The sequence below is a fragment of the Hemitrygon akajei genome, chromosome 29 (assembly GCF_048418815.1).
Source record: "Hemitrygon akajei chromosome 29, sHemAka1.3, whole genome shotgun sequence".
In the NCBI taxonomy this organism is placed as follows: domain Eukaryota; kingdom Metazoa; phylum Chordata; class Chondrichthyes; order Myliobatiformes; family Dasyatidae; genus Hemitrygon; species Hemitrygon akajei.
Window position 1 is genome coordinate 2,678,515 of NC_133152.1, and position 1,113,116 is coordinate 3,791,630.

General features: G+C 42.2%; 3 protein-coding genes and 1 long non-coding RNA gene across 13 annotated transcripts; 2 read left to right on the top strand and 2 right to left on the bottom strand.

Annotated features, from left to right (window-relative positions):
• Positions 1-255: 255 nt before the first annotated feature.
• LOC140718554 (proproteinase E-like) lies at positions 256-80,529 on the bottom strand. The gene is made up of 7 exons (XM_073032512.1): positions 80,440-80,529; positions 80,260-80,357; positions 79,999-80,127; positions 63,899-64,035; positions 34,995-35,137; positions 3,483-3,635; positions 256-822 (listed from the first exon to the last, which is right to left on the bottom strand). Exons 1-7 carry the CDS (start codon positions 80,485-80,487, stop codon positions 805-807), a joined length of 726 nt encoding a protein of 241 aa, XP_072888613.1. The 5' UTR covers positions 80,488-80,529; the 3' UTR covers positions 256-804.
• A 140,745-nt stretch (positions 80,530-221,274) lies between these two features.
• Positions 221,275-750,148, top strand: hspg2 (heparan sulfate proteoglycan 2). Of its 6 annotated transcripts, XM_073031647.1 has the most exons (101): positions 221,275-221,481; positions 335,170-335,299; positions 336,307-336,375; positions 359,534-359,584; positions 397,707-397,816; positions 403,458-403,516; positions 425,192-425,352; positions 433,978-434,112; positions 438,009-438,281; positions 445,109-445,228; positions 446,786-446,917; positions 450,333-450,477; positions 451,907-452,058; positions 455,856-456,002; positions 456,187-456,350; positions 459,684-459,863; positions 461,340-461,536; positions 462,505-462,652; positions 463,485-463,612; positions 465,505-465,591; positions 465,679-465,737; positions 465,996-466,069; positions 468,346-468,486; positions 469,686-469,868; positions 471,496-471,672; positions 476,070-476,188; positions 476,635-476,746; positions 477,023-477,133; positions 478,040-478,167; positions 481,547-481,633; positions 504,531-504,580; positions 506,245-506,321; positions 517,306-517,446; positions 518,723-518,917; positions 524,781-524,819; positions 526,378-526,479; positions 527,593-527,886; positions 533,875-533,964; positions 536,106-536,189; positions 538,701-538,793; positions 542,779-542,862; positions 543,280-543,510; positions 546,245-546,358; positions 549,955-550,082; positions 550,625-550,711; positions 554,057-554,115; positions 556,468-556,632; positions 559,801-559,911; positions 564,031-564,131; positions 564,218-564,398; positions 569,645-569,695; positions 580,379-580,492; positions 583,779-583,931; positions 588,912-589,057; positions 592,155-592,235; positions 599,323-599,458; positions 608,989-609,140; positions 609,563-609,683; positions 610,948-611,099; positions 612,297-612,423; positions 616,485-616,636; positions 616,732-616,855; positions 622,607-622,758; positions 622,854-622,977; positions 625,176-625,327; positions 625,423-625,546; positions 629,855-630,006; positions 630,102-630,225; positions 631,968-632,116; positions 633,595-633,724; positions 634,667-634,818; positions 636,397-636,526; positions 640,974-641,114; positions 646,839-646,973; positions 652,522-652,703; positions 655,392-655,587; positions 659,051-659,230; positions 660,651-660,911; positions 665,922-666,084; positions 672,295-672,392; positions 680,407-680,673; positions 684,992-685,104; positions 687,145-687,292; positions 688,112-688,222; positions 691,807-691,824; positions 692,354-692,438; positions 699,411-699,555; positions 702,239-702,341; positions 703,353-703,462; positions 704,766-704,874; positions 706,750-706,848; positions 709,759-709,980; positions 711,204-711,448; positions 712,144-712,315; positions 714,107-714,229; positions 731,274-731,349; positions 732,501-732,579; positions 736,779-736,849; positions 740,691-740,774; positions 742,090-742,193; positions 744,055-750,148. In XM_073031647.1, the coding sequence occupies exons 1-101, from the start codon at positions 221,413-221,415 to the stop codon at positions 744,225-744,227; spliced, it is 13,185 nt and encodes a 4,394-aa protein (XP_072887748.1). In that variant the 5' UTR covers positions 221,275-221,412; the 3' UTR covers positions 744,228-750,148. The 6 variants fall into 6 exon arrangements, with proteins under 6 accessions (XP_072887748.1, XP_072887749.1, XP_072887751.1 ...); XM_073031648.1 differs by lacking the exon at positions 691,807-691,824; XM_073031650.1 differs by lacking the exon at positions 592,155-592,235.
• A 31,245-nt stretch (positions 750,149-781,393) lies between these two features.
• Positions 781,394-811,380, bottom strand: LOC140718577 (uncharacterized). Its single transcript, XR_012096737.1, has 3 exons — positions 811,246-811,380; positions 783,285-783,443; positions 781,394-781,857 (listed from the first exon to the last, which is right to left on the bottom strand). It is a non-coding gene; the product is annotated as an uncharacterized lncRNA (long non-coding RNA).
• A 43,738-nt stretch (positions 811,381-855,118) lies between these two features.
• Positions 855,119-1,104,620, top strand: usp48 (ubiquitin specific peptidase 48). Of its 5 annotated transcripts, XM_073031653.1 has the most exons (27): positions 855,150-855,471; positions 880,129-880,249; positions 881,142-881,298; positions 907,976-908,103; positions 932,050-932,174; positions 955,978-956,086; positions 958,956-959,089; positions 971,898-971,980; positions 990,086-990,265; positions 992,837-992,971; positions 1,005,181-1,005,330; positions 1,005,745-1,005,945; positions 1,018,469-1,018,583; positions 1,027,584-1,027,726; positions 1,031,623-1,031,697; positions 1,034,970-1,035,094; positions 1,038,510-1,038,632; positions 1,044,995-1,045,056; positions 1,059,021-1,059,131; positions 1,078,544-1,078,677; positions 1,082,132-1,082,238; positions 1,086,600-1,086,704; positions 1,087,714-1,087,875; positions 1,089,746-1,089,871; positions 1,096,344-1,096,392; positions 1,097,717-1,097,743; positions 1,103,828-1,104,620. In XM_073031653.1, the coding sequence occupies exons 1-27, from the start codon at positions 855,338-855,340 to the stop codon at positions 1,103,848-1,103,850; spliced, it is 3,144 nt and encodes a 1,047-aa protein (XP_072887754.1). In that variant the 5' UTR covers positions 855,150-855,337; the 3' UTR covers positions 1,103,851-1,104,620. The 5 variants fall into 5 exon arrangements, 2 of the variants coding, with proteins under 2 accessions (XP_072887755.1, XP_072887754.1); XR_012096644.1 differs by lacking the exons at positions 1,086,600-1,086,704; positions 1,087,714-1,087,875; positions 1,089,746-1,089,871; ... (1 more) ...; positions 1,097,717-1,097,743; positions 1,103,828-1,104,620 and having other exon boundaries at positions 855,119-855,471; positions 1,078,549-1,078,677; XR_012096645.1 differs by lacking the exons at positions 1,031,623-1,031,697; positions 1,034,970-1,035,094; positions 1,038,510-1,038,632; ... (8 more) ...; positions 1,097,717-1,097,743; positions 1,103,828-1,104,620 and adding an exon at positions 1,018,743-1,018,873 and having other exon boundaries at positions 855,119-855,471; positions 1,027,584-1,027,686.
• Positions 1,104,621-1,113,116: the final 8,496 nt, after the last annotated feature.

Below are 1,113,116 nucleotides of genomic sequence, written 5' to 3' on the forward strand. Positions count from 1 at the left end.
CTTCTGGTTTTTTGCCTCTTAGCTTTGGATTCACATGAACAGATACTACCTACAGTATCTCCTTCTGAGTACTTTCATTTCTTGAAAGTCACATACTGTGTATTCAATCCCAGACACCCCCATTTCATGAGGAAACGTTCAAATATTTTTCAGGCATTATTCCACCCAAACCAGATTGAACAGTAATTCATTCAAAGAATTTACGAGACTACAAAGAAGAATAAACCACATTTATTTAATTTATGATCAGATTTCAGCACGATCCATCTGTGACATTGGGGGCACAGTTTAAACCCACTCTATCAGTTGATAACCATCAGCTCAGGTGGTAACTACCAGCTCAATCATCACTTGGCCATTCTGTTGTTGCCTGGCAGCTACAGTCCGTGGTGATTCAGTAAGGGCACAGGTAGTACTAACATTGCTTTTTAAATAAATAGCTAGCAAATACAGCAGCAACACATTCATTTTCCCATCCAAAATCTGTATACGTACTCATTAGCTATTCCCATTTCTTTCTAAAGAGGTAAAATGTTGATGTGAGGTTAGTATAAAATAAATCCTGGCACTCAAAAACTATACAGGAACTGCTCTAAGAGTAAATTACAATCAAACATAATAAAGGTGCAGTTCATTTGATTCAGAAAATCATGTTTAAGTTGTAGAAACTATTTCTTTACATTCTTCTTAATAACACGGAGCAGGCGAGTCTACTGTGCAAATCACCAAGAAATCTCCAGGCCAATTTAATTGTTGATCAATTAACTGCTTGATTGACTGCTTGAAACATTTTGTTTCCATATTTTAGTTACTGGTCATTGTCTAGGAGAAAAGAAAGGAAGTGGGTGTGAATTTTCTTCCTGTCTGTTAGATCCAAAAGACACATTCTACTGATGATGGTGCAGTTCTCAAGCTATAATCACGCTATTTGGATTGAATTGTACAACTCATCAGTCTAGAACTTTACCCATGGAGACAACCCATAGACTTGGTCAATGTTGCACCCACTTTGCTGAAGTCAGATTGGGCTGTGATTATCCATGGTGTAAACACAGCATCAACATTCACAGCTATAATTCTTTCTCAATTCCGTAAACTTAAAATCCTCAGCCCAGTTAGGACTGTTCATGAAAACATGGAATAATAGAATGTGGAAGAACCTACAATCAGAAGCTTTCTTAAGTGTTATCTTGACTGATATAAAAACCACGTGAAGAAATTCAAACCACGTGAGGACGATTCTAAACGAATAGTTCTTGCCAAGGAGAAGGACAAGAAAAATAAGTTCAGGGAGAGGTACACAGTTAACTCAGAAGAGGTCAATATAAGGAAGGAGGAATTATAAGATAGCTTGAGATGTATAAGGGTTGATAAATCCCAGACCTGAATGGGATCCATCCCAGGTTACTATGGGAATCAGGAAGAGATTGCTGGGTCTCTGATTGTAATCTTTTATATCTTCGGTTGCCAGAGTTGAGTTACCAGAGGGCCAAATTTAGCTTTATATTGTTCCATTATTTAAAAAGAGCAGCAGAAGGAAGACAAGTAACTACAGGCTGGTGAGCCTTATGTCAGAGGTAGGGAAATTATTGGAGAAAATTATAAGGGATAGAATTTATGTATTTTGATTGCTATTTTTTGAGAAGGTAACCGAGAAGGCTGATGAATGCAGAATGGTGGATATTGTCCATATAGACCTTTTAACAAGGCCCTGCATAGTAGGTTGATCAAAAGCACAAAAGCATCCAAGGCAAGCTGGCTCCCTAATCCTGGTGCACATGCGCACGTTATGGATCTCCGCCCACTGTACATTGGGTGTTACAATTTTGCTAAGGGAACTCCAGCAGCTCAAAGCTGAGCAGCCACAAACACCAGGCCAGCTGCAGCAACCGACATACATTTCACTGCAAGATATGATTTGCATATTTGCTCCAAGCCAAGGAGAAATGTAACCAATGGGAACATTGTAGTGCTTTTACACGGCACTCTGGCAAAATTCTGGTATTGAAACACACACATATTAAACAGCAGAATCAGTACACAGTAGACCCCACAGCTAATCAATCAGATGGAAGCTCGACTGAACTGAATGTCCAGCTGTGACTATAATGGCTGATGCAACCCTGATGCATCCTATGGCATCTAACACTTCTTCTTTCCCTATATTGACCTCTTCTGGATTACCCACATACTTCCCCTTGAACTCTTTATCTTCCATCTCCTTCTCTTCTGTGACAACTATTCAGTTAGAATCTTACTCACTTGCCCAAATTCCTGAAAAAGAAACATTGGTGGGATGAATCTCCAGGAACATCCACAATCTTAAAAAAATTGGAGCCAATGGAATGAAGGAGAAGAACAAAGTCCAAAAACAAAATCCAACAGATGCTGAAAATTGGAAATGATGTGGACAACATTCAGGCTTGGTTTGATTAGTGGCAATAGACTTTTATACCATGCAGGTGCAATAAATGCTCTATTTCCAAGAGTGTGTGTCTATCTGTCCTCCCTCTTCCCCACCCCCCCCCCCTAACATTTAATGGTTCTGCCACCACTGAATCCACCTGCAATGGTATTAAAAGAACAGATCAGATATTAAGCTATCTCACATCCCAATACTTCCCAAACTTTCTACCATTCACAAGGCACAAGCACTTTTGTAGATAGGTCAACTCCAGCAACACTATATTAGTTCAACCAACCAGCTTCATCTCCCTAAATATTCACTCCCTTTATCACAGTGCATAACATCCACAGAATATACTGAAGCAAATTGAACTAAAAGTGATGTTTCTCTTTGGTATATTTGAGAGAATACCACCATTGGGTAGAAGATACAGAAGACTGAAAGCATGAACCACCAGTCTCAAGGACAGTTTCTCTCTCATTGTTCTAAGATTATTGAACAGTCATCTTGTATGATAAGATGGATTCTTGATCTTACAATCTAACTCATCATAAACCTTGCATCTTATTGTTTGCTTGCACTATGCTTTTTCTGTAAGTGTAGCATTATATTCTGTATTTTATTATTGGTTTTTCTTTGTACTACCTGGATGAGGTAGAAATTTGGTGAAATGATCTGTATGCGTACATGTGACAACAATAAACCAAATACTAACTAGCAATTACCATCTACACCACCCAAGAGATAAGACATTGCCTTTGGCAACAAATTATCTGCAGTGTAGGATCACTGTGTCATGGAGCTTATCAATAATAATAAGGTCCACTCTATAGCAGACACCATTTCTACATCGGGAGTGAAGGTTTCTCTATTGTGTGGTATCTGTGCACCACAGGTAAGTTTATTCATATAGAAGGCTCTTCTGCACAAACCATGAGGGGGGTCCAGTTGTGAGGGTCAGTCTATCCCAGAGTGAGGCACCATACCAGAATTTCAGTCTGGCATGTTTTGCATTCACATTTGATTTGAAACCCAACAGTCACTATCATACAAAGAATTTCAAGGGTGGACTTACATCATTGATCCAGCCACTGAAGGCAGACACTCGGGTGTAGATACTTGGCTTCTTTGCTGTGTTGCATTGAACGGGTCCCAAGTAGCTTCCGATACCATTGACATACCACCTGCCATCACTACCAAAGCAATTCAAAGGACTGCCTGGGTCACCCTGAAGTAAAAGAAATCTTGTCATTATGTTTTTTTGAGAAATGTTGCCTTAAGCTCAGCTCTCCCTGACATTTGATTGCAGTACACTTGTTACCTAGAATAATAGACATGCCACACTTTGGGGAATGTGTGCACTTTCATCATGCACTGTAGACAGCCATTGGCAAAGTTCATGCCAGGAGGATATTTCAGAGCATTGTAAATAGCTTCCATATGCTTTTAGATCCTAAACAGAAAAACAGAATCAATTGAAAATTATGGAGAATTAGTTGACATTTGTCTGATCTGACCTGCCAGCAGCTGAAGCTGACAGAAGTATCATCTGGAGTTGTAAAATTTTCTGCACCTTTCACAATGAGTCTAACCTAGAGGCTACTACTGTAAACTTAAAAACCTTTAATTTACCTAGTGTCTTCATTCAATACCAGAATCGCAACTGAGAGCCACACAGTATAAACTATCACCAATTCATTAAGCATATAAATAAAAAGTGATGCTTCCTGATTACTTTCAGAGGGTGGGTTCAATGTACATCCACCCATACTGTTAGCATTGGATAGAGAAACTAATTCTCCAGAGGAGAAATTCCACAACAAGCGAAACTAACCTTGAAGTCAATCGGCACAAAATCAAGAAACAGTTACCATATTCATATTATGTTAGTTAAAACCTGAAATTTGAAGTGGATGGATTTTGAGGTTAGAGTTATGGAACAAAGGCCAGGAGAGGAAGAGAAGTTACAGGCTCAGGCATCAGCTGTGGACAATGTACTTGGGGTTGATTAGCCTTTTCCCAATCCTCTTACATCAGACCTGGGGCAACTGATGAAGATATGGTTAAAACCTTAAAATAGAGGAATTATTGGAAGTTTTCGTGGTCTTAAAAAGGTGAATGAGTCCTCAGGGCTTCAGAAATTGATGAGACCATATAAGACCATAAGATATAGGAGCAGAATTAGGGCATATGGCCTAATCCATTTCCCTCTCAGCACCAATCTCTTGCCTTCTCCCCGTATCCTTTCATGCTTTGAATAATGAAGAATCTATCAACCTCTGCCTTAAATATACTCAATGGCTTGGCTTCCACAGCTGTCTGTGGCAATGAATTCTACAGATTCACCACACTCTGGCTAAAGAAATTCCTCCTCAACTCCATTCTAAGTGGACATCCCTCATCTCTGAGGCTGTGTCCTCTGGTATTAGACTCCTCCACCATAGGAAAAATCCAATCCAAATCTACTCTATTGAGGCCTTTCAACATTTGATAGGTTTCAATGTGGCCCTACCTCATTCTTCTGAATTCCAGTAAATACAGTCCCAGAGCTCATATGATTTTTGTGAACCTCCTTTGAACCGCCACCAATGTCAGCACATCTTTTCTTAGATAAGGGGCTTATAACTGCTCATAATACTCCAAATAAGGCCTCATGCCTTATAAAGCCTCAACATTACATCCATGCTTATATATTCTAATCCTCTCAAAATGAATTTAAACATTGCATTTGCTTTCCTCACCACCAACTCAACCATGAGATCTATCCATGACTTCTAGCAAGGGAAGGGTTTTAAATCTTTAAATTTTCATTAGCCACAGATGATGTCCAAAGGACTGATAGACAACAAAGAACCTATGTTCAATAACAGCAGCAATAGGCATTTACACTAAAGTAAGCAAAGGTAGATGGCATGTCTTTGTAAGGGGCAGATCAATTTGACTGAGTGTTTCAAAAATGTAGCAAACTGTGTTGATAAGGCAGTGATATAACCTGCGAAGATTTCAGTAAGACCTTTCACATGTTCTCACAAGGGAGACAGTCTGTATGTTTAGAAAACTTGAGTCCTGGGCAAGTTGACAAATTGATACAGAATTGCCTCGGTAATAGGAGATGGAGTGTGATGGTGGGAAGGTTATTTTCATGATTGGAAGCCTTTAAACCATGCTGAAGCAAATTCAGCATCCTTACAATTTCTGCATACATTAACAATTTCTTTCTTTTCAAATCTTTTTATTATCATTATTATTATTATTATTATTCAAAAATAGCAGAAGTACATTGAAGTGACAACACTTACAATGCCTCAAAAAAGAAGAAATTATCTTAAAGATTGAAAACTTTTGTGAAAAAAAAACCTACTAAGCAAGAAAAGTGAGGGGAAAAAGAGAAACCCATTGGAGGTACAACCCCGGAGCCATGCATCATACAAAAAGCTTCTAAAAATAAACATCAAACCGCCAACAAGGAAAAAAGATATATCAAAAAATTTACATTTAGATCGTGGAGGAAATCTATCAGTTAACTGAAATGATAATAACAAGCAAATGAGCCCCATCTCTTCTCAAAATCAAATAAAGGTTCAAAGGTTCTACTTCTAATTTTCTCCAAGCTAAGACACAGCATCACTTGAGAGAACCATTGTGACAAAGTAGGAGCTGATATATCCTTCCATTTCAACAAGATGGCCCTCCTAGCTATCAATGTAACAAACGCAATAACGTCACACACAAAATGCTGGTGGAACACAGCAGGCCAGGCAGCATTTATAGGGAGAGGCGTTGTCGACGTTTCGGGCCAAGACCCTTCGTCAGAACTAACTGAAAGGAAAGATACTAAGAGATTTGAAAGTAGGAGGGGGAGAGGGAAATGCAAAATGATAGGAGAAGACTGGAGGGGGTGGGATGAAGCTAAGAGCTGGAAAGGTGATTGGCAAAAGTGATACAGAGCTGGAGAAGGGAAAGGATCATGGGATGGGAGGCCTAGGGAGAAAGAACGGGGGGAGGGGAGCACCAGATGGAGGTGGAGAGCAGGCAGAGTGATGGGCAGAGTGAGAGAAAAAAACAAACAACTAAATATGTCAGGGATGGGGTAAGAAGGGGAGGAGGGGCATTAACGGAAGTTAGAGAAGTCAATGTTCATGCCATCAGGTTGGAGGCTACCCAGTCGGTATATAAAGTGTTGTTCCTCCAATCTGAGTGTGGCTTCATAACATAATGCAATAACATGTTGGTCAAACACAGAAATACCATGGATATTTTGAGGAATTATTCCAAAAAGCACAGTCAATTTATTAGGTTGTAAATTGATTCTGAGTGCTTTAGAAATTGTCGAAAAGACTGACTTCCAAAACTGTTTTAATATTGATCATGACCAGAACATATGTGTCAGTGTAGCTATCTCAGTTTTACATCTATGACAATACTTGTCAACATTGGGAAATATTTTAGAAAGTCTGTTCTTCGTCAAATGGTAACGATGTACAATTTTAAATTAAATCAGTGAATGACTAGCACAGATCGAAGAAGAGTTAACCAGCTTCAGAATCCGCGTCCAATCCTCCCATATGAAAGTCAAACTGAGTTTCTTCTCCCAATCCTGTTTAATCTTAAGTAAAGGACACTTATCCCGTTGTAATAATGAATTATAGATTCTTCCAATAGAACCTTTCAACAAGGGGTTTATATTCATAATAGTATCTAACAAGTCAGCCTCCAATATGTAAGGAAAATTACTTAAATATTTTTGTAAAAAATGTCTAACTTGAAGATATTATAGGCAATAGACAATAGACAATAGGTGCAGAAGTAGACCATTCGGCCCTTCAAGCCTGCACTGCCATTTTGAGATCATGGCTGATCAATTACTATCAATACCCGGTTCCTGCCTTGTCCCCATATCCCTTGATTCCCCTATCCATAAGATACCTATCTAGCTCCTTCTTGAAAGCATCCAGAGAATTGGCCTCCACTACCTTCCAAGGCAGTGCATTCCAGACCCCCACAACTCTCTGGGAGAAGTTTTTCCTTAACTCTGTCCTAAATGACCTACCCCTTATTCTCAAACCATGCCCTCTGGTACTGGACTCTCCCAGCATCTGGAACATATTTCCTGCCTCTATCTTGTCCAATCTCTTAATAATCTTATATGTTTCAATCAGATCCTCTCTCAATCTCCTTAATTCCAGCATGTACAAGCCCAGTCACTCTAACCTCTCTGCGTAAGACAGTCCAGACATCCCAGGAATTAACCTCGTGAATCTACGCTGCACTTCCTCTACAGCCAGGATGTCCTTCCTTAACCCTGGAGACCAAAACTGTACACAATACTCCAGGTGTGGTCTCACCAGGGCTCTGTACAAATGCAAGAGGATTTCCTTGCTCTTGTACTCAATTCCCTTTGTAATAAAGGCCAACATTCCATTAGCCTTCTTCACTGCCTGCTGCACTTGCTCATTCACCTTCAGTGACTGATGAACAAGGACTCCGAGATCTCTTTGTATTTCTCCCTTACCCAACTCTACACCGTTCAGATAATAATCTGCCTTCCTATTCTTACTCCCAAAGTGGATAACCTCACACTTATTCACATTAAACGCCATCTGCCAAGTATCTGCCCACTCACCCAGCCTATCCAAGTCACCCTGAATTCTCCTAACATCCTCATCACATGTCACACTGCGACCCAGCTTAGTATCATCAGCAAACTTGCTGATGTTATTTTCTATGCCTTCATCCAAATCGTTGACGTAAATTGTAAACAGCTGTGGTCCCAATACCGAGCCCTGTGGCACCCCACTAGTCACCACCTGCCATTCCGAGAAACACCCATTCACCGCTACCCTTTGCTTTCTATCTGCCAACCGGTTTTCTATCCATGTCAATGCCTTCCCCCCAATGCCCTGAGCTTTGATTTTACCCACCAATCTTTTATGTGGGACCTTATCAAATGCCTTCTGAAAATCCCCCGTCTAACTTCCTGGTTACATCCTCGAAAAACTCCAACAGATTAGTCAAGCATGATTTACCCTTGGTAAATCCATGCTGGCTCGGCCCAATCCTATCACTGCCAGTCTAGATATGCCACTATTTCATCCTTAATAATGGACTCTAGCATCTTTCCCACCACCGATGTCAGGCTGACAGGTCGATAGTTCTCTGTTTTCTCCCTCCCTCCTTTCTTAAAAAGTGGGATAACATTAGCCATTCTCCAATCCTCAGGAACTGATCCTGAATCTAAGGAACATTGGAAAATGATTACCAATGCATCCACAATTTCCAGGGCCACCTCCTTTAGTACCCTAGGGTGCAGACCATCTGGACCTGGGGATTTGTCAGCCTTCAGTCCCATCAGTCTTCTCATCACCGTTTCCTTCCGAATGTCAATCTGTTTCATTTCCTCTGTTACCCTATGTCCTTGGCCCATCCATACATCTGGGAGATTGCTTGTGTCTTCCTTAGTGAAAACAGATCTACAGTACTCATTAAATTCTTCTGCCATTTCTCTGTTTCCCATAACAATTTCACCCAATTCATTCTTCAAGGGCCCAACATTGTTCTTAACTATCTTCTTTCTCTTCACATACCTAAAAAAGCTTTTGCTATCTTCCTTTATATTCCTGGCTAGCTTGCGTTCGTACCTCATTTTTTCTCCCCGTATTGTCTTTTTAGTTAAATTCTGTTGTTCCTTAAAAACTTCTCAATCATCTGTCCTCCCACTCACCTTAGCTCTGTCATATTTCCTTTTTTTTAATGCTATGCAATCTCTGACTTCCTTTGTCAACCACTGTGGCCCCTTTCCCCCCTTTGAATCCTTCCTTCTCTGGGGGATGAACTGATTTTGCACCTTGTGCATTATCCCCAAGAATACCTGCCATTGCTGTTCCACTGTCTTTTCTGCTAGGCTATCCGCCCAGTCAACTTTGGCCAGCTCCTCCCTCATGGCTCCATAGTTTCCCCTGTTCATCTGCAACACTGACACCTCCGATCTGCCCTTATCCTTCTCAAATTGCAGATAAAAGCTTATCATATTATGATCACTACCTCCTAATGGCTTCTTTACTGCAAGATCGCTTATCAAATCCTGTTCATTACATAACACTAAATCCAGAATAGTCTTGTCCCTGGTCGGCTCTCATACAAGCTACGATAGCATGTATACCCTTGTACATTCATTTCCCAGGTCTGATTTCCCTGCAGCCATGTCTCCGTTATCCCAACAACATCATAGTCACCCATTCGCATATTGTAAAATGTGTGAATATGAGAGAGAATACTTATCGACTAATTGTTCAAAAGATGTCAATCTGCCTTCTTTAAATAAATCCAAAAAATAATTAATACCTTTATTTTTCCAAAGTAAAAAAATCAGATCACTCCAAGAAGGTTTAAAAAAGTAATTACGATAAATTATACTAAGAAGTTTAATTTTTTTAAGATTACAAAAATTGCAGAACTGGAGCCAAATTTGTAAAGAGTGCTTAACCACAGGATATAGGTTTAAATTAGCAACTTTAGCTAATTGTATAGGTAGAGCAACTCCTAATAACGAAGTTAAATAAAACTGTTTCATAGCTCTCAGTTCCAGGTCTACCCAACTTGGCCAATTATTCCTATCACCCCAATTTAACCAAAAGGACATATACCGCAAATTAACAGCCCAATAATACATTTATAGATTAGGCAAAGCGAGCCCTCCATCCTTTTTCAACTTTTATAAATGACATTTACTAATTCTTGGTCTTTTATTATCCCAAATAAAAAATAAAATAATAGAATCAATCTGATCAAAAAAACTCCTTAGTCAAAAAAAACAGGAATATTCTGAAATAAATATAAAAATTTATATTATATATATGGTTAGAAAACTTGGGTCCTGGGCAAGTTGACAAATTGATACAGAATTGCCTCAGTAATAGGAGATGGAGTGTGATGGTGGGAAGATTATTTTCATGATTGGAAGCCTTTAACTTGCGCTGAAGCAAATTCAGGGTCCTTACAATTTCTGCATACATTAACAATTTCAATGGGAATGCATGATTAGCAAGTTGATAGTTGAATGAAAAATGGCTGGAATTGTTGATATTGAGAGGTGTAGCCATGGGTCAGTTATAGTCATACAGCACAGAAAAAGGCTCTTCATCTCAACTCGTCCATGCCAAGCAAGGTTTCCTTCTGAGTAACTGCCATTTGCCCATGTTTGACCTATATCCCTCTAAACCTTTCCTGTCCATATACCTTTCTAATAATTGTTAATGTACTTGGCTCAACCACATCCTCTGGCAGCTCATTCCATATACTGACCACTCTCGAGGTGAAAATGCTTCCCCTCAGGTTTCTATTACATCTTCTCCTGCTTCATTTTAAACCTACATCTAGTTTTTGATTCCCCAACCCTGGGAAAATGACTGTGCATTGACTCTGTCTATGCACCTCTATGAAATCACCCCTTCACCTCCTACATTCCAGTGAAAACAATTCCAGCCTGCTCAGCCTCTCCCTAGTCCCGTCAACATCTTTGGAAATCTCTTTCGCATTCTTTCTAATTTAATGACTTCTTTCCTATAGCATGGTAACCAAAACTGAGCACAATATTACATATGCAAACAAAATGCTGGGGGAGCTCAGCATCAGTCAGCATCTATAGAGGGGAATAAACAGCCAGGCCAGCACCTTTCATCAAGATTAGAAAGGATGGGAAAAGGGAGTTTCAGCCTCCGTGCTTTCCCCTCCTTAGATGCTGCTGGACTTGCTGAGATCCCCCAGCATTTTGTGTTTGTTGCTCGAGATTTCCAACACCTGCAGAATCTCCTGTTTACAATATGCGAAATCTGGCACAACCAAGATCTTGTACAACTGCAACATAATGTCCCAACTTCTATCCTTAGTTCTCTGACTTATGACTGAGGTCATAAGATAATATTGATCAGTTGATAAGGTGATGTATTTGGGGAGGATTAATAAAGCCAGAACATACAAAGAATGAATGGAAGGTCTCTGGGATACTGAGGGAGCTTGATGTACAAATCCATAGATCCCTGAAGGTGGCAGCACAAGTATGTAAGATCATAAAGAATCAGAATTAGAATCAGGTTTAATATCACTGACATACATCATGAAATGTGTTGTTTTGCGGCAATGGTAGATTGCAATACACAATAATAAAAACTATACATTATAATAAGCATATAAACAATAAATTAAATAAGTAGTGCAAAAAGAGAGGGAAAATATTCATGGGTTCATTGTTCATTCGGAAATCTGAATCTTCCTTGATGGTAACAATAGGAAGAGGACATACGCTAGGTGATGGGGGTCCTTAATGATGGATGCTGTCTATTTGAGGCATCACCTTTTGAAGGAGTCCTGGATGCTGGGAAGGCTAGTGCCCATGATGGAGCTGATTGAGTTTACAATTTTCTTGTAACCTTTTTCGATCCTGTGCAGTGGCTCTGCCATACCAGACAGTGATGCAAGCAGTTAGAATTCTCTCCACACCACATCTGTAGAAATTAGCGAGAGTCTTTGGAGACATACCAATTCTCCTCAAACTCCTAATGAAATTGTCTTGTCTTCTTTGTAATTGCATAAATCTGTTGGGCCCAGGATAGATCCTCAGAGACGTTGACATCAAGAAACTTGAAACTGCTCTCGCTTTCCTATTCAGATCCCTTGAAGAGGATCGGTATTACCTCGACTTCCCCTTCCTGAAGTCCACAATCAATTCTTTGGTCTTACTGACGTTGTGTGCAAGGTTGTTGCTGCAACAGCACTCAACTAACTGATCTAACTCACTCCTGTAAGCCTTTATCTATAATTCTGCCATCAATAGTTCTGTCATCAGCAAATTTATAGATGGGATTTGAGCTGTGCCTAGCCACCCAACCATGGGTGTAGTGTAGGGCCATGAGCTAAGCATGCATACTTGAGGTCCGCCAGTGCTGATAGTCACCAAGGTGAAGATGTTATTTCTGATTTGCATAGTGTATGGTCTCCGGCAAAGAAGTCAAGGATTCAGTTGCTGAGGCCCAAGGTTTGAAGCCTGTTGATTAGAACTGAGGGTATGACTGTGTTAAACACTGAGCTGTAGTCAGTAAATAGCAGCCTGATGCAGGTATTACTATGTCCAGGTAATGCAAGGCCGTGGAGAGCCAGTGAGATTACATTCACTGTAGACCTATTGTAATACATCTTATACAGGAGCTGGCAGTTTAAGGCGCAGCTTTATAAAACATTACCTGGAGTACTGTTGACAGTCCGGTTTACCACACAGTAGGAAGTCTGTAATTGGAATGGAGAGGGTGCAGAGGAGATTCACCAGAATGCTGCTTGAGATGAAGACTGTAGAGACTGAGTTCACCTTCCTTGGTGTGGGTGGAAGCTCTGAAGTGATCTTGTAGACATATATAAAGTTGTGAAGATCATAGATAGGGCATGCAGTGTGAAAACCTTCCCATAGCAGATATGTCCCAAACCAGAAGGCCATAGGTTTAAGATAATAAGTGAGGTTTAGAGGGGGGAATCTAAGAGGGGAAATTAGAAGGAGAGATCTTTCATTCCAAGGATGACTGAAGTCTGAATCACACTGCTCGAGGAGGTGGTGGAGGCAGAGACCCTCGCCACAGTCAAGAGATATCGAAATGAGCACTTAGACCACCAACACACAGCTAATTACAGGCCACGAGCCAGTAAATGGTGGGAAAAGGAGCTTGGTGCTGCTCTGTACAATTCAATGACTCATTTAATACAGGACAGATAAACATGAATGAGTGTTGGTTTATTCCTTCATGTATTTTAACAAAAATGCTCATTCCTTTATAAGTTTTAAATAGAAATGGGTTTTTATATTCACTGCCTGTGCAGGAACTTGTAGGTGGCAAGGAAGAGATCCACCAAATCAGATACTTAACCAAGGACGTCCAGTGGCGATTCGATGAGGTTCCATCCCTAAGCTATGCACACAGAGCGAGATACATCAGAAGAGCTCTAGGAAGCAATACCAAGCACACAGGTTGACACTAAAGCTTCACATCTGAGTGGAGTGAGACAAGCATGAGCTGAATAAAAAATGACCCAATCAGGGATGGAGTCCACTGGATGAAAGAACCAAGATTTTTCGTTTTATAAAGCTGGTGGTGCCATAATGCTTGTGAAAACTCTGAAATTCTATATTTTGTGAGCTTTTATTCAGCTATGGGGGGAGTTTGATGAGGGATGTTGTTTTCTTGTGGCAGTGCTCCATGTAAATGGTGGGAAGGGATTTGCTGTGATGGACTGGGCTGTATCAAACAAGTAAAAGTATAGCTGTGCCTTCTTCATGCCTTCTTCGTAACTGTTTGTCAGGTCGGAGGCCGGTGAATAGTGGCGTGCCTCAGGGATCTGTGCTGGGTCCAATGTTGTTTGTCATATACATTAATGATCTGGATGATGGGGTGGTCAATTGGATTAGTAAGTATGCAGATGATACTAAGGTAGGTGGCGTTGTTGATAATGAAGTAGGTTTTTAAAGCTTGCAGAGAGATTTAGGCCAGTTAGAAGAGTGGGCTGAACGATGGCAGATGGAGTTCAATGCTGATAAGTGTGAGGTACTACATTTTGGTAGGAATAGTCCAAATAGGATATACATGGTAAATGGTAGGGCATTGAAGAATGCAGTAGAACAGAGCAATCTAGGAATAATGGTGCATAGTTCCCTGAAGGTGGAATCTCATGTGGATAGGGTGGTTGCTTTTGATATGCTGGCCTTTATAACTCAGAGCATTGAGTATAGGAGTTGGGATGTAATGTTAAAATTGTACAAGGCATCGGTAAGGCTGAATTTGGAGTATTGTGTACAGTTCTGGTCATCGAATTATAGGAATGATGTCAACAAAATAGAGAGAGTACAGAGAAGATTTACTAGAAGGTTACCTGTTACCCAATTTCCCTCGGGATCAATAAAGTATGTCTGAAGAATACGTACACAACACTGGAAGAACTCAGTAGGTCAGGCAGCATCCGTGAGAAAAGAGTAGCCAACGTTTCAGGCCGAGACCCTTCATCAGGAATGTGGGGGAAGAGAGGGCCGAAGCCCAATAATAGAGATAGGGGAGGGGGTGGGGCCTAGAGGCGCCAGGTGGAAAACCAATCAGAGGAAAGATAAAGGGGGAGGGGGAGGGGACTATTGCATCCAGTGCTCCCGGTGCAGCCTCCTCTACATCGGCGAGACCCGACGCAGATTAGGGGACCGCTTCGTCGAGCACCTACACTCCGCTCCATCCATCACAATAGACAGGACCTCCCGATTGCCACCCACTTCAACTCTGCCTCTCATTCCCATCTAGATATGTCCATGCATGGCCTCCTCTACCGCCATGATGAGGCCAAACTCAGGTTGGAGGAGCAACACCTCATCTACCGTCTGGGTAGCCTCCAGCCTGGTGGTATGAACACTGAATTCTCCAATTTCCGGTAATTCCCTCCCCCTCCCCCTTCCCCTATCCCAGGTCCCTCTCTGCCTCTCTCTCCTTTCAACTTTCTGTTTCTTTATCTCTACACTTCTTTCATGCTTATCCCCTCTCCTCTTTATCTTTCCTCTGATTGGTTTTCCACCTGGCTCCTCTAGGCCCTATCCCCTCCCCTATCTCTATTACTGGGCTTTGGTCCTCTCTTCCCCCCCATTCCTGATGAAGGGTCTCGGCCCGAAACGTTGGCTACTCTTTTCTCACGGATGCTGCCTGACCTGCTGATTTCTTCCAGCGTTGTGTACGTATTCTTTGATCCACAGCATCTGCAGTTGTATTTTTGTGAATAAAGTATGTCTGTCTGTCTGTCTGTCTGTCTGTCTGTCTTTCAGCACCTAAATTACAGGGAAAAGTTGAACAAGTTAGGTCTTTATTCTTTGGGGCGTAGAAGGTTGAGAGGGGACTTGATAGAGGTATTTAAAATTATGAGGGGGATAGATAGAGTTGACGTGGATAGGCTTTTTCCATTGAGAGTAGGGGAGATTCAAACAAGAGGACATGAGTTGAGAGTTAGGGGGCAAAAGTTTAAGGGTAACACGAGGGGGAATTTCTTTACTCAGAGAGTGGTAGCTGTGTGGAACAAGCTTCCAGTAGAAGTGGTAGAGGCAGGTTCGGTATTGTCATTTAAAGTAAAATTGGATAGGTATATGGACAGGAAAGGAATGGAGGGTTATGGGCTGAGTGCGGGTCAGTGGGACTAGCTGAGAGTAAACGTTCGGCACGGACTAGAAGGGCCAAGATGGCCTGTTTCTGTGCTGTAATTGTTATATGGTTATATGATGATATTCTGTGTAGGTTCCACCTGAGATCCTCTGATATGTTGACAGTAAGGAATTAAAAGCTTCTGACCTTCGCCACCTCCAATCCCCTACTGAAAACATGTTTATGCACCTCCAGCCGATCCGGGCTCCTCCTCCAATAGTCAATAATAAACTCTGGTCTTGCTGACTTCAGTGAGAGGTTGTTCATTCGGTTTGCCAATCTTTCATCAACTAAATAGGTTTGGAAGATGTAGAATCCTTGTGGGTAAAGTTAAGAAACTGCAAGGGTAAGAAGACCCTGATGGGAGTTATTTACAGGCCTCTGAATATAAGGTAGTCAACAAATTACAATGGGAGATAGAAAAAACATGTAAAAAAGGCAAATGTTACATGCGTCATGGGGGATTTCAATATGCAGATCGTTTGGGAAAATCAAGTTGATGCTGGATCCCAAGAAGGAATTTGTGGAATGCCTCCAAAATGGCTTTTTGGAGGAGCTTAGAACATAGAACATAGAAAACCTACAACACGACACACTTTGGCCCACAAAGCTGCGCCGAGCATCTCTTTACCTTAGAATTACCTAAGCTTACCCATAGCCCTCTATTTTTCTAATCTCCGTGTACCTATCCAGGAGCCTCTTAAAAGGCCCTGTCGTTTCCGCCTCCACCACCATCGACTGCAGCCCATTCAATGCAGTCACTGTTCTCTGCATAAAAAACTTACCCCTGACATCTCCTCTGTACCTACTTCCAAGCACCTTAAAACTATGCCCTCTCATGCTAGCCATTTCAACCGTAGGAAAAAGCCTCTGACTATCCATATGATCAATGCCTCTCATTATCTTGTACACCTCTATCAGGTCACCTCTCATCCTCCTTCACTCCAAGGAGAAAAGGCTGAGTTCACTCAACTTACTCTCATAGGGCATGCTCCCCAATCCAAGCAACATCCTTGTAAATCTCCTCTGCATCCTTTCTATGGTTTCCATGTCCTTCCTGTAGTGAGGCGACCAGACCTGAGCAGAGTACTCCAGGTGGGGTCTGACCAAGGTCCTATATAGCTGCAACATTACCTCTCAGCTCCTGAAGTCAATCCCGTGATTGATGAAGGCCAATGCACCTTCTTACCCAGAGTCAACCTGCGTAGCAGCCTTGAGTGTCCTATGGACTCGGACCCCAAGATCCCTCTGACCCTCCACACTGTCAAGAATCTTACCATTAATACAATATTCTGTCAAAAAATCCTTAGAAAATTCAGTCAGGCTCATAAGGCACGACCTGCCTTTGACAAAGCCATGCTGACTATTCCTAATCATATTATGCCTCTCCAAATGTTCATAAATCCTGCATCTCAGGATCTTTTCCGTCAGCTTACCAACAACTGAAGTAAGACTCACTTGTCTATAATTTCCTGGGCTATCTCTACTCCCTTTCTTGAATAAGGGAATAACATCTGCAACCCTCCAATCCTCCAGAACCTCTCCCGTCCTCATTGATGATGCAAAGATCATCGCCATATGTTAAGGAGTCTCCTCCCTTGCCTCCCACAGTAGCCTGAGGTACATCTCATCCCGTCCCAGTGACCTATCCAACTTGATGCTTTCCAAAAGCTCCAGCACATCCTCTTTCTTAATGTCTATATGCTCAAGCTTTCAATCCACTGTAAGTCATCCCTACAATCACCAAGATACTTTTCCAGAGTGAATACTGAAGCAAAGTATGCATTAAGTACTTCTGCTATCTCCTCCGGTTTCATACACATTTTCCACTGTCACACTTGATTCGTTCTATTCTCTCACGTCTTATCCTCATGCTCTTCACGTACTTGTAGAATGCCTTGGGGTTTTCCTTAATCCAATTCCTCCAAGGCCTTCACATGGCCCCTTTTGGCTCTCCTAATTTTCTTCTTAAGCTCCTTCCTGCTAACCTTATAATCTTCCAGATCTCTATCATTACCTAGATTTTTGAACCTTTCATAAGCTTTTCTTTTCTTCTTGACTAGATTCACAATAGCCTTTGTACACCACAGTTCCTGTACCCTACCATCCTATCCCTGTCTCATTGGAACTGGCAGAAGTTTGAGAATGTCAAGGTAAAAGTGAGTGCAGTTGCTATTACTAGAAAGATGGTGTTTGGGAAACTGAAAGAGCTGAAGGTTACCTGGACCTAATGGACTACACCCCAGGGTTCTGAGGGAGGTGGCTGACAAGATTTTGGAGGCATTGCTAATGATCTTTCAACAATCACTAAATTCAGGCATGGTTCCAGAGGACTGAAAAATTGCAAATGTCACTCCACTTCAAGAAAGGAGGAAGGCAGAAGAAAGGAAATTATAGGCCTGTTAGCCTGACCTCAGTGGTTGGGAAGGTGTTGGGTCAATTGTTAAGGATGTTGTTTCTGGGTACTTGAAGGTCAATAACAAAATAGGCCAATGTCAGCATGATTTCCCCAAGGAAAAATCATGCCTGACAAATCTATTTGAACTCTTTGAAGCTATAATAAGGCAAAGGAGAATCTGTGGATGTTGTGTACTTGGATTTTCAGAAAGCCTTTGACAAGGTGCTGTATTGGAGGCTGCTAAGCAAGATAAGAGCTCAGCGTATTACAGGAAAGATTCTAGCATAGATAGGTCATTGGCTGATTGGCAGGAGGCAAAGCATGGGAATAAAGGGATCCTTCTTGGATTGCCTGCCGGTGACTTGTGCTGTTCCACAGGGGTCTGTGTTGGGACCACTTCTTTTTGTATTGTATGTCAATCATTTGGATGATGAAATTGATGGCTTTGTGGTCAAGTTTGCAGACAATATGAGGAAAGGTGGAAGGGCAGGTAGAGTTGAGGAAGCAGGAAGGCTGCAGAAGGTTTTACAGGTTAGGAGAATAGGCAAAGAGTTGGCCGATGGAATATAGAGTTGGAAGAGTATGGTCGTGCATTTTGAAAGAAGGAATGAAAGCATAGACTATTTTGTAAACAGGAAAAATATTCAAACATCCGAGGTGCAAAATAATTTGGGAAGTGCTCATGTAGGATTCACTAAAGGTTAATTTGCAGGTTGAGTCAGTGGTGAAGAAGGTAAATGTTAGCATTCATTTTGAGTTGGACTAGAACATGAAATCAAGGATGTAATGCCGAGGCTGTATAAGGCACTGGTAAGGCCTCACAGAGTATTTTGAGCAGTTTTGGGCCCCTTATTTAAGAAAGGATGCACTGACATTGGAGAGTGTTCAGAGGAGTTTGATGAGAATTATTCCATGAATGAAAGGGTTATCATATGAGCAGCAATTGATAGCTCTGGCCGTTACTCGCTGGAATATAGGAGAATGGGGGGGGGGGGGGGGTCTCACTGAAACCTATTGAATGTTGAAAGCCCTAGATAGTGTGGCTATGAAGAGAGTGTTTCCTTTGGTGAGTAAAGTCCAGGACCAGACAACACAGTCACAAAATAGAGGGATGTCCATTTAGAACAGAGATGAGGAGGAACTTCTTTTGACAGAGAGACAGAATTCTTTGGCACAGCCGGTTGTGGAGGCCAGATCACTGGGTGCATTTAAGGTGGGGGTTGATAGGTTCTTGATAAGTCAACGTGTCAGAGGTTATGGAGAAAAGGAAGGTGAATGGGGTTGAGAAGGAAAATGGATCAGCCATGATGAAATGGCTCAGCAGACTCGATGGGCCAAATGGCCTAATTCTGTTCCTATGTCTTATGGTCTCACTGATTCATCACCACCTTTGATTCAGCCAACACCAGTGAAGTCCTCAACGAAGTTAAATACAGTATTGGAGCTGTACTTCATTACACAATCATAGGTAAAGATATGGTTAAGCACACAGATTTTTGGTGCAACCTTACTGATGGTGAGTGTGGAAGAGATATTGTTGCCAATCCATACTGACTGGGCTCTGCCAGTATGGAAATCGAGGATCAGATTGCACAGAGAAGTATCAAGGACCAGGTCTTGAAGCTTAGTAATGAGTTTCGAGGGGTGATAGTGCAGAATGCTAAGCTGTAGTCAATGAAACACATCTGGGCATATTCATCTTCATCATCCTAGTGTTCCTGAGCTGAGTGAATACCTAATTGAACAGCTTCTGCTGTTAACTTGTTGAAAGAGTAGGCAAATTGGAGTGGACCAAGGTCACTTCTCAGCCATGATGTGCTTCATGACCAACTCTCAAAGAACTTTACAGTTGATGGAGTGCTATTGGACGATCGTTATTGAGGCATGATAGTACGTTCTTCTTGGGCACTGGTATGATTGAAGTCTGCTTGAAGCAGACGGGTACTTCAGACTGCTGAAGTGAGGGGTTGCAGATGTCTGTAAACGCTCCAGCCTAGGATCAGTCTTCAGTACTTGGCCAGGTTATGCTGTCAGGGTCAAATGTTTTCAATAGATTCACTCTCCTAAAGAATATTTTCATGTCAGTCTCAGAAACTGAGATCACAGGGTCATGGGGTGCTGTGGGGGTTCATGAAGTTGCCTCCATGTTCTCTCATTCAGAGGACGTATAAGAGGCATTAAACATATCAGGGACCAAAACCTTGTTCTCATTTATATTGCTTGGTTTTGCTTTGTAAGAGGTGTACTTCCCTAAATCACCAGTCATAGAGTCATAGAGAGGTACAGCACAGAAACAGGCTCATCAGCACATCTAGTCCATGCCAGAACTATTTAAACTGCCTACTCCCATTGGCCTGCACCGGGATCATAGTCCTCTATACCCCTACTATCCATGTAGCTATCCAAATTTCTCTTAAACATTGAAATCGAGCTCATATGCACCACTTGTGCTGGCAGCTCATTCCACACTCTCATGACCCTCTGAGTGAAGATATTTCTCCTCATATTCCTGTTAAATTTTTCACCTTTCACCTTTAATCTATGATTTTTTTTTTCTGTGTTGTTTTCACGTAGTTCAGTGTAGTTTTTGTACTGTTTCATGTAGCACCATGGTCCTGAAAAATGTTGTCTCATTTTTACTGTGTACTGTACCAGCAGTTATGGTCGAAATGACAATAAAAGGTGACTTGACTTGAGTCTGGTTGTAGTCCCACCTAACCTCTGTGGAAAAAGCCTGCTTGCATTTACCCTGTCTATCCAGACCCAGCAACATCCTTGTAAACTTTCTCTGTACTCTTTCAACCTTGTTTACATCTTTCCTGTAAGTAGGTGACCATAACTGCACACAGTACTCCAAATTAGGCCTCACCAATGCCTTGTGCAACTTCTCATCTCCTGTACTCAATACATTGATTTAGACAATAGACAATAGATTTATGAAGGCCAATGTTCTAAAAGCTTTCTTTCCGCCCCTGTCTACCTATGACACCACTTTCAACGAATCATGGACCTGTGTTCTCAGATCCCTTTATTCTATCACACTCCTCAGTGCCCTACCATTCATGGTGTAAGACCTACCATGGCTGGTCCTACCAAAGTGCAAAACTTCACACTTGTCTGCATTGAATTCCATCTGCCATTTTTCCAGCTGATACAGATCCCTCTGCAAGCCATGATAGCCTTCCTCAATGTCCACTACACCTCCAATCTTGGTGTCATCTGCAAATTGCTGATCCACATTATATTCTTGATCATTGATACAGATGACACACAATAACAGACCCTGCATTGATCCTTGCGGTACACCACTAGTCACAGACCTCTAGTCAGTACCACTCCCTGGCTTCTCCCACAAAGCCAATGTCTAATCCAATTTACTACCTCATCCTGAATGCTGAGCAACTGAACCTTCTTGAACAGCTTTTCATGCAGAATCTTGTCAAATGTTGTCCAAGTAGACGACATCCAGCCCTGAAAAACACCAATCTATCCCTTAGCATGTTTCAAAACTCTTGATTCATCCAGGGCTTCTGGTTAGAGAAGACACTGAATGATTTTACGGGAACATACTCATCCATGACTGTCTTTATAAAGTCAATGTCAACTGTGGCTTATTTTTTCAGATCTTCTGATGAGTCCTTGAATGTTGCCCAGTCCACTGACTTAAAGGAATTCCTTCCTGTAACTACCCCTTTTTTGTCCTCGTCTCAGGTTCTTTCCTCTTATCTGCCTATACACAGGTAGGAAGAAGACAGCCAGATGGTCAGATTTCTTCATCTTCCTGCTCCCTTTTCTCCTCCTCAGGAAGCTCTGAGGCCAATCTCTTCTATGTTCAGAGTGCAGCATATACAGAGAAGAATGATTAACTCAATCATGAGCTCTAGCCAGTGTGCAGCTCCCAGAATGTGCCCTTCAGGCATTGATCGATTTGTTCAATTGACCTTGGGCGCATCATGTCTGTGTCCGGGTTTCTGAGAGAAGTCATGAAGTCAAGTGTGTATTCCCCAGCAAATAGTCCACTAGCCAGCAAGGGAGAACTGAAGCAGTAGGGAACCATTGGCCTTCTGAGTGTCGATCCGGTCACCTTATACCCTCTGATGATGAGCAGATTAAGCCCTCAGAGAGTGGCAGCCCAGCACATTGCCAGGCTGTGTCAATCTGGGCGGCATACAAGACTCACATAAACTGTCTACAAAGACTTGAATGTGCAGGAATCCAGAAATATGAGCACATCTCAAAGTTCTTCCTTTCCTCTCCTCATTTTTCAGGAGGAACAGCTGATGCCTCAATAAATGACTTATCACAACTGGTAAGGCCCAGCAAGCTGACTGTTGTGTTTCATGCCCTCAGGTATGGTTTTTGCAGTTTCTCCATGTGATCCAGGTGTTCTGGTCTCTTTGCAAATGCCAAAAAAACGCTAATTGATGGAAGAACTGGCTGCAGTGTAATAGGGCGAAGCTACAGGGGTGGGAAATTGATTGACAGTGCTAATGGACATACAATTGGACAGCATGGAACAGGGCTTTTGATCCAATTCATTCACACCAACCAAGTTGCCTACATGAGCTAGTCCTACCCAACTGATTTTGGCCCATATCCACCTCAACCTTTCCTAACTATGTACCTGCCCAAGTGTTTTCAAATGTCACAATTGTGTCTGCTCTACCACTTCCTCTAGTAGCTCATTCCATGAACCCAGTGGGAGAAAAGGTTATGGTGAAGTAAGTGGTTATATAAGATTATACTAAAATGCAACAAAGATGAAGGGCGGAATGGCCTTGTCCTTTGTTGTAAAAGAATTGGAACTAGGAATAGGGGAACTTTGTTAGAAGTCTGCATTTCTGTAACACATTTCATGACTGAAGGAATTCCCAGAGCAATGAGGTTGCTGGTACATTTCAGGAAAGGCAGGAGGATGGTCAACTCTGGTCACCTCTTGGGGTTTGTGGTGCAGTTTACAATCATGATTGTGGACTAAACAGTCCATACTGTGCTGAATTGTGCTGTATTGGTCTATGTACAACTGGCAGAGGTAAGAGCAGACACTTGGATGGAGAAATGTGGCTCCACAGATGATTGAAGGTCATTCATAAATTCATAGAGTCATAGAAGACTACAACACGGAAACATACCCTTCTCGTCCATGCCAATTAAACTGTCTTGTTCCATTGACCTGCACCAAGCCCATAGCCCTCCATAGCCCTTCCATCCATGACTGTATGTATCCAAAAATCTCTTTAACATTCAGATTGAAATCACATCTGTCACTTGTACTGGCTGTACATTCTACACTCTCACCACCTTCTGAGTGAAGACATGCAGAATAGTTTGTTTAATCGATACATAGAAGTCCCACCAAGAGAGTTTTCAATACTTGATCTCCTATTAGGGAATGAGACAGGGCAGGTGACAGAAGTTTGTGTAGGGGAACACTTTGCATCTAGTGATCGTAATGTCATTAGTTTTGAATTAAAAATAGAAAAAGATAGATCTGTTCCTCAGGTTGAGATCGCATCAAAATGATCTGGCAAGTGTGGACTGGGACAGGCAGTTTCCTGGTAAAGGTGTATTTGGTAAGTGGGAGGCCCTCAAATGTGAAATTTTGAGAGTACAAAGCTTGTATGTACTTGTCAGATGAAAAGGTAAAGCCAACAGGTTTAGATAACCTTGGTTTTCAAGAGATACTGAGGTCCTGGTTAAAAAAAGGAGGTGCATTGCAGGTAGAGGCAGGAAGAAACAAATGAGGTACTTAAGGAGTATAAGAAATGCAAGAGAACACTTAAGAAAGAAATTAGGAGGACTAAAAGAAGGCAAGAGGTTGCCCAAGAAGACAAGGTGAAAGAGCATCCTAAGGGATTCTACAGATACTTTCAGAGCAGAAGGATTACAAGGGAAGAATTGGTCCTCTGGAAGATCAGAATGGTAAGCTATGTGTGGAGCCAAAAGAGATAGGGCAGATCATAAATTGATTTTTTTCATCTGACTTCACTCAGGAGATGGACACAGAGTCAACAGAAGTGAAGCAAAGTAACAGTGAGGTCATGAACCCTATACAGATTACAGAGCAGGAAGTGTTTATTGTCTTGAAGCAAATTAGGGTGGATAATCCCCAGAGACTATACAGAATATAGAGGTGGTGTTTGCTGATTTGAAGCAAATTAGGGTGGATAAATCCTCAAGGCCTGACAAGGTGTTCCTTCAGAAGTTGCAGGGGTCTTAGCAGAGATATTTAAATCATTCTTAGCAACAGATGAGGTACCAGAGGATTGGAAGATAGCTAATGTTGTTCTGCTGTTAAAGGAAGGTTCTAAAAATAAACCAGGAAATTATAGGCCAGTGAGCCTGACATCAGTAGTGGGAAAGTTATTGGTCCTGCATGGGATGTTGGGCAAGAAGTTCAGTCGCTTGGCATTAAAGATGAGGTTGTAAATTGAATTAGACATTGGCATTGTGGGAGAAGCCAGAGAGTGGTAGAAGATGGTTATCTCTCTGACTGGAGGCCTACAAGTAGGTGAGTGTCACAGGGATCGGTGCTGAGTCCATTGATGTTTGTCATTCATATCAATGATCTGGATGATAATATGGTTAATTGGATCAGTAAATCTATGGATGACAACACCAAGATTTGAGGTGTAATGGACTGTCATGAAGACTATCAGAACTTGCAGCGGGATGTGAACCAGCTTGAAAAATGGGCTGAAAATGGCAGATACTTTCATGCAGAGGTGTTGCACTTTGGTAAGACCTATCAGGGTAGATCTTACACGGTGAACAGTAGGGCACCGAGGAGTGTGGTAGAACAGAAGGATCTGGGAGTACAAGTCCATAATTGATTGGAAGTGGCAGCACAGGTAGATTGGGCCGTAAAGAAATCTTTTGGTACATTGGCCTTCGTATATCAAAGTACTGAGTACAGGAGATGGGATGTAATGTTGGAGTTTTATAAGATGTTGGTGAGGCCTAATTTGGAGTATTGTGTGCAGTTTTTGGTCACAGACTTACAGAAAAGATATAAATAAAGTTGAAAGAGTACAGAGATAATTTATATGGATGTGGCCAGGACTGGAGACCTAAGTTGTAAGTAAAGATTGAATATGTAAGGGCTTTATTCCCTGGAATGTAGAAGGTTGATGGGAGATTTGATAGAGATATACAAAATTATGACCAGTAAAGATAGGGTAAATGCAACCAGGCTTTTTCCACTGAGGTTGGGTAAGAGTACAATCAGAGGCATTGGTTAAGGGTGAAAGGTGAACAGTTTAAGTCCAACATAAGGAGAAACATCTTCACTTAAAGGGTCAAAAGAGTATGGAAGGAGCTGCTAGCACAAATGGTACACACGAGCTCAATTTCTACATTTAAGTGAAATTTGGATATGTACATGGATGAGAGAGATATGGCGGGTGCAGGTTGATGGGAGGAGACATTTTAAATAGTTCAGCACAGACCTTGTCAAATACCTTACTAACATCAATGTAGACCACATTTACTGCCTTGCCTTCATCAACTTTCCTGGTAACATCCTTGAAAAACTCTATAAGATTGGTTAGATGCAACCTACCATGCACAAGGCCATACTAACTGTTCCTGGTCAGTCTTTCTATCCAATTAGTCATATATCAGGTGCCTTAGAATATCTTCCAGTAATTTTCCCATTAATGACATCAGGCTCAGCAGCTTGTCATTTTCTTAAAACCTTTCTTAAACAGCAGAACAACATTCACTCTCCCCAAATCCTCTGGACCCCACCTGTCACTAATGATGATTAATATATCTCTACTAGGGCCCCTGCAATTTCTGCACTTGCCTCCCACAGGGTCCAAGGGAACATCCTGATTTGCCTCAAGGCATTAAGCCCTCCTCCCCCGTAATCTGTATAGGTTCCATGACCTTACTGCTCCTTTGTATCACTTCTATAGACTCTTTGTCCATCTCCTGAGTGAACAGAGATGCATAAAATCCATTTATGATCTCCCACATCTTTTTTGGCTCCACCCATGGATTACCATTCTGATCTTCCAGAGGACCAGTTCTGTCCCTTGCAATTCTTTTGCACTTAATGTATCTATAGAAGCCCCTGTAATCTCAAAACTTCACTAGACAACAGCCTGTCCAAATCCACACTTGCCTGATTATTTCTGATACCATCAAAATTGGTCTTTATCCCCCCAATATAGATGTCCAGACCTATCCTTTTGCTTTTACCCTGAAACTAATAGCATTATAATCACTAAATGCAAAGTGCTCCCCTACACAAACCTGTCACCTGCCTGTCTCATTCCTTAAGAGGAGATAAACATTGCACACCCTCTCACTGGGACTTCTATGAATTGATTAAGGAAACAATCCTGAACACATTTGACAAACTTTATCTCATCTAGTCCTTTTACAATATGGGAGTCCCAGTCAATATGTAGAAAGTTATAATCACCTACTGTCACAATGTTGTTTCTTGCAACAGTCTGCGATCTCCCTACAGATTCTTTCCTCTAAATCTTGCTGACTGTTGGGTGGTTTATAATATAGCCAAATTAATGTGGTTCCACAAATAAAGCCTCACCAGACAAATTCTCCAGTTTGTCCTGACTGAGCACGGCTATAACATTTTCCCTGACTAGAAACACCACCCCTTCCTTTTAATCCTTCCCTCTCTATCTTGTGTAAAACAACAGAACCCCGGAATATTGAACTGCTAGTCCTTCCCCTCCTACAACCAAGTCTCACTAATATTTACTATATCACAATTCCATGTGTTGATCCATGCTTTTCCTACAATGCTTCTCGCACTGAAATATACACAACTCAGAATATTAGTCCTACCATGCTCAACCTTTTGATTCCTGACTTTGTATGAGGTCTTAACAACATCTGCCTCCACAACCTTTGCACTACCTGTTCTGGCATTCTGGTTCCCATCCCCTGCAACTCTAGTTTAAACCACCCCACCCCCCGCCCACCCACTACTTGCAGTACTAGCAAATGTTCTCGCTAGGATATTAGTCCTCTTCCATTTTAGGTGCAAACCACCTCTTCTGCGCAGATCCCAACTTCCCTGAAAGGAAACCCAATGATCCAAAAATCTGAAGCCCTCTCCCTCCTGTGCTAACTCCTTAGCCATGTGTTGTCTTTGCGATCTTCTTAATTCTGGCCTCACTCGCACATGGCACAAGTAGCAATCCTGAGATCACAACCCTGGAGGTCCTATCCTTTAACTTAACACTTAACTCCTTGAACTCACTGAGCAGAACTTTGTTTCTCTTCCCACCTATGTCCTAGGTATCTATATGGACCACAACCTTGGATGGTTACTCTCTCACTTCATTTGTAATAAGTTCAAGAATATCTGAATGTTATAATATCTCTGGCCCCTTCTTACTTCCTCTGCTGAACAGAAGCCTCAATAGCCCAGTGTTGTTTATTCTTGGGTCAAGGGTATTGGTAGCAAGGGCAGTACCGACTGCCCACTTCTAATTACGCCTGCCAGACCAGTGCAGAATGTGAGTAAGAGCCACCTACTGGCCAGAACTCATGATAACAGCCAGATGGCCTGAGGAGTCCTGATGAAGAATCTCGGCCTGATATATTGACTATTTATTTCCCCTTATAGACACTGCCTGACCTGCTGAGTTTCCCCAACCTTTTGAGTGCATTGTTCATGATAGCAGGCTTGGCATTTGTCATCAAGTTGGGTAGGTTTTCTCTCCCTTTTTCAGAGACAGCAAATAATGAAGACTATCTCCTGAATGATTCCACTTGTACCTGTTGAAATCCCTCCCTGCCTGCAGACAACATTTTCCCATTGACTCACAGCACTCCTATCAGTCTAGATGGCTTCAAATGTACCATAAGCTCTTCCAGGTCAAAGAGGCATACAGTTATATTACACAGAAAGGGGCCCATCAGCACACTATACCCTTGATCTTTTTTGCCATCTGCACTTATCCCATTGCTTACATTAGAACCATATCCTTCTATGACTTGCCTCTTTAACTGCCTGTCTATCTAACTGTCTCTTATATGCAGTGATTGTATCTGACACCATCACTTCCTCACACAAAACACATTCCAGGTGTCAACAATTTCTGGTCAGCAGAAGAAGCAACAATTCTTTCTGCTGAAATACAGCAGCTTATGGAATTTCTTTGTGTAAAAGTCTTACTGTTCACATCCCCTTTTCAGTCTCCTTCCTCTCCACATAAACCTTGTTTTTGATACCCCTACCACTGGAAAAAGATTCTCACTATCTAGACTATGTATGTTTCTTATAACTTTACATGACTATCCAGTCACCCCTCAGCCTCCTTCACTCCAGGAAAACAAGTCTCCAACTCATCTACTCTTCCCCCATAACTAAAGCCCTTCAATCCAGGCAACATTCTGGCGAACCTGAATATTCAATCTCTCTGACACAATCACATACACTACATTTCCATCTCCTTGTCAGCTGCAGATTCCAGAACTGCTCTGCTGCACTAATACAGAAAATGTAAAACTTTGTGGGCATTTGTGGGCTGGAAAGGGTTAAGAATGAGTCAGTGCCAGAACTTTGGTTGTTAGGTAGTTGGTTGCACAATTGTAACCTAACTGAATTTCATGCTAGACCCAGGAATGACGAGTGATGAAAATAGAACATACAATCGTACAGCACATTACAAACCCTTCGCCCACAATGTTGTGCCGACCCTCAAACCCTGCCTCCCATATAACCCCCCACTTAAATTCCTCCATATACCTGTCTAGTAGTCTCTTAAACTTCACTAGTGTATCTGCCTCCACCACTGACTCAGGCACCAACCACTCTCTGAGTGAAAAACCTTCCTCTAATATCCCCCTTGAACTTCCCTCCCCTTACCTTAAAGCCATGTCCTCTTGTACTGAGCAGTGGTGCCCTGGGGAAGAGGCGCTGGCTGTCCACTTTGTCTATTCCTCTTAATATCTTGTACACCTCTATCATGTCTCCTCTCATCCTCCTTCTCTCCAAAGAGTAAAGCCCTAGCTCCCTTAATCTCTGTTCATAATCCATACTCTCTAAACCAGGCAGCATCCTGGTAAATCTCCTCTGTACCCTTTCCAATGCTTCCTCATCCTTCCTATACTGAGGTGACCAGAACTGGACACAGTACTCCAAGTGTGGCCTAACTAGAGTTTTATAGAGCTGCATCATTACATCGTGTCTCTTAAACTCTATCCCTCGATTTACGAAAGCTAACACCCCATAAGCTTTCTTAACTACCCTTTCTACCTGTGAGGCAACTTTCAGGGATCTGGGGACATGTACCCCCCAGAACCCTCTGCTCCTCCACACTACCAAGTATCCTGCCATTTACTTTGAACTCTTCCTTGGAGTTTGACCTTCCAAAGTGTACCACCTCACACTTCTCCGGGTTGAGCTCCATCTGCCACTTCTCAGCTCACTTCTGCATCCTATCAATGTCTCTCTGCAATCTTCGACAATCCTCTACACTATCTACAACACCACCAACCTTTGTGTCGTCTGCAAACTTGCCAACCCACCCTTCTACCCCCACATCCAGGTCATTAATAAAAATCACAAAAATTAGAGATCCCAGAACAGATCCTTGTGGGACACCACTAGTCAAAACCCTCCAATCTGAATGTACTCCCTCCACCATGACCCTCTGCCTTCTGCAGGCAAGCCAATTCTGAATCCACCCTGCCAAACTTCCCTGGATCCCATGCCTTCTGACTTTCTGAATAAGCCTACCGTGTGGAACCTTGTCAAATGCCTTACTAAAATCCATGTAGATCACATCCACTGCACTACCTTCATCTATATGCCTGGTCACCTCCTCAAAGAACTCTATCAGGCTTGTTAGGCACGATCTGCCCTTCACAAGGCCATGCTGACTGTCCCTGATCAGACCATGATTCTCTAAATGCCCATAGATCCTATCTCTAAGAATCTTTTCCAACAGCTTTCCCACCACAGACGTAAGGTTCACTGGTCTATAATTACCTGGACTATCCCTACTACCTTTTTTGAACAAGGGGACAACATTCGCCTCCCTCCAATCCTCCGGTACCATTCCCATGGACAACGAGGACATAAAGATCCTAGCCAGAGGTTCAGCAATCTCTTCCCTCGCCTCGTGGAGCAGCGTATATTCTGTCAGGCCCCGGGGACTTATCCATCCTAATGTATTTTAACAACTCCAACACCTCCTCTCCCTTAATATCAACATGCTCCAGAACATCAACCTCACTCATATTGTCCTCACCGTCATCAAGTTCCCTCTCAGTGGTGAATACCAAAGAGAAGTATTCATTGAGGACCTCGCTCACTTCCACAGCCTCCAGGCACATCTTCCCACTTTTATCTCTATCGGTCCTACCTTCACTCCTGTCATCCTTTTGTTCTTCACATAATTGAAGAATGCCTTGGGGTTTTCCTTTACCTTACTCGCCAAAGCCTTCTAATGCCCCCTTCTTGCTCTTCTCAGCCCCTTCTTAAACTCCTTTCTTACTACCCTATGTTCCTCAATAGACCCATCTGATCCTTGCTTCCTAAACCTCATGTATGCTGCCTTCTTCCACCTGACTAGATTTTCCACTTCACTTGTCACCCATGGTTCCTTCACCCTTCCTCACCAGTACAAATTTATCCCTAACATCCTGCAAGAGATCCTTAAACATTGACCACATTTCCATAGTACATTTCCCTGCAAAAACATCATCCCAATTCACACCCACAAGTTCTAGCCTTATAGCCTCATAATTTGCCCTTCCCCAATTAAAAATTTTCCTGTTCTCTCTGATTCTATCCTTTTCTATGATAATGCTAAAGGTCAGGGAGCGGTGATCACTGTCCCCCAGATGCTCACCCACTGACAGATCTGTGACCTGACCCGGTTTGTTACCTAATACTAGATCTAGTATGGCATTCCCCCTAGTCGGCCTGTCAACATACTGTGACAGGAATCCATCCTGGACACACTTAACAAACTCTGCCCCATCTAAACCCTTGGAACTAATCAAGTGCCAATCAATATTAGGGAAGTTAAAGTCACCCATGATAACAACCCACTTATTTTTGCACCTTTCCAAAATCTGCCTCCCAATCTACTCCTCTGTATCTCTGCTGCTACCAGGGGGCCTATAGAATACCCCCAGTAGAGTAAATGCTCCCTTCCTGTTCCTGACTTCCACCCAAACTAACTCAAAAGAGGATCCTGCTACATTACCCACCCTTTCTGCAGCTGTAATAATATCCCTGACCAGTAATGCCACCCCTCCTCCCCTTTTCCCCCCATCTCTATCCCTTTTAAAGCACTGAAATCCAGGAATATTGAGAATCCATTCCTGCCCTGGTGCCAGCCAAGTCTCCGTAATGGCCACTACATCATAATTCTATGTATATATCCAAGCTCTCAGTTCATCACCTTTGTTCCTCATGCTTCTTGCATTGAGGTACACACACTTTAGCCCCTCTACCTTACTACCTTTACACCCTTTATTCTGCTTCTCTTTCCTCAAAGCCTCTCTATATGTTAGATCTGGCTTTACTCCATACACTTCTTTCACTGCTCTATCGCTCCGGGTTCCATCCCCCTTGCAAATTAGTTTAAACCCTCCCGAACCATGCTAGCAAACCTACCAGCAAGGATATTGCTCCCCCTCAAGTTCAGGTGCAACCCATCCAATCTGTACAGGTCCCACCTTCCCCAGAAGAGATACCAATGGTCCAAAAATCTAAAACCCTGCCCCCTGCACCAACTCCTCAGCCACGCATTCAACTGCCATCTCCTCCAATTCTTACCATCACTATCACGTAGTACTGGCAGCAATCCTGACAATGCCACCCTTGAGGTCCTGTTCTTCAGCCTTCTGCCTAGTTCCTGAAACTCACACTTCAGGACCTCATCCCTCTTCCTGCCTATGTCGTTGGTACCAACATGTATCACGACTTCTGGTTGCTTTCCCTCTCGTAACAGTATGTCATGCACCCGGTCAGAGACATCCCGGACCCTGGCACCCGGGAGGCAACAAACTATGCGGGTTTCCTTCTCACGTCCACAAAATCTCCTGTCTGCTCCCCTGACTATAGAGTCTCCAATGACAACAGCTCTCCTCTTCTCCGTCCCATCCTTCTGCACCACAGGGTCAGACTCAGTGCCAGAGGCCCTGCCACCGTGGCTCACACCTGGTCGGTCGTCCTCACCAACAGTGTCCAGGACGGTAAACTTATTATTCAGGGGAGTGGCTACAGGGGTGCTCTGCACTACCTGTCTACTCTCCTTCGCTTTCCCCCCTCGGACTGTCACCCAACGACCTGCTTCCGGCAGCCTAGGTGTGACGACCTCCCTGTAGCTCTTATCTATGACTGCCTCATTCTCCCTTATGAGTCGAAAGTCATCCAGCTGCTGCTCCAGATTCCTCACACGGTCTTCCGGATCGCCCAACCGCAAGCACTTCTGGCAGATGTGACTCTGCGGGAGAGGGGAGTTCCCCCAATACTGCCACATCTCACAGGAGAGGCATATCACCGTCTTAGGAGGCATTGTAAAGACTAACTGGGAACAAGCTCGCCCTCCACCTCTTCTCGTCGAAGCCTCCCGAATCAAAGCCTCAAATCTCCACTCCTTCACTGGCCCCCTCACTCACTGGCCACTTTCCACACATTATAATAATGCGAAGGGCTTGTCCTCTATATTGGACCAGTTGCAGGGTGGGTGACAGCCTGGATTCATGATTTTAAGGATCCTCGATTCCCTGCACTGGCCACACTAAGAGTAATCTGTAATAGCCAGTTAACGTACCAGCATGTCTTTGAGGTTAGGAGGGACCTGAAGCACTCCAGAGAAGCCCATGGAGTTACATGGTGAACTTGCAAACTACACGCCCTCAGTGCCAGGACTGAAATGGAGCAGTGAATCAGCAGCTCTACTTGGCACACCAATTCACTGCTCACAAATCATTGCAAAAGCTTTAGTGTTGAATTTTCTACCCCTTGCATTTCACCTCAAGCCTACATGGTCTTCTGCTACTGTAGACCATCCACATCAATTTTCTTTGTGCTGAGTGTTCAGGGATGCTCGTCTGCACACCAATGTTGTATTGTGTAATGTGTTGAATTACAGTCACCTTCCTATCAGCTTGCAACAGTCTGGTGTCTGGCCTCTGACCTCTCTCATTAACAAGGTGTTTTTTCCCACAGAACTGTCACTGGATGTTTTTTTTTTTGTTTATAACTCTAATCTCTGTAAACTCTAGAGACTGTTGTGCATGAAAATCCCAGGAGATTAGCAGTTTCTTCCATACTCAAATGACCCCAACTGGCCCCAACAATCACCAATGTCACTTAGATCACATTAGTTCCCCATTTTGATGTTTGGTCTGAAACTGTTGAGCATGGTTGCATGATTCTATGCACTGAATTGCTGCCGCATTAATGAGCAGGTGTCACAGTATTCCTAATAAAGTGGCCGCTGAGCCCACGTAGATGTTTTGGATGAGGGGGTTGGTAAGTTTGCAGATGACACAAAAGCTGCCACATTGTGGAGAGTGTAGAGTTGAGGTTACAGCAGGACATAGACCTGCTGTAAGTATGGGCGGAGAATGGCAGATGGAGTTTAATGTGATGTATCACACTTTGGGAGATGAAATTTAGAGTGAAAGTACACAGTTAATGCCAGGACCCTTAACAACATTTGATATTTATGGGAGCATGGGGTCTAAGTCCATTGCTCCCTAACAGTGGCCACACAAGTCAATAAGGTAGTAAAGAAGGTGTACAACATGCTTGCCTTTATTTGTTGGGCATTGAGTTCAAGAGTCAGGAAGATATGTGGCACATTTATAAAACTCTGGGTAGGCCACATCTGGAGTATTGCTTTCTATTGGTTCACAAAAGAAAGGATATGGAGACTTTGGAGATGGTGCAGAAATAGATTACCAGGTGTTATAAGGAGAGTTTGGACAAAATTGCTTTATTTTCTGGAGCAGTAGACATAGAGGAGAGGCCTGACAGAAGGTCATAAGATTATGAAAGAGTAGACCGCTGCTATTTTCTACCTGTTGTATTTCTGATACTAGGGAGCATGCATTTAAGTTGAGATGATGAAGGGTCAAAGAAGGTGTGCAAGGCAATATCCTTTGGAGTTGCGGGCACCTGGAATGTGCTGCCAGGTGTGGTGGTGGAGGCAGATACAATAGTGGTGTGAAGAGGATCCTGGGTAGGTGCATGGATGTGTAGAGAATGGAGGGAGATGGATTATGTGCAGGAAAAATGGATTAGGTGGCATTAGCTGAATTAGTTCAACACAACATCATGGTCTAAAATGTCTGTTTCTGTGCTGTATTGTTCTATGTTCTCTACGGGTTAGGGACATTGTGGTAGAAGAGCAGTGAATGGTGTGTCATACATGTATGGCCAAACTAACTACTTCTGCTTCTTCTTCGTAGATTATTATATCTTCGTTCATCTACTATTACAACATTCCATTCTTCTGCACCCTCCCCTGTGTACTTAAAATATACTGATAACAAAACAGATCTGTTGTCTAAGTCATGTCTTTCCCCTTCAGTAGGGTCTTTAAGTTGTCCAACTATTGACAGCAAAATTATTCCCATTTCCCTGAGTGTGATGCGATGTCAGGAAATTTACTTCCCTCTGGAGGATGTTGCTGGGAAAATAAGACCTCTTGCCAGATTAATTCCTCCATATTCCAGGAACAAGAACATGGACAAGATCCCAGTAAAACTTCTGTACATCACTGCTGCTGAAGTTTGCAATACAAAATCTGAATCACTGCAGTGTTCAGTTTCGCAGAAGTATAGCCAAATGATATTCCCTTTCGATCTTTGGGTTTGAACTTATTGAAGTAAGATTCACCAAGGGACCAGATTTTGACTGCTCTGTTTCTATGACCTGTTAGTAAAAGCTTAATCATGGAGTTCAGGAAAAAAAGGTCTGATCAATGCATATACAAATACAGTTTGACTGAAAGGTATAGGCTTAATGACATACTTCACATGCAGTCTTGGAGTAACCTCCAACACAAATCATGGTGTCCATCACTTTAGTGCCCCACCAGTCAATCCGGCTGCAGGTGTCATAGTCGACTGCGGGTAGAACAGCTTGTAGTAACTTGCGTGGTTTAGGCCCTTTTCCTACATAACGACAAACATATGTCGTCAGTTCAAGTTAAAACAGAAAACTAGCTGTGGCCCAAGAAATGAATTCAAATGCACTGTTTTGAAATTTTTAATTGGCTGCAACGTATCCACATAATTGCAAGGTTACCTGTGCTAGAAGTATAAACTGTAAGTGGGTGGCACATTGACACAACAGCTGCTGGCCCACGCCCCAGGTACTATCCTGACTTCCAGTACTATCTGTGTGGAGTTTGCATGTTCTTCCTGGGTCAAGGTGGGTTCCTCAAGGTGCTCCAGTTTCATCCCACATCCCAACATGAATTGTTAGGTTAATTAGTCAACGTAAGTTGTCCCTAGTGTATAGGAAAGTGATGGAATCTGAGAAGAAGTGATAGGAATGTGGGGAGAAAATAATGTAATGAGTATAGGATAAGCATAAATGAGTTTCCATGATCAGTGGGGATTCCATGGTTTGAGGGACACTTCCCATGCTGAATGACTTTTACCCATGAGTAGAGGAGGTTCAGGGATGATATAACTGAATAGTTTATGATGATTAATAGATTTGATATATTGGACAGAGAGCGAGTGGAATTTAAAACCCTTGAAAATTGATCGTGGTAGTTCAGGGAGCAATGTCAACCTTCACGCAAAGGGGATACGGCCAGTGGAACTTTCTCAAGCAAAGTGCTGTTTTTGGACTGAAGAGGATTCAGCACTCAGATTGTTTTAAGATGGGGCATTACAAATGCAAGCCAAGCAAATGGACTTTAAGTACAGATAAACCAGTCAGATCAAGTGAAACAACATCAAAACGTTGAGTAGATCAAGTGTCCATCCAATGTTCCTGGAAAGCAAATTACTGCATGAACATTTTATAATTAGTGTTTGTACTCTTTGATTATCATTTCATACATTGCCTTTCTTGCTGCTGGTGTGTGTCTTTCTATTGCCATTAATTCTGGCATGGCCCTGGAGGGCTGGAAAATTGCAATTACCACTCCACGCTTTAAGAAGGGAGGAAGACAAAAGAGAGAAAATTATAGGCTTCAGGGTACTTGGAGACTAATGATAAAATAAGTCAAAGTTAGCATGGTTTCTGTAAGGGAAATCTTGCCTGAGAAGTCTGTTAGAGTTTTTCAAGGAAGTAGCAAGCAGGGTGGACAAAGGAGAGATAGTGGATGTCATGTACTTAGATTTTCAGAAGGCATTTAGTAAAGTGTCTCTTAACAAGATGAAATCCTAGGGTGTTACAGGAAATATACTGGCACGGATAGAAGAATGGCTGACAGGCAGGAAGCAGCCTGTGGGAATAAAACAGGCCTTTTCTGGTGACCAGTGTTGTTCCTCAGGGGTCAGTGTTGGGACCACTACTTTTCACATTATTTGCCAATGATTTAGGTAGTGGAATTGATGGCTTTGTGGCAAAGTTTGCCGAGGAAGCAATGTGATTGTAATGTTGGCATTTATTTCAACGGGAATAGAATATAAAAACAAGGAGATAATGCTGAAGCTTTATAAGACACTAGTCAGGCTACACTTGGAATATTGTCAACAGTTTTGCCATCAGGTAGGGAGTACAGAAGCCTGAAGGCACACACTCAGCAATTCAGGAACAGTTTCTTCCCCTCTGCCATCCGATTCCTAAATGGACATTGAAGCTTTAGACACTACCTCACTTTTTTTAATATACAGTATTTCTGTTTTTGCACTTTTTTATCTATTCAATATAAGTAATTGATTTACTTGTTTATTTATTATTATGTGTTATTTTATTTATTATTATTGTTTTTTCTCTCTGCTAGATTATGTATTGCATTGAACTGCTGCTGCTAAGTTAACAAATTTCACGTCACCTGCCGGTGATAATAAACCTGATTCTGATTCTGATTCTGTGTTTTGGGCTCTGTCTTAGAAAGGATGTATTGTCATTGAAGAAAGTCCAGTGGAGGTTCACAAGGATGATTCCAGGAATGCCAGGAATGAAGGGAATAACATATGAGGAGCATTTGGCAGCTTTGGGCTTGTACTCACTGGAATTTAGAAGAATGCAGGAGGATCTCATTCAAACCTACCGAATGTTGAAAGGACTAGATAAGGTGGATGTGGAGAAGATGTTTCCTCTGGTGGTGGTATCCAGAACTAGAGGAAATTACCTCAAAATTTAGGGGAGACCTTTTAGAACAGAAGTAAGGAGGAATTTTTTTAGGCAGAGAGTAGTGAATCTGTGGAATGCTCTGCCACAGACTGCAGTGGAGGCCAAGTCCATGTGTATATTCAACGTGGAAGCTGTTAGATTCCTACTTGGTCAGGGCATCAAGGGATATGTTGAGTGGGCAGATGTATGGGGTTGAATGGGATCCAGGATCAGCCATGATGAAATGTCACAGTAGACTCAATGGGCTGAATGGCCTATTTCTGCTCTTACATCTCAATGGTCTTATGGTAAAAGTGTTTTATGCATAGTCAATTAACAAATATTTTAAATGGGGACTTTTCTGAGGTGCCTTGTGCAGGAAGGCACAGAGTCGACTGTACTTCCTTAGAAGGTTGGCGTCATTCAATGTCTGTAGTGAGATGCTGAAGATGTTCTATAGGTCAGTTGTGGAGAGCGCCCTCTTCTTTGTAGTGGTGTGTTGGGGAGGAAGCATTAAGAAGAGGGACGCCTCACGTCTTAATAAGCTGGTAAGGAAGGCGGGCTCTGTCGTGGGCAAAGTACTGGAGAGTTTAACATCGGTAGCTGAGCGAAGGGCGCTGAGTAGGCTACGGTCAATTATGGAAAACTCTGAACATCCTCTACATAGCACCATCCAGAGACAGAGAAGCAGTTTCAGCGACAGGTTACTATCGATGCAATGCTCCTCAGACAGGATGAAGAGGTCAATACTCCCCAATGCCATTAGGCTTTACAATTCAACCGCCAGGACTTAAGAACTTTTTAAAAGCTATTATTAATGCTTTTTGAGATAGTGATTTAGATGCATATTGTAGCGGTGTGCTACGCGCAGCGCTGAAATTACGACACGGAGTCGGTAAACTGCAACCACAGAAAAAGTTTATTTCACAAACACAGTCTTGCTTAAAAGCCTGTCTCCCCCCACTCGAAACTTGGAGAGGCACGTAACTGAAACTCCCTGAGGCTATGTATCTTTGTCTCTGGCTCTGGCTAATTGTCAGCCGGTTCGAGTGTGCTAGTAATTGGGTCGCCACATAACCCCCCCCCAGAACCGGCGGTACACCCCCCAATGTCCACAGTCTGGGCCGGGCCCTGTTTGGGAGGTCGGCCTCTGTGCCGCGGTGCCGGAAACTCGACCGGTTGCGCCAAGTCCACGTGGGCCGGTTTGAGTCGGTCCACTGTGAAAACCTCCTCTCTCCCCCCAACGTCCAGCACGAACGTGGACCCGTCGTTTCTGATCACCGTAAACGGCCCCTCGTAGGGCCGTTGCAGCGGTGGCCGATGCCCGCCCCGGCGTACAAACACAAACTTACAGTTCTGCAGATCTTTGGGTACGCAGGTCGGGTGCTGCCCATGCTGCGAAGTGGGTATGGGGGCCAGGTTACCGAGTCTCTCGCGTAGTCTGCCCAGGACCGCTGCGGGTTCTTCCTCTCGCCCCCTTGGGGCTGGTATGAACTCCCCAGGAACGACCAGGGGCGCGCCGTACACCAACTCGGCCGACGAAGCGTGCAGATCGTCTTTGGGCGCCGTGCAGACGCCGAGCAGGACCCAGGGAAGCTCGTCCGCCCAGTTAGCTCCTCGCAGGCGGGCCATGAGAGCCGACTTCAGGTGGTGGTGGAAACGCTCCACCAGTCCGTTCGACTGTGGGTGGTAGGCAGTGGTGTGGTGCAGCTGAGTCCCCAACAGGTTGGCCATCGCTGACCAGAGGCTGGAGGTGAACTGGGCGCCTCTGTTGGAGGTAATGTGGGCCGGGACACCAAAGCGGGACACCCAGGTGGCGATCAGCGCCCGGGCGCAAGATTCGGAGGTGGTGTTAAAAGCCTGTCTCCCCCCACTCGAAACTTGGAGAGGCACGTAACTGAAACTCCCTGAGGCTATGTATCTTTGTCTCTGGCTCTGGCTAATTGTCAGCCGGTTCGAGTGTGCTAGTAATTGGGTCGCCACAATATCATATTTTTTACTGAGTTAAGTATTGTATGTAATTAGTTTTGCTACAACAAGTGTATGGGACATTGGAAAAAAGTTGAATTTCCCCATGGGGATGAATAAAGTATCTATCTATCTATCTATCTATCTATCTATCTATCTTGTGGTAGCCTGACATTACTACAAAGTGAAATTAATGTGGAATGACGAGAGCCAATTAACTCAGCACTCAGAAACCCTAGGCCCAGGTAAACTTACCTGGTGACAACTAAAGTAGCTTCCTTCCTATTTTTTCATGTGTAAAGGTTTTTGATGATTTGTTTTTTCATATTCAGAATTTGGAAATGAGTTTTGTTTAAAACTTGAGATTTACAGAAGTTAATTTCCATAAATTTGACTGGATGCATATTTCAAAAAAGACCAAATGGCTTAACCTGCAACTTTACCTTTTATGGTGGGGGGGGGGTCTCCTATTTCCAGGAGCCTGTCATGAAATATTTGTACAAAGTGCAACCTCAGAGGGAGGGGGGAGAGAACTAGAATCAGGATTAGTGCTGACCTGAATCAATGAAGCAATCAACTTGATGCAATGAGAGTGAAATTTCATTAAGAATATAATTTCAATGATAATGCAATTATCACCATCATACATAGCATGAAATGCACATTTCACATCATCTAATAGGACCAATTCTATTTGAGATAAGGAGAAGAAACTAAATGCATGAAGACTTTGAACATATTTTTAACCCCTCTCAACACTCCCTGGTGTTCCTTTGGCATGTTTAACTTATTCTGAATTTCAGAATGGGTTGCATAACTAATTGATAAAGGAGCCATCAGATCATTAGACAGATTTTTGTGACAGGGATTACAAGAGATGCAGCATCTGGGGCTGGAAGCAGAGATGGGAGTTGTGTCCTACATACGATATAACAGTGGTTCTTTAGAAGCATTTATGCAGACACACAAGCGTAAAGGGAATGGAGGGGTGTGAATCATGTGCAAGCAGATAGGATTAATTTTATCTGGCATCATGATTCACAAGATATTGTGGGTCAAAAGGCCTGTTCTTGTGCTCTACTGTTTTATGTCTTATGTACTGAATGAGAAGAATTTTGTTGGTGATGGTCTCAGGGTAGCAGATGTGTGTGTAGTGATGTTCATGGTTTTGGTAGCAGACTCTAAAAGACACTGTTTATGAAGTCAGCTGTTGAATGAATATGAGTTAACTATCCAATTGGCACACAGTCACTACTGACATCTGTCAATGTGGTCGGAGGCATGTCACCTCTGGTTTCCTTTGGTGAACAATTCTGGTGTTAGAACAGGCTACTTCCAAATCCCCTGCACACTTTGAAATCTAGAGATTATAGTTTATAAGAGACAGGTGAAACACCAATTATTGGAAAGCTGACCAGTCTGACCTCCTCAGATCCAAGCCTCTGACAGATACCATCTTCAGATTTCCTTTTACTCTAAATGACCTTGGGAGTTTGCCTGGGATTTTCTGCCCTGAGGCTCAGACTCTGAGGAATACCGCTGATATCCAGTCACAAGGTTTGGGCAACACCAGATGTGTGAACAATCTCACCATTGCTTTTCTTTAAGGTTGAATTACTGTTACATTACCTTCAGAGAAGCTTCTCAAAGAGCAGGTAGAAGGAATGAAGCTACACTGAGATCTCATCCTTTGGGTGAGTCCCATGTACTGTACTGCTTTTTTCCCAGGCATATTCCTGTTTTGCTCCCTGTACACTCTGTATTGGTAAATACAGTCAATCTGATAGAAGGTTCCCCCATTGCTCCATCAGTGCTTCAGGGGAGGTCAGTACTGTGCACCTACCTGTGCTCAATTACAAAATGACTCATTTCCTTCCATCAGCACTTTGACCGACTGATCCATGTTTCTGTTCAGGACCATGTGATCTATAGGTGGCAGCAGAGGTAGAAAGGATGACGAAGAAGACATATTGAATGCTTTTCTTCATTAACCAAGTATAGAATGTGAGAGGAGAGGTGTTGGCACAACTTCATAAAACATTGGCTAGGTAATTGTGAGCAGTTCCAGTCAGCACACTGTTGGAAAGGTGTGGTTGTACTGGAGAGGATGCTGAGGAGATTCACCCAGATGTTGCCTGGAATGGAACGTATCAGTCAGGGGAGAGAATGGAAATGCTGCATCTGTTTTCGTTGGAGCAAGGAAGGGGAACTAAGAGAGGTATACAGAATTATTTGAGGTAGATAAACGTTCCCACTACAAACACATGCAAGACTGATGGGCAAAGGTTTAAGGGGAAGAGGGGTCCTGAGTAAGAATTTATTCACCTGCAGAGTGATTGGAATCTGGAACACACTGTTGGTGAAAGTGACAGAAGCAGAGACTCTCATATTATTTAAGGAGCATTTGGATGAACACCTGAATCACCACCTTTGGAAGATTATGGGCCAAGTGCTAGTAAATGGGGTGTGAAGATAGGAGTTTGATAGTTGTCGTGGACATGTTCGGCCCAAGAGCCATTGTGCTAACACTCCACGAACTTTAAGGCTTGGAGCCACTGGATTGAGACATTCCCTGAGGGGTAGCTTCTTCTTTCCTGCCGTGCCTTAACCCTAACCCTCAGCTGCTGACCACCCCTGCCAAATAGAAACATAGAAGTAGAGAAAACCTACAGCACAGTACAGGCCCTTCGGCCCACAATGCTGTGCCGAACATGTTCTTACCTTAGAAATTACCTGGATTTACCCATAGCCCTCTATTTTTCTAAGCTCCATGTACCTATCCAGGAGTCTCTTAAAAGACCCTATTGTATCTGCCTCCACCACCACCGCCGACAGCCCATTCCACGCACTCACCACTCTCTGCGTGTAAATCTTACCCCTGACACCTACCTCTAAGCACCTTAAAGTTCTCATGCTAGCCATTTTAGCCCTGAGTAAAGCCTATGACTATCCACATGATCAATGCCTCTCATCATCTTGTACACCTCCATCAGTTCACCTCTCATCCTCTGTCGCTCTAAGGAGAAAAGGCCAAGTTCACTCAACCTATTTTCATAAGGCATGCTCCCCAACCCAGGCAACATCCTTGTAAATCTCCTCTGCACCCTTTCTATGGCTACCACATCCTTCCTGTAGTGAGATGACCAGAAGTGAGCACAGTACTCCAAGTGGGGTCTGACCAGGGTCCTATACAGCTGCAACATTACCTCTCGGCTCCTAAAGTCAATCCCACGATTGATGAAGGCCAATGCGCCATACGCTTCCTTAACCACATAGTCAACCTGCACAGCTGCTTTGAGCGTCCTATGGACTCAGACCCCAAGATCCCTCTGATCCTCCACACTGCCAAGAGTCTTACCATTAATACTATATTCCGTCATCATATTTGTCCTACCAAAATGAACCACCTCACATTTATCTGGGTTGAACTCCATCTGCCACTTCTCAGCCCAATTTTGCATCTTATCAGTGTCCGGCTGTAATCTCTGACAGCCCTCCACACTATCCACAACACCTCCAACCTTTGTGTCATCAGCAAACTTACTAACCCATACCTCCACTTCCTCATCCAGGTCATTTATAAAAATCAGTAAGAGTAAGGGTCCCAGAACAGATCCCTGGGGCACTCCACTGATGTCTGACCTCCATGCAGAATATGACCTGTCTACAACCACTGTTTGTCTTCTGTGGGCAAGCCAGTTCTGGATCCACAAAGCAATGTCCCCTTAGATCCCATGCCTTCTTACTTTCTCAATAAGCCTTGCTGAAATCCATATACACCTTCATTAATGTGTTTAGTCACATCCTCAAAAATTTCAATCAGGCTCGTAAGGCATGACTTGCCTTTGACAAAGCCGTGCTGACTATTCCTAATCATACTATGCCTCTCCAAATGTTCATAAATCCTGCTTCTCAGGATCTTCATATGTCATCAGAACTACACCACTCCTCTCAGCTGCCAGTTCAGGACCCCAGGTCTGTTGTCTCCAGTTCTCCCCCTTCTGCATCACCATTTCTTTTCCCTCAATACTGGCAGACATCAGCAACTTCTGATATCCCCCTTTACTCTTTCTGTATCTCCAACACTCTACCTTCCTTTAAGCATCTCTAAAATGGGCTTCCTTTGTTGGCACTCTAAGTGACTGGGAGAAATGTCTTCTTTTATGGCTTAAAATGAAAAATTGTCAGATAATGTTACTGTGAGAGCCTCGGGACACCTTAATGTGAAACCTGAGCAAGTTTTAAGCATAAGCTAGTGCCCAGGCTTTCGGTAATCTTGGTCCCAAAGTTACGAATGCAGTGGGATGGTCAGCTGCATCCCATGGGCCATCTTCTTGAATAGTATGATGTTCCATCCATTAAACAGTAGGTTACACAGTATCACATCCACTATAAACTACCCACCCCACTTCCACTACCTTCGTCCATTACACTCACAACCTGTTTCCTCACCCACCACACCTCAACTGTCACCCAAGCTCCTTTTCTGAGCTTAAAGAGACAGAGACATCAAAAAACAGAAGCTTGTGGCACTTCCACATATTCCCCATTCTCATCTCACTTTGAGGTGCTGCAATTTTCCTGTGATCCATTACCCTGACATCACCGTGACCTTCACGATGCTGCGATGTGTTCAAGACTAAAGACAAGTACAGGGCCAACACGGACCCAAAGGATGGTGTCATCAGCTTCCTTTGATGTTACTGGGCATCAGTCCAAAATGGAAAAGGAACGTTTCTATCATGGGAACTGGATGAGCCCAGCTTTGAAAGTGGTGTAATTAAAAAGGAGAGATGTAAACTGAGTAGTGTTTCCACACACTACTGCCACACACTGTCAAAATCAGGTTTGATTCAATGACTATATCAAATTCTGGGAGTTAATAAAGTAAACAAAAGATTCCTTGGTGAAAAAAGGGAAGAACAGGGAGACACAAACACGAGAAAATCTGCAGATGCTGGAAATTCAAGCAACACACACAAAATGCTGGAGGAACACAGCAGGCCAGGCAGCATCTATAGGAAGGAGTAGAGTCGACGTTTCAGGCTGAGACCCTCCGTCAAGACTAACTGAAAGATGAGATAGTAAGAGATTTGAAAGTGGGAGGGGAGGGGGAGGGATGAAGCTAAGAGCTGGAAAGGTGATTGGCAAAAGGGATACACAGCTGGAGAAGGGAAAGGATCATGGGATGGGAGGCCTAGGAGTGATTGTAAGAGGGACAGAGAGAGAGAGAAAAGAGAGGAAGGGGGGGAAAGAGAGATAAATAAATAAATAAGGAATGGGGTAAGAAGGGGAGGAGGGGCATTAACGGAAGTTAGAGAATTCAATGTTCATGCTATCAGGTTGGAGGCTACCCAGACGGAATATAAGGTGCTGTTCCTCCAACCTGAGTGTGGCTTCATCTTGACAGTAGAGGAGGCCATGGATAGATATATCAGAATGGGAATGAGACATGGCCCAACATATAATTCTCCACAACTTCCGCCACCTCCAATGGGATCCCACCACCAAGCACATCTTTCCCTCCCCCCCCCCTTTCTGCTTTCTGCAGGGATCGCTCCCTACTCGACTCCCTTGTCCATTTGTGTCCCCCCCATCCCTTCCCACCGATCTTCCTCTTGGCACTTATCCTTGTAAGCGGAACAAGTGCTACACCTGCCCTAACACTTCCTCTGTCACCACAATTCAGGGCCCCAGACAGTCCTTCCAGGGGAGGCAACACTTCCAGATGAGGCAACTAGTGTGGTATACTGCATCTGGTGCTCCTGCTGCGGCCTTCTATCTATTGGTGAGACCTGGCGCAGACTGGGAGACCGTTTCACTGAACACCTACACTCAGTCCGCCAGAGAAAGCAGGATCTCCCAGTGGCCACACATTGTAATTCTACATCCCAATCCCATTCTGATATGTCAATCCATGGCCTCCTCTACTGTCAAGATGAAGCCACACTCAGGTTGGAGGAACAACACCTTATATACCGGCTGGGTAGCCTCCAATCATGAACATTGAATTCTCTTCCACTTATGCCCCTCCTCCCCTTTCTTACCCCATCCCTCATTTATTTATTTATTCCCCCCACCTTTTTTTCCTTTCTCTCTGTCCCTCTCACAATCACTCCATGCCTGCTCTCCATCTCCCTCTGGTGCTCCCCTTCCCCTTTTCTTTCTCCCTAGGACTCCTGTCCCATGATCCTCCCCCTTCTCCAGCTCTGTATCCCTTTTGCCAATCACCTTTCCAGCTCTTAGCTTCACCCCACCCCCTCCTGTCTTCTCCTATCATTTTGGATTTCCCCTCCCCCTCCCACTCTCAAATCTCTTACTATCTCTTCTTTCAGTTAGTCCTGACGAAGGGTCTCGGCCCGAAACATCGACTGTACTTCTTCCTATAGATGCTGCCTGGCCCGCTGCGTTCCAAGAACATTGAATAACAACCCAGGAAGTTCCACAATCTGCAGTGCATTCATACTTGGTAACCAGATACAGAACTCCACCATGGACGATCCCAAGCCCAGTTGTGAAAGGAGAAGGTTTGAGCATGGAGCTAGCAACCCCATCCTGTAATAATCTACAGCTACAGAAACACCAACAGAAGCTCCAAAGATCTCATCCTGGGAGAGGAGGGATACAAAGAAAATAGGCTGCACCTGGGAACAATTTGAAAGACTAGCCCAGGACTCCGGCAGGTTACTATCAATGGCCTATGCCTTAGTAGGGGTGATGGACTTAAGCAGAAGAAACAAGCGCAAAGATGGGCAAATACGTCTATAAATGCATGCAATGGATTTGGAAACAGGCAGGTGTATACTCATTAATCCAAACCCAGAGGAAATCAAGCAATTCAACACACATACACACACAGACCAAGAGGCAGGTCAACACAGGAGATTACAGATGTAGAAAAAGCCAAACTACTGGAGGAAATTAGCAGACTGAGCAGCGTCTGTGAGGGAAAGGATTTGTCAATATTTCAGGTCAAGATCCTGCAATAGGACTGAGAGCTAGAGGGAAGATAGCCAAGTTATAATAAAAATAGAATGTTATCTGCTATTCACTGGGAAGTGGTAACTACCACCCATGAGTAGATTACTGATCTCCAGGAACAGGAAAATCCCACTTGGGATCTGATTACTCTCCACCAGAAGGAGACACTATTCCAGCATTAACCAGAGAGTTGCCTCTGAATTTGCAGCCCTCGAAGACCAGACTATGTGAACTGGGCCTGTGGATTTGTGATCTAGGTAACACTTTCATTGCCTGCTTCATCTCCATGAGATATCCTTCCTTGAGTTGAGATGATTTCTCCTCCCACCACAAATTCACAAGGAACGTGCCTAGCTACAGGAGATGTCAGCCAGTGCAGATCGGTGACAACAAATCCTCCTCTCTGACAATCAACGCAGCTGCACCTGAAGGATGTGTGCTTAGCCCACTGCTCTACTCTCTCTACACTCCTGACTATGTGGTTAGGCAGAGCTCAAATGCTATCTATAACTTTGCCAGTTACTGCACTGTTGTTGGTAGAATCATAGATGGCGACGAGGTGGCATACAGGAGCGAGATACTCTCAGTGGTCTTCTGCGGCTATAACCCATCCACTTCAGAGATGCTCTTCTGCACATGACTGTTGTAGCACATGATTAATTGAGTTACTGTCACCGTCCTGTCAGCTTGAAGCAGTCTGGCCATTCTCCTCTAACCTCACTGATTAACAAGGCATTTTTGCCCAGAGAAATGCCACTCACTGGATGCCTCTTTGTTTATTGCACCATTCTCTGTAAACTTCAGAGGCTGTTGTACATAAAAATCCCAGGAGATCAGCAGATTCTGAGATACTCAAACCACCCTGTCAGGCACCAGCAAGCATTCCACTCAGATCATATTTCTTCCCCATTCTGACTAACAACAACTGAACCTCTTGACCCTGTCCGCCTTTATGCATTGAGATACTGTCACATGATTGGCTGATTAGATATTTGCATTAATGAACTGATGTACAGGTTGACCTAATAAAGGCGTTGGCGGTGGTGTGGCTCTGTTGGTAAGAGATGGAATTACATCTTTAGAAAGAGGTGAAAAGGGTCAGAGAATGTCAAATCTTTGTGGATGTAGCTAAGAAACTGCAAGGGTAAAAAAGAATTACAGCAATAATATATATTCCTATAATGAGTCATGGCTGAAAGAAGGTCATAGTTGGAAGTTTAACGTCAAAGGATATACTTTGCATCGAAAGGACAGGCAGGAAGACATAGGTAGTGGTGTGGCTCTTGTTGGTAAGAGACGGAATTACATATTTAGAAAGAGGTGACGTATGGTCAAAGAATTTTGAATCTTTATGAGTGAAGTTAAGAAACTGCAAGAGTGAAAAACCATGATGGGAATCATATATAGGCCTCCAAATAGTAGCCATGATGTGGGGTTGAGATTTCGAAGCGAGCTGGAAAAGGCATGTAATTAGGGTAATGTCACAATTGTAATGGGGACTTCAAAATGCAAGGGGATTGGGAAAATCAGATTGATGTCAGATTGTAGGAGTGGGGATCTGTTGAATGCCTACAAGTTGGCCTACAGCTTGTGCTCAGGCCTACTAAGGGTGTTGTGTAATAATCCAGAAAATATTAGTCAGCTTCATGTAAAGGAACTCTTAGGAGGCAGTGATCATAATGATTGAATTCATACTGCATTTGAGAGGGAGAAGCATAAGTCACATGTGTCAGTATCGCAATGGAATAAAGGGAATTACAGAGACATGAGAGAGGAGCTTGCCCAGGTGGATTAGAGGTGGATACTGGCAGAAATGATGGCAGAGCAGAGATAGCTGAAGTTTCTGGAATAGATATGTCTCTCAGAAGAAGTTCTCAAACAGCAGGGCTAGGCAACTGTGATTGCCAAGGAAGTTAAGGGCTACATAAAAGCCAAGGAAAGGGCAGATAAGGTAGCAAAAGAAAGTGGGAAGTTGGATGATTGGGAAGCTTTTCAAATTCAACAAAAGGCAACTAAAAATGATAGAATAAAGGAAAAGATGAAATATGTGGGCAAACTAGCTGATAATATAAAGCAAGACTCTGAAAGTTTTTTCAGTTTTATAAAATAAAAGGGATGCGAGAGATTATATTGAACCAGTAGAAAATGATGCTGGTTAGGTTGTAATGGGGGACAAAGAAATAGCAGATGAACTTAATAAGTACGTTGCTTCAGTCTTTAGGGTGGAAGATACTAGTTGTATGCCAGAGGTTCATGAGTGTCAAGGAACAGGAGTGAGTGCCACTACTATTACAAAGGAAAAAGTGCTAGGCAAACAAAAAGCTCTTAAGGTGGACAAGTCACCTGGACCAGATGGACTACATCGCAGAGTCTTGAGAGAGGTTGCTGAAGAGATAACGGATACATTGGTCATGATCTTCCAAGAATCACTTGATTCCAGCATGGTCCTGAAGGACTGGAAGATTGCAAATGTTTCTCCACTCTTTAAGAAGGGAGGAAGGCAAAAGAAATTAAATTAAAGGCCAGTTAGCCTAACCTCAGTGGTCAGGAAAGTGTTGGAGCCCATTATTAAGGAAGAGGTTTCAGGGTACTTGGAGGCTAATGATAAAATAAGTCAAACTCGACATGGTTTCTGTAAAGGGAAATCTTGCCTGATAAATATGCTGAAATTCTTTGAGGAAGTAACAAGCAGGGTGGACAAAGGAGAAGTAGTAGATGTCATTTACATAGATTTTCAGAAGGCATTTAATAAAGTGCCTCACTTGATGCTGCTTAGCAAGATAAAATCCTATGGTGTTACAGGAAATATACTGTATGGATAGAGGAAAGGCTGACAGGCAGGAGGCAATGAGTGGGAATAAAGGGATATATTCACCTTTTCTGGTTGGCTGCCAGAGACTAATGGTGTTCTTTAGGGGTCAGTATTGGGACCACTACTTCTCACATAGTTTGTTAATGATTTAGATAATGGAATTGATGGCTTTATGGCAAAATTTGCTGATCATACAAAGACAGGTGGAGGAGTAGGCAATAATGAGGAAGCAATGCAATTTGCAGCAGGACTTAGACAAATTGGAAGAATGAGTGAAAAAGTGGCAGATGGAATACAGTGTTGGGAAATATATGATAATGCATTTTGGTAAAAGGAACAATAGCACAGACTATTATCTAAATGGGGAGAAAATTCAAACATCAGAGGTGCAAAGGTGCAAGACTCCCAGAAGGTTAATTTAGAGGTTGAATCTGCGGTAAGGGAGGCAAATTCAATGTTGGCATTTATTTCAAGGGGAATAGAATTAAAAAAAACAAGGACATAATGCTGAAGCTTTATAAGACCATAGTCAGGCCACACTTGGAGTATCATCAACAGTTTTGGGTTCCTAATCTCAGAAAGGATGCAGTCATTGGTAAAAGTTCAGAGGAGGTTCACGAGAATGATTCTGGGAATGAAGTGGTTAACATATGAGGAATGTTTGGCAACTTTGGGCCAGTACTCACTGGAATTTAGAAGAATGCAGGGGGATCTTGTTGAAATCTACAGAATGTTGAAAGGCCTAGATAGGGTGGATGAGGAGAGGATATTTCCTATGGTGGGGTTATCCAGAACTAAAGGGCACAGCCTCAAAATTGAGGGGTGACCTTTAAGAACAGAAGTAAGGAGGAATTTTTTTAGCCAAAGAGTGGTGAATCTGTGGAATGCTCTGCCACAGACTGCGGTGGAGGCCAAGTCCATGTGTATATTCAACGTGGAAGCTGTTAGATTCCTACTTGGTCAGGGCATCAGAGGATATGTTGAGTGGGCAGATGTATGGGGTTGAATGGGATCCGGGATCAGCCATGATGAAATGGCGGAGCGTACTCAATAGGCTGAATGGCATAATTCTGCTCCCTTGTCTTATGGCCACTGAGTGTAGATAAGCTGGATGATTGTTTTCACAACCGCAACCTTGCACTTAACGCCAGCAACATCAAAGGATTATTGATTGTGGACTTCTTGAAGGGGAAGTGAGGAGAACACGCACCTGTTCATGTTGAAAGGCTAGTGGTGGAAAGGATGAGCAGCTTCCTGAGCCAACACATTGATGCATTCACAAAGGAGGCACACTACTGGTTATACTTCATCAAGAGTTTAAGGAGAATTTGTATGTCACCAAACGACTTTGTAAAATTCTACTGATGTACAGTGAAGAGCATTCAGGCTGGTTGCCCCCGCCGGATCTGGAGCCTCCAATGCACAGGGTACAGAGGCTAGAGAGGGTAAAGACTCAGGCAGCTCCGTGACAGGCACTAACCTCCCCAGCATCAAGAACATCTTCAAAAGGCAGTGCCCCGAGAAGGCCACATCCATCATTAAGGACCCTCAGTATTCAGGACGTGCCCTCTTCTCACTACTACCATCAGGGATGTGGTACAGGAGTTTGAAAATGCACACCTTAGCATTTTAGAAACAGCTTCTTCCCTGCCATCAGATTTCTGAACTGTTTATGAACACTAACTCGCTTTGGCGTTATTTATTTGTTTGTTTATCTTTTTTTATTGTAACGTATAGCAATGATTTTATGTCTTGCACTGTAGCCACAAGACAACAAATCCCATTGTATATGACAGAGATAATAAACCCATTTCTGATTTTAACACCCATCCAAGGTGCAATCTGCTCTGCCAGGAACAGAGCTCAGCACAGAGGTCCACCATGGACTATGGCTGGTCCCACCACAAAACGGAAACAACACTTCAGCAACTCAGAGGCAGCCACAGGAGAAACACCACGACACTACTCCAGCAGTAAGGTCTATTCGGAAGATAAGTACGTTGGGGAGGAACGAGAGGTTTGCTAACTGAGGAAGTCAATTCACTTAAAGCAATTATTTTAACATACGAAACAAACCTTTTGTTCAAACACTAAACTATCACTAAACACTAAACTAAACACTAAATTGATGCCACAGTTACACAGCAGGTAGTGCTGTTGCCGGACTGCTCCAGAGTCAAGGGCACTGTCTGCATACAATTTTCATGTTCTCCATGTCAATATATGAGTTTCACCCCAGAACTCCGGTTTCACCTTAGGAAGGACCAGCAGGGCCTCAAATTCAGTGCAGGAACTGAGGGATTACACCGGGAAGACTTCTTTCAACTAGTTCACACACAAAAGGCTTGATTCCATGTCAAAATCTTCTGTAAAAAATCCATCCTTCCATAAAAATAAGTTATTTTCATTGTATCCAATCACCTTGTCCTAAATAATTTGCTTTGACTGGATTATTTCTCCATTCCTTTGAACGACAAATACATTTCCCAGTTTCCCCAAATATGCAGTCAATGTGACTATTCAAACAGTGTGGACAATGTGACCAATATGGCCGATGTAAAGCTAATAAAATCACATTAAATTCCCACTGCTGCCTGTAAGGAGTTTGAGCATTCTCCCCATGACCTCACGGGTTTCCTCTGGGTGCTCCAATTTCCGCCCACAGTCCAAAGATGTACCGGTTGCTAGGTTAATTGATCATTGTACATTGGCCTATGATTAAATCGTGGGATAGCTGGGTGGCGTGGCTCAAAGTGCCAGCAGGCCTTTTCCATTCTGTATCTCAAGTTCTGTATCTCAATAAATTCTGCATTACAAATCAACGATTGTGATGGGCAGTCTGAGGTGAGTCAATCCCTGATTTCACTCAGCTATGTTCACCATTGACAACTGGGAGGTCAGTTATGACTCTGATGCCTGCTGTACTCACTCAATTTAAATCTCACCCGAATTACACTTCACCAAGCATTACATTCCATCAACTCTTATGCTGGCACAGATTATTCACACAGAGTCCCAGCAGTGGGAGGTCCTGGAGTGCCATATCTGCACCAGGTGTTTCAAGATGCAGCTCCTAAGGGATTGAGTTAGGGATGTGGTGGCCATTACAGAGGCACGGATGGCTCAAGGACAGGAATGGTTACTTCAAGTGCTGGGTTTTAGATGTTTAAGAAAGGACAGGGAGAGAGGCAAAAGAGGTGGTCATATGGCACTGTTGATCAGAGATAGTGTCACGGCTGCAGAAAAGGTGGACCCATGGAGGGATTGTCTACGGAGTCTCTGTGAGTAGAGGTTAGGAACAAAAAGGGTTAATAACTTTACTGGGTATTTTTTATAGGCCACCCAATAGTAACAGGGATATCGAGGAGCAGATAGGGAAACAGATCCTGGAAAGGTGTAATAATAATAGAGCTGTCGTGATGGAAGATTTCAATTTCAATCACGATCGCAATTGAAAATAAGGTGGAAGTAATAACGAGATCAGAAAGAGGTGAAACGTCATTGGTCATTGGAAAAGCGTTAAGCTACAGTCAGTCAATGATTGGAACAATTTTAATGGAGCATGTGAAAGGCCCTGCCCCAATGAAAGCTACAATTATTACTAAGCAACACAATGGTTAAATTATTGAAATACGTATGTTTCTTAAGTATTTTATATGCATAGAAAGGTAAAATATGTACTATATGCTAAGAAAAACGTTTGACTAACTGATGCTAAATAATACCCGATGTATCTGTTCCGACTTCAAATCTGACTTAAAGACGGACTCAGGAATGGAACTCATTCATAACCCGGGGACTGCCAGTACTTTTAAGTCATTTCTAGATTACTTATAATACCTAATACAATGCAAATGCTATGTAAATAGTTGTTATACTGTATTGTTTAGGGAATAATGACAAGAAAAAATAGTCTGTACATGCTCAAGCAACGAGTGCTGGAGAGAGAACTTCCGGGTTTTCCCGATCCGCAGTTGGTTGAATCCGCGCATACGGAATCCGAGGATAAGGAGGGCTGACTGTATAGTATATTGGCCTTCATCAATTGTGGAATTGAATTTAGGAGCCAAGAGGTAATGTTGCAGCTATATAGGATACTGGTCAGACCCCACTTGGAGTACTGTGCTCAGTTCTAGTTGCCTCACTACAGGAAGGATGTGGAAGCCATAGAAAGGGTGCAGAGGAGATTTACAAGGATGTTGCCCAGATTGGGGAGCATGCCTTATGAGAATAGGTTGAGTGAACTCGGCCTTTTCTCCTTGGAGCTACAGAGGATGAGAGGTGACCTGATAAAGGTGTATAAGATGATGAGAGGCAATGATCGTGTGGATAGTCAGAGGCTTTTTCCCAGGGCTAAAATGGTTGCCACAAGAGGACACAGGTTTAAGGTGCTGGGGAGTAGGTACAGAGGAGATGTCGGGGTAAGTGTTTTGCTCAGAGGGTTGTGAGTGAGTGGAATGGGCTGCCAGCAACAGTAGTGGAGGTGGATACGATAGGGTCTTTTAAGAGACTTTTGGATAGGTACATGGAGCTTAGTAAAATAGAGGGCTATGGGTAAGCCTACTAATTTCTAAGGTAGGGACATATTCAACAGAATTTTGTGGGCTGAAGGGCCTGTATTGTGCTGCAGGCTTTCTATGTTTCTGTGTTCCAGGTAATTAATAGGATGCCTATACGTTACTAAAGCGTACCTTTTTTCAACAAATGGGAACTGTAAAATTGTACAAAAGCTTTACAGATTTTATTACAGATCACCCAGAAGCTACAGACACAGAGGACGTTGTCACAATTGAATTTGTCCAACTGAAATGAAGAAGTTTCTGCATTTACCGCCAAACTGCAGGCAGATATTTACCTTTGCTCTATACAAGTTCAGGGATCATGACCTAACCAATTATAAATAAGCAGATGAAAGCTTAACAAAATTGAGTGTGATAAACGAACAGGACAATACCTTTGCTCAAATTTCTGATTACTCAAGTTAGTTTTGACAACTATAGAGAATTCCTTAGATTGGAGTAAATACAAGAATTTCTCTGCCTGTAGGGAGGAACGTGACAGGACCATGTGCAATAATCAAAAAATTATGTCTGTTAAATGTGATATAAAGCAGGGAAAAGCAAACTAGCATGGAAAACTAAATGGCTGACAGGCAGGAGGCAGGGAGCGTGCATAAAAGGAGCCTTTTCTGGTTGGTTGCCAGTGATTCGTGGTTTTCCTCAGGGGTCAGTACTGGGACTGTTACTTTTAACATTATTTGTCAGTGATTTAGATAATGGAATTGATGGCTTTGTGGCAAAGTTTGTGGAAGGTACAAAGATAGGTGGAGGGGTAGGTAGTGCTGAGGAAGCAACGCGACTGCAGCAGGACTTGGACAAATTGGAATACTGTGTTGATAATGCATTTTGGTAAAAGGAACAATAGTGAGGACGATTATCTAAATGGAGAGAAGGTTCAAACATCAGAGGTGCAGAGGGACTGAGGAGTCCTTGTGCAAGACTCCCAGAATGTTAAATAACAGTTTGAATATGTGGTAAAGAAAGCAAATGCAATGTTGGCATTTATTTCAAGGGGAATATAATATAAAAGCAGGGAGATAATGCTGAGGCTTTGTAAGACACCAGTCAGGCCACACTTGGAGTATTGTCAACAGTTTTGTGCCCCATATCTCAGAAAGGATGTGTTGTCATCGGAGAAGGTCCAGAGGAGGTTAACGAGGATGATTCTGGGAATGAAGGAGTTAACATATCAGCAGTATTTGGCAGCTTTGAGCCTGTACTCACTGGGATTTAGAAGAATGTAGGGAGATCGCACTGAAACCTACTGAATGTTGAAAGAACTAGATAGGGTGAATGTGGAGAGGATGTTTCCTCTGGTGGAGGTATCAAGAACAAGAAGGCACAACCTCAAAACTGAGGGAAGGATGATTTTTTTTAGCCAAAGTAGTAAATCTGTGGAATATTCTACCACAGACTGAGGTGGAGGCCAAGTCCGTGGGTATATTTAAGGCAGATGTTGATAGTTTCCTGATCGAGCAGGGCATCAAAGGATATGGTGAGAAGGCAGGTGATGAGGTTGAGTAGGATCCTGGATCAGCCATGATGGAATGATGGAGCTGACTCAATGGGCTGAATGGCTTAATTCTGCTCCTATGTCTTATGGTCTCAACCACATACATTTGAAGTGGAATTTGAACTTGTGCAAAGACACTATTGCAGACACCTCTAAGTCTAGAAGTGGTTATCTACTTTAACATTTTAGCAACTTTGTCCAAATGGGTTGAGTGTAAATGGGATAGGTATAACTGAGTACATGAAAGGTCAGCACAGATTCAATTATGATCAAAAAGTCTGGAGCAGCTGCGTACTACTTTCCCATTTCAAAGTTCAAAGATCACAGTAAATTTATTACCAAAGTACATATATGTCATCATATACAACCCTGAGATTCCTTTTCTTATGGGGTTTCACAGTAAATACAAAGAAAAACAAGGAAAATAATAATAATAAATAAATAAGCTATAAACATCAAGAACATAAGATGAAGAGTCCTTGTAAGTGAGTCCATAAGTTGTGGGAACATTTCAGTGCTAGGATAAATGAAGTGGAGTGAAGTTCAAAAGCCAGGCTCAGAAGCCTTAACACTGAACAAATGGAAGAGGTACACTACATCAACATCATTTCTCTCTGTGATCCAGCAGGATGTTGAACCAACTTTCATTCAGGTTGAGCGTTCATCTTTCAGCTGTAGCAGCCTCCAAGAGCTGCAGTGACATAGAGTCAGAGAACGATATGGCACAAATATAGACTCTTTGGCCCACTGACTTATGCTGTCTAAGTAGCATCCGTTACATTAATACTAATTTATTCCTTAATCTTGATCTCGATTCCCCACCAGGTTCCATGATTCATCTGCACATCAGGAGCAATTCATAGTTGTTGATGAAATGTGAATTCTGCCATGGATGATCCCAAACCCATCTGCAAAAGGAGCAGACGTAGGCATGGAGTGAGCAACCCCATTCCGTAAAATCCCAGAGCTACAGAGACACCAACTGAAGCTCCAAAGACCTCACCCTTGGGAGAAGGAGGATATTTGAAGATGGGCTACACCTAACGAGTTACTGTACCTGTCTCAACCACTTCCTCTGACAGCTCATTTCATATACTGATCTGTCTGAGTGAAGAAGTTGCCTCTCAGGTTCATACTCAATCTGTTTCCTCTCTCCTGAAATCTCTGCCATCAAGTTCTTGATTCCTCATTCCTGGGAGAAAAAGCTGTGAGCATTCACCCTATCTATGCCCCTCATAATTTTATACACTTCTATTAGATCAGCCCTCATTCTCCTGCGAGAAGTCCCAACTTGCTCACTTTTCTCTATAACTTTGTCCCTCATCCCAGGAACATCCTCTGCACTCTTCCCAGCTTCCTAGCATCTTTGCTATAGCAGAGTGACCAACATTGAAATGATCAAAATTGGACACAATATTCCAAGTGTGGCTTCACTAGTTACAACTGCCACATAACATCCCAACTTCTTATTCAATGCCCAGAGTGATGAAATCCAGTATGCCTAAAACCTTCTTCACTACCCTTTCTACTTGTGATGTCACTGTCAGGGAACGGTGTACTTGTACTCCCATGTCCCTCTGTTCTGCAACACTCCACAGGGGCCAAAATTCTCCAAAAGTTCTCCATCATCCATCCATGTTGTCCAATTAACAACACTTAGCACTTACAACATAGAACATGGAGCAGTACAGCACAGTATGGACCCTTTGGCCAATGATGTGCCAGTCTATATAATCCTACTCCATGAGCAACCTATCCCTCACTCTATACTGCTCAGATGCCTCTATTTTTCCTACCATAAGATCATAAGATATAGGAGCAGAATTAAGCCATTTGGCCCATCAAGTCATCATGCCTGATTCTTTTTTTCTCTCAGGACTAATCTGCCTCTCCCCATATCTCTTCATTCCTTGACCAATTAAGAATCTATTAATCTCTCCTTAATATACATAAATACTTGGCTTCCACAGCTGCTTGTGGCAATGAATTGCACAGATTCACTACTCTCTGGCTGAAGAAATTCCTCCTCATTTCCGTTCTAAATGGACGTCCCTGTATTCTGAGGCTGTGTCCTCTGGTCTTAAGGTTCTCCCACCATAGGAAACATCCTCTCTACATCCACTCTATCAAGGCCTTTCACCTTTCAACAGGTATCAATTAATTTACCCTTCATTCTTCTGAATTCCAATAAATACAGACCCAGAGCCATCAAATGATCTTCATATAATAAGCTGTTCAGTCCTGGAATCATTTTTGTGAACCTTCTTTGAACCCTCTCCAGATAGATACATCCATGTGTCTATCTAAGATCCCTTAAATGTCTTAAAATTTATCCAGATTAAACTCCACTTGTCATTTCTTGGTCCACTTACACAGCTGACCAAGATCAATCTGTTAATTCTGATAACCATCTTCATTGTATATGACACCAGCTATTTCAGTGTCATCTGCAATCTTCATCACTATCACACTTAGTCAACACAACTTGCTCCTGGTAGAGTGAATCACATGGATAATGAAAGAGATAAGAGATATGGTTTTCAAAGCTGGCAGAGAGATTTAGGCCAGTTAGAAGAGTGGGCTGAAAGATGGCAGATGGAGTTTAATGCTGATAACTGTGAGGTGCTACATTTTGGTAGGAATAATCCAAATAGGACATACATGGTAAATGGTAAGGCATTGAAGAATGCAGTAGAACAGAGTGATCTAGGAATAATGGTGCATAGTTCCCTGAAGGTGGAATCTCATGTGGATAGGGTGGTGAAGAAAGCTTTTGGTATGCTGGCCTTTATAACTCAGAGCATTGAGTATAGGAGTTGGGATGTAATGTTAAAATTGTACAAGGCATTGGTAAGGCCGAATTTGGAGTATTGTGTACAGTTCTGGTCACCGAATTATAGGAAAGATGTCAACAAAATAGAGAGAGTACAGAGAAGATTTACTAGAATGTTACCTGAGTTTCAGCACCTAAGTTACAGAGAAAGGTTGAACAAGTTAGGTCTTTATTCTTTGGAGCGTAGAAGGTTGAGGGGGACTTGATAGAGGTATTTAAAATTATGAGGGGGATAGATAGAGTTGACGTTGATAGGCTTTTTCCATTGAGAGTAGGGGAGATTCAAATAAAAGGACATGAGTTGAGAGTTAGGGGGCAAAAGTTTAGGGGTAACACGAGGGGGAATTTCTTTACTCAGAGAGTGATAGCTGTGTGGAACGAGCTTCCTGAAGAAGTGCTAGAGGCAGGTTCGATATTGTCATTTTAAGTAAAATTGGATAGGTATATGGACAGGAAAGGAATGGAGGGTTATGGGCTGAGAGCAGGTCGGTGGGACTAGATGAGAGTAAGCGTTTGGCACGGACTAGAAGGGCCAAGATGGCCTGTTTCCGTGCTGTAATTGTTATATGGTTATATGGAATATCTGCAAACACTGGGAAAATGATTAATTTTGGGACAGCTTGATGGAAACAGAGCATTGGAATGTGAATTCCTCCACAGACCAGCAGGGAAAAGTTACCATCATGAAGGGTCATTATTGTATCATGTCCAAGAATGACTTGTGTTTAGATTAAAAATTATTTAATTCAACCTCAGATCAGGATCTTATTGCTAAAGAAAGCAAGACATAAAGCCATGTGGCATGAGCTGTCAAGGTAGATTTGGAGACATTGTTGAGACCAGATTTGTAGCATTGTGTACAGCACTGGTCAAAACACCATAGGAAGTATGTGAATAAGCTAAGGAAAATATAGGAAAGATTGACGAGGCTGTAACAAGACTCTGGGACTGTACTGCCTGCAAAAGAGGTTGAGAGGTGATTTTATTGAAATTTTTTATATCATGATGGATGATTTTCTTCATATTTTCTTACAGGAGTCTAAAAACAGATAGAAAGTGGAAAGATTTAAAGGGAATCTGAGTGGCCAGGTTTTCACACAGAAGGTGGGGAAATATGGAAATATGGAAATGGTGGAGATGGGTACAATTGCAACTTTGAAGTTCTGGTCACCCCATTATAGAGAGGATGCAGAGGCTTTGGAGAGGATGCCGAAGAGTTTTACAAGGATGTTACCTGGATTAGAGGGAACATGTTCTAAGGAGAGGTTGGACAAATTTAGAGTGTTTTCCTGGGAGCAGAGAAGGCTCAGGGGGAGACCTGATGGAAGTTTATAAGATTATGTGAAGTATAGATGGAGTAGTCTGATTGCGTCTCTTTCCCGAGGATGTGCATTTAAGGTGTGAGAGGGACAGTTTAAAGATGTGTGGAGCAGGGTTTTTTTAAGCAAAGGGTGGTAAATGCCTGGAACACACTGCCTGGCGTGATGGTGGAGGTAAATACAATAGAGGCATTAAAAAGGTTCTTAGATATACACATGAATGTGCAGGAAATGGAAGGATATGGTCATTATGTAGGCAGAAGGGATTAGTGTCGGTTGGCCATCTCTTACTCATTTCATTAGGTTGGTGCAACATCATGGCCTGGAGGGCCCGTTTCATTCCATAGACAATGCATGGATAGGAAAGGTTCAGAGGGATATGGGCTGTGCATGGTAATGGGACTAGCTCATGTAGGCAACCTGACAGCATGTGTGAGTTGGACCAAAAGGCTTCCACCTCTGCTGTAAAATGTATAACATTATGACATATTGATTTACAGTACTGTGCAAAAGTCTCAGGCACATATATATAGCTAGCACTTATGCACAGTGCTGTACTTGTCAACATGGAGTGGACTGCGAGTTTGTAAATCTGGCAGGAGCAAAGGATGTTGGGAATGGGAGAGTGGAGTGCCACAGGAGGGTTGTAGGACAGGTGGCAGAGATAGCATGCCAGAGATGGTGGCGTGGCGTGGATGAAGACACACCTAGCCCAAAAGGTATTATCTGATCTCAAACAATTGGTTTTTTGATGATTACAGAATGTCTCTCTGATGCTTCCTGCTCCCTACTCTCTTCTTTCTCCTTTTCTCAACTATGATTCCCCTCTCCCTGCCCCCTCCCCACTCTCAGTCCACAAAAGAGACCTATAACAGAATCAGGTTTATCATCACTCTCATATACAGTATATGAGGTGTGAAAAAGCGGTACAGTGCAAAACATAAAATTACTGCAGTACAGTGCAAAAGTTTATGGCACCCTAGCTATACATATATGCCCAAGACATTTGTACAGTACTGTACAAGCAACAGTAATCATTAAAAAATGCATAGTTTAAAATAAATATATATCCATTATAGGCACAGAACCCCATGAAAATCAATCTTAGTCAGGAGGGAACTTACAAACAGAATTAGATCAAAGGAAAAGGCTTAGCGCATTGTCAAAATGAGCAGTAAGTCCCAGGAGTGTGAATATATCAGAAATCACGAAAGTAGGCCCAGGATATCAATAAGGAATGAGAAAGTAAAACATCAGAGTGACTGATACAAGAAACAGACTGGAAAACCTATTGTGGATGAATAACAAAGTAACGATTAGCAAAGGTAACATGGCATTCTGCCAGAGACTTTAAAAATGTATTTGGTGCCTGTATTCACAGGTGTGAGTGAAAGAGGAGTTAACAAGCATTAGGGTCAGTTAAAAATATGCAGAAATCAAAGGGGACAGATATCCTGTCTCAGAGGTGGCTGTGGAGATGCACTAGTTGCCAGAAAATTCCAAGAATTCTAGAATGATTCCCATTGATCGGAAGGTAACAAATGTAATACCAGTTCTTGAAAAATGACAGAGAAAGAAAACAGTGGCAGAAATCCAGTGAGACATCAGGAATCAGTCATAGAGGAAATGCTAGAACTGCGGCGACCCACTTTCTGCTCAGGCGAACCAGCTCACGAATAGCCAGCGCGCGGGGAGAGACTTTGGTAATGCACCTCTGACGTCATTTCCGCCCGGAGAGGGCGGGTGCTAGGGATTAAATGCCAGCACCTCAAAGTTTGAATAAACTAGTCTCGAAACGACTTACCGACTGTGTGTCCTTGTCTCTAGCTCTGTATGTAGTACATCGCTACAGAACCTTTCATTAAGCAAGTGGCAACAGAGTACATGAGAAGTAAAACATTTGGGCTGATGCCATGAGCTACTGAAAAAAAAATCAGGCTTGACAAATCCATTAAATTGTTCATGATTGGAACTAGATAGGGAGAACCCATGGTGGTGCATTTCAGGTGCCGCACAAAAGACTATTAAACAAAATGTGAGCAGGAAGATTGGGAGCAAATACTGCTGTGGATTGAAAATTAGTTTTCAGGTTGTGGTGTCATGCCCTGTGGGTTTGAAGGGCTGATGCTACTAGGGTTTATGCGTGGAGGTCCCAGCTGCTCCCCACTTGTATCAATAACGAGGGTGACATGTTAGGGAGTATTCTGGAGTTATGTGAATATAGCAGATATTAATTCAAACAAGAACCAGGCTTCAGTTCTTATTGTAAATGTAAATAAGTTCAGGAAGCTTGCAATTAGCCTGCAGGGTTTTTTTTGTAAATTGCAGTTAAGAGCACAGGCTACTACTCCACAAACTAAGCAATTGTTTATGCAAGAGCCAAAGGTTAAGACAATGATGCTGTATTAATTGGACCACATCAAACCAGGCAATATGTCTATGTTATGGCACCATTGTGACTTGAGTGCTAACTGACAGACTAGAAGGATGTTGTCACTTAGCATATAAAACATGGTCACAGGTACAGGCAATCAATACTTTTTGTTTACTTACCATATTTGTGTACTCAGAAAAAGCCCTAACAACATTGATTTTGGGTGTCTAGCTCTCTGTCGTCTTTAGTGTTTAGAATATTTGTGTTAATTAGTTTCTCCCAAAGGTGTTTGGGTCTTCAGAGGTGCCTCATCAATTACAATGTGCTTCCACTCCGTCTCTCATTTGCTAACTCAAAGTATTGAAGTAAACAATATCATTGTAACTATTGAAATTGTATCAGCTACTGTTACCTTTGATCTTACGAGTGTCAAATGTGACGTGCCTTCGGGTTTGTGAGCCTCTACTGAGACTGTCTCCAGAATGATGCCGGCTTGTTGAGCTGAATAAATACTTCTATATCATCAGCTTCAGTGTCTCTCTGGTGGCTTTGATCACAGTCTCAACTATGCCCTGTAGCAAGTTTGCTACTGACGCAAAGGGGGTTGTGAGAAAGATGCAGGCTGGTTTCAGGTGTATGTGGACAGATTAAGTGAAGGATATGGCAGATACAGTATAACATGGAAAATATGAATGCATCATTGTTGCACAAAATATTGAAAAGCTGAGAATATATTCAATGGTAAGAGATCGAAAGATGATGGTGTGGAGAAAACTGGTCCATGAATCATTGAACATTGTCTTGCAACTATAGTAGGCAAGACACTTTTTTTGTTGGACTTCATTGCTAGAGGATTTCAGTAAGTGAGCATTGCAATAAGTGAGTAAATGTTATTGAGGCTGCAGCTAGTGCAAAGTGTACTGGTCTGGCCTCCCTGCCCACAGAAGGGTTTATTTGTGATAGGGGATTGCAGAAGACATTTGCCAGGTTGATCGCTGTGCTAGCAGGTTTGTCCTGTATGTGGAGAATTTACGCAGGCTAGATTATACCCTCGAGAGTTGAGAAGAATGAGAGGTGCACACTGAAATGTGTATCAATAATATTTCTCCTGGACACCAGACCAGAATATCACCCACTCATCAATTAGATGAAAGAAACTTCTCCACCCTTCAGGGAGTGAACCTTTGGAATTTTCTACAAGAGTGCTGAGGCATATCAAGTGCTAAATATATTCAAAAAATAGTCAGAGATTTTTGGATGAAATATTTTGTTGAGAAAAATGATAACGACATGGCAAATGGCCCATGTTCCATTTGAATGGCAAAGCAAGAGGTCAGGGCTAAGTAGCCTCTAACCCTTTTGTTTTGATGGTGATTGTAAGAGAGGGAACCCCAGCTGCTTTCTGTAGTTGCCACAACTGGAACTGGTTACATTCTCAGTCGCAACAACAACCTTGCACTCAACATTAGCAAAACAAAGAAATTGATTGTGGCCTTCAGGAAGACACTTAACCACTCCTCATTGAGGGGTCAGCAGTGGAAAGGGTGAGCAGCTTCAAGTTCCTGGGTGTCAGCATTTCGGAAGATCTTTCCTGGGCCCAACATTTTGATGCAATTAAGAGCGTACACTAACATTTATACTTCAATAGGAGTTTGAAGAGATTTACTATACCACCAAACGCTCTATTGAGCACCATCGAGAACATCCACATGAAGCATTGTCATAGCAAAGTGGCATCCATCATCAGGGACTTCAATCACCCAGGACAGCTGCAGAGGGTTGCAAACTCAGCCATCTCCATCTCCAGCACTAGCCTCTCTACCATCGAGGACACCTTCAAAAGGTGATGCCTCAAGAAGGCAGCATCTATCATTGGCGACTCTCGCTATCCAGGACATGTTACTTCTCATTACTACCATTAGTGAAGGAGTACAGGAGCCTTAAGTCACACGTTCAACATTTTAGGAGCAGCTTCTTCCCCTCCGCCATCAGATTGCTGAACAGTCCATGCACCCATGAACACAAACTCAGTATTATGCTCTCATTTTTCACTACTTATACACACACACATTTTATATATATAAGTGTGTGTATGTGTGTGTATATATATATATATTCCTTATTGTAACTTGTAGAATTTTTATGTATTGCAAAGTATTCCTGATGCAAAACAACACATTTTATGACATTTGTCAGTGATAATAAACCTGATTCTGATTCCTTATGTTAACAGTCTTTAATGTTTGTCTTTCAAAGCCAATTAAGAACTACATACTGTACCATTGAGCTTTCCCCATCCACTCACGATGCACGTGTAGTTATTTGGTAGTTCTTCACCCGCTAAAGGAAGGCATGATAGTCTGATCTTGTCAGTGAAGACGACCGGCCAGGAGAGCTTTAATAAAGCTAAATCAAACCTACAAGCAAAAACGTGCAGCTTACATTCTGTTATATAGGCTTTCAGCTCTATTTCTATTTAGACAATGTGGGGATATTACTTACAGATCATTAAAAAGCACACACGGGCATTGTGTGTGGCAATAAACAAAGTTGAAAAGGACCAGCTGCCTACAGCTATTCACCAAAGTGCACAGGAGGCCATTTGGCTTATCAGGTGAATGGCAGATCCCAGGAGATCAACCCCAGTGTTACCATTCCCCTGCCAACCTTGCAGTTTACTGCCTCTCACCCTTGTTTGCCACTTTTGTCACCTATTTAGCTGAGAGGTCATTTTCACCACCAATTAACCTGCCAGCTCATCGTCAGGGTGTGGGAAAACTCACACAGTGACTGAGACAACGTGTACACCCTGCACAGACAGTATGTGAGCTGAGGTGCAGGCCTGAGAGCAATGAGACAGTGGGCTCCACTATCGCAGCACAGCACAGAGACTCAGTTACACCCCAAACAACTTTTCACCTCCAAATTTCCACGTCACATAACCTCGCAATCTACCTAATTATGATCTTGCACCTTATTGTTTAGCTGCACTGCACTTTATATGTAGTTGTTAGACTTCATTGTTATTGTACATCAATGCACTGTGTAAGGATTTGATCTGTATAAACTGTAGCAAGACAAGATTTTCCCTGTCATCTTAGTACATGTGACAATAATAAACCAATTCCAATTCATTTAAAACATCACTGTTCCTTTGTGGTTATAGAGAATCCCTGGACCTCTCCAGCCAATGACACCAAGTATCTTTATGAGAGTAAGAGTCTGTCACACAAGGGTAACGGGAGAATAAACACAAACTTTACCAGCTTTCCCTCTCCATAACTGCACAATGAACAAGAAATAATAACGTCTATGATGAGGCTCCCAAATAGAGATAGGGATCTCTCCTCTCCTATGCCAGATCCAATTTCTAAGGTCGGGAGATTAAATATCCAGGTTATGCATCCAGTGGAATCTAGTCCATCTCACTTTCCACCCCACATAGGGAGGAACGGTGTTGTTCCTCCTCTCCAACAGCACTGTTTCTCCGTGCACTGGCATACAAGGAGGAAGAGAAATTGGATGCATGAGTGGAGGGTAAGTTATTTTAAAGGTGGCATGCAGCTAAAGGGAAAGTAGCTGTAAATGAGAGAGAAAGGAGTGCAAGACCACACAAATGCTTGTAGCTTGGCACAGGCCTGCTGGGATGAATGGTCTGTTTCACTGTATAAGTCTGTACAGTCATCTTCAAAAGGTCACTAGCTGCTGGGGAACAGAGGGAGAGACATCATGTGCTGCGTCAGTTTGCTAAGTCAGCTGCTCTCTCAGACTTCCTGTAATCACCTCTGAACAAACATGGAACGTCTATACCCTCAGTGAATGCAAGTACGACAAGCAATGGCTGTGGTTCCATTGAACACTGACATACAAAGTCAAGGTTGAGCATGGTGGGACTAACATTCTGAGTTGTGTATATTTTGTATGAAAATTGAAAGCGCTCAAGGCATGGATCAGCACAGACATTGCAGCCATTAGTGAGTTTTGGTTGCAGGTAGTGCATGACTGACTGGCAGCTCAGTGTTCCGGGTTTTCATTGTTTTACGCATGATAGAGTGGAAGGGATTAAAGGGGAAGTGGTAGTATTCCTAGTCAGGGAAAATGTCATGATAGTTCTCAGACAGGACAGGCAGAAGGGCTCATCTGCTGAGGCTATATGGGTGGAACTGAGGAATAAGAAAGGGATGACCATGTTAATGGGATTATATTGTACACCATCCAATACTCAGTGTGATTTAGAGGAGCAAATTTGTAGAAAGACTGCAGACTGTTGCAAGAAACATAAAGTTGTGATGGTAGTTGACTTTAGCGTTCTACATATTGATTGAGACTCCCATACCGTAAAAGGGTTAGATGAGATAGTTTGTCAAATGTGTTCAGGAACACATTTGTCCATAGTAGGTCATGTTTAACAAATCTATTAGAGTTTTTCGAGGAGGTTACCAGGAAAGTGGATGAAGGGAAGGCAGTGGATGTTGTCTACATGGACTTCAGTAAGGCCTTTGACAAGGGAGGTTAGTTAGGAAGATTCAGTCGCTAGGTATACATGGTGAGGTAGTAAATTGGATTAGACATTGGCTCAATGGGAGAAGTCAGAGAGTGGTAGTGGAGGATTGCTTCTCTGAGTGGAGGACTGGTGACTAGTGGTGTGCCACAGGGATCAGTGCTGGGTCCATTATCATTTGTCATCTATATCAATGATCTGGATGATAATGTGGTAAATTAGATCAGCAAATTTGCTGATGATACAAAGATTGGAGGTGTAGTGGACAGTGAGGAAGGTTTTCAAAGCTTGCAGAGGGATCTGGACCAACTGGAAAAATGGGCTGAAAAATGGCAGATGGAGTTTAATACAGACAAGTGTGAGGTATTGCACTTTGGAAGGACAAACCAAGGTAGAACATACAAGGTAAATGGTAGGACACTGAGGAGAGCAGTAGAACAGAGGGATCTAGGAATACAGATAGAAAATTCCCTAAAAGTGGCATCACAGGTAGATAGGGTAGTAAAGAGAGCTTTTGGTACATTGGGTTTTATAAATCAAAGTATTGAGTGTAAGAGTTGGAATGTTATGGTGAGGTTGTTTAAGGCATTGGTGAGGCCGGATTTGGAGTATTGTGTACAGTTTTGGTCACCAAATTACAGAAAGGATATTAATAAGGTTGAAAGAGTGCAGAGAAGGTTTACAAAGATGTTGCCGGGACTTGAGAAATTGAGTTACAGAGAAAGGTTGAATAGGTTAGGACTTTATTCCCTGGAGCATAGAAGAATGAGGGGAGGTTTGATAGAGGAATATGAAATTATGATGGGTATAGATAGAGTGAATGCAAGCAGGCTTTTTCCACTGAGGCTAGGGGAGAAAAAAACCAGAGGACATGGGTTAAGGGTGAAGGGGGAAAAGTTTAAAGGGAACATTAGGGGGAGCTTCTTCACACAGAGAGTGGTGGGAGTGTGGAATGAGCTGCCAGATGAAGTGGTAGTTGTGAGCTCACTTTTAACATTTAAGAAAAACTTGGACAGGTATATGGATGAGAGGTGTATGGAGGAATATGGGCCGTGTGCAGGTCAGTGGGACTAGGCAGAAAAATGTTTCGGCACAGCCAAGAAGGGCCAAAAGGCCTGTTTCTGTGCTGTAATGTTCTATGGTTCTATGGAAAGTTTCCTTAACCAATACACAGAGCTCCCAAAAATGGAAAGTGTGATACTTAATAGATCAATAGATCTCCTATTGAGAAATGAGGCAGAACAGGTGACAGAAGTTTGTGTAGGGGAACGCTTTACATCTAATGATCATAATGCCATTAGTTTTAAGATAATTATGCCAAAGGGTTGAGATTCTAAATTGGAGAAAGGCCAATTTTGATGATATCAGAAACGATTTGCAAAGTATGGATTCTGACAGGTGTTTTCTGGCAAAGGTGTGCTTGGTAAGTGGGAGGCCTTCTGAGGTGAAATTCTGAGAGTACAGAGTTTGTATGTTCCTGTCAGAATAAAAGGCAAAGATAACAGGTTTAGAGAACCTTGGTTTTTCCAGAGATATTGAGACCTTGGTTAAGAAGAAGGTGCATATCAGATATAGAGAGGAACGAGCAAATGAGGTATTTGAATGTAAGAAATGCAAGAAAACACTTAAGATGGAAATCAGAAGGACTAAAAGAAGGCATGAAGTAGCTGTAGCAAAGTGAAGGAGAATCCCAAAGATTCTACGGATATATTAAGAACAAAAAGATAATCTGGGACAATCTTGGTCCTCCTGGAGACAGGGGAATGTGTGGTCATCCACACATGGAGCCGAAGGAGACAGGGAAATTTTTGCATTTGTATTTACTTGGGACATGGACATAGAGTCTATATAAGAGAGGCAAAACAGCAGTAAGGTTATGGACAGTATACAGATTACAAAGTAAGAGGTGTTTGGTGCCTTGAGGCAAATTAGGCTGGGTAAATCTTCAGGGCCTGACAAGGTGTTCCCTCAGACCTTGTAGGAAGCTAATGAAGAAATTGCAGGGGCACTAGCAGAGATATTTAAAGACAATGTCTTTAGAACAGACTTGTCAGAGAATTTGAAGGATGGGTACTGTTGCTCTGTTGTTTAAGAAAGACTCTAAGAAAAAGCCAGGAAATTATATGCCAGTGTACCTAACATCAGTAGTGTGTAAGTTTGTGGAAGGTATTCTAAGGGATTCGATATACAAGTATTTGGATGGGCAGGGACTGATTAGGGACAGTCAATATGGCTGTTGCGTGGTAGGTCATGTCTAACCAATCTTATGGAGTTTTTTGAGGAAGTTACCAGGAAAGTGGATGAAGCCAAAGTAGTGGATTTCACCTAGATGGACTTTAGAAAGGGTTTTGACAAGTTACCACATGGTTGGCCAAGAAGGTTCAGTCACTTGGCATTGAGGATGAGGCAGAGTAAATTGAATTAGGCATTGTCTTTGAGGGTGAAGCCAGAGAGTGGTTGCCTCTCTGACAGGAGGCCTGTGACTACTGGTGTGCCACATGGTTCGGTGCTGGGTCCATTGTTGTTTGTGAGCAAACAAATCTGCCGACCACACCTTGCAGGTAATCAAATCTTACAGCAGGATCTAGACCAGATGAAAAAAATTAACTAACAAATTGCAGACAGAATTTAATACAGACAGGTGAGAGATGTTGTACTATGAAAGGGCAAACCAGAGTAGGACGTAAATGGTGAACAGGACACTGAGGAGCACAGTAGAACAGAGGGATCTGGGAATACAGATCCATAATTCATTGAAAGTGGCAACTCAGGTAGATAGGGATGTAAAGGGAGTCTTTGCCACATTAGCCTTCATAAATCAAAGTATTAAATACAGGAGTTGGGATGTTACGTTGAAGTTGTATAAGACATTGGTGAGGCCTAATTTGGAGTATTATGTGCAGTTCTGATCATTTACCTACAAGAAAGACGTAAATAAAATTGAGAGAACAAGATTTAAATGAACTGAGCAACATTATCAAAAGGCATGAAGCAGTGCACCCTGATACCTTCCCCATCATTTTAGGGAATTTTAACCAGAGACTTGAAAAAGTCTCTCAATAATTATCACCAGCATATTGCATGTGGAACCAGAGGAACTAACATACTGGACCACTGTTTTCCTACTATCAAAATTGCTTACTGTTCCATCCCACGCCCACACTTTGAAAAGTCAGATCATTTGGCTGTACATCTACTCTCTGAGTATAGGCAGAGACTGAAGACAGGTGACTGAAGACAACCTTGACCAGTAGTGAGAACAAAGAAGGTATGGAGAAGGGAGGCACAGCAGTGCTTACAGAACTGCTTTGACTTGGTGGACTGGACTGCGTTCAGGGATTCATCTTCCAGTCTGATTGAATACGTCACAGTTGTCACTGACTTCATTAAAACTTGTGTGGATGAGTGTGAGCCTACAAGAATGGACTATACATATACAAGTCAAAAACTGTGGATGAACCAAGAGATTCATAGTCTGCTGAGGACTAGGTCTGTGGTTTTCAAGTCTGATGACCCAGTACTATACAAGAAAACCAGCTACAACTTGTAGAAGGCTATTTCAAGAGCTAAGGAATAATTCCACATGAGGTTGGAGGTGGAATTGGATGCACATCAACTCTGGCAGAGTTTGCAGGCCATTACTTCCTACAAAGCAAAACCTAACATCATGAATGGCAGTGATGCTTCACTCCAGGTGAGCTCAACACCTTTGAAAGGGAGAATAAAACAACAGCTGTTAAGATCTCTGCAACATCCAACTGCCAAGAAGGCCCACCAGCACCTTTACTTCCTGAGAAAGCTGAAGAAATTTGGCCTGTCCCCTAAAACCCTCACTAATTTTTATAGGTGCACTGTAGAAAGCATCCTTCTAGGGTGCGTCACAACCTGGTATGGAAGTTGTCCTGACCAAGACCGGAAGAAGCTACAGAAGATCGTGAACCTAGCCCAGCACATCACACAAACCAATCTTCCATCCTTGGATTCACTTTACGCCGCACACTGTCAGAGCAGTGCTGCCAGGATAATCAAGAACACAACCCACCCAGCCAACACACTCTTTGTCCCTCTTCCCTCTGGGAGAAGATTCAGGAGCTTGAAGATCCGTATGGCCAGATTTGGGAACAGTTTATTTCCAGCTGTGATAAGACTGCAGATCTGGGCCATACCTTCCAAATATCCGGACCTGACTTGCACTATCTTACTTACCCTTTTCTATTTTCTAATTATGATTTATAATTTATATTTTTATTCCATTTACTTCGATTTGTACTTCAGGGAGTTCGATATTTTACTTCAGGGAGTGCGAAGCGCAGAATCAAATATTGCTGTGATGATTGTACGCTCTAGTATCAATTGTTTGGTGACAATAAAGTAAAGTAAACATCCAGTGACCCTGTGATCTCTGTCTAGGAGGCCTACATCAGAATGTCTTTCAAAAGGATGAACTCTCGCAAGACGATAGGCCCCAATGATGTACCTGGTAAAGCTTTGAAAACCTGTGCCAACAAACCAGCAGATGTTCAAAGACATTTTCAATCTCACATTGCTACAGTCAGAAGTTCTCATGTGCTTAAAAAGTGCAACAATCATAGCAGTGCCTGAGAAGAGCAGGGTGAGCTGCCTTAACAACTATCGTCCAGTTGCACTTACATTTACAGTGATGAAGTGCTTTGAGAGGTTGTTTATAGCTAAAATTAACTCCTTTCTCAGCAAGGACCTGGACCTGCTGCAATATACTGTACCTACCACCACAACAGGTCTACAGCAGATGTGATCTCATTGGCTCTTCACACAGCCTTGGATCGCCTGGACAGTAGTGCAATCTGCAACCTGTAATTTCCCTTTGGGGGTTGAGTTTTTGAAACATCTGAATGATCTTGCATTTTTGCTGTATCCTAAAGGATTTGGCAAACTGGACTCTCGAGAATGCCATGCCCATTGCTGGAGCGGACTTCAGGCTGAATTGAAACTTTGGAACAGATTGAAGTGGCAGGCCCAAGGATGAAAAATGAACTGATGATCTGGCACAAATCCAGATTGAATAGATTAAGGTGTTGAGGCCGAATGGAGGACAAACTGGTGTTCGGCCTACTGCTTCGTGTCTTGCTCGCCTCAGCACGGAACTGGCTCTGCAGTCACTGGGATCCTGCACCAGCTCCCCCTGCCTCAGCCCTGAACTGGCTCCGTGGCAGCAGATCATGTTCTGTGTATTACTTGTTTACATGATTTGTTCTTTATCACACATTGAATGTTTGATCTTTGTTGTGTGGGATTCTTCATGGACTCTATTACGTTTCTTTTTTTGTGGAAGCCTGCAAGGTGAACTTCAAGGTTGTATATGGTATACATGCTTTCATAATAAATGTACTTTGAGGAAAGGAAAGGATAGTTTACAGATAGTATGCAGTCAGCCCAGGGCATAGCTTCCTTTACATGGAAGGGGACCATACCCTTTTGGCATACCAAGAAAAAGAAAAGATGCAAATGAAGAATTCTCGGCTGACACTTACTTTACTTACTGAAGTATTATCGGTCTTTAACATGTAGATTCTATTAGCCAATAACATCGATATTATCGTAATGTGATTGGTGTTTGATTATGCAAATAAGGAATTTGAATCTACACAAGGTTACCAATTGGTTAATATATGTATCCACTAGCCAATTTCTGTATAAAAATGGCATTTCTTTGCTCATACTTTAGAACAATGTGATGAAGGGACCATGATATTCTCCTTGTGCACAAGTAAATAAAGTGCGATTGAAGATCGAGTGTGAGTTTTCAAAGTTCAGTTAACTGGCAGCAACATCCTCTTCACATTACTACCAGAAAGGAGGAGATACAGGAGTCTGAAGACCCACAATCAATATTTTAAGAACAGTTTCCCCTCCACAATCAGATATCTAAACAGTCAATGAACCCATGAACATGACCTCATTATTTGTCTTTTGCACTACATATTTATTTTGTAACTTACACCAATTTTTTTATATCTTGCTCTGTACTGTTGCTGCAAAACAACAAATTTCACAACATAGGTCCACAAAATGAACCCAATTCTGATTTTGATTCTTGTTCCTCAGATTTTTCACCAACTTCCTTACTACTGATGGAAGGATCACTGGCCAGCAGTTTTCCAAACTTATTCCTAGTTATTTTTAAACAAGGGGACATAATAAGTTATTCTCCAGTTTTCTTGTACCTCATTCATGGCTAACAAAGATGTGAAAATCTTCGTCAGAGACCCAGCAATCTCCAAAAAAAAACACAAGGCATAAGACATAGGAGCAAAATTAGGACATTCAGACCGTCAACTCTGCTCCGCCATTTCTTCATGGCTGATATATTTACCCTCTCAATCGCATTCTCCTGCCTCCTCCCCATAACCTTTCATGCTTGAACTAATCAAAAACCTATCAAATTATGCCTTAATAAGCCCAATGACATGGCCTCTACAGACACCTGTGGCAATGAATTCAACACATTCACCACCCTCTGGCCAAAGTAATTCTTCATCTCCGTTCTAAATGGCTGTGCCCTCTGGCCCTAGGCTCCCCCACTATAGGAAATGTCTTCTCCAAATCCATTCTATCTGTGCCCTCTGGTCCTAGACACTCCTACTATAAGAAACATCTTCTCCACATCCACTCTATCTTGGCCTTTCAACCAATGTTCCCTCTAATTTGTAATGACCAGTGTGTGCAAAAGCCTTGTTCTGTCAATTTTTTGCCCAGTGACATGCATGCACTGAATGTTTAAGTGGAAGTAAAACTGAAGCTATTCTAAGGATAATAAACTACCAAGTCCAGTTTGTTGTTTATTGTTTAAAAGAAATAAAATAATACTCATGAAAAAAATAATTTCTTCTATAAAAACAGTATAAATAAGCCAGTTCTGCAGAAAGATCTGCAGACAAATCTTCATAAATTCCACATTGTCAACAGCATCCACTTCAGAAACTGAAAAAAGGAAATGTGATTGTGTACAATCATGAAATATATTTAACGTGCCAACAAGATAGATGACAACCATTTGCATGCAGTTTAAATTCTTTTGTGCGTATGTGCACACCTTAGAGGGAACATTGCTTTCAACATTCATAAGGCCATAAGATATAGGAAAGTAGGCCATTCAGCCCATTGAGTATGCTCCACCATTCAGTCATGGGCTGATCCAATTCTTCCAGTCATCCCCACTCCCCTGCTTTCACCCCATAACCTTTGATGTCCTGGCTAATCAAGTACCTATCTATCTCTGCCTTAAATGCACCCAATGACTTGGCCTCCACAGCCGCTCGTGGCAACAAATTCCACAGATTTATCACCCTCTGACTAAAGTAATTTCTCTGCATCTCAGTTCTAAAAGGACATCCTTCAATCTTGAAGTCATGCCCTCTTGTCCTAGAATCCCTTACCATGGGAAATAACTTTGCCATAAAACTTGTTCAGGCCTTTTAACATTTGGAATGTTTCTATGAGATCCCCCCTCATTCTCCTGAACTCCAGGGAATACAGCCCAAGAGCTGCCAGCCATTCCACATACGGTAACCCTTTCATTCATGGAATCATTCTTGTGAATCTTCTCTGAACCCTCTCCAATGTCAGTATATCCTTTCTAAAATAAGGAGCTCAAAACTGCACACAATTCTCCAAGTGTGGTCTCACAGGTGTCTTATAGAGCCTCAACATCACATCCCTGCTCTTATATTCTATGCCACTAAAAATGAATGCCAAAATGTCATTCACCTTCTTCACAACTGACTCAACCTGGAGGTTAACCTTCAGGATATCTTGCACAAGGACTCCCAAGTCCCTTTGCATCTCTGCATTTTGAATTCTCTCCCCATCTAAATAATAGTCTGCTTGTTTATTTCTTCCTCCAAAGTGCATGACCGTACACTTTCCAACATTGTATTTCATTTGCCACTTCTTTGCCTATTCCCCTAAACTATCTAAGTCTCTCTGCAGGCTCTCTGTTTTCTCAACACTACCTGCTCCTCCGCTTATCAGTGTATCATCAGCAAATTTAGCCACAAATCCATTAGTACCATAGTCCAAATCATTGACATACATTGTAAAAAGTAGCAGTCCCAACACCAATCGCTGTGGAACTCCACTGGTAACTGGCAGCCAGCCAGAATAGGTTCCCTTTATTCCCACTTCTGTTTTCTGCCGATCAGCCAATCTGATCGACCCACACTAGTAAGTTCCCTGTAATTCCATGGGCTCTTATCTTGCTAAGCAGCCTCATGTGCAGCACCTTGTCAAAGGCCTTCTGAAAGTCCAAGTACACCACGTCTACTGCATCTCCTTTGTCTACCCTGCTTTTAACATTCGATAGGTTTAAATAAGATTCTCCCTTCATTCTTCCAAATTCCAGTGAGTACAGGCTCAGAGCCATCAAATGCTCCTCAAATGATAAGCCTTTCTTTCTCGGTATCATTTTTGTGAACCTCTTCTGTACCCTCTCCAATATCAGCACATCCTTTGTTAAATAAGGGATCCAAAATTGCTCACAATTCTCCAAGAGAGGCCTCACCAGTACCTTATAAAGCCTCAGCATTACATCCTTACTTTTATATTCTAGTCCTTTTGAACTGAATGCTAACATTGCATTTGCCTTCTTCATCACAGACTTAACCTGCAAGTTAACCTTTAGGAAATCCTGACAAGAACACCCAAGCCGCTTTGCAACTCAGATTTTTGAATTTTCTTTCCGTTTAGAAAATAGTTTACACTTTTAGCTTCTACCAAAGTGCATGTTCATATGCTTGCAGACACTGTATTCCATTATATTTCTCTTAATGTCTTCATAGTCTTGCTTCGTCCCTGTTCCCTCAACACTCCCTGTCCATCCACCTATCTTCTTATCATCCTCAAACTTGGCCACAAGGGCATCAATTATGTCATCCCAATCATTGACATATAACATAAAAACAAGCTGTCCCAACATTAGCTCCTGTGTTACTCCGCTAGTCACCAGCAGCCAACCAGAAAAGGCTCCTTCTGTTCCCTGCCTTATTTCCTTTAGATCCCACCAGACCCCAGGGATTTACCCATCCTAATGTGTTCCCCTATTTCTAACATTTCTTCCCTCCTGCTACAAACATTATCCAGAACATCACTGACCACTTGACACCCTCCCCCTTAACTCTCCATCCTCTATGCCCTTCTCTCTGGTGAATACCCATGACGAGTATTCACTTTGGACCCAGCTCATATCCCTTGACTCCACACATAGATTACCCCCTAGTCATTGGCTACCAAGGAAAGAGTACATTTGAGAATAGTAAAGTACTGCTCTAGTACACTTAGAACATTTGTTTGGATTCTCCTTAATCTTATTCACCAAAGGTAGAATCAGAATCAGGTTTATTTTCACAACATAAACCTGGTTCAGATTCTCACCAAGTGTATTTCATAGCCCCTTTTTTCACTCCTTTTGTCTTCCTCATATCCTCTCCTGTATACCTCAGCTGATACCATTTCCTATAAGACACACGCTTCCTACTTTTTTTCTGATCAAATCTTCAATATCTATTTTGCCGAGTTTCCTTAATTTTACCATTATCTTTGCCTCTGAGCATGACAATCTGACCCTGAACACTTACTATCTCACCTTCAACCTTCAGAGGATGTTGTCCTCTGACCCCCAGCAGATGCTCCCAGTCTACATCTGTCAGGTCCAGTCAAAATCTACCTTCCCTCAGTCTAGGGCCTGAGCTCAAGGATCAATATGATCTTCTTAGAAATGTATGGTCACTGTTCCCAAGGATTCATCCACAGAAATTTCACACTCTTTCCCACCCTTGTTCCCCAGGATTAGGTCAGGTAATCCCCAGGATTAGGCCCCCTCCTCAGCAGTATTTCCACATACTGCGTCAGAGAAGTCTTCTAAATGTATTTTACAACTTTATCTCCATCTAAGCCCCTTGCTCTGTAGCAATCCTGGTTAATATTGGGAAAGTTAAAACTGTCCATTGCTACAATCTGATGTTTTTACACCTTTCCATGATCTGCCTATATATCTGTTCTTCTAATTCCTGTGGACTATTTGGAAGTCTGTAGTTATAACCCTATTAAAGTGATCTTATATCCATACAGCCTCCCTGGCTGAACACTCCAGAACATTCTCTCTAACTACTCCTGTAGTTACTCTCTTTCATTAGCAGTACAACACAGACCCCCACTCTTACACACTGCTCTGACATACCTCTATACCTCAGACCTGTTGTTTCCTCAACCACCTTACTGTGATTGCAATATCAGTTTCATGTGTTGATCCACTCTCAGATCATCCATCTTACCTGTGAGGCTTCTAGCACTGAAGTGAAAATAGTAAATCCAACCACCCTCTCATACTTCCTTTCTTTCAGAGTCATAGAAAACTACAGCACAGAAACAGGCCCTTCAGCCCATCTAGTCAGAGTCAAACCATTTCAGCTGCCTACGCCCATCGACCTGCACCCCCCTCCCATCCACGTACCTATCCAAACTTCTCTTAAACATTGAAATCAAAATCACATCCACCACTTGTACTAACAGCTCAATCCACACCCTCACTACCCTCTGAGTGAAGAATTCTCCCCTCACGTTCCCCTTAAGTATTTCACCTTTCACCTTAACATGACCTCTAGTTGTCGTCCCACCCATCCTCAGTGGGAAAAGCCTGCTTGCAATTACCCTATCGATACCACGCATAATTTTGTACACTTCTATCTAATCTCCTCTCAATATTCAACATTCTAGGGAATAAAGTTCTAACTTATTTAATCTTTCCTTATAACTCAGGTCCTCCAGTCCCAGCTCTGTACTTTTTCAATCTCATTTACATCATTTCAGTAGGTAACTGAACAAAACCACACAATACTCCAAATTAGGTCCCACCAATGTCTTATACAGCTTCAATGCAACACCTCAACTCCTGCACTCAAGACTACGACCTATGAAGGCCAACATGTCAAAAGCTTTCTTTATGACACTATCTAGCTGTGATGCCATTTTCAATCAAGTATAGGCTTGCATTCCCAGATTTCTTTGTTCTACCGCACTCTTCAGTGTCCAACCACTCAATGTGTAAGACCTACTCTGGCTGGTATCCTAAAGAGCAACATATTGCATTTGTCTGCATTAAATTCCATCTGCCATTCCAAATCCCACTGCCAGCTCTGACAATCTTCTTCGCTGTCCACTATAAAACCATAAAACATAGGAGCAGAAATAGGCCATTCAGCCCATCATGTCTGCTCTGCCATTCAATCATGGGCTGATCCAATTCTTCCAGTTATCCCCAATCCCCTGCCTTCTCCCCATACTCTTTGATGTCCTGGCTAATCAAAAACCTATCTATCTCTGCCTTAAATGCACCCAATGACTTGGCCTCCACAGCCGCTCATGGCAACAAATTCCACAGATTTACCACCCTCTGACTATTTCTCCGCATCTCAGTTCTAAATGAACATCCTTCAACCCTGAAGTCATGTCCTCTTGTCCTAGACTCCCCTACCATGGGAAATAACTTTGCCAAATTTAATCTGTTCAGGCCTTCACTGCATCCCTAACTTGGTGTCATCTTCAAATTGGCTGATCCAGTTAACCATGTTATCATCCATATTGTTGAGATAGATGAAAAAGAACAATGGACCCAACACCAGTCCCTGCAGCATTCCTCTAGTTACAGGCCTTCAGTCAGAGAGGCAACCATCTACTACCACTCTCTGACTTCTCCTGCAAAGCCAATGTCTAATCCAATTTACAAACTCGTCTTGAATGCCAAAAAAAAAGGAACCTTCTTGGCCAACATCCCATATGGGATCTTGTTAAATATCTTGCTGAAGTCAATGTAGAAAACATCCACAGCCTAGCCTTCATCAACTTTCCTGGTAACATCCTCAAAAAACTCTATAAGATTGGTTAGACATGACTTACAACACACAAGTCCATGCTCACTATCCCTAATCAGTCCATGTCTAAGCAATCAGTCTATCTTTGTCCTTATTTACTGTAAAACTAATGGCATTACAATCACTAGATGCAAAGTGTTCCCCTACACAAACTTCTGGCAACTGCCCTGTCTCGTTCAGGTCAAGTATTGCACAAGCCTGTTGGGCTTGTGTGTGCTGATTAAGGAAACTTTGCTGAACACAACTGACAATCTCTATCCCATCTAATCATTTTACAGTATGGGAGTCCCAGTCAATCACCTACTTTAACAACCTTATGTTTCTGGCAACAATCTCTTTTGTGTGATCTCTCTACAAATTAATTCTTCTAAATCCTTCGGACAGTTGGGTGGTCTGTAATATAACCCTATTATCGTAGTCATATGTTCCTTGTTACTCAGCTACAAACACACTAACCTCAGGTTCAATCAGCCTAAGATAAATTGGCAGATAATCACAACATCAACATATCCTAGAGAGGGGGAAGTGGTGTGCTGGAGGAGAGACTATTTAATTTTTATTCTTGAAGTAAGCATATTTATGTGGATTTGTGTGTGTGAATGGATGCAAATATACACCTGAAACTATCCGTCTGTTCTTGTATGATTCTGTATACACTGTATCTGTGTGTTAACAAAGTAAAGTACCTGTGCATGTGTGTGACTGTGAAATGAAGGATCCACTATTGGTGGTGTCAGCCTTGCCCCCAATCCAATAGTTTTCTAATGGATAATGATCAGGCTTTTATTAAGAGACCAGAAGTAGTATCTATTCCAAAGGTAGTGGGAGAAACATTCCTTTGGTCAGACAACAAGTGATTCATCTGTTTGTTTTATACCCTCAGGAAACTTTTATTTTCATTAAGTGTATAAGAGAAGTAAGTGAGGTGTCCAGTGATTTCAGGTATTGATCCATCTTCACCCATCCTGTGCTGCATTCTAAGAATGCAGTCCTGATGAAGGTTCTCGGCCCGAAATGTCGACTGTACTTCTCCCTATAGATGCTGCCTGGCCTGCTGCGTTCCACCAGCATTTTGTGTGTGTTGCTGCATTCTAAGACCACTTTTAAATATCTAATTTCGGGAGCGGACAGAAGAATATCATCAAGACAAGAAAAGAAATTTTAATCACACTTAAAGGTGTTAAATTTAATACTTAATTGACAATACATTTCTCCATGAATATTGACTGCCCTTGGTGTCCAACACAGCACAGTAATGTGATTTAGCAATCCCAACCCAGGATGGTTCACAGTCCTGCCTATACTCACAATCTCCAGTGTCTCTCACTGCAAACTTTAAATCCTGTCATTGCTACAACTTTTCATTCTCAAAACTGATCTATATGCATCTGTGATTCCAGAGCCAACTATCGGCAGAGAAAAATAATGAAGCTTTTTTCTTAACAAATGATGACTGCCACTCTCTGAAGTGCTCAGTGCTCTGGCTGTCCCAGTGCAGTATGACTGTCAGAAAGCTCCTGCACAGGTACTGGGCTAACAGACCATCATCTTATTGCCATGGGAGTTGAATAAAAAGTAGGGAAATATATTGGACAATGGTGAGGCATTATCCGGGCTACAGTGTGTGGCAGTCTCCTTAGGATGTTACTGCAATGGAAGATGTAATGGATGAATACTTGGAAAGGGAAACCTATCTTCCTGAGGAACATTGACCTGCTCAGGTATGTATCTATTGGAGTTGAAAGCAGTGAGTGGTGGTGGGGGAGGGGTTAATTAATTGATTTGTTTCTCTCATAGGGCAGCATGTTTGCCTATTCTTAAGGCAGAGGTAAACAAGGTAAGTTGAGTCTGATGAGAGTTAATTAGCAGTACAGGCCTAAAATTGCTCCTAGTTTGCACATTTGTAAGGTCGACCTTTTAAAAAGCTCATGGAAAACTGATGCAAATAATGGATTCTTACTGAGGTCTGGACTTACCCACAAGTGATACATTTAGGATTAAACATCGGGTGAGCAATCATTTTGATCGGTTCGATGTATTGTTCTGAACCTTCAGTCAGTGTCAAATCGTACTTCCCCAGTACAATGCGATACTTAATACCTTCACTTTAAAGACAAGAACATGACATTAGTGTCAAGTACAATTAGAAGAATGTATAAACAAGTTATTTCTGGCCACATGCGGGAAGTGGGACGTACCAAAGGCGGAAAGCCACAGTCTCCTCAGACAATACTCACTTAATACATTTGCCAGCAGTCAGGATCCAGATGGGGTCAATGAGGGCTCCTCCACACATATGAAAGTAGGAAATTCCTTTTTTTGCTTGTAATGAAACCTATGCACAACAAACACACAGGGTTGTTTGCACTATCAGAAAGTTACTTTGTTGCATAGATGAAGTCTATGACTTGATTTACCTGCCAGGGCCAGCTGAATGGAACTACAATGTTACTCTTTTCATCCATGTCTGGTTCATAGACGGGATCTCCACAACTGAACTCAAAAGCATAGGCTGCAAGCAAAAGAAATCAACACTGAGTGCTGTCCTGTCAACGAACACCATCACTGTTGTTTTGGGACTTGGAGAAGTAATAGTGTAATGAAAAGCACAGAAATAGATACTGGCTATGGGAAAGAAAGTTGTTATATAATAAATTTACAATATGACTAAAGCTGATAGAAGTGCAGTACCGTCAATTACAGCTCAGCAAGATCCAATAAACAACAATGAGATAATGGATAGATTTCAGAACTAAAACAGAGAGAAAGCATATACCACCAGTCCTATTGTTATCAGTCTCTTGAAAGTACCTCTTACATGTGTCACGTACCCCGTGATGGGTTAAAGAACCAGCAGAAATGGAAAACACGTTGGAGTCTATAAACTAATAGTGTTTATTAGTAAACTACGCAATACAGTACTATAATTGCAAATATCTTAAACAGGTTAGCAATGATATATATGTACATAAGTGTGGAAATAGGAACAAAACTAGGCTCTTCCAAACCTCGGGGTGATTGGATAGAGTCTTACGATGTTGAAGAGAGTTCAGTTCAGTTTGAGGTAGTTAGTTGAGTAACGCTGGAGAGAGAGAGAGAGGTGAGAGGTGAGCTGATGCCATCAATCTTCCCATTGTCTTCCAAAATCCTGTTGTAGTCACCGACTATGACCATAACACGTACGACTGTTCTTCAGTGATGGAATTATCACCCAGGCGAGGGTGAACACACAAAATAATTCCCCATTGGTCACACCTTTTCACACTGCTAGAGCCACTGATCAATTTCCCCGAATCGATCTTCCAAAAACTCCACCTTCCTGTGGGTGCAACAAAACTCGTCCAAAACTGTGTGTCTGTCTGTGTAACAGTGGACCTGGTTTTTATCTCCACGTGTTGGACACCAGCTGTCCATCAACCTGTTCCGCCCTCCTCTCTCTGTAAGAGTTTTACAAGCAGGCAAGTGTCCTTGTGGAAAGGTAAACAAGCTTGAAGAGAAACCATGACATCAATCTCTCTCTCTCTCACACACACACAAAGTCTCTGCATTGGTCACCTCCCTCTCTCTGTAACAGCTCAAACAGTGTCCAAAAGTCAGTCTCTTTCTCCCGACATTTTAAAGTGATAATCCACAGAAAATATGAACCCTAGGGGTACATAACACATGATAAAATGCCTCACAATCTAATTTATTATAATTTTGCATTTTATTGTTTAGCTTCCCTGTAATTTAACATGGAAACGTAGAAAACCTACAGCACAATGCAGGCCCTTTAGCCCACAAAGATGTGCCGAACCTGTCCCTACCTTAGAAATTATTAGGCTTACCTATAGGCCTCTATTTTACTAAGCTCCATGTACCTATCTAAAAGCCTCTTAAAAGACCCTATTGTATCTGCCTCCACCACCATTGCTGGCAGCCCATTCCACGCACTCACCACTCTCTGTGTAAAAAACTTACTCCTGACATCTCCTCTGTACCTACTCTCCAGCACCTTAAACCTGTGTCCTCTTGTGGCAACCATTTCAGCCCTGGGAAAAAGCCTCTCATCATCTTATACACCTCTATCAGGTCACCTCTCATCCTCCTTCGCTCAAGGAGAAAAGGCCAAGTTCACTCAACCTATTCTCATAAGGCATGCTCCCCAATCCAGGCAGCATCCTTGTAAATCTCCTCTACACCCTTTCTATGGCTTCCACATCCTTCCTGTAGCGAGGTGACCAGAATTGTGCACTGTACTCCAAGTGGGGTCTGACCAGGGTTCTATATAGCTGCAACATTACCTCTCAGCTCTTAAACTCAATTCCATGATTGATGAAGGCCAATACACCATATGCCTTCTTTAACCACAGAATCAACCTGCATGGCTGCTTTGAGTGTCCTATGGACTCGGACCCCAAGATCCCTCTGATCCTCCACACTACCAAGAGTCTTACCATTAATAAAATATTCTGCCATCATATTTGACCTACCAAAATGAACCACTTCACACTTATCTGGGTTGAACTCCATCTGCCATTTCTCAGCCCAGTTTTGCATACTATCAATGTCCCGCTGTAACCTCTGACAGCCCTCCACACTATCCACAACACCTCCAACCTTTGTGTCATCTGCAAACTTATTAACCCATCCCTCCACTTCCTCATCCAGGTCATTTATAAAATCACGAAGAGTAAGGGTCCCAGAACAGATCCCTGAGGCACTCCACTGGTCACCAACCTCCATGCAGAATATGACCCATCTACAACCACTCTTTGCCTTCTGTGGGCAAGCCAGTTCTGGATCCACAAAGCAATGTCCCCTTGGATCCCATGCATCCTTACTTTCTCAATAAGCCTTGTGTGATGGGGTCCAGAAATTACCCTAGTTTGTGACGGGGTCCAGGATTGACCCTATGAACTGTGCTGCTATTAAGAGAGAGAGGGAGGCATCCAACGCAGAGAGAGAGAGACAGAGACTGCTCGAAAGATTGATGTCATGGTTTCTCTTCAAGCTTATTTACCTTTGCACAAGGACACTTGCCTACTTGTAAAACTCTTACAGAGAGAGGAGGGCGGAGCACGTTGATGGACAGCTGGTGTCCAACATGTGGAGATAAATACCAGGTCCACTGATACACAGACAGACACATAGTTTTGGACACTGGATGAGCTTTGTTGTACTCACAGGAAGGTGGGGTTTTTGGAGGATCAATTGGGGGAAATCGATCAGTGGCTCTCGTAGTGTGAAAAGGTGTGACCGGTGAGGAATTATTTGTGTGTCCACCCTTGCCTGGGTGAAGAACGATCGCATTGTGTTATGGTCACAGTCAGTGACCTCAACAGGATTTCGGAAGACAATGGGAAGATCAACGGCATCAGCTCACCTCTCATCTCTCACCTCTCACCTCTCTCTCTCTCCAGCGTTACTCAACTAACTACCTCGAACTGAACTGAACTCTCTTCATCATTGTAAGACTACATCCATCCACCCCTAGGTTTGAAAGAGCCTAGTTTTGTTCCTATTTCCACACTTATGTACATATATATCATTGCTAACCTGTTTGATATATCTGCATTTATATTACTATATTGCCCAGTTACTAATAAACACCATTAGTTAATAGGAATACCAGACTCCAACGTGTTTTCCATTTCTGCTGGTTCTTTAACCTGTTACGGGGTACGTGACACTTGCATGGGGTACCTTATCAAATGTCTTGCTGAAATCCATATACACTACATTTACTGCTCTTCCTTCATCAATGTGTTTAGTCACATCCTCAAAAAATTCAATCAGGCTCGTAAGGCATGACCTGCCCTTTACAAAGCCATCTTCTCCATCAACTTACCAACCACTGAGGTAAGACTCACTGGTCTATAATTTCCTGGGATATCTCTACTCCCTTTCGTGAATAAAGGAACCTTTACTGTAACCTTTACACTTTATTCTGCATTGTTACTGTTTTAACTTCTTTTGCCTCAATCAAAGTTTTGATCTGTTTGAATACTACGCAAATCAAGCTTTTCACTGTACACTTGACAATATCAAAACAATACCAATATCAATGTCAGGTCAGCCGACACTGGGGGGGGGGGGGAGAGAGACGAGAGGTCCTGACTTTCCAGGGGTGCTGCCTGACCTGCTGAAAAGTCTACATTCTCAGCTTTTACTTCAGGATTGCTAATGTGTGTAGATTCAATAGATATTCTCTTTGACTGAGGGATAAATAAAGTCCAAAGAAGACTCCCCTCTTCTCAATGATCACTTGAGTGGCTGGACATATTCTCAATAGCCTCCACTATAGCCTGGTACACTGTTCACGTGTTGAGAAGCCTCCTCAAGGACTGGGAACACTTATTCAGTGACAATGGACCACAGTTTCAGTCATTCCTGATAATGAATGGAATAATAGATATTCCAATGGGAGCTGCAGAAACTGGTCTGTGGAACTGAGTCTGGCAGTGTGGCTCAGAAGGGAAGGTGGTGGGGGGGGGGCAGAGAGAAGAGGACCACAGTAGTGATAGGGGATTCCATAGATAGAAAAGTAGACGTGAGATTCTGTGGACACAATAGAGACATACAAATGGTATGCTACCTTGTAGGTGCCAAGGTCAAGGACGCCTAAGGGGGGAGGCTGAGTGGCAGAAGATGTGCTACATATTGGCACCAATTACATCGGTGGGAAAATGGAAAGGGACACCAGCAGGAAGGACAGCAGAGCAGCAATGGCTGAAGTTTCTGCAGAAAATGAGGGAAGTGCAAGACAGATATATTCCAAATAAGAAGAAATTTTTGAATGGAATAAGGACACTACCACGGCTGACGTGAAGTCAGAGCCAAAGTAAAAGCAAAAGAGAGGGTTTACAAGGAAGCCAAAGCTAGTGCGAAGACAGAGGATTGGGAAGCTCTTAAAAACTTGTGGAAGGAAACTAAGAAGGTGATTAGGAAGGAAAAGATGAATTATGAAAGGAAGCTGGCGACTAATATCAAAGAAAATACTAAAAGCTTCACAGTGGAAGACATCTGCAGTATACCAGACATTCAAGAGTGTCAGGGAAGTGAAGTACGTGCAATGAAAATTATGACTGAGAAGGTGCTCAGGAAGCTTAATTGTCTGAGGGTGGATAAATCTCCTGGGCTTGATGAAATGCACTCTCGGGTTCTGAAGGAAGTTGCTGGAGAGATTGCGGAGGCATTAACAATGATCTTTCAAGAATCGATACATTCTGGCATTGTACTGGATGACTGGAAAATTGTAAATGTTACTCTGCAATTTAAGAAGGGTGGGAGGCAGCAGAAAGAAAACTATAGCCTGACAGTAGTAGTTGGGAAGATGTTGGAATCGATTGTAGGGATGAGATTACAAAATACCTGGAGGAACATGACAAGGTAGGCCAGTATGGTTTCATGAAGGGAAAATCCTGCCTAACTAACCTACTGCAATTTTTTGAGGAAATTACAAGCAGGGTAGACAAAGAAGATGTAGTAGATGTGGTGTACTTGGATTTTCAGAAGGCCTTTGACAAGATGCCACACATGAAGCTGCTTAACAAGATAAGAGTCATGGAATTACAGGGGAGTTACTGGCGTGGGTGGAGCATTGGCTGGTTGGCAGAAAACATAAGTGGTAATAAAGGGATCCTATTCTGGCTGGCTGCCGGTTATGAGTGGAGTTCCACAGGGGTCGGTGTTGGGACCACTGTTTTTTATGATGTCTATCAATGATTTGAACTATGGGATTAATGGATAAAAAGATAGATGATGGAGTGGGTAGTGGTGAGGAAACAGAGAGCCTGCAGAGAGACTTAGATAGTTCAAGGGAATGAGCAAAGAAGCAGCAAATGAAATACAGTGTTGGAAAGTGTATGGTCATGCACTTTGGTGGAAGAAATAAACCAGCAGACTATTATTTAGATAGGGAGAGAATTCAAAATGCAGAGATGCAAAGGGACTTGAGAGTCCTTGTGGAGGATACCCTAAAGGTTACCCTCCAGGTTGAGTTGGTAGTGAAGAAGGCGAATGCAATGTTGGGATTCATTTCTAGAGGTATAGACTATAAGAACAGGGATGTGATGTTGAGGTTCTATAAGGCACTTGTGAGACCACACTTGGAGTATTGTGTGCAGTTTTGGGCTCCTTATTTTAGAAGGGATCTACTGACATTGGAGAGAGTTCAGAGAAGATTCACAAGAATGATTCCAGGAATGAAAGAGTTACTGTATGAGGAACGTCTGGCAGCTCTTGGGCTGTATCCTCTGGAGTTCAGGAGAATGAGGGGGGATCTCATAGAAACATTCTGAATATTAAAAGGCCTGAACAGATTAGATATGGCAAAGTTATTTCCAATGGTAGGAGAGTCTAGGACAAGAGGGCACAACTTCAGGATTGAAGGGTGTCTATTTAGAACAGAGATGTGGAGAAATTACTTTAGTCAGAGGGTGGAAAATCTGTGGAATTTGTTGCCACGAGCGGCTGTGGAGGCCAAGTCATTGGGTGCATTTAAGGCAGAGATAGAAAGGTTCCTGATTAGCCAGGGCATCAAAGGGTATGGGGAGAAGGCAGGGGAGTGCGGATGACTGGAAGAATTGGATCAGCCCATGATTGAATGACAGAGCAGACTCGATGGGCTGAACAGCCTATTTCTGCTCCTGTATCTTATGGTCTTAAAATGGAGGAGGTCCTGAAAAGAGAAATTAGGGCGTGAGGTAGAAAGCTGAAATGCAGTACCTCCAGGGTAGTAATCTTCAGACTGGTGCCTGTGCCATATGCCAGTAAGGGCAGCAATAGGATGAATTGTCAGATGAATGTATGGCTGAGGAACTGGTCCAGGGGGCAGGGTTTCAGATTTCTGGGGAAGGTATGACCTGCAGAAAATGAGCTAGTTATACCTGAGCAACACATACAAAATGCTGGAGGAACTCAGCAGGTCAAGCAGCATCTATGGAAAAGAGTAAACCGTCAACATTTCAAGCCGAGACAATTTATTGACTAAGTTCAGCATTCAATACTATCATCCCCTCAAAATTAACCAATAGGCTTCAAGACCTTGGCCTCAATTCCTCCCTGAGTATTTCGATCCTTGAATTCCTCACTTGCAGACACCAGTCAGTTTGGATTAGCAACAGCTCCTTCACAATCTCTATCACCACACATGCAACACAAGACTATGGGCTTCGTCCCCTGTTCTACTCACTTTATACTTATGACTGTGTGGTTAAGTACAACTCCAATATAATATTCAAGTTTGACTCCGCTACCCTAGGCCAAATCAAAGGTGGTGACGCATCAACATAAAGCAGTGAGATTGAAAATCTGGCTGAGTGCTACTATAACCTCTTACACAATGTCAGGAAGGCCAAGGAGCTGATTATTGACGTGAGAGGTCCATGAGCTGGTCCTCAACAGAGGATCAGAGGTTTGGAGGGCTAGCAACTTCAAATTCCTCAGTGTTACCATTTTGGAGGACCTGCCCTAGGCCCGGCATGTAAAGCAATTACTAAGAAAGCACAGTAATCCCTATCCTTCCTCAGAAGTTTGTGAAAATCTGGCATGACATCTAAAACATTGACAAACTTCTATAGATGTGTAGTGGAGCGTCTGTTGACTGACTGCACCATAGCCTGGTGTGGAAACACCAATGCCCTTGAACAGAAAATCCTACTAAAATGTAGTGGGTATGGCCCAGTCCATCATGGGTAAAGCCCGCCCCACCATTGAGCACATCTGCACAGAGAATTGTCACAGGAAAGCAACATCCATCATCAAGGACCCCCACCCACCAGACCATGCTCTCTTCTTGCTGCTGCCATCAGGAAGAAGGTACAGGTGCCTCAGGACTCACACTACCAGGTTCAAGAACAGTTCTTAGCCATCAGACTCCTGAACCAGAGGGGACAACTTCACTCAACTTCAATTTCCCAATCCCTGAAATGCTCCCACAAATGATGGACTCACTTTCAGGGACTCTTCATCTAATTTTCTCAATATGTATTGGTTATTTATTTATTATTATTATTTTCTTTTTTTGTACTTGCGCAGTTTGTTGTCTTTTCCACATTTGTTGAATGCCCAAGTTAGTGCTGCCTTTAATTGATTTTATTATGGTTATTCTTTTGGTTATTATGGTTATTATTATGGATTTATTGTGAATGCCTGCAAGAAAATGAATCTCAGGGTTTTATATAGTGAGGTATATGTAGTTTGATAATAAATTCATTTCCAACTTTGAACTTTGAGCTAGCAGTATGCCAGAAGTTCTAGAGCGTCATGGGGTAAAAGTGAGCACAGTTGCTATTAACAGGAAGAAGGTGCTTGGGAAGCTCAAAGGACTGATGGTAAATAAATCATCTGGACCAGATGGACCACACACCAGGGTTCTGAAAAGAGGTTTCTGAAGACATTGTGGAGACATTAGTAACGATCATTCAAGAATCAATAGATTCTGGCATGGTTCTAGAGGACTGGAAAATTGCAAATGTCACACCACTCTTCAAGAAGGGAGGGAGACAGAAGAAAATAGGTCTGTTAATCTGACCTCAGTGGTTGGAAAGATGGTGAAGTCGATTGTTGAGGATGAAGTTCCGGAGCACTTGGAGGCACATGATCAAATAGGCGAAAGTCAGCATGGTTTCCTAAAGGGAAATTCTTGCCTGTTGGAATTCTTTGAAAAAATAACAAGCAGGATAGTCAAAAAAAGAATTGGTGAATGTTGTGTACTAGGATTTTCAGAAGGCCTTTGATAGGATAGATACAATAGGGTATTTTAAGAGGCTCTAAGATAGGTACATGGAGCTTAGAAAAAATAGAGGGCTATGCGGCAGGGCAATTCTAGGCAGTCTCTGCAGTAAGTTACATGGTCAACACAACATTGTGGGCCGAAGGGCCTGTAATGTGCTGTAGATTTCTATCATTCTATGATGTTCTGCACTTGAGACTGTTCAGCAAAATAAGAGCCCATGATATTACAGGAAAGACACAAGAATGGATAGAGCATTGGTTGATTGGCAGAAAGCAATAAAGGGAATAAAGGGATTCTTTTCTAATTGGCTGCTGGTGACTGGAAGTTTTCTGGAGGGGTTGGCATTGGTGTTGTGCTCATCATAGCGGGATAGTGCAGAGCACAGCAGGATGCCAACACGCAGGCTACTCAACTAAACTTTATTGATAACCCTTCTTGTACAGTATGTGAATGCCTCCCACGTGGGAGTAGCTGAGTGGCATAAGAATTAACCACCACTACATTTCCCCTTCTTGAAAAAAAGAAAAAATTAAGTATGTTCTTCTTGTCTATGGAACTGCATTGAAACTATAATCACAGAAACTGAATGATTCAGTTCACTTTACCCATAGCGTGTAACTTATGCTCACATAAACATAAAAAAGAATTGCCAACATTTTTCTTTGTTTTTAATGTCTCCCTCTCTCTCACCCTTTGTTTTCCACCAATTCCTTTTTTTTAAAAGAGCAGTCTCATTTTGTGAAGTGTTTTCAACAGTAGAACTCTTTTTTAAAAAAACACTAAATCTAATGAGCTTCAGGGCAAACACTTTGGCAAAGTGAGAGGATTATCCTGCCTCTTTAGTCACTTGCCCTAAACTGTTGGGCTATGGAGTAAAATATCTGTGGTGGAACAGATAAATGACCTGATCTAGTACGGGGTCCTGGAAGTGTTGGAGCAGATGGAAATTCATGAACAGGAGCGTCCACCTCAGGTCAGTGGTCTGCGTCTTAAGGATCGAGTCATTCTATTTCTTTCTCTGCCTTTCGTGGACTTTGAAGTCGCAAGAGCACACATCTGTTCCACCTGGTTTCACCTTGTGATGTTCTGATCACAAGCTATCATGGTGCATGCTGCCAGGCTATTCTTCCTCTGGTGAGTTGGTCTGAAACCCAAAAAGCTTCACCACTCCTGAGCAATGAAAAGATATTGCTCTGTCTCTGAGATGATGCATGCTCTTCATTTTCTCACACGGTGCTGTCTCAAAATTTCTCATTTTGTCTAAGTCCAGTAAGTGAGGTTAGAGAAGGGATGGAAAAACAATCAGGCTTATTCTCAGTCTCCAGTCCATTGACATCTTTGATGGACTGTAGCCATTTGCTAAAGGTAGGAAACCCTTAACATTTGCATTGTTCTTTCCACTTCTCCATGTGCCTATAGATACTGTATACCGCTTGTCTGTACTTACTTGTACTTACAGTTTCAAGCAAAAGCTTTGAATTCTGAACAGCTGAATTTTGGACCATTATCTGACACTGTGTCTCTGGAATTCCATGATGAGCAAATACAGCCTTCAGGTGCTGCGTAACTGCTGCTGAGGATGTAGAGGGCAGCTTGGATGCCTCAACAATCCACAGTGAAAAGATATTTGTCTCTTTTCAGCTTGAAAATGCCTGTGCCTGCAATTTGCCATGAAAAGTCTGGGAATTCTGTGGAACAGAGGTTCCGCATGATTTTTGTGCAGTTTTCTGCATGCTTAACATTGCTTTACAAAACCTGCCAGCTGTGTGCTCAGACCAGGCCACCACATGGATTGCCTGCCTCTTTGACAACAATGTTTTCGATACCTTGATGTCCTTGGTGGATTTGACTGATGATTTTGGCATGTATAGAAACAGGAATAACCACTCTGGAGCTGTTTAGCAGTATACTATCAAGAATGGTGGGTGTGTGCCTTTCAAGCCAGTAAGGTCTGAATTTGTGAGCTCTGTTTGGAACAGCTGGCCATCCAGGATGACTCTGGGAATGAAGGGTTAACATATGAGGAGCATTTAGCAGCTTTGGGCCTGTAATCATAATGTGTGGGGGGGGGGGGTGGAATCTCATTGAAACCTATCGAATGTTGAAATGGCTAGAGAAAGTGGAAGTGAGGAGTTTGTTTCCTATGGTGAGGGTGTCCAGAACTAGAAGAAACAGCCTCAAAATTGAGGGGTGACCCTTTAGAACAGAGTTAAGGAGGAATTTTTTTAGCTAGAGTGCAATGAATCTATGGAATACTCTGCCCAAGTGTGTGGCATCTTCAACAGAATGTCTGGTGTGGTCAAAGATTTGCTGAATCTTTGCAGACGTGAAGGTAAGTCATCTAAGTGTTTCAAGCTGAGGGGGCTGACAATTTGCATGTGGTCGGTTTCAAGCAGGAATTTAGTGCCTATGAAGTAGCAGCTGAAGTGCTCACAAACCCACATGAGAGCCAGTGTCTCCTTTTTGATTTGGACATAATTCTACTCTGTAGGAGTCAGTGCTCTTGATACATATTCCATACACCACTACAGTGTTGCATGAGCGCTACCCCTAGCCCAAACAAAGAGGCAATTGTTGAGACCTTGGTGGCTTCGTTCAAATCAAAGAACGCCAATGTTGGCCAAGAGATAACTTCTGCTTTAAGCAATGAGAATGACTTCTCCTGTGGTGCGTCCCAGGTCCAAATATTTCTCTGAAGGAGGTCTCTGACAAATCTGGAATGAACTTCCCCAGATGGTTTTCTATGCCCAGGAAACTACAGATCTCTGATATATTTATAGGTTGTTCCATGTTCTGAACTCCTGCTAGTTTGTCTGAATCTGGTTGCACTCCCTCTGAGAACAGTTGGTGGCCTAAGAACTTTACTCCAACTTTGCAGATTTGCATTTCTTTTTGTTCAGTGTGATTCTAGCCTGTTTCCATTTCTTCAAGGCAGTTCTCACTCTTTTGTCATGTTCCTCGCTTGAGATTTCAAAGATGAATATATTGTCCATGTGGAGGACTACTCCTTCCAGTTCCTCCAAAATTTGATTCATCCACATCTGAAAGAGTTTGAGGACTGATGAGATGCCAAAAGAGAGTCTCTTGAAAGCATAGCATCCATATGGTGTGATAAAGGTTGTGTACTTCTGTGACTCAGGAGCTAAATGGATCTGTCAGAACTCTAGTTTGGTGAAGAACTTTACTCCATCCAGCATACCTAATGTGTGCTCAACGGAGGGAAGAACCTGTCCCACCTTAGTGCATTATTCACTGTTGCTAGATCAGCACAGGTCCTCACTGTGACATTGGGCTTGGGAACAGGAGCAATGCCCACACACCAGTCAGTAGGTCCATCACTCTAGTTATGATATCACCTCCATTCTCTCAAGTTCAGCTTTGATTCTGTTCATCAATGTGACTGGTTTATGCCTCACTGTGGTCAGAGAATAGAGTGTCAGTCCTGATCTCAGCTGGATATGGTACTTTTCTTACCCGTGAACGACTCTGAATACTTCTCCTGCCACTGAACATGGTTTAGCAAATCCAACCTTGTAATGAGGTTCAGCTTCTCAATGGCATGTCATCCTAGAAGTGTTGAGAAGAGATTCTGAACAACATAGACATCCTCTTTTAACTGTTTCTCATTTTTATGGATAGAAGTAGTAAATATTCCTTTCACACTGGGCCCATGAGCACTTTCTTTGTTGGGTATAGCTTAATACCTGTTTTCTTCACCAGTTTTGTGTACATACATTTGGGGATGACTGCGAAATCTGCCTCAGTGTGCATTTTGAATGTCACTGCCTCATTTTGCAACTGAACCATAGCACACCAGCTTTGTCTATTTGAATCTAGATCCCCAAGGAAAACCCTTTCATGGCCTTCTTTGATCTCCTGAAGAACTGTTTTTGAGTGACACAGATTTTTATAGTGGCCAACTCTATTGCATTGGTGGCATTCACTTCCTTTGCTGGACAGAGCTCTTTGATGTGAAATGGAGACTTGTCACATCTCCTGCAGCTGGACACTTTACCTGCTCTTTGTTTCACTTGTCTGTTTATTTGAACTGACCTCTTTCTGTAGTCTTTCTGACTGCACCTTGTTTGTACCCTTCTTACTGTACAGCTTCTAGCTTTGCTCAGCATTGTTTTCTTACCTGAGTTCTGCCTATTGCTGACGAATATTCTCACTCTGCCTGACAATAGTAGCAGCTTTATCTAGTGTGAGAATTGCCAGCAACAGAAGTCGCTCTGTCAATGTGGTGTCTAGTAGCCCGACAACAATCCTGTTTCTAATGAGCTCACCTCCCAGATTACCATATGCACACTTGTCTGTGACAGGGCATGCAGTGCTGTGATGAAGTCATTTACACTTTCATCTGGCTCCTGTTTTCTGGAGTTGAACTTGGCCCTCTCATGTACCACATTTTGCTTTCCTATGAAATATTCTTTGAATTTGCCCTGCCCTTTTCCTGAGTAAGTCAGTCCTAATCCACCCATGATGCCATCTGCTTTGTCACCCATGGGTGCTTACTTGATACTCTTCCGAAGCTTGAGTGAGATTGCAAGCAACCCTAAATCTCTCAAAGCATCTGAGCCATCTCTCAAAATCCCCTGGTTTAGTGTGGTCAAATGTATTGGGTAAGTAGATGTATGGTAGGTTCTACAGACACAATGTTTGCTCTATTTTCCTGTTTGTTTGTTTATTATTATTTTATTTATTTGTACAATAGAAGTCTTCTTTTCTCTCCCTCAGAGTCTGACTGACTTTCCCTGAGTTCTCTGCTGTGGCTGTGTCTCTGTGTGCACCCCCAGGCTTATGCCCCACAGTTATTACAATGTAGGCACTTTCGGGAGTAGCTTGAAGGCATTGCTTAGCAACCTGGCACTTTCCCAGCTCATGCCTCATGGTACTGTACATGCAATTAATAACTAGAATAGGCGGATGAGGTTGATAAGCTTCTGGATATTTTTCACAGATATATATGAACAATAACAGAATTACAGTAATTCTTTTCTTGTTGGGGAACTCATGTGATCTGTAGAAACTCACCAGGATGCCAGCATGCAAGCTACTCAACTGAACTTTATTGATAACCCAGCTTGTACAGTATGTGAACACCTCCCATGTGGAAGTGACTAACTGAGTGGAATAGGAATAGCACTATTGACTACCACTACAGCTGAGACCACTTCTGTTTATATTTTATATCAATGGATGGCTTTGTAGCCAGGTTTACAGACAATACAATGGTAGGTGGAGGGGCAGGTAGTGTTGAGGAAGCAGGGAGGCAGCAAAATGACTTACATATCACAGGAGAATGGGAAAAGAGGTGGCAGATGGAATACACTTTCTAGAAAGAATAAAAGCATAGGCTACTTTCTAAATGCAGGGGAGATTCAAAAATCCAGGTTGCAAAGTGACTTGGGAGTCCTCGCGCAAGATTTCCTAAAGGTTAACTTGCAGGTTGAGTTGGTGGTGAGGAAGGCAAATACAATGTTATCATTCATTTTGAGAGGACTAGAAGCTAAAACTTGTATATAATGCTGAGGTTTAATTGCAACAGGTTTGTTAGGCAAGATTTTCCTTTAAGGAAATCATGCTGACTTCATCCTATCTTGTTCTGTGTTATCAAGTACTTCATACCCTCACCCTTAACAATTGATTCCATCATCTTCTCAGCCACTGAGGTCAGGCTAACTGGTCTATAATTTCCTTTCTGCTGCCTCCCTCCTTTCTTAAAGAGTGGAGTGACATTTGCAATTTTCCAGTCCTCTAACACCATGCCAGAGTCCAATGATTTTTGAAAGATCTTTGTTAATGCCTCCACAATCTCTAATGCTACCTCTTTCAGAACCCTAGGGTGCAGTTCATCTGGTCTCAGTGACTTATGTACCCTTAGGTCTCTCAGCTTTTTGGGCACCTTTTCTCTTGTAATAGTAACAGATCTCACTTGTCTTCCCTCACACCCTTTAACATCTGGCACACTGCTACCGTCTTCCACAGTGAAGACTGATGAGTATTTTGCATCTCCTTCCAATTTACTTTGCCCAACTTCTCTCTCATACCACTGTAATTTCCTATCCTTCACTGAAATATTGCTACATCAGACTTTACTTTCTCCCTACCAAATTTCAAGTTGAACTAAGTCATATTATATTACTGCCTCCTAAAGGTTCTTTTACTTTAAGCTCTCTAATCACCTCTAGTTCATTACATAACACCCAATCCATTATAGCTGATCCCTTAGCGACAAACGACAAACTGCTGTAAAAAGCCATCTCTTAGGAGTTCAACAAACTCACTTTCTTGAAATCCATTACCAACCTGATTTTCCCAATCGACCTTCATGTTGCAATCTCTCATGACTATCATAACGTCGTCCATTTGACATGCCTTTTCTATTTCCTGTTGTAATCTGTAGTCTACAGTTTGGGTGGCCTGTCTATAACTGCCATCAACATCCTTTTACCCCAGCAGTTTCTTAACTCAACCTACAAGGATTCAACATTTTCCGATCCTATGTTACATCCTTCTACTGATTTGAAACATAGAAAACCTACAGCACAATACAGGCCCTTCGGCCCTCAAAGTCGAGCCGAACATGTCCCTATCTTAGAAATTACTAGGCTTACCTATAGACCTCTATTTTTCTAAGCTCCATGTACCTAACCAAAAGACTCTTAAAAGACCCTATCATATCCACATTCACTACCATTGCCAGCAGCCCATTCCATGCACTCACCACTCTCTGCGTAAAAAACTTACATAGAACATAGAATAGTACAGCACATTACAGGCCCTTCAGCCCACAATGTTGTGCTGACCCTCAAACCCTGCCTTCCATATAACCCCCCACCTTAAATTCCTCCATATACCTGTCTAGTAGTCTCTTAAACTTCACTAGTGTATCTGCCTCCACCACTGACTCAGGCAGTGCATTCCACGCACCAACCACTCTCTGAGTGAAAAACCTTCCTCTAATATCCCTCTTGAACTTCCCTCCCCTTACCTTAAAGCCATGTCCTCTTGTACTGAGCAGTGGTGCTCTGGGGAAGAGGCGCTGGCTGTCCATTTTCTCTATTCCTCTTAATATCTTATACACCTCTATCATGTCTCCTCTCATCCTCCTTCTCTCCAAAGAGTAAAGCCCTAGCTCCCTTAATCTGTGATCATAATGCATACTCTCTAAACCAGGCAGCATCCTGGTAAATCTCCTCTGTACCCTTTCCAATGCTTCCACATCCTTCCTATAGTGAGGCGACCAGAACTGGACACAGTACTCCAAGTGTGGCCTAACTAGGGTTTTATAGAGCTGCATCATTATATCGCGTCTCTTAAACTTTATCCCTTGACTTATGAAAGCTAACACCTCATAAGCTTTCTTAACTACCCTATCTACCTGTGAGGCAACTTTCAAGGATCTGTGGACATGTACCCCCAGATCCCTCTGCTCCTCCACACTACCAAGTATCCTGCCATTTACTTTGTACTCTGCCTTGGAGTTTGTCCTTCCAAAGTGTACTACCTCACACTTCTCCGGGTTGAACTCCATCTGCCACTTCTCAGCCCACTTCTGCATCCTATCAATGTCTCTCTGCAATCTTCGACAATCCTCTACACTATCTACAACACCACCAACCTTTGTGTTGTCTGCAAACTTGCCAACCCACCCTTCTACCCCCATATCCAGGTTGTTAATAAAAATCACAAAAAGTAGAGGTCCCAGAACAGATCCTTGTGGGACACCACTAGTCACAACCCTCCAATCTGAATGTACTCCCTCCACCACGACCCTCTACCTTCTGCAGACAAGCCAATTCTGAATCCACCTGGCCAAACTTCCCTGGATCCCATGCCTTCTGACTTTCTGAATAAGCCTACCGTGTGGAACCTTCTCAAATGCCTTACTAAAATCCATGTAGATCACATCCACTGCACTACCCTCATCTATATGCCCGGTCACCTCCTCAAAGAACTCTATCAGGCTTGTTAGACATGATCAGCCCTTCACAAAGTCATGCTGACTGTCCCTGATCAGACCATGATTCTCTAAATGCCCAAGAATCCTATCTCTAAGAATCTTTTCTAACAGCTTTCCCACCACAGACGTAAGGCTCACTGGTCTATAATTACCTGGACTATCCCTACTACCTTTTTTGAACAAGGGGACAACATTCGCCTCCCTCCAATCCTTCGGTACCATTCCCATGGACAACGAGGACATAAAGATCCTAGCCAGAGGTTCAGCAATCTTTTCCCTCGCCTCGTGGAGCAGCGTATATTCTGTCAGGCCCCGGGGACTTATCCATCCTAATGTATTTTAACAACTCCAACACCTCCTCTCCCTTAATATCAACATGCTCCAGAACTTCAACCTCACTCATATTGTCCTCACCGTCATCAAGTTCCCTCTCAGTGGTGAATACCAAAGAGAAGTATTCATTGAGGACCTCGCTCACTTCCACAGCCTCCAGGCACATCTTCCCACTTTTATCTCTATCGGTCCTACCTTCACTCCTGTCATCCTTTTGTTCTTCACATAATTGAAGAATGCCTTGGGGTTTTCCTTTACCCTACTCGCCAAGGCCTTCTAATGCTCCCTTCTTGCTCTTCTCAGTCCCTTCTTAAGCTCCTTTCTTGCTACCCTATATTCCTCAATAGACCCATCTGATCCTTGCTTCCTAAACCTCATGTATGCTGCCTTCTTCCACCTGACTAGATTTTCCACTTTGCTTGTCACCCATGGTTCCTTCACCCTTCCTCACCAGTACAAATTTATCCCTAACATCCTGCAAGAGATCCTTAAACATTGACCACATTTCCATAGTACATTGCCCTGCAAAAACATCATCCCAATTCACACCCACAAGTTCTAGCCTTATAGCCTCATAATTTGCCCTTCCCCAATTAAAAATTTTCCTGTCCTCTCTGATTCTATCCTTTTCCATGATAATGCTAAAAGTCAGGGAGCGGTGATCACTGTCCCCCAGATGCTCACCCACTGACAGATCTGTGACCTGACCCGGTTCGTTACCTAATACTAGATCTAGTATGGCATTCCCCCTAGTCAGCCTGTCAACATACTGTGACAGGAATCCATCCTGGACACACTTAACAAACTCTGCCCCATCTAAACCCTTGGAAATAATCAAGTGCCAATCAATATTAGGGAAGTTAAAGTCACCCATGATAACAACCCTCTTATTTTTGCACCTTTCCAAAATCTGCCTCCCAATCTGCTCCTCGGTATCTCTGCTGCTACCAGGGAGCCTATAGAATACCCCCAGTAGAGTATCTGCTCCCTTCCTTTTCTTGACTTCCACCCATACTGACTCAAAAGAGGATCCTGCTACATTACCCACCCTTTCTGCAGCTGTAATAGTATCCCTGACCAGTAATGCCACCCCTCCTCCCCTTTATCCCCCCCCTCTATCCCTTTTAAAGCACTGAAATCCGGGAATATTGAGAATCCATTCCTGCCCTGGTGCCTGCCAAGTCTCCGTAATGGCCACTACGTCGTAATTCCATGTATGTATCCAAGCTCTCAGTTCATCACCTTTGTTCCTGATGCTTCTTGCATTGAAGTACACACACTTTAGCCCTTCTACCTTACTACCTTTATACCCTTTATTCTGCTGTTCTTTCCTCAAAGCCTCTCTATATGTTAGATCTGGCTTTACTCCATGTACTTCTTTCACTGCTCTATCGCTCCAGGACCCATCCCCCTTGCAAATTAGTTTAAACCCTCCCGAACCATGCTAGCAAACCTACCAGCAAGGATATTGCTCCCCCTCGAGTTCAGGTGCAACCCATCCAATCTGTACAGGTCCAACCTTCCCCAGAAGAGATCCCAATGATCCAAAAATCTAAAACCCTGCCCCCTGCACCAACTCCTCAGCCACACATTCAACTGCCATCTCCTCCAATTCTTACCATCACTATCACGTAGTACTGGCAGCAATTCTGAGAACGCCACCCTTGAGGTCTTGTTCTTCAGCCTTCTGCCTAGTTCCTGAAACTCACAATTCAGGACCTCATCCCTCTTCCTGCCTACCCCTGACATCTCCTCTGTACCTACTCCCCAGCACCTTAAACCTGTGTCCTCTTGTGGCAACCATTTCAGCCCTGGGAAAAAGCCTCTGACTATCCACATGATCAATGCCTCTCATCATCTTATACACCTCTATCAGGTCACCTCTCATCCTCAGTCACTCCAAGGAGAAAAGGCCGAGTTCACTCAATCTGTTTTCATAAGGCATGCTCCCTAATCCAGGCAACATCCTTGTAAATCTCTTCTGCACCCGTTCTATGGCTTCCATATCCTTCCTGTAGTGATGTGACCAGAACTGAGCAGAGTACTCCAAGTGGGGTCTGAACAGGGTCCTATATAGCTGCAACATTACCTCTCGGCTCCTAAATTCAATTCCATGATTTATGAAGGCCAATACACCATATGCCTTCTTAACCACAGAGTCAACCTGCGCAGATGCTTTGAGTGTCCTATGGACTCAGACCCCAAGATCCCTCTGATCCTCCACACTGCCAAGAGTCTTACCATTAATACTATATTCTGCCATCATTTGATGCCATTATTTTCCAGCAGCGCCATGCTACCCACTCTGCCTAACTTTCTATCCCTCTGATACAACGTGTAACCTTGGACATTCATCTCCAACTACTGTAGAAACATCCTTCAGCCATGATTCAGTAATGGCCACAACATCACACCTGACAATCTGTAAGAATGCAACAAGATCTTCCATCTTCTTTCTTATTCTCTGTGCATTGAGATATAACACTCTGAGTACTCTATTTGCTACCCTTTTTGATTCTGCATCCCTAATGCACTGATATTCATCCTGCTGGCTGCAGTTATGTCCTATCATCTGCCTGCCCTTCCTGACAGTCTGACAGCACACTATATTTGCTTTTTACCATCCATCCTATCCTGAGTCCCTTCACTCCAGTTTACACCCCGCTGCCAAATTAGTTTAAACCCTCCCAAACAGCTCTAACAAACCTGCCCATGAAAATATTGGTCCCCCTTGGGTTCTGGTGCAACCTGTCACTTTTGAATAGGTCATATCTCCCCCAGAAGAGATCCCAATTATCCAAGAACCTGAAGCCCTGCCCTCTGCACCAGCTTCTCAGCCACACATTAATTAGCCAAATCATCCTGCTTCTATCCTCACTGGCATGTGGCACAGGCAACAATCCAGAAATTACCACCCAGGAGGTTCTGCTTCTTAGGTTACTACCTAGCTCTCTAAATTCTCATTTCAGGACCTCTTTGTTTTTCCTTTCTATGTCATTGGTACCAATACGTACCAAGACATCTGGCTGCTCTCCCTCCCTGTCCAAAATGTTGTAGACACAATCCGAGATGCCAAAGCCTTCTTTGAGCCAAAGCCCTTCACTCTTACGCTCACCACTGGCCTAATTACAACAATGACTGTCCTGTTTTGTCCCTTCTGCACTTTTAAGCAAGCAGCGCCAATCTGCGAGAAATTTGTCGCTGGAGCCTACTGCTGCTGATTGGGCCACTGGAATGAGCCTGAATGCCCACAAAGGTCTCCTAATCACATGTTGCCAACCTGCAAGAAACCTTGTTGCTGTGTTTTGGGCCCCTAATCTAAGGAAGGATGTGCCGACATTGGAAAGAGTTCAAAGAAGGTTCATGAAATTGATTCCAAGAATGAAAGGCTTATCATATGAGTGGTGTTTAATGGCTCTGGGCCAATACTCACTAAAATTTAGAAGAATGAGGGGTAATCTTTTTGAAGCCTATTGAATGTTGAAAGGCCTAGATAGAATGGACGTGGAGAGAATGTTTCCTGTAGCAGGGGAATCTAGGTACAGAGGGCACAACATCAGAATAGAGGGTTGTCCATTTAGAATGGAAGTGTGGAGGAATTTCTTTAGCAAGAAGGTGGTGAATCTGTGGAATTCTTTGCCCCAGGCTGTGTGGAAGCCAGGTCAATAGGTGTGTTTAAGGTAGAGGTTGATAACTTGTTCATTAGTCAGGGCATGGAAGATTATGGGGAGAAGGCAAGATGATAGGGTTGAGAGGGAGTAGATCAGCTGATATCAAATGACGAAGACGACTCAATGGGCTGAAACGCCTGATTCTGCTCCTATATGTTATGGTCTTATATTACAACTCCATGGTATCACCAAGCTACAAGTGGCTTGACAAAAAGTTTTGTCCAGAGTTTAAAGAAAACACTGCATGCAATGTCAGCAGAACACACTATAATGACTGAAAAGCTCACCACTTTCCTCCCTTCAGATTACAATGCAGCACACTCCACAACCATCAACTCACCAGCTATGCTGTTCCTGGGTCATCTGTTGTACTCATGCTTGGAACTCAAGCTTAATCTCAAAAGGAGTATGCGGGGCAGACAGCTGAGACAAATTGAAGGCTCCTCAAACAAGGAGGTTTGACGTTCCTCAAAACTACCCTCCTCTCCATGTATCTTTGTATCATCTGCAAACATTGCAACAAAGTCATCAATTTCATCATCCACATCATTGACACATAACGTAAAAAGAATCGGTCCCAACACCAGCAACCAACCAGAAAAGGCTCCCTTTATTCCCATGCTTTGCCTCGCCAATCAGCCAATGCTTTATCCATGCTGGAATCTTTCCTGTGATACCATAGGCTCATAGCTTGTTAAGCAGACTCATGTATGACACCTTGTCAAAAGTCTTCTGAAAATCCAAATACCGATTCTTCTTTGTCTATCATGCTTAGTATTTCTTCAGAGAATTCCAACAGATTTTTTAGGCAGGAAACCATGCTGACTACGGCCTATTTTATCATGAGCCTCCAAGTACTCTAAGACCTCATCCTTAATAATCAACTCCGACATCTTCCCAGCCACTGAGGTCAGACTAACTGCCATATTCTGTGGTTTCCTTTCTTCTGCTTCTCTCCCTTCATGAGGAGTGGAGTGACATTTGCAATTTTCCAGTCTGGCAGAACCATTCCAGAGTCTAGTGATTCTTGAAAGATCATTACTAATGCCTCCACAATCTCTTCACCACCTGTTTCAGAACCCTGGGGTGTACACCATCTGATCCAGGTGACTTATCTAACTTCAGACCTTTCAGTTTCCCAAGAACTTCTCCCGATTAATGGTAACTTCAAACACTTGATGATCCCTGACAGCTGGAACGTCATCCACACTGCACATCTTCCTCAGTGAAGACTGATGCAAATTACTTAATTAGTTCACCACTATTTCCTTGTCCCAATTCCTATGTGAATGGCATATGTCATTACGCTTCCACATCATATGTGAGTACCTCACTAAAAAAGAGAGAAAAACTCAGGAAAAATCATAGCTCCTATGCTTTCTTTCAATTAGGTTCTTGAGTTATGGAACACAACAAGCAGCATCCACTTATCAGACAGTCATAGAGTAGTACAGCACAGAAACAGGCCCTTCAGCACAACACGTCCAGGCCATCTTCCATAATAAATCCATCTCCTTTGGTGCCTTGCCTTCTTAAATGTATGTCTAAATCTCCCATAAACGTAGTGAATGCATCTGATTCCACCACCTCTTCTGGTAGCATAGTCCAGGTATTCAGGCACTTTACATAGAAACATAGAAAATAGGTGCAGGAGTAGGCCATTCGGCCCTTTGAGCCTGCACCGCCATTCTGTATGATCATGGCTGATCATGCAACTCAAAACCCTGTACCTGCTTTCTCTCCATACCCCCTGATCCCTTTAGCCACAAGAGCCATATCTAACTTCCTCTTAAATATAGCCAATGAACCGGCCTCAACTGTTTCCTGTGGCAGAGAATTCCACAGATTCACCACTCTCTGTGTGAAGAAGTTTTTCCTCATCTCAGTCCTAAAAGGCTTCCCCTCTATCCTTAAACTGTGACCCCTCGTTCTGGACTCCCCCAACATCGGAAACAATCTTCCTGCATCTAGCTTGTCCAATCCCTTTAGAATTTTATACGTTTCAATAAGATCCCCCCTCAATTTTCTAAATTCTAGTGAGTATAAGCCTAGTCGATCCAGTCTTTCTTCATATGAAAGTCCTGCCATCCCAGGAATCAATCTGGTGAACCTTCTTTGTGTACTTCCTCTATGGTAAGAATGTCTTTCCTCAGATTAGGGGACCAAAACTGCACACAATACTCTAGGTGCAGTCTCACTAAGGCCTTGTACAAATGCAGGAAAACCTCCCTGCTCCTGTACTCAAAACCCTTTACTATGAATGCCAACATACCATTTGCCTTTTTCACCACCTGCTGTACCTGCATACCCACCTTCAATGACTGGTGTACAATGACACCCAGGTCTCGTTGCACCTCCCCTTTTCCTAATCGACCACCATTCAGATAATGATATGGTGCAACTCAAACTACCTGCGTCTCAATATCACCAAGACCAAGGAGATGGTGGTGGACTTTAGGAGATCTAGGCCTCATATGGAGCCAGTGATCATTAATGGAGAATGTGTGGAGCAGGTTAAGACCTACAAGTATCTGGGAGTACAGTTAGACGAGAAGCTAGACTGGACTGCCAACACAGATGCCTTGTGCAGAAAGGCACAGAGTCGAATGTACTTCCTAAGAAGGTTGGCGTCATTCAATGTCTGTAGTGAGATGCTGAAGATGTTCTATAGGTCAGTTGTGGAGAGCGCCCTCTTCTTTGTGGTGGCGTGTTGGGGAGGAAGCATTAAGAAGAGGGACGCCTCACGTCTTAATAAGCTGGTAAGGAAGGCGGGCTCTGTCGTGGGCAAAGTACTGGAGAGTTTAACATCGGTAGCTGAGCGAAGGGCGCTGAGTAGGCTACGGTCAATTATGGATAACTCTGAACATCTTCTACATAGCACCATCCAGAGACAGAGAAGCAGTTTCAGCGACAGGTTACTATCGATGCAATGCTCCTCAGACAGGATGAAGAGGTCAATACTCCCCAATGCCATTAGGCTTTACAATTCTACCGCCAGGACTTAAGAACTTTTTAAAGCTATTATTAATGCTTTTTGAGATGGTGATTTAGATGCATATCATATTTTTTTTACTGAGTTAAGTATTGTATGTAATTAGTTTTGCTACAACAAGTGTATGGAACATTGGAAAAAAGTTGAATTTCCCCATGGGGATGAATAAAGTATCTATCTATCTATCTATCTATCTATCTATCTATCTATCTATCTATCTATCTATCTATCTAATCTGTTTTCCTGTTCTTGCAACCAAAGTGAATAACCTCACATTTATCCACATTAAATTGCATCTGCCATGAATTTGCCCACTCACCTAACCTATCCAAGTCACCCTGCATCCTCTTAGCATCCTCCTCACAGCTAACACCGCCGCCCAGCTTCGTGTCATCCACAAACTTGGAGATGCTGCATTTAATTCCCTCGTCTAAATCATTAATATATATTGTAAGCAACTGGGGTCCCAGCACTGAGCCTTGCGGTACCCCACTAGTCACTGCCTGCCATTCTGAAAAGGTCCCATTTACTCCCACTCTTTGCTTGCTGTCTGCCAACCAATTCTCTATCCACATCAATACCATACCCCCAATACCGTGTGCTTTAAGTTTGCACACTGATCTCCTGTGTGGGACCTTGTCAAAAGCCTTTTGAAAATCTATATATACTACATCTACTGGCTCTCCCCTATCCACTCTACTACTTACATCTTCAAAAAATTGTATAAGATTCATCAGACGTGATTTTCCTTTCACAAATCCATGCTGACTTTGTCCAATGATTTCACCTCTTTCCAAATATGCTGTTATCACATCTTTGATAACCGACTCTAGCATTTTCCCCACCACAGATGTCAGACTCACCGGTCTATAATTCACCGGTTTTTCTCTCCCTCCTTTTTTAAAAAGTGGGGTTACATTAGCCACCCTCCAATCCTCAGGAACTAATCCAGAATCTAAGGAGTTTTGAAAAATTATCACTAATGCATCCACTATTTCTTGGGCTTCTTCCTTAAGCACTCTGGGATGCAGACCATCTGGCCCTGGGGATTTATCTGCCTTTAATCCCTTCAATTTACCTAACACCACTTCCCTACTAACAGATAACACTAACACTAACATGTACTAACTCAGTTCCTCCATCTCACTAGACCCTCGGTCCCTTACTATTTCCGGAAGATTATTTATGTCCTCCTTAGTGAAGACAGAACCAATGTAGTTATTCAATTGGTCTGCCATGTCTTTGTTCCCTATGATCAATTCACCTGTCTCTGACTGTAAGGGACCTACATTTGTCTTGACCATTCTTCTTCTTTTCACATATCTATAAAAGCTTTTACAGTCAGTTTTTATGTTCCCTGCCAGCTTTCTCTCATAATCTTTTTTCCCTTTCCTAATTAAGCTCTTTGTCCTCCTCTGCTGCACTCTGAATTTCTCCCAGTCCTCAGGTGTGCCGCTTTTTTTTTTGCTAATTTATATGTTTCTTCTTTGGACTTGATACTATCCCTAATTTCCCTTGTCAGCCACGGGTGCACTACCTTCCCTGGTTTATTCTTTTGCCAAACTGGGATGAACAATTGTTGTAGTTCATCCATGTGATCTTTAAATGCTTGCCATTGCATATCCACCATCAGCCCTTGAAGTATCATTTGCCAGTCTATCTTAGCTAATTCACGTCTCATACCTTCAAAGTTACCCTTCTTTAAGTTCAGAACCTTTGTTTCTGAATTAACTATGTCACTCTCCATCTTAATTTGAGAGAAATTCCCCTCAGTCCCCCTGTAAGTCAACTTCTTCTTAGTTTAAACCTATACCTTCTTGTTTTTGATACCTCTATCATGGAAAAGAATTTGGATTATCTGTATATAAAGACAGCTTAAGTTTATATATAGCTGATTTGGAACCAGTGTTGTCACAGTCTAGAGGGTAGAATGCCACCAGTGAACCAAGGCTGATGTCCAACCACAGTTTCACTGCACACTCTGCTCTCAGTGCAGTAAAGCAATTGTATTAAGTACATCACCAAGGAGTAGGCAATTGTTCTTGCTTATAAAAAGTATACAAGTCTTTTTTAATTTTTTTAAGAAATACAGAATAGGTCCTTCCAGCTCTTCAAGCTACCCTGCCTCAGCAACTCCCGACGAACCCGATTAACTCGAACTTAATCATGGGACAATTTACAATGACCAATTACAATCAGAATCGGCTTTATTATCACCGGCATGTGACGTGAAATTTGTTAACTTAGCAGCAGCAGTTCAATGTGATACATAATCTAGAAGATAAAAATTACCGTAGATGTCGGATTATAAGCCGCTACTTTTTTCCCACATTTTGAACAGCTTTGAACACTGCGGCCTTTACTACGGTGCGGCTAATGCATGATTTTTTTTCATGCCGCCAAAAACATTTTGCCTCGTAACAGTAGACCAATAAAATTGATGAGTAGTTCACAGAGGTCCAATGAAATTGTACGATAAATCAAGCGCACTTTCACAATTAAATTATTGTAAATCAGTCATTTGTACTCACCCTCATCAACATGGAAAACACTCGAAGAAAAGCATTGTGCTGCCTTTATGGCAGTTATTTAGTTTATAATATTTTCGCTTAGTAATTCATTTGTTAGTATTTTCTATTTAAAGTTAGAAGTGTTTTAACTATATTTGTTTTCTGTACTACATCCCGGGATGCTATGACGTCACATCCGATTTCGCCGCGTCTTGTGGGAAATACCGGTTTGCGATAAACGGGAAGGTGGGGGGGAGCACATTAGCCGAGCGAAAACGCTGCTTTTAAGTTAAAGGCGATCAATAACTTTTCCTGCTAGGCTGCAGTATATATATTTTTTACCAGTCGTTAGGAGATATTGGAATGTTGTTCAGTAAAAAAGTATACGCAACGTAATTTGTGTGTTACCGATACGTATGTATATTTAAAAGTAGCCGCGTTACAGGCACGGTTCGAAAAAAAGCATTTGCAATATGTATTTGTTTATGTTACCATATGGATTTAATTAAAAGTTAAAAAATCCTCACGTGTAATATCTTTCTGTGTAAATATCTCATATTACAACGTGGGACACCTGCGGCCTAAAATCCGGAGCGGCCTAAAATCCGGTGCGGCTTGTACAAGTACAAAATTGATTTTCTTTCTAAAATTAGAGCCAGCGGCTTTTAATCAGGTGCGCTCTGTAGTGCGAAATCTACGGTAATAAATAAAAAATAATAAATAAAATAAAAATAATAATAAATAAACAAGTAATTCAATTATGTATATAACCATATAACAATTACAGCATGGAAACAGGCCATCTCGGCCCTTCTAGTCCGTGCCGAATGCTTACTCTCACCTAGTCCCACTGGCCTGCACTCAGCCCATAACCCTCCTTTCCTTTCCTGTCCATATACCTATCCAATTTTACTTTAAATGACAATACTGAACCTGCCTCTACCACTTCTACTGGAAGCTCGTTCCACACAGCTACCACTCTCTGAGTAAAGAAATTCCCCCTCGTGTTACCCTTAAACTTTTGCCCCCTAACTCTCAACTCATGTCCTCTTGTTTGAATCTCCCCTACTCTCAATGGAAAAAGCCTATCCACATCAACTCGATCTGTCCCCCTCATAATTTTAAATACCTCTATCAAGTCCCCCCTCAACCTTCTACGCTCGAAGAATAAAGACCTAACTTGTTCAGCCTTTCCCTGTAACTTTGGTGCTGAAACCCAGGTAACATTCTAGTAAATCTTCTCTGTACTCTCTATTTTGTTGTCATCTTTCCTATAATTCGGTGACCAGAACTGTACACAATACTCCAAATTCGGCCTTACCAATGCCTTGTACAATTTTAACATTACATCCCAACTCCTATACTCAATGTTCTGATTTATAAAGGCCAGAATACCAAAAGCTTTCTTCACCACCCTATCCACATGAGATTCCACCTTCAGGGAACTATGCACCATTATTCCTAAATCACTCTGTTCTACTGCATTCTTCAATGCCCTACCATTTAGCATGTATGTTTATTTGAACTATTCCTACCAAAATGTAGCACCTCACACTTATCAGCATTAAACTCCATCTGCCATCATTCAGCCCACTTTTCTAACTGGCCTAAATCTCTCTGCAAGCTTTGAAAACCTACTTCATTATCCACAACGCCATCTCCCTTAGTATCATCAGCATACTTTCTAATCCAATTTACCACCCCATCATCCAGATCATTATGATAAACAACATTGGACACAGTACAGATCCCTGAGGCACACCACTAGTCACCGGCCTCCAACCTAACAAACAGTTATCCACCACTATTCTCTGGCATTTCCCATCCAACCACTGTTGAATCCGTTTTACTACTTATATTGAATAGATATATTATTGTATCTATATATTTATAGATTAGATATAGATTTTTTAAAACATGCAAAAACAGAAATACTGTATATTTAAAAAAGTGAGGTAGTGTCTAAAGATTCAATGTCCGTTTAGGAATAGGATGGCAGAGGGGAAGAAGCTTTTCCTGAATCGCTGATTGTGTGCCTTCAGGCTTCTGTGCCTCCTACCTGATGGTAACAGTGAGAAAAGGGCATGCACTGGGTGCTGGTCGTCCTTAATAATGAGCCAATGCTCCCTGAAGATGTCCTGGGTACTTTGTAGTCTAGTACCCAAGATGGAGCTGACTAGATTTACAACCCTTTGCAGCTTCTTTTGGTCCTGTGCAGTAGCCCCTCCATACCAGACAGTGATGCAGCCTGTCAGAATGCTCTCCACGGTACAACTATAGAAGTTTCTAGGTGCATTAGTTGACATGCCAAATCTCTTCAAACTCCTAATGAAGTACAGCTGCTGTCTTGCCTTCTTTATGACTACATCAATATATTGGGACCAGGTTAGATCCTCTTTTCTTTAATACTTTATTTTCAAAATTTTCAAAAAGCAATAAAATCAACAAGAACATATAAGCTCAGACATAAAAGGACATGGCATTAGAGGGATGCCTATTGTATAGAGTGCTCAAAAGTGCTAAACATTAAATCTCAAATGAGCGCCGTGAATGATTAGCAGGGGGAAATTGTTCATCTGCCCCTGGCCTCTTCTAGGTAGGCAAGAAATGGATCCCAGATTGCTGAAAAATTTTTAATTGAATTGGTTCTTAAGAATTTAAGTCTCTCCATCCGTATGACTGAGATCATGTCAGCCAGAAAGAAGGGAAAGAGGGTGATTTCCATTCCCTTAGGATAAGTCATTTAGCGACAGTCATCCCCAGCATCAGAGACTGTTGTATGGCTGTAGGGAAGCGTAGAGTAGATTGCGAACAGCCTAAGATGGCGAGACCAGCTTCCAAGGGGAAGGATCTTTTATAGGCCTTTGAGTACCAGTCAAATATTTTGGACCAAAATCCAGTCAATGAAGTCAAAACCAAAAGCTGTGTGACAACGTGCTCTCCGTCCCTTGACATCTATCACACAGGATCTTTGACACCCAGGAACTTGAAACTGCTCACTTTCTCCACTTCTGATCCTTCTATGAGGATTGGTTTGTGTTCCTTCATCTTACCCTTCCTGAAGTCCACAATCAGCTCTTTCGTCTTACTGATGCTGAGTGCCAGTTTGTTGCTGTGGCACCACTCCACTAGTTGGCATACCTCACTCCTGTACGCCCTCTCATCACCACCTGAGATTCTACCAACAATGGTTGTATTGTCAGAAAATTTGTAGATGGTTTTTGAGCTATGCCTAGCCACACAGTCAAGTGTGTATAGAGAGTAGAACAGTGGGCTTAGCACACACCCCTGAAGTGTGCCAATGTTGATCGCTAGCGAGGAGGAGATGTTATCACCAATCTGCACAGATCGTGGTCTTTTGGTTAGGAAGTTGTGGATCCAATTGCAAACGGAGATACACAGGCTCAGGCTCAGGTTCTGCAACTTCTCAATCAGGATTGTGGGAATGATGTTATTAAAAGCTGAGCTATAGTTGATGAACAGCATCCTGACATAGGTGTTTGTGTTGTTCGGATGGTCTAAAGCCGTGTGAAGAGCCATTGAGATTGCCTCTGCCATTGACCTATCATGGCAATAGGCAAATTGCAATGGGTCCAGATCCTTGCTGAGGCAGGAGTTCAGTCTAATCACAACCAACCTCTCAAAGAATTTCATCACTCTTGATGTGAGTGCTACTGGGCGATAGTCATTAAGGCAACACACATTATTCTTCTTAGGCACTGGTATAATTGTTGCCTTTTTGAAGCAAGTGGGAACTTCCACCCGTAGGAATGAGAGGCTGAAAATTAACTTTTCTTTGGACTGCAGAGGAAACCATGCATTCCACAGGGAGGCCATATAGAAACTCCTTACAGAACAGTGCCAAAATGGAACTCCAAACTCCGGAATACCCTGAGCTGTAGTAGGGCCACACTCACCACTACACTTCCAAAGTACCCACAAACAGCAGCTGAACTTTGCCAAGTTTTAGAAGCTGGACTGTGTCTACTGTGCTTCATTGCTGTTGGTCTTTCTGAAGGAGAAGTAGCATTGAAACTATAATACCTGCCAACGGTTTGGTTCACCTGGGGATGGGGATGGCTTGGACAGGTCAAAAGCATCAGGGTGAAGGCAAATTAGAAGCCACGTCTTACTGCAGAACCCGTGTATGGCTGAGGAATTGTGATTCTATCTTTAGTTCGGGGGATGTGATAGGTCTCAGAGAAGCAAGAACTATGCTTTCCTGCTCCATCAGGAAGGCAAAACGGGAGCATTATCAGAGAATTTACAGCCATTTCTCCAATACCAGAGACATGAGGCACATACGGCAGGGACTTCAGGGACTGCAAGTCTACCCTGTGCATCAGTGACCAAGATGCTTCACTCCCTAAGTGGTTGAATGTCTTCTCCACCCAGTTTGATGTGCAGAACAAAGCGCTGATGAGGAAGGCACCCCTCCCCCAGGGGAGCAGACACTCCATCTGGCTGAAGCCGAGGTGAGGAAGACCCTGGTCAGAATCAACCCATGTAAAGTTGTGGGGCCTGATAATATACCAGATCAGGTTCTGAAAGACAGCGCAGCACAACTGACGGAGGTGCTTATGTATATATTCAACATCCATTGTTCCCTGGGTTTTCAAGGATGTTGAATATAAATGCAACCTTTGCCCCAGTGCCAAAGAAAGCAACAGTAACCTGCCTAAATGACTATCATCCAGAGGCATTAATATCAACTATTATGAAATGCTTTGAGTGGCTGGCCATGGAGCATATTAAATCCTTTCTCCCGGCTACTTTGGACCCTTTCCAGTATGCTTATTGCTCAAATCGATCAATGATGATACAATAACCTCTGCCCTCCACTCTGTCCAGTCCTACCTGGAATACGGTGTCTTATATGCCAGACTGCAGTTTAGACTTCATTTCAGCGTTCAACACCATTGTACCCCAGAAACTAGTGGGGAATTTGTCTTGCTGGGTCTCAACACCTCCCCTTACAACTGGATACTGGACTTGTTAACAATAAGGCCACAGTCAGTCCGTATGGGCAGCAATGGCTCCAGTCCCATCCTGCAGAGCACTGTTCCCCCTCCCAAGGCTGTATGCTCAGCCTGCTGCTGTTCACACTGCTGATGCATGTCTGTGTCGCAGGATCCAGCTCAAACGATGTCATCAGGTTTGTGGATAACAGAGCAAAGGTTCGCCTTATGAAGAACAATGACAAGATTGAGTACTGAAAGGTCGTGGAGCAACTGGTGGATTGGTGTGAAGAACAACCTAAGCCTGAACATGGAGATGACAAAGGAAATCACTGTGGACTTCAGCAAGGTGCAGACAAACCTTCCCCCTTTGCAAATACATGGCTCCTCTGTGAAGAGAGTTAAGTGCACCAAGTTCCAGGAAGTTCACATCACAGATGGCCTCAGCTGATCCTTTATCATCACCTCCCTGAACAAGAAGGCACAATATAGTCTCCATTTCCTAAGAAGATTGAGGCAAGCAAGGCTCCCCCCCCCCCCTCGCGCTCCCGCCCCCACCATCTTAACTGCGTTTTACAGGAGCACATTGAGAGCATCCTGACTAGTTGCATCCCCATCCGGTTTGGGAGCAGATGAGGATCAGACTGCAAGTCGCTACAAAGGACTGTGAGAACAGCTCTGAGGATCATAGGGGTCTTCCTACCGTCCATCAGAGGCATTTATCAGGAGTATTGTGTACACAGGGCCCTTATATTATTAAAGTTCCACCCATCCATCCAGCATCCTCTTCGACTTTCTACCATCAGGCAGGAGACTACAATGCATAAAAACAAGAACAGTCAGGATGAGAAACAGTTTCTTCCTCCAGGCCATTAGACTTCTGAACTCCCTGCCACATCACATTCGAAGTGTCACTGGTTAATCTGTTTCGTACCTTACAATATTTAATATTAATGCACTTTAGTTTGTTATTTATCTGTGATTCCTCTGTAGATTTTATCCTTAACTTCAAAGCTGTCATATGTTACGTGCACTACTTGTGTCTTAACTCCCTGGTTCAGAGAAACGTTATCTCATTTCTATATACATTATATACATGTATATAATAAATGACATAGTCTTTACTTGACTTGAGCATTTCACCTCCTGTCATCCCAAAGCTTCTCCATTATCCACAGGCACAAAACCACCCACTTGATTTTCAACAGTTACCCTTAAAATAAACATTTACAGCATAAAACATACAGTATATTAAATACCATTTATAATGTCATATGATCTTACTTTTTTTGAGAAATCTTTCTCAGGCTAAAGTCAATATTCTCCTTGTGTGAAATGGCAGAAGAATTACTTTGAAAATGAAAAGGAGGGGTTTAAACCAGTGTAACGCTTACGCGACTGGCTGCTATATATGTCTAGTGGAAAATTCGTCTACCCACCAAATTCCACCTCCCGTATACGTGGATGCTATGAAATACATGCTAATACAAACTCGCACACACAATATCAAGCTCACACCAAAGAATGGTTACAGAATACACTTTATAAATCTTAACAGAACTAAGTGATCAATAACAATACAATATATATGAAGGGAAAGAAGATAAAGAAAAGGCACCAAAACTTATCAGAGTTCAGTCAATTAGTGCACATCGTTGGAGCTCAATCATCAAACCCTCCGACCACTCTTCGCTCTTCTCCAACCTCCACGACCCGCGCACCTGGGACCACCCTCGGTGATCGACCAACAGTGCCGCACCCGTCCACCTTCCTCGCCATCTTCTTCCTGACTCCCAAAAGTCCACCCAATCACTGCTCCCAGACCCACAAGAGAAAATAACATCCAACCCAATTGGTTAACAAATGAATACAATCCTGTTATCAGCAACTTTAACCCAAACAAGCTTCAAGAAGCTTCGAGAATGCTCTGCAAGAAAAGCACTCCCTCACCAGTTAGCATAACAAAGAAGCAGTTTTACTTTTAAGAAACAAAGAAGCCATTTTGATTAACATACGCAGTACACCAGTTTAAATTTTAATGCCCCAGACATAAATTATAGAAAGTTAGTCTGAGACTTACTGGTGACTGCGAGCAGGAGGGTGAGAAGAAGCTCCTTCATCTTCTTACAGGAGAACTGTGAAAACAAAAGGATTGCACAGACTGATCATGGTATTTACACTCAGCATAGTTTCTAAGCAGACAGCAACAATGAAGGGGCATTCCAGGTGCTTATTGGTGCAGGAGAATGAGTTTGAGAGGGATACTAAATCAACCTAATTTATCCATTTCCAAGAATCTGAAGAAGGAGTTGACTGGGATAAGCTGGGACTAAAGCCTGTCCGAGAAGACAGCCAGCAGGCCATAACAACAAGATGAGTCAGGTACAATTGGCGCATAGTCCAATCAGAAGGAGCATGGCAAAAAGAAGTAATGCACCTGGATGTGCAAGAGGCAGGTTAACATCAACTAGAGAAAGGTTTATGGCTAATGTCAGATGGAATATCACACAGCAGGAGACCCAGATACAATACCATGGGAAGGGAGGAAGGGAGAAACCACAGCTGCAGGGATAACCTGGGAAAACAGGTGAGAGGTCAAAGTAAAAGGAAATGCAAAACTTGTAGAAGGAACACAAGAAAGTCTACAGATACTGGAAATCCAGAACAACGCACACAAAATGTTGGAGGAACTCAACAGGTCAGACAGGGTCGATGGAGAGGAATAAACAAGTGATATTTCTGACTAAGACTTTTCCTTAGTCCTGGAAAGGAAGAGGGAAGAAGCCAGACTAAGGAGAGGAAGGGAGGAGAAGCAGTACAAGCTGGCAGATGATGTGTGATGCTCTTTATCAAGCATTTTGTGTGCATTGTTCTGGATTTACAGCATCTGCAGACTTTCTTGTGTTCCTTCTGCAAGTTTTGCATTTCCTTTTACTTTGACCTCTCACCTGTTTTCCCAGGTTATCCCTGCAGCTTGACATTCAATACTATCATCCCTTCTAAACTAACCAATAAGCTTCAAGACCTTCTCTCAATACCTCCCTGTTCAACTGGATCCTCGATTCCCTCTCTTGCAGTCCCTCAGTCAGTTTGATCTTTCGTCCACAATCTCCATCAGCATAAATGCACCACAAGGCTCTCTGTTTAACCCCTGATCTACTCACTTTACACTTGACTGTGTAGCTAAGCACAGCTTCAGTGCCATTTTCAAGTTTGCTGACAACACTGTCATAGGTTAAATCAAAACTGGTGACGAATCAGCATATAGGAGGGACATTGAAAATATAGCTTAGTGGTGTAATAATGACAAATTCTTATTCGATTCAGCAAAACCAAGGAGCTGATTATTGACTTCAGGAGCAGGAGGCAGAGGTCCATGAGCCAGTCCACATTGGGGATCAGAGGTAAAAACGGTGAGCAACTTTAAATTCCTCAATGTTGTCATTTCAGAAGATTTGTCCACATGATAACTAAAACTTTGACAAACTTCTATGGAAGTGTGGTGGAGAGTATATTGACTGGATGCATCACAGCCTGGTATGGAAACACCAATACCATTGAACAGAAAATCCTACAAAAAATAATGCATATGGCCCAGTCCATCACGGGTACAGCCCTCTCCACCACTGAGTATATCTGCACAGAGTCTTGTCACAGGAAAGCAACATCCATTATCAGGGCTTCCCCCCCATCCCCCCCACCATCATGCTCTCTTCTCACTCCTGCCATCAGGAAGATGACACAGGAGCCTCAGGACTCGCACCATCAGGTTCAGGAGCAGTTATTGGACTTCAACCATCAGAACTTGCCCATCACTAAAATGTTCCAACAACCTATGGACTCACTGTCAAGGACTCTTCATCTCATGTTCTCGATATTTATTGTGTATTTATTTATTTATTTATTTGTTTGTTTGTTTGTTTGTTTATTTATTTTATTATTATTGTTATTATTTATTTTTCTTTCTTTCTTTTTGTATTTGCAGTCTGTTGCCTTTCAACACTGGATGTCCACTCTGTTGGTGCAATTTATTATCTCCCTCAACCTCTTTCCCTTGTCTTCTCTTTGTAACCTTTGATGCCCTTTCCAATCAAGAACCTCTCAACCTCCACTTTAAATATTGTTGTGTTCATTCACCTGTAACTACTGATAAGACCTGAAGCCAGGAGATAGAACAAAGCCAGAACATAAAATAACCCTTTATTCAGTAGGACCACACAGTTAAAATACTCAACAATGCATCTAGAGCATGACTTTTTAAACTGATTACCAAAATAAACATTCAAAATGTTGTTAGGAAGAATGATCAATCAGTGACAGACATCCTCAGATTGGTTGTCAGCTGACCAATAGGTGTGGGTTGTTTGAGCTTTGCTGCAACACCTCAATTTTACCTGTAGGATTTGAGCCGAGGGTTGATTTGGATTGGAACAACCAACTTGTACTGGCGATCGGTCCTTACTTGTGGTTGCAGGCTGTCACTCTCTCATCACAATGTTGATCATAGCTGTGCTGGCGCTGGGAGTTGTTTCGGTCAGGGCAAATTGAACACTTCCAGGAGGAGAGGAAGCTTCAGCTCTGTGTTTGATGAAATGCCTGATGTGCCTTCAGGAACACGTGGCTGCAACTTGTTGATATGCCGATGCCAAGGATGTCCATCTACTTTCCCCATCCGACCTGATACTCAGGGGTCTGGCCCACACTGCAGCTGGAGGCTTTCCCTCAAGGCCTGGATGTGATGTAATTCTACATACACACACAAACTTATTGTAATTGATTTACTTTTTTTTCTTTTTGTATTATCATGTATTGCATTGTACTGCTGCTACTAAGTTAACAAATTTCATGACACACACGGTGGTAATAAACCTGATTCAGATTCTGAAATTGTTCAGATATTTAAACATGAAGGAATCCTCAGCCTGCTATTCCATATCAAGAAGATAAAGCAACCAGTCTGGTCCTAGTCAATGGGTTGTCTCAGCTCAGCCCTGTTTCCATGGCAACATTTACAGTACTTCCTGCGGCCCTGCAGGTCCTATTGGCCATGAGGCCTGCAGCGGAGGCGAGTTGTAAACCACCCGGGGGTCTCAGGAAATTAATAACAGTTCAAAAGGATATGAAGCATAAAATAAAATTGTTACTTAAAGTCACTTGTAGGGTGACATAATTGGGAAAAATGTGAAAATCCGCAACCACCAATATTGAGTTGGGGTATCACATTAAGAGGCTGGTCTGAAGTGATAGGAGCATAAGACCGTAAGACATAGGGACAGAATTAGGCCATTCAGCCCATTGTGTCTGCTCCGCCATTCCATTATGGCTAATCCTGAATCCCACTCACCTGCCATCTTGCCATATCCTTTGAAGTCCTGACCAATCTGGAAACTACCAACTTCTGCTTTAAATACACCCACAGACTTAGCCTCCACCGCAGTCTGTGGCAGAGCATTCCACAGATTCACTACTGTATGGCTAAAAAAAATTACTCCTTACCTCTGTTCTAAAAAGTCACCCCTCAATTCTGAGGATGTGCCCTCTAGTTCACCATAGGAAACATCCTCTCCACATCCACCCTATGTAGTCCTTTCAACATTCAGTAGGTTTCAATGAAATTTCACCCCCCCCCCCCACCGAACATTCTTTTAAATTTCAGTGAGTACAGGCCTAAAGCTGCTAAACGCTCCTCATATGTTAAACCTTTCATTCCCGGAATCCATCCTTGTGATGACATGGTTTCATAAGGGTTTTATGTACACTTTTGTGTGTAAGTTTTGCAGGGTCCCCGGCAGTTTCTTGGAAGCAAAATTCCTCCGCTTGGTTTGTACAAGCTGATGCCCAGTTTGCTCTGTGAGAAATCATCACCAGCAACACCAAATTCTACTACCTGATAGTGTTGCCCAGCAGTTGCAAGTGGTGAGTCTGTTTGAACACCTGCCTGTACACAATAAATTCTGATCGCTGAAAACGCTTATTTTACAGATTTTTGGACTATCAGAATCCGGGCATGCCAGAAAGTTGCTCTCTTTACCCGGTATTGGCGATGCTAGCCCTTCAGAGCTTGTGCTGTCTCTCCTGAGAAATCACCATCCTTGTTTTATTTTTAAAGAACTCTTCATGCAGCAAATGCCTGATCCAGTTCATAGAGCCCTTGGCAATGCAACTGTGAATAGGGAGCTTGCTAAAATGGTTGCAGTCTACACTCAGCTGGTGCATCATTCCTCCTCCTTTCTCTACCTCCATCAGCCCGAGCAGCAAGACCCCCATCAGAAGGGCGACCGTGGCTTGCTTTGGTACAAACGCTAGAGAGTGCCGACCGCATTGCCGCTTTGACAGGGCCTGCACACCGTGGGTTCCATCTGCGAGGGTTGTCTACCGTACATTACAGACACCCTTTCAGGGCAACGTTTCTTATGTGACATGGGTGCTCTCAAGTGAGTGTGCTGCCGGCATCACCTGAAGGCAAAAAGCAACAAAATCTCATTGGAGGCCTCCAACTGCAGCAGGATCCAGATTTATGGGACACGACGGGTGATACTCCACTTCTGAAGGCAACATCACACATGGGACTTCATCCTGGCTAAAGTGGCTAGACCTCTGCTCAATGAAGATTTCCTGTGTGACCAAGGGTTGCTGGTCGATCTCAAGAACTGCCAGATGTGGAGGTCAAGGACTTTGGGTTGTTACCCAGCTCCAACAGTAAGTTCCCCACAACGACTCTATCAAGCGTATGCACCATCGTGTGTGAGTTTACTCGACTGCTGGCAAATGCCAAAACCTCACCAAGCCCACATTCTCCAGGGCAGACACAAAACATGGGGTCGAGCATCAAATTCCCATAACTGGTCTGCGTCTCCATGGACCCAAACAGCATGGCAACCACGAAGGCTGAGTTTGCCAACACGGAAAGACTCCCATCATGGCCTACTGCACTCTTGGGTCCCTGTTGACCTACATTCCCCCTCATTTGATTTCATCCACTATGACACATACCGGCATCCCTTTAGGCACTCTTACAATGGCCCATCCCATATTTTGGAAAAGAGAGAAGAGAGTTTTATCATTAATAAGAGATGTAAACCTGAACATATTTTGGTAGATTACCTTAAACTGGCCACCAAGATTCTGCTGCCATGCCTTTGGCGTCACAGCATGACCATGAGAATGACAACACCTCTCTGGACAAGCCAGAGGTCCCTGCAGATCCTCCAGCCATGGAACATTGGATTCAAGCTGGACAGCTCGTCCAAGCTCCAGACAGGCTCACAAAGCTGGTTTTAGTAAATTCTGGGAGGAGGGGTGCTGTGTAGGGTAATGTAGCTGGGAGAAATGTACATAATTCACAACCACTGATATTGAGTTGGTGTTTCGCTTTAAGAGGCTGGTCTGACGTGATGATGTTATCATGTAAAGATTTTTAGTGCGTTTTTGTGTTTAGGTTTTGGAGTTCAATAAAATATGCTATGGGCTACATTAAATATAAAACATCTACCGTAGATTCCGGATTTTAAGCCGCTACTTTTTTCCCACATTTTGAACAGCTTTGAACACTGCGGCCTTTAATACGGAGCGGCTAATGCATTATTTTTTTCATGCCGCCAAAAACATTTTGCCTCGTAACAGTAGACCAATAAAATTGATGAGTAGTTCACAGAGGTCCAATGAAATTGTACGATAAATCAAGCGCACTTTCACAATTAAATTATTGTAAATCAGTCATTTGTACTCACCCTCATCAACATGGAAAACACTCGAAGAAAAGCATTGTGCTGCCTTTATGGCAGTTATTTAGTTTATAATATTTTCGCTTAGTAATTCATTTTCTAGTTAAAGTTAGAAGAGTTTTAACTATATTTGTTTTCTGTACTACATCGCGGGATGCTATGACGTCACACCCGGTTTCGCCGCGTCTTGTGGGAAAAATGCCAGTTTGCGATAAACGGGACGGCGGGGGGCGAGCGGCGGAGCGAAAACGCTGCTTTTAAGTTAAAGGCGATCAATAACTTTTCCTGGTAGGCTGCAGTATATATATTTTTTACCAGTCGTTAGGAGATATTGGAATGTTGTTCAGTAAAAAAGTATACGCAACGTAATTTGTGTTACCGATACGTATGTATATTTAAAAGTAGCCGCGTTACAGGCACGGTTCGAAAAAAAGCATTTGCAATATGTATTTGTTTATGTTACCATATGGATTTAATTAAAAGTTAAAAAATCCTCACGTGTAATATCTTTCTGTGTAAATATCTCATATTACAACGTGGGACACCTGCTGCCGAAAATCCGGTGCGGCCTAAAATCCGGTGCGGCCTAAAATCCGGTGCAGCCTGTACAAGTAAAAAATTGATTTTCTTTCTAAAATTAGAGCCAGCGGCTTTTAATCAGGTGCGCTCTGTAGTCCGGAATCTACGGTAATATACTGGACATTGATGAAAAGCAGTGATTAAAGTCAAAGAAAATAATCTTCCCCACATATACCTTTGAATTTTGGACAGTGATCTTCTTCAAGTAAATAGAGCTGTGCTTTATATACCAGCCATCCACTGCATAAGAGTGAGGACACAAATGCAAAGTGTGGATCCAACAATCAAGGCAGGACAGGGGTGTTGGTCTCCCGTCTCCTCTCCTTCCTGGTTCCAGGCTGAACCCAGCACTGCACCAGGTGGTGGTATCACTGCAAAACTGGTGAAGTCTAAGTTACTGACAATTATATACCCTGACCTGATCTGCTTTGCAACTTTTCCCAGACATCAGGAAACACAAAAGCTGGCAAGTAGGATTAAAGAGAATCCCATGTACTTACAAAACAACAGGATAGCTTGGACCACTCAGGCGTAAAGGAAGGAATGTATGCTTGTATCAGGGGATATCTTCTTCGTTGCTGCTGCAGTTGTGAGGTCCAGGTCTCTGCTGAGAAGAACAGGCCCCCAGTCCTTGGGGTCGCGTTGCCGGTGGCCGTTGGCGGGGTTGTCGTAGTGCGCTGGGCAGAGGATGGTGCTCAGAGAGGCTGTGCTGGAGGGGATGGTTGGAGGCTCGGAGGTTTGATGGAATCAGAGTCCACTGCGGTCGGGGCGCTTTCACTGTGTGCTGCGTCTGCGAGGCTGAGTCCAACATTGCCTTGGAAGTCCATAGCGGGGGTATTCCCTTCTGCCGCCTGCGGGGGATGACGAGTCTATCGGGACCCTGAGGACTTGTGGAAACTGTGTGGTGGTTTCTTTCAAACTTATAGTCTTTTAACATCTTTGGACTATTTTTACTGTGCCCATGGTCTGTTTTTTATCAATTATGGTATTGTCTGCACTGTTGTAACCATATGTTAACTATAGCTATATGTAACTGTGTGGTTTTGTGTAGGTCTTGTAGCTTTAGTTTTTGGTTTGTTGGGTGGTAGAGTTGGTCTCCTGACTTGGTGTGTCTGGGTAGTCTTGTTTTGTCTGGTGGATTTGGAGCTCCTTTCCAGGGAACATGCTAAGATGGTAGCACGATATTAATACGCAGCAGCCTCTCCGGACTCTGGATTTGGGGATTACCAAACGTTATGTGGATTTTCTGGTGTAGTCTGTTTTGTCCTGTGCTTTTGTGATATTATTCTGGAGGAATGTTGTTTCATTTTTTAACTGCATTGCATTTGTGGTTTCTAAATGACAATAAACTGAACTGAATCAGCAAGGAATGAACAAGGACCCTGCAAGGTATTCACCAAGGAGAAGGAAATGCCTTCATATTCTGAGATCAAGAACGAGGTGGTGCTAGATCTAGTGAAGAACATCAAGATGGATAAGTCCCCAGGACCTGATAGGATCAATGGCAGATTATTGAAAGAGGAAAGATTGAAGACTGCTGTGGTGATGATCAATATTTTTGTGTCCTTATTGCCAGCAGCAAGGTCACAGAGGACTAGCAAGAGGCAAATGTTGTTCAAGAATAAAAACAATGGTCCTAACCTCACAGGGCTTCATTTTGTTCATCATCTGCTCTGATCAGGAATTCATTTCATTTAGGAGCCAAGTCATCAAGTGCCTTGGAAGAGGAGTTGGATGGACAGAGGAGAAACAAATACTCAGGCTGTAGTGAAAGATCAGTGGACAGGAAACTAATGGCATTGCTCCAGCAGGAAGTGAAAAAGTTCAGGAGCTGAATTACCCATGATCCTCTCCACTGCCACAATTCCATGGCCTTCAGAGAGCATAAACCATCCCACAAATATGTTTCTGGTAAGTTTCATTCTTTCCTTGTCAATCAGGACTAGCTAGAGTGGGGAAAATGTTTTCCATGGTGAATAGTGTGTTCTTCAAGTCAGATGTGGGAGTTCTAGCAGATATCCAGTCTCCCTCATAATGACATTTATGTGAATGCATCCAACTGCAGTTCCCCACAGACCAGGTTAAGGAAATGAAGCCACAACTGGATGACCTTCAACTTACATGGGAGAATGAAAATATGATAGGTAGGAGCTACAAAGAGGTAGTCACACCGAAGTTGCACGAGGCATTAAGCTGGGAGCCTTTTGGGAAAAGGAAAGGGTCCTCCCAAAAGGGTTTGGGAGAAGGAATATCCCTGTGGTTATTCTCCTCAATAACAGATATTCCACTTTGGATACTGTTGGTGGGGGAAGAATTACCAAGGGAAATCCTCAGTGACCAGGTCTCTGGCACTAAGCCTGGCTCTGTGGCTCAGGAGCGAAGGAGGGAGAAAGGAGTACAGTGTTGATTGGAGTTTCAACAGTTAGGAAAGCAGACGGGAGATTCTGCAGAACAGACAGACAGACAGTCATACTTTATTGATCCCGAGGGAAATTGGGTGAAGTGAAAGAAGTGAAAGAGACTCTTGGATGATATGGTGCCTCCATGGTGCCAGGCTCAGGAACATCTCCGATCTCTGAAGACTTCTCAATGTATAGGAATAACAGAAGGATAACTAGAGTGAGGGTAGGACCAATCAGGGTAGAAGAGTAAATGTGTCAATAGCTGAAGGAGATGAGGAGGTCCTTAATGAGTACTTTGCTTCGGTCTTCAACAGTAAGAAGCACCTTGACGTTTATGAGGGCAGTGTAAAACAGACTGATATGCCAGAAAATGTCAATGTTAAAAGAAAGGATGTGCTGGAACGTTTGTAAAATATTACAATAGATAACTCTCTGGGATTGGATGGGATATACCCCAAGTTACTATGGGAAGTGAAGGAAGCGATAGTTGTGCCTTTGGTGATGATCTTTGGGTCTTCACTGGCCAGAAGATTGAAGGGTAGCAAGTATTATTACTTTGAACAAGAAATGGAGTATGAATAATCCTGGGTATTATAAACCAGTGAGTCTTATTTCAGGGGTTTGCAAATTATTGAAGAAGATCCTTAAAGACAGGACTCACAAGGATTAGGAGAAGCATCATCTGATTTGGGATAGTCAACATGGCTCTGGGAAGGGGCAGGTTATGCCTCAGAGCCTAATTAAGTTCTTCGATGTTGTCATGAAGCAATAGATATGGTTTATATGGACTTTTGTAAGGTTTCTCCATGGTAGGCTCAGTCAAAAGTTAGGAAGCATGGAATGCAGGGAAACTGGTTGTGTGGATACAGAATTGAAATAGAGGGCAGTTATGGGCAGGGTGTATTTGCTTAGAGATCAGTGACCAGTAGTGTTCTGCAGGGATCTGTTCTGGGACCCTAAACTTTGTGATTATTATAAATTACTTGAATGCAAAAGTGAAAGAGCGGGTTAGTAAGTTTGAAGATGACACAAGAGAGATAGCCAATGTTAGCTGTTTAAAAATAAAGCTCTAAACAGAAACCAGGCTGGTGAGTCTGACATCAGTTGTAGGAAACTTATTGGAAGGTGTTATAAATATGAGTATTTGGATTGATTAAGGATAGTCAGCATGGCTCCATAGAGTTTTTCGAGGAAGTTACCAAGAATGTGGATGACGGAAAAGTAGTGGATGTTGTCTACATGGACTTTAGTGAGGCATATGACAAGGTCCCACATGGAGGTTGGTCACTCGGCACTCAAGATGAAGTAGTAAATTGGATTAGACATTGAATTTGTGGAAGAACCCATAGGCTGGGCTGCCCGCCTGAATGGAGAACTGTGACTGGTAGTGTGCTGCAGGAATCGGTGCTGGGTCCTTTGTTGTTTGTCATCTATAGCAATGATCTGGTCAATAATGTAGTTAACTGGATCAGCAATTTTGCCAATGACACCAAGACTAGAGGTGTGAGGGACAGTGATGGACAGGCTAACATGGTTTGCAGAGGGATCTGCCTCAGCTGAAAAAATGGTCTGAAAAATGGCAGATGGAAATTAATGTAGAGAAGTGCAAGGTGTTGCACTTCAGTAGGACAAACCATGGTAAGTCTTACACAGCAAATGGTAGGACACTGAGGAGTGTGGTAGAACAAAGGGATCTGGGAATACAGTACATAATTCATTGAAAGTGGCATCATAGGTAGAAAGGGTCGTAAAGAAAACTTTTGGCATATTGGCCTTCATAAATCAATGCATTGAGTACAGGAGATGGGATGTTATGTTGAAGTTGTATAAGACATCGGTGAGGCCTAATTTGGATATTGTGTGCAGTTTTGGTCACCTACCTACAGGAAAGATGTAAATAAGGTTGAAAGAGTGCAGAGAAAATCTACAACAATGTTGCTGGACCTGATTTTAAGGAAAGATTCAGTAAGTTAGGAATGTATTCTTTAGAAAAATTAAGATTGACAGGAGATTTCATAGAGGTATTCAAAATCATGAGGGGTACAGATAGGGTAAATGCAAGTAGGCTTTTTCCACTGAGGTTGGGTGGGACTTCAACTGGAGGTCATGGGTTAAGGGTGAAAGGTGAGAAGTTTAAGGAGAACATGAGGGGAAACCTCTTCACTCAGAGGGTCGTGAGAGTGTGGAATGAGCCGTCAGCACAAGTGGAGCATGTGAACTCAATTTTAAAATTTAAGAGAATTGGATTGGTACATGGATAGAAGAGATTTGGAGGGCTATTGGCCCAGTACAGGTCAATAGGAGAAGGTAGTTTAAATGGTTTCAGCATGGACTAAAAGGGCCTGTGTCTGTGCTGTACTACTCAATGACTCTATAACAAAGGTTAGTGAAATGTTAGAAGGCTGTTGTAGGTCACAAGGGACATTGACAGAATGCAAAGCTGGGCTGAGAAGTGGCAGATGCAGTTCAACCTGGAAAAGTGTGAAATAATTCACTTTGGAAGGTTGAATTTGAAAGCAGAATACAAAGTTAATGGCAGGATTCTGAGGTTTATGCCCATAGATCACTCCAATTTGCAGCACAAGTTGACCGGGTTTTTAATAAGCATGTTGTGTGTTGGTCTTCATTAGTTGGGCAATTGAGTTCAAGAGTCACAAGGTAATGTTGCAGCTCAATGGAACTCTGGATAAAGCACATTTGTAATATTTTGTCAGTCCTGATTGCCTCACTATAGAAAGGATTTGGAAGCTTTAGAGAGGAGATTTACTAGGATGCTGTCTTAATAAGAGAGCATATCTTATACAGACAGATTAAGTGAGCTAAGGCTTCCCTCTTTGGAGAGAAGGAGGATAAGTGGTGACTTGATGTACAGGTACAAGGTTATCAGAGTGATTAGCCGGAAACTTTTTCCCATGACGGAAATGGCTAATATGAGGGTGCATAAATTTAAGGTGATTGGAGGTAAGTGTAGAGTAGATGCCAGTAGTAAGGTTTTTACACAGAGAATAGTGGATGTATGGAACACCCTGCCAGGATTGGCAGAGGAGACAGATACATTAGGGATGTTTAAAGCACATGGATGACAGAAAAATGGAAGGCTCTGCAGGAGGGTAGGGTTAGATTGATCTTAGAGTAGGTCAAAGAGTCGGCACCTTATCATGGGCTGAAGGACCTGTACTGTGCTGTAATGTTCAAGTTTCTAAGTTCTTTGTAATACGCAAACAAATACAACCTGCGGGTTTGTTGTCTGTGCTCATTCTTTTAGTTACATTCTAAATAAGCCATTATGCTGAGGTAAAGTACATCTTTCAAGGGATTACTTGAAACCTTATACACCTGCTCGTGTGTCTGGAAGAACCATTTACAAAGTCATAGCTATAACTTCTCCGCAACAACAGGGAAATAATAGTCAATGGGAAAGTTTGTTGAAAGAGCAAAAAGATTAGATGCTGTGAAGTAAATGAGCTTCACATCAGGTACTGCATTCTAATTCAGCAAACCCATGAAGAAACTAGAATTGTTACTCTGATGGACATTCAGATTGCAGCTTGTTAGGGACTACCAAGGAGTTATTGTATTATTTGAATACATCAGATTTTAAATCAAATGAGGAACTAGTCTTCAGGAAATAAACCTTTTCATAATTTAGCCTCTAATAATACTTGTGAAGCCAATCATTGGGTCTGAGACATTCAGATTTTATCCCATTGAACCTGTGCAGGGACACAACAGGTGAATGTTTAAGGTAATTGGTGATCATTGAAAGCCTCAGAATGAGATTAGGGACCAGCTTCTGCAATAACATATTGCTCAATGTGCAGTTCAGGACAGATCTAGTTTGCTAATTAACCCTCTGCCTAGTTATACAGTGTATTGTATATTCATGGCACTATCCCTCAATACACTGACACCCTCATAAATTTTCTCTACTCTTTCAAAGCAATTCACATCTTTCCCCTAGGTAGGTGACCAAAACTGCGCATGATATTCCAAATTAGTCCTCACCAGTATCTTATAAAACTTCAACATAACATCCCATCACATTTTTCTTCATGAATTTATTAACCTGAGACGGCACTTTCAAACAATTATAGACCTGTAATTCCAGATAACTTTGTTCTACCACACTCTTCAACTCTGGTTGGTCTGACCAAAGTGCAACACTTCGCACTTGTCTGCATTAAATTCCATCTGGTTTTTTCAGTCCATTCTTCCAGATGATCCACATCCTGCTGCAAGCCGTGATAGGCTTCCTCGTTCACACCACCAAACTTGGTGTCATCCAAAAATTGGCTAATCCAGTTAACCACATTATCATCCAAATCACTGATATAGGTGATGGACAACAATGGACTCAGCACACTACTAGTCACAGCCTCCAGACCATCTACTACCACTCTATGGGCTCTTCCACAAAGTCAATGTCTAATCCAATTTACTACTTCATCTTGAATGCTGAGCGACTGAACCTTCTTGAACAATCTCATACAGGACCCTGTCAAATACCTTGCTAAAGTTAATGTAGACAACATCCACAGAATTGAATTGAATTGACTTTATTATTTACATCCTTCATATACATGAGTAAAAATCTTTACGTTATGTCTCCATCTAAATGTGCAATATGCAAGTTATAGTAATTTATAATAAATAGTATGTACAACAGGACAGTAACAAGGTGGTTAAATATGAACAGTCAATATATCATAGAAATACAGCTGTGTCAGCTTGAATTAATCAGTTTGATGGCCTGGTGGAAGAAGCTGTCCCAGAGCCTGTTGGTCCTGGCTTTTATGCTGCGGTACCATTTCCCAGATAGTAGCAGCCAGTCCCCAATGATCCTTTTTACACACCTGTCTTTGTAAATGTCCTGAATAGTGGAAAGTTCACATCTACAGATGTGCTGGGTTGTCCACACCACTCTTTGCAGAGTCCTGTAATTGAGGGAAGTACTGTTCCCATACCAGGTAGCAATGCAGCCAATCAGGATGCTGCCTTACCTTCATCAACTTTCTTGGTATCTTCCTTGAAAAAATTCTTTAAGATTTGTTAGACATAAGCTACCCTGCATGAAGCTATGCTGACTACTTTTAATCAGTCCATGTCTATCCAGATACTCATATATCTTGTCCCTTAGAATACCTTCCAATAACTTTCTCTCTCTACTGATGTCAGGCTCACCACCCTATTTATTTTTAGAGCCTTGTACAGCAGAACAACATTGGCTATCTTCCAATCATCTGGTATCTCACCTCTTGTGAAGGATGTTTTAAATATCTCTGTAGGGCCCTGGCAATTGCTGCCCTTGCCTCTTGCAGGGTCCAGGGGAATACCTTGTCAGGCCCTGGGGGTTTATTCACCCTATTATTTCCACTTGGCATAATTTACTTATTATTATTTAATTATTTATGGTTTTATATTGCTATATTTCTACACTATTCTTGGTTGGTGCAACTGTAACAAAACCCAATTTCCCTCAGGATCAATAAAGTATGTCTGTCTGTAATTTGCTTCAAGACAGTGAACACCTCCTCCTCTGTAATCTGTATATGATCCATGAAGTTGATGCCATTTTGCCTCACTTCTACCAAGTAAATACAGTTTCAAAATAAATGCATTTAATTTCTCCCCATCTCTTTTAGCTCCATGTATGGATTCCCATTTGGACCAATTATGTTGTTTGCAATCCCGTTCCTCTTCACATATCTGTAAGTTCCCTCAGGATTCTCCTTCACCTTGTCTGCAAAGTCAAACTTCTAGCCTTCTTGCAGCCTTCCTGATTTCTTTCTTAAGTGTTCTCTTTTTTAACTTATACTCCATAAGCACCTCACTTGTTCCTACCTGTCAATGCATTTCCTTTTTATCTTATCCAAGGACTCAATATATCTTGAAATCAAGGATCCCTAATCCTGTTATCATTACCTTTTTGTTCTGATAGGCACATACAAGCTTTGTATCTCAAAATTTCAAGTACACCTTTTCCAGAAAACAGTCCGTTCCAATCCACACTCGCCAGGACCTTTCTAATATCATCAAAATTGGTCTTAGAATCTCAACCCGCTTACCAGACCTATATTTTTGGACATTTACTTTGAAACTAATGGCATTATGATCACTAGATACAAAGCATTCCCCTACACAAACTTCTGTCACCTGCTCTGTCATATTCCCTAATAGGTGGTGAGAGTGGGCTCCCTCGCCTTTCCTCCCTGACCCTCAACAAGGGTGCCCATCAGGGCTGTGTACTAAGTCCCCAAATTTACTCTCTGTGTACCCATAACTGTGTTGCCACCCACAGCTCTAATCTGTTAATTAAATTTGCTCAAAACACTACATTATTATATGGTTATATTGAGCTGCCGTTCCTATGCCTCCTGCAACCAGGTCTCACTAATGGCTACAATGTCATAATTGCAGGTGTTGATGCATGCCCTGAGCTCATCTGTCATTCCTACAATAACCATATGACAACTACAGCACGGAAACAGGCCATCTCGGCTCTTCTAGTCCGTGCCGAACGCTTACTCTCACCCAGTCCCACTGACCCACACTCAGCCCATAACCCTCCATTCCTTTCCTGTACATATACCTATCCAATTTTACTTTAAATGACAATACCGAACCTGCCTCTACCACTCCTACTGGAAGCTCGTTCCACACAGCTACCACTCTCTGAGTAAAGAAATTCCCCCTTGTGTTACCCTTAAACTTTTGCCCCCTAACTTTCAACTTATGTCCTCTTGTTTGAATCTCAATGGAAAAAGCCTATCCACGTCAACTCAATCTATCCCCCTCATTATTTTAAATACCTCTATCAAGTCCCCCCTCAACCTTCTATGCTCCAAAGAATAAAAACCTAACTTGTTCAGCCTTTCCCTGTAATTTAGGTGCTGAAACCCAGGTAACATTCTAGTAAATCTTCTCTGTACTCTCTCTATTTTGTTGACATCTTTCCTGTAATTCGGTGACCAGAACTGTACACAATACTCCAAATTCGGCCTTACCAATGGCTTGTACAATTTTAACATTACATCCCAACTCCTATACTCAATGCTCTGATTTATAAAGGCCAACATATCAAAAGCTTTCTTCACCACCCTATCCATATGAGATTCCACCTTCAGGGAACTATGCACCATTATTCCTAGATTGCTCTGTTCTACTGCATTCTTCAATGCCTTACCATTTACCATGTATGTCCTATTTGGATTATTCCTACCAAAATGTAGCACCTCACACTTATCAGCATTAAACTCCATCTGCCATCGTTCAGCCCACTCTTCTAACTGGCTAAATCTCTCTGCAAACTTTGAAAACCTACTTCATTATCCATAACACCACCTACCTTAGTATCACCTGCATACTTACTAATCCAATTTACCACCCCATCATCCAGATCATTAATGTATATGACAAACAACATTGGACCCAGTACAGATCCCTGAGACACACCACCAGTCACCGGCCTCCAACCTGACAAAACAGTTATCCACCACTACTCTCTGGCATCTCCCATCTAGACACTGTTGAATCCATTTTACTACTTCAATATTAATACCTAACGATTGAACCTTCCTAACTAACCTTCCGTGCGGAACCTTATCAAAGGCCTTACTGAAGTCCATATAGACAACATCCACTGCTTTACCCTCATCAACTTTCCTCATAACCTCTTCAAAAAATTCAATAAGATTTGTCAAACATGACCTTCCACGCACAAATCCATGTTGACTGTTCCTAATCAGACCCTGTCTATCCAGATAATTATATATACCATCTCTAAGAATACTTTCCATTAATTTACCCACCACTGACGTCAAACTGACAGGCCTATAATTGCTAGGTTTACTCTTAGAACCCTTTTTAAACAATGGATCCACATGAGCAATACGCCAATCCTCTGGCACCATCCCTGTTTCTAATGACATTTGAAATATTTCTGTCAGAGCCCCTGCTATTTCTACACTAACTTCCCTCAAGGTCCTAGGGAATATCCTGTCAGGATCTGGAGATTTTTCCACTTTTATATTCCTTAAAAGCCCCAGTACTTCCTCCTCTTTAATCGTCATAGTTTCCATAACTTCCCTACTTGTTTCACAATTCAATATCCTTCTCCTTAGTGAAGACCGAAGAAAAGAAATTGTTCAAAATCTCCCCCATCTCTTTCAGCTCCACACATAACTGTCCACTCTGATTCTCTAAGGGACCAATTTTACCCCTCACTATCCTTTTGCTATTAATATAACTGTAGAAACCCTTTGGATTTATTTTCACCTTACTTGCCAAAGCAACCTCATATCTTCTTTTAGCTTTTCTAATTTCTTTCTTCTTACATTCTTTATATTCCTCGAGCACCTCATTTACTCCATGCTGCCTATATTTATTTTTAGATATCTCTCTTTTTCCTAACCAAGTTTCCAATATCCCTTGAAAACCATGGCTCTCTCAAACTTTTAACCTTTCCTTTCAACCTAACAGGAACATAAAGATTCTGTACCCTCAAAATTTCACCTTTAAATGACAGCCATTTATCGATTACATCTTTCCCATAAAACAAATTGTCCCAATCCACTCCTTCTAAATCCTTTCGCATCTCCTCAAAGTTAGCCTTTCTCCAATCAAAAATCTCAACCCTGGGTCCAGTCCTATCCTTCTCCATAATTATATTGAAACTAATGGCATTGTGATCACTGGACCCGTCACCTACCTATAACCATATAACCATATAACAATCACAGCACGGAAACAGGCCATTCCGGCCCTCCTAGTCCGTGCCGAACTCTTAATCTCACCTAGTCCCACCTACCCGCACTCAGCCCATAACCCTCCACTCCTTTCCTATCCATATACCTATCCAATTTTACCTTAAATGACACAACTGAACTGGCCTCTACTACTTCTACAGGAAGCTCATTCCACACAGCTATCACTCTCTGAGTAAAGAAATACCCCCTCGTGTTTCCCTTAAACTTTTGCCCCCTAACTCTCAAATCATGTCCTCTCGTTTGAATCTCCCCTACTCTCAATGGAAACAGCCTATTCACGTCAACTCTATCTATCCCTCTCAACATTTTAAATACCTCGATCAAATCCCCCCTCAACCTTCTACGCTCCAATGAATAGAGACCTAACTTGTTCAACCTTTCTCTGTAACTTAAGTGCTGAAACCCAGGTAACATCCTAGTAAATCGTCTCTGCACTCTCTCTAATTTATTGATATCTTTCCTATAATTCGGTGACCAGAACTGTACACAATATTCCAAATTTGGCCTTACCAATGCCTTGTACAATTTTAACATTACATCCCAACTTCTGTACTCAATGCTCTGATTTATAAAGGCCAGCGTTCCAAAAGCCTTCTTCACCACCCTATCTACATGAGACTCCACCTTCAGGGAACTATGCACTGTTATTCCTAGATCTCTCTGTTCCACTGCATTCCTCAATGCCCTACCATTTACCCTGTATGTTCTATTTGGATTATTCCTGCCAAAATGTAGAACCTCACACTTCTCAGCATTAAACTCCATCTGCCAACGTTCAGCCCATTCTTCTAACCGGCATAAATCTCCCTGCAAGCTTTGAAAACCCACCTCATTATCCACAACACCTCCTACCTTAGTATCATCAGCATACTTACTAATCCAATTTACCACCCCATCATCCAGATCATTTATGTATATTACAAACAACATTGGGCCCAAAACAGATCCCTGAGGCACCCCGCTAGTCACCGGCCTCCATCCCGATAAACAATTATCCACCACTACTCTCTGGCATCTCCCATCTAGCCACTGTTGAATCCATTTTATTACTCCAGCATTAATACCTAACGACTGAACCTTCTTAACTAACCTTCCATGTGGAACTTTGTCAAAGGCCTTGCTGAAGTCCATATAGACTACATCCACTGCCTTACCCTCGTCAACATTCCTCGTAACTACTTCAAAAAATTCAATAAGGTTTGTCAAACATGACCTTCCACGCACAAATCCATGCTGGCTACTCCTAATCAGATCCTGTCTATCCAGATAATTATAAATACTATCTCTAAGAATACTTTCCATTAATTTACCCACCACTGATGTCAAACTGACAGGTCTATAATTGCCAGGCTTACTTCTAGAACCCTTTTTAAACAATGGAACCACATGAGCAATACGCCAATCCTCCGGCACAATCCCCATTTCTAATGACATCTGAAAGATCTCCGTCAGAGCTCCTGCTATCTCTACACAAACTTCCCTCAAGGTCCTGGGGAATATCCTGTCAGGACCCGGAGATTTATCCACTTTTAAATTTCTTAAAAGCGCCAGTACTTCCACCTCTTTAATTGTCATAGGTTCCATAACTTCCTTACTTGTTTCCCACACCTTACACCATTCAATATCCTTCTCCTTAGTGAATACCGAAGAGAAGAAATCGTTCAAAATCTCTCCCATCTCCCTCGGCTCCACACATAGCTGACCACCCTGATTCTCTAAGGGACCAATTTTATCCCTCACTATCCTCTTGCTTTTAATATAACTGTAGAAGCCTTTCGGATTTACTTCCACCTTATTTGCCAAACCAAACTCGTAACTTCTTTTAGCTTTTCTAATCTCTTTCTTAAGTTTCCTTTTACATTCTTTATATTCCTCGAGCAATTCCTTTACTCCATGCTGCCTATATCTATTGTAGACATCCCTCTTTTTTCGAACCAAGTTTCTAATATCCCTTGAAAACCATGGCGCTTTCAAACCTTTAACCTTTCCTTTCAACCGAACAGGAACATAAAGATTCTGTACCCTCATAATTTCACCCTTAAATGACCTCCATTTCTCTATTACATCCTTCCCATAAAACAACTTGACCCATTCCACTCTCTCTAAATCCCTGCGCATCTCCTCAAAGTTAGCCTTTCTCCAATCAAAAATCTCAACTCTAGGTCCAGTCCTGTCCTTCTCCATAATTATATTGAAGCTAATGCTATTGTGATCACTGGACCCGAAGTGCTCCCCAACACATACATCTGTCAGCTGACCTATCGCATTCCCTAACAGGAGATCCAACACTGCCCCATCTCTAGTCGGTACTTCTATGTATTGTTGCAAAAAGCTATCCTGCACACATTTCACAAACTCTAAACCATCCAGCCCTTTTACAGAATGAGCTTCCCAATCTATGTGTGGAAAATTAAAATCTCCCACAATCACCACCTTGTGTTTACTACAAATATCTGCTATCTCCTTACACATTTGCTCTTCCAACTCACGCTCCCCATTAGGTGGCCTATAATACACTCCTATCAGGAGTTACTACACCTTTCCCATTCCTCAATTCCACCCAAATAGCCTCACTAGAGGAGCTCTGTAATCTATCCTTCCAAAGCACCGCCATAAGATTTTCTCGGACAAGCAATGCAACACCTCCTCCTCTGGCCCCTCCTACTCTATCACACCTGAAGCAACTAAATCCAGGAATATTTAGTTGCCAATCACACCCTTCCTGCAACCATGTTTCACTAATAGCTACAACATCATAATTCCAGGTATCAATCCACACTTTAAGCTCATCCACCTTTCTTACAATGCTCCTAGCATTAAAATAGATACATTTAAGATACTCTCCACCTCCTCCTCTCTTTTCATCCCTAGCAATGCATTCAAATTTATTATCCTTTTCTTTCTTCTCCCCTACAACTTCGGGCTGAGCGCATCCCTCCTCCATCACCTGCCTGTCCTCCCTCACACACGTTCTACTTACTTGCTCTACTGGTGAACTAACCTCCTCTCCCATAGTTTCCTCAAATTGATTTCCGCCCCCCCATCTTACTAGTTTAAAGTCTGCCCCGTAGCCCTAGCAAACCTCCCCGCTAGGATATTGGTCCCCCCAGGATTCAAGTGTAACCCGTCCTTCTTGAACAGGTCACACCTGCCCCAGAAGAGGTCCCAATGATCCAGAAACTTGAATCCCTGCCCCCTGCTCCAATCCCTCAACCACGCATTCATCCTCCACCTAATTCCATTCCTACTCTCACTGTCGCGTGGCACAGGCAGTAATCCCGAGATTACTACCTTTGCGGTCCTTCTTCTTAACTGCCTTCCTAACTCCCTATACTCTCGTTTCAGGACCTCTTCCCCTTTCCTACCTATGTCATTGGTACCTACATGTACCACGACCTCTGGCTCCTCACCCTCCCACTTCAGGATATCTTGGACGCGATCAGAAACGTCCCGGACCCTGGCACCAGGGAGGCAAACTACCATCCGGGACTCCCAATCACCTCCACAGAACCGCCTGTCTGAACCCCTGACTATCGAGTCCCCTATTACTATGGTCCTCTTTCTTCTATCCCTACCCTTCTGAGCTACAGGGCCGTCCTCTGTGCCGGAGGCCCGGCCTCTGTCACTTCCTCCAGGTAGGCTGTCCCCCCCAACAGTACTCAAACATGAGTACACTGGGGTACTCTCTAGTACCTGCCCCTTCCCCTTCCTGACCGTGACCCACCTATCTGCCTCCCGTGGCCCCGGAGTGACCACCTGCCTGTAACTCCTCTCTATCACCTCCTCACTCTCCCTGACCAGGCGAAGGTCATCGAGCTGCAGCTCCAGTTCCCTAATTCGGTCCCTCAGGAGCTGCAGTTCGGCGCACCTGGCGCAGATGTGGACGTCCGGGAGGCTCGGAGACTCCAGAATCTCCCACATCCGACACAGAGAACAACAAGCTGCCCTCACACTCATACTTCCCGAATAACTGAAAATAACAAGAACTAAAAGATAAGCCTACTGTGCCCTCTTCTGCCTAAGCCCTCTGAGCCCAAGCCCTACACTCTGCTCCCGACTCACTCCGCTGCCCGCAAATGAAGCTGCCCGCTGCTTAAGGCTGCGTTCTTTTTATATCTTCCCTCCTTCCCAGGCCTCCTTCACGTGCCTGCGCAGTCCCGCCTCTCAGAACTCCGATCTGAGAAGCAATTTGAAAATGGCCGCCGCCGCACTTCTTCTCAAAGCCTCGCTGTCCTCTTCCAAAAGAGAACTGCCTCACTCCTTCTCTCCTTTTTATATCTTCCCTCCTTCCCAGGCCTCCTTCACGCGCCTGCGCAGTCCCGCCTCTCAGAACCTCCGTCACCTGATCCTATTTCATTTCCTAACAGAAGATCCAACACTGCCCCTTCTCTAGTTGGTACCTCTATGTATTGCTGCAAAAAACTATCCTGCACACATTTTACAAACTCCAAACCATCCATCCATTTTACAGTATGGGCTTCCCAGTCTATGTGTGGAAAATTAAAATCTCCCACAATCACAACCCTGTGCTTACTACAAATATCTGCTACCTCCTTGCAAATTTGCTCCTCCAATTCTTGCTCCCCATTAGGTGGTCTATAATACACCCCTATAAGTGTTACTACACCTTTCCCATTTCTCAATTCCACCCAAATAGTCTCCCTAGATGAGCCCTCTAATCTATCCTGTCAGAGAACCGCTGTAATATTTTCTCTGACAAGCAACGCAACACCTCCCCCTCTTGTCCCTCCAATTCTATCACACCTGAAACAACGAAATCCAGTAATATTTAGTTGCCAATCACACCCCTCCTGCAACCATGTTTCACTAATAGCTACAACATCATATTTCCAGGTATCAATCCATGCTCTAAGCTCATCCACCTTTCTTACAATGCTCCTAGCATTAAAATAAATGCATTTAAGAAATTCTCCATCTCTTCCTCTCTGTTTATCTCTAACAGTACAAAGAACTTTACCGTCTTCTTTTTCTTCCTTCTCCCATACATCTGTTCCTACACTCTGGTTCCCCTCCTGCCTTGTATCTAGTTTCAATCCACTGGAGCCTCTCTAGCAAACTTACCTGCAAGAATATTTGTCCCCTCCAGTTCAGATGTAAACTGTCCCGCTGGAACAGGTCCCACCTTCCCTATCTATAAATCTGAAGCCCTCCTTCCTGCACCACATCTTCAGCCACACATTGATCTGCACTATCTTACTATTTCTAAACCCACCTGCACATGGCACTGGTAGAAATCCTGAGATTGCTATCCTGGAGGTCCTGTCCTTTAACTTGGCACCTAGCTCCTTAAACTCACCTTTCAGGACCTCCTCACTCTTCCTACCCACTCCATTGGTCCCTGCATGGACCACAACATCCGACTGCTCACCCTCCCTCTTGAGAATACTGAGAACTCGATCCGAGATATCGCGGACCCTGGCACCAGGGAGGCAACAGACCATCCAGGATTCTCGATCTCTTCCACAGAACCTCCTATCTGTCCCCCTAACTATTGAATCCCCTATTACTACTGCTTTCCTCTTTTCCTTCCTTCCCTTCTGAGCGGAGGGTCCAGTCTCGGTGCCAGAGACACAACCACTGCAACTTGTCCCTGGTAGGTCATCCCCACCAACAGTATCCAAAACGGTATACTTATTGTTGATGGGAACGGCCACAGGGGTGCTCTGCTCTTCCTGTCTATTCTCCTTCCCTCTCCTGACAGTCACCCAACTACCTGTCTCCTGACTCCTAGGGGTGACTATCTCCCTGAAACTCCTGTCTATTTCTGCCTCCGCCTCCCGAATGATCCGAAGTTCACCCAGCTCCAGTTCCCTAACACGGTTTGTCAGGAGCTGCAGCTGGATGCACCTTTTGCAGGTGTAGTCATCAGGGACAACAGTGCTCGCCCTGACTTCCCACATACTGCAAACGGAGCACTCAACTGCCCTAACTGCTGCCTCCATTACCTACTCCTAATCTAATTAGAATAATTAAAGGAGCTTACCCAGCCTTACCTCACCTGGAGTGAAGCTCGTACTCAGCCTCTGCTCGCTTTTGTAATTCTCCCACTGCCTCACGGGCTGACTTTCAATGCGCCTGTGCAGTCTAGCCTCTTTGCCATGATCAGTTAAAAAAAAACAGCTACTTTCCGAGCTTCTTTTACCTCTTCCCTCTCCGCCTCTTGCTGAGATTTAAATAACCGTTGAAAACTTCCTCTCCTTTTTAAACCTTTGGCGTGCTACGTCACGCGCCTGTGCTGTCTAGCCTCTTTGCCGCGATCAGTTAAAAAAAAAAGCTTCTCTCCGAGCTTCTTTTACCTCTTCCCCCTCTGCCTCTTGCTGCGATTTCAATACAATACTTAGACCCTAATACATAAGAGCAGAAATAGATCATTCAGCACATTGAGTCCACTCCACTATTTCATTATGGCTGATCCTGGATCCCATTCAACCCAATACATCTGTTTCCTCACCATATCCCTTGAGATCCTGACAAATCAGGAATCTATCAACTTCCACTTCAAATACACCCACGGATGTGGCCTCCATTGTGTCTGTTGGCAGAGCATTTCACAGATTCACCAGTCTTTGGTTAAAAATGTTCCTCATTACTTCTGGTCTAAAAGGTCGCCTCTCAGTTTTGAGGCTGTGCCCTCTAGTTCTGAATACCCCCACCAAAGGAAACATCCTCTCCTCATCCACCGTATCTAGTCCTTTCAACATTTAGTAGGTTTCAATGAGATCCCCATGCATTCGAAATTCCAGTGAGTCCAGGCCAAAACTCCCAAATGCTGCTAATATGTTAACCACTTCATTCCCAGAATCATCCTCGTAAAGCTCTTCTGGATTCTCTCCAATGATAACACATCTGTTCTGAGATATGGGGCCCCACGAGTTTGTCCACCTTATTCCAAATGCTACATGCATTTAAATACTGCACCTTCAGTCCTGAACCCTTCACCCTTGTGAATTTTGCCTCTGTGAAACCGTTTAACTCTTTGCTCTGTCTGCAGTTGAACCCAATCATTGGCTTGTCCTTCCTTACATTTATATTACATATTACATCACCTACTTGTAAACCTGCTGGCTCATCCTCTGCTCTGTCATCCTGATTCCCATCCCTCTGCCATATTAGTTTAAACCACTCCCAATGGCTCTAGCAAGCCTGCCTGCAAGGATATTGGTCACCCTTGGATTCAAGTGCAACCCGTCCCTTTTGTACTTCTTGCATTGATGTATACACAGCTCAGGACACCAGTCGCACTATGTTCGACCTTTTGATTCCTGGCTTTGACTGGGCTCTTAAAAGCATCTATCATTATAGCTTCCACACTATCTAGTCTGGGCTCTCCAGTTGACATCCCCCCAGCAAGTCTTCCAGCTAGGATATTAGTCCCCTTCCAGTTTGGGTGTAACCTGTCTCTTCTCTTCAGGTCCCACCTTCCCTGGATGAGATCCTAATGACCCAAAAATTTTATGCCCTCCCTCCTACACCAATTCCTTAGCCATATGTTCAATGTATATCTTCCTATTTTTGGCCACGCTAGCCCATTGCATGGGTAGCAATCCTGAGATCAGAACCCTGGAGGTCCTGCCCTTTAAATTCGCATCTAACTCTCTTAACATGCTTTGCAGAACCTCGTCACTCTTCCTGCCGATGTCACTGCTACCTACATGGACCACCACCTCGCGCTCGTCACCCTCCCAGTTAAGAATGCTGAAGACTGGATCCAAGATTCAGATTCAGATTATTGTCATTTAGAAACCACAAATGCAATGCAGTTAAAAAATGAGACAACGTTCCTCCAGAATGATATCACAAAAGCATATGACAAAACAGACTACACCAGAAAATCCACATAACGTTTGGCAATCCCCAATCCAGAGTCCGGAGAGGCTGCTGCATATTAATATCGCGTTACCATCTTAGCGTGTTCCCCGGAAAGGAGCTCCAAATCCACCAGACAAAACAAGACCAAAAACTAAAGCTACAAGACCTGCACAAAACCACATAGTCACAACATATAGTTACAACAGTGCAAACAATAGCATAATTGATTAAAAAAAACAGACCGTGGCCCCATAAAAATAGTCCAAAGATGTTAAAGGACTATAAGTTCAAAAGAAATCACCACACAGTTTCCACAAGTCCCCAGGGTTCCGACAGACTCGCCATCTCACTCCGGCGGTAGAAGGGAATACCCCCGCTATGGACTTCCACGGCACTGCCCGACTCAGCCTCGCAGACGCAGCACACAATGAAAGCTCCGTCGAACCCAGCCTCGCAGACGCAGCACACACCGAAAGCGACCTGACCACAGCGGACTCCGAGTCCGTCGAACCTCCGAGCCTCCGACCATCCCCTCCGGCACAGCTTCTCCAAGCACGATCCTCTGCCAAGCGTATTAAGCCAACAGCCATCGGCAACGCAACCCCGAGGACTGGGGGCCTGTTCTTCCCAGCAGAATCCTGGACCTCACAGCAGCAGCAATGAAGAAAGTCTTCCTGGAGATTTCCAGATGTTCCTCCGTGCTCCCACGTCCGTTTTCAATCGATTATGATTGCGCATGGCACCCCACTTCACAAATAACAGAACCTGGCACCTGGGAGGCAACATATCATGTGGGAATCCTGTTCTCTTCCACAGAACCTCCTCTCTGTTCTCCTAACGACTTTCCTGTCACCACAGGTTGCCTTTTCTCCATTTCCCTTCTGAGTCACAGAGACAGACTCAGCACCAGATACTTGACCATAGTGACATTCCACTGCTAGATCACCCCCCCCCCCCCAACAGTATCCAAAGCGGTATACCTGTTGTTCAGGGGTATGGCCACAGGACATCGATAATTAGAGACCCTCACTATCTGGTGACATGCCCTCTTCACATACAATCATTCAGAGAGAAGGTACAGAAGCCTGAAGACTCATACTTGTTTTTTTAAGAACAGCCTTTTCCCCTCTGCCATCAGATTTTGGAACAAAGTTAATTACATTTTACAATAAAAATTTATTTTATAACTTGTAGTAATTTTTAAGTCTTCCATTGCATTGTTGCCACAAAATAACAAATTTCATGACAGATGTCACTGATTATGATTCTCAGAACCATGTGATCATTTGTACAAGGCATCCACCTCCCCACACCCCCTCACCCATCCTATTGTATCTGAGCACATATCATGGTATGTAGAAATGTACAGAGATATACAGCTTGAGTAAGTTAGTAATAATCACTCGACTCTGTTTTGTGTTGGAATGCATGAGCACTAAGCATAAAACTTGTGTCTAAAATAAACTGCTGTAGGAACTCAATGGGTGAAGCAGTATCTGTTAAAACCTTAGCATTGCCAGAATGGAATTTACAATTGTATCTCATGACATTGGCTACAACTTTTACAGTAGTTCCATTATTACATGAAATATATATTATCTTCACAGAAACGCTGACTGATGCATCACAACTTAAGAAGTAACAGCTAGAATTGAACATACATTCATACAATACTTAAATCTAATAAGCTATCACAAGGTGTATCACAAGACCTGATAAAAATATTCCAAGCCACACAAGGGGATATTTGAATAAAGAAAAAGAATGCTGGAAATGCTCAGTGGCTTGTTTGGGATAGTGAGGAGGTGATTGTAGTCACCCCGGGCCACAGGAGACAGGAGAGGGAAGGGAGAACATCAAATAGTGGAGAGCACCCCTGTGGCCATCTCCCTTAACAATAAGAGAGTGTTGTTGCTTCCTCTGAGACTGACACTGAGTGTGGCCCTGTGGCTCAGAAGGGTAGGGAACAGAAGAGGATGGCAGCAGTAATAGGAGACTCTTTAATAAAGGGGACAGATAGGCGACTCTGTGGCACGAAAAAGAAACACAGATGGTAATTTGCCTCCTAGGTGCCAGGGTTCATGTTGTTTCTGAACGTGTCCACAATATCTTGAAATGGGAGGCTGTGCAGCCAGAGGTTGTGGTACATATTTGTACCGACGACATAGGTAGAAAAAGGGAGGATAATAGACAATAGACAGTAGGTGCAGGAGTAGGCCATTCGGCCCTTCTAGCCAGCACCGCCATTCACTGTGATCATGGCTGATCATACACAATCAGTACCCCGTTCCTGCTCTTTCCCCATATCCCTTGACCCCGCTATCTATAAGAGCTCTATCTAACTCTCTCTTGAATGCATCCGGAGACTTGGCCTCCACTGCCTTCTGGGGCAGAGCATTCCACATATCCACCACTCTCTGGGTGAAAAATTTTTTCCACATCTCTGTTCTAAATAGCCTACCTCTTATTCTTAAACTGTGGCCTCTAGTTCTGGACTCACCCATCAGCGGGAACATGCTTCCTGCCTCCAGTGTGTCCAATCCCTTAATAATCTTATATGTTTCAATCAGATCCCCTCTCATCCTTCTAAATTCCAGTGTATACAAGCCCAGTTGCTCCAATCTTTCAACATATGACAGTCCCACCATTCCGGGAATTAACCTTGTGAACCTACACTGCACTCCCTCAATAGCAAGAATGTCCTTCCTCAAATTTGGAGACGAAAACTGCACACAATACTCCAGGTGGGGTCTCACCAGGGCCCTGTACAGCTGCAGAAGGACCTCTTTACTCCTATACTCAATTCCTCTTGTTATAAAAGCCAGCATGCCATTAGCTTTCTTCACTGCCTGCTGTACCTGCATGCTTGCTTTCATTGACTAATGTACAAGAACAGCTAGATCTTATTGTACTTCACCTTTTCCTAACTTGACTCCATTTAGATAGTAATCTGCCTTCCTGTTCTTGCCACCAAAGTGGATAACCTCACATTTATCCACATTAAACTGCATCTGCCATACATTTGCCCACTCACCCAACCTGTCCAAGTCACCCTGCATTCTTATAACATCCTCCTGACATTTCACACTGCCACTCAGCTTTGTGTCAAAGAATGTCCTAAACAGCAGAATACAGGGAGTTAGGAAGGAAGCTGAGAAGCAGGGCCAAAAGGGTAGTGATCTCAGGATTGCTGACTGTGCCACGCGACAGTGAGAATAGGAATAGTATGAGGTGGGGGATAAATGCGTGGCTGAAGGATTGGAGCAGTGGGCAAGAATTCAGATTCCTGGATCAGTGGGACCTCTTCTGGGGCAGGTGTGACCTGTACAAAAAGGTTGGGTTGCAAGTGAATTCTAGAGGGACCAATATCCTGGTGGGGAGGTTTGCTATGGCTATTGGGGAGAATTTAAACTGGATTTGCAGGCAGGGTGGGAACCAAAGTGAAGAGGCAGAGGATGGGGCAGTTGGCACACAAGTAGCAACAGTTTGTAGGGAGTTTGTGAGGAAGGATAGGTAGATGACAAAGATGCACTCATCCTGGTGGTTTGAGATGTCTATTTTAATGCAAAGAGTATCATAAACAAGGCAGATGAACTTAGAGCATGGATCAATACGTGGAACTATGATATTGTGGCCATTACAGAGACTTAGATGTCTCAGGGGCAGGATAAGCTACTGAGTGTGCTAAGTTTTTAAATGCTTCAAAAAGGACAGCAAGGGAGGCAAAAGAGGTGGGGGTGTGGCATTGCTAATCGGGATAATGTCATGGCTGCAGAAAAGGAGGAAATCATGGAGGGATTGTCTACAGAGTCAGTGTGGGTGCAAATCAGAAACGGGAAGTGGGTAATAACTCTATTGGTATTTTCATAGACCCCCCCCCCACCCAATAGTACAGGGACATCAAGGAGCTGTATGTAGATAAGTGTGCAGTATAACACACTTATATAACAGTATAAGACTGTACTTCAAGGGTTCCCAACCTGGGGTGCCCGCACCCCCAGGGGGTGTGAGATGAAATTTCGGGGGTGTGACACTCCAGTCTCCCGCTGCCCGAGACAGCGTTGAGGAGTCTCATCAATGTTAGCTAGAAGGTTACATCTCAGAGTTAAAAATCATCTCATAATGCCAAAATCTTTATACATCCCGAATCAACCATCAAGTAATGACTCACGTTAAAATCAAACCCGCAGACAGTAGGTAAATTATTCAATTATAAAATTTTTTAAAGCCGCATTTTGATAAAAAGCAGCTGAAGTCATTCATTCGTATTTGTCTCAATGCATTAAAGAAGTTTTTAAATTTCAAAGGTTTTTTTCTCTTAAAAGGTTTTTTTCTTGAATAGTTGATAATTTTGAATTGTGTTAGTTGAGGAGGTATCATGGTTAGCACTGAGGACTTTGAATCGTGTGATGGGAGTTCATATCTCCAGTCATCATCGGAAATAGGTGTGTAAATTCAGTAGAGAGTAGCCTAATAAGTCGCGTCGCGTCCCCGTAGCATTTCCACCTGACAATTTATCTTGGCGTAACCGCAGATAATATCGTAATATAATATTCAAAAGCGTATTTCTCGTGATACTTTGCTATAGGAGTGTCTGGTTGAGTAAAGCGGTCATCCCTGACTTAGTCAGATAGTTTTTCTCATATTAGCTCATATTTTTCTCTTTTCCCTTAACCTTTCATCATGTCAAAAAGGAAATGGAATGATGACTATGTGTGCTTTGGTTTCACTTGCACAACAGGAAATGATGCTTGCAAAAACTCCAGTGCATTCTTTGTAGCGTTGTGTTTTCCAACTCAAATCTGAAGCCATCCAAGCTTCAAGAGCACTTCAAGAACTAGCATGGCGGAGCTGATGTTGAAGGACATGATGTTGGGTCATTGAAAATCAAAAGAGCTCGTTTTGATTCACAAGGAACTCGTCCAAAATTAGGTTTTGTTTCTGTTGAAAAACCACTACTTCTTGCTTCATACCAAGTGGCATATAAAGTGGCCAAATCCAAGAAGCCCCATACAACTGCGGAAGATCTTATCAAGCTGTGTTCACTGGAAATGGCAACAATTGTCCTGGGGAAAGAAGCAAGAAAATAATTTGAACTGGTGCCCCTATCAAATAATATGATTTAGATATCAAAGTCATTGGTTGTGTGTGCACTGACGGGGCACCTGCAATGTTTGGAAATAAATCTGGCTTTTCTGCATTGATGAAAAAGGAGATTCCAGACTTGCAAGTTACCCATTGTTTTCTTCATCGGCATGCTTTGGCATCAAAAACATTGCCTCCAATTTTGAAGAAAATCCTTGATTGTGAAGATCATCAACTTGATCGGGGGTGTGCTTTGAACCATCACATCTTCAAATCATTTTGAGGATCTGGGAAGTGAGCATTCAGTTTTGCTTTTCCACACGGAAGTCCATTGGTTGTCATGAGGACAAGCTTTAACCCGCTTCTTTGAACTGCAGGAAGAAATCAAAATTTTTCTGAAGGAGCGTGAATGTGATCTGGTTGGAGCAATGGAATCACAGGAATTCGCCCAAATGCTGGCTTATTTTCATTCGTATGAATGACCTGAGTGTTTCTCTTCAAGGAAAAGGGATAAACATATTGAAGGCTTGTGAAAAGTTGAATGCCTTCAAAGAAGTTACGTCTTCTTCATCCTTCAAAGAAGGATGGAAAGAGGCAGTCTCTCAAATTTTCCTTGACCAGAAGAGATGGTTGATAATACTGGATCTATAACTCCTACTGTGCGTGAAGAAATTGTGGCTCATTTGGAAATGCTGTCAGAATCGTTTGATGGATATTTTGCTGAGGAGACCTGAAGATTTCAGAAAAATGGATCATGAATCCATATTCCTACAAGTTGGAGAAAATGTCAGATGATGAAGAGCTGAAGGAAGATCTTATTGATTTGCGGACAAATCGAGCTCTTGAAATGCAATTTGAAAGCAAGACTTTAGAGGAATTTTGGTGTGCAGCACTGGATATGTTCCCAAGACTTGGTGGAAAAGCACTCCGTGTCCTCATTCCATTTGCAACAACATACTTGTGTGAATCTGGATTCAGTTCTCTTTTGTCAATCAAGACAAAACCTAGGAATCGTCTGAATCCCCAGGAAGACCTCCGGATCGCAGTCAGCAAGAAAGTTCCACGTTTTGACAAAATCATGAATGAGAAGCAGGAGCAAAGAAGTCATTGAATTTTATGTTCACAATTGGGATTGATTTTACTGTTCACAATTTTTTCTGAATAAATTAGAACCTAATTGCTCAATTTATATTTGCATTTTATGCACTGAGTTGAAAGCTTATTTTTAAGTTCAATTTGTGGTTCAAAAATTAGAAATTAGACTTCTTCATCTTCAACCGTGATATTACTTTTGTAGGGGGTGCGAACATTAATCAAACATTTCCTAGGGGTGTGGGGCATAGAAAAGGTTGGGAACCACTGCTGCACTTGATCTGGTATTGGGAAATGAACCTGGTCAGGTGTCAGATCTCTCAATGGGAGAGCATTTTGGAGGTATTGATAAAAACACTATCTCTTTTACCATAGCACTGGAGAGGGATAAGAGCAGACAATTTGGGAATGACTTTGCACTTTTCCGGGTTGAACTCCATCTGCCACTTATCAGCCCAACTCTGCATCCTGTAAATGTTGCTTCTCCAAATGCTCGCAAGTCCTGTCCATAAACAGCTGTAAATGAGATTTATGTTGTGTCTGTTGTCCTTGGGAAAGCTTGAAGCATTTACTACAGGTGCAAGTTGGGCAGTCACAACTGTTATGGACAAGACCCGTGCTCAACGTTTTAGGAACAGCTTCTTCCCCTACACCATCAGATTTCTGAATGGTTCATGAACCTATGAACACTACCTCACTGGTCCACTTTTGCATTACTTATTTATTTTATTGTAACTTGCTGCAATCTTTAATCCTTACACTTTGCTACTGTCACAAAACATCACATTGGAAAAAGTTGGAATTTCCCCATGGGGATGAATAAAGTATCTATCTATCTATCTATCTATCTATCTATCATTTCATCACCTTCGTCAGTGATAATAAGCCAGATTCTGATTCTAATAAAGAGTCGTGATAAACGGTCTCCAGCATTTTACGTGTTTTATTCTGTTTCTGAGACAGTCATCTGTGTACAGCATGATCCCACAGGCACAAGTAAGATCTGTGACAGTGACACTGTTAAGAGCCAAGAGCCCTTCACTTAGCTGGGGTTAAAGAGTGCCCCTCCAAAACTGCTCTCCTTAATGTGCTGCCCCACGTGTGTGCTGTCTTTGTTTATTTATTTACCTATCTATTTATCTATATGTCTGTTTGTTTATTTAGGGATCAGCTCAAAACAAGCCCTTCCAGCCCAAAGAGCCACACTGTCCAGCAACCCACCTCATCACAGGACAATTTACATGGCTAATTAGCCTACTGACCAGTACGTCTACATCACAGGACAATTCACCATGACTAATTAATCTGGCTCACTTTTAACATTTAAGAAATACTTGGACAGGTACATGAATGAGAGGTGTATGGAGGGATATGGGCCAGGTGCAGGTCAGTGGGACTAGGCAGAAAAATGGTTCAGCACAGCCAAGAAGGGCCAAAAGGCCTGTTTCTGTGCTGTAATGTTCTATGGTTCTATGGTTCTATGGATCGGTATGTCTTTGGAATGTACATCACAGGACAATTTACCATGACTAATTAACCTACTGATCGGTACGTGGGACGACATCTAAGCACCTGGAGGAAACCCAAGCATTCATGGCGTGGATCATACAAACTCCTTACAAACCACATCAGAACTGAACTCCAAACTCCAATGCACTGAGCTATAAGAGCGTCACACTAATCGCTATGCTATCGTGGCACCCCATTCTCATGTGATACTGTCCATTTTTGGGAGGTAAATAAGTGCATTGGATCATATCTGAACTTGTACTGGACCTTAATGAACATGATTGGTGAAGGCTTTGTCTTGTTAGTCTGTCTACTCTGCACTCAGGTAACTCTCTCAGAGTAAAAAAACTGCAAGAGGAACTCAATGGGTCAGGCAGTATCTTTGGAGACAGAGGGTTTTGGATTGACAGCCAGCTTCAGGGCTGTTCAGGGACCAGATGCTCCAGTTTTCAGCATCTGCAGTCTCTTGTGCCTCCCAGAGTAAAACCTGAGAGCCAGAAGTTCCTAGGCAATTTATCTCGAGTGGAGATCTTATGGAAGACTGGTTATTAAACCTGAATCATCTGAACAGAATTCAGTCCCAATTGCAGGAACAAACACCCAAAATAAGCAAAAGCAGAGTCAAAGCCTCACCTGCAATCACCAAGCCTCCAGCTGAAAGAAAGGACAGTCAACAACAACGTGGCTGAACATTAAAAGGCTGATGCTTCCACAGTCACTTAGAAAGAGTAAGCAGTGAGATTACAGTTGAAATTTAAGTTCATTGGTGATGTCACAATATCCTGTGTTTTCAGTAAGAAGCAAGCTGATTGGTGACATCACAGAACAGCTCCATAGCAATAGCAACTATGCAATTCCCGAATTCCACTGACATAAATTAACTCTGATGAATAGGAATGGGATATATTCCCCCTCAACACACACAAAATGCTGGGAAAGCTCGGCAATTCAGTCAGGTTCTATGGAGGAAAATAAAAGTCTACATTTCAGGCGAACTGGAAAGGAAAGGAGTGGAAGCCAAAATAAGAAGGTGGGAGAAGGAGAGAGGTGTCATAGGCAGGTGACAGGTGAGACCAGGTGAGTGGGTGAGAGAGAGAGGATGAAAGGGAAAAGCTGGGACCTAGACTCATATCAATTTGTGCTCCTCCCAGTCTCCCAACCTTTTTATTCTAGTTTCTTCTCCAGTCCTGAAATGTCGACTGTTTATTTCTCTTCATAAATGCCGCCTGACCAGCTGTGTCCCCTCCACATTTCGTGTGCATTACTTATCATTTCCAGCATCTGCAGATTGCTTCTGTCTCCACATTCCCCTCAGACCAGGTCCCATGCACACTTTCTTGCATTTTCACACTGAGCCACATCACTGGGACATTCTCCTGATACTTATACTTCCACCTTTTCCTCAAGGATCTGGGCCATTGTCACAGAATGGTTCACCGTCCTGCTTGTATGAATCCAGCCTTTGACATCAGATCCCTGGGAAGCCACTGCAACAGCAGCTGGTCCTATCCTTATCCCTCTAAACTCAGAGAGAGGGATTGTAATTTCCAGTCAAGCATTGTTATTGTGACCTCAATGCACTGTGTAATGATCTGATTTTCTCTATATCTTGTTCAGTGTGACAGTAAAAATCAATACCAATAGCAATACCAATCACTGTATTGTAATGAAAGAGTTCTGATCCTTTCTGATGTAAGGTCATCAACCTGAAATATTTACTCTATTTTCTCTTGACCCAAGCAGTCTGACTGCTGGACATTCTGAGCAAATTTTGTTTTTGTTTTAGATTTCTAACAGGTTTTTGCTTTTACCCTCAGAAACCTGTTCTAGCACAACCCTTCATTCTCAGAGCTTGAGCTGATTTAATTCACTGTTGGCATTCATTATTTTCACCTCCACTAACACCAATGTGGCCCGAGCCACCTGTAAGATCGTTGTGGAGAGGAATCTCGGGATCTGAGCATGAATTCACACAGCTCACCTGCAGATGGCGCAAGAGTGAAGCGAATAACAGTGCAAAGCATTGTGGGAAAAGGACTCCGACCCACAGATTCAGACAATAAAGAAATAAGTTCTACAGCCCATCAGGCTTGTGCTGACTGTCTATAGTAATCCCATTTGCCAGCTTTGGGGTGTTGCATTACACCTTCATGCTCCCAAGTACACTTACAGATGCTTTGTAAAAGATGGCAGAGCATCTGCTTTCACCAGCTCTCAGACAGTGCCCATCAGATAGCAACCACCCTCTGGGTGAGGAAAAAAATTATTGAGCGATACAGAGGTACAGCATGGAGAAAGGATGTACAGTCCACCATAAGACATAGGGAGTGGAATTAGGCCATTTGGCCCATCGAGTCTGCACTGCCATGTCATCATAGTTAATTTATTGTCCCCATACTCCTGCCATTTCCCTGTAATTTTTAAAACCCTTACTGAGTAAGAACGTATCAAACCCTGCTTTAAATATACCAAATAACTGGCACAGATTCACCACCCTCCAGTTAAAAAGAAAATTCTCTTCATCTGTTCTAAAGGGATGTCCTTCAGTCTATTTCAGGTTTGAGCCCTCTGGTCCTAGACTCCCCCACTGTAAGAAACATTCATAGAAACATAAAAAACCTACAGCACAATACAGGCCCTTCAGCCTACAATGCTGTGCCAAACATGTACTTACTTCAGAAATTACCTAAGGTTACCCATAGCTCTCTATTTTTCTAAGGATCTACCTATTCAGGAGTCTCTTAAAAGACCCTATCGTATCCTCCTCCACCACTGGCAGCCCATTCCACGCACTCACCACTCTCTACGTAAAAAACTTACCCCTTGATGCACCATCAATAACTCTAGGAGACTGGAAGTGAACGATAGGCTTTCATTAACAGTGAAAAGGGAGCACGACATGTCTAAGACTGAGGGAGGAGTAGTGCCCCAATCACCTTTATACAGGGGTCTGTGGGAGGAGACACAGGAGCAGTCAGCAGGGGGGCGTGTCCAGACAGGTATACATAGTTTGCCACATTCACCCCTCCCTTGTTTTAAAAGAGAGTCCCCACAGGGCGAAGTTTCTTACAAGTATATTTACAGGTCAAGTCTATCAGGCGGTTGAGTCTGTCGCTGCGATCTACGTAGCACGGTGGTGATTGCACCGGTGCCAGTGTTGATTGCACTGGTGATGGTGGTTGTGCTGGCTCCGGACTGACTTGAGATGCCAGCCCGTTAGGCATCAGTAACCCCTCATGCGAGTGCGTGGCGCCTGGTATGGGAGTGTTGTGAGGAGTCTGTGTAGGGCTTGACGTGCGCGGTGTCTCGTGGGTATATATATCGGTGGGTACGGGGTTCATAGTCACCGTGGAGTGTTCAGGGTAGGGGTCTGGTGCTCCTGCGGGCGCCAGGTTGCGGATGGAGACCGTGTCCTCCCGCCAATCAGGTAAGACCACGTAGGCTTACTGGGGGCTAGCATGAAGTAGGTGAACCCTCTCGCCCATCGGGGAGTATTTATTGCTCCTCACATGTTTCCGGAGCAGCACTGGCCCTGGGGACGTCAGCCAAGCTGGTAGGGTGGTCCCAGTGGCCGACTTCCTTGGAAAAGAAAAGAGTCGCTCATGAGGGGTGGCATTGGTGGACGTGCATAACAGGGAGCGGATGGAGTGGAGTGCCTCGGAGAGGACCTCCTGCCAGTGAGAGACTGGCTGTCCCTTTGACCTAAGGGCTAAGAGTGTGGCCTTCCACACTGTGGCATTCTCCCTCTCCACCTGTCCATTCCCCCGGGGATTATAACTCGTGGTCCTACTAGTAGCAATACCCCTAGCCAGCAGGTATTGGCGCAGCACGTCACTCATAAACGAGGACCCTCTATCACTGTGGATATAGCAGGGATATCCAAACAGAGTGAAGAGCTGGCACAGGGCCTTTATGACGGACGTGGCAGTGGTATCGGGGCAGGGGATGGCAAAGGGGAACCGCGAATACTCGTCGATTATGTTAAGAAAGTACACATTGCAGTTGGTGGAGGGAAGGGGGCCCTTAAAGTCAACACTCAGTCGCTCAAAGGGGCGGGTGGCCTTGATAAGTTGTGCCTTTTCAGGACAGTAGGAGTGCGGTTTGCACTCAGCGCAGACTTGACAGTCCCTGGTCATCGTCCTGATTTCCTCAAGGGAGTAAGGCAGGTTCCGGGCTTTCACAAAATGGAAAAGTCGGGTGACCCCCGGGTGGCAAAGATCTGCATGGAGGGCGTATAGCCGGTCGAGCTGGTCGCTGGCACACGCTCCCCATGATAGGGCATCAGGGGCTCATTGAGCCTTCCAGGCTGGTACAGGATATCATAGTTGTAGGTGGACAGTTCGATTCTCCACATCAAAATTTTATCATTTTTGATTTTGCCCCACTGTTGGTTGCTAAACATGAACGCAACTGAGCACTGATCGGTCAGCAAGGTGAACTTTTTGCCGGCGAGATAGTGCCTCCAGTGCCTAATAGCTTCCACTATGGCCTGGGCTTCTTTCTCCACCGCAGAGTGCCGAATTTCAGAGCCTTGAAGGGTACGAGAAAAGAATGCTACTGGCCTTCCTGCCTGATTGAGGGTAGCAGCCAGAGCAAAGTCGGAGGCATCACTCTCTACTTGGAAGGGAATGGTCTCGTCCACCACATGCATTGCTGCTTTGGCAATGTTCCCTTTAATGTGGCTGAAGGCCACGCGGGCCTCGGCAGAGAGGGAAAAAGTGTTGGACTTGACCAGGGGGCGGGCCTTGTCCACGTAGTGAGGGACCCATTGGGCGTAATAGGAAAAGTAGCCCAGGCACCGTTTGAGGGCTCTGAGGGTGTTGGGAAGAGGGAGTTCCAACGGGGGGCACATACGGTCGGGGTCAGTGCCAATGACTCCGTTCTCCATGGCATACCCAAGGATATCAAGTCGGGTGGTTCCGAATGCACACTTGTCCCTGTTATAGGTGAGGTTAAAAGCTTTGGCCGCTTGGAAAAATCGCTGGAGGTTGGTGTCGTGATCCTGCTGGTCGTCACCACAGATGGTGATACTATCCAGATATGGGAACGTGGCCTTCAGTTGGCACTGGTCCACCATCCGGTCCATTTCCCTCTGGAAGACAGAGACACCATTCATGACACCGAAGAGGACGTGCAGGAAGTGATAGAGCCTGCCGCCCACCTCGAAGGCAGTGCAGGGTCGGCCTCCGGGTAGATGGGGAGCTGATGGTAAGCGGATTTCAGGTTTTTGGTCAAGTACACCTTGTACTGAGCTATCTGATTGACCATATCCGCGATGTGGGGTAGGGGTACGTGTCAAGCTGCGTGAACCTATTGATGGTCTGGCTATAGTCCACAACCATCCTATTTTTCTGCCCGGTCCAAACAACAACCACCTAGGCCCTCCAAGGACTTGTGCTTGGCTCAATGATCCCTTCCCTGAGCAGCCACTGCACCTTCAACTTAATGAAGGCCCTGTCCCCCCGCGCTGTACCTCCTGGTTTTAGTTGCCACAGGTTTACACTCGGGGGTCAGGTTGGTGAACAGTGGTGGGGGAGGGATCTTGAGGGTGGAGAGGCTGCAAGTGGTGTCAGTAGCGCAGCTGTCGGCATGGTGCTGGGTGGGATGTGTGGGTCGGTGTGTGTGTGTGGTCAGTGGCAGGGTATGTGATGAATTCCCACAGAACTGAGGATTTCTGACAGTGATTGGTGGGAGGGGCCCGTCATACTCCATTGTCACACTTTTCAGGTGGCACTGGAAGTCGAGCCCCAATAGCACAGGGGCACACAGTTGAGGCATGACCAGTAAGATAAAGTCCCGATATTCTGTGCCCTGCATCACCAGTGTCACTACACGACCCCCCCCCCGGATGTCTGTTGTATGCGACCCAGAAGCCATGGTGACCCTCTGGCTTACCGGCCATGTCACAAATCCGTAGCGTTGCACCGTGTCCGGGTGAATAAAACTCTCAGCGCTGCCCGTGTCAAACAGGCAGCTAGTCCTGCGCCCCTCCACCAGGATGTCCATCATTGACCTTGCGAGCTGGTGTGGAGTGCTTTGGTCGAGGGTCACAGAGGCCAGAGTTGAATTGCCATCTTGGTCCGGCGCGGTGGGGTGCCCAGTAAGCACCCGTGGGTCGTAGGTGGTGCGAGGTGGCACCGACCAAGATGGCCGTATTGTCTTTTGAGGGCGTCCATCGCGCCCTGGTAGCTCGGTTGGTCCCTGATCATGGAGTGGACCGTGGACTGACCCTGGAGAGGAGAACTCTGCGCATCGTGGCAGGCTCGGTCACTTGAATCTCCTCCAGGTACGATTCGAAGCATGCTAGCCAGAGTTCAAAAGCGTTGCCGGCTTCCTGGGATTGAGGGTCGAGATCCAATCTGTCAGGTCATAAAATGCTCTCCATGTTTTAATAACGCTGTTAATAAAATTGATGCACCATCAATAACTCTAGGAGACTGGAAGTGAACAATAGGCTTTTATTAACAGCAAAAAGGGAGCACGACATGTCGAAGACTGAGGGAGGAGCAGGGCCTCAATCGCCTTTATACAGGGGTCTGTGGGAGGAGCCACAGGAGCAGTCAGCAGAGGGGCGTGTCCAGACAGGTATACATAGTTTACCACACCCCTAACATCTCCTCTGTACCTACTTCCAAGCACCTTAAAACTGTGCCCTCTCGTGCTAGCCATTCTTTCCACGTTACTTTATCTAGGCTTTTCAATCAGTTTCAATGAGATCCTCATTCTCTTCAACTCCAGAGTGTACAAGCACAGTCATAAACACTCCTCATATGACTCAGGGTCATTCTCATCAGAATCAGATTTAATATCACCAGCATATGTCATGAAATTTGTTGTCTTTATAACAGCAGTACAATGTGATATGTAATAATAGCGAAGGAAACATGAATCACATTAAGTATGAAGATGTCCTGGATACCATGGAGGCTAGAGCCCATGATGGAGCTGACTATATTTACAATGCTCTGCAGCTTATTTCAATCCTGTGCAGTAGCCCCACATCCCCACCCCCATCCCCCACCATATACCCGCAAGAATGCTCTCCACGGAACTTCTATAACAATTTGCAAGTATCACTGGTGACATACCAAATCTCCTCAAACTCTGAATGTGATACAGTTGCTGTTGTGCCTTCTATGTAGCTGCATCGATATGTTGGGTTCGGGATAGATCCTGGAGATGTTGACACCCAGCAACTAGAAATTGCTCACTCTTTCCACTTCTGATCTCTGTCTGAGGACTAGTGTGTGTTCCCTTTCTGAAGTCCACAATTAATTCTTTAGTCCTACTGACGTTGAGTGCAAGATTGTTGCTGCAACACCACTCAACCAGCTGATCTATCTTGCTCCAGTACACCTTCTCGTCACCATCTGCACATAATGGATGATCTAATTTGGACCCACAACACCTCTTCATTAGTCAGGAAGGCAAAGAATTTCTACACTCTCTGTGGAGATTGAGGCCTGCAAGGTTCCCTGCCCTCATCCTAACAACTCTCTACAGGAGCACCATCGAGAGAGTTCTGTCTGGCTGCATCTTTGTGTATTACATAAGCTGTAATAACCTACAGAGAATAGGAAAAACTGCGGAGAAGGCCATATGGACTTCCCTCACCCCCACCACCATTTGTGATGTTTACCAGGAACACTGTATACAGAGCACAGAGCATTATTGAGGATCCCTACCACCCATTCCACAACTTGTTTGACCCACTACTGTAAGGAAGGAGGTACAGGAGCATCAGGACCAGGAATGCCAGACTGGGTAACAGCTTCTTCTCCCAGGCTCTGAGACTAATGAATACCCTGCCAACACCAAAGTTTCATCATTAGGACAGTGACACTGCTTACTGCTTTCCTGTACTCCACACTTCAGATACATTGTGAATTATACTTTCCTAACTTATTTGTGTTAATATTTTATTTTACATGCTGTGTGTGTGTTAACACTCAAACAACAAGGACAGGGTTTTCTTTCGTATAAGCAACTTTACTTTGTTTATTCAAGTTCAGGGCTGCCGTCCCCTTCACCACTTGCGCACATGCCCATGATAGGGAGAGTGTGTGTGCCAACTAAATGTTTACATAGCCCAAATAAACAGAACTCAATTATCTCCCATCCTTTCTACATACATTAAAATATTTTTTTTAAATTCAAATGTTCATTAGGATATGGGAATTAGTTCTAACCCTTGATGTTGATACAGTTCTTAGGTACTAAATGCCTACACTAAGTGCCTTTAGCAGTACAAGAGCTCTTCCAAAGTGGATGACCTTGCATTTACCAACATTGCACTGCCAGACCCTTGCCCACTCACTTAACCTATCTATAAATCTCTGCAGACTCTCCGTATCTTCTGCACAATTCAGAATCCGATTTATTATCACCAGCATGTGACATGAAATTTGTTAACTTAGCAGCAGCAGTTCAATGCAATACATAATCTAGCAGAGAAATAATAATAATAATAAAATAAAAATAATAATAATAAATAAACAAGTAAATCAATTACGAATATTGAATAGATTTTTAAACTCGTGCAAGAATAGAAACACTATATATTTTTTTAAATTGAGGTAGTGTCTAAAGATTCAATGTCCATTTAGGAATTGGATGGCAGAGTGGAAGAAGCTGTTCCTGCATTGTTGAGTGTGTGCCTTCAGGTTTCTGTACCTCATACCTGATGGTATTGTGAGAAAAAGACATGCCCTGTGTGCTGGAGGTCCTTAATAATGGACCTCTCACCCTTTCTGAGACATCACTCCCTGAAGATGTCCTGGGTACTTTGTAGACTAGTACCCAAGATGGAGCTGACTAGATTTACAACCTTCTCCAGCTTCTTTCGGTCCTGTGCAGTAGCCCCTCCATACCAGACAGTGATGCAGCCTGTCAGAATGCTCTCCATGGTGCAATTATAGAAGTTTTTGAGTGTATTTGTTGACATGCCAAGTCTCTTCAAACTCCTAATAAAGTAAAGCCGCTGTCTTGCCTTCTTTATAGCTACATCGATATGTTGGAACCAGGTTAGATCCTCAGAGATCTTGACACCCAAGAACTTGAAGCTCTGTCTTACCCTTCTTGATTCCACAATCAGCTCTTTTGTCTTACTGACGTTGAGTGCCAGGTTGTTGCTGCAGCACCACTCCACTAGTTGGCATATCTCACTCCTGTACGCCCTCTCATCACCACCTGAGATTCTACCAACAATGGTTGTATCATCAGCAAACTTGTAGATGGAATTTGAGCTATGCCTAGCCACACAGTCAAGTGTATGCAGAGAGTAGAACAGTGGGCTAAGCACACACCCCTTGATGGTCAGCGAGGAGGCTATGTTATCACCAATCTGCACAGATTGTGGTTTACTGGTTAGGAAGTCAAGGATCCAATTGTAGAGGGAGGTTCAGAGGCCCAGGTTCTGCAACTTCTCAATCAGGATTGTGGGAATGATGGTGTTAAATGCTGAGCTATAGTCGATGAACAGCATCCGGACATAGGTGTTTGTGTTGTCCAGGTGGCAGCCCACATTATTCTTCTTAGGCACTGGTATAATTACTGCCTTTTTGAAGCAAGTGGGAATTTCCACCCTTAGCAATGAGAAGTTGAAAATTTACTTTTCCACTCAATTTAGTATCATCAGCAAGATCCATATTCGTGTGAAATCAGTTTTTCAATCACATGTCTGCCCTTCTTGTGTGGTCTTTCATTTATTCTATTCTGGTTATTGGATTTAATGAGTACACCCACAAGAAAATGAATCTTAAGGTTGTATATGGTGAAGTATATGTACTTTGATAATAAATTTACTTCCAGGGAAAAACGCTCTGGTATGTATCCAGCACAGGTACTTGCTTCTTCCTCCAGGGAGTGAGGGAAACCTGTCCATATATGTGGCAGCACCGTGGTACTGTGGTGGAACTAAGCAGTGTGTGAAATACTGTGTTATTGTGTCAGAACTAAGCAGTGTGTGAAATACTGTGTTATTGTGTCAGAACCATGCAGTGTGTGAAATACTGTGTTATTGTGTCAGAACTAAGCAGTGTGTGAAATACTGTGTTATTGTGTCAGAACTATGTAGTGTGTGAAATACTGTGTTATTGTGTCAGAACCATACAGTGTGTGAAATACTGTGTTATTGTGTCAGAACTATGTAGTGTGTGAAATACTGTGTTATTGTGTCAGAACCATACAGTGTGTGAAATACTGTGTTATTGTGTCAGAACTATGTAGTGTGTGAAATACTGTGTTATTGTGTCAGAACCATGCAGTGTGTGAAATACTGTGTTATTGTGTCAGAACCATGCAGTGTGTGAAATACTGTGTTATTGTGTCAGAACTATGTAGTGTGTGAAATACTGTGTTATTGTGTCAGAACTATGCAGTGTGTGAAATACTGTGTTATTGTGTCAGAACTATGCAGTGTGTGAAATACTGTGTTATTGTGTCAGAACCATGCAGTGTGTGAAATACTGTGTTATTGTGTCAGAACCATGCAGTGTGTGAAATACTGTGTTATTGTGTCAGAACTAAGCAGTGTGTGAAATACTGTGTTATTGTGTCAGAACCATGCAGTGTGTGAAATACTGTGTTATTGTGTCAGAACTAAGCAGTGTGTGAAATACTGTGTTATTGTGTCAGAACTATGTAGTGTGTGAAATACTGTGTTATTGTGTCAGAACCATACAGTGTGTGAAATACTGTGTTATTGTGTCAGAACTATGTAGTGTGTGAAATACTGTGTTATTGTGTCAGAACCATACAGTGTGTGAAATACTGTGTTATTGTGTCAGAACTATGTAGTGTGTGAAATACTGTGTTATTGTGTCAGAACCATGCAGTGTGTGAAATACTGTGTTATTGTGTCAGAACCATGCAGTGTGTGAAATACTGTGTTATTGTGTCAGAACTATGTAGTGTGTGAAATACTGTGTTATTGTGTCAGAACTATGCAGTGTGTGAAATACTGTGTTATTGTGTCAGAACTATGCAGTGTGTGAAATACTGTGTTATTGTGTCAGAACCATGCAGTGTGTGAAATACTGTGTTATTGTGTCAGAACCATGCAGTGTGTGAAATACTGTGTTATTGTGTCAGAACTATGCAGTGTGTGAAATACTGTGTTATTGTGTCAGAACCATGCAGTGTGTGAAATACTGTGTTATTGTGTCAGAACTAAGCAGTGTGTGAAATACTGTGTTATTGTGTCAGAACTATGCAGTGTGTGAAATACTGTGTTATTGTGTCAGAACTATGTAGTGTGTGAAATACTGTGTTATTGTGTCAGAACCATGCAGTGTGTGAAATACTGTGTTATTGTGTCAGAACTATGTAGTGTGTGAAATACTGTGTTATTGTGTCAGAACCATACAGTGTGTACAAGACTGTGTTATTGTGTCAGAACCATGCAGTGTGTGAAATACTGTGTTATTGTGTCAGAACCATGCAGTGTGTGAAATACTGTGTTATTGTGTCAGAACCATGCAGTGTGTACAAGACTGTGTTATTGTGTCAGAACCATACAGTGTGTACAAGACTGTGTTATTGTGTCAGAACCATGCAGTGTGTGAAATACTGTGTTATTGTGTCAGAACCATGCAGTGTGTACAAGACTGTGTTATTGTGTCAGAACCATGCAGTGTGTACAAGACTGTGTTATTGTGTCAGAACCATACAGTGTGTACAAGACTGTGTTATTGTGTCAGAACCATGCAGTGTGTGCAAGACTGTGTTATTGTGTCAAAACCATGCAGTGTGTGAAATACTGTGTTATTGTGTCAGAACCATGCAGTGTGTGAAATACTGTGTTATTGTGTCAGAACCATGCAGTGTGTGAAATACTGTGTTATTGTGTCAGAACTATGTAGTGTGTGAAATACTGTGTTATTGTGTCAGAACTATGCAGTGTGTGAAATACTGTGTTATTGTGTCAGAACTATGCAGTGTGTGAAATACTGTGTTATTGTGTCAGAACCATGCAGTGTGTGAAATACTGTGTTATTGTGTCAGAACCATGCAGTGTGTGAAATACTGTGTTATTGTGTCAGAACTATGCAGTGTGTGAAATACTGTGTTATTGTGTCAGAACCATGCAGTGTGTGAAATACTGTGTTATTGTGTCAGAACTAAGCAGTGTGTGAAATACTGTGTTATTGTGTCAGAACTATGCAGTGTGTGAAATACTGTGTTATTGTGTCAGAACTATGTAGTGTGTGAAATACTGTGTTATTGTGTCAGAACCATGCAGTGTGTGAAATACTGTGTTATTGTGTCAGAACTATGTAGTGTGTGAAATACTGTGTTATTGTGTCAGAACCATACAGTGTGTACAAGACTGTGTTATTGTGTCAGAACCATGCAGTGTGTGAAATACTGTTATTGTGTCAGAACCATGCAGTGTGTGAAATACTGTGTTATTGTGTCAGAACCATGCAGTGTGTACAAGACTGTGTTATTGTGTCAGAACCATACAGTGTGTACAAGACTGTGTTATTGTGTCAGAACCATGCAGTGTGTGAAATACTGTGTTATTGTGTCAGAACCATGCAGTGTGTACAAGACTGTGTTATTGTGTCAGAACCATGCAGTGTGTACAAGACTGTGTTATTGTGTCAGAACCATACAGTGTGTACAAGACTGTGTTATTGTGTCAGAACCATGCAGTGTGTGCAAGACTGTGTTATTGTGTCAAAACCATGCAGTGTGTGAAATACTGTGTTATTGTGTCAGAACTATGTAGTGTGTGAAATACTGTGTTATTGTGTCAGAACCATGCAGTGTGTGAAATACTGTGTTATTGTGTCAGAACTATGTAGTGTGTGAAATACTGTGTTATTGTGTCAGAACCATGCAGTGTGTGAAATACTGTGTTATTGTGTCAGAACTATGTAGTGTGTGAAATACTGTGTTATTGTGTCAGAACTAAGCAGTGTGTGAAATACTGTGTTATTGTGTCAGAACCATGCAGTGTGTGAAATACTGTGTTATTGTGTCAGAACTATGTAGTGTGTGAAATACTGTGTTATTGTGTCAGAACTATGCAGTGTGTGAAATACTGTGTTATTGTGTCAGAACTAAGCAGTGTGTGAAATACTGTGTTATTGTGTCAGAACCATGCAGTGTGTGAAATACTGTGTTATTGTGTCAGAACTATGTAGTGTGTGAAATACTGTGTTATTGTGTCAGAACCATGCAGTGTGTGAAATACTGTGTTATTGTGTCAGAACCATGCAGTGTGTACAAGACTGTGTTATTGTGTCAGAACCATGCAGTGTGTGCAAGACTGTGTTATTGTGTCAGAACCATGCAGTGTGTGAAATACTGTGTTATTGTGTCAGAACCATGCAGTGTGTACAAGACTGTGTTATTGTGTCAGAACCATACAGTGTGTGAAATACTGTGTTATTGTGTCGGAACCATGCAGTGTGTACAAGACTGCGTTATTGTGTCAGAACCATGCAGTGTGTGCAAGACTGTGTTATTGTGTCAGAACCATGCAGAGTGCAATACTGTGTTATTGTGTCAGAACCATGCAGTGTGTGCAAGACTGTGTTATTGTGTCAGAACTATGTAGTGTGTGAAATACTGTGTTATTGTGTCAGAACCATGCAGTGTGTGAAATACTGTGTTATTGTGTCAGAACTATGTAGTGTGTGAAATACTGTGTTATTGTGTCAGAACCATGCAGTGTGTGAAATACTGTGTTATTGTGTCAGAACTATGTAGTGTGTGAAATACTGTGTTATTGTGTCAGAACTAAGCAGTGTGTGAAATACTGTGTTATTGTGTCAGAACCATGCAGTGTGTGAAATACTGTGTTATTGTGTCAGAACTATGTAGTGTGTGAAATACTGTGTTATTGTGTCAGAACTATGCAGTGTGTGAAATACTGTGTTATTGTGTCAGAACTAAGCAGTGTGTGAAATACTGTGTTATTGTGTCAGAACCATGCAGTGTGTGAAATACTGTGTTATTGTGTCAGAACTATGTAGTGTGTGAAATACTGTGTTATTGTGTCAGAACCATGCAGTGTGTGAAATACTGTGTTATTGTGTCAGAACCATGCAGTGTGTACAAGACTGTGTTATTGTGTCAGAACCATGCAGTGTGTGCAAGACTGTGTTATTGTGTCAGAACCATGCAGTGTGTGAAATACTGTGTTATTGTGTCAGAACCATGCAGTGTGTACAAGACTGTGTTATTGTGTCAGAACCATACAGTGTGTGAAATACTGTGTTATTGTGTCGGAACCATGCAGTGTGTACAAGACTGCGTTATTGTGTCAGAACCATGCAGTGTGTGCAAGACTGTGTTATTGTGTCAGAACCATGCAGAGTGCAATACTGTGTTATTGTGTCAGAACCATGCAGTGTGTGCAAGACTGTGTTATTGTGTCAGAACTATGTAGTGTGTGAAATACTGTGTTATTGTGTCAGAACCATGCAGTGTGTGAAATACTGTGTTATTGTGTCAGAACTATGTAGTGTGTGAAATACTGTGTTATTGTGTCAGAACCATGCAGTGTGTGAAATACTGTGTTATTGTGTCAGAACTATGTAGTGTGTGAAATACTGTGTTATTGTGTCAGAACTAAGCAGTGTGTGAAATACTGTGTTATTGTGTCAGAACCATGCAGTGTGTGAAATACTGTGTTATTGTGTCAGAACTATGTAGTGTGTGAAATACTGTGTTATTGTGTCAGAACTATGCAGTGTGTGAAATACTGTGTTATTGTGTCAGAACCATGCAGTGTGTGCAAGACTGTGTTATTGTGTCAAAACCATGCAGTGTGTGAAATACTGTGTTATTGTGTCAGAACCATGCAGTGTGTGAAATACTGTGTTATTGTGTCAGAACCATGCAGTGTGTGAAATACTGTGTTATTGTGTCAGAACTATGTAGTGTGTGAAATACTGTGTTATTGTGTCAGAACTATGCAGTGTGTGAAATACTGTGTTATTGTGTCAGAACTATGCAGTGTGTGAAATACTGTGTTATTGTGTCAGAACCATGCAGTGTGTGAAATACTGTGTTATTGTGTCAGAACCATGCAGTGTGTGAAATACTGTGTTATTGTGTCAGAACTATGCAGTGTGTGAAATACTGTGTTATTGTGTCAGAACCATGCAGTGTGTGAAATACTGTGTTATTGTGTCAGAACTAAGCAGTGTGTGAAATACTGTGTTATTGTGTCAGAACTATGCAGTGTGTGAAATACTGTGTTATTGTGTCAGAACTATGTAGTGTGTGAAATACTGTGTTATTGTGTCAGAACCATGCAGTGTGTGAAATACTGTGTTATTGTGTCAGAACTATGTAGTGTGTGAAATACTGTGTTATTGTGTCAGAACCATACAGTGTGTACAAGACTGTGTTATTGTGTCAGAACCATGCAGTGTGTGAAATACTGTTATTGTGTCAGAACCATGCAGTGTGTGAAATACTGTGTTATTGTGTCAGAACCATGCAGTGTGTACAAGACTGTGTTATTGTGTCAGAACCATACAGTGTGTACAAGACTGTGTTATTGTGTCAGAACCATGCAGTGTGTGAAATACTGTGTTATTGTGTCAGAACCATGCAGTGTGTACAAGACTGTGTTATTGTGTCAGAACCATGCAGTGTGTACAAGACTGTGTTATTGTGTCAGAACCATACAGTGTGTACAAGACTGTGTTATTGTGTCAGAACCATGCAGTGTGTGCAAGACTGTGTTATTGTGTCAAAACCATGCAGTGTGTGAAATACTGTGTTATTGTGTCAGAACTATGTAGTGTGTGAAATACTGTGTTATTGTGTCAGAACCATGCAGTGTGTGAAATACTGTGTTATTGTGTCAGAACTATGTAGTGTGTGAAATACTGTGTTATTGTGTCAGAACCATGCAGTGTGTGAAATACTGTGTTATTGTGTCAGAACTATGTAGTGTGTGAAATACTGTGTTATTGTGTCAGAACTAAGCAGTGTGTGAAATACTGTGTTATTGTGTCAGAACCATGCAGTGTGTGAAATACTGTGTTATTGTGTCAGAACTATGTAGTGTGTGAAATACTGTGTTATTGTGTCAGAACTATGCAGTGTGTGAAATACTGTGTTATTGTGTCAGAACTAAGCAGTGTGTGAAATACTGTGTTATTGTGTCAGAACCATGCAGTGTGTGAAATACTGTGTTATTGTGTCAGAACTATGTAGTGTGTGAAATACTGTGTTATTGTGTCAGAACCATGCAGTGTGTGAAATACTGTGTTATTGTGTCAGAACCATGCAGTGTGTACAAGACTGTGTTATTGTGTCAGAACCATGCAGTGTGTGCAAGACTGTGTTATTGTGTCAGAACCATGCAGTGTGTGAAATACTGTGTTATTGTGTCAGAACCATGCAGTGTGTACAAGACTGTGTTATTGTGTCAGAACCATACAGTGTGTGAAATACTGTGTTATTGTGTCGGAACCATGCAGTGTGTACAAGACTGCGTTATTGTGTCAGAACCATGCAGTGTGTGCAAGACTGTGTTATTGTGTCAGAACCATGCAGAGTGCAATACTGTGTTATTGTGTCAGAACCATGCAGTGTGTGCAAGACTGTGTTATTGTGTCAGAACTATGTAGTGTGTGAAATACTGTGTTATTGTGTCAGAACCATGCAGTGTGTGAAATACTGTGTTATTGTGTCAGAACTATGTAGTGTGTGAAATACTGTGTTATTGTGTCAGAACCATGCAGTGTGTGAAATACTGTGTTATTGTGTCAGAACTATGTAGTGTGTGAAATACTGTGTTATTGTGTCAGAACTAAGCAGTGTGTGAAATACTGTGTTATTGTGTCAGAACCATGCAGTGTGTGAAATACTGTGTTATTGTGTCAGAACTATGTAGTGTGTGAAATACTGTGTTATTGTGTCAGAACTATGCAGTGTGTGAAATACTGTGTTATTGTGTCAGAACTAAGCAGTGTGTGAAATACTGTGTTATTGTGTCAGAACCATGCAGTGTGTGAAATACTGTGTTATTGTGTCAGAACTATGTAGTGTGTGAAATACTGTGTTATTGTGTCAGAACCATGCAGTGTGTGAAATACTGTGTTATTGTGTCAGAACCATGCAGTGTGTACAAGACTGTGTTATTGTGTCAGAACCATGCAGTGTGTGCAAGACTGTGTTATTGTGTCAGAACCATGCAGTGTGTGAAATACTGTGTTATTGTGTCAGAACCATGCAGTGTGTACAAGACTGTGTTATTGTGTCAGAACCATACAGTGTGTGAAATACTGTGTTATTGTGTCGGAACCATGCAGTGTGTACAAGACTGCGTTATTGTGTCAGAACCATGCAGTGTGTGCAAGACTGTGTTATTGTGTCAGAACCATGCAGAGTGCAATACTGTGTTATTGTGTCAGAACCATGCAGTGTGTGCAAGACTGTGTTATTGTGTCAGAACTATGTAGTGTGTGAAATACTGTGTTATTGTGTCAGAACCATGCAGTGTGTGAAATACTGTGTTATTGTGTCAGAACTATGTAGTGTGTGAAATACTGTGTTATTGTGTCAGAACCATGCAGTGTGTGAAATACTGTGTTATTGTGTCAGAACTATGTAGTGTGTGAAATACTGTGTTATTGTGTCAGAACTAAGCAGTGTGTGAAATACTGTGTTATTGTGTCAGAACCATGCAGTGTGTGAAATACTGTGTTATTGTGTCAGAACTATGTAGTGTGTGAAATACTGTGTTATTGTGTCAGAACTATGCAGTGTGTGAAATACTGTGTTATTGTGTCAGAACTAAGCAGTGTGTGAAATACTGTGTTATTGTGTCAGAACCATACAGTGTGTGAAATACTGTGTTATTGTGTCGGAACCATGCAGTGTGTACAAGACTGCGTTATTGTGTCAGAACCATGCAGTGTGTGCAAGACTGTGTTATTGTGTCAGAACCATGCAGAGTGCAATACTGTGTTATTGTGTCAGAACCATGCAGTGTGTGCAAGACTGTGTTATTGTGTCAGAACTAAGCAGTGTGTGAAATACTGTGTTATTGTGTCAGAACCATACAGTGTGTGAAATACTGTGTTATTGTGTCGGAACCATGCAGTGTGTACAAGACTGCGTTATTGTGTCAGAACCATGCAGTGTGTGCAAGACTGTGTTATTGTGTCAGAACCATGCAGAGTGCAATACTGTGTTATTGTGTCAGAACCATGCAGTGTGTGCAAGACTGTGTTATTGTGTCAGAACTATGTAGTGTGTGAAATACTGTGTTATTGTGTCAGAACTATGCAGTGTGTGAAATACTGTGTTATTGTGTCAGAACTAAGCAGTGTGTGAAATACTGTGTTATTGTGTCAGAACCATACAGTGTGTGAAATACTGTGTTATTGTGTCGGAACCATGCAGTGTGTACAAGACTGCGTTATTGTGTCAGAACCATGCAGTGTGTGCAAGACTGTGTTATTGTGTCAGAACCATGCAGAGTGCAATACTGTGTTATTGTGTCAGAACCATGCAGTGTGTGCAAGACTGTGTTATTGTGTCAGAACTATGTAGTGTGTGAAATACTGTGTTATTGTGTCAGAACCATGCAGTGTGTGAAATACTGTGTTATTGTGTCAGAACTATGTAGTGTGTGAAATACTGTGTTATTGTGTCAGAACCATGCAGTGTGTGAAATACTGTGTTATTGTGTCAGAACTATGTAGTGTGTGAAATACTGTGTTATTGTGTCAGAACTAAGCAGTGTGTGAAATACTGTGTTATTGTGTCAGAACCATGCAGTGTGTGAAATACTGTGTTATTGTGTCAGAACTATGTAGTGTGTGAAATACTGTGTTATTGTGTCAGAACTATGCAGTGTGTGAAATACTGTGTTATTGTGTCAGAACTAAGCAGTGTGTGAAATACTGTGTTATTGTGTCAGAACCATACAGTGTGTGAAATACTGTGTTATTGTGTCGGAACCATGCAGTGTGTACAAGACTGCGTTATTGTGTCAGAACCATGCAGTGTGTGCAAGACTGTGTTATTGTGTCAGAACCATGCAGAGTGCAATACTGTGTTATTGTGTCAGAACCATGCAGTGTGTGCAAGACTGTGTTATTGTGTCAGAACTATGTAGTGTGTGAAATACTGTGTTATTGTGTCAGAACCATGCAGTGTGTGAAATACTGTGTTATTGTGTCAGAACTATGTAGTGTGTGAAATACTGTGTTATTGTGTCAGAACCATGCAGTGTGTGAAATACTGTGTTATTGTGTCAGAACTATGTAGTGTGTGAAATACTGTGTTATTGTGTCAGAACTAAGCAGTGTGTGAAATACTGTGTTATTGTGTCAGAACCATGCAGTGTGTGAAATACTGTGTTATTGTGTCAGAACTATGTAGTGTGTGAAATACTGTGTTATTGTGTCAGAACTATGCAGTGTGTGAAATACTGTGTTATTGTGTCAGAACTAAGCAGTGTGTGAAATACTGTGTTATTGTGTCAGAACCATGCAGTGTGTGAAATACTGTGTTATTGTGTCAGAACTATGTAGTGTGTGAAATACTGTGTTATTGTGTCAGAACCATGCAGTGTGTGAAATACTGTGTTATTGTGTCAGAACCATGCAGTGTGTACAAGACTGTGTTATTGTGTCAGAACCATGCAGTGTGTGCAAGACTGTGTTATTGTGTCAGAACCATGCAGTGTGTGAAATACTGTGTTATTGTGTCAGAACCATGCAGTGTGTACAAGACTGTGTTATTGTGTCAGAACCATACAGTGTGTGAAATACTGTGTTATTGTGTCGGAACCATGCAGTGTGTACAAGACTGCGTTATTGTGTCAGAACCATGCAGTGTGTGCAAGACTGTGTTATTGTGTCAGAACCATGCAGAGTGCAATACTGTGTTATTGTGTCAGAACCATGCAGTGTGTGCAAGACTGTGTTATTGTGTCAGAACCATGCAGAGTGCAATACTGTGTTATTGTGTCAGAACCATGCAGTGTGTGCAAGACTGTGGTAATGTGACTGAACTGTGTGAGGTACCGTTAGTGTGGTGGGACCATGAAGCAAGCGCAGAAAGCTTGCACAATATCAGTCACCAAGGTTAAAAAATAGATGACATGTTTGTAATAGGTTTTGCTTGCATGGTGTTTTATCATCAATGTCTTAAATAAAAGGCTTTTTAATTTAGAAATGGATTTTTATGCTGCATAAGTTATTTGCATTGTGCATTTAAATGCAGTGAGAGGATGTCTTTGACATAGATGGACCAATGCATTTTGTCATTCTTCCCTTGAGTTTCCAGGCTAGCCTTCATAACGTGGATTATTGATATACTGGTACCACTCATCAATCATAGAATGTGAGGGGGACATTGTAGCTAATGTTCACAGAGCCCATTCGTACTCGGTAGTTGGTTGGGATGAAAGGAGGAATCACAAGTGTGGGCCACTACAGCAGCTTAATTACCTCACAGAAACCGTCAGCTTTTATACACCGGACCGTGAGCTCTGTCTCTGATGGACATTGGTTTTTTCTTTGAAGAATAGTAGGAGTGTGATATCATGAGTCAAGTGTGATGTTCTCCTGTGAAAAAAAGACTGAGTGTATTCACCCTGTATACAGGTATGCCTGTCAGTATCCCGTAGTATCACTTCTCAAACTCTTTCCTGTTTAATAACATCTTTCCAAAAGCAGGGCAGCCAAAACTGAACACAATTCTCCAAAGAGCAGCCTCACTGGTATCCAGTACACCACACAGTTTCAATGCCAGTGTGCTAAAACCCCCCTTCTCTACCTTGTCCACCAGTGAAGCCACTATCATTGAACCAGGTTCTTGCAGTCCAATGTCTCTGTTGCTCAGTGTTATCTAGGGCCCTGTCCTTTACTGTGAAAGCACTAAATAGATTTGGCTTTTGAAAATGCAGTACCTGATGCTACGGTAGCGTAGTGGTAGCGCGACCCTATTACAGCTTGGGGTGTTCCAGAGTTCAGAGTTCAATTTCAATGCAATTCTGTAAGGAGTCTCTGTGTGTGTCCTTCTCATGGAATGCATGGATCTTCACCAGCTGCTCCGGTTTCCTCCCACAGTCCAAAGATTTACTGGGTAAGTTAGTTGGTCATTGTAAATTGGTCTGTGGTTAGGTTTGGGTTCATTGTGGTTCTAGGGCTGCCAGGGTGCCATGGCTCGAAGGGCCAACTCCACACTGAATCGCTCAATAAATAAACTCCAATTGCCATTCCTCAGCCCCCTTGCTCAGCTGATCATGATCCACCTGTCATTTTGTCATTTGTCCACTGTCATCCATTTTACCATCATCTTCAAACAGTAACCATGCCTTATATACCAAATCATTGGTAAAGATCCTCCTCCAAACATTAGAGCACCAAGGCCAACACCTTTCTGAAAGGCATGAAAGAACTCACGCATACTGGAAAGGCAAAGGTCTCACCATCTCCCAAAACATTGTAAACACTGTGTTCCTTCACAGTGAATCCTGCTGTCAGACACAGGGAGAGAATTTGGTCTTTGGTTGCAAACACTCTGCCCTTGAGTGAGTATTGTGTCCAGCTCTACAGTTTCATCAAAACACTGTGCTCAATGCTGATGATTAATGCCTCACACTTGATGGCGGCACCATGACATTGCAGATAGAACTCCTGTCTCGCACTTCCAGAGTTCAGGTTCAATCCTGAACTGAGGTGGTGTCTGTGTTGAATTTGAATGTTCTCCATTACTGGTTTCCTCCCTCCTGCCAGACCTGTGACTCGTTCAACTTGTTGGTGGGTGGTAGGGGAATCGTTAGGGATGTGACGGAGGGAGACATGTTAGGGAGTGGGCTGAAGGGTTTATTCCGAGGGTGGCAATTAACCCAATGGGCTGAATGCCTGCAGGTGAGGTTGAATGTAGAAAGAGAAACAGTGAACATTTCAAGGATTCAAGGGTCCAATTTAATGTCAGAGAAATGTATACAATATACATCCTGAAATGCTTTTTCTTTGCAAATATCCACGAAAACAGAGAAGTGCCCCAAAGAATGTATGACAGATAAATGTAAGAACCCCAAAGTCCCCCCAGCTCCCCTCCCTCGGCAGCGAGCGATGATCCCCTTCCCCCCCACCGGCAAAAAGAGCAAACATCAGCACCGTCACCGAGCACTCGAGCACGAGCAAATCAACAGCAAAGACAGACTTGCAGTTACCCCAAAGACATCATGGTTCACCCAGTATTCGACATCCCATGGGTTCTCTCTCTGATAAGGGAGAAGGAGATGTCTCCATTTTCCCAGTGAGTGGGGAGACATAACAAACAACTTGCTGGTTTACGATGTTAAAAGTCTGTTACGTCGCTTTTTTCGAGCTCTGTGCCCGAAGATCGCAAAGATCCCAGGTCTTTGGGTCCACAGCAGATAAACTGACTTGCCTGACGACACACGGGTCTCCTGCCGTGACACAGACCCTTGATCCGCCTATGTCCAGAGCCCCAAGATCCTAGGCTTTCGAATTCGAGCCGGATTCTCAGGCCGAATAACGGCCAGTCCTGAAAACCCGAGAACAAGTCCCATTCCTGCAAAAAAGTGAGCGTATAACTCCAGGTCAGGGTCTTCAAAAGAACCCTGGAAGGGAAAAATAAAGATAATATAAATGGAAATAGAGCTGTTTCCGAAGATACAAACAAAGGAGTCGCTGTCTATTGCCATCTTAACTTCACTCAGCCTCCTCAGTCAATGACCGACATTGTCCCTTCATTGTTCTGATGAACGATCCTGGATCTAAAATGAAAACTGTTTCTCTGTTCACAGATGCTGCCTGACTTGCTGAGAGTTTCCAGCATTTTCAGACTTTATTTAAGATTTCTGATGTTTGCAGTTTTTTAAGTTGGTTTTCATTTATTGATAGGCTGAATAGTTTCATCTTTGCTGTAAGGGAATGCAGTGTAATAATCCTTCCTCTCATGCTCCCTATCTTCTGGAATTCTCAATGATAAGTGACAAGTGCATTGCCTATCTAAAACTGAGGCTGCAGCTCACTGTCCTTGCACCTGCCACAGCAGAAGGATCAAAGAGAATTGTGAGAGGGTAAGAGCGACCTCTGAGACAGAGTTAATTCCAGGCGCCTGGAGGTCAGAGGTTTAGGAAACCTGAACTTTGGGTAGCATCCAGGAAATTACCAGTTGTAAAGAAAGGTGTCAGAAATAGCAACAAATTTAAAGATGAAGTATAACCATAAGACATAGGAGCAGAATTAGGTAATTTGACCCATCAAGGCAGCTCTGCTACTCAGTAATGGCTGATCTTTTTCTCTCCTTCCTCAACTTCATTCTCCAGCCTTCTTCCTGTAACCTTTGATGCCAATCAAGAACGTATCAATCTCTGGCTTAAATACACTCAATGACCTGGCCTCCACAGCTGCCCATGGTAACAAATTCCACAATTCACCACAATCTGGCTAAGGAAATTTCTCTGCATCTCTGTTTTAAATGGATGCCCCTCTATCCTGAGGCTGTGCCCTCTTGTCCTAGACTCCCCCACCACGGAAAACATCCTTTCCACATCTACTCTGTCTAGACCTTACAACATTTCAATAATATCCCCCCTCATCATTCTGAATTCCAGCGATTATATTCCCAGAGCCATCAAACGTTCCTCTTATGATAACGCTTTCATTCCCAGAATCATCCTTGTGAACCTTCTCTGGACCCTCTGCAATGCCAGCACATCTTTTCTTAGATGAGGAGCCCAAAACTGTTCACAATACTCAAGGTGAGGCCTCCCCAGTGCCTTATAAAGCCTCAGCAACACATCCAATAGCTCTTGAAATGAATGCAAACATTGCATTTGATTTCCTGGCCATCAACTCAACCTGCAAGTTAACCATTAGGGTGTTCTGCACATGGACTCCCAAGTCCCTTTGCATCTCAGATTTTTGGATTTTCTCTCCATTCTGAAAATAGTCTGTACATTTATTTCTACTACCAAAGTGCATGACCATGCATTTTCTAACTTGTATTCCATTTGCCACTCTTTTGCCCATTCTCCTAATCTGTCTAAGTCCTTCTGCATCCTACCTGTTTCCTCAACACTACCTGCCCCTCCACCAATCTTTGTATCACCTACAAATTTGGCAACATAGCCATCTATTTCATCATATAAATCATTGATATACAGCATGAAAAGAAATGGTCCCAACACTGTCCTCTGCTGAACATCTCTAGTCACTGGCAGCCAACTTATTTCCACTTGCTGCCTTCTACCAATCAGCCAATGCTCTAACCATGTTAGTAACTTTCCTGTAATACCATGGGCTCTTCACTTGGTAAGCAGCTTCATGTGTGGCACCTTGTCAAAGGCCTTCTGGAAGTCCAAATATACAACATCCACTGCATCCCCTTTATCTATCCACTTGTAATCTCCTCAAAGAATTCCAACAGGTTCATCAGGCAGGATTTTCCCTTAAGGAAACAATGCTGATACTGTCCTATCTTGTCCCGTGTCACTAAGTATTCCATCACCTTTTCCTTAATAATTGACTCCAACATCTTCCCAACCATCGAGGTCAGCCTAACTGGTCTATAATTTCCTTTCTGCTGCCTTCCTCCTTTCTTAAAGAGTAGAACAACATTTGCAGTTTTCCAGTCCTCTGGCACCATGCCAGAGTCCAATGACTGTTTTGGAAGATCATTATTAATGCCACCACAATCTCTACTGCTACTTCTTTCAGAAACCTAGGGTGCAGTTCATCTGATCCAGGTGACTTATGTACCCTTAGGTCTCTCACCTTTTTGAGCATCTCCTCTCTTGTAACTGCACTCACTTCTCTTCCCTCATACCCTTCAATATCCAGCACAGCGCTAGTGTCTTCCACAGTGAAGACTGATGTAAAATAATCATTTAGTTAATCTGCCATCTCCTTGTCCCACATTATTATTTCTCTGACCTTATTTTCTTGTGGTCCTATATCCACTCTTGTCTCTCTTTTATTTTTTTCATACTTGGAAAAAGCTTTTACTATCCACTTTGATATTGTTTGCTAGCTTGCTTTCATATTTCATCTTTTCCCTTCTAATGATTTTTTTGGTTGCTCTCTGTGAGTTTTTAAGAGCTTCCCAATCCTCCATCTTCCTGCTAATTTTTGCTTTGTTGCATGCCTTCTCTTTTATTTTTACATTAGCTTTAACTTCCCTTGTCATCCACAGTTCTATTATTTTGCCATTTGAGTATTTCTTCATTTTTGGAATACATCTACCCTGCATCTTCCTCATTTTTCCCAGAAACTCATGCCATTGCTGCTCTGCTGACATCCCTGCCAGCAGCTCCTTCCAGTTTACTTTGGCCAACTCCCCTCTCATACCACTGTAACTTCGCATACTCCACTGAAACACTGCTACATCAGACTTCACTTTCTCCCTATCAAATTTCGTGATGAACCCAATCATATTTTGAACACTAGCTCCTACTTTAAACTCTCGAATCACTTCTGGTTCATTACATAACACCCAATCCAGTATAGCTCATCCCCAAGTAGGCTCAACGACAAACTGCTCTAAAAAGCCATCTTGTAGGCATTCAACAAACTCACTCTCTTGAGATTCACTACCAACCAGATTTCCCCAATCGACCTGCATGTTAAAATCTCCCATGGCTGTCACAACATTGCCCTTTTGAGATGCTTTTCCTATTTCCTGTTGTAATCTGTGGTTCACCTCCCAACCACTGTTGTGAGGCCTGTATATAACTGCCATCAGAGTCCTTTAACCCTTGCAGTTTCTAAACTCAGTCCACAAGGACTCAACATCTTCCAATCCTAGATCACATCTTGCTCCTGATTTGACGCTATTCTTTACCAGCAGAGCCACACCACCCCCTCCATCTACCTTCCTATCCCTCCGATACAATGTGTAACCTGGAAACATGAGGGGGTATTTCTTTACTCAGAGAGTGATAGCTGTGTGGAATGAGCTTCCTGTAGAAGTAGTAGAGGCCAGTTCAGTTGTGTCATTTAAGGTAAAATTGGATAGGTATATGGACAGGAAAGGAGTGGAGGGTTATGGGCTGAGTGCGGGTAGGTGGGACTAGGTGAGATTAAGAGTTCGGCACGGACTAGGAGGGCCGGAATGGCCTGTTTCCGTGCTGTGATTGTTATATGGTTATATGGTTATTCAGCTCCTATCTACAACCATCCTTCAGCCATGATTCAGTGATGGCCACAACATCATACCCGACAATCTGTAGTAGATCATCCACCTTATTTCTTATACTCTGTGCACTGGGGTATAACACTTTGAGTGCTGCATCTGCTACCTTTTTTGATTTTGCATTCCTAATGGACTGATGCTCATCCCACTGACTACAACTTTGTCCTATTATCTGTTTACCCTTCTTGACTGTTTGACTGCAGTCTATCTTTGCTTTTTTACTGATCGTCCTATCCTGAGTCTCTTCATTCTGGTTCTCACCCGCTTCCCCCACCAAATTAATTTAAACCCTCCCAAACAGCTCTAACAAACCTGCCCACGAGAATATTGGTTCCCCCTCTGGTTCAGGTACAACCCGCCCCCTTTATACAGGTTATACCTCCCCCAGAAGAGATCCCAATGATCCAAGAACCTAAAGCCCTGCCCTCTGCACCAGCTTCTTAACTACACATTTATCTGTCAAATCATCTGTTTCTACCCTCACTAGCACTTAGCACAAGTAGCAATCCTGAAATTACTATCCTGGAGGTCCTGCTTCTCAGCTTTCTGCCTAGCTCTCTAAATGTTCTCTTCAGGACCCCACTGCTTTTCCTTCCTATGTCCTTGATGCTGTTATGCCCTCGGCCCCCTCCTTTGTGAGAATCGCAAGAGCCCTAGTCGAGGGGGGGTCAACAGACCCAAGAGAGAAAGAGACGTGCTGAATAGACACAGGAAAATGGGAGAGAGAGAGAGAGACGTGCGGAAGACCACATTCTCCCAAGAAGCAGAATAAAGGCGACATTGACTATTGTCTCATGGAGACCACGTGAAAAGCCCTCGGGCAAAGTGGGCTGGTTGAGAGAGAGATCGCGTTACCTGCAACCTGATTGACACCTGCGATCCTGTGAAGAAGTATAAAGGAGGGTCTGAGGGGGGGAAACCCTCAGACGCACCAAGGAGACACCAAGGAAGCATGATACCGATTCCCGTGGGAGCGGGAAGCCATTTTGAAGGAAGCCACGTGCGTTAGATTCCAAATGTTGAATCTGTGGCTAGAACCAACGAAAGACTGCTTTTAACTAACAACGGGGAAGCCTGCTTCCCTGATTCCAAGGATTTGCTCTGCAAAGACAACGGGCAAGTGTTTATCCTTTCTAAATCATCTCTCTCTCTCTCTACAACGTGAAAACCCCAGCGGTTCCCAAAAGGGAAAAGCCTGCAAACTTCTGAGTGACTCTTTATATTTCAATTGGACTCAGTATTACCCCTAGACAACTATAGAGCTTATTTCTGATTGATTATTGTTACACCGGTGTTTTAGATTGAGTTTTGACGATGTATGTGATCTGAATGTTTTGTATTAACCATACGCTTGTGCCCCTTTTTGAATAAAACGTTTGAAAATAGTAGCATCCGACTCAGCTGATCCCGCTATCTTTGCTGGTAAGTTACCTGGTTATGGGGTTACGTAACAAGTGGGGGCTCATCCGGGATTTGAAACCAAATGGGAGGGTCAGTGAATCGGGCTGTAAGTCCAAACTTAAATCTGGTTACGCAGGTAGCCAGACAGGAAACCAGCAAGGATGGATGTGGATGAATTTATGAGAAACCCGACGGTAGAGGCGCTAGGGAAGGCTACAAAATCAGACTTGGTAAATTTGGCGCAGGCGTTAGACCTCACAGCGGTGAAGCCAGCAATGAAAAAGCAGGAAGTGCGAAGGGTCATACAACAGCATTACGTTGGGAAGAAGGTGTTTGCAGCTGAGGATTTGGAAAATATCCCCGAAAAGAGATTAGCGAGTGGGACAGATCAGTTAGAGTTGGAGAAAGCAAGGTTGGACCATGAGCTTAAAGTAAAGCAGCTAGAAGTAGAAGCAGCTGAAAAGGCTGCGGAAAGAGCTGCCAGGGAAAAGGAAAAGGCTGAGGAAAGGGAGCATGTGTTCAGACTAAGGGAATTAGAGATGAAATGGGGCCGTGAGCTCCAGCTAAAGCAGCTAGAAGCAGAAGAGAAAGAGAAACAAAGGAGCCATGAATTGGAGCTGGACAGGTGAAGGCAAGAGCGAAGAGCTCAAGGGGGAGAGAGAGGGGAGGGGGACGATTTAGCCAGAGGTAGGATTTCGGCAGCCAGGATGCCGACCCACCGACCGGCGAGTACGGTCTCCCCGCCCCTAGAGTCCCAAAGCTATCGCGCATGCGCGGTCACTCGCAGCCTGTCGAGAAAAGCAGCTGAGAACCAGAGCAGTTTAAATCGGGCCAGTAGTGAATTGGCCAAGACGTTTTTACCGACCCCATACCACGAGGGTTCAGAGGGTGGTAAAACAGAAAGGAGTAAAGTGAAAGGGGGTAAGGAGATAGCCCCCCCCCCTTAGTGAAGAGAAAGGTCCTAGAGGTAGGAAATAAAGATGAGAAACGGATAAAGCTGTTAAAACGTCCAGAGTTGGACGTGGTTGATCTGTCTGGTTTGGCAGAATTGTTTGGAGAAGTTGAGAGTTCTAAAGGTGTTCTCGATGGTCCCGAGAGTGAAATGAGGGCAGTCTTAGAGAAGAAGGATATCCTTGCTGTGGAGAAGTCAGCTGAAATGGCCGAGGAGGTTGTTTCAGCTCGCAGGGTTGCGCCTTCCCCAACGGGGGGCTGCCTAGAGAGTAGCTGGAAGGATCGGGGGACGTTAGAATTTGAAAAAGGTACGGGTGTTGAAAGCCTGGAAGAGGCCAATGTCCCGTTTGAGTGTGTCCAAGATGGGGATGCACGTGGTGCTGAACCTAGTCACGGAGCTCAGGAAAAAGCTGAGGTATTTGACTCAGCTGGATGAGACGGCCGTCCTTTTGGATCAGATAGACTTGGTTCGGGGAAAAAAGGGTTAACCTTGGGAAGTGAGAGTTCCCAGGTGTTTGTGCTCGAAGGTGGGTTACAAGTTGATGAGGTGAATATTATTATTGAAGGAAAAGGGAAATGTGTAGTTCCCAAATTGACTGAAGAAAATTTAAAGGCTGGACTGATATCAGAAGCAGCAACCAGGCTACAGAGACAATGGCTTGGTACCACAAAGCCTGTGAATCAATTACAGGTTGAGTTGGAAGGTAAAGGGGCCCCACACGCTATTGTTATTCAAGGGTGTGGTGTGAACAGGCAGCACTTGACATGCTGTCTGAACAAAGCGGGATCGCTTGCAGATCTTAAATTGGAAACTAATAGCATGACGGGTCCTGAAGAGAAAAATAACAAATTGCATAAAATTAAAGAATTGGGTGGAAATTCGGAAGATGGTCTAAGTTTGGAAAACGTTGATAAAATAACTCCTATGAAAGGAGCGGGCGAAAGCCTATTTCACCAGGGTGCCCAAGATCACCACGAGGGAATTAACCGGAAAAGAGGCGAGGGTTAATGGGGACGCCATTTTTAAATAGCAGAAGTCGGTTTTAAGGGATTTTGACAAAGTATGTGAATAATAAAGACAACACCCATGGAAGCTTGACTGTTAAGTTTGAAAGTAACATAAAAATTAGTATTTTGCATGAACTTTTGTAGTACACACGTAAGCTAAGATCACAACTCTTTAGTTATGTTGCTGAAGAAAGCAAATAAATAAGGTGGTTATTGAGCTGAAGTTTGATGCTACCAGACTTTAGTATGGCACGTGAGGTTAAGGTATTAAAGAAAAGGGGCACTGTACTTGTTACCTGTTTAGATACTGACTTGAATGTATAACGGTAGTACACTGTGAAGAGAAAAGCTTGTGTAGTATGTAGATTAAAAAAAAAGCCCTGTACCAACCTGTTTTTAACTGCTGGTAAAAAACCTGCTATGGGGGGAGGTGTTATGCCCTCGGCCCCCTCCTTTGTGAGAATCGCAAGAGCCCTAGTCGAGGGGGGGGTCAACTGACCCAAGAGAGAAAGAGACGTGCTGAATAGACACAGGAAAATGGGAGAGAGAGAGAGAGACGTGCAGAAGACCACGTTCTCCCAAGAAGCAGAATAAAGGCGACATTGACTATTGTCTCATGGAGACCACGTGAAAAGCCCTCGGGCAAAGTGGGCTGGTTGAGAGAAGATCGCATTACCTGCAACCTGATTGACACCTGCGATCCCGTGAAGAAGTATAAAAGAGGGTCTGAGGGGGGGGAACCCTCAGACGCACCAAGGAGACACCAAGGAAGCACGATACCGATTCCCGTGGGAGCGGGAAGCCATTTTGAAGGAAGCCACGTGCGTTAGATTCCAAATGTTGAATCTGTGGCTAAAACCAACGAAAGACTCCTTTTAACTAACAACGGGGAAGCCTGCTTCCCTGATTCCAAGGATTTGCTCTGCAAAGACAACGGGCAAGTGTTTATCCTTTCTAAATCATCTCTCTCTCTCTACAACGTGAAAACCCCAGCGGTTCCCAAAAGGGAAAAGCCTGCAAACTTCTGAGTGACTCTTTATATTTCAATTGGACTCAGTATTACCCCTAGACAACTATAGAGCTTATTTCTGATTGATTATTGTTACACCGGTGTTTTAGATTGAGTTTTGACGATGTATGTGATCTGAATGTTTTGTATTAACCATACGCTTGTGCCCCTTTTTGAATAAAACGTTTGAAAATAGTAGCATCCGACTCAGCTGATCCCGCTATCTTTGCTGGTAAGTTACCTGGTTACGGGGTTACGTAACAATGCCAATATGTACCAGGACATCTGGCTGCTCTTCCTCCCTTTCCAAAATGCTGTGGACGTAATCTGAGTTTTCCTGACCCTGGCACCTGGGAGGTAACATAACAGTGAGGTGTCCACAGAATCTCCCGTCTGTTCCTCTGACTATTGAGTCCCCTGTCACTACCACTCCTCTCTTCTCTCTCTTTACCTTCTGCACCATGGACCCATACTCAGTGCTAGTAACCTGGTCTCTGTGACATTCCCCTGGGAAGTTATCCATTACAAAACAGTATACTTATTTTTGCTGGGAATGGCCACAGGGGTGCTCTATGCTAACTGCTTATTCACATTTCCATTTCTTCCTGACAGTCACCCGGCTACTCACCTCCTGCAACTTCGAAGTGACTACTTCCCTGAAACTCTGATCGATTATCTCCTCACTCTCCCATATAAGTGGAAGGTCATCCAGTTGCTGCTCCAGATCCCTAACACCGTCTTCAAGGAGCTGCAGCCAGATGCACTTCATGCAGACGTAGTTCCCTGATTTGGCGGTATGAACAGCTGACTCATATCGCTTCATACCGCCAAATTATATTGTTTCCTCGCGGTCTGGTAGCACGTGCTTTAAGGCCAGGTGGCTGGGGACCACTGTCCTAACAGGCAGCCAGGAAACAAACCCAAAAGAGCCCCTTAAAAAGAATAAAACCGACAAACACCAAACATGCAGAGAGGGAAAAGAAGACAAATCATGGGTAACCTTTTGGGTCGCCTCAGGCTCGCTCAGCTCGTTTTCGTCTAGGGGGAGCAGCCTTTGGCCCCGCCAGAATGGGTAATCAGCTGGTGTGGATGCTGTGTGATGTCCCCGCCTCGCCAAAGAACAAACAGGACACTATATGCGATTAAATGATTACAGTTTATAAAGATTACTATAACTAAATAATTAATAACGATACAGTATACATGAAGGAAAAGAAAATAAAGAACAGGCACCAAACTTACCAAAGTCCAAACCATTTCATGCACAACCATTGGAGCTCAATTACTGAAGTCTTCTGGCCACCATTCGATCCCCTCCGAACTCCTCGACTCACAGCTCAGGACCACCCGAAGTGGTCAACCAAGCACATCTATCTTCGTCTCCTCTCCTCGGGGTACCTCCTGGCCTCAGACCCCCGCTTGGGGTCCGTTCCTCACCCAGTTTACAGTATCGTGTTCTCTCTCTCTCACCCCCTCACGCCGATCTCCCCAAAAGCCCACCAACAACAGCTTACAGACTCAGAAGAAAGAACAACATTAATCCCAATTGGTTTACAAAGGAATACAATTCTCGTTATCAGTAAATTTTAACCCAGACAAGCTTCCAGCACTCTCTCGCAACAAAGAAGCGTTCCTACTTTTAACAAAACAAAGAAGCCATTTTGGTTAACATACACATTAACAAAGAAAAAGAAGAACCCCCCCTTTACACTCTCTCCCCACCAAATAAAAGTCATGTCCTCATGATTGGAAGCTATTAGACACTGGAGGCACTATCTCGCCGGCAAAAGGTTCACCTTGCTGACCGACCAACGCTCGGTTGTGTTCATGTTCAGCAACCAACAACGGGGCAAAATCAAAAATGATAAAATTTTGCGGTGGAGAATGGAACTCTCCACCTACAACTATGATATCCTGTACCGGCCTGGCAGACTCAATGAGCCCCCTGATGCCCTATCCCGGAGAACGTGTGCTAGCGCACAGCTCAACCAGCTATACGCCCTTCATGCATATCTTTGCCATCCGGGGGTCATCTGATTTTACCATTTCGTGAAAGCCCAGAACCTGCTGTACTCCCTGGAGGACATCAGGACGATGACCAGGGACTGCCAAGTCTGCGCTGAGTGCAAACCGCACTTCTACCGTCCTGAAACGGTGCAACTTGTCAAGGCCACCCGCCCTTTTGAGCGACTGAGTGTTGACTTTAAGGGCTCCCTTCCCTCCACCGACCGCAATGTCTATTTTCTCAATATTATCGACGAGTACTCGCGGTTCCCCTTTGCCATTCCCTGCCCCGACACCACTACCACGTCCGTCATAAAAGCCCTGCGCCAGCTCTTCAATCTGTTCGGATATCCCTGCTATATCCACAGTGATAGAGGGTCCTCCTTTATGAGTGACGAGCTGCGCCGGTACCTGCTAGCTAGGGGCATTGCTACTAGTCGGACCACGAGTTATAATCCCCGGGGAAATGGACAGGTGGAGAGGGAGAATGCCACAGTGTGGAAGGCCACACTTCTGGCCCTTAAGTCAAAAGGGTTGCCGGTCTCTCGATGGCAGGAGGTCCTCCCCGAGGCACTCCACTCTATCCGCTCCCTGTTATGTACGTCCACCAATGCCACCCCTCATGAGCGCCTATTCTCTTTTCCCAGGAAGTCTGTCACTGGGACCACCCTACCAGTTTGGCTGACGTCCCCAGGGCCAGTGCTGCTCCGGAAACATGTGAGGAGTAATAAATACTCCCCGCTGGTCGAGAGGGTTCACCTTCTACATGCGAACCCCCAGTATGCCTACGTGGTCTTACCTGATGGGCGGGAGGACACGGTCTCCGTCCGCGACCTGGCGCCCGCAGGAGCAGCAGACCACTACCCCAAACACTCCATGGTAACTATGAACCCTGTACCCGAGGTGACACTGCGCACACCAAGCCCTACACAGACTCCTCAAGACACTCATATACCAGGCGCCTCGCACACGCGTGAGGGATCACTGATGCCTAGTGGGTTGACACCTCCAGTTAGGTCGAAACCAGCACAACCTCCGTCTCCGGTGCAATCACAGCCGGTGCTACGTAGATCGCAGCGACAGATTCGACCACCTGATAGACTTAACCTGTAAATATACCGTAGATTCCGGATTTTAAGCCGCTACTTTTTTCCCACATTTTGAACAGCTTTGAACTTTGCGGCCAATAATCCGAAGCGGCTAATGCATGATTTTTTTCATGCCGCCTCGTAAACATTTTGCCTCATAACAGTAGACCAATAAAATTGATGAGTAGTTCACAGAGGTCCAATGAAATTGTACGATAAATCAAGCGCACTTTCACAATTAAATTATTGTAAATCAGTCATTTGTACTCACCCTCATCAACATGGAAAACACTCGAAGCATTGTGCTGCCTACTTAGTTTAAACTATATTTGTTTTCTGTACTACATCGCGGGATGCTATGACGTCACACCCGGTTTCGCGGTGTCTTGTGGGAAAATGCCGGTTTGCGATGAAACGGGACGGAGGGAGGGAGCGCATTACGCGAGCGGCTTTGGATCTGAGCGAAAACGCTGCTTTTAAGTTAAAGGTGATCAATAACTTTTCCTGGTAGGCTGCAATATATATATTTTTTTACCAGTCGTTAGGAGATATTGGAATGTTGTTCAGTAAAGAAGTATACGCAACGTATATTTAAAAGTAGCCGCGTACGGGCACGGTTCGAAAAAAAGCATTTGCAATATGTATTTGTTTTTGTTACCATATGGATTTAATTAAAAGTTAAAAAAATCCTCACGTGTAATATCTTTCTGTGTAAATATCTCATATTACAACGTGGGACACCTGCGGCCGAAAATCCGGTGCGGCCTAAAATCCGGTGCGGCCTAAAATCCGATGCGGCCTTTACAATTAAAAAATTGATTTTATTTCTAAAATTAGAGCCAGCGGCTTTTAATCAGGTGCGCTCTGTAGTCCGGAATCTACGGTACTTGTCAGGAACTTCGCCACATGGGGACTCTTTTTAAAACAAAGGGGGGGGGGTGAATGTGGTGAACTACATATACCTGTCTGGACACGCCCCCCCCCCCCCCCCCCCGCTGACTGCTCCTGTGGCTCCTCCCACAGACCCCTGTATAAAGGTGATGGAGGTCTGAGCTTGGCCTCTCTGTCTCCAGGATATAGTATGGTGGTCAATCACTGCTTGTTCCTTCTTCCAGTCAATAAAAGCCGATACCTCGCCTTTACGTCTCAGAGTGAGTTATTGATGATGCATCGCCTACACCCCAGGGTTCTGAAAGGAGTGGCTGCAAAGACTGTGGAGGCATTAGTAATGATCTTTCAAGGATCAATAGATTCTGGTCTGGTTCTAGAGGACTTGAACATTACAAGAAGAGAGAAAGGCAGGAAGAAAGGAAACTATAGGCCAGTTAGTCTAACCTCAGTGGTTGGGAAGATGTTGGAGTTGATTGTTAAGAATGTGGTTTCAGGGTAGTTGGACGCACATAATAAAACAGGCCATAGTTAGCATGGTTTCCTAAAGGGGAAATCTTGCCTGTCAAATCTGTTGGAATTCTTTGAAGAAAAAACAAGCAGGATAGACAAAGGAGAATCGGTTGATGTTGTGTACTTGGATTTTCAGAAGGCCTTTGACAAGGTGCTACACATCAAGCTGTCTAACAAGTTAAGAGCCATGGCATTACAGGACAGATACTAGCATGGATAAAGTATTGGCTGATTGACAGGAGACTAAGAGTGGGAATAAAGGGGGCCTTTTCTGTTTGGCTGCTGGTGAATGCTGGTGATCCACAGGGGTCTATGCTGGGACAACTTATTTTTACATTACATGTCAATGATTTGGATGATGGAATTGATGGCTTTGTGGCCAAATTTGCAGATGATTAATGAAGATAGGTGGACGGGACAGGTTTGAGGAAGCAGAGAGGCCACAGAAGGACTTAGACAGATTAGGAGAAAGGGCAAAGAAGTGGCAGATGGAATATGATGTTTGGAAGTGTATGGTCATGCATTTTGGTAGAAGAAATAAAGTGCTGACTATTTTCTAAGTGGAGAGAAAATCCAAAATTCTGTGGTGCAAAGGGACTTGGGAGACCTTGTGTAGGATTCCCTAAAGTTTAGTTTGCATGTTGAGTCGGTGATGAGGAAGGTAAATGCAATGTCAGCATTCATTTTGAAAGGGCTAGAATACAAAAGTAAAGCTGTAATGTTGAAGCTTTATAAGGCACTGATGAGGCCTCACTCGGAATATTGTGAGTAGTTTGGGGCCCTTTAAAGTATGTACTGACATTGGAGAGGGGTCAAAGGAGGCTTACATAAATGATTCCAGGATTGAACGCATATGAGGAGCATTTGATGACGCTGGGCCTGCACTCACTGGAATTCAGAAGAATGAGTGGGGATCTCATGTTGATATATTGAAAGGCCTCGTTTGAGTGGATGTGGAGAGGATGCTTCCCATCATAGGGGAGTCTAAGACCAGAGGTCACAGCCTCAGAATAGAGGGACTTCCATTTAGAATGGGGATGAGGAGGAAGTTCTTCACCAGAGAGTGGTGAATCTGTTGAATTCGTTATCACAGGCAGCAGTGGAGGCCAAGTCATTGGGTATATTTAAGGCAGAGGTTGATAGATTCTTGATTAGTCAGTGCAGAAGGGATACAGGGAGAAGGCAGAAAACTGGGGTTGAGAGGGTAAAGGATCAACTGTGATGACATGGCTGAGCAGACTTGATGGGGCAGATGGCCTAATCCTGCTCCTATATCTTATAGTCTTGTGGAATAAAGTGGGCCTCTACCAGCTGGTGTCTGCTTCTTTTCACGTTATATATCAATTACTTGGATGATGGGATTTCATTTCATTTTTAGAATCTTTTTATTAGTACACAATCTTCTACAGCTATAAAATGATACAAAACTTCAACAAATTAATATATATACAATTAATAAAGCTGAAGAAAATAAAAACTGATCGTAACATATAAAAACAAAAAAAATTATATGTAAGGAAAATAGAACCCCATCTAACTAAAAAGGGGAAAAAACCCATTAGGAATCAACCCCCAGAGCAATACGTCTTACCATCATCTATATAAATATAAAGAAAAAGAATCATCAACTACCAATTCATATTTATATAGAATAAGATTGGAAGGAAACCATATAAAATAATTCAAATTAAATGATAATATTTGGCAAAATCAAATCGGGAATCAAGAGTTCTACTTCTAATTTTTTCCAAACTGAGACATAACATTACTTGAGAAAACCATTCAATTAATGTAGGGGAAGAAATGTCTTTCCATTTTAATAAAATAGCCCTTCTTGCCAATAATGTAACAAATGCAATTACATGTTGATCTGAAGATGAAATACCCTGAATATGATGCAGAACTATTCCAAGTAGAACAGTTAATCTATTAGGTTGTAAATTAATTTTCAGAGCTTTAGAAATAGTAGAAAATAAAGATTTCCAAAACGGTTTTAATGAAGAACATGACCAGAACATATGTGACAAAGTAGCTACTTCAGTTTTATACCTATTGCAATAGTTGTCTATACTAGGAAATATTTTAGATAGTCTCTCCTTTGTTAAATAATAACAGTAAACAATTTTAAATTGAATCAAACAGTGATTGGCACATATAGAAGAAGAATTTACGTTTTTCAAAACTCGCAACCAATCTTCATTAACAAAGGTCATATTAAGTTCTCTCTCCCAATCTCGTTTCATCTTTAGTGGTAGGTTCTCTTTTTGTAACAAAAGTAAATTATAAATTCTGCTAACGGAACCTCTCACTAAAGGATTCAACTTCAAAATGGTATATCCAACAAATCAGATTCTTGCAAATATGGAAACTTAGATAATTGTTGTAAACAATGTCTAACCTGAAGATATTGCAGAAAATATGTATGAGTGAGATAATATATCTTCTTTATATTATAATATATTATTATATTATAATAAGAATATTAACCCTTCAAAAGTCATCAGTCGACCATCACAAAATAAATCTGTAAAAGAACAGATCCCTTTATTTCTCCATAGGAGAAAAATGGGATCGGCTATTGAAGATTTAAATAAAAAGTTTCAATATAAAAAACTAGACAGCTTAAGTTGTTTAAAATTTTAAAAATTGCGAAACTGATACCAAATCCATAAGGACTGTTTAATAACAGGGTAAAGATTTAAATTTGGAATTTTAGAGAGTTGTAAAGGTAATGGAGCTCCTAATATTGAAGTTAAACTAAATTGTTTAACAGCTTTTAATTCCAAATCAACCCATAGTGGTTTTCGGCTCTTGTCATGCCAATATAGCCAAAAACATAATTGCCTGATATTAACAGCCCAATAATACAGTCTTAAATTAGGAAGTGCAAATCCACCATCTTTTTTTAGATTTTTGTAAATTATACTTATTAATTCTTGGTCTTTTATTGTTCCAAATAAAGGAAGAAATGAGAGTCAGTTTGATCAAAAAAAATTTAGTTAAAAAGATAGGTATATTTTGGAAAATATATAAAAATCTAGGTAAAATCATCATCTTCACAGAATGGATACGACCTAATAAAGAGAGAGTAAGTGGATTCCATCTAGAAAATAGTTGTTTCATGGAGTCCATTAAAGGAACTATATTAGCTTTATAAAGATCTTTATATTTTTTAGTAATTATAATACCTAAACATTTAAAAGTATTAACAATTCTGAAAGGAATATCATTATATATAAAAACAGGGGAAACAATTCACTTTTATTCAAGTTAAGTTTATATCCTGAAAATTTACCAAAATCTTTTAGTGTTTCCAAAAGATTAGGAATTGATTCCTCAGGATTCAAAATAAAAACCAAAAGATCATCTGCATAAAGAGAAATCTTATATATGGCTTCATTCGTAGAGCTACCATGAATATTTTTAGCTTCACGTAGTGTTATAGCCAAAGGCTCCAATACAAGATTAAATAATAAAGGGCTTAATGGACATTCCTGTCTAGTACCACGAGAAAGTGAAAAAAAGAGGACCTGAAATTATTAGTGATAACCGTGGCAATAGGATTCTTATAAATCATTTGAATCCACCTAGTAAAATTATTACCAAAACAAATTTTTCTAATACTTTAAACAAATATGGCCACTTAACTCTATCAAATGCCTTTTCTGTGTCGAGAGAGATAACACATTGAGGTTGCTTAGATATTGGTGAATATATAATGTTCATCAATCTCCAAACATTAGAGAAAGAGTAACGGCCTTTAATAAAGCCCATTTGATCCATAGAAATTATTTTAGTTAAAATATTTTCCACGCAGTTAGCCATTATCTTAAAGAGAATTTTTGCATCCACATTTAATAGTGAAATAGATCTATATGATGAACATTCAGTAGGATCTTTATCTTTCTTAAGGCTTAAGGAAATAGATGCTTCATAAAAGGAAGAAGGTAAACTACCCTTCTCAAAGGATTTATGAAATATTTCCAAAAGATATGGAGAAAGTAATCTTTCAAATTTTTTGTAAAATCCTACCGAATAACCATCAAGTCCAGGAGCTTTACCTGATTGCATTGATAAAATAGCTTTCTGAATTTCATGCTCGGTAATTGGAGCATCAAGCATCTGTTGATCTTCAACAGAAATTTGAGGAAATTTAATCTCATGTAAAAAAACCTTCATTTTGGAGGAATCTGCAGGAAATTGAGATCTATAAAGATCAGAATAAAAATCCTAAAAAATATTATTAATGTCTTCATGGTTACTTGCAATATCTCCATTATTTTTATGAATCTTTAAAATTTGTCTTTTAGCTCTAGCTGCTCTTAATTGGGAAGCTAAGAGCTTATTATTTTTATCCCCAAAAATATAAAATTGACTTTTCAATTTAAGCAAATATCCTTCAATAGGATACGTTAATAATAAATTATATTGTGATTGTAATTCTACTCCTCTTTTAAATGAAACAACATTTGGAGAGATTGTATTGATGTTATCTAATTCTTTAATTTGTTTAGAGATTTCATCTAATTCCATTCTTGTTTCTTTCTTCAGTTTAGCTATATACAAAATAATCTGACCATGTAATTGGGCTTTTAATGTACCCCAAATTACTAACTTCGAGATGTTTCCTGTATTATTAAAGAGAAAAAACTCTTTTATCTGAGTTTCAATAAACTGAACAAATTCTGAACTTTGTAGCAAGTGTTCTGGAAAATGCCAAAATGGTCTGGTGGAAGCAACATCTTTCAGCTCAAATATTTGGTTTAAAGGAGCATGATCAGAGATAACAATTGCATCATACTCACATTTCTGAACATTAAATAGAAGTCAAGGGTCAACTATAAAATAGTCGATTCTCGAATATACATTATGAACATGTGAGAAAAAAGAGTATTCTCGATCACTAGGATGCATATGCCTCCAATTAGACCATAATCAATTAAAAAGGAATTAATAAGTGATGCAGAACGATTAGGGAGTTGATGTTTGGGTGATGACTTATCCATTAAAGGATTTAATCAAGTATTAAAATCACCACCCATTAATAACATATATTCATTTAAATCAGGTAGTAGAGCAAAGACAGCTTTAAAAAAAGAGGGATCATCAACATATTGTCCATAAATATTAACCAAAACCATTTTCCTATTATAAATTAATCCTTTAACAATCAAAAATCTACCATTAATATCGGCTATAATATCCTCCTGATTAAAAGGGGTATTGGAATCAATAAAAATAGAAACATCTCTAATTTTACTCTAGGAGTTTGCATGAAACTGACAATCCTTCCAAGATTTAAAAAATTGATTTTTATCACATAACCTGATATGCGTCTCTTGAGCAAAGATTATATCAGGTTGGAATCGGTTAATAATTTAAAATGTTTTCTTACACTTAATAGGATGATTCCAACCACGGACATTCCAACTTAAAACATCTAACTGTTTAGATATGATCATGAGACTTTGTATCTAAAAAGAGTAGTTATACCCATGTCAGGATAGGGTAGTCAAAAATGGCGGAGATGAACAACAATAATAATAATTTGCATATGCTCCGGGATTCCATAATGGGGATAAAAAAAGAAGAAAAAAACCCATCCAAACTGCAAAGCCCAGAAATAAGTCGATATCCATCGACGCAAGCCTCAAGAAAAGCATAGAAAGCAAATATAAACTCCACCTACCTAAATAAAAAAAATGAAAAAAGTAATCTCTGTCTCCCTCTACCGAGCATAAAACTCATTACAGTCGACATGCATCTGAATATAATTAAATTGGAAGGAACAGTGTTTTTTGTAAATCAAAATGACCTTCAATTTTGAAAGTAACTTTCATAATATTGGATAAGGGAAGAAAAACACATCCAAAACAATTCTTGAAATATTTGCACAAAAGAAAATCAATTGCCATCTTTAAATTATCCAATCTATCTTTAAAACATAAAGAAATCCAAATAATTACTTAAAAGATCTTTACAAAAGCATACAGAACAAAAAAAATCAGTTAGTTCATTTAAATGCTGCAGAGAAAAAATTCTAGATGATTCAAAATTATCTACAGTCTTTTAACAGTTCTCCCGCTATGTCTTCTGAGGTTAAAACCATCCAAACCAGTCTTTTTCAGAGATAAAAATACATTTTAAGGTAAAGACTTTCTATAACCATCAAATCTTCCAATTTTATCACTCTTCACGCCGCGAGACAATCAAACCGTTGTAAATCATTCAAACTTCAGGCTTCAGACTTGTCATCAGACTTGTCAGGCAAAGAGTTAATAAAATGCAATGCTTCGGCTGGGTCATCAAAAATACAAGCCCCAGAATTTTTGACAAAAAGCCTTAATTTAGCTGTATATTGTAACGATGGAAAGAGCTTCTTTTGATATGCTAATTGTATAGCCGATGCAAATCCAGCATGCTTCTTAACAATTTCGCATGGAAAATCTTCAAAAAAGCGAATCTCCGAACCTTGAAATTGAAACAACCTTTGTTTTCTTGCAAGCTTAATAATGCGGTCTTTGTCTCTAAAATGGAGAAAATGCACAACAATATGCCTGTTTTTACCTTGATCCAACAGTTTTATAGCAGCGGTTCTGTGAGCCATTTCATATCCGGAGGTAGCGAACAAACCTCCGGAAATAAAGACTGAAACATTTTAGCAAAACAATCCAGTGTGTCGGCAGATTCTGATTTCTCTTTTAATCCAACAATTCGATATTATTCCGACGCGACCGAGCTTCCAGATCCACGATTCGTTGTTGAGCCTTTTCCAGACGAGAAGAAAGGTCAGCCACATTTCGACTAACTTCTTTAAGATCGAGGCTCAGAGAGTCAACTTTTTCTTCAAATTTCTCTTTTAGTTGAGTTATTTCAGTGCCGATACTGCTAATTTGAGACTCTAATCTCTTCATTCAAGGGGGTTCCTCCGAGAACTTGTCAGCTTTTTTAGACTTTCCATTGCCTGGGTCCGTTCTTCTTGGTGCTTCTTAAAGCAGCCATAATTATAACTGTTGCTCTACAGATCCGACTAAATAAAGTTGAAATTTCAAAGTTTAAGTCAGAAAAGGGAGAGATTAAAGGCGGACAGAAAGAAACTATGTCTTACATGTCCGTGAGCGGGTGGGATTGATGGCTTTGTGGTCAAGTTTGCAGATGATATGAGGAAAGGTTGAAGGACTGAGACAAATTAGGAGAAAGGGCAAGTAAGTGGCAGATAGAATATAGTGTTGGTAAGTATATAACCATATATAGCCATCCACTTTGGTAGAAGGAATAAAGGTGTTAACTAGTCTCTACACAGAGAGAAAATTCAGCAATCAGAGGTGCAAAGGGAATTTGGAGTCCTAGTGCAGGAATCCCTAAAGGTCAGCTTCTTGGTTGAGTCAGTGGTAAGGAAGGCAAATGCAATGTTAGCGTTTATTTCAAGGACTAGAAAATAAAAACAAGGATGTAATGTTGAGGCTTTTATAAGGCATTGGTCAGGCAGCACTTAGAGTATCGTGATCAGTTTTAGGTCCTTATCTAAGAAGAGATGTGCTGGCATTGGAGAAGGTTCAGAGGTTTACAAAATGATTCCAGAAATGAAAGGGTTAACGCTTGAGGAGCATGAGATGGTTTTGGGCCTGTACTCACTGGAGTTTAGAAGAATAGTGGGGGGAAGGGGAATCCTTTTGAAACTAATCAAAGATTGAAATGCCTTGATAGAGTGGATGTAGAGAGGATGTTTCCTATCGTGGGTGAGCCTAGACCAAAAGGATATAACCATATAACAATTACAGCACGGAAACAGGCCATCTCGGCCCTTCTAGTCCATGCCAAATGCTTGTTCTCACCTAGTCCCACCGACCTGCACTCAGCCCATAACCCTCAATTCCTTTCCTGTCCATATACCTATCCAATTTTTTTTTTAAATGACAAAATCGAACCTGCCTTTACCACTTCTACTGGAAGCTTATTCCACACAGCTACCACTCTCTGAGTAAAGAAGTTCCCCTCGTGTTACCCCTAAACTTCTGCCCCCTAACTCTCAACTCATGTCCTCTTGTTTGAATCTCCCCTACTCTCAATGGAAAAAGCCTATCCAAGTCAACTCTATCTATCCCCCTCATAATTTTAAATACCTCAATCAAGTCCCCGCTCAACCTTCTATGCTCCAAAGAATAAAGAATATAGCCTCAGAATAGAGGGATATCAGTGTCGCTCCCAGTTCACAGGTCCAGGCAGCCTTCAGCTAATCAGTACTTTGCCCTACAACACACTGCCAGTTTTGAACTGGCTAACCAGAGCCTGTGTTGAAACAAGCATTGCAGACTGGAGTGAGGAGGCTCTCGTATAAAGTGGGATCAGTCCGATAGGACCTAGACAAGCCAATCTGCAGGGACAGGCCCACAGTGTGGCCAAATCCCACCACTGGAGTTACCCAAGCACAATGCTAGCATTGTTTTGGAAACTTTACTAGACAGAGCAATGAAACCCCAACAAATGCGAACATGTAATATAACGACTATTGTGTATAGCTATCAGTTCCATGAGAAATTTTCATCTGATATCTTCCATTTGAAGTTCGCATGTAAACTGGACTGAGGTATCTCTGTTTGCCAATGACTGTTATCACTGAATGCTGGTCTTTTAATCTATAGGAACACAGCCAGTTTGACAAAACTCCTCTGAAAAGTTTTTTTTTGCCACAGACTGCAGAATTTCATAGAAAGGTGAGAGTTTGTCTTCAAACTTCAGTTGAAATATGAGGTGAACATTGAGTGGGAGTAATTCACAATCCTCTGTGACTTGGGTCAAAAATGGGAAATGAGACAGACTGCGAGTTTATATACTTCAACCTCAAGACACTCAAGATGGCAAAAGAATCTGTGGAATGATGTTTGTGGTAAATGACATGGAAAACTCACAGCCTTTTGAGCCCAGCCTTGAAACAATCTGCTCAGTTACTTTTTTGGCAGTGTTGCTTGTGAGAGACAAAAATTGCCCCCCTTCTTCAAATATTGCCTCACCCAAGAGTAACGGGGTTGGAGGGGGAAGATAAAGTTTCATCTGAAGGAAGGAAGGTCCAGCAGTCTTACTCCCTCTGAAATGTCAGCAATGCTCCACTCTCCAGTTTGCAGAGCCTGACTATGAACCTAGACCAGAGGCGAGGAGACTATCTCTGAGCCCTGTCCAAAATATCACGGGCCTGGTTGCAGATCCAAAGCTCTACCACAGTTGCACAAGCTTTGTAAACCCCAGCCCCCCCAAAGATAACTCCAGGATTCCTTGGCCGATACATTAAAACACACAACACTGGTTAAACGAGTCTTGTAAACCTTGACCCTTTCGTCCAAGCGCTGTGATATGATATACAAGTCTTGTTATATTGCCCTTTCATCTCCAGGTCTTCTTACACAAGCACTGTGACTGCAAAACAAAAATAGAAAATGATGGAAACAGTCAGCAGGTCAACCAGCGTCTGTGGAAAAGGAATAACCAATGTTTCAGGACAATGACCCCTCATCAGAACTGAAGAAAGTTTGATGTCAATATGATTTCAGTTGCTGGGAAGTGGGAGGGCAGAGAGCATATGCCTTGTGGACTCTCTATGATAAAATCACTGATTAAAGGATGATTACAACATGGGAGGAAGCTATACCGTCAGTTGGATCTATACTGGTTCTACGCTGTAGCTTGTCCCACTGCCCTCCAATTCCCCACAGCCCTACAAATCCTTTCTTCTCTGGTGTTTCTTTGCATTATCCAGATGAATTCACCTCACTACTCTACATCTGTAATTTCTCTGCATTTCTGTTTTGAATGGATGCCCCTCTATCCTGAGGTTGTGCCCTATTGTCCTAGACTCTCCCACCATGGTAAACATCCTTTCCACATCTACTCTGTGTAGGCCTTTCAACATTTGAAAAGTTTCAATGAGATCCCCCCTCATCATTCTAAACTCCAGTGAGTACAGGCCCAGAGCCATCAAACATTCCTCTTATGATAACCTGTTCATTCCTGGAATCATCCTTGTGAACCTCCTCTGAACCCTCTCCAATGTGAGCACATCTTTTCTAAGATGAGAGGCCCAAAACTGTTCACAATACTCCAGGTGAGGCCTCACCAGTGCCTTATAAAGCCTTAGTATCACATCCTTGCTCTTGTATTCTAGACTTCTTGAAATGAATGCTAACATCACATTTGCCTTCCTCACCACCGACTCAACCTGCAAGTTAACCTTCAGGGTGTTCTGCACAAGGACTCCCAACTCCCTCTGCATCTCAGATTCCTGGATTTTCTCCCTTTTTAGAAAATAGTCCACACAATTATTTCACCAAAGTGCTTTTTCCAACATTGTATTTCATTTGCCACTTTTTTGCCCATTCTCCTATTTTGTCTAAGTCCTTCTGCATCCTACCTGTTTCCTCAACACTACCAGCCCCTCCACCAATCTTTGTATCATCTGCAAACTTGGCAACAAAGCCATCTATTCCATCATCTAAATCATTGATATACAGCATAAAAAGAAGCAGTCCCGACACCAACCCTGTGGAACACCACTAGTCACTGGCAGCCAATCAGACAAGGATCCTTTATTTCCCACCTGCTGCCTCCTACTGATCAGCCAAGGCTCTAACCTTGCCAGTAACTTTCCTGTAAGACCATGGGCTCTTAACTTGGTAAGCAGCCTCGTGTGGCACCTTGTCAAAGGCCTTCTGAAAGTCCAAATATACAACATCCACTGCATCCCCTTTATTTATCCTATTTGAAATTTTAAATAAACCCAACTGTTTCCCTCTATTGTGAAAGGAACCATTCCACCACGGTCATTCCCTGTCTATCCACATATCTAATGTTCCTCATTCCTGAAACCACTTCCATATATTGCATTTGCATCTTCTATAAATCCTTTGCTTCTCTCCTACCTGGTGGCACACAGATCTGCACAGAATACTCCAGTTATCCCCAACCCATTCAGAAAGGGTTACTGTGACATCTTTGCTCATGTAACTCTGCCTCTGGCACAGGAACTCATACATTTTAAAATCATTTTCTCAACATCCGGCCACATAGAATGAACTATGCACATATAGCTTGATCTACAGTATATGTTTTTGTACTCCTTTTGCAATTGTGCCCCCCAGTTTATATTAGTTATATAGGTTGGAGACTGCACAGTCAGAATCTGAGCTCAGGATGAGGAGGCATATAGCAGTGAGATAGACTGGCTGGCTGACTGACGTCAACATCTCAGAGGATTTATCCTAGTCCCTCTACATGGATGCAATCACAAAGAAGGCACAACAATGGCTCTCCGTCATTAGGAGTTTCAGGAGGTTGGTTGTGTCACCAAAGAATGTTTCTGCTGAGTACGGTACAAGGCATTCTGACTGATTGGAGCATGACGTGGTATCGAGGCTCCAATGTCAAGGATTGCAAGAAGTTGTAAATTCAGCCAGCTCCATCATAGGTACAACCCTCCTCACCATTAAGGACATCTTCAAAAGGCAATGCCTCAAGAAGGCAGCATCCATCCTTAAGGAGCCTCATCATTGAGACATACTGTCGACAAAATTCAACATGAGTGTAATTACTTCTTACATACACTTTATTGCCCCCCCCCCCAACAAAGGCGACATCACACATACACACACACACACACACACACACACACCCCCGGCCCCCAAAACATTATAACGTACAACGTAACACATAGCATACACGGCAAACTAACTTAACCCTTAACAGTCTGGGTGAATTCTGCCTAATGAAGGAGTCCTACACATGCCCCCCTCAGAATTCACAGATAAAGTCAGATGAGCAGAGGGGCACGCAAAACTCAGCAGAACCTCCTCCTGCCTTCACGGGCAGGTGCCGGGTAGGAAGAACAGTCAATGTCAGAAGCTCTGGAGGTGGGAGGCCAGTCCCTCCACGGGGGCTGTGCCACTTCCACTGGAGAGTCCAGGTCCAAATGGGCAGGCTTGAGATGACCCACAGAAACACCATCCGGGATACCTCCAAAAGCACAGTGTAAAAAACTATCCCTCACTTCCAACATGCAGAACGAGCCGTCATAAGGCGGTGCCAGGGGACCCCGATGATGGACAAAACCCTGGCAGCAGGTGTGACCACGGCAGGACATGCTGCGTTGGGGGAACTAGGGCGAAAGTTTTGGTGCTGTTGATAAAACCCGACCGCTGCTGTGAAGCGGACCGTGGGACCATGGATGTTGGGAGAAACTCCCCCGGCACCCACAGGGGTGCCTGAAAATGAGGCAGAAAATGACCGAAGATCCACCTGAAGGGCCATCGTCAGGCCCAACATGACCCACGGCAGCCTGTCCAGCCAACAACCATCACAGAGCGGCTTTCACACAGACCATTGGCCTGGGGCTGATAAGCTGTGGTCTGGTGCAGTTTAAGCCCCAGATCACGGGCAACCGCTCACCAAAGCTCGAACGTAAACTGCATTCCTCAGTCTGAAGAGATATTGAACGGGACGCCGAACCAACAAATGCTCAAGCCATCTTCGCAACTGAAATGGATGACAGCGATGATGAGGCGGTGAGTAAACCTGTGGGACGGGGGGCAACCAAATCCACATTCATGTGGTCCAGATGCCACTCAAGGACCACAAAGGGAGTTAAAGGAGCCGTGGTATGGCAATACACCTTCGCTCGCTGACACGCCAAACTAGCACCAGCCTAGTCCCTGACATTCTTCTTAAGCCTGTGCCACACAAACTTTTCTGTCACCAGTTTCCGTGATGCGCTCTGACCCGGGTGAGAGAGCCAGTGGACCACATTGAAAATGCACCGTAGCCAGCTTGCTGGCACAACTGGCCTGGTTCACCCTGTCGACACGTCACACGGTAGTGAAACGCCGCTGTCACCAAAAGCAACGTCCACCGATTTTAACTCTGTAGCTGCTGAACACAGCTCCCGCACGCTGGGGTCTGAAACCTGGCCTGCTGCCATCAGCACAGCCACAGCACCAGTGAGGGACCAGGAATGGCAGTCAGCCACGAGGTCGCGACGTGCTGGGTGTCCGCGGTGAACTCTGAAATAAAAGAAAGATGGTGCTGCTGTCGAGCAGACCAGGGTTCAGAGACCTTAGCCATGGCGAATGTTAGGGGCTAATGTTTCACAAAAGCCGTGTGGATGGCCCTCTCGGGGAAAACAAAAACACCACACAGCCAAGTACAGGCCGAGAAGCTCACAGTCAAACGTGCTGAGAAGCTGACGGCTAAAAAAGGCGAGAGGCTGCCGAACGCCGATGGCCGGCTGTTCACGCAGCACGCGGACTGTGCAATCTGACACATCCATGGTGAGAGTGATCGGCGTGTCTGGGAGGGGGGCACCAGCAGCATTGCATTAGACAATGCCTGCTCAGTGACCAAGAACCCCTTGGATCTGTCCTCTGTCCAGTCCATGACGTGCTTGGCCGCTTTGTGCTTAAGGGCCTTGTAGAGGGAGCACATGAGCTGAGCCGCTTTGGGGATGACAAAATGGTGATAAAAGTTCACCATGCTCAAAAACCCCTGCAGGGCCTGAATGGTGACTGGCAAGGGAAGCACTTATTGGCCTCAACTTTAGCCGGCAGGGGAACAGCGCCCGCTGCATTTATGCAGTGTCCGAGGAAATCGACCACGGACAGTCCAGACTGGCACTTCACCGGGTTGACGATAAGACCGTGCTGATTAAGGCATTTGAAAAAGGTTCTTAGGTGTAAGAGGTGTTTGTTCCCAGAAGAGTTGGCTGCCAAAATGTCATCTAGGTAAACAAACAGGAACGGCAAATTCCTGAGATCACTGTCCATGAGGCACTAAAAGGTCTGGCTGCAATCTTCAGCATGAATGGCATTCATCTTCCTCTCATCTTCTCCCCTCTCCCCTCTCATCTTCCTTTGCAAAGAGAAAGTCCCTCGCTTGCTCAACCTATCCTGATTAGATACTGTATGCTCTCTAATCCAGGCAACATGCCAGTAAATCTCCCCTGTACCCTCTCTAAATCTTCCAAATCCTTCCTATAATGAGGCAACTAGAACTGAACACTATATTCCAAGTGTGATCTATTCATGAGCTGCAACATGAGCGCACGGCTCTCAAACTCAATTCCCTGACTAATGAAAGCCAACACACCATACACTTTCTTAACAACCCTATCAACTTGCAACATAAATTTAAGGGTTTGATGAACGGGGACCCCAAGGTCCCTATGTTCCTCAGCATTGCTAAGAACCCTACTATTAACCCTGTATCGTGCCTTCAAATCCGACCTTCCAAAATGAAACACCTCACACTTTTCTGGGTTAACCTTCATCTGCTGCTTCTCAGTCCAGTTCTGCATCCTGTCAATGCCCCATTGCAACCTATGAGAACCCTTCACACTATCCACAACTGGACCAACCTTAGTGTTACCTACACACCCCTCCAGTTCCTCATCCAAATCATTTATAATGATCATAAAAAGCAGTGGTCCCAGAACAGGTTCCTGCAGAACATCACTGGTTACAGACCTCCAGACCTTCGCCTAAAACCACCCAATGCCTTCTGAGGGAAAACCGAGTCTGTATCAACACAGCATGGTTCCCTGGATTCCTGTCTCCTGACTTTTTGAATGAGCCTAACATGGGGACTTTTATCAAATACTTTACTAAAATCCATATACACCAGGCCCACTGCTTTATCTTCATCAATGTGCTTTGTCACATCCTCAAAGAATTGAATCAGGCTCGTGAAGCATGACTTGCCCCTCACAAAGCCATGCTGAATATCATTACTAGACTATGCTTCTCCAAATGCTCATAAATCTTCTCTCCAAGAATCTTCTCCTATTTGCCCACCACTAAAGTAAGACCCACTGGTCTATAATTCCCAGAGTTATCCTTGTTCCCTTTCTTGTATAAAGGAATAACATTTGTCACCCTCCAATTAGCTGGTACTACTCCTGTAGCCAGTGATCATCGCCAAAGGTGCAGCAATCTCTTCTCTCACTTCCCTTAGTAATCTGTGAATAACCTGTCCGGCCCCAGTGACATGTCTATCCTAGTGTTTTTCAAATGTTCCAGCACATTGGCTTTCCTAATATTGGCATGTTCTAGCATACCAGCCTGTTTCACACTCCTCACAAACGTCAAGGTCCCTCTCACTGCTGAATACTGAAGCACAGTATTCATTAATGACATCCACTACCACCTGCAATTCCAGGCACATTTCTTCGACTATCCCTGATCGGTCTTACCCTCACTCTAGTCACCCTCCTTCACATAAATGTGGAACACCTTTAGGATTTCTTTAATCCTACTACCAAGGCCTTCTCATGCCCCCTTCTAGCTCTCCTAAGTCCATTCTTCAAAGGTTTCAAAGGTACATTTAATGTCAGAGAAATGTATACAATATACATCCTGAAATTCTTTTTCTTCGCAATCATCCACAAAAACAAAGGAATGCCCAAAAGAATGAATGTTAAATGTTAGAAGCCCAAAGCCCCCCCAGCTCCCCACATCCACACGTAAGCAGCAGCAAAGCAACGATCCCCCTCCCCCACCAGCAAAAAAAGATCGGCACCCCCCCACCAAGCCCTCAAGCGTGCAGCAAAGCATCAATAAAGACACAGAATTGCTCCCTAAACATAACATTTCTGTTGTGCATTCCTCCAAGTATATTCAATTTATGTTCCCAAGTTTATGCCTAATAGCAGGAACTCCCCCAATTAAATACTTTACTACACCGTCTGCTCCTATCTTTCTCCACGGCTACAGTAAATGTCAGGGAAAACGTTCCCTCTGTTTGAAATGCTCAGCCTCACCCCAGATCCAGTATAGCCTCTCCTCTAGTCAGCCTGTCTATATACTGTGTCAGTAATCCTGGACATATCTAACATACTCCGCCCCATCTAAACCCCTTTCACAATGGATGTTAATCAATGTTAGGGAAGTTGAAGTCATCCATGACAACAACTTTGTTATTTTTGCACCTTTCCAAAATCTTCCTCCTGATTAGTTCCTTGGTGTTTCTGTTGCTATAGGTGGTGGTGGGGGGAGAGGTCTATAGAATACTCCCAACACAGTGATTGCTCCTGACCTGTTTCTGACCCTGATTCAGTAGACATCCTCCCTTTCTGCAGCTTTGATAGTTTGACAACCCAACCTCTTTTACTTCCTTCCCTGTCCCTTTTGAAACATCTAGCAGCCATTCTTGCGCTTGTGAAAGACAAGCCTCTGTAATGGCCACAACCTTATAGTTCCATGTACTGACCCTGCTCTAAATTCATCACCCTTATTTCTGATACTTTTTGCATTAAAATAGACACACTTCAAACCATCGGACTGTCTGCAATTTTGCCCAGTCAACTGCCTATCTTTCCTCTCAATCTCCACCCATTGCATCTTCCTGTACACCAACTGTGCCATCCTCTTACCTACCACTCTGGTTCCCACCCCCTGTCAAACTAATGTAACGGCTCTACCAAATATGCTCGCATGGGTCTCCATCAAGTTCAAGTTCTATAAAGTAAAAAATTCAGGAAACAGATTCTTCAACCCATGATTTTGTGCTGAACTAATGAAACTGGTAATTAACTGCCAAATTAAACCAATCTTTTCTGCCTACAGAGTATCTTTCCCTCTGCACATTCTGCCTTATGAGCCTTGTCTTGCTCTCTTTTTGCACGCTCTTTAAGAACCTCTTAAATTCCTCTCTCATATTTCGCTTCACTACCACCGCTGGCAGCTGGGTCCAGACACACACCTCACCCTGCAAAGGAAATGTCCCTCACATATCTTTGAATGTTTCCACTCTAACTTCAAATGCATGTCCTCTAGTATTAGACATTTTGACCCTGGAAAAATATTACCAGCTCTCTTCGTTATATCTGCCTTTCATAAACTTATTGACTTCTTTCATGTCTCCCCTCAATCTCTGCTGTTCAAGTGAAAACAACCCACGTTTGTTCAAACTCCCTTTATTATGTATGCAATCAAATCCAGGCAACGTCTTGGCAAACCACTTCTGCACCCTCTCCAATGCATCCACAATCTTCCTACAACGGAACGTCCAGAATTGTATGCAATACTCCAGATGTGGCCTAACAGAGTTGTGAAAAGCTGCAACTTAACTCTCAACTTTTGAAAGCAAAGCCTCAACTAATAAAGACCAGAATGCATATGCCTTCTTTACCACCTTGTCAACCCACACAGCCACTTTCTGGGAGTTGTGGACTTGGACCCTGATATCCCTCTGTACTTCAACATTATGAATGGACCTTCCATGAACAGTGTACTGTCCCTTTACATTTAGTTTCCCAAACAGCAACATATCTCTCTCTTATCGATTCCTTTGGTAATGTTCTACACTATCCACAACACCCCAACAATATTATTAACATCTATGAACTTACTAACCCATCTACATCTTAAGAACATAAGAAATAGGAGCAGGAGTCGGCCATCTGGCCCGTCGAGCCTGCTCCACCATTCAATAAGATCATGGCTGATTTAACCACGGACTCATCTCCACCTACCTCCCCACAACCCTTAATTCCCCTACTATACAAAAATCTATTTAACCTCATCTTAAATATATTTACTGAGGTAGCCTCCACTGTTTCATTGGGCGGAGAATTCCACAGATTCATCATCCTCTGGGAAAAGCAGTTCCTCGTCATCGCCATCCTAAATCTACTCCCCAGAATCTTGAGGCTATGTCCCCTAGTTCTAGTCTGACCTACCAGTGGAAGCAACATTCCTGCCTCTATCCCTTTCATAAATTTACATGTTTCTATAAGATATCCTCTCATTCTTCTGACTTCCAGTGAGTACAGTCCCAGGTGACTCAATTTCTCCCCATAGGCTAACCCCCTCACCTCTGGAATTAACCTGGTGAACCCCCTCTGCACCGCCTCCAAAGCCAGTATATCCTTCCTCAAGTAAGGAGATCAGCATTGCACACAGTACTCCAGATGCGGCCTCACCAGTCCCCTGTACAGTTGCAGCATAACCTACCTGCTCTTAAATCTAGCAATGAAGGCCAACATCCCATTTGCCTTCTTGATAGCCTGCTGCACCTGCAAACCAACCTTTTGTGATTCATGCACAAGCACTCCCAAGTCCCTCTGCAGAGCAACATGCTGCAATCTTTTACAATTTAAATAATCTGATATTCCATTTTTCCTTCAAAAGTGGATGACCTTGCATTTACCAACATTGTATTCCATCTGCCAAACCCTTGCCCATTCACTTAACCTATCTATATCTCTCTGCAAATCTTCTGCACAATTCTCTTTTTCCTCTCAGTTTAGTATCAGCAGCAAACTTCCAGATCATTAATGGATATTGTGAACAGTTGCAGGCCCAGCACCGATCCCTGCGGCACACCACTCACCACTGATGCCAACCACTTAACACACATGTATCCTAATTCTCTGCCTTCTATTAGTTAACTAATCCTCTTTCCATGTTAATGCATCACCCCCAACTCTATGTATCTTTATCTTATGGATAAATCTTTTATGTGGCACCTCATCGAATGCCTTCTTGAAATTACAACCATCTGTTCCTCTCTATCCACTGTGCTCATTATATCTGGAAAGAATTCCAGTAGGTTTGCCAAACAGGACCTGCCTTTGCTGAATCCATGATGCATCTGCCTGATGGATCCATTTTTTTCCAGATGCCTCGCTAATTCTTCTTTAATGATAGCTTCAAGCATATTCCAAACTACAGATGTTAAACTGACTGGCCTATAGTTACCTGCCTTTTGCCTACATCCTTTTCTGAACAGTGATGTGACATTCATCATTTTCCAGTCTGCTGGGACCTGTCCAGAGTCCAGAGAATTTTGGTAAATTATCACCAAAGCCTCTACTATAACTTCTGCCATTTCTGTCAGTACCCTAGGATGCATTCCATCAGGACCAGGGGACGTATCTACCTTTGGGCCCACAAGTTTGCTCAGCACTACCTCTTTAGAGATGGCTATCGTATCAAGGTCTTCACCTCCCATCACATCCATAACATTTCTCTTTGGCATATTAGATGTGTCCTCCACTGTGAAGACCACACAAAATAGTCATTCAAAGCCTCGGCCATTTCCTCATTACCCAATGTTAATTCCCCCTTCTCATACTCCAAGGGATCTACGTTCACTTTAGTCATTCTTTTCCACATTATGTAATTATAAAAACTTTTACTATCCATTTTTATATTTTATGCTAGTTTATTTTCATCATCTATCATCCCTTTATTTATTACTTGTTTAGTGGTACTTTGTTGCTTTTTAAAATTTTCCCGATCTTCCAGTTTCCCACTACTCTTGCCAACTTTGTACACACAAGCTTTTAGTTTGATGCCTTCTTTAATTTCCTTAGTTATCCAAGGCTGGCTCTCCCCACCCTTACTGTCCTTGCTTATAACTGGAATATACTTGTTGAGCACTGTGAAAAATCTCTTTGGAAGTCTTTCACTGTTCCTCAACCCTCCCACCATATAGCCTGTATTCCCAGTCTACACTAGCCAAATCCTCCCTCATCCCATTGTAGTCTCCCTTGTTTAGGCATAACACACTGGCTTTCGATCAAACTATTGCACCTTCCATTTGAATGAGAAACTCAGTCTGACTATGATCACACTTTCCAAGAGGATCCCTGACTACAACATTAGTAATTTTACCTGTCTCATTGCACAGGACCAGATCTAAGATAACACATTCCCTTGTAGGTTCAGCAACATGTTGTTCAAGAAAGCCATCACAAATGAAGTCCACCTCAAGACTGCCTCGACCAACTTGTTTCACCCAATCTATAAGCAAGTTAATGTCCCTCACGATAACTGCTGTTCCATTCTTAAGTGCCTTAGATATTTCTTAGTTTATTGCCTGTGCCACTTAATGGTATTATTTGTTGGCCGATAGACAACTCCGACCAGTGATTTTTTTCTCTTTACTATTCCTAATCTCCACCCAGGTGGACTCAACATTCTGCTCCTTAGACCTTAAATTGTCTCTCACTATTGCCCTGATCTCATCCTTGATTGAGACTGCTATCCCACCTCCCTCACCTTCCTGCCTATCCTTCTGTATTACCTAATATCCTTTGAAATGTAATTCCCAATCCTCTCCACCCTGCAACCACGTTTCTGTAATGACCACTAAATCATTCACCTTTGCACTGATTTGTGCCACGAGGTCGCTGACTTTATTTTGAATACTACAGGCATTCAGATAAAGTGCCTTTACACTCATTAAACTTATAACCATATAACAATTACAGCACGGAAACAGGCCATCTCGGCCCTTCCAGTCCATGCCAAACGCTTACTCTCACCTAGTCCCACCAACCTGCACTCAGCCCATAACCCTCCATTCCTTTCCTGTCCATAGTCCCTAGCTGCTCAAATTCCCTCAGCAGAACCTCCTTCCTCATTCTACCTATGCCGTGTATGTCCACATGGATCACGACAACTGGATCTTTCCTCTCCCTCTGCAAATTCCTCTGCTAGTCAGATAAGATGTCCCGAACCCAGGCACCAGGCAGGCAACACAGCCTTAGGGTAGCTCTATCCTCACAACGGAGAACTCTGTCTATTCCCCAGTGTCTTGCAATCCGAGACGGTGCAATTTCCGAAACAGGCAGTGATGCAGCTGCTCAGGATGCTCTCAATACAACCCCTGTAGAATGTGATGAGGTTGGGGGGTGGGAGATGGATGTTCCTCAGCCTTTGCAGAAAGGTGAGACACTGCCGGGCTTTCTTTGCTATGGAGCTGGTGTTGAGGGACCAGGTGAGATTCTCCGCCAAGTGAACACCAAGAAATCTGGTGCTCTTAACGATCTCTACCGAGGAGCCATCGATGTTCAGTGGGGAGTGGTCACTCCGTGCCCTCCTGAAGTCAACAACCATCTCTTTTGTTTTGTTCACATTCAGAGACAGGTTGTTGGCTCTGCACCAGTCCATTAGCCGCTGCACCTCCTCTCTGTAAGCTGACTCATCACAGTCACAGTGTTTGAAGCTCAGATTCCATGTCATCACCTTTGAGCCTGAGTTCCTCGAGCAGCCGACACTTGCTGCAGATGTGGTCACCAGGAACCACGATGGGGTCCACCAGCTCCCACGTCATGCAGTTACAGCACATCACCTGATCCTGCATCATCCTTACTTTATTTAATTAGCTGTAATTTAGTAACTTATTATTCCACCACTACAACAGCCTTATGTGCTACTTACCTGTGCCTCCCTGCTAAAGCCTCAAGTTTCCACTCCTACACTGGTCCACTCACACAATGGCTGCTCCACTTTGACCCATCTTCTATTTAGATTGGATTGGCCTCATTGGCAATTTATGAATAACACACACATACCAAGGCAGTTGAATAACATGAGAAGACATTTAGACAGACAGACATACTTAATTGATCCCGAGGGAAATTGGGTTTCGTTACAGCCGTGCCAACCAAGAATAGAGTAGAAATATAGCAATATAAAACCATAAATAATTAAATAATAATAGGTTAATCATGCCAAGTGGAAATAAGTCCAGGACCAGCCTATTGGCTCAGGGTGTCTGACACTCCAAGGGAGGAGTTGTAAAGTTTGATGGCCACAGGCAGGATTGACTTCCTATGACGCTCAGTGTTACCTCTCGGTGGAATGAGTCTCTGGCTGAATGTACTCCTGTGCCTAACCAGTACATTAGGGAATGGATGGGAGTCATTGTCCAAGATGGCATGCAACTTGGACAGCATCTTCTTTTCAGACACCACCGTCAGAGAGTCCAGTTCCACCCCCACAACATCACTGGCCTTACAAATAAGTTTGTTGATTCTGTTGGTGTCTGCTACCCTCAGCCTGCTGCCCCAGCACACAACAGCAAACATGATAGCACTGGCCACCACAGCTTCGTAGAACATCCTCAGCATCGTCCGGCAGATGTTAAAGGACCTCAGTCTCCTCAGGAAATAGAGACAGCTCTGACCCTTCTTGTAGACTGCCTCAGTGTTCTTTGACCAGTCCAGTTTATTGTCAATTTGTATCTCCAGGTATTTGCAATCCTCCACCATGTCCACACTGACCCCTTGGATGGAAACAGGGGTCACTGGTGCCTTAGCCCTCCTCAGGTCCACCACCAGCTCCTTAGTCTTTTTCACATTAACCTGCAGATGATTCTGCTCGCACCATGTGACAAAGTTTCCCACCGTAGCCCTGTACTCAGCCTCATCTCCCTTGCTGATGCATCCAACTATGGCAGAGTCATCAGAAAACTTCTGAAGATGGCAAGACTATGTGCAGTAGTTGAAGTCCGAGGTGTAGATGGTGAAGAGAAAGGGAGACAGGACAGTCCCCTGTGGAGCCCCAGTGCTGCTGACCATTCTGTCTGACACACAGTGTTGCAAGCGCACGTACTGTAGTCTGCCAGTCAGGTAATCAATAATCCATGACACCAGGGAAGCATCCACCTGCGTCACTGTCAGCTTCTCACCCAGCAGAGCAGGGCGGATGGTGTTGAACGCACTGGAGAAGTCAAAAAACATGACCCTCACAGTGCTCGCCGGCTTGTCCAGGTGGGCGTAGACACGGTTCAGCAGATAGACGATGGCATCCTAATGCGGGGCTGATAGGCGAACTGGAGGGGATCTAAGTGTGGCCTAACCATAGGCTGGAGCTGCTCTAAAACAAGTCTCTCCAGGGTCTTCATGATGTGGGAAGTCAATGCCACTGGTCTGTAGTCATTGGAGCCATTGGGGCACGGCGTCTTTGGTACAGGGACGTGGCAGGACGTCTTCCACAGCTCAGGAACCCTCTGGGGACTCAGGCTCAGGATGAATACATGGTGAAGTACTCCACATAGCTGGGGGGCACAGGTTTTGAGCACCCTGGGGCTGACACCATCCGGGCCTGCAGCCTTGCTTGGGTGGAGACTTTTCAGCTGTTTTCTCACCTGTTCAGCTGTGAAGCCCACCGTGGTGGTTTCAGGTGTGGGAGGGATGTAGTCATGAGAGCAGGGTGGTGTCTGTGAGGAAGGGTAGGAGGGGAGAGTGGAGTATGTGTTGGTTGGGGGCCAACAACAGATGAATCATGTGGGGGATGTGCAGGGGCCACAGTGTCAATATCTGTTGAAGAACAGGTTAAGTTCTTGGCCCTGTCCACACTGTCTTCAGCTCCTCTGTTGCTAGTTTGCTGGAACCTAGTGATGGTCCTCATCCCACTCCAGACCTCTCTCATGTTGTTCTGCTGGAGTTTCCACTCAAGCTTCCTCCTATACCTGTCTTTAGCCTCCCTGATCTTGGCTTTCAGGTCCCTCTGTATTGTCCTCAGCTCCTCCCTATTTCCAACTCCAAGCGCCCTCTTTATAACATTCACGATGTCCTTAATGTCCTTTGTTACCCATGGCTTGCTATTTGGTTATTTAGGTGACCTATTACATCACGTCATCAGGTTTGTCTAATACCTCCTTATAGAACAGGCCACCTAGTCCAGGAAACATGGATTCTTCTCCGTTTGCGAAGCCTCCACATCCTTCCAAACTGTTGAATTCAGTGCCTGCACTAATAAAGGCAAGCATGTCATGTACCTTCTTTACCACCCTATCAACCTGTCCAGCACATACTTGAAACTCAAAATCCCTCAGTTCATCAATGCTATCAATAACACTGCCATTAATGATGTACTTTACCCTTATATTTAACCTCTCAACGTGCAACACCTCACTCTTGCCCAAATTAAACTCCATCTGTCACTTCTCTGCCCATAACTGCAACTGATGGACCAGCCAACAAGACGAGAGGCCATACTGGATCTAGGTATAGATAATGTACCTGGTCCAGTGGCAGACCTCTTGGTGGGGGAGCATTTTGGTGAGAGTGACCACAACTCCCTTAGCTTCAGCACAGCTATGGAAAAGGATAAAAACAGACAAAATGGGAAAGTGCTTAACTGGGGAAGGACTAACTATGAAGGGATGAGGCAGGAACTAGCGAGAGTAAACTGTAAACAGATTTTCAAGGGTGAAAGCACAAAAGAAATGTAGAGGAAGTTTAGGGACCATTTGTGCTGAGTTCAGTATAGGTTTGTCCCACTGAGATAAGGAAAAAATGTTAGGAAAAGGGAACCATGGCTGACGAAACACGTGAAGCAACTCGTCAAGAGGAAGAAGGAAGCATATGTCAGATATAAGAAGCCGGAAGCAGGAGGGGCTCATGAGAAATATAGGGTAGCCATGAAGGAGCTTAAAAAAGGACTTAGGAGAGCTTGAAGGGGGCATCAGAAGGCCTTGGCATGTAGGATTAAGGAGAACCCCAAGGTGTTTTATGCGTATGTGAAGAACAGAAGGGTGACAAGAATGAAGGTGGGGCCGCTAAAGGATAAAGAAGGCAACATGTGGCTGGAGGCGGAGGAGGTAGGGGAGGTCCTAAATGAATACTTTGCTTCAATATTCACAAGTGATCAGGGTGAGTACGAAATAGAGGGTGTGCTGGACAATGTGGAGATTAAGGAAGAAGAAGTGCTGGATCTTCTTAAAAACATCAAGATTGATAAGTCCCCAGGGCCAGATGTGATATACCCCAGGTTGCTGTGAGAAGTGTCAGAAGAGATCGCTGGAGCAGTAGCTATGATCTTTGAATCCTCTTTGGCTACAGGGGAGGTGCCGGAGGACTGGAGAATGGCAAATGTAGTTCCCTTGTTTAAAAAAGGTAATAGGGAGAATCCTGGGAACTTTAGACCGGTGAGTCTTACGTCAGTGGTCTGAAAACTATTGGAAAGGATTCTTAAAGATAGGATCTACGAGCATTTGGAGAAGTACAGTCTACTCATGGATAGTCAAGGGAAGGTTGTGCCTCACAAGCCTTATTGAGTTTCTTGAAGAGGTAACAAAAGAAATTGATGAGGGTAGGGCAGTGGATGTGGTCTACATGGACTTTAGCAAAACATTTGACAAGGTCCCTCATGAGAGACTCATCCAGAAAGTCATGAGGCATGGGATCAGTGGAACCCTGGCTGTTTGGATAAAAAATTGGCTTACAGGAAGAAAGTAGAGGGTAGAAGTGGAAGGAAAGTATTCTGCCTGGAGGTCGGTGACTAGTAGAGTGCCAGAAGGATCTGTCCTGGGACCCCTGTGCTTTGTGATTTTTAAACATGACCTGAATGAAGAGGCGGAAGGATGGGTGAGTAAGTTTGCAGATGACAGGAAGATTGGAGGAGTTGTGGATGGAACTATAGGTTGTCGAAGGTTACAAGAGGATATAGACAGGATGCAGAGTTGGGCAGAGAAGTGGCAGATGGAGTTCAATCCGGAAAAGTGTGAGGTGATGCATTTTGGAAGGAAAAACTAGAAGGTTGAGTACAGGGTTAATGGTCGGTTACTTAAGAGTGTGGATGAACAGAGGGACCTTGGGGTTCAAATCCATACATCCTTTAAGGTCACTGCACAGGTTGATAGGATAGTTAAGGAGGCATATGGGATGTTAGGCCTCTTTAATAGGGGAATTGAGTTCAAGAGTAGAGAAGTCATGTTGCAACTCTACAAATCTCTGGTAAGACCGCACTTAGAGTATTGTGTTCAATTCTGGTCACCTCATTATAGGAAGGATAGGGAAGCTATGGAGAGGGTGCAGAGGAGATTTACCATGATGTTGCCTAGATTGGAAAATAAGTCTTATGAGGCAAGGTTAACAGAACTAGGACTTTTCTCTTTGGAGCATAGAAGGATGAGAGGGGACTTGATAGAAGTCTACAAGATGATGAGAGGCATAGATAGGGTGGATAGCCAGATCCTGTTTCCAAGGGCATGAATAGCAAACACCAGAGGGCATATGTACAAAGTTAAGGGAGGGAAGTTTAGGGGAGACATCAGGGGTAAGTTTTTTACACAGACGGTTGTGGGTGCCTGGAATGACTTGCCAGGGATGGTGGTGGAGGCTAAAACATTAGGAGTATTTAAGAACCTCTTGGACAGGCACATGGATGAAAGAAAAATAGAGGGTTGCTGGGTAGTGTGGGTTTAGTACTTCTTTTTTATGGAATATATGGGTTGGCACAACATCGAGGGCTTAAGGGCCTGTACCATGCTGTAGTACTCTAGTGTCTAGTGTCTAGTGATCTAAACCCTGCTGCATCTTTTGACAATATTCTATGCAGACTGCAACACCACCGATCTTCTTATCATAAGACATAGCAGCAGAATTAGGCCATTCAGCCCATCGAAACTGCTCTGCCATTCCATCATGGCTGATCCCGGATCCCACTCAACCCCAAACACCTGCCTTCTCGCCATATCCTCTGATGCCCTGTCCACTCAGGAAACTATCAACTTCTGCCTTAAATATGCCCACTGGCTTGGCCTTCACCACAGTCTGTGGCAGAGTATTCCACAGATTCACTACTAATAAATCTGTAGCTAAATAAATTCCTGCTTACCTCTGTTCTTAAAGGTTGCCCCTCAATTTTGAGGCTGTGCCCTCCAGTTCTGGATACCCCCACCATCAGAAACATCCTCTCCAGATCCACACTATCTAGTCCTTTCAACATTCTATGAGAACCCAATGCATTCTTCTAAATTCCAGTGAGTACAGGTCCAAAACTGCCAAACATTCCTCATATGTTAACCCTTTCATTCCCAAAATCATCCTCAGGAACCACCTCTGGACTCTTTCTAATGACAACACATCCTTTCTGAGATATGGGGCCCAAAACTACTGTTGATACTCCAAGTGTGGCCTGACTAGTGTCTTATAAAGCCTCAGCATTATCTCCTTGCTTTTATATTTTACTCCCCTTGAAATTGAAGGGGCCAAGACTGTGCAAGCGCGTAAAAGTCAGCCCGTGAGGCAGCGGGAGAGTTAAAAAGTGAGCAAATTAACAGAGCCGGCGACTGTAGTAGTGGGCAACGGAGTAGAGGGAGGCAGAGTAGGAAGTCTTTGGCTCAAGAGGCTTCGGCGAGCAGAGGCTAAGGACGAGCTTCACTCCAGGTGAGGTAAGGCCGGGCAAGCTCCTTTAATTAATCTAATTAGATTAGGAGTAGGTAATGGAGGCAGCAGTTAGGGCAGTTGAGTGCTCCGGTTGCAGTATGTGGGAAGTCAGGGTGAGCACAGCTGTCCCTGATGACTACACCTGCAAAAGGTGCATCCAGCTGCAGCTCCTGACAAACCGAGTTAGGGAACTGGAGCTGGAGCTAGATGAACTTCAGATCATTTGGGAGGCCGAGGCAGAAATAAACAGGAGTTACAGAGGGGTAGTCACCCCTAAGAGTCAGGAGGCAGGTAACTGGGTGACTGACAGGAGAGAGAATGGGAATGGACAGAATGAGCAGAGCACCCCTGTGGCTGTTCCCACCAATAATAAGTATATCATTTTGGATGCTGTTGATGGGATCGACCTACCAGGGACAAGTTGCAGTGGTTGCATCTCTGGCACCGAGACTGGACCCTCAGCTCAGAAGGGAAGGAGGGAAAAGAGAGAGCAGTAGTGATAGGGGATTTGATAGTTAGGGGGACAGATAGGAGGTTCGGTGGGAGAGATCGAGAATCTCGGATGGTCTGTTGCCTCCCTGGTGCCAGGGTCCGCGATATCTCGAATCGAGTTCTCAGTATTCTCAAGAGGGAGGGTGAGCAGCCGGATGTCATGGTCCATGTAGGGACCAACAACGTGGGTAGGAAGAGTGAGGAGGTCTTGAAAGGTGAGTTTAGGGAGTTAGGAGCCTAGTTATAGGACAGGACCTCCAGGATAGCAATCTCAGGATTGCTACCAGTGCCACGTGCAGGCAGATTTAGAAATAGTAAGATAGGGCTTCAGATTTATAGGTAATTGGGCAGTTTTCCAGGGAAGGTAGGACCTGTTCCGATGGGACGGTTCACATCTAAACTGGAGGGGGACAAATATTCTTGCAGGTAGGTTTGCTAGGGAGGCTCCAGTGGATTTAAACTAGATACAAGTGGGGAGGGGAACCAGAGTGTAGGAACAGATGTATGGGAGAAGGAAGAAAAAGAAGATAGTAAAGTTATTTGCACTGTTAGTGATAAACAGAGAGTAAGAGGTAGAGAATTTCTTAAGTGCATTTATTTTAATGCTAGGAGCATTGTAAGAAAGGTGGATGAGCTTAAAGCATGGATTGATACCTGGAAATATGATGTTGTGGCTATTAGTGTAACATGGTTGCAGGAGGGGTATGATTGGCAACTAAATATTCCTGGATTTATTTGCTTCAGGTGTGATAGAATCAGAGGGGCAAAAGGGGGAGGTGTTGCATTGCTTGTCAGAGAAAATATTACAGCAGTGCCCTGGCAGGGTAGATTGGAGGGCTCATCTAGGGAGACTATTTGGGTGGAATTGAGGAATGGGAAAGGTGTAGTAACACTTATAGGGGTGTATTATAGACCACCTAATGGAGAGCGAAAATTGGAGGAGCAAATTTGTAAGGAGATAGCAGATATTTGTAGTAAGCACAGGGTTGTGATTGTGGGAAATTTTAATTTTCCACACATAGACTGGGAAGCCCTTACTGTAAAAAGGGCTGGATGGCTTGGAGTTTGTAAAATGTGTGCAGGATAGTTTTTTGCAGCAATACATAGAGGTACCAACTAGAGAAGGGGCAGTGTTGGATCTCCTGTTAGGGAATTAGATAGGCCAGGTGGCAGAGGTATGTGTTGGGGAGCACTTCAGGTCCAGTGATCACAATGCCATTAGATTCAATATAATTATGGAGAAGGATAGGACCAGACCCAGAGTTGAGATTTTTGATTGGAGAAAGGCTAACTTTGAGGAGATGTGAAAAGATTTAGAAGGAGTGGATTGGGACAATTTGTTTTATGGGAAGGATGTAATAGAGAAATGGAGGTCATTTAAAGGTGAAATATTGAGGGTACAGAATCTTCATGTTCTTGTTAGGTTGAAAGGAAAGGTTAAAAGGTTGAGAGAGCCATGGTTTTCAAGGGATATTGGAAACTTGGTTCAGAAAAAGAGAGATATCTACAATAAATATAGGCAGCATGGAGTAAATGAGGTGCTCGAGGAATATAAAGAATGTAAGAAGAATCTTAAGAAAGAAATTAGAAAAGCTAAATGAAGATACGAGGTTGCTTTGGCAAGTAAGGTGAAAATAAATGCAAAGGGTTTCAATAGTTATAATAATAGCAAAAGGATACTGAGGGATAAAATTGGTCACTTAGAGAATCAGAGTGGGCAGCTATGTGCGGAGCCGAAAAAGATGGGGGAGATTTTGAACAATTTCTTTACTTCGGTAGTCACTAAGGAGAAGGATATTGAATTGTGTAAGGTAAGGGAAACAAGTAGGGAAATTATGGAAACTATGATGATTAAAGAAGAGGAAGTACTGGTGCTTTTAAGGAATATAGAAGTGGATAAATCTCCAGATCCTGACAGGATATTCCCTAGGACCTTGAGGGAAGTTAGTGTAGAAATAGCAGGGGCTCTGACAGAAATATTTCAAATGTCATTAAAAACGGGGATGGTGCCAGAGGATTGGCATATTGCTGGTGCTGTTCCATTGTTTAAAAGGGGTTCTAAGAATAAACCTAGCTATTATCGACCTGTAAGTTTGACATCAGTGGTGGGTAAATTAATGGAAAGTATTCTTGGAGATGGTCAACACATACAAACAAGCTGGAGGAACTCAGCAGGTCAGGCACATCTATGGAAATGAGGAGTCAATGTTTAGGGCCCAGACCCTTCGTCAGGACTCAGCCCAAAATGTTGACTCCTGATTTCCACGGATGCTGCCCGTCCTGCTGAGTTCTTCCAGCTTGTTTGTACGTGTTGATTTGACCACAGCATCTGCAGTGTACTTCGTGTTTACTATTCATAGAGATGGTATATATAATTATCTGGATAGACGGGGTTTGATTAGGAAAAGTCAACATGGATTTGTGCGTGGAAGGTCATGTTTGACAAATCTTATTGAATATTTTGAAGACGTTTCTAGGAAAGTTGACGAGGGTAAAGCAGTTGTCTATATGGACTTCAGTAAGGCCTTTGACAAGGTTCCACATGGAAGGTTAGTTATGAAGGTTCAATTGTTAGGTATTAATTTTGAAGTAGTAAAATAGATTCAACAGTGGCTGGATGGGAGACGCCAGTGAGTAGTGGTGGATAACTGTTCGTCAGATTGGAGGCCGGTGACTAATGGTGTGCCTCAGGGTGTACTGGGTCCAATGTTGTTTGTCATATACAATAATAATCTGGATGACGGGGTGGTAAATTGGATTAGTAAGTATGCAGATGATACTAAGATAGGTGGTGTTGTGGATAATGAAGTAGGTTTTCAATGCTTGCAGGGAGATTCAGACCAGTTAGAAGACTGGGCTGAAAGATGGCAGATGGAGTTTAATGCTGATAAGTGTGAGGTGCTACATTTTGGTAGGAATAATCCAAATAGGACATACATGGTAAATGGTAGGGCATTGAAGGGTGCAGTAGAACAGAGTGATCTAGGAATAATGGTGCATAGTTCCCTGAAGGTGGAATCTCATGTGGATAGGGTGGTGAAGAAAGCCTTTGGTATGCTGGCCTTTATAACTCAGCATTGAGTATAGGAGTTGGGATGTAATGTTAAAATTGTACAAGGCATTTGTAAGGCCCATTTGGAGTACTGTTTACAGTTCTGGTCACATAATTATAGGAAAGATGTCAACAAAATAGAGAGAGTACAGAGAAGACTTACTAGAATGTTACCTGGGTTTCAGCACCTAAGTTACAGAGAAAGGTTGAACAAGTTAGGTCTTTAATCTTTGGAGCGTAGAAGGTCGACGGTCGACTTGATAGAGGTATTTAAAATTATGAGAGGGCTAGATAGAGTTGACGTGGATAGGCTTTTTCCTTTGAGAGTAGAGGAGATTCAAACAAGAGGACATGAGTTGAGAGTTAGGGGGCAAAAGTTTAGGGGTAACACGAGGGGGAACTTCCTTACTCAGAGAGTGGTAGCTGTGTGGAATGAGCTTCCAGTAGAAGTGGTAGAGGCAGGTTTGGTATTGTCATTTAAAGTAAAATTGGATAGGTATATGGACAGGAAAGGAATGGAGGGATATGGGCTGAGTGCATGTCGGTGGGACTATGAGAGAGTAAGCATTTGGCACAGACTAGAAGGGCTGAGATGGTGTGTTTCCGTGCTGTGATTGTTAGATGGTTACATGGTTATATTGAAATAAATGCCAACATTACATTTGCCTTCTTTATCACAGACTCAATCTATAAATTAACCTTTTGGGAGTCTTACATGAGGATTCCTAAATCCGTCTGCACCTGTTGTTTGAACCTTCTCATCATTTAGATAATAGTCCGCACTATTGTTCCTTTTACCAAAATGCATTATCATACATTCCCCAACACTGTATTCCATCTGCCACTTTTTTGCCCATTCTTCCAATTTGCCTAAGTCCTGTTGCAATCACATTGCTTCCTCAGCACTACCTACCCCTCCACCTATCTTCGTATCATCCGCAAACTTTGCCACAAAGCCATCAATTCCAATATCCAAATCATTAACAAACAATGTGAAAAGTAACGGTTCCAATACTGACCCCCGAGGAACACTACTAGTCACTGACAGCCAACCAGAAAAGGCCCCTTTTATTCCCACTCACTGCCTCCTGTCTAACCGCCATTCCTCTATCGATGCCAGTATCTTTCCTGTAAAGCTATGGGATTTGATCTTTTTAGGCAACTGCATGTGTGGCACCTTATCAAATGTCTTCTGAATATCCAAGTACATGGCATCCACTGCCTCTCCTTTGCCTGCTCTGCTTGTTACTTCCTTGAATAATTCTTAACAGATTTGTCAGGCAAGATTGCCCTTTACAGAAACATGCTGATTTTGGCTTATTTTGTCATTAGTCTCCAAATACCCTGAAATCTCATCCTTAATAATGCCAGCCACCGGGGTTAGGCTAACTGGCCTATAATTTCCTTTTTTTTGCCTTCCTCCCTCCCATCTGCAAACTTACTCACCCATCCTACCAGATATTCATCCAAATAATTGATATATGTAACAAGCAACTGAGGTCTCAGTGCAGATCCCTGTAGAACATCATTAGTAACAGACTTTCATACAGAATAAGATCCACCTGCAACTATTCTCTGTCTTCTTTGGGTGAACCAATTTTGGATCCATTCAGCTAAGTCACTGTGTATCACCTGTATGCTAATTTCATACAGGACCTTTATGAATAACATACTAAAATTCATGTATAAAGCATCCACTGCTTGACCTTCATCAAGCACCTTGCTCACCTCCTGGAAAAACTTAGTCGGATTCATCAGGAATGACCTGCCCCACGCAATATTACATTGCTAATAATTATGTAAATTCTTGGTAGATTTAACTCTCTAACTTAAAAATAATACACTGAATCAAAAAGACATTTACTAATATCATGACTAAGCTGGGAATTTGATTCAAAGGGACTGTAGTCATGAACTCACATCTCACCATTGCTTTAAATAGTGCCAAGCAAGCAAGTCCCAAATACTGTAATTGGTAACTTAAATTGATTTGAGGATTGATTGTTGACTGAGTGAACTTTTGTGCCTGCCCCAACTGTAATTGAGTTGTAATCACATCTGGCTGAACTAATAAGAGAAACTTTCACGATTTAAGGTTACCTCCATTCGATAAATGCCCAGCTTAGTGTCCTACCTGTCAAACCACTTAGTGCAATGATCCATCTTGCACACAGCTACAATCAGAAGTTCCACAATGGTATTGCTTTCGACAGCAGAGTTAGTTCTGTACTTGATGGAGCTTGGAGCAAAACAGAAAGCACAAAACACAGCAAGCATTATTTGGCTGTGAATGCCACTTTCCACTTCTGACTGATTACAATAATTAAGGACATGTAAATAACCTTTAAACCAGTTTCCACAGACTTGCACAAATACCAAACATTAGTTATTTAGTAAAGTAAAAAAAAAACACTTCTCATTTCTTATGATTCCAGTCAAAGTTGCTATTTCAGAGAATAGGAAAAGTTTAATTATTGATAATCCTACCATGACCTCTTCTATTTGATACCATCAGGCAGGAGGTACAGAGCTTGATGTTCCACACCACCAGGTTCAGGAATAGCTTCTCTCCCACAAACATGGCCTCTTCTCCTGTCATGAAGAGGTCACACTCAGGTTAGAGAAACAACACCTTATATCCGTCTGGGTAGCCTCCAATCTGATGGCATGAATACCGATTTCTCAAACTTCTGGTAATGTCTTCCCTCCCTTACCATTCCCCATCCTTTTTTCCCTCTCACCTTATCTTCTTACCTGCCCATCACCTCCCTCTGGTACACGTCCCCCCTTTTCTTTCTTCCAAGGCCTTCTGTCCTCACCTATCAAACTCCCCCTTCTCCAGTATCTCTTTCTCCAATCAACTTCCCAGGTCTTTACTTCACCCATCTCCCTCCCGGTTTCACCGATCACCTTGTGTTTCTCTCTCCCCTTCCCCCCAACCTTTTAATCTTTATTCTCCAGTCCTGCCGAAGGGTCTCGGCCTGAAACATCAACTGTACTCTTTTCTATAGATGCTGCCTGGCCTGCTGAGTTCCTCCAGCAGTCTGTGTGTGTTACTCTCCTACAACCATCAGGATCTTGAAGTAACTTGCACAATCCTAAACCTATCTCAGCATTGGACCACTACAGACCACCTCTTGCACTACCATGGGCTTGTCTCTGAAAAAGATTTTAAAAAATTAAATTCTTGCTTTTACATACATTTTCTCCTCTGCCTTGTATAATTTATATAATGCAAATTATATTTTGTGCTTTCCCTGTACCTACATGCCTGTGGTGCTGCTGCAAACAAGCTGCAACATTGTACCTGTACCTCACTGTACTTGTGCGTGGCAATAAACTCAACTCCGCATTGTAAAACATCCCAGACTGCTGGGTGGGATCATAATTTGATCCTCAACCAAGGTTTAAACTGGAACAAGCAACTAAAAGCTTTGTAAGTGTTTTAGGTACAGAGTAGGAGAGATTCTGTAGACTCCAAAAGCTGCCAATGTGATCATGTCTTTTAGTAATATGATTTAAGGTATTGTTGAAAAGAAACTATTGGGCAAAGTTTTTTTTGAGCTTTTCAGCTGAAAACTAACACTCCTACTGTGAGGCACACTTTCTGTACCTCAATGGGGAAATCGGACCGGGTTTCACCCTGGAGTGTCACTGAGCATTGCCAATTTTAAACCATCAATTACAAGCAAGTTCAGTGGGTTTCTCATGTCTCGGCTAGGAAACAATATGTCAGATAGATATTCCAATGGGACCTGAAGTTCAAAAAGGGAGGAAAAACAAACAGATGTAAAGGAAATCCAGTCAGGGCTTAAAATGGATGGTACCAACTTAGAATATAATTTTTCTGGCTTCCTGGTGCTGATATTGTAGCTATGTTTGTGCAGTGTCAGGGAAGCAGTGCAAAGAATAACTTGGTAATAACAAAGAAGTTGAATGGAGAGGAGAAAGATTCCACCACGAATATTTCCTGAATTACTTAAAAAAATGTAAGTCCCAGAGGAAGGAATGGAGACTCTTATTCCAATGATGGGTGATCTGCAATGTATTCTGCTCTGCTCCTGGGGTTAAGTTGCTGGGGTAGAGATCCATGTGCCAGCCAGTGTTCACACCCAAACTCCCCTTCATATGGAGCAGGAATGGGAATCTTGGTTTCCTTAACCATTTCCAGCTCTAACTAAATGAGATCACTTGCAGTGTCCTGAGCTTTGGGTGGGCTCAGCCTCTATAATTTGGTATCCCTAGGAATGGAGTGATAAATCAACACTCAAATTAATTATGATCAGACATGACTTCATTTCAAGAGTCATGGATTTAGCCTAATCTTCTGAGAAGCCACCATAGGGAATGGGGTATTTCTTGAACTATCCACGATGGATTGCGGTGATGCTGCAGAAACCAGATGTCATTTTGATGCCAATCTGATCAGGAAAGTACTTGTGTTTCCCCCCCCCCCCCACCCCAGCAGTCGAGGCTGGGGTCTGGAGTCGCATTGGTTCTCTTTACAGGAGTACTCAGAATTCTTCCCCCTTTAACCATCTTCAACAGCTCAAGATGGCTCACAAAGGCAAGTCTTCAATCCACTTCCACCTTGCACGCTTTCCACCTCTGCGGAGCCCCACCAACTTGTGGGGTGTAAATCAGCCTGGGTGGGAGCAATGTTCACACCTACTGCACTAAAACTATCAAACAGTAATGCCAGTAACATGTTGTGTGCTGCCTAATGAATACTAGAAGGATTAGGTTCTTCTCCTTCATGTTAACAGATGAATCTGTAGCCATACATAATTTGCAGAGTTCCACTGACAGGTGAAAGTACATCAGAATCAGGTTTATTATCACTGACAAGGGTTGTGATATTTATTGTTTGGTGGCAATACATAAAGAAGTTACTATACAGTAACTTACAATAAAAAGTACAGTATATAAATATAGTGGTCAGTGGAGCAAAATAGTGGACAGTATACTGATGGGTTGCATCACAGCCTCATGTGAAAACAACAGTGCTCTTACACGGGAAAAGCCTACAGAAAGTAATGGATACAGCCTATCCCATCACAGGTAAAGCCCTACCCATCACTGAGCACATCTGCAAGGAGCAGCGTTGTAGGAAAGCAGCACCCATCATCAAGGACCCTCACCATCCAGGCTATGCTCTCTTCTTGCTGCTGCTATCAGGAAGATGATACAAGAGCCTCAGGACTCACACCACAAGGTTCAGGAACAGTTATTACCCCTCAACTGTTAGGCTCTTGGACCAAAGGAGATAACTTCTCTCAACACAACACTGAACTTTTCCCACAACCTGTGGATTCACTTTCAGGGACTCTTCACCATATGTTCTCGATATTTTTGCTTATTTATTTTGTACTTGCACAGTTTGTTGCCTGTTCCACATTGGTTGTTAGTCCATTTTCTTGTGCTTTTTCATTGATTCGATGCTGTTTCTTTGTATTTACTGTGAATGATCCAAGATGGCGGCGCGACGCAGCTTGCAGCAGGCACTCCGGAACTGATTATCTGTTATTTGTGAAGTGGGGTGCCGTGCGCAATCATAATCGATTGAAAACGGACGTGGGAGCACAGAGGAACATCGGGAAATCTCCAGGAAGACCTTCTTTGTTGCTGCTGCTGCTGTGAAGTCCGGGTCTCTGCTAAGAAGAACAGGCCCCCAGTTGTCAGGGTTGCATTGCCGATGGTCGTTGGTGGGGCCGTCTTAATACGCTCGGCAGAGGATGGTGCTCAGAGAAGCTGTGCCGGAGGGGATGGTCAGAGGCTCGGAGGTTCGACCGACTCGGAGTCCGCTGCGGTCAGGTCGCTTTCGGTGTGTGCTGCATCTGCGAGGCTGAGTCGGGCGGCACCGTGGAAGTCCATAGCGGAGGTACTCCTTTCTGCCGCTGGCGTGGGATGGCGAGTCTGTCGGGACCCTGAGGACTTGTGGAAACTGTGTGGTGATTTCTTTTGAACTTATAGTCCTTTAACATCTTTGGAATATTTTTACTGTGCCCATGGTCTGTTTTTGTTTATCAATTATGCTATTGTTTGCACTGTTGTAACTATATGTTGTAACCATGTGGTTTTGTGCAGGTCTTGTAGCTTTAGTTTTTGGTCTAGTTTTGTCTGGTGGATTTGGAGCTCCTTTCTGGGAAATGTGCTAAGATGGTAGCGCGATATTAATACGCAGCAGCCTCTCCAGACTCTGGATTGGGGATTGCCAAACGTTATGTGGGTTTTCTGGTGTAGTCTGTTTTGTCATATGCTTTTGTGATATCATTCTGGAGGAACACTGTCTCGTTTTTTAACTGCATTGCATTTGTGGTTTCTAAATGACAATAAACTGAATCTGAAAAGGAATCTCAGGGTTGTAGGTATACGGTGACATATATGCACTTTGATAATAAATTTAAAACTTTGAATTTCAGGTTCCTTGATGGCAGTAATGAGAAGAGGGCATGTGCTGCATGGTGAGGAACCTTAACGATGACTGTCACCTTCCTGAGATACTGTCTTTTGTAGATGTCCTCATGTCAGAGTTGACCGAATCTACAACATCTGTAACATCCTGTGATCCTGTGCATAGAAATCTCCAGTGACGCCATGAATCAGAACGCTCTTGACTGTACATCTGTAGAAATTTGCTAGTCTTTGGTGACATACCAAATCTCCTCAAACTCCAAATGAAGTATAGCTGTACATATGCATGTTTAGAAGTTCATGCTGACCACAAGGTATTAATTTCATTCTTTTTTACCTCTCCTTCTTAATTCTTGAAGTTTTCAGACAAAAATTCTGCCTGTCTCAGTCTGCTAACAACCATTGTTGGCAGACTTTCTGATGGTGAAGAGAAGGTGTGTAGGAGTGAGATGGATCAGCTGGTTGAGTGGTTTTGCAGCAATAACCTCACACTCAATGCCAATAAGACCAAAGAATTGATTGTGGACAAGAAGGCAGGAAACACACACCAGTCCTCATTGAGGCTTAGAAATGGGAAGAGTAGGCAATTTCAACATCCTGGATGTCAACACCTCTGAGAATCTATCCTGGGCCCAACATATCAATGCACTTACAAAGAAGGCATAACAGCAGATATATTTTGTTAGGAGTTTGAGGAGATTTGATATGTCACCAAATAAATTTGCAAATTGCTATAGAAGTACTGTGGAGAGCATTCTAACTGGCTACATCACCATCTGGTATGGGGTGGGGGGGGTGTCCCTTTAGAACAGAAATGAGGAGGAATCTTTAATGGTGAATCTGTGGAATTCCTTGCTACAGGTAGCTGAGGAGGCCAACTTATTGGGTATATTTAAAGCATTGGGTATCTTTAAAACGGAGATGGATAGATATATAATTACAAAACGTGGCAAAGGTTATGGGGAGAAAGCAGGAGAATGGAGTTGAGAGGGAAAATAAAACAAGAAATAAAAATGAGAGGGATGTATGAAGGAAGGATGAGATTGATCTTAAAGTAGAAGAAAAGGCTGGCACAACATTGTGGGCTGAAGGGCCTATACTGTTCAGTAGTATTCTATGTACTATGTTCTAAGTCAGTCAGATCAAATAGTGGAGCAGAAATGATGGACCAAATGGTCTAATTCTGCACCTATGCCTATGGTAAACAGTTGACACTTTGCATGGAATCTGTTTCTCATTTCCATGCAGTGTAGCAGGCCATTCAGCCTATTGAGTCTATGCTGTTTGGCAGAACATGTCCATTGTCCCAGTAGCCCACTTAATCTTCTACAATCTGTTCTGTTTCACATACTCATCAATGCCACTTGCCTCATCCATAGTGAGGGTAATTTACAACACACAAAATGTTGGAGGAACTCAGCAGGTCAGGCAGCATCTCTGGAGATGAACAGAGGGTAGATATTTTGCCCAAAACTCTTCATCAGGACTGGAAAGGAAGATAAAAGAAGGTTGGGGGAGGGGAAGGAGTACAAGCAAGAAGGTGCTAGGTGAAGGCAGGTGATGGGGAAGGTAGGTGGTTGGGGAAGGGGGTTGAAGTGAGAAGTTGGAAGGTGATAGATGGAAAAGGTAAAAGACTAAAGAGGAAGGAACCTAGTAGCAGGGGAAGTGGAGCATTGGAGAAATGGAAGGAGGAAATGCACCAGAGGGACGTGGTAGGCAGGTGTAGAGATGAGAAGGGGTAAGAGAGGAGCCAGAATGGGAATTTTTAAAGGCGAGAAGAAGAAGGAAGGAGAAATTACCAGAAGATGGAGAAATTGAAGTCCATGCCATCAGCTTAGAAGCTACCCAGATTGATTATGAGGTGTATCTCCCTGAGAGTGGGCTGATCGTGGCAGTAGAGGAGGCCATGGGCTGACATGTTGGAATTAGATTGGGGAGGGGAATTAATAAGGTTGACCCCCAGAAGTCCTTCCTGTTGCAAACAAAGTGAAGGTGCTAGACAAAGCAGTCCCCCGATCTAGGTCAGGTCTCCAGAGTTGGAGACAGAGAGATTGAGAAAGGGGAGAGGGGTGTGAGAAATAGATCGTCCCTCCCCTTTCAGTGCAGGGTGGAAGTTGGAGGCAAAGTTGGTGAAATTGATGAGCCAACTTTGTAAGGGGTCAGGAAGCAACATCAATGCAGTCATCAACTTCTGCCCTTTTTTTCCTTTTCCACTCCTTGTTCTGGCTCCCTTCTTACACCTTATCTTCTCCTCACCTGCCTAACAAATCCCTCTGGTGCCCCTTTCTCTTTCCCTTTCTCCCATGGTTCACTCTCTTCTTCTTCAATCCTTTACCTTTTCAATCTATCACCTCCCAGCTTCTAACTTCATACCCTACTCCCACTTCACCTGTCTTCACCAATCACCTTCCTGCTTGTACTCCTTCCCTTCTTATTCTGGCTTAATATCTCTTCCTTTCCAGTCTTGATGAAGTCCTGGGTTGTAAACTCTATTCTTTATTCCTCTCCAGAGTTGCTGCCTCACCTGCTGAGTTTTTCCAGCGTTACAACAGCCTCAGCAACTAGTGTAGCACGTCTTTGCAAGTGGGTAGAAATGAGTCGGGGTAGAAACCCATGCAGTCATAAGGCGGACATGCAAACTCCACATACATAGTCCTGGATGTCAGGTCTCCCCTGATACTGCTACACTGGTATTGGACAGATATCAACCAGAAGAGTTCTGTGAACACACTGATCTTCAATGTTGCCATAGATGAAGCAACGTCTATTTCTCACAGAGAACTGGATCTGTGCAACTCTCTTTCTCAAAAAGCAGCGGAAACACTTCTTTAGATGCTTCTGAGCACAGCGAAAGCCAACCTTGATCTGAAAGGCGATGGTGGGAAGCTGTGACATTGTCTAAAAGCTGAAGGAGGTGCAGGAGATGATCACTCCCGTATGTTCTGCCTCAGAGAATGCAGAGGACCTTGGTTGAACGTTCCAGGCGGCATTGCCACACTCCCTTAGAGCTACTGCCAGACTTCATCTCAACAAACACCACTGGGAAGTCAGAGAGCTTGGGATTGTGATCCCGTCCTGAAAGTCCAGTCCGGAGAGTAGGAGGGCGGGTCCATTCCGGTGAATCCATGGTGGGCTTTGTACTGAGGCAGGGGTTGTGGCGGACGGACGGGCGGGCGTTGCCGCTGCTGGGAGCAGAAGCTGGAGGGGCGGTCCGGACTTGTGCTTGCACCGTGGTGCGTAGAGCAGCTCAGGGACGGTGCTGCTCCGATCCAGGGACTCTGAACAAGTTGACGGTGGCAGCAAGAGCGGGAGGGCGCCGGGCACTGAAAAATGCGAGGCAGCGAAGCGTGGCCGGTTGGCCGGCGGCTCCTCATTCACGTACTTCTGCTCTCCTTCGCTGTGAGTACAAGGGGGTCGCTTTCCATTCTTCCCCGAGCATGTGAGGGCAGTTAACGTGGCGCCCGAGGGACAGCGGGCTCCACTCAAGTAACAATTCACAAAGTTTGTAAACTTCTCCAGAAGTTGGAGAAACTCTGAGCTCAGCCTGTCCCAGGGAGCCGAGCGATGCGGGATACTTTAGGAGAGCTTGGATCAGCTGTATGCCCGATTTTGCATCAGTTTCCAGAGTGTATTTGTGTAAAACTGCTACCAGATAGCAGCAATGGCTAATTTTATCCAGGTTGGAACCATTGCTATGTCTTAAACCTATTCATAGTTTCGTCTAAATGAGTCGGTCTCCATCATTTCTGCAGAAAGATTTTTTTGTTATTGATGTCTTCGATTGCACCTCAAAAGAATAACTCGCATGAAAGTTTAATAACAAATGAAGAAACTTTAAACTGAGGTGTTGTTTAGATATTCTTTAGCGTCGTACAGCCTCCTACAGTAATAGGACTCGAAACACTCAAATACGGGACTTGCTGCTCCTTACAAGGTTAGAGACGGAATATCTTTTCGCTCAGTTGCTTCCATCACCCAGCTATGATGGCAGCGGGGAGCGTGGACCTTACAAGGTGACTTGTAGCAGGAAGTACTGTCTCCTTTCCAGATTCTGTGAACCTGTTTCAGAGTCTATTTCTTTGGTTTAACTCTTTCAGTTGAATCACAATGCTAGACTGTGGAACAATTTCATTCCCTGTTACCAGTTTTGTTTCAGCACGTTGATGGAATTGGTGCAATGGATGGCCATTATGCCCTCTATCTTTCTCTCTCCGTATTTGGTTTACCACTTTCCCCAGTCTCTGGGTTTGCTCTCTTTCACATCTGCCATTGTGTGAGAAATTGCCCATGCAGGTGGGACTAGATTGGATACACTCAATGAAGATTCTCACACCATGCTCCATGACATTTTTGACTACCCCTGTGGTCAATAATTACCTGACACCCTGTACGGAATGAATGAGGCCATTGTCAGAAACATGGAAAAGTGAATCTTTTCCCTTCCTTAACCTGATTTGTACTTAACAGAGTGCAGTCAGGCTGCTTCATTTACCACTGAGCCACAGGCTTGGATTCATTTCTGACTTTTAGAACAATTTTTTAGAAACATTACACCCTGTCTCTGCCTCTATCTCTATGCTGCCTGGAACCACAATAAGTGTGACTGCACCAATATTCTCACAACTGGCCTCCAATAATGTTGCACACTTGACATTTCTTCTGCTCCACTCTAAGAACTTCATGAGTATCACACCTGCAATCAATTCTACACTTTCCCCTGCCGTGGTGAAATGGGGGAGGTTAATTAGAGGAGCAGAGAAACCTTGGAGGATTGTAAGGTCAGAGTTTGTAAATGGGGAGGTGTGGAGTCACTGAGGGATTTGATAAGAATGGTGAAAAGTTTATAATGTCTGGATTGCTGCATGGGGAATGACTGGGTCAGGAACTGGAGAAATAATAGTATTAATGTTTTCTAGACTAATTAAAACCCTTTTGCTAAAGTGGGGAAAGGAATCGTATAGGTGAAGAGTCACTGAGACTAAACTTGGTAGTCCTTTAATTTTCAATCGTCTGTATTGTTTTAATTTTGATTGTGATGGTGAAATGCAAACCAAAAAGTTGGAAGTTGGACAACTATGACTCACATATTCAACCCACAGATTAGGGCAGAACATTATCCTTGCCCTACACCCTGAGAAATGCAGATGAGAGAACATCTGCAGATGCCGGAAATCCAAGCAGCACACACAAAATGCTGGAGGAACTAGCAGGCCAGGCAGCATCAATGGAAAAGAATTCAGCTGACATTTTGAGCCAAGACCCTTCAGCTGCTGAGAAATGCAGAATTCCTTTTAGACCTGAGCGGCTGATGCTCCCCACTAGAAATGTGAGATCATTTCTGGTCTTGAGCTTCATGGAATAGACATGATTAGATGTAGAATCCTGCTCCAGGACTGGTGTCTGCTGAGGCATTGCTGGGGAGGGAATGGATGAGAGGCAAAATGTGTTCATGGAACTCGTAGTGAGGTTGTGTGAGAAAAACAATTGAAAATTCCCATTATATTGACAAGCACATGCTTTTGTGCACATCAACAGTCATTTTATTGAGGAATCTAAAAGATACTGACTGACGACAGATTTCAGCTGTTCCACGAAAGGAAAGTAAAAGTGGGGTGCTTATTAAACCATCTGCATCTACTCTTCGAACAGAGGCCTAAGAGCAAGAGCTGGAACAAGCTGTTTTGGGAGTTATTGTAATTGAATCTCTTTCCATAGATGCTGTATTTTTAGAAAATCTAATTTTACTGTACAACACTTTGCTTAGAATCATGGGCTGTATTGTGCCTTAGAAAGTCAGAGATTTTGGCAGTGTTAGGAACAGGGGTAGGTCAAGATTCTGTTCCAGAGAATGATGGACTCCTTTGGAAATTTTGAAAGAGTTGGCAACTTAGCTGTTTGAGCACCTTCTGCTATGCAGTTAAATAAATAATGGTTGACATTTGCATTCTCACATGCAGAGAGCTGATTGGCAAGAAATAAGAGCAGTGATAGTGAAGATTTGGATATTCTCCAAACAGATTTACATTGCCCAGCATAAAGAATGTACCTGCAGTAGGTTGGTGCTAGCTCCTCCCGAGTGAACTGGAATGGGATTGTTTTTGCAGGCGCCAGGGCAGGGGCAGTGCATTTGCCAGTGAGCTGTGTGTCATCTGCATATTTGCTGATCCAGTTAACCACATTATCATCCAGATCGTTGATGTAGATGACAAACATCAATAGGCCAGCACAGACCCTGTGTATCTAAGTTCTTATGTACTGTATCTGGTCCCTTAAAAGACTTTCCAATAAGTTGCCCACTACTGACATCAGGCTCACTGGCCTATGATTTCTCTGCTTGTTTTTAGAGACTAAGCATGGTAACATCATTGTCTATTCTCCGATCCTCTGGCTCCTTATTCACTCCTAAGGAAATGTTAAATATCTCTGGTATAGCCCCTGCAATTTCTCCATCAGCCTGAGGGAATGCCTTATCAGGCCCTGGGGGATTTATCCACCCTAATTTGCCTCAACACAGCAAACACCTCCTTGGTAGCTTGTATAGAGTCCATGAAGTCAATGCTGCTTTGTTTCTCTACTGTAGATTATGTGTCCGTCCCCTGGGGAAATACAGATACAAAAACTCCAATTTAGATCTCCCCCATCTGCTTTGGCTTCATGAATAGATTACCATTCTGATGTTCCAGAGGGCCAATTTTGCCACTTGTGATCTTTTTGCTCTGAACCTATCTAGTATCCCTTAGGATTCTCCTTCCCCTTGTCTACTAGGGAAACCTCCTGATTTCTTTCTTGGGTGTTCTCTTGAATTCCTTATACTTCATAAGCACCTAATTTGAATCTTTGAATTTGTTCCTACCTGCCTGTATATATCTTTTTAATTCTTAACCAGTGCCTCAATATCTCTAGAAATCCAAGTTTCCCCAAACCTGTAAAATTTACCTTTTATTCTGACAGGAACATACTAACTCTGTACTCTCAAAATTTCACTTTTAAAGGCCTCCCACTTACCACACACACCTTTGCCTGACAATGTTGTGATGCAATCCGCACTTGCCAGATCATTTCTGATGCCAATAAAAATTGTCCTTTCTCCAATGTAGAATTTCAGCTCAAGTACCAGACATATCCTTCGCCATAGTTGTTGTATTATAAGCATTATTCAGCTGTCCTATACATGTAGCTCAGGATGTGTTTTGATTACTTGTCCACAAGGTTTTCCCCAGCACAGCAGTGAACTGTCAGTTTTCATTAGTGGTTTGAATCACACAAGCATGTCTATACCAGTTATTGGTAATCCAGCTGATCCCACTTCACCACCCTCCATTGGCCTGCAAAGTCATTCCTTTCAGATACTTACCCACATCGATTGAGCAGTACAATTGAATCTGCCTCCACTGTCACCACTGGTGTTAATTTTCAGATCCAAATTATTATTCACCTTCATCCCATGCCCTCTTGTTCTTGACCGCTCTGCTAATGGAGAGACAAGATTCTGCAGATGTTGGAAATCTTGAGCAACACAGACAAAATGTTGGAGGAATTTAACAGGTTAAGTAGCATCCATGGAAAGCATTGAACAAGTTTTGTGATCTCAGTCTGAAATGCTGTTTGTTTCTCTCCATTATGCTGCCTGACCTGCTATTTTACTCTAGCATTTTGTGTGTATCGTTCTCTGCCAATGGAAACAGTTTCTCTCTTGTCTGTAATGCCAGACTCATCATGATCTTAAATAGGTCAATCAAATCCACCCACTGCCACCAACAACTTGTTATATTCCGCATAACTAAAGTTCTTTACCCCTGAAATCATTTTAGCAGATCTCTTCTGCACTTTTAAAGTCTTTATATCTTTCCTATCTGTGGCGCCCATAATTGGACACCATACCCCAGGTTGTTAAGATTTCTCATGTTCTCAGACACTATTTATAAAGCCCTTGGCTTTTTATAACTGCTTTCTCAACCTGGCATGCCACTTTTAAAGAACTGTATGCACATTTGCATTGGCTCAGAAACATTTGACTGGGAGACGGGTGCTTCAAGCTAAATTAAGCAACTACTTGTATTGAGGTGGTTTGTGTGTTTTTAAAAAATGGTGGAGTGTTCAGGTATCTGAACAGGAAGGAGAACAATTGCTAAAACAATGCTGATAGTTAGCAGCTTTCCAAGTTTCTGGAGTTAAACCTTCCAGGATTCAACGAGCACATCTGCTTCATACTTCAATACTTGTGGTATACGAAGCTATTGTAAGAATATAGTTAAATAGAGGAATGTATAGAAGCTATATATAATGCCATGAAGCTGTGGACATACTAGCTTTTAAAGAAAGCCAAAGATGAGGTTAATTTATATACTTTGTAGAAAAGTGTTGTGTTTTGCATGAGAATATATTTGAAATAGTTTTCGACAGTGATATTTAGAGCTGTAGTAAAGTATAGCACAGAAACAGGCCCTTTAGCCCATCTAGTACATGCCAAGCCATTTAACCTGGTCCCATTGACCTGTACCTGGACCATAGCCGTCCCATCATTGTACCTATCCAAACATATCTCAATGTTGAGCTCGTATCCACCACTTGCGCTGGCAGCTCATTCCACACTCTCACCACCCTCTGAGTGAAGAAGTTTCACCTCTCACCCTTAACTCATGACCTCTGGTTGTAGTCTCACCCTACCTTCGTGGAAATAGCCTGCTTGACCTTACCCTATCTATACCCCTCATAATTTTGTATTCATCTATCAAATCTCTACTTAATCTTCTGTGTTTCAAGGAATAATGTCTGAACCTACTCAATCTTTTATAACTAGAGTCCTCCAATTCCAGCAACATCCTTGTAATTTTTTTGTACTCTTTCAACCTTATTTGCATCTTGTAACTGCACATAATACCTCAAATTAGACGTCACCATATCTTATATAACATTCCTTCTCCTGTACTCATTACTTTGATTTGTGAAGGCTATTGTGCCAAAAGCTTTCTTTATGACTCTTTCTATCTATGTTGCTATTTTCAATGAATTATGGACCTGTATCCCAGATTTCTTTGTTCTACCGCACTCCTCGGTGTCCTACTGTTCACTAAGACCTGCCCTGATTGGTCCTACCAAAGGGCAAAACCTCGCACTTGTCTACATTAGGTTACAGACTAAACATTAACTGCATTAACTAAACCTTCTTGATCAACATCCCATGCAGGACCTTGAAGACAACATCCCCCACCTTGCCTTTGTCAATTTTCCTGGTAACTTCCACAAAAAACTTGGGTAAGATTGGTTAGACATGACCTACCATGCATGGAGCACGGTATCCCTGTCTATCCAAGTACAGGTAGTCCCCGAGTTACCAATGTCCGACTTACGGACAACTCGTACTTACGAGCCGAGGAAGGAGAATGCTGTCTGCCATTTTAAGTTGGATCCTGACGCTGTCTGCCATTTTAAGTTGGATCCCGACGCCGTCTGCCATTTTAAGTTGGATCCCGACGCCGTCTGCCATTTTAAGTCGTTACCGTTGACACTGTATTGAGTGTTTAACTTTGTATTTGGCTTAAAATTTTCTTAGTAAAATTCACCCTGACCCCGCCCCTGTTCCAGTCGGCTGGTGGCGCAGTGAGATCAGCGCTGGGCTGGAGAACGGAGGTTTCTGAGTTCGATCCAGTGACAGACCGCTCCCGTGCCGGGTTGATGTCGATCCAGTGACTCCCGTACCATCCGTGCCGGGTTGATGTCGAGCTCGCAACTCGACCTCATAAAAAAACACTGCCACCTCCAGTTTAAATTCCCACGCGGAATATTGTGGATGATCAAATAACCAAACCCAGCACAGCCTCCACTTGTCTCATTCAGCCTGTCTCAGTGCAGTGGTCGTTAGGACCCAGTGGACCTCGGGAGCCGGTGGAGCTTTGGACCCGCCGCCCACAGTGTTTCTGTTCCATTGACGGTGTGCGGTGGTCCTTGAGACCCAGTGGACCTCGGGAGCCCGTGGAGCTTTGGACCCGCCGCCCACAGTGTTTCTGTTCCATTGATGGTGTGCGGTGGTCCTTGAGACCCAGCGGACCTCAGGAGCCGGCGGAGGTCAGGACCCGCAGCCCGCAGTGTTTCTATTTCATTGATGGGAAGCAATCGCAATTGAAAATAAAGTGGAAATAATAAAGCGTTTGGTAAGAGGTGAGACACCATCGGTCATTAGAAAAGCGTTAGGCTACAGTCGGTCAACGATGGGAACAATTTTAAAGGATAATGGATAAAGTGAGAATAATGGAGTATGTGAAAGGCCCTGCCCTGGTGAAAGCTACAATTGTTACTAAGCAATGCAGTGGTTTAATTATTGGAATACATACATTTCTTCAGTGTTTTATATGCATAAAAAGGTAAAATATATACTATAACAAACGTTTGACTAACTGACGCTAAATAATACCAGATGTACTTGTTCCGACTTACGTACAAATCCAACTTAAATACGGACTCAGGAACGGAACTCGTATGTAACTCGGGGACTGCCTGTACTCAAATCTGGTCCCTTAGAATAACTTTATCACTACTGATGTCAGGCTCACCAGGTGATAATTTCCTGCTTTATTTTTAAAGCCTTTCTTAAAGAGCAGAGCAACAGTAGCTACCCTCCAATCCTCAGGTACCTCATCTGTAGTGAAGAATGATTTAAATATCACTGCTATTGCCTCTGCGCTTGCCTCCCGTAGGGTCCAAGGGAACACCTTGTCAGGCCTTGTGGATTTATCCACCCTAAGTTCCTTACGACAACAAACACCTCCTGCTCTGTAGTCTATAGGATTCAGGACCTCACTGTTGCTTTGCCTCGCTTCTGTTGACTCTGTGACTGTCTCCTGAGTAAATATAGATGCAAAAAATCGATTTTAGATCTCCCCCATTTCTTTTGGCTCCACGCAGACATTACCGTTCTGATCTTCCAGGGGACCAGTTTTGTCCTTTTGCTCTGAACATAACTGTAGAATCCCACAAGATTCTCTTTTTTTTCCCTCTTAACCAGGACCTCAATATCTTTTGAAATCCAAGGTTCCCTTGACCTGTATTCTTTACCTTTTATTCTGACGGGCAAATACAAGCCATGTACTCTCAAAATTTCATTTTTGAAGGCCTCCCAAATACGAAGTACACCAATGCCAGAAAAAAGCCTGTCCCAATCCACATTCCTTTCTGGGATGCCATCAGAATTGGCCTTTCTCTAATTTAGAATCTCAGCCCATGGACCCCACCTAATCTTTCCATATTTATTTAAAACTAATAGCATTATGATCACCACATGCAAGGTGTTCCCCAACACAAATTGCTGTCTCCTACCCTGTCTCATTCTGTAATAGATCAAATTTTGCACTCTCTCTTATTGAGACTTGTATGTACTGATTAAGGAAATTTTCCTGAATACATTAGATGAATGTTATCCTATCTAGCCCTTTAACAGTATGGGAGTCCCAGTCAGTATGTGGAAGTTAAGATCACCTAACATACTGGAAGCTGTGGTAGAACAAAGGACCTTCCAGAAAATCTTGGCAATTCTGGGCAATGTTTCTCACCCTCCACATTTCACCTTGGCTGAACAGAGGAGCACTTTTAGTAATAGACTAAGGCAACTGCACTGCTGCAAAGAATGCTATGAGGTCATTCTTACTCTTGGCCTTTAGGCTCTATAATGAGTCAACCTATTGCCAGGAAAGAGATGACCCCTTTCTGTAGACTGTTATTAACCTCTGTTTAGTTCTGTTTACCACACCCTACAATCACGGACACCCTGTGCAATACTACCATCACTTCTTATCTGGATGGTGTGAATGTGCAGCCAATATTATATATTATGGTAACTCTTGCACTACCATCTTATTAGTGTGAACTTAGAAACTTTGCACATCTTATTTTTAAGATAACTTTTTGAGAATTCTTTCTTTAATATTTATATATCTGTACACTTGTAATGCTATTGTGACATTGTAATTTCCTTTGGGATCAATAAAGTATCTATCTATGTATTACAAACTAGTCTTTCTTGCAACAGTCTGGGATCTCTACAAATTTGTTCCTAAATTCTCTCTAAATTCCACAGACTGTATAGACTGTATAGTCTGTAATGTAGCCCCAGTCACATGGTGATACCTTTCTTACTCCTCAGTAGATAAATTCTCCAGTCTGTCCTAACTGAACACTGCTGTGACATTTTCTCTGAATAGTAACGCTTATCCTACCCCTTTAATCCCTCCCACTCTATCATAGAATATTGAGTTCTCAGTCCTGACCCTCCTGCAACCAAGACTCACTAATGGCTACAGTATCATAATTCCATGTGTTCATCCATGCCCTGAGCTCATCTGCCTTTCCTACAAAATTTCTTGAATTGAAATACATACAACTGAGGACACTAGTTGCACCTTTTGATTCCTGAATTTATCCGAGGTTTTAACATGTGTGTCCACAGCCTCTCCACTATCTATTCTTCCCCATCCCCCAGCAACTCTAGTTTACCGCACAAACCCACCCCCCGGCCCATGCAGCACCAGGAAAACCTTCCACCAGGGTTTTGGTCCTCCTTCAGTTTAGGTATAGGTCCCACCTTCCCTGGAAGAGAGCACAATGATCCAAAAATCTGATGTCCTCCCCTCACCCCCCCCACACACATACTAACTCCTTAGACACATGTTAACATGTATAATCTCCCTATTTCTGGCCTCAGCATGTGACACAGGTAGCAATCCTGAGATCACAACCCAGTTGTATTTCTAATCTCCAGCACTTCGGGAAAATTATTATATATGGTGGTATATCGCTGATGAATTAAGATTCTCTTGCCCACAGAACACGTATGGGATTATTGCTGAGGGTGGTTTACTGGACTCGCTTTCAGAACTGGTGCAGTGTGAGTCAGAACTCCAGTTTTGGCTTTGTGAAGTGGGAGTCAGCAGGAAAAGCAAACTCCTTCTGAAGGGATGGGACAAGCCATTCCTGCTTAAATATGCATCAGGGCTTCTAATATGAAATTGGATAGAATACAGAGGAAAAAATACTTATTTCCCAAGTGAAATTTGCTTATGTTTCAAATCTCGAGTTTTACTTTTATATTTTACAGGCCATGATTTAAATGGCCTGTTTAAAACAGGGGTATGGCTTCTATCATGGAGCACCTTTTATATTTTTAACCAGCTGACCCTTAAATGACAAATCAATTTATCTCCACCACAATAAAACAATACTAACTCCAATGGATAGGTCATGTCATCTGTATGTCAGACTGGTGTCTCCCTGAACAGGTCCTTTACTCCCAGTTGAAAGAAGGTCAGCTAGCCCCTGGTGGCCACAGGAAACTTTTCAAGAATAGCATCAAAATCAGCCTGAAGTAATTCAACTTTATATCTAAAAACTGGGAAGACATTGCACTCAGTAGATACACCTGGAGGAAATTTGTTCGAGGGATCTGTACTATGAGAATGACCTCCACGGTGCCTCAGAGAACAAGCAACAGTTGCAGAAGGAGAGACAACAACCAAAAGACCGAGCCACTAACCACAGACGCCACTGCATTCTTGCCCACACTGCATCAGAGTATGTGGATCCAGGATCCGCCTCTACCCAAGGACCCACCAATAGTCAACCCCTTCAGGGGCCATCACACTCGACTTGAGTGATTGCACGATTATTACCACAATGTTTTTAACCACAAGGGAAAGATACAAGTAGTTTCATGATGTCAGGACATTTGAGTTCCTTGTAGTCAATGAAGGATTGATGATGTGGAGGAAACATCAAAGCCAGTTATGTTACATTCATTCCCAGCAGAAGTTCCCAACCTGGTGGTCCTTGAACCCCTTGGTTAATGGTAGCGATCCATGGCATAAAGAGGTAGAGAACCCCTGATTCCCAGGATGTGAATGTCAGTGGCAATTCTGGAACTTGTCCAACTGTACTTGCCATGGACTGGAGAGGCATCAAGGAGTCGACCAGGGGTTGGTCTGAGTCACATCCAGACAAGGCTGAGTGTGGCCAGTAGATTTCCTCTTTCCAATGATGTTCGTGAACCAGATTAGTTTTTCAGACTGTTTATGGTTTCAAAGGCACTCTTACTGAAGGCAGCCTTACACCCAGAGAGCACCTAGTGAGTGTGCAGAGACTGGAGTTAAAGGCTTTCTTCAAACCCTCAGGTTTTTATTCATGTGGCATCTAATCAGCACTACTCTGTACACTTGGAACATGTGCTCAAGTGTGGAGTGTGCTTTGACCCATGTTCTTGTAATTCAGACTGACAGTGAGGTTGTAAGCTTTGGAATGCTTTAGACTAAAAGTAGCACTTCATTTCCTCTGTGGTCCTGGGTGAAATCTGGAAGCAGCACAGTGAGACTCAGGTGCATGAGCCAGTGTCAATGAGAGATTTGAGTTGGAATACATGCGAAAGGGAGGTTAATATAATCTGAGGATTGAAAAGTAAGATGATAAGTTTAACTTTACATCAGAAATTAATGTGGAATGGAAAATTAGGCATGTGCAGTTAAAATGAATTTTTGTCTAATTCTTTAAACTTTATAAAGTTAAATAAAGATTTTTGTTATAGCCATGAATTTCACATTTTGAAATAGAGTAATATTTTGGAAATAGTATATTGTGTTATTGATTTTAAATAGATCGGTGGTATATCTAGAAAGTGTCACTCGTTTGCAGGTACTAATTCAGTTCCATGTGATAACACGTTTGAATTTACATCTGCCTGTTGTGATGAGTGTCATTCCAGTAGGTATTTGCATTCACATAGATCATGTTCTGCATTTCATGCTTGTACAGATAAGATCTTAAAATAATATGAACAAACTTGATTAAAAGCTCCAAATAATTATATTTAATGCAGAATTATCCAGGAACTGTGCGTTTCAGTTTCCTCAAGCTATCAATCCCTTATTGGTTACAACTGCTTTTAGAATGTGCAAGTTTATAACCTGTAGTCTTCTATTTCAAATGGAAGATGAATCTTTCAAGGTCCATAGAGTATTTTTAAACCAAATTTCCTAAGATTTCAACAACTTTTTTCTTAAGTGTGTATGTGTGCTGTCGTCAGAAAAAGACTGGGTGTCACCGGGGGTCTTTCTTTTTTTTGTTTTTTTTTGCTCTTTTGTCTTTATGGTTTTTATTACTGTTTAGAAAAAATGATTAATTTCAGCTGCTTTTCTTGACAATCGTTAATCCATTCTTGTTCCAATCATGTAATGTAAACAGAATACTTCAAACTAATCTTTAGATTATTTTAGGGCTTCCATTAAGTATTTATTTGTTATCATGCACTCAAGGAACTGCATATTGTTTTTAAAATACTCTTAAATGTACCTGCAACTGTGGCAGGTATGTGGCAAAGTCTTGCTGCAAGGACTTATTGAAAAACATTTCACCAGTGGGTTCATCTAGTTTATTCGATATCAAACATAGTTCTACCATTATCCGAACAAATTCTACCGTTATCTAAACAAATGCAGTGTTGGCATCCTCATGGTTTCTTTTAGTAGCCTGTCTTGCTTCAGAAGTTAAAACAGAATCTTTTAATTCAAAGATCGAAGTAAATTTATTATCGAAGTACACATGTGTTGCCATACACAACTCTGAGATTCAATTTTTGTGGGCGTACTCTGTTAATCATAAAATAATAACCATCAACAGAATGAATGAAAGATCACCCAGCTGGGGTGTTCAACCAAAGTGCAGAAGACAAACTCGGTAAATCCAAAATAAATAAATAAATAAATAAAATAATAATAATAATAATAAGTAAACAATAAATATTGAGGGCATGAGATGAAGAGTCCTTGAAAGTGAGCCCATTGGTTGTGGGAATATAATGAACGTGAAGTTGAGTGAAGTTTGGTTCAAGAACCTGATGGATGAGGGGTAGTAAGTTCTTGAACCTGGTGGTGAGAGTCCTGAGGCTCTCGTACCTTCTTGATGGCAACAGTAAAAAGAGAGCATGATGGGGTCCCCGATGACAGACTCTGCTTTCCTGCAACAATGTTTCATACACATGTGCTGAGTGGTTGGGAGGGGATGCCTGTGATGGACTCAGCCATATACACTACTTTTTTTTTAGGATTTTCTCTTCAAGGGCATTGGGAAATGCACTCTTCACTACACATCTGTCGAAGTTTATCAAAGTTTTAGATGTCATGCTGAATCTCCGCATCCTCGCAAGGAAGAAGAGGCCCTGCTGTGCTTCCTTTGTAATTACATTTACATGCTGAGCTAAGAACAGGTCCTCTGAAATGATGACACCAAGGATTTTAAGTTGCTAACCCTTTCCAAATCTGAATTTCTGATGAGGTTTGGCTCGTGGACCTTTTGTTTCCTTCTCCTGAAGTCTATTATCAGCGCCTTAGTCTTGCTGACATTGAGTAAGAGGTGTGAGCCCACTCAGCCAGATATCCAGTCTCCTTCCTACATGCTAATTCATCACCACCTAAGACAGTGATGTCATCAGCAACCTTGAATATGGCATTTTGTGTGTTATGCTATTTGGATGCTCTAAAATTTGACGGGAGGTTTTGAAGTTTAGAGGTTTGGCCAAGTTTGTGGATGACACAGAAATAGGTGGTGGGGCAGGTGGTATTGAGGAAGCAGAGAGGCTGCAGAAGGACTTGGGCAGGTTAGGAGTATGGTCTAAGAAGTGGCACATGGAATACAGTATCAGTAAGTGTATGGTCATGCACTTTATTAGAAGGAATAAAAGTGTATGCTATTTTCTAAATGGGGTGCAAAGGGACTTAGGAATCTTCATGCAGTGTTCCCTAAAGGTTAACTTGCAGTTTGAGTCGGTGGTGAGGAAGGCAAAGGCAATGTTAGCATTCATTTCGAGAGGAGTAGAATATAAAAGCGAGGATATACTGACATTGGAAGGAGCTCAGAGGAGGTTCACAAGAATGATTCTGGGAATGAAAGAGGAGCGTTTGATGTCTCTGGGCCTGTACTCACTAGAATTTAGGAGAATGGAGGGGATCTCATCAAAACCTATTGAATATTGAAAAGCCTAGATAGAATGAATGTGAACAGGATGTTTCCTGTAGTTGGGGTGTCTAGGACAGAAGGCACAGCCTCAGAGTAAAGGGATGACCACTTAGAATGGGGATGAGGAGGAATTTCTTTAGCCAGACAGTGGTGAATCTGTGGACTTCAAGACTAGGTCATTGGGTGTATTTAAATCAGGTTGATAGGCTCTTGATTAGTTGAGAGGGAAAACGTATCAGCCATGGTGAAGTGATGGAGCAGGTTCGATGAGCCAAACAGCCTATTTCTGCACCTATGTCTTCTGTAGGACAAGGAATCTTTTCAAAGGTTTGGGAAAGGGCAAAATATTGGGATAATCAGTGAAAGAGGGAAGCCTTGGATTAAGAAACAGGACAAGACTTTAAATAAATAGTGTAACTATATAGAGATAATATGTTGGGTTAAAGAGACCAATTTTCTGATATTACATATCTCATATTTTCTTACATCATCTGTGCTGGCTTTTACTGTTTCATCTCTCATACCCATCAATTTCCCTGATTGGCCTGCCTCCTATAGTGTAGTGATGTGCATTTGACAATTGAGCTTTGAGTGCAAGTCCCCTTTTGAAGGGTTGAGCTGAGTATTCAGCTGAGTGCTGTGGGAGTGTTAGCTTTGTGGGTTAGATACTGGCCCTTGGCCACTGGTATGGCTTTATTCGAAGAGCAGAATGGGAACAGTGGTCACCATTAGAAACTGATATGTTAGGGGCATTTAAAAGACTTACATGGGCACATGGATTTATGGGTTACGTAGGAGAGAAGTGCTGGGTTGATTGTAGAGTAGGTTAAAAGTTTGGCAAAGCACTGTAATGTGATGTAGTGTGCAAGACAGATCATTTGGAGCTGTGCATCCGTGAGCTGCCTGTGTTTGTTGTACTACCACGGTGACTGCTGAGAAAAAATTTAGGTTGTAAAATCACTGGTGTTGCTTTCTTTGTTGTGTGGCATTGGGCCCTGCTAAAGTAAGTGGTGTTTATTAGAGCCTTGGCTTTCCTGGTATCTTTTTACATTTTCTCCCAGTTTATCCAACCTAAAAGACACATTTTCTCATAGGCCTCTGCTAGGGCATGGCCTGGTGAAGCAGTTCTCTCATTCTTTGAAGGTTTGTTTAGGTGGACTTTAATAAATGATCAGTTAGCATCATGGAGTTGTACAGTATTATAACAGATCCTTTAGCCCAACTGGTCCTTGTCAAGTCAAGTCAAATTGCTTTTTATTGTCATTTCGACCATAACTGCTGGTACAGTACACAGTAAAAACAAGACAACGTTTTTCAGGACCATGGTGCTCTCTAAGCTCATCCCATTTGCCAGTATCTCTAGACCTTTCCTATCCATGTACCTGTCCAATTGCCTCTTAAACGTAATTTGTATACCTGTCTCAACTGGCAGCTTATTCCATATACTAACCGCCTGGGTGAAAAAATTGCTCCTGAGGTTCCTTTAAATCTCTCCTCTCACCTTAAGCCTACACTTACTGTTATTGATTCCCCTACCCTGGAAAAAAGACTGTATTCACCCTATCTATGCTGCCCATGATTTTATGCATCTCACTCTCCTACACTTCAATCAAGAAAGTCCCAGTGGTGGCGTTGGGAGTTAACTTCTGTAAGTATAGACCTCTTGGTTACCTTTGTGAGGAAGCAGAAGGGAATATTCAGTTTCAGTTACAAAGTCCTGAATTCTCAAACGTGGATACAGGGAGACAATACAAAGCAGTGTTGCATTGGTGCCATGCTTTATATAGTAAAGTCACTAATTCATTTTAACCATGTGGTGCTCAATTAAATACTTGTGGTCAGGAAGCTGATAAGTTTTTGACTTACCAAGCTCACAACGTAGTGATATATGCTAACAGGACAGCAGAACTCTGCATTGTTCATTAGGAGGTATATACTGCAGCAGTTGTAAAAATACTTCAGGACTGGTGTGGAAGCCAGCGCTTGGCCTTGGTGAAGCCTTGGTATGTTTTGGATTTGTCCTACGCAGACCTAGCCTGATCTGTATCCCAGCCTGAACCAGCGACCCATTCCTTGCAGGGCTCACCCAGCCAGTGGCATCCTGCCCTTCATCAGTCTAGGTTTGTCAAATTATGGAGCCTGTTGATATGAGTGTCAGGAAGGTTCCCCCTCCCACCTCAACATGTGCAGCTATCTGTGTCCTCAATGATCTAGTTTATTGAGGTTACAACAAATTGCAGTGGGCTTTTTCTATTCTGTTGTATTAAACTTACTCCCTGCAGTCACTCCAGAAGTCAAATAGAACATCTACTGAAAATCCAAACTTGTAATGGAAACAGTGATTTTTTTATTACTAACTGTAACTGTAGCCCAAATCTTTGCCGTCATCCTGCTCACTGGAAACTTGTAGACCTAGTGAGAATATAAAACCTTTGGAGTATTTCAGTTCCTAGGTTTATTTCCAGCACAGACACGATGACAGTTCACTGCCTGGCCCCCAGACTCTGACTCAGGCAACCTTTCTTGCCTCTGAGTCATAGATTGGTTGTGGGTGGGGTGGGGAAGTAATTCCAGAGATTTGATCTGATAACGCTTTTGTCCAGGGCTGTGGGCATGCTGTAATGTCTGGGCTCACCATTCCATTGTCTAATTAACATTTTCCCTCACAAGCAAATATAAAAGATTCCATTTCCAGAGTTCTGGCCCATGGTTTTGTGTCAACAGTGGATGTCAGGCCATTCACTACATTGCGGAATTTCTTGAGGTGGTGACGGGAAGTGTTGCATTTTCTGTAGAGAATCGCAAACAGGAACAATCTGCAGCCGCTGGAAATCTGAGCAACACACACAAAATGATGGAGGAGCTCAGCAGGCCAAGCTGCATCTATGGAAAAGCGTATACTCGATGTTTTGGCCCGAGACCCTTCAGCAGGTCCTGATGTAGGGTCTGAGCCTGAAATATCGACTATACTTTTGAATTATGGCCAAACGAAAGACTGTGTCATCCCTGGGGTTTGGTTGGTACTTAATTTGATTATTTTTATTTTATGAAATGTAACAACATGAAGTCTGCAAAATCACCCCTCGTAGATTTGCTCTTTTGCAGTTGCTTAGTTTTGTTAAATATTAAACATGACACAGTAGACTGGTTGGCTTTGACAAGTTCTCCTGCCCCAACTACATCTGGGTAATGGAGTGGGGCTGAGAGAGTAGGTTCTAGGGATATGAATGTGGAAATGGCTCTGATGGGATTGTTCTGAGAAGTGGATTTGATTTCATGGACTGAATGACTTCCCTCTGTATTGTTGAAAAGTATGAGGCTAGTTAGTCCCATGAGCCATTAGATTAGACCTTGACTTGTTTAGTAATCTTTGTTGCACACCTGTTCCTACCTTCACAATCATAATGAAATAAGCGTGTGTGGACAAGGTCTGCAGAACGACAAAACTAAATTAGGCTGATGGAGTTGAGGTGAGGATAGCTCGTGATCTTACTGTGTGCAAACCCAAGGCTGAAAGGCCTGAACCATTTCTCTGTTTCTCTCTGTAACCAGCACAATATTGGTTGCCAGTGGATACAGAGCCACGGCCAGCAATATCCAAAAGTTTAGGGGTTAGGGCTGTTTTGCAGGGTGTGGTTGCTGATGTGGGCTGAGTTTTTGTCGGAGGCTGGGAAGAGGCTATCTTCAAAAAAAAAGTAGTCTGGTCATTGGAGGGATGGTGATGGTTTTATAAATAGTTATTGTGTTCTGTCATTCTCATGTGAGTAAACTGGAATAGACATTAGAAAATGAGAGGATCATTTATCTTTTGTTCAAAAGGTGGTGTAGATGAGGGACTGAAAAATTATTTCCCAAAATATGAAATTGTTAGGAAGCAAAATCCAATTCCTTCCTGACAAATTCATGGTCTTTCACTTTATTTTTCAGGATGTAGGTATTGCTCACAAGTCCAACATTTATTGGCCGTTTTGTTTGTGGGGAGCTGCCACTTTGAGGAAGTGCAGTCTTCCTGGTGAAGTTGCTCCCACAGTGCTGCTGGTTCGGGAGTTGCAGGATTTGGAACCAGCGACAATGAAGGGCAGGTGATGTATTTCCAAGTCAGGATAACATATGGTTTGGTTTGGAGTGGGTCGTAGTCTCACATGCATCACACCTTCTTCCTTTATATGGGTTTGGCAAATGCCGCTGGAATAATTCAGGCATTTTGTAGAAGTTTCATTTGACAGCTATTCTGTGTCAGTGGTAGAGGAAAACAAAACTCAAAAGAGTTTTGGATGGGCTAATTTTTCCTGAAAGGTGTCAAGTTTATTGAGTTGTTGGTGCAAGTTGTTGTTGGTGGGATTGAGTTTAAGAGCTGAGAGGTAATGTTGCAGCTATATAGGACCCTGGTCAGACCCCACTTGGAGTACTGTGCTTAATTCTGGTCGTCTCACTACACGAAGGATGTGGAAACTATAGAAAGGGTGCAGAGGAGATTTACAAGGATGTTGCCTGGATTGGGGAGCATGCCTTATGAGAATAGGTTGAGTGAACTCAGCCTTTTCTCCTTGGAGTGACAGAGGATGAGAGGTGACCTGATAGAGGTGTACAAGATAATGAGAGTAATTGATCGTGTGGTTAGTCAGGGGCTTTTTCCCAGGGCTGAATGGCAAACACGAGAGGGTATAGTTTTAAGGTGCTTGGAAGTAGGTACAGAGGAGATGTCAGGGGTAAGTTTTTTACACAGAGAGTGGTATATTACGCAGAGTGTGTGGAATAGGCTGCTGGCGGCGGTGGTGGAGGTGGAAAAGATAGACTCTTTTAAGAGACTCCTGGATAGGTACATGGAGCTTAGTAAAATAGAGGACTATAGGTAACCCTAGGTAGTTCTGAGGTAAGGACATGTTGGGCACAGCTTTGATGTTGAAGGGCCTGTATTGTGCTGTAGGTTTTCTATGTTTCTATGAATAAGTGACAGGCAAGGAAAATGCATTCCGTCACACTCGTACCCTGGTACTGCTTGAATTGAATTGTCTTACATTCTTCACATATGCGAGAAGTAAAAATCTACGTTATGTCTCTGTCTGAATGTGCAATGTGCAATTTATAGACATTTGTAATAAATAGTCAATATAGCATAGCAATACAATTGTATCAGCATGAATTAAGCAGTTTGTTGGTCCTGGCTTTAATGCTGCGGTACTCTTTCCTGGATGGTGGCAGCTGGGACAGTTTGTGGTTGGGGTGACTTGGGTCCCCACTGATCCTTCGACCCCTTTTTACGCACTTGTCTCTGTAAATGTCCTGAATAGTGGAAAGTTCACAGATTGAAAGGATTTGTGGAATCAGGAGATGAGCCACTCATCCCAGGATATCTGTCCAGTATCTAACCATTTTATTTCAGATCATTCCATTCGAACATTAAAGAAAAATAATGGAATACAGAATATAATTTTACAGCTGGAGCAAGTGAAGTCCAGGTAGACATAAGTGCAAAGCCCACGATGAATTAGATGTATTCCAATTCATGTAGAAGGGCCTGATGACAGCTGTCCTTGAGCCTGGTACATGCTATCAGGCTTTTGTATCTTTTTTTCCAGCGAGAGAGGGGAGAATTACCAGGGTGAAAGAGGACCTTGATTATGTTGGCTGCTTTCCCAAGTTGATGCAGATATGGGCTGAGGAGTTGTGAATGAATTGAAGACTTGTGCAATCATCAAGACAAATTTCCATTTCTGCTGGGAAGAAAGGCCATTGAGGAAGCAGCTGGAGTTGGCTGAACCTCAGGCACTACCTTGCTGTCCAACAACCATGCCACCTTCATTTTTGAAAGCTAAGGCTCCAGCCAGTGGTTTGTCTTTCTGTTCCTGGTGTTGAGTCCCCACTAGGACTCTTTGTAACCACACTCCCTACCACTCCATTTAGGCAGCTACATTGACCTTGTCTCAGGACTTTGGATCCTTTGGATATATAGCTGCAATGAAGTTTGAACGCAGGCAAAATGCAAGCACAACAACGGTGATCAGATTATGATTCAGTGCCTTTGGCACTATAATGACCCTGGTTGGGACTGTGCTCATGTTTGAGATGAGATTGGATTACTCCTGAGTGATTCTCATTAAATTGTTCCCTCAAAGTTGGTAATGTGACATTAGTCCCAAGTGAGAATTAATTCTTGGTGAACTACTGCCCTGTTTCAAAGCTGCTCTTGTGCGTGACTCCACAACAATATGTTCTGGCTTTCTTGATGTTCATCTTGCTTCCTGTTGGAGATGACATTCAATTAGGGATCCAAGAAGGATTTTTGACAATGAAGGCAGTAGATGCCTGGATTAGAGAGTTAAGTGTGTGATTTAAAGATTGATGTGGGAGAAGTGGGTTTTAATTCATGAGAAATTGGCACCAGTATTGGGGAAGGATCACTTCCTCAATACTTCCCACGATAACTGCTGCTCCATTCTTACGTCTCAGATATTTCTCAGCTCATTGCCTGTGCCATTGTCATGTGGCCGAGAGACAACTCCCACCAGTGCTTTTTTTTCTCTCAATCCAGGCATGTACTTTCCTATTTGTAACCTCACCTGCAGATAGAAGGAAGTTGGTACATTCACTTCTTTACGTACTCTCCTGAGGCACCTTACCCCCATGTAAATTATCGTGGGGTTTTGTTCTGCGTTTACCAATGTTCCATCCTTTTATGCTTTGGGATGTGTTTATATGGCGTTCTTACTAGATTAACCTTGTGTTGAATTTTTAATCTGCTTTATCTGTGGTTTATAAACCATTTGAAAGATATCTTGTTTCAATTCTAAATTGTCCATTTTATCTGGTCTCTTTTTTATAATGGGGGAGCTGGAATGGCTACATATGAATTACTAACAGTGTTCATAACACATGGAGAATGAACATCAGGAAGTTTCAGTAAGGTCATGGATTTGAATGCCGATTTAATGGACAGTCTATCAACTCTCGGATGATTAGAGTTTATCCCAGCTATTGTCTGCAGTACATAAAGCTCAGCAAGATCCATTCAAAGGCTTTTGTTTTGTTGAAAAGCAGACTATGTTCCAAGGAATTTGGTCCAAGAACATTCAGAAAAAATCAATTTATCAGAGTTCATTGTGAATATTATATAAGCTGGTGAAAGCAAGAGGTGACCCTGATCATTGTTGGGGTTCAGTAAATAACTAAAAGCTTGTTTTCAGGGTCATTGAGAAGAGAGCATGCCAAAGTGTCAGGGTGTAAAGAACATCCTCTTTACATAATAGCTGTGCACTTCTAGAATGAAGCTCAATTGATTAGTGGTTTCTTTTACTGAAACATGACAGGATACTGTGGTTAAGTTGGCTGTGTCTTATCTCCCTTGTGTTGATGGATGTGTGGTGCCTCTGTGAATAGGCAGCAGTGCACAAATACCCCTCGTGCAAATAGTGTAAGGCAGAGTGTCATTTTCCAACGTGAGCCATTTGAACTGGTGTTCGTGGCTCCTTGACCAAGTGGGAACAGAACTGGAAAGAATACCTGAATCCTTTTACTGCAGCCAAAGTTCCAACGCTTGCGTGTAATGCCTGTCCATTACGTCCTTCCTGACTATTGGATACTTCTATGAAGTCTGTTTGCCATTGGAGGAGATGTCAGTCAACCTGCAGACAGCTATTGAGTGCATGTTAAGCACTGCTAAATGGTTAGTGATGATTACTGAGTGATAACTGGGAGCTAGTGTACCTTCTGTTTTTAACCCATGCTATGAAGTATTAGTCCCACTGAAAAGGCAACTTGGATTTTGTGGGTAACATTGCAGAGGAGGTAAAATCTGTGTTACACGACTTCAGGAATTAGCCCTTCCCACCACCTCCTGGAGTCATCAAAATCATGGCTTGTCCTCTGCCTCAGTGTTGTATTCCTGCACTATCTCACATTCTTTCATTTCCTTAATATACAGAAAATTGTGGGTCTGCGTCAAATGACTGAGTTTCCACAGCCTTCTGTGATAGAGAATTACAATATTTTTTTGAGTGTGTGTGTGTGTGCGTGTGCGTGCATGCATGCACGTGCGCACCCCTCGGTCAGAGAAGATCTCCCTGCAGCACATCAGTCTAGATCTTTACAAATTTTGTATGGATGGATGAGAGCTTTACTTTGACTTCTGAACTCTGAAGACTCTGTATGCTGTGAGGCTGCTTTCCTTAGATCTAGTCCCGTGAATCTTGCTGCCCTTTCTATGGCAAGTATATCCCTCCTTTGGTAATGAGGCCCAAACTGTACCGTATTGAGGATGTAATTGCTTCAAGATTTTCTGCAATTAGATTTTTTTCACCAAATGCCAAGATACTATTCCCTTCCCCTGCGTCACCTGCAGTGCTCATACATTTGACTTCTGTAATCTGTACAAGCACAGCCAGATCCATTGTAACATCAACGTTATCCAATCTCTCAGCATTTACCAAATACTGTGTTCCTCTGTTATAAACACCAAAATGGATATCCTCCCTTTTTTGCAGAATGAGGTTTATTATCACTGGTATGTTGTGAAATTTGTTAACTTTGCGGCAGCAGTCTAATGCAATACATGATAATAGAGATAAAACTTTATTATAGTAAATATACATAATAGTTAAATAAGTAGTGTAAAAAAAATAAAAGTAGTGAGGTGGCGTTCAATGTCCATTCAGAAATAGGTGGGGAAGAAGTTATTTCCAAACCATTGAGTGTGTGTCTTCAGGCTTCTGTACCTTCTTCCTGATGGTAACACTGAGAAGACTTACAGATGCTTTGTAAGTAAACAAAAAGTGGAAGTGCCAGAAAAAAAAAGAGTTGGCGAATTGCAACTTCTGTTCACTGCTGGGCCAGGTCATCATCTGCACTGCCAACAACGATTTGACACAGCTGGTTTCCCCACTGTCAAGTTGAGTATATTGTCATATGCAAGCCTTTACATAGGTGCAAGGAAAACTTAAATGTAGCAGCATCATAGGCACTTAGCATTACAGATTTCAACATTCTCAAGAAAAACAAATTATACATAAATTATACAAAATTACACAAGAAAAACAATTGTCAACTGTAGTGCAAAGTAATGGTTGGCAGACTGAGGTAACAATTAGGGCTCTGCCAGTTGGTTCAAGAACTGAATGGTTGAATCGGCTGTTCTTGAACCTAGTTGTGAGAGATTTCAGGCTTCTGTACCTCCTGCCCAATGGTATTTACAAGAAGATGGCAGGACCCAGATTGTTGTGATCTTTTTGATTGTAGATGAGGCAACCTTCAAGAGGCAGCACCTCACATATATGCTACCATTGGTTGGGAGAGTTGTGACCCTTATAGCTTCCTACATTCATTCCTGCTAATTCCAGTTGCAATATCAGACTATAATGCAAGCAATAAGATACTTTCAACATCAGGAGATGTTTGCTAAAGTGTTTGTTGACATCTCAGACCAACTTCTCAAGAAATTAGAGACATTGTTGTAAATGATTCATGTTTAGATGCACATTATGGTCTGCAATGTTTAAGTTTCAGTCACAACAATGAGTAAAAAATCTCAGCAAGTCATTTGGTGACCAGTCGCCATTGGAGAGGAACTTGGAGTCCATTCTTCCAAGGAGTTGCCTGGTTCAAGCATTTGCCCAAGTGCTGGGGTAGCACTCACCAATCAATCTGTGTGCAGCTTATATGGAACCCAGGGGAAGGAATTAGTAGAAATAAGCCGACCTCCACCAAACCCTCACACTCTTTAAATCACAAACATGAGAAAATCTGCAGATGCTGGAAATCCAAGCAACTCGCACAAAATGCTGGAGGAACTCAGCAGGCCAGGCAGCATCTATGGAAAAGAGTACAGTTGCGTTTTGGGCTGAGGCCCTTCATGAGGACTTGTCAAATACTGGGTTTGGGCATTCCCAGTACAAGGCTTCAGTCAGCTTGGTATGTAAACTATTAACTGTTGAAAACACTGAATGGAGCCCCAGGCAACAGGTTACTTTTTAAGAGACCATGAGATTTAATGTGAAACTTTACAAGGGAATCAGAGCATTAAACAGTCTGTTTCAATACTTAACCAATTCTACTCCCCTCCCCCACCAACTGTGTTACCCAAACCCTTACACAGTCCACCGATGAAAGTTAACAGGGTCATGCAGCCCCACACTAAGAGTCTGCTTATAAATCACACTCCTTTGCTTATCCACCCTCTTAGCAACCAGGAAAGATCAAAGTGATTCCTGAGTCACAAGCAGGATGTCTTTGTAGAGGCAAGGCCGTGCTTTATCTCTGATTGCAATGCTCTATATATGCATCATTATCAGGATTCCACGCTGTCCCATCCTCCGAACTCTATTCACCTTCAAGAAAGGATCAATGCTCAGAGAATGCGTGGAATTTACAGGCCATGAACTATTTCTTATGGATTCGATAAGAGAGGTCAGGTTTTGATCCAAGCAATGTCACAAGGTGCTATAGCTCAGAGACCTGGACAGTCTATTTGAGATGAGCCTTTGATTTTGAAAGAATAAATCCTTGCTTTCCTTCAGCTTCTTGTTACACATAGATAGCGGTTAGTGACCAGAGGGGGCGCTATATACACCGAAGCCATCTATAGAAACAACATTGAAGGCCGGAGGCCAGGTGACTAACGCTCACCTTCAGAATGGCTCGGGTAACATGAGAGTGCTTTTAAATTCTACATACAGCGACAATTGTACATTTATATGGTGCCTTCATTGTAGTCAATCACTGCAAGTATACGGTGCCTATAAACCCGAAGTTTTCATGTTTTATTGTTTTATAACATTAAATCACAGTGGAAGTAATTTGGCTTTTTTGACACCAATCAACAGAAAATTACTGTTTTGTGTCAAAGTGAAGACAGGTCTCTACAAAGTGATCTACATTAATTAGCACTGCCTCAGTGCTAGGGACACACAGAGTTGGACACTGTGTGGAGTTTGCATGTTCTTCTATTGTCACAAGGTTTTCTCACGGGTGGTCCAGCTTCATCCCAGGGCCATATAGGTCAGAAGGTTAATTGGCCGATAAACTGCCCTGGTAGGTAGGCACAAATTCAATGAGAACTTATGGAGAATAAAATAGAGTTAGTGTAAAAAATGGGAGCTCAATGCTGGTGCATTCCCAACAGGCTGAATGCACCAGCATTGATCCTTCCTGTATCTCTGCAACTCTGACTAAGTAGGCTTTCCACACTGCAACAAAGAGTGACTGGCAAGTCTTCTGCTTTAATAAACACAGCACAATTAAAAGGCAGATGACCTGATGTACCAAGATTCTTCAATACTATAAGCTATTGGCAAATATTCCCACTGCACGAATCCTAATGTGACTGCAAATCTTTAAAAATCAATCAAGCATTGCAAATGAAACAATCTACAATTTTCGCCAGAGCAAATCAAGGCAACTTGTTAACCATTGCATTTGAAGCTTTATTACATAACTCAGCTTTGCTCTACACAACATTTCACTGAATATAGTAGGATCATTTTTTTCAAATTAACCTTCCAGATGTACATATCACGAAAAGCTCAAGGAATGCTACTTTGGTTTTATAAATGACCATTAAATCGTCCCTTCATGTAATAAGATGGACTCTTGACCTCACTATCTACCTCTTTATGATCTTTATTATTTACCTGCACTTTCTCTGTAGCTATTATATCATTTCACCTTGTTCTACCTCAATGCACTGTGTAATGATTTGATATGTACGAACATATGTAAGAGAAATTTTTCACTGTATCTTGGTACATGTGACAACAATAAATTGTTACCATTGTAATGAAAGCTTTATAATATTACTCAAGCTTTGCTGGAGACAAGATATCATTGTTTAGTAGGTCCAATGTTGCAAATTAACCCTCCAGATGTTTAAATTCACACGTGCAATAAGTGGCAGGAATAGGCAAGAGAATCCATTCTGATAGCCCAAAGGACACAGAGCATGGTTGTAACTACATACACAGACAACCAAAAGACTCAACCACTAACCACAGTCACCACTTACACTTGCCTGCACTGCACCAGAATACGTGGATCCCAGATTGGCCTCGACAACCACCCGAGGACCCACCAATAGACAACCCTTGGGAGAACGTCTTACTCGACTTGAGCGATTGCACTACTGTACACATAGAAGTGCTCTGTATTGTCAAACACCAGACAATGCTCCATATCAATGACTGGCTTGTTCCTGGGCAGCACTACAAGCTTCAAGCATATTCCCAACTACAGATGTTAAACTAACTGGCCTATAGTTACCTGCCTTTTGCCTACATCCTTTTTTGAACAGTGGCGTGACATTCACCTTCTTCCGATCCACTGGGACCTGCCGAGAGTCCAGAGAATTTTGGCAAATTATCAACAAAGCCTCGGCTGTAACCACTGCCATTTCTGTCGGTACCCTGGGATGTATTCCATCAGGATCAGGGAGCTTGTCTATCTTCAGGCCCACAAGTTTGCTCAGCACTACATCTTTAGTAATAGCTAATGTATTGAGGTCCTCACCTCCCATCGCATCCGTATCCTCCTCTCTCTTCAACACGTTAGATGTTTCCTCCACTGTGAAGACTGACACAAAATAGTCATTCAAAACCTTGGCCATTTCCTCATTACCCAATATTAATTCCCCCTTCTCGTCCTATGTTCACATTGGCCATCCTTTTCTGCTTTATATAATTATGAAAAATTTTACTGTCCATTTTTGTATTTTATGCTAGTTTATTTTCATAATCAATCTTCCCTTTCTTTACTGCTTGCTTAGTGGTTCTTTGTTGCTTTTAGTTTTCCCATTCTTCCAGTTTCCCACTACTCCTGGCGACTTTGTACATAAGAGCTTTTAGTTTAATGCCTGCCTTTAATTCCTTATTTATCTATGACTGGCTCTCCCTACCCTTACTATTCTATGCTTTTGTTGAGCAAGGTGAAAAATCTCTTTGAAATTCTTCCACTGTTCCTCAACCATCCCACCTTGTGTTCCCAGTCTATCCTGTCCAACTTCTCCCTCATCCTGTTGTAGTCTTCCTTGATTAGGTTTTCGGTTGAACTATTGCACCCTCCATTTGTATGAGAAACTCAATCATTGCATAGGACCAGATCTAAGATAGCAAGTTCCCTTGTAGGTTCAGTAACATGCTGTTCATGAAAGCCATCATGTATGCATTCTATGAAGTCCTCCTCAACACTGACCAACTTGTTTCACCCAATCTACTTGCAAGTTAAAGTCCCCCATGATAACTGCTGTTCCATTCTTCCGTGCCTCAGATTTTTCTCAGTTTATTGCCCGTGCCATTGTACTGTTATGATTCAATGGCGGCTGGACAACTCCCACCAGTGATTTGTTTCCCTTTACTATTCCTATCTCAACCCAGATGGATTCAACAATCTGCTCCTTAGACCATGTATCATCTGTCACTGTCGCCCTGGCCTCATCTTTAATTAAGAGCACACCCCACCTCCCTTACTTTCCTGCCTAACCCTCTGTATTACCTGATATCCTTAAATATATATAATAATATATCTATAATTAATATAATATAATGTTAAATATATAATTCCCAATCCTCTACCCTGCAGCCACATTTCTATAATGGCTATTAAATCATACCCCTTTATACTGATTTGTGAAAGTTCACTGGCCTCTTTTCAAATACAATGGGCATTCAGATAAAGTGCCCTTATAGTCATGCCTTTAAAATCTAGTTATCTGTGTCTCTTTTGCACTTCTCTGCACTGCACCCTTACTGTTTCCTCTTTAATTTCTACTTTTATTTTATTTTTGCCAGCACCTTTCTCTTTTACTTTATTCATACTTCTCCAGTCTGTTGAACCTTCTCCCTTCTATTTAGTGTAAAGCCCTATCTACATCCCTAGTTATGTGATTCGCCAGGATACAAGTCCCCTCCCAATGGAACAGCTCCCTCCTTCCCTTCCTTCATGGGAAACTGGTGCCAGTTTCCCATGAACCTAAACCCACTTCTCCCACACCAATCCTTGAGCCATGCATTTAACTCTCTAATCTTCTTAACCCTGTGCCAGTTTCTGGAATTTCGGGAGTTGGACATGAAGTGGATAGTGCATGAGATTAGTTGAGCCACAATCCTGATGAGTGGGTGTAAGTGCCACGTCTCTGATTCCTGCACCTGACTGCTGACGTGTAGAAGGTTCACAGTGCAGTGGTGCACATGTATGTTTCTGCAGTCTTGTCAGTGGTTATACCTCAATAGATCCTTTTGGGATGGGAAAAGGATGCTTTTTATTTGAGAAGTACAATTTTTTTAAGGTCCAGTGATAGTATTTTGCTAAGGATAGAGACAAAAGCGAATGCAGATTATGGAGGAAAAATTGCTGGAGATATTCAGAGGATCAAGCAGCATCTGTGGAGGTGGGGAAAGATTGGAAAGAATTTGTTTACATTGGGGTCAAAATCATATAGTAGCTCATTAATGTAAGATCTTGACCCAAAACTTTGAACTTTGACAGCTACACTCTCTCTCTTTCTCTCCCCCCTCCCTCTCTCTCCCCCTCTCTCCCTCCCTAACCTGCTGAGTTCCTCAAGCAGTTTTTTTTCTGGAGTTGACCAAGTGCCATTGCCTTCTAGCAAGCTTCAGGGATGTACAGCAGTGTTACACACCTGGTCCGTCGGGCAGGGATAGGAATTGAGTGGGAATGCAGAATGAATGCAAGAGACATCTGATATAAAATTATTTGTTGAAAATACTAGATTTTTTTGTACTGTCTGCCATCAATCGTAAGGAACATTATCATGTTATCACCTCAGAAACCTGTTCAATCTTTTCACTTTAATGAGGCAAGATTCATCAGATAAAGTTTGCTTTGTTGTGTGAATTTCACTCCTTGCCAAGCAATTTGCACCATAGCTTCCTTTTCTGAACCCTGAGTGTAGATTAGGCATGTGTGGTGGGTGTACGGGTTTGAACATGCAGTGTAGAGTTTTCAAGCAGACATAATGTACCCCGCAGCATGAGGGAGCATGCTGCAGACAGGAAAGCCTACAAAACATGTAGGCTTTTCTTTGCAAAATTTCTTTGTCCGCCTTTGCTACTTCTCCAGCTGGAAAATGACGCTGACAAGGTAGTAACAGGACAAAGAAATGGCAGACTAACTTAAGTATTTTGTGACAAACTTAAATATTTTCACTGTGAAAGACCCTGGCAGAAGGCTAGAAGTGTAAGAGTGTCAGGTGACAGAAGTGAGCGTCATTGCTTTTGCTTTGGAAAAGGTGCTTGAGAAGCTAAAATGTCTGAAGGTAAAGTCACCTGGGCCAAATGGACTACACCCCAGGGTTCTGAAAGAGGGAGCTGAAGTAATTATGGAGGCATTTTCAATGAATTTTAAAGAATCAGATGTTTCTGGCATGGTTCTGGTGGAATGGAAAATTGCAAATGCCATTCCAAGGGCGGGAGGCTAAAGAAAGGAAATTGTAGGCCAATTAGTCTGACTTCAGTGGTTGAAAAGTTGTTGGAGACTATTGTTAAGGATGAGATTTCAGGGTACTTGGAAGCTCATGACAAAATAGGCCAAAGTCAGCATGGTTTTCTTCATCTTGACAAATCTTGAAATTCTTTGAAGAAATAGCAAGCAGGATAGACAAAGGAGAATTGGATGTTGTGTACTTGGATTTTCAGAAGGCCTTTGACAAGGTGCCGCACAGGAGAGGTATTGCAGGAAAGATACTAGTGTGGATTGAAGGTTGATTGGCAGGAGGCAAAGTTTTCTAGTTGGCTTCCAGTGACTAGTGGTGTTCAGCAGGGGTCGGTGTTGGGACCATATGTTTTTGCATTATATGTCAGTGAAGGAATTGATAGCTTTGTGGTCCAAGTTTTCAGATGATGCCTAGATAGGTGGAAGGGTAGGTGTGTTGAGGAAGCAGGGTGTCTGGAGAAGGACTTGGACAGATGAACAGAATGGGCAAAGAAATGGCAGATGGATACAAAGTGGGGTCGTGCATGGTCATGCACTTTGGCAGAAGGGATAAAGGCATTGACTATTTTCTAAATGGAGAGAAAATTCAAAATTTGGAGGAGCAAAGGGACTTGGGAGACCTCCTGCTGGATTCCCTGAAGGTTAACTTGTAGGTTGAGTCAGTGGTAAGGAAAGTAAGTGCAATATTAGCATTTGTTTTAAGAGGACTAGAATACAAAAGCAAGGATGTAATACTGAGAATTTGTAAGTCATTGCTCAGACCGCACTTAGAGTACTGTGAGCTGGTTTGGGCTCCTTATCTAAAGAAGGATGTGTTGGCTTTGGAGACGGTCCAGATGAGGTTCACGAGAATGATCCCAGGAATGAACGGAGCATTTGGTGGCTCTGCTGTTGTGCTCACTAGAGTTTAGAAGAATGGGGATGGGGAGAATCTCATTGAAACCTATCGATTATTGAAAGACTTGGATGGAGTGGATGTGGAGAGGATGATTCCTATAGTGGGGGAGTTAAGACCAAGGGCATAGTCTCAGAATAGAGGGACCCCTATTTAGAAGAGAGATGGGGAAAAGTTTCTTTAAGCAGAGAGTGGTGAATCTGAAATTTATTGCTACAGGTGACTGTGTGGGCTAAGTCATCGGGTATATTTAAAGCTGAGGTTCATATGTTCTTGATTAGTCAATGGTTATGGAGAGAAGGCAGGAGAATGGGGTTGAAAAAGATATTAAATCAGCCGTGATGGAATGGAGGAGCAGAGTAGTTGAGCTGACTGGCCTAATTCTTCTCCTATATCTTATGGTTCTGGTCTGACGTTTAGGAATGTGGCCAAAATAATGGAATGAAGAAAGGTTCCCTCAAGTGTTTGATTCTGGTCAGAGGGACAAGTGGGACAATTCCAGGGATGGAGATGGTTGGTGATTGTTCATTTCAAGGGAAATGTTATCAAGCATGCCTTGTGTTTTTTTCAGCAAATAAGGTGAAGCTCTGTTTAGTGAACAGAGGCCCCTGATTATTGAAGACAACCAGCAGATAATTTGCAGAAAAAATAAGGAAAATCCATGTCCACTGTACAATATAAGGGGAGTGGAGAAGGAGGAAGCTGCATGCAGATGGGGAAAGGTGAGGGAATGGCAGTGCTCTTTTGAAGAACCACCGTGGACATGATCGGTGAAATGGTCTTCTTCCGTGCCATATCCTTCAGTGATTCGACCTGAAGATGAGAAATGAGGGCAGATTGTTTGTAGCTCTGTAAAATGGTTAGTGGAATGAAGAGGATAAATATGGAATGACTACAACAAGGGAGAAGAGTCTGTATCTAAATTCGTAACATGTAATTTCAGATAGCAAAAAAACTTGCCACAAAGAATGATAAAGCAGCAGAGCTAATTGAGGAGACTTGGGAGTTTACAGAAAAGGTGGTCTGTAAACATCTATTTCCTCCCTTTACCTTACGCAGTAAACAAACGTGCATGGCAGAGTTTGAATGTTTCAAAGTGTAAGTGTGGGCCGGGAAGCTGGTGAGCATCGCATCTGCAAGTAACTGTTCAAAGTACAAACTCAGATACCCAAGAATGACCAGGTTTTGAGACTGAGACTGGTCTGTGCTGCGAGAAGGTGAGAGGCTCTGCAGTAAGGGCCAATCTCGAGGCTCCACTTTATATTGTTCAGCAATATGAACAGGGAGTGTGATCACCAGACAATGGCTTTGAGATTCTCTTACTATATCTTATGGTCTGCATGAGGCAGCTTAATGATGTCAGTTACACATTCTATTTCTTATTTCTTCCTTTCTTTAAAGTATTTAAAGGAGTCTTGGGGCAAGTAGCTTTGGTATTGATTTATTATATCACATGGACCAAGAGACAGTGGAAAACTTGTCTTGTATACTATAAAACATCAGAGCAGAATTAGGCCATTCAGCCCCTCTACCATTTGATTTATTATCCTTCTCGACCCCAAACTCCTGTCCCTTTTGACTCTTGGGAAGGAATATTCCAACTCATCTTAAATAGAAGTGCAGCCAGTACATAAATGTCCATTGGCCTGACTGTCCGAGAATAGGAGGAAACAGTCCTGATGGAGTGTCTTGACCAAAAAAGTTGACTGTATATTTCCCTCCATAGATGTTGCATGATCTACTGAGTTCCTCCAGCAGTTAGTCTGTGTTGCTTAAGATTTACAGCATCTGCAGAATCTCTTGTGTCTCTGTGGAAACATCAAATACTTGAGTCATCCTCTCCTGACTGAAATGTAATGATGTGGCAGGACCTCAATGCAGTTAAGAATGCGATCATGGATTTTAATCTAGCAAAATGTTGCTGTACGAGGTCTTACTGAGTTCATGTTTACTGAGGTTGGCTGTCTCCATTGAGAGAGTGGTGTTCCTGAGGTTGCTACCCTTGTTGATTCATTGCTTTTCAGTGCCTGATTTACTGTTCTTGTGTTGTAGGGAACTGTGCAGCAGTGCACGTAAAGCTTCACACTTTGCCAGAAGTTATCAAAGCCCACTTCTTCATGCTCACTTGTTATTTATAAGAAATGTAATGCTTTCATGTTGTGTTTTATTTTACCAAAAATCCAATTGCTGTATTTTTTTTAATAGTTTTCTGCAAGAGGGAAAAAGAATGATTGAGTAAGGAGAGCTGGAATTGATTCCTATAAGCTCTTTGGAAATTGTATGGTGTTGCCTAGTCCCTCTGTTTCTAAGTGAGGAACAGACATGAACAAAGTTAGACTGGGCAACTTCCCTAAAGCCCAGCCAACTTTTAGACTTAGAGTTATAGAGCATAGAACTGGGTGCTTCATCTCACTATGTCCATTCTGACGCTTTAGCCAACTACAATAATCCTGTTTGTCTGCATTATGTGTAGCTGCCTATGACTTGCTATTTAAGTGTCTGTCTGAATGTCTGTAATATGTAGTAATTGTACAAGACTCCACATCTCCTCTGGCATTGTGTTCCAGATATCACCCACAGGATGCAAGGATGCATAGTAGAGAGCATCCTAACAAGCCGCATCACTGCATGGTACGGAAACTGTACTATAGAGGACAGGAAGGCTCTACAACGGGTAGTCAAAACTGCCCAACACATCACTGGCACCAGCATATCCGCCATCAAGGACACACATACAGAAAAGTGCTGGCAAAATGCCAGTATCACCATGAAGGATTCCCCCCACCCCCACCCTGCTCACCCTGTTTCTCCCCCTCCCATCAGGGAAGAAGCTAGGACATCATAGACAGGGCAATCGGACTCAGAAATAGTTACAGGCAGTAAGGCTGATCAACCCCTTCACCACTACTTTATCTGCGCCTTTCAATCCAAACTCAACATACATCACATTCTAAATGCATGCTCGCCAATATCCTGTTCAACTGCAATAGAACATTCCGACTTGTATATTCAATACCCGTGTCTTTTCCTAAAGGATTCATCGTGTGTATCTCCCAATATTAAAATCTCAGCTGCTGCATAGATGGAGTGTGGTATGGTTGGCAATGCTGCCTCTTGTCCAGGCTTTAAACTACTTGTCCCCGCACTGGGATGTAGAATCCATTCCCTTTCATTAACAGACAGGAGTAAATTAGCATTCACACCTTGGTGTAATCCTCCAGACTATTGATATCAATTGTGAATGTCTGGGATTTCTGCTGCATTGCCAATGTGCCAGCTGGGAAGAAAGAGTACTGTTCTTACTTGCATTCTGCCAATCAGTTTGAAGGTGAAGCAGGCCACCTTGTCTCTACTTGATTCTCCCTTCCCTGTCATTTCTCAATTTTCACTTAACATTTGTTTTTCCTTTTAACTGTCTGTCTGTTTCTTCAGATGTTGGTAGAATCCCAGCCTCAATGGAATCATTGAGGAGAGGTGAGAGTTGTTTCCTGGTAGTGCTTGATTTAAAGCCAGTGTTTCTATTTGAGTCTGGTTAGCTCTGTATGCTGGGCTTAGCAGGCTAGACCAGACCAGACAATATCAGATCAAAAGTTTCAGCATCTCAGTGGCTTAAGCACACAACCTGCAGGCTGCTTTTGGACTCTGTCACAATGGATCAGTCAAAGAGTACTGCAGTGTTTAAATATGTTGCTGGGTAGATTATTCAAGTGGTAGACTTTAAGGTGTTAAACAGTGGTTGAGTTCATACACTGAGTTATTTTGCTGTCTCACCAGCACAAAATCAAGAAGATTTTCAGATTTCATCTTCCCAGAGGTGGTTAATTCATTCAGGCAATGATCATTGGCTTGCGGCTATTGGAAGAGGAAGTGGGAACGTCTCTGGGGTCTGGCATCTTCTGTGCTCCAGCTAGGCTTGCTGTCTCCATTGATGTGGAAGTGAGCTGTAGAGAATTTTTTGGGAGAAGTTGGAAATCAAATGTTTCTGTTTATTATCAGAGAATGTATACAGTATGCAACCTGAAATACTTGATCTTTGTAAACGTCCATGAAGAACAGAAGAACCCCAAAAGAATGAATGACAGGAAACCACCAGAAAATAGTAAAACACCCAAAGAGAGACCATGACCTGCAGTCAACAAAAACTATTGTTTTCACAGTTCAACATAGTACAGACTACCAAGGGAGAGGGATATCACTTATTTCCACAGCAAAGAGGGAGACTGACAGTCACTGTCATGATATTACAGACTGATGCGTCGCTTTTTATTTTGAGATTCTCTGACTGGAGAATCAACAGCAAACTCTCCGTACCATCGAGAGAGAGAGAGAGAGAGAGAGAGCGACTGCTCGACTACAGAGGCTTATCACCACAATGAAACCCTGAGGTTTCATTTCCCGTGACACTCAGTCAGCAATACCAGCCTGGAATTGGGCACTCACAGGGCTGCACCCTGGCAGCGCCATCTTCCAAGCCACACCGGAAGAATGCCAGAAAATGGTCGGCTGGCAAGAACAGGAACTCATCTGCCATTTATAAAAAACAACCCCAAAAAACGCAGTTTTGAGTGACATTTGCAAGTCAGGACCTCGAAAGAACCCCAACCATCTTGAAAAGGAAATAAACAACACTAAAGAGAGGAATTTAAGCTGTTTCCACAGATGAGCTGAAAGAGGCAGCCTCTTGGTGCTATTTTAACTCCACCCATTAAATCAACTGCATTGAGTCAAAGAATTTGACCCTATTTGAGTAGAAAAGCTTAAAACTTGAGGCAGTCTATTGTTGTAAGCTGTGTCCTTAACTTGGCTTTCAGTCTTGCTGTTCTTTGAGACTATGGGGAACAGCTCCCATCATATCCCGTTTCTGGTCCATCTTCCAGTCTCCTGACCCCAAGTGAGTTTGTGTTTTTGAGATTGAATGCAGCGATGGAAATCTTTGGGGATCAAGAAGTGCTTATTCTCAGCTGCTCTGAAAAGCAGATGTTTACTGTGCAAGTTTGTGTTTGTATGCTGGACTTTGACAACTCTGCTACTTCCTATCAGACTTTGGACATATTGACCCAGAAGCAGCTGATGAATAACCAAAAGATAAGCAAGTTGGAAATGTGTTATTCCCATCTTGGAATACTGCTGTTGTATCCTGCAGCTTGCTTGCCTCAAATGTAGCTTTTACTTGGAATATGGGAACAGACTGAAGTAGATACAAAGTGCATTTTAGAGTGTAATTTAAACTGCCAGCAAACAGATAATTTGTAAGGAGTATCCAGTCAGAAATGCTCGGATTATTTGCTTGTTTACTTGTATCTCAGTGGTATAGCTTTACTCTCAGCTAATTGTTTGGAGCAATTACGATAGACAAAATAGACAAAGTTGTCTATAGGCAGAAAGTGAAACAGTTGCACTGAAATGGGACTAATTCAATAATATTCATACAGTGGCTGCTCTTCTAAATCGAAGTTGAGTGTTGAGATCTGACTACTCAGAGCATGACCTGGGTTTGAGGGCTGGTTTTCCTGTGAGCTGAACAAACCCCTATTTCCAAGGGTGAATTCAAACGAACATTTCTACTGATTTTTTTCCCCTCATGGTAAAATATTGTGCCATTGCTTTCTCCTAAGATCTCCAGCACAATTTGTGGCTTAGTTGTTGTAATTTTGTGCCCAGTTTGTCGATGAACTGGGGGGGGGGGGGGGTGGGTGCCAGTGCCTTTGTGGCATCTTGGAACGACAAGTGAAGTGACAATGTGCAGAGGTGCAGTGAGTACAAGTGTCTGCTTTCCATCTGTGCACAGTGCCTTTGCTTTGCTTAACTGTTGGTCTCCATGCTCTCAAAAGAGGGCAAAGTCAAGGCCAAATGAAACTTGGAATCCATTCCTTTTTTTAGTTCTGGATTTTTTTCTCTGTTTTAATGCATTTTAATTGTGGCCTAAGTGTACACGGATTGCTGAAAAGTGACTGTGTGAGTAGTTTTCTTTCACTGTTAGTCCCAGTCAGTCTGCCTGCTGATTGTGTGAGTCTGTGCAGCCGCTGACTCCAGCTTGGGTAAGTGAATATGAATGTACAAACCATTGCAACTCGGAAAGAGTTGGCAGTCTCTGTGTCATCAGGAAGTTGCTTTGCCTCTGTCAGCACCACAGTTCCCAACATGGTGCCTTACCTCTATCAACGTTATGCACTTTGTATCCAAAGTTTGTGAAAAATATGTCAGTATCCAGCGTAAGGCCCCCATTACTTCTATGCTCTTTTACACATCCCAGGTTTTTCTAAGAGTGCTCTGCTCTTTTAGGGGTCTGGTGAATGTGTGAATTGCTGAACTGTGGATAAGGAGTAGTTATCCAGAGGCCGGAACTTAAAAACACATAAATAGGAGTTCAAATACCACTAAATTAACTGTGAAATTTAAGCTGCATTAATGAAATAACCTGGAATGTCTAAAAGGATCGACACTCAGTTGTGATAACCATGATGCTACCATGTTGTCGTGAACCCCCCGGGAGAAGGGACTAAAATTGGCCTGTAGCTCAATCCAAATCCCACCCAGTTTTAGACTAACAACATTTATTTTGCATATTGATGCAGCTACAAAGAAAGCACAACAGCGGCTATATTTCACTAGGAGTTTGAGGAGATTTGGTATGTCACCAAAAACATGCAAATTTCTACACATGTACCATGGAGAGCATTCTTACTGGTTGTAAACACAAAGTACACTGAAGATGCTGTGATCAAATCAACACATACAAACAAGCTGGAGGAACTCAGCAGGTCGGGCAGCATTTGTGGAAACGACCCAGTCCTGACGAAGGGTCTTGGCCCGGCACGTTGACTGCTCATTTCCACAGATGCTGCCCGACCTGCTGAGTTCCTCCAGGTTGTTTGTACGTGTTGATTCTTACTGGCTGCATCAGCGTCTGGTATGGTGGGAGTGGGGGGGGGGGGGCGGTGGGTACTGCACAGGATCAAAGTAAGCTGCGGAGAGTTGTAAACTCGGTCAGCTCCATCGTGGGCATGAGCTTCCGTAGTATCCAGGACATCCTCAAGAAACGGTACCTCAAAAAGGTGGCGTCCATCACCCAGGTCATGCCCTGTTCTCATTGCTGCCATCAGGAAGGAAGTACAGAAGCCTGAAGGCACACATTCAATGATTTAGGAACAGCTTCATCCCCAACCCATTAACACTACCTCACTGATTTTGTTTGCATTACTTATTTAATTTAAATATTTAATGTAATATGTGTGTGTGTGTATATATATATACCCGGTATATGTGTATGTACGTGGGTGTATATTTATTCAGTTTTTTTTCTATTTGTTATGTACTGCATTGTACAGCTGCAGTAAAGACCATAGATTTCACAGCATATGCTGGTGATGTTAACCCTGATTCTGAATTTTTCACTCCCGGTATCCAAACTGTTGAGTGCTGTAAGAAGTTTGTAAGTTTCAATGACATCATCTCTTAAAGTAAACAAGAGAGTACAGAACTAGTTCAATTAATTTCTCCTCTAAAGCAGCATTCATTGCACTGTGAGACACACTTATGTTAACACATAAGTGTGTTAACATTTAGTTAACAAGGAACAGAGCCCCTGACTTATTTTGGTAGAGGTGGAGGCATGTGTACATCAGGAGGTTAGTTGGTCAAACCTGGTGCTCGCTGCAGTACACCACATTCCAAAGTCCCATGGGTTTGTAAGAGTTATGGGTGTGTAATGTTGGTGCTGGATACTTGGTGACACCTGCAGCCTGTCACCAACACATCCTCAGACTGTTGTACAATGACGCAGTGCACTATGTTGTGACGTTTCGATGTACCGGTACTTGTTGACAAATAAAGCTAAAATGTTAAAACAGCAGGAAACCAAAGCAAGGCATGCAAGATGCTGGAGGAACTCAACAGGCCAGGCAGTGTCTATAGAAATGCATAAACAGTTGTCATTTTGGGCCAAGACCCTTCAGCAGGACTGGAAAGGAAGGGGAGAGATGCCAGAATAAAATGGTTGGGGGAGGGGAAGAGGGACAAGCTCGAAATCGATAGATGAGGCCAGGTTGGTTGGAAAGATAAAGGGCTGGAGAGGAAAGAATCTGATGAGTGAGGAGAGTGGTCCATGGGAGAAAGGGAAGAAAGAGGGTCACCAGAGGGAGGTAGTAGGCAGGTGAGAAGAGGTAGGAGGCCAGAGTGGGGAATAGGGAGGGAAATAAGTTTTACCGGAAGGAGAAATTGATGTTCATGCCATCAGGTTGGAGGCTACCCAGATAGCCTACGAGGTGTCGCTCCTACACCTTGAGAGTGGCCTTGTAGCTAAAGAGGAGGCCATGGTCCAACAGATCAGAGCAGGAATGGGAATAGGAATTAAAATGGTTGGCCTCTGGGAAATTTTGCTTTTGGTGGATGGAGCAAAGGTACTTGACAAGCAGCCCCCAATTTATAGCAGGTCGTAGCAATGTGGAGGAGGTCACATTGGGAGCACTGGACACAATGGACAACCCCAGCAGGTTCACAGATGAGCTGTTGCCTCACCTAGAAGGACTATTTGGGGTCCTGAATGGAGGTGAGGGAGGAGATGAATGGGCAGGTGTAGCACTTTGGCCATTTGCAGGGAGGGAGGGAGGGCAGGGAGTGCTGGGAGGGAGATCCGTGGGGGGACGGACGAATGGACAAGGAAATAATGGAAAGGGAGATCTCTGCAGAGAGTGAGAGGTAGGTAAAGATGTGTCTGGTGTTGGAATCCCTTTGTAGATGGCAGAAGTTGTGGAGAATAATGTATTGGATGAGGACAAGAGGAACTCTATCCCTGTTGAGCAGTGGGAAGATGGACTGAGTGGGATGTCTGGGAAAGGCAGCAGTGAACAATATTATAAGCACAAATATTAAAAGTAAAATCCAGCAAAGCCAACATTTCCTCCTGGTGGTTAAATCTGCCTTACTTGGGAAGCAGCGCATTCTGGATGTATTAGCCCCGGGCACTGTATCTATGAGACCTTCCTCAAATGAACAGGAATGTTTTTGTTGTTTTTCAGATCTAAACATTTGTTTTACCTTTTCAGCACATCTCAATTCCCACTCCCTTCCTGTTGGAGTTCCATGGTGGACCCGTGAACCAGTCATTCTAAGGGCTGCACCCATTTTGGGGGTTAAATGCTGCTTGGGCAGGATTGGTGTTATCTGTGAAGACAGTTTTTTTTTACTTACAGTCTTGTTTTCCCTCTTGCGTCTCAATTACCACAGACTATTGTTGCTAACCTAGGTCACAAGAAAAGGAAGTTTCCATTTGAGGCAGAGTTATTCTTATGGAATTTCTTTCCTTGGACCCAGTCAGCTTTTGTGGTCTCCAAACTGTCTTGTCAGGTTCTTTTGCTTTCTCTCGAATTCCTGTGAACTCTCTCAGACCTGTCAGGAAAGTTGTATTGAGTGAACGATGGTTAATGATCAGATGTAATTACGGTAGGTGGACATTGTACATGAAGGAATAATGTAAAACATTCTTGTGTGCTCCAGTTTTTTCCCAATTGGCTCTTTGTTTATGGACAATTGTAATTCAGGCACAAATGTAGCCTCCTGGGCCTCAAAGGTCGAACAGTTTTACCAGGTCTCCTTAATCTCTCGATTCCTCTCTCCACCGGGCCTGAGGATGGAATGGAGTGCTGTAGTCCACTTGTGTGCCTGTTTGTTCCCACATGGCTTGAAAACCTTTACCACTGAAGGAAGAGCCTCAGTCAGCAAGTATGCAGGAGGGGGTGCCAGCAGTGTGGAATATGGAGTTTTTGAGTCATATGGTTGTGGCCCCACTACAAGAAGTCATGGAGACTAACCCATACAACGGTCAATGATCACAAATGTATGCTTATTAGGTCAACGATAAGGTGGGTTGTCTTGGGATGCCACAAATGGGCTTGTATCATCAATTTAGACCATAAGACCATAACACATAGGAGCAGAATTAGGCTATTTGGCCCATAGAGTCTTCTCATTCAATCATGGCTCATCCTTTTTTCTCTGCTCCTCAACCTCATTTCCCGGTCTTATCCCCAACACCTTTGATGCCGTGTACAATCAAGAACCTATCAATCTCTGTCTTAAATACACCCAACGACCTGGCCTCCGCTGCTGCATGGAGCAACAACTTCACCACCCTCTGGCTAAAGAAATTTCTCTGCATCTCTGTTTTGAATGGATGCCCCTCTATCCTGAGGCTGTGCCCTATTGCCCTAGACTCTCCCACCATGGTAAACATCTTTTCCACATCTACACTGTCTAGGCCTTTCAACATTCGAAAAGTTTCAATGAGATCCCCCTCCCCAACTGTCTGAATTCCAGTGAGTACAGACCCAGAGCCATCAAACGTTCCTTGTATGATAACCTGTTCATTCCTGGAATCATCCTTGTGAACCTCCTCTGAACCCTCTTCAATGCCAGCTAATCTTTCCTAAAATGAGGGGCCCAAAACTGTTCACAATACTCAAGGAGGCCCCTCCAGTGCCTTATAAAGTCTCAGCATCACATCCTTACTCTTGTATTCTAGACTTCATGAAATGAATGCTAACATTTGCCTTCTTCACCACCGACTTAACCTGTACAAGGACACCCAAGTCCCTTTGCATCTTGGATTTTTGGGTTTTCTCCCCGTTTAGAAAATAATTTGAACATTTATTTTTACTACCAAAGTGTATGGCTGTGTATTTTCCAACATTATATTTCATTTACCTTTTTTTTGCCCATTCTCCTAATCTGTCTGAGTCCTTCTGCATCCTACCTGTTTCCTCACCACTACCTCCCCTCCACCAATCTTTGTATCATCTGCAAACTTGGCAACAAAGCCATCTATTCCATCATCTAAACCATAGTCCAGTCAATAATAATTGATAAATATTCTTCCTCGTGGACAAGTGTGGAAGCAGTTTACCTTTGTGTGTTCTCCATCCAGTAGTTGATCTGATGGGAAGAACGCTTTCTATTGTATTATTAACATAGTTAGAGTCAGTACATATTGAGACTGGTTCTGTGTATTTGCTTGTTTTATGCATAATTCTACAGCCAATTGAATTGTATGATTCCCTAAAGGATGTGCTTGCAACTCATGTGGTTCAGTTTCAGTTTCTGATTTTTAAAAAAATCTTTTATAATCAGGAGCGGGGGCTATAATTGAATTGATCCATCTTTCTGGATTTTCATTGCAGATCTATCACAGTGCATATTTGAGAATAGTGCTCTCAAGGATGTCTGTAGTAGCCACTTCAGAATTCCTTCAGCTTTAGCCGGTAGCATGGCGCATACTGCCCGCAAACTCTGAATAGTCAAAGGTGCAAAAACTGGATGGGAAGTTTGTACTGGGGAAGCTGCAGTGGCTTCTTGTACAGGAACCTGTCTTTGTATCCTTTCATTTAGTCAATCTTTTTAGTAATTCTGGTGCATTTTCCTTAGTATCTGTTGTCAGGCTTTATATTCGTACCACTATGGTACAACCTCGTGTGCCTGGAGGGAATCCCCATGCATCGGGATTAAGAAGTGGGTCATCAGCTTCTGTCACACAAGCATATGGTCCCCACAGGGGTGCTTGGTTTCTGTCTGAAACGGGGCAAGTTTGTTGTCTCCAGTTATGAATTATTGCTACATTGTTGGGATGTTGTACAAGTTGTGCTGGTCCAAGTCCAGCAGGTCGTACAGCCGGGGTGTGGGGGGTGCTTGGTCTGTCTAATCTGCATCCTTCTCTGTTCTACCACTTCATCATTTGAAGAATAAAATATTCATCATGTGAGGAGCATTCAGCATATATCCCATTATTCTGATATATTATTAAAATTTTCATAATATTGACTAGCATTTGCCTGCACAACTACCAGAACCAGGATGTCGGCTATTTTATATTACTTGGTGGGATGCCGTAGCTCTCGTCTTTTTTAAATGTAAAAGAACACTCTTAAAAATAGTTCAAAATACAGAGAACACACACAAAATGCTGGAGGAACTCAGCAGGTCAGCCAGCATCTATGGAAATGAATAAACATTTGATGTTTCTGTCTGAGACCCTTCATCAGGATTGAGTTCCTGCAGCATTTTTTGTGTTGCTCTAGATTTCCAGAATCTGCGGAATATCCTGTTTATTTAAAACACAGTTCATTTATTTTCAGTGATACTCGTTTAAATCTAAACAACATTATAAAAAAACATTAAAAACAGGATTTCTGTTTTATTAGACATTTAAAAATTACAATGCATTTCTAACACAAAGGATTTCCAAAACAAAGGTACAGTTCCTATAAGGTAAAAAGACATACCAACAATACAGACCAGTGATTCCCAACAGGGGCAGTAACATGTCCTAAGGGAGTGTTAGGGGAAGTAGAATTCAGTTTGGGGCATGTTCAAGATTCTTGGAGGGGTGGGGGGTCAGTGGCCGTAAGTGGCACCCTAACGTGAAACGTGAGACCTGACTGACTGTGTCAACTCACTGCCCTCATCAGCATCCAATAGGCATTCCCAGTTTGTGTTTTGTAAATTTTAATTTAGCCTTCTTAATGATGGATAACTATGTACGGCGTGATCTATGAGTCTGAAGGCCATGACGCCTTGAATTCTAGTCCTGCTGAGAAACAAAAACTACAGAAAATGTTTCAGTACAATGTTACACACCTGGAGTATGGTTTTATTTCCTTCCCACCAGATCAGTGATGCCCCATGTGTCTTATTTGTAATATTGTAATGTCTAATGAAGCCATGAAACCATCAAAGTTGCAGGAACACTTTTGTAAGTGACACCTTGAAAAGGCTACTTATGGTATTACTCAGTTCCAGAAGGAGAAAGAAACATAGGAAAAGTGTTGTACAATCAAGTCATTTTCCCAGAAAGCTAAAAATGACCTTGATAGTGGTCTCACTGCTTCCAAAATGATTGCAAAGTGTGGAAAGTCTCTGACAATTGGTGAAAGCTTAATAATGCCTGCTGTATCAGAGGTGGTCACCACTGTTCTCAAATTAGATACCAGTATTTTAAAATCAATTCCTCTGAGTAATAATTCTATAGCTTATTGTACTGATGAAATGAGTGAAGACATTGAGTATCAACTATGCACAGAGCTACAAAAAGCAGAATTTGGAATGCAACTAGATGAAGCAACTGTGTAAGACAATGAGGCATTGCTAATAGTATATGTACGGTTTATCAAAAGTGGAAAAGTTTATGAAGAGATTCTCTTTTGTAAGAAGTTAAAAACAACTATCAACTGAGAATCAATATACGACAAGCTCAAAATGTATATTGGGGATAAAAGTATTCCAATTAGGAACATGATTTCTTGAGCAACAGATTGGGCATTGCTGGTTTATGAAAAAATAAATTCCAAGTCTCTTTGCAATCTATTGTATATTCATCGTCAACAAATCACAGATAAAAACCTCAGCCAGTGACTTTTCCAAGCATGACTGTTGTAGTATCTGCTATCAACAAAATTAAAGTTCATCCATTAAATAACAGAATATCTGCCAATTATGCTAAGATAATGATGAAGAGTTTGAATGCTTACTTCTTCTCACTGAACTGTGGCTGTCAAAAGGCTGCCACTTAAAATGTCTCTTTGATCTTTTTGACACTGGTTGAATTGTTGCTCAAAGTCGACAAGAGCTTGGGAAACAAGATTGAACGTCTACATGGAGATGTGGCATAGCTAGCCGATCTGTATGACAAAATGAACATTATAGATATGAAACTGCAAGGTGAGAATTTCAATTTAGTCCAGGCAAAAAGTGCAGTCTCCACTTTTATCAGAAAATTGGCAATGTATATAAGCAAATCATTGGGAGAAGAATGTTCTCAATTTCCCTGCATGGAAAGTAAGGCACTGTCTTACACAGACAGTGATTTGCTTACACTTGCAGTCACTGAAGAAGGATTTTCAGAATCAATTCAAGGATTTGAATGTTTTGGAAATTCTGGACTGGGTAATTAATGCATTTCTTTGAAAGGTGGAAGAACAGGAAGAGAGCTTGCAAGAAGAAAATATCAAAATTCAGAATCACAAAGCAGCAAAAATGCTTTTCAAAAATGTTGGCTTTTGTGGTATGTGGCTACACTGTCATTTCCAGCTTCCTGGTCTTTGTAGAAGAGCCAAACTGGTCTTCATTGCATTTCCATCCTCCTACCTTGTTGAAAGAGGTTTCAGTGCAGTGAGCCACAGACTCACAAAAAACAAAAACCACTCGGATATTGTTACGCGTGGGGACGCAAGACTTTCGCTGTCATAACTTGAACCAGATCTTTCAACTCTTGCTAAAAACCATCAAGGGTCACATTGAAGCTGCTGTTCAGTGCACAGGTACTGTGTAGGCTAGGTTTAAAGACAAATAAAAATTTAAAGCAGAATCTTTTTTCTCATGTTAGCATATGGTAGACATGTGTTTACACTATGGGGGCACCAGAAAGTATATTGTGCCTAAGGGTTGGCAAGTATGAAGGTACTTTAGGGAGGTGTTGGGCTAAAAGTGTCGGGAAACAATGTAAACAAATGAATTGTCTATTGTAGAAATTGAAGACAGAGGACTCTAGTTCGCCCTGTGTTTCTTTCAGGCTTCTTGATGTTCCTTACCCCATTCCTACTAAGTCTTAACTGCTCTTTACATTTTTACAGTGGGTATCACCACTTGGGTATCTTCACACTCATGATATTCTTTCAGATATGCTTTTTACACAAATGGTCTAAACACTTTTTGACAACACAGTTCCCAGCTACCCACAATTAATGCTGTAAACTAACTTCCTGAGTACATAAAACTCCCAATTTATTAATAGATCAGTTATTGATATACTAAGTGATTGTCTCCATCTGGTCTGTAAGCTTCCTCGAGCTAAACAATCTAGCCAGCGTTGTCTGTTTTGAAGCAAGCCAAATTAAATAACCTATTGTTCTATACTGCACCTCTTTAGCAGTTATCAGCCAGATGCAGTGACTCAATATCCTGCTTTCTACAGACAATATGTCTGCTATATATAGAGCTTATTTGCAAAGCTGTGTTTTCAAACTTTAAACTGATTACTGCTTGCCACTTACATTTTAATAGCTGAAGACTGATTCCCATTTACGACCAGAAGCTAAATAAAAGGATGTTAGTTGGAAGTTTAAAAACACCGTTAGATCTTTACAAGAGGCAGCTGTTATGTTTAGAAAAGAAGAGGCCTGCTGGTCCAAGAAGTGAATGCCATCACATATCTCATTTGCTAAGTAAAGATTTCTAACCCAACTTCTTCCCACGGATATCAGCTTTGAGTAGAAGACACCGACCAAGAATCCTCTTGGGAACAGACAATCACTCCTCCAACCATTCTAGTACCAGTGCTACAAAAGCTCTCTTTGATCCAATGCCCAAAGAACTGATTCAGCACTTCCCAATGTAGGCAGCTAGGCACATTTCCCAAACCTTGAAGTATTGTCACCATTAAAACTTTTCATACACATACGATAATGATGCATCATAACCATATTATACGATATCCTTATTAGTCCATCTTTAAGATCTTGTTCACAAACACTTATTGCCATTTCCTTGATGCAAGTTTGAATCACTGTCTCTGTTGCCGTTTGTTCATCAGGTTAGCTGATGAACTGTGATTTCAAACTTCAAACTGATTATTTCTTTCCATTAACATTTTAAGAACTGAAGACTGGCTTCCATTTATGACCAGAAGCTAAACAAAGGATATAAGTTGGAAATTTAACAACACTGTTTGATCTTTACAAGTGGCAGCAGCTGTGTTTAGAAAGCCAAGCTTGGCAAAAAGATGAGGTTCAGGAAGTGAATACAATATCTCTTCATTGATGTTGCCTGACTCTGCAGACACTCTTGAGTGTATTGTTTTTACTTATTGTGTTCTTTCTTGTCTAACTTATTTTTTTTGTAAACGTGCCTCTAATGCTATGTGCCTGTGGTGCTGCTGCTGCAAATAAGATTTTCCATTGAAGCTGTGCATGAATGTACTTGTGCATTAAAACTCAATAAAACTCAACTTTGCTGCCTGCATCTGCATTCTCTTGTCTCAAGAAAAAAAGTTTTCCTTTTTACATCAGATTTTACTGTAAGTTTGGAGGTTTATGGGTACACATAAGCCTGTGGGCACAAGATTACTTGGCTCATTTGTTCTCCTGTACTATATAAGCTCCTTATATAGAGCTTGAAACAAATTCATAAATGAGGGTTAACAGTGTTTCATAATTCACTGTGATAATTCTAAATGTTTCATTTCCACTTATCTGTTAATTCTATCCCTTGCGTGATTTGTATTTGCAAAGTTCCTTGTACTGATCCAGGGCACTGTAGCTGAAGTTACAATGTGGCAAGTGTGTTAGCAAATCTTGCTTGCAACAAGTTCCTATGGATAGGAGCATGCTCACCGAGTTCTACGGGGCAGAGTGCTCAACCCACAGTCCGTACTCTCCTCATCTGCATCAATCCTACATAATCACATTTGTGCCTCCACATTGCTATCAGTTTACCCCCTAGATTCAACCACTCACCCCAGCTTAGTGGGCAATTACCCTACTAATTTTTGGGGTGCGGGAGGGAAATGGAGCACATAGAGGAAGCCAAGGTGCTCATAAAGAGAATGTGCAGACCCGACACAGACAGCAGTAGAGATCAGGCTGAACCTCGGTCTCCAGAGCAAGGACATTCCGGCTTTGTACTTGTAATGGCTTGATTGTTTTAGTGGTGGTTGAGAGATGAATATTAGTCTAGACTTCAGGTAGAACTTATTGAAATGGTGACATGATCATTCTATTTTCAAAGATTCAAGATTCAGAGTACATTTATTATCAAAGAAGGTGTACATTATATAACCTTGAGATTTGTCTGCTTATAGGCAGTGACAAAGCACGAAACCTGAAAGAACCCAATTAAAAAAAAGTAAAGACCAGCACCAATGCACAAAGAAAGAGGAAAACACCAGAAATGATGCGTTCTGAACCAAACTTCGATCCGAATCCCTGGAGCAACCCAGAGTAGACCCAAAGCCTCGGTGTCACTTCATCATATTAGCAGGACAGTACACTGCGAAGCTCGCAGACAGGAAACATGGCAGCCGGGGTAGCTTCACAGCATCAAGCATTGTTTTGTCCAAAAGGCAGCAACTCAGGCTCTGCATTGGTGAATCATCCTGAACTTTGTTCTCAAGGCATGAGAGCAAGATTTGAACCCTGAACCCTGACTGGCCTGGGGAATTTCCGAGTGATGAGCATGTTAGAGAGATGAGCTGTGGCGTAGGGATTATTTAAACAATCACCATCACAGTCAGTGATGGCATCTGTTTTTGATGAAATAATGGGCTAGCGATGAATTGTGGAGACTACAGGATGTTTGTGGTGGAGGCTTCAGACAACAGTGGATACGAAGGACGGGTTGAAGATGAGAACTAGCAGATTGCAATAAATGTTGGTCACTTCTTTAACTTGTAAAGTTGTTAAAGTTTTGAATGTCTCATTTTCTGATTATAGCTCCCTCATTGTTTTCGATGATGATTCATGCTCTCTTGAGTTTACTGCCATTACAGTTCAGGATTTTTAAACAGTTATTGCCCTTCTCCCCATTCTGGTGCTGGTTGAGATTTTGCAGTTTTTTTTTTAGAGACTCTTCCATTCTTTAGGCAAAGTTTCCCTTTTCCTGATGAAGAGTCCTGATACAAGGTCGCAGCCCGAAACATTGGCATCAATCACTAAGGACCGTCACCATCTGCGACATGTTCTCTTCTCATTACTACCAGCAGGGAGAAGGTATAGGACCCTGAAGACCTACACTCAATGATTAAGAAACAGCCGTCCTCTCTGCCATCAGATTTCTGAATGGATCCTAGTTATTCCTCTTTTGCACTTTCCTGTTCCTGATCCAGTTTCATTCCTTGCACAGACACTGCTCGACCTGCAGCGTTTCCCCAGCAGATTTGTATCAGAGGTGAACCTCTCCATTGGCTGGAGTTGGACCTCACATTTGGATAGATAGTTGTGGTTGTTGAATGGGCATTATTCTAATCGCAGGGCCTCACTGCAGGGCTTTCCCAGGGCAGGGTCTGACCCTCAACCTATCTTTTTAAGGTTGGAGTTGAGAGAGGGGAATTTTTTATTCTCCATGGCATCCTCACCCACCACCTGGTGACTTACTGAAACCATTTGCTCGATTGTCCTTTCCAAATAGGAATTTGTTCAAAAAGAGTAAAGGCCCGTGTTTTTGTTCAGCCTGATATTCCACTCTCCCACAGTTTTCCAACTCTTATTGACCTAAACGTTTTCCAGATTTCCCTTTTGATATAGTTAGCTCAAAAGCTGCACCTTTAGTAATTGAACACAAAGCTTACAACATGTCATTTGCTTGTGGCATGTTGAATTACATATAAAAATGAATTAAACAGTGCTTCGCCGCCATTTACTGAGTGGATAATCTGACCTCTTGTTCCTCATTACCCACAATAACCTTTCACCCACTTTCTTAACAGACATCTCTCTATTTGTGCCTTAAAAATGCTCTGTTTCCATCAGCGCAAGAGGAAAGAAAATTTCAAAGATCATATCTAGTAGAGTAGGAATCAGGATAGGACATGCTGTGTTAACAAATGGTCCGAATCCAGAGCTCATGTATTCTGCTTTGATAGGTCAGGCAAATCAACATTCTTGCCTTTTGTTGATGATGGTGGTATTGACCCAGGAATCTGTTAGACCTGGCCACTCAGCTGCAGACGCGATGATTACTGAGAGAGGCTGCTTCATTTGATTTCCCTGGTGTTGTGTGCATTGAGACTGTCCTCAAAGGTCATTGAGACAGAAGTTAGTTTGTAAGTAGCTGATGAATAGGTTGGCTCTAGCTCAAGGTGCCCCAAAGTGTTACTGTAAAGTGATTAATCCATGAGACTGTGACACCAGGATGCTGAGTAGTACACAGAGCTCAGAACTCTCCTGCTTACACACTGTCCATATCGTTCCATTTTCCTCATAATCATGCAGCTATCTAAATGCCTCTCCCACTCACCCAGGCGCATTCCAGGTACCCACACATCTCCTTTTCACTTTAAATGCATGCCTCTGGTATTAGACATATCAACCCTTGGATAAAGATATTGCCTGTCTACTCTAATAACTCCTCTCATAATCTAATAAACCTCTGTCAGATCCCACCTCCTCAGCCTCCGCCACTCCAGAGAAAACAACCCAAGTTTGTCCAACCTCTTGTTTGCACGTGTCCTCTAATCCAGGAGACATCTGGTAAGCCTCTTTTGCAGCCTCTCCAAAGCCTCAATATTCTTCCTATAATGGTATGACCAGAACTGTATGCATTATTCCAGCTTCAGCCTAACTAGAGTTTTATAAAATTGCAACATAACTTCCTGAGTTTTGAACTCAAATCTTCCACTAATAAAGGCAAGCATGATCACCTATCAACCTGTGAAGCTACTTTTAAAGCCTGCACGAAAGGTGTTCAGCTCTTTGGGGAATTAAGTATCATTGCCAAATATATTTGGTACATTTACAAAATCCCGTGAACAAAGATTAGGCATTTAAACGATAGACCATAAGACGCAGGAGCAGAATAAGGCCATTTGTCCCATCAAGCCTGCTCTGCCATTCAATCATGGCTGATCCTTTTTTTTTCTCCTCCTCAATCCCATTTCCCAACCTCCTCCCTGTAACCTCTGATGCTGTGTCCAATCAAGAACCTATCAATCTCTGCCTTAAATACGACCAATGACCTGGCCTCCACAGCTGCATGTGGCATCAAATTCCACAAATTCACCACCCTCTGGCTAAAGAAATTTCTCTGCATCTCTGTTTTGAATGGATGCCCTTCTATCTTAAGGCTGTGCCCTATTGTCCTAGACTTTCTACCATGGGAAACATCCTTTCCACATCTTCTCTCTCTAGTCCTTTGGATATTCAAAAGGTTTCAATGAGATCCCCTCTTATCCTTCAAAATTACAGTGAGTACAGACCCAGAGCCATCCTTGTATGATAACCTGTTCAATCCTGGAATCATCCTTGTGAACCTCCTCTGCACCCTCTCCAATGCCAGCACATCTCTTCTAAGATGAGGGGCCCAAAACTGTACACTAGTGGTCGCCAACCCGTCGATTGTGATCGACTGATTGATCTTTGAGACTTTCCCAGTAGATCCCGAAAAAAAAAAGAAAAATAAATACACAAATACTGTTGAGAGATTGTTTCCGGGTTGTGGGGTTTTAGTTCCGTTCTTTCTGCCCAGTGCGCGTGTGCATAGTTCCCCTGCACTACACAGTGTAATTCAGTGGTCCCCAACCACCGGGCCACGAGGAAACAATGAGTCAGCTGCATCTTTCCTCATTCCATGTCACGCTCACTGTTGAACTTGAACACACGCGAGGTCATCAGCCGCCTAAACGCAGTGATACCCTCGCGCCAGTGTTCGCCTTGCGTGACTGGCGAGAACCGCTGATGCTACTGTCCCGGAGCACGGCCGGCGGGAAGAGCCCATGCTACTGTCCCAGAGCGTGGCCGGTGGGAAGAGCCGATGCTACTGTCCCAGAGCGCGGCCGGCAGGAAGTGCCGATGCTACTGTCCCAGAGCGCGGCCGGCAGGAAGTGCCGATGCTACCGGCCCGGAGTGCGGACAGATGGGCGTTACCTCTGAACCCGCTTAGCACACCGAATGTTCTTTGGGAACCCGGTGCTAAAATATTTGCAGTCGACCTAATTCGGGCTCAAGGCTTCGTAAGTATCAGAGCAGTTACCTCGCTGCGATCTAATGAAACAAACTTTTCTCGGCTGATAGATCCTACAAAGGGGGCGGACGAGAGCCTGTCACTCTCCTCGCTCGCTCTCCGGACTGTGAACGCCGCGGCCCAGGTACGGGGACCTCCGGCCCTGACCTTGTCCTCTCACCCCGCCCATGACCAGCCGCACCTGGCCAAGACGTCTAGCGGCGGGCGTGCAGAGGCTGGAGTTTGGGCCGAGAGGCTGTCTAATGAGGCAATGAAGCCCTCAAAACTGCTTCGGTACCCTGAGTCCAAGCACCCTGCGCTTAAAGACAAACCTACTGAGTTTTTTCAGTGGAAAAAACATGAGCAGCGTGGGGCAACAGCTAAGTGCTGAGAGCCACGAAAACTAAATTGCTTCGAGTATTGCTGTATTCCGGTCGTGTTTAACACCCCCCCCCCCCAAGTCGGCTGGTCCGCAAAAATATTGTCAATATTAAAACGGTCTGCGGTGCAAAAAAGGTGGGTACCCCTGGTGTTTATACATTATTTCTACTTCTGGGTTACTGGGTTTTACTTCCGGTCTTTTTTCCCCAGTGCGCATGTGTGTAACTAATCAATCTGGAGTCGATCTTGCCTTGCACTAAGGCCGAGGTAGGGGATCTTGGGCTTAAAAAGGTTGGTGACCACTACTGTACACAATACTCAAGGTGAGGCCTCCCAGTGCCTTATAAAGCCTCAGCATTACATCCCTGCTCTTGTATTTTAGACCTCTTGAAATGAATGCTAACATTGCATTTGCCTTTAATTTATTCTATGCTTAGTTTGGTATAATGAACATAGAGTTTATCACATGGAAACAAGTTCATAATGACAATTAAAATGTTCTCTGTTGTACAGCAGTTCTTTTGTCTGTTTGCCATAGGATCATCATTAACCTCTGATGTAAACTTCAATAGCGGCAGATTTTGGGGAATCTACCTGTGGGATGGGCCAATGGGCTCAGTGGACAGCTTCTCTGACATAAACATTTGTGATGCTGTACATTGCTCAAACTCTGTTCACACCTATTCATCTGTACACCTCTGTGACCTGATGTGAGTTAATTCTTCATGTATTAGTCTGGACCTTGTGCTAACTTTTCTTCTTCCTCCCTTTAATGGCTAGGAGGCATTGCCTCAGCACTGCATCCATTTGATGTGAAAATACAAGACCAAATTTATTTTGTGATAGATGGATGGGAGCCACCAGCCCAGCATGGAGCTGACTTCCTAAAGAGACTTTTTGTTTGGAGATTTTTTTTATCTTTGGGACTCGAACTGTGGAGAGCAAATAAAGAATTTCCCTTCGCAGAGACCTGATGCAATTTCCTTTTACTTTGAAGCACAGATTGTTTTGTGTAGAAAAATGGCAGAGCTGCCACGTTTTGCATAGTTTCCCAGACTAAATAAGTTGGCTTTGAGTACAACCTGTCAGCAGTTCCTTCCGCTCCCGAGTGCTCACTCCATTCAACAGGGTATCTTTTGGCAAGTCCTAATGCTGTTACACTTTTCATATCTGAGCTTGCAACTTGCTGCCTTGTCTCATCTGCTTTGAAATTAGAATGACACGAAAGTTAGGGGCGTTGTCGGATGCAGAACTGGGCCGAGAACTGGAAGATGGAGTTCAATCCAAATAAATGTGAGGTGGTTCACTTTGGTAGGTCAAATTTGAAGACAGAATATAGTAATGGTAAGACTCTTGGCAGTGTGGAGGATCAGAGAGATCTTGGTGTCCATGTCTATAGGACCTGTTGCACAGGTTCAGATTCAGATTCAGTTTATTGTCATTTAGAAACCACAAATTCAATGCAGTTAAAAAATGAGACAACGTTCCCTCAGAATGATATCACAAAAGCATATGACAAAACAGACTACACCAGAAAATCCACACAATGTTTGGCAATCCCCAATCCAGAGTCCGGAGAGGCTGCTGCGTATTAATATTGCGTTACCGTCTTAGCGCGTTCCCCAGAAAGGAGCTCCAAATCCACCAGACAAAAAAAGACCAAAAACTAAAGTATAAGACCTGCACAAAACCACATAATTACAACATATAGTTACAACAGTGCAAACAATAGCATAATTGATAAAAAAAACAGACCAAAATAGTCCAAAGATGTTAAAGGACTATAAGTTCAAAAGAAATCTCCACACAGTTTCCACAAGTACCCAGGGTCCCGACAGACTCGCCATCCCACGCCAGCGGCAGAAGGGAATACCCCCGCTTTGGACTTCCACGGTGCCGTCTGACTCAGCCTCGCAGACGCAGCAGACAATGAAAGCTCCGTCAAACCCAGCCTCGCAGACGTAGCACACACCGAAAGCGACCTGACCGCAGCGGACTCCGAGTCCGTCGAACCTCCGAGCCTCCGACCATCCCCTCCGGCACAGCTTTTCCGAGCACCATCCTCTGCCGAGCGTATTATGACAGCCCCACCAACGGCCATTGGCAACGCGACCCCGAGGACTGGGGGCCTGTTCTTCCCAGCAGAGTCCCGGACCTCGCAGCAGCAGCAATGAAGAAGGTCTTCCTGGAATTTCCCGATGCTCCTCCGTGCTCCCACGTCCGTTTTCAATCGATTATTATTGCGCACGGCACCCCACTTCACAAATAACAGATAATCCGGAGTGGCCGCTGCAAGCTGCGTCGTGCCGCCATCTTGGATCTATGTATCTAGGTTGACAGTGTTGTTAAGAAAACGTATTGTGTGTTGGCCTTCATCAACCATGGGATTGAGTTCAAGAGCTGTGAGGTAATATTACAGCTATGCAATACCTTAGTTAGACCCCACTTGGGGTACTGTGTTCAGGTCCGGTCACCTCACTACAGGAAGAATGTGGATACTATGGAGAGAGTGCAGAGGAGATTTAAAAGGATGTTGTCTAGATTGGAGAGCGTACCTTAAAACAATAGGTTGAGTGAAATTGGCCTTTTCTCCTTGGAGTGCCGGAAGATGAGAGGTGACCTGATGGAGGTGTATGAGATGATGAGTGGCATTGATCGTGTGGATAGTCGGAGGCTCTTTCCCAGTGCTAAAATGGCTAGCACATGGGGCATAGTTTTAACGTGCTTGAAAGTAGATACAGAGGTGATGTCAGGGGTGGTGGGTGTGTGGAATGCACTACCAGTGATGATGGTAGGGGTGGATACAATAGGGTCCTTTAAGAGCCTCTTTGATAGGTACATGGAGTTTAAAAAATGGAGGGCTGTGTGGTAGGGATGTTCTAGGCAGCTTCTAGAGTAGGTTACATAGTCGGCATGACATTGTGGGCTGAAGGGCCTGTAATGTGCTGTAGATTTCTTTGTTCTATAATGTGAGGACTGATTTTGGTTTGAAGACATAAATGTCTATAATCTGAATGGTCAGCTCTTGAACTACCATGATGAATTTGAACACAAGTGTGAAGAATGTACAGTACATGCCGAATGCCACAAAGGGGAGTTATATACCAAGTAGCCTGGAGTGGTAATCACAAACGGAGCATGTGCTTCTCATTCAATCGTTGCTGCCATTTGCTGTTGAACTCTGGAGTCCTTGTGGACCTGAATGCAAGTGAAACAGTGCAACAGAGAGGGAGAATATGTCTAGTCGTATAGGACATAGGAGCGGAATTGGGTTACTTTGCCTATCGAGTCTGCTCCACCATTTCATCATGACTGATCCCATTCTCTTGCCTTTTCCTCATAACCTTTCATGCCGTAATTAATCAAGAACCTATCAACCTCTGCCTTAACTGCATCTAGTGACCTGGCCTCCACAGCTGCCTGTGGCAACGAAGTCCATAGATTCACCACTGTCTGGCTAAAGAAATTCCGCCTCGTCTCTGTTCTGAGTGGATGGCCCTCTATTCTGAGGCTGTACCCTCTGGTCCTGGACTCCCCCAACAAAGGAAACATGCTCTTCACATCCAGTCTATCAAGGCCTTTCAAAATTCAATAGGTTTCAATGAAATTCCCCCTCATTCTTCTAAACTCTAGCAAGTACAGACCCAGAGCCTTCAATCACTGCTGATGCGATAACCTTTTTATTCCTGGAATCTTTCTCGTGAATTTTCTCTGAACCCTCTTCAATGTCAGTGGATCCTTTCTTAAATAAGGGGCCCAAAACTGCTCATAATACTCCAGGTGAGGCCTCACAAGTGCCTTTTACATCCTTTTTTATGCTGGTCCTCTTAAAATGAATGCTAACATCGTACATGTCTTCCTCACCACTGATTCAACCTGCAAGTTAACCTTTAGGGAATCCTTAACGAGGACTCCCAAATCCCATTGCACTTTGAAGTTTTTGAATTTTCTTCACATTTAGAAAATAGTCCGTGTTTTTATTTCTTCTATCAAAGTACATGACCATGCACTTTTTCCATCATAGTCCATCAGTCACTTCTTTGCCCATTCTTCTAACCTGCCCTTCTGCAGCCTCTTTGCTTCTTCAACACTACCTACCCTTCCGCCTCTCTTCGTATCATCTGCAAACTTGGCCACAAAGCCATCAATTTCATCATCCAAATCATTGACGTACAACATCCTAATACAAACCTTTGTGGGATACCAGTACTCACTGGCAACTAATCCAAAAAGGATCCCTTTATTCCTACTCTTTGCTTCCTGTCAATCAGCCAATACTCTGTCCATGTAATACCAAGTGCTCTTAACTTTTTTTTGCAACATCATGTGTGGCACTTTGTCAAAGGCCTTCTGAAAATTCAAGTACACAACATCCACTGATTCTCCTTTATCTATCCTGCTTGTTATTTCTTCAAAGCATTCCAACAGATTTGTCAAGCAGGAGTTTCCCTTACAGAACCCATGCTGACTTCAGCCTATTTGTCATGTGCCTCCAAGTACCCTGAAACCACATCCTTAACAATTGACTCCTTGCTGTTCCTGAAATGGAATTGTCTAATGTTCAGTGAAAAGCAAAACATGCTGGATTCCCAGTCTCCAGACCACGTTATGGAACTGCAACATTTAACATGAGATTAATTGTATCGCACAGCTGACCTATTGTACAGTGTTTTATAGTCTGTCTTTAATTACGGCCTGTTGGTTTGGCATTTCAACTGTTTTAACATCCCCCTGATAGCCCACATCTGTAACGACTGGGCTTTTGAGTCTCGAGTTGTACCATGTGTTCAAACTTCATTCAGTCAAGCTCATTATTGGATGAAAATTCATTAAAGATCAATTTATTTTCTGTTTCTAGTTATAGTTTGAAATATTTTTAAAATACTTTAGTGAAAAGTTATTGCAAAGTTCATTCTCCCAAGATGTGAATTAGGGCCACCTTTGTTTTTTGGGCCAAGATGGACAGCGTTACAGAAATCTGAGCTAGGACTAGACACGATACATTGTTTACCTCGAGCTCCTGCTGGACTGGTAGAAAAAAATGCTCCTTCCCCTCGGCCATTGCAGATTGTAATGAGTTTATTTCTATTGGGCCTTTCAAAACCTCAGGAGATGTAGATCACTCATAGATGTGAGTTTTGCTTTTGTTGTATGCCCTCCATTCTGTTGAAGGAAATGTGAACTTCAGGCTTCCTGGGACTCGAGAGCATAGGAACTGCAAAAAAAAGCAGAAGTAGGCTACTGTCCTTTAGGCTATTCTGCTATTCAATATAATCATAGCTAGTCTTTGCTTGGCGCAATCCTACTTCTGTGACAGTTCCCCTTAAACAATCAATTCCATGGTTTGCAAGATTTATCTTCCTCTACATTACATATTCAGTGATCCAGCCTCCATAGCCTCAGGGACAGGGAATTCTGGAGGTTCACCAACTGCTAAGAGAAATTTCCACACAGAATAATTTGTGCAGCAGTTTGATTATCAGATAGCTTTTATTTGTTGGTGTTGATAGAAATTTATTTAATTTATTGAGATACACACGGAATCAGCCCTTCTGGCTTTTGAGCCATGCCACCCAGTAACCCCTGATTTAACCCTAGCCTAATCACGGGACAGTCACGGCTGCAGAGGGTTGTAGACTGGGGCAGCTCGTCAGGGCAACTCTCCTTCCTGTTGAGGACATCTTCACAAGGCAGTGTCTGAAAAAGAAGCATCCATCCTTAGAAACTTTACCACTACCTGCACATGCCCTCTTCTCATTTTAGTCAACAGAGTCAACATTTTAGCACCAGCTTCTTCCCCTCTGCCATCAGATTTCTGAATGGTCCACGAACCCTAGCACAATAATCCTCTTTTGCACTTTTTTTTTAGCGTAACTTACAGTAATATTTTGTCTTGCACTGCACTGCTGCCACAGCACAGCAAATTTCACAAAATATGTCGGTGATAATAAGCTGATTCTGATTTCCTGAAGGAGAGTTGAAGTTTCAAGCTGCTGAACCTGAACGAACTAAGTAGTGCTGCGAGGCCTCTTGCCTCCATCAGACAGAGTGCCCAGAGCTTCACTGTTTACAGCCAAAACATGTTTGTGGGAGCCGCTTGCAAGAACTAAGGAAGTATGACCTAATGTTTTGGTATAACTTGTGTTGTGTCTGTGCTTTGCCAGGTGCCATGTTGACTGGATGACATTCCCATTTATTCCATGCAGTGCTGTTCAGATCTGGCTTACGCCAATAGCCACAGCCAGCTATCATCAGATGCAGACAAGATGCAGCTTTTCTTCCCAGCAGTGGTGGGCAGCTGCCTCTTCGCTCGTGGAACAGGATTTTTGTTCTGTTAGGAATGCCAGTTCAGACTAAAGCCTTTGAAAGACTGTAAAGAACATTAACCTCACTTTTAAGGCATGCATCTGTTTGGCTTTGGAAAAGCAAACATAATGATAATCATGCAGATTCATTGACTTTTCAACCAGAAGTATTGAGTGTGGGAAATCCATGATACACAGTGAGCCTACAGTGGGTTTCCTTTTGGCAAAATGGAAATGTCTAGCTCAGAGGTACCTTGTCCTCTGGGGACCACACATCCAAGCCTTAGCCCAGTGAAGGCATGAACGTTGATCCTGGTGGGGGCAAAAAATACTCGGTGTCAGAGCACGATCATGAATATCAGCATGCAGATAATTACTGAATAAAAGTGAGCTGTGGCTGGTCCTGGCAGTATCGAAGGACGGGACTCTTTTTGTGAATGCACTCTGGTTCCCTTCCTTCCTTCCTCCCTCATCAGTCACAGCTGTTCCCCACTCCCAGCTGTCTGGATTAATTCCTTACACTTCAGTTGTCCGTTGTAGTTAAGGGACTGTGTGATGTGCTCACACAGGGAATCCCTTTGATGCAGATTGTAACGTGCACACACACAGGTATCACTCAGGACACAGATTGAATGTGTGCATACAGAGAACTGTGCTGGACCCAGATCAGAAAGCAGACTTACCTCTGGCATCATGGCAGGTATAGACACAGTCAGCTGCTTTGCAGTTGAATGAGTTCCCACTTACTGCATGTTAGCCTCGTCAAGCACACAACTTTTGTTTGGACAAGGATTTTGTATAGTCTCCCCGTGACTGTGCTGAACATTTCAGATACATACAGGTTAATGGGTCACGTGGGCAGCATGGGCTCATTGGGCTAAGGAGGGCCTGTAACTGAGAAGCATCTATAAATAAAAAGTATCGCAGTTTAGCCCAACCGAGGTTCTGCAAACTACCGTAACAACAATGCGATAATGATCAGATAACCTGACTTTTGTTTCACTATTTCTTCACTATTTTTCTTTCTTCACTATTCTTGGTTGGTGCGACTGTAACGAAACCCAATTTCCCTTGGGATCAATAAAGTATGTCTGTTGTATTTGTGAAGATGCTTTCAGGATGAATATTGAATTAGAATCAGATTTATTATCGGGTGACATGTTGTGAAATTTGTTTTGCTGTAGCAGTACAGTACAAGACATAAATAAAAGTTACAAAAATAAACAGGAGTTATTTGACATATTTGATTGAATTTGCTTCATCTGGTGGTAGTTTGCATCTTTTTGCTGCAGCACTGGTGTGGATTTGTGCTTCAGTCGGAAGAAAACACGCCCAGTTCCCTTCAGCTGCCACCTTTCTTAACCAAGTATTAGAAATGAAATTTATCTTTAAGGATGCCCTGGTGGAGTTTCGGAGCTTCAGTGGGTAGCTTCATGCTCTTTCACCCAACGAAATGCTGCTGTCAGGCTGGGAGGGTATCTTCAGCAGACCTGTAGTTTGAAGAAACAAACTGCTGGGGGATCTCAGCAGCCACAGAGGGAAACAGACTGTCAGTGTTTTGTGTGGAGACCCTTCGATCAGATTGAAAGATAGAGGGGTGAGAGGCAGTACTAAGGTGAGGGTGAAGGTTGCTGGCAATGATAGATGAGGGAATTCCATATGGACTAGCCTGAAGCTGGTGATGGGAATGTATTGTGAGCTGTGCTGTTCCCAATTTACAACTGTCCTTACAAATGTAAGGACTCCTGGGATCTGAGTTTGAGTCAAAGCCAGACAAATGTGAGCAGGCCAATTCCTCCCAATAATTTGGTGACCCTCACATCTGTGCAGACTGGACATGTTCCACAAGGTTTTAAATCATGGACATCTGACTCCGACAATGAGACTGCAGTACAATGACAATTTGATGATATCCTTGTGAAATATAAGTTTTAAAAAAAAATTGTGTATGGAAATTTTTCACAGAAAAATCCCCTGAAATTTGCTTGGTTGGTGTCCTTGGTTTCCACCTTGGATTGAATAACTCTCCCTCCAGTAGGAGCATGGTCAAGGTTGGCAAAACGTGCAGTGAATGTAAGGAGGGCTCCTGGAGACTGGGCCCGCCTCCTATTCAGTCATAACCCAGGCTCTCTGGTTGACTGGCGTGCCACCTCATGGCGAGAGAGCTGGCTTGCAACCTCGTTCATTGGAGTTCAGCATTAAACAGGGCCCCTTTACGTGATCTAGTTTAAATGAGTAGATGTCTCCCACACAGCATGTCAAAATGGTCAGTGGGAGAACTAAAAGTTCAGAATGGAATACCAGATGTTCCAGTTGAATTCCCAAATGTTGGGCTCCCCAGACGCACACAACTGCCTCCACAATTCTCATTGTACATAAGTCCAACACTTTGTTTCAGCATAATTCACAGTTGCCTCCAGCTGTTCTACACAGATGTTATCCTATGGAAAACAACATTCTCTATACAACAGCAGCTTTTTTCAGTCCAGTGGAGTTCTGGAAAAGTTTTCTGCCATTCCCTCTGCATCATCAGTCACAGAGAAAGTTATTCCTTAGAAAATGCAGGAAAGCTGTTGTGCTTTGACTCTCTGACTTTCAGAACTGGCTGGGGATACCCACATTGATGGACTGCTGTGGTTTCTGTCTGTTCTTTCAAGTAGCAGTTGAGAGGGTGGACTTCCACAATGTGTGTGCCAGTCTAGCACTCATCTGAAAATGAATCTACTACACTATATTTTAACACTCTTTCTAAAATTGGTTGGTTATTATAACACAGAAGGCCATTTTACTCTGGGCTCCCAGGGAACAATTACAGCAGTCCCACTCCCTTCATTCCCTGCACTCCTGCAACATGTCTCTCTGATTCTTTTGCCACTTAACTCCACCGAGACGTAAATGCCATAATCTGCAACCATTTGAAATTTATGCAGTGATTTTGATGCAAGAACCCCTCGCAACAGTGTGTTCACTGAAAATGAATGGTCCAAGACACGAAGAGTTTTGAAGAAGATGCTAAAGGAAGTGAATGAAATGGAGAGGTTTATGGCGTGAGGATAAGTTGTCAGCTGTGTACAAGAGTCCGAAGGAAAAGAGTCTGCTGAAGAATACAGGAATTTGGATATATATCATAAAACCTTGTGAAAATGCTGACTGATTCCTTTTCTCAGCCCTCTCTCTGCTTCGTTTAACCATTCCCCTTTAGCAATGAAGTAGCTGCCTGTATTACACGCCACACGGTTTTCTTTTCCCATTCCAAGTTAAATTTGTACTTGTGATGGAATTTTCCTGTTGGAGCATGATTTTAAACAGTCTTTCAGGCTGCCTATGAATCATCAGTCTCAGTCCCAAAGAATGTGGAAGTTAACGCTTGGCAGGACATCCTCAGTAGAGCTTCCTTCCTTTGTGTAGGGTACCAGAAGGGCTTTTTTGCTGAAGCTATTAACATTGGTGCTAATAGCTTTCTGATTTACAATAGGACTTGGGACAGTGCAGGCACTTCAGCCCACGATTTTGTCTTGACCATTTAACATAACCTAAGATGAATCTAACAACTTCCACAGAGTTCTCCATTTTTCTTTCATCCATATACATATCTAAGTGCCTTAAATGTCCCTAATGTATATGCCTCCTTCTCTGCCCCTGACAAAGCATTCCACATGCTGCCACTCTCTGTGTTGGGGGAAACAACTTACCTGTGATATCCCCCCCCCCCCCCCCCCCCGTACATTCCTCCAATCACCTGACAAACTATGCCCTTGTATTAGTCAATTCCACCCTGGGAAAAAGGAGCTAACCATTCACTCTGTCATCTTATTAATTACCAAGTCATCTTTCATCCCCCTCCTTTCCAAAGAGAAAAACTTTTCCTCCATAAGACACACACTCCCATCCAGGCAACATTCTAGTAAATCTCCTCTGCACCCTTTTCAGACTCAAACCTAGCTGTTTTATTGGGTTTCGGTTCATAGGGATTGTTTTGGGCACGGATGGTTAGGGATCAGGTTAGAGTTTAGAGACAGGGATGTGGGGAGAATTAAAGGACAAACTAGAGCCTTGGCAACTGCTCAGCGTTTGAAGGTTAGTGACTTGGACGTGGTCAGAGACTGACCAGCAAGGGTGAGGGCTGGAATTATTGACGTGTTAGAGAATCAGATTTCCATATGGGCTGGAGGAACAAGGGCCAGTGATCCCTCGAGGTGTATGAATGGTGAGACTAAAGTTCAAGATCTATAGTCCGCGGTTCCTTTATCGGTCAGTCTGGGGCCTGAGGCCTGGATTCCAGGTCCATATCCGGGGCCTCATTCCTCATCGCTGGCAAATCCTGGCTCGATACCAAAGGTCTTCTAGAAGTCAAGGTCTGAAGACCAGTCGGAAGTCCCAGAGTAAAGGTCTGATGGCCAGAGCCCGGAGTTTGCTGGATAAACTGAAGGCTGAATGCCTGTGAATCCATGACTCTGGAGCTTGAATACGTCAGCACGGTGACGTATGCAACGTTTTGTAGGCAGCTTACAAATGTACTAGGTACTCTACTAGATCTTTTTCTTACGAATTACCATCGTTGTAATCTGCAGTCTGTAATTTCCCTTTAAGAAATGTACTGTTGAACCATCTAAAAGAAACAGTGCTTGTGTAATCTCCTGAGGGAGTCAGTAAACTTGTGAGAATGTAGGTACGGCTAGTGCGGCTGTTGCTGGCGGCAGATGCGGCTTTGAGGCCTGAAAACAGAAAATTACCCATGCTCAGTTTCATAGAAACATGGAAACCCTACAGCACAATTACAGGCCCTTACTTAATTTAGAAATTACCTAGGGTTACCCATAGCCTTCTGTTTTTCTAAGCTCCATGTGCTCTCCGGGAGTCTCTTAAAAGGCCCTATCCTATCTGCCTCCACCACCATTGCCAGCAGCCCATTCCACGCACTCACCACTCTCTGCGTAAAAAAAACTTACCCCTGACATCTCCTCTGTACCTGCTTCCAGGCATCTTAAAACTGTACCCTGTCGTGCTAGCTATTTCAACCCGGGGAAAAAGCCTCTGACTATCCACATGATCAATGCCTCTCATCATCTTGTACACCTCTATCAGGTCACTTCTTACCCTCCTCTGCTCCCGGGAGAAAAGGCCGAGTTCACTCAACCTATTCTCATGAGGCATGCTCCCCAATCCAGGCAACATCCTTGTAAATCTCCTCTGCACCCTTTCAATAGTTTCCACATCCTTCGCGTAGTGAGGCGACCAAGACTGAGCACAGTACTCCAAGTGGGGTCTGACCAGGGTCCTATAAAGTTGTAACATTACCTATCTGCTCTTGAACTGTATCCCACGATCGATGAAGGAAAAATGCACTGTCTGCCTTCTTAACCACAGAGTCAACTTGCGCAGCAGCTTTGAGTGTCCTATGGACTCGGACCCCAAGATCCCTCTGATCCTCCACACTGCCAAGAGTCTTACCATTAATACTATATTCTGCCATCATATTTGACCTACCAAAATGAACCACCTCACACTTATCTGGTTTGAACTTCATCTGCCCCTTCTCAGCCCAGCTCTGCATTACTCTGCTAATTAAAACATCCAGGCAGATAAAAGCACCAAGGACCAAGAGCGGAAAATAGATTGGTTTTCAGTGCTGTCTGCCTGCATTTGACCAGCTCCCCCCACCCCTACCCATTGGGCAGGAATTGCACTGGTCCCACACTGCCAGTTTCGGGAGCAGGACAGCTGCACTTGTCTCAGTGCTGAACTGACCCCACAGTCTGTTGGCTCACTTCCACTTTCGGGGCCTCTGCAGTTCATGTTCAATCTATTGTTTCCTTTTTTTTAAACCATTTGTCCTCTTTTCCACATTGGATGTTTGTTGTGCGTGGCTTCTTGTAAGTTCTATTGTGTTTCTTTGTTTTATGGCTGCCTGCAAAAAGATGAATTTCAAGGTTGCATATGGTACACGTACTTTGATAATAAATTTGCACTTGGAACTTGTGGGTGTGTGAGAACCTTTGCTTTGTGTGTTGTGTTTTATGGTATTCTGTGTTCTGCTGAGAACTGCGGGCATTTTCTGTAGGGACACTTGCCAGCTGCCCCCCAGCACATCGTTGGGTGTTTGGTTGTTAACGTAAATGACAAATTTCACTATGTTTTGATGTATATGTGATAAATAAATCAATCTGAATTGTTAAAGCTTCAACATCCTTTCTGTGAGGCGATCAGAAAAGAACACAATAATCCTAGTTTGGTTCTTGAACTCAATCCCCCTATTAAGGTGAACACACCATACGTTTTAATTACTCATTCAACTTTGGGAATATCTGTGGACATGGAGTCGTGGAGTACTACAACACACACAAGCCCTTTAGCCTGTTATGAATTATTATTCTGCCTAATCCAATCAACCCACACCTGGACCATAGTTCTTCATAACGCTCCCATCTATGTACATACCCAAATTTCTGTTAAATATTGAAATCAAACCCACAGCCACCACTTCCGCGCTCGTGCCACCCTCAGAGTGAAGAAATTCCCCCTCAGATTACCCTTAAATATTTCAACTTTCACCCATAACCTATGACCTTTAGTTCTCATCTCACAGAACCTCAGTGGAATATGCCAGCTAGCATTTACCTTATTTATACCCCTTATAATTTTGTATATCCCTTTCACATCTCCCCTCATATCCAATGGGCAGTGGAGTGAGAGGCAGCAGAGTGATAGGACTTTGACTCAACAGGCTTAGGCAGTAACAGGACAAGGACGAGGTTTACCTGTGTTAATTGCGGAAAGCAAGTATTATATGTGTGAGGCCAGTTTTCTGTGCTTGGTGTCAGATGTGGGAGGTCCTGGAGTCTCCCAGCCTCCCGGATGGCCATATCTGCACCCGGTGTGTCGAGCTGTAGCTCCTAAGGGACTGAGTTAGGGAACTGGAGATGCAGCTCAGTGACCTTGTCCTGGTCAGGGAGAGTGAGGAGGTGATAGAAAGGAGTTATAGGCAGGTAGTCACACCAGGGCCACGGGAGATAGATAAGTGGGTCAGTTCTGGAGAGGGAATGGGAAGAGTCAGGTACTAGAGAGTACCCCAGTGGCTGTACCCCTTGACAATAAGTACTCCTGTTTGAGTACCATTGGGGGGAAGACAGCCTACCTGGGGGAAGCAACAGTGGCCGTGCCTCTGGCACAGACTCTGGCCCTATGGCTCAGAAGGGACAGGGAAAGGAAGAGGAAAGCAGTAGTGTTAGGGGGTCAGACAGGCGATTCTGTGGACGCAGGAAAGAAACTCGGATGGTAGTTTGCCTCCCAGGTGCCAGGGTCCGGGATGTTTCAGATTGTGTCCAAGATATCCTGCATTGGGAGAGAGAACAGCCAGAGGTCGTGGTACCTATTGGTACCAATGACATAGGTAGGAAAAGGGAAGAGGTCCTGAAAAAAGACTACAGGGAGTTAGGAAGGAAGTTGAGAAGCAGGACCATAAAGGTAGAAATCTTGGGATTACTGCCTGTGCCACGCGACAGTGAGTATAGGAATAGAATGAAGTGGAGGATAAATGCGTGGCTGAGGGATTGGAGCAGGGGCAGGGATTCAGATTTCTGGATCATTGGGACCTCTTTTGGGGCAGGTGTAACCTGTACAAAAAGGACGGTTTGCACTTGAATCCCAGGGGGACCAATATCCAGGCGGGGAAGTTTGCTAAGGCTACTGGGGAGAGTTTAAACTAGAATTGTTGGGGTGGTGGGAACCAAACTGAAGAGACTGGGGAAGAGGAGGTTGGCTCACAAATAGAGAAAGCTTGTAGACAGTGCAAGAGGGATGATAGGCAGGTGATAGAGAAGGGACGGGCTCAGACCGAAGGTTTGAGATGTGTCTATTTTAACACAAGGAGTATTGTGAACAAAGCAGATGAGCTTAGAGTGTGGATCAGTACTTGGAGCTATGATATGGTGGCCATTACAGAGACTTGGATGGCTCAGGGACAAGAATGGTTACTTCAAGTGCTGGGTTTTAGATGTTTCAGAAAAGACAGGGAGGGAGGCAAAAGAGATGGGGGAGTGGCACTGTTGATCAGAGATAGTGTCACGGCTGCAGAAAAGTGGATGCCATGGAGGGATTGTCTACAGAGTCTCTGTGTGTAGAGGTTAGGAACAGGAAGGGGTCAATAACTTTACTGGGTGTTTTTTATAGGCCGCCCAATAGTAACAGGGATATCGAGGAGCAGATAGGGAAACAGATCCTGGAAAGGTGTAATAATAACAGAGTTGTCGTGATGGGAGATTTTCATTTCCCAAATATTGATTGGCATCTCTCTAGAACAAGGGGTTTAGATGGGGTAGAGTTTGTTAGGTGTGTTCAGGAAGGTTTCTCAACACAATATGTAGATAAGCGTACAAGGGTATAAGGCTGTACTTGATCTGGTATTGGGAAATGAACCTGGTCAGGTGTCAGATCTCTCAGTGGGAGAACATTTTGGAGATAGTGATCATAATTCTATCTCCTTTACAATAGCCTTGGAGAGAGATAGGAATAGACAAGTTAGAAAAGCATTTAATTGGAGTAAGGAAAATTAAGAGGTTATCAGGCAGGAAATTGGAAGCTTAAACTAGAAAGAGATGTTCTCAGGGAAAAGTATGGAAGAAATGTGGCAAATGTTTTTTTATATAAATTTTTTAAATTGAATTTTCAAAAGGTTACAGAAGGGAAAAAAATTATCAACCCTTCCCCCCTCCCCTTAACCCCTCCCCCCTAACATATCCCTGTAGAAAGAGAAAAAAAGAAAAAAAAAGAAAGAAAGAAAGAATGCCTGGATATCGGAAGATCCCCACATGCTCCATGGAGTTCATAATAGCTTTAGTATATATATTTATTTTTTTCCCCAAATAACCAATAATTTTATCTTCGGAGCACCCATATATTTAATCCTATCTTTTGTAAATAAGGGTGCCAAATTTTCAGAAATATTTCATATTTATCTCTTAAATTATAAGTAATTTTTTCAAGTGGAATGCAGCTAAAAGCTATATCTATTTTCATTTTCTTAATGTATGTTAAAATTCTTTTTCTTTTCACTGGTCCATTAAACCCATTAACATTAAAACTTTAAAAATTCAGTAAATTAGTCATTTTTAACAGGGTTACTCCAGTCTATAGTAATACCTAACTTTTCAACTTTCGTAGTACCTTGGGGAATCTTTTTAAAATTCTCCATGTTGCTATGTGTCCCCCCCCCCCCCCCCCGATTGTCCAGGCAAAGAAAGAAAGATTAAAGAAAAATAGATTATAAAGAAAAAAATAACAAAATACCCCCCTACTAATGTTGTGAATAAAAGAAAACCCAACATTACCCCCCCCCCCCGTTGTACGGGTCATGGCAATTGCCATGATTATACACGTGAATCCTGTAGCAATCGATCCGAAGTTCCTCCAGCTCCGCTGTAACATAAAAAAGTATATATAAGAGAAGCAAAAATAATATTACTACTTTCGATTAATATTTCTCAAATTTTTATCTTTCTCCCCCTGTATCATATAATTAAGAATATATTTAAATATTCTTCTGTCCTTAAACATCCATCAACTCCATTCACTGTCCCTGTCTTCATCTTTAATCCGTTTCACTTTTAAATCTTTGGCTGTTGTTAGCAAATATTTGGGAATTCTTGTGCAAATTCTTCCGCATCCTGATAGTCAGTAAAAGATCTTCTTTTTCCGTCATCCAAAAAAATGATCAGGGTTGCCGGGAGGCGCAATATAAATTTATAACCCTTTTCCCATAAATCTTTTTTCGCTGGGTTAAATTCCTTCTTTTTCTTCAAAAAGTCATAACTTATATCAGGATAGAAAAGAACTGTTTTCCCTTCTATCATCAATGGCCCGTTTCTCTTTCTGGCACGTTGGGCAGCCGCCTTCAGGATCTTTTCTTTATCTTGATATCTTAAGCATTTTATCAAGATTGATCGTGGGTTTTGATCAACTTGAGGTCTTGATCTTAAGGCTCTGTGAGCCCTTTCAATTTCAATTAACTGGGTTCCTTCTTCCATTTCCAAAATTTCCGGAATCCATTTTTGAAAAAAATTTATTGGATCCTCTCCCTCTATACCTTCTTTAAGTCCAACAATCTTAATATTATTTTGTCTGCTAAAATTTTCAAGTACATCCACTTTTTACAACAACTGTTTTCTTTCTGATGTCCAGGCAGAAATATTATCTTCCATTTTATTCACTCTAGCAATGGTGTCTCCCGTTGTTTCTTCCAAGTTTTTAATTTTCTTGTACATTTTGTCCTGTCTTTTCATCATTTTATCAAACATAATCTTCATATTTTTAATATCTTTTTTATTACTTTTAATGCTTTTAATTCATGCATTATTTGCACCAAAGATTTTTTTATGTTTCCAATATCACCTCCAACCTCTTCCTGTTGCTCTTCTTTGTTTGTCTCTTCATCTTCGTCTGATTTATCCAGAGAATCTGATTCCACCTCATCTTCACTTTCACTTTCAGTTCCGATCATAGCTGGGATTTGTAGTTTGGGTTGCTCGTGTTTGCGCATGCCCCTTCCTTCACGCATGCGCAATTCCTGTTGCTCTTTTTTTTTTGGAAACGGTTGATGTTGCCGCAGTTTCCTGTTCTGTATCACCGGAGGTAAAATGCACTTGAGCCCGAGGCTGTTTCATGATGGCCGGCCTTGATTCTTTTCCAGCTTGTGTTGTCTTCAAAGTAGTAGTTTTCTTCTGCTTCTGTTTAGGAGACATATCTTAAGACAATCCTGAGTAGTTTATAAGTAATTTTTAAAAAGTATTTACTAACTTTTCTTCACTTTAACATTATTTTACTGGTTTTTTATGGGAGAGCTGGATTTCAACGTCTCGATCCTACGTCATCATGGCAAATGTTCAGGGGATATTTGTGTGCAGTTCTGCATAGGTACGTTCCAATGAGACAGGGAAGTTAGGGTACAGGAACCGTGGTGTGCAAAGGTGGTAATAAATCTAGTCAAGAAGAAAAGAAAAGCTTACAAAAGGTTCAGAGAGCAAGGTAATGTTAGAGATCTGGAAGATTATAAGGCTAACAGGAAGGAGCTTGAGAAGGAAATTAGGAGAGCCAGAAGGGGTCATGAGAAGACCTTGGCGGGCAGGATTAAGGAAAACCCCAAGGCATTCTACAAGTATGTGAAGAGCAAGAGGATAAAATGTGAAAGAATAGCACCTATCAAGTATGACAGTGGGGAAGTGTGTATGAAACCGGAGGAAATAGCAGAGGTACTTCATGAATACTTTATTTCAGTACAATATTCACTATGTAAAAGGATCTTGGTGATTGTAGTGATGACTTGCAGCAGACTGAAAAGCTTGAGCATGTAGATATTAAGGAAGAAGATGTGCTGGAGCTTTTGGAAAGTATCAAGTTGGATAAATTGCCCGGACCAGATGAGATGTACCCCAGGCTACTGTGGGAGGCGAGGGAGGAGATTGCTGAGCCTCTGGCGATGATCTTTGCATCATCAGTGATTCTGGTGTATTGGAGGGTTGCGGATGTTATTCCTTTATTCAATAAAGGGAGTAGAGATGGCCCAGGAAATTATAGACCAGTGAGTCTTATCTCAGTGGTTGGTAAGTTGATGAAGAAGATCTTGAGAGGCAGGATTTATGAACATTTGGAGAGGTATAATATGATTAGGAATAGTCAGCATGGCTTTGTCAAGGGCAGGTTGTGCCGTACAAGCCTGATTGAGTTTTTTTGAGGATGTGACTAAACACATTGATGAAGGAAGAGCAGTAGATGTAGTCTGTATGGATTTCAGCAAGGCATTTGATAAGGCACCCCATGCAAGGCTTATTGAGAAAGTAAGGAGGCATGGGATCCAAGGGGACATTGCTTTGTGGATCCAGAACTGGCTTGCCGACAGAAGGCAAAGAGTGGTTGTAGGTGGGTTATATATTGCATGGAGGTCGGTCACCAGTGGAGTGCCTCAGGGATCTGTTCTAGGACCCTTACTCTTCGTGATTTTATAAATGACCTGGATGAGGAAGTGAAGGGAATGGTTATTAAATTTGCTGATGATCTGAAGGTTGGGTGTGTTGTGGATAGTGTGGTGGTCTGTCAGAGGTTACAGCAGGACATTGATAGTATGCAAAACGGGGCTGAGAAGTGGCAGATGGAGTTCAACCCAGATAAGTGTGAAGTGATTCATTTTGGTAGGTCAATTATGATGGCAGAATATAGTATTAATGGTAAGACTCTTGGCAGTGTGGAGAATCAGAGGGATCTTGGGGTCTGAGTCCATAGGATGCTCAAAGCAGCTGTGCAGGTTGACTCTGTGGTTAAGAAGACATATAGTGTATTGGCCTTCATCAGTTGTGGGACTGAATTTAGGAGCCGAGAGGTAATGTTGCAGCTCAAGTCAAGTCAAGTCACTTTTTATTGTCATTTTGACCATAACTGCTTGTACAGTACACAGTAAAAACGAGACGACATTTTTCAGGACCATGGTGCTACATGAACAAGACAAAAACTATACTGAACTACGTAAACCAACACAAAAACTGCACTAGACTACAGACCTACCCAGGACTACATGAAGTACACTGAACAGTGCAGGCATTACAATAAATAATAAACAAGACAATAAGCACAGCAGGTTGGTAGTCCAATGGCTTAGGGGAGAATCTGTTACATAACTAATAATCAGTCTGTTTCTGTACTCCCGCCGAGTATTTCATTGCCACAGATGTAGTCCAATTTAATGTTCATTGGAGAGCACAATGGACAGGAGAGCCGGCCAGCTCGGGCTTACTTTTTTTCCTGGCTGGCACGGACTCCTGCCCGCTCGTCTCGCTTCCTCTTCCTCACACACCGCTTACGACGTCCCCAATTCCGGAAACCGGCGTCAGGCACTCCGAGGACTGCAGGCCCGATTCCCTCAGCAAGCTGAGGTCACGCAATCTAACCAGCAGATTTTCAGGAAGGTTTGTTTTTGGGCGATCTCTGTATTGTAGCAGTATCTGGCGATGGGAGATAGTTGCTCTGTTATCCATTGCCCTAAACCCTAATTGTGCCTTAAAACTAAATTAAAGCAGCACCAGATCTGAAAGGCTGCTCCTGCTGTTTGCCACGCCACCTACAGTTTTATATAGGACCCTGGTCAGACCCCACTTGGAGTACTGTGCTCAGTTCTGGTCGCCTCACTACAGGAAGGATGTGCAAGCCATAGAAAGGTTGCAGAGGAGATTTACAAGGATGTTGCCTGGATTGGGGAACATGCCTTATGAGAATAGGTTGAGTAAACTCGGCCTTTTCTCCTTGGAGCGATGGAGGGTGAGAGGTGTCCTGATAGAGCTGTATGAGATGATGAGAGGTATTGATCGTGTGGGTAGTCAGAGGCATTTTCCCAGGGCTGAAATGATTGCCACAAGAGGACACAGGTTTAAGGTGCTGGGGAGTAGGTACAGAGGAGATGTCAGTGGTAAGTTTTTTACTCAGAGAGTAGTGAGTGCTTGGAATGGGCTGCCAGCAATGGTGGTGGAGGCGGATACGATAGGGTCTTTTAAGAGACTTTTGGATAGGTACATGGAGCTTAGGAAAATAGAGGACTATGGGTAAACCTAGTAATTTCTAAGGTAAGGACATGTTCGGCACAACTTTGTGGGCCAAAGGGCCTGTATTGTGCTGTATGTTTCATTCGGGGAGATTACAGGCAATATGTCCTAACCTATTCAACCTTTCCCTTTAACTCCGGTCCATCACCATTGTCCAGTTTATTATTATTATTATTAATAATATTATGAATATTTTTCCTGTAGATAAGTGACCATCATCTTGTATAACTTCAACTTAACATTCCAACTCCTGTATCGATACTTTGATTTATGAAGGTCAATGTGCCAAAGGCTCTCTTTAGCTAAGTGACGCCACTTTCAAGGAACTGTGGATCTGAACTACTATGAAGATGAAGCAGAGCTCCTGGGCTTCACCAGCTGTGAGGGAACCCAGGGTTGACACGGATTTTGGATGATGCAGTGATGATGAAGTTAGAAGCTGTTTGATGAACAGTACATGCCGCCTAATTTACAAGATTTGCACCCTACCTTCATCTAAAGAGCCTAGCAAATAAACCTGTTGCATAGTGCATGTGCACACACACGATGTATGTCCATGTATGAATATTCCATATTTCAAACTCACGATGCACAGAGGAGCACAGGGAGGTGCAGAGAGCTGCTGGAACACAGTTGCACAGCTGGTAGAGTTGCTATCCTACAGCTCCAGTGACCTGGGTTCATTCCTGATCTCTCGGGCTGTCTGTGTGGAGTTCCCCATTCTCTCTGTCACCCTATGGGTTTCCCACATTGTTAGGAGGTATTAGAAATAACTATGAGGAACATGCAGTTGGCTCATTCACCAGCTGAAGACCATAATGTGTATGTATGCACCTGCTTTCCTGTTTTAGAGACGTCTGCCTGATAGGAATGGATCGTTTTGTTCCCCAAGGACAGATCCTAATGCCTTTTTCTTAACGTGAATTTACTTCACTGTGATAACATCCAGGATGTCAACACATTTGGATTTCATCATCACCACTGATTAGAATTTACAATCTGTAACTCATAGTATTAGACACAAATTTCAGCTGACACAGTGCATCCCAGTGAACCAACCTCTCAAATTACAAGTTGGTTGCTCGCTGCCTCTACTCTTATTTTAATCTTCAATCCTGATGTAATGAGATAACACTGCTGCAAGACATGTATGAATACATTGTAATACCGTATCATGTCTGAGGTCAAACTAGGTTCTGGAATGTTTTCCTGACACTGATTTTCCTCCTATCTTTTCTCTGACTGATTACAATTCATCAGCATCTACTTCCAGCTCAAGTTAAGTGATTTCATCCTGTACCAATATGCATTTTCTTTGTTACAGGGACACCGCTAACATTCTGAGATCTATTTTTTTAGTCCTTATGGCTACTAATCTATCTTTCTGATCACGTAGACCATCATTGTATACCATGTAATATTTTTACTAATGTAGCATGAACAATCTTTGTGGCAATTTTATGTCATGTTGCAGTTTTGTGTAGGAAAACGGGCACTTCTCTGTACTGATTGTTGAATACTATTGCCTTTCTCTATCTTTCAAGCAAAGATGTTTGGTGTCATCTGCCTTTGTATTTTTCTTCCTCCCCCTGAAGTTTAGCGAATATGGATGATGGTGTGGGGTTTCTGCCAGGGTTGCGTTAACAAAGCTAATATCGGCATTCTTTGGACAGTTTCTGACACGCATTTTGGAATGTGGTGTCCAGCTGCTGGATGCCAGATGTGGAATTAATTTGGAAAGCTCTAACTAACTAAACCAGCTGTGAATTCCTGTTAAAACGATGGAAATTCTAGCCTGAGCTGTGAGAAAAAATTAGCGTTTGAGTAGAATATTGCATTTCTAAGGAGGTTTTTGGGTACCTTCCAGACTTCTACACTGAGATTATCTTCCACACTTGGGTAATGAATTGTGTAATGTGATTACCTCTGGTTGATTATCATACACCAGGCCTTTCACTTCGGATTAAAGATGCTCTTGCATCATCTCACAGAAAATTACGGTGTGCATTTCCAGCTCTCTGTGCTGGATTTGCAGGTTGAGCAATGATATTGTCAGGTGTGTCAGATTATACAGAAGGCTCTGCCTCATGTAGCAGGGACTACTGAAGTGCGCCTATATGAGATATGGGGCAATCAGGTTTCGAATGGCACTGAGGAGATCTGGAGCAGGTTACCCAATCGAGAATGGGAAAAAAAGTTGTGTGGTGTCTTTAACATATCTGCAAACACTTCCCAGTCAATTCCCTTGTGACGCAGGGCCATCTTTTTTTCCATTCACAAAGATCGCACAGATTGTACTGTGCTCCAGATCCTGCAGAGACATTAATTGAAGATGAATATCATTCAGGGCATGGGGGGAGAGGGGGTGGGGGGAGCAGGAGAAGATTCTTGTTCTTCCAGCTGATCCCAAGGGGTATTCTGTATTCACTTCAGGTGGTAAACAGTGAATGGTGGCACCTCTAGTGATAGACCAGTCCCTCAGTTTGGAAGAGAACAGACATCCCTGGGTTAGGACCTGGGGAATGAGGGATAAGTACAAATGAGCCTCTTGCTATGGTGGCGGTGTCTGAGACAAAAGGGCATGAGTTTACATTGAGGGGTAAGAGGTTTACTGGGGATCGGAGGTGAAACTGTTTTCACTCCGAGAGTGGTCGAAATCTGTTGTGAGAAGGTGGTGGAGGCAGATCCTCTCCCAACATCTAGACAAGCTCTTGAATTGCCAAGGCATAACAGATCAGAGGTAGGTAGGTGGGATCAGTGTACCATGGGCACGATGGACTTACAAGGACCTGGTTCTGTGACCTGGGCCCAGAACTTCGAATTCAGGGGAATGAGGGTAACCAACTGAGAAAGTGTCCTGCCCTTGTGATGGGGATTGAATGGCATGTCTAAGGTAAGGAAGACAGGCATAGGGACTCCCCAGTTGTAGATCCTCTGTGGGTTAAACTCCAGCTAGTAAAAGCCAGGCATGCACCATTTTGTTTTTGTGCTTTTTTTAAATTGGTGAGCTGATTTTCGAGTTGTGGCCCATATTTAGTTTTATTCATGGACAGAGCTTGTCGTGATGGAGTGGTTATGAATTAACCACCCTAGAAGGACATTAGGTGAATAAGGCAGCAGTTAACTTGGCAGTAAAACAAGACAATGTGCCAAGTTGTAAATTATAAATTAGTTCTCTGACTCATGCTGACTAAGACCCAAAAAAGGGTCATATTGTATTCTTTGGGTCTTAGATTTCCGTGCCATTGTCACAAGATTAATTTCTTTCTTCAGTCCTCGTGCCTGTACAGAATCTGTGTAGAAATCCTACACAGTACTTACAGGAGTTCAGAACTGAAATAGGGGAACCCAGTGTCAGCATTGCAAGAACTCTGTGCTACATGGGACTGGGTTCATAGAGCATATGTCCTGTGTTACACAGGCTGCCTTTGTGGAATGTGTGTGTCCTGCATTACACAGGACTGGTTTTGTGGCATGTGTGTGCCCTGCATTACACAGGACTGGTTTTGTGGCATGTGCGTCCTGCATTGCAGAAGAGCTTGGTTTTGTGGAACATGTAAGTCCTGTAATTATGTGGGATGGGTTTTGTAGAACACAAAGTATTGTGCAGTTACACAGGGCTGGTTTTGTGGAATGTGTCCTGAATTACATAGGACTGGGTTTGTGGAACACATGTGTCATGTATTATGCGGCACTGGGGTTGTGGAGCACGTGCATACCCTGTTTTTGGGAGCTGTCAGGATGGTGAATGCTTTCTCTTGCACACCTTAGAGCTGAAGATGGAGGAGTCCTCACCCTTGCTTCCCGGGGAAGCGTGCTGCCTTCCGTCTGCTGATCACCGCCCCATCCTCTTGCTCTTGTCCAGCTCACAGGCTGGCTGTTTGTCAGGGCTTTCTGTTGCTAGACTCGACCATTTCCCTGACCTTTCCTGCCCTCTGACAGTGACTGTACAGATAGGAGTGGGCGCGGTACAGAGAGCGGTGAACATGTCACTTGTCCAGTGCTGAGGCTTCCTGACCACTTCCTGACCAGAAGCATGGCGACGGGGTTTCAATCAAAGCGATAGTGGATAAATACTGGTTTTGCTTTAACAGCTAACCGATGTGCTCATTTCTCACATGACAATATGTATTGGGCTGACTTTAAGACCATTAATGAATTATTTTTGATTGTTCCATAAAGCGTTGGTCGCATGTTGCAGGACGGAGGGAGGGGGAGGAGTACAAGCTGATGGGTGATAGGTGGTGCTGGGTAAAAGTTACGTTGTAGAGTGTGTGGGGCTGCAGCCCTGGCTGGTAGTCACTGCCACACAATGTGAATGACTTCAAATTTCGCTGCTCTCTCTGCTTTCAGCAATTTGAGCTGATCATCAGTGTGACGAATCCCACAATGTTTTTCCATCCTTTCTGAATGTTTTCATGACCAACACTTCATCTGATCACGATTCTCATTAACTTTCAGTCTCACAGTTCAGAAACAGTCTTCAGCCCACCAAGACCATCAAACACCCCTTTACACTGATTCCAGTGTATTTCCCCACATCCCTTTTAATTCCCATTAACATTCATTCACACACCAGCAGTAATTAAAAATGGCAGATAACCTTCCAACATGTACTATCGACCTTTGGAACCATGGAGAATATACAAACTGCTTATAGACGGTTTTGGAGTTCAGGATTGAGCCTGGCTCGGCTGATCCGCGAGGCGGCAGCTCTGCTGGCTGCATGACTCTGTGTGGAGACATCCCACAGCTGTCCCGGCATTTCTTATAAGAGACGGGTACAAGAGAGTCCCATTCTCTCTCTTCTAATAGGAGCAAAGAGGTCCTTCTGCAGTTGTACAGGGCCCTGGTGAGACCACACCTGGACTATTGTGTTCAGTTTTGGTCTCCAAATTTGAGGAAAGACATTCTTGCTATTGAGGGAGTGCAGCATAGGTTCACGAGGTTAATTCCCGGGATGGCGGGACTGTCATATGTTGAAAGATTGGAGCGACTGGGCTTGTATACACTAGAATTTAGAAGGATGAGAGGGGATCTGATTGAAACATATAAGATTATTAAGGGATTGGACACTCTAGAGGCAGGAAACATGTTCCTGATATTGGGGGAGTCCAGAACCAGAGGCCGTTTAGAACGAAGTTCAGGAGAAACTTTTTCACCCATAGAGTTGTTGATTTATGGAATGCTCTGCCTCAGAAGGCAGTGGAGACCAATTCTCTGGATGCTTTCAAGAAAGAGTTAGATTAGAGCTCTTACAGTTAGCGGAGTCAAGGGATATGGGGAGAAGGCAGGAACGGGGAACTGATTGTGGATGATCAGCCATGATCGCATTGAATGGTGGTGCTGGCTCAGGGCCGAATGGCCTACTCCTGCACCTACTGTCTATTGTTTATATTGTCTATTCAAATGTTCAGTTAAAGGAACTGAGCAGAGGGATGGTGCACCATCAAGGTGCAAAACAACGCAGCTGCTGGAAAACGGAGATAAAAGAAAATGCTGCAAATGTCACCCCACTCTTTAAGAAAGGAGTAAGGCAGTAGAAAGGAAATTATAAACCAGTTAGCCTGACCTCAGTGGTTGGGAAGATGTTGCAATCAGTTGTTAACGATGAGGTGATGGAATACTTGGAGACACAGGACAAGATAGGACAAAGTCAGCATGGTTTCCTTCAGGGAAAATCTTGACTGATGAACCTGTTGGAATTCTTTGAGGAGATTACACTTGGGATAGATGAAGGGGATGCAGTGGATGTTGTATATTTGGATTTTCAAAGGCCTTTGATGAGATGCCACATGTGAGGCTGCTTACCAAATTAAGAGCCCATGGTATTACTGGAAAGTTACTAACAAGGTTAGAGCATTGGTTGATTGGTAGGAGTCAGCGAGTGGGAATAAAAGGATCCTTGTCTGATTGGCTGCCAGTGACTAGTGGTGTTCTGCAGGAGTCAGTGTTGGGATCACTTTTTATGCTGTGTATCAATGATTTAGATAATAGAATAGATAGCTTTGTGCCAAGTTTGCAGATGATATGAAGATTGGTGGAGGGGAGGGTAGTGTTGAGGAAACATGTAGGCTGCAGAAAGAGTTAGATTAGAAGAATGGATTAAAAAAGTGGCAATTGAAATACAGTGTTGGAAAATGCATGGTCATGCATTTTGGTAGAAGAAATAACTGTGCAGACTATTTTCTAAATAGGGAGAAAATCCAGAAATCTGAGATGCAAATGGACTTGGGATTCCTTTTGCAAAACACCCTAAAGGTTAACTTGCAGGCAGAGTCATGGTGAGGAAGGCAAATGCAATGTTAGCATTCATTTCAAGGGGTCTAGAATACAAGAGCAGGGATGTGATACTGAGGCTTTATAAGGCACTGGTAAGGTCTCACCTTGAGTATTGTGAACAGTTTTGGGCTCCTCATCTAAGGAGAGATGTGCTGGTATTGGAGAGGGTTCAGAGGAGATTCAGAGGGATGATTCCAAGAATGAAAGGGTTACCACATGAGAAACGTTTGATGGGTCTGTACTCACTGGAATTTAGAAGGATGAGGAGGGATCTCATTGAAACCTTTCAAATTTTGAAAAGCCCAGACAGAGTAGATGTGTAAAGGATGTTTCCCATGGTGGGGGAGTCTAGGACAAGAGGGCACAGCTTCAGGATAGTGGGGTGTCCATTTAAAACAGAGATGCGGAGAAATTTCCTTAGCCAGAAGGTGGTGGATTTGTGGAATTTGTTACCGCAGGCAGCTGTGGAGTCCAGGTCGCTGGGTGTATTTAAGGAAGAGTTTGATGGATTCTTGATTGGACACGGCATCAAAGGTCATGGGGTGAAGGCTGGTGAGCGGGCTGAGGAAGGGTGGGGGAATGGAGCTGCCATGATTGAAGGGCGGAGCACTCTGGATGGGCCAAATGGTCTAATTCTGCTCCTATGTCTTATGGTTATATTCAGCAGCTCAGGCAGTGTCTCTGGGGGGGGGGGGGGGGGGAACAAACAGTTAATGGTTTGATGCCCTTAGCACTGGACTGACTGTTCGGACACAAACTGAAAATTCTGGCTTTCTGGAATGATGGAGTTCCGTTTTGAGTGCAGACGGCTGTCTCATGCCAAGGTGGAGGATGAGGTGCTGTAGCCAGGGTTTGCTTTGGGTTTTATTGGAAGGTGGATCCCGATGTTCAATTAAAGTAGAAGCCTTAGTCACCCTGGTGGATCGAATGCATGTGTTTTGCAGCCCAGTAGCTTGAGCATTGTTGCAGAGGATGCACTCAATGTAAGGTGCCGCCCTGGATGTCGAGTTATATTACTGCTTCACAAGGAAATGAGTACCGTAGATTCCGGACTACAGAGCGCACCTGATTAAAAGCCGCTGGCTCTAATTTTAGAAAGAAAATCAATTTTTTACTTGTACAGGCCGCACCGGATTTTAGGCCGCACCGGATTTTCGGCCGCACCGGATTTTCGGCCGCAGGTGTCCCACGTTGTAATATGAGATATTTACACAGAAAGATATTACACGTGAGGATTTTTTAACTTTTAATTAAATCCATATGGTAACATAAACAAATACATATTGCAAATGCTTTTTTTCGAACCGTGCCTGTAACGCGGCTACTTTTAAATATACGTTGCGTATACTTTTTTACTGAACAACATTCCAATATCTCCTAACGACTGGTAAAAAATATATATACTGCAGCCTACCAGGAAAAGTTATTGATCGCCTTTAACTTAAAAGCAGCGTTCGCTCAGATCCAATGCCGCTCGCGTAATGCGCTCCCCCCCCTCCTTCCCGTTTATCGCAAACTGGCATTTTTCCCACAAGACGCGGCGAAACCGGGTGTGACGTCATAGCATCCCGCGATGTAGTACAGAAAACAAATATAGTTAAAACTCTTCTAACTTTAACTAGAAAATGAATTACTAAGCGAAAATATTATAAACTAAATAACTGCCATAAAGGCAGCACAATGCTTTTCTTCGAGTGTTTTCCATGTTGATGAGGGTGAGTACAAATGACTGATTTACAATAATTTAATTGTGAAAGTGCGCTTGATTTATCGTACAATTTCATTGGACCTCTGTGAACTACTCATCAATTTTATTGGTCTACTGTTACGAGGCAAAATGTTTTTGGCGGCATGAAAAAAATCATGCATTAGCCGCACCGTATTAAAGGCCGCAGAGTTCAAAGCTGTTCAAAATGTGGGAAAAAAGTAGCGGCTTATAATCCGACATCTAAGGTATTTAGTCCCGGGAGTGCAGCAGGGCATTTACTTCCATATTTCCTCATGGAAGGATGCCATTCAGCCCATCAAGCTTATGTTGTTCCTATTCCCGACTAAAATTCCCAGTAACCTATTTTCCACACATTCCCATCACCTCCCGGCTAGATTCCAACACTCACCTACAATCCATGAAAGCTATGTGTTCTTCATTAATGAGAGTTGTGCTCGCCTTCCTCACAGAAAGACAAAAATTGCCCACATGACTGAGTCAGGAAGCTGGACACCCGTCCTCCCAGTAGCTGCTGTACTTCACAGAACGGCTTTACCTGGGAATCCCAAGTTCTCCACATGTCTTTCTCGAATGAGAGTAACGCTGGGTGGCATGGTGATTCAAGCTATCTAAATCAGCGGCCATAGATTTCAGGTGAGAGGATGGAGCTTTTACAGGGGATATGAGAGGTAATTCTTTTCAAAGAAAACGTAGTTGTTATCTGGAAAATTCCAGATGTGGTTAGGAACCAGTTTGTGATACATACGCAATTAATATTTCTGCCTCATAATCCTTAAGGCCTTCCGTTGGCTGGGGTTGACCATGTGTTGTAGCTACGTTCAGTTGATAAGCAAGCCAGGGCATTATGATATGGAGAGCAAGCTGTTACCCACGCAGCAGGCTCCCCCTCCCCACGCAGCTGATGACTCCAGAGGAATGCCAGAGAACGATGCAGTTTAGCACCAGTCAGTGTTAAACTCAGTATAGGACTGCAGACTCAATATGGGTATAGCTGCAAAACAGCGGAGGTTTCAGATCAGTTTTCCTTCTCCTAGGTAAACAGCCAACAATGGCTGATGAGCCCCAACTACACAAAGCAACTGGTTTAAAGGCGCCAGTAAGGCACCTTTATTTCTTCTCTAATCCTTACTTTTGAATTAATGGCCATGAGTCTTATATAGTTATTTTTTTCCAAGTCTGGAAACCCAAACGATTGCCACTGTTTCTCTGTTCACAAATGTTTCTGACCTGCGTATTTCCAGTATCATCTTTGCTTTGTTTCCAGATTTCTAGCATCTGCGGTTATATTGCTTTCTGCTTTTTGTTTTGTCTTATCCTAGTCATTGCAAGAAGCTTAGTTTTAATCTGTTATCTGCAACTAAGGGCTATCACTCTGACAGTTCTGCCATGGTGTCTGTTTTATTAAACACTGGGGTGGGGGTCGGTGGTGGGAGAAAAGAGATCAGCTGCTTCCTTAATCAATTTACTGTTTTGTGAGATTCAGCTTTACTTGTGTTTCAGCCATGGCGGACTGTGATGTTGATTTAAATCAATTCCATCTGCCTGCCTAGGGTCTATATCCCTCCATTTCGTGTTCATGTACCTGTCTACATGCCTCTTAAATCCAAGCACATCTTTCCCTCCCCCCTCTTTCTGCTTTCCACAGGGATCACTCCCTATGCGACTCCCTTGTCCACTCGTCCCCCCCATCCCTTCTCACCGATCTCCCTCCTGGCACTTATCCTTGTAAATGGAACAAGTGCTACACCTGCCCTTACACTTCCTCCCTCACCACCATTCAGGGCCCCAGACAGTCCTTCCAGGTGAGGTGACAGTTCACCTGTGAGTCGGCTGGTGTGGTATACTGCGTCCGGTGCTCCTGGTGTGGCCTTTTATATATTGGTGAGACCCGACGCAGACTGGGAGACCGTTTCGCTGAACACCTACGCTCAGTCTGCCAGAGAAAGCAGAATCTCCCAGTGGCCACACATTTTAATTCCACCTCCCATTCCCATTCTGATATGTCTATCCATGGCATCCTCTACTGTCAAGATGAAGCCACACTCAGGTTGGAGGAACAACACCTTATATACCGGCTGGGTAGCCTCCAACCTGATGGCATGAACACTGATTTCTTTAACTTCTGTTAATGCCCCTCCTCCCCTTCTTACCCCATCCCTGATATATTTAGTTGTTTGTTTTTTTCTCTCTCTCTGCCCATCACTCTGCCTGTTCTCCATTTCCCTCTGGTGCTCCCCTCCCCCTTTCTTTCTCCCTAGGCCTCCCATCCCATGATCCTTTCCCTTCTCCAGCTCTGTATCCCTTTTGCCAATCACCTTTCCAGCTCTCAGCTTCATCCCACCCCCTCTGGTCTACTCCTATCATTTTGCATTTTCCCCTCCCCCTCCTACTTTCTCTTACTATCTTTCCTTTCAGTTAGTCCTGATGAAGGGTCTCGGCCTGAAACGTCGACAGTGCTTCTCCCTGTAGATGCTGCCTGGCCTGCTGTGTTCTACCAGCATTTTGTGTGTGTTGTTTGAATTTTCAGCATCTGCAGATATCCTCGTGTTGCCTCTTAAATGTTGTTATTGTATCTGCTTACACTACCCCCCCCCCCCACACACACACATGAATTCTGGGAGTCTCCACTACTCTAAGTTTAAGGGATAAAAAATCTTGCCCTGCACATCTTTTTTAAATATTTCTCCTCTCACCTTAAAGCTACGGCCAAGAGTATTTGACATTTCTACTCTAGAAAAAAAAAGACTCTGGCTATCTGTCTCCTACCTACATGCTTCTCAAAATGTTACATTTAAACTGTCCCTCAGCTCTGATGCTCCAAAGGGAACAACCCAAGTTTGTTCAACCTCCCCTTATAACTAATACACTCTTGATGCAGCAACTACCGGCGAACCTCTTCTGCAGTGTCTCCAAAGCCTCCGACATTCTCACTGTAACCTCTCTGTCTGGTGGGATTGGTTGAGATTTCTTAAGGTGCAAGACCTTTTATGAAGGAGGCCTGCTTAGTTCTGCCTTATGCTTGGTTTTATTTTTCTTCCCGATGGCATTGATTAGTTTTCTTTCTGATGTTTAGATTAGCTGTCCTGTTCTTTGCTTTAAAAGATACGATGAAAACGCTTAGAGTTAATTCTCATTGAACTGGGTGGAGAAACCCTGATATATATAATGTTTGGCTCATCTCTAGTGATGATTTAAGATATCTAGGAAACATGATTCTACGTTTGAGGTGTGGACCGCTAGTTAACCCTTCCAGGATGAAAAGGTTGGAGCAAATAATTCTGTCGTCAGTAGCAAGTGGTTTCCAGTTTATTTTTATCAATGACCTTTGCTTTTTGTGTTTGCAGACCTGGTGTCCCTCTGCTGTTGCCACTCCATTGTTGCTTCCTGCTGTTTGTTGGTCACACTCTAGTGTCTTTTATCAATGATATAAAGCAGAATTAAACAAGGTTCAGTTCAGTCCCCAGAGCAATTTTTATTAAGGTAATTGTACCGGCAGTAAAGCTATAAACATAAAACTCAACAGGTCAGTAAGTGTATGTCCAAAGAGAAATTGAACTACCGTAGTACCCTTAATCAGAACTGTATTCCAGGTTTCCAGCACCTGCAGTTTTTTGATTTTTCTATATTTGCATTTCTGCTGATGGAGAGATGACAAGTATTTCCTCGGGTTGAACTCGAGTTCAGAAATAAAACTGAAGAGTGTCCTGTTTTATGGAGTAATTGTGAACATTTGTACTGTTCTGTCATCGACTGCCTTGGATATTTTGTAGAGCTTTAAAACACTGAATTGCTTGCTTGTATCGTCAAGTTCAAAGTGTAGAGGCTGAATTCCTTGGTCATGCACTCATGTTCCTGCTGGGGATAGTAATTTGGAAACTTTTTGATAACTTCTGTAAATAAGCTTTTTGTTTAAAAAGAGCTTTGGGATGCCTGTTGTATTTCATCATCCTGGAGAATAATGTGGCTCAGAACTCAGACTATGGTTTTAGTTAACAAGCTCCTGCTGAAATAACAAAGACTATCGGTGTGTTGGTGATCTGTTATTGCATCGAGAGGGAATTACTTGGGCTTCTATATGAATGACTTGAGATAGATGTAAAATTAGAAAGGAGCATCATTTGCTTTTCTTACTGAAGCGTGAGGCTGTGGCCCTAGTCTCACAGCAGACATCCAGGCCCTTCAACCCACTGTCTCACTTACACCAATCCTTTTTACCACCACTTGTCCACAATGTCTTATCTAGTTATTTCTTAAACATTGGGAGCATCTCTGCCTCCATCATTTCTTCAAGTCGTGCCTTCCAGATTCGAGCTGTCCTCTGAGTTGAGGATGCCCTCTAAACCTCTTATTCCTTAACTTAAACCAGTACCCTCCAGTTTCAGAGCATTTGTGAAAGGTTTCTCACTAGTTGCCCCTATCTAAACTGCTCATAATTTCATTCCCTCCTCAGCCTCCTTGTGTCTAAGGAGAGCAAACTCATTGCATCCACATTCTTGTAACTGAGATGCTCCATCCCAAGCAAAGTCTTCTCAGAGCCTCTCGAGAGCCCCGCATCTACACTTGCTTGCAGTCATGCTCACTGTTCCATATCCAGGTACCGTGGGAAGTTTTGAATGTGGATAAAGTTGCTGGTCTTCAGTGAGCGGCATCACCGTAAGCGTTGGGTGATAGCAGTAGTTTTCATTGAAGTGTATTGGAGATTGCCCATGATAATTGGCATGTTTGGCAGGAATTTCTTTTCACGCCCTGCTAGGTGCTCTTTCATCTTGCTCTGCTCGGAGGTGGTTGAATGAAGTTTAACCTTTACCAACAGGGATTGGTTAATAACAGATATCAAGAGCAGCCCATTACTGGTGACTATTCTGCTGGTACTGGCAAAGAACGAATCAATTAACTGAATCTAATATCTGCAGTTAATTCTCAGGAGCAACTTCCTAATTTTATTATTTCCGCATAGTGTGCTAGGAGCACATTGCACTTTACCCTGTGATTTGAAGGTCTTACTTCAAGAAATTTGTCGCTGGAACTCTGGAGAAGCATTCTTAGGTTAGAGGTAGTCACTGGATAAACATTTATTTGTTTAAAAAGATGTACCGATGCTCTGTTGTAAAATACATCTTTCAAGAATGTGCTTCCAGTAATTTGCCTCGCTCTCTGCTCAGCCCCATTGCCCACAGGCGGGCAAAGTGAGATGGTCATGGAGAAGGATTGATCGTACTCCAAAAATCACAAGAATAAAACAGAACACATTCTCAGCAACATTGAGGAAAAACAGCTAAAATCTCCAGCTGTGGAAAGTGGCCCATTTCTTTACCTGTCTCCAAGATAAATTTAACAAGATTTTCAGCTAATCCTTCTGAGCTAGTTGATGTGAATGTGTCCTTGCACATATCTTCTGTATACTCAGATTGAGACCAGTCACGCTGTGACCGAGTTTTGTAAATAATGTTAATGACGTGATTAATATTTTCATACAAACCCAGGGACTGGACTATTAAACTTTCAATGGTGTAGGTGATCTATCCTTTAGATATTCCTCTGATTGGGAGAGTGACCCTGCCCTAACATTCTCTTTCAGAGAATGCTGACAAAGTTTTGCTTCTTGAAGGTAACATTCATTATTAACTGAATTGCCCTTGGTTTACCAAACAGCCTAAACATTTATGTTAGCAAAGCATAAATTGTAATAAACTGTCAGCTGTGTTTTTTCAAATGCGAGTAATAATGAACAAACTCTCTGCCAAACATCTAAGCAAATGATCAAAAATTTGCTCTAAGGTAGATTGCAAAATCAAATGTAAAGGGAAAATTATCCAGTTAATGGCAGGACCCTTAGTAGTGTTGATATACAGAAGGTGCTTGGAGAAAGTGGTCACACAAATCAATAGGGTGGTAAAGAAGGCAAATGGCATGTTTGACTTTATTATATTAATTGAGGAACTGTGTTCAAAGAGTCAGAAAGTGATATTACAGATTTATATAAATGTGGTTAGGGTGAGTCTGGATTATTGCTTTTAGTACTGGCCAACCCATTATAAAAAGGATGCCAAGGCTTTGGAGGTGCTGCAGAAAAAGTTTACAAGGGTCTGACTGGATTAGATGTCATGTGCTATAAGGGGACTTTGGACAAAATTGGATTGTTTTCTCTGGAGCGGCCAAGGCTGAAGGGGGGAGACCTGATGGATGTTTATAATAAGAGAGGCAAAGACTGAGTAGATAGCCAGCATCTTTTTCCCAGGGCTGAATGCCTAATGCTAGAGGGCATGTATTTAAAATGACAGGCATGTAGCGATGTGCTACACACAGCGCTGAAATAACGACACGCAGTCGGTAAGTCGTTTCGAGACTAGTTTATTCAAACTTCGCGGCGCTGGCATTTAATCCCTAGCGCCTGCCCTCTCTGGGCGGAAATGACATCAGAGGTGCATTACCAAAGTCTCCCCCCGCGCGCTGGCTATTTGTGAGCCGGTTCGCCTGCGCAGAAAGTGGGTCGCCACAGGCATATATTTTTTTTACACGGGAGGGTTTCTGGAATGTGCTATAAGGTGTGGTGGTGGAGACAGATAGGATAAAGATGTTTAAGAAACTCCAAGGGACATCAATTGCAAAGAATGGAAGGAATGCACCACGTGCAGGCAAAAAGGATTAATATACTTAGGTGTCATAAGCTTAATTAGTTTGGCACAGTATAAGAGGCCTTTTCCCATGTTCTATGTTCAGAGTGTATTTTATTGCATAAAGCTGTATTTGTATGTTCAAACATTCATTAATTGTGATTAATCAGCCAGTTGGGAAACTCTTCAGGTGTGAAATTGGCTTCATGCTCCGTTAAAGTAACTCCCATCGTGCAGTCACCCCAAGTAGGTCATGTTAAATATACCTTCAACTTCTCTGGTTCCTGTTCCTTGAGGTAGAATGTTAAAAGCTCCTGGTTTTGCACCAGTGGTTTTTTAAACTTAGTATTTTACTCTTGATTTCAGCTAAAGTTGATGTCAGTGTAAAGCTTCTTAAACTAAAAAAATAGATCCACTCTCTAGACAATGGCTGATGCAGACTCTACATTTAGTCGTATCAGCATGTGGTGAACTGCATATACCTGTCTGGACATGCCCCCCCCCCCCCGCTGACTGCTCCTGTGGCTCCTCCCACAGACCCCTGTATAAAGGCGATTGGAGGCACTGCTCCTCCCTCAGTCTCCAGGATGTTGTGTGATGGTCTCTTGCTGCTGACAGTGCTTTCTTCCAGCTAATAGAAAGCCTATCTCTCACCTCACGTCCGAGAGTTATTGATGGTGCATCACAGCATAATAGTCATTCGTGCTGGGATCTCAGTGGTATTGCATGTGACCCAGGTCCCTGGAGGTAATGCATTCCTTGTGGCATGGAGCCCAGGCTGATTTATTATCCCTCTCAACCCCATTCTCCTGCCTTCTCCTTTAATCAAGAGCCTATCAACCACCACTTTAAATATACTCAATGACTTGGCCTACACAGCTGTCTGTAGCAGTGAATTCCACAAATTCACCACCCTCTGGCTACTCATCTCTGTTCTAAATGGACATCCCTCTATTCTGAGGCGGTGCCCTCTGGTCCTAGATTCATCCACTATAGGAAACAACCTCCCCACATCCACTCTTTCTAGGACTTTAAATATTTGATAGGCTTCAGTGAGATCCCCCTCATTCTTCTGAACTCCAGCAGTTACAAGTTTGGAGCAATCAAACGCTCCGCATATGTTAACCCTTTCATTCTCGGAATAATTCTCATGAATCGGCTCCAACTTTTCTTAGATAATGAGCCCAAAACTTCTCATAACACTCCGAGTGAGGTCAGATCAATGCCTTATAAAACCTCAGCAATATTTCGTTGCTCTTAAATTCTAGTCCTCTTGAAATGAATGCTAACACTGCGTTTGCCTTCCTTGCCACCAACTCGATCTACAAATTAACATTTAGGGCAACCTGCACAAGGACTCCCAAGACCCTTTGCACCTCTGAATTTTGAATTTTCTTCCCACTTAGAAAATAGAGTGTGCCTGAATTCTCTCTACCAATGTGCATGACCATCCACTTCCCTACACTACACCATACTCTATCTGTCACTTCTTTGCCCATTCTCCCAATCTGTCCTTGTTCTTCTGCGGACCCTCTGCTTCCTCAACACTACATTTCTCTCCACCTATCTTCATATTGTGTGCAAACCTGGCTACAAAGCCATTAATTTTGTCCTCCAAATCGTTGCTATATAATGTGAAAAGAAGTGGTCCCAATACTGATCCCCTGCGGAACACCACTAGTCACCAGCAGCTGGCTAGAATAGGTCCCCTTTATTCTCATTTTTTACCTTCCTGCCACTCAGTCAATCTTTTATCCGTGCTCTTATCTTTCCTATAATACCATGAATTCTTATCTTGTTAAGCAGCCTCATGTGCGACACCTTGCCAAAGGCCTTCTGAAAATCCAAGTAAGCAACATCCTCTGGCTTTCCTTTATCTATCCTGCCTGTTAGTTCCTCGGATCCCAACTGATATGTCAGACAAGATTTCCTCTGAAGGAAACCATGCTGATTTGGGCCTACTTTATCATGTGCCTTCAAAACGTTTCCTAATAATGGACTCCCAACATCTTCCCAACCACTGAAATCAATCTTTTCTTCTGCTTCCCTTCCTTGTTAAAGAGTGGAGTGACATTTGCAATTTTACGGAGCATAGAAACAGGTCCTTTGGCCCATTATGTCATTGTTGGCTATTAAGTATCCAAATTCATCAATCCTACAGTAATCCCATTTAATTCTTCCCACATTCCCATCAGTTTCCCACAGATATATTTATATATCCCTGGAGTGTAGAAGAATGAGGGGAGATTTGATAGAGGTATATAAAATTATGATGGGTATAGATAAAGTGAATGCAAGCAGGCTTTTTCCTCTGAGGCTAGGGGAGAAAAAAAACCAGAGGACATGGATTAAGGGTGAAGGAGGAAAAGTTTAAAGGGAACATTGGGGGGGGGGCTTCTTCACACAGAGAGTGGTGGGAGTGTGGAATGAGCTGCCAGATTAAGTGTTAAATGCAAGCTCACTTTTAACATTTAAGAAAAACTTGGACAGGTACATGGATGAGAGGTGTATGGAGGGATATGGTCCAGGTCCAGGTCAGTGGGACTAGGCAGAAAAATGGTTTGGCACAGCCAAGAAGGGCCAAAAGGCCTGTTTCTGTGCTGTAATGTTCTATGGTTCTATATTTGTACTTGCTGCACTAGAGACATTTTGAAGTGACCAGTTAACCTACTAACCAGTATACCTTTTGAAAGGTGCTGGGGCAGTGGGGGAAATCTCACGTACACACAGCACCAGACATCGAGAGCTCACTGAACCAAGTCACTGGAGCTGTTTGGTGTAAGACACTGTGCCTCCTTTCTTTTTTGCCAGATTCTAAGCTACTCTTATGGTATGAGCATGATAAAGGCTTTGGCAGATGGGTATCAAGTAACATTTAGGTTTGAGCAACAAAGTTATCTTACAGAAAGAAGTAATAATAATAATAATAAATAATATACTTCAAGAACATGAGATGAAGAGTCCTTGAAAGTGAGTCTATAGGTTGTGGGAACAGTTAAGTGATGGTGTGGGTGAAGTTATCTCCTTTGGTTCAAGAGCCTGACAGTTGAGGGATAATGATGGAGTAGTAATTTTGTAACAACGTTCACAGAACTTTTGCTATTTACAGAAGGAGCTCATTCAGCCCATTACATTTGTGCTTGCCAAAACTTGACAGCTGCTTTGGTTTCATTAGGCAGACTGGTTCTCAGCCTGTAGGTTATGTACCTTTAGTTATCCCTTCATTTATGTTTAAATTGGAAGGAGGGTTACTATCTCCACCCCCTCTTCAAAGTTCAAAGTGAATTATCAAAGCACATATGTCACCATATATAACTGAGTTGCATTTTCTTGAGGGCATGCTCAGTAAATCTATAGAATAGTAACTATAACAGGATCAATAAAAGATCAACTAGAGTGCAGAAGAGAAGAACTGTGCAAATGCAAATATAAATAAATAGCAATAAATAATGAGAACATGAGATAGAGTCCTTAAAGTGAGATCATTAGTTGCAGAAACATTTCAGTGATGGGGCAAGTGAGTGCTTTTATTCAATAGCCTGATGGTTGACGGGTAGTAACTATATTTGAACCTGGTGGTGTGAGTCACGATGGCAGCAGCGAGAAGAGACCATGACTTGGGTGGTGGGGATCTCCAATAACGGATGCTGCTTTCTTATGGCAGTGTTTCATGTAGATGAGGTCAATGGTCGGGAGAGCTTTACCCATGATGTACTGGGCCGGATCTACTACCTTATGTAGGATTTTCCGTTCAGAGGCATTGCATTACAGACACCTCTACTCATTGAATGAATTGTTTATTCATCCCTCTCCATAATTTGTATCAGATCACTCCACCCCCAAATATAACCTCTTAAAAAAATTGAGAAAAAATTTAATTGGACTCAGACCTGGTATCTTTGCCATTGGTAGCTTTGTTTTCTGCACCAAGCAATGTAGTCCCCGCTTCTCAAACTCTCGTGATCATGTACATTTCCGAAATCAACACTGCTTCTCTGTCTGGGTGAGTGTGGTTTGTTTTAACTTGCATCGAACCATCCTTTAGTTATTATTGTTGAGTCAACATAATAGAAACATCCTGTCTATGAAGAGGAAACTGAAACAAGAAACATACTGGTTAACTCTCTCTATTCTGTTAGCAGTTACTTTCTTCATAGGTCTTCCCTTGCACTATCCTCACCTTCCCTAAGTACATGTTGGCTCCTCATGTAATGGCTCCTCAAGGCAAGTCTGGATATATGTTCAGGCTCTTCAACTAAAAGAAGAGCTTGCTGTTATAAAGAGCCTTTCACCCTGCAATCTCTCCCAGAGATCTCTATGATTACCGTAGTTAGATTTTTTATTTGAAGTGTAATCATACTGTGGCTGCACAGGTCTTCATGGGCTGGATTGCTGTGTGCACTTCACTGAACTATCAAAGTCAGGAATTGTTCTCAGTGAAGAATATTCAAGTTATACTTTGAATTACCTTCAAAGGCTGCCTGAGAACTGAGTACTTGAGAATTTTCTTGTTGACCTGCACGTCATTAAGAACTACAGTTCTGCAATTGTGTGTTGATTTTTTTTTATCTGCCCCTCTCCCTCCACCCACTCCCTGGTGATAGGCAAGGCTGCTTTCATTGCCAGGAACTTTAAAAAAATTTGATGAATTGGAACAAGGCTGAGATCAAGGGCAGTCGACTGGCTATGTCCAATATAGGCTGGCTGAACCTGGAGAATTTTTTTCAAGGTTGTCTGCTTTTGTAGAGAAGAGTCAGTGACTGCTGACAATTGTTCCTCTACGATAGTGTGTTCCTCTGCTTGGGGTCCACTTACAAAAACGTAGTTGATTATTAGTTTGAGTTGGTTGCTTTGTCACATATTCTGGAGCAGCTGAATGTTTGCACAAAGATCTAATAATTTTCCCACAGTATAATCCATTTAGATAGTGGGACTGTGCCTGTGAGAGGAGGTGGGCTGCCTGAGAGTAGGTAGGAAAGTTGCACACAGTGTCTAGAAAATTTAGTTGGAAGTGCAAATGCTGCAACTGTTTGATGTGTTGACAGATAGAAGTGAAATGGTCCATTTGCTTTGAAGAGAAAGTTATTGTCACATGCTTAGAACTTCCCAAAATTCCAGTACTAAAGTCGAATCACTAAGTAAATCTCACTTTTGACTTGCTTCACAATTTTTTTGAAGATCAAATCAATTGCTCAATTATTAGTTCATTCATGGGTTAAGGGAACACAGCTTGGCTGAAGTTTGGTTAATGGAAAATGTAGGGTGCAATCAGCAGATTTATAGCTGAATATGGAAAAAGGTTTTGCCACCAGCTGCCCAGCCTCTTGTAACAAAGATGAGATTTTATTTAGTATTCAAGGATTGCTTTTTCTTGTCAGATGTATTGGTTCCCAGCCAGAGATGGAAGTTCAACACTTACACCAGGATTTGAGTTCCTGATATAACTTGACACTGCAAACCTTCATCTTCATTCAAAGAAGCATTCAATTCACCCCCAAGTTCTGTGGGTTGACAATCCTGCTGTAGGTATTTGTAATGAGCCAGTGTTTCCCCAGATTCCTTACTCAAAATGCAACGCACACTGCACAGCAGTGATTTGGGTGCTTCTGTCCATCCTCGAAGCAACACACGCAAAATGCTGAAGGAACTCAGCAGGCCAGGCAGCATCTATGCAAGAGAGAACAGCTGATGTTTCAGGCAGAGACTCTTCATTTGGACTGGAGAGCAAAAGATGTCTGAGTTAGAAAGTGGGGGGAGGGGAAGGCAGAAGAAACACTGAGTGAGAGGTGAAACCGGGGGTGGAGGTGGGGGGGGGGGGGGGGAACACTGGGTGAGAGGTGAAACCGGGGGTCTGGGGTAGAAACACTGGGTGAGAGGTGAAACCGGGGGTCTGGGGGTAGAAACACCGGGTGAAGGGTGAAACCGGGGATGGGGGGAAGTAAAGAGCTGGCAAGTTGATAAGTGAAAGAGATACAGGACTGGAAAAGGGGGAATCTGGTGGGAGAGGACAGAAGGCCATGGAAGAAATAAAAGGTGGAGGAGCACCAGAGGGAGGTGATGGAGATAAAGTGAGAGGGGGAAATTGGGGAATGGTGAAGTGGGGACGGGTGGAATTACCAGAAGTTTGAGAACTCGATGTTCATGCCATCAGCTTGGAGGCTACCCAGCCAGAATATAAACTGTTACTCCTCCAGCCTGAACGGTGTAGAGTTGGGTAAGGGAGAAATACAAAGAGATCTAGGAGTCCTTGTTCATCAGTTCATCAGTGAATGAGCAAGTGCAGCAGACAGTGAAGAAGGCTAATGGAATGTTGGCCTTTATTACAAAGGGAACTGAGTACAAGAGCAAGGAAATCCTTTTGCATTTGTACAGGGCCCTGGTGAGACCACACCTGGAGTATTGTGTACAGTTTTGATCTCCAGGGTTAAGGAAGGACATCCTGGCTGTAGAGGAAGTGCAGCGTAGATTCACGAGGTTAATTCCTGGGATGTCTGGACTGTCTTACGCAGAGAGGTTAGAGAGACTGGGCTTGTACACGCTGGAATTAAGGAGATTGAGAGGGGATCTGATTGAAACATATAAGATTATTAAGGGATTGGACAAGATAGAGGCAGGAAATATGTTCCAGATGCTGGGAGAGTCCAGTACCAGAGGGCATGGTTTGAGAATAAGGGGTAGGTCATTTAGGACAGAGTTAAGGAAAAACTTCTTTTCCCAGAGAGTTGTGGGGATCTGGAATGCACTGCCTCGGAAGGCAGTGGAGACCAATTCTCTGGATGCTTTTAAGAAGGAGCTAGATAGATATCTTATGGATAGGGGAATCAAGGGATATGGGGACAAGGCAGGAACCGGATATTGATAGTAGATGATCAGCCATGATCACAGAATGGCGGTGCAGGCTCGAAGGGCTGAATGGTCTACTTCTGCACCTATTGTCTATTGTCTGAGTGTGGCCTCCTCAGAACAGTACGCCCTTTGGCAGGACTGGAGGAAGAAAAAGATGAGGAGTAGATTTAAAAGGTGTGGGAAGTAGGAGAGAAACACAAAATGATAGGTAAAACTGGGAGGGGGAGGGATGAAGTAAAGAGCTGGGAAATGATTGGTGGAAGATAGTGAGGAAGGATGTGTAGAGGCAGGTGTAGCACTTGTTCCAATAAGTGTCTTGAATTTGCCTTGTACTTTGATAGGCCGGAGTTTATCCTGTGCTAAATAATACCCAGGGTGAACTTGCCAATGTGATATCAGATTGTTGAGTCGGGGTGATCCTGTGTCGTAGTGTGGCCCAGGGTCATCAGGTCACAGTGACTCTGTACTCTGGTGGGACCCAGGTACATTGCGTCAGACAGCCCTGTGCTATAGTGTGTGTGATACACCTGGTCGGGGTAAATCCCGTTAATTTTTGTGTCACTGAGTTTATTGCCACACATTCAGCAATCGTGATCCTAAACCTTGGATTTTTCTCCATAAATATTTTAGCCTCCGTCTTTAATTTCTCTGCAAGTTGATAATAGGCAAGTAATGTGCAGATCTTGACTATCTCAGACGAGGAGAGTCAAACCACCGTCGGTCTCCTTGTCTTTGCCATTGAGCAGTAAATCCACCGGCTCACCCACAATACTGTGGCGATAAAGGCAGGTCAAAGACTCGTTCGCCTCTTGACACTTTGAAGACTTTTCACCATCTATAAAGTAAGAAGTATTTACTACGTTGTTCACCTTCCTTCATAGCTCCATCAGCACGTACAAAACTACACCATACAGAGCAAAACAGCCTGTTTAATTGCTATCCAATCCACCATGCTAAATGTTTATTCTTTCTACAGTTGCTGAAGTGTAGACAATTGACAAAGTTCACTGCAGCTACCTACCAGGTTACTCTAGCACAGGGGTCACCAACCTATATCGACCGGTTTAATATTGACAATATTCTTGGCAGGTTGGGGTGGGGGGTGGCAGTGTGGTTGTTAATATCAACCGGAATATAGGTGATAAGTCAACTATAAGTCACTCAATTTTGTTTCTAAAAGGGTTTATCTAACAAATTTAATATTATACACACAGGGCATATTTTCCTCACATGGACGTAGTAATAAGTCAATTATAGCTCACTTGTAAGTGTAAGCCAATAGCATCATAACATTTTAAGTAATGTTTGGATATTAAACACACAGCGCATATTTTCCTTGTATGAACATATAAAATTATTACAACAAACCCGTGAGAGGACAAGGTAAGGGCCGGAGGTCCCCGTACCGGGGCTGCAGCAGTCGCAGTTCGAAAAGAGTGACCGACTGAGCGAGGAGTGCGACAGGGCACATCCCCGCCCCCCCTTGTAGGTAGGATCTATCGGCCGACAAAAGTTTGGCTCGAGGGATGACTTTCAGTAGATCGAAGTAAATAGCTCTGCTGCTTATGAAACCCTGAGCCCAAATTAGGTCGTCTGCGAATATTTTAGCACTGGCTTCCCCACGAACATTCAGTGCGCTAAACAGGTTTAGAGGCGATGCTGATCTGTCCGCGCTCCAGGCCAGTAGCATCGGCACTTCTCGCCAGCCTGACGCTAACCATTGATCCCTGGCACGAGGGTATCACTTTGCATGCATTCAAGTTCAACAGTGAGTGTGACGGGGAATGAGGAAAGGTGCAGCTGACTCATATCGTTTCCTCGCAGCCTGGTAGCACATGCTTCACACACAAAATGCTGGTGGAACACAGCAGGCCAGGCAGCATGTTTGCGGCCTGGTGGTTGGGGACTACTGCTCTAACAGCACCTCACGAACCCTGGACATTTGCCACCAAGAAGAGCATGGGCACCAGGTGCATGGAGACACCAGCATCTGCAGTTCCCTTGCAAATCACACAGTACTCACACTTGGAAATGCATCACCAACCTTCACCATAGTCTAAATCACAAAGCTACTGCCCAAACAACATCTTCATCAGAAAGGATGGGCAATAAATGCTGGCCCTATACAATTGCTCCTTACAATAAAGCTTTTGAATCAAGTGTCTGCTGGCATCCTGTTTGATTTGGTGTCAACAACCTTTGGTAAAGTTGCTTTGAAGCACCAGGAGATGATGTGTTTTACTGAAAAAGTTCAACAATTGAATGTTGTTTTTGTGATTGAGTGACAATGCCAATGTAATACTTGTGACAAGTTGAAATATTGTGACTAACTAGGACTGGGATTTACCAATAGAACAAGTCATGGTGAGCAGCTTGCACTTGTTTGATTCGGTCTGGTGAAAGCACTGTCAACTAATAATGTTAACAAAAGGATTCTATGGAGGTAATAATATACTACAGCATGATGGGCTCTGTGAAAGGGGTAGTAATGCATGTTTTGTTGGCTGCTTTGTACTTGCCTGCAAACCTTTTTTGTTAGTTCTGAGATGAGATGAATAAAAATACTTGTGTTTCAAGTGAGCCTGTGCTGTAATTGATGGATACTATTCTTGAGTAGAGAAGCTTGTTCTAACAGGCAAACCAATTCTTTTCAGCATTCATCCTCCTTTGTCTGTTGATCTACAGATAAGAAAGACTTGGTTGCCTTGAGTCTGCATTCTTGCATTGGCAACGTTTATCCTTTGCAATGCTGCTTGTTTTATTTAATTCATGTGTGGGGGGAGGGTGGTTCCAGTAATTTGTAGCTGCTCACTGTGTGTGCTGGTCCAGCCTCCCAAAAGACACCTCATCAGATCAGGTATATACAGTGCTGATATTGTCACTAAACGTACTCTCGTGGAGACGGGAATCTGTGTGTGCTTAGGTCGCATACTAGTGTCTTGCGTCCTCAAACTCTTTAACTCCCTGCTGCACCAAGCCTGCGGAAATGCACATTTCCTTTGGCTTCCTTTCTTTTTCCTGTGTGCCTCAGGTTAGAGGATGATAAGAGATTGTGTTGTCCATTTGTCGGGCTGGCCACATACCCCATGGCTCCTGTAAAACCTTTACTTGTCTTTCAAGTCCTTTTGTTGCATTGGGAAGATAAGATGCATTCCTTTTATTGTTCCTTGAAACTGTCCCAGATTACTTCATTTGCAAAAAAGAGATGGTTTTGTGTATAATGCCTATAATAGATGCTATTTTATGCATGATAGAATCTCATAATCAACAGTGTAGAATTACATCAATGGACAAATAATGGATTTGTCCTCATTGGAGTAAAATGTGACTTTGACTATGCAAGTTTCGAGGTTGCTATACAACCCTATTGGTCTGGCCACCATATGAACACAATAGGAGCAGGAAAAGGCCACTTGGCCCCTCAACCCCTCTCCCATTCAGTATGACCATGGCTGATCTGCTTTGGGCACCATATTTAAGTTTGCTGATGTTACCACTGTTGTGAGCTATATCAAAACAGGTGATGAATCAGCATACAGGAGGGAGATGAAAAATTTGGTTGAGTGGTGTAATAATAACAACAACCTATCACTCATTGTAAATAAGACCATGGAACTGATTGCCGACTTCAGGAGAGGGAAACCAGAGGTCTGTGAGCCAGTAATCATTGGAGGATCAGAGGTGGAGAGGATCAAAAACACTAAATTCCTGGGCATTACTATGTCAGAGGACATGAACTAGACCTATCATATAAATATAATTGCAAAGAAAGCATGACTGCCTTCTACTTCCTCAGGAATCTGTGAGGATTCGAGATGTCATCAAAAACCTTGCCAAATTTCTGTAAATGTGTGGTGGAAAGTGCTGACTGGCTGCATTATGGCCTGGTGTGGAAAGGCCAAGCTTTCAGGCTCAACTGTTAGGCTCTTGAACAAAATGGGACACTACACTCATTCTGCTTCTGGTGTTCCCACAACCGATGGTCTAACTTTAAAAACTCTTTGTTATTTCATGCTCTCGTTATTTATTGCTATTTATTTATATTTGCATTTCCACGGTTTGTTGTTCATTGATCCTGTGTACAGTTAGTGTTCTATAGATTAGCTAAGTATGCCCACAGGAAAAAGTATTTCAGGATTGTACATAGTGACATGTATGTACTCTGATAATAAATCTTACTTTAGTTTATTTTTAACTTTATTTTCTTCTCTTCTGTGACAGATTCCCGTTGCCTTCATTTCCTCAATCTTTTGGAAATGTTTCTACCTCCTCTTCAGGTGCACCCAATGATCTAGCCTTCACAACCCACCGTGGCAGAGATTTTCAGAGATTCTCTATTCTCTATGAAATGTAATTCCTACTCACCTCTATTTAAAAAGATGGCATTTTTAAAAATATTGTAGCCAAGTTGGCTTGTTTGAGACCATCCCACTAGTGGAAGTACCTCACCTCTGCCCTGTCACTATGCTTCGGATCTTATGTATTGCAGTAAGATCATCCCTCATTTGTTTAACCTCCAAAGAAACAGATCCAACTTCTTTAGCCATTTATTATTGACCAGTCTTCTCATCCCAGCAAGTATAAAGGGTCTATAACAATGACACCAGGCTCTTGAAATGACCTATCTAACCAATGCTTTGATACCAGAGCATCTGCAGAATAAGGATGAGCATTGACAGCCTCTCATAGATGCCAATCACCCTCTAATTATCTACACATCCATGGATATGTTTTGTTTAAAACTAATTTCAGTGGTGTTGACTGATGAATTAATGTTCTCATCTGTGTAAGTGATGTCATTTCGACACCACTCAAACAAGTTGGATTGAAAATAGAATAATAACCAAGGTTATAAATAAGTTGAGCATTAAATTGCAGGCTGGAGGACAAGTTTGGTGGATGAGAATTTGCTTCAACAATTTAATATGGAGCAGTCAACATGATTGAAGTTCCGAGTTGTAACCCTAAATTTAATCATGCTGAAAATACCTCAATGATCTCAGTGAATTCAAGTGTTGGCTCCAAGGTGTTAACGTTCCTTGTGAGGTGGAATATTTACAGCCAAGAAGTCACTAGCTTTTATGAAATGTAGAGAGGCACAGTAAGCATTATGCGATGTTAGTGAATTCCATTTCCCTGTTCTTTTTCTCTTCCATTTGATCTTTCTAAATGATGGCTTTTGGGTGTGAGGAGTCTGCTGATACAATAAGTAGCACCCACTGATCCGGTTAGTCCATTTGGCATTCGGTGTGCTGTTAATGCTTTGCAAGCCAGTACTGCAGAGCCTGAGATGAATAACATCATCATCAATCCTTCTGATCAAGGTGATTTAGAACAGAGAATGGGCATCTCTCATAGTGGAGGGTTGGATCTGAACAGGGAGTGTGTGTCTCTCATTGTGATCTGTGGAGGGTTGGATCTGAACAGGGAGTGTGGGTCTCTCATTGTAACCTGTGGAGGGTTGGATCTGAACAGGGGGTGTGTCTCTCATTGTGACCTGTGGAGGGTTGGATCTGCACAGGGAGTGTGTGTCTCTCATAGTGATCTGTGGAGGGTTGGATCTGAACAGGGAGTGTGTGTCTCTTATTGTAACCTGTGGAGGGTTGTATCTGAACAGGGAGTGTGTCTCTCATTGTGATCTGTGGAGGGTTGGATCTGAACAGGGAGTGTGTCTCTCATTGTGACCTGTGGAGGGTTGGATCTGAACAGGGAGTGTGTGTCTCTCATTGTGATCTGTGGAGGGTTGGATCTGAACAGGGAGTGTGGGTCTCTCATTGTAACCTGTGGAGGGTTGGATCTGAACAGGGGGTGTGTCTCTCATTGTGACCTGTGGAGGGTTGGATCTGCACAGGGAGTGTGTGTCTCTCATAGTGATCTGTGGAGGGTTGGATCTGAACAGGGAGTGTGTGTCTCTTATTGTAACCTGTGGAGGGTTGTATCTGAACAGGGAGTGTGTCTCTCATTGTGATCTGTGGAGGGTTGGATCTGAACAGGGAGTGTGTCTCTCATTGTGACCTGTGGAGGGTTGGATCTGAACAGGGAGTGTGTGTGTCTCATTGTGACCTGTGGAGGGTTGGATCTGAACAGGGAGTGTGTGTCTCTCATTGTAACCTGTGGAGGGTTGTATCTGAACAGGGAGTGTGTCTCTCATTGTGATCTGTGGAGGGTTGGATCTGAACAGGGAGTGTGTGTCTCTCATTGTGACCTGTGGAGGGTTGGATCTGAACAGGGAGTGTGTCTCTCATTGTGATCTGTGGAGGGTTGGATCTGAACAGGGAGTGTGTCTCTCATTGTGACCTGTGGAGGGTTGGATCTGAACAGGGAGTGTGTGTGTCTCATTGTGACCTGTGGAGGGTTGGATCTGAACAGGGAGTGTGTGTCTCTCATTGTAACCTGTGGAGGGTTGTATCTGAACAGGGAGTGTGTCTCTCATTGTGATCTGTGGAGGGTTGGATCTGAACAGGGAGTGTGTGTCTCTCATTGTGACCTGTGGAGGGTTGGATCTGAACAGGGAGTGTGTCTCTCATTGTGATCTGTGGAGGGTTGGATCTGAACAGGGAGTGTGTGTCTCTTATTGTAACCTGTGGAGGGTTGTATCTGAACAGGGAGTGTGTCTCTCATTGTGATCTGTGGAGGGTTGGATCTGAACAGGGAGTGTGTCTCTCATTGTGACCTGTGGAGGGTTGGATCTGAACAGGGAGTGTGTGTGTCTCATTGTGACCTGTGGAGGGTTGGATCTGAACAGGGAGTGTGTGTCTCTCATTGTAACCTGTGGAGGGTTGTATCTGAACAGGGAGTGTGTCTCTCATTGTGATCTGTGGAGGGTTGGATCTGAACAGGGAGTGTGTGTCTCTCATTGTGACCTGTGGAGGGTTGGATCTGAACAGGGAGTGTGTCTCTCATTGTGATCTGTGGAGGGTTGGATCTGAACAGGGAGTGTGTGTCTCTCATTGTGACCTGTGGAGGGTTGGATCTGAACAGGGAGTGTGTGTCTCTCATTGTGATCTGTGGAGGGTTGGATCTGAACAGGGAGTGTGTGTCTCTCATTGTGACCTATGGAGGGTTGGATCTGAACAGGGAGTGTGTGTCTCTCATTGTAACCTGTGGAGGGTTGTATCTGAACAGGGAGTGTGTCTCTCATTGTGACCTGTGGATGGTTGGATCTGAACAGGGAGTGTGTCTCTCATTGTGACCTGTGGATGGTTGGATCTGAACAGGGAGTGTGTCTCTCATTGTGACCTGTGGAGGGTTGGATCTGAACAGGGAGTGTGTCTCTCATTGTGACCTGTGGAGGGTTGGATCTGAACAGGGAGTGTGTGTCTCTCATTGTGACCTATGGAGGGTTGGATCTGAACAGGGAGTGTGTGTCTCTCATTGTAACCTGTGGAGGGTTGTATCTGAACAGGGAGTGTGTCTCTCATTGTGACCTGTGGATGGTTGGATCTGAACAGGGAGTGTGTCTCTCATTGTGACCTGTGGAGGGTTGGATCTGAACAGGGAGTGTGTGTCTCATTGTGATCTGTGGAGGGTTGGATCTGAACAGGGAGTGTGTGTGTCTCATTGTGACCTGTGGAGGGTTGGATCTGAACAGGGAGTGTGTGTCTCTCATTGTGACCTGTGGAGGGTTGGATCTGAACAGGGAGTGTGTCTCTCATTGTGACCTGTGGATGGTTGGATCTGAACAGGGAGTGTGTGTCTCTCATTGTGACCTGTGGAGGGTTGGATCTGAACAGGGAGTGTGTGTCTCATTGTGATCTGTGGAGGGTTGGATCTGAACAGGGAGTGTGTGTGTCTCATTGTAACCTGTGGAGGGTTGTATCTGAACAGGGAGTGTGTCTCTCATTGTGATCTGTGGAGGGTTGGATCTGAACAGGGAGTGTGTCTCTCATAGTGATCTGTGGAGGGTTGGATCTGAACAGGGAGTGTGTGTCTCATTGTGATCTGTGGAGGGTTGGATCTGAACAGGGAGTGTGTCTCTCATAGTGATCTGTGGAGGGTTGGATCTGAACAGGGAGTGTGTGTCTCTCATTGTGACCTGTGGATGGTTGGATCTGAACAGGGAGTGTGTCTCTCATTGTGACCTGTGGATGGTTGGATCTGAACAGGGAGTGTGTCTCTCATTGTGACCTGTGGAGGGTTGGATCTGAACAGGGAGTGTGTGTCTCATTGTGATCTGTGGAGGGTTGGATCTGAACAGGGAGTGTGTCTCTCATAGTGATCCGTGGAGGGTAGGATCTGAACAGGGAGTGTGTGTCTCTCATTGTGACCTGTGGATGGTTGGATCTGAACAGGGAGTGTGTCTCTCATTGTAACCTGTGGAGGGTTGGATCTGAACAGGGAGTGTGTCTCTCATTGTGATCTGTGGAGGGTTGGATCTGAACAGGGAGTGTGTCTCTCATTGTGACCTGTGGATGGTTGGATCTGAACGGAGTGTGTCTCTCATTGTGACCTGTGGATGGTTGGATCTGAACAGGGAGTGTGTCTCTCATTGTGACCTGTGGATGGTTGGATCTGAACAGGGAGTGTGTCTCTCATTGTGACCTGTGGATGGTTGGATCTGAACAGGGAGTGTGTCTCTCATTGTGACCTGTGGATGGTTGGATCTGAATAGGGAGTGTGTGTCTCTCATTGTGATCTGTGGAGGGTTGTATCTGAACAGGGAGTGTGTCTCTCATTGTGATCTGTGGAGGGTTGGATCTGAACAGGGAGTGTGTCTCTCATTGTGACCTGTGGAGGGTTGGATCTGAACAGGGAGTGTGTCTCTCATTGTGACCTGTGGATGGTTGGATCTGAACAGGGAGTGTGTCTCTCATTGTGACCTGTGGAGGGTTGGATCTGAACAGGGAGTGTGTCTCTCATTGTGATCTGTGGAGGGTTGGATCTGAACAGGGAGTGTGTCTCTCATAGTGATCCGTGGAGGGTAGGATCTGAACAGGGAGTGTCTCTCATTGTAACCTGTGGAGGGTTGGATCTGAACAGGGAGTGTGTGTCTCTCATTGTGATCTGTGGAGGGTTGGATCTGAACAGGGAGTGTGTCTCTCATTGTGACCTGTGGAGGGTTGGATCTGAACAGGGAGTGTGTGTCTCTCATTGTGACCTGTGGAGGGTTGGATCTGAACAGGGAGTGTGTGTCTCTCATTGTGACCTGTGGAGGGTTGGATCTGAACAGGGAGTGTGTGTCTCTCATTGTAACCTGTGGAGGGTTGTATCTGAACAGGGAGTGTGTCTCTCATTGTGACCTGTGGAGGGTTGGATCTGAACAGGGAGTGTGTGTCTTTCATTGTGATCTGTGGAGGGTTGGATCTGAACAGGGAGTGTGTGTCTCTCATTGTGACCTGTGGAGGGTTGGATCTGAACAGGGAGTGTGTGTCTCTCATTGTGACCTGTGGAGGGTTGGATCTGAACAGGGAGTGTGTGTCTCTCATTGTAACCTGTGGAGGGTTGTATCTGAACAGGGAGTGTGTCTCTCATTGTGATCTGTGGAGGGTTGGATCTGAACAGGGAGTGTGTGTCTCTCATTGTGACCTGTGGAGGGTTGGATCTGAACAGGGAGTGTGTGTCTCTTATTGTAACCTGTGGAGGGTTGTATCTGAACAGGGAGTGTGTCTCTCATTGTGACCTGTGGAGGGTTGGATCTGAACAGGGAGTGTGTCTCTCATTGTGACCTGTGGAGGGTTGGATCTGAACAGGGAGTGTGTGTCTTTCATTGTGACCTGTGGAGGGTTGGATCTGAACAGGGAGTGTGTGTCTCTCATTGTGACCTGTGGAGGGTTGGATCTGAACAGGGAGTGTGTGTCTTTCATTGTGACCTGTGGAGGGTTGGATCTGAACAGGGAGTGTGTGTCTCTCATTGTGACCTGTGGAGGGTTGGATCTGAACAGGGAGTGTGTGTCTTTCATTGTGACCTGTGGAGGGTTGGATCTGAACAGGGAGTGTGTGGAAGGTGGGGACTAAACCTGCAGCTTCCCTTCATGTAACACATTCCCAGTGTAACTGAAGCTGAAGTTGTGAAAATGACTGACCCTAGACATTTCTGGATAGCTTTAGACCCATTTGACAATGACACTGAATGGATCTGTGTGGACTAGCCTGCAGTCCAATGTTAGTCACTTAAGTCCCTTTAAAATGGATGTGATGCATATATCTTGAACTGGAGATTTTTTTTAACTCCCCCTAGAGAATACCAAAGTCGAATATCTGTTTAGGTAGGTGTTTACTAAGTGTTAGGCTAAACGTCCCGATGTGACAGATCACAACTCTGACTAAAGTCTGTAGGGCTGGTTGCTACAGGATTATGGTTGGCCTGGAGGCACTGGTACCGCTAAAGGAAGTTTGTAGGTTGGAAGGGATTGAAGACCATGTTAATGTAAGGTGACTCACCTACAGCATGGTCCTATTGGTGTAAGGGACATACCTCTGAACTGTGAGTTTTGAGCATTTTTTCCCTGACTGTCATCAGAATAGCTCGGGGAGCTGCTTTGTTTTGGCCTCTCCCGTGGGACAAGTCCTTGCCTGTTCTGATGTAACATATTCTTGGACAGTTGTGAGAAGCCTGAGGACTGCAGCCGCCAGACTCCTCCATGGTCCTCAGCTGTAATCACTGAATCCTGGCTTAGACTGAGGCATGCCTCACCCTCGGACACCTGAGAACCTGCCTTGTGTGTGTGATCCTCTTCAGAAAGCTAAACCAAATCTTAACCGTAATCTTTATCAATGACCCATGAGGGAATAGGAGACAGGATGCTTGATTGACATCTGGGTGTGAGTTTCTCCAAATCAGGCGGATGTATCTCCTCTTTCTTGGTTTGAGTTTGGATCTGACTGATTTTGGGTATGCAGCCTTCATGGCAGTTACTCTGAGCAGTGAATACGTACTTGAGCAGTACTCCAGCAGATGTGCTTTATGGTGAGGGTTACCACCACACTAGGGAGATTTACTTATTTATTAACAATGATGAAAACCTTGCCCTGAGAATATTATTCGGTGAAATGCCCAGTAGACTGGTGGAGCAGGGTATGTGGAGAATGTGGGATACCCAATATAATCAATCATTGAATTTTTCTGGAATTTCAGGGAAAGGCATTCTACAGCTTTGTGAACATTCAAACTTTTAACCTCACGGCGATTTCTCGGTGGATATATACTAGCTCTCGCTCCAATGCACACGTGTTGGATTTCTGCCATGTTTTGTGCAGGCGCATTTGCCAACAAAGACAGATAGAGACTTTATTATTAAAGAGCAGCCAGTGGAGATGAAATGTGGGATTCATTTGGGTTGACAATGCCAGGGCGATTTGTTTGTGTTCTGAGACTGAAGTTATCCAGCTGTGGTTGTTTTTTCTTCCGCCTAGCAGCCTTGCATACAGTTTAACATGGAATAGACCATCTCTACTGCATGCTCCACCAAATCCAGGCCTCAAGTGAAGGGGTTAAAGGCCAAAGGAATAGTTGCATATCAAAGGAATATAGACACCTTTTAAAAGTCATGCATTCTGTTCTTATTTTCAGACAATTTACCCATTTTGTATTGTAGCTAATTGGCAGGAATTGGGGTACTTTTGGAGGAGAACAGGGTTTAGAGTTGGCTAGCAGTGTATAAAATTGACCGCCAGGAAAAGTCAATAATGGCAGACCAGATCTGCCCTATTCTCCTCCCTAATAAACACTCACTCCTTCGGCCAAACACCCACTGCACTCCCAAGCCTAACTGAATAGCTCCAATCTCCTGGGAATGGCAGAAATAACAGAGTGCTCAGGGCCAGACAGGGCCAACCTCCTCTGACACCAAAAACCTAACAGTACTGGAGTGACACAAAGTCAGAATCAAATTTATTATATGTTGTGAAATCTGCTGTTTTGTGGCTGGAGTACAGTACATGACATAAAATTACTTCTAAGTTACAAAAATAAATGAAAAAGTGTACAAGGTAGTGTTCATGGACATTCAGAGACCTGATGGTGATGGTGGAGGGGAAGAAGCTGCTCTTAAAACTTTGAGTCTGAGTTTGCAGGCTCCTGTATCTCCTTCATTGTGGTAGGAACAAATTGCAACAGACCACTTTGTTTAAAAAAACAAAAGCTTGTCCCTCTATCCTAACCCCAGCCTTGCTTCTTTTACCCTGAAGCTCGGCTCCAGTACTGAACTTCCACCCTTGGCCACTTTCCCCTCCTCTGCATTCAGCCTCTGTCTTAAACAACTGAGTGGGCTCCAGGCCTAGTATCTGTGTCATCAATTCTCCCCTGCGTTGGAGGACTGTCACTGGTATTCCCGGTTTGTGTCAACACTCATCGACTGGTAGCTGCACAGGAAGAGACCATTCATCCCATCATGTCATGCTGGCTCTCTGCTAGAACAAATGACTCGTTCTGCCTGGGGCTCCTTTCTCCATTCCATACCCTTGTAGCTTTTTCTCTACCATACATCTTTCCATCTCTGCATGCAGAAACCTTCCTCCACCCTATCATCAGGCAGTACATTCCAGGTTGCAAACACAGGGCACTTAAATAGTTTTTACATGAATGAACACATGTTGCTTTATCAGGACAATTAAAGGAGCATCTGCAGGATTTAAGCCTCTGTTTTTTCTATTCATTGTAGCATGTTGGCAGCTGATCACTCAGAATTTGGCCGTGACAAGTATTAGGATGTACTGAAGTTTATAGTCTGAGAGAATATATTTCCAGCACAGGGCTCTATGAATTCTACAAAAAAGCCCATGCAGTTTTAAGCCACACGCACAAATTGCTGGAGGAACTCAGCAAATTGGGCAGCATCCATGGAGGGGAAAAAACAGTCAGCTTTTATTCAACACTGATGAAGAGTCTTGGCCTGAAACACTGACTCCGTAGATGCTCATAAAGTATCTTGTTACAGCACATTGAGTTTAGAAGTAGGAAAGGTGCCAGGGGTCACCCTTAGATCAGCTGGTTGAGTGGTGTCACAGCAAAACAACCTTGCACTCAACATCAGTAAGCCCAAAGAATTGACTGTGGACTTAAGGAAGGAGAAGTCAAGGTAACATACATCAGTTGTCATCAGGGGATCAGCAATGGAAATGGTGAGCAGCTTCAAGTTCCTGTGTGTCAACATCTCTGATGATCTATTCTAGGCCTAACATATTGATGCAATTACTAAGAAAGCAGACAGTATCACAACAACAGCTATATTTCATTAGAAGTTTGAGAATTGGTATGTTGCCACTGTCACTTGCAAATTTCTACAGATGTACCATGGAGAGCTTTCTGACTGGTTGCCTCACCTTCCAGTATGGAGTGGCCACTGTACAGGATTGGAAAAAGGTGCAGAAAGTTGTAAACTCAGCCAGCTCCATCGTAGGCACGAGCCTCCCAGCATCCTGGATGGCTTCGAAAGGCAGCATCCATCACTAGGGACCCCACCCTAAAGGATCCTATCCTAGAAGGATGAGAGGGGATCTGATTGAAATATATAAGATTATTAAGGGATTGGACACGCTAGAGGCAGGAAACATGTTCCCGACGTTGGGGGAGTCCAGAACCAGAGGTCACAGTTTAAGAATAAGAGGTTGGCCATTTAGAATGGAGTTGAGGAAAAACTATTTTACCCAGAGAGTTGTGGATCTATGGAATGCTCTGCCTCAGAAGGCAGTGGAGGCCAATTCTCTGGATGCTTTCAAGAAAGAGTTAGATAGGCCTTGGTGAGACCGCACCTAGAATATTGTGTGCAGTTTTGGTCCCCTAATCTGAGGAAAGACATTCTTGCCATAGAGGGAGTACAGAGAAGGTTCACTAGATTGATTCCTGGGATGGCAGGACTTTCATATGAAGAAAGACTGGATCGACTAGGCTTATACTCACTGGAATTTAGAAGATTGAAGGGGGATCTTATTGAAACGTATAAAATTCTAAAGGGATTGGACAGGCTAGATGCAGGAAGATTGTTTCTGATGTTGGGGAAGTCCAGAACGAGGGGTCACAGTTTAAGGATAAAGGGGAAGCCTTTTAGGACCGAGATGAGGAAAAACTTCTTCACACAGAGAGTGGTGAATCTGTGGAATTCTCTGCCACAGGAAACAGTTGAGGCCGGTTCATTGGCTATATTTAAGAGGAAGTTAGATATGGCCCTTGTGGCTAAAGGGATCAGGGGGTATGGAGAGAAAGCAGGTACAGGGTTCTGAGTTGGATGATCAGCCATGATCATACTGAATGGCGGTGCAGGCTCGAAGGGCCGAATGGCCTACTCCTGCACCTATTTTCTATGTTTCTATAGAGCTCTTAAAGATAGCGGAGTCGAGGGATATGGGGAGAAGGCAGGAACGGGGCACTGATTGTGGATGATCAGCCATGATCACGTTGAATGGCAGTGCTGGTTCAAAGGGTCGAATGCACCTATTGTCTATTGCCACCCCCCCCAACACACACAAATCACCCAGGACATGCCCTCTTATTGCTACCATCAAGGAGGAGATACAGGAGCCTGAAGGTGTTTGAGGAGCAGCTTCTTCCCCTCCACCTGAATAGACAATGAACACCGTTTCTGCATTTTTCTGCTCTTTTTGCACTAATTAATTAATTTCTATAGAAGCAATTTATAATTTTTATTGTGTATTGCAATATGCTGCTGCAAAATAATAAACTTCACAACATACTATATTCCAGTGATCACATATACTCATTATACTGTCTTGACATGCTGTTGCTATACGTGTGTTCACCTGCTGACTGGTAGTTTGTTTGTATCTTGTTGCTCCTTGCCGTTTCCACAGGTGATCCAGCCGCAATACCAGCTAAGTTGTGCTCTAACTGAATTGCTTCCAATATTCTGCATTTTCCGTTGGGTTAGTTCCCTCTCTGTGAAGGTTACGGGTTAGCTGTTTTTGGATTAACATGCCCTTCAGTGTGTTTTTTATCTTTGTAGCATACTACCCTGAAGGAACATACCAGAGGTGGTGTATCACTGCACTTTCTCCAGTGTGATACTGATTGTTTACATTTTTAACTCCTGCCATCTGAACTAGATTGCAGTTATTCTTACACCTGGTGCTGGGTAAAATCCCTCAGCCTTTTGCAATACCATTCATTTCAAGATTCCAACTTTTGCAACCCAGATCAAACAGAAAATTCTAAGTAGTTAATAATTTGGGCCAAATCTGCTCATTGTTTAATCTGTCACACGTTCACAAGAATTCACCAAATTTGAAATATCTGGATAAATCCCTTAATGCAACAATATATTTACTGGTTGTGCCATTTCAATTACTCGTGCGAGTTTATATGTTTCTGCTACTTCCAGTGGCTGTGGCTTAAAGCAGTCTTCCTTGTTCTGCCCTAGCACTGTGAATGGAACATATGGTGGGGAAGAAGCCATTCTTCAACTGAATGTGTGCCTTCAGGCTCCTGTACCTCCTACCTGATGGTAACAGTGAGAAGCAGATATGCCCTGGCTGATTGGGGCTCTTAATGGCGGATGCAGCCTTTCTGTGGCATCACTTCTTGAAGGTGTTCTGGTGCTAGGGAGGCCAGTGCCCATGATGGATCTGACTGATGTTTACAACTCTCTGCAGCTTTCATCCTGTGCAATGGCCCCCTATACCAGTTGGTGATGTAGCCAGTCAGAATGTTCTCCACAGTACATCTGTAGAAATTTGCGAGAGTTTGGTGACGTACCAAATCTCCTTAAGCTCTAAATGAAATATTATTTGTAACTGCATCAGAATGTTGGGTCCAGGATAGATCCTCAGAGACGTTGGCACCTAGGAACCTGAAATTGCTCACCCTTTCCACTTCTGATCCCTCTATGAGGATTGGAGTGTGTTCCCTCATCTTATTCCTTCTGAAGTCCACAACCAATTCTTTGGTTTTACTGACGTTGAGTGCAAGGTTGTTTCTGCAACACCACTCAACCAGCTGGTCTATCTTGCTGCTGTACACCTAAGATTCAAACTATATTTATTTTCAAAGTATGTATATTCATCTTCCCCACAGACAGTCATGAAACAAAGGAAACTATGGAACCCGTTCAAAGAAAAACATTAAATCCCACCCGCCCCCCCACTGTGCACACAAAACAACCAAATCACGCAAAGGGCAACAAAAGAGATGAATGACAAACGTAAAATCGCAAGAGTCCACATTCAGTTTGGCTCAGTTCATCATCCGCAGGCCATCCCAATCACGATTGCCCAAAATGACAGCAAAAAGGGAGTGACCAGAAACTTGTCACAATGTGAACCATGCAGGCCAATCCAAAAACCTTTCCCAAGACCCAGGACTCTGGCACAACTTCTGACAGCATGGCAGGAGAGAGAGGCCATTCGAACACAGGGACCTTCTTTCTGAAGCAGCAAGCAAGAGAGAGCGAGAGACTGTCATTCACAGACACCTGTCCCGGCAGCAGCAGCAAGTGAGAGGCTAGTAGAATGAGCAGAACGCCCTTCGCCTTCCACACTCACCTCTGATTTCAATCGTCCTCAGCGCATAGATTGGTGAGAAGTGGAGCTGATCATGGTCTCCAGGCTTCTTGGCCTTGAGGCTACACGAAGCCTCACAGAAACCTCTTGGAGACAACAAAGCACCAGATCACTGAATCGGCCCAAACACACACTACCAAATATAGATCACAAGTCACACAGTTATGAGTGCAGAGAGGATAGAGCAGTGGACTACGTATGCATCCTTCAGGTGCGCCGCTGTTGATTATCAGTAAAGTGGTAGAGGCATTACTTCTGATCTGCACAGACAACTGTCTTTTGGTGAGGAAGTTGACAAACCAGTTACAGAGGAAGGTAAAGAGGCCCAGGTTTTGTTGGAGCTCTTTGATTAGAACTGTGGGAATGATTGTGCCAACTTCCAGTGGCTGCCTCTGTATAATTCTCTACTTTCAAAATACTACATAAATGATGTGGAAGACTCATGCTGAGTTGCATACAGGCTATTCGAAGGTAGAGCGTTTCTATGAAACGGTTCGTAAGCCAGAATGGCGTAAAGTGAAGAAGCAATTACTATTTATTTATATGGGAAAAAATTCTGAGCGTTCGCAGACCCAAAAAATAACCTACCAAATCATGCCAAGTAACACATAAAACCTAAAATAACAGTAACATATAGTAAAAGCAGGAATGATCTGATAAATACACAGCCTATATAATGTAGGAATGCTTTTCTACAATTATTGCAGCACTGTCCACCGCAGCGAAAATCTCACGCAAGCGCTCCCGGCAGAAGCACTCTTTCCAGTAACCTTTAAGCTATGAAGCTACCGAGTAATACATAAAAATACACAGCCTATATAAAGTAGAAATAATGTAAGCTCAGTATAGTTTCACTTACCGGAATCGGGAAGACAATGAGGACTCTGATGATGGTGTGTTAGGCTGAGTCGTCAGAGATTGGGGTTGTGGGAGGTAGAGGAGACTGGGGTGTCATCTCATCGTCGTCTGTTTCCATCAGGGCAGGCAGGTCACCTTCTTCTATGTCTGCCTGCCTCAATGTCGAAGGTCGAGTTTCGTCATCTGCTGTGGCTGATGTGGAAGGCTTGAAAAACGACAGTATGCTTGACTGCTTAGCCTCGCGCATTTTTCTATCATACGGTTCTTTGTAAGCACTCAAACCATCCTGCAAACCTGCCCTCAACCTACGTACGCTTTCGAAATTAAAGTCATACTTTTCTGCAATCATTGCAGCATTGTCAGTCGCAGTGAAAATCTCACGCAATTGCTTCACGTTCATTTCCTGGACGTCTTCACTTTCGGGCCGTTCGCTACTGCGTTCGGTTTCGATTGTTATCCTTTCCTCTTCATCAGCTCTTCATCTGTCAGTTCTTGGTCATGGGATGCCAAAACGTCATCTTCGTCAACTTCCACAAACCCTTAGCCAAACTCACTATATCTTTACTTAGTTCACCACGATCGAAACGCTTTATTATGTCTAGTTTTACGCTAAGTGTAACACCCTTACGTGCTCTTTTAGGTTTTTCCGATACCTTAGAACTCATCTTGCTAACGGATGCACAAAATAAATCGACATACGGCATGTGTTTAAGCAATGCATTTCCGGGGGAGGAGCTTGGCTGCTCGGCGCGCGCTGCCTTTTTTTGTAACAGTGAAAACACCTTCTGTTAGTGAAAACAGGTAAGTAATGTAGGTCTTTTGTAACAGCGAGTTGACGTAAAGCGAACGTTCGAAAAACAGGGGATACCTGTACTTCAAAGCTGCTGGTGTATCCTGTTTGTGTTTCAACTGGCCTTCTGTCCAGTTTCCCAAGTATTGCTGCACTCTTCGACACTATGTCCAGTTGTCCTGTGTTTGACTGTCTGGTTATCTGAATCTCACAGAGATAGAAACTATCAGTGGCTTTGTAATTGCTAAAGTTGTTTGTTGCTGCTGGTCACTGATCCTCACAGGTTCTTTGAAGATCTCCTTCAAAACATGAGACTTTTTTGTTCTCTGATCCTCATGAGATTGGTACTTTCTTATCCATACAATGCCAGTTGTAATGAAATAAATACAGAAAATGCCAAAGATATTCAGCAGGTCAGGCATCATTTGTAGAGGGGCAAACTGAGTTGATGTTCCGGTTCAATGACCTTCCTCCTGAATTGGCTCATCACTACTGTTGAGTTGTGAACATATGCACTAAATCTAGCAATAATGTCGATTTTTTGCCTTTTGTCTCATCGATGGAAGGGTATGCAGTCCCCACATTGGCCTCAGAACTAAAGTGAAAGCAAGTTGTCCTCATCCTGGAAACTACCCAAGAAGAAGATTGAGGCGCAGTCTTTGAGCGTGATTATAGAGCTGATGATTGTTAAGTTAACCAGCAGATACTGTGAGCTTCAAAAATGTGCTTACTGTTTACTGAAGACGACCAGAATCACCTCATCTCAGCTATAATGATGCACAATCTGCTGAATATTTTCAGCATTTTCTGTTTTTACTTAATGTGGCTAATTTACACATCAATTTATACTACCTAACCTGCTGAATGTTTCAAGTGTATTTTGTTCCTGCTTTAGACTTTCAGCATTCACATTACTTTGCCTTCTAAATCCCTGCTCTCTCATGAATTCAGAGTTGCAATCGAAACGTCATCAAGTTGCAACTGTCAGAATTAAATGATTCCTTCCATTGTGATCTCCAGAAAGGAGTCTGATTAAAAATGAACTCCAATGCTTAGCTCTGTTGTGGTTCTGAGGGTAACAGCAGTCAGCAGATGGATCTGACAGCTTGCTGCACCTAGTGCTCTTACAGTATACTTCAAAGGCATGCTGAAACTTTAAACTTTATTTGGAATGGAAAACATCGGAGGAATAATTCCAGAGGCTTCATGTTGAAAGAGGGTGGATTTGATTCTGCACAATCTGAGCCACCCTGCTTCTAATCTGGGTGTATAATCAATTATATGAGAATATTACTCTGTCTATGTGACTCCTGACCCACCATGAATTTTTAAATGTCTCCTCAGTTTGGGGGGCATTTAGGGATAGACAATAAATGCTGACATTGCCAACAACCTCACATCTTATGAATAAATACAAAAAGAAAGCCAAGACAGTTTAAAGCCTGACCTCATTAACTGAGCTTCAACAGTTCACCTTGATGGATTTTTAAGAAGAGTACATTTTTTAAACACTATTAAAACTAACGTATTAGGATGGGCCCACCCTGGGCAGATTTCCAGAAGAATGTGGCTTGAAATGTAGCAGATAGCCTTAATTGAGGTATGGAATTCATGGCCTCCTGTGATTGAGTCATTGAGGAAATCACTGCTTTTGCTTTGAAGCTCTGTTACCATGGTGATGTTAGTGTGTGCTCTGGTTGATGGTTTGATAGGTATTTCTCACAGAATGCACTCCTGTGATTAATATTTACTGACATGTATGTGGGGGGGGGGGGGGGAGAGCTGGGGTGGGAAACAGGGACTGGTGCAGGGAACCAGATTGCCACAAATAAAGTCAGTGACGAAGTTGCTGGCATCTAACCATCTGTGAGAATCATAGAATCCCAGATCCCTTCAGCCCATTGAACTGTTGGATCTGGAGATGATGTTGTCAAGAACCACCTCTTTGGAAGTCGAGAATGAGTTATTAATCCTGAGATTGCATCCATTTTATTAGATCTTTATAAGAAATAACAGTAAGCAACACATTCTACCGTAAAGAGGAGGGGGGAGAGAAAGAGAGAGAGCACCAAGAAAGAACAAAGAAACAGTTGGAGAAATTCAAAGAACTTTGCCTTGTAATTGTCTTTATATTTCAAACTAGCTCAAAATGAACAAATAAGAAAATTCTTTTGATAAGAGCAGTCCATGAAACAGTTTGATTTATGCTGGCATGATGTAGGCTTGCCCATAAAAGCAAAAAAAACAGAACTAGCTATACTGCAAATGACTTTGAAATGAAATCCTTTGAAGATTTGCAAACAGGTATTTATGCAAACATATAAACAAGCATAAATTTAAAAATGACATTTTAGACACTGATCTAGACGCTGGCATTTTTCCTTCGGCCTTGTCTGCAATCCCGCAAGCTCCTCATCTCAATGATCCACCCACGTCATGTTTAAAATATTACATGGAATCAGTTCCCAGGTTTTCAGAGAGAACTTTGCAACTCTCCTCAACTGTGTGAAGGAAAAGTTTCTCTTTCTTTCCCAACCCTCCATGACTCTGTTTATTGATTGCTGTCCACAGATAACTTAAAGTCACCTGGTAGTTTTGTGTCTGCTCTGATTTGTTCTGTCCTAAGTATGACTGGGATGCTATAGTCCAGCCATTCAAACCAGGTTATTCAGTTGTAAAATTAGCTGTGATTTGTGAGGTGTATTCAGTGAGTCAACAAACAACCAGAAACAACCTGGTGGTATGAACATTGAATTCTCCAATTTCCGGTAATTCCCTCCCCCTCCCCCTTCCCCTATCCTAGGTCCCTCTCTGCCTCTTTCCCCTTTCAACTTTCTGCTCCTTTATCTCTACAATACTTTCATGCTTATCCCCTCCCCCCTTTATCCTTCCTTTGATTGGTTCTCCACCTGGCGCCTCTAGCCCTTCCCCCTCCCCATCTCTATTACTGGGCTTCGGCCCTCTCTTCCCCCCCATTCCTGATGAAGGGTCTCAGCCCGAAAAGTTGGCTACTCTTTTCTCACGGATGCTGCCTGACCTGCTGAGTTCTTCCAGCATCGTGTACGTAACCAGAAAGTAAAATGCCTGACATATTTTGGTGAACACTTAGAGCCTTTGAACACGACATCCTGTTGGAGAGACCCCCTGTTACGTCTGTTACTCAATTTATTTCTGTGTGGGCAATAGAAGATTAACTATGGTGATGTCTGAATATAAATGGCATTTTTCTCCGTTTTCCTGCAGGTTGTAAATGCATCGAAGGTTTTGGATGAAGTCCCTATCCCATTGGATTTGGAGTCACACCAGAGTCACCATAATGACCAGAGGTGGGACCCAATGTTATCAGATGATGAGGACCTTACCATGTCCGCTGGTAGGTGGCGAGTGCAAAGATGGATTGAAACAACCTTTAGCATCAGTATACTAGACTATGCTTGGAGTCTTTCCTGTTCCCTGTTTGCCTGTATTGAAGCCATTAGCTCTTCCACAGTTTATAGTCACAGTAACAGGCCCTTTGACTAATCTACCCCATGCTGAGCCATTTAACTGTCTACTCCCATCAACCTGCCCTCCATACCTTTACCATCCATGTACTTATCCAAACTGCTCTTGAACTTTGAAATCAAAATCACATCCATCACTTGGGCTGACAACTCGTTCCAACTCTCACCACCCTCATGTTCACCTTCCACCCTTAACCCATGACCTCTGGTTGTAGTCTGCTTGCATTTACCCTATCTGAGGCAGTGTGGCTGTAGAGACTTGCAGTGAGGAGCGTGTTGGAATAAGTCTGTGGTGGAGGCATCATTTGGAGTAATTTTAGTTCAGGATGAATGTTAGCTATCCCTAACACAGCTGATTACTTGAAGAAAGTGTAGCTGCCTGTGCTGGGTGTGACCGGCACACTTGGGATCAGGGCAGCGATGTTGAGGCAAGTGTGTTAAAGGCTGCCCTTCTGCGTTGGGCTATGCACAGTCACAAGAAACTACAGAGAGTTGTGGACACGGCTTGGGACATCATGGCAACCAGACTCTCACTGCCTCAGTAAAGCAGCCAAAGCCCCCACCCATCCTGGTCATTCCACCCCTCCCCCTCCACTTGTGACAATAATAAACCGGTACCTTGAATCTAGTCACAGCCACTCATGAAAATCACTGTTTTTGCAGTGTGTAAAATGAGTTACATTCCATGCAGTGTACAGTACAACTGTGTGGGTGGCTTTTGTGCAAATCAGAAATACATTTGAATCATGACAATTACATGACTATCGGTGCAAAAACCCAGATATTTTTTTCTGTGAGCCATTGTCCATCCAGGATTTAGGACGGAGGCCTTCAAAAGCTGGAATTAATCTTATTGTTTTCCTCTTATTTTCCACAGAAGGCAGTGCTGAGTTTGAAGAGGGCAGCACACCAGATGTGTTTAATTTCAGCACAGTACAAAAAACAGGTAAAAAAAAATCTATTGAATTGTGTCTTGAAGCCCTAAGTTATGTTCTGCACATTGTATTTGTGATGGGAGAAAAATCTAGTCCTGTTTATAGTGAACTAAGAGTGACTTTCTAATGAGTCATCTCGTGCTGGTTTGTGATGCACACTTCCATCTCGGCAAGGGGTCAGTGATGTCTGCTTTGTGAAGTAGTGTGATTAGAATCTGTTTTGGCAAGATCCCCAGTCCCAGCTCTATCCCAAGATCAAAATCTGCACCCATCATCATCCATCTTATTTTGTAGAGTAGAAATGCAGAACATCTTTTTATTTCACTCATACCAAGGTTTCAGATGACAGTTATAAATTGCATTTGAGTTTTGGGAATTCTGTCATTTGATGATGCTGAGATTGCTGCCATGTACTAAATTCTCTGTGTATACCCATTTCTGTGTGTATATAATGAACATGTATGACATACATTTGTTACTTAATGTCTGTGAGAAAGTCTTCAGATTTGGTGTTCAGCAATTTAATGCATAGATAAAATCTTGTAAGAAGACAAGGATTGAATTACATTTCCAGACCAGCTTGTGAATTGCAGGCAGCTGAGTGACGCTGAAGATTCTTGAGAGCAGTTGATGTCCAAGATTTTTGATTCAGTTGGGCACCCTGCAATCTTTTCCCACCTCTCATTGCTTTATATTTCCAATTCAGTTCTAACTTTAGAAATGCTCAGTGTTGCACTGCAGGACTTGGGTGCAAGTCTCCACTGTGGCACCATGTTGTATTGCCCAAGCTTGTCAGTCTCAACATGGCATGATTTGATGTGGATTAGCTCTTTCGTTCCCCAATCCATGTCACTAAAACAGATTAGCATACTGTTTGGTCACCTAGCTGTGGGAAAGCTTGTAATGAATTTAGTTATTTTATTGCAAAGATTCCTTGGAGTCTGGATGGACTCAGTGAGCCAAGGCCTTCTCTTGCGCTGGAACTGAGTTAACAAGAGTGGGATCATATGAGAACAGCCTTTCTTATTACTTGCTTTCTTTCTGCTAACAGCAAGAACTGTCCATCTCTGCTCACAACATCTGGACATTCAACCTGACTGCTGTCTTATCTCACTTCTACCTTGCTGGCTAAACCTTGATTGAACTTAATTCTATTCTCTAAATTCCTTCTCAATCCACAGTTTGGGATACCATTCTTCTGGACATTTTTCTTAATTGCGTCTTACTTGGAGTGTCACCAATTGTACATTGCCAGGAAGTGCCAGTGACATAAAATGGAGCTTTAAACACCATTAGAAAATGACAGTGTAATAAAAATAACCCACTGAGTAGCTCACAATAGGGCTTTGGCAGATTTACACACCAGTATATTGTGCAAGGGGCCCAGGTAGCCTTCAGATAAGACCAACAAGGGTAGGTCCAACACAGTGAACAGTAGGGCTGTAGAACAAAGGGATCTGAGAATACAGGTCCATAATTCGTTGTAAGTGGTGTCACAGGTTGATAGGGTCGTAAGGAAAGCTTTTGGCACATAGGCCTTCATAAATCAAAGTACTGAGTACAGGAGATGGAACGTTATGTTGAAGTTGTATGAGACTTTGGTAGGCTAATTTGGAGTATTTTGTACTGTTTTGGTCATCTACCACAGGAAAGAGGTAAATAAGAATGTTGCTGAGTCTGGAGGACCCGAGTTATAAGGAAAAGTCGAACAGGTTAGGCACGAATTCCTTGGAATGTAGAAGATTAAGGGGAGATTTGATAGACTTACGCACAATTGAGGGGTATGTATGGCATCCGTTAGTCTCGCGAGACCATGGATCTGCGCCTGGAAAGTCTTCTCCAGGAAGCAGACCTGGACAAGGTTGTATGGAAGACTGGCTGTTGCCCATGCAGCAAGTCTTCCCTCTCCACACCACCGATGTTGTCCAAGGGAAGGGCAAGGGCAGATACAGCTTGGCACCAGTGTCGTCGCAGGAGTTGCCAGGACGAGGTTGAAGACAACGTCAGACTGACTTAGTGACTCCAGCTGCGGATTTGTCCTCAGGGTTTACTCCCGAAGCCTTTCCCATGAGTGGGTATGGCCGCAAGGCAGCAGAGGTTTGAAATTAGAGTTTTCTCTCTCTTAGATGGATTGCTGACGAGCTCCATCTATCCGAAAATTGAGGGGTATAGATAGGAGAAATGCAAGCAGCTTTTTCCACTTTAAGTTAGGTGAGATTACAACTGCAGATCATGGGTTAAGAGTGAAAGGTGAAAAGCTTAAGGGGAATATGAGGGGAAACTGCTTCACCTAGAGGCTTGTGAGAGTGTGGAATGAGCTGTCAGTACAGGTGGTGCACGTGAACTCGATGTCAACTTTTAAGAGAAGTTTGGATAGGTACATGGATGGTAGGGGTAAGAGGGCTATGGTCCCAGTGCAGCTTGAAGGGAGTAGGCAGTTTCAAAGGTTTCAGCACAGACTAAATGGGCCAAAGAACCTGTTTCTGTGCTGTGCATCTTTGATGACTCTAAGTGCATCTCTCACCCTGACAGAAGCAGCGAAAGCTAAGTGACTGTTTTGAAATGGTTGTTAAGGCTGCACAGCTGGAATGATGCATCTCAGTGTCTCCATGATAAACATTGCACTGCTTGTGACTGTTGTCTAAAAGTTTCGACTTGGCAAAATGTGACAGTATTATTTCTAACTCAGCTGATGTATTTGAACAGCTGATCAGTGCTAGTCTGAAAATGGTGGATTGCATAGTGACATGCAAACTTAACCCACAAACATGGCTGTCTTGTTTAAAGACACAGGTTATAATGGCTAGGCTTTACTTTCAGTCTTCTGTAGCTAGTATTATTGATTATTTCATAATGTTAGCAGTTGTTCAAATAGAAACTCTGAAATACAATATTTTTTACAATCCTCTCAAGGAGAGAGAACAATTTAATCAAATGATGACAGACTGTGATAAGCAGACTATCTTACTCTACTTGTGGTTTACTGTCCTCCGGGTACCTCAAGGCCAAAGAGGTAAAGGTATAATCTAGACACCCACCCAGCAGATCTGTTCACCACGCCTACCTGGCAGAGCATCCACTCACCCCGCCCACTCTGCCCTGCAAATATTTTCCTCTCCAGTGTTTATTTTGCTCCCTATTGAACCACAGCAGTTGCATTTCCCTCCACCGTTACCTCTAACAGTGTACTCCAGGCTTCAGCCATTCCCTGCAAAATAAGTATGTGTCATTTTTTGTTCTTTTGCCATTCATTTCCATTCTGATTCTCGAGGCACCACCAATAAGCGCAATTTCCCTTTTTATACCAAACTAATATACACCCAGACTAATATTTGCTTTGGTTCACCGACAATTTTTATCTGAATACACCTCTGTAAAGGCACCAGCACACATCCTTACTTTGGTAGTCGCCTGAGATATTTTGAAGACAACAAATAAATTCAGCAACTAAAGTAACTTTTGGCCTTCTGGAGATAGGATGACAAAGAAGATCTGCCCTGTGTAACTTGTCACACTTGATTTTGTTAAATTTTTATTGAAGTTATGTTGGTCCCTTCTTGTGGCAATTACAACAGGGCCACCCAGGAGTGAAATACACCATAGGTCAGTACCTTTATGCAAATGAAGATCTGTAATTAAATTACCTTATTACACTCCAAGTTGGAAATTGGTGAAAACTTCCACAAGAATTTTGTTTCAACACATTTCTTTGCAAAACTCTCTTGCCTTGTTTTACTCTTCATAATTTCACATGTACAAAATAGTCTCAAGCTGAGCACAGCATTATTGAAAGGGACTATGAAGGGGAGAGGAAAAAGCACAGAAACTCAGATTGACACCAGTGAGATTAAGTTATTATCATAAGACGTATGTAGCATCCGTGCCCCCAATTTAACCCCATTCGCCTAGGGTGAACCGCTGTTGCCCCGCCAAAAGTGTAATACTTCGGTGTAAATATGGTATAATGCTCCCCCAGTCCACACTCGCAACACAAGCATCAGACAATACACCAAAGGCAAGTAAATAATTACAACTTTATAGTTATTCCTTAGTGATGGATTAATAGGAACAGATAACCTAAAGGCGCCAAATCAGTAAGTTTATCAGTTTGTGCACATAATATTTTAATACATTGGAGCTCAGGCTTCCGGTTCTATCCATAACGACCTTCTGAGCCTTCGGCCACCGTTTGAACCGTTGACGTTCAGTATCCACTGCCCTGGAACCACTGTCTATTCCTCACACGTCCGTCCTCCTCGCTCACCTGAAAAAATCGCGAACTCCCACTCAGCGCACACATACAAGATAGCATAACAATTCTCCATTGGTTAGTTCCCCCCTTATCTGCAGTTATAACCCAAGCATTCCGGCGACAGAAACCCATTACAGCATTAAGTAACATTACAGAGAAGCCATTTCATTATAACAATACAGAGAAACCATTTTGTTGTCCTGAACAGTTAACACCACAGTAAATGGTACTGACACATATGATGGCTGTCCCCTTTGACAATAAGAACTGCTGTTTGAGTACTGTTGGGGGGGGACACCCTACCTGGGGGAAGCAACAGTGCCCGTGCCTCTGGCACAGAGTCTGGCCCTATGGCTCAGAAGGGACAGGGAAGGAAAGAGGAAGACAGTAGGGATGGGGGACTCTATAGTTAGGGGATCAGACAGGCGATTCTGTGGATGCAGGAAAGAAGCACGGAGGGTAATTTGCCTCCCAGGTGCCAAGAGTCCGGGATGTTTATGATCGTGTCCATGATATCCTGAAATGGGAAGGTGAACAGCCAGAGGTCATGGTACATATTGGTACCAATGACATAGGTATGAAAAGGGAGGAGGTTCTGAACACAGACGACAGGGAGTTAGGAAAGAAGCTGAGAAGCAGGACCACAAAGGTAGTAGCCTCGCAATTACTGCCTGTGCCACACAACAGTGAGTATAGGAATAGAGTGAGGCGGAGGGTAAATGTGTGGTTGAAGGATTCGAGCAGGTGGCAGGGATTCAGATTTCTGGATCATTGGGACCTCTTTTGGGGCAGGCACGACCTGTACAAAAAAGGACGGGTTGCACTTGAATCCGAGGGGGCCCACTATTCTGGCAGGGAGGTTTGCTAAGGCTATTGGGGAGAGTTTAAACTAGAATTGCCGGGGGATGGGAACCGAACTTGAAGAGATGGAGGAAGGGGCGGTTGGCTCACAAATCAAGAAAGCTTGTAGACAGTGTGAGAGGAAGGATAGGCAGGTGATAGAAAAGGGATGCAGTCAGATTGACAGTTTGAGATGTGTCTGTTTTAATGCCAGAAGCATCATGAACAAAGTGGATGAGCTTAGAGCTCGGATCAGTACCTGAAGCTATGATGTTGTGGCCATTACAGAGACTTGGATGACTCAGGGGCAAGAATGGTTACTTAGAGTGCCAGACTTGTAGCTTCTGAAAGGATGGGGGGGAGGCAAAAGCGGTGGCACTACTGATCAGAGACAGTGTCACGGCTGCAGAATAAGAGGCAGTCATAGAGGGATTGTCTACGGAGTCTCTGTGAGTGGAAGTTAGAAACAGGAAGGGATCAATAACTCCACTGGGTGTTGTTTATAGACCACCCAATAGTAACAGGGACATCGAGGAGCAGACAGATTCTGGAAAGGTGTAATAATAACAGGGTGGTCGTGGTGGGAGATTTTAATTTCCCAAATATCGACTGGCATGTCCCGAGAGAGAGGGGTTTGGATGGGGTGGGATTTGTTAGGTGCGTTCAGGAAGGTTCCCTGACACAATATGTAGATAAGCCTACATATGTAGATGTAGATAAGGCTGTACTTGATCTGGTATTGGGAAATGAACCTGGTCAGGTGTCAGATCTCTCAGTGGGAGAGCATTTTGGAGATAGTGATCACAATTCTATCTCCTTTACCATAGCATTGGAGAGGGATAGGAACAGACAAGTTAGGGAAAAGTTTAATTGGAGTAAAGGGAAATATGAAGCTATCAGGCAGGAACGTGGAAGCATAAATTGGGAACATATGTTCTCAGGGAAATGTACGGCAGAAAAGTGGCAAATGTTCAAGGGTGTGGCGTGGGGTTCTGCCTAGGTGTGTTCCAATGAGACAAGGAAAGGATGGCAGGGTAAAGGAACTGTGCTGTACAAAAGCTGTGGAAAATCTAGTCAAGAAGAAAAGAAAGCTTACAAAAGGTTTAAAAAAACTAGGTAATGATAGAGATCTAGAAGATTATAAGGCTAGCAGGAAGGAGCTTAAGAAAGAAATTAGGAGAGCCAGAAGGGGCCATGAGAAAGCCTTGGTGAGCAGGATTAAGGAAAACCCCAAGGCATTCTATGAGTATTTGAAGAGCAAGAGGATAAGACGTGAGAGAATAGGACCAATCAAATGTGATAGTTGAAAAGTGTGTATGGAAGCAGAGAAGATAGCAGAGGTACTTAATGAATACTTTGCTCAGTATTCACTACAGAAAAGGATCTTGGTGATTGTAGTGCTGACTTACAGCAGACTGAAAATCTTGAGCATGTAGATATTAAGGAAGAGGATGTGCTAGAGCTTTTGGAAAGCATCAAGTTGGATAAGTCTCCGGGACTGGGCCAGATGCACCCTAGGCTACTGTGGGAGGCGATGGAGGGGATTGCTGAGCCTCTGGCAATGATCACTGGGGATGGGAGAGGTTCCAGAGAATTGGAGGGTTGGACAGATTCAAGAAAGGGAGTAGAGATAGCCCAGTGAGTCTTACTTCAGTGGTTGGTAAGTTGATGGAAAAGATCTTGAGAGGCAGGATTTATGAACATTTGGAGAAGCCGACATATAACCATATAACAATTACAGCACGGAAACAGGCCATCTCGGCCCTTCTAGTCCATGCCAAACGCTTACTCTCACCTAGCCCCACTTACCTGCACTCAGCACATAACCCTCCATTCCTTTCCTGTCCATATACCTATCCAATTTTTTTAAAATGACAAAATCGAACCTGTCTCTACCACTTCTACTGGAAGCTCGTTCCACACAGCTACCACTCTCTGAATAAAGAAGTTCCCCCTTGTGTTACCCCTAAACTTTTGCCCCTTAACTCTCAACTCATGATATGATTAGGAATAGTCAGCATGGCTTTACCAAAGGCAAGTTGTGCCTTGAGAGCCTTATTGAATCTTTTGAGGATATGAATAAACACGTTGATTACAGTTATATTAACAGCAAAAGGATAGTGAGGGATAAAATTGGTCCCTTAGAGAATCAGAGTGGACAGCTATGTGCAGAGCAAAAAGAGATGGGGGAGATTTTGAACAATTTCTTTTCTTCGGTATTCACTAAGGAGAAGGATATTGAATTGTGTAAGGTAAGGGAAACAAGTAGGGAAGTTATGGAAATTATGATGATTAAAGAAGAGGAAGTACTGGCGCTTTTAAAGAATATAAAAGTGGATAAATCTCCGGGTCCTGACAGGATATTCCCTAGGACCTTGAGGGAAGTTAGTGTAGAAATAACAGGGGCTCTGACAGAAATATTTCAAATGTCATTAGAGATGGGGATGGTGTCGAAGGATTGGCGTATTGCTCATGTTGTTCCATTGTTTAAAAAGGGTTCTAAGAGTAAACCGAGCAATTATCAGCCTATAAGTTTGACGTCAGTGGTGGGTAAATTAAAGGAAAGTATTCTTAGAGATGGTATATATAATTATCTGGATAGACAGGGTCTGATTAGGAACAGTCAACATGGATTTGTGCGTGGAAGGTCATGTTTGACAAATCTTATTGAATTTTTTGAAGAGGTTATGAGGAAAGTTGATGAGGGTAAAGCAGTGGATGTTGTCTATATGGACTTCAGTAAGGCCTTTGATAAGGTTCCGCACGGAAGGTTAGTTAGGAAGGTTCAATCGTTAGGTATTAATATTGAAGTAGTAAAATGGATTCAACAGTGGCTGTATGGGAGATGCCAGAGAGTAGTGGTGGATAACTGTTTGTCAGGTTTGAGGCTGGTGACTAGTGGTGTGCCTCAGGGATCTGTACTGGGTCCAATGTTGTTTGTCATATACATTAATGATCTGGATGATGGGGTGGTAAATTGGATTAGTAAGTATGCAGATGATACTAAGGTAGGTGGCGTTGTGGATAATGAAGTAGATTTTCAAAGTTTGCACAGAGATTTAGGATAGTTAGAAGAGTGGGCTGAACGATGGCAGACGGAGTTTAATGCTGATAGTGTGAGGTGCTACAGTTTGGTAGGAATAATCAAAATAGGACATACATGGTAAATGTTAGGGCATTGAAGAATGCAGTAGAGTAGAGTGATCTAGGAATAATGGTGCATAGTTCCCTGAAGGTGGAATCTCATGTGGATAGGGTGGTGAAGAAAGCTTTTAGTATGTTGGTCTTTATAAATCAGAGCATTGAGTATAGGAGTTGGGATGTAATGTTAAAATTGTACAAGGCATTGGTGAGGCCAAATTTGGAGTATTGTGTACAGTTCTGGTCACTGAATTATAGGAAAGATGTCAACAAAATAGAGAGAGTACAGAGGAGATTTACTAGAATGTTACCTGGGTTTCAGCACCCAAGTTACAGAGAAAGGTTGAACAAGTTAGGTCTTTATTCTTTGGAGCATAGAAGGTTGAGGGGGGACTTGATAGAGGTATTTAAAATTATGAGGGGGATAGCTAGAGTTGACATAGATAGGCTTTTTCCATTGAGAGTAGGGGAAATTGAAGCAAGAGGACATGAGTTGGGAGTTGGGGGCAAAAGTTTAAGGGTAACATGAGGGGGAATTTCTTTACTCAGAGAGTGGTAGCTGTGTGGAACGAGCTTCCAGTAGAAGTGGTAGAGGCAGTTTCGGTATTGTCATTTAAAGTAAATTTGGATAGGTATATGGACAGAAAAGGAATCGAGGGTTATGGGTTGAGTGCAGGTAGGTGGGACTAGGTGAGAGTAAGCGTTAGGCATGGGCTAGAAGGGCTGAGATGGCCTATTTCCGTGCTGTAATTGTTATATGGTTGATGAAGGTAGAGCAGTAGATGTAGTGTATATGGATTTTAGCAAGGTATTTGCTAAAGTACCCCATGCAAGGCTTATTGAGAAAGTAAGGCAGCTTGGGATCCATGGGGACCTTGCTTTATGGATCCAGAATTGGCTTGCTCGCAGAAGGCAAAAAATGGTTGTAGACGGCTCGTATTCTGCATGGAGGTCGGTGACCTGTGGTCTGCCTCAGAGATCTGTTCTGCAGCCCCTTCGCTTTGTGATTTTTATAAATGACCTGGATGAGGAAGTGGAGGGATGGGGTAGTAAATTTGCTGATGACATAAAGGTTGGGGGTGTTGTGGATAGTGTGGAGGGCTGTCAGAGATTACACCAGAACATCAGTAGGATGCAAAGCTGGGCTGAGAAGTGGCAGATGGAGTTCAACCCAGATTTGTGTGAAGTGGTTCATTTTGGGAGGTCAAATATGATGGCAGAATATAGTATTAATGGTAAGATTTTTGGCAGTGTGGAGGATCAGAGAGATCTTGGGGTCCGAGTCCATAGGACACTCAAAGCAGCTGCTCAGGTTGACTCTGGTTAAGAAGGCGTACAGTGCATTGGCGTTAATCAACCATGGGATTGAGTTCAAGAGCCGAGAGGTAATGTTACAGCTATATAGGACCCTGGTCAGACCCCACTTGGAGTACTGTGCTTATTTCTGGTCACCTCACTACAGGAAGGATGTGGAAACCATAGAAAGGGTGCAGCGGAGATTTACAAGTATGTTGTCTGGATTGGAGAGAGTGCCTTATGAGAATAGGTTGAGTAAATTTGGCCTTTTCTCCTTGGAGTGACAGAGGATGAGAGGTGATCTGATAGAGGTGTATAAGATGATGAGAGTCATTGATTGTGTGGATAGTCAGAGGCTTTTTCCCAGGGCTGAAATGGCTAACACAAGAGAGCACAGTTTTAAGGTGATTGGAAGTAGATACAGAGGAGATGTCAGAGATATTTTACGCTGAGTGGTGAGTGCATGGAATGGGTTGCCGGCGACGGTGGTGGAGGCGGAAATGATCGGGTCTTTTAAGAGTCTCCTGGATAAGTATAATGGAACTTAGAAAATTAGAAGGCTATAGGTAACCTTAGGTAATTTCTAAGATGTTCAGCACGACATTGTGGCCAAAGGGCCTGTATTGTGCTGTAGGTTTTCTATGTTTCTGTAAACAACATATACTGGTTCTCGTGACCTTGGATCTTGGGTTTAATCTTTTACATCTCCTTGCTGTCTTCACTCCCTGAAGACCTTGTATATTTGTTTAGCTTGGTCCATGTTTAAGAAATCTGCACCTGATGAGGATCTCGTTGTCTTGGTGCTCGGAGTTGCACAGTGCTTGACAATGAATATCTGAATTTGTGATAGCGTCTTGGTTGTAATCTTTATTGAATGAATATTTATGTGTCTGTGGTTGGCTTGGTGGTACCTTTCAAATGAAACTGAAGTGAACACCAAAGTTACTCTAAAAGAAATATTATAGAAGATTTAAGTTTCTGATGTATAAACTACTTTCCTTAAAGAAATGCTCATTTCATGCTTTTGCAGTGTGGATGAAGAATAAATTCAATATTTTTAACAGGGCTACGCAATAATACTCACCAGTGACTGGTGCTCAATTCCCACCACTTTCTGTAAGGAGTTTGTATGTTCTTCCTGTGCCCTTGTGGGTTTCCTCCCACAACCCAAAGGCATATGGTTAGTAAGTTGTGGGCATTCTATGTTGGCGCTAGAAGCATAGCAACATGTGCAGGCTGCCCCCTACACATCCTCTGACTTGGTTTGTTGTTGATGAAAACAATGCATTTCATGGTGTGTTTTGATGTTTCTATGTACAAGTGACAAGTAAAGCTAATCTATTTGATTTTTAAAAAACCTAAGTTTTAGTTCTTAACTTGAATATGCTTCTGGTCTCCCATTTGTCTTCCTCCTTCCTACTTAGGAATATGTTTCTCACATATTTCGCACTGCCTCTGTTTATACTTACACTTCATCAGTATAATGAATAACTGTGGATCTACCCATCTTTCCTGTTATGTATCTTCCTAATTGGCTCAACAATTCAGATATACCATTCAGTTATGACTGATTTACTTTCCTTTTCAATGTGAAAGCACCAATCCCTGCAGGGCACTACTAGTCATCAACAGCAGACCAGAAAAGGCTCCCTTATTCCCACTTTTTGCCTCTGCCAGTGTTTCTGTCCGCACTATATCTTTCCTTCGTAACCATCTTTTTTTAGCAGCCTCACGTGTGTCACCTTGTCAACGGCCTTCTGAAAATTCAAAAACACAATATCCACTGACTTTCTTTTGCCCTTCCGGTCTGTTATTTCCTCAAGAATTCCAACAGATTCGATATTATACAACAAATGAGATAACATGCTGCACAGCTCTCTGCCCATCAGTCTAAAAGATTATTTACAAAGGAACATGCCCAAAGTTTCAATATCCTCTAACCCCCAATGTGCTCTTGGCACACATTGGCTGGGTTATGTCTCATCATGAGACAATGCAATTCCCCAATCGGACTCACCCTGTCCGCTTCCTGTCCCACCTGTTGCACATCAGTCACCTCAGAATCTACACAACTGGAGTGGGCGTAAGTCATCCTCAATCTCGAGGCACAGTCTAACAGATAGTTTGGGAGAGCTTATCATCTAGCCTCTGCAAACCAATCCGTACACTCTCCGGCCCCAGTAACTTGAGCCCTGACGCTGGCAAGGTTGATGGTGCTCCTGTGCACTGTCATGCAGGGTAATTACAGGGAACAACACAATGGGTATACTTTGGGATGTTTTGGCTACTTATCAAAGTAATCATTATGCAGGCAACACCGTCATGCTTTGATGTGAGTGGTCTGTCCTGAGTGAAACCGGATATTATCAGTTGCCCTTTAAACCTGGCGCAGGTTGAGTTGGCTCACACCTAATGCCTTTGAAGTAAACTCTGCCAGCTGTGTAGCTGGTAATTATGTGGGTTAATTGTTAATATGTTGCAATCACCATTTAATTTTTATTCATGTTGTTTCACAATTCAATTTTATAGTTGAAACATTTTCCCAGACTATAATCTTGTTGGGAAATGATTGTTTTCTGGAAACGTACATCCAAATGAATGTTTATGTTGTGCTGAACATGGAAAATATTGATGGATGCTTTGATATCACTACTCTTCCCGCCTTGTGCTCCTTGTTAGTTTTCTCCACGTCCATGTTCTCTTTCAAATGAAATCTTGAATACAGTTAATTCCCGAGTTACGAATGTCCGACTTACCGACAACTCGTACTTACGAACCGAGGAAGGAGAACGCCATCCGCCATTTTAAGTCGGATCGCGACGCTGTCCGCCAATTTAAGTCGTTGCCATTGACACAGTGTTGAGTGTTTAACTTTGTACTTGGCTTAAATTTTTCTTAGTAAGATTCAACCTGACCCTGCCCCCCCACCCCAACCCCATTCCGGTCAGCTGGTGGCGCAGTGAGATCAGCGCTGGGCTGGAGGACGGAGGTTTCTCAGTTCGATCCAATGACAGTCTGCTCCCGTGCCGGGTTGATGTTGATCCAGTGACTCCCATACCATCTGTGCCGGGTTGATGTCGAGCTCGCAACTCGACCTCGTAAAAAAAACACTGCCACCTCCAGTTTAAATTCCCATGCGGAATATTGTGGATGATCAAATACCGAAACCCAGCACAGCCTCCACTTGTCCCATTTAGCCTGTCTCAGTGTGGAGGTCGTTAGGACCCAGTGGACCACGGGAGCCGGCGGAGCTCGGGACCCGACGCCCGCAGTGTTTCTGTTCCATTGACGGGAAGCGATCGCGATTGAAAATAAAGTGGAAATAATAAAGCGTTTGGAAAGAGGTGAAACGCCATCGGTCATTAGAAAAGCGTTAGGCTACAGTCGGTCAACGATCGGAACAATTTTAAAGGATAACGGATAAAGTGAAAATAATGGAGCACGTGAAAGGCCCTATCCCGATGAAAGCTACAATTATTACTAAGCAATGCAGTGGTTTAATTATTGGAATACATAATTTCTTAAGTGTTTTATATGCATAGAAAGGTAAAATATATACTATATACTAAGACAAACATTTGACTAACTGACGCTAAATAATACTGGATGTACTTGTTCCGACTTACGTACAAATCCGACTTAAAGACGGACTCAGGAACGGAACCAGTACGTAACCCGGGGACTGCCTGTACATCAAACTTGTGTGCTGTCTTTTCTCAGGGTTTTGATAAGGGTTTGCAAGTCAGCACATATCCTCATCAGATGTACGCTTTCAAGGCCTTGGTGATCACCAGTGAATTATGCCCATCTCTCTGATACCCGTCCTTCAGCATGCCTTCCGTTCAACATCTTATAGGACCTGCTTAATCCCGGCCCCTCAGCACAGGCCGTACGTACATTGTCCCAGAGGGGAGAGTGAGCAGCAGGGTTCGCACCAGTGACGGCACATTGAGGTCTGCATCTGGTGATGACGCTTATTGACGGCGTGTGTGAGCAATGTGGGAAACTTACCTGCGAGCTTCCAAATAGAAAACGATTTAAGGTTTAAAGACAAAGAAGGCAATGGTTGGGATGTTCCATAGCACTGGAGGATATTAGTATCCAAAGCACGAGAGCTCAGTGATGAAGAGTTAGGTGTTATAGATGGTTGAGATGGACTTGAGGAAATGCATCTCTTGAATTCATATCGCAGAAGAGCTTAGTCTATTTATGTACCCCAGGGGCTTTCATATTTCATAATTTTGGGGCAATGGTTATTGTCCTCTCTGTGGTCATTAGCAGGTGTCTCTGCCTCCTCCCATGTATAAAATAATATTGCTTACATAAGTAGCTTCATTTTAAAGTCATGAATGTAATTGTACAGAGACGTGAGTTAGCTTCAGGAATACTTTAGCTGTATTGCAGTTGACTAAGTGTTCAGAGCAGAAGAGAAGGCTACCTTTATCCAAATCCTGGTGACACAAGGAGAAGAAGCCAGTTGCTGGAGTCTATTAATATAATCTGGTGCTTTATTTGTCCTGATTCCACCTCCACTTTTCTCTTGTGGTACCTAGTGTAGTAAATAGCTGTTGTGTTCTTCATACCAGAATCTCCCAGGGAACTACATCTGCGTGAAGTGCATCTGGCTGCAGATCCTTGAAGACCGTGTTAGGGATCTGGAGCAGCAGCAGCTGGATGATCTTCGGCTTGTACGGGAGAGTGAGGAGATAATTGGTCAGAGTTATAGGGAAGTAGTCATCTCAAAGTTGCAGGAGGTGAGTAGCTGGGTGACTCTCAGGAGAAATAGAAATGTGAATAGGCAGTTAGTGCAGTGCACCTCTGTGGCCATTCCCCTTAATAATAAGTATACCATTTTGGATACTATTGTGGGGGATGACCTCCCAGCGGAATGCTAGAGACCAGGTCACTGTCATTGAGTATGGCTCCGTGGTGCAGAAGGGAAAGAGGGAGAAGGACTCAACAGTCACTGGAACAGACAGGGGATTCTGTGGACAAGAACAGGACACCCAGATGGTATGTAGCCTCCCAGGTGCTCCCAGGAGAGGGAGGGACAGCAGCCAGATGTCTTGGTACATATTGGTATCAATGACATCAGCAAAGAGATCCTGAAGAGAGAATTTAGAGAGCTAGGCAAAAAGTTGAGAAGCAGGATTACACTGGATTGCGTGTTATATGATGAACCAGAAGTGATTAGGGAGCTTAAGGTAAAAAGAACTCTTAGGAGGCAGTGAGAAAGTAAAATCTGATGTAGCAATATTTCAGTGGAGTAAAGGAAATTACAGTGCTATGAGAGAAGTTGGCCAAAGTAAATTGGAAGGAGTTGTTGGCAGGGATGACAGCAGAACAGCAATGACATCAGTTTCTGGGAAAAATGAGGAAGGTGCAAGATAGATGTATCCAAAAATGAAGAAATACTCAAAAGGCAAAATAGTACAACCTTGGCTGACAACAGAAGCCAAAATTAATGTAAAAGCAAAAGAGAGGTCATGCAACAAAGCAAAAATTAGTGGGAAGTTAGAGGATTGGGAAGCATTTAAAACCCCACAGGGGGCAATTAAAAGTATCATTGGGAGGGAACAGATGAAGTGTGAAAGCAAGCTAACGAACAATATCCACTTCCACTTCCTTATTCAAGTCATTTATAAAAATCACAAAGATCAGGATTCCAAAAAGAAGTCCCCATGGAACCCCTCTGGCCACTAACCCCCAGGCAGAGAACATTCCATCTACTACCACCCCCTGCCCTCTGTGGGCAAGCCACTTCTGAATCCATATAACAATTACAGCATGGAAACAGGCCATCTCGGCCCTTCTAGTCCGTGCTGAACGCTTACTCTCTCCTAGTCCCACTGACCCGCACTCAGCCCATAACCCTCCATTCCTTTCCTGTCCATATACCTATCCAATTTTACTTTAAATGACAATACCGAAACTGCCTCTACCACTTCTACTGGAAGCTCATTCCACACAGCTACCATTCTCTGAGTAAAGAAATTCCCCCTTGTGTTACCCCTAAACTTTTGCCCCCTAACTCTCAACTCATGTCCTCTTGATTGAATCTCCCCTACTCTCAATGGAAAAAGCCTATCCACGTCAACTCTATCTATCCCCCTCATAATTTTAAATACCTCTATTAAGTCCCCCCTCAACCTTCTACGCTCCAAAAAATAAAGACCTAACTTGTTCAACCTCTCCCTGTAACTTATATGCTGAAACTCAGGTAACATTCTAGTAAATCTTCTCTGTACTCTCTCTATTTTGTTGACATCTTTCCTATAATTCGGTGACCAGAACTGTACACAATACTCCAAATTCGGCCTTACCCCCAAGTTTCCACTGTACCCATGCCTCATGACTTTTTGGGTGATCTAGCATGGAGAACTTGTCAAATGCCATACACAAATCCATATACCCGGCATTGACTGCTCTACTATGGGGATCCTCATCAAACACCTTGCTGAAACCTATACACACCACATCCAGCATGGTGCCATGGAGAACCGTGTTTATCACCTTACTAAAATCCATATGCACTGCGTCAACTGCTCTACCATGTGGAACCTTGTCAAACATGTTACTAAAATCCATATGCACTGCGTCAACTGCTCTACCATGTGGAACCTTGTCAAACATGTTACTAAAATCCATATGCACTGCGTCAACTGCTCTACCATGTGGAACCTTGTCAAACATGTTACTAAAATCCATACACCCCACATTGACTGCTCTATCATGAAGGACCTCGTCAAAATCCTTACTAAAATCTATATGCACCACATCCAGCATGCTATTATGGGGAACCTCATTAGTCACCTTACTAAAATCTATACATCCAGCATTGACTGCTCTATCATGGGGACCTTTATCAAACACCTTCCTAAAACCCATATGCACAACATCTACTTCTCTACCTTCGTCAATTAATTTTGTTACTGCCTTGAAAAACTCATTGAGGCATGATCTTAATTTTATTTATTTATTTATTGATTTCGAGATACGGTGTGGACATGCTGCCCAGCAACCCCTGACAGCCCTGAGTTAAAGCTAGGCTAATCATGGGACAATTTAAAATGACCAGTTAACCTACCCAGTACTATGGGAGGAAACCAGAGCATGCAGAGAAAACCCACGCATTCCGCAGGGAGGGTGTAGGTGTACGAGAGAGTCTCCTTACAGAGGACACCAGGGTTGATCTCCGAACTCCGCCGCAAGCTGTACTACTGTTGTGCCAACTGCTATGCTACCGCGCGCGGCAGCTTTGAACTGCCTCTCACAAAATCATTTTGACTACCCCTAATGTGCTTCTCCATATGATTGTAATTCCTGTCCCTAAATATAGCAAGAGCTGGGCTACATTTCCCAGCTTTGAGGAAGAGATCCGTTCAAATTCAGATTAATTCCTTATGATAATGTCCATGAAAACGGTAGGTTGCAGTTGTCAATTATGAGTAAATCAAATTGAAATGGTAAAAATGCATGAGAGCTGTGTGACAACAACAGGACTGCCTGAGACTGGTCATGAAACTTGTGAAATTGGCCCTTTAGGCGTAGTCAGACTTTGAGATTAATCATACCAATTCAGAGACCAAGAATGACAACAGCAGGGCAACGAGGAGTCGCAGTTTGTAGTGTCCTAACTTCTTGGGGACTCAGAGGGAGACAGGCATGAAGGGGTGGTCGTGTGAGGGTTTGATGTTGAATTTATAAAGCAAATGAACTCAGCAAACCATGGAGGAAAGATCAATAACAATCATGCTAAGTGCCTACAGACCAATTCGGTCTTGTTTTATTGGCAATTCAATACTTTACCCTTCAAACTGTTGTTTGACCCTGGAACTGCAGTATGTGCAGTAGAGGTTCTTGGAGCTGTGATGAAAACTCTGAGGAGAGGCTTGGCCAGCAAATGAACATCACCCAATGACGGACTGCAGCTCAATGACCAACCTAAATTAACCCTGTTAAACCGCTTTCTGCAAGGTTTTTCAGACTAAAAAACACAAACAGTCTTACTTTGAATCTGAATTAATTTAGCTTATTTACAGACCTGCATTTTTCCTTGATTAAGAATTGCTCTGTTTTGGGATTACAGCAATTTGAAGTTTTCAAAGCAGAGGCTTCAATATCTGGGTTAAGGTAGCCTGTTGGGGCTGGATGTGGGAGACCACTGCACGTCTGTGATCTGAGATGCTTCAGCTTAATTACTTCACAAAGTCTGTTACTCACCTGATGCTCACTGTGCACTTTTACTGATCCACACAGAGACCAGAGTTCATAACCTGACTCAGTTTATGAACTGACCGCTCTGTGGGGAGTTTGTGGGCTGGCCGCCCAGCAGGGAGCTGGCAGGCTGGCTGATGTGTAGTATTCTGATGTCACAAATAAATCCCCTTTGGTTCTGGTCACTCCTCTGTAATGTATAACCCAAAATCTACCAAAGGATTCTGATAATCTTTTTAAAGTCGTACTGTTTTTGTATAAACACATGGTATCCTCTTCATTTTCCATTTAATTTCACCTGCAATAGGCACAGAAGGCACCGACCGGGTTTGTGCTCTGGTTTATAAAGATCACAGGTATATGCTGCATCAAGTATTGGGTGTGAACTCATGATCTCTGTAGAAGGGAGGACAATTCATGGTAGCCAGCTTTTACAGAGGCTGGTTTGAGATGTAGCCCAGAGTGTAACAGTGGCAGGAAATAATGACAGAGGGGAATATTAATGTGATTTTATTAAAGAAATCATGCCCTGTTTCATAGATTTAGATCTGTTGCTGTTTCTCTCCATGCCTTGTGGCACAACTTTGTCATTTCTTTGGCATTCATCTGTTGTTTTACAAGACCGATTTGGTAGTTGCAAGGAGCTGGCCGGATTTGAATCCAAGACCACTAGCTTCTAAGTCCTGTGTGGATGCCACTACACTACCAATCAGCCTATTAGATGTTATTTAGAAGCAATCACCTACAAAGTGCACAGGAGCTAATTACTTTTAAGAGGGATTATTGTACCGTCTCCTAGGTTTGTGTTGCACACACATTCTGTGAAATGTCCAATACATTTACAGAATGCTCCAACTTCCAGAGCAGTATTGAGCAGAGTTAGTTGGTTTCAATCAAGTCTTTGTATGGGTCTCAATAGCAGTGAGATATAAATGAACTCCATTGAAATGGGGTTTATTTGTGCTGTCATTAATCTCAATTTAACAGCTGTCTTGTAATTGCCACTGAAGTGTTTTGAACGCACAAGTAAATCTGGGGTCCCTGTGGAGTGTGACCATGTAGTATGAAACCTTTTCAGGAAGGAGACCAAAGGTGAACCTTCCTGGGAAACAATTAATCACCTGGCCGTTTCACCCTTTGGAGTTTCAGTTGATTCCAGGTGAAAAAAAGGAAATCCTTTCTGCTTGATCAATTTTGTACAGTTTCGTGCTGAAATACTTGAAGTTGCCCCACCACAGACCTACAGAATAGAATTTCACAGTAAATGAATGAGAGAGGGATGTGTGGGAGGTTTTGTGGGGGGAGGGAGTGGGGGAGGGGAGGGAGATGTGGTTAGCCATGGCATTTATAGATAATCTTGAGTTTCAAGGATCAAATCATTAAGACAAGATAGGAGTGATGAAGTCTACATTTAACTAAGTTGTGTCAGTGTTAACAGTTGAGGTGAAGTTTGATCATTTACAGGGACAGAAATGGGTTACCACTATGTTGGTGGTTTGAGGCTCATCTGTGGGTTTGCTTTCAGACGGTTACAGGGCGAAGGATGAAGTGGCTATGAATAGGAAACCAAAAACAGAACCACAGATCTGTAGAGTTCTGACAAAGGATTCTCACCTGAGACATTAACTCTTTCTCTTTTCATGGGTGCTCCCTGACCGAATGAGGCTTCCAGCAGTTTCATTTTTATTTCACTCAGAACTGATAACAATTGGAGTTTTCAGGACTCCAGAAGTTAAGTTTTTATTTGTTTTGTTATTAATAGATGCCATATGAACAGTTAAATCTGAAAATCAATTAACACTGATAATTGATTTTCTGATCAACCCTGATAGTTGTCGGTGTTGGGACTGATACTCCAAGGCTTGAATTTGTACAGTGCCTTTCAACTGGACAGCGTGTAGAGCATCGTAACTTTCTTTGTGAAAAGTTATAATTATGAAAGCGCTGTGCCAGCAGACACCATTCTGCCCATCCTGACTACATCAAGTGAATGTAGTAGGTGTCACTTCCTGGCTTGAAAGCACTTAATTGGTCGTGACTAATTCTTACTAGACTTTTCCTTTAAGCAATTTAGATGCAAAAAAAAATTATGAGACTATTCTGTAAGACAGCCGGATGTGATAACATTTCAAAGTTGAGTTGCTTGACTGTGTGGTGAGTCCTATTTGACAATACTGATTTGATTTTATCCACTCAAAACAAAACCAGCTGTCATGGGAATCATCCAACCTTAAAACTTTCCAGTTATCTACCACAGGGTACTTATTTGTAAAATGAATCTTCGGTGATTTTTTTTACTTGCAGATAGTTGACTGGTGTGTTGGTTACAGGTTCAATAATTATTTTCTGTGTTCATTTTCCTGTAAAGCTGAAGGAAAGCCATAGTGCATGATTTAGTAAATCTGGCACTGGTGTTTGATTGTTAGAGATTAAGCAGGGCCAAAGGCATCAACGTTTTAATAACTTAAAGATGATTTTGTATTTGTGATGGCCACGTCACGACAACATGGTTGGTATGGCTGCTAGAGCTACTTCACTGCCAACATGACCAGAGTTCGATACGACACCTGAAACTCCTTTTGGAAAGTTTGAACGTTCTCCCTGAGACACATGGGTTTCTCTTGGGTGCTCATTCCCCCCCCCCCCCAAGAGGTTGGTGGGTTAATCCACCACTGTAACTTACCGCTGCTGTGCAGATGGCTGGTAGATCTGGGAGAGGGCACAGGGGAGAGAATAAAAACGGGATTATTGTCAATGGGGCTAATGGTCAGCCTGCTTCTGTGCTGGGTGATGCTACGGCTGATTGAAACCTGTTCTGCAATGAAATCACAGTTTAGGATTTAATGATAAACCATCCTTCCCAAGTACTGCAGCATCACTCTCATTAGAGTATAATTGCAGTATGAGGTGTTTATGTAAGTGGTTTTCATTCAAATTAGCAGCTTTCATGATCATGCCTAACACAATGTTGTTTGTAAAGTGAGGATTACATTTTGTTTACCATGTTTTGATCCAATAATTACCAAGCTTGAGTATCTGTAAATTTAACTCGATGGATCCAAGATGAAAATTTAGTGTTTTACATTTTGAGCAGAAAGTTACCTGGTTTGAAACTACAAAAAGGATTTCATGCCTGACTGTCGAAGAAGCTCCTGCTGCTTTGGACTGTGAGAAACTGGACCTGCAACAGGCCATTCAGAAACATATTACACCATCCAGTAGGATTGTGGCTGATTCAATGTTATTTATGTCCACATAAAACCGTAAGATATAGGAGCAGAATTAGGCCAATCGTCCCATTGAGTCTGTAACACCATTTAATCATGGCTGATTTATGTCTCTTGCAACCCCATTCTCCTGTCTTTTCCCTGTAACCTTTGACACTCTTAATAATCATTCTCAGTACCTTGGTCACAGTACCACTACCTTCTGGCTAAAGACATTCCTGCTGATCCCTTTTCTAAAGGGACGATCTTCTGGTCCTAGACTCCTCCACTGTTGGAAATATCCTCTTCACATCCACTCTATCGAGGCCTTTCAATATTCAATAGGGTTCAATGAGATGCCCCCTTCTTCTAAACTCCAGTTAGTATAGGCCCAGAGCCATCAAACGCTCCTCATATGTTAAATCCTTCCTTCCTGAGATCATTCTCATGAATCTTATCTGGACACTTCCCTGCCTGTTTCCATTGTCCATGATCCCTCCTTGATTATGGATCCACCTCCTTGTTCTCATCAGTGGGCCAAACACTGTCAGTGCAATCTCAATGCCATTTCTTAACTCTGGTTGCCGGGTGATATGGATGGGTTGTCAGTCACCGTGGCTGGATTGCCTGATGGTGTCAGAGTTTGGGATAATAGGCTTAGTCTTCCAGTCTGCAGTAGTGTATAGAGATGACCTGACCCAAACACAGTGTGCTGTGGGATCGAAAGAATGTGGGCAGCTGCTGGGTTTGCTGTAAGTGCAGGAAGACAGCTCGTGACAGAGTTGTGACATATGAGACATAGGACTACAAGGAGATTCACAGAAAATGGAGTGTCGACGGTTAAATAGACAAGGCATAGAAGGGTATCAAACTAGATTTGTTATCATTGTACACATAGTCCACCGCATACCACCTTGAGTTTCTTTTTTCTTGCAGGCATTTACAGGAAAATAAAGAAATACAGTAAGATCTAGAAACTACAAATAAACAGTGACAACCATTGTGTAAAAGGGGACAAATTGTGGAAATAATAAAAAATTAAATAAGTAATACTGAGAACGAGCTGAAGAATCTGTGAAAGTGACAGTAACGTGGCCAAATGGGATTTGTATCGAGGGATATGATGGGCCAAAGGGTCTGCCTCTATCCTGTATGGTGACAAGTTGCACATTGTCCCTGTCACCTCTGCTTGTTCCTGCCACAACAAATTCTGTCGTTGTGCTTGACAGGTCCCCATTGAGTGTCCCAAGTTGATCTGTGCCTTTCTAAATGAAGGTTATGAAGATCATTCTGTTTATTTATATATTTCTGGATGGAGCACAACAACAGAGCCTTCTGGCCCATGAAATCCATGCTGCCAAATTAAACCTAATTGACCAATTAACCTACCTCGGAATGTGGGAGAAAACCGGAGCATCTGGAGGAAACCGCGTAGTCAAGGGGAGAATCTACAAGATCCTCAGACAGCAGCAGGAATTGAACCCAGGTCACGGGAGTTGTAACATGATGTAACCACTAAGCCACCGTGCCATCCCCAAAGAATTCCATCGTAAAGCGTTCACCCTGCACCCAATTTATCTGCATTTATCCCCTGGATTTTTCCATGTTGATAAAATATTATCGACATCCATTGATTTGTCAGACTTTTTTATTTTCTCTGTTTGATTTTCTAATTTCCTTTTTAGTTTCAATCCTGTATTTTCTGTATTCCGTTGTATTGAGCCTCCTTTCCCCATGGATACCGTTTGAACTCTGAATGTACGCGAGCAGTCATTTCTGTGCTTCTGCTGTTCCCCAGCTTGGAGATTAATTTGCTAGATTCTGTTGTGGACAACAACTTTTGCTCAGTTATTTGAAGGATGCTCAGGAATCAACAATTCTGCCCACCATCTCAAACAGTGCCAGCAGTGAGGTTTCTGTTTCTATGCTCCTTAATTAATTCCATGTAAACAGTGTGAGCTAAAATGAATCCTTTTTCCAAATGAGATTGAATTTTAATTTGTGCTAAATTTTACATTTTATCTCAACTTTACTTTTTCTTTTTCTTTTCCCCGTCCCATCCTTTGAATCTGTTTCTGTCACCTGTCTTGTTTTCATCATCTGTCTTTCCTCAATCATTTTGTCCTTCTTTTCCTCCTCCCCTTTGCCTGTTTCCTTTACACTTGACACCCCTGTTTGTCCGTGTCTCCCTTCTGGATGGCCCACTTCATGCTGCAGTGATTCCAGTTGTCGCAGAACTGAACAGCAGTCCAGAGCCCCCTGAATACGGTGAGTTTTCCTGGACCTGCCATCGGTTATCACCTGAACATCCTGCTCTGTTACCTCTGATGCATGTGCATCTTGGGCCAGTGTGCAGTGTGGCATGCTGCATGTTTTGCATATTAACTTCACTGACACTTCTTTCACAAACTAAAGGTGCTGTGAGTACTTCAAATGAACAATACATAGAGTGGAGAAATGGGCTGTTTCAATCTAGTAGGCCTTTGCCAGTTGCTATGGCCCTCATAGGCCTCCTTTGACTTAATGTCATCTGAGACTTTCTGTTGTTGTTACCTTCATGTGTACATCCTGCTCCCCTTTGCTATAGATTTTATTTGTCTTCCATGGCAGAACGTTCCACATTCTCATCACTTCCCTGCAGTTTCCTTTGTGTCTGTATTCTGTTGACCCAAAGGTGAATTCCCTGACAGGAGGAATCATTCACTTCATCCACATTTTGAAATACTGCATGATTTTGAAAACATTTTACAAGTCTTTTTATTTCCTTCAACTTCCGACATGCTCCGGCTTCCTTGATGCTTAGAACCACTCAGTTCCAGGACATGAGGAAGCCATATCCACTGCCCACTGGGTATCAGTTGGAGGATAGACCACAGTGACTCTCTCGGGGTCTGTGACAGCATCTGTCCACCCTCTCTGGGATTACTAGGACAGGAGCACCAATTGAGTCAGCATTGTTGCTGGCTTGGAACAGGTGCTGTGCAACCTGAAACAGTTGCTGCACATGGTAACTCTGCTCTCATCACTACTTTGGCCAGAGGGGGTGAGCAGTGGAGCTCCATGCTGGAGATTTTGTTCATTGGGCTGCTCGTTGACTCTGTTTAACATGCTAACTCTCTTTTACACCCCAGCCATAACTTAGTGAAATTATCTGTGAGTGTTGCAGGCAACCAGAAACGTTGCAGTAAAGCTTTGGCAGGCAGTCATTTGACAGTTTACTGAGCTGTGTGCAGGCCATTCTGGTGCTGAACCAGCCCTGTGGTGAGGCAGAGTCCTGAGCAGCACGTGGGAACTCCTGATCAAGTTCAGTCTGGTGCACAATGCCATTGCAGGGCAATTGTGTATCTTCAGGGTAAGCACAGGTGGGTTGTCACCTCTCGAAGATACCAGGAACTTCAAAATAGTGTGTAGATTTTATTGAAGGCTAACAAACAACTAATTTATGTGTGTACACCTCATCCCATTGCATTCTCATGTGACTTATTTAATCAGAATCAGGTTTACTATTTTGGTATATATATCTCATGAAGTTTGTTGTTTCTGTGACAATAAAATGCGGTTACAATAAAAAATGAAATAGCCATGCAAAAGGGAAATAGTGTCCATGGGCAGTTCAGAAACCTGATGGCAAAGGGAAGGAAAGTCATGCTAAGTGTTGAGTGTGTGTCTTCAGGCTCCTGTGCCTCCTCTCTTATGATAGTAATGAAAAGAGGGTTGTCCCAGATGGTGAGGTTGAACAAGTTAGGTCTTTATTCTTTGAAGTATAGAAGGTTGAGGGGGGACTTGATATTTAAAATTATGAGGGGGATAGATAGAGTTGATGTGGATAGGCTTTTTCCATTGAGAGTAGGGGAGATTCAAACAAGAGAACATGAGTTGAGAGTTAGGGGGCAAAAGTTTAAGGGTAACACAAGGGGGAATTTCTTTACTCAGAGAATGGTAGCTGTGTAGAACGAGCTTCCAGTAGAAGTGGTAGAGGCAGGTTCGGTATTGTCATTTAAAGTAAAATTGGATAGGTATATGGACAGGAAAGGAATGGAGGGTTATGGGCTGAGTGCGGGCCAGTGGGACTAGTGAGTGTAAGCGTTCTGCATGGACTAGAAGGACCGAGATGGCCTGTTTCCGTGCTGTAATTGTTATATGGTGAGGGCCCTTGAGGACGACGTTGTGAAGATGTCCTCAGTGGTGCTGACTGAGTTCACAACCGTCTGCAGCTTCTTTCAGTCTGGTGCCTCCATACCCAGCAATGCTGCAACCAGTCAAAATGCTCTCATGTACCGCTGTAGAAAGTTGCTAGAGTTTTTAGTGACATAGCAAATCTCATGGAATTAATTTTGTGTTACAGCTGGTTAGACATTCACAATTAAACCACAGCTTTGTTCTTCTGTGTGAATGTCATTGGAATCCTGCAAAGTCTCTCATAGTTTGCTGCCTGTCTCATTGGGACAACATCCCTTTGCTCAATCACTTACTGTTGGAACCAGTCATTCATCCTGGTTCCTTCCCCAAATGGTGGAGTGGATACCGAGTTGAAGCAGGTTAAAATGTCTTTGCAAGCAAAATGACAAATTCTGTGGTTGGCAATTTGTTATCTGATGCTGGCTCCTTCTATAAATGGGCTGGCCAGAAACTCTGGAGTTGCCAATAAGCCATGAGTTATGTTCCCAGTAACTTAAAACAGACATCTCCATAAGCCAGCTGTCTGTAGCTGAATTGAGCTGTCCTTGGGAAAGATTTCAAATAAAATGGAACACACTTAACCATATAAAGGGAGTTGCTTTCTGTTTTATAACTTCTCATTTTCAATAAAATTTACACATGTATTTGATGAAAAGTCATACCAGTTAAAGGTAACCCACACCTTGAGTTGGCAATGAGCCCAGGAGGCACTTTGCACAACTTCGTTTGTAGCCTCAGTGCCTCCAAATGTGTTCAAATAATTTATTAATAATTAAATAAAAGTAATCTGGGATTATAGTGATTGTGGTGATGTAAGGAAGTTGATTTGCACAGAGACACCATTGAGGTAATTATAACTGCTGACAAGGGTTGAGGAATTGACTGGTTAATGCACCAAGGACTCCACACAGCTTTCTGTTATAAGTGACACTGGGGATTATTTATGCTACTTTAGACTGTCGATGGGGCCTCCATTTAATGTCTTGTTGGAAAATCTGTGCCTGAGCTGGTGACTCAGGACTCAGGAATGTGGTTTTCCAACCATAGTCCTTTAATTGCCCTTTGAAAAGCTCAGTAATGCAACCATTGGTATCAGGTTGCAGTGGTTGGAGAAAAGGCCGAGCACCACCAGCTCCGAGCACTCTGACTCGGACTGGATAATAAGATCTTAACCACGATCCGAAAAGTGAAAGGAAAATTGAGAAATAAGCTCTGGCAGGGGATCCTCCTCCAAGTTACTATTAGGTTTGTGTCACTCTTGAAACTTCAGGGCAAAAGATGGGTTATCACTTGTTCCAGTATGTGCCTTCCAACTCAGCAACTGCTGTATTTCAAAGTACCACATCTGAGAGGAGCCTGGGACCATCATCAATGGGGTTGGGGGAGATTCCGGAGGATTGGAGGGTTGCGGATGATGTTCCCTTATTCAAGAAAGGGAGTAGAGATAGCCCAGGAAATTATAGACCAATGAGTCTCACTTCAATGGTTGGTATGTTGATGGAGAAGATCCTGAGAGGCAGGATTTATGAACATTTGGAGAGGCATAATATGATCAGGAATAGTCAGCATGGCCTTGAAAAGGCAGGTTATGCATTAGGAGCCCGATTGAATTTTTTCAGGATGTGACTAAACACATTGATGAAGGAAGAGTAGTAGATATAGTGTATATGGGTTTCAGCAAGGCATTTGATAAGGTACCCCATGCAAGGTTTATTGAGAAAGTAAGGAGGCATGGGATCCAAGGGGACATTGCTTTGTGGATCCAGAACTGGCTTGCCCACAGAAGGCAAAGAGTGGTTGTAGACGGGTCATATTCTGCATGGAGGCCGGTGACCAGTGGTGCGCCTCAGGGATCTGTTCTGGGATTCCTACTCTTCTTGATTTTTATAAATGACCTGGATAGCAAGTGGAGGGACGGGTTAGTAAATTTGATGATGATACAAAGGTTGGGAGTGTTGTGGATAGTGCGGAGGGCTGTCAGAGGTTACAGCGGGGCATTGATAGGATGCAAAACTGGGCAGAGAAGTGGCAGATGCAATTCAACCCAGATAAGTGTGAAGTGGTTCATTTTGGTAGGTCAAGTATGATGGCAGAGTATAGCATTAATGGCAGTGTGGCGGATCAGAGGGATCTTGGGGTCCGAGTCCATTTAACACCCAAAGCTGCTGCACAGGTTGACTCTGTGGTTAAGAAGGCATATGGAACATTGGCCTTCATCAATCGTGGGATTGAGTTTAAGAGCCGAGAGGTAATGTTGCAGCTATATAGGATCCTGGTCAGACCCCACTTGGAATACTGTGCTCAATTCTGGTTGCCTCACTACAGGAAGGATGTGGAAACCGTAGAAAGTGTGCAGAGGAGATTTATAAGGATGTTGCATGGATTGGGGAGCATGCTTTATGAGAATAGGTTGAGTGAACTTGGCCTTTTCTCCTTGGAGCCACGGAGGATGACAGGTGACCTGATAGAGGAGTACAAGATAATGAGAGGCATTGATCATGTGGATAGTCAGAGGCTTTTTCTCAGGGCTGAAATGGCTAGCACGAGAGAGCACAGTTTTAAGGTGCTTGGAAGTAGGTACAGAGGAGATGTCAGGGGTAAGTTTTTTACGCAGAGAGTGGTGAGTGTGTGGAATGGGCTGCCGGCGGCAGTGGTGGAGGTGGATACGATAGGGTCTTTTAAGAGACTCCTGGATGGATACATGGAGCTTAGAAAAATAGAGGGTTATGGGTAAGCCTATGTAGTTCTAAGGTAAGGATATGGTTGGCACAGCTTTGTGGGCTGAAGGGCCTGTATTGTGCTGTAGGTTTTCTATATTTCTGACCTCAGAATAGGAGAATCCTTCAAAACAGAGATCTCCTCATCTTTTTTTCTCCTGTTCTGCTGAAGGGTGTCAGCCCAAAATGTTGACTGTACTCTTTTCCATTGATGCTGCCTGGCCTGCAGAGTTCCTCTTGTGATTTGTGTGTGTTGCAGAGATGAGGAGTAATTTCTTTGGTCAGAGGTGGTGAATCTGTGGAATTTGTTACCATAGAGTGCTGTGAAGGTCAAGTAATTGGATTTATTTAGAGGTGAATAGATTCTTGATTAGTAATGGTATCAAAGGTTACAGGGTGAAGGCTGGAGAATGAGCTTGAGAGGGATAATAAATCAGCCAGGATCAAATGGGGGAAGAAACTCAGTGGGCCAAATGGCCTAATTCTGCTCCTATGTCTTCTGGTCAATCATTGACTGTGGTAGTAGCAGCAGTTGGTTACAGTCTATAAAATGATGACAGGTGCAGCAGGCAATTAAAACGACAAACAATATGCCGGCCGGTCTTCATTGTTGAAGGATTTGATGACCCATGTAATAATTCCTTATTGCAATTAATCAAGCCTTGCTGAGACCACAGCTGCAATATTATGTTTTACTGTGTTCATTCTCGCTGCGAGAGATTAAACTATCCATAGACGGAATGTAGTGAAGATTCATGGGACTAGTTCTTGAATAGAGGGAGGGATTGAGCAAGTTACAGATGGGGGGGGAGTGAAGATGCTATTAAAGACTAAGGCTACGTCCACACTAGACTGGATAATTTTGACAACGCTGGTTTCGTACAAAAACGATAGGCGTCCACACCAAGCGTTTATAAAAATATCTCTGTCCACATTGAAATGGATATTTCGGTGAATCTCCTCCTCCTGCACACGCACAGGACACATCTACCGAAAACAAGCGATGTGTTTGGTGTCGCAGTGAAACCAGACAGTGAAAGACTATGCGTTACAGTCTAGAAAAACTTAAACGACGGCAGCTGTTGGCTCTTGCGCAGGAGGACTTAAAAGTGTAAAAAGCAAATACTGGAGCGTATGGAGGCAACCGACAGGGAGTTCACGGACAGTATGACCCGGCTGACGACAAACATTGAAAAACTGAACACAAAGTACACGCAGATACTGGGGACAGATCAACATGTACAAACCAGCTGGAGGAACTCAGCAGGTCGGGCAGCATCCGTGGAAATGAGCAGTCAACGTTTTGGGCTGAGACCCTTCGTCAGCCTTAAAACTGACTCTGTTGCATTAATAAAGCACCTTGTTAAATGTATAAAACATGTCTGTGTCAGTGTTGTATTTCCATACAATGTTACATTAGGCTGTTACACATCTATTGTTAGAGAAGTACTTGCATAAATAGGTAAACCACCTTCATACGAGCAAGGACAGAAAACAGGGCAAAGTGAATATACTCATTTATTTAGTAGGTTATGGGTCAAAGTACCGTAGATTTCGCACTACAGAGCGCACCTGATTAAAAGCCGCTGGCTCTAATTTTAGAAAGAAAATCAATTTTGTACTTGTACAAGCCGCACCGGATTTTAGGCCGCAGGTGTCCCAAGTTGTAATATGAGATATTTACACAGAAAGATATTACACGTGAGGATTTTTTAACTTTTAATTAAATCCATATGGTAACATAAACAAATACATATTGCAAATGCTTTTTTTCGAACCGTGCCTGTAACGCGGCTACTTTTAAATATACATACGTATCGGTAACACACAAATTACATTGCGTATACTTTTTTACTGAACAACATTCCAATATCTCCTAACGACTGGTAAAAAATATATATACTGCAGCCTACCAGGAAAAGTTATTGATCGCCTTTAACTTAAAAGCAGCGTTTTCGATCGGGTCTAAGCGCTCGGGTAATGTGCTCCCCCCCACCTTCCCGTTTATCGCAAACCGGTATTTCCCACAAGACGCGGCGAAACCGGATGTGATGTCATAGTATCCCGGGATGTACAGAAAACAAATAGATAGATAGATACTTTATTCAACTAGAAAATACTAACAAATGAATTACTAAGCGAAAATATTATAAACTAAATAACTGCCATAAAGGCAGCACAATGCTTTTCTTCGAGTGTTTTCCATGTTGATGAGGGTGAGTACAAATGACTGATTTACAAAAATTTAATTGTGAAAGTGCGCTTGATTTATCGTACAATTTCATTGGACCGCTGTGAACTACTCATCAATTTTATTGGTCTACTGTTACGAGGCAAAATGTTTTTGGCGGCATGAAAAAAAACCATGCATTAGCCGCACCGTAGTAAAGGCCGCAGTGTTCAAAGCTGTTCAAAATGTGGGAAAAAAGTAGCGGCTTATAATCCGACATCTACGGTATTTGGTGAGTACATTTTTAACTCTTCTGGCTTCAGTCTCGTTGCCGTCTGTTCTGAAATTGTTAGGTTGTGTTCAAGAAAACAATGAAATGGCGCGCTGTCGTCTGACAGCATTTTCAGATTTCTCCGGTTACCCCGTCCACACTGATCTGCCCAAGCGGAGTTTTCAAAATTACACACCCTGGACAGCGTTTCTGAAAAGCTCCGGTTTCGGGGGACGAAAACGCCATTTTAGTGTGGACAGAGGGTAAAAACAAAGAGAAAAAGCTTCGGTTATGGATTTATCCGGTGTAGTGTGGATGTAGCCTCAAGTAACAGCAAACTTGAGTAAGCAGTTCTGTAAGTCATTAATCATTAGAAATCTCCACTGAGCTGTTATTCACGATATCAAAGTGAGATGCAAACATGTAGGCAGAGCAGGAAAATGCTCTTAATGTGGAAGGTTTACTTTGAACTTGGGTCAGTTTCTGCTCTGTTTATCATTGTTGATACTTAGTTGGGGCATCAAAGGTTATGGGGAGAAAAGGTTCATTTTTATTTTTGTCAAAGTATGCATGTACTATATAACTGTGATATTTGTCTTCTCCAGATAGCCATGAAATACAGGAAAACCATAGGGGTTGTTGAAAGAAAAGACATCAATTCCAACCCCCCCCCCCCCCCCCCCGACTGCCCCAACACTCCGCTCGCATGAAAAAGAAAATGAAACAAAACTCACAAATCCCAACACACCCACCCCCTCCCTCATACAAAAACTAACAGATTGCCCATCCGGAGAATGACAGCTGGGACGTCAAAAACCCCAAATCCCCAACCCCCTCACTTGCAAAAGAGAACAGTGACAATGGCATCAAACCTCCAGACTTCTGTCTCACACACAAAAACTAACAGATGGCCCACAGAGAAAAATGCCAACAAGAATATCAGACTTCAAATCCCCAACCCCTCCTTCTCAAAAAAAGTAACATCACTCTCCCATCACTCTTTATTGTTATCACAATAACAAAGAAAACAGAAAACTGGAGCCCAATATAAACTACAGTCCAATAATCATATAAATCTCAGAATTTCAAAAGCATGCAACGGCATCGAGGAGAGTGGCCTCTTGCACTCAGTCCTTCCATGAAGAGCGGCCACCATGTCAGAACTGAATGCTGCCAACCTGGCTACTGACTGCCATCCACTGACCTCCTCTGCAGTCGCCTCAATGCTTCAGTCTTCCTCGATGCTTCGAAATGGAGGCAAACATGGCCCCGCGCCCCTTTCCTGGTCCTCTCCAGGAGGCAGCTCGTGCTCTCGGGCCTCTCTGAGGACAGCAGAGCGCTAGAACCTTTAATTGAATTTGAAACTGCATGTTGTAGCCTCCACCCATTTCCAAAACACAATCTTGACAAAAAGAACAAGCAGAAGATGTAGAAAAAGTGAAATAATTGAAGAGATTGGCTATCTGGGGAGATGTCACCTGAGGAATCATTGTTTACTGGCGGCCTCTTGACCAGAAAAGTTGACTGGTAAATGCAGGTGAATGGGGTTGAGATGGATAATAATCAGCACGATGGACAGCAGAGCAGACTTGATGGACCAAAAGGTCTAATTTTGCTCCTATGTCTTATGGTCCTAGTGGGGCTTTGGCCATTGATTCTTCAAGGAGGTTAATGTTGACAAGAGCTCCTTGGGAGCAAGGATCATGGTGAAAGGAGTGTGAGTTCCCCATAACAATGCCATGATTGTGTGAGCTTTTGCTGAACAAACGGAACACTGGATGTGATGCACACTGGATTGGAGCCTATGATCAACACTGCAGGGTGGTAAATGGCTCCAGTCTGCAATTGTCTCGTGTCAGATGGAGAGAAGAAAAACAGTTTATTGCGATCGAAAACCTTCGGCAGCACCTTTCTGTGTTCAAACTGACCAAAAAAGAGCAATTAAACCTTGATAGACACCAGGCTGTGTTAATCTGCCACAAGCAAATATCAAAGGATAGGCCTGTTGGATCCTGTTTCTTTTGTGTACATGAGCAACAGAGCCTGATGTCAGCTGTTACATGTTGAAGAACAAACTGACTGCAGTCGCATTCACTTTCCCTACTCTCCCCCTGAGAAAGTCTTGCCTAATCCCACCCTGATCGCAGCCTCCCCCACGACCCCACACAAGATGATTGTTTTGTATCTTACATTTCAATATAGTCCTTTCACAGAGCAATGACTCCTAACTGCAGCAAGATTCCAATGCACAGTTGATGCAAATTCAGAAAGCAGGACATCAGTCTCCTTTGTAAGTTGGCTTTCAGGAATGTTAGCCTGCATGAGTGACTGAGGCGATGGGTCCAACCTGTGAGGTTAACTCACCAGCAGACAGATCTGGCAGCAATCATCCTGATTGATTCCTTCCTTACTCATTTCTCTTTAAAGCTCAGGAGAAGTGCTTTTTGTTAGTACTTGAAGCTTAAATGGATAAAAGTGGTTTGACAGTTTTCAAAACAATTTTTCTTAACACAGGGAAGTCTGACAAAAGAAGCACTATTCCCTTTGGTGCTGGCTCTTTGATTTTAATGACTGCCATGTGCAATTTATGGGTCCATTTATCTTTCAATTCAAAATGAGTTCAAGACTCACTCCATTGGAGTAGAAATAAAAGGGAGTGAAAGTTTAATTTTTCCAGGTATTGATGAGATCACTGCTGCAGGATTGCTTGTGGTGTTGGCCTCCTTGTTTGAGAAAGAATGCTAATGCACTGGAAGAAGATCAGGAAAGGTTTCCCCAACTAAGGGTGTGTTGTGTTTCCTCTGGAGACAGGAAGAATGCAAAAGAAGTTGAATTAAAACAGATGGAATCCTGAATTATCATGAAGGATGGGAGTGGAGGAGATGTTTCCTTCTCTGGGAGAAACTATTATCAGGGTCACTGCTTAAACAAACTGCACAAAAGTGGTGATTTTTTTTCGTGAAAAGATTTGGAACTTTCTTCCTAATAGTAGTGGAAGCAGCGCCCTTAACTGTTCTTCAAACAGTGAGTCATACCTTCACAGTTGTCCAGTTACAGGTGGTACGGTTGTCTAGCACAAATCCATATGGTATGACCTTCAGCCCACCACCTCTAATCTGACCTCTCCGCCCACTTTAGGTCTGTATGTTTTTAAAGCTTGCCTATTTGTCAGAATACTTCTTAAATGCAGCATTTATGCAGAATGCCAGCACCTACTATAACCATACTCTGTATAAAATAACCACAAGACTCCCTTTATTTACTCAGTGGCCACTTAATTAGATATAGGTAATAAAGTGTGTGGTGTCTGCTGCTGTAGCTCATCCACACAAGGTTTGACATGTTATACATTCAGAGATGCTCTTCTCTGATAGTGCAGATCAACATGTGGCTGAAGACATGGTGCAGGAGGGAGGGCTTCAGATTTATAGATAATTGGGCAGTTTTCCAGGGAAGGTGGGACCTGTTCCGGCGGGATGGTTTACATCTGAACTAGAGGGGGACAAATATTCTTGCAGGTAGGTTTGCTAGAGAGGCTGCAGTGGATTTAAACTAGATACGAGGGGGGAGGGGAACCAGAGTGTAGGAACAGTTGTATGGGAGAAGGAAGAAAAAGAAGATAGTAAAGTTCTTTGTACTGTTAGAGATAAACAGAGAGGAAGAGGTGGAGAATTTCTTAAATGCATTTATTCTAATGCTAGGAGCATTGTAAGAAAGGTGGATGAGCTTAGAGCATGGATTGATACCTGGAAATATGATGTTGTAGCTATTAGTGAAACATGGTTGCAGGAGGGGTGTGATTGGCAGCTAAATATTCCTGGATTTCATTGCTTCAGGTGTGATAGAATCGGAGGGACAAGAGGTGGAGGTGTTGCGTTGCTTGTCAGAGAAAATATTACAGCGGTGCTCTGGCAGGATAAGTTAGAGGGCTCATCTAGAGAGGCTATTTGGGTGGAATTGAGGAATGGGAAAGGTGTAATAACACTTATAGAGGTGTATTATAGACCACCTAATGGGGAGTGAGAATTGGAGGAGCAAATTTGCAAGGAGATAGCAGATATTTGTGGTAAGCACAGGGTTGTGATTGTGGGAGATTTTAATTTTCCACACATAGACTGGGAAGCCCATACTGTAAAAGGGCTGGATGGTTTGGAGTTTGTAAAATGTGTGCAGGATAGTTTTTTGCAGCAATACATAGAGGTACCAACTAGGGAAGGGGCAGTGTTGGATCTTCTGTTAGGGAATGAAATTGGTCAGGAGACGGAGGTATGTGTTGGGGAGCACTTTGTGTCCAGTCATCACAATGCCCTTAGTTTCAATATAATTATGGAGAAGGATAGGACTGGACCCAGGGTTGAGATTTTTGATTGGAGAAAGGCTAACTTTGAGGAGATGCGAAAGGATTTAGAAGGAGTGGATTGAGACAATTTGCTTTATGGGAAGGATGTAATAGAGAAATGGAGGTCATTTAAAGGTGAAATTTTGAGGGTACAGAATCTTTATGTTCCTGTTAGCTTGAAAGGAATGGTTAAAAGTTTGAGAGAGCCATGGTTTTCAAGGGATATTGGAAACTTGGTTAGCAAAAAGAGAGATATCAACAATAAGTATAGGCAGCATGGAGTAAATGAGATGCTCGAGGAATATAAAGAATGTAAGAAGAATCTTAAGAAAGAAATTAGAAAAGCTAAAAGAAGATACGAGGTTGCTTTGGGAAGCAAGGTGAAAATAAATCCAAAGGGTTTCTACAGTTATATTAATAGCAAAAGGATACTGAGGGATAAAATTGTTCCCTTAGAGAATCAGAGTGGACAGCTATGTGTGGAGCCAAAAGAGATGGAGGAGATTTTGAACAATTTCTTTTCTTCCATATTCACTAAGGAGAAGGATATTGAATTGTGTAAGGTAAGGGAAACAAGTAGGGAAATTATGGAAACTATGATGATTAAAGAGGAGGAAGTACTGGTGCTTTTAAGGAATATAAAAGTGGATAAATCTCCGGATCCTGACAGGATGTTCCCTAGGACCTTGTGGGATGTTAGTGTAGAAATAACAGGGGCTCTGACAGAAATATTTCAAATGTCATTAGAAACGGGGATGGTGCCGGAGTATTGGTGTATTCCTCATGTGGTTCCATTGTTTAAAAAGGGTTCTAAGAGTAAATCTAGCAATTATAGGCCTGTCAGCTTGACGTCAGTGGTGGGTAAATTAATGGAAAATATTTTTAGAGATGATATATATAATTATCTGGATTGACAGGGTCTGATTAGGAACAGTCAACATGGATTTGTGCGAGGATGGTCATGTTTGACAAATTTTATTGAATTTTTTGAAGAGGTTACTAGGAAAGTTGATGAGGGTAAATCAATGGATGTTGTCTATATGGACTTCAGTAAGGCATTTGACAAGGTTCCGCATGGAAGGTTAGTTATGATGGTTCAACATGACTGTTAATCATGTTAATCCACTGTTAAAATGGATTTAACAGTGGCTGGATGGGGAGATGCCAGAGAGTAGTGGTGGATAACTGTTTGTCAGGTTGGAGGCCAGTGACTAGTGGTGTGCCTCAGGGATCTGTACTGGGTCCAATGTTGTTTGTCATATACATTAATGATCTGGATGATGGGGTGGTAAATTGGATTAGTAAGTATGCAGATGATACTAAGGTAGGTGGCGTTTTCAAAGTTTGCAGAGGGATTTAGGCTAGTTAGAAGAGTGGGCTGAACGATGGCAGATGGAGTTTAATGCTGATAGTGTGAGGTGCTACATTTTGGTAGGACTAATCCAAATAGGACATACATGGTAAATGTTAGGGCATTGAAGAATGCAGTAGAACAGAGTGATCTAGGAATAATGGTACATAGTTCCCTGAAGTGGAATCTCATGTGGATAGGTTAGTGAAGAAAGTATGTTGGCCTTTATAAATCAGAGCATTGAGTATAGGCATTGGGATGTAATGTTAAAATTGTACAAGGCTGAATCTGGAGTATTGTGTACAGTTCTGGTCACCGAATTATAAGAAAGATGTCAACAAAATAGAGAGAGTACTGAGGAGATTTACTAGAATGTTACCTGGGTTTCAGCACCTAAGTTACAGGGAAAGGTTGAACAAGTTAGGTCTTTATTCTTTGGAACGTAGAAGGTTGAAGGGGGACTTGATAGAGGTCGTTAAAATTATGAGGGGGATAGACAGAGTTGACGTAGATAGGCTTTTTCTATTGAGAGTAGGGGAGATTCAAACAAAAGGACCTGAGTTGAGAGTTAGGGGGCAAAAGTTTAAGGGTAACATGAGGGGGGATTTCCTTACTCAGAGAATGGTAGCTGTGTGGAATGAGCTTCCAGTAGAAGTGGTAGAGGCAGGTTCGGTATTGTCATTTAAAGTAAAATTGGATAGGTATATGGACAGGAAAGGAACGGAGGGTTATGGGCTGAGTGCGGGTCAGTGGGACAATGTGAGAGTAAGCATTTGGCACGGACTACAAGGGCTGAGGTGGCCTGTTTCCGTGCTGTAATTGTTATATGGTTATATGGTTGTGCATGAAAGTCCCAGGAGATCAGCAGTTTCTGAGATGAACAAATCACCCATCTGGCACCACCTATCATTCCATGGTCAAAGGCACTTAGATCACATTTCTTCCCCATTCTCTTGTTTGATCTGACCGGCAGCTGAACCTCTTGACCACATCTGCATTATTTTATGTATTGAGTTGCTGCTACATAATTGGCTGATAATAAAGTGGTCACTGAATGTGTGCTTCCTAAAACTTTGGAGTTTGTGAGGCTAGGGATTTTCTGTTATCCCCACGTTGGTTACAGAATAAGACTAGGGGCTTATGAGATGAGTTAAGGAAAGCCTCATCCTCCAGCTTAGACAGTCCTGAGATGCTCTGGTCTGCTTCTTGGTAGAACACAAAGATCTGGCTACACAGGAGAGCTGAGAAACAGCAGCAGTAACGTGCACGTGAGAAAATTGCTGTGGGTGGAAGATGGAGCTAAAAACAGAATGCTGGAAATGCTCAGCAGGTCAGGCAGCCCCTACAGAGAAGAGTAACTCAGGATGAAGACCTGTTATCAGAACCTATAGCACCTTTGGAACAGTAGAACATCTTGCGTTGTTTCACAGTGTCTTAGAGTCATAGAATCATACAGTGCAGAAACAGAATATTGTGCCGTCCAATATTCATTCCCATTTAGGTTAATCCCATTTTGCCAATGTCCCTTTAAATTTCTCTTATCTATGTACCTATCTTAGCATCTTTTAAATATTGGTACTGTACCTGCCTCAGCCACTTCCTCTGGGAGCTCATTCCATATGCTGATCATCCTGAGGTTCTGACTAAATCGCTCTTCTCAGCATAAATTTATGCCCTCTAGATCTTGATTCCCTGGTTTTGGATAAAATACTGTGTGCATTTACCCTATCTATGTCCCTCATGATTATGTTCACCCCCATATGATCACCTCTCATCCTTTTATGCTTCAATGAAAACAGTCACAACTGGCTGAATCCCTCTTCATAACTCAAGTCTGTTGACATTTTTCTAAATTCAGATTCCTGAGTCCCATCACTATCATTGTAAAAAAACAGTCCCTCAAATCCCAGTGACATGCATTATATCAGTAAATAAAATCCCACATAAAGCCAAAGAACAGTTCAGGCAAATGTGACTGAAGAATTCCTTCATAAGAGAAAATATTAAGCAGGGAAGTTTGCAAACAGAATTCCTGAGCTCAGGACTTTGCAGCTAAAAATGCAGGCCAAAGCTGGAACAATTAAAAATTGTAGATATTCAAGAAGTTGAAATTGGCAAGAGGCTGGCATCGGGAACGATTGTTAGCCAAAGGGCATAACAGATTGAGGGAAGGAATCCCCAGGAGGCATTAGAAATCAAGGATGAAAGCACAAGACATAGGCTGGTGACATGAGAAACAGGATAAAGCGATACAGAGACAGAGATGCACGAATGCATGTTTATGCACACGCACGCAAGTATATATACACACGCACGCACACATATACACAAACTCACAATTTTAATCTCATCCTGCTGCTGCAGGGAATAACATTTCAGAGAAATAAGTCCTAAAGGAATCTGCATTTCCCAATTTAGTTGCTTAATTTATTTCCAGGCATTATGCTGGTTAATTTGAGTTACTGAGTACTTTCCAATATCATTTCCAAACTTTAAACCAATGTAATTTCCACATGACTAGCCTGCAAAAAAAAACCTTTTTTTCCTCCTTACTTGTTTTGCATTTAAAACTTTTATTTTTTATGACTTGCTTGACTTGACTTAAAAGAAAAATGAAAATGAAATAAATTTTATTAAAAACCAGATGCAATTCTTTCCCCTGATTCAAGTCAACATTATCTTCCATATCAAGTCAAAAGTCACAATCTTTAGCTAACTTTGGAAAGAAGGGAATTGAGTCCACAATGTGTTGTTCATATCCTAAGAAGGTACGTTACTCATTACAGCCCATACTTGTAGAGTGTGGTCACCATCTTCTCATAAAGCCACATTACTCAGCGTGATAACAGACTCTTAAACCATCCAGCCAGCCCCAACCATCAAGAAACTGTTTATGTTAATCAAATGATAATCCTATTTTGTTTTCCACTTCCAAATTAATTCTGGTTCCCTCCACATCTGAAAGATGTGCTGTTGGTTGGTGAATTGGCTCTTGTCAGTTTTCACTGTGTTTGGATGATAGGAGAGTTGGCGAGCATGAGAGAGGGAATAGATTACTGAGAATTAGCGCAGAGGATTGATGAGATTACTCAGAGCCAGCATAAATGTAGGGACCAAATGTTCTTGAACATTTCCAAAGTTCTCCTTTCTTTCTGATTTCCACCATGACCTGTTCTGTATGTCACATTTATATTATTATCCCACTCCTCTCTTCCTGTTCATCTTCACTTAATTCCATGCCCTTCAGACTGCGATTAATTACTCTTCAACACCCCTGTCTGCAGCTACAACACCATCCAAGTCTCTCCCGGAGTTGTGAAAGAGACAGTAGATATATCATCTTCCTGAATCCTTAAGCTCCTGGAACTGTTTCTGCATATTGGATGGTGGCAAACTTGACTCCAGAAAGGACAGCATGAGAAAATAGAGGCTCACTGAGCACGACTTAGGGAAAAACTGTAATACTTTAGTACTGAGTGTGGTATCAATTCACTTGGAGTCATAGAGCTCTACAGCACAGAAATAGGTCATGTGGCCCACCTGATCCTTGCTGACTTGTTTCCCTGACTTGTGCTATCTATCCACACCTAGACCATAGCCCTCCATTCCTCTCTGTCATATACAAATCCAAACTTCTCTGAAATGTTGCAATTAAACCCATGTCCACCATTTCCACAGGCAACTCATTCCACACTCGCATCACTCTCTGAAGTGTTTCACCTTTCACCCTAAACATATGACCTCTATATCTCGTGCCACCCAAACCCAGGGGGAAAAGCTGTCTCCCTCATAATCTGGTACACATCTGTAAGTTGTCCTCTCATTCTCCTATACTCCAGAGAATAGTCCTAACCTACTTAACCTTTCCTTCTAATTCAGAATCAGAATCAGGTTTAATATAACACTGGTATATGTCAGGAAATTTCTTCTTTCATATATGATTCTGTATGAAACTTTTCCCTGTGTCCTGCAGTGGGCTAGTGATGAGACACTGAGCTGAACTAAAATTAATACAGCTGGACTCCTGGTTTGATGTTCTGTGTTGTCCACTTTTGCCATTTAAGCAATTTGTTCTTTTTTTTTAATTCTTAGGTTTTTGATGTTTTGTTGAATGGGTTCCATGCTGTTTCTTTGTTTCCTGGCTGCCTGTGAGAGGACAAATCTAAGAGTTGTATTCTGTGTACACACTTTGATGATAAATGTACTATGTTGAATCTTTGAGTTAGTTGTGGTGAAGATGCAAAGAGACTTTGAGAGGGTAGGGACAAGCTGACTGTGTGGACAGTAACAAGGCAGATACTTTGCTAGTGAAACAGAAGTCTCAGTGGTTTGTAAGTAGCGATCGATGGGTGAATATTGGTGTTCAAAGAGATGCCGCTGTCTTTGGAATCAGAGCTAAGAAGCTACCAAGGTGAAAAGGCTGTTGGCCGTTTACACCAGATGTCTGAGACACCAGTACCAGGAACAGAACCAGACGGCCTGGAGAATTCAGCAGGTTAAACAGCACCAGCAGAGGCAGAGGGATGATCTACACTTTAGGTTTGCATCAGGACTGAGAGTGTAGAGGGGAGACGGCCAGTGTAAAGCAGTGAGAAGCATGGCTAAGACAGGCTGGCAGACAAGAGGAGAACTAGCTGCAGGGGTTATGATAATAGAGCCACACACAGAAGGGCAAGAAGTGGCTTGGGAGACGGCGGTTGGTGGGTGATGGTACTCGAGACTGGACCGACTGGTAGTCGAGGCTGGACTTAGTTAACAGTTAACAGTTAGTCAACTCCCCTGTCACCCTCTGAGGTCATAGGGTCGTACAGCACAAAGGCAGGCCATTTGGCTCAGCATATCCCTGCATGTCCTGCTTGCCCATTTACACTACAGGTAGTCCCTGAGTTACAAACGTCCGACTTACGAACAACTCGTACTTACGAACCAAGGAAGGAGAATGCCGACTGCCATTTTAAGTCGGATCACGACACTGTCCGCCATTTTAAGTTGGATCGCGACGCCTTCCGCCATTTTAAGTCATTGCCGTTGACACTGTGTTGAGTGTGTAACTTTGTATTTGGCTTAAATTTTTCTTAGCAAGATCCACCCTGACCCCCCCCCCCCCGCCCCCACTGTTCCGGTCAGCTGGTGGCGCAGTGAGATCAGCGCTGGGCTTGAGAACAGAGGTTCCCGAGTTCGATCCAGTGACAGACTGTTCCTGAGTGTGCTGTCTATCCATGTCGGGTTGATGTCGAGCTTGCAACTCGACCTCGTAAAAAAAAACACTGGCACCTCCAATTTAAATTTGCACGCGGAATATTGTGGAGGATCAAATACCCAAACCCAGCACAGCCCCCACTTGTCCCATTTAACTTGTCTCAGTACGGTGGACTTTAGGATCTGGGGAATTCAGTGCGGTGGTCCTTAGGACCAGGCGGAGCTCGGGACCCGCTAACCGCAGTGTTTCTGTTCCATTGACGATCACGATTGAAAATAAAGTGGAAATAATAAAGCGTTTGGAAAGAGGTGAAAAGCTCATTGGAAAAGCGTTAGGCTGCAGTCGGTCAATGATTGGAACAATTTTAAAGGATAAAGTGAGAATAATGGAGCATGTGAAAGGCCCTGCCCCGATGAAAGCTACAATTATTACTAAGCAACGCAGTGGTTTAATTATTGGAATACATACATTTCTTAAGTGTTTTATATGCATAGAAAGGTAAAATATATACCATATACTAGACAAATGTTTAACTGACGCTAAATAATACCGGATGTACTTGTTCCAACTTACGTACAAATCCGACTTAAAGACGGACTCAGGAACGGAACTCGTTTGTAAGCCGGGGACTGCTTGTAATCCATTTGCCCACATTAGGGTCATGTCCTTCTATGCCTTGCTTATTTTAATATCTATCTCGATATCTCATAATCTGATTTCACCACCTCCCCCAGCAGCACATTGCGGATATCATTCACAGTCTGTATTTGAAAACTTAGTTATTTTAATGCTTACATTTCCTGTAAATCCACAAGTGACTGATGGCTGGAATAGATTGTCTTGCTTTGAAAATTTGAAAATGGGACTTAAAATAATAAACCGTGGAAACAGACCAGAAGACGTTGGAGCAGAATTAGGCTGTTTACCCGTCACTCTGTTCCGCCATTCGACCATGGCTGATTTATTTTTCCTCTCCACCTCACTCTGCTGCTTTTTCCCATAACCCATGATGCATTGATTAAAAACCTATCAGCCATCACTCGAAATATACCCATGGACAGCTGTCTGTGGCAATGGATTCTACACACTCAACCACCCTAAATGGACGTCCTTCGATTCTGTGTCTGCCCTCTGGTCCTAGACTCTCCCACAATTGGAAATATGCTCTCCATGTGTACGCTATCTAGACCTTTCAATATTCAGTAAGTTTTAATGAGGTTCCCCTGCCTCATTCTTCTGGATGAGTACAAGCCCAAACATTCCTCATACTTTCCCCCTTTCATGCCTGAGCTCATTCTTGTGACCCTCCTCTTGAACAAATCACAAGATGGCGGTACACGGGGTTGCAGCGGCCTCTTTGGTTCCAATCAGTGGTGAAATTTCTTGTCCTGTTCATCTTTTCTATGACTAAAAAACACTGCTTATCATAAATAATACTACAGTCTGCAAAGCTGCCTCACTATCGAGCAGGATAATGAAGGCGCTGTGCCTAGAGCAGGCCCTTGCCATGCTGCTTGAGGAAGTGGATGTTGGAAACGGTGTGGGAAGACGCAGGTGCTCAGCAGTACTTGAGCGAGACTTAAAGCTGATCCCTGCCAGGCCCGTGATCCTGATGATTCTACTTGCTAGCATCTGATTGTTGGAAAATTAGCTGTATTACCTGCGTCTCCATCTAAACCATCAGGAGATGAGGGACTGCTTCACACTTGTTCTGACAGAAACATGGCTCCAAGACATCACCCCAGACTCAGCCATGCAGCTAGGAGGACTGATCTTCTTTAGGGTGGACAGAAATGCTGTGACATCTGGTAAGACCAGAAGAAGGGGTCTGTGTGTCTACGTCACTAAGAATTGGTGTGCAATTCCCTCGGTAGTAACGGCCCACTGCTCACCGCAGATAATGTTTATAATGAAGTCCAGGCCTTTCTACTTACCGAGGGAGTTCACTGTTATTGTGATTATTGCTGTTTAAATACCTCCCACCCCCCATGCTAGTGCTGGGGAAGTGTTATAGGAGCTCTGCAGCACCATCTACACCTTCAAAACCACTCACACCCATCTACAACTTTTAAACTACTTACACCGATTGTTTCTTCATTGTTGCTGGTGACTTTAATCATGCCAACTTAAAAACACTCCTGCCAAAGTTCCACCAGCAAGTCAACTTTGTGACCAGTGGAGAGAATATATTAGACCAGGTTTATACCAATGCTTGTGGAGCCTAAAAGGCTGTTGTTCCCTTCACTTCGGATACTCGGACCACATATCTGTTTTGTTAATCCCTGGACAAACCGCTGTTTAAATGAGTCAAACCAGTTCACAGGGAGATCAGGACATGGCCAGAAGGAGCCATCTCAGCACTGCAGGGCTATTTCGAAAGCACGGACTGGAGCATGTTCAGGGAGGCAGCTATGACAATCATCAGGTTAACATTGATAAATGCGGGATTGGTGACTGGCCACATAGGAAAGTGCATTGAGGGTGTGACCATGATTAAACACTACACTGCCAGCACAAACCAGAAGCCGTGGTTGACTGCAGAGCTTCATACACTGCTTAGGGATTGGGACACTGGCTTCAGATCGGGAAGCAAGATGACTCTACGCTCTCCCATGCCGTAAGGAAGGGAAAGCAAGAGTACTCACAGAAAAATTCACAGAAGTCTTTGTAACACCAGGGACATCGGGTGCATGTGGCGTGGTATATAAACCATAACGGATTACACATCCACTCTGTCAACAACACTGACGCTTCCCTTCCTTTTATGCTGAGTGCCTTCAGTACAAGATTTGACGAATGAATTGTGTGACATCGAGGAAAGCCCCCTCTTCCTCCTCCTCCTGAGAAACAGGTACTCCATCTGGCTACAGCCAAGGTCAGGATGCTGGCCAAGGCAAACCTATGCAAAGCTCTGGAGCCAAACAACATACCTGGTCAGGTGCTGAGGGATTGTGCGGACCAGCTAACAGAGCTCTGCAGGGACATTTTTAACATCTATTTGTAACAGTCCACTGTCCCTTCAGGCTTCAAGATGGCCACCATCATTCCGGTGCCCAAGAGAGCCATGGTAACTGGCCTAAACAAATGCCACCTAATGGCACTGACTATCATGAAGTGCGTTTTGTGGGTGGTAAATGATTATATAAAATCCCACCTTCCAGCTACATTGGAAACCAGTCCACTGAGGATGTCATAGCCTCAGCCCTCCACTCTGTTGTTTCCCATCTGGAAAAAAATTGCCTCGTACGCCAGGATGTTGTTCATTGACTTCAGTTCGGCATTTAAACATGTTCATCCCTCAGAGGCTGGTGGGTAAACTCTCCTCGTTGGGACTCAGCACCCCTCTCGTTCACTGTATCTTGGTGGAAAGAAACGAACTAGTGCAGGTTGGCAGCCATTGCAAGCTCCATCTTGCTGAGCACTGGTGCCCCCAGGGTTGTGTGCTCAGCCCGCTGCTGTTGCTGACACAGTGATCAGCTTCATCTGCAACAACGATTGGCTGGCGTACAGCTTGTCAAATGGTGTGAGAACAACATCCTGAGTCTCAACATGGACAAGACAAAAAAAACGATTGTGGACTTCCAAGAAGGTGCTGGTCGACCATCTCCATTGCGCATCAATGGCTCTGCCGTGGAGAGGGTGAAGAGCACAAAGTTCCTTGGTGTGCACATAAAAGATGATCTAATCTGGACCAAGAACACCACCTCACTTAGCCAAGGAGTCACAACAGCATCTACATTATCTGAGGAGATTGAGGCGTGCAATGTTCCCCACCCTCATCCTAACAGCTCTCTGCAGGAGCACAGGAGAGTGTCCTGTCTGGCTGTATCACTGCCTGGTACAGAAGCTGATAAGCATCAGGCCGTAAGACCATATAGAGGATAATAAAAAATGCTGAGAAGATTTCCAGGATCTCCCTCCCTCCTATTTGTGACATTTACTAGGACAATCTGCTAGGACCTCATTTGAGTAAAGCTTTATTGATAATGGAATTACTTTGTCACCATATACAATCCTGAGATTTCCGTTCTTGCCAGCATACTCATTAAATCTATCAGTGAAAGACTGCACCAACTGGGCATACTACCTGTGTGCAAAAAAACAACAAACTACGCAAATACAAAAAGTAGTCATAATAATAAACAATAAATATCCAGAACATGAGATGAGGAATCACATCCATCATGAGGGACCCCTACCACCCAGGCCACGCTCTCTTACTGATGCCATCAGGAAGAAGGTACAGAAGCCTCAGCGTTCACACCACCAGGTACAGTACTAACCCTCAACTATCATGCTGCTGAACCAAAGGGGATAACTTCACTCAAATTCAATTGCCCTATCATTGAACTGTTCCCACACCTTATGGACTCACTTTCAAGGACTCTTGAATTTAGAACAATAAAGGTTTACTCAAGTGAGGTGCTAGTGGATTATCTCATTCAAACAAAGATTGGAGAGTTCCTGATCATTATCTATTTCTCAGTTTAGTGTTGAAGTCGGGTTACTAGACATCTTCTCATAGTCTTGAGTAAATTGGCTACAATTTGCTTACTTTTAATAGTTTAAATTTTGTTTATTAGCGCTGAGTCAGTGCAAGGCCATATACGTAATTTATAAATACTTTTGTCTTGTTTAAGACTATAGGGCATATGACTAACACTGTTCTTGTGGATTGTGAGATTGAGGCTCTGTTTTCTCTGGAGCATCAGATGCTGAGGAGAGACATGACAGAGGCTCATAAAATTATGAGAGGGCAGATAGTATTTTTCCCCAGTGCAGAAATGTGAAATACACGAGGATGTAGATTGAGAAAGAAGAGATTTAAAGGAGATTTATGAGAGAAGTTTGTTTTACACAGTGAGTGGTAGGCGCTGTAACAGGCTGCGGGGGAAGTGTTGGAGCAAATATGATTGTGATAAGAGGAATTGAGGCAGACACGTGAACCAGCAGAGGATTCAGGGATACAGACCATGTGCAGGCAGATGTCATTAGTTTGGATTAGCATCATGGTCAGGGGTCAAAGGGCCTATCCTGTGCTACACTGTCCTGTGTTCTATGATGCATTCCCCTCACAAGTCAAGTGTTTGATTTTGGAAGTGAGTTGGCCTGTCTTGAAACAAGTAGAAACATAGAAAACCTACAGCACAATACAGGCCCTTCAGCCCACAATGCTGTGCCGAACATGTACGTACAAGTAGACGCAGTTATACATCGCTTGTGACTGCCAGTTTGAGTGATGTATGAAGCATTTCTTGCATATGAAATCATTACACAGTGTATTGAACAATGCAGACTGAAGTGTGACATCTACCAACAAAGTGCTGTGCAGGTAAATGATAAAGTACAAGATCATTGTCATATCATTATGAGGTGCAAGAGGTCGGTGAATGACTCTGATAACAGTGGGATAGAAGTTATCCTTGAGTCTAGTGGTGCATGCTTTCAGGCTTTTTCCCTTCTGCCCGATGGGAGAGGCAAGAATGTCTGGGGTGGGTGGGGTCTTTGATTATGTTGGCTACTTTACTGAGGCAATGAGAAGGATGAGCAGAGTCCATCGAGAGGAGACTGGTTTCTGTGATGTGCTAAGCTATGTCCACCACTCTCTGCAGTTTCTTGTGGTCATGTGTCAAGCAGTTGCCTTACCAAGTGGTTTATACATACATCCAGGCTGAACATGTCTGGTGCATCTGTAAAAATTGGTAAGAGTCAAGGGGAACATGTTAATTTCTTTAGATTCCTGAGGAACTGGAGGCATTAATGAGCTTTCTTGCTCACTGATCAAAGTCATTGAACTAGGGTAGGCTTAGTTCACTCCTAAGAAACTTGAAGCTCTCAACCTCAAAACCATTGATGTAGGCCCCAACCCCTCCATTGCTGAAGTCAATGACCACTTCTTTGTTTTGTTGCTGTTGAAGGAACTGTTGTTGTCTTGACCTCGTGTCACTGTGCTCTCTGTCTCCTTTCTGTACTGCGAAGGTATTTGAGATGTGGCCCACTATGGTGGTACCATCTGCAAACTTGTGGTTGGAGTTAGAGCAGAGTCTAGTCATGAGTGTACAGGGAGCACAATAGTAAAGAAGGATGTTGCCATATGTAATAGAGTTGATTACAGTTATTTCTGTGTGCATGATCTCCAGCAGTCAGTAGCTGACACTTGGAATTCTGGGTATGTCAGAAAGAACATCCATGTTACTGGTGCAACAGGCGTAACCTTGAATAGCTCAAGCACATTATTCTTGCTGCGTGGACATGCCCTGATGTATTCATTTTCTCCGTGCCTCATTGCAGTGATTTACGCAAATTTTGAAATGACTGGTTGTAAAATACTGAATGTAGAGAATGATTCTGAATCCCTTCAAAGATTTATTGGGCTGTAGCACTTAATGCAGGTCAGAACATGAGTATCAACTTGTCATTAATGTATGTAATCAGACAACTTAAGCTCAAATATCCCCACCATCTGGGCCGCACTATCTTCCTGCAAGCACCATTGGGCACAACGTATGGAAGTCTGAAAGACCCCATCAACTGGGTCAGGAACTGCATAAGCCTAATCCTCCACAAACAAGAGAAAATCTGCAGAGGCAGGAAATCCGAGCAACACGCACAAAATGTTGGAGGAACTCAGCAGGCCAGGCAGCATCTATGGAAAGAAGTACAGTTGTCGTTTCAGGCCGAAACCCTTTGGCTCAGCAGAACAACATCGTGACCACAGTAACAACTTTACAATGGAACTTGTTTTTTGTTCTAATTCTGCTTTTTCTTTTATAACTTATGTTTTTCTTGGGAACATTCTGTCTCTAATGCTGATGGCATAGAACAGGGGAACTAGGACAGCGAGTATGTGGTTCTGTGAAGAAGCTGTTTCGCATGCTGACAGTTGTACAAGTGGTTGTTGAGGCCACATCTGGAATATTGTTATCAGTTTCCATCACTCTGCTATGGGAAAGGTGTCATTATGCTGGAAAGAGTGCAGCAGATATTTACGAGAATGTTGCCAGAACTCAAGACAGAGTTGTGGAGAGAAGTTGGGACTTCATTCATTGGGGCATAGATGAATGAGGGATAATATAATAGAGATGTATAAAGTCACAGAGTGAATTGACAAACTGCATTTTTCCCAGGGTTAGGAATCTACAGCAAGAGGGTGTAGATTTAGGGTGAGGGGGAGGGATTTCATAGGAATTTGGAATGAGCTGTCGAAAGAGGTGGTTGAGGTTGGTACATTAACATTTAAAAGTTATTTGGAAAAGCACATAGATAGAAGGGCAAATGGATCTAGCTTAGACAGGAATATAGTCAGCTGAGACTGTGTTGTAAGGCCCGTTTCTGTGCTCTGACTGATCGTTCTGCAAGTAAGTTTTTCATTGTGCCTCTGCATACAAGACATGTGCTTGTGCACATGGCAATAGATTTACCTTGACCTGACTTAACTGCTGTTATTGATTTTACAAGGAACTGGGGCTTCCCGGAAATTGAAATAAGCCTAGAATTCACATCAGATAAAGTGGTGACACAACAACAATTTCTCAGTGTCAGCAAAAACCAAGAACTGATTATCAACTACAGGTCCATGGTCCAGTCCTCATCAGGGTAATGGAGATGTAGCTTTAAATTCCTTTTGTGCAAATTTGGCATGTCACCAAAAACTCTAACAAACTTCAATAGATGCACAGTGGAGAGTATCCTGACTGGTTGCATCCCAGCCTGATATGGGAACTCCAATGCCCAGGAATGGTGGGTCCATCACAAGCAAAGCTCTGCCACCAATGAGTACATTAACATGGAGCATTGCTACAAGAAAGGAACAACCATTATAATGGCCCCCACCATCCAGTCCTTGCCCTCTTCTCACTACCAGTGGGCAGAAAGTACAGAAGCATTAGGTCTCACATCACCAGGTTCAGGAACTACACTACAATCATCAGGCTTCTGAACTGACATGGATAATTTTAATCACCACCAATCTCAACCGATCCTACAACCTACAGACTCACTGTCAATGACTCTTCACAACTCATGTTCTTAGTCGTCTTTCTTATTTGCACAGTTTGTCTTCTGTTGCCCATCAGTTGTTTGTCAGTCTTTAGATTGTTATGTACCCTAGGGTTCATTTTTTCTGTGGACTTTCACTTTAAATGCCAAGAGAATGAGGTCTGCACCATGATCCCTGCAACAACAATTGGTGGTGGTCTTTCGACAAAAGTCGCTGCTTTGTGATCAGAGATATGACTATTTCTCTGTCCATTTCGGTGACATAACTGTTGTCCATTCCCTTCCCCTACATTCTGGGCAAAGGTTATTTTTTGTACAATTGCTACATCTATTAAAATTTTATTTGATTTTTTTTGTACATGGGTTACACTGAACACTGTATTTCTTGTTCCTCAGTAGTTGTCCATTGAAGCAACAATTGTAGTCTTTGACATCTAGCATTTGCACATTCCAGGCTGTTGATGCAGCAGCACTGAAAGAATGTAGATCTCTGCTCAGAGTGAATTACTGAGTTCTCTGGAGAAAATGGTATTCCTGACTTGGCCTCCTCACTGCTGAGTGTTGTAGGATTGAGGGAAGTATATTAGCAGTAACCATTTCATATTGGTGGAGCTTTTGATTGGCACTGCAAAGCTCAGCAGTTCAAATTACTGCTTCTGTTTTTGGAGCTTAGCCAGTCAATGATTGCTTAGTGTAAAATGTGTTTTGATTATTGTTGATCTTATCATTCCCAATGAAATATAAATAAAGAGTAAGCTCAAAGAAGTAGCCTTCTATTCATGGCAATACATGGAAGGCATTTCCATTCTTTTGTGTAACTTTGGAATGTGAAGTGGAACTAATGTTGTAGATATGGGATAGAAGATGGGCATTGCCTTAAACAATATCCACAATTAATCTTGGATGATGATGGAGCATACATCTGTTGAAACCTGGTTTTAATCACCTTTTACCTGTGGTTCCAAGAATAATGACATGCCATCTGCCCAGGGAATGATGGAGGTCAGCAAGTCTTTCTACTTCCAACAGGTACTCAGTGTTCTGGAGACCAGGGTTTTCTGGGTCCCAAGGTGTGAAGCAGCAGTGGTGCCCTCATGAAGGATCTTGGCCTGAAACATTCACTCTCTATTCCTTTCCTGACCTGCTGAGTTCCTCCAGCATTTTTGGTGTATGTTGTTCTGGATTTCCAGCATCTTCAGAATCTCTTGAATACGTAAAAATAAACACTGGACTGTAATAGTTGGTTTGTGCTACCATTGTAACTTCAGCTAGATTTCAGTGGTGAGCCTCCTGAAGGAAGAAAATGGATTGCTGAATTGTCCAGACTGACATTGAGCCCATTTCCGAGACCGCTCATATCCAGAGAGCTCTGGTCAATCGAAATTGTCATTAATAAACCTGTAATGACATGGAGTTATTAAAGATTGCGTCCTGTCAAAGGGTCTTGGCCCGAAACGTCAACTGTACTTTTTTCCATAGATGCTGCCTGGCCTGCTGAGTTCCTCCAGCATTTTGTGTATGTTGCTTGGATTTCCAGCATCTACAGATTTTCTCTTGTTAATGACATGGAGGTATGTTCACTCAGAGGGGTGTGGATGAAGGACATGTTAGACTTAAAACCTAAATTAGCCATTAGCAGTGGGCAAAAGATTCACGAGTAAAGGTCTGGAGCTCGCCAGTCAACTGGATGTTCAGCGAGGACCCTCGCCGCCACCTCCACGGAAACACTGAACTAGCTAATAAATACCACCATTGCTGATGTTTTAGAAATTGGAGTCGGAGTGAATGGAAATCTGAAATAAAAAGGAATAGAAAATGTTGCAAATATGCAACAGTTCAGGAGGGAGAGAAACAGTTACCTTTTCAGCTCTGGACATTTCTTCAGAGCTGGGAAGGAGAAAGACAAACAGTTTAGGTAGGAGAGGAGGTGAGTGAAAGTTGAGTAGAACAAAGGGAATTTCTCTGCTTGGGTGAATTGGATGATGTAATAAAACTCTTTGCCAATATAAAGTGCTGTTATGGAAAACACAGAACCTAGCATCATGAAATTTCAAAAGAACCTGAGGCAAAATGATAACAGCCTGAAATGGGCAGTTCTGATGCAGTCAGAAGGAGAGAGCTTCCTAAAATTGGAGAATTGGTATTGAGTCCCGTGGCTGTAACATGCCCAAATGGAAGATGAGGAGTCGTTCCTCAAGGTTGCTTTGAGCTTATTGTAACAGTGCAGAGGCCACGGAATCAGGTTGAATATCACTGGCAGATGTTGTGAAGTTTGTTGTTTTGTGGCAGTAGTACAATGCAATGCATATTAATATAAAAATTATAAATTACAGTAAGATATATATATAAATTAAATTCAGTATGTCGTGCAAAAAGAAAATATAAGAAAAGAAAGAACTATATATAGTGACATAGTGTCCAAGGGTCCATTGTGCATCCTTAGTTGATTTTGTCCAAGACCAACCTCTCAAAGTACTTCATCAAAGTAGATGTAAGTGCATCAGGTGATGGTCATTGAGGCAACTCGCCCTATGCTGTTACCCTTTTGAAGCAGTGAGAGATTGAAGATGCCCAGTTGGTTGGCACAGGATTTCATTGCTTTACCAGGTTACACCATCAGGGTCTGGCACTTTGTGAGGGATCCCCCTCTTACATCGACCTGCAAGACACAGATCACAGGGTCATCAGATGCTTCAGAGATTCACACGGGTGCAGTTTTTTCCCCCTTTGAAAAGCATGTTTAAAAGGCATTGAGCTCATCTGGGAGTGAAGCATCACAGCCATTCATGATGGTAGGTTTGCCTTTAGGAAGTAATGCCTGCAAACCATGCCAGAACTGACGTGTACCGGATTCTGTCTCTAACTTCAATCACAATTGTTTTCTCACTCATAAAATAACTTTCTGTATATTGTAAATGAATTTCTTGTATAATTCTGATTCACTGGTCTTGAATGCCACAGATCTAGCCCTCAGCAGACAATGGATCTCCTGGTTCACCCACTGATTTTGGTTTGGGGGTGTCTGGTATGTTCTCGATGGCGTGCACTCATCCGCACAGGTTATGGTGAAGTCAGTGACAGCTGTGGCATATTCATTTAGAGTTGAAGATGATTCCCTGAATATTGTCTAGTCCACCAACACAAAGCAGCCTGGAAGTGCTCCTCCAATTCCCTTGATCAGACCTTATTGGTCCTCCCCACTGTCTATACTCCAGGAATAGGAGTACAGCTAAGTGACTGGACTTCTTAAAGTGTTGGCATAGAAAGGCACAGTAAGCGTTCTTGTGTAAGCATTGGTGGTAGTTGTTCAGGGACTTTTTTAAAGCTGGCCTCGTTGAAATCCCCCGCCATGGTTGGGAAGGCATCCAAGTGCACTGTTAACACTGCAGTTTTTCCAATGCCTGTATAACGTTGGCCAGGGGCGAAACATACGCCACCAGGATGATGGTGGAAAAATCTTTTGGCAGATAAAATGGATGACATTTGACCTATAGATGTTCCAGGTCAGTTGAGTGGGATTGATGCAGGACTGCCATGTCTGTGCACCACGATGAGTTGATCATAAAGCATACTCCACCTCCTCTACCTATGAAGGACCCAGCTCTTCTGTCTTTGTGGTGAATGGTACAACTCCGGAGCTGCAGTGCTGTGTCCGAAATGGTAGTGGTGAGACATGTTTCCATGAAGCAAAGTACACAGCAGTCCCTGATGTCCATCTGGTACTGCAATCGTGCTCTGAGATCTTCAGTTTTATTTTCCAGAGACTGTACATTCACCAGCAATGGGTGTCTAAGATCTCCGAGTTTCACTCATACCTGTAGCCCAACAGGCCTTCCGCACTTCCATTTTCTTAAAGGGGAGATATCCCAGGACATGAGTCTGCTGTCCAGGGACAACCAATTTTGACGATCAATGAAACATCTTAAAATACTGGTCCGTACTGAAGTTACTGTGGTTGTGTCTGAGGATTTCAGCTGTAGTAGTCCTAAACGTGAATATTTGACGATTCCCATTGGAGCTATGCACAAAGAGTCACTGCTTACCTTGTAAGAGAGGTCAGAGAAGGGAGGGTGATGGTGAGTTATGTGGCATATACCTGCATGCTCAGAGTCACTTCTGTGGACTGAGCACCATGCTCCACAAAGTGATTACCCAAACCCATTGTGTGCTTAGTCTGTCCGATATAGAGGAGACCATGTTCCAAACACCGAACATGGTAAGTGTAAACTTTATATCTCAGGAACATGTTCTCCGTGAATGATCTGCATGAAATCATTAAATTTTTCCATTGTTCTTTTACCCTCTGCTTCTGCTGTTGGTGTTCATCTCTGTTAAAGAGCTTTACCACTTTCTAGAAAAACTTTTTTAGTTGACATAATTCTCTAATTTAAGAGAACCTAAGGACAGTGTACAGGTTTTCTCCAGCATTGCCTTTGCATTATTAGTTCCTTCTAGCCCTTCCAGCCAGGCCATCCAGCAACCCCCAATTTAATCCTGGCCTAATCACAGGACAATTTACACAGACCAATTAACCTACCAACCAGTATGTCTTTGGACTGTGGGAGGAAACCTGTCTGGTCACAGAGACTCCTTGCAGGGAGCGTTGGGAATTGAACCTGGGTCACCTGTACTGTAAAGCATTGTGATAACCATTATGCCACCATGCCGCCCTATTCCTGGCTCTGAGGGAGAGTCAGGTTTGTAATCAGCATGTGATTCAGCACAGTTATTGATAAGTGATCTTTGCATTAGGTTTTTAATCCATTGACCCACATCAGGCAAGGGCAGAGCTCACAACCTGGGAATAAGATCCTGGGTGTGGGGGTACAGTGTCAGATGGTGAGTCACTCAATGAAGAATACCCTGCCACTGATTCTTAAAATCCCTGTATGTTACTGGTCCAGCTAAATCTGCGTCTGTCCACGGCCCTGATGCAATAGACAATAATGTCAATGATTGTAGTTAGTTTTTCCCTTGTCAGAGACGATCAATGCTTGGGATTTTTTGGCATGGGATTTTGATATGTGATAAGTAACAACCATGTCTGATTGTTGTTCAGATCTTACTGCATGAGATATTCATCTTATGAAGAGCTTTAAATGAAATTGAACATCAGAGACTCCATGTTTGACCTTATAGGAAGGGAGGTCATTGATAAAACTTGTGAAAATATCTGTCACCGAGTTCAAGAGTTATGCACATGGAAGCAGCCTTTCAGACATTTACTTCCACCACTGAACGCATGCTATCTGAATGTACAGTTGCTGTATGGTGCAGCAACTGTTCTGCTGAACACCGCAAAACACTGTGGAGAGCAGCTCAAGTCCATCCTGAGAACCAGCCTCCTCTCAATAGACTCTGTCTACACTTCTTACTGCTCGGAAAAAGCAACTTGTCTAATCAGTAACCTCTCGATCCCCAGCTCTTCCCTCCTCCTCTCTTCTATTGGGCAGAAGATAGAAACGCTTGAAAACATGCATTCCTGGGCTGAAGGACAGCTTTTGCCTCATTACAAGGACAAGAATCCGAGGGGGACCAACATTCTTGCAGGCAGATTTACCAGAGTTGTGGGGAGTGGTTTAAACTAATATAGCAGGGGGATGGGAACCAGTACAATAGGGCTGACAATGAGCCAGCAGGTTTACAACTGTAACATAAAATTAAGGAAGGACAATGATTGGGTACAAATGCAAAGAGTTAAATTGTACCACAGAGGCAATGCAGGATTGAAGGTGCTGTATTTAAATGCGTGTAGCATTCGGAATAAGCTGCACAAACTTGTGGCGCAATTAGAGATTGGTCGGTATGACGTTGTGGGCATCATTGAGTCATGACTGAAAGAAGGCCATAGTTGGGAGCTTAATATCAAAGGATATACTTTGTATTGGAAGGGCAGGCAGGAAAGCATAGGTGGTGGTGTGGCTCTGTTGGTACGAGATGGAATTACATCTTTAGAAAGAAGTGAAATAGGTTCAGAGAATGTCAAATCATTGTGGGTGAAGTTAAAAAAACTGCAAGGGTAAAAAAAACACTATGAGAATCATATACAGGCCTCCAAATAGGAGCCAAGATGAGGGGTTGAGATTGCAAACTGAGCTGGAAAAGGCATGTACTATGGATAATGACACAATTGTGATGGGGGACTTCAATATGCAAGGGGATTGGGAAAATCAGGGTGGTGTCACACAAGAGAGGGAATTTGTTGAATGCCTACAAGGTGGCTTTTTGGAGCAGTTTGTGCTTGAGCCTACTGAGGGAAAACCTATCTTAGATTGGGTGTTGTGTAATAACCCAGATCTTATTAGGGAGTTTAATGTATACATAGTTTTTCTTTCTTTTCGTATTTTTTTCTCTTTTTGCACAACATACTCAATTGAATTTTTATATATGTTTCTTACTGTAATTTATAATTTTTATATTAATATGTATTGCAATGTACTACTGCCATAAGTTTCATGTATCAGTATTGCAAAGGAATAAAGGGAATTACAGAGGCATGAGAGAAGAGCTTGCGCAGGTGGATTGGAGGGGGATACTGGCAGGGATGGCAATAGACAAATAGGTACAGGAGTAGGCCATTTGGCCCTTCTAGCCAGCACCGCCATTCTCTGTGATCATGGCTGATCATACACAATCAGTACCCTGTTCCTGCTCTCTCCCCATATCCCTTGACCCCGCTATCTATAAGAGCTCTATCTAACTCTCTCTTGAATGCATCCAGAGCCTTGGCCTCCACTGCCTTCTGGGGCAGAGCATTCCACATATCCACCACTCTCTGGGTGAAAAAGTTTTTCTGCATCTCTGTTCTAAATGGCCTACCCCTTATTCTTAAACTGTGGCCTCTAGTTCTGGACTCACCCATCAGTGGGAACATTCTTCCTGTCTCCAGCGTGTCTAATCCCTTAATAATCTTATATGTCTCAATCAGATCCCCTCTCATCCTTCTAAATTCCAGTGTATACAAGCCCAGTCGCTCCAATCTTTCAACATATGACAGTCCCACCATTCCAGGAATTAACCTTGTGAACCTACGCTGCACTCCCTCAATAGCAAGAATGTCCTTCCTCAAATTTGGAGACCAGAACTGCACACAATACTCCAGGTGGGGTCTCACCAGGGCCCTGTACAGCTGCAGAAGGACCTCTTTACTCCTATACTCAATTCCTCTTGTTATAAAAGCCAGCATGCCATTAGCTTTCTTCACTGCCTGCTGTACCTGCATGCTTGCTTTCATTGACTGATGTACAAGAACACCTAGATCTCATTTCCTTGACTCCATTTAGATAGTAATCTGCCTTCCTGTTCTTGCCACCAAAGTGGATAACCTCACATTTATCCACATTAAACTGCATCTGCCATACATTTGTCCGCTCACCCAACCTGTCCAAGTCACCCTGCATTCTCATAACATCCTCCTGACATTTCACTCTGCCACCCAGCTTTGTGTCATCAGCAAATTTGCTAATGTTACTTTTAAATCCCTTCATCTAAATCATTAATGTATATTGTAAACAGCTGCGGTCCCAGCACCGAACCTTGCGGTACCCCACTGGTCACAGCCTGCCATTCAGAAAGGGACCCGTTAATCGCTACTCTTTGTTTCCTGTCAGCCAGCCAATTTTCAATCCATGTCAGTACTCTGCCCCCAATACCATGACGGCAGAGTAGAGATGCTTGCAGTCTTTGGGAATAGTTTACAAGGTGCAGGATAGATATGTCCCACAGAGGATGTTGTTCTCAAGTGGCAGGGCTAGGCAACCATGGCTGACAAGGGAAGTTAAAGACTGCATAAAAACCAAGGAAAGGGCAAATAAGGTAGCAAAAGTGAATGTGAAATTGGATGAATGGGAAGCTTTTAAAATACAATACAAGGCAACTAAAAAGCTATAAGAAGAGAAAAGTTGAAATATGATGGCAGACTAGCTAATAATATGAACCAGGATACCAAAGGATTTTTCAGTTGTATAAAAAGTAAAAGGGAGGTGTGAATTGATGTTGGACCACTGGAAAATGTTGCTGGTGAGGTAGTAATGGGGGACAAAGAAATGGCAGATGAACTTAATGGATACTTTGCATCTGTCTTCACTGTGGAAGACACAGTGTTTTTTGATGTTAAGCTGCTAACTATCGCTACCTTTCAATTACGACTTAGTGATGCCCACAAGTGTGCCAGAGGCCTGTGAGTGTCAGGGAGCAGGAGTGAGTGCCATTGCTATTACAAAGGAAAAAGTGCCAGGCAAACTGAAAGGTCTTAAAGTGGATAAGTTACCTGGACCAGATGGACTACATCCCAGAGTCCAGAAGGAGGTTGCTGAAGAGATAACAAATGCTTTGGTTATGATCTTTCAAGAATCACTTGATTCTGGCATGGTTTCAGAGGACAGGAAAATTGCAAATGTGACTCCCGCTCTTTAAGAAAAGGAGGAAATGAAATACAAAGGAAATGAAAGGCCAGTACACCTCACCTCAGTGGTTGGGGAAGTGTTGAAGTCCATTGTGTTGTCCTTAAGGCACTTATCTACCTTTATTACATTTTCACTTTAGTAATTAGTTCGTAATTATTTTCTAGTTAAAGTTAAGGTTGATAACTACGTTGCAGTTGTTGAAGGTAAATTCATTATCTGTGATGTATCGTGACATGCGGTGACGTCACACCCAGTTTCGCCATGTCTTGTGGGTGAATACCGGTTTGGAGAAACGGGAAGGCGGGGGCTTGCGTGTGCAGGTTCAGCGCCAAAAAAGTTCCATTCTATGCACTAAGAAACATCATAGAAGCAATGCTGTAAGCTCATAAGACAGTCGATACGTTGAAGTAAAAATGTTAAGGCTGATTCTGTTAAAAGAAATGACGGTTGATAAAGTTTATTTTCTTGTGCTGTTGAAAGTGTTGCTGGATAGTTTGTGTTGAAGTGTATTTAAAGTTGTTGATGGCGTAGGTAGGTTCTGACTGTATGTTGTACTATAGTTTGATGTAGTTTTACTTTTACAAGTATTTATGATGTAAATGTGATGCCAAGAAAGAAACAAATATTGTATATATTTTGTATTGTTTTATCAACAGTTTTCACCATACGTTAATGTGGAAGAGTGAACAGTAAATGGTTAATCTTACTGCAATCCTGTCTTCATTGACTTCAGTTTAACTTGGTGTTAGTTCAGAGTTTCTACACCCTGCATGAGAACACTACATCCATTATTAAGGATGAGGTTTTGGGGTACTTGGAGACTAATGATAAACTAAGTCAAACTCAGCATGGTTTCTGTAAAAGGAAATCTTGCCTGACAAATATTATGGAATTCTTTGAGGGAGTAACAAGTAGGGTGGACAAAGGAGAGGCAGTGAATGTCATTTACTTGGATTTTCAGAAGGCATTTGATAAGGTGCCACACATGAGGCTGCTTAACAAGATAAAATCAATGGTGTTACAGGAAATATACTGGCATGGATAGAGGAATGGCTGGCAGGCAGGAGGCAGCGAGTGAGAATAAAGGGGGCCTTTTCCGTTTGGCTGCCAGTGACTAGTGGTGTTCCTCAGGGGTCAGTATTGGGACCACTACATTTCACATTATTTTTCTATGATTTAGGTAGTGGCCAAACATTTTAATTCTGATTCACATTCTCATTTTGCCATGTTGGCCCTCCTGTGCCAAGATGAGGCCACCTTCCGGTTGGAGGAACGGTACCTTATACTCCACCTGGGTAGCTCCCAACCTGATGGCATGAATGTCAATTTCTCCTTCCGATATTCTAGCTTGAGCTAGAATAAGTTCCAGTGATAACAGAATGAAGTGTAAAAGCTACTGAAAAAGTCTGGTGCAGGTAAATGATAAAGTGCAGTGTTATAACGAAGTCAGTTGTGGGGCCAGGAGTCCATATTATCGTACAAGCGGTCCACTTAGGTGTCGGATAACAGTGGGGTAGAAGTTGTTCTTGAGCCTGGTGTTACGTGCTTTCAGGCTTTTCTATCACCTACCCGATGGGAGAGGGGAGAAGAGGGAATGTCCTAATGCTGCCAGGAGTAAGAGAATAAATTTCTGCTGACAGAAGAGTTCTTCTCTGTCACGGTTGGAGGCAGGAAAACCAGCACGTAAATCCAGCTAATCCATCTGTTCTCGGGGTAACAGAGTGACGTGACTGAGAGTTTCTGCTTTACAATCCCAGGCACCCAGGTTAATGTCAATCCACAGTGCTGTCTGTGTGGAGTTTGAAAGTTATTTGTGTGAACTCATGGGTATTTTGCTTTCTTCTCATTCACCAAAGATGTTTGGGTGCGTAGCGTGACCGAATTCGCTAAATGATCCTGAATGTAGTGGCAAATGGTGGGGATTCAACACGGTAGGAAGGGGAATGAGTGAGCGGGGAATGTAGTAGTAATGAATGCTCCAAGAGCCTGCGTGTGCATTGAGCCTTATTGTTTACTTCTGTGTTTTGAAAAGTACGAGAGTAAATGTAAAGTAGCAGAATAAGTCTACATTCCTAGAAAGGTACAGTTGTTATCTTTAGAGGCTCAGCAAGCCTGTGAACCACAGCTGCTGGTAAGTGTCAGCACAAACCGGCAGCTGTTGGTTAGGCAGCCTCTCCACAGTACTGGGCTCCAGTGGGTGGTACCAGACTATGTGACTGGCATCAGCTCTCTTTACTGTCGCTGATACAATTAAAATGGACTCCCCGACGGCTTCATATGGCAACTGCTCTGCACCCTGATCACAAGCAATTCCAGAGAGTTTTGATGCAGTTCAGGACATCACGGAAACCAATTCCCCATCTGCAGACACTGTCCATACTTCCTGCTGCAGCGGTAAAGCAGCCAGCGTAATCAAAGACCCCACCCACCCCAGACATTCTCTCTTCTCCCTTTGTCCTTTGGGCAGGAGATGCAAAAGCCTGGAAGCGTGTACCACCAGGCTCAGGGACAGCTTCACCCTGCTGTATCGAGAGTCGTAGGTTCTTGCTCTCACAATGCATCTCATTATGATTTTGCCCCCTGCTCTGCACTTTCACTTTATTCTGCGTTCTTGTTTTACTCTGTTCTACCTCAGTGCACTCTCTAACAGTTTGATTTGTATGAACAATTTCCAGTGTATCTTGGTACATGTGATATAATAAACCAATTCCAGTCGAGAGGCATCTTGAAGCATTTTGTAATCTAAGGACATTGTTAATCTACTGAGTCCTCATGGGGCCCAGCCTGTAACACGGAGCTCAGCATAGGAACAGGCCATTTGACCTATCAAACTAATTTTAAATCAGTAATTAAATGATTAAGCTAAAGCTTTCTGCCTACACAAGGTCAATATCCCTCCACTTTGTGCATTCATGTGCTTACTCATGAGCCTCTATTGTATTTGCCTCCACTACAACCTCTGGCACCACGTTCCAGGCACCCACCACTCTTAGAAACGTACATTTACATTAGAAACGTATTTCATGACCTTCTTCACAACTGAGCAATTAGTCGACAAAGAACGTTCCATAATTGAACAGAAAGCTTACAGAAGTCCATCGGGGTGAAGTTCATGTGATGTTTCAGAGGGGAGTTACTGGGTTGACGATACTTTCCGTGCTAAGTGATTTCTAGTGAAGAATAGATGCAATTTTAAGGTAATCACAAAAAGTACTGAAAGAGGCTTAAAATAGATCTGATTTGAAGGGTGGGGAAGATGGTAAGAATGGGCTAGGATGTTGATATGTGAGTTTGAACTCATAGTTAAATAATTTTCCTCTTATAGGGCTGAAACAAGTTCCTCTTTCAGCCTGGGCTTTGCAGTCTGGCTCCTTTGGAGGAGGAGTAGAGCCATTCTTCCACCCACTTCCCCAACACCGAAGTGACCCATGACACCATTGAAAATGACTTATTTGGGCAATTCTTTCATTGCACCTTTTTGGATCTTGCTTTTCACTTTCCTGCTGTTTCTCTCTCCATAACGATTGAGAAAGATCTGGCTTAGTTGCTGGTCAGCACTGGCAACCTCAGTTACACCCTGTCCTCTGGTATGTCAGTGTGAAGTTGCATAACCTCCTTAAGCCCTGTAAATGTTGTGTCTGTACCAGGAATTTGATAATTGGTAGATCTGAGGATGATCTGGATCATAAGCAGTTTGGTCATGGTATGGCCAACGTCTTTGATTATTGATCAATAAAGGTTCTTGTTTTTCTCTTTCCAGTTTACTACAGGGTGTTGGTGAACTTCACAAATTCAATCAAGTACACTCCTGAACTGGAAAATTTTGAGTCTGCGTATTTCAGAGAAATATCTGAAGGAATCATAGACACGGTGAGTAGAGCAGGATCATGGATTATCAATCCAAGTTGTGCTAATTCTATGAATATTCAGGAAAAACCAGACATACTGGGGCCTTCCCCAGAAAAGGACAGGCTGAGGACTGCTGAGTTTCACAGCTCCAGTGATCCATGTTCATTCCCGACCAGGGATCCTGTCTGCGTGGAGACTGCTTCTTCTTGCTGTGTTTGCATGTACAGTAGTTTCCTCTGTGTGCTTTGATTTCCTCTTGCATCCCAAAGATGCACAAGTGGTCAGTTGTTTGCTGTAAGTCAGAATGACAGGAAAACCAAGTAGGAAGGGAATAGGTTGCAAGGAAAAGAAGTAGGATAGCACTGATGTGAAAGCACTGAGAGGCAGCATACACTTGATAGGCTGAATGGCCTATTATATTGGAAGAAACATAAGATCAGAATTAAGCCATTTGGCCGATCGAGTCTGCTCTGCCATTTCATCACAGTTGATCCAATTTTGCTCAGCCCAATCTCTTGCCTTCTCCCCGTATCCCTTCATGCCCTGACCAATCAAGAATCTATCAGCCTTTACCTTAAATATACATAAAGACTGGACCTCCACAGTTGCGTGTGGCAAAGAATTCCACAGGTTCACCACTCCCTGGCTAAAGAAATTCATCCTCATCTGAGCCCTAAAAGGATGCCCTTCTATTCTGAGGTTGTGTCCTCTGGTCTAAGACTCTCCCAACATAGGAAATATCCTCTCCACATTCACTCTATCAAGGCCTTTCACCATTCAATAGATTTCAATGAGGTCACCGCTAATTCTTCTGAATTCTAGTGAATACAGGCCGAATGCCATCAGACACTCTTCATATGACAAGTCATTCAATCCTGGAATAATTTTTGTGAAATTCCTTTGAACTCTCTCCAGTTTCAGCACATCTGTTCTTGGATAACAGGCCCAAGCCTGCTCACATTACTCCAAGTGATATTAGGGCATTGGAATTATTAAGAGAGGTCTGGAGGTGGCCCCAGCAGCAGAATTTCCAGAACTCTGCTCCACGAAAATATGATGGAATCATAAAACTAGGGCTATTCTCTCCGCAGGAAAAGAGGCTGAGACACAGCTTGATAAGAGCCTTAGAGTGGACAAGCAAGTGCCTTTTTCCCGGGGTGACAATGACTAATACTGAGGGTTATCCTTTTATGTTGATTAGAGGAAAGTTTAAGGGAGATGTCAGAGGTAGGATTTTTACACAAAGTGGTAGGACCTGGAATGCACTGCCAAGGGTGGTGACAGAGGCTCATACATTTAGGAGACTTTTTGGTGGACACATGGATCAAAGAAAAGTGGAAGGTTATGAGCTATGTAGGAAGGAAGGGTTAGATTGATCTTGGAGTAGGCTAATAGGTTGTTACAACATCAAAAACGTAACAGTGCTATGAAGCAAATGTTCTGTCAGGAATAAGGTGAAACTTGTTTGTTTATCAGTAATGAGAATGTGGAACTTTCTTACAACGTGGGAGGATCTGAAGTGATTAGGAACAATGCATTTGAGGAGAAATGTGATTAGAAAGGAAGTGGAAGGTAACATTGGACAAATAAACACTAATTGTGCAGAGGAATAGTTGGTTGAAATGGCCAGTCTGTGCTGTAAATTCCGTTAGTTCTTTAATCACCAGGTCATTGTCTTTTTCTGGTCAGTGTAAAGTTCTTGCTGATACTTTAGGATAACATGCTGTGTGTGTCCTGTTCAGTAACCTGCTGTGATTAATAGCATCATTCTCCATGTTACAGAGAATGAGATGTTTAAGTTGTTCATTAACCCTTCTGCCCAACTGTCCCATGCTGACCAAGATGTCCCAGTTGCTAGTATTTGTTCGATAGCCCTCTAAATCTTTCCTATCCATGTATCTGTCCAACTGTCTTTTAAAAGTTTTTATTGTACCTGCCTGAACCATTTTCTCTGGCAGCTCATTCCACATAGATAACATTGTTTGTGTAATAAAATAATAGCCTCTCTAGCTCCAATTAGTTGTCCTTCTCTCCCCCCCCCCCCCCCCCCCACCTGAAACCTATTCTCTCTAGTTCTTGATTTCTAATCCTGGGGAAAAGATGACTGCATTTTCCCGATCCATGCTCCTCTTGATGTTATTATACATGTATATAACATTGCTTTTATTCCTTTGCTCCGGAGACTAAAGTTCTAGCCAGTGAAAAATCCCCCACCAACTCAATTACTCAAGCTCTGGCTTGTAAATCTTTTCTACATTCTTTCTAGTTTAATAGCATTGTTCCTATTGCAGAATGACCAATATACACAATGCTCTTAATTACGGTGTCACCACTGTCCTGTACAACCAGCTGGCCAAAGTTGATTGGAAGGGGCCACCAGCAGGGATGATGGCAGAACAGCAATGGCTGGAGTTTCTGAACTAAATTTGCAAGGCGCAGCATAGATACAGTACATACCAAAGATGAAGAAGCATTCTAAAGGGAGGCTAAGGCAACTGTGGCTGACAAGGGATGTCAGCATAAAAGGGAAAGTGAAGGCATATAATAAGCAAAACTTAGTGGGAAGTTAGAGGATTTGGGAAGCTTTTAAAAACCAATAGAAGGCAACTAAAAAAGAACCATCAGGAAAGAAAAGATGAAATATGAAGGTAAGCTAGCCAATAATATAAAAGATGGTAGATAAGTCACTAGATCAGATGGACTACACCCCAGGCTTCTGAAAGAGGTAGCTGAAGAGTTTGTGAAGGCATTAGTAATAATGTTTAAAAAATCAGTAGATTCTGGAATGGATCTGGAGGATTGGAAAATTGAAAATGTCACTGCACTCCTTAAGAAAGGAGAGAAGCAGAAGAAAGAAAATTATAGGCCAGTTAGCTTGACTGCAGTGGTTGGGAAGATGTTGGAGTCCATTATTGAGGATGAGGTTTCAGGGTACTTGGAGGTGCGTGATAAAGTAGGCGAAAGGCAGTATGTCTCCTGTATATCAGTGAGACCTGGCATAGACTGGGAGACTGCTCCTTCTGCCAGAAAAAATAGGAACTCTCAGTGACCACTTCCCATTCTGACGTTAGTCTGTGGCCTCCTCTAGTGCTGCGATGAGGCCACACTCAGGCTGGAGGAGCAACAACTTGTATTCCATCTGGGTAGCCTCCAACCTGATGGCATGAATATCGATCTCTCAAACTTCCAGTAGTTGTGCAGCCCCACCTTCACAATCCCTCCCCCCCCCCCCCACCCACTATTCCTGTTTCCCTCTGTCAACTTATCTTCTTACCTGATCTTCATCTTCCTCTGGTGCTCTTCCCCCTTTCCTTTCTTCCATGACCTTCTGTCCTCTCCTATCAGATTCCCTCTTTCCAGCCCTTTGTCTCTTTCACCAATCGACTTTCCAGCTCTCCACTTCATTCTTCCCACTCCCCTGGTTTCACCTATCACCTACTACCTTGTATTTCTCCCTCTCCTCCTCCACCTTCTTACTCTGACTTCTCATCTTTTTTTCTCCAGTCCTGATGAAGGGTCTCAGCCTGAAACATCAACTGTTTACTCTTTTCAATAGATGCTGTCTGGCCTGCTGAATTCCCCCAGCATTTTGTGTGTGTTGCTTGGATTTCCAGCATCTGCAGATTTGTTCTTGTTTCTGAAAGTCAGTATGGTTTCTTTAAGAGGAAATCTTTCCTGACAAGTCTGTTGGATATCTTTGAGGAAATTATGGGCAGGATAGACAAAGGAGAGTCAGTTTAATATTATTGACTTGAATTTTCAGAAGACCTTTGACAAGGTGCTGCACATGAGGCTGTTTTAAATGATAAGAGCCCAGGAAAGACACTAACATGGATAGATGAGTGGCTGGTTGGCAGGAAGCAAAGAGTGGGAATAAATGGGCCCTATTCTGGTCTTTAGCCGGAGACTATTTGTGACCCACAGGAATCGCTGTTGTGGCCACTTCTTTTCACATTAAATGTCAACAATTTGGATGATGAAATTGATGACTTTCTGGCCAAGTTTGCAGCCAATACAAAGATAGTTGGAGGGGCAGGTAGTGTTGAAGGGAGTCTGCGGAAGGACTTGAATAGATTGGAGGAAAAACGTGCCTGGTGGAACATAGTGTTGGGAAGTGTATGGTCTTGCACTTTGGTGGAAGGAATAAAGGCATAGACTATTTTCTAAATGGGGAGAAAATTCAAAAATCAGAGGTGTAATGGGACTTGCGAGTCTTTGTGAACAATTCCCTAGAGGTTAACTTGCAGGTTGAGTTGGTGGTGAGGAAGGCAAATGCAATGTTAGCATTTATTTCCGAAGGACTAGAAGATAAAAGCAAGCATTTGATGCTGAGGTTTTATAAGGCATTGGTCAGACTGCACTTGGAGTAATTTGAGCAGTTTTGGGCCTCTTATCTAAGAAAAGATGTGCTGCCATCGAAGAGGGTGCAGAGGAGGTTCACGCGAATAATTCCAGTAATGAAAGGGTTAATATATGAGGGATATTTGATGGCTCTGTGTTTGTACTCACTGGAGTTTAGAAGACTGAGGGGGGATCTCATTGAAACCTATCGAATATTGTAAGCCTTGGATAGAGTGGAAGTGGAGAAGATGTTTCCTATAGTGTGGAAGTCTAGGACCAGAGGGCACAGCCTCAGAATAGAAGCACGTCCACTTAGAACAGAGATGAGGAGGTATTTATTCAGCCAGAGGATGGTGAATCTGTGAAATCAAGTGCCACGGACATCTTGGAGGCCAAGTCAATGAGTATATTTAAAGCAGAATTTAATAGGTTCTTGATCAGCCAGTTATGGGGAAAGGGCAGGAGAATGGGATTGAGATGGATAATATCTCAGTCATGATGGAGAGGCCAAATGGGCTAATTCTGCTCCAACATCTTCAGGTCATACGGTCTTTCTACTATTGAGCTGGTTATGTATCCAGTTAGCCAGCTCTTCTGGATCCCATGTTCTTTCATCGTCCAGAGTGACCCACTATGTGGAAAAGACTGTACTAAATGCCATATAAACCATGGCTGCAAACCTGCCTCATCACCCTTTGTTTTGTCATATTATCAACAAACTCAAATTCAAAAAAGTTCATAAGACGTGATCGCCCATTTACAAATCCATGCTGGCTACCCCTAATCAATCCGTGTTTCTAAATGCATGTACATCTTATGACTCAAATGACTCCAGTAACTTCCCTGCCACAGGTATTAGACTTACTGGTCAATAGTCCTAGGTTTATCTTTGCCGACCTTCATAAATAACAGCACAGCATTCACTACCAGCCAGTTTGCTGCTAACTTACCTGTGACTAACTTACCTGGTATGTTGGAGGATAGGCACTTGATGCAAAGGCTGGGAATTTCAGTGGCATTTGTTTTCTAAAATATGTTGTGCTTTTCTTGATTACATTGGCTGGTAGATCGGCTGATGTAGCCTCGTGGCAGCCCGTTTGTTGCCCAGGATAACTAGTGCGGTAGGACCCAGTTTGTGACAATCAGTGCAGAGTGTTGATCTGGACTTTGCACTGAGTGCAATTCCTGAGCAGCTTGCCAGTTGTAAGAGCATGCTATCACACATGTGATTGGATAACTCTCTGAATTCAATGTTTTAAGTAAAGGCAGCATCAAACTTGGTAATATTGTCTTTACCACTAATAATGTCATCTCTCTGCAGCTTGAATCTGAATTCCTCAAGATCTCAGGAGACCAGTCAGTCACTGTGGTATGGATCAGGTAAGTGTCATTTCGACACAGTCTCACTGTATGAGAGCCAAGCATGGAAATAAAGCAGTAGACATTAATCTCAGCACCTGTCACAATTTATTTTCAAATTATATTAATGTATTGTAGAAGGAGGCCATTTAGTCCATCAATTTCATGCGAGCTCTGATAGTAATCACATTGGTGCCAATGCCCAGTTATTTTCCTGTCACACGACTCCCTCGCACTTGCATCAATCCCCCCAATCAATGTAGCATCTCACACTTATCAGCATTAAACTCCATCTGCTGTCTTTCAGCCCACTCTTCTAACTGGCCTAAATCTCTCTGCAAGCTTTGAAAACCTACTTCATTATCCACAATACCACCTATCTCAGTATCATCTGCATACTTACTAATCCAATTTACAGCCCCATCATCCAGATCATTAATGTATATGACAACAACATTGGACTAAGTACAGATCCCTGAGGCACACCACTAGTCACTGGCCTCCAACCTGACAAACAGTTATCCACCACTACTCTCTGGCATCTCCCATCCAGCCACTGTTGAATCCATTTTACTACTTCAATATTAATACCTAATGATTGAACCTTCCTAACTAACCTTCCATGTGGAACCTTGTCAAAGGCCTTACTGAAGTCCATATAGACAACATCCACTGCTTTACCCTCGTCAAGTAACCTCTTCCTAGTAACCTATTCAAAAAAATTCAAGTCAGTTAAGTCAGAAGACCACCTCAAAAACTGACAGATCGGGCAACTGCAGTTGCATACTGAGGCACCAGCTGCTTTGCCCAGCATGGTGACTGTCATTCTTGAGCAAGTACCAGCAAATGTGAGCCCAGCGGAGAACACCGGCTAAATGCTGTATTGGAATTATAAAGCGCAGGGCTTCAGAAACTCCTCAGAGAGAAGTAGTAGTGGTGTAGAGTAACATAATTGGTGGAAATATACATAATTCACACTGACCGACATTGAGTTGGGGTTTGACTTTAAGAGGCTGGTCTTACATGATGAAGTAATTACATAAAGGGTTTTTAGTGTTCAGTTTTTTGGGGTTCAGTAAATGAGTTGCTGTGGCTTTTCTGAAACATAAGTCGCCTCTGGTGTTTTATTTGCGAAAACCTTCATTGGTGACCCCAATACTCTGGAACAATTCCAGAGTTATTGAACATGCCGCCCAATGCAGATGATTTGAAACCACCAGAGCTTTGGGAGCAAAATGCCATCGCTTGGCTTGTACAAGCTGAGGCTCATTTTGCAGTTCAAGAAACTACTGCCAACAACACCAAATATTTCAACGTAGTAGTGTTGCTCAGCATCTCCATTCAATAGGATTTGTCAAACATGACCTTCCACGCACAAATCCATTTTGTCTGTTCCTAATCAGACCCTGTCGAGCACCTCATTTACTCCATGCTGCCTATATTTATTGTAGATATCCTTCTTTTTCTGAACCAAGTTTCCAATATCCCTTGAAAACCATGGCTCTCTCAACCTTTTAACCTTTCCTTTCAACCTAACGAGAACATGAAGATTCTGTACCCTCAATATTTCACCTTTAAATGACCTCTATTTCTCTATTACATCCTTCCCATAAAACGAACTGTCCCAATCCACTCCTTCTAAATTCTTTTGCATCTCCTCAAAGTTAGCCTTTCTCCAATCAAAAATCTCAACCCTGTGTCCAGTCCTATCCTTATCCATAATTATATTGAAACTAATGGCATTGTGATTACTGGACCCGAAGTGCTCCCCAACACATATCTCCATCTCCTGACCTATTTCTTTCCCTAACAGAAGATCCAACACTGCCCCATCTCTAGTTGGTACCTCTATGTATTGCTGCAAAAAACTATCCTGCACACATTTTACAAACTCCAAACCATCCAGCCCTTTTACAGTATGGGCTTCCCAGTCTATGTGTTGAAAATTAAAGTGTCCCACAATCACAACCTTGTGCTTACTACAAATATTTGCTGTCTCCTTACAAATTTGCTCCTCCAATTCTTGCTCCCCATTAGGTGGTCTATAATACACCCTATAAGTGTTACTGCACCTTTCCCATTCCTCAATTCCACCCAAATAGCCTCTCTAGATGAGCCCTCTAACTTATCCTGCCAGAGCACCGCTGTAATATTTTCTCTGACAAGCAACGCAACACCTCCACCTCTTGTCCCTCCGATTCTATCACACCTGAAGCAATGAAATCCAGGAATATTTAGTTGCCAATCACACCCCTCCTGCAACCATGTTTCACTAATAGCTACAACATCATATTTCCAGGTATCAATCCATGCTCTAAGCTCATCCACCTTTCTTACAATGCTCCTAGCATTAAAATAAATGCATTTAAGAAATTCTCTACCTCTTCCTCTCTGTTTATCTCTAACAGTGCAAACAACTTTACTATCTTCTTTTTCTTCCTTCTTCCATACATCTGTTCCTACACTCTGGTTCCCCTCCCCACTTGTATCTAGTTTAAATCCACTGGAGACTCCCTAGCAAACCTACCTGCAAGAATATTTGTCCCCCTCCAGGTCAGATGTAAACCGTCCCGCCAGAACAGGTCCCACCTTCCCTGGAAAACTGCCTAATTATCTATAAATCTGAAGCCCTCCCTCCTGCATCATGTCTTCAGTCACATGTTGATCTGCGCTATCTTACTATTTCTAAACCCACCTGCACGTGGTACTGGTAGCAATCTCGAGGAAATCTGCAGATGCTGGAAATTCAAGCAACACACACAAAATGCTGGTGGAACACAGCAGGCCAGGCAGCATCTATAGGGAGAAGCGCTGTTGACATTTTGGGCTGAGACCCTTCGTCAGGATTGATGAAGCGCTTCTCCCCATAGATGCTGCCTGGCCTGCTGCGTTCCACCAGCATTTCGTGTGTGTTGCACTGGTAGCAATCCTGAGATTGCTACCCTGGAGGTCCTGTCCTTTAACTTGGTGCCTAACTCCCTAAACTCACCTTTCAGGACCTCCTCACTCTTCCTACCCACGTCATTGGTCCCTACATGGACCACGACATCCTGCTGACCCTCCCTCATGAAAATACTGAGAACTCTATCCGAGATATCATGGACCCCGGCATCAGGGAAGCAACAGACCATCCGGGATTCTCGATCTCTTCCACGGAACCTCCTATCTGTCCCCCTAAGTATCGAATCCCCTATCACTACTGCTCTCCTCTTTTCCCTTCTGAGCTGAGGATCCAGACTCGGTGCCAGAGACACAACCACTGCAACTTGTCCCTGGTAGGTTGTCCCCACAAACAGTATCCAAAATGGTGTACTTATTATTGATGGGAACGGCCACAGGGGTGCTCTGCTCATTCTATCTAATCCCCTTCCCTCTCCTGACTCTGAGGGTTGACTATCTCCCTGTAACTCCTGTTAATTTCTGCCTCTACCTCCTGAATGATCCGAAGTTCATCTAGCTCCAGCTCCAGTTCCCTAACTCGGTTTGTCAGGAGCTGCAGCTGGATGCACTTTTTGCAGGTGTAGTCATCAGGGACAGCTGTGCTCGCCCTGACTTCCCACATACTACAAACAACTGCCCTAACTGCTGCCTCCATTACCTACTCCTAAGGTAATTAAATTAATTAAAGGAACTTACCCAGCCTTACCTCACTTGGAGTGAAGCCCATCCTCAGCCTCTGCTCGCTTTTTAAATTCTCCCGCTGTCTCACGGGCCGACTTTCTTGCGCTTGCCCCGTTCAAACCTCGCCTCTGCGTATTCTTGCCGAAGCCTGTTGAGCCAAAGCCGTCCCACTCTGCTTCAGTCCACTCCGACGATGGCCGCTATGGTGATGACCGCTGTATATGGTGGTCTTTTTTTTAAACCTTTGGCGCGCTACGTCATGCACCTGCGCAGTCTAGCCTCTTTTCCCCGATCAGTTTAAAAAAAAGGCTTCTCTCCGAGATACCTTTACTTCTTCCCTCTCCGCCTCTTGCTTCGATTTGGAAGACCGTTGAAAAATTCCTCTCCTTTTTAAACCTTTGGCGGGCTAAGTCACGTGCCTGCACAGTCTAGCCTCTTTTCCCCGATCAGTTCAAAAAAGAACGGCTTCTCTCCGAGATGCCTTTACTGCTTCTTGCACAATTATTTCTACTGACATTCACAATTCACACAGCACAAATTACCCTGAAGGTTTATATTTTAAAACACATTTTCTTGTTTGGGTTGTTAATTTTCTGAAGAATGACATTAGCTGATGGATTTCTGTGAGCTCCCTTGCCCTGGGGAGTTTTTGACAATGTGCTGAGATGAAGTTTATTTCATCAGAGGCCACAATGTGAATTGGCCTTGGAGGTGTTTAACATACAATGTTCTGTTTGCACTTTTCACATCTCTCAGTCGACATATCCTCCTGGTGAGTGAGTGAACCTGCCAAACAGGAAGAATTTATTATGCTTTAGACAATGACCCAGGAGTTACCTAGATTTCGGTGCATTGAAAACCCGTAACACAAAAAGATAAAGCCATAAATCATGTTTTTGTCTGGCTGGGCTTGGCTTCTATCCCGGGTATTTAACTTCTCAACTGAAAGAGTACACTAACACACAACACTTGCTGAGCTGCTCTCAGGAGTGCCCTGTGCACGTTCCTATCTGTACCTACCTGACTGGCTACCAGCACCCTGCACGTTCATCTCCATATCTACCTGACTGGCTACCAGCACCCTGCACGTTCATATCCATATCTACCTGACTGGCTACCAGCACCCTGCACGTTCATATCCATATCTACCTGACTGGCTACCAGCACCCTGCACGTTCATATCCATATCTACCTGACTGGCTACCAGCACCCTGCACGTTCATAACCATATCTACCTGACTGGCTACCAGCACCCTGCACGTTCATAACCGTATCTACCTGACTGGCTACCAGCACGCTGCACGTTCATCTCCATATCTACCTGACTGGCTACCAGCACGCTGCACGTTCATCTCCATATCTACCTGACTGGCTACCAGCACCCTGCACGTTCATCTCCATATCTACCTGACTGGCTACCAGCACCCTGCACGTTCATCTCCATATCTACCTGACTGGCTACCAGCACCCTGCACGTTCCTATCTGTACCTACCTGACTGGCTACCAGCACCCTGCACATTCATCTCCATATCTACCTGACTGGCTACCAGCACCCTGCACGTTCATCTCCATATCTACCTGACTGGCTACCAGCACCCTGCACGTTCATCTCCATATCTACCTGACTGGCTACCAGCACCCTGCACGTTCATATCCATACCTACCTGACTGGCTACCAGCACCCTGCACGTTCATAACCGTATCTACCTGACTGGCTACCAGCACCCTGCACGTTCATATCCATATCTACCTGACTGGCTACCAGCACCCTGCACGTTCATATCCATATCTACCTGACTGGCTACCAGCACCCTGCACGTTCATATCCATATCTACCTGACTGGCTACCAGCACCCTGCACGTTCATAACCGTATCTACCTGACTGGCTACCAGCACCCTGCACGTTCATAACCGTATCTACCTGACTGGCTACCAGCACCCTTCCTTCCATGCAGAACTATTTCAGTGCATAACATTTCACTGGCCCTGTGGTTTGGCATTTCAGTGGAGGTGATGGTAGAGGCTGGTTCAGTCTAAGAATCATTCCACATTGAAAGAGGCCATTTGGCCATCTATATCACCGCCAACCCTTTCCAAGATCAGATCAATTCACCCATCTTGCCACATTTTCCTTAGGCTCTCAGTGACTGTAGAAACTAAGCTTCAGGCTCTGAATTTAAAAGTGGTCAGTTCTAAGTGATGTAGGTTATATTGTTGTACGGACATCACTGGTTACTATGTGCAATGAGATGTAAGTGACTACTATGTATAGAGGAAGGAAGATGTGCAGAACTATTGATCATGATCCTGGTCACATTGCCTTCATACTGAGGTGAAATCTTACACCTACAGCAACACAGAGGGAGGCTATTCCACTCACAGGTCCCATATCCACAGCTGAAGAGCTGTATCATCAACATGAATCTGCAGATGCCGGACATCCAAGCAACACATCAGTTCCTTTTCCCTCTCCTATTTCCCAGTATCCCGCAACCTTCTCTTACTCGCACTTACTCATCAATTCTTCATTTTTGATTGATTCTGGGAGAAATTTACGGTGATGTGGGAGTAAGCGACTGCGTTGTGGGAAACCCAGACAGTCACACGGAGAACATGCAAACTCAGCCAGGCAACCACAGGCAGATGAGTCTTTCATCAGTGGCAGGAATGTTATTGTGAAAGATTTTGAGACAGGATTTATTTACATTTGGAAAGTACTGATTAGGGCCAGTCATCCTGGCTTTGTGTGTGGCAAATCGCATCTCATGAATTTGACTGGGTGTTTTAAAGAGATTATCAAGAGGATTGATGGGAGCAGGGCAGTAGATATTATCTACATAGACTCCTGCAAGGTCTTTGTTAATGCCCTACATGGATGTCTGGTCCAGAAGGTTAGGTTGTACAGCACCAAGAGTAGCTAGCTAATTGGAAATTAAATTGCCTTGGTGATAGGAGGCAGTGGAGGGTTGTTTTTCACATTGGAGGCCTCTGGGCAATGGCATATCCATATGTGGAGTTTATCATATATGTTAAAGATTTGAAACAGAGTATAGGTGTCATGATTAGCAGGTTTGCAGATAACACCAACATTGAAGGTAGAGCGGACACTGAGAAGGTTTGTCAATAATGACAAATCAAATTTACCACTCAAAGTGATAGATTTTGTGAAGTTAAACCTGACCAGGACAGACATAGAGAAAGGTGCAAATTTCACACAGACAATTGCCACAGCCCTGTAGAGTGTTGTCGAACTGCGAGTACATAGTTCCCTGAAAATGGAGTACAGGTAGACAGGCTGGTGAGGAAGACTTCATATCCATATCTACCTATCCATATCCATATGGATATGGTGCTTGGCTTCAATAGCTGAGTTGTTGAATGTCATGATACAGTTGTTGAAGGTGTTAGTGAAACTGAACATCGAGCTTTGCATTTCTGGTGACCACACTGATGTGACGAAGCTAGAGAGGGTGAGGAAAATATTCCCAACGATGTTGGCTGGATTGGAAGTCTTGAATTATCAGAGCAGATTGGATGATAGGAGGCATAAGGGGTATTGACTGAGCTGTCTAATGTTCTGAGAGGCAGAGATAGGGTAGATATCCAGAGTCTGTTTCCTATGATTGTTCTGTATAAAACTAGGTTTAAACTAAGAGTTAGGAGGTTTATATGTGGCTTGAGCGGTAATTTTTCACATTGAGTAGTTGGTACGTAGAATGAGTTTCAGAGGAGGTGGTGGAGATGGAATAGCGACAACATTTCAAGAGGCAGCTGGTAGATACTTGAATAAGCTGGGCAAAGAAGGATATGGAATTAATACAGGCACACAACGTTAATATAGATAGGCCTGGTGGTCAGCAGAGATGTGGTGGGCTGAAGGGCCTGTTTGTACACCAACAACAATGGATCAGGACTGAGCCTGGTTACAGGAGCTGTGAGACAGCAGCACTGACTACAGGTGCCACAGATGTCCACTGAAGGGGTGATGGGAAAGGTGAAGACTGGCAATGTATGTGAATTATAAAAACTGTGAACAAGGTTTGAAATTCCCTTGAGGATCTTGGAAATGAGATGTGGAGAATGCTAGCTTTCTGCAGCTGGAACCCAGCCGATCTTAAATATTTTTCTCTAATCATGTAGAAGAGGAAAGCTGGAAAGTATCTCACTGACCCACAGCATTCCAAATTCAACACTCATCATGCTGAAGCTACAAACCGCTTTAGGAGGAGTTCACACTTTACTTTCAATGATGGCCCACTCCCACTCTTGTCTGGTGACGATCCATGTATTATTTAGTCAGCTTGGCAAATTCAGAGTCTCTTTTTGGCTTCTTGCTAAATTTGAGATACGGCATTAATTTTTAACATGCTGCAGAGCGTGTTTCAACACTGAATTCCTGATCACGGCACCCCACTCCCTTCATACAGCAGGTCCCCTGATGGTTAACCCAGCTGATTGACAGGATGGAGGCCCCTGATTTGATCTCCAGTTTGTACTAAGTTAGATGACACTAACAGAAGTCACAGAGAGATATTCCTCTTAAATTTTTTCTAGAGCAAAGGATCAGGAGTAGGCCGCTCGTGTCCTCAAGTCTGCCCCATCATTCAATAAGCTCATGGTTGATCTCACCCTGACCTCTGCCCCTTGAATGTGGTTGCTCCACAAAGCCCTCAATTCCCTGCTCCTTCGTGATGTTATCTCTTTTAAAGGCCCCTAGTCATCTAACCCCTGTAGCTCAATGGGGTAGAGCATTCCAGTGAATTGCCACCCTCTGAAAGAAAAAAATTCCCTGTTTTTCTCAGTTCTAAGTGACTGCCACTGACACTCCTCAGCTGGTAATCTAGCACCGAGTCAAACTTCTCACTGCTCATTCTCCTACAAACTACAGAATAGAGGGTGGAGCAGTAGTGCAGCTGATGGAGTTGCTACCTTGCACAGGTTCAGACCTGACTCTGGTGCTGTTTGCATGTTCTTCCGTTGACAGCGTCAGTCTCCCCTGAGTGCTCTGGTTTCCTTTCAAGTCCCAAACATGGATGGCTTGGTAGGTTAACTGGCCAAAGTAGCCTCTGGTGTGTAGGTATGTGGTAATGTTGTGGTGGGAGTCGACGAGACTATGAGAAGAGCAAAATATAGGATTAGTGCAAATGAATGGTTCATGGTGATGACGTAAAGAGTGTGAACCTATGGAAAGCCTCTGGCCTAAATAGTGTGCGTGGCCATGTACTGAAGACCTGTGATGATCATCAGGCTGGAGTGTTTACTGATATCTTTAATCTCTAGCTTTGGAAGTCTGAGGTACCCAACTGCTTCAGTCATCCTAGTATCCGGCAGAAGAACTTGGTAACCTGCCTCAGTGATAATCATCCAGCAGCACTTACATCCCCTGTGATGAAGTGCTTTGAGAGGTTGATCACGAAATACATCAACACCTGCCCAAGGAGTGACTTGGATCCACTCCAATTTGCTGGCCATCACAAATGGTCAACGGCAGTTGCCATTTTGTTGGTTCTTCACTCAGCCCAGGAATATCTGAATGCTCTTCATTGAATTAGGATGGTCTTCATTGACCACAGCTCAGCATTCAAGGTTATCACTCCTCAAAACTAATTAATAAGCTCCAAGACCTAGGTCTCAATACCTTGTGCAACTGTATACTCAGTTTTCTCTTGCCATTGCTGCTCTGCTATCATTCCTGCTTGGACTGGTAACATCTCCTCCACAATCACCATCAGTACAGGAGCATCACGAGGCTGCGTCTTAGCCCCCTGCTCTACTCGCTTTGTACTTATAATTGTGAGGTTAATTTCAGCTCCAGTACCATATTTAAATTTTCTGAAAACACCACTTTCGTTGGCCAAATCAAAGGTGATGACAAATTGGCAGAAGGAGGGAGATTGAAAAACCAAAGCCAATTCAAAAGGCTGATTATTGACTACAAGAGAAGGAAACCAGCGGTCCATGAACTAGTCCTCATGAGGGGAACAGAGGTGGCGAAGGATAAGTAACTTTCAATTCCTTGGCGTTACCATTTCAGAGGATCAGTCCTGGGACCATCATATAAGTGCTATTGCAAAGATGGCACCTCAGTGCCTCTACTTATTTAGAAGTTTGCACAGGTACATCGTTGACAAAATTCTATAGATGCACAGTGTCCTGACTGGTTCTATCATGGCCTGGTGTGGAAGCACTAATGCCCAAAAATGGAAAAGCTCACAGCCCAGTCTATCACAGGGAAACCCTTCCACCATTGAGTACATCTAGAAGGACCACTTCCACAAGAAAGCAGCATCCTTCCTCAAAAACTCCCACCATATAGGCCATGCTCTGTTCTCCCTGCTTCCGTCACCAAGTACAGGAGCCTTAGGTTCCATAGCACTGGATTCATGGACAGTTACTACCCATCAAGCTAACTCCCATCACCTCAACACTGAGCTGATTCCACAATCGCATGTCTTACTTTAGGGACTTGACAAATCTATTTAAAGTACTAATTATTTACTTTTTTCATTTTTGCACTTTGGTGTTTATCACTTGTTGTGAGTGTAGTTTTCTTGATTCTGTTGCATTTCTTTCATCTAACGAATGACTACTAAAATGAATCTCAAGGCAGTATATGGTGACATACAATATATGTACTTTGATAATAAATTTACTTTGAACTCTGAACCCTCTGTTGTAAATTGACTCCCAGTGATCACAATATGATTAAGTTCAACTTGAGATTTGATAGGGAGAAAGTAAAGTCTGATGTAGCAGTATTTCAGTGGAGTAAAGGAAATTACAGTGGTATGAGAGAGGAGTTCGCCAAAGTAAATTGGAAGGAGATGCTGGCAAGGATGACAGCAGAGCAGCAGTAGTGTGAGTTTCTAGGAAAAATGAAGGTGCAGGATTGATGTATTCCAAAAATGAAGAAATGCTCAAATTGCAAAATTATACAAATGTGGCTAACAAAGGAAACCAAAGTGAATGTAAAAGCAAAAGAGAGGACGTACAACAAAGCAAAAATTTGTGAGAAGGTAGAGGATTAGGAAGCTTTTAAAACTCTACAGAGAGCAACTAAAAGAATCATTAGGAGGGAAAAGATGAAATATGAAAGCAAGCTAGCAAACAGTATCAAAGTTTTTTCAAGTATGTAACAAAAAATAAAAGAGGGATGAGTGTAGATATAGGACCACTAGAAAATGAGGCTGGAGAAATAATAACAGGGGCCAAGAAGATGGCAGATGAATTAAATGAGTTATTGCATCAGCCTTCACTTTGGAAGACCCTAGCCGTCTGCCAGATGTTGATGGGTGTGAGGGAAGAGAAGGGAGTGCCGTTACTGTTACATGGGAGAAGGTGCTCAAAAAGCTGAAAGACCTATGAGTACATAGCCACCCAGACTAGGTGAACTGCACCCTAGGGTTCTGAAAGAGGTAGTGGTAGAGATTGTGGAGGCATTAGTAATGATCTTTCAAAAATCATTTGGACTTTGGCATGGTGCCAGAGGACTTGAAAACTGAAAATGTCACTCCACTCTTTAAGAAAGGAGGAAGGCAGCAGAAAGGAAATTATAGACCAGTTAGCCTGACCTCAGTGGTTGGGAAGATATTGAGGATGAGGTTATGGAGTACTTGGTGACACGGGACAAGATAGGACAAAGTCAACATGGTTTCCTGAAGGAAAAATGTTGCCTGACAAATTTGTTGGAATTCTTTGAGGAGATTACAAGTAGGATATTTACCTAGGGGATGCAGTAGATGTTGTATGTTTGGACTTTCAGAAGGCCTTTGACAAGTTGCCAAATGTGAGGCTGCTTACCAAGTTAAGAGCCTTTGGCATAACGGGAAAGTTACTGGCATGCTTAGAGTATTGGCTGATTGGTAGGAGGCAGTGACTGGGAATAAAAAGATCCTTTTCTGGTTGGCTGCCAGTGACTAGTGGTGTTCCACTGAGGTCTGACTTTTTTTTGCTGTATATCAATGATTTAGATGATGGAATCGATGACTTTGTTGCCAAGATTGAAGATGATATGAAAATTGGTGGAGGAACAGGTAGTGTTGAGGAAAGGCAGGCTGCAGAAAGACTTAGACAGATTAGCTGAATGGGCAAGAAAGTGGTAAATGAAATACAATGTTGGAAAATGCATGGTCATGCACTTTGGTAGTAGAAATAAATGTGCATATTTTCTAAATGGAGAGAAAATCCAAAAATCTGAGATGCAAAGGGCTTGGGAATCCTTGATCAGATAACCCTAAAGGTTAACTTGCAGGTAGAGGAAGTTATGAGGAAGGCAAATGCAATGTTAGCATTCATTTCAAGAGGTTTAGAATGCAAGAGCAGGGATATGATACTGAGGCTTTATAAGGCACTGGTGAGGCCTCACCTTGAGTATTGTGAACAGTTTTGGGCTCCTTATCTAAGAAAAGGTATGCTGATATTGGAGATGGTTCGGAGGAGATTCATAAAGATGATTCTGGGAATGAAAGGGTTATCATACGAGGAACATTTAATGGCTCTGGGTCTGTACTCACTGGAATTCAGAAGGATGACGGGGGATATTATTGAAACCTTTAGAATGTTGAAAGGCCTAGAGAGAGTAGTTGTGGAAAGGATGTTTTTCCATCGTGGGAGAGTCTAGGACAAGAGGGCAGAGACTCAAGCTAGAGGAGCTTCCGTTTAAAACAGATGTGGAGAAATTTCTTTAGCCAGAGGGTGGTGAATTTGTGGAATTTATTAACCTAGGCAGCTGTGGAGGCCGGGTTGTCGGGTGTATTTAAGGCAGAGCTTGATAGGTTCTTGATTGGACACGGCATCAAAGGTTACGGGGAGTGGGGCTGAGGAGGGGAAAAAAGGATCAGTCACAATTAAATGACAGGGCAGACTCGATGGGCCAAATGGTCTAATTCTGCTCCTATGTCTTATAGTCTCATGGACTGAACCAGCCGATCCATCTCACTCTTGTATGCCTCCTCGTCACCATCTGAGATTCTGACACCAATCGTTGTGTCACTGGTGAATTTATAGTTGGTGTTTGCATTGTGCCTAGCCATACAGTCAAGGGTGTAGAGAGATTGGTGCAGAGGGATAAGCATTAATCCTTGTGGTGTACCAGTGACCATGTATGGAGTTGGCTTGCATTAGCATGGATAGAGTGATTGGTTAACCAATAGAAGGCAAAGAGTTGGGATAAATTGGTCTTTAGAACATAAGACATAGGAGCAGAATTAGGACATTAAGCCCATAAAGTCTGCTCCGCCATTCCATCATGGCTGATCCCGGATCCCATTCAACCCCAAACACCTGCCTTTTCTCCATATCCTTTGGTGCCCTGACTGATGAAGGGGTATTTTTGGTTGGTAATCAGTGATAAATGGAGTGCCACATGGGTAGATGCTGGACCCACAACAGTTCATAAGACACATTAACAATTTGGAAGATGGGCGTATATCTAGCTTTGCTAATAACGCTGAACTGCTTGGAAAAGCAAATTGTGCAGAGGATGCTGAAAGCCTGTAAGAAGATATAGATAGGTTAAGTGAATGGGCAAGTGTTTGGCAAAAGAAATATATTATTGGTGAGTGCAAGGTCATCCACTTTGGAAGGAGAAATGGAAGATTAGATTATTATTATTATTATTAACTTGAATTTGAGTGCAAGGAGGTTATGCTGCAACCATGCAGGCTACCTGAGGGCACATTTGGAGTACTGCATGCAGTTCTGGTCTCCTTACTTGAGGAAAAGATATACAGTCAGCCCTCCTTATCCGCGGATTCAACCAATCGCGGATCGGGAAAACCCGGAAGTTCTCTCTCCTGCACTCGTCGTTTGAGCACGTACAGACTATTTTTTCTTGTCATTATTCCCTAAACAATACAATATAACAACTATTTAAATAGTATTTACATTGTATTAGGTATTATAAGTAATCTAGAAATGACTTAAAAGTACAGGCAGTCCCTGGGTTATGAATGAATTCCATTTCTGAGTCGGTCTTTAAGTCGGATTTGAAGTCGGAACATTGGGTATTATTTAGCTTCAGTTAGTCAAACGTATTTTTTTAGTATATAGTACATATTTTACCTTTCTATGCATATAAAACACTTAAGAAACATAGGTATTTTTCATGGATATGCATATAAAATATATATTATATATATAATATATATATTTATATATGCATATATATTTATATGCATATAAAACATACAGAAGTATGATTGTGAGGGCAGCTTGTTGTTCTCGGTGTTGGATGTTGGAAGTCCTGGAGTCTCTTAGCCTCCTGGACATCCATATCTGTGCCAGGTGTGCCGAGCTGCAGCTCCTCAGGGACCGTGTTAGGGATGGGGAGAGTGAGGAGTTGATAGGAGTTACAGGCAGGTGGTCACACTGGGGCCACGGGAGGCAGACAAGTGGGTCACGGTTAGGAGGGGGAAGGGGAAGAGTCAGGTACTAGAGAGTACCCCAGTGGCTGTTACCCCTTGACAATAAGTACTCCTGTTTGAGTACTGTTGGGGGGGGGGGGGGGGGGAGACAGCCTACCTGGGGGAAGCAACAGTGACCATGTCTCCGGCACAGAGTCTGGCCCTGTGGCTCAGAAGGGTAGGGAAAGGAAGAGGAAGGCAGTAGTAATAGGGGACTCGATAGTTGGGGGGTCAGATGGGCGATTCTGTGGACGTGATCAGGAGACCTGGATGGTAGTTTGCCTCCCAGGTGCCAGGGTCCTGGATGATTCTGATTGCGTCCAAGATATCCGGAAGCGGGAGGGTGAGGAGCCAGAGGTCGTGGTACATACAGGTACCAATGACATAGGTAGGAAAAGAGAAGATGTCCTGAAAGGAGATTACAGGGAGTTAGGAAGGCAGTTGAGAAGAAGGACCACAAAGGTAGTAATCTCGGGATTACTGCCAGTGCCACAAGACAGTGAGAGTAGGAATGGAATGAGGTGGAGGATAAATGCGTGACTGAGGGATTAGAGCAGGGGGCAGGAATTCAAGTTTCTAGATCATTGAGACCTCTTTTGGGGCAGGTGTGACCTGTACAAAAAGGACGGGTTACACTTGAATCCTAGGGGGACCAATATCTGGCAGGAAGGTTTAATAGAGCTGTTAGGGATGGTTTAAACTAATTTGGCAGGGGGATGGGAACCAGAACGATGGAGCGGAGGAAAGGGAAAACAGAAATAGATCTAAGGTAGTGAAGGTATTGGAAGGATAGGCGGGTAGGTAAAGGGGGTGGCGTGGCTTTAATGGTAAGAAATGATATTAAATCATTAGAGAGAGTTGACATAGGATCGGAAGGTACAGAATCTTTATGGGTTGAGCTAAGAAATTGCAGGGGTAAACGGACCCTGATGGCAGTTATCTGCAGGCCTCCAAACAGGTGCAGTGATGTGGTCTACAAATTACAACAGGAAATAGAAAAGGCTTGCCAGAAGGGCAGTGTTATGATAATTGTAGTGGATTTTAACATGCGAGTGGATTGGGAAAATCAGGTCGGCACTGGATCTCAAGAGAGAGAATTCGTAGAATGTCTACGAGATGGCTTTTTAGAACAGCTTGTTGGTGAGCCCACTAGGGGATAGGCTTTACTGGATTGGGTATTGTGTAATGAACCAGAGGTGATTAGAGAGATGGAAGTGAAGGAACCCTTAGGAGGCAGTGATCACAACATGATTGAGTTCACTGTGAAATTTGAGAAAGAGAACCCGAAATCCGATGTGTCGGTATTTCAGTGGAGTAAAGGAAATTGCAGTGGCATGAGAGAGGAACTGGCCAAGGTTGACTGGAAAGGGACACTAGCGGGAAGGATGGCAGAGCAGCAGTGGCTGGAGTTTATGTGAGAAGTGAGGAAGGTGCAAGACAGATATATTCCAAAGAAGGAGAAATTTTTGAATGGAAAAAGGATGCAACCGTGGCTGACAAGAGAAGTCAAAGCCAAAGTAAAAGCAAAGCAGAGGGCATACAAGGAAGCAAAAATTAGTGGGAAGACAGAGGACTGAGATGTTTTTAAAAGCTTACAAAAGGAAACTAAGAAGATCATTAAGAGGGAAAAGATGAACTATGAAAGGAAGCTAGCAAATCATATCAAAGAGGATACTAAAAGGTTTTTCAAATATATAAAGAGTAAAAGACAGGTGAGAGTAGATATAGAACCGATAGAAAATGATGCCAGAGAAATTGTAATGGGAGATAAGGAGATGGTGGAGGAACTGAACAAGTATTTTGCATCAGTCTTCACTGAGGAAGACATCAGCAATATATTGGACATTCAAGGGTGTCAGGGAAGAGAAATATGCGCAGTCACAGTTACGACATAGAAAGTACTCAGGAAGCTGAATAGTCTATGGGTAGATAAATCTCCTGGACCAGATGGAATGCACCCTCGTGTCCTGAAGGAAATAGCAGTGGAGATTGCAGAGGCATTAGCAATGATCTTTCAAAAGTCGATAGATTCTGGCCTGGTTCCGGAGGACTGGAAGATTGCAAATGTCACTCCGCTATTTAAGAAGGGGGCAAGGAAGCAAAAAGGAAATTATAGACCTGTTAGCTTGACATCGGTGGTTGGGAAGTTGTTGGAGTTGATTGTCAAGGATGAGGTTATGGAGTATCTGGAGGCATATGACAAGATAGGCAGAACTCAGCATGGTTTCCTTAGAGGAAAATCCTGCCTGACAAACCTAGTGCAATTTTTTGAGGAAATTACAAGTAGGCTAGACAAGGGAGATGCAGTGGATGTTGTGTATTTGGATTTTCAGAAGGCCTTTGACAAGGTGCCGCACATGAGGCTGCTAAACAAGATAAGAGCCCATGGCATTATGGGAAAGTTACATATGTGGATAGAGTGTTGGCTGATTGGCAGGAAACAGAGAGTGGGAATAAAGGGATCCCATTCTAGTTGGCTGCCAGTTACCCGTGGTGTTCCACAGGGGTCCGTGTTGGGACTGCTTCTTTTTATGTTGTATATCAACGATTTGGATTATGGAATAGATGGCTTTGTGGCTATGTTTACTGATGATACAAAGATAGGTGGAGGGGCCGGTAGTGCTGAGGAAACAGAGAGTCTGCAGAGAGACTTGTATAGATTGAGGGAATGGGCAAAGAAGTGGCAAATGAATTACAGTGTCGGAAAGTGTATGTTCATGCACTTTGGTAGAAGAAATAAACGGGCAGACTATTATTTAAATGGGGAGAGAATTCAAAGTTCTGAGATGCAACAGGACTTGGGAGTCCTCGTGCAGGATACCCTTAAGGTTAACCTCCAGGTTGAGTCGGTGGTGAAGAAGGCGAATGCAATGTTGGCATTCATTTCTAGAGGAATAGAGTATCGGAACACGGATGTGATGTTGAGGCTCTATAAGGCACTGGTAAGACCTCACTTGGAATACTGTGTGCAGTTTTGGGCTCCTTATTTATGAAAGGATGTGCTGACATTGGAGAGGGTTCAGAGAAGATTCACTAGAATGATTCCGGGAATGAGAGGGTCAACATATGAGGAATGTTTGACCGCCCTTGGACTGTACTCCTTGGAGTTTAGAAGAATGAGGGAGGACCTCATAGAAACATTTTGAATGTTGAAAGGCATGGACAGAGTGGGTGTGGCAAAGTTGTTTCCCATGGTGGGCGAGTCTAGTACGAGAGGACATGACTTGAGGATTGCAGGGCGCCCATTCAGAACAGAGATGCCAAAAAATTTTTTTAGCCAGAAGGTGGTGAATCTGTGGAATTTGTTGCCACGGGCGGCAGTGGAGGCCAAGTCATTGGGTGTATTTAAGGCAGAGATTGATAGGTATCTGAGTAGTCAGGGCATCAAAGGTTATGGTGAGAAGGCGGGGGAATGGGACTAAAGGGGAGATTGGATTAGCTCATGATGAAATGGCGGAGCAGACTTGATGGGCCGAATGGCTGACTTCGGCTCCTTTGTCTTATGGTATTTCAATAATTAAACCACTGCGTTGCTTAGTAATAATTGTAGCTTTCATCGGGGCAGTTCCCTTTCACATGCTCCGTTAAAATTGTTCCGATTGTTGACCAACTGTAGCCTAACACTTTTCCAATGACCAATGGCGTTTCACCTCTTTCCGATCGCTTTATTACTTCCACCTTATTTTCAATTGTGATCATGATTATTTTCCTGTACAGAAGCACTGCGGATTCAGAGCTGCATCGCTGGGTCCTAATGTTCACCGCACTATGCATATTAAATAAAGTCCGGGGTTCTACTGGGTCCTAAAGACCACTGCACTGAGACAGGTTAAATAAGGGACTTGAGCATCCGCGTTTTTTGGTATCCGTGGGGGGTCTCGGAACCAATCCCTTGCGGATAAGGAGGGCCAACTGTACTAGCTTTAGGGTTGTTGCAGATATGGTTCACCAGCTTGATTCCAGAGATGAGGGGGTTAGCCTAAGAGGAGCGATTGAGTCTCCTCAGACTATACTTACTGGAATTCAGAAAGATGAGGAGGATCTTGTAGAAACATGTAAAATTACAAAAGGGGGTAGATCAGATAGAGGCAGGGAAGTTGTTTCCACTGATAAGTAAAACAAGAACTAGGTCTCAAGGTTTCGGGGAGTAGATTTAGGACAGAGATGAGAAGGACTTGCATTTCACAGACAACAGTGAATCTGTCGAATTCTCTGCCTCATTAAGTATATTTGAAATGCAGTCATACAGATTTTTGCATAGTATGGCAATGAAGAAGGGTTGTGGGGAAAATGCAGGTCGGTAGGACTGGGTCCACGGCCAGGTCATCCTTAATCTTACTGAATGGCAGAGTGGTTTCAATGGTCCAGGTGGCCCCAATGCTCCTTTTATTTTTTTTGTTGTTTCATGCAGAAGAACATCTAGATTTCTTTGTACTCTATTCATTTGTCATCACTCTCTGGAAGGAAGGGGCTAAGAAAACGTTGTTTTGGACCCCAGTTCTTATGGCTACCTTATGACACACATAAATTGCTGCAGGAACTCACGTAGCGTCTATGGAAAAGAGTATATTCAATATTTTGGGCCGAGATCCTTCATCAGGACCGCCAGCATTTTTTGTGTTGCTTAGATTTCAGCCTCTGCTCTCAGATTTTTTAAATGTTGTGAGTCCCTTCAGAATTAGGACCAGTGAATCACTTCCCAAACCTCAAATCCCTTGATTCCATCTGAATGATGTTTTCTCAACATTTGGCCGAAAAGATAAAGGCTGATGTTATAATGGAGCCATCTCCAAGGACCAAACGGTTTGGCAGTTTTCCATGGATGGACACCAACCAAACTGAGGAAACCAGTCCTGAATACTCACTGCCCAGAGACCTCTGCTGGTCATTGCCCTGAACTCTAGTTGCACTGTACGCTTAAAAAGCAGCCTATTAGATCCTTTCCACCTGAAAATAGGCCTAAAAAGTTCCAACCTTCTGCACAGCCTTATCGCCAGTTCTGCTAACCAAGTTTACTTATCCTGCTTTGTTTTCCATTATCGCTAACCTCACTACCGGCTGGTCCCAGCCTGGTCCTCCCGTCTTTTCAGTTGAATCACAGCAACTCTTATCTCAACATTGCAACAGGCTCCTTCTGCTTCCTGACTGTGCAACAGCAAACTTGATCTTTTTTCTTAATTCTTTGTTTTGATATCCTGTGTCCTTGCTGAACTGTGGAAAAAAATTGCATCCTGCTTTGGGGTTATTTATTATTAGATCACTTTCTGTTGTGTTGTATAACCAATGTCCTTTGGTGTGGCACTATTAAATTGACTTTATTTGTTATATCCTTCACATACATGAGGAGTAAAAATCTTTACGTTACTTTTTCCTTTCTGAGGGGAAAAAAAAATAAGTTGTCCAGGCTGCCTTGACATTTCATTATGTGCTTCCACTTTACGAAGGACTTATGTTTAATATTTGTTCTGTTTATGAGGTTAGCAAATTCTTTGATTCCCTCCATGTTACAGTTTAGCCAGTTGATATCTGGTAACCATCTTGCCACCATGTGGGGCTGATTTTTCCCTCTCTTGTTTTTCGGAAATCTTGGAATTAGAGAGGATTTAGCTCACTTCCCCACTGACTTGGTACTGGCTCTTTGAAAATACAATCTAATGAATTCCACTCCTTGGCTGCTTCTTTAAGCATTTATCCAATTTTCCCTTTGAAAATTATGATTTAATTTGCCTGCAGCACTATTTCAAACAGCGGAATCCAGATCATGGCATAACAGATGTTCCCCTCGTCACCTCTGACTGTCCTGACCCTCCTGGTGGAGTAATAATTTTATTCTTTTATTCCTTGCTTATTCTGTCTGAAGTCTTCAAAGGGAAATGGTTTTGTGGGAGTACTCTGAGAGCTACCAAAGTCTTGATGGATCAAATGACCAAACTTGAATGAAATTTGGAATATGAATGTTTTGAAGAGCTCCATGAAATCTTTTAATTTCCTTCTCGAGGGAGAATACTCCCCACTTACCTCATTTTTCTGAGGAAGTTTCTTGCATGTTTTACCACCTCCTTCATTGCATTATTAAGATTTTTGAAGCTGGTTAGATCAGGTTTGAATCAAAGCCCTTGTCCTATGAGTCAGAATCTGGTTTTTCAGTACATTATCCTTCTATGTGACCCCAGTGTTCAACTGAATTAAAGCCCAAATACAGTACATGGTTCTGAATGTGCCCCATCCATATTCCATCTTGATAATGGATATGAGTACTATAGTACTTATTATGTCTGTTACTCTTTTCAAAACCTTGAATGTTTAAGGATTTTTGTGCAGGAACACAAAACACTGAACAAGTCATGAAATTATTTTTTGTATGCACTCTTAGAATAGAAAGTGGAATAGATTTTGATACAGCTAAGCCAAGCTCTGGAGAGCTCTCATCTGGAACACAGTGTACAGTTCTGTGTATTCATTTTGGAAAAAATGATTATTGACCTGTGTAGTTGCAGATTAACACACGTATAATGGTTTCAGGATTTCAAAGGTTTAATCTTGAGGAGGATTGGAATTTGAAAGACTGTTGACTGTTTTAGAATATTGGCAGAACTCAATAGGATAATGGAACAGGAAGGTCAGCAATTGATAATATTAACTCTTTTTCTCTCTCCACGTTGACTGTCTGACCTGCTGAGTATTTCTAGTATTTAATGTCTTTATTTCAGATTTTCAGTCTCTGCAGGTTTTTTTGGTTCTGAAAAGAATGAGGCATTTCTCTCTGATAGGCTAGTCCAGACGGTATAATAAATGCTGAACTAGGCCAGTTGGGAACAATTTTAGCAGCTACTTAATACTAAGGGTGATAAAAGCACAGTGCACTATCTCACGAAAAGACGTTTGTGTCTTGCTAATTGGTACAAAAATGGTAATTTGACCAGAAGTATAAAATCAGATACCAGTGGATTTTCATTTGTCAGTGCTATAAAAGTTAATTCACATGGTTAGTGTTACAGTGAAAAGCCACTGTAATCTCATGAAATAGTTGAAAGGCCGTACCAATGCCTAAGTCTTTATAAACTGACTAAAGTTGCATTTTGCTGAATTAGTTAAATGTCTTCCTACTGGCAACATGTTGAGAATTAAAAGCAGTCTGCTGTCAATCAGGCTGCATAAGTGAACAATTATGGATAACAGTGGTAGGCAGGTGCATCACGATGGTTGAGAGATTCTTAATCCAAAATCGTCCTGTAAAATAGCAACGGTTAACAGCAATCCTGCAGTCCTCCTTAAAGTATTGGTGCAGTAGTTCATTATCATTTTGTTGCTTAATGCAGTATTGCTGCATGCTGCAAGATTGAGAAGGCACAGTGATGCAGCAGTGAGTGGTGCTGCTGCACAGCTCCATGGGACCTATGTCCAATCTTGACTTCTGTCGAGTTCGAACATTTTTACCGTGACTGTGTGGCTTTTTCAAGTGCTCCGGCACCCTCCCATTTCCCAAAGTTGTGCTGGGTCAGTTGGGTGCTATAAATGACCCCTTTAATGTAAGTGAGAAAGTATCGATTGCAGAGAAATAGGGGAAAGGGAGAGTGATTGCCGGCATGGACCCAGTGGAATGAATGGCTTCCTTCTGCAGTATTGTACGTGGCATATCATCCCAGACTTGTTTCTGTTTAATCTTACAGAGAAATGAACAAAAGTGTGATCGTGGAGTTGGACGTGGGATCTGACGGCAACAGCGACGATGCGGAGATAAAAGATAGGCTGCTCCTGGCTGTTAAAAGTGGATCCATCGGCCCTTATGAAACTTCACTTGACGGCTTCTCATTCCGGCACCTTGGCGAAGGTATCTACAGTGTCTTATAGAATGACTGACACAATCTGACAAGAAACTGAACACTAGGATGTTACTTTGTTAGGATGAAGCATTGGCAGTTCAAATAAAGCAACTGGTGCTGATCTCACCTGGATGGGTTCTAGAGCAACAGCAAACAATCAGGCTTCTACAGCTCTACCAAGGGATCCAGGCTCTCGATCAACTGCAGAGGAGAAGGGTTCTGGCACTATAACCAGAGAGTAGCAGTAGTGTTGAAAACTTGGCACTGAAAATAGCACACTTGTGTCCAGAGATCTGAGTTTTTTCACTCTTTCTGTTGCTGAGAGTCTTTTACAACCGGGGAAGTGTGTTCGTGGCCATAGCTGCTGCTTCACGTATAGTGCAGAGGAGGCTATTTCTGAGCTTTAAAACTACTGATGCTTTTTCACATTTATAAAAGTAGGATGCCTATGAGTATGGAATCAGCAGATGCTGTAGAGTAAATATAACCACTGTTAAAATTATAGCACAGGAGACACTTTCAGTGGCAATGACCTTCTATTTGTCAGTTCCACCTGCCATGCCTATATCCTTTATCTTCATTTTAAATCCAGTTGTATCTCCAATGTGAAAGGATATCAACCTGCAACAATTACTCTGATTCTCTCTCCAGAGATGCTGACATTCTCTGGTTTATATTTTTCATGTGAAATCAATATGCCTCTCTCATGCAGTGCCAGTGTTGTGTATTAAAGCAGTTGTGGCTGTACGAATACAACGCCTTATTCCATTTCAGTAATAGATGAATCACTGGGTCTTCCAGCATGGACTAGTGAAGCATTCATTCAAAACACTCTTACAATGTAGTTCTGTGCCTAAACAACCCAATAGTGAGAATCAAACATAACTATATTGAACATCAATTTATACTCTGAGATGTCAATGTGTTTTTCAGTAACTGAAGTTCAATTGCAGTCAAGCACATGGCTGTCATCTTTCTCACAGGCAGCAAGGGGATATGCTCCAGATAAGTGTTCTATTGTTTTTATTACCCATGACATCTGCTCCTCTTTGAATAGCGCCAGGGAATCCTTTGTGTCCACACAAATAGGCCAGTAGAGCTTTGGTTTACTATCTTCTCTGAACCGCAGCCCTCTTTCAGTGTGAGCCTGAGTCAGCCCGTAGAGTGACTTACATCACTACATTGTAAAGCCATATGATTCCTCCACCTGCAGAGATAACCATTGACCTGGATGTCAACCAAATATTTCACTATAAGCTTCAATGATTTGTAATGTCAAATTAATTTCGACAAGTTAAAGTTTCTTAATGCAAGTTTCTGCACCAGTGACAAAAGTAGTGAAATTTAACTGAAATGTGGCGGGTATAAAAGAGCAACAGAAGGATCTGCCCTCATTTGAGTCAGCAGGGAACAATCAAATAAAATAACGCAGAAATGTGTCTTGCTGTTCATGCTACTCATGATGTCTATTGATGTCAGTTCCATTAGCTCTTGTCAAGCCTGAACACCTCTAAGCCTTTTCTATCAAAGAATCAGTCCCGATGCCTTTTAAAACACTTTAATGAATGGTCACAAGTGACTTTCACACAGAATCTAAATTTTCTATTTCACATGCCACAGAGGAAATCTGTGTTGGACTAGTTCAACCAGATTATTAGCAGAAGGATGTTCAACAAGAACATTTCGTGGTGTGGATTGCTGAGAGATTTTGTGGAATTCGGCCTCAAGTGCTGAGAGTTGGCTGAGCCATGTTCAATTCATTAGCCATCACATTTATAAGGACAGAAGAAATAGGAGCATAAGTCGGCCATCTGGCCTGTCCAGCCTGGTTTGCTAGAACACCTGTGGACTCGGATTCACCACCAAGACTCAGATCCTGGTGGTGGATCTGAGACCATGGCTGTTCTAGGTCCACCACCTGCCTTTTCCCAATAACCCTTAGCTCCCCTACTATCCATAAATCTATCTAACTGTGTCTTGAATATACATATTTAATTAGATTCACCAAAGTTCAAAGTAAATTTATTATCAAAGTACTTTCATGTCACCATAGATAACCCTGAGATTCATTTTCTTGCGGGCACAATCAATGAATCCATACAATAATAATTATAACAGAATCAATGAAAGACCACACTAACTTGGGCATTCAACCAGTGTGCAAAAGACAACAAACTACAAAAACAAAAAAATAGAAATAATAACAATAAATAAATAAGCAATAAATATCAAGAACATGAGATGAAGAGTCCTGAAAGTGAGTCCACAGGTTGTGGAAACATTTGAGTGATGGGGCAAGTGAAATGAGTGAAGTTATACCTTTTGGTTCAAGAGTCTGATAATTGAGGGGTAATAACTGTTCCTGAACTAGATGGTGAGAGTCCTGAGGCTCCCGTACCATCTTTCTGATGGCAGCTGCTAGAAGAGAGCGTGGCCTCGGTGGTGGGGGTCCCTGATGATCAATGTTGCTTTCCTGCGAGTGTTTCATGTAGCTGTGCGCAGTGTCGCGAGTGCGCTGCCTGTGATGTACTGGGCTGTATCCACTACTTTTTGTAGGATTTTCTGTTTAAGGTCATTGGTATTTCCATATCAGGCTGTGATGCAGTCAGTCAATATACTCTCCACTACACATCCATAGAAAGTTTGTCAGAGTTTTAGATGTCATGCCGAATCTTCGCAAACTCCTAAGGAAGTAGGGCATTGCCATGCTTTCTTTGTAATTTCACTTGTGTGCTGGGCCCAGGACAGGTCCTCAGAAATAGTAACATTGGAATTTAAAGTTGCTGACCCTCCAATGAGGACCGGCTCGTAGACCTCTGATTTCCTTCTGAAGTCAATAATCAGCTCCTTGGTCTTGCTGACATTGAGTCAGAGGCTGTTGTTATGGCAGCGCTTTCAGACTCCCTCCTTTCTGCTGATTGATCACCAGCATTGATTTAACCTATGACAGTGATGTCATCAGCAAACTTGAAGATGGCATTGGAGCTGTGCTTAGCCACACAGTCATAAGCTTAAAGCTAGTAGAACAAGGTGCTAAGCACATAGCGTAGTGCTGATGGAGGTTGTGGAGGAGATTTTGTTGCCAATCTCAACTGACTGGGGTCTGCAAGTCAGGAAATTCAGGATCCAATTGTACAAGGAGGTATCAAGGCTAAGTTCTTGGAGCTTATTGATAAATTTTGAGAGTATGATGGTACTGAATGCTGAACTGGAGTTGACGAAAAGCACCCTGTTATATGTATCTTTGCTGTCTAGATGTTCAAGGGTTGAGTGAAGAGCCAGTGAGATGGCATCTGCTGTGAGCCTGTTGCTCTGGTAGGCAAATTTTAGTGGATCGAAGTTTCTGGGAAATGCAATTCCCCTCAACTCCATCTTAAACTGACTCTCCTGAATCTTGAGGCTATTCACTGAGTTCTGCTCTCGCCTACCAGTGGAAACATCTTTCCTGCCTCTATAAAATCCACTCTCATTCTACTGAATTCCAGTGAGAGCAGTCCCAGATGACTCAGTCCCTCCTCATCTTCAGAATCATCTTGGAGAATATCCTCTACACTGCCTCTAAAGCCAGTGCATATTTTGTCAAACATGATAGTGCCAATTTGTTTAAATACTATCTTTCAAATATTCCAACTCTATAAAAAGTTCAGAAAATTAGTTTTAAAAATGTTAGGAAAAGATGAAATAAAAACCTTGAATATTCAAATAACCCCAAGTAATTATTTAAAAAAAATCTCAACTACTAATCCTCGAGTTAGTCTCTTGCTACACTGACCCATTATCGGCGACTGATCTCTGCTGCGATCACCACAGAGGCAGTAGTCATGCTTACCTTCAACTTGCGTAGTTTATTATCATGGGCATACATGCTCAGGCTAATAAGTACTGTAAAATATTAGCTATTTGCAACAGCAGCATGGTACAACAAACATAAATTACATAAACTTAAATTACCATAAATTCTAGATTTACACACTATTGTAAACAAAATTAAGCATCGTGATATTAGCACAAGTTGAACAAAATACAGTCTGAGGTAGAATCATGGTTTTTCAGGTTGGTTCAAGGTGACCGTGAAGAGGAAGCTGTTGTTGAACCTTGTGAAGTGTATTATTCGGGCTGCTGCACCTCCTGTCGGATGGCAGCAGTGAAAAGAGGGTGTGACCCAGATGTTGGTGTTCCTTAATGTTGTCTTGCAGTCCCATTGGCTCTTACAGATGCCCTCAATGGTGTGGAGAGCTCTGTCCATGATGGAAGTGGCTGAGGCCATCACTCTCTGTAGCTTTTCATATTCATGCCCATTTTAGTCATGGGCATTTCATATCAATCCTATACCTGGCTTGACACAATAGCCGGACAGCTTTCCACCGTACATCTGCAGAAGTTTATCAGCGTGTTTGATGGAATGTCAAGTCCGGTATCTTCTATGACAGTAACATTTCTAGGACTGCCTTCTTCACAATTGCACCTGTATGCTGGGCCCAGAATAGATCATTTCATGATGGATCATTTGTAAAGCTGAAATCAAATCTCAAATGATTTTGCAAATAAATAGTGGATGAAGCCTGGGAAACATCGGCACTTCTCCATAAAGTCCCTGTGTTATTTGTGAACATGATAGGCTCGATGCCTGTCTTTCTTCTACTTCATTTATTTTGATTTTCTATTGCTGGTGGGAACAGCAGTCAACCCGTTGAACTCAACTTGAGTGTTGACCTTTATGTCAGCCATTGCCACTTCTGCCAGCTTGCAGGAATAAGAACAGCATGTATGAGCCCTTGGAAATAAATGGTGTGACTGTATTCATCACAGTTGTATCTTTTGTATAACATTTCTTGTGATTGCTAATTGCTGTTCTGGGATTGAATACTTTCCTGATGACCAGCTGCAACGCATAACATTAGGAAATGAGCAAATTATTTATTTCCTATTTTGGCTAAATTGTTTTCAATCTGCACAGAAGGGTTGCTTGGGTGTATACTGCAGTTATGTAGTGTTTTAACTGTCACAGATTTTGGTATTGTGGCTTTTAAAACTTAATCTCTTCCAACCTATGTAACTCCAAGGCTGCAGTGTTCTTCCAGTTTTGGCCCAAATATAGTAGGAATCTAATCTCTGGATTTCTTTCCCTTGTCTTTTTGCTTAATCTGGGTCTCCTTAAAACTTGCATCTTTAAGAATTTTTACATGGAGCAGGTCATGTCTTACCAACTTGGTTTTTGATAAGGTGACAAAAGAGACTGATGAGGGTAGGGGCAGTGGATGTTGTCCACATGGTGCATGACAAAGTCCCACATTGGAAGCTAATGCAGAAGATTAAAATGCATGGGGCCTGTGGGGAATTGGCTGCTTGGATTTAGAACTGGATTGCACATAGGAGACAGAGAGTACTGGTTGAAGGGACTTATTCAAGCTGGAGGTCTATACTTAGTGCTGTTCCACAGGGATCTCTGCTGTCTGTGATGTATGTAAATGACCTGGATAAAAATGTAGATGGGTGGATTAGTAAGTTTGTAGATGATACCAAGATGCTGAAGTTGTGAATCATGTAGAAGACCAGCAAAGAATACAGCGTGATATAGATCAGTTGCAGATATGGGTAGAGAAATGGCAGATGGATTTTAACCCAGAAAAATGTGAGGTGTTGCACTTTAATGGGGCAATAGCAAGGAAACAATGCTGAGTAGAGAGATCGTAGGATCCAAGTTCATAGTTCCTTGAAAGTGGCTACACAGCTCAAAGAGGTGGTTCAGAAGGCTTATGGAATGCTTACTTTTATTAATCGAGGCATTGAGTTCAAAAGTCAAGAGGTTATGTTGCAACTTTTTAAAATTGGTTGGGCAAAATCTGGAGTATTGCATACAGTTCTGGTTCCTCCACAATAGGAAGGATGTTGAGGTTTTGGAGAGGGCGCAGAAGTTTGGCACAGACTAGAAGGGCCAAGATGGCCTGTTTTTGTGCTGTAATTGTTATATGGTTATAAGACGTTTACCAGGATGCTGCCTGGTTTAGAGGGAATGTGCTATGGTGAGAGGCTGGTCAAACTTAGGTTGTTTTCTTTGGAGCGGAAGAGAGTGAGGGGGGATCTGATAGAGGTTTATGAGAGGCATAGATAGAGTGGACAGAGAGTATCTTCATCCCAGGGTAAAATGTCTAATACCAGAGGGCATGCATTGAGGATGAGAGGAGGAAGGTTCAAAGGGGGTGTAATGCATAGATTCTTTTCCTCAGAGTCGTGGATGCCTGGAATGCCCTGCATTGTATGGTGGTGGAGGCAAATACATTAGAGGTTTTTAAGAGAGATGTAGATAGGCACATGAATGTGCGGAAGGTAGACATTGAGTAGGTAGGAGGGATGGTTTACGTTTTAGCTGGTTCAGAACACCATTGTGGGCTGAGTGGCCAGTCCCTGTGATGTACTCTTCTATGTTCTATACTTCAACAATTCCTTTGTGATAACTCCTCCTAATGAGATATTACATCCTGATTACACCCTGTAAGGCATTCGGGTTGTTTTGCTCTGCTAAAGGCTCGTGTTGTTATGACAGTGTGGCCAGTGTCCATGTTCTTCATAAAATCAGATGAGGGCAAATGGTGGAGATGATACAGGAGACAAAAGGGACACAGATGGGTTCTGGATAATTATCAGGGCTTGTTTAAAATGGGATAAATTGGTGCAAGTCCAGTTGTTATATTTCCAGTGTTGCCAATTTTTATCCTCATTCTGATGCAGGTGGTACAGATCAAAATCTACCAGCCAAATGAAGAAAATGAGGGGTTATTCTTCCAATCTTTGGTAATGTTGAAGGCCAGGGACTTCTCCCACAGCTACCTCAACTGTATCTTCTCCCACTCTGTGTGCTGAAAGGATGCCATCCCTATTACTCACTTTCTCCCTCTCCACTGCTTTAATGTTGAAACAATTTCAAGTACCCAGTGAGTGGGACAGAAGACGCTGATTATGAGTAAGCACATTAACCATTTATTTACAAAGATACAGTGAAAGACTCAACCAAACATTCAAGTCTAGTAAGTCATCAAAACCACCCTAAGTTACAAAAACTATGACACTGAACACTTCAGACTCAACAAATTCAAGTTATGCTACTACGAAACTAAACATTCAACAACAGGTACAGTCGGACCTCCTTAGCCGCGGGGGATTGGTTCCGGGACCCCTCGCAGATAAGGAGGGCCGACTGTACTTTTCTAAGTGGGAGCTCTCCTATATCTGCAGTGCCTTCCTAATGGTTCTTCAGCACTGGTTGTGATTCAGTGTGAAGATGAGCCCTGGAAATAAAGGAGAAAGAGTGAGTTACTCACATGCTATTCTTATACCCCTGAGGTGCCTGGAGCCGGAAGCCACTGCTTTGGCATGAAGGCAACCAATGGGAAACAGCTGCATTATCTTTCCAGCGGGCCAATCAATGACTGACATGGTGGAAGCGGTTTTCAACTGGCTAAGAAGCCAACCTTTCACATTATAACTGCATCTAGTCTCAAGATGATGTCTCCTTGCTCTTGCGCTTCTGAAATTTCCTCTTTCCTGAAACATGGCTTCTCCTCTACTATTGAGGCCTCACACACATTTCCTCAGTTTCCTGCAGATCTGCTTTTGCCTCCCATCCCAGCAATGGAGTTCCCTTGGTCCTTGGCAATCTCCACATCCAATGTATCATCCTTCGTCATTTCCCCTAGTTCCACAGTGATCTCACTAACAGTAGCAACTTCCACTCTTACCCCTAGCCTCTTTCCACAGTGACCACTCATTCTTGCTTGCCCACCAGGAACTGTTGGAGGCACAGCACCTATTCCATCATCACTTCCCTCACCGCCATTCAGAAAAATAAACGTCCCTTCCCAGTGAGGCAAAGGTTCACTTGCACCTCTTGTCATCTCATCTAGTGCCTTTGGTGGTTGTTATGCGGCCTCTTATATTCTGGAGAAACAAAGTATAGATTAGGCACTGTGTTGCTGAGCACCTGTATCCAGGAGCCACCTCAAGCTTCCAGTTGAAAGTCATTTTATCTGCCTTTCCCATTTCCACACTGGCCTGTCTGCTCAGCCTTCTCCATTGCTACAGAGAGGCCAAATGTCAATTTCATCATCTTATGTTCAACTTGAGCACCTTACAACCTAAGAGTTTCTAAATTTTAGGTAACCCACACCCTCCGTGCTCTCTCGCCACACACACTCAACCATCCACCTAGTTTTCTTCTCTCTCTGTTCACTTCTCCCAGTCCCTTATCCACCTGGTTCTCTTTTCACCATCATCTCATCTGGCTCCAGCAATCACACACTGGCCTCTGCCCACCTCTCTCCACATCCAGCTGTACACAGGCAATCTTCCCTCAGTCTCGACCTGAAACATCCATTTACATCCTTTGCCTCCACTACTGAGTTCTTCCAGCTTTACTTCATGGCTTCTTTCATCAAGCCAGTGATCTTGCTTTATATTTTGGCCAGAGTTCAGCGTCTTTGAGAAATTTGTATTCACCTAAATCACGAGTGAAAACATGGCATTCAAACAGCAGAAAAGTAGCTTTTTGATTATCTAACCACAGATGTAGCAAGATTAAGGTGAAATAACTTTGTTGTTGTTCTTGTCTAATCAGTTTCATTCCCCCCCCCATCCAGATGTAGATATGACATCATCTCCTCGCCCATGCCAGTCCAATGAATTTCTCTGTGGGTCTGGTGAGTGCATCCCTCTTGATTATCGCTGTGACCTGAGAGCGGACTGCAGTGATATGACTGATGAAGACAACTGTGGTAAGTGTTCAATGAGTTTTTAAGGTGAAGGAATCTGGAATTTAATACTGTGGATTCTGGTTAACTGGGCCAGTGGTTAATTGGGGCAGCAGTTTATTTGAGGGCGAACTCTTAAAGAACAAAAACTAAATTGAGAAAGTAGCAGGAATTCCCGTGGTTATTTGGGACAGGAGATTATTACTAAATAGTTTCTAATTAGTGTCAGTCACATGGCCGTTAAACACTACACCATGCTTAGAGCAAACAGTTTTTAAATAGCATCAGTTACATGTGTTTGTGTTCAAAAGCAGTGATTTTTGTTACTGCAACACACACAAAATGCTGGTGGAACAAAGCAGGCCAGGCAGCATCTATAGGAAGAAGCGCTGTCGACGTTTCGGGCCGAGACCCTTCGTCAGGACTAACTGAAAGGAAAGATAGTACGAGATTTGAAAGTAGGAGGGGGAGGGGAAAACGCGAAATAATAGGAGAAGACTGGAGGAGGTGGGATGAAGCTGAGAGCCGGAAAGGTGATTGGCAAAAGGGATACAGAGCTGGAGAAGGGAAAGGATCATGGGACGGGAGGCCTAGGGAGAAAGAAAGGGGGAGGGGAGCACCAGAGGGAGATGGAGAACAGGCAGAGTGATGGGCAGAGAGAGAGAAAAATAAGAAGGGGGGGGGGGGAAGAATATATCAGGGATGTGGTAAGAAGGGGAGGAGGGGCATTAACGGAAGTTAGAGAAGTCAATGTTCATGCCATCAGGTTGGAGGCTACCCAGCCGGTATATAAGGTGTTGTTCCTCCAACCTGAATGTGGCTTCATCTTGACAGTAGAGGAGGCCATGGATAGACATATCAGAATGGGAATGGGACGTGGAATTAAAATGTGTGGCCACTGCGAGATCCTGCTTTCTCTGTAGGTGTTCAGTGAAACAGTCTCCCAGACTGCGTGAGGTCTCACCAATATATAAAAGGCCACACCGGGAGCACCGGACGTAGCATTGAGTTCTCTAACTTCCATTAATGCCCCTCTTCCCCTTCTTACCCCATCCCTGATATATTTTGTTTTTTTCTCCCCCTTTTTTTTCTCTCTCTCTGCCCATCACTCTTTGCCTGTTCTCCATCTCCCCTCCCCCTTTCTTTCTCCCTAGGCCACCCATCCCATGATCCTTTCCCTTCTGCAGCTCTGTATCCCTTTTGCCAATCACCTTTCCAGCTCTTAGCTTCACCCCACCCCCTCTGGTCTTCTATTATTTCGCATTTTCCCCTCCCCCTCCTACTTTCAAATCTCTTACTATCTTTCCTTTCAGTTAGTCCTGACAAAGAGTCTTGGCCCGAAAAGTCGACTGTTCTTTTCCCTATAAATGCTGCCTGGCCTACTGTGTTCCACCAGCATTTTGTGTGTGTTGCTTGAATTTCCAGCATCTGCAGATTTCCTTGTGTTTGATTTTTGTTACTGACAGTTGGCAAGAAATAAGCAACAAGACAATTCAGAACTGTTTTACTCACTGTGGTTTCAAGCTTTAGGAATGAATACATGGATTTATAGTGCTACAGAGTTATTGGTAATGTTCCAGTTTATTCACTATTTAACTGAAATACAGTAATTGTTACTCAGTTAAATGGTAGTTTGTTGGGTTTCTTAATGCCTTTTAACTATCACTGTGAAACTTTGGCTAATTGGGCCAATCTGTACTGGTTCCAATGTGTCCCAATCCACTGTACATAGTTATTACTACTACTACTGAGGGATTGTATCCCAGAGAATGGTAACCAGATCTGTTTGTTGTGGCACCCCATCCCTCTGGAAGTTCTACATTATATGACAAGGTATTCAAATCCTTTAAATGATAAACTGTATTTTCTTATTATTTGTTACTTTTGTTCATATTTAAGTGCACATTTATTTATGATAAAATTCATAAAATATGTAAAACAGAAAAATACATAAAAATAAAATGAGTACATATATAACATGTAATATGTAAACATAATTTATAAAACATACAAACATTTTAATAAAGAAATGGCATACAACTTATAACTGCTTTCCTGTTGAGGGTAGGAATTAGGAGAACGCTGAACTTTTGTTTTCAGTCTCATTCACTTTAGCAGCAAATCAAGCAGAAAACTGGTGGCAACTCAGTTGATCAGGCAATAAGTTTGAAAGAAATTCAGAATATTTCAGAGAAAGGCTTTTAATCAGAATTGTGAAGTGTGATACAGGAAGTGGCTGTTTTAAGTTGCAGGTAAGGTTAGGGAGAGCAATGGAGTGAACGAAGGAGATTTCCATGATTGAATTAAACCAGGTCTAATGGTGGGGTGGCCCGTAAATCTGTTTGTGGTATGCATTGATTGTTGTAGGACTGTGGAACATGTCAAGCAGGCGTGGCAGAACTAACAGAGAGCAAAACTGAACTGGTTAATGCAAACAGATAACTTATAGCAGAAATGGACAGAGGAGACAAGTTATACCACATCCTCCTGTAGTGTGGTACGCAAACTAGTTCCACTATGTTTTGTCCAGCTGCCAAAGAATTCGATACACAAATCTACCAATGTTAATCCAATTTCCCAGCACTCCTTCCTTGTTGATTGAAGTGCTGGCTTAGATACTGAACTATTGTGAGACTATCTACCCCCAGCATCGCATTCAGGCACAGTGTTCCTGAGTCCAACAGACCCCCTACTCTGATGGAAAACATTCCTTAGATCCACCTCATCTATGTACTTCATAATTGTGTACATCTCTGTCAGCTCCCCCTTCCCGCCAGCTTCCTTCTCTCCAAGCGAAACAGCCCCAGCTTGTTCAGTGTCTTCACTTCGTTAAATGCTCCATCCCACAAAGCATCCTGCTGAATCTACTGTCCACCTTCACGTCAATTAAGTCTTTCCTATACCTTGGCGACCAGAACTGTAAATAATCTGTTAACTTACTCATCCTTTCAGAAAAATAGAATTTCCCTCCATCCATAAGGTGTAGATTTTCCTCGAGGTTCATTGCAGAGCAGTGCCAGTCCGACTGATGGTGAGCAGATCCAGATTCCCTCTCTAACTTCACCCCTCATGTTGTAGCATCTGATGTCGGCAGCCCACTTCCACCTCTGGAGGGCAGCTGGGAGCGGGCAATACATGGTGCCAATTCTACGTAACTTCTGAGGGAAAAAACTTAAAGAAATTTTCACGCAAACAGAAGAGTTTCAATGCTCACTGTTCTTCTATGGAGTAATGTTTCCTTGATAAGTTGAATCTTTGTTTCGACTTACTGTTTCAAGTGGATTGCACCAAGCACTTCAACTGAGAGAGAAGATAGTGAGCCACAAGATGGTACCACTTTGTTTTAACTGCCTTTGGCCTTGTCTCCTTGTGTTTCCAGATAAGCCACGGTGCGTAAATGTAAATAACTGGTGGATTTTTGTATGCAGTTAGTGACAAAAGGAAGTCTTCTGTCTTCAGTAAAAGTGTTACTGTAAGGAACCATTTACAAAATACAGAGGCTATGATGATTTTCATGTTTGGAATTTCTTTTTAAAGCATATCTTCTCACGATGATTGGGAGTGATTAATCACAATTTCCCCCATTTCCGCTCATTTTGGTGCTGTGTTCCTCTGCAATCCTCAGTAAACAGCAGAAAAGGGAGAGGCAGCAGAGTAGGGATCTTCCTCTCTTGCAGCCTGAGTACAAGCAATGCAAAACCAAGCAAGCTGCTGCCAGTTTGCTGTTATGTGTTATTACTGCATGAGTTGAATTAATGCTCTTCTATTTTAATATTGATCATGTTCAAGGTGAAGGTATCAAGAATAATTCAGCAGAGAGTAATTCCTAAGTGACTTCTAGGTCTTGTACTGAAAGTTCAAGCCTTTATGACTAGGTGTAGTGCAGTTTTGTTGCCAGTGTCTAAATCATTCTTTTGCAGATCCCGCAGCGGAAACAATTGATGCCATTCCAACTCATCCGATTGTCCAGCCAATCGAACCAGGAGTCTCTATGACAACACGTGTCATCACCAGACCTGACAGGCCAGTACAGATTCCCACAGTTATTGCACCACTTACTCCAGCCACTGGTGGTTTTATGAGACCCTGTTCAATAGACAAGGCTGTGTGCCAGAATGGTCAATGTATCCCCAGGGACTATCTGTGTGATGGCGAAAGAGACTGCACCGATGGCAGTGATGAACTAGATTGTGGTGAGTACCTGAAGCAGAAACTCTTCAGCACTTTTTCATCCACTCTGCGTCTTTATAGGATTGCAACAGCCCGAGGACATGTTACCTTCTCCAACTACCGTAGATTCCGGACTACAGAGCGCACCTGATTAAAAGCCGCTGGCTCTAATTTTAGAAATAAAATCAATTTTTTACTTGTAAAGGCCGCACCGGATTTTAGGCCGCACCGGATTTTCGGCCGCAGGTGTCCCACGTTGTAATATGAGATATTTACACAGAAAGATATTACACGTGAGGATTTTTTAACTTTTAATTAAATCCATATGGTAACAAAAACAAATACATATTGCAAATGCTTTTTTTCGAACCGTGCCCTTAACGCGGCTACTTTTAAATATACGTTGCGTATACTTCTTTACTGAACAACATTCCAATATCTCCTAACGACTGGTAAAAAATATATATACTGCAGCCTACCAGGAAAAGTTATTGATCGCCTTTAACTTAAAAGCAGCGTTTTCGCTCCGCCGTCCCGTTTATCGCAAACGGCATTTAAAAGCAGCGTTCGCTCAGATCCAAAGCCGCTCGCGTAATGCGCTCCCCCCCTCCTTTCCATTTATCGCAAACTGGCGTATTCCCACAAGACGCGGCGAAACCGGGTGTGACGTCATAGCATCCCGCGATGTAGTACAGAAAACAAATATAGTTAAAGCTCTTCTAACTTTAACTAGAAAATGAATTACTAAGCGAAAATATTATAAACTAAATAACTGCCATAAAGGCAGCACAATGCTTTTCTTCGAGTGTTTTCCATGTTGATGAGGGTGAGTACAAATGACTGATTTACAATAATTTAATTGTGAAAGTGCGCTTGATTTATCGTACAATTTCATTGGACCTCTGTGAACTACTCATCAATTTTATTGGTCTACTGTTATGAGGCAAAATGTTTACGAGGCGGCATGAAAAAAATCATGTATTAGCCGCTCCGTTTTAAAGGCCGCAAAGTTCAAAGCTGTTCAAAATGTGGGAAAAAAGTAGCGTCTTAAAATCCGGAATCTACGGTAGTTTTGTAGCTGCTTTTTAGACCAAGATGTTACAAGCGGGTTAATTCTGGATGGTGGGAATAATAAATATTGCAACACACTGGTGGAGAAAAATCCAAGGCCAAAGAGCAGAAATTAGCCATGCTCCTAATTTGTAGCCTTTGACACCCCCCCCACCCCCACCCCTGCTGAGAAGTCTGCAGGGAGAACTGCCACAAAGAATTTTTACTGGATGCTCTCCACCCATGAAATGAAGCAAAGTTGACTCATTTACAATGCAGTTATTGACTGTGGGTACAGTGGAGCTGTCTTTCTGACCACTTCAGTGTAGATTGCTGTCTTTAAAGTAAGCTGCTTTGAAGACAGCAGTTTTAACAGGCTGTTATGCCTTCGGCTCTGTAGGCACAAGACTCTTGAATTTACTTTCTAAACATCTATTCTTGCTTTATGACTTGATCTGATTTCTGACCTGAAATCTGAAAATAGGGATAATCTATTGGGTTAATTAAAGGGTTAAAAACCTGGTACTTGAAAAGCAAGATAGCATTTGAGTGATTTACTCTATCTCATTTGTTGAGATCCAGCAAAAGAATTTAATTTCTCACTGGTTCTTCAAGAATGACTACTTTCTTCTTTAGGGTGTATGTGACTGGTCAAGTCCAGTCGTTGTCGCAAAGCAGCAGGGAGACAGATTCCTTTTATCTCTTGACTGCATAAGTGATGAGTTGTGTTGATCTGTGTTTTTTTCAGATGTGGTGGATGCCACTCACTATGACTGAGACACTAGGGGCTTGAAGCTGCTGATTTCTCATTGGAGTTGCTCCAAAGCCTGTGCACTGAGTGTTGCTGCATTGGCCGACAGAGCAAACATTCACAGCTAAATTGCAACTTTTGACATTAGCCATCGGATGCACAAACTGCTTGTGGGTCTCACTGGAGGGGATAGGGGCAAAAAGAGAACTAATTAGTTGTTTCCCTCTAGTCCAGGAATCGAAAGCCCACCAATCCTGAACTCAGCTGATATTTCTCATGTATCACAATTTTCTACATTTGGCCTAGTTAGGTTCAGAGGGTTTTCAAAAATCCCCATTTTCCTAGAACTTCATAGTGGAGCAACAGAACAAACCGCCCAAGTAACTTGGTGGGTCAGATGGCATCTCTGGATGCAGAGGGGTAGTTGAAGTCTCAGTTCAAAGCCTCGTATCAAGTCGGCTGCATATGTGCATCACTGTTTGTAAACCTCTCCACAAACCCATATATCCAGCGATAAATTGGTGTCCAAACTGCTGTCACGTTTACTCTTGATCAAATGTATGTTGCATATCATATTCGGTGGTGCACAGTCATCCCTACAGTTATTACTGTAGTCACAGGCAGTGTCCCAGCAACTCAAAATCCTGTTATGTACAGGGAGGAAACGTGGCAATGAGACGTCAGTGGGTGGCACAACTGGTAGAGCTGCTGCCTCAGACCCAGCTTCAAACCTGAGCTTCCCTGATGTTCGTCTGGAGTTTGCATATTCTTCCTCTGCAAGTTTCGTCATTTACCTCCAAAATCCCAGTGATGTACAGTTTCATCGATTAACTGGCCATTGTAAATAGCCCCAAGTGTGATAGAGTCATAGAAACATAGAAAACCTACAGCACAATACAGGCCTTTTGGCCCACAAAGTTGTGCCAAACACGTCCCTACCTTAGAAATTACTAGGCTTACCCATAACCCTCTATCTTTCTAAGCTCGATGCACCTCCCTAAAAGCTTCTTAAAAGACCCTATTGTACCCGCCTCCACCACCATTGCCGGCAGCCCATTCCACGCACTCACCACTCTCTGAGTAAAAAACTTACTTACCCCTGACATCTCCTCTGTACCTACTATCCAGCATCTTAAACCTGTGTCCTCTTGTGGCAACCATTTCAGCCCTGGGAAAAAGCCTCTTACTATCCACACGATCCTCTCATCATCTTATACACCTCTATCAGCTCACCTCTCATCCTCCGTCACTCCAAGGAGAAAAGACCGAGTTCACTCAACCTGTTTTCATAAGGCATGCTCCCCAATCCAGGGAACATCCTTGTAAATCTCCTCTGCACCCTTTCTATGGCTTCCACATCCTTCCTGTAGTGAGGTGATCAGAACTGAACACAGTACTCCAAGTGGGGACTGATCAGGGTCCTATATAGCTGCAACATTACCTCTCGGCTCCTAAATTTAATTCCACGATTGATGAAGGCCAATACACCACACTCCTTCTTAACCACAGAGTCAACATGCGCAGCTGCTTTGAGAGCCCAATAGACTCAGACCCCAAGATCCCTCAGATCCTCCACACTGCCAAGAGTCTTACCATTAATACTATATTCTGCCATCATAGTTGACCTACCAAAATGAACCATTTCACACTTATCTGGGTTGAACTCCAGCTACCACTTCTCAGCCCAGTTCTGTAACCTCTGACAGCCCTCCACACTATCCACAACACCTCCAATCTTTGTGTCATCAGCAAACTTACTAACCCATCCCTCCACTTCCTCATCCAGGTCATTTATAAAAATCACAAAGGGTAAGGGTCCCAGAACTGATCCCTGAGGCACTCCACTGGTGACCGACCTCCATGTAGAATATGACCCGTCTGCAACCATTCTTTACCTTTTGTGGGCAAGCCAGTTCTGGATCCACAAAGCAATGTCCTCTTGGATCCCACACCTCCTTACTTTCTCAATAAGCCTTTCTTGGGGTACCTTATCAAATGCCTTGCTGAAATCCATATACACTACACCTACTGCTCTTCCTTCATCAATGTGTTTAGTCACATCCTCAAGAAATTCAGTCAAGCTCATAAGGCACGACTTGCCCTTGACAGAGCCATGCTGACTATTCCTAATCATATTATACCTCTTCAAATGTTCATAAATCCTGCCAATCAGGATCTTCTCCATCAACTTACCAACCACTGAGGTAAGACTCACTGGTCTATAGATTCCTGGACTATCTCTACTCACTTTCTTGAATAAAGGAACAACATCCATAGCCCTCCAATCCTCCAGAACCTCTCCCGTCCCCATTGATGATGCAAAGATCATCACCAGAGGCTCAGCAATCTCCTCCCTCACCTCCCACAGTAGCCAGGGGTACATCTCATCTAGTCCTAGCAACTTATCGAACTTAATGCTTTCCAAAAGCTCCAGCACATCCTCTTTCTTAATATCTACAAACGTTTGTACATGCTCAAGCTTTTCAGTCTGCTGCAAGTCATCACTACTATCACCAAGATCCTTTTCCATAATGAATACTGAAGCAAAGTATTCATTAAGAACCTCTGCTATTTCCTCCGGTTCCATACACACTTTCCCACAGTCACACTTGATAGGTCATATTCTTTCAAGTCTTATCCTCTTGCCTGTCACATACTTGTAGAATGCCTTGGGGTTTTCCTTAATTCTGCCCGCCAAGGCCTTCTCATGACCCCTTCTGGCTCTCCTAATTTCTTAAGCTGCTTCTTATTAGCCTTATAATCTTCCAGATCTCCAACATTACCTAGCTCTCTGAACCTTTTGTAAGCTTTTCTTTTCTTCTTGACCAGATTTATTACAGCCTTTTTACACCACGGTTCCTATACCCTACCATAACTTCCCTGTCTCATTGGAACGTACCTGTGCAGAACTCCACACAAATATCCTCTGAATATTTGACACATTTCTTCCGTACTTTTCCCTGAGAACATCTGTTTCCAATTTAAGTTTCCGGTTTCTTGCCTGCTAGCCTCAATTCGCCTTACTCCAATTAAACGCTTTTCTAACTTGTCTGTTCCTATCTCTCTGCAATGCCATTGTAAAGGAGATAGAATTATGATCACTATCTCCAAAATACTCTCCCACTGAGAGATCTGACACCTGACCAGGTTCATTTCCCGATACCAAATCAAGTACAGCCTGTCCTCTTGTAGGCTTATCTACATATTAAACCTTCCTGAACCTCCCTTGCTCTAGGGAGATGCCAATCGATATTTGGGAAATGAAAATTTCCCATCACAACAACCCTATTATTATTACACCTTTCCAGGATTTGTTTCCCTATCTGCTCCTTGATATCCCTGTTACTATTGGGCGGCCTATAAAAATCACCCAGTAAAGTTATTGACCCTTTCTGTTCCTAACCTCCACCCACAGAGACTCCGTAGACAATCCCTCCATGGCATCCACCATGGATGGTGATGCCATGGTCAACATGGTCAACATGATCAACATGATCATCTCTGTTCAACAGTGCCATGCCCCCACCTCTTTTGCCTACCTCCCTGTCCTTTCTGAAACATCTAAAACCCGGCACTTGAAGTAACCATTCCTGTCCCTGAGCCATCCAAGTCTCTGTAATGGCCAACACATCATAGCTCCAAGTACTGATCCACACTCTAAACTCATCTGCTTTGTTCACAACGCTCCTTGTGTTAAAATAGACACATCTCAAACCTTCGATCTGAGCGTGTCCCTTCTCTATCACCCGCCTATCCTCCTCCTAGCACTATCTACGAGCTTTCTCTATTTGTTATCGAACCTCCTCTTCCCCAGTCTCTTCAGTTTGGTTCCCACCCCACAACAATTCTAGTTTAAACTCTCCCCAGTAGCCTTAGCAAACCTCCCCACCAGGATATTGGTCCCCCTGGGATTCAAGTGCAACCCATCCTTTCTGTACAGGTCACACCTGCCCCAGAAGAGGTCCCAATGATCCAGAAATCTGAATCCCTGCCCCTGCTCCAATCCCTCAGCCACGCGTTTATCCTCCACCTCATCCTATTCCTATTCTCACTGTTGTGTGGCACAGGCAGTAATCCCGAGTTAACTACATTTGCGGTCCTGCTTCTCAACTTCCTTCCTAACTCCCTGTAGTCTTTCTTCAGGACCTCTTCCCTTTTCCTACCTATGTCATTGGTACCAATATGTACCACAACCTCTGGCTGTTCTCCCACTTACTGCAGGATATCTTGGATGCGATCTGAAACATCCTGGACCCTGGCACCTGGGAGGCAAACTACCATCCGAGTTTCTTTCCTGCGTCCACAGAATCGCCTGTCTGGCCCCCTAACTATAGAGTCCCCTATCACTACTGTCTTTCTCTTCTTTCCTCTACCCTACTGTGCCAGAGGCTTGGCCACTGCCACTTCCCCCAGGTAGGCTGCCCCCCCAAAAGTACTCAAACAGGAGTATTTATTGTCAAGGGGTACAGTCACAGGGGTACTCTCTAGTACCTGACTCTTCCCCTTCCCCCCTGCTGACTGTGACCCGTGTCCCCGTCTGTCTCCCGTGGCCCCGGTGTGACCACCTGCCTATAACTCCTTTCTATCACTCCCTCACTCTCCCTCACCAGGAGAAGGTCATCGAGCTGCATCTCCAGTTCCCTAACTCCTGGGGTGTTGATGGAAATATAGGATGAATACAGTGGGATTGGTGTAGGATCGGTGTAAATGGGTCCACACAGAGACTGGATAAGGTGAACAACCTGATATAACTCTCAGTGACTCAATCACTCTGACTGTTGTAGCCGTTGGCTCCCAGCATGCTTCGCCAGTTAGAGTGCAAGTAGATTAAAAAGGAGCTTTCAGGTGAGGAGTCCAAAACCAGTTGTTGCACCCTAAGCCCCAGAAACAAGTGGCCCCAAGAACTACACCAGCAGGGGAAGGGTACGGCCTTTCTCTGGACACAATCAGGGTGTCCACCAGTTCATCTTATCGCATTGTACCAGGCAGTTTCTTGATGAGAACGACTCTGGATTAGAATTGATGGCATATTCTCATTTTCAATCCCAGGAACACCATCACCATGTGAGCCTAATGAATTCAAGTGCAGGAACGGTCGCTGTGCTGTCAAGTTGTGGCGTTGTGACGGTGACAATGATTGTGGGGACAACTCTGATGAGGAATACTGTCGTAAGTATTTGGAACAGAGAAGGTGAGGTGTACAAAATAGGAAGGTCCTGTTCTGTTTAACAGAGGGATCAAGATCCAGAGGGTGAGGGATCAATTTCAAGTTGAAGCAAATGATGGAAGCAGTAGAGTAGGGATGACAGCAAAATGTTTACACCCAGAGAGTGGGAGAAGTCAAAGTCACTTCCTGGAGCTGTGGGAGGATTGAAGCCCTGGTCATGTCTAATCATTCTCAACGTATTCTTTGGGAGCTGTGATCTGCAGATTGGCAGACTAAAAGTGGAAATGCTGGGAAAGATTTTTTTTCAACTGGGATAGGGCCTTTTCCTGCATTGCAGGTTTTCTTTTAATGATTCTGAGTGAGTGGAAAATCTGTAGTGTCTACCCTTGCTCCCGGAGATGTATGTTGTTAACTTTTTCAAACCTGGACATCCTTGTTTATTCAGTTGCTCTTAATTCAGGATCCAAATATTGATGTGAACAGGTAAGGGGTGGTCTTGTGGCCCAGTGTCAGATTGGAGGGCTGGGATGTGGGGCTGCCTGTGCTGGATGGGATACAATGATTTGCACCCAGCAGAAGGATCAGACCTTCTCCATTACCTTAAGTTCGATCCATTGTAATGGAGATTTATTTGACCTGCATTATTGGTAGTTGTTCATTGTTGTCACATATACCAAGAAAGAAAAGCTTATTTTGCATACTGTTCGTACAGATGAAATGAGCACACAGTACATTGAGGTAAACCAATAAGAATGCAGAATAAAGTGTAAAAACTACAGAGAAAGTGCAGTGTAGGGTGTGAGATCATAATGAGGTAGATTGTGAGGCAAAGACTCCATCTTACCATATAAGAGTCTGATAACAGAGATAGAAGCCTGATAGTATGTGCTTTTGTATCTTCTGTCCAATAGGAGAGGGGAATAGGGAGATGTGGGGTGTTGCCTCTACAAGCAACTAAAATTGAACTGTAATTATTTGTGTTTTCATATGATTTCAAAGAGTACAGGTCAAGAAAATGCAATGGCAATGAGATAGATAGCAGCTGCTATTTGTGCACCTAGCAATTAAGCAAGCAGCAACGTACTGCAGATAGGGACATTTTGAAATGAATGCTGAATGTCCCCATCAGCTCTGTAGACTCTGAGTTAAAGTTTCAGCTCAGATATCTGAAGCACTTTCAGGCAGGGTCAACATTCTTCTTAATGAACAGCACACACAAACTGCTGGAAGAATTCAACAAGGCTGGCAGCATCTACGGGGAAATAAACAGTTAACATTTCAGCCCAACACTTCCCGAGATGCTCCCTGAGCTGCTGAGCTCCTCCAGCAGTTTTTGTGTGTTGCTGAAGTTTTCCAGAATCTGCAGGGTTCATTCTTTTAATGTCATTACTTGAATGTTAAGGTGATGGAGAGCCATGTGATGGATCTCTCCACTCAAAAGTTGCCCAGGGCTTTCCTCCCTGGTCTCCCTGTGTCCGCTGACCAGTCTGAATGCTGAGAGTTTAATCAGACCTTTCTGGTAAATAAATTCTTGTAAATGTGTCTTTGTCAACTTGCAGCTACCAAAGGGCCTGGGGACATGTGCTCCCCCGAGCAGTTTGTCTGTGTGTCCGACCGGCTGTGTATTCCTGCCAGCTACCAGTGTGATGAGGAGGCCGATTGCCCTGATCGCTCAGATGAATTTGGATGCAGTAAGTAACGTGCAATGGCGTTGTGCTTACGGAATGGAGATATCATGTGTTGGGGTCTCGTTTAACCTCGAGCAGTGAGATGGGGGATTTGCCATTGTGAGGGTTGCTCATGTTGTCAATTCTGTTGGTAGTTTTCACTGAGGAAATTTGCAGGGAATGGGAAAAGAGTGGGTGAGGTGGAACTGGAGATCTTTTTCAGGAGGTCACATCTATGAACTGAGGTACACATGGGGACTCACTTCATACACAACTGTGTACTTGCCTTCAGGACCAGCTGTCTCCCTCCTCCCCCCAGTTCCCCCACGCTTGCTCCCTTCGTCCCCCAACCTCTGCACCCTTCCTCCTCCCGACTTTGGCTCCTTCCTTCATCCTCTCCAAGTAATGAATATGAATGAACTTTCTGTGGGTTCACAACATCTAGCTGTTCAGCGAGAATGCAAGGAACAGAGGAATCGATCAGCAATTATGGTCTAAAGAGTGAGTATGAGTCTCATTGAGCTGACCCTCTCCGTGTCCTCACCATTAGATTTGTAACTAGACACCACCAGCCTTCCAAACACCCAGTGTTTTGCTGCTAATCACTAAGTGATAACAATGGGATGAAATGGAGGTCGATCCTGGGAATATCCCTGTACTCCAAGTGATAACAATGGGATGAAATGGAGGTAATCTCAGGGAATATTCCTGTTCTCTGAGTAATTACAAGGGGATGAAATTGAGGTTGTCCTAGGGAATATCCTTGTACTCAGTGATTATGAGGGGATGAAATCGAGGTCGTCCCAAGGAATATCCCTGTACTCGGTGATAACAAGGGGATGAAGTTGTCCCACGGAATATTCCTATAATCCACAGGTAGCACCTTAAACGTTCTTTGTATGGAGAGAGAAGAGCTCCAAGATGAGAACTGACTGGAGCCAGAGGTTTGTTGTAACCATGGGCACCTTGCTAAAGATCTCTTGAGCTGCATGTGCAACCAGGTCTTACAAATTGTCCAGATGTTCTGGGCACATCTGGATTTAAAAACATGGGTCTTAAAGCAGTGTGCATTAAAATACAACTAAAGTATTGAACCCTGGGTGATAGTCAGCAGGTATAAGGCAGTGGGTGCGTAATTCTGGAAACATTTTTTCCTGTGGCTGAAGTGTGTGCTGTTGGAGGGGGTGCCCACCTGCTCTACTGAGGGGTATTAAATCCCCAGACAAAGGCTCAGACTATTGGCTTGGTGAGAGGAGGGTACAGCTCATGATGCCACCAGAAACAGCACATGAAGAGTAAGCCACACACTGAAATCAGAAACCCAGGCACAGAGTCCAGAGATGTGTCATGTCCCCCGGAATGTGGCAGTGAGGAGAGAGGTGAGGACTTGGTCAGTCTGACTAGGAGGACTAAGTGGATCCCAAGCTAGAAATGGGTTGCCTTGCTGTGGGATGTTCTTATGCATCCAGATCACAAGAAGAGACAAGGTCATAAGAAGGAGCAAGATAAGGGACTGCCCAGTGCAGAGGAAAGAGATGCAGGGAGCAGGTCTCTGAGGAGGGAGACTGGAAACACCTTTGTGGGGATGCAAGGAGGGTGATGTGAACGGACACAGCACTGCAAGAGCTCACAACCCCAGTCTCAAGAATGAAAAGGGCAGTCAGAAATACTGCCCGCACAAACAAATGCGAAACAATTATTGGCACAGACCAATCAAGGGTGCACCAAATAGACTAATTACCCTGTATCCAAAGAGAAGTTGGAGAAAAGCCTAATCAGAAAGCAAGGCGAATTTAGGCACCTGGATCAAAACAAGGTGATGGAGGTGTGTGAAAAAGAAAGATTGGGAATAGCATTCCAAGGTGTGTCAGAGATGTCTCCACCAATGCAGAATGTCACTGAAGTCATACATTCCAGCACATGGCTTGTTTCATTGACCCTTCATGGTCTGAATCAGCCACCGTTCCCAGGGCTTTGAAGTGACACTGCCCAGAGTCACAGGCTGGGCTCCAGGAAAATATAAGCAATTAGTGACTGATTGGGTGGAGAAAGCTATGTTCCCATGATGTTTCTGATAATCAAAAGATCCAGTTATCAAGATCTTATTTCAGCACTGTGGTACAAGCAGTGCAGCCTAGATTATAATGTTGATAGTTTGTGTTTAGTTGGGGGAGCCAGGGAGTTGCTTTAAGAAGCAAGTCAAAGGAAAGTAAATGGGCTTCATCACTGGGAATGCAAGCAGGACGTCAGGGAATAGGTGGGGAGGCAGGATCCAGGTTCCTGGTGTGGAATTTTCTCCTCTCAGCATCATATCCAATACATGGAACAATGTTGAGCTCTAATTGAAAGAGGGAGTTCATAAAGAGATTGCCGTTTAACTGCTGAGAATATCCATCTTTGTGCGCTCTGCCTCAATGTTTGGCCTTCGTTTCATAGGAAATACAAGCTGGCAAAGAAGCACTTGCAAATGCCAGAAGAACTGAGAAGAAACACTGTGATATGTACGGCAGTTACTGTGGGAGCCAGTGACGTTCCCTGCCAGCTTTCTGCAACACAGCAGTCACACTGTTGTTAGCAATATTTTCCTTTTCCTTCTGCTGATTTACCACCGTTGCGTAGATCCCTGAGTTCTCATGTGATGCCAGTTGTAATTCAGAGTATTACATTCTCACAGGCTTCTGCTAGGTATTCACTAATTTACATGTCACCCCCAATGTCTGCTTCCCTTGGGATGGTTGTGTCAGAAAAAATCGATCACGAACCCCTTTGCAGATTGGACTTGCTAAGAGGGTGTGGAACCTGATGCAAGGATCTGTATCCAGGTTCATCCCCAAAGCTGCATAACCAAGGACTGTTCCTGCGGATTCACTCCAAAACAGACATCAAGTGCTGCTGGAAGGTTTTCGACTCGGTGAAAGACTCCCTTTTGTCGCCTGAAATTGGTCTTTCAGCACAGCAAGATGTCTGTAAGGGATTGCTGCCAACGGGAACTGAAGCTTTGTGGGGAAGGACTACAGTCTAGGCTCCTGAACTGTACAGAGGGGCAGGGTTTGTGTGGGCAAACCCCTCAAACAATGAAGGGGGTGTCACCTTGGAGTCACATGATGGGCAATGGTATTATATTTGTAGGTGGTTTTCTCTTTCTCTGTAAAGTTTACACTACCCAATGTGGTCACAATTAGCGTAAAGGTTTTGGCAATGTTCCTTCACCTTGTACATTCTTTGTCATTAATAAAGTTAAATTAAAATCAAAGAAATTCACCGATTTACACTACTAGATCCCATTTATTCACCGATTTACACTACTGGATGTAATGGCAATGAACATACACATTTCTTGCAGTTTATTCCTGTTTATTTATTTATCCATCTATTTACTTATTATGAACAAAGTCTATTCTTGAAATTAAAAGACATTCACTGATGTTATTCCATGTAGCCCCTCCCCAGGTGATCACACCACCAGAAGAAACAGTGATGGTGAAGCGGGGTGCCACCGTCACCCTCACCTGCGTGGCAGCTGGAGTCCCCACCCCCATCATCACCTGGAGGCTAAACTGGGGTCACATCCCTGTCAGTAGCAGGTAAATAGTCTACAGTCACAAGTCTGCGCTGTTAGAAATGTAAATCCTGTATCAGTGAGAATGCTGGTTAAGTGACAGCTGGAGTAAGTTCAGCGCTCGGAGTAGGGGAAGATGGTCGGACATGCAGATTTGTTCAGTTTAGGAAAGTGTGAAGAGAGTGGTGTGGAGGGCTATGGTTCAGATGCAGGTGGAGAACCAGGCCTGAGTGAACTATCTGAGCTGAAGGGCCTCTTTCTGTGCTGTCGTTCTCCAAGGCTCTCATTCTCTATAGGAGAGAGAAAAGGGCAGTTTGGTCTCGTCCCACACAAAAACTTTACGATAAATAGACTTTTCAATTCATAATCTCTTGGGTGGGTGAAAGGATGAATCAGAAGACTGGAAAGTGTTCAGAGAAATATTCTGACTCATTTCTCTTTCATTGTCTGGGCAATCAGACTTCAACAGGAGACCAGTCTGCCCGGGTAATTGTTAGACAGTGTTGGTGTTCCACGCCTTGGGTCTGAGCTGTGTCCTGGAAGCAGAGCTAAGACTATCAAAATCTGTGGGCTACATGCTTCTAGTCCTCTTTCTATCAGTATGTGTAGCTTTCTGAGTCACTGCTGATATATTTTTCAAACTTTGATTGTTAGCTTGATGCTGCATATAGACACAGTACATTCAGTGTCTTGGGTCCTGCATGTTACACACCCACAATATGAGTTGGGTATACAATGCATTACTGCAGCTTGGCAAAATTAAAGATAAAAACTATTACATATGCTAGCCAAAGCTTGGTTCGTAGCTGGAAGCTGACAGCCTTCTCACTCATGAAGTATTTACCAGCCTTGTTCAAAGTTTTCTCTTTCATTTTTCTGAATGTGCCTGCCTGCATGAGCTTGCCTCTCTCTAAATTGCCCTCTGGGTCTTTTCTCATGCTCACTTTTGTTCTCTCCTCATCATTTCCACTCCCTCCCTGTTGACCACTCTGTCTCCCCCCTTCATTGTGCTCCCCACTCTTCCACCCACCATTACCCAAGTCTGCATCTCCTTTGGTACCCCTACCCCATTGCCCACTCCCCTTGCTCTTGGCCTGAAGTCCCTTCAACTCCTGTGTTCCTTTCACCCCAAACTCTTATTGTGGTACTCCCTTTTCTCTCCATACCCCCACTCTTCTCCCCTCACTCTCAAATCCACTGCATGAAACTATTTGTAGTATTCACATAGAATTTGGTTAAATGGGAAGCAACAAATCCTCTGTGCAGATTACACTTTATTATGTACGTGCTTAAATGTTCCACGACCTGTGTTAGTATGTACTCCCATCCTCTTTTGAATTGTTGTGCTAAGCTCTTTGAACTTGCATTGAACCTCCAGGTAACCATGTATGTGATTATTGCTGCCTCACTCCATTATCTCCGCAACTCTTTCTCACTGGGGTTTCCTCTTGCAGAGTTACAATGACAAGTCAAAATGGACAGGGGACGCTGATCATTAGGGATGTCAAAGAATCTGACCAAGGGGCGTACACCTGCGAGGCTATCAATACCAGAGGGATGATTTTTGCAATCCCTGATGCACTACTTGTTCTGAAATCCAACTCAGGTAAAACCCCTTCACACTATCACGTCAAGCTGCTTATGTTCAATGCCATTGCAATGTGTTAGTTATTAAAGTTGACCATCAGTCACTGGACAAACTCTGAACTCCTGTCGTAACTCCCACCCCCAGATCCATTGAAGTCAATAGGGGTTAGCCCGTCTCCGTTCCTCCTGAAATCCACAGCCAGCTATTTTGCCTTTGTGACATTCAGGGAGAGGTTGTTTTCTTGACACCACTGTGTCAGAGAGATGACTTCTTCCCTGTAGGCCACCTCATTATTATTTGAGATTAGGCTAATCAATGTAGTGTCATCGGCAAATTTAATTAGCAGATTAGAGCTGTGGGTGTTGATACAGTCATGGGTATACAGGGAGTAAAGGAGGGGACTCAATGTGCAGCCCTGAGGGGCTCCTGTGTTGAGAGTCAGAGGGTTGGACTCTTACCACCTGCTGGCGATCAGTCCAGGATCCAGCTGCACAAGGCAGGGTGAAGGCCGAGGTCTCTGAGCTTCTTGTGGAGCCTGGATGGAATTATGGTGTTGATTGCTGAACTGTAGTCCAAGAGAATGCTTATGCATTCTCACATAAGCATCTTTCTCCAGATGTGTAAGGATGGTATGTAAAGCAGTGGCTATTATGGAAGACACGTGCAGTATGGTGTCAATGAGTGAAGTTGCTATTATTAGAGCAAAGCTTCTTGAAAGACTGAAAGTTCTGAAGTCACCTGGACCAGATGGTATACACCCCAGGGTTCTGAAAGTGGTGCCTGAGAGATTGTAGAGGCATTAGTAATGATCTTTCTAGAATCATTAGATTCTGAAATGGTTCCAGAAGACTGGAAAACTGCAAATTTTCCTCCACTCTTCAAAAAGGGAGAGTGGCAGAAGAAAGGAAACTATAGGCCAGTTAGTCTGACCTCAGTGGTTGTGAAGATGTTGGGGTTGATTATTAAGGATGAGGTCTCATGGAGGCACATGATAAAATAGGCCGTAGTCAACATGTTTTCCTCAAAGGAAAATCTTGTTGGAATTCTTTGAAGAAACAACAAGCAGGATTGTCAAATGAGAATCAATTGATGTGTATTTGGATTCTCAGAAGGCTTTTGACAAACTGCCACACAACAAGCTGTATAACAAGCTGCGAGCCCCTGGTGTTACAGGGAAGATTCTTGCATGGATAAAGCAGTGGTTGATTGGCATGAGGCAGAGAGTAGGAATAAAGGGAGCCTTTATTTCTGGTTGGCTGCTGGTGACTAGTGATATTCCACAGGGTTTTGTGTTGGAATGATTCTTTTTATGTAATATGTCAATGATTCGGATGATGGACTTGATGGCTTTTTTGGAAAGTTTGCAAAGATAGGTGGAAGGGAAGGTAGTTTTGAGGAAGTAGAAAGGCTGCAGAAGAACTTAGATAAATTAGGAAGGTGGGTAAAGAAATAGATGAAATACAGTGTTGGGAAGTGTATGGTTATGCACTTTGCTAGAAGAATTGAAAGGGTTGACTATTTTCTAACTGGAGAGAACATTCAAAAGACTAAAGTGAAAATAGACCTGGGAGTCCTTGTGCAGTATTCCCTAAAGGTTACTTTGCAGGTTGAGTCTGTGGGGAGGAAGGAAAATGTGATGTTAGCTTTCTTTTCAAGAGAACGAAAATATAGAAGCAAGGATGTAATGTTGAGACTTTATAAAGTACTGGTGAGGCCTCACTTGGGAGTATTGGGAGCAATTTTGGGCCCCTTATCTTAGAAAGGATGTGCTGAAACTGGAGAGGATTCAAAGGAGGTTCATGAAAATGATTTCAGAATTGAATGGCTAATCATATAAAGAGCGTTTCGTGGCTCTGGACCTGTATTCACTAGAATTCAGAAGAATGAGGGGTGACCTCATTGAAACTTATCGAATGATGGAAAGTCTTGATAGAGTGGATGTGGAGAGTATGTTTCCTATGATGGGAGAGTCTAAGACCAGAGGACAGTCTCAGAATAGAAAGGCATCCTTTTAGAACAAGGATGGGGAGAAATTTCTTTAGCCAGAGAGTGGAGAATCTATGGAATTCTTTACCACAGGCAACTGTGGAGGTCAAGTCTGTATGTATATTTAAGGCAGAGGTTAGTAGATTCTTGACTGGTCAGGCATGAAGGGATATGGGGACAAGGCAGGAGACTGGGGCTGAGAGGAGAATTGGATTGGCTGTGATGAAATGGTGGAGAGCAGACTTGATGGGCCAAGTGGCCTAATTCTGCTGCTATAAGAAAGGTTGAACAAGTTAGGTCTCTATTCATTGGAGCGTAGAAGGTTGAGGGGGGATTTGATCGAGGTATTTAAAATTTTGAGAGGGATAGATAGAGTTGACGTGAATAGGCTGTTTCCATTGAGAGTAGGGGAGATTCAAACGAGAGGACATGATTTGAGAGTTAGGTGGCAAAAGTTTAAGGAAAACACGAGGGGATATTTCTTTACTCAGAGAGTGATAGCTGTGTGGAATGAGCTTCCTGTAGAAGTAGTAGAGGCCAGTTCAGTTGTGTCATTTAAGGTAAAATTAGATAGGTATATGGACAGAAAAGGAGTGGAGGGTTATGGGCTGAGTGCAGGTAGGTGGGACTAGGTGAGATTAAGAGTTCGGCACGGACTAGGAGGGCCGAGATGGCCTGTTTCCGTGCTGTGATTGTTATATGATGTTTATATATATCTTCTGGTCTTATGGATGCTAATGTGGTAAACTGGATCAGCAAATTTGCAGATGACACCAAGATTGGGGGTGTCGTTGACAATGAGGAAGCCTATCAAAGCTTGTAGTGGTATCTGAACCAGCTGCAAAAATGGGCTAAAAAATGTCTTTTGGATTTTAATGCAGACAAGCGTGAAGTGTTGCACTTTTGGGAGAACAAACCAGGCTAGGACTTTCAAGGAGAAACGATAGGGCACTGAAGAGTGCAGTAGAACAGAAGGATCAGTAAATACAAATCCAAAATTTCTTGAAAGTGGCATCACAGGTAGGCAGGTTTGTAGAGAAAGCTGTTGGCACATTGGCCTTCGTAAGTCTAAGTCTAGAGTACAGGAGTTGGGATGTTATGTAAGACATTGGTGAGGCTGAATTTGGAGTATTATGTGCAGCTGTGCTCACCTACCTAAGGAAAGGTGTCAATAAGTTTGAAAGAGTGAAAATTTACCAACTAGAACATCTTTGGACTGTTGGATAAAATCCATGCCATCACTGGGAGAACCTAGACAACTCCCTGCTGGTAATGTAAAGCATTGTGCTAACCACTATGCTACCGTAAAGTGTTGGAGTTTTTGCAATGAATAATATATTGTGGCTTATCCCAAACCAGCCCTTCAAAAAGTCGTGGTGGTTGGTGAGACAGGAAAAAGAGAGACTACCTGATAATTCATGAGGAAATAGAATCAGGTTTAATATCACCAGTGTGTGTCATGAAATTTGTTGTTTTTGTGGCAGCAGTACATTGCAATAGATAATAAGAACTGAATTAGTGTGTACATGTGTGTTAAATTAAATTAGTGCAAATCAAGCAGTGTTCATACAGTCAAGATGGACAAGTTTGAACGATGACCTCTTATGTTTGCTTCGGGATTGGGGTTTGCGTGTGTGCGTGTGCGTGTGCGTGTGCGTGTGTGTGTGTGTGTGTGCGCGCCCTTACCTCCTGGTGGACCAGGGATTAGCTGTGACTCTGAGAATTACACTTAAGTAAGTGCAGGCTTTCACTAAATTAACCCCTCACCACTGAAAGCATGCAGCGCCCCAGCTGTTGCAGTTGATTAAAGGCACTATTTTCTTTTTCAGGATTCTGTTCAGAAGGTCACTTCAATGTGGAAGGCACACTGCAATGTATTCCCTGTTTCTGCTTTGGTCTTACGAGAAACTGTGTTCCTACAAGTCGCTACAGAGACCAGATACATCTTCGTTTCACAGAAGAAGATAATTTTATGGGTAAGTGAATTGTGGAGAGATGAGTATGAACACATTCCCTTTGGCTCCAAGCCAGCCAACAAGCCCAGTTCCTTCTCTCTGACAGTAAAACCATTCAGCTGATATCTTCATTCTGGACTGGGATTGCCTTTGACAAAATGGGCTTTCAGGATGCCATTGGAGTATAATTGTGTTCTCTTTCTAGGAGTGAATGTGACGATGCCAACCCAGCCAGCAACACTTCCGCTCTCCAGCTCTCAAATGGTGGTGGACCCCGAGTATGGAGAGTTTCAGCTAGTCGATCTCTCAAGACGCTTCCTCAACCAAGAGACTTTCTGGATTCTGCCAAAGCAGTTTTTGGAAAATAAGGTGCATTTGGCTTGATAGAATTTTGAAGTATTCATAATTTCCTCTCATTTTGCTAATGAGTTCACCTCACACGTTTATCTACTAGAGATTAAGTTTAAAACTCTTGAAGAAATGTTTGGAAGTTTGTCATTATCTGTGGCAATTGATGAAATGCAGATTTCTTGCTCTTATTACACTTATTTGTATATTATTGAATTGTATATCATGGGCTTTTTGGAAGATGCTGCAAATTGGCTTGATGCATTTTTATCTATGCAGTTTTATTTGTGATATTGGTGGTAGTTGGATAGAATGCTATCTCTTTAAGCATTTTGAGGTATAATGGAGCTATCTTAGCAGCTCTCACAAGAAGGTAGTGAGAGTGGAGAGAGAATCAGTTGTTGGGCTCCTGTGGAAGAGAGAAAATAGAAAGTATAATTACTCATCTGGAAGCAGGCAAAGAACAGGGCTTGTGAGATACTGATACTTGGAATGGACAAGCTGTCTTCTGAGGTAAGTTTAGTCTTGTATCTGCTGGAGATTGGAAAATTGATAGGGGACTTGCCTAAAGTATTTTGGACACATATAGGCTCTTGAGAGGGGAGCAATGAAGGGGCTGTTGGCTCTTCTGGGGAATATAGACCAGGGATCACTGTTTAGAAATATGAAGCCATCCAGTTAAGACTGAGATGAGGCAAAAATTTTCTCTCAAGCATCATAGGCTTTGGAATTCCCTTCCTTAACAGGCAGTGCAAAGAATCTGTGACTTGCTAAGGTAGATCCTTGATAAATGAATGGGTGCAAGGAAACTGGAGTTGAGAATACAGTCAAGTCAGCCATAGTCAAGTTAAATGGCAGAGCAGGTCGAGGGATGAGTGGCCTCTGCTCCTGTTTATACATACACCTCCTATTTGAAAGGAGTCTGATGTTAACTCTGGGAAAGAAAACAATCAGAAGTGAAGCACTTTGAAAATAAATATGGCAACTGGATCTTGGAAACCTTCTGTATTTGTGTTGTTCTTAATCTCCACCAGTTTAACTTGATGCCAAAATAAGTTTTGTTTCACTTGACTGGAGCCTTAAAGGGAAGTTTAATTTAAATAAACTTTCTGCTTTGTTGGGCAATAACGAGGAGGACATCTCAAACCCGGAGTTCCACTTGGTTGATGGTGCTGTGATACTTCAGTTGTGACGCTGTGTTAAAGAACCTGCTAATGAAGGTTCACATGGCTGTTCCAGGGATTCTTTTAACAACTACTCCTGAGCACAAACAAAAATAAAAGCATCTTTAAAGTTAACAGTTGAAGGTTGGGATTTGTATTCCCAGCTCATGGATCTCATGCAGGTTGAGTTCTGGTCTGTATATTCTAAAGTTTCTTCTTTGGAAGTTTTTGTACTGAAGGTTTTCAGTGTAGTTTTGTCAACAGCATGATCCATAATGAAGGCAAGTTCACTCTGATATTAGTACTTCAGTCAAAAGGTTGCACGGAATGCCTTTCCCATGAAATTGTGTGTCTAATTTATCTCCAAGTAACTGACAGATTTTACTCACAAACCAACTTAACTCCTTGAGAAGGAGATACAGACCTGTTGTCCTTTGCAGATTTGTCTAATAGGCATTTGGCAGACCTGCTAGTTATTATTAACTCAGGCAGATCCATCTCTGAGCAGTGATCAGGCTTCTCCACTTCTTTGTTCATTCATCGGACAGCGGCAGTCATCATTCTAAAACAATGATCTGCTTTCATTATCTTGATCTGACTGTTCCGGTTGCTCATTGGTTTACTGAGATTGTGATCAAATTTAACCACAGGACCTGGGTTCTGAACCTGTGATTTTCAATTTCAAGTTCAGTCTATTGTCATTCTACCAGCGTGTATACCACCCAAATAAAACTACATTCTTCCGGACCAGGGTGCACAACACAGTATGTATAACTCACACAAAGTAGTATTACCACAAGTATATTAACAAGTAATATGTACTTATGACACAGGTTAAAAGTAAACAGTAAAACTCCTCTGGTGCTTCGTACATATTATTTGGCAGCCCAGTAGTTGCTTGAATTTGGAAATTACTACCACCATGGAGGAGGTACAGGGGCCTGAAGGTGCATCATCATCATTTTAGGAACAGCTTTTTTCCCCTTCTGCCATCAAATTTCTGAATAGTCCATGAACACTCCCTTGTTATTCCTCTTGCACTATTTATTTATTTCACTTTTTATTGTAACTTGTAGTCATTTTTATGTCTTACGCTGTACTGCTGCCACAAAACTACACATTCACAGCATATGTGAATGATAATAAACTTGATTCTGATTCTGATCCAAATATCATGGATGTGTCTCCATTCTCCCACTAACAGGCCTAGCTCGCTCAGTGGGCACCGTCATTAATTTCTGCAGTGTGATATTTGTTAGCAATCTACAAGTTTAAACGACGAAACATGTTTATTATTTGGGAGGCATTATACATAATGAGAACTGAGAGTAGGAATTGTTTGACAGTGCAAGCTGCAGAATCTTAAAGGAGAAGTGGGAATGAATGTGGAAAATATGTAACTTTTTCACCATGGAAACAATAGTAGCTGGCCCTTCAGTGCACCTCATTCACGCCAGCCAACATACTCACCTACGCTAATCCCATTTGCCCGCATTAGGCTTATGTCCCTCTGCTCACTTCCTAACCAAGTACCTATCTTTTAAATATTGCACTTGTGTCTGCCTCCACCATCTCTATGGCAGATCATTTCAAATATTCGCCACCCTTGGAAAAACTTGCCTGTCAGATCTCCTTGAAATTTAACTGCCCCCCCCCCCCGCCCCCACAACCTTAAAGCTGTGCCCTGTAGTTTCAGACTTCTCTGCCCTGAGAAAGATTCTGTCTATACTCTTAACATTTATAAACCATTATACCAGTGCGAATAAACCCAGCCGACCCAATCTCTTCTTGCAACATCCTCATGAATCTCTTCAGCACTCCTCTTTTCTATCATCTCCTTCCTGTGGTGTGGTGAGCAAACTGTACACAGTGATGTAAGTGTAGTCGAACCGATATTTTATGCAACTGCAGCAAGACATCCCAGCTCAATGTCTTGGCCCACAAGGCCAGTGTGCTGAATGTTTTCTTCAGTACCCTATCCACCCATGTCAGCACATTGTGCTATGGACTTGCACCCTAAGATCTCTCTGTGGATCATCACTCCTGAGGTCCCTCCGATTTACTCTGTATCCTACCAAAATTTGACTTTTCAAAGTCTATTCAATCAGCCTTTGAAAGGCAACTGTGTTGAGCACAGTGAAGGATCCTAAAACCCCAAAATGCTAGCAGTTTTCACGGTTGTTTTCCACAGATCGACTCTTATGGTGGTTACCTGCGCTACAAGGTTCGCTACAGTGTGCCGAGAGGACAGATGGAGCCTGTAGGAAAACCCGATGTTATTATAACAGGGAATGGAAGAAAATTAATCTACAAAGACAAGAAACCTACTCAGCCCAATTTCATCAATCAGAAAGAAATTCTCTTCACTGAGGTAAGTGGAGAATTTCCAGTCCCAGTCTTCTGCCTGCTTGGTTGTAGATATCAGTTTGGATGCATTTGTGTTACTCTGGAAGGAAATTCAGACATGATGAAGGCAATGTTACAGCCACTCAGGACAGATCCTCAGGGCACTGGAACACTCAGAAGAAGATGTCCTTTTCAATGCCACCGGGATGTTCTGGCCAAGCAGCTTCTTGAATTACCCTGAGAAATGGTGGTCAGCTTTTCTGCTGCTGTCAGGAGGTTCTGACATTCAGCTAGTTAAGGTGTCCAGTATCCCAGTCTGACATCGGGAAAGAAAATGGCCAAGAGAACCCATCGCTGTTAATCAAATCTTGTCCTTGGGTGAGTGGTGGGGGCAGAATGATCACAACATTGAAGAGTATAGAAACATTGCATTAGTGAGCCATGGAAAAGGCCAAGTTGTGAATTAGCATAGATGGTTCATTGATGATCTGCACGGGCAGCCAGATTTGTGTTCGCGCTGTATGGCTCTGACTTAATAAGCAGAGGAACAGTCCATTCTACCCATCAGGCAGTACTGGCTATCATTCTCCAATTTCCCTCTGCCCTTGCTGTATATCCCCTCTCTCAACTGCCATCAAATTTGCTGAACTTTTTTGGCCATTCATCAACAGAAAGGGATAATTTACTATAACCTGTTCACAGTAACCACTGAAACCTACCAGCTGATCTTTAGTATTTGTGTTAGGATTAGTGCTTGGGATCTGGGCATTTGTCCATCTCTAATTCACATTGAAGTGAACGGTGTTTAGAGATTGAACCCTATTGGCGGGTCAGGAGTAGAGGAGTCATGCTCCAGCTGTGCTTAGCTAGAAGTAGTATGTGCGCTTTTGGTTTCAGTATTTAATGGAGGATACAGATGCCTAGAGCACTGGTTCGTTAGCATGACCCCACGAATTTGATGATTGTTGTGTAAGGGCAGAAGGAGGAGGCAAGTGTCAAGGCAATGGGTCAGACAATTTTGCAATGAAGAGAAATTTGTTTAAGCCAGAATTTAGATAATTTTCTTCCCTAGAGGGAATGGTAGGTTCAGTCAAGGCTGAAATTGACGATTTTTTGGATGCAAGATGCACAGAGATTCAATGGGAAAGTAATTGTGGAGGGAGTGGTATCAACTATGATTTTAAAAACGCAAACATGAGGAAATCTGCAGATGCTGGAAGTTCAAGCAACACACACAAAATGCTGGTGGAATGCAGCAGGCCAGGCAGCATCTATAGGAAGAAGTACAGTCGACGTTTCGGCCTGAAATGTCGACTGTACTTCTTCCTGTAGATGCTGCCTGGCCTGCTGTGTTCCACCAGCATTTTGTGTGTGTTGCTCAACAATGATTTTATTGAATGGGTTGAGGGAGCAGAAAGTAGAATCCAACAATTACTATTCTGCTTCAAAACGATTTCATGTTTTAAATTAAAGCCTATGAATATCTCATGGTTTGGCTTAGGATCACTGGCAGCATGAGTCAGGCACTGCGGTCACCCGGGAAGACCTCATGATGGCTTTGGCTAATCTGGACAGCATTCTTATTCGAACAAAGTACGACAACAGGATGGCCAGTGTCGGCCTGAGTGACATTGTCATGGATACAACCAGTGTGGAGTTCACAACCCTGGGAAAACCACTACTTGTTGAGGAATGCAGGTAACGAAAAGATTTCCTCATAGTTCATTGTTACTTTACAAATTACATTGCAGTCAGAATTCCCTTGTCCCAGCTTGCATGATTAAGCTTCAATCATTAAGGACCTTCACCATTTGATACATGCAGTCTCAGTACTATCAACAGGGAGGAGGTACAGAAGCCTGAAGGGCAATACATAATTCATTAGAATGTTGCTCAGGATTGGGTTGTTCTATAAGGGCTGAACGCCAAGGTCTCAAGGCAATGGGTTGGCTATCTGCCGTAGTGAAGAGAAATTCCTTTATGCCAGAAATCTTGAACTTCTATAATTTTCTCACAAAGAAAAGCTTCTACCCCGTCCTCTATCAGCTTTCTGAATATCCATGAACAGTACCTCATTATTTCCCGCTTACTGTATGTATTTATTTCATTAGTGTCACTTATAATAATTTTTATGTCTTGCTCTGTATGGCAGTTGCAAATCAACAAATTTCCTCATGTGTCTGTGGTAATAAGCAATTCTGATTCTGTTTCTGAGAATTTCCAGTTGCTTCTGCCCTATTTACGCCCACAACAACCTGCATTGCTTTGAATGTTCCTGAGAATGAAACCATTAGGTATAAAGCACCAGAGATATGTTGGTCCAAAGAGTTTCCTTAAAAGTTTGTATTTGGAGAGTTGAATTAACTGATCTGTGTTGTTAATCAAATCGGGCTTGTCTGCTATTAACCCTGGAGAATTTTAGGCAAAAAAGGAGAATTAGATTTTGTTTGTTGCAGTGTTTTATCATGAACATTTCTGAAAATAATTTGTGATCCTATCTTCACCTTACTTTAATGTTTTATTTGCACCTTTAATAATAAAGGTCAAGATATTGTTGGAAAATCTGGCGTAGTGATTAACTATTGAGTGACAAATGTGTTTGCAGGGAAACCCCTTGTGTACTGTTGTGACTAACTGAACACAAATAATGCTATCTTTGCTTTCAGATGCCCTCAGAGTTACATGGGTCTTTCCTGTGAGAGCTGTGCCTCTGGATTTAATCGTGTTGCCACAGGCTCGTACCTTGGTGTATGTGATGGCTGCAGCTGCAATGGTCATGCTAGCACCTGTGACAAGGTTACTGGGTACTGTCTGGTAAGAGCTTCAAATGTTGTGACAGGAAATTTTAGAGGTGGCAAAGAAATGGCACAACTGGTAGTGCCATGCTTCACAACTCTAGAGACCCAGCTTTCAGTATTGACCTGCGGGAATGTCTGTGTGGAGTTTGCATGTTTCTCTCCGTGGCTATGTGGGTTTCCCAGAGCTGCTCTGGTTTTCCACTTCCTAAAGATGCCTGGGTTAGCAGGTTAATTAGCTGCCGTGAATTGACCTCTGAGTGAGTGATAGGATCTAGGAAGAATTGATTGGTTTGTGGAGAGAATAAAATGAGTTTAGTGTGGTGGATTAAGGGGAACCAGTGAATATGGTGTACTTGGATCCTTCAAAAGGCTAGGGTCCCACACAAAAGGTTGGTTAACAAAGTTAGAGTAGCTGAAATTGGGTGACGATTAAGGGTTGGTTAACAGAAAGCATAAGATGGTAGGGCTTGACTAATGTGGCACGTGCCTGGATTAATACTTGGGTGCCAGACGTTCATAATCTACATCAATGCCTTGGCTTGAGGGGAGCGCATGTAATATTTCCAAGTTTGCTGATGGCATAAAATTAAATGGGAATGCAAGCTGCAGTGCAGATACGAGGAGGCGGGAGACAAACTGAATGACCAGACAGCTACTTAGCAGATGGAGTACAGCAAGGAAACGTGACATTAACCACTTTGATCGAGCAATGTTGTTTGATGCACGTCTGCAGCTGGATATATGACTCCTAATTCATGTGAGTGTGATCAGCAATAATAACAAGAACGGAGGATTTTTCTGTTTCTGTATGCCAAGGCTGAATGTCTTCCCACTTCTGTATCTCACAGAACTGCCAGCATAACACAGAGGGCCCACAGTGTGACAAGTGCAAAGCAGGGTTTTTTGGCAATCCCACCCGTGGAACTCCCAATGACTGCATGCCCTGCCCCTGCCCGTTCATTGACTCCAACAGCAGGTATGTGTCACACAGCAGGCAGCCTGGCAGAACAGCAGAGCTGGAACAACTTGGTGTATTGGATGCAGTCCACTAGACTGTCAGGTTAATGGGTTGGCACTGAATTAGGAGAGGATTAAATAGTTTCCACATTAATCACATACTTTTTGTTCAGTCACCTTATGTTTCCTCATTTTAGCCTTTTCTATATTTGTTGTTCCCCAATATGTTCATCAATGACAGATAACTTACCGTAGATTCCGGACTACAGAGCGCACCTGATTAAAAGCCGCTGGCTCTAATTTTAGAAATAAAATCAATTTTTTACTTGTAAAGGCCGCACCGGATTTTAGGCCGCAGGTGTCCCACGTTGTAATATGAGATATTTACACAGAAAGATATTACACGTGAGGATTTTTTAACTTTTAATTAAATCCATATGGTAACAAAAACAAATACATATTGCAAATGCTTTTTTTCGAACCGTGCCTGTAACGCGGCTACTTTTAAATATACGTTGTGTATACTTCTTTACTGAACAACATTCCAATATCTCCTAACGACTGGTAAAAAATATATATACTGCAGCCTACCAGGAAAAGTTATTGATCGCCTTTAACTTAAAAGCAGCGTTTTCGCTCCGCCGCTCCCCCCCCGCCGTCCCGTTTATCGCAAACCGGTATCCCACAAGACGCGGCGAAACCGGGTGTGACGTCATAGCATCCCGCGATGTAGTACAGAAAACAAATATAGTTAAAACTCTTCTAACTTTAACTAGAAATTACTAACAAATGAATTACTAAGCGAAAATATTATAAACTAAATATATATACTGCAGCCTACCAGGAAAAGTTATTGATCGCCTTTAACTTAAAAGCAGCGTTTTGGCTCCGCCGCTCGCGTAATGTGCTCCCCCCCGCCGTCCCGTTTATCGCAAACCGGTATCCCACAAGACGCGGCGAAACCGGGTGTGACGTCATAGCATCCCGCGATGTAGTACAGAAAACAAATATAGTTAAAACTCTTCTAACTTTAACTAGAAAATGAATTACTAAGCGAAAATATTATAAACTAAATAACTGCCATAAAGGCAGCACAATGCTTTTCTTCGAGTGTTTTCCATGTTGATGAGGGTGAGTACAAATGACTGATTTACAATAATTTAATTGTGAAAGTGCGCTTGATTTATCGTACAATTTCATTGGACCTCTGTGAACTACTCATCAATTTTATTGGTCTACTGTTACGAGGCAAAATGTTTTTGGCGGCATGAAAAAAAACCATGTATTAGCCGCTCTGTATTAAAGGCCGCAGAGTTCAAAGCTGTTCAAAATGTGGGAAAAAAGTAGCGGCTTAAAATCCGGAATCTACGGTAGTCAGTCCAACACTGACTGAGCTTCAAAAACTTAAATATCTGCATCTTTCCCTGGAAGTTAATTTACAAAAAAGTGGATATTTCCATGCTCCCCATCTTGTTTTGTTGAGTACCCACTCATCACTTCCCCCGAGCTCTCTCATAGTCCCACTATCCCATTCTGCCCTTTTCTGCCTCTTTACTTCTTTCCCATTCTTTCCTTACTCCACACCTCTCCCCTTGCCATCAGTGTCTGGCACTCTCCCCCCCCCCCCCCCCCCCCCCACCTTTTCCTGTGTCTTCCTCCCCCTGATTCCCTTGCACACCCCCGTCCACACACCTCTCCCACCTTCTCTGCTAGCTTCTATGCCCCCCGGACCCTGCATGCCTTTCCTCCTCCCCCTACAACACAGTACACTTGTGTTTTCTGAGCCACTGTATTAAAGGTTCAGGATGCAGGCTATGTTAGTAAAGGCTCCCTCAGAAGTGACATCCAGCTGAGATCTGCAGAAGGTTTCATGTTCCCAGTGCCCTAACTGATGTCTGTGTTTGCCTGCAGGTTTTCAGACAGCTGCTTCCTGGATACGGATGGTCGTCCCACCTGCGACGCCTGTCAGGCTGGCTACACTGGGCGACGATGTGAAACGTGGGTGCATTGTGACCACAGTCTGTTTCTCTGGGCTGGCGACAAGCAAGTGGTTTTGCTTTAACCTGTGTTTGTTTTTTTTTGTAGTTGTGCTATTAATTACACTGGAAACCCAATGACTCCAGGTGGAAAATGCACGTCAATTGGTAAGTTCCAGGAAGCTATACACACCTCACACACAAAGCGAGTAAGAGTTGTAGGGATTGTATTCCTTCAGTCAGAAGCTCAATGTTATCAGAGTTCAGATTAACTTTGGGATTCTAGTGTAAATGAAAAGCCATCAATTTCTTTACTAATATTTAGAAAATGGGTGGTAACACGTTGAAAACATTACTAATTACATTTCTTGTTGCCCTGACATCTATGTTATAATCCTAAGTGAAGTTCCTTGTTCTGTAATAAAGCAGGTGAATTTGCAAAGTGTGACAGCAAAGGAACTGACGTCACAAATCTATCGACAGGATATTGTGTGTGCAAGGTATGTTATAATGCTTGGACATTGGGGGGAATGAACATAGACAGCTACAGCACATTACAGGCCCTTCGGCCCACAATGTTGTGCTGACCATGTAACCTACTCTAGAAATTGCCTAGAATTTCCCTACTGCATAGCCCTCTGTTTTTCTAAGCTCCATGTACCTATCTAAATTTCTTAAAAGACCCTATTGTATCCTCCTCTACCACCATCGTTGGCAGTGCATTCCACGCACCCACCACGCTCTGTGAAAAGCTTACCATTGACGTCTCGCTTGTACCTACTTTCAAGCGCCTTAAAACTATGCCCTTTAGTGTTAGCCATTTCAGCCCTGGGAAAAAGCCTCTGACTGTCCACACGATCAATGCCTCTCATCATCTTATACACCTCTATTAGGTCACTTCTCATCCTCAGTTGCTCCAAGGAGAAAAGGCCAAGTTCACTCAACCTATTCTCATAAGGCATGCTCTCCAATCCAGATAACATCCTTGTAAATCTCCTGTTCACTCTCTCTCTATAGTATCCACATCCTCCTTGTAGTGAGGTGACCAAAACTGAATGCAGTACTCCAAGTGGGGTCCAACTAAGGTCTTGTATCGCTTTAGCATTACCTCACGGCTAGTGAACAATGGAGAATGTGGTCTGTGCTGTTGGTGGTACTGTACCGGACATCCACGGGAGAAGGCAGTGGCAAGATAGAGCTTCGGCAGTAGTGAGAGGTTCCTGTCGGAAGTAGTTTTGAATGATGTGTTTGAATCAGTTATAGCCTTTGAATCAGTGACTACTTCAAAGGGATAGAACATTTCCATTATGAGAGGAGACTGGAAAGGCTAGATTTGATATTCTTAGCGTGGAGGAGGCTGAGGGCAGAGATCTGATAGAGTTGAATAAAATTATGTCTGTCATAGATGGGATAGATAGTGAGAAAGTTTTCCCTACACTGGAGATACCTAAAACCAAAGGTCTGAGTTTTAAGGTGAGGACAAAGAGATAGTGGGGGATCTGAGAATGATTTTGGTTAGAGTTTAAAAGGCCCTCTCAGAGAGAGTAGTGGAGATAGTTTCTCAACATCTGGATAAGCAATTTAATTACCAAAGCCAGGGGTGTCTAACTCATTTTAGGTCATGGGCCGGATTGAGCAAAATGCAGCTTCATGCGGGCCGGATCAGTCGGACGCGTGCGAACGCAGCTTTCGTTGCCTCCGTTTTTTCAGCCTGCTCTCATGTGTCTCAGTCTCTGCTATAACTACAAAATGTTTCACTTTACAAATTCCGTTTCTTATGAAGAAGACTGCCGAATAAACACTAAAAACCCTGAAAACCTGGTACCTGAATAAACTCAGCATTAGCCATATCATACGCCATAGGCGCTTCGATTACTGGGGACAGCTTTAATAGTAATTAGATATTATCTCGCGGGCCAAAGATAATTCCACCGCGGGCTGGATTTGGCCCGCGGGCCTTGAGTTTGACAGATATGCTATACACCATGTGCTGATAAATGGGTTAGTGTAGATGGGGTACTTCATAGTTTGCATTGACGTGATAGGCTGAAGGGCCTATTTTGTACTGTAGGACTCTGTGACTAGAGTATTTGACCTATGGATTCAACGTGTTTATTGATTTACATATCTTTGTTTGAATTCTGGCTCTGTGTTCAAACAAAGCCCACTCCATACTTTATATTGATGCTTTCTGAATTTTGAAATTGTTTACATGCCAGTAAAGATTTGAAAATCCTCTGCATCCTTGGCCAAATTGTTTCCTGATTCTGCACGCATGCTTGCTGCTGTATATATGTTTCAGTGGCTGTGGTTCTCTAGCCTCCGATTATCCATCTTGCTCCAATCCCACCTCCTCCTGCTTGGGAAAATTCTAGCCTGGGAGAAAAAAACTGTGACTATCCACCTTACCTACACACCTCATGATGTTATGTACCTCTCTAAGGTCGACCCTCGATTGCCTATGTTCCAGCTGATTCATCCTCCTTATAACTCAAGCCCTCCAGTCCCCGTAACATCCTTGTGACTATTTTTGTACCCTTTAGAACAGTTCCTTCAATTAGTTTTGTCTCATTGATATTATTATGTTATATTCTGAGTGTGTGAAATGCAGAGATTGACTTGATGGATCAAGTCTTGCCATTGGCATTTAGTTATGACAAATGGATTGCCTTCAACTGCTCCTTTCTGTTGTGTCTCGTCCTTTTGACTCTAAGTACTCGGAGGCCCAGGTCTCGCAAACCATTATCAAGCTCTTGCTGTGTTGGCTCTCTTACAGCCCAATGTTATTGGAAGAATCTGTAATAAATGCGAAAAGGGATCCTTCAATTTAGATGAGTCCAATGTGGACGGCTGCCTGAAATGTTTTTGCATGGGGAACAGCAAAGACTGCGCCAGTTCATCTTGGCACAGAGACCAGGTTAGTCCATAAGTAAAACTGTTAGTGAAGTAATTCCCGTTTCTCCAGGAAATTTTTGGATTTATTCTAACAGAATCTGATCTGGTTTACAACTACAGTATGTTGATGATTGCATTTTTCAATGAGGCATAGGATAGGTATGGAGGATGTTAGCAGGGGAAAACTGTTCCATTATTATTTGCTCTCCAGTCAAAGTTTTTTTCATCTTTTTCCATTTAAGTTACATTCAGTAAGTAATTTGTACTAAAGTGCTTGTGATATCAATGTGGTGGATGCTGTGTATTTCGTGCAGGGGATTAAACTGAGCGTTAGCTTTTGCCATGTTCTTTTTTAAGGATTTATTGTCATTATCCAGAAAACTGAGGTTTTGCAATAAATTTTCATCTAAATTCTTTAACAGCCACATTGCCATTTGCAATAATATACACAATACAGGAAAACCACATCCCTGACATATTTAGTTGTTTGCCTGTTCCCCATCTCCCTCTGGTGCTTCCCCCCTCCCCCTTTCTTTCTCCTGAGGCCTCTCGTCCCATGATCCTTTCCCTTCTCCAGCTCTGTATCACTTTTGCCAATCACCTTTCCAGCTCTTAGTTTCATCCCACCCCCTCCGGCCTTCTCCTATCATTTTGCATTTCCCCCTCCCCCCACTACTTTCAAATCTCTTACTATCTTTCCTTTCGGTTAGTCCTGACGAAGGGTCTCGGCCCGAAATGTCGACAGCACTTCTCCCTATAGATGCTGCCTGGCCTTCTGTGTTCTACCAACATTTTGTGTGTGTTGTTTGAATTTCCAGCATCTGCAGATTTCCTCGTGTTTGTACAGGAAAATCTGGATTTTTTTAGGCTAATCCTTCATGTTTCTGAGTCTGGTCAACGTTATCAAATATGCCTTGTTTCAGAACACTGCAAGTGAATTTGACAGCTCACAGTGAGATATTTGGTTCTGACAAAGGGTCTTACACCTAAAAGCTAAACTTTTTCTTTCCCATTGATGGCCTGATTACTGAGTGTTATCAGCATTTTGTTTCAGATTTCCGGCAGCTGCACTCACTGCATACAGCTCTCACAAAGCAGGATTTTGTTATATAGACGTGTCCCAGTAATAGAACTCAATACTTCACATAGTTGTAAATACATAGAGCAGATGAACTTTTCTTCTTGTGCTTTTACTGAATTGTGTTGTTTGTTCCTCACAAGGTGCGGGCCAGTTTTCATGCCCAGGAGCAGAATCTTTATGCCTTGAGCAATTTGGCAGACTCTCATAGGACATCTGAAGGAATTCGGTTCAGTGCTTCAAATGAGCTGACTTTTTCAGCTTTTGCCACGATTCCGCGAGACATCTACTATTTAGTTCTGCCTGAGCATTTTAAGGGTGATAAGGTAAATAAAGTTCCTAATTTGGGTTGCCATTGCAAGTCGAGTAACAGCACAATAGAGACACAACAAAAATGTTGGTGGCTTCTGGCTATGTGGCCCAGTCTAGTGCCAGCCCCACTTTGCTGTGAGAGCTAACATACAACAGGTGGACTGAATGGCCTTCTCTGTTGGATGCACCACAGCTTGGTATGGCAACTACTGTACCCACGGTCTCCTGACTCCTGAATGGTCCAATTGCACATGAAGTTAACTCCTCAACCTCCCTCCTCATGGCCCTCGTACCTTGTTTGACAATGGCCCGGCACTTCTTCTGTAACTGTTAGATTATATTCTGTATTCTGTTATAGCTTTTCCTCATGTATGTAAAGAATGATCTGTCTATACGGCATGTAAACTAAAGATCTTCGCAGAGTCAGAATCAGGTTTATTATCACCAGCATGTGACGTGAAATTTGTTCACTTAGCAACGGCAGTTCAATGCAATACATAATCTAGAAGGCAAAGAAAAAGAATAATAAATTAAATAAAAAATAATAGTAATAATAAATAAACAAATAAATCAATTATGTATATTAAATAGATTTTTAAAAGAATGCAAAAACAGTAATATTGTGTATTTTAAAAAAGTGAGGTAGTGTCCAAAGATTCATTGTCCATTTAGCAATTGGATGGCAGAGGGGAAGAAGCTGTTCCTGAATTGTTGAGTGTGTGCCCTTCAGGCTTCTGTACCTCCTACCTGATGGTAACCGTGAGAAAAGGGCATGCCCTGGGTGCTGGAGGTCCTTAATAATGGACTCTGCCTTTCTGAGTCACCACTCCCTAAAGATGTCCTGGGGATTTTGTAGGCCAAGATGGAGCTGACTAGCTTTACAACCTTCTGCAGCTTCTTTCGGTGTCTGTGTCCCAGATCTCGGTACATGAGTCAATAATAAACCAATTAACAGACTCTGTTAATTGATTGCCTTGTACTGGGTTTCTGGGTGGTCTTTGTTTCCTGTAAATGAGGTCTCTTGTTTGCATTTATCATGTCCTGTTTGCTTTGTTCCTTGCTATCATTTCACTGCTTTTCTGAAGGATTAAGTGAAAATCTGAACATCAGAAAACTGATGAAATGAGAACTGGTACACCCATTCTGGGTTCTGTCCGGGGCAAAAGCAGAGTGATTTCAATATTTGAATAAAGACCGTATGAGAAAGAATGACAAACAGTGCCTGTGCAGGATATCATTTAATTGTTTCCATGCCAGCTAACAGTGCAAGTGTTTCTGCACTTAATTTAATGTCTCATTTATAGAAGGAATAATGTTTGTTTAGTTCCTGTTCTGTTGAGATACCTTGTACCCAGAGGTGCTACCTTGGCTCCTTCTGCTCAGCATCTGCTCGGATTTGGAGATTTCCAGCAAAGGCTCAAAGGTTCATTTTATTATCATAGTGTGTAACTCTGAAATTCTTCAGTTCTCCAGTTAGCCATGAAACAAAGAAAAGAAAAGGAGCACTGCCATCATCTCCTAAATGCCACCTCCTTGTAATGAAAAAAAAACGAACAAAAATGAGCAAGTTACATTCAGTAGTTCCTGCCTTCTGTTTTTAAATATTATTGATTACTTTCTCTCTTTTGTCAATTTCTGTAGGTTACTTCCTATGGAGGGAAATTACAATACACCATCCTACACAGAATCTCGCCTAGTGCCTCACTTGTCACTGGACTCCCGGATGTAGTTCTACAAGGCAACAACATATTCCTGGAGCACTACACCAGGAGACCGGAACAGGGTGTACACACCACCATTACAGTCCCTTTTAAAGAAGTAGGTTGTCACTTTATCCCGATGTACACTGGAATGGAGAGGAGCTCTGTTGTTAGTTAAAATTGATGATGATGCTGTCATCCCTGCGACTCCTAAACTCTGTTCCTTGACTTATAAGAGCTAACACTCCATAAGCTTTCTTAACTACCCTATCTACTTGTGGGGCAACATATTAATGTTGACCTTTTTGCTTATCTACACTGACCTTATTTGCTTGCATTAAGATCCCATCATTTTACGCCTTGCCTAGTTAGCAACCAGTCTAAATGTTTTTGAATGTGCCAGGGCTTTTTATTCTGCCAGCTTGAAATGTGAGGCGTTAGATTAGTTAACAGGCAATAGAACACACATGGGCTATAGTTCCATCTGAAGTTCTGTTTGTCATTTCGGATCTGAGGAGGGTTGTCTTTACCATGGTTGGAGTGCAACAAAGGTTTACTTCTTTCTGTTCAGGAGTCCTGAGTGACTGCTTGGCTGGCAAGCCTGACATGATAAGATCAATATCACAGGAATGTCAGAAAAGGAAAGTTGATATCAAAGATTTTAATTGAATAAATCAAATGGAGGAAGCTGATTTTAATCAAATGTAGAGAGGTTGTTCCTGATGGCTGTAGTGCCCAGAATCAGGGGTCACAGCATCTTAGAATCAAGATCAGAGAATTTTTCACCTTAGGTGAAACTGTGGAACACTCTTCCACAGAAGGCAGTCATTAAATATATCCAGGAGGTGGTGGGTATATTTCGTAATGCAGAGGGGTTAGTAGTATGGGCAGAAGATCAGAGCCGTGTTCAGATGTGATAATCAGTCATCATCAAAAGGGAACAGCAGATCCAAAGAGCCAATGGCTGATTCCAACTGTCTAGCTTTCTATGAATCAGTGTTGATAGATCAGCACCGCCGGGTTGAGTGTTGTGTCAATAGTCTAAGAAGTTGGGATCGATCCAGATCTCCGGAGTCTGCATACTCTGCTGGTGACTGTGGGGGGGAGGGGGTGGTGTTTACATAGAACATAGATTAGTACAGCACAGTACAGGCCCTTTGGCCCACAATGTTGTGCTGACCCTTAAACCCTGCCTCCCATATAACCCCTCACCTTAAATTCCTCCATATAACTGTCTAGTAATCTCTTAAATTTCAGTAGTGTATCTGCCTCCACCACTGACTCAGGCAGTGCATTCCACACACCAACCACTCTCTGAGTAAAAAACCTTCCTCTAATATCCCCCTTAAACTTCCCACCCCTTATCTTAAAGCCATGTCCTCTTGTATTGGGCAGTGGTGTCCTGGGGAAGAGGCGCTGGCTGTCCACTCTATCTATTCCTCTTAATATCTTGTACACCTCTATCATGTCTCCGCTCATCCTCCTTCTCTCCAGAAAGTAAAGCCCTAGCTCCCTTAATCTCTGATCATAATCCATACTCTCTAAACCAGGCAGCATCCTGGTAAATCTCCTCTGTACCCTTTCCAATGCTTCCACATCCTTCCTATAGTGAGGCGACCAGAACTGGACACAGTACTCCCAGTGTGGCCTAACCAGAGTTTTATAGAGCTGGATCAATACCCCGCGACTCTTAAACTCTATCCCTCAACTTATGAAAGCTAACACCCCATAAGCTTTCTTAACTATCCTATTTACCTGTGAGGCAACTTTCAGGGATCTGTGGACATGTACCCCCAGATCCCTCTGCTCCTCCACACTACCAAGTATCCTGCCATTTACTTTGTACTCTGCCTTGGAGTTTGTCCTTCCAAAGTGTACCGCCTCACACTTCTCCCGGTTGAACTCCATCTGCCATTTCTCAGCCCACTTCTGCATCCTATCAATGTCTCTCTGCAATCTTCGACAATCCTCTGCACTATCTACAACACCACCAACCTTTGTGTCATCTGCAAATTTGCCAACCCACCCTTCTACCCCCACATCCAGGTCATTAATAAAAATCACGAAAAGTAGAGGTCCCAGAACAGATCCTTCTGGGACACCACTACTCACAACCCTCCAATCCGAATGTACTCCCTCCACACGACCTTCTGCCTTCTGCAGGCAAGCCAATTCTGAATCCACCTGGCCAAACTTCCCTGGATCCCATTCCTTCTGACTTTCTGAATAAGCCTACCATGTGGAACCTTGTCAAATGCCTTACACAAATCCATGTAGATCACATCCACTGCACTACCCTCATCTATATGCCTGGTCACCTCCTCAAAGAACTCTATCAGGCTTGTTAGACACGATCTGCCCTTCACAAAGCCATGCTGACTCTCCCTGATCAGACCATAATTCTCTAAATGCCCATAGATCCTATCTCTAAGAATCTTTTCCAACAGCTTTCCCACCACAGACGTAAGGCTCACTGGTCTATAATTACCCAGACTATCCCCACTACCTTTTTTGAAGAAGAGGACAACATTCACCTCCTTCCAATCCTCCAGTACCATTCCCGTGGACAATGAGGATATAAAGATCCTAGCCAGAGGATCAGCAATCTCTTCCCTTGCCTCGTGGAGCAGTCTGGGGTTCCTCCGACATATGCTTGAAGAAACAGATTTACAATGGAATTAACACACAAATCAATGTGGGGATTGATCATGAGCCAGTGCTATCTGTGTGCATCTCAAAATGGTTCTATTGATTCTTTTTATTGTAATACATAAAGATAAAATAGTTCTGGGTGGTGACATACACTTTTGGGGGTTGCAGGGGAGTGCTTTGTAGAGAGGCCCCCTTGGTCCAAGGATTCTTGGTGAAATGTATCTGCATTTATCATAAATGCATCTACATAGAAACATAATGTTTGTGAGAAGTTGGGGGTTAGCTGCCTTCATATACTGCTACAATGTTTTGGTGTAGCTTTAGATTTTGCAGCAGGCATTCCTGACAAACAAAAGACGTTTTAAAGAGAAGGTGAGTTGGGAATGAGTTTGTGAGCTTGGAGAGAGTACGGCCTGCTCCTGCTCCGTTTCCTCCAGCTTGTGGCCAACACCCGACCTGCATCCCCTACATTTGCTTTTCCACTTAGTTCTGGGATGATACCACACTGATCAGCATTTTACCTCAAGCTCGGGGTAAGCGATGACTGGACCCAGTGTGTAGCTGCCAACATGGTTTGTTGAAAGACTGATTTTTGTGCATTTTATTACAAATAACACAATGTAACATACAAAGGGATGCCCTGAGTGCAGTGCCCTCATGCTGACTCCCAGCTGAGTGTCCACAGCAATCACATTCCCCTCATCCTATGCCCTCGGAGTGATACAGCTTACTCTCCCTCACACTCTCCCTTGTTACCAAGACCTGAGGACCTGAATTGTAGGAAAAGATTGAATACGTTAGGAACAACACACACAAAATGCTGGTGGAACGCAGCATCTATAGGGAGAAGCACTGTCGACGTTTCGGGCTGAGACCCTTCGTCAGGACTCTTAGGTTAGGACTTTATTCCCTGGAATGTAAGAGAATGAGGGGAGATTTGATAGAGGTATAGAAAATTATGAAGGATAATGATAGAGTAATTGTGAACAGGCTTTTTCCATTGAGATTGGGTGAGACTGGAATTAGACCATATGTGAAAGGTGAAATGTTGAGGGGAAATCTGAGGGGGAATTTCACTCAGGGTGGTGTGAATGTCGAATGAGCTGCTACGGAAAGTGGATGCGGGTTCGATTGCAATAATTAAAGCAAATTTGGATAAGTATAGGAATAGGAGGGGTATGGGGAAGTGATGGTGGATAGGACCAGGCAGAATAACAGCTTGGTCCTAACTAGATGGGCCAAAGGGCTTGTTTCTGTGCTGTAGTGCTCATGAGCCAACGGCATGCCCAGGATCTTCCCTTTTGATTCCTTTAAATTACTCCGGCAGCAAATTAAGCTGCCAGCAAAGAAAGCAGGGGAACAAGGGAGACTTGCACAGTCACTGAGAGAATGTGCAGTCTCTGCACAAAGAGCACGGGAGATCAGGATTGGATCCATGTTCTTAGACAACAGAGCAGGGAAACCTGTCCATTCCTTCAGGTTAATTTGGTGTCACTGCACATCATCAATGGGTACTCTGTCACTGAATGAAATGCCTCACATTAGAACTGTATTACCTATAACAAGAAAGTACAACGGCTGGAGAGTGAAGCAGATCCCAAGCAAGAACATGATAAAGTGAAAGCTGGAAATCTGTAATCAGCACTGAAACTCTGTAAGTATTCAGCAGGTCAGGCATTAACTAGAGCAAAGGAAACAGTAAATGTTTAGGTTGATAAGTCAAGGACTTCAAACAACATTTCTCATTGATAGAATTTTGCTGCATTTTCCATTATCTTGAACATTTGATTTTTGAAGAAAGAGCAGGCTAGCCACTTGTCTAATTTTTCAGTCACTTACGATTCAGTTTGATTGTCTTTTCAGACGGAATGGCGCCGTGCAGATGGACAACCTGCCACCAGAGAAAACCTCCTAATGGCTTTGGCTGATATTAAGCTTTTCATGATCCGAGCAAGTTATTCTGAAGGAGCAACTGAGACTAGGTAGTGTATGGACACATCCCTGAATAGGTGTTGCAGCTTGGTGCCCAGCTTACTGCATGTGTGGCAGCTGAGGTGAGGGTTTAACCTGGACTGCAGAAGCTGAGAGGCAGCAGCTTTCCCAGTTTATTGTCGCAACAACTGGCTTCACATCAGTTATTAGTGCATGCTGACACCTGCTGAATGCCTCCTTAGAATCCATCATAAAGCTCTAATGAAGGTCCAATTTTTAAAGCATTTCAAAGAAATGATTAACATCAGTTGTAAGTATGGTGGCTGATGTGAAGCAGCTTGAAGAATGATATTAAAGGTTGCATGTCTTGAAATTCATTCTCCAGTTTTTTATGCTCTGTTCGGTTTCTGTGCTGTTTCCTCTTTCGGGGAAAACATTGCTCCACCTGCAAAAATCCAGCTGCTTTTGGGGATTAATTGCAGTTGTTTGCTTACAGGATTTCCAAGATCCTTATGGATGTTGCAGTCCCTCATTCCACTGGGCAAGAACAGGCTGTAGAGGTTGAGGAATGTGTCTGCCCAGAAGGCTACAGAGGATCATCGTGCCAGGTACAGAACATTTTTGCATTTACTTGAAGTTTTTTATGACTTCGAGACATCCTTGTTTTCTGTTTTTCATAATTTCAGCAGCCACACTCATGAGAGCAGGAGTCGATGAAATTGTGGGGGGAAAAGTTGTTGATGGAGTTTATTGCTTGAATTCTTCATCAAACAGGAAAAAGTAATGGCATTAATGTTAAATACTTGCTTTTCTAAAAAAAAGAGTTGCTTTGTTTACTTCCAAAGAAAATTGCAGAATGTTTGAACAATCTTTCTTATGCGCAGGAATGTGACTTTGGCTACATACGGAAAACAAATGGCCGTTACCTGGGGACATGCGAGCGCTGTGATTGCAATGGTCATTCCAACTGTGATGTCAAAACGGGAGAATGCCTGGTATAAGTTTATGGACCATTACGCTTTTTTGTGTTACGTGTGTAGCGTGTTCTAACTTGGAGAAGTGTTGTTTCTTTGCTGCCTTGATTTCTACAACTGATTTCTTTTTGTGCTTGACGTGTGACTTCGGCTTCACTTGTTCATCCGTCCTGAGATTATTATCCTGGGAAATCTGTTTACTTTTGTCAAAACATTCTCCTGGATAAAGATCTCCACACACAAAATGCTGAAGGAACTCAGCAAGTCAGGAAAATTCTATGGAAGGGAATAAACAAGTCAGTGTTTCAGGGGTTTCTTCATCAGCTGCAGAATCTCTTGTGTTCAGGATAATGATGTGTTGTTTACGTGACATCATTTGAGATTTCAATGTCTGAATCACTGCAACTGGACAGTGAACTTCCCTTTGCGCTTTTGGGGAGTTAATAAGTTGACCCCCAAATGGAGCAGTCCTTTCACATAGACAACTTCCAGGCATGGATTAATTAGACACTGATCAATAGTAAAATTTGTTTTAAATTGCCTCGAATAATTGCTACTCTATAACAAGCCCTCTATCCCTTTGTACAGTGTTCAGTTTTAATTTGAAAAGTGGATATTAAGATATTGATTTCTGTTTAAAGGGGTGTACTATAGTTATTTCCTGTTGCACGTTCCTAAATTGTTTCTTTCTTTTAAATAATTGTTCTGTCAGATTATAGTAATTAAAATCAAAACACTGCAGATGATGGCAATCTAAAATAAAGCAGAAAATACTGAAAACATTTGATCGATGCGGCAGCATCTGCAGATAGAGAAACCGAACTAACATTTTAGACGCTTCAATAAAATAGTCTTCCATCGGAATAGTTCTTAACTATCTGCTTTCATCAGTGACTGAATTTTGTTTCTCGTGTTATTTAACTGCAGGTATGCAAACACAACACCCAGGGCCAAAGATGTGAGCAATGTATGCCGGGTTTCTATGGTGAGGCCACAATTGGAAAGCCAGACGACTGTCAACCTTGTCCCTGCCCAGGAACAACCACCTCAGATCAGTAAGTTTTTTTTTTAAAGAAAGCTAACTTTTCTACAATTTATACTGATGTAAAAGAGCTTATGCAGGTGCTAGAAATCTGGAGTAACACATAAAATGCTGAAGGAACTCTGTAGATCTGGCAGCATGTATAAAGAGTTGATCTTCATTTTGGGCCAAGACCTTTCAGCAGGACTGGAAAGGAAGGGTAAAGAAGCCAGATTAAGAAAGTAGGGGAGGGGAAGGAGTACAAGATAGAAGGTGATTGGTGGAAGCAGGTGAAGGAGAAGGTAGGTGGGTAAGGAGATGGGTGATGAAGTGAGAAGCTGGGAGGTGATAAGTGGGAAAGGTAAGTGTCTTTTGAAAAAGGAATCTGATAGGAGAGGAGAGTGCACCATGAGTGAAAGGGAAGGGAGGGCACCAGAGGGAGGTGATAGGCAGGTAAGCAGAAGAAAAGGGGAGAGAGGAGAATGAGAATGGGGAATGGGAAGAGAGAGGAGGGGGAGAGAAATGCAAATATCACTTTAATTGATCTCCATAATCACTACTCAATCAAGTGAAGGAAATAATAATACTGTCTCTTGTTGAAGACTGGAATCGAGTATCAGTTGTGAATTTCCCTTGTTCTCTGCCTAAGTAATGGCTGACTTTTGCCGCTCAGTCCTTACGGTTCCCATATGATTAACTTTTGTTGTTCACCACCAGATACAGATTCTGAACTCTGACTTGTTTTATTTTCAAAAGAGGATTTGATTTTTATAGTGATGAAATAACCCTATTTTATAGTTACAAAAAAGAGGTTGGTCATTTAAAACAGCGGTGTATAGGAATTTCATTTTGCAGAGGCTGGAATTCTCCAATCTGGAGCATGTGGAAGCTAGATTGTTGGAGGAGGCAGGTAAATCTTTGATAGAGTAATTGAGAGCTACGGTATTTGAAGCTGGTCCATAAGGAGTTGAGGCTAAACATAAACTAAAGGAACAGCACCCCATATTCTGCCTGGGTGGTCTATAACCCAATGACCTCAGCACTAAGTTCTCCAATTTCAGGCAAGCTGGTACTCCTGTCCCTTTTCTCTCTCCTTTTGATCCATCCAGTTTATTTTACTCTCAACCAGGCCACCATTACTCTGTTTCTTCCCCGTTCTCCACCCGCTCCATCTGCCCATTACTCACACTCCTCCCAGTAGGATTTCCCGTACCTCCATTGTTCCCATTTACTCACACCATCTCCCTGATTTCATTCTATTTTCCACTTTCATTTCCTATCAGATTCTGTCATCTGCGTCCCTTTGCTGTCTTCACCTATCACCTCCCAGTCTATTTCCACTCTCCCTCCCAGCCTCTGCCTATCCCCACTCTCCCTCCCAGCATATTCCCACTCTCCCCTCCCAGCCTATCTCCACTCCCCTCCCAGTCTATTTCCACTCTCCCTCCCAGCCTCTGCCTATCCCCACTCTCCCCTCCCAACCTCTGCCTATCCCCACTCTCCCCTCCCAGCCTCTGCCTATCCCCACTCTCCCTCCCAGCCTATTCCCACTCTCCCCTCCCAGCCTCTGCCTATTCACACTCTCCCCTCCCAGCCTCTGCCTATCCCCACTCTCCCCTCCCAGCCTATTCACACTCTCCCCTCCCAGATCCACCTATCACTTGTCCCACCCAAGGCTCTTACCTGGTCTGGTTGTATCCACTCTGTCATTCAGAACAGATGAAGGATCTGGATGGAAACATTGACTGTCCTCCTCCCTCCCCCAGATGCTGTTCAATTTGTTGAGTTCCTTCCTCCACCATTTTGTGTGTTGCTCTAGGATTTGAGGAAAACATCTATTGAATTAATTTAAATACAAGCATAATTAGGGATATAGTTGAGCGTCTTGGAACCATCACAGTAATTAAGGTCAAAGCAGAAACTTTGCTATAGCAAGGATATGATAGTGCTTGAGAAATTCTGTGGGCTGGCTTTACTGGAAAGTTAAAAGCAGCAGGTGGATGGATCATTTTGGTGTGATTAGTAAACTAGATATCATGGTCAATGTGGTCAGCAAACCTTTATATGATAATTAGTGGGTACTGCTTCTTGCTGTAACCAAACAGAGAATGTAACAAGTGGAAAAAACAAATGTGCAGATTGCAAAGAACACAGCACCTGCTACTGCCAAGGGGAATCTATAACCCCAACATATGACGGCGCTTGGGTGTAGGGATTAAGCTGATTGGAGAGGTGAGCAAGGATTTGTGAGACCGTACTTGTGTGTGGAGTAATTTCTCAGGGTTTTGCCCAGTTACCTCACAAATTTTCATTGGTTGTTGTTTTCAATGTTTCCCCATCATGGGCTGAAAATGACAGTCTAACTGCACTCTGGAATGCATTGCCTGGGGCGGTGGTAGAGGGAAAAACAGTTGAGACTTTAAGAGATAGAGTCACAGAAAAATACAGCACAGAAACAGGCCCTTCCTTCAGCTCATGCTGAACCATTTAAACTGCTAGTCCCATTGACCTCCATCGGGACCATAGTCATCCATACCCCTACTGTCTCTGTACCCATCCAATCTTTTCTTCAATATTGAAATCGAGCACCTTGTGTACTGGCAGCTCGTTCCACATACTCACAACCCTCTAAATGAAGATGTTTCCCTTCAAGTTCCCTTTAAGCTTTCACATTTTACCCTTAACCTATGACTTCTAGTTGTAGTCTCACCCAATCTCGGAGGAGAAAGCCTGCTTACATTTACCCTATCCATACCACCCATAATTTTGAATATCTCTGACAAATCTCCTCTCAATCATCTACATTCCAAGGAATAGAGTCCTAACCTATTCAATCTCTCCTTATAACTCAGGTCCTCCGGTCCTTATAAATTTTCTCTCATCTCCTTCAACCTTATTTACATCTTTCCTGTAGGTAGGTGACCAAAACTGCACACAATATCCAAATTAGGCCTCACCAACATCTTGTACATCTTCAACATAACATCCCATATTTAGATAGGTACATGAATGTGAGGAAAATGGAGGGATATGGGCATTGTATAGATAGGAGAGATTAGTTTAGTTGGCCATTTGATCACTAATTTATTTAGTTTGGCACAACATTGTAGGCCAAAGGTACTGTTCTATGTACGCAGTTGATTGTAGAACAGTGAAGCAACCTACTTGGGTCAGCAGTTACACATTCTGGGGAAAGTTTATTGAGCCAGCATCCTAAGACAAGGCAGAAAGCTTTTCAGTTATTTGCAGGCAGCTGAATGGTGAGGAACTTCACTAAAACCATGTGTAAATTTTTCAAATGCTCTTCATTCTTGTGCTGCTTCTCGTACAGCACACAGTGTAAATATCCCATTGTTTCAAAAGTTAGAGGGGTTAGCTAATACTTCAGTAACTCTCTTTTAATTTTTGTTCAGGTTTTCATCGACTTGTTTCTTGGATTCAGATGGAAAGCCAACATGTAATAATTGCCCAAGTGGCTTCGGAGGCAGGAACTGTGAAAGGTATAATCCAGTAAATCATGACACATCTTGCTTTTATGTGATAGTTTTTATGGTGTATTACAATAACTCCCATTCCTAGGGGCCCAAATATTCCGTCTGATACTGAGAGCTAATTCCAAAATGTGTCAATTCCATAAAGTCAGATATAAAGACCCCTTCTCTGGTTCCAATATGGACAAGCTCAGCCTGAGTTAGGCATCGTCTGTTAGTCATGTTGTGTATAGTATACCTCAAAACTTTGGCATAAAATGCCCAAAACTGAACAAAAAGTACCCATCAAGCATAGAGTTTAGTCTTGACTCCAGTGAAAGAGTTCAATCTAACACTGTACACAAAATGAGTCTCCGAGCTGATTGGCTTTGTTATTCCCTGACAGAAATGTTACGGGTTAGTGAAGCTCGTGGTTCCTCATTGACTGGAGATACAGTATAAAAACTTTAAAATATGCTTAAGCTTTTCAATTACAGGTTTTTTTTTGGTAGAAAGTTAAAACTGAGTTTTGCCAGTGTTTGGAATGATATTGTTTTGGCACACTTTTACTCTATTTAAGTCTAACCCTATCACCAGGAACTGTGTGAGCATCCCTTTTTCCTAATAACACAAAAACCCATCAAAATTGAGTTTACCTTAACCCACTTATTGGTTAGGAAGTTCGAAAGCTGAGCGATAATCAAGGGTCTATGCAATGAATCGCCAGTTCCACTACTAACTCCCCTCACATTGTTGAAAACCCTTCAACACTAGGTCCATTTAGGAATATGACACCAGTACTTCTCAGTTAGAAGCATGTCCAGCTTCATGTATAGCTTCTCCTAGCTCTGCAGTGTGTTGAGCATGCAGGAGATTGAGTTAAAAAGATAATGTAGATCTCATCAACTGGTAAGGTGAAAGGAATTTCCTGCAGAGAGAATAAATCAATGGTTACTAAAACACCTTTATAGTTCTGTGACTGTTGATGGGTAGAATTGCTCATGACATCAGTAGTGCTATTGATCTGAAATATAATTACCACTGGCTATGTTTGAGGTGGCTTTCATTGGAAATAATTTGTTATCGAACCTTAAACAACAGAACTGAGTGTGCTAAATTGTGAAGATTCCTGGGAGAAGCTCTGATTCAAAATATAATCATTACTAGAAGGGGCACTCAGATGGCCTCACACCTTAAGCCAGAGCTTGAAGAACAGTTTGGCTATGTTTTTCTGCTTTGAAAAAAATTCAGTGTTTCTCTCATTTGTTCTTATTAATCATCACTAATGGGAATGTTTTGAGAATTCTGTATCATTGTTGAATTTGAATGGGCTCTTGAAAATAGAGGGGAAATCTTGGATATCCAATTACAGCAGATTTCTCATAATTCCCAGTCCAAATGGAGCTTTCAGTTTCTGTGAAAAGCTGTTTATAATAACCAGACATATTGAGCCTTCTTCTGGAAAAGCCAGAGCTCTGCATGGTGTACGTGGAATTGCTTGTGGGAGCTCCTGTGTACTTACAGCGGGGTGTTCTTCAGGTGCTTCTCGGTGGGCTGGGCTTTGTCGGGTGGCCAGACTGAAGTCTTCTAGTGGTGGTGTGTTTGCTGCGCCCTTCTGCCTTTCATGGAGCTTTCACAACTTGTACTTTAAATTGCGGAAATCAAGTTAAATATCCATTACATGGTCTCACAGTTTCAAAGGGGAAACTCATGTTACTCACCGGCTGCAAAGTAGGTTTGCAAAAAGCAGTTATTCAGTTGTAGAGCTGAATTTGGATCTGCAGGAATATTAGAAATGCCACACCTTCTAAGGTGATCTCGTGGGGTTGAGGGTGATATGCTTTTCCCTCCAGTTCCGTACATGGTCAAGTGGCTGAAAAGGCTACTTTAAGACCTTGTCGCGGGTGTGGCAGCTCATGCTTGATGGGTTGCCAGGGGTGTTTGCTGTCTTAGTTGATGTGTGACATGATGTGAATGGTCACATGCTGCCTTGGTGTGGTGAAGAAGGTGGATTTTTTATGAAAGCTTTAAGGACATTGCATTATCTCACTCAGCTGCTCCAGTGATTTTCCCTGAAACTTCTGTTTGAGAATTTAGTCACAGCAGTTAGCTATATTCCAAATGACAGCTCCAAACCCAGAGAGTTTGAAATAAATGTTTAGCCCCTGATGAAAAGTTCCTTGGCAGGGAATCCCAATTTTCCTCTCTACTCTTGCCAACTCTGAGCAGTCTCCTCCATTCCTCAGACTGGTTTGTGCTGTGTAATAGTGACTGGTTTTCCCTCCCTCTCTTTTGATGTTACCTGATCTCACCTATAAACACCTGAGGAACAATATGCAAACTGCTGTTCCTTTGCCTTGGAACCAGGCTAGTTCCATGCAAAACATTGTTGTGCCAACTTGGGTCAGTAGACTACAATGGCAGCTTAAGGAAGAAGGAGGAATCTGATTGCTTCCATTCTGGTGTATGGTTTGGAGTTTGATGCTGGATTATACAGGGAGCACATACCTTGGTTAGATTCGTTCAGTGGTCATTCTAGTCAAAGCTTCCTCCACCCTGGCATCTCAAGGGTTGAAAATCACAGGATGGTAGAGCACATCATAACTCTTTTCAGAAATACTAATTATTTCTTTTCCCCTTGCAATGCCTATTCCCTAATTACTGCATCAATATTCAATCGTTATTATCCAGTTATGTTTCCAAAGTAATTATTGAAGTATCTCAGCAGCAAGCTGAGTAGAAGGTTCTTTTCTTGTTCTTGAGCCTCTGACCAATGGACACTCACTGGTATTCCCTTATCTATGTTCGTAATTTCCTATTTTAAATTCCTTTCAAAGTCCTTGCTTAAAGTACCATGGCACCTAACTAGAATCTCTCATTCATTCCAGTAAATCTCCTTAGCACCTTTCATAAGGCAGTGTCCTCAGAATTGGACACACATGTTCAGGTTGGATTAATTAGCAATATAAGAATATTTTATAGAGTCATTGAGTCATGCAGCATAGAAACAGGCCATTCAACCCACCAGTAGGCACTCATCCACATTGATCCCACCTTTCCAGCACTCATCCCGAAGGATATACATGCTATGATAATTCACACACTCATCTAGACATATCTTACATACTGTCAGTTGACTTTGCCTCCATCCTCTCCCAGGGAGTGTGTTCCCGTTACTCAACACTCTGCCTTTCCTTTTGAAAGCTGTGTTCACACTGTATCCATCCTAGCATTCTGCCCTGACCTACATTTGCAAGGAAGCAGTTGTACAGTTTTGTAAGCATAATTTTTCAGTAGTTGTCATTACTTATCAATTTTTTCAGTTTATCGTAACCTGAAGGTCACTGGTTCGAGCCTCAGCTGAGGCAGCGTGTTTGTGTCCTTGAGCAAGGCACTTAACAACACATTGCTCTGCGACGTCACCGGTGCCAAGCTGCATGGGTGCCCTTCCCTTGGACAACATCGGTGGTGTGGAGAGGGGAAGGCCTGCAGCTTGGGCAACTGCCGGTCTCCCATACAACCCTGTCCAGGCCTGCGCCTGGAAACTCCAGGTGCAGATCCATGGTCTCTCGAGACCGACGGATACCACCAATTTAACTTTACCTCTGTTTCTAATCCTGTGAATCCATTAATATCTAAATTTCTAACAACATGTTTTGCGTGAACTAAATAACAAAGCCTTCACACCCTGTGTGAAGAAATTTCTCCTCAACTCTGCTCTGAGTAACCCAACCCGTACTCTGAGAGTGTAACTACTGGTTGGTACCAGACTCTAAAGCGAAGTAAACATACTCACTGCTGAGCCTGAGGTATCCTCTCGTTCTCCTAAACTACGGAGAATGCAATCCCAGCCCACTCAGTTTCCCGTCATACACAAATCAGTAAGGAAGAACAAAACAGTGTGGATCCCTTTTGATACAATCTCACTGAACTTGACAGGTTTATAGAGCTTGAATCTGACCCACTTGTCCCCTCAGGCTGTCGGTCACATCTGCGATGTGCCCTCAGTGCTGAAAGCCTGGGACGCCCCGCACCCTGCCAAGAGGTAAAGGATGTGTAAATATTAGCAGAGGGCAGGGTGCCACACTGTGAAGTACAAGGGCGGAGGCTAGACATTCAATGTAGCATATCTTTTTTCCAAAAGTGTTAAGGGAGTACTTGTGTTAAAGTAAATAGCTCAGCTTTGCGACGGAGTGCCTCTGCCCAGTAGGGCACTGCAGTTGTATCTCATTCACTGGTGCAGTGTTGCCCAGCTGGAGATGCTGCTGGGCTTTAGTGCAGCCAGTCAACATATTCATGGGTTTTTTGTCAAGGTTGGTGTTGGATCTAGTGATATTGATCTCAAGGTTCCCTCCAAAGTCAAGAATGATGCATAAAACTTTGTGGTTACAGCTATTTTATTAAGTGTTGCAAGAACAAAGAACAAACAAAGATAGAAGGACAAAGAAAAAACAAGTTGTGGTTCTCTCATACTCTCACTGGAGAACATGCTCCAATGATAAGATGTAACCCCTGAAATAGCCAGGTTCAAATGGTGTGACAGCTGCTGTGGAAAATCCTCTATCGATGCTAATACATCACCCCCAACTCTATGCATCCTTATCTTATGGATAAGTCTTTTATGTGGCACCTTATCGAACACCTTCTGGAAATCCAAGTAAATAACGCCCATCTGTTCCCCTCATTATATCCTCAAAGAACCTGTAAGGTTGTCAAACAGGACCTGCCTTCGCTGAATCCATGCTGCATCTACAAAGATATTACAATCCTCAGAGTTCCTTTACCTTATGCTCCCTAATGTTCATTACACAACACCCAGTCCAGAATTGCCTTTCCCCTGGTGGGTCCACCACATGCTACTCTAAAAAGCCATCTCTTAGGCATACAACAGATTTTCTCTCTCAGGATCCAACACAAGCCTCATTTACCCAGTGCACCTGCATATTGATATCTCCCATGACTATTGTAATGTTTCCCTTATTTACATATCTGTTCTGTCTCCCATTGTACTTTGTATCTCACTTCCAGACTACTCTTCAGAGGCTTGTATATAACTACCATCGAAGGCTCTTTATGCTTGTTGTTTCTTAACTCTATCCACAATTACTCTATGATTCTATGAGATGGTTCTACATCTTCTGATCCTATGTCACTTTTTTTTAAGGATTTGATTTCATTTTAAACCCACAAAGTCACCTTGCCCTCTCTGTCTACCTGCCTGTCTTTTCAATACAATGTGCATCCATGTATATTAAGCTTCCAACACTGACCTTCTTTCAGCCATGACTCAGTAAAACTCACAACAATATACCTGCGCTATAACATCTAAATGTGCTATATCATCTGATTTCTGTCTACTGCGTGCATTCAAATATAACACCGTTAGTCCTGTATTCATCACCTTTTTATGATTCTGCCCTGATATTACACTCCAGTTCATCTCACTGACCACAGTATCATCTGCCTGTCCTTCTTCACAGTCTCACTACACACTGCATCAACTTGTATCCCAACTGCCCCATCCTCAGCACTATCACTCCAATGCTCATCCTCCTGCCAAATTGGTTTAAATCCTCCCCAACAGCTTTACCAAACCTATTTGCAAGGATATTGGTCCCCCTCGGGCTCAGGTGTAACACGTTTTTTTTTGTACAGGTCGTACCTTCTCCAGAAGAGGTCTAGATCCAGAAACCAAATTGAGGGTTTCAGATCCAGAAATCTGAAACCATGCCCCTGCACCCATTTCTGCAGCCACTCATTCATCTGTATTTTTAACCTATTCCTGCCCTAATGAGCATGTTGTACTGGAAGAAATCCAGTGATTACTGCCTTGGAGGTCCTGCCCTTAGCCTCGTCCCTAATGCCACTATTCAGGACCTCTTCCCCATTTCTATCTATGTCATTGGTGCCAATGTGCACCATGACTTCTGGCTGCTCCCTCTCCCTCTTGAAAATCTTCTGCAACTGCTCTGAGACATCCTGGACCCTAACACCTGAGATGCAATGCATTATCCTGGTGTCTCTTTTGTGGTGCAGAATCTCCTCTCTTCCCCCCCCCTCCCACCCCAAACTATCAAATTTCCTATCACAATCGCTCTGCCTGATTTTCCCCTTCCCTGCAGAGCCTCAGAGCCAGCCACAGTGCCATTGTCCCAGTTACTGCTTCAATGCCTTGATAGGCCATCCTCCCTCCCCCAGGGGTATACTTGTTGCGGAGGGGAATGGCCTCAGGGGAACCCTGCACTGACTGCTCACTGGCCTTACTACTCCTGGTGACCATTCAGCTATCTGAAGTCTGCTCTCTAGATGTGACCACCTCAGTAAAAGGTTTTCAGCCTCCCGGATGATCCTGAATACATCCAGCTCCAGCTCCAGTCCTTTGACCTTGTTAGTCAGGAACTGCAGTTCTGCAGATGTAGTCGTCTGGGAGACTGTCGGGTACCCCACATCTCATAGGAGTAGCATTCCACTTCCCTAGTTACCATCCTTCCTACACCCTTTATGCCTCTAACTTCTCAAGCCAGTGTCTGTTCTTACCCAAGCCTGGCCACTCTAACACTGTCTACTGGATTTACACCTCGCTTCTTTTTATTAGCCCCTGCCTGAGTGCGTAAGAGATTATTATGATTGCAGCCCGGCGAAAATTTCCAAAAGGCCTCAAGCTCTTAGTAACCTTGCGCTGCCTCACCAATGTATGACTTCTCACGATGATTGTAGCCCACCAAAAAATAGCAAAATGGGGAAGTTAAATTACAAGGAAAATAAGAATTCTACACCCTAATCCAACATTAGACTTTTCTATCACTACAATATTTAATACCATTTGAAGAACAATGAATTACTCTTTAAACTGCTCAGTTTTTTCTTCTGATAAGCAGTGACACTGACAGAAATTACTGTGAAAGCCTTCAGTGAAATTTACAAAGACATTTAAAACTACTTTTTGTAATATACTGTTCTATCATCTGAGTAATACCCTGAAGTGCTGAAGACATTTGTTTTAACTTTGACCGGTTTTTCATTACACAATTGAAATTACCTTTCCATTTGTGCTGTCTCGAGGGAGCCATGGTTACAGCTGAAGAGACTGATTTGTTTGCCCTCAGCATAGACTGCAGTCACTCCATGGCTGAAGTTTACTGCTTTGAGCAGCACTTAGTATACCTAAGAAAATGGATTCTGTTTTGAAGCCATTGGTTATAAACATACAGCGTTGTGAGGGCACTCTTTACAATCCTGTGCAAAAGCTAGTGTTCTGTTGAGAATCATTTCATTGTAAATATAGCTTTTTAGTTAAAAAGTCAAACCCTTGTAACTGAGGTGAGCAAAAAGTATTGCCGAACACAGTTTTGTGGTTGTAATGGAAGGAAGTATGATTCCAGGTGCCATATATTGTTGAGATTCTATTTGTTTCATCAGTGAATTATGTTTTCAATTATCTCTGTCTACATTCTTATACGTGCTTCCTTCTGTGACTGTGATCCACATTTGCTTTTCAACTGAAGACAGTAGCAAATTACTGCTTAATTTGGGTTAGGCGTTTGCTTTAACTTTGGTGGCGATTACATTGGTACGAAGGTCTATTGGTATAAAGACCATTGGCCTTTATGTACAGACTGGTTTAGGATCTTCGCTTTAATCACTGCTTAATCAACCTCTTCCTGCCTTTGCTTCTGTTGCTAACAAACCTGTGCACTAACATGGGGCTTCCATGTTGGTTACTCTGTCAGAGCTTGCAGACGCTGCTAGATGTTGCATAAAGCCTTGATGCACAAGTATGTATCCAGAAAACTACCTGGCTGAAATATGTCTTGTTTTAAGCCATAGAGTTTTCACCACCCAGTCTTTGTGCTCCATCAAGGCAACACAGGGATCTGCTTAAAATGAAACCCTTTTTGTCTAAACAGTTGGCTGCCAGACAGAGGCCAAGTTGTCAAATTCCATGTTAGATATTTCTTTAAAGCAAGAAAAGATATCTTTGTTTGCTGACCAAGACCTTTGATCCTTTAAAAAGAAATCTGACAGAGTTCTGCAAAGTCTGGATTCAGCCAGTGATACTGGAGTCCAAGAAGGTGATTCCAGATGACTGCCAGAAGATTACCAGAGGTGGGTCCGGAGTAACTGGCAATACAACAGAACCAGCTGGTCACCAAGGTAACGGTAAGCCAGATGTATCTTCAACAGTCAGAATCACAACTGGGAATGTTACAGATGTGGGCAACTCTTCCAATGTCAGTGACACCAAGCGAAAAAAAGCAACTCAAAGGACTCCTTTGTCACAACGAGCCTCTAACTTTAGGCATTTAATGAAAGCTTCTGTTATTAGCTTCAATAGAAGATTGGCAATGTTAGAAAACACTGGCTTGGATCTGAAAGACAGCTTCAAACACTTACAAAAAAGACAAGATGATCTGAGCCATCAGCTGAGAAACCTCACCCAGATGTTGGCAGCACCTTCCAAAGACAAGCTGATATCCGACCTCACGTGGAAGTACACAGAAGTGGACGACAAGTTGACTGCATTGCAAGTACGACTGGAAATTCTGATTGATGGATTTGCAGCTTTGGCAGAGGAAGTCTCTGAGCTGAAGAAAAGGAAGGCATTTCGCCCCAACAGTGATCAGCCTGATTCCTCTAAGATTGCCACCAGCTCTCCACAGCACCAGAAAGCACTTTCCAAAACAAGTTTGAAATTAAAGCCAGCATCTCATGGGAGCTACAACAAAACGTTAAGCTTTGTTTCCGCGAAGCCTTCTGTTAAAGCTCCCTCTGTTAGTACAACTGAACGCAGAAAAGGCAAACAGTTTCGCTTTCACAAGAAACAAACTGATCGTGTTGATCTCATGCCAAGTGTACAAGCAGAGGTCATAACAACAGCTTCTCCTGTGCAGTCCACGAGCAAAACCCAAGAGAGCAGGAAACTTGGGGCTAAAAATAAACCTCTGCCTGGTAAAGGTAGAACTGTCGGTAAGAAAGTCCTCCGAACAGAGAACCCTGCACTCACACTTGACCTCGTCTCATCAACATTGCATGCAAATGTGACTGGATCCACTATTGCACCAAGTACGTTGAGTACTCAACTAGCCCCTACAGCTGTGCTGAAAAAAACAGTGAAAACTTATCCACGGGCATCAAAAGAGAAAGCGAAAGCCGGAGATTTAGAAACTGTAAATCACACAGGGGGCCCAGCTAGGGGTAAAGGGGTAACAAAGCCCAACTATAAGACACATGGAGAGTCGAAAGGTAAAACAAAACCTAGCAGACGTTTACCTGGACAGTCCCAGGTTAAAGTAAAACCAGGCAAAAAAATAACAGCACACCCCAAAGATGAAACAAAACGTGGCAACACAACAGCTACACAACATCGTCGTACTAGTGCATCAACAGGTGCATTGATGCACAGGAAGAGAAAGGCATTCCTTAGATCAGGTGTATCCACATTGTCCCCTGTTATAAAACAGCCTAAACTAGCAAGCAAGAGACCCCTCCCAACAGCAGTGGCTGCCAAGAAAATCTCTGTAGAAGGGAGAACCCAGCTGAAGGACGCCACTGAGATCCCACTGAAGAGGTCTGAAAGCCAACCAGTAGTTGAGCCACAGGAAAAAATATGTATCAATGATAACCCCACAAGAAACAAAACCACAAGAACCAGGAAGAAAAAGACTAAAAAAGCATCTGCACTGGACATCCTGCAGCTGCTAAAAGGTGGATATGGACACTATACAAACAGAAAGGTTAAGAATGTGCCGCTCTATATTACTCTTGGTCGCCTTGCCATACCGATAAAAATTATCCCGGACTGAGGTGCCTCTGTGCTGACTTTTTGAGTACCTGCCTTTGTGAAAAATGCTTGAAATGAATCTTCCAACTTGTGTGATTAAGAACATCATTTGCCTCACTGTATGGTACAGTTACTGGGAATAAGCTGAGTCCATTTTTGCTTGTCTGTGTGAAACATCAAAAGTTTTGAAGATGCTTTGTGAAATAGTTTATGTAACTAAAATGTAGCTTTTCTCAGTCAATCAGTGCAGGTATCTACCTCAATACAAGCAATGCACTTGGTTCCTTTCTATTTGTCCTGTTGGAATATCTACAGAAACTTGTCTGGAGTAATAATTTATTGTCTTCAACAAATGTCTGTTTTCAATTCAAAGAAATGAATCCAAGGGAATGAACATTACATTCCATTTTACTTGAGTGTTTTAGTTTTCCTGTTGGAGGGTTATAAACTAAATGTGAATTTTTTTTTCATCATTTGTAGATTTGTTCCTTTGACTAATAGTAGAGTTAACAGTCTGAAATTATGGTGGTCAATTAGGCGCATCTCTGTGCTCATGGATACAACGTGTGCAAGTACAGAGACTCTAAGGAACATTATTACCACATTGGTCTGAATGCATCAAGCCTTATTTTTGACCTCAAGAGCAAAATGTTGCAGATATTTGAAAACTCAATTTTTAAAAAAATAGAGAGTATCGGTGATACTCAGCAAGTCAAATAACATCTATGAAGAGAGAAAAGGAATTTCATCAGAACTGGAAAAGTGTGAAAATAAATTTGTTTTAATTGCAGGTGGGGGAGAGATGGATAAATAAAGCCGGTGTCTTTGATAGATGCCATCTAGTTATTCATGGCTGAAATTGAGACAAATGAATTAAGGTATTTAGAGAAAGCAAAACAAAAATGACTTTCTGGACTTGACAAATACAGAACAACTGTTGCTGAAAGAGAAGAGAATGCTGGAGATATCCATTGATCAGGAGAGTCAAAACTGGCCATTCTGGAAATAAACAGGAAAGGTTGGTTATCTGAAGTTGATGAATTTCATCCCATAAGGGATGAGATGTGCCGAGAGCAAGAATTCCCAACCTGGGTTCCATGGACACCCTGATTTAATGGTAGGAGTCTATGGCATAAAAATTATTGGGAGCCCCTGGCTTAGAGGGAAGGCATTCCTCAAGTTTACCTCAGGTTTCGTTGGGAATGTGCAGGAGTCCAAAGACAGAGTGGGATTTAATTTAGAAATAAAGCTACAAGCAGCTGAAAGCCCACATTCATTCTTACAAAGATGTTATGCAAGAGAGCTACCCTATGTCTATTTGATTTCTCTATTGATCTGTAAACTACATTGTCAACACTGAAAGTGATACACTGATTTGGAAGTACAGGTGAATCACTGCTTCACCCAGTAGGATTGTTTGCATCCTTGGTAATGGGAAGGGACAAGATTAAAAGGCAGATGTTGCATCTCCGGTTACCGTATGAGGAACGTCTGGCAGCTCTTGGGCTGTATTCCCCGGAGTTCAGGAGAATGAGGGGGATCTCAAAGAAACATTCCGAATGTTAAAAGGCTTGAACAGATTAGATATGGCAAAGTTATTTCCCACAGTAGGGGACTGTAGAACAAAAGGGCACGACTTCTGGATTGAAAGACGTCCATTTAGAACTGAGATCTGGAGAAATTACTTTAGTCAGAGGGTGGTAAATCTGTGAAATTTGTTGCCATGAGCGGCTGTGGGGGCCGACATTGGGTGCATTTAAGACAGAGATAGATAGGTTATTGATTAGCCAGAGCATCAAAGGGTATGGGGAGAATGCAGGGGAGTGGGGATGACTGGAAGAACTAGATCAGCCATGATTGAATGGCAGAGCGGACTCGATGGACCAAATAGCCTACTTTGGCTCCTACATGTTATGGTCTTCTGGAAGTGTGGGAATGTGCTGCAAGAAAGGAAGTGGTTGGTAGGTCCCTTTGGGCTGACAGGAAAGTGGAGTGGAGGATATAACCTGTAGTAAAATCTCATTAACGGTGGAAGAAACAAAGCATGATCCACTGGATATGGAGTTTGGTAGTGAGCAACCCTATACATCCTCTGGCTTTGAATTGAGGAGACGATAACAGAGATGCAGAAATGGTAGAAACACAGCTAAAAGGACTATTAGCCTTGGTGAAAATCCATGGAAAACGGGAGACATCTGAGAAACACCAATGACATCTTTGTTAACAAAGTAAAATATACTTCTGAGTTTCTTAGCAGGACAGGTCAGCTTCAGGCTTCTTGTTCCAATAAAACTTAGCGTAATCTCAAAGAACAATGTGTCACCTCCTAACCGGACACAACCTTCCAGGCTTGGTACTGAGTCCAACAACATCTGATAATCAGCAAGTTCCATTTTTATCCTAGCATTTGTTGCTTTTCATCCTCTGGTAATTTTGGGTCCTTATTTTGCCTGTACCTATTAAACCTGTCTTCTTATCTTGAAACTATGTTCATTTGTTCAAGAACTTTTTGCTGAAACTAGCAAACAAATGTAACTATTACTTAGCTCCAGTGATATAAAGAAGTCTCATGAAGTTTTAATTACTTATCACAAATCTTCAAAGATTTGCTGATTTTCTCATTCATATATTCATATTGAGAAAGGACAGCTGATAAGTGCAACTTCCCTAACCTTTGTCAACTGGTCTGGCTGTTAAGAAAGTGAACTTCATTGACAGTGAGTATCACATTGTTGGCTTATAACCTTTAGTTTATCAGTCCATTTTTGAACAGACCGCTTGTTAACACCTGTTCCAACTGCCATTGAGAAAGTTTGTTGAAACAATGCTTCGTCTGATTACAGTCCATTGATTGAATGTACTCCCTTGGTGATGATTTCTTTATATGAAGATTTACGAATTGGATGATATATGGTGAGTGTGCACCCCAGTTCACATTTCATATTAGAGGAAAGGTCATTGAAGACTATTGAACATTGGACACAGGCAGCGCTTTCCTGCATCTGAGATAACTGAACTCCAATATCAAATTCCCTTTGTGCTTGGCTTAATTCCAGCCTTTGGAGGTTTTCCATTCCCACCCCCATTCCCTTTGATTACTACAGGTATGATGGTCAAATACTGCCTTGTTATTGCACCTAACCTCTTGTATTTTGCTCCATTGTTTGATTTTGGAACAAGGCTGTGAGAAGGTCTGTACCTATTGTAACTTGGAAGAAGAGCTCAGTCCATGATCCCTGAGTGATGTGTGCATTCAGGAAATTAAAGGCTATTTGCCAATTGTCAGCAAACAAAATCTTCTATCTCTTTTAATTAAATGGTTTTTCATAATCCTCAGTTCATTCCATTCCAAGCTGTTAGCCTTGGACTTCAGGGACAGTTTAAAGGGGTGTGCTCAGACCTTCGCCTTCCATTCATCTGCAGTTCATAATGCTTAGTGCTTACTTTGATTCTCACTATGGGAGTCTTATTTGTCTTTGGAAATGCAGGAACTTCATCCTTCCCTTACCAGCCCTCTTGTACTTCACTCTCGGAGAGGATTTGTCATTGCTGTGACCGTCAAAGGGCCTGAATGAATACACTGGCCACCATGTACCAACGAGAGTGGGTGATACCTCTGGCTGTATATCCTGAGTAATACTGAGTGAGCTTCCTGAGTTTCTTTGTTAAGGTGAATGATGGATAGTCCAACACAATACTGATTTGAATCTTGTTGAATGTGAGAAGGGTTTCAAGAGCCACTTGTTCAGACAAATCAGTCGCTGCCTTATCATTATTCTATCAGCATTGATGTCATTAATCCAATTCAACTCTTGTTTCTGGTGACCTCGTTATTTCTTGGGAACTTAATGATAGTGGAATTGAAGGTTGGTTTATAGTCACTTGCCCTTCTTCTGCAAAGTCATTATTTCACACTGTAGCACGTTTTTTACTGGCCAGCATCAAATAAAGTTCTCAACTACCACAGGTTTGGAAAGGCAGCATCAGTATTGGAAGAGTTAGGAATACAAGCAAGCACCATACTATCGGTTACAAGGCTCTATAATGGAGAGATACTCATTGCTTAGGTGGCCAAACATAATTGCCTGCAATGATTCCAACAAACGCCAGCATCTTCCTATGTACAACTGTAGCCACTGAAAAGGGTTTTCTAATGAGCCTCAGAGATGACTTTTTCTTGGACTGCTGTGTATCATAATGCAATCAAATACTCTCTCAGATGCAGGTAGGACTTCAGCCTATATTATGGCCTTCAGCCCTGAGGGTCATGACTGGATCAAGAATGTGATGAAATCTTGATCAGGTGGCTCCAGTGAAACTGGAGCTACATGTTGAATGAACAGGATATGAAGGATGTTATTTCATGGCTTAGTCCTCCTATCAACTAATTAACTGAAAGCCAATTGATATATTCTACATTTAGCTGATGGGACATATCCAAGCCATCTTCTTCAAAGTTCGAAGTACATTTATTATCAATGCGTGTATGCATTATATAAACTTGAGATTCGTCATGTTTATGGCTTTATAGTTGTCTTCTCTTAGTTTTTAAAAGCTTCCCAATCCTCTACCTTCTCACTATTTTTTCTAAATTATACACCCTCTCTTTAGTTCAAAGATCAAGATACATTTATTATTAATGTATACATCATATAAGTTTGAGATTCGTCAGCTTACAGGCAGCCGCAGAACAAAGCCACCCAAAAGAATGCATTTTAAAAAAAGACTGCCTAACACCCAATGTGCAAAGAGAAAACAAAAACAACTCACACAAACAAATAGTGTTCTGAACTGAAGTCTGTCCACAGACCCTTAGTTCAGTGCAGAGCTGAGTATGCCGTGTTGAACAGCGAGCTGAATGGCCTGCCGCTCGCCTAGGGCTCCAACACACTGAGCTTTTCAGTTTGGCCTGGTGCTTAAATCATCGTCCAAACATCGGTTCTGTGGCTTCGATGTGCAATTGTAGCTGTGTTCCTTGTTGACTGAATGTTGCTCAGTCTTGCAGTTTTCTTTTGTGTCTCTTCAATTCCTTGATCCTGTACTTTTTTTTAGCACCATTTTTGATTTTTTTTCCATTCCTGCTTCATGTTTGCTCAAAAGAATTATTCAGAGTGAGGAACTCCATGTGCACACATGGAAAAGAGCATCTGTCCACAATCTTAGTTATGTAAATAGCTATGCCAAGTTTTAATCACAATCTTTTTTTTCCCCTTGTGAGCAGACAGTTAAGGAAAGTGTTGAGTAGGGTATTCACAAGTGATGGCAAAAGTCCATTAAGCCCAGCAAAGTTGATGGTCTGTACTTTGGAAAGTGGATAGAATCCTCTCTCAGGTGTCCCAATAGGTGGGTTCAGTGTAGGCACACACTGGTGAAGCAGGTGAACAAGATGAAATGTTGGCTAATTGAACCAAAGCTGTCAAGGTGATGTGATATTTCAGTATGTACCAGGCAGAGCCAATAGATAAAGGATGTAGTCAAAATAAGTTGCAAACAGAGATCAAATTTGAAATTTTAAAAGATGAATTAAAGAAGTAAAAGATGAATTCCTGTCTGCTTTTGGGCCCCTTCATGTTCTTAACAATAAAAGTAAATAATGGCATAGGCTGTAATGGGCAGGGGTTGTCTGAGTACATTAATGATCTGGCCAGTTCCAAACTCACACAGTCGGACAAGCCTCAAACAGTTATCACTTTGACAGACAGAAACCAGCTTAACTTTTATTCTGTTTTTCGTAAGCACAAGAGATTCTGCAGATGCTGAAAACTTGAGCAACACACAGAATGTTGGAGGAACTCAGCAAGGCAGGCAGCATCCATGGAGGGACGATACAGGCAATGTTTTGGGCCAAGACCCTTAATCAAAGATATAAAGGAAGGGGAAGAAGCCAGAATATGAAGGTGGGGGAAGGGAATGAGTATAAGCTGGCAGGTGATAGGTGAGACCAGATTTTTTGGGTGGAGGGGTTATACCAATTGTTCTGTCCATCACAAAAGGTAGGGCCTCCCAGTGGCTACCCATTTTCAATTTGATTACCCATTCCCATTCCAACATGTCTGCCCACGGCCTCCTCTACTGCCATGATGGGACCAAACTCTTGGAGCAACACCTCATATTCCAGCTGGGTACCCTCCAATCGGATGGCATGAACATCAATTTCTTTAACTTCTGTTAATTTCTCCCCTCTCTCTCCCTCCCTCCTCTCTTTTTCTATTTCTCATTTCCAGATAGCCTCTCATCCCATCTCAAATGGGTATTACTTTCCTCTGGTTCCCCTTTTCCTTCCCTTTATTCCATGATACACTGACCTCTTGGATTCCTTCTTCTTCGCCTCCTTACCTCTTCTACCTATCTCTTCACAGCCCCTCCCCCACCCACTCACATTCCCCCTCACCTATCACCTGCCATTCCTTCTCCTCCTCTTCTCTTCTTTGTCCCCCTTTTACATCTGGATGAATGGCCTCAGCCCAAAACAGTTTATTCTCCTCTATAGATGCAGCTTGATTTGCTGAGTTCTCTCTTTTTGGTGCTTTATGATTTTGTTTATTTTCAGGTATTGTGTACTCCAGTTAATTGTTTCAAAACTTAAAAGAGTAATTGTAAGTTTAGAGCACATTGAATTTGGGACTACTATTTAAGTAATGTTTCTACATTGTGTTTACATTGACATGTGCTTTTCCATAAAATTTCCTTGTCAATAAAATTCCTAATGAAATCAATTGCCATTTCCACAACCTGATTTATTTAATATCTTTTAAAATTTGTGATTGTTGGGACATCTACATGGTTTTAACTTGGCAGTTACTATATATTGCCAGCTGGACTACTATCAAAGTTGTTTAGACTCTGCTTCAGTGAGTGGCCATATAGCTTACAGAATTGGTCCTTTTCTGTTGGAGCAATGCCTTAAAGCTGTGTTCCATTGTAGGTGGGCTACAAGCTGAGAATGGGGCTCAGTGAAATGACCAGCTCTCTCTGCATGTGTCCAAATTTCCTCAGGGCTGCTGCATCCATAGAGGCTTGTAGGATATCATGAGGTTCCTGGCCATATACCACTGATGAGCACATATCTCATTGCTCTTGTTAACCAGTCTTAGTGACATAGTGTCCACTGGGTTATAAATGACTGTGCAGACTCCAGGACCTCAGCCACCTACCTTCATGATTTCACTGGACAGAGTTCGGGTGTACTTGTTCCAGCCTGAATGTCTCTGCCCAATGTTTTGTACCTTCTAGCTATATGAGAGCATACCATAGCCCAGGATTTACAGGATGAGGAAAACCAAGTCTCGTCTGTGTTCTGCCATTTTCAGAGTCTTATGGTACCATGATCATTTGCACAGTGGCTCATCAGTGCTGTCCAATGAACCCTGTTAATAAAGACAAAGTTACCAAGCCATGAGTCAAGTGAAATCTGATTGGTAACCATGAGTCAAAGGTCATCTGACCCTCCCAAACCTTCTATACAGCCCACATGATTGAGACATACCATTGCAAAATATATTTTTCTGAACAGAGTCCAATTTGATTGTATTGCTTTGAAATAATGTATGAAATTAAAAAAAACTTGAAGCAAGTTCTTTAGCCAAAAAGGCACCCAGTTACATCAATCCCTTATTTTTGTTGTCTCGACTTTCCCATGAACTCCTCCATTTCCCCCACACATTCTACTACTCAACTACTGAGGTATATAAAATTATGATGGGTATAGATAGAGTGAATGCAAACAGGCTTTTTCCACTGAGGCTAGGGGAGAAAAAAACGGAGGACATGGATTAAGGGTGAAGGGGGAGAAGTTTAAAGGGAACATTAGGGGGGGGCTTCTTCACACAGAGAGTGTTGGCAGTGTGGAATGAGCTGCCAGATGAAGTGGTAAATGCGGGCTCACTTTTAACATTTAAGAAAAACTTGGACAGGATGAGAGGGGTATGGAGGGATATGATCCAGGTGCAGGCCAGTGGGACTAGGCAGAAAAATGGTTCGGCACAGCCAAGAAGGGCCGAAGGGCCTGTTTCTGTGCTGTAATGTTCTATGGTTCTACTCACCAATGGCCCATTACTCTACTACTCCCATCATCTTTGCAATGTGGCAGGGAACCGACAGAGAATGTGCAAACCAACAGTGCAGGAGCTCTTGACCAGTTGTGTCGCTGTGCAGCCCCAGATACTGGGCTGGTAGGTAATTACTCTGCTAAGCTGTGCAGGCAATGCTGGCAGTGTGAAAGAGTTATTCATTAGACTATCAGTCTTTTACTTGTGAGATTATAGGATATTAAATAATCCCAGTGGATCAGTGAAACACAGACTTAAGGGTCAGACAGTCCAATGGTTATCAATTTGAGAGTGGTGTAGTCCTCATCTACACTTAGCCCTTCTGTATAGACTGTAGTATTAACCTTACAAGAACGATTACTACTCTTGAGGAAGATGAATAACTTTTTTTTTCTTCTGAAGCCATTTAAATAGGGCACTATCAATAATCCTAACATTCTGTGTCTGTGTGCATTTATGTTAAGGAGAATAACAGCAATAGATTGTGTTGAAAGGCAATTTTTCTCTGTACAAAATGTTAAATGATTACTGTTATTTTGCAGTTCTACTCAGTGCAGGTGGCTGTGAAAAAAGTTGTTCAGCTTGTGACTGAAGTAGTCCAGAACTGATACCTCTCTCCTACTCTGCCATTACCTCACCCTAGTGCTTCTGTCATATCTGTGAGCTCCGGATGGGTTATATGATCGAGGTACTTAGAGCAGTTGAAAAGTAACACAGTCATCTGCTGCTTGCACCTTTTTACTTTCCTCTAGTCTATTGGACTGTGAAATCCTGGATTTGTGTGGGAGGTTCCAGATCCAGGCTTAAACTCCGCAGCATACGTCGGAGACATTGCCTCAAAATCAAAGAAGCCTTTTTGGCCACTGATTGTCTAAGCACAGGGAAAAGGTGATTCGGAGAGAGTGTCTGGTTGTGCCTTTTAAATGGTAAGTTTAAAGCTCTTATTGATGCGATTGATCACCAAGTGATGGAAAGTGAACATCAGCAGGAAAGTCTATTCGTGATCAATAATTTGTTAATCTGCCTTGTTATATAAAATACAATATCATTATTTTGTATGAAATGCAAAAAATAGATTGCTAAAGTATTATTATCTTCATAATTGTAGCTTCTAATACAGTACTTCATTAAAAAGCAAGGATGTTTACCACAGTTAATGTAATAAAGTGTTTGTGGCTTCAGTCCTGTTGTCTGGTGCAAGAATTGTTCTGGTTGGCTATACAGGTGCAGAGGGTAAGCCACTGATTTCAAGGTAAGAGCCTATGATATTTAGGGTGGCTGCTGCCCTGGTAGTTTTGTTTCTACCATTCTTTCCACACTCCTCGGAAGAGTTGCTTTCCTGGGCTAGTTGGACTTCAAGCTATCCTTATTACCTCTGGGTGCAGGTGGCTTTATAAGTGAATGAAATATTATGGGTATGAGCATGTACATACATGTGTGTATTTTTGTGAGTGTGTTCTGTGTGGATGAATTTATGTGTCTGAGTGCTCATATTTGAATAGAATAGTCATTAAAGACTGAGAGTTGCATATATTTCTATATATCGATTTATGTAGCATGTTTATCTTTTGTCTCCGTTGTTTTAGTCGTCACAGTCCTGGATCTGCAGCTGTGCACATGTTGAACTGGTTTTCTCTAAATGTGCTTTATTTGGAAATTACTCATGGCATTCAGGTTAGCTGGGAGCTCTGGCACTGAAATACACATTAATATTGTTCCTGCATTTAGGGCTAATGACACAGTTTTCAGGCATCCTTGTATCATTAGGATCTTCCTGATACTAGAAATGCTTCTCTGGTCCTCGTGAACTGGGATTGAATGTAGTGTGATTCAAAGGTGTTTTCATCTAGCCCTGTGCTCTGTTTTCTTCACATAGTTATTATCCGATAATGTGGCCAGCATAAGTTGCTCCTGATCATGACTTTATACATTTATTACAGTTATGAGACAGGTCCCACAATTTAGGATATCTGAATAGTTACCTGGGAATTAAAAATGCAATTGAATAGCAAATCTGACATTTTAAGACCAAGCAAAGTGCATGACAGGAATGAATGAATTCTGAAGTAAGGCTGCTGTTATGTAGGTTGGTGCTGTTGCTCAAATGATTGACACACTGCTCATCAGGACCTAGGCACAGGTAATAGAGAGAAGATTAAATCTTGCTCTGGACTCTGAAAGAGTTGCTGTGCTGTGTAAAAAAAATGTTTATACGTCAATTCTAACAGTGCATCACTCCCTCAGTATGACATTTAATTTCCAGCCTTGGTTACTTGGCAAAGCAGTGAGTCAGTTAGCCAGTCCTTCATTCCTTCATTTCCAGATACAGCACGGAATAGGCCCTTCCGGCCCTTTGAGCCTCACCCTCCAGCAACCTCCGAAATCCACGATTTAACCCTAAACTAATCATGGGACAATTTACAGTGACCAATTAATCTCCCAGCACATTTTTGGAAAGAGGGAACTGGAGGACCTGGGGAAAACCCATGCATTCCACAGGGAAGAGGTACAGTGACTCCTTACAGAGGATGCTGGGATTGAACTCCAAACTCGAACACCCCAAGCTGGGATAATGTTTGCGCTAACCACAACACTACCATAGCGCCTCCCTGTAGTGATTCATTGTGGCACCACTGAGCCAAACTTAATAGTTGAGTGGATTATTATGAGACCCACAATTGATGACCACTTAACCCACTATGACCCTACACAACTTTTTCATATTGAATTAAAGCTAATTTTTATTAGAATATTTTAATCCATTATTACCAGCCCATAAATGAGATGACAACAAAACATTAAGTGCAGATATGTTTAACTAAAGATACTCATAACAAGTTAAATTTAACAGGTTAAAGTTGGGGAGCCCTACAGGTGCAAAGGAAATCCCACCAAGTACGAAAAACTCAGAATGAGAGGGATTAATAGAGAGTGACAGCGTGTTGTGCTGGAGGCTGGCATCCTCAGGTAAGGTAGAGGACAGGGACTTCTTCAATAGCTGAGGTGTAATTTGCATGTCCTGGATTTGGATTTCTCTGTATTTGAATCTGGATTTGGATTTCTAGCAGAGGTTAGACATTTGTGATATACTGGTGAGCACTCAGTATTGTGGAGTTGGATAGAAATGAGAGAAAAAGACTAAATTGTCTCATGGTAGAACACCTTGGTTGAAATTTGTGCTTTGGTTCTACTTTGCATAATTGTGTAATAGTGATCAGCTGTTCATGCTTGAGGGGTAAAGACAGTCTCAAGGAGGTATCTGCAGGGGAAGGTTTACTGTGGCAGGCGCCTGGTCTCATTGCCCACTGTGATGCCCCTGTCAGGAATCTTCACTGATTTGCTGAGCAATGGTTTGCTTTGCAGATTGTTCTATGTCTAGGTGGTTCTTTGTCAAATGTTAATGATTTCCCACAAGTTTTATTATGTGACGAGTACTCGTCATCAGAACAGTTAATTTGTTTGCCAGTCTCGCTCCCTGATCAATCCAAATTATTGCACTGCTCTGTCTGATTTGCTGCATTGATTCCCCTGCCCTTTGCCTGCTGATGCTTGTAGCTGGTGCTGGCGGGTGTTGGTATTGCTGTGCTCAGCTCTTCTGCTTGTCATATTTCCTACCTTGTGTTCTCTCCATGTTATGTTGGTGAGTGAATAAAATGACTGCTTTCTCCTTTACCGCTGTGTGAAGTCAATAACTGGTAATCTTTAAAAGCCCTCATGTATGTTATTATGGTGAAACTGGAGCTGATTGAGCTTTGAGAAAGTATTGCTGTTTGTTCCTTGCTTGTTATTTTCCAAAATCATTCCAACTAAATTGTAAGTTAATGGTACTTTAGGGCTAATTGCTAGTTATGCTGTTGGTAATTATTAAATAATGACCATAAACAGATAAGAGATTTTGTGTCTAAAGTCCATAAACTGCAAGAGAACAGCTAAACATAGGAGGATCAACCCAAACCTACAATAATAGCATTGAGGCAACATTCTCCCCGCTAAAGCTAATCTATATTATGGTTCACTGAGCCTCGAAGGACCAGCATGGTCCATGGTGTTGGTGCCAGCTCCTTGAAAGAATGTTCCATTTAATCCCATCTGTTGTATCGGGTTTTCTTCTGAACCTTCCTAATGTTTCTGTTTCTATCTCCCACTTCATCCTCATGCCAGGATGAATACATGTCATATGGTTACAGTGCTTCTTTTTGCTTTTTACCTTTCAAGTTTTACCTGATCCCTCCATGAAATTTCATTCTAATATCCTGGAGTGGACATTCCCAGCTCCTGTAGACTCCAGTTGTAACTTTGATAGCTTTGCCATCAGACCTACAAAAATGCAGTGGTTATTCAGACAATAAGACAGAGGAGCAGAGTAGACCATTCGACCCCATAGTGTCTGCTCCACCATTTCCATCATGCTGATTTATTATCCTTCTCAACCCTGTTCTCCTGTCTTCTCCCCGTAACCTTGGTGCCCTGACTAACCTAGAACTTATCAGCCTCTGCTTTAGGTATATTCAATTACCTGGCCTCTGATAGCAATGCGATCACCAACTTCTGGTTAAAGATATTCCTCTTCATCCCTGTCATAAATAGACATCCCTCTATTCTGAGGCTGTGTCCTCTGGTCCTAGACTCCCCCACTATAGATAACATCTTCTCCATGCCAACTCTATTTAGGCCTTCTAGAACTGGACAGAATACTTTGTTTCACACAGCGTATTCGGTGTACTATGAATAGTTAGGACACAATTTTTGCACACCTTGCTAGAACCAATAGCATTGGAAAACCGTTCATAGTTCATTTTGGTCAGGTGAGCTTTCAATAATAATGTCACACCTTTACCTTTGTGTCACTGCCCAGGATTCCTTTGTCAGAGATTGTTCTCTCTCGGTTGCTGAGGCCTTTTCATTGATACAGATCTTTAAATAGAATAAATCATGCCTTGATCTGTTTATCATTTTCTGCTACTTCTATAGGTAATGAACCAAAATAAAATATCACCTTCATTAACACTTGTCTGTGGGCCCAGAAAAGTTGACGTCTAGATAGCTTTGCATTCTGTCTGAAGAACTGTTTCTAACCTGTTTACAATACCTGTTACAGATGTGCTCCAGGATACACTGGGAATCCCGTAATTGGGCAACATTGCATCAGTAAGTGTCAAAGCCTGGCAATTCTTCCCATGGCTTGTATTTTGTAGCTGACATTACACAAGGGTGTGGAGTTCTGCCAATGAAGCTCAAAGGAAGGAGATGGGAGAGTCCTAGGATGTCCGTGTAAATTCAGCTGAGTGATTGATGGTCACAGAGGACATTGGGGAGGAAACTACCACTGATCTAAGGAACTCAAAGGGTCTGAAGTGGTTACTAGCTGGCCAGCAGATCAAAGTACAAAACATCCACTAACCCAGAACTTAAGAAATAGCAGTAGGATTAGGCCATCTGGCCTACGAGCCTGCTTCAGCATTCTGCATTATGACTGATCTTCTAAATTAGTTTGTTTTTTCTGCACTGCCCCTATGTGCCTGGAATCCCTTGGTATCAAGAGATCTATTGATTTGTGCTTTGAATAAACTCATGAATTGTGGAGATCAGGTCAAATAGCAGAATGGATTCGAAAAACCCCACAGAAAAGAGCAAAGGGAAAAACATTAAGGAGAATTCTCAGATTAGCAGGAAGTGCAAAATCTTTTTGGAAAAAGGGTGAGAAGGTATTTATCGCATTGGAAAGCTTATGAGGAATTGTAAACTTACAACTTGCATCATATTCCTCAACCTTTGTGGCAGCAAGTTTGTTCACAGCAAATTCCCACAAAAAGGGAGTGAGATAATGTCGACCTGCTGAGTTCCTCCAGCGTGTTGTGCGTGACCCATAATTGAAGTAGGTTAAAAGAGATAATGGGCTGGGCATGCAAGGTAACTTCCCTCTTGTGAGATCCTTCATTTCAAACTGGTTTCAGCTAACGAGCCTTCCGCTTCTATCTGAAAGGCAGTATCTCTGAAGGTCTAGAATTTCTTCTGTGTTCTCCCAACATATTAATTTCTGGTGAAGGATTTGACTAGGTGACCTCTGTTACGGATTCAAGAACGGATTGGAGAACTCCTGAACTCCAATCTTCACTCTCCACTGATTCTCAACTAGCAGTATTATAAAGAAACTGCTGGCAATGACCTTTTAAACTTTAGGCATTAAATAAAACTTCATCTTTCAACTAAACTGCGTCATAACATTAAATCACGCAGTGGCATGAAGTCAACATGGCAAATCCAGCCACGAACTGCCCCTCCTCACAGGGAGGGGTCCTCCTTTTATACCCTGTAAAAAAAAACTGTCACATGACCTCTACTGGCGGGAAAATGACGTCACTCCACCATCACAAGACTATTACCTCAAGTCCAGTATAGCTTCAACCCCTGTCACGTGACAAGTACACCACTGTCACGTGTCACGGTACGTAACACCTCTAATGCAGAAGTGAGCACTGCATCTTCCAATTTTCACTTTATCGGAGTCCCACACCTAGGCAAATGGTTACACCCAATATTTATCACATTCCCAACATCAACATTTTTCAGTAATTTTTCTTGCTGCTCCAATTTAGTGATTTCCTAATCCTTTCCCCCCCCCCTAAACTGTCACGGTTATCTTCTCTGATCAGTACTTTCATTTTAAAATAAGAATAATTTTTTTGCTGTTCTCTAACCTAGAGAGACGCACACTGATGCCACTTTTTGATAATTAGGACTTTATGTTAATCCATGCAATCTTCATTAGCTTATAAATGAACGTACAGTGTTTGATTTGATTATTTGCTCAGTTGCAGACCGTTGTACTTGTGACTGGAGAGGCAGCACTGAAACTCAATGTGATGCTGATGGAAACTGCCCATGCAAGGTAAAATGTGTCTCCTTAACTCATTCAGATGTTTCGATTTGATATCAATACATTCCACAATATAATGTACTTTCAAATATTAGGACTAGTAAAAGGAATATATTTTGAAACAATATTTTCCTGGGGTATAAGGAAAGGAATTGCGGTAATCTGTCATCACAGATTGGGGAAACAGTTCGTGCCATTTCACCATCAGATCCAGCTTGGGAGCTGCTGTTTGGTCTGGTGCAAGCAAAAAGCTGCTCGAGGAACTCAGCGGGTCAGCAGTACCTGTGGAAGCAAAAGTCAGTGGGTTGGATTGAGACCTGCATCTGGACTGAAAGTATACGAGGGAGGTAGTCACTGTAAGCAAGTGATAGGGAGGGTTGAGACGGGCTGCCAGGTTATAGGTAGATCCAGGTGAGTGGGGATGATGGGCAGATGGAGCAGGGTGAAGATTGCAATACAGGCTGGGGGGTGATAGGTGGATCCAGGTGAACAGGAGTAATGGGCAGATGGAGCAGGGTGAGGATTGCAATACAGGCTGGGGGGTGATAGGTGGATCCAGGTGAACAGGAGTAATGGGCAGATGGAGCAGGGTGAAGATTGCAATACAGGCTGGGGTTGGGGGGGGTGATAGGTGGATCCAGGTGAACAGGAGTAATGGGCAGATGGAGCAGGGTGAGGATTGTGATAGAAGCCAGGGGAGGTGGTTGTAGGTGGAGACTACAGAGGGCTGCGGGTGGTGGCATTGATAAGAAAGGAAGGTATTGAGTGGAACTAGATAAGGGAGGGATGTCTGGCAGATGGGAACAGTAGTAGGAGGGGTTATGAGAATGTTGAGTAGATGGAAGCAGGTTAGGGAGAGAAAAGAAGGGGGTGTGTGAGAGAACCTAGGTGTAACACAAGGAAAGCAAAGGTAACTGAGGGGATTTGGATAACTTGGTGTTCCTACCTTTGGGTTTTAGATACCAGGCAGAGAGTATGTGTCAGTTATAGGCCAGTGGTTCTGCATGTGGTTTTAGTGTTGAGGTTAGGGGAGTTCTCACTGGTCTCTTGCCAAGACTTCAGCATGAACTGTGTCCCATTGTAGGTGTTACCACTTTACTGAGTCAGCCATACATGTATGTGACTGCGAGCTAATCAGAGCTGAGCTAGGTCACATAATCTTCCGACTCCCTAAGGCTTTTTCAATACTTGCAAGGTATCTTTGTCTGCAAGAATAATTCAGGAGAAAGCAGTCTGGTCAATCAGCACCTCCTGCTTGCCAGTGCCTTTGACACCAGGTTGAAACCTGTCTTCTGGTGCTGTCTGAATGTGATTTGTATATTCAAGTTATCAAGTTTGTTTCATGTCATTTCCAGTACAAAACGGAGAACAAAATAATTGTTACTCCAGATCCAGTGCTACACAAAACGATAGGATAAGAACGCAGTAAATATAAATACACAAGGTGGCTTATAAACATAGATTGATCGTATGACCATAAAGTAACGTGAAACAAGATAACTGACAGGAAATTATAAAGTAGTGGTGGTTGGGGCTGTCGAAGGTGGGTTAGTGGGTAGAAATGTTGATTAGCCTTACTGCTTGGGGAAGGTAACTCTTTTTGAGTCTGGTATTCCTTCTGTGTAGCCCTGATGAGAGTGGGATCCTTCATGATGTTACTGGCCCTTGTGAATACACAAAGTATATGAAATAAAGTAGATGACCTTGTATAACATTTAAAGATTGGCAGGTATGACATTGTGGGAATCACTGAGTCAGGGCTGGAAGAAGATTATAGTTGGGAGCTTCACATCCAAGGATGCACATTGTATTGAAAGGACAGGCTGGTAGGCAGAGGGGGTGGTGTGGCTCTGTTGGTAGAAAGTGAAATCAATTCCTTAGAAAGAGGTGACATATGATCGGAAGATGTAAAATCCTTGTTGGTAGGGTTAAGAAACCGTATAGATAAAAGGACCCTGATGGGAGCTATGTACAGACCTCCAAACAGTAGCCAGGATGTGGGGTACAAATTACAATGGGAGGTAGAAAAGGCATGTCAGAAGGGCAATGGTACAATAGTCATGGGGGATTCAATATGTAAGGAGATTGAGAAAATCAGACTAGAGTCACAGAAATTCGCAGCATAGAAACAGGCCCTTCAACCCATCCTGTCTGTGCCAAACCATTGTCCGATTGACCTGCACCTGGACCACAGCCTTCCATAGCCCTCCCATCTACGTACTTATCCAAACTTCTCTCAAAATGTGGACATTGAGCTTACATGCACCACTTTTGCTGGCTGCTTGTTCCACACTCTCAAGGACCTTTTGAGTGAAGAAGTTTCCCCTCATGTTCCCCTTAAACTTTACACCTTTCACCCTTAACCCATGACCTCTGGTCATAGTTCCACCTAACCTCAGTGGAAAAAGCCTGCTTGCATTTACTCTATCTATACCCCTCATAATTTGATATACCTCTGTCAAATCTACTCTTAGACTTCTACGTTCCAAGGAATAAAGTCCTAACCTATTCAGTCTTTCCTTATAACTCAGGTCCTCCAGTCCTGACAACATCCTTATAAATTTTATTATTTTTATCTTTCCTGTAGGTAGGTGACCAAAACTGCACACAGTACTCCAAATTAGACCCACCAAGATCTTAAACAAATTAAACATAATGTCCCAACTCCTCTATTCAGTCCTTTGATCTATGAAGGCTAATATGCTTTCTTAAGAACCTTATCAACCTGTGATGCCACTTTCAATAAATTATGGACCTGTATTACTAGATCACTTTATTCTACCACACTCTTCAGTGTCTTATTGCTCACTGTGTAAGACCTTTACTGGTTGGTCCTCCCAAAGTGCAACACCTCACACTTATCTACATTAAATTCCATCTGCAATTTTTAGCCCATTTTTCCAGCTGGTCCACATCCCACCGCAAGTTTTCATAGTCTTCCTCTTGGTGTCATTCGCAAATTTGCAAATCTAGTTAACCACATTATCATCCAGGTTGTTAATATAGATGACAAACAACAATAGACCCAGCACCAATCCCTGTGGCACGCCGCTAATCACAGGCCTCCAGTCAGAGAGGTAACTATCTACTACCACTCCCTGGCTTATTCTGCAAAGCCATTGTCTAATCCAGTGTGCCACTTTGTCTTGCATGCCAAGTGACTGAATCTTCTTGACCAATCTCCTTTGCGGGACCTTGTAAAGACAACATCCCCTGCCTTGCCTTTGTCAACTTTCCTGTTAACTTCCACAAAAAACTCTATGATTGGTTAGCCACGACCTGCTGACTATCCCTAATCAATCTCTGTCTATCCAAATACTCATTTATCCAGTCTCTTAGAAGACCTTCCAATATCTTTCCCACTACTGATGGTCAGGCTCACTGGCCGATAATTTCCTGGTTTATTCTTTGAACCTTTCTTAAACAGCAGAACAGCATTAGCTATCCTGCATTCCTCCAGTATCTCGTGTCGCTAAGGATGATCTAGATATCTTTGCTAGGGCCCCTGCAATTTATGCACTTGCCTCACACCTTGTCAGGCCTTGGGGATTTGTCTGCCTTCATATGCCACAAGGCAGCAAAGATCTCCTCCTCTGTAATCTGTATAAAGCCCATGACCTCACTACTGCATTGCCTCATTTGTATAGACTGTGTCCATATCCCGATGCAAAAAAATCTACTTCAGATCTTCCCCCGTCTTTTTTGGCTCCACACATGGATTACCATTCTCTTCTACAGAGGACTAATTTTGTCCCTTACAATCCTGTCAGAATAAAGGTCTTAACATATCTGTAAGATTAACCCTTAGGATTCTCCTTCACCTTGTCTGCTAGAGCAACCTCATGCTTTCTTTTATCCCTCCTGATTTCCTTATTAAGCATTCTCTTGCATTTTTTATACTCTTCAGGTACCTCATTTGTTCCTGCCTGCCTGTGCCTGCTATGTACCTCCTTTTTATTTTCTTAACCAGGGCCTCAATATTGCTCAAAATCTGTAAATCTGTCCATAAATCTGTAATTGTTGCCCTTTATTCTGACAGGTACATACATGCTTTGACCATCAAAGTTTCACTTTTGAGTACCTCCCACTTAGCAAGGACACCTTTGCCAGAAAACAGACTGTCCCAATTCACACTTGCCAGATCCTTTCTGATATCATCAAAACTGGTCTTAATCTGAAGACCAGACCTATCTTTTTTGCATTTTTACTTCGAAACCAATGACATTGTGATCATGACATACTAAGTATTTCCAGACACAAACTTCCGTAACCTGCCCTGTCACATCCCCAAATAGCACAGACTCTCATTGGGACTTCTCTGTACTGATTAAGAAAACTTTCCTGAACACACTTGAGCAACTCTGTCCATCTAGTCCTTTTATAGTATGCGAGTCCCAGTCAATATGTGGAATATTAAAATCACCTACTACCACAACCTTATGTTTTTTGCAAGACACTGATCTCTTTAAAACTTGTTCCTCTGAATCCCATGGACTGTTGGGTGGTTCATAATGTAGCCCCATTAACATGGTGATACTCTTCTTATTGCTTAATTCCAACTATGAAGCTTCACAAGACGAGTTCTTCTGTCCTGACTGAGCACTGCCATGACTAGTAATGCCACCCCTCCTCCTTTAATTTCTCTGACTCTACCACATCTAAAACAACAGAACCCCGGAATATTGAGCTACCAGTCCTGCCCCTCTTGCAACTAAGTTTCACTAATGGCTAAAATACCATAATTCCATGTGTTGATCCATGCGTTAAGCTCATCTGCCTTTCCTACGATACTTTTTGCATTGAAATATACGCGACTCAGAGTTGAGTATTCAACATCTTTCTCCACAGCTACCCCACCAACTGTTCTGCCACTTAGGTTCCCATCTCCCTACAACTCCCGTTGAAATCCCAAGGCGAAGTATTTGTAGAATGCCTTCCAGATGGCTTTTTGAAGCAGCTTGAGGTTGAGCCCATGAGGGATCAGTTATTCTGCATTGGTGTTGTGTAATGAACCAAATTTGATTAGGACTCTTAAGGTAAAGGAACCCTTAGGAGGCAGCAATCATAATATGATAGAATTCACCCTGAAATTTGTGAAGATACATATGTATTAGTGTTACAGTGGAGTAAAGGGAATTACTGAGGCATGAGAGAGGAGCTGGGCAAAGTTGATTGGAAAGGGATACTAGCAGGGATGATGGCAGAGCAGCAATGGTTGGAGTTTCTGGGGGAAATTTGGAAGGTGCAGCATAGATATATCCCAAAGACAAGGAAGTATTCTAAAGGCAGTATATGGCTAACAAGGGAAGTCAAAATCAAAAGAAAAGGCATATACAAGAGCAAGATTAGTGGGAAGTTAGAGTATCAGGAAAATTTTAAAAACCATCCAACAGAAGGCAATTTTAAAAAGCCAGGAGTGGGAAAAAGATGAAATATGAAGGCAAATTAGCCAGTAATATCAAAGAGGATACCAGAAGAGTTTTCAGATGTAAGAAGAGTAAAAGAGAGCCAAGAATAGATATTGAACCACTAGAAACTGACACTGGTGAAGTAGTAATAGGGGGACAAGGAAATGGACAAACTGCATTTGTATTTTACATCAGTTTTCACTGTGGAAGACACACAGTATGTTGGAAGTTTGAGAGTGTTAAGAAGTGGAAGCAAGTGCTGTTGCTGTTACTAGGAAGAAGGTGCTTGGGAAACTGAAACATCTATAAGTAAATAAGTCAAATGGACCAGATGGACTACACCCCAGGGTTCTGAAAGAGATAGCTGAAGAGATTGTGGAGGCATTAGTGGTGATCATTCAATTCTGGCATTGTTCTGGAGTACTTGAAAATTCCAAATGTCATCCACTCTTCAAGTGGAGGCAGAAGAAAGGAAATTATAGGCCGGTTAGTCTGACCTCAGTGGTTGGAAAGATGTTGGAGTTGATTGTTAAGGATGTAGTTTCAAGGTACTTGGCACAGGATAAAGTAGGACAAAGCATGGTTTACTTGAGGGAAAATCCTGCCTGACAAATCTGTTGGAACTCTGAGGAAATAACAAACAGAATAGACAAAGGAGAATCGGATGTTGTGCACTTGGATTTTCAGAAATCCTTTGACAAGATGCCACACGTGAGGCTGCTTAACAAGAGCTCATAGTATGACTGAAAAGATACTAGCATAGATAGAGCATTGTCTGATTGACAAGGGACGAAGAATAGGAATGAAGGGAGTCTTTCCTGATTGGCTGCCAGTGGCTATTGGTGTTCTGCAGGGGTCAGTCTTGGGACCGCTTCTTTTATATGTCAATGATTTGGATGACAGAATTGATGGCTTTGTGGTCAAGTTTGGAACGATATGAAGATAGGTGGGTGTGCAGGGAGTTTTGAGGAAACGGAGGCTGCAGGAAGACTTGGACAGTTTGGAAGAATGGGCAAAGAAGTGTCAAATGGAATATAGTGTCAGGAAGTGTATGGTTGTGCACTTTGGTCAGAGGAATAAAAGCATAATTTATTTTCTAAATGTGGAGTAAATTCAAAAATCCGAGGTGCAAAGGGACTTAGGAGTCCTTGTGCAGAATTCCCTAAAGTTTAATTTGAAGGTTCGTGAGGAAGGCAAATGAAATGTTAACATTTATTTCAAGAGGTCTAAAATACAAGAGAAGGATGGAATTCTGAGGCTTTATAAGGCAATGTCAATGTGTGTTGACATTGGAGATGGATCAGGAGAGTTCATGAGAATGATTCTGAGAATGAAAAATTCATCGCAGTCTGAGGAGCAATTGATGGCTCTGGGCCTATACTTGCTCATATTTAGAAGAATGAGGGGGATCTTATTATTGAAGTATTCGACCGTTGAAAGGCCTCCGTAGAGTGGACATGGAGAGGATGTTTCCTATGGTGGAAGAGTCTAGGACCAGAGGGGATAGCTTAGGAATAGAAGGGACTTCCTTTTAGAACAGATGAGGAATTTCTTTAGCCAGTGGGTGTGGAGGCCAGGTCATTGGGTGTATTTAAAGGGGAGGTTGATAGGTGAAACGTCTCTAGGAGAATGGAGTTGAGAGGGAAATGGATAAGTCATGCTGAAATGGTGCTGCAGGCTCAATGGTCAAATAGCTTTATGGTCTTTTCCAAAACCCTTCTGAATTTGTGTCCTTAACGGTAGGTAGCCTTTCCATATCCTGCAATGATGCAGCTTGTTAGGATGCTCTCTAGTACACACCTGTAGAATGTCGCGAGTATTGATGTGCATAGTTTAGCCTCCTCATCCTCCTCAGAAGGTGGAGTTGTGAGTTTTCCTGCCAGTGACCTACGAGTTTCCTTCCATATCCTAATGATCAGGTTGGTAGGTTAACAGAACACTGTAAATTGCCAATAGTGTGTAGATTAATAGTAGTATCTTGAAAGAATTTGGGAGAGGTTCTTGATGGGAATGTGGGTAGAATACATTCCAGTGGAAACTGGTGAGAAAACTGGATTACTTTGTAAACTCGATAGGCTCCTTTGTCGTAAGGACATGTGGTGGTCTGAGGACACTTGCACGTGAAGGACTGCAACAGCTCAGGAAGGTGGCAGAGCCACATCTTATCAATGTCACCTAAGAGTCAGATGTACATGAAAAATAATATTAGCCAGACAACCACATGCAATTTCTATAAATAAATATAAATAGTACTGTGGATTCTGGTTAATTGGGGCACATTGGGTCCAGTACATTAAAAGGCAGCCCCAATCAGCCAAAGTTTAATGGAAATAGTTAAAATTTTACAAAACAAAAAGGAACTCTGAGTAAACACGAGGATCTCCCATCCACTGCCACCAACCTCATAGTTCTCACACCCCACACTTCCCGTTTCTACCTCCTTCCCAAGATCCACAAACCTGCCTGTCCAGGTAGACCTATTGTTTCAGCTTGCTCCTGCCCCACTGAACGCACTTCTGCATACCTTAACACTGTCTTATCCCCCCTTGTTCAATCTCTTCCCACCTATGTTCGTGACACTTCTCACGCTTTGAATTTTTTCAATGATTTTAAGTTCCCTGGCCCCCGTCGCCTTATTTTCACCATGGACGTCCAGTCCCTATATACCTCCATCCCCCACCGGGATGGTCTCAAAGCTCTTCGCTTCTTTTTGGATTCCAGACCTAACCAATTCCCCTCTACCACCACTCTCTTCCATCTAGCGGAATTAGTTCTTACTCTCAAAAATTTCTCCTTTGGCTCCTCCCACTTCCTCCAAACCAAGGGTGTAGCCATGGGCACCCGTATAGGTCCCAGTTATGCCTGCCTTTTTGTTGGCTTTGTGGAACAGTCCATGTTCCAACTATATACGGGTATCCGTCCCCCTCTTTTCCTTTGCTACATCGATGACTGCATTGGCGCTGCCTCCTGCACGCATGCTGAGCTCGTCGACTTCATTGACTTTGCCTCCAACTTTCACCCTGCCCTCAAATTTACCTGGTCCATTTCCGACACCTCCCTCCCCTTTCTTGATCTTTCTGTCTCCATCTCTGGAGATGGCTTATCTACTGATATCTACTATAAGCCTACAGATTCTCACAGCTACCTGGCCTATTCCTCTTCCCACCCTGTCTCTTGCAAAAATGCTATCCCCTTCTCACAATTCCTCTGTCTCCGCTGCATCTGCTCTCAGGATGAGGCTTTTCATTCCAGGACGAAGGAGATGTCTTCCTTTTTTAAACAAAGGGGCTTCCCTTCTTCCACCATCAACTCTGCTCTCAAACGTATTTCTCCCATTTCCCGTACATCTGCCCTCACCCCATCCGCCCACCACCTCACTCGGGATAGGGTTCCCCTTGTCCTCACCTACCACCCCACCAGCCTCCAGGTCCAAGGTATAATTCTCCGTAACTTCCGCCACCTCCAACGGGATCCCACTACCCAGCACATCTTTCCCTCCTCCCCTCTTTCTGCTTTCTGCAAGGATCGCTCCCTAAGTGACTCCCTTGTCCACTCGTCCCCCTCATCCCTTCCCACCGATCTCCCTCCTGGCACTTATCCTTGTAAACGGAACAAGTGCTACACCTGCCCTTACACTTCCTCCCTCACCACCATTCAGGGCCCCAGACAGTCCTTCCAGGTGAGGCGACACTTCACCTGTGAGTCGGCTGGTGTGGTATACTGCGTCCGGTGCTCCTGGTGTGGCCTTTTATATATTGGTGAGACCCGACGCAGACTGGGAGACTGTTTCGCTGAACACCTACGCTCTGTCCGCCAGAGAAAGCAGGATCTCCCAGTGGCCACACATTGTAATTCCACATCCCATTTCCATTCTGATATGTCTATCCGTGGCCTCCTCTACTGTCAAAATGAATCCAACCTCAGGTTGGAGGAACAACATCTTATATACCGGCTGGGTAGCCTCCAACCTGATGGCATGAACATTGACTTCTCTAATTTCCGTTAATGCCCCTCCTCCCCTTCTTACCCCATCTCTGACATATTTAGTTGTTTGTTTTTTTCTGTCTCTCTGCCCATCATTTAGCCTGTTCTCCATCTCTCTCTGGTGCTTCCCCCACCCCACTTTCTTTCTCCTGAGGCCTCCCGTCCCACGATTCTTTCCCTTCTGCAGCTCTGTATCACTTTCGCCAATCACCTTTCCAGCTCTTAGCTTCATCCCACCCCCTTCGGACTTCTCCTATTATTTTGCATTTCCCCCTCCCCCCACTACTTTCAAGTCTCTTAGTATCTTTCCTTTCAGTTAGTCCTGACGAAGGGTCTCGGCCTGAAACGTCGACAGTGCTTCTCCTTATAGATGCTGCCTGGCCTGCTGTGTTCCACCAGCATTTTGTGTGTGTTGTAGGAACTCTGAGTAACAAGTTATGTATTTAAGTGAAATACAGAACAAATTGGAACACTACTGTAGCATGGCAAAGCTGCATATTAGATCCCAATAGTTTTCTGCAGTGGAATTCATCCAGTATATGCTGCCATATTCTTTTGATTGTAAATGAACAAAATCAGCACAGATTATTCTTCCTTGAGTAGATATTGTGCTGACAGTCTGGTTTGGGTGCTATCTCCAAGAGATAGGAACCTCAAAATGCATACCCATTCATACCACTCATGTTTGGTATGTATGACCCAGTAACATTAACTCTGACGAGCTCAGCAAGGGAGATGAGGCGGAGTACAGGGCTACTGTCAGAAACTTTGTCACATGGTGTGAGCAGAATCATCTGCAGCTTAATGTAAAAAAGACTAAGAAGCTGGTGGTGGAGCTGAGGAGGGCTAAGGCACCGGTGATCCCTGTTTCCATCCAAGGGGTCAGTGTGGACATGGTGGAGGATTACAAATACCTGGGGATACGGATTGACAAACTGGACTGGTCAAAGAACACTGAGGCTGTCTACAAGAAGGGTCAGAGCTGTCTCTACTTCCTGAGGAGACTGAGGTCCTTTAACATCTGCTGGACAATGCTGAGGATGTTCTACGAGTCTGTGGTGGCCAGTGCTATCATGTTTGCTGTTGTGTGCTGGGGCAGCAGGCTGAGGGTAGCAGACACCAACAGAATCAACAAACTCATTCGTAAGGCCAGTGATGTTATGGGGGTGGAACTGGACTCTCTGATGGTGGTATCTGAAAAGAGGATGCTGTCCAAGTTGCATGCCATCTTGGACAATGTCTCCCATCCAACACATAATGTACTGGTTAGGTACAGCAGTACGTTCAGCCAGAAACTCATTCCACTGAGATGCAACACTGAGCGTCATAGGAAGTTATTCCTGCCTGTGGCCATCAAACTTTACAACTCCTCCCCCGGAGTGTCAAACACCCTGAGGCAATAGGCTAGTTCTGGACTTATTTCCACTTGGAATAATTTACTTATTATATAATTACTTATAGTTTTATATTGCTATATTTCTACACTATTCTTGGTTGGTGCGGCTGTAACGAAACCCAATTTCCCCCGGGATCAATAAAGTATGTCTGTCTGTCTGTCTGACTCATGTTCAGCTTGTTGACTTATCATTTGTTTCTCATTGCAGCCTAACGTGGAAGGCCAGACTTGTGACAGTTGCAAACATGGTTATTTCTTCCTGAGTGCAGACAACAGAGAAGGATGCCTGCCATGTTTCTGTATGGGCGTGACCCAGAAATGCAGCAGCTCCTCGTACTACAGGAAACTGGTATGTTTACATTTAATCCACAAAGGCAGGTAACTGAGTATCCTCAGCCACGGGTGAAATGTTTTAGTCTCTCTGCTCAATAGTCCTGGGGCAATGATAACCTTTCGATTCCTGTCAATATGTAACTGATGTTAGGTTTGGGTCCTAGACAAGTGTAATGTTGATCTAGTTAATACTTACTATAGTTTGAGACTTCACTCCTCCAGTATCACTTCCCCTCTCCACACTTACCTCCAGCAGTGCCTTCACCTGTGGAGTAGAAGCTGGTCCATTAAAAGACCATGGTATATTTCATGTATAAGTGGTTCTGGACAAGTGAAGAAGGAAAGATTCTGGAAGGCTGAAGATATCAAGTCAAGTCAAGTCACTTTTTATTGTCATTTCACCCATAACTGCTGGTACAGTACATAGTAAAAGTGAGATGTTTTTTCAGGACCATGGTGTTACATGACACAGAACAAAAACTAGACTGAGTTACGTAAAGAACAACACAGAAAAAAACTACACTAGACTACAGACCTACCCAGGACTGCATAAAGTGCACAAAAACAGTGCAGGCATTACAATAAATAATAAACAAGCCAATAGGGCTTGGTAAGGTGTTCAGACCTGGTGTTACTTTAATTTAATTTTCTAATTTAAGTTTGATACATAATGGGAGTTGAGTGCTTGGAATTGTAAGAATTTGGAGTCCAGTGCTTGCCTTGATGCCACAGTGAGCTGGAATTGTCTTCAGTCACATTCCAAAGTGGCACCCCTCTTTCAAAACATTGAGGTTAAGGATGGACAGCAGAGACCTCAATATTGGCAGGTCCAAGAACATTATTGCCACTTTCAGAAAGAGTGTTTCAGGCACAAAGGTATCTTCCAGCTCCCAGAAGGATTTACTGCAGGTGCCAACGGTCTGGATAGGTGTAGTTACTTCTCTGTGCAGATCTAACCTCACTGATCCCATGCATTAAATATTCCCAGTGGGGAATCAAACTGTTCACTGTGGATATTTTGAACTATCATTGCCCACCCCCTTAGCCCCAAGTCATTTGGTTCAATACATTATTGCCAACAAATTTTTTACCTGTCAAAGCTGAGATAAATTGAAAGACTAGAAAGGAAAAGAAATGAAGGGGTAAGAGTTGTGTGTTCCTCTCCTTAAAGCCTCACTCATCACTGAGCCATTTCAACTTCATGGTTATTGTGCAGAGTGAATGTCTTACTGGATCTGGTCTCTGATTCTCACGTGTCACAGTTACTGATGCCTTTCTATTAACTTCTGCAGGTTACCAGCCCATTTATTCCACCAAATAACTTCCAGAACTTCTCCTTGGTGAGCCGGCAGCGCACGACACACATCAACTCTGGATTCACGGTGACTGTGCGGGAGGGCCAGCCACAGCTCTCCTTTGGACGTTTTGGGCAGTACACCCAGGAGTCCTACTATTGGCAGCTTCCAGAAGCATTTCAAGGGGACAAGGTACGGTCAAAGAATTACACCTTCCTGTCCATTGGACAGGAAAGTTTAAACATTAAAACAGGCCATCTCTGAGGTGCTGTTCACATCTTATAAAGGAGATGGTGAATAACCCATGAATGTTATGGCGAATGAGGAGTATCCCACTGCAGTACTGATTTGCCAGGTTTCTGGTCCATGAATATTTTGTCAGTGACTGACAGATGGTGTGATCAGAGTGAAACAAGAAAATACCTGGCCTGGTATTTATCAGGGCTTTTTTTTTGTGCAGGCAGCAATCAACGCGACAGGTCATTCATTGGTGACACAGCACAAGGTTTAAAAAGAACTCATTGATTAACACATTGATGAAGGAAGAGCAGTAGATGTAGTGTTATGGATTTCAGCAAGGAATTTGATAAGGCACCCCATACAAGGCTTATTGAGAAAGTAAGGAGGCATGGGATCCAAGGGGATCCAGACCTGGCTTGCCCACAAAAAGCAAAGAGTGGTTGTAGATAGGTCATATTCTGCATGGAGGTCGGACACCAGTGGAGTGCCTCAGGGATCTGTTCTGGGACCCTTACTCTTTGTGAGTTTTATAAATGAGCAGGATGAGGAAGTGGAGGGATGGGTTAGTAAGTTTGCTGATGACACAAAGGTTGGAGGTGTTGTGGATAGTGTGGAGGGCTGTCAGAGCTTACAGTGGGACATTGATAGGATGCAAAACTGGGCTGAGAAGTGGCAGATGGAGTTCAACCCAGGAATTGGTGAAGTGTGAAGACTCTTGGCAGTGTGGAGGATCAGAGGGATCTTGGGGTCTGAGTCCATAGGATGCTCAAAGCAGCTGCGCAGGTTGACTCTGTGGTTAAGGAAGCGTATGGCGCATTGGCCTTCATCAATCGTGGGATTGACTTTAGGAACCGAGAGGTAATGTTGCAGCTATATAGGACCCTGGTCAGACCCCACTTGGAGTACTGTGCTCACTTCTGGTTACCTCACTACAGGAAGGATGTGGAAGCCATAGAAAGGGTGCAGAGGAGATTTACAAGGATGTTGCCTGGATTGGGGAGCATGCCTTATGAGAATAGGTTGAGTGAACTCGGCCTTTTCTCCTTGGAGCGAAGGAGGATGAGAGGTGATCTAAAAGAGGTGTACAAGATGATGAGAGGCATTGATCGTGTTGGATATTCAGAGACTTTTTCCCAGGGCTGAAATGGTTGCCACAAAAGGACACAGGTTTAAGGTGCTGGAGAGTAGGTACAGAGGAGATGTCAGGAGTAAGTTTTTTTTACACAGAAAGTGGTGAGTGCGTGGAATGGGCTGCCAGCAACGGTGGTGGAGGCAGATACGATAGGGTATTTTAAGAGGCTTTTAGATAGGTACATGGAGCTTAGTAAAATAGAGGGCTACGGGTAAGCCTAGTAATTTCTGGGGTAGGGACATGTTCGGCACAACTTTGTGGGCTGAAGGGCCTGTATTGTTCTGTAAGTTTTCTATGTTTCTAACCATCAGACTCTTGAACCAAAGGGGATAACTTAACTCTACTTCACTTGCTGCATCACTGAAATATTCCCACAATCTATAGACTCACTTTCAAGGACTCTTCATCTCATGTTCTTGATTATTTATTGCTTATTATTTATTTTTGTATTTGCATAGTTTGAGGGGTAATAACTGTTCCTGAACCTGGCGGGGTGGGTCCTGCGGCTTCTGTATCCCCTTCCTGATGGTAGCAGATTGAAGAGAGCTTGACCTTGGCAATGGGAGTCACTGATGATTCTTGCAGCAATGCTTCATGTGGACGTGCTAAGTGATGGCGAGGGCTTTATCCGTGATGGACTGGATCATATCCACTACTTTATGTAGGATTTTCCATTCAATAACGTTGGTGGTAGCCAGTCAGTATACTCTCCACTATATATCTATGGAGATTTTCCAAAGTTTCAGATATCATGCCGAATCTTCACAAAATTTTAAAGAAGTAGAGGTGCTGCTTCACCTGGTGAAGGAATAGCTTATAAAGATGTGGTCTGCAGACTCCCTGATCAATCCACCTGCATGAAGGGCATCAAATTGCTGCTTAGAGACCGTGTTAAGGAAGTGGAGCTGCACTTTGTGCTGTAGTCACCCCCGTGTTGCAAGAGGCATGTACCTGGGTGACTTTCGAGAGAGGGGAAAGGAATAGTCAATGAGTACAGAGTACTGCTATGCCATTCCCCCGATAATAAGTAAACCACTGTTGGGGAGGACAACCTACTGGGAGACCGGGTCTCTGGCTCTGTGGCTGAGGAGGGAATGCGAGAAGACGAGGAGTGCAATAATGATAGGGATTTCCATAATTAGAGGAGCAGAAAGCAGATTCTGTGGATATGAAAGAGACATGGAATTGTATGTTGCCTCCCAGGTGCCAGGGACAGGTATGTCCATGGCATTCTAAAGGGAGTTGATCCTGAAGAAAGAATATCAGGAACTAGGTTGAAAGCTGAAAGGCAGGACCTCCAGGATAGTAATCTCTGGATTGCTGCTTGTGCCATGTGCCAGTGAAGGTAAGCATACCATGATTTGGCAGATGAATGCATGGCTGAGGAATTGGTGCAGGGGCAGGGTTTCAGATTTCTAGATCATTGGGATCCCTTCTAGGGATTTGTACAAAAAGGACTGGGTACGTTTGAACCCAAGGGGGACTAATATCCTTGTAGGTAAGTTTGCGTTGGAGAGGATCTAAACGAATTTGACAGGATGGGAAATGGGAACCAGAGTGATAGGGCTGAGGACGGGGCAGTTGGGATACAATTAGATGCATTGTGTAGTGAGACTGTGAGAAAGGCCAGGCAGATGATAAGGTAAAATTGTTATTATGGGATTTGTTAAAGCGCAACAGAAGATCAAAATCAAGAAGAGTGATGAACACGGGACTGAAGTTGTCATATTTGAATGTGCACAGTAGATGGAATAATGTGGGTGATCTTGTAGCACAGTAAGAGATTGGTAGGAATAATGTTGTGAGCATCTCTGAAGTGTGGCTGAAAGGAGATCATAGTTCAGAACTCAATACCCAAGGACACGCATTGTGTTGAAAGGCCAGGCAGGGAGGCAGAAGGTGGGGCGGCTCTGTAGGTAAAAATTTAAATTTTTAAAGGTTGGCTACAGGTCAAATTGATGTGGCGGAGTCCAGGCTCCAGAGCACATCAAAGCAATAGATCCTGATGTTTGCATGATGAGTTAAGCGCCAGGCCAGATTGAAAAGGTCAGGGTGTTGGGGCCCAAGGCGAGGGATGGGCTAGCTCTGTGTTGAACTGAGGGTCTTTGGTTTTGTGCCTATGTACAGACTTGCTTTCATGAGCCTTAGTTCTGAATGCTTACTTTTGTTTACACGCTCTGTTTTTTATTTCTCTGCACATTGGGAGTTTGATGGTCTTTTATTCAATGGGTTCTTTGTTCTGCAACTGCCTGCAAGGTGATGAATCTCAAGGTTGTATAATGTATACATACCTTGAGAATAAATGTATCTTGATCTTTGAACTTTGAAAACTAAGAAGAGAGCATACAATTTAGAAAATAATAGTGGGAAGGTGGAGGATTAGGAAGCTTTTAAAAACCAACAGAATGCAACTAAAAAGCCATAAAGAGAAAAGATGAAATATGAAGGTAAGCTATCAAATCATATAAAAGTGGATACAAAAAAATTTTGTTTTCAGACACATAAAGAGTAAAAGAGAGATGGGAGTGGATAACAGACCACTGGAGAGGTAGTAGCTGGGGGGCAAAGAAATGTCGGACAAACTGAATAAGTATTTTGCATCAGTCTTCACTGTGGAAGACACTAGCAGAATATCAGAAATGTGGAAGTGTTGGGGCAGAAGTGAATTTCGTTGCTCCAAGGAGAAAGTGCCTGGCAAACTGATGAATCTGATGGTAGATAAGTCACCTGGTCTAGATGGACTACATCCCAGTGTTGTGAAGGAGGTAGTTGACAAGATTGTGGAGGCATTAGTCATGATCTTTCTGGAATTACTGGAAAATTGCAAATCTCACTCCACTCTTTATGAAGGGCGGGAGGCAGAAGAAAGGAAATTATAGGCCATTTAGCCTGACTTCAGTGGTTGGAACGAAGTTGGAGTCTATTATTTAGTTTGAGCTTTTGGAGTACTTGGAGGCATGTGATAAAATAGGCCAAAATCAATGAAGTTTTCTAAAGGCGAAGTCTTCATTTCGAAAGGGCTAGAATACAATGGCAAGGATATAATAATGAGGCTTTATAAGGATTGTATTGTGGAAATCCCACTTAATAGGGTTAGTATGTGCTTGAAGATCATGATTGAGATGTGGAGAAAATTCTTTTCCCAGAAGTTGGTGAACGTGCGGAATTCATTGCCACAGACGACTGTGGAGCTAAATTATTGGATACATCTAAAGTTGAAGTTGCTAGGTCCTTGATTAGTAAGGACATCAAAGGTTCCAAGGAGAAGGCAGGGGAATGGGGCTGGGAGGGAAGGTAAATCAGCCATGATTGAATGGCAGAGCAGAGTCAATGGGCCCAAAGACCTAAATTCTGCTCCTGTGTCTTATGGTCTGGAACGTCTTCCCACACTTCCCTTTCGTCCATCAACTCCTTCCCACTTTTGTGAAGTTAGAGAAAGTTACTGTTGTGCTTTTCCACCACAAAGCACTGCTTCCACCCAGCCTGACTGAATCTCCATCAAGGCTATTGGTGTAATATGAATTTTCAAAATTTCATGCATGTTTGTGAAAAGTATTTCAGCTGGTATGGCTGACTGAGCACATGGTCTTTATTACATGATAGGAGTGCACTTCAAAGGAGAACAGCACTATCTCACTGCAACGGTTCTTGCAGCTAAATAAAACAGTACGGTGTATAACGTAGATTACTGTCTGTGATTCACTGAGTTCAGTCGAGGGTTAATCTCAAGTCTCAGTGTTAATTTGTGTATACATTTAATTCTGCCCTTCTTCTGGAAGCTGATACCTTGAAACCTAAAGCTTGAGTTCTTGAGCTCACTGAAAACTTTGATCCTTATTCGGGTCAAGTTACCAAATTCCAAAGTTTAATGGTTAGATTCTTTCTGGGGTAAATTCTGTGAATATCACTAGATTGAACATTGGAAAAGTCTTGCATGGATAGACGGGAAGCAAAGCAGCGTTCTTCCAAAGCAAGCTGGTGCCTGTCTTCACAATGCAACAGCAATAATCTACTGCTTTGAATGAGGCTGGGGTATCAATTTTGGGAACTGTATCAGTACTTTGACATAACGCCTCGGGTAATTTGTTAAAATTATAATTGTCCACAATAGAATTCTCACAGCAAAATAAATAACATAAAAGTATGGTCTGCCCCTCAGCAGATTAATCTTACATTCTCTGCCCACAGCCACACCAGTGAGATACTAAATTTTCATTGGTTCAAGTTGAAAGGCATGCTAATGTACCAACATAGAAATTGGAAACAGGAAGTTGTGAGCTCAAGCCCCATTCCAGGAAAAAAAATCTATGGATGCAAAGGTACCATCCAACCAAGGCCCCCAACCATAATCCCCTCTACTGTGGTGTATCTTTAAATAGCAGACTGAATCAGTTTGACTGGTCTATAATAAAAACACAAGTTACAGGAAAAGCTTAGGCGGTCAAGCAGTATTTGAGGAGAAGTAAACCTAAAGTGTCAGTGCCTTTTCTCTCTCCCGAGGTACTGCCTGATCTACTGAGTCTTACCCGCCATCTCTAGTTGTTTACCTTTACATTATTTGATTATTTTAAAGTTGCTGTAAGAGAGTACAAAAGGTGGGCTAGTTGTTCTCGCTGTACCTGTCTGTTATTGTGAACCCTCTGCTCAAGATGTACAATCTGTGTCTCACTCCCTTTCTTTCAGCGGGAGGAATTTTATGCCCGCATTCGACGTGGGCACAAGGTATTGTGATGTCTTCTGCCTGATGTGATGGCTGTATTTGCTTGAGTTTGCCTGTGCATGGTTGATTGCAGTGGTACAAATATCTAGTTTTTGGAAAATTACTGAACTCTCAATAGAATAGTCTTGGGTGCATGACACTCTCCTGTGGCCAAGTGCTGGGCAAAATCTAGTACTAAAGAGTAAATGCACAGAGATAGTTAGCAAGCCAAGAGATAGTTCAAGACACTAATGTACAACTTAAAGTTTTTTATGAGGACCATTTGACAATTTAATGATCTGTCTCCCCAGTGTTTAACTCTTATCTCCCAAGCTCACTTGATTCCTATAGTGCCACCCTTCAACCCCTTTTTCCTCTTTTATATTTTCATTTTATTCTCTGCTTTTTATTTTTATGCTTTAACTGTTTTCTTGTCCTAATTGTATTTCTTATTTAGTGTAAACTTAAAATGTTAGTGCTTGCCTTCCTTCCCCTTCACTCCCAGCTTGTTATTGTCCTCTGATCACCTCACAGCCGGAGTAACTTGGGATCTCAATAAACCTTCTTGACCAGTCGGAAGTTTGGATTTAAAATAGATCAACATGTGGATATGGTTGTAGCAAACTTCCAAAAGCACAAAATTATTGCCGGATACCCCAGAGAAATTACCTATTGTTCTGAGGAGATTGCTTTGTAAACAGCTCCAAAACCTAACTTCTTCAGTATTCCTTGGGTTTTTGATGCTTGAGAGCAGGATGCTGGTACCTCTTAATTACGTAGTTAAACTGTAATATCTGGCACTTGTAAAACATTTTCATGTTGCTAAGGGTCCTAATTCTTCAAAGAACAGTAGCATCATTTCTAGTGACTTAAGCACAAAAGCTATTGGGAACAGTGATGAAAGGAGAAAAATGAGTTAAACCAGCTGAGTGAGGGAATTACAGTACCCTTTAGCATCTCCAGTCCTTCCAGGTGAGGCGACATTTCACCCGTGAGTCTGTTGGTGTCATATACTGTATCTGGTGCTCCCGGTGTGGCCTTCTGTATATTGATGAGACCCAACATAGATTGGGAGACCACTTCACCAAGCACCTACGCACCAGAAAAAGCAGGATCTCCCTGTGCCTACCCATTTAAATTCCGCTTCCCATTCCCATATGTCCATTGATGGCCTCCTACACTGTCGTGATGAGGTTACACTCAGGTTGGAGGGAACAACACCTTATATTCCGTGTGGGTAGCCTCCAACCTGATGGCATGGATTTCTCAAATTTCGGGTAATGCCCGTGTCTGTTGTGTATTAATATCCAGCATGCTTTAAACTTGTACATGTGATGGGTCATTTTAAACTTGTACATGTGATGGGTCATTTTAAACTCGATGTGTTATTGACCTGTGATTAGAGCTCCTCATCCTGGCTAATCACAAACCAATCGTCGGGCTGCGTATTCTGAAATTCAGTTTGCTAACGTTATGATTCTTTAATTCATTCGTTTGTGACGATGTTGAATTTTGCCTCTGGAGTATCTTGCTGAACATGATTTATAGTTACTGAGTAATATGGAGAATTACATTTAATAGAAGGACTCATCTCTAACGGAGGAGCAGCTGAGAAAGGATGCAGCCATATGGGGACTCCTGGGCTCCTCTTCCTCACGGTCTAGGGCTAAAAGGTCTTCGAAGGTAGCAGCCAAAGTGCATGAAGCCTGCCTTTCTGCAGCATGGAGAGCAAGCAGTGCAAGGGAAACCAAGTAACATCAGACTAATTGTCTGTAACTGAATTTTCATTGTCTTTTTTAACAACCTACAAAAGTGTGGCAAAGTCTTCAGTTCACTGTGTAAGGCGGTGTGAGCTAACATTCAGCACGAGCTATAAATAGAGCGTGTGTTACATCAGCTGGCCTGCTTGAGGATCTGGTATTAATTTTTCCAGGATGTAGTGAACCATGTATCCTACACATGGGTTGTGGACAAGCATTCCCATTCTGTTGCATGTTACTGAACTCCGTTCTACATGGGAAAACTGTCTTAGCGTGGTCTTGTTTGGACATCATTATTGTTCTGAATGCTTTGCTTTAATGCCTGAAATAAACAGTTTGGTTGCTTGTACTGGAAGTTCTTTGGGAAGAGTGAGAGAGGGTGTGATTCTGGATGCACAGTTGTGAATAAATACAGTAAAACTCCAGAATCCAGCTATTTGAAACTCCATTGTTCAGCCTCATGCTCACCGGATTCTGCTACTCATGTTTTTTAAAAAAAAGACCCAGGGCCCCAATTTCTGTGCAGCCTTTAAATTCACTAGGGGCTTGTTCCCATGCACCAGGTTCACTGCAAAATGTATTATAGAGTCATAGAACAACTGAACCTAACATCCAAAGGAAGTCTGTAGGTGCTAGATTGTCGGAGTTTTACTGTACGTTCACAAACCTCAAAAGAATAAGAGCATGTGAACATTTGTGTACAAACCGTGTACTTGTTCACTTTGAGCAACACAAAATGGTGGAGGAACTCGGCAGGCCAGGCAGCGTCTAGGGAGGAAAGTAAACAGCGTTTCAGGCCAAGACCTGATGAAGGCTCTTAGCCTGAAACATTGACGTTACTCCCCTCCGTGGATGCTGTGGTCTTCCTTCCTGTTGCTCAAGATTTCCAGCAGCTGTGGAATCTCGTACTTTTTCCACTATGGCTTGTGTGGTGATTTCATGTGATGGTTGTGAAGATTGTCATGGTAAACTGTAGGAAAATTGCTTTGTTATCAAGAAGCTGTTATGGGTGACTTGTCCACTCATTCCTTTATAGTCTATGCCTGATATGGAAGAACAGAAGCGTATAGACGATGAAATATGGGCAATGATAAGTAGCTTTAACACTGAAAAATCGCGCAAACCACACAGTCCTGTCCCTTCCAGTGACAGGAATCTGTCCCGGTCTTCACACTCCTTATCTCAACTGTCGATAGCTGGACCTCCTGCTCCCTCTGTCTCTCACAAAAAATCATCTCTCTCGGTGTCCTCCACATCCGATTCAAGAACTGCTTTTTCACATTCTTCTCTTCCTCCATCTCTGCTTGGTTATCCTGCCCTCCACAAAAAGGTATGGAAATTTTGCATTATGGCAAACAATCTTTTCTTTAAGGAAAATCTTTTTCATTTGATTGATGGAGTAACAAAATTATGTATTAAGTTGCATGCTATGCAGTGAGATGTTTTACAAAGACAATGCTGTTCATGAGGGTCAGGTGGCAAGTGGTTAAAGTATTCAATGTCAGTATGTCTGGCATTGCGAATGGCCCGGTGGCAAACACACCATATGGTACCTCAAAGAAACTGGCACATCATGCCAGACCCTAACCCCAGGAAGGGCCATTAGGTGAAAACTTTTTTTAAAAACATATTATTTCTGTTTTTGCACTATTTTCAATCTGTTTAATATACATATTTATGCTTACTGTAATTGATTTCCTTAAATTTTTCTATTTTTCATGTATTGCATTCTACGGATGCTGCTAAGTTAACAAATTTCACAACACTCACTGGTGACAACAAACCTGATTCTGCATCTGAGGTGGAAATTCAACATTATTGACGTCATTTCATGTACACAAGTGTAAAGGGAAACAAAATAATTGTTACTCCGGATATGATGCAGCACAAAAAAAAATACACAATAAGATAGAGATCATAGTAATTAAAAAAAACTCAGTACATGTACAGTGCCTATAAAAAGTATTCACTCCGGTTGGGAGTTTTCATGTTTTATAGTTTTACAAACTTGTATCTCAGTGGATTTACTTTGGCTTTTTTGACACTGAATAGCAGAAAAGACTCTTTTGTGTCATAGTGAAAACAAATTTCTGCAAATTGGTCTAAATTTATTACAATTATTAAACATAAAATAACTGATAACTCACCCTCTTCAAGTCAGTATTTAGTAGATGCATCTTTGGCAGCAATTACAGCCTTGAGTCTGTGTGGATAGGTCTCTATCAGCTTTGTACATCTGGACACTGCAATTTTTCCCTATTCTTTACAAAACTGCTCAAGCTCTGTTAGATTGCATAAGCATTGTGAGTAAACAGTTCTTTTCAAACCCAGCCACAAACTCTCAATTGAATTGAGGTCTGGACTCTGATTTGGCCACTCCAGAACATTAACTTTGTTGCTTTTAAGCCATTCCTGCGTAGCATTGGCTTTATGTTTGTGGTCATTTCTTGCTGAAAAACAAATCATCCCGAGTTGCAGTTCTCTTGCAGACTGCATCAGGTTTCCCTCCAGGATTTCCCTGTGAGAGACTCTGAAGTCAGCTAGAAGTTTCTATGTTCTGATGAAACCAAATTTGAGCTTTTTGGCCAAAAGACTAAATGCTATGTTTGGCATAAGCCAAACACCGTACGTCATCACATGCCTTTTGGCAATCTCTAGTTGAGATTTCATGTGAGTGGCTTTCTCTTTGCCACTTCCCCATAACGCTGTGACTGGTGAAGCACCCGGGCAACAGTTGTTGTATGCACAATCTCTCCCATCTCAACCACTGAAGCTTGTAACTCTTCCAGAGTTGTCATTTCTTAGTGGCTTCCCTCACTATTACCCCTTCTTCTATGGTCACTCAGTTTTTGAGGACAGCCAGCTCTTATAGCTGTGCCATATTCTTTCAATTTTTTTGATGATTGATTTAACTGTATTCTGAAGGATATTCAGTGACTTGGAAGTTTTCTTGTATCCATCTCTTGACTTGTGTTTTCATGGAATTGCTTGGAATGGTTCTTTTGTCTTCATGGGGTCACCAACAGCTGGACCTTCCAGGTGTATTTTTACTACAATCAATTGAAACACCTTGACTGCACACAGGTGATCTCCATTTAACTAATCATGTGACTTCTAAAACCAATTGGCTGTACCAGTGATGATTTCTTGTCTTATTAAAGGGGTGAATACTTATGCAATTAAATATTTTGCATTTTTTATTTGTCATTAATTAAGATCACTTTGTAGAGATCTGTTTTCATTTTGACACGATAGTTGTTTTCTTCAATCAGTGTCAAAAAAAAAGCCAAATTGAATTCACTGTGATTGAATGTTGTAAAACAATAAAACATGAAAACTTCCAAGGGGGTGAATACTTTTTATGGGCACTGTAAATACAGAGATAGCTAATCTACACAGGTTGATTGTATGATTGACAGACACATGTTTCATTGATCCATAAAGTGACGCTGGGCACCGGAGTATCTGTACTTAAGGTGACTCAGAGAAGATAATGAAGTAGTGGCGGTGGTGGGTAGAGGTGTTGATCAACCTTACTGCTTGGGGAAAATAGCTGCTTTTAACTGTGGTGCTCCTGAGGTGAATGGCGTACAGACTCCTCCCTGATGGGAGTGGGACAAACAGTCCATGAGCAGGGTGGGTGGGATCCTGCATGATGTTACTGGCCCTTTTCCAACACCTTTCTGTATATGCAAATATCCTTAATGGTGAGTAGGCTGGTGCCGGTGATGTGTTAGGCAGTTTTGACCACCTGTGTTGAGCCTTCCAGTCTGCCACAGTACAGTTTCCGTACTGTGCAGTGGCACGGCATGTTAGAGTGCTTTCCACTGCAAATCTGTAGAAGGGCATGAATATTGATGTTGAAAGACCAGCTCTGTCAGCCTCCTCCATAAGTAGAGGCATTGTTGAGCTTTCTTGATTGGGTCGAATGTGTTCTGGGACATTGTGAGGTTGTGAGAGATAAGCACTCCCAAGAGTTTGAAACTATTCGCAATTTCTACTGCTGTACCCGCCGATGTAAAGAGTGGTGCGAGTTCTTCCGAAGTCAGTAACCACCTGCTTTGCTTTGTTGACACTGAGAAAGACGTATTTACCTGACACTGGGCCTCAAACTCTTCCACCTTCTCTCTCTAGGCTGTCTTGTCATTGTTGGTGATGATCCCTGCTGGTGTCGTGCTATCAACAAAGTGATTATTCTGGTGTTTGGCCATGCAGTCGCGAGTGAGCAGACCGTACAGCAGGGAGCTCAGCGCACAGCCCTGGCAGCACCTCTGATGATGTTGACAGGGAGGGAGCAGCAGTTGTGTATCCTGACTGAGGTTTTTAGGCTAGGGAAGGGCCTTGTTTCACATCCAATCCTGTGCAGCACTGTGGCAGTTTCAGAGAAATCCATTGTAGCACTGGAAGGAGGTTGAGCAAGTTGGGACTTGTGACTGGAGTGTAGGAAAATGAGGGTTTATTTTATAGAGGTGTATGAAATCATGAGGGGCATAGAAAGGGTTAATGTACACAGTCTTTTGGGTTGGGGAAACAAGAACTAGAAGGCATAGATTTAAATTGAGAGGGAACGATATAATAGAGACCTGATGGGCAACTTTTTCACCTGCAGGGTGCTCTGTATATGGAATGATCTGCCAGAAGATGTGGTTGAGGCAGGTACATGGATAGAAAAAGTTTAGAGAGATATGGGTCAAATGTGGGAAAATAGGAGTAGCATACATATGCACCTTGATCAGCATGAGCCAGCTGGGTTGAAGAGCCCTTTCTGTGCAAGAATACTCTGACAAACCCTAGTTTTGTATCCCATGGGTAGGAATATTATTCAATTGCTCCTCCACCCTTTGTTCAACATTAACCACCAAGAGGAGTGTTTCAGGTTTTAAGCTGCATTTCTTTTCCTTGGAGCAGAAAAGACTGAGGATTTCAGAATCATTTGGGGTAAAGTTGGTGTGGATAGCCAGAAACCTTTCCCTTCAGCAGCGGCTCCTTTGAGCAAAGGACATAGCTTACAGGGTAAGGTACAAGAGCCCTCTGAGGGAATTGAGGGTGAGCAGATTACACTCACAGGATCCTTGGACCCTGGGATCCGCTGCCACAGTGGGTGGTGAAAGTGAATACTTGATGAACATGTGAAAATCGATAGCAGAAGAGGCTATGAGCCAAGAGTTGGCAAATGGGATTAGTATTGTTAGATACCTGATAGTCAGCATGAATATGATTGTCGGAAGGACCTGTTTCTATGCCTTTTGACTCTTGTATTAAAAGAAAGGTGCAGGAGAGTTATTGTTTTCTGGTGGTAGCCATGCACATTTCAGACACTTCAAATAGTTTTGACTCATGTTCAAATTAATGTGAATTAAGTATAACAGTAATTCCCTTCAGGCAAAATGTTAGCCAATTACTGAACGGTTCACGTCCATAGACTGGGAATCTTCTCCAGCTGTTTATGCTTGCATTGCCCAATGGCAGGATGAAGGGAGTTCCTTAACAGGGCAGGGCACAAATGGGAGTGCAGATGCTGGAGTATGGAGCAACAGTCTGTTGGAGGGATTGTTTAGAAGTGTGCAAGGCACCAGTAAGATGGATGATAGCATTCTTTTCCCCAGGCTGGGGGAGTCCAAGACTAGAGGACATGGGTTTTGAGTGAGAGGGAATTGGGGGAGAAGGGGGAGGGATGAAGATTTAAAAGAGACCTGAGGGGCAACTTTTTCACAAATAGAGTGGTAACTCTCTGGAACCAGCTGCCAAAGAAAGTGGTTGAGGCAGGTACAGTAGTGTTATTTAGGAAGCTCTTCAGATAGGTACACGGTGGGGTGGGGCCAAACACAGGAAATTGGAACTAGCCGTGTGGGCAGTACGGTCTTCGTTGCCTCATTGGGCTGAAGAGCTGCTTTGCTCTTAGTCTCCATCCCAGTGGGCCAAGCAGCATCTGTGGGGGTAAGGGGAGGAAATGTTTTGCATCAAAGCAACGGAAATTCCTTCCAGTTCCACTGCCCCTCTTCCCACAGATGCTGCTTGACCTACTGAGTTTCTCTAGCACATTGTTTGTTGCCTAAGCTATTTACCAGGTTACTATAGGTGGATGAAGATGATGGGGCAGACAGCTTCCTTTAACTGAAGAAGTGCACACCCTTGAGAAGGGACGTGTGATTCATTGGTCTGCCAGTAGATATGTTCATTGTCCAAGCCTTGGGCTGAAATGGAAGGGGTCTGAGATCATGTGAAGGCTGTTTAACATCGTGAAGGGTTTTGATAGTGTGACAGTGAAGAAGCTGTTTCTACCAAACCGTAATAGACTGGAATGTAATACCAAGCGGTAAGAAACAGATCTGGCTGGAATTTCATAGGCAGCAGGTCACTTTGCTCATGAACACTCTGTCTGAAACAGACTCCATGTTAGCTATCAAACAGGTTCTTGGATAAATACTAAAAGGGAAAATCTGTGGGGGAGAGGGGATAGTATAGGACAATGGACTGAGTAGCCTCAGATTCCATCATCCCATGGTATGTCACGTTAGCATTGTACCAAATCTTAGCTAGACTGCACTAAAAGTATTATAAATGGTTCTGGTTACCCAGCTTCAGGAGGAATATGATAGCTGTCAAGAGAGTGCAGATGAGATTGACTATAATATTGCCTGGAATGGAGGGATCATCAGATTCAATAGCTTGAGGTAATTCTCTCTGCAATGTAGCAAGATGAAGGGGGTGACCTTAGTGGGGCTAATAAAATTACAAGGGGCATAGTTAAGAAGGCTAGCCAGAATCTTTTTCACGGGGCAGCAGATTCAGAGAGCACAGGTTCAAGGTGAGAGGGGAAAAGTTTAAAGAAGTTCTGAGGAGTAATATTTTCACACAGATGCCAGAGGAGATCTTGGATCCATATCCCACTTTGAAAGGTTATTTGGACATGGATAGACAGAAGACTCTTGAGTTTAGCTAATCACCTTTTGCAGTGGTCAGTCTACAGTGTATAGCTGAGGTGGATGGGGCTCCACTGTTGAGTATCCCCATGCCATGTGAGCCCTCCCTCAACATACAGAGAGCCCCTTCACAGTTCTGGCCCGCACATGCCTTGCCCGTTTAAGTAAGGAGTAACACTTGATGGAACATTGTCTCACCTGAACCATGAATCGAGGAAAATTAAGTTTGGATGACAGACAGACAGACATACTTTATTGATCCCGAGGGAAACTGGGTTTCATTACAGTTGCACTGACCAAGAACAGAGTAGAAATATCACAAAATAAAAACCAGAAATAATAAAAAATGCAAAAGTGTGTGTTCGCTTTCAACTGCTGTTGATTTTTCCATACAGATAAAAAGTGCCTCTAAGATTCCCTCTTTGCAAGATCAAGAATCATCAAATCTCATTTCTTCCTCTTTTTGGGGCCCAAGGCCAGAGAAGGTAGCTGTGGTTAGCTGCATGGAATGTTCCAGAACCTCTGTGACCTTCTGCATGACAATGATGTGACTGTCTTCAGAAAGTTTCTCATGAGGGAATATGCTGGAAATAGACAGCAGGGTGGATAGCATCTGCAGAGAGAGAAAGAACACGACTGTTTTAACTTGACTAATTTTCATTGAGCTAATGTTGATGTTAGTATGTCCCCGCAAATATTCCAGGTATTCAGATTTTCAGCATTTCCCTGTGAATCAGTCAGCCTTTTGAACTGCAGACTCCAGATTTCTGGGTGAGATACCTGTTTAGTTGCAGCTGCTGCTCAAATGCCCACAAAACCATGCCAGTTCCATTGGCCCAAGGTGTTAAAGTAATGTGTTTGTGTAATGTGATCCATTTTGCATGTGGTTTTAGCATGAAACTATCCCCTGCTGATTGCTACACTAATATTTGTTGCAGTCTTGCTGTTAACTCTGAAGTGTGCCCATGTCATGTGCAAATTGTCGTGGACAGTTCCTATTGGGTGTTGAGCTGGAGAGAAGACCTGGAGAGCTCTCCTCCTCAGCTCTCAACAGATCTGAACATAAAAGGTCAGCCTGTCCCTGCTTCCTGATTTTCTATGGAGGTAATGTTGGTTGTTGGGTGCATCCACACTAACCTGGTGGATATCTTCAAAATGTGTGGTATTGATGGGTCGATGCTGTTGATCACTAATTGTGCTGGTTGTCATAGCAACGCTAGGTGTAAGCTAAGCCCATTTGGGTTTATTGAAATCTGGCATTGGTCTGATGAAGAGGATATTTAGATTTTATTAGAGAGTAACCAATTGGATGCTGGTCGCAAAGATTTTCAGCAAGTAAGTGAAAAAAGTCACGAAAAAGAAACTTAATTGGATTTCCCTTGCACTGGTTGAAAATACACAATTTAGCAACTTAGCCCCTTGTTTAGAGCATCACTAACCCTGGAGCCTGCACAAAGTATTTTCATAAACTTACTCTCCTTCCATTTGAACCACCCTCCACAGGGAGGGATCCTGCCAGACTTCAAAGACCTGCAACATCTGCCACCTTTTCTACCAGATTATTAGAATAACCGGATAAGGATCTCTTAAAGTTCCTAATCCTGATGCCCAAAAAAAGATGAACTTGTATTGGAATTAACCATGGTGCACCAGTCTATTAGAAAAAGTTTAGAGAGATTTGGGTGAAAAAGGGACCCGCTCATTTTAGTTGGGTTGGGCCTAAGGGCCTGTCTTGGGCTATATGACCCGATGAAATTATGGTTCTTTGGGTTTCTAATCATCACACAGACTGGTAGGGATGTGTCCTCCTGTGGTTAATTTGGCAACACTCATAGTGAGTGGAAATGGAAGATGCACTGTGAATATAGCTTTGTTTAAACCCAGAGTTGATCTTCATTTGAAAGAGAGATTTTCTCTTTAATCTTTCGTCTTCCCATTTAAAATATTGTTTGCATCTCATTTGATTGCACCTAGATCCTTGGAGGCATTATTTGTAGGAACAGGTTGTACTTTCACTGGAGTCAGGTCTTCCCAACTCTTCGATCTCCCCCTAGCTGGATGTGCATTCCATCTCAGACATATGGAAACTCTGGCAGATTGTAACTCTAGGTAAACACTCAGTCAGGGTTGCAAATTGGCTTCTCAGCTGATCACGCAAAGACGATGAAATGGAAAATCATCTTGCTAATAGAAGTGGAAGAGTGGGAAATGTTCATGAGGCCATGAAGAGAAAAAAAGCCGGTATATCAGGCTGATAGTCATTCTCAAAGTTATGAGTTCACCATTAAATAATTCTCTTGCTTGTTTGCATTTTTTTGCTTAACCACATATATCAAAATGCATTACTTCTGATACCCAATGACGGTTTAAATTTTGAAACTTGACTTTAATAATTCCCTATTAAGTACACCTGTGTTCAATTTATCAGCAGGAAATGAGGGGGAGGTTTTTGCACGTGCGTGTGTGTGGGGGGGGGGGATGGGGGTTGTGGTGAGGGTACAGAAGACTATGTTTCAAAAATATCCTAAGGACAGAATTCCAGAGCCTTTTGCTGACCATAGCTTTGACTGCTGCTTTGTGTAAACTTTCTCTCGTCATCTTGTCTCCGCCTCTTTCCCTATCCCAGTATGCTCTGCTTTACGAGGGCTTCAGCCTCCTGCCTGAAAACATTTTCTATTGGCGACTACCTCACCAGTATCTGGGCAACAAGGTAACCAGTAATCTTCAGTAGTAGTATTTGAAAGCCTCTTTTTTTGCACAGTTAAGAGTTTAAATTGATATGAGTGATACATCTGCTTCTAGTTCATCATAATAGTAACATTTTAAAGAGAAATTCATTTAGAATGATATTCTTTAAGGAGAGATGCACTGGTTGGATTAGCCTCTGTGGTTGGGGGTAAAGAATGTTTCACAGCCCTCGAGCTTTCACACCTAATGCACATCTATAGTCAAATCATCAGAGCATCTATCAAGTTTTGCTCATGCAACTTTAGCTTTCAGACTCTCATGTTTGCAGCTCACTGAAAAGATAGTTGTTGGTGAACATCAGTACCAGAATGTTAATCTAGAGCTATGGTTTGTTAGTTGTCCATCTTATCCAACAATGACAGGAAAGTCTGTAAAGCGGGAAGCTCTTGCACTGAGGCAGTTCCACTCTTTTGACCTTGGAAGTCCGGCTAGGGTCTTCCTTGGTTGCCGTGGATGACCATGACTACTTCCGTGCCTTGCCATACCCATCACTCTCCATGAAGCATTACAGAACAGCCTTTTGAGTTGTTGGATCTCACTGTTGTTCTCATCTGCCCAGTCTCCCAAAGCTGACTTCACATGCTAGGACAGGCATGTCCTTATCTCACCAGGGTATGAGGCCGCTGGCCACGCTCACCTTGTTTTGCCCTCCTATCAAAGTGATGTACTGGGGTGTGGCCATTTGCATGCAAGCAGGTACTTGGAGCCACAGGTGAGAGCTGAATGATGGGGACCAAAGGTGAGTGAGCAGCTCCAGAATGGATGTGACAAGCCCTTTCACCGGACGTGTTACCCCTCCCTGGACTGCGCATTCACACATACGATTTGGGAAGTTAATTAAGAGCACTGTTCATTCTCATTGAGATTATGGAGAGAATATTAGCCTATTCTTCCAATTACACATTTTAAAGATGATACAATTTAAGTCAATCCATTGAGTGTTCAATGTAGCTGATCCGGTCTCGTCAGTGTCCTACCAGAACTTTTATGCTAAAATAACTCAAGATGTCTTTTCCAATCTACTCCGTCCTCCTGTGTTTTTTAACATTAGACCACTCACTGAGGGTAAACCAGTTTGGTTGCTGTTTATTGTCCCCACTGATGGTAACTTGCTGAAACACAGGACGTGTGTTGCTTTTATTTATATAGGAGGTTAAGCAAATAGCAAAAATAGCAGTGTTTTCAGTGTAGGCATGTATGTGATTTTGCTAAAAGAATCGTGTGAGATGGTGGAAAGCTGAAGTGAGCAGGGTGCTACTGTTGGTTGGGCGGTGGACGTAGATAGAGCAGGAGCAGACCTCATCGGACAGTAACCACTACTGCAGACTGCCTGGGCTGAATGGCTTCTTCACCAATGAGAAAATCTGCAGATGCTGGAAATCCAACACAACACACAAAATGCTGGAGGAACTTGGCAGGCCAGGCATCCTCTATGGAAAAGAGCAAACAGTTGACATTTTGGGCCGAAACCCTTCATCGTGATGAATAACCTCGGACCGAAATGTCGACTGTTTACTCTTTTCCATAGATGCTGTCTCACCTGCTGAGTTCCTCTGGCATTTTGTATGTGTTGCTGGGAAAAGCTTTTGTCTATTTGGAGCTGGTATCATAGAGATAAAAGCACATTGAAACATTGCACGTAACACTGATCAGTGGCAGATGGAGATATTTCGTAACAAAGTTGAGCAGATGCAGTGGTTTAACTTAATGTTTACTTATTTAGATGAAGTTCTCAACCAAATCCAGTGAAGGACTTTGATCTGGAGCTTCTGTCTTATCATGAGAAAAATCAGATGATTTTGTTAATGGGGCAGCCTTACACATGGTCTCAGACTTCCAAAGGGAAGATGGCTGTAACCTGCAGACGACTCATGTACAGTAATATTCAGTATTGAACAGAGGCTTCATGGAGATGAAACTACTCTCTCTACTGAGCATTGCTCATTGTGATTCTCTATATGTACTGCTATTAATAACTTTCTCTCTATAAATATTCTTTGATCATTGAATTGTAATGTTAGGAAGTTTGTTTAAACATCCCACAGCTCGTGTTTATCTGCCCTCCTTCTAAAACCATCTCCAAACACTGGATCAAGGAGCGGCTTCAGCCAGTGGCAGGCAGCAAGTTGTTAATCTCTTCGGGTATTCCCACACTATCCCAGTTCATTCTCTTTCGGTGCTCCATTCTACAATTGCTTACCAGTGCTAATCCGGTTGTGAGCAGTGCTCTGTAATTCTAGTTAATTTCAAATTTCTGAAAGCTATAAATAGAATCTGCAAGTAATAACTTTCTAATCAACAGCTTAGAGTTTACCTGGTATGAGTTTCAGCAAGTTATAAAATTGCTCGCTATCTTTTTGTGGGATTGTAGCACCTGACTGTTGACTGAGAGATGTACTAGGGAGAATGTATTTTCTTGCAATGCCAAACACTGTGGTGTAATAAGAGTATAATTTTTATTTTCTTTCATCAGGTGACATCCTATGGTGGACTGCTTCGATATACCCTCTCCTACGACTCGGGGTTCCGGGGTACCACAGTCCTGGATGCAGATGTCCAGATCATTGTACGTCACTACAGTATTCCAGCTGCCATGTTTCATTCAAGTTTGTTGACGTGAAAGAAATGATCATAACAATTAATTTTAGATTTCTACTGTGTATTAATTTCTTCATGAATGGCAAGCTGGAGTTCTGACATTAGCAGGGAAATGGGTTCTGACCTTATCTGGGGGTTGGGAAAGGTGATTATTCAACATTTGGTACGTATCAGCTACCAACACTGCGGAGAGAGGCACAGACATCAGACAACAGGCCACTCAGCTGAGATGGAATAAACCTTTAATTGATTAAGGGTTTCTTACTTAAATTGTTTTCTCTGACAGTTTCTGCAGGTTTGATTTGGCAAACAGCTGGGCATCTGTCTAAGCTCTGACAAAATAAGGCCTTGTTTAATGCTGCTTCAGGAGTAACTGGAAAATTATTTAGCTTCTAGTCCCTTTTTTATAGCTGTTGCATTTATTTGTTATTTTGTGTATAATTATTTAATTTGCTGCTTTAGTCCACATTGGAACAATAAGATAAAAGCATGCTTGGTCAACATGCAGGACAACCAGGGTGTTAGGCTCCACATCATATTAAAGCTTCCCATTGCTCTTAAAAAATGGATAAAAGAATTATGGGACTGCGTAAGGTAGCACAACAAAACAGAGTAGAAATAAGGAAATAATATGGAACAGGGAGACAAGAAATGGTATGTAACAATTTATTGAGGTGCATCTGCCTGATGACGTCAAAATTGGAGGGGTAGTGGAAGGAAGGCTTTGAAAGCTTGCAGTGTGATCTTGACCAGCTGGAAAAATGGAGTGAAAAATGGCAGATGAACTTTAATGCAACGTGTGAGGTTTTGCACTTTGGCAGGACAAACCAGGAGCAGACTAACGCAGTAGGGCTCTGAAGTGCATGGTAGAATGAACATAAGAAATAGGAGCAGGAGTAGGCCATCCGGCCCATCGAGCCTGCCCGGCCATTCAATAAGATCATGGCTGATCTGTCCATAAACTCAGCTCCATCTACCTGCCTTTTCTCCATAACACTTAATTCCCTTACTATGTAAAAACCTATCTAACTGTATCTTAAATATATTTAGTGAAGAAGCCTCAACTGCTTCCCTGGAATTCCACAGATTCACCACTGTCTGGGAAAAACAGTTTCTCCTCATCTCTGTCCTAAATCTTCTCCCCTGAATCTTAAGGCAATGTCCCCTAGTTCTAGTCTCACCTACCAATGGAAACAACTTTTCTACTTCTGTCTTATCTATTCCTTTCAAAATTGTGTATGTTTCTATAAGATACCCTCTCATTTTTCTGAATTCCAGAGAGGAGAGCCCCAGGCGACTCAATCTCTCCTCATGGGTTAACCCCTTCAACTCTGAAATCAACCTGGTGAACCTCCTTTGTACTGCCTCCAAAGCCACTATCTCTTTCCTGAAATATGGAGACCAGACTGCACACAGTACTCCAGGTGCGGCCTCACCAGTACCCTGTGTAGTTGCAGCATGACCTCCCTGCTCTTGAATTCAATCCCTTTGGCAATGAAGGCCAACATTTCATTTACCGCCTTAATAACCTGTTGGACCTGCAAGCCAACTTTTTGCGATTCATGCACAAGCACTCCCAAGTCCCTCTGCCCAACAGTATGCTGCAATCTTTCACCATTTAAATAATAATCTGTTCTTCTATTATTCTTTCCAAAGTGTATTCCATCTGCCAAACCTTGGCCCACTCATTTAACCTATCCATATCCCTCTGCAGACTCTGCATATCTTCTGTCCAGTTTCTATGCTACACTCAGTCCCCTCTTCCAAATCATCAATGTAAATGGTAAACAGCTGCGGGCCCAGCACCGACCTCTCACCACTGACTGCCAACCGGAAAAACACCCATGTATATCAACTCTCCGCCTCCTTTTGGTTAACTAATCCACTATCCATGCCAATACACTTCCTCCAACTCTATGCATCCGTATCTTATTTATAAGTCTTTTGTGCAGCACCTTATCGAACACCTTCTGGAAATCCAAGTATACGACATCCACCTGTTCCCCTCTATCCACTGCACTCATTATGTCCTCAAAGAACTCCAGTAAGTTTGCCAAACAGGACCTGCCCTTTCTGAATCCATGCTGCATCTATCTAATGGAACCACTCCTTTCTAAATGTTTTGCTATTTCTTCCTTAATGACTGCTTCAAGCATTTTCTCGACTACAGATGTTAAGCTAACTGGCCTATAGTGCCCATCTTTTGCCTACATCCTTTTTTAAAAAGTGGCGTGACATTTGCTGTCTTCCAATCCGCCAGGACCTGCCCACAGTCTAGAGATCTGGGAATGCAGATCTAGTATTTCTTGAAAGTAGGTTCACAGGTAGATAGGGTCATAAAGAGAGCTTTTAGCACATTGGCCTGCGTAAATTAGAGCATTGAGAATAAGAGTTCGGATGTTACATTGAAGTTGTACAAGATATTGGTGAGGGCAAACTTGGAGTATTGTGTGCACAATCCTGGTCACCAACCTACAGGAAAAATATTAAAAAGCTTGAAAGGATATTGCCAGGAGTGAGGATCTGAGTTATAGGGAAAGTTTGAACAAGTTAGGATATTATTTTCTAGAGCATAGAATGACGGGAAATCTTATAGAAGTATAAACAATTATGAGGGGCATAGTTATGGTAAGTACAGGGTAAGCAGGCTTTACCCTTAACGTTGGGTAAGACTAGAATTAAAAGTCATAGGTTAAAGGTGAAAAGTGAAATATTTAAGTGGAAACTGAGGGGGATTACTTCATTCAGAGGGTGGTGTGAGTGTGAGATGAGTGCCAGTGGGAGATAGTGCAGGTGAAGTCATTTGCCACATTTAAGAGAAGTTTGGATCGGTATATGGATGAGATGGGTATAGAGGGGTCCAAGTGTGATTAGATGGCACTAGGGATGATCCCTCCCTAATCCCAGATCAAAAACACAGCACTAGAAGATATTAGCGGGAGTAGGCTGTTTGGTCTCTCAGGCCTGCTCTACTATTCAGGATATCCATGATTGATCTGCTACAGGGCCACAAAGTTCCTCTTGTGCAGTCACACATAGCCCTTCATTCCCTGATCGTTGAAAAAATGTATCCAGCTTCTCCTAACATATCCGCAAATGATTCAACCTTCACAACCCAGCAGCATGGAGAATTTCTCTGATTCGCCACGCTTCGTGAGAAGTAATTCCAGCTCTCCTAGTGCTGGAAAGGATGCAGACACGTCGGAGGAAGGATAATCCTCCCCTTACACCAGTGCATTGCTCTGTGGGAAGGCGAGAATTATTCCACCAGTGGCATACAGAAGGGTCTCGGCCTGAAACGTCGACTATCCCCTTTTCCATAGATGCTGCCTGGCATGCCGAGTTCCTCCAGTATACGGAAAGTATTCTATGGATCTATAGTAGCTATAGACTCTCCCTGCACTGGGCAAAATGATGAGGAGCTGATTTCATTTACACCATAGCTGTATATAAGCTGTGATGCAGTTTGCCCCCAGTGCCAGCAAAATTCTGAACCTGTAGATGGTTCTGCAGCCTCTTAGTGTCCAGCCTTTACCTTCCTGCTTTGTCCAAGCACACACAAGGCAGTTGGTCAAGCGTGTGAGGCATCCCACAGTTGGGCTAATTTGTAATGTTAGCCTCTCTCCCTACCAAGTGGCAGCAGTTTTAATCAATCCTGACATTCCAGGCACTAAATGAAGCCGAGCAATTGTTACATTTGCCATCGTTGTTCCTTCTGTGTGCTTACAGTAGGTGCAATCCTTCAAAAAGACCCTCGGTAAATTTGAGCCTGTCAAAGAGGATTGACACAGCAGAGCATTCCCTGCTAAATGGAGATTGTTGGCTGTTGTGTAAAAGGAACCACTGTTCAATCCTTCGTATGTTGGATCCTTAAAGAATTGTATCTTCTCCATGATCATCCATTGAAATCTGTGGATTGTGGGTGTGGACGTGTTTTCCCTTTGCTCTTTCAGGGTAATGACATCACATTAGTCACCTACCACACTCACCAGCTGCAGCCGGGAGAGACCAGGACCTTTGAAGTCACGTTCAAGGAGGTAAGCTTTTTGCTTCAACGTCAGAAGTGGGAAATGTGAAAACAATCTGGGCAGTGGCTTGACTGTCTCACAACTCTGGCACCAAGGTTCGTTCTGGCCCGTGTGGAGTTTGCATGTTCTACCTGTGACGTGGGCTCCTCGTGCGTACTTCTTATAGGCTGCTATACGTTACTTCTTATAGGCTGCTATACGTTACTTCTCCGAGGGGGTAAAGCATCAAAGGGCAAGCGAGAGGGGTGAGGTCACAGAGGATGGTCAAATCAGGTTAGGGGTCACTGGCGTGGTCAGATGGAGTGTGGCTTCGGAGAGTGTGAGGGCACGGTCGGATGTGGTGGGGGCTCAGGGGAGTGTTGGGGATGGGTTGGTCATCTTTCTCAGGAACCCTGTGCCAGTCGTGATTCTCTTCCATCCCCTCAGCAATTCTGGAAACGTCCGGATGGGCAGCCTGCCACCCGGGAACACCTGCTGATGGTCCTGGCCGATCTGGATGAAGTTCTCATCCGAGCCACCTATTCGACAGAGATGATCTCAGCCAGCCTGTCTGACGTGAGCATGGAGATCGCGGTGCCCTTCCACACCGGCCTAGCACCAGCCCGAGAGGTGGAGGAATGTCACTGTCCGCCAGGCTACCACGGCTTGTCTTGTCAGGTAACTGTAGTGCCACCCCGGGCCACGATCTTGTAACCGTAACTGACACTCAGCTCCTTAGTGATGGTACTTTGGATTCTGGTATACCTGCAGTGATCAATGTTTTATTAATGGGTCGAGAGCAGCAACTGCAGGGTTATCAGAATCAGGTTTGTTGTCGCTGAAATGTGTTGTTGTGGCAGTACAGTGCAAGCATAATAAACTGCAGGAAGCTGCAATAAAAATAAATGCACAGTGCAAAAGAGGACCAATCAGATAGTGTTCATGAGTTCATAGGTCATTCAGCAATCTTGACAGCAGAGAGGAAGAAATTGTTGAGTGTGGGTCTTCAGGCTTCTGTACCTCCTCCCTGCTGGTGGTAATATGAAGAGGGCATGTCCTCAGTAGTGAGAGTCCTTCATGAAGAATACCTCCTTAAGGCTTCACCTTTTGAAGATGTCCTCAGAGGTGGGGAGGCTTGTACACAAGGTAGAGCTGACAGTCTATAACCCTCTTTGTTTTGTTTCTGGGATGGCACTATAAATTTACAGTCTGTTTGGTGACAGCAGATGGGTCTAGGTATGGAGCTAACAATTGGAGCAACTCAGTAGCTTGGGATAGGGGGAAAATGGACAGCTGTCATCTTGGGACTCAACTGAAGAGGTGGAGCAAGAGATGGCAAGCAGTGGATGGATCCCTTTGAAGAAGGCATATGGGGAAGGGATGATCGGGAATCGTGACAGAAGCTGGGACGTGATGGTGGGCGACCTATCATGCTGGCTGCCGATGATGGAATCTGATGGGAAAGGAAGGCGGAGCATGGAATCAAATAAGGTAAACGTGGAGAGCAGGTGCAAACCGTGAGGGAGGGAACTCAGTGGGAGGAGTTTGTAGGTGATAGCAGAATGGAATGTGTGGAAAGGGCACAGACACAGGGTGAAGGTAGTGTGTCGTTGGAAGAAGCAGGTAGATGAGGAGAGAGAAAAGGACCAGAGGGGAGAGAAGGCTCTCCAAAACTGGAGAATTAGGTCTTGTGGTACTGTGTTACTATCCACCTGCAGAGATGACTTTCCTGGAGGCATCAGCATTCCCCACTAACTTGCTTCTTTGTTTCCTCACTTTACCTTTTCAAAACATTCAATCAGGTTAGGCTAATTGTGAAGAAAGAAGCAGAGTTAATGTTACGGTTCAGGTGTACTTAAGTACAGATTCCTTCAAAGACAGAAATGACCTGATCTGAGAAATTCTCTCATTCTCTAGTTTTATTTAAGACCTCCAGCACCTGCAGTTATTTTTTGCTTTTTGACTAAAATGTAACTAATTTGATCACTCTTTCAAAGAGGTTATAGAAAGAGTGACAGCTGATTAATGTCTATACATTAGATTCCTTAAGACCTTTGGGCTGTGTGCTTAGCCCCTGCTTTACTCACTTAATATTTCTGGCTGTGAGGCTAAGCACAGCTCCAATGCCATGTTTAAGTTCACTGATTGATAGCAGGCTGAATCAAAGGTGGTGATGAATCAGCATGTAGGAAGGAGAATAAAAATTTGCCTGAATGGTACATCCTCTCACTCAATGTCAGCAAGGCCAAGGCGATGATTATTGACTTCATGAGGTCCATGGGTCAGACTCCATCAGGAAAGGGTCAGCAACTTTAAATTCCTCAGTGTTATAATTTCAGAAGACCTGTCCTGGGTGCAGCATGTAAGTGCAATTTTGAAGAAAGCACAACAGTGCCTCTACTTCCTTCAGAGTTTGCGAAGGGTCAGTGTGATATCTAAAACTTGAACAAACTTTTGTAGATAAAAACACAAATTGCCGGCAGAACTCAGCAGGCCAGACAGCATCTATGGTAGGAGGTAGTGGTGACGTTTCGGGCCGAAACCCTTCATCAGGAGGGTGATCCTGTTCTGCCAGCATTTTGTGTTTTTATTTATTTCCAGCATCTGCAGATTCACTCGTGTAAACTTTTGTAGATGTATGGTTTAGAGTCTATTGACCTGTTACATCACAGCCCGGTAGGGAAACACCAATGCCCTTGAATGAAAAATCATACAATAAGCAGTGGATATGGCCCTGTCTGTCATGTGGTAAATCCCCTCCCCACCACTGAGCACATCTATGCGAAGTGTTGCAGGAAATTAGCATCCATCCTCAGGGATCCGCCACCCAATTGATGCTTCTTTCTTATTCCCGCCCTCAGGAAGGAGGTACAGGAGCCTCAGGACTCACACCACCAGGTTCGAAAACAGTTACTACCCCTCAACCATCAGACTTTTTGAGCCGGGGGGGATAATTTCACTCACCCCATCACTGAACTGTTCCCACAAGCTGTGGTCTCACTTTCAAGGACTCCTTACCTCATGTTCTTGATATTTATTGCTTGTTTATTTATTTTTCTTTTGATTTACAAAGTATGTTGTCAGTTGCACGCTGCTTGTTTACCTGTCCTGTTCTTTTGCCATTTTTCATTGATTCATTTATGGTTGTTGGATTTACTGAAAGATATATCAGCAAGAAAACAAATCTCCAGGTTGTATTTGGTGACATATATGTGCCTTGATAATAAATTTACTCTGAACTATGAGACCATTGAAACTGTAGCACAGACCTGATGTCCAGGCGGATTCTCGATGCCCAGTGAGTTAGCAAGGATTTTTCAGATTACTTTTCCTTGCTTTGACAGAACAGAGTGCAACGAGGAGGATGCTTGAGAGAAGCCGTGCATGTGAGTCTCTTATTTTTCTTTCCTAGGACTGTGCACCTGGTTACACGAGGACTGGAGGAGGTCTGTACCTGGGACACTGTGAGCGGTGCGAATGTAATGGACACTCGGACACTTGCCATCCGGAGACTGGTGCTTGCGTGGTACGTAGACTCACAGTCCATAAGACATAAAGAGCAGAATTAGGCCATTCAACCCATCGAGTCTGCACTGCCATTCCATCAATGCTGATCCTGGATCCCACACAACCCCATACACCTGCCTTCTCACCATATCCTTTGATGCCCTAACCAATCAGGAAACTTAAATATACCCATGGACTTTGCCTCCACCACAGTCTGTGGCAGAGCATTCCACAGATTCACCACTCAGGTGAAATAAAAAATTCCTTCTTACCTCTGTTCTAAAAGGTTACCCTCAATTTTGAGGCTGTTCCCTCTAGTTCTGGATATCCCCACCACAGGAAATATCCTCTCCACATCCACCCTATCCAGTCCTTTCAATGTTTGGTAGGTTTCAATGAGATCCCCCCACATTCTTCTAAATTCCAGTGAGTACAGGTCCAAAGCTGCCAAACTCTCTTCATATTTTACCCTTTCATCCCTGGAATCATCCTCATGAACCTCCTCTGGACTCAAAGTGCTCAGTGACAATCCTTTCTAACATATGGCACCCAAAACTGTAGACAAGTGCGACCTGACTAGTGTTTTACAAAGCCTCAGCATTATCTCCTTGCTTTTATATTCTAGATAGATAGATAGATAGATAGATACTTTATTCATCCCCATGGGGAAATTCAACTTTTTTTCCAATGTCTCATACACTTGTTGTAGCAAAACTAATTACATACAATACTTAACTCAGTAAAAAATATGATATGCATCTAAATCACTATCTCAAAAAGCATTAATAATAGCTTTAAAAAAGTTCTTAAGTCCTGGCGGTAGAATTGTAAAGCCTAATGGCATTGGGGAGTATTGACCTCTTCATCCTGTCTGAGGAGCATTGCATCGATAGTAACCTGTCGCTGAAACTGCTTCTCTGTCTCTGGATGGTGCTATGTAGAGGATGTTCAGAGTTATCCATAATTGACCGTAGCCTACTCAGCGCCCTTCGCTCAGCTACCGATGTTAAACTCTCCAGTACTTTGCCCACTTCCTTACCAGCTTATTAAGACCTGAGGCGTCCCTCTTCTTAATGCTTCCTCCCCAACACGCCACCACAAAGAAGAGGGCGCTCTCCACAACTGACCTATAGAACATCTTCAGCATCTCACTACAGACATTGAATGACGCCAACCTTCTTAGGAAGTACAGTCGACTCTGTGCCTTCCTGCACAAGGCATCTGTGTTGGCAGTCCAGTCTAGCTTCTCGTCTAACTGTACTCCCAGATACTTGTAGGTCTTAACCTGCTCCACACATTCTCCATTAATGATCACTGGCTCCATATGAGGCCTAGATCTCCTAAAGTCCACCACCATCTCCTTGGTCTTGGTGATATTGAGACGCAGGTAGTTTGAGTTGCACCATATCACAAAGTCCTGTATCAGTTTCCTATACTCCTCCTCCTGTCCATTCCTGACACACCCCACTATGGCCGTGTCATCAGCGAACTTCTGCACATGGCAGGACTCCGAGTTATATTGGAAGTCTGATGTGTACAGGGTGAACAGGACCGGAGAGAGTACGGTTCCCTGCGGCGCTCCTGTGCTGCTGACCACCGTGTCAGACCTACAGTCTCCCAACCGCACATACTGAGGTCTATCTGTCAAGTAGTCCACTATCTAATCCACCATGTGAGAGTCTATGTGAGAGTCTATACCCCTTGAAATAAATATCAACATCTTTACCACAGACTCGACCTGTAAATTAACTTTCTGAGCGTCTAGCACAAGGACTAATTCCTGGCTTTGTGGCAAAGTTTGCAGATGATACAAAGATAGGTGGAGTGGTAGGTAGTGCTGAGGAAGCAATGCGATTGCAACAGGACTTAGACAAATTGGAAATATGGGCAAAAAAGTGGTAGATGGAATACAATGCTGGGAAACATATGATAATGCATTTTGGTAAATGGAACAATAGTGCGGACTATTATCTAAATGGAAAGAAGATTCAAACATCAGAGGTGCAGAAGTCCCAGTGGGCATTTGCAAACAGCTGAATCTCTTGTGATAAAGCCTTTCCATATGTCTATCTGGGAAGGCAGATTGGGAGTGATGGTGCTGGTTCACCAAAGAAGATCGCACTGAAGGAAGGCTGGGTAGAGAGTGCAAGGACAACACAGGAGATGTAAGCTTTTAAGAGGGGTAACCACTGGATATGACAACTCTGGTTAAGGACCCAGAGAGACTGATCCAGATCACGCCTGCTTCTTCACGAAGCATTGTGTACTTTATTGGAGCAAAGCAGTGTTTCTTTTATTGTTGATAATGGCTCCAGTCCCTGCTTTGACAATGAGTGTTGATATTGCAAAGCTCCAGCTCTAATGAACCACATTCTGTCCTGGGATCTGGTGTTGCTATCCATGTGGAGGCTCCACATTCTTCCTGTATTCCAAAGATATGAGAATTAGTCATTTACTTGATCATTGTAAAGTGGTCCAAGTGTGTAGGCAATGAAGTATCGACAAGAATTGTCTCTTCTTCCTTCAGAAGCTTCAAAAGCCTGAGGGCACGTTCTACTGAGCCCAAGACCAGCTTTTACCCTGCTCTTACTAAACAGACAAGCGGTTCCCTAGTATGTTAAAATAGGGGCTTGATCTCACAGTCTGCCTCATTATGACCTTACACCTTATTGTTTACCTGCACTGCACTCTCTCTGTAGTTGTTACACTTTCCTCTGCACTGTTATAGTTTTACTTTGTTCGACCTCACCACGCTGTATAAAGATCTGATCTGTATGAACAGTATATAAGACTTTTTCAGTATGTGTGACAATAATACATCGATTCCAGTTCCATAATGTGTGAAGAACAAAATGTGACGGGTGCAAGATGGTTGTGTGCTCAGTGGTTGGTGCGGAGTTGATGGTGTGAAAGGCCTGTTCCAATTCTCTGTGAGTGTGGCTGTCGTGCCATGTGCAGGCACTGGACCTCGGCACGAGTCCAAAGGCAAGTTTGGTGAGAGTGTGAGTGGAGTGAGACATGGGGAAGAAGTGACACTTGGCTCGGACACGTTGTTAAAGTCAGCAATATTTACACTTCATAATCTTTTCCAACTGTAGGGAGCATCATTCAATCATCAAAGAGAAATTTAACTGTATTCAAGTTCAATGATCATTCAATTATAGATGAATAATGAAACAGCGTTCTTTTGGCGCCAAGGTGTGAAGCACGGTACCAGCAGTACACAACACACTGCATGTAGCACATACCAGTGTTCAAGAGGGTTTTGCAATAACAATAAAAACAGCCAAGACAATCACTCAAGTTTTTTTTGGATCATGCACCATCCAACGGTACACCATAAGTCCAGATGACAACACAACATCGGTATGCTCCATGACTATCGAGCAACTCGCTGATGGGATGTGTTCGTTGACTATTGGCAGAGGATGAGTTGTTTGCATCCAGTGGTACAAGAAGCTTGAATAGATGGATTTACTGCAACACAAAATCGATATGAGCTGAGTACTTTGTTCTCTACATATGTTGATATCTAATACACTGAGACAGCCAAGCAACAATCTAGTATGAAATTGACTTAATTAAAGCAATTTTCTTTTTAACTCTTTCAAATAGAACTGTTTACATAACACTGCTGGGGAGTTCTGTGCTCATTGCGCCCCTGGGTATTATGGTGATGCCACAACCGGTACTCCAGAGGATTGCCAACCCTGTGCTTGTCCTCTGACAATCCCAGAAAACCAGTAAGTTACCTAGTTAAACAAACACTTAACATTTAATAGCTCATTCAGTGTGTTTTACATGCAACTAAGAATGTTATACAGTCCTGCACTGTCAATTTGTATCATTTTGAAGCATAAGCTTCTGCTTAACCAATTGGTTGTATTTTGGTGTCTATCAGAGGTCTCAAGGCCTCTGGAAACCACTGGGCTTGTGGAAGAGTCTAAGTTTTTCTGTGGATGTTGCCTGACCTACTGAGTCCTTTCTGTTTCTATTTTCACCACTGATGCTACAGCAGGAGACTGAATGACGTAACTATCTCCCTGTAGTTTAGCAGTCAAGTGGTGTGAGAGAGTCATTGCTAAATCCTGGCAGACCATGCTCTCCACATCCTCCATGTCCCTCTTCACAACCTTTGCCACTGTCAGTCATTGATACTAGCAGGGTCATTGTTAAAGCAGCACAAAGCGGATCCCAGCTTGTGGGTCATTATAGATTTAAATGCATCTGACTGTGTGGAAGTGATGTTTCTGTGGTGTGTGTCTCACAAGTCTTTCTTTCCTAGGTTCTCACCCATCTGTGAGAACAATGGTGTGGGTGGTTACACGTGTTCAGCCTGTCTACCGGGCTACACCGGGCAACACTGTGAAAGGTAAGTTGGTCTGATTGTCCGTCAAGATTGTCCATCCACTCCCCTGGAGCCTACTCTTCCCCCTGGGCTCAGTCCTGGATAACAGGATCACTTTCTCAATTGCTCCCTGCCTGGGGTCTAGTGGATCAGTCAGTGGACAAGGCTCTGCTACTCCTCTCACCTTCTGAAGTCCAGATGGAGGAATTAGAGGCTGGAGCTGTCTTTGATTAAAAAGGTCCAAATAGTCATGTCAACAAGCTAAAGAACATAAAACAAAAGGACACAGAAGCAGAATTAGGCCACGCGACCTATCGACTCTGCTCCACCATTCCATTAGGGCTGAGTTATTATCTTTCTTGACCCATTCTCCTGACTTCTCATCGTAACCTTTGACACCCTGACTAACCCGTCAACCTCTGCTTTAAATATACTCTATGATTTGGCTTTCACTGCCTTCTGTGGCAATGAATTCAACAGATTCACCACCCTCTAGCTAAGGAAATCCCTTCTCATCTCTGTTCCAACTGATCGTCCTTCTATTCTGAGGCTGTGCCCTCTGGCCCTCGACTCATCCTTTGCACATCCACTTTGTCTAGGCCTTTCAACATTTGATAGGTTTCAATGAGATCCTCCTCATTCTTCTAAACTTAAGTGAGTACAGGCCCAGAGCCATCAAACCATTCTCATGAGCCTCATCTGGACCCTCTCATTTCTAGCACATCCTTACTTAAATAGGGGGCCCAAAACTGCTTACAGTAATTTAAGTGGGATCTGACCAATACCTTATAAATTCTCAGCAATACACCCTTGCTTTTATATATCTATCTCTTCTGGTAGCAGCAGAGATACCCAGGAGCAGATTGGGAGGCAGATTTTGGAAAGGTGCAAAAATAACAGGGTTGTTATCATGGGTGACTTTAACTTCCCTAATATTGATTGGCACCTGATTAGTTCCAAGGGTTTAGATGGGGCAGAGTTTGTTAAGTGTGTCCAGGATGGATTCCTGTCACAGTACGTTGACAGGCCGACAGGGGGAATGCCATACTAGATCTAGTATTAGGTAACAAACCGGGTCAGGTCACAGATCTGTCAGTGGGTGAGCATCTGGGGGACAGTGATCACTGCTCCCTGGGAATAAATTTGTCGCTTTATTCCCACCCTTTGCCTCCTGCTAGTCAGCCAATGTTCTATCCATGCTAGTTACTTTCATGTAATACCATGGGCTCTTGTTAAGCAGCCTCCTATGCGGCACCTTCTGAGAGTTTAAGTAAACGATATCTACATATGCTCCTTTGTCTATCCAGCCTGTAATTTCCTCAAAGAATTCCAACAGATTTGTCAGGCAAGATTTCCCCTCAAGGAAACAATGCTATTATCATGTGACTCTAAGTTCAAACCTCATCGTTGATAATATACTCCAACATCTTTCCAACCAGCAAAGTCAGGCTAACTGGCCTACAATTTCCTTTCTTCTGTCTCCCTTACTTCTTAAAGAGTGAAGTGGCATTTGCAATTGTCCAGTCCTCCAAGAAACATTCCAGAATCTAGTGATTTGTGGAGGATCATTACTAATGCTTTCACAATCTCTTCAGCACCTCCTTCAGAACCCTGGTGTGTAATCCATCTGATCCAGGTAACATAGCTCCCTTCAGCCCTGCTCATTAGTGATAGCAACTGCACTCATTTCTGCCCCCTAGACACTCTCAAACTTCTGGCATACTGCTAACGTCTTCCATAGTGAAGACTGATGCAAAATACTTAGTAACATTGCTTTCTCCAATATGCACCCTCGCCTCTGTTTTACTCCTTTTACATCTTAAAAACATTTGACACATTCTCTTATATCATTGGCTAGCTTACCTTTATACTTCATCTTGTCTCTTTTTTGTTGCCTTCTGTTGTGTTTTTTTTTAAAGCTTCCCAATCCTCTAACTTCAATCTAATTTTTGTTCTAATATATGCCCTCTATTTTGCTTTTATGCTGTCTTTGACTTCCTTTGTCAGCCACAGTTGCCTCATCCTCCCTCTAGAATACTTTTTCATCTTTGGGATGTATCTAGCATGTGTCTTCTGAATTGCCCCCAGAAATTCCAGCCATTGCTGTTCTATCACCATCCTGGCTAGTGTCCACTTCCAGTCAGCTTTGGCTAGCTCCTGTCTTATACCTCTGTAATTCTCTTTATTCCACTGTAATGCTGTTGTATCTGACTTTAACTTCTCTCTCTCAAACTGCAGGGTGAATTCTATCATATTATGATCCCTATGTCCCAAGAGTTCCTTTACCTTAAACTCCTTAATCAAATCTTATTCATTACACAACGCCCAATATAGAAATGCTTATCCCCTAGTGGGCTCAACCACAAGCTACTCCAAGAAGCCATCTCGTAGGCATTCTGCAAATTCCTTCTCTTGGGATCCAGCACCAACATGATTTTCCTAATATACTTACATACTGAAATACCCCATGACTATCATATACAGTATAACTTCCAGCAGGGTCTCATTACCCTTGCAATTTCTTAACTGTATCCACAAGTATTCCACATCTTCTAAGGAATTGATTTCAGTTTTTTATCAACAGAACCACCCCATCCTCTCTGCCTATCTGCCTGTCCTTTTGATACAAGTTGTATCCTTCGTCAGTAAGCTCCCAGTTATGATCTTCTTTCAGTCACACCTCAGTGATGCCAACATCATACCTGTCAATTTCTAACTGTGCTACAAATCATCTACCTTATTTCGAATACTGCGTGCATTAAAATATAACACCTTCAGTCCTGTATTCTTCACCCTTTTCAATTCTACCCCATTATTGCCTGTCCATCCCCACAGACTCATCAATGTATACCAACTGCCCCATCTTCAGCCCTATCACTCTGATTCTCATCCCCTGCCAACTTTGTTTAAACCCCCCTCTCCCTAATAAGAAGAATACCTACTGAGATAACACACTCCCAGTGGATTTTTAGACCTATAGCTACTCTCCTGTTCCCCACTCCTTCTTCTGAACCTTGCCCGTGGTCCTCCATCAGGGGTTCTGATACGAGATCAGGATGTATCGTGAACCTGAGTGAATACTTTGGGTTTGCAACAGTACTTAATACTGTGGTGTGTAAATGAGCACATTTGTCTTGAGTAGAGCTTTCTCTAGTGCTACACCAATGCTGGAGTTAAGCATGTAAATCCTTTGAGCTCACACTTTGTCATTTATATTTATATATTAGACAGATATGAGTCTTAATATAAATGCACTAAAAATCATGCTAGGACACGTCAATGACAGTTTTAATTGAGCCTTGAGGGGTATAAGCAATCTGCTACTGATTTCTGATTTTCCATCCAGTAACATTGTGGGTTTTGTTTCAGCTGTGCTCCTGGGTATACTGGAAATCCTAGAATTCCAGGACAGAGGTGCCTTCCGATTGGTATGTATATGAATAGGTCTGGGAGGGGAAGATTTGAAGCTTTCTATTTATCTGTGTATACATCATTGTTGCACACAATTAACATGCAAAGAATTTGTAGGGTAATTCTTTGTATTCAAAAGCAAATTCAAAAACCATGTTTTTTACAAAAATCAGAGCATGGAATGTACTAATTCAATTGAGATTTTGAATCATACATCTTCAAATTCACCATTCCTTTTATCATTACTGAGTAGTATAGAAGTGCACAATGTAGCAGAATGCCTTGGTCCAGAGCAGGACGTTAACTGTGCTGATCAGCTCCTCAACTGGGAAGACTCTATCTAGTTTTCCATCGCTTAATCATCAGTTATCGGATAGGAGTGGAAGTTTGTGCTAGTAGCAAAAGCAAAATGCTGGAAATACTTGGCTGTGCCATGGTAAGTGAAACAGTGCTCATGTTGCACCAGTTAGAAGATCTGGAGGTTTAAAAGGAGCAAAGGAGTATGGGTACTGAGGAGATGAAAGATGATTATCTGAAATTCCCAAAGAACTTGGCTCAATGGCCAGAAATCTGGAATAATGATGTGGGAAATGGTGGTTGTTAAGTTCAATGTTGAGCCTGGAGGGCTGTTCTGAGCAGGAACAGTGATTGTGTCCTGCTCCTCCAGTCCATGCTAGGCTTAGAACGGTAGAGGAGGCCTGGGCCAGAGTGGAATTGAGGCTGTGAGAGGCGACTGGAAATTCAGAGTCACTCATATAGAACGAATTGAAGCAGATCTCTGGTATCTGCAGTATCCTGAGCACAGGGTCACAGAAAACGTAGGCGCAGAAGCAGTCCATTGTATTTGCACATGTTGAAATTCCCCCATTCTGGTACTAGAGTGGCCTAAATTAGTCATGATTCTTCAAATACAGATCAGTATTTCTAAATGTGAGGAGAATTTCTGCCCCTACCTCCCTCTCGGACAGTGAGCTCCAGACTCCTATCAGGCTTTAGTGAAATTAGTTTTTCTACGCTCCAATTATTTCCAATATTTTTTAGGGAAATACTTATTTTCATTAGGTCTTTTCAAATTCAATGCACCTCATCTGAATCTTTCCTCAGCCCCCTCTTTTGGAAGAAGCAATCCCGGTTTGAATGCTCTTTAAGTACCAATTTCCAATGCTGGCAACATCTCCTGTGTCCCCTTGCCAATACAATCAGATTTTCTGATAATACTGTGAGGAGAATTGTCTGTTATAGGCAAGCTCTGGTCTGACTACTGTTGTTTGTAGTTGAATCTAAGCTCCTTGTTAAATTTTATGGCTAATAATGCATCCCACATGCCTTTTTTTTACACCACCTGTCCTGTCCTCTAATGTTTAAGGACCTTGGATGATTTCTCCACATCATCCAATGCCCTCCCATTTACTGTTCCATTCCCCTTCCCTTGCCTTTTTTACACCACCCAAATGCATTATCTCGCATTTCCCTGGATTAAATTAAAAATTGCACTTTGCTACCTAACTGACAAGACCACCTATATTTTCCTGCAATTTACAGTTTGTCCTTTCTGTCAGCCAGTCATTTTATTACCATTTACAAATTTTTCTTTCGGCTTCCCTTCTTTTTAAGTCCAGATATTTCCTATATATCACAATAAGCAAGGGGCAGTATACCCAGTCCTTTGGAACTCCACATTTCACTAACTTCCAGCCACGGTCACACCCATCAACCATTACCTTTTCCTTCCTGCCAGTTTTGAATTGAGCTAGCTCCCCTCCCATGGATCCCGAGGGCTTTTTCTTTCTGAACCAGATGGCCACGTGGGACCTAACTTAACCCATAATTACTGAGCTTATCCTTTCCTTACCAAACAACTGAGCAATGTCAGTAATTCTCCAATCCCCCAGCACCGTTCTTTTAATCAGGGGAGTCTGACATTTGAAAAATTGTGCAATGGAAATACTGAGATGTTTAGATCACTTGAACAATAGTAATTACCTAAATGGTAAGAGAGAGACTAAAAGTAGTTCAAGAGTAGGTTGGAATTTCCTGTGGCTGCTGCTCAGGAATAGGTTAAATATAGCTGATGGAAATTTATTGGGAGTAAATATTGCAGATTTCCAATGCCCAGATATAATTTAATCTTTGCTCAACTTGCAGCAATAAATATCCTGTATTTAATAATAAACTCAATGGATGAATTTGATTTACAGATTTTGGGATGATCCATGAACACTACCTCACTATTCCTCTTTTGCATTATTTATTTATTTTTTGTATTGTGACTTATAATCATTTTCTTGTCTTTCACTGTACTGTTGCCATAAAACCAACACACTTCATGTCATGTCAGTGACAATAAACCTCATTGCTTTTTCCTTTAGATCACAATCCTTTTGTGGTTAGTATTATCCCTCAGAAAGTGGAAGTGCAACAAGGTGGCACAGTGACTCTGAAGTGCCAGGTCATTGGTCAAGCTCCTTTCTACTACTACTGGAGCAGAGCTGATGGTCAGGCCCTGTCCAGCCGCGTTCAGCAAAGTGGCCAAGGTAATGCATTGAGCTGTATCCAAGTCAAGTCAAGTTGCTTTTATTGTCATTTCAAACATAACTGCTGGAATAGTACACAGTAAAAACGAAACAACATTCCTCCAGGACCATGGTGCTACATGAAGCAACACAAAACTATGTTAGACTTCAGACCTACACAGGACTACATAAAGTGCACAAAACAGTGCAAGACAGTACAATAATTAATAAACAAAACAATAGGCACAGTAAAGGGCAAATAACAAAATAATAAATTATGTAAATGTAGACAATGTTTTAGCAGGAATTGAGAAAGAAATGAGCAATAATTGCAAAGGTGTGTGTGTGTGTGTGTGTGTGTATGTGTGTGTGTGTGAGAAAGTTGGTGTCACACTGGATTCTGGGAAGTGAGAAGTCTAATGGCTTTGGGGAAGAAACAGTCTGGTCGTGAGAGCCCGAATGCTTCGGTACCTTTTGCCAAAGGCTTTAGTCAGTGTTCTTTTCAATATTTGTATTGATTTCTTACATAAAAGAATACAGAGTACAGTAGGATATATAATATATATTGATTACAATATATTGGAATCACAAATATAGTCTCATTACCCCATAGCCATATAAATTAAATTTAAAAGTAATACTGAAAAAAGATCATTTCATTATATAAAAAAATCTAAGCCCACTAACTGAAAAACAATCAGCTGTTTAGTTTAAAAAAAAGAAAAGGAAAAAATCTTTAACATATAGTAAAACAGATTATTAGCCAACATCTGTGCTTAATAGCAAATCAAAGATTTTGAAAATAATTCAAAAAAGGTCCCCACAATGTTAAAAAATCTTGTCTAGGTTCAGAAATTGAACAGTGAATCTTCTCTAAATTTAAACAAGACATAACATCATGCAACCAATGAGTATGAGTAGGCAGAGTGGCATCCTTCCACTTAAGCAACAATGCCCTCCTGGCTATAAGAGAAATAAAGGCAAAAATATGCAAATCATGTGTCTCCAAAATAATATCATTTCCTCCACCAATACCAAATAAGGCAGTCAAAGGATTAGGTTTAAAATTTACTTTAAAAAGCACAGAAAAAGTTTGGAATACTTCCGTCCAATATTTTTCACGGCTCGGACAAGTCCAAAACACATGAATTAGTGAAGCTTCTCCATTGTTACATCTATCACAATAGGGAGATATATCAGAATAAAAACGAGAGAGCTTATCTTTAGACATATGGGCAGTATGAACCACTTTAAATTGTAGAAGGGAATGACGGGCACATAACGATGAGATATTAACCAGTTTAAAAATTACATTCCAAGTATCCTCAGAAATTGCAATCTGTTCCAGAGATCTTGGTTCCAGAGATTTTTAATTTTGTCTAAAGGAATGTTTTTCATTCCCAACAGCATACCATAAATATTAGATATAGATCCATTATGGACGGGTTTCAAATTAAAAATTACATCAAGTAAATTCTTATCTGGACTTTTAGGAAATGTATGTGCTTGAGAACGCAAAAAGTCTCTAATTTGTAAATATCGAAAAAAGTGGGTTTTGGGTAGGCTATACTTGGCTGACAGTTGTTCAAATGAAGAGAGACTAACTCCAACAAACAAATCTTGAAAACATTTAATACCCAATCTATTCCACTCTTTAAAAACTACAGTCATAGAAGGTTTAAAAAATAGAAAAATGGGACTTGAAAGTGAAAAACTCAATAAACCAAAATATTTTCTAAATTGTACCCAAATCCTCAAAGTGGGTTCAACTACAAAATTATCAGCTAAATTACTTAAAGAAAAAGGAATTGAGGATCTGAGAAGAAAAATGATAGAAAATTTATTAACAGAATTAGCTTCTAAAGAATCCCAGACCGGACAGTCCTCTTGATTAATATAATATAACCAAAGCGTAAGATTCCGTATATTGACTGTCCGTAGTCAGTACGTGCAGTCTGCTCTCAGAAAGGCATTGGTTGTTTGTGATGGATCCTTTCATCAGCAGGCATGGTGGTACCGGTTTTTGCAGTGACAAGGAAGACCTACAGCCTGAGCAGAGGCAATTCTGCAGTGCTCTGGTATAAGCTCATTTGCCATTCCCATCAGACAGTGATCTGATATGAAGCTTGCCAATGGAATGGAGGAAGGAAATCCATTTTATAGAGTTATTCAGCACCGAAACAGGCTCTTTGGCCCATCATGTCCATGCTGACCATCCATTTACCCAAATCTTACACTAGTCCAACATTATCACAGTCTGAGGGTAGTTCAACTATCATATATCTGTTGTTTGCTGTACTTTATGCTATAGTATTCAGCAAAGTGAAAGATGCTGATATTTCTTTCCAAGGGGGAAATAAAGAAACATCAGTTGAAACTGCAATACTGCATCTATGAGCACATTATAAATTACTCTAGTTAGCTGAAACTTGGTCTATACTGGTTGTATTGGAACTGTTGGTTAAACTCTGGTCTTCTAATTTAGTTGTTGATTAAAGTCTTCCCTTTCTTATTGTTCTGGCTTATCTGGGCTTTAGAATGTTCCTTCTTGATAACACTGTAAGTGTTTTAACACAGGATAATTCTTGAAATTGATATGGATGGCGATATTTTTTATGATGGTTATTTTCCATAATTGAGGGGATTCCTAAATCAGAGATATGAGAGGAGCCAAGCGTTCTTACCCGCTAGTATTTCTTTCCCCTCTTTGGTCTTTAGTTGAACTTTTCCTGCCCTGCCTTGGCTATGAGAGGGTGAACTGGCTACTGAGCACAACTACTGCTCTTGATTTGCTGAAAGGTCCAGGAGTGTTTTACTTTGGACTCCAGTATTCGGTATAGTGCTCGTCAGAGGAAAATTGAATCTCTAAATAGGAAGACCATAGACTACACTCTTAAGGCATGCACTCTTGTGACAGAATTTTGTCAATGTGCTTACAAGTAACCATTAACTTAAAAAAGGTCTGCTTGTCTAATGCAATGTTTGTTTTTAAATGTAGAAGGGTAAGATTTTTTTGTAACAATATTGATCTAGTTGGGTATTGAAGTTGGCTGACTGGATGTATAGATATTTTCCTTTGCTGGTGCAGGCAGCTGGCTACCAAAAGCTTGATAGAATTTTGGAAAAGCTTGTATAGTTGATGCTGTATCAAGGTGCCTCATCAGTTTCCACTGTATCCTTCACTTTCAGGAGAAGAGCTTCGGATCCGTAATATCATTCCATCTGATGCTGGGATTTATATATGTACATGCCGAAATTTAGAGCGCACCAATTCAAGTCAGGTTGAAGTCATTGTTTCTGGTGAGTTTGAGAAAGTGCTGTAAAATTAATTGAGCTTTACCCTCCACATTGAATAATTCTGTGCAATATTGGAACAAACCTCAGCAATCTCGGTCATTATTCTGGGAGAGTGCAAGCTCGTGTCTTTTTCCACATCTGTTCCTTGCAGGTATTTGATGCTTTATTGTTGTTTTGGCATTATATAATCTGTTCCTATGTCATTTTAAAGTTAGAATCAATTGAGTTTGAAAGTGATTCTTTCTTTTTACAATATTTTTATTCAGAAAAAAAAGATTTACAGAGTGCAACACATAGATACATCTCAACATAACTTGTGTACATTCATATATTGTAATAAAATTGATCAAAATGTTATAGCATAACACATAAAGGTATACCACTCTGTAATCAAAAATTTAAAGATAGGTCATACATCATAAAAAAAATTTTTTATATATATAAAAAAAGTCAACCCCCTACCAACTACCGAAGAAAAAAGCTGATGGATGACAATGGATAATTAGAAAAAAAACCATATTCACTTAAGAAGAGAAGATAAAAATATACATAAAAGTCTGTGCACTGTTAAACTTTATAAATTGGAAAAATAATTTAAGAAAGGTCCCCAAATATCATAAAAAGATTGTTTCAAATTTAAGACTGAGCAGCGGATCTTTTCTAAATTTAAATATGACATAATATCACGTAGCCATTGAAGATGTGTAGGAGGGGTAGACTCCTTCCATTTAAGCAAGATTGCTCTTCTTGCTAAAAGAGAGGTAAAAACTAAAACCTGTAGGTTAGGAGTATTTAAAGTTATATCTTCGCTTGCAATAATACCAAACAAGGCAGTAAGGGGTTTTGAGTCAAATTGGACCCTAAAAAGTTGAGAGAAGGTACGAAATACTTCCCACCAAAACTTTTCAATTGTAGGGCAAAACCAAAACATATGAATTAAAGAGGCATCAGCAGAGTTGCACTTATTACAAATTGGAGAAACATTCGGGTAAAAACTGGAGAGTTTCTGTTTAGAAATGTAACCTCTATGAACCACTTTAAATTGTAGAAGAGAATGACAAGAACAGGAAGATGATTTATTAACCCGTTTAAGAATTTTATTCCATCTATCATCAGAAATCTGACAATTTAGGTCATCCTCCCAAGCATTTTTTATTTTATCTAAAAAGTCTTGTCTAGAATCAATCAACAAGTTATAGATACTGGTAATAGAACCATTAACAAAAGGTTTTAAATATAAAAGATCGTCCAGTAAATTTTTATCAGGACCTATAGGAAAAGTAGCTAATTGGAAATGTAGAAAATCTCTAATTTGAAGGTATCTGTAAAAATGTGATTTTGGGAGTGCAAATTTATTTGACAATTGGTCAAAAGAAGCAAGAGATCCTGAGATAAACAGGTCCCAAAAACATTCAATACCTAATTCATCCCAATCTTTAAAGACTTTATCAGTCATGGAAGGGATAAAAAAATAATTAAGGAGAATGGGAGATGATAATGAAAAATTCGCTAAACCAAAAAATTTTCTAAATTGAGAACAGATCCTTAAAGTTTACTTATCAATTATGTTATCTGTTGTTTTATTTGCTGAAAAAGAAGAGTATGATCCAAGAAGAGAGACAATATGTTTGAAAATGATTGACTGCTCCATGGGTTTATGTGGACATGTCCTTCTGTGACCCAGTTTCTACCCTGTAGACAAAAGAGCCAAATCTTCTATACTTTACAAATTATATGCATAACTATAGTCCTTTAGTTACTGCACGTCTTCCTGATAATTCTTTTTTCAGATGTTAACAAATCGGAATTCATTGACAAAAATGACATATTGTAAATTTATTACAATGTGTACTTTTCTCTGTGTCGCCATGAATCTACAGTAACAATTTTATTATTGCTTTGAAGTTACAGTGTATGTTATAGATACTCTGGAGTGTGATATTTCTTTCCAAATTGTAGTCAATATACTCCAAACAAACTTTGTGCAGTATGTGGACAGCTATTAACATTAGCTTAATGAGCCCCTAGGGAGGGAATTTGTTTGCTCAGATACTCCTATAAGTTCTGCAGCTAAGGCTTAATTATTTTTCTGAAGAGCTGGCAGTGCATTAAGATGCTCTGCTCAGAACAATTTGAGTGAAAGCTAATGACTGGTCTATCCCTCTTAACCGGATACAATTCATTCATTTCAGTTAATTCTGATTTGATGTGAATGTTTAAACCCCCTTCTCAATTTAAATCTTAGAACTTAACGGTTACAGGGTGTAGTGTGACCTGTGTGAGGAACTCTTCCTCAAAGAAATTGATCAGCCTCATGAAGCACAACCTGCCTCTCACTAAGCCATGCTGACCATCCCCAATCAGCCATTGCTTCTTCAAAAGCTCATCAATCGTGTCTCTAAGAATCTTCTCCAGTAGTTTACTCACCACTGACATCAGATTCGCTGGAATGTAGTGCAGGGAATGTGTATGATCAGACATTTTGCTAGCAGGAATAAAGGAGAAGAATATTTTCTACATGATAGAAAATTCAGAAATCAGAGGTTCAAATGGACTTGGAGGACTTGTGCAGGATTCTCTAAAGGTCAGCTTTCCCATTGATTTGATGGTGAGGAAGGCAAATGCAATGATAGCACTCATATCGAGAGGACTGGAATATAAAAGCAAGAATGTGATGCTGAGGCTTTATAAGGCATTGGGCTGACTGCACGTGGAGTATTGTGAGCAGTTTTAGGCCCCTTATCTAAAGAAAGATGTGCTGGCATTGCAGTGGGTGCAGAGGAGGTTCACAAAAATTATTCCAGAAATTAAAGGGTTAATGCATGAGGAAGGTTTTGTGTCTCTGGGCCTCTTTTTGTTGGAGTTCAGAAGGATGAGGTGAGATCTCATTGAAACCTATTTGAATATGTAGAGACCTAGATAGGATGAATGTGGAGTGGATGTTTTTCTATAGTGGGTGAGTCTAGAACCAGAGGGCACAGCCTCCAAATAGAAGGATGTCCCTTTGGAACAGAGATGAGGAATTTCTCTAACCAGAATGTGGTGGATCTGTGGAATTCATTGTCACAGATTGCTGTGAAGGCCAAGTCATTGGGTATATTTAAAGTGGAAGTTGATAAGTTCTTGATTAGTAAGGGTGTCAATGGTTATGAGCAGAAGGCAGGAGAATGGGATTGAGAAGGATAATCAATTAGACATGATAGAATGGCAGAGGAGAAGCAATGTGCTATTTCTGGTCTTATGGTCTATAATTGCCAGCATTATCCCTATTACCTTTCTTGAAATAAGGAATAACATTTACCAACTTCCAGTCTTCGGCTAGAGAGGGTGTAGGTTAGATTTACCAGGATTAATGAATATGTTTTATGGGGAAAGGATGAAAGAGTTTGGGCTTTTCTCTTTGGAGCGAAGGAGAATGAGCGGTGACTTGACGAGGTGTGTAAGATGGTAAGATGCATAGATAGAGTGTGCAGCCAGCAACTTTTTCCCAGGGCAGACATGGCTAATGCAAAAGTACATAGTTATGCAAGGTGATTGGAGGAAAGTAGAAGAGAGATGTCGGAAGTAGTTTTTTCACACAGAGATGGCGAGTGTGTGGAACATGCTGCCATGGATGGTGTTAGAGACAGAGACATTTGGGACATTTAAAAGACACTAGATGAAAGAAAAATGTAGGGTGAGATTGATCTTGGAGTAAGTTAAACATTTGCACAGCATCTTGGGACAAAAGGCCAGTACTGAGCTGTAATATTCTATGTTCTATGTTAAATGTTCTTGATGAATGTTATATATAAAGTACATGCTAAAAACTGTACAATTTAAATGTGATACAATTTAGTGCCTGCAAAACGAGTGGCTGTCCAGCAAAAAGCACCAGCACTGAGTTAACATTTTCCCTTTCACATTTATTACCTGAAGCAGTGTATTGTTTCTTTTTGATTTACACTATTTTCATAATAAAGGTTTAACTTGATTTGCATTGTCTCAGAACAGCTACACCTAGATTATTTGTGTGTCCAGAACTGGGTTTTTCGCTATGATACCCTTCATTTAAAAAAAATCAAGATAGAGATTGCATGTAGATAAAAGTATGTGATGTGCTTTGACCAATTCTCTCTGCAGCCCTTTCTTTCAAAGCCATAACTGTGACAGTGGAAGAACCAAAGACACAGACTGTGAGAACTGGCGTCACTGTCAGTTTCATCTGCACGGCAAAGAGTCAGGTATGCAGCATATATTCAGCGGTCAGTTGTACCACTTACCAGCTGCTAATTTCTGAAGCAAACTGTGATGATTGATGTGATTCTAGTCCCCAGCGTACACACTGGTGTGGACCCGGCAGCTTGGAGGCAAACTGCCGAGCGCCGCAGTGGACTTCAATGGAATCCTGACCATACGTAATGTTCGTCCAGAGGATGCTGGCATATATGTCTGCACGGGCTCCAACATGTTTGCGATGGACGAAGGGACAGCTGTCCTACACGTGTCAGGTTTGTGATCTACACTGTCAATTATCATTATCCTCCTCTTCAATGGTGGATGGCATTCACCAACTTCTTTCCCTTGCACTTTGAACTGCAACAGCACTGCACTTTGAAGTACAATATCCCTCTGTCTGTCTCTTCATCCTTTGCTTTCTGAATGTTACAGCTGAACCTTTGCTTCACCTGTTTGAACTTTTCAGTTGCTGCCTTAGGATGTAAGCTTTCTGATCTAGAATGTCATTAATCCCTTTCATGCAATTCTGGCCTTGGTACATCAAGTTAAAATCACATAAATAATGATTACATTGATTTTAGGAATATAATAGAGGTTAATTTGGGAACAACGTTAGTAATTGACTCTGATGTCATTCTTACAATTCAGATTTTGTTGGACAAAGCTGGAAATTTCAGCAGTTTTCAGTCCCAGTATGTGCACTAGCTGAGTGGTTCACAATCTTTCTTCTGCGTTTGGCCCCCTGCCCTCCGCAGTCTCCGTTAGTTGCTAAATTTATTTTTGGACAACTGTTCTAAATATTCTAATATACGGTAAATATTTGTTTTAACAGATAATAAGTATTCTTATATATTATATTTAGACCCAATGCCTTCATTGGGTCTAAATGTTACGGGTGTATATGAAAGATAAAACTATTTCAAAGCTCTGAATAGGATATTTTATTTATAATTTATTCTTTCAATCAACAGCAAGAAAGTGCTTAATATTGTTACTTTGGGTATTTAGTGAGGTCCTTGCAACTGCTACAAACTAGCAAGTTTTTGAATATCTAGTTGCAACTTGGTTAAAGGTAATCGAAGATCACCACTTTTCACAACACCAAGATGGTTACAAACTTTTGATAACAGGCGAAGAGCCACATTCAACGAGATAAGAGGTGGGAATTCCAATTAAAAACAACTTGTTTTTCCCAGAGCTGTGGAAGCTTATTTTGAATATCACTAGTTTCTGATAAAGCTGTTTAGTTATACTCTCTGAAATTTACTTTTTAATTACATTTTATTACTGTTGCTGAATGGTATTCAGAACAAAGTTGGGTAGCTGAATTGAAGTTAAGCCCTTTCCTCTAAAATGAGGTAAGAAAAAGAAATTACATATAAAAATTTACATTCATGAGATCAGTTCTGACCCAATCCATTCAATTGGAATCCATCCAATCAATTCATTCCAATCCTCCCTTATCTGCTGATTTTAATAAACTTGCCTTTTTCATTCAGCTTTTCCTGCCTGCTTCGGAGATTTGTAGAAAGGATTTTAGAAAAGGCTTTCATTGATTGAAGTCAGTCTTTCCAGAAACCAGGTCTACAAATGATGACATATGCCAGTTCTTTTGTCACAACAGTGGAAGGGTTTGAAACAGGTACCTCAAGCAGGGAAGTGAACCCATCTCATAGTCTCCTCAGTATGTCAGCGCCGATACAACAAGCCTGTCTAGCTTCACAAACCATCCATGTTATTCATTCCACTGCAGCTGGTAAAGCAGTAAGCACCTGATTAATTTGGCAAAGAGCTTTGTCTCGAACCAATTAATCTATAAAATCCACCTGCCCTGTTAAACAACATTCCCTGTACCGCCGGTGCTCTGTGGCTGCAGACAGCCCTGTCATGTAGTTACAGGATACTCGATAGCATCTCCCAAGCCCACAACCTGTACCACCAAGGACAGTACACCAGGTACATGGGAGCCCTACCTTCTGAACAATCCACACCATTCTGACTTGGTAGTATATTGCCATGGGTCTCAGTCATGTCAGAATGGGGATAGGAGTTAAAGGGATAGCCACTGGGAAATTCTGCTTCTCGCGGATGGACCGGACAAAATGGCCCTCCAATCTACATCATGTCTGACCCGTGTAGAAGAGTCCACATCAGGAGCACTGGATACAATAGATGACCCCAACAGATTGGTAGGTGAGGGAAGAGGTGAATGGGCAGGTATAGCACATCAGAGGTTAATTAGTGGGGAGGGACAAGTGGGGAAAGGAAGCACAGAGGGAGCAATCTCTGTGGAAAGGGGAGATAAGTGGGGGACAGATAAAGATCTTTTTGGTCGTAAGGTCCCATTGACGATGGCGGGAGTTATGAAGAAAGATGTTTTCACAAATGCTGCCTAGGCTGCTGAACACTTCCAACATTTTCTGCTTTTAATTTTTCTGTGTAATTACCTTCTACTACACTACATTCGAAGCCTGTTGTTACCATTCTGTGATGGCAAGTGAATTTCAGTGCTTACTATTGGAGAGGTGGGTTTTTCATGCAGAAATATAATTATATTTTACCCCTTTTCTGCTATGTGGTGGTTAACTTGAAAAATAAAGTTATTTAATGCAACACTGTAAGAGGTACTTCCCTTAGACTCATCAGTTACTGCAAAAATATGTATGAAATGTACTTTATTTGTGATAAATTTAATGCTTCACAGTTGTTTTAATGCTCTGTGTTTAACTGTGTTTAATCTTTTTCTAGTTAAGTACATTTTACAGTTGTTACGGATTCAGCAACAATAAATATACGAGTGAGGCAGGGGTTTTTATAACAAATAAAACATTTATTAAACACTGAAAAACAAACCCCCAAAAGTAAACAAACCACTCACGTAACCGGAAATCAGCTGCTGTGCGGCAGCTTAAACAGTTCTTAAAGCAATAAAACTTAAACAGTTCTTAAAACGATGTTGCAAAAACAGTTCTTTAAAGTAGTACTGCAAAAGTTCAAAATGCTTACAGTCCATTAAAGGAGAGACTTTTTAGACAATTTAAATTCTCTTTCACATCGTGTTGCTGCGGTTCCCAGCTGAACTATACTTTTCCCGGAGAATTTACGGAGATGAAAATGAAACGGCTTAAAGGCACTGACCTTTCCTTTATAAAACTGTTCCCAATCCTTTCTGCTATATTTCGCAGGAATTAACATAGGGACAGCCAACAAATTCCTTCCGAATGAGGATCAAACAAGGTCGAACCTATTTCACCGTCGAAATCGACTTTCCTCGATCTTTTAGCTCCCAAACTCCGATCTTCACTCTCCACTGATTTTTAACTGGCAGTATTATAAAGAAACTGCCGGCAATGACCTTTTAAACTTTAGGCATTAAATAAAACTCCACCTTTCAACCAAACTGCATCTTAAGATTGGACGCAGTGACATGGAGTCGGAATAGCAAATTCATCCACAAACTGCCCCTCCTCACAGGGAGGGGTCCTTTTATACCCTGTTAAAAAAAACCTGTCACATGACCTCTACTGGCAGGAAAATGACGTCACTCCACTATCACAAGACCACTACCTTAAGTCCAGTATAGCTTCAACACCATTGTCACGTGACAAGTACACCACTGTCACGTGTCACGGGTATGTAACACAGTTTATCTATTACTATGAAACTAGATACATAGAAAAATAGGAGCAGAATAAACTATTCAGTCTCTCGAATAGATCCACCATTCAAAACAATCTAGGTGACACTCTGTCTTATTACTACGCTCCCTTTCTTCCCTCCTTGTTCTTGTCTTATGTGTCTAGAAATCTCTCCATCTCTTTCTTCCAGTAACTTGACCTCCACTGCTCTCTATGATGGAAAATTCCACACTTTCACTATCCTGGTCTCAGGAGGTATCTCCTCAACAGACTGAAATCTGTTATCCCACATCTTTAGACTATAACCTCTGGTTTTAAAACCCTCAGCCAGGACAAACATCTTCCCTGCATTCAGCTTGTCGAGCACTGGTGGAATTCCAGACATTTCAGTTGATCTGCTCTCACCTGAAAAAATTCCAGTGAAAACTAAATCTCAAGTGCTCTGTTGCACTCCCTCAGTGCCAGGTATTTCCTTATGTAGGTAAGGAGCCCAAAGCTACACATGGCTGTCCAGCTGTGGGAGAGTGACATCTTTGCTCCTGTATTCAGAGCGTCTTACAGTGAAGTCTAATGTACGATACATCATTTTAACTACTTGTGCACCTTCACGTTTGATTACAGTGGCCGGTGTACAAGGACTGCCAGATTCCTTTGCACATCAGCCTTTCTGTTGCACCTTTTTCTTTTTACTATCGAAGTGAATAACTTCGCATTTCAATGTCAAAGTTGAGTTTATTATCATGCACACAAATGCGTGTATCCACTGGTGCAGTGAAAAGTTTAGCTACAGCAGCATCACAAGCACAGGATTTTGTTTATCGTCGTCTTTGCTGTACTTGCCAGTATTTGGCCATTCACTCAAAGTGCCTCTTTGCATTCTTCTCACAATCTCACCTTGTTCTGTGTAATAGCAGACTTAGATACATCAGTTCCGTTATTCAAATCATACAAATATATATATATTAAGAATAGATGGGGCCCATCCCTAATCCCTGCCTTCCCGAGGAAGGCTCATTTATTCCCATCCCTCTCTTGCCTGTCAACCATTTTTCAATCTCTGCCTCTATATGGCTCTTAATTCCATCAGCGTTCATTTTTCACTGCCATCTTGTACAAAACGTCATCAAAGGCCTTCTGGAAACCCAAGTACATCACATACCCTGCCTCTCATTTATTGTACCAGTTACAGCCTCAAAACCTCCAGGTAGGATTATCAATCGTTTCATGGATTTTCCCCAAGTGATGGGTCACGTCAGCTGGGATAATGCACTGACAATTAGCTGATGGTTGTTGACATTATTTACCGATGTCACCATGGGTTTGTGCTATACACTACACCCTGAATGTGGTTGTGGATCAAAATCTCTAACCTCTTGGTTTCTTTACTCAAGCATGGTGTGTAATTTTGATCTGAATACAAAGCTGATGTGTTTAGACCTTTTTGTGATTTGGAACTAAATTTGGTGTTATTTTGGGGCAAACTTTGACCCCATGCAATTACATTCTGAGATGTCCAATCCATGTCTCTTCAAAAGAAGCATGAGTCTAGTGAGACAAGAGCAGGAGAAGCAAATTCCAAAATATTTCAGTGTGGCCAGAGTGCCAATACCCAGGGCAAATTAACCAGTTCTAAATACTTGCAGCATTCTGTTTTGAAATAGTTTTATAATGTCTGGTTGCTAGGTTAATGCTGCAAGTAAAACACTTTAAAAAAATTTCAGTGAAATTACATCATACATTTCAGAGTCTGAAACAAGTTTATTGTGGTGGGTTTCATGTTGTTTGATTTGAAGTCTTCCATCATCTGTGGAGGAACGGGATATGTTCTCACATGCATTGCGAAGTGACTTGATACTTAATCTGACCTGTTAACTCCACAGCTACATCACAGATCCAGTTTCAGGCATTTGAAACAGTAGGATACAGTCAACGTAAGTCAGCATGATGTGATTATGATATTTTTTTCTTCAATCCTTCTTATTTACAGATCTCTCTCCAGTATCCCTTCAAGAAATTGGTGTGCGTTCTTTGAATTGCAGGGTCTAGAAGAATGAGCAGAGGGGGCATGAATACAATTGCTCTCCATGGGCCAGTATAGATCTGATGGGCTGAATGGCCACCTTTATGTCAATATAAGTATATAACATGAAAGACAGGGGAACATTTAAAAGATGAGCCCAGCAAGTTTGTATCCAACTTGCTACCCCACCGAATTCACATCTCCAGTGCATCTCTAAACAAAAGGCCACACAGGACTTTCTCGTCTTACTTGCCCTACGTTCATCAACAAAGGTGCAAATCCCTCCTTCAACCATGTCATATTGCTCCCAAGCAGATGCCTTACCCATTCCTGTGGGGCAATCCTGCTGAATCACAAAATCTCACCTCCATGTGAGCTTTGGGAAAGATTATCTTCTCTTCGATTCCATCAGGCCTGTGGTAAAAGCATTTAGAAAGGGCTACGCAGCACCTGGCAGCTCCTTCCACCCAGCTCTTGAGTATTTCCAAATGGAGAGCGTACACCAATCTTCATTTTGATCACAGATATAACTGGGATGCTTGATTTGGCTCCAGTTAGTTCTCACACATTGTGCTATTGTAGCAGTGCATGCAAGCAGAATGCAGACAGCCTTAATGTGATTTACTTCTGGCATGATTTCTCAGTGCATGGCCACAAATCATCCCTTTGCTTTCATTTCAGACCAGACAATAGTAGGTCAGCATGCCTTTCTTGTACACATCTGATTTTATTCTTAACTTATGGCAATCATTAATGCATTTTTTACTTTTTGTGATTGTTTTTGTGGTGTGAGTGAAGTTGGTAAGGTCACGGAGAAGGTAATTTTGTATAAATGCTACTGAACCTGATTTTAATGAGTGTGGTAATAGGTAAGGTGGGGGTGAAAGACAAATTGCAAATTAAACATCACGAACAATACAAAAGCAGATTGGCCTTTATGTCAGGGAGCAGCAAGACACCAGTTGAATGGGTCTTTAAACACATCGCAGTTATCGTATATTAAACCCATTTTGCCATAGGCACCTCCTGAATTTGTATATTGTCCTAAGGCAGCAGGACGTATACTGACACCAATGTTACGGGAATTAAAGGTTCAAATAAAGTCAGCCTGGTTTGATTAGATGCCTGTTCTTTAGAGTTTAGCTATTTTTTTATAAGATTAACCCAAGTGGGATGTTTGTGGTTATATGAATGGCTAGATGAAGGGAAATGATTTCCTCATGTGGACCATCCACAAACAGTGTTGACGGGGGAGGATGCTGGTTGAGAACTCTTAACAGAAGGAGCCACTCAGGGCTGATGGTGGAAGGTATGGGCATTGGTGGCAATCAGCCAGAGCTGCTGAACTGAAGATTTCCAAACTGAGGTTGTCCAATCTTTACTAAATTAAATGGAGTTAGGACAGTGATCAAACTGAGTAAATGTGCAATAAACTTGAGAGAAAATGGCCCATTCCCATTTCGAGAAAATACAGGCAAATAGCTTTGAAGATTTAAACTTAAATGTTTTAATTGATACAGCAGCTAAAGTGTGAAAATCATGATAGATTGATTGTTAGATTGATGTCACAATTAATTTTAAACATGTAACCATGGTGTCAGTAAACGGCTCTTGTCCATTAATTCGCACAGACCTCAATACATCGACTCATTGCTCTTACTGCCTATTCAACTTTGGCAAAATGTTTCTGAAATTTTCAGCAGATCATTAACATCAGATAACATTTAAATAGTTGGAGAAACAGAATCTGTGGCTTCTAGTAACAATTTGCCTATGAAAAAATGAAACAAGAGTTTGAATGATGTTGAACAAAGAGTGAATGTGTCGCTGTCCCCACCATTCACTGCATCCATCAGCATAAATAACAAGAATTGACTCTTCACACTGTTGCTGTGATCCAACCAAAAGCTGGCTGTAATCCCAGGTGCTTTCGCCGTAATTCTGTGCTCTCTTCTCTTTACATTGTAATTATGTGAGCTCATCCATTGTCAAGCTGGCACAGAGTGCAAAATTAACTTGATAGCTTTTTTAGGCTGCCAGCTTGCATCAGTGTTATAGGGCAAACCCATTACAATTGTCCTACGTGTTGTCGGGCTAGTCCATCGCGATTGTCCTACATGTTGTAGGCCAGCCCATCACGATTGTCCTACATGTTGTCAGGCCAGCCCATCGCGATTGTCCTATGTGTTGTAGGCCAACCCATCACGATTGTCCTACGTGTTGTAGGCCAACCCATCACGATTGTCCTATGTGTTGTCAGGCCAGCCCATCGCAATTGTCCTACATGTTGTCAGGCCAGCCCATCACGATTGTCCTACATGTTGTCAGGCCAGCCCATCGCGATTGTCCTATGTGTTGTAGGCCAACCCATTACAATTGTCCTACGTGTTGTCGGCCTAGCCCATCGCGATTGTCCTACATGTTGTCAGGCCAACCCATCGCGATTATCCTACATGTTGTAGGCCAGCCCATCACGATTGTCCTACATGTTGTCAGGCCAGCCCATCGCGATTGTCCTATGTGTTGTAGGCCAACCCATCACGATTGTCCTACGTGTTGTCAGGCCAACCCATTACAATTGTCCTACGTGTTGTCGGCCTAGCCCATCGCGATTGTCCTACATGTTGTCAGACCAGCCCATCGCGATTGTCCTATGTGTTGTAGGCCAACCCATCACGACTGTCCTTCGTGTTGTAGGCCAACCCATCACGACTGTCCTACGTGTTGTAGGCCAACCCATCACGATTGTCCTACGTGTTGTAGGCCAACCCATCACGATTGTCCTACATGTTGTCAGGCCAGACAATCGCGATTGTCCTACATGTTGTCAGGCCAGCCCATCACGATTGTCCTATGTGTTGTCAGGCCAGCCCATCACGATTGTCCTACATGTTGTCAGGCCAGCCCATCGCGATTGTCCTACATGTTGTCAGGCCAGCCCATCACGATTGTCCTATGTGTTGTCAGGCCAGCCCATCACAATTGTCCTACATGTTGTCAGGCCAGCCCATCGCGATTGTCCTACATGTTGTCAGGCCAGCCCATCACGATTGTCCTATGTGTTGTCAGGCCAGCCCATCACGATTGTCCTACATGTTGTCAGGCCAGCCCATCGCGATTGTCCTACATGTTGTCAGGCCAGCCCATCGCGATTGTCCTATGTGTTGTCAGGCCAGCCCATCGCGATTGTCCTATGTGTTGTCAGGCCAGCCCATCACGATTGTCCTACATGTTGTCAGGCCAGCCCATCGCGATTGTCCTACATGTTGTCAGGCCAGCCCATCACGATTGTCCTATGTGTTGTCAGGCCAGCCCATCACGATTGTCCTACGTGCTGTAGGCCAGCCCATCACGATTGTCCTATGTGTTGTAGGCCAACCCATCACGATTGTCCTATGTGTTGTCAGGCCAGCCCATCGCGATTGTCCTGTGTGTTGTAGGCCAGTCCATCGCGATTGTCCTACATGTTGTCAGGCCAGCCCATCGCGATTGTCCTACGTGTTGTAGGCCAACCCATCACGACTGTCCTACGTGTTGTAGGCCAACCCATTACGACTGTCCTACGTGTTGTAGGCCAACCCATCACGATTGTCCTACGTGTTGTAGGCCAACCCATCACGACTGTCCTACGTGTTGTAGGCCAACCCATCACGACTGTCCTACGTGTTGTAGGCCAACCCATCACGATTGTCCTACGTGTTGTAGGCCAACCCATCACGATTGTCCTATGTGTTGTCAGGCCAGCCCATCGCGATTGTCCCACATGTTGTCAGGCCAGCCCATCGCGATTGTCCCACATGTTGTCAGGCCAGCCCATCGCGATTGTCCTATGTGTTGTCAGGCCAGCCCATCACGATTGTCCTACATGTTGTCAGGCCAGCCCATCGCGATTGTCCTACATGTTGTCAGGCCAGCCCATCGCGATTGTCCTATGTGTTGTAGGCCAACCCATCACGATTGTCCTACATGTTGTCAGGCCAGCCCATCACGATTGTCCTATGTGTTGTCAGGCCAGCCCATCGCGATTGTCCTATGTGTTGTCAGGCCAGCCCATCGCGATTGTCCTATGTGTTGTCAGGCCAGCCCAACACGATTGTCCTACGTGTTGTCGGGCCAGCCCATCGCGATTGTCCTACGTGTTGTCGGGCTAGTCCATCGCGATTGTCCTACATGTTGTCAGGCCAGCCCATCACAATTGTCCTACATGTTGTCAGGCCAGCCCATCACAATTGTCCTACATGTTGTCAGGCCAGCCCATCGCGATTGTCCTACATGTTGTCAGGCCAGCCCATCGCGATTGTCCTATGTGTTGTCAGGCCAGCCCATCGCGATTGTCCTATGTGTTGTCAGGCCAGCCCATCGCGATTGTCCTATGTGTTGTCAGGCCAGCCCATCGCGATTGTCCTACGTGTTGTCGGGCTAGTCCATCGCGATTGTCCTACGTGTTGTCGGGCTAGTCCATCACGATTGTCCTACATGTTGTCAGGCCAGCCCATCACGATTGTCCTACATGTTGTCAGGCCAGCCCATCACAATTGTCCTACATGTTGTCAGGCCAGCCCATCGCGATTGTCCTACATGTTGTAGGCCAGCCCATCACGATTGTCCTACATGTTGTCAGGCCAGCCCATCACAATTGTCCTACATGTTGTCAGGCCAGCCCATCGCGATTGTCCTATGTGTTGTCAGGCCAGCCCATCGTGATTGTCCTACATGTTGTCAGGCCAGCCCATCGTGATTGTCCTACATGTGGTCAGGCCAGCCCATCACGATTGTCCTACGTGTTGTCGGGCCAGCCCATCGCGATTGTCCTATGTGTTGTCGGGCTAGTCCATCGCGATTGTCCTGTGTGTTGTCAGGCCAGCCCATCGCGATTGTCCTATGTGTTGTCAGGCCAGCCCATCGCGATTGTCCTATGTGTTGTCAGGCCAGCCCATCACGATTGTCCTACGTGTTGTCGGGCTAGTCCATCGCGATTGTCCTACGTGTTGTCGGGCTAGTCCATCACGATTGTCCTACATGTTGTCAGGCCAGCCCATCACGATTGTCCTACATGTTGTCAGGCCAGCCCATCACAATTGTCCTACATGTTGTCAGGCCAGCCCATCGCGATTGTCCTGTGTGTTGTAGGCCAGCCCATCACGATTGTCCTACATGTTGTCAGGCCAGCCCATCACGATTGTCCTACATGTTGTCAGGCCAGCCCATCGCGATTGTCCTACATGTTGTCAGGCCAGCCCATCGCGATTGTCCTATGTGTTGTAGGCCAACCCATCGCGATTGTCCTACATGTTGTCAGGCCAGCCCATCACGATTGTCCTACGTGTTGTCAGGCCAGCCCATTGCGATTGTCCTACGTGTTGTAGGGTTAGTCCCTCGCAATTGCACTACTAACATTCTCAAGTCACATCTTCATCCAAAACCAGTCTGTGATCAATTATTACTTCAGTTTATTGTGGAGCAAAGCAAAAGTGTTTTTATTTTGTTGTTAGTCATAAAAATGGACTGTCCAGATAACAGAATTTCTTTCTAGCTACCTCAGTTTGCTTATTTTGTACTATTTTAAAATTTAATTAAGGATTTCCTATCCTCCACACACATGCTAAAAAAGTCAAGATTATTAAGGAGGGTGAGCTGCAGAGAAGTTTTAAGTTCAATGTAAGCTTCAGTATCGGAGTACATACAGGTCACCACATACCCTGAGATTTTCTGTGGCAAATCTACAGAGCAGAAACTGTAAACATTAGTAACTGTTAACTGTAAACAAACTGCAAATGCAGGTATACTATAAATAAATAGCAATAAATAACAAGCATGAAATAACAGTATAACAGAGGCCTTACTTGAATGTAGTTATCCCCTTTTGTTCAAGAACCTGATGGTTGAGGGGTAATAACTATTCTTGAACCTGGTGGTGTGAGCCCTGAGACACTTGTACCTTCTACCTGATGGCAGCAGAGAGAAAAGAACATGGCCTGGGTGGTGAGGATCTTTGAAGATAGATGCTGCTTTTCTACAGCAACATTTCACGTAGATGTGCCCAATGGTTGGGAAGGTTTTACCTGTGATCTACTGGGATGAATCCACTATCTTTTGTAGGCTTTTCTGCTCAAAGGCATTGGTGTTCCCATACTAGGCCGTAATGCAGCCAGTCAGCACACTTTACACCACATAACTATAGAAGTTTGCTAAGGTTTTTGATGACATGCTGAATCTCCACACACTCCTGAGGAAGCAGAGGTGCTGTCATGCTTTCTTCGCAAAAATATTTATATATTTTGTCTGGGACAGGTCCTCTGAGCTAGTGACACCCTGGTATTTAAGTTACTGACCATCTCCACCCCGATCCTCGAGTGATTACAGGCTCATAAACCTCTGGTTTCCCTCTCCTGAAGTCTACAATCAGTTCCTTGGTCTTATTGATATTGAGTGAGAGGTTGTTGTTGTGACACCACTCAGCCAAATTTTCTATCTCCCTGTGTGCTGATTCATCACCCCCTTTGATACAGCCCCCAACAGTGGTAATATCAGCAAATTTGTATATGGTGTTGGAGCTGCACTTAGCCGCACAGTCACAGGTGTAAAGCAGTTAGAGCAGAGGGCTAAGCACACATTCCTGTGGTGATGGAGATTGTGGAGGAGATGTTTTGCCAATACGAACTGACTGGAGTCTACAAGTGAGGAAACTCAGGATCCAATTGCACAAGGTGGTATGAATAGTTTTGAGGGGGTGATGGTGTTAAATGCTGAGTTGTAATTATAAAGAGCATCCTGGTGTGTGCATCTTCGCTGTTCAGATGTTCCAGAGTTGTGAGAAGAACAAGATAGCATCTGCTGCAGACCTGTTGCTCGGGTAGACAGATCCAAGAGTGAATCCAAGTCACCATTCAGACAGGAGCTGATATGCTTCAACACCAGCCTCTCAAAACACTTCATCACTGTGGATGTAAGTGCCACTGGGTGATAGTCATTGAGACTAGTTACCAGCTCTTCTTAGGCACCAGTACGTTTGAAGCCTACTTGAAGCGGGTGGGTATCACACACTGCCGGAGTGAGAGGTTGAAGTTATCCCTGAATACACCAGCCAGTTGGTTGCATAGGTCTTCAGTACTCAGCCAGGTACTTCATCCAGACCAGATGCTTACCTTGGATTCACTCTCTTAAAGGCAACCTACTCGTCAACGTAAGATACTGAGACCAAAGGATCATCAGGAGATATGTGGCTGTGCGATGGTTCCTCCCTGATCTGGTGATCAAAGCGAGCATAGAAGGCATTGAGCTCTTCTGGAAGTGAAGCTCTGCTGTCCCCTATTTCGCAAGATTTAGCCCAGATGAGTTCTTGAACATAGCCCAGTCCGCTCTCTCAAGGCAATCCTGTAACCGTTCCTCTGTGACCATCTCTTGGTTACCTTGACCTCTGGAGTCTTGCTCTTTAGGCTCTGTATGCAGAGAGTAGGAGTACAGCCAAATGATCCGACTTGCCAAAATGCGATCTCGGGAAAGGAACGATAGGCATTCCTATCGTAGTGTACCAGTGGTATAGCTTGCTGGAACCTCTGCTGCAACAGGCTACATGCTGGTGAATATTGGGCAGGGTTTTCTTCAAACAGGTCTGGTTAAAGTCACCAACTATAATTTGAAATGCATCGGAATGATCTGAAAATCATTGAGGTAACTTTGTCGTCTACTGTTAAGAGGAAATTTAGATGCTGCTGCAGATTGCAGTGAAAGTATTTCAAAAGGAATATATTTACGAGGAAAACTTGTACAATTTCCTGCAGACCACAGGCTGTCGCCAGTGTACACGGGCCCCATCTTCTTCTAAGTCAAGGGTCTGGATGTATTCAGCATGTCCTGGTATTCTGGTACAAGCTGGATTGACTGAAATGGAAATCCCAATTCCAAAGATAATTGTTGGAATTGAGAGAAGAGCAACTCTTGGAAGTCTGTGGCCATTACATTGACTAAGTAACTGATACAATCTGCGTGTGCAGCTAGGAACCCGAGTTATAAAAATATTGTCAAATTACTTTATTCTTGTCACATGTACCGAGACAAGAAACTTGTACTGAGAAACTTGTTTTGCGTGCCATCCATACAGATCATTTCATCACATTAGTGCTTTGTGGAAGTAGTACAAGGGAAAAGCAATGGCAGAATGCAGAATAGAGTGTTACAGTTGAAGAGAAAGTACAGTGTAGGCAGACAATAGGTGCAAAGTCATGATGGCATAGATTGGAACTTCAAGAGTCTGGATTATTGTACTGGGGACCTTTCAGTAGCCTTATAACGGCACAGTGGAAGCTGTCTTTGAGCCTGGTGAGAGCTGCTCTCAGGCTTTTGTATCTTCTGCCTGACTGGCTATGATCAAACATGGGTGTGTGAATATATGCAGGTAACATAGATCAGAGATCAATCACTGAGGTGCTTAGAGACAGTGTCATACAGAAGATGGTGAATCGCTGGGTTTCTCTGTCTGAGAGGGTTGCAGATACTGGATCGTTTGGGGGATTTAACAAGGGGATAGGTCAGTTTTTGACAGATCAGAGACATAACAAAGCACAGAAGAAATGAGGCCAGTGCAGATCAGTCATGATCATGTGGATTTGTGGGCCAGTTTTGAAGGGTTGAGTGGCTTTAAACTCTTTTTTTTGTTATTTTGGCCTGCAAAAAATAGTCTAGTTTGAAATTCTATCTGCAACTGTGTGTTAAATTGTTGAGTGAAGCAAATTCAGTAAACTGAGCAAATTATTCAACCCAATTCAAATGATTATAACTTAGTTGAACAACCATGAAAATGCACTTAACTTGGTATCACCATGACTCCATCCTCAGAGATGGAGAATTTTAAACTAATAACGAGAGGTGTAATTTAGCCAGATTCACTGCTAATTGCTACACATATTTTAGAGAAACAAAACTGGAAGAAGAGCAAGTCAATTGTTGCTTCACTTGGACATTCTGGTTAGATCCCTGCATGGCAGGAAGTTCTGTTTGGATCTCTGGATGTTGGGAAGGTTGGAGGTAGAACAATTGGTGTTACATTTTCTGTGGTTGCATGGGAAGATGCCATAAAACAGAATGAATGGTGGGAATGCTGGAAGGGGAAGAGAAGATCTAACTATTGGAGAGTAAGAGAAGTTACTAAGGATGAATTGTATTTGGAGGCTGGTGCCATGGAAGGTGAAGACTGGCGAACTGTCTACACTATCCAGGAGGAGAGGGGTGTAAGAGCAGAAGTGCAAAAAATGGAATAAAAATAGTCAGGTGACCTATCAACTATGGGTGAAAAGAAGCCATGGTATAGGTGGAACATGTGGAAGGAAGATGTATCAGAGACCACTCTGTGGAAACTGTTATCACTGGAGCAAATGTGATAGTGATTGAGGGTTGAGGCACCAACGTAGTTCTGTAAACCTACACGGAAGTGTGTCACCAGTCTATCCTGGTGATGGACATGTCCAGAAAGGGAAAAGTCAGAAACAGACCTTGTGACAAAATGGTGGAAATTGGCAAGACCATTAATGAAATTAAGTTCTGAGGGCAGGTTGTAGAACCAACATAGTACCAGACAGAAAGAAGACCCTGGAAGGATTTGAAATGTAAATTATCCCTTTGCCTCCACAGATGCTGTCTGACACGCTGAGTTCTTCCAGCAATTTTTTTTTTCTGCACCAGATTCCAGCAACTGCATTGTTTGGTGTCTTGTGAATTGAAGTTTTTAAAAAAATATATCCCATGAAAGAAAGCTTGAGCTTACATGAGCTCCTAAAACTACACTTCTCACCTGGAGGTTAAGAAAATGTTCCATGTAAGGGGGATGCTGGTGAAGAGGAACTGACCGTGCCTGTGCTTATGGAAGAAGCAGTGTCCTCAGAACCTTCTGATACGGGTTGAAGAGGGATTGTACATCCATGGTAAACATTTGCTAGTGAGGTCCTGGAAAATAGAATGGACAGAAAGGCCTCAGACAAGGGTCTGAACCAAGTGAGAAAGGATGGTGTCACAGGAGTCTCAGCATTTGTGAGGTTATGAACATACTATATCTGTTAGTACAAAATTATTAGCAGAGCAATAATTGCCCAGTTTTAAAATGTTAATCTATTGATATTCCTCCTAAGTTTCTTTATGTAAAAATGAAGATAAGAGGTTCAGGTCGAGGACCTTACTAGCCTTCACTTCTGTCTAACTGGCACAAATGTTGGTATGTTGTGGTCCCAGTGTGAGAGAGTCCAATGTTTGCAGTTGTACTGTGCTGATTGATTCTGCTGAAGGAAGGAATCCAGCAACTGCTGGTTTCCTCTAGCACTTGGTGTGTTTTGCTCAACATTTCCAGCATCTACAGAATCTCCTGTGTTTGTGCCATGTTTTTGACCAGTCTCCCATCAAACACTTTATTGTTAAAAGAATGTTAGAGTCATAGAGATATAGAATCATGTTACTTGCTCAATTAATAGATCTTCCTGATTTCTCAGCCATCGTCTCTTGTAGACATCCAAGTGACAGAGAAGAACAAACCAATCAAATGTCCTTGGAAAAAGTATTGCTATTAAAATACTTATGTAGAATAAAATTGTGTTTTGTCTTGCCTTAGCAACAGCACCTGTAGCCACCATCGAACCTACCATCCTTAGAGTTAAACAGGGACAGACTGCTGAGTTCCGATGCAGTGCAACTGGGAATCCTCCTCCCACCTTGGAATGGTTCGGTATGTTATTCCATCATTATTTTGATCTTTCCAAACAGTGAAGTTAGCGATGAAAACATTTCACATCTTTAATTAAGCCTTTTTTATGGTCACATATCATAACAGAGTAGTTTTGTAGTAGTTGTCTTTTCTATGTATCAAATTAGATTGGACTCTGAACTTCTGCCACTGCACCAGGAATTTTTAGGCTCCTTTGTTTTTCTGGTGACCCAGCTATCTGAAAAAAAAAGCCATATACATTGCCAGAAAAGTTTTGTGAACCTGGTTTTCTGCATTAATTACTCATAAAATGTGGTCGGATCTTCATCTAAGTCACAATAATGAACACAATCTGCCTAAACTAATAACACACGAACAATTGTACTACTTCTTGTCAAGAATGAGTACACCATTTAAACTATCTGTCAGGGTTCAAAAAATTATGTGAACCTCTGAAGTAGTGCCTTCTACAAAATCTATTTGGAGTCAGATGTTCCAATCAATGAGATGAGATCGGAGGTGTTGGTTGTAGAGGTGCCCTGCCCTGTAAAAAGACATACAAAATCAGGCTACTGACAGAGTCTGCTGTTCTCAAGAAAGATCTGTTTATGTGCACCATGCCTTGATCAGAAAAACTTTCAGAGGACCATAGAAGAAGAATTGTAGAGATGCATGAAGCTGGAAAAGGCTACAAAAGCATTTCTAAACACCTGAGTGTTTATCAGTCCACAGTAGGAGAAATTGTCTACAAATGCAAGAAATTCAGTACTGTTGCTATGCTTCCTGGGAGTGGGTGTCCTGCAAAGAACACACCAAGAGCACAACGTGCAGTGCCGAAGGAAGTGAAAAAGAACCCAAAGGTAACAGCTAAAGACCTGCAGAAATCTCTCAAACGTGCTAAAATATCTGTACATGGTCTGCTATCAGAGAAACACTGAATGGTGTTTATGGAAGGACACCATAGAAGAAACCACTGCTCTTCATTTCATGTTTGCAAAAAGGCCACCTGGATGTTCCACAATGCTTCTGGTGCAAGGTTCTGTTGTAACTTTTTGGCAGAAATGCACACCGCTATGTTTGGAGGAAAAAGGTACTGCACATCCCAACTGTGTGGCATTGTCGGAGGAGCATCAGGGTTTGGGGCTGCTTCAGGGGGTGGACAGCTTGCAATCATTGAGGGAACAAATTCAAAATTGTTTCGAGGCTTTTTGCAGGAGAATGTCAGTGTAGCGGTCCATCACCTGAAACTTAGATGATGTAACAAGACAATGATCTGAAACAGTAAGTCAACAACAGAATGGTTTAAAAAGAAGAAAGTTCATGTTTTGGAATGGCCAAGTCAGAGTCCAGACCTTAACCCAATTGAGTTGCTGTAGCATGACATGAAGAAGGCTGTTCATGCAAAGTATCCCATAAATATTGATGAACTGAAACAGTCTTGTATGGAGGAATGGTCACTTGCCATTGTGCAAGTCTGATCAGCCACTACAGGAAACGTTCGGTGGAGCTTATTGCTGCTAAAGGAGTTTCTACCAGTTATAGGTCACCAAATTATAGGAAAGATGTCAACAAAAGAGAGAGAGTACAGAGGAGACTTATTAGAATGTTACCTGGGTTTCAGCACCTAAGTTACAGAGAAAGGTTGAACAGGTTAGGTCTTTATTGGAGGATTATGGGCTGAGTGCAGGTCAGTGGGACTAGGTGAGAGTAAACGTTTGGCACGGACTAGAAGGGCCGAGATGGCCTGTTTCCGTGCTGTAATTGTTATATGATTATATTAAATACAAGAGTTCAATACTTTTTCCAGCCAGGACTGTGAATGGTTAAACAATGTGTTCATTAAAGATACAAAAAGTGTAATTGTTTATGTGTGATTACTTTAGGCAGATTGTGTTTATTATTGTGACTTACAAAATGTAGTCTGATCTTCATCTGAGCAACTAATACAAAAAATCGGGTAATTGCAAAAGGTTCACAAACTTTTTCTGCAATGGTATGTTTGAGCAGGAAGCTAGTGTACAAGAGAATCTCCTAATCTTACTCTCAACCTAGGCTGCCCAGTTCATGGTAAGAATATGCAGCACACTGTCACGTAGATTGCTTATCTTTATTTAGCTAAGATTGGACCATTCATAAAAGTATTTTAAAATACATTTGTCCCTCCATACCAGAGAACATTCACTAAAACAGTCCCTTATTCAAAGAAAAAAATCAAACAGTAAGTTCACTCATCGCATTAAAACTAAAAGGTTTCAGACGATTTCATGATCGCAGACTGAGTACAATTTACAATGCATGCTAAATGTTAGCAAATCAACCGCACAGCTCACATTCAAATGTCCCACATGCTTTGACTCGGGTAATGCACAAGTCCTTACATGTTTCGGAATTTGGAATGAAGAGTGCAAGGATTCCTAAATTAACACATACAGGAACCTGTACAACTATGTCCAAGGAATTCATGCAAATCCAAACACTGTTCTTAGTTAGATACTTGGATCACTCCCAACTGGCGGAGTATTTGACTTATTTGAAAACCAAATTTTGGAAGTGGAATGTTGTTACAGAACATTCACCTTTGGCTCTAAATGCTGGTAAAGTCAAATATAGGATCCTCTTTAACACTAGTTCTGTCAAGGCAGAAGATAATTGCAAATTATCTAGCATTCAAGCTTTTGAAGTATGCTTTTTAAAATCCTGAATTATATGCTGGCATTAGTTTTGCAAGAACTGCTGATTTGTGCAAGCTGGTGTTCAATCACAGTGAAGGCAAGGGAATGGGTTACTTTCTGTCTCAAAAATGGGAAATAATCTTTGTTATTAAGCGCTATTTCCACATTCAGATTTGCAGAATTATACCTCCACTGCATGAGGGAATGAAGGTGTAATTATTCTGTGATAGGTAATAATGGCAGAGATATGCAGTCATCTTAATCTGCTTCTGTGTAGAAGTCCAAATAATCTCCTGGAGTGACCAATAAAATAATTTAGTTCATAACATGATATCAGCAAAACAGCTAGTGGAACCGCTGCTCTCCAGCTCTAGGGACCCAGGTTCAATTCTGACCTCTGGTGTAGTCTGCATGTTCCTCCTGTGAAATGTTTTTTATCTCTGCTCGCTCCCAACAACATTCATGATTGTTGGGTGCATTGGCCACTAGGAGAATTGGGAAGGTGTATAAGAGAGTCAGTTACAGGGAAAATGTGGGGGAATCGGATTTGTCTAAGAGCCAGCATGGCTCCCTTCTATGTTGGAAGGAACTCTGGAATATGGATATTATGATAATTGGGTGCTTCTATCTTCCAGGAGGTCAAGGTAATATTATTTCACCAAATGCAGTAATTCAGGGTGGACTCCTCCGTATCGTCGCTACAGAGCATTCTGATGAAGCAGAATATTCTTGCAAAGCATCAAACAGTGCTGGACACCACATCGCCACAGCAATTCTCTATGTGCAAAGTAAGAATCAAGTTAAATTTCCTCAGGGCAGTATCCTAGATCCAACTTCACCTGCTCTATCAATAACCTTTCCTGTACTCCAAAGTCAGATAAGGTTTATTATCACTGACATTATATCATAAAATTGGTTGATTTGTTTTTTATTTGGCAGCAGAACAGTGCAAAAGAGGAATAATGGAATAGTGTTCATGGGTTCATAGACTGTTCAGAAATCTGATAGCAGAAGGGGAAGAAGCTGTGTGAGGGTCTTCAGGCCCATGTACCTCCTCCTCAGTGGTAGTAATGCGAAAAGTGTACGTCATGGATGTTGAAAGTCCTTAGTGACAGATGCCAACTTATTGAGGCACTTTCTTTGCAGATGGTGTGGTTTGCTGTTCCCTACATGGAGCTGGTTAAGTGTGCCACCCCTGCAGCCTCTTTCAGTTCTCTGCATTGGAGCCTCCGTACCAGGAGGCATTGATGTAACCAGTCAGAATACTCCCCACCATACGTGTTAAAACTGGCTAGAGTCTTTGGTTACATACCAAATCTCCTGAATCTTCTGATGAAGTAGAGCTGCTGCCATGCTGTCTTTGTGATTGCATCAGTGTATTGGACACAGGAGGGATCCTCCAGGATTTTGACAGGAAGTTTCTCGCCCTTTCCACTGCTGACCCCTCAATGAGGTCTGTGTTTCCAGAACCCCAAATAGCAAAGCAATCCTTCTCTGCATGTCGAAAATTCTAAACAGGGTTCATTCTTGTGCTGGGGAACAGTAAGAAATATTGTCACATGATACTATTACTTTCTATTATTGGCTTATCCTCATCTACTTGTGCCAAGCAATGCCTGTCTCCGATAAGTGAAAGTGCCCTTGGTTCTCAATTTTATTGATATCATCAGATCTCTAACATCAACTAGCCAGGAATTTAACTGACCAGTCATGTGAATACCATGGCAACAGGAGCAAATCAAAGACTGGATGTCAAAACCCCCATCCCCCCTCAATGTGTGGCTCAGTCCCTTGAGTTCCCAAAGATTATTCCCCATGTTGTAACCTAAACACAAGTTAGGGAGCTAATAGAATATCCTCCACTTAACCTGGATGAATGCACTTCCAAAAAAATTCAAATGCTTGTTGCTCTCCGAGACTATTCAGCCTGTTTCATTGGCTCCCTACCCACACTCCTGAATTCTCTCTACCACAGCTGCAATAAAAGTAATGGTTTTGAAGTCCATCATGGTCAAGGTCTAGAGCATCAGTCAAATGCAACTGAAAGGGGGTGAATGAAATGAAATTTGTAGTAAAGGCCCAAACAGAAAGGGACACATATCCTAAGAGCTGATGGAGGTTACAGAAATGAGGTTCAAGTCCAGAATGTTAGTCAAGCATGGAGATAGGAATTGTGGGGTGCAGCTGTCAAATTGCTTGTGTAGATGTGCAAAGCAAAAAGGATTTGGTCCATAGTTCTGGTTAGGGTTGATGAAAAGGAGAGATCAGGGATGCTGAGTGTTTTCCTTGAAGTGAGGGAGGTTAGGAGGCAACATCACAGAGGTGTTTCAAATTACAAGAAGTGGAGAAAGGGCAGACTGCAGATAACTTTGACTCATTTTAGAAATAGATAAAACCAGAGTGCTTAGGTTTAATGATTGACACGAGATCTGAGCAGGATCTTTTAGAGGCTATTGAGTATCTGGAATGTATTGCCTGAGAGAATGGTGACACTGACAGCATTTAGGAGGTTGAACACTTAAATTATCTAGGGATGGTAGGCCAGTGGGATTAATATGGATGGGTGCCCACTGATAGATGTGTTGGGATGATTGGCCTGCTTCCATGCTGTCTGAATCTATGGTGCAAATTGGACTGCAGCAGGCAACATGTAGAAATTTGTTTCAACTAACCAAACCTTGGTCAGATATGGAAAAGTCATTTACAGGGAGAACTCAGTGCACTTCAAATCAGTAAATTAAAATTCTAGCATAAAATTAACATGTAAAGCATTGAATAAAGACAATAATTATTGAATGAACACAATATTTATGATAATTATCAGTACCATATTATGGGGTGATGAGCAGCATTCACTGGATCTGTGGATAACATGGGCCTGAGCACCATTTCTCCACTGTTTGGAAGGTCTCATCACATTTGCAGAAACATTCTTGTGTAATCAGGCAGAACCACACTACAGGAATGGGGATTAAATGTCTCCCTTCAATTGATGAGGTCTGTGAAGCCCATTGTTAAAGGACTATATAGTGTTAATCTTGTGGACTGATTGGCATAATGTGATTAAATTAAGTAACCAAAATGGTCTGCGTTCCACCTTCTTGACAGCTGGCACAGGCCCAGCTTTGGCAGTATTCAATGGTTAGGAGATTGCAACAACCTATTCTTAAAAATCACAAGCTGCCAGTCAGTTAAAATGTTATGCACCATTGAGAATGCCTCTCGCTGTCACTGAAATACTCAGTAGTATTTCACTCAGCATTTGTAATATTTTCTCAGTCAATCTAAGCCGGGCATTAATTCTCTGTAATGTGCTGTCAAGCTGATGTCGTGAGCTGAGTATGACATCTGCCTTTTAATAAAACATCTAATAAAGGAACTTGATCCCCCACTCGGGTCCAGAACATGCCAGAGTCAGTCTGCTATTCAACATTGGTTAAAATTTACAAATCTAGTGGCAACTGTTTACTTTGCAAATAACTTCCACCTTTCTTCAACCTTGTCTCCCAGCCTAAATATTCATTCCCTCCACCACAGTGTTGTAGTGTCTCTGCTGTCTATAAAATGCATTGCAGAATCAGAATCAGGTTTATTATCATTGGCATATGACATGAAATTTGTTAACTTTGCAGCAGCAATACAATGCAATACATAATATAGAAAAAAACAGAATAAAATAAATAAATTAATTACTGTATACATACAGTATATTGAATAGATTAAAAATCATGCAAAAAAACCCCCAGAAATAATACATATTACATAAGAGGTGGTGACCAAGGGTTCAATGTCCATTTATGAATTGGATGGCAGAGGGGAAGAAGCTGTTCCTGAATCACTGAATGTGTGCCTTCAGGCTTCTGTACCTCCTTCCTGATGGTAACAATGAGAAAAGAACATGCCTTGGGTCCTGGAGGTCCTTAATAATGGATGCTGCCTTTCTAAGATGCCGCTCCTTGAAGATGTCCTGGGTACTTTGTAGGCTAGTACCCAAGATGGAGCTGACTAGATTTACAACCCTCTGCAGCTTCTTTTGGTTCTGTGCAGTAGCCCCCACCCCATACCAGACAGTGATGCAGCTTGTCAGAATGCTCTCCACGGTACATCTATAGATGATTTTGAGTGTATTTGTTGACATACCAAATCTCTTCAGACTGCTAATGGAAGTATAGCCACTGTCTTTCCTTCTTTATAACTGCATTGATGTGTTGGGACCAGGTTAGACCCTCAGAGGTCTTGACACCCAGGAAATTGAAGCTGCTCACTCTCCCCACTTCTGATCCCTCTATGAGGATTGCTATGAGTTCGTTCATCTTACCCTTCCTGAAGTCCACAATCAGCTCTTTTGTCTTACTGACATTGAGTGCCAGATTGTTGCTGCGGCACCACTCCACTAGTTGGCATATCTCTCTCCTGTACTCCCTCTCGTCACCGCCTGAGATTCTACCAACAGTCGTTGTATCATCAGCAAACTTATAGATGTTATTTGAGCGATGCCTAGCCACACAGTCTTATGTATACAGAGAATAGAGCAATGGGCTAAGCACACACACTTGTGCACCAGTGTTGATTGTCGGCGAGGAGGAGATATTATCACCTGTCCGCACAGATTGTGGTCTTCCAGATGGGAAGTCGAGGACCAATTGCAGAGAGAGGTACAGATGGCCAGGTTCTGCAACTTCTCAATCAGGATTGTGGGAATGATGATGTTAAATGCTGAGCTGTAGTCGATAAACAACATCCTGACTGTGTGAAGAGCCATTGAGATTGCATCTGCCATTGACCTATTGTGGCAATAGGCAAATTGCAATGGGTCCAGGTCCTTGCTGAGACAGGAATTCAGTCTAGTCATGACCAACCTCTTAAAGCATTTCATCACTGTAGATGTGAGTGCCACTGGGCTATAGTCATTAAGGCAGCTCACATTGCAGTGCTGTTATTTCAGTGAGAAATATGACGCTATAAATTTCTTGGAACTAAGAATCAAATAATCTCATGAGATAGAGGAGCAGAAAGTTTAGGCAGCAAAGATACAAATTATGAAAAGTGGTGACAGCTGCTTAATAAGAGCATCAGTTCACTGAGGTATAAAAACAGTGAGATTTATGTTGATGGGGGAATTGAAAAGTAGAAGTGTTTTGCTTAGCTTGTGTCAGAGCTTGGTTAGATCTCAACTATCGTGCATGCATTTCTGGTCGGCACATTGTAAAAAGTACACTGGGGAGGGCGCATTGAAGCCTTGTAGCAATGAATCAAGAGGTTTTACCTATTCTGAAAGAGTGAAGGATATTTGTGGCCTTATTAAAGGCTTGAGATGTTTGTCATGGGGAGACAGTGTTTTTGTTTATGAGGGAGAGAAAAGCAGCAGTCCTCCAGTATGTGAAGCTAAAAAAAGATAAGGATTTTGGGAAAAATACTTTTACCCAAAGACTTGGGATTTACAGTATTTTGTACCACAGGGAGGGTTAATGTGAGAAGTGAGAGATATTTAAGGTAGCCTAAAAAATCAAGAGCGAGAGAAGGGACAGAGTGTAGGATGAGGAAGGTTAGAGGGAGGCTTGTGGAATATAAATGCCAGTATGGACATACCTGCTTCTGTTCTGCACGTTCTGTTTATTCTATGCTGTAAGGGTGTTGAAAAGTTAGATAAACTAAATAAGGTGTCACATCTCCTGCCATTCTAATGTGGCTGACCTCTTGAGGAATATTTTGCTCACCCATATCTGTGCTTTTTGCTCTGGTTTAAGAGAGCTGTGTCCTATTTGTAGGTGTTGGTAACATGCCTCAGGTGCAAGTCAGTCCCCAACGGGTCGAGGTCCCAGAGGGTGATACAGTAAGGTTGTACTGTCGAGCAGGAGGACATCCTTCGCCAACACTCACATGGAAGAAACATGGAGGAGAACTGCCACCCCAGGTACCAATGACATTAACTCAAAAATCTTGTTTAATCATGTGAAAACAAATGATTCAGTATCTTTGTTTAGTTTAAAGCAATTTTAATTATCTTTTATTAAGAGCACGGTTAATTTACCATTTATCATGAAGGAAGGAAGATTTTCCTCTAATGCACAAGTTTAATGCCTCCCCACTTATTCCATTGAACCTTCTGATCCGCCACCTCCAATTGTTAATCATTGACAAAGTTCAACCAAGTCAGCTTACACATTCCTCTAGTAATTGTCAGTTGGTGCGTAAACAGTATCATAGTCAATGAAGTGAAAAATGATTTCTTGTACCAAAGATTGTGGAGTGTGATATATCAGTGTTTACATTTCCATAAATTCAGAAACACATTTGTGAAAAGATAGCCTTTTAATATTGTTTTTGCAATACAGTTGAATTTTTATTTACTTTAGCTTTGGTGGATAGCTATATTGTAGTGAATAGATCTTTTATATTTTCAGTTTTGAAACATGCCATTGAAACTTCCAAATGTGGCACTAGTTAATCAACTACTTGCTGTTTAGTTTGTACTTTTGATTGACCTACCATGTGTGACTATCTCTGGATGGAATTCTTTTGGTTGTCCATTTCTTGCACCCTGAGAATTTAGCTGTGTGTTTATCCAGAGCAGTACAAAGGGCACCGTGTTTTGGTCCTGCACACAAGAAGGTGATCCATGGTCAATCTTCAAGCTGAGCAGTTTCATAATAAGCAATATCATGGAAATAATTATGTTTACAATGCACTCTTTGCAATTTAGAGGGGAGAACTCCTTGCGGGGCTGCTGTAAGTATTCCTCCTTTGACAACTGAATAAAGTTTGAAGATGACATGAGTATCTTGTATTTTACAGTAACATAATGTTTCTTTTATATTTAAATGCAGTGTGCTAGTCCTTAATTTAGGAAGAGATTCCTAAAGAATTATATTCAGTTTGCCACACAGCAAAGTGTCCATGAATGTTTCACTTGTTACAGCTAATAAAAAAGTAGTCCTTGATGGTTTCAATATACTTCTTAAAAGACATTATAAATGGGTATGAATGAATGAGCAGATTCTCAGATCAGGCATTCTATCCAGCGAGGCCAGCTCTGGAAATGGAGGTGCATTGTCAATGACTTTCTGCCGATTGAAGATAATGTAGTCCTGAAGAATCATTCATACGATTCTCAGGGGAGTTACCAGGGTGGATACTAAGTGAATATTTAGCCTGCTGGATCAGTCTGAAATTGAGGGGCTTGGTTTCAGATGAGGGGTTCTCCACTTGAGACTGAGGAGGAATTCCTTCTCTCAGAGAGTGTGAATCTTTGGAGCTCCTTGGTGCAGAGAAGTGTGGGGTGAATTTATTGTTTATATTCCAGATGCAAACTAACAGTCTTTAAATGGCAGGGGAGTTGAGGAGAGAGCAGGTAAGTGATGCTGAGGGCCAAGGTTAGATCAGCTATGGTGGTCTCTGAACTGTGGAGCAAGCTTTGTTTACTGCAGTTCCCATTTCATATGTTCTTAAAGCAAGTTTTGTTTTGCTCAGCTCCCATTGTTTTGTATCACAGAATGAATCCTTATTAGGCACCTCCACATCTTGATAGCTACATGAAGGCACACAGGACCTAGCCAGCTCACTAGAAGACCGTAAGACACAGGAGCAGAATTAGGCCAGTCTGTCCATTGAGGCTGCTCTGCATTCCATCCTTCCCAACCCCATTCTCCTGTCTTGTCCCTTAATCTCCTACCTTTGATGCTCTTAAATTTACTCAATAACTTGGCCTGCACAGCCATCTGAGGTAATGAGTTCCACAGATTCATGACCCTCTGGCTAAAGAAGTATTTACTTATTTCTGTTTTGAATGGATGTCACTCAGTTTCAAGGTTGTGCCCTCTGAGTGGCCTAGATTCCCCCACTATAGGAAACACCCTCTCCACATCCACTCTATATAGTCCTTTCAATTTTTGATGGGTTTCAATGAGATCTGCTTTCCTATTCTAAACACCAGCGAGTACAGGCCCAGAACCATCAAATACTCCTTATATGTTAAGCTTTCTTAGATAAAGGGCCCAGAACTGTTCATAGATCCTTATAAAGCCTCGGCATTACATCCTTGCTCTAATATTCTAGTCCTCTCGAAATGAATGCTAACATTGCATTTACTTTCCTTATCGTACAACCACCCACCACCTGCTCCCGTGGCTTCATGAGATCCCGATTAGAGGGACGAAGCAGGTGCTACACCTTGCCCAAGGGTGTCCTGCAAGCTCACAGAGGGAAGGAGTGCCTTAATCCTCCTTTGGTAGAGTTGTATCTCCCATCCCATATCATACACTTTCCCAGTTTTTCCTCCCTCTCTATTGCCCTGTCCTGTTACCATGGATACTGCAATCCTACAGGAACATATCCAGATGGTAGATGACCGTAATCTGAACTACTTCCACCATCAGCAAATAACCACAGGACCCTGTCCAGCTGGCAAGCAGACGAAGGAGTCCAGCCCAGTCTCAATCGAATGTCGAATTTTCCTGTGTCCTGTCCACAGCTGAGTGTTCCAGCTCAGTCAGTTCACTGCAGCCATTGACTAGGCCTGGAGTCTTTTCTTTTCAGTATTAAACTACATGACATATTGTCTGTCTAAGAACCGGGCTCGTAACATGCAGGCTGTTGAATGAATTCTTCCAAGGTAACGATAGGCTTTGCACATATGATGTGACCTTGCATGCCTGACCATCTTGTACACTCACGCAGCAACTGCTGTTCTCTGTCTTCTGCTCTGCTGATCAAGTCAAGGTTTAAGGAGGTAATTTTGGGTCTAAACTGTGATTCCTGCCGTGATGCAAAGATAATGGATTATTTGGAAAACAAGAATGGAATGTGGCTTTTACCAATCTGTACAAGGTTGCGAGGGGTCCTGGCATGGGTACTATGGATCAGATGTTCAAGCTGCCAGTGTTAAGGTCCCTCAGCAACATGGCATGAATAGACCATAATCTGTCATCCTTGGTGACCTGTTGCATCTGACCTGAGTTTGCTATTTGCTCTTGTGTTTTCCTCTCCTCTCCTCTCCTCTCCTCTCTGTCCAGGCTGTCTCCTTATTTGGTTTCCTTCCACTGGAAAGTGGTTACAGTGCCGAGAACTTGGAGAGGCACATCCAAGAGCTGCAGGTAGCTGCCCGGGCGGGTCTGGGCACCAGAATTTGCTCAGCAATTACTAACCCACTGCTTTCAGAGCATTCCACTCCAGCCTGATGTGAGCTTTTCCAGAGCAGTGCACATGTGCGTTGCCATGTCCAGAGAGGATCTGGGGTGATGGCAGATGCAGGTTACCAGGCCCACATGCTAGAAAATCTAGTCCATGTACAGTGAGCCCAGGGATTGTATTTGGTTTATGATTCTACCAAGATACAGCGAAAGCTCGTCTTGTATCCTGTTCATATAGATCAATTCATTACACAGTACATTGAAGTAGAACAAGGTGAAACGATAATGATGCACCATAAAGTGAAAGTTACAGAGGAAGTGCATTCAGATAACCAAAACAAGGTAGATATGAGGCCAAGGGTCCATTCTATTGTACAAGGGGTCTATTCAAAAGTTAAAATCTGCAATAGCAGTTGACTCCTTAAACATGCACCAGTCTGCTGAGTTAAAGCAGTCGCATAGATGCTCTCCTGCCTCCTCAGACAGCACAGTAGGACTTGCTGTACTGGATTCTCCCATTTCAGCTTCAGTTTGTATGCAGGAAGTAGAAGCATGTCTTGGTAGTCTGATGGGATAGAATTAATTGTTTGACCGTGTAAATAGATTAAGCATTATCCTATTTTCTGACATGTATCCCTGCCAGCTCACACTTTAATTCCCTTCTATATTTTTTAACAAATTTAAAATAATTCTCATTCTTAACGGCATCTGCTGGGTGGAAGCTTTCAGACTCTCACAGGCACACCACCCATGTTTCCAATTTATGTGGAATTGTGTTGGGGGGACAAAATGTGGAAGCCAGCCAAATGCCTGATAACTGGAATAACGATCTGCATTCCTGTAGCACCTTTATGGTGACAGCCTTACTCAAGTATTATGGGTCAAAATTTGCTACTGAGGCTCAGAAGAGGGAAAAAATAATCGTTATTTTTTCAAGGCTTTGTTACCAAAACCTTTATCAAAGCAGCTACTCTTCATATATAGTTGTTCTCAATGAGTTTATAACCTCTGACTGAGTAAACAGCACTAACTAGAACATATGTGCCTCTAAGGTCTTGTAAAGGGATTCTAGTTTATTCGGTGACTTCTCACGGACTGTCTCTAGAATCATCTATTAACATTATTACACCTAGGGAGCATTTAATCTCTTAACACAATCCTTAATTGTTCCTTTAATGTATTCATTACTTCCATTGTGCATTGTAAAGTGGACTGCTTACAGATTGATTTTAACTCCCCTGTGGTATTGTTGGCCCTTTGATCCAACCAGTCCACAGCCACATTGTTATCATGCAACTGTACACATATACACCACCTCGAGACCAAGGTGCACAGCACAGTACATATAACTCACACAAGTTAACAAATAATAATTGATCAACTAGTGTCAATTTCCTTTGATCTGCATACCAGATTTACCACAGTACTCTAGAATTTGTGCACAGCTAGAATTATTTCATATTTTAAAAAAATATTCCTACTTTCCCTACTCCATCTGCACCCCCTCACCTGGATCCACCTATCACTTGTCAGCTCTTCCCCTAGTCTTTTCCCTCACCTTTTAAACTGGCCATCTCCCAAAAGTCAGCTGTTCATTTACATCAGTAGATACTACCTGACCTGTTGAGTTGCTCCAACAACTTCTTGTTTGCATTTATCTCTTGTTGGATAACTGGAATGCTTATCAGTAAGTCCATACATCAACTTATCTTGCAGTTTGCAACTCTGAATAAATCTGTCCTGCGTTCTTGGGTTGTAATCACTGATCTCTTCCCACCTCTGGTTAAGGTCGCCATACAATTAGTTATTTGAAATCTCTTGGGTGAGATCGTTGGTAAAGTTTTGCTGAAGGAATTTAGATTAGTGAATTAGTGGTAGAGGTAAAGTTAATGAACAGAGAAGCCATGCTGAATTGCAAACTCCACATCTACATTTGAAGGAGGGATTATTTTCCAAGTGTAGAACCAAGACTTGACAGCCTGATATTAGTTGATCCATCTGAGGTAACGAGTGAAATGGCCTGAAAGCTTCACTTTTCAAGCAATACAGTTCTTCCTCATTGTAATTACCCTAACATTTGTAGAGCTTCTCACAGATTGTGTGCTTAAAATTGAGCTTCAGAAGTGTGATGAGTCCTGGATTAACAGACATGATGTTTAATACTTTGTGCCTTTCTTACATGGTTTAATACTTCGTTGCTTTTGTCATTTGGTTTAATGATTTGTTACCTCTGTTGATTTGGTTTAATACTTTGTTACCTATCTCATGTTTAGGGACAATAGATTCACTGAAATCTGTGTGATAACGATGCCCACCCATTTATGTTTAGAGACCATGTCTGTGAATCATGATTACACTGTAAAGTTGTCGATAGAGTACTGAGTTTTACACCCGAGTGCTCAGATAATAAATAGCATGCATGTGTGTGTATTTGTGTAAAATGATTTTCAGTAGAATTTACAGTCGATTGTGGTTTTATGATTAAATCGCAGCTTCATTGTTAAACAGGTAAGTGTTCATCCTACCATTAACTCTTTAATCTCAGAACATTTCCACTGGAATTTGATGACTCTTAAAGGCTTCAGAGTTCATTCGAAAATAGTGTTCACTCAACACAAAGCTTTGAGTTTTATAGTAGATAGGTTCTTCTTCCTGATCGGTTAGAACATAGAACAGTACAGCACAGTACAGACCCTTCGGCCAACAATGTTGTGCCGACCCGCAAACCCTGCCTCCCATATAACCCCCTATAGAACATAGAACAGTACAGCACAGTACAGGCCCTTCGGCCAACAACCCTGCCTCCCATATAACCCCCTATAGAACATAGAACAGTACAGCACAGTACAGGCCCTTCGGCCAACAACCCTGCCTCCCATATAACCCCCTATAGAACATAGAACAGTACAGCACAGTACAGGCCCTTCGGCCAACAACCCTGCCTCCCATATAACCCCCTATAGAACATAGAACAGTACAGCACAGTACAGGCCCTTCGGCCAACAACCCTGCCTCCCATATAACCCCCTATAGAACATAGAACAGTACAGCACAGTACAGGCCCTAACTAAGGCCCGTAGTTAGGTGGTAACTAAATGAAAACCAGTCCATCACAACAGTGATACATGACTAGCCCTTGGCTAGGAATTTCAGTTGCACCTTTGGCAGTTCTAGGTCCTATGAGGCTTTGCACTGGTCCCAGCTGGAAGGAAAGGAAGAGAAGGGAATGACAGCTTGTGCTAATTGAGTTAGATGAGGAAGAATGAGAGGAAGGTCAAATGTAACATAAAAATCAGCTTGGTCCTATTGGATTGAATGGTTAGTTCCTATGCAATTCATGTAGTCTCAGAAAGTACAGCACAGAAGATGCTCTTCAGCCCATGAGTTCCTTCCACACCAATCCTACCTTCAATCTATTTCTGTTAATTCTCCCCACGTTGACATCAACTCCCCCCAGATTCCATCAGCATACAATTGGGGCTTTTAACACTGGCCAATTCACCTGCAAGCACATATATTTGGGGATGTAGATAGAAAACAGAACACCCAGAGTACACCCACACTGGGAGAACGTGCAAACTCCTGGCAGACAGCACCTAAAGCTAAGATTGAACCTGGGTCTCTGGCATTATGAGGCAGCAGCTTCACATATACACAGCCCACCATTGCTCTCATTTAATTTTAAACTTCCTAGAGCCCCGCTGATCTCTTTGTGATTCTTTGAGCCCCCTGTCTCAATGGCATGCATTAATTTTGCATTATGCCATATAAATTTTTTTCTCTGCAAATCACCTTTGTTCCTGTTTAAAATCATGGAACAAAGCTGCAATGAAAATAAATTATGAAAATAATGTTAGAATATTTTATCTTCTTGGCTGCTAATATCAGGTCTGAGGCAGATTTGATCCTGAATAGATGATCTCCAAAATGTGGCATGGGCTTTCAACCCTGAGCAAATATGCCCCCTGGTGGCTGGTGAAGTTGCAGCCGAGGACGACTATAATATCAAATCACTCAACAATATCTGAGTGCCAGTGGATGTTTGTAGCTTCAAAATGATTTGCTTTGCTTTTAATTCACTGAATTCTGAACACTTGTGAATGAAATGAAGCTTTTCTAGTGTGGGAATTGATTGAACAATGGTGAAACTGATTGTGGCACCAGAGCAGATTATGTCAAATTCGAGGCAGTCTCCAATAAAGTAGTTCATCTGATGCTATTTGAGGTCATAATGAGTTAGAAAATAGAAGTACAACAAATGCCTGCATTGATATGTAGTCCGTAGTGCAAGAGATTTCAGAGAATGCTGTGAGTGTGGGACTATCTTTTGCTAGCACAAGTGGTAGGTATGAGTTCTGTTGTAACATTTCAGAGCAATTGGAATTTTTTTTATAGGCATCCGTTAGTCTCATGAGACCATGGATTTGCGCCTTGGAAGGTTTTTCCAGGGCGCAGGCCTGGGCAGGGTTGTATGGGAGACCGGCAGTTGCCCAAGCTGCAGGCCTTCCCCTCTCCACACCACCGATGTTGTCCAAGGGAAGGGCACTAGGACCCATGCAGCTTGGCACCGGTGACGTCACAGAGCAATGTGTTGTTAAGTGCCTTGCTCAAGGACACAAACACGCTGCCTCAGCTGAGGCTCGAACCAGTGACCTTCAGGTTACTAGTCCGATGCCTAGTCCACTAGGCCACACACCAACACACAATTGGAATAGGTACATGGATAAGAGAGAGGTCCAGGGGCAGAAGATGAGGATGGCACGGAATAGCCAGAGCAAAGGTTCTGTTTCTCGACTGACCGCTCTAGGAGTGTTGTCATACTGGAATGGGCAGCAAGCTGAGGTGGTAACATGTGCGGGTATCAGATGTACTATGTGAGAGTTGTGACAAAGGATGTCTCATCAAGTTATTACAGTTGCACAGCAGAGGTAGGTAGATTTTGTTTTCAGTTTATTTATTGTTTTCTTCTTTATAATTGCACAGTTAGACCAGCAGGGATGCCAGGCAGAACAGTGGAACATGCTTTTTGTGGGATGTGGGAAGGCAGGAAGACCTCCAATGTCCCTGACAGCTTCATCTGCAGGAGGTGCAGTCAGCTGCAGCTTCTGGCACAGCGTTAAACTAGATGATCTCCGGATCATTCGAGAGGCTGAAGGGATGATAGATAGGATATATAGAGGGGTAGTTACACCCAGGTATACCACTTTGGATATTGTCAGGGTGATGACCTAACAGAGACAAGTCACAGCAGTCAGGTCTCTGGCACTGAGTCTGACTGTATGGCTCAGAAGGGTAGTGGGGGGAAAAGAGGCAAGCTGTGTGCTTGGGGATTCATTAGTTAGGGGAGCATAAAGGAAGTTCTATGGACTAGAATAAGATTTCCAGATGGTATGTTGCCTTCAGGGTGTCAGGGTCTGGGACATCTCAGATTGAATTATTAGCATTCTTAAGTGAGAGAGTGAGCAGCCAGATGTCATAGTCCATATAGGTACCAATGACATAGGTAAGAAGAGGGATGAGGTTCTGCTAAGAGAGTTCAGGGAGTTAAGTGCTAAGTTAAAGGACAGGTCCCCCAGGGTTCAGAATTGCTACATGTGCTTCATGCCAGTGAGGCCAGAAATAGGAAAGTCAAACACTTCAACACGTGAATAAGGAGCTGGTGTAAGAGGGAGGGTGTCTGGTTTTTGGATCATTGGGCTCTCTTCCAGGGAAGGCAAGATCTGTGCAGAAGGGATGATGTGCACCTAAACTGGAGGAGGATTAATGTCCTAGCAGAAAGATCTGCTAGAACTCATGGTGGGAAGGTTTAAACTAGAGTTTCAGGGGAATGGGAACCAGAGTTGCCAGAACAGGGTGTAGAGTAGATTGTGGAGACAGATGTTGTTAAGACCTCAGACAAAGTCAGGAGTCAAAGGACTGAGCATACTGGGACATTGTCTTTGTGAGATGAGTGGTTACCTCTCTGGCTGGAGGCTGTGACCAGTGGAATGCCAAAGGGCTCTAGCTGGGTCCATTTTGCTTGTCATCTATATCAGTGATCTGGATGATAATGTGGTTAACTGGATCAGCAAATTTGATGATGACACCAAGATTGGCTGTGTGGCAGTCAGTGAGGAAGACAATCAAAGCATGCATCAGGATTTGGACCAGCTGAAAAAATGGGCTGAGAAATGGCAAATGGAATTTAATGCAGACAAGTGTTAGGTGTTGCACCCTGGGTGAACCAACTAGGGTAAGTTTTACACAGAACAGTAGGGTCTCGGCCCGAAACATTGACTGCTCGTTTCAACGGATGTTGCCGGATCTGCTGAGTTCATCCAGCTTGTTTGTACGTGTTGATTTGACCACAGCATCTGCAGTGTTCTTTGTGTTTACTAAATTTAGAGGGATGTTGCTGGGACTGGAGGACCTGAGTTATAAGGAAGGACTGAATAGGTTAGATCTTTATTCTCTAACACATAGAAGATTGAGGGGAGATTTGATAGAGTTATTTAAAATTATGAGGTATATAAAATAAATGCAAGCAGGCTTTTTCCATTGAGGTTGGGTGAGACTGGAACTACAGGTCATGGGTTAAGGGAGAAAAGTGAAATGTTTAATGGGAACATGAAGGGAAACTACTTCACTCAGAATCATGAGACAGAGGAACAAGCTGCCAGCACAACTGGTGTATGTGAGCTGGATTTCAATGTTTAAAAGAATTTTGGATAGGTGCATGGGTGGTACGGGTATGGAGAGTTATGGTCCAGGTACAGGTCAATGGAACTAGGCAGTTTAAATGGTTTGGGATAGACAAGCTGGTCTGAATGTCTTGTTTCTGTGCTGTAGTTTTCTACGACTCTAAGATGTATTTGCTCCTCTCTCCATTGGAGATTAATGAGAAGTTATCTCTAACTTGTAGAGACAATTTAGAATGTAGAATTTTATAATGAAAGGTGATGACAGGTAATACACACAAATGCAGGATTCTCAACAACAACTCCATCATGTATTTATTCAGAAGTGCACCAATATATGATCATCCACTGCAAAGTTCTTTTAATTTTTCCAGGCCAAGATTGAACATACTAACATTGGGACTCTCATTATCCCCTCGATCACGGCTGCCCAAGCTGGTGTCTACCTGTGTGTGGGAACCAATGTGGTGGGCTCCTCCGAAGGTCGCATCGAAGTCACAGTCTTTGCTTGTAAGTCTCTGCTCTCCAAAGTTATCCAGCTTATTTGTACTGGTGCGTGAGGGACACAAGTCCAGCTTATTGTTGCAATGGTAATAATCCTTAATCATGTCAATTACTCCAGAATGCAAATTCAATGACTACACTTCAAGCAAGAAACACATTTCAGATTATTTCTATTGGAGAAAAGGTATTCTTAATGGTGTTGTGATTGGAAGTCTCAAGTTCCTCGGAGTGAACATCACTAATAGCCTGTCATGGTCCAATGACTTTGATGTCACAGCCAGGAAAACTCACCAATGCAGCTACTTTCCCAGGATGTCAAAGTGATTTGGTGTCCCCCATTGATCCTTACCAATTTTTGTTGATGCACCATAGAAAGCATCCTATCTGCATAATGGTAACTGCTCTGCACGTAACCACAACAAAATGGAGAGAGTTGTGGATACAGCTCGGTACATTACGAAACCAGTCTCCCCTGCATGGATTCTGTCCATATTTCTCACCGCTTCAGCAAAGCAGCCAGCATAATCAAAGACCCAATCCACATTGTACATTCTCTCTTCTCCTCTCTCCAATCAGGCAGAAAATACAAAAGCCTGGTCCCACCAGGCTCAAGGACAGCTTCTACTCTACTGTTATAAATAGTTCTCTGATGCGATAAGTTTAAATTAAGTTTGTTATCTAAGTACACGTATGTCACCATATACAACACTGAGATTCATTTTCTTGTGGGCATAGTCAATAAATCCATAATAGAATAATAACAGTAGTGGAATCAATGAAAGATCACACTTGATTAGGTGTTCAGCCAGTGTGCAAAAGACAACAAACTCTGCGAATACAGAAAGAAAAAGATAATTTGAACAGGCAGAGGCGGCAGTAGGTTCCGGTAAGTTTTGTTTTGTTTGTTTAGAGTAGGGAGAATGCCAGGCAGGATGTTGGAATTCTCCTCTTGCAGGATGTGGGAAGACAGGGAGACCTGTGGTGTATCTGACAACGACACCTGCAGGAAGTGCATCCAGCTGCAGCTCCTAACAAATTGCGTTAGGGAACTGGAGCAAGAGCTGGATGACCTCCGGATCTTTCGGGAGGATGAGGAGTTTATAGATTGTAGTTTCAGAGAGGCAGTTACGCCAAAGGAGCAGCGCACAGGTAATTGGGTTACTGTTAGGCGAGGGAAGGGAAAAGGGCAGGCAGAGCAGGGTTCCCCTGTGGCCATTCCCCTCAACAACAAGTATACTGATTTAGATACTGTTGGGTGGGGGGATGACTTACCTGGGACAAGTTGCAGCAGCCGGATCTCTGGCACTGAGTTTGGTTCTGTAGTGCAGAAGGGAGGGGAGAAGAAGAGGAGAGCGGTAGTGATAGGGGACTCGATAGTTAGAGGTGCAGACAGGAGGTTCTCTGGTCGTGACAGAGACTCTGGATGGTTTGTTGCCTCCCAGGTGCCAGGGTCAGGGATGTCTCTGATCGTGTGCACAGCATTCTGAAGTGGGACGGTGATCAGCCAGATGTCGTGGTACACATCGGTACCAATGATGTAGGAAGGAAGAGTGAGGAGGTCCCAAAGTGTGAGTATAGAGAGCTTGGTAGGAAGTTAAGAAGCAGGACCTCGAGGGTGGTAATCTCAGGATTGCTACCTGTGCCACGTGCCAGTGAGGGTAGGAATAGGATGCTCTGAAGGATGAACACGTGGTTGAGGAACTGGTGTAGGGGGCAGGGTTTCAGATTTCAGGATCATTGGGACCTCTTCTGGGGCAGGTGGGACCTGTACAAGAGAGACAGATGGGTTACACCTGAACTACAGGGGGACCAATATCCTTGCAGGGGGGTTTGTTAGTGCTATTGGGGAGGGTTTAAACTAGATTTGCAGGGGGATGGGAACCAGAGTGACAGAGCAGATAGTGGAACAGGGGTGAAAATAAATGATGTTACAAGTTCATGCAAAGTTACAAGTAGAAGATTTGTGTGTGGTGGTAATAATCTTCTGAGGTGTGTCTATTTCAATGCGAGGAGTATTGTGGGGAAGGCAGATGAGCTGAGGGCATGGATTGATAAATGGAATTACAACATTATAGCTATTAGTGAAACTTGGCTGCAGGAGGGGCAGGACTGACAGCTCAATGTTCCAGGGTTCCAATGTTTCAGACGTGATAAAGGCAGAGGGATGAAGGGTGGGGGGGGGTGGCATTGCTAGTCAAGGAAAATGTTACAGCAGTGCTCGGGCAGGACAGATTAGAAGGCTCGTCTACTAAGGCCCAGTAGGTGGAGCTGAGAAACAAGAAAGGTATGACCACATTAATGGGGTTGTATTATAGACCACCCAATGGTCAGCGAGAATTGGAGGAGGAAATCTGCAGAGAGATAACAGACAACTGCAGGAAATATAAAGTTGTGATAGTAGGAGATTTTAATTTTCCACAAATGATGTTGTAGCTATTAGTGAAACATGGTTGCAGGAGGGACACTATTGGCAACTAAATATTCCTGGATTTTGTTGCTTCGGGTGTGATAGAATCGGAGGGACAAGAGGGGGAGGTGTTGCATTGCTTGTCAGAGAAAATATTACAGCGGTGCTCTGGTAGGATAGATTAGAGGGCTCATCTAGGGAGACTATTTGGGTGGAATTGAGGAATGGGAAAGTTGTAGTAACACTTTTAGGGGTGTATTATAGACCACCTAATGGGGAGCGAGAATTTGGAGTATTGTGTACAGTTCTGGTCACCGAATTGTAGGAAAGATGTCAACAAAATAGAGAGAGTACAGAGGAGATTTACTAGAGTGTTACCTGGGTTTCAGCACCTAAGTTCTTCACACAGAGAGTGGTGGGAGTGTGGAATGAGCTGCCAGATGAAGTGGTAAATGTGGGCTCACTTTTAACATTTAAGAAAAACTTGGACAGGTACATGGATGAGAGGTTTTTGGAGGGATATGGTCCAGGTGTAGATCAGTGAGACTAGGCAGAAAAATGGTTCAGCACAGCCACGAAGGGCAAAAGGGCCTGTTTCTGTGCTGTAAATGTTCTTTGGTTCTAATCATAGATAAGCATTAGATATTAAGAACAAGAGATGAAGAGTCCTTGAAAGTGAGACGATAGATTGTGGAACATTTCAGTGATGGTCAAGTGATGTTGAGCAAAGTTATTCCCTTTGTTTCAAGAGTCTGATGGTTGAGGAGTAATAACTGTTCCTGAACCTGGTGGTGTGGGTCCTGAGGCTACTGAAACTTCTTCCTGATGGCAGCAGCAAGAAGAGATCATGACGTTTATGGCTGGGTGATGATGAATGTTGCTTTCTGTGACAATACTCTGTGTAGATCTGCTCAATGATGGGGAGGACCTTACCCGTGTTAGACTGGGCCATATCCACTACTATTTGTAGCATTTTCCATTCAAGGGCATTTGCACAGCAGGCTGTGATGCAGCCAGTCAATGAACTCTCCAGCGTACATCTTTGGAGGTTTGTCAGAGTGTTAGATGTCATGCCAAGACTTCGCAAACAGCTAAGAAAGTAGAGGCACTGCCGTGCTATCTTCATCACTGCACTTACTTGCTGGGCCCAGGACAGGTCCTCTGAAATGATAACACCAAGGAATTTAAAGTTGCTAACCCTCTCCACCTCTGATCTTCCAAAGAGGACTCTGGTTTCTTCTTCCTGAAGTCAATAATTAGCTCCTCGGTCTTGCTGACAATTGAATAAGAGGTAGTTGATACGGCACCACTCTGTCAGATTTTCAGTCTCCCTCCTAAATGCTGATTCATCATCACCTTTGATTCAGCCTGTGACAGTGGTGTCATCAGCAAACTTGAATATGGCATCGGAGCTGTGCTTAGCCACACAGTCATAGGTATTAAGTAAGTAAAGCAGGGGGTTAAGCATACAGCCCTGTTGTGCACCTGTGCTGATGGAGATCGTGGAGGAGACATTGTCAATCTGAACTGACTGGGTCACCAATTGAGGAAGTCAAGGATCCAATTGCTCAAGGAAGTATTGAGGCCAAGGTCTTGAAGCTTATTGGTTAGTTTTGAGGGGATGATGGTATTGAATGTTGAGCTGTAGGCGATAAAGAGCATCCTGATGTATGCATCGTAAGACCATAGGACATCGGAGCAGAATTAGGCCATCTGGCCCATCGAGTTTGCTCTATCATTCAAACATGGCTGATCCTTTTTTCTATCTCCTCCTGAACTCCAGTTCCCAGCCTTATCCCCGTATCCTTTGATGTCATGTCCAATCAAGAACCTATCAATCTCTGCCTTAAATACACCCAACGACCTTGTCTCCACAGCTGCATGTGGCAGCAAATTCTACAAATTTACTACACTTTTGCTAAAGAAATTTCTCCACACCTTTGTTTAAAAAGGGTGCCCCCTATCCTGAGGCTGTGCCCTCTTGTCCTAGACTCTCCCACCATGTGAAACATCCTTTCCACATCTATTCTGTCTAGGCCTTTCAACATTCGAAACGTTTCAATGAGATCCCCCCTCATCCTTCTGAATTCCAGCGAGTACAGTCCTAGAGCCATCAAATATTGCTCTTAAGATAACCCTTTCATCCCTGGAATCATCCTTGTGAACCTCCTCTGGACCCTCTCCAATGCCAGCACATCTTTTCTAAGATGAGAGGTCCAAAAATGTTCACAATATTCAAGGTGAGGCCTCACCAGTGCCTTATAAAACCTCAGCATCACATCCTTGCTCTTGTATTCTAGACCTCTTGAAATGAATGCTAACGTGGCATTTGCCTTCCTCACCTCCGACTCATCTTGCGTGTTAACCTTCAGGGTGCTTTGCACAAGGACTACGAAGTCCCTCTGCATCTTCAATTCCTATATTTTCTCCTCACTTAGAAAATAGTCCGCACATTTATTTCTACTACCAAGGTGTGTGACCGTACATTTCCAACATTGTATTTCATTTGACATTTTCTTGCCCATTCTCCTAATCTGTCTGAGTCCGTCTGCATCCTAGCTCTTCCCTCAACACTACCTTTCCCTTCACCAATCTTCATATTGTCTGTAAACTTGGCAACAAAGTCATCTGTTCCTTCACCTAAATCATTTATATACAGCATAAAAAGAAGTAGTACCAACACTGACCCTGCGGAACACCACTAGTCACTGGCAGCCAACCAGTAAAGGATCCTTTTATTCCCACTCTCTGCCTCCTACCAACCAGTCAATGCTCTAACCATGTTAGTAACTTTCCTGTAATACCATGGGCTCTTAAATTGGTAAGCAGCTTCATGTGTGGCACCTTGTCAAAGGCCTTCTGAAAATCCAAATATATAACATCTACTGCATCCCCTTTATCCATCCTACTTGTAATTTTCACAAAGAATTCCAATAGGTTTGTCAGGCAGGATTTTCCCTGAAGGAAACCATGCTGACTGTGTACTATCTTGTCCTATGTCACCAAGTACTCCATCACCTCATCCTTAACAATTAACTTTCTTGAAAGTTAATTCTCAACTCCTTTCTTAAGGAGTGGAGTAATATTTGCAATTTTCCAGTCCTCTGGCACCATGCCAGAGTCCAATGATTTTTGAAAGATCATTTCTAACGCCAGCACAATCTTTAACTCTACCTCTTTCAGAACCCTAGGGTGCAGTTCATCTGGCCTGGGTGACTAATGTACCTTTAGGTCTTTCAGCTTTTTGAGCACTCTCTCCCTTGTAACAGTAACAGTTCCCACTTCTCTTCCTTCACACACTACAACATCGGGCATATTGCTAGTGTCTTCCACAGTGAAGACTGATGCAAACTACTCATTTAGTTCATTAGCCATCTCCATGACCCCTGTTTCCATCCAAGGGGTCAGTGTGGGCATGGTGGAGGATTACAAATACCTAAGGATACGAATTGACAATAAACTGGACTGGTTAAAGAACACTGAGGCTGTCTACAAGAAGGGTCAGAGCCGTCTCTACTTCCTGAGGAGACTGAGGTCCTTTAACATCTTCCGGACAATGCTGAGGATGTTCTACGAGTCAGTGGTGGCCAGTGCTATCATGTTTGCTGTTGTGTGCTGGGGCAGCAGGCTGAGGGTAGCAGACACCAACAGAATCAACAAACTCATTTGTAAGGCCAGTGATGTTGTGGGGGTGGAACTGGACTCTCTGACGGTGGTGTCTGAAAAGAGGATGCTGTCCAAGTTGCATGCCATCTTGGACAATGTCTCCCATCCACTCCATAATTTGCTGGTTAGACACAGGAGTACGTTCAGCCAGAGACTCATTCCACCGAGATACAACACTGAGCATCATAGGAAGTCATTCCTGCCTGTGGCCATCAAACTTTACAACTCCTCCCTCGGAGTGTCAGACGGAGAGCCAATAGGCTGGTGCTGGACTTATTTCCACTTGGAATAATTTACTTGTTATTATTTAATTATTTATGGTTTTATATTGCTATATTTCTACACTATTCTTGGTTGGTGCGACTGTAATGAAACCCAGTTTCCCTCGGGATCAAGAAAGTATGTCTGTCTGTCTGTTATTATTTCTCCTGATTTAATTTCTAGCGGTCCTATATCCATTCTCATTTCTCTTTTATTTTTAACATTCTTTTTTTTATTAAACTTTTTTTATTGTGTTTTCAAGTAATTACAGAATAAAACATTCTTGAAAAAACTTTAACTATCTACTTTGATATTATTTGCTGGCTTGCTTTCATATTTCATCTTTTCGCTTCTAATGATATTTTAGATGCTCTCTGTAGGTTTTTAAAAACTTCTCAATTCTCTCTCTTCCAGCTAATTTTTGCTTTGTTGTATGCCCCTTCTGCTTGTACAATAGCTTTGACTTCCCTTGTCAGCCACAGTTGTACTATTTTACCATTTGAGTATTTTTTCACTTTTGGAATACACATGTCCTTCACCTTCCTCATTTTTCCCAGAAACACACGCCATTGCTGCTCTGCTGACATCCCTGTCAGCAGCTCCTTCCAATTTACTTTGGCCAACTCCTCTCTCATACCACTCTAATTTCCCTTACTCCACTGAAATACTGCTACACCAGACTTTACTTTCTCCCTATCAAATTTCAAGTTGAACACAATCATATAGTGATCACTGGTTCCTAAGGGTTCCTTTACCTTAAGTTCCCTAATCACCTCTGGTTCATTACATAACACCCAATCCAGTATAGCTGATCCCCTATAGGCTCAACAACAAACTGCTCTAAAAAGCTATCTCTTAGACATTCAACAAATTCACTCCCTTAAGATCCATTACCAACCTAATTTTCCCAATCGATCTGCGTGTTAAAATGTCCCATGACTACTATAACATTGTCCTTTTGACTCCCCTTTTCTATTGCCTGTTGCAACCTGTGGTCCACCTCCCAGCCTCTGTTGGGATTCTTTACCAGTAGAGCCACACCTCCCCCTCTGTCTACCTTCCTATCCCTCCGATATAACGTGTAACCTTGGACATTCAGCTCCCACCACAGCCATCCTTCAGCCACGATTCAGTGATGGCCACAACATCATACGTGGCAATCTGTAATAGATCATCCACCTTGTTTCTTATACTATGTGCATTTAGATTCAACACCTTCAGTACCGTACTTGCTGTCCTTCCTGACTCTGCATCCCTAATGATTTGATACTCAGCCTGTTGGCTGCAACTAAGTCCCATCACCTGTCTGCCATTCCCGACAATCTGACTGCAGGCTATCTTTACTTTTTTACCATCTCTCTTTTCCTGAGCCCCTTAACTCCAGTTTACACCCCATTGCCAAACCAGCTCAAGCCCTCCTCAACAGCTCTAACAAACCTGCCCGCGAGAATATTGGTCCCCCTCAGGTTCAGGTGCAACCTGTCAGTTTTGAACAGATCATACCTCCCCCAGAAGAGATCCCAATATCCAAGAACCTGAGGCCCTGCCCCCTGCACCAGCTTCTCAGCCACGTGTTTTTCTGCCATTTCATCCTGTTTCTACCCTTATTGGCACGTGGCACAGGCAGCAATCCAGAAATTACTAGCCGGGAGGTCCTGCCTCTGAGCTTTCTACCTAGCTCTCTAAATTCTCTTTTCAGGACCTCATTGCTTTTCCTTCCTCTGTCATTGGTACCAATATGTACCAAGACATCTGGCTGCTGCTCTTCCCTCTCCAAGATGTTGTGGACACGATCTGAGACTTCCCTGACCCTGGCACATGGGAGGCAACACACCATCTGGGTATCCCGTTCACATCCACAGAATCTCCTGTCTGTTCCCCTCCCTATCAAGTTCCTTATCACTACCACTCCCGTCTTCTCTCTCCTTCCCTTCTGCACCACAGACCCATGCTCAGTACCTGTAAACCATTTGCCAAAGCATTCCCCTGGGAAGTCATCCCCCACAAAAGTATCCAAAGCGGGTATACTTGTTTTTGAGGGGTATGGCCACAGGGGTGCTCTGCTCTAACTGTCTATTTCCATTTCTTCCTGACGGTCACCCAGCTACTCGCCTCCTGCAACTACTTCCCTGTAACTCTGATCGATTATCTCCTCACTCTCCTGTATAAGTGGAAGGTCATCCATTTGCTGCTCCAGATCTCTTCAAGGAGCTGCAGCCAGATGCACTTCATGCAGATATAGTTCCCCAGGAGACTCTGGGTCTCCCAGTTCTCCAATATCTGGCATGAAGAACACACCACAGCCATTTAAATGATACAGTAAGAGAGGAAAAAGAAGATAAAATAGAAACCTTAACAGACACTTTACACAGAGCCGACACCTCTTCTGAGCTGAAGACTGCTTTGAGCTAAGGCCTGTTGCTTCTATTCTCACCATTGACCCACTGTTGACAATGACCACTCCGCTTATCCCTTGTACTTGTATTTAGTTGGTAGAGCTCTGTCGATATCTTTGCTGACCAGATGTTCCAGGGTTGAGTGAAGAGCCAGTGGTGCAGCTGTTTCCACCTGATGCAAACTAGCTGCATTTGCACCTCTAATGTTCAGTCAGTACACAGTCATACTAAAGCCATGAACGTGGAGCATGTATATCCAGATCTAGGATACCATAGGATACTGGAATCCGGAGCAACAAACGATCTGCTTTGTCCTGGTTTCAAGCCAAAAGCTCAGCAGTTGCTTACCACACAGAGATGCTGTCTGATCTGCTGAGATTCTCCAACAGCTTGTATATTATTCCATGTTATCATATTTGTGATGTAAAACAGTGACCAGCGAAATTCAATGTTCTCAAGTGTTGTTAGAAATCATCTAAAGATTTGATTAACAACAATCAATGTGCCTCTCTACATACCAAAGCCTCTACCAATCAAAGCAAATTGGTGCCATGATGAATGTGGTCATTTAGAAAAAACACAATATAATCTTATGAAATTAAATATCGATGCAGCCTAGTCCACTCCCTATTACATTGTTGGTATTTGAATTTATTCAGCATGTTTTATTCGGAAATATTTCTGACTCAACACCTATGTGCAAAGATGAGTGATTTCTTTTATCCTGGTTCCATCCTATTAGAAGATCTGGAAATATATTTTCCTTTGTTCCACCTTCTGATCGTTTGTTTCGCCCCTCCCCTCAGCTCAAGGATCTGTGCCCTTGGTTCGTATTCATCCTTCTCCTGCTACAGTAGCTGAGGGAGAGAAGCTGGAGTTACTCTGTCAAGTGACCGGAGACCCTCAGCCTGAGATCACATGGCGCAGGTCACATGGTTATCTGACCACCAATCACCAGGTAGAGAAGTATGATCATTATTTCTGAATGGGCAGTAAGGGAGGGGGGAGGATCCCTAGCCTTCTCTTGTGAATGAATACAGGAGAGCATTCCTAGTACCCTAACGAAAGTTTATCTGTGGACCATCAGCCACACAAGTGATTAATGTGATACTTCCCAGTGCTCGTGTCAGTTTCATGTTTACTGCACTTCAACACTAGCTACACTTGATTGTGCAACACTCTCGGATGCTGTGGAACTGTGCAAAGTGCTATAGAATGTGTCACCGGGCTGCAATGGAAAAAAGAGACCTGTGAGATTCTTCCCTTCATATCTTTATTCAACTCTATTCTATTCTACTCTTGGTGCCAGCTGATCATTGAGGTGGTGTTGTTTTGGATTAGGAGTATGAATGTGTCCTGATTCTCTGACTGAACCTGCAGGTTCACGGCCCCTTGCTGCGCATCCGACAGGCAAGCCAAGCTGATGCCGGGGATTACATCTGTCACGCTGAGAACAGCCTTGGGATGCAGGATGTGGCAGTGTCTGTTTCAGTCACACCTGGTATGTATCCCAGAAAATCTTCCTTGTAGTGTTAAGAGAATTACTCAGCACAGAACAGGCCCCTCATCCCTAAATGTCCATGCTGACTTTTAAATAACCAATCTGTCTTAATCACATTTAGTAGCAACACTTGATCCACAGCCTTCTCTGCTTCAGTGATTCAAGTGCTTATTTATATACAATATTTACTTCTTAAATGGTGTGAGAGTGTTTGCCTGCAGCACCCCCTCAGGCAGTGTGTTCTGGATACCAGCCACCACCTCAGACCTCTTCCAAACCACCTCCTACTTTCCCGGAATCAGGTACGTGACTGCCTTCTCACCTTGGACGGTTAATGAAGGGAGAGAAGCCAGTGTGTTGCATATTATTGCATCTGTGTGACATCTTCTCAACCTTGAGACATGCTGCAGGAGAAGGCTGGGTTGTTCTTCTGAAATTATGAATTTTTAGCTTCATATTAATGATGGCACAGTGCTTCAGGGAGTGAAATCGGAATCACTAAGGTCTATCAAGACATTGCAACTGAAGCCGGGGAAATATATCCAGTTCTTGGAGGGAGTAGAAGAGATTAAATGTAGGCATAAGAGGACGTTTGAAATATTAGGGCATGTTTAATTTTTTTTTAAACTTGTACTAGTGTGAAGTTTATGAGAAATAAATGGGAAATACTGTTAGGTTATTTAGTCAATTAATAAGCAAGCTGGATACATTTAATGTCATCCCCGAGGTAGGAAGTAACAAGTTAATAAAATCTGAGTTTATTATGAGGAAAATTAGACAATAACACAAACCTACTGAACACAGCTTTTCTCCAAGTGGAAGCATGGAATATCGTGGAAAAAGAAAACCATCTGAATGGTTGCAAATTAACAAAATCTTATATCTATGAAACGAGAATCAGCAGATGCTGAAAATCCAGAGCAACACACACAAATGCTGGAGGAACTCAACAAGTGAGGCACCTCTGTGGAGGAAAATAAACAGTCCTAATGAAGGGTCTCAGTCCAAAATGTCACCTGTTCATTTCCCTTCATGTCCTGTGGAGTTCCTTTGGCATTTTGTGCATGTTGATCGTGTCAAAGAGTAATTTCTCTATAAATGAGTGCAGGCCTTGCCTTGGCACAGACCAGTAACAAGGCCAATGTTTGAAGCCAAGAGCCAGGTGACTCAACTATGTGATTCTGCCCTACGCTTGAATGAGCCCAGTATTCAATTGATATCAGCCTTGTGACCCATTTCAATTGAAACCTCTGGTCTTCCACAGTGAGAGGAACTTCGCCAACGGTGAGGGTATACTCCTCTCCAAGCACTGTAACCGAGGGAGAAATGCTGGAGTTGCACTGCCAGGTCACAGGTTATCCACAGCCCAGGATCACATGGCACAGGGCAGGTGGCTCTCTGACAGCCAATCACCAGGTGAGCAATGGTGGCAGAGATAACCTTATGTCATTAAAAATAAGGGTACAATCAAGCATATGTCCTGTCCTGTCACTGAAGCTGATTCAGAGAAAGAAACAATTCTGGGTTGCACCAGCAGCATCACTTTGAGAGTGTAGTTGTCCTGTGTCTATGCAGTTTTGTACTCCAACTTTTGTTCACTGTCTGTTACTAATCTGTACCAAAAACAAATCCTTACCCAGCACAACTCTCCATTTATTCTCTCTCTTACTTACCTGGTTATTATGACACAGGAGGCCATTTAACCCATCAATTCCAGGCTAGCTCCTAACAAAGCAATCCATCATTCCCATTCACCTTCTTTCAGGCCTATCGAATTATTCTCACCCACCCATGAGCTGTGATTCTGCCTCTTAACTACACTGATGAGCCATTGAACCAAGCAGCACATCTTTGTGATGTAGGAGGAAACCAGACATAGGAGCAGAATCAGCCCATTTGGCCCATTGAGTTTGCTCTGCTATTCCATCATGGCTGATTTGTTATCCTCTGAACACCATTCTCCTACCTTCCTCCTATAACTATTGACACCCTAGAACCTATCAACCTCAGCTTTAAATATACTCTATGACTTGGCATCTATAACCATCTATAGCAATGAATTTCACAGATTCATCACTCGCTGCCTCCTCATCTCTGTTCTAAGTGAACATCCCTTTATTATGAGGCTGTGCCCTCTTGTTCTAAACTCACCCACTATAGAAAACATACTCTCCACACCCACTCTATCTAGGCCCTTCAGTAGTTTTCAATGTGATTCTTCCTTCAGTGAGTACAAGCCCAGAGCCATCAAACACTTCATGTGCTAACCCATTCATTCCCAGCAGAAACCAATGTGGCTCTGAGAACACACAAACTCCATGCAGACTGAATCAAGATTGAACCAGCTACTCCACTCCACACAGCTGCTGAGGTCACTGGGTGACACTGAGCTGCTGAGGTCATTGGGTGACACTGAAGTCACTGGGTAATGCTGAGGTCACTGGGTAACACTGAAGATGCACACCCACACCACTGAAATGTGCTCTTATCACATTTGTGATCCCTCAGTCAGAAGATAAACAGTCATTGACCCTAAGCTCTTTAGAGTGGCATAACCGTGGTCTGATATAGCTATCAATATGTTTGTCCCTGACTTTCTTCTCAACACTCTAGGTTCAGGGTTCTGTGCTGCGCATCCTTCACATGATGCCTTCTGACATCGGGGATTACATCTGCCGTGCTGAAAATATCCTTGGATCACGGGAGGTCAAATTCACTGTCTCTGTCACCGCCTCACCCTGTATGTAACCAATTATTCTTCAGCATCTCTTTGAGATATCACAGCTTTAGATGTTGGGGATGATGGCCAGTTTTTGTGCAGATAGATGCAAGAAGCAACAGAAAGAAATTGATAAAGTGTTTGTCAATTTAATGGCAAGGAAATATAACACCATCCTTGGTCAAAAAAATGTCAGTCAGTATCTGGTGAAGAAATTGGGAAATGTAATGGCAGAGAATTGGGAATCCAAGGAAAAACATTAAAACCTACAAGCAGTGATCCAGGAAATACTGGACCTGGATTACGGAATGAAGAAGATGTGCTTCAGTTGTGAGGATCTTTCACCAGGTCACAACTGGAGCACTGCAGTCAGTTCTACCTATCACTTTATCAGTCTGCATTGGGTGTGTGTTTAGCACAAGATCAGAGGAATGACTCTGATGTAAGGTCAATGACCTGAATCAGTTCCGCATGGGTGTTGCCTGACCTGCTGAGTATTTCCTACATTTTCTGTGTTTATCAAGGAGAATGGCACAGGAACTTATAAGCATTAACTAATGAGGACAGTTCATATTAAGTTAGTTAGCTTCCCCTTCAATGTAGAAGTTTGAGAGCTGATCTGAGTAAGGTGTGTGAAATAAACAGAAGAATGTTTGCAGATGATCAAAATCTAAAGCGACTCACACAAAATCCTGAAGGAACTCAGCAGGTTAGGCAGCATCTATGGAAATGAATGAACGGTCGACTTTTTGGGCTGAGACCTTTCTTCAGGACAGTGAATGTGTGCGAAATGTTTATCAAATAGTTCATTTTTTTCTCTAGTGCAAGAATTGTGAATAAGAACAATCCTAAAACTGCTTCGGGGGAAGTTCAGAAGCAATTTTTCTGTACAAAGGGAAATAGAAATTTAAAACTTACTGTCTCGGGATATCATGGAGGATATTTCGAGTAGTAGATGGACGTACCTAATTGGAGTGATCTGGAACTACAGCAACTAAATGCAGCTAACTAATGAGAGTAGGAACAGGACTGATATTAATCCTATTCCCAGAATGGGATTAATTGTGAAAGAGGGATGATTCACAAACCAGTTAGGTTTACAAGGAAGCGCATGTTGTGCTGTATGTCCCTTCAGATTACTGTTCTGTCCCAAAATCAATTATATCTTTGAAGATAATGAGCATTTCTTTGGATAAGTGAATTTTTACCAAAGAATGCTGCCAACTTTGGGACATAGTTCTCATTCGGTATGACTCCAAGATTAGCTATTAAAGATCATGGAGCCAGCATCAAGTTATCTAGTTGGATTGGGATCTGGGTGGCAATAATAGACAGACCATACAGGTCAATAATAAAACTTCACTTCAGAGACAGTAAAGATTTTCCATCTATGAAGGGATTGGCCTTGTCTCTAATGGGTCTCTGCCCAATAATTTAAATAGCATTACACAATGCACACAGCACCCAACCTAGCAAATGAAGGTCTGTGCCTTCATATGATTTGGCTTTCTTGCTAAGAAATGATGGCCTGCCTGTTCCTTGAGGATCTCTCCAAACAAATTGTGGCAGTTGCTTTTCCCAATGGCTTTTGTTCATCCTGCTGCCTCAGTAAGGTGTAATATCACTGACATACATTGTGAAATGTGTTAACTTTACAGCAGCAGTAGAATGCAAAACATGATAATATAACAAAACTGAATTACAGTCATTGTATGTGTGAATACATTTAATATAGTTAAATTACATAAGTAGTGTGTTACGAACCCCATAACTGGGTCACTTACCATCAAAGATAGAGAGGTCCATTGAAGTCTGATGGTACTATCTTTAACAGTATTTATTGGTAAAAATACACAAAAATAATATCAATGCAAACATACAGATAATATACGTTGTCAATACTAAATCTAAAAGTGCGGGTATAATAATAATCAATAAGAAATAGCTGTATCGTTGTCGAGGGGATAATGTATTGTCCGATGGAAATATAAAAGTCACTCAGTTCATGCAGTTCATACAGGCTTCAGCCTTTGGGGACCGCTGGGTTTTCAATTGTTGGAGAGAGAGTGAGAGGTTTTAGAAACTTGCCAGCTTTTCCTTTTTTATGATGTCGATCCTTCGAAATTTCGTTGGTGGCTTCTTCTTTAGCTAAGCCGTTTTTCCGTGGTAAGGCCCCAATCCCAGGCAATGGGAAAAGACACACGCGAGCCCTCCACCGGCTGTCGCTATTAAACGCTGTCACGGGATTTCTAGCGTTTCTCCTGGTGCGTCTAAAGGGGTTGTTCCCCAGACCCTCTTTTATCCTTACTCACGGGGTCTCAGATGTCAATCAGGTTGGGATGATGCAATCCCTCAACCAGCCCACTCTGGTCATTCCCTGAGGGCTTCAATGAATAGTACAGTACTCAATACACAATTCCGTCTCCAAGAGACAATGGCCGTTATCAATGGTTCCGCCTTTCTGGGGCCAGGACACATTCCAAAACCTGCGTATTCTGGACGTCTCTCTCTCATTTCCTGGGTCCCAGACCCGAATTAATAGCGATCTTGCGATTCTCAAAAAGGAGGGGGCTACTTTTTACCCTTCGGCCCCTCAGATTTGTGGCACATTCGTAACAAGTGCAAAACCAGAAATAAAGAAAGTATTGAGGTAGTGTTCATGGGTTCAGTGTCCATTCAGAAATTGGATAGCAGAGCGGAAGAAGCTGTTCCTGAACCATTGAGCATGTGCCTTCAGGCTTCTGTATGTCATTCCTGATGGCAACAATGAGAAGAGGGCATTTTATCCTCTCAATGCCAATGAAACGCTCAGCTTTAATACAGCTGCAAACCCACCAGATTTGATCTTCCTCCAGACAGTCAGAGGGGATAGTGCTGGAGCCCCTGCCAGTATTTAATTATTGTATCATTAAAGACCAAATTCAGAATCAGAATCAGGTTTTTTATCACCAGCATGTGACGTGAAATTTGTTAACTTAGCAGCAGCAGTTTAATGGAATACATAATCTAGCAGAGAGAAAAAAAACATAATAATAAACACATAAATCTATGTGCAAAGTAAACAAGTAAAAATGCACAAAAACAGAACTACTGTATATTAAAAAAGTAAGGTGATGTCCAAAGCTTCAAAGTCCATTCAGGAATCGGATGGCAGAGGGGAAGAAGCTGTTCCTGAATTGCTCATTCCCCCCCCCACCCCCTTACCCTGCTCATTTGCTATGCCAGCCCATCCTTTAACTTTTTGCCATGTGCCCTTCCTGGTTCCTCACCCACTGACCCAGTCTCTGCCCCTAATCTGGCAGCCATTGTCCCCCCACACTACCCTTCACCTACCCCACCATACCTCCTGTTGGCACTACCTCACCACACCTCTGTTCTCCAACACCTGTCCAGTTTCAAAGTTTGACTTGAATTCACCCCATGGGTCTCTAGCACCAGTGGATAACATATTGGGATATAATTTTGAACTGAGTTTCTTCACTCGCACTTGTTAATCTTTGAAATTCTGCATCACACCAGCCAGTGCACATTAAATGACTGAGATCAACAGATGTGTGAACACAGGAATCCTTGAGAAAGGGTAGTAAAGAGGATTAAGGGTATTTGATCAGTCAGAATATTATTGTTGGGTGGAGCATCTTTGTCATTTTGTAAGGTCAAGCCTGTACCACATTTTGTTCTTTCCCATCAATGCTGGAATGACTAATTGTAGTCTGACAATGATTATAGATCTGGAATTGTCCCAGTGGATTGGAGTGGAACTGAAAGCACGTGTGTCAGTGAATCACTCCCTTATATGGCATTGAAATATAAACATAGGTTATGTATTCAACTCCATAGCCAGGTTTATGTTCATTGGCCAGGCTCAGTGTCAAGAGTAGTATGAACAGAGCCAACTAGAAATACATATTCCTTAATAAATATCTCTGGACAACACATTATCCCAGAGAGACAGTTTAACTATTTGAAAAGATAGTACAGTTGTTCCGGATATTACCAGAAACTTATTGCTTTTCAAGAACTAGAAGTACGTCTGTTGCCTAGTTTCAATCACCTCCAATCTCATCTCCACCCTCCCATAGCACAAAGTCGGCCCCCGACTGTGATGGTTTACCCCTCTCCCACCTCTGTAACCGAGGGAGAAACGGTGGAATTGCATTGCCAGGTCACAGGACACCCACAGCCCAGGATCACGTGGTATAGGACGGGCAGCCCTCTAACCAGCAATCACCAGGTAGGGAAAAAACTCTGCTCTGTACTTCTGAGAACTCGACCCAGTCTAACCCAGTGTGAATGACAGAGGCTGTGATTTTCCTCTTATTGCTTCAGGTGCAGGGTCCTGTGCTGCGCATCCTTCACATGACTCCCGCTGACACCGGGGATTACATCTGCCGCGCTGAAAACGTCCTTGGAATGCAGGAGGTCAGATTCTCCGTCTCCATCACTTCAACATGTACGTTACCCATCATTCTCCAAAATCTTTGGTTTGTACAAACTGTTCCCCTCAGCGTTAAAACCAAGTTGAGACTGCATTTGGGGTCAGAGGTGGGCCCCATTTTAACTGAAACACTTTTCGGAGGTCTTTCAAGGGACAGTTTAATTATCAGAGTATTATGGAAGGAAGCAGCCCATCCCAGGATGTTGCTGACTTGGGATTCTATATGAGCTTTTAAAGGATGTTTACAGATCCCAGAGCCAGTCAGAGGGATGCCCTTGTATTGACGGACTAAACATGATGAAATATAGTTCTGTTGAAGGCTCAAGTCATGAAACTGGCAAAAATAAATCAGAGATCTAGGAGAAGTACAAGTGCAGAAATGTGCCAAACTGGGGTCTGTTCAGCTTCTGCTGGGAAAATAAAAAATTATATTGCTCCAGTATTCGTGTATGTGTATGGACAGGGTGGACTTGGGCTGAAGGTCTTGTTTCCGTGACTATTTCTTCGGTACAGTGTTACTGCTGCACTCATTGTTCTGAAAACTTTCAGACCTTAATAGCAAAGGGAAACATGAACGACAATGCACTTTGATTCATGCATTCAGATATGCCTCAGTTCCATTTAAAGTAATCAAACTCATGCTGAAGCATTTATCAAGAGGTCAAACCTTCACAATGGCTATGAAGTATGTATTGTGCATAAGTCTGATATCCCAAAGCCCAGGGATTTCTCCATGGCTCCTGTGGGTATAAATTCAATTAGTTCAGCAAAACTGAAGTTTAAAAAACAAGAATTGACAACAGTGACTGAAAAGCAGCCGATTGTTGTAGGTATCAATAGTAGAAATAAAAATGCAATTCCAATGTGATTGATGTGGTTAACTTTTGATTGTCTCTCTGATTTAAGGACAATTAAAGATGGACAGTAAACACTGGGATTTTCAGTGATGTCCCATCTCGTGCATGAAGGTTGATGAGAACCATGAAAAGGATAAAGGTTACATACAGAATGTAAATTCTGCACATTAGCAGTGTGGATTTGTACAAGGGTGTTTCCTCTAGTCAAAGATTCTAGAACAGGGAGAATAGTTTCAGAATAAGGAGTCACACTAGTCCAGACTGAAGTGAGGTGGAATTTCCTCATGCAATGTAAGTGAATTGGAATTCTCCATTTCCGGGGGCTGTGGAGGCAGACTCATGGAATGTAATAACCATATAACCATAACCATATAACAATCACAGCACGGAAACAGGCCATTCCGGCCCTCCTAGTCCGTGCCGAACTCTTAATCTCACCTAGTCCTACCTACCCGCACTCAGCCCATAACCCTCCACTCCTTTCCTGTCCATATACCTATCCAATTTTACCTTAAATGACACAACTGAACTGGCCTCTACTACTTCTACAGGAAGCTCATTCCACACAGCTATCACTCTCTGAGTAAAGAAATACCCCCTCGTGTTTCCCTTAAACTTTTGCCCCCTAACTCTCAAATCATGTCCTCTCGTTTGAATCTCCCCTACTCTCAATGGAAACAGCCTATTCACGTCAACTCTATCTATCCCTCTCAACATTTTAAATACCTCGATCAAATCCCCCCTCAACCTTCTACGCTCCAATGAATAGAGACCTAACTTGTTCAACCTTTCTCTGTAACTTAAGTGCTGAAACCCAGGTAACATCCTAGTAAATTGTCTCTGCACTCTCTCTAATTTATTGATATCTTTCCTATAATTCGGTGACCAGAACTGTACACAATATTCCAAATTTGGCCTTACCAATGCCTTGTACAATTTTAACATTACATCCCAACTTCTGTACTCAATGCTCTGATTTATAAAGGCCAGCGTTCCAAAAGCCTTCTTCACCACCCTATCTACATGAGACTCCACCTTCAGGGAACTATGCACTGTTATTCCTAGATCTCTCTGTTCCACTGCATTCCTCAATGCCCTACCATTTACCCTGTATGTTCTATTTGGATTATTCCTGCCAAAATGTAGAACCTCACACTTCTCAGCATTAAACTCCATCTGCCAACGTTCAGCCCATTCTTCTAACCGGCATAAATCTCCCTGCAAGCTTTGAAAACCCACCTCATTATCCACAACACCTCCTACCTTAGTATCATCAGCATACTTACTAATCCAATTTACCACCCCATCATCCAGATCATTTATGTATATTACAAACAACATTGGGCCCAAAACAGATCCCTGAGGCACCCCGCTAGTCACCGGCCTCCATCCCGATAAACAATTATCCACCACTACTCTCTGGCATCTCCCATCTAGCCACTGTTGAATCCATTTTATTACTCCAGCATTAATACCTAACGACTGAACCTTCTTAACTAACCTTCCATGTGGAACTTTGTCAAAGGCCTTGCTGAAGTCCATATAGACTACATCCACTGCCTTACCCTCGTCAACATTCCTCGTAACTACTTCAAAAAATTCAATAAGGTTTGTCAAACATGACCTTCCACGCACAAATCCATGCTAGCAGATCCTGTCTATCCAGATAATTATAAATACTATCTCTAAGAATACTTTCCATTAATTTACCCACCACTGATGTCAAACTGACAGGTCTATAATTGCCAGGCTTACTTCTAGAACCCTTTTTAAACAATGGAACCACATGAGCAATACGCCAATCCTCTGGCACAATCCCCGTTTCTAATGTCATCTGAAAGATCTCCATCAGAGCTCCTGCTATCTCTACACAAACTTCCCTCAAGGTCCTGGGGAATATCCGGTCAGGACCCGGAGATTTATCCACTTTTAAATTTCTTAAAAGCGCCAGTACTTCCACCTCTTTAATTGTCATAGGTTCCATAACTTCCTTACTTGTTTCCCACACCTTACACCATTCAATATCCTTCTCCTTAGTGAATACCGAAGAGAAGAAATCGTTCAAAATCTCTCCCATCTCCCTCGGCTCCACACATAGCTGACCACCCTGATTCTCTAAGGGACCAATTTTATCCCTCACTATCCTCTTGCTTTTAATATAACTGTAGAAGCCTTTCGGATTTACTTCCATCTTATTTGCCAAACCAAACTCGTAACTTCTTTTAGCTTTTCTAATCTCTTTCTTAAGATTCCTTTTACATTCTTTATATTCCTCGAGCAATTCCTTTACTCCATGCTGCCTATATCTATTGAGACATCCCTCTTTTTTCGAACCAAGTTTCTAATATCCCTTGAAAACCATGGCGCTTTCAAACCTTTAACCTTTTCTTTCAACCTAACAGGAACATAAAGATTCTGTACCCTCATAATTTCACCCTTAAATGACCTCCATTTCTCTATTACATCCTTCCCATAAAACAACTTGACCCAATCCACTCTCTCTAAATCCCTGCGCATCTCCTCAAAGTTAGCCTTTCTCCAATCAAAAATCTCAACTCTTGGTCCAGTCCTGTCCTTCTCCATAATTATATTGAAGCTAATGCTATTGTGATCACTGGACCCGAAGTGCTCCCCAACACATACATCTGTCAGCTGACCTATCGCATTCCCTAACAGGAGATCCAACACTGCCCCATCTCTAGTTGGTACTTCTATGTATTGTTGCAAAAAACTGTCCTGCACACATTTCACAAACTCTAAACCATCCAGCCCTTTTACAGAATGAGCTTCCCAATCTATGTGTGGAAAATTAAAATCTCCCACAATCACCACCTTGTGTTTACTACAAATATCTGCTATCTCCTTACACATTTGCTCTTCCAACTCACACTCCCCATTAGGTGGCCTATAATACACTCCTATCAGTGTTACTACACCTTTCCCATTCCTCAATTCCACCCAAATAGCCTCCCTAGAGGAGCTCTCTAATCTATCCTTCCAAAGCACCGCCATAAGATTTTCTCGGACAAGCAATGCAACACCTCCTCCTCTGGCCCCTCCTACTCTATCACACCTGAAGCAACTAAATCCAGGAATATTCAGTTGCCAATCACACCCTTCCTGCAACCATATTTCACTAATAGCTACAACATCATAATTCCAGGTATCAATCCACACTTTAAGCTCATCCACCTTTCTTACAATGCTCCTAGCATTAAAATAGATACATTTAAGATACTCTCCACCTCCTCCTCTCTTTTCATCCCTAGCAATGCATTCAAATCTATTATCCTTTTCTTTCTTCTCCCCTACATCTTCAGGCTGAGCGCATCTCTTCTCCATCACCTGCCTTTCCTCCTTCACACACTGTCTACTTACTTGCTCTACTGGTGAACTAACCTCCTCGCCCATAGTTTCCTCAAATTAATTTCCGCCCCCCCATCTTACTAGTATAAAGTCTGCCCTGTAGCCCTAGCAAACCTCCCCACTAGGATATTTGTCCCCCCAGGATTCAAATGTAACCCGTCCTTCTTGAACAGGTCACGCCTGCCCCAGAAGAGGTCCCAATGATCCAGAAACTTGAATCCCTGCCCCCTGCTCCAATCCCTCAGCCACGCATTCATCCTCCACCTAATTCCATTCCTACTCTCACTGTCACATGGCACAGGCAGTAATCCCAAGATTACTACCTTTGCGGTCCTTCTTCTTAACTGCCTCCCTAACTCCCTATACTCTCGTTTCAGGACCTCTTCCCCTTTCCTACCTATGTCATTGGTACCTACATGTACCACGACCTCTGGCTCCTCACCCTCCCACTTCAGGATATCTTGGACGCGATCAGAAACGTCCCGTACCCTGGCACCAGGGAGGCAAACTACCATCCGGGACTCCTGATTACCTCTACAGAACCGCCTGTCTGAACCCCTGACTATCGAGTCCCCTATTACTATGGTCCTCTTTCTTCTATCCCTACCCTTCTGAGCTACAGGGCCGTCCTCTGTGCCGGAGGCCCGGCCACTGTCACTTCCTCCAGGTAGGCTGTCCCCCCCCCAACAGTACTCAAACATGAGTACTTATTGTCAAGGGGTACAGCCACTGGGGTACTCTCTAGTACCTGCCCCTTCCCCTTCCTGACCGTGACCCACCTATCTGCCTCCTGTGGCCCCGGAGTGACCACCTGCCTGTAACTCCTCTCTATCACCTCCTCACTCTCCCTGACCAGGCGAAGGTCATCGAGCTCCAGCTCCAGTTCCCTAACTTGGTCCCTCAGGAACTGCAGTTCGGCGCACCTGGCGCAGATGTGGACGTCCGGGAGGCTCGGAGACTCCAGGATCTCCCACATCCGACAGCGAGAACAAGAAGCTGCCCTCACACTCATACTTCCCGAATAACTGAAAATAACAAGGAGAACTAAAAGATAAACCTACTGTGCCCTCTTCCGCCTAAGCCCTCTGAGCCCAAGCCCTACACTCTGCTCCCGGCTCACTCTGCTGCCAGCAAATGAAGCTGCCCGCTGCTTAAGGCTGCGTTCTTTTTATATCTTCCCTCCTTCCCAGGCCTCCTTCACGCGCCTGCGCAGTCCCGCCTCTCAGAACTCCGATCTGAGAAGCAATTTGAAAATGGCCGCCGCCGCACTTCTTCTCAAAGCCTCGCTGTCCTCTTCCAAAAGAGGACATTTGGTGGGCATTCATTGATATGTGAACTTACAGGAGAATTGATGGTTATGAAGAGAACACAAGCAAATGGAACTGAGGCCAAGGTTGAGCACGATCTTACTGAAATGGAGAGCAGGCTTGAACTGCCATTTCACCTTCTCCTCATCCTGTTCCTTGTATTCTAATGTAACAAAAAGAATCCATGTTGTCCACTTTGATCCATCTGTTTCAATCTCATCTCCACCTTCCCACAGCACAAAGTCAGCCCCCGACTGTGATAGTTTACCCCTCTCCCACCTCTGTAACTGAGGGGAAGATGGTGGAGTTACATTGCCAGGTCACAGGACAACCACAACCCAGGATCACATGGTACAGGACGGGCAGCTCTCTAACCAGCAATCACCAGGTAGGGAACGACCTCTGCTCTGTATTTCTGAGCACTGGATCGAGTCATGGTGCATGTAAGTGATGGAAGCTGTGATTTTTCTCTTGCCGCTTCAGGTGCAGGGTCCCGTGCTGCGCATCCTTCACGTGACTCCCGCTGACGCCGGGGATTACATCTGTCATGCCGAAAATGTTCTTGGAATGCAGGAAATCAAATTTTCTGTCTCCGTCACTTCAACGCGTATGTTATCTGTCATTCTCCAAAATTTTTGGCTTGTAGGAACTGTTTCCTTCACCCTTATAACCACATTGTGACTGTATTTGGGAATGAAAAGTGTGTTCAGCATTAAATATTAGGGAAATCAGTTCAGAGGGTTTTCAAGAGACAATTTAAAAATTAAAGAGTATTATAGAAGGAATGGGTGCATCTCACAAATAGATAGTTAAATTTTTAAGGAGGGAAAACATTTCCAATCTGCAGCCAGAAAATTGGATCCATTGCTACCTCTCTTTTCATTTATAAATTGTCTATTAAAGGCATTTTACTGGGTTAGATCACACTGGTGACCATTTACCAGTGAAATCATGTCTATTGGGAAATTGGTCCCAGAAAATAATATCTCAGCATGCCCTACTTCTGTACTGTCCCCTGATCTTGCAGGAACAAATTGAAAGTGCAGGAACTGACCAAAGGATGTTGCTAATTTCATATTTCAGGAAGCCTTTGATGGAATTCAACGTGAACCGTTAAAGGATGTTTTCAGACTACAGAGTTAATGGCAAATTATCCAGTCAGACCGATACCAGATTGGCAGGGGGATGTTTTACTAATCTGCAGAGTTTAGACTAGACAATTAGCTGCAAATAAAGGTCGTTGCTGCTGAACACGAAGTTTGTGCAGCTATCTCAGTATTGCTTTGCATAAACAGGATAGAGAGATTGTTTTCATAGTGGATGTTTATGAAAACTATGCTTGAAAGCATAAAATGTAGACACCATGCAAATATATTCAAGCCTCTGTGGAGTTCATAAAACTGGCAAAAATGAATTGGAAGTGACCCCATTAAGAGTTTGGGCACAGTCATGTGTAAAAATGGTGCAGAAGGGACAGCGCAGTAGCGTAGCAGTTAACGTGTCAACATTAGTCAGTTCCACTGCTGTCTGTAATGAGATTGATCATTCTCCCCATGACCGCTTGATCTTCCACCGGGTGCTCTGGTTTCTTCCCATGTTCCAAAGATGTACGGGTTGGTCAGTTAATTGTCACGTGGTATAACTGGGCAGCTCAGACTCAATAGGCAAGAAGGTCTGTTATTGTACTGTATCCCTAAATAATGAAAACAACGTGGGATCTGTGAGCTGCTAGGAGAATGTGTGGAAATAGGATTGAAATAGGATTAGGCTATGTGCATGGTCGGGTCGGTCTTCTTCTGAAGGTACTATTTCTCTATGAGTCTGTCTCTTAAATGCAGTGTTATTTCTGTAGTGATTACTGAGATGAGTGTCAGACCTTAATGGCAGAGGGAGATAAAAATGGCAATGCACCTTGCATCATCTCCACACATTTAGCAATGCATCAGTGGCACTTAAAAAAACAAGCTCATGCTGCAACATTTAGCAAGAGGTTGAAACTTGGATTGTGGCCATGAGACATGATTGTTAATGTATCATGGCTTGTGCCTGGTATCTATAAGTCCAGAGCTTTGATCCAGAGACATGTTTGGCTTCTACCATGGCACCTGTGGGGCATAAATTCAATTAGTTCAGCAAAAGTGGAGCATAAAAAACTAGAATTGACAACAGTGATAGTAAAGCAACAGATTATTGTAAATAACAATAACAGAAAAAAAAATGCAATTCCAATGTGATTGATGTGGTTAACTTTTGATTGTCTCTCTGATTTAAGGACAATTAATGATAGACAGTAAACACTGGCATTGTTAGTGATGTCCCATCTCGTGCATGAAGGTTGATGAGAACCATGAAAAGGATAAAGGTTACATACAGAATGTAAATTCTGCACATTAGCAGTGTGGATTTGTACAAGGGTGTTTCCTCTAGTCAAAGATTCTAGAACAGGGAGAATAGTTTCAGAATAAGGAGTCACACTAGTCCAGACTGAAGTGAGGTGGAATTTCCTCATGTAATGTAAGTGAATTGGAATTCTCCATTTCCAGGGGCTGTGGAGGCAGACTCATGGAATGTATTGATGGGCATTCATTGATATGTGAACTTACAGGAGAATTGATGGTTATGAAGAGAACACAAGAAAACGGAACTGAGGCCAAGGTTGAGCACGATCTTACTGAAATGGAGAGCAGGCTTGAACTGCCATTTCATCTTCTCCTCATTCTGTTCCTTGTACTCTAATGTAACAAAAAGAATCCATGTTGTCCACTTTCATCTACCTGTCTCAATCTCATCTCCACCTTCCCACAGAACAAAGTCAGCCCCCGACTGTGATGGTTTACCCCTCTCCCACCTCTGTAACTGAGGGGGAGATGGTGGAGTTATATTGCCAGGTCACAGGACACCCACAGCCCAGGATCACATGGTACAGGACGGACAGCTCTCTAACCAGCAATCACCAGGTAGGGAACGACCTCTGCTCTGTATTTCTGAGCACTGGATCTAGTTTTTATGAATGTGAATGACAGAGGCTCTGATTTTCCTCTTATTGCTTCAGGTGCAAGGTCCCGTGCTGCGCATCCTTCATCTGACTCCTGCTGACACTGGGGATTACATCTGCCGTGCTGAAAATGTTCTTGGAATGCAGGAAATCAAATTTTCTGTCTCCATCACTTCAACATGTACGTTACCATCATTCTCCAAAACCTTCGGTTGCACAAACTGTACCCCTGAACATTATAACAAGGTTTGCACAAACTGTACCCCTGAACATTATAACCAAGGTTTGCACAAACTGTACCCCTGAACATTATAACAAGGTTTGCACAAACTGTACCCCTGAACATTATAACCAAGGTTTACACAAACTGTACCCTGAACATTTATAACCAAGGTTTGCACAAACAAGGTTCCCTATCTTCCCAGAAACAATTTAAATATTAAAGACTAGTATAAAGGAAGGAGCCCATCTCAGGGATTACATAAGGAGTGAAAGCATTTCAAATCTGCAGCCAAGACATTGGATCCATTAGTGTTCTTTTTTGTTTCATTTACAAATGTTCTGGTCGAGCAATTTTACTGGGTTAGATCATATTGCTCATCATTTACAAGTGAAATCATTATCAGGAAATTGGCTGCAGCAAATAATACATCAGCATGCCTAATCTTGGAGGAGGGAATTGAAAAGGTGAGAACTATCCAAAGGATGTTGCTAACTTGGGATTCCAAGAAATCTCTGATGTGATTCTATTTAGGCTTTTAAAGGAAGCTTACGGATCACAGAGCTAATGGCAAATTACCCAATCAGACCAATACCCAGGAATTGGATCTATTGCTACCTCTTTGTCATTAGTATATCACATATTAAGGTGGTTTTATCCGTACTGGTGATCATATCCAGGTGAAATTGTGCACAACAGGAATTTTGCTTATCAAATAATCTGTCTCTGGACACTTACGTTTTCTTCGCACATTGGGCAGCATATGTGAAGAGAGTGGAATAGTTGATATTTCCAATCATGAGCCTGCATCAGAAATAAGAGTGTTGATGTTTGCCAGCCAGTGTAAAGGAGTGGGGAAGGGGCTTGTAGCTGATGGGTGGGTCCAGTTGAGAAGGGAGGCGATGAGCAGTTGGAATTGAGTGGAGGGGGAGGAATGCCAATGCGGGAACATGTGGGTGAAGGATAGAGAGAGATAAGGAGTGAGAGTAAAAAGGAGGCAGATGGTGCCAGGCACGTTGTTTTAAGTAATGGTATATTATGGACTGAGTAGGAGGGAAGGGTTAGATGGAGTCTGAATCTGTGATGCTATGGGAAGTATCCACACAGGGGATTGTACTGACTGAATCTGTGATGCTATGGGAAGTAGCCACACAGGGGATTGCTTATGCTCACCACGCACTCCTACATTTGACAGATACTGTGTAGCTGGTACTGCCATAGGGGGAGTCTGATTAGGTCTGACATTTTCCCCAATAGTCTGTACAATAACAAAATAGGTGATGAATGTAGTTCTTGGCAGGAGCAACATAAAATCAATTTGAATGTGGCCTGTGCACAACCCTTAATAAGGCTATATCTAATAAATTGTTGACAATTTCACTATTTTTTGTGTGGGTTCCAATTGAAATATATGTAATTGCATGCGGCGCTTCAAAAGAGAGTGGGGGGAATAATCTTGGAATGCCTATGTTAGCTTCCCTGGTTAATCCTAAATCACAGTTTTCCAAGGTGTAATCATCATGAAATTAATGTCTTGGTGTGTCCTTCCACAATGTCTATGGATAGACAATTGGAAAAATAATATTGTTGACCACTCAACAACCTTTGGATCCACAGAAAATTCTGGGGCTCATACTGCTGTTTATATGTCTGAGTGAATACAGTACAAAAGGAACACCAGCATTCATGACTGCATCAAATAATACCAATAAAGATACTAACAAAATACCATAGACTGTAAGCATAGATAAAACTATATCAAATAACTGGCATATTTAAACAAATATTATCAATGCAAAAGCATATAAAAGAAATGTGATAAAAAAAGTTCCTAATTATGGTATCAAGTATTTAGGAGATACAGAAGCCTGAAGGCACACACTCAGCGATTCAGGGACAGCTTCTTCCCCTCTGCCATCCGATTCGTAAATGGACATTGAACCCTTGAACACTACCTCACTATTTTAATATAGAATATTCCTGTTTTTACATGTTTTTTAATCTATTCAATATACACGTATTGTAATTGATTTACTTATTTATTTATTATTATTTTCATTCTGTATTACATATTGCATTGAACTACTGCTGTTAAGTTAACAAATTTCATGACAAATAAACCTGATTCTGATGTAACAACAATTAATAATACTTACAGGCAACATTATGGCATGAAATCAGGCAAAATCACCAAAAAGAGATTCAAAATGGTATTTAGCACACAAACACTTAAGTTGGTTAAGTTGCATCAATAAATACTTGGGAAAATACATCGAATTACTGTTAGAACAAAGAGCAGAACAATAACTACATGTGAAATAATATGAATCAAGGATGTACATTAACATTCAGACCCCAGTTCCGAACCTTACTCGAAAACATCATTAGCTAAATCCGCATGATGTTTAATAACTTGGATCACTCATCCCATTGTCTAATAATAGCTGCGTTATGGTTAATAATTCTGTCCAGCTGTGCAGTAAAGTGAAAGTTAGGAGGAAGAGCGGTAGGTACACATCTGAATAAGCCCTCAGTTATTGATCTGTAAATCACTGACATTTTCCTTATTGTCTTAGCTAGCAGTAAATGTGGTAACATGTTTGTTCTCCAACAGCCAGATTTAAAATGCACTTATCATCCCTCTATGAGCTGAGAATTAACTTTGCAGCTTTTTGACCTGTTTTAAATACTTGTGTGATTGGTACTGCCTTTCTTCTCAGCTGCCAATTTTTGCACAACATTCATAACAGTCCGTAAATCCTGACACTGACTTTTCCATTCCTCTATTTTTGTACTTGACACTTTCCGTTCCTCTTCTTTTCTCATTTTCTCTCATTACACATTCACACTGAGCCTGAAACTGAGTCATGTATCAAATTCACCTGACCCTGCTTCCTCAGCATTTCATTTTCTTTCCCCCTCTTTTCAGCTCTTTTCTCTCTCTCTTTAACTCTTCCCTACATAAACACAATTCCTCTGCCAGTATGTTTCCCTCTCTTCACTTCATTTAGATTTTCCCACGTATATCCCACTATAACAGCATTTTTTTAAATCTCTTGTAATTTATTTGATTTCTTTTCACTAACTGCTTTCCACAATGCATCCCCTCAGGGCACCTGACCCTCCAATCTCAATCATTCCTATCTGTTCCTCATAATCGGGCCATTTTCCAATCCTCCAAACCCCCAAACCCCTGGGTTCTTCTGGTACTTCCTTTGTCCCATTTTAATATCCTGACCTAGTGGTGGTTCAACTCAAAACTAGGGTTCCACACCTTTTTTTTTTAGCCCATCCAGGGACACCAAAATATGTTGACCATTCACCAATGGAACTAGGTTAGGAAACTCACAAGGCAACTCTGAATTGAAGCGAACACTTTTTATTGTCTCTGTACAAGCAACAATGTAACCATGTTGACCCAACCATGAGATCTACTCTCCTCTTCATATCAATACTCACTCAGAATATTTTTCCAATTTATAACACCAAACTAGGGATCTCCTGTTGGCCAGATGATTGGTCCTTCTTCTCCTAGCCCCTGGCATGGGAGTTTTTCTTTTGATAATGAATCTTCAAATTTATCTCTACTTGAAGCCTCTGCTTTTACATTAATTCTTTACTAGTTCAAATGTTGCCTTTCACTTTATTGGCTGTGGGTCATCTGACTGACTTACAACACCTTTTTGGCTCTGGTCCAAGCCAGCATCCATTTATTGTCGCCTTCTACAGGTCACAACTGGTAATTTATGGCTCTTTATGGCCCTTTATTTTAAATCAATAATCAGCTCGAATCACTCAGGGCAGACACAGACCCCACCAATCACAAACCTGCATGTTATAGCTAACCAAAGAACATCTCACAAATAACTTCTTATTTGGAAATTATCTCTAGTCCAGCAAATTACCTAGGGCATCATTTAGTCTGCTTTAAACATTGATCAAGCCAGGCAACTTCAGTTCACAAAATGGAGGATGCAGAGCAGCTTCACAAAATGGCAACCTATATTCCTTTGACCTCATAACAAGAACTAAGACAATAGGTTTGTCTGCTTCTACTGTCATTGACCCATTTGTGTTTGTCAGTTTCTTCCATATTTTAACTCCTCCATGGCCAACAGTATTGTGGCCTAGATTGAGTCAGCCATGATTTTATTGATTGGCGAGCAAGTTTGAGGGGTTGATTTGCAGACTCTTCCTGTGTAACTAACAAAAGCTATATCATACACTTTTGAATCTGCTTGACTCATTCTCATCTCCACCCTCCCACAGCAGAAAGTCGGCCCCCGACTGTGATGGATTACCCCTCTCCCACCTCTGTAACCGAGGGAGAAATGGTGGAGTTGCGTTGCCAGGTCACAGGACATCCACAGCCCAGGATCACGTGGTACCGGACGGGCACCCCTCTAACTAGCAATCACCAGGTAGGGAACAAACTCTGCTCTGTATTTCTGAGAACTCGACCCAGTCTAACCCAGTGTGAATGACAGAGGCTGTGATTTTCCTCTTATTGCTTCAGGTGCAGGGTCCCGTGCTGCGCATCCTTCACATGACTCCCGCAGACGTTGGGGATTACATCTGCCGCGCTGAAAATGTCCTTGGAATGCAGGAGGTCAGATTCTCCGTCTCCATCACTTTGACAAGTATGTTACCTGTTATTCTCCAAAATTTTTGATTTGCACCAACTGTTATTGACCTTATAACCAAGTTCTGACTGCATCTGTGCTCAGCTTTAAATGTTGTGAACCAAGTTTCAGAGGTCTTTGAAGAGACAATTTAATAGAGTGCTATAGAAAGAAGGAGCCCACCTCATAGATTAATTAAAGCAATATTTAAGGAGAGAAATATTTCAAATCTGTGCCCATTATTTGACCTATGTTCACTACAACCACCAGGGTCCTGAGTCCACGTGGAGTGCTTCATTCACCACTACACTGTATGGATTCTACGACAAACAATCACTGACAAAGACTCTTTACAGCCCTTATTCTCAGTATTACTTTTTATTTGCATATTGGCTGTTTGTCAATATTTGTTCATATACACTTTTTCCATAAAACTATTGTATTCCCTTTTTTTCTGAATGGCTGCAATATGATAGGAGAGGAGGAGGTTTGAGCCTCCTACCTGGTGACATAAGCATTGATTTCTTCTTCTGGTCATTTTTTTTTCTTTTCCCTTCCCCCTTTACTCTTTTTCTATTCCCCACTCTGGTCTCTTACCACTTCTCACTCGCCTATCACCTCCCCCTGGTGCCCCTCTTTCTTCCCTTTTTCCCAGTGTCCACTCTCCTCTCTTCTCCTATCATTTCCTCCTTCTCTAGCCCTTGACTTTTTCCACTCACCTATCACCTTCTAAGTTGTTCCCCTTCCCTTCCCCCACCTTTTTATTCTGGCATATTTCCCCCTTCCTTCCAGTCCTGTTGAGGGGTCTTGGCCCAAAATGTCAACTGTTTATTCACTTTCATAGATACCGCCAACCTGCTGAGTTCCTCCAGCATTGTGTGTGTGTGTGTGTGTGTGTGTTCTGGATTTCTAGCAGCTGCAAAAACTCTTGTGTTTATGACATTGTTAGTAAATTTACTTCGTACTTTGAATGCGGTGAGAGTAGAATTAGTGGGAGAAGAGGACTGCTGTTGAGGCTGCATAGATTCCATGGACTAAACTACTTCCTACATTGTAAAGAAATGTGGAATACTTTGGACAAGTGACAGTTGATAAGTGAGGAAATGAGTTAGAATTTCATGCTTTCTTATTTCCTACAGTTTTGCTCTTTGAGGAGGGTATCATATCCATCCCCAAACCTTAGAAATATTCAGAACTGTGGAATTGAAATAAAAAGTCCAAAAATAAAAAAAGTTAATTGAATATTTTAGAAAAAATTGCCTGTAATAATGTAAGTTATCAGAAACGTTAATGCCAACATAAATAAATGCTGGGGGATTCTCAGCAAGTTCAGTTTCCTCCTGGATGAGAACACTAACAGATTCGCAGACTGCACCTACAGCAAGTCTAAGATCCCTGTTTCGATGCACATCCTCTACAATTCCTAACTGAATCTGCAAGAGTAAAGTATGACCTTTCAACTCACAGTAGGTTCAGCCCTTGCTTTTTTAGGATTTGAGGTTTTTCATGTGAGCATGTTAACCCTTCCCTCGCATGGCTTGTTTGCAGGTGCAAAGCTCAGAGCAGTGACTGAAGGTGAAAAGTACACGGATGGATGCTGTTGTATTTAGATAGTAGATGTTCGAGCCAGGAGGGATAAAAATTGTCCATGATGAAGCCAAGAAGTGTATCTGCACTTCAATTGGATCCAGCTTCACTGCTGTCTTTTTTTGGTATATTTTTCCATTAAATTCCTCTTCTGCTCTCCACCCTCACCACAGTACATGGAACAGCTCCCAAAGTGAGGGTTTACTCCTCTCCTGACAAAGTAACAGTTGGAGAAATGCTGGAGTTACACTGCCAGGCCACTGGACAACCGGAACCCAGGGTCACATGGTACAGGACGGGTGGTCTAACAACCAATCACCAGGTAAATCAAGGTTGTGAGTGACAGTGAGCTTCCTCTTCAGATGTTATTTAATCCAAATCCGAATGTGTGGGATTTATAGTTCGTTATTTCATGGTAGAATGAAGGAACTTGTTGAAGAAAGATCCAAGTGGGATTGTGTTCGATCTTCAAGTGATGAGATGGTTGTTATTCTGTGGCAGATAATGTATTGAAATGTTGGAGAAGGGAGGGATGCTGATATGTGTTACAGACTTGCACTTACAGTGAAAGGGGGTAAGGTCAAAAGAGATATGCAGGGCAAGTTTTTTTTGCACAGAGTGGTGGGTGTCTTGAATGTGCTGCCAGGTGTGGTGACAGAGGCAAATAAGATACAGGCATTTGTGTCTCCTGGCACATGAATGCACAGGAAATGGAGGGATATCAGCACTATGTAGGCAGAAGGGATTAGTTAAACTATTTAATTAGTTAGCACAACGAGATGGGCCAAAGAGCATGTTGCTGCACTGTGCTTGTTCTATGTACTTCATGGAATTAACGCAGGAAGAAGGCAACCACCAGGTTGTAACTGGAGGCAACAGCTACAATGGCAGAGAGTGTGTGTTGGGGGAGGGGATGAGAGGACCTGTCATGGAGATCAAGTGACAGGGTCAAGGCAGAACCACATTATTTCCTACAATGGTGCTTGTAGCAACCTGTGGTGGAGCATTTATGCGGGCAATAATAGTAACCTTCAACTTGGGGTCTGTTCTTTGCTGTGAGCACACAACAGTGCTGAGCCCTTGGCTGACAGCCTTAACAACACAGAGGAGAAACCCTTCTTAGGAGTTTAGAAGAATCTTTTTCATGATCTTTTTGCAACACCGAAGATGCCAAGGGGTGTTGATAGAGTAGATGTTGAGTTTGTTCCATGAGTGGAAAGGTCTTGGAATAGGGAAAATAGTAACAAAGTAAGGGACAAACATTTAAAATGAAGGTGCATAGGAAATTCTTCTCATTCTCTAATTTTCCTGGAATTCTCTACTCCAGAGTGGGGTGGAGGCCAGATGCCAGAGAACTGGATAAATACTTGGAAGATGAGCACTTGAGGAATTGGCACAGGGTAGATAATCAGGATGGATAGCAGGGATGGTCTGAGAGGCTGAATGTCCTCTTCTGCTCCTGTAAGGCCCTTTTGAATTTTCTGATTCAAGTTACCACTGCCAAATAAGGCAAGCCAAGTAATTATTTTGCTTCCCTTTAAACTTTAGCCACCTATTGACTTTTGGATTATCTCTGGATGCATTTGTTTGCTTCTGGAGTGGTATCTAATTATTAATATTTGAGTGCTGAATACAGAGGAAGAGGACTTGGTCTTTTAAAGCACAGTGCAACAGTGTGTTGCTGCAATCTCCATTTGGGACCAATGTAAACGATAAACAAATCAGCCTTGTGTATTGAGGTGCCCAGCACATGCATGGGCACTGGACCCAGTGTGAGTGATTTTTCTCTTGCTGCTTCAGGTGCAGGGTCCCGTGCTGCGCATCCTTCGCGTGAGTCCCGCTGACACCGGAGATTACATCTGCCGTGCCGAAAACGCCCTTGGAATGCAGGAGGTCAAATTCTCCGTCTCGGTCAGCTCCACACCATCCTGTACGTAATCTGTCACTCTAGTCACGTGTGCTTGGCAAGGTCCTTTGATCTCACCACTCTTAATGTAACATAGGGAATGAATAGCTGTTTCAGCTTCTGGCCCTTGTGTTCATTTCCCTGCCTTTACTGACATATTGGGCAGTGCAGTTAAGGTTACATTAATTCTCCACACTCTGCTGCCGTATTGGATGTAACAGCCATCATAAATGTATGATGTATTACTTGTACATAAATGTATTACTTGGCATCATAAGTATAATGCCATCAAATTTTTAGGTCTCAGTATTTGCTTATAGACACTGGATCACAATTGCATTCCTGAAATTTAAGCAGAATTAAATGAAAATACTTTTGCTCAAAGGAGAGCAACGTTTTTAGACCTGACATGTCAGCTGGGTAGTAGAGACCAACAAATGCAAGATGTTTGCTTAAAACCAATTTTGGGGAGTTGTAATTAAGCATTTGTGATTTTTATTAAAAAAAAGAGGAATTTTAAAAACAAAGACTTTTTAAAAAAAAACTTTAATTTCATTTAGTATCATCTAAGAACTTTGCACTTAGCCAGAAAATGGTTAGTTTCAGTTTACCATGGTTACAAGAAGGAGAGCAATTTCTTGGCGCTGTGTTTCTGCCAGTCACTCAGAGAGTTGACCTGAAAATGGAAGGTTCCTCTTTAATCCATGGTCCTGATATGCAAACCTTTTGCTGAATTTAAGTTCTACCTAGTTCAGTGTTGGCAGATGTCAACAGAGCATTGAAGTATGAGATGGTCCAGAGGTGATAAATTTAACAAATACAATTTGAAACATCGATGCTATGGGCCAGCCCTTACTTTGGCACCAAACGCTGTTGGTTATGTTGACCTCATTCAGTTCAGTTCAGCCAATGAGAGTGTCTGATTTTTCCAAATTTTGATAACTCTTCTGAATCTCTTCTCTACAGACTATGAAGGTCCACCGATAGTGAGAGAGCAGCCCACGCCCACCTCAGTAAGAGAAGGAGGCATGCTGGAGTTACATTGCCAGATCACAGGGCAGCCAGAGCCCATGATCACATGGTACAAGTTGACAGGTCCTCTCACCGATAGACATCAGGTATGAAATTGTGACAACCTGCACTATACCTTTGGATTATTATCAGAGACATAAACAGAACATCCAACCCACAATTTGCTCAGAGTCCCCTCCTCTGGTCAATCCCATGTGGTGCCCCTGGTGACCAACCATGCATTCACACACTCCAACATCTGGCCTCAACTTCAAATGGTGGCAATGAGCTCTGAATTCCATTTATTCTGAAAGAATGTGCAAATAACAGCATTTCATTGTCAAGGAAGATGAGATTTTATTTTAATTGGAGTTCTGCAAATTGAAAATTAAAACAAGTGAAATAAGGCAAAATATCAACAAATAACTTAATAGTGAAATGTGAATCAGTACAATCATACCTTATAAATAACAAAAGCTTTTGAAACCTGTTGTTCTTTTGTTAAGTTCTCCGGATGAATTTTGTAGTTTAGTATTCCATAGATTCTTGTACCACTTGTGACTGTGACAGAATTAAGTGGGAAAGCTGTGTTAGTGTGATTCCACTCATTGAACAGTGAGCAATACTTGTGCTGTTGCTGCTCTCCAACCAGACAGCACAGGAACTTGCCTTGTTTCACTCTGAAACAAATGCCGAATGTTAGAAGATTGAGGTACAATGCAGTGTAGAGATGAACATACCCCTCTGAACTGATGGTGAAGAGCTCTGAACAATTATTTCTTTATTTAATATTGAAACATAGAAAACCTACAGCACAATACAGGCCCTTCAGCCCACAAAGCTGTGCCAAACATGTCCCTACCTTAGAAATTACTAGGGTTACCCATAGCCCTCTATTTTTGTAAGCTCCATGTACCGACCCAGGAGTCTCTTAAAAGACCTGATTGTATCCGCCTCCACCACCATCGCCGGCAGCCCATTCCACACACTCACCACTCTCTGCATAAAAAAATTACCCTGACATCTCCTCTGTACCTACTTCCAAGCACCTTAAAGCTGTGCCCTCTTGTGCTAGCCATTTCAGCCCTGGGAAATAGCCTCTGACTATCCACACGATCAATGCCTTTCATCATCTTATACACCTCTATCAGGTCACCTCTCATCCTCTGCCACTCCAAGGAGAAAAGGCCGAGTTCACTCAACCTATTCTCATAAGGCATGCTCCCCAATCCAGGCAACATCTTTGTAAATCTCTGCACCCTTTCTATGGCTTCCACATCCTTCCTGTAGTGAGGTGACCAGAATTGAGCACAGTACTCCCAAGTGGGGTCTGACCAGGGTCCAATATAGCTGCAACATTACCTCTCGGCTCCTAATCTCAATCCCATGATTGATGAAGGCCAATGCACCGTATGCCTTCTTAACCACAGAGTCATCCTGCACAGCAGCTTTGAGTGTCCCATGGACTCAGATCCCAAGATTCCTCTGATCCTCTACACTGCCAAGAGTCTTAACATTAATGCTATATTCTGCCAACATATTTGACCTACCAAAATGAACCACCTCAAACTTATCTGCATAACAACCCAGTACTCAGAAACTGTTGGCGCCATTCAGTGGGAGTGTGTTTGTTGCAAAGGCAGCTCAGTGTGGCAAACCCTTGTGCTTTTCCTTCTGGTGAACAGGTGGAGGGGTCGGTACTGCGGATTCTGCAGGTGACTCCTGAAGATGTTGGGGATTACGTCTGCCGTGCTGAAAACATCTTTGGAATGGAACAACTGACGTTTCCAGTCTTGCTCATCTCCACCTCATCCAGTACGTAACCTAATCATTGCTCTTTCACCTTTGCTTGATTTGTCACCTCTTGATTTCACCATTTTTATTGTTTGGCCCTGTTTCGGGCTAAATGGGAAGCAGAGTTTACTGTTGTTAAGCAGAGTTTCATCACAGACAGTGATTTGTTGTTGCGAATAGACTTCACAAACCACACCCCCCCCACCCAAAAAGCACATCAAAACCAAATCAGTAGTGTTGGATTGTAGTTACTTTGAAGAGCACAGAATGTGTTATAAAATATTCTCATCAAAGTCCAGTAACTTCGCAATATGGAGAGGTTTATAACAGCTGACACAGGAGCAAACTACAATTACTTTTATCATGGGATGCACAGCTTTAAATGATTGTAAAGGTTAGAGTTTTACTTAGGGACTGGAAGGGGTTTAATTAAAGATTCAAAATGAATTGGAAACCAGTTACTCACAGATCTGTAGAATCATAGAGGTGTAATACGGAGGTCATTCATTTCAAGAAGTTTGTGTTGGCCAGGACTGCAAATGCTTTACCACCGGTTACTATAGGCCGTCTCACTTACAAAGGTTTATGCCCATATGTATCTGGATTCCTTTACTTTTCTCGCACACCTTTTAAAACTGATCCATTAGCCATGTCTATTCTTTTACTCATTGTACATCACTCCACCAATTTCCTGCCATCCTCCTTGCTATTTGCTGTACTTTCTCATCTGCCATGTCATTTGCAAAATTTTGAAATTTTACCTTGTACACCCAAGTTTTAAGTAACTAACAGATATAAAAAGATAAGCAATGCCAGTGATGGCTGGAGAACGCACCACCATCTACCTAGTGGCGTCCAGTTGAAGGGCCACAACCCAGAACTTCAGTTGTCTATTTCCATAGGAACAGAAATAGGCCACCACGTCATCATGGCTGATTCCTTTCCCTCTCAGCCCTAATCTCCTGCCTTCTACCCGTTTCTCTTCTAGCCCTGACCAATCAAGAATCTATCAACCTCTCCCTTAAATATACATAAAGACTTGGCCTCCACAGCTCCCTGTGACAACAAGTTACACAGATTCACCACTCTCTAGCTGAAAGCATTCCTCCTCATCTCCATTCTAAAAGGACGCCCCTTTATTTGGAGGCTGTGTCCTCTTGTTTTTGACTCTCTCACCGTAGGAAACATCCTCTCCACCTACACAAGGCCTTTCACTATTCAATAGGTTTCAATGAGGTCACCCATCATTCCTATAAATTCTAGTGAATACAGGTCAAGAACTATGAAATGCTCTTCATATAATAAGCCATTCAATCTTGAAATAATTTTTGTGAACCTCCTTTGAACCCTCTCCAGTTTCAGCACATCCATTCTGAGATACGGAGCCCAAACCTGCTCACAATACTCTAAGTGAGGCCTCACCTGTGCTTTATAAGGTTTCAACATTACATTCTTGCTTTTATATTCTAGTTCTCTTGAAATGAATGCTAACATTGCATTTGCCTCCCTCACCACAGTCTCAACTTGCAAATTAACCTTTAGGGAATCTTGCACAAGGACTCCAAAGTTCCTTTCTGTTTCAGTTTTTTATATATTCTCTCCAATCAGAAAACAGTCAACTATTTTATTTATTCTACCAAAGTGCATGACCATACACTTCCCAACACTATATTCCATATGTTATTTCTTTGTCTATTCTCCTAATTTCTCAAGGTCCTTCTGAAGAAGACCGGAGGGGGTGGGATGAAGCTAAGAGCTGGAAAGGTGATTGGCGAAAGTGATACAGAGCTGGAGAAGGGAAAGGATCATGATCATTTTGCATTTTCCCCCTCCCCCCACTACTTTCAAATCTCTTACTATCTTTCCTTTCAGTTAGTCCTGACGAAGGGTCTCGGCCCGAAATGTCGACAGCGCTTCTCCCTACAGATGCTGCCTGGCCTGCTGTGTTCCACCAGCATTTTGTGTGAATTCTGTCAACCAAATCATTGACATATAACGTAAAATGAATCATTCCCAATACAGACCCCTGTGGAACGCCACTAGTCACAGGCAGCCAACCAGAAAAGGCTCCCTTTATTCCCATCTTTGTCTCCTACCAATCAGCTACTGCTATGTCCATGCCAGAATATTTACTGAGCTCATAGCTTGCCAAACAGCCTCATGTGTGGCACCTTGTCAAAGGCCTTCTGAAAATCCAAGTACACAACGTCAACCAATTCTCTATCTATCCTGCTTGTTATTTCTTCAGAACATTCCAACAGGTATATCGGGCAAGATTTTCCCTGAAGGTTAACTTGCAGGTTGAGTGAGTGGTAAGGAAGGCATTTGCAATGTTAGCATTCATTTCAAGTGGACTAGAATATAGAAGCAAGAGTGTAATGCTGATGCATTGGTTGGACTGCACTTGAAGTATTGTGAGCAGTTTTGGGCCCTTTACCTGAGAAAAGATGTGCTGGCATTGGAGGAGGTTCATGGATAGAAGATTATGGCAGGAGGCAAAAAGTGGGATAAAGGGGGCATTTTCTGATTGGCTGCCGGTGACTCATGGTGTTCCGCTGGGGTCATTATTAAGACCGCCTCTTTTTACATTATATGTTAGTGATTTGAATGATGGAATTGATGGCTCTGTGGCCAAGTTTGCAGATGATACAAAGATAGGTGGAGAATGAGAATGATTCTGGGAATCAAAGGATTAATGTAGAACATAGAAAACCTACAGCACAATACAGGCCCTTTGGCTCACAGAGCTGTGTTGAACATGTCCTTACCTGAGAAATTACCTAGGGTTACCCATGTATGAGGAGCATTTGATGGCTCTGACCCTGTACCCACTGGAGTTCAGAAGAAAGGGAATGGATCTGATTGAAACTTAGCGAATATTAAAATACCTAGAATAGATGTGGAGAGGGTGTTTCTTATAGTGGCTAAGTCTAGGACCAAAGAGCACAGCCTCATTATAGAGGGGCATCCATTTAAAAAAAAGATGAGGAGGCATTTCTTGAGCCAGAGGATGATAAATCTATGGAGTTCATGCCCACTTCAGCTGTGGCTAAGTCATTGAATATATTTAAATTGGAGATTGTTTAGACAGGGCATCAAAGGTTATGGAGTATGGGATTGAGAGGGATAATAATCTAGCCATTTTGAAGGATGGTGGAGCAAACTCGATGGGCTCCTATGACTTTTGGTCTTATTATGATATTGAAATAGTAAGTAAGGGAGGCACAGTGATGCGGCTGATAGAATTGCTGGGTTCAACCATGAGTTTCATCTCATATCTCAAAGTCTTGCTAGTTGCTAGGTTAACTAACCATTGTAAATTGCTCCGTGATAGGTTGTTGAGCAATGGATGGGGATGGTAAGCACGTGGGATAAAAAAGTCAAGGGGGAAATGCATAAGGGGATCCAAATTGGAGACATGACATACCTTCTTCCGTGATGTAAAGAAAAGAATACAAAGGTATTAACTCACATATTGACGACATTTGAATTACCAAGGCATCGGAGGCAATGGATCTAATAATGCATGTCAGTGGGACCAGTGTCATGCTGCAGCAGCTGATATGAATGTGGTAGAATGCAATGCTTCTGCTCTGTATAGCACCATGATTGTGTTTGCCAGGGAAGCAACTGTGACAAAACAAATAAGCAACATGTGCACACATTTTTACCTGGAGGGAATTATCATGATCTTTAACCTGGTGCTTCAGAAGCTAGGGGAAGCAGGTTCAGTCGTAAAATTCAGAAGGGAATATGATAAATATATGAAGAGAAAACTGGGCAGGGCATTTGGGTAAGAACAGGGATGGGGGAAGGGGTAGTCGTGGTTTATTATATGACTCAGCTTTAGAGTTAAAGAGACTTCTGTCTGAAAGTAATGGACCCGAACTTCATCAGACTGGAAAAAGTGATTTGGTTGCATTTCTCGTTGCTACTTGTAGATTTTGCCGGCTGTCGCTTGGCCACAGATTTTCCAATTCATTACTCAGTAGCCCAGGTGCATTTGTCATGACGTGGAGATGGAAATTCATCATCTTTCCAGTACGGAGAGTTTGTAAATTTTCATTAAACTCCAGCAGTTAGCATATAGAGTTTCAGGCTACATCAACACAGAAACACACCCTTTAGCTCATTTATCCATGCTGACTTTGCTTCTGCATAGTCCTCTCTACCTGCACCAGGACCAAACCCTCTTTCCCCTTCCCATCCATGTACCTATGTTCTTTACCTCTTAGACGTTACAGTTCATCCCATATCTACCATTTCTGCTGGTAACTCATTCCATGCTTGCACCATTCTCTGAGTAAAGAAGCTCCCCCTCAGATTCCTTTTAAGCATTTCACCTTTTACTCTAAACCTATGGCTTCTAGTTCTGGTCTCATCCAACTTCAGGAGGAAAAGCCTGCATGCATTCACCCTATTTATACCCCTCATAACTAACTTTATATTTTTATGTATTGTGTTGTAGGGGACCAGTTACCTGTTATAATGTCTGGGCCACGGGATGTTACAGATATTGAAGGCAATGATGTGACCCTTAATTGTCAAGTTTCGGAGGGAGCTCGGCCATTCACGATAGAGTGGAAAACTCCTCATCAACGCCAACCAGGTACATGTCTTCTTTCCCAGCAGAGTTCTGTTAGAAGCAGATCAGTACTGGAATTAAATGCAAAATGTTTCATCTTTGAGGGGCAGGGTTAGAGGTGTTGATAGCAGTAACTGTTGGGGCATTGCCGTTGCTGGCCCTGAAACTACAGGCATCACATGAAGATCACCACCTTGTTCCTGTACTAACATGGCTCAGAGACTGAAATGACCACCATGAACCATTGATGTTCAATCTGCTATTAGAAAAGGAGGTGGGCATTGCTTGGAATATATTTATGTGGGTACCCTTTACCAAAGGCCATTTGATTGCAGTTTTCAACAGTAAAAGTGTGAAATACTGGAAATACTTTGGAGGTTGATTTGAAATGTTAACTGTGCTCTCAGTTCACAGGTACTGCCTAAACTGCTGAATACTTCCAACAAGTTTGGTTTTATTTCAAATTGATAGCTTCTGCAGTATTTTGCTCTTCATTTAACATAAACTCGGTGGCCACTTTATTGAGTACCTCCTGTATCTAGTAAAGTGGCCAATGAGCGTATGTTTGTGGTCTTCTGCTGCTGTAGATAATCTGCTTCCAAGTTGTTTGTTCAGAGATGCTCTTTTGCACACCACTGTTGTAACGTGTGGTTATTTGAGTTACTGTCACCTTCCTGTCGGATTGAACCAGTCTGGCCATTCTCCTCTGACCGCTCTCATTAACAAAGTGCCCACAGAATTGCCACTCACTGGATGTATTTTGTTTCTCGCACCATTCTCTATAAACTCTAGAGACTGTTGTGCATGAAAATCCCAGGAGATCAGTACTTTCTGAGATTCTTTAACCACCCTGTCTGATACCAACAGTCATTTCATGGTCAAAGTCACTTAGATCCCATTTCTTGCCCATTCTGATGTTTGGTCTGAACAACTGAACCTCTTGACCATGTCTGCAATCATTAACAAGCAGGTGATTAACATGCAATAATGAGCAGGTATACCTAATAAAGTAGCCAATGAATGTGTAATTCCATAATTAACACACACAAATATATTATAATATTCCATTCCTATTGCATCAATTACACCATATTCAGTCTCAGTTTGTTTCATTATGCACTGAGGTCCAGTGAGTAAATGAAACCTAGTTTAAAATTACCCATTTTATTTATGATTATGGAGACACAGGTGGGGAGTTCAGGGAGGGTTTTATGCATTCTCTCCTTTTTGCTGAGTGTGAGAATTCCCTAAGGTGCCAAATCCTAAAGCACTGGGTGCCTTCTGTGCATTAGTCAGTGGCAACAGAAATTAATAAAATTTAAGTGGAATCAATGACCAAACCTCATTGGAAATAATGCTTGTCTATAAGCAGTGGGCACTGTCATTTCCCTCGTATCCTCTGCTATTCCTTTAACCACACATTACATTCTAAATAGTAGACAAGAACACAGAAGGAGGTGAGAAAATTGGTGCAGGAGCAAGGCCAACTGGTCCCTCTAGCTGCCCCATAGTCAATCTGACTGTGACAGATCTGGCCCAGGCCTCATCTCCTTTATTCTGCCAGTACCTTATAACCAACTCATCCTTTCAAAACATATCTACATAAGATAGAAAGGAAATCTTACCTTATCCTTAAATCCCTCCAGTTGTGCAGCTCCACAGATTTCCAGAGATTCCCCATCACCTGCAGACGGGTGGGTGCAACCATGTTGGATTTGTGTTGGCTGTAATGGAATCTTGTCATTCTGAAGGATGATTCCCGCGTGACTGAATCCCGATGGGCTAGTCAGCAAACCAGTACTTTCCTTCTTTGGAAAGTATTTTTCGACAAAACTGTGATACAGATCTTTGTGTTGTGACTAACAACAGGTTGGGTCCCAGGGGACTTAAGAGTAGCCAGTGTTGTCCAAGAAAGGGAATGGAGGTAAGCTAGGTAACTGCAGGCCAGTGAGTGTTGAGTCAGTGGTAGGGAAACTATTGGAAAGGATGCTGAGTGATAAGGTATCTGCACATTTGGCCCACTGGTAAATGGTTGAGGATCTTGATGAGGTTAAGGCTGCAGATATTATCTACATGCATTTTAGTAAAGCATCCACTAAGGTTTTTCATAGTAAGTTGACTCTGAGATGCAGATGCATGGAATCTAGGGTGAAAAGCAAGTTTGAAGTCAGAACTAGATAACCCATAAAAGAAAGAGAGTAGAGGGTGGAAGATTATTATTCTGGCTGGGTGTTCCTGACCAATGGTGTTATTGAATTGAATTGTCTTTATTTCTTACATCCTTCACATACTTGAGGAGTAAAAATCTTTACGTTACGTCTCCATCGAAATGTGCAATGTGCAATCAAAGTAATTTATAATAAATAAAGCAGTCAGTGTAATATAGAGTACACTCAAATCAGCGTGAGTTCATCAGCCTGACGGCCTGGTGGAAGAAGCTGTCCCGGAGCCTGTTGGTCCTGGCTTTTATGCTACGGTACCACTTCCTGGAGGATAGCAGCTGGAATAGATTGTGGTTGGGATGGTTTGGGTCACCAGTGATCCTACAGGCTCTTTTTACACACCTGTCCTTGTAAATGTCCTGACTGTTGGGAAGTTCACAACTACAGATGCGCTGGGCTGTCTGCACCACTCTCTGCAGAGTCCTGTGATTAAGGGAGGTACAGTTCCCATACCAGGCAGTGATGCAGCCAGTCAGGATGCTCTCAATTGTGCCCCTGTAGAGAGTTCTTAGGATTTGGGGCCCATACCAAACTTCCTCAACCGTCTGAGGTGGAAGAGGCGCTGTTGTGCCTTTTTCACCAAAAAGCTGGTGTGTACAGACCACGTGAGGCCCTCAGTGATGTGGATGCTGAGGAACTTGAAGCTGTTTACCCTCTCAACCCCAGATCCATTGATGTCAATAGGGGTTAGTCCGTCTCCATTGCTCCTGTAAACCATAACCAGCTCCTTTGTTTTTGTGACACTGAGGGAGAGATTGTTTTCTTGACACCACTGTGTCAGTGTGCTGACTTCTTCCCTGTAGGCCTTTCTCAGTAAAGAAAGGTGTTGGGACCTCTGGGTTTATTTTTGTGATTATACAGACAGACAGACAGACATACTTTATTGATCCCGGGGGAAATTGGGTTTCGTTACAGTCGCATCAACCAAGAATTGTGTAGAAATATAGCAATATAAAACCATAAATAATAATAAGTAAATTATGCCAAGTGGAAATTAGTCCAGGACCAGCCTATTGGCTCAGGGTGTCTGACACTGTGAGGGAGGAGTTGTAAAGTTTGATAGCCACAGGCAGGAATGACTTCCTATGACGCTCAGTGTTGCATCTCGGTGGAATGAGGCTCTGGCTGAATGTACTCCTGTACCTAACCAGCACATTATGGAGTGGATGGTAGACATTGTCCAAGATGGCATGCAACTTGGACAGCATCCTCTTTTCAGACACCACCATCAGAGAGTCCAGTTCCACCCCCACAACGTCACTGGCCTTACGAATGAGTTTGTTGATTCTGTTGGTGTCTGCTACCCTCAGCCTGCTGCCCCAGCACACAACAGCAAACATGATAGCACTGGCCACCACAGACTCATTGGACATCCTCAGCATCATCCAGCAGATGTTAAAGGACCTCAGACTCCTCAGGAAATAGAGACAGCTCTGACCCTTCTTGTAGACAGCTTCAGTGTTCTTTGACCAGTCCAGATTATTGTCAATTCGTATCCCCAGGTATTTGCAATCCTCCACCATGTCCACACTGACCCCTTGGATGGAAACTGGTGTCACCGGTGCCTTAATCCTCCTCAGGTCCACCACCAGCTCCTTAGTCTTTTTCACATTAACCTGCAGATGATTCTGCTCACACCATGTGACAAAGTTTCCCACCGTAGCCCTGTACTCAGCCTCATCTCCCTTGCTGATGCATCCAACTATGGCAGAGTCATCAGAAAACTTCTGAAGATGGCAAGACTCTGTGCAGTAGTTGAAGTCCGAGGTGTAGATGGTGAAGGAAAAGGGAGACAGGACAGTCCCCTGTGGAGCCCCAGTGCTGCTGACCACTCTGTCTGACACACAGTGTTGCAAGCACACGTACTGTGGTCTACCAGTCAGGTAATCAATAATCCATGACACCAGGGAAGCATCCACCTGCATCATTGTCAGCTTCTCACCCAGCAGAGCAGGGCAAATGGTGTTGAACACACTGGAGAAGTCAAAAAACATGACCCTCACAGTGCTCGCCAGCTGATGGCATCCTCAACTCCTAGTCGGGGCTGGTAGGCAAACTGGAGGGGGTCTAAGTGTGACCTAACCATAGGCCACACTTATATATATAAAATAATTGTTTGAAACTGCAGATTAGTAGGTTTTATGGATGACACCAAGACAGGTGTCATGGACAGTGTAAGGAGCTATCAGAGAATACTGTTACAGATAGGCAGAGAAGAGTTAGATGGAGTTTAATTCAGGCAAGTGTGAAGTTGAGAGGTCAAAGAAAAAGAGAACGTATACAGTTGATGGTAGACCAATTAGTAGCATTGCGATACAGAGAGATTTTGGGATCTAGGTGCGTAGTTCACTGGAAGTAGCTATGTGAGTGGATAAGGTGGTGAAGGTGTTTAGCATTGGGAAGGCTGCTGAGTATAAGATTAAGGAGAGTCATACTGCGTCTATATAAAATTATAGCTAAACTGTGTTTGGAGTACCGTGTGCAGTTGTGCTCACCACATTATAGGAAGAGTGCAGATCACTGCTGCTTGGATTGGATGATATGAGCTACAAGAAGACAAACTTGGGTTTTTCTCCCTGGAGCATCAGAGGCTGATGGGAAACTGGACAGGGGTTTTTTTTAATTATGGGAGATATAGATGGGGTACAATCTAAATCTGTTCCGCAGGATAGAAATATCAAAGCCAGGGGATGTATTTTTATGGCTAGATGGAGGAAGTTTAAAGACTAGGTGAGGGGCAAGCTCTTTACACAGAGAGTGGTGGGAGCCTGAAAGGGTTACTCGGGGTAATAGTGTAAGCAGGCAGGTTGGTGGAGTTTGAGCCTTTCAGATAGACAGTGAATATGAAGGGACATGATGATACACAGGAGAAGGACATTTAATATAAATTGACATCAAGTGTGGCATGTCATGGGCCGAATGGCCTTTCCAATGCTATACTCTATGTTCTAATGTCAGGATTGTGTTCCATTCAGTATAACCTATTTCAATGGAGAGAAAGTTATCCACAACTTTGATTTCCACTCCAGCAAACTTTATAAGTGTTCCTTCAGGTTTGAAATGCAGTTATGGTATGAATTTTGATCAGTGATATTGAGATGTTTGATGTCTACGTATATTTTCCTTGCCTACTGAAATTTGCGAAATGGTTTATTATGAGTTTTGGTACTGTGAGGTCCAAAGAATGAAAACTAACCGAAGGTATAGTGTTGGAGCTGAAGGACGAGCTTTTAATATTAGTAATGTAAAGTGGTTTAGTTATAATTATTTTTATGAAGAGTAGAAACTGCTGTAGCTTATCATGAGAGACCCTGTTGTTTTGCTCTGGCTTCAAACAAACCAACTACATTGATCTCAGATTTCTGGCAGCTGAAAGGGGACTTTGATAAATTGTTAGCCATCACCTTGCTATTTTGCTTAACTACTTGGAAACAATTAGAGTACTAATGCGCACAGCACAAGGAAAGTTTGAAGCAATGTAATACTATATGAAATGAACATCTCTCCTGTTTGCCTGGTGTTTCAGACAATATGAAGATCAGTGGTGATGGCTCTGTCATAACCATCAGTAGGATTAGCCAACAAGACCAAGGCCAGTACAAGTGTGTGGCTCGCAATCGGTTTGGGTCAGCATTCAGAATAACGACTCTGATCGTACAAGGTACAAAGCTGTAAGACTATTGTAAAGCTGTAAGCTTCATTTATCCATTTATCTCTGCAATTTGTCAACAGTTTTCTTGGCACAACAACGATGCCTGTTTTTGATGTGCCTGCTTTCTAGTTTTAGTGTGAGCTTGGGCTGATTTGTGGTTTTCTCTAGCTTGTGTCAGGATTGGTGGATGTCACTGCATTGCTGTGCTGACAGCTGCTGCTCTATGGCGCCTCTTTTTCAGTAAGATGCAAAGCCAAGGAGATGTCTACTGTCTTAGTTCAAAACAGGGCCCCAGGCTCCTTGAGGGGGTAAAGGTTTGCACTCCCACCTGGGTCCAACCACATTTATCCCCACTCATTTCCGCTAAAATATCTACATTAGTTGAAGAAATGGATCATGTGCTTTCCAGCATATATGACGATATATGAAGAAGGTGGCAGAGTTTGTCATTGAAACGTCGGTCATAATCGATACCTGTACCCGGCTTGAAACCCAAGTAAAGTTTAACTATATTAGTTATTTATCTCATTCTAGTGTTTGCAACCACATTGTACATATTATCAGGGGCCTTTTCCGTACCCTGTTGCAGAGAATAGTCCTGTGGTATTTGGGGCATCCTGCAAATTGAAAATATGTGTAACATACCTCTACCTCTACTGCCTGTCAACTGCCAGCTCACAACATCCCCCCTCCTCCACCCACCTACCCCCTCACCTTCCAGCTCACAACATCCCCCCCTCCTCCACCCACCTACCCCCTCACCTGCCAGCTCACAACATCCCCCTCCTCCACCCACCTACCCCTCACCTGCCAGTTCATAACATCCCCACCCTCCACCCACCTACCCCTCACCTGCCAGCTCACAACATCCCCCCTCCTCCACCCACCTACCCCTCACCTGCCAGCTCACATCCCCCCTCCTCCACCCACCTACCCCCTCACCTGCCAGCTCACAACATCCCCCTCCTCCACCCACCTACCCCTCACCTGCCAGTTCATAACATCCCCCCTCTTCCACCCACCTACCCCCTCACCTGCCAGCTCACAACATCCCCCCTCCTCCACCCACCTACCCCTCACCTGCCAGCTCACAACATCCCCCCTCCTCCACCCACCTACCCCTCACCTGCCAGCTCACAACATCCCCCCTCTTCCACCCACCTACCAGCTCACAACATCCCCCCTCTTCCACCCACCTACCCCTCACCTACCAGCTCACAACATCCCCCCTCCTCCACCCACCTACCCCTCACCTGCCAGCTCACAACATCCCCCCTCCTCCACCCACCTACCCCTCACCTGCCAGCTCACAACATCCCCCCTCTTCCACCCACCTACCCCCTCACCTGCCAGCTCACAACATCCCCCTCCTCCACCCACCTACCCCTCACCTGCCAGCTCACAACATCCCCCTCCTCCACCCACCTACCCCTCACCTGCCAGCTCACAACATCCCCCCTCCTCCACCCACCTACCCCCTCACCTGCCAGCTCACAACATCCCCCCTCTTCCACCCACCTACCCCCTCACCTGCCAGCTCACAACATCCCCCCTCTTCCACCCACCTACCCCTCACCTGCCAGCTCACAACATCCCCCCTCTTCCACCCACCTACCCCCTCACCTGCCAGCTCACAACATCCCCCTCCTCCACCCACCTACCCCCTCACCTGCCAGCTCACAACATCCCCCCTCCTCCACCCACCTACCCCTCACCTGCCAGCTCACAACATCCCCCTCCTCCACCCACCTACCCCCTCACCTGCCAGCTCACAACATCCCCCCTCCTCCACCCACCTACCCCTCACCTGCCAGTTCATAACATCCCCCTCTTCCACCCACCTACCCCCTCACCTGCCAGCTCACAACATCCCCCCTCCTCCACCCACCTACCCCCTCACCTGCCAGCTCACAACATACCCCCTCCTCCACCCACCTACCCCCTCACCTGCCAGCTCACAACATCCCCCCTCCTCCACCCACCTACCCCTCACCTGCCAGTTCATAACATCCCCCCTCTTCCACCCACCTACCCCCTCACCTGCCAGCTCACAACATCCCCCTCCTCCACCCACCTACCCCCTCACCTGCCAGCTCACAACATCCCCCCTCTTCCACCCACCTACCCCCTCACCTGCCAGCTCACAACATCCCCCCTCCTCCACCCACCTACCCCCTCACCTGCCAGCTCACAACATACCCCCTCCTCCACCCACCTACCCCCTCACCTGCCAGCTCACAACATCCCCCCTCCTCCACCCACCTACCCCTCACCTGCCAGTTCATAACATCCCCCCTCTTCCACCCACCTACCCCCTCACCTGCCAGCTCACAACATCCCCCTCCTCCACCCACCTACCCCCTCACCTGCCAGCTCACAACATCCCCCCTCTTCCACCCACCTACCCCCTCACCTGCCAGCTCACAACATCCCCCCTCCTCCACCCACCTACCCCCTCACCTGCCAGCTCACAACATCCCCCCTCCTCCACCCACCTACCCCCTCACCTGCCAGCTCACAACATCCCCCCTCCTCCACCCACCTACCCCTCACCTGCCAGCTCACAACATCCCCCTCCTCCACCCACCTACCCCTCACCTGCCAGCTCACAACATCCCCCCTCCTCCACCCACCTACCCCCTCACCTGCCAGCTCACAACATCCCCCCTCCTCCACCCACCTACCCCTCACCTGCCAGTTCATAACATCCCCCCTCCTCCACCCACCTACCCCCTCACCTGCCAGCTCACAACATCCCCCTCCTCCACCCTCCTACCCCCTCACCTGCCAGCTCACAACATCCCCCTCCTCCACCCAACTACCCCTCACCTACCAGCTCACAACATCCCCCCTCCTCCACCCACCTACCCCCTCACCTGCCAGCTCACAACATCCCCCCTCCTCCACCCACCTACCCCTCACCTGCCAGCTCACAACATCCCCCCTCCTCCACCCACCTACCCCTCACCTGCCAGCTCACAACATCCCCCCTCTTCCACCCACCTACCCCTCACCTGCCAGCTCACAACATCCCCCCTCCTCCACCCACCTACCCCCTCACCTGCCAGCTCACAACATCCCCCCTCTTCCACCCACCTACCCCCTCACCTGCCAGTTCATAACATCCCCCTCTTCCACCCACCTACCCCCTCACCTGCCAGCTCACAACATCCCCCCTCCTCCACCCACCTACCCCCTCACCTGCCAGCTCACAACATCCCCCCTCTTCCACCCACCTACCCCCTCACCTGCCAGTTCATAACATCCCCCTCTTCCACCCACCTACCCCCTCACCTGCCAGCTCACAACATCCCCCCTCCTCCACCCACCTACCCCTCACCTGCCAGCTCATAACATCCCCCCTCCTCCACCCACCTACCCCCTCACCTGCCAGTTCACAACATCCCCCCTCCTCCACCCACCTACCCCTCACCTGCCAGCTCACAACATCCCCCCTCCTCCACCCACCTACCCCCTCACCTGCCAGCTCACAACATCCCCCCTCTTCCACCCACCTACCCCCTCACCTGCCAGTTCATAACATCCCCCTCTTCCACCCACCTACCCCCTCACCTGCCAGCTCACAACATCCCCCCTCCTCCACCCACCTACCCCTCACCTGCCAGCTCACAACATCCCCCCTCCTCCACCCACCTACCCCCTCACCTGCCAGCTCACAACATCCCCCCTCTTCCACCCACCTACCCCCTCACCTGCCAGTTCATAACATCCCCCTCTTCCACCCACCTACCCCCTCACCTGCCAGCTCACAACATCCCCCCTCCTCCACCCACCTACCAGCTCACAACATCCCCCCTCCTCCACCCACCTACCCCCTCACCTACCAGCTCACAACATCCCCCCTCCTCCACCCACCTACCCCTCACCTACCAGCTCACAACATCCCCCCTCTTCCACCCACCTACCCCCTCACCTGCCAGTTCATAACATCCCCCCTCTTCCACCCACCTACCCCCTCACCTGCCAGCTCACAACATCCCCCCTCCTCCACCCACCTACCCCTCACCTACCAGCTCACAACATCCCCCTCCTCCACCCACCTACCCCCTCACCTGCCAGCTCACAACATCCCCCTCCTCCACCCACCTACCCCTCACCTGCCAGCTCACATCCCCCCTCCTCCACCCACCTACCCCCTCACCTGCCAGCTCACAACATCCCCCCTCTTCCACCCACCTACCCCTCACCTGCCAGCTCACAACATCCCCCCTCTTCCACCCACCTACCCCCTCACCTGCCAGTTCATAACATCCCCCCTCTTCCACCCACCTACCCCCTCACCTGCCAGCTCACAACATCCCCCCTCCTCCACCCACCTACCCCTCACCTACCAGCTCACAACATCCCCCCTCTTCCACCCACCTACCCCCTCACCTACCAGTTCATAACATCCCCCCTCTTCCACCCACCTACCCCCTCACCTGCCAGCTCACAACATCCCCCCTCCTCCACCCACCTACCCCCTCACCTACCAGCTCACAACATCCCCCCTCCTCCACCCACCTACCCCTCACCTGCCAGCTCACAACATCCCCCCTCCTCCACCCACCTACCCCCTCACCTACCAGCTCACAACATCCCCCCTCCTCCACCCACCTACCCCTCACCTGCCAGCTCACAACATCCCCCCTCTTCCACCCACCTACCCCCTCACCTGCCAGCTCACAACATCCCCCCTCCTCCACCCACCTACCCCTCACCTGCCAGCTCACAACATCCCCCCTCCTCCACCCACCTACCCCTCACCTGCCAGCTCACAACATCCCCCCTCTTCCACCCACCTACCCCCTCACATGCCAGCTCACAACATCCCCCCTCTTCCACCCACCTACCCCCTCACCTACCAGCTCACAACATCCCCCCTCTTCCACCCACCTACCCCCTCACCTGCCATCGGTTTCACCCCCCACCCCCAGATACGCTGCCTGACCTACTGAATTCTCCCAGCATTATGTATTTATTTAGCAATGCACATGGAGTCGGTCCTTCCAGCCCTTCGAACTGTGACAACCCTGACAAACCCAATTAACCACTGCCTAATCACAGACAATTTACAATGACCAACGAGCCTACCCGGTACGAATTTGGACTGTGTGGAGGGAGGGTGGTATCTGGACGAGCCGGGGGAAACACGCATTCCATGGGCAGGATGTACAGAATGACACCGGAATTGAATTATCAATTCCGACCAGAACGCCCCGAGCTGTAGTAGCGTCACGCTAACCACTACGCTACGTGATGCCTGTTTTCTGTGTGTTGCTCAAGATCAGGATATGAAAATCTGTCCTCTCCCTTGCATGTTCGGCCATCGGCTGCTTTGTCGATGCTGAAGCTTCTGTTTAGAGCAATGGGACATTTATTTTGCAATGGGTTCTGGGGTAATTTTGCCTTGAAGTTTTGCCCACCTAAGCTGCCAGTAGGATGAATTGACTGTCATCTGAAGTCTGAGTGGAACATGGCCAGTCCTCCTGCACTATACAAAGTGATCTGTGCTCATTGGTGTCTGCTTCATCAGTGGAATTTTACTCTCTCCTAGGGCCTCCCACTGTGTCCATCTCTCCCCAAGGTCCAGTCCGGCTCGGTGTGGGCAATTCCATTACACTGGAGTGTGTAGGTATGGGAGAGCCTCGTCCTACAATAAGCTGGCATCGGGTTAATGGCAGGACAAGGAACAACTTGGGGAGACGGGTGCTAAAGGAAGGCGATCCCATCCTGACAGTGAGTAAATATTGACCTTTAATTCTGACAATGATCTTCAACCTGCAACATTATCTCTGTTCTCTCTCCACAGATGCTGCTTGACCTGCTGAATGTTGCTGCTATTTTCTCATTTTGGTTATGATTCATAATTCTCATTCCCACTTCTTCCAACATTGTCTCTGACAAATTTGAGCTTTTGGGGGAAACATTTTCCCTACATCCACTTCACTTTATTCTGCATTGGTATTGTTTTACCTTATTCTCATTCGGTGACTGTGTGATGATCTGATCTGTATGAACAGTATGCAAGACAAGCTTTTCACTGTATCTTGGAACACGTGACAATAGTAAACCAATATCAAAGTAATAAACTAATGTCAAATAGAGTTTTGTATGTTTCACCGAGATCTCCTACACATCAGGACAGCTGTAAGATTCCTGCTGCTGTCTGCAAGGACTCTGTACCTTCTTGCCATGACCACATGGGTTTCCCCCATGCTCTGATATCCTCCCACCTCCCCAAAGCAGGTATGGCTAGGGTTAGTAAGTTGTGAGCATGCTCTGTTGGCATGGCGAGACTCGCAGGATGCCCGGCACAATTCTCGCTAATTTGACTTGATGCAAACGACGCATCTCGCTGTATGTTTTGATGTACTTGTGACAAATAAAGCACACTTTTATCTTTGAGTACTGAGTCCTAATCTGAATTCCAGCAGTGAGTCTGGTGAACCGTTGTTGCACGCCCTTTCTTTAGTGAGGATTCCTGGTCATTTTACAATGTTCTCAGTGTGGTCTCGCCAAGGTTCTGTATAACTGTGTAGAACTTCCTTGCTCCTGTGCTCAAAATCCCTTGCAAGGAAATCCAACATACATCCTGCCTTCTTAACTGTCTGCTGTATCCACATATGTTTGCTGTCTGTGACTGGTGTACAAAGATGACCAGAGCATTTTGTATATGATTTAAGTAACTCAGACATTTTGTTTTCTTCCAACCAAAGTGAACAACTTCACATTAGTTCTGCATCAGTCATGAAGTTGTCCACTCTCTCAGCTTGTCCTAATCGCCCTGAAAACTCTTTGCATCCCCATTACAACTTATTTTCCCACCCAGTTTCATTTTGTCAATAAATGTACAAATATTGCATTTGGTTCCCCCTGACATAAGCACTACAAACAGATGCAGGCCATTTACTGCTGTATCTTGTCGTCACAGAGCAAAACTATGATCAGTATGGGCAAGATGCTGGTATAATGATTTAGGTTGGTGTACTCTCGCTGGGTTAATTACAGTTACTGTGCACATAGAGCATACAATTATGTACAGTTTCAAAGAGCTATTTTATGTTGTAAAGTTGGGAGGACGATGGAATGAGCAAGATTGTGCTGATGCAAAACAGATGTCCATTTACTTTTTGCACAAACATCATATACTCTCTGCAGATTATGCCTGGTTGTGTAGAGCCTCAATTACTGGCACAGTGTTTTCTTATAAATCAACAAGCCCAAGTGCACAGAATCACACCAGGCTGATGAAACAAGCACCACAACAATTCCCTGTTTTAACAGATTAGTTTCTCTGATTTTTAACCATTTGTGTGATGTGGGAAATCTATGAACTCTGGGCAGTGTTACCTTAAAATCCTCTGAAGGATCTTCCTTTTACTGCCTAACGATCTACAACAGATCCAGGCTATGTTTGAACATAGAATAGTACAGCTCAATACAGGCCCTTCAGCCCACAATGTTTTGTCGTCCCTCAAACCCTGCTTCCCATATAACCCCCCCACCTTAAATTCCTCCATATACCTGTCTAGTAGTCTCTTAAACTTAACACTTTGCATCACACTTGTTGCAATTACACACCGTAAGCAAAGAGGATGCTCAGGCAGAATTAGGTGCATGGAAACATACCTCTGGAGTTCATTGGCTGCGGCAGCATCTGTGAACGGAAAGGTTTGGTTGAGGTTTAGGGTAGTGACACTGCTACTGAGAGTGTTCCCTCTACAGTCTCAGTCCTGATGCAGGGTCTCGACCAGAAATGCTTGTTGCTGACTCATTCCTGTGACATGCTTTTTTTCTTCAGATTCCACCATCTGTGGTCTCTGATATTTCCAAAGGTATGTGCATAACTTCAGCAAGAAAAGCCATTATCCCTTGCAAAGAACACAAAGAAATAAATGTCACTTTAAATCCCAGTTTAAAATATCTTTTGGTTATATACATTTAGACAATTTTGACCTTATTCATGCTTTTTTTCTTTCTGGTAAATTGTAATCATATTTATATATCGATTTCTTCTACTAAATATGAAAGTCGATGTTGACAGTGGAAATTACTGGATTACACCATCCCAGCACTGGGGCAGCAGAGTAGCCCAGGAATGCAGTATGTCAGCCCAGCTTCTCATCCTACGCCACAGAGAAAGCTTGTTCCCTCCAACAGCCAGAATCCCTATTATGGAAAAATAAGGGCAATGTGAACCTTATAAAAAGGGAACTAACTTCAACCACCTCTCACTGATCCAATAAACTTTACCACTACTTTGCCTTAATTATTGTACATTACTCTAGGATCACTCAGGCCACTGCCATGAGAGATCAACAATAGACACTCAATGTGTGTTACTTAATTTTTCAATGATTTACGACTAGTGGAACTACAACCTTTGAGCCCATTTAACCCCAGTTACTGAAATTCCCATTTCAGATTTCTTCTGCCCGGCTGCAGGATTCTGGAATCTACTCCTGCAGGTCAACGAATATGTTTGGAAAAGTAGAAGCACAGGTGGAGGTGATAGTCGAGCGTTCAGCCTCCACACCGCAAGCTCCTCAGGTTACTGCAGAGGAACCTTCAATAACCACCACAGCAGGCCAGACTGTCACCCTGCGTTGCTCAGCTACTGGTGTGTATGACATTGACAATGTCTGGTGTTGATCATAAAGCTTAGGATATTATTGAATGCCTCTTCCTTATCTAGCCTACTTAGGTCTCGTAGGTGATTGTGACTGTGTCCAAGAATGAGTCTGGAATGTCAGCAGGCTCACCCTTCATGAGATGAATATTTCATTCCGTTACCTTGAACTTCACTAAGGGCAAGTCTCAATAGAAAAGCTTAAAATTATTTGCAAGAACAAACTGCTACAATAATGCAAAGCTTAAAGGAATATGTAAAACATTCCAGTTGTAAGGGAAATGTTTAATTTCACTGTGTATCCAGACTGGGTTTCTCTGCTTCTTACCCACAACATTAACTTAGGAAATTATTAGTATAAGCAAAGGATATTGGTTCCAAGATGTTAGCTGCTATTTTAAGGGTCAGCCTAGCTCACTCACCTTAAACACATCTTTTGCAGTCATGTCAGAAATGCAACAATTGCCTTTGCTGCATGAAACTATTGTTCCAATTCCCCTGTCTCCTTCCGATAGGGAAACCTCCATTTCTTTTGCCTTTGTATTTCCATTTTCCTAATTTGAGCCTGTCTCTGATATTTTGAACACTTTGCTTGGATTCTTTGAAAAATTCATAATCTTGCGAACTTCTAGTACTTTTGAAAATGTCTACTTCGTTAAAACGATAATTAAGGAAACAGTAATTAATTATTGAACAGCTCTGAGGCTTCCCCATTTGAGAGAACAAGGCCAGTCATATCATCGTTGAAGAGGCGAGCAAGAGTGATGAATTTGCATGGACATCCTATTGAAGACACTGATCCAGGTTCTGCTCAATACATTTTTCTTGAACCTGATGGACAGCGAATATCATATCAATGGTGCTTTTTCCAGGGTGGAACTCACATTGTGTCACAGGCAGTTTCTTCTCTGATATGATGGTGATTTGACAGTTGAGAATGATGTGGGCTAGGACCTTCCCGGAGATTGACAGCAGCAAGATACCGTGATAGTTATCACAGTCAGCTTTGCTGCTTTCGTTCTTGAAGAGGTACGATCAAAGTGTCTCTGAGTTCATTGCGTATGTTGTATTGCTGTTTCCCAGATGTTTGTCAGAACGTCATTTAGGGTCCATAGTGGAACTGACTCATTGACTTAAAGATCTTGGCAGAGGTTTCATCCCTTCCAGAGGCTTTTCCAGAATTTAAGCAAGAATTGGTTTACTCGACCTCAGCCACAGTAGGAGGGAGATTAAGGTTGTTGGCAGTGAGTTTCTGTGGGATTGGATTGAGTGCAGCTTGGTCTGTGGTAGAGAACCTGTTGAACAAGTTGTTGAAGTGCACTTTTTACCTGTCCACGAGCGTTCTTCTTCTCTCTGAGAATGGACTGTGCCATCTGCTTACAGAAGGGGCGTGGTGCAACTTGTGTGGTCCATAGATTGTTTTAATCTTTAAAGTTTTTTTTGATCAGTGTATTACTGGATTTCCTTTGCCTTTCTCTCCCACCATTCAGTTCACATTCTGCGTAGTGCAGCCTGTGCTTGCTTCTGAAGATAATTGAAGTGATTATGTTTCAGGATGGAAGAAAAGTCCTTCTGCCATACAAGAAATGCCTTCTGCTTCTCTTCCAGAATCATGGTGATGTTTTCTTCATTTTTGTCAAACCAATCCTGATCAGCTTTCTTTTTTTGTCGGAGGGCTGACTATGCTGATTTCATCACTATTGATCCCACTATATGGCACGAGGCAAGGCTCTGTGCTGCCCTCGTGCTGTTCACCCTCCTTTTCACCTGCACACTCAACCATGCAGTCAGGGTGTCCTTAGAGCACAGACTCGATGGATCATTGCTTGATCTGCATCCAAATCCAGGACAGCTAAATTGTCATCGTCTATGAGGATGTCTACACTCCAGTGGCCCACACATGTCAGTTTGTCCTCACCATCAGTCTACACAAAACAGAGGCCTTATTTCAGCCTGCTTCTGGATCCACTGTTGTGCCACCTTCCATCACCATGGAAGGCACACACTGAGGGTAGTAAAGGAATTCAAACACCTCAGCAGTGTCAGCTCCAGTGATGATTTCGTGGATAAAGAAATGAACAGGATTTGCAAGGCTAGTCAGAGCCTGGGCTGCCTGCAATCAGCTGAGCTAAGCCAGCACAATTTCCAGATGTCCACTAAGATCAACCTGTACAAGGCTGTCCTCACTAGCCTCCCGAATGGTTGTGTAATGTGGACCAATTGCTGGAGCAATTCACATGCACAGCCTGAGATCCATTATAGGTATCCGCTGGAATGATTATCACAAAGCTGGAAGTCCTTAACAGGGCTAAGGCTATCAGTATTGAAGCCATGATCCTGAAAGCACAGCTTCATTGGAGCAGATATGTTTAACACATTGAGGACTCCAGACTCCCTAAGCAGCTGCTTTATGGTCAATTATCACAAGGAAGCAGAAGCCATGATGGACCTCATAAGAGGTAAAAAGACTATGTGAAAGCCAGCATTGCTTATAGCGGGCTTACTCCCTGATCTCTGGAACATAGGGCACCCAACAGAACTGGTTGGCACACCTGTTAAACTTGCTTACAGCAACTTAGAAGATGGGCATCACGCAGAGCTGGACACTGCTCGACAGAAGGGAAAAGCAGCAGCAACAGCCTTGCCTACAGGATCAGGACAATTCCCTTGTCCCCACACATCTATGCCGTTTAAGAATTGACCTCTACAGTCACCTCCAAACACACATCAGATGAGCTGCACAAACACAGTTGTCATCATCAAAATCGGCGGACAGCCGACAGTTAGTTGCGATGTAACTAGTTTGAGGTGGTGGTCAGCAGAACACATTCCAGAATTGACATTGTGGTATTTGTGCTACCTGGGATATTAGTTGGTAGAATACAGAATGGGTCAATAGTTACTCTCAAAAGCCACCGGAAGGGTACAAAACTTGTTTACACCACTGCAGGGGTGCTAATGTCGTGCAGGATGGCAATAAGAGACCTTCACTCACAAGAATCCCTGTATCCCTTCCTTTAGTTTAGTGACCATTCACCACCATTTAGTGATTACATTCCTACATAGGTATAAAATTTTTCCTTTACTGTGTCTTCCTCTTCATCAGAGAAATGAGTTTGTAGCCTCTTCTTGGTCCTTTTCTGACCTATTCTTTAATCTGACATGTGACATTCCCCTCTCAGATTAATGTCCCTCAATTCTTCTAGATTGAGTAAACTTTGTAACTGAGGCAACTTTGGGAATTGTACTTTCTAGCTACCTGATGTTTCCAGTGAGATTCACACTAGTTTTTAATTTAAAACCTCTGTAAAAAGGAACAGCTCTCAGAATTGATAAGGGTATAGGTATCTAGTATTAAATGCCAGCCTGGAAAAGGGAAAAGGGACAAAAGGGAAAAAAATTTCTTTGTGACACTTTGTTTGAATTAACCCTTGATTTTCCCTCTGGTCTCTAGGTTATCCCACTCCAATTATTCAGTGGTCTAAACTGCGGGCCCCATTGCCATGGCAACACAAGATTGTTGATGGATCATTGGTCATTCCTCACGTGGGCCTGCAGGACTCCGGCCAGTATATCTGCAATGCCTCCAATTCTGCTGGATTCAATGAGCTCTTCATAATGCTGGATGTCGAAAGTAAGTCCACCCCCACTGGAACACAACCAACAAGTACTGCAAACACGCAGCAGATTAGGCACCATCTGTGGAAAGAAAAACAAAGGTTAATGCTTTGGGTTGATAATCTTTCATCTGAGCTGATGAAGGTCATCAGACTGGACTGTTAACTTTCTTTTTCTCTCAATAGTTGTTGCCTGGCTACGTGAGTATTTCCAACACTTTTCCCAGCATCTGTAGCCTTGCCAGAATGTTTTAAGCACTCTTTGAAAATGAGAAGTTCCAGGTTTTTTGGTAGGTGTGTAAATATTAAATCTGTCAACTGCACTGTGTAAACAGCTAGAATTGCATGCAGGTGAAAAGTTCTGGAAGAAACTGGGTGAGCAGGGAATGGAGAAAAGCCACTTTACTGATAATGTAGTGCCTTTGATGTGTTGCTGCAATTCTAGTTCAGAAAATAATTCTTAAAGGTCCTCTCCAACTACAGACTAACAACCTTTGTGCAATCCGTACATATGATCAAATGCTTGGGTCATCAGTGGGGTGGATTTTCTGGGACTGCAGGCATTTTCTGCAACCTTGGAACTCTGTTTTCTGCTGCATTTCTGAGTCCTTTCACAACCTGGAGAGGATCTTTCATAGCGCTGCTACCTCACCACTCCAGTGACCCAGGTTCAATCCTGTTCTCTGGTGCAGACTTTGTGGAGTTTGTACAATTTCTTTACGCTACAATCTTAAAATGAACACAGATGTTTTGCAGAAGATTTTGAAGACAGGTTGACCTCCCCAGGTGGCCTTGGTAACGCAAACTCAAAGTTCATTTTTATTTGTAGGTACAGTGCAGAACAAGCCCTTCTGGTCCATTGAGCCAATACCGCCCAGTGACCCACCTATTTAATCCTATTTGTCCATCTTAGTTACGGCATGAGGCTGTTCGCTCTGGAAAGGCATTCTCAGTGACTGGGAAATGAGGTAACAGGACGTGCCGCAGGAGATTGTCAGTAATCTTTGTTGGTTTTAAGCAACAAACAATGTGCTAAAGGAAGTGAACAGGTTGGGTGGCCCCTCTGTGAGAAAGGAACCGTCAACAATTTGGCTCAGTCTCTTTACTGGTTTCAAATGTAGTAGAAGCAACTTGGAGACACGAGATACTGCAGATGCTGAAAATCTTGAGCAACACACACACACACACACAAAATTGCTAGAGGTACTTAGCAGGTCAGGCAGCATCTGTGGAAGGAAATAAACAGGGGGAAGGGTTTTGGCCCAAAACCTACCTGGCTGCATTCCTGCAGCATTTTGTGTGTGTTGTAAAGACAGCTTGATTGTATTTTGTGAAATTGATCATCCCATTCCTAAAGTAACCATTGCTTTGAGATACATAGGGTCAAAATAACAATAGGTATTAAATGTATCCTGATTAACTTATCCTGTTCCTTAGCTACACCGTATGCCACCTTTGATGTCGAGACTGTCACCGTCCGTGTGGGTGAGATCATCCGGCTGCACTGCCTTTCCCAAGGAACCCCACCAATCACATATGAATGGTCTAAAGTAAATGGAACCTTACCTGACCGGGCTATCAAACGCAACGGAATCCTGCAGATTAACCTCGCTGTGGTGTCTGACTCGGGCAAGTACCGGTGTCTGGTGAAGAACAGAGTTGGTGAAAGTGATGCATTTGCAACAGTAACTGTGAAATGTGAGTACAGCCTCTTAATCCTTTCACTTCGCTACACAATCTTGTTTTCTTTTCCATTGCCATCACTTTCAAATGGAAAGTAGGTAAATGACAGAAGGGGAAACATACTGTGGGAAATGAAGAGGGGAAGTGCGTCTATCAAAGAGCTATCACCAGTGGAACTGGCTGAATGTCCTACGTGCAGCATGATGCAGTCCATCTCTGTTTGGATTTTTGGATTCAACATCCTCAAACATAATCTTCATTTGGTTTATGGACGTGTCAAAGTAATCAAAGATAGCTAATGGGTAAACGTAAAAACTAGACATGAGAACTTCCACGTGCAACTTAGCCAACAAGAGATTGTTCTTATTAGCAGTTTGATTGCTAATGAGATGTAGTGGAAAGCACAGAAAGGAACAGAAAAGGAGAGGGTCCACATATTGAAATGCCCAGCATTTGCAAAATGCTGAAGATGACTACATTGGCATCCAGGTTTGAGTGCTCATGCAACAGGAAAAGGCTGGGAAAACCAGTAGGCTTGTTCAGACACTAAGTGGTTCTGTGAGACATGGAGTGTTCTGGTTATGCTCAGGGTTTATGTATGGGGCCACTTACCTGCTCTGCACTGGGACCCAGTCATAGGCACGGCCAGTGGAAGCATTTGAAAGGCCTGGCAGCCGCACAAGTGAGTTACAAACCTACATTCCCAACAATGTACAGACATCGTTGATAAGGAGTCAGAGGGTGAAGGGGATGGGAACCAGAGCACCAAGTCAAAAATGGAGGAATGAAGAGGAAGATAGGTGTCAGGGCCAGTAATAAAGAAACAGGTAGGAACAAAGTAATAGGTATGATACGATGGATAGTCTGAAATGTGGGTAATTTAATGCTAGGGGTATTATGGGTATGATGGACTCAGAGCATGGAGCTATCATGTTATGGCCATTACAGAGACGTAGTTGAGAGAGGGACAGGAGTGGGTGCTGAATGTCTCGGGATTTTGATGTTTTAGAAATGACAGAGAGAGAAGTAAAAGTAATAGATTTGCACTACTAATCAAAGACAATATCACAGCTGCATTCAGAGGAGATATTACGGAGGACTCAGTCACTGAGACTGTATGGGTAGAACTCAAACATGGAACAGATGCAAGCACTGATGGGATTCAATTATAGGTGCCCCCACCTCCCCCAATAGCCACCTGGACATTGAGGAAACTCCTCAGTTGAGGAAAGGTTTAAAAACAATAGGGTTGTTGTCGTGGGGACTTCAACATCCCTAATATAAACTGGAACCTTCTGAGAGCAAGAGATTTTGATGGAGAAGAATTTGTTAGGTGCTTTTAGGAGGGCTTTAATCTCAGAGAAATGTATAAAATATACACTCTGAAATTCTTTTTCTTCACAAACATCCATGAAAACTGAGGAGTGCCCCAAAGAATGAATGACAGTTAAATGTTAGAACCCCAAAGCCTCCCCAGCTCCCTTTACTGCAGAAGCTGCAGTAAAGCAACGATCCCCCTCCCCACCACAAAAAACATCAGCGCCCCCCCACCGGGCACTCAAACGTGCAGCAAAGCATCAACACAGACTTGCAGTACCCCAAAGACTCCTCGTTCACCTGGTAATTCGACATACCACAGGCTCTCTCTCTCTCTCTCCGGAATAAGGGACAAAGAGGTGTCCCTGTTTCACAGTGAGAGGGGAGACGCAACAAAACAACTCACCGATTTATCATGTTAAAAGTCTGTTGTGTCACCTTTTCTGAGTCCTGAGCCCAACGATCTCTGGTCTTTGGGCACACAGCCAGCAGCCAGTTCACTGCTTACGATCTGCCATATCCTATGACACACCAGTTTTCTGCGGTGGCACCGACCTCGAATCCGCCTGCCTCCAGAGCCACGAAAATCTGGCACGCTAGTCTTCTAGGCTGCATCCGTGGCATATTGAAAAGTGGCCAGTCGTGAGGCCCTGGGAGTGGGTCCCATTCCCGTAAAGAACCAAAGTCATCATGTAACTCCAGGTCAGGCTCTTCAAAAGAAACCTGAAAAGGAAAAAAAAGAGATACTAAAGATAGAAATAGAGCTGTTCCAAAGATGCAAGCAAAGGAATCACCATTAGGGACCATCATCCTGAGTTCTGCCCTCGGATAATAGTCCAACAAGAAGAGGAGCTTCTACTGGATGTGATGTTGTGGAATGAGCTTGGATGGGTGAACAGATAGGGAACAGTATCCACAACTGAAGATTTAAAATAGCTATAGATCAGAGTAAGTATTAAATGGAGCAGGGCAGATTACGAGAGCATTTGGCAGGAACTAGATAGAATTAGTTGAGAACAGCCGTTTTTGGTTGAATCCACATCTAAGACCAACTGCACAGAGTTCAGAGCAGGTATGTTCCAATAAGGAAGCACAGGGTATGAGAACCTTTGACGTCAAAAGTGGTGATGAATTTAGTCAAGAAGAAAAAAGAAAATTATGTAAAGCTAAGATCAAACAGAGTCCCCAAGGATTGTAAAGAAGCCAGCAAAGAACTCAGGAAGGGAATAAGGAAAGCCAGCAGAGGCCATAAAAGGTACTTGGCAAGTAGAGTTAAAGAGAATCCCAAGAGGCCATAAGGAGAGGGTAAGATCACTCAAGGATAGAGGGGGAATATTTGCTTGGGTGTAGAGGATGTGGGTGAGATCTTTAATGAGTACTTTACATCAATATTTACTAAGGAGAAGGACGTGAAGGATAGGGTGGTCAGTGCTGAGCTTATTGATATGCTCGGGAATTTTGAGGGAAAGGAGGTGGTGGTGTTGGGTGTCTTCAAGGGCATTAGTCCCCAGCACCTGATGGGATATACCTTAGGTTATTGAGAGTGGCTAGTGAAGAGATTGCTGGGGCCTTGACAAATATCTTTGTGTCCTTTCTAGCCACAGGCAAGGTCTCAGAGGACTGGCGAGTAGCTAATGTTGTTCCAGTGTTCAAAAAGAGAACCGGAGATGATCCTGGAAACTTTAGACCAATGAGTCTCATGTCAGTGGTAGGGAAGTTACTGGAGAGAATTCTTAGGGATAGGATTTATGAACATTTGGAAAGCCCTGGCTTAATTAGGGAGAGTCAGCTTAGCTTTGTTCAGGACAAATCATGTCTTACTAACTTGACTGAGTTTTTTGATGCAGGTGATTGGTGAAGGTAGAGATGTGCATGTTGTTTACATGGATTTTACTAAGATGTTTGACAAGGTCCCTCAGGAGATGCTGATCTTGAAGATTAAGGTCTTTGAGATACATGGTGAATTAGCCATTTGAATTCAGAACTGGCTTGTCCATTGAAGACAGAGGGTGGTGTTCGAATGGATTCACTCTAGCTGGATGTCTGATTAGTGGTGTTTCGCAGGGATCTGTGCTCAGACCTCTGCTGTTTGTGACGTGTATAAATGATGTGGATGTAAATGTAGTTGGATGGGTTAGTAAGTTTGCAAATGATACTAAGATTGGAATTGTGGATAGTGTAGAGGACTGGCAAAGAATACAGCGCGATATAGATCAGTTGCAGATATGGGCTGAGAAATGGCAGGTGGAGTTTAATCCAAACAAATGTGAAGTGTTGCACCTTGGTAGGGCAAATGCAAAGCGACAGTACATTGTTTAGGGCAAGACCCTTAAGAGTGTGGATGAGCAGCGGGATTTTGGGGTCCAAGTTGATAGCCTCCTGAAATTGGCTACGCAGGTTAATAAGGTGGTTAAGAAAGCAAATGGCATGCTTGTCTTTATTAGTCGAGGCATTGAGTTCAAATGCCAGGAAGTTATGTTGCAGTTTTTAAAACTCGATTAGGACCACGTATGGAGAATTGCATACGTTTGTGGTCACCCCATTATAGGAAGGATGTTGAGGCTTTGGAGGAGGTGCAGAAGAGGTTTACCAGAATGCTGCCTGGATTACAGGGCACGTGGTATAATGAGAGGCTGGACAAACTTGGGTTTTTCCCTCTGGAATGACAGAGGCTGAGGGGAGATCTGATAGAGGTTTATAAGATTATGAGAGGAATAAATAGACAAGAAGTGTTTATTCCAAGGGTTGACATGTCTAAAACCAGAGGGTAAGGTGGGGCGGGTAGTAATTTCAAAGGAGATGAGAGGGGTAAGTTCTCTGACACAGAGTGGTCGCTGCCTGGAATGCACTGGCTAGGGTGGTGGTAGAGGCAGAAACATCAGAGACTTTTAAGAGATGTTTAGATAGGCACAAGAATTTGAGGAAAATGGAAGGATGTGGACATTGTGTAATTTAATTAGGTTGGAGCCCAAAAGCCCATGCCTGTGCTGTACTGTTCTATGAGACTACAGATGTTGGATACCTGGATCAAAACACATTTTGTGCTTCCCAATGAAAGGTCTCATCCTAATAAGATTGACTATTCACTTCCCCCATAGATGATGCCCGACCTGCTGAGTTTCTCCAGCATTTTGTGTGTGTTGATTGTTGCTAGCTGACATGTATGGAACAGGCATAGGATGACGTCAGACTAGACAAGAGACTAGGTGTTCCCACGGTCCCAAAAGTAAACAGCTCCAACAGGTGCTTCAGCCCATTATGTGCGTTCACCACCATGTATACCAACCTCACACTAATCCTTCTTTATTATCACCACACACCCCTTCAGATTCTGCCACGCGCCTTCACAGGCAAATTATAGTGTTTAAATTAACTAACAACCTGCATGTTTTTGGGAAGAAGAAAATTAGAGTCTTCCAGGTAAATCAACGTAGTCACAGGCAAAAGTGTTGACTCTGTATTATCGGAGGTCAGAGCTGGCACTGAACCACTGGCTCTACTAGCTGCCCCACTGTGCTATCTAATAGATTGTAGTAAGAAGTTACAGATCTGACGTGTGGATGTGCTGCCAGTAAGGAAACTGTCCTCACTTGCTGGTGATCTACTAGAGAGAGGGGGTCTCAGCAGCCACTCTAGGTTATAGACATTCAGACACCACAATGTCACAGACTGACTTTCTCTTCTTTCTTGTGCTGTTTATGACACCAGCTCCCCCGGCTGCACGAATATCTCCACAGATTGAGGTGAAAAACATCGGTGGTACTGTGGAATTCACCTGCTCCGTTATTGGTCACCCACCGCCCAAGATCGAGTGGTTGAAGGAAGGAGGTCACCTGCCACCAAATCACAAAATCACCAAAGGAGTTTTGAGGTAGGATGATTGTTATTTTCAACAATCAGGTACTCAGTTTGGCACTGTAGAACGGGTTATCTTTTAAAGAGATCTTCATACATCAAACAACAGCTTAAAGTCAAGTGAATTAGTGAAACAGTTGAACAATAACTCAAGGTTCAACTGTAGGTCCAACGAAGAAATATTTAGATATATGATTAATACTTGAAATAAAATTGTGGATCAAAAACTTTAGAATCATTGAACCAATCAGAGACCACAATGTTTCTGTAGAAGTGTTAAGGGTTGTTCGCAAGGTTAGAACCATAGAACATTACAGCACAGAAACAACAGGCCTTTTGGCCCTTCTTGGCTGTGCCAAGCCATTTTTCTGCCTAGTTCCACTGACCTGCACCTGGACCATATCCCTCCATACACCTCTCATTCATGTACCTGTCCAAGTTTTTCTTAAGTGTCAAAAGTGAGCCCACAATTACCACTTCTTCTGGCAGCTCATTCCACACTCCCATCACTCTCTGTGTGAAGAAGCCTCCCCTAATGTTTCCGTTAAACTTTTCCCCTTCACCCTTAACCCATGACCTCTAGTTTTTTCTCCCCTAGCCTCAGTGGAAAAAGCCTGTTTGCATTCACTCTATCTATACCCATCATAATTTTATATACCTTTATCAAATCTCCCCTCATTCTTCTATACTGCAGGGAATAAAGTCCCTATTCAACCTTTCTCTGTAACTCAGTTTCTCAAGTCCCAGCAACATTCTTGTAAAACTTGTCTGCACTCTTTCAACCTTATTAATATCCTTCCTGTAATTAGGTGACCAAAACTGCACACAGTACTTCAAATTTGGCCTCAACAATGCCTTATACAACCTCACCATAACATTCCAACTCTTATACTCAATACTTTGATTTATAAAGGCCAATGTACCAAAAGGTCTCTTTATGACCCTATCTACCTGTGATGCCACTTTTAGGGAATTTTGTATCTGTATTCCCAGATCCCTCTGTTATACTGCACTCCTCAGTGCCCTACCATTCCCTGCAGTGTAGAAGAATGAGGGAAGATTTGATAGAGGTATATAAAATTATGATGGGTATAGCTAGAGTGAATGCAAGCAGGCTTTTTCCACTGAGACCAGGGGAGAAAAAAACCAGAGGACATGGGTTAAGGGTGAAGGGGGAAAAGTTTAAAGGGAACATTAGGGGAGGCTTCTTCACGCAGAGAGTGGTGGGAGTGTGGAATGAGCTGCCAGATGAAGTTGTAAATGCGGGCTCACTTTTAACATTTAAGAAAAACTTGGACAGGTACATGGATGAGAGGGGTATGGAGGGATATGGGCCAGGTGCAGGTCAGTGGGACTAGGCAGAAAAATGGTTCGGCACAGCCAAGAAGGGCCAAAAGGCCTGTTTCTGTGCTGTAATGTTCTATGGTTCTATGGGTGTGTAAGGGGGCATGTGGGTGTGTGAAGGGTGATGGGTGTGTGAAAGGGAATGTGCAAGTGTGTGTGTGAAGAGGGTGACATGTGCATGTGAGTGTGTGAAGAGACAATGTGTTAAGGATGTGTTCGTGTAAGTAAGTTAAATGGCCTTCATCACACCTTCAGAATCGATCATCTATTTAATACAATGTGAATAGACAGTTGTTTTTTATTGAGCTGTAGCTGTACTGTAAAAAATGTAAGAATTTTGTTGTTTCTAAACAGGTAACTGCTTGAATTAAAGTGTGATTTTTGCCATAGTTACAATAAGGTGCACTGAAGTATTTGACCATATTCCACTGTTTTATGTAAACAATGAATATTAGTCTGTGTCTTTTGTTCGGTGTAATTTGTTCAGGCAAATTAACAAATGGTCCCAGTGAAAACACCCCATGTTTCATAAGCAGGTAATATGGGAAAGCATTCCAAGGTGCTGCACATAATTATTATTAGACAAGCTCCTCCACATACTAAGCTGCAGATCATGTGCCTAAAGGCTTCATTCTTTGCTCAATTATCTGAGCAGCTTGTGTTACAAAGTTTCTCAGCTTGTAAAACATCAGTGTTCACCATATGGTATCTAAAAGACATATCTGTTCAATTTGTATATTATGTATTATGCATCACTAAATTCTCAGAAATTTGATAAATATATGACTTCAAGAGGTGGTGAGGCTGGAAACCCCATCACTAAGTGACTTGACCACTTGGAGGGTTCAAATTTGAATAACAACCACAATTCATCTCCATCAAGGGCAATAGTAGAGCACTGATATCCAATCCTTCTTCTTAAATGTTTATTCCCTCGTTTACTATCACAACAATGTGAACCATCTGCAGAATGCACTGCAGCAGATTGCCAGATCTCTTCTGGCAACAGTTCCTGATCTACTGTCCCTGTCTCCTTGAAGTTCAGAGGCAGCAGATGTAGGCATCTGTAGCAGTCAATCTGCTTTAAAGTCACAGTTGACCTTGACTGGGAAATACATTGCTATTTCCCTTCACTGGGACCCTTCCTATCTAAATTCCTGGAACTCTTTCCCACTTGCTTCCTCTCTACAGAGATTGCAATGTTTTGAGGTGGCCGAGCAACTCAACATTCAGGAGTGAGGAATAAATGAAGGCATTCTTGCTGATGCTCTGGAACTGGGATGTTATGTTGAAGTTGTATAAGACATTGGTAAGGCCTAATTTGGAGTGTTGTGTATAGTTTTGGTCACCTACCTACAGGAAAGATGTATATAAAGGTGAGAAAATTCACAAGGATGTTGCTGGAACTGGAAGACCTGAGTTAAACGGAAAGATTGAATAAGGTTAGGACTTTGTCCTTGGAATGTAGAAGATTGAGAGGAGATTTGAACGAGGTATAACAAATTATGAGGAGTATAGAGAGAGTAAATGCAAGCAGGCTTTTTCTACAGAGGTTGGGTGGGACTACAACCAGATGTCATGTTTTAAGGGTGAAAGGTGAAATGTTTAAGGGACACATGAGGGGAAATTTCTTCACTCAAAGGGTCGTGAGAGTTTGGAATGAGCTGCCAGGACAAGTGCGAGTTTGATTTCAATGTTTAAGAGATGTTTAGATTGGTACATGGATAGTAGGGCTATGGAGAGCTATGGTCCTAGTGCAGGTTGGTGCATGTAGGCAGTTTAAATTGTTCAGCACTGACTAGATGGGCCAAAGGGCCTATTTCTGTGCTGTAGTTTGTTTTAGACTCTAAAGGGAATGTGTCCAAATACCTCTTGAAAGTTCTTGTTGAATCTGCTTCCACTCCTTTTCAAGCAAGACATTTCAGATTATTATAGCTTAATCTATTAAAATCACAATTATCTTCCTGCCACTGGGAGCCATCTCTATCTCCTAATGCATTCATAACATCTCATTGCTTAATACCTGTCTGTAATTTCAATTTAATCTTTTTTCCTTAAAGAACATTCAATCTTATCCTACTTCTCCACTTAATTCCCTGATCCCAACCTTTAACTTCCTGGATTCAACAGTGGCTGGATCGGAGATGCCAGAGAGTAGTGGTGGATAACTGTTTGTCAGGTTGGAGGCCGATGACTAGTGGTGGGCCTCAGGGATCTGTACTGGGTCCAATGTTGTTTGTCATATACAATAATGATCTGGATGATGGGGTGGTAAATTGGATTAGTAAGTATGCAGATGATACTAAGGTAGGTGGCATTGTGGATAATGAAGTAGGTTTTCAAAGTTTGCAGAGAGATTTAGGCCAGTTAGAAGAGTGGGCTGAACGATGGCAGATGGAGTTTAATGCTGATAAGTGTGAGGTGCTACATTTTGGTAGGAATAATCCAAATAGGATATACATGGTAAATAGTAGGGCATTGAAGAATGCAGTAGAACAGAGTGATCTAGGAATAATGGTGCATAGTTCCCTGAAGGTGGAATCTCATGTGGATAGAGTGGTGAAGAAAGCTTTTGGTATGTTGGCCTTTATAAATCAGAGCATTGAGTGTAGGAGTTGGGATGTAATGTTAAAATTGTACAAGGCATTGATAAGGCCAAATTTGGAGTATTGTGTACAGTTCTGGTCACCAAATTATAGGAAAGATGTCAACAAAATAGTGAGAGTACAGAGAAGATTTACTAGAATGTTACCTGCGTTTCAGCACCTAAGTTACAGGGAAAGATTGAACAAGTTAGGTCTTTATTCTTTGGAGTGTAGAAGGTTGAGGGGGACTTGATAGAGGTATTTAAAATTATGAGGGGGATAGATAGAGTTGACGTGGATAGGCTTTTCCCATTGAGAGTAGGGGAGATTCAAATAAGAGGACATGAGTTGAGAGTTAGGAGGCAAAAGTTTAAGGGTAACATGAGGGGGAATTTCTTTACTGAGAGTGGAGGCTGTGTGGAATGAGCTTCCAGTAGAAGTGGTAGAGACAGGTTCGGTATTGTCATTTAAAGTAAAATTGGATAGGTATATGGACAGGAAAGGAATGGAGGGTTATGGGCTGAGTGCGGGTCAGTGGGACAAGGGTGAGAATAAGTGTTTGGCACAGACTGGAAGGGCAGAGATGGCCTGTTTCCGTGTTGTAATTGTTATATGGTTATATTTACTCCTACAAGCCTTTGACATTCTCTCTTGGTCTGAGTTGTCATCATTGGATTTCAGAACAATGAAAGGTTTTGTAGTTGAAACCTAAGAATTCTAAGAGGAATTGGCAGAGTCTGCTGAGAGGATATTTAGGGATATCTGGAACTTGGAACAAACTTCCAGAGCCAACATTTGTGCATTTAAGAAGGAGGTGAGGTAGCCTTCCTTATCTGAGACTCTTAACAACAACAAAGAGTTGTGAGGGCAGAGTTACTGAATATACTCTAGATGGAGCCTGACAAAAATTGGAGTGGTATGTGTGGTTTGGTCACCGTTCTGTAGGAACGATGTAATTAAGCCAGAAAGAGTGCCGAAAAGATTTGCAGGGATGTTGTCTGGACTGAAGGGCTTGAGTTGTAATGAGAGGCTGGACAATCCGAGACTCTGGAGTGCAGGAGGCTGAGGAGTGACCTGATAGCAGTTTATAAGATTATGAGGGGCACAGGTAGCATAGTCAAGAGGCTCAGGCTAGAGGAGTCTAAAACTAGATGGCAGAGGTTTAACATAGGTGAGAATTGTTTAATGGGGATCTGAAGGGCAAGCTTTTCAGATGGGGTGGTTAAAATTTGGAACAAGCTGCCAAAGAAAGTAGTAGAGGTGGGAGCATTTACAGCATTTAAAAGCTGTTTGGACAGGTGCATAGATCACTAATGTTTAGAGCAGGGGTTCTAACACTTTTTTATTCCAATGGCCAATACCATTACGCAAGGGTTCGTGGATCCCAGGTTTGGATCTCCTGATTTTGAGGGATCACAGGCCAGTGTGACTGGCTCAGGTGAGCATCTTGGCGTCAGCATGGAAAGTTATGCTAAAGGGCCTGTTTACATGTTTATTTTTCTATAACTAATAAGTATTGCTATTGTGACACTGTAATTACCTTTGGGATCAATAAAGTATCTGTTTATTTAATAATAAATCGAAACTGAAAAGCTCTCAAGGAGGTGGGGAGAGAAGCGGAGAGGGTGCTGAGTTGAAGAATGAATCATTAATGACATTGAATGGTGGATCAGGCTCAAGGGGCCATCTGGAATAGTCAGGCTTCCATTCCTTATGTTCTAAGTTGCGGTGCCCAGAACTGGAAAACGTCGAGTCAGTGACCAATGAAGATTTACTATGATTTCCTTTCCTTTAACATATATAACAATAAAAGTGAATTCTTAGTAGTATCCAAGACAACTTTGAGAAATGGCATTGCTCCAAACGTGATCCTCAATGAAAACCGATGTTCGTCCCTCAGACACAAGGTCTCTGATCATGGCTCTCTGGTCATTTGTCATTGCTAACTTCAGTCTTGCTATGAGGAAATAAACAGATGCACTATAACTTTAAAAGTACCTTTTTGCATGTGTAATCATTGGGACACACTGAAGCAAAGAAAGGCACAATATGAATATACTTTTCCTTCTTTCCATCTGAATTACTGGAACTAATGTCAAGTGTGAGTTAATAAGGAAATAATAGTACGGAGGGCCACACCATTTTTCAATCATGTCAATTTTCCTTTTGTGTACCAATCAACACATGAGCAAAATAGAGTGATAAACGGTTGCCATTGCCTTATGCTGTGCACGTATACAGTTCACTTGGAAATGGTGTTTTTCTGGCATCAAATTCCATTGTTGATCTTCTTTCAGAATTCAAAACATACAAGAAGGAAATGAAGGAGTTTACATCTGCAGAGCATCTAACCAGTTTGGACGGGCACAGGACAGTGCCAAACTGGTCATCCAAGGTATGTCTGAGAAAATTTGTTCACTAAAAGAGCTGCTATATTTGGTTTTGATGAGCTGTCATTTGAGCTGTGAGATGTTCATTTCCACAGATGCTGCCTGACCTACTGAGTGTTTCCAGCAGTTTCTCATTTTTCTTCAAGCCTTGCAGCATTTGTATTTTTTTGGTCTTTTATCCATTATATTTATCTTGATTCTTTCTAGCAAATAGACTATAATATGCCTCACACATGAAATGCTGGTGTAACGCATTTTATAGATGCCAGGCAGCATCTATAGGAAGAAGTACAATCAACATTTCAGGCCCAAACCCTTCGTCAGGACTAACTGAAAGAAAAGATAGTCTATGTGCCTGAAAGCTTCGTCATGCATATGGATGTGAAAGATTGCTTACTGAACAGTTCCACATTGCCTCTGCCAGAAAAGCACTATTTAATATGAGGAAAAGTAGAAAAGCTCCTGTTGATGAATGCATATGAGATTCTACTGATAACAGCTTGATGTCAGGCCACGCTTGGCATTGATCAATTTAGAACACAGAACATGCACCACCAACCCTGTGTGTTCCAAGCAGCTACCACACTCTGTGGGAAAACCCTACCTCTGATATCTCCCCTCAACTTTCCTCCACACTTCTTGCAAGGATGTTGTCAGGTATTAGCCATTGGTGCCCTGGGGAAAAGGCGCTGGCTGTCCACTCTATGTAGGTTTCTTATAACTTTTTCCACCTCTATCATGTCACCTCTCATCATCCTCTGCTAGAAAGAGATTCTTCCTATATCAAAGTAAAATGTATTACATTCACCCCAAGATAAGCAATAACATAGTGACCAACAAATGTGTGTTAAAATCCATTAATCCAGCATTCTTGGGACTTTGGTAGTGCAGGACTGGCTGATTTCTCAGACTGTGGATATTACCTTTTTTAATGCCCAAATATGCCATTATAATTTTTTTTAAATGATGTTACACAATGGGATAACAAATCATCAAGTGAACCTGATGAGTTTACAGGGAGTGTGAAAAACAAGGTTTAAAAGTACACAAAATCCTGTGACCAGTGACTTTAAAGAGACTATGTGATACATTGCCCAATGAGTCAGATATCAAATCATTAGGATTTCTGAAAAGTGGATATGGGAGTTTGAGAGGATGCTGTATGATGGGGCTGGAGAATGCAGAAAACTAGGCAGTTTCAAGGTGTAGAGAATACTAGAGAAGAGGGAACCTGCTGAAGGTGGTGACAGAGCAGTAAGATGGTCAACTAATTGTGCTTGTTACAGAATTGGTGCATTAGGCATCTACAGCTTACCTTATGGGTTTTTGCTATAATCGTCAATGTCTTGAAGTGGTACGTATACAGGCAATATTCCATCTGTTGTATGAGCGGAATGAGGAATGGAGAGGCGTAACTTGTCAGTAGATTTCATTCATTCTGCGCTGATAATGGTGCATGTTCTGGGGATGTTTTGCTGCTCCATTGATACCTTGTGCTTTCTGATCTAATCTATAGTCATCAATCAGGACCTCTCCTCCATGCATTGTCTTGTACAATATCAAAGCTCACACAGACTTACAGTAGTGTCCAACACCAAGATGATCTTCCAGCAATGGGCTCCTGTAGCATTACTACCACTTTCAACTGACCACTTTTCCCTTAGCTCATCGGCTGCTTGAGCCCACCTCCCTGGCCTCATTACCTTCAGTCCTGCCAATCTGAATGGACAGTCTCCCATGTATCACATTGCGTAAGCCACAGGTCATCCAAAATGTGGTTGCAACTTACACTTCCCATTCACTCTCTACTCACACTCACATACATTGTTTCAGAGTAAAATTACTGTCTTTGATTTCAAACTTGGCCTGATATTACCTGTATATCTCTCTAAAATCATAAGACACAGGAACAGAATTCGACATTTCGGCCCATCGACTCTGTTGTGCCATTCCATCATGGCCAATTAATTATTCCTCTCACCCCTTTTCCCCTGCCTTCTTCCCGTAATTTTGAAGCCCTGACTAATGAAGAACCTGTCAAGCTCCACTTTACATATATCCAATAACTTGGCCTCCACTGCCTTCTATGGCAATGAATTCCACAGATATACTACCCTCTGGTTAACGGTTATCCTCATCTCTGTTATAAATGGGCAGCCCTCTATTCTGAGGCTGTGCCCTGTGGTCCAAGACTCCCCTACGAGAAACATCCCTTCCAGATCCACTATATCTAGATAGGGCCTTCAATACTCAATAGGTTTCATTGAGGTCATTCTTCATTCTATTAAACTCCAGTGAGTACAAGACCAGAGCCATCAAACACTCATATGGTAACACAGAATAATTCTTGTGAACCTCCACTGGACTCTGTGCAATGCTAGCACATCTTTTTTTTAATATAATGGGCCCAAAATGACTCTCAATACTCCATGTGCGGTCTGGCCAATGCCTCATAAAGCTCCAGCATTGTATCCTTGCTTTTATGTTCCAGTCCTCTCAAAGTGAATGATAAGATTGCATTTGTTGTCCTCACCGCCAACTCAGCCTGCAAGTTAGCCTTTAGAGAATCCTGCATGAGGCCTCCCAAGTCTCTTTAAAACTATAATTTTTGAATTTCCTACCTGTTTAGAAAATGATCTTTGTCTTTATTCCTTCTCCCAAAATGCAAGACCATACATTTCTCTGCACTATATTCCATCTGTCACTTCTTTGCTCATTCTCTGAATTTGTCTAAGTCCTTCTGAAAACTCTGTTTCCTCAACACTACCTGCCCTTGCACCTATCTTTGTATCATTTGCAAACATGACTACAAAACCCTCAATTCCACCATCCAAATCATAGGCCTATAACATAAAAAGAAGCAGACGCAATGCCAACCCCTGCAAAGTAGCACAAGTTACTGGCAGCCAACCTGAAAAAGCCCTCTTTATTCCCATTCTTTGCATCCTGGCGGTCAGCCAATCTTCTACCCATGTTGGTGTCTTCCCTGTAAAACCTTGTGCTCATCTTGTTAAGCAGCCTCATGTGCAACACCATGTCAAAGGCCTCTGAAAATCCAGGTAAACAACATCCACTGACTCTCTTTTGTCTATCCTGCCTGTTATTTCCTTGAAAATTTCCAACAAATTTGTCGGACTGTAATTCCCCTTGAGAAAACCTTTCACTTATTTTATCATGTGCCTCCAAATACCCTCCAAAACTTAATTGTTAATACTGAACTCCAACATCTTAATCAACTACTGAAGTCAGACTAAATGGTCTACAATTCCTCTCTTCTGTCTTCCTCCCTTCCTTAAGAGGCATTTGGAGTTTTCTAGTCTTCCAGAACCATTAAAGAATCTAGTGAATTTTGAAAGACCGGTCCTGTCTCCACAGTTTCCTCGCCACCTCATTCAGAAGCCTGGGGTGCAGTCCACCTGGCCAGGTGACTTATCTACCCTCAGGCCTTTCAGCTTCCCAAGTACCTTTTCCTTAGTAAAAGCAACTACACTCACTTTTGTTCACTGACAACTCTAGAATTTCTGGCATATTGCTAGTGTCTTTTACAGTGAAGGCTGACGCAAAATACTTACCAAGTTCACCTGTCGTCTCCTTGTCCCCTATTGCTACTTGTCCAGCATTATTTTCCAGCAGTCCAATAGCCACTCTCACCTTTCTTTTACTCTGTATATATCTGAAGAATCTTTTGGTATCTACTTTTATATTAGTGGCTAGCTTACCTTCATATTTCTTCTTTTCTCTCTCATTCGGGCTTTTTTAGTTTCCTTCTGTTTTGAAAAGCTTCCCAATCCTCTAACTTCCCACTAATCTTTGCTATATTATATGCTTTCTCGTTTGCTCTTATGTTGCTTTTGACTTGTCAGCCATGGATGCATTATAATCCTTTTTGAATACATTATCATCCTTTTAGGATGCATCTTCTTCTTTGGAGTGTACAGTTGCAAGAAAAAGTTAGAGAACCATTTGCAGTTACCTGGTTTTCTGCATTAATTACTTATAAAGTGTGGTCTGATCTTCATCAAAGGCACAATAAAAGACAAACACAATCTGCCTAAACCAATAACACATCAATTGTGCTACTTCTCATCAATACTGAATACACCATTTGTGTAATCACAGTCTAGGTCCAGAAAAGTATGTGAACCTCTGGGGTAAGACATTCTACAAAAGCTATTTGGAGTCTGGTGTTCCAATCAATGGGATGAGATTGGAGGTGTGGATTGTAGAGGTGCCCTTCCCTATATATATATATGTATAAAAAACAGACATATAAAGTCAGGTTACTGACAGAGCTAGCTCTTCTCAAGAAAGATCTGTTTATGCGCATCATGCCTTGATCAAAACAACTTTCAGAGGACCTGAGAAGAAGAAGAATTGTAGAGATGCATGAATCTGGAAAAGGCTACGAAAGCATTTCTAAAGACCTGAGTGTTCATCAGTCCACAGTAAGACAAATTGTCTACAAATGGAGAAAATTCAGTATTGTTGCTACTCTCCCTAGGAGTGGATGTCATGCAAAGATCTCACCAAGAGCACAACGTGCAGTGCTGAAGGAGGTGAAAAATAACCCACAAAAGTCCTGCAGAAATCTCTAGAACTTTCTAAAGCCTCTGTTCTTGTGTCCACTATAAGAAACACTATGAACAAGAATGGTGTTCATGGAAGGACACCACAGAGGAATTCACTGCTCTCCAAAAAAAAAATAATTGCTGCACATCTCAAGTTTGCAGAAGACCACCTGGATGTTCCACAATGCTTCTGCAACAATGTTCTATGGACAGATGAGACAAAAGTTGAACTTTTTACCAGAAATTCACATTGCTATGTTTGGAGGGAAAAGTGCACTGCACACCAACACCAAAGCCTCATTCCAACTATTAAGCATGGTGGATGGAGTATCATGGTTTGGGGCTGCTTTACTGCCTCAGAGCCTAGACAGCTTGCAATTGTTGAGGGAACAATGAATTCAAAATTGTATCAAACCATTTTACAGGAGAATGTCAGAGCAGTGGTCTATCACCTGAAGCTTAATAGAAGTTGGATGGTGCAACAAGACAGGGATCTGAAACATGAGACTAAATCAATAACAGAATGGTTTTTTAAAAAAAAAAGAAAATTTGTGTTTTGGAATAGCCCAGTCAGACTCCAGACTTTAACTTAATTGAGATGCTGTGGCATGACATGACGAGTGCTGTTCATGCAAGGTATCCCAGAAATATTGATGAACTGAAGCAGTTTTGTTTGGAAGAATGGTCTAAAATTCCTTCTTGTCATTTGCATATCTGATCAGCAGCTACAGGAAACATTTGGTGGAGTTTATTGCTGCTAAAGAAGTTCTACTAGTTTTTAATACAAGGGTACACATACTTTTTTCTGTGAATGTGCTCAATAAAGATATGAAAAGTACAATTGTTTTGTGTGTTTTGTTAGTTTAGGTAGATTGTGTTTGTCTATTATTATGACTCAGATGAAGATCAGACCACATTTTATGAATAATTAATGCAGAAAACCAGGTGATTGCAAAGGGTTCACAAACTTTTTCATGCAACTGTATTTATACTATGCCTTCCAAATTGATCCCACAAACTCCAGCCATTGCTCTTCTGCTGTCATCCCAGCCAGTGTCGCCTTCCAGTCAGATTTTTTCAGCTCCTCTCTCATGCCTCTGTATTTCCATTTAATCCACTCTAATACTCATACATCTGCCTTTTCCCTCTCAATCTGCAAGCTGAATGCTATATTATGACCACTGGACCATAAGGGTTCCTTTACCTTCAGCTCCCGAAGCAAATCTGGTTGATTACACAACACACAATCAAGAATTACATTTCTTCTAGTGGGCTCAACCACAAGCTGCTCTAAAAGGCATTCTACAAAATCCTTCTCTTGGTATTCAGTACCAACCTGACTTTCCCAATCTACCTGCATATTGAAATCCCCCTTACTATCATAACATTGCCCTTTTTTACATGCCTTTTCTATCTCCCTTTGTAATTTGTATCGTACATTCTGGCTACTCTTTGGGGGCTGGTATATAACTTCCATCAGGGCCTTTTTAACCTTGCAGTTTCTTAACTCTACCCACAAATAGGATTCTTACCAATCCTATTTCAGCTCTGTAAGGATTTGATTCAATTGTTTACCAACAGAGCCATGCCATCCCCTCTGTTCACCTTCCTGTCCTTTCAATGCAATATGCATGTTGAGCTCCCAACGATGATCTTTTTTCAGCCATGATTCAGTGATGCCCACAACAGCATACCTGCCAATCTTGAACTGTGCTACAAGATCATCTACTTTATTTCGTATAGTGTGTGCATTCAAATATAACAACTTCAATCATGTATTCATCACTCTTTTTGATTTTGGCACCCTGTTACACTTTAACTCATCTCCTGACTTTAGTTTTGTCCTATTATCTGTCTGTCCTTCCTCACATTCTCACTACACATTGCATCTAGTTATATACCAACTGCCCCATCCTTAACCCTATTACTGCTGTTCCCATCCCCCTGCTAGGTTAGTTTATACCCTCCCCAACAGCTCTAGCAAACCTGCCCGCAAGGATATTGGTCGCCCATGAGTTCAGGTATAGCCCGTCCTTTTTGTACAGGTTACACCTTCCCCAGAAGAGATCCCAGTAATCCAGAAATCTGAAACCATCACCCAACCTGCACTAATACCTGAGCCACACATTCATCTGCAAAATCATCCTATTCTTACCCTCACTGGTGCGTGGCACAAGTTGCACTCCAGAGGTTACTACCCTGTAGGTTCTGCTTTTTGGCTTTCTACTTAACTCACGATATTCGTTCGTGAGGACATCCATCCTTTTCTGACCTACGTCTTTGGTACCAATATGTACCATGACTTCAGCTGCTCACCCTTCTCCCTTTAGAATGTTGTGGACCCGATCCAAGATGTCCCTGACCCTGGCACCTGGGTGGCAAAATTTAATTCCTTACAATGTAGAAGGAAGCCATCTTATCTATCCAGCTATCATCCCTCATCCTGCACCACAACTGATTCTTCCTGTAACCTGTTCTCCCCATATTCCCATCAACTCTCACCAGATTTAGCCATTCACCCTGCCACTCACAGTGATTTATGGTGGCCAGTTAACAGCAAACCAGCACATCAGTGAGATGTGAGAGGAAACAGCAAACTTCGAGAACATGCAAACATTTCTTACAGATTCAATTCCTGGCCAAAGGACCTGTGCTAACTCCTCCTTCAGCCTGTGTCATACATGTTTTCCTCCTACTCTGCTTTCTTGCGCACCCTCACTCCACCACTGCCTTCTGATTTATTATTACTGAAATATGTCATGAAATTTGCTGTTTTGCGGCAACAGTGCACTGCAATGCATAAAAAATACTTCGGGTTACAATGAGAATATATATAAAAAATAACTAGTACAAACAAAATGAGATGGAGTTAAAGATTTTTATGAAGAATTCAGAAATCTGATGGCAGAGGGAAGAAGCTGTTGGTAAAATATTAAGTGTGCATCGTTAGGCACTTCCCTGATGGTAGTAATGAGAAGAGGCTGTATGGGGAGGGTCCTTTGTGATGGATGTCGCCTTCTTGAGGCATCACCTTTTGAAAATATCCTTGTTGGTGAGGCTAGTGCCTCCGTACTATCAGACAGGTGATGAATACAGGACTGAAGGTGTTATATTTGAATGCATGCAGCAAACAGAATAAGCTAGATGATCTTGTAGCACACATAGAGATTGTCAGGTATGACATCATGGGCATCACTAATTCATGGCTGAAAGAAGAGCATAGTTGGGAGCTGAATGTCCAAGGATGGGGAGGTAGGCAGAGGGAGTGGTGTGGCTTTGTTTGTAAAAAATGAAATCAAATTATTAGAAAGAGGTGACATAGGATCCGAAGATGTTGATTCGTTGTGGATAGAGGTAAGGAACTGCAAGGGTAAAAGGACCCTGATGGGAGTTATATACAGGCCTTACAGGCTAATGGAATAAAAATAACCTTTCCTCTGATGATTTTCAGCTCTACCCATTGTCATGATAAACGTAAGAACATCCATGCAGATGGTAATGGTTGGTGGCTCGGTGGAATTTGAATGCCAAGCAATTGGAGATCCCCAGCCTTTCGTCCAGTGGAGTAAGGTGGAGGGAGCAATGTCGCCTGAAGTCCTTATTCGGAATGGAATGCTGAAGATTGAGTACGTGAAGGAGTCTGATGCTGGACGTTACAGGTGTACAGCCACCAATGATGCGGGATCTGTCCAGTCCGAGGTGGTTCTGTATGTACAGAGTAAGTGAAGCCTGTCTTGTTCTAGAGTGTGTTGCAGTAAATGAAATGAACATTACTGAAGCAGGCCATTTGGCCTCGTAACAAAGTAATAAACAGGAGCGAACAAGGCCCATATGGCCCTATGAAGCTGTTCACCATTCAACAAGATTGTGGTTAATCTTTGACTTCCCAAGCTATCTTCCTTTCCAATTAACATTTCACTTATTTGATGCCCATGAGGTTACTGAATACTGTTTGAATATAATCAATTCATTGTTCTGTGAGGCAGAGAATTACAAAGACTTGTCACCTTTTGAAATCCCTTTCATCTCATCAGTAAGCATCTAACCTCTATGTTCTAGGTCTGTGTACCTGGGTCTCAGCATTCCAACCAGAGGAAGTAATCTCCTGACCTATGTTTCAACAAGACTGTCACTTGGTCCTTGAAACTCCAGAGTGTGTAGCTCTATCTTACTCAATCTTTCCTCAATGGACAACACCCTTATCTCAGGAAACATACACGCAAAATGCTGGAGGATCACAGCAGGCCAGGAAAAAAGTAAAGACCTAGTGTTTCAAGCTGAGATATTGTCTGTTGTTTCTTTTCCATAGATGCTGTCTGGCTTGCTGAATTCCTCCAGTAATTTGTATCTGTTGTTTGGATTTCCAGTATCTGCAGATTTTCTCATGTATGTACCCCTCCATCAGGAATTATTTTGATGAACCTTATCTCTGAGGAAACATATTACTCCCTTGCAATGGACTCCAATCCAATAACTGAATTGGGACAATGTTTATGCTTTTTGCAGGTTTGCTTTCACTCTTTTTGATCTAAACAAATGATTATGTCCATGTAAATCCTTTTCTCTCATGGATTCATCGTCTTTTCCTCAATGCATCAATTACTTGTTGAGCTATCAAGGACTTCACCCAAATTTCTATGGTTTTACTTGAATGCTTCTGCACATTTCTTACCTGTTCTTAGTACTGGCGTACCTTAGTTTTTACTATTATGTACAACAATGTACTACTGCTGCAAAATAAATTTCACCACATCTATGTTGATTCTTAGTCAGTGGAGTTAAAAAACTGCCAGGGTAAAAAAAAACATTACAAGAATGATATATAGGCCACCAAATAGTAGTCAAGATGTGGTGTTGAGATTTCAAAGGGAGCTGAGAAAGGTGTGCAATAAGGGTAATGTCACAATTGTAATGGGAGACTTCAATATGCAAAGGGATTAGGAAAATCAGATTGGTGTCGGATCTCAAGAGAGGGAATTTGTTGAATGGCTACAAGATGGCTTTTTAGAGCAGCTTGTGCTTGAGCCTACTTGGAGAAAGACTTAGTTTGGGTGTTGTGTAATAACCCAGATCTTATCAGAGAGCTTAATGTAAAGAAACCCTTAGGGGGCAGTGATCATAATATGATTGAATTTGAGAGGGAGAAAGATGTCAGATGTATCAGTTTCACAAATGAATAAAGGGAATTACAGAGGCATGAGAGAGGAGCTTGCCCAGGTGGATTGCAGGAGGATACTGGCAGGGACGACAACAGAGCAGAGATGGCTGAAGCTTCTGGAAATAGTTCACAAGGATAGATATGTCCCACAGAGGAAGAAGTTCTCAAATGGCAGGTGTAGGCAACCGTGGCTGACAAGGGAAGTTAAGGACGGTATAAAAGCCAAAGAAAGGGCATGTAAGGTAGCACAAGTGAGTGGGAAGTTGGATGATTGGGAAGCTTTTAAAATGCACAGCAAAAGGCAGCTAAAAAGATATAAGAAGGGAAAAGATAAAATATGAGGGCAAACTAGTCAATAATATAAAGCAGCATACTAAAAGGTTTTTCAGTTACATAAAGAGTAAAAGGGAGGTGAGAGTTGATATTGGACCACTGGAAAATGAGGCTGGTGAGGTAGTAATGGGGGACAAAGAAATGGCAGATGAACTTAATGGGTACTTTGCATCAGTCTTCATTGCATCAGTCTTCACTGTGGAAGACGCTAGCAATGTGCCAGAGGTCCGTGAATGTCAGGGAGCATAATTGTGTGCCATTGCTATTACAAAGGGAGAAGTGTGAGGCATACTCAAAGGCCTTAAGGTGGATAAGTCACCTGGACCAGATGGACTACAAACCGTTGTACATCCCAGAGTCCTGAGAGAGGTGGTTGAAGAAATAATGGATGCATTAGTCATGATCTTTCAAGAATCACTTGATTCTGGCATGGTTCCAGAAGACTGGAAGATTGCAAATGGCACTTCACCCTTTAAGAAGGGAGTAACCTATTTGAAAATTCAATTTAAAAAATGGGAGGAAGGCAAAAGAAAGGAAATGAAAGGCCAGTTAGCCTAACCACAATGGAGTGGTTGGAAAAGTGTTGGAGTCTGTTATGAAGGATGAGGTTTTGGGGTACTTGGAGACTAATGATAAAATAAGTTAAGGTCAGCATGGTTTCTGAAAAGGGAAATCTTGTCTGACAGATCTGTTAGAGTTCTTCAAGGAAGTAACAAGCAGAATGGACAAAGGAGAGCCAGTGGATGTCATTTACTTTGATTTTCAGGAGACATTTGATAAGGTGCCTCTCATGAGGCTGCTTAACAAGATAAAGTCCTATGGTGTTATGGGAAATATACTGGCATAGATAGAGGAATGGCTGACAGGCAGGAGGCAGTGAGTGGGAATAAAAGGGGCCTTTTCTGGTTGGCTGCCAGTGACTAGTGGTGTTCCTCAGGGACGGCTACTTTTTACATATTTGTCAGTGATTTAGAAAAATGGAATCGATGGATTTGTGGCAAAGTTTGTAGATGATACTAAGATAGGAGGAGGGATAGGTAGTGCTGAGGAAGCAATGCGAATGCAGCAGGACTTATTCAGATTGGAAGAATGGGCAAAAAAGTGGCAGATAGAATACAGCATTGGGAAATGAATAATAATGCAGTTTGATAAAAGGAACAATACTGCGGACTATTATCTAAATGGGGAGAAGTTTCAAACATCAGAGGTGCATTGGGACTTAAGAGTCCTCATGCAAGTCTCCCTGAAGGTTAATTTACAGTTTGAGTCTGTGGTAAAGAAGGCAAGTGCAATGTTGGCATTTATTTCAAGGGGAATAGAATATAAAAGTAGGGAGATAATGCTGAGGTTATAAGACACTAGTCAGGCTGCTCTTGGAGTATTGTCAACAGTTTTGGGCCTATATCTCAGAAAGGACGTGTTGTCATTGGTAGAAGTTCAGAGGAGGATCACAAGGATGATTCTGGGATGAATGGGGTTAACATATGAGGAGCATTTTACTGCTTTGGGCCTGTACCCACTGGAATTTAGAAGAATGCGGGGGATCTCATTGAAACCTACCGAATATTGAAAAGACTAGATAGGGTGGATATGGAGAGGACATTTCCTATGGTGGGGGGAATCCAGAACTAAAGAGCACAGCCTCAAAACTGAGGGATGACTGTTTAGAACATAGGTAAGGAGGAATTTTTTAGCCAGAGAGTGATGAATCTGTGGAATGTTCTGCCAGAGACTGCAGTTAAGGCCAAGCCTGTGGGTACATTTAAGTCAGAAGTTGATTGTTTCCTGATCGGTTAGGGCATCAAAGGATATGCAAGAAGGCAGGTGTATGGGGTTGTGTGGGATCTGGTATCAGCCATGATGGAATGGTGGAGAATGGCCTAATTCTGTTCCTATCAATATTAAACCTAATTCTAAATCTGAACTTCAGTTTTTTTTTCAAACTGCTTCGTAAATTTGAAGAGTTGGGTTTTTAACATCTAGTCTTTACATTCATTGATGCCATCCCACCTTCATCTTTTATAAACTCAAATACACCCAGATCTCTGCTGTTTTTGCACTAACTTGGCAGATTTCCTGAATTCACTTTCAAATCTTGACTTGGTGGGATTTGAACTCTCTAGGTTTTTTGTCCAGTCCACTGGATCCTGGAATTCTGAGAAAAGGCATGGTTCCAAGAAAATTCCCAGATGTGATTCAGAAATACTATTATTTCCAGATGTGACTTGTTTCCAGTTCTCTGTCATTTGTTTGATTGTTAATAACCTTTGGGAGATCAGGATATGGGCATAAAATGTGAATTTACTAATGTTGGCTGCATCCCAAGAACAAATATGAATAAATCTTAAACTAAGCCAGTCTAAAGCTTCCATTTGTTCCTGATTACTGCAACAGCCTAAGATTTCATTTCTATCATTAGTTCTTCTAAATTATTATTCAACTTAGTATGTATTTTTAAAGTACATGTTTACAATGTTTCAAGGAATGTGTATAAAGATTTGGTTTACAGGTTATAAAGTTGTTAACCACTTCCCTGCTTTTATAGCCGTTCCCATGATTGCCCCTCACCCAGAACTGAAAGAAGTTGCCATCGGATCCACGGCTGTCTTCCCTTGTCTAGCCTCGGGCTTCCCATTACCAGAGATAATCTGGAGTAAGGTACTTATTGTTTCATATCGTTCCCTGTCAATATTATTCTGGACAGAGATTTCCACTCTTCCACTCAAGTCCTGTTGTAATTAAGGCAAACACTAAGTCAGGTGAAGTTCGATTCCCTCATACAAATTTTTGAGATAGACCCTAAACACCTGGGGTTCCAGCATCGCTCCTGCACCCCCACCCCACCACTGTTCACAGCCTCCCCTCACCCGCCCCCCCCCCAGAAGATGGCCCATTCATTCTGTCTCTGTGTCTTCATTCTTCAGTCCAGTCCCACAAATACCATGCAGTCTGACTTTGTTCAGTAACCCCTTGTGTAGCACTTAACCAAAACCAGTTGGCATAGGCACATCATACCAACTGGTTCTCCCTTTCTATTCTGCTAGTTACAGCTTCAAGAAACTAACATGCTTATTAAACTCTATTTCCCTTATTCTAGATCCCTGTTGACTGTATCCATTGTTATTACTACTGTCTTGCCAGCCAGTCTACAGGCCCCTCTCCCTCGTCGCCCCTCTCTCCTCGCCCCCTCACCCCGCGCTCCAGGTCAGCTGTATTGTAAAGCATTGTGTTAACGACTACACTACCGTGCCACGCCGTGGTCAACTGTGTGCCAACACTTGCTGACTACCCACAGTGCATTCTTAATTTGTAGTGGTTATTAACACAAATGATATATTTCACTCTATATTTTTATAGTACATGTGATAAATAAATTAACCTGAATCTTTACCAGAGGCTCAAGTCTTTGCCATGATGATTTATTGATATTAATGATAGGCAAGCACTTTCTCCCAGTGCTCTGACAACTGATACAGTGAGCCTGCAAAGAGACTTAGATAGTGTAGGGGAATGAGCAAAGAAGTGGCAAATGTTGGAAAGTATATGGTCATGCACTTTGGTGGAAGAAATAAATGGGCAGACTATTATTTAGATGGAGGAGAGAATTCAAAATGCAGAAATGCAAAGGGACTTGGGAGTCCTTGTGCAGGTTAACCTCGAGGTTTAGTCAGTGGTGAAGAAGGCAAATGCAATTTGGCATTCATTTCTAGAGGTATAGAATATAAGAGCAGGGATGTGATGTTGAGGGTCAATAAGGCACTCGTGAGACCACACTCGAAGTATTGTATGTAGTTTTGGCCTCCTTATTTTAGAAAGGATATACTGACATTGGAGGCTGGCTGGTGGCGTAGTGGCATCAGCGCCCGACTTCGGAGCAAAGGCTTCTAAGTTCGAATCCGGCCGGCTCCAAAATCCTGTAGAGGGATAGGCTCTGCCAGGTTTCAGATGCCCAAGACATGCTATATGATGAGCAATCACCAAAAAGATCGGTGCAAAAAGTTTGTCATGATGGCGTCCCGATGACTCCAATTCCAGGAATGAAAGGTTTACCGTATGAGTAACATCTGGCAGCTCTTGGGCAGAGGGCACGACTTCAGGATTGAAAGATGTCCATTTAGAACAGAGATGTGGAGAAATTACTTTAGTCAGAGGGTGGTAAATCTGTGTAATTTGTTGCTATGAGCGGCTGTGGAGACCAAACCATTGAGTGCATTTTAGGCTGAGATAGATTGGTTCTTGATTAGCCAGGCATCAAAGGGTATGGGGAGAAGGCACAAATGGCTTACTTCTGCTCCTATATCTTATGGTCTTAAGTTTATGGATGATAATGTACAAGTGAATGAAGCCATCTCAGCAGGGCATCACTACATTACTAGGATGTTTTCAAATAGGATTGTGGCTAAATTATTTTGGTATTTTCTACTGAAGATCTTTGTTGATAATGTCGTCTGAATATACATAATCTTTCCAGAACAGAATGTGGTTTAATGCCAAGTCTGGTTTGTAGATCTGGTTTCTTCCACATAAGCTTGCAGGTAAGGTTGTGATGAAGCTGTGCTTCTTGGATATATTGCTACTCAGGATAAGCAACACTACCTTAAAATGTGCATCTAATCAAGCACGAAATGAGATGATTTGGTAGGTTTGTCCTGTTTGGAGGCCTTCGCCCTGTTCTAATATGTTTGTGATTACTTTCAGCTGGAGGGAGACCTCCCCCCTGGGGCTTACGTTGAGAACAACGTGTTGACCATACCATCTGCTGGCCCTGAACATACTGGAACGTATGTCTGCACAGCCACTAATGAACAAGGAACTGAGACAGCCTACGCAATGCTGAAAGTCCGAGGTACAACAGAACACCTGCTGCACATATCTGTTTGTTTGACTGGGCTGTCAACCAGATGATTGGACAATTGATTTGGGGGCTTAAGTTGAAATTGCACCTTGGCAGCTGGAGATTTAAATCGAATAATTAAATCTGGAATAAAAATCTAGTGAGTAGGAATGGTTACCATTCTGTCTGAATGTTCTGCCGGGAAGGAAATCTGCTGTCTTCACCATTGTGTGACTGCTGGTCCACCTCAACTGTCCCCTGAAATGGCTGAACTAGCTAATGAACCAGGGCTCTGAAGGTCGGTAGCTGGTCTTGTTGGGGGATGTCCACAACCTGATATGGAATAAAAAAACCCAATGGGGTTTACTGTGTGTGAGGCTGAGTTTCCCTGTGTCTCAGTTTAACAGGCCTGCATGACATGGTATTTTGGCATCTCTCATCCTCCATCTGCTCACAAGTGAGCTCCAACAGTGAAGTACCTCTGGAGTGCTTTCAATGCTGTGTTGAAAGAATCCACCGCAGCCTGCGTATTGCGAGGTCCAACAGGCACCAATAGCATTAAAAATCAGATTCTGTTGTATCAGTATGAGTTGAGAGGTGAGTGTCACCTAGAACTCTCCTATCTTCTCATCTGCTGGGGAGGATAGTGTGGTGAATCTTCTAAAGACTCGGGCAGTCTAATTCCATCGAGTACTGCCCTGAAATGACAGCCTGTAGGTTAAAAATTGAATGGAAATGATCAGACCAGGAGGTGATACAGAGGTTTAAATGTTGGATATTAAGGGTGTTCTTCTTTCACCAAACTTCAGTACCTTCTTCCTGTTATTACAGAACGCAAGATCCCATACTTCACGCGACACTCCTACATTGCTGTGCCTACCATAAAAGACGCCTACCATGAGTTTGAAATCAAAATAACATTCCGACCAGATGCAGCTGATGGTAAGAATCTTCCCCCACCCCCATTTTCTCCGAAAATATTTTGAAAGCTCTGAGTGAAGTCATTTTCATCTCAGCTAGCTGACATGTTCTTGTGTGATCTGGTCAGTGAGGGAATGGAAGACTGCAACCCGACTGTCACCTGATACCGCAGTCAACCATGTGAACGGTTCCTATGTAATGGCTCATTTCCAGCCTACAGAATATGCTTGTAGTTTGGTGAGGAGAAAACTCACTGTAGAATCTACCAGCACCAGACCTTTTGAAAAGTAAGTGTTGGAGACTGTGGAGTGGATAGTACTCCTCATCAGTTGCTGGTCTAGTATGACGGTCAGGTCTAGTATGATGCTCTGTTGCTACATTTTCAGTGAAATTGGTGAGTAGATCATCGTTCTTTATTGGCAGTGGTTGAGGGATAGGTATAGACCTGGGTATTGAGGAGAACTCCTTTGGTTTTCTCGTCCACCAGGCCATCGAGCTCTCTCGCTGATATAACCAGTGACTATTCTTTCAGTATCAAGTAAAATGGAAGAGAATAAGAGACAATCTACAGATGCTGGAAATTCAAGCAACACACTCAAAATGCTGGAGGAACTCAGCAGGCCAGGCAGCATGCAGTCCTGCCGAAGGGTTTCGGCTCGAAACGTTAACTGTACTTTTTTTCATAGATGCTGCCTGGCCTGCTGAGTTCCTCCAGCACTTTGTGCATTAGGAGAATGGTTGTAGGTGTCAGAGACGATTCTAAGTCTTGTGACTCTGTTTTGTAATGGTCTCTGCCAGGCAGACTGCTCACCTTGCCAGATACCTCACCCTATTTACCCCTCAGACACTCTTTGTATTACAACCGTCAAAAATACGTTGCTGCACGTCATCAGAATTTTGTTGATTGATAGAAATTGCCTGAAATTTTGTTAAATTTAGTACGTAAGATGGACGTAAGATGCATAGTACCTTATCAACTCACCCAAATTGTTGATGTAAAAAAAGAGGAGGATCACCTGTTTTCAGTGAATTTATAAGAATAAACACCCCCACTCTCTGTAAGATCCAACGGTGCAGTAGATTTTCAACAGACCAAACCAAAATGAAGACAAAAGAACATTCAAGACAAGTCGGGGAAATGCTGATGGAGAAGCACAGGTCTTGGGAAGACCATCTCAAAGGCACTGAACATACCTCGGAGCTCAGTGCAGTCCATCAAGTAAAAGTGGAAAAAATATGAAACCACAGCCACACTGCCTAGGTCAGGCTGACCTCTAAACTTAGTCACTGGAGAAGATTGTCACCTGTAAGAGAGGTTACTGTGATGCCAGCGATCACTCTGAGCTGCAGAAGTCAGAGGCTGCAACTGGAGATGAAGTTCATGGCTGAACAATCTCTAAGCCCTTGCACAAAAAGGGTAGTTATGGAAGAGCGTCAAGTAAAAAGCCCTGGTTTAAAAAAACATATCCTTGCTCATCAAGACTTTGCAGAGTGTCACTTAGAAGATACTGTAAAGATGTGAAAGAAGATTTTTGGTTGGATGAGACTAAAGTTGAAAATTTTGGCCAAAACATTAGGTGGTATATATGTAGCATAAATCTAATACTGTACTGCACATCAGCCAGGTAACACCATCTCTACTGTAAAATATGGTGTGGTAGTGTCATACTATGGGGATGCCTTTCAGTAGCAGGGACATGAAATCTGATCAGGATTAATGAGAAGATGAATGCTGCTAAATACAGAGAAATCCTGGATGAAAACCTGCTAGTCTCTGCCAGGAAGTTTAAACTGGGGAGGAAGTTGGTCTTTCAGCAGGACGACAACCCAAAGCAACCACGGAATAATTTCAGATGAAGAAAATTGAATCCTTGAGTGATCCAGTCAAGTCCTGACCTTAACTAGAATGAACTTCTCTGCCAGAACTCAAGATTGCTGTCCACTGTCCCTCCCCAACTAACCTGGCACAGCTTGAACAACTTTGTAAGGAGGAATGGGCAAATCTTGCTCCATCGTGTTGTGCAAAGCTAATAGAGACATATCCAAATGACTACTGCTATTCAAGGGGAGATTTCATTTTTTTTTATTTTTTAGTTTTTCATGTTTTACAATTATTCCTTTTTGGGATCTACTATGAAAAAAGGAGTATGTGATTCACAAATAAAAATACTCAATTTAGGCCAGTTAGAAGAGTGGGCTGAAAGATGGCAGATGGAGTTTAATGCTGATAAGTGTGAGGTGCTACATTTTGGTAGGACTAATCAAAATAGGACATACATGGTAAATGGTAGGGCATTGAGGAATGCAGTAGAACAGAGTGATCTAGGAATAATGGTGCTTAGTTCCCTGAAGGTGGAATCTCATGTGGATACGGTGGTGAAGAAAGCTTTTGGTATGCTGGCCTTTATAAATCAGAGCATTGAGTATAGGAGTTGGGATTTAATGTTAAAATTGTACGAGGCATTGATGAGGCCAAATTTGGAGTATTGTGTACAGTTCTGGTCACCGAATTATAGAAAAGATGTCAACAAAATAGAGAGAGTACAGAGGAGATTTAATAGAATGTTACCTGGGTTTCAGCACCTAGGTTACAGAGAAAGGTTGAACAAGTTAGGTCTTTATATAACCATATAACAATTACAGCACAGAAACAGGCCATCTCGGCCCTTCTAGTCCATGCTGAACACTTACTCTCACCCAGTCCCACTGACCCGCACTCAGCCCGTAACCCTCCATTCCTTTCCTGTCCATATACCTATCCAATTTTACTTTAAATGATAATACCGATCCTGCCTGTACCACTTCTATTGGAAGCTTGTTCCACACAACTACCACTCTCTGAGTAAAGAAATTCCCCCTTGTGTTACCCTTAAACTTTTGCCCCCAAACTCTCAACTCATGTCCTCTTGTTTGAATCTCCCCTACTCTCAATGGAAAAAGCCTATCCACATCAACTCTATCTATCCCCCTCATAATTTTAAATCCCTTTATCAGGTCCCCCTCAACCTTCTACGCTCGTAGAAGGTTGAGAGGGGACTTGATACAGGGATTTAAAATTATGAGGGGGATAGATAGAGTTGACGTGGATAGGCTTTTTCCATTGAGAGTAGGGGAGATTCAAACAAGATGACATGATTTGAGAGTTAGGGGGCAAAAGTTTAAGGGTAACACGAGGGGGAATTTCTTTACTCAGAGAGTGGTAGCTGCGTGGAACGAGCTTCCAGTAGAAGTGGTAGAGGCAGGATCGGTATTATCATTTAAAGTAAAATTGGATAGGTATATGGACAAGAAAGGAATGGAGGGTTATGGGCTGAGTGCAGGTCAGTGGGACCGGGTGAGAGTAAGCGTTCGCCACGGACTAGAAGGGCTGAGATGGCCTGTTTCTATGCTGTAATTGTTATATGGTTAAATTGAGCAAAATTCCTGGTTGTAATACTCATTTATGTGGACAAAGAGTTGGGAGCTAAATACTTTAACAAGGCACTGTATATAATTATGACCTTTGATGGAGGTGTGGCAGGCAGTAAATCTGTAACTCGTCTATTCACTTTTTCTCACTGTCCCTTTGTATTTCTTTGTCTTCTTTTCCCACCTCTATTTCCAAGCTCTCCTATTGTACTCTGGTGAGTTTGTGCTGCATCTCTGCAAGTCCTGCTCATTGCTTTTGTTAATGTGAGCTTTATGTTAGAAGTGCATGTGGTTATTGTTTAAAATTACTAAAAATATTCACCAGTGCAGCATCTACTTTAAATTGCGGACCCATGCCTGGGGTGAGATGCTACCATTAAAGCAGACTAACTTGTTAAGTACACAACTGAATTGCAGTAGATAAGCAATAAAGTGGTTCATGGATTGGTGGGATGGGCTTAAAGAGCCAATTGATCTCCTATTCTGACATTCCTTATAATATCCAAGTGATAACATTAAAAACTAAACTTCCCAAACGGGCTAATTGAACAGCTGTTTCGAGAACTAGCTTAGGTTTGATCAGCTCTGCTCATTTGGATTCTGTGATCTCAATTTAACAGAAAATTGTCATTGGCTTGAGGGAGGCTGTAAACATGCAACTCATATGCTTTTTGAATGTTCTTGGATTCGTAATAAAAATGGAAGTTACTTTTCCATTGATTCCTCTCATTCTTTGCATTGCAGGTATGATCATATACAATGGACAAAAGAAGACAACTGGAGCAGATTTCATCTCTTTTGCTTTAGTGGGAGGCAGACCTGAATTCAGGTGAGGAAGGAACTTTCTTACATTGTGATGTCCGTAGAACATTTTGAATGTTCAAAACCTTGGGTAAAGTGATGAACAGATTTGTAAGATTGCTGCCTTCTGTCACATGTGTTTATCCATCAATGCTGAAGGCAGCCAGTTGTTCAGAAATCTTCTTATTGTTCATGAATGCAGTGAAGGTACCAGTTCATCAGTGTGAGGGGAAGCTGAGCTACAGATTCAAGATTACACACAAAACTCAGCAGGTCAGGTAAAGACGTTGACGCTTTGGGCTGAGACCCTTCATTAGGACCCTTCTAAGTATTCAGCTGATGTTTTTTTCTGATTTCATTTGAAGACCCCAAAGTTGGTAGTTTTCTCCCCATTCCTTCAGAGAGTTCGAAGTTAGCTCCATTACTATTTAAATGAGCTTTGAGGATTTCTGTGTCACTAGCTAAGTGATTCGTAATGGATCTTGAGAAGGTGTGGGGATCTGTTGCCTTGAATCACTGCAGCCTGGTGGTGATGATACTCCTGAACTGCTGTGGGGAGGAAATGCAAGTATTTTCAACCCAGTGACAATAAACAATTTGAAATGTTAGGTTCTGACATTTCAAGCTCATGATGATGTGTGAATAGGAGGGGAATCTCTAAAAGGTGTTCCCCCCCATTGCATTTGCTGCCCTCGTTTGCAGAGGCTGCAGGTTTGAGAGGTGCGGTCGGAACAGCCTGATCAAAGAATCAGTGCAAATTATACAGTGTAGCTGATGTGTGCTGGTGGTAGAGAGAATGAATGTTTCGAACTAAGTTTTTTAAAAGCTGCAATAATAGGTTCCTGAAGTAAAAATAGAAAATGTTTGAAGCACTCACTCGGGCAGCATCTTGTGAAAAGAGAAATAGAATTAATGGTTCAGGTCAGGCCTCTTCATCTGTATTGGAGAAAAGGGAAAACAGTTTTCAGCTGGAGAGAAAGTGGTGGATGAATGGGTAGGACAAAGGGTTGTGATTGTGGGAAATTTTAATTTTCCACACATAAACTGGGAAGCCCATACTGTAAAAGGGATTGATGGTTTGGAATTTGTAAAATGTGTGCAGGATAGTTTTTTGCAGCAATACATAGAGGTACCAACTAGAGAAGGGGCAGTGTTAGATCTCCTGTTGGGGAATGAGATAGGTCAGGTGACAGAGGTATGTGTTGGGGAGCACTTGGGGTCCAGTGATCAGAATGCCATTAGTTTCAATATAATTATGGATAAGGTTAGGACTGGACACGGTTGAGATTTTTGATTGATTGGAGAAAGGCTAACTTTGAAGAGATGCGAAAGGATTTAGGAGTGGATTGGGACAATTTGTTTTATGGGAAGGATGTAATAGAGAAATGGAGGTCATTTAAAGGTGAAATTTTGAGGTACAGAATCTTTAGGTTCCTGTTAGCTTGAAAGGAAAGGTTAAAAGTTTGAGAGAGCCATTGTTTTCAAGGAATATTGGAAACTTAGTTCGGAAGAAGAGAGAGATCTACAATAAATATAGTCAGCATGGAGTAAATGAGGTGCTCGAGGAATATAAAGAATGTAAAAAGAATCTTAAGAAAGAAATTAGAAAAGCTAAAAGAAGATACAAGTTTGCTTCGGCAAATAAGGTGAAAGTAAATCCAAAGGGTTTCTACAGCTATATAAATAGCAAAAGGATAGTGAGGGATAAAATTGGTCCCTTAGAGAATCAGAGTAGACAGCTATGTGTGGAGCCAAAAGAGATGGGGGTGATTTTGAACAATTTCTTTCCTTTGGTATTCACTAAGGAGAAGGATATTGAATTGTGTAAGATAAGTGAAACAAGTAGGGAAGTTATGGAAACAATGATGATTAAAGAGGAGCTGGCGCTTTTAAGGAATGTAAAAGTGGATAAATCTCCAGGTCCTGACTGGATATTCCCTAGGACCTTGAGGGAAGTTAGTGTAGAAATAGCAGGGGCTCTGACAGAAATATTTCAAATGTCATTAGAAACGGGGATGGTGCCAGAGGATTGGCATATTGCTCATGTTGTTCCATTGTTTAAAAAGGGTTCTAAGGGTAAACCTAGCAATTATCGGCCTGTAAGTTTGACGTCAGTGGTGGGTAAATTAATGGAAAGTATTCTTAGAGATGGTATGTATAACTATCTGGATAGACAGGGTCTGATTAGGAACAGTCGACATGGATTTATGCATGGAAGGTCATGTTTGACAATCTTATTGAATTTTTTGAAAAGGTTACTAGGAAAGTTGACGAGGGTAAAGCAGTGGATGTTGTCTATATGGACTTCTGTAAGGCCTTTGACAAGGTTCCACATGGAGGATTAGTTAGGAAGGTTCAATCATTAGGTATTTAATATTGAAGTAGTAACATGCATTCAACAGTGGCTGGATGGGAGATGCCAGAGAGTAGTGGTGGATAACTGTTTGTCAGGTTGGAAGCCAGTGACTAGTGGTGTGCTTCAGGGATCTGTACTGGGTCCAATGCTGTTTGTCAGATATATTAATGATCTGGATGATTGGGTCGTAAATTAGATTAGTAAGTAGCAGATGATACTAAGATAGGTGGCGTTGTGGATAATGAAGTAGGTTTTCAAAGCTTGCAGAGAGATTTAGGCCAGTTAGAAGAGTGGGCTGAAAGATGGCAGATGGAGTTTAATGCTGATAAATGTGAGGTACTACATTTTGGTAGGAATAATCAAAATAGGACATAAATGGTAGGGCATTGAAGAATGCAGTAGAACAGAGTGATCTAGGAATAATGGGCATAGTTCCCTAAAGGTGGAATCTCATGTGGATAGGGTAGTGAAGAAAGCTTTTGGTATGCTGGCCTTTATAAATCAGAGCTTTGAATATAGGAGTTGGGATGTAATGTTAAAATTGTACAAGGCATTGGTAAGGCTAAATTTGGAGTACTGTGTACAGTTCTGGTCACCGAATTATAGGAAAGATGTCAACAAAATAGAGAGAGTACAGAGAAGATTTACTAGAATGTTACCTGGGTTTCAGCACCTAAGTTACAGAGAAAGGTTGAACAAGTTAGGTCTTTATTCTTTGGAGCATAGAAGGTTGAGGGGGGACTTGATAGAGGTATTTAAAATTATGAGGGGGATAGATAGAGTTGACATGGATAGGCTTTTTCCATTGAGAGTAAGGGAGATTCAAACAAGAGGACATGAGTTGAGAGTTAGGGGGCAAAAGTTTAAGGGTAACACAAGGGGGAATTTCTTTACTCAGAGAGTGGTAGCTGTGTGGAACGAGCTTCCAGTAGAAGTGGTAGAGGCAGGTTCGGTATTGTCATTTAAAGTAAAATTGGATAGGCATATGGACAGGAAAGGAATGTTATGGGCTGAGTGCAGGTCAGTGGGCCTAGGTGAGAGTAGATAGATAGATACCGTAGATTCCGGACTACAGAGCGCACCTGATTAAAAGCCGCTGGCTCTAATTTTAGAAATAAAATCAATTTTTTAATTGTAAAGGCCGCACCGGATTTTCGGCCGCAGGTGTCCCACGTTGTAATATGAGATATTTACACAGAAAGATATTACACGTGAGGATTTTTTTAACTTTTAATTAAATCCATATGGTAACAAAAACAAATACATATTGCAAATGCTTTTTTTCGAACCGTGCCCGTAACGCGGCTACTTTTAAATACGTTGCGTATACTTCTTTACTGAACAACATTCCAATATCTCCTAACGACTGGTAAAAAATATATATACTACAGCCTACCAGGAAAAGTTATTGATCACCTTTAACTTAAAAGCAGCGTTCGCTCAGATCCAAAGCCGCTCGCGTAATGCGCTCCCTCCCTCCGTCCCGTTTCATCGCAAACCGGCATTTTCCCACAAGACACCGCGAAACCGGGTGTGACGTCATAGCATCCAGCGATGTAGTACAGAAAACAAATATAGTTAAAACTCTTCTAACTTTAACTAGAAAATGAATTACTAAGCGAAAATATTATAAACTAAGTAACTGCCATAAAGGCAGCACAATGCTTCGAGTGTTTTCCATGTTGATGAGGGTGAGTACAAATGACTGATTTACAATAATTTAATTGTGAAAGTGCGCTTGATTTATCGTACAATTTCATTGGACCTCTGTGAACTACTCATCAATTTTATTGGTCTACTGTTATGAGGCAAAATGTTTACGAGGCGGCATGAAAAAAATAATGCATTAGCCGCTTCGGATTAAAGGCCGCAAAGTTCAAAGCTGTTCAAAATGTGGGAAAAAAGTAGCGGCTTAAAATCCGGAATCTACGGTAGATAGATAGATAGATACTTTATTCATCCCCATGGGGAAATTCAACTTTTTTTTTCCAATGTCCCATACACTTGCTGTAGCAAAACTAATTACATACAATACTTAACTCAGTAAAAAAAAAATATGATATGCATCTAAATCACCGTCTCAAAAAGCATTAATAGCTTTTAAAAAGTTCTTAAGTCCTGGAGGTAGAATTGTAAAGCCTAATGGCATTGGGGAGTATTGACCTCTTCATCCTGTCTGAGGAGCATTGCATTGATAGTAACCTGTCACTGAAACTGCTTCTCTGTCTCTGGATGGTGCTATGTAGAGGATGTTCAGAGTTATCCATAATTGACCGTAACCTACTCAGCGCCCTTCGCTCAGCTACCGATGTTAAACTCTCCAGTCCTTTGCCCACGACAGAGCCCGCCTTCCTTACCAGCTTATTAAGACGTGAGGCGTCCCTCTTCTTAATGCTTCCTCCCCAACACGCCACCACAAAGAAGTACGTGTTCAGCATGGACTAGAAGGGCCGAGATGGCCTGTTTCTGTGCTGTAATTGTTATATGGTTATCTATGATAGGATAAGGCCAACTGGGTAAGAAGCAGTTTATGCTTTGCCTATGTTTGTGTTACTAATCACAGGATTGTGGGACATTCCCAGTAGGGCAGACTAATGTGGAATAACAAAATATCACAGATGGAGCCACTATCACAGACAAATGACAGATAGAAGCAGCCAGTTTTGGTATAAAGTGAGTTACCAAAGAAAGAGGAAGTTACCTAAAATTAGAGAATTGGATCTCGAGTCCGAAAGGCAGAAGACAGGTGCTGATCCTCAGACTTCTGTGGGCATGGCTGTAACAATGCAGGATATCAGAGTAGGAGCAGAGCAAACAACTAGAGGCTCAGTTTCACTCCTGTGGACTGAGTGCATGTGGTTTTTAAAGTGGCCACTCAATTTGCTGAAGAGAAGACTTCATTGTGAGCATTGAATGCAATGCAATAGAGATTGGAAGACATCTTGTGAATCTCTGCTTCACCTGAAAGGATCGTTTGGGTCCTACCCATAATCTGTAATGTTAGAGCGGTGTCCCAGCTGGAGTTATGAGGGTGGTGTCTGAAAGCTGATGATTGGCCTCTGCAAGAGAAAACTCATTTCATTAGACCACAAGTGTGCAAGCTCAATTGTCAATTTTGATGATGCTATCAGGATTTGTTTCTCATGGCAGTGGGGTGCTGTAAGTTCAGAGGCAGGGGGAGTAGGAAAGCGAGGGGCTGTGGAACAATCAAAGAGGCCAGTGAACTTTGAATAGAGCTGCAGCAGGTAAGAGTTCACTATTGATAGGTGCTATAAGAGTGATAAAGTTTTGTGTGCAGATTGAGGGTGAACACCTCAGGACCAAGGCATTGTCTGCAGTTTAACTAACACCAATTGTAATGGTACAAAGGTGGAGTTTTCTATGCAAAATAGCTGAGAGACGGATCAGATGGCCCTTAATGCTCAGCAGGAATTTATCCCAGTTTAAGAGGTGGAATATATGGATGATTTCAGGTTGAATGGAAGTAAGAAGTGGATGATCCCAGGGATAGGTTCTTTCTCCTTAAGTATCTATCATTGCTTTAGTAACCTGGAGGAGAGAACAATGCATAGTACATACTATGTAATGAGGACACGTTGTAATGAGGACATTGCGTTTCTGTGATGATATAAATTGAGTGAGTGGACAAAGACTGGGCAAATGGGGTTTTATGTGGGGAGGTATAAGGTCAAGCATTTCAGGAATCAAAGGTCACTTCATTGTTTATGTGGAGGGAGATCGCAAGTGAGTGAACTTCAATGTGTTCCAGTGCACAAATCACAAAAGGTCAACGGACAGGTCCAATGAGTAGTTGAGAAGGCAGCAAAGGAAATTGTGGCCTTTATTGGAAAGGAGTAAGAGTTTAAGAATGAGGAGGTTTTCAGAGAAAATACTGCACTGAGGTGTTGTATCAGAAAGTAATGCAGGGTTCCCAGTGAGGTTGGTGAGGCCACACCGGGAGTACCGTGCTCAATTTTAGTCTCCTTACAAAAAAAATGGATATTCTAGCATTGAAAACAATCAGAAGGACATTCACCATGGTAATTCCTGAGACAAGGAGGATGTTCCTATCATCATATAAGGGGGCTTGACAGACTAGATATTGAGAGAAGTTCTCACTATTCGGAGTCACCAACAAAGGGAAATAACCAGAAAATAAGGAGCCAGTGATTTAGAATTGTGGCGTATAGAATTATTTTTCTCTCACAGGGTAGTCAGTCTCTGGAATTTTCTAGCCCAGAGTGTGGTGCAGACCAGATCAATGGATATATTTAAGGTGGAGGTAGATAAATATTTGAAAAATCAGAGAACTGAAGGCACAGGCGAGAAGATGAGGCCAGCACAGTTTGGCTCTGACCATGTACTATGGCAGGACGGGCCTGTGGGACCTTGTGACCCCAATGCCTCATACGTCCTACTTCTTGTGTTCCTGGGTGTGATGCTCCCAGTAAGGGTTGGTAAAGTTCTTCCATTCTGCAATGAACTCACAGAGTATTTGTGTATCTCTGGTTATAGCAACTGTGCGTGTTCATTTCAGATTTCGCTGCATTGAGTCTTTTGGTGAATCATTCTGTAAACTCTTTCTGGCATTCAGTCACTGATAATTATGGGTCCATTTTTCTAATGCACATGGTCCCTCCTTAGGTTTGATGTGGGATCTGGCATGGCTACCATCCGCCATCCAAATCCCATCAGTCTGGGAGAATATCACACCGTGGTGTTGTATCGGAACTTAACTCAGGGCTCCCTGTTCGTGGACAGCAATCCTCCTACCAATGGCAGCTCTCAGGTAAGAGAAATGGAAAATCGTGTGAAGTCTTTCAGAAGATGAGTTTTGGTCTTTGGCCCTCAGGTATTTAAGTCCACCTGAATTTGTATTCTGGGTGTTGAGTGATTCGTTCACCTGGAGCGTAAGCAGGCAGGCTGGAGCAATGTTGAGTCTGGTGCTTGTCTGTTCTGGGACAACTGTGAAAGCACAGAGTATGGATGAAATCTGCATTACTGGAAGCTCTTTCCTTCAGATGAGACTTTATCCTTAGGCTTTGTTCCCTACTTGGGCACGATTCAATGAACAGCTTGAAGTTCAATTGCCCAGGACAACATTCCTTCCTCAACCAATATTACATAGAACAGATTAACTGGTAATTTTCGGGTCATTTGGCACTCTTGTAATTGGCAGATGTTTGGCATGAGTTGTGTTTTTAAAATAAACAGTCCAGCCAGTTGGGTCACTCGATACTCTTGAGGTCCTCAGGTAATTATGCACTTGGCAAAGGCCAATAAAAAGAGGCTATATTTAAGCGGAGCAGCTATTGTTGGAGTAGTATGGTGTTAGAGTGGCTTTGTCCAAGAGCCATCAGTGAGGAGAGACAGAGGAAAAGATAGGTTTCTGAGCAACACACACAAAATGCTGGAGAAACTCAGCAGGCCAAGCAGCATCTATGGAAAAAAGTACAGTCAACGTTTTGGGCCGAGACCCTTCAACAGGACTGGAGAAGAGAAAAGCTGAGGAGTAGATCTGAAAGGTGGGGGAGGGTAGAGAGAAACACCAATGGGTGAAACTTGGAAGCTAGGAAGTTGATTGGTGAAACAGACAGAAGGCTGTGGAAAAAAGACAAAAAGACGGAGCGAGGAGCACCAAAGGGAGGCGATGGGTGGACAAGGAGATAAGGTTAGAGAGGGAAATGGAGGTGGGAGTAGAGACGTTACTGGAAGTTTGAGAAATCGACATACATGCCGACAGGTTGGAGGTTACCCAAGCGGAATATAAGGCGCTGTTCCTCCAACCTTTATCACGACAGTGGAGGAGGCCATGGATGGTAGTGCAAGAATTACTGTAATGGGTGCACATTCACTCAGTCCGAATAGGAAGTAATGGCAGTATTGCACAGGGTGTCCACGATCACAGTGTGTGGTAAACAGAGCTTAAACAGAGCCCTAGTAAACAGGAGTTAATAACAGTCCAGCAGGAATAGGTGATCACTCCCTGGCTATAGGTTGACTCATTATAGAGCCTAATGGCCGAGGGTAAGAATGACCTCATGTAGTGCTCTTTGGAGCAGCACAGTTGTCTTAGTCTTTAATGAAAGCGCTCCTCTGTTCAGCCAAGGTGGCATGCAGAGGGTGAGAAACATTGTCCCGAATTGCCAGGATTTTCCGTAGGGTCCTTTGTTCTACCACGACCACCAGTGTGTCCAGTTTGACTCCTATAACAGAGCCAGCATTTCTAATCAGTTTATTGAGCCTATAGGTATCACCCATGTTGATGCCATTGCCCCAGTACACCACCCAATAGAAGATTGTACTGGCGACAACAGACTGATAGAACATGTGAAGGAGATACTCCAAAAGACCTCAGCCTCCTCAGGAAGTAGAGGCAACTCTGGCCCTTCTTGTACACACCCTCTGTGTTGATGCTCCACTCAAGTCTGTCGTCCAGGTGCACCCCCAGGTACTTGTAGGTCCTCACCACATTCACGTTCTCACCATCAACAGTAGCATGGAGCAGTGCAGGCTTAGTCTTCCTAAGGTCCATCACCATCTCCTTTGTCTTACTGATACTGAGCTGCAGACAATTCAGGTTGCACCATTTGACAAAGTCCTCCACCAGGGTCCTGTATTCATCTTTCTGTCCTCCCTTAATACATCCAACTATTGCTGAGTCATCAAAAAATTCTGCAGATGACATGACTCAGTGTTGTATCTAAAGTCTGAAGGGTAAACAGGAAGGGAGCCAATACAGTCCCCTGTGAGGCCCCAGTGCTGTTTATAGCCATGTCTGACACACAACTCTGAAGCCATACAATGATCTGCCAGTCAGATAGTCATTATCCAGGGTACAAAGGAAGTGACAACCTGCATTGAACGGAGTTTTTCCCCCAGTAATGAGGGCTGTATGGCATTGAAGGCACTTGAAAAATCAAAAAATGTGATCCTCGCAATGCAGCTCTGCTTATTCAAATTGACTCTGTTCGGCCGGTAGATGACAGCATCGTCAACTCCAATGTGCTCTTGGTAGGCAAACTGCAAGGGATCGAGGGCTGATCTGACCAGGGGTCAGAGGTGAGCCAGGACCAGCCTCTCTAGGGTCTTCATGATGCTTGAGGTCAGGACCACTGGACGGTTGTCACTCAAGACTTTCTTGGGTATTGGGACCACACATGATGTTTGTGTAGACAGAGTTTGTTCCTTGCCCATGGAGTTGGGAATGTATTTCATCTTCTCACAACTCCCTGTGAAGATGTTTCCTGACCTGTCTCCTCTTTCCATATTCTACTTGTGATTCCATGTTTTGAAACATACAGTCGCTATAAATTTTTCACTTAAACCTTTCCTGATCCACACTTGCATAATGTTAAATATGATGGGATAGCAGATTGGATAGTATTTTGCACAAACTGGATATAAAATTGACCCATCTGTCTTGTTTCACTTTAGTTTCATTGAAATGATACATTGACCTTTGACTGTAGGGGAATTTCCGAGGCCTGGATTTGAATGAAGACCTGTACATTGGTGGATATCCCAACTTCGATAATATTTCAAAAGTAACTGGAAGTAACAGTGGATTCATGGGTAAGAAGGATGTTCAGAAATTGTCTGAAGAAAATCTGATTAAAATCTACTGAGAAGCCCCATATATCTAAACCTGAGGTGATTCACCTCCAGTGAGTGAGGTTGAAACTGCAAGGTTCATGCCTAAAGATCAAGGTTTATTTGTGAATCAAAATCAGGTTCAATTTCACAAACGCATCAAGTGATTTGGTGTTTTGTAGCAGCGGTACAGTGTGAGAGATAATTACTTTGTTACAAAAGTAAATAAATAACTAATGCCAAAGAGGGACAGTGAGGTCATGTTCAGGGGTTCATGGCAGAAGGGAGAAGCTGTTCCTAAGATGCAGAGTGTAGGTCTTCAAGTTCTTGCACTTCATCTCTACTAGAAGTCATGAGAGGGGGGCATTTTCTGGATGGTGAGGGCCCTTAATGATAGGTGCTACCTTCCTGAGGTACTGTGTCAGTGGTGAGGAGGGCTGTGCCAGTGATGGAGCACCCTCTCGCAATTCTCAGGAGATGGTCCTTACCCACCCATATTCATGCATGTCCAGGGAATTAGATGCACAGGGTGAGGCTGAGAACTAACAGTAAAGACCAGCTCATTCCACTGGCAACTTTCAGATGAAAAACACAGATTCTTTAGGCAAAGTAGTGTGGTGGATAAGTTACAGGACTAACAGCCAGCATCCTGGGCCATTACTTCAGGGACACAAGGTCAAATCTCAGCTGGACTAGGGAATCTAGACTCAAATAGTTGAGTAAATATGTAAAAGTTTTGCTGTTTTAAGAGAACTTTACTCGGAGAAGGAGATCTGCACCTAGCCTTGCAGACATGCCGGCCCTGAACCAGCAGAGTGGTTGTCTTGCAACTGCTTCCTCAATTCAGAGACACTTGAGAATAGACAATAAATCCTGGCATTGTGCATCTTTTGGGCGGTCGTTCATTGTGATGGAAATTGTCAACAAACAAATCTTCTTGTGGTGCTTGCCAAATATTTAGCCCACACTGATTGAACTCCATGCTCTGAACAGGTTGCATCCGCCAGCTCATCATTCAAGGTGATGAGGTGATCTTCTCAGCTCCAGACCTGAAAACCAAGGAAATATCCAACTGCCCCGTCTGCAAAGATAATCCTTGCAAGGTACAGGCTTCATTTGTTTTTTAGATTACTGTTCACTTGTCAGTTTGAAAATTACTCGTACGTTGCTTTGGAATTTTTGTTTTGATTCCTTTTCACTTCAGTGGACCAGACTTTGGAGCCAGTGAAGTGCTGGGAAATCCCAGTGAAACTGGGTCTACCACTGGGCACTACACAGATGCAGGAACAGAGCAATATCGCTATCTGTTTCCTTTTGCTTCTCCTTTGCTGGTTTGTAAAACTCTCCCAGAATTGAACCTTCCTGCTCTCCTAGGCTAGAGCCTATTTAGCTCATCATTGATGGATCACCTTGTCATTGAGTTTCTAATTTCTCAGTGCTTTGTATACTTAACGAGAATTCTAAAATATTTATTTATGTATTTCCCTTTGTTTATCTACCATCACAACTTTTGAGCCAGTTCACCCAGCAGAATAGGTTTATTTAAGTTCAAGACATTGATTCTGCAGATATAAATCTTGCACTCAATTTTGAATTCTGTCTTCCATCCCATTACAAACAGTTACTGCAAGACCATTGATTAACTATGCCCTATTGTAGAAAATCAAATTGAAATCACCTTTTCCAAGTTATTTACATTTTGCATTGCTTTAAGCGACTATCCTAAGCTATTTCTAATGTGTTGTATTAACAAATTCTCAACTACTTTTGCTAATTTGTTTTATCTATTCTTTGAGAATTAAAGATTCCCATGGTTGTTACATTATCTTGGTAATTATTTTTCAACAAATCATTTATCCAAGGAGTACAGCTACCGTATATGGAGGGAAACTGTAAAATATTCCTTGTGTTTTTTTGTTATCTCCCATTTCCACCGATATTGCACAATCACCTTTCATCTTATTGACTGCCTCAATGCACTGATATTATCTGTATGGATAGCATAAACCCAGGGTTTCCCACTGTTCTTCGGTACATGTGACTGTAATAAACCAATGGACTGATTTAATGATCTGACCTCTTGGTACTTCCTCAGCTACATCAATCTTGTTATTTCTCTTTGTTTTCAAGAATGCCCCACCTCAACGATGCCTCTTCCCTTTGAATTGTTTTGCTGACCCTTTTCATTCCTTCTGAAGTTCATGTTCCGTAGAACATTTAATTCCCAGTGTTAACACCATGAGCATATCTCTGAAATGGGTTTTAGAAACATATTTATACTAATTCTGTCATTTATTTAGTCTTCCTTGTTACATGAAGCTTTATTGAAATAAGGAGTATGAATAAATAATGTTAATATATTTGGTAATTATGCCAAAATTAAGGACATAAATACTTTTCTTTCAGAATGGAGGTCAATGTGTCGACTCTGAGACCAGCAGCTATGTGTGTCACTGCAGGGAAGGGTTTACTGGGAGCAATTGTGAACATTCACAGGCTCTACACTGTCACCCAGGTAAATGTGACTTCTGAAACATTGCCGACAAGAGAGGTAAATTAATCCTCAGTATCGTTGGGTCTGGGATAACAGAAGGGGAATTGTTTTGCTGACCCTTTTCATTTCATCTGTTCCAAAACAAGGACTGGAGAAAGATGACCCACAGTAACAGGAGCCACCACCAAGATGTGGTGCCAATTTGGCACAGAAGCTCATCTCTAAATTAAGCATTTTTTTGTTGTTTTGGAAATCAAAGCAGCACAACACAGCAGTGAAGAGTCCAAGGGTAGAGTGCACCTTCAAAAATGCTGTTTTACAGTAAATCATGACCTGATTAGATAAGTAGGGAAATTGTCCTGATTAACAATTCATTTGCTTCCTTGGGGTTTATAGATTTTCATTATGCACAACTCAACTGTTGTCAGAGCAGTAACAACACTTCAGAAGTAATTGTGAGCTTCCAGTAAGATGGCAGCACATTTGAACACAGCAGCCTCAACCAAGCAAAGTTGCACTTCTCTTTTTTAAATATGTTTTTTTATGATTGTAAGACTATGCTGAACCCCAAGAACAATGGGTACAACAGGTCTACCACATCAGTGATCTGTTCATTGTTCAGAGCCGCCAGTTGGCAGGCAAGTCAGAGGAGGGAAGCTGGTGCTCAGCTGGAAGGAGAGAAAGCTGGCACTCGGGTCTGAGAAGGGGGAAGCCGCTGGACGGGCCACATTATGTTCAGAAGAGCTGACCTGGGTGCAGCACATCCTGCCACCTGCTACTCGAAGACATCAGAGCTGGTGGTGAGAAAGCAGCGTGCTGTGTAACCGTGACTGTCTCGGACGTTTTTCTTGTGACCGCAAAAACCTCTTGGACATTGATAATGTGAGATGCTGCAGGCCTGTTTCCCTTGTTTGGTGGGGAGTCACGCGATGAGGCAGCAGTGCGGCCTCGATTGTAGCAAGGACTGGGTCTGAAGCGTTCTTGCCTGCTGCTGCGGTCCAGGAGAGACAATGCTGGAGGCAATGTAGTGTGGTGCCTGTGCTTGGTTGGGTGCTGCCCTCCTGAAATGACAGGCTGGATTGTTGGGAGCCATACCATCAATTTGCATGTTGCTCTGGGACTATATGTGTGTTTTCTTGCATAATGATGTGTTTGATTTTTTCCTCTCTCTTTCTATTTTGAATGTATGTTATGCACCTTGACCCCAGAGGAATGCTCTCTCGTTTGACTGTATGGTCTGAATGATAATTAAACAACTTGATTTGATTTGCCTTAAAACACCATAAGAATTGAGAAATGTTGGGTAGATACATGTTTAGAATAGAAGTTATCTTTAGTTATCTTCCTTATTACAGAAATTCTCTGGGTTAAGTCAATTTTCCATGAAGACAGTCAGTAAAATTAAATAGATAAGATTTGGGGATATCAAATTAGACCTTAAAAAGTGAATGGTCCCCCTTTGGTGTGATCAACGGGTCAGGCATGTAAGAATAACTGATCCTGGAGACTGAGTTCCATCCATGAAGGAAGCAGTAATGCTGCACAAGTTCTATTGATAACGGTCAGACAAGGTTTTGACTGAGAACTGAAAGTAATTCATATGCTTAGTCATACAGCTAATTAGTTTCCACTGGAGTCTGCAGTGGGGAATTGGTTTGCAGGATATCAGGGAAAGAGTTTCACTGTTTTGAAGAACCGGGACATGTTTTGATTGTTCTTAGTTGGATTGGTGGTATCCATTTGCAGAACCAATCATCACATTAAACACCTCTGTAGCTCAAACTTACCTTAAGGAGTTGCAATGATGTATAAAGTGGGCTAAAGCATGCCGGAAAGGAGGGGAAATGGAACTGATGGATGCAGTTGATGATACTTGTTTCTGGTTTGGGTCTACAGAGGCTTGTGGTCCAGATGCAACTTGTGTGAACAGACCGGATGGCCTCGGTTACACCTGCCGCTGCCACCTTGGTAAAAGTGGGTCCAAGTGTATGGATGGTGAGTCTCTCTTTTAGTTATAGTCGTCTCTCTCTTATTGTTAATGTATTGAGATGTTAGACAGGAAGAAAATAAAATTATTCCAATTACACTTACTTCACTTTAATTTGTCACATCTAGTTAGCTGGTTTGAAGTAGAGCATTGGCAATGGAAAACTTCACCTATTGTCAGCTCAGAAAACAAAGCCCCGAGCAAAGCTAACACCTTTGTACAGGTTTAAGAACCAAAAATGAAACAGCATGATTGAAACTAAAACCCTTGAGATTTCCTGACATCATCCATTCTGAACTTCTGAGTAATCAGGAGTTTGAGGACAGGTTCCATAAACATGATATAAAAAGATGACTCAATGGATCCTGAAGTTCACATTTCACAACTGCTCTGATTGAAGATCGTCAGACCAAAACTTCTCTTTAGTATCTCGCTTCCAGAAGATACCAACTTGCTAACGGTTTCCAAAGCATTCTATTTTATTTTCAGTTTTCCTGAATCCACAGATTTTTACTTTTCAAGTCTACCCAACCATGAACTGTAATTTCCTCAATGTCAAGCTGTTTAAAATAATGAAGACAGTCAGCCACATAGCCACAGAGAAATCACTTTCTCTGGTAAAGGAATCAGGAAGCAGTGAACCTTACTTAAAATAAAGTTGAGTGGGGAATCAGGAAAGATCTTTTCATGAAGATTACAGTGATCTAGAATGTTCTGCTCTGAGAAGAAAGTAGAGTCAAGACTGAAATAAGAGAATTTTTACTAAGTAAACATGTAAAAAGTTGTCGGGAAGAATCATGAAGCTGAAGCAAAGCTGCAGAGCAATGATTCTCCATTTGACAGGTAAATTGAAAGTAAAAGCAGGGCATGCTGGTGATATTCAGCATATGTGCTGAACAAAGCTGATATCACAGGTTGCTGACCTTTCAAGAGAGCTGGCTAAAATTGGGAAGGTTGGTCGTTTGAGATTGTTGAATCCAATCTCAAGTCTTGAGACCTTTAACATGATTAAAGATTCTGTTCCTTGAACTTCAGTGTAGGAGGCCAAAGACACAACGGGTACAGTGGGAGTGAGATGGAAAATTGAAGTGGCTGGAAGCTGTAAGACCAGAGTCATCACCCAAGTAATTTAGTTTCCCCAGTGCGTGGTTGCATGATGGTTGGCAAGGTCTCATTGATGAAGGCAACACGAGTGAATCTGCAGATGCTGGAAATAATTAAAAACACAAAATGCTGGCAGAACTCAGCAGGCCAGACAGCATCTATGGGAGGAGGTAGTGATGACATTTTGGGCCGAAACCCTTCATCAGGAGTGAAGTAACATGGGATGGTCGGGGGGGGGGGGGGGTAAGAAGTGGGGGGATGGAGAGGAGAACTGGGAAGTGATAGGCTGGAGGGAAATGAGCTAGGGGGAAGGTGGAGAATTATGGGAAATAAAAGAGAAAGAAAGGTAGGGCTGGGGGGAGATTATAGTGAGGGGGGAAAAAGAGAGAGAAAGAGAACCAGACTAAAATTATAGATAGGAATGGGGTAAGGGGGGGCAGGGGTATCAACGGAGGTCTGTGAGTTGAATGTTCATGCCGGCAGGTAGGAGGCTACCTAGGCGGGAGATAAGGTATTGCTCCATCGACCTGCGTGTGGCCTCATCTTGATGGTAGAGGAGGCCATGGACAGACATGTCGGAGTGGGAGTGGTCTGTGGAATTGAAGTGTGTGGCCAGAGGGAGACCCCGCCACTGCTGGAGGACCGAGCGCCGGTGTTCGGCGAAACGGTCTCCCAGTCTGCGGCGGGTCTCCCCAATGTATAAATGGCCACATCGGGAGCAGCGGATACAGTATATCACCCAGATGACTCGCAGGTGAAGTGGTGCCTCACCTGAAAGGACTGTCTGGGGCCTGGGATGGTGGTGAGGGAAGAAGTGTGGGGGCAGGTGTAGCACTTCTTCCGGTTGCAGGGATAAGTGCCCGGAGGGAGGTCAGTGGGGAGGGATGGGGGGGATGAATGGACAAGGGAGTCGCGTAGGGAGCAATCCCTGCGGAAAGCCGAGAGTGGGGGGGAGAGGAAGATGTGGCTGGTGGTGGGATCACATAGGAGGTGGCGGAAGTTACGGAGGATTATACGTTGGATCTGTAGGCTGGTAGAGTGATAGGTGAGGACCAGGGGGACTCTATCCCTGATGGGCTGGCGGGGAGATGGGGTGAGGGCAGAGGTGCGTAAAATATGGGAGACGCGATGGAGGGCAGAGTTGATAGTGGACGAAGGGAAGCCCCTTTCTTTAAAAAAGGAAGACATCTCCTTTGTACTAGAATGAAAGGCCTCACCCTGAGAGCAGATGTGGCGGAGGCGGAGGAATTGGGAGAAAGGGACAGCATTTTTGCAGGAGACAGGGTGGGAGGAGGAATAGTCTAGATAGCTGTGGGAGTCTGTAGGTTTGTAGTAGACATGATGACATGATGTAGTCATTGATCAAGGGTCCTGTTTCTGTGCTGCTCTGTGTGACTACAACTCTTTGACTAATACAGAGAATGCAACATCAGAGCATATGTTAAAGTGTACTAAACTGGAAGAAGCACATGTGAAGATTTGAGGATTCTATCATCTGCTTTAGGATGCTAGAGGTTTTAACGGCCTACTCATGAAGAACCAATTAATTAAAGGCTTCAGTGAACAGAGTATCCAATGTTTTTTTGCGATTTTATTCCCTCTCTGGAGGCAGCACCTTAAAAATAACATAAACTTCGTGAGGGTCCTGAGTAGTAAGGAGAACAGAGGCTCATGTGAGCTGTTGTATCTCCACCAATGTTAGGACAACAGGTAACCCAAATGGATCTATAGACCCACTAAATATCCACTTTCCTTATCTAATACTTTGTAGGATGCAGATTCACGAAGTAAACTCACCTCCTGTCTCTTCATAGGTGTCTTGATTACAGCTCCTTCCTTCAGAGGGGGTGATTCCTTTGTGACTTATCCACCACTGACAAATGTTCACAATGAGTTGACAATTGAGCTGGAGTTCAAACCTCGCTCGCCTACAGGCCTCATGTTCTACAGCAGCGGGAAGAGGATGAAAATGAACGACTTCATCTCTATTGCCATGCTCAATGGGCATGTGGAATTCCGCTATGAGTTGGGATCAGGTTGGTGGAGCTTAATCTGGTTCAAGCGTTTCAGCATTAAATTGTTTCTTTATTATTGAGCATTGCCATTGAATTCCTCCGGTTGATTTCATTGCAAGTTCTATTTTTTTAAAGAAGTGATGTGGCAATGAATAGAACCTGGTTGTGGGGGCAGTGGAAATTTGTGGGACTTCTACAGCAAGGGGTAGTAACAAGGTACAGCAATTCATCAGCAAGATGTTCAATACAAGGAGTGCTGAGTTCCTATTCTAGAAGCCGCTTTATATTATTGATGGAGTGGAGGGGGTGCCAGATTCTCCTCTGAGGGAGAGGGCAATACGCTTGGAAATTGTCACCCTGATGGTACAAAGGAAACAAGCCACCTTTTGAGGCTGAAGTTTGTGGTTTTGGGAGAAGACAATGAGATGGACAATTCCTTGGAGAGATGCTGGTTATTGATCCAGGATTTGCTTGTTTCCACTGTGTTGTTGGCAGTTGATATAAGGAAGAGAAGGGGAATGATAAGACCATGATATTCGTAAACAATAGAGAGTTTGGGGATCATCTCTGGTTTGGTGAGGATTGTGCATGGACCTATTCAACTGGTTTAGTATCGGCTCTCCTAGAACAGCCCAGTGCAACTGAAAGAAGATCAGAAATCATTTACTTACAAAGTATTGGAACTTTGTTCCCTTCGGAATGCTCAAAAGGTATATGCACCTCCCATTTCCAGAAATCTTCCAATGTTGATGTTACTCTGGGTCCCACCAACATCACACAAACCCCCTTCAGTAGATGTACAGCAACTTGCTCTACTTGCCTATCTAATGGACAAACAGCATCACTGCCACTTTGCTGTTGTGGTGCTATAGCCCCTCTCTGCTGGCCTGCCCAGGGTGGGTCTGATTGCTAATGCTACAAACCTGTTAATTGGTGCAAGGAGGGTTCCATTGGAGAACACGCTCTCCCTTGCCTCAAAGAGCAGGAAGGGAAAGGAAGTCACGTATCCTTAGAGCACCAGAGGTGGACATCCTTGTGTTCGGCCTCTACGTGCTGTAGTCTCTTAGCTGTGAACAGGGGGCAGTGACAGGTTGAGAGCTCCCATATTTAGGAATAGCAGAGTCTTTGTGCATCCCACCCCAATGTCCCAATTAGGAAATGGTTTCTGGTAATGAATCTCAGGCAGATTCCTCTCTTTAATTTGGGTTCATTTACTGAAATCCTGCCCGTTTGGGTTTTTACAGGATTAGCTATTCTGAAGAGCATCAACCCAGTGTCTCTCCACAAATGGCACCGGCTAAGAGCATACCGGCATGACAGGAATGGCTCATTGACTGTCGACAAAGAAGAAGAGGTCCGAAATGTCTCTCCAGGAAAAAGCCAAGGCCTTAATCTTCGAAGCCCCATGTATCTTGGTGGTGTGTCAAGGTCAGAGATTCTTCCTAAAGCGATCAATGTAACAGAAGGAATTGATGGGTGTATTGCCAAGGTGAGTCTCTAAGAACGTGGCAACATCTGCTATGTCATTTGTTAAAACCTACTTGTACACATGTTCTCCCTTTGCCCCTGGCCTGAAGCATCACTCCATGGGCCAGAGATTAGAGAAGTTACTTTCAGCTCACTACACATCGTGTGCAGATCAGTGAGAGACACCTATTTCGATCAAGCCCTCCTCTTCCCCCTCTCCCACAGTGTAAATAACACATTGGTAGAGCATTTATCCTCGACCCATTCCCAGGTAAAAAACATAGAAAACCTACAGCACAATACAGGCCCTTTGGCAAGAATGTTACTCATCTTCAAAGTCTCAAAGTCCAGGCAAAGAGTCTCACCCTGAAACATCAACTGTCTATTTCCCTTTACAGACGCTAAGTTCCTCCAACTCCAGGTCAAACATTATTCCTGCATTTTTCCTTGCATATTTGTTGAAAAATAAAGTGATTAAAGTTATGATTGAACTGAAAGCAAAATACTTTGTCACGGTTTCTGGTTTAAGTCTTAGAACTAAGTAAGAGTAAGTGAGAGTAAGAGTTCGGCACAGACTAGAAGGGCCGAGATGGCCTGTTTCCGTGCTGTAATTGTTATATGGTTATAAACTAGCAGCTGCTACCTGGATTGTTGCATGCGGGCTGTTGTCACTGTGTGCTTGCATACAATGTGTAAAGCCTATCTGCTATTAACCAGGTGTCGATCAATGGGAAGAAAGTGGACATCTCCTACACATTTACTGAGAGCCGAAATGTGGATCAGTGTTATGACAACTCACCATGTGACCGTGAGCCTTGCCAGAACGGTGGAAGGTGTCTGATGACTGGAGAGTACGAGTATCAGTGCATCTGCACAAGTGAATATCAGGGTGAGTTGGCGGGAAGCTCACACTTCTCTTCACTTGGACAGTGGTGGTGAATAATAATATGCACACCTCTTCACAAATCTATAAATGAAGACTGGAGTGTCTGAAAATCACTGGCACTAGATGATATCGGTCATACAGATACAACTAGCAGCAGTCATCAAATTCCTGGGAAGGTTTAAGTGTTAATGCCAAAACCAGGTTTCCCCAATGGATGAGAAACCTGGCAGGGGACAGGAGGCGTCAAAGGAAAGGAGGTTGTAGATGTGTTCCTTTCAATACCACTTGTATTGAGCAGAATTACTGCCCAAACCTGTCCCCTGGCCAAATGACTGCCAGGGGGCTCCCCCGACATTTCCAGCCTGCATTTGGCCAACACCCATGGCTTGTAGTCACTCCAACTTCTCCATTTTCTTCAGATTGACTGAGCTCTCCACTTTCCTGCACATCACAGTCTCTGATTGGCTAATCAAGCTGTGAGGTTCACACTCATCATCACCATTCTCCTACTTTTCCTCCATTCATCTCAACTAGACCTTCCTCCTTCCCCACAGAACATACATCCCTCTTCTCATCACACTGGACAAACTGCAGATCCCACTGTGACCTGGAACACTTGGATCGAGCTGGCAGGCTTAGTCTTCCTGGGATCTCTGCACACATCTGCTACTCTCTTCCTACCCTGCATCCACCAGCAGAGTGAAGAAATTGCTGTTGCGTCTGCCATTTTTACTTCTCAATTTGAAGAAAGTAGTCACTTTCTGTTGGAGAACTGCACTTCTTTAACCCTGGTTAATAGACAATAGGTGCAGGAGTAGGCCATTCGACCCTTCAAGCCAGCACCGCCATTCTATGTGATCATGGCTGATCATCCACAATCAATACCCTGTTCCTGCCTTCTCCCCATATCCCTTGACTCTGCTATCTTTAAGAGCTCTATCTAACACTTTCTTGAAAGCATCCAGAGAATTGGCCTCTACCGCCTTCTGAGGCTGAGGAAGAGCATTCCATAGATCCACAACTCTCTGGGTGAAAAAGTTTTTCCAGAACTCCGTTCTAAATGGCCTACCCCTTATTCTTAAACTGTGACCTCTGGTTTTGGACTCCCCCTACATCGGGAACATGTTTCCTGCCTCTAGTGTGTCCAATCCCTTAATAATCTTATATGTTTCAATCAGATCCCCTCTCATCCTTCTAAATTCCAGAGTATACAAGCCCAGTCGCTCCAATCTTCCAACATATGACAGTCCCGCCATCCTGGGAATTAACTTTGTGAACCTACGCTGCACTCCCTCAATAGCAAGAATGTCCTTCCTCAAATTTGGAGACCAAAACTGCACACAATACTCCAGGTGGGGTCTCACCAGGGCCCTGTACAACTGCAGAAGGACCTCTTTGCTCCTATACTCAACTCCTCTTGTTATAAAGGCCAACATGCCATTAGCTTTCTTCACTGCCTGCTGTACCTGCATGCTTACTTTCAGTGACCGATGAACAAAGACACCTAGATCTCATTGTACTTCCCCTTTTCCCAACTTGACACCATTCAGATAGTAATCTACCTTCCTGTTCTTGCCACCAAAGTGGATAAGCTCACATTTATGCACATTAAACTGCATCTGCCCACTCACCCAACCTGTCCAAGTCACCCTGCATTCTCCTAACATCTTCCTCATATTTCACACTGCCACCCAACTTTGTGTCATCTGCAAATTTGCTAATGTCACTTTTAATCCCTTCATCTAAATCATTAATATGTGAACTGAAGTATTACTTTGTCTCTTCTGTTTGTAGGTGTACACTGTGAAATTTTTCAAGATAGCTGCCTAGAGGGGAACCCATGTATGAACGGAGGGACATGTGAGAAAAACCGTTGTCTATGTCCCATGGGATACACTGGATTATACTGCCAGCAAGGTACAGATTGGTTACAATCGCAGTCCAACTTTCTCAGCATCTGCGAGGTTATTTTATAATGTATCCTAGGTCCAAGAGAATACATTGGTATTAGCAGTAAAAGGTTTTTGTTAATGCACTGCGGATCTTGCTGAGTTATGTGATTGATGTATAGTATCTGCTTCATTAAGGAGGTGGTTACTGGAGATTGATATGTAACTGGACACAAAGAAATAGCAGGTGAAGGCCAGTCATCCCCTTGAGTTTGCCTCACTATTCAGCATAATCATGGCTAATTTACCCCTCTTTTCCACACTACATTTAGTTCCCCAATATTAAAAATTTGCCTATTTTCATTTTAAATCCCCCAATGATTCAGCTGCCACACCCTTCAAAATGACCACTTATCTTATAATTACACCCCCTGTCATCCCTACTGGGGCATTGGCACCTGACAGTAGCTCACCAGAGTCCTGTGTAATGGGCCAGTCTATAGGTTGTTCCCAGGTGTAGCCCATCTTCTTAGTGTCTCCTTCCTGCCCCAGATATGAAGTCTCTGGAGCTTCTGTTGGCATTTCTGTAGCTTTGGGTTTTTACGGGATGGGGTTGCTAGTCCAATACTCAACCCTCCCCCTTACGCAGCTATGCTTGGTACCGTCCATTACAAAGTATTTTATCTTTTAATTACAGTATGTCCCTTCATTTGAGACTCTTCCTCTGGCGGAAGCATCAAAATCTACACTGTAGAAACCCCTTAAGATTTAAATATTTCAATAACACTCCTTATTCTTCTAAACACCAAAGTATATAAATATAAGAAAGGATCTAGTGCTTTCCCAGTGTTTATGAAGAATAAACTCTTATTGGGCTTCCAGCCGGGTGCAGGTATCGATGTTAACCAAAGTTTTGATGACAAGCTCTGCCATCTTCATTCATTCATTCTGTCTCTCTCTCTCACTCTCTCTTTCTCTCTCTCACACTCTCTCTCACACACACTCTCGCTCTCTCTCTCTCTCAATCTCTCTCTCACTCTCTCACACTCTCTCTCTCACACACACTCTCTCTCACTCTCTCTTTCTCTCTCTCTCACACTCTCTCTCTCACACTCTCTCTCACACACACTCTATCACTCTCTCTCAATCTCTCTCTCACTCTCTCACACTCTCTCTCTCACACACACTCTCTCACACTCTCTCTCACACTCTCTCTCACACACACTCGCTCTCTCTCTCACACACTCTCATACACTCTCGCTCTCTCTCTCACACACACTCACTCTCTCACACTCTCTCTCACACACATTCTCTCGCTCTCTCTCTCTCTCTCACACACTCTCTCTCAATCTCTCTCTCACTCTCTCACACTCTCTCTCTCTCTCACACTCTCACTCTCTCACACTCTCTCTCACACACACTCTCTCACACTCTCTCTCACACACACTCTCTCGCTCTCTCTCTCACACACACTCTCTTTCATACACTCTCGCTCTCTCTCTCACACACTCTCTCACTCTCTCTCACACACACTCTCTCACTCTCTCTCTCTCTCTCTCTCTCTCTCTCTCGTTCTCTCTCTCTCACACTCTCTCACTCTCTCACACTCTCTCTCGCTCTCTCTCTCTCTCACACTCTCTCTCTCTCTCTCACACTCTCTCTCTCTCACACTCTCACTCACATGTAAGATAGTGGTGGCAGCAAGCATCTAAAAGTTTTTGTTTACCAGGTACTTAGGCTTTGAATCAAATTAAAACATTGGACTGAAGGATTGTTAGTGTCAGAGTCACTATTTGCACAATACTGCTTGGTTGTGAAATGTGCATGCCCAACCCTGGCCCTCCAAAGCACACACTTTGTTCTGAGCTCAGCTAGGGCATTTATTAATGATTCTCTTGTCTATAGTCTATGTTATGTTATGGTTTGTGACCAGATACAATGGTTTGTTAATAGATTTACTTGCACTTACACAGGAATGCCTGCTGTTACCCATCACCTCAGTGGCACACGGAGGGTAGTGTGGATAATGGACTTTACCAATGCGTTGAACTTTAATCTAACAGGATGGTGTTTAATTTAGCATGATTCCATAATCCTAGTTACAAATATTTGTTTTTGTTAAATGACGCACTGAAGCCTGAGAGGAATTTCCTGAAACACAGTGGATTTCTAGCAAATACCTCTGACCCAGATGTTGCCCAACAGCAGGAACAAAATTTGATTACATTTATCTTTTTTGATGCATAGTATAGGGGACCCTTAGTGTTTGCGTAGGTTAGTCTTATCTGGGGTTGCCAAGATTGGTTGCTCACAATAAGAGGATTCACCTCATCATCTCCCACTTTCAACTGGCTGGAAAACCTTTTCTCCTCATCTCCAATATCTGTGTAACTAATGAGTGGAAATGCGAAACAGCATGTTTGTTGAAGTCATGAGGGTTCTTCCCCGAACTGCTTCACAGCAATCAAGTCCAGGAAGTCTCTTATCTGCTTGGGCTTCCAGTTCAATTCTTTGCTTATTTTTCCTGGATTTTCCCCATTTAAAAAAAAATTCCCTTCAGTAATGTTGAGCATTTCTTATGTAATTTATGTGTGGATTTTCATCTTTCCCTCAGTGCCATCTCTGACTAAACTGCTGTCAACAGACCACAAATGCCGGTTGGTCAGCTGACTTGTTAAACACACTGCCACCTTCACCCAGGAGACCATCTCAATTACATGAGCAACTGGATCTCTTTCAGTGATCATTTGAAAAACGATTCCATTATGATTTAGAAGTTATGGCTGGGAGAAATGCTCCATATTCTGGCAGCTCAATATTTGAGGAAAATGGAATGAGTATAGAACAAGTAACAAAGTAAAAGTAGTAGGCAATATTTGCAGTTGGCTTTGGGGAAAGCAATCACTGTGTATCATTTAGCTTCATCTCCAAATGGGCATTACTAACACTTTTAAGTAGTGTCTTCAAAGCATCTATTAGAATTAAACCTAGTCCTTTGTCGTGGTTCCTTTATTTTCTTTGTCAGCTATTGAGGGAGAAGGTTGACCTCTGCTGTGTTGCCTTAACTATATCCTCCACAACACCTTCATAGAGTCGTAGAGTCATAGAACACTACAACAGAGAAACAGGCCCTTTGACCCATCTAGACCATGCCAAACTATTAATCTGCCTAGTCTCATCAACCAATGCCCAACTCATAACCATCCATGCACCAGTCCAAATTTCTTTCAAATAATGAAATTGAACCCACATCAACTTCTTCCAATGGCAGCTCGTTCCACACTCTCATTACCCTCTGAATGAAGAAGTTGCCCCTTATTTTCCCCTTGAACATTTCACCCTTTCCCCCTTAACCCATGACCTCTAGTTGCAGTCCCACCCAAGTTCAGTGAAAAAACCCAGCTTACATTTCCCCTGTCTATACCCTTCATAATTTTGTATACCTTTGTCAAATCTCCCTGTGTTTCTTCTTTGCTCTAGGTAATAAAGTGCCAAGCAATTCACCCTTTCCCTATAACTGAAGCTCTCAAGCCCTGGAAATATCCCTGTAAAATTTCTCTGCTCTGTTTCAATCTTATGACATTTGTCCTATAGGCTGATGACCAAAACTGATCAGAATACTCCAGATTAGGCCTCACCAGTGTCTTATGCAACTTCAACATAACGTTCCAACTCCTGTACACAATATTTTGATTTATAGAGGCCAATTTGCCAAAAGCTTGCTTTATTTTCAATGAATTATGAACCTGTTCCACCACACTCCTCAACTGCCTTACTACTTACCCGGTATGGCCTACCGCAGTTTGTCCTCCCAAAGTGCAACACCTAATATTTGCATCAAACTACATCTGCATTTTTCAGCCCATTTTTACAGCTGGTCCAGATCTCACTGTAAACTTTGATAGTCTTGCTCACTGTCCACTACACCTCCAAATTTAATGTTATCCTCAAATTTGCTGATCCTTGATATAGATGACAAACAACAACAGATCCAGCACTGATCCCTACAATGCACCACTAGCCATAGGCTTCCAATCAGTGAGGCAACCATCTACTACCACTCTCCGCTTCACCCACAAAGCACTTTACTACTTCATCTTGAATGCCAAACGACAGAACATTTTTAACCAACCTTCCATCCAGGACCTTGTCAAAAGCTTTGTGGACAAGGCTTGTGGAAAAGTCCATGTGGACAACGTCCTCTGCCTTTCTTTCATCGACTTTCCTACCAACTTTCTCAAAAAACTCTAAAGATTGGTTAGATTCGATCTACCGTACGCAAAGCCATGTCTATTCCATTCCTGTCTTATCCGAATACTTATATATCCTATCCCTTAGAATACCTTCTAATAACCTGCCCATTACTTATGTCAGGCTCACCGACCTATAATATCCTGTCTTACCCTTAACCTTTCTTAAACAATGGAACAACAACAGCTATTCTCCAGTCCTCTGGCACCTCACCCGTGGCTAAAGACATTTTAAATATCTCTGCTAGGGAACCTGCAATTTCTGCCTCCACAGAGTCTGAGAGTACACCTCGTCAGGCCCTGGTCACCTTGTCACTGTAATTTGTCTCAACAGCAAGCACCTTCTCCTCTGTAATCTGTATGTGGTCTATGACCTCTATGTTACTTTGTCTCCCTGCTGTAGACATTGTGTCATCTCCCAAGTAAATACAGGTGCAAAAAAAATTCATTTAAGATCTCCCCCATTTCTTTCGACTCCATGCATAGATGACCACTGTGATCTTCCAGACACCAATTTTGTCCCTTGCAATCTTATTACTCTTAATATATCTGTAGAAGCCCTTGGGATTCTGTTTCACCTTGTCCGCAAGAGCAACCTCATGCCTTCTTCTAGACCTCCTGATTTCCTTAAGTGTTCTCTTGCATTTCTTATATTCCTCAAGTACCTGATTTGCTACTTCCTGCCTATACCTGCTACGTACCTTCTTTTTCCTAACCAGGACCTCAGTATCCCTCAAAAAACAAGGTTTCCTAAACCTGTTATCCTTGCCTTTTATTCTGACAAGAACATTCAAACTCTTCTCTCAAATTTTCACTTACTAAGTCCACCTTAGTCAGAAAACGATCTTTCCCAACACATGTTTGCCAGATCCTTTCTGATATCTTCAAAATTGGCCTTTCTCCAATTTAGAATCTCAATCCATGGACCAGACCTATCCTTCTCCATAATTATCTTGAAACTAATGGCATTGTGATCACTAGAAGCGAAATGTTCCCCTACACAAACTACTGTCACCCACCCTGTCGCATTCCCCAGATCTAGTATCATACTCTTTCTAGTTAGAAAACAATACAGGCCCTTCGACCCACAAAGTTGTGCCGAACATGTCCCTACCGTAGAAATTACTAGGGTTACTCATAGCCCTCTATTTTTCTAAGTTCCTAGAAGACCCTATCGTATCTGCCTCCACCACCATTGCCAGCAGCCCATTCCACGCACTCACCACTCTCTGAGTAAAAAGCTTACCCCTGACATCTCCTCTGTACCTACTCCCCAGCACCTTAAACCTGTGTCCTCTTGTGGCAGTCATTTCAGCCCTGGGAAAAAGCCTCTGACTATCCACACGATCAATGCCTCAAATTGGGGCCTCTATGTACTGATGAAGGAAACTATCTTGAAGATACTTAACAAACACTATCCCATCCAGCAGTTATACAGTAAGGAAGTCCCAGTCAATGTGTAAACAGTTAAAACCACCTATTATCATAGCCTTGTATTTCTTGCACCAGTGTGTGATCACTCTAAAAATTTACTCAAATTCCATGAACTGGTCTATTATGTAATCTCATTAATGTGGCTGTACCTTTCTTATTCCTCAGTTCCACCCACATAGCTTCAGTAAACAAGCTCTCCAGTCTGTCCTGAGCATTGCTGTGGCATTTTTCCTTGACCAGTAATGCCACCCCTGCCCCTTTAATCCCTCCCGCTCTGTCAATCCTAAAGCAACAGAAAGCTGCCAATCCTGCCCCTGTTGCAACCAAGTCTTACTAATGGCTACAGTGTGATAATTCCACATGCTGATCCATGCCGTAAACTCATCCTCTTTTTCTACAATACTCTTTGCATTGAAATATATACAACTCAGAACATTAGTTCCACATTTTCAACCTTTTGATTCCTGACTTTGTATGTAGGCTTAACAACAGCTTTCTCAACAATCATGGTATTACCTGTTCTGGCGCTCATGTTCCCCCCTCCACAGCACCAGCAAACCTTCCAACAAGATATTAGTCCCTCTCCAGTCCAGGCGCAAACCATCCCTTCTGTACAGGTCCCACCTACCCTGGAATAGAGCCCAAAAATCTGAAGCCCTTCCTCCTGCACCATCTCCTTAGCCTTAGCTTGGAGTTCAATCCAGACAAGTGTGAGGTGATACATTTTGGAAGGACAAACCAGAAGACTGAGTACAGGATTAATGGTCAGTTACTTAAGAGTGTGGATGAACAAAGGGACCTTGGGGTTCAAATCCATACATCCCTCAAGGTCGCAGCACAGGTTGATAGGGTAGTTAAGAAGACCTATGGGATGCTAGGCTTCATTAACGGGGGATTGAGTTCAAGAGTAGAGAGATCATGTTGCAACTCTACAAATCTCTGGTGAGACCGCACTTAGAGTATTGTGTTCAATTCTGGTCGCCTCATTATAGGAAGGATGTGGAAGCTATGGAGAGGGTGCAGAGGAGATTTACCAGGATGTTGTCTGGTTTGGAGAACAAGTCATATGAAGCAAGGTCAGCAGAGCTGGGACTTTTCTCTTTGGAGCGTAGAAGAATGAGAGGGGACTTGATAGAGGTCTGCAAGATAATGAGAGGCATAGATAGGGTGGATAGTCAGTACCTGTTTCCCACAGCACCAATAGCAAACACCAGAGGGCATACGTACAAAATTAAGGGAGGGAAGTTTAGGGGAGACATAAGGGGTAAGTTTTATACACAGAGGGTTGTGGGTGCCTGGAATGACTTGCTAGGGATGGTAGTGGAAGCTAAAATATTAGAGCCTCTTGGACAGGCAGATGGATGAAAGAAAAATGGAGGGTTATGTGGTAGTGTGGGTTTAGTACTTTTTTAAGGATTATATGGGTCGGCACAACATGGAGGGCTGAAGGGCCTGTACTGTGCTGTAGCGTTCTATGTGTTAAACTGTATGATCTATCTACTTCTGGCTTCACTAGTACTCGGTGCAGTTAGCAATCCTGGAGGTCCTGTTCTTGACTCAGCACCTAACTCACTGAATTCACTTTGCAGGACCTCGTTGCCCTTCCTACCCATATTATTGGTACCAGTGTGGACCATGAACTCTGGCTGCTCACCCTCCCACTTAGGAATGTTTTAGGCTCGATCTGAGATGTCCCTGACCCTGGCACTTGGGAGGCAATGTAGCACCCGGAATCTCGTTTTTTTCCACTGCACCTCCTGTATGCTCTCCTAACCAATACATTTTCTATTACTACAGCTTGCCTCTTCTTCCCCCTTCCCTTCTGAGCCACAAAGCCAGATTCAGTGCCAGAGACCTGACAGCTGTGACTTTCCACTGCTAGGCATTCCATTGTGATATAACTGTTGTGGAGGGGAATGACCATGGGAGTACTCTGCATTGGGTGTATGGGGTGTCAGGGAGAGGTAGTACCTCTGACGGGGAACACGTCGTACTCTACTGAGTCGTTCATCCGCATTGGTCCTCACCTGACACTCAGCTCTCACCAGTGGTTCCTCGTAGCTGTTTGCTTGCAACAGCAGCCACACCCCGGGCAACGGCTTCGACTGGCCGGCAAAACCTGGTGAGGGTAGCCGATGGGCCTCAAACCCTCGGTGAGTTAGGGCTCGTCTACCTACGCATGCAAAGTCTGAATTCGGCGGACTACGCGGAGGAGACCACCACTTGGCGGTCCAACGAGTAGAAAGGCGGACCCAGCAAAGCGTTGTGGAGCGCAATCAGGGCACAGTGAAACACGTAGGACACTGCTGGCCATCCACTGCATCATCACTTATCTCCAGCCATCTGGACTCCATCTTGCAACTGGATACAGATAGGTCGGGACGAGAGAGTGAGGCTGATGATTTGCACAACTCTCCCTCACTTTAATCCAAGTCAAGTGCAAGTCTCAACTCCAGACCCATTCCACTAAAAAACTTCAAGTCCTGTGGCGACGGACGAGTGGCGAAGCAGCAGGTGTGGATACACTGGAAGCTGTAGTCACAAACCTGCACAGAGGCGGCCCAGGGCATTGGGTCATTCTCCGCTGGAATGAAGCAGCAGTGGAGCTCGGCAGTCCCCTGGGTGTCTGAGCAGTCCTCTTTAGGAATTGCTCTGCTCACCTCCATGGAGGAAGGGGCTAGAAAAGGTGCCTCAAACATAGACTGCTTCATCTTACCCTGGCCAGCACACTGCGGCTGGCGGGGATCCCACTCAGCGGTCGAACTACAAGGAAGACAAAAGTGAAGGTGCTCAACCTTGGCACGTGGAACGTGTGAACTCTGCTTGACATCACCAAGGCTGTCAGACCAGAAAGAAGAACAGCACTGGTCGCCAAAGAACTAGCCTGCTATAATATGGACAATGCAGCACTCAGTGAAACACGCCTAGCAGACAAGGGTCAGCTTACAGAACGTGGTGGTGGGTATACCTTCTTCTGGAGTGGTCACAGCAGCACTGAATGATGAGAGGCTGGCGTTGGATTTGCCATCCGATCCCACCTCGCTCGTAAAATTGCCAAGCTTCCAGAGGGCTTCAACGATCGCCTGATGATGCTTCGGCTCCCACTTGGCAATGAGAGGAGTGCAACGCTGATCAGTGCATATGCCCCAACGATGACCAACCCAGATGACATCAATGATAAGTTCTCTGAAGAACTTGACGCTCTCATAGCAGCAGTCCCACAGTCAGAGAAGCTTATTGTCCTCGGGGACTTTAACGCCAGAGTGGGGACAGATTTCCAGACCTGGGAAAGGATTCTTGGAAGACATGGTATTGGCAAGTGTAACAGCAATAGCCTGCTGCTCCTCATGACATGCACTACACATGACCTTGTCATCACCAACACCGTATTCCGCCTCCCTACCCGTAACAAGATATCTTGGATGCATCCACACTCTAGGCACTGGCATCTGATTGACTATGTTATCACCAGAAAGAGGGACTGGCAAGACGTGAGAGTGACAAAGGCCATGTGTGGTGCCGACTGCAGGACGGATCGTCGACTCAGTGTCCAAGTTTAAACTTCGCATCCTGCCTGTGAGAAGACCCCAAGGTCAGAAGACTGCAAAGAGGCTCAATGTCTCCAAGCTGAAGAGCAGCGTAGTTGCAGAAGAATTTCGTGAAGACCTAGATAGCAGGCTGCTTGACACACCCCAGGATGACCACACCAGTATTGAAGAGCAGTGGACGGCTTTCAGAGATGCAGTCTACTCTACCACTCTCGAACACCTCGGACCAGCAATCCGTAGACATCAAGACTGGTTCGATGAGAACGACGAGGAGATACAGGCACTGTTGTCAGAGAAACACCAACTGTTCAGAGCGCACCAGAACGATCCCACATCATAAGCAAAGATAGATGCCTTCGCCAGTGCAAGACGGAAAGTGCAGAAGAAACTCCGTGAGATGCAGGATGTCTGGTTCAGCAATAAGGCCGATGAGATCCAGGGCTACGCAGACAGTCACGACACCAAGCATTTCTATGACGCTTTGAAGGCTATGTATGGACCTCAGTCCTCTAGCTCCTCCCCCTCAGTGCAGATGGGACTCGGCTGCTGACAGAGAAAAAGCAGATTTTGGAGAGATGGGCTGAACACTTCAACCAGGTCCTCAACCGCCCTGCTGAAATCAATGATGAGGCCGTTGCTCGCCTACCTCAGGTGGAGATCAACCTGGACCTTGACAACCTCCCCACAGAAGAAGGAGTCAGAAAAGCCATCAGGCAACTTTCTTGTAGCAAAGCACCAGGATCAGATGCAATCCTTGCTGAAGTCTACAAACCAGGAGGCCCATTCATGATGCAGAAGCTGACTGAGCTCTTCCAGTCTATGTGGAACGAAGGAAAGGTCCCACAACAGTTGAAAGATGCCAGCATAGTCCACATCTACAAGAGGAAAGGCAACAGCCAGTCTTGTGACAATCACCGAGGCATCTCCCTCCTGTCCATAGCTGGGAAGATCTTGGCTCGCGTCCTGCTTAATCGCCTTCTCCAACACCTTGAGCAAGGTCTCCTCCCAGAAAGCCAGCGTGGCTTCCGTGCAGAGCGTGGAACTGTTGACATGATATTTGCTGCACGCCAACTCCAGGAAAAATGTCAAGAGCAGCACAGCGACCTCTTTATGACCTTCGTCGATCTGACCAAGGCATTTGATACGGTCAGCAGAGATGGCTTATGGAAGATAATGGAGAAGTTTGGCTGCCCTAGCAGGTTCATCACGATTGTTCGGCAGTTCCATGATGGCATGATGGTGAAAGTTTTGGATGATGGTGACGAGTCAGAAGTGATGAACAGTGTGAAGCAAGGATGTGTTCTCGCCCCTACACTCTTTAGCATGGTCTTCTCTGCTATGCTGAATGATGCCTTCCGCAATTGTCAGGATGGTATACACGTCAGATACAGGACTGGCGGTGGGCTATTCAACCTCCGGCGTCTACAGGCAGTTACAAAGGTAAAGGAGACCGTCGTCAGGGACCTCTTATTCGCTGATGATTGCGCCCTCAACGCCAGCACAGTGTAGAAGATGCAGCGAGAAATGGACTGCTTCTCACGAGCCTGTGACAACTTTGGACTTACAATCAGCACCAAAAAGACTGAAGTTATGTACCAGCCTGCACCCAGGAAGCCCTACCAGGAACCACACATCACAGTAAAGGGGCAGAAGCTACTGGCAGTCGACAGCTTTACTTATCTGGGCAGTACTCTATCACGAGCGGTGAACATAGATGCAGAGATCAGCAACAGAATTGCCACAGCCAGTGCCACCTTTGGGAGACTCCGTGAGAATGTATGGGAGCGGAGAGGACTCAGCCTTACCACCAAGCTGAAGGTCTACCGAGCAGTGGTTCTCACCACCCTCCTCTATGCCAGCGAGACCTGGACTGTCTACAGCAGACACGTTAAACAGCTCAACCACTTCCACTTGAGCTGCCTCCGCAGACTTCTCCACGTACAATGGCAGGACAAAGTCCCAGACACGGAGGTCCTGGAGCGGGCTAGCACCCACAGCGTCTACACCCTCCTACAGAAAGCCCAAGCCAGATGGGCTGGCCGTGTCGTCAGGATGTCTGACAGTTGACTACCAAAACAGCTGCTGTCTGGAGAGCTGAGCCAGGGCAAGCGCTCAGTTGGAGGGCAGAAGAAGCGTTTCAAAGACTGCCTCAAAGTGTCCCTCTAAGATCTCAACATCAATCCCAGTAGCTGGGAATCGCTTGCTCTGGACCGCCCAACCTGGTGGAGCAGGACCACTAAAGGAGCGTATGCAGCAGAAATCAGACGCACCGCAGAGGCTCAGAGGAAACGCGCCGCACGCAAGGCTCAAGCTACCTCCACTTCCACTACAGCACCTACCCTCATGTATCCCACATGTGGGCGAGCTTTCAGGGCCCGGATTGGCCTCACCAGTCACCTCCGGACCCACTGTCATAAACCCTCCACATGACAGAAGTCATGGTCATCTTCGACTCTGAAGGACGAACAACAACAACAACAACAACATTCTGCATTGGCTGCCTATCCCCTTTCCCCATCTCGACAGTTACCTGTGCCATGTACATTGGGTGTAACTATCTCCCTGTATATTCTGTCAATCAGCCCTTAGCCTTCCAGATGATCTGGCATCCAATTCCTTGATGTACTCTGAAAGAAGCTGCAGATGCATTCACTTGTTGTCAGGAGTACTGGAACCCTGCCTTCCCACATCCCGCAAGAGAAGCATTCCACTCTTCTGCCCGGCATCTCCGCTGTTCTACCTGTGAAGAAAGAAAGAAATCTACCTGCAGCCTTCACCTCGCCTCCATAAGACTTTGGAGCAGAATTAGGCTATTCAGCCCATCAAGTCTGCTCTGCCATTTCATCATGACTGATCCCGGATCCCTTGCCTCACCAAAGCTTCTCTGAGCCAAAGCCTGAACTCCCCACTCTAACACTGGCCCACTCCCACAATGGCTGCTGTGCTTAAACCTAGATTCTTTTTATTGACCCTTACCAAGTACCTAAGTACCTACAGTCCAACATCTCGGCAACTGTAGCGCACAGAATGTTGAAAGTTCAGCTCAATACAGTACAAGATTCACTCAGAGACGAGCCTTTCTGAAAATCATAGTCCTATTTAGCTATTCCAGTGAATGGAAATTGTCCCTTGGCAATATTCAAATTACAAGGAATATTCAAAATGTTCAGTTTCAAATCTCATAAAATCCTGGTCAAAATACATTGATTAATTACAAATATCAAAACAAGAATAATGTGAATTTGTTAAATTTGATACTTCACAAATGTTGCCTGACATGTTGTGTAATTCCAACTATTTATGTTTTTTTTCTCCAATTAACCCTAATGTTGCTGTATTGCAATTTGTTGCTGTATTTGCCACAGCAATTCTCTTTAGTATTGGTCGGCTGCAAGAGAACTCCGAGACTGTGAGAAGTATGTAATGACATCATCCCTCTTTCATTCAATTAGATTGCAGCCAAGTTTGAGGTTAGTTAACTACTCTGTTGCTCCTGAGGAGGCAGAATTTACCTCAGTAATATTAAGGTTCAGACTATTTAAAGTGCCATCTTTTTCAGTATTGCAGGGCTGACACAAATTTTCTTTATACAGTCGGCCCTCCTTATCTGCGAATTCCGCATGCGCGAATTCAACCAACTGCGAATCGCGAAAACCCAGAAGTGCTCTTCCAGCACTTATTGTTGGAGCATGTGCAGACTTTTTTTTCTTGTCATTATTCCCTAAACAATGCAGTATAACAACCATTTTACATAGCATTTACATTGTATTAGGTATTATAAGTAATCTAGAGATGATTTAAAGTATACGGAAGAACGTGTGTGGGTTATCGTGGATCGGGATCGAAAAAATCGGAAGTTCTCTTAATAAGTAAGTCGGAACAGCGTCAGTTAGTCAAACGTTTGTCTTAGTATATAGTATATATTTTACCTTTCTATGCATATAAAACACTTAAGGACGTATGTTTCAGTGCCGGGCTCAGGAACGTAAGTTCTTGGAACTCAGGACAGACCGCTCCTGAGTGCACTCTCCACCGTGCCGGGTTGATGTGGAAGATCAAAACCCAAAAACCTAATAATTAAACCACTGCATTGCTTAGTAATAATTGTAGCTTTCATCGGGGCAGAGCCTTTCTCACTTTATCCTTTAAAATTGTTCCGATCGTTGACTGACGTAGCCTGACGCATTTCCAATGACTGATGGCGTTTCACCTCCTTCCGATCGCTTTATTATTTCCGCTTTATTTTCAATCGTGTTTGTGATTATTTTCGCGAACAGAAACACTGCGGATTCAGATCTCTACCACCGGGTCCTAATGTCCACTGCACTGAGACAGGTTAAATAAGGTCTGGGTTCCACAGGGTCTTAAGGTCCAGCGCATTGAGACAGGTTGAATAGGGGACTTGAGCATGTGGATAATCAAGCATAATGATAATCAAGGCTAAACTGTTCCCTCAATAATTTTGACTGATTGACATATAAAATCATGAGGGCCTAGAATGCGCAGTATTTTCCCCAGGAAATTGAAATCAAAAGTGAGAGGGCGTACTGTGAGAAGGAAAATATTTAAACTTGGTCTTGAGGCAAAATTCCATCGTACTGAGAGTGATGTGAATATGGAACAAACTGCCAGAAAAAATTTGTTGATGCAAGATGCAACAACATTTAAAAGAAAAACAAGAGGAAATCTGAGCAACACACACAAAATACTGATGGAACTCAACAGGCCAGGCAGCATCTGTGGGAAAAAAGTACAATCGTCATTTTGGGCTGAAACCCTTTGGCAGGACTGGAGAGAAAAAAAAGTGAGGAGTAGATTTAAAAGGTGCGGGGAGGGGAGACAGAAACGCCAGGTGATAGGTGAAACATCCCCTGGGGGAGATGAAGTAAAGAGCTGGGAACTTGATTGGTGAAAGAGACAGAAGGCCATGGAAGAAAGAAAAAAGAGGGGGAGAGGAGCGCTAGAAGAAGATGATGGGCGGGCAAGGAGTTAAGGTGAGAGAGGGAAAAGGGGATGGGAAATGCAGCTGGATTGGGGGGCATCACTGAAAGTAATCATTCCCACAAACCTGATTGAGAAGTTGCAGAACCTGGGCCTCTGTACCTCCCTCTGCAATTGGATCCTTGACTTCCTAACCAGAAGACCACAGTCTGTCAGTTTGGTGATAACATCTCCTCCTCGCTGGCGATCAACACTGGCAGGGGTGTGTGCTTAGCCCACTGCTCTAGTCTCTGTATACACATGACTGTGTGGCTAGGCATAGCTCAAATTCCATCTACAAATTTGCTGACGATACAACCATTGTTGGTAGAATCTCAGATGGTGACGAGAGGGCGTACAGGAGTGAGATATACCAACTAGTGGAATGGTGCCGCAGCAACAATCTGGCACTCAATGTCAGTAAGATGAAACAGCTGATTGTGGACTTTAGGAAGGATAAGACGAAGGAACACATACCAATCCTCATAGAGGGATCAGAAGTGGAGAAAGCGAGCAGCTTCAAGTTCCTGGGTGTCAAGATCTTTGAAGATCTAACCTGGTCCCAACATATCACTCTCTCTCTCTCACTCTCTCTCATTCACACGCACGCATGCACGCACACACACATTTTGACAGGCTACATCACTATCTGGCATGGGGGTGCTACTGCACAGGACCGAAAGATGCTGTAGAGGGTGGTAAATCCAGTCAGCTCCATCTTGGGTACTAGCCTACAAAGTACCCAGGACATCTTCAAGGAGCGGTGTCTCAGAAAGGCAGCGTCCATTATTAAGGACCTCCAGCACCCTTTACTTTTCTCACTGTTACCATCAGATAGGAGGTACAGAAGCCTGAAGACACACATTCAGTGATTCAGAAACAGCTTCTTCCCCTCTGTCATCCAGTTGCTAAGTGGACATTGAACCCTTGGACCTTACCTCACTTTTCTTTTAATATACAGTTTTTCTGATTTTTGCATGTTTTTTTAATCTATTCAATATACGTATACTGTAATTGATTTACTTATTTATTATTATTTTTTCTCTTCTGTATTATTGCATTGCACTACTGCTGCTAAGTTAAGAAATTTCACATCACCTGCCGGTGATAATAAACCTGATTCTGATTCTGATTCTGAGTTTGAGAAATTGACGTACATGCTAACAGGTTGGAGGTTACCCAAACGGAATATAAGGTGCTGTTCCTCCAACCTAAGTGTGACCTCATCCCCCGTGGATGGGCATATTGGAATAGGAATGGGAAGTGGAATTAAAATGGGCGGCCACTTGGAGATCCCACTTATTCTGGGGGATGGAGCGTAGGTGCTCAGTGAAGTGGTCTTCCAATCTACATCAGGTCTCACCAATATACAGGAGGCCACACCAGGAGCACAAATACAGTATATGACCCCAACAGACTCACAGGTGAAGTGTCGCCTCACCTGGAAGGACTGTTTAGGGCCCTGAATGGAAGTGAGGGAGGAGAGGTAGGGGCAGGTGTAGCACTTGTTCCACTTGCGAGGATAAGTGCCAGGAGAGAGATGAGTGGGGAGAGACGAATGGACAAGGGAGTTGCTTAGGGAGTGATTCCTATCGAAAGTGGGTGGTGGAGGAGGCGAAGATATGCTTGGTGGTGGGATTCCATTGGAGGTGGCGGAAGTTTAACTATGTGCTAGACGTGGAGGCTGGTGGGGCGGTAGGTGAGGACAAGAGGAACCCTATCCCTGGTAGGGTGGTAGGAAGGTGGGGTAAGAGCAGACGTGCGTGAAGTGGAAGAGATGTAGTTGAGGGCAGCGTTGATGGTGAAGGAAGGGAAGCTCTTTCTTTGAAAAAGGACATCTTCATTCAAGAATGAAAAGCCTCATCCTGAGAGCAGATGCAGTGAAGACGGAAGAATTGAGGGTTTTTACAAGTAGCGGGGTTGGGATGAGGTGTAGTCCAGGTAGCTGTGAGAATCCATGGGTTTGTCATGGGTGGATAAATTGTCTTCGGAGGTAGAGACAGTGAGATCAAGAAAGGTGTCAGAAATGGACCAGGTGAATTTGAGGGCAGGGTGGAAGTTGGAGGCAAAGTGGATGAAGTTGACGAATTCAGCACGGGTGCAGGAAGCAGCACCAATGCAGTCATCGACTTACTCAACCTTTTTGTTTGTTGCTTGAATTTACAGCATCTGCAGATTTTCTCTTGTTTGTGATTAAAAACTGTATATTCAATGTTAATAACAATCAATTTTGTATGTAGTTTAGCACCTCCATGCATATGTATTTATTTTTCAATTGTCTTTTTAAAAGATTAATATTAATAATTTTGAACAGATTTTCTAAAATCCTTCATTTATTTCAATCTGTCTCTAATAAATTTTCATTAATAGTAAAACAATATACATGTAAATAAAAAAAGATTAATCCTTTTTCCTTACAAAATGGCCATAGTTATTGGTTATTTGTTATTCAATGATAATCTCTGCTCAAAATTATCATGGTATATAAGGGAATTTTTGTTTTTTGGAAGATAAAGCAACAATTTGGTTACACTCTCTCAGAGGTTTGCCACCCCTGTTGGCCCTACTGAATGCCTGAATGATCACAGTGGCTGTGTTGGGTGTTGCACTTGATCAGGTCCAAGTGCAGTGTGTTGGTTTACATTCTAAAATTCAAACCAAATGGAGATATTTTAGGTCGGGATAGCCCTTCTGTATGGTGGTTCTATCAGCAGTCTATTATGAAGCAGGTGGGATGCAGAGGATGTGATGGCAAAGAGTATGTGTGTGACTGACTGCAAAATTACTAAGCATGAAGTCACTGTTGATTTTACAATCGGGATTGACAGTAATGTGATCTTTAAATATTTTTTCTGTGCAGATTCGCCTGTGCAGTATGGAGCTCTCTTCCACAGTGGGGGATACATCGTTCTACCAAAACAAATGTTCTCACGCAGGTAAGGTCACACAGAGATGTTGGGCGCGGGGTTGTGTGCGTGGTTGTGTGGGGGTGGGATGGGGTGGGGGGGGGGGTGTTATTTGAACAGGCTGCATGACATAAGGCTGGTCTCCCGTGATGAGAATCTGGAAACCAGATAGCGAATTGAGCCATTGTGGTCTCTGTGAACAGTTATCTATCTCTCAGATATAGAGGGTGTGGAGGGTTGGGCTTCAACTGAATTTGGACATAAAGGGTGTCAATATAAGACCAGTAAACATGGGAGCAGAATTAGGCCAATTGGCCCATCGAGTCCACGCCACCATTTGAACATGGCTGATTTATTTTCCCTCTCAGTCCCATTGTCCTGCCTCCTCCCCATACCCATTGACACCTTTACTAATCAAGAAGCTATCAACCTCCTTTTTAAATATTCCAAATGACTTGGCCCTCACAGCTCTCTGTGGTAGTGAATTCCACAGCTTCACCACCCTGTGTTCTAAAAGGTCCTGCTTCTATTCTGAGGCTGTGATCCTCAGCTCTTGAACATTCTATCCGCATCCATTCTGGGCTTTTTAATATTCAGTAGGTTTCAACAAAATTCTTCCCAGTCAGCTAAATTCCGGTGAGTACAGGTCCAGAGCCATCAAATACTCCTCATACATTAATCTTTTCATTCCTGGGGTCATTTGTGTGATCCTCCTCTGGACCCAAGTTTAAGAGTAGAACTGCCCAGTGCAACGGATCTTGCACTTTAAAAGCTTTCCCACAGATTTCCTGTCATCATCGGATATGCTGGACAACCTGGCAAAGGCATTTTTAGAAAGTTCCATTCTATAGATGGGTTTGATCCTTCACCTTCCTACAGGGGCCATGTGGGTAACTGATAGACATTTGGACGGAGATGAATAAATTCTCCGCTGTCAACCATGCTCTAAACTGGACTGGGTGAACCAGAGTCTCAGCATGAATAAAGCCACATGACCTCCTGTGGAGAAGGCTGGGACTGTGATGGCAAACTTCAAGAGGGACCAGGACAGCCTTCAAGCTGAACATCAGTATTATGAATCATTAAACGTAAGGGGTTTTCTCCTGCCCAGGGCTTACCAAGGGAAAATGCAGAGGCTTCCTGAGAAATCTAATGTCTTTCCATTTAATGAATGTCCACAGTTCCCCATCTGCCCCTGAAACCATTGAAATGGAAGTTCGCACAACAACACTCAATGGCCTCTTGCTCTGGCAGGGTGTGGTAAGTACTTCGATTATATTCTCACACACCAATGTAATCAGTTGAGCTTAGGCAATACCTACTACACTGAGTTTTCCAAATTCAGGTGGCCCACTCCTCCTTTTCCCACTCATTTTAGCCCACTTAGGGTTTCTCTCGCTTTGTTCACCTTTTCAATTCCCTCCCAGCCTGCTACCACTACAACTACTTAGACTTGACACCTTTCCCCACCAACTCTCCATTGCCCACACACCTATCCACTGGACTTCTCCCCTAGTCTACCCTTACTATCCCTTTCCCCATCTGGACCCATCTAACATCCTTCCCTTATCTGCTTCGACTTCATCCTCTTCCAGCCTCTGTTCCTACCTTCCCTTCCACTCACCCACCAAGCTCCATCCACAAAAATATGTGGTTACCTTTCCTGTTTCCACCTGGCGCCCACCAGCCTCTTCCTCCTCCCCCTCTCCTTTTCCATCACCCCCCCCCCCTCCCACCACCTGACAGTTGCACCTATCTTCTACCAGTCCCTGTCTCATCTCTTCTTCTTGCCTCTCTGTACTGGCTTTCTCTCCTCGACACTCAGCCCTGATGCTGGGTCATGATCTGATCATGTCTTTGTCTGCACAGATGCTGCTCAGCCCACAAGTGAATTGAATTGAATTGACCTTATTTCGTACATCCTTCACATACATGAGTAAAAATCTTTACGTTACATCTCCATCTGAATGTGCAATGTGCAATTTATAGTAATTTGTAATAAATAATATGTACAACATGACAGTCAGTATAGCATAGAAATACAATTGTATCAGTGTGAATTAATCAGTTTGATGGCCTGGTGGAAGAAGCTGTCCCGGAACCTGTTGGTCCTGGCTTTTATGCTGCGGTACCATTTCCCGGATGGTAGCAGCTGCTATGATCCTTCAGGCCCTTCTTACGCACCTGTCTCTGTAAAATGTCTTGAATAGTGGGAAGTTCGCATCCACAGATACGTTGTGCTGCCTGCACCACTCTCTGCAGAGTCCTGCGATTGAGGGAAGTACAGTTCCCATACCGGGCAGTGATGCAGCCAGTCAGGATGCTCTCAATTGTGCCCCTATAGAAAGTTCTTAGGATTTGGGAACTCATGCCAAACATCTTCAGCCATCTGAGGTAAAAGAGGCGCTGTTGTGCTTTTTTCACCACACAGCCAGTATGTACAGAGCACGTGAGATCCTCGTTGATATGTATGGTGAGGAACTTAACTCAAATTGTCCAGCAGTTTGATTATTGGTTTTTGATTCAAACATCTGCTGCCTTCTTGTGTTTCAATAATTTTAATATTTTCAATTAATTTTATTTTTTATTTATTGAGCCACACAGCCCAGTAACCCACCTGTTTAACACTAACCTAATCACACGGCAATATGCAATGATCAGTTAACGTACTCACCGGTACATCTTTGGACTGTGGAGGAAACCGAGCTCCCTGAGGAAACTCACACAGTCACGGGGAGAACGTACAAACTCCTTACGTTCAGTGCCAGAATTGAACCCTGAACTTCAGAGTACCTGAGCTGTAATAGCATCACGCTAATCACTATGCTACAGTGGTGCCCGATTACGTACTTCCCATTCTTGATTTACCTTGTGTAGCATTTGCCTATGTTTTGGTAATTTAATTAATTTGGATCCATTGCAAGTTCTCCCACAGATGGGCTCTATAGGACTGCAGCACTCTTCCAGCTCCTGGAGAGAGGTGCTACATGAAGAAAGGGTACTCTATTGACAGCAGGATGGTGGGAGAGTTCTCCTCAGATGTCAGAGGAACTTGGACATGCAGTTAGTCATGTGCTGCAAATAGAAGGTACCAGGGACTACACGAGTACGTCTCTGAACACCTGCACTGTGGGGATACCCACAACATAGTCACCACATCCCGACTGCCCCTGTAGGCCGATGGACATTACATGAGTTCCCCTCTCCCTGAGGGAGGTGTTTCAGCAACCTTCCTGATGCTGCAGAGATCAGAAGTATTGGTCTGGAAAGGTCCTGAAGGTAGGAAGCTGAGTGTGATTTTGACCTTGACCTCCAATGGCAAGGTAGTGCAGCACAGGTGTGGGTCTGTACAGGAGATGACTGGTCTCATTGAGGGCTAGGGTGCTCTCCCTTTCAAACAGGCTTTTAATTACCCTGCGAGCCTGATATGAGCCTCTTGTGGTAGCCCTTTGTGATTGCTCAGGCTGGGTTTGGTTCAGTGATCATGAAATCCTGTTGAAGTGGGGAGAAGCCCCAAGCTGGAAGCTCCCATAGCTCTGTCCTTCCACAACGTTCAGACAACGATACACAATGATAGAGCTCCAGCAGCTGGGATTCGACCCTGCCCGTGGCTGCTGTGTTTGTGGAGTTTGCACATTCTCTGTAACAAGGCTGAGTTTTGTCTGGGCGCTATGGCTTCCTCCTACATTTCAAAGCTGCTGAGAGGCAAGCGGCTGCTCTCACTTGTCTCTTAGGTGAGTGCGAGGGAAATCACGCGAGAGAAAACAGATTACAGAGAGATAAATACAGGAATGGGACTGATGGGATTGCTCTGAGAGCCGGCATTGACTCAATAAGCCAAATGGCTTCCTTCTGGAAGTACGTGAATTATGCACTGAGCCTCTTCAGAGCTTTGGTTTAACCATCTTCCTTCAGTAGCAGTCTGGGCTCACACCAACAGCCTTCATCCATATACCCAGAGCACTTTCATGCCAATCACTGACCCACACTACAGTCACACACGCACTTGAAGGCACTGATGTCAAGATGTCCAGCTTTGTAAATTATCTCAGTGTATCTTTTGTCTGCTCCCGAGATGCATCTGAAACACAGTTGTTTTCAGAGCTGTAATGGGCTGTCCTGCCAGCAGGTGGCACACTATGTCACTTCGATCCCTGCTGAAAGAGCTGCAGTGGGAGAGTTGTGTCGTACCGGAGTGGAGTAATACCCGGTCTTATGTGGTCACACTCTGCTACTGCTCCTCATCCGATCCTGTGTCAACCTACAGCCTATCCACTTTACAGAAGGGTATGATCATCTGTGCTGTTAAAGCAATTGAAAAGATGGAGCCACTTCAGTTCTTCCTAACAGGAGCATTTACAAACTGAGAACAGGGGAAGTTTTTGTATGGCTTTAGTCTTGAATAGAAGACCCAGGAATTGTCCAGTGTGACTTCCAGTAATTAATGAACAGTCCCGTGACTGTGAAGCAAACACCGAGTCACTACAGGCAGGATGTCCACTGTTGGAGTCTGGCGTCTCAGGGTCATCGGCAGCATAGATCAAGGGATACAACATGCTCATTAAGGAAATAACTATGCCTCATTTTCAAAACCAAATTAGTTTTCAATTTTCTTTAGTACATCAGCAAATGTTATGTCAGGGAGATCATAACATTACATTATCTAAATTTATTTGGGGTTAAAGAAAACCATTACTCATTTTGTCATGAGAGAAGTGACACAGTGCTTAGAGTTTTCATATTGCACTTTATATGCACGTTTATGAATATGAAATATTAATTAGGTTTGCTGTTAGACACACACACATAATATTCGCTGGATTTCCACAAATTAGATAACACCACAGGTAAAGTAACCTCACCTTAACACTGAATGATCAAAGTCATTGCTTAAAATCATGGCAGTCACCTTGAGCTGGCCACACTGGTCATCCACAGTGCTTGAGAACTGATAGGACCAGCATCCAATAGTTGAGAAGATAATGGCTCGACACTCACTGGATGGGCCAAAGGACCTGCTTCTGTGCTGGACGTTTCTGTGACCATCTGCCAGCCTGGCACCATTCGAGAGAGAGTTTTACTCTACATGACCTTCTTCAAAACTACAGATGGGTCAGCAGAAATGGTTCTTTCACACTGCCATTTGCCTCATCCCAAATGCATCAGTCTGTTGCACCCGATTATCACCACTATTTAGAGATTAGTTCAACGTTTCCGATCACTAAACAGGTTGGGGTTGGAGAATTAAACAACAAGCCTGTGCTCAGAGTATTCCTTGGTCATAAGTTCTCGTCCAGGTTGGCAATAATTAGTGGAAGGAAGGAGCTTCCAGTGATGTACAAGAAAGCTGTAGGGATAGAAACACTTGAGCTTCATCCTTTCTTTGCTGCCAATAGTGTCATTAGCTCAATGAGAATGAACGAACCTGCTGTCAATAACATGTTTTCTTTTGTCTGTAGAAACACGGGGAAAGTGGAAAAGGAAAAGACTACGTCACTCTGGGACTCCAGAATGGGCACGTGCTCTTCAGGTAAGCCTGGCCAGGTGTGGCAAATCCATGTTTGTGCATGATCACAGCCTACAGGTTGGCTAAACAAAGGTATCAGCCCAGAATGTGATCACATCCCACTCCATACACCTGAGCACAGGCTAGCACTTGGGGACTTGCTGAGGGAAGGTGCTTCATTGGTGCTGCTGTTTATGAATGACACATTAAAGCAGACCCCTCTTGTCTCTCTTTGACTGATGCAAGAAATCCCATGGTACAAACCAAAGAACAACTAAGTTTGTCCCAGAATGTTGACTAAACAGTTGTCATGGTTATTATCATTCTTTGTGGACAGTTACATTACATCATATTTTAACTGCACTTTATTTGCTCTGAGATATCCTGAAGTCATTGTGTAAACGACATTTGTTTTCTCACAACACACACAAAATGCTGGTGGAACACAGCAGGCCAGGCAGCGTCTATAGGGAGAAGTACTGTCGACGTTTCGGGCCGAGACCCTTCATCTTTGTTTTCTCACCACCTTTTTCCTGGAGTTCAAACTGCCTGATTGTTTCAGGGCTAGGTCTGTGTATAGATTGCAAATCATCTGGGTTGTGATTTTTGGCTAGAACTGGTCAGAGGCTACAGGAGGGAGGGTAGCGGGACCCCGACCAATCTCACCCAATAGAAATGCCTAAGAGTCTGCAAAGAACAGTTTTCATTCCTGTTGATCAGACAAGCACAGTAGGAATCTTCATCCAAGCACCATGGACATAATCTCAGTCACTGCTGCCCAGGTCTTACTCCCCAGTTCCGCACTGGGGTTTCAGAGTCCTACCACACTAGTCTTGAACACAGCAAGTTCTGGAAGGAAATGTCATTTAGTTGTTTACTTAACTGAGCCTCAGTCTCAATATAGCTCTAATAGACCAAAGCTTAGCCTGTACATCAGTCAAACTAATGGCAGGGACTAATGGAAAGAACTAGAACCTTGGTCCATTCATCTTAGATACAGTGTCAATCATAGCCTGCCAATCGGTCACCCATCTGTGGACAATGAACCATCGCAGCTGTTTTACCTGATTGGCCAACTCGCCATGTGAAGCCAGTAGATCTCAGACAATTACGGGTCTCATTCCCATGGGAGAAATCAACACGCTCACGGTGGCGTAGATCATCGGGCATCTCAAGGTCAATTTAAAAAGAATGTATCTATGTGGAATCTGCTGCAATTGTATGACAATTCACCATGAATGAAGTGTTTGATGCAATGCAGGGAAGGGCTATGAAGTGGGAAAAATGTAGTTCCACCAAATTAAACATCACACACTCTGGGTTGGGGCATCTGATCTGTTCTGGTGATGTTGATTTAGGCATAAATGATGCCTTTGCACATTCCCTGAAAGGATGAATAGAATATTTTAGGATCAACTGTGTCTTTTGATTTAATGTCCCACCAAAAGAGGACACCTCTACTCAGGTAGTGCTGTCTCAGTACTAAATGGCTTGTGTGTGCACGACATTTCATTTTGTAACTGTTCTATAATGCAGAACATGTCACCTTTCTTCAGCACAATCATTATAGTGTGCAACAGACAGTGATAATCAATCTGGTCTTCACGTGTATTAACAATCTGCCATATGTTATATAATCTCACTTTCGCTGCTTCATCAGACTTCAGAATCAAGTTTAATATACCGTGCAAAAAGAGAAGGAAAATATAGCGAGGTTCATGGGTTCATTGTCCATTCAGAAATTGGATGGTGGAGGGGAAGATGCTGTTTCTGAAATGTTGAGTGTGTGACTTCAGGCTTGTGTACCTCCTCCTTGATGGTGATAATGAGAAGAGGGCCTGTCCTGGGTGATGGGGTCTTTAATGATGGACACTGCCTTTTTTGAGGCATCACCTTATGAAAGTGTCCTCAATGCTGGGGAGGGTAGTGCCTATGATGGAGCTGGCTAACTTTACAACTTTCTGCATCCTTTTCCGATCCTGTGTAGTGGCCCCTCTGTACCAGACTGTGATGCAACCAGTTAGAATGCTGTCCACTGTACATCTGTGGAAATTTTTGTTTATCTTTGGTACCTTGTCAATTCTCTTCAAGCTCCTAATGAAATATAGCTGCTGCCGTGCCTTCTTTGTAATGTTATCAACATGTTGGGCCCAGGATAGATCCTCAGAGATGTTGATACCCAGGAATTTGAAACTGCTTACCCTCTCCACTTTGGATCCCTCCATTAGGACTGGAGTGTGTTCCCTTGCCCTCCCCTTCCTAAAGTCCACATTCAATTCCTTGGTCTTACTGATGTTGAGTGTGTTGTTGCTACAACATCACTCAATCAGCTGATATATCTCACTCCTGAACGCCTCCTCGTCATCATCTGAAATTCTGCTAGCAGTAGTTGTGTCGTTGGCAAATTTATAGATCTCATTTGCGCTGTGCCTGGACACGCAATTGTGGGTGTAGAGAGATTAGAGCAATGGGTGCACCAATGTTGATCCTCGGTGAGGAGCAGTCACTATTTCCGATCCAAACAAACTCTGGTCTCCGTTGAAGAAGTCAAAGATCCAGTTACAGAGGGAGATTCAGAAGCCCAGGTTTTAAGGTTTATTGATTAGAACTGAGGGTATGATTGTCTTGAATGCTCAGCTGTAGTCAAAAAACAGCAGCCCAATGTAGGTATTGCTATTCTCTGACACTCACCGTGTAAAGACACCCACACTCACCGTGTAGACACCCACACCCACCGTGTAAAGACACCCGCACTCACTGTGTAAAGACATCCACACTCACTGTGTAAAGACACCCACACTCACCGTGTAAAGACACCTACCCTCACTGTGTAGACACCCACACTCACCATGTAGACATCCACACTCACCGTGTAGACATCGACACTCACCGTGTAAAGACACCCACCTTCACCGTGTAGACACCCACACTCACCATGTAGACATCCACACTCACCGTGTAGACATCCACACTCACCGTGTAAAGACACCCACCCTCACTGTGTAAAGACATCCACCTTCACCGTGTAGACACCCACCCTCACCGTGTAAAGACACCTACACTCACCGTGTAAAGACACCCACCCTCACCGTGTAGACACCCACACTCACCGTGTAGACACCCACCCTCACCGTGTAAAGACACCTACACTCACCGTGTAAAGACACCCACACCCACCGTGTAAAGACACCCACACTCTCCGTGTAAAGACACCCACACTCTCCGTGTAAAGACATCCACACTCACTGTGTAGACACCCACACTCACCATGTAGACATCCACACCCACCGTGTAGACACCCACCCTCACCGTGTAAAGACACCCACACCCACCGTGTAAAGACACCCACACCCACACTCACCATGTAGACACCCACACCCACCGTGTAGGCACCCACACCCACACTCACCGTGTAGACACCCACACTCACCGTGTAGACACCCACACCCACCGTGTAGACATCCACACTCACCGTGTAGACACCCACACCCACCGTGTAAAGACACCCACCCTCACCGTGTAGACACCCACACCCACCGTGTAAAGACACCCACACTCACCGTGTAAAGACACCCACCCTCACCGTGTAAAGACACCCACACTCACCGTGTAGACACCCACACTCACCGTGTAAAGACACCCACACTCACCGTGCAAAGGCCCCGACTCTCACTGTGTAAAGACACCCACCCTCACCGTGTAGACATCGACACTCACCGTGTAAAGGCCCCGACTCTCACTGTGTACAGCAACAACACTCACTGTGTAAACGTTTTTATCTGGGAAGATGGAGTAATGTCATCAGCGGAGCTGCGGTGCAGATCAGTAATCACCTTCTCTCTTGTGTTTTACTGTGTGCATACAGTTACCAGTTGGGAAGTGGTGAAGCTAATATTCTCTCAGAAGATCCAATCAATGACGGGAAATGGCATACATTAATTGCTGTGCGGTAAGAAAATAGAAACCACTTTTTAATAAGTTTAATACGTCCAATCAACAATAATGCTTGCTGCAGTTTCAGGAATGCAAGAGTATTTTGGAGCACATAGGATATGAAATGAAGCAGATGATGTAATTATACAAAACTTTTCACGTATTTGAAAATCAGAGGTGATTCAAATCCATTAAAGCTACTCTGAAATAATGACATAGTTGTTCTGCAACACTGAAGATTTATAATCTGCAAATTTAACAATTAATTAGATTTAGGGGAATTGATTAGGATGCAGCTTTTCCTCATTTGAATGATGCAGCAACATGCTTCATGTTTAACAGCAGAAGGAGCTCAGCTTACAATGTTGACCTCAGACCACCTTCCATTCTGAAGCTGTGGGCATTCAAATTTTGTGTTGGGATATGCTGAGCATCAAAATTAGTCCCAGTCCTTAAATGTAACAAAACTATAAATCACTAAATCGGGGGAAGTAGGATGGCCTCAAAAAGCTAGTTCGCATTTTGAAAGGATCTTTCATATCAATCTTCATTCTGAATGATTCTGATTGAAATCTCAGTAAGCCAGTTTTTGAGTATGACAGCAATCATTCCCAGCCTTACTGAGAATGATGCTGGAGATCATCATGGTCCCTACAGCTTGATATTGGACGTCATAACAGTAACAGCCCCTTCAGGCAATTAATCTGCCTTGTCCCATCAACCCGCAGCTCAGCCATAGCCTTCTTTACACCTCCCATCCATCTAACTATCCAAATTTCCCTTAAATGTTGAAATAGATCCCACATCCACCGTTCGTGTTGGCAGCTTGTTCCACACTCTCTCTCTCTGTGAAGTAGTTTCCCCTCATGATCCCCTTAAGCCTTTCACCCTTAACCCATGACCTCTAGTTGTAGTCTCTACTAAACTTCGTGGAAAAAAACTTGCTTACATTTACCCTATCTATACCACTCATAATTTTGTATAACTCTATCAAATCTCCTCTCAACCTTCTACATTCTAGGAAATAAAGACCCTAACATATTTAACCTTTCCCTATAACTCTTGGTCCTCAAATCCTGGCAACATTCTTGTAAAATTTCTCTACACTCTTTCAATTGTACTTGTAAAATTTCTCTCTCCTGCTGGTTGAGAAAGTGGTTGGAATCAAGGTTACTGGAAATTTAAAAAATGGGTATATGAAATCTTAAAAAAAAGAAAGTAGAAAACACTGAAATGCCCAGCAAATCAGGCAGCATCTTTGGAGAGAAGAACTTTGTTAATGTTTCAGTGGAGAAAATGTTTTTGTCTGTAATTGTTTGTGTTTTCCACAGCGAGGGCAAGTCAGGATATGTCCAAGTGGATGGTGGTGAGATTGTGCGAGGGGAGTCTAAAGGTGACAAGGTCATGGTGAACACCAATGGGAGCATCTATCTGGGTAAGCCTGACATTCTATTGAATGGATTTCAGCAATTCAATTCATCCGATTGTACCATAAAGCCCAGTGACTGGATCAGATGTCATAGAAAACTTTTCCCGTGTTGTGATCAGAAAGAGATAAATCTGGCCTTTCTCAGACCCTGGGTTAATCAGTCAAGTTTATTGTCATTTAACTACATACATATATATATATAACATATATAACCATGTAATGTATATAGAAACCAGGGTGTAAAGCACAGTAACATGCATGATAACTTATGAAGGCACAGATAAAATCTACAGAGGAATCCCACATAAATAACAAACTAAAGTGCATTAATATTAAATATTGTAAGTACGAATCAGATTAACCAGTGACACTTCGAATATGATGTAGCAGCAATTTCGGAAGTCTAATGGTCTGGAGAAACTCTTTCTCATCCTGACCATTGTTATCTCCTGCCTGATGGTAGAAAGTGGAAGAGGATGCTGGATGGATGTGTGGAACCTTAATAATATAAGGACCCTGTGTATGCAATACTCCTGATAAATGCCCCTGATGGATGGCATGGATACCCTTATGATCCTCTCAGCTGTTCTCACAGTCCTTTGTCGGGACTTCTGTTTCGATGCTCAACGACTCAGGATACTGTCAACGAGTTCCTGTAAAACGCAGTTAGATGGTGGCAGGTCTTGCTTGCTTCAATCTTCTTTCAGCCTCTCAGAGAGTGAAGTATCCTGGCCACAGATGTGCAGGGGAGACTTGTAGTCTGTAATCCTCTGTCATATGTGCCTCGTGTCTGTGGTATCACAGAAGTGGCTGTAAATTCTCTGAGAGTGCTCCCATTTCACCTTCCTAATGGAGTGGGAAAGCACACTTCCTGGTTCCAAGAGCTGTCTCATGCCCTGATCTAAAGCTTTGTACCATCACTTAATCACTTTCAGAGTGTTATTATCCGGGGTTCAAAGAAAAGCTTGTTGACATCCTATTCACAGCAAGATCCCGCTGACAGCTGTGAGATAATTGGCTAGTTAATTAATTTTACTAGCAAGGTGATCCGGGAAAACCTTCTGCTACACTTTAGATGGACATTATAAATCTGTCTGATAGACCGTTCTTAAAGAATATGATTAAACAATGCAGACATTGCAATACTTCCGGTCATTCTACCGAGCACCTCACAATGTGAACAGCGTTCAATCTCAGCATTCTTTCAGTGATACATTTGAAAAGTTAAGGACAGGAACCAGATCTTTTGTTTTCTGTAGCAAGACACAGCACTGTGGCAATTAACCATATCCCCTTTGTAATGGGTCCATGCATCCCTCAGCAAGTACTCCTACACTTCGGAATATATCTGTCCGTGTCATGCAGTTGGGGACAGCTCCATGCACTGGAAGCCCAATGGGTTTTGACCAACCCAGAGAAGATCTTTCACTAAGCTGATGAACTTACGGCAGCGGCCAATGTGTGTCTCAGTATAAGTTTGTGGGAAACAGCCGATAGGGCACAGAGTCCTTGAAATGTTTCATCATTGGTAGCTGTGCTTCAGTTATCAAAGCCCACAGTCGCCTAAACCTCCCTACTTCATGCTCCTGAATGTCCCTCACAGGCTGAAGCTTTCATTATCTGTCCATCGATATCTTAGTGCCAAATTATAATTCCTAACAGTCCCTAGGGAGGTTACGCTGCATTAACAAAATGCACATTGTTTTTATTCACTAATGTAATTTATTTTCAGTTTCAGAGAAGAATCCCACATATACTGTCTTAGTCTCTCTGATTTAAACTCTGCGCTGGCTCCTCACACAGTTCAGCTCAGCAGAACTTAAAGCTAGTGTTTCTCCCAGGTTGAAGACTTGCTTTTTGTCTGCAGGTGGAGCTCCAGATGCCAAATACTTCACAGGGGGAAAGTTCACGTCTGGAATTACTGGCTGCATCAGGAAAGTGGTCCTTGTAAATAAACGACCTGGACAACATCGGGTTCAGCCAGTTGATCTGCAGGTTCACGCTGAGGGAGGTGTAAATGCTGAAGAGTGTCAGTCGTAGACAATCACAATTCACTGAAGGCAAAGTAGAGACTTCTGGGGAGAGGTGCTTTGCTGCTATTAAATTGGATTGTTTTCTGTTCTTTAATGCAGTCCATTTTAACCAAAAAATCATCGCAACGTCATCTAATTGTATTCTGATGAATGAAGGTTTCGACGACTTAGATTGATTTATTTTGTACTACAACAGCCATACAAGAACACACGCATTATCCTTCAAGGCTGATGATCCTATGGATTTAGGTTGCTCTAGCACTGAAATTTGGAACATAGGTCAACAAGAACAACTAGGAATCTCTCTGCTACTGAGGTCTCTGGGTTTTAAGGCACACTGGCCCGGTTTGTCTCTACTTATTTAGCCCCATTTCATTTAAGGAAAAGGTTCACAATTTGGATACCTGAAAGTTTTGTGCAAAGGTATTGAATGGCTGGTCCTCATAGGAGCTTTATCATTGTACATGAAATGTTAATAATTTTAATTGGTACCAATGGCGGCCATTCTAACTGACAGAAGTAACACAGTTATCAACTCTTCCTTGTGTATCACTGACTTACCAATTGTTCAGCAATGCCAAAGTCCAAGATTGTGCTCAAACTTGGCTCTGGATCATCTGGTGTATACGTTGGAATGACAGGTATTAAGTACAGAAGGGTTTAATAGTCAGAAGAAGATGATTTGGATTGCAAAGAAACAATGTCAGTGAAGGATTAGGAATCCGGTGGGAGCTGGACAGAGAACTGTCAGTGACAACATCTTAAAGGAAAGGAGAAAATATCACTAAAGATTGTTCTGTAAGTTGGTTTCCCATTAGAGATTGAGAAGTTGAGAGTCCAAATTCCAGCAGGCCAATATGAGAAATAGAATTAACTGTTTTTGTTCATTTCTGTTGTAAACAGGCTTTGGCACAGTTTGGAATGGACCTTGTCAGAGGCTTCTTCATTCAAGGGTCCTGACTGCTCTATTTATAAAGCCTTTTACAAAGGCATTCAGTTCAAGGCAGTTATAGTTTTAAATAAAGGAATTTGGTAAATACCAGAGTTTAAATCAACAAACCATTAAAGGACATTGTCTTCAAAATATTTAACTAGCTATTCAATAGTTTCTATGTATGGAATGAGCTGCATTAACCTGCAAGACAATGTGATGAAAGCTTTGACACTAAGTTATACCGTAGTATCTCCCAATGTCCCTTCAACTCACAACTCAGACACTTGACAATGTACTGATTGTTTTTATGTTAATCGCTTCCTTTAGAAAGCAAAAGGGGAAAAATAATCCAGCAAAATAGAATCTTCTGAATCTTGTTCTCTTTGGGAGTTGTTTTATTGGTATAAGTGGAAATCCTGATCTGAATAGGCTTTAAGGGGAAAAGTGTTTCCGTTTTTTAAGCGAGGTACAGTTAGTGCAAAGGGGCACCATTAACTTCGGTATTCAGATCCAGTCTTCCAGGCAGGAAAGCTATTTTTGAACTGTTGGTAAGTCATTGCCATATATATAGCAAGGAAACAATGAACTTCAGCTGCCAATATACCATCCCCAATTAAAGTGCAAGGATAAGTTCAGACTAAATGAAAGATTGAAATTTTATTTTTAAAAGTGTTCCAATTCTGAATTCATTGATTAATTAACTAGCCATCTTGTGAACCTTTTGTGAAAATTGTTTGCTGGAGACATTAACAACATATTTTTATAGGCAATGCTTTATTAGAACTACTGATATCTCTCACTCTCTTGCTGTTTTTCCTCCCTCCACTCTCTCTTTTCCTCCCTCCATCCTCTCTCGTTCTCTCTTTTCCTCCCTCCACTTTCTCTTGCTCTCTCTCTCCCCCCCCCCATCTTCCTCCCTCCCTAAGGCAGACTCACGCAACATATGTTAGTACTTAATATTTATCTGTTCATTTAATTATATGTACAGCATCCTTTGAATGTTATTGTAATATTTCATCATTTTCTGTTTCTTTTAATCAAAGACATTCTCTTCCATTAATTGCAGTATTAATGAGACCTGATTCCTCAATTAGAGAATCAGTATTTCAGCTACCAATTTAATAGTATGTTACTATAAAATTCAGCAGATTTGCAGCAACACTTTGATTTTGCGTGTGCGTGGAAAGCCATAAAGAATTAATAATCTTACTCTTGTTAAAATAGAATAATTTATAAAGGCTTCATTTTTCTTCACATCGTTGCTTGTTAGTGAGATGCCTATGGCTTCACAGTAGAAAGTTTAAGTAATTAATTTTCATTCTGATTTAGAAAGATATATATGAAGAATTCCACTCCTATATTACATCACTTTCACTTGAGCACTAGCGCTGCAGGCTAGAAACAAGACTCAATTCCATGGTCACTTCGAAATGCTTCCTGGAATGCAATTTCACTTCTGATCCAGTAAACCTTCTTAGACAGATGTTATGTTTTATTTTAAGTCAATCTGATGAGCTGACAGGTGGGACAGGGTTGGAAAAGGAGGGGTCCTGAAGATAAAAGTAACATGTACCTGGGTCAAAATCACTCTTCACAAATCATTGGAAGCCTATTTTTGTTGGCAGGTGATACTGGCTGGTTCCAGACTAAAAGCAGTGACATAATACAATCTTTCAACAAACAATTAATAGTTTAAAATGCTTTCCTATATTCTCTCACTGGGGAAGTAATTCGTGTCTCCCCAGACATTGTTACACAGATATGTAAAATGCAACTTTTAATGATTTTAAGCATTTTGTTTAGCCACATTTTGTTAATTTGATTTCTTAGTTCTACTGTGGTTAAAATATACAGTGAAGCAGCCACATGGATAAGCAGTGATACAATCAGGTGCTCTAGGTATGTTGAAAGGCATCATTTACTTTCAACACTTGGTCCCAGTTAAACGGATGCAATAATTTTATACTTTCTCACTGTGATTTACCATAAATTTGTTGGCGGATTGGCTGCAGCCAGTCAGCTTGTATATTGTGTGTAGTGCTTGCGACTCAGTCCCTATAACCAAACAATGAAGAGAAAATGTGAATCAAGCAGATAGAAGCCTGTGACTCTTAAGCAGATTGATTCCTTGTCTTTGTTTAAATATGGAAATGGGAGCACTCGTCATCCTCCAGAACATTCACTGGCAGAACTAATGATAATTCTAACAGCCCGACTAGCCATATCCACATTCTGTTTGTTGTATTAACCCACTAAAGAACTTTGAAGGATATACAGTATTTTTATATAATAAAGGCCTTGCAATGTAGATTGTTACATCAAATTATAGTCCATTTTGGAGGTGTTTTAGTGACCTAGGCAATGGGAAGTAAGGATAAAACTGAAGTATTAATTGGTGATCTTTTCAAAGTTGAACAAAGTAATCTCCATACTTTCAGGCTTCTTTAATTTGGAGTCAGTGTGAATGTTAGTAAACAATAATTTAATAGAGTTAGTGAAAACCCAGTTGGTGGTCCAGATGCAAAATATATTTAAAACTTCCTCTATCAAAGGCAGGGACTGCTGCAGAGTTGTTAAACAATACACAGACCAAGAGACCTGGATTCAAGTCTGTTCTCTCCCAACCTGTGGTAAATAAAAAAGGTTGAGGAAATGTATTAGTGTAGATAATGTGGTGAGTGCAGATGCAGTTAACTTTATTTCTGTGTTGAATCACTGTGACTCTATGACCATCCCTTTGGTGTTGAGAGACAGTGCTATAAAGTACACTGAATGGCCATTGAAGTTTTTACTTCCAATAGACAAGGTATTCGCTGTTTAATAGCTTAAGACATCCCATAAAACAAAACTCCAGCATGAGAAATTTTTGGACTCAACGTTGTTAGCCTCAAGATGGAAAAATATATGAACTATTCAAAATAAAATAAAATAGTCTTATTAAAATTTGGCAGATTTGAAATAGTCTGTCTTCCACTCTGCTGTAGTTTGGCCAGAAAAACAATTTATATCTCTAAAGTTATTATACATCTAACTCATCTTGCTCCATTGTTTTCCCCAAGCCAAATCTGGCAACAGCTTGGTTTTCCATGGTATTGTGCTTTGATCCATGTGTCCACCTCTGTCTCTACAGCCCATCAGTGTGGTGCACCATTTACTATCATCACCTCAACAGTTTACAAGCAAGGAGAAGCCACCAGACTCCGATCTTGTGGCAGTTCACGCCACACTGTTGTTTTACATAGTCCAGTTCCATCAGTTACACCCAGCTCCTGCACCAGGATCACTGATTGTTCCTGTAACCTGTTAAAAAGTCATAGTCACAGAAACAGGCACATCCAGACTATGCCAGCCTGTTTTTCTGCCTAGAACCATAAACTTGCACCCAGACCGTAGCAGTCCATACTTCCTCATCCATGGCTTCTCTTAAATGTGGCAATTGAAACAGCAATTAAATTCCTCCCTCAGGTTCCACTCAAATTTTTTGCTGTCTAATTCTCGTCTCATTCAATCTTGGGGGAAACGCCTGCATATATTAACCCTTTCTACACCACATATAATGTATACCTTTAAGTTTTCCACTCATTCCTCTACTCTCCAAGGAATAAAGTCCTAACCTATTAAACCGCCCCCTATAACTCAGGCCCTCAAGTCCCAGCAACATCCTTGCAAATTTGTACATTTTCTTTGCATTCTTTCAAGCTTATTGAGACCCTTCCCATAGAGAGGTGACAAGAGCTTCACACAAAACTCCAAATTTGGCCTCACCAGCATCTTGTACAACTTCAACATAACATCCCAACTCCTAAATTCAGTGTTCTAATTTATGGTCAATGTGCCAAAAACTCGATTTATTACTCAATCTACTTGTGTCCTCTCCACTGTGCCTTCAACTCTACAATCCACCTACACACTAGGGGCAATTTAGAGTCACAATGTAACTCAATGAGCTGCATATCTTTGGAAGGTGGGAGGAAAGCAGAGCCCCAAGGAAAACCCCACCCTGTCAAAGGCAGAAACACAAACTCCTTACAGATATCACCACCAAGCAACTAAAGTCAGGGGAGATGTAAGCTAGCCTGGTAAAATATGTGAATAGGGAAGGAATAGATTTTTAAAGAGATTAAGTTTCTCTGCTTTGGATTAGGTTAATCTCTGGCTCAGTTCTAGCTAATAATAGAGCAAGCAGCTGACTAGCTGAAGTAGTATGGAAAACAAGAAGAACATTGTTAGAACTGTCACTCTGAGTTTAGCAACAGTAGCCCATGATTTTTTTTGCAACACGATTCTAAAGTTGGACCTACCAAACTGCAATTTTCATGGCTCATTCCAAAATAATGAGGCAGCTTCAGATTTATCCAGTTACTTCCCAAATCACCACTTCTTAATTTTGGACCATCAAGTACAAAACTCCTACCTCAGTCACTGTGACAAGAGAGCACGGGATGTGCACAAGGTGCTAACAGTCATCTTTCAGGTTTTTATCTGAGGTGTCCCATTTTACCAAGAAACAGTTACTTGTCAGTTTAAAAGTGTTCAGAAATCATTGCATCCTTGGGCATTTATAAAGAAAAATGCCCTGGAAAGAGTGCTCCTCGTGATTAGAAAAGATTCACTTTGGAGTGCAATGATAAATAGGATTGCAGAAACTGTGGCAGAAGCAGAGAGTAGGCATAATCTATTCTTATATAAGCTACACACAGCAATATATTTGTCTATTACATCAGGGAAAGCAGAACAGGCATAAAGTGTAGCACATCTGTACAAAGCTGTCACAGAGGGGTTGTAACAGTCTGGGTGGCATGGCCTGGTGAGAAAAGTAACTGATAAAGAGTTCAGAACTGTTTTAAGATGTTTTTAAAATAGTCCTGGCAACTATATATCAAAAATGCCAATTGTTTGGTGCTTAAGCAGGTTCCTTGGGATTTCCATTTGAACCTACCATTGCTGTCTGTGTTCAATGCATTTTATTTAAACAATAAAAGCTTTTTAATTCACTGGAGCTGATGTTCTTTTACATACATGGAATGCTATGGTCAGTTTATTCCAGTTTGCAGAAGAACCTGGGATAACATCCAGATTGGATCAACAAAATTATTTGCGTAGGTAATCATTGTCGGCAGAAAGAAACTCAGCTGGTTCCTTTGTTCTGAGACTCTCCAAGTCACAAATCGTCACCTTTGACTTTCACAAACAAACCATCAGCATCACTACAGCCGAAGTTCGAGAACGACTCGCCGTCGCTATCTCAGTGGAAATGCCCAATAACTGCCAACATTTTCATGACTATGCCCATCTACAAACCTTTGATATTGTTTCTGAGCAAAGTCACTTCTGGGCACGATTCTTGTCTCTGGTAGATGGTGGTTTCTCTGCATGGTTTTACCAGGCCTGCCGGCCTCTTGCAGGTTGATGACTCAGAAACAGGATGGAACATAGATGGTGAAGCAAAATACAATGAAGGTTTTAAAGTAGCATTCAAAGGGGAAAGGGCATACGAAGATGCTGATCAGTTTGTGATTTATTCCATCCCTCATATGTAGTAAGAATGAGAACACACGTGCGGAAATCAGTGGCCACAGTGTATAAGGTGGGTGCCGTGAAACAGTAAAGGACCTCAGAACAAGTCAGATAACAGTGGGCCAATGACACGGTGACCACAGTAGTGATGTAAGGTAATAACACTAACTGATTACCAACTGGTGTTAGAAAATATGGGCTAAACCTCGATGTGAGCAGGAGGAAACAGTAAACTGTCTAAGGGGTTCCATAGGGTGTGCACTGGGTGCAGACAGGTACAGCAGCAGCTGAATAAAGCTACATGGACATGGGCTCCCAAATGGTCCAAGAGCTCAGGAATCACATTAAGACATTGTGGTTAATTTAGTACATTAGGTGTGGCCATTCAAATAACTGGCATTGAAAAGTGATGCAGAGCAGTGCACAATACTACGATTTTTAGCTCATGATTGGAATGTAAATATTTGTCAGAACAAATAATATCATGGAGGTGTAATGGTGGGGAGACACCTGCAGAAAACAGTGACTTAAGGGAGGATAACAAAGCTGTTGGTAGAAACGGATTCAGAAATATTAAGTAAATTGGCAAATCTTCTAATTCTGTCGAAAGGATGTGCAAAAGTTATGAAGTTATTTTCATCTGAAGCCCCCAGAAATTGTGGAGGCTTACAACTTGGGAACTGATCAGACTGTCAGCAAATGGGTTCATATTCAGTGGCCAGAACTTGAAACTTTTGCCCTTCCTTAACCTATGTACTGTGTGGCATGTATGTTTGCTGTTTCATTTTTGAGAGAATTCAATCTATTAAACACACAGCATCTCGCATTTGCTTGGTATGGAAAATTGTAACATTCGAATAAATGGCATGAAGGTATGTCAGTTGTTTCATCAACTACGTGGAAAAATATAAGCAGAGTAGGGGTAAAGGCTGGTGCTGCAGATTAGATCTGCAACAAAATTCCCACTGTCCTAACATTCAAAAATCATCCTCCTACCATAAGTGGGTGTCCTCTGATATCACCCATTGCCGTCCTGAGAAAACAATGCTAGCTGTCCACTCAAACTATGCCTCTCATAATCTTATAGATCTCCCTCTAGTCTACTGTCATCCTCCTTCACTCCAAAGAAAAGAGCCCTTGCTTGCTCAAGCTTTCCTTATAAGACATGTTCTCTAATCAAGGCAGCATCTTCATGAATCTCCTCTGCACTCTCCCTAATGTTTCCATGTCCTTCCTATAATCAGATTAGAACTGCAGGTACTCTGTGTGGTCTAACCAGGCTTTATAGAGCTGCAACGTTACCTCAAGGCTCTTGAACTCAATTTCCTGAACAATGAAGGCCAACACACAATATGCCATCTTAATGGCACTGGACATTGTTTACTTGGATTTTCAGAAGGACTTTCACAAAATGTTGCACAGGAGGCTGCTTATGAAAGTAAGAGCCCATAGTATTACAGGGAAGATATTAGTGTGGATAGAAGACTGGCTGACTGGCAGAAAAAGTCTTTGCTGGTTGGCTGCCGGTGACTAGTGGTGGTCTGCAGGGTTGGTGTTAGGACGACTTCTTTTCACATCATATGTCAATGATTTGGATGACAGAATTAATGGCTTTGTTGTCAATTTTGCGGATGATATGACGAGAGGTGGAGGAGCAAGTAGCTCTGAAGAAGCAGCAAGTCTGCAGAGGAACTTTGACAGATTAGGAGACTTTGACAGATTAGGCAAAGAAGTGTCAGATGGAATACAGTGCAGGATATGTATAGTCGTGCACTTTAGTAAAAGGAATACAAGCAGAGAGTATTTTCTAAATGGGTAGAAGATCCAAAAATAAGAAGTACAAAGGGATTGGGAGCCCTTGTGCAAGTTTCTCTAAAGGGTAACTTGCATGTTGAGTTGGTGAGAAAAGCAAGTCCAAAGTTGGCATTCACTTTAAAAAGACTAGAATATAAAAGCAAGGATGTAATGCTAAGGCTTTATAATGCATTGATCAGACTGCACTTGGAGTATTGTGCCAGTTTTGGGTCCTTTAGCTAAGAAAATATTTGCTGGCATTGGAGAGATATGGGAACACCAGTGCATTGAGCAGAAATGTATGAAGAATGTTTGATAGCTCTGGGCTTCTACTCACTGGAGTTTAGAAGAATGAAGGGAGATTTTATTGAAACCTATTCAATATTAAAATATCTAGACAGTGGATGTGGAGAGGATGTTTCCTATAGTGGGGGAGTCTGGGGCTAGAGGGCACAGCCCCAGAATAAAGGGACATCCATTTGGAACCAAGAGGAGGAGGAATTTCTTTAGCCAGTCAGTAGTGAATCCATGGAATTCATTGCCACAGATAGCTGTGGAAACCAAGTCATTGGGTATATTTAAAGCAGAGAGTGTTAGGTTCTTGGTTAGTCAGAGCGTCAAAGGTTGCAGGGGGACTGAGTGAGAATGGGGTTGAGAGGGACAATTAATCAGCCATGAAGGAAAGGCATTGACTGGATGGGCCATATGGCCTAATTCTGCTCCTATGTCTTACAGTATGGTCTTAACTTTGTGTGGCAACTTGAGGGACCTATGGACCGATGCCAAAATCCCCCTGTTCCTCGACACTGCAAAGAATTCTGTCATGACCCTCGTGCTATCTTCCAAAGTGCTTCACTTCACACATTTCTGAGTTGAGCTCCATCTGCCACTTCTCAGATTCACCTCTGAATTCTGTTGTAACTTACTACAACTTTCCACATTATCCACAACACCAGCATCTGCAGGATTTACTAAACCATCTTCCCACTTCCTCATCCAAGTCATTTATAATTATCACAAAGAGTACAGGTACCAAAACAGACCCCTACAGAACCCCGCCAGTCACTAACCTCCAAACAGAAACATGTTACCACCACTCTGCCTTCTGTGAGCAAGCTATTTTTAAGCTGTTTCCCTGGATCCCTTACCTTATTACTTTTTGAATGAGCCCACCATGAAGAACTTTGAGTAAGATTACAAAAAAGAACCTTACAAAAATCCATTTGCACTACATGCACCACCCTACCTTAATCAATGTGTTTTGTCATCTTCTCAAAAGACTCAATCAGACTGATAAGGCATGATCTGCCTCTCACAATGCTTCTCCTAATGCTGGTAACTCCTGTGCCTAGGAAACCTCTGTATTAGTTTGCCCACCACTGACGTTAGATTCATCGGTCTATAATTTCCTAGCTCATTATTCACTAGTACTAGATCTAATAAGGCCACTCTTCTAATAGGCCTGTCCATATACTGTACCTAGACAGCAAATATGCAGGATGCTCTTTATCTATTACACTCGGCTTTTCACACCATCATCCCCTCAAAACTAATCAATTAACTCCAAGACCTGAGCCTCAATACCCTTGGTGCAATTGGATCCTGGATTTCCTCATTTGTAGACCCAGTCAGTTAGAATTGGCAAAATCGTCTCCTACACAATCTCCATCAGCACATGAGCACCACAGGGATGTGTGCTTAGCCCTCTGCTCTATTTGCTTTACACCTGTGACTGTGTGGCTAAGTGCACCTCCAACATCATATACAAGTTGCTGATGACACCACTGTTGTGGGTGGTGATGAATGAGCATATAGGGAGATTGAAGATTTGGCTGAGTGATGTAACAACAATCTCTTACTCAATGTTAATAAAACCAAAGAACTGATTGTAGACTTCAGGAGAGGGAAACCAAAGGTCCATGAGCCAGAAATCAATAGAGGATCAGAAGTGGAGAGGGTCAGTAACTTTACATTCCTGGTTGTCACTATCTCAGAGGACCTGTCCTGGACCCATCATATAAATATAATTGCAAAGAAAGCACGACAGCACTTCTACTTCCTCAAGATACTGCGAGATTTGGTATGTCATCAAAAACCTTGGCCAACTTATATAGATGTATGGAGGTAAGTATGCTGACTGACTGCATTATGGCCTGGTATTGGAACACCAAAGCCTTTGAGCAGAAAATCCTACAAAAAGTAATGGATTCAGCCAAGTACATCACAGGTAAAGCCCTTCTAACTATTGAACACATCAACATCAAATGTTGCTATAGAAAAACAGCATCCATCTTCAAAGATCCTCACCACCCAGGCCATGCTCTTTTCTCATTGCTGCTATCACCTTAGGACTCCCACTACCAGGTTCAAGAACAGTTACTATCCCTCAACCATCAAGCTCTTGAACAAAAGGGGATAACTACACTCATTTAAGGACTCTTTATCTTATTTCATGCTCATTATTTATTGCTGTTTATTTACAAACTTTGCATATTCATGTGCAGTTTGTTGTCCATTGATCCTGTTTACAGTTATTGTTCTATAAAGTTCTGTAAGTATGCCTGCAGAAGAGGAATGTTGGAGTTATGTGTTGACATGAATGTACTCTGATAATAAATTTTACTTTGACCTTTGAACTTTATTGAAATCTTTCTGGACACCCCTAACAAATTCTGTCCTTTCTAAACCTTTTGCACCAAGGGGGTGTCAAGCAAGGAGAATTAAATGCCAACAACCCCCTTATTTTTGCACCTTTCCAAAATCTGTCTACTTACCTGCTCTTCAGTGTGCTGATTGCCTTTGGGGGCCTATAGATACTCCAATAGAGTGGTTGCTCCCACCCACACAGACTCAGTAGACAATCCCTCTATGACATGTTCCCTGTGAGACCATCCCTGATTAGCAATGCCACACACCCACCTCTTTTACCTCCCTCCCTATCCTTTTTGAAACATTTAAACCCCAGAACATCTGGAAGTGAATTCTGCCTTTGCAACAGCCAAGTCTCTGTAATGGCTTCAACGTTGTAATATATCTATTGATCCATGCTCTAAGTTCTTCACTCTTTTTCTAAACCTTCTTTCATTACAGTAAACACATTTCAACCCATCCAATTGGCTGTAGTATGTCCTTTCCTCTGATATGCTTCCTCACAGTTTCACTGCACGTTGCATCTTTCCTTACGCCAGCTACTCCATCATCTGACCTAACACTGGTTCTCATTTCCCTCTGTCCCTCACTCTATGAAACCTGTACACAAGGACAATGGTCCCTCTTGACTTCAGTTGTAATCCATCCTTTTGTACAGGTGATACCTTCCGTAGAAGAGATCACAAAAATAGACAAATCCAAAACTCTGCCTCCTACCCCAACTCCTCAGCCACACATTCATCTGCCAAGTTGTCCCATTCCACCCTCAATGGTTTGTGGCACAGGCTGTAATCCAGAGATTACTACCCTTGAAGTCTTGTTTTCCAGCTTCCTTCCTAACACCCTGGCCAATCATTTTTCCTCTCAGCCTTACCCCCATATCCCTTCATGTCCTGACCAATCAAGAATCTATCAACCTCTGCCTTAAATATACATAAAGACTTGACCTCCACAGCCATCAGTGTTAACAAATTTTACAGATTCACCACTCTCTGGCTAAAGAAAGTCCTCCTCATCTCCATTCTAAAAGGCACCCCTCTGTTCTAAGGTCGTGGTCCTAGATTCTCCAAACATATGAAACATCCACTCTTTCAATCAGCATTCAATAGGTTTCAATGAGGTCACCCCTTGTTCTTCTGAATTCTAGTGAATACAGGCCTAGAGCCATCAAACAAGCCGCTCATTTCTGGAATTATTTTCGTGACATCCTTTGAACCCTCTCTAATATCAGCACATATTTTCTAAGATCAAGGGGCCCAAAACTGCCAATAATGCTCCAAATGAGGCCTCACTAGGGCTTTATAAAGTCTCAACATTACATTGTTGCTCTTATATTCTAGTGTAGAGATTCTCAATGGGGGTGGTTACATGTCCTTAGGGGGCATTAGGGGAAATAGAAGTTGTTCAAGATTCTTGGGGGGGGGCAGAAACAGCATGCTAACTATGGCACTATAATTATGAAACCTGATGTGATTGGTCAATTGAGTTAACTGGAATAGTATGAAGGTAGCTCGCCGAGCACCAGCTCTATCCCGACTAGCATGCCGATTGGTGAATCCTTGTGAATGTAATTGTCGCTGTTATGATCATCTTCATCTTCACCTTGCCGTTCCTTTGCGTGCCACTACCATCGTTCCATCCATGTCAACTCAGTGCCATCATCAACATCCAATAGGCATTCCCAGTTTGTGTTTTTTCTCTTTTAATTTAGCCCTGTTAATGATAAATATATACGGTGCAATCTCTATGAGTCTGAAGGCGGGTGAAGCCATGAATTCTAATCCCGCTAGGAAACAGAAACTACAGAAAGAGTGCTAGTACAATGTTACATGGGTTTTCTTCTGTTCCTCTCAGGTCAGTAATGCCCTGTGTGTTTCTCTAATAACTCTGTAGCTCATTGTATTGACAAAGTGAGTGAAGACAGTATCAAAATAAAACAGAATTTTTTATTACAGAGCTACAAAATAAAACAGAATTTAGGATACAACTGGATGAGGCAACTGTGGGGAAAACAAGGCATTATTAATGGCATATGTGTCACCAAGTTCAGATATGGGCCAAGTGCAGAGCGAGAGACAAAGAAGTGGGTGGATAGCTCAGACCTTAATGTGAACAGGGTTAAAAGGGAAAAGAAAACAATAAATGCTAAACCAAACAGGAACGTTAACTAATCAACTCAAATGGAAAACAAAGCCTACACTGCAGCTGAAAGGAATAACTTCATAAAAAACAAATAGACCCATAGAACACTACAGCACAGTACAGGCCCTTCAGCCCTCCATGTTGTGCCGACCCATATAATCCTTAAAAAAAAGTGCTAAACCCACACTACCCCATAACCCTCTCCTTTCATCCATGTGCCTGTCCAAGAGGCTCTTAAATACCCCTAATGCTTTAGCCTCCACCACCATCCCTGGCAAGTCATTCCAGACACTCACAACCCTCTGTGTAAAAAACTTACCCCTGATGTCTCCCCTAAACTTCCCTCCCTTAATTTTGTACATATGCCCTCTGGTGTTTGCTGTTGGTGCCCTGGGACACAGGTACTGACTATCCACCCTATCTATGCCTCTCATAATCTTGTAGACCTCTATCAAGTCCCCTCTCATTCTTCTACGCTGCAAAGGGAAAAATCCCAGCTCTGCTAACCTTGCTTCATATGACTTGTTCTCCAAACTAGGCAACATCCTGGTAAATCTCCTCTGCACCCTCTCCATAGCTTCCACATCCTTCCTATAATGAGGTGACCAGAATTGAACACAATACTCTTAAGTGCGGTCTCACCAGAGATTTGTAGAGTTGCAACATGACCTCTCTACTCTTGAACTCAATCCCCTGTTAATGAAGCCTAGCATCCCATAGGCCTTCTTAACTACCCTATCAACCTGCGCTGCGACCTTGAGGGATGTATGGATTTGAACCCCAAGGTCCCTTTGTTTATCCACACTCTTAAGTAACTGACCATTAATCCTGTACTCAGTCTTCTGGTTTGTCCTTCCAAAATGCATCACCTCACACTTGTCCGGATTGAACTCCATCTGCCATTTTTCTGCCCAACTCTGCAGCCTGTCTATATGCTCTTGTAACCTTCGACAATCTGCAGCTCTATCCACAACTCCTCCAATCTTCATGTCATCCGCAAACTTACTCATCCATCCTTCCGCCTCTACATCCAGGTCATTTATAAAAATCAGAAATAGCAGGGTTCCCAGGACAGATCCCTGCAGCACTCCACTAGTCACCGACCTCCAGGCAGAATACTTTCCTTCCATAACTACCCTCTGCTTTCTTCCTGTAAGCCAATTTTTTATCCAAACAACCAAGGTTCCACTTATCCCATGACTCATGACTTTCTGGATGAGTCTCTTGTGAGGAACCTTGTCAAATGCCTTGCTAAAGTCCATGTAGACCACATCCACTGCCCTACCCTCACCAATTTCTTTTGTTACCTCTTCAAAAAACTCAATCAAGCTCATGAGGCACGATCTTCCCTTCACAAAGCCATGTTGACTATCCATGAGTAGACTGTACTTCTCCAAATACTCGTAGATCCTATCCTTAAGAATCCTTTCCAGTAGTTTGCAGACCACCAACATAAGACTCACCGGTCTATAGTTCCCTGGTTTCTCCCTATTACCTTTTTTAAACAAAGGAACTACATTTGCCATTCTCCAGTCCTCTGGCACTTCCCCTGCAGCCAAAGAGGATTCAAAGATCATAGCTAATGCTCCAGCGATCTCTTCTCTCAATTCCCACAACAACCTGGGGTGTATCATATCCGGCCCTGGGGATTTATCAATCTTGATATTTTTAAGAAGATCCAGCACTTCTTCTTCCGTAATCTCCACATTGTCCAGCACACAGGTCTGCCCTATTTTGACCTCACCCTGATCAAGATCCTTTTCACTTGTGAATACTGAAGCAAAGTATTCATTTAGGACCTCCCCAACCTCCTCCGCCTCCAGGCACATGTTGCCCTCTTTATCCTTTAACGGTCCCACCTTCATTCTTGTTATCCTCCTGTTCTTCACATACGCATAGAATGCCTTGGGGTTTTCCTTAATCCTACATGCCAAGGCGTTCTCATGCCCCCTTCGAGCTCTCCTAAGTCCTTTCTTTAGCTCCATTCCTGGCTACCCTATATTTCTCATAAGTGCCTCCTACTTCCTGCTTCTTATATCTAACATATGCTTCCTTTTCCCTCTTGATGAGTTGCTCGTGTTTTGTCAGCCACGGTTCCCTTTTCCTACCATTTTTTCCTTGCCTCAGTGGGACGAACCTATCCTGAACCCAGCTCAAGTGGTCCCTAAACTTCTCCCACATTACTTCTGTGCTTTCCCCTTTGAACATCTGTTTCCAATTTACTCTCGCTAGTTCCTGCCTCATCCCTTCAAAGTTAGCCTTTCCCCAGTTAAGCACTTTACCATTTCATCTGATTTTATCCCTTTCCATAGCTATGCTGAAGCTAAGGAAGTTGTGGTCACTCTCACCAAAATGCTCCCCCACCAAGAGGTCTGTCACCTGACCAGGTTCATTACCCAGAACTAGATCCAGTATGGCCTCTCCTCTCGTCGGCTGGTCCACATACTGTGTCAGGAATCCTTCTTGAACACACCTGACAAATTCAGCCCCATCTATCCCCCTTGCAGTCAGGAAGTGCCAGTCAATATGAGGGAAGTTGAAATCATCCATAACTACTACCCTGATATTTGTGCACCATTCTAAAATCTGCCTACTTATCTGCTCCTCGGTGTCCCGAGGGCTATTTGGGGGGCAATAGACTACTCCCAGCACAGTGATTGATCTCTTCCTATTTCTGACTTCCACCCAGACTGACTCAGTGGACACTCTTTCTGCAGCATCCTCCCTTTCTATAGCTGTGATACTATCCCTGACCAGCAATGCCACTCTCCCCACCCCTTTTCTACTTCCCATCCTATTCCTTTTAAAACACCTGAACCCTAGGACCTGCATCATCCAATCTTGACCTTCCTCCAACCAAGTTTCAGTAACGGCCACAACATCGTAGTTCCACGTACTAATCCATGCTCTAAGTTCATTCTCCTTGTTCCTAATACTCCTAGCATTGAAATAGACACATTTCAACCCCTTTAACTGGCTATAATTATGTTTCATCCCCTGCCTGTCTTCCCTCATCAACTCAGCATCATGCCCTTGTCCTTCTACCTTAATCCCTGCACTCACATTCTGATTCCCACCCCCCTGCCAAACTAGTTTAAACCCTCCCCAACAGCTCTATCAAACCTGCCCACCAGGATATTGATCCCCCTGGGATTCAAGTGCAACCCATCCTTTTTGTACATAGAACATAGAACATAGAACATAGAATAGTACAGCACATTACAGCCCCTTCGGCCCACAATGTTGTGCCAACCCTCAAACCCTGCCTCCCATATAACCCCCCACCTTAAATTCCTCCATATACCTGTCTAGTAGTCTCTTAAATTTCACTAGTGTGTCTGCCTCCACCGCTGACTCAGGCAGTGCATTCCATGCACCAACCACTCTCTGAGTGAAAAACCTTCCTCTAATATCCCCCTTGAACTTCCCTCCCCTTACCTTAAAGCCATGTCCTCTTGTACTGAGCAGTGGTGCCCTGGGGAAGAGGTGCTGGCTGTCTACTCTGTCTATTCCTCTTAATAACTTGTACACCTCTATCATGTCTCCTCTCATCCTCCTTCTCTCCAAAGGGTGAAGCCCTAGCTCCCTTAATCTCTGCTCATAAACCATACTGTCTAAACCAGGCAGATTCCTGGTAAATCTCCTCTGTACCCTTTCCAATGCTTCCACATCCTTCCTATAGTGAGGCGACCAGAACTGGACACAGTACTCCAAGTGTGGCCTAACTAGAGTTTTATAGAGCTGCATCATTACATTGCATCTCTCAAACTCTATCCCTCAACTTATGAAAGCTAACACCCCATAAGCTTTCTTAACTACCCTATCTACCTGTGAGGCAACTTTCAGGGATCTGTGGACATGTACCTCCAGATCCCTCTGCTCCTCCACACTACCAAGTATCCTGCCATTTACTTTGTACCCTGCCTTGGAGTTTGTCCTTCCAAAGTGTATCACCTCACACTTCTCCGGGTTGGACTCCAGGTCACACCCGCACCAAAAGAGGTCCCAATGATCCAAAAATCTGAATCCCTGCCCCCTGCTCCATTCCCTCAGCCATGCATTTATCCTCCACCTCATTCTATTCCTATTCTCACTGTTGCATGGGACAGGCAGTAATCCAGTGATTACTACCTTTGAGGTCCTGCTTTTCAACTTCCTTCCTAACTCCCTGTAGTCTTTTTTCAGGACCTCTTCCCTTTTCCTACCTATGTCATTGACCATGACTTCTCCCTCCCACCGCAGGATATCTTGGGCGCGATCAGAAACATCCCGGACCCTGGCACCTGGGAGGCAAACTACCATCCGAGTCCACATCCGTCCACAGAATCGCCTGTCTGACCCCCTGACTATCGAGTCCCCTATCACTACTGCCTTCCTCTTCCTTTCTCTACCCTTCTGAGCCACAGGGCCGGACTCTGTGCCGGAGACATGGTCACTGTTGCTTCCCCCAGGTAGGCTGTCTCCCCCCCAACAGTACTCAAACAGGAGTACTTATTGTCAAGGGGTAACAGCCACAGGGTTACTCTCTAGTACCTGACTCTTCCCCTTCCCTCTCCTGACTGTGATCCATTTGTCTGTCCCTCATGGCCCCGGAGTGACCACCTGTCTGTAACTCCTCTCTATCACCTCCTCACTCTCCTGACCAGACGAAGGTCATTGAGCTGCATCTCCAGTTCCCTAACATGGTCCCTTAGGAGTTGCATCTCATGCGCTGGGTGCAGATGTGGCCATCCGGGACACCAGGAGACTCCAGGACCTCCCACATCTGACACCGACCACAGAAAACCGGCCTTACACGCATACTACTTCCTTTACATACAACTGCCTCACCTTGTCACGTTACCGCCAAAGTCCTTTCACTCTGCTGCCTCTCACTCTGCTGTCCGCTCCCAACACTGCTCGCTGGATATGGCTGCCTTCTTTTTAAACTTTTCGCGCTCAACTGGCTGACGTCACGCACCTGCGCAGTCTGGCCTCTCCCTTCCCCCGAGAACTCAAAATGTCTTCCCGCTGGAAATCCTTAGGTGCTCTCCCGCTGCCTTCTTGTTCCGTATCAAAAAAATACCGCTAGTCTTCAGAGTCAATTGACTCGACAATCAATTTCTCAGGCAAGGCTGAATACAAACAGTCAACGAAATGAGACTGTGCTGACTTCAGGTCTTGATAATCACCGCGATGGAAAGAATGTTGAGAGGCGTTGATCGTGTGGGTAGTCAGAGACTTTTCCCAGGACTGAAATGGTTGCCACAAGAGGACACAGGTTTAAGGTGCTGGGGAGTAGGTACAGAGGAGATGTCAGGGGTAAGTTTTTTACTCAGGGAGTGGTGAGTGTGTGGAATGGGCTGCTGTCAAAGGTGGTGGAGGTGGATATGATAGGGTCTTTTAAGAGACTTTTGGATAGGTACATGGAGCTTAGAAAAATAGAGGGCTGTAGGTAACCCTAGTAATTTCTAAGGTAGGGACATGGTTGGCACAACCTTGTGGGCCGAAGGGCTTATATTGTGGTTTTCTATGTCTCTTTGTTTCTAAATACTGTCACAATGAAATAATAATTAGCTGACATGTGCATATTCATGAGTGCAATTGCTGTATCTGCTGTGCTGCCGAATCCCTGGTTATGACAGCATGTATGGTTTATCAAAAATGGAAATTTTATGAAGAAATTCTCTCTTGTAAAAGGTTAAAAACAGATATCACTGGCGAATCAATCTACGTCGTGCTTATAATGTATATTGAAGATAAAAGTATTCCAATTAGGAACATATTCTCTAGCACAACAGGTGGAGCACCAATATGAAAGGTCGCTATGCTTGTTTAGTGGCATTTATGAGAAAAGAAATTCCAAGTCTGTTTGACATCCATTGTCAAATTCATTATCAACATCTCTTAGCCAAAAACCTCAGCCAGTGGCTTTTTCAAGCACGGCTCTTGTAATATCCATTATCAACAAAATTAAATCTCATCCATTAAATATAACCATATAACCATATAACAATCACAGCACGGAAACAGGCCATTCCGGCCCTCCTAGTCCGTGCCGAACTCTTAATCTCACCTAGTCCCACCTACCCACACTCAGCCCATAACCCTCCACTCCTTTCCTGTCCATATACCTATCCAATTTTACCTTAAATGACACAACTGAACTGGCCTCTACTACTTCTACAGGAAGCTCATTCCACACAGCTATCACTCTCTGAGTAAAGAAATACCCCCTCGTGTTTCCCTTAAACTTTTGCCCCCTAACTCTCAAATCATGTCCTCTCGTTTGAATCTCCCCTACTCTCAATGGAAACAGCCTATTCACGTCAACTCTATCTATCCCTCTCAACATTTTAAATACCTCGATCAAATCCCCCCTCAACCTTCTACGCTCCAATGAATAGAGACCTAACTTGTTCAACCTTTCTCTGTAACTTAAGTGCTGAAACCCAGGTAACATCCTAGTAAATCGTCTCTGCACTCTCTCTAATTTATTGATATCTTTCCTATAATTCGGTGACCAGAACTGTACACAATATTCCAAATTTGGCCTTACCAATGCCTTGTACAATTTTAACATTACATCCCAACTTCTGTACTCAATGCTCTGATTTATAAAGGCCAGCGTTCCAAAAGCCTTCTTCACCACTCTATCTACATGAGACTCCACCTTCAGGGAACTATGCACTGTTATTCCAAGATCTCTCTGTTCCACTGCATTCCTCAATGCCCTACCATTTACCCTGTATGTTCTATTTGGATTATTCCTGCCAAAATGTAGAACCTCACACTTCTCAGCATTAAACTCCATCTGCCAACGTTCAGCCCATTCTTCTAACTGGCATAAATCTCCCTGCAAGCTTTGAAAACCCACCTCATTATCCACAACACCTCCTACCTTAGTATCATCAGCATACTTACTAATCCAATTTACCACCCCTTCATCCAGATCATTTATGTATATTACAAACAACATTGGGCCCAAAACAGATCCCTGAGGCACCCCGCTAGTCACCGGCCTCCATCCCGATAAACAATTATCCACCACTACTCTCTGGCATCTCCCATCTAGCCACTGTTGAATCCATTTTATTACTCCAGCATTAATACCTAACGACTGAACCTTCTTAACTAACCTTCCATGTGGAACTTTGTCAAAGGCCTTGCTGAAGTCCATATAGACTACATCCACTGCCTTACCCTCGTCAACATTCCTCGTAACTACTTCAAAAAATTCAATAAGGTTTGTCAAACATGACCTTCCACGCACAAATCCATGCTGGCTACTCCTAATCAGATCCTGTCTATCCAGATAATTATAAATACTATCTCTAAGAATACTTTCCATTAATTTACCCACCACTGATGTCAAACTGACAGGTCTATAATTGCCAGGCTTACTTCTAGAACCCTTTTTAAACAATGGAACCACATGAGCAATACGCCAATCCTCCGGCACAATCCCCGTTTCTAATGACATCTGAAAGATCTCCGTCAGAGCTCCTGCTATCTCTACACAAACTTCCCTCAAGGTCCTGGGGAATATCCGGTCAGGACCCGGAGATTTATCCACTTTTAAATTTCTTAAAAGCGCCAGTACTTCCACCTCTTTAATTGTCATAGGTTCCATAACTTCCTTACTTGTTTCCCACACCTTACACCATTCAATATCCTTCTCCTTAGTGAATACCGAAGAGAAGAAATCGTTCAAAATCTCTCCCATCTCCCTCGGCTCCACACATAGCTGACCACCCTGATTCTCTAAGGGACCAATTTTATCCCTCACTATCCTCTTGCTTTTAATATAACTGTAGAAGCCTTTCGGATTTACTTCCACCTTATTTGCCAAACCAAACTCGTAACTTCTTTTAGCTTTTCTAATCTCTTTCTTAAGTTTCCTTTTACATTCTTTATATTCCTCGAGCAATTCCTTTACTCCATGCTGCCTATATCTATTGTAGACATCCCTCTTTTTTCGAACCAAGTTTCTAATATCCCTTGAAAACCATGGCGCTTTCAAACCTTTAACCTTTCCTTTCAACCGAACAGGAACATAAAGATTCTGTACCCTCATAATTTCACCCTTAAATGACCTCCATTTCTCTATTACATCCTTCCCATAAAACAACTTGACCCAATCCACTCTCTCTAAATCCCTGCGCATCTCCTCAAAGTTAGCCTTTCTCCAATCAAAAATCTCAACTCTTGGTCCAGTCCTGTCCTTCTCCATAATTATATTGAAGCTAATGCTATTGTGATCACTGGACCCGAAGTGCTCCCCAACACATACATCTGTCAGCTGACCTATCGCATTCCCTAACAGGAGATCCAACACTGCCCCATCTCTAGTCAGTACTTCTATGTATTGTTGCAAAAAGCTATCCTGCACACATTTCACAAACTCTAAACCATCCAGCCCTTTTACAGAATGAGCTTCCCAATCTATGTGTGGAAAATTAAAATCTCCCACAATCACCACCTTGTGTTTACTACAAATATCTGCTATCTCCTTACACATTTGCTCTTCCAACTCACGCTCCCCATTAGGTGGCCTATAATACACTCCTATCAGTGTTACTACACCTTTCCCATTCCTCAATTCCACCCAAATAGCCTCCCTAGAGGAGCTCTGTAATCTATCCTTCCAAAGCACCGCCATAAGATTTTCTCGGACAAGCAATGCAACACCTCCTCCTCTGGCCCCTCCTACTCTATCACACCTGAAGCAACTAAATCCAGGAATAGCAGAATAAATAGCAGAATATTTCGCCAGTTATGCCAGGTTGATGCTGAAGAGTATGAATGCTTGCTTCTAAATATGAAACTGCAGGGTGAGAATTTTAATTTAATCCAGGCAAAACGAGCAGTCTCCACTTTTATCGGAAAATTGGAAATATATAAGAAAAATTTTGAGAGAAGCATGTTCTCACAGTTTCCATGCATAGAAAGTATGGTACTCTCTTTCATAGATGATGATTTGCAAGAGTACTACTTACACCTGCAGTCACTGAAGAAGGATTTTCAGAATCAATTCAAGGATTTGAATTATCTGGAAATTACAGATGGGGTAAATAACCCATTTCTTTGATAGGTGGAAGAACAGAGAGAGAGTTTGCCAGAAGAAATTATTGAAATTCAGAATGATGAAGAAGCAAAAATGCTTTTCAAAAATGTTGGCTTATGTGGTATGTGGATTTAAACTAGATATGAGTGGGGAGGGGAACCAGAGCGTAGGAACAGATGTATGGGAGAAGGAAGACAAAGAAGACAATAAAGTTCTTTGTACTGTTAGAGATAAAGAGAGAGGAAGAGGTGGAGAATTTCTTAAATGCATCTATTTTAATGCTAAGAGCATTGTAAGAAAGGTGGATGAGCTTAGAGCATGGATTGATACCTGGAAATATGATGTTGTAGCTATTAGTGAAACATTGTTGCAGAAGGGGTGTGATTGGCAACTAAATATTCCTGGATTTCGTTGCTTCAGGTGTGATAGAATCGGAGGGACAGGAGGGGGAGGTGTTGCGTTGCTTGTCGGAGAAAATATTACAGCGGTGCTCTGGCAGAATAAATTAGAGGGCTCATCTAGGGAGACTATTTGGGTGGAATTGAGGAATGGGAAAGGTGTAGTAACACTTATAGGGGTGTATTATAGACCACCTAATGGGGAGCGAGAATTGGAGGAGCAAATTTGCAAGGAGATAGCAGATATTTGTAGTAAGCACAGGGTTGTGATTGTGGGAGATGTTAATTTTCCACACATAGACTGGGAAGCCCATACTGTAAAAGGGATGGATGGTTCTGAGTTTGTAAACTGTGTGCAGGATAGTTTTTTGCAGCAATACATACAGGTACAAGCTAGAGAAGGGGCAATGTTGGATCTTCTGTTAGGGAACTAAATAGGTCAGGTGACAGAGGTATGTGTTGGGGAGCACTTCGGGTCCAGTGATTACAATGCAATTAGTTTTAATATAATTATGGAGAAGGATAGGTCTGGACCCAGGGTTGAGATTTTTCATCGGAGAAAGGCTAACTTTGAGGAGATGCAAAAGGATTTAGAAGGAGTGGATTGGGACAATTTGTTTTATGGGAAGGATGTAATAGAGAAATGGCTGTCATTTAAAGGTGAAAGTTTGAGGGTACAGAATCTTTATGTTCCTGTTAGGTTGAAAGGAATGGTTAAAAGTTTGAGAGAGCCATGATTTTCAAGCGATATTGGAAACTTGGTTAGGGAAAAGAGAGATATCTACAATATATATAGTCAGCATGGAGTAAATGAGGTGCTCGAGGAATATAAAGAATGTAAGAAGAATCTTAAGAAAGAAATTAGAAAAGCTAAAAGAAGATACAAGGTTGCTTTGGCAAGTAAGGTGAAAATAAATCCAAAGGGTTTCTACAGTTATATTAATAGCAAAAGGATAGTGAGGGATAAAATTGGTCCCTTAGAGAATCAGAGTGTACAGCTATGTGTGGAGCCAAAAGAAATGGGGGCGACTTTGAACAATTTCTTTTCTTCGGTATTCACTAAGGAGAAGGATATTGAATTGTGTAAGGTAAGGGAAACAAGTACGGAAGTTATGGAAACTATGACAATTAAAGAGGAGGAAGTACTGGCGCTTTTAAGGAATGTAAAAGTGGATAAATCTCCAGATCCTGACTGGATATTCCTTAGGACCTTGATGGTGGTTAGTGTAGAAATAGCAGGGGCTCTGACAGAAATATTTCAAATGTCATTAGAAATGGGGATGGTGCCGGAGGATTGATGTACTGCTCATGTGGTTCCATTGTTTAAAAAGGGTTCTAAGAGTAAACCTACCAATTATAGGCCTGTCAGTTTGACGTCAGTGGTGGGTAAATTAATGGAATGTATTCTTAGAGATGGTATATATAATTATCTGGATAGACAGGGTCTAATTAGGAACAGTTAACATGGATTTGTGTGTGGAAGGTCATATTTGACAAATCTTATTGAATTTTTTGAAGAGGTTACGAGGAAAGTTGATGAGGCTAAAGCAGTGGATGTTGTCTATATGGACTTCAGTAAGGCCTTATGACAAGGTTCCGCACGGAAGGTTAGTTAGGAAGGTTGAATCATTAGGTATTAATATTGAAGCAGTAAAATGGATTCAACAGTGGCTAGATGGGAGATGCCAGAGAGTAGTGGTGGATAACTGTTTGTCAGGTTGGAGGCCGGTGACTAGCGGTGTGCCACAGGGATCTGTACTGGGTCCAATTTTGTTTGTCATATACATTAATGATCTGGATGATGAGGTGGTAAATTGGATTAGTAAGTATGCAGATGATACTAAGGTAGGTGGCGTTGTGGATAATGAAGTAGGTTTTCAATTTGCAGAGAGATTTAGGCCAGTTAGAAGAGTGGGCTGAACGATGGCAGATGGAGTTTAATGCTAATAAGTGTGAGGTGCTACATTTTGGTAGGAATAATCCAAATAGGACATACATGGTAAATGGTAGGGCATTGAAGAATGCAGTAGAACAGAGTGATCTAGGAATAATGGGCATAGTTCCCTAAAGGTGGAATCTCATGTGGATAGGGTGGTGAAGAAAGCTTTTGGTATGCTGGCCTTTATAAATCAGAGCATTGAGCATAGGAGTTGGGATATAATGTTAAAATTGTACAAGGCATTGGTAAGGCAAAATTTGGAGTATTGTGTACAATTCTGGTCACCGAATTATAGGAAAGATATCAACAAAATAGCGAGAGTACAGAGAAGATTTACTAGAATTTTACCTGGGTTTCAGCACTTAAGTTACAGGGAAAGATTGAATAAATTAGGTCTTTATTCTTTGGAGCGTAGAAGGTTGAGGGGGTCTTGATAGTGGTATTTAAAATTATGAGGGGGATAGATAGAGTTGACGTGGATAGGCTTTTTCCATTGAGAGTAGGGGAGATTCAAACAAGAGGACATGAGTTGAGAATTAGGGGGCTAAAGTTTAAGGGTAACACGAGGGGGAATTTCTTTACTCAGAGAGTGATAGCTGTGTGGAACGAGCTTCCAGTAGAAGTGGTGGTGGCAGGTTCGGTATTGTCATTTGAAGTAAAATTGGTTAGGTATATGGACAGGAAAGGAATGGAGGGTTATGGGCTGAGTGCGGGTCAGTGGGACCAGGTGAGAGTAAGCGTTTGGCATGGACTAGAAGGGCCGAGATGGCTGTTTCCGTGCTGTAATTGTTATATGGTTTATATTATGTCATACGAAGTTTCCTTGTCTTTGGAGAAGAGCCAAACTGCTCTTCATGGCATTCTGTCCTCCTATTCTATTGAAAGACGCTTCAGCGCAGTGAACCACATACTCAGAAAAAACAGAAACTGCTTGGACATTGTTACACGTGGGGACTTAAGGCTTTTGCTGTCACAACTTGAATCAGAATTTCAATTCTTTCTAAAAACTATCAAGCTCAAGGATCACATTGATATCCAAGTGGCTGTACAGCTCCTAGGTACTGTGTAATTTAGATATAAAGACAAATAAAATTTTAAAGCAGATCCTGATCCTGATTTTTCTCATGTTAGCATATGGTAGACAAGGTTTTACTCTATAGGGGTACTGGAAAGTATATTGAGCCTAACAGGGGCATTGGCAAGTATGAAGGTGCTTTAGGGGGACGTTGGGCTAAAAAAGATGGGTAGTTCTAGTCTAGAACACTGTTCTAGTCCTCTTGAAATAAATGCTAATATTGCATTTACCACCTTCACCAATGGCTCAAACTGCAAAGGAACCTTTAAGAAATCTAGCACAAGCATTCCCAAGTTCCTTTGCACCTCAGATTTTTTAAAATTTTCTCTCCATTCAGAAAATATTTCTTCTACCAAAGAACATGACCATACATCTCTGGACACTGTATTCCATCTGCCAATTCTTTGTCCATTCTCTTAATTTGCCTAAGTCTTTCTGTACCCTCTCCACTTCCTCAAAACTATTCGTCTCTTCACACATCTTCATATTTTTCAGCAAACTTTGCAAAAAAAGGCCATTATCTAAGTTATTAACATATAACGTAAAAAGGAGCAGTCCCAACAGAGACCCCTGTGGAACGCCATTAGTCACCGGCAGCCGAGCAGAAAAGGCTCCCTTAATTCCAATTGCTTCTTGCCAATCAGCCTCTGCTTTATCCATGTGAAGCCTGTGATGATAAGCACATGATATCTTTCCTGTAATTTTATCCTGTATTACCATGGGATTTCCTCCTGCTCACTTCCCTTGTGAGCCACAGAGCCAGACTCAGTGCCAGAGAGCTGAGTATTGTGACTTCCCCTGGTAGGTCATTTCCCCTCCCCCCTCCCCAATAGTATCAAAACCGGTATACAGTATTTGTTAGTCCTGACGAAGGGTCTCGGCCTGAAACGTCGACTGTACTTTTTCCTATAGATGCTGCCTAGCCTGTGGTGTGCCTGGAGGCTGTGGAAGTGAGCGAGGTCCTCAATGAATATTCCTCTTTGGTATTCACCACTGAGAGGGAACGATGATCGTGAGGACAATATGAGTGAGGTTGATGTTCTGGAGCATGTTGATATTAAGGGAGACGAGGTGTTGGAGTTGTTAAAATACATTAGGTTAGATAAGTCCCTGGGGCCTGACGGAATATTCCGCAAGCTGCTCCACGAGGCGAGGGAAGAGATTGCTGAGCCTCTGGCTAGCATCTTTATGTCCTCGTTGTCCATGGGAATGGTACTGGAAGACTGGAGGGAGGCGAATGTTGTCCCCTTGTTCAAAAATCGTAGTAGGGATAGTGAGGGTAATTATAGACCAGTGAGCCTTACCTCTGTGGTGGGAAAGCTGTTGGAAAAGATTCTTAGAGATAGGATCTATGGGCATTTAGAGAATCGTGGTCTGATCAGGGACAGTCAGCATGGCTTTGTGAAGGGCAGATTGTGTCTAACAAGCCTGATAGAGTTCTTTGAGGAGGTGACCAGGCATATAGATGAGGGTAGTGCAGTTGATGTGATCTAAATGGATTTTAGTAAGGCATTTGACAAGGTTCCACATGGTAGGCTTATTCAGAAAGTCAGAAGGCATGGGATCCAGGAAAGTTTGGCCAGGTGGATTCAGAATTGGCTTGCCTGCAGAAGGCAGAGCGTCGTGGTGGAGGGAGTACATTCAGATTGGAGGGTTATGACTAGTGGTGTCCCACAAGGATCTGTTCTGGGACCTCTACTTTTCGTGATTTTTATTAATGACCTGGATGTGGGGGTAGAAGGGTGGGTTGGCAAGTTTGCAGACGACACAAAGGTTGGTGGTGTTGTAAATAGTGTAGAGGATTGTCGAAGATTGCAGAGAGACATTGATAGGATGCAGAAGTGGGCTGAGAAGTGGCAGATGGAGTTCAACCCAGAGAAGTGTGAGGTGGTACACTTTGGAAGGACAAACTCCAAGGCAGAGTATAAAGTAAATGGCAGGATACTTGGTAGTGTGGAGGAGCAGAGGGATCTGTGGGTACATGTCCACAGATCCCTGAAAGTTGCCTCACAGGTGGATGGGATAGTTAAGAAAGCTTATGGGGTGTTAGCTTTCATAAGTTGAGGGATAAACTTTAAGAGTCGCGATGTAATGATGCAGCTCTATAAAACTCTGGTTAGGCCACACTTGGAGTACTGTGTCCATTTCTGGTTGCCTCACTATAGGAAGGATGTGGAAGCATTGGAAAGGGTACATCAAAAGGGTAAATCCTGGAGATTTACCAGGATGCTGCCTGGTTTAGAGAGTATGGTTTATGATCAGAGATTAAGGGAGCTAAGGCTTCGGAGAGAAGGAGGATGAGAGGAGACATGATAGAGGTGTACAAGATATTAAGAGGAATAGACAGAGTGGACAGCCAGCACCTCTTCCCCAGGGCACCACTGCTCAGTACAAGAGGACTTGGCTTTAAGGTAAGGGGAGGGAAGTTCAAGGGGGATATTAGAGGAAGGTTTTTCACTCAGAGAGTGGTTGGTGTGTGGAATGCACTGCCTGAGTCAGTGGTGGAGGCAGATACACTAGTGAAGCTTAAGAGACTACTAGACAGGTAGGAATTTAAGGTAGGAGGAATTTAAAGTGGGGGGTTAAATGGGAGGCAGGGTTTGAAGGTCAGCACAACATTGTGGGCTGAAGGGCCTGTAATGTGCTGTACTATTCTATGTCCTATGTTCCACCAGCATTTGTGTGTGTTGCTTGAATTTCCAGCATCTGCAGATTTCCTCGTGTTTACAGTGCTTGTTATTGAAGAGAACAGGCAAAGAGACTACTGACTGCCTATTCCCTTTCCCTCTCCTGACCATAACCTCGCTACCTGTATCCTGAACTTGGGTTTAACTGCCTCCCTGTTACTCCATTCTTTCATCCCCTGAGCCTTCCAAATGATCCAGAGTTCATCCAGCTCCAGTTCCCTAACACAATCTGTAAGGAGCTGCAGCCAGATGCACTTCTTGTTGGTGTAGTCATGAGGGATACTGGACATCTCTCTGAATGCCCATATCCTGCAAGAGGAGCACCCCACTGCCCTGACTACCATTCCCACTGTTCTGTCTGGAGTGTAAGAGACTAAGAGTTCACCCTGTAGAGAGGTATAAATCATGATGAGCATAGAGAGGGTAAATGCACTCAATTTTCCCAAGCTTGGGAATCGAAGAACCAGATAGTGTAGTTTTAAGGTGAGAGGGGAGAAATTTAATAGGAATTTGAAGGGCAACCATTTTACACAGAGGCTGGTCAGTATATGAAGTGAGCTGCCAGAAGAGAATGTTGAGTCAGATACAATATCATCATTCAGACAATTGGAGAGGTACATGTATAGGGAAGGTTCAGAGGCTTATGGGCCAAACACTGGCTTGCTTGGATTGGTAGCTTGGACCGATGGTTATATAACTCAATGGCTCTGAATATTCCCACAAGTGCCATTTTTGAAGTCCTGTTTCTCAAATTCTTTCCCTTCTTTACCACTGCCTACAGGACATCATCTCATTTTCTACTAACTTTATTAGTCTGAATATGGAGTATACCCTTTGACCGTTCATCTTCTCCCTCAGGATGTTCCAAAGTTGTTTGGTGATATCTCTGGCATGGGTGTAGGGATGAGCCATTTATATTGTCTTGTCACTGACTTCACTCCATCTTCTGTTCCAAAAATATATACAATGCTCTCTGGGGTCTCCTGCACTAAATTTTTGTCCATCTGAGCATCACCCATTCCCACCCTGTCTACTCTCTGCTGAGCTGTGGATACTGACTTCCTTGAGTCAGTCAGTCTCATGGAGGAGCTGCTACAATGCTGAGCTCCAACACCCAGAATGTGAATTCCCCCACTGACACTCTGGTGCTGTGCTTGTCCAGGACACATAAAGCATCCTGGAAGCATCAGTCCTTGTGGTTCACATCTCTTTGCTGACTTCCTATCAGAAAGCAACCACACTCTGTCTCCCATTACCAGGCCAATTTTAAATCCAATTTGTCTGTCCATCCAGAATCCAGCACAAACTATTATGTATATCATGTCAATGGCCATACTAAAGTATAGGCAGATGACGTTTAATGAGAATAAGTGTGAGGTTATCCACTTTGGGAGTAAGAACAGGAAGGCAGATTATTATCTGAACTGTGTAGAGTTAGGTAAGGGAGAAATACAAAGAGATCTCGGAGTCCTTGTTCATGAGTCACTGAAGGTGAATGAGCAAGTGCAGCAGGCAGTGAAGAAGGCTAATGGAATGTTGGCCTTTATTACAAAGGGAATTGAGTACAAGAGCAAGGAAATCCTTTTGCATTTGTACAGGGCCCTGGTGAGGCCACACCTGGAGTATTGTGTACAGTTTTGGTCTCCAGGGTTAAGGAAAGACATCCTGGCTGTAGAGGAAGTGCAGCATAGATTCACGAGGTTAATTCCTGGGATGTCAGGACTGTCTTACGCAGAGAGGTTAGAGAGACTGGGCTTGTACACGCTGGAATTAAGGAGATTGAGAGGGGATCTGATTGCAACATATAAGATTATTAAGGGATTGGACAAGATAGAGGCAGGAAATATGTTCCAGATGCTGGGAGAGTCCAGTACCAGAGGGCATGGTTTGAGAATAAGGGGTAGGTCATTTAGGACAGAGTTAAGGAAAAACTTCTTCTCCCAGAGAGTTGTGGGGGTCTGGAATGCACTGCCTCGGAAAGCAGTGGAGGCCAATTCTCTGGATGCTTTCAAGAAGGAGCTAGATAGGGGAATCAAGGGATATGGGGACAAGGCAGGGACCGGGTATTGATAGTAGATGATCAGCCATGATCTCAGAATGGCGGTGCAGGCTCGAAGGGCCGAATGGTCTACTTCTGCACCTATTGTCTATTGTCTATTGTAAAGTCTATTTAGGCAGCACCTACTGCATTCCCTTTAACAATGCACCTAATTTTCTGCTCAGAAAATTCAGTCTAATTTGTAAGGCAGAATTACCCATCAACAAACTCTTGTAGACCATTCCTAATCAGTTCTATTCTTTAGAGTATTTTCCAATAGTTCCTCCATCACCACTGTTAGATTCATTGTCCTGGAATGCACGGCTTATGCCAGCCACCCTTCTTGAACAAAGGATCATCTAGTATGTCACTCTTGGCCAACAAAGATGCAAGGATGTCTGTTGGTCTTCCCTCCCTCTCATAGTCCCCTGGTTTGCAACTCATCAGGCCATGGGGATTTATCCACCTTTATGCATTCCTTGAATTCATAATGATGTAGTTTTCTAAGCCATTTCTGGGTGCTTTTAAGTATATGCTGCAGAAGGATGACAGAAGTTCATGTTCCTGGATTACTTTACACAGGGTAAAAATGAGAAGAGGATATTTGTGGAGTAATTATTATTTTGCAACAATTTTGCAACTTCAGGTTTAATTTTAAATAAGATAATTCTGTCCTGTTTAGTAATTCAAAAATTAACAGGACTGATCACACATTCTTTAGATTATTGCATCAGTAATTCAACCTCTTTCCTTGCTGTACTCAAGGAGTTAGAAAAAAAAACACCTTCATAAAGCTGCAAAGTGGTCTCTAAAGGTTTAATGAGGGTGACTGGAATCTGAACGCTGACCACATCCATTGAAGTCAGCACCAAGATTTCAGTGTCATGATCCAGGTCTTTATTCACGGAGCTTTGTTTTTGAGTGTGTGTCTGCATTCTTCATCTTCTTTCCCTGATCGTCTGGGAGTGCCCACTTGTCATTTGTGCAGAATATACATTTGAATGCTGACTGGCTTTCAAACCACAGAGTCACGTAGTTAGTTTCTGAACTGCAGGAACTCCTGCACTATGGTGAAGACAAATAGGCAAATTTGTAAAGACATGCTCTGCTTTTGCTAAATCGGCGAAAACCACATTATATCACCATGGAATAACTCAAATAATGGATTGAACCTTGAACATTGTTAAGACATCAGGTTTATTTTCTAGATAACAAGGATTCAGAAGCTCAGAAGTAGAGTTTGCAGCCTGTATTCCTGAATTCACTACATCTCCTGTGTTCCCTTTCTAAATAAAACTCCTGTTATCATCAAATGGCATAGAACATTCATCTAACGCTTGTCAGTTCTTGCCCCATCCCCTCCCTTCGCCTCTTTCTACTGGCTTGATCTCATCTACCCTTTCAGGCAAGATGAAGGCTCTTAACCCAAAACGTGAACTCTCCACTTCCCTCCACAAAAGCTGCCTGACCTCCTGCAGTTTTTCTTACTCCAGATTTCAGCATCTGCTGACTCGTCTCTCGTCTCCCTACCTAGCAAACCCTGATTGAAATCCATCCCAATCGCAAGCAGTCCTTAAAGTAATTAGCTATTTCTCCCTTTATATTTCTGTTTCTGTGGCCTACCATCACTCCATTGAAAATTGTTACATGCCTGGCCTGAAACAGAGGCTGTGCTCCATGGGGAAAACAAGCATTATGTTGCATTTCTCTCCTTGGAAACAGCCCGGGCCTCGCCCTACAACTGTGTTCATGACTTCGCTATACATTGAGAAGCAGTCACCTCAGTGAGAATGCGCTGCTCTGCCACTCTATCCTGTTACATACCCATGTCATTCAGTAAGGAAGGTCAATGATCAGAAAAAGATAGCCAATGCTCTTTCATTATGACTTACACTGAGCTTAAATGGTTTTCACAAGTGGAGACTGCAGATTGTTCCAAAAGAAGCCCAGCATTTCAGCATTGCCACAGCCTCAAAGCTCCCCCTCCCCATCTCCCCCCACCCCTCTCTCTTCCAACTCTCCCCCTCCCTTACCCCTCTTCCCCCCACCCTTTCCCCTCACTCTCATGCTCCCTCCCTCCCCTTCCTCCTCCTCCTCTCTCCCTCTCTCTCCATCTCCCCTTCTCCCTCTTCCTTTCTCCCTCCCCCTCCCCTTCTCCCTCCCCCCTCTCCTTCTCCCTCCCCCTCTATCCCTCTCCTTCCTCTCTGCCTCTTCCTCTCCCACTCTCCCACGCGGAGCCAACTGTGTAATACCCTGTCTAACATCAGGTGCAATACTTGACTAGACCATGACCTTTCATGATCAAATGTAACACTGCAGTCGTGAGGACCAAGAGTCAGGTGAGTATTGAATGAAAACTTATCACAGCAGCTGGCATGCCAGTGCTCTCCCTCTCCCTCTCCCCTCTACAGATGGAAGCAATAACTAAATGCCAAATGAATACCAATCCTTTACAGCGTCCTCTGTCCCAGACAAGGACGAGAGTAAGCAGGGAACGTAAGTGTTGCTGTGCTTTTGGTCAGGTCTCACAAGACTAGAATGTAAATAAGTGAGTTAAATGCCACCATAATGAAACAGTAATTAGCTGGAATATTCATACTCTCGAGCGCAATTGCCGAACCTATAGCGCAGCCCGCTTGCAAGGATGTGTAGACCCCGCAGCAGAGTCCGTGGTTGTGGCAATCCATTACCGAAATTAACTGTTTTGACAAATAAACAAATTGCTATGCAGCAAGGGTTTGGAGCAAAAAACACAGGAATTGTTGGAATTACACATGTCAGGCAATGTTTGTGAAGAAATAAATTTAACAATTTTATGTCACTCTTGTTGTGATGTTTTAATCAATGTATGTTGACCAGGATTTTATGAGAATATTCCTGTAATTTGAATATTGCCAAGGGACAATTTCCATGCACACAACTAGCATCATTTTTGGAAAGGCCAGTCTCAGAGTGAAGAACATTTTCTTCTCTATGTTCACTTGATCAAACCCTGTGAGTTCTTTAGTTTCAATGAGATCATTGCTACTCCCTCCAGAAGATGAAGGCCTACTCTACTCAATGAACCCTCAATGAATATCAGGTATCCAGGCTTGACTGCCAGGCGGTGAACTTTAGCATCCCATCTACTGCCTGATGTCACCTGGCATATCTTCAATACACTCTCCTTATGCTCTGTGATAAACATGTCTTCATTTTCAGGGGAAAAAAAGGTGAAAAGTGTATATAAACACTTCAGGTGCTCTATCACAAATGCTCTATATAATTGCATAATGAATTATGGGAAAATGCAGAAAACTGGAACTAAAGCCAACATCTTGAGGAACAGCTGTCTGGGCTCAATGTGCTGGGTAAGCAGGAGGACAACTTCTCCTAACTGCTGATGATATGAATATAGTGACAGAGAGAGTTGTAATAAAGATACTGTAATTCGGCATTCTGGGATATAGATAGAGAGGGCAAAAGACTGGCAAATGGAGTTTAATGTGGGGAAGCATGAGGTCATGCACTTAGATAAGAGAAATCAAAAGCCAGGATATTATCTAAATGGAGAGAGACTGCAAGTGGATGAAATGCTGAGAGATTTAGATGTTCTAATCTATGAATAAGATTAAACTAGCAGGCAGGTTCGACAGGTAATAAACACAACTGATTCTGTAGATGCTGAAAATCCAGAGCAGCACACAAAATGCTGGAGGAACACAGCAGGTCAGGCAGCAGCTATGGAAATAAATAAACAGTCAACATTTTGAGCCAAAACCCCTTATCAGGGCTGGAAAGGAAAGGGGAAGATGCCAGAATAAAAAGGAGGACTAGCCAGAAGGTGATAGGTGAAGCCAGGGGGTAGGGAAGTTAAAGGGCTGGAGAGGAAGGAACCTGATAGGAGAGGAGAGTGGAACATGGGAGAAGAGGAAGAAGGTGAAACCCCAGGGATGGTGGTAAGCAGGTGTCGAGACAAGGTAAGAGGCCAGAGTGGGCAATAGGTGAAGAGGGAAGGGGTGGGAAAATATTTTCTACTGGAAAGAAAATAGGTGTTCATGCCTTCAGGTTGGAGACTAGCTAGACGGAACGTGAGTTTTCCTCCTTCGCGCTGAGAAGTTCTAAGTTCAAAGTACATTTATACAAAGTAAATTATACAACCATGAGATTCTTCAGCTTACAGGCAACCAAAAAGAAACCCCAAAGAACCCAATTAAAATTTAAAAAAAGACCAACACCTAATTCACAAAGAAAGAGAAAAAAAAATGAATCATGCAAACAATAGAAGCAAGCCACAGCATTCCAAACCAATGTGAGTCCATAAACCTGTATCTACAACAGACAGAGTAGGCCCAAGCCTCAGTCTCAGTTCATTATATGGCAGGCAAATCACCCACAAAGCTTGCAGGCACGAAGCACGAAGGAGCTGGAGCAGCCTCATGGCCTCAACACCATGAAGAGAGGAGTGAATATCACGGGAACACAAACAGAATCGGCCTGACCCTCACCACCAGATCCAACAGCCTCCCTTTCCAGTCTTTCTGGCCAGCGTTTAAGTTGTTGAAACAGCCGGTTACGCCTCGCATTAGGACCCAGGCCCCCCTGTAGCAATACACTCTGGGCCTAGACCTCACCACCCACCCAAAGCCGTTCTCAACCTTTCCAAATCAGCTGAACACTTAGATCGATCCAACCTTGCTCTCAGTTTAGGTGGACAGACATTGAAACTCCCCCATCCCAGCTCCTTTCAAACCATGTTCTGTCCCACATTTGCAATGCACCAGCATAGCTCATCCTTCATTCACCTATTCATTGATAGCCTACCAGTTTACCTCAGAAAAGGTGTTGTTAATGCTGATCTTAGTTGTATTTCTTGCCTTTTGAACTACCAGTAAGCTGTCACCCAACTTCAGTAGCACCATCTAAAACCAGGAGTGGTGTCATTTCACAAAAGAGAAAGCAATGGACTGACATGTCGGAATGGAAAGTTGTTAAGAAGGAAAACAATATTTCATTGTAAAGAAATTGGAATTTAAAAATGGGGAGTTTTTGTTACAGTTGTACAGTGTTGGAAAGCCCTCATCTGCATGAAAGCCTTTGTCCCCTTATCTAAGAAAAGGTAATGCAGTTCAAAAAAGATTCACCAGGTTAGATGCTGCCTGGCCCGCTGTGTTCCACCAGCATTTTGTGTGTGTTGTTTGAATCATCAGGTTAATTCATGGGATGAGAGCATTATCTTACCAAGAAAGGCTAAAGAGCTTGGGCCAATGCTTCTTGGAGTTTTTAAGAATAAGAGATGACCTTACTGGTGCATATGAGTTCCGAAAGGGACTTGATGTCGGGATGTTTTCACTAGTGAAAGAGTCAGGAACAAGGAGATACAGCTACAAGATAAGAGGCATAGAGCACCACAGCACAGACACAGGCCCTATGGCCCAAACAGACCATGCCAAATTATTATGCTGCCTAGTCCCATTAGCTTGCCCTCCACACCCATCCCATCCATGTACATTTCCAATTTTCTCTTCAATGTTGAAATCAACCTTTCACCTTTAACTGATGACCTCTAGTTCTAGTCTCACTCAATCTCAGTGGAATATGTCTGCTTGCATTTACCCTATCTATATCCCTCTTAATTCTGTCTAGCTCTATCAAATTGCACCTCAATCTCCTACACTCCGGAGAACAGTCATAACCTATTCAACTTTTCCTTGCTACTCAGGTCCTCAAGTGCTGGAAATATCCTTGTAAAATTTCTCTGCACTCTTCCAATCTTATTGATAATTTATCGTAGGAATGTGACCAGAAATGCATACAGTCCTCCATAAGGCCTCACCAATGTCATACACACTTCAACATAACATCTCAGCTTCAAGTACTCAGTACTTTTATTTACAAAAGCTTTCTTTATGACCCTATATAAACATAATTCTACACAACTTACACTATTTTCTAGAGGATTCAGTTCTGTTTTGTATCTTTACTCTCTGTACAGCCATGACTGTGTCGCCACCCACAGCTCCAATCTACTAATTAAATTTGCTAACGAAACAACATTAATTGGCCTATTATCTCAAATAAAACAATATTCTCAAATAATAATAATAAAAACATCATTATTATTATTATCTCAAATGATAACGATGCAGCCTATGGAGAAGTCATCACTCTGACACAAAGAAAATTGAGTCAAGAAAACAATCTCTCCCTCAACGTCACAAAAACAAAGGAGCTGGTTGTGGACTACAGGAGGAATGGATACAGACTAACCCCTATTGACATCAATGGATCTGAGGCTGAGAGGGTGAACAGCTTCAATTTTCTCGACATCCACATCACTGAGGATCTCATATGGTCTGTATATACCAGCTGTGTGGTGAAAAAACCTTAGACAGTTGAATAAGTTTGGCATGGGTCCTCAAGTTCTAAGAACTTTCTACAGGGGCACAATTGAGAGCATCCTGGCTGACTGTATCACTGCCTGGTATGGGAACTGTACTTCCCTCAATCGCAGGACTCTGCAGAGAGTGGTGCAGACAGCCCAGCACATCTGTGGATATGAACTTCTCAACATCTAGGACATTTACAGAGATAGGTGCGTGACAAGGGCTCAAAGGATCATTGGGGACCCGAGCCACCCTAATCACAAACTGTTCCAGCTGCTACCATCTGGGAGACGGTACCGCAGCATTAAAGCCAGGACCAACAGGCTCCGGGGACAGCTTCTTCCACCAGGCCATCATACTGATTAATGCATATTGATGCAATTGTATTTCTCTGCTATACTGTGTACATACTAATTATTACTAATTGCTATAAATTGCACATTGCTCATTTAGATGGAGACGTAACATAAAGATTTTTACTCCTCATGTATGTTAAGGATGTATGAAATAAATTCAATTCAAAGCAAGAAACATGAGTCCAAAATGCGGATCTAACTTCGTGTTTGCAATCTCTTACAGCTTAGATCACAAGGCAGTAATCAGAATATCTACACAGTTCTCTCCTGACAAACAGGGAATCCCAACAGCTAATAAAACAAATATAGCAGATTGTACTCTAAGTGATAAATTGTTACAACCAATCTGTACCCCTGGGAACTTAGCAATATCAGGCTGCAGCAGTACCAAACTCTGGTCAGGCTATTAATGACATACATTTAGGGGGAAAGGGGAGGAACTTTGTCAATAGATATCACACAGGTATGGGGACTGTACTCTGTGGAGTGACCTTGGTCAGTCGGCTCTTGTCCATCCGACAGCAGTTGTGTGTGCAGAGTTGGCAGGCAGGGCAGATACAGCATGGCAGAAATCTGCAGAAACGGAGCCTCCAAACTAACCGGCCTGGTGACCAGCAACACCACAACAGTAGCGCGACCCCTGCAATGACTCCAAGGATGATGTAGAGAGTGAGGAGCAAAACATATGATTTGTTGTCTGGAAAAAAAGAGAGAAATATTCAAATGAAAGAAACAACACACCTGGGAGAAATTCACTCTTGAGTCAACTTATAGAGTCATAGAGCAGTACAGGTCAGATACAATCCCTTTGGCCCAACAAGTCCGTGCTGGCCATGCTGCTCACCCACATAGTTCTACTTCCCTGTGTTCAGTTCACATTTGTCCTGAGCCCTGCATGTCCATATACCTATTCAGCTGCTTTCACTATTCACTTCCTCTGGCAGCTCATTCCATATAGTTACCACCCTCTTGGTGATGAAGTTGCCTCTGGTCTGTTTTAAATGTTTTGCCTCTGATTCTTCCTAGATTTGGACTCATACCCTGGGGAAAAGACTGTTATGATCCACCTTATTTTGCTATTATTCGTCTCCACCCCTTGTGGCGCATTGGGTGGCAACCTTAACATTTTGTCATTTAATGAGGCCAAGCTGCTAAGCTCAATGCGCAACTCGGCAAGGATGGAAAGCTTGCAAGGAGCCAACTATATTCAAACCCGGGATCACTCGACAATAAGACCAGTGTTGATGCCGCTATATCACAACCAGCTTATCGACCTTATCTATTTCTCTCATAATTCCAAATATTTCTATAAGTTTGCTCCTCATTCTTCTACATTGCAAGGAATAAAGACCTAATCTGGCCAACCTCTCCCTCTAGTCCTGGCAACATCCTCATAAAACTTTAACCACATCTACTCTATAACAGGATGACCAAATCTATACAGTACCCCAAGCACAGATGTACCAACAACTAACACAAATGCAACATAATATCCCAACATCTCAATCCTCTAAACTCAGGAGAGTTTAATATCACCTCATACAAGAGGTACAACATCCTTCTGCCAAATCTCTTTGGAGAATCTTTGTTGCATTCACTCTATCTATGTAGATCCTTTTGTAGTTTCATAGACCAGATCTGTACATAATACTCCAGATGCAATCTTGTCAGAGCCTCGTAGTGATGGAGTTAGGTATTACCACTCCATTGCTCTTGTAACAAAGTATGACATGTTCTTTAATACATTCAAGTCATCTGAACACTGATGCCTTTCAAAATGTCACCATTTAAAAATACTCCCCATTGCTATTTTCTCACAAAGTTGATCTCTGATCAGTTTTCCACATTATATTCCATCTGCCCATTTATTTAACTTCTAAAGAGTAGAATTTCAATCCAACAGTGGCAAGGCGAGGGACAAGGACATCCTAAGCCAGTTAGCATAATAGTAACACCTTTCACAAGACCTCAAGTGATATTTCCTCTCAAACCTATAACATCAGCTCAGCAGTTAATGTTGAGTAGAATTTGAGAGCCCACCTCACAGGATTGGAGTCCTTGCAACTTATGACCAAAAAGAGACAACAAACTTCTTTTAAGGGAAAATGATCAAGTTAAAATCACCTGCAGCAGAGTCAAGTTTAGGAATATTGTTTGAAAGAAGATGATGATGTCTTCTTGATGTCTGGCAAAAAGTACTGAGATTGGTAGAAGGTGACGGAGAGTTGTGTTCCATGGTCCTAGTGCTGGTTTCATTGACAGCTGGCAAGATGGAGGTACCATCTACAAAAGAAGATAATAATGAGTGATAAAATAAAGGCCAGTTAACTTTTGCAATCAGAAGTCTTTCAAAAGTACAAGATGCAGCTAGTTACAGATGTGTTATACTTCCATAGAAAAGTACCACACAAATCATTGTTCCTTACATAGACAATAAACCAATGTTTACTTTCTCATGGAATGTAAAGGAACCCATGGCAGAATTTTAAAGAGGGGAGATGATATCCCTGTGTATTTGCTAAGATTTATTAGTCTGTGAACACCAATAAAGCAAAAGAAAGATTGTCTAGTTATCATATCATTGTTTGTACAAACAAATCTTATTGCAGGACAGAATGGCGCTGCAGTACAATGCAAGACATAAAATTTACTATAAGTTACAAAATTCAATAAATAGTGCAAAAGACGAATAACAAGGAACTGTTCATGGATTCATGAACTGTTCATAAATCTGACAGTGGAAAAGAAGAAGCTCAGAATCTCAGAATCAGGTTTATTATCACCAACATGTGTCGTAAAATTTGTTAACTTAGCAGCAGCAGTACAATACAATACATGATAATATAGAAAGAAAAAAATATCCAAGGAAATCAATCACAGTAAGTACAGTCGGCTCTCCTTATCCGTGGAGCATTGGTCTGGGACACCCTGCAGATACCAAAAAATGCGGAGGCTCAAGTCCCTTATTTGACCTGTCTCAGTGAGGTGGACTTTAGGACCCGGCAGAGCTCAGGACCTACTGCCCGTGGCTGCTGTTGAATCCGCAGTATTTCTGTTCCGTTGACAGAAAACGATTGAAAATAAAGTGGAAATAGTAAAGTGATTGGAAAGAGGTGAAATGCCATCGGTCATTGGAAAAGCATAGGCTACAGTCGGTCAACGATCAGAACAATTTTAAAGGATAAAGTGAGAATAATGGAGCATGTGAAAGGCCCTGCCCCAATGAAAGCTACAATTATTATTAAGCAACACAGTGGTTTAATTATTGAAATACATACATTTCTTAAGTGTCTTATATGCATAGAAAGGTAAAATATATACTAAGACAAACGTTTGACTAACTGACGCTAAATAATACCGGATGTACCTGTTCCAACTTAGTTATAATACTTAATACAAAGTAAATGCTATGTAAATAGTTGTTATACTGTTGTTATGAGTGATGAACAGACCTGATGGACAATGGGGTACAGAGTTAACCATCCCCCCTCCCCGAGAAACACGAACTATTACTGTTGCTATGCTGACCATGAGAAAGAGAGACGGAAAAATAAGCAAGAACATCGGCGACAGATAAGAAACGATTAGATCTCCCAGAGGTGAAATCGTCGATGAGAAAGGTGGATATACAGAGAGAAATAGCTATGCATTATGTATCCAAGGGTGTGTTCACACCAGATGTATTGGACCTGTTCCCTGAGAGGAAACCAGCCGAGGGGGAGGTTCAGTTAGAGATGGAAAAATTAAGGTTGGCTGAGGAAAAGGAGAAGAGGCAGCATGAACTTCAGATGAGGCAGCTGGAAGCAGAGGAGAAAGAAAGGAAGGCTGAAAGAAGGAAAGAGGAAGCTGAAAGGCAGATGGAGGAAAGGGAGAAAGAGAGGCAGCATGTGCTGGAAATTAAAGGTACAGCAGGGAAGGGACCGGGCGGCAGACCCAAATGAGGGGTTCAAGATTAGTCGGAAGATCCAGTTGGTACCTCCATCCGAGGAGATGGATGTCGATAAGTTCTTCCTCCATTTTGAGAAAATGGCTGTAAATCAGAACTGGCCTGAGAGAAAATGGGCTGTTCTGGTACAGAGCGTACTTAGGGGGAAGGCTCAGCAAGCATATTCGGCATTGTCTATAGATGAGTCTAGGAATTATGAGGAAGTAAAAAGGGCTGTACTGAGGAGTTACGAGTTGGTGCCAGAGGCATACCGGCAGAAGTTCCGGAACTTGAGAAAGCCGTGGAACCACACGTATTTAGAGTTTGCCCGTGAGATGCAAATATATTGTGAGCGTTGGTGCGCCTCAAAAGGGGTTGATGAAGATTATGATAACCTGTTACAGTTAATACTGATAGAGCAGTTCAAAAGTTGTATCCCTGAGAGTATGAAGACATACTTGGATGAGAAGGAGATAGAGACTCTGTCTGTGACTGCCAAGTTAGCAGACGAGTACGCCTTAACCCACAAGTCAAAGTTTTCCTCAAATAAGAGCTACCAGAGAGGCAGTAGGGACGGTAGAGAAAGTTCACCAGAGAATAAGCTGGGAGCTAGTGGAAAAGGTGAGGAGGAGGAAAAGCAGGCTGGCAGGAAGGTTCCCAACTTTACGTGTTATAATTGTGGGAAAGCTGGTCATATAGCATCTAAGTGCTTTGCTCCGAAGAAGGAGACAGGAAATGGGAAAATGGTAGTCCCGACAGTTGCATTGAGTCGGTCAGCAGATCGATGAGGAAGGCAAAGGTAGATAGAGCACAAGAGGGGCGTGAGAAGTTTATCTCGGAAGGGACGGTGTCTGTGAAGGAGGGTGAAACCCCAGTTCCAGTGCGGATCTGGAGAGATACTGGGGCTGGACAGTCATTGATTTTAGGGAAGGTATTAGATTTTGGTTCTGAGACTGAGACTGGGGAGGTTGTGTTAAGAGGTATCGGAAAAGGGACAGAGGCTGTACCTTTGCACAGGATATTTCTGAAATGTGACCTGGTATCTGGACCAGTCGAAATAGGGGTGAGGTCGAAATTACCGATGGACGGCGTGGACGTCCTACTTGGTAACGATCTGGCAGGTGGTGACGTGTGTTCAGCAGTGAACCTGACAAGCAAGCCAGTGAGTGCTGAGGACCCGCCCATAGATTCCAAGATTTATCCCACCTGCGCAATAACTCGCAGCATGCAAAGGTGGCTGAGAAAGGAGCCAGTTTAAATGAGTCCAGTGTTGATTTGGCGGAGACGTTTTTACCGACCCTGTACCAAGAGGGTGGTAAAACGGAGGATAGTGGGGTGAAAGAGAGTAAAGGAGAGGAGGTAGATCCACCCTTAGCAAGGAGGAACTTTATGGAGGCACAGAGTAAAGATGAGAAACAGATATGGCAGTTAGAAGGTCCAGGGTTGGACACGGATGATCTGTCTGGCTTGACAGAACTGCTTGCAGTTGAAAAATTTAAATGTGTTCCCGATAATGATGTGAGAGCAGTCGTAGATGAAAAGGATGCCGCTACCTTGAGGAAGTCTGCTAAGTTAGCAGACGAGGTTGTTTTAACCCACAGGGTTGAGTTTACTCCGGATGGGAGTTGCCCAGAGAGTAACTGGGAGGATCAGGGGAACTTAGAATTTGAAAAGGGGACTGGTATTGAAAGCCTGGAAGAGGTAGATGTCCCACTGCATGTGTTCAGGTTGTTGAAGTACCTGTGGAGTCACAGGGTACTGAACCTAGTATTGAAACTCAGGAAAAGTCTGAGGTATCTGATTTAGTTGAAAAGGAATGCAGTTCTTTTGGGTCAGATGAACTTGGTTCGGTGAAGAAAGGGTTAACCTTGGTACCAGTGGAAAGTGAGAATTCTCAGTTGTTTGTGTTAGAAGGTGTGTTAAAAGTTGATGAGATGAAAGCTGGTGATGTGAATATTATTGAAGGAGAAGGGAAAGGTGCCTGTGAATCAATTACAGTTTGTTTGGAAATTCAAAGATAAACAATTTGCTGATGTTATTCAAGTATGTGATTTGGAGAGGCAGAACTTGAAATGTTGTTTTGACCAAGAGGGATCATCTGCCGCTGTTAAACTGAAAACAAATAGAATGAAAGATCCTGAAGATAAAATTAATGACTTGCTTAAAATTAACGAATTGTGTGGAAGTTCAGCAAATGGGCTTAGTTTGGAAAACATTGCTGATAAGATAGCTCCTGTGAAAGGAGTCTGTGAAGGCCTGTTCCACACTGGCGAGCAAGCTAACCATGCCAGAGTTAAGTGGAAAAGAGGCAAAGGTTGACCAAATGCCACTTTGAATAACAGGATCTGGTTTTGAGGGAATTTGACAAAGCATGTGAAAGATAAAAACACCATGGAAGATTGACTGTTTGAATATTAAGTTTAAAAGTAAAATAGAGATTAGTATTTGCACAAAATTTCTGTAATGTACTACATTATGATCACACATGTATTGGTTCACATTTTGTAATATACACCTAAACTAAGATCACAACCCTTTAGTATTTTTTTTTGCTAACATGAAAACTAAAATAAAAATAGGCAGTTATTAAGTTGGAGTCTGTTGTTACAAGAATTTGATATTAAAATACAACATGTAAAGGGGAGTGGTAATGTAATTGTTGATTGTTTATCTAGATGTTAATTTGAACGTGTACCTGTATTATTCTTGTAGTTAAGACAACTACTGTGTTTTGTTAAACTCTGTAATTCAGTCATGTGCTTTATTAGTTAATTTTCCCCCTGGTGAAAATTCCCAGAAGGATGGGGGTGTTATGAGTGATGAACAGACCTGATGGACAATGGGGTACAGAGTTAACCATCCCCCCCCCCGAGAAACACAAACTATTACTGTTGCTATGCTGACCATGAGAAAGAGAGACGGAAAAATAAGCAAGAACATCGGCGACAGATAACAGAGAGGGGGAAATTGCTGATTAACCATGTTGTGACTCCTTTTTGAATTATTTACTGTTTCGCTGCAAGGACAATAAACATGCTCATAAACATTCCTCAGTGGACTGAAGGAGTGGCCTTATTTGATGGACACAGTCATTCAGGAGTGATGGATAGCTGAGTCCCAGTGAGTAGGGATAAAAAGACAGGTCTGGAGAGACACCCTCCAGACACGCCAGTGGACTCTGATTGAGTGTTGGAACCCACAGAAAGGTGGGGGCTTTGGAGACCGAACGAGGAGATCGGTCAGTAAAACTCACAGTGTTAAAGCAAAACCGGTGGGGACTTGTGTGTGTGTCCACTCATGCCCGAGTGACGAGTCCACCACAGAAGAATGGTCTAGCAGAAGGATGGAGAGGTCATAACTGAATGACTACACTGATGCGATGGATTAAGAAAGCAAAGGAAGGTTTGCCTGACTGTAGCTGTTACATTTCGCTTGCTCTCTCTCTCTCTCTCTCTCTTTCTCCAACGATTACAATACAACAACCATAACTACATCAGCACTCATGAACTGAACTGAACTTTATACTTTTCTATGACAATTCATTTACCCCTAGACATCGATAGAGCTTGTTTATTATTGATTATTATTATTCCTACACTTTTAGGTTAGTACTGATAACTTGTTTTATATGTATATTTGCATTATTGATATGGTTTTGCTTATATTTATTAACAAACACCTTTAGTTTGGTACCACCAGACTCAAACGGATTCTTCTTTCTCTGCTGGTTAAACACCCAGTTACGGGGTACGTAACAATGTATTGTTCAGGGAATAATGACAAGAAAAAAAGTCTGTACATGCTCAAACAACGAGTGTTGGAGAGAGAACCTCCAGGTCTTTTTTTCCGATTCCGATCCGCGGTAACCTATGCACATCCTCCCGTATACTTTAAATCATCTCTAGATTATTTATAATACCTAATACAATGTAAATACTATGTAAGTACTGCAGTTGTTATACTGTATTGTTTAGGGAATAATGACAAGAAAAAAATCTGTACATGTTCAAAAGTGCTGGAGAGAGAACTTCCAGGTTTTCCTGATCCGTGGTTGGTTGAATCCATGCATGCAGAACCTGCGGATAAGGAGGGCCAACTGTATACATATGTATATTGAATAAATTACAAATAGTGCAAAAACAGAAATAAAATATATTAAAAGAAGGGAAAAATAAGATAGTGTTCATGGATTCAATGTCCATTTAGGAATTGTATGACAGAGGAGAAGAAGTTGTTCCTGAATTGCTGAGTGTGTGCCTGCAGGCTTCCGTACCTCCTTCCTGACAGTAACAATGAGAAGAGGGCATGCCCTGGGCGATGGGGATCCTTAATAATGGCCATTGCCTTTCTCAGGTAGCGCTCCTTGATGATGGCTTGGATACTATGAAGGCTAATACCAAAGATGGAGCTGATTAATTTTACAACTTTCTGTAGCTTTTATTGGTCCTGTGCAGTAGCCCCCACTCCTCCGCCATATCAAACAGAGATGCAGCCTGTCAGAATACTCTCCATGGTACATTTATAGAGGTTTTTGAGTATTTTAGTTGACAAACCAAGTTTCTTCTATCTCTTAATGAAATATAGCTGCTGTCTTGCCTTCTTCTTGATGTTATTAAAATGTTGAGTGTTGGTCTTCAGGCTCTTTTACCTCCTCTCCAATAGTAGTAACACAAAGAGGTATGTCCCTAATGGTGAGTGCCTTTAATGACGGATGCCACCTTTTTGAGGCATCAGCATTAGAAGACATCACTGATGGCAGGGATGGTATGTCTGTGATGAAACTGATCGAATCTACAACCCTCTGCAGCCAACAATGAATTTCATGACATACGTTAGTAATAATAAAACTGATTCTGATTGTATACACAGGGCTACTGTGAGACAACACTTGAAGAAATGAGTGTGCTGTTGGTATCATTATCTAAAAAAGAGCAGCAAACATTCATATGACTTTTTCCCATGATGGTCATAGAGACTGAAAAGGCTAGAGCTCTTCTTCTAGAGTCTAGACTTAAATATGTAACAAGCCTTGAGGGCTTGACAAGGTAGATATGAGTGGGCATTTGTGCTTGTGCAGAATTCTAAGACTTAGAGCAGGGGTGTCAAACTCATTTTAGGTCACGGGCCGGATTGAGCAAAATGAAGCTTCATGCGGGCCGGATCAGTCGGACACGTGCGAACGCAGCTTTCGTTGCCTCCGTTTTTTCAGCCTGCTCTCATGTGTCTCAGTCTCTGCTATAACTACAAAGTGTTTCACTTTACAAATTCCGTTTCTTATGAAGAAGACTGCCGAATAAACACTAAAACTCCTGAAAACCTGGTACCTGAATAAACTCAGCATTAGCCATATCATACGCCATAGGCGCTTCGATTACTGGGGCCAGCTTTAATAGTAATTAGATATTATCTCGCGGGCCAAAGATAATTCCACCGCGGGCCGGATTTGGTCCGCAGGCCTTGAGTTTGACATATATGACTTAGAGTAAGCCATTAGATGAATGAGGACAAATTCCTTCACTTGAAGGTTGATGCATCTTTGTCATTACAGTAGATCATTAAAGCTCAGTTATTGATTGCATTTACAATAGAAATCAATAGATTTCTGGATATTAAGGCAATCAGGGTTATGGTGATGGATAGGAAAATAGAGTTTGAAATAGAACCACAAACAAGAGAAAAATTTGCAGATGCTGAAAATCTGAGCAACACAGACACAATGCTGGAGGAACTCCGCAGGTCAGGTAGCATCTATGGAAAAAAGTACAGTCGATGTTTTGGTCCGAAGCATCGACTATACTTTTTTTTTACAGATCTGCCTGGCCTGCTGATTTCCTCCAGCATTTTGTCTGTGTTTAAAATAGAAGATGGGCCATGATCCTGTTGAATAGCAGAGCTGATCAGACAGTCCAAATGCCTAGTTCCCATTTCCCTATGTTTTTACAGTAGTTGCTGCATTACAAGTGACTACTTGGAAAGTAATCATCTGACGGCAAAATGCTTTAGACTCTGAAGGTGATAGATCAAGGTACATCTTCTGACTAAGCAGGACAAAAGAGTGGTAGCTGGAAGAGGATGGTGCAAGGAAGAGGATATACCAACCATATAACAATTACAGCACAGAAACAGCCATCTCGGCCCTTCTAGTCCATGCCAAACGCTTACCCTCACCTAATTCCACCAACCTGCACTCAGCCCACAACCCTCCATTCCTTTCCTGTCCATATACCTAACCAATTTTACTTTAAATGACAATACCAAACCTGCCTCTACCACTTCTACAGGAAGCTTGGTCCAAACAGCTGCCACTCTCTGAGTAAAGAAGTTCCCCCTCATGTTACCCCTAAACTTTTGCCCCCTAAATCTCAACTCATGTCCTCTTGTTTGAATCTCCCCTACTCTCAATGGAAAAAGCCTATCCACGTCAACTCTATCTATCCCTCTCATAATTTTAAATACCTCTATCAAGTCCCCCCTCAATGTTCTATGCTCCAAAGAATTAAGACCTAACTTGTTCAACTTTTCTCTGTAACTTAGGTGCTGAAACCCAGGTAACATTCTAGTAAATCTTCTCTGTACTCTCTCTATTTTGTTGACATCTTTCCTATAATTTGGTGACCGGAACTGTACACAATATTCCAAATTTAGCCTCATCAATGCCTTGTACAATTTTAACATTACATCCCAACTCCTATACTTAATGCTCTGATTTATAAAGGCCAGCATACCAAAAACGTTCTTCACCACCCTATCCACATGAGTTTCCACCTTTAAGGAACTATGCACCATTATTCCTAGATTACTCTGTTCGACTACATTCTTCAATGCCCTACCATTTACCATGGATGTCCTATTTTGATTAGTCCTACCAAAATGTAGCACCTCACATTTATCAGCATTAAACTCCATCTGCCATCTTTCAGCCCACTCTTCTAACTGGCCTAAATCTCTCTGCAAGCTTTGAAAACCTACTTCATTATCCACAACGCCACCTATCTTACTATCATACTTACTAATCCAATTTACCACCCCATCGTTAACGTATATGACAAACAGCATTGGACCCAGTACAGATCCCTGAGGCACACCTGACAAACAGTTATCCACCACTACTCTCTGGCATCTCCCATCCAGCCACTGTTGAATCCATTTTACTACTTCAATATTAATACCTAATGATTGAACCTTCCTAACTAACCTTCCATGTGGAACCTTGTCAAAGGCCTTACTGAAGTCCATATAGACAACATCCACTGCTTTACCCTCATCAACTTTCCTAGTAACCTCTTCAAAAAATTCAATAAGATTTGTCGAACATGACCTTCCATGCACAAATTCATGTTGACTGTTCCTAATCAGACCCTGTCTATCCAGATAATTATATATCCCATCTCTAAGAATACTTTCCATTAATTTACCCAGCACTGACATCAAACTTGCAGGCCTATAATTGCTAGGTTTACTCTTAGAACCCTTTTTAAACAATGGAACAACATGAGCAATACGCCAATCCTCTGACACCATCCCCATTTCTAATGGCATTTGAAATATTTCTGTCAGAGCCCCTGCTATTTCTACACTAACTTCCCTCAAGGTCCTAGGGAATATCCTGTCAGGACCTGAAGGCTTATCCACTTTTGTATTCTTTAAAAGTGCCAGGACTTCCTCTTCTTTAATCATCATAGTTTCCATAATTTCCCTATTTGTTTCCCTTACCTTACACAATTCAATATGCTTTTCCTTAGTGAATACTGAAGAAAAGAAATTGTTCAAAATCTCCCCCATCTCTTTTGGCTCTACACATAGATGTCCACTCTGATTCTCTGAGGGACCAATTTTATCCCTCACTATCCTTTTGCTATTAATATAACTGTAGAAACCCTTTGCACTTATTTTCACCTTACTTGCCAAAGCAACCTCATATCTTCTTTTAGCTTTTCTAATTTCTTTCTTAAGATTCTTCTTACATTCTTTATATTCCTCGAGCACCTCATTTACTCCATGCTGACTATATATATTGTAGATATCTCTCTTTTCCCTAACCAAGTTTCCAATATCGCTTGAAAATCATGGCTCTCTCAAACTTTTAACCATTCCTTTCAACCTAACAGGAACATAAAGATTCTGTACCCTCAAACTTTCACCTTTAAATGACAGCCATTTCTCTATTACATCCTTCCCATAAAACAAATTGTCCCAATCCACTCCTTCTAAATCCTTTTGCATCTCCTCAAAGTTAGCCTTTCTCCGATGAAAAATCTCAACCCTGGGTCCAGACCTATCCTTCTCCATAATTATATTAAAACTAATTGCATTGTAATCACTGGACCCGAAGTGCTCCCCAACACATACCTCTGTCACCTGACCTATTTAGTTCCCTAACAGAAGATCCAACATTGCCCCTTCTCTAGCTTGTACCTGTATGTATTGCTGCAAAAAACTATCCTGCACACAGTTTACAAACTCAGAACCATCCATCCCTTTTACAGTATGGGCTTCCCAGTCTATGTGTGGAAAATTAACATCTCCCACAATCACAACCCTGTGCTTACTACAAATATCTGCTATCTCCTTGCAAATTTGCTCCTCCAATTCTCGCTCCCCATTAGGTGGTCTATAATACACCCCTATAAGTGTTACTACACCTTTCCCATTCCTCAATTCCACCCAAATAGTCTCCCTAGATGAGCCCTCTAATTTATTCTGCCAGAGCACCGCTGTAATATTTTCTCCGACAAGCAACGCAACACCTCCCCCTCCTGTCCCTCCGATTCTATCACACCTGAAGCAACGAAATCCAGGAATATTTAGTTGCCAATCACACCCCTTCTGCAACAATGTTTCACTAATAGCTACAACATCATATTTCCAGGTATCAATCCATGCTCTAAGCTCATCCACCTTTCTTACAATGCTCTTAGCATTAAAATAGATGCATTTAAGAAATTCTCCACCTCTTCCTCTCTCTTTATCTCTAACAGTACAAAGAACTTTATTGTCTTCTTTGTCTTCCTTCTCCCATACATCTGTTCCTACGCTCTGGTTCCCCTCCCCACTCATATCTAGTTTAAATCCACATACCACATAAGCCAACATTTTTGAAAAGCATTTTTGCTTCTTCATCATTCTGAATTTCAATAATTTCTTCTGGCAAACTCTCTCTCTGTTCTTCCACCTATCAAAGAAATGGGTTATTTACCCCATCTGTAATTTCCAGATAATTCAAATCCTTGAATTGATTCTGAAAATCCTTCTTCAGTGACTGCAGGTGTAAGTAGTACTCTTGCAAATCATCATCTATGAAAGAGAGTACCATACTTTCTATGCATGGAAACTGTGAGAACATGCTTCTCTCAAAATTTTTCTTATATATTTCCAATTTTCCGATAAAAGTGGAGACTGCTCGTTTTGCCTGGATTAAATTAAAATTCTCACCCTGCAGTTTCATATTTAGAAGCAAGCATTCATACTCTTCAGCATCAACCTGGCATAACTGGCGAAATATTCTGCTATTTATTCTGCTATTCCTGGATTTAGTTGCTTCAGGTGTGATAGAGTAGGAGGGGCCAGAGGAGGAGGTGTTGCATTGCTTGTCCGAGAAAATCTTATGGCGGTGCTTTGGAAGGATAGATTACAGAGCTCCTCTAGGGAGGCTATTTGGGTGGAATTGAGGAATGGGAAAGGTGTAGTAACACTGATAGGAGTGTATTATAGGCCACCTAATGGGGAGCGTGAGTTGGAAGAGCAAATGTGTAAGGAGATAGCAGATATTTGTAGTAAACACAAGGTGGTGATTGTGGGAGATTTTAATTTTCCACACATAGATTGGGAAGCTCATTCTGTAAAAGGGCTGGATGGTTTAGAGTTTGTGAAATGTGTGCAGGATAGCTTTTTGCAACAATACATAGAAGTACTGACTAGAGATGGGGCAGTGTTGGATCTCCTGTTAGGGAATGCGATAGGTCAGCTGACAGATGTATGTGTTGGGGAGCACTTCGGGTCCAGTGATCACAATAGCATTAGCTTCAATATAATTATGGAGAAGGACAGGACTGGACCAAGAGTTGAGATTTTTGATTGGAGAAAGGCTAACTTTGAGGAGATGCGCAGGGATTTAGAGAGAGTGGATTGGGTCAAGTTGTTTTATGGGAAGGATGTAATAGAGAAATGGAGGTCATTTAAGGGTGAAATTATGAGGGTACAGAATCTTTATGTTCCTGTTCGGTTGAAAGGAAAGGTTAAAGGTTTGAAAGCGCCATGGTTTTCAAGGGATATTAGAAACTTGGTTCGAAAAAAGAGGGATGTCTACAATAGATATAGGCAGCATGGAGTAAAGGAATTGCTCGAGGAATATAAAGAATGTAAAAGGAAACTTAAGAAAGAGATTAGAAAAGCTAAAAGAAGTTACGAGTTTGGTTTGGCAAATAAGGTGGAAGTAAATCCGAAAGGCTTCTACAGTTATATTAAAAGCAAGAGGATAGTGAGGGATAAAATTGGTCCCTTAGAGAATCAGGGTGGTCAGCTATGTGTGGAGCCGAGGGAGATGGGAGAGATTTTGAACGATTTCTTCTCTTCGGTATTCACTAAGGAGAAGGATATTGAATGGTGTAAGGTGTGGGAAACAAGTAAGGAAGTTATGGAACCTATGACAATTAAAGAGGTGGAAGTACTGGCGCTTTTAAGAAATTTAAAAGTGGATAAATCTCCGGGTCCTGACCGGATATTCCCCAGGACCTTGAGGGAAGTTTGTGTAGAGATAGCAGGAGCTCTGACGGAGATCTTTCAGATGTCATTAGAAACGGGGATTGTGCCGGAGGATTGGCGTATTGCTCATGTGGTTCCATTGTTTAAAAAGGGTTCTAGAAGTAAGCCTGGCAATTATAGACCTGTCAGTTTGACATCAGTGGTGGGTAAATTAATGGAAAGTATTCTTAGAGATAGTATTTATAATTATCTGGATAGACAGGATCTGATTAGGAGTAGCCAGCATGGATTTGTGCGTGGAAGGTCATGTTTGACAAACCTTATTGAATTTTTTGAAGTAGTTACGAGGAATGTTGACGAGGGTAAGGCAGTGGATGTAGTCTATATGGACTTCAGCAAGGCCTTTGACAAAGTTCCACATGGAAGGTTAGTTAAGAAGGTTCAGTCGTTAGGTATTAATGCTGGAGTAATAAAATGGATTCAACAGTGGCTAGATGGGAGATGCCAGAGAGTAGTGGTGGATAATTGTTTATCGGGATGGAGGCCGGTGACTAGCGGGGTGCCTCAGGGATCTGTTTTGGGCCCAATGTTGTTTGTAATATACATAAATGATCTGGATGAAGGGGTGGTAAATTGGATTAGTAAGTATGCTGATGATACTAAGGTAGGAGGTGTTGTGGATAATGAGGTGGGTTTTCAAAGCTTGCAGGGAGATTTATGCCAGTTAGAAGAATGGGCTGAACGTTGGCAGATGGAGTTTAATGCTGAGAAGTGTGAGGTTCTACATTTTGGCAGGAATAATCCAAATAGAACATACAGGGTAAATGGTAGGGCATTGAGGAATGCAGTGGAACAGAGAGATCTTGGAATAACAGTGCATAGTTCCCTGAAGGTGGAGTCTCATGTAGATAGAGTGGTGAAGAAGGCTTTTGGAACGCTGGCCTTTATAAATCAGAGCATTGAGTACAGAAGTTGGGATGTAATGTTAAAATTGTACAAGGCATTGGTAAGGCCAAATTTGGAATATTGTGTACAGTTCTGGTCACCGAATTATAGGAAAGATATCAATAAATTAGAGAGAGTGCAGAGACGATTTACTAGGATGTTACCTGGGTTTCAGCACTTAAGTTACAGAGAAAGGTTGAACAAGTTAGGTCTCTATTCATTGGAGCGTAGAAGGTTGAGGGGGGATTTGATCGAGGTATTTAAAATGTTGAGAGGGATAGATAGAGTTGACGTGAATAGGCTGTTTCCATTGAGAGTAGGGGAGATTCAAACGAGAGGACATGATTTGAGAGTTAGGGGGCAAAAGTTTAAGGGAAACACGAGGGGGTATTTCTTTACTCAGAGAGTGATAGCTGTGTGGAATGAGCTTCCTGTAGAAGTAGTAGAGGCCAGTTCAGTTGTGTCATTTAAGGTAAAATTGGATAGGTATATGGACAGGAAAGGAGTGGAGGGTTATGGGCTGAGTGTGGGTAGGTGGGACTAGGTGAGATTAAGAGTTCGGCACGGACTAGGAGGGCCGGAATGGCCTGTTTCCGTGCTGTGATTGTTATATGGTTATATGGTTATATTTAATGGATGAGATTTAATTTTGTTGATAATGGATATTACAAGAGCCGTGCTTGAAAAAGCCACTGGCTGAGGTTTTTGGCTAAGAGATGTTGATAATGAATTTGACAATGGATGTCAAACAGACTTGGAATTTCTTTTCTCATAAATGCCACTAAACAAGCATAGCGACCTTTCATATTGGTGCTCCACCTGTTGTGCTAGAGAATATGTTCCTAATTGGAATACTTTTATCTTCAATATACATTATAAGCACGACGTAGATTGATTCGCCAGTGATATCTGTTTTTAACCTTTTACAAGAGAGAATTTCTTCATAAAATTTCCATTTTTGATAAACCATACATGCTGTCATAACCAGGGATTCGGCAGCACAGCAGATACAGCAATTGCACTCATGAATATGCACATGTCAGCTAATTATTATTTCATTGTGACAGTATTTAGAAACAAAGAGACATAGAAAACCACAATATAAGCCCTTCGGCCCACAAGGTTGTGCCAACCATGTCCCTACCTTAGAAATTACTAGGGTTACCTACAGCCCTCTATTTTTCTAAGCTCCATGTACCTATCCAAAAGTCTCTTAAAAGACCCTATCATATCCACCTCCACCACCTTTGACAGCAGCCCATTCCACACACTCACCACTCCCTGAGTAAAAAACTTACCCCTGACATCTCCTCTGTACCTACTCCCCAGCACCTTAAACCTGTGTCCTCTTGTGGCAACCATTTCAGTCCTGGGAAAAGTCTCTGACTACCCACACGATCAACGCCTCTCAACATTCTTTCCATCGCGGTGATTATCAAGACCTGAAGTCAGCACAGTCTCATTTCGTTGACTGTTTGTATTCAGCCTTGCCTGAGAAATTGATTGTCGAGTCAATTGACTCTGAAGACTAGCGGTATTTTTTTGATACGGAACAAGAAGGCAGCGGGAGAGCACCTAAGGATTTCCAGCGGGAAGACATTTTGAGTTCTCGGGGGAAGGGAGAGGCCAGACTGCGCAGGTGCGTGACGTCAGCCAGTTGAGCGCGAAAAGTTTAAAAAGAAGGCAGCCATATCCAGCGAGCAGTGTTGGGAGCGGACAGCAGAGTGAGAGGCAGCAGAGTGAAAGGACTTTGGCGGTAACGTGACAAGGTGAGGCAGTTGTATGTAAAGGAAGTAGTATGCGTGTAAGGCCGGTTTTCTGTGGTCGGTGTCAGATGTGGGAGGTCCTGGAGTCTCCTGGTGTCCCGGATGGCCACATCTGCACCCAGCGCATGAGATGCAACTCCTAAGGGACCATGTTAGGGAACTGGAGATGCAGCTCAATGACCTTCGTCTGGTCAGGAGAGTGAGGAGGTGATAGAGAGGAGTTACAGACAGGTGGTCACTCCGGGGCCATGAGGGACAGACAAATGGATCACAGTCAGGAGAGGGAAGGGGAAGAGTCAGGTACTAGAGAGTAACCCTGTGGCTGTTACCCCTTGACAATAAGTACTCCTGTTTGAGTACTGTTGGGGGGGAGACAGCCTACCTGGGGGAAGCAACAGTGACCATGTCTCCGGCACAGAGTCCGGCCCTGTGGCTCAGAAGGGTAGAGAAAGGAAGAGGAAGGCAGTAGTGATAGGGGACTCGATAGTCAGGGGGTCAGACAGGCGATTCTGTGGACGGATGTGGACTCGGATGGTAGTTTGCCTCCCAGGTGCCAGGGTCCGGGATGTTTCTGATCGCGCCCAAGATATCCTGCGGTGGGAGGGAGAAGTCATGGTCAATGACATAGGTAGGAAAAGGGAAGAGGTCCTGAAAAAAGACTACAGGGAGTTAGGAAGGAAGTTGAAAAGCAGGACCTCAAAGGTAGTAATCACTGGATTACTGCCTGTCCCATGCAACAGTGAGAATAGGAATAGAATGAGGTGGAGGATAAATGCATGGCTGAGGGAATGGAGCAGGGGGCAGGGATTCAGATTTTTGGATCATTGGGACCTCTTTTGGTGCGGGTGTGACCTGGAGTCCAACCCGGAGAAGTGTGAGGTGATACACTTTGGAAGGACAAACTCCAAGGCAGGGTACAAAGTAAATGGCAGGATACTTGGTAGTGTGGAGGAGCAGAGGGATCTGGAGGTACATGTCCACAGATCCCTGAAAGTTGCCTCACAGGTAGATAGGGTAGTTAAGAAAGCTTATGGGGTGTTAGCTTTCATAAGTTGAGGGATAGAGTTTGAGAGATGCAATGTAATGATGCAGCTCTATAAAACTCTAGTTAGGCCACACTTGGAGTACTGTGTCCAGTTCTGGTCGCCTCACTATAGGAAGGATGTGGAAGCATTGGAAAGGGTACAGAGGAGATTTACCAGGAATCTGCCTGGTTTAGACAGTATGGTTTATGAGCAGAGATTAAGGGAGCTAGGGCTTCACCCTTTGGAGAGAAGGAGGATGAGAGGAGACATGATAGAGGTGTACAAGTTATTAAGAGGAATAGACAGAGTAGACAGCCAGCACCTCTTCCCCAGGGCACCACTGCTCAGTACAAGAGGACATGGCTTTAAGGTAAGGGGAGGGAAGTTCAAGGGGGATATTAGAGGAAGGTTTTTCACTCAGAGAGTGGTTGGTGCATGGAATGCACTGCCTGAGTCAGCGGTGGAGGCAGACACACTAGTGAAATTTAAGAGACTACTAGACAGGTATATGGAGGAATTTAAGGTGGGGGGTTATATGGGAGGCAGGGTTTGAGGGTTGGCACAACATTGTGGGCCGAAGGGGCTGTAATGTGCTGTACTATTCTATGTTCTATGTTCTATGTTCTATGTACAAAAAGGATGGGTTGCACTTGAATCCCAGGGGGATCAATATCCTGGTGGGCAGGTTTGATAGAGCTGTTGGGGAGGGTTTAAACTAGTTTGGCAGGGGGGTGGGAATCAGAATGTGAGTGCAGGGATTAAGGTAGAAGGACAAGGGCATGATGCTGAGTTGATGAGGGAAGACAGGCAGGGGATGAAACATAATTATAGCCAGTTAAAGGGGTTGAAATGTGTCTATTTCAATGCTAGGAGTATTAGGAACAAGGAGAATGAACTTAGAGCATGGATTAGTACGTGGAACTACGATGTTGTGGCCGTTACTGAAACTTGGTTGGAGGAAGGTCAAGATTGGATGATGCAGGTCCTAGGGTTCAGGTGTTTTAAAAGGAATAGGATGGGAAGTAGAAAAGGGGTGGGGAGAGTGGCATTGCTGGTCAGGGATAGTATCACAGCTATAGAAAGGGAGGATGCTGCAGAAAGAGTGTCCACTGAGTCAGTCTGGGTGGAAGTCAGAAATAGGAAGAGATCAATCACTGTGCTGGGAGTAGTCTATTGCCCCCCAAATAGCCCTCGGGACACCGAGGAGCAGATAAGTAGGCAGATTTTAGAATGGTGCACAAATATCAGGGTAGTAGTTATGGATGATTTCAACTTCCCTCATATTGACTGGCACTTCCTGACTGCAAGGGGGATAGATGGGGCTGAATTTGTCAGGTGTGTTCAAGAAGGATTCCTGACACAGTATGTGGACCAGCCGACGAGAGGAGAGGCCATACTGGATCTAGTTCTGGGTAATGAACCTGGTCAGGTGACAGACCTCTTGGTGGGGGAGCATTTTGGTGAGAGTGACCACAACTTCCTTAGCTTCAGCATAGCTATGGAAAGGGATAAAATCAGATGAAATGGTAAAGTGCTTAACTGGGGAAAGGCTAACTTTGAAGGGATGAGGCAGGAACTAGCGAGAGTAAATTGGAAACAGATGTTCAAAGGGGAAAGCACAGAAGTAATGTGGGAGAAGTTTAGGGACCACTTGAGCTGGGTTCAGGATAGGTTCGTCCCACTGAGGCAAGGAAAAAATGGTAGGAAAAGGGAACCGTGGCTGACAAAACACGAGCAACTCATCAAGAGGGAAAAGGAAGCATATGTTAGATATAAGAAGCAGGAAGTAGGAGGCACTTATGAGAAATATAGGGTAGCCAGGAATGGAGCTAAAGAAAGGACTTAGGAGAGCTCGAAGGGGGCATGAGAACGCCTTGGCATGTAGGATTAAGGAAAACCCCAAGGCATTCTATGCGTATGTGAAGAACAGGAGGATAACAAGAATGAAGGTGGGACCGTTAAAGGATAAAGAGGGCAACATGTGCCTGGAGGCGGAGGAGGTTGGGGAGGTCCTAAATGAATACTTTGCTTCAGTATTCACAAGTGAAAAGGATCTTGATCAGGGTGAGGTCAAAATAGGGCAGACCTGTGTGCTGGACAATGTGGAGATTACGGAAGAAGAAGTGCTGGATCTTCTTAAAAATATCAAGATTGATAAATCCCCAGGGCCGGATATGATACACCCCAGGTTGTTGTGGGAATTGAGAGAAGAGATCGCTGGAGCATTAGCTATGATCTTTGAATCCTCTTTGGCTGCAGGGGAAGTGCCAGAGGACTGGAGAATGGCAAATGTAGTTCCTTTGTTTAAAAAAGGTAATAGGGAGAAACCAGGGAACTATAGACCGGTGAGTCTTATGTTGGTGGTCTGCAAACTACTGGAAAGGATTCTTAAGGATAGGATCTACGAGTATTTGGAGAAGTACAGTCTACTCATGGATAGTCAACATGGCTTTGTGAAGGGAAGATCGTGCCTCATGAGCTTGATTGAGTTTTTTGAAGAGGTAACAAAAGAAAATGATGAGGGTAGGGCAGTGGATGTCGTCTACATGGACTTTAGCAAAGCATTTGACAAGGTCCCTCAGGAGAGACTCATCCAGAAAGTCATGAGGCATGGGATAAGTGGAAACTTGGCTGTTTGGATAAAAAATTGGCTTAAAGGAAGAAAGCAGAGGGTAGTTGTGGAAGGAAAGTATTCTGCCTGGAGGTCGGTGACTAGTGGAGTGCTGCAGGGATCTGTCCTGGGACCCCTACTATTTGTGATTTTTATAAATGACCTGGATGTAGAGGTGGAAGGATAGGTGAGTAAGTTTGCAGATGACACAAAGATTGGAGGAGTTGTGGATAGAGCTGCAGGTTGTCAAAGGTTACAAGAGGATATAGACAGGCTACAGAGTTGGGCAGAAAAATGGCAGATGGAGTTCAATCCAGACAAGTGTGAGGTGATGCATTTTGGAAGGACAAACCAGAAGACTGAGTACAGGATTAATGGTCGGTTACTTAAGAGTGTGAATGAACAAAGGGACCTTGGGGTTCAAATCCATACATCCCTCAAGGTTGCTGCACAGGTTGATAGGGTAGTTAAGAAGGCCTATGGGATGCTAGGCTTCATTAATGGGGGGATTGAGTTCAAGAGTAGAGAGGTCATGTTGCAACTCTACAAATCTCTGGTGAGACCGCACTTAAGAGTATTGTGTTCAATTCTGGTCACCTCATTATAGGAAGGATGTGGAAGCTATGGAGAAGGTGCAGAGGAGATTTACCAGGATGTTGCCTGGTTTGGAGAACAAGTCATATGAAGCAAGGTTAGCAGAGCTGGGACTTTTCTCTTTGGAGCGTAGAAGAATGAGAGGGGACTTGATAGAGGTCTACAAGATTATGAGAGGCATAGATAGGGTGGATAGTCAGTACCTGTTTCCCAGGGCACCAATAGCAAACACCAGAGGGCATATGTACAAAATTAAGGGAAGGAAGTTTAGGGGAGACATCAGGGGTAAGTTTTTTACATAAAGGGTTGTGAGTGTCTGGAATGACTTGCCAGGGATGGTGGTGGAGACTAAAACATTAGGGGTATTTAAGAACCTCTTGGACAAGCACATGAATGAAAGAAAAATGGAGGGTTATGGGGTAGTGTGGGTTTAGTACTTTTTTTTAAGGATTATATGGGTCGGCACAACATGGAGGGCTGAAGGGCCTGTACTGTGCCGTAGTGTTCTATGGTTCTATGGTTCTACTTGTTAATCTCTATCCATGGCTCTTTCCAGATATCATTAACAGAATGCCATAGAAGGAAGTAAGAACTTGGTACTCTAATTATTTTCCTGACTTCAGAGTCATCCCAAGTTGTTTAAAGCCTTGAAATACTATTCAAATGTAATCCTTGTGAAAAAGTAGCAACAATTCACCTGCATACAACAATGTGATCAGGCTCTTCTTGTTTGCAACTTAAATTCTGCAAGCCGCTCTGTTCACCTGGGATTGTTTTTGGGATGTGTGACCAGGAAACTAAAGAGAACTCATGTTTTTATCTTGACCTTAATAGACTAGAAAGGACCTCACCTTAACACCTCAATCAAAAGGCAATACTTCAGCATTGGAGCCATCAATCCAGACAAAGTTCTTAAGTCTGTGGAGTCGGACTTAAACTCACAATTTTCTGCCCCAGAGACAAATATGCTGCCACTAGCTTTTTCAGCATGGCTGCCATCTGCTCAACCCGTTATGCATAAAGCAGATCAGGTAGAAATTATGTTTTTAAAATTATAATGAAAGCAAATGCAATTAAAAATTAATAAGCCTTTACAGACAAAAATATAACAATCAAAATGAAGTATTTTCTATAAATATGTTACTGGACAAATTATTAAGCAAATCCTCTTATAAAATTTATAGCTACTCAGCAAGCATTTATATGCCTTCGATGGACTACAACAAAGATTCACCTGTCTGATTTCTGAAAAGATATGTGGTTCTGTGAGACAAAGTTGAGTCACCAAGCCCTATGTTTTTTAGAGACTTGAAGAATTTCATTGAAATGAATAAAATAGTGAGTAGTAGAAAGTATGCTTTGCCTGGCCAGGGAGAAAGGTCAAACTCGAAATCAGCAGTTAACCCTTTAGAATTGGAATGAAGAAGATATATTATTGAATATTATAGAAGTATTGAATGAAAATAGAATTTTTAGGAAAAATGTGCCTTGGATGGACTAAAACAAAACTTCATTGGACTGATTTCTGGGAAAATGTGTAGTTTTACATAATGCATGACATAAAGTGATTAATAGTTTTTTTATGAGGTGGTGGTTGTAATTAGGAGAGATAGTTCAAAACTCAATTTATGGGTCTATATATTGGCCAGAGCTTATGTCCATGTTATTCAAACTTGTATACACAAATTAGATTAATTTATAGGGCTACATAACTGGGGCTGCAGAGAGGTTTTTAAACTACCAAGTGGGGGGGAGGATTCTAGAGAACAAATAATTAAAAAGACAATGGAGAAGGTAATGGATGTAGGTAAAAGTGGAGGAATAAAAAGACAGAGTGCGTCAGGAGGGGAAGAATGTACGGAGATAAGCGTAAAGTTGTACAAAAGGAAAAGGTAGGAAATAAGTGTCAAACATATTTGAAAGTCCTTTATTTGAATGCACGTAGTATTAGGAATAAAATTGATGAGTTGACGGTACAAATAATTACGTATGGTTATGATATTGTGGCAATTACGGAAACATGGCTGCAGGGTGACCAGGACTGGGAATTAAACATACAAGGGTATTCGACAATTAGGAGAGACAGGCAAGAAGGAAAAGGAGGTGGGGTGGCTATGTTAATAAAGCAAGAAATCACTGCAATAAAGCGAAATGATATTGGCTCAAAGGATCAGGATAACGAAACAATTTGGGTAGAAATAAGAAATAGTAAAGGGAAAAAAGCAGTGGTGGGAGTAGTCTATAGGCCTCCAAACAGCTGTAACTTAGTTGGTCGGAGCATAAATCAGGAAATAGTTGGGGCTTGTAATAAGGGAACAGCTATAATTATGGGGGATTTAAACTTTCATATTGACTGGACTAATCAAGTCGGACATGGCAGCCTTGAAGAAGAGTTTCTTGAGTGTATTCGGGATGGGTTCCTTGAACAATACGTTACTGAGCCGACAAGGGGGCAAGCAGTCTTAGATCTGGTCCTATGTAATGAGGCAGGACTAATAAAAAATGTCCTAGTAAAGGATCCCCTTGGAATGAGTGACCATAACATGGTCGAATTCCATATTCAATTAGAGGATGAGAGGGTTGGATCTCAAACAAGCGTACTGAGCTTAAATAAAGGAGACTATGATGGTATGAGAGCGGAATTGCTTAAGATGGATTGGGAAAATAGATTAAAGGGTAGATCAGTACTTGATCAATGGTGTATATTTAAGGAGTTATTTTACAACTATCAAGAAAAATATATTCCACTGAAGAAAAATGGGTGTAAAAGAAAAAATAGTTATCCATGGCTAAGTAAAGAAATAAAGCAAAGTATATGACTAAAAAGAAAGTTATATAAGGTAGCTAAATCTAGTGGGAAGGTTGAAGATCGAGAAACTTTTAAAGATCAGCAGCAAATAACAAAAAGATTGATTAAGAAGGGGAAGATAGATTATGAAAGTAAATTGGCGAAAAACATAAAAGCAGATAGTAAGAGTTTTTATAGTTACATAAAAAGAAAAAGGGTGGCTAAAGTAAATGTTGGTCCCCTAGAATATGAGAGCGGGAAATTAATGGTAGGGGACATGGAGATGGCGGAAACGCTGAACAAATATTTTGTATCGGTTTTTACAGTAGAGGACACTCAAAATATCCCAATACTGGATAAACAGGGGGCTCTAGGGGGAGAGAAGCTAACTACGATTCAAATCACCAAGGAAATGGTACTTGATAAATTAATGGGACTGAAGGTGGATAAATCCCTTGGACCGGATGGCTTGCATCCTAGGGTCTTAAGGGAAGTTGCGGTTGGGATTGTGGATGTATTAGTGATAATTTTTCAAAACTCGCTGGACTCGGCAATGGTCCCGGCAGATTGGAAAAATGCTAATGTAACTCCTTCATTTAAAAAGGGCAATAGACAGAAGGCTGAGAATTATAGGCCAGTTAGCCTAACATCTGTGGTTGGCAAAATGTTGGAATCGATAATTAAGGAAACAGTGACAGGGCATTTGGATAAACATAGCTTAATAGGACAAAGTCAGCATGGCTTTACAAAAGGGAAGTCATGTTTGACAAATTTGTTGGAGTTCTTCGAGGACATAACATATCGGGTAGATAAAGGGGAACCAGTGGATGTGGTGTATTTGGACTTCCAAAAGGTACTTGACAAGGTGCCACACCAAAGATTATTACTTAAAGTAAAAAATCATGGGATTGGGAATAATATTCTGGCATGGGTGGAGGATTGGCTTTCTAACAGAAAACAGAGAGTTGGGATAAATGGTTTATTCTCAGACTGGCAGTTGGTGACTAGTGGTGTTCCGCAGGGGTCGGTGTTGGGACCCCAACTCTTTACAATCTATATTAATGATTTGGAGAAAGGGACTAAGTGCAACGTATCGAAGTTTGCTGATGACACAAAGATGGGAGGGAGTGTAATGAGTGCGGAGGACATTGAAACCCTGCAGGGGGACATAGATAGGCTGAGTGATTGGGCAGACATTTGGCAGATGAAATATAATACTGACAAGTGTGAGGTCTTGCACTTTGGCAAGAAAAATAATAGAGCAAGTTATTATCTAAATGGAGAGAAACTGGAAAGTGCTTCTGTGCAAAGGGATCTGGGGGTCCTGGTGCAGGAAACACAAAAAGTTAGTATGCAAGTGCAGCAGGTGGCCAAGAAGGCCAATGGAATGCTGGCTTTTATTGCTAGGGGGATGGAGTATAAGAACAGGGAGGTCTTACTGCAGTTGTACCGGGTATTGGTGAGACCACACCTGGAGTACTGCGTGCAGTTCTGGTGTCCATATTTAAGAAAGGACATACTGGCTCTCGAGGCAGTGCAGAGAAGGTTCACTAGGTTAATTCCGGGGATGGGTGGGTTGATGTATGATGAGAGGTTGAGTAGATTGGGACTCTACTCATTGGAGTTCCGAAGAATGAGAGGCGATCTTATTGAAACATATAAGATTGTGAAGGGGCTTGATCGGGTGGATGCAGGGAGAATGTTCCCAATGATGGGTGAAACTAGGACTAGGGGGCATAATCTTAAAATATGGACTGAGATGTGGAGAAATTTCTTCACTCAGAGGGTGGTGGGGCTGTGGAATTTACTGCCCCAGAGAGCTGTGGAAGCTACTACACTCAATAAATTCAAAACGGAGATAGACATTTTCCTGGATAAAAATGGCATTAGGGGATACGGTGAGCGAGCAGGTAAGTGGACATGAGGCTAGGTTTAGATCAGCCATGTGATCTCCTGGACCAGTTTTCGATAGCCTGGATGGGTCGGAGAGGAATTTTCCAGATTTTTTCTCCTCAACTGGCAACTCGTTTTTTTTTCCCCGGGTGATCACATGGGTTTGGGCGGGATGAATAATAAAATAAAATGGGCGGCATGGTGCCCTGTTGGTTGGCACTGTTGCCTTGTGGGATTCGGTGAAAACTAGAGTTAAGATTGGATCAGCCATGATCTTGTTGAATGGCGGAGCAGGCTTGAGGGGTTGATTGGCCTACTCCTGCTCCTATCTCTTATGTTCTTATGTAATCTCTTTACAAATACAGTTTTGATTTCAAGTATTCAAATGAAAGTTTGACCAAATAATAAATTGGTTGTGAAATGCACAGAGAACCAAACTTCAGACCCAGTTTAATAATATCGAATCATTCCAATAACAGAAGATTTCCAACAATGGGGTTAAATAGGGATATTTCTGAACATAATTACAACATAGAAAAAGGACATTTGGCTGATTTACAGTGTAATCCCATTCTCTAACTAATTTCCATCAATTTTATCATTAACTTACACAGAGTACAAATTACGGTGATCAGTCACCCTACTATCTTGCCTGTCCATGGGACCGAACGTGAGCAGGAAACCAATGTGAACATAATGAGAATGTGCAAACTCCACACAGAGGCCAGTATTGAATGTGAGTTGAACCTGGAAGTTGTAGCTCTACTTGATACATCACCCATGACTGTGTGGCTAGGCATAGCTCAAATAACAACTACAAATTTGCTGATGATACGACCACTGTTGGTAGAATCGCAGATGGTGATGAGAGGGTATACAGGAGTGAGATATGCAACTAGTGGATTGGTGTCACAGCAACAACCTTGCACTCAATGTCAGTAAGATGAAAGAGCTGATTGTGGACTTCAGGAAGGGTAAGACGAAGGAATACATACCAATCCTCATAGAGGGATCAGAAGTGGAGAGAGTGAGCAGTTTCAAGTTTCTGGGTGTCAAGATCACTGAGGATCTAACCTGGTCCCAACATATCGATGCAGCTATGAAGGAGGCAAGACAGTGGCTAAACTTCATTAGGAGTTTGAAGAGATTGGTATGTCAACAAAAACACTCAAAACTTCTATAGATGGTCCATGAAGAGCATTCTGATAGGCTGCATTGCAGTCTGGTATGGGGGGGTGGGGGGGCGGGGGTGGAACTACTGCACAGGACCGAAAGAAGCTGCAGAAGATTGTAAATTTAGTTGGCTCCATCTTCAAGAAGCGATGTCTCAGAAAGGCAGTATCCATTATTAAGGATCCCCAGCACTCAGGGCACGTCCTTTTCTCACTGTTACCATCAGGCAGGAGGTACAGAAGCCTGAAGGCACACACTCAGCGATTCAGGAACAGCTTCTTCCTCTCTGCCATCCAATCCAATTACTAAATTGACATTGAACCCGTGAACACTACCTCCTTTATTAATATATGTTATTTATGTTTTACACAATTTTAATCTATTCAATATACATGTAGTATAATTTACTTATTCATTTATTATTTTTTCTTCTATATTATGTATTGCATTGAACTGCTGCTGCTAAGTTAACAAATTTCACGACACATGCCGGTGATAATAAACCTGGTTCTCATTCTGGCTCTTATCTCTCATTTTGTATAACAAAAAAAACTTCAATTATTCTGTTAAATTGGTTTGCACAATCATTCATCATCTAACAGCATACTTAACAAGCAGCTAATATCATGCATTAGAAATGCTGGGACACGAAGTCAGTACTGATAAGGCAAGTCTTAAAGGCAAGTGAATAAAGAAGTTAAAATCAAAACAGAAAACAGATAAAAACAGAAAATTCCAGAATTATTTAGCAGGTCAGACCCAATCTGTGGGAAGAGAAACAGAACTAACATTTCAGGTCAAAGACCTTCCAATGAAGAGTCTTTGATCTGAACTGTTTTTCTTCCTACAGATGTAGTTAACTGAGTATTTCTACTATTTGTTTGCTTTATTTTGAATAAATAAATTACTTTGTATGGAGTTAATATTGCAACATAGAAAACTTTGAACACACTTGAATTATCCAGTTTGAACCATCTGATGCACATCCATGCAGTAAACACTTATGGGAATAATTAAATCCTACCCTTCCTTCTACTTGAATGGAGATGGAATTAGTTTAATTATTTTAAACAAACTCAGTGGGTAGAAGAGCTTGTTTTTTTGCTGTATTGTTCTCTGTTTCTGTGTAATTGTTCTCAAAACACTAAATAATGTACCAAGGAGACTTTAGAGAATGTTACAGAGAATACAATAATTTTCTTTGAAATTTTGTTTTACATATAGTTAGAGTCTGGAGGGCACTCCAAAAGTTAATATTTCAGCCTTATTCAACGTTTGGATGATTTAAAGGCCCGGCCAGATGGATTGAAAAAGCAGGGTGTCAGGACTGGAGGTGAGGGTTGGGCTGGTTCTGCTCACTGCCCTGCTCTTCGTTGCACGGAGGCTGAGGCCAATTGGTCTGCTCCAAGCTTCATGTCTATGGACTCACTTTTGTTCTGAAAGCTGTTTTTGTTTGTATAATTTCTTTCTCTCTCTGCACACTGGATGCTTGTTGGATTTTTTTTAATGGGTTGTTTCAGATTTCTTGTTTTGTGGCTGCCTCTAGGGAGATGAATCTCAAGGCTGTATAATGTATACATACTTTGATAATAAATGTACTTTGAATTATTGAATTACTGTATTCAACATGGAGCAATACCAGGCTATTGGGAGAAGGCAGTGTGGGGAGAGGGCGAGTGGAGTAGCAGACTAGCTGGACTGCTATGCCATAGAGCTGGTACAGATTCTGCAGGCTGAATAGCCCCCTTCCTCAATTGCTCCATCTCATTTCAGGACATAGGTTTCCAACCAATATCCACCACAAGCCACAGACTACCACAACCTGAAGAAATCTGAACCATTCTCCAATCTTCTGCCTCCAGCAAATCTGTTCTGATATTGTCACCTTCTGCACTATACTTTTGATGCATCTCACTTTTCCTCAGGGGCTAAACATTTCTTATCCATGTACCTATCTAAATGTTCCAATTGTACTAGCCTCTACCACTTACTCAGGCAGCTTGTTCTCACCACTCACCACTTTCTGCATGAAAAAGCTCAGGTTCCTTTTAAATCTTTCTGCTCTTGCCTTAAATCTATGCTCTCTAGTTTCAGATTCTCCTAAGCAGGGGAAAATACTCTGACTATTCGCCTTGTCTGTGTACATTATAATTTACAAATCTCTCACCTGTCACCCTCCCAACACAGGAAAACTAGGCAAGATCATGACCTCACAACCTATCTTATGCAGAACTCTCTGTTCATGGCAGTATTAAAGGGAATGAAGTGCTGATTTTACAGTGCAGGCTGGAGGAGTATTCATGCAATTATGTTGGCCATCATCAGAGAAGACATGTATTTGACCACAATCAGTAACCTCAAGAACCAAGTCATTCCTCCTTCTATCATTACATCCAAATGGATCGGGCAGTAAATCTGGACTTATCAGCAATGCTATATATCACAAACAAACACCAAGATAACTTCTTGAATTTTGAAACGTCAGTGAGCGGTGGTCCCCGGCTGATGACTCCGCAGCTGACACTGTTGGAGGTGCGGCAGGCAGCAGTGACAAGCAGTAAATAACAAGTCCCTGTAAATCTCATTGAATACTGACAGTACCCAAAAAGAAAAAAAAAATACTGGTGATAATATTAACAAAAAAGTTAACTGAAAAGTTCTCACCAGGCCTGTAAGATGTGAAATGTCCAACAAAGTCCACCCTGGGCTGTTGACCTCTGGTGACCAGTCTCAGAGTTAGGTAGTTGCCAGTTGATAAAATTGGCTCAGGGATGTTCTTTCCACATAAAAGAGAGCCAATTGGTGAAGAAGTTCTGTCCTTACCATCATAGAATTGTACAAATGATCCAGCATTGCATGTGTCAGTGATCTCCTCTCCTCTGAGTGGCAAGGCAGCTCCTCTCCCAGACCTACTGGTGTTTAGAAGGGACAGAGGTCCTGTCACATTGCGCTGCAGTAGAGGAGGCAAGGTCAGGGGCTGAAGGATAGAAGACTCTCTCAGCAGGCTATATACCAAGAAGTATCTAAACTGGAAATGAACTTTGTCCTTTGGTGAAATGGCTTGCATCGTAAATCTACAATCAGTCCCGACTGTGACAAAATAGTACTTCTGAGATTCTTGGTGTGAGTTGACAATGATTCCATCAGCCCTGATGGTCTGTCCACAGAAATCCACCAGATTAACTTGGAGCAACAGAAAATACAAATGAATTGTTGGTATAAAGTAATTAACATTATTCATGTACATTCAATCTGTTTCATTCACCTATCATCATAAACAAAAAGTGAAAAAGATATTATTTATGTGGCTGTCTTCTATTGATTTTGGCAGGGTGTTATTTCTTCTTAAATAAAATGCTGCATTTTTATTGAAATACAAGCATTTTCTCTGGTCTATTTTTAAGTTATCATAAAATAGAAATGCAGTCCATTCTAAGACATGAAACTGAGTATTTATATCCCTACAGTGACATTTTGCCTTTGCAAATGTTACATTACTGACTGACCATCATAAGATGATCAGACATGATGGATTAACATTAATGTGAGAGCAGATGTAAAAATGAAAATAAAGGAAGTGACCTGTTTGTAAGAAGTGGATGTAAATATCCAGTGGAATTGCCATAAAATCCCTCAATTTACAGGAATGTTTATTGCAATTGCTAGAAGTAGAAATGGTTTGCTTTGACAATAGAAGCAACCTGTTGTCCTGGTATTCTATGGGGAATACAATTGTAAAGACATAAATTGGTCCCTTTATTAGGGCTGTGTGGGAATCCTAATGAAAAACCTGCCAGAGCTTAAATCAAGCATTATCCTTTTCCTCAGACCACACAGCCCATGAATGACAAGGAGGGCTTTGAGATTTATTGTGTCCTCAGTATTTATTAGTGAGGTTTCCAGGGGCTGAGGGAAGTTCAATTGGGACATTCAGAAAAATGTTTAAAACTGATTTAATTTGTCACCCCTTAGATCCATTGTTAATAGTTTCTGAGTCTATTCACTTAGATCAATGCATTGAAAAACATTATATTCAGGACAATCTCTTTCATCATGCATGCCCTTGTTTCCCAAGTTATGCCACATCCTTGGGAAATAAGAAAATTTCATTACAGTAAGTGTAGGGTTTTTAAAAAAAAACTTTAAAGCTGGCAAACAGAACTAAATAAATGCTTTCTCCATTTTACAACAGCCATTCTACAGTTAGAGGTAAACTAACAAAACAGATCCATTATTTTGGAACACATGCTTGCACATGGCAAAACAGGAGTTATGAATTTACCAAATTATTTACAGAGCTGGTCAGCTATTGTTGCTGGATCTCAGTTGATCGCCAGAACCTGTTGAGAGTTAGGATATAAGCAATGAAGTTCTGGATAAGCTTTACTTTATGGAGGGTGGAGGACTAGAAGACTGGCCAAGTTGCCTTGGAATGATCATCTATAAGAGCGCACTGAAAAAGTTCAGTAAATGAAAAGAAGAAGGGGTGGAGTCAGGCCACGTTGCACAGATGGTCTTACTGATGGTGTGGTGATGTGGTCTGAGATCTGTGCTCAGGTGAAATATCATGCCAACGTCACAGATTCTCAAACAATTTCCAAAACAGGGATGGTGTTTATGGCTATAGAACACAGTTGGCTATGGAAACAAAAGACAATGGCTTCAGTCTTTTCCAGTGATACAGATGATTCAGATATAAAGTCATAGAGTACAGCAGAGAAACAGAACCTTCGGCCCATCCAGTCCATGCCAGATCACTTATGCTGCCTTGTCCCATCGACCTGCACCCCAAGCATATCCCTCTATACTCATGCAATCCATGTACCTATCCAAACTTCTCTTAAAAGTTGAGATTTTGCATGCACAGTTTCCGTTGCCAATTTGTTCCATACTTTCACCATCCTCTGAGTGAAGATGTTTCTCCTCATGTTCCTCCTAAACTTTTCACCTTTCCCCCTTAACCCGTGACCTCTAGTTGTAGTTCCACCCAACTTCAGTGGAAAAAGCCTACTTGCATTTACTCTACCTATATCCCTCATAATTTTGTATACCTCTATCAAATCTCCATTCAGTCTTCGACAATCCAAGGAATATAGTCTTAACCTATTCGATCTTTCCTTATAACTCATGTCCTCCAGTCCCAGCAACATCTTTGTAAATTTTCTCTGTACCCATTCAATCTTGTTTACATCTTTCCTGTAGGTAGGTGACCAAAACACACAATACTCCAAATTAGGCCTCACCAACATTTTATACAACTGCAACATAACATCCAAAGTTCTGTACATAACATTTTGATTTATGAAGGCTAATGTGCCAAAAGCTTTCTTTAAGATCCTATCTACCTGTGCCGCTACTTTCAATGAATTACGGGCCTGTATTCCTAGACCGCACACTTGTCTGCATTAAATTCCATCTGCCATTTTTCAGCCCATTTTTCCAGCTGGTCCAGATCCCAATGCAAACTCCGACAGTTTTCCTCGCTGTGCACTATACCCCAATCTTGGTATTATCCGCAAATTTGCTGATCCAGTTAACCACATTATCATTCAGATCATTGATATAGATGACAAATAATAATAGACCAGGCACCGATCCCTGCGGCACTCCACTAGTCAGAGGCCTTCAATTAGGGAGGCAACCATCTCCTATCACTCTCTGGCTTCTCCCACAAAGCAATTTCTAATATAATTTACTACCTCCTCTTGAATGCAAAGCGACTGAACCCTCTTAACCAACATCCCATGTGGGACCATGTCAATGCCTTGCAAAAAGTCCTTGCAACATCCACTGCCTTGCCTTCATCAAATTTTCTGGAAACTTCCTTGAAAAACTCTGTAAGATTAGCTAGTCGCAAATTACCATGCTGATTATCCCTAATCAGTCCAAATACTCATATATCCGGTCCCTTAGAATACCTTCCAATAACTATCCCAATATTAATGTCAGGCTCATTGGCGTATAATTTCCTGGTTTTTCTTTAGGGTCTACCTTAAACAGAGGAACAACATTAGCTGTGCTCCAGTCCTCTGGTACCTCACCTGTTGCTAAAGATGAATTAAATGTCACTGCTAGAGCCCCTGCAGCTTCTGCACTTGCCTCCCACTGGGTCCAAAGGAACACCTTGTCAGGCCCTGGAGATTCATCCACCCTAACAAGTCTCAACACAGCAAACACTTCCTCTTCTGTAATCTGTATAGGGTCCATGACTTCACTGCTGCTTTGCCTCACATTTATACACTCTATGCCCATCTCCAGAGTAAGCACAGATGCAAAAAATGCATTTAATATCTTCCCCATCTCTTTGGGTCCATGCATAGATTACCATTCTTGTATTCCAGGTGACCAATTTTGTCTTGTGCAATCCTTTTGATCTTAGCCTATCTACAAGATCTCTTAGGATTCTCCTTCACTTTGTCTGCTAAGGCAACCTCATGCCTTCTTTTAGCCTCCTGATTTCTTTCTTAAGTGTTCTCTTGCATTTCTTATAATCCATAAGCACCTCATCAGTTCCTACCTTCCTATACCCACAATGTACAGTACCTTTTTTTAATTCTTAACCAGGGCCTCAATATCTCTTGAAAACCAAGGTTCCCTAAACCTGTTATCTTTACTTTTTATTCTGAAAGACACATCTAAGATTTGTACGTTCAAAATTTCACTTTTTAAGGCCTCCCATTTAGCAAGTACACCTTTGCCAGAAAACCACACTTGCCAGATTCTGATACCATTGAAATTGCCCTTTCTCCAATTTAGCATCTCAACCTGAGGACCAGACCTATCCTTCTCCATAATTAATCTTGAAGCTAATGGCATTATAATTAAAGGATGCAAAGCATTCCCCACACAAACTTCTGTCACCTGCCCTATCTCATTCCCTAATATTAGATCAAGTGTTGCACACTCTCCCATTGGGATGTCTATGTACTGTTAAAGAATTCCCAAACACATTTGACAAACTCTATACCATCTAGTACAGACAGGGTAAATGCAAGCAGGCATTTTCCACTGAGGTTGGGTGGACTGCAAACAGAGGTCATGGGTTAAGGGGGAAAGGTGAAAGGTTCAAGTGGAACATAAGAGGAAACTTCTTCACTCAGAAGGTGTGAGAGTGTGGAACGAGCTGCCAGCATAAATGGTGCATGCAAGCCCGATTTCAATGTTTAAGAGAAGTTTGGATAGGTACATGGATGGTGGAGGTACATAGGGCTAAGGTACTGGTTCAGGTCAATGGTTGTAGGCAGTTTAAATGGCTCAGCAAGGACTAGATGGGCCAAAGGACCTGTTTCCGTGCTATACTTTTCTATGACTCTAGCCCTTTTACAGTATGAGAGTCCCAGTCAATATGTGAAAAGTTAAAATCAACCTTATATTTCTTGTAACAGTCTGAGATCTCTCTATAAATTTATTCCACTAAATCCCGTGGACTGTTGCATGGTCTATAGTATAGCCCCATTAACATGGTCATACCTTTCTTATTCCTCTGTTCCATCCATAAAGCCTCACTAGATGAGTTCTGCAGTGCGTCCTCACTGAGCACTGCCAGGACACTTACCCTGGCTAGTAATGCCACCACTCCCCCTTTAATCCCCCCACCCCCGTCATGTCTAAAACAATGGAAGCCTGGAATATTGAGCTGCTAGTCCTGCCCTTCCTGTAACCAAGACTCACTAATGGCTACAATGTCATAATTCCATGTGTTGATCCATGCCCTGTGCTCATCTGCCTTTCCTACAATATCAGAGCCCTAATGTCTCATTTAGAAGGTTATGGGTACAAGTTTCATTCCAGAAACTTGAACTCAAAAATCTAGATTAGGATATAGATTCCAATATAACTCGGAGTCCTGCCATGTGCAGAAGTTCGCTGATGACACGGCCATAGTGGGGTGTGTCAGGAATGGCCAGGAGGAGGAGTATAGGAAACTGATACAGGACTTTGTGATATGGTGCAACTCAAACTACCTGCGTCTCAATATCACCAAGACCAAGGAGATGGTGGTGGACTTTAGGAGATCTAGGCCTCATATGGAGCCAGTGATCATTAATGGAGAATGTGTGGAGCAGGTTAAGACCTACAAGTATCTGGGAGTACAGTTAGATGAGAAGCTAGACTGGACTGCCAACACAGATGCCTTGTGCAGGAAGGCACAGAGTCGACTGTACTTCCTTAGAAGGTTGGCGTCATTCAATGTCTGTAGTGAGATGCTGAAGATGTTCTATAGGTCAGTTGTGGAGAGCGCCCTCTTCTTTGTGGTGGCATGTTGGGGAGGAAGCATTAAGAAGAGGGACGCCTCACGTCTTAATAAGCTGGTAAGGAAGGCGGGCTCTGTCGTGGGCAATGTACTGGAGAGTTTAACATCGGTAGCTGAGCGAAGGGCGCTGAGTAGGCTACGGTCAATTATGGATAACTCTGAACATCCTCTACATAGCACCATCCAGAGACAGAGAAGCAGTTTCAGCGACAGGTTACTATCGATGCAATGCTCCTCAGACAGGATGAAGAGGTCAATACTCCCCAATGCCATTAGGCTTTACAATTCAACCGCCAGGACTTAAGAACTTTTTAAAAGCTATTATTAATGCTTTTTGAGATAGTGATTTAGATGCATATCATATTTTTTACTGAGTTAAGTATTGTATGTAATTAGTTTTGCTACAACAAGTGTATGGGACATTGGAAAAAAAGTTGAATTTCCCCATGGGGATGAATAAAGTATCTATCTATCTATCTATCTATCTATCTATCTATCTATCTATCTATCTATCTATCTATCTATCTATCTATCTAATTGCAGTAATGAGGAAGTACTGTACTGTTCTACTTTAGTTAAAACATTAAATCAAGGCTCTATAAGCTCTCCATGGGAAAAATTAAGACCTTATGGCACTATTTTGAGGACAATCCAAGTAGTTATTCCTAGAGTCCCAATGACCTTTTTATTATTGATAAACATCAACAAAATAAATTAATTTATCACAGTATAGTTTGTGAAATATGCAAAATGGTTACGTTTCAAAAGTTATTTAATAGGCCGTAGAATTCCTTGGGATTGACAGTGATGCAGTACTGTGAAAATGCATGTTTTTGTTTCTTTTCTAATCTATAGCTAATCTAAACCAAGGACAGTAGTGAATCGTCAGCGCTGGGATAGGGCCCATGAAGAAGTCAATGTTCTCATGCCTGAAGAACATTGCCTGAAGATCCGCACAAATGAAAGAACAGGAAAGTATTCATTTTCCACCAATATCCAGTTATGAGGGAGAAGGAAGAGAAATATTTGAAGCCTCTACTGAAGCCTGGTGGAAATGTGAAGTAGTTTCTAATTCTAATAACATTTTTTTACATCAGAACAATTGCACAACATGCTTGTCAATCAACGAGGAGAGATTGTTAAAAAACTGAACAGCAGTCCTTTATGAAGTAAAGAGAATGGTACATTTCTGTTCAAGAACAAAATGAATGAATGGTCAAAAAAGCAAATAGAAAATAAAGTAAGTCGACTAAAATGGGAATTAAGAATGGGCGCAGCCATGTCCAGAACACAAATTGGCCAGAGTAAACTCTGAAAGTCAAGAAAACAGATTTTTATTATATTAATTTAATAGGAAATTTCTGTGCAATTTAACGAACCAAATCAGTTCAAAAGGACTGGTCAATTTCCCTTGGGATCAATAAAGTATGTCTGTCTGTCTGTCAGTTAATTACCTGTTTGGATGGACTTCGCATGTGACAAGTACAGCATAAGAAAGAGACTGGGCTGCAGAAATCTTCTCAGGTCCTTTTCCATATTCCTGCACTAATGGTTTTTGATTTTCCTGAACACTGAAAGATATTGGGAATGTTTCACTTGGAGGTTGTTTAAGCTCCACCTTCTTATGTGATTGATCTGTTTCCCCAACCAATCAATAAACTCATCAGTTCTTTGAGAAGTTTTTGAAAAAGTTGGTCCTATCATTATTCAAAGCAGATCGAGATTTTTGTTGGAGGGAAGACGTGGTGGGAGATCCCAAAAGACAAGGATACTTGGTGCAAAAAGAGCCGACTGTCTTTCTTTGTCCATTTCATTCAGTTATGTGTGCTTTGAGGGAAACCATGGAAACAAGATGAGTTTAATTGAGCAAAGAGACAACCACAGTGCAGCTCAAACAATGACACATCTTTCTCTCAATGTTAACTGCTTGACAGTGCACTGTGCTGTAAAATACAGAACTAACCATTCCATTATGGAGAGTCCAATATAATGTATTAGACTGCATGAGACTTTGTGCTGATGGTGTCTATATCCCTTCATAGTTTGCTGAACTGATATAAGTTTGTCACCTTTTCCTGGAGAATGTACTTTCTTAGCCTGAACATTTCAATCTACCTTTTCACTGAGATCTGGTGAAGCGCAACAACCAAGTGCCAGCTATCCAGGTGACAATTTAAGCTTTGCTAATTACAGAACTATATTACATTCAAAAATCTTTGCTGAAGGAATCTTTAATGGTCTTCGACAAATATTATCATTCTGTAATATTTTAACTCATGTTAGGGATGAACCTTTTGTAAGTTGACAGTACTGGAAGCTTGTGGGGATTTGCCCAAGATTTCAACATTCTCAGCAAGTGCTGAAAAAATAAATTTAAATGTCTTAATTGTTAGAGCGTTTGAAAACCCAAAAATATAAGAACATCCTTATTTATTACTTTCATATCTAATGCAACAAATGTATGCGCTTCTAACACATTGTGCAGATATACTTTAAATGTTGTGCAGTGATAATGTAGGATTTAAACAATGACAGGTATTATTGGAATATTGTACTGAGGAACAGCTGCTACATTTATATTACTTCAGGAGTTGAGGGTTCCTGATATCAAGATGAAATTAATTGCCCTATTCTACACACCTCACCTCATCTGAAGTAATGAATTGTGTTTCTTAATAACTGCAGACTACTTTAAATATTATAGTCAAATCTCATCTAATTCTCAGTACTTGGGGAGTCACTAAGAAAGTAATAAAAAATAAAAGCTTGCATTTGGACAAAATTTTTCTCAAAGATAGATCTCCCCAATGGACAAAAGCTAGTGGAATTCAATAAAATTCCACAGTAAAGTGAAGATAATAAAGGCTTCTACTTAATTTTCCAGCCATTCGGGGGATGCAGAAAGCCAATGTTTACAGTCCACTCTTGAGAATAGTTGATTCTTCAAAGAATGGGTGATGGACAGTGAATGCCTCAGGAACAAACCATAGAAGAACACCAAGTAAAATGTCTATCGGATTGGCTGTAACTAAAATCATGGCTAGCAACAGAGCTGAATGATAAAGATGATGGTATGCCTGTGCTGGTATATATTACATTCCCAGGTTAAAGGCATTATTCATTTAATAGTCAAAGGGGTTGAGTTACAGCTAACATTTATAAAATATATACAATGAACACCCTCATTTTAATTTAGGTCAGGTAGCACTCGAGGAGAGGAAAACAAAGCTTTTAGCTCTACAATATTTCAGCCGAAACATTAAGTCTGTTTCTTAACGAGCAAATTCAGCATTTTCTGCTTCCAGTTCAGATTACCAGCAACTGCAGTTTTCTTTGCTTTAAACTGATATTTTAACTGCAGTAAATGGCAGTCTCCCTTTCATGTGTGTTAATCTTTGAATTAGAGGATTGTGAGTTGAGGTCCAACTCCTGAGGTAGAATATAAAATCTGCATTAATATTTTAGATCTGTTGACTGCCGCATTATTGGAAATGTAGTGCTATGGATTAGACATTAAACCAAGGGCTGGACTGCTCTCTTAAGTGGACTTTAAAGATCTCATTTCACTGTTGCAAAGAAGGAAAGGAACATTCTACCTGTGTTCAGACAACCCTCAAATTTAAACAGATTAGCTGCCTACTTGATTGTGCTGAAGGCAACTCTCACTGTCTCCACTTATACTGCAGCAAAAGCAGAAAATATCCAGAAAGGCGTCACTCTTCACCGTGCTTCCCTGCTGGCTCTGACTGTGCAGCCATGATCAGAACTTTCAATGGCTGAGCACACCAGCAGTCTCCCATAGACAACTAAGTTATCTGAAATGCCATACCAGGGAAATGCTAACAGCTAGAGAAAAATTGGCTGTACTCTCATAGCATTCATGATCCAACTGCTTCCACTTCAGCAGTATACCTGCCCTTATAGAATCCATCTAATCCATAATACTGCTTTATATTGTAAAATTGTGCAGTTCAAAGCAACAAAAAAGGTGTTAGAATTCAGGCAGCATCAAAGGAGGTAAATGGACATTCGATATTTCAAGTTCAATTATCATTCAACCGTATAGAGGAATACAGCCAAGCGAAATACTGTTCCTCAAGGACCAAAGTGCAATACACTATACCAACGGGCTCACACAGCACAAATAGCACATATAATTATGATAGCAGCAAAAAACTACAGCTAAAAAATAATATCATGGCCTGTAAATTGATGCTTTATGTCGTCCTGTAGCCACGTTTCTGCAAGAACAATCCGTAGCAGTTCCTCATTTTGCTTAAATTCAGCCACAGATGAATACAATCTAACTTGTCATTCAGGGAATAAACACTGGATGGCAGCACCAACAGGAGCAGCCAACTCCCAACTCAGTGTAGAATCCAGCAGCACACAGCCAGCTCCAGCATTTTCTTCGCCTGTGACCACAACAGGTGACTCCAAGGCATGAAGGCCTTGTTTGCACAACAACTGAGGCAATGTAGCTCTCCCGCCATCGGTCTTTCCAATGCACCAATGAACTGGATTCACAGTATTCTACATTACCAACATCCAACAGGGCCATGTGATCACAAGAAAAATGTCCAAGCCAATCATTTCCACCATTTGTTGGATCAACAATTGCACTTTGCTTGGAACTATAGAGGCTGCTGTGTCCGAGCATGCTGCCATCTTACCAATACCCTTTATTCGTCCAGATGAAGGGTTTCAACTCAAAATGTCTACTCATCATTTCCCTCTTTAAATGCTGTCTGATCCATTAAGTTCCTCCAGTCCCTTTTTATGTTGTTCCAGTGAACTGCTGCCACAGTAAAACAAGATATAAACAAAATAAGATGGACAAAGGCAGGAAAAATTTATATAGGATGGCAGTTGTATACAGGCCTCCCAACAGTAGCTGGGATGTGGACCGCAGATTACAATGGGAAATAGAAAAGGTGTGTCAACAAGGCAATGTTATGATAGTCATGGGAGATTTCAACATGCTGGTCGATTGGGAAAAGCAGGCTGGTAATGGATCTCAAGAGAGTGAGTTTTTGAATGCTTCTGAGATGGCTTTTTAGAGCAGGTTGTCTTTGAGCCTACTGGGAGATCAGCTACCTTGGATTGGGTGTTATGCAATGAACCAGAAGTGATTAAGGAGCTTAAGGTAAAAGAACCCTTAGGAACCAGTAATCACAATATGATTGAGTTCAACTTGAAATTTGATAGAGATAAAGTAAACACTGATGTAGCAGTGTTTCAGCGATGTAAAGGAAATCAAAGTGGTATGAGAGAGGCGTTGGCCAAAGTAACTTGCAAGAAAAAGCTGACAGGGATGACAGCAGAGCAGCGATGGCATGAGTTTCTTGGAAAAATGAGGAAGGTGCAGGATAGATGTCTTCCAAAAATGAAGAAATGCTCAAATAGCAAAATAGTACAACTGTGGCTGACAAGGGAAGTCAAAGCTAATGTAAAAGCAAAAGAGAAGGCATACAACAAAACAAAAATTAGTGGGAAGACAGAGGGTTGGGAAGCTTTTAAAACTCTACACAGAGCAACTAAAAGAATCATTAGGAGGGAAAAGATGAAATATGAAAGCATGCCAACAAACAATAATAAAGTGGATAGCAAAAGCTTTTTCAAGTACGTAAAATATAAGAGAGATGAAAGTAGATATAGGACCGCTAGAAAATGAGGAAGGAGAAATAATAATAGGGGCCAAGGAGACGGCAGATTAACTAAATGAGTATTTAACTGTGCAAGACACTAACAGCATGCCAGATGTTGATGGGTGTGAGGGAAGAGAAGTGAGTGCAGTTACTATTACAAAGGAGAAGGTGCTCAAAAAACTGAAATACCTAAGGGTACATAGGTCACCTGGACAGATGATCTGCACACTAGGATTCTGAAAGATGTAGCAGTAGAGATTGTGGAAGTATTAGCAATGATCTTTCAAAAATCATTGGACTCTGGCATTGTGCCAGAGGACTGAAAAATTACAATTGTCACTCCATTTTTTTAAGAAAAGAGGAAAGCTGCAGAAAGGAAATTATAGACCAGTTAGCCTGACCTCAATGGTTGGGAAGATGTTGGAGTCAATTGTTAAGGATGAGGCTATGGAATACTTGGTGACACAGGACAAGATAGGACAGAGTCAGCATGGTTTCCTGAAGGGAAAATCTTGTCTGCCAGACCTGTTGGAATTCTTAGAGGAGATTACATGTAGGATAGATAAATGGGATGCAGTGGAAATTGTATATTTGGACTTTTAGAAGGCCTTTGACAAGATATCACACATGAGGCTGCTTACCATGGCATTACAGGAAAGTTACTGGCATGGTTACTGTATTGGCTGATTGGTAGAAGGCAGTGAGTGAAAATAAAAGAATCCTTTTCTGGTTGGCTGCCAGTGACTAGTGGTGTTCCACAGGAGTTGGTGTTGGGACTGCTTCTTTTTATGCTGTATATCAGTGATTTTGATGATGGAATAAATGGCTTTGTTGCCAAGTTTTCAGATGATACGAAGATTGGATGAGGGGCAGGTAGTGTTGAGGAAACAGGTAGGCTGTAGAAGGACAGGAAGATTAGGAGAATGGGCAAAAAAGTGGCAAATGAAATACAACGTTGGGAAATGCATGGTCATGCACTTGGTAGAAGAAATAAATGTGCAGACTATTTTCAAAACAGGGAGAAAATCCAAAAGATTGGAGATGCAAAGGGAATTGGGAGTCCTTGGGCAGAACAACCTAAAGGTTAACTTGCAGGTAGAGTCGGTGGTGAGGAAGGCAAAGCAATGTTAGTATTCATTTCAAGAGGTCTAGAATATGAGAACAGGGATGTGATGCTGAGGCTTTGAAAGGCATGGGAGGAGCCTCACCTTGAGTATTGTAAACAGTTTGGAAAGGTGGTTTCAGAGGAGGTTCACAAGGATGATTCTGGAAATGAAAAGTTTATCATTAGAGAAATGTTTGATAGCTCTGGGTCTGTTTTCACTGTAATTTAGATGGATGAGGGAGAATCTCATTGAAACCTTTTGAATGATGAAAGGGCTAGATATGGATATGGAAAGGATGGTAGCGGAGTCTAAGACAAGAGGGTACGGTCTCAGGATAGAGGGGTGTCTATTTTAAACGAGATATGGGAAAATTTCTTTAGCCAGAGGGTGGTGAATTTGTGGAATTTGTTACAACAGGCAGCTGTGGAGTCAAGGTCGTTGGGTGTATTTATGGCAGAGCTTGATAGGTTCTTGATAAGACATGGCATCAAAGGTGATGGGGAGAAGGCAGGGCAGTGAGACTGAGGAGGGGAAAAGGGGTTCAGCCATAATTGAATGGTGGAGCAGACTTGATGGGCCAAATAACCTAATTCTGCTCCTGTGTCTTATGGTCTAGAAAATAGGGCTTTACAATTGTGTTTACCTAACAGTTAAGGTGCTGGTATCACTGATTGAATAATATGATTTAATATATTCACTTGTTTGGATCTTGTATTCACAGTCTGAATTCAGATGATCACTACTGTAACTTGCGATCTAGGCCACAAATGGTGTTCAAGTTCCTCTTTTTTACCTCACTCAATGATGTGTTGTGAACGTCATTGGAAAATCACTGTTTAAACCAAAGAGTGCTCCCTACATTTTATTCTCTCATTCCAGAGACCAGGTCCTTTGTAGCTGTAAATTTCCTCACAACACAGGGATTTTTAAGTATCAACTACTCCCCAAAATGAAACCACAGATATTTTTTCTTCCATCAGTCAGTTGGTGTGTCATCAGAGAAGGCATACCTCAGATGCCTTCAATATTCAGTAACCTGTTACCAGTTATGATGTTGGCCTTTTGCCAACTCCACTGAAATTGCAATATTTAAGTAACAATGAAAACCAAAGATTAGCTGAAAGGTCATGCTATGTCCTGAAAACTAACAGAGCAAATCATTGGTAAGTTAAAGCAGCATTTCCATTCATCTGCTCTGGAGGGACAGTGCTTGGGAGAACAGGCATTGCAGATCTTTGAGAATCACCCAGACTAGCTTTGGGCCTGGAATGCCCGATTGTGGACAGCATTGTCTTGCTTTTAGCAGTCGCATTTCTGATCCTCTATAGTTGAGAGGCAACCACAAGGACACAGGCAGAATTATAGGTGTGGGTATATGAAAGATGTCTATCTAATAGCAGTGAGCAGCTTTGTGCTAAATGGAGGCATCATCACTCACCAGGGAATGCTGTGGTGGATCGCCATAAGCACTTGCAAGTCCTTTTGCATTCTAATCCCAAAACACAACAGCACCATCCTAAGGATGCACAGCAAAACTCATAACCTGTGTCACAACATGAACTGCAAAATCAGCAATTAGACAATGTTTCAGTAGGTTTCACAAGTGTGCAAATTGTTACAGTATTACCATACTGATTAAGCACTTCAACTTTACCCTAAGGTGCCACTATATTGTGCCATTCCTCTCCCACTTGCTTATTTATCTAAAATCTTTTTAAACTCGTCAGGGCTGTTTGTCTCAGCAAATCCTTTTAATTGCACTTCATGGGCACTCAGTGATTAAAGGTTTATCACCTCAATTTCCAATGGGATTCATTAGTAACTATCAAGTATTTGAGTCCTCTGGATTTTGCACCACCGAACAAGTTGAAACATCTCTTTAAATTTTAAGACCCTTATTGGATTGTGGTGACCCACTTCCTGCTCAGGCGAACCGGCTCACAAATAGCCAGCTTGCAGGGAGAGACTTTGGTAATGCACCTCCGACGTCATTTCCGCCCGGAGAGGGCGGGCGCTAGAGATTTAAATACCAGCACCGCAAAGTTTGAATAAACTAGTCTCGAAACGACTTACCGACTGCATGTAGTTATTTCAGCGCTGTGTGTAGCACATCGCTACATTGGTGACCCCGATGGTCCAAACGGGATTTGGACCAAAGATGACCAACTCTTCATCTGTTCATGCAGTTTCGCTACAACTGCCGACTTTCTGGATGCTGCGACCACGCGTGTGGTTTAGCCAAGCAGAAGCCCAGTTCCATATTCGGCAGATATCCTCTGATTCCACGCGTTACTACCATGTGGTGAGCACCCTTGACCAGGAGACGGCTGCCCAGGTTGCGGATTTCATACAGTCGCCCCCGGAAGAAGGCAAATATGAAGCATTCAAGGCGCTGCTCATTGGGACCTTTGGCCTCTCACGGCGTGAGCGGGGTGCCCGCCTGCTTCACCTGGATGGTTTAGGAGACAGGCTGCCGTCAGCATTGATGAACGAGATGCTGTCCCTGGCTGACGGACACAAGCCCTGCCTCATTTTCGAGCAAGCGTTCCTAGAGCAACTGCCCGAGGACATACATCTGCTGCTGGCCGACGCAGATTTCAGTGACCCCCGGAAGGTGGCGGCCCAGGCAGACATGCTGTGGAAAGCCAAGACGGAGAGCGTGGCGTCCGTCGGTCAGATTACCAGGCCACGCGCCCAACAGCGGACCAGACCAGGCCCGGCAGGGGAGCGCACACAACACAGAGGCAGGAGTGAGGAGGACAGTGAACAGTGGTGTTTCTACCACCAGCGGTGGGGCACAAAAGCCCGCCGTTGTCGCCCGCCCTGCCAGGGCCAGGGCCAGCTGCCGCTAATGACTATGGCAGCTGGCCACCAGGACAGCCTCTTGTACGTCTGGGACAAACAGTTCTGGGACTGTCTGGGACAAGCCCCTTCTTCGTCGACACCGGAGCAGAAATCAGCGTCTTGCCCCCGACGGGGTATGACACCTGCAACAGGAAGCCAGGACCCACCCTGAGGGCTGCAAATGGCAGCACGATACGGACCTACAGCACCCACACAGTGCAGCTGCAGTTCGGCGCCAGCCGGTTCACGTGGGACTTCACACTGGCCATCGTGGCCCAACCACTCCTGGGGGCGGACTTCTTGCGAGCTCACAGCCTGCTGGTCGACTTGCAAGGGAAACGACTGGTGCATGTCGAGACTTTCCAGACGTTCTCCCTGGGTGAAGCCAAGTTGCCAGCCCCACACCTGGACTCCATCACGCTGTCGGACAACAAATTCACCAGACTCCTGGCGGGCTTCCCATCGATTCTGACACCGCAGTTCACGGCGGCCATGCCCAGACACAGGGTACAGCACCACATTCCGACCCAGGGACCACCCCTCCACGCCCGCGCACGAAGGCTCCCCCCGGAAAAGCTCCGCCTGGCGAAGGAGGAATTCAAGCGGATGGAGGAATTGGGGATCATACAGCGGTCCGACAGCCCATGGGCCTCCCCCCTGCACATGGTGCCCAAAGCAACAGGGGGCTGGAGACCATGCGGCGACTACCGCAGGCTGAACGAGGCTACGACACTGGACCGCTACCCTGTGCCACACATTCAGGATTTTGCAGCAAACCTGCATGGCGCACGGATCTTCTCCAAGGTGGACCTCGTCTGGGGATACCATCAAATCCCGATGCATCCGGACGACGTCCCCAAAACGGCACTCATCAACCCTTTCGGCCTTTTCGAGTTCCTCCACATGCCGTTCGGCCTAAAGAATGCCGCACAGACGTTTCAGCGGTTAATGGACGCGGTGGGACGCGACCTGGACTTCGCTTTCATCTATTTGGACGACATCCTCATAGCCAACAGCAGTCATCAGGAGCATCTGTCCCACCTCCGTCAACTCTACGCCCGACTGAGTGAATACAGCCTGACCATCAACCCGGCCAAATGCCAGTTCGGGCTCGACACCATCAACTTCCTGGGCCACAGGATTGCTAAAGACGGGGCAACCCCTCTGCCCGCTAAGGTAGACGCAGTCTGCCATTTCCCCCGACCCAACACAATCAAAGGCCTTCAGGAATTCGTGGGTATGGTAAATTTCTACTACCGTTTCCTCCCTTCAGCTGCCCGAATCATGTGCCCCCGTTCGCTCTGATGTCAGGTAAGGGCAAGGACATTACCTGGGACAAGGAATCCGCCACCGCTTTCATTAAAATGAAAGAAGCCTTGGCAAACGCCGCGATGCTAGTGCACCCCAGAATGGACATCCCTACCGCCCTCACAGTGGACGCATCTAACACGGCAGTCAGTGGGGTGCTGGAACAACTCATCGAGGGTCGCTGGCAACCCCTGGCGTTTTTCAGCAAACACCTGCGACCACCCGAGCTCAAATACAGTGCTTTCGACCGGGAACTGTTGGCTCTATACCTGGCAATCCAGCATTTCAGGTACTTCTTAGAAGGCAGGTCGTTCGCCGCGTTCACAGACCACAAGCCGTTGACCTTTGCCTTCACAAAGGTGTCCGATCCCTGGTCGGCTCACCAGCAGCGACATCTGTCCTACATCTCAGAGTACACGACGAACATCCAGCACGTCTCGGGAAAGGACAACGTCGTGGCGGACGCACTCTCCAGACCTGCTTTCCTGGCCCTGTCCCTGGGGGTGGACTATGCAGCACTGGCGGAGGCGCAGCAGGCAGACGACGAGATGCCCAGCTACAGGACCGCAGTCTCGGGTTTGCAGCTGCAGGACTTTCTCGTAGGCCCAGGTGATAGGACCCTCCTGTGTGACGTGGCTACCGGCCAACCTCGCCCCATTGTCCCGGCAGCCTGGAGGCGGCGGGTTTTCAACTCCATACACGGTTTGGAGCACCCATCTATCAGGACAACCGTCCGACTGGTCTCCAGCAAGTTCGTGTGGCACGGACTTCGCAAGCAGGTCAGTGAATGGGCCAGAACGTGCACGCAGTGCCAAACAGCCAAGGTACAGCGGCCAGAGCAGTTTGAACCCACCCACCGGAGGTTCGACCACATTCACATGGATATCGTGGGCCCCCTACCAGTGTCCCGAGGTGCGCGGTACCTCCTAACAGTGGTAGACCGGTTCACGAGGTGGCCAGAGGCGCTCACCGACACATCTGCCGATTCCTGCGCCTGAGCACTGATCGCAACCTGGGTAGCATGCTTCCGGGTACCGGCCCACATTACCTCCGACAGAGGCGCCCAGTTCACCTCCAGCCTGTGGTCAGCTGTGGCCAGCCTGTTGGGAACGCAGCTGCACCACACAACTGCCTACCACCCACAGTCGAACGGACTGGTGGAACGCTTCCACCGTCACTTGAAGTCAGCTCTCATGGCCCGCCTGAGAGGACCTAACTGGGTGGACGAGCTTCCCTGGGTCCTGCTTGGAATTCGTACAGCGCCCAAAGAGGATCTGTACGCCTCGTCGGCCGAGTTGGTGTACGGCGCGCCCCTGTCCGTCCCAGGAGAGTTCATACCAGCCCCAAGGGGGCAAGAGGAAGAACCCGCAGCAGTCCTGGACAGACTACGCGAAAGGCTCGGCAACCTGGCCCCCGTACCAACTTCACAGCATGGACGGACCCCGACCCATGTACCCAAAGACCTGCAGAACTGTAAATTTGTGTTTGTACGAAGGGGCGGACACCGGGCACCACTACAGCGGCCGTATGAGGGGCTGTTCAAGGTGATCAACAACAACGGGTCCACGTACGTTCTGGACATTGGGGGGGAAAGAGGAGGTTTTCACGGTGGACCGACTCAAACCAGCCCATGTGGACTTGGCGCAGCCGGTCGAGGTTCAGGCACCGCGGCGCAGAGGCAGACCTCCCAAACAGAGTCCGACCCAGACTGAGGACATTGGGGGGGTGTATCGCCGGCTCTGGGCGGGGGGGGGGGTTATGTGGCGACCCACTTTCTGCGCAGGCGAACCGGCTCACAAATAGCCAGCGCGCAGGGAGAGACTTTGGTAATGCACCTCTGATGTCATTTCCACCCGGAGAGGGCGGGCGCTAGGGATTAAAATATCAGCTCCGCGAAGTTTGAATAAACTAGTCTCGAAACGACTTACCGACTGCGTGTAGTTATTTCAGTGCTGTGTGTAAGCACATCGCTACAGGATCACCATTTTAGCCATTTCTTTTTGCAGAGTCGTGGCATGTGCAATCTTCTTTTAGTTAAAATCTCATGTTCTGATGTTACTGCCATAATTTTTTTCAACCTTTTCCAGTGACTGTATAGAAAACGTGTAAACATACATGACAGTACAACTATATTTTCAAAGGGTAGAGTAGAAATTGACTCTTGGTACCTAAAATGAAGAGCAGTTCATTATCCGATCATTGCAATATATTGCGTTGGGAACCTTTTGCATCGTTTGAGCACAATAATCAAAAGGTGGACCAAATGTCTAAAAGGTAAACAAAAATAGTGTGACTCACAAATCTCAGGCTCATGGATATTGAGAATACAGTAAGATAAATGTGGTAGACAAAGGGTTAAAATACCCATCACCGAATAAAACCATCATCAGTGTGTAAGTCTTAACAGATATTTGAAGGTTGCCATATGCAAGTGTGGTTAACAGTTGAGTTCTCTGAGAATTTTCAGAAAATCTAGACAAGGAGATTTTTAATTGTTTAATTGAAGGAGTGAATCTCCAGGACTGATTGATCATAGATTCTGAATCAAGAATGGCTTTGAGAAGAAGTCATCAGTGGCAACTAAGAGTTTCAAAGACAAGCAGAAGAACCAGCTGTTACTATGGTAAAATCAAATAAAAAGAAGCTTAGGTAAATGAGGCCTGATTCTATGTGAGCAATGAGGTTCTTGTATAAACTGTCAGAAACAAGCAATTTTTAGAAACAATCAAGTACTTGATTGGCTCACTGCTCATAGCATGGATGCTACAAATTTGATGAAATGGAAAATAGAGGTGTTTTGTTGGTAACCAACAGCCCATCTATGGTTGGATGTAGATTGCCAAAATGTATCCAACTTGGGCACACTTGTTAGCAAAACAAAAGAGCTGGACATTGACTTAAGGAGGGGGTGCAATTCCAGAAGGTGAGGCATCACAGGCAAGCTTCACTGGACAATGTAGGTTGTAATGTGTAAGTACAGTGTCTCATGTCCCCTGTTCCTTTGCCTTTTGGCAAGCCACCTCACACTGCTTTGTCCGTTGTTATTTCTTCCCAATCTGTAGCAATGAGTTCAAGGGGTTTGGCAGGAACATGTTACAGTAATTGACGAATCCTTAAAAAAACACAATTGTGACACATCCTTTGGCCTTGGGGCATCCACCACTCTTGAGTTTTCTCACCACATTTGTCTAATTCTTGTGTATCAATGGTGTAACCAGAGTAAGTGATGCTTGGTTTAAACAATTCACACTTATTGCATCATGCTCTCGGCCCATAATCTTCTAACTGTTTTAAAATTGTCTTGAGATTTTGGAGATGTTCCTTGTCATCCTCATCATTGATTTTGGAATTTCTGGTTACGATGGCACTGTCAAACATGTGCGATAGCTATAAGGATAAAAGGATAGTCGTTAAAAAGATAAGAAATTTGAATAAAAACATCACTAAGAATACCTTTTCTGAGGTAATTTGTGTTAAATTATTGCTGTAAACAGTGATGGCAAGGTGAGTTTGGGAGGTGAGCCAAAATGGTGTGTTGCAAAATCACAAATGACTAGCCTGGCTGCGAGGTTGGAACGCTCTAGGTGCCCAAAGCAGGATTGGGTTTGGTCAGAGGAGATTCAGTGCCCATACAATTGGCCTGGGTGTGAGGTTGGATTGCTATGGGCACCAAGCTGATTTGAAGAGCTTGAGAGCAGCTTTGGACTGGGCGGTGAAATCTGAGCCCAGAACGAGTCGCTTGGGGAGTGACTAGTTACTGGGCCCAGAGCCTTTCACTGCAGCTGTAACCTAGTGCAGGGTACAATTTACTGTTTAGACTATTTAAATGCCGGCCCAGGTTGGAGGCAAAAGCCAATTTTCCTCGCTCTCCACGATGATCACTCCTCTCTCTAGGGTGCTGGATCCTTTCACTGTCCATTGTTTGCTCAATTTAAATGCTGGCCCAAATAGACTGAAAAGACAAGGTGTCAGGCTTTGAAGACTGCCCGGGCTGCTATGCTCCGTGCATGCTAATAAGATGTACTGATAAGCGAGGCTTTGGGCCTACTCTGGGAGCCCCAAGGTTCAGATCTGAGGACTCAGTTTTGGTTCAGAATGTTGTTATTTGTTTCAATTGTTTGAATGATTCTTTTTTTTCTTCTTGGTCTTTTATTTTTATTTTTATTCATTTTTTTCTTTAATTTTTTTTGAGGTTTCTAGCTTTGTGGCTACCTGTGAGCAAGCCAGTCTCAAGGTTGTATAATTTATACATTCTTTGAAAATATTTATTTATTTATTATTATTTATCAACATCAATGAGACTGCAGTTGAGAGGGTGAGTAGTTTCTGGTTCGTCGGTATACACATCACTGAAAATCTCACCTGGACTGTACACACCGACAGTGTGGCAAACAAATGTATAACAGCATCTCTTCCACCTCAGGCAACTGAGGACATTTGGCATGAGCCCCCAAATCCTCAAGACCTTCTACAGTGGCACCCATTGAGAGCATCCTGACTGGCTGTATCACCATCTAGTATGGGAACTGCACCAACCTTGATCACTGGGTGATGCACCATCAATAACTCTCTCTGAGACGTAAAGGCGAGATATCGGCTTTTATTGACTGGAACAAGGAACAAGCAGTGGTTGACCACCATACTACATCCTGGAGACAGAGAGGCCGGGCTCAGACCTCAATCACCTTTATACAGGGGCCTGTGGGAGGAGCCACAGGAGCAGTCAGCAGGGGGCGTGTCCAGACAGGTATATGTAGTTCACCACACTGGGCAATGCAGAAGGTGTAAAGGACAGCCCAGCGCATCTGTGGATGTGAACTTCCCTCCATTGAGGACATTTACAGCAACAGGTGTGTAAAGAAGGCCTGGAAGATCATCAGGGACACCAGTCACCCCAACCATGAACTGTTTCAGCTGCTTCCATCTGGCAAACAGTACTGCAGCATTAAAGCCAATACCTACATGTAGGGAACAACTTCTTTCTACAAGCCATTAGACTTCTAAATTCACGTGTCTGTACAATGTGATGGAGTCATAACACAAATATTTTTACTCCCTCATGCTGTGGGATGTGGAAATAAATAATTACTTAAAGTTAATAAGGCCATTTGTGTTTATGGTGAAAAGCACCTTGGACTCTTCTTCCATCTCCATCTGAAGATACACCTCAGATAAGTCCACTTTGCTGAAGTGTTTTGCTCCAAAAAGGTTTGCAAAGATATCTTCCATCCTGGGTAGAGGGTACTGATATACTTTCAGTACTGGGGTGACAGTGACCTTAAAAATCACAACAGATCCTGACAGACTCATCCTTCTTGGCTGCTTGGACCATTGGTGTTGCCTATGGGCTCAGCTCAACCTTGGAAATAACTCCTTCAGCCTCCATGTGGTATTGCTCAAGGTACTTTATCATGGATAGTATAAGGAACCAGACAGAATTTGTAAAACTTGGGAGCGACCTTTCCAATTTACACTATTTTACCCTTCCAATGCCATCCTTGAACACTGTTGTAACATCATCCAGTACCTTTTTTAATTAGCCCTCAGTTGTCTCTATTGCAGGGGACGTGGCATGCAAATGGCAGATTGAGTCTGAATCAAGTTGTAATTTTCTCAGCCAACCATGGCCCCATAATGCTGTCCCTCCTGTTTTTGCAACATAGAAGCCCAATGTGGCTTGTTGATTGTTGTATTTCACTGTTACAGATGTCATTCCCACAGGCATTCTTTTCTCTCGTATAAGTTTTTAGTTGGATATCTGCAGGCTTCAGTTCACTATCTTTGAAATGCATTCAAACACAGCCAAGACAGCGTCCAATTCCATTTTAATTAATTTGGCGTTCACTTCTGGTGTACGCCATATTACTTGATTCTTGTTTGTTTTCACATTGTAAATCTCAAGGGTACACAGTCCTTGTCTCATCATTATTAGATTTTTCATCAAAAGCATGCAGATTAGTGCTCTTTTTGAAACTGCAACTTGACTTTCTTTATCTTTTTCTCTTATCTGTGCAGTCCATTTATTTTTAGCTGCCCGGCATGCTCTTTGTATGTGTCCTACTATGTTGGATTTTCTGCAGGTTTTGATTTTAAACCTGCATTGGTCTGGTGTTTGTGATTCCCTGCTACAATGGTAACCCAATTTGTTCAGCCAGGCAGGTTTCTGTTCAGACTTTACAATTTTGTTCACACTCACTTTCATTCCTGACTGCAACTCAGTTGTGTCTCTGGCTGCTGTTTCTATTGGTACAGCAACTTCAACTGTTCTTTTAAATGTGAGTTGTTCCTCACTTAGGAGCCATTTTTGTCAATGCTCAGAAAAATTCTTCAGTTTGGCCACATAAGCTGAAATGGACTTCCCTTCTCTTTGATTCTGCTTATGAAGCCAACAATCAACAGTGGTCTCGGTTCTAAATGTTGCTGCATTACATTCACAATACCAGCAAAGTTCACTTTGGCTGGTTTGGCTGGAGCAGTCAAACTTCTAGGCAAACTATAAGCTTTTCCACCAATTGCACTCAGCAAGACTGGCATTTGTTTCTCATTAGCTATTTCATTTGCTTTAAAATACTGCTCAATTTGTTCATCCAGTTATCTGTTGTGCAATCAAATGCATCTATCTGTCCGATGTAGCCAACCATTTCTGCTTATTTGTTTATTTAATATTATCATCATCTGGTACTCATTGTTTATGAATCCATGAATTTTGTCAGTTTTTTGGTTTTTTTAAAACTTGAACATGTCTCTCCCCTTCTGAAGAGATACATGCTGCACTTCAACAAGTAGGTAAAGGTTTGTTTTAAAACTTAATCATTGCCACTGTATGTTTTGTACCTTCAGAAACTGACCAAAAGAAAAATATGTGAATCCAAGTATGTGTGTATACTTAGTTTTACGTCAGCAAGACACTCACCTATGATGTGGTAGCATAGTGACATATACCATTCAGGTACTTTCTACATATAACTGGAATGCATTATGTAAATAAACAAAGTGTGCTTAATCAAACTATATATTTATAATATTACTCAAGTATTACTGAAATAGTAAATACACAACAGGGGAGTCTAGGACCAGAGGGCACAGCGTCACAATACAATGACGTCCCTTTAGAACAAAGATGAGGAAAAATTTCTTTAGCCAGAGGGTGGTGAATCTGTGGAATTCATAGCGAGGGATACTAAATCAGCCATGATAGAATGACAGGACATTCTCAACAGGCATAATGGCCTATTTCTGATCCTATGTCTTATGGTCTTAATTTGTCACAACAAAGTTAGAAAGGGAAACATTTATGTCAAATGATAAGAATCAAATACTCTGGCTAAAAAATGAATCATAGAAAGGGCAGAGGTAAAATCAAAATAAATCAAAGAAAAATTCCAAAATGTTTTATAACTGGAAAATGTAATGTTCATGGAGCCAAAGAAGAATACTTCACTCTACCTTATAACGGAAGCAATGTAGAAACTTTCAGAAGTGCGAAATATTGGATGGGATGGAGGAGGGGGGACTAAAAAACAGAAATTACTGAACATTTTGACCTGGGACTTAATACTTCCTTTTCCCACTAGAAATTTAACTTCCTGACCAACAGACCACAATCAGTAAGGATAGGCAGCAACATCTCCACCATGATAACACACAACACAATTGACCTACAGCCTGCATCCTCAGCCCCCTACTTTACTTCCTATGTACTCACAGCTGCATGACTAAATTCTGCATCCATAAGTTTGCAGATGACACAACTGGAGTGGGCTGAATCCCAAGTCACAATGTGTCAAGAGTTTGGCATGGTGCCACGACCACAATCTTTTCCTTATCATCAGCTAAACCAAAGAGCTGGCCAGGAGACTGTGCATGTGCTCCTATTTACATCAAAAGTGCTGCGATCTAGTGGGTTGGGAATTCCAGGTTTGTAGGAGTGAGTATCAGCAGTTGCCTGTCCAGATCAGACCACATGGATTTCATGGCCAAGAAGCTCACCTGTGACTCTACTTTCTCAAGAAAAGAAATTTCACATCCCCATTGGCCATCATTTCAGAAAGCCCCGATGCATCACGACTTGATATGGCAACAGCTATGCTCTTCCATCATGCAGAAGATATACGAACCTGAAAGCACGACCACCAGACTCAAGGACAGCTTCTGCTATAAGACCATTGAATTGTCCACTTGTACGAAAAGATGGAATCTTGACCTCACTATCTACCTCATTGTGGTCCTTGCACCTTATTGTCTCCCAGCACTACACCTTCTCTTTAAATGTAACACTACTCTGCATTAGATTATTGCTTTCTCTTGGTACCCAAATGCACTGTTGTGATGAAGTATCTGTATAGATGCCTTGAAAAACAAAGTATTGCAGTACACCTTGGTACATGTGACAATAAACAAATTACTGATAGTAGTTAAAATAGTCCTACTATGGCTGACAAGGGAAGTCAAAGCTATTGTAAAAGCAAAAGAAAGGGCATACAACAAAGCAAAGATTAGTGGGAAGAGAGAGGATGGGGAAGTTTTCAAAAACCCACAGAGAGCAAGGCATTCTACAAGTATGTGAGGAGCAAGAGGATAAGACATGAGATAATAGGACCAATCAAGTGTGACAGTGGAAAAGTACGATTGGAACCGGAGGAGATAGCAGAAGTACTTAATGAAGACTTTGCTTCAGTATTCACTACAGAAGAGGACCTTGGCCATTGTAGGGATGACTTACAGCAGACTGAAAAGCTTGGGCATATAGATATTAAGAAAGAGGATGTGCTGGAGCTTTTGGAAAGCATCAAGTTGGTTAGGTCACTTGCACTGGACAAGATATATCCCAGACTACTGTGGGAGGTGAGGGAGGAGATTGCTAATGCTGTGTCATTGATCCTTGCATCATCAATGGGAATGGGAGAGGTTCTGGAGAATTGGAGGGTTGCAGATGTTGTTCCCTTATTCAAGAAAGAGAGTAGAGATAGCCTAGGAAATTATAGACCAGTGAGTCTTACTTCAGAGGTTGAGAAGCTGATGGAGCTGATCCTGGGAGGCAGGATTTATGAACATTTGGAGAGGAATAATATGATTAGGAATAGTCAGCATGGCTTTGTCAAAGACAGGTCATGCCTTACGAAATTGATTGAAATTTTTGAGGATGTGACTAAACACGTTGATGAAGGTAGAGCAGTAGGTGCAGTGTATATAGATTTCAGCAAGGCATTTGATAAGGTACCCCATGCAAGGCTTATTGAGAAAGTAAGGAGACATGGGATCCCAGGGGACATTGCTTTGTGGATCCAGAACTGGCTTGCCCACAGAAGGCAAAGGGTGGATGTAGATGAGTCATATTCTGCATGGAGGTCAGTGACCAGTGGTGTGTCTCAGGGATCTATTCAGGGACCACCTTCTCTTCATGATTTTTTACATGACCTGGATGAGGAAGTGGAGGGATGGGTTAGTAAATTTGCTGATGACACAGAGGTTGAGGGTGTTGTGGATAGTGTGCAGGGCTGTCAGAGGTTACAGCGGGACATCAATAGGATGCAAAACTGGGCTGAGAAGTGGCAGATGAAGATAAGTGTGAGGTAGTTCATTTTGATAGGTCAAATATGATGGCAGAATGTAGTATTAGTGATCTTGAGATCAAGTCCATAGGACACTCAGAGCTGCTGCGCAGGTTGCTGTGGTTAAGAAGGCATTCGGTGTATTGGCCTTCATCAAATGTGGGATTGAGTTTAAGAGCCAAGAGGTAATGTTACAACTATATAGGACCCTGGTCAGGCCCCACTTGGAGTACTGTGCTCAGTTCTGGTCGCCTCACTCCAGGAAGGATGTGGAAACTATAGAAAGGGTGCAGAGGAGATTTACAAGGATGTTGCCTGGATTGGCGAGCATGCCCTATGAGAGTAAGTTGAGTGAACTTGGCCTTTTCTCTTTGGAGCAACAGAGGATGAGAGGCGACCTGATACACATGTAAAAGATGATGAGAGCCACTGATCCTGTGGACAGTCAGAGGTTCTTTCCCAGGCTGAAATGGCTAATGCGAGAGGGCACAGTTTTAAGGTGCTTGGAAGTAGGTACAGAGGAGATGTCAGGAGCAAGTTTTTTTAGGCAGAGGGTGGTGAGTGCATGGAATGGGCTGGCAGATATGATAAGGTCTTTTAAGAGACTCATGGATAGGTACTAGGTACATGGAGCTTAGGAAAATAGAAGGCTATGGGTAACCCTAGTAATTTCTAAAATAAGTACATGTTTTGTCTGTATTGTGCTGTAAGTTTTCTGTTTCTAGAGCAACTAAAAAAATCATTAGAAGGGAAAAGATGAAATATGAAAGCAAGCTTGTAAATAATATCAAAGTGGATAGTAAATGTTTTTTCAAGTATGTTAAAAATAAATGAGAAATGAGAGAGGATATAGTACCACTAGAAAATGAGCCACAAGAAATAATAAAGGGGGACAAGGAGATGGCTGTTGAACTAACTGAGTATTTTGCATCAGTCTTCACTTTGGAAGACACTAGCAGTATGCCTGATGTTGTAGTATGTGAAGGAAGAGAAATGGGTGCAGTTACTGTTACAGGTGAGAAGGTGCTCAAAAAGCTGTAAAACTGTGGTGAACTACATATACCTGTCTGGACACGCCCCCTGCTGACTGCTCCTGTGGCCCCTCCCACTGACTGTGGCTCCTCCCACAGACCCCGGTATAAAGACGATTGAGGCCTGAGCCCGGCCCTCAGTCTCCAGGATGTAGTATGGTGGTCAACTACTGCTTGTTCTTTCTTCCAGTCAATAAAAGCCGATATCTCGCCTTCACGTCTCAGAGAGAGTTATTGATGGTGCATCAATTTTATTGACTGGAAGTTTTAAAACATGGAAAGCATTTTACGTCCGGAAAGATTGGATTTGGACCCCCAAGCCCCTGGAGCAGCTCTTGCCTTTGAACTCTGGCTTGCATGCTTCCAATCATACTTGCAGGAGGTTAGTGCAACTGAACCTGCTGTTATGCACTGAATTCTCCTCTCGAGGGTCACCCCGAAAGTTTACTCACTTATCAGAGGCCTGTCGACCTACCAAGGGGGACTGGATGCCCTCAGAAGACAGTACCTGCGGCCGGTGAACACCATCTATGCAAGACATCGCTTAGCTACGCGACGACAGCGGCCTGGAGAATCGAGCAGCGAGTTTCTCCGAGCCCTACAGACACTTGTGCGAACTTGCGACTGCAAAACTCTCACGGCGGAACAGCATGCGGAGCTCCTCGTACGAGACGCCTTTGTTACAGGAATCAAGTCAGTGTACATGTGCCAGCGGCTGCTGGAAAATGCCGATCTTACCTTACGCTCGGCGATCGAGACGGCCAACACGCTGGAGGCTGCTCTGCACAACGCTGACACTGTCCAGCCGCGCGATCCCCCGCCGGTTCCGTGGACACCTCAGACCCCGCCGCCGCCGGTTCCTGCGAGCGAATTTGCCAACACCGCTGCCAGTCGCGATTCCACGAACTCCCCGAACCCGACCTCAGCTGCTGCCAGTCGCAAGCCTGCGCAGTGTTACTTCTGCGGACTCGAAAAGCACCCACCCCCGAAAACGCTGCCCAGCCCAAGAAGCGACCTGTTCCAGCTGCGGGAAGAAGGGCCATTTCGCCAAGGTCTGTAAGTCTAAACCACGAGCGGGGTCGAGCAGCGCTGTGTGTGAGGCATGGGGGCCGCCATCGTGCATGCACGGATGGGGGCGGCCATCTTTGTCGGCGCCAACATGCCCCGCCCCCTACCCACCGGTGCTTACCGGGCACCAAGACGGCAGTTCAACTCTGGCCACCGTAACCCTCGACCAAAGTACCCCACACCAGCTTGCAAGGTCAATGATGGACATCCTGGTGGAGGGACACAGGACTAGCTGCCTGTTTGACACGGGCAGCACTGAGTTTTATTGACCCGGACACAGTGCAACGCTGCGGACTCGTGACACGGCCGGTAAGCCAGAGGGTCACCTTGGCTTCTGGGTCGTATTCCACAGACATCCGGGTGGGTTGTGTAGCAACATTGGTGGTGCAGGGCACAGAATATCGGAACTTTGCACTACTGGTCATGCCTCAACTGTGCGCGCCTGTGCTATTGGGGCTGGACTTCCAGAGCCACGGTCAGTGGGAGGGGCCACAGGAGCAGTCAGCAGGGGGCGTGTCCAGACCGGTATATGTAGTTCACCACAAAAACCTAAAGGTACACAAGTCACCCGGACCAGATGAACTGCACCCTAGGGTTCTGAAAGAGGTAGTGTTAGAGATTGTGGTGGCATTAGAAAGTATCTTTTGCGGCGACCCACTTTCTATGCAGGCGAACCGGCTCACAAAATGTCGCGTGCGTCGGCAGAGAGGCCAGCCCCAAAATAACGCTGGGCCTTCTTCTTCACCAGCAAGGGAAGAGACTTTTGTAATGCACCTTTGATGTTATTTCCGCCCGGTGAGGGCGGGAATGGAACTGCGAAAAGCCAGTGCCGCGAAGTTTGAATAAACTAGTCTCGAGTGCAACTTACAGACTGCATGTCGTTATTTCTAGCTGTGTGTAGCACATTGCTACACTTTAAAAAAATCATTGTCCTCTGGCAATGGTGCCAGAGGACAGGAAAATTTCAAATGGTACTCCCACTCTTCAATAAAGGAGGAAGGCAGCAGAAAGGAAATTATAGACCAGTTAGCCTGACCTCAATGGTTGGGAAGATGTTTGAGTCAATTGTTTAGGAGGAGGTGATGGAGTTCTTGGTGACACAGGACAATATTGTACAAAGTCAACATGATTTCCTGCATGACGAACCTGTTGGAATTCTTTGAGAATACAAGTAGGATAGATAAACGCGATGCAGTGGATTTGGACTTTCAGAAGGGCTTTGATAAGGTGCCACACGAGGCTGCTTAGCAAGTTACAAGCCCATGCTATTAGAGGAAATTTACTAACATGGTTAGAGCATTGGCTGATTGGTAGGAGATAGTGGGAATAAAATGATCCTTTTCTGGTTGGCTGTCAGTGACTAGTGGTGTTCCGTAGGGGTCTGTGTTGGAGCCACTTCTTTTTATGTTGTATATAAATGATTTAGATGATGGAATAGATGGCTTTGTTGCCAAGTTTTCAGATGAAACGAAGATTGGTGGAGAGGCAGGTAGTGTTGAGGAAACAGGTAGGATGCAGAAGGACTTAGACAGATTAGGAGAATGGGCAAGAAAGTGGTAAATGAAATACAATGTTGGAAAATGCATGGTCATGCACTTTGGTAGTAGAAGTGCATGATCGAACTATTTATTTATTTATTTATTTATTTATTTAATTTTTAAAATTATATTTTTATTGAAGGAATGACACAATACAGAATACACAATGGTTACATCTTCCTCCATTTTGCTTTTATATCTTACCCCTAAACAAACCTCCCCTCACCCTCCCTCCCCAAACATACCATGGCAGCTAATGTATTTACAATACAACAATTCACAAATACAAGTACGGACACTTCACAGCCATACCCCCACACTACTTCAAGATGAAGGCCCAAACACATCCACAACATGTCAGACGATCCAGAATATACTCATATTACAATTCATCAACCACCCTGTGAGGTAAACCATATGCATGTTAAAAGAGAGGCAACTTCCCAAGTACAATCAGATGCCCTCAACTAGTGGGTAATTCCTTAAGACTCCCAAAATATGACAAGAAAGGTCCCCATTTCAAATAGAACTTTTTCACAGACCCCCTCAAAGTGAATTTAATCTTTTCTAATTTCTGAAAAACATTACGTCCTCTAACCAAGCAGCAGTAGATGGGGGAGTGGCAGATTTCCAGACCAGCAAGATTCTCCTGCAGGCCAAAAGCGATGTAAATGCAACGATATCCGACTGGTTTGCATTTAAACCCAAAGCATCATCCGCCACACCAAATACAGCTATAAGCGGGCGAGGTCTCAATGTCACCCCCAAAACCTCTCTGATAATTTTAAAAACCAGTGCCCAATAGCCATCAAGCCAAGGGCAAGACCAAAACGCATGCTCTAAACCAGCCGGACAGAAGGAACACCTGTCACAGCCAGTGTCTGTCCCAGGATATATGTCAGCACGCCTGGCTTTACTTAAGTGTACCCCGTGTAAAACTTTAAATTGTATGAGCCCCAGTCTAGCACATGATGACGAGGAATTAATCCTATTCAATGTTTTTGCCCAATATTCCTCAGCTAGATCCATACCAAGGTCATCCTCCCACCTAGTCTTAGTTTTGTTTAAATCTTGAACTTCCAAAGACATCAGCTGAGATTATAGAACAGAGATCAGCCCTTTATTATTAAACTAAGACTGAGTTTTTCCCACAACATAGCAGGTGGTAGATCAGGCAAAGAGGGAAATTTTTCCTTGACAAAGTGGTGAATCTGCAGATAATTTAAAAAATGATTATGCGTAAGGCCATATTTACTGCGCAGGTTATCAAAACTATCAAATATATTACTAGTGTACAAATCCTTAATGCGCAGAAGACTGTTCAAACCCCATTGTCTAAAAACTGAATCGAGTGTGGAGGGAAAAAATAGATGGTTTTTCTGAATGGGACCCAAAACTGAAGCTGATGTGGACTTATAGTGGCAGCAAAATTGATTAAAAATTTTGAGGGTGGAGATGTGAATTGAGAGGATTTCACTGGCAAGGAAGAATACATTAAAGCTTGGAGAGTCGAGGAGTGGCAAGACCATGTCTCAAGCAGGCACCAGATTATATCTGGCCAGTGGAGCCAAAATAATACCTTTTGAATGTTCGATGCCCAGTAATAATGAATAAAGCTAGGAAGGTCCATTCCACCTATGTCACAACCTCTTTGGAGAATGTGCTTATTAACCTTTGGGACCTTATTTTCCCAAATAAAGGAGGTTATAGCTTGGTCGACTGATTTGAAAAATAACTTGGGTAAGAAAACTGGCAAGCACTGGAACAAGTAAAGAAATCTGGGAAGTACAGTCATCTTCACTGATTGAATTCTCCCAGCTATAGTAAGGGGTAAACTGTGCCATCTCTCAAATCAACCTTCATTTGGCTAACCTGAGGCCTGTAGTTAGCCTCAAATAGAGATGTAAAAGAGCGAGTAACGTGTATTCCTAGATATACAAAACCATCTTGAGATAAAGGAAAAGGCAAAGATTCCTGTCAGATCTGTAGGGCCAAGTTATCAATGGGAAAGCATTTGCTTTTTTGAAGGTTCAGTTTATAGACAGAGAAGGCTCCAAATTGACACAATAGCAGGTCTGCTACCTACAGGGTCACTAACATAAAGTAAGAGGTCATCAGCATATAGGGATACACGGTGTTCCATGTACCCTCTCCTAACGCCTTGAAATAATGCAGTTGAATTAAGTACAATAGAAAGAGGCTCAATTGCAAATGCAAAAAGAAAAGGGGACAATGGGCAGCCTTGGCGAGTGCCACATGTTAATGGGAAATAGTCAGATCAAAAATAATTTGTCTGTACACACGCTAAAGGCGAGTGATATAATAGCTTAACCCAGGCCACAAATATTCTGCCAAATCCAAATTTCTCCAAAACATTAAACAAGTATACCCACTCCACTCTATCAAACGGCTTCTCTGCATCCAAGGAGATAATAACCTCCGGACTCGGAGAATCACTGGGTGAATAAACCACATCAGCCAGTCGATGGATATTAAAAAAATGGTGATTTTTAATAAAACCTGTTTGATCATCTGAGATTATCTTGGGAAGGGGGCATTCTAAACGGCACGCAAGCACTTTAGCCAAAATTTTTACATCCACATTCAAAAGTGAGACGGGCGATATGATCCACATTGAGTCGGGTCCTTGTCCTTTTTAAGAAGAAGTGAAATAGATGCCTGTGAAAGAGTAGGGGGTAAGGAACTTTTCTCCAAAGATTCCTGAGACACTTCTAGAAAAACCTGTATGAGATTATCCTTAAATTTCTTATAAAATTCTATTGGATAACCATCAGGACCTGGGGACTTACCACTCTGCGTAGCCATAAAGGCATTATTAATCTCTTCCTGCCCAAGAGCCTGATCTAAATTCTCCACCTCCTCTGGTTCAAGAGTTGGTATTTCCAAATTATTTAAAAAACATTCCATATTTGTTATATCTGAGGGAAACTCTGAGGTATACAGAGAGGAATAAAAAGTTGCAAAGATGTTATTAATCTCTTTTGGATTGCTTGTCAAGTTTTGGTGCATGTCTCTTATCTGGGGAATAAGTCGTGATGCAGCTTGACGCTTCAACTGATGAGCCATAAGCCAGCTTGCCTTGTCACTATATTCATAATAGAGGCCACATGTCTTAAGAATGAATTGTTCTGATAGGTTTGTAGATAGAAGATTAAACTTCGCTTGCAAATCAGCCCGGCTTTTATATAATTCCACAGTGAGTGCCTCAGAATATTGCCTAACCAGGTCCAAAACAGATTGTGGTAACACTTGCATTTCCTTCCTATACTCTTTATTGGCATGTGAAGTATAAGATATTATTTGACCCCTCAAGTAAGCTTTTAAAGTTTCCCAAAGTAAAGAGTACGATACCAACTTAGTTTTGTTAGTCTCGAAGAATGTGTCAATGTTAGCTGATATATAACTACAAAATTTCTCATTGGAGAGCAAAAGGGGATTAAATCTCCACAGAGGCCGTTCTCTAATGTTTAAAGGAAAATATAGGTCCAGTTTCACAGGCGAGTGATCAGATATAACTATAGCAGTGTACTCAATTTATCTAATCATTGGTATCAAGGAGCTATCTATAAAGAAATAGTCTAGCCTGGAATAGGACTGGTGAACATGAGAAAAGAAAGAGAATTGCCTAACTGATGGATTCAAATATCTCCAAGGATTTATATAACCATTTTGTTTCATAAACATCGAAAAGGCCTTTGCCATACCAGATGTTCCTCTAGAGCTGGTGTGTATTCAGGTTAGGTATTAATGACAAAACCTTATTTGCAAAGTGGATGTCGTCCCAATAGGGGGCATAAATATTTACCAAAATGACAGGTATCTGAATGAAAGATCCAGAAATTATAATAAAGCGACCATTAGGCTCACTGATTACATCAGATGGTGTAAACTGCATTCTTTTGGTGATGAATATTGCCACCCCCCCTGGACCTACTATTAAATCTGGAATGAAAAACCTGAGTAATCCATGCTTTACAGAGTCTGTTATGGTCTTCCACTCTTAAATGTGTGTCTTGTAAAAATAGTATATCTGCTTTTAATTGTTTCAGATGAGAGAAAATTTTAGCTCTTTTAACAGGACCATTGAGCCCCTTTACATTCTAAGAAATAAACCTCACAGGGTGGCCTCCATCAGCAGCACTCATGTTAACCAGATCAAAAGACACACAGGGCCCACAATCCAAAACAGTGCAAGGGCACAAGCTGCACACAATAACGCACAATGAAAAGAAAGTCTGGCCAATCCGTAACACACAAAAGAATAAGCTGCTATGGTAATCCCCCAAAACACTCCTCCACCCCTTTACACAAACAAGAAAAAACAATTAACCCCCGAAACCTAGATCTACCTCCCCAACTGAGGGTGATCGCAGGCATTACCAAACAAAAAACTTCCAAAGCGTTCTCCATACAACTAAACCTTCAATCTAATCTAGGGTGGATTCCTTCCTTAGAATTTATACCAACACTTATTCTACCTTTAATATATATAGGCTAAACTGGGAGAAAATACAGGAATCTGAGATGCAGAGGGACTTGGAAGTTGATGCGCAGAACACCCTGAAGGTTAACTTACAGGTTGAGTCAGTGGTGAGGAAGGCAAATGCCATGTTAGCATTCATTTCAAGAGGTCTAGAATACAAGAGCAAGGATGTGATGCTGAGGCTTCATAAGGCACGGGGTGAGGCCTCACCTTGAGTATTGTGAACAGTTTTGGCCCCATTATCTTAGAAAAGATGTGCAGGCATTGGTGAGGGTCCAGCGGAAGTTCACAAGGATGATTCCAGGAAGGAAACGGTTATCATACGAGGAACGTTTGATGGCCCTGGATCTGTACTCGCTGGAATTCAGAAGGATAAGGGGGGATCTCATTGAAAACTTTCAAGTGCTGCAAGGTCTAGACAAAGTAGATGTGGAAAGACTCTAGGACAAGAGGGCACAGCTTCAGGATGGGGGGGAGCACCCTTTCAAAACAGATATGCGAAGAAATTTCTTCAGTCCAAGGGTGGTGAATTTGTGGAACTTGTTGCCACATGCAGCAGCGGAGGCCAGGTCGTTGGGTGTCTTTAAGGCAGAGATTGATAGGTTTTTGATTGGATATGGCATCAAAGGTTACGGGAGAAGGCTGGGAACTGGAGTCAAGGAGGAGTTAGTAAAAAAGGATCAGCCATGATTGAATGGTGGAGCAGACTCGATGGGCCAGATGGCCTAATTCTGCTTCTATGTCTTATGGTCTAAAATATTCAGATCATTACTCAGTGAGAAATAGAGCTAATGATACAGGTTGATGACATTTCATAAAAACTTGGAAAAACCAAATCAAATATGTTTTAATTTGCAGAGAAGGGTGATTTCATCTGGGAGTTTATCCAAGAGTCACTTGGGTATCAAGGCAAACATAGTACATGAAAATAGCATGACTATATGCACTATACATGCTTCTCATTATTTTATATGCCATATTAGATATATAAAATTATGAAATTTAATTTACAAACAAAAAAAAATCCAAATTTTTCCAGTCTCTCTTGAAGCTAATATTCTCTAATACAAGCAACATCCTGGTGAACCTCTAGCCTCCACATCTGTGCTTTAATGCAGTAACCAGAATTGCAAATACTTCAGAATTACTAACCAACCAAAATTTAATATAGATGTATTGGATAAAAATGTCCTTATTCACATGGCTTAGCATTCTGGGCCCAGGTGGTAAGAAATGTAAAGACAAATTTGCCAGACTTTTGTAGGAATATACGTAAAGCAGTTGTGTATTTAGATTTCCAGAAGACATTCAATAAGGTGGTACTAAAAATGAGAGCTCATGAGGATGAAGCAAATTAACGCAGATTGAAAAATGGGTATCACGTGGAAGATAGAGTCAGAATAAATAAATCTTTTCAAATAGGAAAAGTGGAGTGACTCAAGGATCAATTATCTAAATGGTCCCGTGTTACAAATGGTTGTGTTTCCGTAATGTCAAGTCTGCATCATCTGCGCATACATCCTGAAAAGTGAGTTTAAAATAAATACACTTTGTGTTGATTTATTTACATTTTTTTCACACAAATTCTATGAGAACATATTTTATCCTGTATCTCATGTTTTTGGGGTGTGGTTTGTAAATGTTCAAAAGGGTAAATGTTCATAATCTGAACAGCCATAATGCAGGTTTTGCCTGAATTAATGAGCTGAAGGTGTTGGTATGGTTTAATATACATCCAGACAACAAACAAGATGATGGAGAAACTCAGCAAATTAAGCAGTATCGGTATAGGGAAATGGATACGGGCAGTCCCCAAGTTACGAAAGTCTGACTTACGGACAACTCGTACTTACGAATAGAGGAAGGAGAACGCCATCCGCCTTTTTAAGTCGTTGCCGTTAACACTGTGTTGAGTGTGTAATTTTGTATTTGGCTTAAATTTTTCTTAGCAAGCTTCACCCTGGACCCCCACCTTTTCCAGTCAGCACCACCCCCACTTGTCCCATTTAACCTGGCTCAGTGTGGGTGGACTTTAGGACCAGGGGCAGCTCAGGTCAGGACCCGCTGCAACGGAAGACAATCACAAGTGAAAATAAAGTGGAAATAATAAAGCAATTGGAAAGAGATGAAATGCCATCAATCATTGGAAAAGCATTAGTCTACAGCTGGTCAATGATTGGAACAATTTTAAAGGATAAGGTGAGAATAACGGCCCTGCCCCGATGAAAGCTACAATTATTACTAAGCAAAGCAGTGGTTTAATTATTGGAATACATACGTTTCTTAAGTGTTTTATATGCATAGAAAGGTAAAACATATACTATATACTACGACAAACGTTTGACTAACTGACGCTAAATAATACCGGACGTACCAGTTCTGACTTATGTACAAATCCGACTTAAGGACGAACACAGGAACGGAACTTGTTCGTAACCCTGGGATTGCCTGTACTGGATATCATTCTTTCTTTATCAATCTTTTTATTAGTTAAATAAAAAAGTACATATATATATATAAAACAAGAGGAGAATTATCACAAATATCTATATCAATAACAGTTCAAATAAAAGAAAAAATAAACATTATCAAGATCAAACATATTATTAATCTAGTAGTATATCTTAACGAAAAAGGTAATTGATTCTCCTCTTATCCATACAAAAAAGATAAAGGAACTTTTATAATTGAAATATACAGGAAAAAAACCTCAAAACACAAAAAAAGAAAAAGAACTGGGTAGCTCAAACTGAGAGTGAAAGCAAAAAAAAAAGGAAAAACTTTCTGATCAAATCCAAAACTTCAAAAAGGTAACTGGAAGGGCCATAAGTCAGAGCATATGAAAATATTGAATAAAAGGTCACCAAGTTTCCTCAAATTTAGAGGATGTATCAAATGTCCAACTTCTTATTTTCTCTAAACTTAAACAGGACATAATGGAGGTAAGCCAATAAATAACAGTAGGTGGGTTAGAATCCTTCCATTTAAGCAAAATTGCTCTCCTAGTCAATAAAGTTGTAAAAGCTATCATCCATTGAGCGGAAACAGTGGATATCTTGATTCGAGATCCTTCAACAGGACAAAAAGATGGAAGGAATAGAGCAAGTATAACGAGGTGAGGGCAAGGGGTGGAGCTAGAACCAACAAGCAATAGTTGGGTACCAGTGAAGAGGGTAGAGTGGAAATAGCAACAGTGGTTGGGAGGTGATAGTAGAGGCAGAAAGGGCAGACAGATGATGGCATCTAAAAGGAAAGGAAGGTGGACAGTAAACTCAATACCATCACGATAGCATTAAACCTCAGTTAGAAAAGCATAGTCAGCGTAGATTGTTGAAGAGGTTCCTGTGTGGCCAACACCAAAATCCTGAAGGGTAACAGAGAAGCGTGATGAATAGCCTTCCTGATATGTATAGATTCACAGGAAACAAACGCAGGATCAGGTCACTTGGGTCCTCAGATGTGCTCTGCTATTCAACAAATTCATGGCTGATCTTCTAATTTGACACTATTTTCCTTCCCTGTCTCCATATTCCTTGATTCCTGCAGTATTTAAAATATCAATCTTAGTTATGACTGAAATAAATGACTGAGACTCCACAGCCTACTGCGATCATGCTACAAGTGAAAAAAAAAATCATTTCAGTCCCAAATTATTTATTCCTCACCCTGAGTTCAGAATTTCTCAACCAGGGGAAATATCATGGAGTTTTAGAACACTATAGCACAGAAACAGGCCCTCCAGCTCAGCTGACTTTCTGCCTAGTCCCATCTACCTGCAGCTAGTTGATAGCTCTCCATATTTCTTGCACCCATGTACCTATCCAAATTCCCTTAAATGCTATAATTGAACCCAAATCTACCACTTCTACTGGGAGCTCATTCAGCACACACACACACCACCTTTTGAGTGAAGTAATTTTCCCTCAGATTCCTCTTAAATATTTAATCTTTCACCCTGAACCTCTGCATCTAGTCTCACCCAACCTGAGGGGAAAAAGCCTGCATGCATTCACCTATCTTTCCCCCTCATATTTTGCATACCTCTATAAGAGCTACCCTCATTCCACTGGGCTCCAGAGAATAAAGTCCTAACCCATTCATCTTATCCCTGTAACTTAGGTCAAGTCCTGGCAACGTCTGTGTGAATTTTCTCTGCACCCTTTCAAGCTTATTGGTATCTTTCCTATTAGTAGGTAATCAGAGCTTCACACAAAACTCTAAGTTTGGCCTCACCAACGCCTTATGCAATTTCACTATGACATCCCAACTCCTGTGATCTGTATCCTCATTTATGAAGGCTAATGTGCCAAAAGCTCTCGCTACCTATGATGTTAATTTCAAATAATTACGGATCTGTATTCCTAGGTCACTTTATTTTACTGCACACCTCATGGCCCTACCATTCACTGTCTTACCCTGACTTGTTCTCTCTAAGTGCAACACCTTGCTCCTATCTGCTTTAAATTCCATCTGCCATTTTTCGCCCATATTCCCAGCTGGTCCAGATCCCACTGCAGGCCTTGATAGCCTTCCTCATTATCCACTATGCCCCCAATTTTGGTGTCATCTGCAAAGTAAGCTGATCCAGTTTACCACATTAGCCTCTAAATCACTAATTTAGATGAAAAACAATGGACCCAGCATGGATCCCTGGAGTACACCACTAGTCACAGGCCTTCAGTCGGAGAAACAACCATCTACTACCAACATTGACTACAAAAAACAACTTCATTTTGAATGCAAAAAGACATAACATTCTGGGCCAGCCTCCCATGCAGGTCTTTGTCATTGCCAAAGTCCATGTAGACAACATCCACTGCCTTCTCTTCATCTACCTTCCTGGTAGCTTCCTCAAAAAACTTTATAAGATTGGTTAGACATGTCCTACCACACACAAAGCCATGTTGACTATCCAAATATTTATATATCTGTCCTCTCGAGTACCTTCCAATAATTTACCCATAATTGGCATCAAGCTCACTGCTGTATAATTTCGTTGTTTATTCTTAGACCCTTTCTTTATGGTCAGCACGGTAGCCTAACGGTTAGTGTAGCACTATTACAGTGCTAACAAGCCGGGTTCAAATCCACAGCTGTGACCGTGTGGGTTTCCTCTGGGTGCTACAGTTTCCTCCCTCATCCTAAAGTTGTATGGTTTTTTAAGTTAATTGGTCACATAGGTTTAATTGGGCACTGTGGTTTTACTGAGCCGCAAGGGCCTGTTACTGTGCTGCATGTCCAAAAAAACGCAGCTATTTTTGAGTCTAATAGTCTTGGCATGGATGCAGTGTAGGCTCTTCCCTGATTTGCATTTAAGGTCAGGTTTCAATCTTCCAAACTCAGACTAGACCTATTCATAAACACATGAGATTCTGCCGATGTTGGAAATCTTAAGCAACATGCACAAAATGCTGGAGGAACTCAGCAAATCAGGTAGCATCTAAGGAGGAGAATAAACAGTTGATGTTTTGGGCCTGTCACGTACCCCGTGACTGGGTTACCGAACCAGCAGAAGTGGAATGCATGCTGGAGTCTGGTATTACTGTAACTAATAGTGTTTATTAGTAAACTAAGTAATACAGTACTATAAAATGCAAATATATGAAACAGGTTAGCAATGATATATACAGAAATGTGGAAATAGGAATCAAAACCAAGCTCTTTCAAAGTCTAGGGGTAAAGGAATAGTCTTACGATGGTGCAGAGTTCAGTTCAGTTTAGGTCGAGGTAGTTCTGGAGTAACGTTGGAGAGAGAGAGAGAGAGAGAGAGAGAGAGAGAGCGAGAGGTGATGTCGTTGCCGATGAACCTTCCGTTGTCTTCCTGTCCTGTTATGGTCACCAACTGTGACCCCGTATGACCGTTCTTCAGTGGTAGGCTTGTCACCCAGGCAAGGATGGACACACAAACAAACCCCCACTGGTCGCACCTTCCCACACTGTGAGCCTCTGATCGATTCCCCTGAATCGATCCTCCAAACTCCCACCTTCACGTGGGTGCACAATGTTCTTTCAGTGTCCCTGTGGTGTGTCTCCCTGTGTCTTCGCAGACCTGCTTTTTATCATCACTTTTCAGGATACCAGCCATCCATCACCTGGTCCCGCCTTGCTGTCTCAGCAAGAATCTACACAAGTAGGCAAAGAAAGTGTCCTTGAAGCAAGGTAAACAATCAGCGAAGAAGCCATAATACTAAATCATGTCTCTCTCTCATCTGCAGCAGGATGCCTCCCCCCTCTTCTTCTCTCTCTCTCATTAGCAGCATAGTTCACAGGGGTGTCAACTCTGGACCCCATCTCAGCTTGGTTTACTCATCACAGGCCGAGTCTTTTCACTCGGATAGGAAAATAAGATGGCAGAACCCAAAATTAAAAGGTGGAGGGAAGGGAAAGAGTACATGCTGGCAGGTGAGGAGGAAGGCGGGTGGATGGAGAAAGAGGGATAATATAAGAATCTGGGAGGTGATAAGTGGAAGAAGTAAGGGGCTGAAGAAGGACTGAATAGGATAGGACAGTGGACCATGGAAGAAAGGGAAGGGTAACCAAAGGGAGGTGATGGGCAGGTGAGGAAAAGGGGTGAGAGGCTAGCCAGAAATTGAAAATGAGAGAAGGGGGAAAGGGGAGTCCAGAAGTCAGAAAAGTCTAAGTTCATTACATTAAGTTGGAGGTTATCCAGAAGATCAGCTGTTGTTCCTCCACCTGAGTTTGGACACATCCTGGTAGTAGAGGAGGCAATCGACATCTATGTCAGAATGGATAAAAACACAAAATGCTGGCAGAACTCAGCTGGCCAGACAGCATCTATGGGAGGAGGTAGTGACAACGTTTCGGGCCGAAACCCTTCATCAGGAGGTGAACTGAGGTGCACTCCTGATGAAGGGTTTCGGCCTGAAACGTCATCACTATCTCCTCCCATAGATGCTGTCTGGCCTGCTGAGTTCTGCCAGCATTTTGTGTTTTTATTTATTTCCAGCATCTGCATATTCACTCGTGTTGCCTATGTCAGAATGGAACTGGAAAGTCAAATTAAAATGGGTAGCCACCAGGAGATCCTGTCTTCTGTGGCAAATGAAGGTACTCAACTGTAATGTATTGTGTGAGTATTTGTAGGTCAGATTGTGTATGATGTCAGGACAGGGGTAAGGAAAATGGAAGTCTGTTAAATAAACGTGGTTGTTCAATCTACAGCAGTGTCCAAGTCACATCAATATTACATCAACGATGCAGTTCCCCAATCTGCTTGGGATATCACAGATGTAGAGGAGGCTGCAACAGAAGTACCCAATACAATAGATGACCTTGGCACACAATCCTATTCAATCACTCCCCATTTGACTGGCCAGCCATCTCAAGACAGAGTCTGGTGAATCTTAACTGCACTCCCTCTAATAGCAAATATGTCATTCTTTTAGGCAAGGGCACAATATTGTACATGATACTCCAAGTCTCCAGCTGTTATCTTATCAAGCCTCTATATAATTGTGGCAAAACATCTTTACACTTGTTTTAAAAGTCAGTGGCAACTAACCAATATATTATTTGCCTTCCTAATTTTCCTGTCACCTATAACTTGCATCCAAGGATCCAACTTGGTGTTCCACAGGGATCTGATGTGGGATCCCTCCTCTCTGTGATTTTTATAAATGACCTGGATGAAGAAGTAGAAGGGTGGGTTAGTAAGTTTGCTGATGATACAAAGGTTAGCGGTGTTGTGGACAGTCTGGAGGGTTGGCAGAGGTTACAATGGAACAGCGATAGGATGCAGAACTGGGCTGAGAAGTGACAGATGGAGTTCAATCCAGGCAAGTGTGAAGTGGTTCATTTTGGTAGGTCAAATTGGAAGAAAGAATTTAATATTAATGGTAAGACCCTTGGCAGTGTGGAGAATCAGAGATCTTTGTGTCACGTTCATAGGACACTCAAAGCTGCTACTCAGGTTGACAGCGTTGTTAAGAAGGCAAATGGTGTGTTGGCATTCATCAGATCTGGGATTGAGTTCAAGAGCTGTGAGGTAATGTTACAGATAAATAAGACCTTGGTCAGACCTCACTTGGAGTACTGTGTTCAGTTCTGGTCACCTCATACAGGAAGGATGTGGAAATCATAGAAAAGATGCAGATGAGATTTACAAGGATGTTGCCTGGATTAGGGAGCATGCTTTATGAGAATAGATTGTGCACATGTGGCCTTTTCTCCTTAGAGCGATGGAGGACGAGAGGAGACCTGATAGAGATGTATAAGATGATGAGGGGCACTGATCGTGTGGATAGCCAAAGACTTTTTCCTAGGGCTGAAATGGGTAACACGAGGGGGCATAGTTTTAAGGTGCTTGGAGGGAATGTCAGGGGCAAGTTTTTCACACAGAGATTGGTGGGTGTGTGGAATGCACTTCCGGCGGCAGAAGTGGATACAATAGGGTCTTTTAACAGCCTCTTAGACAGACACATGGATCTTAGAAAAAGAGGGCTATGCGCTAGGGAAATTCTAAGCAGGTTATGTGGTTGGCATAACATTGTGGGCCAAAAGGCCTATATTGTACTGTAAATTTCTAAGTTCTAAAATACATTTTGAGCACTCCCCTCTGCCTCATATTGAAAAGAAATATTTATCATTTGTTTCTCCAACTATCTACATTGTACTTCTACATCTATCGTTATGTTGACCACTCACATAGCTTGTCTATATAAGCATGCATGTTTGCACCCCCTCACTAGTCAAACATTGAATTCTTGCCATCAGCGAGTGCATTGTCAGACCACACAAGCCTGTCGTTGATATAGGGCATATATGTCAAACTCAAGGCCCACGGGCCAAATCCGGCCCGCGGTGGAATTATCTTTGGCCCGCGAGATAATATCTAATTACTATTAAAGCTGGCCCCAGTAATCGAAGCGCCTATGGCGTATTATATGGCTAATGCTGAGTTTATTCAGGTACCAGGTTTTCAGGGTTTTTAGTGTTTATTCGGCAGTCTTCTTCATAAGAAACGGAATTTGTAAAGTGAAACACTTTGTAGTTATAGCAGAGACTGAGACACATGAGAGCAGGCTGAAAAAACGGAGGCAACGAAAGCTGCGTTCGCACGCGTCCGACTGATCCGGCCCGCATGAAGCTGCATTTTGCTCAATCCGGCCCGTGACCTAAAATGAGTTTGACACCCCTGATATAGGGTATGATGTAGTCTATGTTGATTCCAGGATTACTATAGACTCTTGTAATCAAAGGGGAATTGTAAGTGGATCTAAAATAGGTTTTGTGCCTGTTCGTTTCCCCTCCATAAATGCTGCCTGACCCAGAGTTCAGTTCCTCTAGCTTCTTGGACCTGCAGCCTCTCTGGTGTCAGCCACGTGAAACATTCTCTCTCCACAGAAGCTGCTTGACCCGTTTATTGAAGATTTTCAGCAGCTGCAGATTCTTTCCTTTAAACTTCCACTGAACTGTTGACGGGGTTTTCGGCCGGAAATGCTGGTCCCTGTTTCCCACTTCACCGAAGCCGCCTGACCTGCTGAATGTTTGGGATCTGGCGGGGTCCCCTCGCTTCCTGCGGTGCGCAGCGACGTTTGAACTCCAGTCACATTCATTCGACTTGCAGCGTACAGCCGGGGCGGAGAGCGGGCAGTGGCCAAGGGAATCGCCTGAGGCGCTCGCAAGGCGAACTCTGGCGGGCGGCGGGCTGCCGGCTGCCTGCGTACCACGCCACGGCTTGCTGCGGTCATCGACGTCACCCTCGCCCTGTGCTCCTTTGAGCTGTACGTCACGTTCTCGGTTGCTTGGCGGCGCAAAGCAGGCCCGGAGCTGAAGCCAAGGCCTCGGGCGTGGGGATAGGCGACCCTCCTACTGCGGGAGTCCCGGAAACACTCTCTCCGTCCCTCCCTATCCGCCCCGCCATCGGTAAGAACTCAGCGCGCCCATGGCCCCCAAGCAGCAGCTGGAGAAGGCGGCCTGGCAGTGGGCGGAGAGCGTCAGGCCGGAGGAGGTGCAGCAGGAACACGTCGAGCTGGCGTACCGCATCCGTCTGGGATCGTGCCGGAGGGACGCCCGCAGGTACATGGGGCACAGCGTGGGGCAACGAGCTGCGCCTAGTGACTCCGGGCCACCTCCAGGCCCAGAGGGGCGTGAGTCGCAAAGATGACGACGCCTTGGTGACCCTGGATCCGCTGGGGGGGGGGGGGGGTGCAGTTTGACCTATGCTACGGTGACCGCCTCATTAGGGTGTGTGGCATTTTATGATCTTCTGAACATTTGAATAGCCTATTCCTTGTGATGTTGCTTGGGCGATCCGATAATCGGTAAATTACTGCAGCCACTACCTTGCAGCTGGCGGCATATTTTTTTCCTCAGCCCTAATATACTATGTGTCATCAGAAATTCAAAATATACAGTCTGCTTTAGTGCCATTGTAGGTGAACGTGGCAGGTCATCCATTAGGTATGCTTTATAGCAGGTGGCAGTAGTCTTTATAGAGTCATTTTCCCTTTAAGCTATCCAGGAATTTTTGGTCTGTTGAATTGACATAATCCTACGCACTTTGGAGTTCTGTTATAGCCTGCGTTCAAAGCATGAAAGCTGCTTGGCTTGGTAAGTGCAAGCAAACTAGCTCATTATTTGTTCTGAAAGTGATGTCTGTGGTCATTGTCAAAAGTTCAAAGTAAATTCATTAGCAGAGTACATATATATCACCATATATAACCCTGAGATTCATTTACTTGCAGACATACTCAATAAATCTAATAACCATAACAAAATCAATGAAAGGCTGCACCAACTGGGTGAAAACAAACTGCAAATACAGAAAAAAAGAAAAAAATGAAACATTTATAATAAATAAACATTAAATATCAAGAACATGGGGGCTTCAAGAATATCCTTGAAAGTGAGTCCATAGGTTTTGGGAACAGTTCAGTGAATTTTAATGAAGTTGTCCCCTTTGGTTCAAGAGCCTGATGGTTGAGGGATAATAACTGTTCCTGAACCTGGTGGTATGTCTTGGGACTCCTGCACCACCTTCCTGATGGCAGCAGACCTGGGTGGTAGGGGTTCCTGATGATGGATGCTGTTTTCCTGTGACAATGCTTCATGTAGTTGTGCTGAATGATGGAGAGGGCTTTATCCATGGTGTACTGGAGGATTTTACATTCAAGGGCTGTAATGCAGTCCCACAATATACTCCCCACCACATATATTGAAGTTTGTCAAAGTTTTGCAAGTCATGCCAAATCTTTGCAAACTTTTAAGGAAGGAGAGGCGCTGCCGTTCATCCTTTATAATTGTACTTACATGCTGGGGTCAGGACAGGTCATCTGAAATGATAACACCTGCACTTATGAGGTTTTGAAATGCAAACTTGATATGATTAAAAGATGATTTGATGACTTATACACTATAAACAATTGCTTTCCAATTTTTCTGCCAGTAAGTTGAAGGGAAGATCAGTAAAATTAATCTACATGCACGGAGCTTCATTTTGGCAAACAGTCTAGTTGACTAATTTTGAAACTAAATGTTCAGAATATGTCAGTGTTATGTTACAGAGGACTAATGATCTTTCAGTTGAATTATTTTAGTAAAAAATTGGAATTTTTGTTCTTTTCTCGATATAAAAACGGTGAAGTATTTTTGAAGTACCGTACAGGTACAGCCCAATTCACCACTGAGCACAGCTGCAAATCAGAATCAAGTTTAATATCACTGGCATATGTTGTGAAATTTGTTGAATGTTGTCACAAGAAAGCAAAGACCCCCACATCAGGCTTCTCTTCTCACTGCTACCATCAGGAAATAGGTACAGGAGACTTGGGTATGATTACCACCAGGTTTAGAAATAGTTATTACCCTTCAACCATCAGGCTTCTGAACTAGTGTGAACAAATTCACTCACCTCAATTCTAAACTGATCACTGAACACAAACAATGGACTCGCTTTCAAGGACTATACAACTCATGTTCTCAGTGTTAAGTAGTTATTCTATTTATTTATTTATTGCCTTGTTTGAATTTGCTCAGTTTTGTCATCTTTTGTACATTATTTGTCAGTCTTTGGTTCTGTGTAGTTTTTTTTCATTAGTTCAAAAAGTGGTTCATTTTGGTAGGTCAAATATAATGGCAGAATATAGTATTAATAGTAATACTCTTGGCATTGTGGAGGATCAGAGGGATCTTGGGTTCTGAGTCCATAGGATGCCCAAAGCAGCTGCGCAGGTTGACTCTATGGTTAAGAAGGCAAATGGTATATTGGCCTTCATCAATCGTGGAACTGAATTTAGGAGCCGAGAGGTAATGTTGCAGCTATATAGGACCCTGGTCAGACCCCACTTGGAGTACTGTGCTCAGTTCTGGTCGCCTCACTACAAGAAGGATATGAAAGCCATCGAGAGGATGTAGGAGATTTACAAGGATGTTGCCTGGATTGGGGAGCATGCCTTATGAAAACAGGTTTAGTGAACTCGGCCTTTTCTCCTTGGAGTGACGGAGGATGAGAGGTGACCTGATAGAGGTGTATAAGATGATGAGAGGCATTGATCGTGTGGATAGTCAGAGGCTTTTTCCCAGGGCTGAAATGGAGGACACAGGTTTAAGGTGCTGGGGAGATGTCAGGGGTAAGTCTTTTACTCCTGAGAATGGTGAGTGCGTGGAATGGGCTGCCGGCAATGGTGGTGGAGGTGGATACGATAGGGTCTTTTAACAGTCTTTTGGATAGGTACATGGAGCTTAGAAAAATAGAAGGCTATGGGTAACCCTAGTAATTTCTAAAGTAGGGACATGTTCGGCACAACTTTATGGGCTGAAGGGCCTGTATTGTGCTGTAGGTTTTCTATGTTTCTATTCTATTGTGTTTCTTTGTTCTACTGTGAATGCCTGCAAGAATTTGAATCTCATGGTAGTATGTACTTTGATAAAAAATTTACTTTGAACTTTGCATTGTAGTACTGCAGCCAATTTTGTAAACAACCATTTTTAATTGACAACATTGGTAACTGCAATAAAGCAATAAATGCTGAAAATATTCAAAGTTGAGCAGCATCTCCTGAGAAAGAAACAATAGACAATAGGTGCAGAAGTAGACCATTCGGCCCTTCGAGACTGCACCGCCATTTTGAGATCATGGCTGATCAACTACTATCAATACCCGGTTCCTGCCTTGTCCCCATATCCCTTGATTCCCCTATCCATAAGATACCTATCTAGCTCCTTCTTGAAAGCATCCAGAGAATTGGCCTCCACTACCTTCCGAGACAGTGCATTCCAGACCCCCACAACTCTCTGGGAGAAGAAGTTTTTTCTTAACTCTGTCCTAAATGACCTACCCCTTATTCTCAAACCATGCCCTCTGGTACTGGACTCTCCCAGCATCTGGAACATATTTCCTGCCTCTATCTTGTCCAATCCCTTAATAATCTTATATGTTTCAATCAGATCCCCTCTCAATCTCCTTAATTCCAGCGTGTACAAGCCCAGTCTCTCTAACCTCTCTGTGTAAGACAGTCTAGACATCCCAGGAATTAACCTCATGAATCTACGCTGCACTTCCTCTACAGCCAGGATGTCCTTCCTTAACCCTGGAAACCAAAACTGTACACAATACTCCAGGTGTGGTCTCACCAGGGCTCTGTACAAATGCAAGAGGATTTCCTTGCTCTTGTACTCAATCCCCTTTGTAATAAAGGCCAACATTCCATTAGCCTTCTTCACTGCCTGCTGCACTTGCTCATTCACCTTCAGTGACTGATGAACAAGGACTCCTAGATCTCTTTGTATTTCTCCCTTACCTAACTCTACACCGTTCAGATAATAATCTGCCTTCCTGTTCTTAATCCCAAAGTGGATAACTTCACACTTATTCACATTAAACGTCATCTGCCAAGTATCTGCCCACTCACCCAGCCTATCCAAGTCACCCTGAATTCTCCTAACATCCTCATCACATGTCACACTGCCACCCAGCTTAGTATCATCAGCAAATTTGCTGATGTTATTTTCTATGCCTTCATCCAAATCGTTGACATAAATTGTAAACAGCTGTGGTCCCAATACCGAGCCCTGTGGCACCCCACTAGTCACCACCTGCCATTCCGAGAAACACCCATTCACCGTTACCCTTTGCTTTCTATCTGCCAACCAGTTTTCTATCCATGCCAATGTCTTTAACAAAGTTAATGTTTTTGGCTGCTGAATGGCTTTTCAGACCAGCTTGTGCTTGAGCCCACTTGGGAAAGGCCAGCTTAGATTGGGTGTTGTGTAATAATTAAGGAGCTGAAGGTGAAAGAACCCTTAGGAGACTGTGAATATAATATTGAATTCGTACTGCAATTTGATGGGAAGAAGCGCAAGTCACGTGTATCAGTATCACAATAGAATAAAGGAAATTACAGAGGCATGAGAGAGGAGATTGCCCAGGTGGACTGGAGAGGTACTGGTGAGGATGACGGCAGAACAGAGGTGGCTGAAGTTTCTGGAAATAGTTCACAAGGCGCAGGATAGATATGTCCCACGGAAGAAGTTGTTCTCAAATGGCAGGGATAGGTAACCATGACTGACTAGGGAAGTTAAGGACGGTATAAAGGCCAAGGAAAGGGCAATAAGGTAGCTGAAGTGAGTGGGAAGTTGGATGATTGGAAAGCTTTTAAAATCCAACAAAAGGCAACTAAAAAGCCAAGAGAAGGGAAAAGATTAAATACGAGGTCAAACTAACCTGTAATATAAAGCAGGATGCTAAAAGTTTTTTCCTGTTATATGAAGATTAAAAGGGAGGTGAGAGTTGATATTGGACCACTGAAAAATGATGCTGGTGAGGTAGTAATGGGAGAAAAAGAAATGGCAGATGAACTTAATGGGTACTTTGCATCAGTCTTCACTGTGGAAGACACTAACAGTGTGCCAGAGATCCGTGAGTGTCAGGGAGCAGGAATGAACAAAGGAAAAAATGAGCAAACTGAAAGGTCTTAAGGTGGATAAATCACCTGGACCAGATGGATGACTTCCCAGAGTGCTGAAAGGGGTTGCCAATGAGATAACAGATGTGTTGGTTATGATCGTTCCAAGAATCACTTGATTCTGGCTTGTTTCTGGAGGACTGGAAAATTCTGAATGTCCCTCCACTCATTAAGAAGGAAGGAAGACAAAAGAATAAATTATAGGCCAATTAGCCTAACCTCAGTGGTTGGGAAAGTGTTGGAGTCCATTACTAAGGATGAGGTTTCAAGGCAGTTGGAGAAAAATTATAAAATAAGTCAGTCATCATGATTTCTGTCAAGGGAAATGTTGCATGACAAATCTGAAGTTTACTACGGTGTAATCAGAACTAAAAGTAGAATGGCCAAGAATGAGTGAACAGGTTGGCATTGTTTCCTTTCAGTAAAGAAAGGATAAACAATAGCCTACTTGAGTTTTTTTCCTAATTGTAAAGGAGTTCAATATGTTAGACATGGTAATACACTATCACATAGAAAGTAGTCAGTAGCGAAGTGTCATGAATACAGGCAAAGTCCCACAGTCTGGAAGTGATAAGAATGTAGAACTTAAAGTGTAGAAAGGTAAGGAATTGAAAAAAGGAACAGTATGTTCATAAGGTGGCAGGTGATTTTTAGTGGACTCCATGCCTTCAGTTTGAATGATTTGGAATTTGTAATATTCTGTATAATTAAGGAAGTGTAATAGGGGAGTATGTCTGTCAGGGTACCAGTTGTGAGTGAATCCAAGCCACATACAACTGAGTAGCATGGTGTAAGGTTATTGGGTGTAAAATGACATTTGTTCCTAAACAGAGCTACCAAGTTTTGGTGCTGTTGGCCAGAAAGAAAGAACCACAGTCTACAAATCAGTGAATTTGAATGAATCAAATACCGCGGAAGCAGACAGACCAACTGCCTTTGTTCTTGATTCATTTGAATTCACTTGTAGACTGTAGTTCTTTCTGGCCAACAGTGCTTTTTATCATGTTTGAGCTTCCCCTTTACATATTTTTGTAAGTTAGTTACTGATCCAGAGCATTTCCATGCCAACAAGGTAAATTTTGTGTTCTAGCATTAATAATCATGTATAAGCTCCCAAGAGGTACAATGGAAAAAAAGCAGGACTTAATTTTTGTGATGCTTGATTAAGGATGCCACTTCAGTCATTATAATAATTTTCACAACATTAGAGTGTGTAGTTTTATTGGAGGAAAAATTAATAACTTGACTACCAGTAAGCCTGAGCAACCACATAGATAGATTTCAGATTTCAGGGTTGGATTAAAGCAGCCTATTGATTTAGTCTATCAGCACATTAGTGTACTACCCATTTGTACTCAGATAAGTAGAATGGCAGAATATGGTGCAACTCCAATATGCTAGACAACATTAGATAACAAATTAATGGTATACTTTTGGAGATGGAAAAGTTGGCAAAATAATTGGTTGTAAATGAGTGTTCAGGCCCACTTGTTTCATATTATGAGGGTCCCTTCCAGAAAAAAAACAAAATTGCAATGAATTTTCATAATGGTATTTGTTAAAAAATCTTGTGGGATAAAAATGATAGTTCCTGTTGCACAAAATTGCCTTTTCTGATTTTAGATTGCCAGCATTCATGATACTGCAATTAGAATAACCCTATTTTATTGTAATTGTATTCATTTGAACTTTCTGACTTCATTCATAAAGTGAGAGCACATTAAAGGATATTTTCTAGGTGTGCTGGTTCCCTGGTTGACACATTAACATTATAACAGTTGAAGTGTTACATGCATACAACAAAGTATTCTCAAGTTGCCACCAAGTATCAGGGCCTTCAAGATTCCCTATCAATTAGTACCGTAGATTCCGGACTACAGAGCGCACCTGATTTTTAGCCGCTGGCTCTAATTTTAGAAATAAAATCATTTTTTTAAATGTAAAGGCCGCACCGGATTTTAGGCCGCACCGGATTTTCGGCCGCAGGTGTCCCACGTTGTAATATGAGATATTTACACAGAAAGATATTACACGTGAGGATTTTTTTTTAACTTTTAATTAAATCCATATGGTAACAAAAACAAATACATATTGCAAATGCTTTTTTTCGAACCGTGCCCGTACGCGGCTACTTTTAAATATACGTTGCGTATACTTCTTTACTGAACAACATTCCAATATCTCCTAACGACTGGTAAAAAATATATATACTGCAGCCTACCAGGAAAAGTTATTGATACCTTTAACTTAAAAGCAGAGTTCGCTCGGATCCAAAGCCGCTCGCGGAATCCGCTCCCCCCTCCTTTCCGTTTCATCGCAAACGGCATTTAAAAGCAGATTTCGCTCGGATCCAAAGCCGCTCCGCCGCTCGACCCCCTCCGTCCCGTTTCATCGCAAACGGCATTTTCCCACAAGACGCCGCGAAACCGGGTGTGTCGTCATAGCATCCCGCGATGTAGTACAGAAAACAAATATAGTTTAAACTAAGAGGGTAGGTAGCACAATGCTTCGAGTGTTTTCCATGTTGATGAGGGTGAGTACAAATGACTGATTTACAATAATTTAATTGTGAAAGTGCGCTTGATTTATCGTACAATTTCTGTGAACTACTCATCAATTTTATTGGTCTACTGTTACGAGGCAAAATGTTTACGAGGCGGCATGAAAAAAATCTTGCATTAGCCGCATCGGATTATTGGCCGCAAAGTTCAAAGCTGTTCAAAATGTGGGAAAAAAGTAGCGGCTTAAAATCCGGAATCTACGGTACTTATAAAATTTTTGGCAGAGACAAAAAAGTAAGATTTTAAAAAATAGCTTTGGGGCAAAATGTCTCAACTTCCCTGAGTTCGGTTTACTTCAGGAGCATATCAAGCTCCTTTTATGACACTTGCATTGAATCTACAGTACCAAAATGAACAGAGGACTTGGAACCAGAATCAGGTTTAACATCGCTGGCACACATTGTGAAATCTGATAACTTTGCGGCAGTAGTTCAATGCATTACATGACATAGAAAATGTGAATTACAGTAAGTGTGTTTTTATATACACACACACAAAATATATAAATTAGAACAAAAAAACAGAAATTAAGAAGTAATGAGGTATTTCAATGTCCATTCAGAGATCAGATGGCAGAGGGAAGAAGCTGTTCCTGAATTACACTGTGTGTCTTCAGGCTTCTGTACCTCCTTTCTGATGGTAACAATGAGAAGAGGGCATGTCTTAGGTGGTAGGTGTCCTTAATGACAGACACTGCCTTTTTGAGGCACCATTCCTTGAAGATGTCTTGGATAGAATGGGGGCTGGTACCCATGATGGAGTTCACTAATTTTACAACTCTCTGCAGCTTACTTTGATCCTGTGCAGGAGCCACCCATACTAGACAGTGATGCATCCAGTCAGAATGCTCTCCACGGTACATCTGTAGAAATTTTCAAGTGTTTCAGGCGACATGCCAAATCTCTTCAAACTCCTAACGAAATATAACCACTGTCTTACCTTCTTTATAGATGAATCAATAAGTTGCATCCAGCTAAGGTCCTCAGAGATATTGATACCTAGAAACTTGAAATTGCTCACTCTCTCCACTTCTGATCCCTCTATGAGGATTGGTGTGTATTCCCTTGTCTTACCCTTTTGAAAAGCCCACAATCAGCTCTTTGGTCTTACTGACATTGAGTGCAAGGTTGTTGCTGAGATACCACTCAACTAGCTGATATATCTTGCTGCTGCATGCACTCTCGTGACCATCTGAGATCCTGCCAACAGTGGCTGTATCATCAGCCAACCTGTGCTGTGCCTACCCACACAGTCATGGGTGTAGAGAGAGTAGAGCAGTGGGCTAAGCACACATCTCCCCATAATGCTTCTGCCCTGAACTAATCAAGAAACCTCTGCCTTAGAAATACCCAATGACTTGGCCTCCACAGCTGAATGTGGCATTGAACTCCATAGATTCAACACTCTCTGGCTAATGAAATTCCTCTTCAGCTCCATTCTACCTTTTCTGAGGCTGTGTCCCCTGGTCTTAGACTCTCCCCCCCCCTCCCCCCAAGAGGAAACATCCTCTCCTCATCCACTCTGTTGAGGCCTTTCATTCTTAATTTCAATGAGTACAGGCCCAGAGCCTTCAAATACTTAGATCCCAGGACTCTGATACCCTTAATTGCAGGACTCTGCAGAGAGTGGTGCAGACAGCCCGGTGCATCTGTAGTGAATTTCCCATGATTCAGAACATTTACAAGGACAGGTGTGTAAAAAGGGCCTGTAGGGTCTTTGGGGACCCAAGTCACCCCAACCACAATCTATTCCAGCTGCTACCATCCGGGAAGCGGTACCGTAGCATAAAAGCCAGGACCAATAGGCTCTGGGACAGCTTCTTCTATAACCATATAACCATATAACAATCACAGCACGGAAACAGGCCATTCCGGCCCTCCTAGTCCGTGCCGAACTCTTAATCTCACCTAGTCCCACCTACCCGCACTCAGCCCATAACCCTCCACTCCTTTCCTGTCCATATACCTATCCAATTTTACCTTAAATGACACAACTGAACTGGCCTCTACTACTTCTACAGGAAGCTCATTCCACACAGCTATCACTCTCTGAGTAAAGAAATACCCCCTCGTGTTTCCCTTAAACTTTTGCCCCCTAACTCTCAAATCATGTCCTCTCGTTTGAATCTCCCGTACTCTCAATGGAAACAGCCTATTCACGTCAACTCTATCTATCCCTCTCAACATTTTAAATACCTCGATCAAATCCCCCCTCAACCTTGTACGCTCCAATGAATAGAGACCTAACTTGTTCAACCTATCAGGCCATCAGACGGATGAACTCATGCTGATTTGAGTGTGCTCTATATTACATTGACTGTTCTATTTATTATAAATTGCTATGATTGCACATTTAGATGGAGATGTAACGTAAAGATGTTTACTCTTCGTGTATGTGAAGGATGTAAGAAATAAAGTCAATTCAATTCAATGATTTCCAGCATCTGCAGATTTTCTCATTTGTCATATGATAAGCCTTTCAATCCTGGAATCATCTTTGTGAACTTCCGTTAACTCCTTTGAACTCTCTCCTATATCTGCATATCTTTTCTAAGAAAAGTGTCCCAAACTGCTTACAATACTCCAAGTTAAGCCTCACCAGTGTCTTATAAACCTCAACATTCCATCCTTGTTTTTATATTCTAGTCATCTCAAAATGAGTACTAAAATCAAATTTGCCTGCAAGTTAACCTTCAGGGAATCCTGTACGAGGATTCCCAAGTCTCTTTGGCCCATAGATATTTGAATTTTCTCACCTTTCAGAAAATATATGCTGTTATTCCTTCTACCGAAGTGCATGACTATACACTTCATGACAATGTATTCCATCTGCTGCTTCTTTGCCCATTCTCCTAATCTGTCCAAGTCCTTCTGTAGCTTCTCTGCTTCCTCACTGCTACCTGCCCCTCACCCTATCTTCATATCATCCTCAAACTTGGCCACAATGCCATCAATTCCTTCATACTAATCATTGACGTATAATGTAAGAAGAAGCAGTCCCAACACAGATTCCTGTGGAGCACCATATAGCCAACCAGAAAAGGCTCCCTTTATACCCACTCTTGGCCTCCTGCGAATAAGCCAATGCTCTATACAAGCTAGCATTTTTCTTGTAATACTATGAGCTCTTATCTTGTTAAGCAGCCTCATGTGTGGCACCTTATCAAAGGCCCTTCTGTATTGTACTTGTTATTTCTTCAAAGAATTTCAATAGATTTGTGAGGCAGAAATTTTCTTTAAGTAAACCAGCCTATTTAAGTAGATAGCCTGACTTCAGCCTATTTTATCATGTGCTTCCAAGTATCCTGAAATGACATCCTTAACAATTGACTCCAACATCTTCCCAACTTCTGAGGTCAGACTAACTGGTCTGCAATTTCTTGCCTCTCTCCCTTAAAGAGTGAAGTGATATTTGGAATTTTCCAGTCTTCCGGAATCATGCCAGAATCCATTGATTCTTGAAAGATAATTACTAATGCCTCCACAATCTCTTTGGCCACCTCTTTCAGAACCCTGGGGTGTATGCCATCTGGTCCAGGTGATTCAGTTTCCCAAGAACCTTCTCTGCAGTTATGGTGCCCCCTGACACCTGGAAATTCCACCATACCACTAGTGTCTTCAAAATTGAAGACTGATGCAATATAATTACTCAGTTTGTCGTTCATTTCCTTGTCACCCATTACTACATCTCCAGTATCATTTTCCAGCAGTCTGATGGCTACTTCCACCTCTCTTTTACACTTTATGCATCTGAAGAAATTTTTCTTATCCTCTTTAATATTATTGGCTAGCTTACATTTGTATTCCATCTTTTCATTCTTTATGACTTCTTTTAGTTACCTTCTGTTGGGTTTTAAAAGCTTCACAATCTAACTTCCCATTAATTTTTGCTCTATTATGTGTCCTCTATTTGGGTTTTATGTTGGTTTTGACTTAATCTTGTCAGCCATAGTTGCTTCATTCTGCCTTTAGAATACTTCTTTGGAATGTATCTATCCTGCACCTGCTGAATGGTACTCAGAAACTTCAGCCATTGCTGCTCTGCTATCATCCCTGCTAGTGTTCCCTACCAATTAATTTTGGCCTGCTCCTCTCTTTATGCTTCCATAATTCCCTTTACTCCACTGTAATACTGATATTACAGGAGAAGTCTTTAGCTTCTCCTTCTCAAATTGCAAGGTGAATTCTATTATGATCACTTGACCCCTAAGCGTTCCTTTACCTTAAGCTCTTGAATCAATTCCAGTTTATTACATAACACCCAATCCAGAATAACTATGTAATAGTGGGCTCTACCATGAACTGCTCTAAGAATCTATCTTGTAGATGTTCTAGAAATTCCCCCTCCAATCTGATTTTCCCAATCTACTTGCATAGCAAAATCCCCATGACTATCATAACATTGTCCTTCTATCTCACGTTTTAATTTGTAGACCACATCTTTGCTACTGTTCAGAGGCCAAACAGGGCTTTTTACCCTTGTAGTTTCTTAGCTCTACGCATAATGATTCAACATCTTCAGATCGTATGTCACCTCTTTCTAGTGATTTGATTTCATTTTTTAGCAGCAGAACCACCCCACCCCCTCTGCCTACCTGCCAGTCCTTTCGATACAACGTGTATTCTTGTAAGTTTAGCTCTCAGCTGTAATCTTTTAGCCATGATTCAGTGATGTCCATGTCATATTTGCCAATATGTAACTGTGCTACAAGTTCATCTGCCTTATTTCATCTACTGTGTGCATTCAAATATAACACCTTCAGTCCTGTATTCATCACCCTTTTTGATTCTGCCCCCTTTTAGGTTGCATCTCCTCCCATTAACTGCAATTTTGCCCTTTCATCAGTCTCCTTGCCAGCAGTATCCCTACACACTGCCTGTTTCTAAATCAGCTACCCCATCCTCAACCCTTCACTGCAGTTCCCATCCCCCTGCCAAATTAGTTTAAACCCTTCTGAAAGGCCCTAGTAAACCTACCCACAAGTATATTAGTCCCCTTCGAGTTAGGGTGTAACTCAGCCCTTTTGTACAGATTGTACCTTCCCCAGGAAGAGATCCCAATGATCCAGAAATCTGAACCTCTGCCCCCTGCATCAGTTCCTCAGCCACATATTAACCTATCAAATCATTCTATTCTTATTCTCACTGGTGCGTGGCACAGGCAGCATTCCATCGATTACTGCCCTTGAGGTCCTGCTTTTCAGCTTTCAGCCTAGATCCCTAAAAATCTCTCTTCAGGACCTCACCCTTCCTATCTATGTCTTTAGTTCCAAAGTGTACCAAGACTTATGGTTGCTCCCCCTCCCCCTTTAGAATGCTGTGAATCTGATCTGAACCATTCTGATGCTGGTACTTGAGAAGCAACATACCATCCGGGTGTCGCTATCATGTCTACAGAGTCTCCTCTCTATTCCTCTAACCATGGAATCTCCTATCACTACTGCAGTCCTCTTCACCTCTCTGCTTTTCTGAACCACAACACCAGACTCAGTGCTAGAGACCTGCTCACTGCAGCTCCTTCCAACAGTATCCAAAGTGGTCTACTTGTTATTGCATGGAATGGCCACAGGGGTATTCTGTACTTTCCTTCTCCTCACAGTCACCCAATTACCTGCGCCTTGCAACCTAGGAGTGACCACCTCCTTTTAGTTCCTATCAATCACTTCCTGAGTGTTCCGTATGAGCCATTAACTACTACTCACTTCATACCCCAAACACTTTAATTTGTCTAATAATCCTTTATATGGTAATGGAAGTTTTTTGAATCTCCCAATGCACAACATCAACTGGTTCCCCCATGTCTGTTCTGGTTACAACCTTAAAAAGTTCTAACAAATCAGTCCAATGTAATTTCTCTTTAAATTTTGACTCATTCTGCCAAATTAACTGCCTTGTTACTTAATAATCCAGTATTTTTCCTACTACTGCTGTGAGCTTAACTGAGTTATCGTTGACTAGTTTATCTTTCCTTCCATTCTTAAGTTTTGGGATTATTTTTGCTTTTCATTCTATGCACACTGAAATCTTTAGAAACTTGGAAAATGATACTCTGCATCCATCATCGCCATATTCATTAGCTTTAAAAATCTGGCATGCACTGTAGGTCATCAAGTCTGTAAGGAACCAAAGTTAACATTAGAGAATCTTTTGTTAATCTTTTGACCAGCATATTTTTTTAAATTTTGTGTGACTAGGAATTATTGTAGTTAACTAGGATTGATGTCAATCATATTTTCAAGTTCATACACAAAATTTTTCACATATTTGTCATACTTTCAATAAAAGCACAATTTGTTGCTATAAAATATCATATTCCTGGCCCTTTATTTGCATGTAGAACAAATAGTAATTTTTCTTCATTCACATTCAATGGTAATCATTTAGATTACTATTAGCTGGCAAATGTTTTTGTATATATGCCTAGTCCTTCTCATTCGGACCATTAATGTATATGGTAGAGAAGGAACAGTGCTATAGCATTACCCTACAGGACACCAGTTACTTAATTCAACCAAAATTATTGTCATTATAGATGATCCTTCATTTTTGAAAATGCACCTCTAAATTTCTTATTCAATACCATACTTTCATTAATTCCAGTCCCATGGCTCTCTCGTGCATTATAAGGTAAATGTGCTTCAGCATCTGATTCTCTTTTTTTATTCTTGATTTTAAGCTGGTTGTGTGTCAATGGGCAGGTTCCAGTCTATGGGTCAATGTAAGGAATCCAGGGGGTTAAGGAATAGGTACATCTGCAGTTGGAACCAGGGTGTTTTGATAAGATAAAATGTACAAGATTATTATCTTGTTAAAGGAATTTTAAACTTTACATATCAACTAACCCAGTAAACCCTGTGAAGGGATCAAAATGGTAATCTTAATGATACCTTTTAATAACTTCCCAGTAATTTACATCAAGCTACTGAGCCTGTGGTTCAAAGAGTTTACTCTTTAGCCTTATTGATTCTTCATTTATTACAGAAATATTCCAAGGCTTTAAAAAGCTATTATACCTAGGCACAGAGATCCTCTAAAAGAGTTGTTCCTCTAAAGAGTTTTAGTAAACAAACATATATGTTTGCATAAATGCTACCTTGGTCAACATGCCTGATTCTAACTAACACTATTGTTCCAGAATTGTAATTTCCCTTCTGTTGATATTTACAACTCCCATATCAATTATATATATAAATAGTGAAGGTTAGCCAGATAGAATGGTAGATAACAGACGAAAAAATCACAAACATAAATTCTGCATATGTTGGAAATCCAAACAAAACAGACAAAATGCTGGAGAAACTCAGCTGGCCAGGCAGCATCTATGGAAAAGAGTACAGTTGACATGTTGGACCAACACCTTTCAGCAGGACTGGAGAATCAAAAGATGAGTAGGTTTAAACGGTAGGGCATAGTGGAGGGAGAAGTAAGGTGATAGGTGAAACCGGGAGGAGGAGTGGTGAAGTAAAGAGCTGGGAAGTTGATTGGTGAAGGAGATACCAACTCCTTTAGAGGTACCAACTAGAGAAGGGGCAGTGTTGGATCTCCTGTTAGGGAATGAAATAGGTCAGGTGATGGAGGTATTTTTTCCGGTCCAGTGATCACAAGGCCATTAGTTTCAGTATAATTATGGAGAAGGATAGGATGGGACCCAGGGTTGAGATTTTTGATTAGAGAAAGGCTAACTTTGAGGAGATGCGAAAGGATTTAGAAGGAGTGGATTGGGACAATTTGTTTTATGGGAAGGATGTAATAGAGAAATGGAGGTCATTTAAAGGTGAAATTTTGAGGGTACAGAATCTTTATGTTCCTGTTAGGTTGAAAGGAAAGGTTAAAAGTTTGAGGGAGCCATGGTTTTCGAGGGATATTGGAAACTTGGTTCTGAAAAAGAGAGAGATCTACAATAAATATAGGCAGCATGGAGTAAATGAGGTGCTCGAGGAATATAAAGAAAGTAAAAAGAATATTAAGAAAGATATTAGAAAAGCTAAAAGAAGATACGAGTTTGCTTTGGCAAGTAAGGTGAAAATAAATCCAAAGGGTTTCTACAGATATATTAATAACAAAAGGATAGTGAGGGATAGAATTGGTCCCTTAGAGAATCAGAGTGGACAGCTATGTGTGGAGCCAAAAGAGATGGGGGAGATTTTGAACAATTTCTTTCCTTTGGTCTTCACTAAGGGGAAGGATATTGAATTGTGTAAGGTAAGGGAAACAAGTAGGGAAGCTATGACGATTAACGAGAAAGAAGTACTGGTGCTTTTAAGGAATATAAAAGTGGATTGATCTCTGGGACCTGACAGGATATTCCCTAGGACCTTGAGGGAAGTTGGTGTAGAAATAGCAGGGGCTCTGACAGAAATATTTCAAATGTCATTAGAAATGGGGATGGTGCCAGAGGATTGGCATATTGCTCATGTTGTTCCATTGTTTGAAAAGGGTTCTAAGAGTAAACCTAGCAATTATAGGCCTGTAAGTTTGATGTCAGTGGTGGGTAAATTAATGGAAAGTATTCTTAGAGATGGTATATATAATTATCTGGATAGACAGGGTCTGATTAGGAACAGTCAACATGGATTTGTGTGTGGAAGGTCATGCTTGACAAATCTTACTGAATTTTTTGAAGAGGTTACTAGGAAAGTTGACGAGGGTAAAACCGTGGATGTTGTCTATATGGACTTCAGTAAGGCCTTATGACAAGGTTCTGCACGGAAGATTAGTTAGGAAGGTTCAATCTTTAGGTGTTAATATTGAAGTAGTAAAATTAATTCAACAGTGGCTGGATGGGAGATGCCAGAGAGTAGTGATGGATAACTGTTTGTCAGGTTGGAGGCCGGTGACTAGTGGTGTACCTCAGGGATCTGTACAGGGTCCAATGTTATTTGTCATATACAGTAATGATCTGTATGATGGGGTGGTAAATTGGATTAGTAAATATGCAGATGATACTAAGATAGGTGACATTGTGGATAATGAAGTAGATTTTCAAAGCTTGCAGAGAGATTTAGGCCAGTTAGAAGAGTGGGCTGAAAGATGGCAGATGGAGTTTAATGCTGATAAATGTGAGGTGCTACATTTTGGTAGGAATAATCAAAATAGGACATACATGGTAAATGTTAGGGCCTTGAAGAATGCAGTAGAACAGAGTGATCTGGGAATAATGGTGCATAGTTCCCTGAAGGTGGAATCTCGTGGATAGGGTGGTGAAGAAAGCTTTTGGTATGCTGGCCAATCAGAGCATTGAGTATAGGAGTTGGGATGTAATGTGAAAATTGTACAAGGCATTGGTAAGGCCAAATTTGGAGTATTGTGTACAGTTCTGGTCACCAAATTGTAAGAAAGATGTCAACAAAATAGAGTACAGAGAAGATTTACTAGAATGTTACCTGGGTTTCAGCACCTAAGTTACAGAGAAAGGTTGAACAAATTAGATCTTTTTTCTTTGGAGTGTAGAAGGTTGAGGGGGGGCTTGATAGAGGTATTTAAAATTATGAGGGGGATAGATAGAGTTGACGTGGATAGGCTTTTTCCATTGAGAGTGGGGAGATTCAAACAAGAGGACATGAGTTGAGAGTTAGGGGGCAAAAGTTTACAGACAGACAGACATACTTTATTGATCCAGAGGGAAATTGGGTTTCATTACAGTCGCCCCAACCAAGAATAGTGTAGAAGTATAGCAATATAAAACTATAAGTAATTAAATAATAATAAGTAAATTATGCCAAGTGGAAATAAGTCCAGGACCAGCCTATTGGCTCAGGGTGTCTGACACTCTGAGGGAGGAGTTGTAAAGTTTGATGGCCACAGGCAGGAATGACTTCCTATGACGCTTAGTGTTGCAGCTTGGTGGAATGAGTCTCTGGCTGAATGAACTCCTGTGCCTAACCAGTACATTATGGAGTGGATGGGAGACATTGTCCAAGATGGCATGCAACTTGGACAGCATCCTCTTTTCAGACACCACCATCAGAGAGTTCAGTTCCACCCCAACAACATCACTGGCCTTATGAATGAGTTTGTTGATTCTGTTGGTGTCTGCTACCCTCAGCCTACTGCCCCAGCACACAACAGCAAACATGATAGCACTGGCCACCACTTTCTCGTAGAACATCCTCAGCATCATACAGGAGATGTTAAAGGACCTCATTCTCCTCAGGAAGTAGAGATGACTCTGACCCTCCTTGTAGACAGCCACAGTGTTCTTTGACCAGTCCAGTTTATTGTCAGTTCGTATCCCCAGGTATTTGTAATCTTCCACCATGTCCACACTGACACGAGGGGGAATTTCTTTACTCAGAGTGGTAGCTGAGTGGAAGGAGCTTCCAGTCGAAGTGATGAGGCAGGTTCGATATTGTCATTTAAGGTAAAATTGGATAGCTATATGGACAGGAAAGGAATGGACGGTTATGGGCTGAGAGCAGGTCGGTGGGACTAGGTGAGAGTAAGGGTTTGGCATAGACTAGAAGGGCCGAGATGACCTGTTTCCATGCTGTAATTGTTATATGGTTATATGGCATTAAGAAGAGGGACGCCTCACGTCTTAATAAGCTGGTAAGGAAGGCGTGCTCTGTCGTGGGCAAAGTACTGGAGAGTTTAACATCGGTAGCTGAGCGAAGGGCGCTGAGTAGGCTACGGTCAATTATGGAAAACTCTGAACATCCTCTACATAGCACCATCCAGAGACAGAGAAGCAGTTTCAGCGACAGGTTACTATTGATGCAATGCTCCTCAGACAGGATGAAGAGGTCAATACTCCCCAATGCCATTAGGCTTTACAATTCAACCGCCAGGACTTAAGAACTTTTTAAAAGCTATGATTAATGCTTTTTGAGATAGTGATTTAGATGCATATCATATTTTTTACTGAGTTAAGTATTGTATGTAATTAGTTTTGCTACAACAAGTGTATGGGACATTGGAAAAAAAAAAGTTGAATTTCCCCATGGGGATGAATAAAGTATCTATCTATCTATCTATCTAAACAGACTCATTCAGGTCCACTGTCACAATGATCATTACAGAAACTCTTTCCTACCAAACACACATCATAGTATACTAGTCTCTGTTTTATTACTTTGTACATTGTTGTTGCACATTATTGCACATTGGTAAACTATTGTTGTGCATATTTATTCTGTACTTTATTATTAGATAAGTCTGCACACTATGTTTTTTAAATGTCTATGCTGTAACAAAAGAATTTCCCACTCAGTATCAATAAACCAGTCTCCCCCTGCTCACGCTATCTCCGCTCACGCCCCCCCCTCTACTTGGTCCCCCACCCCCTTCCAGAGGACACAACCTCAGAATGCAGGGGTGTCCTTTTAGAATGGAGATGACGAGGAATTTTTTTTAGTCAGAGGGTGGTTAATCTGTGGAATTTGTTGCCATGGATGGCTCTGGAGTCCAAGTCATTGGATATACAGTCGGCCCTCCTTATCCGCAAATTCCGCATGCGCGAATTCAACCAATCGCGAAAACCTGGAAGTGGTCTTCCAGCACTTGTTCAAGCATGCAGACCTTTTTTTCTTGTCATTATTCCCTAAACAATGCAATATAACAACTAGTTTACATAGCATTTACATTGTATTAGGTATTATAAGTAATCTAGAGATGATTTAAAATATATGGGAGGATGTGCGTGGGTTATCGTGGATCAGTATTGAAAAAAATCGTAAGTTCTCTTACTAAGTACCGTAGATTTCGCACTACAGAGTGCACCTGATTAAAAGCCGCTGGCTCTAATTTTAGAAAGAAAATCAATTTTGTACTTGTACAAGCCGCACCGGATTTTAGGCCGCAGGTGTAATATGAGATATTTACACAGAAAGATATTACACGTGAGGATTTTTTAACTTTTAATTAAATCCGTATGGTAACATAAACAAATACATATTGCAAATGCTTTTTTTCGAACCGTGCCTCTAACACGGCTACTTTTAAATATACATACGTATCGGTAACACACAAATTACGTTGCGTATACTTTTTTACTGAACAGTGCACGAACAACATTCCAATATCTCCTAACGACTGGTAAAAAAATACATACTGCAGCCTACCAGGAAAAGTTATTGATCGCCTTTAACTTAAAAGCAGCGTTTTCGCTCGGGTCTAATGTGCTCGGGTCTAATGTGCTCGGGTCTAATGTGCTCGGGTCTAATGTGCTCGGGTCTAATGTGCTCGGGTCTAATGTGCTCGGGTCTAATGTGCTCGGCTAATGTGCTCGGGTCTAATGTGCTCGGGTCTAATGTGCTCGGGTCTAATGTGCTCGTCTAATGTGCTCGGGTCTAATGCGCTCGGGTAATGTGCTCGGCTAATGTGCTCCCCCCACCTTCCCGTTTATCGCAAACCGGTATTTCCCACAAGACGTGGCGAAACCGGATGTGATGTCATAGTATCCCGGGATGTACAGAAAACAAATAGATAGATAGATACTTTATTCAACTAGAAAATACTAACAAATGAATTACTAAGCGAAAATATTATAAACTAAATAACTGCCATAAAGGCAGCACAATGCTTTTCTTCGAGTGTTTTCCATGTTGATGAGGGTGAGTACAAATGACTGATTTACAATAATTTAATTGTGAAAGTGCGCTTGATTTATCGTACAATTTCATTGGACCTCTGTGAACTACTCATCAATTTTATTGGTCTACTGTTACGAGGCAAAATGTTTTTGGCGGCATGAAAAAAAATCATGTATTAGCCGCACCGTAGTAAAGGCCGCAGTGTTCAAAGCTGTTCAAAGCGTGGGAAAAAAATAGCGGCTTATAATCCGACATCTACGGTAAGTCGGAACAGGTACATCCGGTATTATTTAGCATCAGCTAGTCAAATATTTGTCTTAGTATATATTTTACCTTTCTCTGCATATAAAACACTTAAGAAAGTATGTTTCAGCGCCGGGCTCGGGAACGGAAGTTCTCAGGACTCGGGACAGACCACTCCCAAGGGCCCTCTCCACTGTGCCGGGTTGATGTGGAGGATCAAAAACCCAAAACCCAATAATTAAACCACTGAGTTGCTTAGTAATAATTGTAACTAAGCAGAGCCTTTCTCACTTTATCCTTTAAAATTTTCCGATTGTTGACTGACATAGCCTCACAATTTTCCAATGACTGATGGCATTTCACCTCTTTCCGATCGCTTTATTATTTCCACTTTACTTTCAATCGTGTTCGTGATTATTTTTGTGAACAGAAACACTGCAGATTCAGATCTCTGCCGCTGGGTCCTAATATCCACCGCACTGAGACAGGTTAAATAAGGGTTCTGCTGGGGCCAAAGGTCCAGCGCATTGAGACAGGTTGAATGAGGTTGACTTGAGCATCCGCAAATTTTGGTATCTGCAAGGGGTCCCAGAACCAATCCCCCGCAGATAAGGAGGGTGGACTGTATACAAGGCAGAGGTTGATAGATTCTTGACTAATCAGGACATGAAAGGATAAGGCAAGAAGGCAGCAAATTAGGGCTAAGAAGAAAAATGGATCAGACATGATGAAATGGCAGAGCAGAGTAGGTGGGCCTTCTGGCCTGAATCTGCTCCTTTGTCTTCCAGGTAATTGGGAAGGATTCACAAGCTTTCTCTTGCAACTGTAATTGAAATAGATTTTTATAAATGGATGGCACTGTGATGCAACTGGTTGAGCTGCTGCCTTTCAGGTCCAGCAACCTGGGCTCTATCCTGAACTCTGCTGCAGTCTGTGTGAAGTTTGCAATTCTTCCAGTGTCTTATGGCCTTTAGTCTGGTTGGTATGAATTACTCCCTCATCTCAAAGACATGGGTTGGCAGGTTAATTTCCACTATAAATTGCTGGTAGTTTGTCAGTGGTTGATAATATTGGGGCAAGTTGACTGTGGAAGGTAAAAATAGGATTAGTGTAGGTGAGTGCTTGATGGCTGACTTCTGTTAATGCCCCTCCTCCCCTTCTTACCCCATCCGTGATATATTTAGTTTTTATCCCCCTCCTTTTTCTCTCTCTCTTTCTGCCCATTACTCTGCCTGTTCTCCATCTCCCTCTAGTGCTCCCCTCCCCCCTTCTTTCTCCCTAGGCCTCCCGTCCCATGATCCTTTCCCTTCTGCAGCTCTGTATCCCTTTTGCCAATCACCTTTCTGGCTTTCAGCTTCACCCCACCCCCTTTGGTCTTCTATCATTTTGCATTTTCCCCTCCTACTTTCAAATCGCTTACTATCTTTCCTTTCAGTTAGTCTTGACAAAGGGTCTCGGCCTGAAACATTGACAGTGCTTCTTCCTATAGATGCTGCGTGGCCTGCTGTGTTCCACCAGCATTTTGTGTGTGTTGCTTGAATTTCCAGCATCTGCAGATTTCCTCATGTTTGCTTGATGGCTGAAGAGTCTTTTACCATTCTGTATGACTCTTTAGTGTATATTGCACCCACGGGATGCTGCTTGTAGAGGGAGTCATCTTTAGGATGTGGTTCAGGTTTTAGAAAAGTGGGCAGTCGTATCTTGAATGGTGTTGAGCTTTTGGTGGTGGAGCATTTTTTCATCCAGGAAGGTGGGTAGTATTCCATTATGCTTCTAACTTGTGCTTTGTAGGTGGTAAAAAGGCCTTGGTGTGTCGACGGATGAGTCATTCCTTGCAAGAGGCCCAATTTCTGATTACTTTAATAGCCACAATATTTATATCTGCTTGCTTCATTTGAATTTCTGGTCAATGGTGGTCCGTGTTTAGGATGTTAATTGTGTGAGTTCTGTTAAGGGTTTCTTATTGGAAATGATCATTGCTCAGCATTCCTGTGGAATACATGTCACTTGCCATTTAGCGGTCAATGCTTAAGTATTATCCCTGCTTTGTAACTTTCATGATGAAGTTCTGACCTTGTGTTAGTAGTAATATTGAGTGGTAATCTTGAATTGGGATATTTTGAAGAATCCAGTTATTGTTGAGCTTTCCTCTTGGTACCTAATGGCTTTAACAGGGCTCTATAGTTCTCATCTCAGTCAAGTGATGGTTTAATATTCCCCGTCCTACTTTCAAATCTCTTACTATCTTTCCTTTCAGTTGCACCACATTTCCCTGATCCATATAATACGATACCTGCAACAGGGAGAACTTACTTAAGCCATAAGTGGGTTTGGTTGAACAAGCTTATTGATAACTGTAACATGCTAGCATCATCCGTGATGCGCCCTTATCAATTAACTGATTATTGGGAGTGGACTAAGTATTTATAATGTGGTTTCTTTTATATTGCCAGTACATTACCAGTGTTACCACTGTACTTGAACAGCTTGGCTTGAGGTATAGCTGGTTTGGAATGGAAGTCTTCAATACTTCAGCAAGATTTATCTGGTTATATATTCTTTGTTGTATTAAGAACTGTAATTATTTCTTGATAACCCATGGAGCAAATGAGAATGACTTGAAAGCTGGCGTTTGTAATGATGAGGATCTCGGGAAGAAGCAAAAATGGATGATCCATTTGATATTATCAGCTGAATGTGGTTGCAAATGCTTCAACCTTATCTTTAGCAATTGTATACTGAAGGCTTGTGCATTGCATGTATGCTGTAGGTACCATGCACTCTACGCCATAGGGTGATGTGCACCTCCCCAAAAAAGTAACTTGTGCGTCGCGGCGACGCAGACCGCAACAATTGTGATTAGTCCGCTTGGTAGCATCGAATTTCCTCCTACGCATTTCTGGTTGCTTCTTCTCCACCATGTATGTACACCAATGCAAAATAGATGAACCAAATCGTCAAATCTACCTGCTGACATGCGAAAATGTTTGAAATGCATTTCCTCGTTCATTTCTCTCACGAAGAAACCCAACACAGTGGCATAGAAGCCCTACCGCCAACTAGCGTTTTGGCGCACACCAACGCATGCTCACTATGGCGTAGCTTGTACGCACAAGTATAAATCAGCCTTATGTCCTACCATCATTGAAGATGAGGATGTCTTGGACCACCTCCAACCTTATGGCTGCTTAATTGTCTCCCATCATTCTTAACTGGATCTAAAAGGACTGCAAATTGTTGATCAGATCTATTTTCATGGTCAAGTGTGTCTGAAATGTATCACAAATCTGATTGGTGAGAATGAGGTCAAATACCATAGATTATTCTTGTGCACATCAGCTGCATTTCTATGCCTTTCAAAGCTAGGAGAGTCTTGTTCATTATTGGTATTGTGTTCTCTTAGTGAACTTCTTTGAACTTCTCATACCCATTGTCTTGCTATTTTCAGTGTTTTTACCAAATATTCATTAAGGTAGTGCACTGATACATTGGTTAGGGAGGGTTGTAATCAGAAGATTTCCTTGTCCATGTTTTAGTTCTGACTTCAAGAGTTCATTGGTGTAGTTAGAAAGTTGACTGGCAAATGGGAAACAGCAGATATATGTAAATTGATCTTTTTTTCATTGTCTGAAAGCCTATAATCAGAAACATAACTGCATTAATGCATAGTAGTCCAGTAACTTGCATGTGAAGTAAAGATAAAAGTTTGAGCCAGATTTGGAGGAAGGAGGTGAGAAGTTAAAGGGACCTGCAGGATGATGCTGGTAGGAAGTGGCACTGCACTCAGATGTGGACAGAAGTAATGGGACCAGTAAATAATGGTGGGGAAGGTCTAGGTGGTGGGTTGAGTAGTTCAAAGTTCAAAAAGTTAAAAGTAAATGTATTATCAAAGTACAAATACATCACCATATATAACCTTGAGATTCATTTTCTTTTTCCAACAGTTGGAGTGGTCCAGAAACTGGCTATATATTGGATATGATTATCTTAAGGCTAAATGCAGGTTGGATCAGAGACTGATCTATAGACTAAAGATGCTGCATGTGGTGGTGTGGTAGTAGGGGTTTTGTGTATTGTTGGATGTGGACTGATTTAGGGATAGGTAGAATAGGTAATTGAATGGGGATTGGAAATGGAAGCTCCAGTTGTTTCTCCATTCTTATTTCATCATTCCTTCATACATGGTGACCTTCCTGATTCTCATGAATGAAAATTTCAAAGCTTTTTATCCCCTGTAGAGATTAGAATCAAATAAAGTCCACTTGCTGTGGTTAGCTCGATGTTTTACATATTAGAACAATTTAATTACAATTTGATTCTGAAATTACATTAGATACTGTGATTGGATCATCTTGTTTTCTCACTAAAACTGTGTTTTAATAATTGCCTTCAAAATTTATTCAAGGTTTTCATTTTAATATTTGCTTTCCCAATGTAGACGCAACTGTAGAGGCAATCCCAACTGCTTAGTGGGTCTTGGTGAACATGTATGGCTGGGGGAAATTGATGAAAATAGCTTCCACAACATTGATGACCCTAATTCTGAAAGGAGATGCAAGGTGAGTAAATATAGTGCATTTTGAAGAAAGATTATTGCTAAATTACAAGTTCTAGAGTTTCTGCACTGGGCATCACCTCCAGTCTCGCCACCAATTTTGCTCTGAATAATGGAGATCTTATTTCTCAAACTCATTTTCTCCTTGTCCACTGCATCTGTTCTCAGGATGAGCTTTCCATTCTAGAACATCTGAGATGTCCTCTCTTTTTTTCAGTTTGGGGTTTTCTTCCATGATTATCGATGCTGCCCTCACCCACATCTCTTCCATTTCCTGCACATCTGCCCCGACCTCATTTTCCTGCAGTCACAACAGGGATTGGGTTCCCCTTGACCTTATCTACCACCCGTGAGCTTCTGTATCCAGCATTTCATTCTCTCTAGCTTCCACCATCTCTAACAGGATCCTACCATTAAGCACATATTTGTTTCCCCTCTCTCTCTGCTTTCCCTTGTCAGAATCACTCTATATGACTCCCTTGTCCACTTGTCTCTCCCCACGTCTCTCTCCTGGCTCTTAATCCCTGCAAGTATGACAAGTTCTACACTTGTCCTTTCACCTACTTCCTCATCACCAATAACTCTTATTGGGATTACATTTGATTTTCTATTTTGTTTATCAAACAAATGGCATTGGGCTTTTTGGCTTGTGTATTGGACAATACCATAAATAACGTTAAGTGAGATATTAATATTGCAGTTTCATTCTTTAGGTATACATTTCATGAGTTCTGTCCTTAACTCTATTACTTGGACAGGATAAAATGAACTGTAAAGTGAAAAGTGTTCCATTTATGTCTAGCAAACTCTTTACTTCGGCAATGTTAGCAACCTTGAATATTCTCTTTGATTATAAAAGAGCCCTCATAATTCAAATTGTTTTTCTTTTTCTTAAGAATGCTTTTGTAGGCCTAACTAATCTTGGAGCTACTTGTTATGTCAACACCCTGCTTCAGGTTTGGTTTCATAACCTGGAATTACGACAAGCACTGTATCTCTGCCATAGTCCTCAAAAGGAGACTGTGTTGGGACAAGGGATTGAGGAAGATGCGGGTGAGTATTAAAGAAATCTAAGCAAACTTCAATTAAACTTCAGTGTAGTAACCTCTATTTTCATTCATATTTTTGTCCAGTGTGCATGATCCACATGGAGATCAATAATGTAGTAACAATCATTTCATTCTTTACACTTGTGTACTGATAAATGACAATAAACAATCTTGATCTTGAAACTTAGACACATTAATCTAGAAGTTGTTATGCAAGAATCTCATTGCTTTTCATTGGTGGTTTAAAATAAGCATGTGGAAAATGTTACAGTGTTTTGTGCTAAAGTAGTTATTCGGTTGATGCGTATTTGATCTCATTAAGGTTACATGGAGAGATTACAACTGAGTGTCAAATCGACTTTAGGAACAGAACTGGTAGTCTACATTTGAAGCCACTTTTCTAGTCTTGGCTAGGGAAATGTATTTTTCCTCTTTGCACTCGGCCAGTAAAAACAGGTTGGAGCAAAATAATAGACATGATAGGATGGTAGTTTGAAGTGTGTGTATTTTAATGCTAGGAATATTATAGGTAAAAATCATAACAGCAGAATTAGGCCATTTGGCCCATTGAGTCTGCCCTGCCATATCACCTTGGCTGATCCAGTTTTCCTTTCAGCCCCAATCCCCTGTATCTCTTCATGCCCTGACTAATTAAGAACCTATCCACCTTTGCCTTAAATATAGCCAATCACTTGGTCTCCACAGGTGCCTGTGGCAATGAATTTGCCCCTCTCTGGCTTTAGAAATTGCACCTCATCTCCATTCTAAAAGGACACCCCTCTATTCTGAAGCTGTGTCCTGTAGTCTTAGAATCCACTGCCATAGAATCCACTCTATTGAGTCTTTTTAACATTCGATAGGTTTCAATGAGGTTACCCCCTCATTCTTCTGAATTCCAGTGAGTACAGTCCCGGAGCCATTAAATGCTTCTCATTTGACAAGCCTTTCAATCCCAGAATCTTTTTCATGAACCTCCTTTGAGCCCTCTCCAATGTCAGCACATCCTTTCTTAGATAAGAGGCTCAAAGCTGTTTACAATACTCCAAGTGAGGCATCACTAGTGCCTTCCTTAACTTTGCTTTTATATTCCAGTACTCTTGAAATGAACACTACCATCACATTCCTCACCACCAACTCAACCTGCAAATTGCCCTTTAGGGGACCTTGCACAAGGACTCCCACGTTCTTTTGCACTTCAGATTTTTGAATTTTCTCACGATTTAGAAAATAGTCTGTGCTTTCATTTCTTCTGCCAAAGTGCATTACCATACACTTACCAACACTATATTCCATCTGCCACTTCTTTGTCTTTTCTCCCAATCTGTCTAAGTCCTCCTGTAGCCTCTGTACTTCCTCAAAACTACCTGCCTCTCCAGCTGACTTCGTATTGTCCGCAACCTTGGCCACAAAAGAAACAGTCCTGTGGAATGCTACTAGTCGCCGGTAGCCAACCAGAAAAAGCTCCTTTTATTCCATCTTTGCTTCCTGCCAATCAGCCAATGCTTTATCCATGGTAGTATCTTTCCTGTATTACCATGGGCTCTTAACTTGTTAAGCAGCTTCATGTGTGGTACCTTGTCAAAATTCTTCTGAAAATATAAGTACACAACATCCACTGAGTCTCCATTGTCTGTCATGCTTTGTTATTTCTTCAAAGAATTCCAACAGATTTGTCGGGCAGGATTTTCCCTTAAGAAAACCATGGTGTCTACAGCCTATTTTATCATGTGCTTCCAAGTATCCTGAAACCACATCCATACAAATGGACTCCAACATCTTCCCAACCACTGACATCAGACTAACTGGCCTATAATTTCCTTTCTTTTGCCTCTCCTTTCTTGAAGAATGGAGTGACATTTGCAATTTTCCATTCCTCTGGAGGCATGCCAGAATCAATTTATTATTGAAAGATCATTACTAATGCCGCCACAATCTCTTAAGCCACCTCTTTCAGAACCCTGTAGTCCAGGTGATTTACCTACTTTCAGATCTTTTAATTTCCCAAGAACCTTCTCTTTAGTTATGGTAACTTCACACACTTCATACCCCCGACACCTGGAACTTCCATCATACTGCTAGGGTCTTCAGAAGTGAAAACTGATGCAAAATACTTACTCAGTTGATCCACCATTTCCTTGTCCCCCATTACTAACTCTCCATCATTATTTTCCAGCAGTCTGATATGTACTCTCGCCTCTCTTTTACACTTCATATATCTGAAGAAATTCTTCTATCTTCTTTAATATTACTGACTAGCTTACACTTGTATTCCATTATTTCATTATTTATTACTTTTTTTAGTTGCATTCTGTTGATTTTTAAAAGCTTTCCAATCCTCTAACTTCTTACTACGTAATTATTGCTGTATTATTTGCCCTCTCTTTGGCTTAAGTTGGTTTTGACTTGTCAGCCACAGTTTTGGCATCCTGACTTTAGAATACTTCTTCCTCTTATATATCCTGTGCCTTCTGAATTGCTTTCAGAATTCCAGCCATTTCTGCTGTGCCGTCATATCTGTCAGTGTCCTTTTCTAACAAACTTTGGCCAGCTTCTCGCTTGTGCCCCTTTACTCCACTGTAAAAACTGAATTTAGCTTCTCCTTCTCAAATTACAGGGTGAATTCTATCATATTATGATCACTTGGTCCCTGAGTGTTCCTTTACCTCTAATCAAATCTGGTTCATTGCACAACACGCAATCCAGGATAGCTGATCCCTTAGTGGGCTTAACCATGAGCTGCACTAAAAAGCCATCTCATGGGCATTCTAGAAACTCTCCCTCTTGGGATCCAACGTCAACTTGATTTCACAATCTACGTGCATATTGAAATCCCCTGTGACTCTATTGTAACTTTTGGTAGGCATTTTCTGTCTCCTGTTGTAATATGTAAATCACATCTTTACTACTGTTTTGGGGAGGGGGTGTCTGTCTGTAACTCCCATCAGAGTCTTTTTACCCTTGCAAACATGAGGAAATCTGCAGATGCTGGAAATTCAAGCAACACACAGAAAATGCTGGTGGAATGCAGCAGGCCAGGGAGCATCTATGGGAGGGTCTTGGCCTGAAACGTCGACTATACTGCCTCCTATAGATGCTGCCTGGCCTGCTGCGTTCCACCAGCATTTTGTGTGTGTTGTTCCTTAGCTCTACTCACATTGATCCAACACCTTCCAACCCTATGTCACCTCTTTCTAGTGATTTGGTTTAATTTTTTACCAACAGAGCCATTCCACCCCTCTGCCTGTCCTCATGATGCACTGTGTATCTTTGAATGTTAGGCTCCCAGCTGTGATCTTTGTTCTGCCACAAATCATTGATGACCACAACTTCATACGTGGCAATCTGTAACTGTGCACCAAGTTCATCTACCTTATTCTGTATATTGCTATAGCATCTTCGGTCTTGTGTTCATGCTTTTGATTTTGTCCGCCTTTAACATTGCAATTTATCCTGTTGACTGCAATTTACCTCTATCATCAGCCTCTCCTTGCTAGCAGTCTCCATACACACTGCCTGTTTGTAAACTAACTACCTCATCTTCAGCACTATCATTCCTATTCCCACTACCCTGTCAAATTAGTTTAAACCCTCCTAAATGGCTCTAGCAAACCTGCCTGAAAGGATATGGGTCCCCCTCGGGTTTGGGTGTAACTCGTCGCTTTTGCACAGGTTGTACCTTCCTAAGAAGAGATCCCAATGATCCAGAAATCTGAACTCCTGCCCCTGTGCATTCATCTGGAAAATAGTCCTATTCTTAACCTTGCTAGTGCGTGGTATGGGCAGCAATCCACAGATTACTGTTCTGGAGATCCTGTTTTCCATCTTCTCTCTAGCTCCCTAAAATCTCATCCGGACCTCCTCAGTGGTTCGTCCACTGCGCCTGTACAGGTAGAGCTCAAAAATAGGAAGGGTGCAATCTGTAGTACAATGAATAGCTCCAGGGACATTGAAGAACAGATATCCTGTCAGAGTAAGGAAAGGTAAAACAATGGGGTTATTGTCTTAGGGGATTTCAACTTCTTTCATATAAACTAGGACCACCTTAGTGCAGGATGTTTAGATGGGGCTGAATTTGTTAGGTACATCCAGGACATTTTCTTAAATGAATTCGTAGATAGTTAGGGAAAAGTGACCATAACTCCTTATGTTTTAAGATGCCTGTAAATAAGGATAAGCATGGACCTTGCAGGAGACTATTATGTTGGAGCAGAGCAAATTACGAGAGTATTGGGCAGGAACTAAGGAGAATTAATTGATAGCAATTGTTTTTGGTTAAGTTCACATCTGACAAGTGGGGGGTGTTTAAAGACCAACTGCACAGAGTACAGGGCAGGTATGTTCCAGTAAGAAGGAAGGACAAGGATGGCAAGGTAAGAGAGCCTTGGATGTCCAGAGAGGTGATGAATTTAGTCAAGAAGAAAGGAAAAGTATGTAAAGTTAAGATCAAACAGAGACCTTAAGGATTCTAAAGAAGTCAGAAAATAACACGAGGGGAATGTGGAAAGCCAGGAGAGGCCATGAAAAGTCCATGGTAGGTAGAATTAAAGAGAATCCGAAGCCATTCTATACATACATCAAGAGCAACAACTAGGGAGAGAAGAGGTCCACTCAGTGATAGAGGGGGGAATATATGCTTGGGTGTAGAATATGGGTGAGGTCCTTAATGAGTACTTTACCTTAATTTTTACCAAGGAGAAGGACACGGAGGATAGAGAGGTCAGTGCCGTGCATATTGATATGCTAGGGTACTTTGAGGTAAAGGAAGATGTGGTATTTGGTCTTCTAAGGAGCATTAAGGTGGTATATCCTGAGGCCTGATGGGGTATATCCTAGGTTATTGAGAGAGGCAAGAGAAGAAATTGCTGGTGCCTTTTCCAATATCTTCGTGTCATCTCTAGACACAGGCAAGGTCCTGGAGGACTGGTGAGTAGCTAACGTTCCATTATTTAAGAAATTGTTGTGACCCACTTTCTGTGCAGGCGAACTGGCTCACAAATAGCCAGCGCGCAAGGAGAGACTTTGGTAATGCACCTCTGACGTCATTTCCGCCCGGAGAGGGCGGGAACTAGGGATTAAGAGCCAGCGCCGTGAAGTTTGAACAAACTAGTCTCGGAACGACTTACCGACTGCGTGTCGTTGTTTCTAGCTCTGTATGTAGTACATCGCTACAAAAGGAACAAGGGATAATCCTGGAAACTATAGACTGGTGAGTCTCACGTCAGTGGTAGAGAAGTTACTGGAGAGAATTCTTGGGGAAAGGATTTATGAGCATTCGGAAGATCATTGCCTTATCGGGGGAGCCAGCATGGCTTTGTGCAGGGCAAGTCGTGTTGTACTAACTTGAATGAGCTTTTTGATGAGGTGATGAGGGTTGTTGATGAAGTTAAAGCTGTGGATGTTGTCTGCGTGGATTTTAATAAGGTGTTTGACAAAGTCCTTCATATGAGGGTAATTCAGAAGATGAAGATGCATGGGACTCTTATTGAATTGGCTAATTAGATTCAAATGGTCTTGTTCTTAGAAGACAAAGGTCATAGTTGAAGGAAGTTATTCTAGCTGGAGGTCTGTCATTAGTGGTGTTCCGCAGGGATCTGTGCTGAGACTTCTTTGTGATGTATAGAAATGACATGGATGAAAATGAATAGGACATGAGTAGGTTAGTAAGCTTGCAGATGATATGAAGAGTGGTGGTTTTGTGGATAGCACTGATGACTGCCAAAGAATATAGTGGAATCTAGATCAGTTGTAGATATAGGCAGAGAAATGGCAGGTGGAGTTTAACCTGGTCAGTTGTGTAGTGTGGCACCTGTGTAGGTCAAATGTAAAGAGATTGTTGATGATCTTGTGATCCAAGTTCATAGCTCCCTGAAAGTAGCTACATAGGTTGTTAGGGTGGTCATGCTTGTCTTTATTAGTGGAGGCATTGAGTTCAAAAGTCAGGAAGTTGTGTTGTAGCTTTATAAAACTCTAGGCCGCATCTGGAGCATTATACGAAGGATATTGAGACTTTGGAGATTGAGAGGGTGCAGAAGAGTTTTCCAGGATAGGACATATTCTGTGAGAAGTTTCACATACTTGTGTTGTTGTCTTTCGAGCGGCAGAGGCTGAGTGTTGATCTGATGGAGGTTTATGAGATTGAGTGGCATGAATGTACCGTAGATTCCGGATTATAAGCCGCTACTTTTTTCCCACATTTTGAACAGCTTTGAACTCTGCGGCCTATAATCCAGAGCGGCTAATACATGGTTTCTTTTCATGCCGCCTCGTAAACATTTTGCCTCGTAACAGTAGACCAATAAAATTGATGAGTAGTTCACAGAGGTCCAATGAAATTGTACGATAAATCAAGCGCACTTTCACAATTAAATTATTGTAAATCAGTCATTTGTACTCACCCTCATCAACATGGAAAATACTCGAAGAAAAGCAAGACCCGAGCGCGTCAGACCCGATTAGACCCGATCGCGTTACGCAAGCGCGTCAGACCCGATCGCGTTACGCAAGCGCGTCAGACCCGATTAGACCCGATCGCGTTACGCAAGCGCGTCAGACCCGATTAGACCCGATCGCGTTACGCAAGCGCGTCAGACCCGAGCGAAAACGCTGCTTTTAAGTTAAAGTCGATCAATAACTTTTCCTGGTAGGCTGCAGTATATATATTTTTACCAGTCGCTAGGAGATATTGGAATGTTGTTCGTGCTGTTCAGTAAAAAAGTATATGCAACGTAATTTGTGTTACCGATACGTATGTATATTTAAAAGTAGCGGTGCGGCCTAAAATCCGGTGCGGCCTTTACAATTAAAAAATTGATTTTATTTCTAAAATTAGAGCCTGCGGCTTTTAATCAGGTGCGCTCTGTAGTCCGGAATCTACGATAGGTTAGACGGACTATCTTTTTCCATGGGTTGGAATGTCTAATACCAGAGGACATGCATGCAAAATGAGAGGGGATAATTTCAAAGGAAACATGAGAGGCAATATTTTTACACAGGTGGGTGACTGGAATGCGTTGCCTGAAGAGGTGTTCGAGGCAGATGCCTTAGAGCAGTGTTTCCCAACCTTTTTTAGCCTAATGCCTCCAAAACGCCTTCATACTTGCCAAAGCCTCTCTTAGACAGGATATACTTTCCGGCACCCCCTTTGTATAAAAATGTCTACCATATGCTAACATGAGAAAACTGATACTGCTTTAAATTTTTATTTGTCTTTAAATTTAGCATACACAGTACCTGTGCACTGTACAGCAGTTTCAATATCAATGTGATCCTTGAGCGTGAATGTTATTAGCAAGAGTTGAAATATCTGGTTCAAGTTGTGATAGCAAACTCCTGAACTCCCAACATGTAACGATGTCCAAGCCATTTCTGTTTTTTGAGAGTATCTGGTTCATTGCACTGAAGCCTCTTTCAACAAGGTAGGAGGATGGGAATGTAATGAAGAGCAGTTTGGTTCCTCTCTAAAGACCAGGAAACTTGAAATGGCAGTGTAGCCACATACCACAAACCACATACCTCTTTCTGTTCTTCCACCTTGCAAAGTAATGGGTTAATTACTCAGTCCAGAATTTCCAGATCTTTCAAATCCTTGAATCGATTCTGAAAATCCTCTTTCAGTAACTGCAGATACTCTTGCAAATCACCATCTGTGAAAGAGAGTACCATACTTTCCATGCAGGGAAACTGAGAACATTCTTTTCCCACTGTTTTCCAATTTTCCAATAAAAGTGGACACTGCACTTTTTGTCTGGTTAAATTGAAATTCTCACCCTGCAGTTTCATATTTGGAATGTTCATTTTGTCATGCAGATCGGCTATGTATGCCACATCTTCATGTAGAAGCTCAATCTCGTTTCCCAAGCGCTTGTTGACTTTGAGCAAAAATTCAACCACATTGTCAAAAAGATCAAAGAAAAGTTTTAAGTGGCAGCCTTTTGACAGCCAACACAGTTCAGTGAGAAGAAGCAGTTGTTCAAATTATTCATTGTTATCTTGGCATAAACATAGAAAAAAAACCCTACAGCACAATACAGGCCCTTTGGCCCACAAAGCTGTGCCGAAAATGTCCCTACCATAGAACTACCTAGGCTTACCCATAGCCCTCTATTTTTCTAAGCTGCACGTACCTATCCAGGAGTCTCTTAAAAGACCCTATAGTTTCCGCCTCCACCGCCGCCGCCAGCAGCCCATTCCACGCAGTCACCACTCTGCGTTTTAAAAAAAAAACTTCTGACATCATCTATGTACCTACTTCCAAGCACCTTAAAACTATGCCCTCTCATGCTAGCCAGTTCAGCCCTGGGAAAAAGCCTCTGACTATCCACATGACCAATGCCTCTCATTATCTTGTACACCTCCATCAGGTCACCCCTCATCCTCCGTCGCTCCAAGGAGAAAAGGCCGAGTTCACTCAACCTATTCTCATAAGGCATGCTCCCCAATCCAGGCAACATCCATGTAAATCTCCTCTGCACCCTTTCTATGGTTTCCACATCCTTCCTGTAGTGAGGCAACCAGAATTGAGCACAGTACTCCAAGTGGCTGTGACCAGAGTTATATATAGCTGCAACATTACCTCTCGGCTCTTAAACTTAATCTCATGATTGATGAAGGCCAATTCACCATAGGCCTTCTTAACCACAATCTGCATAGCAGCTTTGAGTCTCCTGTGGACTTGGACCCCAATATCCCTCTGATCCTCCACATTGCCAAGAGTTTTACCATTAATGCTATATTCTGCCATCATATTTGACCTACCAAACTAAACCACCTCACACTATTCTGTGTTGAACTCCATCTGCCACTTCCCAGTACAGTTTTGCATTCTATTAATGTCCCGTTGTAACTTCTGACAGCCCTCCAGACTATCCACAACATCCCCGACCTTTGTGTCATCAGCAAATTTACTAACACATCTCTCCACTTTCTCATCCAGGTCATTTATAAAAAGCACAATAAGTTGGAGTCCCAGAACAGATCCCTGAGGCACATGACGGATCACTGGACTCCATGCAGAATTTGACCTGTCTGCAACCACTCTTTGCCTTCTGTGGGCAAGCCAGTTCTGGATCCACAAAGCAATGTTCCCTTGGATCCCATGCCTCCTTACTTTCTCAATAAGCCTTGCATGGGGTACCTTATTAAATGCCTTGCTGAAATCCATATACACTACATATACCACTCTTCCTTCATCAATGTGTTCAGTCATATCCTCAAAAAATTCGATCAGGCTCGTAAGGCTGAACTGCCTTTGACAAAGCTATGCTGACTATTCCTAATCATATTATGCCTCTCCAAATGTTCATAAATCCTGCCTCTCAGGATCTTCTCCATCAACTTACCAACCACTGAAGTAAGACTCACTGGCCTATAATTTCCTAGGCTATCCCTACTTCCTTTCTTGAATAAGGAAACAGCATCCGTAACCCTCCAATTCTCCGGAACCTCTACCGTCCCCATTGAAGATGCAAAGATCATTGCCAGAGGCTCAGCAATCTCCTCCCTCACTTCCCATAGTAGCCTGGGATACATCCCGTCCGGTCCCGGTGACTTATCCAACTTGATGCTCTCCAAAAGCTCCAGCACATCCTCTTCCTTAATATCTACATGCTCAAGCTTTTCAGCTTGCTGCAGGTCATCCCTCCAATTGCCAAGATCCTTATCCGTAGTGAATACTGAAATGAAGTATTCATTAACTACCTCCGCTATTTCCTCTGGTTTCATGCACAATTTTCCATTGTCACACTTGATTGGTCCTATTCTCTCACATCTTATTCTCTTGCTCTTCACATACTTGTAGAATGCCTTAGGGTTTTCCTTAATCCTGTCCGCCAAGGCCTTCTCATGGCCCCTTCTGGCTCTCCTAATTTCATTCTTAAACTCCTTCCTGCTAGCCTTATAATCTTCTAGATTCCTATCATCTAGTTTTATGAATCTTTCATAAGCCCTTCTTCTTGACTAGATTTACAACAGCCTTTGTACACCACGGATTTTGTACCCTACTATCCTTTCATGTCTCATTGGAATGTACCCACTCAGAACCCCACGCAAATATCCCCTGAACATTTGCCACATTTCTTCCGTACGTCTCCCTGAGAACATCTATTTCCAATTTATCCTTCCAAGTTCCTACCTGACAGCTTCATGTTTAATTGGAGTAAGGGCAAATGTTTCCTTAACTTACCTGTTCCTATCCCTCTTCAATGATAAGGAGATAGAATTGTGATCACTGTCTCCAAAATGCTGAGAGTCTTTACACCTGACCAGGTTCATTTCCCAATACCAGATCAAGTACAGCCTCTCCTCTTATAGGCTTATCTACATATTGTGTCAAGAAACCTTCCTGAACTCGCCTATCAAACTCTACCCCATCTAAACACCTCACTGTAGGGAGATGCCAGTCAATATTTGGGAAATTAAAATCTCCCACCACAACAACCCTGTTATTATTATACCTTTCCAGAATCTGTCTCCCTATCTGCTCCTTGATGTCCCTGTTACTATTGGGTGGTCTCTAAAAGTCACCCAGTAGAGTTATTAACCCCTTCCTATTCCTAACTTCCACCCACAGAGACTCCGTAGACAACTGCTCTATGACTTCCTCCTTTTCTGCAGCCGTGACACTATCTCTGATCAACAGTGCCCCACTCCCACCTCTTTTGCCTTGCTCCCTATCCTTTCTGAAACACCTAAAGCCTGGCACTTGAAGCAGCCATTCCTACCCCTGCACCATCCAAGTCTCTGTAATGCCAACAACATCATAGCTCCAAGTGCTAATTGACACTCTAAGCTCATCAGCTTTATTCATAATACTCCTCGCATTAAAATAGACATCTCAAACCATTGGTCTGAGCGCATCACTTCTCTATCACCTGCCTATCCTCCCTTTCGCACTGTCTCCAAGCTTTCTCTATTTGTGAGCCAACCTCCCTTTCCTCCGTCACTTCAGTTCGGTTCCCACCCCCCAGCAATTCTAGTTTAGACTCTGCCCAATAGCCTGAGGAAAACTTCCCGCCAGGATATTGGTCCCCCTCGGATTCAACTGCAACTCGTCCTTTTTGTATAGGTCACACCTGTCCCAATGATTCAGAAATCTGAATCCCTGCCCCCTGCTCCAATCCCTCAGTCATGCATTTATCCTCCACTTCATTCTATTCCTGTTCTCACTGTCGCATGGCACAGGCAGTAATCCCGAGATTACTACCTTTTGAGGTCCTGCTTCTCAGCTTCTTTCCTAACTCCTTGTAGTCTGTTTTCAGGACCTCTTCCCTTTTCCAGCTATGTCGTTGGTACCAATATGTACCACGACCTCTGGCTGTTCTCTTTCCCACTTCAAGATCTCTTGGACATGATCAGAAACACCCTGGCACCTGGGAGGTAAACTGCCATCCATGTTTCTCTCCTGCGTCCACAGAATCGCCTATCTGACCCCTAACTATAGAGTCCCCAATCGCTGCTGCCCTCGTCTTCCTTTCCCTTCTGAGCCACAGGGCCAGACTCTGTGCCAGAGGTGCGACCACTGTTGCTTCCCCCAGGTAGGCCGTTCCCCCCCGCCCCCAACAATATGGAAGCAGGAATACTTATTGTTAAGGGGGACAGCCACTGGGATACTCTCTAGCACCTGCTTCTTGCCCTTCCCTCTCCTGACTGTTACCCACTTATCTGTCTCCCCAGGCCAAAACTGGCAAAATATTTTGCTATTTAATGGATGAGCTATAATTTTGATGATAGCAGATATTACAAGTATCATGCTTAAAAAAAAAAGTCGCTGGCTGAAGTTTTTGGCTGTGAGATGTTGACAATGAATTACACAGTGGATTGCACAGAGACTTGGAATTTCTTTTTGCCACTAAACCAGCACAAGCAATTATATTCCTAATTGGAATACCTTTATCCTCAATATGCATTTTGATTCTTTGTTGATATTTGTATTTAATTTTTTATATACATTTCCATTTTTGATAAATTGTACATATGCCATTAGTAATGCCTTCTCTCACACAGTTGACTCATCAATTTGTAACCCAAATTCTGATTTTCTTTTAGCTCTGTTCAGAGTTGATACTGTCTTCACTCATTTTGTCAATATGACGAGCTACAGAGTTATTAGTCAGAGGAATTAATTTTAAGATATTGGTTTCCATTTTGAGAACAGTGGTGAGCACTTCTGATACAGCAGCCATTATTGATATTTCATCAATTGTATGAGACTTTCCACGCTTTGCAATCATGTTGGAAATGTTATGAGAAGCAATGAGATCATTATCTTTTTTGGCAAATGACTCGAATGTGCAATGCTTTTCAAATGCTTTCATCTCTGGAACTGAATGATACCATAAGTAGCCTTTTCAAGATGACTTTTATGGAAGAGTTCCTGTAATCCTGTTAGTTTCGTGACTTCATTTGACAGTACAGTATAACAAATAAAACACATAGGGCATTGCTGATCTGACTGGAATGGAATAAAACCATACTCCAGGTATGTAACATTGTGTTGACACACATTCTATAGTTTCTGTTTCTTAGCAGGATTAGAATTCAAGGCTTCACCTGCTTTCTGACTCATAGAGATTGTGCCATATGTATTTATTCATTATTAATAGGGCTAAGTTAAAATAAAAAATTAATACAAACTTGGAATCCCTATCGGATGTTGACAGTAGCAGTGAGTTGACACAGATGGAATAATGGTAGTGGCACGCAAAAGAACGACGAGGCAAAGATGAAGGATAAAAACGATTGCGACAGCGAAAATTACATTGGCAGAAATTTAGATTGGAATCTGAATGTTAGTGGGGATAGAGCTGGTGTTTGGCAAGCTACCTTTATACTATTCCAGTTAACATGAATGACTAATCATGTAAGATCTCATAATCCTCAGCAATGGTTTTTGACTGTACATGTGAATCCCAGGTCGCTTTGAACAGCTCAAAGGATCTTTGCGGTTGGCAGGTTCACTGATTGGCTCTGTTTTGCTGTCTGATTCTGGCCAACGCTGTATCGTTGCACGACCTGTTTTCTGTAGATCTGTAGACAAAGTTGAGAGGGTATGCTTCAATTACCAACTGTTAAATTGCATGAACTTGTTTCGTGTTAGGAGAAAAGGGGAACTGTTGGGCATCCTGGTCGCTAGTGTATGCATCCCCAATAATATCTGTTTGGTTGGTAAGGTTGGATGAGATTGCCGAGTTTCAGATGCATTGTGACGACAAGTGCTCACTGCGTGCAGAGCTGTGCTCTTGTGCCTCATCCTTTGTTTTTGGCAGTGTCTGTTTTACTCACAGTCAGTCAGGGCTCGTGCCTCAAGTTATGATGCCACTTACTGCCACTACCTCCCCCCCCCCCCCCCCCCCCCCCAGAAGTATCTTGAATACTCCCTGATAACTCCCGTTTCCCCTATCATCCCCTTAGGACACGTAACTGCCCCCGTTGGGAATCACTGCATATCACTACATTGGAGACTTTTAAGAGACATTTAGATAGGCATGTGAATGTGAGAAAAATGATAGGATATGGGAATTGTATTGGCAGAAGAGATTAGCTACGTAGCTATTTGATTGCTAAGTTAATTGGTTCGGCATAAAATTGTGGGCTCAAGTGCCTGGTTCTGTGGTGTACAGTTCTATGATCTATGTTAAAGATAGAAACCATCAGTTGTGTCACCTTTAAGAATGTATATTGATGTCATGATATAGGTCTGTAATTTTCTTCACCAGTACCCTCTGGTTCATTGGATTTGAAAACTCATTGCCTGCTGATATTTGACGTTGACCTTTGCTGTGAAATTTAACTAAAATGTGGATGTGAAAAGACAGGGTAATTTTTAATGCCAAGTACCAATTCATCTTTTTCTGAATCATTTGGAATAATTTGTTGTCTCCTTGATGAGAGTCTGCATGGTTCAGCAGGTATGATAAATAATGTGTTCTATACCAGAGAGGAAAATCTTACTAAAAGCTTTTTACACACGTCTTTGAAATTTGCTACCTTTCAGTAATATGCTTTGAACTATCGAAGTGGGTCTTTGATCAATCTAGAGCTCGTAGCATTAATAGAGTCGTCTGTGAACCATATATTATCTGACTCTATCCTCACTTCCTTCTATTATTTCACTGACGAACATAGTAAGCTTGTTCAGTTGACATTTAGTTCCATCCAACTAATTGGTCCATATTTCTTTTGAATTTGTTTTTTTTAATGCCACATGGCCTCATAGTTTTGGAGTTTTTGTCAAATTTAATGATACAAGATATCTGTCATATTGCAGCATATAACCCTTCTTTCTACTGATATTCCATTTTGCGCCACTTTTTGGAGGACTAAAAGTTACCATATTTCATTTATTTACTTGTAATTTTTGTAGATGAATGTAGATGAATTGTCCTTTTTTTGTTTCATTTGAGGATAGTGTTGAACTTTCTGAGTAATAAATGCACAGCCTTATGGTAAATACAGATATTTTTAATTCCTAAAGAAGCACAATTCTGTCCTCCAAAAGCTGAACTTACACCATGCCATCACCCTAAGAGTTGTACTCTATAGTTAAATCTGCAGCGATCAAAGGAAATATCCCTCATTTGTATAGATGGAGTGAACTGCAGTCTTCCTGCTTAACTGCTATTTGCAGGAGCAATATAGAAATTTTATTTAAAGCTAGCATCATATATTCAATACACTTAATAAATCAAGACATGATTGAAATATTTTTGGCTGTTCAACATTGTCCTTCATGCTCATTGGGCCGAAATTCTTGAATCACCTATGGAAACATCATGGGGCACCAAACGGTGTGGGAACGTTGCAGTCAAATATACAATAAAAAGAAAACTGCATTGGTACAGTAGTCAGAACAGACATGGGATGACAAGGCACAGAGATGAAATGCTGAACTAAAATGCATCCAAATTAGTGCAAGGAGTCTGATGACCAAGGCAGATTGATCAGAGCTCATGGTTAGAGGATGATTACTTTGCTACACAATTGCTAGAGATCTAACAATCAAAGCGGAGTGGTATCCATTTAAGCTGCAGAGAGATATAAGAAAATTGTACTAGAAGGATATATTTCCACAATATTAACTATGATTATTTTGGTATGGAAGGAAAATTACAAGATAGAATTTTTAAAGTGCAGCTATATAAGCTTTCTGATCGCATACGTAGATGGTTCTACAATACAAGGAGGGGTCTACTGAACATAATTCTAGGGAAAGTAGCTAAGCAAGCATTTGGATTGTCAGTGGAGAGCATTTTGGTGATCGTGTCCACAAGTCAAAGTTTCAGGGTAATTACAAGAGGGGGTAATGATGGTCAGGAAATTAAGATCTCAAATCAGGAGAAGGCAAAAGAAGGCAAACTCTTTAACAAGGGAGGAGAGCAAAAGATAGAAAATTATCGACCAGTTAGCCCAGCCTCAGTGGTTGGGAAGTATTGGAGTCTATTATTAAGGATGAGATTTTGTGGTGGTTGGAGACTAATGATAAAATAAGTCTTGACTGACAAATCTGTTAGAGTTCTTTGAGGAAGTAACAGGCAGGGTGGACAAAGGAGAGGCATTTCCTTTGTCATTTACTTGGATTTTCAGAAGACATTAGATAAGGTGCCACACACGAGGGTGCTTAACAAGATAAAATCCTATGGTGTTACAGGAAAGATACTGGCATGGATAGAGGACTGGCTGACAAGCAGGAAGCAGCGAGTGGGAATAAAGTGGGCCTCTTCTGGTTGGCTGCCAGTGACTTGTGGTGTTCCTTGGTTCAGTCTTGGGACTGCTCCTTCTCACATTATTTGTCAATAATTTAGATAATGGAATTGATAGCTTTGTGGCAAATGTTCGCGGATAATACAAAGATAGATGGAGGGCTAGGTAGTGCTGAGGAAGCAATGCAGCAGGACTTGGAGAAATTGGAAAAATGGGCAACAAGCACTTGCCTTTTTCACCACAGACTCAACCTATAAATTAACCTTCTCGGAGTCTTGCATGAGGACTCCTGAGTCCCTCTGTGTCTCTCAACCTTCTCCCCATTTAAGTAACAGTCCACACAGCTCCTTTTACCAAAATGCATCATCACACATTTCTCACTGTATTCTATCTGCCACTTCTGTGACCATTTTTTGAACCACTCAGCATGCTTATAAATTCCAGTGACTACAGGCCCAAAGCTGCCAAACACACCATTTGTTAACCCGTTCATTCCCGGAATCATCCTTGTAAACCTCCTCTGGACTCTCTCCAATGACAACACATTCTTTCTGAGATATGGGGCCTAAAACTGTTGAAAATACTCCCAAGTGTAGCCTGACTAGTGTCATACAAAGGCTCAGCATTATCTCCTTGCTTTTATATTCTTTTCCCCTTGAAGTAAGCCCCTCATGGGAAGTTTAAGATAGCACTTTTGAAATCAGTCGACAGCCTGCTGATGGTTCACAAAGCAAGAAATACTTTGAATAACACATTGTCTTTGGAAAATTGTAGTAAACGATCACCACAAACAATGAAGAGGCGATTGAAGGTGAGACTGACTCAACAGTGTATGTGTGAGTGAGGTTGTGGCAGGTTCAAAGAGAAGTGGTCAGAGGAGGGTCAAGGTGTGTTAGAGGAGAAGTGGTTGGAGTCAGAGATGGAGTTGGAGCAAGAGAAGCGGAGGAGTTTCGGAGCCCATCCATCTAAACCGAGAGCGAGGTGTTATTGGTCAAGGTGCCGGGCCGACTTGGAAAAGTCGGGTACAGGCCAGAACGTGGCTGTGGTGTCCAGATCCAGAGTGATTTGAAGTGACAGCTGCTGGGCCCTAGTGCGGGGAACAACCCGGTGTTTGGACAATTTAAACACCATGCTGCATGGATTGATGAGACTGGGTGTTGGGACTGGAGGTTGCTGTTCCGTGATGTTTACTCCATGCTCTGCAACACTGAGACTGAAGCTGTGGCCTGCTCTGGCTGCTCCGGGCTTTGTATCTATGGACTCACTTTAGTTCTGAATGCCATTGTTTGCCTTTATTGTTTACAAAATATGGGTTTTTGTTGGTCTTTTTTAAAAGGCTTCTTTTGGGTTTCTTGTTTTATGGCTGACTGTAAGGAGACAAATCTGAAGGTTGTATAATTTTTACATACATTGAAAATAAATGTACTTTAAACTTTGAGAAGGTTAAGTTGCTTGGCATTTAGGGTTGGGTAGTAAATTGGATTAGACATTGGTTTTGTGGGAGAAGCCAGAGAGTGGTAGCAGATGGTTGTCTTTCTGGAGGCCTGTGACCTGTTCTACACCACAGGGATTGGTGCTGTGTCTGTTATTATTTATCATCTACATCAGCGTTCTGGATGATAATGTGGTAAACTGATGTAGTGGATGGAGCTTGCAGTGGGATCTGGACCAGTTGGAAAAATTGGCTAAGAAATGATAGATGGCATTTAATGCAGACAAGTGTGAAGTATTACACTTTGGAAGGGCAAACCAGGGAAGGGCTTATACGGTGAGTGGTAGTGCACTGAGTAGTACAGTAGAACAGAGGGATCTAAGAGTACAACTCCATAATTCCTTGGAGGTGGCATCACAGGTTGATAAGGTCGAAAAGAAATCTTTTGGCATATTGGTTTTTCATCAAAGTGTAGAGTGCAGGAGTAGATGTTATGTTGAAGTTCTCTAAGATGTTGTTGAGGTTTAATTTGGAGTATTGTGTGCAGTTTTGGTCACCTACCTACAGGATAGATATCAATAAGATTGAAAGAGTGTGGAGAAAATTTAGAAGGATGTTGCTGGGATTTGAGGACCAAAGTTATAAGGAAAGGTTGAATAGGTTAAGACTTTATTCCCTGGAGTGCAAGAGAATGAGGGGAGATTTGATAAAGATGTACAAAGCTATGAGGAAAATAGATGGGGTAAATACGAGTAACCTTTTTCCGCTGAGGTTGGGAGAGAGTAGAACTAGAGATCATGGGTGAAGGGTGAAAATTTTAGGGGAACTTGAGGGGGAAATTCTTCTATGAGATACAACGCAGAATAGCCACTTCCAGCCCTTTCAGCTGCTCTGCCCAGCTACCCCTGATTTAACCCTAACCTAATCTAAGGACAACTTACAGTGACAAATGAACATCTTCGGACAGTGGGAGGAAACCAGAGCACCTGGAGAAAGCCCATGCAGTCACAGGGAGAACACACAATTTCCTTGTAGGCAGCAGCAGGAATTGAACCCGGGTCGCTGGTACTGCACTACCATGCTGCCCAGATTCTCGTACTTGCAGTTGCTTATATCTCCTCTTGGCAGTAATAGTTATAGGGAATAGTTACTTGCAGATAGGACTCCATCATACGAGTTGGTGTCATTCAGAAGTGAAATGAAAAGTAAGTGCTAGTATGTTCCAATAAGGGTGAAAGGTAAAGCAAGTCTAAAGAATTACGGGAGTCAAAATATAGGGTGATAAATAAAGGAGAAAAAAAACCGTTTAACCCGTATAGCAAACTGAAAACGGGATCTATCAAGAGCGTAGAATATGTAAGGAAGTACTTGAGGAAAAAAGCAGTTAAGGAGTGGGACGCGAAGTATTACTGGTGGACAACACTAAGAAAGTCCAATTTTATAAATATATTAAGAGCTAGAGGATATGCAAGGGAAGAGGAGAACTGAATGTCAATCTCTTTGTGAACCCAGAGGACATAGATGAGGTCTTAATGAAGGCTTTTTATCTGATTTCATTACAGAGAAAAATGTATCATTGCCAAGGGGAATGGTGAAATTCTGAACATATTATCATTTTTAAAAAAAGGAGGACATCTTGTATATTTTAATAGGCTTATGGTTTGATAAGTCCCAAAACCCTTCTCAACTTTAACCCAGGTTGTTACTGGAAGTCAATGGGAAGATTGCTGGGGCCATGACAGAAATGTGTACCAGGTAACTGGAGGATAGCAAATGTTATTTTATTACACAGAAAAGTGGCAGATGGAGTTCAATCTGGGTAAGTGTGAGGTGATGCATTTTGGAAGGACAAACCAGAAGGCTGAGTACAGGGTTAATGGTCATTACTTAAGAGTGTGGATGAACAGAGGAATCTTGGGGTTCAAGGTTGCTAGGATAGTTAAGAAGGCCTATGGGATGCTTGGCTTCATCAATATGGGGATTGAGTTCAAGAGTAGACAGGTCATATTGCAACTCTACAAATCTCTGGTGAGACCGCACTTAAGAGTATTGTGTTCAATTCTGGTCACCTCATTATAGGAAGGATGTGGAAGCTATGGAGAGGGTGCAGAGGAGATTTACCAGGATGTTGCCTGGATTGGAAAACAAGTCTTATGAGGCAAAGTTAGCAGAGCTGGGACTTTTCTCTTTGGACCATAGAAGAATGAGAGGGGACTTGATAGAGGTCTACAAGATTATGAGGGGCATAGATAGGGTGGATAGTCAGTACCTGTTTCCCAAGGCATGAACACCAAGGTAAGGGAGGGAAGTTAAGGGGAGACATCAGGGGTAAGTTTTTTTACACAGAGGGTTGTGAGTGCCTGGAATGACTTGCCAGGGATGGTGGTGGAGGCTAAAACATTAGGGGTATTTAAGAGCCTCTTGGACAGGCACATGGATGAAAGAAAAATAGAGGGTTATGGGGTAGTGTGGGTTTAGTACTTTTTAAGGAATATATGCGTCGGCACAACATGGAGGGCCGAAGGGCCTGTACTGTATTCTAGTGTCTAATGTTAGTACATTATCAAAAAAGGCAGCAGAGATAAGCCAGGTAATTACAGGCCTGCTTGTGAAATGTTAATGGAAGGGGAATTATAGGAGAATGTTCTGAGGGGCAGAATTAAAGTGCATCTGGAAAAGCTGGGATAAATCAAATAGTCAGTGGGATTTTATTAGAGTGAGGTCTTGTCTGACCAATTTGATTGAATTTTTTCATAGGGTGACAAAATACATTGATGAGGACAGTGAGATTTGACTAAGATTTTTGCAAGTCTCATAAGAAAGAATTGATCTGAACTGTTAGAGCTCTGGGATCCAGGGCAAGTTGGCAAATTAAATCCAAAATTAGCTTGATAGTAGGAGGTAGATGGCAGTGGAGGTTTTTGGGTTTGGAAGTCTTTGTCCAATGGTGTGCTAATGGAATCAGTGCTGGGATGCTTAAGTGTTTGCCATATACATGAACAATACGAACATGAAAGTAGGAAATGTGATTTGGAAGTATTCAGATGACATAAAAAAAAATCAGTACTACACCCTAACCTCGTTATATGCGGGGGATACGTTCCTCGCAGTCGACCCATAATGTGAAATCCCATAATGTGAGTAATTATTTAAATGGAGAAAATAGGGGTGCATTCCAGAGGGCTTCCTAAATATGTTTTATCTGTAATTTATTCACATTTTCATACCAATGCGACACAAAAACAGTACCACGAGGCACATTCGTATTATATTTCATCAATTTAAGGTAATATTCAATGTAATAAATCATAGGAAGTTAACATACTAGGGTGTAAAGTACTCACCAACAGTGGCAGGTATGTTCGCTGTGGGAGATGAGTGGTTGTTGTGGTGTCAAGCAGCTTTACGTGGATAAGGTGCATGGATGGTTGTGGTCGTCAGGATCATATCAAACACAGCAAGGGGTGAAGGAAGACTCACAGAACTCTTAGAACTCCCGGCAGCAGGAGATGACACTGGTTTGAAGAAAGTGGTGAGGGTTGTTTGCTTGGCAGCATTTTGTTTTTCAGCATCAATTTGCTTGTAGGGAAGAAGGGTTGACAGCAGAGAATGACTGAAATGCTGACTCCGTTCTAACAACACACACAAAATGCTGGTGGAACACAGCAGGCCAGGCAGCATCTATAAGGAGAAGCACTGTCGACGTTTTGGGCCGAGACCCTTCGTCAGGACTAACTGAAAGGAAAGATACTAAGAGATTTGAAAGTAGTGGGGGAAGGGGGAAATGCGAAATGGTAGGAGAAGACCGGAGGGGGTCGGATGAAGCTAAGAGCTGGAAAGGTGATTGGCGAAAGTGATACATAGCTGGAGAAGGGAAAGGATCATGGGACGGGAGGCTGCGGGAGAAAGAAAGGGGGGGGGGGAAGCACCAGAGGGAGATGGAGAACAGGCAAAGAGTGATGGGCAGAGAGAGAGAAAAAAAACAAACAACTAAGTATGTCAGGAATGGGGTAAGAAGGGGAGGAGGGGCATTAACGGAATTTAGAGAAGTCAATGTTCATGCCATCATGTTGGAGGCTACCCAGCCGGTATATAAGGTGTTGTTCCTCCAACCTGAGTTTGGATTTATTTTGACAGTAGAGGAGGCCATGGATAGACATATCAGAGTGGGAATGGGACGTGGAATTAAAATGCGTGGCCACTGGGAGATCCTGCTTTCTCTGGTGGACCGAGCGTAGGTGTTCAGCGAAACAGTCTCCCAGTCTGCGTTGGGTCTCACCAATATATAAAAGGCCAATCTGGGAGCACCGGACGCAGTATACCACACCAGCTGACTCACAGGTGAAGTGTCGTCTCACCTGGAAGGACTGTCTGGGGCTCTGAATGGTGGGGAGGGAGGAAGTGTAAGGGCAGGTGTAACACTTGTTCTGCTTACAAGGCTAAGTGCCAGGAGGGAGATTGGTGGGAAGGGATGGGGGGGGCGAGTGGAAAAGGAAGTCGCGTAGGGAGCGATTCCTGTGGAAAGCAGAAAGGGGGGGAGAGAAAGATGTGCTTGGTAGTGGGATCCAGTTGGAGGTGGCGCAAGTTATGGAGAATTATCCGTTGGACCTGGAGGCTGGTGGGGTGGTAGGTGAGGACAAGGGGAACCCTATCCCGAGTGGGGTGAGGGCAGATGTGCGGGAAATAGGAGAGATGAGTTTGAGAGTTGACTTGTATTGGCGGGAAAGTGGCGCTTCTCATCCCAGCAGTGAGACTTTGTGGCGTGCACACGTGACTTGTATTGGCAGGAAAGCAGTGCACCTCGCATAACTGAGTTTTGGACGCATATAAAGAGACATTGGTAGAAATAGGTTCCTCGCATAACTGTGAATCTGCATTGTCTGAAGACACATATAATGAGGACAGTGTGTATAGTTGATTGTAGTCATGGTTACAGAATGATGTTGATTAGTTGGTAAGGTGGACAACAATGGCAGGTGGTATTTAATTGTGTTAATGTGAGGTGATGCGTTTCGGGGGACTATTAAAAGTTGGGCAAACACAGTAATATTAGGTCTCGGTTGAGACTTGGTGTGTAAGGCCACACATCCCTGAAGGTGGCAGCACAGGTAGATAAGGTGATACCTGCCTTCATTGATATGCATAGAATACAAGAGCTGCTTCATGAAACATTGGTTAGACTGTACCTGGACTATTTTGTACAGTTCTGGTCACCACACTATTGCATGGGGAAATGTACAGAGCTGATTTATCAGGATATTGTGTATAATGGAGTATTTCAACTATGAGGAGAGACTGGATTTACTTTCCATGGAGCAGAGGAAGCCAAAGGGAGATCTGTCATATGTGTGTAAATTACAGAAGACTTAAATAGTGTAGATAGTAGACAGTTTTTCACCGTAGAAGACATATCTGAAACAAGAGGCTTTGGTTTAGGATAAGGGGCAGCAGTTCAGAGAGAAGCTGAGGAAGATTTCTTTTCATTTAGAGGGTGGTTAGAATTTGGATTACACTGATCCAGTAGAGGTGAAGGCTGGTGCTTCCACAGCAGGCATTTGAATTACCAAGACAGAAATGACGATGGACCAAATATAATTCGTACATATCTGTGCATGGTGGTTGACATTGGCAAGGTATGCCAAAAAGTCTGTTTCTGTGCTTTACCAGGACAGCAGCGGTTCAAGAAGGTTGTTCATCAGTACCGCATTAAAGAAAGTTAGAGATATATAGTAAGTACTGATCTTGCCTGTGATGCCCAGACCTCAAAAATAAATTTGGAGGTAGAGTTTGTCTATCTGTGAGACTGTTCACATTTGGCAAAGCAATGTAAAGGAATGATTAGCATTTACAGCAGGAGTCATAGAAAGTGGATTTCTCTGTCTGCAGGATTAGAAGATATGCAGTGCCCAGAAAAAGTATTCACCCCCTTGGAAGTTTTCACGTTTTATTGTTTTATAACATTGAATCACAGTGGATTTAATTTGGCTTTTTTGTCACTGATCAACAGAAGAAGACTTTTGTGTCAAAGTGAAAGCAGATCTCTATGAAGTGATCTAAATTAATTACAAATATAAAACACAAAATAATTGATTGCATGAGTATTCACCGCCTTCAAGTCCGTATTTAGAAGATGCACCTTTGGCAGCAATTACAGCCTTGAATCTGTGTGGTTAGGTCTCTATCAGCTTTGCACATTTGGACACTGCAATTTTTCCTGATTCTTCTTTACAAAAATGCTCAAGCTCTGTCAGATTGCATGAGGATTGTGAATGAACAGCCCTTTTCAAGTCCAGACACAAATTTGCAATTGGATTGACTCTTCCTTGGCCACTCCAGGACATTAACTTTGTTGTTTTTAAGACCTTCCTGTTTAGTTTTGGCTTTTATTCTTTGGGTAATTGTCTTAGAAAAAATAGAACATTACAGCACAGTACAGGCCCTTCAGCCCTCCATGTTATGCTGACCCATATAATCTTTTAAAAAAAAGTACTAAACCCACACTACCCCATAACCCTCCATTTTTCTTTCATCCATGTGCCTGTCCAAGAGGCTCTTAAATACCCCTAATGTTTTAGCCCCCACCACCATCTCTGGCAAGTCATTCCAGGCACTCACAACCCTCTGTGTAACAAACTTACCCCTGATGTCTCCCCTAAACTTCCTTCCCTAATTTTGTACATATGCCCTCTGGTGTTTGCTATTGGTGCCCTGGGAAACAGCTACAGACTATCCACCCTATCTATGCCTCTCATAATCTTGTAGACCTCTATCAAGTCCCCTCTCATTCTTCTACGCTCCAAAGAGAAAAGTCCCAGCTCTGCTGACCTTGCTTCATATGACTTGTTCTCCAAACCAGGCAACATCCTGGTAAATCTCCTCTGCACCCTCTCCATAGCTTCCACATCCTTCCTATAATGAGGTGACCAGAATTGAACACAATACTCTTAAGTGCGGTCTCACCAGAGATTTGTAGAGTTGCAACATGACCTCTCTACTCTTGAACTCAATCCCCCTGTTAATGAAGCCTAGCATCCCATAGGCCTTCTTAACTACCCTATCAACCTGTGCAGCGACCTTGAGGAATGTATGGATTTGAACCCCAAGGTCCCTTTGTTCATCCACACTCTTAAGTAACTGACCATTAATCCTGTACTCAGTCTTCTGGTTTGTCCTTCCAAAATGCATCACCTCACACTTGTCTGGATTGAACTTCATCTGCCATTTTTCTGCCCAACTCTGCAGCCTGTCTATATCCTCTTGTAACCTTTGACAACCTGCAGCTCCATCCACAACTCCTCCAATCTTGCTTGAAAACAAATCTTCTCCCAAGTTGCAGTTCTCTTGCAGACTGCATCAGGTTTTCCTCCAGGAGTTCCTTGTATTTTGTTGCATTCATCTTACACTCTACCTTCACAAACCTTCCAGGGTCTGCTGCAGTGAAGCAGTCCCACAGCATGATGCAGCCACCACCATGCTTCACGGTAGGGCTGATGTGTTTTTGATGATAAGACCATAAGACAGAGGAGCAGAACTAGGTCGTTTGGCTTTTTTGCCTCTACTCCGCCACTCAATCATGGCTGATCCTTTTATCCTCTCAACCCCATTCCTTGGCCTTCTCCCTGTAACCTTTGCTGCCATGTCAAATCAAGAACCTATCAATCTCTGCCTTAAATACACCCAACTATCTGGCCTCCACAGCTGTCTGTGGTAACAAATTCCACAAATTGACCACCCTCCAGCTAAAAAAAAATTTCTCTGCATCTCTGTTTTAAATGGACACCCCTCTATCCTGAGGCTGTACCCTCTTGTCCTAGTCTCCTCCACCATGAGAAACATCCTTTCCACGTTTACACTATCCAGGCCTCTTCAAAATTTGAAAGGTTTCAGTGACTCCCCCGCCCCCAATCCTTGTAAATTTCAGTGAGTACGGACCCAGAGCCATCAAATGTTCCTCATATGATAACTCTTTCATTCCTGAAATCATCCTCGTGAACCCTTGTGATGATGTCCATTGTTAGGCTTAAGCCGTACATAGCGTTTAGTCCGATGGCCAAAAAACTCAATTTTGTTTTCATCAGATCATAAAACCTTTGTCCAGTAGACTTCAGAGTCTTCCACATGCCTTCTGGCAAACTCGAGCCGCGATTTCATGTGAGTCTTTGCAACCAGTGCTTTTTCGTTGCGACTGGTGATATACCCATTGAACCGTTACTGTATGCTCAGTCTCTCTCATTTTAGCCACTGAAGCTTGTAAGTCCTCCGGAGTTGTCATAGGTCTCTTGGTGGCCTCCCTCACCAGTTCTTTCTTGCACGGTCACTCAGTTTTTGAGGATGGCCTGCTCGAGGAAGATTTACAGTGTGCCACATTCTTTCTACTTCTTGATGATTGACTTAACTATATTCAAAGGGCTATTCAATGACTTGGAAGTTTTCTTGTATCCATCTCCTGACTTGTGCTTTTCAATAACCATTTTGTGGAGCTGCTTGCAATGTTCCTTTGTCTTCATGGTGTAGGTTTTCCCAGGATAGTGACTCACCAGTGGTTTGACCTTCCAGATACAGGTGTATTTTTACTATAGTTAATTGACATACCTTGACTGCACACAGGTCTCCTAAATAAATCTGTTAACTAGTTATGTGACTACTAAAAACAATTGGCTGCAGCAGTGATGATTTGGTGTGTCATATTAAAGGGGGGATGAATACTTATGTAATTGGTTATTTTGTATTTTATATTTGTAATTGATTTAGATCATTTTGTAGAGACCTGCTTTCACTTTGACACAAAAGAGTCATTTTCTGTTGATCAGAGTCAAAAAAGCCACGTTAAATCCACTGTGATTCAGTGTTATAAAACAAAGTAACCCTCAAGTTTGGCCAACAGCATTAGTCTATGGAAGACAGTCTCTGGCCCCGCCAGTCATGTGAAATCTGAGGTGTGGATGCTGTGTGATCTGTTCCCCTGGTACCATGAAATAACAGATAGTACACCATATGCAATTAAATGATGTAGCTTTATAATTCTTAATTTGACTAAAGGGTTAGTAAAGTAACACAAAAAGAACAGGGCCCATTTTAATGACACAGTCTAATGTGCACAAGTTGGAGCTCATGGTTTCCCTTCCGTTGGTCCTCCATTGATTTCCCCAGGCTTCGTTGACTCCTGGCCCCACTCCTTTCTGGTGTCTGCGACCTCTCCTGTCTGGCATCTTCTCTCTCCATCTTCCGCTGAACCAAAGACCCAGATCACCTCGGTCTCAGGCACACAACAAGAAAAAAAACACTCCCTTCAGTGGACGGCACAGATTCTAAATCCCCCGTTATCTCCAGCAATAAACCAAACACTGCTGCTACAGAAAAACCATTACTTTAGCAGTGCTTCGACAGAAAGACCATTACATTAGCAGTGGAACCTTTCCCAGGGTGGTACAACAATAAAAGGTGAAAACTTTCAACAGGGCTGACTGCCTTTTATAGGCAACTGTATTATAAGTAAAAGCAAGTAATTATTTTCTAAAAAATTACTTACTGTTGTTTGTTTTTTTAATCTCAGATTTTGAACCACAGTCCATCTGTGAGCACCTTCAGTACTTATTTGCTTTGCTTCAGAGCAGCAATAGAAGATATATTGATCCTTCTGGATTTGTAAAAGCATTGGGCCTGGATACGGGACAGCAGCAGGTATGTAGACGGGAATGTAGTAACTGATGTGTTAAATTATTATTCGTAGATGTACGCATACAAAATACTGGAGGAACTCAATAGCAATCATCATTGAGGCTGCTCATCCTTCTCCATTTGGGCACTGATATAATTGTTGCCCTTTTGAAGCAGGTAGGCATCTGACTGTAGCAGTGAGAGACTGAGGATATCCTTGAACAATCTCACCATTTGGTCGGCACAGGTTTTCAGTCCCCAACCAGATACTCCATTAGGACCACATAACCATTACAGCACGGAAACAGGCCATCTCAGCCCTTCTAGTCCATGCCGAATGCTTACTCTCACCTAGTCCCACCGACCTGCACTCAGCCCATCACCCTCCATTCCTTTCTTGTCCATATATCTATCCAATTTTTTTTTTAAATGATAAAATCGAACATTCCTCTACCACTTCTACTGGAAGTTTGTTCCACACAGCTACCACTCTCTGAGTAAAGAAGTTTCCCCTTGTGTTACCCCTAAACTTTTGCCCCTTAACTCTCAACTCATGTCAGCTTGTTTGAATCTCCCCTACTCTCAATGGAAAAAGCCTATCCACGTCAACTCTATCTATCCCCCTCAAAATTTTAAATACCTCTATCAAGTCCCCCCTCAACCTTCTACGCTCCAAAGAATAAAGATCTAACTTGTTCAACCTTTCTCTGTAACTTAGGTGCTGAAACCCAGGTACCATTCTAGTAAATTCTAGTAGCTTCCAGGAGGTAATTACACCTAAGGAACAGGGCACAGGTAATTGGGTTACCGTCAAGCGAGGGAAGGGGAAAGGGCAGGTAGTGCAGGGTTCCCCTGTGGCCATTCCCCTCCAAAACAGGCATACTGATTTGGATACTGTTGGGGGCGGATGGCTTACCTGGGACAAGCGGTGGCAGCCGGATCTCTGGCACTGAGTCTGGTTCTGCAGTGCAGAAGGGAGGGAGGAAGAAGAGGAGAGCGGTAGTGATAGGGGACTTCATAGTCAGGGTACAGACAGGAGATTCTGTGGTCGTGACAGAGACTCCCGGATGGTTTGTTGCCTCCTGTGTGCCAGAGTCAGGGATGTCTCTGATCGCGTGCATAGCATTCTGAGGTGGGAGGGTGATCAGCCAGATGTCGTGGTACACATCGGTACCAATGACATAGGTAGAAAGAGTCAGAAGGTCCTGAAGAGTGAGTACAGAGAGCTTGGTAGGAAGTTGAAAAACAGGACCTCGAGGGTAGTAATCTCCAGATTACTGCCTGTGCCACGTGCCAGTGAGGGTAAGAGTAAGATGCTCTGGCAGATCAACACGTGGCTGAGAAACTGGTGTAGGGGGCAGGGTTTCAGATTTCTAGATCATTGGGACCTCTTCTGGGGCAGGTGGGGCCTGTACAAGAGAGACGGGTTACACCTGAACTACAAGGGGACTAATATACTTGCAGAGAGGTTTGCTAGTGTTTTTTTTTAATTAGATTTGCAGGGGGATGGGAACCAGAGTGCCAGAGTAGTTAGTGGAATGGGGGTAAAAATAAATGATGTGAGTAGCTCATGCAAAGTCACAAATAGGTTGTGTGTAGTGGTAATAATCTTCTGAGGTGAGTATATTTCAATGCGAGGAGTATTGTGGGAAAGGCAGACGAGTTGAGGGCCTGGATTGACACATGGAATTCTGACATCATAGCCATTACTGAAACTTGGCTACAGGAGGGGCAGGACTGGCAGCTCAATGTTCCAGGGTTCCAATGTTTCAAACGTGATAGAGGCAGAGGAATGAAGGGTGGGGAGTGGCTTTGCTAGGCAGGGAAAATATTACAGCAGTGTTTCGGCAGGACAGATTAGAGGGCTTATCTACTGAGGCTATATGGGTGGAGCTGAGAAACAGGAAAGGTATGACCACATTAATAGGGTTGTATTATAGACCATCCAATAGTCAGCGAGAATTGTAGGAGCAAATCTGCAGGGAGATAACAGACAACTGCAGGAGACAGAAAGTTGTGATTGTAGGGGATTTTAATTTTCCACACATTGCTTGGGACTCCCATACTGTTAAAGGTCTAGATGGGTTAGAGTTTGTAAAATGTGTTTAGGAAAGTTTTCTAAATCAATATATAGATGTACCAACAAGGGAGGATGCAATATTAGATCTCCTAGTAGGAAATGAGTTAGGGCAGGTGACGGAAGTGTGTATAGGGGAACACTTTGGTTCCAGTGATCATAACGCCATTAGTTTCAACTTGATCATGGATAAAGGTAGATCTGGTCCTCAGGTTGAAGTTCTAAACTGGAAAAAGGCCAAATTTGAAGAATGAGAAAGGATCTAAAAAGCATAGATTGGGACAGGTTGTTCTCTGGCAAGGATGTGATTGGTAAGTGGGAGGCCTTCAAAGGAGAAATTTTGAGAGTGCAGAGTTTGTATGTTCCTGTCAGGGTTAAAGGCAAAATGAATAAGAATAAGGAACCTTGGTTCTCGAGGGTTATTAGAACTCTGATAAAGAAGAAGAGAGGGATGTGTAACATGTATAGGCAACAGGGAAGAAATAAGATGCTTGAGTATAAAAATAATAAGAAAATACTTAAAGAAAAAAATCAGGAGGGCTAAAAGAAGACATGAGGTTGCTTTGGCAGTCAGGGTGAAGGATAATCCAAGGAGCTTCTACAGGTATGTTAAGAGCAAAAGGATAGACCACTCTGACCTCTTGAAGATCAGAGTTGTCGGCTATGTATGGACCCAAAAGAAATGGGAGAGATATTAAATGAGTTTTTTGCATCTGTATTTACTAAGGAAACTGGAATGGAGTCTATGGAAACAAGGCAAACAAGTAGGGAGGTCATGGAACTTATACAGATTAAAGAGGAGGAATTGCTTGCTGACTTGAGGCAAATCAGAGTAGATAAATCCCCAGGACATGACAGGGTATTCCCTCAGACCTTGAGGGAGACTAGTGTTGAAATTGCAGGGGCCCTGGCAGAAATATTTAAAATGTCGATATCCACGGGTCACGTGCCGGAGAATTGGAGGATAACTCATGTAGTTCTGTTGTTTAAAAAAGGCTCAAAAAGTAAGCCGGGAAATTATAGGCCGGTAAGTTTGACATCGGTAGTAGGTAAATTATTGGAAGAAATAATAAGAGATAGGATCAACAAGTATTTGGATAGACAGGGAAAAAGTCAGCATGGCTTTGTGGGTGGTAGGTCATGTTTAACCAATCTATTAGTTTCTCGAGGAAGTTCCCAGGAAAGTGGATGAAGGGAAGGACATGGACTTCAGTAAGGCCTTTGACAAGGTCCCGCATGGGAGGTTAGTTAGGAAGATTCAGTCGCTAGGTATACATGGAGAGGGAGTAAATTGGATTAGACATTGGCTTAATGGAAGAAGCCAGAGAGTGGTCGTGGAGGATTGCTACTCTGAGTGAAGACCTGTGACTAGTGATGTGCCACAGGGAATGGCACTGGGTCTATTGTATTTGTCATCTATATCAATGATCTGGATGGTAATGTGGCAAATTGAATCAGCAAATTTGCTGATGATACAAAAATTGGAGGTGTAGCGGACAGTGGGGAAGGTTTTCAAAGCTTGCAGAGGGATTTGGACCAGTTGGAGGAATGGGCTGAAAAATGGCAGATGGAGTTTAATGTGGACAAGTGTGAGGTATTGCACTTTGGAAGGTCAAACCAAGGTAGAACATACAAGGTAAATGGTAGGAAACTGAGGAGTGCAGTAGAACAGAGGGATCTGGGAGTACAGATACGTAATTCCCTAAAAGTGGCGTCACAAGTAGATAGGGTCGTAAAGAGAGCTTTTGGTACATTGGCCTTTATAAATCAAAGTATTGAGTATAAGAGTTGGAATGTAATGGTGAGGTTGTATAGGACATTGGTGAGACTGAATTTGGAATATTGTGTGCAGTTTTGGTCACCGAATTCCAGGAAGGATATTAATAAGGTTGAAAGAGTGCAGAGAAGGTTCACAAGGATGTTGCTGGGACTTGAGAAGCTGAGTCACAGAGAAAGGTTGAATAGGTTGGGACATTATTCCCTGGAGCGTAGGAGAATGAGGGGTGATTTGATAGAGGTGTATAAAATTATGATGGGTATAGATGGAGAGAATGCAAGCAGGCTTTTTCCACTGAGGATAGGGGAGAAAAAACTAGAGGTCATGGCTTAAGGGTGAAGGGGGAAAAGTTTAAAGAGAACATTAGGGGTCTTCTTCATGCAGAGTGGTGGGAGTGTGGAATGAGCTGCCAGATGAAGTGGTGAATGCGGGCTCACTTTTGACATTTAAGAAAAACTTGGATGGGTACATGGATGAGAGGTGTATGGAGGGATATGGCCCAGGTGCAGGTCAGTGGGACTAGGCAGAAAAATGATTCGGCACAGCCAAGAAGGGCCAAAAGGCCTGTTTCTGTGCTGTAATGTTCTATGGTTCTAAATCTCCTCTGTACTCTCTCTATTTTGTTGACATCTTTCCTATAATTCGGTGACCAGAACTGTACAAAATACTCCAAATTTGACCTCACCAATGCCTTGTACAATTTTAACATTACATCCCAACTCCTATACGCAATGCTCTGATTTATTAAGGTCAGCATACCAAAAGCTTTCTTCACCACCCTATCCACGTGAGATTCCACCTTCAGGGAACTATGCACCTCTATTCCTAGATCACTCTGTTCTACTGCATTCTTCAATGCCCTACCATTTACCATGTATGTCCTATTTGGATTATTCCTACCAAAGTGTAGCACCTCACACTTAACAGCATTAAACTCCATCTGCCATCGTTCAGCCCACTCTTCTAACTGGCCTAAATCTTTCTGCAAGCTTTGAAAACCTACTTCATTATCCACAACACCACCTATCTTAGTATCATCTGCATACTTACTAATCCAATTTACCACCCCATCATCCAGATCATTAATGTATATGACAAACAGCATTGGACCCAGTACAGATCCCTGTGGCACACCACTAGTCACCGGCCTCCAACCTGACAAACAGTTATCCACCAGTACTCTCTGGCATCTCTCATCCAACCACTGTTGAATCCATTTCACTACTTCAATATTAATACCTAACGATTGAACCTTCCTAACTAACCTTCCGTATGGAACCTTGTCAAAGGGCTTACTGAAGACCATTCGCCTTGTGAAGGTTCACCCTCTTGAAAAATGTTCTGACTTTTCCCTCCATGACAGAGGTCACAGGGTCATCAGATGCTTCAGTGAGTCACATAGGTGTAGTTTTATTCACCCTTTCAACACCTGCATAAAAGGAGTGAACTATCCCAGTTATTAATGATGCTATGTACCGTCTTGTAGGAAGTAGTGGCCTGCAAGCCCTGACAGAGGTGAAGTGCATCTGATTCCATCTCTAATTTCAATTGGAAATTTCACTTTTTGCTCTAAAGTAGCCTTCTGTAGGTCATAACTGGACTTACTGTATAGTTCTGGATCACCGATCTTGAGTGCCACAGACCTGGCCCTCAGCACAGTGGTCATGTGTGGAGGCCAAAATGGCAGCGACTCTCTTTGATATTCTTGACTTGCACATTGACGAGCAGTTTTTTTACTACATGCATGGTGTTCTCATGTGTAATGAATTTGTTTCAGAGTTTTTGTGAACTTTGAAAGTAATTTATACAAAACCTTGGAATTTGTTTATTGATGGAGGTGATGCCTTTCTTCAAACAATGCGGACCTGTTATATTGAAAAAAAATTAGGATGAATACTACAGTTGGTTTCAGAAATAGATTTGAGAAAAAATTTAAATAATCATGGTATCAGAAATTCCAATTGGAGTTGTCAGTGAGGTAGCAAGCAGAACAGATTATTTGATATATTTGAATGGTAATGTACACAATGAGGATAGTAATGTACACATTGCTACGTTTTTGTATTCCTTGGCATATTAGAGTTGAGACAAGTGCAAAGATTATTTATGGGTTTTTAACTAAACTGGAATGATCCCTGCAAAAATGATTGACATGGTAAGAGGGTCCTGTGGATAAGTGAAAAACATGAAGATGGCAGTGGCAGGTGTAGAAGTGACACTTTGAGTTTTGAATTTATGATGTTGAGCTTCTGAGCAGAGTCAGATTTGTGTGACAGATCATTATAGGGATCATATACTTGGCGCTGGAGTGAAAATGTTTGAAGGTCAAATCTGCCAGTTTAGTCAGAGTAGTCAGTTGATCCTGAATTAGTGTGAATTGATTAAAACATCTGAATGTAATTGCCTAACAAAGTAGCACACCAGTATTTTGTGGACAATTAAATACTGTTTTCTAGATTACTCTTGCTATATTTTCCAGATTTAACTTGCAATCATAGTTCACTACAACACAGAAACAGGCCCTCTGGCTCATCTAGTCCTTACTGAATTATTAATCTGTCTTGTTCCATCAACCTGTACCTGGACCATAGCCCTCTAAACTCCTCCCATCCATGTACCTATCCAAATTTCTCTTAAATGGTGAAATTGAACTCACACCCACCACTTCTATAAGCAGCTTGTTCCACACTTTCACCACCATCTGAATGAAGAAGCTCCCCCTCAAGTTCCCCTTTACATTTCATTTTTTTATCCTTAACCCAAGATCTCTAGTTCTAGTTTTACCCAACTTCAGTGTAAAAAGCCTGTTAATAGTTACCCTATCTATACTCCTATCATATTTTCTATGATATTTATATAAATTTTGATGATATTTATATATTTTTATACCCCTATCAAATCTCCCTCATTCTTCTACACTTTGGAGATTTATTTATTTATTTCGAGGCATCCAGCCCTAATAGACGTGTCACCAGCAGGCCACTGGTTTAACCCCAGCCTAATCACAGAACAATTTAAAATGACCAATTAACCTACAATACGGTATGTCTTTGGACCATGGGAGGAAACCAGAGCACCTGGAGGAAGCACAACATTCTACAGAGAGAACATAGAAACTCCTTAGAAGATTTAGGATGAAACTCTGAACTCCAGGCTGTGATAGGGTCATAATAACTGCTTTCACTCAGGTCCTCAGATCCTGACATCTTTGTAAATTTTCTCTACGCTCTTTAAATCTTGTTGCTATATTTCAGGTAGGTAGGTGACCAGAATTGCAAACATTACTCTGAATTAATCCCAACCCACACTTTGTACAACTCCTTTCTTTTTTTCTTTTTCAATCTTTTTTTTATTGTTATTAATATCAACAAAACAAAATTGATACATAGATAATGGGATTACAAACATATACATTTCAACTGAACATGAAAGAATACATAAGTAATGATTACAGTATAAATGAGTATTCCCAAATCATAAACGATACAATATACAAATAAACAAGGCAAACCTAAGTATATCATAATATATATTAAAAAAACAGATAAAAGAAAAAGAAAAAAAATATGCAAAAAAAAACTAATCTAATGATCTAATAACTAATAAGGAAAAAAAAACAAAAAAACAAAAAAAGAAAAAAGAGAAAAAGGAAGAAAAGAAAAGGGCTGTTTATAATACCTCACAAAAATACAAAATCATCAATGTTGTCAACTCCGATCCTCTCAACATATATAAAATCAAAACTGGAAAAACAGATAGGCTTGGAACAGGGTCATATTACATCATATGAAAATATTGAATAAATGGTCTCCATATCTTTTCAAATTTACTAGAAGTATCAAATACAACACTTCTAATTTTTTCTAAATTTAGACATAACATAGTTTGAGAAAACCAGAGAAATACGGTAGGAGGATTAATTTCTTTCCAATTCAACAAAATAGATCTTCTAGCCATTAATATAAGAAATGCAATCATTCGACAAGCGGAAGAGGATAAATAGAGTGAGTCCATCATTGGTAAACCAAAAATTGCAGTGATAGGATGAGGTTGTAAATCAATGTTCAATACTGCAGAAATAATATCAAAAATATCTTTCCAATATTTTTTCAAGAGCGGACACGACCAGAACATATGAGTTAAAGACGCTATCTCAGAATGACATCTGTCGCAAATAGGATTTATATAGGAATAGAAACGAGCCAATTTATCCTTGGACATATGAGCCCTGTGCACAACTTTAAACTGTATTAATGAATGTTTAGCACATATAGATGATGTATTAACTAATTGAAGAATTTTATCCCAATTCTCAATAGGGATAGTAAGGTTAAGTTCTCTTTCCCAATCATTTTTAGTCTTATAAAAGGGCTCTGAACGTATCTTCATAATTATATTATAAAGTTTTGATATTAGCCCTTTCTGAAACGGATTTAGTTCAAACAAATTCTCCAAAATACCTGAAGACACAAAATTTGGAAAAGTAGGAAGTACAGTATTTAAGAAATTCCTAATCTGTAAATATCTAAAAAAAATGAAATCTAGGCAAATTATATTTATTAGATAATTGCTCAAAACACATAAAACAATTATCCAAAAATAAATCGGAAAATCGTAATAATCCTTTAGTCTTCCAAGCTGAATAAGCTTGGTCTATAATAGAAGGATAAAAAAGCAATTGGATACAATAGGAATATTTAAAACAAACTGAGTCAACCCAAAAAATTTCCGAAATTGAAACCATATACGTAAAGTATGTTTAACTATTGGGTTGTCAATTCGTTTCGGCAATTTAGAAAGAGCAAAGGGAACAGAAGTCCCTAAAATAGAACCCAATGCAAATCCTTGTACAGATTTAATTTCCAAGTTCACCCAATGAGGGCTAAAAGATATATCCCAATCCTTTAACCAACATATCAAATATCGGATATTAATTGCCCAATAATAAAATCTAAAATTAGGCAATGCCAATCCACCTTCCTTCTTTGCCTTCTGTAAGTATATTTTACCTTACCTAGGATTTTTATTCTGCCATATATATGAGGAAATTTTTGAATCAACATTAGCAAAAAAGGATTTTGGAATAAAAATTGGTACCGCTTGAAATATATATAAAAACTTGGGTAAAATAACCATCTTAATAGCATTAATCCGACCTATCAGAGATAAAGATAGTGGTGACCACTTAGTAAACAAACATTTAATTTGATCAATTAAAGGTAAAAAATTAACCTTAAATAAGTCTTTATAGTTTTTTGTGATTTTAATCCCGAAGTAAATAAAAGAGTCATTAACTAATTTAAAAGGTAAATTTCCATAAATTGGAACCTGTCTATTTAAAGGAAACAATTCACTCTTTCTTTTCAAATCTTTTTATTAATTTTTAAAAAAAACAGAAGAAAAATATTATTACAAGACATTTGAGAGTACATAATAGATTGATTGACATTCAAATATATATTGATCCATACATAGAATCTCTCAAACTCATATTGTAATATAAATGATTTAAGAGGAAAAAAAACCCCCAAAAGAAAACAACAACAACTAAATAAAAAAAAACTAACCAACATGGGCAATCGCATAATGTTATATATATACAGTAGTGCCTATGACTCCCAACCTCCATCCACACAATTCAGGATAGTGACAATAAGGTTCAGGATCAGACCGTTTAATTCATATGAAAATGCTGAATAAATGGTCTCCAAGTTTCCTCAAATTTAACTGAAGAATCAAAAACCACACTTCTAATTTTTTCTAAACTTAAACAGGAAATAGTTTGGGAAAACCACTGAAATACAGTTGGAGGATTAGTTTCTTTCCAATTCAGTAAAATGGATCTTCTAGCCATTAGTGTAATAAATGCAATCATTCGTTGGGATGAAGCAGATAAACACTTATTATCTATCATTGGTAGGCCAAAAATTGCAGTAAAAGGATGTGGTTGGAGATTAATATTTAAAACTCTTGAAATAATATTAAAAATATCTTTCCAATAGTTTTGTAAACAAGGACAAGACCAAAACATATGAGTCAACGAAGCTATATCAGAATGACATCTATCACAGGTTGGATTAACATACGAATAAAATCGAGCAAGTTTATCTTTAGACATGTGAGCTCTATGTACAACCTTAAATTGTATTAGAGCATGTTTAGCACAGATAGAGGATGAGTTTACCAATAATAGAATTTTTTCCCATTGCTCAGCAGATATAGGGCAATGCAGTTCTTCCTGCCATTCCTTCTTAATTTTTTCAGATATATCTGGTTGTAGATTCATAATCATATTATAAATGATAGCAACTAAGCCCTTTTGACAAGGATTAAGAGCTAAAATTCTTTCTGTAATGTCCAATGGACATTCTTTCGAAAAAGACTTTAGTTCATTATATAAAAAATTTCTAACTTGTAGATATCTAAAAAAATGGGTTTTAGATAAATTATATTTATTAGATAACTGTTCGAAGGACATAATGTTATCATCCAAAAACAGATCACGAAAACATGTTATACCTTTTGTTTTCCATAAATAAAAGGCTTGATCTATGGAAGATGGTCGAAAAAAGTAATTAGATGTTATAGGACTTGACAGTATAAACTTATTCAAACCAAAAAATTTACGAAATTGAAACCAGATTCGTAATGTATACTTGACTATAGGATTAGTTATCTGTTTATTCATTTTAAATAACAAAAAGGGAAGTGAAGATCCTAAGATTGAAATCAATGAGAAATCTTGCACAGATTTACATTCCAAATTTACCCATTGTGGGCCAGCAACTGTAGTCGAATCTTGTATCCAAAATATCAAATACCGTATATTAACTGCCCAATAGTAAAATCTTAAATTTGGTAAAGCCAAGCCGCCCTCCTTCTTAGGCTTCTGTAAATATTTTTTAGCTAACCTAGGATTTTTGTTCTGCCACAAATACGAAAATATTTTAGAATCAACTATATCAAAGAAAGATTTAGGAATAAAAATTGGTAATGCTTGAAATAGATATAAAAATTTAGGTAGTATCATCATCTTAATGGCATTAATTCTACCTACCAAAGACAAAGATAGTGGAGACCACCTGTTAGCAAGTTGCTTAATTTGATCTATTAAAGGCAAAAAATTAGTTTTAAATAAATCTTTATGTTTTTTAGTAATTTTAATACCTAAATAAGTAAAATAGTCTGTGACAATTCTATATGGTACCCGATTATAAATTGAAGTGTGCAAATTTAATGGAAAAAGTTCACTCTTATTAAAATTCAATTTATACCCAGAAAAGTTACTAAATTGAGCAAGCAAAGAAGAAATAGCAGGAATAGATCTTTCAGGATCAGATATATATAATAACAAATCATCTGCATATAATGATACCTTATACATCGTCTCCCCACGGGTAATACCTAAAATATTGGGTGATTCACGAATAGCTATAGCCAAGGGTTCCAAAGCAATGTCAAATAATAAAGGGCTTAAAGGACAACCTTGCCTTGTACCCCGAAATAACTGAAAAAAAGGGGATCTTTGATTATTAGTGAAAACCGAAGCTAAAGGTTTCTGATATATTAATTTAATCCATGATATAAATTTTGAACTAAAGTTAAAATGTTGCAAAGTATTAAATAAATATGACCATTCGACTCTATCAAATGCTTTTTCGGCATCTAAGGAAATGACACATTCTGGGATTTTAGATGAAGAAGTATAAGCAATATTAATTAATTTTCTAATATTAAAAGATGAATAACGATTTTTAATAAATCCAGTCTGATCCTCAGAAATAATCCGAGGCAATATATTTTCTAATCTAATAGCCAAGATTTTACTAAAAATCTTAAAATCCATATTCAGCAAAGATATAGGCCGATAAGATGCACATTCAGTGGGGTCTTTATCTTTTTTAAGAATTAAGGAAATAGAAGCTTCATAAAAAGATTGTGGTAGTTTACCTATACTTAATGCATCTTTAAAAATTTTACAAAGCCAAGGAGAAAGTATAGAAGAAAAGGATTTAAAAAATTCTGCAGAAAAACCATCTGGGCCCGAAGCTTTACCCGAGTTCATTAAGAAAATAGCCTTTTCTATTTCAGACTCCGTAATAGGTGTATCCAAAAATACACTATCCTCAACAGTTACTTTTGGAATATTCAATTTCCTTAAAATTTCACTCATTATAGAAGAGTCTTTAGTACATTCTGATTGATATAAAGAATTATAAAAATCTTGAAAGGCTTTATTTATCTCTTTGTGATCAATCGTCAGAGTACCATCTTGTTTACGAATCTTAGTAATTTGTCGCTTATCCGAAACAATTTTCAATTGGTTAGCTAGTAATTTACCAGACTTATCTCCATATGTATAAAATTGAGCTTTCGATTTAATTAACTGACTTTCAATCGAAGAGGTTAATAATAAACTATGCTCCATTTGAAGTTCCACCCTTTCTTTATAAAGTTCTTTACTAGGGGTCAATGCGTAAATCTTATCAATTGCCTTAATTTTATCAACTAATGTTGATATTTTAGAATTAGTTCGTTTCCTAACTCCGGCAGAATATGAAATAATCTGTCCACGAATATATGCCTTAAAAGTATCCCACAGAATTCCACTAGAGATGTCTGCTGTAGAATTTATTGAGAAAAACAAATCAATTTGCTGTTTAATAAAGTTAACAAAGTCAGAGTCCTGCAGTAAAACAGGATTAAACCTCCAACTTTTAGTACTAATATATGAATCCGTCACCTTAATAGATAACTTCAAAGGTGCATGATCAGATATAGCAATAGAGTCATATTTGCAATCCATAACATCTGTAAGTAAATGCTGATCAATGAAAAAGTAATCAATCCTTGAGTAATTATGATGCACATGGGAAAAGTATGAGAACTCTTTATCATTAGGGTGTAGAAAACGCCAGATTTCACAGATAGCTGAATCAATCATAAAAGAATTAATAAGAGAAGCCGATTTGTTCGGAAAAGTTTGAATGGGCTTGGATCTATCCATCAAAGGGTTTAAACAACAATTAAAATCCCCGCCCATTATCAATCTGTATTGATTCAGATTAGGAAAGGATGTAAATAAGCATTTAAAAAATTCAGGACAGTCAGTATTTGGAGCATAAACATTAACTAAAACAACTTTTTGATTAAAAAGCAAACCAGTAATAAGCAAAAATCTACCTTGCGGGTCTGAAATTGTTTCATGATGTATAAAAGCAGTTGATGAGTCTATAAAAATAGAAACACCTCTCACTTTGGCTTGCGAATTTGAGTGATACTGTTGGCCCTTCCAAAACCTAAACAACCTCTGACTATCCACCTTCCTTACATGAGTCTCTTGTACAAAAATAACATTCGCATTCATTCTATGGAATACTTTGAATACTTTTTTCCGTTTGATCGGATGATTTAAACCATTAGTATTCCAAGAAACAAAGTTAATAGTCTTATCCATATTGACAATACATATTACAGTTAACATATAGGTTTGAAAGAAAAGTGAACTCATGAACCCGGAAGGGGGAAGTAAGTTCAAAGGGAAGCCGGAAGTCACAGCACCGCAGCCATTTTTGTAGTTTCATATAAGCCCATGAAGTAAAACTAAGCAAAAAGCAAGCAGAAAAGAGAAAAAAAAGAAAAATCTCCCTCCCACCACCCTCAAGACCCCAGGAAAAAAGCCAAACAGAGGCAAGCGAGCGATCTAATACTAAAATTACCCCCTTGTCTCAAGACGGCAACTCAAACGTAACAAAGTTTAAAAAAAATACAAACAACCCACATTATAAAAAAAGGGTTGATATAGCAAAAATTAAAATATAAAATTAATGTTATAAATGTATATAAACAAAAAGGGTTAAAAAAAATTAAAACAATAAATGAAGGTTTAACACTTTCAAACAGATCAAAACAGTTATGACGCTACAAACACTGGAGTCTTTCGGGAAGAAGAAACGCCATTTTATTTTTTCCAAATCTTAATATTCAAATGCTAAAAATGTAAAAAAAAGAGCGTATATCGATTTAAAAAAAAAATAACCCTAATAGGTCATCTTCAACACTAATCGATTAATAATATATAAAAATATAAAATCAGAATAAGCCCGGTAGAAAAAAGAGAGCTTTAACCGTATATAAGAAATACATGTGAACCGTGTCAAAAAAAAACCCAAACGTCAATCTATAACAGATCCAAATCTATAGGCTAAATTACATTGATCAGCCCGATCAAATGTCATTGTTCCAGGAAACCTTGAGCATCCGCTGGCGATTTAAACAGCCGAAAAGATCCATCTTGAAGGGTGACTCTCAGGTGTGCTGGAAACAGCAACGCTTGCTTGTAGCCTTTCTGGTGAAAATTCGACATAACCGATCTGAAAGCCAGCCTAGCCCGTAGTACTTCGGGGCTATAGTCCTCCAGAATGCGAAAATTAAAATTTTGATAGGTTATCATACCTTTTTTACGAGCCGCACGAATCAGCCGTTCTTTGATATGAGGATAATGGATCCTGAGAATTATGTGCCGTGGTTTCAGACTTGAATCTGCCCGATATCTGGATACTCTGTGTGCCCGATCGATTATCGGGGGGTTATCCAGGACTTCTTCGCCCAGGACATCCACTAGAAATTTGGAGAAGAAAACGGTCAGATCACCGCTTTCAAATTTTTCCGGGATCCCAATTAACCGATGATTTTGTCTTCGAGAACGATTTTCCAAATCAGTAATTTTAACTTTATAGCGATCCATCTGTTGGATCGTCGAAGTTTGCTCTTCTTGCATTTTTTCGATTATACGATCCTTCTTACGAGCAGCTTCTTCAAGAACCAAAATGCTTGCTTGTTGTTCTTTTGATTCCCGTGAAAAGGTCAGGAACTTATCTTCGAGTGATCTCAAACGATCATCATACTGTGAGAATCTTCCAAGTAATTTTTTCTCCAGCTCATCAAATTTAGCTTCTATAAACTTCACAACAACTTCTAAAGTTAACGGTTCTCTCGTCTGTTTCGGTTCTTTTGCTTTAGACATTTCAGCAAGTTGAGAGTAATTCAGATAGTTTAAAAAAAATTCTATATGTTTAGACCCCTTTAAAATAAGTTTAAGGGGTGTTTGTAGGTTAAAAAAACGTAAAAGGTTTGGAGCAAAGCCTAGATGCGGTTTACTCCATGAGCGCCATCTTGAGACTCCAACAATTCACTCTTATTGAGATTTAATTTATACCCGGAAAAATCACTAAATTGAGCCAACAATGATAAAACTGCAGGAATGGATTTCTCAGGATCAGAAATAAATAATAATAAATCATCTGCATATAATGATAACTTATGTATATCTGTCCCACGATTAATGCCAAAAATGTTCTGTGATTCTCTGGTAGCAATTGCCAAGGGTTCTAAAGCAATATCAAATAATAATGGACTAAGAGGACAACCTTGTCTAGTACCCCGAAATAAACGAAAAAAGGGAGATCTTTGATTGTTAGTAAGCACCGAGGCTACTGGAGTATGATATATCAGTTTAATCCAGGAAATGAATGTTGGACTAAAATTAAACTTCTCAAGCACATTAAATAAGTATGGCCATTCAACTCTATCAAATGCTTTCTCTGCATCTAATGAAATGACACATTCTGAAGTGCTGTGTGAAGGAGTATAAACAATATTCAATAATCTCCTAGCATTGAAAAAAGAATAGCGATTTTTAATAAAACCTGTTTGATCTTCCGAAATAATTTGAGGTAATACCTTCTCCAGCCTGGATGCCAGTAACTTGGAAAAGATCTTGGAATCTACATTCAATAAAGATATTGGTCTATAGGATGCACAGTCAGTAGGGTCTTTATCTTTCTTCAATATTAAAGAAATGGAAGCTCTATAAAAAGATTGTGGCAAATTGCCCAATCTAATTGCTTCTTCAAAAACCCTGCATAACCAAGGAGAAAGAGTAGCGGAAAAACATTTTTAAAAATCTACTGTATACCCTTCTGGACCTGGTGCTTTCCCAGAATTCATAGAGGAAATAACCCCTTTAATTTCTGCTTCCGTAATAGGAGTTTCTAATATTGAAAGATCATCTGATGATAATTTTGGGAAATTCAATTTCCCAAGAAAATCACACATGGTATTATGATCATGAGGGAATTCGGAATGATACAGGGAGGTATAAAAATCTAGAAATGATTTGTTTAACTGTCAGATCCCCATTCTGCTGACGGATCTTAGTAATTTGACGTTTAACCAAAGCATTCTTCAATGGACTAGCTAACAGTTTACCCGATTTATCACTATGTATATAAAACTCAGATCTGGTTTTCATTAATTGATTTTCAATCGAAGATGTAAGTAATAAACTATGTTCCGTTTGAAGTTCAACCCTTTGTTTGTAAAGCTCCTTACTAGGAGTAATCGAATATTTCTTGTCAATCTCTTTAATTTTATCAACCAATAAAAGAATTTCCTTCTTAATGCGTTTTCTCAGAGCAACAGAGTAGGAGATAATCTGTCCACATATATATACTTTAAAAGTGTCCCAAAGTGTTCCGCAAGAAATATCATCCGTGGAATTAGTTGAAAAGAAGAAATCGATCTGTTCCTTCATAAATTTAATAAAATCCGGATCTTGCAGTAAGGTAGAATCAAATCGCCATTGTCTAGCACTAGAAGCTGTATCCGTAAATTTAATAGAAAGTTTTAATGGAGCATGTCAGAGATGGCTATAATATCATAATTATAACCAATTATCGATGGAATAAAACAAGAGTCAATAAAAAAAATAATCAATTCTCGAATAGGAATGATAAACATGTGAGAAAAATGAAAACTCTTTGTCCTTAGAATGCCGAAATCTCCAAATATCAAAAATTCCATTATCAGTCAAAAAAGAGTTAATACAAGTGGCCGACTTATTAGGTAAAGTCTGAGTAGATATAGATTTATCCAACAAAGGATTTAAACAACAATTAAAGTCACCACCCATTATTAACTTATATTCATTTAGATTAGGTAGAGAAGTAAATAAGGACTTAAAAAAATCGGGACAATCCACATTTGGAGCCTAAACGTTAACTATAGCAACCTTTTTGTTAAAAAGTAAGCCAGTAATTAACAAAAATCTACCATTCGGATCCGAAAAGAGATCGTGTTGGACAAATGCAATAGAGGAGTCAATAAAAATTGAAACTCCCTTTACTTTAGCATTCGAATTCGAATGGTACTGTTGGCCCCGCCAAAACCTAAAGAAGCAATAATTGTCCTCTTTCCTCACATGAGTTTCTTGTGCAAAAATAATATGAGCCTTAAGTCTTTGGAATACTTTGAAAATCTTTTTCCGTTTAATCGGATGATTTAAGCCATTAGTATTCCAAGAGACAAAATTAATGGTCTGAGCCATATTACTGAAATCAACCCTTTGATATATAAAGGGTTAACCAAATTATGAACTCATGCACCCGGAAGAGGAACAAAAATAAGGGGCGGACCCGGAAGTGACGACATCGCGGACATTTTTGTAGTTTCAAATCAGCCCAAATGAAAAAACTAAAAAAAACTGATATAAGAAACATAAGCTTTAGAAAAAGACCTCCCACCCCCCACCAAAGAAGAAAAAAAAAGAAAAAGAGGAAAAAGACCACCCCAGCCAGGAATAGGCTGGGAAAAAGGCAAAATGAAACTAAATCTACCCCTATATCAGCAGAAGACAACTCCGTATATAAAGGATAAAAAAAAGATCCACCCAAACTCTAAAGAAATAATAATCACTAAACTAAAACCAAACTTCTTAATATAATTGGTCATAAAAAAAAACCCAAAAAGAATATAATCACTAGTAACTTATAAATCGGGTAAAAACCCAAACAAACCAAAAAAAATTTAAACTATGATAAGAAATGCATTATAGGAAGAAGACGAAAGAGAAAAAAAATGGCGAAATCAAAAAAAACCCAAAAATATTTTAGAGAAGAAACCGCCATCTTAGTAAAAAAAAATTCACCTTCGAAGGATTAATAATAATAACCAAAAATGAAGTACAGTGGTTGAAGTAAGGCACTGGTATAATTAAATTTTGCTTACTTACTTTACCTACTTACTCCTTGACTGTCGAAGTAGGAGGTTTAAGATCTCAGTGAACACTCCAGCCGGTTGATCAGCACAGGTCTTTAGTACTTGGCCATGTAACCTATCTGAGCTGGATGCTTTTCGTGGATTCACCCTCCTGAAGGCTGCTTGCATGTTGGCCTCATCCTGAAATCTTAGGATCATCAGCGGCTGTGGGAGTTTGTGATGGTTCCTCTAGGTTTTGATGGTCAAAGCAAGCATAGAAGGCATTGAGTTCATTAGGAAGTGAAGTCCTGTTTTTGCTTATGTTGCTTGTTTTGGTGTAGGTAAAAATCAGTTAAATAAGGGTGATCATAGGTTAAAAAAAGTAAAGGTTATGGAGCGAATCTGAAACAGTGCTCACTCCATGAGCGTCTCCTGCTGACCTCTGTACAACTCCTGTACTCAGTACTTTCATTTATGATGGCTCACTTTATGACCCTACCTACCTGTGATCCCACGTTCAAGGAATTATGGATCCGTATTCCCAGATTCTGCTGTTCTACCACACTCCTCGTGCCTTATCACTTACCATTTCAGTCCTACCCTGGTTTGTCCTTCCAAAGTGTCACACCTCACTTGTCTGCATTAAACTCCATCTGTCATTTTCCCAGCCAATTTTTTCCATTTGGTTCAGACCAGGCTGCTGCAACATTTGATAGCTTTCATTGCTGTCCACTGTGCCCCCAATTTTGGTATCATTTTCAAATTTTCTGAACTAGTTTACAACTTTATCATCCAGATTATTGATATGGGAACCTGCCATTGGTTGGGGTTGACTGGATATTGCGTCCTAGCTGTAAATGCAAGCCAGGGCAGTACGATATCAAGAGCAAGCTGTTTCCCATGCAGCAGGCTCCTCCTCTCCATGTCCAGCGGTGTCACAGGACTTGCTAGCCAGTATTGAACTCGACATAGGACTGCCTGAGGGAATGTATCTCTAGATTTCTCCTTGGGGGTTTACTTCTGAAGCCTTCTCCATGATTGGGTATAACCACAGTGGAGGATTAAGATCAGAGTATTCCTTCTCTTTTAGGTGAGCTGCTAACCTCAGTTGACGAGCCCCATCTGCTGAGAGCAGTTAGTGTTAAGGCGCCGGTACCCACTCTTGCCCCTTCTCCTGTCAGTAGAAACAGTTCTGCCAGGCTTTGTAGTTAAGCCACATGTTAGACCAGGTTAAGGCTATTTCAGATGCAGACCATTGAGATAATTTAATAAGTAGTGATAACTTATTGACAGTCCGGCACTGATTCCTGCGGCACTCCACTAATCATAGCCCTCCGGTCAGAAGTGCAACAGTCCACTCCCACTTTCTGGCTTCTGCGAAGCCAATGTTTAATCTAATCCACTACTTCATCCTGAATGCCAAGCAACTAAATTCCTTGACCAACCTGCTATGCGTGACCCTATCAAATGCCCTGCTGAAATCCATGTAGACAGCATCGCCTTCTTTGCTTTCATAAACTTTCCTAGGAACTTTCTCAACAAACTCTATAAGACTGGTTAGAAGTGACCTACCACCCAAAGTCATGTTGACTGTCTCTAGTCTGTCCCTGTGTATCCAAATACTTGTACATCTGGTCCCTTAGAATACCTCCCGATAACACCCACTACTGATGTCAGGCTCACTGGCCTATTCTTAAACAACTGAACAGCATCAGCTATCATCAAATCCTCCTGTACAGCACCTGTTGCTAAGGACATTTAAAATACCTCTGCTAGGTTCCTGCAATTTCTGCACTAGCCTTCCACAAGGTCCGAGGGGACACTGTCAGTCCGAGGGGAATTACCCACCCTAATTTGTTATAAGACAGCATGAATCTCCTCCTTTAATCTGTGTATGGTACATGACTTCACTGCTGTTTTCCCTCACTACTATAGACTTTATGTCCGCCTCCTGATATAAATATAAAAAATCCATTTACGATCTTCCCCCTTTTTGACACAATGAGTAGATGACTATTTTGATCTTCAAGAGGTCCAATTTCAAAGTTCATAGTAAATTTATTTTCAAAGTACATGTATGTCACCATATACAACCCTGAGATTCATTTTTTGCGGGCATACTCAATAAATTAATAATGAATAATAAGCATAATAGAATCAATAAAAGAGCGCACCAACTTGGGCATTCAACCAGTATGCAAAAGACAATAAACTGAATGTACAAAAATTAAGAGTCCTTGAAAGTGAATCCATGGGTTGTGGAAACATTTCAATGATGGGGCAAGTGAAGTTGAGTGAAGTTATCCCCTTCGGTTCAAGAGCCTGATGGTTGATGGGTAATAACTGTTCCTGAACCTGGTGGGTGAATCCTTAGGCTCCTGTGCCTTCTTCCTGATGGCAGCACGAGAAGAGAGCCTGTGGTGCACCTATGCTGACGGAGATGGTGGAGAAGATGTTGTTGCCAATCTGAACTGACTGGAGTCTGCAAGTGAAGAAATCAAGGATCCAAATGTCCTGGGTGGTGGGGGTTCCTGATGATGGATACTCTTTTTCTGCAACATCACTTCATGTAAAGGTGCTCAATGGTGAGGAGGGCTTTACCCGTGATGCACTGAACAGTATTCACTACTTTTTGTAAGAATTCCCACTCAAGGGCATTGGTGTTTCCATACTAGGCTGTGATGCAGCCTATCAATAAACTCTCCGCTACACATCCACAGAAGTTTGTCAAAGTTTTAGATGTCATGCTGAATCTTCACAAACTCCTAAGGATGCTGAGTCGCTACATGCTTTCTTCATAATCGCATACGTGCTGGGCCCAGGACAGGTCTTCTGAAATAATAACATAGAGAAATTTAAAGGTGACCCTTTCCACTTCTGATCCTCTGATCTGTACTGGCTCATGGACTTCTGGTTTCCTCCTTCTGATGTCAATAAACAGCTCCTTGGTCTTGCTGACATTGAGTAAGATGCTGTTGTGGCACCACTCGGCCAGTTTTTCAATCTCCCTCTTGTATTCTGATTTGTCCTCACCTTTGATTCAGCCCTCAACAGTGGTGTCATCAGCAAATTTGAATATGGCATTGGACTTATGTTTAGCCACACTGTCATAATTGTAAAGTGATGAGAACAGGGGGGCTAAGCACATGGCTTGTGGTGCACCTGTGCTGATGGAGATGGCGGAGGAGATGTTGTTGCCAATCTGAACTGGCTGGGGTCAGCAAGTAAGAAAATTGAAGATCCAATTGCACAAGAACGTATTGATGCCAAGGTCTTGAAGCTTATTGATTAGTTTTGAGGGGATAATGGTATTGAATGCTGAGCTGTAGTCGATAAAGAGCATCCTGAAGTATGCATCTTAGTTATCCAGATATTCCAAGGTTGAGTGACGAGCCAATAAGATGACATTTGCTGTGGACCTGTTGCTCAGTCATTAAGGCACTGGTATAATTAAATTTTGCTTACTTACTTTACCTACTTACTCCTTGACTGTCGAAGTAGGAGGTTTAAGATCTCAGTGAACACTCCAGCCGGTTGATCAGCACAGGTCTTTAGTACTTGGCCATGTAACCTATCTGAGCTGGATGCTTTTCGTGGGTTCACCCTCCTGAAGGCTGCTTGCATGTTGGCCTCATCCTGAAATCATAGGATCATCAGCGGCTGTGGGAGTTTGTGATGGTTCCTCTAGGTTTTGATGGTCAAAGCAAGCATAGAAGGCATTGAGTTCATTAGGAAGTGAAGTCCTGTATGTTGCTTGTTTTAAATTTATAAGGGGTGATAGTATTCAAACCCTGCCACAACTGTCGATCATCCTTTGTTGATTCTAGTTTAGTCTGGAATTACGACTTCGCCCGTTAGATGGCTTTCTGGAAATCATACCTAGACTTCTAACTCTCTTGGCCACCAGATTTGAATGTCTCTAAACTGGCCCTTAGTAGATTGCGGATCTCATGGTTCATCTAGGGTGTCTGGTTGGGGGAAATGAATGATTTTGTGGGGACACACATGTCTACAACTGTTTTAATAAACTGTTTTACTTTGTTCCCTTGCAAACCTTTTGCTCTTAATATATTTGTAGAATCTCTTGTGATTCTCCTTCACTTTGTCAGCTCGAGCAATCTCATGTCTTCTTTTACTGCTCCTGATTTCCTTAAGTGTTCTCTTGCATTTCTTATACTGCTCAAGTACCCCAAAGGTTCATTTATTATCACGTGTCCATACAACTCTGAAATCTGTCTTCTCCAGATAGCCATGAAACAAAAAAGAATGTGAAAGTCATTCAGAGAGAAACATCAAACCCCTCCCCTGCACAAAGTGGAGCAGGAACATCAACCCCACAAAAACAATCTCTCCCCCTCACAAAAAAACTAACAGGACATCAACTCTTAAAAACCTTCCCCTCACCTAACAAAACGGAAAAGGAACAGGCAATAAAAAAAACACAGAATGAAAAAACCGTAAGTCTGAAGAAGTCCACAGTCCATAAACACAGTAGTCCAATCCATAAGTGCAGAACCACGATACCATCCTCCAATATCACCGGCATTCACCGAAATAGAGAGACACCGCACGAGGCAGAGAGGTCTACCCATCTGCCATGGCAAACAACACAGCGATAGGCTGCTCACAGACTCCCTCAAAGGCAGTGATCAAAAGGAAGGCAGTTAGTGCTGAATTCTTGCTCGCCATCCACATTCGCCTTAATGTCTCAATCTTTCTTGATGTTTTAATTGATGATTAATGAATGCTTTAACCGGCAAAGTGGAGTCAAACATCGGCTTACGCTCTGTCTCAAAGTTTCTTTGCATAGAGGCTGTTTGAGTACATGCTCGCTTCCTGAGATCTTCTCGGAGACAGCAAAGCGCTGGATCACTCAAACGATCACCAAACTAAAGTGCAGAGTCTAACAGTCCCAGAAACACATCTGAAAAACAGATGCAAGAAGAGTAAAAAAAAAACATTTTTGTGACATATCTGGAAGGTGTCGCCCGAGGAAATGTATGCTGGTGGATACCTTCCTGCTTGCTGTACCTACTCTGTACCATCTTACTCTTAACCGGGATATATCTCCTGAAAACCAAAGTTCCCTGAATCTGTTTGACAGAAACATACAAACTCTATACTCTTAAAATTTCACCTTTGAAGGACTCCCACTTACCAAGTACACCTATGCCAGAAAACAACCTGTTCTAATCCACACTTGCCAGATCTTTTCTGAATCATCAAAATTGGCCTTTCTCCAATTTCAAATCTCAACCCAAGGACCAGACCTATCCTTCTGCATAATTTTAAGAACTTTGAAGTTATATTAAGAACTGTTATAATTTTACAAAAGCACCTGAAGTTATTTGAGAGAGACAAATACTAGACTAAATTTAAGGAAGGTAGTTGGATTTTCATGTTCTTAATTGCCCCTGATAACATTGGGTTGTTAAGCTATTTCCAAAAGCATTTCAGAATCTGCTGCATTGAAGTGCATCTACAATCTTACATTGGACATCATGAGCAAAGGTGATATTGTTCCTTCCCTGCAGGACATACATAAACCAATCCAATAGTTTCATCATCAACTTTATTGATGTTTATGATTTATTCCTAATTTATTTAATGCTTCAATGCAAATTTTGCATGGACAGTGGATATTAACTTAGAATATTTTATCTTCAGATCACTCAGATACAAGTTCATTACCTTAACTATTATGCTGTCTGGAGGCCGAAGGCCCATTCTGATTTTCAAGGGGACCTTCACTGCAGATATAAATTCTGAATTGTCTTCAATTAATCGCAACTTTATTTAATCAATTTCTGTTTATTTCTATGTTTACCTGCATTTACTGCTTCAGATGCACCTGACTCATTTTTAGCATTTTCTTTTTGTCTATTAAATTGTGATATTTATGCATTAAAAGATGAAGCTATTAATTATGTGATTGCAGTTGGGAATATTTATTGTATTGTGTTTGTTGGCCATTTTTGGAACTCCAGAATCTTTTCCGGTCTTGGCTCACAATGCTAGGAAGACCTTTTGCTATAATTCAATAATAAAATATTTTAATCTATTGTAATTATGTTTACAGGATGCCCAAGAATTTTCCAAGCTTTTTATGTCCCTATTAGAAGACACATTATCAAAACAGAACAATCCAGATGTACAGAATATTATCCAGCAACAATTCTGTGGACAGTATGCATATGTCACAGTGTAAGTGAATGAAAATGTATTGCTTAAATTGCGTAGTGCTGAAAATGTTCTTTGAATGTTTCATTCTAATATAAATATTTCTGTATTTTCTATATCTCCCTATGACATTAGGAGCCATTTGGCCCATTGAGTATATGCCTACTCACAGAACAGTTCCATTCTCCTACTTCATTTTCCCTGTGGTCTATCAATCATGAGAACCATGTTCTCATCTGATTCTGCACTTAACTACAATGGCAATTCACCTACAGGCTCATGCATCTTTTAAGATGTGGGAGGAAACCAGAGCATCAAAGAGAAACCTATGTGGCCCCTGAGAGAACATGCAGACTCCACACAATCACCACTGATATCAGGACTGAATTGCCACTGTGCATAAGAGAAAAGAAATGGCAGGTAAAAACTCTGAGGGAAACTGGTGTCATTTCCACAGTTTGCTGGAAGTTCATACTTTTTGACCAGTGAGCTTGGCTGTTATCCATATTTCAATCCAAGAATTATTTTTTTTTTGTATACTATTTTTTTCAGTTCTTATTGTATCACACCCAGGTCCTGCAGAATATTAACATCAGACAAACTACAAATACACAATGAAAATGTCTTATTGGCACCCAATATTTTAGAAATTACTGCAGAAAATAACTGATCAGTTTTAAGTTTTCCCTGTACATATCCTCAGGATTTTCTTTCAATGACCTGAGGCACCCATTTATAGTGTTATTATTTTATATTATTAATATTAACTGGTCAATATCAATATCTTTCCGGTGGAATCATTTAAGAAGGCAAATTGTGCACGCAGCTCCAATGGAAATCTTCAGATATTCCCATTTTAGATGGCTACAACAGCAATTCACAGCTATGGCCATGGACAGTACAGTAAGCAACATCATTTTAAGGCTTTCAGAAAAATTTTTGCTACTCAAGCATTGACGAATCTCAGACAGCAGTCAACATTTACAAGTGCAGTACCCCTTTAAGACAGTAGAGGAGAGGCTGCACTGGATTAAAAGTCTGCTTATGGAAAAGAGGGTTCCGACTTTCACTACCATCTATTCTGCTGGCAAATTTACAGTCTCTGGAAAATAAAGTCAAAGACCTCAGAGCAAAATTGCTGTACCAGAGGGACATCAGGGACTGTTAATGTTTTTTGTTTCACGATGTCTTGGCTATTCTGGACACAGCGATACGGCTCGCTGGCTTCATGATTCACTGCCAAGATAGGGCTGCTGAGCCTTTCAGAGGTAGAGGATGTGGAGTATACTTTATGATTAATTCCTCGTGGTGCACAAATATGGCAGTTCTGTCCCAGTCCTATTCACCTGACCTGGAACATCTCACGATCAAGTGTCACCCAGATTATTTGCCGCAGAGGTTTTCAGCTATCATCTTGGTAGTGGTGTACGTCCCACCTCAGACCCTTGTCAAACACTCTGTAGAGTCTAGACAAATTCAGTGACATATTCAACAGGCATGAAATAGTGCACTTTGATACCTTCCTCATCATTTTGGGGGATTTTATCCAGACCGGCTTGAAAGTCCCTAAATAATTATCACCAATATATATGTCACTTGTGGAACCAGAGAAGCCTACGCACTAGACCACTGTTATCATGAAGAACACTTAATGTGCCATCCCACGCCCCCACTTTGGAAAGTGTGCTCACCTGGCTGTACTTCTAGTCTCTGAGTATAGGCAGAGACTGAAGACTACAGCACCAGTAGAGGATGAAGAAGGTATGGACAAAGGAGGCAGAGGAGCATTTAAAAGACTGCTTTGATTTGGTGGATTGGACAGTATCCAGGGGTTCATTGTTGAGTCTGAATGAATATGCCAGAGTTGTCACTGACTTCATTAAACCTGTGGGGATGAGTGTGTGCCTACGAAAACAGACCAGTAGGTTTCAATAGGTACATTTCTTTTTCAATCTTTTTATTAAGTTTCCAATAAACAATATTAATACTAATACATAGAGATCAGAAATACATTAATAACGGTTAACATGTAGAAACACATATTCCAAGTAACAAATGGAGTCTAACATCCCAATCTCTTAGTAATTAACCATGAAAAAGATAATTATAATTATAAAAAAAAGAAAAAAAAACTCAAACTAAAACAAACTAACCTAAAAAAAACAAAGCTGCATAATTCAACGGTTAAAATTATATTTTGTCATTAACTCCGCTCCTCTATACATAAAAAAAATTACTGAGAAAAGTATTCAGTAAGGGTCAACTTACATCATATGAAAATATTGAATGAATGGCTTCCAAGTTTCTTCAAATTTAACCGAGGGGTCCATAGTACTGCTCCTAATCTTTTCCAAATTTAAACAGGCAGTCGTTTGGGAAAACCATTGAAATGTGGTAGGTGGGTTGGAATCTTTCCATTTAAATAAAATGGATCTTCTGGCTATTAATGTCACGAAAGCAATTAAACAACAAGCTGTTAAGGATAAATGACTAGAGTCTATATCACTGTTAGTCCAAAGATTGCAGTTATAGGATGAGGTTGTAAATCAACACGCAGAACTGCTAAAATAATATCAAAAATATCTTTCCAATATTTTCTTAACCGAGGGCACGACCAGAACATATGTGTCAAAGAAGCTACTTCAGAATAACATCTATCACAAACAGGGTTTATATGATGGTAAAAATGTGCTAACTTATCCTTGGACATATGAGCCCTATGAACCACCATAAATTGTATCAGCATGTCTGTCACACATTGATGAAGTATTAACTAGTTTAAGAATTTTCTCCCATTTCTCTGTAGATAGATATTTGAAGTTCTCTTTCCCACTCATTCTTAATTTTCTCAGAACTACCTAGACTTATTTTCATAATCAAATCATAAATAATTGCTATTAAACTCTTCTGAAAGGGGTTTAAACCCAAAAAATTTTCTGTAACTTCGATTGGATGTGATAACAGAAAGGTAGGTAAAGTAGCATTCAGAAAGTTTCTAATCTGTAAATATCTGAAAAAGTGTGATCTAGGCAAATGATATTTATTAGACAACTGTTCAAAAGACATAAAACAATCATCCATAAATAAATCACAAAAACGTTATTCCTTTTGTTTTCCATAACAAAAAGGCTTGATCAATTCTAGATGGTTGGGAAAAAAAAGTTAGATATAATAGTGCTTGACAGGATAAATTTATTCAATCCAAAAAATTTACAAAATTGAAACCATATTTGTATTGTATGTTTAACTATTGGATTTATCATTTGTTTATTCAGTTTAGTAAATACAAAAGGAAGCACAGATCCTAAAAATAGAAGCCAGTGAAAACCCCTGTACAGACTCCCATTCGAGGTTCATCCATCGTGGAGATTGAGTTTCATCCAACTCTTGTGTCCAAAACATTAAATATCGAATATTACTTGTCCAATTATAAAGTTTAGGATTCAGCAAAGCCAAACCGCCTTCCTTTTTTGATTTCTGTAAATATTTCTTAATTAACTTGGGATATCTATATTGCCATATATATGAAAATTTTTTAGAATTGATGGTATCAAAAAAAATTTAGGAATAAAAAGTGATACTGCCTGAAGTAGATATAGAAATTTAGGTAAAATAAACATCCTAATAGCATTAATTCTACTGATCAAAGATAAGGACAGTGGGGGACCATTTAGTAAACAGTTGTTTAACATGATCAATTAAAGGTAAAAAATTACTATAAATATATCCCTATACTTAGTAATTTTAACCCCCAAATAAGTAGAATAATCAGTAGCCGCTCTAAATGTTGATTGTCTATAAATAGGGATTTGCATATTTAATGGGGAAAGCATACTCTTATCAAGATTCAATTTATACCCAGAAAAACTACTAAACTGGGCAAGTGGAGTTATTACTGCAGGAATGGATTTCTCTCGGTTAGAAATATATAATAACAGGTCATCTGCATATAATGATATTTTATGCGTCCTGTTCCCACAAATAATGCCAAATATATTAGGTGAATCATGAATAGCAATTGCCAAGGGCTCCAGGGCAATATCAAAAAAGCCTTAAAAAAAAGGGGATCTCTGGTTATTGGTAAATATGGCAGCCAAGGGTGTATGATATAACAGTTTAATCCAAGATATAAATTTTGAACTGAAATTAAATTTCTCAAGTATATTAAATAAATATTCCCATTCAAGTCTATCAAACGCCTTCTCGGCATCAAGCGAAATAACACGTTCTGAAGTATTAGATGAAGTAGTGTATACATTGTTCATTAACTTCCTAATGTTAAAATGTGAATAACGATTTTTAATAAATCCTGCCTGATCTTCAGAAATATTCTGAGGCAATACCTTCTCTAATATAATTGCTAGTATTTTGGAAAAGATTTTAGAATCCACATTCAACAAAGATATAGGCCTATATGATGTACATTCAGTGGGATCTTTATCTTTTTTTTCAGGAATTAAGGAAATTGATGCTTCATAAAAGGATTGTGGTAATTTACCTACTAATAAAGCATCTTTAAAAACTTTACATAATCAGGGAGAGTAAATCTGAAAAGGTTTAAAAAAAATTCAGCTATATAATCATCTGGACTGGGTGCTTTACCTGAGTTTATCGAAAAAATTGCCTTCTTTATTTCCTCTTCAGTAATGGGTGCATCTAATACTAAATGTCCATCACCTAGTAATTCCAGAAAATTTAGTTCCCCTAAAAATTCATTCATTATAGTAGTGTCATCAGGAAATTCTGATTGATATAAATTAGTATAAAATTCTTGAAAAGATTTGTTAATTTCATCATGATTAACCGTCAAGGCACCATCCCATCTACGAACTTTATTAATCTGATGTTTTGCCAAAGCTGCTTTCAATTGATTAGCCAACAATTTATTCGATTTATCACCATGTATATAGAATTGACTCCTAGATTTAAATAATTGGTTTTCAATCGGAGATGTTAATAACAAACTATGTTGCATCTGAAGTTCAACTTACTCTTTATAAAGTTCCAAATTGGGAGCAATAGAATATTTTTATCAATATCTTTAATATTATCAGCCAATGCTCGTATCTCACTATTAATTCATTTTTCAATCCAGCGGAATATGAAATAATTTGTCCACGGATATATGCTTTAAAGGTATCCGATAATATCCCACTGGAAATTTCTTCCATTGAATTAGATGAAAAGAAAAATACAATCTGTTCTTTAATAAAATTAACAAAATTTAAATCCTGAAGCAAAATAGAGTTGAACCGCCATTGTCTAGTACTAAAAGTTACATCACTAAATTTAATTGATAATTTCAGAGGTGCATGGTCAGAAATGGCAGCTGCATCATACTCACAGGTAGTGTTGGACAAAACTAAACGAGAGTCAATAAAAACATAATCAATTCTAGAGTAATTGTGATAAACATGGGAAAAAAGAGAGAATTCTTTATCATTGGGATGTAGAAACCTCCAAATTTCTGAAATTCCCGTGTCAACTAAGAAGGAATTAATAAAAGTTGCAGATTTATTTGGAGGTACCTGATTAGGTGCAGACCTATCCAACATAGGATTCAAACAACAATTAAAATCTCCACCCATTATTAACCTATATTCATTTAAATTGGGAAAAGGTATAAATAGCTGCCTAAAAAATTCAGGATAGTCTGTATTAGGTGCATAAACATTAGCCAAAACTGCTTTTTGGTTATAAAGTAAACCAGTAATTACCACCAAGAGTCTCTCAATATGTACATTTACTGTCAGAGAAGTGTATACAATATACATCATGAAATTCTTTTTCTTCACAAGCATCCACGAGTACCCTAAAGAATGAATGACAGTCAAACGTTAGAACCCCAAAGACCCCCCCCAGCTCCTCCCTCTAATGCACAAACAGCAACAAGACAACCCCCCCATCCCCACCAGGAAAAAGCATTGCTGCCCTCCACCGAGCACTCAAGTGTGTTCTGAAAATCTGTGCCAACCAACTTTGTGGGTGTGTTCAAAGACATTTTCAATCTCATTGCTACAGTTGGAGTTCCCACTTGCTTCAAAAGAGCAACAACCATGCCAGTCCCCAAGAAGAACAGTGTGATCAGCCAGTAGCTTTCACATCTACATGATAAAGTATTTTGAGAGATTGGTTATGGCTACTTAATCAACACCTACTTAAGCAAGGACCTGGGCCCACTGCAATTTTCCTATCAGCACAATAGGTCTACGGCAGATGCAATCTCATTGGTTCTATTTGTGGCTTTGGATCACTTGGTCAATAGTAAAACCTTCGTCAGGCTGCTGTTATTGACTGTAGCTTGGAGTATAACACCAACATTCCTAAAGCTCCAAAACCAGGGTCTCTGAACCGCTCACTGCAACTGGATCCTCAACTTCCTCACCGAAAGACCACTGTTTGTGTGGATTGCAAATATCATCTCCACCTCACTGATAATCAACACTGATGCACCACAAGCATGTGTGCCTACCCACTGCTCTACTCTCTCTACACTCGTGTCTTTGTGGCTAGGCACAGCTCACATGCCATCTATAAATTTTCTAACAACACAACTATTGTTGGCAGAATTTCAGATGCTGACAAAAAGGAATACAGGAGCAAGATAGATCAGTTGTTTGAGTGGTCTTACAGCAACAACCTTGAACTGAACGTCAGTAAGACGAAAGAATTGATTGTGAACATCAGATAGGGCAAATTAATAATGCTATTAGAAAGAAGGCATAACCACAGCTGTATTTCATAAGAATTTGAGTAGATCTGGTATGTCACCAAAGATGCTTGCAAATTTTTACAGATCTGCCATAGAGAGCACTCTAACATTCTGTATCACTGCACTGGAATGAAATAAGTTGCAGAAAGTTGTAAACTTTGTTAGCTCCATCATGGACACTACCCTCCCCAGCATCCAGACATCTTCAGTAAGTGATGCCTCAAGATACCCTCTTCTCATTGTTACCATCAGGGAGGACTTCTAACTTCTCTTAGACATTGAAATCAAGCTTGCATGTACAATTTGCAATGGCAGTTCGTTCCACTCTCATGACACTCTGAGTGAAGAAGTTTCCCCTCATGTTCTCATTAAACATTTCACCCTTATCTCATGACCTCTAGTTCCAGTCCCACCCAGCCTCAGTGGGTGAGGTCTGCCTGCGTTTACTCTATCTATACCACTCATATTTTTGTACACCTCTATCAAATCTCACCTCTATCTTCTGTGTTCCAAGAAATAAAGTCCTAACCTATATGCTTATACAGCTTCAACATAACAACCCATCTTTTGTACTCAATACTTTGATCTATGAAGGCCAATGTGCCAGAAGCTTTCTTTATGACCCTATCAACCTGTGCTGCCACTTTCAATAAATTATGGACCTGTATTCCCAGATCCTTTTGTTCTATTGTACACTTCAATGTCCTACTGTTCACTGTATATGACTTATCCTGGTGGGTCCTACCTAAGTGGAACACCTTGCACTTGTCTGTATTAAATTCCAGCTGTTAATTTTCAGCCCTTTTTAACAGCTGGTCCAGATCCCGCTGCAAGCTCTGATAGTCTTCCACATTCCATTATACCCCCAATCTTGCTGTCATTCACAAATTTGCTGATTAAGTTAACCACATTATCATTCAGGTTGTTGATATAGATGACTATCAAAATACTCATGTATCCAGTCCCTCAGAATACCTTCCAATAACTTTTCCACTACTGATGTTAGGCTCACCAGCCTATAAATTCCTGGTATATTTTTATTGCATTTCTTAAACAGTGGAACAACATTAGTTATCCTTCAATCCTTCAGTACCTCGCATGTTGCAAAGGATGATTTAAATATCTCTGCTAAGGCCCCTGCAGAAATTGTTTCCCACGGGGTCTGAGGGAACACCTTGTCAGGCTGTAGTGATACGTCCATCCTAATTTGCCTCAAGACAGAAAGCACCTCATCCTTTGTAATCTGTATATGGTCCATGGCCTCACTGCTGCTTTGCTTTACTTCTATTGACTCTGTATCCATCTCCTGAGTAAATACTGAGGCAAAAAATGCATTTTATATGTCCCTCATCTCTTTTGGCTCCGTGCATAGATTACTATTCTGATCTTCCAAAGGACCAGTTTTCTCCCTTGCAGTCCTTTTGTTCTTAACATATTCTTCTGAATCTTTTGGGGTTCTCCTTCACCTTGTTTGCTAAAGTAATCTCATACCTTCTTTTAGTTCTCCTGATTTCTTTCTTAAATGTTCTCTTGCATTTTTTATTCTCTGTAAGCACCTCCTTTGTTCCTATCTGCCTATACCTGCAATTCACTTTTCTTTTCTTAGCTAGGTGCTTAATATCTTTTGAAATCCCTAAACCTGTTATCTTTACTTTTTCTTCTGACAGGCACATACAAGCTTTGTACTCTCAAAATTTCACTTTTGAAATCCTCCCACTTAAGAAGTTTACCTTTGCCTAAAAATAGCCTGTCCCAATCCACAGTTGCCAGATCCAGTCTAATACTGTCAAAATTGGGCTTTCTCCAATTTAGAATCTCAGCGTACAGACCAGACCTATCTTTTTCCATATTTACTTTGAAACAAATGGCATAATGATCTCTAGGTGCAAAGTGTTCCCATGTACATGCCCTGTCTCATTCTCTAATAGCAGATCATGTATTACACACTTTCTTGCTGGGACTCTTGATTCAGGAAACTTTCCTGAACACATTTCATTAACTCTAGCTCACCTAGTCCTTTTACAGTATGGGATTTCTGGGTAATATGTGGAAAGTTTAAAATCACCTACTATAACAACCCCATATTTCTTGCCACATTGATCTCTTGACGAATTTGTTGCTTTAAAATCCTCAGATTGTTGGGTAGTCTATAATATAGTGCCATTAAAGTGATCATACCTTTCTTATTCTTCAGTTCCATCTACAAAGCCGCACGAGATCAGTTTTCCCGTCTGTCTTGACTGAGTATTGCCGTGACATTTTCCCTGACTAATAAAGCCATCCTTCCCCCTTTAATCTTTCTCGCTGTATCATGTCTAATGCAATGGAACATTGGAATATTGAAATGCCTGTCGAGCTCTTCCTGCAACTAATAGCTGCACTATCATAATTCCATGTGTTGGTCCATGCTCTGAGCTCATCTGCCTTTCCACCAACACTTCTTGCATTGAAATATATGCAGCTCAGGACACTAGTCGCAACACGCTGAACCTTTTGATTCTCGACTTTGTCTGAGGTCTTATCAGTATAATCTGTTCTGGCACTCAGGTTCTCATTGCCTTGCAGCTCTAGCAAACCTTCTTGCTCGGATAGAAGTACCCCTGTTCTATACAGGTCCCACCTACACCAACTCCTTAGCCATGTGTTAAACTGCATTATCTTCCTCTTTCTGGTTTCACTAGTATGTTGCATGGGTAGAATCCTGAGATCACAACCCTGGAAATCCTGCCCTTTAACTTAGCACCTAACTCCCTGATCTCATTTTTCAGAACTTTGTCACTCTTCCTACATATGTTACTGGTTTCTACATGGACCGTGACCTCTGATTACTGACCCTCCCACATTAGAATGCTGAGATCTTGATTTGAGATATCCCTGACCATGGCACCCGGGAGGCAACATGGCATCTGGGAATCTCGTTCTCATACACGGAACTTCCTCTCTATTCCATTAACTAACGAATCCACTATCATCACCACTCTCCTCTTCCCCTTTCCCTTCTAAGTCACAGAGCCAGACTCAGTGGCAGAGACCCCACCTCTGTGACTTCCCTCTGCAAGGTCATCTCCCCTACCCCGCCCAGCAGTGTAAAAAGTGGTACACCTGCTGTTGAGGGGGATGGCCACAGGGGTGCTCTGCACTGGCTGTTGAATCTCTTGCCCCTTTCTGACTGTCACCCAGTCTCTTGTGTCCTGCACCTTGGGTGTAAGTACAGTACCTCTCCATTTGTTCAATCTATCATCTCCTCAGCCTCCCAGCTGATGCAGAGTTCATCCAGTTCCAGCTCCATCTCCTTAATGCAGAGTGTTAGAAGCTGCTGCTGGATGCATCTCTTGTAGGTATAGACATCAGGGACACTGGAGGTTTCCCTGCCTTTCCATATCCAACAAGGGGAGTAAAACATCTATAGATATGTAGCAGAGAGTATATTGACTGGCTGCATCACACTCTGGTATGGAAACTGAAAATCCTGCAAGAAGTAGTGGAGACAGCCCAGTCAGTCAAGGGTAAAGCCCTCCCCACCACTGAGCACATCTACATGGAATGCTATTGCCAGAAAGCAGCATTTGTCATCTGGGACCTTCAGCACCCAGGACATGCTCTTTCACACCGCTGCCATCAAGAGAAAGGTGCAGGAACATCAGGACTTAAACCAGCAGTTTCAGTAACAGTTATTGTGCCTATAAGAAATATTCACCCCATTGGAAGTTTGCATGTTTTACTGTTTTACAACATTGAATCATACTGGATTTAATATGGCTTTTTTTGACACTGGTCAACAAAGACTCTTTCATGTCAAAATGAAAACAGATACCTAAAAAGTGGTCCAAATCAATTGCAAATATAAAATACAAAATAATTGATTGCAAAAGTATTTATGACATCCAAAATCATCACTGGTGCAGCCAGTTCGTTTTAGAAGTCATGTAATAGTTAAATGGTGATCTGTTTTTGGAGACCTATTTGCAGTCATGGTGCTTCAAATGATTGTAGTTAAAATGCACCTGTATCTGGAAGATCCAGCTGCTGGTGAGTCAGTATCCTGGCAAAAAGTACACGATGAAGACAAAAGAATATTCCAAGCATCCTGCAAAAATGTTATTGAAAAGCACAAGTCAGGAGATGGATACAAGAAAATTTCCAAGTCACTGAATATACCTTGGGTTACAATTGACAATCAACAAGAGAGGAAAAGGATTTGGCACAGCTGTGATTCTGCTTAGAACAGGCTGTCCTCAAAAACTGAGTGACCGTGCAAGAAGGGAACTAGTGAGGGAGGCCACCAAGAAATGTCAACTGTGGAGGAGTTACAAGCTTCAGTGGCTGAGATGGGAGAGACTGCACATATAATGACTGTTGTCAGGGTGCTTCACCCATCAAAGCTTTATGGTAGAGTGGCAAAGAGAAGGCCACTGTTGGAGAAAAAACTCGCATGAAATTTTGGCTAGAGTTTGCCAGAAGGCATGTGGGAGACTCTGAAGTCATTTGGAAGAAGGTTCTATAGTTTGGTGAAACCAAACTTGAGCTTTTTGGCCAGCAGACTATATACTATATTTAGTGTAAGCCAAACACTACACCTCATCAAAAACACACAAACCTTGCTGTGAAGCATTGAGGTGTCTGCATCATGCTGTGGGGATGTTTCACTCCAGCAGACCCTGGAAGCCTTGTGAAAATAGTGGGTAAAATGGATGCAGCAGATACAGGGATATCCTGGAGGGAAACTTGATGCTGCCTGCAAGAGAACTCTGTCATGGGAGAAGATTTGCTTTCCAACAAGACAATGACCCCAGGCATAAAGCCAAAGTTACACAAGAAGGGCTTAAAACCAACAAAGTTAATGTCCTGGTGTGGCCAAGTCAGAGTCCTGACCTCAATTCAATTGAGAATTTGTGGCTAGACTTGAAAAGGGCTGTTCACTCATAATCCCCATGCAATCTGACAGAACCTGAGCAGTTTTCTAAAGAAGAATGGGAAAAATTCTCAGTGTCCATGGTGCAAAACTGATGGGGACCTATTCACACAGACTCAAGGCTGTAATTGCTGCTACAGCTATATCTAAGTACTGACTTATCACAGTCAATGATTTTATGTTTAATATTTGTAACTAATTTAGATCACTTTGTAGAGATCTGTTTTCACTTTGATATGAAAGTCTTTTTTCTGTGAGCAATGTCAAAAAAGCCAAATTAAATCCGATATGATTCAATCTCGTAAAACAATAAAACAAGAAAAATTCCAAGTGGGGTGAACACTTTTTATAGACACTGTAGTACCCCTCAACTATCAGGCTCTTAAACCTTTGGAAATAACTTCACTCAACTTTACCTACCCCATCATTGAAATATCCCCACAACCAATGGACTCACTTTCAAGGACTTTTCATCTCATGTCCTCCATTTATTACTTTTTTATTATTTCTTTCCTATAATATTTGCAGTTTGTTGTCTTCTGCACTCTGGTTGAATGGCCAAGTTGGGCTGTCTTTCATTGATTCTGTTATGGTTATTATCCTATAGATTTATTGAGTATGCCCAGAAGAAAATAAATTTCAGGGTTGTAGATGATGAAATACATGTACTTTGATAATAAATTTACTTTGAACTTTGAATTGGCTTTCTACTTCAGAAGTAAATAATTATCCAGGTGCACCTCTTCCTGTTACTCAAAATGTGCCAGTTAGTTCTTGCTGCCTGTTCAATTTTATTGGATTCAAAGAAGAATACAGCACAGAAATATGCATTTTTGTCTCACCTTGGTTCAAGCTGACCATGATGCCTTCAATGCTGATCCCATTTGCCTGTAATATGCCATATCCCTCTCCACCTTTCCGATCTAAGTAAATGGGTTTTAAATTGTAGTTTTTCTTACCTTGTAACTCTATAATCGGAAATATTTATGCTTGTGTCATGCCTTGTCAGATTTCCAATGTACCCACTACATTTCACTCTTTACAATGGAAAAAGGCTTTTAATTTTTTATTACCCTTAATGCATTTAAGGTGATCTTACATGTATAGTGAAAATGTACTTGCCTAATCAGTTTTCATACTTTATCACAATGCTTTTATTTTATATGATTAAAAGTACAGTAGAATTTATGTTAATTCCAAAGCTGAAGTATTTAGTTAGTTTTACCAAATGGTGTTTTGATCTGGACTTTGCTGTTATCCATTTCTCTTCCAATTACAGTAGTATTCAATACTATCTCATTAGTTTTGCCATTAATTTTAATTTGTAAATATTATCCATGTTGTTGATTCAATATTGGCACTATAGAATACTAAATAAAGTGTACAGTTTTTTTTCAAGATCCAGGAGAATGAACAACCAAGTTTGATGTAGCTGTTTTGGTTTATGTAGATTTTTTTAGATTCTACAATTACGGGTATTAGATTGTGAGAATTTGCTATAAGGCCTGCAAAGATGATTTCTGCCAGGAACTCTGAAAAGGTTGCCTTTGCTGATACATTGGACACAAAGTGATCAAGTGCTTTCAGGATGAATTTTGAGGGATTGTGCTACAAAATATATGCTTACGGTATTGTACAAAAGGTCAATGCACATGTAAAAAAAATCTGTAAAGCAAAGATGCTTTCAAAAATAATGAAACATTTCTAAATATCAAAAATATTACCATAAGGAGCAGTAAACAGTAAAAAAACTAAATCAAATTAATATTTGGTGTGACCAAATTGAAGCTGCTGTGGTCACGCTGATACACAACGAGTGGAAGCAATACACTGAGTTGAGCAAGGTCTGGTTGAACTGTTTACTGTTTCAATCCCTGTGCGCTTAAGTGCCCGCTCCCAGCATCCCCCGCTCTTTGTGGAGTGGAAGTGACGTCGGCTTCCGGGCCGAGGTCTGCCCCGCACTCAGAGCCCTCTCAGTTGCCGCTGGCTGCAGACTCACCCGCGACTGCTGGAGCCAGTTCGCTTATTGGGCGCTAGGAGGTGCAGAGTCCACAGCCTGCACACTGTCAGTTCTTTTAGGTGGCCGGCCTCATCATTGTGGGGTTGGCACAGCAACCAAGCGTTTAAGGTCTAGATGTGCCGGTTTGAGACGGTCAATGGTAAAAGTCTCTTCATGACCGCCGATGTCGAGAACGCAGGTCATCCCATTATGGCGCACCACCTTGTAGGGTCCTTCATATGGTCGCTGCAGGGGTTGTCTGTGTGCATCCCAGCGAACGAAAACATACTTGCTCTGTTGTAGGTCCTTGGGCATGAAAGAGGGTGTTGTTCCGTGATGGGATGTCGGGACTGGGGCAAGTGTTCCAAGCTGCTCCCAGAGTTTAGTTAGGACCGCTGTAGGTGTGTCCTCCTGGCCACAGAGTGCTGGCACAAACTCACCGGGAACTGTGAGCGGGGCACCGTAAACAAGTTTGGCTATAATGCGGCCAGGTCCTCCTTGGGTGCCATGCGGATGCCAAGCAGCACCCAGGGGAGTTCGTCAACCCAGTCTGGCCCTCGGAGGCATGCCATCAGGGCTGACTTCAAGTGCCTGTGTAAACGTTCCACCAGGCTGTTGGACTGCGGGTGGTAAGCAGTCGTTTGGTGGAGCTGGGTTCCAAGGAGTTGTGCCAGTGCAGACCACAAAGCCGATGTGAACTGCACACCCCTGTGGGCTGGGAGTCCAAACCATGGTGAACAGGTATCTCGCTCCTCTCGAATCCAGCAGTGGGCCGACGATGTCCGCGTGGACATGTTCAAACCTGTGTGTTGGCTGGAAGGGTTGCAGTGGGACCCTCACGTGCCTCTGGTTTTTGGAGGTTTGACAGTGCGTGCATGTCCTGGCCCAGTGCACGACCTGCTTGCGTAGGCCGTGCCACACAAACCTGTCTGCGATCAGCCAGATGGTCACCTGGATGGAAGGATGGGCTAAACTGTGCAAGGCATCGAAAACGTGGCACCTCCAAGTGGTCGGGACAATGGGCTGAGGTTGCCCGGTGGACACTTAGCAAAGGAGCTCATTACCTTCGGGCCCAATGGGTATGTTTTCGAGGCGGAGTCCTGAGACTGTGGTTTGGTATGATGGCATCTCGCTGTCCAGTCGTTGCGCCTTAGCTAATGCCGCATAATCCACACCTGGAGACAGAGAGTGCCCTGATTGGACAGAGGTGCGTGACAGCGCGTCGGCTACCATGTTGTTCTTCCCAGAGATGTGCTTGATCGTGGTGGTATAGTCCGAGATGTACGACAGATTACGTTGTTGACCACGGGTCCGACACTTTGGCAAACACGAAAGTGAGGGGCTTGTGGTCTGTGAAGACTTCTCCCTCCCTTCCAGGAAATACCTGAAGTGCCGGATGGCAGGGTGCAGGGCCAGCAGCTCCCTGTCGAAAACGCTGTACATAAGTTCCGGGGGTCGTAGGTGCCGGCTGACAAAAGTGAGCGACTTCCACTGGCCTTCGATGAGCTGCTCGAGCATGCCGCCGACTGCCGCGTCGGAGGCATCCACAGTGAGGGCAGTGGGGACGTCGACCCGGGGGTGGACCAGGAGCGTGGCATTTGCTAGCATGTTTTTGGCTTGTTCGAAAGCCGCCGTTGCCTCCTCTGTCCAGGTGACCTCTTTGACCTTGCCGGACACAAAACATGATCCGGGCTGCTGAGGGCAGGAAACGGTGGTAAAAGTTAACCATCCCAACAAATTCCTGCAGGCTTTTAACAATGCTGGGTCTGGTGAATTGGAGGATGGCTTCAACTTTTGCCAGCAGGGACACAGCTCCATGGCGGCCGATCTGATGTCCCAAGAAGTCGATGACGGGTAGGCCGAACTGGCACTTGGCGGGGTTGATAGCCAGGCCGTAGTCGCTTAGGTGGCGGCAGAGCAGGTGTAAATGTGCTAGATGTTCCTGGTGGGAGTGGCTGGCGATAAGTATGTCATCCAGGTAGATGAACAGAAAGTCCAGATCTCGCCCTACTGTGTCCATCAGGCGCTGGAACATCTGTGCTGTGTTTTTGAGCCCAAAAGGCATCCTGAGGAACTTGAACAGGCCAGAGGGGGTAATGAGGGCTGTCTTGGGTACATTGTCCATGTGGACTGGGATCTGATGATACCCTTGGACCAGGCCAATCTTCAAAAAGATGCGCACCCTGTGCAGGTTGGCCATAAAGACCTGGATGTGTGGTACCGGATAGCGATCAGACATGGTGGCGTTGTTCAGCCTCCTATATTCGGCGCACGGTCTCCACCCTTCCGCGAACTTGGGCACCATATGGAGTGGGGAGGCACACAGGCTGGCGGAATGCCGCACAATCCCCATCTCCTACATCTTCTTGAATTCCTCTTGTTGGGCGGTAGCCTGCGGGCCCAGGCATGAAGGGGAGGTCCCTGTGTGGGGATGTGTTGCATCACGCCGTGCTTGCACGCCAAGCTGCCTCCTGTTTGAAACAAAAACTTCAAAGTTTGTCTTGTCAGTCCAGAGCTCTTGCTGCCATTGTTCTGTATTCCAGTCCTTGTGTTTTTGTGCGTAGGTGAGTCTCTTGGCCTTGTTTTCACTTTGGAGGAATATCTTTTTGACAGCATCTCTTCCATGAAGACCACTTCTGACAAGAAGTCTCCGGATTGTTGAGAGGTGTACTTGCCTTCCAGTACTTGCCTTCTGTGAGTTCAGAGCTGATAACAGTGCTGGACTACTTCTGATTTAGAGGGGATGTCAGTTTGATTTACCTCTCATCTGCTGCACTCAACTTACATGGCCAACCACTGCTTTTCTGGTCCTTAACCTTGCCCGTTTCTTCATGCTTCTTCAGAAGAGCTTGGACAGCACATCTGTCTGCCGCAGTGTTTCTGTTTGGGGGTGAAGTTGCTGATGCAGGATAACCACCTTGTTTTTTGATGTTATTCTGCTCCCTCTTGCCATGCTGTAAGAATTGATGATTTGAACGTGAAACCATCACAACTGCTGTGTAGTTTGGTTGTCCTTTGCCTAGTTTGGTTCCTTCTACACGTGTTTGTGTCAGTAAATCAGTATAGTTCATTCAACTCATTATTGATCATTAGTACCTGCATGTTAACCATATATAACCATATAACAATTACAGCACGGAAACAGGCCATCTCAGCCCTTCTAGTCCGTGCCGAATGCTTACTCTCAGCTAGTCCCACCGACCTGCACTCAGCCCATAACCCTCCATTCCTTTCCTGTCCATATACCTATCCAATTTTACTTTAAATGACAATACCAAACCTGCTTCTACCACTTCTACTGGAAGCTCGTTTCACACAGCTACCATTCTCTGAGTAAAGAAATTCCTCCTCGTGTTACCTCTAAACTTTTGCCCCCTAACTCTCAACTCATGTTTGAATCTCCCCTACTCTCAATGGAAAAAGCCTATTGTGGCGACGCACTTTCTGCGCAGGCAAACCGGCTCACAAATAGCCAGCGCGCGGGGGGGAGACTTTGGTAATGCACCTCTGATGTCATTTCCGCCCGGAGAGGGCGGGCGCTAGGGATTAAATGCCAGCGCCGCGAAGTTTGAATAAACTAGTCTTGAAACGACTTAGCGAAAGTGTGTCGTTATTTCAGTGCTCTGTGTAACACATCGCTACACTATCAACGTCAACTCGATCTATCCCCCTCATAATTTTAAATACCTCTATCAAGTCCCCCCTCAACCTTCTACGCTCCAAAGAATAAAGACCTAGCTTGTTCAATCTTTCTCTGTAACTTAGGTGCTGAAACCCAGGGAACATTCTAGCAAATCTCCTCTGTACTCTCTCTATTTTGTTGACATCTTTCCTATAATTCGGTGACCAGAACTGTACACAATACTCCAAATTTGGCCTCACCAATGCCTTGTACAATTTTAACATTACATCCCAACTCCTGTACTCAATGCTCTTATTTATAAAGGCCAGCATACCAAAAGCTTTCTTCACCACCCTATCCACATGAGATTCCACCTTCAGGGAACTATGCACCATTATTCCTAGATCACTCTGTTCTACTGCATTCTTCAATGCCCTACCATTTACCATGTATGTCCTATTTTGATTATTCCTACCAAAATGTAGCACCTCACACTTATCAGCATTAAACTCCATCTGCCATCTTTCAGTCCACTCTTCTAACTGGCCTGAATCTCTCTGCAACCTTTGAAAATCTACTTCACTATCCACAACACCACCTATCTTAGTATCATCTGCGTACTTACTAATCTAATTTACCACCCCATCATCCAGATCATTAATGTATCTGACAAACAACATTGGACCCAGTACAGATCCCTGAGGCACACCACTAGTCACTGGCCTCCAACCTGACAAACAACTACTCTCTGGCATCTCCCATCCAGTCACTGTTGAATCCATTTTACTACTTCAATATTAACACCTAAAGATTGAACCTTCCTAACTAATCTTCCGTGCAGAACCTTGTCATAAGGCCTTACTGAAGTCCATATAGACAACATCCACAGCTTTACCCTCATCAACTTTCCTAGTAACCTCTTCAAAAAATTCAATAAGATTTGTCAAACATGACCTTCCATGCACAAATCCACGTTGACTGTTCTTAATCAGACCCTGTCTATCCAGATAATTATATATACCATCTCTAAGTTATCTTTGTTTAATCATATTATATATACCATCTTTATGTTATCTTTGTTTAATCATGCACTGGGTTATATACCTACAAAGTAATGAAGCTTTTTAGTTGAAAAGTCATCTATTACTTAAGATATTACTTTCTTTAATGAAGTACAAGCATTTTTCTGTAACATCTAATTTTTTGGAAAATTCGTATTTGAAAATCTAAAGTTTACTCTATTTTGCAGACGCACTAATACAGAAGACAAAAATAAACATCTAAAATAAAATTTATATAAAAAACTCCTGTGCCTAAGACTTGTGCACAGTACTACATAAAATAGAGGAGCTGCCATTACAGATTTGTTGAAAGTAGCATCACAGGGAGATAGGGTTGTAAAGATAGCTTCTGGCACACTGGCCTTCATAAATTAATGCATTGCGTACAGGAGATGGAATGTTATGTTGAAGTTGTATAAGCCATTGGTAAGGCTTAATTTGTGCAGTTTTAGTTAACTACCTACAGGAAAGATGTAAACAAGGTTGAAGGAGTACAGAGTAAATGTTGCTGGGTCTGAAGGATCTGAGCTATAAGGAAAGATTGAATAGGTTAAGACTGCATTCCTTAAAATGTAGAATATTGAGATTTGATAGAGGTATTCAAAATTATGAGGGGTATAAAGAGGGAAAATGCAAGCAGGCTTTTTCCACTGAGGTTGGTTGGGACTACAACCAGAGATCATGGGTTAAGTAGAATAAATATTGGAGGCAAGAGACAGATGTCCATTTAAATAGAGATACTCAAAAATTTCAGGTGGAGTTATGTTGAATTATGTTGATATTGTTTAAGTAGCAATTTACTGTCAAAATATATTGAATGTTAAAGAGCAGTTGTATCTTTATAGCCAATGTGTACTTATAGGAACTTAGAAATCTACAGCACGTTACAGCCCATTTTCGCCCACGATGTTGTACTGACCATGCAACCTACTCTAGAAACTGCCTATAATTTTCCTACCACAGAGCCCCCTTTTTTACTAAGCTTCATCTACCTATCTAAGAGTCTCTTAAAATGATGATGGCATCCGTTAGTCTAGCGAGACCATGGATCTGTGCCTGGAAAGTCGTGCTTCAGTCTCTGTTGGTAGAGCAGCGTCTGTTGTGGCTGTAGAGGCCCACACAGGAGTGACAGTCTCAGCTGCAGCAACTGCACTTGAAGACGCTGTCCTCTGGTGTTGTCCTGGTGCTGTTTTTTCAGCGAGTACGCTTTCCTTCAGCAGCAAGACTCAGCTTCTCTTCTCCTTTTAGACCTCTGCGTAGTTCCAGCCTCCAGCGAAAGCGATCACTTGCAATGTCCTCCCACCTCTCGACGTTCATGTTCAGTGACTTCATGTCTGTCTTGCAGATATGAAGATGGGGCCGCCCTTGTGCTCTCTTGCCATAGGCCAGTTCCCTGTACAGCAGGTCTTTTGGGATCTTCCCATCTGACATGCGGTGTATGTGGCCCAGCCAGTGGAGACGGCGTTGTTGGAGCAGGGTGAAGAGGCTGGGTATCTGGGCATGGGCCAGGATCTCATTGTTGGTGACTCGGTCACCACTTGATGTCCGGGTTGCGTCTCAGGCTGCGAAGGTGGAAGATGTTGAGATGCTGCTGTTGTCTGAAGTAGAGGCTCCAGGTCTCGCTGCCATAAAGCAGTGTGCTGAGGACGCAGGCCCTGTAGACTGCAATCTTGGTGTGTGTCATAAGCTTTCTGTTCTCTCAGAACAGAAGACCCTATTGTATCTGCCTCTTAACACCTTCGCTGGTAGTGCATTCCATGCACTCACCACTGTCTGTGTGAAAAACTTACCTCTGACATCTCCCTTGTACCTACTTCCAAGCACCTTAAAACTATGCCTCCTCGTGTTAGCCATTACAGCCCCAGAAAAAAGCCTCTGGCTATCCACATGATCAATGCGTCTCATCATCTTATAAATTTTTTTCAGGTCCCCTCTCATCCTCTGTGGCTCCAAGGAGTAAAGGCCAAATTCACTTAACTTCTCATAAGGCATGTTCTCCAGTCGAGACAAAATCCTTGTAATCTCTGAACTCTTTCTATAGTACCAATAACCTTCCTGCAGTGAGGTGACCAGAACTGAACGCAGTACTCCAAGTGGGATCTAACCAAGGTCTTATATAACTGTAACATTACTTCACAGTGTTGTAATCTTAGATAGACTTCTTCAATACACCACCAAGTTTGGTGTCATTCACAAATTTCTAAGCACCTTAACCGTATTGTTAACCAAATCATTAATGTGTTGTTTTTCAGCTATGTTAATGATTCGTATGATGGCAAACTGGATCAACAAATTTGCTGATGACACTAAGCTTGGGGGCATATTATTCAGTGAGGAAGGCTAGCAAAGCTTGCAGTAGGATTTTTAACAGCTGGAAAAATGGGCTGAAAAGTGGCAGGTGGAACTTAATGCAGACGGGAGTGAGGTGTTACACTTTGTGAGGACAAACTGGGGTAGGACTTACACAATGAACGGTAGAGCATTAAGGAGTGGAGTAAAATGGAGCGATCTGGGAATATGGGTCCATAGTTTATTGAAAGTGGTGTAGATAGGGTAAATGCAAGCAGGTTTTTTTTCCCACTGAGGTTGGGTGAGACTAAATATTTAAGGAATCCTGATGGAGAGCTTCTTCACTCAAGATGTTGCAAGTGTGGAAGTGGTGGATGCAGGTTCAATTGCAATATTTAAAAAGGTCAGAAAACTACATGGAGGTGAGGGGTATGGAGGGTCAATGTGATTTGGCAGGAAGGCAACAGTGGGAATGATTTTAGTGAGAGATGGATAGTTGGAGCCAGAGAGGGAAGTGGATTCGATGAGTGGGTGAAGTGTGTTGATTGTGGGTGGTTGGAACCAGACTGAAATGTGGAGAGGTGTCAATCTGGGAAAGGGAACAAAAATAGGAGGACTGGGATAGATGGGAAGGAATGAGGGGAGAAATACAAAGGTTCAGAGACCTAGGTTATGTTAGAGATCTAGAAAAGTATAAGGCTAACAGGAAGGACCTTAAGAAGGAAATTAGGAGAGCCAGAAGGGGCCATGAAAAGGCCTTGGCGGGCAGGATTAAAGAAAACCCCAAGGCATTCTACAAGTATGTGAGGAGCAGGAGGATAAGACATGAAAGAATAGGACCTATCAAGTGTGATATTGGGAAAGTGTGTATGGGACCGGAGGAAATAGCAGAGGTACTAATACTTTGCTTCAGTATTCACTATGGAAAAGGATCTTGGTGATAGTAATGAAAAGCTTGAGCATGTAGATCTTAAGAAAAAGGATGTGCTGGAGCTTTTGGAAAACATCAATTTGGATAAGTCGCTGGGACTGAATGAGATGTACCCAAGGCTACTGTGGGAGGCGAGGGAGGAGATTGCTGAGCCTCTGGCAATGATCTTTACATCATCAATGTGGATGGGAGAGGTTCCGGAGGATTGGAGGGTTGCAAATGCTGTTTCTTTATTCAAGAATGGGAGTAGAGGTGGCCCTGGAAATTATAGACCAGTGAGAAGATCCTGAGAGGTAGGATTTATGAACATTTGGAGAGGCATAATATGATTAGGAATAGTCAGCATGGCTTTGTCAAGGGCAGGTTGTGCCTTACAAGGCTGATTGAATTTTTTAAGGATGTGACTAAACACATTGATGATGAAGAACAGTAGATGTAGTGTATATAGATTTCAGCAAGGCATTTGGTAACGTATCCCATGCAAGGCTTAATGAGAAAGTCAGGAGGCATGGGATCCAAGGGGACATTGCTTTGTGGATCCAGAACTGGCTTGCCCACAGAAGGCAAAGAGTGGTTGTAGAAGGGTCATATTCTGCATGGAGTTCAGTCACCAGTGGAGTGCCTCAGGGATCTGTTCTGGGACCCTTACTCTTCGTGATTTTTATACATGACCTGGATGAGGAAGTGGAGGAATGGGTTAGTAAGTTTGCTGATGACATGAAGGTTGGAGGTGTTGTGGATAGTGTGGAGGACTATCAGGGGTTACAGTGGGACATAGATAGGATGCAAAACTAGCATGAGAAGTGGCAGATAGAGTTCAACCCAGGTAAGTGTGAAATGGTTCATTTTGGTAGATCAAATATAATGGCAGAATATAGTATTAATGGTAAGACACTTGACAGTATGGAGGTTCAGAGGGATCTTGGGGTTCAAGTCCATAGGATGCTCAAAGCAGCTGCACAGGTTGACTCTGTGGTTAAGAAGGCACATGGTGTATTGGCCTTCATCGATAATGGAATTTGAATTTAGGAGCCGAGAGGTAATGTTGCAGCTATATAGGACCCTGGTTAGACCCAACTTGGACTACTGTGCTCAGTTTTGGTCACCTCACTACAGGAAGGATGTGGAAACCATAGAAAGGGTGCAAAGGGGATTTTCAAGGATGTTGCCTGGATTGGGGAACATGCCTTATGAGAACAGGTTGAGTGAACTCGGCCTTTTCTCCTTTGAGCGACGGAGGATGAGAGGTGACCTGATAGAGGTGTATAAGATGATAAGAGGCATTGATCATATAGATAGTCAGAGGCTTTTTCCCAGGGCTGAAATGGTTGCCACAAGAGGACACAGGTTTAAGGTGCTGGAGAGAAGGTACCGAGGAAATGTCAGAGGTAAGTTTCTTTACTCAAAAGAGTGTGGTGAGTGCGTGGAAGGGACTGCTGGCAATGGTGGTGGAGGCGGATATGATAGGAGACTTTTGGATAAGTGCATGGAGCTTAGAAAAATAGAGGGCTATGGCTAAACTTAGTAATTTCTAAGGTAGGGACATGTTGGGCACAACTTTGTGGGCCGATGGGCCTGTATTGTGTTGTAGGTTTTATATGTTTCTATGGACAGAAATGCAAGAAATGAGCATTGCCTGAAGTTCGAAAAGTAGACTGTGGGATATGAGCCTACATTCCCTCTTTATTCTCAGACCTGATGCAGAGACTCGATCCAAAACATTTGCAGTTCTTTATCATCCACAAGTGCTGTTCAACCCACTAAATACTTTCAACAGTTTGTTTTTCTGTTCTTAAACCTCAGTTTCTTTCCTGTTCTTACAGCACTATTTAACACTTGAACAGGGGTAGGTATTTGATCACTTTGCTTGTGCAAATTTTTTGATTATCAGGCTTTGAAGTAAATTCATCAGTTTGTGACCAAGCAGAATTTGTTGAATAATAGTTGACATATGTTGGATTCCTAAACAGCCCAAGTGTTCTGATCAAATGTTGAAAGCCTATTTCAATGGCAGTATGAAACTTTTGTTCATATTAATAAGAAGAAATGAAAGTCACTTGATTTCAGGACTTTTTATCCCAATAATTTAGTGGTTGAATTCTGATGTATGGAGCAATATTTTTAGTTCTGATGAAGGGTCTCAGCCTGAAACGTCAACTCTTCATTCCTTTCCATAGATGCTGCCTGACCAGCTGAGTTCCTTCAGCATCTGCATAATCTCTTGCGTTTTACAGAATTGCCATTTTAAAAGTGGTCATTACTTTAACCTCCACTTAATCAAAAATCTCTCCTTACTTTCAGGTGTAATCAGTGTGGTCGTGAGTCTAAGCTGTTATCCCGTTTTTATGAACTGGAGTTAAATATCCAAGGACATAAGCAGCTGACAGATTGCATTGATGAGTTTCTGAAGGTAATTATGCATCTATCTGGGCGAATTAAAGGTAGTATAGCTCTTGCTAAGCATTTGTATCTTGCCTACTACATATATTCACCTGTATTAAGCAGGAGTCTTTATCTTAAATTTCAATAATACAGGTGTCCCCTGCTTTACGAACGTTCGCTTTACACCGCTTCGCTTTTACAAAAGGCCTACATTAGTAACCTGTTTTTGCATTACAAAGAGGATTTTCACTTTTATGAAAATTTTCTCCATATAAGTTAATGGTTCTTCATTTTATGCCATTTCGGCTTAAGAAAGGTTTCATAGGAACACTCTACTTTTGTAAAGGGGGGGAGGGACACCTGTATTGGTCTCTTTGACCCAAAAGTTGTGAAGTTTACAAAAGTCTCATGTTCCTTATTATATTAAACCTGGCATTCCCACTGGCATGAGATTGAAAAATTGTGTATATAGTTCTATTAATTTTCATTCAAATCCACTATGGGGTAAAAATCCTGCCTATGTAAATACTCACCTTGAAATGCATTATTGTGAATTTATTATTTCTGTATCAGAAATTATAGAGCATATATATTAAACATTAAAAGATATGATTAGACACAGTTGAGCAGTGTGCATGAATATAACATATTTTTCCAAGTTCTAAGAAGATTAATTGGGATCTGTGTGGTGGCACAGCTAGTTAAAGACAAGTCGAAGAACTTCTTGCTCATGGGCAATTGATTCCTTTCAATGGACCTTCAGTTGCAGTTTAAGCTGCAAGAGCAGGAAACTAATCTGATACTGAATGCTAGGTAGTTTTCTGAGGAGAAAAGAGAAACAGAACTAAACAATCTGTATCACTGATGACTATTGCAGACTTGAATTTTCAAGGTACCATAGGATTGATAATACTGTTAAAGATTGTTTATAAGAAAAAGGGAACAAAAATAGGGGGACTGGGATTGATTGGAAAGAATGAGGGGAGGAATGCAAGAGATGAGCATTGCCTGAAGTTTGAAATGTGGTATATGAGCCTACTTTCCCTTTCCACTCTCAGTCCTGTTGCAGAGTCTTGACCCAAAACATTTGCAGTTCCTTTCCATCCACAGCTGCTGTTTGACCCACTAAGTACCTTTAGTTGCTTGGATTTCCAGCATCTGCAGATTTTATCTTGTTTGTGATCAGTTACCTTTAGCAATTAGTTTTTTAATGTTTTTAAACCTCAGTTTCCTTTGTGTTCTTACAGCAATAGGTTCTTAAACCTACTGCTGTTCCGAGTTTGGTCATCTCCGTTGAACAAATCTTAAATTTTATTATCAATCTTTGAGGTAAATTCATCAGTTAATTTGTGACCAAGCAGAATTTCTGGAATAGTAGTTGACGTCTGTTGGATTCCTAAACAGGCCATGATTTCTGATCAAATGTAGTCTGAGAAAAGAAAAACAGGAAGAAATATTGTTAAGGATTGTTTATAGGAAATAGATTAAAACCCATGCAGCTGCTCTGGCTGCGCAGTTTTATAATTAACATGACTAGTTGATTTAAAATTTTACTGCAGCAAAGGTTGATAAGTTTCATCCAACTGTTCAGTATTTCTAAGCGTACATTATTTTAATGCATACAAAATACGCACAATTCAAGTCAAGTCAACTTTTATTGTCATTTCGACCATAACTGCTGGTACAGTGCATAGTAAAAATGAGACAACGTTTTTCAGGACCATGGTTTACATGACACAGTACAAAAACTAGACTGAACTACGTAATAAAAAAACACAGAGAAAGCTATACTAGACTACAGACCTACACTGGACTGCATAAAGTGCACAAAAACATTACCGGCATTACAATAAATAATAAACAGGACAGTAGGGCAAGGTGTCAGTTCAGGCTTCGGGTATTGAGGAGTCTGATAGCTTGGGGGAAGAAACTGTTATATAGTCTGGTTGTAAGAGCCTGAATGCTTCGGAGCCTTTTCCCAGACGGCAGGAGGGAGAAGAGATTGTATGAGGGGTGCATGGGGTCCTTCATAATGCTGTTTCCTTTGCGGATACAATTAATTATAGCTACACTGTCTGCTGTATTCCTTGATCATAAATGTGTTCTCTGTTTTCCTCTCATATTTAAGTATCTATGTATGCAGAGTAGAAACAATGTGCAAGCTGATGCACCACCTTGACTTCTGAAAAATGGAAAAGGGTGTTCTTGCAAATTTAGATTTTCAGAGGCTTTGATAAAACTCCCTGTGAATGAATCACATAAAAGCTACGGGACAGGGTAAACAAATGATTAGATGTGTTTTTAAAATAAGATAGTCACAGGAAAATTCCAACCACCAATGCCATAACAAACTTCAGTCTTGGTCTCTCTCCTATAAAAGTTCAATGTCCAAATTCTGCTACACTTACCTTATTAATCCCCCAAGACCTAAGATTTAAATTTACATTTTTGATTTTCCATTTAAATCCACCTTTTTAATTTTAAGTTCATTCCAATTTTGCTATCCTTGTGTCATGCTGCACCATTCCTTCTATCATCAGTATACTTCCCTTCTTTGTGTATAGTTTACAGTTCACTTCTTCAGTCCAGTCGTCCTTCCTCTTTGCTATTAACTTTCTGTGGAATGTTTAATCAAAACATCATGTGAGAATCCATGTGATGTTTGGTGCATCAAGTTTTACCCTTGTCCTGCATGTCACGCTGCCACATTCTGTAATATTACCAAGTATGTATTGTGTTTTTATTTAAATAGAAATTCGTTTTGATTTAGAACACTGAAATATAGATGTCCATTAATTTTATAAACATCACTGACTAATTAAGAAACTAATTAATGCGTGTAAAATTTGCTTTGAATAATTTTGCTTTCTTTTTGCTAATCTTGGATTTTATTTCAGGAAGAAAAGTTGGAGGGGGACAATAGGTATTTTTGTGATGAATGTCAAGATAAGCAGAATGCCACCAGAAAAATTAAACTTCTCAGCCTCCCAAGAACCCTCAATTTGCAGCTTTTGAGGTTTGTCTTTGACAGGTCAGTCATAGTTAAAAATCTGAAAGCATCACCAATCTACAATTGCTTTTTGCTGTGGTGGAATATTCAATGATGTTGTTTTTAGTGCCAGGATATTTTGTCTAACAGTTGCTTGTGAAATCTGTATTGAATTTTTCACTGAGTAAATTTTTCAGTGATTTAAAAAAAAATTATGTAATTATAATTTGTGGATTTTATTAATTGAAGTTTAAGCATTCATGCACACAGATTAATGTTTTTGTGAGTATGAACATATCTTCACACTTCCATTTAGCTTTTGAATCAAATAGAGTTTTCAAATCAGATATAATGTTAGTTTTGGTGTAGAGTTTTGAGGAAGTGATAATGTGTACTCATGGAATAAGCTTCTCTATCAATGTACTAGGTTTGTTCAACATTCTGAACCTCTTGATGGACAGCTTGCCTTGCACCTTGCTCAAGCATTGGTCCTCCCTCCACACATGGGCTTTATTCCAGCAAAATGACCGGAAAGCTCTCTTGTGCTTCTTAATGGGAATGTGGAATAGCTTTGAAGAAACCATATAGGAACTGGGCATCTGTTACGGTTTTTAACATAACTGTGGGAGCATTGCAGTTGACGGTAGTGCCCTATCAGATTCCCAGTAGGAACAGTAGAGTCATAGAATTATGCAGCATAGTAACAAGCCTTTTCAGCCCACTGAGTCTATGCCAACCAGCATGCAAATCTATTCCAATCCCATTTGCCTGGATTAATCCCATATCTCTCTACGCCTTGCTCATTCAAGTACCTATACAGATGTCTCTTAAAATGTTTTTGCTGTTCCTGTCTCCACCACCTCATCTGCAGCTTATTTCAGGTGTGAACTATCCTTAGTGTAAAAGATTTACCCCTCAGATCCCATTTAAATCTCCTCCTTCTCACCTTAAACCTATTGACTCTAGTTTTAGACGTTACTACCATGGGAGCAGACTCTGGCTACCTACTTATCTATGCCTCTCACAATTTAATACACTTTTATCATGTTTCCTCTCGGCCTCCTTTGCTCCAGGGAAAACAGACCCAGCCTATTTAATCTCTCCTTATAACTCAAGAGCTCCAATTTAGACAGCATCCTTGTGAATATTGTTTTTGCTCTTCCTCTATTTTAATCATACTCGTGTGGTAACCAGAACTGCACACAGTACTCCATGTTCAGCGTATTCATCATATTTGTACAACTGCATCACGACATCCCAACTCATGTACTCAGTGCATTGGCTTGCAAAGGTAAGCTTACCATGTATACACAAAATACTGGAGGATCTCACCAAGTCAGGCAGTATCTATGGAGGACCTGAACCGGAGCACTGGATTCAGTAGATGACCCTGACATCCATGGAGAATGTGTATTGGCAGGTGTAGAACTTGTCACGCTTGCAGTGATAAATGCCATGTGGAAAATCACTGGAGAAGGATAAGTGGACTAGGAGCCACGTTCCTGCCTACCTGTGTTGCCACTTTCAGTGAATTATGTACTTACACCCACAGGTGTCTGTTTATCAACAATCCCCAGTGCCCTGCAGTTCCCTATGTACGTCCTGCACTAGTTTAGTATCCCACATCGCACTTGTGAGAGTTAAATTCCACCTTCATTTTCTGACCCTCTTTATCCACAGTGCTGTGCAAAAGCCTCAAGCCTTTTAGGGTGCCTCAAGCTTTTGTACAGTACTCTATTTGTCAGTGTGGAGCGAAGAGCGAGTTTGTAAATCTCGTGGGAGCTAAGGATGTTGGCAAGGGTGAGGTGGTATGCCATGGGAGAGGTGAGAGAGGTGCAGAAAAGAAGTGCCGGGCGTGGGAAGTAACACAGGTGTAGTCACACCAGTGACCTGAAACACCAGGAAAGGTCACTTGATTCCAAACAATTGTTTTATTGATCATTACAGAATGTCCCTCCGGTGCTTCCTGCTCCCTCTCCTTTGTCTTCCCCTTTTCCCAACAGTGATTCACTTCTCCCTGCACCCTTCCCACTCTCAGGCTGGTGAACTTTACATCAGTGGTAGGGACATTACAGTAGGAGATTCTTAGAGACAAGATTTACTTGAATTTGGAAAATCCTGACTTAAAAATTTGTTATGAAATTTTAGAGAAGTTGACGATACTTGATGTGTTTTGGGCAGTGTATTTTGTCTACGTGGATTATTGTAAAGCATTTGACAAGGTCCCTCATTTGACAGTGGCTATCCACTGTGAGAAGGAAAGTTTGATCCAAAGTAAGATTGGTGATGAACAACAGTGGTGAAGGGTATTTTTCTGAGTAGAGTTATGACCAGTGGAGTTCTGCAAGGACCAGTGCTGGGACCTCTATAATTTAGCTGAAAATCAATGGAGTTGTGGATTGAGGGAAAGATTGTCAAAGGAATCGGCAGGATACAGACCAGCCGTAAACATGGGTCGAGAAATGACAGATGGAGTTTAATCCAGGCAAGTGTGAGCTGCTTCATTTTGGTAATAATTACATAACCTTCAGGAGTAACATGGGGATCTTGGGGTGCAAGTGCATTGCTCTCTGAAATTTGCAGCACAAGTGGAAGGGGGGGATGGTGAATCAGACATAGGAAATCCACAACTCCATTGATTTTTCTGTCACCTTGCTAATCGGACCACCTAAATTTTCATCCAAGTTGTAGATATCCCAGCACTGATCCTCATGGAACAGCACTGGTCACAGAGCTCCACTCAGAAAAACACCCCTTCACCGTAGTTGTATATAGTTCAGATGGAGATGAGGAGGCGTACAGGAGTGAGATAGATTAGTTGGTCAAGTGGTGTTGCAACAACAACCTTGCACGTAATGTCAGTAAGACCAAGGAATTGATTGTTGACTTCGGGAAGGACAAGTTGAGGGAACACACACCATGTCCTCATTGAGGGATCAGCTGTGGAATGGGTGAGCAGCTTCAAGTTCCTAGGTGTCAACATCTCTGAAGATTTATCCTAGGTCCAACATATTGATATAATTACAAAGAAAGCACGACACTGACTGTATTTCATTAGGAGTTTGAGGAGACTTGGTACATCTCCTCAGATTGCCAAGATAGTGCCAGTGAACTATGGTGATGTGTTGCAGGCTGCTTACAAAACTTCTAAATATACCTCTTCTCAATTACTCTCACTGCAATCTGCAGCCTGTAGTTTCCTTTAAGCAATGTTACTTTGAACTGTCTTAATGAACTAGTGATTTTCCGAGCTTGGTGGACTTAACTGTCAATCATGCAGGTATAGCTCCTTTAAGTGGATGTAAGTACATCACTGTGGCTGGAAGAGAGGGAGGAGGGGAGGACTCAAAGCCTGACTGAAATGCAAAGAAATGGAAGTTCCTCTACCCAGTATCTTGTTAACAAATGTATAGTCATTGGAGAACAAGATTGAGGACCTAAGCGCATGATTGCTGAGGGAATAAGGATTTATTGCATTCTGTGTTTCATGGAAACATGGCTCACTCTGAACATACCTAATTCACTGATAAGACCTGAGGTTTTCTTGATACACAGGGTGGACCAATCTCCTGATTGGGAGAAGGCAAAAAATGGGGTGGGGGGTGTGTCCTGTGTTTAATGACGAACACTCTGTAGTGCTTGGACACAAAGGTCTTTGTCTTGTCAACCTCTTGTTCCTCGACCTAGAACTTATAACAATTAAGTGTCAACTGTTCTACTTACCAAGTGAGTTCTCCTCCATGATCCTGACAGCAGTTTACCTACCGTGAAAAGCTGACATTAATCAGGTACATGAGATATTGAATGTTACTATCACCAAACTAGAAACAGTTCACCGTGATGCATTTTAGATCATAGTTAGCGACTTCAATCAGACTTGTTTGAAGAAATCTCTGCCTAGTTATCATCAGCTTATAATCTGCAGCACAACATACTTGACCACTGCTATGCTACAATTAGGAATGCCTAGACTGCATTTTGAGAAATCTGATCACTTGGCTGTCCTTCTCCTACCTGCATACAGACAGAGATTGAAGGGAAGACACCAGAGATAAGGACAACAAAGAGGTGGTCATGGGAGGCAGAGGAGCAGCTATGGGATTACATCGAATCAGTGAACTGGGCCATGTTCAAGGACTCATTCAGAGGATCTGAATTAATACACCACCGTTGTCACAGACTTTATAAAAACAGTCATAGAGGAGTGTTCCCCCACAAAATCATTTAGTCTTCCCCAACTAGAATCCATGGATGAAGTATGAGATCCACAGTCTACCGAGGGCTATTTCAGTGTGGTATTCAGGTCTGGTAACCAAGAGGTCCAGCTATGATTGTTCAGGAAGCCATCTCATGTGAAATGGCAATTCCAGACCAACGTATCACTGAAGGATGCTCAACAGGGCTTGAATGCTATTACCGCATACAAAGTGAAACCAAGTGACATAGGTGACAACAAGGGTTTGCTCCCAGATAAGCTCAATGCCTTCTATGCTCGTTTTGACTGTCAAAACGTGGAGGAAATTTCACGAACTCCCACAGAGACTGATGATGCTATGATTTCAGTCCCTGAGGCCAACATGAGAGCATCCTTCAGGATTCTGAACCCATGGAAAGCACCTGGTCAGATTAGGTACTAAAGACTCGTTCTGAATAACTGACTGGAGTGTTCACCAATATGTTTAACCTCTAGTTTCAGCAGTCTAAGGTGCCCACCTGCTTCAAGCAGGCATCAATTATACAGATGTCAATTATATATGGTAACCTGCCTCAGTGATTATCGTCCATTAGCACTTTATGCACTGTAATGAAGTGCTTTGAGAGATTGGTAATGAAATATATCAACTCCTGGACAGCAAAGAAGAATATATCAGGATGCTCTTTATCAACTACAGATTGGCATTCAGTGCTATCATCCCCTTAAAACTAACCAATGAGTTTCAAAACCATGAACAGTTGGATCTTCAGTTATCTCACTTGAAGACACCAGTCAGTTCGGATTGGCAACATTTCCTCCGCAAGCTCTATCAGCGTAGGCACCACAAGGCTGTGTGTATAGCCCCCTGCTCTACTTAGTTCTAAGTAAATTTATTATCGAAGTATGTGTACTGTATATCACCTAATACAACCCTGAGATTCATACAATTGTGGGCATCCACAATAAATGCATAGTAATAGAAACAGTGGCTGGCGGCGTAGTGGCATCAACACTGGACTTAAGAGTGAAGGCTCCCAAGTTCGAATCTAGCCATCTCCCTTGCCCGTTTTCCATCCATGCTGGGTTGAGCATCAAGCTAGCAACTCAGCCTTGTAAAAATAAGAAAGCCTGCTTAAAAAACGCCGTCACAACGGCATCCTGATGACTTCACTCAGTTAAGGGCTTTCTTCGTCTTCTTTCTTCTTAGAATCAATGAAAGACTGCACTAACTTAGGCGTTCAACCAGTGTGCAAAAGACCACAGGCTGCAAGTACAAAAGAAAAAAACAATAATAATTATTATTGTTTTTTTCTTTTGTATTTGCAGTTTGTGGTCTTTTGTTCATTGGTTGTTTGTACCGGATTCAGTGATTCAGATTGACGGGTTCCCTATTCAATGTCAGGACAGGACTGTCAGGTCTCTCAAAAGCAGAGGTAGAGATGTATGCCTCATGATAAACTCCTCTTGGTGTACAAATGTATCATTGTTGTCCCAATTCTGCTCACCAAACCTGGAATATCTCGCAATTAAGTGCCACCCATTTTACCAGCTGCGAGAGATTTCTGCAATAATTTTGGTAATGGTGTACATTCCATCTCAGCTCAATGTCAGATAGGCTCTAGATGATCTGAGCAATGTGATCAACATGCACGAAACAGCACACCCTGATGCCTTCACCATTATTCTGGGGGATTTTAACCAGGCCAGCCTGAAAAAGTCACTAAATAATTACCATCAACAAATCACTTGTGCTACCAGGGGAAACAACACACTGGATCATTGTTACATCACCATCAAGAATGCCTACCGTCCTATCCATGCCTTCACTTCGGAAAGTCTGATCACCTGGCTGTACTTCTACTCCCTAAGTTTAGGCAGAGACTGAAGACTGCAGCACCAGTACTGAGGACCAAGAAGGTTTGGACAAGGGAAGCACAGGAGTCAACTGGACTGTATTCAGGGATTTATCTTCAAATCTGAATGAGCAGTTGTTACTGACTTCATTAAAACCTGTGTGAATGAGTGTGTGCCTATGAAAACTTGCTGTACATTCCCAAACTAAAAGCTGTGGATGAACCAGAAGGTTTGTTGTCTGCTAAGATTTGTGGCATTTAAGTCTGGTGACCTAGGTCTGTACAATTCCGAGCGAGGTTGGAGGCGACATCAGATGCACATCAACTCTGGCAGGGTTTGCAAAACTTCACTTCCTGCAAAGTGAAACCCAATAGCATGAATGGCGGTGGTGCTTCACTACCAGACAAGCCCAATGCCTCCTATGCCTGCTTTGAAAGGGAAAATATAAGACCAGCTGTGAAGATCCCTGCTGCACTGGTGACCCTGTGATCTGTGTCTCAGAGGCTGATGTTAGGCTGTCTTTAGTCAAGTCAAGTCAAGTCACTTTTATTGTCATTTCGACCATAACTGCTGGTACAGTACATAGTAAAAATGAGACGTTTTTCAAGACCATGGTGTTACATGACACAGTACAAAAACTAGACTGAACTACGTAAAAAAAAAGCAACACAGAGAAAGCTACACTAGACTACGGACCTACACAGGACTGTGTAAAGTGCACAAAAACAGTGCAGGCATTACAATAAATAATAAACAGGACAATAGGGCAAGGTGTCAGTCCAGGCTCTGGGTATTGAGGAGTCTGATAGCTTGGGGGAAGAAACTGTTACATAGTCTGGTCGTGAGAGCCCGAATGCTTCGGAGCCTTTTCCCAGATGGCAGGAGGGCGAAGAGATTGTATGAGGGGTGCATGGGATCCTTCATAATGCTGTTTCCTTTGCGGATGCAGCATGTAGTGTAAATGTCCGTGATGGCTGGAAGAGAGACCCCGATGATCTTCTCAGCTGATCTCACTATCCGCTGCAGGGTCTTGAGATATGAGATGGTGCAATTTCCGAACCAGGCAGTGATGCAGCTGCTCAGGATGCTCTCAATACAACCCCTGTAGAATGTGATGAGGATGAGGGGTGGGAGATGGACTTTCCTCAGCCTTCGCAGAAAGTAGAGACACTGCTGGGCTTTCTTTGCTATGGAGCTGGTGTTGAGGGACCAGATGAGATTCTCTGCCAGGTGAACACCAAGAAATTTGGTGCTCTTTACGAACTCTACCGAGGAGCCGTCAATGTTCAGTGGGGAGTGGTCACTCCATGCCCTCCTGAAGTCAACAACCATCTCTTTTATTTTGTTCACATTCAGAGACAGGTTGTTGGCTCTGCACCAGTCCGTTAGCCGCTGCACCTCCTCTCTGTAAGCTGACGCGTCGTTCTTGCTGATGAGACCCACCACGGTCGTGTCATCGGCGAACTTGATGATGTGGTTCGAGCTGTGTGTTGCAGCACAGTCGTGGGTCAGCAGAGTGAACAGCAGTGGACTGAGCACGCAGCCATGGGGAAGCCCCTGTGCTCACTGTGATGGTGTTGGCGATGCTGCTCCTGATCCGGACTGACTGAGGTCTCCCAGTCAGGAAGTCTAGTATCCAGTTGCAGAGGGAGGTGTTCAGGCCCAGTAGGCTCAGCTTTCCATTCAGTTTCTGAGGGATGATTGTGTTGAATGCTGAACTGAAGTCTATGAACAGCATCCGAACATGTGTGTCTTTTTTGTCCAGGTGGGATAGGGCCAGGTGGAGGGTGGTGGCAATGGCGTCATCTATTGAGCAGTTGGGACGGTACGCAAACTGCAGGGGGTCCAGTGAGGAGGGCACCAGGGTCTTGATATGCCTCATGACGAGCCTCTCGAAACACTTCGTGACGATGGATGTAAGTGCAACGGGACAGTAGTCATTTAGGCAGGACACTGATGACTTCTTCAGCACGGGGACGATGGTGGCGGCCTTGAAGCACATTGGAACGGTGGTGCTGCTCAGGGAGATGTTGAAGATGTCAGTGAGAACATCTGCTAGCTGGTCTGCACATCTTCTGAACACTCTACCAGGGATGTTGTCTGGTCCAGCAGCCTTCCATGGGTTGACCCTGCACAGGGTTCTTCTCACATCGGCCACGGTGAGACACAACACCTAGTCATTTGTAGGAGGGGTGGACTTCCTCGCCGCCACATCATTTTCTGCCTCAAAACAGGCGTAGAAGTTATTCAGCACAATAACACATCTGAGGGAGGCATCACCTGCACAGTCAGGTGATGTTGTCCTGTAATTGGTGATGTCCTGGATGCCCTTCCACATGTGTCTCCGCTGTCCTGGAAGTGGCTGTGGATTAGCTGGGCGTGTGCATGCTTTGCCCCTCTGATGGCTCGGGAGGGTGAACCCTCGCAAAGCAGCAGGGCCTGATGTTGTACCTGGTTGGCACAAATTTTCAGAGCCTTACTGACTGGCGGGAGTATTCAAGGAGATTTTCAGCCTCTCACTGCTGTGGTTGGAAGTTCCTACCTGCTTCAAAAAAGCAACAATTATACCAGTGCTTAAGAATAGTAATATGATCTGCCTTAATGACTATCTCCTAGTGGCATCTATGGTGATGAAATTTGAGAGGTTGGTCATGGCTAGAATGAACTCCTGCCTCAGCAAGGACCTGGACCATTGCAATTTTCTATTGCCACAATATGTCAATGGCAAATGCAATCTCAGTGGGTCTTCACACGGCCTTAGATCACCTGGACAATACAAACACCTGTGTCAGGATGCTGTTCATTGACTATAGCTCAGCATTTAACACCATCATTTCCACTGTCCTGATCAAGCTACAGAACCTGAGCCTCCAATTGGATCCTCTATTTCCCAACTGGAAGACCACAATTTACATGGATTGGTGATAATATCTTCACCTTGCTGATGATCAACAGTAACACACCACAGGGGTATGTGTTTAGCCCACTGCTCTACTCCCTCTAGACCGTGTGGCTAGGTATATCTCAAATACCATCTATAAATTTGCTGATAATACAACCATTGTTGGTGAATCTCAGATGGAGATGAGAGGGCATATAGGATAGAGATATACCAGCCAGTTGAGTGGAGTTGCAGCAACAACCTTGCCCTCAGTGTCTGTAAGACGAAAGAGCTGATTGTGGACTTCAGGAAGGGTAAGATGAGGGAACATGAACCAATCATCGTAGAGAGATCAGAAGTGGAGAGAGTGAGCACTTTCATGTTCCTGGGTGTCAAGATATCTGAGCATCTAACCTTGTCCTAACATATTGATGCAGCTATAAAGAAGGCAAGACAGCAGCTGTATTTCATTCGGAGTTTGAAGCGATTTGATTTGTCACCTAAAACATCAAAAATGTCTATAGTTGTACCATGGAGAGCATTCTGACAGGTTGCATCACTGTCTGATATGGGGGCGTGGGGCACTACTGCTCAGGTCTGAAAGAAGCTGCAGAAAATTGTAAAATTAGTCAGCTCCATCTCAGGTCCTAGCATCTGTAGTATCCAAGACATCTTCAAGAAGCAGTGCCTCAAAAAGGCGACGCCCATTATTAAAGAACCCCATCACCCAGGGCATTTCTTCTCACTGTTGCCATCAGGAAGGAGGCACAGAAACCTAAAGCCCCACTCTCAGCGATTCAAGAACAGCTTCTTCCCCTTTGCCATATGATTTCTAAGTGGACATTGAACCCATTAACTTTTTTCTTTTTTATTGAGTATATTATTTGTTTTTGCACTATTTTAATCTATTTAATGTGTATGTGTATATATATATACTTAATGTAATTGATTTACTTATTTATTTGTCTCTCTATATAATCATGTACTACATTGATCTGCTGCTGCTAAGTTAACAAATTTCACAGCACATGCTGGTGTTAATAAACCTGATTCTGATTCTGTCTGTTCTGTTGGATGTGGTATTTCATTGATTCTACTGCATTTCTTGAATTCACTTTGTATGGCCACAAGAAAATTAATCTCATGGTCATTTATAGTGACGTGCCGTTTGATAACAAATTTATTTTGAACTTTGTCACCAAAGACTTGTCAATTTCTGCAGATGAACTGTGGAGAGCCATTTTGACTGTTTGCATCACTGTATGTTATGGAGGGACCAACTAACAGGATGGGAAAGAACTGCAGAAAATTGCAAATATCATAGGACCGAGCCTCTCTGGCATTGAGGTCATCTTCAAAAAGCGATGCCTCAAAAATGTGGCATCCATCATTAAGGTCCCTTATCACCAAGGACATGCCTTCTTCTCACTGCTGCCATTAAGGAGGTGGTACAGGAATCTGAAGACACACTCAACATTTTAGGAAGGGCTTCTTGCACTCTGCCATCAGATGAACAACAAACTGATGTACACTACATCACCATTCATTTCTTTGCTTGCTCTCTTTTTGCACTACTAATTTAATATAAATATTTCTTATAAGAATATATTTTTATTATGTAGTGCAATGAACTATACAAAACAAATTTTTACGACATGTGCCAGTGATACTAAACTTGATTCAGATTCTGATTCTTTCTTCGTCAGGATAATAATTACGAATATTATGAAGTCATGGTGTAGTTGTATAAATCTTTACTAAGGCCACATTTGGAGTATTGTGTCCAGTTCTGGTTGCTATAGTACAGGTAAAATACGGAGAATTTGGAGAGGGTGCAGAAATGTTTTACCAGGATTTGGAACATATTGGCTAAAAGAATACGTTGGGCAAATTGGATTGTTTTTCTTGGAGGTTTGGAGGCTCAGAGGTGGCTTGTTAAAAGTATATAAAATGACTGGCATATATAGAGGGTAGATATCACTCTTTTTCTCAGGGTGGCAATGTAAATATTAGAGCATGTAGATTTACAGTGAGAGGGTGAAAGTTTATTGAAGATCACCACAATCTCCATGTGCACCACAGAATTGTGTGCTTAGTCCCATGTTATACTCACATTTTTCTTATGACTGTGTGGCAGCTCCAATGCCATATTCAAGTTTGCTGATGACACTGCTGTTGTAGGCCAAATCAAAGTTGGTGATGAATCAGCATATATGAGGGAGACTGAAAATCTGGCTGATGTGGTGCCATATTAACATAATTGTCAGCAAAACCAAGGAGCTGATTATTGGCTTCAAGAGGAGAAATCCAGAGGTCCATGAGGCAGTCCTCACTGGAAGATCAGAAGTGGGGAGAGGGTTTGCAACTTTAAATTCCTAGGTGTTATTATTTCGGAGGACTCCAGCGCCTCTAATTAGGAGCTTGCAGAGATTTGGCATGACATCTAAAACTTTGACAAACTTCTTTAGATGTGTAGTGGAGAATATATTGACTGGCTGCATCACATTCTGGGATGGAAACACCAATGCCTTGAATGGAAAATCCTACAAAAAGTAGTGGATACGGCCCAGTCCATCAAGGGTAAAGCCTTCCCAACCATTGACCATGTCTACATGATGGTAGTGTAGTGGTTAGCACAATGCTTTACAATACTAGTGACCCGGGTTCAATTCCTGCTGCTGCCTGTAAGGAGTTTGTACATTCTCCCTGAACTGCTTGGGTTTCCTCCCACGTTCCAAAGGCATAGTAGTTGGTAGGTTAATTAGTCATTGTAAATTGTCCCATGATTAGGCAAGGATTAAATTGTGGAATTGCTTGGTGCGGTGGCTGGAAGGGCCTACTCTGCATTGCATGTTAATAAATAAATAAACGCTGTCTCAGGAAAGCAACATCCAACACAGCACCCAGGACACGCTCTCCTCCTTGCTGCTGCCGTCTGGAAGAAGGTACAGGAGCCTTGGGATTTATGCCACCAGGTTCTGGAACAGTTATGACCCCTCAACCATCAGTCTCTATACCAGTGGTAATAACTTCACATAACTTCACTTCCCCATCATTGAAATGTTCCCGCAACCAATGGACTCATTTTCAAGGAATCTTCATCTCGGATTCTCAATATTTATTGCATTTTATTTATTACTATTATTTATTATTTTTGTATTTGTAGTTTGTTGTTTTCTGCATGCTAATTGAACATTCTATTGGTTGATTGATTCTGTTATGGTTATTATTCTATAGATTAATTGAGTTTGTCCACAAGAAAATGAATCTCAGGGTTATGTATGGTGACCTATATATGTACTTTGATAATAAATTTACTTTGAACTTTGTACATTGGAGAAACCAGGTTTGGTTTTACTAAGTTCAGTAACATTCTTTCTGTTTGTCTATAGAAGAACTGGTCATCATTTTTACTTACTGTTTCATTTGTTCTTTATATTAGATAGTCTGGTCAGCTGGGCCTTGCTCACAATCTTACCTTAGCTACATATTACACATTTAAACTTGCTTAATCTAATTTTAACTGCTCGTTACTTGCTTTGCTTGGCCATCTTGTCTCACCCTTTACGGCAGAAACATTAACCTGACATACATGGTTACAGCATTTTTTGATGTTAATGCAGTATTGATGATGTCCTTTTTGAAGTACAGGAGATAAGGACCTGTTAGGATTGGGACTAAAAGACCAAGAGTTTTAAAGATTCACTTAGCAGGCTAACACCAAACAGGGCACCGTTACATATTTACATCGGTCATTAACTTAAAATCTAATCGAATGGAGGAATGATACCAGAAGCTCACTCTTACTTTTATCTTTATTACGTTTGTTTTTCTGAATTTACATAATTTTATTTTGAAAAAAAAAACTAGTTTGCTTGAGTCAGAATTTGTCAATAAGTTATGAAATTTTAACCTTGCAGGCAAACTGGTCATAAGAAAAAACTAAACTCCTACATCAGTTTTCCTGAAGTTTTAGACTTAACTACATATCTTGAAAGGAAAGGTAAGGGGTAATTTAATATTTATCAGTTCAGTAATGATGTTGGACTTCCATTGTTTCTGGAATTCATTGTTCTTAGTTTCCGGGATCTAATTCAAACCTATTTGCAAAGTGGAAAACACATCTTCTGAAAACCCTTAAGCCTGCCCATTAGCTCATGATGAAAATATTTGCTCAGTACTGATTTAGTTCTTGCCTATTTTATACCATCCGTTGAATATAAAAATAAGTTTATTCACAGGTCATTTTAAGTGACATTGAAGGCAAGAAAATGAATCTCAGTTTTACATATGGTGATTATATGTACTTGATAATAAATTTACTTTGAACTTGAACTCTGAAAATATCTTCATGAGAAAAACTGAAATTTGATCTAGATAAAGAAAAGTATTAAATAATCTGGTGGTTGAGTTGGTCCTTCGGAAGTATTTGTCATCTTATTTACATTTTGGTGTAGAAACTGCAAATAATTACACAAATGATTGCTTTTGGTTTGAAAAAATATTTACAGGCATGGAGGTCAGCTGTGTTCATCCTGAAATGTTTATGGAAATTCTACTAAATGTGGTTTCAACGATCACTCTGAACATTTAGACAATAAGACTGTAAGATATAGGAGCAGAATTAGGCTGCATCAGACTGCATCACCATTTCATCATGACTGATCCTCTCAGCCACAATCTCCTGTCTTCTCCCCATAACCCTTCATGCTAATCAAGAATTTGTCAGTCCCTATGCCTTAAATATACCTAATGGCTTGACCTCCACAGCCGCCTATGGTAATGAATTCCACAGGTTCACCACCACTCTGGCTAAAGAAATTCCTCCTCATCTCTGTTCTGAATGGATTTCTGTGTATTCTGAGGCTGTGATAGGTAACATACTCTCCACATCCCCTCTATCGAGGCCTTTCAACATCTGATAAGTTTCAGTGCGATTACCCCCCTGGAATTCAGAAGAATGAGGGAATACAGGCCCAGAACCATCAATCAGTCCTTGTAATCCCAGAATGATTCTCATGAACCTCCTTTGAACTACATCTGTGGGTGACAGTATTATCTTCATAAAATCAAAGATGCTGTGAAGATGGTAACTGGAAGAGATGTACCAGAAGGGGCAATTGCTAGAGCATTGCATAAAAAAGGTGTTTATCTAACAATAATTATGAACATTATCAGTGTGCTCTTCAAGATTTTTTGCCATCAGCTCATGTGGACAGTTAGTGACGTCAATAAATGCCAACAATGTCCAAACCAACAAAATGAATATCAAAATAGTTCATTTCAGTTCCTTTTGTTGGAGATCACTGAGCATAGGGCTTGTAAAGAATATGGTTTTAGCAGAATATCAAAACCCCCTTTGCTTTGTTTGTGCCTCAAATCATCTCTGCTACAGCCGTCAGCAAAAGAGATTGCTTTCTCTCCAAGTACAGGTCACGTTTGTTACAGAGTCATATAGCACCACAGCACATAAGTAGACCCTTCAGCCCATCTAGTCTTTGCTGAACTGTTCTTCCACTTATTTCCATCAATCCACACAGGAACAATAGCCCCTCCCATTCCATGTACTTATGCAAATTATAGAAATTGAACCTGCATCCACCACTTGCACTGAAAGCTCGTTCTACACTCGTATCACCATCTGAGTGAAGAAATTTTCCTCAGGTTCCTTTAAGTATCTCGCCTTTCACCCTTAATATATGACCTATAGTTCTAGTCTCACCCAATATGAGTGAAAAAAGCCACTCTATACCCTCATAATGTTGTATACCTCTATCAAGTCTCGCCCCATTCTCTCACTTCAGCAAATAAAGTCTTAATATATGTAATCTTTCCCTGTCACTCAGGTCCTTAAGTCCCGGCAACATCCTTCCAATTTTTTTGAATTCTTTCAACCTTATTACTGACCAACATGTTCTCCACTTGTGAACAATGCAAAACTTAACCGAATGTTGAAAGGGCTAGATAGGGTGGGTGTGGAGACATGTTTCCTATGGTGGGGTTATCCAGAACTAGAGGGCATAGCTTCAAAATTGAGGGCCGTCCTTTCAGAACAGAAGTAAAGAGGAACTTTTTTAGCCAGAGAGTAGTGAATTTGTGGAATTCTCTGCCACAGACTGAAGTGGAGGCCAAGTCTGTGGGTACATTTAAGGTGGAAGTTGTAGTTTGCTGATCCATCAGGGCATCAAAGGATATGGTGAGAAGGCAAGTGTATGGGGTTGAGTGGCATCCAGGATCAGCCACGATGGAATGTTGGAGCAGACTCGATGGGCTGAATGGCCTAATTCTGCTCCTAAGTCTTATGGCCTGATGGTTTTAAAATAATATGATCACAGTACAAGTTTTCTAGTCTAGATTTATAAATTGTACCTGGTCAAATGGCATGCAAACAGATTGACCTTGTACATTCCCTTCAGCTGATTGGTTTAAAATGCAAATTGCAGGGGCAGGAACAGAATAGTAGACATATGTTTTCATCTGGAGAGAAAGTTTGCACTGCTCAGACTGCCCTTCTCAGTTACAGTAAACCCAATAAGGGAATCAGATGGGTAGACTGCAATAGTGTAATCCAGAGTCCTGGTGGCAGCAACTGTGACTGTGCCATCTTCACTATTCAAGTGGGAAATGAGCTGAGCTGGCTTGCGGCAAGTAAAAAGTAAAAGCTGGGAAATAAATCAGAAAATGCTAGAAGCATTTAGCAGGTTAGGCAGGATGCACAGGTCTTGATTTAATAGGCAACAATGATTACCATTGGGTATACATTTGCTCTTACGTTATGGCAGGTTCAGTCCACCTCAAGTCAGTGTCAAACAAGCCCTAGATGAGCTGAGTGATGTAATAAACAGGCATGAAACAGCACATCCTGTTGCCTTCCCTATCATTTTGGGGGAATATAACAAAGTCAGCTTGAAAAAGTCTCTGATTATTATCAACAAATAACCTGTAGTAGAAGAGGAGCCAACACATGGATCACTGTTACACCACCAGCAAGAGAGCTTACTGTGCAGTCTCACAGCCACACTTTGGAAAGTCTGATCACCTGGCTGTACTTCTACTCTCTGAGTATAGGTAGAGACTGAAGACTGCAGCACCAGTAGTAAGGACCAAGAAAGTATAGACAAGGGAGGCACAGGAGCACTTACAGGACTGCTTTGAATCGGTGGACCATACTGTATTCAGGGATTCATATTCGACTCTGAATGAATGTGCCACAGCTGCCACTGTCTTCATTAAAACCTGTGTGGATTAGTGTGTGCCTAAGAGAACATACAGTACATATCCAAATTAAAAGCTGTGGATGAAGCAGGAGGTTCATAGTCTGCTGAGGGTTAGATCTGTGGCATACAAGTCTGGTGACCCAGGTCTGTACACGAAAACCAGGTACGTCTTGCTGAGGACTATCTCAAGAGCAAAGGAACAATTCCGAATAAAGTTGAAGGCAGAATCAGATCATATCAACTCTTGACAGGGTTTGCAGGCCATGACTTACTACAAAGCAATACCTAGCATCATGAATAGCAGTGATGCTTCACTCCTAGATGAGCTCAATGCCTTTTATGCCTGCTGTGAAAGAGAGAATAAAACTATAGCACCTGGTGACCCTGTGAACTCTGTCTCGGGGGTCAACGTTAGGCTGTCTTTCAAGTGGCTGAATGCTCACAAGGCAAGGGGCCCGATGGAGTACCTGGTACGACTCTGAAAATCAGTGCCAACCAATTGGCGGGTGTGTTCAAAGACATTTTCAATCTCTCATTACTACTGTCAGGAGTTCACACCTGCTTCAAAAGGGCAACAGTTATACCAGTGCCCAAGAAGAGTAGGGTGAACTGCCTGAATGTGTATCTTCCAGTAGCACTCACATCTACAGTAATAAAGTGCTTTGAGAGGTTGTTTGTGGCTAGAATTAATTCCTGTCTCAGCAAGGACCTGGACCCACTGCAGTTTGCCTATCACCACAACAGGCTGATGTCAGATACGATCTCATTGACTTTTCACATGGCATTGGATCAAATGGACTATACAAATACCTATATTTATTGACTACAGCTCAGTGTTTAACACAATCATTCCTATAATTCTGATCAAAAAGCTCCAGAACCTGAGGTTCTGTACCTTCCTCTGCAACTGTATCCTTGTCTTCCTAACTGGTAGATCACAATCTGTGCGGACTGGAAACAACATCTCCACCTCGCTAACAGTCAACACTGGTGCTCCTTAAGGATGTGTGATTAGCCCACTGCTCTACTCTCTCTACACCCATGACTGTGTGGCTAGGCACAGCTCAAATGCCATTGATAAATTTGCTGACGCTACAATTATTATTGGCAGAATTTCAGATGGTGACGGAGGTGTGTACAGGAGCGAGCTATATCAGCTAGTTGAGTGGTATTGCAGCAAGAACCCTGCACTCACTAATAGTGAAACCAGAGAACTGATTGTGGACTTCACAAAAGGATAAGATGACAGAACACACACACCAGTCCTCCTAGAGGGATCAGAAGTAGAAAGAGTGAGCAATTTCAGGTTTCTGGGTGTCAGTATCTCTGAAGATCCAACATATTGATGCAGCTATAAAAAAAGAGACAACAGCTGCTATATTTCATTACGAGTGTGAGGTGATTTGGTATGTCAGCAAAAGCACTTAAAAATTTCTACGGATGTACTGTGGAGCGCATTCTAACCGGCTGAATCACAGTCTGGTATGGGGGTGAGGTGGTCAGACTGCTACTGGACCGGACTGAAATAAGCTCCAGAGAGATGTATACTTAGTCATCTCCATCATTGGCACAGACCTCCTTAGTCTCCAGGACATCTTTAAGGAGTGATGCCTCAAAAAGGCGGCATCCATCATTAAGGACCCCTATCACCCAGGGCATGCCATCTTCTCATTGCTACCATCAGGGAGGGGATACAGGAGCTTGAAGACACATACTCAATTGGTGCAGAAGCAGAGCCGAGGAGTCAGACATCAGGAAGAGCCGTGGTAGTAGGGGACTCCATAGTAAGAGGTACGGAAAGGGATTTCTGTGGCAACAGACGAGATTTAAGGATGGTGTGTTGCCTCCCTGGTGCTAGGATCCAGGACATCACGGACCGATTGCAGGGAATCCTCAAGGGTGAAGGTGAACAGCCGGAAGTGGTAGTGCATGTCGGCACAAATGACATCGGGAAGAAGAGGAAGGACATTCTGCAGCGGGACTTCAGAGAACTCGGAAGAAGGCTGAAAAGCAGGACTTCCAGGGTAGTTATCTCTGGTTTGATTCCAGTTCCTCGTGCTGGAGAGGGCAGGAACAGGGAGATAATGGATCTGAATGTGTGGCTGAGGAACTGGTGCAGGAAGCAAGGATTTACATTCTTGGACCACTGGGATCTGTTTTGGGATAGGGATGAATTGTACAAAAGGGACGGGTTGCACCTTAATAGATGGGGGACCAGCATTCTGGCAGACAGGTTTGCCACTGCAACACGGATGTGTTTAAACTAAGTAGTGGGGGGGAGGGGATGAACTGGAAATATAAGGATGGAGTTAAAGAGAAAGTGAAAATAAGAAATGTTAAAAAGGACAACAGAATCAATGGAGTAGAAAGCTCAAGAAGAGATCATACAGTATGGCCAAGTGAAATAGGAATTGATATGAAAGGAGAGGGGAGTACCGAATTAAAAGTATTATATATGAATGCATGAAGTATAAGGAATAAAGTAGATGAGCTTGAGGCTCAGTTGAAAATTGGCAAGTATGATGTTGTGGGAATAACTGAGACATGGCTTCAAGCGGACAGGGCCTGGGAAATGAATATTCAAGGATATACATCTTATCGAAAGGACAGACTGACTGGCAGAGGGGGTGGGGTGGCTCTGTTGGTGAGGAATGATATTCAGTCCCTTGCGAGGGGGGACATAGAATCTGGGGATGTAGAGTCAGTATGGATAGAACTGAGAAATTCTAAGGGTAGGAAGACCCTAATGGGTGTTAACTACAGGCCCCCAAACAGCAGTCTGGATGTAGGGTGTAAGTTGAATGAAGAGTTAAAATTGGCATGTCACAAAGGTAATGATACAGTTGTCATGGGGGATTTCAACATGCAGGTAGACTGGGAGAATCAGAATGGTACTGGACCCCAAGAAAGGGAGCTTGTGGAGTGCCTCCGAGATGGATTCTTAGAACAGCTTGTACTGGAGCCTACCAGGGAGAAGGCAATTCTAGATTTAGTGTTGTGCAATGAACCGGATTTGATCAGGGACCTGGAGGTAAAGGAACCATTAGGAGGTAGTGACCCTAATATGATATGTTTTAACCTACAATTTGAGAAGGAGAAGGGAAAATCGGATGTGTCAGTATTACAGTTGAACAAAGGGAACTATGGAGCTATGAGGGAGGAGCTGGCCAAAGTTCAATGGAACAATACCCTAGCAGGGAAGACAGTGGAACAAAAACGGGAGGTATTTCTGGGAATAATGCAGAAGGTGCAGGATCGGTTCATTCCAAAGAGGAAGAAAGATCCTAAGGGGAGTAAGGGGCGGCCGTGGCTGACGAGGGAAGTAAAGGGCAGTATAAAAATAAAAGAGAAGAAGTATAACATAGCAAAGATGAGCGGGAAACCGGAGGACTGGGAAGCTTTTAAAGAGCAACAGAAGATAACAAAAAAGGCAATACGCCAAGAAAAAATGAGGTATGAACGTAAACTAGCCAAGAATATAAAGGAGGATAGTAAAAGCTTCTTTAGGTATGTGAATAGCAAAAAAATAGTTAAGACCAAAATTGGGCCATTGAAGACAAACGGGTGAATTTATTATGGGGAACAAGGAAATGGCAGATGAGTTGAACAGGTACTTTGGATCTGTCTTCACTAGGGAAGACACAAACAATCTCCCAGATGTAATAGTGGCCAAAGGAACTAGGGTAAAGGATGAACTGAAGGAAATTTATATTAGGCAAGAAACGGTGTTGGATAGACTGTTGAGTCTGAAGGCTGATAAGTCCCCGGGACCTGATGGTCTGCATCCCAGGGTACTTAAAGAGGTGGCTCTAGAAATCGTGGACGCATTGGTAATCATTTTCCAATGTTCTATAGATTCAGGAACAGTTCCTGCTGATTGGAGGGTGGCTAATGTTGTCCCACTTCTCAAGAAAGGAGGGAGAGAGAAAACAGGGAATTATAGACCAGTTAGCCTGACGTCAGTGGTGGGAAAGATGCTGGAGTCAATTATAAAAGAGGAAATTGCGACACATTTGGATAGCAGTAGACGGATCAGTCCGAGTCAGCATGGATTTATGAAGGGAAAATCATGCTTGACTAATCTTCTGGAGTTTTTTGAGGATATAACTATGAAAATGGACAAAGGAGAGCCAGTGGATGTAGTGTACCTGGACTTCCAGAAAGCTTTTGATAAAGTCCCACGTAGGAGATTAGTGGGCAAAATTAGGGCACATGGTATTGGGGGCAGAGTACTTACATGGATTGAAAACTGGCTGGCTGACAGGAAACAAAGAGTAGCGATTAACGGGTCCCTTTCGGAATGGCAGGCTGTGACCAGTGGGGTACCGCAAGGTTTGGTGCTGGGACTGCAGCTGTTTACAGTATACATTAATGATTTAGATGAAAGGATGAAAAGTAACATTAGCAAATTTGCTGATGACACAAAGCTGGGTGGCAGTGTGAAATGTCAGGAGGATGTTATGAGAATGCAGGGTGACTTGGACAGGTTGGGTGAGTGGCCAAATGTATGGCAGATACAATTTAATGTGGATAAATGTGAGGTTATCCACTTTGGTGGCAAGAACAGGAAGGCAGATTACTATCTAAATGGAGTCAAGTTAGGAAAAGGGGAAGTACAACGAGATCTAGGTGTTCTTGTACATCAGTCAATGAAAGCAAGCATGCAGGTACAGCAGGCAGTGAATAAAGCTAATGACATGCTGGCTTTTATAACAAGAGGAATTGAGTATTGGAGTAAAGAGGTCCTTCTGCAGCTGTACAGGGCCCTGGTGAGACCCCACCTGGAGTATTGTGTGCAGTTTTGGTCTCCAAATTTGAGGAAGGATTGAGGAAGAATATGCAATTTGCTATTGAGGGAGTGCAGTGTAGGTTCACAAGGTTAATTCCCGGGATGGCGGGACTGTCATATGTTGAAAGATTGGAGCGACTGGGCTTGTATACACTGGAATTTAGAAGGATGAGAGGGGATCTGCTTGAAACATATAAGATTATTAAGGGATTGGACACGCTGGAGGCAGAAAGCATGTTCCCGCTGATGGGTGAGTCCAGAACTAGAGGCCACAGTTTAAGAATAAAGGGTAGGCCATTTAGAACAGAGATGCGGAAAAACCTTTTCACCCAGAGAGTGGTGGATATGTGGAATGCTCTGCCCCAGAAGGCAGTGGAGGCCAAGTCTCTGGATGCATTCAAGAGAGAGTTAGATAGAGCTCTTATAGATAGCGGGGTCAAGGGATACGGGGAGAGGGCAGGAACGGGGTACTGATTGTGTATGATCAGCCATGATCACAGTGAATGGCGGTGCTGGCTAGAAGGGCCGAATGTCAACATTTTAGGAACAGCTTCTTCCCATTTGCCATCTGACTTCTGAATGGGCATTGAAGCCATGAACACCATCTCACTAATTCTTTATTTCTGTTTTTGTCCTAATTATTGAATTTAACTATTATATATAGATTTATATATATATACTATAATTCATGTTTTTTCTATTATTATGTATTGCGTTGTACTGCTGTCGTAGAGACAACAAATTTCATGGCATATGCAAGTGATGTTAAATCTAATTCAGATTCAGATATAAAATAAAGTGGCTAGGAAATCAAATCCTGTAACTAGAACCAAGTTATTAACAGCATGGTGTCAAAGCAGAGAAGTTATTGCATAGAAAAGTGTACATAATTCTTGTTTCAAGATTTGCATGGTTTATACTAGAAATGACAGGAAAAATCAAGCGGATCCGGCTTTTTCAAAAATTTAAGCTTGAGGAATGCTGTAATTTGAAAGTGGGAAGAAGATTTGGTAGGAAAGAAGTAAAAATGCTTCTGCATTTTAAAATTTAGGAATTGTAACTCTTAGAATCTAATAACACCTTCACCAGTCTTATTTTTCATAAAGTTCCTGGTGAACAGAATAGAAATATTAAAAAGAAACAGTCAATTGCCTGAAGGAGAAAGGAACAGAATGCTCCATTATGTGATATTAGATGTAGTAAAGTTGAAGGATTACAAGCATCAACCTGGATTATTTGTCAAAATATCTTGATTCTTGGTGTATCTTTGCTCCTGCCCACACAGTGAGTGAGATTTGTCTTTGCTAGTTCTGCATTGTCATCTGTATTAAGGTGCCAGAGGCATCCATTTAACAGGTAGTGCCTTATTTTGGATAGAAAACATTAAAATGCATACAGAAAGCCGATAATTAAAGATCGTGATACTTTGAGCTGTAGTTTCCAGAGGCACAGAAGTGCCTTTTTTTGCCAAATGGATTTTCTCCAAAAGAGAAGGACTATGGCATTTGTTTGAATGAACATTAAGTGAGAAAATGAAATATTTTCCCTGCATTTGTACAGAGCCCTGGTGAGACCACACCTGGAGTATTGTGTACAGTTTTGGTCTCCAGGGTTAAGGAAGGACATCCTGGCTGTAGAGGAAGTGCAGTGTAGATTCACGAGGTTAATTCCTGGGATGTCTGGACTGTCTTACGCAGAGAGGTTAGAGAGACTGGGCTTGTACACGCTGGAATTAAGGAGATTGAGAGGGGATCTGATTGAAACATATAAGATTATTAAGGGATTGGACAAGATAGAGGCAGGAAATATGTTCCAGATGCTGGGAGAGTCCAGTACCAGAGGGTATGGTTTGAGAATAAGGGGTAGGTCATTTAGGACAGAGTTAAGGAAAAACTTCTTCTCCCAGAGAGTTGTGGGGGTCTGGAATGCACTGCCTCGGAAGGTAGTGGAGGCCAATTCTCTGGATGCTTTCAAGAAGGAGCTAGATAGGTATCTTATGGATAGGGGAATCAAGGGATATGGGGACAAGACAGGAACCGGGTATTGATAGGAATTGATCAGCCATGATCTCAAAATGGTGGTGCAGGCTCGAAGGGCCGAATGGTCTACTTCTGCACTTATTGTCTATAGTCTATTTCCCATATTTTGTGCAATTTTCCAGTGATGGAGTAAAACTGAGAGAGCTGACTAAGCCAGTCAGATAGTTTTAAATAGTTTATTTATTAATGTGCTGGTTTTCCTATTCCTTGTGCTTTTGTGTACATACTGTAATGTAAATATTCTAACTGCCGAAAACTTACCAATAATTGTAATAAATTAATTTGTTGGTGCTTTAACTTGTGTGGTACGTCACTAAACTATCATCCTGCAGAGATATCAGTCACTTCAATGGCTATCCCACCAAGACACCTATAATATATCAGTCAAGTGCCTTGCAGGGCCTTTCCTTTTGTAACTTTCTTCACGTTTAGGATAGAAATCACGGGGGGAAAAAAGAGTACTAACACTGAAATATGAGATTACCTTTCTATGCAAGTGTAGTAAATGTAATTTATTTGTCTGCTGAGGCTGGTTGAAAGCAAGTTAAATTCAGGCATGGTTTCCTTGGTAATCTGTGTTATCAGTGTCTGCCAGAAATTTCTTAGAGAAGAAACAGAAATAAGAGAACTTAGTGTAATTTAACACTAGACTCAAAGTGTTGTTGAAATACTAATGATGTCTATGAATTGAGTGCATAGCAAATAACCTGAAGTCCAGAAATACTCACTGAAAACATTTTACCCCTTCCTGGAAGTCCAAAATTATGGTTAAATTCATAGCAATAACAAATTAAGAAGATTTAGTAGTTCATTTAGTTGTAGGTATGGCATTACAGTATTTTAAGATGAGATTTTTCATTTACTTTCCCTTTCAAATAATGCAACAGTGGTGTGGCCAAGGCTTTCTCACTAGATAACTGCTTTAAAAATTGTGCTGTCTGTGAATCAGTGTTCCAGTTTATGTTGAAACATGGTAGCTTTTGTAAAATCTTTTCTTCGTATGAAAATAAACATCAACTAAAATATTAAATGCTAAACCAATTAAATTAATAATTAAATGGGCAACTAAACTAATCTCTTCCACCTATTACACAATGTCCATATCTTTCAATTTTCATCACATTTGATGTGCTTATCTAAATGTCTCTTAAAAGTCTCTAATGTTTTTGCCACTACCACCACACCAGGCAGTACATTTCAGGCACCCACCATTCTGTATATTTAAAAACAATTTGCCCCTCATATTTCCTTTGAAATTACCCCCTCACCTTAAAGGCATGCCCTCTGGTATAAGACATTTCAACCCTTGGAAAAATACATTGTCTTTCTGCTCCATCTATGCCTTGAATAATCTTATAATCCTTTTTCAGGTCTTCTCTCAGATTCTGCCGCTTCAGCAAAAACAACCCAAGTTTGTCCAGCCTCTTTTTATATCACATGCCCTCTACTAATCCAGGCAACATTTATATTTATATACATCTCAAACAGCAAAGGTCCCAATACAGATCCTTGCAGAACACCACTAATCACAGACCTCCAGCTAGAATAAGTCCCTTTGACCACTGGCAAGCCAGTTCTGAATCCAAATTCTGAATTCACAGTGGATTCCATGCATCTTAATCTGCTGGATGAACTTTCCACCTTTCTACAATCCATGTAGACAACTTCCATAGCTCTCTCTTCAATCACCCTTGTCAAGCAAAACAAAATCAAGTTAGTAAGGCATGACTTGCCCTGCCCAAACCTATGCTGGCTCTCCCTAATTCGGCCATGGTTTTGCAAATGCTCATGAATCTTATCCCAAAGAATTCTCTCCAGTAACTTTCCTACCACTGATGTGAGACTCACCAGCTGACACATTCCAGGATTATCCTTGATGATCCTCATGAATATTGGAACAACATTAGCTATTCACCAGTCCTCAAGGACCTCGCCTGCGACTAGAGAGCACGTGGAGACTAGTCCTGATGAAGGGTTTCGGCTCGAAACGTCGACAGTGCTTCTTCCTATAGATGCTGCCTGGCCTGCTGTGTTTCACCAGCATTCTCTGTGTGTTGCTTGAATTTCCACCATCTGCAGATTTCCTTGTGTGAGCACATGAAGATATTGGTTAAGCCCCCAGCAATCTCTTCTCTTGCTTTACAGTAAACTAGGGTATATTGAATTAGACCCAGGGGACTTATCCACCTTAATGCTCTTAGAGGCCCAACGCTACCTCCTTCTTTACCTTGAAATGTCCTTGCATGTTAATACGCTCAGCTCTGATCTTCCATGTCCTGCTCCTTGGTAAATACTGATGTAAAATACTCATTGAGGACCTCACCCACATCCTCAACACCGAAGCAAGTGTTGCCCCCTTTCCCTACCCTCTTCCCAGTTATTCTCTTGCTCTTGATGTATGTATAGAATGCCTTGGGATTTACTTTATTCAAGTCAAGTCACTTCTTATTGTCATTTCGACCATAACTTGCTGGTACAGTACACAGTAAAACCGAGACAACGTTCTTCAGGACCATGGTGCTACATGAAACAGTACAAAAGCTACACTGAACTACGTGAAAAACAACACAGAAAAAAAAACAAATACTCTAGACTACAGACCTACCCAGGACTGCATAAAGTGCACAAAACAATGCAGGCATTACAATAAATAATAGACAAGACAATAGGCACAATGGAGGGCAGTAAGTTGGTGTCAGTCCAGTCTCTGGATATTGAGGAGTCTGATAGCTTGGGGGGAAGAAACTGTTACATAGTCTGGTTGTGAGAGCCCGAATGCTCCGGTGCCTTTTCCCAGATGGCAGGAGGGAGAAGAGTTTGTATGAGGGGTGCGTGGGGTCCTTCATAATGCTGTTTGCCTTACGGATGCAATGTGTAGTGTAAATGTCCGTAATTGGGGGAAGAGAGACCCCAATGATCTTCTCAGCTGACCTCATCATCTGCTGCAGGATCTTGTGATCCGAGTTGGTGCAATTTCCGAAGCAGACAGTGATGCCACTGTTCAGGATGCTGTCAGTACAACCTCTGTATAATGTGATGAGGATGGGGGGAGGGAGATGGACATTCCTCAGCCTTCACAGAAAGTAGAGACGCTGCTGGGCTTCCTTTGCTATGGAGCTGGTGTTGAGGGACCAAGTGAGATTCTCCGCCAGGTGAACACCAAGAAATTTGGTGCTCTTAGCAATATCTACCGAGGAGCCATCGATGTTCAGTGGGGAGTGGTCACTCTGTGCCCTCTTGAAGTCAACAACCATTTCTTTTGTTCACATTCAGAGACAGGTTGTTCGCTTTGCACCAGTCTGTTAGCTGCTGCACCTCCTCTCTATGCTGACTGATCATTCTTGCTGATGAGACCCACCATGGTTGGGTCATCAGCGAACTTGATGATGTGGTTCGAGCTGTGTGTTGCAGCACAGTTATGGGTCAGCAGAGTGAACAGCAGTGGACTGAGCACACAGCCCTGGGGAGCCCCCTTGCTCAGTGTGATGGTGTTGGAGATGCTTTTCCCGATCTGGACTGACTGAGGTCTCCCAGTCAGGAAGTCTAGTATCCAGTTGCAGAGGGAGGTGTTCAGGCCCAGTAAGCTCAGCTTTCCAGTCAGTTTCTGAGGGATGATTGTGTTGAATGCTGAACTGAAGTCTATGAACAGCATTCGAATGTTCGTGTCCCTTTTTGTCCAGGTGGGTTAGGGCCAGGTGGAGGGTGATGGCAATGGTGTCGTCTGTGGAGCCGTTGGGACGGTACACAAACTGCAGGGGTCCAGTGAGGGGAGCAGGAGGGTCTTGATGTGCCTCATGACGAGCCTCTCAAAACACTTCATGATGATGGATGTAAGTGCAACGGGACAGTAGTCATTTAGGCAGGACACTGAAGACTTCTTCGGCACGGGGACGATGGTGGCGGCCTTGAAGCACATTGGAACGGTGGCGTTGCTCAGGGAGATGTTGAAGATGTCAGTGAGAACATCTGCTAGTTGGTCTGCACATCCTCTAAGCACTCTACCGGCAATATTGTCTGGTCCAGCAGCCTTCCGTGAGTTGACCCTGCACAGGGTTCTTCTCACATCGGCCACGGTGAGACACAGCACCTGGTGTTGTTCCAGGATGTTATTCCTGTTTGCCTTTCATGGCTCCTCCTGGCTTTACTAATTTCCTTCTTGAGTTCTCTTATGACTTCTTTATAATCCTCAATGGTTCTGTTTTATTCTAATTTTCTGAGCTTTACATAGTTTTCCTTTCTCTTTTTGACAAAATTCATCACCTCTCTCACTAACCATTGTTCTCTTACTTTGCCATCCTTGTTTTCCCTTCTGACCAGAATATATCTGTCCTGTACTCTGTGTGGTTGGTCTTGTACTATAGGCTTTTGCAAATAAAATGGTGTGAGGCATTGTATGTTTATTTAAGAAAAGCCGTAACAGTTCATTTATTGTACTCCAACACTGAACGCAAGATGCTCAGTAACAGAATTTTGCATAATAAGACGTCACATCAGACCAGCCTCTTTATGAGATCCCACTCTATGTCGGTGGCTGTGAATTGTGTATGTTTCCACGGATTACATTACCCCTTCCCAGAATTCACTAAAACCAGAATTTATGAGCCTGTCTAGACCTCGGACAAGCCACATGGCCTGGGTTCTATGTTCCATTAGTAGAGGAACAGCAGGTACCTCTGGCTCGTCCAGAGGAGTGTTGACAATGCTTATGGCTATGTTGTGACAATGGGCATGTAAGCGGAATCCTCCAAATCTTGGTAGGCCACTTTAAGCCGACATACCGAAATGCATTCAGGTTTACCCCTCCTGTCTATGATAAAAGTCTTCTTGCTCCTTTCCAAAATGTGGAACGGATCATCGTAAAGAGGCCTAATTGGATGTTGGTGTGTGAAATAGCAGACTAAAATAAACGATGTGGAATGTAGGTCAACAGGAAACCAAGAGTGCTCTTTGCTGTGATGGGAGATAGGAATAGATGCAAAGGAATTAATTTACTGAGAAAGGTGGGATACTGTTGAGACGCAGACCAAACCAACAGGTTTTATTCAGAGCAGGAATAAAATCACCTGGCACTCGTAATGGCTGCCTGTGTACTAAATGAGCTGCGGGCGACTGCAGATTCTCTTTTGGCGCTCTTATTAGCTCCAGCAGGACCCACAGTAGATGATTATGAGTAGATTACTCATCTGTCAAGGAATCCCTCAGAGCAGCCTTTAAGGAGCAGTAAAACTGTTCACATAGGCCATTGGGCTGTGGGTGATAGCTGGGATGTGGGGTAGTCTAATGCTGAGGTTCTGGGCCATTGTAGCCAAGAGGTCTGAAATGAATTTGGGACTGTGGTCAGAAGAAGTATTAGATTGGGTACAAAACTGAGCAACCCAACTGTAGATGCTTACAAATAAAATAAAATAAAATAAAATAAAATAAATAAAAATAAGATGACATTCAGGGATTGGAAGTTTCACTTCGTTCAGTGGAAAGAAAAAAAGATCAATCTTCTGAAGGTGGAGGCCCAGCAAAAAAAAAATCAATATCGTAATGGATAGATTGTGGACAGCGAGAGTGCAGGAATTACAACAACTTGCTAACAGGCATGATCTGCATGGTTTCCTCTGTGCTGTAGTGTACATCAACACTCCAATGTCCAAGGCCGCATCTGACAGAATAGAAAAGTTAGGACGATCTTATCAAAGCCATAAAGTTAGTCATTGCCCACTGCACAGGTAACTTTGAAAAGTTTCTGTCCATGTTGTGAGTGCCCTAGATACAATTTCATTTATGTATTTGTTGCAGTCTTGTGGTCATGTCTGACCAACAAGGAGTTGAGAAGGCCATATCCCACATTAAGATGACAAAACTTCAAGAACAGGTGGTATTCCTGCAGAAGTTCTAAAACTGGTCAGTAAAATGTTTTAAGTTAAAAATACCTAATCTCATCTTCTACATTTGGGAAGAGGAACCCAGAGATATCATGATCATAAAGATGGACAACAAACAAGGTCAACTGTGGCGCTGATGGCACTACGGATGGATCTCCCAGTTGTCTCAAATAGAAGGTGATTACCTGAGCTGCTTTCAAAAGCCTCCTTTCAGTGGCCAGATTCACAGTGTAGATTCTATGCATCGAGGCGCAGTTAGCATGATCTTCAGGTTCACAGTGAAACCCGAGACCATTACCCATGGATTGAAAGGCACTGTGATACAGTGAGTGCAAAGTTCAAAATTCAAAGTAAATTTATTATCAAAGTACATACAGATCACCATATACAATGTTGAGATAGCTTTTCTTGTGGGCAATCACAATAAATACAAGAAACACAATAGAATTAATGAAAGACATCCAATGGGGCGGACAACAACCGATATGCAAACAAAAACAAACTACAAATGCCAAAAGAAAGAGGAAAAAAATAATAAATAAGGACTAACTGTTAAGAATGAGATGAAGAGTCCTTGAAAGTGAGTCCATTTCAGTGGGAACAGTGATGAGGTGAGTGAAGTTAACCTTGGTTCAAGAGCCTGATGGCTGAGGGGTAATAACGGTTCCAGAACCTGATGGTGTGAGACCTGAGGTGTCTGTGCCTTCTTCCTGATGGCAGCAGAGAGAAGAGAACATGGTCTGGATGGTGGGAGTCCTTGATAATGGATGCTGCTTTACTGCACCAGTGTTCCATGTAGATGAGCTCATTGGTCAGGAGGCTTACCTGTGATGGCCTGGGCCTTATCCTCTACTTTTTGTAGGATTTTCCATTCAAGGGCATTCCATACCAGGCCGTCATGCAACCAGATGTACTGTACACCACACATCTCAAGGAGTTTGTTCAAGTTTTAGATGACATGCCAAATCGCTGCAAACTTCTAAGAAAGTAGAGGCACTGCCGTGCTTTCTTCATAATGGCATTCACATGCTCGACCTAGGGCGGATCCTCCGAAAAGATAACACCGAAGAATTTAGAGTTGTCGACCCTCTCCACTTCTGATATCCCAATGAGGACTGGCTCATGGACCTTCAGTTTCTTCCTCCTGAAGTCAATAATCATCTCTTTGGTCTTGCTGCTATTGAGTGAGTCATGTGGCGGCACCATTCAGCCAGATTTTCTATCTCCCTCTTATGTACTGATTCATCATCACCCTTGATTTGGTCAAAAGTAGTAGTGTCATCAGCAAACTTAAATATGGCATTTAACTGTACCCCTCGGTCATAAGTATAAAATGGGCAGGCTGGATAGGATTTGTCAGTGAGAATCAGGGATTAGTAATCTTAGTTTCGTAGCTAAAATGATGTGGTTGTAGTTGAACCATGGCACATCTGAAGGATGTTGGAGATGGTTTAGAGAAGATTTAGGATGATGTTCCCAGGAATGGAGATTTAGATATGAGAAAATAGTAGCTAGGTTGGATTTTTTTTGAGGTACAGAAAAGGCTTTGGGGAAATTTAATCAAGTTGTACGAAACTGAGATACCTTGGTAGGGTAAATAGGAAAGGTTTGTTTTCCCCAGAATGGTGGAAGAGAAGGAATAAAGGCATGTGAAAAATATTTTTATTCAGTCTGTCAGGTGTTAGGAACTTGCTGCCCAAAAGAGTGAGGTTGAAATTTTTCACATACTTACACAAGATACCTGAATCAGTCCTTCCTCTGGCATAAACACAAAGCTATGTAATAAGAGCAAGAAAGTGGGATTAGTTTCAGTTGCTCCTTTGCCAATATGGTCACAAGGGAATGCCACCTATGTCTTAAGTTTCTGTAGTTCTTTTTGTAAATGAAGCAGATTACTGAAGCACAGATACAATTATTTAACATCAGCATCATGATTTTCTTTCTAACTGATGGGAAAAATACGTTTTTTTCATGTTGTTAAGAATATCTTGTAACATTTGTTACCAAGGGCTGGATATAAGGTTATAATATGTTTATATTTAGACATGAATATTTTTTTTCAAAAATTAAAGGTGGATTATTTCCATTGGAGAATTGTTAAAAGTTTTGTGACTGGTGTTAGAATTGTTGCCACTGACATATTGTCCACTGAAAAAATTGCCTTTTTCTGTTTCTCTTACCTGCTAGATATTGGCTGTGTTTATGAACTAAGTGCAGTGCTGATCCACAGAGGGGTGAGTGCATATTCCGGCCATTACATTGCACACGTACGAGATGACAGGACTGGCGACTGGTATAAATTTAATGATGAGGAGATTGAAAAAATGGAAGGAAAGAAGCTGCAGCTGGGAATAGAGGAAGATCTTGGTGAGCAACCAAAGACTTGCTGTTGGGATGAGTTAGAAGTTTTACAATAATTTTGTGTAGAATGATTGTACTCTGCTGCATGTTTGGTCCTTAGTTGTCAGGGTTACACACTGTTTTAGCTCGGTGGTAAGTTATGCAATTTGTTTATTTGTCTCTTTCAATACCGCTCTGATATTGTGCAGTCAGATGCCCACGGCTGAGATCGGAAGCTCAGTATGCAGAGGATTCTGACAACTAACTCGTGCCATGCCACACTGGACCCCGTGCTGATCAAAATATTCCACTGCATCTTAACCTCAAACTCTTGCACAAGTTAAATAGTTATTTATTTGGTCATTGGTATTTAACTAGTGTAGTAGTTTATAGATACCATTGATGGACAAGCCTTTCTGAAAGTTACTCATCAAGTGTAGGCTGTTTAAATCAAAGTTCAGTAACTGATGTTTCAACCATATGTGTTGAAATAAAAGCATGCTACTGATAGCTGCTTTGTTGCAACATTAATTTTAAGAAAAAACTTTGATTTTTTTTTCCCCTTTTAACTTGCAAATTATGTACCTTCCATTCAAAGGGATTGGAAAGATCACTTGGTTGCAGACATCTTTGTAGATACATACAAAACAAAAACAGGCCTTGCAGCCCACCTAGTCCTCACCAGCCATCAAACACCCATTTACATTAATCCCAATTTATTCTCCCCATGTTCCCATCAACTCACTCAAGATTCTCCTCCACATGAGGCCAATTTTCAGTGGACAGTTAACTTGCATACCTGTATGGTTTAAACCATACCATAAAACATAGGAGTAGAATTAAGCCATTCAGCTCATTGAGTCTGTTGTGCTATTCCATCATGGCTGATTTGTTATCCCTATGCACCCCATTCTACTGCCTTCTCTCTGTAACCTTTGATGCCTTGACTAATCAAGAAACTATCAACCTCTGCTTTAAGTATACTCAATTCACTACCCTTTGGCTAAAGAAATTCCTCTTCATCTCTGTTCTAAATAGGTGTCTCTCTGTTCTGAGGCTGTCCTCAGGTCTTAAACTCACTCACTTTGGAAACATCCTCCCCACATCCACTCAATCTAGGCCCTTTCCATATTCGATAGATTTCAATGAGATTTCCCCTCATTTTTCTAAACCCCAGCAAGTACAAGCAAGAGCCATGGAACGCTTCTCACCCGTTAACCCTTTCATTCCCAGAATTATTCTTGTGAACCACCTCTTTATCTCTGTAATGTGTTCTAACCAATGTCTTATAAAGCCTCAGCATTACATCCTTTTTTTATATTCTAGTTCTCTTGAAGTAAATCCTAACATTGCCTTTGCCCTCCTCACCACCTACTCAACCTACAAGTTAACCTGTAGGGAATCCTGCACATCTGATTTTTTGAATTCTCTCCGTTTAGAAAATAGTCTATGACTTTATTCCTTCTGCAAAGTGCAGGACCATACATTTCCTTGCACTGTATTCCATGTTTGTCCACTCTCTTACTCTGCCTAAGTCTTCTGCAGACTCCCGGCTTCCTGAACACTGCCTGCCCCTCTCCCTACCTTAGCATCGTCTGCAAACTTGGCCACAAAGTTTTGGATTGTGTGAGGAAACTAGTGAACCTCGAGGAAATCCACACAGTCACAGGGGTATTTGCAAACTCCATGTGGATCACACCGGAGATTAAGATTGAATTTGAGTCACTGGGGCTGTGATTTAGCGCCGTTTTGCTTTCCTCAACTAGTTTAAATGCTTTTTCTATTGGCACTGGTTAATAATTCCTCAGTGGGAGCTGTGTGGAGTGTCATGGAATGGCTGTTCTTTTCCATTTTTTCTCTAGTTTGCAGTGATGGCGTTCCTGCTCTCTACCTCTTCAACTCAACGTTGGATGATGTCAGGAATCATTTGCACAAATCTGAGAAAGTGAGGAGGATATGGAGCCTGAAACTGAGCATGGACCAATATGGTTGTGAACCACCTGATAATATTCAGAGTAGGGAATCAGATTGGAGATTTAGGATTGAGTTTAGTTGGAGTCAAGAACTCTAGCTTTAATCGTATGGATGCCATGTTGAAATAAAATTTGATCCATCTTGGACTTGATACTGATCAAACACTAAATAGTACGTAGTAGTAGCATGGTTGTGCAGTACAATTAAGTATCATCAGTAAACATGGGGAACATAACATCGTTTCAACTGATATTATCTTAGGGCAGCACATAGGTGATTTGTTAGAATTTGTGATATGATTACAAGTCTCATATTCAAAAGTACTGCATTTGGATTGGGGTCTCTGGAACCATATTTCAAATCAATTATACGTCATGCTGTCTTCAAATCAACTTATTTGGAAGGATTGTGTTCAACATTTGCAGTTTAAAATGCCCTTTTAGAATATTTCATCTCACACAGTAATACAAGTATATCTGCTTCCTTTGCAATAAAATTTAAGAGTGATAGTTAATTATATTATCCACTAGAACCCTGTAGCTCTCAATTAAAGGTGCATTTTCTTGCACAGTTCATTTCTTCCTTTGGTACAAACATTGAGGTTTAATGTTGCTCTTATTGTAGCAGAGCCTTCGAAATCACAAGCACGCAAACCTAAATGTGTTAAAGGTGTCCACTGTTCAAGAAACGCTTACATGTTGGTGTACAGACGGAAAGTGGAAGTATGCAATGAAAAGGAAATAAGTGTTCAACTCCCACGTAAGTATCTATGTCCCTATCAATTTTTTTCTCTTACGTTTGATATATTTTAACATAGGTAACATTGTTGATCTAAGATTGCATTAAGGCTGTAGATTTATTTTAGTTCATGTATTGTTTCCTTCTTTATAATTGCAGTGTTAGAGCAGAAGGCATAGCAAGCAGCATAGTGGAATGCTCCTCTTGTGGGATGTGGGAAGGCAAGGAGACCTCCAGGGTCCCTGATGACTTCACCTGCAAAACGTGCATCCAGCTGCAGCTTTTAACACTCTGCATTAAGGAGCTGGAGCTAGAATTGGATGAACTCTAGATCATTTGGGAGTCTGAAGAAGTGATAGACAGCAAATGTAGAGAGGTAGTTACACCCAAGGCGCAGGACACAGGAAACTGGCTGACAGTCAGGATGAAAGAGGTTAAACAGCTAGTACAGAGTACCCCTGTGGGCAGCACCCTGAACAACAGGCAACTGTTGTGGGGGGGGGTTGGTGGAATAACCTAGCAGAGGGAAGTCACAGCAGTTAGGTCTGTGGCTCTGAGTCTGGCACTGTGGCTCAGAAGGGAAGGGGGAGAAGAGGTGAGCTGTTGTAATAGGGGATTTGTAAGTGACTGTTCCTTCGTCTTGCTCTTCCCGTCTTACTGACGTTGGTGCCAGATTGTTGCTGTGGCACCACTCCACTAGCTGGTATATCTCACTCCTGTATGCCCTCTCATCACCACCTGAGATTCTACCAACAATGGTCGTATCATCAGCAAATTTATAGATGGTATTTGAGCTATGCCTAGCCACACAGATGTGTATATAGAGAGTAGAATAGTGGGCTAAGCACACACCCCTGAGGTCCGCCGGTGTTGGTCATTAGCAAGGAGGATGCACACAGATTGTGGTCTTCTCGATAGGAAGTCGAGGATCCAATTGCAGAGGGAGGTACAAAGGTTCAGGTTCTGCAACTTCTCAATCAGGATTGTGGGAATTATGATGTTAAATGCTGAGCTATAGTTGATGAACAGCATCCTGACATAGGTGTTTGTGTTGTCCAGGTGGTCTAAAGGCTTGTGGAGAGCCATTGAGAATTCATTTGCCATTGACCTATTGTGGCACTAGGCAAATGGGAATGGTTTCAGGTCCTTGCTGAGGCAGGAGTTTAGTCTAGTCATGACCAACCTCTCAAAGCATTTCATCACTGTAGATGTGAGTGCTACTGAGCAACAGTCATTAAGACAGCTCACACTATTCTTCTTAGGCACTGGTATAATTATTGCCTTTTTGAAGTAAGTGAGAATTTCCGCCCATAGCAATGAGAGGTTGAAAATGTCCTTGAGTACTCCCACTAGTTGGTTAGCAAAAGTTTTCAGAGCCTTACCAGGTACTCCATCTTGACCTTTTGTCTTGCAAGAGTTCCCTCTCTTTAAAGACAGCGTAATTTTGACCTCTGAGACAGAGATCACAGGGTCATCAGGTGCCACAGGGACCTTCACAGCTGTAGTTGTGTTCTCCTTTTCAAAACAGGCATAGAAGGCGTTGAGCTCATCTGGTAATGAAGCATCACTACCATTCATACTATTAGGTTTCGCTTTGTAGGAAGTAATGTCTTGCAGTCCCTACCAGAGTTGTCGTGCATCTGATATCGCCTCCAACCTCGTTTGAAATTGTCTCTTTGCCCTTGAAATAGCCCTTCATAAATCATACCTGGTTTTCTGGTACAGGCCTGGGTTGCCAGACTTGAATGCCACAGATCTAGCCTTCAGCAGACCACGTATCTCCTCATTTATCCACGGCTTTTTGTTTGGGAATGTACAACAAGTCTTTGTAGGCACACACTCATCCACGCAGGTTTTAATGAATCTGGTCACAACTGTGGCATACTCATCCAGGATTGAAGTTGAATCCCTGAATAGAGCCAGTCCACGATTCAAAGCAGTCCTGTAGGTGCTCCTGTGCTTCCTGTCCATACCTTCTTGGTCCTCACTACTGGTGCTGCAGTCTTCAGTCTCTGCCTATATTCAGGGAGTAGAAGTACACCCAAAGTGAGGGTGTGGAATAGCATGGTAGTCATTCTTGATGGTAGTGTAGCAATGGTCCAGTGTGTTGTTTCCTCTGGCAAGTGATCTGTTGTTGGTAATTACTTAGTAATTTTTTTAGACTGGCCTGGTTAAAATCTCCCAAGTCCCAAAGCGTTAAGATGTGTTGTTTCATGCATAATGATCCCATTCCTCAGATCATCTAAAGTCTGAATGACATTGGCTTGAGGTGGAATATATACTGCTACCAAAATGACCCCAGAGAATTCCCGTGGTAGGTAACAAGGACTGCACAACTGCTAGATATTCCAGGTGGGCAGCCAACCCTTTATTCCCACTCACTTCCTCCTGCCTGTCAGCCGTTCCTATATCCATGCCAGTATATTTATTGTAACACCATAGAATTTTATCTTGTTAAGCAGCCTCATATAAGACACGTTATCAAATGCCTTCTGAAAATCTAAATGACATCCACTGCCTCTCCTTTGTCCATGCTGCTTGTTACTTCCTCAGAGAACTCTAACAGATTTGTCATGCAAGATTTCCCTTGATAGAAGCCATGCTAATTTAGACTTATCATTAGTCTTTATTAGTCTTTCCCAACCACTGAGGTTAGGCTAACTGGCCAAATTCTTTTCTTTTTGTCTTCTTCCCTTCTTAAAGAATGGAATGATATTTGCAAATTTCCATTTCTCCAGGACCATGCTAGAATCAAGTGATTCTTGAAAGATCATGCCAAATGCATCTGTTATCTCTTCAGCAACCTCTTTCTGGACTCTGAGATGTAGTCCATCTGGTCCAGGTGACTTATCCGCCTTACCACCTTTCAGCTTGCCATGCACTTTTTCCTTTGTAATAGCAATGGCACTCACTGCTGCACCCTGACACTCATGGACCTTTGGCATAGAGCTAGTACCTTCCACAGTAAAGACTGAAGCAAAGTATTTATTAAGTTAATCTCCCATTTCTTTGTCTCCCATTACTACCTCACAAGCATCACTTTCCAGTGGTCCAATATCAACTCTCACCTCCCTTTTCTTCTGTATATAACTGAAAAAACTTATAACATCCTCCTTTATATTATCGGCTAGTTTGCCTTCATATTTCATCTTTCCCTTCTTATAGCCTCTTGTTGGATATTTAAAGCTTCCCAATCATCCACCATCCCACGCACTTCTACTATCTTGTATGCCCTTTCCTTGGCTTTTATGCAGTCCTTAACTTCCCTTGTCAGTGACGGTTGTCTAGCCCTGTCATTTGAGAACTACTTCTTCCTTGGAACATATCTATCCTGCGCCTTGTGAACTATTCCCAGAAACTTCAGCCACCTCTGTTCTGACTTCATCCCCACCAGTATCCCCCTCTAATCCACCTGGCCAGGCTCCTCTCTCATGCCTCTGTAATTCCCTTTATTCCATTGTGATACAGATACAGGTGACTTATGCTTATGCTTCTCAGTATGAATTCAATCATATTATGATCACTGCCTCTTTGGGGTTCCTTTCCGTTCAGCTGACTAATAAAATCTGGGTTATTATACAGCGCCCAATCTAAGATGGCCTATCCCTGAGTAGGCTCAAGCCCAAACTGCTCTAAGAAGTCATCTTGTAGACATTCAACAAATCCCGTCTCTTGCGATCCGACATCAACTTGATTTTCCCAATTCTGTTGCATATTGAATAACAGTTGTGACATTACCCTTATTACATGTCCTTTCCAGTTCTCTTCATAATCTCCAGCCCACATCTTGGCGAGTATATATAATTCCAATATTGTTTTTTTTACCCTTGCAGTTCCTTAACTCCACCCACAAAGATTTGACATTCTCTGACCCAATGTCACCTTTTTCTAAAAATGTCATTCCATCTCTTACCAACAGAGCCGAGAGACTTGGGAATGCTTGTTCATGAATCGCAAAACGTTGGCTTGCAGGTACAACAGGTTATTAAGAAGGCAAACAGAATATTGGCCTTCATTGCTAGAAGGATTGAATTCAAGACCAGGGAGGTCATGCTGCAACTATTCAGGGTACTGGTGAGACTGCACCTGGAGTCCTATGTGCAGTTCTGGTCTCCATACTTGAGGAAGGACATACTGGTTTTGGAGTCAGTGCAGAGGAGGTTCACCGGGTTGATTGCAGGGATGAAAGGGTTAACCTATGAAGAGAGATTGAGTTGTCTGGGACTATACTCTCTGGATTTCAGAAGAATGAGAGGGGATCTTATAGAAACATACAAAATTTTGAAAGGGATAGATAAGATAGAAGTAGAAAAGTTGTTTCCATTGGTAGCTGAGACTAGAACTAGGAGACATTGCCTCAAGATTCAGGGGAGAAGATTTAGGATGGAGATGGGGAGAAAGTGTTTTTCCCAGAGAGTGATGAATCTGTGGATTTCTCTGCCCAGGGAAGTAGTTGAAGCTTCTTCACTAAATATATTTAAGATACAATTAGATAGGTTTTTACATAGTAAGGGAATTAAGGGTTATGGGGAAAAGGCAGGTAGATGGAGCTAAGTTTACTGACAGATAAGCCATGATCTTATTGAATGTTGGGTCAGGCTCAATGGGCAGGATGGCCTACCCCGCTCCTATTTCAAAACATAGGAACATAGAAAAACTACAGCACAATACAGGCCCTTCAGCCCACAAAGTTGTGCTGAACATGTCCCTACCTTAGAAATTACTAGGGTTACCCATAGCCCTCTATTTTTCTGAGCTCCATGTACCTATCCAAAAGTCTCTTAAAAGACCCTATCGTATCCGCCTCCACCACTGTTGCCGGCAGTCCATTCCACGCACTCACTACTCTCTGTGTAAAAAAACTTAACCCTGACATCTCCTTTGTACCTACTCCCAAGCACCTTAAACCTGTGCCCTCTTGTTGCAGCCATTTCAGCCCTGGGAAAAAGCACAACAGCATGCTCTCTCCTGTACACTCTCTTGTCATGATCTGAAATTCTGCCAACAATGGTTGTATCAACAATCGATTATGATTGCGCATGGCACCCCACATCACAAATAACAGATAATCAGCTCCGGAGTGGCCGCTGTAAGCTGTGTCGCGCTGCCATCTTGGAAATCTTTAGTGTGGACGGAGGGTAAAAACAAAGAGAAAAATCTTAGGTTACGGATTTATCCAGTGTAGTGTGGACGTAGCCTAAGATAACATTTTCCCTTGTAGGTTCACTAACATGCTGCTCAAGAAAGCCAGACTTCCTTGACTAACCTGATTCACCCAATCTATGTGGAAGTTAAAATCCCCCATGACAGCTGCCATTCCATTCTTACCAGTCTCAGTTATTTCTTGGTTAATCGCCTCTGCCACTGCAATATTTTTACTAGGTGGCCTATAGACAACACCCACCAGAGATTTCTTCACTTTACTATTCTTAATCTCTACCCAGATGGACTCAACATTCTGCTCCGTAGATCTTGTATATCGTCTCTCACAATCGTCCTGATGTCATCCCTAATCAAGAGCGCCACCCCACCTTCTCTGCCTTCCTGCCTATCTTTACGTATTACCTGATACCCTTGGATATTTAATTCCCCGTCATCTCCACCTTGCAACCAGGTTTCTGTAATGGCCACTAAATCATATGCCTTGGTACTAATCTGCACCACAAGTTCACTAACCTTGTTTCTAGTACTACGGGCATTTAGATAAAGTGCCCTTATACTCATTGTCATTTTAGAATCTAGTGACCTATGTGATTTTTGCTTTTTACTTTTATGCACTCTACTCTTTCTTGTTTCTTTACTAACTCTAGCTTTGGTCTCTGCATCACTTCCCTCTTCTTTTCTGTGTGGGCTCCCATCCCCCTGCCATATTAGTTTAAAGCCTCCCCAACAGCACTAGCAAACAATCTCCCTAGGACATTGATCTTGGCCCTGCCCAGATAAAGACCGTCCCACCTCCCCCAGAAGCAGTTCCAATGCCCCAAGAATCTGAAACCCTCCCTCCTGCACCACTGCTCAAGCCACATATTCATTCTAGCTATCCTGCTATTCCAACTCTGGCTAGCACGTGGCATCGGTAATAATCCTGAGATGATTACCTTTGAGGTCCTACTCTTTAACTTATCTCCTAGCTCCCTAAATTCAGCTTTTAGGACCTCATCCCGTTAGTACCTACATGCACCACAACAGCTGGCTGCTCACCCTCCCCTTTCAGAATGCCCTGCAGCCTCTCCGAGACATCTCTGACCCTTGCACCCGGGAGGCAACACACCATACGCCATGGAAGCTCCTTTCTATTCTCCTTACCATGGAATCCGACCACAACAGCTCTGCCACTATTTTTCTTGCCCTCATGTGCAGCAGGGCCACCCACAGTGTCATGACCCTGGCTACTGCTGCCTTCACCTGATGAGCCATCTCCCCCAATAGACTCCAAAGTGGTATATCTGTTTTGGAGGGAGAGATACTGCAGGAGACTCCTGTACTACCTTCCTGCTACTACTCTTCCTATTGGTCACCCATTCCCTATCTTTCCTTAGATCCTTAAATTGCAGTGTGACCAACTCACTAAATGTGCTATCCACAACATTCTCAGCATCTCGGATGCTCCAAATAAAAGTCAAGGATAACTGGTTTAGGGAGCCTTAGTTTTTGAGAGATATTCAGGCCTTAATTAAGAAAAAAAAGGAGGGGTGTATAATAGGTATAGACAGGTTGGAACAAATGAGATACTTGAGTATAAGAAATGCAAGAGAACACTTGAAGAAATCAGAAGGGTTAAAAGAAAGCGTGGCATTGCTCTAGCAGAAAAGGTGAAGGAGAATCCTAAGGGCTTCTACAGATATTTTAAGAGCAAAAGGATTGCAAGGGACAGATTAGTCCCCTTGAAGATCGGGTTGATAATCTATGCATGGAGCTAAGAGAGATGGAGAGATCTTAAATCAAGTTTTTGTGTCTGTATGTACTCAGGAGATAGATGCAGAGTTTATAGAAGCAAGGCAAAGCAGCAGTGAGGTAATGGACCTATACATTTTACAGAGGAGGAGGTCTTTGCTGTGTGAGGCAAATCAGGGTGGACAAATCCCCAGGGCCTGACAGAGTGTTCCCTCAGACCCTGAGGGAGGTGAGGGCAGAAATTGCAGGGGCTCTAGAAGAGATATTTAACTCCATCCTTAGAGGTGAGGTACTGGAGGATTGGAGGATAGCTATTGTGGTTCAGCTGCTTAAGAAAGACTCTAAGAATAAATCTGGAACCTGTCATCAGGAGTGGTAAGGTTATTGGGAGGCATTCTAAGAGACTGGATATTTGGCTATTTTGATAGACAGGGATTGAGTAGGGATAGTCAGCATGTTTTTGTGTGTAGTGGGTTGTGTCTAAGCAATATTTTAGTTTTTGAGGATTTTACCAGGAAAGTGGATGCAGCCAAAGCAGTGGGTATTGTGTACATGGATTTCAGCAAGGAATTTCACAAGGTCCTGCTTGGAAGGTTTGTCAAGAAGGTTCAGTAGCTTGGCATTTAAAGTGAGGTAGTAAATTGGATTAGACATTAGATTTGTGGCAGAAGTCAGAGAGTGGTAGTAGATGATTACCTGTGTGACTGGAGGTCTGTAACTAGTGGAGTGCTGTAAGGATCGCTGCTGGGTCCATGTTGTTTGTCATCTGTATCAATGATCTGGTTGATAATATGATTAACTGGATCAGCAAATTTGCGGATGACTCCAACGATTCGGGGTGTAGTGGACAGCAAGGGAACTGGACCAGCTGGAAAAATGGGCTGAAAAATGGCAGATAGAATTTAATGCAGACAAATGTGAAGTGTTGCACTTCTGAATCAGATTTAATATATCCAGCACTGCTAATATTATAAAGCAATTAGGAATCAAAGCAAAACTGATTTCCATGGCAGACAAAGCCTCTTCAGCCAGCCAGCCCAGCTGAATCTGGTGATTTTCCCAGGCTTTGTGTGCTTCGTCACAACCTGAGTTGCTACATTTGGATCATTGTCTAGACAAACTGGCAGTACAGTGCTGAACATGAGGGAAATCTTGGTTTTCTTAATGTTGAGTATGTTTATGCAATGTATGATGAATTACATTATCCATTCATTTAAGTTTTGTAATCTACTGCCCTAGATTGGCCAGATAGAGTGCCATTTTTGGTAGAAATTTCTTAAAGTTTATTTGCTGGTAATGTCTTCTTTCTCTATTCACAAGCTGGCCAGCTTTAATCTTTAATTGGTGAAATATCATCTTCCAGAAAAGCTGCTTTGTTATCTTCTGCAGCCTTTGATATGGTTAATCACATCATTCTTTTAAGTCGTTGACCAGCCTAGCAAAATAGTACTTGCATCATTCCATTACGAATCCGTCTGTGGTATAAGAATTATCTGCAGATGTTTTTCTCCCAATACACACGCCATGATTTGTGATAACCTACCCACTTCTCATCTGCATAATTCCTCTCAGCTGGAATACTTAAAAACATATCATCAGTTTGTAGCAACACGGTATCTTGGAGGAGCTCAGCTGGTCAGGCAACGTCTATGGTGGGAACACAAAGTATACTGCAGATGCTGTGGTCAAATAAACACGTACAAACAAGCTGGATGAACTCAGCAGGTCGGGCAGCATCTGTTGAAAGGAGCAGTCAACGTTTTGGGCCGAGACCCTTCATCAGGACTAAAGAAGGAGGGGGCAGGGGCCTGCATTGAGAACATAGCCCTTCAGATCCTTTCTATCCATGTACCTATCCAAACTACTCTTATTGAAATCAAACTCACTTGTTCCACACTTTCATTACCCTCTGAGTGAAGAAGTTTCCCCTTATGTTACCCTTAAATTTTTCAGCTTTCAACCTTAACCCATGACCTCTGCTTGTAGCCCCACCCAACCTCAGTGGAAAAAGCCTGCTTGCATTTACGCAATCTATACCGCTCATAATTTTGTATACCTTTATCAAATCACCTTTCAATCTCTTACGTTCTAAGGAATAAAGTCTTAGCCTATTTAATCTTTCCTTATATACTCAAGTCCTCCAGACCCAGCAAATCTTGTAAATTTTTTCTGTTTGCTTTCAATCTTACTTATATCTTTCCTGTAAGTAGATAACCAAGACTGCGTACAATGCTCCAAATTAGGCCTCACCGATATCGTGTGCAACTTCAACGTAACATCCCACCTCCTGTACTCAGTACTTTGATTTATGAAGGCCAATGGCCAAAAGCTTTCTTTATGACCCCATCTACCTGTGATGTCACTTTCAAATTATGGACCTGTATTCCCAGATACCTTTGTTCTACCATACTCCTCGGTGCCCTGTCTTTCACTGTATAAGAACCTCCCCTGATTGGCCTACCGAAGTATAACACCTCGCACTTGTCTACATTAAATACCATCTGTCATTTATCAGCCCATTTTTCCAGTTGGTCCGGATCCTACTACAAGCCATGATGGCCTTCTTCACTGTCCACTACACCCCCATTCGTGGTGTCATCTGCAAATTTGCTGATCCATTTAACTACATTATCATCTAGATGACTAACAACAATGGACCCTGTGGCACTCCACTAGTCACAAGCCTCTAGTTAGAGAGGCAACCATTTCCCACTCTCTCGCTTCTCCCACAAAGCCAATGTCTAATCTAATTTGCTACCTCATCTTGAATGCTGTATGAATGAACCTTCTTGACCAACCTCCCATAAAGGATTTTGTCTAGCGTCTTGCTAACATCCATGTAGGCAAGCTCCACTGCCTTGCCTTCATCCACTTTCCTGGTAACGTCCTTGAAAACTATGTAAGGTTGGTTAGACATGACCTACCACGCATGAAGCCATGCTGAATATCTTTAATCAGTCCATGTTGATCCAAATACTCAAATATTCAGTCCCTTGGAATACCTTCCAATAACTTTCCCATTGCTGATGTCAGGCTTATTGGCCTATAATTTCCTGTTTATTTTTATAGCTTGTCTTAAACAGTGGAACAATATTGGCTATCCTCCAATCCTCTGGTATTTCACCTGTCACTAAGGTTGATTTGAATATCTCTGCTAGGGCCTCGACAATTTCTGCACTTACCTCCCGCAGGATCCAAGGGAATACCTTGTTAGACCCTCGGGATTTAAACACCTTAATTTGCCTCAGGACATCAAACACCTCTTATTCTGTAATCTGTACAGTGTCCATGAAGTTGATGCCACTTTGCTTCACTTCTATAAACTCTGTGTGTCTCTTGAGTAAATACAGATGCAAAAATTCATTTAAGATCTACTCCATCTCTTTTGACTGCACATGTGGATTACCACTCTGATCTTCCAGAAATCCAATTTTGTCCCTTGCAGTCCTTTCACCATGCTTCACAGTTGTCATGAGGTTTTAGTGTTGGTGTGCAGTGCCCTTTTTCCTCCAAACATGACAGTGTACATTTCTGCCAGAAAGTTCAACTTTGTCTCATCTGTCCATAGAACATTGTCCCAGAAGCATTGTGGAACATCCAGGTCGTCTTTTGCGAACTTCAGACCTGCAGCAATGTTTTTTTTGGAGAGCAGTGGTTTTCTCAGCTCTGCGATGTCCTTCCTTGAACACCATTCTTCTTCAGTGCTTTTCTATAGTGGACACATGAACAAAGACTTTAGCAAGTTCTAGAGATTTCTGTAGGTCTTTTGCTGTTACCCTTGGATTCTTTTTCACTTCCTTCAACATTGCATGTTGTGTTCTTGGTGTGATCTTTGCAGGTTGTCCACTCCCAAGAAGAGTAGCAGTACTACTGAATTTCCTCCATTTGTTGACAGTTTCTCTTATCACGGACTAATGAACATTCAGGTCATTAGAAATGCTTTTGTAGCTTTTTCCAGCTTCATGCATCTCTACAATTCTTCTTCTAAGGTCCTTTGGAAGTTGTTTTGATCGAGGTATCATGCACATATTGATCGAAGCATGGTGTACATAACAGATCTTTCTTGAGAATAGCAGACTCTGTCAGTAACCTGACTTTGTGTGTCTTTTTATAGGGCAGGGGATCTCTATAACCCACACCTCCAATCTCATCTCATTGATTGGAACATCTGACTCCAAATAGGTTTTGTAGAAAGCATTACTTCAGAGATTCACATAGCGTTTTGGATCTGGACTGTGATTGTTTCAATGGTGTAATCAGTATTGATGAGAAGTACAATTGTTTGTGTGTTGTTAGTTTAGGCAGATTGTGTTTGTCTATTATTGACCACATTTTATGAATAATTAATATAGAAAACCAGATAATTGCAAAGAGTTCATAAATTTTTTCTTGCAACTGTATCTGTAGAATCCCTTAGGATCTCCTTTGCCTTGTCTGCTAGGGCTACATCATGCCTTCTTTTAGCCCTCCTGATTGCTTTCCTAAATGTTCTCTTGCATTTTTTATACTCCATAATGACCTCATTTGTTCTTACCTGCCTATGATCTCCTATTTTTTTTTCTTAACCAAGACCTCAATATCTCTTGAAAACCAAGGTTCCCTGCACCTGTTATCTTTACCTTGTATTCTGACAGGCACATTCAAATTTTGTACTCTCAAAATTGCACTTTTTGCTGGTTTCCCACTTACCAAGTACACCTTTGCCAGAAATCAGCCTGCCCCAATACACACTTGTCAAATCCTTTCTGATATCATTAAAAATTGGCCTTTCTTCAAATTAGATTCTCAACCCGAGGACCAGGTCTATCTTTTTGCATATCTTCTATTTCATATCAGTGTTTTCAGATATATTGCCCTAATATCTCCAAACAGCTCCACCCCTACACAATGCTCTGTGATGCAGGTGTTTCCAGTTCCAACCTCTTAGTTATTCCCAAGTATCATTGCTAAACCACACTAACCATGCTGGCAAAGCCTTGAGCTCTGGAAGTTAAACTTCAAACTTTTAAATATTAAACTTATCCTCCTCTTTGCCTCTTTTTAAGGTTTTGGTGAAGTTTTTGATCATTATCCAAATATTTTCTTTAGTTGGCTGTGTCATATTTGACTAAACACATACATGTAGTTTTACTATATTAAAGTGTCCATGTAAGTTCAAGTTGTGGTTACTATTCATGCCATGTCCATTCAAAGCAAGATCCTGTTGTCCCTTTTGTTATATTGTTATATGTTAAACTGCTCTTATTGTTATATGGTAGAATTGTATTTCCATTGGTTATAAACAGTAAACCCATAGTTAACTCACTTTCTAAAGGATTTTCCTTCCCTTTTTTCAGCACATCTACAGAAAATGGTTGAACGTGACAACAAAAAATTTGAAGAATGGTGCATGGAAATGGCTGAGATGAGGAAGCAGAGTGTGGACAAGGGCAAAGCCAAGCACGAGGAAGTGCAAGAACTCTTTAACATGTTACCAGCAAAAGAAGGTATGTATATTTTAAAAGATGGTGTTTTTTTATATGCACACCTATATAAAAGATTTCATTTGAAGGAGGAGTTTCAGCCTCTTGAAATATTTGTATGCAATCATGAGTCAGTAATGGAGGCCAAATTATACAGATAATAACTGTGAATTGTAGCAGTGCATAGGTGGGAAGGGGAGTCTTTGCAGATGTTACTGTATTACTGAAATAGAGGTCATTCTGTCAGGCACAGGTTAATTTGGAAGTGTGGCTAAACGTTGGAACCTAGCTGATGTTGAAGGTTGATTGGAGATTCCAGTCATGAAAGAAGTTTGCTAACTGTTTCGGACATTGAAAATGTCTAAGTTCATGTCTTTTTACAAGGTAGTGTTGCTAGTTTAAAACCAGGATCTAAAAGTTACCTATTATTTGTTGTAGGAGAACACTATGAATTTCTACCAGTAGACTGGCTACGAAAATGGCTGGATGACTCTGCAGCAACAAAGCCAATTGATAATTCTCAGCAGTTATGTGCACATAACAGACTGACTCCTGATAAAATTTGTGATGTTAAAAGGATTTCTCAGAAGGCAGCTGACATCTTCTATGCCAGATATGGAGGTGGCCCCAGGTTAGATGGTAAGTAGTTCATTTTCATTTGAACCATTAATAATCCTGTTTTAACCTATGCTTCAGCTTCCAGGACCACTGCTGCATCATGGGAGCTTGAGGAAGAACACCTCAACTTTCAGCTAGGTGTATTTGGATCCCACATTTTATGATATTCAGCCTTACCAGCATTTGCAATTTTTAGTGTAATCTTGCATAACTAAGTGCTTAGCTTTCCCTATTTTCTTCCAAAATAAAAACCTTTCACTCATTTTGTTACTGCTACTCCTTCTGTTATTTAATAATCTCTCCCTTCTGTAGTATACCATATTTTCATTTGCATTCTTTTTCTCACCTCAGTTTCCCTGTATTTTAAAACTCAGTTCAGCTATTCCTAATTCTGATTTAAAACTTGTGGCACTAAATTTTTTTCTTCACGGATACTGCCTTATGTATTATTTCCAGCACCTTTCATTTCATTTCAGGATTCCCAGTACATGGAGTATTCTGTTTTATAAATTTCTTACAACCTCTATGGTTTATATGTACAATATTCTCTACAGTGAAAGATACCTCCTTGTAACAGTCAAAAATGGCTAGGAATTATAGATGGGTATGTGATTGGCATGCAAAACACAATGTTCATTTATAGAGGGGCAAAATTTCAAGCAAAGCAGTTAATTATTGAGAAACTTGTTTGAAACACAGAATTCTGGTCATAATCTTATTGCTCATTATTTGAATTAATGTCCTGTCAGATGAAAAAGTGCTCATGAATTCCAGCTTGATAATTTGGTAAACAGTTTTGACAGACTACACTTAGTGGGGACTAATGGAAGTATTGTGTGCTAGTACTCTTCCAAGATTATTTTATCTTGGATTCATTTTAGCTGTATCATAATTGTTTCTACGTTTGGCATTGGTGCTATTTGGAATTATTTTGAATACACACACTCATTTGCACTACTGTCAAAAAGTCTTAGATACCTTGGATTTTTTATATAAATTTTGTTTTAGATGTTTATTTTGTCTTCTGGATTATTGTGTCAGTAGAAAGGAGCACATTTTAGATTTCCAAACATTCATTTTCAAAAATATTAATGGTTGCAGAGAGAAAGCTTTGTATTTTGTTAAAGCAAATAATGCATTAAGAAACAGACCACTTTAAAAAATAAAAACTTGATTACTTTGTAGCTATATAGCCCAGTTCTTGATAAAACAAGCATAACAAATAAGTGCTAATGATCAAAGGTTCAAAAAAAAAATTCAAAGCTACATTTTTTATCAAAGCATGTATCCATATACAACTCTTTTCAGAGAACTTGAAAGTTGTTCAGAGAAAAGCATCCCCCCATCCCTGCACAAAAAAGAACTGCAACAAGTTCATCAACCCCCAAAACCCCTGCTCTTTGCACAAAACTGACCAAGGAACATCGACCTCCAAAAAACAAGCCCTCCCCCACACAAAAAACCAACAGAACATCAACACTCAAACACCTTCCCCTCACACAACAAAACTGAAAAGGAACAGGTGATTAAAAAAGCACAGAATATAAGAACTATAAGCCTGGAAAAGTCCACAGTACGTAAACGCAGTAGTCCAATTCATAAACGCGGAACCATGATACCATCGTATGTTATCACTGACATTCATTGAAAGAGTGGGACACCACATGAGACAGAGGGGCCTACCCACCTGCCACAGGGAGCCGCACAGCGATCGGCTGCGCACAAGCCCCTTCTCGTCAGCAATCAAAAGCAAGGCAGGCAGTGCTGATCTCTCCCTCACTTTCCGTATTCGCCTCAATGTTTCAGTCTTCCTTGATGCTTTTATCGGCGATTAATGTACGCTTTAGCCAGCACACTGGAGTTGAACATCAGCTCACACCCCGCTGCGAAGTTTCTTTGCAATGAGGCTGTCCTAGTTATGACCTTATGGAGTACGTGCTCGCTTCCTGGAATCTGCTCGGAGATGGCAAAGCACTGGATTACTTAACCGATCTCCCAGCTGTATACTGCAAGCTCCAACAGTCCCAGAAACACGTATAAGAAGTAAAGAAGATATTTTCATGAGTTATCTGAAAGATGTCGTCCAAGTGAATGTTGTACACTGGTGCCATCTTGATCAATGACATAATGAGTTGAATTAGCTAAAATGATTTAACTGAAGGAATCAAACTAGGTAAAGGACAAACAATCTAAAAGGTGAAGATGTGGCAGATGTGACTGTTTAACCACCAAATCATCAATTCTTACACCATGGCTTAGTAACAAGAAACAAGGTGGTCATCCTGCATCAACAAGGTCATTTCAAAGCAGATAAGTGTTTAAAGATATGCTGTCCAAGCTCTTCTGAAGAAGCACTAAGAAATGGACAAGTTTCAATGTCCAAGGTTAGGCATTGTATCAGAGGGATAGGAAGGTAGGCAAAGAGGGTGGCGTCTGGGAAAAATGGCATCAAATCAGTAGAAAAATTTGACATTGGATCAGAAGATGTTGAATCCTTGTGGGTTGAGTTAAGAAACTGCAGGGGTAAAAGGACCCTGATGGCAGCTATATACAGGCCTCCCAACAGTAGCTTACAATGGAAAATAGAAAAGGTGTATCAAAAGGGCAGTGTTATAATAGTCAAGGAAGATTTTAACTTGCAGATAGATTGAGAAAGTCAGGATGGTAATGGATCTCAAGGGAGTGAGTTTGATGAATGCCTACAAGATGGCTTTTTAGAGCAGTTCGTCCTTGAACATACGAGAGGATCCACTTTACTGAATTACATAGTAATGAACCAGAGGCTATTAGGGAACTTAAGGTAAAAGAACCCTTAGGAAGCAGTGATCACAGTATGATTGTGTTCAACTTGAAATTTAATAGAGAGAAAGTAAATCCTGATTTAGCAATATTTCAGTGGAGTAAAGGAAATAACAGTGGTATGAGAGGAGTTCGCCAAAGTAAATTGGAAGTAAACGCTGGCAGGTATGATGGCACAGCAGCAATGGCGTGAATTTCTGGGGGAAATGCAGAAATCAGGATGGATGGATTCCAAAAACAAAGATGTACTCAGTTGGTGAATTAGTGCAACCATGACTAACAAGAGCAGTCAAAGTTAATGTAAAAGCAAAAGAAAGGGCATACAACAAAGCAAAAATTAGTGGGAAGACAGAGGATTGGGAAGCTTTCAAAAACCTACAGATAGCAACTAAAGAATCACTAAGAGAGAAAAGATGAAATATGAAAGCAAGCTAGCAAACAAAATCAAAGTGGATAGTAAAAGTTATTTCAAGTATGTAAAAAATAAAAGAGAGATGAGAGTGGATATAGGACCATTAGAAAATAAGGCCAGATAAATAATAACAGGGACAAGGAGATGGCAGATGAACTAAATGAGTATTCTGCTTCAGTCTTCACTATGGAGACACTAGCTGTGTGCCAGATGTTGAAAGGTGTGAGGGAAGAGAAGTGAGATTTATTACTATTACATGCGAGAAGGTGCTCAAAAAGCTGAAAGATCTAAAGGTTCATAAGTCACCCGGACCAGATGAACTGCACCCTAGTGTTCTGAAGGAGGTAGTGGTAGAGATTGTGAAAGCATTAGCAACGATCTTTCAAAAATCATTGGAACCTGCCATGGTGCCAGATGGAAAATTGCACATGTCACTCCACTCTTTAAGAAAGGAGGAAGGCAGCAGAAAGGAAATTATAAACCAGTTGGCTGACCTCAGTGGTTGGGAAAATGTTGGAATCAGTTGTTAAGGATGAAGTTTTGGAGTACTTGGTGACACAGGACAGGGTAGGACAAAGTCAGCATGGCTTCCTTAAGGGAAAAATTTGCCTAATGAAGCCATTGGAATTCTTTGAGGAGATTACAAGTGGGATAGATGAAGGGGATGCAGTGGATGTTGTATGTTTGGACTTTCAGAAGGCCTTTGACAAGGTGCCACATATGAGGCTGCTTACCAAGTTAAGAGCCCATGGTATTATAGGAAAGTTACTGGCATGGTTAGAGCATTGGCTGATTGGTAGGAGGAAGTGAGTGGGAATAAAAAGATCATATTCTAGTTGTCTGCCAGTAATAAGTGGTGGTCTGCAGGGGTTTGTGTTGGGATCTCTTTTTTTTCTGCTGATTTAAATGATGGAATAGATAGATGGCTTTGTTGCCAAGTTTGCAGATGTTATGATGATTGGGGCAGGTAGTGTTGAGGAAACAGGTAGGCTGCAGAAGGACTTAATGGGCAAGAAATACAATGTTGGAAAACACATGGTGATACACTTCGGTAGAAGAAATAAATGCACAAACTATTTTCTAAATTGGGAGAAAATCCAAAAATCTGAGATTTAAAGAGATTTGGAAGACCTTGTACAGAACACCCGAAAGGTTAACTTGCAGGTAGAGTTGGTGGTGAGGAAAGCAAATGCAATGTTAGCATTCATTTCAAGATGTGTAGTATACAAGAATAAGGATGTGATACTGAGGCTTTATAAGGCACTGGAGAGGCCTCACCTTGAGTATTGTGAACAGTTTTGGGCTCCTCATCTAAGAAAAAATATGCTGGCATTGGAGAGGGTTCAGAGGAGGTTCACAAGGATGATTCTGGGAATGAAAGGGTTATCATACAAGGAACATTTGATAGCTCTAGGTCTGTACTTGCTGAAATTTGGAAAAATGAGAGGGATCTCATTGAGACATTTTGAATGTTGAAAAGCCTAGACTGAGTAGATGTGGAAAGGATGTTTCCCATGGTGGGGGAGTCTAGGACAAGAGGGCATGGCTTCAAGATAGAGGAGTGTCCATTTAAAACAGAGACACTGAAAGATTTCTCCAGCCAGAGGGTGGCAAATTTGTGAAATTTGTTACCAAAGGTAGCTGTGGAGGCCAGGTTGTTGGGTGTATTTAAGGCAGTGAATGATAGGTTTTTGATTAGACATAGCATCAAGAGTCTTATGGTCTAAGGCTGAGGACCAAAAAACTGCTTGGCCACAGAAACTGAGTGCAGCAGATGAGAGATGCATCAAGCTGACGTCTGTTCTAAATTGGAAGAAATGCAGCATTGTTATCAGCTTTGAACTCATAGAAACCATTGGAACCCAAGTACATCCCTCTATAGTCAGTAGAAATCTTGTCAGAAGTGTTCATGGAGAATTTTGCCAAAAAGCCATTCTTCCAAAGTGGAAACAAAGCCAAGAGACTGGCCCACACACAAGAATATAAGGACTGGGTTGCTGAACAATAGCAGCAAGGTCTCTGATGAGTCAAAATTTGCAATTTTTGTCTGAAATAGGAGGCAGTTTGTCCACAGAAGAACTGGAGAACACTACGTGGATGAGTGTCTGTAGCCAACAGTGAAGCATGGTGGAAGTTCCCTGCTGCAGGTTTGTGGCTTCATTTCTGCATATGGAGTTGATGATCTTGTCAGAGCTAATAGAATCCTCAATACTGAGAAGTACAAGCAGGTTCTCATCCATCACGCAATACCATCGGAGAGGCATCTGAATGGTCCCAACTTCATTCAGCAGCAGGATAATGACCCCAATCACAGGGCCAAAGTCTTAAAGAGCTCTCTTCGGCAAAATGAAGAACAAGAAGTTCTGCAACAAATGGTATGGCATCCACCTCATCGGGGCGGTTTGGGAATACCTGGAGAGAAAACCCAAGTCTGCATAAGAACTGTGGCAAGTTCTCTAAGACACTTGGAACAACCTACCAGCCAATTTTCTTATAAAGCTGCATGACAGTGTACCAAAGAGAATTAATGCAGTTTTGAAGGTGAAAGAGTGGTCACATCAAATATTTTGTGTTTTACTGTTTACTGTTCTTTGTAGTAGATTTTTGGATACTTAGAAGCTTATTATTTCATTATTTTTGAAAGCATCTTTGTTTTACAGAATTTTGTTTACATATGCCTAAGACATATACTGCAAGTGTGTGTGTGAATTCATAATAATAAATACCCCCTCTCTCTGTAAGGTCCAACAGTATGGTAGATTTTCAACAAACCATACTGTAGCGATGTGCTACACACAGCGCTGAAATAACGACACGCAGTCGGTAAGTCATTTTGAGACTAGTTTATTCAAACTTCGCGGCGCTGGCATTTAATCCCTAGCGCCTGCCCTCTCCGGCAGAAATGACGTCAGAGGTGCATTACCAAAGTCTCCCCCCGCGTGCTGGCTATTTGTGAGCCGATTCACCTGCGCAGAAAGTGGATCACCACAATACCATAATGAAGACAAAAAAGCATTCAAGACAAGTCAGGGAAATGATAATAGAGAAGCACAAACCTGAGGAAAGTGCAAGAGTTTCTCAAAGGCACTGAACATATCATGGAGCTCAGTGCAGTACATTGTGAAAAAGTGAAAAAATACATGAAACAACAGCCACACTACCTACGTCAGCCTACCTCTCTGAATTTAGTCACTGGAGAAGAATGATACTTTTAAGGGAGACTACTGTGATGCCAGCAGTCACTCTGAGTGAGCTGCAAAAGTCAGTGCTGCGACTAGAGAAGTTCATGACTCTGCAATCTCTAAGGCCTTGCACAAAAAGAGTATTTATTGAAGAAGCCCTGGCTAAATTGCTTTGCAGAGTCTTTCCAGGCATTACTCAGAAGATACCGTGAAGGTGGGGAAGAATGTCTTGTGGCCAGATGAGAGTGAAGGCCAGCTTTTTGGCTTTAACACGAAGTGGTATGTACGGTGTAAATCCAATACTGTGCATCAGCCACATAACATCATCCCGAGTGTAAAGCACGATGGAGGCAGCATGCTTTGTAGCAGTAGGCATTGGATATCTGATCAGGATTGATGGAAAGATGAATGCTGCTAAATACAGAGGGGTCCTGGATAAAAGCCTACTAACCTCTGTCAGCATGTTTAAACTGGGACGGAAGTTAGTCTTTCATTGAGCCAAAGCACCCTGCCGGAGGAGTGGCTTCAAGTGAAGAAAGTTGATGTCCTTGAGTGTCCCAGTCAGAGTCCTTACTTTTATCTGATCGAACATCTCTGGCAACACCTCAAGATTGTTGTCCACTGCTGCGCCCCAACTAACCTGGTACAGATTCAGCAATTTTGCAAGGAGGAATGGGAAAATCTTATTCTATCACATTGTGCAAAGTTAATAGAGACTTATCCAAAATGACTGCTGGCTGTAATAGCTGCGAGAGGTGGTTCAACTAAGTACTGAGCAAAGGGGGATTAATACCTTTGAACCACTGACATTTTGATTTTTGAAGTTTTAGTTTTTCATACCGTACAATTTTCCCTTATGTATCACTTCCCTGAATTTGATGTTGAAAATTGGAGGATCACCTGTTTTCAATAGATTCGTAAGAATAAATATCCCTCTCTCATTTTTATATATAAAAAAATTACCCTCGGTGCAACCCAGTTATTATAGTCTGTGGCAATCAAAGCAGTCCTATAGTCACATTTGAGGACCTAATCCCATACTATTTGACATCCGTTAATAGCTTTTCTCTAGCTGTGTCTATGCTTGTTTCTTACCTGTTTTACAAAAAAAATTCACACTCAACACTTTCCCATTCATCACTTTCAGAAGCTAGGTATAAACCAGAAAACTTAGCTTTCCATGACATTCCTGGGAATAGAGCTCATTCAGCCACTGTTGTGCCCTGGTTTATGTTCAGAAGTCTGAGTAGGTCCTATATTTGTTTTCTATTTGTGTCTTAAATATTTTTAAGCCTTTAACCTTTCTCCAGGCAGAGAATTCCACAGATTCATGACTCTGGGAAAAGCAGATAGTTGTTCCTCACTTCCATACTAAACCTATCCCCAAATCTTTAAACTCAACCTAATCCTAAAATGCAAGAGTGCGTACACCCCCACTTACCCTAGGCACACCCCGATTAACCCTGGCCACACCCCCACAAACCCGATAACCTGTATCAGGAGGGGCAAGATCCAAAAAAGGCAAGAGTTGGACCTGGTTAATGAAGGTGTGGGCCAGATCAAAGTGGCAGGGTTGCGACACTGAATCTCAAGTGATGAGATCAAAAAGCACAAGAGGGCTGATTCACCCACTGCCCTAATTCTAGTCTCACCTACCAATGGATACAACTTTCCTTCATCTATCTAATCTATCCCTTTCATAAGTTTATATGTTTCATTAAGAACCCCTTTTATTCTTTTGGATTCCAGTGAGTAGTCACAGGCTTCAATCTCACCTCATAGGCTTAACCCCCTTATCAGTTAGCTGTACAGTTGTAGCATAGCACTCTTGCTCTAGTATTCAATCGCTCTTATCAATGAAGGGCTACTTTCATGCCTTCATAATAACCCTTTACACCTCACAATTAGAATCAGAATCAGGTTTATCATTACTGACATGTTGTGAAATTTGTTATTTTCAGGAGCAGTACAGTGCAATTCTTAAAATAAAATTACATAAGTTAGAAAAAAAATTCTATGTCAAAAGATCTAATGCAAAAAGAGAAGGAAGTGTTCATGAGATCATGATCAGTTCAGAAATCTAATGATGGAGGGGAAGAGGTGTTGCTGAAATGTTGAGTGTGTGTTTTCAGGTTCCTGTACCTTCTCCCTGATGTTAGCAATGAGAAGAGGACCTATTGAAGATGTCCTCTATGGTGAAGAGCCTAGGGCACATGATGGAACCAACAAACCTGCAAACCAACTGCATGGGATTTATGCACAAGCATTCCCAAGTACTTCTGCACAACAGCATGCTGCAGTTTTTCACCATTTAAATAATAATCTCATCCTCTATTTTTCCTTCCAAAATGAATGACCTCACTTTTATCAACTTCGTAATGCTCAACTTCCTCTGCACAATTTGCTCTTCCATTCTGTTTAGTGTAATCAGCAAAACTAGATATGCTAGACTTTGTCCACTCTTTCAAATTATTAAGATATATATTGTCAACAGTTGAGGGCCCTGTGGCACTCCACTCACCACTGGTTGCTGACCAAATCCCAACTGTCTGCCTCTTGGTTAACCAATCCTCTTATCAATATCATTACATTATCTCAACTCCATGCATCCCTACTTTATGGATGATTTTTTTGCAGCTTATCAGACATCTTTTGGAAATGCAATTATACAGTATCCACCTGAACCCCTCTATCACTGCACTCATTACATCTTCAAAGACCTCCAGTAAATTGCTTCCTGAGTTCATGCTGAGTCTGCATTTCTATCCAGCCAGCTTGGTATTCCTTAATGATAGCTTCAAGCATTCGCCCAGCTACAGGCATTAAGATGCATTAACTTGCACCATTTCTTTCAGTACCCTGGGATGCATTCCATTCGGGCCAGGGGATCAACTACCTCTCTCTTTAGTGATGGCGATTGTATTGTGATCCTCACTTCTCATCACATTCATAACATTTGTCTTTAGCATGTCCTCCACTGTGAAGACTGACACAAAATAGTTGTTCGAAGCCCAGGCTATTTCCACACTGCTCACTATTAGATCTCCTTTCTCATCTTCTAAGGTACCCATATTCACTTTAGCCACCCTTTTCTGCTTTATATATTTATTAAAAACTTTTACTATATTGTTTGCAACTATACATTCATATTCTACCATCCCTTTGTTCTTGCATACTGGTTCTTTGTTGTTCTTTTAAAATCTCCTACTATTGGCAACTGTATGCATAAGCTCTTAGTTTGATCCTTTCTTTATTTCCTGAGTTATCCAAAGTAGGGCCTCCCCACCTTTACTGTCTTTGCTTTTAACTGGAACATACTTTTGTTAATCACTGCAAAAAATCACCCAGAAAGTCATCCACTGTTCCTCAATTAACCCACCTTATAGCCTGTGTTCCCAGTGTACAGTCGGTCCTCCTTATCCGCGGATTCCGCATGCGTGGATTCAACCAACCGTGGGTCAGGAAAACCCAGAAGTTCTCTCCAGCACTCGTTGTTTGAGCACGTACAGACTATTTTTTCTTGTCATTATTCCCTAAACAATACAGTATAACAACTATTTACATAGCATTTACATTGTATTAGGTATTATAAGTAATCTAGAAATGACTTAAAAGTATGGGCAGTCCCCGGGTTATGAATGAGTTCCATTCCTGAGTCCATCTTTAAGTCAGATTTGAAGTCGGAACAGGTACATCTGGTATTATTTAGCGTCAGTCAAATATTTTTCTTAGCATGTAGTACATATTTTACTTTTCTATGAATATAAAACACTTAAGAAACATACTATTTCAATAATTAAACCTCTGCGTTGCTTAGTAATAATTGTAGCTTTCATCGGGGCAGGGCCTTTCAGATGCTCCATTAAAATTGTTCCGATCGTTGACCGACGTAGCCTAACGCTTTTCTAATGACCGATGGCTTTATTACTTCCACCTTATTTTCAATCGCAACTGTGATTATTTTCGTGAACAGAAACACCGCGGATTCAGAGCTATGCCGGGTCCTAATGTCCACTGCACTGAACGTGTTAAATAGGGGTTCCACTGGGTCCTAAAGACCTAAAGATTCAGGTTGAATAGGGGACTTCAGCATCCGCGGAGGGGGGGTCTCGGAACCAATCCCCCGTGGATAAGGAGGGCCAACTGTATGTTAGCCAGCTCTTCCCTCATCCCTTTGCAGTATCCCCTGTGTCGGCATAATATGCTGGCTTTTGATCAAATCTTGCACCCTTCATCTGTAAAACCAATTAAATCATACTGTGATCAGTCTTTCCAAAAGGATCCTAAGTACAAGATCTTTAATTTTTCCAGGACCTGATCTAAGATAGCATGTACTCTTGTTCATTCTGAACTTGCCTAAGACTTGACTTCATTATGTAATGTGAGTAGCTTGGGTCAGGTACACCCTGGGGTGACAATTTTCACAGCATTGTAAGCCATGTTACTACAAGAAGACTTTGCATATATAATTGAATAAAAATAAATTGAAGTGCTCAAGATCCTATTTTAAATTAGATAGGCATGCATTTCAAGTTTGTATAATCTGTAAATAATTGAAAAGAAATTGGATTAATTGGCCTAATCTCGGCATTAGTGGAATGTTGATGCTTTACAGTCAGAAAGCAATCATATCTCTAATTTGAAAGCAGGGTAAAATTTGAAGGAAAGATACTGCATTATGCTGTAAATCTAAAATAAAACAAAATTTGGAAATGCAGTAGCTTCTATGGAGAAAGATCCAGTTAATGTTGCGAATAGGAACCGATAAGTAAAATTTTCAGTCCTGTTCTAGATTTCCTAAAACTGCACAAGATCGAAATAAGTTGCAGAAACTTGTAAAATTAGTCAGCTCTATCATGGGTACCAGCCTCCATAGTATCCAAGACATCTTCAAGGAGCAGTGCCTTAAGAAGATGGGTGTCCATCATTAAGGATCCCCACATGCAGGACATGCCCTCTTCACGCTGTTACCGTTGGGAGGGAGGTACACACACCCAGCGATTCAGGAACAGCTTCTTCCTCTCTGGCATCCAATTTCTAAATGGACAATTTACCCATTAACATTATCTCACTAGTTTCTTTTTATTTCTGTTATTTTGCACTACTTATTTTAGCTTAATTATTTAATAAACATTATATATACTTAACTTTTTTCTGTATTTATTTATCATGTATTTCATTGTACTACTGTTGTAAAGTTAACAAATTTTATGATGTATGCCAGTGATATTAAATCAGATTCTGATAAATGTTGATTTAAACATCATCAAAGCAGATTTTTAAAAGAAAATGAAACACCTTCATGCATTGTCTTTCAGTTATTCTAATCTTGAACTTCAAATGCATGAGGCTGTCCATTTCATCTCAGATTTTGAAAACTACCCTTGCAACTGCACTCTGCCTTTCTCCCCTCCTGCATATATCTGTCTGCAGATGTTCCTACTCTGCCAGTTGCAAGCTTATCCCTTGTTCCTTTTATTTCCTTCTTTTTCAATTCCTGATTATCCAACTTCTTTTTCTGCATTAAAAATAAAGGCAAAGCTTGCTGAAACTATTCAATAGGGGAAACCTTGTATCAGATCCTTCTTGGTTTTGTACCTAGTATTGTAAGGAGCTTACTCTCCTCGATCATCTTTGCCTCTTCTGTAATTGCTTCAAATCCAATTTTGTGTGAGAATTTATGAAATTTTAGTAAAACACAGTTTTGTAATTTCATAAACAGGATTTCTTGTGCATTTTGTTTATCTACAGTAAATGTTAGCACTATTTGTTTATGGGATCTATTTTAAACTCTAATGAAATTATTAGGTATGCATGGTATCAGATTATTGCCCACAGCATTGGAGCATTCTTCACTCAGTTACTGTATCATATTAGAACTGTGTATCTGAAGGGGAGGAGACTGATGCTGTTTTGTTAAAATAAGAGTAAAAATTGGAGAGTAGATGCATTTAAGTAGCAGAGCCCGTCCAATTAATTCTTTACCAGTGAAATTCTGCATTTGTTAATTATCAAAATAATTGCTTTTAAGAGAAAATATTAGACTTCGTTATCTGCCTACAAACATAATTTGCATCTTGTAAGAAGTAAAAGCATGGAATATAAAATTTGTAAATAAGGTAAACTAATCAAGCATTTTTCTTATCCTTAGCTTCTGCTTTATGTAGAGATTGTGTCATGGAGAAATGTAGGATACTTAGATTAAAGAATCAATTAAATGAAGATTACAAGATTATCTCCAACCTAACTCGAATCACATTACAAAGGTATTTTTTTTAATTTTGAAACTATCCCAATTATTTCCTAACTGCTGAAAGCCATTGCTTATCATGTTTTTGGTAGAATTGGATTACTTTTAAATGCACTGATATGCTTTGTGACACTATACTGCAGGTTTTCATTACGGATTTTTCTTCTTCATGCAGCAACAGCAACATCCTTTTGTAAGGCTAACATTTAATGCCTATGCCTAATTGCCCTTGAGAAGGTGGTGGTGAATCTCCCATCTTGAACTGCTGCATTCCTTGTGATGAAGGCACTCCCACAGTGCTGTTAGGTAGGGAGTTCCAGGAATTTGATCCAATGATCAAGGAGTGCAAATATTTTTCCAGCTCGCCTTGGTATTGCATGACTTGCAAGAAAACTTGAAGGTGATGATGTTGACATGTGCCTTCTAAGCTAGTCCTTTTAGATGGGGAGGATATTTTGTTCTTAGGAGGAGCTGTTGAAGATTTTCTTCCATGCTTTCAACCCACTCTGAATTTTCTATTGCAAAATAGCTTGGGAGGAATAATATGGTGAAAATGTATACTTTCCTGATTCTACCAATTTGGACAAGAGAGCAACTTAAAATGGAGATCTTGAATAGAGAAATAGATAAAGGTTTGATCAAAGTCTTAACTGCTTAAGGGATATTTTTTAGTTGTTGCCACATGCTGCTTTTTCTGATTTGAGTTAAACAAAGAGTTCTTTCTTCAGATAATTTGCACCCCATTATCAGCAACTCCTGTAGTTAAAGTTAACGTGAATATCTTGTACTTTTGGGCCATTGTGTTTGATTGCATTTCCATTGCATCTATGATTTTGTGCCATTTGGCCTTATAGTTAAGGAAATGGGCTGAATTGCATATTATAAGCTAATTTACTGAGGTTTTAGACCATAAGACATAGGAGCACAATTAAGCCTTTTGCCCATCAAGTTTGCTCTGCCTTTCAAACATGGCTGATTTACATTCCCTCTCAAACCCATGCACCTGCCCTCTCCCTACAACCTTTGACACCCTTACCAATCAAGAACCAATCAACCTCTGCTATAAATATACCCAATGACTTGCCCTCCACAGCCGACTGTGGCAATGAATTCCACAGATTCACCACTCTCTGCTAAAGAAATCTCTCCTCATATCCATTATAAAGGGAAACCCTTCTAATATGAGCCTGTGCCCTCGGTACTAGACTCTCCCACTATTGGACACTAAACACAAAGTACACTGCAGATACTGTGGTCAAATCAAGACATACAAAAAGCTGGATGAACTCAGCAGGTCGGGCAGCATTCGTTGAAAGGAGCAGTCAGTGTTTCGGGTTGAGACCCTTCGTCAGGTCTAATAGACCACTATTGGAAATATCCTTTCCACATCCACTCTATCCAAGACTTTCAATATTTAATAGATTTCAATGTGATACCCCATCATCATTTAAACTGCAGTGATTACAGGTCCAGAGCCATCAAACATTCCTCATTTATTAACCCTTTCATTCCTAGGATCATTCTTTTAAACCTCCTCTGAACACTCTCCAATGGCAGTTCATCCTTAGCTAGTGAGCTCAATTGCTCATAAGACTCCGAGTCATAGAATTTTTCAATAGATAACAATATGTATTGATGAAAGCAGTGTATTTGATGTAGTGCACTGGAGTAAGGTGTAAGCTCCTCTGTGGAAATTGGTCCAAAAGATTAAAGCTCAAGCAGCAAATGTCCCAGTACGAATCACTGTTTTATGAAGCTGGTCAGTCTTCAAATCAAAATTTTCTACTGTTACTCGGATGCCATTTTATCACCAAGTCAGTTTTGGATCTAATTTGCCACTTGCCTTGAATTGCATGGCACCATCACTTTGTTTTGAATGATCATTCTGTAAAGAACCTTGGCCAATTTCTGTTACATTAATGGTATCGTGCAAGTGGAAGACTTGTCATTTTCGTTGGAAAGGTGCCCAATTCTACCTATCATTAATCACATACTGCCCTTGCTAAAATATTCAATGGACTTTAAGTATTACAGTTATAAACAATAAATTTATCATTTACTGTTTATAATTTTTGTATTTAAAATGTTTTAAAAAGAAAATTAAAGCCCATAAGTTGATTCTATCAATGCTTTACAATCATGAAACCTTTAAATATTAACTTTTTATCTTTAACTTTAATTTTATGCTGCATGCTGACAAATAGGAACTAAAATTAAAGTTTCAATGAACTTTTGAAAATCAAATCTATCAACATGGGTACAGGTAGAGCAGTTTATATTGTTATTGTCATCCTTCTGACTAGTTCAGCATTGTGCATAAATATCAGACCTGCAAGGTACCTTTGGGAATTCAAAGCTCAATTTTAATTTAAAGTTCTCTGACAAAAGCAAAGGGCAAATAAATATGTGTTTGTGTAGAATAATGTATCCAAAAAATGGCCTGGACGCACTTGGGTGCCGATGCATATTTTTTGATGTATGGCTACACTGTATGGAGAAACAGGTTTTACAGTGTACACAGCAAAGTTCAAAGTGAATTTATTGTAAATGTACATACAGTATATGTAACCGTGCTATAATACTTGAGGTTCATTTTCTTGTCAGCATTCTCAGAAGAACAAAGAAATACAATAGAGTCAGTGGAAAGCTGTACCCAAAGGCGGACAAACAACCAATGTGCAAAAGAAGACAAACTGCAAATAAAGAAATAAAGGAAGAGAGGGAGAAAGACAAAACTGAGAACATGAGTTGTAGGGTCCTTGAAAGTGAGCAAGATTCCACATGTAACAATGAAGTAAATGATTCTGTTGTAGAGATGTGTAGTCAAAAGATTATGATGCCAGATCCTGCAGAAGTGGAAAATCTAGAATGAAATTTAGGCACCCAGTCTTGTGACTAATGAGCTAGATTTAGCTGTTTATCTAATTGTGATCATAATGTGAATGAAGTTAATAACAGAGTCATAGTCATGTTGTACAGAATTCAGGTCCTTCAGCATACATTTTCTATGGTGGGTGTATCCAGAACTAGAGTGCATAGCCTCAAAACAACCCTTTAGAACAGAGGTAAGGAGGAATTTTTTTAGCCAGAGAGTAATAAATCTGTGGAATGCTCTGCCCCAGACTGCGGTGGAGGCCAAGTTCATGTGTATATTTAAGGCGGAAGTTGATCGTTTCCTGATCTGTCAAGGCATCAAAGAATATGGTGAGAAGGCAGATTTATAGGGTTGAGTGGGATCCAGGATCAACCATGATGGAATGGTGGTGCAGACTTGATGGGCTGAATGGCCTAACTCTGCTCCTATGTTTTATGGTTTTATACCATGGCAACCATTTTGCCCATTTGCACATAATCTTGTCCACAACAGGATTGAATTCTTCTCTGCCTTGCCTATTCTCTAAATGTAGTGAGTGTATCTGATTCCACCACACCCTCTGGCATGATATCAAGTTTATGATATCAAATATGTTTGGTGTTTAAAACAAAATATAACTTTCCTTTGAGATCCCCTTTATATCACCTTCTCATCTGAAATGTATACTTTCATGTTTTTAATACTCTATGGGAAAATGATTCTGACTATCTACCCTTTCTGTGCCTCTTACAATTTTATACACCTCTGTCAGTTCACCCCTCAGCTTCCTTTTCTCTCATTTAACGTTAGCAAAGCCAAAGAGCTGATTATTTACTACAGGATGAAGAAACCGGAGGTCCATGAGTCAATTATTGGGAATTGGAGGTGGAGAGAGTCAATAACTTTAAATTCCTAGGATCATACTGGGACCAGTTTATTTCATAGAAGTTTGTGTAGATACAGCATGTCAGCTAAAGCTTTGACAAACACATGTAGGTGCATAGTGGAGAGTATCCTGATTGTGTGTGTCATGGCCTGGTATGGAAACACCAATGCCCAAGAATGGTAAAGCCCTCCTCATCGTTGAGCACGTTCGCAAGAAGCACTGCCACAAGCAAGGAGCATACATCAAAGACTCACATCATCCATTTCATACTTTCTTCTTGCTACTACCATCGGGCTGGAGATACAGGAGCCTTAGGTGCCATATACCCAGATTCAAGAACATTTTTTAACCTACAACCATCAGGCTCCTGAATCAGCATGGATAACTTCATTCACCTCAATGCTGAAATGACTCCACAACTTAAAGAATCACTTTCAAGGACTACAATTCAGTATTATTTACTTACTTCTTAAATTATTTGTATGATTTGACTTAATTTGCACAAAGGTTGTTCATCAGTATCTATAGTTTTTCATAAATATTATTGTATTTTTATTTTCATAGAAATGTAGAAAACCTGCAGCACAATACAGGCCCTTTGGCCCACAAAACTGTACCGAACATATCCTTACCTGAGAAATTACCTAGGGTTACCCATAGTTCTCTATTTTTCTGAGCTCCATATACCTGTCCAGGACTCTCTTAAAAGACCCTATCATATCTGCCTCCACCACCGTTGCTGGCAGCCCATTCCACGCACTCATCACTCTCTGCGTAAAAAGACTTAGCCCTGATATCTCCTCTGTACCTACTTCCAAGCACCTTAAAACTGTGCCCTCTCAGGCTAGCAATTTCAGCCCTGGGAAAAAGCCTCTGACTATCCACACGATCAGTGCCTCTCATCATCTATACACTTCCTCTAAATGCCTGCAAGAAAACAAATCCCAAGGTATAATGACATACGTATTTGATAATAAATTTACTTTGAACTTTGAATATTAAATAGTGAAGTATCTTTTCCATTTCACCCAAAATATCACTCCAGTATGCCTGAAGTTTGGGACAAGTCCAAAAACAATGAGTGAGAGTTCCAGTATTTCCTTTACATTTAGAACACATTGGAGAAACCCCCGTCTTAAATTTCGAAAGATGATCGGCAGTCAGATGGACTCTATGCAAAATTTTGAGATGCAATGCTTTAGTTCTATTACAAACTGAAATTTTCTTTGCATTATCACAGATGTCTTCCCATGTTTCAGCTGTAATTACTACTCCCAGCTCTCCCTCCCAGACCCTTCCCAGCTGCTCAGCCTCTCCACAAGAACATTCCCTCAGGATGCTGTGAAAAGTACTGATGGAGACTTCACCCTTAGAACAAAACACACTCTTTTCTATGTCAGAACTATAGAAATCAGTTAACAATTATGTTTTTTTCTGTATATAATCTCTTATCTGAAAGAAATGAAAAAGATCCTTGCTGGGTATGTTGAATTTCTGTACTATTTGACTAAAAGACATCATCGTTCATTCATCAAACAAGTCTCCTAGATAGAAAATGCTGAAGATTCTGAAGATGGAGCTTGAACTGGACTCAGTGTCTTTTCTCTTAGGCCTACCCAGCAGTCGTATTATTAATGCACATCTGAAAAAACTTTTTAACATCCTGACTTTTTGTGCAAAGAAGAACATTTTACTTTGTTGGATATCCGATAAGGCCCCTGGACTTTCAGGTTGGCGTAAATTAATCATGGAATATATTCCTTTGGACTTTTTAACATGTACGGTACACTCAAAAACAAATAGTTTTCAAAAAGGCGTGGCAACCTGTCTGCTATACTGATAAGAGTTTTTGTGGTGGTGATGTCTGTACTTTGATGAAAGTGTTCTGATAGCTGACATCTGTGAGGGGAAGAAATATAAATGTACTTGGAAATTGAAAGTTTTGGTATGCTGAGCAAAAATTTTTTTTTTAAAATAGTGAAGTATGAAGCAGTGATATTCTATATCAAGTTAAGCCTAATAATGATGTGTTTGCACAAATCTCTTAATGGGTTAGCAACAGAAGATGATTGGGAAGTGTGCAGTAATTTGTGATTATTGAACTAGTTTGTACTGTTAAGAGGGTAGGTGATCCACCTCTGTTTTTAAGATAATTGCCAGAATTAAAGCAAAGAAAAATATAAAATACAAATAACATGCACAGAAACTTGCAAAATTTAGCAGAGATTCTGTATTCTGAGAATATTAAAAATGTCAAAGTAGATTCAGAAAGCTCGTAGGAGAAGAATTTGCAACAATATCAAAAGCACTTTTAAGAAAGCTAAAATTAGGAAAACTGTCAAAGGAAACATGGGTTAAATCAAAAGAAGGAAATGGTAAATATATGGAATAATTATTTATTAAGTCCATGTGCAGTGGAGTAAGAGGATGTAATGTGCTGGATACCTTAAGGAAAATAATTTTATACCATTAATATGGACTCACTAAAATCAACAGATGAACAGGAGAGTGATAAAGAAAATAATGCTCCTAAACATCTTCAGCTGAAATCAGAGTATATGCCAGTTAGCCAAACATCTATTGTCAGGAAATTGCTCTGTCCTGAATAGAGTGAATGATGTAGGCAATCTGTTGAAAAGTTGTAATCCCTTCCTGAGTGGAGATGGCACAGAGCATCTTGGATCACTCACCAGCAGCTTACAGAGACCAAGTACAAAGGGTGAAAGGAGCATACAATATCGTCTGTAACCATCCGCCTGCTCTGTCCAGCAGCATGTGCACCATTTGTAATCGTACTTGTGAATCTTGCATGGGACTCATTGGTCACCTTGGAAACCAAAGAACTGGAGTGGAAGCAAGTCATCCTCAATCTCAAGGGACTGCCCAAGGAAAAGAAGAGTAAATGATTTACTTCAAATTTTTTGGTTGATCAGAGAAAGTGACCATGAATCTATACTTATGGAATCTTTTGAAGAGATGAGTAAACCAGTGGAAAGGTATAAGTTTTTAACTTTTGTCAGAAATCACAGATTACCCAGTGAGGGATAATTTGATTGTTAGTTAGGCCAAAAGTAAGTCACAGGGCAGTTAATATAGCAGCAGTCTTCTCTTACTCTCATATCAGTTTTATCTTCCAGGGAGGCATGGGCAATGCTTGAAGATCCTGAAATTGATCACCATTTCAGCTTTAACCATGAGCTCACTAGTAGTTTTGTACTTGTGGGAGGACAGTAGGTGAAGTTTCTTCCAGCATAGTTATCTGCCAAGAACATTTATTTAGAGTTTTGGCGGCAGTACTAATTAAGCAGTTGTAAATCTTTTCTAAACCTGAAGTATGCTTTATCAATATATGTTCTTTGACCTATTTTCCTTTTCTACCAATCACATAAAGAATTTTGCACCATAACATCTGACAAAGCTAAAATAGCCATTGTTGTGTGCTTTCAAGCAAACAGACCAGCTGCAAATATTAGAATCTATTTGTTAAACAAGACATTTCATTAATGTCTTTCAGTTGAGGCATTCATTGTCTCTAATGCTGAACTAAAATCATTTCAGACTCATTCATGGATTGTTGTATATCTGTGGTGATACCATAGGAGCCTGAATAGTGAAAAACAAAGGACCTTAAAAAACTATACTCACAGTTCTTGATGTGGTTTTATTAGTAATCTGGAGCAAGACTTAATTGCTTTTATACATTGACCATTGCATTCCAATGGTCATATTGACAACTGCTTCATTCATTTTTTAAATGATTTTGTAACCTGGAATTTTCATGAAAATGGAATGCAATTAACAGACAGTTCACAAATTAACTTTTTCGCAAACAAGGCTTTTTGAATGAAGTGGAAGGGCAATAAATGTTACTGATTACATCCTAGTTTCCAGTGTTATGTATCATTGCAAACATTGGCCTAAATGACACTTTGAATCGTGTGTGACTTCAATCCATGACTAGCTAGGAAGGACGTACTTCAAAACTCTTTTAATACTTTTAGCATCAGAAGCCACAGACGACTGCTTTGAAACGTCTTTTGGAAGGCTCTGCAAACAGTACTTATTCAGAATGTCCTGCAGTAGTTTTCAGCATATTGTAATGATTTGAGGTAAAAAAAAGCCAGCAAGACTTTTTGACGCTTTGGAAGTAATATTTTAAGAGATATTAATACATCTGCTGTTGGTATAAAATGCATTCTGTTATTATAGGAAGTATTTTAAGGATGTTAGAACATGCAGTTCCAAAACTATTTAAGTTTCTTTGATACAAGCAGCACACACAAAATGCTGGAGGAACTCAGCAGACCAGGTAGCATCAATGAAAAAGAGTACTGTCGAAGTTTTGGGCTGTGTCCTGGGTCTCAGCCAGAACCTGGCCCAAAACACCAACTAAACTCTTCTCCATAGATGCTGCATGGCTTGCTGAGTTTCTCCGGCATTTTGTGTGTGTTGCTTGGATTTTGAGCATCTGAAGATTTTCTCTTATTTTTAAGTTTCTTTGATGGTTTAATAAGTGACCCTTTTGTAGTAGCAATGTTTATATCTTTTTGAGATTTTTCACTATAGATGCTCAAATGGTATTCTTTCATGCTGACATAAAATATTTGACAAGGAATAATGGTGTGACACTTGTTGTATACAGAATTTTTAATGTGTTAATATATGTGCTTTTCCTAAAAACAAGTCAGGAATTAGTTATGCATGGCATAAATGTTGCTCTTGATTTTTCTGTGACCATGATACAAGCTGAGCAAAACAGCCAACTAGAGAGATGATTAATGCATTTTTAAGACTAGCATGTAGAGCAGAAAATTATTTAATTTAGCGGTTTTGTTCAAATAGTTCAGTGATGCTAAAACACAACATATACAGATAGTTAAAATATAATCTTATCTCATTGATTGCAGTCTTGCACAGCAGGTTCCCTGCCCACTAACAAACCCACATAATCTCATTCTAGTGCTTTCAATGGAATGAAAATTAAGCAGATTCGGTAATTAGCAGGAGAGTTGTGTAGCAATTTATTGCTTCATGAATAAGTGAGCACGGCAGAATAACTAACGGTATCTAATGTTCTACATAAATTTAAAAATTGCCATTTTTGTTCTCTGATTCGAAAGCTTTTCTTATTTTCTAGAATGGTTTGAGTTTTTTCCCCAGAGCAGTTTGAATCCACTGTAGTATTAACTGTCAGGATTACAAACCTAGGAATTGATGGTAAATGTTTTTTTTAAGCTAAGGAATATATTAGATTTCAATTTCTGTGACTTTCTTAGCCATGAAGGATACTGGGTGGGGAAAACTTCACTTCGGAGCTGGCGCCAACTAGCACTCGATCAACTGGATGGAAAGGAAAATGATTCCAGTCGCACTAATGGGAAAAGCAATGGCGAAGGTCCAAACAATTTGCATGTCAAAGGTATTTTTCCAAGCAGGGTTATTCTAATTAAGTTTGTTGTGAGGAAAAATGAGAAAATAGATGCTTCAAAAATTACGCAGCCAACTTCCTGTAGGAAATTTGTAAATAACATCACTGTTGCATGTTTGCCTTTTGCAAATTGGATACAAACTCTTGATGATTCACTATAATATTTTCAGATGCTATGGGAATTTGTCAGTCTTGATTGGTTTCTGGAGATGTTTAATGCTAATGGTTCACCTAAAAGTTAAGGCTCTAGAAGGCATGCATATTGTGTAATCCTTAAGCTCCATGTTGAGCTGTTAGTTTAATGTCTCTCATTCTCGAAATTACCTGATTCCCTCAATGCACTTTTATTGAGTGAAAACTTTGTTCACAACTTATTTCTTTGAATGATACCTTGATTATAATTAGGTTAATTACAGCCTCTTAGCTGCTTTGGTTTGTCAGCCATTAAAAAGATTGCTGAAAGGCACAATAGGTGATGGGATGGGAAGGGTAAAGATCAAGTCATGCAGCTGGGATGTGATATGGTGCAATCCAAATCTGCAACATGCCATCGTTCTGTCTTTCAGTCATATAATTTCACTTCCAAGCTACAGGATGATAAAATACAAAATACAACATTTGCCTTTTGGTATTCCAGGAAGTAGTACATATGAAGAACTAAGCATGCCTAAGCCAATTTGATGTCAAAAATCAGCCATGAATGCAGGAAGCTAAGGCAAATGCAGAATTGCTCTTCCTTGTCAGGCCTAGATCCAAATGGCACCATTTGTTGAACAGTAAGAAAGAGCATGTGACTGGCTGCAGAACACTCTGCCAGATGCCTGGAAGAGCTTAAGTACTTAAAGGTTCAGAAATGCACAGTAGTCAGAGGAAGAAGAGGATAGCCTGTCATTGGAGTCCCATGGTTTCTTAGCAACACACACTAAATACAGTTCTGATGAAGGCTGTCGGCCTGAAACATCGACTGTTTACTCTTTTACTTAGATGCTGTTTCACCTGCTGAGTTCCTCCAATATTTTGTGTGTGTTGCTTGGATCTCCAACATCTGCAGATTTTCTCTTGACCCATGGTTTCTGTGTGGGTAGCAGAACACTTATCCTGGTCCATAAGGAAATAGAAAAATATTAAAAGATAATTTCCCTTTCTGGTCCCATGTCTACAAGGTAAACCACTGGAAAAGTAAGATTAAAAATTTTCCGTACAATCTAGCTGCTACAAAATATTGTAGCAGCTTTTCTTTTACAAACAAAATAAATAACTTTTTCTTCATAGATACCTTATACCCACAGTTGCCAAGCTCAGAAACTTTAGAATCTATTAATATGATCAGCTTAATTCCCAGACTGCAACTAGTACTCTCTTGCACAAATTATGTTGTACAGCAGACATGAGCAGATAATATGTTGGTTCACCTGAACGCAGTAAAGAAAAACACAGGAGGAATAACAATTTCTTTCTGCTTGCCAGTACTTCGTTAGATTAGAGATAGGGTTTTGGTGCTTTTGTAGGCTAGTGTTTATTTTAATGAGAAGAACTTCTCCCCCCACCAAACTAACACACCACAATTTAGCTAACCGATTAGGGATAAATTCTGAAACAAGTATTAAGGCCTGTATATGATCATTTTCATTTAAATACAGTTATTGCAGCTGAACTGTAGTAGTATTTGCATATGTGAGCTTAGTGAGTAGCCTTCCAGTGCTGGGATAGATATATATCATAAGGACTAGATGTTGAAAATCTGAAGCAAAACAATGATGGATACATTCCCGGGTTTGGCACCATCTTTGGAAGGAGAAACAGAGTTAATGTTTCTGGTCAAAGATACTGGAGAAGGTGGGGTGGGAAGATTAGTTTTAAGTTGTAGAGAAGATAGTCAGGCATAGATAGGTCAACGGGATTATTTGTGAGGCCCAGGTAGCTGTGGGGTTGGGTTTTAAAAGTCCCCAGTCAAATGGGTAGTTAGAGGTAGTATGATATATATATTTGTCTACGGGACCTGTCAAATTGCGTTAAAGGGAAAAACTGATGAGCTAGTATCACAAATGCAGGTGAAAGCAGTTACCTTGAAGTAGGAGAATTTTATACTATGTCTGGATAGCTACAGCATACCCAGATGAAAGATAAAGTGCTGGTCCTCAAGCCTGCAGAGGCCTCATAAACAACAGATCAGGAGGGCACAGACATCAGAGTGAAAAAGAGATGGTGAATTGAAGTAACAGGCAGCAGGAAGGTAAGGGTGATGCCTGGAGACAATGTGGGTTCTCTGCAAAAAGGTAAATTGTGTTTCAGTTGTGTAAGTAATATAAGGTAATTGGCTGGCTATATGAAGGAGACTATGAGGAGGATTATTACCCAAGTGTTAAGAAGTTATGTTTCTTTCAGAAGAGTCAGGTAACAAGAATTTAGATATCTTGCCAGTGCATAACATCTTACTTTGGAGTTGAGTGTATTTTATATTCCTGAAAATTGGTTCTACCAATTTCAAGAGAGCGGCACTATCTGCTGATGTGTGGCTGGAGCTCATAGTTTCTGATATAAGTGTCGCCATTTGAACAAAGCCATAATAAATGCTTTAAATGACAAATTGCCATGTGTATGTTTATTAAACTTTGTTCAGAGAATGAGAAACTTTAAAAGATATAATACTGTAAGTAGTAAGCACTAGTAAATCAAGGCAACTGGACTTGCTGTGTTCAAATTGCCTGTCCTCTGTCCAAAATGTGCACATTGTTATCATCAAAGGAGTGTCCCTTATCCTTTAGGTGTGGATTTACAGCCGAGTCTTGATGGCCCAACGTAAGAGGGCTAACAAGTAAGAGGACTCAGGTAGTTTGAAAGAGGGGTTAAAGAAGCCATCTTTGTCAAACTGGAAAATCCATCCCTGAACAGAGGTATGACACCACCTATTAGCTACTTACAGTGTAGTCCTAACATCTCTACCCCGACACACACAAAATGCTGGTGGAACACAGCAGGCCAGGCAGCATCTGTGTTCCACCAGCATTTTGTGTGTGTTGCTTGAATTTCCAGCATCTGCAGATATCCTCGTGTTTGATCTCTACCCTGATGTCTCCACAACAGTTTACACCTCCATTCATGCAAAGATAAGACTAATGACCCTATCATTACCTCTATGACCTTAACGACCCTCATATGATTGCTATACCTTTAAACAACTCAGAGTTTATAAGTTGGAAAAGTACTCGCCATGGATCAGAACTGAAGAAGCCTCTCGGATGAGTGGCGAAATATATTCTAGACAGCATAGCAAGTCCAGGTGTCTAGATTTACTACTGCTTGATATATAATGACCTGGATGACTGAGAACCTTCATAGACTAAAATGTTAGTAATTTCTTTAAGGATATCATAAACTACAATCTCATTAACAAAAATTTACATCTTCAACAATTGATTATCTCTTTCAAACTGAATTTCATGTAGGATTGTATTCCAAAAAATGAGACCAACCCTTCAAAGCTTCCTTGAGATGGCTGGTAGTGAAGCGGTTGCGCGGCACTGTTACAGCACCAGTTCTCTGTGAGGAGTTTGTATGTTCTCCCTGTGACTGTATGGGTTTTCTCTGGGTGTTCCAGTTTCCTCCTATGGCACATGGGTGTAATTGGTCAGCACCGGGCTCATTGGGCCAGATTTACCACATTGCATCTCTAAATTTAAAAAAAATTATAACAAAAATTGGTGATTTGAAAAGTTTGTTTTGAGAAGTGGCTTATGTTAGATCACTATCATCTCATTTTGGATTGTTTACCAGAAGTTGTACTGTTTATGTGACCATTTAATCTATACTCAAACTGATTTGAGTTTAGTTGACATTTTTGTTGTGTACCTTTTAAAGAGCTCACTTAATGTTGTAATTTGTTGAAGGAGATGATGAAGTACCAGGAGAGAAAGAAGAAAGCGAGGACTTGAATTTCAATGAGGACCTTGTCTGTCCACATGGTAATTAAGAAGTACTTAATACAGTGAAATTCTTTTCTTGTAAATTTCTGACTTTACTCTTTTTAATCCTGAGCTATTCTTGTCCCATGAAGCAGCCTTGTTCCTTCATACTTCAGTTGAAGTATTCTATGTGGTAACTTGCTGGGTGTTATTGTTTATAAGGGTCTGATGAAACACAATAGTTACTTGACCTTAATGAAATATATTTTCTTAACTAGTGAAGTTTATAGGTTGATTATTTGGAAAGGCAGGGGATAGTTAAAACAGCCAAGGTGGCTTTGTCAATGCCAGAGCCTGTCTAAACAATTTGAATTATTTGCAGAAGTAATAAAGTATATCAATGAGGTCAGGGCAGTGATGTGGTTTACATGGACCACATGTAAACCTTTAGTGAGATCCTATGTGGGAGACTGGTCCTAAAGTTTAGGGCTCATGAATTCCAGGGCAGGTTAGCAAACTAAATCCAAAATTTGCTTGGCAATAGGAGACAAAGAGAGGGTTAAGGGTTGTCTGTGCAATTGGTTACTTGTGGCAAATCTCACAGGATTTTCGTTGGGATCCTTGTTCATAATAAAAGACATGGATGTGGGAGGCACAATAAATAAATTTGTAGCTGACACAAAGATTGGCGGAGTTATAGATAGTGTGGAAGGCAGACTCAGGCTGCAGAGCTATCAATATTTTGGTGAAATGGACTTAAAGATGGATGAGGGAGGCAAATGTGAACTGATGCATTTTATCAGCACTATTATCAAACTTTGTTGTCTAGTTGCCCTTTGTACTCCAAGTATGTTCGTGTTTCTCTCAAATTAATGTGGAAGTAATGAAAATTATTATCAGAAGAAAATTAACTCATTTAGATTGGCAAGAGTTATTCAATAATATTGATTTTATAATTTTGTTTATTACAATTATTACAGTTGATGCTTGACTGCTTTAACTTGTTTGATGAGGTTGTATCTAAGTGGAGCTGTGATGTTGAATAGAAGGTTTTCAAATGGCTAATGCAAGGTAAATACTACTGTCTGACTACCTTCGAATATTGAAGCCATGCACGTTCAGGGAAGTGGGTGTATGACTACAAAATTGTGTCAGTGATAGTGAGCGAAAGGCAGTGGTGGATGGATGTTTCTCTAACTGAAAGTTTTTTTCACAGTGAAATTCTCAATGGATCAATTTTGTATCCATTGTTTTTATCAAATTTTGTTTATGACCTGGACTTCAGTGTAGTGAGCAAAATTATGAAGTTGAAGGTGGTATAGGGATAATAAGAAAACCATAATGATGGTGAAGGTAGATGAATATGCCAGAATGGCATTCACAAATGGAATGAACCGAAGACTTTCAGGTGAAGTTGAGTGTGAAGGAATGTTAAATAATTCATCTTGGGGAAAATTAATGTGGAAAGAGAGCATGTTATTGATACGATTTTGGAAATTGAAAATCGGCAGAAAAGCTAGAATGGCTATTTATACAAACACCTAAAGGTGTTGGGAAGGATGATAAGGTGATTAGAAAACAATTAGGATTATTAGTTAACAGATGTACAGGATATGAAAGCAGCCTGCTACAACTTCAAAAGTGACTGGGCTTCAATCTGCATCTGATTGTACAGTAAATAAAGCCATAAGAAAATGTGGGAGGTTTATCAGAATACTACTGTGGGTAATGGACTCCAGTCAGAAAAATTTGGGAAAAGTTAGTATTGTTCTCCTCGAAGCAGGGAGGTATAAAAGGTAAGTTTTGAAAATTATGAGGTTTTGACAAAGTCAAAAAAAGGTAAAGTAGTTCCTCTTGCAAGAGGTTCTGTTTTTCGAAGTCATCGATTTAAAAGTCTTTAGCAAAAGATCTAGTCACTATTTTACTTTGCTAATGGAAGCTGTCAATGGAAAAAGTGATTGAAGCTGATGATGGAATGAAATTGAACAAGGATTTGATAAAAGGTTGATAATAAGAAACGTAAGTATGACTGTTGCTTTATACAGGATATGGGTGTGACTGGAAAAATAACCTTTGAGAGAATTGAGTGGCAAATGAGGAAGCCATTTAGTCTAAGATCAGCCTGCTAAGTCAAATTCTTTATTGTAGGATAGTAAGAAGAAATTAGACAAAGTTTCTTCCTTCACCTATAAACAAAAATAGGATTTTGTAGTTTGGTTTCAATTTTTACTTAGTACATTAGATTTAGTCCACAGAGAGAGATGTGTTTGAAGACTGGTATGATACAATTGTTTTTAAATATTAACAGTAGGTCACATATTTAAAATCTGTGATTTTTTTTCCCAGTCATATAAGTTAATGATTTACTGTTATTTGTCAATGGTAATGCCACTCTTTGTCAATGGGGAGTAGTGAGATGCTCTCCCTGTTCAATATAATCATTGTTTCGCACTGTGTGACAGAAAGGTTACATGCCATTTACAAGTCCAAACCTAAATGTCACCCATGTTTTGAATGCAGGCACAGGATGCTTCATGTATGAGGAGCTGACAAAATGAATTGGCAGCTAACTCCCTCGTTTCTCATTGCTAAAGGTGCATGGGCCTAGAGCCCATGATGAACCTGTGCAACAATGTTCTACATTGTAATCAAATGGCAGAGGGGAGGAACCTGTTCTTGAATGATTGTATGTGTGCCTTCAAGGCTTTTGTACCTCCTTCCTGATGATAGCAGTGAGAAGATGGCATGTCCAGCATTGTGAGTGTCCATACTGATGTATGCTGCCATTTGGAGACATTGCTTGAAGATGTCTTGGATGTTGGAGAGGCTAGTGCCCATGATGGAGCTGACTAAGTTCACAATTTATTTTGATCCTGTGCGATAGCCCCTCAGATGGTGATGCATCCAGTTAGAATGCTCTCCATGGAACATCTGTAGAAATCTGTGAGTGTCGTTTGTGACATACCATATCTCTTAGGAGAGATCCTCAGAGATATTGACATCCAAGAACTTGAAAATACCCATTTTTTCCACTTCTGATCCCTCTATGAAGACTGGTGTGTGTCCCCCTGACTTGCCCTTTCTGAAGTCCACAATCAGTTCTTTGGTCTTACTACCGTTGAGTACTAGATTTTTGCTACAACATCACTCAACTAGTTGATGTATCTCACTCCTGTGCACCCTCTTGTCACCATCTGAAATTCTGCCAGCAATAGTTGTACTGTCAGGAAATTTATAGACTTGGAAAGATTTTTAGGAACAGAGAAACATTTATGTCTGAAATTTAACAGAACGAACACAAATATTGAATAATTTACAAATCTTTTCAACAGGTGACTTATGCACATCTGAAAGTGAAAGAAGACTTGTCTCTGATGAAACATGGCATAGACTAAAGGCTTATTTCCCCAAATCACCAGAATTCATACATTATCACTCACCTTGTGTCCAGTGTCAGGTAATAGCTATATATAGTTTTTTTTTTAATTTAATTTTAATTGTAGTAAATGAAATTGTAAAATTATTTGTTGTTTCTTGCACTGTGAGATTGATATTTCCTTAGAAGAGAACATCAAAATTCATCAGTTTTGTTAGATTGGAATCTAGTTACATGATTTTATCAGTTATTCAATTGAAAAAAATGTCCTTGATTAAAGCATGATAATGTCAATTTCCAGAAGAAATAGACATTATCAATCAAAATTTGTCATATGCTGGCCTCTGTCCTCTCTACACACCATATTCACTTTTTGATGGTGTCACACACATAATCAGAACAGATTCACCACGCTCCACTCACCAGCTTCACTATGTTGATAGTATCGGAGGGCATACCCCTCACCAAAACCTCCTATGAAGATGCCAGTGTGGTGATCACAGTAGAAGTTTAACTTAACTCTTCATTTCGCTCCCAATTGAAATGAGTTTTTTAAAATCTTGTTAGCCCAAGTGTATATTTCTCCTTGTGTACCTGTGACCCTGGATTGATTCCTTTGCTCCTGTATTCTTCCTTTCTTGAAGTAAGTGGCCACAGGTGACACATTTTCATGTCAATTATATTAAGTGACTGTGCATTCCACATTTTTCAATCCCTTTGTATCAGGGTGGATATGGAAATCCTATCCATTCACTTATCTCAGAGGCCACTTCCAGCTTTCCAGTTGATCCTCATGTAGGCTGTATATCCAGTATCTGCTTCTGTGTCTATTCAATTTGGGTGTATATTTTACAAGTCTAATTCCCGGGTATATTTTATTCTGGTCTTCAATAGATGGCCTTTCCTACATACACAGTTTTCCCTAATGTGTTGTTTTCTCTGATCCTGAGTTACCATGGGCTGATGGGCTGGTGGACTGGGCACTCCTGAAGTCCAGCCAGAAGTGCTCCATCCAAACAAAGCAGCAGCTAGTAGGTTTTACGCAGTTTCATCAAAACCTTTCGGTGCAACTGATGACTCTAATTGTGAATTACTTCACATATCTCTCCCCTTTTAAGACTTTGCACATCTCTTGAAGCTTTTCTTAATTGCACAAGTCCTTACATGTCTGGTCCTCCCTTATACCCGATGTTGTTTTCATATTGTCTGTGGGATGCATTACTCTTTGCTTTCCATTTTTATATTCATCACATTCCTGTCATTCCACAGTACTTTTCCACCACATGTTTAAAGTATTCCTTTCCTTGATAACTCCTGCCATGGATGGATTATGGCTCTTTGTCTCTGTAATTTTGGCGCAGCATTTCTGTGTCATCTCCCCTTTTTGAATGGTAATGGTCAGCATAGGCACTTTTTATTACTCTTGGAGCATCAGGACAACCAACTTTTGAATTATTGTACTCCCGATTTGCTTGGTTATTTTCTTTCTATTCATTTCCCACCTGTTCTTCCCATAAGTTACTGCACTGGATTAAGCACAAGATGTTTTCCGAGTTGAATGACTTTCATTATGGGGAGAAAGTGGATAGGCTGAGCTTATTTTCCCTGGATTGAAGAAGAATTGATGGTATCCTGACAGAAGTATGTAAGATTATGAGAAGCATAAGTAATACAGCAATTTTTCCCTTAGTAGGGGGTATCAAAAGCAAGAGGACGTACCATAGACCCATAGAACACTACAGCACAGTACAGGCCCTTCAGCCCTCCATGTTGTGCTGACCCATATAATCCTTAAAAAAAAGTACTAAACCCACACTATCCCATAACCCTCTATTTTTCTTTCATTCATGTGCCTGTCTAAGAGGCTCTTAAATACCCCTAATGTTTTAGCCTCCACCACCACCCCCGGCAAGTCATTCCAAGCACTCACAACCCTCTGTGTAAAAAATTTACCCCTGATGTCTCCCCTAAACATCCCTCCCTTAATTTTGTACATATGCCCTCTGGTGTTTGCTATTAGTGCCCTGGGAAACAGGTACTGACTATCCACCCTATCTATGCCTCTCATAATCTTGTAGACCTCTATCAAGTCCCCTCTCATTTTTCTACGCTCCAAAGAGAAAAGTCCCAGTTCTGCTAATCTTGCGTAGGTGTTTATTATTCAGTAAATTTACTCCACTTGCATTCAGGACACAGGAGGTCTACCTACAGAGTGATACCCAAAGTGGGGCCCCAGTAGGGGGAAATAGAATACTAATGTGTAGCCATTTTTCTGTGAGGAAAGAGGATTTGAGGGGAAAGTGATTTTACAAGAGTGGTTGATATTTAAAATATACTGCGAGAGGAGGGAGTAGAATCAGTTAATTGCTTTATTTACAATGCATTTAGACACTTAAATAGGCAAGGTATAGAAGGATAGAAATAATGTGGGTAAATAGGAATAGTGTTAGTAGGCAAAAGGATTGGGCAAAAAACCCAGTTCTATACTGTACAGTTCTGATTCTATGATATTGTAGCTTAACTGCATACTTCTGATTAATAGTAGCTACTCTCAGAAGTTTCCTTCTTTCTTTTATCCAATCTGAACACTCAGAGGCCATATGTTTCAGATGAAGAGTTAAAATGTTAGAGGAGATCTGACGGAAAATGTTTTCACCCAGAGTAGGGTGGCAATTTGTAACACACTGTGTGAGAAGCTGGTTATGGCAGGTACTTTTTCAATACTTAATATATTCACTGAATAAATATTTTTATCACCAAGGCATTGAAGGCTACACAGACCAAGTGCTGGTAAATCGGATGAGTGCTTGATCTTTGACATGACATAAGGGTTAAGGACCTGTTTCTGTGCTGTATGACGCAAGGACTCCAATTTGTTCATCAAGCTTTCTGTTGTTGCAAAGTGGTCCCACAGCTCGACATCTTTTTCCTTTAAGTATTTCAAACTCACTTGCAACTTTTAATCCTTCTAATGTTCTTATGTTAACTGTCACTTTCTTGTCTGTGTTAATAACTACATAAATCTTACCTATTGTTGATTTTCCATGGCCTTAAGAATTTCTTCAATCTCTAGGATAGAGTCAGACATAATGACAATACATATAGCCACTCCTCTTTCAATGCCAATTCCTTCCATCTTAGCAACAAATTTCCTCCTATCATGGTCCCACTTCGGGTATCACTCTGAGTCAGCTCTCTTTAGTGCCTGTAATTTGAACAGTCCTGAATGCAAGTGGAGTAAACATGCTGCATAACAAACAACTTTTAAATTATTTCATTGAAACTAAGTAACTCTTCAGCTCTATCATGTAAAGCATTGCAAATAATGCAAGTAATTATAAAAGGAAGGGACAATATGAGACTGCAAGCTACAATAAACTGCCATGCAGTGCTGCAGCTTCTTTACTCAAGTTAACTGACCAAATCCTTCCACTATTTCTGTTAATTGATTATGATTTCCTATGTCTAACAGCAAACTTTTTATTTTGTGGAAAAGGTGTTAGAAAAGGAAGGTGAGGAGAATGAGACCCTGAGCAAAATGATGGCCAATGAACAGAAATCAGCACTTCTGTGTCTTTTTCAAGATAAAAATAGACCACTCATTATCAAATGGCCTGAGGTGAGAAGATTTGATCAGATATCTTTACTGTCTTTGCTCAACTGGTATCTGAAACATGGTACTGATTTAAATTGTGATTATGTATATCGTTAAAAATGTTATAAATGGGAAACTTGTTTTTTCCATTTAGAAGATATTAACTTGGATTCTTATCAGAACAATGTAAAACATGCAGCACTTGTGAAATACCTGAGTTTATATGTGGAACTTTATCATTCTATTCATTTGCAGTATTGTCATTGAGTTCAAGTTTAAAGTGTTATCCATTCACTGTTGCAGTTATGCATTTGCAACATCCCACAAAGATCAATGCCATGAATGACTAGTTTATTTGTCATTTGATGATGTAGGTTGTCGGAGAATTTCTTATTCTTAAAAGTCATTATACACTTAGGACGCTATGATAGCGTGGTAGTGAGCGCATTATTACAGCTCGGTGTCGAAGTTCAGAATTCAATTCCAGCATCTTCTGTAAGAAGTTTGTACCTTCTTCCTGTGAGCGCATGTGTGAGTTTCGGCTGAGTGCTCCAGTTTCCTCCCACAGTCCAAAGACCATTTGATGGTTCTAGGTCTGTATTCGCTGGAGTTTAGAAGAATGGGGGCGGGGAGAAGCAATTGTAATATGTTGTGTGATTTGGCTAGGGTTGCTGAGCAGTACAGCTCGTTGGGCCAGAAGGGCCTGTTCTGCAGTGTATCTCAAACTAAATAAAATAAGTAAAAACCGTAATTTTGGTTTAGCATAATCTCCAGGATGTTCACATGCAGTTTACGTACAAGATAGGAAGAGACTGTCAGTGTATAAATGGCACTGAAAAGTATTTTTAAGCATTTAAAGCAAAATAAAGTAGAAGTCATTTGATTAGTGTTTCTGACACAAAAATGAGTTGAATTTTTGTTTAAAACCTCTACCTATAAACAGATCCCCTACTCTGGCAAATCATTACAAGAATCTAAAAATTTTCTGACTTCATTTATTAGATGTAGCAAGTGTCAGGACCACCCAGTCATATGGAAAGTGGAGTATCCATGTGTCAGATAAATATAGAACAGTATTGCACATGAACTTGTCCTTCAGCCACAAAGTTGGACCAAACTCATAACACTAGCAATTGGAAGCCTATTAAACCCGTCCCTCTGCCGACACAACTGCATATATTCCTATCTTCTGCACATTGTGTTCCTAAAATCCTGTTAAACGTCTCCATCATATTTGCCTTTACTAACACCCCTAGCTGCGTATTCCAGCCACCCGCCGCTGTCTGTTAAAAAAATAAAATAATGACCTCACCGATCTACTTTGAACTTGAATCTTCTCAGCTTAGATGCATGGCCTTCACAATTGGCTTCAGTGAGATCCCCCGCCTCCATTCTTCTGAACTCCAGCGAAGACAGGCCTAGAACCATTAAGTGGTCCTCTTATATTAACCCTTTCATTTCCATAATCATTGTTGTGGACCTCCTCTGGAACCTCTATATTGCCAGCACATCCTTTTTGCATAAGGGCCCCAAAGTTGCTCAATATTCCAAGTGTGGTTTGACTAATGCCTTACAAAACCTCAGCATCACATCCTTTCTCTAATGTACCAGTCCTCTCAGAATGAATGCTAACATTGCATTTGCCTTCCATACCGCTAACTCAACCTGCAAGTTAAGCTTTAGGGAATCCACCTCTGATGTTTGAATTTTCTACCCATTTAAAAAATAGTCTATGCTTTTATTCCTTCTACCAAAATGCATGACCATACACTTCCCTACATTATATTTCCACCTGCCACTTCTTTGCCCATTCACCCAATCTAAGGTCTTCTAAGACTCTCTGCTTTCACAGCACTACCTGCCCTTTCACCAATTTTTCTATCTTCTGCAAATTGTCTGCAAACTTGGCCACAAAACCGTCATCCAAACCATTGACATAAAAAGTGAAAAGAAGTGGTCCCAATACTGACCCCTGCAGAACACCACTAGTCACTGCCAGCCAACCAGAATAGGCCCTCTTTATTTCCACTCTTTGCCTCTTGTCAGTCAGCCATCTTCTATGCAAGCTGGTATCTTGCCTGATCTTATCTTGTTAAGCAGCCTCATATGCGGCACCTTGTCAAAGGCCTTCTGAAAGTTCAAATAAACAACACTCACAGACTCTCCTTTGTCTATCCTGCCTGTTATTTCCTCAAAGAATTCCAATAGATTTGTTGTGTAAGAGTTCCCTTTGACTTCAACCTGTTCTGTCATATGCTTCCAAGTGCCTCAAAACCTCATTCTAAATAATGGACTCCAACATCTTCCCAACCACTGAGGTCAGGCTAACCGTCCTATAATTTCATTTCTTCTACCTCCTTCCATTAGAGAGTGGAGTAACATTTGCATTTTTCCAGTTTTCCAGGATCTAGTGATTTTTAAAAGATCATGACTAATGCCTCAACAATCTCTTCAGCCACCTCTTTCAAAACCCTGGGGTGTACTCCATCTCATGCAGGTGACATATCTGCCTTCAGACCTTTCAGCTTCCTAAGCACTTTCACCTTGGTAATACTAAGTACATTCACTTTTTTCCCTTGATACTCTCAAATTTCTGGCATACTGCTGTGTTTTCCACAGTTGAAGACTGACGCAAAATACTTGTTAACTGTATGCACCATTTCTTTGTGCCCAATTACTACCTCTCTATTGTTATTTTCCAGTGGTCCGATATCCACTCTTGCTCTTTTTTATTAATATATCTGAAAAAACATGTTGGTTTCCTCTTTTACAGTATTGGCTAAATTATCTTCATATTTAATCTTTTCTCCCCTTATGGTTTTTTTAGTTGCCTTCTTTTGGTTTTTAAAAAACTTCCCTGTTATCTAACTTACCACTGATTTTTGCTATAACATTTGCTGTCACTTTTATGCTGACTTTGACTTGCATTGTCAGCCACGGTTACCTCATCCTCCCTTTTAGAATGCTTCTTCATCTTTAGGATGTATCTGTTCTGTGCCTCCCAAATAGCTCCCAGAAACTCCAGCCATTGCTGTTCCACAGTAATTCCGCTTCCAGTCACTTTGCCCATCTCCTCTTTCGTGCCTCTGTAATTTCCTTTACTTTAATGTAATACTGATTCATCCAACTTTACCTTCTCCCTCTCGAACTGTAGGGTGAATTCTACCATATTTTCATCACTTGCTCCTTACAGTTCCTTTATGTTAAGCTCCCAAATCAAATCCTGTTCATTATACAATAACTAATCCAAAATTGCTTTTCCCCAAGTGGGCTTAAATTTAAGCTGCTTTTTTAAAAAAAACCTCATAGGCTTCCTACAAATTCCCCCTCTTGGGATACATCATCAACCTAATTTTCCCAATGGATTTGCATATTAACTATTGTAACATTACCCTTTTTACATTCCTTTTCTATCTCCCATTGTGATTTTATCCCACATCCTAGCTACTGTTCAGAGGTCTTATATAACTTGCATCAGTGTCTTTTTATCTTTGCAGTTCCATAATTTACCCACAAGGATTCTACATCTTCTGATCCTATGTCACTTCTTTCTCAAAATTTGATTTCATTTTTAACCCACAGAGCCACACCACATCCTCTGCCTACCTGCCTGTCCTCTCTATACAATTTCAGGTTCAAGTGTAACCCATCCTTTTCGTACAGGTGGTATCTTCTCCAGAAGAGATCCCTATGATCCAGAAACCTGAAACTTTGCACCCCCTCTGCACCACTTCCTCAGCCAATTATTCATCTGTATTATCATCCTACTCCTAACCTCACTAGCATGTGGCACTGGGAGTAATCCAGGGATTAATACCTTGAAGGTCCTGCTCTTTGACCTCCTCCCTACCTCCCTATACTCACTGTGCAGGACCTCTTCATCCTTTCTACCCGTGTCATTGGAACCAATGTGTACCCTCTCTCTTTCTGAGACATCTGGGAGGCAACACAGCATCCTGGCCTCTCTTTTGCAGCCCCAGAATCTCCTTCCATCCCCTAACTACTGAGTCTCCTATCACTATTACTCTGCCTGACCTGACCCTTCCCTGCTGAGCCTCAGAGCCAGCCACTGGCTGCTGTTGCTGTGCCCCCTAGCAGTATCCAAACAGGTATACTTGTTGCTGAGGGAGATAGCTACAGGCTAAGGGAAATAGCCCCAAACTGACTGCATACTGTCCTTCCTTCTCTTGGTGGCCCATCTGGAGCCTGCACTCTGGGTGTGACCACCTCAGTAGAAGACTCATTTCTGAGGCTTTCAGCCTCCCAAATGATCCTGAGTACATCCAACTCCAATTCATTGACCTTGTCAGTCAGGAGCTCAAGTTGGGTGCACTTCCTGCAGATGTAGCCATCAGGGAGACTGAGATACTCTGAAATCCCACAGATCAAAGGAGGAGCATTCTTCTGCCTTAACTACCATCCTGCCTACAATTGTTATACCTCCAGTTTCTCAAGCTTAAGTTATAGACTGCACTTGTTCTCGCCTAAGCCTGTTGAGCCAAAGCCTGGTCTCTCTAACACCTGCCCTTCCAACAATGGCCAGACTGTTTACACCTCGCTTCTTTTTCTTGGCCCTTGCTGAGTGCCTGAGAGATCGTTATGATTGTAGCCCACCAAAATATTCTGAAAGCCCCAAGCTCTTTTTAAACCTCGTAATGCTTCACCAGCAAATGCCTTCTTGCAATGATTGTAGCCCTTTGAAAAGTTCTGAAAGACCCTGAGCTCTTTTTAACCCTGATGCTGCCTCACCAATGCACAACATTTTGCAATGATTACAATCTGCTGAAAAGTTCCAGAAAGCCTTGAGCTCTTTAAAGCTCACGCTGCCTCACCAATAAACGACTTCTTGTAATGATTGCAAGCTCAGGCTGCATCTATGGTGAGGAATAAAGAGCCAAAGCTTTGGGCCAAGACCCTTAATCAGGACATGAAAGGAAGGGGGAAGAAGTGTGAAAAGGAAAATGGGGGGAAGAGTCGGAGCACAAGGTGGAAGATGATAGGTGAAACCACCTGAGGGGAAAGTAAGTGGGTGAGGGGTGGGAGATGAAGTGAGAAGCTGAGAGATGGGAAAGGAAAATGGCTGACTAAAGAATCTGATAGGGGTACAGAATGGACCGTAGGAGAAAGGGTAGGAGGAGGGGCACCAGATGAAGGTAATAGGCTGGGGAGGAGAAGAGAAGGGGGTAAGAGGGGAGCCAGAAGGGGAATGGAAAAAGAGGGGAGGGAAAAGTTAAAGAAATTGATGTTCATGTTGTCATGTTGGAGGAGTATGAAGTATTGCACCCCCAACCTGAGAGTAGCCTCTTTGTAGCAGTTAGAGGAGGGAATGAACCACCATATCAGAATGGGAATGGGCGGTGGAATTAAAGTTGTTGGCCCCTTGGAATTCCTTTTTTTTGTGGACAGAACAAAGGAGCTTGATAAAACTAGCTCCCAATCTACTTTGGGTCTCACCATAGCACCGGATGACAGACTCGCAGGTGAAGTGTTGCCTCACCTGGAAGGACTGTTTGAAGCCTTGAATAGAGGTGAGAGAGGAGGTGAAAGAACAGATTTAGCAGTTCTTCCACTTGCAGGGATGTGCTAGAAGGAAGATCAGTGGGCAGAGAGGAATAGAGAAAGGAATCTCATAGAGGGTGATCCCTGCAGAAAGCAGTGAGTGAGAGGGAAGTACAGTTGTGTTTAGTGGTGGGATCCCGTTAAAAATGGTGGCGGTTACCCAAACTGTTCAATTCCACCGTACATGATCAGTACAGACGCAACCATCGTAGCTCTTCTGGGAATGCTGATGCCGCCTCGGCATCAGCCGATCCCGATTCTCCCGTGATCTTTAAGTTCTTGAGGCTGTAGAGCTTTACATAGCTAGCCAGTCATCTTTTACTAGCCTTAAACTCCTTCCTCTCGCTCACAACACAAGTAGCAAACGAACGAGACACGAGGCGAACAATGCTCAACTTCCAGGTTTTCCTGATCTGCGGTTGGTCAAATCCGTGCACGCGGAACCCACAGATAAGGAAGGCCAACTGTAGATCAATGCTGTTGGAAGTTTATTGTATCGAAGCACTTACTCTCTCTTAATAGATGCTAACTAATCTGCTGAGCTATTCCGGCATATTTTTGTTAAATGCCACTGGATTCAACCAGGATAACAGCAGACTTTCAGCAACAAAAAGAATATGAGCAATAATATTGATCATTAGCAAAATACTACTCAAGAATATGTTATAATATCTATAACTACCTTGGCTAATGTTTTTATTAGCATACAGCCTCATTTCTCATACTTTTCCAAAGATGAATATGAACTGCTTTGACTAACTTGATTTAATAATGTAACATAATATATTGTGATATTTTTATTTACAGTTTCTTAATTTGTTTTCCAGGAGACTGATGTTCTTTATGTTGTTTCCCAGTTTTTTGTTGAAGAATGGAAGAAGTTTATCAGGTGATTCTGTTATATATCAATTCAGTTTTTTTTAAATCATAAATGAAAAGAATCAAATGAGTTTCTAAACACTGTTGAAAAATAATGTTTCATTTTAATAATTGGAGTGATATTATTTGTATTTTATTTGGAAAATAGTTTTCTCATTAATCAATTCCACAAACAGCAAAAAACCAATGGGATAACACAAGTATCACTTCGTCTTTCCTGGAATATTACACCTTGGTTCTGATGTGCACCTAGATACTTCCTTTAATTATCACCAGCACTTAGTATTGTCCAACTCTTCATAATTAAATCATTGTAATTTTTATTTTGAAATATTTTCAAATCTACAAATTTGCTCTTAGCTTTTCAACTTTAGAAATGTAGAAAACCTACAGCCCTGCTGAACATGTCCTTACCTTAGAAATACCTAGGCTTACCCATAGCTCTCTATTTTTCTAAGCATCATGTACCTATCCAGGAGTCTCTTAAAAGGGACCATCGTTTCCGCCTCCACCACCACCACCACTGGCAGCACATTACACGCACTCACCATTCTCTGCGTAAAAAAACTTATCCCTGACATCTCCTCTGTGCCTGCTTCCAAGAACCTTAAAACCATGCCTTCTCGTGCTAGCCATTTCAGCCCTGGGAAAAAGCCTCTGACCATTCACGCGATCAGTGCCTCTCATCATCTTGTACACATCTATCACCTTTCATCTTCAGTCGCTCCAAGGAGAATAGGTCAAGTTCACTCAACCTATTCTCATAAGGCATGCTCCCCAATCCAGGCAACATCCTTGTAATCTCCTCAGCTCCCTTTCTATGGTTTCCACATCCTTGCTGCAGTAAGGCAACCAGAATTGAGCACAGTACTCCAAGTGGGGTCTGACCAGGGTCCTGTATAGCTGCAACATTACCTCTCGGCTCCTAAATTCAATTCCACGATTGATGAAGGCCAATACACTGTTTGCCTTCTTAACCACAGGGTCAACCTGAGCAGCAGCTTTGAGTGTCCTATGGACTCGGACCTCAAGATCTCTCTGATCCTCCACACTGCCAAGAGTCTTACTATTAATGCTATATTCTGCCATCATATTTGACCTACCAAAATGAACCACCTCACACTTATCTGGGTTGAACTCCATCTCCCACTTCTCAGCCTATCTTTTGTATCCTATTAATGTCCAGCTGTAACCTCTGACAGCCCTCCACACTATCCACAACACCCCCAACCTTTGTGTCATCAGCAAATTTACTAACCCATCCCTCCACTTCTTCATCCAGGTCATTTATAAAAATCACAAAGAGTAGGGGTCGCAGAACAGAGCCCTGAGGCACACCACTGGTCACTGACCTCCATGCAGAATATGACCCATCTACAACCATTCTTTGCCTTCTGTGCACAAGCCAGTTCTGGATCCACAAAGCAATGTCCCCTTGGGTAATCAATGTCTCCTTACTATATCAGTGAGCCTTGCATGTGGTACCTTATCAATGACTTGCTGAAATCCATTTACATAACATCTACGGCTCTACTTTCATCAATGTGTTTAGTCACATCCTCAAAAAATTCACTCAGGCTCGTAAGGCACGACCTCCCTTTGACAAAGCCATGCTGACTATTCCTAATCATATTATGCCTCTCCAGTACTCAAGGACAGTATTTTTCGGCTTACTTCTAAGCCTATTTCAACATTTCATATTTTTTAAAGCAGTACTTCATAAACAATGAGGGATCTATCTCATGACATACTGAATGTTGAATGGAGTAGTCAGCATTTTACTTTAATTCGACCTGTGCTTCCATGCTCATTCTAAATTACTATTTAGCTTACTCATAACTGATTTAAGTGGATGTTTATTGGCTTGAAATTAACTTGAAGTAACATTTTATGAAATGTAAACTTTATTAGGGCACTTCAATTTAGGATGTTTCAAACTTTTAACTATGTGTAATATTAGGTTAATATCATGTTCTAACTTTCTTTCCTCCAAGGGAAATAAGTGTATAGTGTTCATCACTTAGGGCGACCAAGAAACTTCACAGTTCAGAGTCAATAAAGCTGATCTTCCATGAAGTCATCCAAAATGATTGCTGTGTAATGGAGTCGGTTTGGGGGTGGAAGTTGAGATGAGGCAAACAGGGCTAGTCATTGATGCTTCATTCTTTGCCAAATAAATATCGTTTTCTTGTTTAAGGAGAGTGGTCTGAACTTCTAATGTAGGACATTCACAAACAGAATGATATGGGTGGGTATAGGATGAAAGGGTGTGGGTTGGCAGAGAACTAGAAAGTCAGTTGATAGTCAAGCTCCTAGCAGAAATAGGCATACGTAAGGCTGTAATCAAACCAATCTTGTGGTATTGGAGTGTCTTCCCAGAACTTTAAAGGAGAGCTAATATACTTTGATCTCAGTGTAACTTGATGTGTTGCTGATTTATATCCCAAATTGTTCATGGATATTCAGTTTGATCATGAGGAGTAGCTGAGTCCTTCCACAGCATTAACCAAGGGAGTATTAAGCGCATTAATTTTTCTGCAAGGGCAAAGTCATGTAAATTCTGTAATTTCCAGAGTAGATATAGGTGCTCTCCTAGCAATCTTGGCAAGTAGCTGCTTATAAGTGGTGCCCACAACAGCCTTGGAACACAGTGATGGAATATGTGAGATGGTGAACTGAATGTTTGCTCAAATCGGTACCTTTTTTTGTAATTTATTTGTTATTGAAGTTCATCATCAAACAAACATTTCCATAAGATGTATTTCAAATATATAGTCATGTAGTGTTCTCGCACAGGTGTAAAAGAACTCTGAACTAAACACCAAGCATAAACCAGACAATGAGGCGGTCCCAGTAAGATTAACCGTTAACTGTTCACTCTTCCACATTAACGTATGGTGAAAACTGTTGATAAAACAATACAAAATATATACAGTATTTGTTTCCTTCTTGACATCACATTTACATCATAAATACTTGCAAAAGTAGAACTACAACAACTATATTACATTAAAGTGTAACATACAGTCAGAATCTACCTACGCCATCGACTGGCTTTAAATACACTTCCAACACAAACCATCCGCAACTCTTTAAATAACAAAAAACATAAACTTTATCAATCATCATTACTTTTAACAGAATCAGCATTAACATTTTGAATTCAACATATTGATTATCTCATGAACTTACGGCGTTGCTTCACTGATGTTTCTAGTGCGTAGAAAGAAAACTTTTCTCGCGCTGATCCTGCACACACATAAGCCCCCTCCTTCCCGTTTCTCCAAACCGGTATTTTCCCACAAGACGCGGTGTAACCGGATGTGACGTCATCACATGCTGCGATATATCACAGACAACGAATTTACTTTAAACAATCCTAACTTTAACTAAAAAATGCTAACAAACGAATTACTAAAGCGAAAATATTATAAACTAAACAAATGCCTTAAAGGCAACACAAGTCATATATGCCACAAATCTCCACATAATATTTATCTGAGGTATACATTTTTAGAAAAGAGAGGAAAGAAAGAACAAGCAAAAGGAGAAAACTATGGATAAGTAGGGAGTGATCTTTTTTTTTTTACAACATATTCATTGATTTGTGAGGATAAAATCAGGCCTATGAGGTGTTATGTAGTTAAACCATTTTTCCCAGTATGAATCAAATTGTTCTAATTTATGATTAACAGATGCTGTTAACTTCTCCATTTTGTAAATATTCATTGTAATTTCCATCTGTGCATTTAAGGTTGGGCTCTCCTGTGATAACCATTTCCTAGTAAGAGTCTTTTTGCCAGCCACCAGCAGTATATTCAATAATTATTTATCTCTTTTCAACCATTCTTGAGGTATATACCCAAAATATATGGTCTTACTTTCTAAGAGTATTTCACATTTAAAGATGTCTTGTAGGGCATTGTGTAGCCCACTCCAATAGTCTTTGATAATGGAGCATTCCCAGAAAATATGATAATGGTTTGCATTTTGATTTCCACAATTTCTCCAGCAAACAGGGAGGTTGTTACCAGAATGGGATTTCTGAGAGGGTGTAATAAAATATCTTATCAAGTTTTTCCATCCGAACTCCCTCCATTTCTGTGAACTGGTACACTTCCATTGATACTTCCATATTATTGTCTATTCTTCCTCAGAGATAATTATCCCTCCTTCCTTCTCCCATTTTGTTTTAATGTATGAAGTGGAATGTGTTTTAAGATTTGACAAACCCTTATACACGCTTGAAGTGATTCTACTACCATTATCTGAATTATATGCTTTTCTAAATAGCTCTATCAGGCATGTCCTTGCCTTGGTTACATTTTTAACCGTCCTATTAACATATTGTCGCAACTGTAAGTACTGATAAAAGTATTGTTTTTCTAATAAGTGTTTCTCTTTAAGCATTTCAAAACTGAACAGTATTCCTTCTTTCATTATATTGCAAAGAACTGTTATTCCTTTACCTGTCCAGTCCTTAAATCTAGCACCCAGTTTATTTGGTGTAAAATCTGAGTCATATGCACACCATTTAGGAATTGCAGTATCTCCCTCTAGTTTAGTGGTCGCCAAGCCGTCGATCGCAATCGACTGGTTGATCTTTGAGACTTTCCCAGTAGATCCCGAAAGAAATGAAAAATAAATACACAAATACTGTTGAGAGATTGTTTCCGGGTTGTGGGGTTTTAGTTCCGTTCTTTCTGTCCAGTGCGCATGCGTGTAGCTCCCCTGCACTACACAGTGTAATTCACTGGTCCCCAACCACCGGGCTGCGAGGAAACAATGAGTCAGCTGCACTTTTCTTCATTCCCTGTCATGCTGACTGTTGAACTTGAACCCACGCGGGGTCATCAGTCATCTAAACGCATTGATACCCTCATGCCAGTGTTTGCTTGATGTGGCTGGCGGGAAGTGCCGATGCTACTGGCCCGGAGCACAGCCAGCGGGAAGTGCTGTTGGTACTGGCCTGGAGCACGGCCAGCGGGAAGTGCCGTTGCTGTGGGCCCAGAGCGCGGACAGGTGGGCGCTGCCTCTAAACCTGTTCGCCACACCGAATGTTTGTGGGGAAGCTGGTGCTAAAATATTCGCAGACGACCTAATTCGGGCTCAAGGTTTCGTAAGTATCAGAGCAGCTACCGCACTGCAATCTACTAAAACAAACTTTTGTTGGCCGATAGATCCTACAAGGGGGCGGGCGCGGGCCTGTCACACTCCTTGCTCAGTCGGTCGCTCTGTTTGGACTGCGGCCCCGGCACAGGGACCTCCGGCCCTTAACTCGTCCTCTCACCCCACCCACGACCAGCTGCACCTGGCCAAGGTGTCTGGCAGTGAGCGGGCAGAGGCTACAGTTCGAACTGGGAGGCTGTCCAAGGCAATGAAGCCCTCAAAACAGCTTTGGTACCGAGTCCAAGTACCCCGCACTTAAAGACAAATGCATTGAGAAATCAGCGGAAAATAATGTGAGCAAGCGGGATAGAAACTAAGTGCCAAGAGCCGCAAAAAAATTGCGGAATAGACTGGACATAAGGAACCTGTATCGGTGTATTCTGGTCGTGTTTAACACCAACCCCCCCCCCGGGTCAGCCGGTCCGCAAGAATGTTGTCAATATTAAACAGGTCCGTGGTGCAAAAAGGGGTGGGTATCCCTGGTGTTTATACATTATTTCTACTTCCGGGTTGTGGGGTTTTACTTCCGGTCTTTTCTGCCCCCGGTGCGCATGCGTGTAACTAGTCGATCTCGCCTTTCACTAAAACTGAGGTAGGGGATCTTGGGCTTAACTCTACTCTACTCTACTCTTGACCACTACTCTAGTTTATATTCTTTTATAATAGTTTTCCATTTTTAAGAGTCCATTTCACCTATGGGTTATCAATAGTATTTATGTACCTTTGTAGGTTGTTATCAGCCAAAATTGCCTGTATGGGGATGGGAAGTATCCCCTCGTCAATGTTTTTCCATTGAGCATCATATGATAGGTTGCACCAACTTATTATAGCTCTCAACTGTGCTGCAAATAATAATCTCTAATAATAATCCCCCCTTTTCCTTGGCTAATTGCAAAGTTTTGAGACGAACTCCAGGCCTTTTACATTGTCAAATACATCTTGATAACATTTTGTTCCATTTGTTGAATTGATTTTGATTAATCTCTATTGGTAGGGTCTGAAAGAGATATAATAGTCTGGGCAGTATATTCATTTTAATTGATTCAATCCTTGAACTGAGACTGAAAAAAGGAATTAGGTTCCATCTTGTAAGATCTTCCTTAATTTTTTATATATAGGCTGATAATTGCATTCTGATAATTTTGCCAAATCTTTTGGCATAATCATGCCCAAATATTTGAAAGACTCTGTTTGCCATGCCCAGGGAGATCTACTTTCAATTTCTCTTGGTGGGCTATAGTAATATGAAAGTAATTGGGTTTTATCTATGTTGATCTTGTATCCTGATAATTGACCATATTGTTCAAAGGATTGCATCAATTTAGGTAAAGAGTATGTTGATTGCTCTTGATAGATCAAAATCTCAACTGCGTATCAGGCCAATTTATACTCTGTCCCTTTAATAGTAATTCCTCTGATATCTTCATTTTGTCTGATGTATTGAGCTAATGGTTCCAGATATAATGCAAAGAGTAGCGGTGACCATGCACAACCCTGTCTCGTGCCCCTTTCTAGGGTAAAACTATTTGATAAATATCCATTGATTTTAATCCTAGCAGTAGGGTTGTCATATGGTGCCTGTATAGTTTTAATAATTGTGTTGTGGAAACCAAAACTATGTAAAACTCTGTAAAGAAAATTCCAATTAACGGAATCAAATGCCTTTTCAGCATCTACGCTAATCACTATTGCTTCAATTTTATTTTTTTGTATATGATCCATAATGTGAAGTGTCCTTAGTATATTGTCTTGTGTTTGGTAGTATTGTACAAAACCTGTCTGATCGTTATGTTTCGGTATGGGTAGAAACTCTTCTAATCATTTGGCCATAATGTATAATCTACATTAAGACTGGAGATTGGTCTAAATGACCCACATTCCATTTTATCCTTGCCTTCTTTCGGTATAGATGAGATTATCGCTTCTTTCCAGCTGGGTGGCACTTGTGCCTTTTTTAGAACCCAGTTCAGTGTGGGGAGTAAGACAGGAATTAACTCATTTTTAAATTCTTTGTACCACTCTGCTGTATACCCATCTGATCCTGATGACTTGCTTAATTTAAACCTACTAAATGCAGCTGTTTGTTCAACTTCAGTTATGTCAGCAGTCATTGTTCCATTTTGTTCTTCGCTTAAAGTGGGTAACTCTAGAGAATTCAGGAAGGTGTCCGTTTGGGTTATGCTTCTCCCTGGAACTTTGAAATATAGAGTTTTGTAAAACACTTCAAAAACTTCTTGAATTTCACTTAGCTTATTTTTTTAAAATCATTTTTGATCTTGGATTCCTAATTCTATGAGTTGTATTTTCTGCCAGCTTCCACGCCAGTATTTTAATAGACTTAGATCCACTTTCATAATGTCTCTGTTTCAGAACATTAAATTTTTCCTGATTTCTTGCATAGCCAAACTATTAATTTCATTCCTAATTTACGACAGTAGAGGAGGCCATTGATTAATATAGGGGAATGGGAAGTGGAATTGACATGTGGCCACTGGACGATCCAGCTTCTGGCAGATGGAGCATAGGTGCTTGGCAAAGCGGTCTTCCAGTCTACGTCTGGTCACATTGATATACAGGAGGCCACGCCAGAAGCACCGGACACAGTATATGACCCCAACAAACTCACAGGTGAAGTGTCGCCTCACCTAGAGGAACTGAAGGGAGGGAGGAGGTTTATTACTTGTTCTGCTTGCAAGGTTGGGATGGAGATCAGTGGGGAGGGGCAAATGAACAGGAGAGTCACGTACAGTGCAATCCCTGCGGAAAGCAGAAAGTTGGGTGGTTCTTTACTTCACCCTTCCCCCTCCCGATTTCACCTATCACCTTGTGTTTCTTCCTCCCCTCCCCCCACTTTTAAAATCTACTTCTCATCTTCTTTTCTCCAGTCGTGCTGAATGTTCTCGGCCTGAAATGTCAACTGTACTCTTTTCCATAGACACTGCCTGGCTTGCTGAGTTCCTCCAGCATTTTGTGTGTGTTACTTGGATTTTCAGCATCTGCAGATTTTCTCTTGTTTTTTACTTGCTGGGGATTTGGGATAAATTGAATATTGTGTAATCATCAGCAAACATCCCTAGTTTTGACCTTTTGAATGAAGCAACTTGGGATCTATCCAGAGGAATTCCTGCAGTGGACTGAGGTGATTGAGCCCCAGCAATTCCTTATGTTTGAGCTGTGACTCCAATTTTACTCCTCAGTCTTATTGACACTAGTTTGCCAGGTTCCCTAGTTAAATAGAGATATCAAGGGCATTAATTCTCAATTTGCATCAGGAATTCAGCACCATTATCCATGTTTGAAATAACCTTGTACTAACATCTAGAATCAAGTCATCCCAACAATGCTTATGCTGGTACCCAGGTTATTGGTAAGTCAGTGCTGCTCTACAACACTGTTAACAAAATTGTCTATAACTTTGATCATTGGTACACTAATTGTCTTGATCTGACTGACTTATGGTGTCAAAGGGTATGGAGAGAAAGCAGGAGAATGGGGTTTAGAGAGATAATAAATCAGCCATGATGGAATGGTGGAGAAGATTCAAAGTAGATTTATTACCAAGGAATATGTAAATTATACAACCTTGAGATCTGTTTGCTTACAACTAGCTAGAAAGCAAGAAGCCTGAAAGAGCCCAATTAAACAAAATTTAAAAAGAAACACCTGATGTAACCAAGGCAAGTACATGTTTGATAGACCAGAAAAGCATATAATTCAGATAACGGTAGTAGAATCACTTCAAACATGTATAAGGATTTAAATCTTAAAACACATTTGACTTCATACATTAACACAAAATGGGAGAAGGAAGGAGGGATAATTATATCTGAGGAAGAATAGACAATAATATGGAATAATATGGAGGTATCAATGGAAGTGTACCAGTTCACAGAAATGGAGGGTGTTCGGATGGAAAAACTTGATAAGATATTTTATTACACCCTCTCAGAAATGCCATTCTGGTAGCAACCTCCCTGTTTGCTGGAGAAATTGTGGAAATCAAAATGCAAACCATTATCAAATTTTCTGGGAATGCCCCATTATCAAAGACTATTGGAGTGGGATACACAGTGCTCTATAAGACATCTTTAAATGTGAAATTCCCTGAGAAAGTAAGACCATATATTTTGGGTATTTACGTCAAGAATGGTTGAAAAAAGATACATTTTTAATGAATATACTGCTGGTGGCTGGTAAAAAGACTCTTACTAGGAAATGGTTATCACAGGAGAGCCCAACCTTAAATGCATGGATGGAAATTACAATGGATATTTACAAAATGGAGAAGATAACAGCATCTGTTAATCATAGGTTGGAACAATTTGATTCATACTGGGAAAAATGGTTTAACTACATAACACTTCATAGGCCTGATTTTATCCTCACAAATCAATGAATATGTTGTAAAAAAAAGATCACTCCCTACTTGTACATAGTTTTCTCCTTTCACTTTTTCTTTCTTTCCTCTCTTTTCTAAAAGTGTATACCTCAGATAAATATTATGTGGAGATTAGTGGCATATATGACTATATATCTGAAATACATCTTATGGAAATGTTTGTTTGATGATGAACTTCAATAACAAATTACAAACAAAAAGTAACACCCAATATGCAAGAGGGAAATAAAAACAAATCAAGCTAACAATTGAAGCGAACAACAACAAATGAAATCAGTTCTTGCTTCAGACATCAACATCCTGTCTTTTCAGTCTACCCAGGCTGGCACTTAAATCACCAAACAATGGAAGAGCAAAAGTGTCTGGCGCCTTGGAGTGCGGAGTGAACATCATGGACAGCAAGCAAAATCAACTCTCGCTTTCGATCTGGGATGGCATTTAAATTGTGTAAATAGTGCACTAAGACCGGGCTACAGTGAAGGGCTCAGTACCTAGACCATGCCGCTCAGTGACTCAGACTCACTCCATGCCCAGATTTCACTGCTCAGCCCAAAGCTGCTTTAAAGCTCTTTAAATCAACTCAGCACCCAGAATAATCCATTCTCACACCGAGCCAGTTGTTTAGGCATTGAATCTCCCCTACTCCGACTTTTCTCAGCACCCAGAGCAATCCAACCTCGCTCCAACCCAGCCCAGCTGTATGGACATTGAAACTCCTCTACCCCTGGCCATACTTCTCCTGTCCATCTGCATCAATTCTGAAACACACCATCTCAGCTCAATCCTCCAACTCAGCTCATCTTCACTTGCCCTTCAGTGTTTGAGGTGATAATTTAACCCAATTTACTCCATGGGCTGAAAGGCCTATATGTTTTATGGTGTTATGCTTTTATCCAGGCAAGACATAGCTGATAATTGTTCATATTGTCAGATAGATGTAGGCACCATAACAGTACTAGGGCAACTTAGAGGAATAGCCAATTTTATATATTTAAAATAAAAACAAAGAAATGCTAGAAATGCTCAACAGATCAGGCAGCATTATGGAAAAAGAAAAGTTTCAGCTTGAAGGCTCTATATCAATTCTGAAGAATGTTTCTTTTTCCACAACTACTGCTTGTCTATTGTATATCTATTGTTTGGATTTGGAATATTGTCTTGTTCCATCGCCTTTGCTGTATCCAATGGTTTCATCTCTTTCTTAATATCACAAGGCGCCAACTAAATCAATGGGGACTAGCTTCTGTGATGCTGTGCATTTTAAATAATGGAGTGACATGGGTGAACTACTTTTGACTGAACATGTTGCAAATGTTTCAACTATGTCATTGGGCACACATATTGGATCTTCCCACAACTAAGAATAGGAACCTTCTTGGATCTGCTGTTCTCGAAGACCATTGACAACTGACTGCGGCAGAACAGCAGAGCTTAGGTCTGATTAGTTGCTTAATATTTACATGCCTTTGCTCAGTAGAAGTTGTTGCATTTTCACCAGGTTAGTATTTCACTTTTTGGTACTCCTGTTACTGTCCAGAGTCTGTTTCTCTGCACTCTTCAACTGGTAGGAGAGGTTGAATGAGGGGTATATCAAATTACATTTGCAATGGAGTGGAGTTCTACTGGTGGCTCACAACACTTTTCTGATGCACAATTTTTGCTATCTGATCTGTTTATAACCTATCCAATTTAATGCAGTAGCAGTGCCATGTTACCATGAGGTTCTTAATGTGAATGGTAAACTTTCTCCAGCATTGTTGTAGACAGGCAAATCTACACCAAGTAGAATTGCAAACACACTTTGAAGTTGGTTTATCCCTCATGTTTGCTGTTCACTTCTCAAACCTAAAACATTAACTTTCCAGATTCTGCTTACTTTTCCACATTTTCTCTTCCTTTATAGACCTATAGGATAAGCCAAGACAACCAGTAGACATGATAATGAGTCACTCATTAGTGTAGGGCAGCAGAATGGCACAACAGTTAGGACAGCTGCCTCACATCATTTGCGTTTGATCCATTGTCTATTTTGAGATTATATGTTCTCCCAATGACACATGGTTTCTAGTGCAAACTCCAGTTTTTTTCCTCATCCCAGAGATGTGTTAATTGTGTTTAGATGTGTTTTAATTGGTCACTGTAAATTAACCGAAGTGAGAAAGGAAATGGGAAAGGAAAGTGAAATAGATGAGTTTTGAGAGAGAATAAATTGCAGGGGTACAAGGAAATAGAGGGGAATTGGGATTTTTTTAAATTTAGAAATGCAGTGAGGTAACAAGTCCTTCCGTCCTAATGAACCTGTGCCACCCAATTGCATCCGCATGACCAATTAACCTATTAAACTGTACATATTTGGAAAGTGGAAGGAAGCTGGAATTCTTGGAGAAAACCCAAGCGGACAGGGGAGAATGCAAACTCCTTATAGACAGTGACAGAATTGAACCTAGGTCGCTGGTGCTGTAATAACATTACACTAACTACTGTGCTGCTCCTCATCCAATCTAATGATTGAATTAGATTAATCTGCTAGGAACAAGCATGGACAAAGTTAGAGAGATGTTGTTATACCTCATCTGTGATCTTTTTGCTTACTGTACACTTCTTCCAAGTTTGAGGAGAACTGGTCAGCTGAGTGTTGATGGTAGATAATGTCTCCCCACTTAGGCAACAGCATGTTGTAGTTAAATTATTGGATCTGTGCCCTGTGGTTCTATACTCTCCTGCTATTGGAAGCAACCTCTTCGCATTCACTCTATCTAGGTCTTTCAGTATTCGGTAGGTAATTCTGGAATGCTGAAAATATTTTTTTTTAAGAAAAAGCTTTTATCAATAATGATAATTGTGTAACTATTAAATTTCCTTAAAAAGTCTGGCTACTGATATCATTTCAGGAAAGGTACTCTGCTTACCCAATCCAAACTTAATGCAGCTGTGTTGGCACAGTGTGCACTTATTTATAATGGCTAAAAGATCGTCTGAAATTAATTGATATGATTCAAAGATTAGATTGAACAAGAATATTAGTCTCTTTAGCATTAAGCATAAATACAAACATTTAACATACACAATGCTGAAATTCTCTTGTCCATTATTAGCCTCCTGTAGAAATGGTGATTTGGAATGAGTTACAGGAAGGACACATGACAAATGAGTAAAAGATACATGTAATATACTTCCAGGACGCCTCAGATGGTGACTCGTGTGGCAGCAGAACTCTCAATGGATGCAATTAAATATTCTTGTTTCAGCCTGATACAGCTGAAAACCACAACTGCTTCCAAAGTCAGTACAGTTAGTACAATGTGTTTATGCGATTAAATAAACTATCGCTGCTTAAATCTGATGGAAACAAAGCTGATTGTGGACATACTCCTCTGGAATTGTGGGGTGGGGGTTGGGTACAGCACAGGATTGAAAGAAGCTGCAAAGGGTCATAAATTTAGTCGGCTCCATCTTCAGTACTAACCTACAAAGTACCCAGGACATCTTCAAGGAGTGGTGTCTCAGAAAGGCAGCGTCCATTATTAAGGACTCCCAGCACCCAGGGCATGCTTATTGTTACCATCAGGTAGGAGGTATAGAAGCCTGAAGGCACACGCTGTGATTCAGGAACAGCTTCTTCCCCTCTGCCATCTGATTCTTAAATGGAACCATTGGACACTACCTGACTTTTTTAATATATAGTATTTCTGGTTTTTTTGTAAGATTTTTAATCTATTCAATATACATATACTGCAATTTATTTTTTTATTTTTACCTTTTTTCCTTCTATATTATGTATTACATTGAACTGGTACTGCTGTTAATAAAGTTCACATAATAAACCTGATTCTGTCTCTGATTCTAAAAGCAATTATGATATGCATTGTTTGTGTTGATTGTGTTAAATCGGGCATGATAAATAATTTACTGTTATGAAAAGTTAACCCTTGTGTGCAGGTTAGGAAGCTAATCAAGATTTAAATGTTGTTACTGGGTACCGTAATTTAAACCTTTTGAAAATTTGAAGGAATGGTGATGGAAATTGTGCTGGCAACTTGTCACTGTTGGTGAGAGCTGAACATAAATAGTTTCAGCATTCTCAGTATTGGGTATAATTAAGTTACCTCAGCTGGGTTCACACAGTACCTTGAATAGGACAGCCGAGCATCAATGGAGATACTGTATAGATGGAAGGGATATTATTACAAAGGTCCATCGGTATACTCTAAGTCAAAGTGATACCTTCAATTAACAGACATAAGATACAGAGGAGAAACTTATCTTGTAAGGCTGTAATCCGAGCAGAGACATTGAAGCAATTTTCCATTTTAATATTTGCATGCAAAGTTGTCTTTCAGTGTACATGTATTGCATTGCTGGAAATCCCTCCTCTGACTACTTTCATTTGATTCTGTTTGCTGAAGGAAGCCAACAAAATGCAGTCCTGTATCATCTGTAGGCAACAATGCACTTCTCTGTCCGCATGGAGGCCTCATGTTTACGGCAGAGTCAATGACCAAAGAGGATTCAAAACAGTGAGTCTTACTCCATGATCTTCATTATTTGTGGTTTAAGTGTTTTAATTGTTTTCTTACATGTTTTAATTGTTACGATACAGCAACAATGGATATAGAATTGAGACAGGTTTTTTTTAAAAACAAATAAACATTTATTAAACTCTGCTCAATAGAAATGAAAAGTAAACATACGACTAGCTTAACCAGAAGTTAATTGCTATACGGCAACTCGAACAGTTCTTAAAGCGATAGATGCGAACATAGTTCTTAAAGTGATAAATGCAAATATCCAAATGATTTATACAGTCAATTAGGAGAGACTTTCCTGAAGTAACGAATTCCTCGACAACGTGACGTTACTGCTGATCCCAGCCAAAATATGTCTTGCCCGAAAGACTCACGATGAAGGAAATAAAAACATTTTGAAGGAACTGACCTTTTCCTTTGCGAATAACACTGTACCCAACCCTTTCTGCTCTCACAAGGCAGGGGCTATCTCGAATGCAGGTTACTATTTCCTGAACGAAGATCCAATAAGGTCGATCCTGTATAAAACGGCCGACAACACCAACTTTACTCAATCCTTCATGTTTCCGTACTTCGGTAAATCTTCACTCTCCAATACTTATACTTTAACATTAAATCGAAGATACATCAAACATAACTGGCAGTGATTTTCAAAACTGCCGGCACAACAATAATGTACCTTACAGTAGAAATTAAAACTCTACTTTAAAACAAAACTGTGTCATGAAAATAATAATAGCTATTAATTTATTATTTCATGCAAAAATCAAAAACTGTTCAAAGTTAAAGGCAAGATATTCAGGACTAATTTCTGGAATCAGTTTTCACAATGAAGCCTAATAGAAATCAGATTTCTACGCACCCTGATGCTTACCTATCGTTGTGGGGGTTTCAACCAGGCCATCTTGAAAAAGTGTCTGAACAACTGCCACCAGCGTATCACCTATGGGACCAGAGTAGCCAACACACTTGACCACTGTTATACCACCATTAAGAAGGTTTACCGTGCCATCCCATGCCCACATTTTGAAATCGCCTGGCTGTACTTCTGCGTCCATTGTATAGGCTGAGAATATAGACCATAGCACCAGTGGTGAGGACCAAGGATGTACGGTCAAGAGAGGCAAAGGAGCACTTACAGGACTGCATTGAGTGTGTGGATTGGCAATATCCAAGGACTCATCTTTGAATCTGAATGAATATGCCACAGTTGTCACTTACTTCGAGACCTGTGTGGATGGGTGTATGCCTTTGAGAACATACCGTAATACCCAAACCAAAAGTCGTGGATGAACCAAGAGAATCATAGAATGCTGTGGGCTAGATCTATAGCATTCAAGGTTGGTGATCCAGAATGATACAATAAGGCCAAGGCTATTTTAAGGGTGAATAAACAACTCTGATTGAAGTTAGAGTTTGAATCAGATGCATATCAGCTCTGGCAATGTTAGCAGGCCATTACTTCCGCCAAGGTGAAACCTAATATCATGAATGTCTCTGTTACTTCACTCCCAGATGAGCTCAACACCTTTCATGCACGCTTTGAAAGGGGAAATAAAACTATACCTATGCAAATCCCTGCAGCATCTGGTGACCCTATGATCTCCATCTCAGAAGGTGACATCAGAACATCTTTCAAGAGTGTGAGCCCTCACAAGTTGTCAGGCCCTGATAGTGCAGTGAAAAACTGTGCCAACCAATTAGCGGGAGTATTCAAGGAGTTCTTCAATCTCTCACTGCTGCAGGCAGAGATTCCCACCTGCTTCAAAAGAGCAACAATCATACTAGTGCCCAAGAAGAGCAGGGTGAGTTGCCTCAACAGCTTTCAACCAGCTGCACTCAATTGTACTGCTTTGAGATGTTGATCACAGCCAGAGTCAACTCTTGCATAAGCAAGCACCTGGACTGCTGCAATTTGCCTATTGCCACAATAGATATACAGCTGATGCAATTTCGCTGGCTCTCCACTTAGCCTTTGGTCACCTGGACATCAGACTGTAGTTTAAATTAATTACTGCTCAGCGTTCAACACTGTCATACCCTCAGTTCAAGTCAACAAGCTTCAAAGCTTGGGTCTCTGTGCGCCCTCTGCAACTGGATCCTTAACTTCATCACCAAGAGACCCTAGTCAATGAAGATGCCTCCCGGATGGATGTCTCAGATTGGGTTTTTGGCATTCTAGAGGGGGAGGGGGAGCAGCCAGGTTTTGGTACATATCAGCAGCAATTATATGGGTAGGAAGGATGTAAAGGTCCTGAAGAGAGACTTTGGGGAGCTAGGTAGAAAGCTGAAAACAGGACATCCAGGCTAATATTCTATGGATTGTTGCATATGCCACATGCCAGTGAGGAAAAGAATAGGATGATTTGGCAGATGACTATGTGGCTGAGGAACTGGTACAGGGCCCAGGGGTTCAGTTTTATGGATCATTGGGATGTACAGAAGTGACGGGTTACACCTGAACCTGAGGGAGACCAATATCCTTCCTGGCAGGTTTGCTAGAGCTGTTTGGGAGGGTTTAAGCTCATTTGGCAAGGGGATAGAAACCGGAGTGATAGTGCTGAGGATGAGGTAGTTGGTTTACAAACAGAGGCTGTGTGTACTGAGACCGCTAGCATGGAGAGGCTGATGATAGAGATAAATTGCAGTCAACAGGATGAGTTGCAATGTAAAAGGCGGACAAAATAGAAAAGAGTGAATACAGGGCTGAAGGTGTTATATTTGAATGCGCACAATATACGGAATAAGGTAGATGAACTTGAAGCACATTTATGCATTGGCATATATGATGTGGGCATCACTGAGTCATGGCTGAAAGAAGATTATAGCTGGGAACTTAATGTCCAAGGACAGACGAATAGGCAGAGGGCGTTGTGTGGCTTGTTGATAAAAAATGAAATCAAATCATTAGAAGAAGGTGAGATAGGGACAGAAGATGTTGAATCATTGTGAGTAGAATGCAAGGATAAAAAGACTGTGAAGGGAGTTACATACAGATCCCTAAACATTAGTAAAGATGTGGTCCACAAATGACAAAGGTTGATAGAAAATGCTTGCTAAAAGGCCAAAATTACAATCATCATGGGGGATTTCGATATGCAGGTATATTAGGAAAATCAGGTTGGTGCTGGATCCCAGGAGGGGTAATTTCTACAATGCCTACAAGATGGCTTTTTTAGAGAAGCTCATGGTTGAACCCACCAGGGGATCAGCTATTCTGGATTGGGTGTTGTGCAATGAACCAGAATTGATTAGAGAGCTAAAGGCAAAGGAACCCTTAGGGCCATGTAATCATAATATGATGGAGTTCACCCTACATTTGGAGAGGTAGAAGCTAAAGTCAGATGTATCAGCATTACTTTGGTATAATGGGATTACAGAGGCATGACAGAAAAGCTGGCTGAACTTGATTAGAAAAGAACACTAGCAGGGATGAGGGCAGAGTAGTAATGGCTGGAATTTCTAGGAGCAATTCAGAAGGTACAGGATATATACATCCTGAAGAGGAAGAAGTATTGTAAAGGCAAGATGATGCATCCGTGGCTGACAAGAGAAGTCAGCAAAAATAAAAGCCAAAGAGAGGACATAATATAGAGCAAAAGTGGAAATTTGGAAGATTGGCAAGCTGTTAAAAACCAACAAATGGCAACTAAAGTCATAAAGAAGGAGAATAGACAATAGGTGCAGAAGTAGACCATTCGGCCCTTTGAGTCTGCACCACCATTCTGAGATCATGGCTGATCATCTACTATCAATACCCGGTTCCTGCCTTGTCCCCATATCCCTTGATTCCCCTATCCATAAGATACCTATCTAGCTCTTTCTTGAAAGAAGATGGAATATGAAGGGAAGCTAGGCAATAATATTAAAGAGAGTACAATAAGTTCCTTCAGATACATGAAATGTAAAAAAAAAGGTGAGAGTAGGTATCAGATGCCCGGAAAATGATGTTGGGGAGGTAGTCTTGGGGGACAAATTAATTAAGTATTTTGTATAGTGTGAAAGACACTAGCAGTAGGCTGGATGTTCAAGAGTCTCAGGCGGCAGAAGTATGTAAAGTCACCATTACTACAGAGACGATTCTTGGGAAACTGAAAGGTATGAAGCTTGATGAGTGACCTGGACCTTATAGTATGTACCACAGTGTTCTGAAAGAGATGGCTGAAAAAATTGTGGAGGAATTCAAAGCTACATTTAATGTCAGAGAAATCTATGTAATATGCATCCTGAAATTCTTTTTCTTTGCATCCGTCCATGAAACTAGAGGAGTGCCCCAAAGAATGAATGACAGTTAAATGTTAGAAACCCAAAGCCCCTCACTACCCCCTCCCATGCATAAGCAGCAGCAAAGCAATGATACCTCTCCTCCATCAGCAAAAAAAAGCATTAGCAACCCCCACCAAGCACTGAAGCGTGTAGCAAAGCATCTATAAAGACACAGACTTGCAGTACCCCAAAGCCTACTTGTTTACCCAGTAATTCGACATACCACAGTGTGTGTGTGACCCTCTCTCCCTCCCTCCCCCTCTCGCCCCTCTCTCTCTCCCTCTCCCCTCTCTCTTCCCCTCTCTCCCCCTCTCTCTCTCCCCCTCTCTCCCCCCCTTCTCTTTCTCCCTCCCTACTAAAGGAAAAAGAGGTGCCCCATTTCACAGCAAGTGGGGAGACATAACAAACAACTTGCTCATTTACGATGTTAAAAGTCTTGCGGCGCTCTTTCCAAGCTCTGTGCGCAAAGAACTCTGGTCTCTGGGCACACAACCAGCAGCCAGTTCTCTGCTTACGATCTTCCATCTCTGATTTCCTGCAGGTCCGCCCACCTCCAGAGCCACAAAATCCCAAGACCCCGAAGGCGTGCTAGTCTTCTGAGCCACGTCCTTGATATGTTGAATAGCGGCCAGTAGTGAGACCCTGAGAGTGCAAAAAACCAAGTCCGTGTGTAATTCCAGGTCAGGGTCTTCAAAAGAACACTGAAAAGGAAAAATAGAGATATTAAAGTTAGAAATAGAGCTGTTTCCGAAGATGTCGCCGTTAGGCTTCATCATCTCCTAAGTTCCATCCCTCCACTTAGGAATTAGTAATGATCCTTCAAGATCAATTGATTCTGGCATGGTTCTGGAGGAATAAAAAATTGTAAATGTTACTCCGCTCTTCAAGAAGGGTGAGAAGCAAAAGAAAGGAATTTATAGGCCAGTTAGTCTGAGCTCAGTGGTTCGGAAAATGTTGGTGTAGATTGTTAAGGATGTGGTTTTGGGGTACTTGGAGGCTCTTGATAAAATAGTCTGTAATCAGCAAGGTTTCCTTAAGGGAAAATCTTGCCTGACTAATCTGTTGGAATTCTTTGAATAACAAGCAGGATAGACAAGGGGGAATTGGTTGATGTTGTGTACTTGGATTTTCAGAAGGCCTTTGACAACATGCCACTCATGAGACTACTTAACAAGTTAGGAGCCCATGGTATTACAGGAAAGATACTAACATGGATAGAGCATTGGCTGATTGGCAGGGGGAAAAGAGTGGGAATAAAGGGAGACTTAGTGTTCCACATGTGTTGGGGTTGCTTCTTTTTACATTATATGTCAATGACTTGGATGACGGCTTTATAGCCAAGTTTGCTGATAATATTAAGATAGGAGGAGAGGCAGGTAGTTTTGAGGAAGTTGAGAGGCTATCTAAGGACTTAGACAGATTAGGCAGATAGGCAAAGAAGCGGCAGATAAAATACAGTGTCGGGAAGTGTATGGATATGCACTTCGATAGAAGAAATAAAAGGGTAGAGTGTTTTCTAAATGGAGAGAACATCCAAAAATCTTGGGAGTCCTTGTGCAGGATTCCCTAAAGCTTAATTTGTAGGTTGAGTCAGTAGTGAATATAGCAAATGTGATGTTAATATTCATTTTGAGAGGACCAGAATACAAAAGCAGGGATGTAATGTTGAGGCTTTATAAAGCACTTGTGAGGCATCACTTGGAGTATTGTGAACAGTTTTGGGCCTTTAATCCAAGAAAGGAAGTGCTGACATCAGAGAGAGTTCAGAGGAGTTCCGTGAAAATGATTCCGGGTTTGAAAGGCTTGTTATACGAGGAGAGTTTGATGGCTCAGGGCCGCTACTGACTGGAATTCAGAAGAATAAGGGGTGACCTTTCGAATGCTGAGAGACCTAGACAGAGTGGTGGGGGAGTCTAAGACCAGAGGACACAGCCTCAGAATAGAGGAACGTCCTTTTAGAAAGGAGATGAGGATAAATTTCTTTAGACAGAGAACAGTGATCTGTGGAATTCACTGTATATATCCCTTGAATATATACTTTACAAGAACATAACCTGGTATCTGTATAAAGAATATCACATGTACAAAGTGATTGTTAGGATCTAAAGGTGAAAATGTTTACCTTTCTCTGGCAAACGGTCTGAACTTTTATTGTGGTTGTTGGATTCTGGTGTTTAAATCCAAGGCTCTTTAGTCAGGAATGAGAAATAAAACTTCTTGTTTCATGATTGTCTTTTCAAAAGTTGATGAGGAAGTTGAAGCAAACAGGGACAGAGGGTCTTACTATTTGGAGAGAGAAACTAAAGATGGCCCGTGGCTGTGGGACTCTTTCTTGAGGGCTTTCGTGGTTTGATGTTTAATGTCCTCAACACCCAACGTGTTCTGCTGTTGTAGACTCCTTTTTGGAGGACTCTGCGATTCATGTTCCATGTGCTTATGGTTATTCGTTTCGCTATTTGGCTCTGCATCTGAGGCTTGCAGTCATTGGCACAGCGCTAAACTGAACTGACAGTGGTTGTCACTCGTGGACTGTTTTGGGGTCTCTGTGATGTGATGTTTAATATTCTGTGTGTTATTTGCTCACTTCTAATGTTTGCGTGATTTGTTCTTTATTTTCATGCATTGTGTTTTGATGTTGTCCCTAAATGGGTTCTGTGGTGTTTCAGGATGCCTGCAGGAAGATGAATCTCAGGGTTATGTACTGTATACATTCTTTGATAATATATGTACTTTGAAACAGCTACTTTTATACCCAGAGATAAGAGAAATTCCATTCAAATCTGTAGATGGGAGACAACTAATTAGAAAATACTTATTCAATATTGCAGTTAAATTTAAACAATGAAAAAGCACTTGGTCACTCGATGAAGTACAAAGAAGCTTCTAGAATTGTACTTTGTATAGCAACTAGAGGCTATCAAACTGTTAGCATATAAAGGCCACTTAAAATACAAGCGGATAATTAATTGTTAAACTGCAAAGAAAATGACAATTAAAGTTAAACATTCCAATCTGATGTGGTAGAATCAAAATTTCCATATTACAGGTCAGGATAAAATAAACACCATTTTTTCTCTAAACTATATCCCATGCCTCAAATTATATATTCACATTCTGTTCCAATGGGTTTCTTCCATATCAGTAAGTTGGATATGTAAGTGTATGTAAGCTGTTGAAGTTTTACTCCCTGAGTGAAAGAAGCCTGTAGTTATGCATTCTCTTTGGTGTAATAACATACCACGTGGATGGCATTATTTTTATCCTGAAGAGGTTATTAGTCTTTGCAAATATATGGTATGTACCTTTTTTCCCCTTGACATCATACATTATTCTGACCCCATTTTATTTAGCACCTCAGAGTAACCAGTCACTCACAATATTTTTTTCCAGTCTGCTCAGTTGTTGTATACCATTAAACAGTCACATTTGTGTTTCTCTGACTTTTGTTTTTGTATTCATTACCATAGGATGTGAATCCTAGAGTGCCTGACTCCAAAAAACTTTAAGATTACCTGGCCAAAAAGACTGCAGCTATTTAAGACAACTCTCCACTATCTTTTTAAGCACAATAAGAGATGGACAATAAGTCTGGTCTTGCCAATGTAGCTTACATCCTATTAAATATCTTTTTAAATACCTGCATCTGTTACCTCGATAATTACAATCCACTTCTACTCCTCCATGACTTTTAAGTTGTTCCAGCATTCCTGAACTCAGTGACTTGCAGTAGCTACCATTCAAGCAGAAACTCAGTTCTATAGTTCATACCTTCACTTCAAGTTGGTCATTGTTTTGTGTTGGCAGCCTCTAACCTCCATTCCCTTGAGATGCCAGTAGTCCTCCAGTTATGGCTTCTTGCACAATACTGAATTAATCACTTCACTATTGTTGGGAATGCTATTCCTGGGAATACCTTTAGCAGTCTACTGTACATCCAAAAGTTTTGGAATTTTCTTTGTGCAACCATTGCATCTCTCCTTTATCTCGTTCTTAAGTCCTATCTCACAGCCAAGCTATTGGCAATCTGCCCTGAAATTGTGTGATGATCCACTTTGGAAGCATCTCAGGCTGTTTTACAATGATAAAGAGGCGCCACAGTAGTGTAGCAGTTAATACGATGTTTTATTACAACTTGGGGTGTTGGAGTTCAAACTTCAATTCCAGTGCCAACTGTACGTTCTTCCTGTGACTGCATGGGCTTCCTCCGAGTGCTCTGGTTTCCTCCCACAGTCCAAAGTTGTACCAGTGCCATTGTAACACTAGCCTTATCACAGGACAATGTGTTAAATGGGTGGGCTGCTGGGCAGCGCAATTCATTGGTCCATGCTGTATCTCTAAGTATAAATAAATAAATACATTAATTTGTTGCCATTACATGCAGTGGGACATTGATTGATGCTGCTCATTTGCCCTTTGTAAAGTTCAATACATTCAGACATTGTTTAGGTTAGTAGTAGTTTTGTTTTCCCATTGAATCAAAGTTTGTTCCCTTGCAAAGAACTTAAATCTTTTCTCAGATTGCCGTTCTCTTTTTCCATCTTTTTATTATCATTATTAATAACAACAAAATAAAATTGATACATAATGAGATTACACGCAAACATATTTCAACTAACTATAAAAGATTACAAGAGCAATGATTACAGTATAAATGAGTATTCCCACATCATAAATGATACAATATACAAACAGACAAGGCAAACCTAAGTGTATCATAATATAAAATAAAAAGAAAAAGAAAAAAAAGAAAAAAATCATTATGCAAAAAACTAATCTAAAAATCTAATAACTAATAGAAGAGAGAAAAAAAACAAAAAAGAGAAAAAGAAAAAAAAAGAGAAAAAAAGGGGGAAGTTTATAATATCTCACAAAAATACAAAATCATCAGTGTCGTCAACTCCGATCCTCTTGACATATATGCAATCAAAACTGAAAAATCAAATAGGCCTGGAACAGGGTCCTATTACATCATATGAAAATATTGAATAAATGGTCTCCATATCTTTTCAAATTTAGTAGAAGTGTCAAATACACCACTTCTAATTTTTTCTAAATTTAAACATAACATAGTTTGAGAAAGCCAATGAAATACAGTAGGAGGATTAATTTCCTTCCAATTCAACAAAATAGATCTTCTAGCCATTAGTGTAAGAAATGCAATCATTCGACAAGCGGAAGAAGATAAATGAAGTGAGTCCATCATTGGTAAACCAAAAATTGCGGTAATAGGATGGGGTTGTAAATCAATGTTCAATACCGCAGAGATAATATCAAAAATATCTTTCCAATATTTTTTCAAAAGCGGACACGACCAGAACATATGAGTTAGAGACGCTATTTCAGATTGACATCTATCACAAATAGGATTTATATGGGAATAAAAATGAGCCAATTTATCCTTGGACATATGAGCCCTGTGTACAACCTTAAACTGTATTAATGAATGTTTAGCACATATAGATGATGTATTAACTAATTGAAGAATTTTATCCCAATTCTCAGTAGGAATAATAATGTTGAGCTCTCTTTCCCAATCATTTTTTGTCTTACAAAGGGGCTCTGAACGTATCTTCATAATTATATTATAAAGTTTTGATATAAGCCCTTTCTGAAAGGGGTTTAATTCAAACAAATTCTCCAAAATGCCTGAAGACACAAAGTTTGGAAAAGTAGGAAGTACAGTATTTTAAAAATTCCTAATCTGTAAATATCTAAAAAAATGAAATCTAGGCAAATTATATTTATTAGATAACTGCTCAAAAGACATAAAACAATTATCCAAAAATAAGTCAGAAAATCGTAGTATTCCTTTAGTCTTCCAAGCCAAAAAAGCTTGGTCTATAATTGAAGGGTGGAAAAAACAATTGGATACGATAGGAATATTTAAAACAAACTGAGTCAACCCAAAAAATTTCTGAAATTGAAACCATATACGTAAAGTATGTTTAACTATCGGGTTGTCAATTCGTTTCGGCAATTTAGAAAGAGCAAAAGGGAGAGAAGTCCCCAAAATAGAACCCAGTGCAAAACCTGGTACCGATTTAACTTCCAGGCTCACCCAATGAGGGCTAAAAGATCCATCCCAATCTTTCAAACAACATATCAAATATCTGATATTAACTGCCCAATAATAAAATCTAAAATTAAACAATGCTAATCCACCTTCCTTCTTTGCCTTCTGTAAGTATATTTTACCTAACCTAGGATTTTTATTCTGCCAAATATATGAGGAAATTTTTGAATCAACATTAGTAAAAAAAGATTTCGGAATAAAAATTGGTACCGCTTGAAAAATATATAAGAACTTAGGTAAAATAACCATCTTAATAGTGTTAATTCGACCTATCAGAGATAAAGATAATGGTGACCACTTAGTAAACAAGCATTTAATCTGATCAATTAAGGGTACAAAATTAACCTTAAATAAGTCTTTGTGGTTTTTTGTGATTTTAATCCCCAAGTAAATAAAAGAATCTAATTTAAAAGGTAAGTTTCCATAAATTGGGACCTGTCTATTTAAAGGAAACAATTCACTCTTATTAAGATTTAACTTATACCCAGAAAAATCACTAAATTGAGCCAACAATGATAAAACTACAGGAATAGATTTCTCAGGATTGGAAATAAATAATAATAAATCATCTGCATACAAAGATAACTTATGAATATCTGTCCCACGATTAATACCAAGAATATCCTGTGATTCTCTGATAGCAATTGCCAAGGGTTCTAAAGCAATATCAAATAATAGTGGACTAAGAGGACAGCCTTGTCTAGTGCCCCGAAATAAACGAAAAAAGGGAGATCTTTGATTATTAGTAAACACCGAGGCTACTGGGGTATGATAAATCAGTTTAATCCAGGAAATGAATGTGGGACTAAAATTAAACTTCTCCAACACATTAAATAAGTATGGCCATTCAACTCTATCAAATGCTTTCTCCGCATCTAATGAAATAACACATTCTGAGATATTATGTGGAGTATACACAATATTCAATAACCTCCTAACATTAAAAAAAAATGATTTTTAATAAAACCGGTTTGATCCTCCAAAATAATTTGGGGTAATACCTTCTCCAATCTGGATGCAAGTAACTTGGAAAAAATCTTGGAATCTACATTCAGTAAGGATATTGGTCTATAGGATGCACAATCAGTAGGGTCTTTATCTTTCTTCAATATTAAAGAAATAGAAGCTTTATAAAAAGATTGTGGCAAATTGCCCAATCTAATTGCTTCTTCAAAAACTTTATATAACCAAGAAGAGAGAGTAGCGGAAAAACATTTTAAAAATTCTGCTGTATACCCATCCGGACCAGGTGCTTTCCCTGAATTCATGGAAGAAATAACCCCTCTGATTTCTGCATCAGTCATAGGAGTTTCCAATATTGAAAGATCATCTGGTGATAATCTTGGGAAATTCAATTTCCCAAGAAAATCACACATGGCACTGCAATCCTGAGGAAATTCAGAATGATACAGGGAAGTATAAAAATCTTGAAATGATTTATTTATCTCATCATGGTTAATTGTCAAATCCCCATTTTGCTGACGGATCTTAGTAATTTGATGTTTAACCAAAGCATTCTTCAATTGACTAGCTAATAGTTTACCCGATTTATCACTATGTATATAAAAATCAGATCTGGACTTCATCAGTTGATTTTCAATCGAAGATGTAAGTAATAAACTATATTCTGTTTGAAGTTCAACCCTTTGTTTGTAAAGCTCCTTACTAGGAGTAATCAAATATTTCTTGTCAATCTCTTTAATTTTATCAACCAATAAAAGAGTTTCCTTCTTTATGCGTTTTCTCAGACCAACAGAATAAGAAATAATCTGTCCACGTATATATGCTTTAAAAGTGTCCCAAAGTGTTCCGTAAGAAATATCTTCCGTGGAGTTGGTTGAGAAGTAGAAATCGATCTGTTCATTCATAAATTTAATAAAGTCCGGATCTTGCAATAAGGTAGAATCAAACCGCCATTGTCTAGCATTATGAACTGTGTCCGTAAATTTAATAGAAAGTTTTAATAGATCATGGTCAGAAATAGCTATACGATCATAATAACAACCATTTACCGAAGGAATCAAACAAGAGTCAATACAAAAATAATCAATTCTCGAATAAGAATGATAAACATGTGAGAAAAAAGAAAACTCTTTGTCCTTAGGATGCCGAAATCTCCAAATATCAAAAATTCCATTATCAGTCAAAAAAGAGTTGATACAAGTGGCCGACTTATTGGGTACAGTCTTGAGTAGATATAGATTTGTCCATCAAAGGATTTAAACAACAATTAAAATCACCACCCATTATTAACTTATATTCATTTAGATTAGGTAAAGAAGTAAATAAGGACTTTAAAAAAATCAGGACAATCCACATTTGGAGCATAGACATTAACCATAGCAACCTTTTTATTAAAAAGTAAACCCGTAATTAACAAAAATCTACCATTCGGATCCGAAAAGATATCATGTTGGACAAATGTAATAGAGGAGTCAATAAAAACTGAAACTCCCTTTACTTTGGCATTCGAATTCGAATGATATTGTTGACCCCGCCAAAACCTAAAAAAGCGATAGTTCTCCTTCCTCACATGAGTTTCTTGTACAAAAATGATATGAGCATTAAGTCTTTGGAATACTTTGAAAATCTTCTTTCGTTTAATCGGATGGTTTAAACCATTAGTATTCCAAGAAACAAAATTAATGGTCTGAGCCATAGTTCTAAGATCAACCCTTTGGTATAAAAAGGGTTAACCAAATTACAAACTCATGCCCCCGGAAGAAGAACAAAAATAAAAAGCGAACCCGGAAGTGGCGACATCGTGGACATATTTGTAGTTCAAAATCAGCTCAAATGAAAAAACTAAAAAAAACTGATAGAAAAAATATAGAATTAGAAAAAAGACCACCCCCCTCCCACTCAAGAAAGAGAAAAAATACCAGAGCCAAAAAAAGGCCGGGAAAAAGCAAAAATGAAACTAACCCTACCCCCATATCAGCGGAAGACCACTCCATATATAAAGGATATATATTTAAAAAAAACACCCAAACTTTAAAAATTATAATCACTATACTAGAACCAGACTTCTTAATATAATTGGTAGTAGAAAAAAAAACGAAGAAAATATAATCACTAAAAATTTATAAATCGGGTTAAAACCCAAACAAACCAAAAAAAATATTTAAACTGTGATAAGCGATGCATTGTAGGAAGAAGACATGAGAAAAAAAATAGCGCCATCTTAAAAAACACCAAAAATGTTTTATCAAAAAACCACCATCTTAGTAAAAAAGTATTCACCTTCGAAGGAACAGAAAATAGTCAGCGATACAGTATAATGGTTAAAGTGTGTAAAACAAAACGATTAATATGTCGAAAGAACACTTTAACTTGAGTATAAAGTGTAGAGTAAACCTACACCAACAACCAGAAACAAAATCTGGTTTGGAGGATCAAAAACCATCTTACACGATCGAAATCACTCATTCATTCGGCCTGAGAGCCCGTAGCAGTAGGGAAGTTCTCATTAAGAAAATTTCTCGCTTCAAATGTAGAAAGAAAAAACCGGCGAGGAGCGTTTGGTGGAGAAATTCTGAGCTTCGCAGGGTATAAGAGCGCGGGTTTTAAATTTTTCTCATAACATTCAGACATCAGCGGTTTAAAAAGAAGCCGTGCCCTCATTACCTCAGGACTAAAATCTTCTACTAAGCGGAAATTGTGATCTTGAAATTTAATCATACCTACACGTCGAGCCACACGAATAAGTTGCTCTTTAATATGTACATAATGGAACCGGACAATTACAACCGAAGGTTTAGCTGAAGCACTTGCTGATCGACACATAATTCTATGCGTGCGATCAAGTAACGGCGGGCTGTCTGGGAAAACAGACGGGAACGCATCCTTTAAAAGTTGAGCAAAATACTCCCTGGGGTCGTCTTTTTCGATACCTTCTGGGAGACCAAGTATACATAGGTTCTGTCTTCTGGACCGATTCTCAAAGTCGACACTCTTGGTTTTAAGTGTTTCCACCAGTTTAGTAGTCGAAAGTAAGTCCTGTTGCAATTTTTCAATTATCAAATCTCGTTTCTGAACGTCTTCTTGCAGAGATGCGATAAGAACTTGCTGCTGGTTAATTACTGAATCCGTCTTATCCATATAATCTTGAAAAGCCTTTATATCTTGTTTAAAAATTTGTTGTTATTCATCAAATTTTTTATCCAAAACCTCCAATAACAATTTGTAAGTTAATTCAGTGCGTTGCGGATGAGCTTGCTTCTTTCCATTACCGTTCGGGTTCCGCCCAGGTTCTCGTCCTTTAGATCTAAGAGCCATTTCTGAGTACATATCTTCAAAAATTCACAATAAACTCTTAACGATAAGTCCAAAAAAATAGCAAGAATCTTTTGGTGTAGGTAAAAATAAGTTGAATAAGGGTGATCAAAGGTTAAAAAAAGTAAAGGTTATGGAGCGAATCTAAAACAGTACTCACTCCATGAGCGTCTCCCGCTGACCAGATTGCAGTTCTCATGTTATTAACTTTGAACGAGTACGGGTAAATGGATAGAACACCTGATGGCAGCTGTGCTACTTTACTTGTGATATCTGATGAAGACAAACATTTCTTGTTTCTTTTACTTCATTAGACGCATGTATTTTTGGGAGGAGACAGTTATGGCCATTCATTAATTTGTGGAGTCTGTGTCTGAAACCTCAAAATATAATGATTGCAATAGTAAATGATAGAGTTAGTAAATTGGATTAGACATTAGCTTTATGACAGAGTGTGATAGTAGATGATTGCCTCGCAGACTGGAGGTCTGTGACTATTAGGCTACCACAGGGGTTGGTGCTGAGTCCATTGTTGCTTTTCATCTAAATCAACGATCTGGATGATAATGTGATTAATTGGATAAACAAATTTGCGGATGACACCAAGTTGGAGGCGTAGTGGACAGTGAGGAAGACTATCAAAGATTGCACCGGGATCTGGACCAGCTGGAAAAATGGGCTGAAAAATGGCAGATGGAATTGACGAAGGAATTGGTTGTTGACTTCAGAAGGAGTAGCGGACTGCATGACCCCATCTACATCGGTGGTGCGCAGGTGGAACAGGTCAAAAGCTTTAAGTTCCTCGGGGTGAATATCACAAATGACCTGACTTGGTCTAACCAAGCAGAGTCCACTGCCAAGAAGGCCCACCAGCACCTTTACTTCCTGAGAAAGCTGAAGAAATTTGGCCTGTCCCCTAAAACCCTCACTAATTTTTATAGGTGCACCGTAGAAAGCATTCTTCTAGGGTGCATCACAGCCTGGTATGGAAGTTGTCCTGTCCAAGACCGGAAGAAGCTGCAGAAGATCGTGAACCTAGCCCAGCACATCACACAAACCAATCTTCCATCCTTGGACTCACTTTACACCACACACTGTCGGAGCAGTGCTGCCAGGATAATCAAGGATAAGTCCCACCCAGCCAACACACTTTTTGTCCCACTTCCCTCCGGGAGAAGGTTCTGGAGCATGAAGATACGTACGGCCAGATTTAGGAACAGCTTGTTTCCAACTGTGATAAGACTGCTGAACAGATCCTGACCTGGATCTGGGCCGTACCTTCCAAATTATCTGGACCTGACTTGCACTACCGTACTTTCCCTTTTCTATTTTCTAATTATGATTTATAATTTAAATGTTTATTATATTTACTTCGATTTGTACTTCAGGGAGTGCAAAGCGCAGAAACAAATATCACTGTGATGATATGCTCTAGTATCAATTGTTTGGTGACAATAAGGTATTTGTATTGTATTTTTGTATTGTATTATTACAGATAAGTGCAGGATGTTGCACTTTGATAGGGCCAACTGGGGTAGGTCTTACACAGTGAACGGTAGGGCACTAAGGAATGCGTTAGAACAAAGTGATCTGAGAATACAAATCCATAATTCAGTGAAAGTGGCATCACAGGTTGGTAGGGTCATAAAGAAAACTTTTGCCACACTGGACTTCATAAATCAAAGTATTAAGTACAGGAGATGAGGTGTTAGGTTGAAGTTGTATAAGACATTGGTGAGGCCTAATTTAGAGTATTGTGTGCAAGTTTGGTCACCTACCTATAAGAAAGATATAACTAACATTGAAAGAGTACAGAAAAAATTTACAAGGATTTGCTGGTCTGGAGGAACTAAGTTATAAGGAAAGATTGAATAGGACTTTATTCCTTAGAATGTAGAAGATTGAGAGGAGATTTGATAGAATTGTACAAAATTATGAGGGGTATACAGTGCTTATAAAAAGTATTCACCCCCCCTTGAAAGTTTTATGTTTTATTGTTTTTACATGCAAGGCTTATTGAGAAAGTAAGGAGGCATGGGATCCAAGGGGACATTGCTTTGTGGATCCAGAACTGGCTTGCCCACAGAAGACAGAGAGTGGTTGTAGACAGGTCATATTCTGCATGGAGGCTGGTGACTAGTGGTGTGCCTCAGGGATCTGTTCTGGGACCCTTACTCTTTGTGATTTTTATAAATGACCTGGATGAGAAAGTGGAGGGATGGGTTAGTAAATTTGCTGATGACACAAAGGTTGGGGGTGTTGTGGATAATACGGAGGGCTGTCAGACGTTACCATGGGATATTGATAGGATGCAAAACTGGTCTGAGAAGTGGCAGATGGAGTTCAACCCTGATAAGTGTGAGGTGGTTCATTTTGGTAGGTCAAATATGATGGCAGAATATAGCATTAATAGTAAGACTCTTGGCAGTCTGGAGGATCAGAGGGATCTTGGGGTCCGAGTCCATAGGACACCCAAAGCTGCTGCGCAGGTCGACTCTGTGGTTAAGAAGGCATACAGTGCATTGGCCTTCATCAATCGTGGGATTGAGTTTAGGAGCTGAGAGGTAATGTTGCAGCTATATAGAACCCTGGTCAGACCCCACTTGGAGTACTGTGCTCAGTTCTGGTTGCCTCACTACGGGAAGGATGTGGAAACCATAGAAAGGGTGCAGAGGAGATTTACAAGGATGTTGCCTGGATTGGGGAGCATGCCTTATGAGAATCGGTTGAGTGAATTAGGCCTTTTCTCCTTGGAGCGACGGAGGATGAGAGGTGACCTGATAGAGGTGTACGAGATAATGAGAGGCATTGATCATTAGTCAGAGGCTTTTCCCCAGGGCTGAAATGGCTAGCACGAGAGGGCATAGTTTTAAGGTGCTTGGAAGTAGGTACAGAGGAGATGTCAGGGGTAAGTTTTTTATGCGGAGAATGGTGAGTGCGTGGAATGGGCTGCCAGTGGCAGTGGTGGAGGTGGAAACAATAGGGTCTTTTAAGAGACTTCTGGATGGCTGCATGGAGCTTAGAAAACTAAAGGGCTATGGGTAAAGCCTAGGTAGCTCTAAGGTGGGATGTGTTTTGGCACAGGTTTGTGGGCCGGAGGGCCTGTATTGTGCTGTATGTTTTCGATGTTTCTGTCTCTAAACATTGAATCACAGCGGATTTAATTTGGCTTTTTTTGACACTGATAAATAGAAAAAGACATTTTTGTGTCAAAGTGCAAACAGATCTCTACGAAGTGATCTACATTAATTTCAAATTAACAAAATTGATTACTTAAGTATTCACCCCCCCCCCCCCACCACCAAACATAGCATTTAGTCTGATAGCCATAAAGCTCAATTTTGGTTTCATCAGACCATAAAACCTCCTAACCTCCTTCCAGCTACTACCGTCACCCACATGCAAACTCAAGCCAAGATTTCAAGTGAGTTTTTTTTTCAATAGTGACTTTCTCTGTCACTCTACAATAAAGCTGTGACTGGTGAAGCACCTGGGCAACAGTTGTATGCTCAGTTTCTCCCATCTCAGCCACTGAATCTAGTAACTCCTCTAGAGTTGTCATGGGTCTCTTGGTAGCTTCCCTCATTAGTGCCCTTCTTGCACAGTCACTCAGTTTTTGAGGACGGCCTGCTCTAGGCAGATATACAGCTGTGCCATATTCTTTCCATTTCTTGATGATTGACTTGACTGTACTCCAAGGGATATTCAGTGACTTGGAAATTTTCTTGTATCCATCTTCTGACATGTGCTTTTCAATAACCTTTTTGCAGAATTGCTTAGAGTGTATTTTTGTCTTCATGGTATAGTTTTTGCCAGGATTCTGACTCACCAGAAGTTGGACCTTCCAGATATAAGTGTATTTTTACTACAGTCAATTGAAACACCTTGACTGCACATATGTCTCCAAAAACAGATCTCCATTTAACTAGTAATGTAACCTCTAAAATCAATCGGCTACACCAGTGATGATTTGGTGTGTCATATTAAAGAGGGTGAATACTTATGCAATCAGTTATTTTTTTGTCTTATATTTGTGATTAATTTAGAGATCACTTTGTAGAGATCTATTTTCACTTTAACATGAGTCTTTTTCTGCTGGTCGATATCAAAAAAGCCAAATTAAATCCACTGTGATTCAGTGCTGTTAAAGCAATAAAACATGAACGTTTATAAGGTTGGTGAAAACTTTTTATAGGCAATTGTAGATAGGGTAAATACAAGCAGGCGTTTTGAATTGATGTTGGGTGGGGCCACAGCAAGAGGTTTAGGGTGAAAGGTAAAAAGTTTAAGGGGAACATGAGAAGAAATGTCCTCACTCAGAGGGTCATGAGAGTGTGGAGTGAGCTGCCAGCGCAAGTAGTCTGTGAAAGCTCAATTTCAACAGTTAAGAGTAGTTTGGATAGGGATATGTATGGTAGAGGTATGGAGGGCTATGGTCAAGGTGCAGATTGATGGAAGTAGACAGTTTAAATTGTTTTGTCACAAACTAGATTGGCCGAATGGCCTCTGTTCTGTACTTTTCAGTAACTATTGACTAAATAAATCAAGTCTACACTTATTTCGATAAATCAGGAAAATATTATTGATTGACAGTTTTCATGTGAATAGCTGGTACATTTAATATTTGGCTCTCTTCACTGAAGGTCAGTAATAAAATAATTACATTTTTATGTGGTGGTGTACTTTGCAATATTACTCCACAACTACTGAGATTTTGAATATTTAATGTTTCATTGTTTAAGTTGAACATTCTTTCAAATTTCAATAACCTGTATCTTCCTTTGCACAGTGTAGCTCTGATATGGCCAAGTGAATGGGACATCATCCACAAATTATTTGTTGTTGATAACACAATTAAAGTCATTCGACTGAGAAAAACTGGAGAAACTGGAACTGTACAATTGGAATATTGTACTAGTCCTGGTAAGGCAATTTCCCATGAGGGTTGGCATGATTTTTTTTTACATTGAATAATTAACTTTAATTACAGAAATGTATACTCTAATATCTGAGGTATTCTATTCCTCTAGCCCCAAAGCAAATTTTATGCTTAACCTTAACCACACTGCTGTCACTTATAATCTTTGCTACAAATAACATTTTGTATATGCTCAATGTCAGGTACAGCATATAACAGGCTCTGAAATGGAAGAATGCAGTCTAATTTTTGATGTGGTTGGAGAATTGACTCCATTTTAACAATGTGTAGGTACAAAACAGACAGATAAACAAGACATACTTTATTGATCCCGAGGGAAATTAGGTTTCGTTACAGTCGCACCAACCAAGAATAGTGTAGAAATATAGCAATATAAAACCATAAATAATTAAATAATAATAAGTAAATTATTCCAAGTGGAAATAAGTCCAGGATCAGCCTATTGGCTCAGGGTGTCTGACACTCCGAGGGAGGAGTTGTAAAGTTTGATGGCCACAGGCAGGAATGACTTACTGTGACGCTCAGTGTTGCATCTCAGTAGAATGAGGCTCTGGCTGAATGTACTCCTGTGCCTAACCAGCACATTATGGAGTGGATGGGAGACATTGTCCAAGATGGCATGCAACTTGGACAGCATCTTCTTTTCAGACACCACCATCAGAGAGTCCAGTTCCATCCCAACAACATCACTGGCCTTACGAAAGAGTTTGTTGATTCTGTTGGTGTCCGATACCCTCAGCCTGCTGCCCCAGCACACAACAGCAAACATGATAGCACTGGCCACCACAGACTTGTAGAACATCCTCACCATTGTCTGGCAGATGTTAAAAGACCTCAGTCTTCTCAGGAAGTAGAGACGGCTCTGACCCTTCTTGTAGACAGCCTCAGTGTTCTTTGATATCCCCAGGTATTTGTAATCCTCCACCATGTCCACACTGACCCCTTGGATGGAAACAGGGGTCACTGGTGCCTTAACCCTCCTCAGGTCCACCACCAGCTCCTTAGTCTTTTTCATATTAAGCTGCAGATGATTCTGCTCACACCATGTGACAAAGTTTCCCACCGTAGCCCTGTACTCCGCCTCATCTCCCTTGCTGATGCATCCAACTATGGCAGAGTCATCAGAAAACTTCTGAAGATGGCAAGACTCTGTGCAGTAGTTGAAGTCCGAGGTGTAGATGGTGAAGAGAAAAGGAGACAGGACAGTCCCCTGTGGAGCCCCAGTGCTGCTGACCACTCTGTCTGACACACAGTGTTGCAAACGCACATACTGTGGTCTGCCAGTCATAATCCATGACACCAGGGAAGCATACACCTGCATCACTATCAGCTTCTCACCCAGCAGAGCAGGGCGGATGGTGTTGAATGCACTGGAGAAGTCAAAAAACATAACCCTCACAGTGCTCGCGGCTTGTCCAGGTGGGCGTAGACACGGTTCAGCAGGTAGACGATAGCATCCTCAACTCCTAGTCAGGGCTGGTAGGCAAACTGGAGGAGGTCTAAGTGTGGCCTAACCATAGGCCGGAGCTGCTCTGAAACAGGTCTCTCCAGGGTCTTCATGATGTGGGAGGTCAATGCCACCGGTCTGTAGTCATTGGAGCCCCTGGGGCATGGCGTCTTCCACAGCACAGGAACCCTTTGGAGACTCAGGCTCAGGTTGAAGATGTGGTGAAGTACTCCACATAACTGGGGGGCACAGGCTTTGAGCACCCTGGTGCTGACACCATCTGGGCCTGCAGCCTTGCTTGGGTGGAGACGTTTCAGCTGTCTTCTCACCTGTTCAGCTGTGAAGCCCAACGTGGTGGTTTCAGGTGGGAGAGGGGTGTATTTATGAGAGCAGGGTGGGGAGCTGTGAGGAGGGGTAGGAAGGGAGAGTAGAGTATGTGTTGGTTGGAGGGCCAACAACAGATGAATCATGTGGGGGGTGGGGAGGTGTCATAGTATCAAATCTGTTGAAGAACAGGTTAAGTTCATTGGCCCTGTCCACACTGCCTTCAGCTCCTCTGTTGCTAGTTTGCCAGAACCCAGTGATGGTCCTCATCCCACTCCAGACCTCTCTCATGTTGTTCTGCTGGAGTTTCCACTCAAGCTTCCTCCTGTACCTGTCTTTAGCCTCCCTGATCTTGGCTTTCAGGTCCCTCTGTATTGTCCTCAGCTCCTCCCTATTTCCATCTCTAAACACCCCCTTTTTAATGTTCAGGATGTCCTTAATGTCCTTTGTTACCCATGGCTTGTTATTTGAATAACAAAGGACAGTTCTTGCAAGAACATTGTAGTCCACACAGAAGTTGATGTAACCAGTGATGCACTCTTTGAGCCCATCAATGTCCTCTCCATGTGGCTCACAGAGGGCCTGCCAGTGTCACCTCAAAACAACCCTGGAGTGCCTCATAAGCCTCCCCCAACCATTTTCCTCACTGTCCTCGAGATTGCAGGTTTACTCTTCACCAGAGGCACGTAGCAGGGTTTGAGATGCACCAGGTTGTGATCTGACCTTCCCAGTGGGGGGAGGGGAGAGGAGCTGTTTGCATCCTTAACGTTAGCATACATCAAGTCCAGGGTCCTCTCCCCTCTGGTTGTACAGCTCACATACTGCGTGAAGTTGGGCAGTGTTCTAGCCATGGTAACATGGTTGAAGTCACCCGAGATGGTAATGAGAGCACTGGGGTGCTGGGTTTGTAGTCTGGCTATGACGGTGTGAATGATGTTACACTCCAGCGTTGGGTTGGCAGAGGGAGGGATGTACACAACAACCACAATTGCATGTGAGATTTCCCTTAGCAGATAATATGGCCGAAGTCCAACAGCAAAAAGTTCAATATCCGGACTACAAACACGTTCCTTGATCATATATGACTAGAATTACACCATCTGTTGTTAACCAGAACAGCAAACCCCTCTCCTTTACACTTACCGCTCTCAGTGCAATTCCGATCGGCCCGAACGATCTGGAAGCCATCTATGGAAACGTTTTGGTTGGGTATGTCCTTGTGCAGCCACGTTTCAGTAAAACACATAGCACTGCTCTCCCAAACAGTCCTCTGACTCCTGACTAAAGCTGTCAACTCGTCCATTTTATTACACAGCGATCTCACAAAAGCTTTAAATAGATAAAAGTGCACCTGCAATTGGACATAACCTTTAAATTATGTAATTTGAACCTAAATTATTAACAGGGACAAGAGGTGGCTATTTAGTGCCTAAGTTTATTTTCAAACATAAAATGCTGAATAAAACAGCATTTTGGAATTGAATTTCTCAATGGCAATATTGAGAAAGCTGTAAGTGAAAGTTGTAACTAAGCTAATTGTATGAACAGCCAATTGCACTGGCTGGAACAGATCATTTCAGTGCTTGATATTCATATTTACTAAATGCACAGACAAGTGTTTTAAGTTTAAAGGTCATTAGCATCTCCGTTTGCATTTTTACATGTAGGTCTGTGTGGAGAATGTCGAGAAGGACTGCTTTGCCAACAACAGCGAGATTTAAGAGAGTATACTCAAGCCACCATATATATCCGTAAAGTGGTAGAGAGTATAAAGGTAATAAATTTTTGTGAATTTTATCTTAAAAAGGGTCCCGTGATTTAATTAATGGTACTCAATAAAAACAAATTGTAGTCTCACTGCAGGACTTCTGCAGTGAACACTGTGATCTGTGATGATATCTTTGTAATTTGTAGTGCACTTACAAGTCCTGTCCAGCTTATGTACAACACATACCTATAAATGACATTTGGAAGAAGCTGGGGTGGATTTGCCAGCTTATGTAGGGCTGTGTAGGCCTCTTCTGCTGCCTGAAAAAGTGGGTCACAGGTGCATTTCTGGCTTGCAAACTGTTCAGGTTACAATAAGTTCACAGGAATGGGACCCTGCATTAGTGTTTGTCTATTCGCTTTATGGAAGTCAGATACAGTATTTGCTAATCTTGCACCAGATCCTGTTTGAAGCACCACAGCTGTGCACATCAAAGCAACAACTATACTTAAGTCTGTGTGAATGAATGAATGTGGAGTGCATGAAAATGCACATTAAATGCTGAAGCTATAAAGTTACACACATTTCTGTTACTAGTTTATGAACCATATTCAGAAATGTATTAGGGCTGTATTAAATAAGAACCTGTTTATGAATGTCCGCGGTTCTAAATTACAATTTGGGAAATTCTTTAAATAGTTTGTCATCTGGTGTAATAGATAAATACTGTTGTGTGTTGTTTGCTTAGCTGTAGTAATTCACCTTGTGCCTTGAAATAATCTGGCCTAATGGGAGCAGGTAGAGTGAGAACATCAACGGGCCAAGAATTGATGCTTGCGGCACACCAAACACAATATCATGGATTTTGGACACACAATCACCACAGCTAAGAATGTTCTTCCTGTTATGTAAGATTGAAATTAGCTTAAGGCAATACCAGAAAGACCTACCCATTGATTAAGACAGTTTATGATAATACTGTGTTACTAGACACTAGAATACTACAGCACAGTTTAGGCCCTTCGGCCCTCGATATTGTGCCGACCCATATATTACTTAAAAAAGAAGTACTAAACCCACACTACCCCGCAACACTCTATTTTTCTTTCATCCTTGTGCCTGTCCAAGAAGCTCTTAAATACTCCTAATGTTTTAGCCTCCAACACCATCCCTGGCAAATCACTCCAGACACTCACAACCCTCTGTTTAAAAAAACTTACCCCTGATGTCTCCCGTAAACTTCCCTCACTTAACTTTGTACATATGCCCTCTGGTGTTTGCTATTTGTGCCCTGGGAAACAGGTACTGGCTATCCACCCTATCTATGCCTCTCATAATCTTGTACACCTCTATCAAGTCCCCTCTCATCCTTCTACGCTCCAAAGAGAAAAGTCCCACCTCTGCTAACCTTGCCTTATAAGACTTGTTTTCCAATCCAGGCAACATCCTGTTAAATCTCCTCTGCATCCTCTCCATAGCTTCCATATCCTTCCTATAATGAGGTGACCAGAACTGAACACAATATTCTAAGTGTGGTCACACCAGAAATTAGCAGAGTTGCAACATGACCTCTCTACTCTTGAACTCAATCTTCCTATTAATGAAGCTTAGCATCCCGTAGGCCTTCTTAACTATCCTATCCACATGTGCAGCGGCCTTGAGGGATATATGGATTTGAACTCCAAGGTCCCTCTGTTCATCCACACTCTTAATTAACCCTGTACTCAGCCTTCTGGTTTGTCCTTCCAAAATGCATCACTTCACACTTATCCAGATTGAACTCCATTTTGCCACTTTTCTGCCCAACTCTGCATCCTGTCTGTATTCTCTTGTAACCTTCAACAACCTACAGCTCCATCCACAACTCCTCCAATCTTTGTGTCATCTGCAAACTTACTCACCCATCCTTCCGCCTCTTCATCTAGGTCATTTATAAAAATCACAATGAGGAGGGGTCCCAGGACAGATCTTTGCGGCACTCCAATAGTCACTGACCTCTAGACAGAATACTTTCCTTCCACTACTACCCTCTGCTTTCTTCCTGTAAGCCAATTTTTTATCCAAACAGCCAAGGTTCCACTGATCGCATGCCTCATGACTTTCTTGATGAGTCTCTCATGGGGGACCTTGTCAAATGCCTTGCTAAAATCCATGTAGACCACATCTATCACTCTACCCTCATCAATTTCTTTTGTTACCTTTTCAAAAAACTCAATTAGGTTTGTGAGGCACGACCTTCCCTTCACAAAGCCATGTTGACTATCCTTGAGTAGACTGTACTTCTCCAAATGCTCGTAGATGCTATCCTTAAGAATCCTTTCCAATAGTTTGCAGACCACCGACGTAAGACTCACCAGTCTATAGTTCCCAGGATTCTCCCTATTACCTTTCTTAAAAAAGGGAACTACATTGGCCATTCTCTCATCCTCTGGCACCTCCCCTGCAGCCAAAGAGAATTCAAAGATCATAGCTACTGCTCCAGCGATCCCTTCTCTCACTTCCCACAGCAACCTGGGGTATATCACGTCTGGCCCCGGGGATTTATCAATCTTGATGTTTTTAAGAAGATCCAATGCTTCTTCTTCCTTAATCTCCACATTGTCCAGCACACAGGCCTGTTCTATTTCAACTTCACCCTGATCAAGGTCCTTTTCACTTGTGAATACTGAAGCAAAGTATTCATTTAGGACCTCCCCAACCTCCGCCTCCAGGCACATGTTGCATTCTTTATCTTTTAGCGGCCCCACCTTCATTCTTGGCATCCTTCTGTTCTTCACATACGCATAGAACGCCTTGGGGTTCTCCTTAATCTTACATGCCAAGGCCTTCTCATGCCCACTTCGAGCTCTCTTAAGTCCTTTCTTAAGCTCCTTTCTGGCTACCCTATATTTCTCATGAGCCCTTCCTGCTTCATATATCTGACATATGCTTCCTTCTTCCTCTTGACGAGTTGCCTCACGTGTTTTGTCAGCTATGTTTTTTCCTACCATTTTTTCCTTGTCAGTGGGACAAACCTGTACTGAACCCAGCACAAGTGGTCCCTAAACTTCCTCCACATTACTTCTGGGCTTTCACCCTTGAACATCTGTTTCCAATTTACTCTCACTAGTTCTTGCCTCAACCCTTCATAGTTAGCCCTTCCCCAATTAAGCACTTTCTCATTTTGTCTGTTTTTATCCTTTTCAATGGCTATACTGAAGCTAAGGGAGTTGTGGTCACTCTCACCAAAATGCTTCCCCACCAAGAGATCTGTTATCTGACCAGGTTCATTACCCAGAACTAGATCCAGTATGGCCTCTCCTCTTGTCAGCTGGTCCACATACTGTTTCAGGAATCCTTCTTGAACACACCTGACAAACTCAGCCCCATCTATCCCCCTTGCAGTCAGGAGGTGCCAGTCAATATGAGGGAAGTTGAAATCACTCATAACTACAACCCTGTATTTCCTACACCATTCTAAAATCTGCCTGCTTATCTGCTCCTCAGTGTCCCAAGTTCTACAGTATCAAATGCTGCGCTCAAATCTAAGAGAACAAGAACTGATTTGTTACCTGTGGCAGCATTATACTGCAAGTCATTAACTATTTTAAGCAATGCAGTTTCTGTACTGTGATTTGATCTAAAACCTGACTGATAGTTGTCAAGGATGGAATTTTTATTTCTATTAAATTCTAAAATAAAATCTAGAAAGGGCAGGTTGAAAATGGGTCTAAAATTGTCCAAAACAGAGCAGTCTAGAATATTTTTCTTAAGGTGGGCTTAAGAAGAGCTTTCAATCCCTACAATGTTATTAGCACCCTCATGGAATTAGAATGTGACAGTGGACTGTTGGGATATCCTCCCTGATATGTGCAGGAATTTGATCCCCATGCTTGTTTTGCCATTCAAGATGATTGTGAGTGATCTTTTACTTGAATGTTACTTTCCTGCACTAATCTCACAGATAAAACACTGCCTCCTAATGAGTGAATTGACTTCCTGTGAGGCATCTGTTCTTGCAGAACAGTAATCTAATTGTGCCAGAGATGTGTTCATTGCTACAGTAGAAGGCTATGCCTATAATGTCAGAAGGTCCCAGGAACTTTGAATGGCCTCAGTTTGTGATGTTCAGGAAACAGACGCCTGCTGTTCTGCTGCTAATTGTGATGGTAGCTTCCAGCAAAATTGATACTCTGCATAACTTCCTACAAGTATTCTGCGATATACTGTGAGACATCCCACATTGACAGTCAGAGGTCAAAGAGTATAGGGAGGGATTGTCTATCAGGAAGTAAATGTTTCTTTTTGGTTGTCAGAGAGTGTGTCAGAAGGACTGTTGTCCGAGTGAGCAGAGCTTAGTCTTGCCTATTTCTAGTTTGCTTCTATTCTGAAACAATAACTGTATGTTTTGCCAAAAAGTGTAACATCATCATTGCATTATTCCTCAGGTAATGAAAGAAGGTGCACCAGAGCTAAACCTGAGTGGTTCTGAGGCCGAGGAAGACAGAGAGGAAGGCAAAACAGAAGGAGAGAAGGATCCTGATTTCAGCCAGGTGATACGCATTTGACATTTGAAGCAATGTGTCACAAACAAGTGACTGCCAAAAATCTCATTGAGGCCAAGGATCGTTAACCTGAAATGCTGAATCTGTTTCTCTTTGTACAGATGCAGCCTGATAAGCTAAGCATTTTCAACATGTTCTTCAGATTTCCAACATTTCATTTTCAAGAATCCTGATTTTTTTTAAATGTAGCTTATAGTGCACCCAGAACCTGCTGACATTACTGGCCTCATCTGAGATTTGCATATGAGTCTTATGTTTTTAAAATCAGCACTTTAAAAATCAAACATTACACTTTAAAGCATGTATACTAAGTTGGCAGGGGGGTGGGTACCGGAGTGATAGGGCTGAGGGTGGTGAGGCAGTTGGTATACACGTCAATGTAGTGTGCAGTGAGATTGTGAGGAAGGACATTGAGATGAATAGGGCAAAATTGCTGTCAGTGGGATGAGGCGAGGTATAACTCAGGACAAAATCATTAATTCATATGGGAAAAATTTCCGTAAAAGCAAAAATCCTCTTCGTAATGGGAAAACAGGTTACTGATGTAGGTCTTTTGTAAAAGTGAAATGGCGTAAAGCGGGGGACACCTGTAGTACTGAAATATTAAATACACAACAGAGAATGTTTTGACTGCATTGTGTAATCATCTTGGACTATGGCTTAGACTACCTTGAGATTATATTCATACTGGCAAACAATTGCATTACCAATAGGCAGTTTTAGAGACAAATTATCATTCAAATCTGTGAACACATAGTAATAGCATTGCAACTGAACAGGAAATGATAGATAAACGAGAACAAGAGCTGGCCTAGAATTAATATCAGATGATCTAGACAAGGTAGACAACAGCTGGCCACTGAAAAATTAATGGAGTTAAATAGTGACTGAACTTGAAATGCTGCACTGATTGGATACATATAGAAAAGAATAGATGATCTTTTAATTTCCTGTTGTGTAGATGCATCTGAGATAGAATTCCAAACTTCTGTTTCAGAGTAATGGAGCAAAGCGGCGGAAATTGATGCATCCTTGTATTGGTGGTGGCAGTAGCACGTACTATAAACAGGGAATTCGACGCAGTACTCGGCATAGAGTTCGTGGGGAAAAGGAGCTCATTGTGTCAGCCAATCAGACTCTTAAGGAGTTGAAAATACAGGTAAAAATACTTCCATGTGTTCTTGGAGTATTAGAGTTGCTGGTTTTAGGTGAAGTACATTCTCTTGATGTGCAGTGGAAACCCACATCAAGGAGCGCAGGAGGTGTATCCATTTCAGTTACCCTGAGAAATTGGCGGGAGCCGAACATTGCATTCGCAATGGCTATAGCATTGATTTCAACAGCACAAAACTACTGTGCCTCGCCTATGGGTTTTGGGACTACCTGCTAAAAGAAGCCATTGAAGAAAAACAAGAGGAAAAACATTTTAGCAGAGACAGATGTCTCACTCTAAGTATGAACAGGAATTTGATTGTAAACAAGGTGGGGGAGCAGAATCCTGATTGGCTGAGGACTAACCGATCAGGAGGGATGGACTACGGGGATAAAAATACCACCGGACTAGACATGCCCAGGCATCATCCCTGATGAAGATGGCAGAGTTTATCATCAAAAAGTCGGTTATAATTGATACCTGTACCTGGCTGGAAGTCCGAGAGGAGTTTATTCATACATTTCTCTTAATTTAGTTGATTTAATCAGTACAGTTACATACCAGGAGAACTGATTGTTGTACTGTATAGTTAAGGTACCTAAGATCTTCACACAGTGCTGTTGCCGCAAAAAGAAGAAAAATTTCATGACATTTGTGAGTGGTGATAAACCTAATTCTGATATGGGTCTCTATTGTGGTCTGAGAGTGGGAAGGGGGCAGGGAGAGGAGCATCATGGTTGGGCAAAGGGAAAGCAAGAGGGGAGGGAACAGGAAGCACCGGAGAGACATTCTGTAACATTTGATAAACCAATTGTATGGAATCTCATGACCTTGACTGGTGTCTTATGGATGGGTGTGACTATGGATGGGTGTGACTGCACCACACCTCTGCACCTAGCATTCCTTCTCTTCCACCTGTGCCACACTCCTACATCCTCAGCATTCCCAACATCCCTTGCTCCTGCCAGATATACAGACTCATTTTCTGTTCCATGGTGACAAGTATAGTAATGTGTGTGTAATTTAGGTAATATAGTATATATTTATATATATATATCTATGTAAAGCAAGTTGGATGTCTGGTGTAAAAAGCAGACTAATAGAGTTCAGAATTGTCAAAGCATATTGGACATGTTTGTATCATTTATGATCTATAAATTTCAATTATAATGAAGTGCCAGACAACAAGATATCAATAGGATCTGCTAAACTTATTTTTCAGCGTTTGGCCTGTACCCTTCTATGTCATGGGCATATCTTTTCAGATTCTTTTACTATTGTTATAACTTTCTCCCCTACTGTATTGGGTTTTAATTAATGGCACCTCTGAGTACATAACCTGAATCAGTGACAAGAAGTTCTGTTAAGAACTAAAAGAAACAGTTTGGTTATTAAAGAGTGGTGTTGTGGGATGAGGTTTCTTTTGGTTGCATTAGGGTTGACAATGATCATAGATCCATTCAGTTTTTTTTAACATATTTGTTTCCATTAGTGGAATTAAATAGAACAATATAAAAGAAACGAAAACTCGACTGATAAAGCAGATGTACAATTTAAATTGATGCTCTAGAACAAGGGATCCCAACATGAACATCACAGACCCCTTGATTAATGGTCCATGGCATAAAAATTGTTGGGAGGGTGAAATGTTATTTCAGCAGATGCAATGTATACTGATGTGCAATAATATCCCAATATGCCAATCCATGAAGCAGTTATCAAATAAACCATGATTTATATTAATACTGCACTTTTTGAATTTCCTGCTATTGTTAAAAATAAATATTTGTTAACTTTAGATAATGCTAGGCATGTATGTAGGTTGTCCATGTAAGCAATTTCTGATTTACAGCTGCCTTTATAACTTCTTCTATAGATCATGCATGCATTTTCTGTCGCACCATTTGATCAGAATTTGTCATTGAAAGGACGGATGCTAACTGATGATACTGCCACACTGGGCAACCTGGGAGTTATCCCAGAGTCAGTTATTCTACTAAAGGTATTATTTGACATACTTTTGTTATTGCTGATATTATGATGCTTTTGTTTATTAAAGCCATGATATATTGTTTATATGTTGACTTTAAAATAGTCAATTACTTTAACTTATTCAACAGTGTATTAACTTAGTATTCTGTTATTTGCTAGCAGTGTTCTGTACATCTAATCTCAGCTTTTGTTTATAATGAATAATATCAGTAGGTTAATTTGTAGGTAAATTGAGCCATGATTAGGCTAGGGGTAAATCAAGGGCTGCTGGGTGGTGCGGTTCAAAGGGCTGGAAGGGCCTACTTGCGCTCAGTAAATAAAAAGTATCTTCAGTCTTCAACTCCCATATTAGTGCATTTCATTGCATGTATTCCTTAATTCCTACCAGTGCCATGTGCAGGCGGGTTTAGAAATAGTAAGATGGCGCAGATCAACACGTGGCTGAAGACATGGTGCAGGAGGGAGGGCTACAGATTTATAGATAATTGGGCATTTTTCCAGGGAAGATGGGACCTGTTCTGACGGGACGGTTTACATCTGAACTGGAGGGGGACAAATATTCTTGCAGGTAGGCTTGCTAGAGAGGCTCTAGTGGATTTAAACTAGTGGATACAAGGGGGAAGGGGAACCAAAGTGTAGGAACAGATGTATGGGAGAAGGAAGAAAAAGAAGATAGTAAAGTTGTTTGCACTGTTAGAAATAAACAGAGAGTAAGAGGTGGAGGATTTTTTCAATGCATTTATTTTAATGCTAGGAGCATTGTAAGAAAGGTGGATGAGCTTAGAACATGGATTGATAACTGGAAATATGATGTTGTAGCTATTAGTGAAACATAGTTGCAGGAGGGGTGTGATTGTTAACTAAATATTCCTAGATTTCATTGCTTCAGGTGTGATAAAATCGGAGGGACAAGAGGGGGAGGTGTTGCATTGTTTGTCAGAGAAAATATTACAGCGGTGCTCTGGCAGGACAGATTAGAGGGCTCATCTAGGGAGACTATTTGGGTGGAATTGAGGAATGGGAAAGGTGTAGTAACGCTTATAGGGGTGTATTATAGACCACCTAATGGGGAGCGAGAATTGGAGGAGCAAATTTGTAAGGAGATAGCAGATATTTGTAGTAAGCACAAGGTTGTGATTGTGGAAGATTTTAATTTTCCACACATAGACTGGGAAGCCCATACTGTAAAAGGGCTGGATGGTTTGGAGTTTGTAAAATGTGTGCAAGATAATTTTTTGCAGCAATACATAGAGGTACCAACTAGAGAAGGGGCAGTGTTGGATCTCCTGTTAGGGAATGAGATAGGTCAGGTGACAGAGGTATGTGTTGGGGAGCACTTCAGGTCCAGTGATCACAATGCCATTAGTTTCAATATAATTATGGAGAAGGATAGGACTGGACCCAGGGTTGAGATTTTTGATTGGAGAAAGGCTAACTTTGAGGAGTTGCAAAAGGATTTAGAAGGAGTGGATTGGAACAGTTTGTTTTCTGGGAAGGATATAGTAGAGAAATGAAGGTCATTTATAAGTGAAATTTTGAGGGTACAGAATCTTTATGTTCCTGTTAGGTTGAAAGGAAAGGTTAAAAGTTTGAGAGAGCCATGGTTTTCAAGAGATATTGGAAACTTGGTTTGAATAAAGAGAGATATCTCCAATAAATATAGGCAGCATGGAGTAAATGAGGTGCTCAAGGAATATAAAGAATGTAGAAAGAATCTTAAGAAAGAAATTAGAAAAGCTAAAAGAAGATACGAGGTTGCTTTGGCAAGTAAGGTAAAACTAAATCCAAAGGGTTTCTACAGTTATATTAATAGCAAAAGGATAGTGGGGGATAAAATTGGTCACTTAGAGAATCAGAGTGGACAGCTATGTGTGGAGCCAAAAGAGATGGGGGAGATTTTGAACAATTTCTTTTCTTCGGTATTCACTAAGGAGAAGGATATTGAATTGTGTAAGGTAAGGGAAACAAGTAGGGAAGCTATGGAAATGATGATGATTGAAGAGGAAGTACTGGCGCTTTTAAGGAATATAAAAGTGGATAAATCTCTGGGTCCTGACAGGATATTCCCTAGGACCTTGAGGGAAGTTAGTGTAGAAATAGCAGGGGCTCTGACGGAAATATTTCAAATGTCATTAGAAACGGGGATGGTGCCGGAGGATTGGCATATTGCTCATGTTGTTCCATTGTTTAAAAAGGGTTCTAAGAGTAAACCTAGCAATTATAGGCCTGTAAGTTTGACGTCAGTGGTGGATAAATTAATGGAAAGTATTCTTAGAGATGATATTTATAATTATCTGGATAGACAGGGTCTGATTAGGAACAGTCAACATGGATTTGTGCATGGAAGGTCATGTTCGACAAATCTTATTGAATTTTTTGAAGAGGTTACTAGGAAAGTTGATGAGGGTAAAGCAGTGGATGTTGTCTATATGGACTTCAGTAAGGCCTTTGACAAGGTTCCACATAGAGGGTTAGTTAGGAAGGTTCAATCGTTAGGTATTAATATTGTAGTAGTAAAATGGATTCATCAGTGGCTGGATGGGAGATACCAGAGAGTAGTGATGGATAACTGTTTGTCAGGTTGGAGGCCGGTGACTAATGGTGTGCCTCAGGTATCTGTACTTTGTCCAATGTTGTTTGTCATATACATTAATGATCTGGATGATGGGGTGGTAAATTGGATTAGTAAGTATGCAGATGATACTAAGATAGGTGGCGTTGTGGAAAATGAAGTAGGTTTTCAAAGCTTGCAGAGAGATTTAGGCCAGTTGGAAGAGTGGGCTGAAAGATGGCAGATGGAGTTTAATGCTGATAAGTGTGAGGTGCTACATTTTGGTAGGAATAATCCAAATAGGACATACATGGTAAATGGTAGGGCATTGAAGAATGCAGTAGAACAGAGTGATCTAGGAATAATGGTGCATAGTTCCCTGAGGTGGAATCTCATGTGGATAGGGTGGTGAAGAAAGCTTTTGGTATGCTGGTCTTTATAAATCAGAGCTTTGAGTATAGGAGTTGAGATGTAATGTTAAAATTGTACAAGGCATTGGTGAGGCCAAATTTGGAGTATTGTGTACAGTTCTGGTCACCAAATTATAGGAAAGATGTCAACAAAATTAGGTCTTTATTCTTTGGAGCATAGAAAGTGGAGGGGGGACTTGATAGAGGTATTTAAAGTTATGAGGGGGATAGATAGAGTTGATGTGGATAGGTTTTTTTCCATTGAGAGTAGGGGAGATTCAAACAAGTTGAGAGTTAGGGGGCAAAAGTTTTGGGTTAACACGAGGGGGAATTTCTTTACTCAGAGAGTGGTAGCTGTGTGGAACAAGCTTCCAGTAGAAGTGGTAGAGGCAGGTTTGATTTTGTCATTTAAAAAAAAATTGGATAGATATATGGACAGGAAAGGAATGGAGGGTTATGGGCTGAGTGCAGGTAGGTGGGAGTAGATGAGAGTACGTGTTCAGCACGGACTAGAAGGGCGGAGATGGCCTGTTTCCATGCTGTAATTGTTAGATGGTTATAATAAACACAAAGCCACTGTAATTGGACTGCCTGTAACCTATGGAAATGGCCTTAGGTTGAAATCACCTAAGATGTTGGCATTCATAGCAAAAGGATTTGAGTACAGGAGCAGGGAGGTTCTACTGCAGTTATACAAGGCCTTGGTGAGACCGCACCTAGAGTATTGTGTGCAGTTTTGGTCCCCTAATCTGAGGAAAGACATTCTTGCCATAGAGGGAGTACACAAAGAAGGTTTACCAGATTGATTCCTGGGATGGCAGGACTTTCATATGAAGAAAGACTGGATCGACTATGCTTATACTCACTGGAATTTAGAAGATTGAGGGGGGATCTTATTGAAACATATAAAATTCTAAAGGGATTGGACAGGCTAGATGCAGGAAGATTGTTTCTGATGTTGGGGAAGTCCAGAACGAGGGGTCACAGTTTAAGGATAAAGGGGAAGCCTTTTAGGACCGAGATGAGGAAAAACTTCTTCACACAGAGAGCGGTGAATCTGTGGAATTCTCTGCCACAGGAAACAGTTGAGGCCGGTTCATTGGCTATATTTAAGAGGAAGTTAGATATGGCCCTTGTGGCTAAAGGGATCAGGGGGTATGGAGAGAAAGCAGGTACAGGGTTCTGAGTTGGATGATCAGCCATGATCATACTGAATGGCGGTGCAGGCTTGAAGGGCCAAATGGCCTACTCCTGCACCTATTTTCTATGTTTCTAAGATCTTGAAGTTTGAACCTCTTGGCATATAAAATGTGCGCAACATTAAAAAAGCACTGGAGGGACTCAGCAGGTGAAGCACCAACAGTGGAGGAAATGAACGTTGATGTTTTAGACCAATGTCCTTCATCAGGACTGGAAAGAAAGAGGGCAGAATCCAGAATAGAAGAGGGAGGGGGAGGAATATAAGCTTGTTGGGTGATAGGTGATTCCAAATTATTGGGGAAGGTAGGAAGTTATGTGTATCATGGGGGTGGGGGGGGGGGGGGAGATTTTGCCAGAAACTGGGAGGTGATACGTGGAAGAGACAAAGGGTTGGAGAAGAAGGAATCTGATAGGAGAGAAGAGTAGACCATGGAATAAAAGAAAGGAGGTGTGGAACTAGAGGGATGATAGTGACGGTTATGGGAAGCCATGATGGCAGAGGAAAGGAGGGAGACAAGGTAAAGTCCAGAAGGATAGAAGTATATAGGGGTAGGGGGAGGGGTTACCTGAAGTTGGAGAAATAGATGTTGATGCTGTCAGATTGGAGACCACTACGACAGAGGCCTGTTGTGCTGATTCTTCCAGTATCTTAATATATTTCCGTAATTTTCTCCTATATTTACAGCATTTATATTTGCATCCAGAGTTACATATCTGGTTATTTTAATATGAAGTATTTCAATTTCAAATGGCTGTTAAATTTCTACATTAAAATGATATAGGCAAAGGGGTATTTAGTAGAGGCCTTGGAATGTATGCGGATCACTGGACTGGTTATCTTTTACCTGAACAGACTCTACATTCTCTCTTGATATAACAGCATTATCTTTAGAAGTGTGCGATAAATTCACATAACTTAATCCAACAAAACAGTTGCTTGCTATAAAAAAAGATATAAATACCTCCATCGTAATTCCTTTTTCTATATGCTTTTGATTTCTACAACAAAAGACCATAAGATATAAGAGCAGAATTAGGTCATTTGGTCCATCGAGTCTGCTTCGCCATTTCATCACAGCAGATCCAATTTTTCTCAGCCCCATTCACCTGCCTTCTCCTCATATCCTTTCATGCCCTGACCAATCAAGAATCTATCAGCTTCTACGTTAAATATAGCCTCCACAGCTGCCTGTGGCAAAGAATTTCACAGATTCACTACACTCTGGCTAAAGAAATTCCTCCTCATCTCAATTCTAAAAGGATGCCGCTCTTTTCTGAGACTGTGTCCTCTGGTCCTAGACTCTCAACCATAAGAAACATCCTCTCCACATCCACTCTATCAAGGTCTTTCAATTAGTTTACCCCTCATTCTTCTGAATTCTAGTGAATACAGGCCCAGAGTCATCAAATGCTCTTCATATGACAAACTCTTCAATCCTGGAATCATTTTCATGAACCTCCTTTGAACCCTGTCCAGTTTCAGCACATCCTTTCTAAGATAAGGAGCCCTAAACTGTTCACAATACTCCAAATTATGCCTCACCAGTGCTTTATAAAATCTCAACATTATATCCTTGCTTTTATATTCCAGTCCTCTTAAAATGAATGCTAACATTGCATTTGCCTTTCTCACCACAGAATCAACCTGCAAATTAACCTTTAGTGAATCCTGCACAAAAATTCCTAAGTCCCTTTGCGCGTCAGTTTTTAAAATATTTTCTCTCCATTTAGAAAATAGACAACCCTTTCATTTGTTCTACCACAGTGCATGGCCATATACTTCCCAACACTGTATTCCATTCTGCCTCTTCTTTGCCCATTCTCCTAATCTATCTAAATTCTTCTGGAGCCCCTCTACTTTCTCAAAACTACCCGCCCCTCCACCTATCTTCATATCGTCTGCAATCTTTGCAAAAAGCCAATTCTAACATAAAAGAATCAGTCCCAACACAGACCCCTGTGGAACACCACTAGTCACTGGGAGCAAACCAGAAAAGACTCCCTTTATTTCCATTCTTTGTCTCCTGTCAATCAGCCACTTAATAAACATGTTAATTCACCATTAGTTTAGCCACAGACCAGGTAAATCCAAATGGCCTATTGTTTTGTGTTCTTAGCAATACAAAGCAGAAATTTTCTTTAAATTTTTAATTGTTTAATTTGTTCTTAATAATATAATGAAAATTCACTTGAAGATATAACATATGCCATGGGTAGGAATTTAATCTAAAGGCACTTGACTGATCATAAAATGTTGCTGAGTTGAGTATAAGCTTGTGGCTAGTATTGTGAATTTGCTTTCATTATCTTCTGCACTTCAGGCTGATGAACCAATTGCTGATTATACAGCAATGGATGATATAATGCAAGGTAGGAAATTTTACTGATAGATTTATCAATATAGCTTATCAATTCAACTTACCGTAGATTCCGGACTACAGAGCGCACCTGATTAAAAGCCGCTGGCTCTAATTTTAGAAATAAAATCAATTTTTTACTTGTAAAGGCCGCACCGGATTTTAGGCTGCACCGGATTTTAGGCCGCACCGGATTTTCGGCCGCAGGTGTCCCACGTTGTAATATGAGATATTTACACAGAAAGATATTACACGTGAGGATTTTTTAACTTTTAATTAAATCCATATGGTAACAAAAACAAATACATATTGCAAATGCTTTTTTTCGAACCGTGCCCGTAACGCGGCTACTTTTAAATATACGTTGCGTATACTTCTTTACTGAACAACATTCCAATATCTCCTAACGACTGGTAAAAAATATATATACTGCAGCCTACCAGGAAAAGTTATTGATCGCCTTTAACTTAAAAGCAGCGTTTTTGCTCCGCCGCTCCCCCCCGCCGTCCCGTTTATCGCAAACGGCATTTAAAAGCAGCGTTTCGCTCGGGTCTAATGCCCCCTCCTTCCCGTTTATCGCAAACCGGTATCCCACAAGACGCGGCAAAACCAGGTGTGACGTCATAGCATCCCGCGATGTAGTACAGAAAACAAATATAGTTAAAACTCTTCTAACTTTAACTAGAAAATGAATTACTAAGCGAAAATATTATAAACTAAATAACTGCCATAAAGGCGGCACAATGCTTTTCTTCGAGTGTTTTCCATGTTGATGAGGGTGAGTACAAATGACTGATTTACAATAATTTAATTGTGAAAGTGCGCTTGATTTATCGTACAATTTCATTGGACCTCGGTGAACTACTCATCAATTTTATTGGTCTACTGTTACGAGGCAAAATGTTTTCGGCGGCATGAAAAAAAATAATGCATTAGCCGCACCGTATTAAAGGCCGCAAAGTTCAAAGCTGTTCAAAATGTGGGAAAAAAGTAGCGGCTTAAAATCCGGAATCTACGGTAATTTTCCATGTAATGTGAGCAATGACTTTTTCAGTGTAAGATTATAATCAATAAAGATCAAAGTAAATCTATTATTGATGTATGTACCCAACAGGATGGGTGACAACCAATCAACAAATATCAACAAGTTGTATAAATATAAAAAGAAAGAAAAAAATAACAATAAATAAGCAATAAATATTTTTAAAGTTATCATCTTGATATTAAAATTTAATAAAGAATAATAGTTAATTCCTTTTTTATTTTGTAAGTTGAGTTTTTTGATTTTATAACTTTTTAAATTGCAACTCTTAATTAATATGTCATTCTTTTTTCAGTGTGTATGCCTGAAGAAGGTTTTAAAGGTGAGTTTATAAAATTAAGTTTGTGGTTTAACACTGTAAATATTTCTGCAATCTTTTTTTCTTTTTAAGTCTTATTAATTTTCAAATACATAAGCATAATAACAATAGTAGTACAGAGAGATTGGGGTTACATTGTTGGTAAACAGTATATACGAGTAAAAGCTATAGATAACACAAATGTACTAAGCCTCCCAAACTCTTAATGTAATTAAACATGGTAGAAAAAAAATAAAAACATGTCAAAAAAAAACCCAAATTAAAAAAAAAACTAAACTAAACTAAGCTGGGCTATTATATTACATCAGATACAATCAATAATGTCAATAACTCCACTCCTCTATCCATATATTTAAGGTTAATAAAAAGGATTTGGAAAAGGTCAAGTTACATCCTATGGAAGTGTTGAATAAAGGGTCTCCAAGCTTCTTCAAACTTAACCGAAGGGTCAAAAGTGACACTTTTTGATTTTTTCTAAATTTAAACAAGATAAGAGTTGGAATGTTATGCTGAGGTTGTATAAGGCATTGGTGAGGCCGAATTTGGAGTATTGTGTGCAGTTTTGGTCATCGAATTACAGGAAGGATATTAATAAGGTTGAAAGAGTGCAGAGAAGGTTTACAAGGATGTTGCCGGGACTTGAGAAACTGAGTTACAGAGAAAGGTTGAATAGGTTAGGACTTTATTCCCTGGAGCGTAGAAGAATGAGGGTAGATTTGATAGAGGTATATAAAATTATGATGGGTATAGATAGAGTGAATGCAAGCAGGCTTTTTTCACTAAGGCTAGGGGAGAAAAAAACCAGAGGACATGGGTTAAGGGTGAAGGGGGGAAAGTCTAAAGGGAATATTTGGGGGGCTTCTTCACACAGAGTGGTGGGAGTGTGGAATGAGCTGCCAGATGAAGTGGTAAATGCGGGCTCACTTTTAACATTTAAGAAAAACTTGGACAGGTACATGGATGAGAGGTGTACGGAGGGATATGGTCCAGGTGCAGGTCAGTGGGACTAGGCAGAAAAGTGGTTCAGCACAGCCAAGAAGGGGCTGAAGGGCCTGTTTCTGTGCTGTAATGTTCTATGGTGCTATCGTTCTATATAGTTTAGGAAACCATTGGAATGTAGTAGGAGGATTAATCTCTTTCCTATTCATTAAAATGGATTTTCTAGCCATTAATGTAACAAATGCAATCATCCGACGAGCTGGAGAGGATAAATAACTATGCTTCACCATTGGTAAGCCAAGAATTGCAGTAATAGGATGAGGATATAAATCAATACTCAAAACTGTTGAAATAATATCAAAAATGTCTTTCCAATATTTCTCCAAAAGAGGGCAAGACCAGAACATATGAATCAAAGAAGCTACCTCAGAATGACATCTATCACTGACAGGATTTATATGAGAGTAAAAACGAGCCAGCTTGTCTTTAGACATGTGGGCCCTATGCCCAACCTTAAATTGAATCAACACATGTTTAGCACATATAGAGGAGGAGTTAACTAATTGGAGAATTTTCTCCCATTTCTCTATAGGTAAAGAAAGTTGAAGTTCCCTGTCCCATTCATTCTTAATTTTGTCTGATATACCTGGCTATATTTTCATAATAGTTGCTATTAATCATAAATAGTTGCTATTAAACCCTTCTGATAAGGGTTTAAACCTAAAGAATTTTCCATGATATCAGTTGGATATGAACTCGGAAAAGTATGTAACATATTATTCAAGAAGTTTCTAATTTGTAAGTATCTTTAAAAAAAAAATGGGACCTGGGCAGATTATATTTATTAGACAACTGTTCAAAAAACCTGCAACAATTATCCAAGAATAAGTCACGAAAACATGTTAAACCCTTCATTTTCCATACCAAAAAGGCTTGATCCATAAAAAGGGTTGAAAAAAGAAATTATATATAATAGGGCTTGATAGAATAAATTTGTTCAAGCCAAAATTCTTTACAAAATTGAAACCATATTCGTAGTGTATATTTAATTATTGAATTAACCATTTGTTTATTCAATTTAGAAAGAATAAAGGGAAGTGAGGTCTCTAAAATAGAAACTAATGAAAACCCTTGTACAGATTTACATTCAAGGTTTACCCATTGTGGACTTCGAATTACATCCAAATCCTGTGTTCAAAATATTAAATATCGGATATTAATTGCCCAGTAATAAAATCTTAAATTCGACAATGCCAAACCACCGTCCTTTTTAGACTTCTGTAAATATTTTTTACTTAACCTAGGATTTTTATTCTGAAATAAGTACGAAGAAATTTTAGAGTCAACGATATCAAAAAAGGATTCAGAAATAAAAATTGGTAGTGCTTGAAATAAGTATAAAAATTTAGGTAAAATAATCATCTTAATAGCATTGATTCGACCAATCAGTGATAAAGACAATGAGGACCATTTAGTAAGCAATTATTTAACCTGATCGTTTAAAGGTAAAAAATTTACCTTAAATACATCCTTAAGCTTCTTAGTAATTTTAACACCCAAATAAGTAAAATAATCTGTAACCAATCTGAATGGTAAATGTTTATAAATTGGAACCTGCATATTTAATGCGAAGAGTTCACTCTTACTAAGATTCAGTTTGCAGCCAGAAAAGCAACTAAACTGAGCAAGCAGAGATATAACTTCAGGAATGGATTTCTCAGGATTTGAAATATGTAGTAACAGGTGATCTGCATATAATGATAGCTTGTATGTCCCATTCCCATGGGTAATGCCAAATATATTGGGTGAGTCACGAGTAGCAATAACTAAAGGTTCCAAAGCAATATCGAATAATAAAGGGCTAAGAGGACAGCCACGAAACAACTGAAAAAAGGGAGATATCTTTAATTATTGATAAATACCGAAGCCGTAGGGGTATGGTATATCAATGTAATCCAAGATATAAATTTCGGACTAAAATTAAATTACTCAAGTGTACTGAGTGAATATGGCCATTCAACTCTGTCAAACGCTTTCTCCGCGTCCAGTGAAATGGCACATTCTGGAGTTCTAGATGAGGGAGTGTAAACTATATTAATTAATCTCCTAATATTAAAAGACAAATAATGATTTTTAATAAATCCAGTCTGGTCAACAGAGATCATGTGAAGCAATATATTTTCCAATCTAGTTGCCAATATTTTTGAAAAAATCTTGGAATCCACGTTCAGCAAGGATGAGGCACATTCATTATAGGATCTTTATCTTTTTTAAGAATTAGGGAAATAGAGGCTTCGTAAAAAGATTGCAGTAACTTACCTATGGTTAATATATCCTTAAAGATTTTACATAACCAAGGAGAAAGTATAGTAGAAAAGGATTTTAAAAATTCTACTGTGTAACCATCTGGACCAGGTGCTTTACCTGAATTCATCAAAAAAAAGCCTCCTTTATTTCTTCTTCCGTAATAGGTGCGTCTAATGTTAAACATTCATTGGGTGATAATTTTGGAATATTAATTTTCCTTAAAAATTCATACATTATAGTGGGGTCATCAGGAGATTCTGATTGATATAAAGAAATATAAAATTCTTGAAAAGATTTGTTTATCTCATCATGATCAACCATCAGAGTATCATCTTGTTTACGAATCTTGATAATCTGGTGTTTAACCGAAGCAGTTTTCAATTGATTAGCCAGTAACATTAACATTAACCATAACAACTTTCTTGTTAAAAAGTAAGCCAGTAATTAGCAAGAATCTACCATTCGGATCTGAAATTGTTTCATAATGAACAAATGAGGTTGAAGAGTCTATAAAAATAGAAACTCCTTTCACTTTAGCCTGAGAGTTCGAATGGCACTGTTGTCCCTTCCAAAACCTGAAGAAATGCTGATTATCCTCTTCCCTCACTTGAGTTTCTTGTGCAAAGATGATATTAGCATTCATTCCATGGAATACTTTAAAAAAAATTCCATTTAATCGGATGGTTTAAACCATTTGTATTCCAAGAAACAAAATGAATAATCTTATCCATGTTACATACTATATGGCATCAGCCATATAGTACGTAGAAGGTTAACCAGAATACAAACTCATGAACCCGGAAGAGGGAAAAAGGTTCAAAGAGGAACCGGAAGTTACGACACTTCGGACATTTTTGTAGTTTCCAGTCAGCCCAGTTGGAAAAATCTAAACCAAAAGTAGAAATACCCTCTATCCCCACCCACAAAAGCCTGAAAATAAGCCAAAGATCAGCCTGAAAGCAATCTAATACTAAATCTAACCCCATCTTTCCTGAAGGCAGCCCAAAAGATATATATTCAAAAAAGTAAAAAAGATTACCATTAAGGAGTGGGGAAAAAAATACAACGGTTAGTAAAAAAGTTTTTTTTTTAACTAAAAATTTAGAACATAAAACAGAGTGTCATTGTACTAATATTTCAAAAAAACAAGCACCGAATCATATTGTTAGTTATTTTCAAACACAAACGATTGAAAATGACGTATCAAAAAAATAAGGTTTTATGGGAAGAAGAAGGCAGAACGACATCTTGGAAAAAACCCCCAAAAAAACTGAATACTTCCCGTAAAAATTTCAAAGAAAGAAGAATCAAACACCAAATCCTTTACTTAGTTACTTTCAGAATCAAAAGATAAAAAGTAAAAAGAGCAGAATCACTAAAAGAAAAAGAGAGCTTTTATCCAGACATACGAGAAATACTTACACTATAGACCGAAAGCAAAGACCCTCAAATTATAAAGGCCCAGATATATAAGCTAATTATTAGCTTAAAAAACAAATAAAAACAGATGATGAAAAATACGGTACGTTAATTAATCCATAACAGACAAACACTGATCCTCGAGAAATCTTTGAGCTTCACTTGGAGAATTAAACAATTGACGAGAATTATCAGAAAGGACAACTCTCAAATGTGCTGGAAACAACAGAGCTTGTTTAAAACCTTTTCGATGGAATTCAGACATCATGGATTTAAAAGACATCCATTCCCTCAGAACTTCAGGACTAAAATCTTCGACGATACGAAATTTGAAACTTTGAAAATCAATCATACCCTTCTGCCGGGCAATTCGAATCAAATGATCCTTGATATGAGCATAATTGAGACGAAGAACAATTGGCTTTGGCTTAGCATCACTGGAAGGTTTAGGACGAAGAGTGCGATGGGCACGATCGATCAATGGGGGGGCATCCAAATCTTTTGAACCAAACACATCCATTAGAAATTGAGAAAAGTATTCAATAGGATCACCCCTCTCGATGTCTTCAGGAAGCCTGATTATCCGCAGGTTCTGTCTCTGGGATCGATTTGCAAGGTCAATAATTTTGGATTTATAACGTTCCAACAATTGAGAGGTCGAAGATATATTTTGTTCCAAAGTTTCAATCCTTCGATCTCTCTGGTGAGTGGCTTCATCAAGTTTTGAAATTCTTGCTTGTTGTAGTTCAAATTCACATCTAAATGATTTGATACTGTCTTCAACCATCTTTAAAACTCCTTCAAACGTGGTGAATCTTTGGCTGAGAATTTCATCTAGAAGCTTCGACATTGTTTCAAAAGTTAGAGGGACTTGTTTGGATGATTTTTCCCGTTGCCGTCGGGATCTTTCCCGTCTTTAGCTTCTCGTGCTCTGGTATACATTTCCAGCAAATTAAAATCAAAGCTCAAAAAATATATCTGTATATAAACCCTTTAGTGTAGGTAAAAATAAAGTAATTAAGGGTGATTATGGGTAAAAGAAGTAAAAGGAATGGAGCGAAGCCAAAGTGTGCCTTACGCCATGAGCGCCTCCTGGAGAATCAATATTTCTGCAATCTCATTTTTTTGTGGTACACAATACCCTAAATAGTAGTAAATGATTTGACAAGAGTCAGTACCCCCAGTAAATGATTTTTTTAAAAATTTGAATTATTAGCCCAAGCAGTGATATTTTGCCTGCTATCAGTAATGCTATAGCAAGTTTGGATGTTGCTTGCCTAGATTATTAGACACACCTCTTTTTCACTCTTTTTTGTTGGTAGAGTGAAGGAGATATGTTTTAAGCATAATCACTTGACTCTTAATGACATTATTTGACTGGTCATGAAGAATTGTTAAACAGTCGCATGGTTGTTGTTGCAGGTACTGGGCTGTTGGGCCACTGAAATGATGTCACCTGCTTGCTGAAGATAACTGAATGGAAGTTGGAAGTGGGAAAAGTATGTGGGTAAAATCACTTGGACATTGCACTGGGCATATGCACACTGACTTGGTTTATACTTTTAAAAAGAAATGACCAGTCTTTAAATTTGCTTGCAACTCCTGCCTTTATATGCAATAGTGCAGTGTCTTGAATGTGACTCAAGGGGCAATAGAGGAAAGTAAATCACTTAATATGCTGCCTTGGCATATGATGGTGGCCAGATAATTGACTAATATCAGGGGAAAGATGTTCCTCCCAGTTCACTGTGTCTAAAAATGTGTTTGAAACATAAGTGGTTTCTTGATGGCTAATGTATCCAAGCAGCTTGAAGTAAAGTTCCCGCCATGGGCACTTATAACTGTTGGTTTTTGTTATTGGCCACTTGACCAGTAATAATTTTTTTTGTGTGATCCTACCACACAATTGATTTTGCTTAGAATGACACACCAAATTGACCTTAAAATTGTGTAATATTGAGTTAATTTCTGTAACAAATATCAGATTAACACATCAGAGTTGCATTTCAAATGTGTAATATGCAAAAATAAGATGAATAGGTTTAATATTCTACAAGTATGAAAGAGATCCTCACATTTGCAACTTAAGCTGTGTACACAGTGAAGTAGTTGCCTGCATTATTACATAAGTAATGTCTCCTAATGTGTTCAAGTAATATTGTACTAGGACCACTGAAGTGCTGTAAATAAATGCAACGCTTCCTGATTTAATACATTTTACTGTTTTGTTTTCTTTTGATACAACATTTGCTTGAAAAGGAATTGAATGTGTGCTACAGTGGGTTTTTTTTTCCAAATCCTGTTAAAAGGGTTGTGCAAACTGCGTTTATTGTAGAAATGCTGTGGTAAGAATGACAAATCCACTAGAATTGTTATATTACTTAACTTTACTGTAATAAAATAAAAGAACAGATGGTTACAGAAAATGTGATTTATTTTTCAAGGTTAAGCCTGAAGGTGTTGAGGCACTGACCAGACCCGCCTATATATTTTAATAGTGGATGTATTGAGTAAATAATGTATAAAAGCAATGTTTAGTATAAACATAGAGAAAACTCTGAGCAACACACTTTGTATCCAAATTACTGTTCAAAATTCAGTGCCGTTGGCTTGTCTTCGTCTCTCAGTGGGCATTTATGTAAACAATTTTGTATTACAGATACAAATGTTAAGTTTGTACTGGTAGGCTGATTTGTTAATTATAGTCAAAGATCAGCCTGATGGTAAATAGTTCTGGAGTCATGAAGGCCCATTTCAGATAAAAGTTCATACACTAAAAAAGATTACGAAAAGAGTAATAAATAGGCAAAAAATGTAGTTGGAAATGACAAATAAAAACAGGAAAATGCAGAGCAGATTGAGCAGCAACTGCACAGAGGGAAATAGTGGATGTTTCAGATTGAAGCCCTTTCATTGGAACCAGTCCCCATCGTTGGCAGTCTGAACAGATAGTTCCTTCCCACCACACTTTTCCCATTCAAACTTCCCATGCACATGCAAGAGATGGAAGATCATGTCTTTCTCCATTGGTCACTGTTCCAGGTGATCATCAATTTGTATTGCAGCTACTTTAAACTGCTGCATGTACGCTAATTACAATTCCTTCCTTAAACTGTAGAGATCAGAAATAGTCTGGATGATTATTTCACTAAACATAGTCAACATGTGTGACCATGAGCATCCACTCATGTTCTGATTTAAATCCCTCTCCTGATACCTCTTTGTCTTCTGCTTCTAGCATGTTTAATTAAGTTCAACAGAAGCTTGAGAATCAGCACTTAATCTTTCAGTGAAGCATTTGGCATCTTTAGGGACGCACCATCGATTTCCACAATTTCTCATAATAGCTTCTCTTTTTTTGTGAACATAGATGCTGGTAATTGTTTAGCTATTGTCATTTGCAGTGACTCCAGATCCAAATTGCATTGCCTGTCCTAAGTTCCCTCACCCCATTTACACTCCATCCACCTCTATTCTTCCTTTTTCCCCGACTTCCTGAAAAATTTACTATGTTTTCTTCCCAAAGGTTTGGGAAGATCTAAGTGATGGCATCATATTTTGCTTTTCAGCTGCCCAGAATCTATGTGCATGGATGAGTTGGATGTTTATAATTCATCATATTTCTGAAATATCTTTGATATATCGCAATAGCTCTCCCCTACGATGTGGGAGCACTAGACTGACAGTAAATAATGTTGCGGAAAATATATTTTTTTATTGCTTTAGCCACCTGAGCACAATATCATGAACAACAGTTTATAACCCTGGGGAATTCTCCTCAGTGCCGTGGAACTGCCTTAGACTCGTTTTATCACACAATAGACTGCCTATTCTCTTGCTATACTCACTGAATCCTACTCTTTTGCACATAACAAGGATGTGCTGGCAAAAACCTGGCTAATATTTAACATTTAATGTGATAACCTCTATGTGTTTTGTTAGTAGGTTCAGTTGGGACTCAGCATGATATACTTCTAGTAAGTATGACAACATGTGTCTCAGATCTGCACCTTTCAAAACAACTTCCAACTCCCAGATGTTCACCAAGATCTGTAAACAACTGAAAATCAAGATGCCTCTCATTACAAATTATTGTGACTTTTCTTTAAAGGTAGTAATAACATCTGTCTTGAATATTGTAAGTTATGAAAGGAAAGAAATGGTTGTGTTGGTAAAATTTAATTAGAATCTTGGCAGCCAAGCTATCAAATCACATGTGCTTGTTACTTATATTGAAATCATTGCATCTTTCAGAAATGGAGGATCTGTTATTACTTAAGAAATACCAAAAGAGCAAGATTAGCTGACTCAGCCCCTCCAGCCTGTCCTCAGTATGATCATTTCTGATCTACACCGGCAGCTGGATTGTTAAAGTGTGGAGTGACTGAGGACAGCTTAGGGAAGTCAAGAGGATAAGGAAGCAAGAAATAAATGAAAGCAAGTAGGAACTGGAGGAGAGGGCACACTAGGGAAGGCAGTTGGCAGAAGTAGGGAGGTTGAAGGAGTGTGTTCCAAAAGTTGGGGAGATGGGGGTAGGACAAGAAAAAGACCGAGGTTGTTGAAACTAGTGTGTATATGAAGCCTTTCATACAAGATGGGAATCCTCAGGTGAGATGTAGTTCCTGAGAACAAAATTCTTCTTTGTTGAATGACCTGAAATCTGAGGAAATTTTGGCATTGATGGCTTATTTATTTTGTGAAATATGACATTAGATTAAGCTTGTAAAATCAGAATCAGGTTTAACATCACCAGCATGTGATGTGGAATTTGTTAATTTAGCAGCAGCAGTTCAATGCAATACGTAATATAGAAGGAAAAAAATAGCAGTAAGTAAATCAATTACACTATATGTATATTGAATAGATTAAAAATCATACAAAAAACAGAAATTCTATGTATTAAAAAAGTGAGGTAGTGTCCAAGGATTCAATATCCATTTAAGAATCAGATGGCAGAAGGGCAGAAGCAGTTCCTGAATCACTGAGTGTGTCCCTTCAGCCTTCTGAACGTCCTACCTGATGTTAACAGCGAGGAAAGGGCATGCCCTGGGCGCTGGATGCTGCCTTTCTGAGACACCGCTCCTTGAAGATGTTCTAGGTACTTTGTAGGCTAGTACCTAAGGTGGAGCGGCCTAAATTTACAACCATCTGCAGCTTCTTACAGTCCTGTGCAGTAGCCTGCAGCCCCCCCACCCCCATACCGGACAATGATGCAGCCTGTCGGAATGCTCTCCATGGTACAACTATAGAAGTTTTTGAGTTGAGTGTATTTGTTAACATACCAAATCTCTTCAATCTCCCAATAAAGTATAGTCACTGTCTTGCCTTCTTTATAACTGCATCAATATGTTGGGACCATGTTAGATCCTCAGAGATCTTGACACCCAGGAACTTGAAGCTGCTCACTCTCTCCACTTCTGATCCCTCTAAGAGGATTGGTATGTGTTCATTAATCTTACCCTTCCTAAAGTCCACAATCAGCTCTTTCATCTTTCTGATGTTGAGTGCCAGGTTGTTGCTGTGGCACCACTCCACTAGTTGGCATATCTCACTCCTGTATGCCCTCTCATCACCACCTGAGATTCTACCAACAGTGGTTGTATCGTCAGTAAATTTATAGATGGTATTTGAGCTCTGCCTAGCCACACAGTCATGTGTATATAGAGAGCAGAGCAGTGGGCTAAGCACACACCCCTGAGGTGCACCAGTGTTGATCATCAGTGAGGAGGATATGTTATCACCAATCTACACAGACTGTGGTCTTCCGGTTAGGAAGTCGATCCAGTTGCAGAGGGAGGTACAGAGGCCCAGGTTTTGCAGTGTCTCTATCAGGATTGTGGGAATGATGGTATTAAATGCTGAGTTATAGTCAATGAACAGCGTCTTGACATAGGTGTTTGTATTGTCAAGGTGGTCTAAAATAATAAGACCACTCAAGATCCTTTATGTAAAGCTGGATCCCATTTTCTTAATGTATCTTTCTAGAATGCTGATATCGAAAGTTATTTCAACAACAAAGTCTATTTAGAAATGAAAGTCAAGAAAGGATGATCCATTTATTTTGTACGTTCAAGTTACAAATGAGTATTTTGATCCCAGTACACATACTTGCTACCACATTATTACCAAAGAGGTCAGTAGAAGCAAGACACTGGGTTGACATTCCCATAATTCCAATTAGCAAGAGGGCACTTTGCACATGCTGTGTGCCATAACCAGATCGTATTTGGGGTTTTGCAGTAAATGTTCACATAACACAAGTTACTTCAGTAATATTCAAACAGAACCCCATTCTGCCATCCAGTTATACAGATACTCTTTTACACTTTTTAACATGTCCCATTCAAAGGAACTTTATATACCTGTTTTAGATTGTTTCTTATTTTTTTTAAACAGTTAAATCTTCCCAGATTCTACTTATACGCATTAGAGTATCCCAGTTTTTATGTTAATTATGGAAATAGGACCATTAAATCAAGCTAAGGAAAGGCCATCTCCCAACGCCCTCCCCCCCACCCCATCCTCACCACAGTCTACAGGGGTTGTATTGAGAACATCCTAAGCAGCTGCATCACTGCCTGGTTCGGAAATTGCATCATCTCGGATCACAAGACCCTGCAGCGGATAGTGAGGTCAGCTGAGAAGATCATCGGGGTCTCTCTTCCTGCCATTACAAACTCTTCTCCCTCCTGCCATCTGGGAAAAGGCACCGAAGCATTCAGGCTCTAACGACTAGACTATGTAACAGTTTCTTCCCCCGAGCTATCAGACTCCTCAGTACCCAGAGTCTGGACTGACACCAACTTACTGCCCTCTACTGTGCCTATTGTCTTGTTTATTATTTATTGTAATGCCTGCACTGTTTTGTGCACTTTATGCAGTCCTGGATAGGTCTGTAGTCTAGTGTAGTTTTTGTGTTTTATGTAGTTCAGTGTAATTTCTGTATTGTTTCATGTAGCACCATGGTCCTGAAAAACATCTCATTTTTACTGTGTACTGTACCAGCAGGTATGGTCGAAATGACAATAAAAAGTGACTTGATGTGTCAACTTTATTACAGTGATTCCATCTCCTATTATTTGAGAGGATTGAAACCAGTAAAGGAAACCCAACTAATTGGGTCCTCTCTAAGCCTTGGCATTTGGACTCATCAAGAATTTCCTAGGACTCCCTCATTGGGCTTCAGATGCCACTATAAAAAGCATGAGCTAGCATCTCTGGATTCTCACCTCGTTTTTCAACTAAAATCCTTGGGAACATTTGAATTTTTCATAATCTTGATCTCACATAGTCAGTCCATTAGACTATAAGAAAATGAAATGACTTGTCACATCTCCTTCCAGGACATCAAGAGCAAAGATCCTTCTCTGTCGCTGTTCTACAGTGTTTCCCATGTTCATTAACTGATTCTGGTCTCATCACTTCTGACTTATTATTGTTTATTTCCTGACTTGTCTTCCGAATCTTTTATTCTGATCCACCTATTTTGTTTACAGTCCACCACTTCAGCCTCAACTGAGGGAGAACTTGCATTAAAAAGGAAGATCCTGGATGAAACAATTGCAAAGAAATAAAATCACATTGAGCTACAGCATTTTTATCAAACCCATGTGATGTGGAATAGATATCAGAGTAGAGAGCAAAAGTGATTATTTATGGATAAAATCAACCATTAGGCAGGATTAGGCCTGGCAGCTTCTGTCATAATCCACATTGGTTCATTTGGCGTTTATCAGTATTAGATCTGCTCCTGACATAGACTGGAGCTGGTCAATAGTGAAAGAAGGGACAGAATACTCTTAACAGAGATGCCCTTTAAAAGATTAAGCTGCTAAAAACAGAAGATCTCTCAGTGAAACTCCAGAACTCATAGCAGTTTGCTCATTTACCTCTAGTCCTGGGAGTAGTTTTTAATTGGAAGACATGAGCTAAGCATCATGTGCCACAGGAGGTGGTGTATTGCAGTAAGAGCCACAAATGTGCACCTATGGAACATTATTAGAGATACAAAATTCTACTCAGACTTCCTAAGAATAATGTCTACGCAGGCTCCAGTATTCAAAGGCTGCCATTACTGAGATATATAACATTTTCCAGGACAACTCTAGCCATAGATGTAGACCTCAGTTGCTCTTGCTATAGAGGTCACTTTCAACTCTGGCCTTCATTTGGTCCAGGTGATCACAGCAAATCTCTGGCATTTGGTCTCAGTTTGGTGCTCCTGGGAGCACAGGAGAAGTTACTCACACTCTTTACCTAAGGAGGCAAGTCTTTGTTGACTGACCTCAGAGTTATTGAAGTGGAAGTTTCTAGCATGGCTCGTTTCACCTTAGGTCTATTCTGTGATCAATGGCCCTTATTTTGGAGTGCAAGTTCATAGCTCCATGAAAATGGCAACACAAATGGATAGGGTGGTAAAGAAGCTGTCTTTCATCAAAGATTCAAAGTACATTTATTATCAAAGAATGTATAAATTATACAACTGTGAGATTTGTTTGCTCACATTAAGCTGCAAAGCAAGAAACCCGAAAGAACCCAATTAAAGATAAGAATAAAAATAAAAGACCAACACCCAATGTGCAAGAGAAAAAAAAACAAATCATGCAAACAGTTGAAGCAAACAACAACAATCAAACCAAAATTGAGTCCTCAGATCTGAATCCTGGAGTGGGTCCAAAGCCGCACTTACAGTTCATCAATATTAGCAGGCACAGAGCACAGATGCCAGGGCAGTCTTCATAGCATCAGCACCATGGAGAGAGGAGTGATCATCATGGAGAATGAGCAAAATCGGCTCCTGTCCTGGACTCAAAACACTTGCCTTTTCAGTCTCTTTGAATTGACCAAACAATGGAACTGTGAAAGATGCCGGCGCCCTGGATGGAGAAATGAATATCGAGCGAGCAAGTGAAATTGGCTCTTGCCTCAGATTTGGGCTGCCATTTAAATTGATCAGTGTATCATTCCTTGCACTCGGACCCAGGTGCCACTGCAGTGAAAGGCTCTGGGCCTGAACCACACTGCCCGGCAACTTGCTCCCGGCCCAGCCTCAAGGTCTTCAAATCGGCTCGGTGCCAGCTCTACAGACACAGTCTCCTCTGCCCAGACCCCATGCCCGCTTGATCGAACCTCATGCCTGGGCATCGGAACTCCATCTATAACGATTCTGTAACACACCATCTCGGCTCATCCCCGGAACTCACCTCGCCATCACTCACCCCCTTCACTGTTTGTGGTGATAATTTAACACAATTTACCTCAGAAAAGGTATTTTTAGTGATTTTTTTTTCAGATTTCTTAAATTTTTGGCTACCAGAAAGCTGTCGCACACTGTAAGTTGAATCAGGGCATTGAGTATAAAAGTTTGGATAAGCCACATTTGGAATTATGTAAGGTTTTCTGGTCACTGCATTACTGGAAGGTGTAAAAGTTTTGGAGAGGGCAAAGATGAGATCCACCTGGATGCTTCCTGTTTTCTTGGGTGTGACAGAGGTTGAAAGATTTATAACATTATGAGAGATGTATTTATAATTAAAATAGTGTCATGGAAATGTCAAATACTAGAAGGCATAGATTTAAGGTGAACAGATAGGGAGAATTTAAAGCAGATTTATGATGTAAGTTTTTTTTACAAAAAATGATAGGTGGCTGAAACACTGTCAAAAGGATATTGGAGGCAGATATGATGATAATGGTTATATCATATTAATGATAAAAAGCGGCTTTTAGACAAGCAGGGAATGGAAGTATTTCAACAATGTGCAGGTAGATGGGATTAGTTTAAACTGGTACAGCGGTCAGCACAGATCCTGTGTTGTACTGTTCTATGTTCCAATAATTCAGGAGGTTCTGTGTTGCATGCACTTGACCCAGAACGTTGGCCATCTTTTTGCCTCCACAGATTATGCCCAAATTATTTTTGCGTTAAATGGGTGCTTGATGGTGAGCAGGAACTTCATTTTTTTTTAACTTATTGACATACAGCACAACACCCAGAGGAAACCCACAGGGAGAATATACAACCTCCCTTCAGGCAGCAGGGGGATTGAACCGGGGTCGCCTGTACTGTAAAGCGTTGTGCTAACCTCTAAACTACCATGCCGACTCAGTTCCTTATTGTAAATTACTAAATGATGCTGCAGCTTTAAACTTGTTAAACAAGAACAATCTCAGAGTGCAAAAGATAATTAATTCTCTTCTTGGATATTTCAACACATCCAACACTGACATGAAAAAGGAGCTTTTCAAATGCAGCTCCTCAACACAGGCTCTGTTTGTGTGTTCCCCTGGGGTGAAGGAGAGCCTTACTATACATTTCCCAACCCACATTCTCCCATGTCCTCACTCTCCAACTGATCCTGATTACTCACTGACCAGATAACAGCTGGTTTCACCCGTCATGTTCACTTTTCCCTCAGTTTAGCGAGCTGCTGCTTTCCTTCCCAGTTCTGACAAGGGTCTTCCACCTGAAATAATGATGTTCTCTTTCCAAATTGCAGAACGACCTTCTGAGTGTTTCCAGCATTTTCTGTTTTTATTTTAGATTTCCAGAATTAATAGTTTTGGTTTTTTTTTGTTTTATTTTCAACTGTTTATTTAACACTAACCTTAAAGCACCGGCACTCATTTTTGACACTAGCTTTATCAGGTGTGGGACGTGCCAGTCACTAGTGGAATCATTCCGTAAAGTTGATCTGACGGTGCTCTGCAG

Excerpts from the sequence above, each read along its gene's own strand:
- usp48 (XM_073031653.1), top strand. The coding sequence starts at position 855,338 with ATGGCCCCCAAGCAGCAGCTGGAGAAGGCGGCCTGGCAGTGGGCGGAG. Across the intron at positions 881,299-907,975 it reads AGGGATTGAGGAAGATGCGG|ATTTTGAACCACAGTCCATC; the intron begins GTGAGTATTAAA and ends TTTTAATCTCAG. Across the intron at positions 1,082,239-1,086,599 it reads AAGTGGTAGAGAGTATAAAG|GTAATGAAAGAAGGTGCACC; the intron begins GTAATAAATTTT and ends ATTATTCCTCAG.
- hspg2 (XM_073031647.1), top strand. The coding sequence starts at position 221,413 with ATGCGAGGCAGCGAAGCGTGGCCGGTTGGCCGGCGGCTCCTCATTCAC. Across the intron at positions 459,864-461,339 it reads AAGAAATTCTCTTCACTGAG|GATCACTGGCAGCATGAGTC; the intron begins GTAAGTGGAGAA and ends GGTTTGGCTTAG. Across the intron at positions 659,231-660,650 it reads CATAATGCTGGATGTCGAAA|CTACACCGTATGCCACCTTT; the intron begins GTAAGTCCACCC and ends CCTGTTCCTTAG.
- LOC140718554 (XM_073032512.1), bottom strand. The coding sequence starts at position 80,487 with ATGGATGAAAAGAGTAACATTGTAGTTCCATTCAGCTGGCCCTGGCAG. Across the intron at positions 80,358-80,439 it reads CATTCAGCTGGCCCTGGCAG|GTTTCATTACAAGCAAAAAA; the intron begins GTAAATCAAGTC and ends TGTTGTGCATAG. Across the intron at positions 3,636-34,994 it reads ACTCCAAGACTGCATGTGAA|GGTGACCCAGGCAGTCCTTT; the intron begins GTATGTCATTAA and ends CTTTTACTTCAG.